Here is a 1153433-nt window from a genome sequence, read left to right on the forward strand (position 1 = left end):
TCCTACTATGCATGCCTCATAGAAGCACCGCCCCCTCTTTACCTTCTACTGGGTTTGGGATTACCTCCTCCTTTATTGTTCTATCCCTCCCTCCAGCGATGGGGGGTTGGGGAAGAGACCAGTGGTTCTCTGGGGAGTGTGTGAAACTATAATTTCCTAGGGAAGCAAGCCTGTACTTCCTAGTTGATTATGCTTAATAATGTTTGATTCTTTTTGCTTCCTTCCTTTATAAATGTCTAGTTACCTATGCTAATATAACTAAAACAGGCCACTATGTATTGGCTAATCCAGCTTCTTTAGTATGTTGGAAAAAGCAAATTTCTTTTAGAGATTTGTAAGCTTCCTCTCTCTTACCTGAACCTGGCATTTATCTAAATGGTGCAGGAGGCAAGTGAGAGTACTAACAAGATATTTCATTTTAGACTCAGGGAACACTGCACGAGCTAGTTAACTGTGCTGGATGCCTTGCCGTTGGGATTCTGGCCAACCAGCTACAGATTAGAGGTTCCAGAGACCCGAAACTTGGGTCAGGACTGCTGACAGAACTCTGAGAAACATTTTACTTATTAGATTACTGGTTTGTTATCAAAGGAACTGCCAGATGGAAGAGGTGGGTAGGACAAGGTATTGGGAAAGGGTGGGAGCTTCCGTGCCCTCTCAGAGAGCACCTCGCTCTGCAGTCTCCGTGGCTCACCAATCCGAAGCTTTCTGAACCCCACTCTGGGGTTCTATAGAAGCTCCATTGTGTCGATATGATGATTAAATCATTGGCTATTGGTGACTGAACTCAATCTCCTGCCCCTCTCCCCTCCTCCTGGGAGGTCTAGGGGGTGGGACTGAATGTTCCAAGCCTCTAATCACAAGAGTTGGCTTCCCTGGGTACCAGCCCCCATCCTTAGTTGACCAGGGGCTTTTCCAAAAGACACTTGATTAACATACAAAAGACATGTTCTTACTCTTATGTAAGGAAATTACAAAAGTTTTGGAGCTTTGTGTCAGGAAAGAATTGGAAGACTAAATCTTATTGTAAATCACAATACCAGGGCCGTTACCCTGACTGGTTAGATTTTGAAGCAAGTCCATTGTTATGATTGGACCTTCTTCAAACGTAAGCACTCACAAAAGGATAAAATAAAATTAGAATCATGAAATGTAATGGGTTTATTGAAGAATCTTTGCACTTCGTGGTATAAACAATTTTTTAAATCACTTATTTTCAGGAACATTTTGTTGAGTTTGTAACCATCTTTAGCTTGCCTAAGGCTCTGATTTTTGGGATCATTAGTCAGATCTGGGGTACTGTCTTCTGTTGCCTCTGCAGTTGCTGATTATCTGGGGGAAAGCCTAGGTCTCTGAGGGATGGATAGATGGTAGATAGATAGATAGATGGATACATGAATGTTATTTCTAAAGCTAGGATTTAAAGACAAATTTAATCAAAGTCAGAAGGACCTTTAGTTTGCTTACCTACTGGCCAGAGGTAAGTAAAATTAAGTGAGAATAAGCATTTAGAGGTTTGTATAGTGACCTGGTATTGATGTGATGTCCAAGCCCATTTCAGCCCCTCCTCTAAGTTCTATACTTCACATGGATCCAAGGGCATTGCCAAGACCCTCTTCTGTGAACACTGAGGGCCACAGGGAAATGGAACACAAGTGAAGATTGGTCCTCATCTTCTTCCCAGGCACCACATTCCCTTCAAGCCCTGCTGTCACAGGCCCTGCGAGGGCCTTCCATCTTCCGGTTTTTTGTCATTTATGCCCTCACACCTCAGGGACACATATCAAAGCTCCCCTAAGAACCTTCTTATTGCACTCGGCTCCAGAAGCAATGACACCATCCAGGAATGAGAGATTTCTGCAGTTGAGCAAGCATAGGCTGGGGAGTGAGTTTCTAATACTGTTCTTATAGTTACCCCTGCCCCTTATGAGAGATAGTCTTGAAACTCCCCTTTCTCACTTGGCTTCAGGTGAATGAAAGTGGAGGTATAGATAGAAAACTTTTTCTTCAAAAAGCTGAGTTCCCTATACTTCTTTCTCTCCTTCTCTTTCTTATTTTAATCTACTCTCTCTGCTGTTGAGAAGAGGGATTGAAGAGAGTGAGGCCAATTGTACTACCTTCTAGAAATTCCAAGGCTTTCTTTAGATTATGGAAACATATGGTAAATACTGATTTCAGCTTCTGTTCTTAGCCATAAATCCAGCCAATAGAATCCCTTTCAACATTATATGATATCTGCCTTAGGTTGCATTCTGTTTGGAAGAATAAGATTAAAACCATCTGTGATGGTTAATTTTATGTGTCAACTTGACTAGTCTAAGAGATGACCAGATATCTGGTAAAATAATTAATTCTGGGTATGTCTGTGAGAGTGTTTCTGGAAGAAATTAGAGTGTAACTCTAGATGAGAAAGTAAAGATCACCCCATTAAGGCAGGTGGGCATCTTCCAATGCATTAAGGGACTGAATTGAACAAAAAGGCAGAGGAAGGGTGAATTTGCTCCCTGAAAGGGTCAGGCCAGATCCCCAACCTGCCAGACTGCTAATGACCCAGTCAGGCCAGTTTCCAGCCCGCTGGACTGCCCATGACTCAGTTGTCCCTGCTCGTTTGGTAACCCACGGCTTAATTGAAACTCTCTCCCACCACGCTCAATAGACACCCCGCACCAGCCACAATGGCCAGCGGTCAGACTGACCCTCCTGTACCTGGAATCAGCCCGCCCTTTACCTACCCCATTGTCCCGGCTCCTATCCTGGAACCCTGAGGCACCAGGAAGAACAAGAGACTAACCCCTCCCCATCCCACCACAGACCCTGAGCTTTTTCTTTTGAATACTCTACTCCTGCCTTCCTCTGTGCTGAAGTCGACTCTGACTCACCCCGCAGTAGGTGCAGCATCAAACAAAGGCATTCAGATCAGATCACCCAGTTCCTCCCTCCTCTATTTCTCTCGTGTTTCTAACACTCCCTTTTCTAAATATAGGACATCCGTATTTTCCTACTCCTGGTTCCAGAGAGGCCTCAAGGCCTCAGATGTGGCTACATTACCAACTTCCCTATTTCTCCAGTTTGCAAATGGAAGATTGTGGGACTTACTGACCTCCATAATCACATGAGCCAATTCCTATAATAAATCTCCTCATATATATCTGTATCCTGACTAATATACTGTACTATTAACTGTTGCATTCTACATGGGCAGCTGGGAGGTCAAGCATCAACTATGCATAGTGTTCTGACTCCTGATGAAGAACAACAGTCAGAACGCAGGGAATTCCTGACCTTGGGCTCCACTACGTTTCCTTTACTTCTATATGCAGGGAGTCTATTTCTCTGAAACAAAGGATGTTACAAGAATTAAATTGCATTATTATATGTGAAGTTATTACAACAGTGCTTGGCACCTAATAAGTACTTAGTAAATGTTAGCTATTAACTATAGCTTTGACTATCCACCGAGAAATAGAGACTCTTTCCTTAGTCCTTGAATGTGAGCTGATGAGCTGGCCTTATGACTTGCCTTGGTCAATGAAAGTGCACAGGTAAGTTGGGTGGGGCAGAGGCCTAGGTGATCACCAGGGTGGGGCAACCCTTGTGAACCAGGTTGATGAGTCTCAGATAAGGTGTTGCTGCTCTGTGGCTCTGTGTGGGGGAGGGTTCAGGAAATGCTGCTGCCTGGCCTCTGGAGTTTTGTCTGGAGGAAGCAGTCTCTCAGCACTCGCCCTGATGCCAGACACTTCAATTTCTCCCTTTATGCCACTGGTGCCCTTTCCAGCTGTTGTCCCCTTGCTAAAGCCCAGAGGGAGTGAGTCTGTGTAAGTCCTAAGTCCACTGTGGGCCCTTTGAGAGGAGGCTCCTGAGAATCCCACAGTTTCTTCCACCACCCTGACACCCACTGATTTTTACAGCCAAAAGTTGTGGGGACTTATCTTCCTGGCACTGGAACCCTGGGCTGGATGGTCTGATGTGAAGCTGGGGTCCCTCACTCCTGAGGTGTCCCTCCTGATTTTTATTCATCACACATGGGTGTGGAACCTCCCATTCTATGTCTCCGCATTTCCATGTCTCTCTACACATCTCCGTGTCTCTGCCCCTCCTACCCATCTGGATGAATGCGACTTCTTTAATTCCTTGGTTGTCAGACTCCCACACAGCTCAATTTTCTGTTGATTCTGGGTGATATTTGTTTTGTAGTCTAGTTGTAATTTTGTCGTGGTTGTGCAAGGTGAAGCATGTTTACCCACGCCTCCATCTTGACCGGATGTCGAAAATGCCTGTCTGAGCCCAGCCTAGCTTGGTGAGCTTCAGAATTAAGAACTAAATAAATGATTCTTGTTTTAATTCAAGATTTGGGGTAGTGCTCCTCTTCCAGTCAATGTCTATCTCAGTGCTATTCCAGACTCTTTCCATACCTGCGAAATGCCACTCAATTTTCCACACCCATTTCAAATGGTATTTCTTCCCAGATTTTTCTGATTTCCTCAAATTATGTGTTATTTCACCTGTAATTTAACCCTCATTTTGATATTTGTGTCCCTTTTGTAGTTGTTTTCTTAGTGTGCCTTGTAGAAGTTGGTGTGTTACACATTTTGGTTTCCCTACCGTTAGTGAGCAGACACTCAGTAGGCATGAGAATGTGACCCGAGCATATCCAATCACCTCACTTTCCTCATAGTGATTTGCCTCAAGAGATGAGCACCAGAACCAAGCAGGGCCATTCAGAGTCTGCCTGTATGATGTAGACTCTGAAGAAGAGAGGGTAGCTTTCCTTTTAGACTAAGAGATCTAAGGATATAGATCGGGTGTTGCAGGGGACTAGGAAAGGAATGGAAAAGTGAGAGAAACTGACTGTCGCATAAATACCCAGAGCCACAAACACAATGAGGAGACAAGCAGAGCTGAGGAAGAGAGAGGTAAGTAGAGGTGAAGATTGTATCAATACTGAGATCCCGGATTTGGCCTACTTTGGTGGTGAATTTTTTCTCCTCAAGCTCTATTGTATTTTGTTTTGATTATTTGCCACAAAAAAAGAATCCTTCCAATTACATTGTGAATTGTGGAAGGTTAATGTGGACCATCATGCCAGTGCTTTCTCACTTCTGGTCAGGTTGATAGCATAATGTGTTGTCTAAACGGAGGCACTCCTGAGAGTTAGAGGGTGCTACTAATGATTATTCTGAGAAAACAGGTGTTAACTGAGGTTGTCTGTGGGCTTCCTAGAAAACACATGTGGCCCCGGATCTATAAATCTGAGGACCAGATGCTGGAAAGTTGTATTTCAAAAAATCCAAGCATAGGCCCACTATGGGTTTCCTGTGGCGGCTGGTCAGCCTCTCATTCTTACGGCCCTTTTAGATGCCACCATGCAGTTAATAAACAAACACCAACAGGAAGCAAGATTTTTCGGACAGGTAGCAGTGAAACTCTGAAACTGTGTTGTGTTCATGTTGAATGTTTCGTGAAGTTCTATTTGTAATTATTCTAACTTAAATAATGAAAAGAAAACCAAAGTGTGTCCTAGTTTAGAGGTGGGAATGTTCCTTTAAGATATTGTGTTTCCTATCCTTTCTGGGGATGGGAGAAGAACTAAATTAATATCATGTTTATGTTAGTTGTTGAATTAGTTTGGTTTGTAAATGTCATACTCAGATAAAACTTTGTGTTGGTCACACAAAAGAACACAATGCATGACTAAGGCTGGAGACATATTTTAATTATTATTAACTTTCTTTGTCTACATAAGCTAAAGCAGTTGAGATAATAGTGATTAGTTTCCCAATCCCCAGGCTTCAGGGGATGGGTGGTGGGGGTGGACTTAGGAAGAGCAGACAGGTCTGTGTTCTGATGGAAAGCAGCGAGAGGCAGGACTGTTAACACAAGATTGAAATACAACTGGAAGTAGTATTATGTTGCCTATCTTGTTTGCTCAGTTGCTAACTCAAAACCCAGTTTTAGTCTTTACAGTTTCTTCCATGGAATAAGCAATCAAATATGTGGGGATAAATCAGCAGTAAAGTCACAGTGTATGTGTGTAGATGAGGTAGCGGGGGTTGTCATCTAAAGTATTTACACCAACCTTCACAGTCATCCTCAAAACAAAATTCTATCAGAAAATCCTGGGGTATAAGAGATAAGGGCTACCACTTTTATCTTTACATTCTTTTTCTTTCCAAATAAAAACACTCAATAACCAAGGCTCTTTTCTCCTTTAAAATGTCTAGTGTTGAGTTCTCTATTCAGATGAACTTTGTAAATTGAGCTACAAAGGACTGAGATTAGACCCTAAAATAATCCAGAAGCAATTCTGCGAAGTTGAAAAGCAGAAGGTAACTCCATCTAAGAAAAATTCCGCACTCAATCTATGCATAATTAGTAACTGAAGGGGAAATTAAGATGATAAAGACACAAGTGGGTATACTATCGGACAAGCTAAGAAAAGACCTAAAAAAGGTTTCAATTATCACAATGGGGACTGATGATGGAGTAGATAACATCAGTCCTGGAAAAATTAGAAAAACCTTCTTGGAAGAGGGACCATTAAAAATTGGCATTTAAAGTCAATGATATTTTTTGGGCATAGATAACGTAAGGAAAGAGGCATTTCAGAAATAATCAAAACGTCAATGGAAGGAAAGTTTGGAACAGTTTCTAGGAAGAGGTAGTGGTAAACTTGACCTGCAAGATAGAACAGGAAGGCTAAAAGAGCCGGGCTGTATAGTACAGGAACACACATACCTCTCCCTAATGTCAGCACATTAGCCAGACAATCCTCGCACATTAGTATGGGTGTACACACACACAAACACACCCCAAGCAAATACTTTGGAGTTGGTGGGTCATAATCAGATGCGGTCTTGGTAGATACCTTCACCATACACCATTGTTATTGTCTCCTCATATTTAACTTCACTTTGAAGGACTTGTCATATTTTTGATGTCACAGAGTCTCATGACATGTTTCACAGTCCAATGGTCAGATTTCAATATCATCACATTTCATGTTCTGTATGTTGTATTTATGGATGGCAGGGCACTATAATGTCCTCCTTGCCCAATACCACACAAGTGTTTTGGTTCAGAGACTCTTGATAATAATCAGATGTGTGTGCGCGCGGATGTGTATGGGTAGGTGATGGGCAACGCCCTTGGAAGATTTTGAGTAAAGGAATAGTTTCAGGTGCATTCATCTATATATCAATATATAGGAAAAACTGGGGAGACAAAGTAATTGGGAAAATAGTTAAAAGCTCACAGAACTATGAGCAGGATCTAGTCATAGGTAGGAATAGTGAGAACAAATGAGAAGATAGTTTCAAGAGACTTTGTCAAGGTAAAATCAGCAGAAATAATGCTGTCAAAATGGAGGTAGAGAGAAGGTAACAAGTATGATTTTGAACTGAAGGCATTTAAATTTTTCCACTGGTGCTACGTTTAAAGCTAAACTCCCCAAAATGTTATTTAGGAGGAACTAATTGGTAGTAGGAAAGAATGAGGTAAAAAGTTTTCTTAAGAAGACTCTTTGCTTGCGCCCATACGAACCAGCATTTCAGTTGCATCAGGTGCCCAGGTAACTGGGAGGGCAGAGAGAGAACAAATTTAAATAATGCACGTGATCGCCGTTTGTGAGCGAGATGGGGGCCATGAGCTTACTGTCCCCACAGAAGGTGTCAACCCCCGCTAGCCTCTAGAAGTGTGGACGCTGATCTGCCGGTGGCCAGCCCCATCTCAAATCTGCCTTTCACGTTGGCTTCAGCACCTAAGCCCTCAAAAGTATGACCTCACTCCGTGGTTTGGAATAGGGAAACGCACACGGCACTTGGTGTCCAAGTATTCAGGTGCCTTCAGCATCTAAACATCTAAAAACCCTTCTATATCCTTGCTTTACGAGAACTTAAAGTCATTTGACAATGAAGACAACACTTCCAGTCTGGTGTTTAATATTTTTACTTCCCAGCAGCATAATACCACTTTGGTCAAGTTGAACCACTGCACAATTTTGCAGCTCTTTCAGAAAAATAATAAAGACAATTGGAAAGACAATCACATGCAATGGTGAGAAAATAGTACTACTGCCCAATTTTTCCCCATAAATGTGAAGTATCCTTGGTCATCTCCACACTGTGTATTTATTATAAGCCCTTCCAGCAAGGGTTTTTCTTTCAGTTTTTTTTTTTTTTTTAGCACCAAATAGACACAGTGGCTTACAACAAATAACTCTGAAAAGTCATCAAAATGTCTATCACATGTCACATTTTCTGGATCTGTACTTTTAGCCGTGTCCCTGGCTTGAGTGCTCTTCATGAGAGAAAGCTACGAAGTAGATTGCATCCTGTTTCTGCTGTGGTTTGTTGACTGTTAATGCTGTACACTACTTGATACTTTCAAAGTAATTTTATATACAGTGATTCAGTTATTTTAATGTAATGGTGTCTCCCAAGCCACAGATGATGGTTAGACATTTGAGCTCTTGTGTTAGTGCACGGGTTCAAATCCTAGTTCCACCTGCTAGCTGTGTGACCTTGAACAAGTCACGCATATATCAGTGCTTCGGTTTTCTTGTCTATAAAATGGAACCTACTGAGTTGTTGAAGGGATTCAATGAGATAGTCTTTGAAAGTACTGAGCATAGTAGAACCTAGTAAGAGCTAAATGTTAGTTATGAGTAAATCATTACTTACATAATTACAGTGTAACTACAGTGTATGGATAAACTAAGCAGCACCAAAGGTGCTGTTTTTGAGTGGTGTGTTTAGAAAAGTAAGCTCATAAGTTTGTGCATGGAGTCTTTGTGATTTCCATAGGGTTAGGGACTTTATTTCCTTTATCAGCTGTGAAAAGGGACCTGATGAAGAGGAAACTCTAATTATGGCTGGTGTAGTGCTGAGAAGTTCCTCCGAGTAAGCTCTGTGAGGGCACTCTGTCTTGTTGGCCATTGTATTTCCAGAACCTAGCGTGTATTAGGTATATGATATTTGTTAAATGAACAAACACATGGAAAAGTCTTAATAGCGATGTCATTAATCTTAAACTCAAGTACACTCTAGGAATCAAATATGAGATTGATCTTTTAAAAGCAAGACAAGATTTAGAGATGGGAACTCCAATTATTATAAGCTCCTTAGAAAAAAGTTAATGCATATCGAAGGGGATATTAATAGTATGCTTGATGATGTGACATCTTTTTTTAAAGATAAAAATATAGTTTATAAAATTTATTAATGGAATTCCATGTTTGGATTATCCTTGCCAAGGAGCTTTCATAAAGAACTAGAAAGTTTGAGTTTTATTCCTTGTAAAACCTCTGAATCCCCAAGACATTATTCCTATCTAAATGTCCTCAAACCCTTGAAGCCTTTGAAGTAATTGATTCCAAACTCACAAATCTAGAAAGTATTTGTAAGGAGTAAATTCTAGTTCTCACTATAAAATTCAGAAATTGTAGTCCCAGTTAGTATAAGTTGGTAAAATATTCCAGGTATCCGAAGGCAAATTTATTTGGGTATCCACCTGTTCTGTCATTCATTCCTTTAACAAATATTGACCACCTCCATTGTGCCAGACATTGAATCAGAAGCTGAGGACACACCAGCCCACAAGGTAGTCACAGCGCTTTCTCATTCAGCTTGTGATCTAGAGAGGATCAACGAGGGTAGGACTGTTTTGGGGACAGGTTTGGGGAGATTTTGCCTTATTCTGCCTTCTGAACCGTTAGAGCTTAGATTTCTCCTTCACAACGCTGCCTAAAGCTGATCTAACAGGCTGTGTGTGTATGATGAACACACACTCGCTAGAAGAAATTCAGGCATTGTTCACATATCCACAAATATCTATAGAGGTGTAAAACGTTGACAAAATATTACAGCGTCTTGGAGTCCTACCGGCCCAGCTGAGTAAAACACACCGAGACTGGACCTGTGTGACTTGCCATGGTTGAAAACTGCATTTGTAAATCGCTGCGATTAATCTCTAGGCGAGTTCTTCAGAGACAGCCTTGAAGCCCCTTAATGCTGGATTTTGTACTTAGACTTTAGCATTGTCTTACAGAATAGTGGTAATTCACAGAGAGAATTTCCTATTGATTACAGGATGAAGCACAGAAAGTCTGTTATTCTTTCCAAAGTCAATGGTAATTTAAGTTCATTATCTCCCCAAGGATCTTCTATTTCTATTTGAAATGGTACCAGAATCGAAATACAAGTGCCCAATAAAAAGGTTCTGGTACGTGTATTTGCCTTCAAAATCACAGCAGCAAAGAGTTTAGAAAACTCTGGCCACCAACCTGACCAAGAGAAAGAGCAAAAATTCACCAGGATCACTGAATATTCACAACTGATTATCCCCCATTACTTTTAATATCGAGTTTGTTCATTATGTTAAAGATTGAGCTTCATGTAAGAGCAATTGATAGGTCTTTAACATGGTTTTGGACATGCGAATGGTTCTAATATAATCATTACTGATAAACAACACTAAAACAAGTTGTGGTAATTTTTTCTGTTACCCCTGGATTCAGGGAAGCTAGAGAACCACATGGATCCTCTCTAAGCCTTTGGAATGGTTAGTGTTGATTAAAACTTTAGGGGAAGACTTACATTTTAACAACTAGAGTTCACTGCAGAAAACTGGCCATGGGACTGGTCCCTTGTGTGCAGGACCACTGTGACAAGTAATCAGTCCTTAGATGTCTCAGGTGTAATGGGTTGTCCTTTCACTGGGACAAGTGGACTGGCACACATTGATTAGCACTTAACATTATGCAGATGAAGCATAAAAATACAAAGACTTCTAGAAAACACAGATGTAAGGTATCTGCTCATTTGATAACTGTTCTGTAATTCTGTGACAATATCTATACTGATGTGAATACATGATAATTTAACATTAACCAAACACAGCTAAATAAAAACATACTCACCTTAAGCTCCAAATTTATACAATGTATTAAAATGTGTTGAAATGACCGTTTTCTCATTACAAGGATTCAATGATCTTCCTTTCTGAGAATCTGTGGCATCGCCCGAATAGCTTTAGTATTTCTTTGTTAAATGATAACTAAAATATATGTCTTATTAAATTTTTCTTATAAAAATTAGAACTACCTCTCATAAACTGAATATACTCAAGCAGTCCCATTCGCCTCCTTTAGCCGTGCTTGTCTCGTTTGTAAACCTAGGTTGACGTCACAGTCAGGGTCCTCACCCTTGCCCTGCCGCCCCCCCCCCCCCCCCCCCCGTTATCTAGTAAAAAACAGTACGTTTTCAAGGATGAGACTCTGTTACCACAGCAGAACCTTGTTGAAATGGGTGTATCTCCTGGTTTCCTTGCTGATAATTCTCTGTCGGGTGATGGAGTATGAAGAGTAGGCAGAAGTTGTCATTGACAATACCACCTGAAAGGGCAAACTAAAATGTGCTGGGTCATTTCTGATTAGTTTATTTTATTTTATTTTCAAGGGAACAGTTCCTAAACTGAGCTTTATACATTTTTAATTTGGAGGACTACCTACAATGTGAAATTTACTGTACCTTGAGGAACCAATGTCTGCATTTGAGAAAAAAGAATATTCAAATACTTGCCTCAGTTGCAATGATCTATCTAGAATGTTGCAACCGGACATTTACTCTTTTTTTCAGGTATGCTTGTGTGCCTCAGTTATTTAAGTGCGCAAATAATTATTGCTTCCTATTCATTCCGTAGAGTAAAATCAGACTAATGTGCCTAGATTTACCATAAGTCAAAAGTTATGATCTATACATGTGGCTTTAACAGATCGTTTTCCAGTAAATAGTACTTCCTGAAAGATGAGTAGCTCATTGTCTATTTACCTGCATGATTCTGTGTAATGAAGTATCTTTACCCTCTAGCAGCAGCAGTAATTTTTTCATTCACAATATTAACATCACTGGTTTACACATGCCTAATTTTAAAAGGGATAATACTTTGAACCTTAGATTGCCAAAAATATCCATTTGGGAAAACTGATCTGAACTTTGCATCACATACATATATATGCACACGCTTGATAATTTAGGTGTTTTTTTTTTTTTTTTAAGCCATTAGCTTTAAAATATCCAATAGCCTTTTAGGACAGCGCATCAGTGTAAGTGGAAAGAGCTTAGATTTCTGTAGAGTTTATCAACCAAAAATATAAAACAAAAAGTATTGAGAGCAGGTTTATATATAAATATCATACGAAGCTGAGTTCATGAAGCTAGGTCCTTTGTTAATTATTCTCTTACCAGATTCATAACACTTGGTAAGAAAAGACTTAAGGTGGAAACAAATACACTCTGATACTATATATTTTGTGGAATAAATATACATTATATTCTGTTAGAATTAATAATAGATACAAGCAATACTTAAATTAAAAAAAATACAGTACTAGAGTTCTCTATCCTTGTTTCTAGCAAACTAAAACCGAGCTACATTGCTCCACTCTATTAATGCATAATAAAATCCATGGAAACATCAAATAAAAAGCCAACTGCTTCAAGAACCTGAAAAGAGTATAAATATAGTATAATTACTTGTTTTCAAGAGGAGAAAAGACGTTGACCTTGCAAGTAACTGAATTTCTAATTCTGACAACTCAGCAATATGGATATGAAACAGGTCAGGGCGGGGGGAAATCTGTAAGTTTAAGTGGAGACAATATTGAACTGATGCAGTTGGAGCTACAGCCTAATGAGGGATTTGTTAATCTCTGAAAAACCTATAGACCCCAGATTTGCTTAATCCTGGCCCTGGTGATTTATCTGAAAGTCATGGACTTTATTCTTACATTGTTTCAGCCTGCAGCCTGGAAAGCCCCTCAGCGGACACGGAGAATGCCCACTGCAGTGAACGGAAGGTCTGTGTATGAAAAGGGCGGTGAGTGGCGCGGGTGCAGCCCCAGAGAAAAGGTGTTGAGTTGCCTTGGTAAAGAATTTATACACCACGTGTTCACAGCCTCTTGACAGGTATAATTATCAGTGTTGTCTTCTTGTTACTGTGCGCTGGGATTCAGAAGCATGGTTTCAAATTTGTGACTACCAGATGTTTGATCAAGTAGCTTTTCTGCAAGGACCTGAAAGGGGGAAACGAGTGAAGAGGAAATCGGTGATTAGCATTCGTCAACTACAATATGCTAAAAATATCAAAAGAGCATGTGCTGTGTGAGAACAGTAAGGATTATTTTGGGTGCTATCATTCACGCACAATCTTCCACATGTGAAAAAATTTGTTTGATGTTTGCAAAGGAAGTAATTTTCAAATGAGGACGGAAAAGACACCAGTTGTTCCCTAAAACGAAAAAACGAACACCAGTTTGGAAACATTTCAAGTGTTGAACATTTCTTCCTCCCAGATAACCCTATTTTTCTGCATGAAGGCAAAGAATGGAAAACCTTTACATCATGACTCTCGGGGCAGCCAGTGACGCTCCTGCTGACGGACAGCCTGTAGAGCCTGTCTCTGACAGGCGGGGAGCTCCGATGTTTCTTCTCTGAAGCCGTTATTAGGCCCGTTTCTTCTCCCACAGGGTCAGGCTGACATTAGGTACCATAGTCCAGGTAGCTGCCCACATGGTCAGGTTTGGGGGAGCAGCCTCCCCAAACACTTTCCCAAGACCTGTCACTCTTCCACCGCTCTGGGGTTCTTTCTTTCAGAGAGAACAGTGGTTTTCAATCTTCTAAAGCGGCAGATATTTTAATGTCAATGAATGCAGAGCACCATACACAAAACAGATTTTAAGAAATTGTTCTAGTTGATGTGAAAGTGGGGGTGAGGGTGGGGGGCAAGGGGCTCGCACACTCTGGCCGCCGTGCCTTCTAGAGATGTGTGTAAAAGCCCACGCGGCCTACAGAGTGCCACTGAAAGCCATGCCCGAGGCCACTGTGCTTCTTCAGGGGCCACCTAAGCAGACACTGCCCGTTAGTTACCTCTGCCGTGAACACTCTAACTGCCCCACGACAGTGGCGACCACTGCTACCACTGCTGCTATTGCGACTACTCTATTTCCACTGCGTGCTCAGCAACTGTCACGTGTGTTGTTGAGAGTTTTGTACGCCTTTTCTTATTTACTCCCCACAACAAACTCTTCTACTAAACCTTAGATTAAATGACTTCCCATCAGTCCCACATGACAATGATCTAGAATTCTGCTTTTAACAAGTTTATTATACATGTATTTACATGTCGCAAGGGAATGGGTCTCAGAACAAGTAAATTTGAGTAAGAGCCATGGATCTCCTCATCTGTCAAGAGGGGAAGGAGGCCAGAGGGACATGCCAAGCCTCTGAGAGGGCGCAGGGCACCCAAACTGTGGGTCACCGCAACACCCACGGAGAAGAACCATCTGCCCCAAGTGCCCTCATTATTTTCCTCATTCCCATGATTTATAATGCAACGGGTTAGTGTTATTTTTTTTTAAATAAAAGCCACTTACCCATATTAGTATACATGTTATTGATCAAGTTGCTTTGCTAACTTTTCAATGAGCCATTGTGGGAGGCAGAATAATGGATCCCAAATATGTCTACATCCTAATCCCCAGAACCTGAGAATATGTTAGATTCTACAGTAAAGGAAAACTGAAGTTGTAGATGGAACTAAGGTTGCTCAACAGCTGATGCTAAAATGGGGGGATTACCCTGGATTGTCCAGGTTGGCCCAGTGTAACAAAAGGTGGAAGAGGGAGCAAGAAGAACGAGTCGGGGAGGGGGACGTGAAGATGGAAGTAGCTGTCAGAGCAATGTGGTGTGAACACATGACCACTGTTTCTGGTTTGGACGATGGATGATGGGACCACAAGGCAAGGGACGTGTGCAGCCTCTAGGAGCTGCAACAGGCAAGGAGACGAATTGTCCCCTCGAGTCTCCGAGAGCCCAGTAAGACCATGTTGGACTTCTGTCCTACAAAATTACAAGATAATAAACTTGTGTTCTTTTAAGTAACAAAATTTGTTGTAATTTTTCAGGGCATATAGGAAACTAATATGGCTGTAATAATGAAGTACTTTGAAGTTGGGGTACTGTTCTGGAGTGAGTGGTGAGGGTGAGTTGGGTAACTCCAACTCTAAACAGTGAGGGAATGAATCTCTGGAAAGCTCATGTGGATGTGTCTGTGAGGAGGGACAGAGGAATATAAGGACAGGTGCCACTGAAGAAGGAGGTAGAGTAGCACACTTGTTAAGAAAAGAGGCTCTGAAGCCCATGTTTCTGGGTTTGAATCACTGCCCCACCACTTACTAGTATGTGTAAAACTTGTGTCAAGTTATAAAAACCTTACATGACTTACTTTCTTTCTTTAAAATGAGATTAAAATAGTACCTAATATTCATAGGATTACTATGAAGATTAAGCAATTATATATATAATATATATTATATATTATATAATACATATATTATATTTTATATAAAATATTTTTATATAAAATATTATATATAAATATATATTATATATTATATAAATATATATTATATAATATAAAAATATATATAATATATATATAGTTCTTAGAAGAGTTCTTGGCACACGCTGCTTAATAAATTTTATCCAGCATGATGATGATTATTTCTGGTCCACTTTCCAGCTTGGTAACTCTGGATTCCTGGGCTTCAGTTTCAGAGTCACCCTCTGGGACCTGGTCCTCTCCGTGACTGGCAGTTCTGGCACAGCTCCCTGGGTCAGAGCATCAGGCTGTGACCGTGGCCATAGCAGTGGAAAGTATAGAACAATCCATAGTGGACAAAAATAAGGAAAGTGAGGGCCCGAAGAGCAGGAGGAGAAAAAAGTCAGTGAAGCCTCGGGCAAACGCCAGCTGCTTTGTAAATCTTCGAGGATCTAGGAGTTTTAAATGTACATGTACTCTCTTGGGTAATGTAATTATGATGTGCCTTGGTGTGTTCCTCCTTGGGTCCAGCTTCTTTGGGACTCTCTGAGTCCTGGACTTCCTGGCAGTCTATTTCCTTTGCCAGGATGGAGTGGAGTGAAGGCGGGGGGGATATGGGACAACTGTAATAGCATAATCAATAAATATATCATTAAAAAATGTAAATGAACTCTCCATCCTTGTGCCAGCCATAGGAGGTCAGAAAAGTTAAAGAAGCTTGTGGTCGACTTCCTCAGAATGCTGACATCTCAAAAAGTATTCCTCATTCTTTCAACTTTTTTCCTTTGGAAATTTAGGTGAAATATTAAGTATATATTTCCACACTTTATGAATGTATATTAAGTCAGACTATAAAAAAACAAGATGCTTAGCCCTGACTGGTGTGGTTCAGTTGGTTGGGGATGGTCCCACAAAGTGAAAGGTCACAGGTTCCAGCCCCGATCAGGGCACATGCCTGGATTGTGGGTTCCCTTAGTCCAGGCACATATGAGAAGCCGCCGATCGATGTTTCTCTCTCACTCTGATGTTTCTCTCCATATTTTTCTCCCACCCTTCCTCTCTCTCTAAAAATAAATAAAATCTTAAAAAAAACAAAACTGAGATGCTTACATCTGAATAATGTCAACTCCTAAAACACTAATTCTAAAGAACATATGCATCTCTATGTTCATTGCAGCGCTATTTACAATAGCGAAGACATGGAAGCAACCCAAGTGCCCATCAATAGACCACTGGATAAAAAAAAATAGGTGTGGTCCATATATACACAATGGACTATTATTACTCAGCCGTAAAAAATGAAATTTTATCATTTGTGACAGCTTGGATGGGCCTAGGGTATCATATTAAGTGAAATAAGTCAGACAGAGAAGATAAATACCATATGATTTCACTTATATGTGGAGCCTAAAGAAGAAAATTAATGAAAAAAAAAAGAAACAAACTCATAGATATAGAGAAAAGACTGATGTTTGCCAGATGGGAGGAGGGTTGGGGGAATGAGAGAGAAAAATGTAAGGATTCAGACGTACAAATTGGTAGTTACAAAACAGTCATGGGGATGTGAAGTACAGCAGAGAGAATATAGTCAATAATATTGTAATTATCTATGGTACCAGCTGGGTACTTCAAATATAGGGGGGCACTTTGTAAAAGATATGATTGTCTAACCACTATGTTGTACACCTGAAACTAATACAAAGTAGCATTGAATGTAAACTGTAATTGAAAAGTGAAATTTCAAAAAGTGGGTATAGTGCCCTGGCTGGTGTGGCTCAGTGGATTGAGCACCACCCTGCAAACCCAAAGGTTACTGGTTCAATTTCCGGTCAGGGCACAGGCCTGGATTGCAGGCCAGGTCCCTGTTTGGGGGCACTCGAGAGGCAACCGATGGATGTATCTCTCATGTATTGATGTTTCTCTCCCTCATTTTCTCCCTGTCTTCCCCCTCTCTAAAAATAAATAAATAAAACTTTTGTTTAAAAAGTGGGTATAGCATAAAAACCTATATTCATATTCCTTGTTTAAGTTTCTGTAATATAATTGTATAGTGATTATTTCTACTACATTTTAGAAAATATATTCTAGTCTTCCTGATTATCAAACATGGAAGTTGGAGGAAAAAAACAACAACTGCATTTTACTTCAACAGAGTTTAACATTAGAACTAGGTATGAGATGTTCTCCACATACTACCTGCAATCGACATATTTTTCCATTTGTATCCAGCTGTTAGTATTGCTAATTACTCCATAATTTATATGATCTCAGATGTTTAAAAAGTTCTTTCTAGCTTAGGGAACAGAAATTATATTTTGTGTGATAAACAGTAAGATAATATGTGACATGTATTTTGCTTTGCCTCATCTTTTATTGACTTGTCAAACTTAAACAAAAATCAGAGGTCTACTCAAAGTAAATAGGTCAAATTAGCTTCAAATCTCTTTGAAAAAGCAACCACCGTATCAGTTACTAAGTGTAACAAATCCTATTTAATCCTTAAAAACTTCATTAATTAATAGTTGAACAAGAGCTGAAGTAGGCCCCTGACTACAAAAATCGCCACAAAATCTGCGAGTGACCCGACTTGGTTGTATTCTGCCTGTACTGGAAAAGGTCACTACGGTTGCAGCGCCAGGGGCCATGACTGTGCTGACTGGAAGTGTTGTCTTGGCAGGTGTGAATATACATTTCATGTTCACTCAGATAGAGCTTTACCATATCCTGTGTAAGAAAGAACATAGCTTGCAAATGCCTTTCATTGAAAATGCTAGTCTTTGGGGATGACAGTAGGAAATTCTGAAGTGATTTAATGAAGGCTGATGGAACAGAGAAGTGGAATCGAGTATAAAGCCCAGGAAACATTTATGGCCAGGCTGTATATTTCTAAAGATGACTGAATGAGCATAATGTTATAAGTTTTTACTAAGACCTCAGAAGGCAACATATTTCTTTCAAAATACTACAGAAAAATTTTACCATGGGCCAGTGGCATATCAATGAGCAGAATTGGTATAAGTCTATAATATTGAGGATAGAAGAAAAAAATGAGTTAGTGGAAAGAGTATCAATGTTGATTAAAAAATAGGGAATTGTTGCTATTAGCCAAAGACCTTTGAAAGGATGCTGGAAGTACAAAAGTGAAGAACTTCACATCTGGAATGGATAAGAGAAGGGTGTGGACAAAATGACTTGTCCGTGTGCATCCACGTCACCCCCCGTCCGTGGTGTCATCCTGGGCCAAGTCACCACATCTCCTGCCTGGACTACTAAGTAATAGCCTCCCAATTGGTCTCTGTTTCCTCTCTTACCCTGCAATAACCTGCTCTCCCTACAGCAGCTAGAGTGACCTTTTCAATACCCAAATCAGATCATGTCACTCCCCTGCTTAAATACTTCGAGTGGCTTTTGTTGCAATAAGAATCTAACTTCCCTCAGTGGTTTAAAAAGCTTTCTGTGACCTGGCCCCCATCTACTTCACTGTCCTTCTTGTTCATTACTGCCCAACTCCCCTGGCCTTCTTTCTGCTCCTCAGACATCAAGCAGCTCAAGTCAGGCTTTTTCCTTCTCTTCTGCTTGTCTCCAGGCTTCTCCTAATCACTCAGTCTCAGCTTTAATGTCATCTCCTTTGAGAAGTTTTCCCTGATTGCCTGATTGAAAGCCATGACCTCACCAGTCTCTAGCCAAGCCCCTATCTTAGCTCTGCAAAGTGCTGGCCCCTATAGGATATTTTAATTGACTTGTTTATTCATTATCTCCTGTAACCAGAATGTAATCACCATGAGACCAAGGACTTGGCTTTGCTCATGCTGGTTTTACAGCCCATTGAATGGTGGCTGGTCCATCATTGTGCTAAATATTTATTGTTGAATAAATGTAGCTTTTAGAATGGAATGGAGTTTTACATGAAGGCGCCAAAGTAAGGTGTACATATAATAAGTCTAGCAGGCTATAAAAGAAAGACAGATTGTTGAGTTCCAAGACTCTCTGAGGACACATCCCATGCTCTGTACTTCCGCATGTGGCTTCTGCTTTTCTTAAGTGTCATAGAAAATTGAAAGTTTCATGTTGTATCCAATGTTTTGGGTTGTGCAAATAGTAATCTGACTTTGAAGAAGTTAAAATCACCATTACCCATTGTTATTTTCCCACAGACTTTTGAACCTCATTTCAAACACACTTGCAGACATTGTGTAGAGATATCTGACCATATAACTGTGGCTTTCAAAAGTGGCTTCTAACAGATAGCAAGAAAAATTCATGTGTCTGCAGAATATTGGATGTTGGCAGATGAAATACCTGGTAGAGTGAGAAAGAAAATAATTCTGTGCTACTTGTAAGCATGGTTGTGGGGAACTCACTAAAGTTATTGCAGCTTCATCTAAAAAATGGGGTTTTAATGATGCTTACCTTGCAGTGTTCTTCTAAGGATTAGGGATAACATGTGAGAAGGGGCTAGCACATAGCAGGCACTTCAAAGATGGTGATTCTTACTCTTAAGATTTTTCTTGAATTTTCTTAAAATATATAGCAAAATCTGATTTAGCTTTCTTTGCCACAAAGTGGAATTTAGAAAAAAGCAGGTGCATCTTCAATACATTCTAAGTGAACATCCAAAGAGAATTTCAAAATGTCTCACAGCGTGGACACTGGCAGGTCTTTACCTCATTGTTTTCAGCGATGCAGTCTCTAATAAACTGTACTTTCGTATTCTAAAGGGGATCTTCCCAAGATCAGCGCTATATGGTTGTTTAGTCTGTACGCTGTGCCGAAGCAACGGGCCAAGAGAGTGAGGGGAGCTGGATTTCAGCCCCCACTCTCGTCTAGCTTTGTGCCTGAGGATCTGGGTTTGCTCAGAGGTTACATTTCCCTAATTTGTATAAAAGCACCCAATAGTCTGTACCTGGCCCTCCCAAAGTATACTATTTTTGAAACTATTGTACATTTGCAAGGAATATGGCTGAAGGGCACATAATGCAAGCAACTATTGTGTTTACATTTTCTGAGATTATTTTTATTTGTGATTTTTTTTTGGTGGGGATATATCTATTAATTTTGCTCCAGCTAAGAAATTATGTTAAAAAAAAAAGCTAGACTATGTCACGGACTTTCCCTGTGTAGAAGAAGGTACTTCTCACCTACGACATGTGGTTTTGCTGTGTTTGTTGCTGCTGCTGCTGCTGCTGCTGAATTAGCAGTTGCTGCTGCTGCCGACGCCGGGCCGTCCGCAGCTTTTCAAAGCGGGCCTCCATTTCTTCCAGGACTTTGGGGGTGTACCGCACCACCAGCTTGACGCTGTCCTTAGCAGCCTTGAGGAGCTCCACGGCTTTCTCATGGTGCTCGCCTTCCACACTCTGAAAAGACAGTGACATTTCTTAAAGGGCAGGGCTACCATGTTGTTTTTCCTGAGTGACAAATCTGAAATTAGTATAATAAAATCCCAAAGTTTGAAATTTCAAGAAGGCATGGCACACAGAATTTATTGCCATTATCATTATTATTAGTTAGTACTTTTGTGGTTGAACTATAATCAGGTTAGGATACACTAGAGTACAGCATGGATTGAATGGGGCTTCAAGTTAAGAGGGTGAGAAATAATGAAGACCTAAAATACGATGCTAACATTTAGAATGGGATTGCTAAATTTTATCTGAAAGAAGAAACACCTCAGTCAGGAAAATCTTGAAAAGAATTTTAAAATAGTCATGAAGGGTGACTTTTCTATCAAATATTAAAACTTATTAAGAATCTACAATGAGTAAAGTTGAGTCTTACTGGTGTAATAAGAGACAGAACAGAACAGAGAGTCCAGAAACAGATCTACCATGTAAATTTTATTATATGATAAATGTGGAATTTAGATCAAAGGGGAAAGGGACTATTAAGTAATGATGCTGGAACAAATAAGTAATAATTAAATGACCCCAATTTCATCATCAATGCTAAATATAACAGATTGATTACAAATTTAAATGTAAAATTAAAATCATAAAACAACTAAAATACAACATAGGTGCGCACTCAGTATCTTGACATAAAAAAGTAATTTTTAAGTAAAAATACCAAAGATAAAAATCATGAAATCAGATTTAAAATTTACAAGTTTCTATTTCTCACACACCATAAAAAGGTCAAAAACAAACTGGAGAAAAAGATATTTTCAGTGTATGACAATTTGTTAATATTCTTCAAATTAAAAGCTCTCACAAGTCAATAATGATCTGAGCAAAATGGGCAAGTGAACTCATGGACAAGCGATAATTTAAAAAACCCATATGTTCAATAAAACTATGAAAAAATGTTTAAGCTCCCTAATAATCAAATATAGATAGACACAAAATATTTCACTTTTAATTTAAAAATCATAAATACGTATTTTCAAATATAATATATTGATAAGAATATAGGAAAAAAGGACTCATACACTGATAATAATTTAACAAAAACTGGCACAATTTTTTTTGGATACCACTATTTTATGCATTGAATAAACCTTTTATAATAAATAGTTTTAGTTTCAGAGAAATTTATGAAGGATATAATTACAGATGTACACATACCTACAAAGTAGTTGTAATATAACAGAAAGCAAAAAAACCAAATCAATGCTTGGCTTTTGAGTTTCAAAATAATCACTGGAACATAATGGCATATACATTAGTTAGGGAAACTCTATTTACTCTAGGTTAATACAAAGAGACTTCCCTCCAACCTACTAATGCTTCCCCAGGTTGGAATTGGGGAGCAGCAAGATCGGGAAAGTCGTGATCAGACATTACAGGACCCTAACAAAAAGAGACAATGCCCTCCCCTCTCAGCCAATCCCCAGGGCAGGTGACGTAACTCCTAATTTACAAGATTGAAGGCCTTACGAAGGCCTTTCTGCTGTGCTTCCTGGAAAAAGCTCAGAGAAGAAATGTGTGTGTGGTGAGAAACAGGCACTGTGAGCGGCTTAAAGACTGCTGCAAACCTGAGAGTGGCACCGACGTGGCAGACGAGGACACCCCCACTGGTGAGATGACATTTCACAGCCCAAGTGGAAGGAGAACTATAAAATGGATATAACATTGTGACAAAAAAGAATGTGCACTTCAAGCACACTTCAATTATATGTTGAGACTCATGTTCCTACTATGACACAGATTAGAGGGGAAGATTTAAAGTGTGTCCCATTCTGTGGTCTGCTTTCAGCAGAGTGCATGCGGACTGAGATGAAAGAAGAAAAGCTTTCCATTTAGCGATGAGGCGGTCATCGGTGCCTGTAGGAGCACCGCTTCGGTCATTCGTTCAGGAAACCAGGCAGATACTAAGGATTTAAGAAATGACCATTGCTGGCCCTGTAGACAATTTATATTACTACTCCTTTGCCAAGTCTGGGTAACATAGAGAGAATTATAAACAGCTGATGGACAGAATGAAATTTTATCTGTGGCTGAGTCCTAGGAAAATAGACTTGTTCATTCATTAATGCACTCTTTTAATTATCCACTCCATCATTGACTTGGACACTAAACAGACGCTTGTGAAACACTTATTTTACTAGTTAGCCTTGTAGTCCTTTGGAAGAACATAAAGGACAAGAGAAACTTTGTACAATATAAATTCATATTTTCAGTATGCATGTAATTTCTCTTTGTAATTTGTGTCAATGTGAATTGTTAATGTATGGAATTCTCCTTTCAAAGGAAAACTGGGTGATTTGGCGGTCCATCCCCTTCTCTCATTTCTTTTGTAATATTAAAACTTACATGTTTATATGGTTCAATAACTATGGTTCATCATTTTCTAGGCTTGATGATTAGTCTCCAGGTTTGTTTTTGGCTTCCGTTCTACTTGCTTTCATGTAATCGGGTTGGAAATTCTAGGCCAGACCTGTAGAGGCCCATTATCCAGCGTAGGCACCATGCCTGCGATTTAGAGTTGCCACAGGAGTGCTGTGGTGCCAACACCTGGGACCATTAGGCTCTCAGCACCGTGAAGAGCTGAGAGATACATGGCTATATATATAAGCTCCCCTGATTCAGGAATTTTCCTTTATAACAATTGGCTCAGTCTGAGGAGTCACTGAAAACTTGTAGCACCGGCCTTTCACACAGCATGAAACTATAGCCCTTAAGTGATTTGAGGAGACCTAAGAAGGCTTCCAATTTTAAAGTGAAATCCCTTCCTCCATTTGAAACATTAAAGTCTATACTTTCTGTAAAAAAAATTTTATACTTTCTTAAAAGAACTTCTAGGCTTTTAGATTTCATTCCATTGCTTTTGGGGGTTTGTTTTACACATTGCAATTTGAGGAAGTCACTGGCATGGATTAATTTAACAAGACTTTCCAACAGGCATCTGGTCAAAGCTGGATGTTACTAAGGAGGTAAGAGCTGGTGAAGGAGAAGGCATAGAGCTGTAAGAGGTACCCAGCAAATACTCAGACCAAAGAGAAGTGTGGTCCTGCAAGAGAAAAGCCCCCAAAGAAAATATCTATCCCACAGTTGTGCCTATTCTGGCCATGAGCATTCACTAAAATAAATTAAAATGCACTAAGAAGAACAGATATTCTTATCATGAAACTATTTCTATCTGTACCTGCTACACTAAAAAAAACACACATAGAAATCAATATGGAAAGGGGAATTCAAATAATTTTATTATCATTCCCAAATGCATAAATACAAGCTAACAAAATACTAAGCTGATGTAAAACCATAAGAACAGTATTTCTGTAATGATACTATAAAAAGGAATATATTCTCATTTGGGAAGCTGGGAAAAAAATAGCTTGGTAAATAACCAGATGCATAGTTGTTTCATTAACAATCTCATGCATTAGTAAGCCTAGGAAGCCTTAAAATTAGTTACCTTGACAGAAGTTTAGCAAATCAGTGACTGGTAAATTAAACATGTCTGCATTCTGATCTTTCAGCCGTTTTTCTATCTCCACGCATTGTAAGACACCAAAATGGGTGATATTTCTTGGTACACCCAATTTTCTGGTTGATTACAAATCTTCTCTAATAAGAGAGAATTTGGATTGCACTGCATATGCGAATTTGCTCCCTCCCCCTTTGATAGTCGATACATTTTGACACTTTCGAGACCTCAGACAGAACAGATGCCAGCCCTGGGGAGGAATATTGTTATCTGTACACCATCACTGCACAGTGGCCCATTCCCACGTTTGTATGCAGGTCTTTGTCTAGAGATTACGTGAACATAATCCTGATCCAACTTGTTGATAAAACTACTTAAATACTTTGGTGAATAACTAAGAGTAGGCTACACCATCAGTTATTCTAAGCATATCTAATTTAGGTTTATGCATAGGCTCCCCAATAACACCAGTCATTCCTTTGGAGTAAGAGCCAAATGGTATTATTAGGGAATAAATGTTATCAAGGGTATTGGATTGTATTATTTTACTGCAAATAGGGAGCTCAGAAACACAGAACATTATACCTGTAAAGGCCTTTAGAGATAATCTTGTTCATCTCCTTGTAACTTAGAAAAAAAGGCCAAGAATGGCTGTGACCTGGTCCATTTTATAAATTTGTTAGCTGCAGGGCTGAATCAGAACTCACGATTCTTGTTTACTGCTCTTTCAACAACCTCTCTCTGCTCTTCTAGATTGACTAATGTAGACCGTGGTAGGTCAGTTTTTGTGTGATGTGAATAAGAACTAACAAACGACCAGGACAAGATCTGTCAACTCCTAACTCTAAGCGGTATGAGCTGGCCAGTGGAAGAGCAGCACTCGGCTACAAGAAGGTCTCACTGTTAGTGGGTTATGATCCTCAGCTTTGAAAAGGTCCAAAAGAGCCAAAGACAGACCTACTTCTTTCCCTCAAAGGTAATGGTGATTGATCATTTTGTCCTTATGATAGGTTTGCTCTTAGTACCGAAAGGTGTTTTGACATTATTTTAAGTATGTGTGTATAAACATATAAATGTGTGTGTATACTCTGTTTATTAAGCACTTAGTAAGTGCAAGGCACTGCTAGCTGCTACGTGTGCATTATATCTAATCCTCATAACAACTCTGTATGAAATTTATCCTAGATCCCTAGGTAGTAAGTAGAACAGATAGGACTGAACTGGAGTCTAGGCCTGTACCGACCAATCCATAGCCTTAAACAAGTTAATGAAGAGAAAGTAAAGATGGTGGCTTTCCCTATTCATGGTTTTGTTTTGTTTTTGTTTTTTTTTTGAGAGCAGAAAGAGGGCTGGGTAGGTAAGAAAATCTTACAATTTTGCCATGGTACAGCTCTATAGTCAGCATTTCTGTTGATTTAAATCAACAGAAAAAAACCTTACATTGATTGGATGTTTCATTAAGAATGAAATATCTCTGCACAAGTTGCAGGATATGTTCATAAAAACCTTTATGGCTCTTTGATCCTTTTCTTTTCTCAAATATGTTAATTTTCTGTTCTAAATGTACTGTATTATCTTTTGATGAAGAAACATGGCAAATGTATTAAAAATACCACATTTATCCCTTGAAAACATATGCTAATGCTTTTTCATAGTAATTCGTGCCTGCCTAAATGGTGATATCTATTTCGGTGCACAGCAATTTATCAGTTTACGATCACTCTGCTGCCATCAGAGAGTCTAAGGGCAGGGTAAGTCTTACTGGTGTGTGCTCAGTAAACAGTCACTGAGTAAACTCACTCTCTCTCTCTCTCTACTTAGACTAAGCAGCCAGTACTGGGGTTGAATTTGAGCTTCTTCACTTGTCAGCTTCGTGAGTCAGACAAGGTGCTTAGTATCTCCAAGACTCAATTTGCTTATCTGTAAAATGGGTACCACAGAGTATCTACCTAACAGGATCACTATAGACATTAAATTTAAAATACACTTTTGGAAGAGCATCTGGCCCTTAAATAGGCTTCAACAAATGCTAACTCTATGTTGAACAATTTCCTCGGTGATAATCTTGCTGAAGGCTTCAGGTGCTTAAAAACAAGGGCAACAACAAAATATCATTTGCCTTTGCAGTAGTCCAAGTTTCCTTTATATTATCTAGGAAGCAAAAGTTTACTAAATAAATTAATAGTGTAAGGAGTTCATTGGAAGAATGTTTAAATTGACTTAGGTAACTCAACTGCTTCTAATCACAGTCAAGTAATTTAGAAGCACTATTTCCATACCTACAATTGATATGCTAATTACAGATGATCATTTTTTGTTTGTAAAAACTGTTCCTGCCAGTCTCCCCACGGTGTCACACTCAGTGAAAGAAAGGAAGTGTGTACAGGAGATTCACTTGATAGTTCATGAGAACGTGAGTGAACCTGAGGGGGAAATCATCCAATAACTCACCCTGTGAAACAGCAAAAAGAAGTTAATGGGGGAGCAGGGAAAGCGTATATATTTACACATATTTTTACCCTGTGACAGGAGTTATAAATATAAAAAATATTTGAAACATTTTTTAGAGTGAAGAGTAGCAGACCCAGGGGCAGGAAACCCAAAGGGAGCAAAAACTTAAATAAAAAAATCAGTGCCAAGAAAAAACAAATCTAACATTCAGTTGATCTCAGCCAACCTTTCTGATCTGGAGACTAAAATTGGAAATAAAGGCAGCCACTACATCTTGGTTTTAATGCTTTAAAATAACTGCTCCACTCTTGATGTTCTAGCACTAGAAGAATGAAAAAAATATTCCTCATGAATGTGGATGAAGAGTAGACACACACACACACACAATAAGCACACAAGCATGCACACATACACACGTGCATATACATACACACATGCACTTACACATGTATACATACACATACACATGCATAAACACACAACCATCTTCAGTAGTACAAATGTGAGCACTGAAAACAGAGCAAAGACTCATGGGAAAATATTCCCAGAGAATGAAATCTTCAAATCCGTCTTGATTTTGCAGTGGTAGGCTTCATCCAGAAAGTCGGGAACAGAGGATACTCTTCCCAATCGTGATTCACAGTGACTTGTGCCTCTACAATGCATGCGGTGCCTGCCTATACTCTCCCGCCCATGACCCTCTGTGACACTAAATCCCCAAGGAGCAGAGCCTCTTGCAAATAGATGTTCAGAAACAGGAATGTCAACATTGACTGTTTTCAGTATCTGCTTCCAGGTCTGGTTTGGCAGGAGGGAGGGGTTGTGGGGGGTGATAACCCCCACCTGGACATACCCTGGGAGGACTACCTCTCCCGTGCTCACCCCTTTTACAGCTCCACTGAAACATGCAACTACATCTCGGTCACGGAAATTTGGTGTCACTCCAAAATCAAGTCAATCGCCACACCGAGTCTCACTAGAGCCAGGGCAGAAGGCCAAAGATGGGGGTCAGGAAGGTCCAGGTGAGAGCTGTTGACAAATCACTAAGAGTGTGACCTCTGGAACATGACCTCCGCATTTGCGCCTCAGTTCCCTGACAGAGACAGTGCCAGCGTTAGCACTGAAAGTTCTGGGAAATGCTTCATTCCCAGACACACTGAGACAGTTGGTCACCTATTAAGACACAGGAAGATGTTACAAAGATTAAAGAGTGCAGAGAAATGCCTGGTACATGATATTTCTTCAATAAATATATGTGTTTTTTAAAAATCAGCAGCTCTTGTGGAATGCGAATTTTCAGTGGACACAAGGGGAAGGAATTTTATCAAAGGATGGATCTGTTGGACACCGAAGGGCAGCATGAACAGGGGAAAGGCAAGAGTAGATCTCAGTTAAGAGAAAGGCTTGGAAGAGTAGGTTTGAAGGCACCCGCATCAGGTTTGCTCACAACAGTTCTGCCGAGACCTAAAGGCAGACCTAGTGCCGTGGAGCATTATTACCTCCTGCTACTGTGGAATCCCAAGGATGATGGCGCTGGGCTTAAAATGGCAAAGCTAGTTTAGAAGAAGCACCCAGACTCAGGTGAGGGCTTTTAAGTGTTGATGAACCAGTGCTGCAAACCTGGGCACTGGCTGAGATCCTCGAGGACACACACCGAAGCCCACCCTTCCACAGTCCCCACTGACCTTTACAGCAGGTGGGCTGTTACCGTGGGGAGGGCAGGGCTAACGTTGGCAAGGTTCTATGACATTTTTTGACTTCCAAAAAAACCCACACTTAGCCCAAAAGAAGTTTCTGGGAAATGTTATTTTACTAACAAGCATGGAATTCATCATCCTATCTCCTCTCCCTAGATGACAGCATGTATTATGCGGCAGGAACACCAGAATTCTGTCAGCCAGAATAGCTGTTTTCTTCCTCTTCAGCACTTACTCTAGTGATCTAGAGACCACTGTTTTCTAAGGGGTGTCACAGTGACAATAACAGGTTCTGGAAATTATTCAACCAAACCCTTCAGAGATACACTCTTTCATTTGACCTGTTTTAGAATCCTGGTTCTCAGGCAATTAATATAGAAGCATATGGGAGAAACCCAAATATCCCGGCAGAAGTTGCCTGAGACCAGACCTGTCAAATGTGCTTCCTTTGAAATGCAAAGCAGCAGGGATCTTTGTTGTGTGCCATAAACAAACAACATTAGTAATGGCTACAACATTTAATTAAATTGCAGACTCAACGTTACAGATGCCTTCTTGCAGGAGAAGAAGTGAAGTTTTTTTTAAAAAATTCAGGTTTACTGTTCAATATCTCTCTGGCTCTGCATATAAATGTCTTTCCCAATTAAAAGCACACCCACAGAATATTCTTGAGATTTGTCACCAGTGACTTATACTGAGATTTTCAGGTAGGCCTACAAAATTAAACTTATTTCAAATGCTCTAACTGGATCTCACCTCCAAAGATTCTTGTCAACCCTTCTCGCTGGTTCCTGCTACCATTACCCAGGCAGCCACCCAACCAGACACCCTGGGGACACCTGTAACTCTCTCCTCAACCCACAACCTATTAATCTCCAGTACAAGTTGATACTCATTCTGCGTTTACCATCTCATCCTCTTTTCCCTCTTATTTTTTGTAATTTCTTGTCTGGTTCCTCTCATCTATATTCTTCTCCATATTTTGGTCGGAGTCACTTGGTCTTTCCAAGCCCTGGCTAGAAACCTAGTGACGAGCAGAAGGAGCAGAGCTGTGGCAGATGTCGTTCAGGGCAGGGACCAGGCTGCATTGATGGTTTCTCCCCAGGATCCATCACAGGGCTCAGTGCTCTCCCAACATCCACTTAATTCATCTGGGGACAGCTGGCTGGCTTTGAGGCTTAGGCCCAAAGATTGCCCGCTCGGCGATTTAGGGCAAGTTATTGCATCTCCCTGAGCCTCAGTTCCCACACATGCAAAACAGTGAAGCAGCATTTTCTTCAAAGGTGTCATTTAAGATTTAATGAAATGCCCATGTATAGTGCTAAGTACTAAAACTGGCCCACAGAATGCACCCAATAAATGCAAAGCACTTCCCTTAAAGAGGTTCAATTCCATTTCTTTATATTCATGTTCAGTATATGAACAACACCATGCTTTTGATTTTACCACCTATCTCAATGTTTCCATAATTTCTCAGTTTTATTCCCTCAGCCTAGCAGGCCCTTCCTCTATTCTCCTTAGTAAACCTCCCCCATCATTCAAATTCCATTCCAAATAGCACATATTATCTGGTATGTCATTTCTTGCTCAAAATAAAGTGCTAACACCTTACAATGGACTACAAGGACCTTTAAGACCTTCGCTCTCTACTACCAGCTGGCCTCTCCAACTTCATTTTCTAAGACTTTCCTTCCTTCTCATTCATACCCGAAATTACATTGGAGTCCTCCCCTCCCTTCTCCTTTCTTGTTTTCTATATTGTACAGGCCCAGGTCATTTCTGGCAGAATTTTGTAATACTAGCTCCCACTCATAAAGTTCTCTGGGAAAAGATGCTCAACTTTATTCTCAGGGAAGGACAGATTAAATCCCAAATGGGATAAAAATGATTCACTTATTTTTTTAAATGAGAATGTATTACAAAGGATTTGTTAAAACATATTATCATACAAAATGAAATAGAAATCAGAGGTCAACTTGGCAGTATCTGTTAAAAAAAAGAGTATGCCCATATCCCTCTTAACCTGGCTTGCCACATTCTAGTATTCACGCCAGAAAAAGAGTTATTCTTATACATAAGGATTTTCAATGCAGTAGTGTTCACAATAACAAAACACAACCAAAAACCAATTGGGCAACAAACTAAACGTCCATCAATAGGAAAAAGGTTAAATTAACTATGGTGTCCACATATTATAGAATACTATTATATATAGCAGATTACAAAACCTAAGTATTGACAAGGCATTATATCCAACACTTCTGAAAATGCAAGTTATAGAATAAGTATGTGAAAATATGTGTTATTTTAAAACTTACTTAAAATAATAACAACAACAACTAATGTTCCTTGAGTGTATCCTATCAGGTACTCTTGTATCTGCTTTAAACTTACCAAAATAGTCACTCTTCCCGACAACCCGGTGGGGGCGCAATGTTCCATCCCAGCTTTGTATATGAGGAAACCGAGACACAGTAAGTTTCAATGAGCACACCATTAAGAGGTAACAAATCTGTCTCCAAGTGTTGCCTCTTACTCACTGCTGTATCATACGTTTATCTCTAAAAATGAATAAACACGTAATTGACTAAGTGCACGTGGAAGAGTGTGCATGTGTACTTGAGCACAGAAAGGTTCTGATAAATGTATGCCACCATAGTGGTTCTTCATGGAGAAGGTGGGACAAAGGGTAATTTTCTTTAAAAAGTGCGTTGTGGCACAGCTTTGAAGTAATTTGAGCAAGTCAATTATAACTGTAACTGCCCGGATAATTTAGGTGAAATGAAGTAATTTTTAGCTGCATTACCTCAGAAATTATGGACGTAGAAGTCTGGTCTGTGGGCACTTCAGAACCCCAATTCGAAAGGAATGCCACCGATAGCCTGTTTGAATAATCATGACTGAATGCCTTTTCTCCTGAGAGTCTGAATCTGTTGAAACCTGACTTTTCCTTTCCTCCGTTTTTTCTCGTTTTTTTATTTATCCATGCTGGCATTTCAGGTATATGGCCTAGTAGATGGTTCACGTGTACGTGTGAGTGCCATAAATCCAGCTTTTCAGAGAATGATGTTTGACTGAGAAATACGGAGAAAGAATTATGAAATACTGCATGTTTAATTTTTTGCTTTTCATCTCATGGCTCCTAAGATGAAAAACTGCAGAGATTTCAAGCTTGATAAATGGGAGATCCCAGAGAGAGTTACAAATCAGTCAGCCTAGGAATGTTTTTGAAAATGAAATGAGTTGGTTTTACATTTCTCCTTTGCTGTGATTATTATTGATCCTCTCCCTCCTTTCCCCCAAGTAAGTGTGCTGTAACAACAAAGGAACAGCTCTTCCCTCCCTAATGAGATCTGCTTCCAATTCTGCCCCCTTCTCAGACACTCTTCACAATGCAATCGTAGTCCTCATTCCAAAATGCAAATCTGATCATGTCACTCTCTTGCTGAAAATCCTTCTGAGCCCCGTCATTGCTCAGAAAGAGCTCAAAGTCTTCAGCCCGGCGTACCTCGTTACTATCCTGCCCCTGCTTAGATTTTCAGCCCCATTTGCTAGCTCTTACATCTCCAAACAGAAGAATCTGCAATTTTCTCTAGTATCTGGATTCTAATATTGTTCCCTCTTGACATGCCTCTTTCACCTTCCTCATTGCCTCCCATCACCTACCCAACACCTACCTGCCTACGAGTTTTCTCCACAGGGGGAACCAGCTCTGGCCCTCCCATGCCTGGGGTAGGTGCCCCTTCCATGATCTGAGGGAACCCCATGCTTATTTATAAAATAGCTTATGTGGCAAAGATGATCTTCTTCCTTGCCTATTTCTTCTCCACACCTACAAGCATGAAATCAGGGGTACTGACTTTGCCAGTGACAACGACAATGCCTGGCCCAATAATATTTTGCCAAATGATTGAATAAATATCTAAGTTTTATGCATTGGGTAATGTTTGTTCATCAACAAATTTGTAACTTAACTATGTTGTCACTTCTCTGAGAAAACAATTTCTTATTCAAACCCATGGCTGATGCCTTAATTATGAACCAGTAACAATGATCACAACTAATACTTATTAGTATTTACTATGTGTTAGGAAGCATGTTATACCATAAAAATGAGGTAGCTACTAATATCATCTCTTAGTGCTGTGGAAACTAAGGTTCAGAGAAGTTACCAAATTACCTGTCCATCTCCATAAATTACAGTGAATTAGTTTGTGAGAATTAAATGGGCCAGTGCATTTAGAATGCTTAGCAAATTTCTGGCTTGTTGGCTCTCCAAGGAAATCTTTTCTGTTACTCTTGTTATCAATTTTGTTACTACACTTGGACTCTGCTTTATTTCTAAACCATAGTGTGTGTGGATTTCTAAATTACCATTTCAATGTAATTTAAATAGAAGATTTTTTATTATAATTTTTAATTAGCAAGAACTTTAAAAATTAAAAAAACAAAAAGTGAGCTACTACCACTGAACTCTCATGCCTAGCTTCCTTGCTGCTTCTCCATACGACGGCGCTTTCCCGTCTTAGGACTCGGACTCTTTCCTCTGGATGGAATGTTCTTCCCCAGGAACTCATGTGGCTCACCCCCTTACCTGCTTTAATCCTCTCCTCAAGTCTCACCTCCTCACTGAGGCTCCTCTGCCCAGAACCACAGCTTCCCTTTTTACGCCCTGGTCTGCCTTACACTCTACTGATTTCTCTCTCTCTCTTTTTTCTTTAATATTTGCCACCATCTAACATTACATGTATTTACTTATTTGTTTTGCTTATTGCTAATCTACTCGACTGGCATATAAACTCCATGAAGGAAAGAATATTTCTTTTTCTTTTTTTCCATCAAAGATGCTCAACTGCTTTGAATAGTGCTTGGTACAGTACAGATGCTTAATAAATACTTGTTGAATGAATACATGAGCATTAAGACTATGTCCAGGAAATATTATATGAACTTGTTTGGTCACATATGTGCTCTAGATACAGGGCATTTATGTATGCTTTCTCAATTTACTTCCCTACTTAATATCTCTCAAATGAAGGGTTTGGTGGAGCAGCTGAGCAGCTAGCCTATTAGAGGAAGGCAGCGATGGCGGTGAGATCTGGGCAGAGTAGTTCAACAAAGAGTTCAAGTTACAAGTCTGACTCAGGTCCCTGTATTCCTATAAATAAAAGTTCATCCAGGAATTTTAATGACTATTTTGGTTTGTTTTATTAACAATAATCAAACATGCCTACTAAAATTAAATGCTTGATGATTTTCTTAAAAAGTGAATAAATTCATTAAAACCCAAGCAGGATACAATGATTGGGCATCTTGGTGGAACACTCCAAACATGTGTAAAACATATTCAATACAGCTGGAGGAACTCACATTTTTAACAGCTGTGAAGACCGACACCATAAAATGACTGATGCGTGATCTGACAACTAGCATCATACAGCTTTGCGTCATCCCTCCAGTCAATCAATAAAAAAGGACCCGTGTGAAACGCTGTGTGCAAAGGGTTCCTTTGGTAATGGGCTCGGTCTAAATTGCTATAGCATGGGCACTGATGTTTAAAGTTGCTTCCTTATACTACTTAACAGTCAATAGCAACAAAATAATGATCATTTAATATACACTTTATACAGATCATGGACACAAAAATAAAGAGAATTTCAGGGTTAACAGCTGTCCCCATCCATCCTGGCACCAGCCTCATTTCAGACCCATTCGTGAAACTCAGAGTGTTCTCTGGCTCCCTGTGGGCCCCAGTTACAGATTCCAAGTGGTCACACAGATCTATGCCTTTTATACTGAGGCAGAAGAGAAAAGTGGTGAGGCCTGGCATATTTCTGTATGTGATACTGGCACACTATTTCTACAAACCATCCACAGCTAACACTAAGGCACATTGTAAGTAATGCAGCCATTCCTATTTACGAAAAACTTCACTTGACGTCTCTAGGAAAATTAGATAAAACTTAACCCCTGTAGAATATGATTCGTGTTTTGTTTACTGTTCTTCCCTCAGTGCCAGGCACATGGCACATTGATAATTTTTTTGGCAGCCTGATTAAAGTCTTTAAGGCGATATTCTTAGAATACTGTTTGCCTGCAGAGATAGAGTCAACAGTGATGGGCTGTCAGTCTCTTTGCCTTTGTCATCCATGGTGTTAAGGTCAACACCATGGCAGGTGTTCTTCTGCCAGTGGCTCTTCTTCACAGACCCTTTTATTCAGTGACAAGCCTTGGATGAAGTCTTTTCCAGAATGATCCTCACCTGTGGAATTCCCTACATGCCACAATCTGGTAGAAATCCATTCTATTCACATATACCATGCAAGGGATGTGACAGTGGGGAATTGTTACCTGCTCCACCATTCTTTTGTCATTGTTTCTGTAAATTCTGACTCTTACTATATGGAGCTTGTAGATAAACAGCATCCTTGTATAGGAATCCTACACACTAACTTCCAAAGATGCAGACTCGGACCTTCAGGCATCCTAGCTCCAAGAGACTTACTGCCCTCCAAACTTAAAGCCCAGGTGATGTGAAGCCAGGATGACACACACTGGACCATCACTTGCCTTATCAGAATGGACAGTGCTCGTCACGTGTAGAGAACTTCTCAACCCCCACCCTCGATCTCTTTGTTCTGCTTCCCCTCCCCCTCCTTATAAAAACCTCTGCTTGAGCTGATATGTTGGGATGGGCTGTGAGACATGAGTTCCCCATCTTCCAGGTGGTTGGCACCTGAATATAAACCACTTTCCTTTACATCAGCATCTGTCTCTCGAGTATTGGCTTTCGAAGTGGCAGGCAGCTGGACCGATGTTTAGTTACATGCATAATATATGCAATTCAAATTTTAATAGTGCAGCTCCTAACTGGTTTGTATCAGTCTTCATGAAATTGGACTAATTTAGTATAAATAATGGTTCTCAAGTAGGCACGACTTTTGTGCCTCAGAGGACAGTGGGCAGTGTTTGGAGATGGTCGCCCTGGAGAGGGGAGTGCTACTGGCCAGGGATACTGCCAAACATCCTACAGTGCACAGAACAGCCTCCTCAGGAAGAACTATCCTGTGCAGATATTAACTGTCCCGAGGCTGAGAAACTCTGATTAAGACAGATGTAATTTAGAGGGAAATTGATGCAGTAGGGGTTAAAAAAAAGAGTTTTCTACGTTGAAATACTGTCAGTTTGCTAGAACGCAGTTAATTCATTTTAAATTAACACCTGTAAAACTAAATGAAAACCTGTGCCCTTCCCTAAAACCAAATGAAATTATTCTGTTTTGTCCACTTTCACCGGGATGACCTGCGGACACCATGAACTGCTGAGTGCTAAGCTCCTCACTGTCTCATACAACCTCTCTTTTCTCCCATATCGGCAGGAGGCAGGACCCACGCCAGGAACCTGGGACTTCTTGGCAATTCCCTTTCCTTTATCTCACATCCAACCGGTCCTGAGGTCTGGATTGTAACACCATAACCTCCTGCATAGTTTTCCAGTCTCTCCTTTCTCTCCATCCTAATTCCTCTTCCTTTAGTTAAGCCCTTCACCATGTCTGCAAAACTCCTCAGGGAATCCTCATTTTCCTCCACTTCTGCACTGTCCCCATTCACCAGCACAAAACCATGTTATGTTTTCCATTTCCTACCACCTTCAAATGCAAAGTCCAGGCTTCTTATTGTGGCACAGGGGACCCGCTGTGACAGGGCCCTGGCCCATCGCCCCAACCCCGACACCACCACGCCCTGCCTTACTCTTCAGTTACACACATCACGCCGTTTCCTACAGGTTTGTGTGCGAGCTGTGCCCGCTGCCTGGAGTGTTCCCCCACCGGCCCTCTCGCTACGATGTGTCCATGGAAGACTACTGTGTAACGGCTAAGATCCCACATATCCTATCATCTCCTCTACAAACTCAGAAGGTTTACTGTTTTTCTTTTTTTAAATTCTGAATTATCTGCCGACACTGTCCACGTCCCCCAGTGGCAATAACAGGCTGGAACTGCAATGGGGCCTTTCTTCCTGAGACTGGTACAGTCCCCAAGTGGTCGTCTCCACTCGCGTATATAATCTCCCCCTGGACCAACGGCAGTCAAATTTATCACTCCTACTTCAAGGACAGCCTTTTGCAAAACCAAATCTAGTGCAACATTACGCTTCCTTGACTTTCATAGGTTGCTCAGAGATGGTCTAGGATCCTCTACTTCTCTAATATCACATTTTACTGTTTATTGGAACATTTAATGACTAATGTATATGTGTTAATAAGCTAAGAATAAAAATGCTGAGTGGAGATGCAGGTGCTGGGTGATAAACTAGGCTAGGGCAATGCTAGGAGATTAAATCTGGGGCATACCAGCCTTGCAGTCATTTAAATTCATGCTTCATAAAAAATATAATTACAACACACGCAGACTTTAACTTCAGGATGTAAAGTCTCCCACCTAAGTTCATAGTCAAAGTTACATTCTTAAATCTTAAGCTATGCTACATTTACATAGTTGTCGTGATAATAGGCACACCTATGAATAGAAATATTACTTTTCCTGAGAAGTGTTTAGGTGCCACTGAAGGGTTGGAATGTAATTTAAATTTTGAGTAAAGTCGACAGTGATAAAAATGACTGACTGGTGATTCTGTGTCTGTGAGAGTAGGCTGCAAACCAAGGACGATGGTCTATGGTTCAAAATGACACACTGTGCAAACTCTTTTCTTTTTTAAACTTTGATTAGATTTTATTTTATTATTTTTTAAAAAGTTGTTTTTATTCACTTGGGTATTTTTTAAAAATCAAAAGTACTTATTTTTTCCATTTAATATTATATTGTATTAGTGCCACACAACTTCTTTACAACCGGCCATGCTCTTTGGTGGAACTAAGAAAGGTGCGGCTCCGCCACACAACTGCCAAGACTCTTTCACTGCGTTTCCCGAATCAGAGGCTCAGCAACTTCCAGCTGAGTCAGAGTTCGGGCATCTCACAGGATCCTCCCGGTAGGCACACACACAGTAACTTAGGACATGCTATTTGAGTCTCATCTGTCTGTCTTCCTTTGAGAAAAGTCAAGAAAAAGACAAGATCAAAGCCCGCTAGAGAAAACTGTACAAACTCGGAGATGTGGTTGCATTTCATTAGGTGTACTTATGCCACTGTGGCATATTAACAACATTCCAACTCTGCTTTGGGTGGGGGCCGGAAGTCTATGGACCTACATTGAGTAAGACAGAACAATGTTCCTTCTCAAGCAAATTAGGCATTAATTGAATCATAAAATGTAGCTTTTAGGCAATAGAAACTGGTTTCTCTACCAATGATTAAAACAATAACTGGTAATTGGATTTGGTGAGTTCCACAAAGCATAAATGATGCCAGAACTTGACCTAGCGGAGAATTTGAAGGCAAACACAGTATTCTCGAGGTGAACCACATACTTCTCAGCCAATAGAAAAAGGATGGTCACTGTATTTACATTTTCTGTTTTGTAAATTGAAACTTTGTTGTAATAGTAAATATGGAGAGACCCACTTAGGAGTTTGACAAAAAAGCTATTTAATAATAATATATGGCAATAATGCTGTGTTTTGGAGAACCAAGATGGCGGCGTAGGTAGACACACTGCGCCTCCTCGCACAACCAGAACTGACAGAAAATCGAACAGCAAGGGGGACCAACACCAAGAAAATAGAAAATAAACATTCATCCAGACTGGTAGGAGGGGCGGAGACGGGCACCGGGGTGGAGAGGACTCACGTGGCTGTGGCGGGACTGAGACTGGCTGAGTGTGGGACAAATGGCGCAGGCAGTCTGAGCACTAGCAGACCCTGCGGCCCCACATTTGCACAGATAAACCCAGAGGGCCGGACTCAGAGTGGCGGAGAGCGGGGCAGGCAGAGCAGCGGGTAGCACCCCACGGCACCACATTCGCCCACAGATAAACCGGACGAACGGCGGGGAGAGAAGCAGACCTCGTAACCCAGGGCTCCAGCTCAGGGAAATAAAGCCTCAAACCTCTGATTGAAAACGCCCGTGGGGGTTGGGGCGGCAGCAGGAGAGACTCCCAGCCTCACAGGAGAGGTTGTGGGAGAGACCCACAGGGGCCTAGAGTGTGCACAGGCCCACTCACTCGGGAACCAGCACCAGAGTGGCCCAGTTTGATTGTGGGTAGCGGAGTGAAAGATTGAAAGCCGGAGGAGAGTGAGGCGGGCGCCATTGCTCCCACTCGGCCCCTCCCCCACGTACAGCGTCACAGCGCTGCGACCAGCATTACCCCGCCCCGGTGAACACCTAAGGCTCCGCCCCTTAAAGTAACAGACGCACCAAGACAAACAACAACAAAAAAATGGCCCAAATGACAGAACACTTCAAAGCTCCAGAAAAAATACAACTAAGCGACGAAGAGATAGCCAACCTATCGGATGCACAGTTCAAAGCACTGGTTATCAATATGCTCACAGACTTGGTTGAATCTATTCGAAAAACAGATGAAAAAATGAAGCCTATGCTAAGAGAAACAAAGGAAAATGTACAGGGAACCAATAGTGATGAGAAGGAAACTGGGACTCAATTCAATGGTGTGGACCAGAAGGAAGAAACGAACATCCAACCAGAAAAGAATGAAGAAACAAGAACTTGGAAAAATGAGGAGAGGCTTAAGAACCTCCCGGACGCCTTGAAACGTTCCAACATCCGAATTATAGGGGTGCCAAAAGGAGAAGAGGAAGAACAAAAAATTGAAAACTTATTTGAACAAATAATGAAGGAGAACTTCCCTAATCTGGCAAAGGAAATAGACTTCTGGGAAGTCCAGGAAGCTCAGAGAGTCCCAAAGAAGCTGGACCCAAGGAGGAACACGCCAAGGCACATCATAATTACATTACCCAAGATTAAACGCAAGGACCTACATCCAAGATTACTGTATCCAGCAAAGCTATCACTTAGAATGGAAGGGAAGATAAAGTGCTTCTCAGATAAGGTCAAGTTAAAGAAGTTCATCATCACCAAGCCCTTATTATATGAAATGTTAAAGGGAGTTACCTAAGAAAAAGAAGATCAAAAATAGGAACAGTAAAAATGACAGCAAACTCACAGTTATTAATGGCCACACATAAAACAAAAACGAGAGCAAACTAGGCAAACAACTAGAACATGAGGGTTGTCATTAAGGGAGTGGGAGGGGGAGGGGGGGAAAGGTACAGAGAATAAGTAGCATAGATGATAGGTGGAAAATAGACAGGGGGAGGGTAAAAATAGTGTAGGAAATGTAGAAGCCAAAGAACTTATAAGTATGACCTATGGACATGAACTATAGGGGGGGAATGTGGGAGGGAGGGGGGTGGGCAGGATGGAGTGGAGTGGGGGGGGAAATGGGACAACTGTAATAGCATAATCAATAAATATATTTAAAAAAAAAAAAAGAAAAAGATGAAGGGATTAAGAAGTACAGACTTGTAGTTACACAATAGTTATGGGGATGCCAAGTACAACATAGGAAATATAGTGAATAATACTCTAGTAACTATGCATGATGCCAGGTGGGTACTGAAACTATCAGGGAGAACACCTTGTAAAGTATATGATTATCTAATTACTATGCTAATATAAATAATGTAGAATGTTAATGGTAATTGAAAAATAAAAAATATATTTTTTAGTTATGTAAAAAAAAATAAAATAAAATAATGCTGTGTTTTGTGGAAAGATAAGGTGTTATTTTTGCCAATGCTATATTTATTATTCATCCTCTCTTTTATCCTCATAACTATCGGGAAAGATAGATAGAACAGGGGTCATTATATCAGTTTCCCAGATGTAAGGATGCCAAAAAATCCAAGGACTTGTCAATACCTTCCAATAAGTGGGATACAACTGCCTCTGGAATTGGAATATTCGATGGGTGACTTTTACTGCCTCTTAAAGTTAAACAGAGAGCAGAGGAAATGACTTAGTCTGAACTGAGAATGTAAATGTATATGCAGGCAAAGTTGTACGATAGGAAGGGACTATTATCTGCCTTAGAGGAAAGGAATTTACATTAACACTTAATAATAATTAATAGTTAATAATAATGAACAGTTATTGGGTTTTTAAAAGTAGCCACCACAATGGCAGATACTTTCACACCGTCTCTCAGTTAATCTTCAGATCCACCCTTTGAGAAAGGTATTGTTATTTCTGCTTTACAAATGATGAAATGTGCCTTGGAGAGTAAATGACCATATAATGGTTAGAGTATCTTAAATTTTTCAGAAATTATAAAACCTCGAAACGTGACATTTTATTTGAAATGTTGAAAATGTCAATTAACAATAAAGTGAAAGTTTTCTAATGTCTATTAAATGCAACAACAGAAAGATGGAAATGGCTTCTAAAGTTGTTAGTAGATGCCAGAACTTAGTGCAGTGGTTTAGAGTATGAGAAGAAAATTTCAACAAAATAATAATAATAATAATAATAACCTAGAATAGAAAAAAGGTATTTCTCATTTCTTCGTGAACATTCATAGAAGGTATCAGAAATCCCTAGTGTATCACCAGAGTTAAGATCTGAGGGACAGTGAGATTCCGTTTACACTTAAAACAAAACAGAGCCTTCTCGGTAGCACCTATAGGAGTGCGCCTCATTGCTTCCCAACCAACTCTTTGGCTGGCTCATCTGACTCTCCGTGCCGCAGTCCCTGTTTCTCATTCAGCCACTCCTACAAGGCAAGTCATGGACTTCTTTCCTTGGGGACCTTCTCATAAGCTCTTCTTTTTTGATGGTGACTGACTCTTTCTCGCCCTCAGTCTTAGCTTAAATGTCACCCCTCAAAAAGGCCATTCCCAGCACTATGAATAGTGGTGCCTCTTATTCCTTTACATGGCACCTCATTTCCTTCTCCTTTCCTGCCTTTAACATTTGAGATAGCATTTAATTATAAGGCAGGGCTATATTCTAAAGTATACATTTGTGATCCTTGTGTATTTCCTTTCCCCTTTGCTTCCTTTGGCCCACATCTAGGGAGAAAAAAAAAAAAGACTCAAACTTAGTTGAAAGCCTCTGGCTGTAAAGTAAAAAAAAGATGTTTGCATTTTTTCACCATCCAAAGATTACACAGGACTGGGGCTAGAGGAAGGAGGAAGAGGAGGCTGAGGGACGCCATTGACTATAAAAGGAGAAACATACCTGAGGTGGGAGGAAAAGAAGAAACTTGCACTGTCAGTACCAGGAGTAGAGCTGAAACACTCAGCACACTCTGTCCTGAGTGGGAAATAAATGTGTCCATAGCCTGTGGGCAACTGGTCCCATTCCTTGCCCTGGACGTTTCTAAGCCCTCTGGATTCAGGACAGGAACACACTGTGGAAGGCTGGTTAACGGCCCTCAAACACATCAGTTCTTACTCCCTGCAACCTGTAAATGATGCCTTATGTGGAAAAAGGGTCTTTGCCAACATGATTAAGTTAAGGATTTTAAGGAGATTATTCTGCATGGTGTTGGTGGGCCCAAGCGTCCTTTCAAGAAGGAAGTAGAGGGACATTTGACACACAAGAAGGCAAAGTTCCCATGGGGGCAGAGATCTGAGTGGGGTGGCCGAAAGTCAAGGACAGCAGGCAGCCACCAGCAGCAACTGGAAAAAGTGAGAAAGGGGTCTCCTCTAGAGCCTCTTGAAGGGGCACAGTCCTGCTCACACCTTGGGTCTGGCTCATTCAAACTGATTTCTGACTTCTGGCCTCCAGGATGGTGAGAGAATAAATTTTTTATTGTTTAAGCCACTAAATTTGTGGTAATTTGTTACGAGAACCATGAGAAACCAATAGACACATGGAGTGAAAATTTCATTACTTTGACCAATGTGGAACTGAACTGAATCACTGGGAGAATTTCCTTTAGGCTAGGATACAGGGAGGAGATGTCACCAGTTAAATATGCATCTACATGTCTATATTTATTATTAGCATCATTATTTTCTTACCCTCGACCGGGCAGAAAGTTCTAAGAGGATGATAACCTTTTTCTGTTTTGTTCACCATTTATACCCAGGGCTTAGCTCAGCAGCTGTCACATAATAACTGCTTTACAAATAATTAATTGTTGAATGAACAAAAAACATTGTGAAATAGCACAAAATGAGGAAAACACAAACAACAAGTGCTAAGAAAATGTGGGTAATAACTATGAGGAAAACTCCAGCGGTAACTAAACTGAATAGTCAAATATCCATCATCAGCAACCTAAACAGAGAATTGAGGTCAGTTTGACCCCACGTGTGGGAATGCTCTCTAGTATCTAGAGATCTGTACCTTAACACGGGCCAGATGCCGGTGTGTTCTGGCACTGATACGTTTTCAGTCAATTTTATCAACCCAATCTCAGTGTGTTGGTCAAAGCTGGAGGTGGTGCAGCAATGTCCGAGAGCCAGCGTACCTGGTGCCCATTCCTGCTGGCTGAAATCACGGGGCCAGAAGGCAGCCCTTCCAGCTAGTAAGCTACTGTTACTTGTTCTAATGGGACAGCACAGTATCTCCCTGTTCCACTTTTTAAACAAAACGAACTCTTATCATGAGCCAACTCAAAATGAAGGCGGCTGAATGCCACCTGCTCATTGTTGCAAAATATACTAGATGGTGCTGCCTTGTTAGTGCATTCCGTCCGTGAATGGAATAAAACAACTGACTGTACTTCTCTTGGCTCCTTCGCAATTGTGAGCGGTGTGTCACACGATGCCATTCACTAACAAAAATTTTCAACACATAACTGAAATTCCAGTTTGCACTTCTAGTTAATTACAACCCAAACAACCTCCTTCTCAGGTGCCAAGAAAGGCAAAGAGTCTGGAAACGACTCCTAGGCAGACACAGCATGTGAGAGAATTGCATTGCCTGAGGCCTCAGTCAAGGACTGAGGTGGGGACGCTCACCCCAGGCCTCTGGGGCAACCGAAGGCTGAGGCTCTGCCCTCCCCCTGTTTGTCTGCCTGGGTTCCGCTCTGACCGCCAAGTGGGCCCAGACAGAGATGAGGATCGGGGCTATACCTGCCTGTTTGGGTATAGCCACTCTCTGGGGTCCTGGTGTTTCTGTGCCGGGCACAAAGTGGAGTGACGAATTAGGCAGACAGAATAATTCAAATGCATTCAAACCAAACTCTTCCTGCCTCTCTGTATTCTGAGCCATTTGAATTCAAGTAATTTCCTTTTTCAAAATGTTACTATTTTTAAAATTAGGTCTCAACTTTTTAAAGGTCAAAGCCTCTTATGAGAATTAGAGAAAAACAAATATACCCTCTCCCTGCCAAAAATGATCTTTTTTATGCAAACACATAAAGGTGAAGACACCTTGATCTTTTCTACACTGTACATGAAAATACTAATGTTTGAATGGCTAAGATACTTATTTACCCTTAAATCATGATGAGTAAGGCCAGACTGCCTGGGTTAGAATTTCCAGTGTGCCATTCAGTAGCTGCGTGACCTTGGGAAAGTTACTTAGTCTCCCTCTTCCTCAGTTTCCTCATTTGTAAAATGAGTGCTAATAATAGCACCTACTGAAGGTAATTATGGGGAAATAATAAATGCATTATGTAAAGTGCTTACCGTGGTTCCTTAAGTATAAACAATGTATATGGAGCTTCAACTATGTACTGAGACTGTTCTCAGACTAAAGACAAGGCAATGAACAAGAAGTTACTGCTCTCGGGGGGCAGGCACTTCATTGTGCAGCTTCAATTTTCATAGAAATCTTAGGGTGTATTTCAGAGAGTAATTAAAAAATATTCTTATCTGTGTCTTTTCTTTGTTCAGATAACATAAAATAAGATTTTAAGACACATTTTCTCTCTGGAATGCTGTAGCTTCTTAGCGCTCCAATCTGGAGTTCTAATTTTTTCCATCCTCATTCCATACCTGACACACAGTCTTTCTGCATAAATAATTTGGACTGTGAGTATCACCTTTTACTTGGCATAGATATTTATAAAATGGGAAATGGCCAGATTCCAGGAAAACAATTTATTCTGTTTCATCCCTAAATTTGTACTCATTCATCTGTTATTCTTAAAAATCAATTAGCACTGTGCATCCATGGTATCCATAGCTTTATTTAGCATTAACTACAGAGCCAGGTGAATTTAGCTGCAGTTTTCCCACCAATGATGCTCTAAGACAGTGCTTGGATTTCAGATGCTAGTGAAGGCCTCTTTTCTCTATGACATATTTTTAAAGTTCTTGTGATTTTATTTCATCTTTCTCTCCTCTGCTTCCTGCTTACCACCTGCCCTCTCTCCCATCAGTACCAGTAGGCTATCATCTTTCAGCTTGATTCTTTTAGGCTTTCCTCCTTTGAAAAAATATCAGGAAATAATTATAGATACACAGGAAGTTGAAAATAAGTGTACAGGAAAGTCCCAAGCACCATTTACACACCTTCCCCAATATGAACATCTTGTAAAACTATTGTATAATATTAAAACCAGAAAACTGACCTTGGCACAATCCACAGAGAAGAGATTTCTGTGGAATTGACTTTTAAAATGATAAATTATTATATTTGCTAAGCATCAGTTATAATCATGATAAAGGCTGAAATTTATTTCATGTGTATATACTTGGGTGTGGGTCTGTGTGTGCATTTGTGTGTATTAATGTGTGTGTGTGTATGAGAGAGAGATAGAGAGAAACAGACTGTGGCCATACCCATTTCATGAGACTATTTTGAGGAACAAATAGGAGAATCTCATGTGAATACTGCTCATAAAATGTAACGTCCTGGCTAAATAAAAAGTGTTATTAGTAGTATAGTACATTGATAATCTTTGCGTTCAGGGAAAATGTCTCAGCAGTGTGCACAGAGATAGGAGGAGCCTCTTTACTTGCATGAGCAGGTGTGTCGGAATATATGGCAGTCTCATCAAAATCTCATTTGAAGACAGAATCAGAGTCACAGAGTTAAAAGGGACCTTGGGCCAACTGTTCCAGCTCTACATAGTACACGTATTTTGAAATGTTCTCTCAGTGGCCTTCTAATTTCTGATGAAAACCTCAAACGATGGACACATACTATTTCATGACTCAGCCTTTCTCTATTTAGAGAGCTCTACCTTGGGACTTTCACTCACTGGTCTGGGCTCTGTCATCTGGTGCCTCACACATTGACGGTATCAGAAGACAACCATCATTCCCCAATGCTTTCTTCTCCATCCTAAACAGTCAAGTCCCCCTCTAGCATGTTTATTATATGAAAAACTGCTCATCTCTGAATTAGCTTACTGTTCTTTTCTAAAAAATACTTTTTAATAATCACCCGAGGATATGTTGATTAATTTCAGAGGGAGGAAGGAGACAAGGAAACATCAGTGTGAGAGAGGAACATTATTGATTGGCCACCTCCTGAATGTGTCCCCACCAGAGACTGAACCCACAACCTGAACTAGCTAGTGTTCTTCACATAAGGATGAAACCAGGGTCGGGCAGCACAACGGGCTGCCTCGTTCAAGCGATGGACCAATCTCCTTCCACATCTGTGCATAATATTTGTATTCATGGGCCCTACAACCACTTTAACATGTTTTTGTTTTTCTTTTCCCCAACTTGCTTCATACAATATTCCTCTTAATATCAACAGAAATCCCCCAGGCTTTCTCTTTTCCAGGTTTTGATGTTTAGCCATTCCCCTAATTCTGCACACAGGTAGACAGTTTTCTGGGTATGGGAGCAGGACTTCATGTAAATTCTTGTTAAATTAGGTCTATTGTACCATGCTACTGGGATTTTTTATATTTGGACTCTATCACCACATGTATTTACTGTCCCCGCCGGCTCCATGTCGGCTGCTGCCTTTATAAAGAGTTCTTTAGTCTTTTCTCAAAATTGTTGATGAAACACTTGGGCATAAAATGGTGAAAAGGGGATCATTAAAAAGCTATAAATTCTATCTGTAACATTTTGACCTCCTGTAAAGTTAAATTTTAATTGAGAATTCAGCTCTAAGTTTTTACTGAGGGTTGACTTAAGAAGCAGCTATACACAAAAGGCCTCTGTATTTTCTATAAAACTGCATTAGGTGATTTGATGTCTCATTTATAAAAAATTCCATGGGAAATTTCTCTTGGAGCTCAGGAATAGAAAAAAATATTCTCCCGATGATAGCTGAGTTGGTGAGAGTTTCCTTCTTTTAGACCTAAGACGTCTAAGGCACAAATTATTACTTTGAGACATAATTAGATGACCCTAGCTCTAGAGCAGTCTCCTAGAAAGTCTGACTCCGAAATTACCCGTTCATACATGCTTTGAAAAAATCACAGTTATCTAAAGGTCAATAAGGAGCTCATCTCAAAGCATTGTTACGTGGACAAAAGTAAACAAAATGGTAATTTTAGAATTAGAATGCTCGAGTGATGGGAAACATTCATGGGTTGGTGATTTTGATGTACACTAGGGATTAGCAGAGGTGAAGGAATAGTTTCGGGTTCTAAAAAACTACTAGTCAGGTGAAAAATAAAAAGAGATGAAACACAAGATATAAATACAGTACAATTTACCCCATAGTTACCAATAAAATATTACATTTTAAATGCATTTTATTCTGGATAGTCTAAGCAGAAATCCTATGTTCACAGAAAAACCCCAAATCTAGTTTATTAAAATCTTAAATTTTAGGAAATAAAAAGGTAATTATCGACATGATCTTATTTACACTTCTAAAATGTGTGTTTTAGGTTATTTATTTGTTTATTTATTTAAAGACTATTTTTAGAGAGGGGACAAGAGAGCAGGAAAGAGAGGGAGAGAATATCAGTGTGAGAGGGAAACATTGCTCAGTTACCTCTCCAGCTGGGGCCCTGGCCCACCCAGGCACGTGCCGTGACTGGGAATTGAACCGGTGACCCTTTCGTTTGCAGGCTGGCACCCAAGCCACCGAACCACACCACCCAGGGCGGTTATTTATTTTTGATGTAAGTAAAAGTTATGGGAAGAATATTATTCATTTTACAGTAATCTATTTCTTCAGCAACTCATCACTACATGTGGTGGTAATGGCATCCAAAGGATATGAGGTTATGAAAAAGACGGATGTTCCTACTTAAAAAAAATGTTACATATTTTAATTTGCTTTAACTTCATGTGGAAATTAAAATATCAATATCGAATAATAGATAATGTAATCAAACATTTTTGTGGGGGAGGCTGACATTTTTAATACACTGTAGCTGTACAGTTGGCTGAAAGAATTATCTGAGCATTATCCTTTTCCATGTGTATCATTATATATGTCAAAATTATCCCTCCTCTTTAATTAAATAGAAAATGTCGGGTGAAGAGTTTTATCTTTACTTTTAAAATGTATTTGTATATCAACTTTGAATAAAAAGTGCCTGGAAATTATTATGTTCTTCTAAACATTAATTCAATTAGAGTATAAAATGGGAAAAATTCTATCAGTTGGGATGATTTTCCAACTAGTTCATACACATCATATCAGAACAAGATGAATGGAGGCATAAAAACTATAAAATTACTGCTTTTGTTGGTTTAATATCCATCAACTCTTAGGAAGCTGTTTGGATGCAAAATTATTATTTGTTCTAGGATTTCAACACTGGCTTCAGTAACAGCAAGGGGGGAAAGAATGTGCTTAAGGAGATAACCTCTGGTTACTTTATGAACATACCACTCCGTTCACTGAGAGCAGCTGGTCTCCTCTTTTGAGGCCTCCATGTCTTTCGGCCACCCCTCCAGGAATGATGCGAGAGATGTAAATGGGGGAATTTTGCTCCTTTCCTCCCATCACGTTAAAACCAAGGCCTTCATCAGTCTTTGGCAGTTCGACTACCCGAGGGTGGGAGTGGCCTTCACTAGCAGCAAAAGCTGCAACTGTAGCCTGCAAGAGAAGATGGTCATTTGGTAATACAACAAGGGAAGTAAGGCTAACCATATGCTTTGCAGTGGGGAGATCAGGCAACTCCTCATATTTCTATAGCATTCTCCTGTGAAGAAAGAACACAAGAGGGAGGGCTGTTCTGCATGTAGATGTCATCTAAGGTTCAGTTTCTTTGGTAAAGTCCAGTCCAGCTATTTCCAACTTTCTAGACCTTGTCTGCTATGATAAAAATTTCTCTTTTACATAAAATGTTTCCCAATTATCTCAGTTAGATGGAATTACTCTTATTCTTACACCCCAAATAGGTTTGGTCCATATGCTACCTACATATGGCACATATACTGTAATTAGTATGTACATATGGTGACTATGGGCACCTGAAGGGCAGAGCTAGTAGTTTCCACTTCTCTGTATGACACACAGTCTAACCTGGTGCTTGCACACGAATCTTCATAATAATTTATCCAATACACTGAGAAGCACTTATATGTATATGGGTGTGTACTGGCACATACATCTATAATTTTCCGACTGCAAGACCACTGGCTTGGCAAATATGGTTGGGTTTTTTTTTTTGAGAATGTCTAAAAGAAAATAAGAGCTACAATAAAATAATAGATTTGAACAGATTACTATTTCAGATCAATATTCCATATTTTTTGAGATGCCTTCTTTTCTGGCTTTTTTCCCCTGAAAAAAGGCTCCCCCCCTGAAATTTCATATTAACATTTCAACTACTATAGCAATGTAGGTGAAATGAGCAGTCTATGGCTTCATACCTAGTTATACAAAATATCATTTAATATGGACATAATTTTACTTTAAATTCACATAATACTTTTTAAAAATAAATTGAATGAAAAAACTTACCATTAGTCCCCACCCCTCATGGAAATAAAATTACAGCATAATAAAATCAAGCAGTTTCTAACAAGAAAATATTCTTTGCCTGCTTCTTATTTTCCACCTCCATTAACCTTTCTTAACCAGTTGATTAGATGCCTACTATAAAGTGATTCACTCAACACTGTAAAAATATTGATTCCCAACTACTGCACATCCTTCTCCACACACAGCATTATCACATCAATTTAGCATTAGCTACTGTCTGCGTTTAGTGAAAGAAGGTGAATGATATGGAAAAAATGGCTTGTTTTTAGCTACATGCATTTGCTCATGCAAACCTTGTCGTCATGCATAGTAATGGCTGACATGGATGCAATGCAGACAGCCCAGAAACAACCAGAAAATATTGTGCTATTGCAACATTATGCTGCTATCCTGCTGTTCTACATGAATAAGAAATGAGAATGGTAAAACACTACATAATTCTCTTTCCCCTTAATTAAACCATGTAGGGATCATTTTTTCTCTGTGTGTTCCACTTCAGTACAAGCAAAGCATGATGTAATGATAATAATACCCTTTTTTTGCTTGGGTTAAAAAAATACTCACAAATCTACAGTGTTCAGTTACAGGACAAAACTAAGAAATCTGGAGGGAAACCAAACCAAAGGTGATGTAACACAAAAAGAATTAAGTGAAAAAATTTGGTTATTTTCACCAGTTCTTCTTTCTTATATATCATTAAAAATAGGAAAGCTTTTAAAGAACAAGTGTGTATGAATTACAATATTTTTGTATTTATAAAATAAGAACAGCATTGGTGATTTTAGTTTAAAACTGTTATTTCCTAGTGGTCTATTTTCCAGATACTTTCATGATTCTATCGCTGTAACATTTCCATTGGTAGGGTCTCTGCAATATTTGGATTTAAGTTTTTAAAGAGTAAATGTGGTCACCACCACAAAAGGTGACAAGTTGGCCCGTTAGGTCAATATCACATTCTTTTAGCAGTATACCCACTGCTCAGCAGAATACGTGGAAGAATCCTACATCACTGGGTGTCAGGTGAGTTTTCTTAATGACTAACTGAAATCAAATCTGTAGACTTGTGTGAATAAATCTTCATGCACTGAATAGGGAACAGGTTCTTTCGGATCAGAGGAATGTGTCGGAAACCAAGCAGTATTTCATACAATGAATCAGTAGATTTGCTTGTGCCAAATGGACATTTAGTGAGTTTAATGAAATCATTCTCCTTTCTTAAGCTACAGAAGCAGCAGAAACGTTCAATTTTCCATTAGGATTTTTACCTGGGAAGTAGTACTGGTTCTAGACTCTGGGCTGCCACTGATGTCTAAATTCTCTTACAGTGTACACACGAGAATACCTGAAACACACACGCGCACAGTCAATTACTAGATCACTGGGGTTGAGCACATTTTCAAAGTTACTCAAGTCTTACCTTTGCTGTGGCCCTGGCACGGAATTCGGGACAGCCATTAACAGTTATCGTTTCATGCATATATTGATATACCTGAAATGTTCACATGAAAGAAAGACCGTGTAAGAACATGAAGAATATTCATTCTTTCATTGCGCAGAGGACAACACATTTTCATTGCAATACAAAAGTTCCCTAACACAAAGTGGAATAGGTCTGAAGCAATTATCCTGATGACCTGGGCCAAAAATTCCTGTTATTTTTTTTGGGGGGGAAGGGGGAGAGGTAGGATAGAGAAGGTAATCATTTTTATTCATAATTTTTTAATTTGGCTGTTCATGTTTATCAAATATAAGAACTCATTTATTTTTCTCATATATACTATAAAAACTACTTTGTCAGTAAAAATTTTTGCCATTATATATAGGTCTATCTGTCAAATGTATGACAAATTTTTTATATATAGATATATAGTTACTTCCTGAATCTAGGTAACACTTTAAAAGTAGTTTTCTAAATTAATATTACACAAAACTGGAATAACTATCTTTTCTTTTCATGTTGGAGGATATGTTACTATTCATGACACACTCGTAATTCATAGATAAGAAAGTATTCAGGAGCAAAGACAAGAGGTAAAGTAAGAGATTCTTAAAACTAGTAACAGAGCAACATGTCAACTATGGGTTCACATCAATATGTAGAGGAGACAGTAAGAATGGACAGTAAAATCTAGACCCAGAATGATGTTGTAGAAAGCAGAAAGGTTTTGCTGACTAATAGACCTAAGTTGCAGCCTTACATTAATAGAGTTAGGGTAATTATTATTATTATTAAATGGTTCTCACACTATTTGACCCTGATCTTTCAGGAAGAAATCTCTTACGACTAGAGGTTCATCAACACTTTTTGTGAAGAATTAATCAAAAACTGTAGTTCTCAACTGGGACAGATCCCCCTCCCCCTGTCCCCACCAAGGAGACACTGGCAATATCTGGGAACATTCTGTATTGTCACCAATGGGGAAAGGATAGTGCTTCAGCATCTCGCACATAGAGGACCGGATGCTGCTAAACATCCTCCAATGCTCCCAGTAGCCACCCACAACGAAGAATATCCACCAAAACCTCAATCATGTTGAGACTGAGAAACCAGGACCTAAGGAATCAAGCTATATCTTTTCTTTTTATATGCTGTAATTAGTAAGCCATAAAAACACACTTGTATAGCACCAACTAAAGGGTCTCAAAAATCTTCCATAAATAATTTTTGGAGTAAATTATCATGATTCTGGTGTGAACTTAACAAGGGCTTAAGCCGAGTATATTGCTAAGCATTTTGTATCTATGAACTCATGCGAGTCTCACAATTTAGGATTCCAGCGATCTACCCCCGAGCAAACAGCCATGGACAGGCCAACTCGCCTTCCAGGATCACACGGCCAGGCAGGGGCAGATTTAGCAGAGATTTGTACCTAATGCCTCAAAAACCTCTCCCCTTTCAATCACATCGGGCTTTCTTCTCCTAAGACAGCATCAGACCACTGCTGTTTTGGCAGCATGCGTGGAAACAAAGCCTTGCAGACATCACAAGTACTTATTTCTATTCTGAATGAAGGTGTCTAGGTTTCATATGGCACCTACCATTACAGAAGTGGTAGCTGCAAATGTATAGTACAACAATTTTGAAAACGACAAATTCCTCACTCGAAATGAAAGTGAAATAGCATTTTAATCCTCCATTATGCTTATAGTATATTAAGATTAAGTGAAACAATCCCAATATTATTGCCAATCTTTTTTGTTGTTGTTCAATAAAATAGTGGATTCTGATTCGTTGACTTTCAAAAATGGTTGAAGAGGACATGGTCTGACTCTAGAGTCAAGTCAAATGTTGCAGATATTAATTCTATTTCTATTAGTTGTGTCACCTTATGAAAGTTTCTTACTGTCTCAACTCCTAAGGGATAAAATGTATCTTTGCCTATCTTACTTTTCAAGGATAATTGTAAAAGTATTTGTGAAATTTTGAAGAAAGTTGCTGTTTCCATAAGCTAAAGTATCTTTCCAGACACCCTGAGAGATTTCTTAAAGGGAAAACAAAAAGTGGTTGTATGTGCTTCAAGGAGGGGCAGTGAGTGGGGCTCACGGTCTCCAGAGCCCCTGGGTGCCCAGACTACTGGCAAACTTCAGCAGCAGCATTTTGAAGCACAGCCCACTGCTTAAGATGGGTTTGATTCCTGGTGGGAGTCAAACACCACCTGACAGAGACTCTCGGAGAGTTTTACCTTACATTTCTGTGTCAGTGGTGTCCTAACCTCGAGTGATTATCACGGATTCAATGGCATTTTGCATATTTAGAGCATATTTGAAGCTCTTGAAAATTTATAAATATAGATTAGTTTAGTAAAGGCAATACAATTGTACAGCAGGATCATTTATTCACTTGCCCTGCTAATACTCTAGTAAGGATGTTTGGTACTTGGACAAAAATTTGAAAGAAAAAAAATTAATGGCTACTTCTAAAACTCTGAATTAACATTAATGTTCATTATAGAAGGTGTTGTCAATTTTTTAAAGGAATTATTTAAATTTTACTTTTTATATTCCAAAACAAATAGGTTCCTTTTGCTGGATGGAAATTTTACCACTGAGAAAATAGCAAACACTAATGAAGGAAAAGCTTCACTTTAACTTCAATTTATTTACCAAGTTTACAACAGAATCTCCATTTAGATAGAGTTTACGACAAACAGCTGGAATTCTGGTGCAAAAGGAGTTTTGGTTTTGAGATTTTGTTTATACATGTATATGCAGACTCTGTGGACAATGCCACTACATAAACTTTACACTGAATCGCTCTTGATTTTAAAAACCCCGATTGCTACAGATAAGTTGGTAAGGCATGACCAAGCTACATAACATGATTGCTTATCCTGGATTCCTCTTCTCCATGACCGTAAGTGACCTACTATCTGTGCATCTTACTTTTCTGCTGTGTGAAACCTCACCTTCAAGAAGCAGTTAAAGAAGATAAAGTATGTAGCCCCATAAGCCATAACCTATTATTCTTATAATACCTACTATATTTCTATTAGTACTTTTATATCCATGACTAAGATACAATTGGAATGATGCCTTTAGAATTTAGCTGTTTGGCCAGCAAAGTGTGGAAAAAAACCCTTGAGTTCAAAACTAGATTGTGATCGTTATATCTTAGTTTTACTACCTTTCATATGTTGATGTTATTTAAAAATTGCTGTGTGAGCCGGACACTAGGTAGGCCCACCTAACCCAACCCACTCCGCTGAGCATTGCCGGGCCCTATGACCTAGTTCCATCCAATGAGAATTCAACTGGAAGTGCCAGAGGCTTTGGAAAAGTATTGCTCTCTTGGTACAAATTCTATTCTTCTCCATTTTTTACTTCTCATCCTAAGTGTGGATATAATAAAACCCGCAAGCAGTTGTCTTTCTCTCAACTTGTAACAAGGAAAGATATTCTTATTTGTTTAAGCCACTGAAATTGGATTTTTTGCTACCTTCAGCCCAGAGAATTCCTGATTGTTAGATTATTCAAGTAAATGTTATAAAGAACCATGCTATCTTTAAAGTTGGTTATCTTCTAGCCCCAAATCCCAAAAGTTATACTATAATTTTTTCACTAGGAATTTGTGTAAATTTGTTAACATGAGGGTTTAGAAACTGAAAGAGGAATTGTACTTTAAAAAAGAGTGGGGCAAGAGACAAACTCTTTGGAAAACACTGTTAAGAAAATGAAAAGACAAGTTGACTGAAAGAAAATAATTGCAAGACACATATCTGATAAAGGCCTCACATCCAGGACCCATAAAGAACCCTCAAAAGTCAATAATAAGAAAACTATGCAATTAAAAATCGGGTTAGTATTTGAACAAACAGGTCATCAAAAATGATATATGGGTGGCAAATATGAAAAGATACTGAATTTACTCACTAGGGAAAAATTAAAATTAAAACCATAATTAGGTACATCAACACACTTATGAGATTGTTTGGATTTAAACAAATACTGACAATACCTAATAAGGGCAAGAATGTAGAACAACTAGACCTCTCATATATTGCTGGTTGAAATGGAAAATGGCACAGCCACTTGAGAAAACAAGATAACAGTTTTCTACAAAGTTATACCTACATTGAATATATAATTCACTTATTTATACCTAGCTACTTATCCAAGAGAAATACAAATGTATATTCATACAAAAATGAGATGCAAATGCTTCTAGCAGCTTTATTTATAATTGCCACAAACTGGAAACCACTCAAATAGCTTTCAACTGTGAATGAATTATCAAGTGGAAGTAAATCCATACAATGAAATAATGCAATAAAAAGGAACAAACTACTCACATGGCAACAGTGTGGATGAATCGCAAATGCATGTTTGCTAAGTGAAAAAAAAAACTCGATGACGATTTCATTTATGTGACACTCGGAAAAGGGCAAACAATAGGACAGCAAAAGATCAAAGGGTACAGAAGCTAGGGGTGGAGAGGAGTTGACTACCAGGAATGGGGAACTTTTGGGGAGGGTTGGAACTGCTCTACATCTTAATAATGGTGATGGTTACAAGATTGTATGTGATTATTAAAGCTCTGAGAACTAAACACTGAAAAGGGGAAATATTATATGATGTAAATTATACTTCAATAAACCTGACTTTTAAAAAAGCAGAAAATATTTTTAAGAGATGAAACTATTTATATATTTAATCTTGATTTTTAGAAACTAAAAATAAAGGCTTTGAAAGACAAAGACCTATATATATTTAAGAAAGTGTTTAATACAATAAAAAGATAACATTAGCTCTCCTTCCTCAAAATGTGTAAGTGTTCAAAGCAACAGATACACTTTAGTGATGGTAACATCTCTTTCAGACATAGGGTTCTCCAGAGATTTTGTAGCGCCTCATCAAGAACAGGCTGGCTGCTAAAATGTCACTGGCATTACAATCAGGATTAAATAAACCCCTCTATATTAGTGACTAGCAAAAAGAAAGAGACCTTTCAGCAACATTGTGAAAAATGAAAATGACATTAGACCAAGTTACCTCAAGAGAGAAAAAAAGAGGAAAGACATATAATCAGAATTATTAAAGACAATGAATGAGAAACAAAGTCCAATTGGAAAATGATATGGTCCAAATCCTACCACATTATTGTGTTTATCAATGTTTATTAAATGTATGGATTTTACTAAAAAGCACACAAGAATGTACTTTTTGTTAATAAAAACAATGTAAGTATTAAAAGTGATATTTATATCTATATTTATCTATACTTTTTAATGGGTTTCTTGTTTTTCAGGTTTGCAAACTCAGGGAAGAGTAAAAGAAAAGTTATTTGATGCAGTATTTCACTTTAAAATATTTAAATATTTTCATAATGAAAGTAAAGATTGAGCTCCTCTCATCCTTTTATAATTATAGTCAACCTAAATGGTTGGATAAGATTCACAATATTATGCCACAATAATTTTTATTGTAATATAATAAAAACATGGCAGGTTTTATGAAAGCAGGATTTAGGACAAGGAAATTATCTAAAATGAGTTTGTGGCTCTAAATTTCATTGCATTTAGTGGAGTGAAGACCAGTCATGCAAAAATCAAGTGGCCTGATATAAATGTGCATTCTGCATTTGACATGTTTAGAGTAAAATAAAAATAGAGCTTAAGTCATAGAATACGTAGTCTACTTATATTAAGAGGTTTTGTAGAAAAAAATTCCAAATCAATTAAAAATTGATTCACCTATTAAGGAAGATATACTACCAAAACCTCTAATTTTTGTCTTGAGTTTTTCTGCCATTTTGGAAAAATGGCAGCCATAAAATTTTTTTATATATTTAAAACTATAACTATCCATGTATTTATCATATACTGTTTCCATATGCTTTTGTGACTATGGAAACATTCTGTTCAAAATTACAGTGTTAGAATTCCTACAAACTAAGGAATTTAGCATATGAAATTTAATGTCTAGAGCCAAGTATTATTTGCAAAAAAAAGAAAAGAAATTAAATAGCATACTGGTTACAAGTCATGTCTGCTACAGTAAGACCATCAAGGATCAAACCAATCCTGTGAAAATCGAAGAAGACAAAATTTCCAGAGTAATGTCTTTTTCTACATCTCTTTATATGGCTATGTCAACTTTGATGACAACATGCCACCCACTGGAGATAAGGAAAATATTGATGGGAAACCCAGGGACTCCAACCTGCAGCCTTGGTGATACCAAATTCTGACCTCACTCCCCATGGCCTTACCCTCAGTGCTGGCCTGTGGGATCTGCAAACATAACCTTCTTTGGCCACCAGAGCCAGGCAATCAAGGCGCATCCTCTGGGTGGCAGATGCAAAAGCCTTTGTGCCAGACATGTGCATGAACTCCATTTGCTCTTCAAGCTGAAACTTTTAAGAAGAGGATATTGTGGTGGCATTAAAATATATCCACAGATTCCTTGATGCTCTTCCATTTAGGAGGTATTCCCTCGAGGCTTCTGGTCAAGGTGGCAATGTAGGCAGACATGGCTCGCCTCTTTGCACAACCACAGAAAAATCACAACTAAAATATGCAAGAGCCATCACTCAGAATGGTCAAAAATCAAGTTGAATGGAAGTCTGACAACTATAGAATTAAAGAAACCATATCCAACCAGACTGGTAGGAGGGGGCGCAGACACAGCACAGGCAGGTCCCTCACCCACGTGAGGTAGATATAAATTCAGGTGGAATATCTTAGGAGTGAGCAGATGGAGCCCCATACCAGGCCTCCCGGCCCAGGGTTCCAGTGCCAGGAAGATAAGTCCCCACAACTTCTGGCTGCAGAAACCAGTGGGGATTGAGTCACTGGAAGAAACTTCTGGAGTCCCAAGCAGTTCCTCTTAAAGAACCCACACATATACTCACCTTCTCAGGCTCACTCCCTCTGAGTTCCAGTGCTGGGGTGGCAGCTTGAAGGGCACCAGTAGCATACTGGAAGAGCCTGAAATGTCTGGCACTGGGGCAAGCAGATACCATTGTCCCTTTTCTGAGCCCTCCCCCTACAGAGTCATGGAGTCAGCAGGCTGGTACCATATTTGAGACTCCATGAACCTGGCTAACATGGTTACCCACCTTGGAGACCCCAGAGACTTTGCCCCACCCAACTTACAGGCCCACCCAAGCTGCTTTTCCATATGAATGGCTGGTCTTGGCTCTTGCTTCACAACTTCCTAAATCCTATCAAACAAACAGCTGGCCTTAGTGAGCTCCAGGTGGAGCACTAGCAGCAGCCACATTCGTTTCACAGCTTGGTTTTGCCTGGGAATCTCCAAGTCCAGCACAAGTAGCAGCCTTCTCAGATTGCTTTATAGCTCAGGAAGCATGGCCCCAGGCAAAACAGGGATAGGGGCTGACTTCAGCCAGCACCACCCAGGACACCCCAGGGCCAGTGCACCCACTGGGTATCTATAGACCACTGCAGAGGATGGCCACCATGCCCCCACACAGCTGTTCCTACACATAGGGCAGAGGTTAGTGGTAAGTGGTCACAGCCTGTCCTTACAGTTGACTGGCCTGGGTAATCCCTCCCATTGATCCGCCAATAGCAACCAAGGCTCAACTGCAAAAGGAGGGTGTACTCGGCCCACACGAAGGACACACCTTGAAAACCTAGCTTGAGTTATAGGGGAGACTGTGCCACTGGACCCTGCAGGACACCTACTACATTAGGCCACACCACCAAGACACACAGTCAAAGAAGCACTACCTAATAGACAGAGAAAACACAGGAAGGCTGCCAAAATGAGGAGACAAGAAACATGGCCGAAATGAAAGAACAGAACAAAACTCCAGAAAAAGAGCTAAACAAAATGGAGATAAGCAATCTATCAGATGCAGAGTTCCAAACAATGGTTATAAGGATGCTCAAGGAACTTAGTGAGGACCTCAGAAGCATAAAAAAGATCTAGTCAGAAACTAAGGATACACTAATTGAAATAAAGTAGGATTTACAGGGAAACAAATCCTGTAAAGTGGGTGTAGAGTGGATGAAGCCGGGAATGAAATCAATGATTTGGAACATAAGAAAGCAAAAAGCAACACATCAGAACAAGAAGAAAAAGGAATCCAAAAAAAAAAAAAAATGAGTAGAGTGTAAATAGCCTCTGGGACAACTTTAAGAGGTCCAGCATTCACATCATAGGGGTGCCAGAAGGAAAAGAGAAAGAGCAAGAAATTGGAAATCTATTTGAAAAAATAATGAAAGAAAACTCCCCCAATTTGGTGAAGGAAACAGACATGCAAATCCAGGAAACACCAAGAGTCGCAATCAAGCTGGACCCAAAAAGGCCCACCCCAAGACACATCATAATTAAAATGCCAAAGATTAAAGACAAAGAGATAATCTTACAAACAGCCAAGAGAAAAGCAGAGAGTTACCTACAAAGGAGTTCCCATAAGACTACCAGCTGATTTCTCAAAAGAAACGGCAGGCAAGAAGGGGCTGGAGAGAAGTATTCAAAATGATGAAAAGCAGGGACCTATATCCAAGATTACTGTATCCAGCAAAGCTTATACAGTAATAAGCTCTGTATTATGTATCCAGCAAAGCTCTGTATCCAAAGATTACTGTATCCATTTAGAATGGAAGGTCAGATAAAGTGCTTCCCAGACAACGTAAAGCTAAGGAACTCATCATCACCAAGCCCTTATTACATGAACTTTTAAAGGGACTTATTTAAGAAAAAGATAAAAACTAGGAATATTAAAATGACAAAAAACTCACAACTATCAACAACTGAATCTAAAAAATAAAAACAAAAACAAACTAAGCAAACAATTAGAACAGGAACAGAACGATAGAAATGGAGATCAGATAGAGGGTTATCAGCAGGGAGGTGGGGGGAAGAAGGGGGACAATGGTGCAGGGATCAACTAGCATAGCTGGTAGGGACAAAATAGACAGGGGGAGGTTAAGAATAGCAGAGGAAAGGGAGAAGCCAAAGGGAGAAGCCAATTTTCCCGCACCATGTACATGAACTAAGGGGATGTGGAGAAATTACTGGAGGGAAGGAGGGTACCAAGCAGAAGAGGGCAAAGGGAAAAAAAACTGTAACAGCATAATCAATAAATTATACTTAAAAAAAGAAAACTATTGACTCTGCAATTTGTAGTCACAAAGGACCCAAAATGTCTTCTTTTCCAGAGGTGTCCAACCCATGGCCCATGGGCCACATGCGGTCCAGGATGGCTATGAATGTGGTGCAACACAAAATTTTAAATTTACTTAAAACATTTTTTTATCAGTTTATGTTAGTGTTTGTGTATTTAATATGTGGCCCAAGACAACTCTTCTTCCAGTGTGGGCCAGAGATGCCAAAAGGTTGGACCCCTCTGTTCAGGCAGTTTGCTTCATTGCTTCATTGCTATTATTTCAATCATGCTGTTGCAGAATATAGTAAATACCTTTGACCAGGTACCACTTGCTTTTAGCAATGAAGAAACTTCAGTGAACACTTGGTGATACAAGTATTGTCTTCCAGAAATAAAATTAGCCTTACTACAGTCTCCTACTTCAGTTGTACCCAGACAGAATATATCTGACAATCAAGGCATCACAGTAAAATGGCATTACTTATTTTTTGTTTTTTTATTTTTTAAGTTATTTTTGACTTTAAATAATTTTTTATTTTTCAATTACAGTTCACATTCAATATTATATTAGTCTCAGGTATATAACTCTGTGATTAGACATTATGTAATTTACTAAGTAATCACCCTGATGAATCTAGGAGCCATGTGATGCCATATGTAGTTATTACAATATTATTGACTATATTCCATATGCTACATTTACATTCCCATGACTGTTCTGTAACTACTAATTTATACCTCTTAATCCCTTCACCTTTCTTACCCATCCCCCGAAGTCCCCTTCCATCTGGCAACTGTCAAAATGTTCTCTGTATCTTTGAGTTTTGTTTTTTTAGATTCCACATATAAGTGAAATCATATGACATTTTTCTTCCTCTGTCTGACTTATGTCACCCAGCCTAATACCCTCTAGGTCCATCCATGTTGTTGCAGATGACAAGATTTCACTCTTTTTTATGGCTGAGTCATAACTCACTGAACATATGCATCATTTCTGCTTTATCTACTCATCTACTGATGGACACTTAGGGTGCTTCCATATCTTGGCTACTGTAAACAATGCTGCAATGAACATGTGAATGTACATGTGTTTTCGATTTAGTGTTTTGGGTTTCATGAAGTCAACACCCAGAGGTGGAATTCCTAGGTCCTTCTTTGTCTCTTGTTATACACCCTTTGTTTTAAAGCCTATTTTGTCTCGTATAAATATTGCTCCCCCAGCTTTTTGTTTGTTGGTTTCCAGTTTCATGAAATATCTTTTTCCATCCCTTTACTTTCAGTTTGTGTGTGCTTTTGATCTGAAGTTTGGCTCTTGTAGACAGCATATGTAAGGGGTTTGTACTGTTATCCAGTCAGAGGATGGCATTATTTACAATTAAAAACAAACAAACAAACAATAAAACCACCACTGATTTAGAAGACTGAAAACAAATGTGTCATGCTCTCCCTCTCACATGTTGGCCTCTGTACACTTTCTTACTTATTGCCCTGATGCCTCCGCGGTCAGCAGCCAGGAGCTGTGTTAAGCCATAGTTTACTATGATACTAATAGTGTCTTTTCAAGGTTAGCAGCCATGAGATGGCTGCATCTTGTGACACCTTCTCTTTCTGCATCATGCCACAAGAACTCAGGTACAGGTTACCTGCTTTGGAGAAGATATAGCTGGTCCTCTCATTCTATATTCTATCTTCTTAGGCCAAATAAACATCTCAGATCAGACTGGAGGAAAGGTGGTGGGGAGGGTGTTCACTTAGGAATTGGGGCCCAAATTTCATTCTCTGATCTATATTGGATTTGGGTGCTTCCCATGCTAATAGCACAGTGGTCATTTGTCTCCTATTTGGTTATGGTCATTTCACCTAGTGTCCTTGGTTGGTAACTCCCTGAGAAGGAAGGAGGGAATGAAAAGGAGGGTTTGAGCACTTCTGGACCTCTAGCTATCTATGATACCATCTTTGCTGTTCTTGTAATTTTATTTTATTTCTATTAAATTTACTGGGGTGACAATGGTTAAAAGATTAACCTATAGGTTTCAAGTGTATATTTCCATGATACATGATCTTCGTATTGCATTGCATGCCCAATCTGAAAGTCCAATCACCTTCTGTCACCACATATCTGACCACTTACCCTTTACTAACACACAACCCCCACAACCCCCACCTCCCTTTGGCAAGCACCATGCTACTGTCTGCATCTATGAGTTTTTGTTTGTTTTCTCATTTGTTCATTTGTTGCTTGCAGTTTTATACCCCACATATGGGTGAAATCATATGGTTCTTAACTTTTCCTGTCTAACTTATTTTGCTTAGCATGGTATTCACAAGATCCATCTATGTTTTCACCAACGACAGTATTTCGTCTCTTTTTATGGCTGAGTAGTATTTCATTACATATCTGTACCACATCTTCTTTATCTAGTCATTTTAATCCCAATGACATTCTTTCAGGAAATAGAACAAAAATTTGTCAGATTTGTATGGAAATGCAAAAGACTCTGAGTAGCAAAAGCAATCCTGAGAAAAAAGAACAAAGCTGGAGGTATCACACTGCCTGACTTCAAATTATACTATAAAGTGACAATAATCATAACAGCATGGTACTGGCGGAAACACACACACACACACAGAATAGTGAAACAGAATTGAGAGCCCAGAAATATAACTACATGTATATCGGCAAACAATTTTCAATAAAGGGGCAAAACATACAGTGGGGAAAAGAAAGCCTCTTCAATGAATGGTGCTGGGAAAACTGGAAAGCCACATGCAAAATAATGAAACTTGACTACGGTTTGTCCCCAGGTACAAAAATAAACTCAAAGTGAATCAAAGTCCTAAATATAAGAACTGAAACAATAAATTACATAGAAAAAAACATAGGTACTAAACTTATGGACCTTGGTCTTAGAGAAGATCTTATGAATTTGAACCCAAAGGCAAGGGAAGTAAAGACAAAAATAAGTAAATGGGACTGCATCAAACTAATAAACTTCTGCACAGCAAAAGAAACAGACAACAAAAAGGCAAGCAACTAAATGGGAGAAGATATTTGCAAACAACAGCTCTGACAAGAGGTTAATATCCAAAATACATAAAGATCTCATACAACTCAACACTAAGCAAACAAACAATCCATTTAAAAAATGAGCAAAGAACCTGAACAAACACTTCTCCCAAGGAGACATACAAATGTCCAACAAATTTATGAAAGGATGTTCAACTTTGCTATTACAGAAATGCAGATCAAAACTACAATGAGACACCACCTCGTACCTGTTAGAATGCCCATTATCAACAAAACAAGTGTTTAAGAGGGTGTGGAGGAAAAGAACCCCTCATTCACTGCTGGCGGGAATATAAACTGGCCAGGCCACTAGGAAAACAGTATGGAAGCTCCTCAAAAAATTAAGAATAGAGCTACCATCGACGCCTCTTGTGGATATCTACTATGGTCGCAAAGACATATGTGCCCCTATGCTCACTGCAGGGTTATTCAGTGGCCAAGACATGGAAACAACCAAAGTGTCCTTCGATACCACCTTAATAGCACTGAAAATTCAATCGACCTCTCACAGCTCACCTGTGTATTTTCAGCATCAACTACATGACTCAGACTTTCTGCTGCAATGTGCTAAATGCCATTTATGATTTGCTGTAAATGATATTAAGTAGATGACAGCAGTAGAAAAGTTGAATTGAAAGGGTCCATAATTTTGGACTAATCTCACATCTTAAAGTGAATTTATGTGAAATGGTTGTACTGGACAGAAGAAAAAATAGTTTCAAATTGAAAATGATCTCCGATGCTTAGATGAAGATGAACATTTTGGGCAAAGTGATGCCTTTAAATATCTACACATCTGCTTAGCCAAGTTTACAAAGGAAGTGGTACTTTTCCTGAAATGCTGTTATAGGTAAATTTTTATAAAAAGGGCCTATTAAGAAAGGTCTGTATTACTCTACTTCCTAAATGATGGAGGAGGGATGAGAGGACCCTCAAGGAAGGTATCCTGGAGTCACTTAACAACGTGGATTTGATGCCCCTCCTGGATGACAGTAAATTGCACATCCATTCATTTGTTTTTGGTTCTGTAGGATCTCAGTAGGGAAGAGTCAGGGCTATTGGTATGTTACGTTAACACAGTCCTCAGAATTTCAATCAATTTGGAAACTTCCGGAAGTTATTTTTTTCATCACTTGTTTTAAATGAATTGAAATGACTATGCCATATACTTAATTTTCCAAAGGGAATAGAAAATATTTTGTTGAGTTTTATAGCTTCACAATGAATGATTCTACTATATAAGAGCAGAATAATTAGTTCTGAAGCTATAAAACTGAAGAATGACTATAATTTTTAAAACTGTGCTATTAAGCAATTTCTCTACTTATTTGAGTTGGTGTGTATTAATTAGGGGTTTACATACATAACTTTCATAAGGTAGTACAAATTAAATATTTTATGCAAATCATTTAATAACTGCAAGGAAAGAGTGAGATCACAAATAACAGAGCGTTTCCACAGGGTCCACGTGGCAGGAGGCCGAGCCACCAAGGAGAAATCTCTTTCCCTACGATTTTCTGAAAAGAATTCCCTTAAGGCAGCTCTTCCAGTCCTGTCCTTGTTACACAGCCAGAGTCCCCTGTGACAGGAAGTCCTCAAGCAAAATTTTTGGAAGATGTCATTTCCAACTAGGTTTGCACCATTAAAGGGACTGGATTATCTGTCTTTGCTTATTTTGGGTGAAGCTCAAAGTGTGGGACCTAAATCTGACTCTTTTTACTGATCAGATTAAGATTAAGACGACGTGGAATCTCATGAAGGATCCCAATGTGCTAGGCTAGTGAGCGTTCCATTCGCTCAGTGGAATGAAATTACTAGTGTAGTTAAAAGTTTGTAAGAGTTGTAAAATCAGTTTCTATTTCTTAAAATAAGTCTTTATCTGGAAAACAAATGTATAGTTTTGGGTCAATTAGGTATATAATGTCATTGTCATGTGAGTCATATCAGCTAAACAATGAACACTAAAGAAAAATTTTTGCTCACTTATTAAGAACCAACCTGAACATTACATTGAATTAAAATTATTATAGCTAATGATAAGGTTGCCAAAGTAGCAGTAAAACATGGGATGCACAATTAAATTTGAACTGCAGAGGAAAAATGATAAAGTTTTAGTTTTAGTATCTCCCACACAGTATCTGGGTCATGATGAATGAAATATGGCTGAATGGAGACTGTTATAGCTTGGTAGGCAGGAGAGGCTAGATACCATTCAGAGCAGAACAGTGAATTCGACGGAGGAGTAGACTGAACAGAACTTGGTGATGGCAAGCTGTGGGTGAGAACAGATGGGAAGAAGTTCAGTTTGGTCATGTGGGCAGAGATGGGGGATGATGAGTTTGACTTTACATGATGTTGTTTGAGTTGTCTTTTGATCTCCAAGAGATGTTCAGTGTTCAGCGAGATGCATAGGTCTGAAGATTAGAAGAACATAGTCTGCAAAATATAATTTGTGAGTTATCCACTTAGTTGGCAAATGAAGACTTTTATGTGTATGTTATCCTGTAGGAGAAATTTAGAGTAAGAATAGAGAGGATCTTGATGGGCTCCAACATCTATTTATGTAACTTATAAGCCAAGCCTTAGTGTTATATTTAACCTACAGAACTAATGCATATTTTTTTAATTTAAATAACTCACATATATTCTTTTTTAAATAAAATATATTCAGGAGAAAGGGTATACAAAGAAGTAAGGTTTAAAAAGTAATTTGACAGTAAAAGTAATTCATATACACTACAGAAAATCTGTATGATGTAGAACTGTTCAAGCAAGAAATTTAAAAAATTTGTAAGTCCATATCAGGATGCAACCACTGTTACTGTTTCTGGGGATTTATTTCTAGTCTGTTTTATTTGTTGGTTTTTAAAAATCAGTATCAGGTCAGTCATTACCTACTTTTTATAATCTAATTTTCCACTTAAATATTGGGAATATTTTCCCCATGTATTAAATACTCTTCTACATTATTTTAATGTGCCATCATTTTAATCTTATTAATATGCCATAATGTACTTATGAAAAGATGATTGAAAAATGAGGGTGCTCATTGGGTGACTCGAATTGTTCACAACTCTGAACATGTTAAGTAAAGAACGACAACAAAATAAATTCTAGCAAGTGGGTGAATTCAAAAACACAGAATCCATGAATAATAAGGATTGATAGTAAAGGATAATTCATTTAGGAAGCTATAGAATGAAGAATATCAGAATAGGCTAGCCATTCCTGACACTGTCTTGGCTCATTATTACAAAAACACCAGACTATACTCTTTATGGAGAGGAGTTTTGCATTTCATCTTTTCTCAGGCATTCTGTTAAATTCAAATTACATTCAAGTCATCAGGCTTGGCTCTGTATAATCAATCTCATAAAGTGCTTGTTAGGACTATAAAACAATCACTAAATTCTTATTTGTGATCAAAGACGACCCTTAGCTTTTAAAATGTGCAGAATTAATAAAAAGAAAGAGGGATAAAAGGAAGGGGATTTTAAAACTGCTGGCATAAGGCAGACTTCCGTTAGAGTTGTATTTCAAGTTCATTCATTCAGGGGCTAGATGCTCAGAACTAATGACTTTGTTCTTCATTTTCTTGAAGACTGAAAAAGTAATTAAAGTAGAGCAAATAAATAAACACAATTAAACACACTTTTTAAAATCAAGGTGAAGCCTAAAAATGTTCTAAGGTTGGTCATACAAAAAGGCAATGTGTTCTCTCAAAGATAAGAGAAGAGAGAACAAAATCCCCTGTCCCTAAGTGTACACAAACTTAACCACACTGCTAATAATGACAGATTTTCTTTGGCTTGGATTATCTGTATTGCTCAGGTCCCTTCCCCTTCTATTTTGATGAGCTGCTTACTTATATGTCCTAAGACCTATGATGGCACAATGAACCAAGAAGGAGAGAACGCTGGCTCATAACAAACGCCCTGGTGGTAAATAAGTTTTAAAAATGAGAATATTTTGATGTGGCCTATCTGATGTGGCATTTGACTTAGTCCTCCTAACACAGACAAGTAAATTTAAAAGACTATTGATTTACAACCAAGCACTGGGTTCAACAAACATCTCTTATCCTCAACCCATTCTGTACCCCATCTGGCAGTGTGTGTCAGGCTTGCACTGGGACTCAGGAATAAGGCTGCCATGGCATTTAGGGCATGCATGATGCTTAAGAATAGGGTAAGTGAGGGATGCAAAGTACAGCATAGGGAATACAGTCAATAATACTGAGACAAATATGTATCATGCCAGGTGGGTACTGGAATATTTTGTAAAATATATAACTGTCTAACCACTATGCTGTATGCTTGGAACCAACACTAAATAATATTGGAAGTTAAAAAGAAAAAGTAAAAAAGAATAAGGTAGCCCTGGTTGATTGTGGCTTCATGGATTGAGTGCCAGTCTGCAAACTGGAAGGGCGCAAGTTCAATTCCCAGTCAGGGCACATGCCTGGGGTGCAGGCCGGGTTCCCATTTGGGGGTGGTGAGAGGAACTGATTGGTTTTGCACATGTTTCTCTTCCTCTCTTTCTCCTTCCTTCCCTCTCTCTCTAAAAATAAATAAATAAAATCTCAAAAATAAGAATAGGGGAACTGCTAATATCTCTTCAAGATCCCGATTTCAATTCTTTTGGATAAATACCCAGAAGTTTCCTCAAATTTTGGAAACGCAACACTGTTTTGCATAACAGCTTCACCATTTTGCATTCCCACCAGCCATTGGCAAGGGTTCCAATTTCTCCACATCCTCACTGATATTTGCCTTTTGCTTATGCTAAGTGAAATAAGCCAGTAAGACAAATGCTGTATGATTCTACTTACACGAGGTATCTAATATAATCAAACTGATGGAATCAGAGTGGAATGGTGGTTGCTTGGAGCTGGGGGAATAGGGACATGGGCAGTTACTAAAGAATGGGCATAAAGTTTCATTAAAGCAAGGTGAGTAAGTTCTAGAGTTCTGCCGTACAACACTGTACCTCTATTCGACAACATTGTATTCCATGCTTGAAATTTTGTTAAAAAATTTTATCTCTTGTTAAGTGTTCTTACTACAACATATCAAAGACTAGGGTAAGTACATCTTTTGTCCATATCAACTGGGAAATCTTTTTTAAAAGCTAACTGATAAAAGGCTTGCTTTTGGAATATATTAAAACAAACATTCTCTGAACCCCTCCAAATATCTAGAGTTTAGTTTTACAAAAATCTCAACTGCATTTTTGCAAAATTTCACATTAGTAAAATAATTTGTTAATATATGTCAACTATACCACAATTTAAAAAAATATTTGTGAAATATTATTTACACAGATCTTTTATTATTTCCATCTACGTAAATCTCAAAAGACAAAATTACATTCATAAACCTAAAGGCGTAATACTTATAGCAACATATTTATTTCTTTGTTGAAAGCAATTGGGCTCACCTAGACACGGGACTCCAGATGACATGCGAGTCAGTTTCAAGAGTCACTTCACAAGGCTGGATCCTTCTGCTCTAATTGTAACCCTACTGCTCTGAATATCCCAACTGCACTCAGACCTGCTTAAGATTTTGTGAAAAGTGCTTTATTTCAAGACTAGAAAGAAAAGGAACACTTTACTGCTGCAACAGAACACAGCAAAAATGATGTGGGGAAAATAATGGACTGTTTACACTTGCCATCTTAGGGTAAAAGCATTTGAATTTTCTGTTTTCAGAAATGATCTTTTTCATTTGCCTGGAAGCAGGCATGTGTTTTCATTAGGGATATTGTTGGAGGATCCCTACAAAGAAAAACATCTGCATGATTGTTACAACTGTCAGAAAAATTATGTGGCGTGCAAAGCAGTAAATGCCACTTGTCTCAGGCAGCAGAGATGCTACCTCATTAAAAAGCCCAGACCTGAGAATGAACTAAACTTCATTTAACTTTTGATATTCTGGGTTTAGTTACAGAATGTAAGAAGACACAAAAAATGCAACATTTTTATATGGAAATGTTTCATACAACGTTTTCTTTCTGATAGAAAAGGTAGGTCAGTTTTATCCACATGGAAGATAATACGAACCTGGATGCATTATCAACCTGTCCTTGGGCACGACAAAAAATCTGCCTTTGTCTTTCCATATCCTTCAAATTCAGTCCTATAAGAACCTAAGTTTTGGGGTGGGGGGAGCTCAGAAAGTTTGAATGAGGTTGAAGTGCTTCATTACTATCTACCCTCAGTCAGGTAAATGCTATCAATTCAGATGGATGCGAAGAATCTCTCTCTCAGCCAAGGGTTGTTCCTGTCACAGTGCCCATTCATTCTTATCAAGGGTAATTGTCAGCATAACTCAGCATGACAGAAAAGCAATCTTCTGCTTTCATGCCTGTACCTCTATAGCATCCTCTTTATGTTCTTACTGCCTATGTAGATGCATATTTTAAAAAGTCTTAATTAAAAAAAACAGGATTGTATAGTCATTTTTCCCATCTGTTAAGCAAATTATCTCTCTGGAGTATAATATTAAGGAAATTCTACACTGATATGACCAATGAGATGCAAAACCCACTCATCTGTCAACTTCCCAGCTCATTTTTTAAACTCAGTGGCCTATCCTGCTGTCTATGAGACTAGGGATGGCTACTTATGCGGCATCTGTTCAGTTTCTATTATCTCCCCTGAAGACAAGGAGGGAATCAGAGTCCCAGGCCAACGACTGAGCAGTGGAGAAGAGGGGTGGGATCAAAGAGAGCGGTGCAATATCAGGTACATTTCCCCCCAAACTGGAAGTTGTCTCTGGCAGCTGTCATATTAGATCATGATGCAGTGTGATCACACACAGCATCAGGACTTAAGGTACCAAAATATCCCCTCTTGGACTGCAAGGGGACTGAGATTCTCAGCAAGATCCGGAGTCCATGGCATTGTATTTTTGTGAAAGTGTGACAAGAGAAACAGGCCACTGCCCTCTGGCTCTTAGAGAAGAGGACGGACTGGTGAGTCACTGCTCTGTGATCGCTACCCTTAAGCGATAGGTGATGAGAAGGTCCCCTTCTCAAAATGAGAGTAGAAAATGCTTCTTCTGTAAATTGGCTGAATGTTAGAAATGTTGCCAGGATTCACAGTGGCTATTAGGGTTGTTGCCTATATCTCCACAAGTGAAGTGCAAAGTCACTGTGCACCATTTCAAAGATCGTTTCTTAAATTCAACATTACAGTAACCACGGACCAGGCAAAAGATAAGGTACCAGAGGGCCTGAATCCAGGATTCTCCTGTAGATAAAAAGTTAGTGTCTGCGTGTGTGTTTGGGGGGATTTACAACAGCTGAGGAGGATAACGAATCTTCCTTTCTTAATATTATGCCTAAGAGAAACCAGTATTTGTTTCTATTATGTCAACACATTCTTCAAGGAACGAATGTAATAATGATGGAGAGATCCTCTCACTTTTAATTATTTTACATAAATTAAAGTTTAGGTTATTGAACAGACACAAAGCTTTATAAAAAGAAACAATCGGTAAGACTTTGAATAGTAACAGGTACTTGACTGCATCAGAATATGGTTCAGTCCGATGGCTAAGTGACCGACTGAGAGCTCCTCTGAAAATCGCGAAAGCATTTTTTTTGACTCTTCATCGTTTCTGGTTTTTTAATCCAGTGTAGATACTCAAACAAATAATGCTTTTACTTCATTTTTTTTTACTTTAAATTGTTTTTTTTTCAGTTAGGAATCGCTCAGATGGAAATAACAAAAAACAAAATCCAAAACGGCTCCTGCCAGATGGGTCACAAATGTTGCTGCATAATGGAATCACCTGAGGATCCTTAAAATATACTGACGGCTGGCTCCCACCCAACACTCTGATCAAATTGCAATAGCGTGAGAGCTGGGCATCAGGATTTTTCAAAGCACTCCAGGTCACTCTCAGGTGCGATAAAGTTTGGAAACCACTGACTCAAGCACCGAGAATAGCTAATAACAAGAAAATTAAAGGCAAGTGAATGTAGAGAATTAGTTTAGGGACTTAATCTTGTCATCAAGGACCCAGGTCTTTCCTCCTCTGGAATGCTCAGAAAGTGAGCTCTCTCCGTGGCGGCTTGTTCTCCTTGTGGTACTCAAAGACTGTCATGCTTCCAAAAATCACATCCAAACAGGACAATATCCAGTAGAAATACAGGAACTATCTGTTTCCATGTCTCTTTCAAAAACTATCTGTATTGCTCAGAAACCTGTCATCAGACATCCACTCTTGGTACATTAGCAAGATCAGAGTCATGTCCCCCCACCCTGCTGAACTAATCACTCACGAGGGGCTCCACACTGGGGCACCCGCCTTTCATTAAGCCAATCAGAGTTAGCTGAGGTTTGGGTCACCCTTTCCTAAGATATGTGGAGTATGAAGAGGTAAGGGGTGTAGGCACCTGAATAAAATCATATTTCTTCCGGATAGAAAGTAAAAGATGCTGTTCGGTAGGAAATCTAGAGTATCTGTCTGCTCTATCCTTCTCTCCACATTCTACCGCATTCCATAGCTTGCCATCTATTTGGAAGTCTTATGTAAGACTTCCGTGACCTTTTTGCTTACACTCCTCTCTTCACGTGAACATTATGCTCCATAAAAGGAGAATCATGATGACGCCCGGGCTCAGAGCAGTATCAGCGGGAAACAACCTCATTCTTGAAACGTTATTGTAAGGGCTTATTGTAAGGGCTCTCCTTATTGTAAGGGCTTCTAGTAAAGTTCAGTGGTTTTTAAATTACAGTTTGCTAGTATTTGCAATCCACCCTCCTCAGGCTCAGAAGTGTGTAAAAAATTTATTTTGCAAGTGTTTTGTATTACCAATTAATATTAACAGAGAAGCAGTATTTTGATTTACATTTAAGTATATTTCAGATTTACAGTCCACACAAAAATACTTATCCCTGAAGTGTTACTACACTGATAGCAAAAACAAAGAGAAAGCTGGAAGCAGCTATTTTAAGCCTCTGGTAGTGAAATGATGGATAGGTACCAAGATGACTACACCTTGGTCGAGTTTCTTCTCTCTGACAGTAAAGCTGCCTCCCTGGAAGTGCAACAGGAATCACGGAGGCCGTCTGCCTAGCACCAGGGTAAGCATTCACAGAGTTCTTCCGGCACGTCAGTGTTTGCCCACTCAAGGATGAGGGGACGTCCACCATGCTGGTAAGAGAGGAAAGAAACTGACAGGAGTTATGCCTTTCTTCATAGCTACGTGTTATTCATCTTCTGGTATGATTTAGGTCAAAGTTCCCGGGAACTAATTAATTCAGAATCCAGGAAGTGGCTAGAATCTCACTTAACTGTCCCCTGACAGAAAGATCTGAAATGCTGCCTGCCAAACTGCTCAGCAGACCCATCGCTCAGCTTTCACCAACTAAGTGAGCATATACAACCTCTTGAACAAGATCCCTGGAGGCCAGTACTTGCCTCTGGGCTGGTTTCACAAAGGGTTCCCATAAGTCATAATCACTACCAGGTAGCAGGACAGGCTTACCCTTGAGGAAATCCTAAGCAGAGACTGTTCTTCAGTGTCGAAAACCAGACCCACTGCATCTCAACTGCTCTGCACTTGACACTTAAGAAAGATGGAAAGCAACATGGTACCCGGTCTAAACAATGAAACCATTGCCAGCAAGAAGACGCAAGGTAAAGCACAACACGAGGTTCAGGTGGCCTGAGTTTTGGTTTAGATGGAGAAAAGTCAATGGAATTTAGCAGTTTAAACCAAGGTATATTAAACTTTACAAAGAAAAAATTCTGTCTACGGCCATACCACCCTGAACGCGCCCGATCTCATCTGATCTCGGAAGCTAAGCAGGGTTGGGCATGGTTAGTACTTGGATGGGAGACAAAGAAAAAATTCTCATGTGGTTCATGAGACAAATGAGCAGAGCTCATGAAGCTAAAGTGATGGTTTCATGGGAACTGAATTTGGTATTTAACATGCATATGTTTTCTAGTCACACATAAATATGAGGGGGAGCCAAAAAAAATCCCCAGAATCTTCTGCAGGGTGGGGCTCATGTAGTACAAGCTTCCCCAGCTACGTGAGTTCTAGGAACCCATCTGTATCAGTGTACTAGCTGGCATTGTTGTGAGAGGCTGCATTTGGCTTCAGTGAATTTTTTTTGAAGACTCTTTCAATGCATTTGCCCATTTCATGATGGGTGATTTATGAGTGCACCTGCCCATACCATGCTAAGTGTTCAACAGGTTTTGACCCAAAATGGCATGAACCCTGTGCCCTACTCTCCCTATTCACCCAAGCGATTTTTGTTTGTTTGTTTGTTTGTTTCTCTGGATGAAAAAAGTCCTCAAAGGGAAACACTTCACCAAGGTGGAAGAGGTGACACAAAAATGGCAGACGCACTAAAAGGCATCAAAATCGATGAGCTCAAAAACCGCTTTTAGCCCTGGCTGGTGTGGCTCAGTGGATTGAGCACCGGCCTGTGAGCCAAAGGGTCACAGGTTCAGTTCCCAGTCAGGGCACATGCCTGGGTTGCGGAATAGGTCCCCCATAGGAGGCGCATGAGAGGCAACCACACATTGATGTTTCTCTCCCTCTCTTTCTCCCTCCCTTCCCCCTCTCTAAAACTAAATAAATAAATAAAATCTTTAAAAAACCGGGTTTTAGCAGTAGAAAAAGGTGTCTTGACTGGTGTATTACATCAAAGGGAGAGAACTTTGAAGGTGATTGAAGTTAAAACATATAAGAATAAATACACAATTTTTAATAAATAAATTCTGGGGTTTTATTTGCCCTCCCCCCATAGAGAATTTCAATCTGAATTAGAGAATTCATTGGGGCAGGGGAGCATTCTGTGGACTCCCAGATAAGTCTGTCCCTCCTACCCAACTCAGTACCTAGAGGTTTGGGTTGAAAACACTGTCTATTGGCACCCTCAGATTTTTTTTTTTTTATCACATTGCAGGTATCCTTAGAATAGACATATCCTTAATTTTAAAAGTGTAGGAAGTCATTTCATTAAATAACATATTTTTGAAGATTCTAGGAAGTAGATGGCCATACAATCACATATACTTGTATAGTTAGGACCTTAAATGACTATACAGCTACTAAAAGCATAACTTAAGTGAATTTTGTCTAAGGTAATATATTTTGCAAACTGTCTTCAGTCTAAGAGACAGCTGTACTTGAATGCTCTGAAATCTGGCCCATGGGGTACTGAGAGTAAGTGGACCTGAATTATAGAACAGTGTTGCATGCAAATCAGTCTTCTAAAGTAAAAAATTATAGAATCAAGTATTTCCAGTGAGCATTTCTCATGAACTTCGGAACTTGTGAAGAGGTAAACGATGATTTAAAGAATGGGAAACCATGCTGTATGAAGCAAATGAAAGGATATGGGAATGATTAAGTTAGAGAGAGGAAACTTGATAAATGGTAAGGCTCCAGGAACTTTTGCTAACTCCTAATAGATGTGGAATCTCTCTTAGAATTTCAGTGTATAAAATATTGCCCATCAGTTATAAATGTACAAATGACAAAGAATATATTATGGAGATCCAGTCCTGTACTCAGGACAACTGGTACCTCTCTGCATGTGAGAAAAAGCTGCCCCTTCCTCAAAATAGGATCACCTGTCAGGAAATTGTAATAAACGTTCAAACCAGATGACCATGAAAAAAAATGGTGTCCCTAAAGTGTGCAGTGCACAATCTTGCTTGGTGCCCTGGAGAAGCTCCAGAGGAATTACTGAAGAAACCACACTCTCCTCTTTAATAAGAAGAGCGGTAAATTCTGCCAGTCCAGGTGATCCAAACTGATGCTACGTACAACTGCTGAACAAGACCTGGGCTGAGGCTGGAGGACAAGCAGTGCTTGAAATGAGCAGAAGTGGGGAGCAAAGCAGGAATGGAGGACTGAGGAAACGTCCCAAAGATGCACTAAATCACAACTGTCATCACAAACATCTACTAGGTGTTTGGAACCATCGGCTATGGCCTACTGGGAGATCACAAAGGGACATGAAGTCTCAAGTAACTAGGTTTGATGAGGCAAGTAGTTGTTGAGCCAAGACTAGGGCCAGACTGTGTGTGTCAGAGTCATGCACTTCCCTGAGAGCTCTTCCAGGTGCCAGCTGCCAATTGAAAATTAGTATTTCTTTGCATAGGGAAAAATATTTTTGTTATACTATCATAGGCACATTCAGATTCACTAATTACATACCTAATGTATCTTTGTGCATCATGACTATAAACATGATACGTTTGTATTACTCTCATCAGCAAACAGGATTCTAAAATATTATTCATATACCTTAGGAAAGATCAATGGAAAATTCTGCTATGGGAAAAGCATTCACATAGAAATAATCTAAGCCCCAAGGTCATTTAACTAGTAACTGCAACATTTTAAAAAGAAACAACATCATAGCATTAAAGAATCTTAGGCTAAAAAAAGGGGGGAAGAGTGTACCCATCTAATTCATCTTCATTCCTGCTTCCAGACATTACAAACCTAAGGCAGTGGGATGAGAAAACGTAACGAGAACATACCAGCAGTTACTTGGTTTTTAATGGCCACACGACAGAGAAGGAAGAGGGGAGCAGGAAACAGGAGATGTCTCTCACAGTTAGCTCAGAACATAGGGTGAATTTATTTCCTAAATAACTTACTACATTAAAGTAAAAATATATATAGTGAATTGCAGTATCAGAATGATATCTCTGAAAGTTCCTATCTCTGTTAGCAGAGGAAGTCCACAAGCTTAATTACAATGCAATGTCTTTTAAATCCAATGAAAGTTTTATATATTCAAATTAGCTATTGTATTGAGAAAAAACTCTCTTTTTTAAAGTTGCCAGTATGTACATCAATAGAACACTGAAATATAGTTCAATAAGCATATGTTTTTCTAACAATTATATTACACTGCTTTTCTAAAAGGAAATCAGTATTTGTAAACACCAAAACATTGCAGTAAATAAACAAAATAGCCAGATAAATAATTGACTTATAAATATTTTGCATATAAGCTCAAATTTAATTAAGCACCCACTGTAAAAGATTTTTCAACATTAAATATAAATATGTGATGGTCAAAAACTTTCTGGAATCATCTTATAAATGAAGAAATATAATTTTTTTTATCATTGGGAATTGAGTGAAAACAAATTATCATTTTATCTTCTACCAAATGAAAATGTTTAAAAAATTATTCAATATTTATTTTTCTGATTAGTAGATCATTATAACTATTGAGTTAAACTAAAAATAGAACAAATGTTCTTAGATTTTTTTACTAAGCCATCACTTAACAAGACCCAATTTTTATTACATAGAAATTCAATTTGGATTTCTTGTCAAGATGGTGCCACAGGCAGACATGGCTCACCTATTTGCACAACCACATCAAAATTACAACTAAAATATAGAACAACTACACTCAGAACCATCAGAAATCAAGTTGAGTGGAAGTCTGGCAACTATGGAATTAAAGAAACCACATCCATCCAGACTGGTAGGAGGGGTACAGATATGAAACAGCTGGTCCCTCACCCATGTGTGATAGGTAAAAATTCAGGAGGGGTATCTCAGGAGCAAGGAATTCTAGCCCCACATCAGGCTTCCTAGCTCAGGGTTCCAGTGTCAGAAAGATAAGCACCTACAACTTCTGGCTATAAACACCAGCGGGCAATGAGATCAGAGGAAGCGAGGAGAGAATAAGGAGACTCAGACATCTCCAAAAGCGACAACATCCACATCCATAGGGGTGCCAGAAGGAGAAGAGGAAGAGCAAGAAATCAAAAACTTATTTGAAAAAATAATGAAGGACAACTTCCCTAATTTGGTGAAGGAAATAGACATACAAGTCCAGAAAGCACAGAGTCCCAAACAAGTTGGACCCAAAGAAGCCCACCCCAAGACACATCATAATTAAAATGCCAACTGTTAAAGACAAAGAGAGAGTCTTAAAAGCAGCAAGAGAAAATTAGGTAGTTACCTACAGGGGAGTTCCCATAAGACTGTCAGCTGATTTCTCAAAAGAAACTTTGCAGGCTGGAAGGGATTGTCAAGAAATATTCAATGTCATGAAAACAGGGACCTACATCCAAGATTGCTCTCTACCCAGCAAAGCTCTCATTTAGAATTGGAGGGCAGATAAAGAGCTTCCCAGATAAGAAAAAACTAAAGGAGTTCATCATCAGCAAGCCGGTATTATACAAAATGTTAAAGGGACTTATTTAAGAAAAAGAAGATCAAAACTATGAAGAATAAAATGGCAAAAATACAGATCTATCAACAATTTAATCTAAAAAACAAACTAAGCAAAGAAGAAGAACAGAGACAGAATCATGGATACAGAGATTGTATCGCCAGATGGGAGGTGAGTGTGGCGGAAAGGATGAAGAGGTGAGGGGATTAAGAAATACAAATAGGTAGTTACAGAATAGCCATGGGGAGGTAAAGCGTAGTATAGGAAATAGAGAAGCCAAAGAACTTATACACATGACCCATGGACATGAACAATGGTGGGGGAGGTGGCCTGAGGGAGTGGGGGTGTGATGGGTGGACAGAACAAAGGGGGAACAACTGATTGTTCCCCCAATAGCATAATTAATAAAAATAATTTAAAAAATGACTAAGGACAAAAATATGAAATAAAATAAAATATACATAGGAAAAAAGGAAATTCAAATTGGGGAAATTCATTTGCATAGTCACATGTTCTAATGTGCATATACTTCAATTTGTCTTTGTACTTGGCAATGCAAATATTATAAAGCCATAATGATAATGATAGTCAATTCCTTTTGTTTTTATTTTTATACTGTGAAGATTAAATCAATATTTTAAATGGACTCTTTACTCCCCAAGTTTATCTTTTCTAAAATGAAAATCTAAGTATTAAGTATAATTCAGTGATTCTATTACTTTCAGTCCATAAGTCATGGGGATCTTGAACATTTCTGCCTGAGCTGTAATAGTGTGCCAAAATTAATTAAGGCAAATGCACATTCTAAATGATTCTCTTCCTCTGAATCATTGTTTGAGTAATTGCCTATGCTTGACAAGGTATTTTGCATGAAGTTCAGAATGTGATTTGAATCAGACTCATTATAAAGTCTTCAAGCATAATAATTAATAAATTATTGCCCTCTCATGGAACTATCTTCAAACATTGAAAATATTTATTACTGGCGAAAGAGGAAAAAAAGATGGTGGCAGAGAAGGAGGATATATGCGCACATCCTCCCACAACCAAATTGGAAATAAAATGAAAGAAAAGACTGGACACTTGAAATAAACCAAAGACTACCTGAAAAAGAGGCTTTTAACCAAGGACAAGAAAAAAACAAACAAAACACCAAGACATGTAGGAAGGGTGAGGTCATTCAAGAGGCCTGCTCAGGAGGGCAGTGGGCTGAGGTGGTGGTGCGGCTGTGGGAGCTTCCCCCTGAAAGGAGAGAAGCAGGGGCTGCAAACCGGGCTCCCAAGCACAGAGTGCCAGGGCTCAGATCAGCGGACCACATAGCACCCAGTGGTGAAAGGCCACAGTGTCTGTCTCTGCTGAGGGAAGACGACCTGCTGGAGAGAAACCCAATTTTCTTTTTTCTTTCTTAATTCTTAAAGGGGTCAAAACATAGGTCTTGTGTTCACAACCACTCATCTTGGGTCCCAGCAAAGGGAAGGCAGTGTGGACTGCAGTCTGGAGTGGGAAACTGACTGTGGGGCTTTCTGTGCCAGAATATACCTGGATTCTGCAGCGGCCATCTTAATTGAGAAGAGCAAGCCCCTCCTAGGGAGAAAGCAATTTCCTTGCCCTGTGGGATGTCGTTCATCCCACTCACCCTCTCTGTGGTTCCGCTGCCTCCATCCTGATCTTTTATTTCTAACTTTTATGTAGTTTGTTCAGTTTTTGTTTTGTTGTGTGTGTGCTTTTTTCCCCTTTCTTTCTTTTCTCCCATCCTGCATCTTAGCCCCTGCTGAGAAAACAGCATCATATGCAGACTCGGGGTGTCACAGGCTGTAGGAAGCAGCCACACCATATACTCTCCCAGGAAAGCCAAAGAAGCACCCTCCAGGTTTCCAGCAGACCCAAAAACCTGCACTCTGCAGGCCCCACCCAATAGCCTACAAGGGGCCCCACCCTACTGAGTATAGGGAAATAATCCAGAACAGACTCAGACTAGTGGTGCGGGGGCAGGAGACACACTAACCACCTTCTCTGAAGGCTGAAAGGCACCTTCCATGGGAGATCCAGGAGTCCCATCCTCCCCACTCCCATCAGAAGCCTTCTCAGAAACAGCAGGGTCCATGACTAGTCTAAGGCTATGACATACAAAGGTGGATCTGGTGTCACCAAGGATATAGCAGCATTAAACAAAAAACTAAATAAAATGGATTTAATTAATATGTACAAAACATTTCACCACAAAGAAGCAAAATACACATTCTTCTCAAATGCACATGGATCATTCTCAAAGATAGACCACATGGTTGGACACAAAATAAGCCCTACCATATTCAAGAAAATTGAAATCATATCAAGAATTTTCTCATACCACAGTAGCCTAAAACCAGAAATAAACTTCTAGGAAAAAAAAACCCAACCCAAAACATTCAAATACATGGAGACAGAATAACATGTTATTAAATTATCAATGGACTAACAATGAGACTAAGGAAGAAAGAAAAAAGTACCTGGAAACAAATGAAAATGAACACACAACAACCCAAAACCAATGGGACACAGCGAAGGCAGTTTTGAGAGGGAAGTTCATAGCAATATAGGCCTGAAGAAGCAAGAAAAATCTCAAATAAACAACCTAACCCTACACCTAAAAGAACTAGAATAACAACAAGAAACAAAGACCAAAGGGAGTAGAAGGAAGGAAATGATCAAGATTAGAGCAGAAATGAATGACATAGAGACTAAAAAAACAATTCAAAAGATCAACAAATCCAGGAGCTAGTTCTTTGAAAAGATAAACAAAATTGACAAAACTTTAACCAGACTCATCAAGAAAAAAAGAGAGAGGTTGCAAATAAATAAATCAGAAATGAAAGGAGAGAAATAACAACTGATAGCCCTGAAATAAAAAGGATTGGAAAAAACTACTATGAACAACTATATGCCAAGAAATTGGACAATATGGGAGAAATTGCTAAATTTTAGAAACATACAATCTTCCAAAACTGAATCAGAAAGGAGAAGAAAACCTGAACAGACCAATAACAACTAGTGAAATTGAAGCAGTAATCAAACATTCCAGGCACACAAAAACCTGGACCAGATGGCTTCATGGGGAAATCTTACCAATCAAAGAACTAACACCTATCTTTTTCAAACTATTCCAAAAATTTCAGAAAGAGGGAAGACCACCAAACTCTCTTTATGAGGCTAGTATTATCTGAGTACCAAAACCAGGTAAAGAAAACAAAGAAAGAAAATTATAGGCCAATATCTCTGATGAACATACATGCTAAAACCCTCAACAAAATATTAGCAAATCAGATCCAACAATACATCAAAAATATCATATACAGTGATCTAGTGGGTTTTATTCTAGGGATGCAAGAATGGCACAATATCTGAAAATCAACAAGCATGATACATAACAGAAACAAAAGACAAAAATCACATGACTATATCAATAGATGTGAAAAAAGCATTTGATAAAATCCAGTGTCCATTTATGATACAAACACTCAGCAAAGTGGGAATAGAGGGAACATACCTCAGCATAATAAAGGCAATATATGAAAAACCTACTGCCAACATCATACTCAATGGGCAAAAACTAAAAGCATTTCCCTTAAGATTAGGAAAAAGGCAGGGGTGTCTGCTATCACCAATCTTATTCAACATAGTACTGGAAGTCCTAGCCACAGCTATCACACAATAAGAAGTAAAAGGCATACAAGTAGGAAAAGAAGAAGTAAAGCTGTTATTATTCGCCGATGAAAAGATATTCTACATAGAAAACCCTGTAGAGTCCACCAAAAAACTTCAACTAATAAATGAATTCGGCAAAGTAGTTGAATACAAACTCAATATTCAGAAATCGGTGGCATTTTTACACACCAATAATGAACTATAAGAAAGAAATATCAGGAAAACAATCCCATTTACTATTGCAACAAAACAATTAAAGTACCTAGGAATAAATTTAACCAAGGAGGTAAAAGACCTGTACTCAGAAAACTATAGGACACTGAGAAAGAAGCTGGAAGATACAAATAAGTGGAAGCATCTGTGTTCATGGATTAGAAGAATCAACATCATTAAAATGTCCATACTACCCAAAGCAATCTATAGATTCAGTGCAATTCCTATTAAGATACCAATGGCATAATTTACAGATATAGAATGGTATTTCAAAAAATTACATGGAACACAAAAAGACCCTGAATAGCCTCCCAAATCTTAAGAAAAAAGTTGAAGGGATCACAATACCTGATATGCAAACCATACTACAAGTCCACTGTAATCAAAACAGTCTGGTACTGGCATAAAAAGAGACACATAAATCAATGGAACAGAATAGAGTCCAGAAATAAACACAGGTCTTTATGGTCAATTAATATTTGACAAAGGAGGCCAGAGCATACAATGTAGTAAAGAAAGTCTCCTCAATAAGTACTGTTAGGGGAATTGAACTTGTACATGCAAAAAAAAAAAAAAAACAAAAAAACCAACAAAAACCAAAACTAGATGCCCATCTTATACCATACACCAATAAACTCAAAATGGATAAAAGACTTAAATATAAGTTGTGATACCTTATTTTGGAGATCTCACATAGCAATACTTCTGCTAATATATCTCCTATGACAAGGGAAGTAAAGGAAAATATAAACAAATGGGACTACATCATATCCAAAAGTTTCTGCACAGCAAAGCAACCATCATCAAAATGCAAACAGAACCAACTGTACTGGAGAGCATATTTGCCAATGATACATTGGATAAGGGTTCAATCTAAAAATATATAAAGAGCTTGTAAGACTCAAACCAGGAAGACAAATAATCCAATTAAAAATGGGCAAAGAATCTGAATGGTTTTCCAAGGAGGACATACAGAGGGCCCACAGACATAAGAAAAAATGCTCAACATCACTAGCCATCAGAGAGATGCAAATTAAAACCACCATGAGATATCACCACATACCTGTCAGAATGGCCATCATTAATAAATCAACAAACAACAAGTGCTGGAAAGGATGTGGAGTAAAGGGAACCCTCATGCACTATTGCTGGGAATGCAGACTGGTACAGCCACTGTGGAAAACAGTATGCAATTTCCTCAAAAAACTAAAAATAGAATTGTTTTTTTAACCTAGCAATTCCTCTGCTGGGTATATACCTGAAGAATCCTGAAACACCAATTGTTTAAAAATCTATATACGTCTATATTCATAGCAGTGTTATTTACAATAGCCTAGTTTTGGAAATAGCCTAATACCCATCAGTTGGTGAGTGGATTAAAAAAAAATCTGTGGTACATCTACACAATGCCATACTATGCAGCAGAAAGAAGGAATTCTTATCTCTTGCAATAGCATGGATGAAACTAAAGACTATTGTGCTAAGAGAAATAAGCCAGTTGGTGAAATACAATATCCTATAATTTCATGTATAAAAGGAATCTACTAAACAAAATAAACTAATGAGCAAAATAGAACCACAGACATGGAAACATGGAACAGACTGACACTTGCAAGAGGGGAGAGAGGAGGTGAGGACTGATTGAAAAAAGATGAAGGGATTAGTCAAAGAATATATATGAAGGACAAATGTGTCCATACATGGACAAAGGTAAGGGGACTGATTATGGAGTTAGGGAGCAGGATGGGTAGAGTTGGGTGAAGGGGGAAAAGTTGGACAACTGTAATAGCATAAACAATGAAATATTTATTTTAAAAAACCAAGGTGGCTTCTGGTCAAGATGGAGGCATAGGTAGATGTACTTTGCCTCCTTGCGCAACCAAAAGAAGGACAACAACAAATTTCAAAACAAAAAACAGACAGAGCTGCCAGAAAATCAAATTGTATGGAAGTCCGACAACCACGGAGTTAAATAAGAAACATTCATTCAGACCATAGGAAGGGCAGAGAGGATACACAGCAAGACTTTGGCTGGTGGACTGGGCAGTCCCACATTTGTGCAGATAAACCAGGAGGAACAGCTGGGGAGCAAGACAGACCACACAACCCAGGGTTCTAGTGCAGGAAAAGAAAGCCTCAAAACCTATGTCTGTGAACACCTGTGGGGGTTGCAGAGGCAGGAGAAACTGCAAGCCTCACAAGAGATGTTGTTGGAGAGACTCACAGGGTCCTAGAATGTACACAAACCTACTCACCATGAATCAGCACCAGAAGGGCTCAATTTGCCTGTGGGTAGCAGGGGAAGTAACTGAAAGTCCATCAAGAGCTGAGAAGGTGGCATTGTTCACTCTCTGACCCCTCCCCCACATACAGCAATAGAACCAAGCATTGTGGGTTGCGCTGTGCTGGCAAATAGCTAAAGCTCTGCACCTTACAATGCAACATGCCTGCCAAGACAAAAAAAAAAAAAAATTATCGCCCAGATCAAAGAACAGATGACAGCTCCAAAAACTGAACTAAGCGATGAAGAGCTAGCCAACCTATCAGATGCAGAGTTCAAAACACTGGTAATCAGGATGCTCACAGAAATGGTTGAGTATGGTCACAAAACAGAGGAAAAAGTGAAGTCTATCCAAAATGAAATAAAGAAAAACATACAGGGAACCAATAGTGAAGGGAAGAAAACCTGGACTCAAATCAGTGATTTGGAGCAGAAGGAAGAAATAAACATTCAACCAGAACAGAATGAAGAAGCAAGAAATTAGGAGAGGCTTAGGAACCTCTGGGACAACTTTAAACAATCCAACATCTGAACCATAGGTGTGCCAGAAGGGGAAGAGGAAGAGCAAGAAATTGAAAACTTATTTGAAAAAGTAATGAAGGAGAACTTCCCCAATCTGGCAAAAGAAATTGAGTTCCAGGAATTCCAGGAAGCTCAAAGAGTCTCAAAGAAGTTGGACCCAGGAAGCACACACCAGGGCACATCATAATTAAGTTATTCATGATTAAAGAGGAGAAAATCATAAAAGCAGCAAGAGAAAAGGAGACAGTTACCTCCAAAGGACTTCCCATAAGACTGTCAGCTGATTTCTCAAAAGAAACCTTGCAAGCAAGAAGGGGCTGGAAAGAAGTTTTTAAAGTCATAAAAGGCAAGGATCTCTAACCAAGACTACTCTATCCAGCAAAGCTATCATGTAGAATGGAAGGGCAGATAAACTACTTCCCAGATAAGGTCAAGGTAAAGGAGTTCATCATCACCAAGCCCTTTTTATATGAAATGTTTATCTAAGAAAAAGAAGATGGTCAGAAATGCGAACAGTAAAAATGACGACAAACGCACAGCTATCAATTGAACCCCCAAAACCATTAAAACCAAACAAACTAAGCAAACAACTAGAACAGGAACAGAAACACAGAAATGGAAATCACATGGAGAGTATCAGCAGGGAGAAGGAGGGGAGAGAATGGGGGGAAAGGTACAGGGAATAAGAAACATAGATGGTAGGCACAAAATAGACAGCAGGAGGTTAAGTATAGTATAAAAAATGGAAAATCCAAATAACTTATATGTATGACCCATAGACATGAACTAAGGGGGGAAAGAAGGCTAGTGGGAGGAGGAGAATAAAGGGGAGAGGGGGCAGGGCAGAGGGGGGAATAAAGGGGAGAAAAAAATGGGTAACTGTAATAGCATAATCAATAAAGTATATTTTAAAAAATAAAAAAGTGAAATAAAACTTAGGTACATAAAATGTTATTGTAAAAGTGAAAAAATATTTAATATTTTATTTTATTTTAATTGTACATTTTTGCATTACCATATATACTCATTATACACCACCCCCTGCAATCACCACACTGTTGTCCATGTCTGTTGGGAACTGCCCTGCCTGGTTTCAGAAGCTGTAAACCCCTCGTGGCTAAGGCTGAGTAAAAAGACCTTGGGACCTTAAGCCACTAAGGAGACAAAACTTATCCCCCTGGCAGGGGCACAGCCTCTGTCGCCTTTACTTCATCCAGCTTGGCCCCAGTCAGATGACTGGTTAACCAATGACAGGTAAGATTCCTCAAGGGAGGGATGGCCTAAGACAGGCACGGTCATGAAGGGGCCACCAGGGAAAGAACTTAAGGTACTATAGAAAAGGGGTGATGGACCCTCACCCCTCGGCTTTGTCAAAGCCCGAGTCCTCATTCTATCTGTAAAAAGTCTCCTAATCTCTTGGCTGCCCACATCCCCTGCCTGACTTAAGCCTAAAACAATGCTGGAGGCATGTGAGGCCCTGTGCTAGAATGGCCAGTTCCCCAGGGTGATCAGGCCTAAGAAAGAATGCATAAAATCCTGTGAAATCTGCTTTGCTAAGAATACCCTTAATTTAAATGATAAGGGTCCAAGCATAAAATGAGTTTGTTTCCCAGTGTTTTATGGCCCTTTCACGTCACTCTATCTATCTGGCCCTGAGTCAGAATAGGCCCTCATAGTTCTTTGAATGCCATCTATTGTTTGATCATTACTGCCTGACAATGATTGATGAGCTTTACGTATATGCCCTGTATTCCTGTGCACATTAAACCCAATAAAAGCCCATTGAGGAACAGGCTCAAGGCCCTTCTCCTCAGAGAGATTGGCCATCTTTCCTCACCAAGCAGATCATGTCTTGGTAGACTTATTCTCATCTGTGGTGAATGGAGCTTTCTGGGTGGAGCCCCCTCCACATGTCCTTGAGTGCTTTTTTCCTTTTTGCTGAATTCCTCCACCCCCAACTCCACACCAGAGCTGTCAACCTCCTCTCTATGAGTCTGTTTTGATTTAGCTGTTAGTTCAATTTGTTCATTCACTTCCACATATTAAGTGAAATCGTATGGCATTTTTCTTTCTCTGAGTGGCTTATTTCACTTAGTGTAATGTTCTCCTGGTCCATCTATGCTGTGGCAAAGGGTAAAATTTTCTTCTTTTTTATAGACAAATAGTGTTCCACTGTGTATATGTCCCATAGTTGTTTTATCCACTCATCAACTGATGGACACTTAGGTTGCTTCCAGATCTTGGTGATTGTAAATAACGCTGCAATGAATAGAGGGGTGCTTTTATTTTTTTGAATTAGTGTTTCCGGTTTCTTCGAATAAATTCCCAGACGTGGATCACTGCTTCATAAGGCAGCTCCATTTTTAATTCTTTGAGGAATCTCCATACTGCTTACACAGTGGCTGAATTAATCCGAATTCCCACCAGCAATGCAAAAGGGTTCCTCTATCTCCACATCCTCACCAGTACTTGTTTGTTGATCTACAGATGATAGCCATTCTGACCAGTGTGAGATGGTATCTCATTGTGGTTTTAATTTGCATTTCTTCGATGGTTAGTGATGTTGACTATCTTTTCATATATCTGTTGGCCATATGTATGTCCTGTTTGGAGAAGTGTCTATTCAGTTCCTTACCCCATTTTTTAGTTGGATTTTGGGGGGTGTTGAGTTTTATATGTTCTTTATAAATTCTGGATATTAACCCTTATTGGATGTATTAGCAAATACGTTCTCCCATTCAGTGGGTGTCTCAATTTTGGTGATGATTTCCTTTGCTGTGAAAAAACTTTTTAGTTTAATATAGTCCCATTTGTTTATTTTTTCTTTTGTTTCCCTTGTCTGAGGAGATATATCAGAAAAAAAATATTACTAAGAGCAAGATCTGAGGTTTTATTATCTATACTTCCTTCTAGGATTTATATGGTTTCAGGTATAACATTTAAGTCTGTAATACACTTTGAATTTATTCTTCTGTGTGTTATAAAAAAGGTGGTCTACTTTAATTTTTCTGCACATATCTGTACAATTTTCCCATCACCATTTATTGAATAAACTATGTTTAGCCCACTGTATGTGCTTGTTTCTTCTTGCAAATATTAATGGACTAAAAAGGTGTGGGTTTACTTCTGGGCTGTTTATTATGTTCCATTGGTCTATACATCTGTTTTTATGCCAGTACCACCCTGTTTTGATTACTATGGCGTTATAGTATAGTTTGATATTATGTAACATGATTTCTCCAACTTTGTGCTTCTTTCTCAAGATCAGTGTTGCTACTCAGGGCTTTTGGGGTTTCATATAAATATTTGAAATATTCATTCTAACTCTCTGAAATATGTTATTGGTATCTTGATAGGAATTGCATTTAATCTATAGATTGCTTTGGGTAGTATGAACATTTTAATGTTAATTCTTCCTATCCATATACACAGTGTGTGTTCCCTCTTATTTGTATCTTCTTTACTTCTTTTTTCAGTGTCTTAGAATTTTCTGAGGACAGGTCTTTTACATCCTTGGTTAGATTTATTCCTAGGAATTTTATTTCTTTTGAAGCATTGTAAATGAGATTATTTTCTTAATTCCCCTTTCTGATAGTTCATTATTGGCATATAAAAATGCAACTGATTTCTGGATATTACCTTTTTATCTTGCTACTTTACTGAATCCATTTATCAATTCTACTAGTTTCTTGGTTGAATTTTTAGGGTTCTCTATGTACCACATAATGTCATCTGCAAATAATGACAATTTTACTTCTTTCCAATGTCTTTTATTTCATTTCCTTGTCTGAATGCTATGGCTAGACTTCCAGTACTATGTTGAATGAGAGGGGAATGTGCATACCCCTGTCTTGCTCCTGATCTTAAGGGGAACACTTGTAGTTTTTCCCCACTGAGTATGAGGCTGGCAGTGGGTTTGTCATATATGGCCTTTGATCATGGTGTATGATCTTTTAGATGTATTGCTGTATTCAGTTTGCTAGTATTTTGTTGACAATTTTAGCATCTATGTTTATCAGGGATATTGCCTGTAATTTTCTTTCTTTGTAGTGTTTTTATCTGGTTTTAGACTTAGGATTCATAAAATGAGTTTGGGAGTCTTCCTTCCTCTTGAGTTTTTTGGAATAGTTTGAGAAGGAGAGGCCTAAGTTCCTCTTTAAATGATTGGTAAAATTCATGTTTGAAGTCATCCAGTCCTGGGCTTTTGTTTCTTGGTAGTTATTTTTATTACTGCTTCAGTTTTACTAGGTGTAATCTGTCTGTTCAGATTCTCTGATTCTTCCTGATTTAGTTTTGGAAGGTTGTATGTTTCTAGGAATTTTTCCATTTCATCTAGGTTGTCCAATTTGTTGGCATATTATTGTTGATAACATTTTCTTACAATCCTTTGTATTTCTTTGCTGTCAGTTATTATTTCTCCTTTCTCAATTCTGATTTTATTTCTTTGGGTCCTCTCTCATTGTTTCTTGATGAATCTGGTTAAAATTTTGTCAGTCTTGTTTATCTTTCCAAAGTAACAGCTCTTGGATTCATTGATATTTTGTATTTTTTTAAATTCTATTTTGTTTATTTCTACTCTGATCTTTATTATTTCCTTCCTTCCACTCACTATGAGCTTTGTTCATTTTCAAGTTCCATTAAGTATAAAGTAGATTTGTTTTTTAGCTTTTTCTAGTTTTTAGAGATAGGCCTGTAATGCTATGAATTTCTCCTTTTAGGATTGCTTTCCCAGTGTCCCACAGATTTTGGATTGTTGTGTCCTCATTTTCATTTGCTCCAAGTTATATCTTTTGATTTCTTCCTTTACTTCGTTGTTGACTCATTCATTGTTTAACAACATGTTATTTAGCTTCCATGTCTTTGTGTATTTTTTCAGTTTTCTTTTTTGATTGATTTCTAGTTTCATAGCATTATGGTCAGAGAAGATGCTTGATATGATTTCCATTTTCTTAAACTTATTAAGACTTGTTTTGTGTCCTAACATGTAGTCTATCCTATAAAATATTCCATGTGCACTTGAACACATATTCTAATGCTTTGGGATGAAATGCTCTGAAGATATCAATTAAATACATTTGATCTAGTTGTATTTAAGGCTACTGTCTCCTTGTTGATTTTCTGTCTGGAAGATCTATCCACTGAACTTAGTGGGGTGGTAAAATTCCCTACTATGTATTTCTGTTGCTCTCTCCCTTTATGTCCATCACAACTTGTTTAATATGTTTAGGTGCTCCTCTGTTGGGTGCATAAATGTTTACTAGGGTTATATCCTCTTGCTGTATTCTTCTACCATTATGTAGTATGCTTCTTTGTCTATTACTATAGCCTTTGTTTTAAAGTCTATTTTGTCAGATATCAGTACTGCCATCCAGCTTTTTACCCCTTCTATTTTCACAAGATATCATTTCCCATCCCTTTACTTTTAGTCTGTGTGTCTTTTAATCTCAGGTGGGCATCTTGGAGACAGCATATACATGGGTCTTGTTGTCTTGTCCATTCAGCCACTCTGTTTTTTGACTGGAGCATTTAAACCATGTACATTTGATAGACACATATTTATTGCCATTTTATTCTTTAACTATTTTCCTCTGTTTTTTTCTTCTTTTCTTCTTAAAGCAAGCCCTTTAACATTTGTTCCAATACTAGTTTGATGTTAACAAATTCCTTTAGCTTTTTCTTGTCTGGGAAGCTCTTTATTTCTCCTTCAATTTTAATTGAGAGCCTTTCTGGGTAAAGTAGCCTTGGTTGTAGGTGCTTGCTGTTCATCGCCTTGAATATTTCATGCCAATCCCTTCTGGCATGAAATGTTTCTGTTGAAGAATCAGCTACAGTCTATTGGGAGCTCCCTTTTAGGTAACTAACTGCTTTTCTCTTGTGGCTTTTAATTATGATGCAGACCTCTTTAGGCTCATCTTGTTTGGGACTCTGTACTTCCTGGACTTGTGTATCTTTTTCCTTCACCAGGTTAGAGAAGTTTTCTACCATTATTTCTTCAAATAGGTTTTCAACCCCTTGCTCACTCTCTTCTCCTTGTGGTATTCCCATGCTGCAGAAGTTGTTACACTTCATGTTGTCCATAGGTTTCTTAAACTCTCCTAATTTTTTAAAATTGTTTCCTTTATGCTGCTCTGCTCAGGTGTTTTTTTCTACCTTGTCTTCCAAATTGCAGATTCAGTTCTCTGCTTTATCTAACCTACTGTTTATTCCTTTCAGTGTACTGTTTATTTTAGATATTGCATGCTTTATTTCTGACCGGTCCTTTTTTATGGTTCCTATGTCTTTTTCATGCTCTAAATTTCCTTACAATCATTACTCTAAACTCTGTATCTAATAAATTGCTTGCTTCCCTTTTGTTTAGTTCTTCTGGAGAATTCTCTTGTTCTTTTATTTGGGTCCTGTTTCTTTCTTTTTCCATTTTGGCTCCATCTTTGTATTTGTGTCTATGTTTTAGGTAGATATGCAAAGAATCTGGTTCAGACCTGTCTTGGATGCTGCCTGTGGCTGGTTCTGGGCAACTTGTTTGTAGCTACCAGTGATCCACAGCTTGTGGCTCCCTCAGCTAGGCCAGTCTCATTGTAGTGTTCTTCCTTCTGTCTGTCCTTGGTTACAAGGCTTCTTTCCAGCTAGTGTTCAGTTGGCTATTCAAGATGATTTTTTCTATGATTTAGTTGTAATCCCAGTTTGGTCCTGGAAGGAGGTTAGTGTAGCTTCCACCTACTCCCCTGCCATCTTGGCAAAATATTTATTATTGAAAAGTTCTTTGGACTACTATGAAATCTTTATAAATTTCTAAGACATTGAATTTCTTCCACCATTACTTTGCTATTTTAATTTTTATTGAAATAAAATTGATGCTATGTCATATATGTAAAAAGGACATATTTTATAGCTTGTTTAGGAATGTCTCATTTACTTAGTGATCCCAATTCCCTCAATGTATAGTGGTAGTTGGTTACTCTCTATCCTGGGCAGTGAAGTGACTACTGCCCCATCTGTGAAAAAATTGAATTATTTTTCATGAAATTTTAGTAGACTCGTCTCACAGTTCACTTTCTGAAATAAATGTCACAAATATCTGTCATTCAAGCAGGTGCCATAAATCAAGTTGAATCGAATATAGTTTCAATCAGAAACTCCTAGAGGTAGGACTCTTTAATATTGTTACATGGTCACTATCCATTCCTACATTGACTCCATATAGGTTTATATTCCTCAGAATAGTCAGCCCTGAAAATTCTTTATGTGTGCAGCACTGTCCTTCTGGTGTGGTTGCATGCCTGCGGTATTCAGGGAAGGACCTGAAATATGTTTAGAAAAATATGTGAAGAAAAGGTGACTCTAAGGTGAATGGTTTGTTGTGTTGTTTTTGTTGTTGCTTGGTCAGTTCTGTATCTGATTTTTCTATTTGCTTATTTCTTTGCATAGCCCTTTGCAAAGCCCTTTGAAAGATTCCTTTCAAAATGACCTACTGTCTCTTGACTATCAACTGGTAGGTCTAAGTGCTCTGACTGCACCTCCAGGTGCTAACAGATGAGGAATGGACAGCAATGTGATTTAGGGATGAACTTTAGGAAGTAGGACAAGTCTGGGATCAACCAGGGCTGACTTATGAGAAGCAAAAGCATGGATAAAAAGCAGTTGAAAGTTTCCAATTGGCAGGCTTAATAAATATTTGGCATCCCTTATATGGTCAGTAAGTAGACATGGAAGGACAGGTAGTTTAAGAAGACAAGGTTACCTGTAACCTTTATTTTTATCTAGCAGAGTAGGCCTTCTCCCTAATGTCATGGTTATTGGTTTAAAAAAAGTTTCCTCCTGTGTAAAACATGATCGAAGAGGATGGGATTTGAACCCACATGTGTGCAAAGCATAATGGATTAGCAGTCCATCGCCTTAACACTCAGCCACTGTGGAAAACAATATGGGGCTTCCTCAAAAAACTAAAAATAGAACTACCTTTTCACCAGGAAATTCCACTGCTGGGATTATACCCTAAGAATCCTGAAACATCAATTCAAAAGAACCTATGCACCCCAATGTTCATAGCAGCACAATTTACAATTGTCAAGTACCCGTCAGTAAATGAGTTGATAAAAAAACTATGGCACATTTACGCAATGGAATACTATGCAGCAGAGAGAAGGAGCTCCTATCCTTTGCGAATGCATGGATGGAACTGAAGAGCATTATGCTATGTGAAATCAGCCAGGTGGTGAAATGATCTCACTTATAAATGGAACCTAATCAACAAAACAAACAAGCAAGCAAAATATAACCAGAGACACTGAAATAAAGAACAAACTGACAATAACCAGAAGGGAGGAGGAAGGGAGAAAACAGGGGAAAGAATGGGGAAGGGTCATCAAAGAACATGTATAAAGGACCCATGGACAAAGGCAAAGAGGGCTAGGATTGAGGGGGGGAGATGGGGATGGGTGGGGCAGGGGAGGATGGTAGGGAGAAAATGGAGACAACTGTACTAGAACAATTTTAAAAAAGAGTTTCCTTGGCTCTAGTGCTGACTAAGGAAAGGACTAAGGGTACTTTTGAATAGACATGCATATTTGTGGTAGACCCTGAAACACACCTGCTCCTGGGACACACCTGCTAAAGTTTGGTTTTAAAAATACTAGATATTTCAGAAGGGAGGATGAAATTTTCTGTAACTGTCATAACTTGTTTTGATGATATAATGCCAATTATACAAAATTTGTAACTAATTTTTTTATTTGCCTCCTGGAAATCTGAGTAACATACATATGAGGGAATATATTACTCAAACACAATACATTGTCTTGTTTTAAACGAGGCAAAAAATGAACTAAAGGCCAAAAATTCAAAAAATGTTGTTGTACACATGGAACATGATATGAATAGGACTTATGAAATTGGGGATTATGATGTAATTTTTCTGATTATTTTAGTTCATTACTGATAAGCAGTGAAACAATGTTTCATTGTCTCCACATTTCAGAATGTCCTGTTTTTGCCACTGTCCACAGCAAGTGGAACTAGAACTAGGATCAGGACTCAGGAGACTTTGTTCTGGTCCTGACTCAGGCACTCACTAGCTGGACGGACAACTTACACTTTCCAGACCTTATTTTCTCATCTGTAAATTTAAGAGGTTAGAGGTCAAGATGCCAAGTGAATCAGTTTCAGAGGATTTGCCAACCCTCTAAATTAAAAAAATATATATGCACATGTATATATTCCAGAAAAAATAGACCATAATTTAACCTGATTTGTTATCATCAGATTCACAAAGAAATTTATGATTCCTATAAAGTCTAAGAACTACAGAACTAGATGCTTTCTAAGGTTCTTTTTTCACCCTTTACATATTACTAAATTTTATGTCAAGTACAATTTTTACACACTTACTACATGAAAACCCATGTGTTAACATATTTGCACATTCATACAAATGTATACAAATATATCAAAACTTTAACATTTTTATTCTAATTACAGATCAGTTGTCAGAGTTAGAAACAACTTTTTAAATGTAAAAAAATTCTGACAATACTTACATATTACCTTTCAATGTTGGGAGCCATTTTAATGTAAGTAAAATCTTATTCTGAACTAGAGATGCCATCATGTTTTGACTGGGATTTGTAAGAGCTCAGAATCACATTTAAAATTCGAGGCTTATGAAAAAATATATGTTTGTCTACTGATGAAGATGGGCCATCTTAATGAATTTCTTCATATATCCAACACACTTATTAAATGCTCATTATTTAACAGACACTATGCTAGGTGCTAATTTTGCTGTGATGATTGAAACACTCTCTACCTGCAGTCAAGTAAGATAGATGACTTTACTTAAAACATTAATTAACTTTCATGAAAGAAATTGAAAGAGACCTACAAATCCTGAATGAAAAACTATTCTCTACTTGAGAACATCAGACTATGTTCTTTTTTTTTCCTTCTTTCCTGATTGGACCTCAGGTGGAAAAAACAGAATTGGAGTTACTGTAACCTTTAGTTTATAGCACATATTCATCATTGTCCATGAATTCATGGATGCTTGTTTTTATTAATTTACTTTTACACACACAGTAAACATTCACAAACCTAATGAGAGAAAAGCTACGATCACGGCTCAGCTAGGATTAAAATCATGCCGCCACCCCTCTGTCCCAACTCAACACTCATTGCCTTGGCTCTCCCAAAAGGTACAAGTACGGCAGGAATAGAGGAATACATAAATTGACCTCATTTATCAGAAAACCCAGAACAGACCCATGTGTATGGTCTTTGGTGTATAATAATGTGACAGATCAGGGAGAAAGTTATGGATTAGTCAATAAATAGAACTGGAAATAGTTACCCTTATACACAAAAGCCAAAACTGAATCCCTACTTCACACTATGTACAAAATTCACTCTTGGTGGATTAAGAACAAAACTATCCAAAATAAAGTTTTTATGTGTAGTAGAAAACATAGGTGAATATCTTATAGGAATTGGGGTAGAAAAATATTTCTTAAGTGATATACCAAAAAGAACTCTGATTATTTAAAAAAGAAACAATGTGAATATTTAAAATTAAAAATTATATTCATAAAAGACTTCTTAAAGACAAGTCACAAAGTAGAAGCTAAGATCACAGCTTAGCTAGGATTAAAATCTATATTAACTACATCATCAGTAAAGAATTAGTATCAAGAATATATAAATGAAATATAAAAGTATATAAAAGCACAAACCAGCAGAAAATTATGTCAACAGATGTTTCACAGAAAAATAAACATATATGAACAATAATTACAAGATATTCAACAATTTAATCAATTAAATGCAAACAATGACTACAATTAGATACTCTTTTAGTATATTCCACTGGTAAAACATTAAATGTCTCGTATGCCAAGTGTCAGAGGTAATGTGGATACACAACTTCTGTACTGCTCGTTGGAGTATAAAATAGAATGTTTGAGTTTGTTAGAAAACTGTCTGACAGTATCTCTTAAGGTTGAACATCTTTACACTTAATGATCCAAAAGTTCCACATCTAGACGTATACCAAAGAAAAGTCTTTGCCACCTAAGGGGAAATGCGTGTATCTTAATAGCAGCTAAGATGCTCATAGGGGAAACCTGGACACAACTCAAATACTTATCAGTGGCAGAGTGAATTAATACTGTGATATATTTAGGCAGTGGAATATCACCCTACAATATAAAGAAATGAACTACAGAAATACAAAAAAATATAACTGAACCTTAGCAGTGTATTAAATGTAAAAGCATATTTACAAAGATTTCATCAGCATGATACCTTTTTATAACATTCTAAACAAACTAAATTAAAATAGTATATTTGAGTAAAATAAACAAGCACATAGGCCATGTAAAAAGCAAGGAAATGATGAATACATATGTAGTGGTCAGTTTTCAGCACTAAATCTTGTATTACAAAAAGGAAGCAAGGAAGGGAAGAAGGTAGAGAGTTAATAATTGCCTTTCATACATTTGAATTATGGGCGACACTAATTTCATCTCCTTTTCTATGCGCACAGCACACTGAGGGATACTAGCAAGCTTGTTAAAAATGCCTATCTGCATCTTAAGAGTCATTTTAAATGGCTTGCATAAGTGGATTTGTTTCCATACATGTTGGCAATACTGAAGCAAGAAAAGGTTAAATGACTTGTTCACTGGGGGAAAAAACAGTTGTCACACATGTGCCAGAAATAGAAGTTCTGATTTCCAGTTCTATGATGTCAACAGAATACAGAATGTTCACTTTATTTGACTGATATAAAATTCAACTTCTCTGAGAACTCTATTATTTTAAACTACTGTGTAAGTACATGTAATTACAAGCTCCTGGAAAGATGTACTGTTTATTTTATCATTTGTAATAGCAAATAGAAAAATTTGAGTGGAGTATTTACTCAACAGCGAAGCTAACAGCCTTCGGAGTCATTATGACTATTTGTGAAGCTTTGTTTAGATATGTTTGAGATCAGTGACCCATTAGTGCAATTACAGTCTAAGATGGTTCCTGCCACCAGACCCTGTTCCTGCTACCAGAAAGTGACATGTTGATGATATAAACAGGCCTCACATTATAAAAATGCATCTTTTTTTCTTAAAAAGCTGCTGAAATAGCACTGTATAGGATAAAAATTCTGTTTTTAGTGAATGACATAGTCATTTTGTTTTTGTGATTTCCTGCCGTACAATTATAGATTATATCCTCCAAAAGCTCAATAAAAATACCATATTTATTTTTTGTTATTATTTTTATCAGTTTAAAAATATTCATAGTCTCTGTCTTCCCTTCCCATTCTACAGTCTCACATACTCTCATATTCCTACCACCCATACATGCTCAGTCATACATAATGCCATGTAATCTACACAGAAAAGCCCCACACAGATCATTTGCTATGTACCTACAGGTTCAGAGACTTGAAAGGACCTTGGAGATAGAAACCAACTGTTCGAGTAATCCCAACTAATGCCAGAATCCTTATTAGGGAGCAGTCTTCAATTGGGGGGCTTGGAGGTGGGGATGGGAAAAGATAGCATGGACTTTCCTGAGAATCTAATGAAGTCATAGTGTTATTTCAAGAAAAACACACTTGTGTGTAATTATTCATGACATTTTTTGCCTTTGACATTGAATTATTCCACATATTGCAAAGGATTATATGACCTTTTTTTCCTGTAAACATTAATGGCTGCTTCCTGGAAAAAATAATTCCAAATTAACTAAATCATAGAAAAAGAAAACTGTGTCTGCTTAAAATATATTTCAATAAAAAGGTTGCGTTATTTGGTTTGGAAGAAATTAAAATTTGGAGTTATCTTTTACATGGCAATATTAATGTCATTCTTAGTGCTCAATCACCTTTGAGTCTATTTTAATAACAGCCAGTGCTCAAAGTTGTAGCTCACACGTTTCAGCAGCAAACAGAACTAAATTCCCTGTCAGGCAGAGTACACTTGTGCCAAGATGCCTGGGTTTTCTGCAAGATACTTCAGGTTGAATTCAGATTCTACTAAAAGTCAAATGAAATTATTTTTGGAAAGGTTAGCATCAATAATACAGCCTGGGTCGGCAAGGAAAGGTGTTTGAATCCTGTCTCAATTTTAAATCATCTAAGCAGAAGTAACATTTAAAAGAGTTTTACAATATTTTCTGTTGTAGATATTCCCCATGGATAAATTGACAAGGCCTTTCTCCTTTTCAACCCCCCTTCCCGCACAGATATCCATCTTTCAGCACTTGACACACACTTTGAGTTCTAACGTCTCCTTCCCAAACAGCAGGTGTTTCCAGCAGCAACCGTATATGATCAGCGAATCTGGAATCTACCCACTAGCTTTCTAACATCTTCAAGAAAGTGAAGCCACTGATAAACTTCTCTTGTCAAATTGTTCTAAGATACAGCAATCCTTTACTTAAAAAATAAATAATTAAAGTAAAATTTCCTCCCAAGCTCACCCAAGTACATTAGCACATGCTCTTGAAACATTTGAAAGTGAAAAGAACACATTTTGCTCCACTTCTAAATAAAAACTTGAAAATATAGGTTCCAGGCTCTGGCTGTAAAATTACCAGACCACTTTTCACAGAGCAGGCAAGGCATCGTTTAATATAATTTTCAGAGTCTTTGTCACTAATGCCTGATGAAAGTTTTAAGTATCTATGAGAAGCAGAACCTCTGTCTTCACCAGAGTAATCAAGCTGGATGTTGGACCCAGAAACTCTATATGTACTTCACATGCACATATAGTATCTACATTTTCCTTCCACTTGGAGTTTTGTCTGACAAAACTACTTTTCACGGTTGGAACAACTTGGCCCTTAAAGTTCCATGGGGTGTGCATGCTCTCTCTCTCTGCCTCTCTCTCTCTCTCTCTCTCTCTCTCTCTGTGTGTGTGTGTGTGTGTGTGTGTGTCTATCTGTGTCTCTATCTCAAATGCACATAATAGGACATAAACATTCATATGATAGATAAAAATCAGAGTTTTACTGAAACAATCATATTTTTCATCAAATTGAAAGCTGAGTGGGAATAGCACAGCTGTTATTTTGACTATAACTGGCTTCAAAACATTAGCAAAATGTCAGAGTTCAGAAGTAGGTTATATCAAGCGAACAGAGCCACTCTTTTATTTTTGTGTTGTTGTCGTTCTGAGCCATGAACCAGTTCAAACATTTCTAGGGTACATTATTTAATCAGGTTTTCTCCATGGTACCTTTGCTGGGAAATGGCTCAAGACATGTTGGGGCAAATGTAAGTTGTGGTAAATTTCTACTCATTTAAAATTGGACTTCTTCTCCAGAAAATAAAAATTCTATATTGTATGGTGTATTCTCAGGATTCTCAGAAATAAGCTTTTTTGACTTCTCGCTGGCAGGAATCCTAGCACACAAGAAACAGTCTGGCTTTTGTGTCCAATCACATTTAGCAATGCAAATAAAATCAAAGCAAATGTTAAGAGCCATCAAGCTTTCCCTTTTTTTGCCATCTCCCAGCTTCAGCTAAGTTCACTATGCGTAGAAAGAGATATACATAAACATAATGTCTGATACACTACTGTTACTCGTGATGACGGCAATGCTATTCCAGCTGTCACTATACAAGGAGCAGATGATAATTTCACAGGACGGATCCACGCCACTCTGTTTACGTTTAAACTAAAATATTAAAAACATATTTTGCTGTAAAATTTTTTTGCACACAAAGAAAACAAAACAAATATATATCTATGCTTTATATATATATACATATATTTTCTCATATATATATACATATATATAGATTTGCTTGTACTTCACCTACAATATGAAGCCTCCATATGACCCTAAGTTAAAAGCTCTTGCTCTTAGAGAGTTGTTCTACCTGAAACAAAGAACAAAAGGTCACAAAACTGTAATAGGGGCAGAATATTAAACTTTTTTTAGAATAGGATACTATACACTTAAATATTGCATAAAGGAGGTAATAGCATTAAAAAAGAGGAAGCAGACAATAGCCACTGCAACTTGGAAATGAACTCACAGCATAAATAGGGCTAATTTGTGACAACAAAAAACATAAAAGGGGAGGGAAGAAAGGTCTGAATTTGCAAAGGGGGGTGAAGATTAGCTGCATTCAGAAGAAAAAGGAATACTGTATATATGAAAGTTTCTTTTACATAAACCTAATGGTAATTACACACATACACAAAGATATATAACTTTAAAAAAAAGACAATACAGAGGAAAAAAGTATAGAATACTACCAAACAAAAACAACAGACAGAAACACAAAGGGAAAAAACCAATAGATGCACAGAGCTACCAGAAAACAAAAGATAAAATAGCTATAAGAAATCTTTATACACCAATAATTACCCTAAATGTAAAAGAACTGAATCCACCAACAAAAAGGCACAGAGTGGAAGACGGGATCCAAAAACAAAACTCATCATCTGCTGCTTTCAGGAGACACATCAAAGCTGCAAAGACAAATACAGACTCAAAGAGAAAAGGTGGAAAACAATTCTCCAAGCAAACGGCATCCACAGAGAAGCAGGTGTAGCCATGCTTGTATCAGACAAAATAGGTTAACAACAAGAGACAAAGATGGTCGTTTTATAATGATAAAGGATACACTACTTCAAGAAAACATAACGCTTCTCAATGTACATGTGCCCACTCAAGGAGCTAAAATATATGAAGAACTACTAACAGACTACAGGGAGAAACTGACAAAAACAAAACCATAGTAGGGGACCTAACACCCAATGACAGCTCCAGATAGATCACACAAACAGAAGATCAATAAAGAAATACCAGCCTTAAATGACACACTAGCTCAAACAGTCATAATTGACATTTACGGAGTCTTTCATCTCCGAACATCAGATTACACATTCTTCTCTAGTGCACATAAAACAGTCTCAAGGGTAGACCACATGTCAGGACACAAAACTAGCCTTAACAAATTTAAGAAGATTGAAATCGTACCAAGCATGTTCTCTGACCGCAACGTTTTCAAATTAGAAATCAACTGCAAAATAGAAGCAACCCCCCCACACACATACGTGGAGATAACAAAGCACTCTGAAAAAGTGACTGGGTCAAAGAACAAATAAAGAACAAATAAAAGGTGAAATCACAAGTTATATAGAGACAAATGAGAATGACAAAACAACATGAAAACACTGCTGGGATGCAGCAAAAGCATTATTATAACAGGTCTATCTAAAGAAACAAGAAAAATTCCAAATAAACAACCTCACATTATATCTCAAAGAAGTACAAAAAGAAGAACAAAAGCAGCCCAAAGTCAGCAGAAAAATAGAAGAAAAATTAGAGCAGAATTAAGTGAAATAGAGAACAAAAAAGACTATACAAAAACTTAATGCAACAGAGAGCTGGTTCTTTGAAAAGATTAATAAATTTGACAAACTTCTGGCTAAACTCACTAAGAAGAAAAGAGAAAGAACTCAAATAAAATCAGAAATTAGAAAAAAACATTATAGACTGATCGACAGTGGGGAAATTGAAACAGCCATCAAAAACTTCCAAAAAGTTAAAGTCCAAGACCAAACATTTATAGAAGATTTGATTCTTTCCCAACCTCTTCCAAAAAAGCTGAAGAGGCAATACTTTGTAACACATGTTATAAGGCTAACATAAACCTGGCACCAAAACCTGGCAAGGACACCAAAAACAAAAACTACAGACCAATATCTCTGATGGATACAGTGCAAAAGTCCTAAACAACATACTTGCAAATCAAACACAATAATATATTTAAAAATAATACACCATGTTTAAGTAGGGTTCAGTCCAGGGGTTCAAGGATTGTTCAACATATGCAAATCAATCAGCATAATACACCACATTACCAAAATAAAGAATAAAAAACATCCTATGATCATATCAGCCCTGGCTGCTGTGGCTCAGTGGATTGACTGCAGGCCTACAAACCAAAGAGTTGCTGGTTCAATCCCCAGTCATGGCACACACCTAGGTTGTGGGCCATATCCCCAGTAGGGGGCACCTGAGTGGCAACCACACATTGATGTTTCTCTCCCTCTCTTTTCTCCCTCTCTTCCCTTCTCTCTAGAAATAATAAATAAAATCTTTTAAAAAATAAAAATCATATGATCATATCAATAGATACAGAAAAAGCATTTGATAAGATACAACATCCATTTATGATTAAAACACTCAGTAAAATGGGTATAGAAGAAAAGTACCTCAACATAATAAAGGTCATATATGACAAACCCTCAGCTAATATCATCCTCAATGGTGAAAAACTAAAAGCTTTCCCTCCAAGATCAGCAACAAGACAAAGATGTCCACTCTCATCAGTCCTGTTCGATATATGACTGGAAGTCCTAGTCAGAGCAGTAAGGCAAGAGAAAGAAATAAAAGGCATCCAAGTTGGGAAGAAAGACAATGAAAGTACCACTTTTTGTAGGTTACATGATTCTTCATGCAGAAAACCCCATGCCCTAGCCAGGTGGCTCAGCTGGTTGGAGCATAACCCTGTATAACAAAGGGCTGCAGGTTCAATTCCCAGTCAGGGCACATACCTTGGTTGTGGGTTTGATCCCTGGTTGGGGCACTATGGTGGGTAACCAACTGATGTTTTTCCCTCACACCATTGTTTCTCTCTCTCCCCCCTTTCTAAAATCAACAAACTTTTCCTCAGATGAGGATTTAAAAAAAGGAAAAGAAAACCTCAGAGATTCCACCAAAAACTATTAGAAACAATAAATAAATACAGTAAAATTGCAGTATACAAAATCCATGTATAAACATTCACTGTATTGCTATACGCTAACCAAATTTCATCAAAAGAAATGGAAAAAAACAATTCCTTTTGCAATTGCAACAAAAAGAATAAAATATCTAGGAATAAACTTAACAAAGCATGTGAAGGGCCTATGTCCTAAAAACCACATAGCATCATTAAAAGAGATTGAAAAAGAAACATCAAAATTGAAAAATATTCCGTGTTCACAAATTCCAGAATGTTATTTAAAATCCTAATGATGTTATTTAAAGAAATAGAACAAAAAATGCTCCTACCAGATTTGTACAGAACCACAAAAGACCTCAAATAGACAAAGCAAACCTGAGAACAGAGAACACATCTGGAGGTATCACACTGCCTGACTCCTGACTGCAAATTATGCTACACAGTGACAATAATCAAAACAGCATGCTATTGGCAGAAAACAGACGCACAGACTAGTGGAACAGAATGAGAGCCTAAATTAAACCCATGTGTATGGGCAAATAAATTTTGATAAAGAAGCCAAAAACACAATGAAGAAGAGGAAGCCTTTTCAAAAATGATGCCAGGAAAATTAGGAAGCCACACACAAAAGAATGAAACTAGACAAGCAAGAGTCAACTGGTGTGCCACGGCACACTCGTGTGCTGCAAGAATTTTGAAAACATGCAATACCTGGCTATTTAGTCAGGGGTACTAACCTCTTTTCCCTTAGATTGTCAAATTAAAAAAAAAATGACAACAGTCAACACAACAATTGCCATCTGGTGTGAATGAATCAAAGTTATGTCTATATTTTGTCAGAATTTTAGAAATTAGTTTGTGTGTGCCACGAGATAAAAGGTTGTAAATCACTGAACTAGACTACCATTTGTCCCCACATACAAAAATACACTCCAAATAGATCAAAGACCTGTATATAAGGACTGAAACAATAAATTATATAGAATAAAACATAGGTACTAAACTTATGGACCTTGGTCGTAGAGAGTATTTTTTGAATTTGACTCCAAAGGCAAGGAAAGTAAAGGCAAAAATAAATGAATGGGATTACATTAAATTAAAAAGCTCTGCACAGCAAAAGAAACTGACAACAAAACAAAAAAGCAACCAACCACATGGGAGTTGATATTTGTAAACAACAGCCCCAATAAGGAGTTAATATTCAAAATATATAAAGAACTCATATAATTCAAAACCAAATAAACAATCCATTTAAAAAATGAGCAGAGGACCTGAACAGACACTTCTCCCAAGAAGACATACAAATGGCCAACAGATACATGAAAAGATGCTCTACTTCACTAGCTATTAGGGAAATAAACATCAAACCTACAATGAGCTACCACCTCACACCTGTTAGAATCGCTATTCTCAACAAGACAAGTAAAAACAAGTGTTAAGAGAGGTTGTGGACGAAAAGGAACCCTCAGTCACTGCCGGTGGGAGTGTCAACTAGCACAGCCACTACGGAAAACAGTATGGAGGCTCCTCGAAAAACTAAAAACAGAGTTACCAGCAGCCCCTCTTATGGGTTTGTACACGGAAGATTTGAAAACGTCTATTCACAGTTTCATGCACCCTTGTGTTCACTGCAGCATTTTTCACGGTGGCCAAGACATGGAGACAACTGACGTGTCCTTCACTGGATGACTGGACAAAGAAGAGCGGTGCACACACAGGGGAATACTTCTCAGCCATAAGAAAAAGTGAACTACTATCAATCACTTGTGACCATATGGGTGGATCTTGAGAATATCATGCTAAGTGAAATAAGTCACAAAGAAAGTTAAGAATCATTATGATTTCACTCATATGTGGGATATAAAACTGAAAGCACCAAATGAACAAACAAGAAAAATAAACAAACAAAACTCACAGACACAGACAACAGTATGGTGGTTACCAGAGGGAATGGGGGCTAGTAAAGGGTAAAGGGGGACAAATATATGGAGATGGAAGGAGATTTGATGACTCTGGGTGGTGGGCACACAATACAATATAATAGACAGATGATACATCATAGAAATGAGTACTCAAAACCTATATACTCTTATTAACCATTATCACCCAATAAATTTAACTAAAAATAAAATGTAAAAAGATCCCCCAAAACACTTGCTCTAAAGTGATCTGAAATATGACCATTTAACCCCTACTGTGGTCATGGGAAACTTCTACATTACAAGTGAGCTCATTCCTGGGTGTTGCTAATTATCTTTCATTATCTGCATTCTTCTATTTATCGTCGAGTGGTCTAGCATGGTTACTTCCCTTTCCCATTTTCCTACCAAATAGTAAATGGCAAGTATCATATTAAACACTACTTTTCTCTTGTTGTGGCTAAATATCTCCAAGTCCTTAACTTCTCATCTTATGACAGGTTTCCAGATTCCTTACTATGCTGGTTTACTTTGAACCAACCCATATTGTTAAAATCATTCTTAAAGTTTGGAGTCTCCCCAGAGAGCAAATAAGAGAAGGAGCAAATGGGAGATAATCTAGAGGCAAACAAAATCTGGGATCCAATTGTCTCAAAATTTAAAAATTTATGAACCATCTAATGGGCACGGGTATTTACACTGGTTACCAATTTCATGTAGTTTTTATACAATTTATCACAGCTTACTAAACATACAACATAGGTTTTCAAAAATTAACTTTGTTTTACAGCAATTACAGTGTTGATACTGCTTAAGGCCTTTATACAAGGTAAATCTGGCTTGATGGTTGTGTATTATCAGTCAGAATAGCTTGGGTTATGCTGTGGTACAATAACCCCAGTATCTTGGAGGCTTAGGTTCACAAAAGTTTACTTTTTGCTCAGGCAGCATGTTAGTAGACAATTGGCTAAAGCCTATAGTTCTCATTTTCTCACTCTGCAACCCAGGCTAATTGATTTCTTTCTTATAAAACATCACTAGTCTCACAGCAAAGGGAAAGAAACGTAGGAATTCATGCCCTGATTCAAAAGCTTCTACCATAAAATGGCTCATATCACTTCCACTTGTATTTCCTTAGCAACAGCACTGCCATTACCATCTGTAGCTTTAAGGAGGGTGGGGAGATCCAGGGGTGACATGTGCTGACAAGAAGAGAACTGGAATATTTCTTAACAACCCTACTATCGTAGAATTACAGAGTCCAAATTGAGTTGATATATTTTCGTATTTTACTGTTCTACCACATTAGAAAATACTAACATACATCTGGTCCTTACCCAAGGAAGGCAGTCTTTGGTGACTGTTATTCAGTTCTGGATTTGGGGGTCGAATGTGCACGAGGGTCTTAAAAGTGGAAATAAGTCCTCCCCACAATCCACGACCTCACACACCAGATCAATGAGCGCATAACCCTGGAAAGCAGAAAGCCTGCATGTTTTAAAAGTTGGAATATGATGATAGTAAATAGATTGCTATCTCTCTTTTGCTTATTGCAGTTTCAGAAAAAACTTCTTTATATTCTGTTGCAGAAATTGGATGTGCTCTTAAAATATGACCATTCATACACTATTGATATTTTTTTATCTGAGGCCCAAAGAATATAAATGTTGGGGAAAAGTCCATCTCTTAGCAATCGAGCTATTTGAACAGCAATTCAATTCTGTTAGAAAGTTCTTTTATCCAAAATCAACATCTTATCATCTGTATATTTCAACGTTTATATTTCCTATGTTTAATGAGTAAGTTTAGCTCACCCAAGCTAATCAATACAGTGATGAACCAAAAAAATCACAAAAATAGTCTTTACTGAAACTATCAGTACCATAAAATTTTCATCTTTCATTCAAAAATCTGTGCGCACTTTTTCTTGTCAGGCAGTACCTCTCACTATGGAAAAGCAGCATTGTGCATCAGCCCTGTCATCAGACCTGACAGGGTCTCTGAAACCACTTGCACAGAATGGGTGCGATTCAATTATTAATCAGGTCCTTTCAAGCTCCTGCAGCAATAAAACACAAGCAAGATCAGTGTTGCCCACTATTCTCTGCATTCCATGAGTCAAGCTGTATGTGGATAGGCATTTAAGTGCAACATACTTATTAATAAATTAATGCTTTTCTTAGTTACATACATAGATGTCATGCTTCAGGATTGATCCCAGCAAAACATTTTCGGTCTTTATTGCAGATTACAGAAAAATAGTTAAGGAGAGGAAACATCTAATCTCTTTTAATCATCCATTTTTACTGAAAAACGCAATAAAATTTCATGAAACTATTCTTTCTATGTAGGAGCTGCACATATGCCAAGAGCTGATTAAGTGGTTTCATAAAAATGTAAAACAAAATATGGGATTGCTTCAACATGTAACAATAACTACTGTTGTGCTTGTGGGAGGCAATGAGAGAAACTGGCACTAGACTGCCCTACTTCCTTTTCGAGTGTAACCTGGGTTTTACAGTCTTGTCGGCAATGGCATGACCTGTGCCTGGTCTCGGTCTGGCAAATGCAGCCAAGAATGACGCTCCTGAGCTTCTTGTTCTGTTCTCCTCCTGTCAGGACAAAATTCACAACCTTTCCACCAGGCAGTACCAACTAGCAAATGGTTTGGGAAAACTCAAATAATTTAACCACAGAGATTCAGAGCATCATTTGAAAAAGAAAGCACAATTTAAAAGTTTAAGGCCAGCATAATGGCCAGTGTCCAAGAGACTTGAAATGCAATTTCATTTTCAGATATTCACCATTGTACAATGTCATTCCTCCTACTTGCTCTTTTCTTGTTCTGTTTTTAAATTTTTATCGGATTTTTTGAGGCAACATTGGCTATTAAATTATATAGGTTTCAAGTGTGCAGTTCTAAAATACATCATGCCTGGTTGGCGTTGCTCAGTGGACTGTTATCCTGTGAACTGAAAGGTCACCAGTTCGATTCCTGGTCAGGGCACATGCCTAGGGAGTGGGCCAGGTCCCCTATTGGGGGAGTGCAAGAGGCAACCAATTGATGTATCTCTTGCACGATGATGTTTCTCTATCTCCCTTTCTTCCTGCTTTCCATTCTCTCTAAAAAGTAAATAAATAAAATCTTTAAAAAATAAGATAAAATACATCAGCTGTATACTGTATTGTATACACCCAAAGTCAAATCTTCTGTCATCATTTACCACCCCCTTGACAATCTTAACAATTTTGAGCTGCTTGCAAATCTTGACTATTGTAAATAACACTGCAATGAACACAGCGGTGCATATAGTCTTTCAAATTAGTGTTTCTGGGTTTCTTCAGATATATTCCCAGAAGTGTAATTGCTGAATCATAAGGCAGTTCCATTTTTAATTTTTAGAGAAAACTACACTGCTTTCCACTGTGACTGCACCAATCTGCATTCCTACCAACAATACATAGTGGTTCTCTTTTCTCCACATCCTCTCCAACACTTGTTGTTTGTTGATTGATTCTGACAGATGTGAAGTGGTATCTTATTGTGGTTTTAACGCGCATTTCCCTGATGTTTGGTAACACTGACCATTTTTCATATGTCTATTGGCCACCTGTAAATCCTCTTTGAAGAAGTGTCTCTTCAAGTCCTTTGCCCATTTTTAAATTAGATTGTTTATTTTTTGGTGTTGAGTTGTATAAATTCTTTATAAATTTTGGATATTAACCTCTGATCAGATGTATCATTGGCAAATATGTTCTCCTATTCAGTGGGTTATCTTTTCATTTTGTTGATGGTTTCCTTTGCTGTGCAAAAACTTTTTAGTTTGATGTAGTTCCATTTGTTTGTTTTTTATTTTGGTCTCCCTTGCTGAAGGAGATATATAAGAAAAAAATATTGCTACAAGGAATGTCTGAGATTTTACTGCCTATGTTTTCTTCCCAGATTTTTCTGGTTTTAAGTCTTACATTTAAGTCTTTAATCCATTTTGAGTTTATTTTGGGGTATGATGAATAGACTGTCCTTACCCCATTGTATGTTCTTGCCTCCTTTGTTAAATATTAATTGACCATAAAAACATGGTTTTATTCTCAGACTCTCTATTCTGTTCCATCGATCTACATGTCTGTTTTTATGCCAGTACCATGATGTTTTATTATGGACTTGCAGTAGAGTTTGGTATAAGGTATCATACATAATTCTTCCAATTTTGTTCTTTCTCAAGACTGCTGTGGGTATTTGGGGTCATTTGTAGCTCCATATAAATTTTTGGAATATATGTTCCAGTTCTTGAAATACGCCATTGGTATCTTCACAGAAATTGCATTGAATCTATAGATTGATTTGGGTAGTATCAACATTTTAATGATGCTAATTCTTCCTACCCATGGACACAGTATATGCTTCCCTATCTGTATCTTCTTCAATTCCATTCTTTAATGTCTTATAATTTTCTGAGTACAGGTCTTTTACATCCTTGGTTAAATTTATTTCTAGGTACCGTATTTTGTTTTGCTGTAATAGCAAATGGGATTGTTTTCCCTTTCTGATAGTACACTATTGGTGTATAAAAATGCAACTGATTTCTGGATATTTATTTTATATGCTGCTACTTTACTGAATTCATTAATCAATTCTAGTAGTTTTTTGGTAAAATCTTTAAGGTTCTCTATATACAGTATCATGTCATCTGCAAATATCAACATTTTACCTCTTCCTTTCCAATTGGGGTTTCATTTATTTATTTATTTCCTCACCTGAGGACATGGTTATTGATTTTAGGAAGACTGGAAGGGAGGGAGAAAGAGAGGGAGTGAAACACTGATGTGAGAGAGATACATCGATTGGTAGCCTCTCATACGTGCCCCTATTGGGGACCGAACCTGGAACCCAGGCATCTGCTCTGAATAAGAATCAAACTCATGACCTTTCAGTTTACAGGATAATGTCCAAACACCTGAGCCACACTGGCCAGGGACTTTTTTTTTTTATCTTTTCTGATCGCTGTGGCTAGAATGTCCAGTACGATGTTGAATAAGAGAGGTGAAAGCAGACATTCCTGTCTTGTTTCTGATCTTAAGGGAAACACTTTTAGTTTTTGCTCATTGAGTATGATGTTGACTATGAGTGCACTTTTCTATACCAGTCTGTGGACTCACCTGCCTGACAACATGTATTTTCATATTTTATGTTTTATTGAAAAACTTTTGACTAGAATGATTCACAATATTATTTTGTGATTCAGAATTGTTGTATCATATTAGCTATTTTTACCATCACTGTCCACAGTCAATGCAAAGTGACACAAAAAGAATAATAAAAAAATTCCAACCCTAGCTGGTGTGGCTCAGTAGATTGAGCACTAGCCTGTGGACTAAAACTTTGCTGGTTCAGTTCCTAGTCAGGGCACATGCCTGGGCTGCTGGTCAGATCCACGGATGTGGGCCTGCGAGAGGCAATCGATCAATGTTTCTCTCCCTGTCTTCCTTTACTCTTCCCCTCTCTTTATAAATAAACAAATTAATTAATTAATTAATTAATTAAATATTTTTAAAAATTCCAAACTTAACAAATGTAGATAATACCTTACAACTTGTGTGAAATATTAGCCAAGATGAATTCACCAAAATGATTTTTAAATAACATGCATTGCCTTTAAAACAAAAGTATTATAAGGATATTACATAGTTCATTACAGATTTCCACTACCACTGATGATGCACATACCACACTTCAGCACTGAAAGGGTTTGTAAGGTGTATTTATAATTCCTGAACTTCCAGTCAAGATGCAGACATAAGTAAACATGGCTTGCCTCCTTGCACAACCACAGACAAAATTACAACTAGACTACACAACAAATTTCACTCAGAATTGTAAGAAAATTGAGCTGTATGGAAGTCTGACAACCAAGGAATTAAAGAAAACACATTCATACAGAAGGGTAGGAGGGGCGGAGATACGGAGATGCAGAGTCGTGAAACAGATGGTCCCATATCCAGGTGTGGTGGATAAAAATCGGGAGGGATACCTCAGTATCTAGATATCCCAGCCGGTCACCAGACCACCCAGCCCAGGATTCCAGTGCCAGAAAGATAAGTCCCCATAATTTCTGGCTGTAAAAACCAGTGGGGAGGGTTAGGGTGAAGGAAGAAACTGGGATTCTCAGCTTTCTCTTCCTACAGGGCCCAAAACAGACTTAGGACTTATATAGACTCACTCCCTCTGGGCTTCTGCACTGGAGCAGCATCTGAAAGGGCACCAGTTGCCCCTCACCAGGGAAAAACTGAAGTGTCAGGCATCAAGGTGAGTGCTGGGGGACAGCTTCCTCCTGGACAAAACTCCAGAGGCCAGGCAGTGGCATTGTCCCCTTTCTGAGCCCTCCCCCACACAGAGCCACAGAGCAGTGACACCATATCTAAGACTCCAAAACCTGGTTCACATGGGTTGCCCCACCCTGGTGATTACCTACAGCTCTGGTCCATCCACCTTACCTGTGTGCTTATCTACAACAGGCCATCTACTGACACAGGGAGTCAAAGTAGCTCTGCCTAATATATAGAAACAAACACAGGGAGGCTGCCAAAAATGAGGAGACAAAGAAACATGACCCAATGAAAGAAGAACAAAACTCCAGAAAAAGAACTAAACAAAATGGAGATAAGCAATCTATCAAACACAGAGTTCAAAGCACTGGTTCTTGGGATCAATGGGCACTTCAACAGCATACAAAAGATCCAGGTAGACATGAAGGTTTCACTATGTGAAATAAAGAAACATTTACAGGGAATCAACAGTGGAGGGCATAAAGCTGAGAATCAAATCAATGATTTGGGAAGAAAGCAAAAGACAATCAATCAGAATAAGAAGAAAAAAGAATCCAAAAGAACAAAGATAGGTTAAGGAGCCTCTGGGACAACTTCAAATATACCAACATTTGAATCACAGGGGTGCTGGAAGGAGAAGAGAAAGAAAAAGAAATTGAAAACTTATTTGAAAAATAATGAAAGAAAACTTCCCTGAATTGGTGAAGGAAATAGACATACAAGTCCAGAAAGCACAGAGAGTCCCAAAGAAGATGGACACAAAGAGGACCACACCAAGACACATCATAATTAAAATGCCAAAGATTAAAGATAAGGAGAGAATCTTAAAACCAGCAAGAGAAAAGCAGACAGTTACCTACAAAGGAATTCCCATAAGAATCATTTCTCAAAAGAAACTTTGTAAGCTAAAAGGGATTGGAAAGAAGTATTCAAAGTGATGAAAAGCAAGGACTTACAACCTACATTACTCTATCCAGCATTTAGAATTGAAGAGCAGATAAAGTACTTCCCAGACAATGTAAAGCTAAAGGAGTTCATCATCACCGAGCCATTATTATGTGAAATGTTAGAGGGACTTATTTAAGAAAAAGATCAAAACCATGAACATAAAAATGGCAATAAATTCACAACTATCAACAAATGAATTTTAAAAACTAAGCAAACAAGCAGAACAGAAACAGAATCATAGAAATGGAGATCATTTGGAGGGTTATCAGTTGGGAGGGAGAAGGGGGAGAAACGTGGAAAAGGTGCAGGAATTAAGAAGTACAAATTGGTAGGCACAAAATAGACAGGGGGATGTTAAGAACAGTATAGAAAATAGAGAAGTCAAATAACTTATATGCATGACCCATGGACATGACCTAAGGGGGGTGGGATTGCCAGAGGGAATGAGGAGTACCGGGTGGAGGGGGCAAAGGGAGAAAAATTGGGACTATAATAGCATAATCCATAAAATATATTAAAAATAATAATTTCTATATAATGTCTCCATATTTATTTTATTTTACGTATTCTCTTTTTCCTTAATAGACACTTTAAAGAAAATGTCTTGTGTGATGATTTGAACAGATATCTATACCACAATTACATCTCCAGACACAATTTCTCCTCCAACCTTCACGTTAGGTGCCAGCTAGACACCTCTATTTGGATGTCTGAAATTTATTACATCCCAACTGAAACTTTGGATAGTCTTCTCCATACCTGGTCCCCACTAATGATTCCCATCTGTTATATCACCATGCATTTAGTTGTTTAAGCCCAAACCTAACAACCAGTTGAGAATTCTCTCATCCTTAGAGCTAATACATCAGCTATTTCTGCTGACTTTACTCTCAAAAAATATGTATTGATTCTGACAACTTCCTACTACTTGCATTGTTGCCGCCTTCATCCAGGCTGCCATCTTCTCATCTCTCACTTGATCTACTCATCCCTTTATTACTGGGTTCTATTATTTTTATTCCTGCACACACACTTGTATTTTCACAGCAGTCAGAGACCTTTTAAAATCTAATCATGTCAGGTTGAAACTCTCCAAGATTTCCTATCATAGTTAGAATGAAATCCAATGCTCTTAGCATAGCCTGCTACACCTTACATAATCAGCTCTCCAGCTGCTTCTAGCTGCATCTATCTTTGCTTATTTCACTGCAGACATTCTGAGTTTGAGGATGTTCCTTCCATGGACTAAGATCATTCCTGCTTCTGGGTTTTGCAGCTGTGGTTTCCTGTGTCCAAAACGCTATCACCCCCTGACACTTGTGACTTGTTCCATTACTGCAAGCAGGTTATTTTCTTATCATCCTAACTTACAGCCCCTTACTCCTACTCCCCTAATCCTGCTTTACTTATCTGAACAGTTTTGGCACTCCCTGACCTTGTACTGAACATCTGTTTATCAGCATTTTCTCACTGGAATGTAAGTTGCATGAAGGTACAGACTTTGCATTGATCATATGCCAAATTCCCATTGAGCAGAGACATACGTTTCATGTGCCGTATCCTCTAGTTAGTCCTCTGGAAAGTAAAAGAAGTGATAGAATATCTAGCAATGAAAAGTTGGCCGCTAAATCTCATGGACGTGACACTCTATGAAGGAAGAAAAGCGTGGACAGGGGATTCTACCTTGGTCTACAGAGCGACTACTGGAGTTTAACCAAGAGGAGGCCTATGGGGTTTCCACATATCTTATGCCTTTTCCCACAGAGCAGCCAGTGGCCGAGAATTCATACACTTTGACATACTTCCTTTTGGCCTCTGTCCAAATTTCTATTAGGTTAAAACTTGGAGATACAATTATGGTTATTTACTCAAGCTGTGTTCATTATAAACAAAAATTAAATAGTCAACAAATTCAGATGACAAATACTTACCACAGGTACAGTCTAAATCAAACCTTATCAAAATCCAAATGTAACCACATTGGGTAGGCTACAGTTTAAATCTATAGTGAGAGCGGCTTTGTATGTTTCTACCTTAGTGACCTGAGTGTTTCCCACCTAGTGACTACACATGGACTAGCATCGTTGCAGTAAGAGAACGCATTAGCGCCAAGCAGAGTTGCAAAAGGGAGGTTGATACAAAACATTCCTGGAGAGGTGTCTGCCCTCTGCTGTAACAAGCCGGCCAGGTAGTCATTAGGTTCAACTCTTCAGAGAGGATAATGGCAGGTAATTCATTACTGGAGACTTCTAGCAAGGCGGGTATGTTGAATTTGTGGACTTTAGGTTCTAATTAAGAAATTATTTCTTATATCTGATGGGGAAGGAGTGATGGGCTTACTGATTATTTTATTCAAAAAGCACACAGCCTATATCTCTCGAGTGAACTCTCTTGTAGAAGACGAAAGATTCATATGATCTAAAGAGAAACCAGAGTATGAACTCTCTTGTAAACAATTAAATTCATGAGCAGGAATATAAAATTCAAATAATCGTTACTACACACTTGTTTCACCTTAGGAATCTTAAAACCATTAGTCAAGAAAGCATTACAAAGATTTGTTAGAAGGGCATACAGCCTGTTCAGAGATTTTCCATTATTGCACTAGACCAGTGATTTCCGACTAAGGAGCCATGAGGATTTTTAAAACAAACATGCAATGCCTGAGTATTTAGTCAGGGGCACTGACCTCTGTTGCCTTAGATTGTCAAATTAAAAAAACGACAACAGCCAACACAACAAAAGCCATGGAGTTTAAATGCCCTGTCTGGAACCATAAACATATAGGTTATCTAACAGAGTTGCATCTTATTGGTCACTTTTCATAACAAGGTATGTCTGATTGGTCAATTCCTGGTACCAGAAATCCTTATATATAAGTATAGGCACCTGATTTTTTTAAAAAGTCACTTTGAAGCTGAAAGAGTAGGTAATTACTATTATTTTTTTTGTAAATCAACAAAAATTGTAGCTATTTTTCTCTCGGATTGGCAAAAACCATATTTTTTGGGTGTGCAGCAGAATTTTCATAATTAGTTTATGCGTGCCATGAGATGAAAAGGTTGAAAATTGCTGCACAAGACAGTAATGTCTAGTTTGGAAAACTGTAACTTTAGTCAGTCAGAAGTTACTCTTTCAGATATGCCTGTGAAAGATTTGGCTGAATGTTCTTTTAAGAAAATCTCAGCCCTCATTAATTATGATTATTTCCAATTGAATTTCCAGATGGCTTTATGTGACCACTAAATAGTTTAAGTGACATGTAACAGTTACCTGCTAATAAGGCAGTCACTTAACTGGTACCGTAAGACCAACATTTGGTTTTACATGACTGTATAAATCCAGACTGGATCTAATTTAAGAATTCAGCAGACTAAATTATATTTTATCATCTGTCCAAGGAGCTAAAAACAGAAGGCAAAGATGTAGTTCCAGTCTTAACTATTTTAACTACTCGTGTGGAAAAGACAATTTTTCTATTCAGAAGACGTATGTATGGCTGACGCGGTTATTAGAATCTTAGTGCCGTACCTCTCGAATAGCAGTACAAAACTCACTCTGAAGCACTTTTTTAAGGGACTGTAGCTTGTGCACTGGTACTTCTCCAGATTCCTGTAGTTTCTCCAGTAATTCAATGGCTCTGGCAACATCTAAATGGAAAAAAAAAATCAAAATGGGAAGACCTAGAATGAACTGTCTCATGAGCAAAATATCATTTATTCCAACTGAGTGGTAACAATGAAAATCAAGTGGAATTAACTGCAAAATCAGAATTTACAATTTACAATAGTTTATTGACCTAATCTTTCACACAATTCGTCATTGAATACATTTTCTTTGATGTTTCATATATGATATTTCTGTCACATAAATTAGTTTGAATATTCTTTCAGAAAAAAAGATCAGGAAACATGTCTTTTATTTGTTCTGACACCCCAATAACCTAATGAGTCCTGTCAATATTACTTCTGAGATTTTTTTTTCAGTTTGATTTTTCCTTAACCATACCACATTTATCATATCTGTATTTTACATTTATTAGTATAATGATTTGATTAATGTGCACCCTTAAACTTGTCTACAAACCCCTAGAGGGCAGGCATTTATCTGGTTTGGCCATCACTGCCTCCCAAGTCTGATTTCATACGTGGGTCAATATTTGGAAATGCATGAATGAATCAAAGGGCTTTATCCAATGAACAGACATTGCACTATTCCAGATCCTCACCATCATCTCTCCTCTGTCCAAATGGAATCATTTCTTTTCTCCTGGAATCATTTTAGCCTCTTCATATGGTTCACAAAGTTATCTTTCTAAAATAAAAATCTGGTCATGTACCTACCTGCCAGCTTCTAGGACGGTACCAAGCAAAAGAGTTTTTAATAACAATTAACTTAAATGCCTTTCTTTCACTCAACAATATCGAAGGTTAATGTATAAAGAAACATAGTTTTTTATAGCCATAGCTTTAAAATTCCCAGGTTGGTTCTGCATTGCCAAGAGAACATGACAGGATGAAGTGCCATTTTAAAAATGCCTATAGTAATCTTCTCCACAGGGGTTGCTGTATAGAATCAGTAACTCACCGAAAAGTCAGCTAGGCACTTACGTATAGAATACGTTTTCAATTCCTAAGTGATTAGTTCCAGAAAGTATTCCATACACCTGCCATTAGGTTATAATTTCATCCATCCATCCATCCATCCACTAATATGTGTTCCTATTAGACATGGTACTAAGTTTAACAAGAATAAGACACTTCCTTTCTGACCTCACTACCAAAAGAGAAAGGAACATACTGCATAAGTACCTAAAATAAAATCGTTACCACCTCAGAATTCAGGTGGGGTTTTCATAGGCTTTTATGTATCTAAACAAAGAATATAACCAATAAGTGACTTAGCTGAAGGTTTTCCCTTGACATATTGCCAACTGTGGCCCCCAAAATCACAAATCATGAAATCAATATGACACTGCCAGTTTCAAAAATTTGCCTTTTGTACATAAACTAGAAGTCAGCATAGTCAATCAGACAATACCAGCCATATCCACAATCAATAAGGTACCAAGCTAAGAATTTTATGCTTTTCTAACAGCAGAAGACTCTATACCTAGACGTCCTCAGATATATGAAACTCCCAACGTGTTTAAAAGTGAGCTATGTTTTTAATCCTGAAACTAGCTCTCCTTTTCCTATACTCCATATGTTGGTTACAGCATCCCCAGCCTGTCTCCCGTGCTAGGCCATGGTATCATCTCTCATGCTCACATCACCCTCCAGGTGATGCTCAAGTTCAGCGGTTAGTCAGCCAGTACTGTAGGTTTTTCTCAAAAATGCTTTTTGAGTTGAGCCCCTTTGCTTCCTTACTTCAGGCAGGCTTTTATTATTTTTTTTACCTGTAGTACTGAACATCTTCTAATTGTTCTTTAAATTCACCTTTTCTTTTTCAGTCCATCCTCCACACTGCTTCCAGAATGATTGTTCTGCATGATAAATGTCTATTATACTCCCCCTCGTAAAACCTTTTCTGGCTTCCCACTGCCTACAGGGTGAAGTTCAGACCACTCAGGGGTACACACAAGGCTCTTAACAACTGGTCTCTTCTGACTCATCTCTAGAAACCTCCTCCTGCCCATATTATACTTTGGCCACCCAAAATTTTCGTTATTCTAGGACATGCCACAGAATTCACAGAATTTGGCTCTGCACGTTGATCACCCCTATCCCTGGAATGCAATTCATTTATTCGTCTAGGAGTGCCAGGAACTCTGCCGTGCAGCGGACATACAGTGGTGAAGGAGACAGCAGGTTGCTCTAGCTCTTGTAGAACTTACAGACTTGCGGGATCATAGGCATGCAATGAAGTGGGCGTGCACTATAAAAGAAGTACTACAAGTCAGTGCATGGATGTATGACAAAGACATTTGTCATCATCCATAAAGTCAAGACAAGACGTCTGTGTGGCAGTAACAACTGCTGAATAGTGTCTAGGTAGGACGTGCAGGTGGGCAAAACGAGTAGACTGTTCCAGGAAAATAAGTGCAGATTGAAGTCTTATCAAGAGAGTGTGGGCATGCGGAAACAGAGAGGAGCTCAGTATGGCTGCAATTGAAACCCGGGCAAGAGTAGCAGGAGATGAAGTGGAGAGAAATCACATCACAGAGGGTGTTTTAGGTCATGTAGGGAAGACTTGGCTTAAATAGCATCTCCTTAGACACGTCTTCCCCGATTCTCTATGGCATATTTAGTTGCTATCATATCTGTATTCCTACAGGTCTCTGTCTGCTTATCCATTGTAATAATTACTACTCTCTGAAATACCTGTTTGCAAAATAAAAGATACCTTTGCAAATCTATAAGTTTCTTGACCTGTCAGGGACAATATTTTATTTGTCATTGTATCCATAGTTCAGTGCAGAGTACTTAACAACAACAAAATTATATATATATAATATATATAATTATATATATATTTATATATAGATATGATATGAATGAATGATAGATTAATGAATGAGACTGGCTCAGAAAGGCAGGGATTAGAGATTTACGTCTAGGTGGGCATACTACTCTCGTGAGACCAGACCAACAGCCTTGGTCAAAACTGGCTTGGGTCTGGTGTGGGGCAAGCCTAAACCTGTAGGCTAAAGGGTATTGGGTAACTAAACTGGGGGAAGTTCAGAAAAGCTGAAAATCTGATAGTCACGACTTTTCAACTTTGGCTGAACATTAACATGATCTGGAGTACATTTAAAAATGATTAATGCCTGAAACTCACCCCCAACAAATTGAACCAGAATATTCAGAACAGTGGTTCTCATGCTGGTTATGGATTAGTATCACCTGGGGAGCCTTAAAAACCACAGATGACTGGGTTCCACTGCCAGAGACTCTGATGTGATTGGCACAGGGTGGGCTCTGGGCATGAGGTGATGCTCAAGTTCAGCCAAGGTTGAGAACCACTGGCCTACTTGGCATGGCTATTTTTATAGACTCTATGTGATTTTAATGTACAGTCAGGGTTGAGAAGTGCTGGCAGAGATTGATGGCTCTAAATCATGAGTGTGCCCAAGAATAATCTAGGTGAATTTATTAAAATGTAGGTTTCTGATGCCTCAACTCCAGTTTAAAGAGTTTAATTCGGGAGGTAGGAAAATAAGTCTCAAAAATTTACCTCTTAAACAAATGCTTGGTGCTCTGGCTGGTGCTGCTCAGTGGATTGAGTGCTGGCCTATGAAGGAAAGGGGTCGCTGTCTTGATTCCCAGTCAGGGCACATGCCTGGGTTGCGTGGGCCAGGTCCCCAGTAGGAGGCACAGGAGAGGCAACCACACGCTGATGTTTCTCTCCCTCTCTTTCTCCCTCCCTTCCTCTCTAAAAATGAATAAATAAAATCTTTTTAAAAAATAAACAAATTCTTGATGATTCTGAAGTTGATTCACAGACCCCATTCGGAGAGAAAGTAAAATGACCTTTCAGGGTTCTTTCAGCCCCGGCATTACAGGAACTCTGGAATTTTCTGTTATTCTTTAATACCTCCTTGTAGCAGGATGCTGAATGAGAAGCTTCCCAGAATCTTGGAATTATTAATAAAAGCCCATGAATAAAAGTAATTAGTGTTAGTTACCACCTATATTCTAAAGCAGTACTCTTTAGCAAAGGCTGCTCATGAGAATCCCTTATGGAGCTTTTAAACCAGCCTGCTACTCCAGACCAATTAAGTCAAAATTTGTAAACGTGGGATCTAGTCATTATGTTTTTAAAAATCTTCCAGATGATTTCTATGACCATCCAAAGTTGAGAAATACTGCTCAAAAAGGAGCCATCAAAGAATCCAGACACACCCCATTAAGACATTAAAAGCTGGGCCAGCTCTGCTACAGTGCACCATCAGCCGTTTCCAATTCTTATTAAGACACACTTGTGAGATGAAATAAAATTCATGGGGCATTGTTAAATCATTAACTTGGGACAACATACTAGGTCTTTTGCTTCCCTTTCATCAAATAAATGAAATAAATCAGAACCAAATGTAGCTGTTGGGGGTGCCTGCAAGAAGGGAGACGCGAATCTCTTTCCTGGATGCACAGGCAATGAATGGACTTGGTGACCTGCCTGCCGCCTCTGCCTATCTGATCAGAGGCACAGAACAGAGGACCAGTGCCTGCCTGGGCCTGCTCCAGCTTGCTCATACCCACACAAGGGAATGTAGCATTATGAGTTTATGAGATGTACAGCAGTTGCTAACGGCCAAAAAAAGTCTAAAAACCAAAGGGGCGGGGGGAGGAATTTTTAGGTCCCTCTAGCCCAGACCTGGCTGGTGCTGCAAACAAAGAGGTGGTAAGTGATGTACTGGATATGAGACGGCAGTTTTAAATGGAATTCTGATTCCCTTTGGCTCTGTAAAGTGCCAGAAACCTCAAGGCCTGGATCTGGAAGGCTGCAAAAGAAGACTTTGAGTCAGCAAAATACTTGTTCTTAAAACTATTGCAATAAAGTGTGTGTAGTTTGTGAGTTCCCTTAAGGTTCTTATTCAGAACTTCCTTACACTTATTTTAGGGAACTATTTCACCAAATTCAGTTACTAATGTAGAAGTCTGGGCTTACTAGTACAGCCAGATGAGGAGGAATATTGGATAGGGAGACTGGGGAGGCTGATTTGCAAACACAACAAAAGCATGAAGATCTAAGAAACCAACTCTGTCTTGTCTGCCAGCTCTCATGCACACCTCTACCATCTATCCATAATCTAAACAAAATACTTGGGTATTACCCTTGACTCCTCACTCTTTCTTGCATTCTGCATTCCATTAACACTCACTTCTAAAAGCAACAATAAACTTCTATTTCATGTACCCCATACAGCAGGGGTCACTGTATGCTAAAAGTCTCATCTTTTAACCCATTTTTATCCTTATAACAACCTTATGGGTTAGTAAAAATCCACATTATGCAATGGAAAAAAATCAAGACTTTAGAGAATTTAAGTATCTCATTAGCAAATAGGAGATCTGGGTTTGGAATCTGAACCTAAGTGATTCTGAACCCTGTGCCTTTTATTTTTATTCCAACCACAACTTTTCTTTTAGCAGCCTTATCCTTCACCATTTAGTCCTTTTATAATAGCTCTGTGCTCTGCAGGCTTTCTTGGTCAGAGGCTGAGCTCTTAATCTTTCTTCCCTCAATAAACATTAACCCCTACCCACTTGCCAGCACAGGCATACCTCACACATATTGCAAGTTAGGTTCTAGACCACTACGGTAAAGCAAGTGTCACAATAAAGAGTCATAGTCTTTTTGCTGGTGGAGAGCCTCACCTTCAATTTGTAGGAAAAAAAAGCGCAACATCTGTGAAGCTCCATAAAGTGAAGTGCAAGAAAACAGGGGATGTCTGCATACCTCTCTCAGTACTCACGGATCATCAGAACCACCTGGAGAGCTTTTACATGCTATGGAGGAATGGTTCTCAGCCTTTCCTATCCACTGGAATCACCTGGGGGCACTGGGAAAAATAACGCTAAAAACCAGACACCTGCATCCTTCCTGTATATATTTTTGATTTCATTGCTTTGGGGTACAGCCTGGACATCAGGGTCTTCAGAGCTCCCACTGGTTGTAATGTGTGGTTATGTTGGGAATCACTGATATGGACTCTCAAGGTACACCCTGGAGAGTCTAATAGCAATGGTACTCATTACACCAGTTGCTGTCACATGTAGGGTTTAGTGTGGCGCTGATCTAAACATTTTCCTTCTCTTAACAGCACTATGAGGTAGAACTATTACCACCCCCATTTTACAGAAAAAGAAAGTGAGACCCATGGAGTAAAAAAGTACTTCTCTGGGGAAGGAGCTAGTAAGTTGTAGAGTTAGGATTTGAATCTTAGCAATATAGCTCTAGAATCTGGGCTACATTTGAGATATGGCTCAGGAATCCATATTCTTAAAATCATTTCCAGCACCTGTTCTCCAAAGCTGTTCACAGAGGTTAAGCTAATCTGACCAACAAATCCTTGCTTGAAGGCTGAAAGTAGTGGTTCTCAAATTTTAGTTAACATAAAAATTTAACTGTCAACCATTTACTAAAAATTGAGATTGAAAGAAAACGGCCTGGCTGATGTGGCTCAGTGGATTGAGCACTGGCCTGTAAACCAAACGGTCACCGGTTCAATTCCCAGTCAGGGCACATGCCTGGGTTGCGGGCCAGGTCCCTAGTAGGGGGCATGCGAGAGGCAACCACACATTGATGTTTCTCTCCCTTTCTCCCTCCCTTCTTCTCTAAAATAAATAAATAAAAGCCTTTTAAAGGAGTAAATAATCATTTTTAAGAAATGATGCTGACAGTGGAGCCTTGAAATCTGCTTTTTTTAGGCATCATCTCAGACGGTGCTGGTACAGGCAGTGGCTCACAAATGTACTTCACAGGGTACTGAGAGTTCAATATGTGACCCAGAGGGAAGGGAGTTGATGGCCACAATTTATTCAGTGCTTTCTCAGATCACCTTATAAAATTCTTGCAAGTATATAATAGGATTACTACTCTTTCCATTATATAGTCAAAGAATAGTAAAAAGAATAAAGACGACAACAACTAAGGCTCAGAAAGATGAATTCCCTGGCCCAAGGCTGTACAGCTGGTAAAGAGTAGCGCCAGAACTCAAACCCAGAAGTGTTCGACTGCAGTCCCATGTTCTATTTATCTCTATCCTGTCACAGAGGAGGGACTAAAAATAAAACAATAAAGGCACGGCAAATTTATTTTTTAAGTATCACATCATGGACCATTGTAAGCTGGGACAAACAGTCATAACAGTGCCCAAAGTCCCAGAAGGTTACCCTCCAATACATGATGGTATAATCAATGTGTTCATATGGATAATATATTGAAAAATGACCCAATCATCATTGATTGCCTATGATGGTAAGAAATCATATTCTGGAAAGACTTTCCTTCAGATAGGTTGGACGCTATAACCAGAAACAACAACAAACGATTGCAGCTTACATGAGATGCGCTTCTAGAGGTCTGGCATAGTCCGATTATCATCTCTTTCCCTAATGATGAATTTTGTTTAGCTTGATTGACATTCATACTGCCAAATTGAATCCATGACTCATCCAAATCTGGAACTTGGATGAAGATGGAACTGGATCACTTAAAGCATATTATTCACTAATTCTATAAAAATGTATTGGATATTATGGCAAACAATATAAATTATTTGACCCAAAGCCACCTAAAACTACAGCATTCCTTTATTTTTTCTACTGCAAAAGCTATATAAAGCAAAGACACTTCTTTTTCTACACTTTTTTGCAATTTGACCAAGTTGTTGCAAATGTAAAAAGTCACTGGGTATGGCTTCCAAAAAAGCTTTTTTTTTCTTTATTTTAATTGCATTTATTGAGGTGACATTGGTTAATAAAATTATATAGGTTTCAGGAGTACAATTCTACAGTACATCATCTGTATATTGTATTGTGTGTTCACCACCCCAAGTCCAAGTTTCCTTCCAGGAAAGCTTTTTAAATAGACAAACTGCTGGCATATGCCTTCAGCATTTTGGTCTTTGCACCCTTCCTACTTCTCCATTCTCTTGCCAGCTATAATTTCCCAAAGTGCCCAAAGGTGAAAGAGCCATTTGTGATAATGACAATGACCATTACATGTTAAGAAAGGTGGAGTAGGAAGGAAGGGACTTAGCCTTTGATGTCATCACTGAGCTGTTGTACTAGCCTTGACCTGTGCAATGCCATGATTCTTGTCCATGAGACAAACACATGTCCTACTATTTGGTTTTCTGTGGCATGCAACCAAATACAAGCTGATACAAGAGCACATCACTCTAGGCTGCAGGGATAAAACTAATGTTATAGAGAAACCAGAGTCACAGATGGTAATCCTTCGGTTAAGGTAGTAATGGGAAACCTCTTGAGAAGGTGACATTTGGACTTAGACTTGAATGTTGAAAAGGAGGCAGAGTCATCTGAAAGCCCAAAGGAGGATCCAAAGAGAATGGCAAAGGCAAAGACCCCACAGTGAGGGGAGCAAGCCTACCTGTTAGAAGAACAGACAAAACCAGGGTAAGTGAAACATGGTGAGTGAGGCAGACAGCAATAACAACAGTGGTGTGCTGGTAAATAATTAACAACCAGTTCTCCTAAATAAATATTTTTTTAAAAACAGCACCCTGCTTTGTAGCATTTGCTGATTGCTGCAAGCACTCCCACCATGGTCTGTGTCAGGCTACCAACATGACATCACTGGCTTGCAAAATTCTTGACAATTTAACAGTCCAGAAAGTATCAGTCCCAGAACACCACTGAATGGGAGACCAAGTTTGAGAAGTAAACAGGAGCCAGATTTTGTGCAAATATTTCCTAAGTAGGTTACATTTTAGTAAATTTGCTAAAGAAAGCCATTGGAGAGTTTGGGGCAGAAAGATGCTGTAATTTGATTCACATTTTATAGCTATCACGATGACTGTTGTTCGATTAATTTTGGTGGACCGAAGATATATACAGGACACCAATCAGGCCGAAGGCTATTACGCTGGCCTGGCAAGCGATGGCGGAAGCCTAGACTGGAATGGTGGCAGTGGGAATGGCAAGATGTGGACAGCACAGGAGGGCAGAAGAAAATCAACACCCCAAGGGCTGCACAGCTCTATGATGAGGTCTCAACAGAATGCTTCCTCGGCAGAAAATCACTGAGTAGTAACACAGTCACATGCCTCAGCAGTGTTTTGTCTGTACTTGTGGCTGGTGCTTTACCTATATGCAAATGGCGTCAACAAATTTAGTAAGTATAACAAGGCAGAAAAAAGTGTTACCACCCTGAAGACAAAATTATTCTAAAAAAATAATAAGAGGGTAGCTCTTTCCCCTGTTATTCTCTTCCTATCCGTATAAGACCCATTATTTCAGAGTGAGTAAGGGATTACATAAAATATTTTCTCACTGCACCAAGTAGTTGGAGAATGTGGGCATAAACCTGAAAATCAAAGAGACCTGGGAACCACAAAATGTCATAACACATACTTTATAAGTCATTGTGAGGTCTAAATGAGGATGTAATTTTAATGAGATTTTAGTAGAATGTCTGGCATATGATCTACATATAGGATCTATATGATCTTTTCTCCTAAGCCTTTCTTCCTGCGAGTCCTTACTTCTTATTCTATTTGTGACAATGTTTGAAGAGGAAATGTGAAATTATAGAAAGGGAATTATGCTATTCAAAGTTCTTCTGTTAAGGTGACTAGATGTCTTCTTTAAAAAGACATACTCTTTAAATAGTTTTTTTCAATTACAGTTTACATTCAATATTATTTTGTATTAGTTTCAGGTGTACAGCATAGTGATTAGACAATCATATACTTTACAAAGTGTGACCCCCAATATTTCCAGTACCCAACTGGCACCACACATGGTTATTACAACACTATTGACTATGTTCCCTGTGTCATACTTTACATTCCCCTGACTATTTTGTAACTACCAATGTGTACTTCTTAATCCCTTCACCTTTTTCACCCAGCCCCCCTCTCTCCCCTCCCATCTGGCAACCATGAGTCTGTTCTCTGTATCTATGAGTCTGTTTCTATTTTGTTTGTTCATTTATATTGTTCTTTAGATTTCACATACAAGTGAAATCATAAGCTCTTTGTCTTTTTCTGTCTGACTTACTTCCCTTAACATAATACCCTCTAGGTCCATCCGTGCTGTCACAAATGGTTAAGATTTCATTAAAAGATATACTCTTGAGCAGCCAAATTTTAAGTAGAATGGCTATAAACATTAAATCTAGCCTTAAGTTAGTATTTCATGTATAGTAAATATTATACAAGTCATTATTAAGACTATAGTTTAAATAGTGTACATGATTTCTATATATCCAAAAATTGGGCCAAAGATTGCTCGGTTTAAAAATCTCATGCTGTACAACACAGCATGTGTACCAACAAAATAAAATAAAAGGCCAATAATGCCTTGCACCTCGCTGCTGTTATAGGACAGGAAACTGTCAGTTTACAGGTTACTAATGAGACATAAAAAGCGGTGTGTCCCTCTCATCCGACACTCATCTCTGCTTTGATCCACCAATAACTTGTCATGACCCTTAAATGCAGACTAACTGGTAAACCCTAAGAGGAATGGCTCAGTTTAAATGTGCTCAAAAAACTTACTCATGAAGCTGGTAACATTAGCCCACTTTATACTTATTCAAAGCTGAATGACCTTTCCTTCCTGGGATTTGGGATGAGTCTGACATATATCATAAAAATGTTTGACAATACTAGAACTAGAATTTAAAAATCATAAATTTATAGAATGACAAAATCCTGGCCCAGGCTCCACTTAGTCTTTGCCAAATCCACAGCAACTAGGGGAACTGTTTGTTACAAATGAAAGGCTGTAGACCTTTAGGTATACAAAGCTTAAGCCATGGCTTTCTTTGTTAAACAATCCCTGGTATGTGGCTGGAATGAGTAATGTGTTCCCAGTTTTCTCTAGGAACTCTATTCCGCATTTTGTTCTTTTTGTTTGTTTGTTTTCTTCCTTGAAAAAAAATTCATCTAATTTTCCCAAACAGCTAAAATTTAAGCTTGATTTGCCAACCATTACCTGAGACTTCAGGAAACCAAAAGTTTCACCTTTATTTTTGTTTGAGCTTTCTCTTAACTGTTATATTTGATATCTTTCCTTTTATTCTATAGCTTCACCCCATTTTTCTATTTAATCTTGCATCCATGTCTTTATATCATGATAGCCAACTATAATCTTCCTAATCACCATGAAATGAGCTCATTCTACTTCTCTTCCTTCCACGCTTGATGTATTCCATGCCAATTGTTCGTTGTTGGGAGTCTATGGGGAATTAGACCTGGCCAAAGTGTAATCTATTTTCGCATGTTTGAAATAAGTTGTACAACCTACTGCCATTTATTTATTTTATATTTTTTTGCTACACACTAGAACACCTGTGTCCTATTCATTTTTGGTGTGTGCCACTGTATCCAATACAGAATAGTGATAATTGTAGGTACTTAAAAATTGTTTGTCCAATAGAATTAATTGCATGCAATATATTTTCTTGTTATATTTATTTAAGTATTTGTATTCACTAGTTAACAATGATATTTGTGTTAACACCTATTTGATAAGATTTAGATATCTTACAAAATGTGAATTCTGAGAAAGTGAGGATTTAAGAGACTGTACTCTATCTTTCTGTAATGTCCAAGTTTTATCTACAAAATGGGAGGAGTAAGAACTAATTGGTGTGAATTGGAAGTGGAATCAGTTCATTTTAGCACTCATGAATATTTTTAAGGAAGTGTTATTTTAAGCTCTCTGGGGAGGTATTTTAAAGTACATTGTCAGAACTATAACAATTTGTTTGCATACAAATTGTTTCTGAAGTTTCTTGACAGAAATGCATATAATGAGCACTTATGCATTAGCTAATTAAGTACACTGGACATATTTCTGTAGAACTACAATAAAACTACCATGTAAAGACTAGCAATATGATACCTCAATAGTACATCACCAGCTACACAGCCTGTCCATCCACATGATTCCTTATTTACCTTTCATCTATGACCTCACTTGATTTTAGGTGCAGCCAGATATAAAAACAGAACATATTACACAGAGCTTTAAGTCTAAACTGAAGTCCATGTATTTGTACCTTTCCTTTCATAACTCCCTATCTAATGACATCTCACTATGGGTTAGTTAAATAATTATTGTCTGGCATCTTAAAATACCAGGCATAAAAAGATCCGTTCCCTTAGGCTCTATGAGTTGTAATATTTCCCTAGCTTAAAAACAACTAAGGTTTTATATCGGTAGTGATTCCACCTGTGCATATCATAAAAATGGAAGTTTTTCCTTGTAATTATTATTAGCAAATCCCAATTCCCTTTCTCATAGTGCTCAGGAAATTGGAAGAGAAAGGCTTCACGAGGAAGTTGCTGGAGAGACATCAAATCAAGTTGGGTGTTTTCAGAGAGCTCGTTACAAAGAAACCTTACAAATTTAACTTTTCATGTCTTCAAATATCTCCTATACTAGAAAATGGATGAATATTTTTATATAAGCTGACATTTTGATATATTGTTCTGCTATCAAGCCACTTAATAACATGCTTCCTTATTTCCCTTATCACTACTATATCATACTGTCATCCAGTTTCTTAGTTACTTCCAGAATGGTTTGGTGAAGTGAGTGTGGTCCTTTCTACATCTTTAAATGGTGATTAAAGGACAAAGTGAAGCTTGGTGTTTGCAGAAACTGTTTTGGTGAACAGTTTATGTATTTTGTTGAGAACATGATTACTTTCAAGCTGAATAACAGATGATTTAAAATTCCAAGTACGAATCATGAAGTGAGTTGCTCCTCATTATGTTAGATTCCTCAGGGCTGCTTTCTCAGACATTCTATTGATGTTTCTTTTATAAACGGAATGTTAGGAATAGAAAAAGAGGAAAAATAATTGTTTAGTAACTTACTGCAACTGCATAGCAAACTGTTAGTAACTAGTGAAGTGTTATTTGTTCATAAGTACAGTTATATGGCAGATTGGATAAATTTAAAGATCATTAAAAACAAACAAGTACTTTTCTTAAGTATAAAATAAGTTGCAACTTGGTGAGTTTATAGTTAGGTAAGTATGAATCCCAATCATATGTTTTAGATAATTTTTCTTTGCTTAAAAAAATCTTTTACCAAAAAATAAATAAATAAAATAAAAATCTTTAAACACTTCATCATAATTATTAGTAATCATTTTTTTCTAAATTTAAAATAAAAATTTTCAAAGATGATTCAAAATAATTTATCAAAGTGAATTGTTTTAGCTTAAAATTGAAGAAGCTATTTTATTTCATTTTCTCTAAGTCCCAAATTTCATTATTTTATGAAGAATTGTAATAAGGCATATATAGTAATTCCATTTCTTTGAAATTTTCATTTTATGATAATCATTTTTGTTGTTATCATGTTATTCTTTATTTAGAATAGAATTCTGACTTATTTACTAAGTTACCATATATTTTTCTATTCATTTTAACAAATATTGTGGAACAATTAAAATGTTTTAGAACTATCTGTTCTTTTAAGAAGAAATCCTTGTAAATTCATCTGGACCTGGGGCCTTTGTTAGGGATAAGTTCAGCTTTTCTTTTCACCTTTTGTGACTGGGCTGTCCCCATTCTCCACCACTTCGTAGTCAATTTCTTTGGTGTTGGAACATCCATTTCATCTCAACTTTCATTTTTTTGCTCTAAAGTATTACACAGTGCTTTATACTTTTTAAAAACCTCTTCTATATCTACAGCTATGTTCTATTTCTCATTTCAAAGTTACTTACTTTAACCAATGCTCGTTTTCTTGATTAGACATGAAAAAAATTTATTCCTTTTATTGGTCTTTTCAAAAACCACATTAAATTTTATGATATATATTTTGTTCCATTACCGTGAACAAATTTTATAGTAGTTTTTATTAGTCTACTTACTAGTATCTGCTTTTATCCTTATTGCCTTTTTCTTTGTAGTTTACTTAGGTTTTGTGTGTGTGTATAAATGACCCTACAATGTCCTCAGAATCCCACTGTAGATACATCTAGAGGGTCATTTCTTTCTAGTCTACCTTTGAATTTTTTATTTCTTAAAGTAAATGCTATATAGAGCAGAAAAAAAAAGAAGATTCCAAGAGAATGGTTTTAAAAGGATCGTACTTTATAATACTTGATTAGAAAAAATTACTGTGTGATTTCTCATTTTGGACTTTTATAACATTTTTTAACTCACACATGGTAAACATTCCACAGATGTTTGAAAATAATAGAAAACAGATACAAACATATATGAGTGTTCAAGCTTATTAAGTGATTTATTACAATCTTAGTGTTATTTTTTATTGTCTATTTGAGCTGTCGCTCCGAGAAATTGTGTGAATTACTAAGTTTCCCCACTAACAGTTTTTTCCTCAAGCACATATATTTCTAACTACCATGCTAGGTACATAAAGGTTTGGGATCCTAATAGATTCTTGATGTTTCTCTATGTTTAACGGCACCCTTTGTTTCCAAATCTTGTAAATGACACTGCAATGAACATTGGGGTGCATATATTCTTTTGAATTAGGGCTTGGCTTTGTTAGGAGATATTCTCAGAAGTGGGATCACTGGGTTAAAGGCAGATCCATTTTTAATTTTCTGAAGAAACGTCGTACTGTTTTCCACAGTGGTTGCAACAATCTACATTTCCATCAACAGTGCCCAAGGGTTCCCTTTCCTCTACTACTGAGTTGTACACTTGAAACCTGTATGGTTTTGTGAACCAACGTCATTCCAATAATTTCGATTAAAAAAATCACCCTGTGTCACATTTAATTTTGGCTTGAATTCTATCTTGATTGATATTTTAATATTATTCTATTTTGGTGCTAACTTTTCCCCGGCATTTCATCTCTTTATTTTCAAACTTTCTCTTTATGGCTCTCTGTTTTTCACAACACTTTATCATTTTCTTGATTTTCTTTGATATTTGTTTTTCAAAGCATGTACTCTGCTCTATTAATTCTCTTTTCTCTGTGATAATTTTTTTGAGCTGGGTACCTTTATAAATATGCTCATTCTCAAAAAACGGTGTGTTTTTGTTTCTAATTTAATATTCATACTTAGGGATTTAGATTAAACTGTATGCTTCCATAATCTAAGAGGTATTCCCATCCAGCTGTCAGTAACGATTTCTAATCATAAAAGCCTATTTCCAAGACTAGGAGGTATGCACGTGGTGGGGGAACAGCCACTTCAGCACAGAGGTGGTTTGGCACCGGGAGTGACAGCTCAGTCACTCCTGGTGTCGAGCATTTCTTAGTAGTCTGGAATGGCACTGGTGAAGCCAGAACTAGGACTAAGACACTCTCAACCCCAGAGCAGATCATTTTCCACTACACTACTCAATGCTTACTTGATATCGCTCACACTTGCTTTTGTCATCTGGTCCTAATTAAAAATAGCTTGCTGTATACACAAATGTGTACCATTATGATTCCAACATATCAAAAATCAATGTTCACATATCTACTACATCAATGCTTATTTTTTGTGAGATTCAGTTATACCAGTATATAATGTTACAATAAAATTTTGACTCAGGAGAAAGTGTAATGAAAATTATCAAAATAAATGCTATAGTTTTAATATGTACAATTGTAAGGGGAGTATGTCTCACCAGAACAGGTATCTGAATGCATCTAGGGATGCCACAGAGAAGTCAAATGTAAGAGAAAGATGCTAATTTTGCTTGATTTTTATCAGAAAGTTATCAAATGTAGCAGAGTGACTGGTATCAAAAGTAGGAAAGAACTTATGTTCCAGCCTCTACTTTTGAAGTAAGGAAACTGAGGACAAAGGACATCAAATGATTTGCCTGAGATTTTGATCGCAAGAGACAATTCGGGGAAGATGAACGTTTATTACCAAATGAAAAGTAATTCCTGGAGAGAGAAGACTGAAGGCACTGACACTAGGTAGGAGGTCCTGTATGAGAAAGGGGCCGTTCTGTACTGCTCTGTACTTGAGACAATAAGGACGCAGAGTAAAGTTTTCTTCTTAAAAAATCGTATACAGAAATAAGGGTTTTAACATTTTCTATGTATTTTTATTTTGCTTTTCCATAAGTTCTAATGCTATGAATATCTTTTCATATGCTTACTTACCATCTGTACATTTCTTTGGTAGCGTATCTATTCAAATTATTTGTTTATTTTTTTAATCGGGTCATTTATTTTGTTTAATTATTGAGTTTTAATAGGTTCTTTAAATATCCCAGGTACAAATCCTTTATCAGTTATGTTTTAGAAATACTTTCTCTTAGTTCCTGTCTTCTAATTTGCTTAACAATACCTTTCAAAGACCAATAATTTTAAATTTATGATCATTTTCTATTATGGTTCATGCTTTTTACATTCAGTCTAAGAAATCTTGGATTAATCCAAGGTCTCAAAAATTTTCTACTATATAGGTACTTTCTTTGAAAAGAATATACTTTTAAGTCTTGCATTTAGATTTATCGCCCATTTTGAGTTGATTTTTGAGTATGTGTGAATGGTTGAGGTTCAATTTTTGTGCATACGGGTATCCAATTTTTACAGTACTATTTCTTGTTTCCCCAGCACAGTTGTTGACCATCCATTGGCTACATATTTGTGAACCTATTTCTGAACTCTATTCTATTCCATCGCTCTGTATATCGATACCTTCCATAATATCACACTTTCTTGATTTCTATCTTTATAGTAACTTTTGAAATAGAGTACTGTAAATCCTTCAAATTTGTTCTTGTTTTTCAATTTTGCTATTCTATGTCCTCTGCATTTTCTTGTCAATTTTTACAAAAAAAAGACTGCTTACTTTTTTAACTGGGGTAGTGTTGAATCTATGTAAAAATTTGGGAAAAATTGACACCTTTACAATATTGAATTTTCCAGTCCCATGAACATAGTATACCACTCCATTTATTTAAATCTTTAATTTCTCTCTGCAATGTTTTGTACTTTTTAGTATACAATTTTTGCACATTTTTTGCAAAATGTGACTCTAAATATTTCATGATTTTGATACTATTGCAAATATTACTATCTTTTTATTTTAGTTTCCAATGGTTCATTGTTATTATATAGAAATATAATTGATATTTTTATGTTAACCTTGTATTTTCTCATCTTATCAAAGTCACTTATTAGTTTTAGTAGCTTTTTTTGGTATTTTTTTGTAGAATATTCTACATAGGCAATCATTTCATTAATAAAGATCCACCACTCCAGCTTCTTCTGGCAACCTGTTGTATTTTGAACTCTTATTACAGGCTCACTCTTTTTTCTGTCATGTTCTACTTTGACATGAAGCCTTGTTTTTCTTTTTGTTTGAGACCTTTTTCCAATACTTTTTACCAACTGAATGCTTATTCAGGCTTCAGATCTCAGGTCAAACATCATTTCCTCAGGGAAGCTTTTGCTAGAACAATTCTTCATGTTCTTCCTTTCATTATTATTTTTCATTAATCCAGCCAACAAATGTCTACTGCCTACTACTGCATGTATATTGTGTGCCATGGTTCTTTCTTAGCACCATCTCCCTGTGCTTCCTAGTATCTATCACTATTGTAATTGTACATTTATCTCCACGATTATTTGACTATTGCCTCTCGCCTGTAGATTGTAAGTTTCTTGAGAACAGAGTCATGATTACTTTTTGTTCGCCTTTGATGCCCATGCCCAACTGAAAGCCTATAACATGGCAGGTCCTCATTAAGTACTGAATAAATAATGAGCCAAAACAAAATACCCGTCCAGGAGATAAAGAAAATACTCTGCGGTAGTGTTGGCTGGCTCAGTGCCATTCAATACACACTGCTCAAAAGGTTGTTCACTAACTTTACAATCACAATTCAATCTCCGTACATAAAAATGTATCAGAAACATTTTGTAATGTACTTTTTTGAAAGTTCTAGGAGATGAAGTTTGGAGCTTGGGCTGTAGACTCTAAGCACTAGGAGTTAATTTTAAAATTCACAAAAGAGACATTTATTTGGGTAAAAGATACTATAACCTCATATTAAATTTAAATATAATTTTATATTTTCTTGTCAGGTAAAAAAAATATTTAATCCCATAGACCACTAGATGTCCTTAAAATTATACTTGTACTTTTTCTAGTTCGTGAGCCATTAGGATCTAATTGACTCAAAATAAACAGGTAAATGTAATAAACTTGAAATGACTTGTTGAACAAGGTCTTGAATTTATAGTAAATGGTTTGGTTTTGTTCCATTTTAAAGAAGATTAAATAAAATAAGCTTAGTTTTGTTTATCTTTTAAACATGAGAATATCTGAATGCTTAAATCTGAGTATAAATTCATATTTTTAATGCAAGACAAATTACCCACACATAAAGAAGTTTTATTTGGAAGGCATTATTTTTCAAGTGGAATTAACATAAACCACTCCTGCTATAATTTACTGAGTAGTTTTATCTTATCTTTGATTACACATTCACTGAACATCTTTTCTCAGGTGCAAGTACTTCATCACTTCTTATTAATGCTTTAAACACATTTATTTTTCTGTTGCATTTATCACGGTTACCTATAACAGCTAAGGAAAAAAAAATTAGTATGTCTCATTTAGGAATCTCTTTTCTTCTGCATGCATCTCAATGTCAACACTTATTAATGAATATAAACAATGCAAAAGATAGAAGAAATTATTGTGATTTATTAAACATAGATTGAAGTAGCCTTACTTTTTTTCCTGACACTTCAAGAGTAGAGTGCCAGTTCAGGTGCCAAAGAAGTTCAAAAGCAGTGAGTGAGAAAAGCACACTGTTCACCTGAAAACCATTGTTTATTTAAAGCCACTGCTCTTCTCATGTATGGGGACAGATGATGAACCTAGCATATGACAATTACCTTCAAGGAACATTTTATTTATTTATTTTTCATTTTTTTAATTATTGTATTGTTGTTCAATTACAGTTGTCTGAAGATATGAAATCAATATGACTACTCTTATCAGAAATCATAGATCTCCTTTCAAAAATAAGTTATAGCAAATTTGTAATTTACATATTTTAAAATTGAACAGGTCTTAAAAATTACTCAAGCCAGTGTCCTTAAAAGTGCAAAAAGAAATCCTTTATGTGAATTGAACCACACGATACTTATTTCCATGCTATTATCACAATAACCAATAAATTGTAAAATTCAAATAAGCATTTTAGGAATCCGAAAATATGAATAAGTGCTATTGCCTTCCAGGTAAAAATAAAAATAAAAAATATGGATTTTCTGGTTTAAAAAATGAACATTCACTACTTTTATTTGCAACTAAAATGTCAAATGCAAGAATTCACATGGCAGGAAGTGAGCTGAAGAAAACAGGTGCCTAATTCACAAGATACAAAAAACAGTATAAAGGTGACCATCTGGGGAGAGCTGGCTGACTTAATTTTCCTATGAGTTTACCGTCTGCTCCATATTTTTCTTCCAAACTCCATATTCTGACCTCAAAAATACATCTACATGTTTTGTTACATGCATTTCCTTATAAACATAAATGCATGTAGTTAATTATGCAAAGAATATTAATACAATGAAGGACATGTTGTGTTGTATTTTATTTAATCTCAGTTTGACAATTTTCTAAAAAAGCTTTTGTTTCCAATAGTGATGCCTTTTGAGCCTTTCACCTGTTCTATAAATGTCGAGCACAGTTCTAAGAAACAAAGGCTTCTCTGAGAATGGTGGTTCACAAGAAGGCCCAGAAGAAGGCCCAGAAGGCAGACCCCTGAGAATGTCAAGGACAGGAGATGGGAACCGAGGATTATAATCCCGATGTGGACACAATGGGTCATCATGAAGTAGTGACAAAGCCAGAGCAGTGAGGATTCCTGGCTTGTCAGAAGACACTGATTGCCCAAGTATCCTGAGGATGGCAGGATTTCTGAAAGAGACATCACACGTTCTTGCCATGGGGAATTAATATGCTGAGCAGAAAAACATTTTTTACATGAGTTTTCTTTTTATGTCTCAGCTGAGTGCTGAAAATTATGCTTCTCATACTAACAAAAAAGTACTTATTTTCAAGTACTTGTTTCCATTATCATTTTTATTATAAAATATCTGTAGGGATTACTTCTTCAATATCCCCATTTCGTGTTCTAATCATTTGAAGATTATTCTCCAGCACTATATGCTATATAGTGTCTGTGCCTCAGAAAGTTTTTTCCAGCCTTCAACACTTTTCCCAGGTCAAAGCCCCCTAGTTTTTACTTGCTCACCAGCCCCCGCCACATCCTAAAGCTCATTAAGTGCTAAGTTAAACTCACTGGCTTCTTGAACCAACATGTTTCCCCTCTGACTTTCGTCTTTCCATATTTGCCCACCTATCAGTCAATAAGGCATGCCGGTTATTGTCTCTTTCTTCCTTTCCATTCCCATAACTCCTCCTCAAATCCAGGTCAGGTCATCCAGATTATAACAATAATGCAATTCAAAACTGTTAAACTCTTCCAAAGAATAACAGGATCCTTTGAACAAAGAGTCCCATGTTCCACAGGACTTGAAATTGAAGTACATCATAGACTACATTTAGGGACATATTTAAGTTTGTTTCACCCAATATTGGGAAACCCACTATTTCCTCCTTCATTTACCATGGAGTCTTTTTTAAGGAGCACCCAATAAACTCTCCCAGATTAATGTTTGTAAAACACTGATCTTCCACATGCATTCAATTCTGCAACGAATTTTCATATTAATTAACAGATCTTTTTCACTTTTCTGTTCAACATTTTCAAATACTCTCAATTACCCATCAAAGAAAGCTAAGCACGCCTATCTGCAACCTACATGTTTGATCTTATCTTTCACGACTTCACCTCCGTAGTTAGCCCGATGTCAAGCTTAGAATCTGCTGTACCACAACCGCTCATCTCCGCATCAAATAAATGTATACCACCACTCAGCAATGAATCAACCTTTCACCCACAACTATGGTGCTATCAGCATCTCTTTCAAGACTTAATGGTTTCCCAATGCTCGCCAAACTTAAATCAAAGTGTACTTTGCTGAAGAAAAATATATTTACTTTCTTTTCTCCATGGTTTGAAAAACTCTGCTATAGATAATTAAAGCTACCTACACTGAGTATTTTTAGCAAATCACTTTGTCATACTGCATGTTTTTTTCTGAAATAAAGGTGGGAGGTGTAGCTTAGCATAATTGAATCAGGTGGGGAACTGGTGAGTAGATGCGGACTGATCATATTATTTGTGATCACTTTGTGTTTACCAGTATCAAAATACATATTCCTGTTCAATTTAAAAGAGAAAGTAACATCTGCTGAAAGCAGTTAGAACCCATCACAAAGTTCAGGTTATAAATTTAACCACAATACTTATTTGTTTGAGAAATATTTAATTGCGCATCTGCTTTGGGTCAAGCATTATACTTGGTAAAAAGCAGTCAACAAGATGGACATAGTTATCACCACAGCATATGGTTCTTAGTGTTCTTACAGACACAGGAGCTTCAAGCATGTTGAGAACTTTATTTCCCTTCAGCTACTATACAATTTCTATACTTCTCTTGAAAGCAAAAGTTCTTGGGAAAGTTGTTTATTCTGTCTCTGAAATATCTGTTTCTATCTCCTGTTGAACCTACTCCAATGAAGCTTTCACCTGCTATTTCCACAACATGCCAGGACCAACAAGGACCTCTGTCCACGCTGCTAGACCCAATGGTCATTCCCAGATGACATCTTACCTCACTATTACCATTTCACAAAGATAGCCCTTCCCATCTCCTTAACAGGCTCATTTACTTGGCTTCTAATCACCATTCTCCTTTGGTTTTCCTTCCTGGCTGGTGCTTCCTCATCTTCTCTGTCTTTAAATGTTAGAATTACCCAGAGCTGAGTCACCAAACATCATCCTCCAGATGGCTTTAAATACCATCTATATGTTGATAATTTCCCTATTTATATCTCCATCCTGGACTTTTCTCTTGAGTTCCAGAAGTTTATCTAGAGCTTCCAACTCAAACTTTTCATGTGGGTGTCTAATAGCTATCTTAATATGACCCAAATCCATAATCCTCTTGGATTAACCCATTTCCCTTTGCTCCTCTATAATCTTCCCAGTCTCAGTAAAGTGAAGCGTCACCTTTTCAGATATTCAGGCCAGATAATTCATTTCTCTGAAATACTATATTCAGTTCAGTCTCTCATCAAATCCTGCTAGCTAAGTCTTCAAATGTATCCAGAATTTGACCACGTATCACTACCCTTCCTGCCACTGCTACCCAGATTCCAACTACGTACACTTCTGACCTGGATTCTTTTCATTACTTTCTAATCTCCCTGTCTACCCTTTACCCCTCCGTCAACACAGCAAAGAGAGTCTGCTCAGACTAACATCCCTCTTGTGGGGACTTGCGGCCAACATGGAGGCATAGGTAGATATGCTTTGCTTCCATACACAACCAAAAAAAGGACAACAACAAATTTAAAAACAGGAAACAACCAGAACTGCCAGAAAATCAAACTGTATGGAAGTCTGACAACCAAAGAGTTAAAGAAGAAACATTCACCCAGACTGGCAGAAGGGGCAGAGCCAGGCAGCCAGGCAGGCAGAGAGGATGCGAGACAAGGCTATGGCTGGTGGACCTGGCCAGTGAGACTGGATGGTCCCACATTCGCTTATGGATAAACTGGGAGGAACAACTGGGGAGCATCCAACCCAGGGTTCCAGCATAGGAAACTAAAGCCTCAAAACCTCTGTCTGTAAAAACCTGTGGGGGTTGCAGTGACAGGAGAAACTCCCAGTCTCACAGGTTAGTCTGTTGGAGGGAACGCACCAAGTCCTAGAACATACACAAACCCACTCACACAGGAATCAGCACCAGAAGGGCCCAATTTGCTTGTGGGTAGCAGGGAAAATGACTGAAATTGGGGTGAAAGCCAAGCAAGCAGCACTGTTTCCTCTCTGACCCCTCCTGCCACATGTAGCACCACAACGCCAGGAAGTGGGTGGCCCCGCCCTGGCGAATACCTAAGGCTCCACCTCTTACAATGTAACAGGTGCCCCAAAACAAAGAAATATGGCCCAAATGAAAAAACAGATCAAAACTCCAGAGAAAGACTAAGTGAAACAGAGATAGCCAACCTATCAGATGCAGAGTTCAAAACACTGGTAATCAGGATGCTCACAGAAATGATTGAGTATGGTTGCAAAATAAAGGAAAAAGTGAAGGTTATACAAAGTGAAATAAAGAAAATATACAGGGTACCAGCAGGGAAGGGAAGGAAACCTGGACTCACATCAACAATTAGGAACAGAAGGAAGACATCAACATTTGACTGGAACAGAAAGAAGAAACAAGAATTCAAAAAAATAAGGAGAGGCTTAGGAATCTCTAGGACAATTTTAAACATTCCAACATCTGAAAGATAGGGGTGCCAGAAGGAGAAGAAAAAGAACAAGAAATTGAAAACTTATTTGAAAAAATAATGAAGAACTTCCCCAATCTGGTGAAGGGAATACACCTGGAAGTCCAGGAAGATAAGAGAGTCCGAAACAAGTTGGACCCAAAGAGGAACACACCAAGACACATCATAATTTCATCACCCCAGATTAAAGATCAGGAGAGGATCTTAAAAACAGCAAGAGGAAAGGAGAGAGTTACCTACAAAGGAGTTCCCATAAGACTAACAGATGATTTATCCAAAGAAACCTTGCAGGCAAGAAGGAACTGGAAAGAAGTATTCAAAGCCATGAAAGGCAAGGACCTACATCCAAGATTACTGTATCCAGCAAAGCTATCATTTATAATGGAAGGGCAGATAAAGTACCTCTCAGATAAGGTAAAGCTAAAGGAGTTCATCATCACCAAACCCTTATTATATGAAATGCTAAAGGGACTTATCTAAGAAAAAAAAGATCAAAACTATGAACAGTAAAACAACAACAAACTCACAACTATCAACAACTGATTCTAAAAACAAAAATAAATTAAGCAAACAACTAGAACAGGAATAGAATCACAGAAATGGAGATCACATGGAGGGGAATAGGCAGGGAGAGGGAGGGGGCAGAATGAGGGAAAAGGTACAGGGAATAAGAAGCATAAATGGTAGGTAGAAAATAGACAGGGGGAGGTTAAGAATAGTATAAGAAATGGAGAAGCCGAAAACCTTATATGTACGACCCATGGACATGAACTAACAGAGTGGGGGATGCTGGTGGGAGGGTGGTGCCGGGTGGAGGAGAATAAAGGGGAGAAAGAAAATGGGACGACTGTAATAGTATAATCAATAAAATAAAAATAAAAATATAAAAAAATAAAATCCCTCTTGTGGCTTTAGTATCTTAGCATAAAAGCCAAAGTCCCTAAAATAGCAGGCCCCAACCTCATCCAGTTGAGGGGTGCAGTGGCCTACCTTGAGTGCTCAGTTCAGTTCCATGAAAATGTCCTCACCATCTTTCAAGAGGCCCCAAGGTGGCCTTCAGCAGCTTCAGACAAAACTTCTGGAGGCAGATTAGCCACGACTTTTGCATGGTGACCTCACTGTTTGGAGACGTCCCTGCCAGACCCCCCCCACTCCAGTATTGCAGAAAAGAGCTAGGTGCTGACCTTCCACCAGGGTGGCAAGGGATGGACCCAGCTCCAGCTATGGACTGCACTCCTGGAAGCCGCCATGCAGCCTGGTGCTGCCTCATGGTTAGTTGTTCATAGGGCTGCACCTTCAGTACCTGGGCTTCCTAGGACCATCCTGCCTAAGCCTGCAATCTACCCCTTCCCTCTCCCCCTGCTCATCCCAGTGGTAACTGTAAGAACTAAAATGACATAGCTTGTCAAAGAACAAGCTTTCAAAAAGTCTGTCTTTGATTTTACCTGTTACTACCCACCATTTTCCTTATTCACTCTGCTCCATCTACTGGGGTCATTCCTGTTCCTACAACACTTTAGAGCATTGATGAGTCTGGTGTTTATAATTGCTGCTTCTTCTGGGCCACCTTCCCCCAGTTATCATTAGGGCTAACCCCTCATTTCCTCACAGTTCCTTTTTAAAAAATATCTAACACGTGGTCCTCCATGTAAAAGAGCTACTCCTTATTTCCTTGTCTCTCATACCCCACAGTGCTGCTTCAAGTTTTCTTATACTATTTATAATTATATGAAGTGCTAGGTACTTGTTTATTTACTTCTTGTCTGCCCTCTATCTGCGCCCCACTAGAACAGAAACTTCAGGAGAGTTGAGATTATGCCTGTTGTGTGCACTGTTGCATCCCCTGGGCCTAGAACAGGGGTTGGCACAGGGGAAAGCACTCAATAAATATTTGTGGAGTGAATGATTGAGTGAATTTTAAAAAGGTCATTATAAGGTGCTACAGGAACATAAAACAAAGGGTCTAACCTAGGCCAAGGCAACAAGGAAAGATTTCTTGAAGAATTAGAAACCTGAATGTTAAGAAGACTTTTGCCAGGAAAAGTCTTGCCAGGAAAAGGAGTTTGCCAGGAAAAGGGAGGAAGAGGAAGTGAAGGTCTTCCCCCCAAAAGGAACAACATTGCCAAGACCCTGAGTTTATTGGTTCATTCAACAAATATTTACTGAACACCTACAATGGTCAAGGTTGTGTTCTAGGCATTTTGACATAAGGAGTAAAGGGGAAAGACCACATACAAATAGATATTGGATAAATGGTTAAGTTTATAAAAAGCTACAAAAAGAAATCTGGACCTATTTGATCTTGTTAACCAATGTCACTCCCAATAAATTTAATAAAAACTTAATTAATTAATTTTTAAAAATCTGGGATAGAGAATAGAAAATGATGGAAGTAGGGAAGTATCCACCACATTTAAACACTATTTAAATGTGGTGGATAACGTTTCCGAGGAGGCAAAGTTTGAGCACAGAGCAAATGAAGTTCAGGATGTGTCATTATTTATGGAAAAAATATCCCAGGCAAAGGAACAGCGAATTCAGGACGGTATGTTTATAAATGGAAAGAACTGTAAAACATTGGCCATACAGAATGGGAAAGAGGGAGGCTGAGAATAAAATTCCAGAATCCCACTCTAGAAAACCCAGCAAGCCAACTATATTGAGAGTGGTGGACAATGGGAAGCCCCTGAAGAGTTTAATGTACTGAATGGCATCATCAGATTAATATCTCAAAAAAACAAAGCCAAACATAAGCTTCATGCCCATTACTGGATATTTTAATATGTAATCCACACAGGTTCCTTTCAGGTTCAACAGTCATTTCTAGTGTAAGCCTATGGCATCAGATAAAGTGAAAATGGTGTTATTTAAGTATTTTTTTCCTGTATGTAATGGTTTGTAAATAGAAGTTTTTATGTTTTTCAAAATGTTAATATAATTTAATGCCTTTCCATATTTTAAAAGAATCTTTTATTTGTTTTTTATTAAATTCACTGGGGTGATATCGGTTAATAATTGGATCATATAGGTTTCAAGTGTACATTTCTATGATGCATGATCTGTATATTGCATTGTGTGCCCACCACCGAAAGTGAAGTTATCTTCTGTCACCATATCTTTGGTCCCCTTTACTCTTTACTACCCACTCCCATGTCCTTCCCCATGGTAACCACCATACTGTTTGTCTCTATGAGTTTCAGTTTTATATCCCACATATGAGTGGACTCATATGGTTCTTAGCTGTTTCTGACTGATTTATTTCTGTTAGCTTAATATTCTCAAGGTCCATCCATGATGTCATCACAAATGGCAGTTTATCCTCTTTTCTTGTGACTGAGTCGTATTCCACTGTGTATATGTACCACATATTTTTTTATTTTTGAATTTTAAAGGAGTGAGTGATCTCTTTTGGGGTCTCTCTCTTTTTTTTAAGATCTTATTTATTTATTTTTAGAGAGAGGGGAAGGGAGGAAGAAAGAGAGGGAGAGAAACATCAATGTGTGGTTGCCTCTCACATGACCCCATTGGGGACCTGGCCCACAACCCAAGCATGTGCCCTGATGGGGAATCAAACCAGCAACCCTTTGGTTCACAGGCTGGCACTTAGTTCACTGAGGCAGGGCTGTACCACATCTTCTTTATCCAATCCTCTATCAAAGGACACCTTGGTTACCTCATGTCTTGGCCACCATGAATGATGTTGCAATGAACATTGGGATGCACGTATTTTTGTGAATAAATGTCTTCAAATTTTTCAGATAAATTCCCAGAAGAGGGATTGCTGGGTCATAGAGTAACTATTCTTAATTAAATCCCAAATATTATTTTTTAAAAAAATAGAACAAGAATCATTAGTTTTGTATGGAACCACAAAAGACTCTGACTATCCAAAGCACAAAAAGAACAAAACTGTAGGAATCAGTTTAAGTGACTTATATTATAGAGCTACGATAATCAAAACAGCACGGTATTGTCAGAAAAACACACACAGAGACCAGTGGAGCAGAATTGAGAGCCCAGAAATACAAACACATCTATAGGGGCAAATAATCTTTTACAAAGGAGACAAAAATACACAATGGAGAAAAGAAAGTCTCTCCAATAAATGGTGCTGGGAAAATTGGCAAGCCACGTGCGAAAGTATGAAACAAGATTACAGTTTGTCACAATGCACAAAAATTAATTCAAAATGGCTCAAAAACCTAAATATAAGATCTGAAACAATAAATTACATAGAAGAAAACATAGTTACTAAACAGGTAGACCTTGATTGAAAAAACTTCTTTTAGCATTATTTCCCCATATTTTTCAATAATCTTTTAAAATTTTACCTATTTTTGTGCCATGGTCTTTTCTTATAGTTTCTATTCTCTTGAAATACATTTTAATAATTATAAATATGCTTATTTTATAGTCTCTTTCTGATTTCTTCTGTGTCAAGATTTAGTTTTTCAGACATACCCTCTTCTCCCTGAATTTCCCTCCCCTCTGCCAGAAACACAGGGCTTATTTAGACACCAGCTTGTTGTGAGCACTTCAGTGTTCTACCTCTTTCTGTTTCGGATGTGTAATTAATTGTGAGCGTGCCTTTGTCAGGGACTGTGTATTCTATGAGAAACCCATGTAGCTAGATGTTTCTGAAGGGTGCTGTCTTTTCATTTTACTTCCTTTAATTTGTCCTAGCTTAGGATTCATTTCACCTAAGTTTCTTGAGAGCAGCTTTCCTGAACCAACTCTGGCGTAAAGTCAGACTCCAAGCTACATAATGCAGTTTGGAGTGTTGTGATAGTGCAGATCTCAGCCCCGTTCCTGCCCAGCCCCCAGCCATGGGCTTATTTCTAAGTCTGAGACCATTTGACACCCTTCTTATCTCCCTCTCTCCACTTCTACAAGGTGTCAGCTCAATACCACTACCATTTCGGACTTCACTTCCCTTTTCATTTCTGTCACCAGGAGATTATACTTTTTCAGTTGCAATCTAAAACAACAGATGTTTTTTAAATTTTTTAAATCTTATCTAGCACATCTTGATGTTTATAATGAGACAGGCTCTGTGTTAGCGTAGCCTGCCATATTACAGACTCACACAAATTAGTTTTTGAATTGGAATTTAATTTGAAATATGAGCAATAACATAAAGACAGTTTGCCTGACCAAACAGTTGCTCAGATGTGCAAATAAGTAGCAAAAATTAGCCAGGCTGCAAAAATGCTTTCAAAGTCTGTCTTCCCAACTGGGAACAAAATACCTTACTCAACCAGGGTAGTGCAAATTAGCTCACAGGGTAAGTTAATGTCCCAAAACAGTAATAGTAAGGGGTACAGAAACCCATTAAAGCAGAGAGGGAAGCAAGCACGTGGCAGAGGAGACATGAGGCGCCAAACAAGCTGGTATGAATTCAGCTAAAATTTTAAACAAATTAATCAAAGTCCAAATGTGAGCTAGCATGAGAACTAGTCTGTCAGTAGTTTTTACAGGATTTTTTTCCACAGACTTTCACTAGGAGATCATGAGAAAGAATGGATCAGGATGAAGACTAGAGGCGAAGACTCATTACAACTGGGAAAGAGTAAAACCCTCCATTCCAAGGGAAGGGAAGGCGGAGGCAGAAACCAGACCTATTTCCAGGATCCTGTACCCATCCTATTAGAGGTCCCCTGCCACTGGGCAGGAAATGGTCCCACACAAGACGCTCCAAGCGCAGAGGCAAAGTTTAGTTAGTGGACCAAAGAGAGGCAGGATCACTGAGAAAGTGCCTTCCTGACACTGAGCTTAGGGCAGGACAACAGAGAAGCCCTTCTGTCCCCCACCACCAGGCTAGTAAGTACCGAGTAATAAGCAACAACAGTCTACCCCTGGGGGAAGGAGGAGAGCAGAGAGAGAGCACCATCTGGGACACAGGTGCCCAGGGCAGACTGAAAGCTGACCATACTGCTCCTCAAATAGTCAAATTAAGGGTAAATAGAAAAGACATTTTCTTTTCTCACATTTGAATGCTCTAGAACAAAAAGCAGAGGTCAGTAAGCATTTTCTGTAAGAGTCAGACAGTAAAGAGTTTAAGCTTCACAGAACAAATGGTCTCTGTCGCAACAATTCAACTCCACGGCTGCAGCACAAAATAAGCCACAGACGACATGTAAATGAAATGAGCGTAGCTATGTTCCAATTAAACTTTACTTATGGACATTGAAATTTGAATTTAACGTAATTTTTATGTATCACAAAATAGTCTTCTTCTTTTCAGTTTTTCAACCATTTAAAAATGTGGGAAACAGTCTTAGCTCAAGTCTTAGCTCCTGGGGGCTACAGCTCATGACCTCAGGTTAAAAGCAAAATTAACAGCAATGAATTATGGGTTTACTGACTGGGTACAACAATAGTGCAAACAAAGAAAAAGCAAGCGGAAGTTTACTATTGGATATAAATCATATAAATTGAAGGAATATTGTAATAAATTCAACATATATACTCTCAACCCTAGGGCCACCACTACAAATGATTAAAAAAAAAAGACAAACCAAGATTAGCAGAGTTCTACATCAAGACTAGATCAGTAAAATATTATCTGAATATAAAACAACCAGTTAGAGCTGTTTTACATGATAATTTACAAAAACAACATCTCATCTTGAAAAAAAAGTCAGGATAAAATTTTAAGAAAAAATAAAATGTATTTTCTTTTAAAGCTCTGAAAATTATGGAGAACAATCCAAGTAAAAAAGCTTTGAAAACTTGTTAGTATATATAAGACGGACATTTGCAAACCCGGGGGTGGCCTTCGGCTGGGAGAACAAAACTGATTAGGCCTACCTTGTATCTGTGTGCAACTAATCTTGTTTATGGCTAATTTGTTCAACTACTTAAGATACCGGATAGCAAAGGTCAACAAGATGTGATGATTGCTATAACAAATAGCACAGACTAAGTGGCTTGAAAAACAGACATTTATTTCTCACAGTTCTAGAAGCTGGGAAGTCCAAGATTAAGGAGCCAGTAGGTTGAGCTTCCGGGGAAAATCCTTGTCCTGAATTGAAGACGTCTGCTTTCTGGAAGCATCTTGATATGATGGACAGATTGCTCATTCTGGTTTCTTTTTTGTCCAAAGACACTAGTCTCATCCTAAGGGCTCACCCTCATGACCTTATCCCAAGGCCCCGCCTCCAAACTCTATCACATTGGGACTTATGCTTCAGCACATGGATTTTGGAGGGGGGAAGGTGGTGAGACACAAACATTCAGTCAATATATACACCCAGTATTTGCTATTCCCAGTTGTAATTTGTTTGTCAAACTGGAAATACTTAGAAAATGTGTGGCATCAGAGAAATGTGTGACACAGTCAGAGAACACCTCGCTTGTCCAGACGCATGCATCTGTCAACCTCCACTAACTGAAAGAGGTCTGAGAAGCTGGTGACACAGAATTTCCCTCTCAGCAACCAAAACAAATGCCTTAACACTCCTTTAGCGGTATGTGTTCGGTTTCACTGCCTTATTTGTTTTAATGTCCACTATTCCTTTACAAAGCCCCATTTTCTAGGGAACATATGCTGCACCAAAGAAGGAAGTGAATCCTCTATTTTTAAATGCTTCAGAATTATTATGTTAAATGTTTCAAAATTAATAACTTTTAGCTTAAAGGAGTACGCTTTAATTATCTGTAAGTTTTACTTGAGAGGAACATCTCATCTACATTCAATGCTAGACAAATATGGAATTACTTTACTTGGTCCACTGAAATCTATTTGAAAACATCTCAAGGCATTTTTAATGACGATGGGTAGGCACAGAATGATTGTGCCCTTCATTTAGTCCTGGCCTTAAAGTGAAAATAGAAGTCACAGGCCGTGGCCAGGTAGCTCAGTTGGTTACAGCATTGTCCCAATATGCCAGGATTGCTGGTTCGATCCTTGGTCACGGCACATGAAAGAATCAATCAATGAATGCATCAATAAGTGGAACAAACCAATGTTTCGCTCTCTCTCTCTCCCCCTCTCCCTCTCAAAAATCAATAAATAAAAAATTTTTAAAAGGAATTCACAAATTTCTCTTCATCCCCAACATTGAGGTCCTGCTACATTCCCAAATGCCTCTCACTTATACTAACTGAATGCAAATACTGTAGGGAAAGGGGGTTGGGGCACAATATATTATCACTTTTTCACTCCCTGTGTGAGCCTGTCGAAAGTCCTGCTCCGTGAAGGTGTTCTGCCTGTGCATTACAGGTCATTGACATCTGAATGCCACAGTCATTACCGCTTGAGTCACTGGCACAGCATGGGAAGAAAGAAAAAATATTGCTAGTACTTTCTTATAATTCTATCTATGGGTATTTTGACTTTTAGTACTAAGAAATTAATAACTGCCATGAATAATACACACGACCATTTATCAAACACCTCTTTTCTAATAATTCTACTCGACTTTTCAAATTCATCACTTAATCTTTACTATGTACATTCCTTTTATAAGCATTGTACAAAGTTCTTTCCATTTTGTCCTTGGCAGTGGGCTGTCCCGGTGTGTCTCCTACCTGTCTGCCTGTTCTTTGAAGCCTTTGCAAGCACTTCTGTGTCTGTTTCCCCTTTCAAGTTCAAGTTCTTCAAGGCTTATTACAGATCCTGTTACACACCTATGCACTTGATCTACACAGTGTAGTACGGTGATTAAGCCCAAGGCCCCAAGAATTAACCAACCTCAGCTCCAACTGCTTTATTTATCCTCTTTCTGCCTCAATTCCCACATCTTCAAAATACTAATGGCATCTGCTTCAAAGGTTTGTTGTGAGGATGATTGAAATGAAACATGAAACGTGCTAAGCACAATGCCTGGCATGCAGGGTGTGCTCATTATGTGAGAGCTGTTGCTAAAATACGCTAACTATGTTTATCATAAATTATCTGTTTAATGCCTATCTTCCCGAGACTGCAAGGTCTACCCTTAGGCCCTGATTTGGGACCTTGCACATAAGTAGATTTTCATTCACTTTTCCCTGCCTGGCTAAGTGAAGGAAGAATTAAAGGAATGTATCACCATGCAAAGTGGGCGTCTTTATTCCCATAATAGGAATGAAAGAAATAAGCTTTGGAGAGATTTAGCAATATTCTAAGCTTCCACAGACAGTAAGTGGCAGAATGGCAATTCCAATCCATGTCTGTCTATTGCACTTCCCGTTTCTTGCACTGGGGAAAGTGCATGCTCCGGGGAGAAGGGGTGAGGATAACCACTCGTTACTGAGGACGCACTGTGGACCTGGCAGTGTTCCTAAGCACTTGCATAGGTTTTCTCAGTTAATTTTTATAGCACCTTTAAGAGGTACAGACCATTATTACATTCAGTTTTGCAGTTGAAAACAAAAGTACAAAGAAGATAGTAACACGTGAAAGTTAAATAGCTAGTAAGAGGCAGGTGTAAGCAGGACTTGACCCCAGACGGCTGCCTCCAAAAGCTCTCCTCTCTGCCTGGCCTGGTACACGTGCATCTATTTCAGAGTCTCAAGATGCTTTATAATTGAACAGCACTAAAAAGGATCAAAAAGTCACTCTTGGTTATATTCTCCCCAGTAACTATTTAGTTCACTTTGGTATCTGCATATAAATGGAATATAAACACTAACATTTGCATAAATTCTAATCCTAGTCCTACACAATCACTGAATATTAAAGTCTATCTGTAACAACTTTCCCAATTTGTCATTCAACTTTTGTCTGTTTACAGTAGTCCAGTAATAGGATATCCACTAATTCCCAGAAGGCACTCATTCTAATTTTGAAGAGAACAAATGTAAGGTATATTTTTCTTAAATAAGAATCTGTCATCTTGTATCTTATGCTCACTTCCCTAGTTTTAACCCTAAAATAATGCAATATTGGAAGACAAAACACTAATATATTCAGCACACTTTTGAGCACTTAAATCTCAGGCACTGTGTTAGGCAATGGGAACCCAAAGATGAACATAAATAACGTATGGTGTTAGGATGACAGCAGCGTAAAAGAAAGATTCAGTCTTGTGTAGTAAGTGCTCTCCTAGAATTATGGGGAAAAAAAGCATTATTGGAACACCAAGAAAGAAGTGATTGGGGGAAAGAGAGGCTTGGCAAATCCAGTGTGTGCACATACAGGAAACTTTTTGTTTTGACCTCCAAGCATCTCCAAATGCTTCCTGCTTCTAGAGAATACTAAGTGAACAGGTTCCCTGCCTCTTAGTATAGTCTGAAGGCAACAAGCTTCATCTGTTCCTGCCCTCTGGCAGTAGGGTGGGAGTACATGGCTTCCTGGACTCAAGGAAGAAATAATTTTCACTGTTGCGTGATCACTATGTCAAGCCAATTCTAAGTACTTTATACCATTTCATTTATTTAAAGCCAACATTCTAGGAGGTCTGCCCTATTTTTATCATTTGCCATTTTACAAATAAGAAAACAGATTTTAAACAGTCTAGGAACATTGGAAGTTGCAGAACTAGTAAATGGAAAGGCTGTGATTCAAATCCGGGCAGGCTGGCTCAGGAATGCCTGCTTGCCATAGCTCTACCTGCGAGAGCCTAAGACTGGATCAGGATGGCCTTATCTAGGTCTAGGGCCCATCTGAGGTTTCCAAGGTGCCTGAGTGGAGTCCTGTGGGGCAGTGTTCACTGGGCCGTACAAACAAGGAAGGTGAATAGCCAGGGCTGGCTCCCTTTCCTGGTAAATGAATGAATGAAGACCACATCCATTTCCACTAAATTTTATCTCTGTTATTGTAACCTGCTGTTACAAAAAAAAAAAAAAAGCCAAAATGGAGGCATTTTTGTTAAGCTGTGTCAGCAAACAAAAACTTACTAACCAAATTGCAGTTTCAGCCTCTCCTAGGACTGGAATTTTAAACAACCAATCTGGAAATTCCATATCAACACTAGTGCAATAATCTTCCTGGTTAAATCTGCCTCGCCTCAATGGAAGCCATCCCTGCCTAAAATACTCTACTCCTTTAACTTAGTCACCCTCGTGCTGCCTATAAAAACCTTCCATTTTGTACAACTCTCAGTGTGCCTTTCTAGTTGATACATGGGATGCTGCCAGGTTCATGAGTCACTTAATAAAGCCAATGAGATCTTTAAATTTACCTGGTTGAATTTTGTTCTTTAACACTGTCACTCAAGCTAGGTATAATTTTAGAATATTGATATGGTTGGTCAAGTCACTTGCTATTCCTTCTAGTTCTAGGTTACTTGCAAAAATTTTCTACTGCTCTCGTACAAAATATTTGGTAGTAGTGTTGACTAAGACAGAGAACCAAACTGCCTTGGCGTAGTGTTTCAGCCACTTGAAGCCCGACCGTGCAAACATCCCCTTCACACACCTACATATTTTCCACAAGGCTTCCACCAGAGTTGTGATGTCATGAGTAGAGTATGGCTACGGTACATACTTAAATTTCAAGTAGGTTTCTTAAATTTCAGACAAGACCTACTCTTAGACATCCCAAGTAGGTTCTGTGGAATCACCACCTTCTTTTCTAAGTGCCAATATACCACTCTCCTATTAATATTGATAAGGGAACTAAAGAGTTAAGGATTTTAGCCTTAATTGATAGGCTTAAGTGACTAATGCTTGTGGAAAGTGTTCCACAGGATTCCACAGGAACTGGAATGCATGACTTAGGTGAATCATGGAGAAGGTCTACAACCAATTCAACCTTTTTGCCTGGGGACGGGGAGGGGGGCGCAGTCCTTTGCTTCCAGGGAGGGAAAGCCCCTGAGGCAGGTAAAGAATTGTTGATCAGCAGAAAAAGTACTAGGAAAATGTGCCGCAAGACTGCAACTCTCATCCCATTAACCTTTTCTCCAAACCCCTTATCTAACCTTCTCTTTACAAAATGTCAACTTCAGATGTTGAGTTGTGACAGGCAGCATCAACACTGACTTTTCTGGTTTTAGTATTCCTTAGCTTTTTCTGGCGGGTAGATTGGACCACAGTGCCCTAAAACAACTTTCTCACCTTTTTGGAAACCAAATTATTTGTCTATCAGCAATTACTGCCCTTCTCCAATATTCCTTAAAAATTGCTTCCAGCAGTCTCTCAGCCGTATTCTCCAAAATTCAGCTGTGATTTGATTTTTTTTTCCCATTTAACTTGGGGGTTTAAATCTTATTGCAAACCCGTGATTGCCAGTATTCTAACTTTTAGGGGGAGAAGGGTAAAGATAATTCTTAGACAGAAAAAAAAAACAGATTTCATACTGAAATATCTTAACTATTACCACATTCGGCAAGTAAACAAAAATAGCAGAACCAGTTGAACTTGAAATAGCCACAGTGCTTCTAGAGGGAAATTACCACCAGTTTAAATTTTATGTCCTAGTTTTCTGTCCAAAACAAATAACTAAGTAAAACCACAAAATAATTTTCAATTCAACATAATTTTTTCCAAGTCATCTTTTACCATATTTATTCTTACCAGGCAAGTCTTCAAATTCAGCTAGCATATGACTTAGTGAAACTCAATCATAAAGCGTTGATGTGATCAATATGACTTTTTTAAGCTTACATTCACATTTGCAAACACAGAGTGATTTCGAATTAAATCTTCTTTAACTTGTTTATGAGGACATAGCTCTATGGGTCATCCATTTGTGGTTAAAAAAAAAAAGATGGAGGGGGTGGGTGGGGCAGGGGAGAGTAAGGGAGGGGAAAACTTGGGACAACTATAATTGAACAATGATAAGAAAATTTAAAAAAGGAAAAAGAAAAGTAATAAATGGTTTTGGATATGGAAAAGTTAGATGTGGTGGTGTAGGTTGTGTGTGTGTTGGGGGGTGGAATATTCTGCTGAGGCTGCACCCACCATTTTTTTTAACCTTTTCAGTTGTATTCTGGCATTAACTTGCCCGGTTTAATTAACAACTTAAGATAGCACTTGCATTCAAGCAATGGGAGCAGAGCTATAAATGCCAGTACCAGTATCCCACCTCTTTTCTTGGCCCCGGAAAGCTTTCCACTTTTAGAGGTCTACTACTACCCACCCACAGAGGCAAAGTGATAACCAAAGATAGCCATTGCTTTTGCACTGTTATAAGGTTAAAAGGTATTTTTGGCTTTTTGCATTAAGAATGAATCTGAGGACCCTGGGTTCAGCTAAACTTAATTTCATTCATTCATCCATTCATTCAACCAATGAACAAATTGTCAAGTTTGCCAACTATATGTCAAACACCATGTTAGGCTCTACCTCTCTAACCTAATGAAAACTATATCCTAGCAGAAAGATATCAAGGCTTAAAAAAAAAAAAAAGAGCTGTGAGAGGTATTGGCTTTGTACCTATAATACAATCCCTAATATCCAGTATACATCTTCTCACTTGATAATACTCACTGAATGGTCCTTTTTTCGTACTAAAAAGCTAAGTCCTAGCTGTGATCCCTGAAAAAGCACTCCAAAAGCAAAAGCATTAATTTCATAAATCACCAGACCACACCAAATCCATCTCAGGGTTTGGATGGCTGACACAAATTAGAAGGTATTCACCAGATTTATTTTTCTTTTTCTGGAAGTTCTATCGTTAAATTTCTCTGTTTCAAAACTGTGTATAAGACTTTCATTAATATAAAATACCTTTTTAAAAACATAATCAAAACTGTAAATTTGGGTCCTTCTCTTCCCAACTTTTCATTATCAATGACAGGAAAAGGTAAATGCGACAGAATTCTGACTCCCGGAAAATGTTCTGGAAGTGCAAAAGGAGACACTCAAATATCGACTTGTTTAATGTTTAGTGATTCCTAGAGAACTCATGAGAAAGCAAGCACTTACTTGATGTTTGCGAACTAAAACATATCTGGCTGAGAGTGTGAGAAGGCTTTAGGACAGGAGCCATGAAATATAATCATTCCCTTTCCCTTTCCTGCCCATCACAATCACCAAGGGGTACATCTTTAAACAACGTAAGAACTAGCTTAATTTTTACTTTCCTTCTTCCTTAAACTATCCTCATTTTATATATAAATATAAAGAGGAGAGATGAACGAGGCTTTTTGGAATGTGAGCAAAAGCAATTTTCAGGCAAATACAGATTTTATAAGAACTGGTGAATAGAGCTTATTAGAAAATCTATGGGTTGCCCAAGGCTTGAATTTGCAGATACACAAAGTAATGAGCTCTGTATGTCTTGAAAAGTGAAAAGGGAAGAGAGAAAAATTTTAATGTATCACAAATGCTATGAAAAGTGTAGCACCATGGGATTTTCATTTACATTCAATTTTTGCTCTCATGTTATTTCTTTTCCATAAGGTTGAAATTCACCAAATAAAAGCTTTGGTTTTAGATTAGAATTTTTAAAGAACGAAAGTTTTATTTTTTAAAAGGGGAAACACATCGAGAGTTCCTTAATCAATATTTTAATTTAGGACATTTTGGAGCCAAAAAAAATCAAGATTCCATTTACATTTATGCAAATTATGAAAGTTGACTTCAATTCACAGAAAAGTTGGATAACCGTTGACACTAACAATTTATTTTATATAAGTACCAAATGCAGATTGTAAGCTACTGATCATTTCATAAGCAAAGTCTCAAATATTTAAGATAACACAATATTAATTACTCCTAGAAATTATTTTAATTATCCATTTTCTCCAAGAACTGGTTTTGTATTATTTCTTTATAAGCCATTTTTAAAAAGCCATTCTGCTTAAAGTTAAAGGGAAATACTAGAGGAAGTAAAATTTTGAGGAATTCTCTTCTATTACCTTTTTCTGACCTTGAGATAGAAAGTGAAGGAGGGTTGGAGCTCCTGGACTTAAGAAAGCGCCTAAATCCATGAAGTCTCTTACATTATGAAGGTTCTTCGTTATGAAGGTGCTAAGTGTCATAGACTGTACCCTGCTTTGATCCCTGGAGTTTAGCTGGAGGTCATTTCTGATTTTAGAGACTAAAATCTGGGCAAAGGAACCACCGCTGGAGGGAAGAATTGCTGTAAACATTTTAAATTCTGGAATTGAAGATTCCACACTAATCTCCTTATCAGCATCTTCTCTTTGCCACAAGGGTAAGTTTCAAGTGCCACTTCCTACATCACTGTCTAATATGAAATATTAGACTGAAAATGACTACATCTCATATTATTACGTGTCGGATTCAATAAGTAAATTTATGCATAGTGATATGTAAATTAGAGTGCTCACTATATCTTTGAAAATCTAAGTATAATATATGATGTTCTAGCCCAGGAAAAAGAAGCAACAAGCTGATCTGCAGATTTTCTTGGTATGCACAATAACTAAATTTCTACCCCAGGATAGATAGCTGGAGTGTTACTGTTTCTTGGTAATTTTTTCCCAATCCCATTGGGTACAGATGTATGAAGCAGTTGGTAGGTGAGTTGTACATGTGGAAATGCTTTCATGTGTATTCCTCCCTGTATGCAGAATACTTTTTTTCCTACAGATCTCGTTAATACAGCAGAATGGTTTAATTTTGCTTCCTCAGTGGGCCTTCTTTGACCAACACTATCTAAACCGGTCCTTCCCTATTATCCTCTAGCCTCACGTCATGCTTCTTATCTTGCCTGCACTTCATATTTTCAACTAATCTAAAATGCTTTGTGTAAGTTGCATTATCCAGCTCCTAGCTATCAAATTCCCACACCCCGCTTTCTACGACTCTCCCCTGTGCTCATATCTTCAGGCCAGTTTCTCTGATGGTCTCAGGTTGTACACAGAGGTGTTCTCCTGAGCACGTCTGCAAAGTTTGCTTCCTAAGTTGCTTCAGGTCTCTTCTCCAGTGACACCAAACCAGAGGGCCTCCTTGGATGATCACATTTCCAACAGTAGCCCACGTTACTTTCCTTGACGCAGCCTTATTTTTCTCACTAGCACTTACAGTTGGATATGTATGTGTGTAGTGTGTGCCTCTCTCATTAGCACGTAAGCTCCAGCAGACAATGTATTTTGTTTTAGTACTGCCATATTGCTTAAAACAGTGCTTGCCATAGGCTGTCACTCAATACTTATTTGTTGGACTCATTAATTAATTCTTTACTTACTATCTGTTTTCCCCACTAGACTCTTAAGGGCCATAAAAGCAGGGTAATTGGTTCTGGCATTCCTATAGCATGTTGTATATAGTAGGTGATAAATAAACACTTAAGGGATGAATGGTTTGTGTGTGTGCGTGTTCGTGTGTTTAGACTTCTTTCCAGGTAGACTCTAATTACCACAAAGACTAGAATTATGTCTGTTTAGCTCACCAGTGTATGCCAGTCTCACAGTAGTGTCTCACACATAGTAGGCACACAATAAATAAATGAAGAATCGCCAGGACTGGGATCCGAATGAACAGGAAACTACTCTGCCCACAGCAACCCAGAGGCTTCCACGAGGTCAATCTAAAGTCTCAATGAAGATGCTACAAAAAGAACTTGCTCTCAAATTATGGGTTAATATTCAGGTTTGCTGAGATGTCCACGGGAGGTTTTGTCAAACACCTTCTTTCCTTCCTCTCCTCTGCCCACTTGCTACAATCCCCCCTGGTTAATAACCACAGCCTTGGTGAGCTATGGTTACTGATGGAATCCTCAAGCATCAGGGAAAAAGAAGGGTTAACAACTGCTGGCCTGTGTTCTCCTTGCCATCCTTCCCAGGGCCAACCTGTTGTGAACCTATAAACTATACCTCACTTCACTGCTAAAGTCCTATATTTTAACAGTGCTTAACTTACTGCAGTCCTTAGTTCGCTTACACTAACTTACATTAATCTGTGATTCTTCTACTGTGATCAGGGGGTACGTCAGGCACTGAGAATACCAAGATGAGAGCACACACGGCTCCCCCAAGGAACTCTGTTCACCAAGGAGAGAGATGCGACCGAGTGTGAGAAATGTTTTGACGGGGCCAAAACAGCAGGTGACCTCTGAGCACATCAAAAGGCATCAAAACAAGCTGGGAGACTGGGGCGATCTGGAAATGCTTCCAGTAGGCGACCAGAAGCTGAGTCCTAATTTTAATTAATCAAATTAAAGCGGCACAGTGTCAGAATCATCTAAGCGAAACTCCTAAGTAGCACAGGGGAAACCTGATGCTCAAAGAGACGGACTGCAGCGTCCAGAGTATCAGTTACAGCGAGGACCCAGATAAGTAGTACTGGGCTTTGTCTTTTGGAACGCCTTTTTTTTTTTTTTTTGGAGGAAATTTTTCAAAACTCTCTATTTCATCAGTTTAATGATACCATTAATTAATTATACTTTAACACAGAAAAAATATTTTTACATAATGACTTTATGCATAGCAGTGCTGCCAATAACCCATCATCAGCAAATTACAGACTGTGCAGTGAGCTGCTGGTGAATTTATTCAGATACAATCACTGTCCCTCCTGGCTATCGCCTCTTGAGCTATTATTGCATGAAACTAATCACGCTCCGAAGGGCTGGTACAGTCTGGCTGTGAACAAGAACAAACTTTAAGAATAGATCTTAGTCAGATTGTACTTCCTCTCCACAGCTGAGGGAGGCATCTAAGGGCTAAAGTAAAACCAAAAAGTGAAATATTTTCAGCAGTATGTAGTAGTCCATACAATGGCTCAGGTATGGATTTTCTTGGATTCTTTCTTTCTTTATTTGTTCCTAACGTAGTTGTTTTACTTGAAATATTTAAAGACTGATTTAGTAATGGGACAATGTAAAAGTTCATCACATTAAAACAGAAATACTTGGGAAATCCATAATTTCTCGTAGCTTGCTCGCCATCTGGCTCTCAGTGGCAATGGAGGTATCCTGCTTAGTGCAGGTGATGACGATGGGTGAGAGCACGGATTACACAATGGATTTCTGAGTTCTTCAACTACTGTTATTAATTTACTAGTGTGCAAATCAACATTTCCCAACACAAAATCAATCTCTTTTCTCAACTCTTACCTCCAAGTAATGTTGCTATGAGCACCACATAACATTTGTCTGGCGCCAAGAGATTGCGTTAAAGTCGCCCACTTTCTCTCCAAATTAAAAACCTCAGTGGTTTTTTCACTGTACTCGCAGCAGGATGCTCTCTTGCCTTGCCCCACAGCCCGGTTTAATCCGCTAAAAAGAATATTTTTAGAGGCACTTCGAACTAAATCATTTTCGTCTGAATACATCATTACCAAATGGCTGCCCGGGGTCCTAAATCCGGCCGCTGAGGACGGGGACAAGCAGGTGTCCTCCGCTGCAGAGTCGTGGGACTCGAGCGCCTTCACAATTGGACGGCGGAAGCCAGAAAAGAAACCCGAACACACGGGGACAGGTATAACCCCTCACAGGTGCAGCAGAGAAGCCCGGATCGCAGAGGAGGTCTCCATCCTCACGCTTGGGGAGGAAGCAAACGCTGCTTCCCCAGTAGGTCATAGAGCTCGCTGCACAGGGTCGCAGGTCAAAAGTTGAATTTCAACCCAGCCTGCGCTGCGTCCCCGCGCGTTCCGCAGCCCGGACACCGCAGTGGCACCGGGTGGGAGAGAACCAGGTTGGGGCAGGGGAAACTGGGGGTTGCAACAGTCGAGAGCTCACGGCAGCGGGGACAAACACAACCCCCTCCGCCTTCGAAGCGCCAAGCCGGGAAAACCGGACCCGGCGGCTCGCGCCCCGCGTTGCCCCTTGGCGGATGATAGCTCCCCGCCGCCGCAGCTCAGCCGCCGTGCGCACCGGCACCGCTACCACGGGGTGCGCCTTGTCCGCCCCCGGGCGGCTGCCTGGGCATCCGCAGCTGGACCAACCGCCGTCCCCCGGCGCCCGGACAAACTTCCTCCTTTCTGGGGCCCCGGCCGCGCTCTCTGGGTCTGCGGCTGCAGGCGCCCCCGCCCGGCACGGCGAGCTTCCTCCCGGCCCCTCCGCAACCCCGGGCCCCGGGCGCCTAGCGGTCGCCGCGCATCCGCTCCAACAAAGCCGGCGGCCAGGAGGCGACCCCGAGAGGGGCCGGGAGTGGCGGCCGAGGCTGCCAAAGCCCGGCGAAGGCACCCCGCGACCGGGCGAGTGCCGCGTGCGAGGGCAGCGGGGACGTGGCGGGCAGAGAAAAGGGAAGAAAGTATCCAGCTCTCGGCGCGAACGCCCTGCCTTCTTCGCTCGTCCTCGCTCGCTCTGCTCCCCCTGCCCGAGCGCGTCCGCCTGTCCAGGTGGCAGTAGGCAGGGACGGAAGGGGAGGTAGAGGGGACGCAATGGCCTGGCGGGAGAGCCGCTCCCTTACCTCTGTCCAGAGTGAGCGGCTGGACCACTGTCAATGTCGCCATGTCTGCCGTGGGAGCCGAAGTGACGCTCGGCTTCAGCAGCAGCAACCGCTTGTAGTGAGAAAAAGAGGAGGAGATTGGGGGCGGGGGTGGAGAGGGAAGACGGAAAGGAGGGGAGGAGGAGGGAAGGTGGCGGTGGTGGAGGAGAAGAAAGCTTGGGTGGGTCAGCAGCCAGATGGAGACGCAACTGTTTCGCAGCGAGCAGACCTTCAGATGCGGCGGGAAGCTGAGCAGGTAGCGGAGAGCGACCGCAGCGCCGGCTGTGGAAGGCAGGCTCTGCCCTGGAACTTCGCCGTTCCACCCCGGGGAGCGCTACACGGGTGTTGTGGCTGGTGTGTGGCTTTCTGTCAACTTTCCAGTCAAACAAAATGATCAGACTATATGAAGGAAGGAGGTAGAGAGAGGAAATTTTTTCAGATTAAGAGAAATTGTCAAACCTGTAATCCCATCCCCTGGAGAGAAAAGGCTTCTAGTTCAGAAATGTTGGAATTCAATTACAGTTGCTGTTAATTTCTGTTAAGGTTCTTTTTTTTTTTTTTTTTTGGAATGTTGACGTTTACCGAGATGCGAGGTAACTAACTGACTTAAGGCCACGGTTCCAGCGCCAGGTCTTCATTAAGGTCCTGACCATATTATACCTTAAGAGCAAACTTCTTAAAAATGGTTTTAAAAGAGAGAGGGAAGTTCCATTACTAAGTTTGTAAAAGGTGTACCTAGCACGTTTTCAGATTATTTAGCCGATGGTTATTCGGAGTTGCCACTTATTAACGTGTGTGTCAGGAACTGAGCTACAAGTGTAACACACCGGGCGCCAAGGCCTGATTCGGGAATTCAGTAGGGTTCCTGCTTTCCCGCAGCTTACCATCTAGTGGGCGTGATGTTATTCAAAGGGTGACTTCAGAGTCAGTTGATTAGGATTCAGTTACCATAATCTTCAAATATTGGCTGTGACCCCTTCAATTGCTCTCACTATCTGGCCACTGTAGGGACTTATTTCCCGATGAAGAAATTAAGAAGTATATAGAAGAATTGTATAAGCCAAACAGTCATGACTGCGGGTTTAGGATGGTAAAGGACAAAGCTACCTCCCCTCCCCTGTGACAGAGCAGAATTGCTTTGGCTAGCAATGTATTCTGTTTTGTGGCAAAATATCGGGATATGATCTACGTCATTGTTTTCTGATCACAAGTGGATTTCTGGAGATCTTTTTCATCCATGGTCTATACTTTTAAAAAAGGAAGCAAGATTTCACCAATGATTGGAGAAAGTCAAAGATGATTGGCCAAAACATCCAACAGACCCTAAAGGCACCCCTAAAACAGTAGTTCAATATACCTGTATTTTCACTGAATGTATAAGAAAGAGCCTGATCTTGAAGTTCAAGTCTTATTTATGTGCTCTTTAGAAATCATGTAATTTCTCACTGATCCCCAGTTTGCCCACCTGTCAAACAAGGGAATAACCTTCACTCTTACCAAGAGTCTGTAAAATGAAGAAACTAGTTTAACTCCAATGTCTTCTGAGTTTTGTGAGGGTCTAAATATGCTTTGAAAACAGTAAAGTATATACAGATTTATTTATACAACAAACATGCATCCCATCCGAACTGTGTGACAAGCACTCTCCTAGGCGCTGGCCTTGCAAAGAGTAAAGAGTCCTGGCCCTGGCCCTGGATTGTGCTCTGTCCGGGATGGGAGACAAGGGAGCAAGCTGGGAGAATTCCAAGCAGTCAGTGCTCTGAGCACCACAGAAAGGAAGTGTTGTGGGAGTGAGGAAGAAGCAACAATTCTGTTGGTATCCTTATTCCCATCCCCTAAATCGGGTGTCAAGCTCATTTTCACTGGGGGCCACATCAACCTTGCAGTGGCCTTCAAAGGGCCGAATGTAATTTCAACTCCTTAACAGTTAAGGAGTAGTTACATTTATACAGTCCTAAAATTATTTCGGCCCTTTGAAGGCAACCACAAGGCTGATGTGGCCCCCGGTGAAAATGAGTTCGACACCCCTGCTCTAAATCAAACAACAGAAAGAAGTTGAATTGTGCACCATAAAGGCAGAGTGTGTTTCATGGTTATGCACAAAATATCAAAACTCATTCAATAATTGAGAATGGGAAGAACATACAAATCCCTTCGCCACTAATGTAGCTCTTTTAAGAACACATTTTATTATTACTACGTATTTGAGCAGCTTCACTCATAACTCTAAAAGCTGTAATTGCACCTATTTCACAAGAAATTGGAGATTGTGAAGTCCATGAAGGTAGGCTTTTTGTCTTTTTGTTTCCTGATATATACCCCCAACACCAAACATTTAATAACATGTTTCTTTTTTTTTAATATTTTTTAAAGATTTTATTTATTTATTTTTATACAGAGGGGAAGGGAGGGAGAAAGAGGGAAACATCAATGTGTGTTTGCCTGTCATGTGCCCCCCACTGGAGACCTGGCCCACAACCCAGGCATGTGCCCTGACTGGGAATTGAACCATCAACCCTTTCAACCCTTTGGTTTATAGGCCAGTACTCAATCCACTGAGCTACACCAGCCAGGGCTAATAACATGTTTCTAGACTTATGCCTTGAGATCCCTAATTGAAATTTTGCTTTATCATTCTTTCTGCGTTGACTCTGTAGGGTTTTTATAAAGATTGAAAGAGAAAGTAAGAGGAAGCACAAATCACTATTAGTCATTGGTTATTATTTCTAATAGCATCAACTTCAATGCCTTTAGCTTGTTACACAGGTATAGAAAATGAATAATAATCATTATCTGTCAGAATTTGATTTTCATGAAGTTTGAATAACTACTGTCTCTCCAATAACATGTATGAATTTCTATATATTTGAGACCTGCAGAGACAGAACAAAATTTCTGTAATCTTTTGCTTGGGTAGATGTGCCCACAGTTGGGTCTCTCGAATAATCGCCTGCATCACTCCTGTGCCATCCACTGTGTGTCAAGGTCAATATGCTTGATGCACTCATGTGTGTGTTGCTTTGTTGATTGTGTATTAGTCAGGAAATTGTTAAAACACCTGGGATTATACTTTTAGCTATTGAGTTCCACAGTCACTACAATTTTTCATTAAATAATACACAGTAATTTAGTTCATTGGCACTTATATTTTTAATGGAATCAGTCAATTCAATATACACTTACTAAGCAGTTTATGTGTGCCTGGGTTGGTGCTAGGTTGTTTTCTCTTCTCTTCTGCTTTCAGCCCAAAAAAGTAGGTATTGTTATTTCATTTTATAGATAAGCAAACTGAGACTCAGAGATTAAGCAATTTGCTTAAGAACAGTAACACCTGTGTAGCAGTGCTTGCGCTGTTAATTAAGAAACAGACTTCACATTGTACTTTTGAAGATTTAGTGATTTTCGCATTGTATTTCAGAGTTCCAGATAGACAGCTATATCCTTTCTCTTGTTTTGTTATGTTTGAGATATATTGAAAAAAAAAGGAATGCATAGAGAAAATTTAAGTCAAAGCAGAAAAAAACTATGATGCTGGTTCCATTCTATACAAAAATAGGTTAACATTGAAATGATTACCTACTTTGAAATATAAAATCTCTTCTTGTTAAAAAAATTAATTCAAAGCTACATTAAGATCTGTTTCCCTTAATTGTCTTTTTTAATTATGTGACAAAATCAAGAGAGGGTTTTCATAAAGCATTAGCAAACCAAGAATATGTGTTTAGTTAGATTATAATAAGTACAGTTACATGTGAGAAAAATAGCACCTTCAAACTGGAATCCTTTCAGCCTTTGGTGTTAGAAATTATCCTTGACTGTTTCAAAATATCACTTTATCTTCCTTAATTCTCACAGCTTTGTCAAAATAGCACTAGATTAAGATGAAGTGCCAGCCTATATCTTGGAACATAAAAGTTTGTGGGTTTTTAAAAAATAGAGAATCGTACTGTGTTTATTTTACCCTTAGGTTGTTTTGATAATTAATTTGTCTGGTTATTCAACAAATATTTAATGTACTTACTATGTGCTAGGCACTGTTTCAGGCTCTGGGATTTCAGTGAACAAGAAAAGGCCCTCATTGTGTGAGGGAAAAACAGACAATAAACAAAGTAATAAACAAACAAGAAAGAGATTAACTAGCGACTAAGTCCTAGGCAAAGAATGAATAATTTGATGTTTGAATTGGGTCTACAGTAATGTCAGAAGTACAGAAGACAGAGCTAAGGAGAAGGGCGTTCCCAGGAGCAGGACAGCAAAGCCAGGGATGGGAGGGCAAGCATGGTACATGTTTGGGTAAAACAGGCAGTTCTATTTGGAGTACAAGAAAAACAAGCCTAAAGACAGCCATTAAAAGTCAGGTTGGGAAAGATAATGTCATTAACAGAAATATAACAAACCCTTTTCATGAATGACTTTGTGTCCATCCTACAACGATAAACCAATCTGGGCTAAGAAAAAAACAGTTGTAGCATCTACATTAAATTACCATATTACTGTTATAATACCAGAATAAAATGAAGAGTTGCTAATTCAGAGTTGGATGTTAGAAAACTAGAGATGAAATATAAATATTAGAAGTCAATTCATATTATTTTTTATTTCTTTCAAAAGAAATAGAAAAGAACTTTGAGAGAAGAAAACCAGTAAAATCTGTAACCTGAACGATTCCACAGTCGTAGTGTCTTATTGCATTATTTTACATTACCAGTTATCATGCACATCATAAGTATAAAAATTAATTCTTTCTCTGATTAGGCTATAGGCAATAACACATATTAATCTAATAAGTGCAAAGTCTTTCTGACACTAGCATGTTTTATTTATGCCTGTATAACTCAGAATATAAAATGGTGTTTTTGTTTTTGTTTGAAATGTACATTTTTCTATTTTCACAGTTGGAAGTTACAATAGACCTTTTTATAATGAAATTTAAACTTAAAGCATAGGATGTCCTTCTTTTTCTTTATGCATCCCAAGCTCATATAGACAGCATCACGAAAGCCTAAGTAATGCAGAGAGGCAAGATAAATGATTTTTAAATGTGATACTGGAACCCATCTTTTTTCTCACATATACTCAGGAGATATTTCCAGACTTTTAGAACTCACAACCTTTAATGGCTTAAAAAATATTTTTATTAATTACCATTGTATATTAAAAATTGAAGAAGTTCAATTTGGAGTCAAAAATTATGCTTTTATCCAACCAATGTTTACTGTCCACCTGCTATATTCCAGATGCTTTACAGTGTCTGGGGAGTTTCATTGTTAAACACAGAAAGAGTGCCTGTCCTCATGGAACTTAGTTTTTAGGAAGGGAAACATAAGATACAAATAATAAATCAGATAATCAAGTAGTAGTAAGGACCACAAACTGGTATACTGAAGTCTGTCACAGTTATTCAAAACCCGATTATGTGCATATTGTCCCAACATCACTTTCAGTAACATCACGTTGGTGTCTTTGGATTGGCCAGATGATGGCAGTATTTACACCAGGGGTATTGGCAAATACTATATTTTGAAGATTCGGCACCCCCCCCCCACCCTGCCCCAAATCTGGAAGCCAGTTGTTCAACATTTACCAGCACACCAAAAAGTCCACAAAGAAAATAGGAAGTTGTGGTGAAATATGCATCAGGGGAGGAGGCTACTTTAGAATGGTCAGAAGACAAGTCACATTTCACTTGATAGAAAAAATTTTAAAAACAAATCTATGCTGTACTTGATGGAGTACTGACTAGGGTGCGGGACCTGAGATGGAGTTGGAAGAAAGAGAGGCAGTCATGTTATCTTTGAGGAGCTTACAAAATACTTGGAAAGGACATAGAGGAATCAATGAAAGGGTATAGAATTAATTACAAATGATGTATTAATAACATTAAGTGATATTATAAATCTTTATGTGTTACAGATATACAGAAAAGGCTGGATTCCATAAACACTGGCTGGAGGCAGTTTATGTTGGCTTTCAGAAGAAACTTGGAGATATTTCTTTCCTACATGTAAATAATAAAATATTAAACCTTTGGACAGAAAGCTACTCTGCAGTTTTGAATTGAAAGATTGCTACCAGTTGAACTGGGATCTTCAAAGAGTTTGCACGAGAAACTGAAGAAAAAGCAGGGACATGATCATAATAACTGAATGTCCATGTTGCTAGAGAATCGTACCATGGTGAAGTGAGAACTCTGTTAACTTGATCTTAAAAAACACACTGATGATGGGCATTGCCCATTTGTTTGGGGCATCAACTTCATTTACACTATGTATTAAGTGGCTTTTTCTTGAAAATTGCTTCAATTTCTGACTTTTTTATTTTTAACGCAGTTGAACTTATTTATTTCTAATTCTGATACTATAGATTTAATTAAGAATATTTGGGAGAAACAGATGAAAAGCCATTTTTGAAGTCTTCCCATATTGTGACCCAGGACAGGAATTGAGGCTAGTAACAGAATTTAGACCTGCTGAGGGGCATGCATGTCAGCAATGAGCAAGTTTAAGAGCAAAATGCATCGCTAGCATGGACAACACATTCAGAAGACTTCCAAACTCTTATTTATCTTCCAATGCTCTAAAGAAAAAGTCACTACAATTTTAATTACTTTACATTTAAATATATGATCGCTGGGCCCAACCTAAAGCATAAAGTATCTTTTTCTTGAAAGTTATCGGTGAGATCAAATTATGCTCTGTTAGACTGAGTTCCTCACTCTCAGCTTCTCGGCCTTTCCTGCCTCTCCGGTCCTGAATAAACTCATCCCCTTGCCCATGTAGGTGGACCTTTGTGACACTTGTAATCTATTATGCCACTCACCAAGTCTGCAGTTACACAAAGTATATCTGCCTCCTGAAATATGTTGTCTCCGAGACATTTCCTCTTTCAATGATTTCTTAATTTTACTTCTTGATCAAAGCATTTACTTACATAATAAAAATATGGCTTTATTTTGGCCTCTTGAGAATTTAACTAGAATGAGAAAACTTGAGACAAATGAGGATGGTTTTAACTCTGCATACCTTCAGATTCCTGTTACCTGGAATTTCGCATTAATCAGTAGCGGTAAATCAAGCCAAACAAATATTTTTGCCTAACCCCCAAATCAAAGCAGTCTCAAATGAATGGAGAAAATAAGCAAATCTCTGCCATTTTTATCTAGGATAGGCAAGCAAATTATTCTATTAAAACTTCTATATAGCTTATATACTCCCTTGTTAACAGAATTTTTGTTTTGAAATTTTAAGTGTAAAATAATGCACATGGAAAACAATTCTCAAAGGGCATTACAAAAGCCCGCTCACTCCAAGTAATCAATGTGAGTAGGGTTTTTATAGGTGTGTATTCTTCTGGAAAATACGCACACACGCGTGCACAAAACTTTTTGAAACTCAAGTAGCATTACTATACACCACATTCTACGCCTTGTTTATTTTATCTAGTGATATTTTCATGTCACTATCTGTAGATTAAATAATCCTTCTTAACTTCATGAAGTTCCATCAGAATACTTTCATGTAGATGTACTTCCAGGTGGTTTTTAGGTTTTCACCATCTCACACGGTGCTACAGATGCACTTTTTCCTTGTTTTTATCATCTCTAAAAGCACAAATTCCATTCAGTTGTAGCCCCCTACTTTTGTACAATATAGGGCTAATGAGGCCATTTTCAGTGATGTGCTCCTGGATTATAATACTGTGACCCTTTTATTTCCGTTTAATTGTATGCATTCTATCACATACCAATTAATAACTCCATAGAAATGCATATTTAATTGAGTTTCGAAAACCTAAAATGCCAAAGTGATTAAAAAAAAACTAGTTGCCACAGACCGTGCTATTCTGTTTAGAATGTATGGTACGCAACACCTCCCAGCACCCCATTAAGTCAACAACAATTATTACATATTTCAGCTACGAAGCCAACAGCATATATGTCTAAAGCAACCTGAAAAATTTTAAAAAAAAACTAAAAGTATACTTTTCGATAACTTATTAAACAGACTATTTCCACCAGATGAAACGAGATAGGAACACACAGGCACACATGAAACACCACAAGGAGGTGTTCAAGTACTCTATTTTTCAAATAAAATAACGCATCGATTACTACTTGGTGAAAAGTGTAAGTAAAAATTAAAGTGAGAAAGATTTTTTCACCAAATGTAACTAGTTAGTATCTCAAAGAATATTTTAGAAGTCAGTGCATGCAGTGCTCTCTGCTGGTCTGGTCTTGATTGCAACTACACTCAATGTCAAATGCGTGTTTACAAAGAGGGTCACGAAAATCATCTCTATCCTAAAAGACTACTGGTATTTTTATTCTAATTTCTATGTGGCTCCTACCTTAAATGTGTGCACACAAGTATTCATTCTTGAATTTCTATATGGAAGTCAGTTTTGAACTCTGTGAATGAATTGTTGCAATGTGTCATCACAAATCCTGAATTACATAATAAAGTGATAATACAAAAAGTTGGATATAGATTTATAGTGCAAGGCGTACTGTTTTTCCTCTCAGTTACAAGCAGTGGCCGCATGTGAGGTGCTGGCTTTCCCTGGTCCCTGCAGAGGGCAGGTGAGGGCTGCCCAGGAGGAGAATGGGTGGCTGCGTGTCTCTTGCAATTCATAGAACAGACAGTGACCACCACTGTGGGCTCTCTTCTTCCTTTTTTCTCTCTGCCAGTCCTTTCTACATCACTCCCCTAATAATAAAATATCAGCTTATTGTTGTTTTTTCTTGTGAAGCTTAGGAGGAAATTTTATTACCGATAGTTACAAAAGCAATTTGTTTCAGAAAAGTTTGTGTGGAGAGAGGGAAGGGAGAGAGAGAATATACACTCATTCATTCTATGTTTTATGTCAAGTGGCTCCTATGCACTGAAGATAAAACAGTATCAATACCATTGGTACCCTCCTGGAATTATTGGTGTTTGTGGAATTATTTCTCAATTAAAACAGTTGTAATGCATAATACTAAGGAAGTACATGATGCATATAACTGGGGTACCTACACCAAATCTGGGAGTCCAGACGTCTCCAAAAATGGGACATTCATGGTGTGTTTAAGGACAGTCTTGAGGTAGCTAGCAGAGATGGAGGGCTGAAGATAGAGTAGAAGCAATCACAGGTGGCATATGGTTACCACGAAGGCAGGTGAGGGTAAGAGGGATTTGGAGAATAGGTGACAAGCTAGGCCTTGGTAAGTAAGAGAAAAATACTTCCTCCTTGGAACCAGAAGCTGAGATAATGAACACGGTTGCCGGGAGGTTTGTACAGTAGATCCTGTGAAGAGACCGAGGGAGGTTCTGTTGGAAGGCTTCTGCAATTTCGATCATGTCCTACGTGTGCCTCAGCCAAAGACCGTCTGAGAAGAGTAGAGCATTTGTGAAGTAACTATAGCATGGAGCTGATGAAAGTGGGTCAAAGTCCAGGGTTAGTCAGTCTTTTGGGGATTTTCTCCCCAAGGTGACTGGTAATGCTTCAGTCCTGTGACTTCTGCTCTGGAATCACTTAAGTGCTAAACTATGGACTTTGTGAGTGATTTGGTGAATACATCTTAATATTCCTTAAAGTAAAAAAGACACTATAGTGTGTGTAGCACTATTTACTTTCTGCCAAGAGCACTGAACCGATCTGGGGAAAGTCATTTTTCCCGTCACAGAGCCCGCCTGAGTAAACGTGGATAGAGGGGCACTCACAGCTCTGGGGAATCCTGGCCTAGGTTTTCCCATCTGGCCATCATTTATCTAAAACATTACATAGTAATCCTATATTTTTATTATTAACTTTCAGTGAATTGTACTAGGCTGACTAAAATATATACTTGTTCAGAGCTTATTTCTATTTCTTTATGACTATTTGGTATTATATAGTAAATACCCGCATGTGCTGTGGCTGCTGTGTTTGGTCTGCACACAGAGAAAGCAATTTAATTCTTTTTTAAAAGATTTTATTTATTTATTTTTAGAGAGAGGGGAATGGAGGAAGAAGGAGAGGGGGAGAAACATGGATTGGTTGTTTCTTGCACACCCCCAGCCAAGAACCTGGCCTGAAACCCAGGCCTGTGTTCTGACCAGGAATCCAGCTGGCAGTGTTTCAGCTTACGAGACCATGCCCAAGCCACCGAGCCATAGCAGTCAGGGCACAATTTAATTAAAAAAAAAACAGCATTGTTATTGACTGATTTTATGTATATATACACATATACACACACTAAATATATATATATAATATATATAAAATACATAAATACATATACATTTTATTTATACATATACATATACATATATTTTAACAAGTGGCATGTGCCCAAATATGTTTTTCTAGAACGAGGAACAGAGCTCAAGCCCAGGTGACTAGCAGTCCAGTGCTTTATGTATCACTACGTTATAACACTACATTATAAATGTCGTGAGCAGAGTGACAATGCTGCTTTGCCACTCTATGTTCATTGCCTGGCATGTCATTGATATTTCATAAACATGGTGAATTAAAGAATGAGTAAAAGAACCATCCTACCTCGAAGGTAATAGTCACCGTAAATACATTTTACAATGGAAAATCACTTCAACTATATTTACTGATTGCTTACTTTGTACAAGATATTTCTCTACTATATTTTATTGAGATTTACTATAAAAAGATAAATAAAATGTGGACCCAGCCCTGCAGGAATTTACAGCTGCCACAATTATCTGCAAAACAGGGTGGGGCATGGTGAATGCCCTGACAAGACTTAGGAACCAAGTGTTACACGGAATGTGGAAGCCATCGTGAAAATGATGGCATTTATCCTGCATCTTTAAAAGCAGGATGGTATTTTAGGTGGAGGTAAGATTAAAAGACATTTCAGCTGAACGAAACCGAATGTGTAAATGCATGGAGTAAGGAAACAACGGTTTTTATTTTATTTTTAAAACAGTCCACTTGACTGAAGAGTGGAAGGAAGTAACAAAGCATTAACACTAAAAAGAAGCTGGTAAATAAGGGAATGGCGAGTACCGCATGAGGCCTTGGGAGTCAAGTCATGGAGTGTAGGGTTTACTCAGCAGGCTTCTCTGGGCAGGAAAGTGATAGAATGTTTTTGTTTTTGTTTTAAATGGTATATTGAAATCTATTATAGAAAAAGTGATTAAACTTCTAAATGTATATTAACAGAAGGCCAAAATTATTCATATCCACTGGTGATGTTCTAGACACATCTGAAGAAATCAGATCCTTCAGAGGTCCTAGAAACAAAGATTTGGTTCATTGGTTGGAGGGCACCGTTTTCTTTCATGTTTATCCTGGTAGAAATGAAAAAGCATATTACTTTTTCGAGAGCTGATGACTTTGGCTGTAAAAGAATTGTTAGGATACAAAGAAGAAGTATACAGCATCTTAAGTTTGAAATTCTGAGAACTCAAAGTTTCTTAACACCCCACATTCTTTTTAAAATGTCACATACATACCCTCAAATACTTCTGCTCATCTCTGAGCTAATAATTGTAGTAGCTTATTGTATCTTGAAGTAGTCTAAAAAGAACAACAGTGAAACAACAGGGAGAAGATGAGAGGTTTCTATGTGTCTAGAATATAAACAAATGCTGGTATTGCATCAAGGATGGGATGTTCGGTAGGGGAGGCTTTCGGGAATCGTTGAGGAAACCTCTTCATTCCAAGATGAGTTTTGAAATAATGATAATTTGTTAATTCATTTGAAATGTTTCAAAGAAAATGAACTCAATGAGGACAGTGAGTGACTACAGAGATTAAAACTGTGGTACACTGAATAATTTATATCATTTCTATTATAATTACTATTACTACCAATTTTAAATTTAGAGATAAAGCTTGGGAAAATGGAAAATGTCACTGAGCCTATAGATGATATACAGGAGTAGGCAAATGTAGGTTTAGAGTTGTGAGTACATGAAACAGAATTTATTCTTATATTATTACTTATTAAGTATCATATTATTTATTCGTATTACAACTGTATACCTATTTTTGCCCACCCTGTATTATCAGGTGGGAGGAATCTTTCCCTCCTTACCTCATCTTTATGTGGACGAAATTCCCACCATACATTTTCAGCATAATAATTTGTTTGTACATAGTGACTGATATTTTTATTCAGACTGGCAGATATACAAGAAAGATTCATATACGTATAAGACATTTTATTCATAAGATTTGTCTTTCATTCTTTATGGGATGAATATAAATGTTATAACTCTTAAGACAGAGTATTTGCATTCGATGTCAGTGGAACTTTCACATTAGTAGATGAGATAAAATATTTAGGGAACAGGAGAGATGGTAAATGAGCAAGTTAACAATTTTGTGTTACGGGCAGCTCATAATTGTAGCTCTGTGAAGAGCTCCCACTGAGTTGATGGGAAGTGTGGGTGGAGTTAGTGCCAGGTTAATTGTTGCATTCAACATCGTGCAGGAGAAAAAGTGGAGATAAAATTGCAGCATTTATACTTCTGCCCTCCAGGTTTTCTCCATCTGTGTACTCGTTATATTTTCTTTACTTGTTATTACTTATATTTCCTGTCTGATATTTTTCCTCCCCTGACTCCTTGGGTTATTGAAGACATATAAAGTTGACTTCCAAGGCATTTTAAACATAGAGAAAATACCACTCATCTATTCATTTTCAATAGAGAGTAGCAATATAGTTCCAGGGAAAATATTACCAAGTAACCTCATTGAAAGATAGATTTTGTGAGGAAAGAGGCATTTCACTAGGTGTCTCCATGGCATGCTGGGGATTGTGGCATACCACCAACGCCAAGCCTGCAGGTAATTTTAATTATCATCTGACAGGTCATTTTTCTTTTTCAGTAGGTTTCTAGTCCTTTGGGAGCCACCTACTCAATGACTATAGAAGTTTCTTCTATGTAAGGAAAGAAACTCTGAGTTCAAATATGCAGCTTCGATAATTTGGTTTCTGTATTCCCTGAGTCCTCGTCTTTACGGTGTGACCTAGACCTGGGGATATTACTACCTAACTAACATCAGCTCCAGGTTTAAATTCTCTTCAACTTTGAGACTTGAGAATGTTATCAACACTTTTTCAGTGCTTCATTAATTCAGAAAGTTAATAGTTGTGTAAATTAAAGAATGCCTGTATTTTGCTTCTCAACTACTGATATATTCTTTTCTTCATGGTTTCACTCTTCAAATTTTCCACTTGTGTGCTTTCTTTTATTTTCATCCTTTTTATCAATATTAATAGTGCCTTTCCAAATTTTTATTTTTTGAGCTATCCCTTTGCTAAGGAAAGCATTCACACAAATCCTAAGGGAACTGAAGGTACTGAAATGCAGCATCAAACAACCTTTTGTGGACAGTAAATTGTCATGCTGATTAAATGCAAAAATCCTTTCTCAAGGGGAATAAACAAAGTTTACTTCTCTTTTTTGTCTTCATTTTTCAAGGAGAGTTCAGGAAAAAAAACCTTCATCAGGTTACAAATTTTGTTGAATACTTTACTGAAAAACAAATTAAATTGGTAAGCTATTATCATCACATGTTTATTTTTTATTACTTTTTATTAAAATTGTTTTGTTGTTCTATTACAATTCTCCTAATTTTTCCTCCTTTGCTCTTCTCTGCCCAGCCCACACTCCCCACAGTCAGTCCCCACCCTATTGTCCATGTCCATGGGTCACTCATACATGTCCCTTGACTAGTCCCTTCCCCTTCTCTCCACCCTTATCCCCCTCCCCTGTCCCCTCTATGTAAGTTTAAAATTGTCATTGCCTTGCTTACCTCACAAAGTTTTTTGACAGAGAAAAGCCTATTTTGATGTTAAAAAATCACTTAAAAGTCTTAACTTTTACAAACCCAAGCACATTCTTTTTTAATTAATTTTTGCATAGAGATTATATATCTTTTTAAAATAATAGTTTATATTCATTGTATATTTTTCCATTATCATCTATCCCCTTTATACCCTCTTCTACCTCCTCCACTGCAATCTCCACTCTGTTGTCCACGTCTATGAGTATTTTTCATTCTTGCTCCATCCCTGCACCCCCAAGCACCAACCACCCCAGCTGTCAGCCTGCTTTCTATCTTGAGTCTGTCTCAATTTGGCTTATTATTCAGTTTGTTCATTATATTCCACATGTGAGTGAAATCCTATGATAGTTACCTTTCTCTGACTTATTTTACTTAACATAATGTTTTCCATGTCCATCCATGTAACATTTTTTTAACGGTAAAGTAGTATTCCGTTGTGTAAATGTACCACAGCTGTTTTATCCACTCGTCTACTGATGAACACTTGGTCTACTTCCAAATCTTGGTGATTGTAAATAATGCTGCCTAGAAAATACTAGAAGAAAACAGGGAATAAAATCTTGGATATTGCTGGTGTCAATATTTTTTCTGATATCTCCTCAGGCAAGGGAAGCAAGAGAAAAATATAAACAAATGGGACTATGTTAAACTAAAGAGTTTTTGCACAGCAAAGAAAAGCATCAACAAAATGAAAAGCCAGCCCACTGTCTGAGAGAACATATTCGCTGATACGTCTGATAAGGAGTTAATTTACAAAATTTATAAAGAACTTATAAAACCCAACACCAAAAAAATAAACAAAACAAACAATTCAATTAAAAAGTGGGCAAAGGACCGGAATAGATATTTCTCTAAAGAGGACATACGCATGACCAGTAGACATATGAAAAGATGCTCACTGTCACTAATCATCAGAGAAATACAAATGAAAACCACAATAAGATATCACCTTACACCTGTCAGAATGGCTGTCATCAATAAATCAACAAACAACAAGTGCTGGTGCGGATGTGGAGAAAGGGGTACCCTTGTGCACTGTTGGTGGGAATGCAGACTGGGGCAGCCACTGTGGAAAATAGTATGGAAATACCTCAAAAAGTTAAAAGTGGATCTGCCTTATAACCCAGTGATTCCATGTCTGAGAGTTTATCCAAAGAAACCCAAAACACTAGTTCAAAAGAATATATGCACCCCGAGCACATTCTATGGCAAAAAGGCTTATGTAATTATGTTGTCCTTAGGCTTATTGATAATTTTGATTTTTCTTTTATTTATATGGAAACTGTGATTCATACTCATATTCTTGAATATACAAAATACATTTTAATAAAATTTTAACTAATTAAAATATGTTCAAGATGTCTTTCTAAAACTTGATGACATCCTTATCTCCATCAGATGAACTCTTCTCAGTGGGCATTATCTTACTCATTGAGGGAATGTAAATGTGTTTCCTTCACCCTGAGAGGTCGCTGAGCTTCTCTATCTTCTTGGCCTGCAATCCCTACCTGCTGCAGGATTCATTTAATAATATTCTGGTGATACTGGTGACTTTGAAGTTTTCATTTGGACACAACAGTGCTTAGGCAAACTATTGTGTGACTCTATTTGTATCATTGGATCATTTAAAAGTTACAATCCAGGGATTCTTTTAAATGCAGAAACATAAAAATAGACACAGACAACTGCAGTTGACCCCCCAGCTTTTATCTAGCATTAAAATAAAGTATCTCAATGGCAAACAAATGCATTTACCAAATTCAGATGAGATTTTTATAACCCTCATCTTGTGCCAGAATTTTATCCATTAGATTTCTAAAGTGTAAATATCAAGACATAATTCTATGCATCTTTAATTTTTCAAGGTTTTAGGCAAATGGCCTAGTTCCACTAATTAATATTGGGCATGTTGCTGAGAGTTAAACCAACACTGAGAAATGTGGAGGTTCCTTATTCATTTAAAGACAAAAGCTGAACCTTGACAAAACCATATTTGGATTTAGTTTTTTTGTTTTGTTTTTTATCCTCACATCTAACACATGAAAAGTGATTAAGACTTGTCCAAATAGGCAACTATACTAATAAAAATACATTTCTAAATATTTATACTTTATAAAATATTTTATTTATTTATTTTTACAGTGAGGGGAAGGGAGGGAGAAAGAGGGAGAGAAACATCTATGTAAGATACATTGATCAGTTGCCTCTTGCACGCCCCCTAATGGGGACCTGGCTCACAACCCAGGGCTGTACTATGGGAATTGAACAGGCGACCTTTGGTTTCAAAAGCTGGAACTCAATCCACTGAGCTGCACTAGACAAGGCTCTAAGTATTTATACCTTAAATTTTGTGTACTAACTGCAATATAACAGGCAGATTTGTTATACCTAAAAACTTTTGAATCCTAATGGATAGATAAGTTATCTGCATTTGGCACATTTCAGCACCGTTAGGGAGGGCTGACTTCTGCTTACATTGCATTTGTTTTACAGGCTGGCTGTGATTTTGCAAATTACAGTGAGACTGCTTCTTCACAGGGTTAAGTTCTAAAGTCATCTACTAAGGCAAAACTGCCCTTGAGATCCTTTATGTCACTCATAAAACTTGATTTAGGGTCTATACTGTTATATAGCAATTTGTAAGTGCATGAAAATTTGAGGAGTACTGTGCTAAAATTCAAACAAATTCTAAACCCGTGGTGTGAATGACGCAGTGTTCAGTGACAATATGGCTTGGAAATTAAGACATATTAAGCCTCTTTGAAATCAGTCTGGACTTTGAGTCCTAGATCCGCTGCCTACTACCCGTGTGGCCTTGGCCAAAGGACTCAGTATCTCTTGCTCTGTTTCTACACCTGTAAGATTGGATTATGATTGTACTTATGGAACAGGTTGTCATGAACATCAAATGAGATAATCTGTGTAAACTGTTTGAAACGGTGGTCTGGAATTCAGTAACTGTATTTGCTATTCCTCCTGACTTTATGTTAACTGCAAAGTTCCTAATAGAGAACAAATGATGGATGAGAATTATAAAACTTTGCTCTTTGCCTGAAGGATTTACTCCATTCTTTTTTTAATAAACCAGTTTCTGTAAACTTAATAAATATAAATAAATTGTTCTGTGGGAGGAGGTAACAAGATAAATGTCACCTGGCACCCAGTAGGTAATGTGTTCTGGATTTTAATCTAAATCGCGTGTGAGCGGGTGGACGCGTGCACTACTTTTGGAAAAGGTATGGAGATGACCTTGACTGCCTGCATCTGTCTTGTTTGTCTGTCAGTATATTCTGAGGCTCCAAATGAGCAGGAATCAGTCTCACGCTCTTAAGCACTAAAGGCAGATTAAATGAGGGTTAGTTTCTAAATGCAGCTGAAAAGTTAAATATATGTACAGTGTAAGTCCACTGCCCTTAGATCTCCTGGTTCACTTACACTGCATGCAATTGTTTTCACTACTTGGCCCAAAAGCCTCCCTGACCAGTATACCTAGCCAGGTTTCAATCTCATATCCAACCCAGATAAGGCAGAATTCCCCCCAAAATGGTTTCTCCAAGTGCTCTGCCTTAAAGCCACTGGTTCCATGACCTACCCTGCACTTCCCTAAGACCCACAAACACACACGTACCTTCTGTAACTGCACTTACTTAAACTTCTCCCCCTTTGTCACTAGCCCATCCACTGAGCTTTGTCTGGTAAGGGCATCAGATACATGGGGGAGTCCCTGCCTCCGCTTGCATAAGGCCAAGTTGTATCTTTTCCTGCTGAAAAGTGCTGTCAGCGGGGATCCTCACACAACCCACCTGAATATATCAGTCATTCGACCAGTATGTATCCAGTAGTGTAGCACATCAGAGATTGTGTGGTGCATTTAGGATGCCAATAAATGAAAAAGATCCACGGATTTTGTTACACTTCTGAAATGGCAGAAAAGAATGAAAATTACATTCATGAGAATTTGCTGTAATATACGTCACCAGTGCAACACTGTAGCTAACTTCCCCTTGTCGGATAGCCGGACCAGAATGCCTCCGACATAAACATGAAAGACTACTGAGCATTCAGGTGTATGAACTATTTGTATTTGATGGCAAGTATAGCTACTTGAAAAATACAGTTTCTTTTTTCCCTGTTCTACTTTTCATCTATGAAGGAGAGAAGGTACAAAAGTATCACATTTTTCCTTCATTTCTCTTATTCTACCAAGTTGCCAAGTATGAAGTGAATCTTTCATTTATATTTTAAATTAGAAAAGGAGGAAAACACTTTCATAGACACTGCATCTCTGTGCCATATTTAAGTACAGTTCATTATTTTTTTAATCACCTTTAACTGTGTTGGTCAAAGCTTATTACAATGATTTATAAATATCTGGACATTTTTTAGTGTCATAACAATGTTGTTGCTTTTTTCTGATGCTTTTTATTGTTGTAATATAAAGTAAAATTCTATAATAACAAATGATGATGGCTACAGTGATTGAGGGCCTATTATGTGCCAGGTAAACACAGAGTATTTACTAACATTTTAAAATTTAATATCTCTTGCATTTCTATCAAGAAGATATTATTACTGTCTATACACAAATAAGAAAATCAATACACAGAGAAGCTAAGGAATATAACCACTCTCCCTCATAACCCTGATTTCAAAGCCACCTTCCTCCTTTTCCTCTGCCCTATCCATACTTCTCAAAAAACTGTATTTAAAACCCACCATAGTGAAAGAAAAATACCATATGATCTCACTTATAAGAGGAATCTAATGAACAAAATTAACTAATGAGCAAAATAGAGCCACAGATACAGAAACAGGGAACAGACTAACAGCTATAAGAGGGGTGAAAGAAGGGGAAGGGATTAGTCAAAGAACATGCATGAAGGACCCATGTACATGGACAACAGTGTGGGGACTGACTGTGGAAGTGGGGGGCGGGCTGGGTGGAGGGCAGTGAAGGGGGAAAAAGTGGGACAACTGTAATAGTATAAACAATAAAATATTTTTTAAAAAACCCACCATGGATCACATCAGCTTTCCATCCACTGTGAAAAAGCTAACTCACCGATCCCTAGCCCAGTCTGTCCCTTGTCGATAGTTCTGATATCAGTATTCACGGTGGGCAGTTATTTAAATGTCAGTGGGCCAAGATCACTTCTTGAATAAGACTAATGTGCACAAAGTAGATGGAGAAACTATAATTATATAAAACAATGAGAATCAGTGAGGAGATTGATTTCTTTGATGCTACAATGTATTTCTTGTAAAAACTAACACACCCAAAATGTTTGATTTAGTTTCTTACAAATGTATATAATTGGCCCTAAGAATTGAGTAGTGATTTCAATGGACCACATATGTGGAGTAAGGTGTTTCTTTTTCATTTAAATCTCTTTTAGTTATTCATATAAACTGTGTCCATCTCTAGCTTCTCTTGAAAAAACTTCAAGCATTCTCAAGGCACAGCACCAATGCCTTACAAACTATTTACCTTTTACATTTGGCTATTTCAATCACTATGAATGGCTCCTTTTGGTTTTTGGTGTCTTAACGCTTCTGTTACCCAAATGTCTTCGAAAAGTTAATAGTTTGGGAAGCAGCAAAGGACCATATGCTATAATCGTCTTAGCTGGCGGCTTTTCTCTTAATAATATTTCTTGAGGGGTTTAAAAGTAACTTTTGCATATTTACGTTCTCTAACATGAGAACTTTAGGCCAGTGTAAACCAGGGACATATATGTCGTACTTCCAGGATGTTCCTGGCCATCACTTCCTCATAGAATCCCAGATCTCATATCTTTCCTACTTTATGTTTTAAAAGATTTTATTTATTTATTTTTAGAGAGAGGGAGAGGGAGAGAGAAAGAGGGAGAGGAACATCTGTGTGTGGTTCCTCCTGCCCACCCCCTACTGGGGACCTGGCCCACAACCCAGGCATGTGCCCTGACTGGGAATTGAACCAACAACCCCTTTGCTTCCCACACCAGCACTCAGTCCACTGAGCCACACCAGCCAGGGCTTTTATTTTTTATATTAGTTTTTAAAACTGTAGTAAAAACTTTATTACTCCTATGGACTGAATGTGTCTCCCCAAAATTCGTCTGTTGAGATCCTGACCCCCAATGTGATGGTATTGGATGTAGGGCCTTTGGAGGATGATTAGGTTATGGGATGGAGCCCTCATGAATGAGATTAGTGCCCTTACAAAAAAGACCTCAAAGAGTTCCCTCACCCCTTCCACCATGTGAGGACAGAGCAGGAAGATGGCCATCTAAGAACCAGGAAGCAGGCCCTCACCCACCACCCATAGAATCTGCCAGTGCCTTGACCTGGGACTTCCCTATTCAGAACTATAAGAAATACATTTTTGCTATTTATAAGTCACCCCCTTCATGGTATTTTGTTATAGCAGCCTGAACTAAGACACTTATGAAACTTTTTTATTTCTCAACATATTTAAAATATTGACAGAAACCTTTCTAACTTACATTCAAAGTTATTATCTTTCTATAAACACCAAATATTCAAGTTTATCATTCCATCCTTTCTATTTTTCTACCAACTTAATTAAGATATAGTTAGCATGCCATAAAATCCACCCACTTAAAGCACACACTCAAAGTTTATCTACAGCCATCACTGCTATATAATTTTACAATATTAGCACTACCCCTAAAGAAAACCCCATACCCTGTAGCAGTCACTCCCCATTCCCACTTGAATTCCTAGCAACCACTAATCTTCTGTCTCTAGATTATATATTCTGGACAATTCATATAATAAAATCATATGTAACCATTTGTGTCTATAATTTTTGTTCACTTACTGTGATGTTTCAAAGTTCACCCATGTTGTAGCACATACTAGTTCTCCATTCTTTCTTTTACAGACAAATAATTGTCCCATATACAGGTGTATGATGTTTGTTATCCATTCTTCAGCTGATGGTTATTTGGGTGTTTCTGCTTTTTTTGCTACTATAAATAAAATGTTGCTATAAACATTCATGTATGAATTTTTGTGTATACATAGGTTTTTATTTCTCTTAAGCATATACCCAGGGGTGGAATTGCTGGATCTTCTGGTAAGTTTATGTTTGACAAACTTAGGAACTGCTAATGTGTTCTTTATAATGATGCACCACTTTAAAATCCCACCAGCAAAGTGACTCTCTTGGACTAATTCAGTGTGTTCTTTGTTGTGTGCAACCAGTGGGTCTCTTCTCTGTTGACTTAGTGATCAGCTAATGGTTAGAGAGAGATTTTCTTAAAGGTCCTAAACCAATAAGTCTCCCAATCTTTGCTGAGGGGCCTGTTTGGATGTTAGAGTATGCCTTCCGTGCTCCAGCACACGGTTAAAACTCCACCTTACTCTTTACTTTCTACTTGGGCACAGCATCAGCCAAAGGCAAGAGATTAGGGCCTTCTCAAATCATTCCAGGGCATATGCACGGCTCTGCCTAGGAGTATGGGCTTCTAGATTTTTAGGAATAAGTTGGACCTTTATAAACCCCACAATGGATATCTCATTCTCCCATTTCCCTTTCTAAGATTTTTGATCGACCTCTTGTTAGGTGCATCTAGTACGCCTGCCCTGGGAAGCTGCAATGTTAAACAATTACCACTAACTGTTTTTCACAAATACACTAGAGTTAAGAAACACCGTGGGAGTTTTGAGTTAGGTCAGCTAAAGGCAAGTCCTAAGAATGTAGCTTTACTTTTAGCAGCTGCTGGGAAGGTCAAATAATAGCACTTCTCTGAAGATGGAGCTTTGAGGAACTCCAGTGACTGCTAGGCTGCTGCTTGTTACAGCTGTATAGTTGTGAGCCCGGGGTCTTCAGTGCTGTTATCGACCTGGGAAGAGGGCGACAGGAGAAAGGTAAGTCAAATGCCACAGAGCTCATTGTACTTACTGAAATTTAGCCTTTTTTTTTTCATAAAGTCTGTGATTGTTGTAAGCCTTTGGCTATTTTCCAGTTTAAAAGGTTGACTTTTTAAACAATTATTACCATTATTCTTGTTGATTTTATGGGGAGCAGAAATTGATACTCTGCTATTCTGGTAGTGCTACTTGGGTCATCCCTTCTTGTATATCTCAGTAATGTCTCTTTTTATCCTCACTCGAGGATATTTTTTCATTGCTGAGAGAGAGAGAGAGAGAGAGAGATGTTGATGTGAGAAAGAAACATCAATTGGTTGCCTCCTATACATGCCCCGACAGGGATCAAACCCTCAACCTAGGTATGTGACCTGACTGGGAGTTGAACCCACAACCTTTTGGTGTAAAGGATGATGATCCAACCAACTGAACCACAATAGACAACAGCCAGGGCATCAGTGGCATCTTAAAGTCAGCATCCCAGAATGAACTCATTCAACTCTACATAATCTTTCTCCACAGTGAAATCTTCCTTTCTAGATTGCCTCGATGGATAGCTTCAATACCCTTCAGGCTGCACTAACCAGAAATCCAGAGGCTGACCCTTATGCCTGTTTCTCTTTTTTACTTTTATCTCCTACCCCATGTTCAACACATGACCAAGTCCAGTGTGTATTATTTTCTAAATGGCTCTCAAATTTATCCACCTTTTAGCATCTCTAGGAAAAACATCAGTTTTCAAAAACTGACTTGTGTATTCTATAATAACCTTTTAACTAATCTACCTGCATCCAGGCCAGACCCATCTGATCATTTATCCACATAGACAGCATAACAATTTCAAATGGAAAAGTAGTTACATCACTTTCAGTTAAAACTTTTAAATGCTTTCCTACTCTTTTAAGACAAAAGCAAACATCCTCACTATGATCTTCAAACTCATTCATGGTCCAAACTACACTCTACCCTGAGGTAGTAGTATACACTCTTTCCTCTCCCTGGGAACTTCTCCCTCTTCTCTTGATCTAGAAAACTTTTACTTATTCTTTAGAGTTGATCTTATCTATGACTCTCAGAGAGTTTTACAGCTCTCTGGTTAAATCACATAGCAGCACACGCTTGTCTTTATCAGCAATTACAACAGAGCAATTTCACATTTGTTTATATGATTATTTAATATTTGTCTCTTCTATCAGCTTGTAAGTTTTTTGAGGACAGACATCCTTTCTGATTTTGCTCACAGTTTTATCTCCAGCCCTTTAACACAAAATCTGGTGCAAATTTTGTGAGCAATAAACTTTTGTTGAATAAATGAATCCTGATAAATGATCTGTGCTAAGGATATAATGGAGAAAGCAAAATTAATTCCTTACTTTTTAGCCAAGAAGTTAAACAGGGTAACTATCAAGCAGTCAAAGGAATCAGTCTGTTTGTCTGTTTCATCTTTAATATTTAACTATTCATCAAAAGATATATTAGTTGTTTTGAAAAAATATAGAAACTATGGACATCAGTCCAAAGCAAACATGTATAGAATTTATATACTGAATTTGGAGTTAATCAGTATAATCAGATTTTAAACATTATTTTGACAATGAAGTTCCTAAAACACATTGTATTAATTTTCTTTATTTAGGCATTAACACAGAGTACCAATAAACTAATAAATACTTTTCTATTTAACAGATATTCTCTGATCTGACATCATGGAGTAGATAATTTAAATTACTTTATTATCTTCAGTTGTTTGAGGACTGTGTTAAAAAATTATTTTCTGGACAAATGTGGGGTGATTCTTAATTAGTTTTCTATTACATCAGGTAAACTATTGAAATAATTGATTTGTGGTCAATTATGTTCAAAATAATATGCCTTTTGAAGGTAATATCATCAGTCTTCTAAAAGATTACATTGCTTCCTTAAATTTGAATAGATTGAGAAAGATATTCCTGAGGATTGAGTCAGGGTCTGTCAATTCGCTTCCCTCATCAGAGGCCCAGTGTATCAATGATAACTTATTGTAACACTGCTTGGCCCAGCCCTTGTGAAATGTCAGTTTTTATTTCAGAAAGATTGCCAGTACTGCTTAATTTGGCTTAGAACCATCATTGTATAACTAAGCATGTCGTCACAGATTTAAAATGCTTCAGATGACAGCTTTGGATTCCTTTGTTTACCTATTTAAAGCATTGAAATTTAACGACCTCTAGGGGAAAACAACAACAACAAAAAAACCTGTGTCAATTTTAAAGTATTTTTGGTATAAAATTGCCCTTGAAATACAAGCTACACACTATAAGCTGCACATTTTCTACCTAGACATAGTTTATTTTGGGGGGAAATGTGTTTGTGGTTTAGAATATTTTTTCCTTTGAATGTCAGAAAGACTTGTTTTCTTCTTCTTATGCTGATTTTTCCCTCCAAGTGTACAAATGAACTGCCATTCTATTGTGTGGCTCACTCTAATTTTCCAAATGTCCTGCTAACTCGCTTACTGTTTTGGGTTAGTTTCCAAAATACAGTGCTTGAATTAAATATGTCTCCAGCAGATTTTACCCTTTAACTGTATTCTTCTTTCCTTTGTGCTGCTAGTACATGGAATATCTGAATGACTTTATTATATTTCAGAGAACGGCTGTTATTTCTTGCTATTTTTGTCCTTTCTTCTTGAAATAAGGCTTCTTATTTCTCTAGTGTTTTTAGGATCAGAGCCCATTAGTTACAAATGCAAAAGCTGCAAAAATATTCATGTAAAAGTGCAGTATATTGCTTTAAGAGAATAAACATACTTGGGGCTCTTTTGTTCATTTTATTCTGCTTTGGATCCACATAATGAAATAATTTCTACATCTAAATGTATAAGACATGGCCATCTAAATACAATGAGTTTGCAAGTGTTTTCTGCCAAATCTTTAAATAAGCATTTTAGTTTAGTTTTATTTTTACAGAAAATTTACTAAAATAGAAGAGAGTTCATATATTCACCATACCTAGTTTCCTTTATCATTAACAGTTTATGTTAGTGTATTTATTATATCTAATGTGGTGACAATACTGATGCTTTATCATGGACTTAAGTTCATAGTTATTTCATACTTCCTTAATTTTTACCTAATGTCTTTTCTTAAACTTTGTTCCAGAATTCCTTCCAAAAATCTACTTCATATTTAGTAGTTATGTCTTCTTAGCCTCCTCTTGCCTGTTACAGTTTCTCAGATTTCCCTTGTTTTTGATGACCTTGACGGTTTTGAGGAGTACTGGTCAGACATTTTGTGAAATGTTCCTCAACTGGTCTTTTAAAAAAATATTCTTCTTGTGATTAATCATGGCTTATATAATTTGTGGAGGAAGATCACAAAGTAATTTTCTCATCCCATCACATCAAAGCTACATACTCTCAACCTGAATTGTTGCTGTTGACCTTGACCTTAGCACCGGGAGGAGGTGGTGTGGTCAGGTTTCTCCTGTAACTATAATGTTACTCTTTTCTCCCGTTTTCCATACTATGCTTTTTGAGGGCAGTTACTGTGCACAGCCCAACTTCAGAAGTGGACAGGTATATTCCACCTCCGTGAGGGCAGAATATCTACATCAATTATTTGGAATTCTTCTCTACTGGAGATTATTCTGCTCTCCTTTGTTATTTATTAATTATTAGTTTGGACTCATGGAGATTTATTTTAGATTTTGAATTACAACCCAATACAATTGTTTATTTATTCAAATTGTTTCAGCTTTAGCGATTGGGAGCATTTTTTTTTTAGCACTTCTTTACTTTCTAGCACTATAGATGTTCCAGGCTCATTCTGTACCCTTCCTGCCACAGCCCTAGAATCAGCCATTTCTTCAAAGAGTCCTGATTCCTTCTGCTGGAAAGTGGTATCAGAAACCAAGATCTGGGCACTAGATGTTCTGTCATATGTTTTCAAGATAAAGGGATGGAACTAATATTTCTTGAGCTTCTACTATAATCTAAGTCAGAGATTAGCAAAAGTGTTCTGTGAAAGACCAGATAGTAAATATTTTAGGTTTTGGAACTGTAGGGTCTCTGTCACAACTATTAAATTGCCTTTGAAGTGCAAAAGCAGCCATAGGCAATATATAAGCAAATAGGTATAGCTGTTTTCCAATAAAACTTTATTTATGAAAATAGCCAACAGGTTAAATTTGGTTGGCCCTTGATATAAGCCCTAGGTGTGGCTCATGTGTATGGGAAGTAGGGTGAAGAGGGGAGAGAGAGAGAGGGGGAACAAACTATGAATTAAATGAATTAATCCTTAGAGTGAAGGAGTCAGGGACTGAACTAAAGTGGTCTGACTATAAAGTAAATGTTATTTTTGTTTCATCCTATGTTCTTTCAATTGACTCTGCGAATTATATCTTAGCAGTTCTTTGTATTTTCTTTTCTCCAGCTTTCAGCAGTAGACTGTTTCATGGATAAACTAATCAGTTGTCACAAGCAATATAACCGAAACAAAGATGTTGATTCTACATGTTGTACTTGGATATTAATCTTATTTGCTTTTAGTTACATATTGTATAGTTTTAAACTATAGGTTATTAGTTAATAGAGCAACTTAGCCAACAAAGCTGTTTGCTGAAATATGCTGTTGAAAGAGTTGTTCAAAGTAAAGACACTTTCCAGCTAACATGGTTTTTGGCTAGCTGTATATCTGTGTAACTGTGTAGTGAGGAATCTCTTGTTCACCAGCAAAACCCAGCATGTGAAGATGACAAATTCAACAATAGTTTTCTCTGGAGACTAGCAGATGAAGACAATGAGAAAAGATGGATATGACAATTTCAAGGTAGAATTAAACCATCAGAGAAAGAGAAGAGAGAGAACCAATGAAAAATGAAGGCACCCTAATGTGAGCCAAATTGATCTCTTAGAATATTTTAAATCCATTGTTGCTCCAGATACTTTCCCTGTAATCAGTTATGTCATTTCTAGATCATTTTTGAATTATTCTCTAGTGGTAAGCTCTCACATTCACAAATCCTTCCATGAATTTATAATTCTAGATGCTAAGTTCATTGATCAAACTTCTTCTTACCAAAGCAGTCCAGCTATTGGAAATAAACTATGTTTGCTTCAGCTGTGAAACAAAATTACCAGTGTGGTGCCTATTTATTCTCTCAAACTATTATAAGTCATAAGTAATCAATAAAGAGGTGGAAAAAGATAATGAATTAAAGGTTAATCACACAATATTTCTAGATGCACTTGCCTTATGCAGTGCATAAAATCTCTCCTCTTATTGATTATACATTTTTCTAATTGTTCAAAATCTGTTCTCCAAAATACCAATGATTTTTTCTTAGACTGGTATCAAATGAAACAAATTTCTCCTCCCACTAGGCCATTAATCAGTGATAGATATCAACTTATAGTGGTGTGTTTAAATAAGACACCAGTTCATCTAACTTTTGATCCTTCATTATGAATACCTAGGGGTCAAGGACAAAGTCTGCGGGGAAAAGGACTGGAGTAGGAGATTAGAAAAGCTAAGTAGGAAGTTCACAGTGTTAGACTTTTTTTTGGTTCCTAGATAATGTTTCATAGGATATTAATAATAATATTAATATGATAATTGATATTGATAATAGAAATATTACAATATCCTAAAATATAATGAAATGGTCATAGTTGTGTTCACCAGTCGGAAAAACATAAACCACTGTAGACATTCCAAGTGCAAAGGGATTTGTACAGAGAATTAGTTACAAAGTTGTAACTTTGAACAAAAGAGTACAAAGGTTTACCCACTGACCCGAGTCCATATCACTCCTGTGTTGACACCCATTCTTGCCATAACTCTGTTGGAGGCTCTGTCCCTGGAGTTATTGCAACTGAGTGGGAGCCTGGGAGCCACGTTGCCAAAGAGAGCCTATGTGAGCCTGCTGCTACCACTTCTGCTGAGGGCATCTCCAAAGGCACGGACAAAAGGCACCTGTCTCCCTCCTGCTTTCCAATCTTCTGAACCCAACAAGCAAGGAAAATGAGTTTGAAGGCTGCCACTCCTACAATTCAAAGTGAGTATAGGAAGGCAAAACTAGAGCTTATGCCGATGATAGACAACAATTTAAGTATTTTGAGATAAATAGGTAAATAGCTAGACAGATCATTTAGTTCTCCTAACAACCCTGTGTGGGAGGCGTGCTTCATTTCACCTATTTCACCAATGAGGAAACTGAGGAATAAAAAAGCAAAGTGATATCAAATTCACACAACTATTCAAAGGTGAAATTTAGATTTAAATCCAGGTAATATGATTCTAGAATTCAGACCTGTGATCATTCTACTACAAATCAACAAGCACAGGTGCTCTGGACCCTCATTCATCTGTCCAAAGGAAATAAACTAGTTTTTTCCAGGGGCCCCTTTCTGAAAATTTCTGAAGCATACTTGTCCAGGTGTTGCACATGACCTGATCTTCATGTGCCACTGGTATTGATCAAGTTTGATATGTATAGCTCACCCACTTTGTATAACCAACGATTTCAATAATAAGTATTTCATATAGGTTCTCTTGCCAGGTCACCTTCCCTCGAAACCCTGCTGCTACTACTGCATCGGCCTCAGCCTGAAGAAGGACACTGTCCTTCCCTTCCCCATACCTAACATGACACGAATCCCTCACCCAAACATGGAGCCATCCCTCTCTTTAACTTCCCACAACACAGCTAAAGATGAGGCTATCACTTGGCAGGATTTTATTGAAGGCTAGAGATAAAGAAAGGCTATCAAAGCACAGGATAATTACAATTGCAGTGAAATGAGGCTACTTTTGGAGTGCACCAGGCACCTCTTAGCCTGGTTTCTGACCCTCATCTAAATGGCCAGAGCCCAGTCATTCTCTCCCCATGGCATGTGTTTGAGTCTGTCTGTGTGCACCTGACTCCTGGCCCACTGCCTAAGCTCCAGTTAGAGAAGAAGTCCCTCTCTCACCCAAATTCAGGACTGAATTTGCCAGATTTTTTATCTTTTCCCTTTCTAAGAAAAAGTATCCAAAATTTGGGATACAAAGGGACACCTGCATGGCCTGTCATGACAAACTCGAGCGCCGTCCAGCAGGTTTGCGCAAAGCTTACTTACTTCTCTAAGAGGATTCAGTTTGCTTGATTTACTATTGATGAAGGTTCATTCTCTCTGCAGTTAGATATTAACCTCTAGAAGATTGTTAAATTGCAAATGACTTTTGTCCAGTTCGGACACGAATGATTTCTGTCAGATAGAAAAGACAAGCCCACGGGTTGTGTGTTACGGTCCCGGAAGCTAGTAAACAGCTTGGTATTTAACAATGCCGTGTCAGCATTTCCTTTTTTCTGTGCCTATGGGCACTTTGGCTTTTCCTACATTCTACTGCTCCAGTATAACCTATGGCTTACTCCTTAATGAAGGCTTTCAACAGGAGTTTATTTTTTTTTGAGTTATATTTTTAACTTTTAGCAAACTTTACTTTGATACTCTGATTGACTTCTTCATATGAATTGTTAAAATAGAAGTGTCCCCTTCCCTGAGCAAATCTTACCACCAGGTTTACACTTAGTTGTGTGGAACCTAGAAAACATTACATATGTAGGTTCATATATGATAAGACTAAATACTTAAAGATTATAAATCAAGATTACAGACTATGAAATGTAATATGTTCTACCCTTCTACTTTGACGAGGGCCCTTTCATAATGATTACATTGAAAAATACGAATTAAGCTTCAGTAATTTTTATACTAGAGGTGAGTAAAATATCACAAAAGAGCAAATTTAATTATTCCAGCACATGATTGGTTGTTCCATTGAAAAGAAAAAATTATTTAGGTAATAGAGCAAAACATACGTAGAATATAAATTATTATATATTTATTTCAAGTGTATATTTTTAGCCTTCATGTCAGCAAAATTACTCATTATGTTGTTATTAGTAGAAGTTTTCACATTATTTGTATTCTATTGACAATAATGCCAATCCCTGCTGAGTCGTCGTATCATTTCATAGGGTTTATTTGATTCAGAACTTCAATTTGGAGAAATTTTTCTGGAATTGTTCATAAATTTATAATGTAATATTTATATTTGGGATTACTATATAAAGTTATCTGTTCAAATGTTATAATGGGGATAATATTTGAAAAATTCACACATCCCAGAAACTATACAAACTAATTTAATATAAAATTTTGTATTATATCAAGAATTTTAGCATTTCATAATGCAACATCCAGAGCCACACATGTTTCTTGACTTCCTTCAATACTAGTATGTTATAAAGAAAATTTAAAGTGCTGTTATATGGCTCACTCAATTTGCTCAATTCTCTATTCCATCAAGACCATACCTTGAATTTATAGTAGCCAATGAACAGTCTCTAGAGAAATTGATTTCAGTATTATTTGTGTGTGAATCTTCTTTATAGTCATGCAAATATGTTATTTCTTTCTATTTTATTAGAAATTCAGTTTTGTTGCATATTTTACATGCAGTGTGTTTAACTCAGAAAAACCATGTCTCGCTCCAGTAGAAGTTTGCTGGGACACCATCCCCTCCTACTGGAGTGGAAGTTACTGAGCATACACTCCTTGACCTTTTCTTTTCTTTCTTTCTTTCTCTCTCTCTCTCTCTTTTTAGCGCATACTACCAAACCCAACTTTCTCATGATAGTCTTTTTGGTTATAGTAAATGTTGTTTTTTATTTATTAAATCAACATAATGACACATTTACTATGTATCCCATCCTGGGACTAAAGGTCAAAGTCACATTTCTTGATTTGATGAAATTCTGTATTGTATAGAGTCCTTAAAAATGTGACTACACAATGTGAAACAAATCATGAGTGCTGGATTTTTTAAAAACCTTGGGTTGAATGAATACAATGACTTCTTGCAGGAGATTATCGGTAGCTTCCAGGTTAATTTTTGTAAAGCTCAGATTTCATTAGTTCATGGTTCCAGCTCAAGAAAATAAAATAAATCACTATTATCTAAGAAAAAACACAAAACCATTGCTCTAAATTTTGACATAGCATATTTTAAAATGTCTAAAGCTAAAGTATCCAACCTGACCTTAATTTACCTAGTTGTTTGCTAACATTATTAAGCAAAAGTTTATATTAACTATAGAGAGCACAAATTCAAAATTGATTTTATTTTCTATCAAAGACCACATTTTTTGCTGTTAGTATTTAAAAGATTGTTTTAATATTTGCAATGCCATATCCAATTATTTACATCAAGCCCCATGGAGACTTTTAATATATGATAAAAATTTCTATAATTACTCTTCTGTAAAGCTGATATACAACAATTTTGTGCATCACCTATATAAAATTACAGGTTCTGAAAATGTTGATACATATTGAAACCTCAATTTACCATCACAAAAATATTAAAATTTTATAGTATTTCAAATGCACAATCTTATGTTTATATATACATGATATTCTCAGACCTATTATGGAATTGGACAAAGATGATAGAAGAATTCCATGCTGAAGACAAATTCTTAGTAATTTGGATTTTCAAGGGCAGGTTGTAGACTAACTTCATTCGAGAGGATAATGGTTTGGTATAATATTTGGATATGTGAAATACAGACTGCCCAAATTTTCCTAAAACAGAGCAAGGTCTCCAAGCATCCTTTTCTCAGCACTCCTTGAGTGTAGGGTGTGGTTTCATCATTTACTTCTTATTTGAGAGCCTCATTGTTTTCCTTAACTTCTCTAGTATCAATATATCTTTTATTAATAGCATATGAAATGTAGATCTTTCATGTGCTACACCCACCATTTAATTCCTGGTTAAAGATCACATACTCAGGATCATAAAGGACTTAGATTCAACTTTTTTTATTTATGAGTAACTTTCCAAGAAGAAAATACACAATCTTTACCAAGGCAAATTCTTTGCCATGGCAGGGCATCCTTTATATATATATATCAGCCATTTTAATATTCCCCAGAAAAATTCCAGCCATTGTTAATATAACAACAACAGTTTGTATGACATCGATGTAACCTGGCAGCAAGGAGAGTGGACTGGAATACACATGTGTGAACAATGATGACTTCACTGTACTAGTCAGAGGGGGCGATAGACGCCATTGAGTGAGCATGTGTACTGTGTAGCTGTTACATTCAAAATGACCTAATGGGTAGAACAATGAATCTGCATCAAATTTTGCATTAAGCTTAAACTATTCAGATGATTCAGAAGGCCACAGCTACAGGCAACTGGTGATTGGCAGCTTCATCACAACAACATGCCTGCTCATGCATCACATCTTTTGCAGTTCTTTGGTGAAACATCAAATCACCCAGGTGACTCAGCCCCCCTACAGCCCAGATTTGGTGCCCTGCAACTTCTGGCTTTTCCAAAAACTAAAATCACCTTTGAAAGGGAAGAGATTTCAGACCATTGATACAACAGGGCAGGAAAATACAACAGGCTAGATGATGGCAATCGGGAGAACTGTGTGAGGTCTCAAGGTGCCTACTTTGAAGAATCCTGAGGCATCATTGTCCTATGTTTCTTATATTTTCTTTGATAAATGTCTCTATTTTTGATAGTACATGGCTGGAAACTTTCTGGAGATATCTATCTATCTATCTATTTATCTATCATCTATCATCTATCTATATCTTTCTCTCCATATATATGTATGTACATGTCTATACATAAAGTATACATGGCTGGATACTTTCTGAATATACATATATGTATGTGTATACACACACACACACACATATATGGAGAGAGAGAGAGAAGAGATGAGATATTTTGGACAAAGGAACAAGTATTCAGAAATAGAGCTTTAAAAAGCCCAAATAATCACCCCAGTCTCTATCAAGAACAAAGAAGAGGAGGCAGAGCACTTGCTTTGTTTATGTTTAAGTAGTCTAATAAGGTGTTTCCCGTTTCCTAACAAAGCAGCCTATGTTTTGAAGGATTATTCAAATTCCACCACTTACTTCCAAGGTCTATTCTAACACTGCTTTTCTAATGTTACCCTACCTCAGAATATGAGTAACATTTTTCAATATTGAGATCTAAAATGGTTAATGCGTATTTTTTCAAGTTATTTACTTATTCATGTTAAGTATAATTTACAGTACATTTGTTCCATTTCAGCCTCTATTCCAGTTTCTGGGGATAGAAGTGTTGTAATTCATGCTTGTGGTTTTCTAAAAGATACATGCAATTGTCTGGCTCATTTATTTGTCCATGTGAAAATATTTCTGTAGGCAAGGGGCCTTGGGACCGCAGGAGAAAGATTTGTTAGACAAGTAGGCCTTGCATCCATTCCCAGTGCCATTTCTCCAGAGTAATGAGAATTCAATTCAATTCCCAGTATTCATCTACATTCATTTTCTGACTGCTGATGACCTTGAAACCACCATGAATAACCACAATTTAACTGGGGGGCAGGAGAACCCAGCTGGGGCTCCCCTCCAATAATATACTAAAGCCATAGAAAGGATAAATTCAACCCAGTTACAACCATATTTTTCAATTGCCATGACCGTGCCCACTGCACACAACACAGCTTATTATGCTGGAGGGATCAATGTATTATCTGTTGTTTCTAATAACTTGCATCATTACTCCTCTCTCAAATACTGAATTGAAAATAGCACAATTAAGATTGAAGATAACACAAAAGCTTTTAGAAATCAATGTGAAGAATATAATTTGTTTATTCCAGATAGCCATTAATTGTTTATAGTTGTAACACAGAGTAGGAAGGTATAGATGTGTTTCTTTTTCTTTTTTGGTGTGTTTCTGAGTTTAGTATCAACAGACCGAAAATATGCCAGTGAGTGCTGGCTCATGAGGAGTTACCAGAGTGATCACACATAATAAGGTCAAGAGCAGAAAAATCAATAGCACTTATTCTAAATCACCTGAATCAGAGGATGTGGTAAATCACTGATTCCTGTATTGAAAATATATGGAATATATTTATGAAATCGTATTTGAACTAAGGTATAAAAATATAATTAAAGATTCATTATACAGTTCTTTAAAATAATGTTAGCCACAAATTAATTTATAAATATATATATATAAAATCTTTCAAGTCGCTCTATATATACTCTTACAAGTAGCCCAAAGCATGCTCACAGATATTACCCCATTTATCTTCATAATAGCCCCTAAGAGATACAGAGGGGTTATTATTATTACCTCCTTGGAAATAGGGAAGTGAGGGAGCAATAGGTTAATGAATAGAGGCAGGCATAAAATGATTTATAGCTTCGAAGCCCTGCAAAATAAAACCATGATTAATTTTCAATTTATTTTTTTAAATTATGTTTCCCCAGGTGTTTTAAAGGCAACGTTTTTTTTACCTTACACTTTATCTGACAATTGTAAAATCTAGTGGTTTTTCAATTACCCTCAATGCTCATATTTTATTTCTCAGGTTACGTTCCACATAACAAAATGATGTGTGGGTGATATGCACCTAAACATTAATAAGATTAGGGTCAATAATTAATATATAAAGAAAACTCAACAATTTCTACTTATGCACAATTACTTGAGTAATTACTTTATGGATAAATGTCAAAAATGCAAGTCAGGTTTCCCTATATGGGCTTTACTATTCTAAATATACCTCAGATAATCATTCATTTTCAAATGTGTCATATTGAGAGATTTCATGAGGATGTAAAGTGTCTAATATATGACTCAGATCACTTTTATAATCTTTGTTCAAATGAAAATATGGGGGGAAAGTCCAATATACTTTAGTTACAAAAAGAACAACAAAAACCAAGATAATGGGAGGCTCTAAACCTTACCTTAATAGACAGTCTGCTCTTGTACCCCAACCCATGGGGATGGTTTAATTTATGTTCTAGCCTGAGGGAGTACTCCACAGAGGCACGCGACTTGTGTTCCACCATTTGGCTCTTTCCTTCATCTCCTTCCAGTATTGACATCATTACTTTGCTGATCTTAACACACACACACACACACACACAAGCTTTAAAAAAATCAGAGGCAAGAGGTTAGAATCCTTTATTTACTTTCTTTGTTCTTTCTTTTCTATTTTTTAATGAGAGAAGTTATGTGTATGTAACTCAAATATGGTTATAGCATAAAAGTATCCATCTCCTGCCTGTTGTTTCTAGATGGGGATTCAGTAAGTATGCACAGCTTGTGTTTACTTCTTTTATATAAGGACACGCATACTGCTCTCTTGTACTGATAGACTACACCTACGGCCATTGGGTCTCGGTGTCTAGTCCGTGGTAAATGCTGCAGAATGATTTGAACATAACTGAAGTGTGTACATCAAGGTCAGAGGTTATGCCCTGGTGAAGTATTCCAGTTGGAAATGAAGGGCACCTGCAATGAGGAAATACATGTAGAGGAGCCAGCATATTGCCTGAGCAACCAACAAAGCCACTAAGTGAAAGTTTACCTTTCCTTCCTCCCTTTCAGATTGTAGGTGGCAGCTAAGCCATTGTGTAGAGCTTCTTTATTAGCATGTGAGAAAATCTCAGATGGAAGATTGTTAGCTTTCTGTGCACTGACACTCAGTAATGGCCCTTCTTGATGGCAACTAGAGACTCAAATCCACTGTGTATTAAGTCTTGTTGATCACTTAAATCACATGGTATTAGTTTCTCTAAATGACTATTTCAATAGAACAAAATGTCTTTGGTACTACAAGGCACTTGACCTTCTTCTCATTGGCTCTTTTTAATATTTGTTGTTGATAAAAATAATTCTCCTTTTCATAGCTATCAATAAGGCACTTTGGTTAAAAAAAAAAAGCTGTTCAGTGAATATAATAGTGATGATACTTTCAGGTCTGAAGTGAATTGGCTCTACATCTCTTCATGCCTGGAGCTTGCTCAGTGCCAAATGCAAAGAGTCGGACGGCGGTGTGATTCACAACATTCTAACTCACTTTACTCTGATGGAAATGTTTTGGTTGGATTTGGACCGGGACTGAATACAGGATGGGGGTATGGCATGAGTGGCAGAAAAGAGGGGGTTGATCAGGTCCTCTGAGCCAATTTTGTCCTCTTTCTTCCTGAATTCACTGTCTTTTAGGGCAATTTCCAGTTTTCTGCTACTTTTGTTTTTGTTTTGCAAGCACTTCGGGCACTGTGAACTCAGCTGGAAGAGCACACCGGGCTCGCACGAGTGAGATAAGGAGTCTCCCCTGACCACCTAATCTAAAGTGACCCTCTCTCCCCGGCACTGCACAGCCCATTTTCCTGTTTAATTTTATTTTTTTTACCTCTTATTACTAACTGACATTTTCTTGTTCACCTAGTTTTCTGTTTATTATCTGGCATCTACAAGAGGGTAGGGTCACCAACATGTAGAAAAGTGCTTTAATGGCTATCATCCTAAAATACATATTCGTTCAATTATATAAATGAATAATAGTAAGGTTTTTTAAAGGTTTCCTCTTCAGGAAAGTAATTATTATTGTCAGCCTCACCTATTTAATTTAGTTTAGAACTATAGACACATCCCTGGGAAATAATGAAACAGTTTTGCCCCTATCATCCTTAATTCACTGGAACAAGAAAAAGGAAGCCAAAATAATCGAGCCTCCTTCATTTTTTAACATTGATGAGTAACCCCAGCTAATCTTCGGCACTATGAAACTGAACACAAAGGGACCCTGGCCTTTCTCAGATCTTAGGCTGGAACTGAGTCAAATTAGAAACGTAATGAACCAAACAAAATTCTATTAATTGTTTTGAGGAGGTAGAACTTATTTGTAAGCATGGTGCTGGACAAGGAAAGATTTGTGTCTTTAGAATCCACCTATTATCAGTATAAAAGTCAAATAGATGTAAATAGTGGTTATTGTATTTGTTATAGCCATATATTGTAAACCAGAGATTTTTCTACATTATTGCTTCACCTGGGACATGCAACCTGGAAGCTCTTGCTTTCCATTCACGAGTGTAGAGGTTGATAAACAATTTCTGCCAAGACCCTGAGAGAGAGAGCAGAGCAGTAGTGCTCTGAGGTCAGGCTGAGACTCAGTGCAGCCGATGACCTGGACAGCCCAAGTGGTCCACCCTATGGGAAAAAAACGGTGTACGTCTAGTAAGCTCCCTTTCTCTGTGGTTATGTTGATATAACAGGGTCTTTTATTAAACTAAGAGGAGTGATGTCTGTTTCCCATGTGTACAAAGGAAATGTATGTTTGTATTATTCAGAATAACAAGGTTATGTTGCTGTAGTAAATAAAACTAAAATCTTAAGCCCTTAAAATAACACTTCCTACTTACACATATGTGAACATGGTGCATAACATGCATAACACAGGATCCAAACTGGAAGACGTTCTGCTCTCTGAGAGGTAAAGTTGCTCTTTCAACGTGATGCTTCTACATCTGCCTTGGAGGGAAGGAGGCGCGAGCATGTGCTCTCTACTCTAAAATGTTTCTATCCAACAGAGATAAAGACAGTCCTTACTGTTGCTGACATTTAATGCGCCTAAGCCAGTCACGGGGTCATCACTAACTTTAATAGGATATATTTTCTCATCCATCCAGGAAAGCTTTAGTTATGTCTTCCACAATAGCTCTGAGTATAAAAGAATGGTTACAATAGAAACGGGTTGCAGCCGGGCAATGCAAAAAGGTGTGGAGAAAAATACTTCATAGTGGGAAACAACAATAGGCAGCAGGAAAATGAAATATGGGTGTGATCTAGTCAGCAAAAATGGAAAGTGTTACCTTCTTTTTGCTTTCTTTTCTTTTACTTCTTTCTCTCCTTGCTTCTCCCTTCCTTCCCCTCTTCATCCTCTCTCTTTCTTTCTCTCCCCTCCCCTTTTCTTTTTCTTTCCTTTTATCTTTCACCCAATGTCTGGCAAAGGACAAAAATATTGCTAATAATTTGTGGTTATAAAAATAAAAAGATAGCACATTACTAATACCTGAGGATGTCACTCAGGTCATAGACTTGATTCCATGTCTGTCTTGGGTTCTTTTTTTTTTTAATCCTCACCTGAGGAATGCTTATTGGAGGGGGACAGAGAGAGAGAGAGAGAGAAACACTGATTGGTGGCCACCTGCATGCAGCCTGACTAGACATTGAAAGTGGGACCTAGGTATGTGCACTGATCAGAAGCTGACACTGAAATATTTTGGTGTATGTGTCTATGCTTCAACCAGCTGAGCTACCCAGCCAGGGTTATATCCTAATTTTAGTTTCTGAATATGAGACCATTTTATTGTTGAGGTCACATTGCATGAGCTCCCCTAAAAGAAGGAATAGGAATTAGAAATATATTTTAACAGCCTGTGAGTCCCCATTGTATTGCCCTCCTCCTGTCAGGGAAGAGATGGCATCTTCATCGGCAGTGGCAACCCACAGTGCAGGCAGAGAGTTTGCGTGGTTCCTTCAAGCCACCCCCAAATGGAGACCTAGTACCACCAGCTTTTAAGTAGCTGAGTAACTGAAACTATCAGTCTTCTCTGTCATTACCTGATGCTCAGCTGGTTGTCTTCAATTCCTATATTATCATAAAAAGTAATTTTTATTTCTGGGCCTAAAAACTCAGATTTGTTCAGTTACCATCTAGACAGATTCAAGCTAGAATATTCTCAGGATTTTCTCTGGTCATAAGCACAAACACTATGTAAAGAATTTACAATATAAAAGGTAAAACAATCCAGAGTGGAAAGCTATAATAAAAATAAATAAAATTATAATGTACTAAGTTTATATATTTGGATAATGCTTAGTAATACAAGTGAAAAAATAATAGCTAACATTTTGATGAGCATTTCCTGTGTGCTAGGCATTCTGTTGAGTCTTTTACAAGGATAATCTTGTTTAATTTTCACAACACGTCTATGATGGAGGCAGACTTTGCTAACACCAAGATGCAAGAAGCAATGAGAGTAGAGGCCAAGTTCTGTTCAAATCTTCCTGGAGAAATCAAATCAACAGAACCTTCATACATGGTGATGTTTGCAGGTAAGACTTGAAGAATGATTAAGAGTTTGCCAGATATATAAGCATTCCAGGCAGAGGGAAAAAACAAGTAGAGGTAAAAAGACTCAGTAGGTTCAAATGATCAAATCACAGAGTGCATTTTGAACCATGATAAAAAGTATGGATTGTATAATGTAGGAAACCATCAAAGAATTATAAGCCAAAGTGACTGTGTTATTTGCTTTTATATATATATATATATATATTGTGTATATACACACACATACATAGACATACACACAACACCTTCTGGTAATAGAGGATGAATTGGAATAATACAGAAGAGAACTATAAACTTCTTTAATATATGCACAAGTAAAGGTCACAAAATTGATTGGTATAAAAAATATGGGCTTCAGGGCCACACAGAACTGGGTTTCACACCTAGCTCTGTTACCCAGCTAACTCTGTGACTATGAGAATATTATTTACCTTATTCTGAGTCTGTTTATTATCGGTAAAATGGAAATGATAGCAGTGCCTACCACATAGACTTCTTTAATGATTTAACAAGAGAATGGTTATAAACTCCTTAACATAATGCCTTGAACATAATATGCCCTAAGAAATATTAGCTCTTATTATCATGCAAAATGCATCATATGGTATCTTACACACAGCAGGTTCTCAGAAAATTGTAGTCTCTACATGTGCATTTAGATATCGACAACTCTATCAATCTATTTATCTGTGTGCCTCAGTTATAGTACCAGAATGTATTATAAAAGAAAGAAATGGGCAATGGGGTGAAAACAAAATGAATAGCAAATAACACTCTGGGAACTCTTTCTCTAAGTTGAGAAATAGAACTAGAACTCTTTTCTCCATGCACTCCCACAAAGGCTCAGCCCTCCCATAAGAAATCAGAGAAGGCCCCACACATTGTTCATGAAGAGCCATCTGGTGAAAGCAGAAGAAAATTTTGTGGGCTGTGGTTTTGCAAAAAATAGAAAGTAGAGTCCAGTATGCCATAGGCAGTAAGACGGTGATTCTCAACAAGGAGCATAAGTAAAAGATTTTCCGTCCTTTGTTGGCATCCCAGCAGTACCAAGGCAAGGGAGATGGCGGCATGAGAAAGCTGCTTGTAATAATTAATGTCTCAAAAGAAAATCTCTTAAATGTGAGAATGCAATTCTGATTCCATAGTACTTGAAAATACGTGTGTGGCATATCCTCCACCATAAATATAATATATCAGCTAGGTTTTAGAAAACAAACTATTCTAAATAATCTAAAAAGGAAGAGATTTAATACTAGGAATTGTAGATGAATGGATCACTCTCAGGTTCAGTGCTAGCTTTCTGAGCCTCAGGCAATTTGAGGAAATGTAAGGATCCACTTATGTGTGTTTATTAGCTACCTATGAGCCCAAGGCAGATAACTTGCAGGGGAATGTTCAGAAGCTATTGCAAAATTTCCCATCTGCTGAAGCTCAAGAGATGTCTCCAAAGTAGATAAACAAATGAAAATTTATATAAATAAATAGAGGCTCAACTTTAATAGTCATCAGGAATACACAAACCAAAACCACAATTAAATATCACTTCACACATACTAAAATGGGTAAAACAAAACAGACAGACAATACCAAGTGTTGGTTAGGATGTGGAGAAATAGGAAACTTCATATATTGCTAATGAGATTTTAAAATTGTGCAACCCATTGGAAAATACTTCATTTTCTCAAAATGTTAAACACAGAGATACCATATGACACAGCAATTCCACTTCTATGTATACACCCAAGACACCTGAAAACTTATGTCCACACAAAAACTTGTATGTGAATATTTATAGAAGCATTATTCATAATAGCCAAACTTTGGAAACAACTTAAATATTGATCAACTGATGAGTGTATAAAAAATATGGTATACCCATACAATCTTATTTGTCTATAAAAGATTAAAGTACTGATGTGTGTTATAACATGGATGATTAAAATATCATTGTAAATGAATGAGCTACACAATGAAGGCCACATATTGTATGATTCCATTTATATGAAATGAAGAGAGTAGGCAAATCCATAGAAACACAAAGTAGATAATGACTTCTAAGGATTGAAGTCAGGGAGGAATGAATAATGACTGCTATGTGGTTGCTTCTGAGGATAATAAAATGCTCTTAAATTAGATAGTAATGAATGTACTAAAAACTACTGAATTGTATACTTCAAGTGGATAAATTTTTGATATGCATATTATATCTCAATAAAACTATAATTCAAATAATTGCAGAGCTTAAATTTGAAACAAAAATGAATACCCAAAGGCCTATGAGTGAAATGCTAATCATTTAACCTTTTATATTAACACTTAGAAGTGTGAGTTATAAAATACAAAACAAACCATAAAACAATCACATGAGATTAAATTTTTTGTTCACAGGTTATAAAATAAGGAGGGATTCGGGGTGGTTTAAGAAATTAGATTATAAAATACCAGATGGCACCGAGCATTTGAGCTTTTGTGCTGTAGTAACATGATGTCAATTTTAACACGTGGTGGGGGCCTAATACGTACTTTCAATCATATGTCTCTATCCATTACCTTCCAGCATTGCAATACTAAGAATGTGTAATGCTACAACTGTAATTGAATAACAATAAAAATTTAAAAAATATAAAAATAAAAATAAAAAGAATGTGTAATGCTAATACTTTATACTCAGTGAAATATATTCTAAGTTTTAAAAACGTGTTAACATGTACATCACCATAAAGGTAATAACACATGAAATTTAAAATGCTAAAAGAATTAGTAAATAATGTTAAATTGGAAACATTTTGGGAAAAACTTAAGGTTTTATAAATATTATGTGTCTGTTGAAGTCAAGAAAATTATTTTTAAAAAATAATTTAAAATAAAATAAATGAAATAAAATAAAATGGAGCAGTCTGAGGTCTGTGGAACAAGCACTGCAAGCAGATTCTGCTTCCTAGTCCCATAAACTTTTCCCAGCAGCATCAATCTTGGACTCACTGTCATAAGATCCCAAACATTGTTTCTAACCAAGGAATCAGTTACTGTGCTGCCAGTGAGGGAGTAAACTAATATCCATGGGAATCACCCATGTTATCAGGTACCCAATCATCTGGAAGCATCCTGAGAACACGTGAGTCTGAAATTAACCAGAGTGGCTCATCTTATCACTAATGTCCAAATTCTGTCCTAACAGTTTTGGCTTCCTAGTTCCTGAAGGAGGAATGGTTCTACCAAAGGACAAAATGAAATATCTATGAGGTGAGAAGTTGAGATTTCAAATGAACCAACAGGCAAAGAAGGGATTTATTAAAGAGTTTGGAGTGAACGTCTCTGCTAAATAGCACTTCAACGTGTGAAGTGGAAGAGGTTTTTCTGGGAAACTCTTGCTGCGCCCATTATGGAGGGAGGCAGAATGGAGGACTAAAGCAATCACATTCAGGAATAAACCAGGAAAAGAATTACACGCCAACTGAGGACAAAGATGATATTAAACAGTTACCAGAAAAAGTTACCAAGGATATCAATTATTGCTTCCTATCTAGGTTGAGAAATCACTATAGTGTCCAGACATACTTTCCCACTTAATTTGTTTTAAACATACAAGGTGGGGCAAAAGTAGGTTGGCAGTTATTTGTGTGGAAAACAGTACAATAATTAATAAATAATAATACAAGAATAAACTGTGTTTCGTGGACTCACAACTGTAAGCCTACTTTTGTCTCACTTTGTATTTGTGTATATTAACTTAAATCATTTTTTTCTTTCCCCTACTATTTTATGTAAAGTATTTTGGTGGTGCAAAACGTTATAACTGGTTGTTCAGGATAAAGTTTAATAAAAAAAGTTGTGACCAAACCAGAAAGATAGGTAATAGGATATCTAAATCATCCTGATTTAGATAAAGTAACTAATGGAATTTGTAATCATTCTTTCATAGGGAAAGAGTGATCACATCTGATTTGTATAAGAAATAACTGCAGAGGTCCCAGGGTTAGAGTTGTGCAGATCCCGGGGGGATTGACCACGCTGGGGATCTGACCCCTTCATCACGCCACTGTGGAAACCTCAGCACACAAGCAGCAGCAGCCCTCAGCGTCCAAGATCAGGAACCTGCCCTGGGTTGAAAGATACCGGCCATAGACACTGAATGACCTCATTTCTCATCAAGACATTTTGAGTACCATTCAAAACTTTATCGGTGAAGACCGATTGCCACGCCTGCTTCTCTATGGTCCCCTGGGGACAGGAAAGACATCCACCATTCTAGCCTCTTCGAAACAGCTGTACAAAGACAAAGAATTCGGCTCTATGGTCTTAGAGCTGAATGCTTCAGATGACTGAGGAATAGATATCGTTCAGGGACCAATCCTGAGCTTTGCTAGCACAAGGACAATATTTAAGAAAAGCTTTAAACTAGTGATACTGGATGAAGCTGATGCCATGACTCAAGATGCCCAGAATGCCTTGAGGAGACTGATTGAGAAATTTACTGAAAACACCAGATTTTGCCTCATCTGTAACTATCTGTCAAAGATCATCCCTGCCTTACAGTCCCTCTGTACAAGGTTCCAATTCTGTCCCTTGATTCCTGAACTCATGGTTCCATGCCTGGAACATGTTGTAGAAGAAGAGAAAATTGATATAAATGAAGATGGGATGAAAGCACTTGTGACTCTTTCCAGTGGAGGTATGGGACGGGCTCTGAACATTCCACAGAGCACCAATATGGCCTTTGGGAAAATGACAGAGAAGACCGTCTACACCTGCACAAGGCACCCGCTCAAGTCAGACATCACTAACATTCTGGACTGGGTGTCGAATCAAGACTTCACCACAGCCTACAGAAATACCGTGGAGTTGGAAACTCTGAAGGGGTTGGCTTTACATGACATCCCGACAGAGATACACTTGTTTGTGCAGAGTTGACTTTCCATCTTCAGTTCAAATACATTTATTGACCAAAATGGCAGAAATTGAGGACAGACTTTCTGTTGGTACCAATGAGAAGATTCAGCTGAGTTCTCTCATTGCAGCTTTTCAAGTCACCAGAGACCTGATTGTCACAGAGGCCTAGATGCTGACAAAGGACCATTTGCTACAATTCTGAGGCCCAGCAGTGACTAGAGAACAGAGGACTTGGTTACGGGATGAACTGCCATGTGGGGTCAGATGTACATAATGTACCTTGTTTGTAGCTGTCTGGAGCAGAGATGTATAAAACAGTTTTAATGTACAGCTGTCTTATTGCACTTCCCACTTGTATTTTATAGGGAGAAAAAAGCAAACACCTTTATTTCAACCTTCAGGCTTTTTTCTTTAGTTGCTTGGATGACAGGAAGTTGGCCTACCTCATTTCATTTTGGACACTAAAGCTTTCAAGTCTTTATGGTCTATGTCTTCCAACTCAAGATAAACAGAACATCTCCAAATCAAGTATAGTCTGTGACGTCTGTGTATCTCCTTTTAGGGTAGATGTTAACATTTCTGGCCAAAACTATTATACTCATAAAATGAACTTGATTCTTATACTTTAAAAACTGATCTTTATTTTTCCTCTTGAAGTAGAGGGGTTACTAGCAGGTTCCTATTTGTGAGTGGACAGTACACTTTCAATTTATGCCATTAGGGGCCAGAGGTTGTACAGCACTGGTGTGTATTTAATGCAGAGAAGGCATGTGAGATTCAGCCTGACTCTCAGCCTGCACCTGCCAGAGGGACTGGAACCTGTGTACAAATGTAGTATTTTATAGCAGTCATGCTGCATTTACATCATTCTCCATAATGGAAATAAAGCAGCTTTCTTGTTATAAAGAAAAAAAAGAAAGAAAGAGAAGAAAAAGAAATAATTGCAGTATGTTAGTTAGATTTAAGAATGTTCTTATTTTTATTGTTTTTAAGTTTAAACTTAGGTAGATGGTCTATATGAATGCTGAGTGGCCAAAGGAGTTTAAAATATTTAAAATATGCACCTTTATTTCCTCTTCTGGTGTCTTCATCTCACATTGAGTGGAAGTTTAGGGAACATACTTCCCAGAATTTTTGCCAGCAGGTTCTGGTTTAGAGTCCACTAAGTAGAGGCCACAAAACCTGAAAGAAGCAGAAACCATTATTCTTCACCCGGTAAGGATAACTCGTGATCTTCCACAGATTCACACCCTTTGGATCCTTTGGAACTTGTTCCTCTGCTGCAGTGTTGAGCTGAAATCATTAGTGGAAGTTTCCTGTGATTCCTGGAACTTCCTTTTCGTCTGTACTCCCATGTGGCAAACATGAAAATGTTCTCTGTATCTATGATTCTGTTCCTGTTCTGCTTGTTTGTTTATTTTGTTTTTTAGATTCAATTATTGATAGATATGTATTTATTGCTATTTTATTGTTCATATTTTTCATCTTTTTCTTTTTCTTAAGGAAGACTCTTTAACATTTTATATAATAGTACTTTGGTGATGATAAGCTCCTTTAGCTTTTTCTTGTCTGAGAAGCTTTTTATCTGTCCTTTCTAAATGATAAATTTCCTCTTTTTTAAATTTTTATTGTTATTCAATTACAGTTTAAATGATAGATTTCAAGGATAGACTGTCCTTTCTAAAATGATTCTAAATGATAGATTTACTGGGTAGAGCACTCTTGGTTGTAGGTCCTTGATTTTCTTTAAAAAATTTTATTGCATTTTTTCCATTACCATGTAACCCCCTTCCTTACTTTTCATCACTTTGAATACTTCCTGCCAATCCCTTCTAGCCTACAAAGTTTCTTTTGAGAAATCAGCTGATAATCTTATGGGAGCTCCCTTGTAAGTAACTAATTGCTTTTCTCTTGCTGCTTTTAAGATTCTCTCTTTGTTTTTAACCTTTGGCATTTTAATTATGATGCGTCTTAGTGTGGGCCTCTTTGGGTTTATCTTGTTTGGGACTCTGAACTTCCTGGACTTGTATGTCTATTTTCTTCACCAAGTTAGGGAAGTTTTCTGTCATTATTTTTTCAAATAAGTTTTCAATATCCTGTGCTCTCTCTTCTCCTTATAGCACCCCCTTGATGTGAATGTTGGTACATTTGAAGTTATCTCCTTACACTGCCCTCAATGTTTTGGATTTTTTTTTCTTGTGATTCTGATTGGGTGTTTTTTGCTTCCTTAAATTCTAAACCACTGATTTGGTTGTCAGCTTCATTGATTCTATTGTTGATTCCCTGTAAATTGTTCTTAATTTTGGTTAGTGTAGCCTTCATTTCTGACTGGTTCCTTTTTGTTGTTTCTATGCCCTTTTTTATGCTGTTCTCCCTAATTTCACTGATCATCCTTATAATAAATGTTTTGAACTCTGTATCCAGCAGACTGCTTGTCTCCATTCGGTTTAGTTCTTTTTCTGGAGTTTTGTTCTGTTCTTTTATTTGAGCAATGTTTCTTTGTCTCCTTATTTTGACAGCCTCCTTGTGTTTGTTTCTATGTATTAGGTAGAACTGTTACAACTCCCTGTCTTGGAAGAGTGGCCTAATATAGGAGGTGTCCTGTAGGGTCCAGTGGTGCAGCCTCCCCTATCACCCAAGCTGGGTACTTGAAGTGTGCCCACCATGTGGGCTGTGTACATCCTCCTTTTACAGTTGAGCCTTGATTGCTCTTGGCAGGTCAATGGGATGGATTTTCCCAGGCTGATTAGTTGCAAGGGCTGGCTGTGACTATTGACCACTAACCTCTGACCACCATAGAGGATCAGTTGTGCCCACTCCACAGAGCAGGACTTACTTCAGCAGGGCCCTGGTACCTGCTGAGTCTGCCCTTTGAGTGTGTTGCTTGTGGAGGTGGTTGGATGGTGGTGCTGCAACATGGTCTATAGCTATCCACTGGGTGCACTGGCTCTGGGGCCTCCAGGAGGTGCAGGCCATGGACAGCCACTGCCTGTCTTCTGACCAGGACCATGCAGCATAAGCTACAAAGCAATATGCAGTTGGCTGCTACTTGTGCTGGGTTTGGAGGTGCCCAAGAGAGTCCAAGCTGTGAACCAAGGCCAATTGCTGCCAGTGCTGGGCCTGGGACTACATAGCAATAAGCACAGGGCACACTGAAGCCAGATGCTTCTTGTGTGAGAGAATGTAGGAAAATATGAAGAATGAGTCAAGACATTTGCATGGAAAAGCCCCTGGAAACAGCATGGGTGGGCCCAAAAGTTGGTGGGGTAGAGTCTGAGGGAATCACCAGGGTGGGGCAAACAGTATGAGCCAGGTTGATGCAGTCTCAGATATGGTGCTCACCTATCAGCTCTGTGGCCCTATAGGGGGGAGGGCTCAGAAAAGCTACAGTGGCCTCTGCCAGGACTTCTATCTGAGAGAAAGCTGTCCCCCAGCTCTCACCCTGATGCAAGACACTTCATTTCCTCCTTGTATGCCTCTGGTATCTTTCAATCTGCTGCCCCCATGCTGGAGCTCAGAGGGAGTGAGTCCGAGTAAGTCTGTGTGCAGGCCCTTTAAGAGGAACTGCCTGGGACTCTAGCAGTTCATCTGCCATAGCCTCAATCCCTTCTGGTTTTTACAGCCAGAAGTTATGGAGACTTATCTTCCTGGCATTGGAACCCTGGACTTGGGGTGCCTGGTGTGGATCTGGGTCTGGTGTGAGTCTCAGATCCTAGTTTTTATCCACCACATGTGGGTGTGGGACTAGCCCATTCTTTGTTTCCATACCTCCTTCCAGTCTTAATGTGGTTTCTTCTTTAACTCTGTAATTGCAGGATTTCCATTCAGCCCTATATCTGGTGGTTCTGAATAATGGTTGTTCTGTAGTTTAGTTGCAATTTTGATATGGTTGTGTGAGGAGGCAAGCCATGTTTACCTCACTGCCATCTTGACTAGAAGTCTATTATTACACATATTTTAAAGATGCAAAAATAGAAGCTCAGAGAGGTGACACGCCTGACATTGCACAGCTCAAAAACGGTCAACATTGTATTTGTATCCAGGCATTCTGATTCCAGTGACTTTATTCTTAAACATTGCAATGTACTGCTTTGTAATGCAATAAATAAAGGTCAACCCAAAGACACATAGTCAATAAAATTGGTTAAAATGAATAATGTAGGTGAGCATAGGTTTTATATAGATTGCAATGTTTTCAGAGGCTGCCCGTATGACATGAATGTGCTCCTATCCTCATCTATCTTTCTGGGCCCACCAGTCTCCACTGCTATTCTGGTATTTGCTACTTGTTAGAAATATGATGATGGCTATGTTAATAGCTAACATTTATTGAACACATATTGGCCAGGCACTATGCCAAACATTTCACAAAGGTATGAGGGGGCACTCAAAAAACCCTCAGAATTTATTTATAAAAAATTGTGTATGTATTCTTACATGTTTGAACTTCATTCACCTTCAAAGTACTCTCTATTTGATTCAATACATTTATCGAGATGTTTTTTCCACTGCTCAAAACAGTTTTTGAAGTTGTTGATTTTGATGCCTTTTAGTGTTTCTGCAGTTTTTTGTTTCACCCCTTCCACAATGGCAAAACACTTCCCTTTGAAGACTTTGGGAAACAAAAAAAAGTCACTTGGGGGTGGATCGGGTGAATAAAGAGGGTGGGGCACAAAGGTCATGACATTTTTAAAAAATTATTTTGTTGTTGTTCAGTTACAGTTGTCTGCATTTTTTCCCCCACCACTCACCCTCACCCCAGCCAAACCCACCTTCCTCCCCTGCTTCCACCTTCCCCCTTGGTTTTGTCCATGTGTCCTTTACAGTAGTTCCTGAAAACCCTTCCCCCCACTGTCCCCTCCCCCTTCCCCTCTGGTTAGTGTTAGATTGTTCTTAATTTCAATGTCTCTGGTTATATTTTGTTTGTTTTTTTTCTCTTGTTGATTAGGTTCCAGGTAAAGGTGAGATCATATGGTATTTGTTATGACATTTTTGGTCAGAAGCTGCTGAACACTCAGCACAGTGTGGGCAGGTATGCTCGTAAATCACCCACCATGAAATGGGCAAACACATTGAAAGAGTGTCCAAAAAAACTCACTGAAGCTGAACACAGCTTCTCACAACAATGCCAGCTGGTACACTGATACAGATGAGTTCCTAGAACACTCACCTAGTGGGGGAAGCCTGTACTATAGGGCCCTGCCCTCAAGAAGATAATTCCAGTTTGGGGGGAGGTCCCCTCTTGTATTTCATACACTCATCACCAGAATCTTATTATTGCCCACATTTTATAGACGGGAAATTCGAGGCCTAGATGATTAAGTGATTTTCTCATGTAGGTGACAATATAAATACTAACCACGCCTACTCGCTCCAGAGCCTGGCACTTAGCCACCAGGTTCTCATGTTTGGGAAGCCGGCTCTAGGATAGAAATACATTCATGTTCCATAGAGATATTCCTGATATCTTGAAGGCATTGCAGAAATTCAAATCTAGTCTTCTCTGTCTTTCCTTCTTCTCTATAAATATCTTTGTGAAAATAAAGTCATGCTCAGGACCTAAATTAAAATAAAGTAGAAAAGAAAACGAGGCCACTAGTCTAAAAGAAAATCTTCTTGTTTTGTGGACAGTGGATTTTTATGCGACCTGCTGTTCAAGGCAAATTCTGAGTTGATTTCCTGCATGTGGAAATTTTATTCTCTTAGTTTAAAAGAAAATGGAACTAACAAGGAGAAGAAAAGGCTGTGTGCATATAAGGCAGTCTTGCAGATATCTTTATGTTTAAAGCAACCAGAAGTCAATAATTTGCTTTTTCATTAATCTTTCTCAGTGACATGAGCATCTACTTTGGACTGGTGAGGGGAGACCTGGATCCAAGCCCTTTGAGGTTTCAGGCTGCAGAACTCCAAGAAGAAACAAGGATTAATAAAGCATTCTGATGTCAGCTGGCTGACACACCACACTTTACCCTGCACGCAAGTTTGATCTGCTTTAAACACATCAGGTGAAGAACAGCCCTGTGCCCATCAGCTGCCAGACTTAATGTGATCCAGGTTCCATCTCTAACACACCTCTGAAAAATACATTGCTTCTCTCAGAGACAGTTATCTGCCAAGGGTCTTGTTATGTGTTCTCATAGCACCCAATTAAACTTCGTGGTGATAAACACAGTGGTGATATATTTGTAAAATTATTCTTTTTCTATTTCTCTTCCTCTTTGGCCTGGAGGTTATGCTATGTTATAGACTAAAAAGGTTGGCTTAGTTGTAACTGTTGTAAATTAACAATCAAAAGTTATAGCCACATGGTTTAAAGAAAATAGGAAGAAGCACTTTTTCAGGAGATAAACTAGTGAATGTAGTTTTATGTGTTAGAACTTTGGTGAATAGACAGATCACTGAGCAGGGAAAAAAACCTCAGGTTCAGAGCAGGCTTTGTCAATAATTCTAATTATCTTGACACATAATATTCAGACTGGGAACTGTCAAACCACTGGGTTAAATATAAATTTAGTTTGGAGGCACTTACTACATATATATATGTGTGTATATTGTATATATACACACACATGTCTAGTTATGACATAAATAATCAAAACAATAGTCAAATATCCTAATTTAATAATGGATGAGTATAGGTGCTCAAAGTCACACACTTTAGTTTCAAAGCCTGAATTAAAAATAGGCATATTCTAATTAAGATCAGTACCCTGTCCAATAAATGGAAGACATTACTAAGTTTCATAAATATATATCAGCCAATGAGAGCTGTCTATTGTGAATAATAAAAAGAAACTCTGGTTAACTTCAGCAGAGATGAGATTTACAGAGTAAATTCAGGAATTGTGAAATCAAAATCAGTATGAATCAGGCTTCCATTGGGCCAACCAGGAGGCTGACTTTGGTCAAAACTCCAGCAGCTTCCTGACTGCAGTAACCTCTGCAGGCTGCAGGGCCACCGTGGGACACTGGCAATTAACTGGACTTGCCATACCAACTCCCTGAAAGGTCTGGATAAGCTATGGGGGTAAGTAGTCACGGGTCACTTTAGGAAAGCAGAAAACTAGACTCCTGTCAGTTGGGTGACACTGAATCAGGAACCTGTGGGAGGTGTGCTCACATTGTTACCTGCATCCCAGTTTCAAACTACAGCACCCCCTCTTGTGTTGAGTAGCCTTAGAATCTATTTTCACTCGTGTTCCCACACATTCACTGACACCAATATCAAAGTTCTGAAATTAGTTGAGCTTGTAGGAATCATGTTGATATGTAGTTCTAAATGGGAGTCTGGAGACCGTAAAGGATGGACCACTGGATATGAAGGAAATTGAGTTGTCTATGTAACACTCTCATGGAAGGAAGTTATAGCATTTTAAATAAATGGGAAGGGGTTTCTTTATCTGGCAAGAGAAGTTTAGTGGGTCTGGAGAACAAGGGTATTTCCAGTCCTCCCAAATGTCATCTACATAGACATCCCTGCTGTGTCCTCAGTCTTTTTCAACCAGTGCCACAACTGGTTAGCCACAAACGCCAATATTATGCAGTTTAATTTTTTCTAGTAGTCACATTTTAAAAATTCCAAAGAACCATATGAAATTACTTTTTATATTTTATCTAACCCAATAAATCTAAATATATTATAATTTTAACATATGAACAGCATAAAAATTAATAATAAGATTTTTCATTTTTTTTAAAGCACTAAGTCTTTAATATCCAGGGCTTATTTAACTATATGGGGCTAGTGGTACCGTAGTGAACAGCACAAGTCTTATTCTCTTTCTCTTTCTTTAAGCTTTCCAGTATAATTATAAGTAGTCACCCCACCCTACAGTCTTGAAATCTTCATGCCTTGCATACATTTGTTGTCAGATTTCTATTATAGTAAGAGGAGATTTTCATTTCCCTTCATTCTCTTTAGACCATAACCAATCCAAGCATCCTCATTTCTCTAAGCATCTGCTGTCAAAAATCTAGTCCCAAATACCAATTTCTTCACCAGAGTTTTTGTCGTAAACAACACCAACTCTGGAGAGCCTAAGAAGAAATTGTTTTCCTGAATGAATACTAACTAGTTCAAGAATGCATAGAAAAGATGGAGGATAAGTATCAGGAAATAAGCAGGCCCTATAATGTTAGGGATCGGGAATACAGTCAAGCTTATCCAAAGGATACCATTGTTGGAACTTCTTCAAAATACTGCTCCACTGAAGTCTTTATCTGTACCTGAGTTTTTGCCGATTCAAGATCAAATGTGAAGAATTTCACTGGTCCAGTATCATGAGATAACATTGTAGGGAGCCAGGAGGGGTGATATTTGAATCCTCCACCTTCTGTAGTAGAAGATAAAATTCTTTCATCAGTTGACTCAAGGAAATTCTTCCCAAATAAGGTGGGTGATAGGTTAATAAATGAAAAGATAATAGCGGTAGGATAAAGAAGTCAACTGTTCACTGCATAAAACTCAAGAATCAACACAGGGGAGTAAGTGTATTTTTCTGTGTGTGTCAAACAAATTTATGGCTGTCATAAATGTGCTCAATAAAAACTAAGGGCTTACTTAATTATTTAAATGAGAGTTTATCTTTTGTGACCAAATTTATGTTAAATAGTTTACATTTCAAAACACAATATTTTTTTGTTTTAACAAGTCAAATTTTTTTAAAAGGCACAATTATTCTGAGGTAGCCATTTTTAATAATTTGAAGTTTTTTTTCCTGTGCCTGGAGTGAGATTTTAGGGACTTCTCTAAATTAGTTTGAAATGATAAAGAAAAGTTTCCATCAACTCTTTATACTTTTGATTTTCATGTTGTCAGCATCTTAAAGTCCCTAAGAAAAGGAATCACTTAGTTTTGAGAACAGCTTTTAAAGAGCATGGAAAATCTTTGTTATGGTATTGTGGCAGTAGTATTCAACATTTATTTTTTTATAGAAGAGAAAGACAGTCACAGAACTCACCATTTACATTATTTTCAATAACACTACACTAGGATTTAAAATACATTGTTGTTGCCATTTGCCATGTTATCAATTTCAAAGGTTAGAAGAACGACGTGCACTGTGCCCCAATCATGCCTGGGTATCATTTTCTCAATGTAATGCAATGCGAAAATGGCAAGACAGTGAACTCTCTGGGATCAAGGGACTGTGGAAGACCTCATCACAACTAACCAATAACACCGCTTAATGAAGAGGAATGCATGCAGGACACAGCACGGCTGAATGCGATCCAGGCGCTGGCAGACACCTAGCAATGGAGAACTATGGAAATTCAAAAATAAGGTCTAATCTGATTTCGATTGACTCTAAAGAGAGAATGACACAGGGAAATTCGGCTGCTGAATGTTACAGGCTGCAGTCAATTTTTCTTAATTTTCCAGGCTGATACCTCCGTACAGATCTTAGGCTAGTCCAAAACATTCATTGATAACTAATAGACTTTATGATTAAGACAATATTTCAGGGTTATAATGCAAAGATACATCTAATATTACCAAAAATCAGCTATAATTTTATTTGTTCTGTTTTTCCCTCCATATACAGTAATTAACACTTTTATTAAGTGCCTACTATCAGCACATTCAGAACACATAATATTAAGCCATATAACTAGGTAATTAATTCAACTTCTTTATAATGATTGAAATGCCAATTTGGTAAATGTGTCCCAGATGATTCTATTGGAAGCAATTTGATGTAATCAGCCAACTAAGTGACTTATCTCCACCTGGCATATTGCTACTTTCTTCATCCTACATTAGGCACTAGTGCCAAAATGAGCTATGATTCCAACTGCTTGATTACTGATACCCCCACCTACTGAGTTATAGAATACTTTGCTCTGTTAGACACAGAAAAGCACCTTAACCAGTACAGAAACCGACTATATTGGGAGTCTTTATTTCCCAGAGTACTATGTATGCCAGCCAGAAGATAGAGAAAAAAATCGATGGAGACAGAGCTGTCTACTATTTTATAAGCAGAGTATTCTTGGCAGTAAAAACAAGTCACAGTGAGGAGGACTGAATGAGACACAGCATCTGAGGGGAAATGGAGAGGCAACCTGCCACTCGCATATCTGATTCAGTTTTTTAGCTTTTACCATATTCCCACCCCTCATAGCGTATGCTCAGCTCATCAGGAACTATCTTCATCGTAAACATGAATCCAGAGGACCGAGAACTTCATTCTTATTTCCTGTCTCTAGATTCTGCCACGTATGGCTCTCTACAACTGTATACATGTTATGAGGCGGTACAGAAACTCATGTAAACTGACTTTTGTTGGCAAATCTTATTAAGAATATTAAATACCATATTACATAATATAATAAAATGTTTTATTCAAAGACATTCTCCATTACTTCCTGTAACACCTGACACTTTATATATACCTTCCTTTATAACATCCTTGTCATTCTGGGTTTTGTTTTTGTTTACAACAAATATTTATTGAGAACCACTACATTCCAAGAGCTATTCTGGTGGCAGTGACTAGAAAAAGGGTATATTGCATCCCTGATGTCGTGAAGCTTAAATTCTGGAGAGGGGAGGCAGACCATAAGTAAACAATAAAATACAAAATATCAGAAGGTAATAAGGGCTATGAACCATTGGAGGGATATTTTCAGACAAGATTGAGCACATTCAGGGTGGTATGGCCATAGCCCGTAGGCATGTTTTCAAATAGGATGGCCAGAAAAGGCCTTTCCTAGAATATAACATTTGAGATAAGACCTGAAAGCAGAGGAGGATTAAACTTTGTAGGCAACATAATTAAGTTATTAATAAAGAAATGGGTTTGTGTGACTAGAAGTGAATTATATAAAAATACATTAATGTAAGTATTAAAAACTATTAATACAATAGCCACAATGCTGTTGACAGAAATATTCAGTGTACTCTCAGAAGCAGATTTCATATACCACCTGTAAACTGTTAATCATATAACAATGGAACTTTGAATTACAGCTGTGAAATGAGTGTGAAAACACACATAATATGCTGAGTACAAAATTGAAACCCAAACTAACCAAACAGAAGATAGCAACATGTAAAGGTAATGATGTATGATAGTTTGAAATATACAAAATATACAATCAGTATAGTGATATGAGACAGGTCAGTCCTCACTAATATAAATCTACCACTAGAATTTTTAGAGACTGTGTTGTTAGCTGGAGGAGAGACTATGCAACTGTGATAAATAATAAGTTTAAGTCCTGGCTGGTGTAGCTCAGGGGATTGTGTGCTGACCTGTGAACCAAAGGGTTGCCGGTTTGATTCCCAGTCAGTGCACATGCCTGGGTTGCAGACAAGGTCCCCAGTAGGGGGTGCACAAGAGGCAACCACACATTGATATTTCTCTCCCTCTCTTTCTCCTTCCCTTCCCCTCTCTCTAAAAATAAATAAATAAAATCTTAAAAAAAATAATAAGCTTAAATGTAGCCTTTTGTGTAAGCTTATTTAAGCTTACACAAAAGGCTATTGTGTAGTTTGGATAAGAGTGGATCTTGTATGTTATTATTTAAAGCTTATTACCAAAAACATGAAAATTAGGAACATGATATTTTATTGAGATATCTTTATGCTTATATTAATAGATATTAATTTCCTTCCTCATTTAAAAAAACTGAACAGCCATTCATTTTATCTTTAAAAACTAAAGGAGTCCAAGACACAATTTTGATTTTATCATATCATTCATACAAATTAATTAGATCAAACTCATAAAAAGTCATAATAGTTCAGTAGGTCACATGAATAATAAGACCATAATAAAAAAATAAGTCATTCTAGTGATTTGCTTAGTTTTCTATATATTGAGGGTATTCCAATAGATAGCTCACTGTGTTTTTCTTCAGATTCATTTTATTTTTATCATTATCCTACAAAATACCTTTAATCCAGCTACCACTGTTGGTACAATTCCCTAGGTATAAACTCAATTTAGCTTTTAAAATGTTAATCACCCATTCTTTAAAAAGACACAGGATGCCTGAACATTAATTAACTTAAAGTTAGATTAGTTGATGAAAAAGTTTAATTTAATATTAACTTTAGTGATGATGAGATGTTATAAAAAGTACATTTTTACATTCAATGAGCAGAGTCTTTGCAGAGAGAAAAGATCCTTTCTGCCATAGCAGATTTATCCGGTCACAGTAAATATTTTATAAATTCAGTCTCCCAAAAAAGGACCAATGGTTTATTACTTATCTTCTCATTGCTCTCCTGGAAACCATACAAAGACTCAAGGGGAGTGAGGAAGGAAAGGGGAAGTTCACACACTACCTATCCTACAAAATTACAAAACATGGAGATTTTGGAAACTGTGTACGTGTAACAAAAGCATATGAGAGCAGGAGAAACTGGGTCGCAGGGTGTTGGGGAAGGCAGGGATGTTCCGACAGGCAAGTACCAGATATCACTAGGAAATAATCTTTCTCAGGAGGAGCCTTACATAGGGTAAGAATTTAAAACCTTAATTTTAAAAACATCCCCAAAGTAACTATTTATTAAAATAGAAAATAAAATTTTCACTAATAAAATCATTAGATATAAAGCAAAGAAAAATGAGAATACTCCTGTGGGATACAACCCAATGTATACTCAGATAAAGTGGCATGAATCACAGAGGGCATTGTTATTATTATTATTATTATTCACTGCTATACACAATAATATTTCTCAATCTCACAAACACAACTTTCAAGGAATGATGCCAGAAACACAAACAAACATCAACTATAGTGTTCAATGTATATAAAGGTATTAAAACAAAATCAAAATTAATCTTTGATGGTAGAGTTAAGAAGAGTTACTTTTAGGGAAGAGGGTAGAGTTAGTGGATCTAAGGACTTCTGAACTGATGGCAATACCCTATAACATAATTGGCATGGAAGGTACATGAATGTGCCCATACATTAACCTAAGACTTGGGCTTTGTGCACCTTTCTGTACATATTTTCTACTGAAATATGTTAATATGACATAACCAGGGTGAAGCAAACACATAGGAGGGTAAAATTATATCCAAAATAATCTTGAAAAATTCAGACTCAATATTTCGTGGTTCAATATTTTAAAAATTACATTTAACATAAATAAATAGAGGGTCTATACTTGGTTCAAAATACATTCTGAACTAGTCTGGGCAAAGAGCAGTATCAGTAGGAAGAAATAATGTTTTTGACCAGGTTGTCTGACAGTAGACGTTTAGAACAAGTGTAAAGTACAAGATGTTTACTCAGGATCAACGTCTGTGAAAGGCAGGGTGGGGAGGGCAAGGGAGCATTATTTTAAAAGGAAAGAATAAATGAACAGTTATTCAAATAAAGACTACAGAAAGGATAGAAATAGTTAACAGAATACATCAGAATGGAAGTAAATGGGATCACATTAGAAAATTGGTATTTATAAATTTTTAAGAGAGAAGCATAATTCATGAGTAAGTCCAAAAAGTGCTTCTGTTTTGTTTTTTTGGTTTTTTTTGCATGTGTGTGGAGTGTGGGAATGTGTGTGTATGTTTGATAAAATAAAATATAAACTTTCTGACAAATGTAATAAATTTTAGGCATAAAACAGGATATTCAATTGAAATATTAATTAGTTTTTGAAGACTACTTTTCATAGACCTACTAAGAAATTTTAAAATATTATTGAAATAAGAAATTTTCTAAAAAATTACCAATATTGACTCTAGCAGTAAAAATGTAAATTCTGAATAAACTAATTGCCATGAAGAAAAATAAAATAAATTTCTAAATTTATTAAATTCATTAGGGAATTCTTCCATTAGTGGTCATAAATACAGATGCAACCATGCCATATAAATTACCACAGAATAGGAAAATGGACTTTTTTCCTATCATTTTGAAGTTAACATACTCCAGAGATCAAAGCATATTACAGATCTAACTTTATGCACATGTCCTTATGAATATGTAAAATTAAATAGCCTTTGGAACTGATTAAAATCATAATAAATTAATAATACTCCTCAACCACATAGCTATTCATGGGAATTAAGTATTAATATTAAGAAACATACTAATATTAAGAAATGTCATCAGTGTATTATAAAAACAAAACAACTATTATTTCAACAAATTACCAAAAAGGTATTTAATAAAATTACACACCTAAAAACCGATGAACTAGGAGAAAAATGAGGCATGTGGTATCATAGAAAAATAGATTTAAAGAGCTTTTATATCAGGTTACATAATGTTGGTAGTAAGAATTGGAATATGATGAGGATAAATATAAAATCAATGTATTCAGTAAGATGATATCATTGTGACCTTGGTAAGTGAAGTTTTAATGGAATGTGGGGAGAAAAAGAAAGATTAGACAGAAAAAGTATATATACTCTTGTGGTGATTGGCTATGAGGTCAACACCTTATAAATAATCACGGTATTTTGCCATGTATAATGCGCACCCACGTTTCGTGCACATTATACATGGGATTATTATACCCATGATATGTAAACATTATACCTATATAATGTGCAGCCTTACTTATCCCTCAAAAATTTGGGCAAATAAGCATACATTATACATGGCAAAATACAGTACATCGTGTAGCAAACAATCCAGTTTCTTTAATGCCAACTTTGGAATAACTGGAATTTAAAAAATCATACACCAAATAATGACTATTATTTATACAATTCATTAATTCTTTCTTTCATTCCCCAGTAGATGAGCAACTATTAGAAAGCACAGTACCAAAGGGTTCCAAGAAGAACCAAATTCCATTCTGTTGACCCATAAGTGATGCTAAATAGCTGCAGCAATTTTGAGAAAGATGAACAAAGTAGGAGGGACCACAACACCTGATATCGAACTGTATTACAAGGCCACTGTAATGGCATAAGAACAGGCATGATACTGGCATAAGAACAGACACATAGACCAATGGAATAGAACAGAGAGCCTAGAAATAAACCCAAGTCTCTACGATCAATTAATGTTCGACAAAGGGGAAAGAAGTGTACAATGGAGTAAAAATAGCCTCTTCAACAAATGATGTTGGGAGAGCTGGACAGCTACATGCAAAAAATGAAATTTGATCATCAACTTACACCATACACAAAAATAAATTAAAGGTAAATAAAAGACTTAAATATAAGTCGTAACACCATAGAAGTCCTAGAGGAGAATATAGGCGGGAAAACCTCAGATATTCCATGAAGAAATATTTTCACTGATATGTCCCCTAGAGCAAGGGACATAAAGGAAAGAATAAACAAATGGGACCTCATCAAATTAAAAAGCTTCTGCATGACTAAAGAAATCAGCATTAAAATGAAAAGAGAACCAACTGTATGGGAAAACATATTTGCCACCGATACCTCAGACAAGCGTTTGATCTCCAAAATATATAAAGAACTCACAAGACTCCACTCCAGGAAGACAAACAACCCAATTAAAAAATGGGCAGAGGACTTGAACAGACACTTCTCCAAGGAGGACATACAAAGGGCCCAGAGATATGAAAAGATGCTCAGCATCACTAGCCATCAGAGAGATGCAAATTAAAACCACAATAAGATACCGCTTCACACTGTTGAGAATGGCCATCATAAACAAATTAACAAGCAAGTGTTGGAGAGGATGTGGAAAAAAGGGAAACCCAGTGCATTGTTGGTGGGAATGCAGACTGGTGCAGCCACTGTGGAAAACAGTATGGAATTTCCTCAGAAAACTAAAAATGGAACTGCCTTTGACCTTGCAATTCCACTGCTGGGATTATACCCTAAGAACCCTGAAACACCAATCCAAAAGAATCTATGCACCCCAATGTTCATAGCAGCACAATTTATAATAGCCAAGTGCTGGAAGCAACCTAAGTGCCCATAAGTAAATGAGTGGATCAAAAAACTGTGGTTCATTTACACAATGGAATACTATGCAGCAGAGAGAAAGAATGAGCTCCTACCCTTTTTGACAGCGTGGATGGAGCTGGAGTGCACTATGGTAACTAAAATAAGCCAGGAAGTGAGGAGCAAATACCATATGATCTCACCTTTACCTGGAATATAATCAACAAAAGAAAAAAGCAAACAAAATATAACCAGAGACACTGAAAGTAAGAACAATCTGACAGATGGGGAGGGGAGGCGGGGAGGGGATAATGGGGGAAAGGGTTTTCAGGAACCACTATAAAGGACACATGGACAAAACCAAGGGGGAGGGTTGAAGCAAGGGAGTGAGGGGGATTTGGCTGGGATGGGGGGATTGGTGGGGGGGAAAATGCAGACAACTGTAATTGAACAACAATAAAATTTTTAAAAATAACAAACTTGAAAAAAACAAAAAAATTCCATTCTGTTCACAAGGAGTTTGTATTCTAGTTCTGGGAATTAAGACCACTAAAATACAGAATAGAATATTTGGGTATAAAATGAATTTTTATCCTTGCAAAGAAAAACCCCAAAAAGCAAAAAGCAAAAATAAACAAACCAAAACAAAACACAGCCCCAGAATATCTCCAACAATTGTTTCTTGCAGTCCATAGCTTAAAGTATATCCCAGAAAAATGCATGTGAATATTTTTTATGTTATATCATGTCTGGAAAATAAAGGTAGCAATAGTTAAGTAAGAGGTCTGTCCAGAAGGTATCCAGCCATGTAATATGAAAAATAGAGACATTTGTTGAAGAAGATACAAGATACAGGAAACATTGTACACAGGACAATGATGCTTCAGTTCCCTTCAGAGTAGGCACCTTGGGACCCCATACAGTTCTCCCAATTGCCATCAGCTGCCCCATCATATTTTCCTGAATGTAATCAATGGCCTGAAATCTCTTCCCTTTCAAAGGTGATTTTAGTTTTTGGAAAAGCCAGAAGTTGCAGAGTGCTAAATCTAGGCTGTAGCTGGGCTGAGTCACCCAGGTGATTTGATGTTTTGCCAAAAAACTGCATGAGACGAGATGCATGACGAGGCACATGCTTACAATGAAGCTTCCAATCACCAGTTACCCATAGCTGCAGCCTTCTAAATCATCCAAATAGTTTCCGCAGAGGAATGTTCAGTAAATGCAAAATTTGATGCAGATTTGATGCTCTACTAATTCAGTCATTTTGAATGTGATGGCCACACAGAACATATGCTCACTCAGCGTCTACCATCCCCACTGACTAGTACAGTGAAGTCATCATTGTTCACGCATGTGCATTCCCACCCGCTCTCCTTGACTGCCAGGTTACATCAATGTCATCCAAACCATTCTTGTTATGTTTATAATGGTTGGACATTTTCCAGACAGACCTCATCATATGTTAAGCCATAATAATGTTTAATGTCCCCCCCAAAAAAGGCAATTACTTGGGTACCTCAGGCAGTAACAAAATGAAACCATAACTCTTTCAGGGAAAATAGTTGGTTATTCAGAATTTCTGTTTGGATACAGGAAATCTCATTCTCTTTCTAAATATTGACCAAATTTTAGTTCAGTTTCTGGAGAGTATAGGTTATATTTCATCAGAATCTTCAATCGCCAGGAGAAACAGGGCAGGACTAGGTAAACAAAAATTGAATAAGTTGGAGAGTGAGGTATTGATAGTTCAGATAATTTGTCCCAAAGTACATTTTAATGTTAATTAATTAGAAACATAGATTTTGAAAGAAACATTTTATTGACCAGTCACACTCACTTTGTATAAGGTATCGTGATGTGCAAGGGGACGGATACATAAAGAAACAAGAACAGTCTGCCCAATTGCATTTTATAATCTGTCTTCGGCATTTCTTGGAATGCATATCTTTGGGATAAATTAGTTCAGTTTTGGCTTATCTAAAAATGCCTTTTATTTTATCTTTATTGTTAAAGAATATTTTTGCAAGACACAGAATTCTGACATCTTTTAAAACATTAAAGTTGTCATTCCATCTTATTTATTTTTGCCTAGTGAGAAAACAGTCCACTTAATTCATATTGCTGTTCCCCTGAATGCAATGCATCTATTTTCCCCTTGTGCTGCTTAAGACCCTCTATTTGCCTTTTATCTTCATCATGATTATGCAGTGGACTTTCTTTGCATTTATCCTGTGTGGAGTTAGCTGAATTTCTTGTTATTCATCAAATTTGTAAAAAAATTCTTTGAATATTTTCTGCTCTATTCTTTCTCTTCTTTTACTAGAACTCCATTCACAAGTATGCCAGACCACTTTTTTATTTTTTATCACAGTTCACTAAATGTCTGCTCATTATTTTTACACATTTTTCTCTATCTTCGGATTGGATAGTTTCAACTGATGTCCGTACAAGTTCACTGACACACTTGTATCGTCTCCAATCTGCACTCTACACCACGGAACAGATTTTGTAACAGCTTCTTTAAAGCCTTTGTCTGTTATTCCCTATATCTCAGTCACCTCAGGGATGTTTCTATTGAATAGTTCTGGTTTTCTTTTCTGATATTTTGACAAAGGTTCATATGTTCCTACTTCTTTGAAGTCTAGTAGTACTTTTTGTTATATGTTAGACATTGTGAACCAAATTTGTAGAAACTGCATTCTGTTATTTTCCTCTGAAAGTGTTTCTTTTTATCCCAACAGTTAAATTACTGGTCCTTCTTGACCTCGTGGAGGCTTGGTTTAATACTTTGCTATACAGTTTAAACATCTGGAATCTATTGTTTTAATAGCTGATATTTCACTAAATCTAACTGAAATATTGTTGGGAGCAAATATAATGACAACAACAACAAAAAACAAAACTCTAATAAACTCATACACTTTTAGAAAGTAGACACAAGTAGCCAGAGAGAAAAGAAGCAAGCCCACTGTTATCCCTTTGCCCACAGGATTTAATGCAATCGCCTGAGACTGAGACACATTCCCCTTAATAGTGGCATCCCCGATACACTTACCAGTTTTCTCATCTCTGTATATTCTACTAACACTTAACTCAGTAGAACTTAACTCAGTTCAATACTCAGAGCTTTTGCAAATGCTATTTTGTATACCAGGAATACTCTATGGCTAATATCTTTTAAACACTGTTCACATGCTACTCATAAAACCTGTCCTAATTCCATCAGGCAAGATTAGGCCTTGCATCCTGAAACCTTCCACAATACTTCTTTTCAAGTCTCAATTACAGATTCTATCTCAGCATCTCACTTCTCTAGAGGGATTCTTCTTGAGCAGTCACTCATTTAGTCAACAACAGCTGCTCTGTACATAAAATGGACCAGGCATCGACTTGGGTGAGCAGGATGCAGAGATAAAAGAAACAGAAATTATTTTCGTCCTCAGAGTTTAGTGGATGCTGTATCTGGATTTTATCTTGAGAAACAGTACTAGACAAGGATCAAAGGGAAAGATTTTGGAACTAGATGGCATTGCTGGAAGCCCATCTCTACCATCTGTGAGCTGTGTATACTTGAGCATGTTACTTAACTTCTCTGACTCATTTTCACCATTTGTTAACTGTACATTATATTTCATAGGTTTCTTGTGAGCATAAAATGAATTAAATGTGTAAAACATTTACAATGATATCTGGTATATAAGAACTCAATATTATTATATTCATCTTTCATACATAGTGTGATATCGAAAAATAATAAATACAAACCACATACTATTGAATGAATAAATAAATGAATGAATATCTGTGCTTCTGGATTAAAAATGTATCATATGTTAAAGAAATTTTATATTGCTTTTTTCCTTCCCTAACTGTGTTTTATGTAAAAAGCTCTGGCAAGGAAATTTTACTAGTATTAATGCAATAACCGTATTTGCCCCTTCTGTATGGCTACTTTCATTTGCTCATTCATTCCTTTCTACAATTTTTTGTGTTCTTTATTAAAAGCAAATAATGTTATATTCCTTTTTTCTTAGGTTTTTATTAGCTAGATGAAGTACATATAATAAAATTCAGTGTACAATGAGTACATGAGGGAGTTAATTAAATGAATCACACATTTGAAAGTATACACAAACTGGTTGGCAAGTGTTAAATTGTGTGAAATTGCCAATATTTTAATGGTTTTCATTATTCAGATGGAAATTTCCTATGACTCAAAATAATAACAGATAATAAAAACATATATTCCATGTATCAGACTAAAATGGCAGTTCATGCCCTGGCTGGTGTGGCGCAGTGGATTGAGTGCTGTCCTGCAAAGCAAGGGGTCGCTGGTTCAATTCCCAGTCAAGGCACACGCCTGGGTTATGGGCCAGGTCCCCAGTAGGGGGCATGCAAAAGGCAACCAAACATTGATGTTTCTCTCTATCTCTTTCTCCCTTCCTTCACGTTTAAAAACAAATAAATAAATAAAATGTTTTCAGAAAAAGAAAAAAAAGAATAATTTGTCAGTTCATAAGAAGGGAAAACTTTCACTCAGGTTGACCAAATAAAACTTTAGAAAAGGAGGCAAATGTAATTTGAAGAAAAGGTAGAGGAGAGTCAAGTTGTTCAAAGCAGTGATTCTCAAAATTTGGTCCCACAATTTTAGGTGAGCATAGAAATTAATGACCAAAATACAGCTAACCCAAAAGAAGGGCAGTGATGTATTTTTAAAAGTTATTTCATTACGTTATACTTCATATGTATCCCATTTCCTGAGTTGGAAGGTTGAGAGAATTGCTCAAGACAGATATCTCTAATAAACATTCTTATAATTAAATTTTACAGATATAATTTCATAGATCTAATAATTTCTTTTTTAAAGATTTATTCATTTATTTATTTATAGACAGAGGGGATGGGAGGAGAAAGAGAGGGAGAGAAACATCAATGTGTGGTTGCCTCTTGCGTACCCCTCACTGGGGACCTGGCCCGCAACCCAGGCTTGTGCCCTGACTAGGAACCAAACCAGCGACCCTTTGGTTCACAGGCCATCGCTCAATCCACTGAGCCACACCAGCCAGGTCTCATAATCTAATAATGGATCTAATAATTTCAAACATCTGAGCCTATATACAATATGATAATCTTCCCGACAAAATTTTTACTTAGCATAACTTTTAAAATTCCAAGTGACTAAGCTGGTTTTAATTCTCTATTTTGTAGCACTAAAATATTCCCTGTTAATAAAAAAAAATTGTTTTTGATCTTAGACATTTATTTAGTAAAATGCAACAACATGCATTTCAAGGAGTCAGCTCTTTGTTCAAAACAACTCATTTAATAAACAGAAGGATACCAGACTGCAGGCCACTCAATACTGAAAGCACAGTATAAAATTTAAAATACTGTGTAAATTTTAAAGATGAATTTTCAGTAAAGTTTCATGTTTTATAAAGTTCTTGAGTAATTTAAACTAAAATTAAAGATACACTGTTGATATGTCTCACTTGAAAACCTGAGTTTATATTTTTTAAAGAAGAAAATTTCAAATGGCATGTGTGTGTTCTCTGTGATAACTCCACTTAGCCAAGGGAGAAATTTGAATAAATTTCATACAAATTTTTATGCTTTTAAATACTGGTAATGTTGTTTCAGTATCTTCACATGACATGAAAATAAACAAAATAGCTATTCAGTTTTTGAATAAAATATCATATTACTACTAAAACAATGTGCTTTGTCTAAAGTACTTATTCAAAATTACTCTAATATGCTAACTAATTCAAACATTATTCTCTTATACTTATCAGTTTCATTCCTGAAATAATTATTAGTCAAATGAATATATAAGGAGACAATGGCAATTTAATATTGTGGAATCAAGTTTGAATTGGGATTTAGATATTTGTTTATCACATAATAGGTAAATTAGATTGTCTTTATCAGCTCTGAAGTTCATGATATAACACTAAGATTAGACTCACAAAGAATTCTGAAACTACTGTAATAATGGCTTAACAGAAATTGCAAAGGGTTTGCCAGAAGATAAGCTATATGTCTTGTCTTTTCCTTTCCCATAATGTAAATCTTAGTCTGTACACATCTCGTGTTTAGAAAAAAAAAATTTATATACATAGGAGAGGTATTTGTTTACCAAAAACCCTTCCCAATACAGAAAAAGGAGATATAACTCTTCTCTGCATTTAAATAACCTATATGAAAGGATTAAAAATATAGTCTTTAACTTTGATCACATTATTTTTCAGTTGATCCCACTTGTAAAATAAATATGGTTTTGTAGAATTAGTCATAAGAAAATACATCAGGAATCAAAAGAAAGACATCTTCCTGCATCCCAAACCTTTCATCTTCATGCCAGACCCTCCTTCCATTATTCTGGTATCTTTTGTAACCTTGGCAGCTGTTCTTTTCCTCACCAATGCTGAGACCAGTTTTCAAAATGATTTTTCCCTATAAGGCAAGCAGTCAGCAGTTTAAGGTATGTCTATGTAAGAAACATCCAAACCTGTAGAGAATTTTTGAACCAAATTGGTAACAATTGCTGGGAAACAAAATTTCAACAGATTAGGAAAATGCTCCAGAGAATGGCTGTTTTACAGCTTATTTGATATATTGTAATGCAAGGAGGAGACATAGGGTAGTTACATGAAATCCATTGGTGGTAGAATAAGGGGGCTAGAGAAAGCAAAAAGGGAAATCTCTGAGGTTGAATAAAAGTAAAACAGAGAGACATCCCTCTTCTATGTTGGTGGGTACAGGACAGTTAGTAATGAACATGTATAGCACATAGGGATGGTATGCACAGAACAAGATGAGGGATTCTGCAGTGGTCTTGGGCTCTGGTGTGATGCATGTGCCACGAGGGGTCTGGAAAAGAACATTACTCTAACATTTCAAAGGAATGTTATCTCACATGCAGAAAGACAATAGGTAGGCTCCCTTAAGATAAAGAGTGAAATTTTGTCAAGGGAGCTACAGGCCAAGGACGTGACTACCCACCATGACCTGCTTTTAGTCTTGAGATGGTAGGGCCGATCTTTCTGGCCTCCCCTGAACTTGCAAGTTTTAGTAAGTGGCCCCTTTTTCACCTACAGATATGACCTTAACTAGTGAAAAATACATGAATTTTAATACTGAGAACCCAGAGAAGAGAATACCTAAATGATGAAATCTCAATCCCATAGTATATCTAAGTGAAGTTCTCTTCCATGAGACTACCAAGCAGATACCTCCAGGGAGAGCTGGTTGTATATATGTACCTCTGTACTAAATACTTACAGATTTATTTCCTTGGGTGTTAGGTACAAATTAACCCACAGTGGTGTAAGAAAATAAATGCTTTATAAGTTAAAATTATGGATGAGATAACTGAGGTCTAGGGAGAGGACACCAAAGGGATATTTGTCTGTAAGAAGAAAGCATTTGTCATGCCAATAAGCATTTAACAGGAACCTCCCCAAGCAGAGAGGAGGGAAGCATCAAAATGCACGAGGGGCAGCTTGATATCTGGTGTGTTAAGCACTAGTGATTCTTATCAAGATGTAACACATATCACAGAATCTTCAACTTATATTTATGGAAGACAGTCCTTGTCTGAGCATGCATGTCCTCCATGTGACTCCTCACTGACCCCTCCTGTAACTTCCTACACCCTCCCACCAGTAATCAAAACAAAGCAAGAGAGTGAAAATACCAATAAACCAACAAACAAACAGGGAGACGATTTTTATTTGCCTGATTTTTCATCACTTTATAGATTACTGAAAAGATTTACATGTTATTTCTTTACATGTAAATAAAATAAGTATCTCTTTGGCTGATTAGACAAAAAGATGATATAGTATTTTTAAGATTAGTTTCAAAAAGTAAAATTTTGGTACAGTTTTAAGTGTTGGTAATAGGTAAAAGCTATCTAAGACATAATAAAGAAATAACAGTCAAAATCTACTCATTCCCAATATCTTTCTAAAATGTTTATACAGTATGTGTATTTTATATAAGCATTGTTTAACTCTATTGTAATGAATTTCATATTTCTCAAAATTGAGCTATATTTACTAACATCTTAGTACCCATATATTGAAGCATCTTCAAAACTAAAAAATATATACCCATATAAAAAACAAAATAATTTAAAAAAACATGTATTTTAGGTGCAAGCTATCAAAAGCCAGATGTTTACTTGGATTTTCACATTATATTAGGAAGTTTTGACATTATAAAGTTATGAAAAAAACTCTCATTTTTATCAAAATGTATATCCACATTATGCTATATAATCACTTACTGAGGTGAGGTTTAGATAACCAATTGGTCACTATATTACAATGAATAGAGTAATATGCAGAAAAGAGTCCTCAGTCATTTCAAATTTTTCACTCGTTCTCTCTTCTCAGTTAATGAGACTTCACTGACAAAATTTATAGAAATAAAAAACTTTTATAAAAAACACAAACTACAAACAAAAACTTTTAAATTGATTACTGGTTAAGGTTGATTGTTTATGAGAAAAATATGGAAATTTATCAAATATTTCATTCATTTATAGTTGGCAAACTTACCTAAAAGCTTTAAAAGTATTTATGTCAATGATTAACAAGCTCTGTCATTGACAGTTGAGTGAGGATGGGAATTCTGGCAGCTGGAACTGAGAATACGATACAACAAACATAGAAGGAAGACAAGATAAATGACAGGAAGCATTCCTTAAGACAATTTGCCAAGCCCTGACCAGGTGGCTCAGTTGGTTGCAGTGCCAACCCATACTCCAAGGTTGTGGTTTGATTCCTGGTCAGAGGTTGTGGTTTGGTTCCTGGTCAGAACACATACCTAAGTTGCAAGTTTGATTCCCATTTGGGGCACATATGGGAAGCAGCCAATAGATATTTGTCTCTCACATGGATGTTTCTCTCTCTCTTTCTCCTTCTCTCTCTCTCCCCACTTCCTCTCTCTCTAAAATCAATAAATATATCCTCAGATAAGGATTTAAAACAAAAGACAATTTAGCAAAAGCAACATAAAAATATTGTCTGAACAGTCCCGTATCTATTGAAGAAATTGAATTTGTAACTTTAAATATTCAAAAAAAAAAGTCAGTCATTTCTGGTGAGTTCTTCTAAACATACCAGGAAGAAATAATACCAATTAAAAAAATTTTATTGGTAGGTAAACATGGCTCGCCTCACTGCACAACCACAATACAATATACATCTAATTTACAAAACAATGTTGACCCAAATTGTCAAAAATCGAGCTGTATGGAATTCTGACAATTAAGGAATTAAAGAAGTCACATTCATCCAGACAGGTAGCAGGGTGGAGATATGGAACAGGCAGTTTCACACACACATGAGGTAGATAAAAATCGAGATGGATACCTCAGAAGCAAGGGCACACAGCCCCACAGCAGACCACAGAGCCCAGGGTTCCAGTGCCAGGAATATAAGCCCCCATAACTTCTGGCTGTAAAAGCCAATAGGGGTTGGGGTGGTGGAAGCTACTGCAGTGTTCTCAGGTATCTCCTCTTAAAAGGTCAGCAATGGATTTAGGACTTACTCAGATGCACTCCCTTGGGGCTCCAGCACCAGGGCAGCAGCTGGAAAGGCAGCAGTGGCATATAGAGAGAAACTGAAGTATCTGGCATCAGGGTGAATGCCAGGGGACAGCTTCCTCCCAGATAAATTCCAAAGTCCAAGCAGTGGCCAATGTCCATTTTCTGAGCCCTCCCCACACAGAGCCACAGAGCAGTGACACCATATCTGAGACTCCATCAACCTGGTTCATAAGGGTTGCCCTGCCCTGGCATTACCAAAGGCTCCACCCCATCCAACTTACCAGTGCGCTTTTCTACAATAGGCCATGCTACTAAGACAGGGAGTCAAAGCAGCTCTGCCTAATACATAGAAACAAACACAGGGAGGCTGCCAAAATGAGGAGACAAAGAAATATGCCCAAATGAAAGAAGAACAAAACTCCAGAAAGAGAACTAAACAAAAAGGAGATAAGCAATCTATTAAACACAGAGTTCAAAGCACTGGTTATTAGGATGCTCAAGGAACTCACTGGGTACTTCAACAGCATAAAAAAGACCCAAGCAGAAATGAAGATACACTAAGTGAATGAATACAAATTTGCAGGGAATCAACGGTGGAATGGATAAAGCCAAGAATCAAATCAATGATTTGGAACATAAGGAAGCAAAAAACACCAATCATAACAACAAGAAGAAAAAAGAATCCAAAAAACAAGGATAGGCTAAGGAGCCTGTGTTGCAGCCCATCAAGGCCTAGGGGTCCATTCTGACTTCGGGGAGATGGAAGAAAATGTGCAGAGCCATGGGGATGCTTGACATGCCTTTATTCACTGGTGGGCAAGGCACACACGTTTCAAGCTGCATGTCTCTCTAGTAAGAAGTCCCTGTCTGCTTAAGTACTAGGCAAACAAAGCTGGCTTCAAGCCAGAAAATTATATAACATAGCATAATTCTGCACATGTGAGCCACTTCATGATATGACACAGGTGGCAAACACAAGGTCCATGGGCCAAATCCAGCCCCCCAACCTTGTTTTATCTGGCCTGGCACCTTGTTTCTACCCAGCGGCAGCACTGAGCTCTTGCTTAACTGTTAAGGAGTAGTTACATTTGTACAGTCCTAAAATTACATTCAGCCCTTTGAAGGCAACCTTGAGGCTGATGTGTCCCTTGGTGAAAATGAGTTTGACACCCCTGTTATGGGAACAGTTTATTGGACCCAGTCTCAAGGCTATGAGAGCACTACTTATCAGGCCCCTTCAAGGCTATGGGAACACTTCTTCCCTTAGTTACCCAGACACCTGGGTGAGGAAGCCAGACTGCCTCCACTTACCCTACAGAGCCTCTGGGACAACTTCAAATGTACCAACATTCAAATCATAGGGTTGCCAGAAGGAGAAGAGAAAGATAAAGAAATTAAAAACATATTTGAAAAAATAATGAAAGAAAACTTCCTCAATTTGGTGAAGGAAATAGACATAGAAGTCCAGGAAGCACAGAGGAGTCCGAAACAAGATGGACACAAACAGGACCACACCAAGACACATCGGAGTTAAAATGCCAAAGATTAAAGATAAAGAGAGAAATCTTAAACGCAGCAAGAGAAAAGCAGATAGTTACCTAAAAAGGAGTTCCCATAAGACTGTCAGAAGAATTCTCAAAAGAAACTTTGTGGCTAGAAGAGACTGGCAAGTATTCAAATTGATGAGAAGCAAGGACCTACAATCTAGATTACTCTATCCAGCAAAGCTATCATTTAGAATGGAAGAGCAGATAAAGTGCTTCCCAGACAAGGTACAGCTAAAGGAGTTCATTACCAAACCATTGTTATATGAAATGTTAAAGAGACTTATTTAAGAAAAAGAAGATCAGAACTATGAACATTAAAATAGCAATACATTCACAACCATCAACAATTGAATCTAAAAAACAAACTAAGCAAACATGCAGAACAGAAACAGAATCACAGATATGGAGATCATTTGTAGGGTTATCATTTGGGAAAGGTGCACGTAGGTACAAAAAGACAGGGGGAGGTTAAGAACAGTATAGAAAATGGAATAGCCAAAGAACTTACATGCATGACCCATGGACATGAACTAAAGGGAAGGAAATGTGGGTACCAGGTGGAGGGGGCAAATGTGGAAAAACTGGGACAACAGTAATAGCATAATCAGTAAAATATATTTTAAAAAACTTTATTGGTGTATAAAAAGAGGAAACACTTTCCAATGATTTTTATGAGGACAAAATAAACCTGATACCAAAATCTGACAAGGACAATGTAAAAAAGAAAAATTACAGGCCATATCTCTCATGACATATAAAAAAACCCTTAAATAAACACGAGCAAATTAAATAAATTAATATATAAAATATATAATGTATTATCATAATGAGTAATTTCAAGAAAGCAGGGTTGTTTAATGTTAGAAAAGTTATAATTAACCACATTAAGAGAATGAAGAATAAAAGTATAATCATTATTATATGCAGAAAAATCATTTGACAATATTCAAAACTCAATAGTAATAAAAAAAAAAACTTTCCACAAATTGCAATGGAAGGGAAGTATAATTATTCAATTGGTAAAAGATATTTTTAAAAAACCCATAGTTTGCTTAATACTTAATGCTGAAATATTTAACATTTTCCTCTTAGGTCAGGGAACAAGACTAAAATGTCCCTATTATCACTTCTATTAAACTTTGTACTATATGTTCTTTCCCATAAAACAAGAATTTAAAAAGTATAACAATTGGGGGAAGGGGAATTAGCTCACGTAATTGTGTATGCATATAATTTGATAATATTTATAAATAAACTAGTAAAAGTTTCTGCATGCATTTAGCAAGATTGCTGGATTCAAAGTTAACATGCAAACTAAATTTAATTTCTAATGCTTAAAACATGAATTAAAAATGACACTAAAATATCATTTATAACAGTATAAAAATATAACTTCTAGGAGTAATCTTCCAATAGATGTGCTAAACCTTTGAAGAGCAAACTACAAAATATGGCTGAGAAAATTAATCAAATAGCACAATAAATACAGAAAATATAATGTTCCTGTATTGGAAGATTTAGTACTTCCTACTACAAAGTATTTAAAAATGAGCCCTAAAGATTCACACTTTGCCACAATCTCCTCCTCTTAACTGTGGGAAGGACCTTTAACTTGCATTTAACAATGCAAAGGTAAAGGGATTTTACAGATATAATTAAGGTTCCTAATTTGTTAATGCTAAGAAAAGGGCAGTAATCCTAGGTGTGTCTGACTAATCAATCATGTGAGCCCTTTAAAGAAAGTTTAGAAGCAAAGAAGGAAGACCTTCTCTGCTCCTCATCTTAAAGAAGCGAGCTGCCAGGAGTTCTACAATAGTTGAGGAATAAATACTGATTCCTGACCTCTGAGGGTCACTGAGGCAGATTGAATTGGCCTCAGGATAACTGGAGATAAATCACATAACCAATGAGCTGGTAAGGACCTTCATGGCACTTTTAATGCAGGGATCAAGGTAAAGTCCTACTCACAATAATCTGGGCCGCAATAAACGTCGGGATTCACTCCACACAGACAGCCCAGCAGATCCTAGAGCTCCTCAAGAACGTTGCGGCTGATGACTGCATCCAGTTCCATCTGCTGAGTGGCTTTTGCCCCTGCCTGTCAGCACGTCTAACAATCAGACCTTAGACTGCCAGCTGTTCCACCACTCACATAGTCTGTCTTCCTAAAAGTCAACAATGTCCCTCAGGTCCTTGTATTGGCAACACAGCAGACACTATGCAAACTTCACCACAGGCGTCTATTGGCTCATCCCATCTACCTCCAGTCTCCCGGCTTCAGCAGCATTAAAGGCATCCATGAGGAAGTCCCAGTCCAAGCCTATAAGACACAGGTGAATTTTATCTTTGAGTTGATTCAGATTGTTGGCACAGACCTAAGGCCAGTTTCTCACCTGCACAAACTGTGAGGTGGAGGAGCCAGCTGGATTAGGTGTGCTTGTCCTTGGGCCAGAAGTCACCCAAAGGGGAAAGCCAGTTCATAAAAGTTTGGTCAAAACTACATTGCAATACTTTGCCCAAATACCTTGCTCACTCCGAAACTCACTCAAGAACAAGGCCTGGGGTTAGTGAGAGCCAGCAGGAATCTGGTTCTCCCTTCCTCCCGATGTCTCCATCCTCCCACCCGCCAGTCTTCTTGTCCCTCCTGTCTTAGAGGGTATCTAGGTTGTTTGTCCTCTGCTGGCTATTTAAGTACTCCTCCCTCCAGGCCTGATTTATCAAATGCAGATTTGAAAAATCTCCGGCAGGTCTTATCTGCTAAAAGTGTTTAATTTAATTTCAGGCTGCCTTCCCTAGGGCGTATATATTTCTACTTACTGTTACTACCTTTCCTGCTCCCCAACCCACTCTTCATGCATTATTTAGCAGTCTCTTCATCTTTTCTTTTCTGCCCCACATTCCTTCCCTTACTCTCCAATTTATTTTGTATCTGCAGCAAGACATAGTCAAATTGACATGTTACCATAATTTTCCAACAATTAGTCAAAGTGATCTATGCAAAAAGAAAAAAAGGAACAAATACTTGGAAGCAGGCCAGAGCCTCAAATCGGACCTTGGACCCCAACGCCATTTTGACTGAAGCCTTGTGAGCGTGGGCCCTGGGTAGCGAGCCCAGACAAACCCTGTCCAGACTTTGGACCAAGGAAAAAGAGATCATTAATAAGTGTTATTTTAATTCCCTATGTTTGTGGTAATTTGTTAAGCAGAAATAGAAAACCAAAACACTAAAGATTTTATACCCATCCAAATTAATCTATAGATTAACCAAAATCCCAATCAAAATGCCAGCAGGCTTTTAAATGACAATTAACAAGCTAATTCTAAAATTTGTAAGAAAATGAAAATGATTTATATGAGTCAAGAAAATCTTGATGAAGAATAAAGCCAGATACTTATATTGCTATATATGAGACATATTATAAAGCCACAGTAATGCTAACTTGTAATATTGGCACAAGGACAGACATAGATTAAGGAAACACATAGAGAGTTTAGAGATAGATTCATACATATTTTCACCAGTTTGGTGATAAGAACAACACTAGAGTTTTTGGTACAAAGGTGATCTTAACAATAAATGGGGCTGGGTTCATGGATGTTTATAAATAATAGGAATGAAACTTGACTCATAAAAATTAACTCGAGATGGATCATAGATGTACATATAAAAGGTTGTAATATAGGGAAATGTCTTCATGTGCTTGAGGTTTGCAAAGATTCCTGAAGCACTTCATAAAAAACAAACTATAGAAGATTGACAAGTTGGCTTTTATGAAATTAAGAATAGCTCTTCCAAAATGGGCACAGTTACGAAGAGTGGAAAGATAAGCCAGTGACTGGACCAAGGTAACTGACTCACACGCATCCGTCAGAAAACTTGCCTTCAGAATAACGAATCTTATTCAATACATAATCAATCAAAAGGATTAAATGGATCAATCAATAAGAAAAACATAAATTTCAAGTATAAAACGGAGAAAAGAAAAGGCATAGAAAAAAGAGAAGATTCAGTTGGCAAAAAAAAACCCACATGAAAACATGTTCACCATCATTAGTCATCAAAAAATGCAAGAAAATGCAGATTTAAATTGCAATAAAGTGTCATTGCATAGGAAGTAGAATTGTTAAAATTAAAAGACTAATAATAACAAATGTCTTCTTGCAACTTTCCTTTTAAATGGATCTGGATATACTGTACAATTCAGATTCCTGCAGAGTTCTATTTTTTCTTTTACTCTACATGTTAATATTCACAGTGGAAGTTACAGATATTAACTAGTTAGCTTCTTGAAAGAAAACCTGTAGTTCTTCATGTTAATGAATAAGTCTATGTTATTCTCCAGTACAATGGAGAGAAAGATCAAACATGCAGAGAGAAAGGTCAGAGAAAGCTTCTGACTAGAACTGGAAGTGTAAGTTACTCTCTTATAAAAAAATATGCGAAGAAAACATCTATAGACATCACATCCAGGGAACTGATTACTGCACTTCTGAGTATGAGGTCTTACTCGTTATTTGTTTTGTTTCTGTATTTGTTTTCACTTCTTTGCTTATAGAAAAAACATTATGTTAGCATAATCAATAAAATATATTTATTTTATTATTTTTTAATTTAAAACACAATTTATTTGTTTTATAAATCCAATTATTGTTATTGTTATTTTATTTTTTTAATTGTCATTCAAGTACAGTTTTCTACATTTTCCCCCCACCCCTCCCCACCACCCCAGCCCTTCTCACCTCCTTTTCCTGTTTCCACCCCCCTTGTTATTGTCCATGTGTCCCTTATAATTATTCCCAGAAAACCTTCATCCTTTTTCCCCATTATCCCCTCCCCTCTCCCCTCTGGTCACTGTCAGCCCATTCTCAATTTCAATGTTTTTGGTTATATTTTGCTTGCTTGTTCGTTTTGTTGATTATGTTCCAGTTAAAGGTGAGATCATATGGTATTTGTCCCTCACTGCCTGGCTTGTGTCACTTAGCATAATGCTCTCCGGTTCCATCCATGCTGCTGCAAAGGGTATAAAATCCTTCTTCCTCTCTGGTGTGTAGAATTCCATGGTGTTAATGTACCACAGTTTTTTGATTCATTCATTTACTTATGGGCACTTAGGTTGCCTCCAGCACTTGGCTATTGTAAATTGTGCTGCTATGAACATTGGGGTGCATAGGTTTTTTTGGATTGGTGTTTCAGGGCTCTTAGGATATAATCCTAGCAGTGGAATTGCTGGGTCAAAAGGCAGTTCCATTTTTAGTTTTCTGAGGAAATTCCATACTGTTTTCCATAGTGGTTGCAGCGATCTGCATTCCCGCCAATAGTGCACTAGGGTTCCCTTTTCTCCACATCCTCTCCAACATTTGTTTGTGGATTTGTTTATGTTGGTCACTCTGACCGGTGTGAGATGATACCTCATTGTGGTTTTAATTTGCATCTCTCTGATGGCTAGTGATGCTGAGCATCTTTTCGTATGTCTCTGGGCCCTTTGTACGTCCTCCTTGGAGAAGTGTCTGTTCAAGTCTTTTGCCCATTTTTTAATTGGATTGTTTGTCTTCCTGGAGTAAAATCATGTGAGTTCTTTATATATTTTGGAGATCCAACCCTTGTCTGAGTTATCAGTGGCAAATATGTTTTCCATACTGTTGGTTCTCTTTTCATTTTAATGCTGATTTCTTTAATCATGCAGAAGCTTTTTATTTTGATGAGATCCCATTTGTTTATTCTTTCCTTTATGTCCCTTGCTCTAGGGGACATATCAGTGAAAATATTTCTTCATGGAATATCTGAGGTTTTCCTGCCTATGTTCTCCTCTAGGACTTCTATGGTGTTACGACTTATATTTAAGTCGTTTATCCACCGTTAATTTATTTTTGTGTATAGTGTAAGTTCGTGATCAAATTTCACTTTTTTTGCATGTAGCTGTCCAGCTCTCCCAGCATCATTTGTTGAAGAGGCTAATTTTGCTCCACTTTATGCTGCTGCCCCCTTTGTCGAACACTAATTGATTGTAGAGACTTGGGTTTATTTCTGGGCTCTTTGTTCTGTTCCATTGGTCTATGTGCCTGTTTTTATGCCAGTACCAGGCTGTTTTGATTACAGTGGCCTTATAATACAGTTTGATATCAGGTATTGTGATCCCTCCTACTTTGCTCTTCTTTCTCAAAATTGCTGCAGCTATTTGGGGTCATTTATGGTTCCATATAAATTTCTGAAATGTTTGTTCTATATCTGTGAAATATGTCATCAGCACCTTAATCGGGATTGCATTGAATCTATAAGTTGCTTTGGGTGGTATGGACATTTTGATGATGTTAATTCTTCTGATTCATGAACACGATATATGTTTCCACTTGTTTGTGCCTTCTTTAATTTCTTTCTTCAGTGTTGTGTAGTTTTCTGAATACAGGTCTTTTACCTCCTTGGTTGGGTTTATTCCTAAGTATTTTATTTCTCTTGTTGCTATATCAAATGGAATTTTTTCCCTGATTTCTGTTTCTGATATTAGAAAAAACATTTTTAAAAGAATAGTATAATGATAGAATACTTCCAGACATCAATATCTTACTACTGAAGTATTTTATAAAACTTGCTAATTAATATCATCTGCCATCTCTGAGTGTAAGAATCTTAACTACAATTTCTGATGGAAGTTCCTATTGCCATAATTATATTAGAAAGATTTCTTTGACTCAAATTATGAGAAATTGAGTGAGAATGATTCAGCTCACACTACTGAGAAATCCAAATGTTCTATGCAGTTAAACATAATTAAATAACTATAAATAATTCATAATTTTTCCATGTTTATCATGAAAGCACTTACTCAGACCCTTAGACATAAAGCTAAGGAACTGCCTGTGTAAAGTATCTTTTCTTTTTCTTTGTCCAGCCTCTACTGGTCTCTCTGTGTCCCAATGTCCTCCAATCCCACTAAGCACTGATATAATGCTGTTTCCTCTTATTAGGAAGATTATTATTAATAGCAAAAACTGATCAGTCCATGATTTACCCTTCTCCCTCTCCTCTTCCTCCTGCTTTTCCTTCTTTTAAACCACAAGATTCTCCCTCCTGGATATAGATGAATGATCATTTGTGGACATTTAACCCTAGCTGGGCCAATCAGATTCTCCCTTCCTAGAACTTGAAAGGATGAGTCAGAGACGCGTGGGCAGTCATTACACGTACATGATTATGAAGCTGCAAACTCAGGAACTGTAGAGTTCCTGGGCATGAAGACTCACGCTAATTGAAGAGCTCTAGATTTATCCCATAGCAGTGGTGTGCATATATGTGTGTGTATGTTGGGGATGGCAATACAACATTCTTTCTTGTAGTGATTTATTCAAACTATAAAAATAACTCCTTCAGGCATAGATTGCTGTAAAAGAGACTCACTCAAGGGCTCACCATAATGCGTGCTACTACAGAAAGAACTATAACAGCCTTTCACAAGGGAAGTCACCATTTTGAGGATGAAAAGAGTTAATACATATAAAAAAATTAGAATGGTCCCTGGGAAATAATAAGGACTCAATAAATTTTACCTTTTATTATAATTACGAAAAGCTGGGTTGGTAAAATGATATAGAATCTCTTACAACTAAAAGTGAGGTGTGGGGGGAAAGTGAAGAAAAGAGGAATGAAATGTGAAAACTCTGTCTTGAGAGTTCATGAGACTGGTCAGAAAGGAAAATAAAACTATTGTACTCAGCGGCTCGGTTCTATAGAGGATAGATGAATAAATGCAATGAGGAGTTTTATTCCCTTCAATTTTCTGAAATGTGTTTTTAAAAATTCACTCTTTTTCTTTTAGTACTTTCAAGTATTCAGCTAAAATTGATGTATTTGAAAGTAATCACAAATAAATGCAGCTTGAGATCCAATAAACTAGTTAATGAAATTAATGTAGTTTTGTTGCCAAGTCAACCATTGCTGAATTTTTAATTTAATTTATAAATACTTTTCATGGAAATATCAGGGATGGTAAGAGCAAAGACTTGTTTGAATCAAGTTATATTATTTGGCTGTCTGTACAGGCAAATTCAGCACATAAGATAACAATAGTCCAATCCAGTCACGTATTCTAGAAAAATTATTTCTAAAATACTACATATAATCTTGTCTTCCATATTTTAGTGTCTGTTAATAAAATTATCAAATAAAATAAAAATAAATACTTAAAGCATTACAATGCTATTATCTAATGTTTATGTATATTTTACTGTGTGTCAGATCTTTGCTGGGCATGTTGGCCAAAAAGTTCATTTGTTTTTTCCATATAATGGCTCTAGTAGTCCTTAGTTGCCTTTTACTTCATTGAGAACAATTTTGTTAGATTGTATTGTGACAGCTGTCATATCAGCATGCATTAAAAAAAACTTATCAAAATTGGTGAATTTTTATGTAGCCATTTTGATATTGAAGATGAAAAAAATAAACCACATTTGTGTCATATTATGCTTTATTCTTTCAACAAGGTAAAAATGCAACTGAAAACCAAAAAAAGAAAGAAAGAAAAGGAAAAAAAGATTTGTGCAGTGTATGGAGAAAGCACTGTGACTTATCGAACATGTCCAATGTGGTTTGCAAAGTTTTGCACTGGAGATTTCCCGCTGGGCAATGCTCCATGGTTGGGTGAGCCAATTAAAGTTGATGGTGATCAAATCAAGATATCAGCTGAGAACAATCAACGTTATACCATGTAGGAGACAGCCCACATACTCAAAATATCCAAATCAATAAAGTTATTGGTAAAAATGAAAAACGTGTCTTTTATTTTATGGGGAAAATAAACCAGTCAGACTTCCTGGCCAACCCAAAACATAGGTTATTTCTTTTGATTTTTCAATGACCCTATATGGCAGGCTTGGGACATTGATTTTGGCATCCCCAGCCACTAGCCCTGTCTCTTTCCTCCTTGTGAAGTCATTATATGGTCTGTTTAAAACCGAGCCTACCCCCAGATCAACACATTGGCCTAAATCAGTAACAGTACTCCTTCCCATTATTTGTGCTATAGAAATAATTTTTTTTTTTAAAGAGAGGGAGCATAACATCAATGTGTGATTGCTTGTCACACGCTCCCTACTGGGGACCTGGCTCACAACCCAGGCATGACTGGGAATTGAACCAGTGACCCTTTGGTTCACAGGCCAGCACTCACTCCACTGAGCTACACCAGACAGGGCTATAGATATAATTTTGATGGGTAGGCATAGGCTCCTAATTAAATTAAATCTGGATGAAGCTTGAAGGGCTTGTAATTTGATGGATATGAGAAGAGAAAGGCTCTCTTTCACTGGAATGAACAGTGTGAGATGGGAGGGGCTCACGACTAAAGCAGTCAGTTGGCTAACCCAGAGTAAGCCAACGTTGGCAAAAACCTCAGAAAACTGGATCCAAAGCTGTGATCAAAGCATTCCTGAAGCCTCTGAACTCTTTATTTACATGAGCCACTAAACTGTGGTTTTTAAGTTTGTTTTGAGTAGTTTTGTGAAACTTATAGTCAGACATGCTAAATGATTCATTATATAGGGAAAATTAGATTCAGAAATATTCCATCGTTGTCTAAAAACTATTTTCTAGAACTAGGATTTGGATTCTGGAAGTCAGAACTCCAGAGCCACGGGTGTTTAACAGGTGAGATAGATGGCCTTCCTAAATGATTATTGGAAGCATTACATTCACTATCAACACATTCAAGGAATTTTAAAGTGTTTCTTTATTATTTCTTCTAATTGAAAAGATATTCATGGTGAGGTTTTTTTCCAATTAATTTCTTTAGGCAAAGTGAAATGATTGAGATAATTATTTGCATAGTTTGGAATCCTAATGCTTGGAAGGCTCTGTATAAAAGAATCTTGGAAGTTTGAATAATCACAATAATTTTTCCATTTTTATAACTCTAAATCACTGTTGGGCTCTTTAGTGTCTTCTACCTTTGATATATTGAACAGTTTGCTTGGGATAGTGGGAAGAATAAGAATTTAGGGAATCAGAAGTTTGAAGACCTTTTATTAAATTCAGGAAGTCCCTGAAGGGCTCTGTGATATTGGTCAGTCTTTGAACCTCAGTGTCTTCTAAAAAATTGGTTAATAAAACTTCCCTTGCTATTTCTTGAACAGGTGAAATGTGATAATAGAATCATAGCTGGCAGAAAATAAGCCCTCAGAAAAGGATATCTAAATCATATAAAATATTTTTGTAAATTCTATAGCATCATAGAGCCAATTAGTACTAACATCCAATATTTTTACATTTTCCCTCAAATTGGATTCCTTACATAAATGGTGTTGGCAACACATTCATTCCTTCTTTACAACATAGAAGAGCACTAAGAGTAAACTCATGATTTTATTGGACACATTTGCACAACTTATCACCCTTAGTTAAACTTCTCTTATCACCCGTCAGGTTCACTCTGTGTTGGACAGGATTATAAAGTTCAAATCCTGACCTTGACACTGTAATTATGCAAATAGATATTAACATGTCTCAGGTCATTTGGCAAAAACAAAGAAGAACTTTTTTAAAAAATGAAATAAATGAGTGCATTACAAGAGATAGCATCAACCACAGTAATAATATAAATAACATATGTAAAATGCCTATATAAATTAGTCATTACTTTAAGGTTCATTGCCATTTGTGTCTCTTGCCTATACCCTTCCTCACTGTCGCTTGAGCCCCATAATGTCAGGGCAGTTTTTCTGTGTGTGCAAGGACCAGTGCCTCCCACTTTAATGACTGAAATTCATTCTCTTTGAAATGTGAGGAAATAAAGAAAATCAGAAAATAACCATCAGAAAATGCTGAATATATTTTATTTTTTGTCTTTTATTTTATTGTATTTTAAATATATTTTATTGACTATGGTATTACAGTTGTCCCATTATTTTTCTCCCCTTTTTCCCTCTGCTCTGCAGCCCCCTTCCTACCAGAATTCTCCCCCTTAGTTAAGGTTCATGGGTCATAAATATAAGTTCTTTGGTTTCCCCATTTCCCATACTGTTCTAAACCTCCCTCTATTTTGTACCTACCATTTATGCTTCTTATTCTCTGTAACTTTTCCCCCAGGCTCCCCCCTCCCCACTGATAACCCTACATGTGACCTCCATTTCTGTGATTCTGATCCTCTTCTAGTTTGCTTAGTTCATTTTTTTGTTTTAGGTTAAGTTGTTGATAGTTGTGTGTTTATTGTCATTTTACTGTTCATGTTTTAATCTTCTTCTATTTCTTATATAAGTCCCTTTAATATTTCATATAATAACAGTTTGGTGATGAGGAACTCCTTTAAGTTCACCTTATCTGGGAAGCACTTTTTCTGCCCTTCCATCCTAAATGATAGCTTTGCTGGATAGAGTAATCTTGGATGTAGGTCCTTGCCTTTCATGACTTCAAATACTTCTTTTTGCCCCTTCTTTCTTGTAAGGTTTCTTTTGAGAAATCAGCTGATAGCCTCATGGAAACTCTTTTGTAGGTAACTGTCTCCTTTCCTGTTGCTGCTTTTAAGATTCTCTCTTTATCTTTAATCTTGGGTAATGTAATTATGATGTGCCTTGGTATGTGCTTCCTTGGGTCCAAGTATTTTGGGACTCTCTCAGCTTCCTGGACTTCCTGGAAGTCTATTTCCTTTGCCAGATTGTGGAAGTTTTCCTTCACTATGTTTTCTAGTAAGTTTTCCATTTCTCACTCTTCCTCTTCTTCTTCTGGCACCCCTATCATTTGGATGTTGGAACATTTATAGTTGTCCCAGAGGTTCCTATGCCTCTCCTCATTTTTTTTTTTTTTTTGAAATCTTGTTTCTTCATTCTGTTCTGGTTGAATGTTTCTTTCTTCCTTCTGCTCCAAACTGTTGATTTGAGTCCCAGTTTCCTCCCCTTCACTCTTGGTTCCCTGTTCATTTTCCTTTATTTCACTTTTCATAGCCTCCACTTTTTCCTCTATTTTGCGTCCATACTCAACCATTTCTGTGAGTATGCTGATCACCAGTGTTTTGAACTCTGCATCTGATAGGTTTGCTATCTCTTCATCACTTAGTTCTATTTTTGGAGCTTTGTTTTTCCGTATGGCCATATTTTTTGTCTCCACACACCTGTTACATAGTAAGGGGTGGAGCCTTAGATATTCACCAGGGCAGAGAAACCCACATTGCTGGTTTGTGGTGCTGTATGTGGGGGAGGGGCATGAGAAGGAATAATGCCACTTGCTCAGCTCTTGGTCGGCTTTCAGTCACTTCCCCTGCCACCCACAAGCAAATTGAGCCCTCCTGGTGCTGATTCCAGGGTGGGTAAGGTGTGTTTGTACACGTTTTAGGACTCTGTGGGTCTGTCCAATGAACTCTTCTGTAAGGCTGGGAGTTTCTTCCACTGGCACCTCAACCCCCACAGGTGTTTTCAGTCAGAGGTTTTGAGGTTTTATTTCCCTGAGCTGGAGCCCTGGGTTGTGCAGTCTCTCTTGCTCCCCAGTTGTTTCTCCCAGTTTATCCACATGCAAATGTGGGACCACCTGCTCCTCCAGCTGCTGCCTCATCTACCCTCATCCTCCAGCCTCTGCCTTGCTGCACATCCTCTCTGCCCAGCTACCCGCCTCCACCCCTCTCATTGGTCTGGATGAATGTTTCTTCTTTAATTTCTTGGTTCTCAGACTTCCATACAGTTCAATTTTCTGGGAGTTCGGTTGTTTTTTCTATTTAAATTTGTTGTTCTTCTGTTGTTGTGTGAGGAGGCAAAGTATATCTACCTATGCCTCCATCTTGTCCAGAAGTCCCTAAATATAGTTTAAAGTGAGCCTTAAAAGTAAGCTAAACAATATTTTTCATGTTTCAGACAAGTTAATAAAATCCTTCTAAATACTATTTGAAAATATTGCTTCAAAAACTTCACCTGGCTGAAGAAATGTAGGTCCTTCAGAAGTGTTTGTTTAATTTTTACTGGAAAATGAAGACCAAATTTGTCATGAAATTAGAATGTCTTATAATTCCATGTATTTGCCACACATACATGCACACACATACAGAAACCATACACAAAATAATGTATCTAAATTATACAGATTCAAAATCTTTCTTTTTATTTATACATATAATGGAATTTTTAATCTGCAAAGCATGAACAATCATTTTAGCTCTCAATTTTTCACGTACTCTACAGATCAACTTTAAATTTCACTCTTTTAAATTAACTTTGCTTGCTATCCCAACAGACTAACACTACATAGCATAAAAAAAAAAGAGACGTGTTTTAAAAAAGGTGCTTTATAATGCATTATCTTCACTAAAGTAAATTAAGGGTTTCTTTCAAAGGAAAAGAATGTCTGTATAGAATGTTAATAAGTTAAATGTTCATTTTCATGACACCCCATTTCTATTACAAACAACACTGGTTCTGTAAAGAAAGAAGAAGAAAGAGAAGCAGAACAAAGCAATAATCTAAAATAAAACCTGAGCCGGTGCAGAGTAAGTCAGTGTTTAGGGTACAGCAATGGCAACCTCTCCCTCTGAGTATTTGTCGTTAATATGTTTTGCATTTGTCAGTGTCCACAGGAGACTAACCTACACAAAGTAAGCGACGTGGGAAGTACAAGCCTCTCTAAAGGAGAGGTATACTGTATAGGGTCTGTCATCTTGTGCTCCCCAAATTGGGGCTAACAAGGGGCTATATTAGTATGCAGGCACTTGTGTTATATTCTTTTTCCAGTTTTTGTTCTTGGAATGAGGTATTCCCATGAAACTAATTAAAGCTCCTATTCCTGCAGCTGACACTCCACGAGGCTTGAATAATCTAAGGGGTAAACTGAAAGTTGATATAAATATGCAGACATTTTTGATGAAACATTAAATAATAGGTAACCGAGGAACTAAAAGTCAACACAAGACTTTCTTTTTACTACTTGGAACTCTAATCTGAGTTTTAAATGCTTGTTGAAATGCATGTTAAAATTATTTGAAATTGTCACGTTCATACACATATAAGATATTATTAGTCTAATAAGTATTTAAACATAGAGATGAGAAAATTCAAATGAAAATTATAAATTTATTTTCCTTGATTAACTTTAAGATAATGTCTTACATACTAGGCAACAATGAGGGAAAGGGATCATTATTTAATAAGTTATTTATGGATATCTGCTTATTACTTTGAAAGACATACTATATTTTGTCATGTACCATGCACACTGTTTTGCCAAAATTTTTAAGGAAAAATAAGAATGTGCATTATACATGGGTATAATGATTATATACCATGGCATAATAATTGCGTATATAATGAGCACAAAAACTTTGGGTGTACATTATACATGGCAAAATATGGTAAGCTAGGATTCACAAATAATGCAAACTCAGAAAATAGATCCTCCACTTTCAACAAGTAATTGTGTAATATATCCCAAATAACCAGAATGAAAAAAATATTTGTGAAATGGACACTGATAGAACAATTAACATTCATCAGATTGGTATAATTAGTCTTTGATGATATTTGTAAGGAAGTAGAACTCATACCTTACTGACGATAGTGCCAGTTTGAAAGTTTTCTTAGAAGAATAATTTGGTGATAACTAACGAATACAAAAATGAGCAAACTCTTTACCCCAGCACCTGCATGCCTCCGTTTCAGCTTAGAGAAACAAACGCTTGTATGCACACACACACGCCTTCTGCTGTATTGTTTGTATTACCGAAAACTGGCTTCACTGTGGTTATTGATGGAGCAAAAATAATTAGAACCATATCTCACATCATACCTCATAAAACCGATTCCACATGGATTAATGACTCAAATATAAAGGCAAAACTTTATAAAATGTTAAGGAATGTGTAGAGCATTTATTTTTCTTATTGGGACAGGAGAGAAGAAAACACAAAAACATAACACTGCAAGTCATACATAAAAACGTGCTGAAATACATACTACATTAAAATGGCAAGTTTTTTTCAAAAAAGACACTGATATCTACAAAGGCATATCTTGAACTTAAAAAGGACACTTAAAAATGCATATATTACAGGGTACTATTTTCAGAATAGATAAAAGAATTATTACAATCAACAAGGAAAAGAAAAATAACCCAGAAGAAAATAGGCAGAGGATGTAAGTAGGTCATTCAGAGAAAATATGATAAAAATTATACTTAAAATCCTAAATCCATTCCCTTCCAGCAAAGATGGAGGCATGGGTAGATAGACTTTGTCTCCTTGCACAACCAAAAGAAAGACAACAAATTTAAGAACAAAAATCAACCAGGACTTCCAGAAAATTGAACTGTATGGAAGTCTGACAACCAAGGAGTGAAAGAAGAAACATTCATCCAGACCAGTAGGAGGGGCAGAGGGGGGCATCCAGGATGGCGAAGATTGTGGTAAGGCGTTGGCTGGTGGACCTGGTGCTCCCATGTTTGCGTATGGATAGACTAGGAGGAACAACTGGGGAGCGAGACAGACTGCACAACCCAGGGCTCCAGCTCAGGGAAATAAAGCCTCAAAACCTCTGTCTGTAAAAATCTTTGGGCATTGATGCGGCAAGAGAAACTCCCAGTCTCACAGGAGACTTCATTTGAGAGATCCACAGGGTCCTAGAATGTACACAAACCTTCCCACCTGGGAATCAGCATCAGAAGGGCCCAATTTGCTTGTGGGTAGCAGAGGAACTGACTGAAATCTGACCAAGAGCTAAGCAAGTGGCATTGTTCCCTCTCACACACCTCCCCCACATATAGCATCACAACCCAACAATGTGGGTTTCCGTACCCTGGTGAATATCTAAGGCTCCACCCCTTACTATGTAACAGGTGTGTGGAGACAAAAAATATGGCCCATATGGAAAAACAAAGCTCCAAAAATAGAACTAAGTGATGAAGAGATAGCAAACCTATCAGATGCAGAGTTCAAAACACTGGTGATCAATACTCACAGAAATGGTTGAGTATGGTTGCATAATAGAGGAAAAAATGAAGACTATGAAAAGTGAAATAAAGGAGAATGCACAGGGAACCAAGAGTGAAGGGGAGGAAACTGGGACTAAAATCAACAGTTTGGAGCAGAAGGAAGAAAGAAACATTCAACCAGAACAGAATGAAGAAACAAGATTTCAAAAAAAAATGAGGAGAGGCTTAGGAACCTCCGGGACGACTATAAATGTTCCAACATCCAAATGATAGGGGTGCCAGAAGGAGAAGAGGAAAAGGAAGAAATGGAAAACTTACTTGAAAACATAGTGAAGGAAAACTTCCACAATCTGGCAAAGGAAATAGACTTCCAGGAAGTCCAGGAAGCTGAGAGAGTCCCAAAGTACTTGGATCCAAGGAAGCACACACCAAGGCACATCATAATTACATCGCCCAAGATTAAAGATAAAGAGAGAATCTTAAAAGCAGCAACAGGAAAGGAGACAGTTACCTACAAAAGAGTTTCCATAAGGCTATCAGCTGATTTCTCAAAAGAAACCTTACAAGAAAGAAGGGGCAAAAAGAAGTATTTGAAGTCATGAAAGGCAAGGACCTACATCCAAGATTACTCTATCCAGCAAAGCTATCATTTAGGATGGAAGGGCAGAAAAAGTGCTTCCCAGATAAGGTGAACTTAAAGGAGTTCCTCATCACCAAACTGTTATTATATGAAATATTAAAGGGACTTATATAAGAAATAGAAGAAGATTAAAACATGAACAGTAAAATGACAATAAACACACAACTATCAACAACTTAACCTAAAACAAAAAAATGAACTAAGCAAACTAGAAGAGGATCAGAATCACAGAAATGGAGATCACATGGAGGGTTATCAGCAGGAAAGAGGAGGGGGAGAATGGGGGAAAAGATACAGGAAATAAGAAGCATAAATGGTACGTACATAATAGACAGGGGGAGGTTAAGAATAGTATGGGAAACGGAGGAGCCAAAGATCTTATATGTACGACCCATGGACATGAACTAAGGGGGCAATGCAGGTGGGGGAGGTACTGGGCAAAGAGGAATAAAGGGGAGAGAAACATGGGGCAACTCTAACAGCATAATCAATAAAAGGTATTTTTTAAAAATGCTGAACCTCACTAGTTATCACAGAGATAAAAATTTACATAATATTTTGATATCATTTTTACAGAAAATAGTTTGACAAAATTTTAATAGTCTGACTACAATAAACATATGGGTAAATATAGATGAACTGCTGAATCTCCTAAAATTTTGGCCTGAATGTAAACTGGCATAACCATTATAAATAGCAACGTTTCAATTTGAATTAGTAAATTTAATGACATGCACACATTTTGATGAAACAATTTTATATCTAGGCATATACATCAGTGAAACTCTAGCATATATGTTCCATGTTAGAGGCACAAAATATTCATAACAGTGTTATAAAGATAAAATATGATTACTTTTTTAGTTCTGTCATGTCATTTCTGAAGTTTTTGAAGTCTGATTTTATATGATTTTTATGTATTTATTTCATATGTAATTTTTTGATACCTTTTATCTCATTTTCAGATAGGTATGCTGTTTTATATCATCTGTCTATCTGTCTATCATCTATCTATCATCCATCTATCAAGAGGATGTCTTCTCTGAGGTCTTTCCACTATATGGGTGTGCCTTTGTTCTTGGTTCTTTTTTTACTTATGGGATTCAGCCTTGATATTTTTCTCATGATCATTATTGTGTGAAATTAGTTACCCTGAACTTTTGAAGGAAGAATTGATTCAGAAGTATTCTCTTATTTCACAGAGCTTCCTCTTCTGTGGCTTTCTGTGGTACTTGCTTCCTGTTATTCCTGACTCTGCTCTCTCCCCCACTTTTACCTGGGCATTCCCTTCCCTTCCTCTCACTTACCTATGTCGTGCTAAGCCTGGATTCCATTACCAACAGTCACTCCCTGGGGTCCTGCCCCTAGAAACTGGTCTCAGAGATCAGTTTTGAACCTTGGTAGAACTAGAATGTCCCTACTCCTTTACGTTCCCTTACTGCAAGCCCTTGCGTTTATCTACATTTGGAATGTGCCAAAACTCCTCCTACTGCCAGTTCCAGTTGTTTCTGTCTCGCAGTGCTTTCTAGCGAACTGCCGTTGGCTGCTCATGTGTTCTCTTTTCAGGCTGAGGCATGTGCATCTATTGTTTTATTTCTTTTTCTTTGTAGCTCTCTGTGTATATTGCATTGCTTGTCTCATAGAGTCCTTGCTGTGGAAGAAGCAAGCTGCCATATTGTGAGCTTCCCTACGGAGAGGCTCATCTGGCAAGGAGGCAAGGAAGGCCTCCAGCCAACAGTTCGTGAAATGGAACATGATGCTACACTAACAAAGGATAAAGGATGCTCTTTATATACTGATATGAAAAGGATATCAATTATAAGTTTAAATAAAGCAATGTACAGAACAGTGCATAGCATGCTACCATTTATTTAAAACATTTCTGGAAGGATACACAAGAAACTAGTAACCATGGGTACCTATTTTGGGTGACTGAGGTGGGTGGATGAAAACTGGGTGGCTAAAGCACAGAGGTGGGAGGGAGACTTTTAACTCTGTATTAGGGTTTTATGCTTATTAACTTTGGAGCCAGGTAAATGGAATAGCTATTCCATAAATTAGGTAATTGTTTAAATGCTTAAAGGGAAAAATAAAATATATATTAGAATTGCATTTACTTTTTTGAAAACAAAATGAAAGATAATGTTTAATAAGAAAAAGCAAGTTGAATAAGAAAAACCAAATGAATTCTGTGTGGTACCTATATATGTTTTTATAGCAGGCAAGTCAAGAATATATAACTTATTGATACTTCCTTATGTAGTAATATTTCAAATATATGCATAGTAAAGATAGATTCCAAATTGAGGTTAATGGTTATTTCTGGAAAGAGGAAGAGGCAAATAGAATTGGGGGAGGGAAAGCTAGGTGATTTCAAATTTATCTTTTACATAGTTATTTCACATTAGGTCACATGGATTTAAAAATTTCAGAGAAAGGAATTATTTTAGGAAATTCATTTAAATATATTTTAATGACATTAACATTAACTGGGCTTCTGTAAAAAGAATTGTATAAAATTGAAAGATGGCTATAAATTGATAGTCATTAGCCTTATTTAAAAAGGTTTATTAAAGAAACATGTATCTATCTTCAATATTAGGAGCTATAAAAGCAAAAAAGCCAGTATTATTAATATCTATTAATTACTGATTACTTTACCAAGGCAATTTCATTCTACATTTATGACAACCAATCCATCTGTAACAGGACTAAAGCCCACTTTGAAAAAACAAAGCATTGTGAGCTCACTGTAACAGTAAAAATTAAACCAAACTGAAACAAAACAAATATTATAATATTTCAAGAAAAGCAGAGCCACTCACATGTAAGATGAATGATTTTTATAGCACCAACTTAATAAAATTCAAGAGTTTATCTGAAATTCCAGGGTCTTCTAGTTCAACCTGCCAGCCCGATGTGAGAACAGTCTGCATGACCTCCTGGCAGGGTGAGTTTTCAGTTTGCATTCCTACCCAGTCGGTCCTAATATGTCCTCCAGGGAAATGCAGAGCAAACTCAAATCCTCACTGCATAAACCCTTTCAAATACTTGGATATTGTTTAAAGTATATTTTAAAGAACCATTTATAAACTGTATATTCATACTTTCTTAAATTTAAAAAAAAATTATAAGTAATCCAGGCCTTGGTAAATTAATTTCTAAGTGCTTCCGTTTGTCAATTTAAATTACTTTTAAATTTAGTTCTTAAAATTACTATATTACTACTCTGGATGCACAATTAGAGTCAAAATTCAACTCCTCACCAGAATTAGGAAGATAAGTCAGGCTTGGGGGAGATCATGGTGAATTAGGCTGCTTACCGCTGTTTAAAGTGGGTATATTAGTCAGGTTAGGTTAAATGATGTACTAAAAGTCCCCAACCCCCCATAGTTTGCAACAATAAAGGTCTAAGTATCATTTACGTTACAGTGGAGATTAGCAATGGGCACTCTCCTCTGTGTAATAGTTCAGGGACCCAGGCTTCTTCCAGGCAGTGCCTCCATCATCTCTTGCGGCCTTGAAGTCTTCCAACTGTATCCCTTGTATCAGTCAGACATACAGAGTAAACACTTGAACATTAAGCATCATACGGACAATTTTTTCAGCAGCCATTCCTTGAAGTTACATACATTATTATTGATTATATTTGACTTGTTGAACTCAATTAAACACTCATACTTAATTTATTAAGAAATGTGACTTGGTTACGTGCAAAGGAAGGAAGGAAGGAAGGAAGGAAGGAAGGAAGGAAAGACTGATTTAGTGAACACATAGCATTGTGCCTTCCAGAGGGATGACAGATACTCAGCTCATGACTATTAATGACATGTGGGCATGTTGGCCCAAGTTGCCAGATCTTTTCTTTTTTTAGGAGAATCTAGAAATTAAATTTTTTAACATGACATCTCCTGATTTTTAACATTGGCTACTAAATCACTCTTTTAATGACTCTGTATGAACCAAACAAAATATGTCTGAACCTAGATCCAGCCTGAAGACCCACAGTCTACAAACTTTGACTGTATTAAAATAGCATACAATTGAGCCGTGAGGAGAAATCAAAATTCAAGATTTCTTCTCCTGTGCATCGTGGCTACACAGTGTTCTAATACTAACATGTTAGTGGGCATTCATAAGAAGAATTGGTGTGTGTTTCCACAGGAGACAGAGGGTGGGATGAGTTTTCGTAAACACTGTGTCACAAAATTACACCCAGTTAACTAGGATGAAGACTTAAAGGCCATTCCATCTACTAAGTCAAAAGCTAGGTCCCGCTTCCACCCTGTGGAAGGTCGTGCTCCTTAGCCTCTTGAAATCTGCAATGCAGTTGCAGAAACAATGTGCATACATGAAAGCCAGTGTCTGCAACATAATGCAAGCTTGACGCTACGGTTTAGACTGAATACGTCACAATTCAAAGAGCTAAATCATCATTCTGAGGTATGGTAGCGAGGAAACGTTTTGTGAGGTAGAGAAGATGAAGTAAGGCATTGCAGATTTGATAATGGGGAACTTGTGAATATTGACATAAGTGGAAATGAGGTAAAGAAAACATGGATTTAATTTAAAAAAATTAATAAAGCCTTCCCCTGCCCCAACCTGGACAGGAATTCTAATGAGCTGAACTAACTTTTAAGTTCTGTAGCTTCCTCGGTGGCAGAGGCTTCTAATTATGTTCTAATCACTATTCTCACTTCTTTCTCAATTTTTAGCTGGGCGCATAACTAACTTCCTTGCCTTTAGTTTTGGCCATATGTCTAAATTCTAGCTAATGAGTATAAGGAGAATAGGGTGTGCAACTTCCAGAAAATGCTCTTGAAGAGCACCCTTTTCATATGACTCTCCTTGCTGCTGGTTAGAACCAGCTCCTAAATGCTGAAACTGCAGTAGCTGTTAAGGGACCATGAGGTGGCCTTGGGGATGAACGCCCTTTAGCATGTCAGTAAGACAGGAGCCTGGGCCAGAGATCTTAGGGCTCCCTGAATAGAGTGATAAATAAATTTGTTTCTTATTTCTGCCACAGGTATTCTCTTTGTTTATTATTTTTATCTTAATTTTTGCTTTTATTTCCCCAGTACTAAAACTTGAACATATTACTTTACCTCCTTGAGCTAAACTTTCCTTAAAATGAGGTAGGTAAATTTATTAAATGGCTCACTGACATCTTCATACTTTAATATTTTGTATGATTTAGAAGGAAATTTTTAAATAATCTATTTAAACAATTGTACTATGTCACAATTTGCATCAACACGTCTCATAATAAAAATGTAAAAATTTAGCCATTTACACAGGTGTTTTTTAAATGCACAGGCATTTGTCTTTGAGAAAGTGTGTGGTGATACACACCACACCTACAATGGAAGAGACTATTTTCTAACAGGAATTGGAATAAAAGAAATCCCAAATCAGCTCATTCATTAACACGACACTCACTCAAAACGAAAGCACACACTGTTAGCAATCATATTGAAATATTCATAATTGAGTCTTTAAAGCTCGTGAGCAACATTAGCTTCTACTAAGCCTACATTTTCCAAAGCACATTCAGTTGAAAATGAATCTTTGTAAGAAATCAACAAAGTGTGTGTGCTGGGGTGAAGTAACAGTTTTTCCTGCTTTTATCCATATTTGCTTTTGAGATATTCACCAAACACATTAGAATGGGGAAAGCCCTCAGCGACCTCAAACAAATAGTTAAACAAAAAACATTTATCTTTGTTTAATCAGTTATTTCTGCAACATATTTGACCACAACAATATTTTTCTTCAGAAGAAGGCTTGAGAAACAGTTCTAGATGATATTCTTTTCCAGATTCTTTCTTTACATCCTGCTGCTTCACCGTTTAGGAAAGTAACCAAAGCCCCAAGGTAACAGACAAGTCAAAATCAGTTTGTTATTTCACAGCACATTCTGCAAGAAAACTGGTTGTAAGCCACAGCTTGAGGTTCTTGGAGGAAAACATGAATGACTGGTGAGCTCAGTTTAGACACTGCACATACAATTTTGCCTTTTGTGCTGAGCCCTTTGCATCAGCACTCAGCTTTGAATCCAACGACCCATTATCATATTACAAGCATCCGTCATACAATTGACATGCAGCCCTGGACTTTATATGCTTGGAAAAAGATCTTAAGAGAATTTTAGTGGTTGCTTCTAGGCCTTGCCATGGTCATAAACCTTATAGTTCACATAGGCAATTCATATTTGAGGTTTTTTATATTGGAAAAATGGAAACAAGGAACGAGCTTAAGTGACAAAAGTAAAATACAAAAATAAGCAGTTAGTACTTGGAAACATCTCCTTTTTGGGTACAGAATAATTTTCTGTTGTTGTTCTTTTAAATGTTTTGTCTACCAAGAATACAGAAATCTTGTCAGGGCCTAGGAGACTCCATCTGGTGACTTTGTATAATATTACTATTAAAAAAGGCTCTATTTTTCCCAATTATAAAACATCTAAAGACTCATTTTTTTGAGTTTTGTGATTGTGCTGAGGGAAACAGATTTTTCTTTAATTTTGTTAAAGCATTCAAGAAAGTAGTCTGAAAGCTATTTTCATCATTTAAAACACCTCTATAGATTTGTAATACAAAAGTAAGGACTGGAAAGAGAAACTGGTGCATATCAAGAATAATAAATCCATAAAGTTGCCAGGAGTCCAAAATATTTTGAGAAGTGCTGTCAAAAATTATCTTAACGTATTTCTCCTGGAATCATAACTATTAAAAGCCTACAGAGGACCATGTTATGAACATTCGGGTTTTGAATAGAACAGATGACAGGTCTTCATTTATTCAATTGCTTTACAAATGGATGAATCAAACACTTGGTGGAACTTTAATTTTTATTTCATTTGCACTTATAAATCTAATTACATTAAATAGTGTGTTAAGAACAGTTAACCTAATGCTATTATAGAAATAATAACAATAACAATGTAGGATTATTGACTTAAAACTGCCATTTCTGGGAAAAGCCCAGAAATCAGTAAATGCCAAGTAAAATATGAAACATTTGCTTAGAAACAATGATCACCCTTACATTTAAAAATGTATGGATGGTCACACATAGCTGTTTTGGGTAGTGATTAGCATTGATGTATGTTGATAGGTCAAAACAAAGGATAGATTCTACAGGAAAGAGAGAACATCTGTAGGAGATCAGACAAAAGCCTGCCAATTTTAGTTTTTAGCCAAATTGAGTTTCACTGGGCTGTTAATAACTTAATTGGAGGTGACCATTTGTGCTTATTTTTGGAACCTGTTATTTATGTGATCATAAAATGTAATAGTCCACGTGTAAGTCAGACAGGAAAACACGTGCAGTCATAGAGGGTTGTATTTTCAATTTTGATTGAAATGTTTACTTGCCCACAGCAGTATTTCATGAAGCCCTTGAACTTATGAACCCATGCCATTCTCCATGGATGGTTTAACATGTACAAGGTTTGATTGTTTTTTGATAACCACTAATATTAGTGTGCAAAATTCACAATATTCTATTTTAAAGTCCAGCATAATATTTTATTTCAAATATGGATTTAGTCCTCTAGGGAGGACAGAGACTATTAAATTTTCAAAGCTTCTCAGTGCTATTCCTGTATCTAATAGAAAGAGCCAGTTGAAAATAACCAATGTGGTTTCTCCAGGGACTCTTGCTGTACCTTATTACCCAATGTCCATTTTCTGAGACACAATGTAATCATAATTAATCTCCAGCTTATTAAATTGCTGTCCTGGCCTTTAGAGATGACTATTTTTGTGAGAATAAATTTTAAAAGTTTCTAAAGAAACAGAGGTACTGCCTGCTATTATGGTGGTATGCCTGCTTCTGCTGTAAAATAGGTTGCTTCAAAAAATGAATTGCAGACAAGTTGTTTCTTTAAGTATCAAAGACAATATTTTTCAACAATAGGTATTTTAAGTTACAGTCCTACTAACGTGGAAATGAAACAAAAAACCTACTAAAATAAACACACTTACCTACCTGCTTTCAGAAACAGCAAATATCAGGCATAATTTAGCTCTTCTTTTAACACTTTAGTCATTTTCATGGCCATCAATGTTATTATTGGTTTTAGTATTTTTCTACATCCTCCCTCTCTGTTATTTAGTTTTTATATAACATTTTAGTTTGCCAGTCAGTGCTGCATGCATGGGACGTTTTTCTATTAGACAAAAAACTTGTGAAATGAATGCATGCATTCTCAAATGAAGCTTTCAAGTCTTCTCTTTCTAACTTGATGTAGACAAAGAAAAAGATACCCAAGCTTATTGGAAAAGTGCATTCATGATGTCTAATACTGAATCATGGGTCTAGCCAATGATTAATATCCATGAATCATAGAATACCAGATATTTCAATAGATCAGAATTTTTCCACTTGTTATCAGATTCTCAAACTTGTTTCAGATGTTGAAGTTGCCAAAAGATTGGCCACTGGAAAAAAATCAATGTTATTATCAATGAACAAACAACATAGATAATAATGTATTGTGTTCTTCAGCAATACTATTATGTTAACAAATATGAGCTTTGCCTTAAGTGTTTTTATTTTTATTTATTTCTTTTTAGAGAGAGGGCAAGGGAGGGAGAAAGAGATGGAGAGAAACATCAATGTGAGAGAGAAACATTGATCAAATGTTGCCTCTCATACTCACACCAACTGGGGACCAAACCTGCAACCTAGGCAAGTGTCCAGAGTGGGAATTGAACTGGAGACCCTTTGCTTTACGGGACTACTCCTAACCAACTGATCCACACCAGTCAAGGCGCTTTAATTGGTTTTATATTTACTTATAATATAGAGGAAGAGTCGCATATAAACTTTAGAATCTGCTGTCTTTCCACACATAAGGCCAGAATCAGACTTAAATAATAGTACCCTGGGAAGATAATAATTGAAAACTGCAAGATTAGTGAACATTCCCTTGGGAACTAACTCTCTGGGTTTTGCTATATAATCCCAAACTGTCATCTGTACTTCAATTCTTACCAATATTTCCCGGGCTGACGATAGTGATACTTTGTCTCTGTTACATCTACATTGTAGAGAACTAAGATTGTCTCTAAAATTCATGTGGTTTCATATACTCTGAGTCTATTCGCAGTCCCCGATGATGTTGACTTGATAAAGTCAGTGATAAATTAGACAATGGTGATCAAAAAGAAACAAACAAAAGGAAACAATGTTGTTAGATAATCATTTTTAGAGAATATCTGGATACTGGGGCAATAGTCTTTACATCCAGATTGTTTAAGTCTTTCTAAAAATATAATTCCATTGGTACAATTATTATGTGTTTTTTCATCTAGTTTTGGTACATTTATTCTGTAATAAAGTTTTTAAAAATTGATACTAAAGTACTAAAATTATTAATTTTAACCTACAATGCTGACTGTAATAATCTTTATTATATTTCATGATTTTTCCTGAAATTTCTAAATAAAATGGCAGATAATTTAGAAATGGACATACATATTTTGATTTTTGAGTGGATCCCAGTGAACTTTGTTTTATGAAGCATGTAGTGTAGACGTCCTGTGGTACTGACACAATCTCCAGGTGAGAGGCTGTTGTGGATTTAGATGGCACCTAAAAGCTAGAACGCATGCTGCTTAGAGAACCTCATTTTCGTGTCTGCAGCTCCCTGAATCCGAGAATGTTTTCTGCCATTTTTATAAAATTTGTACTTTATTTTGTGTGTGGGTATTGAATGTCAATTTACTTATAAACAGTATTCAATTCAGCAACTAAAAACCCAAAACCAAGAAAAAAGGGGGGATCGATTCCCTACATTCTAAAGAATGCTAAACATAATTAAGAAGCCATGCTCCCTGACAGCTGATTGCTAAGCAAAGAGCTCAGCCATTCCAGATCATTGCCCTAGCATTTACCCCAACCGTAAGGCCTTTTAGGCAGGAAGTTAAGGGGAAGCAAGACCGGAAATTATCCAAGTTGTGAACTATTAACCCAGAGAAGAAACTGTGGTTTTTCATTTCTTTGCTTTAAGAGTAAAGAAACGGTGCTTACCAAATCTAAGAGAGAAGGTCTGAAGAAGTACCGCCACCAGGAGTTAGAAGATATCAACACTGGTATCTTACTCCCCAGTTGAATATTTTCTAATGAAGCATACTTATTGATTTATGCCCGTCTGTTCAGAATCAAGAGAATTTGATTATGGATATACATTGAATTTGATTTATTAAACATTTCCTATTATTATGTACTTCATATGTATCTTTTTGAATGGAGTCATTTCTTCCTTTCTTCTTCTTCTTTTTTAAATCATCACCTGAGGATATACATGCTCATTGATTCTAGAGAGAGGGAAACGGAGAGAGAGAGAGAGGCAGAGAAACATCAGTGAGAGAGAGAAACATCCATTGGTTACCTCTTGTAAGTGCCCAACCAAGGACTGAACTCACAAGCTAGGCATATGCCCTGACTGGGAACTGACCCATGACCTTTTGGTTTGCAGGACGACAGTCCAACTAACTGAGCCACACTTGCCAGGGGCTGAATTATTTCAAAATGATGCACATTCATTAAAAGCAACATGTTCAATACACATTATATAAAAAAGTAACAGTAAACTTTTGTTAGAAATATAAAATAATTTAATAGAATCTTATAATGAGATTAATCTATTTTAAAATATGAGGGGGATCCTACAGTGGAATTTATTTATAAAAAATTGTGTATTAATTCTTACATGTTTAAATATCCATCACTTTCAAAGTACTCTGCACTTGATGCAATACACCTATTGAGACATTTTTTCCACCACTCGAAACAATTTTTGAACTTGTTGATTTTGATGCCTTTTAGTGCTTCTGCCATTTTTTCTTTCACCTCCTCCACATCAGCAAAACATTTCCCTCTGAAGATATTTTTCATCTGGGAAAACAAACACAAAAGTAGCTCAGGGCAAGATCAAGTGAAAAGAGAGGGTGGGCCATGAGGAAGTCATGCTGTTTTTAGTCAAAAACTGCTGAAAAACAGGTGTGCTTGTAAATCACCCATCATGAAATGGGCAAATGTATTGAAAGAGTCTTCAAAAAAAATTCACTAAAGCCAAACATAGCCTCTCACAATGATGCCAGCTGGTACACTGATGCAGATGGGTTCCTGGAACACTCACCTAGTGGGAGAAGTCTGTACTACAAGGGACCTGCCCTCCAGAAGGTAATTTTGGTTTTGGGGGGTTCCACCTTCATATTAATGTATGCAGAGATGTATATTATTTAATGTAAGAATGCAGTGAGTTCATTTTTATAGTTGTACAGACCAAAAAAAATTGCTTTCATGAATATGTTGATAGGAATGACAGTACTTTTAAATATAACTCAATTATTTGAATTATTTCTGTTATAAGTAAAAACACAGTAATCTATCATCAAAAATCATGATTAATAACCTATAGTATAACTCAATTAGGTTCTCCTTCAATTTTGTCAAAAGCAAAGAATTTGAAAACCACTAACTTGCAAAATCATTTGTTACCTAGTGGTCAAATAATTTAATTTCTCTATTTCTGGTAAAGCCATTTCAGAATACTAAGCAAGTATTATCTGTAACTATTACCTTCATTAATGTCATCTAGTTTAACTGAACAATAACTAATAAATATACATATAGTTTTCCCCCATGCCAGGCACCCTTTGTTCTAAGAACTTTCTATATATCTATATTCGGTTAAACCATATGAAGCTGCTGTCTTTATAGGTCAAAAATGGTTGAACACAGAAACTTCGTACAGTTTAACCTGTCTATTAATCACTCAATCCTCATCACAATGTTATAGCTCAGCTCTGGTCACAGCCCACGTTAAGATGAAAATAAAAGCACGAAGTTCAAGTCACTCGATTGGTAAAGTCAGGATTTGAAATTTTATCTGTACTGAAAATAAATACATTCTCAATTTCAACTCCTATTTTCCAGTATAATTTTTAATGTGTTTTTATCTTGCCATATGCCCAAATAAACGCTATAAAAACTTTGGAGCTGCAGATTTACCTAAATTTAAACACTATACAATTTAATTGGTAAAGGCAGTTCTCATTGTCAAGCCGAAAAGCTATTATCAAAAATACTCTCTGACAAAGAAAGTCTAACTTCATTTTTCTACTTAAATAAGCATGTTAATACTCATTTTGAAAATTATTACAAAAACTACTGAGAAATCTTTTATAGAACATGCCTTGTTTTTCTTTTAAATCCTCCCCTGAGAATATGTTCATTGATTTTGAGAGAGAGAGAAAGAGAGATCAATGTGAGAAACATTGAGTAGTTGCCTCTCTTATGTGCCTCGTCCAGGGATTCAACCTACAACCTAGGTATGTGCCCTGACCAGGAATCAAAACTGTGACCTCTTGGTGTACAGGACGACGCTCCAATCCAGTCACACCAGCCAGGGCTAGAACATGTTCCTTTTTTTTAGAATGTGTTCTCTTAATAAGAGGATATAATGAGTCCTCTTAATGAAGACATGATTAATTCATATAATTTTATAATAACATAAAACAAAATGATAAATCATTATGCTATTTCTCATTACTTAGTTTTAATAATAGAATGTAATACATAACTCAGATCATAAATCATTTACTTACACAGAAGTAATTTCATTATTAAATGTGTGCACACACCTATAGGGAACTGTTCCACATGTGGGAAATGTAGCTCAGCTCCTACCTGGAAAAGCCAGTGGGTGAGAGGTTCAGCATGCAGGATTCACGCCCACGGACAGGTTCTCTGGTGGGGAATCAGGCCTGCACTGTATCCAGGCTGCTATGAGACTTGCTTTTGCTATAACTCCCTCACCCTGAATTGAGGCAGCAAATGTTTACTGAGTATCTTTGACTTCCTAAAGTCTGTGCTAAACCTCCCAAGTATGGAGTGTAACCAGTTCAACCACTTTTCCCCTTGAGCTGTAACATTCTTCTCTTTGAAGTAACTAGCAGCATTCTGTCCTTTGTTGTCTGTAAAAGGTAATCACCTACAGTGAACCTGTGCATAGTAAATGAGGACCATCCTCGATGTACTATGCCCAGAAAAGCAATAAAAGTCTGTCTAGGCAGGGGTCAGGCTCTCTCTCTCGGGCTCTCTCTAGCCCTCTCGCCCTCTCTCACTTAGAGAGTGGTCATGCCGTCCCTTTTTCTCCACAGGATTTCTGTAGTCCGTGTGTATTTGTCTATTGCTGGCACAAGACAGGATCCTGCTGGCCAGGACCCGCATCACATACCTGTATTAAAGTCTAATGCTTGGTCATTGGGAATAATTGAATTAAAATAATATATAAAGTCAAGAAGAATTCTATTAATTTTACTAGGCATGATGATTACATTTTTCTTATATCTATATAAAGAGAAACTTCTCTATTGCCCAATGCTGAACAGTCTAGCAGCTAGCATACATTTTTATTTTTGTTAATAGAAAGTACAGAATAGCCATCTTATAAAATGAAATAAGAGGAAAATTAATTAATTAGAGTATTTCATGGTAGGACTTGATAAAAGTTCGTAACTATGTTGTTGAATAATACATACCAAATCTGAAAGAAATCATAAAAATTTTATTCATAGATTTTATCCAATGTACCTTGAAATTTTTGGCGATCTCAAAATATTCCAGTTATATTAAAATGATATAATTTATTAACCTAGTCTACTCCAAGTCTTCAAAGTTTTTTCTTTAGATAATGACAAGTTCCCAGCATGATTGTTGAGAATGGCTGAAAAGAATTGCTTATATTTAAATAATATTTAAATTTATAAAAAATTGTTTTAAGTATTCAATATTTCTTACCTATATTTTATTGGCTTTGCTGTCATGGAACTTCCTCAGAATTGATGCATTCTTTCACAGTAGGGGGAAGATGGAAGAGGTGAGATCTTTAAGTCACAATTATCAATACCAATCTTTTCAAAATTTATTTTTCTTATATTTTTTCAATGACAATCTCTTTCAAATACCAGTTTTCACTGTTAACAAAAATATCTGTAAGAAATATCTATAAGACACAAGTCTTAAGATGGTTTGTACTTCCTTCATTATTTGTTGATCGTGATTTGTTTTCTTACACCAATATTTTAAAGCCACTTTGTTTGATGTTCAGAGAGATTTTTGAGGTGTGTGCCCTTTTTCTGTGAAGCAGGACAGAAGAGATAGAGAGACAGAGGTGGAACAGCAGAAACTGCTCTTAAATTTCTTCCCCAAAGAAAGGAAATTACAGGCTAATATCTCTGATGAACATAGATGCTAAAATCCTCAACAAAATACTAGCAAACTGGATCCAGCACTACATCAAAATGATCATACCATGAACAAATGGGTTTTATTCCAGGGACACAAGGATGGTACAATATCCACAAATCAATAACCTGAGAGTCTTCCAGTCAAGAGGGAGGTATAGGTAAACGTGGTTCACCTCCTCCCACAATCATAGCAAAATTATAGCTAAACTACAGAACAACTATTATTCAGAGCCATCAGAAAATTGAGTTATATGGAAGTTCAACAACTAAGGAATTAAAGAAACTTCATTCATCCAGACGGGTAGAAGGAGCAGAGTTGTGACCACATGGAGACACAGAACAGGCTGGTCCCAAACCCACATGTGGTGGATATAAAACAGAGGGCTCTCTCAGGAGCTAGGGATCCCAACCCCATGCCAGACCACCTGCCCAGGGTTGTAGTACCAGCAAGACAAGTCTCCATAACTTCTGGCTGCAAAACCCAGCAGGGGTTGGGTTGGTAAAAAAGCTGCAGGATTCTCAGGAGTCACCTCTTGGAGGGTCCTGCACACAGACTTACTCAGACTCTCTCCCTCTGGGCTCGAGCCCCGGGGCAGCTCCTTGAAGGGCAACAGTGGCATATGGGGAGGAACTGAAGTGTCTGGCATCAGGACCAGAGCTGGTTAACAGCTTCCTCTAGGACAGAAGTGAGATAGTGGCCATTGTTTCTTTTCTGAGCCTTCCCCAACACAGAGCCACAGTGTCGTGGCTCCATATATGAATCTCCATCAACCTAGCTCACACAATTAGCCCCACCCTAATGATTACCTAAGGCTCTGCCCCATCCAATTTATGGACCCACCAAAACTGGTAACAGTGGCTTTTCCATATAATAGCTGGGCTAGGTGCAGGCTTTCAGACCTTCCTAAATCTGCTCAAACAAGCAACAGTTGAGCCCAGACTTGGTACCTTTTGTTGAGTGGCCCCAAGGCCAGCACTAGCAGCAGCAATCTGCACATGGCTTTATAGCTTATGTCAAGGATCCCCAGAGAGAACACAGGTGGTGGCTGACCTCAGCCTGCACCACCTGAGAAACCCCAGAGCCTGCACACCCAGTGAACAGTTATAGACCATGTCAGAGCACCACTACCCTACCACCTCCACAAGTGACAGACAAAGATGGTTGCTGGTCAGTGGTCATAGACAGTCCTACCAGCCCTCTGGCCTGGGTAAATACTTCCCATTGACCTGCTGACGGCAATCAAGACTCAACTATAAGAGGAGGGTGTACTCAGCCCACACAAAGGGTGCACCTCAAGTATGCAGCTTGGGAATAGTGGAAGCTATGCCACTGGCCCATACAGGACATTAGGTCACACTACCAAGACACAGACTCACAGCAGCTCTACCTAATACATAGAAACAAACACAGGGAAACTGCCAAAATGGGGAGACAAAGAAACATGGCCCAAATGAAAGAACAGATCAAAACTCCAGAAAAAGAACTAAGCAAAATGGAGATAAGCAATCTATCCAATGCAGAGTTTAAAACACTGGTCATAAGCATGCTCAAGAAACTTAGTGAGGACCTCAACAGCATAAAAAAGATTCAATCAGAAATAAAGGAGACTCTAATTAATATAAAGAATAATTTACAGGGAATCAACAGCAGAGTGGTTGAAGCCAAGAATCAAATAAATGATTTGGAACATAAGGAAGAAAAAGACATCGAATCAGTACAGCAAGAAGAAAAAAGAATCCAAAAAATTAAGGAGGGTGTAAGGAGCTTGTGGGAAAACTTCAAGCATTCCAATATTCACATCATAGAGGTGTCAGAAGGAGAAGAGGAAGAACAAGAAATTGGAAACCTATTTGAAAAAATAATAACAGAAAACTTCCTTAATTTGGTGAAGGAAATAGACATATAAGTCCAGGAAGTACAGAGAATACCAAACAAGATGGACACAAAGGACCACACCAAGACACATTATAATTAAAATGCCAAAGATTAAAGATAAAGAGAGAATCTTAAAAGCAGCAAGAGAAAAGCTGAGAGTTACCTACAATGGAGTTCCCATAAGACTGTCAGCTGATTTCTCAAAAGAAACTTTGCAGGCTAGAAGGGATTGACAAGAAATATTCAAAGTGGTGAAAAGCAAGAACCTACAACCTAGACTACTCTATCCAGCAAAGCCATCATTTAGAAGTTAAGGGCAGACAAAGTGCTTCCCAGACAAGTTAAAGGAGCACATCATCACCAAACCATTATTATATGAAATGTTAAAGGGACTAATTTAAGAAAAGAAGAAGATCAAAACTGTGGACTTTACAATGGTAATAAACACATAACTATCATCAACTGAATCTATAAAAACAAGCTAAGCAAACAAGTGGACCAAGAGAATCATAGATATGGATAACATTGGGATGGTGGCCAGTTGGGAGGGTTGGGAGGGGTATAAACTCAAAATAGATTAAAGATTTAAATATAAGTCATGATACCATAAAAATCCCAAGGAAAACACAGGCAGTAAAATTCTGGATATCTCTTATAGCAATATTTTGCCAATATATTTACTAGGGCAAGGGAAATAAAGGAAAAAATAAACAAATAGGGCTACATCAAATTAAAAAGCTTCTGCACAGCTATCATCAAAATGACACGGGAACCCACAGTATGGGAGAACATATTTACCAGTGATACATTGGACAAGGGTTTAATTCCCAAAATATATAAAGAACTCAGAGTACTCTACACCAGGAAGACAAACAATCCAATTAAAAATGGACAAAGGACTTGAACAAGCACTTCTCCAAAGAGGACATACAGATGGGCCATAGACATATGAAAAGATGCTCAACATCACTAGCCATCAGAGAGATGCAAATTAAAACCACCATGAGATATCACCACATACCTGTCAGAATGGCCATCATTAATAAATCTACAAACAACAAGTGCTGGTGAGGATGCAGAGAAAAGGGAACCTTACTGCACTGTTGGTGGGAATGCAGACTGGTGCAGCCACTGTGGAAAACAGTACGAAATTTCTTCTAAAAACTAAAAATAGAACTACTTTTTGACCCAGCAATTCCATTGATGGTAATATACCAGCAGTATCGCAAAACATCAATTCAAAGGAATTTATGCACCCCTATGTTTATAGCAGCACTATTTACAATAACCAAGATTTGGAAATAGCTTAAGTACCCATCAGTAGATGAGTGGATCAAAAAACTGTGGTATGTTTACACAATGGAATAATACACAGCAGAAAGGAATTCCTACCTTTTGCAACAGCATGGATGGAACTGGAGACTATTATGCTAAGTGAAATAAACAAGTCCGTGTAAGATGAATACCATATGATCTCACTTATAAGAGGAATTTTATGAACAAAATAAACTAATAAGACAAACAGAATCACAGGCATAGAATCATGGAATAGGCTGACATCTGTTAGAGGAGACGGGGAAGAGGGAGCTGACTGAAAGAAGGTGAAGGGATCAGTCAAACAACCTACATGAAGGACCCATGGCCATGGACAATGGTGTGGGGACTGATTTTGACAGGAGGGGGGTGGAGAGGTGCAAAGGGGGAAAAAGTGGGACAACCATAATATCATAAACAATAAAATATTTTAAAAAGAAAACAATAAATTTCTTTCACAGATTCACTCTCATCTAGATCAATCTTAGGAAAGAACACTTATGAAAGTGAGTAAATGGAAACTGATACTCTTTAAATTATCCTTGCTTTTCATTCCTTTTAAAGTCTTGGTGTTATAATGCTTTGCATACCTCGGTTTAAAGACTGTTCCAAAGAGTATTGTAAAGGCAATGTTTAAAGAAAACTAAAACTCTCTATTTGTACCCAGACAAGTACAGACTCTTCAATAACTACATGAATAGATGAATAAAAAGATATACATGTGTGTATAAACATATTTTAGATAACCTGATAGATTATTTTATCATCAATTAACTTTTAATTAATCATGCCATAATTTCTATGTAAATTTGTTCATGGTTTTATTACACTAAATATAATGTGGTAAGATTGTGCTCTGTCATTAATTGTAGTATTTCTCAATCTAAGGTCTATAAATCCTTAGGGATCCACAGATCCATTCTCAACAACGTATAAGCTCTCAGGTCTGAGGAATTCTGATTAATGGACTTAGTCATTAGGTGTTTATGTCATTAGAGCTCATCTCATCTGGGTCGAATTACAGCTTCCCGCTTACTAGCTATGGATCCTTAGGCAAGTTACCTTCCATCTCTGAGTCCCAATAGTTTCTTCTGTCAAATGAGATATATAACGTACTGTAAAATGCTCACTTTCTTTTTGGTTGAATTAATTAAGAGAAACAATTCATTCACCCACAAAACCAGTAAGTCAAAAATATCATTTCAGAATAACAGAGAATCCCTGTAATCCTGATGTTTGGATTCTGGGTACAATTAAATAAATATAATGTACAATATTTCAGACATAATTATTCTACTTTTGTTAGTCATCATGATCAAACTTTTTTGTGATTTAAAGAATGAGAAAGTTTTATTGCTAAAAGCAAATTAGTCTGGCAGCTAGAATATAATTTTGTTTTTTTAAATAGAAGAAATGTATTTACTTTTATGATGAAATTTAATGAAGATTAACTTTAATTGGAATGAGTGGTTCATCATATGACTTGACAAAATGGGTTTTAATTATCAATATGGATTTTTATTAAATCAAACTCCCTAGAAGTTCAAAGTTTTCTAATGATAGGAAATTTTCCAGAAGAAATACCTTAGCGAGAAATATGGAGCACAAGGGAGAAGGAAATATTAAAGTGTTAATAAAAGTGTGTTTTGTGGAAAAAAGGGAGAATATTTTGGCTCTATGGTAAACACTGTCTACTTCTAATTTAGACTCAGTTCCTATTGTACAAAGGCTGAAAGCAATTGATAAATAGATTTCCTAGCAATATCCCAATCAAAACCATCTTTCTTTAGGCCAATTGGTATGCAAGTAATACAAACTTAATATACAGCAAGGTAGAGCATGCTGGGTGATATTGAAGAGAGGAAAGCATGAAATAAATTTGTTTTTTTTTCTCATACCTTCTGTACTATCCAGGTTTGACTGTCTACTGTAACAAACTATCTCTAAATTTCACTGGCTTAACAGATTTATTTCTCATTCACATCACGTCTCACCAGGAAGTGGTAGACTCTGCTCTTTATCGTCTGTCAGGGACCTATGCTGCTGACATGTAACTTCACCATCTTCTGAGGTCCTGGAGTTTTCCACAGGATTTTTCTGCAGCCAGTTATCAGAGAAATAGAGAAAAGGATCTGCAGTATCTTGTCCCAGGGCTTAGGGGCCAGCCTGGGACAGCACACATCATTTAGGCCCACAGAAATGGGCCAGACTTGGACTGTTCCCCTGACCTCATAAGGAGTCAGAAACATAGTCCAGCAGTGCACCGAAAAAAGGAGAGAACATAGACATTGGTCAGCAACTGGCTGGGCTCTGCCAGTTCTCCACAGAAATGCAAAAGACTGGGTTCCACTTCACATATTCTTGCTGATGTGTTAATGACATTACTTTTGCAAATGTTTCTATTAGATTCTCACACTACTTTCATTTAATCATAATTGACATTCATTACTTTTTAATTCAGTGAAACTGAGTAATTTTATATACATGGTGACTTAATTCTGTTGTAAAGAAATTGGGTTACTTATAATAGAACCAATTAAATAATTGCCAACATGATAAATTTGAATGTCTTTAATTTCAATTTCCTAAAAAATTCCACAAAGAGTAAACAGTTTTACATAGCATCCAAGTAAACAAATATCAAAATCTTGAGGTTAATAATAAAAGTTACAATCATAAACCAAAAATTGCATAGATCTTTTTACCAACAAATTACTAATTTATAGGTAATAAGATATAAGTTTTATGATGACAAGAACTAGCAAGAAAGAAACATCACCCAAACCCTGGTAATGTACTATTGTATTGTCTTAAAATGCTACTGACTTATAAATACTCTTCAATCTTCTATTCTATTATTTATTATATGTTAAAGCCTGGCCTATTGTTTTGTATTTTCAAAACATCCATATCAAAAATTTTAAGTTTCTTATTCTCTCAAAATTCTAGTTACTAAAGCTCAGACATGTCAATTCTGTTTTAACTGATGCTACATTACAGACATTTGAGATTTAAATTTTTAAATTTCCACTCTTAATATTTTTTTTCTCTGAGAGACATTGGGCAAATGCTGTTGGTCCAAAATGCTAATACTTGTTTATCAGAAGATCCAGGATGTCTGGAGCTGAAGTTTCAGATCTCAGCTTTCCCAAAGTGAAATAATCACGTCCACATGTCCTAAGCAGAAAAGTATATGCTTTACCCAAGGTTCAAACATTAGTTAGGCCACAGTCCTTTCTATCCAGAAATTTTCAAGCATTAAAATAATGTAATTATTATCTTTTTTAACCTTTTTTTAAATTTTAATTTTGTATTGTTATTCAATTACAGTTGTGTGCCTTTTCTCCCCACCCCTCCACCCCACCCCAGCTGAACCCCCCTCCCTCCCCCTCCTCCACCCTCCCCCTTGATTTTGTCTATGTGTCCTTTATAGTAGTTCCTGTAATCCTCTCTACCCACTGTCCCCTCCCCACTCCCCCCTGTCCATTGTTAGATTGTTCTTAACTTCAATGTCTCTGGTTATATTTTGTTTCCTTTTTTCTGCTATTTATTATTATCTTATGTCAATAAAACTGATAAGCATTAGTAATGTTTATACTAACATTAAAGGTGCCCATATTATTTCACTGCAAACATCAGTACCAGTGCGTTTATCCAGTAATCTGTCTCCTCCAACCCTTTATATGTTTGTCTGTATTTGTACTCTACCCTCCACCTCAAAGTCTTACAGTTTCTGATCTGGTTCTAATTGAAACTCTTCCACATACTATCAGTTTAGTCCTCAACAAGACATTACTAGTAATTTGTATTAGCATTAAATTTCTTGCTTATAAAACAGGGATAATTAGATTTAATTTAGATTTTACTATAAAAGTCTTAGCTTTGCTTTACATAATTATTTTGACTTTCATAGAAATTTAAGAATTTCATTACATCTCTTCATTATAACTTCATTATAACAGGTTTGTCTTTTTAATGACCAGAAATGCGTTTTCAATGTCGAGGTTTAAATTTATCTTCCTTCTATGGACTCTTACAGACCGCTATTACATGCAGCGCTGTCAAAATCGGTGGGCGATGCACATAAGGTAAATCATAAAGAAGTATACGGGGCAAAAGTTAGTCACTTTTCTATTAGTGCTTATCTAATCCTGACAAGAATAAATTGTTCATGTATAAGAAAATTTTGGTATTTTAAGTTAAATCTTTAATCCATATATTGATTGTGGGCTGTCAGTATTGAAGTCCCATGAGACAGAGCACCATTAGCAAACCCAGGCCACCTCTCCATCTGGATGTGTTGCTGGCCTTTTGTCACAGATGTCAGATGCAGGAGCTAGTGGTTATAGGCCAGACCAGAACAGGAGGGTCAAACTCCAAACCTTTATAAGCATAAATCAGATATCACTTCTGTTTCTGAAACTCATTCAATAGCTCTCAACCGCGTTTAGAGTCCTTTCCATAGTCTATAAGGTCCTTCATGATCTAACTCCTCCTATCTCACATTCTCAATCTCTCAACCTTTCAATATGCTTCCACATCACTTGTTGCCTTTCTAACTGCCATATATGCCAAGCTTGTTCCAACAACAGAGACCCTGCACTTGTTGATCCCTCTTTTCTTCTATCTAAAGTTCTTTTCCCACAGAAGTTTACATGGCGATGTTTTCCCAAAATTTAAGTCTTAGTTTAAATATCACCTCTTTAGAGAAATTACTCACCTACCCTTTATTTTCATCATAGCCCACATCCTTATAAAAATATTTCTTTATTGTTATAATGTGCTAGAATATACACGTTTATTTTAAAAAGCTATTCTGAGATGTGAGTTGTTATGTGAAGGTGGATTTGCACCTTATTTCATAATAATGGAACAGGCAGAGTCTGGGTTAAAACAGAGCAGACCAAGATTCTACAGTCTACAATTCTCTCCTAAATGGCACCATCCTCATACACTCACATTCACAAACACAGACAAATGCCTCTAATTTGATTATTCAGTCAACTAACTCATATTAAGAAGTGTTTACTATGTGCAGGGACTGTATAAGGTATGGGACATTGAGATTAAAGCAAGATTATAAAATATAGTTGTTCAGGGGCTCACCGTCTTCTGGGGGAGAAAGATTGGTAAGGGAGTAATTACAGCAGCATAATAGAGCTATAGCAAGGATGTGAATTGGGCAGAGAAAAGCAAGGGCTCATCTGCTTAATGTGATCAGGGAATGCATCCAGGAGATGAAGATATTTGTACAAAATCCTGAAGATAGTGTTTGAAAGATTGCCAAGGCGAGAAAGGCACTGAAGCCGGAAGGAAGATTTGTGAGGATCAAAAGAAATTGCATTTCACAAGGACTTGCAAGAAGCCAGACACAGATAGAGCACAGGTGTGTGCATGTAGGAAAAGACAGAGTGCACAAGTGTAGAAGAGCTATTTGTCAGCACTGATGGTCACGTAGTGAGGGGCTGCAATTCTTTCTTGTACAAGACTTCAATATCCTTGGGCCCTGCTTATGCTAGTAGCCATCTCCCATCGTTACGACAAACCAAAATCATCCTCACTCTTGGTAGCCAGTTTCCAATGCGGTGGCCCATCATCCAGACTTGCTATTCATACCTTTGTATAATCTCATTCTACTTTGTACAAGAGTTTGTGTGACCAAGAGCACAGTGCAGAAATGATAAATTGCCCTTTGGAGGTTGGATTATAAGAGATTATGGAGTCTGTCTTGGTCTCTCTCTCTCTCTCTCTCTCTCTCTCACACACACACACACATACACACACACACACAATTAAATCACTCACAGCCCTATGGAACTTGAAGCCTTTTCAACAGCCACCTGAGTAACCTTGAACCGGAATCTTCTGCCCATTCAGATGACAGTAGTCCTGACCAACAGCCTGACTGTCCTCATTAGAGCCAGAACCACCCAGCTAAGCCATTCTGATTCCTGTGCCAACGTAGCTCATATGATAATAATGAACATTTGTTATTTTAAGCTGCTAAGTTAGGGTATAATTTATCAGATAACAATAGTTAGGAATGCACTACTCACTTCCAAATGCCCCCTAGGGGAGCAGTGTGGATACCAAGTGAAACCAAAGGTCTGTGCTAAGGGCTTAAGACTTTTCACTACAGGAAGTGAGGAATCACAGATAGATTTTAAGCAAGAGATTTTGATTTATGCTTTAGGAGTTTGGAATTATGCTTTTTGCCTTGCACAGAGTGTCTTCCATTCCCTTCCTTGGTCCTTCATTATTGCATTTTCATCTACCTCTAAAATACCTAACAAACTACATGGAATTTGTTGTCTTGTTTCCCTTCTGCTTAGACCATGAGCTTCCTGCAGACAGAAATGGAGTCTTACTTATTTATAAACCATCTTTTGTGTTCCTGGAAACCTGCTGAGCATGGTGAGAGGCACTCAGTACCTGCTTGTGACTAATTGAATGATAGGAGGTAGGCAAACCTGAAGAAAGGGAGTTGGCCTAGCAGCCTATTACTTTAATTCATTGGAGAAGTAATAAAGGAATGTACTTCAGAGGTGATAGAGAATAAGAAAGCAGAAATTAGTCATTTCATATGTACACACATATTTATAGTTAGTTTTGCAGGTGTAATCATCTATCAAAAAACTTAAACCTTTGTATGGCCTATTTGCATTGTCACAGCTCTGAAGCAGAGATAAAAGGAGGAGATTCCAGTAGCTGGTGTAGTTTGGCAGACTCCAGTAATATTAATTGAAGTTTGTTGTTACAAACCACAATAAAAAATGACAAATAATAAAATTAAATGACTAGTAACAATTTTTCTCACTCTTTCAAATGTGATGAGTTGATTTACACTAGGCTGATATAAGCCATTTGATGTTATACAGAAATAAACTCTATCTACACAGAGTGATAAGTACATAGCTACAAAGAAGGAAACTTTATACTCACTTCAAGGTATTGCAGTAGCTGAATTAAATAATAATGAAAGTATAAGCAAATAACAAAGAGATGTCAATTGAAATCCTTTTTATACACAAAATATCTTTACCAGAAATTCTGAATACATTCTGGAGCACTTGATAAAATGTACAAAAATCTGTTTTAAAATAAATATCCTATGAGAGTGCAAATATTTACTCATTCAAATCTAAAAGCAGATAGGAAATTGTATCAACATATAGAACATGAAGTTACCACAAGAATCATCTAAGCATTTCATCATTCAAAATAATGGTTGCCAAAAGGTGTCTAAGTACCCAAAATGTATTCCATGCTTTTTCTTTTCTTTTTTTGTCCGCAGTGCTTCCAATAAATAAATGAGACACCTGGTTTCATGATCTACCTAAAGTCTTTATCTGTATATTTTCTTCCATTTCAAAGCAGTACTTCAGTTGAAATCCTTGTTTTGTCTTTAAAACCCCCAAATTAATGCTTATGTCCTTGTTACATAAAAGCAACTCTTGTTTTGGCAACTTGATCTTGAGTTTCATTTTCTAGTTTAATTTTGTATCCACACACACACACACACACACACACAAACAGAAAAACTGGCAGCCTGAGGTGGTATTAGGCAATCAATTGCACTTTATGAAAAATATTGTTGCAAAGGATATTTCTTTTTTGCTTGTTCCCTAATAAATATAAACTGTTACATTTATTAATATAAATATATCAATATAATTTGTTACATTTAAAGTATCATTACAAATACTTAAACACTATATAATGGTTTTAGTTTAGGAATATGAGAGAGAAAAGGAAAATTTCTTAGAAATTATCTATGCAGAAGAATTAAAGTGATCTCCCAAGGATTTTGATGATGTGATTAAAATATTAGTTACTTTTGTTGTATTTTCATCAGAACTGCATTAATGAGATATTTTTCCCTCAATGGTAAATTGCTATGTAGATGCAGAGAGAAAAAAAGAATTTGAAAACATGATTGGAAATCTTTGTGTAGGTTGTTCCTTTCCAGTTTTTTTTTTCAAAATAGAAGCAGCTAAATACTTTTTCTAACTAGAAATAAATTCTAGTTGCTTTTTTTTCAGAAATAACAATAAAGCTTGTGGATGAATCCCATGCCTTATTTTACTGATAGAATGAACTGGAGTTGTACAGAGTCTTCCCATTAATTGGAATGTTATTTGTTTTATTTTATTAAAAAATTATTTTACACACATGCAATTCAATTTATTTACTTTTACAACTAATAATCCCAAAGGCTTAACTTGTTTGTTGGTATAACACCTTTATTATTTCAAATCGAAACAGCACATGTTCTATCCCAATATGATGATGCAACATAATTTAGCTCCTCTTTGTAGCTGAAATTCAGTAACTTGTTTCATTCCAGTGATTCCCAAGACATCTCTTAGGTTCCAGTCCCTCCTGCTTGCCCCTGATATGTTCCGTTTGGAGCCTGCTATAAATGATTTCACAGTCCTCCTTCCTCTTCAACTTGCAAATCAAAGGGATGTTCTCATATTCAGCATACGTATTATTGTTGTTCTTATTTCTGCAGGGACAGACAAGTTGGGGATTGTGGGGATAGGGAGAGCTCTCTGACAACCTAGTTGCCCTGCATGCCTCAGCATGGAAGTTTGCTTTAGAACTCAGATGACCAACGTCGTCAAAGAGCTGTTCTACCTCATACCCTTCCTATTCCAACTCACAGTCATTGGAGTCGTCTGGAAGCCTAATGTTCAGGATAGCATTTTTTTTCAAATACACTGTCTTACAATTTAAGAAAACGCTTTCGAGCATGGTCACCTGTGTTTAATTTCCAATTGGGCTTTTTCCTACATCTCATTGTGTGCAGTTGGTGACGACTCTTCATTTACCAAGGGCACTTGCTCAGGAGATTTCTGGAGCTCTGCATCCTGCCACCAGCTCACATCACACCGGATGCCTTCATCAACTTGGTGAGCCAGAGCCAACCAGGCAGCGGAGAGAAGGGCTTTCTTGGAGTAGCTGTTCTGCTCTCACTTCCTTTTCATCCAGCTGCCTACCCCGAGCCAACTTTCTCACTGTTCCCTTTCTATTTCCTTCTGGTGATGACTCAGGGGATCTCTCCAGCTCTGCATCCTGCCACCAGCTCACTTCACACTGGATGGCTCCGTCAACTTTGTTAAGCAGCAGCGGAGGGATGGCAGCGGTCTCGCTCTGCCACGGTCCCACTTCCTCTTTATACACTTTCTCAGGGGAGCGGTCTTCACCCTCAGGAGGGTTATGGAGCACACACCTATTGTCGCAGGAACTCTGTGAAATCCCATGGTGCTGCACCTGCCGGAGTTCCGTTTGAGTCCCTTTGGTTCTCATTTGTTCCCCATAGCCACTGTAGAGGCGAAATCATGCTGCATTATGACACGTAGGGAATACAGGTCTTCGGGTAGGTGTGGTGGGCGCAGGGGGTTGGGGCACGAGGAGGCCGGACACTCACTGGGCAGCACTGAACATGGCAAGGACAGATTTCCATTTCTGGACCCTACCCCAGGAGCTGCGAGTGGATTATAGGCAGGATTCTGGCGCCAGAAACTTGGGTGAGCCTGCCTTATTACTGTGTGGGCGAAAAGAAAGCATGCACCATATCACTTTAGAAGCTGTAAAAATATTTTTAAAGCTGTGAAAATCAGCATAGTTTCGAGAAGCCCTTTGCTGAATCAGAATAAATGTGCAGTTTCTGTAGGCTCGAATCGGCTCAGCACGTCTTTGCTGCAGACATCAAGTGCGCACTTTGTGCAAACGTTTCCGTGTTTACTTGTCAAATGTTCATACTAACCAGGAAACTGAACGTATAGGAACCTTCTTGTTTGTGTGATAAGCAAAATCTCAGTAGCCCTAATATTTACCTACTTACCTGAAGTTAGACATTTGACTCTTAACAAATTTATGTGAAAGTATAAATTGTATGGCCAGCAAAATACATGACCAGGATAATTTACAATTCTTTTAAAACTGTGTACTCTTTAATAACTTTTCTTCCCTATGGTAAAAGGGGTTGCTTTTACTAGAGATGACCAAACCTAACTAAAAACTGTAGAGTGGGAAAATATAAATTGCAGGATTTCTGTATATTTTCCCCCATTTGATTCTAATTTCACTCTGCTTTCCTCTTATTTTTGTTTAGCATCTTTCCCTTAGGGATTAAGTTTTCTTGCTCCAGGTTGCTCCCTTTCCCTCATTCTTTCTTAAAAAAGAAAAAAGATTTTATTTATTTAGTTTTAGACAGAGAGCAAGGGTGGGAAAAAGAGAGGGAAAGAAACATCAATATGTGGTTGCTTCTCATGTGCCCCCATGGGGACCTGGCCCACAATCCAGGTATGTGTTCCTGACTGGGAATTGAACCAGCAACCCTTTGGTTTGCAGACTGGCAGTCCACTGAGCCATACCATCCAGGGCTCCCTCATTCTTTCTTAGGCAGGCTTCAAATCTTTCCCTTCTACACTTTACTTTCTTTGCACCCCTCTTGATTATTATGCCTTTTTTAATTACTAGAAAGATTTTTTCAGATAATCTGAGTAATTAATCTTTGCTTAAAGTGTTTAAAATGTCATCTTAAATAGCATATTAATTTATACCATTTACTGACACACGATAAAATAAATATTGTGTATTAGAAAGTTGGAGTTTTAAATGGAGAAGCCAAAGAACTTATATGTATGACCCATAGACATGACCTAAGGTAGGGGAATGCTGGTGGGAGGGGGCATACAGGGCAGAGGGGAATAAAGGGGAAAAAATGGGACAATTGTAATAGCATAATCAATAAAATATATTTAAAAATAAAAAAGCTAGAGTTTTAGAGGGACTGAACTTTGAAAAGATTATAATCTGTCCCCAAATTAGGTAAAAATGTAATTTTATGTATTTGTTTAAAGATTTCATTTATTTATTTTTAGAGAGAGGGGGATGATAGGAGAAAGAGAGGGAGAGAAACATCAATGTGTGGTTGCCTCTCGCATGTTCCCCATTGGGGACCTGGCCCACAACCCAAGCATGTGCCCTGACTGGGAATCGAACTGGCGACTTCTTGGTTCGCAGCCTGCACTCAATCCACTGAGCTACACCTGCCAGGGCAAAAAATGTAACTTTATTTTTTGTAAATGCATGCTTAAATTAAAATAATTTATTTAGAAATTATCTGATTGTAAATTTTTCAGTATTGGTATAAAGCTGAAGGTTTTGGGTGTTGATTGTTTGGCTTGGTTGGTTGTTCACAGGTTTTGCTTCTGTCCTAAGTTCATTTGGTTTGCTACTGCCCTGATGCTAAGCAATTCACACATATTTAAAATTTGCAACAATCCTATGTGATAACTATCAGCCTCAGAATACAGATAGTGAAATTACAGTGTAGGAAAGTTAATACATTTTCCAAGTTTTCCTACTTATTAGTTACTAGAATTCAAGTAGATACTCAAGGGATAATGATTTTAAGCTTTTCATATACTTAGGGACCAGTGAACAAGCTTTTAGTGTCTTACTTTGAAGGACAATGGTCTACCCTCAGGCCCTGGGCTGGATTTGACACTGATTTGCACCTCCCTATCTGGCTCCAATAGAGGTTTCTAGTCTTCCAGCCCACTCCTGCTCCATCTGTACACTGCACTCCTGGCCTTTGCTGGACTGTGCCTTCCTTGGACTCATGCTCTTCCTTGGACTACATGAAACTTATGTTAATCGTCTATGTTGTACAATTACTTAAAACAAGACAATGTGAATAGCCATCACCCCCAACCCCAAATTGTGATTTTACATTCTGCATTTTGTTACCCGTGGTCAGCTGTAGTCCAAAAATATCTCGTGGAAGATTACAGAAATGAACAATTTATAAGTATTAAATTGTGGGCTCTTTTGTTGAAGTCTCACACTGTCTATGTCTGTCCTGCCTGGACTATGAATCAGCTCTTTGTCCAGAGTATCCAGACTGTATAAGCTACATGCCTATTAGGCATTTAGTTGCCACTTGGTTATCAGTGAGGATTGTCTTGGTATCACTTGTGTTCCAGTAACCTTCACTTTACTTAATAACGGCCCCAAAGCACAAGAGCAGTGACTCTGGCAATTCAGATATGCCAAAGAGATGTCGGAGAGTGCTTCCTTTAAGTGAAAAGATATGACCGTATTGCACAAATGTCACATATTTAGGTTTCAGTACTTTCCAAGGTTTCAGGCATTCCCTGTGGATTACTGTACTGCTGAGTTCAGAGAAAATGGTTTCGTCTGCAATGAGGGGCGGGGGTGCTAACTTTGACTCACACAATCCTTTAATTAATTCTTTTGTTTTAAGCCCTTACCCTTCATTTTCAACTTTGACAGAAATCCAGGGCCTCTAAATCCAGAGAAGTTCCAGGTTTCTGATAATAAAATGATTTCTCCTCTAACAGCAGTTAAATTCAGCTCCCGGCCAACCTTTTAAGTCATAGACTACAAATCTACCTTCTTTCCAACCTCTCATTTGGTTTCTTCTCCTCTTCTGTTCTCTTCATCTTTGCGGGCCTTTACTGCCACCACCTCCTTGATTCTTTTTCAATGGGGTTTCTAGATGAACAAAAATCATCTGGATATTTAATTTGTTATATTTTATTGGAAGTCTAAGATGTTTCTTCTGCTTCTTCTTCTCCTCCTCCTCCTTCTCCTTCTAATAGGAAGGAAATCACCTTAGTGGGAAAAATCCTGGACATTGGAGTCAGGCTCCCCATATGATTCAAGTCAGGGAACAGTGAGAAAATGGAAACATTTGTATAGGACACTGGAGTAAGTCACAAGACTGAAGTAGACTGTCCCTGAGCCAGCCCTTCCCTTGAGGCACTGCTATCCCGTATCACGGCACACGGGGCGCACACGGGGCCCACACGGTGGCTGGGCTGCCAAGCTCTGAGTATCAACAAGGTTTGAATCCTGTTTTGCTTGATAGCTTCATGGCCTTGAGCAGGTTAACCTCTCTAAAGCTTCATTTGTAAACATGGGGATTATAATTCCCACTTCTTAGTATTCCTTTGAGAGTCACAAGGGCTAACATATTTGAAAGTGGGAGTGCAATGTGTACACACAGTAAGTCAACATTTGTCCGCCTTCCTTCCGTCATAATTCCCCCAACAACCCACACCTTGCGGTGCCTGTACTCACATATTAGTTAAGCAAATGCCTGAGGTGGGCATCGTTGTAATACAATAGGGAATGATTTAGGGTCAGGGGATCTTGTATACCAGGGAGCAGCATTAAGCAGCTGGGCAGAGGGAGGAGGGGGCCAGTAGGTTAAATGACCTTGTAACTTTCTCTGGATTCAAGTGGAGACAAGTGTCTTTTGCTATTGGAAATCATTTGATTTGAGGCCTTTGGAAGGAATAAAATAGGCTGCAGGTGTCAAGGAAAAGTCTAGTGCCTTGTTTCTAAGCTGATAAGAAATAGCTGAGGTGGTTAGTTACAGAAATTTTCTTTGTTTTGCAATAGATTTATCTCTGTTCTGCTTAACCTTTACCTCCACATTATTCTTTTCTTGAAGAATAATCTGTTTACAACTTCTCAAGTTTACAATTCTTCCCGGGGCCAGGGGTGTTACACTATTTCTCACTTAAGATTTGGGGTGCACATCTTTACACTTAAAACTTCAAATACTGTCACACCCAAACAGAATGTGTTTGGAATAACCCAAAGGCAAATGAGATGGCTCCTGAATTTCACCAGGATGTACGAAAACTGGGAAGGAGCTTCAAGAATGCTAAACTCATATAGCTAGTAATTTATACCACCTTTTTCTTTTAATTTTCCTCAACTTCCTCTTTTCCTCTTTGGTTCATTTTCTCTCTACTGAGCTCTTCTTTTTTGCTTTTGTTTTTGTTTTTCATTAAAAAAAAAAGCCTCAGAAACTCAAAAGAGGCAAATCAGAAGGGAGGACATGCAGCAAGTCCATTCTTTTTGCCTCTAGTCCTGTGGGGAGTCCAGACAGCAGGTGAACCCCTCATCTCAGCGGGGTTACCCACCCAGAGTCCTGTCAATCACCCCCTGGAAGCATTTCCCAATTCTGCTGGTGAAACCTCCTTCCACTCCCACTCCCTCAGCTGTCAGGAAATCCTGGAGCAGTTTTGCCCCGGAGTCGTATGTGTTTTTAATAATCAGGGATTGAGCTAAGTTTTAATTTTTAAAACTTTTATTTATGTATCTTACATAAATAAAAAGACCACTTTATGGGCCTGTCGCAAAACTCGGGTTTGCTGGTTTCCGCTCTGGGCAGGCCAAAGGCGACGCGGTTTCCACCAGCTCGCTCTCCAAAAAATAACCCAGAGAGGCTGTGCGTAACTTGTTTGCTTGGAAACAGAGTGAGAAGGGCCAATGCGCCTCACCCTAGGGGTGCTGGTGTGTGGGAGAAGCGAGGGTGCTCTGAGCTGGAGGGCGCTTTGCCTGGGAACCGTGGGGTGGGCAATGCACGGAGGGATTAGATTTCTTGCAGGGCTACAGTCACCACCCGCAAGGGCGCTGTGACGCCTCCCCCTTCCCTCCAGCCTGTTGCTTCCCTGGTGGCTCCAGGTCGGTTTTTCCCGGCGACTCTAGTGTGACTTCCAAACTCCTAGGCTCCGCGCTCTCCTCCAAATTTGCCCCCGCCTCCCGCCTGCTCCCCGCGGGCCCAGGAAGTCTCCAGCACCCCAGCTGTCGTCTGAAAAGTCCACTCGAGGGCCGCAGGTGGCAGAGCCTGAGAGGGGTGGGCAGCGATCGGCGATGAAGCCGTCTTGGCTGCAATGCCGCAAAGTCACTGGTGCCGGAGGGCTCGGGGGACCCCTGCCCGGGTCCTCACCGGCTCGGGGAGCCGGCACGGCCCGCAGGGCTTATGTGGCCCCCGGCCCGCGGGGCGCTCTCGGGGGCCGGAGCTGCCGCGCGCTGTCTTCGGGCGGCGGCGGCGAGTACAAGACCCACTTCGCGGCCTCGGTGGCCGACCCGGAGAGGTTCTGGGGCAAAGCTGCGGAGCAGATCAGCTGGTACAAGCCCTGGACCAAAACGCTAGAGAACAGACACCCTTCCACCAGCTGGTGAGTGACTCCTTCGCCATCCCCGATCTCTGGGCTTGATGTTCCCGGCACCGGGAGCCTGGAGTTCTGTTAGAAACGAAAAGTGAGACTGGAGATGTGTGCTCAGATCTTTCAATTTGTGTTTAATTTCAATTTCATAGATCTGCTGCCTTCTCTTGAGGGATTCAGTTATCTATTGTGAGTCCGGTTTCCTATAGACAGAGATTTACTTAATCTCAGGGTTCTACTTAGCACTGGAGATATTAAACCAACTAAAATAAGGGCCTGTGTCCAGGGACAGCACAGTCCAGGGTGGGAGAAAGCCATGTAAACTAATTCAAGCAGTTCATTAAACTAGGGAAGCATTGCTAAGTAGCCCTGGGGAAGGAGAGGGTAGAGGAAAGACGACAATAAAATCACACCTAAGTACGGGAGGATAGGCAGGTCTTCTCCAAGGCCAGGTGGACCTAGTTATTACAGAGCCGGAGTTGGGAAACAGGTTGAAATTTGATAACTTCTGCGGTTGTGAATAACGGGTGTTAGCGGGAGAGTTGGGAGAGGGCGCTGCCAGTCAGGGGCTGGGGCCGGAAGGGTTTATGTGTCAAGGCAAGTAGCTTGGATTAGGTCCGCAGCCCTGCTTTGTATAGGAGGCTGCAGTATGGAGTGCCCAGAAAGAATGCACACATAGGCCAGGGGGTGCAAGAAATCATGGTAGAAGCAACAGTTTTTCTCCTAGACTTGCCATTATAAGTAGTTATAGACATTATTTTTATATTACAACAGAGATACATAATAGAATAAATGCCAAAGTTGCTAGAATTTTAAGGGTGGGGCACAGAACTGAGCTGTGGCTGATTTGGGGGCTGTGTGCCTAGCTCTTAAGAGTGTGGTTGCTCTCTTCTCCCAGAGAGATGTTTCTTGTAAAAGTTTAAGAAATACTGCAGTAAGGTGTGCCATTCCCATTTCTGAGTACCCAGCAGTGAGATGGGGGGAAATGACATGGACTGCTTCACACCTGACCAATGCTGCCGTGTTGAGGACAGAGAACCTGGAATGCGGAAGGGCAAGCTGACCAGAGTCTGATCATGTTGCCACCATACCCTGTCCTGCCCTGTTTGAAAATGTTTACATGTTTTCCCCTTTCGAATCTGAGTGCCTTTCCTCCTCCAGTTCTTTTTTCACCAGTAGTGTTTGGCTCACTCTCTCTTACATGCCTGGCAGTTCCCAGGCGCTAGGTTTACACCAATGAGTAACGTAAGGCCCCTGCTTTTTGGGGGAGTCATGATGACTAAGAGCTGGAACTAGAATCCTAGGTTTGAGTCTTGGCTTTCACAGTTACTGGCTGTGTGTTCACAGGTATGTTACTTCATCTCTCTGCGCTTCACTTTTCATATATATCAATGTAGAAATAGTACGAAGATTAACTGAGTAAAGAATTAAGACTATGTTGTGAATAAAATAGGCCCTATAAATATTAGAGGAAGAATAACTAACTTTGAATTTTTATACCACAATTATTTTAGAAGCAGGACACCCTCCTAGTGTTTCTCAGATCAAAACACAGATTATTTCCTCTCCTAAGTGTGTTCTTAAAGTTCTGTGTCCACGTATCTGTCATAAAGTATGGAACTGAGATGATTTATGTGACCGTCCTTCCCCATAAACCTGTGTGCAAAGAACTTAATTAAGTCACTGAGGCATTCCAAGTAAAAACCAACGAGGGCCAAACATAAGGCAGTGCCCAAACATCCATGGAAGAGAAGGAACAGGTTGCTGGAGGGTTAGTTGGGGTTAGGAGGACCCAGGGGAGTGGAGTGGATGTGGAAGACAAGACCAAGTGTCAAATAGACATTTAAGACCTGGAGATTTTCACTCTAACTTCTTTTTTTCTTAATATCTAGTTGGTTGCTCAAATTTTCTAGAGTTATGTGTAGAAAGTGTTTTTAATGAAACATTTTGCCACAGGATCCTTGCATTTTCAAAAATTCAGTACATTGCAAATTAGTGAAATTTGATAGTACTGTTACTTGACTCAATAATGTTAGTCAAATAACATTATTCAAACACCAGTAACAGTCGAACTGAAGACTTCAGTCAATTTGAATTTTTTATCTCTGCAATCTTGGGATCTTGTGGTCATAGTTGTTTAACAGCAGGCCAAGAGATCAAAGTGGGTAAGAGATAAGTCTTAGGTCTGTATTTATTTCAGCAGCGTGATGCAATTTTACTTAGAAGTTTGTTTGGCAGAGTAGAGTTGGGAAGGGAAGTAGAGGTAAGAGGCCAGACATCTAATCTTAAACTTTATTCAATAAATGGATTCACTTGGAATCCATTACTGTATTAGACACATATTCGCAGATACTCATCATTGGTTAAAATTTTTCCACAAAGCTAAACCCAACGGCAGAGTGAATTTTTTGTGTGTGTGTCTTTATATCCCTAGGGTCTAGGGCAAAGATGAAATGATTTTTAGAATGATAGTCAAAAAACATTATACGTAGATTTGATGATCTTATCTAGGTCTTTGGAGAGTGCAAGTCACTATGGGCACAATATGATGAGGAACTTTGCTTATTTTCTTCGAAGCTGGGATCTGGGAAGAGAGATGTTGATGACCAAGTCCTTAAGTAAAATGAGGAGGGGTTGCTACAGCTAATAGTTCTCTCATACATATGATCAAGATCTCTGATGCCTGATGGATGGCCAAAGGCAAGAGGAATTCTTGTTTTTCATTATAAGCTTGTCTATCTTTAATGAGAGTAAGCTCCCTTCTGAACATACAGGCCTTGCAAAATCCCCAACACATAAAGAGTAATGCACATCAGCTTTCAGAAAGGCATAGATTTCTCAGTAGCGGTTTACATATGCAGTAGTGTGAACATGCAAGTCTTTAAAGGTGATATACTGAAGGGTCTGTCCATTGTAGTGAATAATCCTATAAAATCCATTTCCGCTGTTATAATCTCTGAGATATTTGAATCCCAGTTACTGTAGATTCTTTAGCAACTTATGAAGAAATACCCTTCCTCACGGTTTGGTGGCTAATTCACATTGTTGACACCTGGCTTTTGGAGTAAGAAAGTCTATTAAAGAGACTTCAGCAACTGCAATCAAAGATGAAGCAATTAGAACTCCTGGTAATTTCTGTAATCCTGGAACAAGGGAATGGACCTTTTGGTTATTTTCTCCGGATTAGACCTCTTGCCGTCTATCTGAAACTGCAACCCAGCTGCCACCCCCTGAAGGATTAGGCAGTGCACTGGCATCATGCACTGCCGTTGACTCTTCTGCTTGGTCATCAGTTTATCCCCTTCTATGGAACCTCTGTAATCCATTTGAGTTCACACTATTTGAACAACATTCAAGGATAAAGCTCTCATATACTAGTTAATTTAGAATTTCACATGTATTAACAGTGACTATAAAGAAGGAAAAATGATTTCAGCTTCCTTAACATTTCTGTAACAGAAATAGTGTTTTTCAATATGCAAAATTGCAGTTACTTACTAGCTATAAGGTAAACATTGTTTGATTCCTTCAATCTTAAAATGAATCATGAGAGTTAAAGACATCAATCATTCACTCACTGTGTGTACAGTACAGAAAAATGATGACGGATAGAGAAGGAACTCACCACATAGCAGTATGGGAAACGTATTAAATAAATATTACCAAACTATTTAGAGTTGCAGAAGGTTCTATGAAATACCATGGTTAATGGGGGATTTAACATAGTTTTCTTAGAAGTATGATGGAAGGAGTCTTGAGGAATTGTTTAAAATGAGTTCACAAAAGATTAGATGCGAGAAGAGGGGAGGAACATTTCAGGCAATGAAAACAGTATCTGCAAAGGCCTTGGGTTAGTAGTAGCTTAGTAAATTCTAGAAACTGAAAGAAGGCTAATGTGGCTGAGGCTTAAGGAATGACTGGGAAATCATCAAGAAATAAAACAAAAGAGCTATGTTGTGAGTGGTCTTATGAGTCATGTTACGGATTTGAAATTTTTTTTTCTGGCACATGTCATATAATACCTGATTAAAGCATGAGGTTCCTACTCTTTTCACACTGGAACAAGACAGGTGTGTGTTCAACCCTGTTACCCGAATAAGTGGGCCTGTCTGTCTGGGTGCATTAAAGTGCAATCACACGCAAGCAAGAGTTTGCAGCCAATAAAGTAAAGGTTTATTAGTTGAGGAAATGGTGCTGAGCCCAGAGTCCCAGAAAAACTAATGCTCAAAGACATGGCTCCCTATGGTTTCCGGGGGATGGGTTATAGAGGGGAAAAATTCATTAATGATGGTGGTGGAAGGAGTTAGCGCCTTGGCTCTAGTGATTGATTAGGGCCAGGATAGAGGCAAGTTGATCACGTATGGGGCCCTGATGTCAGCCTGGATGTTGTTCTGTCTGGTTACCTGAGGGTGTAGTCCAAGGGTGTGGTTAGAGTAGGGTCTTTCTGCTTTGTTTCTTAGAACTGGGGCTGAAACACAACTGAAGTCAAGATGTTATCTTGAGCTTCAGGGAAATCTGTTTTGTGGGCAATGGACCTAAGGCTTTGTTCTTAAGACAGTTTGATTCTGACCAGAGTCTGACGTCCTAAGGAGTTAATGATTGAGGAAGGGAGTGGAAGGACAGAAAGGAGAAACGGTCACATTACAGAAATGGAGTTTCTGCGTGTTTACAACCTCAGGTCTGCCACTTAGTTTGGGGGATCTTCAATATTCTCATTTGTAAAATGACAATAATGGTAGTATCAATTTCTTAGGATGATATGGTGGGGGGTGGGGGAGGAGGGAGCTTATAAAATGTCCAGGACTGTGCCTGATATACAGGACTAGAAAGAAATATTCTCATAAACTGATGTGGTTCAGGAAGTTTTCAGAGATGTGAGGATAGCATTTGAACTGGAGCATAAAGTAGGATGTAGGAGTAAAAAAAAAAAAAACATTTTTAAGTGGGAAACAAATGTGCCAGTGGCATGGAGGTAAGAAAGAACCAAGTGTGCTTGGAGGATTGGTATAGCTGAACACGTGACTTGTAGTGGTTACTTTGAATTACTGTCATTGGGATTCAGAAGGTAGTTTCAGGATGGTTTTAGAAGGCTTAGAATCACAAGGTCAAGCATTTGCATTCACTTGTAAGTCACAACCTCACTGAAAGACTGCAGATAGGTGTTTGACCCAGTTCCTGTTTTTTTTTTTAAATAAAAAATAGTTATCAGTATTTAAACATTGGAAGATTTCACCTAAAATCTAAATTTCCTTTAGCAATTGAGTTTTGGAGCTTCTCCTGAAAAAGAAAAAATAAAGCAGAATACATATCAGCAATGGGTCATCATTCGTTCCTGGCTGGAACTGAGTGGCTGGTGCCCCAGGCGGAATTAGACTTAGGGACTGCCTGGCCACACGGTGCAGGGAAGAAAGGAAGTTATGGTGACTGCAAGGATATGAGTCAAATGTCCAAGTGGAGCGATTGATTGTGAAATTAAAGATAATGGGTTGAAAATGTGAGAAGGCTTGATGTGGAGTTTGGCTATAGACTGCAAAGAGGTGTGAGTTGAAGCCTGGTGAATGTTGAGTGAATGGATGGGAAGAGGAAGGAAAGGGAGGGAGAGAGAAGGAGACAGAAGGGAAGAGAAAATACTAAGCATTAAACTTTGAAAACAAGTAAAAGAGGAAAACACTGTGAGAATGGTCGGGACTTGTTTAAAGAAGTAGGAAAAGGAAGAGTGGAATATTTTAGTGTCATGGAGTATAAGAAAGAGAATAGAAAAAAATGGGGAAAGTCAATAGAAATTAAGGGCTCTGGAGATAAATATTTTGAGGCTATTGAGGATTGAAAGAGCAGTTTTGACTCACATATCCTCAGTGATTTCCAATTATGTGATGTCAGTGTAGAGAGGAAGGCCAAAGCCAGCGCAATGCATTTCTGAGTGAACTGATGAGAGGCAAAAACATTCCATGGATACATTTGACAGTGACTGAAGGGGAGACAAGATAACAGCATGCCAAGGTGCCAAGGTCATTCCCCACTCTTCATTTCCCCCTTTGCTCCCCTTAGGAGAAACCCATGTTTAAAGGCAGTAGTGAAGAAATCTGTAGAACAGGGAAAAGGGAATTTTGCTTATTTGAAACCTATTCCTCATCAGCAAGACTCCCTGTTTTTGCAAGTTTAACTTTGTGTGGCTTATATTTTTTCCTTTAGATACAGATGCTGGAAGTTCACAAAAGAAAAGGGTAAGAAAAATTTAAAAGGAGGAATAAAGAGCTACTCAACAGATCTGATTATTCCTGTTTATACTATTCAGATAGGTATCTAAACATTTGATTATGAGGTTGACAGGGAAGATAAGAAGGCAGTTGAAAGGGGATGAAAAAATATTTGTTCAACTATTCTGGGGTTATCAGGCATTATGCTGGTAAGTTGCTCAGAGGGGGAAAAGTTCTCTCTTTTGTACTGGCAACTTTTTTTATGAGTTGACACATTTCAAAGAAAAATATAATATGAATTTTATAATGTGAATCAGAAAGTAATTTAACTTCCCTATGGAATTTTGGTTCTTTGGCAAATAACTAGTCACATAAAAGTGTTTGGAAAATTTAATGTTTGTTTGTTTTTTAACTTACTAAGATTCTGTGAAATTTCCATTATATTTCTCAGATTTTATAGTTATATTTAATTCTGGTTTGAAGGTGAGAGTTCTATCTAAAAATGAAAAATTTGTCCCCTTTGACAAACTCTAAAGGAAATGAATTTATTCATAATATTGTGTACAGTACAGGTACATTTAAATTTAAATTATACTTTATAAGTATAAAAATACATTTTAAGAAGATACATGGCCAGCATGAAAATTGCCTGTTGGAAATACAGTTCCTCAAAATAACCTCATTGAAAACACCAATTCTACAAGATGGGCTTTGTTTTATATTCCGAAGGTCAGCAGCTTGGTGCTGCGCTGTATCTAATTTTCTCAGTCTGTCACACACCTGAGTCTTCAGGACAGAACAGAGTGAACCGCAGGAATGCTGCAATTACGTAAGCAAGGATGGATTACCTGACAAAGGGCACAATCAATGAACAATAGAAATTCAAGCAGCCACTATAATCCACTACCAGGTGTGCGGGAAAATCCAAGCTCTGAGCACCTCTGGAAGTGACTTACTTTTCCTTTGTTTATCCCATACTATTATTGAGGGGGAAAAACCCCCAAACAAACCGCGGTTTAAAGTTATCTCCTCCCCTTCTTTCCCCTCCTCCTTAAAAATCAACCACCACTGTTATAAGCTACAAGCAGTAACTTCCTGAAGGGATCATTGCTTTTCACTGTAGTGTCACCTTCGCAAGAGAAGTGTGCGGGCAGCCAAGGCAGTCTTGTGAAAATACATATGAATGCTGTAATAACCGCTTACATTACGTGTTGAGGAAGCACATCTGAACGTGGAACTCGAATTCTTGATCTAAACTATGTGGACAGAGAACTTGTTTTAAAAGGTATTAATTGTATTTGCTTTTGCTGGTATTGTGACTGAATGTGGTAAGGGGCCAGTGTATAGAAAGAAGAGGTAATATTCTTATAATATCTAGGAAAACTGAAGTTGAAGATTTTTGAATTTGAAATAGCCCAGTTGACAGTCTTCGAATAGCTTTTATAAAAAAGAAAGTCAAATTCTAAGTTAGACAGAGTTTAATTTATGGCTTTGAAGTAAATAGTGAGTTTTACTAATTCAAAATACAAATTGCTCTAAATGGGAGAAAAGCAATTAAAGTCTTGTAGGTGTTTGACTTAAGAGGTAACTGGACAATAGGAACACCTTCTCCTGGGTTTTGATGTTAGAATAACAGCATTTACCAAGTATAAGCTTTCAAGATTTCTCTCCTAAATGGATGTATCAGTTAAGTAAAATAAATTTGGGGAGATTAACAAAAAAGAAAGAATGCTAAGTATCTACTGTGGACATGTCCAATATAGGTATTTGTTTTAAAAAATTAGTATACAGAATAAAAAAAATGTAGTAGCTGAAGGGACATAAAATCAGTATTATTGACTATTAGCTAAATAACTGTAAGTAAAAGCATTGGAGCTTAGAAAGGTCTACTTTTGCACTAATCCCACTTTGCTTTCTCTCTACACTTTTTCTTATTTTTATAGAGCTTCATTGATTCTCAGTTGAGAGTTAAGTGCTTTTCTAAACCACAAATGCCCTGACTTTTCCTTCCTACCAGCTCTCCCTCTTAGTCAGGGCTCAATGAAATTTGCCACCATTACCAGTGGAAATTTGTCAGATACACTATTTTGGTGAGTAGAAGAAAAAGCAGAGGAGCATTATTTGTGAAGAAAACAAACTGATTTCTGGGTTACAATGTTGGCTTCCACTCTCTGAACAGTACCTGGCCTCAAATAGTCATAAACTAGGGGAATTAGAAAGGACAGATGTGGTGGACATTATTGTTAAGCAATATCTGTTCTCTACCTCTGAGCCCACAGAAGGATTGAATTTCCCCACACAAGCATGGTTATATGATTAAGGCTTTGGCTAATGCAGTAAGAGGAGTAAGGCGTGCCAGTAAGCTTCCATCCTTGCTGCTCTGCTCTGTCACAGTCACTGTGGGAGGGAGCACGGGTAGGATAGAAGTAGTCTGGATTGCTGAGCAGAAATGCGTAGACGACAGTGCTTCGGGAAGTCCACTTGAACCTGCAGTGAAGTTGCATAAGTGAAAAATAGACATTTACTTTTGTGAGTTACAGAGAGTTTACAGTTATTGCTGTGAATCCAGGCCCTTCCTTACTGATTGAGATTTATAGGGCGGGGCAAAAGTGGTTTTACAGTTGTGGGGTATGCCAAACACAGAGTTAATAACGCTATTGTAATCATAACCTGCGTGTCTTCTTCCATAGTACAACTGTAAAGCTACTTTTGCCCCATCTTGTAGAATATTTGAAAAGATTAAGTGTGCTAATATACATAAGTAGTGCCCAGCTAATAGTTAAAATAGCTTTATTTGTATTTGTGCTATGAGCAAGGTACAATACTAAGGGCTTTGATTTGCTTAATATTTCTAACAACATTGTAATATTAGGTCCATTTTTATTCTCATGTAATGGTGGGTGGTAGAAATGGAGATGCAGAGAGTTTAGGAGACTTGCCTCAATTATAAAACTGTTGAGTAGCAGATCTAGAACTTGAACCCAGACAGTCTGAATTTAGCATCTATAATCTGTCTAAATACTACATCATATTGTTTCTATAATAGTTGTTTCAGTTAATTTTAGTTTTTCTTTCCTGACCCCTTTTCCAAACAACTAAAAGTGATTTTAAAAATCTAGATCTACATCTCAGTAACATTTGGAAAATATTCCTATTAGCTATATTGTAGAATAATATATTGATGTGCTTTGAAAAAACTGTATTTTATACATAAAATATTTAAAATGTGTACAACAGTCCCGAAGGTGAGGGACAGACAGGAAGGCTTTATATCTTTGCCTGCCGTAGAAGTGTTTCCTGGACAGTACAAAGCAATATTAATCTCCTCCTGTAAAAGTGCTCTGGTGGTTTTTTGGCTTAAAGAAAGTCTATAATGACCGCATTATTCATTGCTTACAGTATGCTTTCATATTGTTGTTATTTAAAAAGATGATAAATAACCTAATTAATTAATTATGTATATTTGAAATATTTCCTTTCCTCCAACCTCTTAATAAGAGAAAAATACTAGGACTTGTTGCATGTTTATAATTGTGAAAGTTGTCGATTTTATATTTACTTTTTAATGCCTTCATGTATCATATCCTTTCCTGTTTTTCTTTCACTGCTCTTCATCTTGACCCTAGTGCAGGGGGACAGACCTGCATATGTTAAGTGCAGAGATGAGTTTCTTAGGAATCATATTGCATACAACTTAGTTCGAATGTGGTATGTCACTTTTTGAAATTCAGTATAAGGACAATGATTTGTAGGCTCTCTCACTTTTCTGTTATTCTACAAATGTCACCAAATTTGGGGGGAAAATGATCTAAAAATGTTCAGTGTTTTCTTTGAGTGTTTAGAAGGTCAGCCACAGTAAGACTTGGGATATTTGCACGGCCTGGACTAGACTGAGGAGGAAATTCATATGTGATTATTTTCTAGTTTATGACTGAGCTATTCCTTTCTTTAAAGCGGATGCGTCTCTCAATAAGGATAATGACAACTACAACAATAACAACTGTGGCAATGACAACGGCAGTTAATAATTGCTGAGTACTTGCTCTGGGTTAAGCCCTATGCTAAGACTATATCTGTATGCTTCTTTCAATTCTTCCAACACCTTATGAGATAGATGTAGTTAAAATGCATTTTTATAACTGTGTAAACTAAAACACAGGGAGATTAAGTGACTTGTGAAACAGTGGTGGGCTTAATTTTTAAACCCAGTTGGGTCACACTGTATGGCTTAATTTTTGTACTGAGTTGTAACTACATTTTTAACTTCTGTCTGGTAGTCATATGATTGTTTAGATGTCAGGACCTAGAGAGTACAGAAGGATGAGAGCAATGTTAGAATTTTAAAAATATTAAATCAGAGATGTATCTTCCCTTCTCCTCATTTGTTGTCTGTGTTTCTCTGTGTCTTCCACTCTCTCCTCATTTTAGAGGAATATGTCTTCTTTGTTTTCCCAGAGTCACCTTGCACATGTCTTACTGGCAAATGCTTCTCCCCTGCAAAGCACATCACCTTGAATCTTATTTCCCTCTACGCTGGTTTGGCTCGGCACTCGTCTCTATTTTGTCGCTACACATCCCCTAGAAAAGCTTGCTCTTCACTAATGCTTTGTTCATACCAGCAATTTAACAAATTGCAATGAGGCAGTAGAAGGGCAGGGGTCAGGCCTCGGTCACCTTTGTTAAATCCATAGTGGAATGCACAAACCTGTGTCCATCAGTTGAACTGATTTTAAACCTTTAACACATACAGAGTAACCTTCATAATCGATCTCCTTAATCTGGACCTGTACATGAATTGCAGCTAGATATTACTTGATTTATCCATCCCACTACCTGAACCCAAAATGACCCATGAATCTTTGTTCTATCCAGGCACCAAAGAGTTGGAAATTATCTTGTCTTCATGGGTCTAAATTTTATTAAGATGCAATTGGATCCCTTTGCTCCTCTTTAGCTCATTTACCTTTAAGTTGTGGCAGAGAATATTTTACATCGGCATGGGATTCTAGTCAACAAGCCGGAGACACGCAAACTGCGAGGGGGGAAGTACTTTACTTCTGGGGTACAGACCAAGTACCCATGTGAGTGTAGACTGGAACAGTTGTCTCTCCGGCACATATCAGATTCTAAGAATTTCAGATTTAAGAATTGGATCAACATTATGTTACCAGATTTTCATTTTGTAGTAAATTTGTTAACCAAATGTGTCAAGTTTTATTAACCAAATAAAAGTCACTGGTTAAAAGTGATAAAAGATGTATATACCATATGATTTCACTTATATGTGGAACCAAAAAAAAAAAGAAACAAACCCAAAAAAAGTAAAATAAAACAAAAAACCAGGTCTATAGATAGAGAGGACTGATTGGTGCTTGCCAGAGGGGAAGAGGGATCTGGGGTGGAAGAATTGAGTGAAAGGGGTCAAAAGGTCCATACTTCTAATTATAAAGTAAATAAGTCATGGGAATGTAATATACAACATGATGACTATAGTTGATAATATTGTATTGCATATTTGCAAGTTACTAAGAGAGTAAATCTTTAAAGTCCTCATCACAAGAATACAAAAGAAAAATTGTAACTAGATATGGTGATGAGTGGTAATTAGACTTGTGGTGATGATTTAGCAATTATACAAATATGTCTTTACACTTGTGTTTTTACATTATGTTTTACATTTGAAACTAATATAATGTTATATATAAATGATACTTCAATAAAAAAAGTTAATAATCAGAGAACAAAAATACTATTTCCTTTAGAACACACTTATGGTATGCCACAAATGACAACAATCTTAATATTTATGTTATTGGAGTGAAAGCTGACCTTAATGTAATAAACGCTTGAATTTAAAGCTGGTTTTATTATTAGTTTAAAATGTTGGGCCCTGACTCTTCAAAATCTCATACATATGTATGCTATAAGATTTCATTATTTACATGGTTCAAGAACTACTGGAAATATGATTTGTAATTATAGGCTTAGTAGATCTAATTTTGATGAAATTTCATCTCAATTTAATAAATTTATTAAAGGCTATTTTTAATATTTAATATAAGTTTTATATCAATATATTTTAATATTTAACATTTTAATATTGATATATTTAAATATTTGATATAAATTTAAAATTTATAATTAGTAAAATATACTTTTAATCTGGAAGATTTTCTTTTTCTCACTAAATATCTAGTTATTTCAAAGACTGTAATTGATGGCAATAATAATACTCACAATCTCTTAATTCCTAATGGACGATCTTACTTTATGTGTGTGAGTTTGTGTGTGTGTGTGTGTGTGTGCATTTGTGTGTTCATGAGTGTGGAAGTGTTACAGGATACAAAACATAGTATTATGGTAATAATAATGACAATAGTGCCCCTTACCACAGTTTTTTAACTCCTCAAGGACATACTTTCTTAAAGAAGAATTTGGGGAAGGGTAAGTAATTTTCGCATGTTCACTTGGCATGCAGGTAGCAGATTTGTCAGGGAAACCACATCTGTTAGAGTACTAGCTTCTCACTGTGTCATCTTGCCTTTCTAATTAATCCTATTTTATCTTCATGATACCAGTGTTACAGATTTAAAATCAAGCCAGGAGCATATATACATATATACACACACATATGTGTTTGCTGACTTGTTAAATGTATAAATGTGAAATTTTGGGGTTCTAGAATTTATTCACTAATTAACTAATTTGTTCCCTCATTCATTCTTTCCTCTTTCTCTTGTCCATTCAGCAAATGTTTACTGAATGTCTTCTGTGACCAGGTGCTAATCCAGGTGCTGAATGAGAGTCTAGATAGTGTGTAACTTTGAAGAACAATGTGCAACATTAAAGGAAAAAAATTTTTTCTTATTACAAATATTTGCTTGTAATAAGATAGCTTTTATTTTCCTGTTTAACAACAGAGAAGTAATTATGAGTGATATGGACTACTTAGTTATTATTTTCTGAATATATGGGTAATAAAATTAGTTTTATTTTACAATCGACTCTACTCAGAATTGCCGTTGTTGGGTGTGAATGATAGAACACACAGCTCACGTTTTGGTGAACAATGGCCGTTCTCCAACCAATGAATACCTTAATACATAAAAGACTCAACCAATTTAATTGTATCCCTTTGTGCAGCCTCTCATTTTCTCTCAGAAGTGCTAGCACACAGGAAGGTGAGGGAAAGACAAGTAACAAACAAACAAAGAGGGATAAAAGGAGCTAATGGGCTTGGTTGACATTAGCTAGATAATGAGTCTTTGGGTAATTGAGCAAGCTGTACTGTATTCAAGTTTCAAATTATTGAATGTTAATGGAAAGTGCTTTGTATATGAATGTGATGTGCAGATAGTGGAGGAATTGGCAAAGGGAGCAAAGATGTAATATGTGATAGTGTTCTCATATTATTCTGAGGATAAGCCTAGGAAAAAAGTCATACTAAAAATTGTATCTATTTTGCTTAACATTTTCAGTTATGCTCAATGGTATCTAGTCAGTTAAGTTAGCTTTATCTTTGTAGTTATATCTGTGTTATGTTTGTATCTGTGAGTAAGGCTGTTTTGGTGAGGGATGAAGGTGGTAAGTTGGATGAGAGATATAATGTGGTTTAATTAAAAGAACAGAGGTTTTATACTCACAAGACATAGGTTTGAGGCCTAGGTTTGAGAGCTATGTTAGAATTACTTTTCCTTGACATTTCTTTATTCAAAAATAATTCTGATTGTAATGTAGTTTCCTGTTTTTGTTTTGCAAGAAGCAGTATTACTTTCAATTTTAATTGAATAAACTTAGGCAAGCCAAAATAGATACAAAAATCAGCTGTAGCTTAATATCTAAATACATTTTCTCTATATATTTTGGTATATATTCTCCCATATATCTTGGTATATTTATCTTCAATATTTCATTTCTTTCTTTTTAAATTTTTATTTTGTAATAGTTACAGACTCACAAGAAGTTGCAAAAGTAGTACAAATATTTTCTTTGTACCCATCACTCAGCTTCCCCCAGGGCACATCTTACATAATTAGAGTACCTTATCAAAACCAAACTTGACAATTGGCAATACAATTCACTAGACTACAAACTTTGTTCAGATTTACCACTTTTTTGTATGTACTTGTATTATCTGTATGTATATATGTTTGCCTTTTTAAAATCTATAATCTATGCTTGTTTGTCAGTCTGTTTGACTTTCTATTTTTGTTCTAAGAAAAATGGAATTACATTGCTCATACCTTTTGATATCTCATTTTTTTCACTGGTAATACATTGTGATTTTTCCATATATCTCTTCTACTTCACGATTTTTAATGCACGCAGATTATTTTAACACACTGTTTGGTGAATGTAAAATTATTTCACAATCTCATTATGTTGATATTTAAGTGGTTTCTTTTTTCAGCTCTTATGAACAGGAAGAAACTTGCATCTTTGGAGACAGAATTCCAAAGATTTCTCTGTGAGTGTGTGTCTCTTCTTCTCGCTATGTTTCTTTCTTTCCTTCCTTCCTACTGATTAATTCTAAGATTTTTGGGTCAAATACAATTTATGTACTTTCTGAGATACATTGTCAAATTTTTTTTCTCCAAAAAGATTAATAAATATTGTGAAAAGTTCCCACTGCCTTTTTCCTTATGAATTATTTAGAGAATAAACAAAGGCAACAATTTAGTGGACACTGAACACTGTAAAATCTTAACATTGTGGCATATTTGCTTCAGACCTTTTCATTTTAAGCAAAAAAACAAAATTGATGCTCCCTTTGTTTTTTCGCCAATTATATAGCCTTTATAGAAATAGTCTCTGAAGGATTTAAAAGGCTCGATGGGAAGAAAAAGTTCTTAGATATTCAAAAATGATTGATTGTATTCCTCCTCTTTAATAAGAGCTTGTATTACACATCTCTCTGTGGACACGAGCTAAGTGTTGTGCAGAATAAGTTAATGAATGTGGTGCCTGCCTTCTGGGAACCTCAGCTATAGAGGAGTTTCATCAGAACATGGTAGTATGTCATTCGGCGTGAGTTATAGCCTTAAAGAGAACGAAATGGATAGCTAAGACAAAGATGTAAGAGAGAAATAGAAAACTATGCAGTCCTAAAGTCCTAAGGTTTAGAGCACATTAATTTCCACCTTTACCTATTTCTCCTCTTTCTTCTTCCCATTTGTCTTTAACTGGAGTAAGATAACACCATGTCAAAAAATTAGCTTCCTCTCCCCTTGTGTGTTACTGGGGCTGTGCTCTCTTCTCCTTTCTCCCTCTTTCCCTTTCCTTTTTGTTCTTTCTCCCTCATGTCATTATTATCATCAGGATTAAATGCTGACAGGCATCCTCTCTTCCCTCCAACAAACACCAGTTGACAATGGAGAGTGTGCCTCCTCTTCTGCCCCCACCTCTTTCTCTGGATTGCTTTGAGGTTTGCGGAGTTATGTTCTTGGGCTTCTGTGGGCAACCTGGTCTGGAGGTCTGGTTTTCTAAGAATCTGCTCTGGTCTAGAGTTTGGTTTCTTATAAGCTCATCATTACTTATTTCTGGGTTGTATGCCATTGCTCCTAAGAGAGTCTTAAGTGCTATTTTGAAAAGGGCTGACTAATGAAATATACTCATTGAAAACGTACTTTTCAGTTTATATTTATTTAGGATTATATTTACATTTTAATAAATGATGCTTTGAAGTCTAATTGTGCTTTCATCTTATCTTTTACATTGACCTTTAATATTAATTTAATTAATTATAATTTTATCTTTAAAAAAACTTTATTTTTTTTTTATCCTCACCCAAGGACATTTTTTTCCTCATTGCTTTCAGAGAGAGAGAGGAAGGTAAGGTAGAGAGGAGGAGGGAAGGAAAAAGTGGGAAAAGGTGAGAGAGAGAGAGAAACATTGATTTTTTTTTTTTGTCTTCTTGTATGCAGCCTGACCAGGGTATGTGCCCTGACTGGGAATCAAACCCATGACCTTTTGGACCTTTTGGTCTACAGGATGACTCTCCAACCAACTCAGTCACACTGGGGCCAGGGCTTTTATCTTTTTCTTTTCTAATGTTAAATCAAGTCCTGTTTCCCTTTGCTTCAATTCTCTGTTTACTGCATTTTCTCTAGAATAAAAATAAAACAAGATAAAATGGTGTCCTCCCCTTCTGCTTTGAATTTAACTGTCAAGCATGACTCCCAACTGGTGGATCTTGAAGATGATTCATTTATGCCTTTTCTCTTCATTGACAGTGGATCCAGTTCAGATAGCAGGTATTGATTTCTGGAAAGCCTTTCATTCCATTCTTTTTCCTTTGGCTGCATGTCTCACCATTGGCAATTCACTCAGTTTTAATCCGAGATGATCTGGCCAGGCTGCAGACTTCTGAGCTGTCCTTTCATGTTGAGATGGAGCAAACTGTGTCCGGAGCTGGGAGGATGCGGCCAGGGCCTAAATGCATGTGCTCCTGTATACAGGATTAGTAAGGCTAAAGGAGTCTCTCTCTTTGTGTTAGGTTTCTCTGTTAAAATAATTGTCCTATAGAGAGATGAGCTTTCCCAGTACTTTTTCAAAAACAAAGTCCCTAGTGGTTAAATTACCATAAGGTTATTGTGCTGCCCCAAGTAAGCAATTACCCAATTTGGAGGGTTTCCTGGAACAGTCAGTTGATACTGCCCAAGGCCAAGTATCTAATTTAGATGGGATGTCACTGTGTGAATAAAGCAATATGATGCCCTCTTAAAAATACTTAAAGCCTTCTCTGTTTGTGGGCAATAGTAGTCTTTTCAGCTAGGCATTGTGTTTGTTGAGTGTTTACCTCATGAGACTCTTTATTTGTGTTAATATGTCAGAAGAGTACTATGTCAATTCACATTCATTCACACTTGCAGACATTTATTTAAAAATAATTATTGAGCATTTGCTGTGTGCTGTTAATGAGCTAGTGCATGGTCTCTGGCCACAGGAAATGGTATCTAGTGAAGGTACAAGAATTACTCCAATAAGCCCACAGACATAAAGTCGGAGACTCATTACATTTTCCTTGGAGTTAGAATGCACTAGATTTCATTCTGCTATGTGTTGGTTTAATAATTCTGGAAAGTTACTTGCTTGGGGAATAACATATTTTCCTCAAGGGATACTTTGTAAAACAAATGATTTGATATATATATAAATTACCAAATTCAGAACCTGGTACATTACTGGTGATTAGAAAATGTTATTTCCCTCTTCTTCAAAACAGTTCTTTTTTCTTTCTTATTCTAAATTTCCTTTAAAAGAACATATGCTTGATACTCAGAGATGAAAAAAAAAGTCTCAGTTTTCTTTGATACCACCTTCTTTCTACTTCGACTTCCTTTCAATTTGTTTCCTCCATAGTCCTCCCTCCCCACGATGTCATTACTTACCTTCACTTCCTAGGTTTGTCAGTAGATACTAACTGATTCCATTTCCTTGTTCGCCTCTCAGTTGCCTCCGACCTGAAATCCATTTCTGGGCAGGGCATTCCCCTGCACAAAACCCTTTAGTGGCCTGCCCCTAAGAAGGCATTCAAGGCTTTTAAGATAAGGACTGCGCTGGTCTTTCTGGCTTTAGCTCATGTTATGCTCCACCTCAAACACACATCTCTTATTTCAGCTGCACTAATGCATCTGCACTTCCAAAACAGAACCTGAACTTCGCCCTATTTTTGTACTTGTCTCACTTGACATTGCCATTGAAAAAACAAGCAATATTCTCATTGATTTGCCATCTCTCTCCTCTTAGCTACCTTTACTTTCACCTTTCTTTTTTAATTTAAAAAAAAAGGTTGAAAGATTTGTACAAGCTAAAGAGAAATCAGAGCATCCTCCTCCTCTCTCTATCCTAACTTCTTGGCCTTGTTGTCTGTAATTCAGGTCCTCCTCTCCCTTATGCTCCTGCATCGGCTGCCAGGTGGCCTCAGCACTCATCACTCCACCCAAATTGCCTCCGAAAGATTGTCAGTATCTATTTGTTGCTTATTCAGTGGGCTGACATGAGGTCCTTATTTTCAGTGGTCTTTCTTTAGAATTTGACTCTCTGAACAATCTCTGTCTCTTTGAAATTCTATCAACTGTATTCACTGTCTAGTATGGTAACCAATGTTGCTATTTAAGTTTAATTTAATGAGAATTACATAAAATGTAAAATTCAGTTCTGCAGTCACATTAGTCAAATGCGGTTATCAAACACTCGAAAGGTGACTACTGTGATTGACGAACTAAATTTTAAATTGTATTTACTTTCAATTAATCTAAATATAAATTTAGCCAGTCACCTGTGGCTAATGGCTAGCTTGTGAGCATGAAAATATAGAACACTTCCATGATCACAGAAATTTCTATTGGACAGGCCTCTTGAGCAAGGTTTGGCAAAGTTTTTAAGGGCCAGTTAGTACATATTTTTGCCTTTGCAAGCCAGATAGTTTCCATTGCAAACTCTGGATTCTGCTGTTGTTGGGCAAAAGCAACCACAGAGAACACATAAACAGTTGAGAGTGGTTGTTTCCACGCAGGTGGTGGGCCAGGGTTCTCACGTGGCTGCAGTTTGCTGGCCCCTCATAGATCCCTGGTTTTCAAAACACAGGGTTGGTTTTTTTTCATTTTCTTCCTGTTTTTCTGTAGAGTTTTACTTTTTTAGTCTTCCCATTTCTCCGATCTCTCCCTCCTTTTCATCTTTACCTCATGTCACCATTGCAAAGAATCTATAAAGACACCCTCTCCTAGCATCCTGCTCCAGCCCACGATGCCCATTGCCACACAACTATGCTTTCATAACTTATCTAGGCCAGTTCCTTCATTTGAAAATATGTGTAAAAATAGTAAGTGCCTGATAGGGTTATTGTATAGGTTATGCCTATCATGAGCACAATTTTATACACAATGAAATACACATTCATACACATTTCATTGTATATAAAATTATGTTCATGGTAGGTACAAAGTACTCTCACATTAACTCATCAACAATGAATAGTTGTTCAGACTGGGAGCGTGGCTGCCTGACAACCAATCCCAACTTGTCACACACCAGTGTGGACCTCGGGTAGGCTACTAACCTCTCTGTACCTCAGTTTCCTCCTCTGTAAAATGAGGATGCTATTAGCATACATGCAGAGTTGTTATAAGAATTAAATGAATGAATTTATATTAAATGCTGATAGTATTGTCTTGGTGCAAAGTGCTGCATTGCTGGTTTTCATTTTATTTTGCTGGTTTTATAGATGGGGGAAGAAAAGCCTGGATATGTTATTTTGCCTGCAGTCTTACTGCTAATAAATGACATGTCTGAGGTTTGAACTCTGCCCCTTTGACCTTAGAGCCCAGGCCTTTACACTCCACTACATTCCTTTCAACATCTACTGGCTCCCTTCCATAGTCTCTTCGTTGGAATTAATCTCATCTCTGTCCTGTGCTTTCATTATAGATAGTTTACACTTCTGTCAGGAAATCTGCCACATTTTCCTCCTTATTGTAGTTATTATAAATCAGTCTATCTTTTGAGAGTGAAGAGCATGTTCCTGGCTATGTTTTCCTCCATTCCTTCACAGGCTCAAGTCTAATCAACAACAAATTATTGTTAAATTTGTTAAACCATGATTGATAATAAATTTATCAGTAAATAGGGGGTTGTAATCTACTAACATCTCCTTATAAAAAGTGAGTTATTTCTAATAAACATTATATATTCATCACTGGTATATAGATTTAGTATTTTAGTATATAGATAACCAAATGTATTCATTATCTTTGGACTTGATTCATTTAACTTTTAAAAAAGAACTTGACATTTGTTTTTATTTTTTTATGAAATTGTGATGAAATGAAGACCCAAATAGTAGGTCGTCAATGAAGGAAATTGGACTATGATCCAAAGAAGGAAGATCATATCAGAAGGTAAATTATCTGTTGGACTTCCAGTTATTTCATAATGACTCTTTGCAGACGACCGAAGTCAGTAGCTGAGACTATAGGGCTATAGGGAAGGTTACAACATTGTGACTACTAAATGTGGTTGTGTCGGAGGGAGGAAACTTTCAACAGTTATTTCAAATTGAAATATTGCCGTTTGTGGAAGAGCCACACTGTTCACAGATTCCATTACATTTTGTTCTTGGAATTGAAGGGTGTGGTGAAATTGAGAGGAACATTTTATATTTATTAATTCAACTTTCCATAGCTGGGTAATCAGATTCACAGAGTAAATGCTATCAATTTCCTTCTCTAAAAGAAGTAATTTTTTTGTGCGTCAGAGTTTTGTTTCCATTTATTTTTATTTAAAAATTGAATAAATGCATGCTTAAATAAAAAGAAATTAACTCTCAGCACGGGGAAGTTGGTGGTGATGGGAATTCAAGGAAATAAGAATCACGGAACATTTGCCACTAGCTAGCTCCTCTGGCTCTCAGAGACCAAGGCCGTGGGACTTGTCAGGCTCCCGACCTCTTACAAATCCTGCAGAGATGGACCACGTTCATTGACCCAGCCCAGTGTGTGGGTCAGATACACCCTCCACTGTAACTTCTTTGATGAACAAGGCCAAAGTGAAATACAGGATGGGCTAAACTCTGGTATTAGGTATTGAAAAGCCTGATTCAGGGTAGGCTAGGGTGAAGAAGAGAAGAAATCAAATTCAAGTAAGATTCCCTCCGAATAGCTGAGTCTTTCTGTGCTAGATATAAGCTAGCAGCAGTTAGCAAGGAAAAGGCAAGAGAAAGTAGAAAATTATGTACAAGAAGAAATCCATAAGGAGTTTCAAGAACTTTCTCCTTTACGGAGCTCCTTCTGATGACCCTCAGCAGTCAGTGCCTTTGTGAGCTCAGACACTGATGATGTCACAGCTTGACAACTTTTCACGGACATCGAACATTGTTGTAGTGACTATATAATTACACTAGTGGCAATTCCTCCCATTTTGTTTGCCCTGGAATGTATCCTGCTGTTTCTTAAGTTATGAAATATGTCAACTTTAAAGTTTGTTTGAATTTGCTAAGACTGACGAATCTTAAGACTTTTACATCAGTCAGGATAGACTAAATTTTGAGGCAGAAATAAACAAACCTCAAATCTCCCTGGTTTGAAAAGCCCAGGTATGTGTCACTCATACAAGCTTATCTTGGGTTACCTGGGAGATTTGCTCCAAATTGCCCATCCTCACTCAAGAATAGAGGCTGATAGTTACCACTTGGAATGTCACTCATTCTTGTGGCCGATGGAAGAGTGAAGAAAATGTGGTGAACACGCATTAGATCTTAAAGATGTCTTTGATTTCTTCTGTGGCCACGTCACGGGCCAGAGCAAGCTTCTTGGTCCTGCCTCATTTTATGGGTATGAAAGTGCAGTCTTGTAAGTGCCTGGAGCGAGGACAGCAGAAATCACTGTGGATAGTGGGAATGATGACGACGGATTTATAGCAAATCTCTTGTGTGATTGGAAGGTTCTATGTAGCCCTTTATTATAACTGTTCAGCAGCTTGAGGTTCATTTTGATAAGAAAAATAAATAAAAAGAAGCAAAAATTTTATGGCCTAATTTTTTGTTTCTGAAACCTGAGTTTAGATGTTGTCATAACTATAAGAAATGCTCCTTTTTACTAGGTAAAAATTAAAAAGATGTTTTCAGCTCTGGCTGCTGTGGCTCAGTGGATTGAGTCCTGGCCTTCGAACCAAACAGTCGCCGGTTCAATTCCCAGTCAGGGCACATGTCTGGGTTGAGGGCTGGGTCCCTGGTTGGGGGTATGTGAGAGGCAACCACACATTGATATTTCTCTCCTCTTTCTCCCTCCCTTCCCCTTTCTCTAAAAATAAATAAATAAAATCTTTAAAAAAAGAGGTGTTTTCATTTAATGACAATTTTTTAATTAATATTAGTTACACTAATTATAAAGTTGATAATTCAGTAACACCAAGAGCCAAGCAATTTTGACTGTTTTAATTTATATTTCATTAAATATATTTAAATCACCTATTCAGTACATAAATAGATGTTCATAAAAATTAAACAGCACAGAAATAATTCATTAGATAAAAATATAGACTATCCCTTTTCCATATTGTCCCTCAAATTTTTCTTTACCCAGAATTTATCACTATTAACATTTCCTTCTCCATTTGTCTAGACTCATTCTTGTCCTTTTATACAACAGAGATTAACACACAAGCAACTTGCTTTAACAAGTACATTTTGGAGATATATATCTTCTCCTAAATTGTTGAACTAATCTATTTGGTCATCGACATGATATGAGAATGCCGGTTTCTCTACTCTCACCACACTGCTTATTTTACCTTCACATCAGTCCCCTGGGGAAAACAGCATCTCATTGTTTTTATGTTCATCTACTTTGTTGTCAAGGCTGAACATGACTTTTTGTTGTCGTTTATTGGCCATTGTTGTCTTTTTCCTCTATGGAGAGTGTGCTGAGATTCTTTGCCTATTGGATTTATTTTCTTATTGATTTTTAGGTACACTTTAAATGTCATTGAAGTTGTAAATATGTCTTTCCTCTTGGTGTCAATGTTGAAAATATGCCCTCCCCACAGCTTTATGTTGTCTTCTATTTTACATCTGTATCTCTCTATCTATCATCTATCATATCCATATCTCTATTTACTGTCTGTCTATCTTTCTATCTATCATGTATCTATCTAGCTATCATGTATCTACTTTCCTAGCTGTTTGCCTATCAATTTATCTATGCACACAAACACACACACACACACCTCAACTGAGTTTGAGATGCTGGTGCTGAGTGGAGTAGATTTCAGAATCCAAGTAAGGATCCCTGTTTACTTGTTAATTCTGATTTTGGTTACTGGAGTCCTTCTTCCTATGGCCTAATTTTCAGGGGTCATTTAAGGGAGAAGAGGGGTTTTCAGGTGGTAATGATACATAGGGTTTTTAGGCCTCCGGGAAGTTATGTAGAGCCTGTTTCCGTTCTATGGGCCTTAAAACTCCTCGAGGATCATCTGTGCAGAAGCACTTCCTGTTTCAGAAAGTTAGACGGTAGGCTGTTAAACATTTGTTTGATGTGTTTGTGTGTATGAATGTGTGTGTGAGGGGGGTTGCTTATGTCTGAATTATACATCCAAACATCCGTGGTCCATCCTTTATTTCTACCTGCCTCTGATCTTGAAGTTATTTCAGAGTTTTATTGACTGATTTTTTTATAACAAGCTTAGCTGTTTTATTACATGCTTCATTAGGATTTACAGGTTTCTCATGAGTGTATTCTGTAGTATAATTGTATAAATTCTTCTACATCTCTGTCTTCTTTTATTTTGATTTAACAGTGTGTAAAACGTCACAGAAATGTTTCTGGACCCTGAGAGCTTGTTTGGAGGTTCTAGCAGGGGAGCGCAGCTACTCATATACCGTTGACCGAAGACCGGTCCTCTCCTCTAGTTGGGAAGCTCCTCCTCTTTGACCAAGAGCACAGCTTTGGAGGGATGCACCTGGATCGGTGAGGGAGGAAGGGGACCCCACCCTGAGCCAGCCAGATCAGCCCAATCAACCCTGGCAATCAGTGGGGTGACAGATATAGCGGCCAGATCACCCTCACATCCTGTTTCTGTATTAGTATACTTGGATCTACCGTGTTTCTCGTGACTTCTGGACTTAGTCATTCTACTTCTCTCTGCCTTATATATTCCCCAAACTTCCCACTGTTCTTCTGACCAGTGGTCGCAGCATTTCTAGTGGTTCCACTATTTTTATCCATTTAATTTCAGTTTTTTGGGTTTTTTTTCTGTTTTTCAAGTGGGCTATATGATATATTTTAGGTTGCTTGCGATTTTCTGCAGAAGGAATCTGGGGCAAGAGTAGGGTAGGATAAAGAATATGAAATGTCTTATTTTTTTGCACAGTGGAATTAAAAGCTGAGTTTAAAGAGTTATTCACAAGACTATTGACATAACATTCCAGTAGTTATATATAGAAACTATATAGCCCTGACAGAGACTCTATCATCTATCCATCTATTTATCTATCTGTCTATCTATCTATGAATATAAAATGCTAATACATATGGGACACACGGAGCATCACAAATGAATGAGGACAGCAAGCATTAGTCAAAAAAATGATGCTTGAAAAGTTGATAAACACATACAATTATACTGCCACATCACAGTATGTATACACATGTATATCATGCAGTGCATGTATAATGTAAATATATATCATATTGCATATATATATATGAACAAATTAATGGCACCTTGAAGAGATCAACTAAAAAAACAAGAGTAGAATTAATTATCTTAGAGGAAAAACTTGCAAAGGAAAATGATAAGTTTCTTTGACTACATAAACATTTTAATTTTTTGTATCTTGAACATCATGATTTAAAATTAGTGAAACAATTTAGAAAATAACTTGTAATAATGTCAGACTTAAGTTTAATGTCCTGTGTAAAGTGCTTTAAAATATTGAGAAGACATTGCACTTACTACTAGTAATAAAAGAAACTAAAACGGAAACTATTTTTTACTTCTCGAGTTGGAGAAGACTTGAGAATGGTTTGTCTTTGGGGGAGTGTGATGACATGGGTTTTCAGGGAGTGCTGATGGTCATACAAGTTGATTCAATATTTCCAGAAAGCAATTTGATTATTTTATCTGTGTGTGTGTGTATGTGTTGGTTGATTGTAGGAATCGAGCCTGCAAATATAATGAAAACAATGTGACCAATATTTCTCTACAAGAAACATCATCCCGGGATAACTTAAAATAATGACAATACTGTGAAAGGCAGTTTAAAACAGTGTAGGATTAAGTTAAATGACAGAAATTCATTGCAAATTTAGATCATTTCCAAATAAGATAAAATACTAAAAAATTAATTACCAAACATAAATTTATCCACTTTTTGCTTTCTTTAAAAGAAGGGCTAAAACAATTTTGGTCAATTAGTAAAACATGTTTTGTGCAATGCAAAGAGACTTTTGTGTGTGTGAAAAAGCATGTGCTGTTAGAACTCATGAAAAAAATATTTATGTCTGCTAATCCACAGAGTGTTAATGTAAAAGACAGTTCATGATTGCTTAATTCTTAGTTTTCACTAGAAGTTGAGGTTCCTGAGGGTTAAACGTTCTAACTGATAATTTATATAATTAAACCTATTCGAAATAATAACAGGAACATCTTTGTGTGCAAGGAAAGTAAAACATATGTTTCAGTAAAAGAAGCTATGAGGACTGAAATACATGTTGTTCAGGGAAAATAAAGTAATTTTCTCCTAAAGAGAGACCAAAACCAAAAACTGGACAAAATTTGAATATATAAAAAAGAAAGTTATAGAGGTTTGTAAAAAAAACAATCTTTGGAGAGGAATTTGTGTTTGTTCAAGCTGGTTAAGATTGAAATAAATTTATTCGAATATCAAAATTACACTGGCACAAAATTAGAATTGGTCTTCTCTTTTTTTTGGAAGGAAAAGTTTTGTTGGACTTTTGATCTGATTTTGATAACAAATTGAAAGTTCCTTTATCTTTTAAGTAGCCTACCTAAAAACAAAGAGGTTGTACTTTTCCGAATAATTTCTGTGCTTCATGTTATCTCTATGATCAAGTCTTTGATTACTTAATAAACCTAGTCTCCTCATTATTAAAGGAGCTAGGTTTTGCTAGCAATTGAGAAATCTTCTGTATTTACCTTTGAAATCTTTTTTGTCACTTTGGTTGAACAGATTATTAGGTACTAATTCATAATGACCTATGACCCTGTTTAGTCCAGTTTCCAGTCCATTTCATACTCTTGACAAACTTCCCCAAATCAAATTCTAAATGAAGTGCTTCTAATTCTAAGCTAACTTTGAGATTTTTATTAGGGTCCAAAAGCTTTGTTCCCTCACATATAGAAGAGAAATATTAAACCAATGAGGCTTTCTTGCTTTGCTAGATCACATGGGGAGCATTGTCAGATAAATGGTGACTGAGCTTCCTGGGTTCTATTGCATGGGTGAGTATTATCAATATATTAATATATTGTGGAAATTATATAAAATTTATACCAAGGAGGGGGAAAATTTCCCCTCATGCCTCTTGAGTTAATATGGCTAGACTAATAAAATTGACTTAAAACAGATTAAAAGGGGAAAAACTGATTTAATTTGTGCGCACAGGAAGATAAGCTAATACTCAGAGAGGGACTAAGAAAACAGGAAGCTTTTATATCTTTTTACACAAAGAACAAAAATTTGTTGAGGGGTCAAAAAACAACTTAGGTTTAGGTGCTCATTTGTGGGGAATCTAAGCAAAGGATGAGCTTGAGTAGTAAATTAGTAAAAAAAAACAAAGTAGAAAGGTTAGTTTATACATGCTTCTTCTCAGCCTTGAATTCTCTGATTCTGGTGATAAGGATATTTCTCTCTGTCTCCAGGTATAGGGAGCAAACCTTACACAGGGACTTATTTCTTGCTTGCTGGAGACAAAGGATGGTTAAGGTGTCCTTGCATTGGCTGGTTTTCAATTAGTTTTAACTCAGAATAATCAGTATTCCAAAGTGGCATATTTTGGAGTTGTCTGCCCTATGCCTCAACATTCTAAAATTCTGGCTGATAATATCAGTTATAATTCCAGTTATCTTCTTATAATGAGTATGTTACAGAAATAAAATTTATTTGTCAATTTAATTGTGATAAATGCTTATATCTTTAAAAATGGACATTTTTAAGTTTTGTCACTTATGGAAAGTTACTGTTTTACTTTGATGCTTCATTTTTAGAGAACTTCATGGAAAGGACTCTGATAAATATTTTAGAACACAAGTTTCTGATCAATTTTGGATCATACCACTGAAGTGAATTTAAGGAAACTTTTTCTCTTAAGCTGTATATGACTTACAGCAATTTTATAAAGTATATCTTTGTGAACAAAGATGAAACAATCGCTTTTTCACTCTACCTGATCCCTCTGGAATTCAGAAACTATCAAATAGCATTCTTTATTTTCAGAGCAATATTATTATTTGAGTTCAGCAAGAGTCTGTTCCCCTTGTAGGGAGGCTACTGCTTCTTCTGTGGCTAAAATTCTATTACAGAAAATGAATTATGCCAACCTGGGGAACCCCTTTTGAACTGTACTCATAATGACGGGGGCTCTCATTTCACCAGTCAAGGGATTCAATAGGTCTCCGATGGTCCTACAGCGTTTTCCCCGTGCCTAGTACCTTCGGGTCTTTGGTTCAGTGAATCACTTTATCATAACTCATGACCTGTGCCCACTGGGGTTTATTTTCACTTGCACTTGGCAGAAAAATCTATATGGGAGTTGCTTAACTTCTTATCTACTTGGAAGTTATTACACAATCAGATTATTGGTTACATCTATTTCACTATGTAGTCCATCAGAGACTCAGCGTTGATTATCACCCTTAAATTTACACATCACAGAACAAAACTAGAAATGCCGGGTGATGTCTCTAACAATGAAGGGATACGATTTTTAAAATTTTATTTCCACAGTGGGGTCTTGGTGCAAATGAAGAATATACGGTCAGAAATTTATCTAAAATTTTAGGGGCTATTACTGAATCTATTGCCAAAGCCATAGCTGCACTAGAAAAGTCCTTCCATTTACCTTCTCAAGTTGTTTCAGGTAACTGAATTGCTTCTGACTATATTCTAGCAGAACAAGGCTGTATCTGTGTTGCCACTGTGTACTTGAATAAATTCTTCAGGACTGATTGAAACACAATTGTACAAAAAACAGAGAATAAGCATTGGTTATAGGTGCCTCTACAGGGCTTTTGGTCTTTTGACCTGTGTAGATGGGATGGCCTCATGGTTTAGAATTATTCTACAATTTGGAATCAGTGTCCTGTTTTTAATTTTAGGAATAATGGCTGTTAATAAACCCTAACTCGACTGTCTTTCACAATGCTATAGGAACTCCACAGAGTAATGCCAGCACAGCATTTCGAGTTGATTTCTAATACATACAGGCCCTTAGATGGACATTTAAAAGACAAGATTGAAAATGATTTGAACACCTATGTTGAACTTTGCTAGCTTTTGCTTATTTCATGGGACTGGATGACAAGCCTTCCTCCGCTTTGGCATGCTTGTTGCTCAAATGTGGCTTAGAGGCTCCCAAGGCCACCACTTCCCCTCCTACGTGGGATATGACATACCAGGAATGAGTGTTCCTGACAACAGGGGATCACTATGTGAAAACAGGAGAAAATTGAGAAAATCCACTCCAATTGATAAGTGATGCTTTTGAAAAAGAATACCTTGATCAAAAGGGGGAAATGTGAAAATTGACATAAATGGAACCATTTTAAAATGGAACTGGAGCAGCCATTTAGAGGAACTGCCTTGCCTGTCCTGTTTCTGAACCTTTAAACTGGGCCAGCCCACCCACATTCCGTGACACCAAGAATGAGAATTTCCTGTTGACAGGACCGATAAAAGTGAAATGTTACCTAGTGACCACTTCACCTGACCTGTCAATGAAGTACAAATATGAAATCTTTTAAAAAGAACTTACCTCATCTTCCTTTTTTATTTCATAAAAAACTATGATTCCCTCTTCTGTAATACCGATGCTATCTGGGTTTTTAACTAAATCTGTTTACCCCAAAGATTGCAATTTGGGGATCCCAAATAAATACTTTTGCCTCATGAACTGGTTCTTGTATTTTAAGCTGACAAGATAGGCCGTCGGTTGGAGGTTGGCTGAAAATGATAATTTTGGACATATTTTTTCCAAGTATGAATGTCCAGTGGGCTATGGGCTGTAAGTGTATGGAACTCAGAAAGGAGATTAGGCTAAAGCCAATGGTGGAGGTTGAAACCATAGGAGTGTAGAGATCACTTAGAGAAAGTATATACAGTGAATAAAGGAATGAATATAGAATGTTAGAGCTTACTGTCAATTAAAAATTTGGCAAAGGAAGAAGATTCCATGAAAGATATTGTTGGTTTGCAGACCAACCCCCATACACAGAAGGCAAGAAGAAACCAAGAAAGAGGCAGGCCAATCCAGACTGGTAGGTAGCAGATTTAATAAGCAAGGTGACTTACATTCCAGTGTCTTTGGCGGCTGCAAGATGAATAGATCTCTGCATCCACCCACTAGAATCTTAAACATTTATATAGAGGTCTTAACTGGATTCAGTCATATATCCAATCTGAATGGTCTCAACAACACCTTACTCTCTTCACGTTATGTCTTTGGAAAGGCTGCTAGTTTGGGAATAGTAGATGTGATGTACATTGCAAGATGGTGGGAGGGTGAGAAGCCTCCAATTGTCTGGGTTGAGCTGAAGGTGAATTATAAAGTAAAATTCCATGAATATTTGGAATTGAAAGGGTCCCTTTCTGTGAAATGTCAAAACATGATTGTATATTGAGCACAAAAAGTAGTAGAGTAGAAGTTGTAGATAAAGGGAAAAAGAATAATGACATCAAGACATGTTCCAGCAACTCAACCTTCCTGTGTGTCTGAAATGCAATCTTTTCAGAAACAAAAGCAAATATAACAAAAAAAAAATACACAGGGATATCTTATGGGAGATTTTTTTATAAGACATCTTTCCTTATTTTTGCCACAGATGTTGAGTAAACTTTACCTTTTTCTTGATGTGTTAGTTAATTATGCTGCATATCAAGTAACCAAAAAATCTCCAAATCATGAAAAGCAGTTATTTCCATGTATCTGTAGATTGTCATGGGATCAGCTGATCTAGGATGTGTGGAACTGGAAACGTTTCTCCAAGACATTGCTGTCTGGGTTGAGCTTTCTGCTTCTTGTGGGCTCTGTCCCCACCTGCAAATATTTTTTTTCTGGGCTCTAGGCTGAAAGGGAGGCAGCAGTGATACTTGGAGACTCTTCTGGAGAAAGCAGAGGTGAGGCAGAGCGAGCCTAGTGTCCAAGTGCTTTCCAGGCCTCTGCTTGCATTGTGTCTGCTGATTAAATAAAGCAAGTCACGTGGATACGCCAAAACCAAGGGAATTATTCTTCACTGCAGGAGGTGGGGGTGAGGAAGAAGAGACAATGTTTTTGAACAAATAGTGAATCTCTCCCCTGGTAATTCAGAATCATTACGTTAATTACTTCTTGTGCTATGCTGTAAGGTAGTCATAGCCAGTGTTACTGAAGTATTTAGTGTTGTTTGATTGTGATGAAATGATCCCTCCTTCTGCTGCCTTCTGAATCTATTACTACTTAATGCTGCCACTGTGTCTACAGCTGTTCTTAATTCCCTGCTTAATTTCACACAAGGCTCTTTGAGTGAAGACCTGACCGTGATACTCAACTACTTAATAGGAATTTTCTTGTTTCTTCAATATTCTTTTTCCTGTTATTTGGTGGTGTTATAATGTTTGTTTGTCTGACAAATGGACCATTATTGTGCTTGTATTTTTACTCTAATCCCCTCCTCCTCAAAAAGTGGTAAAAGCTGTCTTTTCTTTTCATAAAAATGAGTTATATTTTCTTAAAAATGTATTTCCATCCATCTACATGATGTCTGTATTTTCAAAGGAAGGCATTGATCAATTAAGAGGTGAAAAGTACTGAATTGCAAAATTTCATAAAAATTCAAATTTTATATGCCATGCATTGTTGATTAAAATTACAAAGCATTTCCAACATGTGGAAAGAGCTTATATATTTTTTATGTAATTGCAGACATCATATTTAATTGAAACTAATATAGTATCTATCTGTCCATATAGATATCTTTCAAAGAAGACTTGAATTTTCCAGGAAGTCTGGTTTTTTCTTTTTTCTTTTTTGCAGCAGCTGCCCAAGCTGCAGTCACACATTTATCATCTGCTCCCTCAGCTATTGCATCCGTGCTGCCTCCACACAATTCATTGTATCGATGTAGATTATTTTATTGCTCTATACTCTAGTTTCATCCTACACAATAAAATCCACAAAGATGTCACCTGAAGAGTGAGGTATTTTTTTTTTAGTGTACATAAAAGTAAATATGTAATCATTAAAATAAAAATGTCACTTCTGTACCGTCTTACACATCGAGTGTATACTATCGTTACCTGGCTTAACATACACAGGAAAGCACTGTTGTAAGGGCTGCCAACCTAGAAATGTGCAAGCCTAGTAAGTATCAGTGTCTTTTGAAAAGAGTCATTCACTTTTACTTTCCAATTATTTTTCAGGTTTGTGGAAGGAATGCTTAACATTTGTTATAATGCCGTTGATCGTCATATTGAAAACGGTCAAGGAGATAAGACTGCGATCATCTACGACAGTCCCGTTACAAACACTAAGGCAACTATCACCTACAAGGAAGTCCTGGAGCAGGTAATACCGTGAATTTCCTGGCATGTTATTTGGAAGACACACAGAAATTATTTACATAGCATGTGTTATCATTGTATAACCTGTAATTCTCTGAATACGTTGACATGTTAACCGTATTTTTCTTTGGATGCACATTGGAAATAGAGGTGTGCTAACTCATCGATAGTGTTATTATCCCTTAAATTTATATTTTATGGTACTGGAAATCTCTAAGAGTATGTTTAAATCCTTTCTGGCCTTTGTTTTCCATCCCTCTTGCCATCGCCTCTTCCAGCCATTCTAAATTTAGCTTTTACACTATCCAAGCTATCTCCCAGCTTCCCTATTACCGGGGCTGCTCATGTCAGATCATCACTTAAACTCACACCAGAGATTTTTTTTCCTTAAGAAACAACATATTACTCTACCCTACCTAGAATTTTTTTCCTTAAAAATCGCTGTTACTCAGAGAGTAAACTGGGGACTACTATGACGTATAACATGCTTGGATTCTGATCATGGCATCCTCAGTTTCATTTCCCGGTGTCTGTGGCCATGAACACGACCATTTCTTCACCCTGGGTGTCCTTTCACTCCCTCAGGCACTCTTGGCCCTTTGTAGCTCCTTGCCCGTGTTCATTCCTTACCCTCATTTACTCTTTCTTTGTTTTTTTTTTTCCCTCACCAGTGTAGTTTGTGTGCAAATCATGCTATTGACAGATGAATTATGAGATTGCCTTTTAACGTTAGGGTAAGAAGAGGGTTTCAGAAGCAATTATAACAGCATTTGATCATTGTGGACTGTGGGAGAGCTATTCTAGCTGTGTGGGGCACTTACCATATTCTGCCAGGTATAATGTGCAACCTTATTTTTCCCTCAAAAATTTGCACAAAAAGTGCGCATAATACACAGTAAAATGTGGTATGTACATCTGACTTAAAGGGAGATATTAGTGCAGGCCGGGGTTTCTCAACCTTGACACTACTGACATTTTAAGGGAGAGACTTCTTTGTAGTGGGTGCTGTTGTAGCAGCATCCCCCTTCTCTACTCATTAGATGCCAGCAGCAGCACGCCTGTCCCAGTTGTGATCGTGAATGACTCCAGATGTTGCTAAATGTCCCCTGTGTGGCACAGTCACCATTAGTTGAGAACTACTGGTTGAACAGAGTCTGTCATACTAGGATTTGCAAGCACTTGCCCTTAAATTAAGGCTCTTTGAATTGCATTTTTTCTTTTGCTTTTTAAATATATTTTTAGAAACTTTGTTCAACTCTCCCTGACTCTCTGAAATTAATATCCTTTTGCAATGGCAATGTTCCTGTTTAACCTTCTAAGAGAATACAAGAAAGGCAACTGAGACAAAACAATGAGCTCCCCAATCCTAGGTTCTTGCAAATAATCAAGAGAGAAAGCAGGAGCCAGTTTCGCTCAGGCCGGATAACAATCCCAGTCTCAGCTGATTTATATGTTGAAGGATTTATGAAAAGGGAAGACCAAACAACCAGACTCAGAAAAATAGCACACCCCAAAGAAGGGGCAGCAAAGGCGGGTTAGGAGAACACACAAATTTTCTAGTAACTAGACTTGCTGACTTGAATCAATATCCTATAGATTGACAGAGGAGGTACACTTAATTAGCCCAATTTAGGTTACATGCCTAAGGTACCAGGCAGTGGGAAAAAATGTCCTGTCCTCTCTGAATTTCATCACAGGAAATGGGGCCTCTTCTAGGACTCTAGTTAGGGAAGTCCAATCTAATAAGAAGGGATAGCCCAAGACAGAACAAAACAAAATAATTCTGAAAATATACTATTGGTAATTTATATTGTTCCGTAGGTAAGAACTGTGTGTTTTCTGAATAAATTATACAGAGAACTCATATTGGGGCTGAGGAGGACAGGTACTCCATTACCAAGTGACTTTGCTGTCATCTGAAGCCCTGCCTTAATTAGAAAGCATGAATTTCTTGATAACCTGTTATACTCCATGTTTTATTTTAGGTTTGAATTTTCAGCTTTTAGACAATGTTTATTCTTTCATTAAAAACTTGTTCTTATTTAGGCATATTGTCACATTCTTGTTTTATTAATATTAAGGCCCAAGATGCTGGGAAATCTTAATTGGTATACAGATTAGGGAGCTAATTTACAAATTAGAAAAATATTCTCTATATCAACATATTTTGTTTGATACATAACCAAACAGCAGAGTCAAAGAAAAAGCTTTAGAGAAACCTAAAATCAGGAGAGTTAAATAATGGTTATTGTTCTTCTCATTTTCTGTTTTCTTTTTAATTAAGTACATAAATATATATGATAAATACAAATCCACATTTGGCTTAGAAGCTGTTTTGCTTCTCGTCTTGATTTTCTAATATTAAGTGTAGACCCAGACCCTTTTGAGGTTTGCACTGGTTCATTGGTTTCAGTTTAGCTTGTCATCAAAGTGCTTAAAAGGTCTACTTTCTCTCACCTGCTGACAGCGTCCGATTCCCCAGGCTTTTCTTCTCTGAAGTAAAGGAAGAACTGTTAGGAGAGAGAGAGGCATTGTATTCCACTTTGATTACTTTGGTTCCCTGTGGCCTTTATTTCATTAAGTAGAGAAGACAAAGAAAGATTTAATGGGTAATGCCTTTGCTAACAAACAGAAAGAAGTACCTTTGTATTTTGCATGTTTTAATCTCTCCTGCCTCATTTCTACTGGGAGTTTCTGGCTAGGTAAAACTTTAGTTAGCATTTCTTATTTAATTAGTGAACCAACTAATTTTAAGCTAAATTGTTTCACTGACGTGAAAGAACTGGAGGTTTTACAGAACAATTCAGAAGTAGCACTTTTTCACAAATTGCTGTCTTTTGTGTGGATCTGATAAATTAAATAACTCTATACTTTTTGTAAAGAGATTTGACCCTGGTTTAAGATCCATCATTCATGCAACAAATATTTGCTTTAAATGCCAAGCCCCGCTGGGAACGTGGGATACCAGGTAAATGGACCCATTCCTTATTTTCAAGGGACTAACTACCATGTAAACATAGTAAAGAACATGATGGGGGTAGTGTTATATTCTGCAAAAACACGGGACAGCACCCAGCTAGCGAGAGGTTAGTAAGACATAGGAAGGCTTTCTGGAAGAGCCAATACCTGAAATTAGACCAAATGGCCGAAAGGGGGAAGGGAAAAACTGTGGGGAGAGGGAGGTCTTGCAGAGAGAAGGAACAGGACCTGCAGAGATACTGAGGGAAGAGCGAAGCTAGTGCCCCCACAGTGACTTTGTTGAGGAGTGTAGCACAAGGGGTGAGCCAGACTGGAGGACTGAGAGTGCCACACTGTGCATTTGTATTTTATTCTGAGGGCTGTGGAGAGAAAAGAACCAAATCCAACTCTGTGACCTGTGGCTCCTTGTGACCTGGTTCCCGTGACCTTCTGCTGCGACCTCTGCAGTGCTCTGCACACCCCAGCTGCCCTGCCTCCCGCAGTCAACTCCCCTGGCCTGCTCCACCCCCACCTGAGAGCCTTTGTACTCTCCTGCCCTCTGCTTCAAGTAGTTTAGTGATGTTTCCTCTTGTAGAATAGTAAGTTCCATGAGGACAGGGCTTTTTGTTTTGTTCACAGAGACAGTGCTTGGTACATAGTCAACATTTGTTCAATGACTGAGGAATGGATGAATGAAATGCCAGTAGAAATTTCTAGGTGACTCCAGTTTCCCTTCTCACAGAAACTTTTTATCTTTGAATTATATCAATAATAGAGCTCTGTCTTCTCTCCAAGTAAATTCTAACAATATCTGTCAAGGATTTTAGTTTATTTATATTTGGCTTGCTAGTTCAAGATGAATATTCCTCCTTGAATTTTTCACAGACACAACTCAGATCGGCATTCCAGGAGACGTGTGTGTTTGTTCTGTCCTCTTCTTAGCTCTCTTCAAGTTAGTAACCTCAGTGAGACAAAAGGTGTGTGTGTGCGAGTTTGTGTCTGTATATGTAATACACATACAGTGTTTATCATTCTTAGAAATTCCTACATTGAGTTTATTTTCTCCATTTCTAATTTTACTTAGAATTTACCTCTCTATATATGGCAAATTTGTTTTATTTATATGTAACAATTATATATTTTTTGTATCTATTCACTAAATAAGAACACAATCCCCAAAGGGCACTTGAGTAATTTTCATGAATATATGTATACAGGGAAAATTGATGAAACCCAGTCTAAGCTAAATTTTCCTGATTTAATTTAAACTGAAAATGTCTGTTATCTCTATGAAAGGTAATTTTGGGGAATATAATCATGGCAGTGGTTGTAATTATGAGGGTTGAATAATTTACAGGAGAAAATTACTCTGAAATCTAGGGTCCTGTCCCCTAAGTTCTCCTAAACTCTGCCCTTTAGAATGCTCTCTTCAAAGTGTGAATGTCATTGTCTCAGAAATATGTCAGGGTGAGACAGTATGATATTCGTTTGTCAGTCACATTGTTAGTATTTCCTCAAGCAAAAACCTAAAACAAAAACCAGATGATGTCTCGCCAGTGGTTGCCTTGTTGAAGGGAAAGGATACAACGTGCCTACTAAGAGTTCCCTCTCCTTAAACTTCCTAAATGAGCAATACAAAGTCCATTTGGGTTACAGTTGGCTCCACTAAAACTCTCTCTGTCAGGTAAGTTACCCTTTTCAGGTTTGGTAAATAGGTGAATGATTCTCGTATGAGAATGAAATTACAATAGTTCATGTATTTTTTTTCTTAGTATATAATTTTTACAAACTTTTATTGAAGTGTAATATGTTCAGATTAGTGCATAGCTCATAAATACGAAGTGTGTTGGATTTACAAATAGAACATGCCTTGTGACAAGATCTGTCATATAACCAGAGAAAGAATATTCCCAGCCCCCTAAAATCCCTAACTGTACCTCCCTTCAGTCATTTTCTCCCCCCGCTCACATGATTATATCTAGACATCAAAAGACCCCTCACAATGGAGTTTGCCTGCTTTTGAACTTTGAATAACTTGACTGATAGGATGTACTCTTTCCACGTGGCTTTTTTCACTCACCATTTTGTGTATGAGATTCATCTCATCGCAAGAGGCTGCAGTTTGACCACTTGGGTAATGAGTGGTTCGGGCTACCACAAATGCTGCTTCTGTGCACACATTTGTGCGCAGGTGTCTGTGCCATATGCACGCATTTGTTTGGGGAATGTGCTCAGGAGTGAGACGGCCACTTGGCGAAATGTGGACAGGTTCAGTTTGAGTAGATAGTGCCAAATAACTTTCCAGAGTGGTTGGACCAATTATATCCCTCTTCTGGTGTATGAGCATGCCAGTTGTCCACACTCGGGACTGAGAATCTCACGGCTTAATTTTGGCCTTCCTGATGAATGTGCAGTGATACTGCACTGTGGTTTAATGTTGCTCTTCCCTAATGACTAATGAAGTTGAGCTCCTTTTCCTGTGCTTCTTGGCCATTATTTGTTGTACTTTTCTCAAGGGCCCATTCAGATTTTTACCCATTTACTTTTCTATTGCAGTTGTTACCAGGTTAGCAAGCCAAGGGTGAGACTTTCTCACATTTCAATAAAATACCTTATTACTCTCTGAAAACCTTAAGAAAAAATAAAGATGTTTTAATGCAAGTGTTGATGATTAAGTGTATTTAAGAATATGAAGCTGAGAAGAGAGTCTTCCCTGTTTTAAATATAATTAATGATAAAATCTACGCTTTACTCATCTCTACTAGTCTTTCTTTGGAAGGAAATTTGGAAGCAAATGTCCTCTGGTAGAGTAATGTAAAGCAGGAAGCATGAGCCCAGTATTGAAGGCTGGAAATGATCTACTGAAGGTGATGCTGCACTAATACTTTCAACAATCAAAGGCTCTAGATATGTTGATTTCGAGTGGTCTTTCTCAACCTTGTTCCCCCATAAGCCTCACTGTATTTGTGATTTATTTTGTATAATACAAGGTTGCATAATGACTTTTAGCAGAAGCATTTTTGTTTAATTTGAAATGAAAGATGAGTATATACCAACTAATGATTTGATTTTTTTAATCAAAATTGTAAGTGGAACCTTATTTTGAATTACTTTTAGATTTAATAAAATTTAAGTTTGATCCTGAGAGTACTCCATGTAAAGAATATAAATATTAGATCAACTTAATAGGTAATATAGGAAGAAATTAATTAAATAAAAAATCATTTTAGATTTCCTAGCTTCCTTTTTTCTGTTAGAGCCATGTATTCAAAACTAAAAATGTCTAAAGATTATTTTTACATCAACTCCAAACAACGACAATGTAACCGACGCTTTAGAATTTGAGATCTCAGCCAGATTTTTAGAAATTCTGTGGTTTCTGAAATCAAGATTACTGCTGGAAGTGGAAACTCACTTCTCTTCATTGCTCCCTATTCCAGAAGCTATTAATCATGCCTTCAAGTCCAGAAGTCTTTACTTGTACCTTTCATGTTACTTTACTTTTGCTTTTCATTTTACTCATTAGCATATTTATATTATTAGTGTACCTATTTATTAATGTACCTTTCAACTGGAGTAAACATGTCTTGAGAATAGAGGTAATATTATATTATACTTATTTTACCTACACTGACTAGTAAAGGCCTCATAGTATAAGCTCATATTATATATTGAGTTTATAAGAGGAACATTCACTAACTCATTCATTAAAAAGTGAATAAAAATATAATCTTTTGTTTTAGGAAATCATTATTTCCAAATATATCACTTGTGTCCTCTACATTGTGATAATTTTTACATTGTGGAATTTTTATTTAATTTTTTATTATTTTTTTAATCTTCACCCAAGGATATACTTATTCATTTTTTTGGAGAGAGAGGCTGGGAGAGAGAAAGAGAGAAAGAGAGAGACTGAGAGAGAGAGAACATTGATGTAAAAGAGAAACATAAATTGGTTGCCTCCTGTACATGCCCCAACCATGGACTGGACTCATAACCTAGGCATGTTCCCTGACTGGGAATTGAACCCTCAACTTTTCAGTGTATGAGATCACAGTCCAACCAGCCTAGCCACCCAGCCAGGGCAGGAAATTTTTGTTTTTTAATAGGGTGAGAATCTTTCTTGTTTTAATGCATTGCTTGACTATAAAGGTTTATATCCTGCCTTACCTAAAGCTCTGCTTAAATTTACCTTACATGTCCCATCTTAGAAACCTGAATATCTAGTCCATGGCTTTTATTCTTACATATGTTTAACTAACTTATTGTTACTATTCATTAATAGGTGTTTATTAGATGACTTGTCTTATCTTCAAGTTGGCTAGATGGTAACATTTACAGAATTAACACAACAAATTCAGTAGATCATCTGGCTTTGAATTTAATTTGTTGGACTGGAATGATGATGGTGTTAAATTTATTTATTCAAAGCATACTGTTAGTGTCACTGAACAAAAGAGGGGTTGGGCTGCTTGTTGTTGAACACAGGTATACTCCAGAGACAAAATCTGGTGGGGAAGGAAAAAGGTCTTTATTAAAATGTTGCATAAATTGGGGGTTGGGGGACTCCCAGGCTCCAGGCTCGTCTCTTCAGCAAAATATAGGAAAAAAACCCCTTTGTTCCCCCAAATGCTGAAACAAAACCATGCCCAGAAATCCTACACCATCCTTATCCACCCTTTTTGGAACCCCAGGCTGCTAAGCAGACATCTTTCTAGCCTCAGGCTTTTCTCTGGAGTGTGTGTGCAGGCCTGGGGCCTCCATGGCCATGATGTGGCTTCCTGGCTTCCTGCCCTGGGGGCCTGGGGCCTGCCGCCTGGCTCCTAACAGGGTAAGCGAGGGTAAGAAAAGGTTGCATGTTTCCCCTTTTCCACCATTTAAATCTTGTGGCCCCAAATTTTGTGTACTTTGGGAGCGGTCAGCTCCCCAGCCGATCCTGTCCTTTTCCCAGGCTAGACTGGCAGGTCAGCACCTCCCCCTGCCACCACGTTCTGGAAGGGAGTAGGAGGGCTTTTCCCTCACCAGAAGTGCTAGCCCTCCTAGTGCAGACTCTATGCAGATCTCTCTGCCGTGGCGTCTCTGCCTGGGGCTGGGGAAGTCTGCTCTCCAGGGCCACGCTAGCAGCTGCTTCATCCCCGCTGACTCGTGTGTTTCCTGTGAACCCTCCCTCGCTCCAGAGCCTAGCCCCGCGCCAGTGTCGTTGGGACACCTAATATGTATTTGGTACTACTGTGGATACCAGGGATTGCAGTAGTGGATAATATAGCCTGTGCTCACAGGAAAATTACATTTTAACTGGGGAGGTATAAGTAAAAACATAATACAATATAATTGAAAAATAATGCAATGTAAGTGAAAAAAATACGTAAGGCTACAGAGTGACTGGTGCTGCCATTTCAACTAGGTTTGTCAGGGAACACTGCTTGCCTTTGAAGAGATGACCCAGTGACATAGACCCAAATGATGAGTGGGAGCAAAGCATGTGAACATTTGAGTGGAAGCCATTAAGGACCAGGGAGAAGTCCTGGAGCAAGAATGTGCGTAGGCCATAGGAGAGAGCCTGGAGGCCTGGGATGAGAGGAGAGTGGGGGAAGATGGGATTGGGAGAATGTCCAAGAGTCAGATTAGGTTGGACCTTGCAAGCCAAAGTAAAGGCTATGTAAAACAAAGTAAAGACTATGTAAAGACTTAATTCTAAGTATAATGGGAAGCTCTATGCTGTTAAAGAAATCACTTTGGCTTCGTTGAGGAAAAAAAGACTGTAGTGGGCAGGATTGTAAACAGGGAGATGACAAATGACCCAGGAGAAAAATGAATAGGCACCACTTAGCTAAAATCCCCTTAGCCGTAGCAGCATTTGCTTGCCTCTGGGCAGTTAAAAGGATGGTATGTGGTGTGTGCCGTGTGGAAACTATTCCTTGTATGTGTCTCCTCTTGGATCTCTGACTACACCTACTGGGTTTGAAGAAGTCTGACTCTGCCAATCATAGAGCAGCCACCTATAAATACCTGGTTTGCTCCCCATCTTTTGCAATATTTTTAATGCTGCACTCCGAGGGAAGGTTTCTGTGTAATTTTCACATAGAATCCCAGGAAAAGTGTTTTAGTTCTCTTTCTTTCCGTTGTATCACATAAAAAATCTACTTGGATGATTTTCACCATTTACAATTGCCTGATAACTGATGTAATTTTTAAAAATTCTTAAATGTTTAATATAGTGGTTTAAGATTTTAAAAATGCATTTCTCATCCAGAGATTTTGAGGTTCAGTTTGGCACAGCCCAGAAAAAGTCTCATTGTCCCTTCATCCCCCAGTTCATTGCCCTTGTCTTCACCTTTGAAGCTCAAACAAAGGGACACATGTCCCGACACTTGAGACGGCGGAAGAAGATGCAGAGTGTTAGACATGCTGTTTTAAGGGCTGTTCTCAGAAATGTCATACGTGGCCTGCCAGCACATCCCATTTGGCCATCAGCTGCAAGGAAGGCTGGGAAATCTAGTACAGCTGGATGAATTTTGATGCACATTTAGGAGTTTCTACCACAAATAATTTTACACTTCACAGGTAAAGTAAATACCAGAATTTATATATAAATGAGTGTAATGCATCAATGACAATGCATAATGAGTCCAGGGAAACAAATAAAAGCTAAAAATAAAGTCTCATGGGTAGCATGCTAGAGATACAGAAGGAAGACATCTTCAGCGATGTGTATTCCTCAGACATATATTGAATATTTAAGGTGTATCATTTACTGTATTAGGCAGTGGGGTCAGAAAGATGACTAGGGCATGGTTTCTGCATTGAAGGAATTCATGGTGTACCTGGTGAGAAAAAGACAACACCAAATGTGTAATAAAATAGCAAGGAAGCTTTGTGGCTTTGTAGCACAGTGGAAGAGGGGACCAACCTGGTCCTGGCAGGCCAGAGAAGCCTTTGCCGAGGAAGTGATACAGTAGCTGAGTCATGAGAGGCAGATGGACATACATGATGCTGTGGACATAGGTGATCTCCCATGGGTGTCCCCGAAGGACTGCAGCAGGTGTGTTTATTCCAGAGTTAGAGCTGAAGTAGTTGATGATGCTGGCAGGTGAAAGATTGTCGAAGGGTAAAGGCAGTTTCTAAATTCAAGGAGGAACAGAATAGGGAAAAAAATTGTTCCTACAAGTAGAAATGGGAGGAATTGATAACAATTATTCTTTTATCTGTTGACTAGCACCCGTACCTGCTGCAAAGTTAGCAATTTTAGGACAGCTGAATGCATCAACACTTTTCGTTTCTGACTTGGATAATGTATGAAATTGTGAAATTATTTGACCTGACATATTTTTATAGCTAGTGGAGGATAAAGCTAATTAACGTAAGTTGAAGACATTGCGTGGCTCAAGTGATGTAAATAAGGATAGGAGGATAGAATCATATTCTGAGTTTATGAAACAAAATATTTTCCTTTAAAAAAAATTAATTTAGTGTTGATACTGTTGAAAAAATATTTTTCACATAAAACTTTTGAAATCAATAAATATGTAGATATTTATTGTGATGCTGTAACATTATTTTAATTCATTTGGCAGTTTTATGCTCACATATGGGCACTTGCAATAGTTAAGGAAAATCAATTTAAATAAATCAATGGAAGGTTGCATTTGATAGAATTGTTGTCAAGATTAGAGAACTTGGGAAATTGATTATTCATTTTTTCATGCCATACTTGATTTAAGATAATTTTGTTTCCATTACACAACTGAATTACGTTAACTTCATTATATATAGTGTTTGTGGGAAATTTGATCTACTTATGAATATTTATGATAAATTCTTGGTACACATGATCTATGTTTGCTTTGCTTATTAGTTACTAGTGTATGCATTATTTTTGTGAATTTTTCACTTTTAAAAATGCGTGTGGCTCCTTCTGCTGAGTGATGTGAATGCCACTGGAACAGACTCAACTACTGCAGTGACCTCGGGACCTTGTTCCCTCCTGGGTATTTATCAAGTTCTCTCTGAGCTCTGTGTACACATTGATTGACTTTCAGGGTATGTTGGCCAACAACACCATGACGGTTAACGGGAGCATAGCCAAATGCTGGGAAGTGTGGTAGATGTAGCCAGAATAGTTGTTATGTTTCGCCGTCTGTAAAAATGCCAGAGGTGTTTGTTTAATTAAAGCTTTGACTAAATAATCAGTGCAGAATTAATCTAAATGATGCAGGTTCCGGTTGACGTCTCATGTATTTTCTATTTGCCTTACTTTGTGAGGAAAAGCTCAAAGAAACCATTTTTTTCTCCAAAGTTGTGAGATTTGCCAACACTTTGTAAAGGAAAAACATTCTTACATAGTGTTTGTAATGACTTAAATTATTTTTATTTTACTGTACAGTTAGAACTAGGCCTTCATACTACCTTTAAGCTCAATACATATACAAGGCCATGTCTGATTTGTGAACCGGTTAAAAGCAAATCTACAGAATCAGTCAAGCTCAAATTGGCAATATTAATTTCATATAATGAGTGACATTTTGCTGGAATAAACGACATTGCAAAGTGCTTATGGTTCTCAGTACTGTGGGCCTATGTCCTTTAAATTTGGTGACATGTGTCTGTGATGTCTCAAAGCTCTGCTCTTAGGAATACTTGGATTTTCAAGCCTTTTACTATACAATGTACCATGACATCATCTGGTCTTTATATGAGATTACATGAGATTATATGAGATTACATGGGATTATAAAAACAAATACAAAAATACAGTGGAATTGTATGTGTACCAAGTAAATCGGAATATGCTGTGTTTATTTTTTAAATTGTCGTCAAAATGAAAACACAAAGTTTAAAAGTTCTCATAGAGAACTCATGAGCCCTGACAATATCTCCATATACCCCAGATCCAGAAACAGTACACTAAACAATTTATTAGATAAAGTGAAAGGCTTTAATTGACAGCATGAGTTAATGCTACTTTAAAAAGAATATTCTCTATAAGCCGTTTGATTTGGTGTTTATAGCAGCCATATTGTAATCGTTTGAAAACAATAACTGTTTTACATTTTGTATAAAATGTTTTACATTTTATTACTGTATAAGTAAGTACGTAGGGAAATAATTACCACAGTCTTTACGTTTATTGAAGGAATACAGCCATATCTAGATGACTTACATGAATTTGTACTGAACTGAATGTTCTTTACTAATAGTTCGTAGTAGATTCTGTAACTCTTTAAACATAAATTTGGAAAAATTTGCATGTTAACCATATTATGCTTGATTTTTAAAGATATCTACATAAACATATTTGAATGCAAAACTGTGAAAAGTGACTTCTCCAGTAGTTGAATGTTCTGTTTTATTGTAGGTCAGGTGGGTTATGTATATTTTTAAAAAATAATAAAACTTGCTTTAGGAGTTGGAATATTTTATTTAGAAACACTCTAGGAAGCATACAGAAAGTAATCAATTTTGAACTGAGCTTTGTTTTAAAAATTCATTTGAGAACTGTTTAATTGGAATTTGTACTATATTTCCCACCTATCTGTGAATAGAACTTTTCGGAGTGGCGCTCAGGTTCCAGTCTAGCCACCAAACTGCTTAACACAGAACATAGCTGAGACACAGGCATTGACAGTGACAGGTAATAAAGCTAATATTCCTGCAATGCTCATGTTAAGGGAGGGAGATAAAATGAATTCAAATTACGAAATATTTGGAAATATTGGTGCCAGAGAAAACCAGGTTCAATTAGAGGGAAGTGCAGAGATGGATGGAGACCAGTGAGGAAGTTTTGAGAGGTCTTCCCAGGCGTTTCAAAGAGCGATAGAGACTGCTGCTGTGGAGGAGGCGAGTGGCGGTGGTCCGTGAGGAAGAGGTGGCCTGAGGTGCTGCAAGCTGAGTGAGGAGGCAACAGAGGAAGGGAAGCGGCATATCCAAGTGTGGTTTCCAACCAGAAAAGGAGGACATAGTGAGAATCAGCTGGACGCGGATGTGTGAAGTAACCATAGAGTTTGGCCTTTCAGTAGATGGAGGTGGGGAAAGAGTAAACAATGTATTTGAATTGGAGCTTATAACTTTCAGAATATCAGTTTTATCTGGTATTCTTACACGATGTAACAAAACTACATTTTCAGACAGTTTGCCAGTTTAGACACATTATCCACTTAAATTCTATAGTTTTAAATGATCCTGACTTTGTGTAGTCACCCCCAGAGGGTCCCTTCTGTTTGCTCGTCTCTGCTTACACTGGTTAAATTCTTCAGTTTGCCAACAGGACTCTTGCTAATATCCTCCCTCGTCTTGCAGTTACTCAACTTACCTCCGTGGCAGAACTCCAGAGCTGGATCAACCCAGTTCTTTACTGTCTTCCCTCCTGTATCGCAGTCTGCTGAATCCTGTTTTCGAAAATAAGCATACTCCAGATACGAGTTTACTGGTTTCCAGTATTCAGTGGGACTTCAATCCTGCATTTTAATTTTCTCTTTAGCATTTCCTTAATATGTTTTTGTCTGCCCTCCAGGGATTATTTTAAACTTCTGACCTTTTCACCTCCATGCCTCAAGCTTAACAGGGAACATTAATTCAAACCAAGGAATCAACTTTGTGAATGACATCACTTTCCACCCAGTTGCTAAAACCAAAAACCGGGATCCATTCTTAAATTTCCCCCCCTTCCACTGCTTCCCTGCCTCCATCAGCCACCGATCCCTGCACAGTCCGCACTAGGTATTTCTCAAATCATGTCATTGCTTTTTATCTCCGTTGTCACAATTCTATTTCTTACAATAATCATTGCATTGTAAGATATGGAAAGTGACTGCTTCTAAAGAGGATTCGACACTTTTAAATTATTACACATTGTTCTTAGGATAAATCTATACTTAACAGGGCTTAACAAAGTTCTAAATAATACATGATATTGCGCCTCTTTAGACCTCTCTGGCCCAGCTCACAACTTGCTTCTCCACGATTCTTGCTCTAGCCATTCTGAACTTCCTTGATTTTCTCAGGCAAATGCCTGATTTAAATTACAAATGCCATGTGAATTAAGAATTTGGCAGAAACTATCGAAAGAGTAAAAGTAGGAGGAAGCCATTATTGCTTGACCATTCATGCCTAGAATACAAAGATGTTAAAATTGCAAAAAGTGGAGGCGATCATTAATTATTTTCTATCCTTTTATTACACACACTCAACCATTGTCATGTGTTAATGATAGGCATCAATTACGCTTCCCATTCTCTTAGACCTTGGCCTTCTCCTTGGTGTAGGGTTATTTTCTGTCAACAGTGGCTAGACAGTTAAGTAAAAGCACAATTTTGAAATTAACAAGATGTCCTTTTTAGGATGTGATAAATTCTGATGACCTATTTTAAATCACAACATAATGAATATTAAAGGAATGGAAGAGCACATTCTTTATCAAGTCTATGAGCTCATATGCATAGAGAAATGTGGGATTAAACTACTTTTCTGTGAAATAGAGTCCGAAAATCACATTAGTCTTGAAACCATACAGATTATTGAAATTGTGGTTATTCTGAGCCTGAAATAAGTGGATGAAATAACTCTCTTTCATTTTGTTTGCAAATACAGTCTTAAAATGACCAAATATTTACTGAAACCCACTTGTGAAGAAAATGGAAATAAGAAAGATGATTATGAGTAAAGATATTTACCCTTTCATTTGGAGAAAATTATTTGAGAAGAAGTATTAACATACTTATTAAATTATTCTAGCCCACTGGCAGATAACTATTTTGATCATAAGATTTTACAATTTTTCTTTCAAAGCTTAATAGAGTTCCATTTTTAAATATGAAACATATTTTTCTCTATGTTTTAATAGTAATAATAAATTTTACTCTTGAATATAGATGGTATACTTTTATCTTTTGAGGAAAGATTTCTCTTCTTTTAATAACACCAACTCTTTTTCTGCTATTATAAGACATCTCAAAATTGAATTGACTTAGTATAGTATCACATGTAAATGGAAATGATCTCAATATCCCAGTAAATTATCCCTGTCTCTAACAGTTACATTTCTAGGAGCTTCACTCTAAATTTCTGTCTGTCTTTTTTGTAGTTCTGTATGTGTGTCCAAGTGAAAAAACAAAAATGTGTGTATGATGTGTATGTGTCCTGCTTACAGCGCCAATTGTTGAGGGAGAGCCCCGAAGTCTAAATTCAGGATCAGTTCAGAAGAACTGACACACAGCCTTGTTCAAATTCACATACACAGGAGAAACTATCATACATGGGAGAAACTTACAAACATGGGCAAAGCAGCTGCTCCTAGGGGTGGCCAGCTGGGACAAAAATCCACACCCCTCCCAAGGCAAGGTCTCTTTATTATAGGGCGTTAGTAGTAAAACCGTGTAGTGGGTAGTCACGTAGACCACTGGAAAGAACACTGCATTTCTAAGTTAACAGAACACTGGGCAGTTATCACACTCTGTACACTCATTCGCTGCCTTCCTGGGGCCTTTCCTGTTTTCTGGGTAGTCAGCCAAGCCAGAGGCTACAGAGATTTCAACAGTCACAAAAGTTTAAAGAGTCCAACATTTCCCAGATGCCTTTCCTGCTGAAGCCATATTGCATCTCTGATTTCCCCTACACTGTGTATACATAAATACATGATTAACAATATATTTAAAAGTAAAATGCAGGTATTTTAGTGACTAGACCCGGATTTGCTGTGCAAATCATTGCAGTTTGAAAATATGCCTTGTCTTGTCTTTTCTCCTGTGTACTTTTCTTTGACGTGGCACGGAGGTTGCCCATGATAGTTGTGTGTGTACTATAATTCGGACCCAACCTTGTCTTTGTCATACAAACATGATTTTCTCGGAATGGACACATTTGCTGTTTGTGAAACCAGTGCTAATGTACTCTACAGAACATTTCATAACGTTTATATTTGTATTATGTGCATTTGGTCATGAAATTATACTAACTCATAGACTGCTTCAGAATGAAGATTTTCCCAAATGAATAAATAAAAGAAAGTATTGAAATATTTTTTGTTATTCATATTTTATACTTCTAAATTTTAAAGTTTTACTTTGCATCTAAACCAAATATATGCATATATCATTTTACATCACATGAACACCTGTTGTTGCATTTTCTTATTTTATCATTACTATTTCTGTATGCTATTGTCCATGTAAGAAACATCTAGACCTGTGAGAATTTTTATGAGTTCATTTGAGTCAAACTGTTGACAGTCGCCAGGAAGCAGGATTTCAATGGATTGAGGAAACTCTGGAGAATGGCAGTTTCGCATCCTATTTTATGTATCAGAATCAAAGGAGAAGACGTAGGGGGTTACATGAATTTCACTGGTGGTGTATCAGGGAGGTGGGAGAAAGCAAAGTGGGGAAATCTCTGAGATTGGATAAAAAGTGAAATGAAGAGAAACATACTTCTTTTGCATTGGTGGGTGTAGGAAGATTAATAGCATTTACAGCACATAGAGATGGTATGTGGGGAACAAGATACCAATGAGGGGATTTGTGGTCTGCTGCTCTGGTGGGAGCTCGTGCCCTGAGGATCTGGAAAAAACGGGGATTACTCTGATGTTTCAAAGGAGAGTAGTCCTAGATGTACAAAGACCATAGACAGGCTCAGTGAAGGTAGAGACTGGCCTTTGTCAAGGAAGATATTGAGGAAATCACTATCCACCATGATTAACTTTTTGTCCGGTTTAGTGTGTGGACTCCACATTTCTTTGCTTTAAGGACCACGTGTTTCTTAGTTTTGCATCTGCAGACTTGACTTCAGTGTAGGACACAGAGCAGATACCGTATAAGAAACAGCCAATGACAGGACACTTCATGTATCTTTAGTGGGAAGGGGCAGACTTGCTGTATCTAAATGAATACGTACATTTGTTCTGTGTCTCCTGGTGGCCTTCACAGCTCGGTTGCCCTCGCTCTAGCAGAGCGGCCTGGCCTGGTCCTCACTGCGTGGGATTTGTGTTGTCTTTGATGTCAGAACAAAAACCAAATTTAGTGGTGTGTGCCAAATATAAAACTATTAAGTTGTTCATAAATTAAAACCCCATTTTAGGAAGATGCAAAGGTGAATATGAATTGGGTGAATTGCAGATGATTTAACTTCTTCAATTGAAAAACAATAAGTTGTACAAGATTGTGTTAAAATATTTTACCTTTAGAAAATAATAGAAATGATAAGTGTATACTGAGACATCTATGGTAAAATAAGTGTGTGTGTGTATAAAAATAATATCTATTTTCCTTATCTTGATAATTTTTCATCTGAAATACAATAAAAACAAAATGCACCTTTAAATAGTGATTATCAAATTGCCCTTTGTGTTGAAATTTCATAGCACTTTGAGTTATTATGAACTCTTAGGTGACTGGGATTTCCAGATTTTCCCTCTTAACACTCGTTGTTGCCTACACTTATCTTCAAAATGGTTATATTTGCATCTGAGACAAGACTATTAAGTGTTTTGCTCTGGGGCTCTCATTAACCAACTCTAGATTTAATATTATTAAGGAACATTTTTAATGAAACATTATTAAATATTTTAATGTTAAATCAATGTCCATTTATTTTTTTCTAGCTCTGAGCTAATGCTTTGTTTTTTATAAGCCTACTTATTAGAAATCTCATTGGAAACATTTTTCCCATACGTTTTCATACACACACACATACACACACACACGCACATATCTTAAATTTAAAAGTTACAATGGATAATTTTACTGGGGTGACATTTAGTCCTAAAAAGTACTACAAAATTTTCTCTATTGATCATATAAAACTCCTGTCTTTAGGTTTTCTGTGGTGTGGTTAGCAAAGTGTCAAAACCTTGAATAGCTGCTAGCCACAAGTTAACTAGGCCAAATGCCCGCCATCTAGTGGTTATGTAGTTCTAGTGCAGCCTAATTTGACAAGGTTGTCTTCAGGGCAATGGGTGAGAACTCAGATGCCTACAGGAGCCAAGCAGATAATAAAAACGGAAGAAGTGGGTGGCAGAAAAATAAATTATTGGCATATATCTCATTCTGTGGTTATGGAGCTATGGTGTAATCACATAACATAAACAGGACGTAGAGAAATTATTTTAAATGCAGAATGGAAAGGAAAATGCAAGCGGTGTGATAAATAGTCTCGGAATGGTGAGTTGTATGGCAAACTGAGCAGCCAATTACCAGGTTTAGTTGACAGTTGTCATGCAAGAACGCAAACCCAGTGTTGGGTGACCTTCCAATTTTTCAAGAGAAACTGGAAATCTGGATTTGCTTATGAAATAGTCTAATAATAATATATTGGATCATTTTTTAAAGGTATGATATGGGCCTACCTTAAATGCATTTTGGAGTGACATTTGGCCATTTTGAGATCTTTCTTCAAAAAAGAGCTGGAATTTGTTATTTTTATTTCAGAGGACAGAAGAAGTTTCTGCCATCTTTCAGCAGCATTGTGAAGTGGGACTGGAATATAAAGTTACTGAATTACTGCTTGCTTGGGTCTTGTTGAAGATATTTTAAATTCACCAACAGACACTACCAAGATGCTAAGGTTATAGATGTAAATAGGACAAACTCTTCTCTTTGATCACTCCCACTGCTGCATCTTAAACAGGGCCCACAGTAATGCAATCACAGATCACGGCCACTTTCTGCGGACATTGCACACTGAGATGTTTGGGTAAAACTTCCCAGTATTTATCTTGGTCCTGAGCTCCATATAGAATTTAAGTCCATAATTTATAATACTTTGGTGTATTTTCCTTGTATGTTTCTGCGGGGCAGCTTTGGGTTCTTAAAAAGCTCTAAATTATGGTTTGCAATATGGAGAAGAATAAAACACTGATAGTTAATTGTTACTTTCATTCACCAGTGTTCTTAACCTTGACCACATCTTTCCCCATCTGCACAGAGGAAGTGAATAAAAAGAAAAAGTAATAAGAATGGTCAGGATACAGGTCCTTTAAACTTGTTCAAAATAGGAGAGGCTGAGTGAAATGAAAGGAACCACAAATAGCCATGTGGCCCAATTCCTTCTCTCAGGCCTCCTCTGTTCATTATCTCGAACGGTCACATTTAAAGGCAACCCGTAGTCCTTCCAGTTGTCCACCCAATCCCGACAGGCCCTTTAGCTCTCTGACCTGACCTACCACAACTTTTTACTTGTTTTGTTTTTCTGTTTCATATCCCCTAGTTTCCCTGCTGTTCCCTTTCCCATCACATATGATACCCCTTACATCTTTGTACTGGTGTTCTCTCTGCTGGAAATAGTAGACTCACAGATACCTACTTATTCTTAAACTGCTACATGTCTTTGCCAAAACATCACCTTCTTAGTGAGGTCTACCCTATTTGTCCCATTGAGAATTATATTCCCTGTTCTTCCAATCTCCTCTATTTTGCTCTACTCAATAGCACTGATTACCTTAATCATGATGCATTATTTACTTATTATGCTTATTATAAGTATTTCTTCTGTTAAAACAAAAGCACTCTAAGGATAGAGACCTTTGTCTTATTTTGTTTACTGGTGTTTCAGAAAACAGTGTCTGGCATATACAGTACTCTATGTCTCTCTATATGTATTTTTAAAGATTTTATTTATTTAATTTTAGAAAGAGGGGAAGGATGGGAGAAAGAAAGGGATAGAAACATCAATATGAGAGAGAAACATTGATGAGTTGCTTCTCACACACCTCCAACCTGGGACCGAACCCACAACCTAGGCATGTGTCCTGACCAGGACCCAAACGCAGACCTTTCATTTTGCAGGACAATGCCCAACCAACTGAGCCACACCAAAATGAATGAAGGTTAATTTCTTGTCACCTAGGTCTGGGCATGGTTCCCACAGCTTGTTATAATTGCCCATGGAAAGGTTTCTTGCAATAAATTATATCATGTGTGGGCTTATGATCTATTCTGTCTTTATTACTAGCAATTGAAAAAACACATTTAGAGAATAAAGACATTTGTATGTTTGGTCTCTAAAATATGTTAAAAGTAAAAAGAGGGTGGTGACTTTGTATATGTATACTAATATGTATAAAAGACTATAAAGAAAAAATTATTGGCTTACAGCAGTAGAAAGGGCAAAGAACACAAAGTCAAAAGAATTGTGATGATTTCTTGGCCACACCAGTTTCTAGCTCTCTCACCTCTGGTTAGCTGTTTATTATCTCTGCATTTAAATTACCATGTCTTTAAAATAGGATAATGATAATAATAGACTCTGTCTTTTTACCTTATAAGTGTATAACATGTTTTCTCTTTCATAATACATACCTGTTCAACAATTAACCCAATATATATCTAAATCTATAATCACTTTATTTTTCTGTTCGTGTACCAGCCAGATTTGCCCTTTCGAATAAAAGCTCCACAGGGACATGTCTGTTTTTCAGTGTTGTGTTGCCTGCTCTAAACACAACATATGACATGTAATAGTTGCTCAGTAAATATGTTGTTAAATAGGTAAGTCAGCAAATTTAAGCCATGAAGTTTAAAAGGTATAATAACAGTAAACTGGTTTGTAGTCAATTGTTAAAATACAGATGTCTATTATTATTGTCACTGTCCAAACCTTATCATCACCATCATCATCATCGTCCTCATCAAATATATGGTACTGAAGCTTCTTTAATTTACTGCCAAGAGAGTGATCATCTTCTTGCATTACTGACCTACCTTTTTGTGGAATAGCATGGGAAACATTTTGCTGATCTTGTTTGTTACAGGTCTCTAAGCTGGCTGGTGTTTTGGTCAAGCATGGTGTCAAGAAAGGTGACACTGTGGTTATCTACATGCCCATGATCCCACAGGCCATATACACCATGCTGGCATGCGCAAGGATAGGAGCCATCCACAGTCTCATATTTGGGGGATTTGCATCTAAAGAGCTAAGTAGCCGCATTGATCATGCAAAGGTAAGGCTTTATTTGGAGAAATCAAGCAGTAGCTCTGTCTAGTGCAGCCATATCTGCAGATGAGTCATCCAGGAGTGGTCTGTACTCATTAGACCCTGTTCGAACAGGATCCTCAACGCTTACTTTTTCTTTGGCATATATCTATTAACCAAGATTTTATTTTAGAGTCCTATGTGAACGACATCTTTCTAGGTACTGTGAGGAATATAAAATATAAGTTAGTTTGCCATATATTGGATGTATAAGACAAGTGAAATGACTAATAACTAATTTATTTATTCAACATATATTTTTAAGCTCCCACTATGTGCCTGCTCCCATTATCAGAACAGGATAGTAAATGATACCAATTGGATGGTTGGGGCACATAGCTAGTTTTATAGTCTACATTCTTCCAGGAATGGTGCAAGAGCGCGGAGGTTAAGAGAGGGTGTCGGTGGGGAGTGGGGTTACATGTTTAAATGGGGTGATAAAATAACAACCTTGATGTGGCTGTAATGAAACATCATTGAGACGTGGAATTTAAAACACTTAAACACAGTGCCTGGCATGGAGGACCCATTAAAAAAAAAGGTTAGCTACTATGATTCTACGAAGTTAGAGCAGGGATCAGCACACCTTTTTTCTGTATATTAACGGGTAATAAATATTTTAGGCATTGTGGGTAATGTGGTTGCTGTTTCAGCTACTCAGCTGTGCTGCAGTAGCACGAAAGCAGCCTGAGAAGCTACCTGAACTAAGGTCATGGCAGTGTCGCAGCAGAACCACGCAGAACCGTGCTGTGGGCAGGGTGTGGCTCTCGGCCAGTTTGCATACCCCCTGATCTGGAGGAAGGAGAGATTTATTTTAGTTGAGTGGCCAAAGAAAACTTCCCAAAGGGTGTGACATTTGAGTTAGATCTTAGCTAAAATTCAGCTAGTTGAAGAGAATGATGTCAGGAGACCCAAAAGGAGAGAAAACCAGTGTTAAGTCTCACATTAGAGGTAGGAATGAATAAAATTCATTTGGAGGCCAGTGAATAGACTGATGTGACTGAAGAGGGACGGAAGATGGGCTTGCAAAGGCAGTTTAGTCTGAGCTGGATCCTGTGGACCTTGGCCAGTTAGCTTTTGAGCAGATGAGTTTCACGTTTTAAGCAATGTGAAGAGGAGGCAAGTCTTTCAATATGGGGTCAGTGGGGCAGAAGGAATAGAACCTTTGGTAGGCGGTCTGTTTGTGAAGCAATGGGTGATGTGCAGGAGAGTAATAGTAGTAGGAAGATGAAGGAAGGAAGCTTGTTATAAGACTAAGAGATGATTGACCTTTAGAATTTTATAAGCCCAACATGAGACATTCTCAACAATGAAGGGAACTAATATATATTGAAGGTCCCCTGAATGCTAGGCATGACGTAATGTTTGCATGTCTGACTTCATTTGGCATAGATCGCTAATTAGAACTACGAGTAGAAGCTGGTTTGTAGACTAACTGCTTGGATCTGGGTTTTTTCCCCCTCTCTTTTAAACATGTTGAGTTAGGACATGTGAAGGGAAATCTTGGGGGAAGTATCAGCAGTCATTGACCCGTGGCTCAGTGGGCAGTTGGAACTTCTCTGAGGAAGTTATAGACTCGTGTTTTTTACCTCCAGAAGTCAAAACACCATTTGGGTAAAGGTAGGAGGTGTATTATTTCCTTTTTGTAAAATTTTATGTGATGTGGGGAAATTAAGATATATAAAAATAAGTATAAAACTTATGCTGTGAATTTTTTTGAAGACTCAGTGCATTTGCCCATTTCATGATGGGTGATTTATGTGCACACCTGCCCACACCATGCTGAATTTTCAGCAGTTTTTGACCAAAAACAGCATGACCTCATGCCCTATTCACCTTTCCTATTCAGCTGATCTCACCCCGAGTGATTTTTTATTTTTGTTTTGTTTCCCTGCATGAAAAATGTCCTCAAAGGGAAATGTTTTGCCCCTGTGGAAGAGGTGAAACAAAAAATGACAAAAGCTCTAAAAGACATTAAAATGGACAAGTTCAAAAACTGTTCTGAGTGGTGGAAGAAAATGTCTCAATAGGAGTGTTGCATCAAATAGAGAATACCACAAAGGTGAATGAAATTTAAATGTGTAATAATAAATACACATTTTATCATAAATAAATTCCAGGGTTTTTTTGAGTCCCTCCTTGTACTTAAAGAGAAGATTCGAGGAGGCTGCTCAAGAGTTGCCTCGGCCTCTTGGAAAGAAAGTCACAGAGGCAGAGGAAGTGAGCCAGCTGGGCTGCATGGTCTCAGGGAAGTTACAGAGGCAAAAGAAAGGCCCTTGGAGATGGGTTTAGTGGGTTAGCTCTGGACAAGCTGCCACTGCCTGCCACTCCCCTGGATGCAAGTCTCAGGAGGACCCTGAGAGAGTAGGAAAAAGAATGCAAAGATACACACCTGAAGAAAGAAGTCATGGGCATGCTTAAGAGAGAGCACACACAGGGTCCTTTATCCTAAGGGTTTTTATCTGTTTTCTAAAGGTGGGAATTTTAGGGGAGGTCTTAGGAGGGGATCTCAATAGAATATTCATCAGTTTTTCAGGTGTATTCTTTATTATGCTGATGCATCAAAATGAGCATTTAGGTCATTTTCTGGTTAGTTTCACATTCAAAGAATGTCACCAAAGAAGGACTGGGACTGTGCAGTCTTCCCCTGCAGGGTCCGGAATGTGTACAACCGCGGTTTATTGTCTGGCTGTAAGTTGCTCGGCCAGTTTGTTCAGGTATTTGTGTCAGTTTCCCCACTCTGCTTGCCAAGGCACTTTCCTAGCTTCTTCCTATCCTGCCTCAAAACCTCCATTAAAAGGCTAATAGGAATGTGAAAAGGAACTATTTTTGTAATGGAAGAGTCTAATTTTGACTTTATTAAATTATTCAGGTTTTGATATATTCTGTATGTTTTTAGTTTGATATGTAACTTTTATTTATTCAGTCTTATGGAATGCTACTTAGAGTTACTTTTATAAGTATTACAGATATTAAAATGTGAATTATATTCAAATGTGTGACCTTTAAAAATGTAATAAAAGGAAATAAGCCTTACTTTTTTTCTTTCTTTTTTTCCTTTTAAATGGCAGCTTGTTAGAGCAGAAAGAGAAAGTTTCTATAATCAGAACAATGGGCCTTTCTCTCATTCCGCCACTTGTAACCTGGGCAGGCTTTGTAACTGCGCTGAGCCTCAGCTCCATGAATATTAAACGATATTCAGAAAGCAGGAAGTACTGTATATGCATATATTTGGCATAATATGAACCTTCCCTAGATGAAATGTATTGTAACCAGAAGTCAGAATTGAGGAATAGATGCACTATCTCGGATTGATTATTTCTCTCCTGAATAATTTAGGATGTTTGCTTTGCTTTGGATTTCTTGGTGAAGAAATAGTGTACTTAAAGGAATGATTACATATTTGTTTCTGCAAATTAATGAAAATTTTGGTTCAGCTCCACTAATATTTATAAGACCTTATGATCTGACAAGCATTATGTCAGGCCTAAGAGACACAGAGGTGAATGGCATCAGGTTTGGCATTGCAGAGCTCCCTGTGCAGTGGTGGGGATGGAGGAACACTGAGCGTGGTCAGGCATCGGAGGCTTGCCCAGAGTATACTGACTGAGGAAGGGACATTAACCCTGACTTCTTTGGCCCCTTTCCAGGATGTCTTTTGGCTACATCTGTGTACATCTTGAATAACTAACAAGTTGTCAGATAAAGAACAGTGCCAAGTGTGTCTTAACGACAGAGGCAGGTTTAGGCTTTGTGGGGCTGAAAACTTAAATCATTTGGGTGCCCTTTTCAGAAAAATATGGCAGAATTACAAATATTTGGTGAAAATGAATATATATTTGGAATGAAAAAAAGAATTTGGAATGAAAGTAAAGGAATTATTGGAGATTCGGGTTCCTTCCTTCTGTGGTCTCTGGGCATTTAAGTGGAAATGTTTACATTAAAAAAAACCTTAAAAATGCTTCTTGAGAGCAACCAGCCTGCCGGCGCGCCCCCTTCCCCCACCCCGCAAGGAAATGGTCCAACCTCCGCAGCAGGCAACTGTTCTGGGGCCTCTGCCAGTGAGGGTTCCCTAGCTTTCATTCCACTGGTTCATGGCAAAACTACTGGCTTAATGAACTCTTTGGAAAGTACTGTTTGGCTGCTCATACCTATTAGCCAAAAGCATGTTGACATGTAATTTTGAACAGGTAAGTGAGATTTATGTGGAAGTGGTTAGGTTTATAACACTTAAAAAGGGCTTATTGGTTTTCGGGTCATTTATTCAATAGAGAACAGAATTATTCAGACATTTCTTTAGAAGTGTTGAAGTCCTTGCCAGCACCTGAACTACTATGATTACCTTAATTAGGATTGTTAAGCTTTCTCAATTTTTTTTTTATTGTAGCCCAAGGTGGTTGTTACAGCATCATTTGGCATTGAACCTGGAAAGAAAGTAGAATACATACCACTTCTAGAAGAAGCACTGAGAATAGGACAACACAAACCAGATAAAGTTCTCATTTATAATCGTCCAAACATGGTAATCTGAATATTGAATTTGGTTCTTGCTTATAGTGATGTGCTAAGGATGACTCTGGTTTTCACCATTTAACATAAACCCTTGATTTATGAGCCATTAAATATACTTCCTGAATGTCACTACTTTGGGCAAAAAAAGATATTAGATATGAATGATATTTTCTCTCTTTATGAAAAAACTAGCTTGAAATAAAAAGACCAACCCACAACTTTGGCCGGGTGGCTCAGTCGGTGGGAACATCGATTCCCGGTCAGGATGCACACCTAGGATGCTGGTGTGGTCCTGGTGGGGGCGCCTGTTGGGGGCAACTGATCGGTGTTGCTCCCTCACATCCACGTTTCTCTCTCTCTCTCTCAAATCAGTAAGTATATCCTCAGGTGAGGAGTAAAAAAAAAAAAGATTGAAAAAATAGCCATAGTATCAATGAATTGATTCTCTGTATAGTCTATTGTGATATCATTTATTAATTTACATTATAACAGTAATAATAGTACTAGCAAACACTTACTACCAATGTGTGATTCTTAGGACACTCTACTAGTGAATCATTCTAAACAAGAGAAGGGTTTTCAAGGAACATGGATGAAGGGCCCATGGACCCAAAGGGGCATAGGATCAAGGTTGGGAGGTAGGGATGGGTGGGGAGGGGGAAAGTGGTGGTGGGAAAATGGAGACAACTGTACTTGAACAGCAATAAAAAAAAAATCTTCCAGATAACCCTGTGCTCTAGGTGATAGATAGCATAAATCTAATGAACAAAAACAAACAAACAAAAAAACTTGCCCAGCTAATAAGTGTCAGGGTCGTGATCTGAATGCATGAACTTTGGCCATCTGCTTAATCCCTAAGTGGTCCAGTCTTGTGGACAAGTGTGATTAATTTGAATGTAAAATATCTTTTAAAAACTTTAGTAAAGATATTTAGTTCAGAAATAAAAACTACGTTTAGGAAAGCAAAATTTGAATACTCTAAACAGATATAGTGTTCTGTGATCCATGAAGGAAGAAAAAGCAGCATGTTGCATCAATAGATACATTTTACAATTGCATTTCCTAGTAAATTGGACCTAATGGTCACCTTCTTCCAGCATTCAAGCAAGTATCCAGGTATTTTTATAGTAGGACCAGCTTGGGTTTCTTGCTGATTAAAACTTTTTACAGAAGAAAAGTTATAGAGTGGGAATAATCATGTATAATTTTGTGGAACTCTTGAGAGCTTATCTGCAGAAAATGCTTAAATGACAAGATATAAAAATAGAGAGCATACAACTATGTCATTTTGATTACCACCTAGCAATTCCCATTACCACATTAAATTCCCATGTAAAGTTTTAGTAGACTCTGGTTCACGAACTACTGCACTTACTGATCTTAATACTCTTCCTGTCTCAAAGAAGAATTTTAAGTTTATTTCAGATGACCTCAGGCATATTTTTAAAAAGGTCTGTTGCTATTAAACCAGGGACTGCAAAGTGAACAGTAAGGAAGGCTTTGGGGACAGAAGGTTATAGGAGGGTAAGAACACACACACACACAAAAGAGTTTTTGTGTATGTGTGTGCTATTCACCCAAGTATGAATGCATGTAGAATTTATAAAGAACTTACGCCATGCCCAATGCTAAGTACTTTCAAATACTTCTTATTTAATTCTCTTAAACCCATAAAGTAACTGCTATTACTGGCCCTACATTGTGGATAAAGAAATTGAGTCATGGAGAAATCATAACCCAAAGTCACATCTAGTAAGTGGTGGAGTCAAGACTTGAACTCCAGCTAAATGCCTTTTCTTTTCTTTTATTTTTTTATTTATTTTTATTGTTATTCAATTACAATTGTATGCCTTTTCTCCCCATCCCTCCACCCCACCCCCGGTGAACCCACCTCCCCCCCCCCCTCCACCCTCCCCCTTGGATTTTTCCATTGTGTCCTTTATAGTAGTTCCTGTAATCCCCTTTTCACCAACATATTTCCTTTACTTGATAGCACACTGGCTATGGATATGAATGTTCCTATTCAGATTTTTCTAATGCAAATCTCTTCTCTTTCCTCTTAATAGGTAGCGATCCACTATCCCTCTCCCCTTCCCATATAAAACTGGCTCACTTTCTCTCCCTCTCCCTTTTTATTAAGAGCCTCCCTTCTATTTTTGACTTATCTTTATTTTGGATGAGGGTTTTGAATATCTCTTGTCCTTCATATTAGTACCGCTGTTCAGGCAGTAATTAAGTCCAGTGGACTGGCTTTGCTTTGACTTTAGAGAAAAACAAATTGAAGCTTAGTGTAGTCTTTTATTAACCAGATTTGCATTTTTGCCAGCAAAAGCCTGGCAGGCACTCCTAAGCTTCAGGGAGGCAATGACAAATCAAAGGAATAGCACATCAGCCAACTCCAGTGCTGTCCCAATTACTGCCTTTTAAGAATAACAACTAGGCAAGACTTATCTATACAAGTAAGTGTATATATGTAAAAGCTAATGTTGAACTTTTCCCTTTCTTCCTTTCATCAAATCTTCTTTACACACGGCTGTATTTCTTAGCCTGAAGAATAACCATTCATTCAAGTCTTCATTTCATTTGATCTATAATTATTTTTGTGATGACTCAATTGACATTTTTAATTGTGTAGTGTGATGATTTTTTATAGGTCTGTAATACTGATGCCAAAGCCTTGACAATTTGAAATTAGTTATGTCTGTCTAATGCATAAAAAATAAATGAAAATATGCAATTTGGTCACAGTAACTATTTTCATTTATCTCAGTGTCATATCTAGGGTTTATCAAAGTATGAGGCTGGAGGTGCCTGAAACCTCACCTTTATGGAAGTAGATTCAGACCGTTATCTGTTAATATGTATATTCACATAGGTATTGTGTTTGTGATGTCATATTGAAGTGGTAATTTGTAAATGTATGCACTTAAAAATATGACCATTTTTCATAACACTGACCAATACATTAAGGAGCCTGGAAAAGAGAAATGGTCTGGTGTTTCTAAATCTCTCAGAGTCTCTGGACTTAGCTTCACCTTGATGAATGAATGGTTACCTGTACTCTCAGGTGATGGATCATCCTAACGTTCACTGAGGAGTGTGTAATCTTGCCTTGTGCCTACACTAACAAGTTCACCAACTGTAAGCTTCCTGATGTGTCGTCTTGAGCTTAGTTATCATTGCAGAAAATAACTAGACATGTACTGACTCTTAACTCTACTTAAATAGATGTATCTCTCCAGTAGAGCAATTTTCCGTAAGCTGCTTACTTACTCTTCACTTCCCTGACCTATTTCACTAGCAAGTTGTAAAAAGGTCTGTCTACCTTCTTTTAAGGTGCATCTGTCTAACGCATGACTCTATTATCATAAAGTTTACAGTGCAGATCTTGGTTCTAGGAACAAGAAGAAAACAAACATTTCTACTATATTAATCAATGACCTAGCTCGAGGAAAACTTGCATAGCATTTTAGATATGTCACATACTCTCATTAATTTTCAAAATTGATTTTTCTTCTTGAAAAAACAAAGGTAGATTTCTCCTTCACCCCTGAAAATGATTTACTATTCTCTTATTTGGAAAGATGGCCACAATTTTACTCCCAAAATCCCCTGTATAAAGAGAAATTTTAATCGGTTAGTTGACATTTGATTATAAAGATGATCGTTCCAAAGTAAAAGAAATTGGTTATGAAAAATAGAAATTAGTTTATAAAGTTAATAGTTTACATACCTTTATGAAGACATGAACCACTGTTAGGTAAGCTCTGACGACCGATGAAAGCATGACTCTATCACATTGGGTTTCTTAAGGATAGCCCTAGATTTGAATAAAACATGTCCTTTTGTCAGTTTAGTTGAAGCCAACATCGACTGTTAGACTTTTTTATGAACATTTTTCTGAGATATTTATAAATCTGATATTTAGTGCTATAGAGATAGCCTAGATTTTAAGTCCGATGCTCAGCCTAATGTTGTTCTTTGCGTTTAATCTCCTTTATTCAGTGCACATTCCTCTGTTTTGCTCTCTAGGAGACAGTTCCTTTGGCTCCAGGTCGCGACCTTGATTGGGATGAAGAGATGGCAAAAGCACAGTCACATGATTGCGTTCCTGTTCTTTCAGAACATCCACTGTATATTCTCTACACATCTGGAACAACAGGGCTGCCAAAGGTATTCACTCTCTCAGTGATAAGCATACGGTGGCGGGTTTCTTTTGCGCTGACAATGTTTGGTTACTGACTGACAGTGCCTGCAGATTATACTCTGAGGTATAGACTTGGGTACTTTATATCTAAAAAAGTGCTGTGTTTAAATATAGAAGAATATTAAGTATATTTAAGGTCAAGGGCTTTGCCCCAATTTCTTTCAAAATCTTCATATATATCGGCAATATGCAATTGCTTAAGTATTAAAATTAATATACCTTTGACCAAATATCAATTCATTTAATAAAATGTTATAAAACTATATCTTAAGTGAAATATTTTTTAATATTGAGGCCTAACTTTCATACACTGTGGGATTGATTTTTGATCTAGGGTAATTCAATTCTTTGTTATGAACGCAAGTTTGAGAACTGGTCTAGACAGTTTCCACAGCAAGCAATTTACCCTCATATTGAGCTCTTTGATTTGCAGCACTGAAGACACTCAGGATCTTACACTCTGCTTACCGTGAAACGTGTTTTCACAAAACAAAGTAAAAAGCATCAATATTTATGGAGGTGCCAAATAACAAACAAATTCCACTTTTGCCTGCTATCTCCAAATAATACTGTTTCTTCATATAATTTCACAAAGACCTGCAATATTGTCTTCCTGTTCATCTTTATTCAAGTGTTCAATATTCATCAAACCACAGAATTTTAGTGGGCGAAGGGACTGTCACAGTCACTCACAGCCTAGAGGGCAGTGACCTCTTTATTAATATTAGATCTCTGTAGCATCAGAGTTCTGAAAACATAATCAGTTAATCATTTTTTAAAAGGAGGAAAATTAAGATGTCCTTTAGGACACTTACTGACTTGGAGGAAACAAACAGCACTTGGTAGGGGAGTATAATCTTGCAAGACCCTGTTTTATGACATGTTAGTCTACCATGGTGTCTACTGTGCTTTGAGTATAGCGGGTGCTCATAAATTTCTGTTGACTGCATAAATAAATAAATAAATAAATAAATGCCTGTACATAGGCTGTTTGCGTCATTGTACAATCAAAGCCTCATGATTTGATGAAAAAACAACTTTAGTCATCCGAAAAATAAATATTGGTTATACCGAAAACTCTTAAGGCTTGTTCAAGTGACCCCAGTGAGCTGCTGCACGTAATCCTTACCCTCTACTCTTCACAATTCTGCATCATCCACCAGCCACATACAGTCCAGCTGAACACTTGGCCATAAAATAAAAGCAAGTTTTGATCTAGTATAAAAGTATCAACATGAGAAGAAAACCTTGGCCCTGAAAACATAGTATAACCCACCAAAAGAAAAAAAAAGTCATTTTAGCTCCTTAAAAGCCTGAAGGAACCTTATAAAAGCATTTGTAACATCACAAGATTTTCATTCACTCTACAGTTCACTCTGGCCTGGGGGGGAATCTCTGCAGAAGGGTCAGAACAGCTTGTCAGAAACGCAAAACTGACCCAGCCAGTGTCGTAGAAAGAAAATAAAATAGTATAGACAGCATTGAATCTAAAAAAGTGGTGATTCCAAGTGAGGAAATACTCTAGCTATTCCAGGTTTTCTCTTAGTCACGAGTTTCTCTCCTACAGTCCTAAATGCTCAAAATGAAGATTATTTGAAGTTTTAATTGTTCTTGTTTTCTCCTATTGTACCATACTGAAGATCATCTATTTCAGTAGATTGGAGAAGGCTTTGTTTGGAGTCACATTGAATTTAGCTCAATATACATTCATTGAGTGTTCATTCTGTGCTAAAAGAGATAAAAATATTAGTAGAACACAATCCCTTCAGTCTATTTGGGTTGACACACACATGCCCCCCCCCCAGATAATGCAAAATAGGCTGTGACCTTGCTCTAAGAGGGCAAAGCCATTTCTCTCGAGGAAAAGATGAGATTCAATGGTATCTGAAGTATTAAATTCAATTAACTCATCAAATATTACTGAGCACACAAATATGTGGCTCTATTTTTAGAAGTTTTTCTCTATAGCTGGGACTCAGGCACTAAACAAAAGGGTTTTGTAATATGTGATGTTTTATGAAGAAAAGTAAAGCAGTGTCCGGAGGCAGAGTGATGGGAGGAGCGGGGGTGCAGCTCTACCATGGAAAGCTCGATGAGGTGATGCTGGAAGGATTAGTAGAACTTCTTCGGAGCGGGACATCACAGGGAGGAGGGCATCCCAGGCAGCAGGGGTCAGCATAGCACAGGTGCCAGTGTGTGAAGGAGCTTCCAGGGTGGCTAATATGCTGCAAGGCAAGAAGAAATGGCTAGATGTATAGACAAGAGCCAAACTTACAATTTAACTAGGAAGTTTTGGTCCATATTCTGTATGTAGGGAATGGAGGGCATGAATACTTTTTAAGCAAGAGAAAAAAATATGAAGGAAAGTAACCCCTGCACCACTTTATTGGAAATATAAACACATTTAAACAATGGAGGCAAGAATATTTCAGGTTGTTTGATTAGTTTAGGACTGAGGACAGCAAACTTGATAGAGAGGAATCAAATTTGGTCCGAGGATAAGAGCAAGGTAAGGGAGGAGTCCAAGACTTTGAACCTGAGAACATGGGAGAATATTTGAATATTTACTGAAATAGAAACACAGGAGAAAGGGTTAGGGCTGGGTTAATGGAGAGTGTTTGAACATGTTGAGTATAACATGTCTTGGGGATATTAACAGGGCGATGCCTCCTACTAGTCAGTAGTTGGAGGTGAAGATCTGGGTCCAAGAAGCACCCCTGGTTTTATAGCTGGAGCCCTGTGGTCATCAGTGTGGGGGACGGGGTTTACACTATGGGAGTAGGTAGCTTTTTGCAGAGGAGGACATGTGGAATGGCAAGAGAAAATAATCGTCTCTCAAGATCCCTCAGAAATACTGCGCTCATCCCTATAGTGGACTTTAGAATTTCAATTGCCTCAGAATGATACCCTGCCAACAAACCCGTATGACACATATTTTATCCTACCTTCTACATACTAGTTTTTATTCACCGTCTTCTTCACCTTGCATGTTCTTTGAGGTCTTAGAATATGTTTTCATATATCTTTGACTCCACTATGTCACTAACCTTAAAATTGGGCCATGGACAATCCTCAGAGTATTTGTTAAATGATCTCTTACTTCTCCAGTTAGCTCCCAGCATCCTCTTTATTCAGAAGATCCTCACTTCAGTTTTGGTAAGTATAATCAGGCTTAATGGGATCTGAAAATTTAGTATTGCGATTCCCAGAAGAGAAGTATGGGAAAGATGAGTATGTATTCATTTATGAAGCATTTAAATATAAATTTTACATCATCATATAGGTTGTTTTCTCAATCTTTAAATCTTCATGAAGAAAAATACTGTTAGTCCATAAAAATATAATGCTTAGAAATACTCATTTTTCATAGGCAGATATAAGACACACATAAGGCGATCTTTTCTTTGGTTAGAATTTGCAGACATATTTAGAGCAGACTTACATCTCTGCATCTGCCAACCCTGGATTGGTCAGGTTGCTGTCTGACAGGTTAATCTGTTAGCTGCTGCAAATATTCCGGCCCCCGCAGCGGAGCTGCTTCGCGTGCATCTGTCTTGTTGTGGGCTTCCACCGCGCTTGGTTTGGGCGCCAGCCTTCAAGATACTTCACAGCGCTTCCTGACAGAAGAATCCCTCCCCTGGCTGGGGTGTCCTTTGGGCAGGGGAGATTTAGTGACGGGCATGTTTATCTTCTTCCCGCTTAATATCGTGGAGAGAGAGTGAAACCCACCCACTCTTGAAAAAGAAAAAAGAAATTAAGTGTCAAAGGAAAACAGGGGAAAAGAAACCAAAAGGAAAAGATTGAAAGGAAGGCATGACAGGAAGGTGTAGATAAGGCCTTTGTCCTGATGCGCATTTACACGATTTATGTCACTTACCCCTGCACTCAGGTGACTTAGTCACATTCCTTACCCAAGGGGAAAAAATAAATAAAAGAAGGCCAAATAAAAAGAGCAATGTTTTTTTTATCTGTGTTACAGTTTTTGCCGTTAAAATGCTGGACTTGCTACACTTTTGCCCCTTATCTCACAGTCGTTCAGATCAATAAAAATTTACACGGCTGCTGAAGTATCCTCTGTAGAGGCAGCAGCAGAGCTTGAAGCCAAAGATGTTATGTTTGATAAAATATCCTAAGTGGAACCATTCCATTTCTACTAATATGATTCACTAAGTTCTACAAGCTTCAAAGGTTTCTCCTGAACAAAGAAGAGTATTTTTAAAAAGAATATTTTTCAAACATGTGCTTATTCACTTAATTGTTCATTTAACCTGTCAACAATTGTTGACAGTGCTGAAGAGACAAAGGCGTTCTCTTCACAGCACCGAAGTGGCGGAGACGCACCCAATACTAGGTTGGGCTGTCATGCTTGGAGGAGGTGGGCAGTCCCGGGGCCATGGGAGAGGACGGACACGGTTACCATGGGATCCTGCACAGTGTCCAGGAGAGAGAGGACGGAGACGGTTACCATGGGATCCTGCACAGTGTCAAGAAGAGAGGGCACTTTCACAATGTTGTTAAGGGTTTGTGTGAGGAGATAGGAGCTAACCAAGTTCAGAAGAGGGGTTGGGGCGGGGACTCATTCTAGGAAGAGGGAATCAGTCTGTCAAGCCATTGTTAAGACTAGAATATTGTCTACGTGTTGGACCTCTTAAGTTACCAGAACCAACTCACTGACTTCTCAACTCACTGACTTCAACTGTCACTTAGTGATGGATTTTTTTTCTTCTTCAGACAAAATATTTATTTCTTCTTTCTTCTTAAATTTTTTTCTCAACTTGTCAGCCTGAAATGCATATGTATATGAAACATACAGATATATAAATATACATAAGTAAAAACATTTATAAATGCACACATGCAGAGACAGATAAGCATATCCACATATATGTATGTGAATAAATATATATCATGTATATAAATATGTATTATGTCTAGGATAAGCCTTCATCATAGAGTTGGATGACAGAGGAGCTCAATTTAAGAAGCATAATGTTTTGTCACACACTCCAAACTTCTCTTGCCTGAGTATTTCAAAATTTGCCTTTCATATGTTTTAAATTTTTTGTTATTCAATTACAGTTCTATGCCTTTCATATTTTTATAGATCAATCTAAAAAGCATTTTTAGGATAAAGAATTCCAAACTCATCACACATGTCAGTCTTACTTCCTCTTTTGCAACCCATTTTGCTCATATTGTTCTAACTGTGTTTATTTTAAGTTGTGGTAACCAAAACTGAACATCACACTTGAAAAGGACCTGTTTTCTGTTTCACTTTAATGGCCCCATTTATGATTGTTTGCGGCTTTCCCTGCCCTCAAAGACAGCTCATTAAGCTGGATGTCATAAAGAGCCATCTGTGATGACTCTTTCCTGTTCCTGGGTAATTAGTGATCAGCCTTTAATTTTATTTGTACAAATTGAAATTTTAAAAAATACCCTTATATGTTAAAAGGGGATTTTTGGTCTTGCTCTTTTTTTTTTTTTGAGTGCCTTCACAATGTCTCCTTTCCTATTTCTGAGGTAGAATTCACTTTTATGTATGATTTATTTGTGGGACGGAGTGTGATTCCCACCTAGATGTCTTTGCAGCTCTCCAGAAGACTTTAAGTATAATGGCTGATTCCACAAGAGCAAGACAGTACATTGACAGGTTACAGGGCTTTTCTGAGAATTTTTCAGGTCATCTAATGTCTTTACTTTTAAGGTAGATATAGTGTGAGTATATAAAAAAAATAATAACAGATTCAAAAGATGAAAATGCAGTATGCTTGTGTTTTAGAGTAAGCATTGGTATTGAATGAGGATTTTTACTTCATAATCAAGTTTTAAATATATTTTAAGATACCATATTTAGTTTCTGATTAATTTGGTGTACTTATAATGATATTGTAAAGTATGATTTATGTGTTTTCAGAGGCTGGATAAGGTTTCTCATTTGCATTTTAATTATCATTACTTGGAAAATAGGATTATAAACAAGAAACAAAAAATGATTTACTTTTAGTCACATATTAATATTAATGTTATAATAAATAAGCCCTTTTAAAACATAATCTATTAGTTTTTTTACTTTCACTTTCTTATAAAAGATCTACATGGAGAATGTGAAATGATGCAGTTCTTTTTTCTGCACCATATCAAATACTTAGAAAATTAGTCACTATCATCCAAATACTTTGAAGACAATACCAAATTTCAGATCTAGAGCCCAGATTAATGAATGGTGAAATGATGCTTTATGGAAATTTTTATACTCATTCTTTAAAAAAAGTAAAAATAAGTGGGTATCAAAGATTGATGAAAACAGATATTATGGAGTTTTTCTTATCTTTAGCTCCATTTTAATTGTTTTTAATGAACTTCCGGCCAACATGGAGGCATAGGTAGATATTTTGCCTCTTTGCACAACCAAAAGAAGGACAACAACAAATTTAAAAATGAAAATTAACCAGAACTGCCAGAAAATTGAACTGTATGGAAGTCCAACAACCAAGCAGTTAAACAAAAAACATTCATCCATACTCGTAGGAGGGGTGGAGATGGGCAGCCGGGGTGGAGAGGACTTGCAGCAAGTCCATGGCTAGCGGACTGGGTGGTCCCACATTTGCATGTGGATAAACTGAGAGCAACTGGGGAGTGAGACAGACCGAGCAACCCAGGGTTCCAGTGCAGGAAATAAAGCCTCAAAACCTCTGACTGGTAAAACGTGTGTGGGTTGAGGCAGCAGAAGAAACTCCCAGCCTCACAGGAGAGACCCACAGGGTCCTTGAATGTACACAAAACCACCCACCTGGAATCAGCACCAGAAAGGCCCAATTTGCTTATGGGTAGTGGGGGAAGTGACTGAAATCAGGCAAGAGCTGAGCAAGCAGCATTGTTCCCTTTGGACCTCTCCTGCACATACAGCACCACAAAGCAGCAATATAGCTTGCTCTGCCCTGGTGAATACCTAAGGCTATGACCCTTACAACATAACAGGTGCACCAAAACAAAGAAATATGGCTCAAATGGAAAAACAAAGCTCCAAAAATAGAACTAAGTGATGAAGAGATAGCCAACCTATCAGATACAGAGTTATAAGCACTGGTAATCAGGATGCTCACAGAAATGGTTGAGTATGGTTGCAAAATAGAGGAAAGAGTGAAGACTATGCAAAGTCAAATAAAGGAAAATGTACAGGGAACCAACAGTGAGGGGAAGGAAACTGGGACTCAAATCAATGGTTCGGAGCAGAAGGAAGAAAGAAACATTCAACCAGAACAGAATGAAGAAACAAGAATTTTTTTAAAATGAGGAGAGGATTAGGAACATGTGGGACAACTTTAAATGTTCCAACATCTGAATCATATGGGTGCCAGAAGAAGAGGGAGAGCAAGGAATTAAAAACTTATTTGAAAAAATAATGAAGGAAAATTTCCCTAAAATGGCAAAGGAAATAGACTTCCAGGAAGCTCAGAGAGTCCCAAAGAATTTGGACCCAAGGAAGCACACACCAAGGCACATCATAATTACATTACTCATGATTACAGATAAGGAGAGAATCTTAAAAAGAGCAAGAGGAAAGGAGAGAGTTACCTACAAAGGAGTTCCCATAAGACTGTCAGCTGATTTCTCAAAAGAAACCTTGCAGGCAAGAAGGGGCTGGAAAGAAGTATTTGAAGTCATGAAAGGCAAAGACCTACATCCAAGATGACTCTATCCAGCAACACTATCATTCAGAATGGAAGGGCAGAAAAAGTACTTCCCAGACAAGGTCAAGTTAAAGGAGTTCATCATCACCAAGCCCTTATTATATGAAATGGTAAAGGGACTTATCTAAGAAAAAGAAGAAGATCAAAACTATGGACAGTACAATGACAACAAACTCACAACTATCAAGAACCGAACATAAAAAACAAAAACAAAAATGAACTAAGCAAACAATTGGAACAGGAACAGAGTCACAGAAATGGAGATCACATGGGGGGTTATTGGTGAGGAGGGGGAGAATAGGGAAAAAGTTACAGGGAATAAGAAACATAAATGGTAGGTACAAAATAGATTGGGGGAGGGTAAGAATAGTATGGGAAATGTAGAAGCCAAAGAACTTGTATGTATGACCCATGGACATGAACTATGGTGGGGGAATGATGGTGGTAAGGGGGGTACAGGGTGGAAGGGAAATAAAGGGGAGAAAAAAAATGGGACAACTGTAATAGCATAATCAATAAAATATATTAAAATAGTTGTTTTAATGAGAATCTTTGATGTTATCCTTAATTATGTTTACATTTCTGCCGTTTGGGTAGTATTAGCACAAGGAAAAATAAAAAATCAATAATTGTTAGAACTAAGGAAATAATCTTGTTAATAAGATTTAAAATTTTAGCCTTTATAATTTTAAATCCTTTTCTATGCATGGTTTTATTTTTAAACCTCAATTTTTGAGGGTCAAATGAATTTAAATTCTACCACTTTACAGAGAGAGTAGCATTGCTAAATATACTTTAACAGAGTATCTTTACCTCTATTTACCTCTTCACTTGAGAGGTAAATAGAAATTTGGTAACCTATCCTTTAAATTATCTTCGAATTTTTACAAATGAATTGCTACTTATGTTCTCCCCAGCCTGTAATTCCTTTCTATCACTTTCTATTAATTTACCTTATATTCTGTACCACATAATCTAACATTTGACCCTGTTATAATAATAGTTTGAATTATTGATAAAAATGAACACTAAATTCAGGGACAGGAGGTGGAAAGAAAAATTCTAAAACGACTTGAGTGAAATTGTTACTGACATTATCACTGTCTGTCATAATATATGGATAGCAAATGAAAGAAAAAGTCTAGTGTCTACAAGTTGATCAATAGCATATTCATCAAGGTATTAAATCATAGGAAAAGACCTTCTCAATAGCACGAAGAAATTAGCCAAGTACATGAAAGATAATACAGAATATACTAGGAAAAAGCCACCCCATTTACATGGAAAGATGCGTGTGTGAAACTTACTGGCAGCAGGTTCATTTCTACTACTCCCAACGGGATCAAGAGAGCCAGCTGCATTCTAACTATGTCATACAACCCGGAAAGTAGCTGTCAAATGCCAACAAAGCTGTGTGGGATATTTGCTAGAGACCAGGTGTTGCTGCTGGTAGATAAAATGTGTTCTGCAGTTTGGTACCTATGTTTTATTAGTGGTACCTGAGGAGAGAAGAAATTTTAGTAACTAACAGAAAGTCAATTTCTTCTTTATTCCACTGATTGTGTATGTTACACTTGCAGAACTATGCCAAAGAAGCACAACTAGTAGCGCATTTATTCACTAGGGCCGTGTTTGCCCTTTTAGGTAAAATTATTTTCTGCACAGAGTAATTATAATTTCTCTATTAAAATAACGCTTCAAAATACATTTGAGTGACATATTGAATATTTCATAGCAAGAATTCACCTTCCTCCTTTAAGTATTCACATCAAGTCTTTTTGAGCCAATGATGATTAATGTTTATAGTGAAACAATAAAAAAATTAATTATTACATTTACCATCAGTTCTTATTTATCATTACTTTTGCCCAGTTTTCAAGTATGAATCTTGCATTAAAGTTGAATGCGTTCAGTGCTGTAGATAGCTGCTAGAAGCTGATTCATGGAAGCTGAGGTAATATGATGTAACAATTCCTACTTTTTTTTAATCTTCACCCAAGGATACGCTTATTGATTTTAGAGGGTGAGGAAGGGGGAGAGAGAGAGAAAGAGAGAGAAACACTGAAACATCAATGTGAGAGAGAAACATTAATCTGTTGCCTCCCACACACACCCTGACCAGAGGTTGAATCGAATCTGCAACCTACATACATGCCTTGACCGGGAATCGAACCCCCAACATTTTGGTGTTTGGGACAATGCCCCAACAAACTGAGCCACCCAGCCATGGCAGCAATCCCTACTTTTGCCCAAGATGTAATGTAAGGCCAATCTGTCAGCCTTAGATCCAACTCATCAGGACTGATTCCTCAGGGTTCCATAATTCATCGTTGAAGAGTTGCTCAGCTCAGATACTGTGTGAGCGTGACCCCCAGTGCAGCATTGTAGTGAGGCTTCAGCTAGAATATGACTTTGTTTCTCCTAAGCATCCTAATATGTAAAAATATTAAGGAATAGACAACCTTATGTTAGTCTGTATTTTAGCACACAGCTACCTTTGACCCTTCTATGTACTTAATTTTGGGCTTCCATTTTTGTTCTGGAAATATGTCTGAAAATGTAATGTTAATTTATGTTACCACTGGAACAAATTTTTATTGTATGTGGTTCTGTAAAATCATAAGTATTCTATCGAAGGTCAAGAATGATCTGTGAGAATGGGTTCTGTAAGTGGATTGAGGTGGACAACTTATTCTGTGTTTATTCTTGGAGAAGCCAAAGACATAATGATTCTGATATAATTATATAAAAGTAATGTGTAGCTGATGAAATATAAAATACTTTAAACAGAAACATTTTTATGTAGACAGTTGGAAGACAGAGAATCTCCCAACACGTTGTTTAATGACTTTAGCATTCCTTTCCTCTCCCATAGGGTGTGGTTAGGCCCACTGGGGGATACGCTGTAATGCTGAACTGGACGATGTCTTCTATATATGGACTTAAACCTGGAGAGGTAATCATGGCTGTAAACCCACTTTGCATGACGTTTCTCTGATTGAGATGTGTGCATTTTAGTATCCTCTTCTCTTTCAGGTGTGGTGGGCAGCTTCCGACTTAGGCTGGGTGGTTGGACACTCCTATATCTGTTACGGACCTCTTCTTCATGGGAACACAACAGTTTTATATGAGGTAATAACATAAAATTAATACAGCATATAAATAATAGTTATTTAACTGAAACGTTGTGGGAAGTAGTGCTGAGTAAGAATAGAAAAATTAGAGTGGGAGCAAGGGACATTTTAATATCTGTTTCTTTTTCCAGTTAAAAATGTGATTTCAAAAGAGAAAGGAATATATAGAAAATAACAGCCAGCTAATTAAATTTGTTGAACATGCCATAAAAATTATATTCTGAAAAACATATACTAAAAGTTTGATGTCTATCCGTAACAGATTTGTAGAAAATATCATATTGATACTGATTTTAGAATCTTAAAAAGGAAATACTTAATCATAAAACAACATAGATTCACCTTTTTGTGTTCTTACAGAATTAATGAGTTTCCAAATGCATGCTGTGTGGGGTTTAGCTAGATGTTTTTGGTGGTTTCTGATGATGGTATATGTATAGGGAAGAGAATCATAGGCTGATTAAAGTCTCCCAGGAATAACATTTCTGTGTGTGTACTAGAAGTTTTGCGCATGTGCTCATTCTGTTTAATTTTATCAATGCCTTGTATAAATACTTAAAACATATACCTATCAGAGTTGTAGGAGGCCAAAATCTTAGAGGGACAGGAAAACAGTAGTTTACCAAATCAATACTGAAAATGAAATTGTACTTTTGGTACAAAAAGCACAAGATAGGAAAATATGAAAATCTTTAATCTCATTTTTATGTTAAAAAGAATTGCAGAAATGAAGTGTGGGAAACTTGATTTAGTTGCAGTTTATGTGGTTAAGTCCTTGTGTATTATAATTGTCCATAGTTCAAACATAAGATGTTGGTAGGTAGGATTGCTTTAAAAAAAACCATATGCAATGTTATAATTTTATCTTATTCTTTGACATTTGGAAATTTGTGTTCAGTTTAATGGGGAGGAGGAAAAATAATTAACTTATTAGAAAGCATCTGGAAGAAGGGGACTAGTCATATGAGCAAGCAATGAATCGTGAATGGTTAGTCTGAAAGATAATATATTTTGTGTGCATATATGTTCAGTATCTTTTGATGTTTAAATCATTGCAAACTTTGAGAATATTATGCTAAGAGAAATAAGTCAGGACAAGCTAAGTACCATACGATTTTACTCCTGTGTGGGATGTGAAACTGAAACTCGTGGACACAGATAGCAGTGCGGTGGTTACCAGAGGAAAGGGGGAGGAGAAGCCATGAGGGGCGGAGGGGGCCTAATATATGGTGACAGAAGATGGTTTGACTTTAGGGGGTGGACACACAGTGCGATATACAGATCACGCATCACAGAATTGTGCACTTGAAACCTACACGATCCTATTAGCCAATGTCACCCCAATAAATTTAAAAAAAAACATTAAAAAATAACTGCTACATATAAAGGAAACAGTGTAGTAATACAGAGTTACAGAGACCAATATTTTGGGAATAATAAGGGACACATGTAACTGTCCAGTAGTAGAATAGGCAACCTCTCAAAAAAAAGACTCTCTTTCATTTAAAGTCTCTCAGTATCAGGCAAGGGATGTGAAGAATGGAATTTTACCCATGGGGGGTGGGTACTAGTATTAGATGATGTCAAATTCCTGTACAGCATTAATGTCCTGTAGACTAATGTGCTTTGTGTGTAGTAATTAGAACATAAAATAACCTCAACAAATCTGTCCCATACTGAAGTCCTGCAAAGAATGTTTATTAAAATATCATTCCCCTTGAAGTAAGAAACAAAAGCAAAAACAAAAAACTTCTACACTGAATGCTTATAATGACTTGTGATGTTGCTAACATAAATGTCACAGCTGAAGGTGTCATTATATTTATAAGTATTAAGCTACCTTTAGATCTGAAGTGCATGCAATTTTTTTTACACTTACTATTGGCCTTTTGTTATTTCTCAAGTTTATTTAAAACATGACTTTAACACAATGAAAGGGGCTTGGTGTGTGTCTTTACCTTAGAATGATGTGCTCAAGAACAGTGTAGGTAAGTATTTGTTTTGTGGAAGAATGAATGAAGTGAGCTACATTTATAAACCTTTTCTCTGCACTCTGATTCCTTTCCTATGACTTGTAAACATACTAAATTCTCTGTGATGACAAATCCAAGCCTTTGAGACCTTTTCCCACTTCTAGCTATCCCATCTTTATTTTCTTCTCCACTAAGCTTCTTGGAAAAACACTCTACCCATACTATCTAAACATATCCTTCCAGGTACTCTTCATTCCACTGTACCCAATTTCTGTCCACCTCGCTTCACAGAAGCTGCTGTAGCAGGAGCCAACAGTGACTTCATAAGTGATTTCAAAAGTCAAAGGGCAACTTTGATCTGATTTTATTTCCTCTCGGTGTCATCAACCTTGACTGTCTTGCAGGTAATTCTCTGTCCTCTCGCACTCCATGCCCTTTTGCTCTTGTTCATGATGTTTCTTTTGTCTTGCACGACTTTCTCTCTGTTTTTTTTATTATTATTTGTTTAATTTTTACTCTCCTTGAAGACTGTTTGTAGGTTATCATCTCTTAAAAGTTTCCTCTCACAGTCTTTGGCTGTACTTGGTGCCCAATTCCGTGGCTCCATTGTCCCCTGAGCATCTGTCTGTCACTGTGAGTTACATGTGAGTTGACCACATTGTACTGAAATTATCTGTTTATATCTCATAGAGGGTAAAGGCCTCAAAAACTAGTCGCTTAGCACACTACATGGCATACACTAAGCACTGGATAAGTGCTTGTGGAACCAAATTGAACTCTACTCTTTCTAACTTTTTGACAGCTTGTCCTCCTTTTGCTGTCTTGCTTTTTCTTACTTTGGTCCTAAACATTGGGGTTTAGTAGCATCTGGTTCATAGTCGTCTTTTCTCCTTCTGCGTATATGTCCTTGTTAATCTTCATGCAATTGGATATCAGTATTACTAATTAAACCAAGGCTCCTAACCCCTCTGGGTCTGACCTTCCTGCTGAGGACCAACTTATTGTTAGATGTCTTCAGAAGGTCTGAGTTGACATGCACTGAACTCACCACCTCCACTCTTCCCTGCAACACGTGTTTTTTTTTTTTTTTAAATGTATTCTGTAGTTTTGTTAATGTCACCTACATCCACTCTGACCTCCAAAATAAGAATCTGGTAGTGATTCTAACTTTATTATCTTAATATATCATACTCTATTTGTAATCACATACTATTGAATCTACATTTTAATACCTATCAAAAATGTTCTCTTTTTTTTCATCCCTCCCTCCATATATTCAAGGCTGACCTTAAGCTGGTACACACAAGTATGCTATGTTGATTGGTGTTCATTCCGTGTTTGGGCATCTGATCTGATTTTTGTGTTCCCGATTATCGTCAGATAATTGGTCTAGAACACTTTCTAACAAATGCCTCTACCTTTAATGTCACTCCCTCCTAGACCATTTCTACCCTAACTCCAGTTTCTTAGCTCTCCTCATGTACAGTTATCTGCCCGAAATGCAAAGGCCCACATAGAACTCTGTTGCTTAGAATCTTTCCAAGGGTTGAGTTTTGCTTCTAGGAAAACGGTGATGACATACATTTCCTTATTCCTTCCTCAAGTAGAACTAAACATCTCAGGCATTATGTCTAAAACAAATAGAAGAACACCAAAACATGGAGAGAAGAAGGAAAACTGGCTTTAGGGACCTTGAGAGCCCATGAAAAGCACAGCAGTGAGACCCTGGGTTTTATTTTTTCCTCATTTATCCTGGACTTGTTACTGAAGAAGCTGACAGTCTAGAAATGCCAACAAATGCAGTCAAAAATAAAAATTAAAAAACCTTTATCTTTTAAGCCAAAGCAGTAGAAAGGAGACAGCCTAAGCAAGACATAACTTTTAGATCGCTCTTCTCCAGACAAACACCACAAAAAATCCGTGGACCTACTCCCACTCCCAACATCAAAGGTCAAGTGGGTAGATCATATTTCCACAGTTGCCAGGCAGTAAGGAGACACCATAACCCCCCTCCTCCCACAAGGGTCGTGGTAGAGCAGGTGGGCTAGGGAGCCGAGATTTTCATCCCTGTTAGGAGATACTGAGGACCCCTTGAATCTGTAGCTACAGTAGAGCCCATATAAGGAGCTGGACTTATATGCCCTCTCATCGGTAATGATACACCCTTCCAACTCCCCATTGCGGTAGTGTCAGTAGAGGCCCAGTAGAGAGTTAGTATTTTCACTGTTGATAACAAGGCCACCTGTTCCTTCCCTGTGGTGTCAGTGGAGGCCACCTGGAGGGCAGTAACAAGACACTTTTACCTCACCCAGCCAGGGAGGTATCAGTTGGAGCTGAACCCACCCAGCAGTAATGAGGAACATCCTTCCATTTGGGCATCAATGGAGGCCAAACAAGGAACCTGTTTTTTTTTCCTACATCTCTTTCTTGGTAGAGTACAATCAAAGTAAACCATTTGAAACAGAAGACTTAAATATGAGACCACCTCATAATATAATACACAAAATGGCTAAGATTTGATGAAAAATATTACCCCTCATACCAAGAACTAGAAAGAATTCAAGCTGCCTGAGAAAATGAAATTGATAGATGCCAACACTGAGATGACAAAGATTTTAGACTTACCTGACAAGAATGTTAAAGCAGCCGTGTTTAAAAACTCTTCAACAATTTGTCATGAACGTTCTTGAAACAAAGGAAGAAATAAAAGTGTCACCAAGGATAGAGAAGCTCTAATGGAAAACCATATAGGAATTTTAAACATGAAAATTACAATGACCCAAATAAGATCTCATCAATAGTCCCAGTAGCAGAATGGAAGGAACAGAAGGAAGAATCAATGAACCGAAGGTGGGATAACAGAAATTACCCAATCTAAACAATAGAAAGAAAATAGACTAAAAAGAAAATTTTGCAGAGCCTCAGGGATATGTGAAATGATAAAAAATCTACCATTTGTGATACCAGAGTCATGAAAAGAGGGGAGAAAGAGGATGGGACTGAAAAAATAATAAAAAATTATGAAAAACTTCTGAAACTTCTCAGTTCCTTAAATTGGCCAAAGATATAGTCAAGCTAAAGAGGATCTTTAGATTCAAGAAACTAAGTAAACCCCCAAGTAGCATTCATCTAAAAAAATCCATATGCACCCAAAAAAGACATAATTAAACTTCTGAAAACTAAAGACAAATAAAATAAACTTGTCCTGCCTGGTGCAGCTCATTGGGTTGAGTGCTGAACTGGGAACCAAAGGGTCACTGTTTCGATTCCCAGTGAAGGCACATGCCTGGGTTGTGGGCCAAGTCCCCAGTGGGGGCACTCGAGAGGCAACCACATACTGATGTTTCTCTCCCTCTCTTTCTCCCCCCTTTACCTCTCTAAAAATAAATAAAATCTTTAAAGAATCTTGAAAGTAGACAGAGAGGAAGGATACCTTATCTGTTAAGGGGAAAAAAACATTTGTGAGAGAATTTTTCATGGGAAACTAGGGAGATCAGAGGCAAGTGACATATTTTTCAAAAGTAGTAGGAAAGGAACTGTCCATTCAGAATCTTATATCCAGCCAAATTATACTCCAGGGATGTAGGAGATATAAAGATATTCTCAAGATGAAGAAAAATTTAGATAATTTGTCACTAGTAGGACTCAAGTAAAAGAATGGCTGTTGGCTAATACTTAATGGCGAAAAACTAATACTTCCCCCTGTGTCTGAGAACGGGGCAAGGATGTCTGCTCAGCACTCTTTTCACATACTTCTAGATGTTCTAGCCAGTTTGATAAAGCAATGTGTAGGAGCAAAAACAGAAACAAAAGCTTATCAAAAAGGGAAATTGTCTCTCTTTGTAGGTAAACATAATAATCTATGTAGAACACTGTGGAACAAATAAAAATTCCACAGTAAATTAGTTCACCCAGGTCTCAGGATACAAGATAAACACACAAATTGCAATTGTATTTCTATGTACCAGCAATGAACACCTGTGGCTAAAAATGGGCAACATGAGGGATTTTTGTGGAAGTGGAATTGTTCTGTAGATTGACTATATCAATATCCTGATTATGATATTAAATTATAGTTTTGCAAGATGTTACCACAGAGAAAAACTGGGTAAATGGGGGGGGCGTAGAGTACAGCATATGGAATGCAGTCAATAATATCGTGATAACCGTGCATGGTGCCACTGGGTACTTGAAATATCAGGGGGAACACTTTGTAAATTGTCTAACCACCGTGGTGCACACCTGAAACTAATTCAAAATTATATTGCATGTAAACTGTAATCGACAAATTAAAACTTTTTAAGAACTGGGTAAAGGGTACATGGTTTATCAGTGTTATTTCTTACAATTGCCTGTAAATTGACAATTACCTCATGAGAACATTTAATTAAGAAATAAAAATCCTTCAAAGAACTCCTGTCTCTTAAAGAACATAATTCAAACTCATTTGAATTATGATACAAATGATCCCAAATCTTCTGTCGCTTGCCCACATTTAACATTTTGTCTCCGGCTCCTGGTCTCTGACTGAGCTTCCAAACCTAACAGCCCTGTCATTCCAGCACTTAATGAACAGAACGCCAGCGATTAAGTGGTTCCCACTACGAAAATTCCACTTCTGTTCTAATCACAGAGCAGAGTGGTCTCTTCTCTGAAGGGGCCAACTTAAATTTGCTTCCTCTCCGATACTTTCTTTGCTTTCCTCAGACTGATTGACAGGTTCTTTATCCTTCCATTATACCATCTGGGTTCCTCTTATCTTGCACCTACCGTGCTGAGATCCTGTGGCGTGGTTGAGAGCAGATGATGGTTGTAATTTGTGTGCCCCCAGTGCCTGTCACAGTGCCTTCTAGGAGGTAGATACAGTTGGTTGTGTGCACAAACCCTTCCTAAAAGGGTTAATTGACAACTTGAACATGCAGAATGGAAGGGGAAAATGTGCCTAATTGTTTAATTAAAACAAAACTAAAGTAAAAGTTCTAACTCATCACTAGGCCAGCATGTGAAAAAAAACATTCTCCACAAAATATCTGTCCCACTTGTGCCCCAATTATAGGTGGGTTACAAAATTAAGACTTATTAGTATTTTATTTTAGTATTATAGTATTTATTATTTAGGAAGCTAAACCCTTCCATAAAGTAATACAAATTATATTCTTTATATAGCGAGTGGAATAATTTAGCAAGTCATTCATTTATTTTTCATAATATCTTTTCTAAAGAGAAATAAAATTATATACATCTCAGTGTGATCAAACTTTTATTTTCATATTATAAATTATAACATTTTAACCTATAATGTAATGTAGATGGTTAATTGGTATCTCTAATTATATTTTTTCTTAATGATGAATTTTGAATCATTTAACAAAAGTTGATGTTCTGAAGTGCTAGGATATTAGCATTTCATTTATGTGTTAAAATCACCTGGAGTGCAGCACTAAGTTAATAAAACATATCTCTTATTGAATGTAAATAGATAATGGCATATTATAAATAAATAAGGAATGAATCTTTTTCCTCTGCAAAGGTAAAATATTTATATTCTCCACCTTTGAAAGTTGACCATTGTCTCCCTCTTAATCACTCACTTCCCTTCTAGAAGACACACCAGGATCCTATTTTTCTGAAGTTATTCTTAATGCTCATTCCTGCTACAGGAACGTGCCCATTTGTTGCCTGAAATGTACTCCTCTCATCTTTTAGATCTCAGCTCAAAGTCATTTTCCCAAGGAAGCCCTCCTTGACCTCTATGACGGGTCAGATATCCTCATAGTGTCTCTTAAGCACCAGGGCTTTTTCCTTCTTATTCCATCACTGTAGCAGTTGCACCTTAGTTTGTGGGATCCCTGGTTTGCATATTTGTCCCTCCCTGCTCTGCACTCTGCAAGGGAGGGAAACAGCTTAATTTTTGCTCACTATTGATTCCCAGCTCCTCTCCTTGTTCCTGATTTTGATGTGAAGACTTTACATAAAAAGTAATTTAATTTTCTCTTTACCAGAGAACTTCATGAACAGCTTAAGTAATAGGTTATATATATATTTTATAAGCGAAAATTTACTTTTATTCACTGAACTGGACATATTTAAAATATGCAATTCTGAAAGCCAAATTGGACTGACCAATTAAAATATGCAAACCAATTATGAATAATTCAGTTCTTATTCTTGAGGGGGGAAAAAAAACAATACCATTTCAGAAATGTACTTTTTTAACAGAGCACTGACTCCAACAGATCTAACTCCAGCAGCATGTGGACAGGGCATATTGGCACTGTGGTTTTGACGAAGAGGAGGAATGAAACAATACTTTACTATAGCAACTTTAATGTCTAAATGAATTTGTGAAGTGGTATGTATGTATGGGCACTTGTGTGTGTTGGTGAATAGTGGTCATACACAGATATGCCTTCTGGCTTCTCCTATTTTGTATTTGCCTCCTTTTTCAATAAGCCTGTCAAATGCAGAGTCAAAATGTAACACGTCCAGGGCGAACAAATCCTCCTGGGCCCCACCATTCTCCTTATCTCACTTGGGTACCAGTGTACAAATGTGTGTCTTGTACACACGTTTCAATTTCATAATACTGGAACCCAGACTCCCATAATGGCAACGGTGTGGTAAGTAAAAAAAAATAAAATAAAATTCAACTTACTTGCCAAACTTCTCCTTACTGTAGTCCCTTATGATCTTTTTTTTTAATTTTTGAGGCATCCATTATATTGTTCTCTTTTATCTCTGATACTATTTATTTGAGTCTTTTCTCTTTTTTCCTAGTTAGTCTAGGTAATGGTTTGTAGATTTTATTTTCTTAACAAAACAACTCAGTTTTAATTTTTTTCCATTGGTTTTCTATTCTCTGATTTATTTCTAATCTAATGTTTATTATTTTCTTCCTTCTGCTAACTTTGGTCTTAGTTGTTTTTCTAGTTTCTTGAGGTGTAAAATTAGTTCATTTATTTGAGATGATTTTTTATGTCAGCATTTATTGCTATAAATTTTCCTTTTAATATTGCTTTTGTTGCATCCCCTAGTTCTGGTATGTTGTGTTTTTATTTTTATCTGTCTTGAGATACTTCAAAAATTCCCCTGTGATTTTCTTATTGACCCAATAGTTTTTAAAGAGTGTGTTCATTTTCATATACTTATGAATTTTTCTGTTTTCTTACTATTACTGATTTCTTATTTCATTCCATGTGGTCAGCAGAGATAGTTGGAATGATTTTTATCTTCTTAAATTTAAGACTTATGTTGTGATCTAACATATAATCTCTCCTGGAAAATGTTTTATATGCTCTTGAGAAGAATGTATATTTTTCTGATTTTTCTGCTGTTGGCTGAGAGGATATTGGGCAAAATGTATGGAGTTTCCGTTATTCCAGGTGAATAAATTATGGAGATCTAATGGACACTAATGTGATATAGTTAATAGTAGTGTATTGTATACCTGAAATTTTCTAAGAGGGTAGATTGTAAGTGTTCTCACCACACAGAAAAAGAAAAAAAATAGCAACTGTGTGGTGATGAATGCATTAATTAACTTGATTGTGGTGATTATTTCACAAGGTACATATATTAGCAAAACATTAAGTAGTACATCCAATTTTTGGTTGTTCATTATTCCTCAGTGAGAGCCAGGGTAAAAATGATATAAAACTGCTTGTATGTAAAAATAATACAAAAAGAAAATAGATTTTATGTTAAATTAAACAAAGAAATCAGCTTACTGTTGTTTGGCTAAGTTATTACCCAGAATGAAATGAATTAGCTGTTGCTCACCTTCAGTCTAGCTTGACATCAAGTCATAAACTGGTTGGCATATTTAATCTCGACATGGCAGATGTCTTTTTTATGTAATAATAATCTCTTTGGAAGTCCTCAAGGAATGAAAGCATGCTCGCATTTTATTAATACATTTATTTGCATTTCACAAATTGTTAACTCCATAGCAGCAAATCATTTTAATAATCTCTTCAGAGTATGCTGACTAGATTAACTCGGGCAGATGGCTGTCTTTTAATAATTCAAAAATTACCTTTGAAGACATGTACTACAGTCTGCCTTCTTGGGCAATAAATTAGCTAAAGGAAGTAGAAGATTTGAGATTCTGAATTGTGGTGTGGGAGTATAGTCACTGGACTGGACATAGGAATATCCGTGTTATCTCTGTTGCTCTGCCTTTACCTCCCTATATAACCTAAGGCAAACCAACTCAACCTCTTCTGGAAGCCATTTCTTCACTGGAAACCAGAGAGGTGTCCCATGCTCTCCCAGTTCTGTAATTCTGTGAACCTGCTCTGTGTCCATTGTTCTTTTTCTAGAATAAATATATTTTTTGATAACATGTTTTAATTTTTTTGACTCTGGAATTTATTCATTTCCTTTCATAGGGACTGCAGCTGACTCTTCCAATGCATTTAGTGAAGAAATTTCTCATTTAGTGAAATAATTAGTAAAAAATTTTAATGTCTGAGAGGAAGAATAGCATTTAAGACTTCTATACTGTGATTGCTGAAATGTCTACATATTGTTGGGCCTCAGATAAGTTACTTAATTGCTCTCAGGCTCAGTTTTCTCATTTATAAATATCAGTATTAATTGTACTTTTCTTATGTGGCATTAAATTGGTTAATCCATGAAATCCCTTAGAATAGTTGCAAGCATATAATAATGCAATAAATACTATTATACACTGTTATTTAAAAGTATGTATTTATTTTTTAAAAAATAAAATTCTACAATGTAAACGCCAACCATTTGTTCCCATGTGATCCAGTCACTGCAAAGTTTGAATTTTCAGATACTTGACATTTCCTCTTTCAAAGTCTGTTTGTCCTCACAACTCAGAAGCAGCCGTCACAACACTAGAGAGGCTCCCTTTGGAGCCCATTAATTCTTTGTTAAGCACCAGGCAAAGGAATCAGCACACAGGGATGTGTTGATCCTGCTACTACCGACTTTGAACAATTTGGAGCAGCAAATGTGGAAAATAACTTGGTGGTCTCTTCCCTCAAGAATCTGTTCCTTTACAGCAGAACTTGTGAATGAAGTAAGAGTGGCCTTATGTAACACAATATATTCCATGGTTGACCGTTATCCAAACATTTATAACTTATTTATTTATTTATTTATTTATTGCCTCATCCAAGGAGGATGTGTTTTATTAATTTAGGAGAGATTGAGAGAGAGAGAGAGAGAGAGAGAGAAAGGATTGATCGGTCACCTCCCATGTGTGCCCCGACCTGGGATGGAGCCCTCAACCTTTTAGTGTGTGTGTGGTGCTCCAACCATCTGAGCCTCCCAGCCAGGGCTCAATTTCATTTTTTGATTGGCTCTATCATTTAGAGTTTTTATACTGTATATGTATACACACACATATATTTTGGTCCAGCATTCCCACTTCTAAGAATATATCCAGAGAAACCCAAAGCACTAATTCCATAGAACATAAACACCCCTCTGTTCATTGGGCCAAGACATAGATGCAGCCCGAATGTTGACCCATAGATGAGCGGATGAGACACCTATGGGACATTTACACAGTGGAAGACTACTCGGCTGTAACAAAGAAGAAAACTTTACCTTTGTGACAGTATGGATGGGCCTGGAGAACATTGTGCTAAGTGAAGTAAGCCAACCAGAGAAAGACAACTATAACCCTGTCTTTTCTCTCCTTATAAATAATTAGTGTAAAAATTAGCTCTACTCTCCTTTATTATATAGGAGTCAAATAAGATAATGTATGTGACATTAGTTTGAACTCTTCAAAGAAATATGTATGTGTATATATATAAAAATATGACAGCATTATTTATACTCACATATTTTCCACACATTTGCAGGATGTGAGTAATTAATATCATTTTATGTTCACAGACATTACTTTAAATTATTCCTAAGTATGAAAATCTCATGTTTCAGAATACTGAGGATAAAGACTACTTCCACATTGTTTTTGTATCGAACACTCTCATTAAATTATCCCCGATGGATGTTTAATGCATATGTCATCCACTTCTGTGGGTGCTGCACGGGACCTGTTACCCCCACGAAGTTATCCTACAGTGTAGTTTCCACACACGGCCCTCTGAATTCTTTGCTGCTCCCAGGCTTCGTTTTAACAGCATAACTTTATCTCTCTGTATTGTAGTTATTTTGCAGTATCAGTTATGGTAACATGTTTTGTTTAATTTGATATCCCTTTTTCAAGGACAGAGGTTTGCTTCTTTCAAGCAGAGGTACCATTTTAAGAATAGTAGCCACAGTGTTTCTAACCAGCAAACTCAGTGGGCACATATGATAGTCCTTTGTTTTCCCCTTTGTGCAATGGAAAATGATTTTTTTAATCTAGTATATCAGCAATGTCCTTTTCTGTATGTATAAAATGAAAAAAATGATGACTCAGTTTTTCCTCTTATTTAGGCTATATAATGTGATCTTCTCAATTGGGAACGTTTGTAAAGCTGATACCAGCATTTTTGAGATTTCTCTTTTGCACGACCAGTTGTTCAAAGATATCTACTTTTTAGTTTATTTTAATCTATGTGTGTCTGTGATTTATATTGGAGCAAGCAAGTTCAGCTATTGTCACAGCTCCATCAATAATATTTATTGATGCCTATTGTAGCTCAACATCTTCCTAGGGGCTGATAGGGAGACAGAATAGTTATCAGATGCACTCCTTGCACTGAAAATGCAGACAATATATCTAATAATTAAGATCAATGTACAGGATAGAAAGCAAACAAATCAAGACCAAGAAATTTTTTTAGTCTGTATAGAAGATATAAAAAAAATTCAGAAATTACAGTGAGCTATGGCCTGTGATAAATACTGTAGATTTAATTTTTGTACCTCCTTGGATGCAAATTTTTGATGATGAAACTAAACGAGGATCAAGGAAATTAAGTACATTGCTTAAGATCATACCCCTTGTAAATGGCAAAGTTGGGTTGCCACCCTGGTCAAAATTATGTCCGCTAGTTCTGTAAGGGAAGATTTGGACTATAGTAGGCAGAGGGTACTTTGTGGATAAGACAGTACAAGTCATGAAAACATCTACTACTGATTGAATGTTCGGCAGCAGGAACTCTTCTAAGCACTTATACACAAGGTCTTAATTTTCACCACAAAGCCATAGGGTCAGCATTTTGAGTCCCTACTTACAACTGCGGAAACTGATGATCAGAGACAGTAAATAACTTTACCAGTGGCACGAGAGTGATGGAGCTGGGATTTGAAACAAGGTTTTCTGGCTCCAAAGTTCATGCTCTCTTGCTATACTTTAGGAGTAAACAATTGGGGAGCTGTTACGTACAAATTACATGGTTAGAACCAGTGATCTGAACAGTAAGGGGAAGGCAGGATGTTAGGGTTTCGGGTGGATATTGTAAGATAAAGGTAAACAGGAAGTTGAACGTAGCTGTGATGCCTTCAGCTAGGACAACTGATATAATGGCAGTTATCAGCTGAAATATTACAGTGGAGCAGAAATTATGGTGGTGGGGCAAATAGTACTTTGGTTTTGGTAATGTTGAGTTTAAAGGTGATCCTCAGACATTTGCATGATGCTAGCAACCAGGTTTGAAGCTCATAAAATCTTTCAGAATTAGAGACGTAAAAGTTCATTATTTCAGTCCACTGCAGAGATGATACTGAGAGAGGTGGAGTTTGAGAAAGGGGCACTATATAAGTTGGGAATGAGACATTGGAGAGGCAGTAGGAGAATCAGGAAAGCAAGGTCCCAGAGGACCAGTGGTCCAGCAACAACTGGAGAGAGGCTTGAACACTAGGTGTCATTAGTTACATTTATGGGAGCAATTTCATAGGAAGGTTTATTGCATTTGCTTTGTCTTTTAAAATATGGGCGTGTTTGAAAACTGTTTTATGTAAAGGATGCATTCGGTGGAATGGAGGAGCCAGGCTTTGTACAACCTCGGGTTGAATTGCAGTATGCATATGGAATAGCCACATGTTAGTTTCTGTGCAGAAATCTGGAATTGTAATAAAACAAGAAGCCATTTAATTTCTCTGCTTACAGCCAAGTCTCACTATTCATTATGAATAAAGAAAACCTTAATTTGTCCTTCTAGTCCAGGGTAGCAGAGCGATTGTACATCAACATGGAGAAATTTAGAGATGAAAGCTAGAAGCCATGAGCTACCCGCTCTTCTCATTATAAATGCTCTCTGTGACCTCTGAGACTGGTAAATACATCAGAGCCCCTAATTAGCCCAGTACCCAGTCTGCAGAACTACCAGTTCCAGCGCTCTGCTTCATTTACTTGTCATCCATACTTCAGAGTTCAGCATCTTTTCAGTGGGCAGGTAGACTCTTGTGACCTAGGTGGAAGCAATGACCTATTCACTGGGAATGGTCTCATTACGAGGCCCAATATGATCAACTCTCACAGCAGGGAAAGGACCAAATCGAAAGGGATAGATCTGTTTTTCTTAAAATATTTTCAGCTTTATTGAGGTATAATTTACAAATAAAATTGTAGGATATTTAAGGAGTACACCGTGATGATTTTATACACATATATATTTTGACAGCATTCCTCCCATCTAATTAAAACATCAGTCATCCCATTTGTTTATTTGATCATTTACTTCTGGTGAGAATATTTAAGTTCTACTCTCTGAGAAGGTTTGAATTATACAATACAGTGTTATCAACTATTTTCATCATGTTACACATTAGATCCTCAGACCTTACTCACCTTATCACCGAAAGTCTGTACAAAAGAGGTAGATCTAGAGTTAGAGATAAACTCATCTTTAATATATAAATATCCGTGAAAGGATCTTGGAGCTGTAGCCTTGGAGAAGTCTTACCGTATCAGGTTAGGGAGCCAAAGCATGTACTTAATGGAAGAAAGGGAAGGACTCTTGCATCGGGTATTAAAACTCTGGCATTTACTACAGGAGACAGTAAAAAGAGATTGTCAATGTAGAGAGCTTATAGACAGTATTAATTCAAACCATGTGAAATTACTGATATTTGACTGGTTTTAATTTACAAAAATGGCAATTTCATGTAATCAACTAGCAGGAGGGAGAAGAAGACAGGCCAGTTGGGGGCCTCAGCTTGACCACTGGGTTTTTGGTTTTCCAGTCTATTGGTAGCCCTTTGATGGAAGTGGATTAGAAGGGTCATACTAAGGAGTCATCCATCTTGTAGAGAAAAAAAACAAACAGATATAATGGTCTACCTATCCGTCTGCATTTTAGCATCATCCAAGCTGTTTCTCAGAGCTAAACACGAAAGAGATTTCTGTGTTTGGGTAGGCTCTCATATACCTAGAAAATTTTAGGTTATGGAATCCTTTCCAAATCTGACAATAGCTATTGACTTCTCTCACTAAGAAAATGAATATGTATTCATATAAAAATTTTTCAGAATATTCATGAACTTCCCTGAAGTTCCAGTCAGGAATCTTTCATCTGAAAGATTAAGATAAAATCCTCTTGAGCAGTGATGACCCCCCAATGAGCATGATAGCTTTAAAAGGTGTCTGGGAAACGCAGAAAGAGCTGCTGGACCAGGCAACGATGTACAAACAGCACTTTTACTCAGGGCACTAGATCCTATGGTTCATGATGTGTATTGTATGTCCAGTCTTGAGTCTGGCTTATAAATCAAGGCATAAAGAATGTGAAACAATGAGGTACTGCTCCCAAATTATTTTCTCAGTGTATGCCCACCCTATAATCAAATTGCAGTTATCAGTATATTTTTATTAATACTTAGGTTGGTTCATTTATTTATAATAGATAGAGAAAACCAGTAAAGGCTAGTAGATTCAAGGCTCATCCACTAGGGCAACCAGTCAGGAAGGTACTGGAAAATAATGTAACATCAGGTAGTGTCTGTGGTCTAAGGTCACATTGGTCCTCGATCCTGGCTGCAGATTGGAGTTATTTGGGGCACACATAAACCATGACAGTGCCCAGCCTCCACTCAAGGCTAATTAGATTAGAATCTCTGGGAGGGGGGATTAGGCATTGATACCTTTCAAAAGCATCCTAAGAAGTTCTAATGTATAGTCAGGGTTGACCATCACTGGATTCGATGGTGGCATGGATAAGATGAAGGAAGGGAAGAAGCACCATATCTGCACAGGTGAGGCCAATGGAATGATGGGAAATGTCTAGCAACTAGTCAATGAAGCCAGTCTGATAGAAATTCTTAGTCATCACATTGTATTTGTAAATAAGTATTTCCTCCTTAAAAGAGAGCCTGCTTCAGAAACACAAAGTCCAGGTCTGGGAGTCCTAGGGCACAGGGCCGTTATCCCTTCTAGCTTTACACCAGCAGTAATGTTTTCAAACTGGGACAAGTTAATGTGAAGGATTGAGAGAGGAGCTTTAGCAAGGAAGAACCCTATTCTATTTTTGAAAGAGGTTATATACATACTTGGTTCGTATTCCAAAACTCACAAATAAGTAAACAATGCAAATCTCACTCCCCTGTTCCCAGCTGTTCCATTTCGCTCACTGGGGAGAAGTCAGTCTTATGTGTACAATCGTTAACTCATGTATGAGCAGGGTCGTTACCCCTTTTTTATACAAATGGCAGTGTACAACTGTGAAGCACACTATTTGCATTTCTCTTTTTTTCACTGAATAAATATCCTCAAGATTAGATGTTGTATGCCCAACCATTGATAAAGGCGTGAGTCATGTAGGAGTTCAACAAATGCCCTTGTCAGTTTCATCACTCTTCCGGAAGAAACAAGCTGGCCCTGCGGCACCTGTCTGCTGAGATGAAATTTAGGACTAGTCCGTGAAGGATGTTGCTGCCTTCACCTGACGACTGTGTGGAAACGTGCCTTTGGTAACATTCTCAGAAGCATTCTAAAAAACCAAACACAACACAAGAAAACAAACAGCAAAACAAGGTGTATTTTTAATCCTGCCACAAAAAGAGGCAAAAACTGCAGTTCACTCAAAAGTTTTTATGTCAAAATTTGAGAGACTACAAGTAGCTTTGACTCCAAGCCTTAGGTAAACTGAAATCACACGTTTAATAATAAGGCAAATGATTTTTTTTCTCAAAGGTTTGGCTCTAGTGTTTTAGATCATTTTGCTGAGTTACTGTATTCTGCTACTTTCCTGTGTTGGAAACAACATCATTGGGAATTATGTGAGAAGTCAAACATTGCCTGGTTTTTTAACTCAGGATTTACCATCTGTGGTCCTTTAATATTAACACATTGAATTGTAAGTAGTAGAAAATTATAAATGGATGTTAATTTTAAGATTTTTGGTAACCGTATTGTTTTCTGTGTTTGTAACATCACCAACCATATCACAAATATTGGCAATTGAGGTTTCATAAATCTCTGATGTTAAATATTCATGATTTATAATAGCTGAAAGCCTGTAATCTCTACTCCACCATTGTAGGGATTGCTTTCTGCCTTTATTTTCTGGGCAGCAGCCACCAGGATAGACTTTAGTTTCGGGGAAGGAAATGAAAGCAAATAGTAAGGACATGAACTGAGTTTCGAAGAGTTTTTAAATTATCTTTACCTTTTAGGTACATTACTGCTTTTGGTGTACATGTTGTTTGTTAAAAATTCCTACAATCTTAGAATTTTCTCATGTTAAAATAGAATAGAATTTGGGCTCCTGCTTCTCACTGAGTGTGCAAGTTCTGAAATTAGTGTCATTTTTTTTCCAGGCAGCTCAACATAGTAATTATGTGCCACTGTGTACTTTAAAAAAGGCATCAGCAAGGGTTGTATTGTCTGTGTGTGCGTGTGCATCTGTGCGTGTTCAGGATCCTGTGCCTGTGCAGTAGGACAGGAGAGAAGAATATTCAAAAAATCAGTAAGTCATCGAGGCACTTTCATTTCGAGTTCACGATGAAAGAGGCTTAGAGGCTTTGCTTCAGTTTGCTAAAGCTACTTGTGGTGACAGTTGTTAAAAACATAATGGGTCCTATGTTTAGACACAATAGCTTGCAACATCTTCTATGTAACCTTTAATAATACTATATCACACAAACACCCATAATTACTAGAATATAAGATTCATAAGAGCAGAACCTTACCTGGCTTGTTCACAGAAACATTCCTAGAATTTAGAACAGTGTCACTAGCCCATAGTAGATGCTCAATAAATATTTATTAAATGAATAAATATATTAGCACCACCTAATTTATTATGATATGTTTTGATGTGAATGATGGTTTCTGATGAAAGATTTTTTTCTGCGCTACATAGTATTACCTGAAGTGTTTACATCCTTCAGAACCTAATGTTTGTGTTAATCAGCATCTGTTTGGGGGAACAATAATTTCTTTAACATATCATCAGATTTGAGGTGAAGTAGAAGTCCTTAAGAAAATAAAATGATTAAGAATATAAATGGTAAAGTAATTCTACAATAGGGATACATCATACTCTTACCCTTGAATGATCATCTGTGGAATGGGCAATAAAATGCAAAACAACTGAGTCCTCCCAAGATCAACTAGCTTTCAAAGAACGTTGTAAGCCTTTATGTATCACATCCTTCAGTGTCTTAGTAGTGATAGTAGGTTATTGGAATTTTATGCTCAATAAATATAATATTGATGAAAATTTATTTAGTGCAGTGTTAGAAGTACAACACTGATTATAATTTTATATTATTTATAAAAAGTATGGGGATATTTTTAACTAATATTTCTAGTACTTAAACTATCATTATTGTTGTCATCAGACATCATTCATCAAAGATGCTGTAAAATACATCAAATTGTGCCCACTGTGTAGTAATTGTTATGGGATAGCATTTTCGTTATGATGCTCATATTATCTCTCAGTGAGTGTATTGTCCTTGCTCCATGATGCTGGCACTGTACTGGAATTCAACTCCAATTGGCTGTAAAGTGTCTTTCTTTATGGGAGGTCAAACTACTTTAAAATGTAATCTCAGTGCTTTTAGCTTATTGAGGAAATATTGGAAAAGTGATTCATTCTTATTTAGCAGGCAAGAAAATGGCAAGTCAATTGCATAAGGTCAGTTCACAAATCATTTTTATGTGATTGAGATCAAATTTCCCAAAGTCACAATCTAGTATGCAAGGGACTGATCAGAGCCTAAAACAGATCGAAGAAATAGAAGTCAAATGTTTACCTTGCTTGCTTAGAGAGAAAAAAGTTGCTCAGTCATTTCTAAGGCTTCAAAATTTGTTAGTCAAATTATGTACATGAGTTGCTAGATTGTATACTATGTTAATGTGTTGATCTGTCTGAGGCAGTAATGAATAAATTATAATCAAGTGTTTGGAATAGTTGGAATAATAAAAAATGAAATTCTAGTTGTAACAGATACTTTTTTGGTATTAAAAGAGCAAGAGAGAAAGTAATAGAACATAAAGCCCTAACAAGGTTTTTTGTATTTTTATGAATATAATTACATTAAGGAATATTAAGAGTAACTGTGAAAAATAAAATTAAAATTGAAATAATGCCCTACCAAAAATCCAATTAGAAGTGAATAATGAATATAAATTTTTGGACAGTTATGGTCTGCCTCATGTTATTATCCACTCCTTTATTCTCTATGGGGAGAACTCCAAGTTTACTGCTAGCAAATTCTTTCCTCTTCTTCCTTTAGTTCAGTGTTTCCCAGGTGGGTTTTACACAATGTAAGATCCATGGGAGCTCGGATGGCAGATGTGGCCAGAGATATCTAGGAAATAGTACATATATAACATATTACCATTCCAGGCAACGTGCCTTAGAAACACAGGCAGAAGTAGCAGCAATGAGAATGGATGGAAGAGTGAGAGTGTATGGCTGAGCCAAGACAGATTTTTGTGGGTCACTTCAATATTTCGCAAAATTATTGATGTATTTTAATGCCGTGTTCATTTTCCACTGTGCAGAAACATCAATTAGAATGTCCTTTTGTATCGCATAGTCTTTCCACATTGTTAGATGTTTATGCTTGGGTACCCCATGGGCACGTGTAATGTCATTGCGAGGCTGCGGAAAACGCGCTTCCTGGGAAACCGTACTGGATTCTTTTCCTTTAATTCATGGAAGTTGCTTTCCATGCAGTGAGACATTTAATTGAAAAAGTCACTGCTCAGAAATCGCTGTGATTCCAGAGTTTTCTCTCTTCTCAAATATTTTGAGAGCTTTTATTGTCACATGTAATAGTAATCGTGAAAAAAAGATTAAAGTCAGAAATTAGTTTGCAAGTGTAATTTTCATTTAGCCCCCCATTCAAAACCAAATATTTAATTTATTGTATAGTAGAAGATTGTTGGATACAATTAATTTGAATGAGATACATATTTTCTGTTTTTATCTTTCCAAACTTGAGAAAGGAAAGATTGCAATGAGAAAAGCTTTTAGGACGCTGTGATGGGACAAAGAGCCTCTCTGATGCCCGAGCGTTTGGTTTGTTTTATTTATGATAGAACAGGGAATACTTTAAAACTAAGATTTGTTGAGGATCCCACTTTATGAACATTTCTGTGTTAAATGTATAAGTATTGAACCGTCGATGAAATATAAGCCATTTTACGCCGTGACACTTCAAATGATTCTCGTTGTAGGGGAAGCCCGTGGGAACACCAGATGCTGGTGCTTATTTCCGTGTGCTGGCGGAGCACGGAGTAGCTGCCTTGTTTACAGCCCCGACTGCAATTAGAGCCATCCGTCAGCAGGACCCTGGGGCCGCCTTGGGGAAGCAGTACTCACTGACAAGGTGAACTGATGCACAAGGCAAATCACATTAAAAACTGCAATCAGAGTGAATAACTGAATGTTGTATTTTTTTCTGGCACTGCAAGATCTCTTCTGGAAAGAGCCAAGAGATTCGGAATGTTATTAAGAATGATTGTTCTAAATATATCTTTGAAATACTTGGAATATTAACGATACCATAGATATTTTTCAATACTGAATCATGTTTGTTTTAGTTCAAATACACCCAAATATTTCTTTTTTAATCTACCCTCCTTATATTTTTCTTAAACTAAAATGCTAACTATGAATTAAAATGCATAGATATGTGCATTTTGTATATTTATACATATGTAACTGTTTTTTCAAAATGAACGGTTTAAATAGAGGAAAAATATTATTTGATTTCACATATACAGTTAAAACATGAATTTTAAAGTCCAAATTACCATTGCTTAAAGAGTAAAGGAAATTATTTTTTGTTTGTTTTATAATAATATGCTCTGAGTAGTTTAGATAATTTTGTGCTGGCTTATAGACATCATTCTAGTGTAATGATATGTATATTCAAGGATAACTGTAGCAATTTGTATCTTCACGGCAGTTTCCAGCATCAGTTATCATTGACCCTCTTTGAAATAAGTCACTGTTACCATAAACTAAATGAAGAGTTTTTATAGCTTTCTCAAGTGAGAAAGTGTGATTGAAATAAGGTGGCTTGAATTTTTTAAATTAAAAGCCAGATGTTATGACTTTTATGTTGCTATGGCCCAAAGGAATTCAAAAAATACCACACACCAATTGCAGATGTAAGTGAGAAGCTTTCAATTTGGGCAGGGTCAGTGGTTTTATTTGTTTATTTTTCCTCTGCTTTTTTTTTTTTTTTAAAAGAGATCTGGATTTACATGCAAATTTACCTATAATCTAAAAAATACTATCTTATTAAAATAAAAGGGATTCATAAAATGAATTATATATTTCTATTCACCCTCTGTTTGTTCCTTCATTTACAACATTTCAACTGTTTCCCTCATTTTAGTCAAAAGAATAGAGACATCGATTTCGGTAAATGCATTTGAGGGTGTGCATAGTCTTCCTGTCTGCAGACAGTTACAGCTCCTTTGAGGAATCAGTGGTTGTAGTTCGTTACACAGTACGTCTCTTCTGACACATGCATTCGGGTTGCAGGGCATGAAGTTGTGTAACCAGCAAGCTAAGGTCGCTTATTTTGCTGTATCACCTTCTTTTCCCATGTCTTTTCTTCCCATCTTTTCTGTGAAGGCAGGAAATGTTTCTAATTTGCCTAATGTATAAAGCATCAAACAATACTAAGTGGCTTTTGAACCATCACTTTTCAAACGAATGCATAAAGACATGGAGTCAGATTTTAGCATAAAAGAAATTGCAGTATATTCTCCCTGATCACGCTTCTTTGTCTTTAGGCACCTTAATTATTTGTGATGGTGTACAAATGTTTTTAATAGATGTTTAGGAATGAGGACTCTACAAATACCCTCAATTATTCAAATTACTGTTACACTTACTGAAAATCTACTCTGTGCCAGGCATAAGCAGTTTATCTTGCTCGGTCATCACGATAAGTAGGAATTTTGGTTATCATTTTACAAAGAGTAACATCAGCCCCAGAGAGTTTAAATAACTCTTTAGGAAGAAACTAACTCAGGCAATTTGACTAGGATCCACACTCTCAACTAAATACCTCAGACATTATTTTTCTATGAGAGGTAAACTAGGAAACTAACAAAACACAGGGATTTTTGTCATTTGTAAGACGAAAGCAGCTTTTACTTTTCACATATTTTTATTTTACTCAATTGATACCTTCACTGAACTACTTTGATGGATTCTCACTTAGTCAGATGGACTAAGAGAATGTTAGAAACAGAAAGGAGCTCAGAAATGCAACCATCTTATTTTAAAAACAAGGAAATTGAGGCCCAAAAAAGTTAAATTCGGTTCAGAGACAGAATAAGGACCAGAACTCAAGTCTTCTCATACAATTATACCTTTATATTATATTTATGTTCAAGACATTTCATACTTACATGCAGAATTGGCATTCACTAGATATTATAATTACACATTCATGATTTATTTGGAGAATTTATTTGTCTCTCCTTTTCTTATAGAACAAACAGTTAAAATGATGAACTTTACTCTTTAAATGTGTTATCTATCTCATTAAAGATTGTTTTAAAATGAATTTAGAGATTTTCTAAGAATTTCAGCAATCAAAACAAATTTAATAGGGCACTCTGAAATAAGGAACTAACCAGAACTATAAATTCATTTTATCATGGACCAGAGTTTGGAAAAATAGATTAGAAGTCATCCAATAAAATCATTTCATTCTACATTTGAGAAAACTTTGTCACGGAGACATGAAATAGCACCCCCTGATTGCAGAGCTACTCTGGGCCAAAGCTGAAACAGGGGGCAGTACAGGGCGGCAGTTAAGATTCTGACTCGAGTTGGACTAGCTGGGTGAGACCTTGGGAAGGTTACATAGCCTCTCTGTTTCGTTCCTCCTTGCCCTCCCCTCCTCCTTCCCCCTTCTCCCCGGGTTCCTCCTTCTCCTACTTTGTGGGCTATAAAGCTAGTAATTGTGTAAGAATATAAGGAAAATAAAAGGTGCCTAATTCATGCCAAGCTCTTGAAACAGTCCTTAACATAAACTAAGGCTTAGCTATTATTACTATCTTTACTTTCTAATTCACAGTTCTTTTACATCACATCGTAGTAGTTAATTTTCCCATGATTTCCTAGTTCAATCTTAATCAAGTTAGAAAATATTCAGTTCTGGCATAGTACCTCATATTTGATGCTGCGTTTCTTTTCCAACTACATAGCAATGAGAATTAATACAAAAGAGAAAAAGCAGAGGATCAGAGATGAGCTAAAAAAATTATGTGAACTGCAGATAAAATAGATTTGCAAAGTGGTAAGGCTGGGTGTCGTCAGGCAGATCACAGATGGGAGTGCCATGCAAGTACTAGGCAGGTTAAATGTAAGTAAATTCTCATTGGATGTTTCATTTGGAAATTGTAGCATATAAGTTGAGACTATGATAAAATCTATAAACTGCCAGAGAAGATCAACAGAGCACCAAATAGGAAAATCAAACTAATGCCAATAGGTTACAGATGACAATTGTGAAGATCTTCAAAGTACTGAGAGAGAATTGTCAAACTAAAAAATTCTTTATTAAGGACTCAGGACAAAATAGACAAATGTTCTTATGAACAAAGCCAAAAGAACTTAAAGTCCAAAGACCTTTATAACATGAAAAATAGCTGTGGGGGAAAGGTGTGGGATATAAAAAACAAGCAGCTGACCAAACCGATGAAATATTTTGTTGAATTTATATAGTTGGTATAATAATCATAATGGGATATTGTATTTAAACAGAAGCCAAAATGTATGTGGTAAATAACAGTAACAAAAGGGTGGAGAGTTTTTTTTTTTTTTCAAGAGGTAATTTGAGTTCTCCAGTGGGGAACAGTAGGAGAAAATAGGATGAAAGAAAGAAGGAGATAACCGCAGGGACAGGGATGGCAAGAAATAGTGATGTTCTGTCATGTGAATGAGAAGTTGATGAGGCATCGCTGAAATGATCTGTTTTTATTTAACTTCTGTTGGCACAAGTAAAAAGCAATTTTCACTTGTTTGGTAGTTTATGGACCCTGAATAAAATATTCATTTTAGCATTCTTCTGTCCCTACTTTATTACCTGAAAATTCTTCCCCAGAATTTATCTTTAGCTCTTTATCCATTTCTGTGCAGTTTCTCATCCATTTTGAGAAAATTTATTTGATAAAACTACCACTTTCCTGTTTCCCTTTTGCTTACTTTTTGAGCTCTATTGCAGTCTTGCATTGTACTCAGTTTTATATAAAATTAGGGAAAGGTGTATAGGTCTCATTCTCGTTAATGTCCTCCCCATCCCATTTTTTCCTACTCTGAATATTGTATGCTATCTTTTTGTTTAACTTTTTAGTATTATATGTTTGGAAGTAGATTCATTTTTGTATGTGTTACCATCATCAGAATATCATCCAGATATTTAATTCATTTATAATAATCTAGCATAACTCTATCCAATAAAACTGCGCTCTACAACATGGTAGGTACTAGCCACATGTCACTATGGAACTCTTGACTAAGGGTTGATACTACTAGGAAACTGATACTTATACTTCCTTATTTACCCTATAAGTGCATAATACTCTTAATCAGGGAAGTTTTCTAAAATATCAAGGAATCGTTTTCATAAGATATAGTTGAAATATGTTCATATGTTTCAGTCATACCATTAACGATATGGTATTTATATTTTTAATCTTGTCTTTTTGCATGGCATCTAAAACTATGGATGTGGCAGCCTCATTTTAAACTTTAAGGCTTTACACTAATCTCTGTTGAACCTATTTTAATGAATTAATATATTAATGTCTCACTCTGTTAAAATAGTTCTGTCAGATCAGGTCTCAACTGATAATCCATATTTTAATTTCATGTAAGTTATAACTGAATACACATTTGATTATCTAAATTTTACCTCAAATTGCAAATATATATGTACTAATTATCTGACATTTTTCCTAAGTCCTCTGCCTCTAATTAATACCCCCTTTTGGTCTTCCATGCTCATCCTTTTTGTCTGCCTACTTCCCTTTTTCTCAAAGATGTAAACATTGCCCTATCAGCCTTGCATAATCACCAGCGTGTCTGATCTACTTGATTCAAATGGCTTCATAACAAAGACTACTAGTGGATTATTTCTGATTTGAAATTTGAAATTATATTTCGCTGTCTTTACCAGGACATTTAAATTTTACTTTTGTGACTTATTTTATTAAAGGATGGTTCCTAGATAACTCTGGGTATGTAGTTGGAAAATATGCCACTAGGCAGCTACTCAAACATTATTTTTGACAGTTCCTTGCAGCATTATATGAAGTCCTATAACTACATCAAATTGTTAAACCAAACCAAACTGAATCCAAAATTTTGCAAAGCTGTTGTGATGACAGTCTTCTTATAGAAACATTAAGTAACAGGTTGTCTTTGGCGCATTTATTGGCACTTGCAAATCCATACACATTCATGCATACAGATCTGAGTTTAAAAAGGTTATTGATCTAATGGTTTGAGGAGCAATTATGTAGACAGCGTAATTACAATTTTTTATCATCCTGGCTAGTGTCCATCTGGTAGCCACTAGCCACCGTGGCTACTGAGCACCCAAAATGCCCATATTGAGACTACATATGGAAAAAGACTTTGATATATCATTAGTAATTTTTTATGTTCATTACATGTTGAAATAATATTTTTTCTTTATTTGGTTTAATAAAATGTATTTTTTTTTAATTTATCTTTTTACTTTTCTGAGTGTAGCTACTAGAAAATTTTAAATTACATCTATTTCTTGCATTTGTAGCTCACATTGTATTTCAGGTGGACAATACTGATTTAGGTAATTTTTATGGATTCAATTACATCATTCAAAAAAATAAGATGTTGCAATAAGGTAATTTGATTCTCTGAATGTCTTTATATTAGCAGATGGTGATCCTGTTTTTTCCTCAGAACACATGTTGAACAGTAACATTACATTGAGTATTTTACACATATTTACTAAAGCCTCCTTTGACATCCTTATGAATAAACACCCTCATCTAGAGATGAAAATTATCACAAGTAATCTTCAAGCGTAGACTCCATTTATCAGTGATTCATTTATACTTAAAATTTAATTAACACATTTTCAACAGCTTGTATGCAACCAGATTTTTCCATAGAATTATTAAACTCATTTTTTCCACTTTTGAGGCCAGACTCTACTTTCCGGGTCATGATTATTTATAAAAATCAAGGAGGATATTAAAGTTGACCCCATAAGAGTTTGATCATTCTGTTTGTTTAATTGCTCATTTTCTATTAAAATTAATGCCTCTCTGTGACACCCTCTCTCCTCTTCAGAGCTCTCCTGAGCAGCCCTAGCCATCAAGTCCTGCACTTCCTCTCTCCTCTCGACTGCTACCATCCTTGAGAGATTCTTAGTATTTTAATGATAAATTCCTCTATCAATGCACTCATGTTTTCTAATGTCTTTCAACGGTGGGTTCTTTCTGCTACCATAAACACTATCATCCTTCAGAACAGACACATTTTAAAGATTTCAGAGTTTGAAATTGCCCCCTCTCAACTATACCCTTTTTTTTTTCTGATTCTACAGTACCTTTGCTTTCACTGATTTTTTAAAATTTCCTCTGTGACTCCACTATTATTTCTTTTTTATTTCTCCTTGTCTTTCACCCCACTATTATCCCTGGTAATTTCCTTCATCATGGTTATCCCTACCTTGCTTCCCCATTTCTCTTGCCTTGCCCGGATTCCCCAGACATCTCTTTTAGCTTTGATTTGCCATTCCTTCTTTTCTCTTGACTTCGTTATTGAATTTATTTAGGTGACATTAGTTAATAAAATTATGTAGGTCTTATTTGTGTGATTCTATAATACATCACCTGTATATTGTGTTGTGTTCGCCATCTCAAGTGAAGTCTCCTTCCATCACCATTTATTTCCCCTTTACCTTCTTCTACCTTCCCCCTAACCTTTTCCTCTGGTAATCACCATACTGGTATCTCTGTCTACGAGTTGTTGTTGTTGTTGTTGTTGTTTTTGCTTAAACCCTTCACCTTTTTCACCTAGCCTCCCAACCCCCCTTTAATAGCCGTCAATCTGTGTTTGTTAGTTTATTTTGTTCATTAGATTCCACATATGAGTGACCATCCCATCTTTTCTGTATATACCCAACCTGAGCTGTCTTGGCCTAGCCTTTTAGATTGCCATTTGAGTTTATGAAAACAGCATGCCTCCTCTTTTACTTGATAGACTGAGTCAAGCTGACATAAATTTTGCCATCTCCCCAATTCTGTACTTCATCTTTCTAAGCTTCTAGAAAGGTTTCAGTACCAAAATTCCCAGGTGTTTTGACTGGTATGGAGGTATAAAAATGAATGCTCCTAAGGAGCTCAGAGTCAAAATATACAAGAAACAAATAAATATGGAATGAGATACATGTTTCTAGCAGAGCTGGGAAATACATGTTAGAAAATAAAGGTTGGAATATTTCAGCCCCCATGAATCTTCATTAGATGATATAAGTGAAGGGAATGGCAATAAATTGTGTGACTGTATTGCATTGTTCGGGGAGGTAGGCAGTTTGAAGTTGTTTGTTCTTTTACTTTGATGATAATGAATTAACTCTTTGTACACACATTCCCTTTCTTGACAGGTCGTGGGCATTGAGAATGGAAGAAAAACAGTCGTTCTCTCAAAGAACCACTAATTGTGTCCAACCAATTCTATTCCTATTTCTTCCTTTTTATTCTGTGGCATGGCGCTCCCAGCCAGGGATTCTTCATCTTCAGTAACCTTGTACTCCTTTCAATCAGAGCCTTTTAAACCTTGGCGGCCGTAATGGCATTTACTCTTTAATCACCTATCTTTCCTATATATGCAGTTGGAAATAGGGGAAACGTGCATCGAATCAGAGGAATCTTTACCAAAAGAACTCGTGAGAAGAAACAAGTGCATCATATTTATGAGAATACTTGTTGTCTTAGCTAATACTTGAGAGTGTATTTTGTTTTGTGTATAGACCTAAGCAAAACATAAAATTAAACTTAGAGCTAAAATGAGCAGAGATAGTGTCAAACAGGAAAAGGCTTGTCATCTTTGACCATTTGGAGAATACAACAGATCAACTCAGTTGCTCTTTTCAGAACTGAGAAGGTGTAGCTGTGGATTCTACTTTTGAAATACCTCACTTCAATGCAATGATGTGTATTTGGTTACACTTGGGTCAAAACCAATCATGCTTCTCACCATTCTGTGGTATGGTATACTGGTAATACGGCTGCCTTCTGCTCAGAGAATAAATGTGGTTAGATTCTACAATGTTTAAAAGAAAGTAGATGAAATTATTTAAATTTATTTTCAAGGAATAATTTGAACTCACTGTCCCTCTTATATTTAGGTTTAAAACATTATTTGTGGCTGGAGAACGGTGTGATGTGGAGACCCTGGAATGGTCCAAAAAGGTCTTCAGAGTACCCGTCTTAGACCATTGGTGGCAAACTGGTGAGCATTTTCTAAGCATGTACATAAATATTGCAGAAATGCTCAAAAATACTTCAAGGATTGGAGAAAATTCTGAACTCTGACCATCAGGCACAAACTCAGGATTTATGAGGTTCTGGTTTCAGTAGAAATAAGTAATTCTTTGATGATTCTCTTGATAAAAATGTCTTCATAAATGACATTGATGCCACCATTCTCTTGGGCCCTGGGTGTAAAGCACCAAAAACCTCTTCTGCTTCTCTTCCTCTTCATTTCATATCTGTAGTAAGTCACTAAAACTCAGATTTTTCTTTGAAGTATCCTTTGGATTCATTCTACCTTCAGTACCCCATTGCCTTTGAGCTGTGGAAGCCTCATTATCCTCTGCCCTGATTTAAGTTATTCTCATCACTCATCACTGTTCTCTGCTTTCCTATACACCCTGCACACTGCTCCAAAGGTAATTTTTTACAAGCACTGTGTATTTACAGGCTTTCCTGTGGTTCTCTGCCTCCCTTCTTGTGTTCTATAAAATGGAATATTTCTGCCTAACATTCAGGGCAAAAAATAAAAAGTATTTTTTCTCCAAAACACAAACACACATATTCACACATATATAATATATAATTATTTATTTACCTGTTTGGTTTATTCTCTATTTTCCACCCACTAAGTGATCCTGGCAAAACAAATTATCATATCAAATGGATAGAATATAATCTTTGGTACAAATAATAATTAAAAAAAAACTTTCTGCTGCTTCTTTTGAGGAATGATTGTGTACATATGTGAAAGTGACTAGATTATGTGGAATCAGTTTTCCTCCTCAGTAAGTGTAGAGGTTTTGTTGGGTTTCCTTCTGAACCACTGAGAGTGGCTATGAGCTGGGAGAACCCTGTAGCTTTGACATGTACATCATTTTAATTCAATTCTACGTATATTAACACATCAAATCAACCCTTTTATACCACTGTTTTCAGAATTCCTATCTCATGAGCAACTAGAAAACTGTACCAAATTTGAATTAAAAATTAATAAAGTTTCTTTGCAAAAACTATGTCTGATTTTAAAAATGATGATAATCTAGAAGATCAAGTGAGTGACTAAAACTGAAGTTTAGTGTTTGATATTTTAGAACTTTTGATTTTGATGAATTGTACTTTTCATATTATCTTGGTGAATATTATTCTGTGAGAAAGCGTGTTTTCTGTATTCTTTGTAATATGTGATATGGAATAAATGATCAGAGAAGAATATGCATTCCTTAAATACCATGAAAATCAGAAAGAATTGCTATTCCTTTTAGTTTGATCTGCTGACTGAAGGAGAAATTTCTTAGGTAAATTTAGACTTGTAACTACTTAGTAAATAGGTAACACTGACTTTGGAGAAAGAGCAATGTTATGTGTAGAAATGCATAAAAACAAATAAAGACTTATTGCCTCTGTAAGGAAGAGTATTTATCGAATTGATGCATCCCTTATTTGCCAGGAGACTTCAAACAGTTATTTTCCTCCGCTGGGGGAGAAAACCATCTTGTCACCTTTGAGATGGCTGTCCTTTCCTGGTCGGGTAGAAGGGTCGTTTCCGTCACGGAAGTGACCTTACACGAATGCTTGCAAAGGGATTTTTCTTTCCTCCTAAAGTTGACTGTGCCAAAGCTTGTTGAAGGAAAGCAATGCATTAATAAGTATAATTCTTTTACTTTTTATTGATATATTTGTGTATAACAGCCTGTGCAGATGTATGTAGTTAGTGCACTCAGGCTTATGGAAAAGCTCATTGAAGCCTGAGAAACAAGCATATGAGGTCCCTGGTGGGTACTAAGTTTCATGTGAATTTGCAATTTTTCTTTAATGTATTGTTCAGAGGAAATTAATAGCACATTATGTCAGTGTGCTGTCACTTTAATCAGGTTTGACTGGCTGCTCATTACTGTGGAAGACAGAGTGGGTTTCTACTAATAGTGACTGATTCTTTTCACCCCCCCACCCCCCATTCAACTGTACAGCATTTGATATTGTGTCCAATTAAAGCACACAAATACACACACATGGATAGGCAGGTAGGAGCTTGCTAACTGGCTGGGCAATTTTGTATTTTATAAAAGAAATTCACCCGAAGTGATGCAGCTATCAGCTACCAACAATATCTAGTTAGAGTCTCCATTCATTTGCATTGAAAAAGTTATTTCTTTTCAAAGTTGTATGTTGTGGTGAATAATTGTGAAGTGATACTGAAGTTTCCATTTGCAACTATTCACCTTTCCTGAGGGGATATCAAATTTGTCTATGGTGACCTCAATTTAATGTTCGATCCTCAGAGGGGAAAATAAATACTTTGTGGGTTACTATTAAGTATTAGGGAAAGGAAAGACAAATTCAGCATCTGTAGCACATTCATGAATTTCCTAATATATTGCATATCAAGGAGATGGCAGAATACTTCCCCAAGAGGTATGCCAGTAAAAACTGGGTAACAATTGAGGGAATGTTAAGCTTTCACCAAAGGATTTCAAATCTCAAGGTTTTCCCAAGGTCTCTCTTGTTACTGACTTAGAAATTGATTTTTTATACAGTTGCACACTCTTATGAGCCTCCAATACTATGTATTATTAATGAATTTGCTCTCTGATTACATTAATGTATGTGTACACATGAGCTGTTTAGAAACTGTGATATGTAACTGAAATTATTAAGGGATATGTTAAGTAAGTAAGATGTATGAATAAAATTTGATTAGTTTCTGTGACTTGGGTTATAAGAAGGCACACCGCAATCAATCCATTTTATTGCCATGTTGGTTTTGTTACCTGTGTGCAATTTGTATTAGCAACAATGCATGTCCAGTGCCTAACATCCTCTTTTGGCCCATTAGTATCAACTTCGATATCTGATTTGAATAATATTAAGATTCTAAATTGAGAACTAATCTATGAAAAATTCAAGAGCAGATCGATTCCTCACAGGGGTATTTTAATAAAGAATTGCTGCTATTCAGCACCACCGAAGCATTAAGACCTCTAAGCGTTTTGAATTGTAGTAATGTAAACATTTAATGCTCTCATGAAGGAAATTGGTCTTGTTAAATGTAGATAAGTGGGTTCTATCTATTAGATTCATAAATCTCTATAAAAGATGAATTTTGTCATTCACTCAGATATTTTATCTTCACAGTAACTTATAGATAAGGTGATTGAAAGCATCTGGATCATTGACTAAAATTTTCATTTTGTTTTTGACATAAAGATTGAGAGACAGAGATGCCACAATTATAATTAAAATGGGAAAGTTAAGAAAACAGATCATTGTTCCATCGCTATATAGAAATACACATGCCAAAAAACATAGACAGAACTTCATTATCCTCTGGTGAACACTGTACTCTTACACATCATTTCAGTACTAAGAGCAGCTTTTTGTACAATCAGACAGCACAATTTTAGAAATGAAAACCTGTCAGTTCGGTGCACAGTGTCCTTCCTAAGAATTTTTTTCACTTAAAAAATTGTAGTCACTTAAGGTGACTATAAAGGAATTGTTTTTCTTATGAATGAATGACCAAGCACAAAAAAAAAATTTCAGAGATTACTACAACCAAAAACATATTAGAATTTATTCCTTTTTGAGGTTTCTTTTTTCTTTCTCCTGTTCCTCCTTTCTCTCTCTCTTTTTCTCTCTATCCCTCCTTCCTATTCTTCCTTCTCTCCCTCTCTCCTTTCTTCCTTCCTTCTTTTCAATTTATTATATGACATGGTACTGGTTTAGAAATTATGATAACAGAACAGTTTGACATCCCACCTTTCAATGTTATTTAATCCTAGGTGGAAACTCTTTATTCATTCACTAGCTCTCAGTTAAGAACACGATGGCTACAGACTCAGAATATTCAAGTTCCATAACGGCATTTATAAAAGACAATTGGTAAATGGTTTAGATCAAAAGAAGCTATGATTCTTCCCACCTGCTGGCGGCACATGTCTGTGTGGTCTCCATGAGAAGATACAGAGTTTATGTTGAAAGTGTTTCAAATGTCCTGATGCTTAGGAAGTGATGAAGTAATTGAAATGATCACCAACCTGAGCAGCACTGGATGACTTTGTTGTCAGTTTACTTGTTTTGTTACCATCATTTCAATGGAGGACCACACTTCTTCATAGAATTTTTAAAAACCTATGGAGGGATTTCAGTGAGAAAACATAGTCACCTAATGGATTCAGACATTGGTGATGATTGAAGTTATTGATCTTAATTTTTTTCCTTGGGCCATTTTTGCTGAGTTCTTGTATCTTGAAGTAATCACAATAGCTCAACCCCTGTTTGATTGAACTGCTGCAGTTTTAATTGCAATTGCCAGTTCTGAAGTAAGTATATTTTATATACGAAATCTGTCTGGAAAAAATCCAGTCATTGTTGATATAATGAGAATGCTTTGTATGACATCCTGGCAGCCAAGGAGAGTGGGCTGGAATGCGTATGCATGAACAATGCCGACTTCACTGTACTAGTCAGTGGGGGAGGTAGACACCTTTGAGTGAGCATGTGTACTGTGTGGCCATTGCATTTAAAATGACTGAGTGAGCAGAGCAATGAATTAGTATCAAATTTTGTGTTAAGTTTGAACATTCCTCTGCAAAAACTATTTGGATGATTCAGAAGGCTTTCGGAGATGATACAATGAGTACAGCACAAATGAAAGTGTGGCACAAACACTTTTCAAAGATGGTTGGGAATCTGTTGAAAGTGTCAAACACCTGAGAATGTTGAACATGTACGAGCTGCAATCAACAAAGATCAGCAACTGACAGTGTGAGAACTAGACGATGATCTGGGGATTCCAAACACTATTGTGTCCAAGATTTTGGAACAGGATCTTGGCATGAAATGTGTCGTGGCAAAATTTGTTCCATGGCTTCAGCTACCAGAGCAGAAAGAACATTGCGCTGGAGTTGTTAATGACTTTATTCAAACTGCTGCCAATGGATCAGACTTCCTTAAGAAGGTCATAACTGGAATGCATCATGGGTCTATGGCTATGATCCAGAAATGAAGGCCCAGCCATCCCAATGGAAGTTGCCTGGTTCTCCAGGCCCAAAGAAGGTGCAGCAAAGTTGCAGCAAGATGAAGACCATGTTAACCGTGTTCTTTGATTGGGAAGGTGTTGTCCATCACAAGTACCTCTCCAGGCCCAATAATTAATAAGGAGTACTACTTTAATGTTCTTTGTCAGTTGAGAGATGCAATATGATAAAAACAGCCACAGCCATGGGCAACTGGTGACTGGCAGCTTCATCTTGACAATGCGCCTGCTCACACATCACATCTTCTGCAGGGTTTTTGGCGAAACATCAAATAACACAGGTGACTCAGGTCCCCTACAGCCCAGATTTGACACCCTGTGACTTCTGGCTTTTCCTAAAACTAAAATCACCTTTGAAAGGGAAGATATTTCAGTGCACCCGTGAGATTCAAGAAGATATGACAAGGCAGCTGATGGCAATTTGGAGAACTGTGTGAGGTCCCAAGGTGCCTATTGAAGGGGACTGAGACATCATTGTCCTATGCACAATGTTTTCTGTATCTTGTATCTTCTTCAATAAATGTCTCTATTTTTCATATTACATGGCTAGATACCTTCTGGACAGACCGTATACCCTAAATCCTCCTCCTTTTTAGGAGGAATCTGATAATTCTTGATTTTATTAAAGTAGACCCAAAGGCTCCAGCAAATTCAAACATGCTGTTGTTTAAATCAAAATCATTGTTCCTAAAAGCATACACATCCTAAACCATGTCTTTAAAGTGTGTCAACTTTACTTGACATGATAATCTTTATTTTTTGCAGTTTGGTAGGATATATTTCCTGAGAACAGACGACTGAGACAATAGTTCTAAACTCAAAAATTGGTTAGGCTGGCCCAATTTAGTCTTCATCCTTTTGTTGATCTGGAAAGATCCATTAGCACAGAATTTTTAAAAAGACAGCAATACATTTTGTTTACAAGAATCAAAACCACAAAGTTGAATAAGTAATTATAGTTTTAAAATAATTAGCCTAAGCAGAGATCTTTATAGGACATGGTACAGGCTCAAATTTGGTACTGTCTCCTTTCTCCTAAGTAGAGTAATTGTGAACATATAGCCAAGATTTGAAGATGTTATAGCTAAGGTATCAAAGTTTAAGCCACTGTTTCTTTCCTAAATCACCCTTTTCCTTTGTTACCCTTGCTTCTCTGACATTCTGTTTTTGTGCATCTCATTTGATATACTTATTGCAGAAAGATTTCAATCTGTCAGTTTGTTGTTTGAAGTTTAGTTTATAATAAAGAATCTTCTTCATCCCTGGAAGCTTTATAATTCTTGTTATTTCTGCCTTTTAAAAAGACATTTTACAGCTATGTGCTAGCTATGTGACTTTCTTCTAGCTTAAATGTATTTATCTTGTGTCCCCTACAAAATCCTATATATTTTCAGGAAAATGCCTTCCTAGGGCTTACACATATGAGGCTCTATATGACTGACAAGACAATAAGAAAAACATTTTCTTGGTGACTTTACCTTGAAGACTCTATCTTTAATAATTTAAAACCTTTTCTCTATGGTTTGGGGGCCAGTTGTCACTAGCAACTCTCCCTCTGGCTGCAGATCTTGGAGTAAAATGTTTCTTATACAACTAAATGGGCCTTCCTAAGTTTGACCCTTCAACTCTGTCATTCCTGCTTCTGGAGTTTACTTAATCATTTCTGAGTCCATCCAGTTTGGGCTACGGTGATTGGTTTTCATCAATGTGCATGCTATATTTTCAAATACAGTGCGTTGAACTACACTCTTGAAGTGCACACTGGAACTCGAAGGGCTGGGTTGGACTGGACTGGCAATGCCATTGCCCATGAACTTGTTCAGATACACCTTATGCTGCTTTCAAAGAGTAAAACTCAGAGTCTTTAGCAGTATGAATGAATCACTACTGTCTGTTGCATTTTTCTTTTTCTCAATGTAATGGTCAAAAATAAATATATCTCTTTTTTCATTCATGGAAAAGAAAATTTATGTAGTTTAGCCTGAGCAGTTGTGAGTGAGGGAGAAACAGTGATGTAGACGCAGTGTCATTTCAGCAATGTTCAGCTAGCGATGCTGACAGCATCCATCTGGTGAGAGAGAAGAAAGACCTGATGTCATTTTTGTTGCCTAGCAACCACATTTTTTTTCTCATTTAGAGCAGCCTTTGTTAGTTTAAAGTAGGCAATTTTTACCTATAATTTGAGAAGTAGGAGCTTAGAGCTAAGCTATGTGAATTTGGTTTGTAGAAGGAATAATCTTTTGTTAAATGTAAGGCAGGCTTGATGAGGCTTTCTCTCTTTGAAAGTGAATAACTGTTTACCAATTGTTAATCCATCTGGAAATGAATTCCCCAAGTCAAATTGCAGTCACCAAATCACATATTTTCATCTTCATAGCGTTACAATGTAGAAATGACTTCAACTTAGGTATTTCTCAAATGTGATTACTATACATGAATTAGTTAGGATAGGTATAATAATTGCTGTTAAGAATCTCTATTTGTGCTCATTATATCAGATAATGTTTTGACAAGAGACTAAACACTGGAAAATCGATTAATAATGTAAAGTTGGTTTGGTCTTTGCAGTATCAACTATTCTACTTCTCTTGCCCTTGGCAAAAATTACATTTAATCTACTCCAGAAAGGTGAATATGTGTCATGTTTTTTTTTGATCTTTAACAGGAAAAAGAGTTCCTAAACTCTTCCTTAAAAACCTTACTGTCTGAAAATTTGGTTTCCTCCCATTGCATATGAACTCCTGCACTGTGGGTCTATCGGCCCCACAAAGGAGTTCCCAGTTCCCATTTGGAGACAACATGGAACTATTGTTGGAAAAGCGGTGTGGGTTGTGAAAAGTAATGCTGAATCCTAGTAGGATTGTGTTTAAAACCTGGTTCAAGCACTTACGCTGCAGCCACAGGCACATTTTTGATCTGCTCAGGCTTTTACACATGGGTCTGTTGGAAGCTTGAAATGAAGTGAAATATGTACAAGTGATGCAGCCGAGGTCCTGGTCTACAGTAACACTCAATAAATGTTTTTGTTTTCCTTGCCTCTCTATGAATGACACTTCATGATTGCAAAGGCAATTTTAGAGCATCCTGGCTTGTTGGTAATCCAGACTCAGGAAACCCTGGAACATAAGAGTTTTGTTTATAGGTGAGAAAAAGTAATCACAATGTAATTTCCCAAAGTCAACTAGTTAAGATTAGAACCACAGCTGTCATTGTTTGGTGGTGCCCAGAGTTATGTCTTCATGCGTCTTATCTTCTGCCTTACTAAATGCAGTATTCTTATCTAATTCAGCTGCAGGTTATTTATGAGTTTCTCCCCCGTTTGAGGCAGTGTGCTGGTAAGGGAGCAGGATGAGACCCATGTCTCACAGTTGGCATTAATGGTCTGCTTCCAGTATGCAAAGGTAGGCTGCTTTGAATTAAGTATTTCAAACAGTAATCGTACCATCTCGTGAACACACAGATTAAATTGATTTTCTTTCACTGGTATATCTCACTGTTCCTGCTTTCTTTCCATTATTACCATTCAAGTTATTTATAGCTCATGGTATAGATTCAGAGGTGGAGAGAATGGTTTCTTTACAAATTGCTGCGATGCCCATCACGATGCTGTGATTAATATGACTCAGTGGTACCAGGCTGCTGAATTGATTTATTTCCAGGACTATAGTTCTCTGCATGGGCTACAAGCTTCTGAATCCATACTGCTTAAAGGTAGCATCTCTAGAACCACAGTGGGGGAGAAGAGCAGATTTCCAGATGCAGCAGGAGCTCTTGTTTACAGAGCAGGACTTGTGACCCTGCCACCATCTTCTTCTCCTTAACCCTCACTCACAGCTACTCTTCTTTCTCTGTTAATTCTAATTTGTAAACCAAAACCTGGGGCTCTTTTTCTCCATACCCAGTCACCAAGACCTTTTGATTCTGAGTATGACTCAAATGTAGTCTCATCTTCTACTACCGCTCACCTGTATAAGAACCTTAACACCTAACTGATTTCCTGCACTGGGCTGTGAACCTGAGTTTAGCACTCCACCTTCCAACTGAAGAGATGTTTCTAAAACGCAATACTGAGCAAACTGCCTCTGCTACGAACCCCTCTTGTCTCCCAGGGTTCCTGGAATTATGTCCAGACTCGTTAACGTTGCACAGAGGGCATTCCAGGACCTGCCTCTGTTCATCTCTTTCGCTTTGTTTCTTATTATCGCTCTTAGTCCACCCACCACCCACAAGGTTAACGCTGCTGAGTAACTGGCAGCCACTCCCTCCATGGTCTAACTTCTCTACCTTCAAACATGCTGCTATCCTGTTTAAACTATCTTTTCACCCTGAGCACTTCCTTCCTCCCCCAAAATGCCTTCCAGTGAGTAGAATACATTTAATGAATATTTACTGAAGGACTGACCTTTGAATATCATTCTTGGAATGAGAAAAAACATTTAACAAATATAGCAGTAGCATACAATATTTTTCCTTTTACTTGAATTCTCTGTTTCACTTGCTCTCTGGTTCATTATGGGATTGCATTTTGTGATTTGCTATTTTTTGAAGAATCCTGATCTCAATAATGGGAACTGGAACCAAAAATCACATAAAAAATACATATTACTTGTCAGCAAATATTTCCTGAGCATAAAATGTCAGGGACTGGACTGTGCTTGGTCCTGCTGATACAAATAATTTTCAGGCACACTAGGAAAATCTGATTTTAGCTATAGGCCGGGAGAATATTTTCATATGCTTACGTGCACAACTCATTTTGACAATTGCATTGATTCTTTTCTGAAATATTTTTGTAAAGATTTTTAATGGTGAGTGCTCCAAGTATCTACTACTGTTTGAAAGGAAATTCAAAAGCCTAGTGGCTTAAAACAGCAACCACCTCTAATGATTTTTTGTATCCGGGCTGAAGGCAGGGATCAGCTGGGGGTTTGTGCTGTAGGTACTGTCGGCTGAGACAACTCAGACACTGAGTGGGGGTTGCGCTGCTCTGGTGGGTCCAGCATGGCTTCAGTCTCCTGCCTGGGAATGGCTGGAAGGCTGGACTCAGGATTGTTGACGGAAATACCTGCACATGGCATGTCTTGGATTCAGGGTAGGGGGCCATTTTATCTGTGGCTCAGTGGTTCCAGGAAGAGTGCTTTAAAAATCTGAGGGCTTGTGCTTTGAAACAAAGTGCCACTCCCATTCTTTTTTATTAGGAAGAACCATCAAAATGTGGCCCAAATTAAAAGAGACCACATAGGTTTCATATGTTGGGAAGAGGAATGATCCATGGACATGGGCAACAGTGTGGGGTTTAACAGAGGTAGCAAGGGGTGGGCTGGGCAGAGGAGGGCAAAGGGAAAAAAATTGGGACAACTTTAATAGGATAATAATAAAAACATCATTAAAAAAACAACAAATTGTAGCCTCTTTAATCCCCACTGTGGACAAATTCCAATGTTGTAGATATAGCCTTTTGGCCTCTTCAACATAACATCACTTTTGCTTACCATGTAGAAGACAAATTTGTGACTTCTGTCAAAATTGTAATGTGTGTCTTGTCCAGATGTTAATTTTTGCTTCACATATATTATTTTTTAATAATTATATTGGGTATTCTGTTTTACAGATTTTCTAAACAACATTTTTTGAGAATTATTTCCAAATCAGATTTTTTTAATGGTGATTGAATGGTTTTGTGTTATTACTTAATATGAAATATTCCCTATTTGGGGGCAACCATTTAAACTTTAATATAGATAATACTGTGATAAATATCCTTGATGCTTAATATTTGTGAACTCTTACAAATATTTCTTAGTATACATCCCTTAAAGTGGAATAACTGAGTTGAAGGGTATATGCATTTTTAACGATTTTTATAATTGCCCATAGCCATTCAGAAATTTTGTGTTGATCTGTATGCACACTAACACTTATGTAACAAAAGTGATCATCTTTGGTTTGTGTGGGCTGTCTCCCGTGTACCGTCTAACTGGGCCTTAGTGGATTCTCTTGTGGATTGGTTTCTGATGCTGAGGAAGCTACAGGAATCGCTACCATTAATCAACTGTTCTAGTGTAGCTTCTGTCTGCCCAAGCATTTCTTCCCCTACATCTCTCTCAAAGCACCAAGTAAAACAAACCTGGTCACGGAACCTAAATGATGTGCCAGTGTTTAAGTAAATCTTATTTGCATTGTTGTGATTCATTAGCTTCTTGGTTTAAAAGCCCTAATTAACTTGCAACATCACTCAGACTAAAAGCTGAAAGTCTTACAAGGACTTTGAAGTAGTTTTTCGTGCTCTGTCTCCTCATTACCTCTCTGAGCTTATTTCCTGTTAATAGTTTCCTCCTTCATTCTGCCTCAGCCACACCACCTGCCCTACTGTTCCTCAGACCCTCCAGGAATAAACCTATCTCAGGAACTTTGCACCTGCGGTTCCTTCCTCTTGGATTCTTTGACTCTAGATATGTGAATGGCACGTCTGCATTGTTCTTCAGGTCTTTGCTCAGAGGTCACCTCCTCAAGGTAGTCTTCGCTGGCCACCGCATCTAAAACTGTAGTTCCTCTCATTACATCTCATACCCTGTTTATGCCTTCTTTACCTTATTAATGCTTCTCACTCTTTAACAGGCCATATATTTTGCTTTAGTTTAGTTTTTATTGCTTGTCTCTCCAAATGGAATGTGAACTCCCTGAGAGAGTAATTTTGGTCATTTTTGTTTATTCCTGTATCCACAGTTCTAATGACAGCACCAACATATAGTAGTTGCTCAATAAGTATTTGCTAACAAGTGGTATGTACCACCATTACTTCTATTTGCAAACATGAGAGAGTAGTCTCACTTCCTGTCACAACTATTATTCTTCCTCTGAGACACAGTCTGGGTGATTTTTGTTCCCTTCTAATTCTCTTTATTCTACATGAGAACCTCATGAGATACACTTGCTTATTCCACGTGTCTCAGGGCAAATGGTTTCAATTTTCTAGGTTAGGTCTCTTTTTCTCTTTTTACATATATATATATATATATGTAAAACATATATGTAAATCTATATATTTATATGGGTGTAATATATATCACACACATTTACAAATATATCTATTTATATATGTAAATATATATACACACATATAAATATATATGCATTTTATACTGCATAATTCATATTTGAAAAATAACACATATTCTCTTTCCTTTGTTAAGGAAAATTCATTTAGGTAACAACTCACTAAGGCAATAAGGTAGAATGAGGCAGCAAAGACACATGCAAAAGAGTGCAGTGTCTGTATTAGCTTCTACTACAGTATGAATAGAAATGTACCAAGGTACTTTATCTGTCACATTCTTCAATTCCCTGCCATCTTCCTGGTTGTCTTTTATCTACAGAACTTGTATCAGTACCTTGCTAAGCATTGTGTGTTTCTAAGGTGAGGTTTCTTTGGAAAGATCTCTCCAAATGTAGTGTGTAATATAGCTATTTCCCAGGCACAATGTCACACCCGGATTTCCTATCTCCCTGGATAAATGCTAAGCTGCTAATTGTAGCTGACAGTGTGAAGCAAACATTTTTAGAACATCTTTAAGATGGGGCATTGGGAGGCCTTCAGAGTTTGGTTAAGGGCTGAAAGGGCTGAAGCATGCCTGGGGGCTTTTTCTTTTTCTTTTTATCTTTTTTTTTTTTTTATTGTTCAAGTACAGTTGTCTCCATTTCCTCACCACCACAGCCATCTTCACCTTCCACCCTCAGTCCTAACCCACTTTGGTTTTGTCCATGTGTCCTTCATACATGTTCCTGAAAACTTTTCCCCCATTATCCTCTCCTACCTCCCCTCTGGTTACTGTGAGTTTGTTCTTAATTTCAATGTCTCTGTTTATATTTTGCTTGCCTGTTTGTTCTGTTGATTATGTTCCACTTATAGGTGAGATCATGTGGTATTTGTCTTTCACTGCCCGGCTTACTTCACTTAGCATAATGCTCTCCAGTTCCATCCATGCTGTCTCAAAGGGTAGGAGCTCCTGCTTTCTTTCTGCTGCATAGTATTCCATTGTGTACATGTTCCACAGTTTTTTGATCCACTCATTTACTGATGGGCACTTAGGTTGCTTCTAGCACTTGGCTATTGTAAATTGCGTTTCTATGAACATTGGGTGCATAGGTTATTTTGGATTGGTCTTTCAAGGTTCTTAGGGTATAATCCCAGCAGTGAAATTGCCGGGTCAAAAGGCAGGTACATTTTTAGTTTTCTGAGGAAATTCCATACTGTTTTCCACACTGGCTGTGCCAGTCTGCATTCCCACCAACAGTGTTCTAGGGTTCCCTTTTCTCCACAACATTACCAGCACTTGCTGTTTGTTGATTTAGTTATGATGGCCATTCTGACTGGTGTGAAGTGATATCTCATTGTGGTTTTAATTTGTATCTCTGTGATGGCTAATGATGCTGAGCATCCTTTCATGTGTCTCTGGGCTATCTGTATGTCCTTGGAGAAGTGTCTGTTCAAGTCCTTTGCCCATTTTTTCATTGGGTTGTTTGTCTTCCTGGAGTGGAGTCATGTGACTTCTTTATATAGTTTGGAGATGGGCACATGGACCAGCCTCAGAGCCAGGATGGCCACACAGTCTGTGTGTGAATGTCTGAGCACACAGGTGCGTGCTTGCATTAGGGCTGGTTCAGTTTTGGAGCCTTAGGACATTCGAAGGTATAAAGACAGGAAACCAAAGTTTCTACGACAACCATTATGGTCATTCTCGGGGGACTTTTTCCCTAAGTATGGCTTTTTATTATGCTTAGAGTCTTAGGAATGTCATTTTTTCTGATAGTAACCTTTGCATGTGACTCACAACAGTTTTTTTCCTAATCCCTTAAATGAATATCAAAGTTAGACCAATGAGATAGTCAAATTATTAATGTTCAGAGTATAAACTAATATTATATACTTTAACTGACTGGATAATCCTTTTCACTGCCCTTACAATTCCATCAAAATAATTACATAAAGATGTGCTTTTCATACTTCCTTCATAATCATAAACTATGACAAAACAGCTGAAGGCTGACAGATTATAAATATGTAAGCACTGTACAAATATGCTTAAGAATTTCAGGAAGTATGTGTGAGGTCAGCTCACTGAGGCAGTCAGTACTGACAGTGCCTCCCTGACCCTTTCTTGTCTTTATTTGAGACTAGGTTTTGTTCCCACTTCTTCGTCCCATGCCCCCTTTCTCCCAATCTTACAGGAAGAGCAGAGCAGTGCTGACATCTTTCATAAGAATACACGGGAAGACGAGTTGAAGCAGGGTGCAGTTAGAGTTTTGTTTTGTGGTTCTTTGTTTTCCGTTTAGGCCAGAGGTACTAGAGGCATTGGAAGTTATATTTGTGGGGTCCAGAGTCTCAGTTGGTGAGTTGCTGACAAGTCTTATGTCATTAGGGAGTGTAGTGAGTTTGAGCCCTGCCAGCGCGGCTCAGTGGTCAGAGTGCCATCCTGTAACTGACCTCTGGGTTGGGGTTTAATTCCCGGTTGGGGCACATTCCTGGGTTGTGGGTTCAATCCCCAGTTTGTGTGCCTATGGCAGGTGGCCAGTTGATGTTTATCTCTCATATTGATGATTTTTTTCTCTCTCTCTCTTCCTTACTCTCTCTCTAAAATCAATAAGCTTTTTTTTTTTATTTTAAAGAAATGTAGTGAATGTGAACTTCAGATGATTGGAGTACCCTTAATGATAAACTAAACTTGATAAGATTTATTTTTAATATACCAGCTATACTTTAGCAGCTGCTCCCCACCAGGGTGGGAGGGGGATAGAAGTATCTTGAAGGGGAGAGCTCCTCTGCTAAGGTGACCTAGTAGCTTCTGTTCCTTTGTCACCTTGCTCTGTCTGTGGACCTCACTCTACAGGGTTGCTTCCTATCTCACCACTGCTCTTGTCTGCCCCATCGGTTTTGAAGGATAATGAAATGGGCACTCAGGCAGTTTTAAAAAGCAAAGGGAAGAGTGCTGTTCACCCTTCTACACATGCGCATCTCCTCCCGTGCTTCGACTGTGCTGGACTGAGAATGGCCAGGGTGTGGCGCGGCTGATGAAGTGCCATTTCATAAAATTCGTTCCCGTTTTTTGTCTTGCTATGCAAATACTTGAGAATTCGTTGTTAAACATCAAAAACGCCTGCTCTGGGTACTCGGTGCTTCTCCTCGGCAGTGATTGTACGGCCTAGCACCTTAAGCGCTGGGCTGTGACTTAGGGACTATGTTTTAATGTTCAGGAGTCCATCCTCTGTTATTGATGCCAGCTGAGCCACCATCCATAAAATGTGAATAATAAATTGAATGACGCTGGAAAATAAAGAACAGTAATAAATTCTTCCCATCATTCTAAAGTGATATAACTGTGTGATAAATTATGGTAGAGACCGTAGTGGAAGGAATACATTTTGAATCCTTAGGAAGATAGATGTTTTTGTGAGTTTGGATTACTTTGGATCTGATGGTTGGGGCAAGGAATCCCTTGGGTGTACGTGTGTGTGTAATACTAAGCCAACAGTTCTGAAACTTTTCACTATCAACACTCCTTTACCCTGCCCTCCACAAAATACGAATCTCGTATTTAAAAGTTTCTGTTAGTTTACACTTGTATTTACTAATAATAACAAATGCATTCTTCCATAAAATAATCACTTTTAGAACTATGGTTATTATGTAATAACTGCTATTTTTTCTGACTGTTAAAACTGGAGATAGAGAAAAACAAAATTAACATTTTTTGTTAATCAGTACAGGCTAATTGTGGGTAAGTCTCTGGTCTAGCTGAAATAATCAGCATAGAATAAATATATTTTTCCTATGTTTTGGGACTTCTAGAAGTCTAGGAAACACAGATTGATAGCAACTTGATAAAGCACTGATAAATTCAGCTTCAGATGCCGGGGTCTCTAGGCAAGTATAGTTCTTAAAAATATTAGAATATGGTGTTTTTAAAATTCTGGGGTTACTTATTCCAGAGACTAAGCTATAAATACTTCACACAAAGCCATTATTTACCATGATAAAATAACTTTAGGTGAGTTACGCGAGAGTGTTCTAGAGATCCGTTTGTTTTGAACCTGTATTCGTAAACCCCTTCCAGTCACACGGTTCTCCCTTCTTCACACCGGCCACGCACAACTGAGGACTCCAGAGAAGACTCTCTTTTCCTTAAAAGAAGCACGACTCTACATATACAGTATTCTAAATGGGGGCCCTTCAGTTTTAAAATGTTGATGTGGCATAAGTTGCTGGGTTTTTAATTTTTTAAATAATGCGTTTGCACTATTTATCTATTCCTCATGCATTTTAATTCTGTGACAAACCTGGTGGAGAGGGGCAGTGGACTCCCTGAAGAAATCCTGATCTCAGGTTGAAACATTAAATGATAAATAACGTTTCTTTTTCCAGAGACTGGATCCCCGATCACAGCATCGTGTATTGGATTAGGTAATTCTAAAACACCCCCTCCAGGACAAGCAGGAAAATGTGTTCCAGGATACAATGGTGAGAAATGACCCTGAATTTTTCAAATATGTGAGACTGATAAATTTGGTATTTTTGTGTATGTGTATAGTGCAAGTCACATCACATGAAACATGCTAGGTGCTTACTATTAGATCAAATGAACACCTGTATTAATAAGAAATGCCTTAATTATTATTAGCCAATTTGATCAAAAGTAAGATTGTAGACTTCCAAGGATATGTTCTGGGTTATGACATCATAACCAAGAAAATAACATCATTTATAAGGCATATTAAGAGTATGGATGTGATAGATACAGAGAACAGACTGATGGTTGCCAGAGCGGGGGAGGGTTGGGGAACTGGGTGGAAAAGGTGAAGGGATGGAGAAGTACACTTTGGTAGTTACAGACTAGTCACAGGATGTAAAGTACAGCTTAGGGAATACAGTCAGTAATGTTGTAATGACTATGTGTGGTGCCAGAAGTATCAGGGGAACACTTTGTAAAGTATAGGATTATCTAACCACTATACTGTATGCCTGAAACCAATAAAAGTAATATTGAATGTAAACGGCAATTGAAAAAATAAAATTTAAATAAAAATATGGATGTGAAATTAATATGTAAGAAACCTGCTAGGTACCAAGTAATTTGGGTATATTATTTCACTTCATGCTGAAGTATTTTTAATTCTGAGATATTGTTATTATTTTAGAGATAAACTAACTGGTGCCCAGACAGACTAAATAACTTCCCTAAGGTAACTCAGGACCTGGTTAGGTCCTGAAGCTGATACAAATCACATATTTTACTTATTTTGTTTGTTTGCTTCTTTTTGCTACAAAAGCGGCAGGTTCTTTCCCTTTTTTTCATTATGCTGCCTTTTAATTTAAGAATGATGATAAGGCTTTTGAAGCTTTTGGGTAAAGATAAACATAAAGAGTGAGGATTCTAAAAACAAAAATCACTTCATCCATGTTGGCAATATATGATAATGAGATAAAATATCCTTCAGTATTTGTTGTTAAATTGTTGATAGTGATTATAGAAGTTCAATAATTACCCTTGGACCGCATGCATTTCCTAGTTGCATTTAATTATGGAAGTCATCTACCTTTTCAAGCCTTCAATTTCCTTATCCCACATGCTTCCTAGGGTTGCTGTATAGTGATGTAGCACAGCAAAGCATTAACACAAGGGACACCCAGTAGGATGGCTGAACTAAGCCGATGAACTAAGTCTAAGCCGGTGATGTTACCCGTACTCCAGAGAGGCCAGATGGTCTGACTCAAATTAGACTCACTCTTTAATTTTATGGACAAGGAAAATGAGACACAGAAGTTATATTATTTGTATAAGGTCACACAATTTAACAATAGATTTATGAGGTAAACCTAGCTTTGTGGGACAGAAAAATATTTCTACATATAGTTCCCATTTGCATGTAAATTATAAAATTTACAGCTTTGTCTTCTGCTTCTCTAAATTGGAACGTGGTGTCTTCCTCCTTGCACAATGACTAGTTAAGGAAATGTGGTTCATTTGGTTTAACCCAGCAGATATATTTATAAAGACACTTAAGGTTTTTTTTTAAAGGGCAGAAATAGATATTCTCTGAAGTCAGTGACATCTCCAGGCCTGGAAAGGTGAATCCAGTTTTAGTGAAATCCTCCCTTTTGAACAGTTCTGCCATCCCTACTCCTTTTATCAGAAAAACTGCCTTTGTGGTGAGCCGTTTTTAGGGGCCGACGGTTGTGGGAGATGTCGGCCACGTCTTCCTTTCGGTAGTTCAGTGCCACTTTTATGTCCGGTTGTCAGAAAGCATCAAGCTTTGATGTCCCCTGGAACTTCAATACAGAAGTTTCTCATTGTCTGGAAGCCATTGGCTTACAGACGGCACAGGTTAAACATTAGAACTAAAGTATTTATCACCAAGGAAATAGTGACTTCATGATCATGATCTTTGTGTGCCCTGTGGCTTCTCAGAGATTCAAACACATAATGCAACTGTCAATACTAGAATGAAAAAGCAGGAGTATTCTTTTTTTTTTAATTTTTATTGTTATTCAATTACAGTTGTATGCCTTTTCTCCCCATCCCTAGGAGTATTCTTTTGACAAAAGAAAGAAAACCATTTTTTGTGTTTGAAAAACATGCAATATGATATAACACAACTTCACATCTATGGAATACCTTAGACAAATGTGTCACTTTATTTTTTTTTCAAGTAATTCCTATACCAACACTATGAGAAAGGAATTTCGCTCACGTTTTAGATAGGGAATCAAGGGGTAATAGAATGTGCTCAGAGGCACGTAATAAATCAGCACCTGTACTGAGATTGGGGGAAACAAAGATGAATTAGGCATGGCCTCCACCTTTAATGAACTTACAATCTAGTGAGAGACAGAGTTACCTTGCTAATGATCATCAGAATAGAATTTTAAAACGAAGTGCTCTAGGCACACAAAGAAGGGAGTGATTCTTTTTCTCTGGTGATAATGTCCTTCTTTTCTCATAGCTTCTTCCAGCACAATAAACTGGATGGGTGAGCAACACAAACAATCTGTTAAAGCTTAAAACATGATGATATATCCTCATTTCCATTTTCCACTAAGGGTTACTGAATATCGATATAAGGCTTTGATCTCATAATATCTTTTGGGATGTTAACAGTGTAACACAGAAAGCATTGGGATAATATTTGGGAAGGTTAAATTGACCTGTGAGGCTTGTAAGTGGAAATGAAGCCTTAAATCAGAAAAACAGTGTTTCCAGGCTATTAAATACTTTATTTTTATTGCTTAAAATATTTTTAGTGTATTTTAAAACCCTACTTGTTTCCTTTTAGTTTTTGAAAAGCAACATATTTTTAATGTTTTGATGGAATGGAAGGATATGTTTAAATAGATAGGAATATAGACTATGAAATTACCAGCATGTTCAAAATATGGTATCTTATTTAAGGGAGATTCTAAGGAAAATTTATGTTCTTGTTAGAAATCAAAAGCATATACTCTTTACATTTTTTGTGAGACATTTTAGCTTACTTATATATGTTCAAGTCTCACAGAACTTAAAAGATGCCTTTTTCAAGTTAGAGTGGAAATAGTATGGAAATATTTATGCTTTAAGGTCATGCAATTCTATTCAAAGTCCTTATTAATTTATTTCTATTTTGTTTTGAAGTTATGATTTTGGATGACAACATGCAGAAACTGAAGGCTCGGTGTTTAGGAAATATTGTGGTAAAGTAAGTGAAATCTGCAGTACGACTATTTACAAGAGTAGGAATTAATATTTAGTTTTAAGAAAAGGAAATATTTTCCACAAATGATATTACTCATGAGGAGGTTGCAGAATGACCTCGTATATAGTTTGAGAACACACAGTGCCAACCCTTGTAACCTATACGTGTAAGTGTCATGCAGTGGAATACATTTAGGTACAATTTTAAAAAGGTAAAGATTGCATCTCTTTAATGATGTTTTTCTGATTATACAAGTAAAGCATGGATGATAAAAGTAACTTAAATATCAGAAACACAAAGAAGTAAATAAAGTTGTGTCCTCCTATCCTGGAACAATACACCATTAATGTTGTAATATCTATGATTTTTCCCTTTTTTCACAAGCATTTTAGGTTGTTGAAACAATTTGGCTTATTCTTATGTATTGCTGTTTTCCTTAACCCTGTTTCATAAGAATTTTTAACTTTTACTCTGCTTCTTAAAAATGTTTATCCCCGTTATAAGCCTCTTAGTCTTTTTTTGAATATTTATGATTATAAATGATTCTGTATTTAACATCTTTGTGTTGTATTCTCTCCTTTTCTGATAATTATTATAGTATGGAATAAATTTCTAAAAGTGTAATTACTGAGCCAAATAGTAGCGTAATATAAAATCCCTAACTCATCAAGTATAATTCGTTGCTAACATTTTTGTCAATGTTCATTTGATAGGCAAAGTGGTAAAATGTGAAAATATTTAAATGTACTTTGATTAAACCAATACTTTGACATTGTTATGCTGATGGAAGCTGATACAGAAGCTGACTAAGTTGGGAGACACACAGTATTGGCGCAGGTCACTTCAGTGCCCCTGGTTTTGGAATTTTCACTGCATGGTTAAAGTAGTAGAATTTACTGACATGCTTTATGCAGAATGACCTGCTCTAAATACAAAACATTGCATGTCAAGTCTTATAATAGGTTTGTTTTCCCATTTATTTTAAATAGTTTTTATTACCTGGCATTCTCACATTGGTAGAAGATTATCTCAGATTAATAAAACATTTCAAATTCTGTGAAAATTAAATGAAAAATAGTAATTTTTTAAAAAACATGTTTCTTCAGGTAGAGATACTTTAACTTAACAAAAAGCTGATAGAGGAGATACTTTCTGATGCAGTTCTTTTCAGATTCTTACGTTAGCAGGAAATATGTAACCATGATACCACTTTTTAAAAGTTTAAATTTTAAGACATCTTTTGAGAAAATGGAAAAGTTAAATTTTAAATATACCATGTGTTGTCATATTTTTCTGAATCAGAATCCATATTAACACAGAGCTAATTGAAACTTGCCCTGTAAGGGGAAACATGTTGGGACTGGATGGAGGGTTTCCTAAAGAATTAATCTGAGCAAGATTGTGAGTACACGTTTGCCTGCTGAGGGAAGCACGGGGCTTTTATGTAACCTAACTATAGGTGAGTCATCGATTTCACACAGCAACGGGGGCAGGGTCTCAGTGGCGACATTTGATACCAGCACAGTTTTAAACCCCTCATGCGCTCTGCCCTCTAATTATTGGTGGCTTCGTCTCCCATCTGTTTAAAAATAATAAAATATGATAATAGCCCACATAAACTATAATTTTTCTTGTAGCCATTAATGTTACTACAACTAATTGAAAGTAACACTACTATTGCCGAAAGCATTCTATGGTTTAGATTGTCACCAATTCAGAATGATTTTCCTCCCTCTCTATTCCTAATATGGATTTATTGTTCAGCTCTGGGATTTTGAGATTTCATTATAAATTGTTTGAACATTCAGTATACTATGACATGCAGTGGACTTTGGTTCCTCCTTAAGTTAATAGTGAAATGAGGTATTCGAAAATTTCATCATATATATATAGTATATATAATATATAATTACGTTTAAAAGGTAAGGTAGAAATATCAAGGAAAAAGTTGTTACTGAGGCGTGTCTTATTTTACTGGGACAGAACTGGAAACCCTATTTCAGGAACTCACTTTCATCTGTGAAAGCAAGGATTTCCTTCTGAAACCCACACATCCAGTGTCCATTCCACTCTAACTCATTGGCCTGATAATTATCTCTGTATCCCGAAGGCTGCTTGCAATATTCATAAGATGTTTTCATATTTAATGTCTATCAAGAAGACTTGTTTGTGTCAGTTTATTAGTTGTTTGCTGTGCCTTGAAGGGGTGTATCATTCATCCAGAATGGAAAATGATCAATGAATTTTTTTAAAAGCACATAATAAATAAACGCTTAATTGAAGTTAAGTGAAAGGAAAAGCGTATCTTCTTGACTTAGTAAAAATTACTGTGATTTAAAAAAACAGTCTGTAATTTGAGAGATAATCATTATTTCTGTGTGGGCCACATTTTAAGGGAGATTTATAATCTGGAAACAGGGTCCTTTCCAGAGACCAGCTACATGGCCTCAGAACACTCAGTGGCCTATAAATGGCATTTGGTTAGGGATTATGTACAGTGTCTGAGGTTCACAAAATATTTGAGATTCTAAGCTTTAAGAAATGTATTGATCCCCAAATTTGAGAAATGTATAATCAAAATGAATACATATTTAATTAAATATGTATAAAATTTTACATTATATCAACTTCATGGTCAATTTAACATTCATGATTTTTTCATTTTATTTGCAAACAATTTTTAGGTCATACCTTCTCACTTCCCATGATTCCTGGATATGTACAATGATTGCTGGGAAATAATAACCAATGGCAAACTACATGTGTGTGGCTTCTTGTCAAATGATTTCAAAACCAAAATTGGAACCTTTTGTTTTTTCAGAAAATGTTATAGCGTATATGATATATTGCTATATTTTCTTTTCTTGTCCTGGATAAGGGGTGTGGCCACTAGTAATGAGGATGACTTGGTGCATGAGGGGTTTAATGCTGAGCTGGCATTGAAGTTACCTCCAGGCGGGCTCTGTATAGTAATTAAGTGGAATAGTCTTTGAAAGAACAATATTCCCTAATGCCATTTATGTTCACTAATTGTATTTATGGTTATTATAAAGAACAGAGGGAAAAGTCGGCATGGAACATTTGAAAAATAAGGAGTTCAAAGTATATTAAAATAAGTCAGTAAAAAATCATAACTCATTTTAGTCCCAAATTTGTTTGACTTTTGTAAATACAGCTATAGCTTCTTGTCTTACTATAAAATCTGTTGTAAATAGTATAAATAACATTGAAAACTATCTCTGACAGTTTCCTTAAAATCCAAAGTTATAGTCATATTTCCATGCTTTATAAGCTACTAAATGAAATAATTTGTTTTACTATATTAAGATGACTGATTCCAAATCAGAAAAACGATATGTACTAATTTTTAAGAAAAAACCCCTTGATCCACTTTGGTTTTTCAAACTCCTTTGCTAAGGCCTCTAGAAACCCCGGCTTGGCTCTCCTGGGGATTCCTTCCCTGGAAGGTAGGCATTTTAGTGGTTCCTAAACCATTGCAGACGTCGGGGTGTAATGAACATGAATCCTGCAGTTTTCACAGATTAGTCGCATTCACAAGATTAACCTTTCTAGTAGAAAACTACACATCTGCATGGATATTAGGAAATGCTTTGATTTTAGAACTTACTCCAGGCAGTTAATTTAGTGGGGAAGTTTGATATCTGAGCTATGAATACAAAATGTTCATGAATTTTAAAAGGTGCTCTTGCAGTTTCATCCAGAACTCTAAATTTCAAAAATAAAACCAAGAGTCAATTATTTCCAGTCAACACAGAGTGGGGCCTGAGAGAAGATTTTAACTGCAGTTGCTACAGTGCTCACTGTTACTAAAGCCACAGGTCTCTGACCAGATCCAGTCTTGCTATTGGAAGTGCGGCTTCTCTGTTTCATGTAGTTTCGGGGGCCTGTGTTCTGCAGGCAGTGATGGGGTGCCAGGGAGCTGTATTACATTGCCTGAGCGCATTTCTCTCTGGTGTCTGCCGATTTCTCAGCCTCCAGGTACTGAACTCTTGGCTTGTAACGGTGTTTATTTACATCTTTACAGCTTGGACGGGTGACTTAGTCACCGTGCTGCTGTCCTGGGAGAGGGTCATGACAGCTTTCTTTTCATCAGCCTGTCTTTTGAGTGAAACCAAGCAAGTGATATAATTGTAATGCCATTCTCTTCTAAGTCGCATACACAGATTTTAGAATGATCTTTAAAAACCTTACAACACTGAGGTGGGCAGCGGGACAGATACTATCCTCATTTTAGACATGGGAATCTAAGCATCATTAGTAGTTTTACAGCTAAAACTCACATTTATTACCTTCTTGTTTGTCTGCTCAGAGAGAAAGAATTATGGCCTAGTTAGCTTCTGCCAGGGAGATAAAAAGTAGCTTCATAGGAAAACCGCAAGTAAAGCCTGGAGACCCCATAGGAAATACTGGGAGTGCCAAGCTGGGATCTAACTGTGGTTCCCCAGGGAACAGGAGTTAAGTCTTCAGTTTATTTCTGTTGCCATAGGGGTTCCTGATGGAGCCGTGAATATATAGATCATCCTTTATCTGGCATTGCCAGCATCTGAGGCTCATATTTAAGATTGGTCAGGGATGTGTTACCCTTTACAGTGAGGGATGTTCTCCTTCCTTAGTTATTTAAGGGTTTCTCTGCATTCTGATGCCTCCCCCTTGCCTCACACACATGCGCACACACCACTGCAGCCTCAGGCTTCCTCTTTCCCCTTATGAGTGGTCTTTGGAAGGAACACACTCTAAGAGGAACTCCTGATTCACTACTGGACGGCTTGTAGCAAAACCCCCCTTTCACTCTGCTTGGGAGATTGAAAGAGTTGGGCTGGTAACATTTGATCTTAGATTTGAAGGATGAGTATAGACATTAAGCAGCATATTTCTTAGCATTTTCATAAATTTCCCTTCCTTCTGCCAGTCCAATGTATTTTGTTATTGTAACTACAGAAAAAAAAGTCCTTTTTCTATCACTTCAGAAAAAGAGTCCCACCGCACCCATGATTCGAGAAGGAAGACCTGCATATAATATAAAATCAGGATTAGGGTGGCAATAAGGAAATTGTTACTCTGTAACACTCCCCAAAAAGTTCTGCTCTCTGCTCTATAGCTCATATACACACCTAACTTCTGTCTGGAGCTTATTGCTTCTCTCCTCACATTTTTCCTTTATTTCATTTATATATATTCACAAATACTTTCCATTCTGGAAGTCTCTTTTTTCTGCCTTTTTTTAGGGCTACTCTATGGCATCTTCCAAAATTCTTTCTTTAGAGTCCCTTTTCAATACTCAAATAACAACATCTGGATTTTTAAAAATACTAAAATTTTTAGTGAAGAACATGTAGTATTCCTTTATTTTATCCTACTAATTATCAAATGCAATTTCACATCTTGCTTTCCAGCCTGTTCCTCAGTTATACTTGGGGATCATGAAGTAGTTTTCTAGGGGCATCTTAAAAATGACTTGGGACCCACACTTGGTGCCATTTCCAGCAGGTCCATACCTTGGATAGTGATAAAAATCTTTTCTTCCAAGAGCTCTTGGCAGTACGGGGTTTAACCTCCTGCTGTGAAACTGGCCCAGGCACTTTTTAAATGTCTACATTTTGTCATTATTTCACTAACTTGATGAATTGAGACAATGCATGACAGCTTTTCTTCCTATCTATATGCAGAAGAATGTGTATTTCTTTGTAGTGCACATTATGCCGGGATCTTCTTGGGTCTGAAGCCAGAGTTTTTATCTTTGTATCATCAATGTCAACACAGTGACTGAGGAATATCGAGCACCTGACAATACTGACTGAATGAAGAAAATAAATGCATGGGTTAATGCACGCACGCACGCATGCATGACTGACTGACTGAATGAATGCATGAATGCATGACTGAATGATTGAATGAATGCACACATGAATGCATGCATGCATGAATGAATGAATGAATGAATGAAACAACTGAATCATTCCTGCTGTTTTCTTCCCTAACTTTAATATTTTCATTCGCTGTCCACTGGTTTCTTCTACTGAAATCTTTGTTGTCCTAAACCAGCCTACCTGTCTTCATTAAACCACTTATTTATATCTCTCCTTTCAGTCACCCCTGAACTTTTAAAAAGCATTGTCTAAGCTGACTACTTCCACTTACTTCCTGTTTACTGCTCAATCACTACAGTGATTGCCTGCTTCTCTCTTTTGAAATGGAAATCCTGAGGATACTCAAAATATCTTAATTACTGAGTTGCATGACCTGTGTTGAATCCACTTTCGAACAACAATTGCGCTTCATTTGACCTTGTTGAACACTTGCTCTGGTAGCTCCTAAGATACTGTTTCTCTTAGTTCTCATAGATCTTGTGATTTTTATTTTAGTTTTGTTTAGTGGTCTTTTTTTGGTCCTTCTGTCATCAGTAGAAAATGAGTTCTTGCAGTATCAAGAAGAAACTAGTTTCCTGAGACCTGCACGGGAGTTTGGGGCTCTGTGGTGTGGTTTACTGATGATGCAAAATTAAGGGGGTTCCCCTCCTGACTTCCCACTCTCCCATCTCCATCCATCTCACCATGGAAAAGGTCCAATCTTGTTCTCAGTAAGGCCAAAGCAAAAGCCACTGCCCAGAGTTTCTGCTCCACATTAAAGTACAGTCTAGTCCAGCATCCAGCTAGCTTAGCAGTGTTTCCAGATGCAGTCCATTGCTGTGCTGTAGTCCTCAGGCTCCATTCTGGAGCCTGTGTTTGGAGGCTGCTAGGACCACATGGCTATGGAGAGAGAATGTGCAAGTGCATGGTGCTGGTAAAGGGCAGCAGCCAGGGAGAGAGACAGAGAGACTAGCTCTTTTGGAGCCATCTGCTGCAGGCCCTGGTAGCTGCTAGACACATGGTCACATGCTCCTGGGCAAGAAAGCACATGAATGAATGGGATGAATTCGTTACCCAGTGGGCAGGAGAGACAGAGAGAGTTCTTCTTTGTTCCCCAGTGATTATATTAGTTTGAGTAGTTCGGGCTTGGGACAGACCAAGTGCCTTTTCTAAAGAACCAATCAGCCCTGACTGGTGTGGCTCAGTGGGTTGGGTGTTGTCCTGCAAACTGAAAGGTCACTGGTTCAATCCAGTCAGGGCAGATGCCTGGGTTGCAGGCCAGGTCCCGAGTTGGGGGCACACAAGAGGCAACTGTTCAATGTTTCTCTTGCACATTGATGTTTTTCTCTCTCTCTTTCACTCTCCCTTCCCCTCTCTCTAAAAATAAATAAATAAATATCCTTTAAAAAAAGAACCAATCAACTTCCCAAACTTTTGTGGGCTTTAGGTGGGTCCACAACCCCTGGTTAGACTGACAGGCCTCAATGTGTGAAGCTGTGGCTTTCTGGTGAAGCAAATAGGCTTAATCTCCCCACTTCATTAAATTCAAAGTCTAAGTCCCTTTGCTCCCCCTTTCTAGCTAAATACTGATGGTAACACTTCTTTAACATTAATCTGACCTTTAATTTCTCCTTCTTTTTAAAAAGATTTTATTTATTTATTTTTAGAGGGGAAGGGAGGGAGAAGGAGAGGGAGAGAAACATCAATGTGCAAGAGAGACATTGATCTGATCTGTTGCCCCTTGCATGCCCCTTGCACGCTCCCAGCATGCAAGGCTGGCCCGCAACCCAGGCATGTGCCCTGATTGGAATCGAACCAGTGACCCTTTGTTTCATAGGCTGACGCTCAATCCACTGAGCCCCACCAGCCAGGAAGGATTTCTCCTCCTTGTTCTGCACCCTTTTTCTGGATCATACCCTTGGTGCATTATTCTTAACATTCATGGTCTATAGGCATATATAACCTTATGCAGACCTTTCTCAACCAGAATGAGGGGTGGCATAAAAATCCATACTCTTCCTGTTCTTCAGAAAATTTATGCAGATATTTAAAGTTTTATGCAATAGCTGAGAAAGCCTATGTCCTTAAAGCTTATATTTTCTGAGGATGGATACCTATACTTTTAATACTCACACTTTTATTATTTATAGGAATATAATTAACAATTATATCTGTTACCAGTTTTTAATGCTGTAGCACAGAAGTTCCAAACTCAAACTGGGAGCTGCTTAAGTATTCACGATACTCCAGCAAAACCACTCGGAGGACTGGCAGATGTGGACATGCCGCTCATCACTCACATTACAGGGGAGTGCACCGGCGGCGTGGGTCAGTGTGAGACAGGCTGCGCCTCCTCTAGTCAGGCTTGTTATAAGGGCTCCCAGACAAAGGAGGCACGTGACTTCTGTACGACTCTGAACTACATTACCTCAGTGTGTTAAAGGTCAAGAAGCTGCTACCAAAAGGAGACAAGGAGAGAGTTACACTCCATTCCCAAAATGATACATATTCCTTATGGTCAGTGAACATCTGACCAGCCCTCAGTCATGGGAGGAGGAAGGACCATGTTCATCGACCCTCAAGTACCACATTTTTTCTGATTATCAGGCATCTTATTTGAAAAATAGAGATTGCAAATGTTTCCAACTTCTGGGAAGTGTAAGATATCCTCTTTCTTGCCAGTAACACTTGTACTGGAAAATGTTAAAGTCTTGGTCCCATGTATACTCACTGAATTAAGTGCACACTAAACCACCAGGCAACCCAGGTGATGTGCAGTACACGAAGTACTAACTCATTTGCATAATTATCGCACATTCTGAAGTATTTCCATGTACTGAGAGGTGGCAGTGTGTGGATGCTGGTGGACTAAAATCTTGAAGTTGGGGTAGATAAAATGAAAGAGGTGCTTGTTTAACAGTGTGTCCTTCTATATGCATAGTTCTTTTTAAAAATATTTTTGTTATTTATTTATTTAATTACTTTATTGTTGTTCAGCTACAGTTGTCTGCATTTGTCCCCACCATTCCACCCCACCCGAGACAAACCCACCTCCCTCCCTTACGTCCACCCTCCCCCTTGGTTTTGTCCATGTGTCCTTTATAGTAGTTCCTGAAAACCCTTCTCCCCACTGTCCCCTCCTGCCTCCCCTCTGGCTATTGTTAGATTGTTCTTAATTTCAATGTATCTGGTTATATACATATAATTATTAATATGGGCAATGTTACATGTTTAAGGATTTGGATCAGAATTTCTGTGTATCAGCAACAGGTGGAACTAAAGGTTAAACCTGACCTCCACTCTGATTTGCCCCACTACTCTCTGTTGTCCCCAATCCAGTCTGAATGTCAGTTGCCATTCATTATCACAATTACTTTTTATTTTTCTTATTGTAGGGAGATTCTTTCTTATATCCATGTGTCTATTAAAAACAAATGTCACCAAGGAAGACAGAAAGGACTATATATCATGATATATTTCTTGGGAACAACTGAGGAATATTTATCATTTAATGTGCAAGCAGAATGCATCTCCATCAAGTTTATTGCTGCTTACATATAGTTGACCTCACTTGTTAATGATGTTTCTTTTGGTCCACATTGGATTTTGATTGGTCACCTTGTAACAGAGGAAACTGGGGCTTGGTCACGTGGTGCCTTGACACATGACCCAACAGTTACTGTTGAAGGAAACTGGTTTTTATTAACAGGATTCCAACCTGGGGGTGCTGAGGGCACTCCTGCTCAGAGCCCTGTTTTCCATAAATCTAGTATTTCTCTTGCTTCCCAAAAGGCCATAAGCCAAAGCCATGCCCAGAAAGTCCCCATATCCTTATCTGTCCATCAGCCAGTCACACAAACAGATCTCCATGCTCTCTGGAATGCACACTTGTGGGTTTCAGAGTCCCCATCCTCTTGCAGCAGCTCTCTCCCTCAGGGTCTGGGTACGCTATTCTCAGCCTCCATGCAGTAGCTCAGGAAGACATGTGCCGTGTTACGCTGGGTCATGGTGGGGTCCAGGGAGGCACAGTCCCAAGAGAGTGACTTCTCTGTACATCCTTCAGAGAAGCAGAAGTCTATAGCTCAGTGCTCTCAGTCACAGTTCAGCTCCAAGCATCTCTCACAAGTCTGCTTGGTTAAGCAGTTCCCCTCAGGGACCCATCAGCTCTGCCATGGTCTGCTTCTTCTACTCCAGACCTCATGGCTTCTCCCTTACACACCAGACCTCATGGCTGACTGCCATCTACACCCTTTCAGCCTGCATGACTTCTTTTTCCTTTTCTCTCAGCCCGCCCTTATTTTAAGTGATCACGCAGAATTTCCTATGTGACCTCATATCCGGCCCCTCCTATGATGTGCCAATTTTGCCAGTTCCCATGTATGTTTTACCTTCTTACGCCTGCCATCTTCTAGTCAGGGCAAGAGTTCCGCATGACGCAGGGTCATCCACCTCCTCTGGCTATAGGCTCTCAAAGTCACAAGTCATAGGCTCTCCAAGTCACACACACCTTTGGCCCTGGGAGGCAGCCCTCTTCATTCAAGAAAGGCACAGCTCTTAATTTGCCATGTTATGCCAAGAATCTTGTATCATTGACCCCTCTCCCCCCAACCAAGGTTTGTGTGGGTTTTCTTTTATTTTCAGGGGACCCTCACTCTACACCCCATTGCAATCTCTTATGTCCTCTTCCTCCTTTATCCTCAGCACCCTAAACATGTTGCTAATAAATTAAAATGATTTTAGTGGTTGCCATGTTCCTATTTTAATTTCATGTTTAATAATCAATGACTTTACACTGGTTTATAAAATATTAACAATTAAACCCATGAAGTGAAATTATTTACATGGTGAGTCAGAAGGATTAACATAACAAAGTTAAAAGGACCCGAGGGGATTCCTTGCTTCCTCCTGCTGCCTTCCTGCAGATTTCTTGGTGAACAATAATAGTAACAACTGCAGCCGCAGCAACATGGCAGCATCCCTGTAGTTTTTTTTAAGATATCAAAATGCTTTCCCATATGTTTTATGTAACTATATGAGGTTCAGAAATGCAAATGTATCATTCTTTTTTATCTTAAAATATTACAAAAAGAAGATCTAACAAGGAAGGCCCTACAGGGAGGCTGGCCATGGTGGAAACAGGACGTGCGGCCGGGCTGCTGATCCCACTTGCTAACCTTGTCACATTTTCTCCCAGACGGAAAGTGAAAATGGAATTCAGTGCTTCCCAGGTCTAATGCTGGCCTGGAGGGTCCGTGAAGTTGCCTCGTGCAGGCAATAGCCATGTCTGCTTTGTTTTCAGTTTTCTCAGCATCAGCACTGTGAAGTAACGCCTTTCCTTAGTATATTTGTTGTGTGAGTACAGGAGGTTAGGTTTTTGAAAATCCTTAAGTGTTACAATACCTAAACTTTCAAACTATAAAGCATCTGAAAGGTCTCTGTGTCCAGAAAACACGTTGGGTTATTTTTGTTATGTGGCACTTCCTACAAAGAATCATTGTAAGAATTTATTCATTTTTTTGTAGATAGTGTAATGCAGGAGCTCCAAACTGGGGAGCTACTTAAGTGTTTGTGTTATTCTGAAAAGACGCCCCCCCCAGCAGGTTAGCAGATGTACAGATGCCGTTTGTTACTCCCATTACCAGGGAGTGCAGCAATGGCGGCAGGTGTGAGAGAGACCACGCCTGCCTGCCGCCATTCAGTCTACCAGACCTTCAGTCTCAGGCTCATTGTAAGGGGTCCCAGACAAAGGCAGCACAGTCCAGGTTGCACAAACCTACGGGTGGCCCAGAGTTACATTATCTCCCTGTGTACAGGAAGCAAGAAGCAGTCACAAGACAGAAGCCACTCCCAAAAGGATATAAGGAGGGAGTTACAATCCAGTCCCAAAACAATACACATTTCCTCTGGCCAGGGGCCCCCTGGCCAGCCCTCATCATGGGTGGTGGAAGGGGCCATGTCTTGAGCTACCCCATAGATGAAAATATACAAGGAAATGGGTTAGAAAGAAGAGACATATACTACCTTCTATTTTGTTTATAGGAGTAAGAAATAACATAGGTCTGCGTGGTCGTGAAAAGATAGATTTGAAGAGGGAGCAGTGAGAGGGAATTCTCAGAGTGGGGAGGCACATTGATTGTGAAGATAAGATAGTCCACGGGCTATTTAATGGGAGCATTTAATTACACAGAAACGGGAAGTTGGTACCTTGATACTTAAAAAAAAAGGAATTGATTTGTCCATGGTAGAAGGATATTTCTCTTAAAAATTAATTCAGGGATGCATTTGGGTTCCTTTTTGCAGATGTTAAGTTTCTTTTTGAAAGCAGGACTGCTGCTAGTGACTATTCGAACACTAGTTTGTGTGTCTTGCATGCCCTTCTCAGAAACTGCAGTCGTCCCTTAGTGACTCTGCTGTGTAGGGGTCAACTACTTCAGCCTCAGTGAGGGGGGATCTATCCAGCAGATTTAGGGTTACATTTTCATTATGGGATTTGAACTGGAATTCTACTAGAAAGTTATTAGTTCTAATCATTCTGTATTTGTTACCACATCCATCATAATTCTAACCCTGTGTTTTTATATAAGGTTGCCATTACCACCTGGGGCTTTTTCAGGACTCTGGAAGAATCAGGAAGCATTCAAGCATTTATACTTTGAAAAATTTCCTGTAAGAATTTTATTATACTTTTTTTTAAACCTTCTTATATACTTCTCTATAGTTCTTGGCTATTGCATTGAGCAACTTGATCACAAAGCATCTTTTAAAGGTCATGTGGACCAGTTCCCAAATTTCCAGGATAATAATGTACAAACCACACAAACAAGTCATTTTTATAATTATTTTTATTAGTCTCTGGATATAAAATTTCTCAGTTTCTTTGTTCTAGTAGCTTTTTCTGGAATTTCACAGCGTCCAGTATTAGAAACATTTTTGTGAGGGTAAACTTTTCAGGACCTTCTATGTTGTTTCGTCCACGGGACTCCTTCGCAGACGGAGGCCCTGGCCGGAACATGCCTCCATGAAGACCCCTCCCCCTCCTGGGCTCCCGGTTATGTGAGAAAACTCACTGGGTTCATCAGAAGTTGTGATTTTCTGTCCCTATAGCTATTTTTGACCTACTTCCCTGAGTGTTCTCTGAGCTCTTATTTTAAAATCACAGTTTAAAGTACAGAAACAGGATAGAGACACTGTTCTCGACACTCAACATCCAGTCACCTGGATAACAGAAAGTGTCTTCCTAGTGTCTGTTTTATCATTCACCTGTTCACTCGTGCCATGGTCGTGTGCTTTGTGCTTACAACAGAACTCCGTTGATACTACTCAGCAGGGCCCCACCATCATCTTCTTGCTGTCTTTTCTGTGTCTTTCCTTGAGAGACACCTGGTCCCCATTAGTCCCTAGGGAAAAAGAATGATCAGAATTCCATTAAAAAGAAAAAGTGTGTTTGAGCATTTAGCATTCTATCTTTTTCATTTGTGAGTGAAAGACAGCTAACCTAATCAACTAGACAAATGACAAGAATTAAAATAGCTTCCTTTAGAAAGAGATCTCATAGTTAAATGATCTCAGTAGCCAAGATGAAACAAGCCCCTGGGGGACAGTGGCAGGGAAGATTTGTCAGTGTAGTTGACTTCAGTCAGCCCAATCTATCTGCTTGATGGGCCACCGTTAAATCATCAGAATATTGGTATGATTAATTGCGACCTGACAATGGCAAATAATATATGCATGTGGTTTTAACACGCTCACCTTTAACACTGAAAGTTTTTTCCATGTCCCAGTTTATGTTTAAGCTATAGGTAGTGAATCTGTACTCTGTCTTGTTCCTCTTACCTCAAAGCTCTCATTTAAGGGGTTAATAAGAGCACAGAAAGGTTGAGTTACTTGACCATAGCTTAGAAGTAACAGAGTTAGCATTTGAAGCCATACAGTCTGGCTCCAGAGTCCATGCTCTTGAGCTAATGCTCCAGATTGTCTCTCTAGTAGTAATTGCAAGAAGAATTGCAATGAGTGTTAATTATTGTGGGCTCATAATGTGCTCGTGTCTGCCCTCTTTATGCACACCATTTCATTTAATCTTCACAAAAGCCTTACAAGGCACAGTGTGCACACTGAGTGTTGAACACAAATAGTGACTCGTCAGGATTTGTCTCAAAGCCCATGCTCACAAGACATAGGTGTCAAGGTAACTCAGAGGTCTTAGGGAAGTAATATTTCTTTCTTTCTACTTATTCTTCTTGATTCTTCATTCTGTTGTGACTTGTGTACCAATGAAGATGTGCTACTCCTTTGAGTTGATTAAAATTTTAATTTCATGCTTAATACCTATGTTTCCCTGAAGCTTGAGTTTAATCCAAATCCATGTTAATAAACTGTGCTCTATTTTGCAATTATTCATAGAGATCTTTAAAGTTTTTAAATATTAACACAATTAAAGAATAAATCTACCAAAAAATTTCTTTGAAATACCAAATTATATTGGAAATATTGGAGCTATTACTTTTCAATTAAAAAAAGAAATTAGGTTCATAAACTTTACAACTCCAAGTTCAAAAGCTTTACTCAAATATGTATATACACAGATATATATATATATACACATATATATATACATATGTGTATATATATATATATACACATGTATATACATATATACATTATATATAAATTTATTCCTGGTTATAGAGGAGTCAATAGTTTCTAGTAAGCTTTCAAAATCAAAAGTAATTTAATTCCATAGGCTAGCTATTAAAAAGTCAAATTCATACAGTACATTTATTTCTATGACATTTTATATTGTACCAAGCTTAAAATGATTGCATTACCTAATAGTACATGCTAATAGACATTACATATTCTTATTTACAGGGATATTATGACACCATGGATGCTGGCTACATGGATGAAGAAGGCTACTTATATGTTATGTCTCGAGTTGATGACGTGATAAATGTTGCAGGTCACAGGATTTCCGCAGGTGCCATTGAAGAGGTATCGATGAATATTGGCCTTCTGTTCTTGATAACGCTTAGGAACAGAGCTGAGCTGATGGCAGTATTGAGGTTAAATCATTCAACCAGGAAAATCGCTACACTGTTCATTCGAAGCGGAGGCTAGGTTACTCAAGTATCTCACCTCACTTCCTCTCTTGTCTGCTCTCCACACACTCCCCCGTTCCCGTCTGGGTGATAGTACAGAATTTTAAGCACTTACATTTGTATATTTTTTTAATAGGACAGTATATATGTTTGCTTCTGGGTACTTGCTACTTGATTGCTTCTAGCTTCTTGATTTGTTCCTACTTGATAACCAGATTTGCACATTGTCTTTAAGTGGTGTAAATTTAAACATTTTATTGTACTCTTAAATCCTGAGAATTTTCTGCCATCATACATTATACAAAGTCCCCAGAAGAGTTTTTTAAAACACCTTTCACCTTTACATAGAGTAAAATCTACTTTTTTCGCTGTACAGTACTGAGTTTTTTATTTGTATAGATTCTTGTAACCATCACTACATACAGGATACAGAAAAAGTTCAACACTGGCAAAGAATTTCTGCCCTGGCTGGTGTGACTCAGTGGTTGAGCGCCAGCCTGTGAAACAGGGTTGCTGGTTTGATTCCCAGTCTAGGGCACATGCCTGGAGTGCAAGCCAGGCCCCCGGTAGGGGGTGCACAAGAGACAACCGCATATTGATGTTTCTCTCCCTGTCTTCTCTCTCCCTTCCCCTCTCTCAAAATAAATACATAAAATCTTAAAAACAAAAAAAAGAATTTCCTCATAATGTCATCTTTGTATCTGACTCTTTATATCCCTAACCCTTGGTAACGACTGAATTTTCTCTGTTCCTTTTCCATGCCTTCTCTAGAATATCATATAAAGAAATAATATAGCATGTAACTTTTGGAGAATGGCTTATTTCATTTAATAAAATATATTTGAGGTCCATCCAAGTAGCTGTGCTTATCAATAATCGGTCCTTTCATACTGCTGTTCAGTAATCCATTGTGTGGATGCGCTAACCAGTTTATGTAACTCTTCAGCCATTAATGGATTCTTGGATTGCTTCTAGTATGAGGCATTTATAAATAATGCTGGTATATATGTTCAAATACAATTTTTATGCAAAAAATTACTTTTTATTTCTCTACAATAAATAGCTGTAGTTAGTTTACTGGGTTATATGGTAAGTGTATGTTTAAGTTTATAAGAAACTGCCATATTCTTTTCCAGAGTTGCCATTCCATTTTACATTTTACTGCTAGGGTTCCTATTTCTTTCCATGGTTATAAGCACTTGGAATTGTCATTATTTTTTATTTTTGCTATTTTAATAGATATGTAATGGTATCTCTGTGCTTTTATTTTCCTTGTCTGTAATGACTAACATGTTGGACATCTTTGTATATGCTTATTTGCCATCCATGTATCTTTTTTGATAAAATATTTGTCAAAATTTTCTGCCCATTTTTAAAAATTGGGTTATTTTCTTATTGTTCAATTTTGAGGGTTCTTTAGATATTCTGGATATAAGTCCTTTATCTGATATAAGATGTGCAAATATTTTCTTCCAGTCTGTGATTGGTCTTTTTATTCTTTTAAAAGTGTTCTTAACAGAGCAAAACGTGTCTTTGATATTGATATGGTCTAATTTATCAATTTTTTCTTTTATAGGTTATGATTTCGGTGTTGTATGTAAGAATTATTTCCAAACCCAATGTCATAAATATTTTCTTCTTTGTTTTCATCTGAGTTGTATAGTTTTCCTTTTTACACTTAGTTTTATTGATTTACATTTTATGTTAGTTTACATTTATGTTTTGGGGTTTTTTTTTAATATATGATGCCAGATGTAGATGGAAGATTTTTTTAAATAAGGATGCTAGTTATTCCAACCATCATTTGTTGCAAACACTGGCCTTTCTGCATTGCATTACCTTCGCACCTTTGTCAAAAATCAGCTGAAGACATTTAAGTGGATCTGTATTTAGAGTGCCTCTTCTGTTTCATTGATTTAGGTGTTCATCTTTATGGTCAATACTGTTCTTTCTTTTTCTTTTTTTAATTTAATCTTTATTGTATTTTTTCCATTATCATTTAGTTCCCTTATACCCCCCCCAACAATCCCCACACTGTTGTCCATGTCTATTAGTCCTTTCTCCTTATTGCTCAATTCCTCCACCCCCTCAACTAGCCCCCCACTAGTTGTCATCTGCTCTCCATCTATGAGTGTGTCCCCATGTTCCTTGTTAGTTCAGTTTGTTCATTAGATTCCACATCTTAGTTAAATCATGTGGTATTTGTCTTTCTCTGACTGGCCTATTTCACATAGCATAATGTTCTCCAGGTCCATCCATACTGTTGCTACAGGTAAAATTTTCTTTTCTTTTCTTTTTTTTTTTTTACCACCGAGTAGTATTTCATTGTATAAAGGTTCCATAATTGTTTTATTCACTCATCTACTAATGGGCAGTTGGGTTACTTCCATATGTTGGCAATTGTAAATAACACTGCAATGAACATAGGGGTGCTTATGTTCTTTTGAATTAGTGTTTTGGGTTCCTTCAGATATATTCACAGAAATGGGATTGCTGGGTCAAAAGGCAGATCCATTTTTAATTTTTTGAGGTATCTCCATACTGCTTTCCACAGTGGCTGCACCAATCTGCATTCCCACCAACAGTGCAAAGGGTTCCCCTTTCTCCACATCCTTGCCAGCACTTGTGTGTTGAGGTAGCCATTCTGAGATGGCTCACAGATGTTCACAGATGAGATGTTCAGGTGTGAGAGGACATCTCATTATAGTTTTAATTTGCATGTCTCTAATGATTAGTGACTTAGTGACAAGCATCTTTTTATATATCTACTGGCCATCTCTCCTCTTTGGAGAGGTGTCTATTCAGGTCCTTTGCACATGTGTTAATTGGGTTGTTTGGGGTTATTTTTAGCACTGAGTTTTGTAAGTTGTTTGTAAATTTTGGATATTAACCCCTAAATTTTGGATATTATCACATATATATCGGCAAATATGTTCTCTCATTCTGTGGGTTGTCTTTTTATTTTGTTGATGACTTCCTTTGCTGTGCAAAAATCTTTACTTTGATATAGTCCCATTTGTTTATTTTTTCTTCTTTTTCCCTTGTCTGGGGAGTTACATTAGATGAAATACTGCTGTGAGCAATGTTCAAGATTTTGCTGCCTATGTTTTCTTCTAGTATTTTTATGGTTTCAGATCTAACATTTAAGTCTTTGATTTATTTTGAATTTATTCTTGTGTGTGGTGTAAGAAGGTGGTGTAGTTTAATTTTTCAGTATATACCTGTCCAATTTTCCCAACACCATTTATTGAATAAACTATTTTCAGCCGATTGTATGTGCTTGCTTCTTCTGTCAAATATTCTTGGTTATAATGGTATGGGTTTATTTCTGGGCTCTCTATTCTGTCCCATTGATCTATGTGTCTGTTTTTATGCCAGTACCATGCTGTTTTGATTACTATGACCTTATAGTATTGTTGCATATCAGGTAGTGTGATTCCTTGAACTTTGTACTTTTTTCTCAGGATCTCTGTTGCTATGTGGGGCCTTTTGAGGTTCCATATCAATTTTTGAAATATTGTTCTAGTTCTGTGAGACACATAATTGGAATCTTGATAGGGATTTCATTGAATCTATATATTTTTTTTGTAGTATGGACATTTGAATTCTTCCTATCCATGAACATGGCATGTGCTTCCAACTATTTGTATATGCTTCTATTTCTTTCTTCAATGTCTTATTAATCTTCCCAGTACAGGTCTTTTACCTCCTTAGTTATGTTTATTCCTAGGTATTTTATTCCTTTTGAAGCAATTGTGAGTGGGATTGTTTTATTCATTTCTGTTTCTTTTAGTTCATTATTGATATATAAAAAATGCAACTGATTTCTGGATATTAACTTTATATCTTGTGCTTTGATGAATACATTTATCAGTGCTGGTTTTTTCTTGGTGGAATCTTTGGGGTTTTCTATGTACAGTATCATGTCACCTGCAAATAATGACAATTTTACCTCTTCCTTTCCAATTTGGATGCCTTTTATTTCTTCTTCTTGTCTGATTGCTGTGGCTAGGCCTTCCACATTGAATAAGAGAGGTGAAAGAGGCCATCCCTGTATTGTTCCTGATCTTAGGGAGAATGCTTATAGTTTTTGCCCATTGAGTATGATGTTGCCTGCAGGTTTGTCATATATGACCTTTATTATGTTTAGGTATGTTCCCTCTAATCCTACTTTGCTGAGTTTATAAATTCATGCTCGATTTTATGAAATGCTTGTTCTGCATCTATTGATATGATTATGTGGTTTCTATCCTTCATTTTGTTTATGTGGTGAATCATACTGCAAATGTACCAACCTTGCATTCCCAGAATAAATCCCACCTGATCATGGTGCATGGTCTTTTTGATGCATTTCTGTATTCACTTTGCTGATATTTTGTTGAGGATGTTAGCATCTATGTTCATCACAGATATTGGCCTATAATTTTCTTTCTTTGTAGTATCTTTACCTGGTTTTGAAATTAGACTAATGCTAGCTTTGTAAAATGAGTTTGGGAGACTTCCCTTCTCTTGAATTTTATGAAATAGTTTGAGGAGCAGAGGTGTTATTCCTTCTCGGAATGTTTTGTAAACTTCACCGGTGAAGCAATCTGGTCCAGGACTTTTGTTTGCCGGGAGTTTTTTCATCACTGCTTCAGTCTCACTAGTTTTAATATGCCTATTCAAGTTCTCTAATTCTTCCCAATTTAGTTTTGGAAGATTGTACATTTCAAGGAATTTATCCATTTCGTCCATGTTGCTTAGTTCATTGACATATAGTTGTTCATAATATTTTCTTACAATCCCTTGCATTTCTTTGGTGTCAGTTGTTATTTTTCCTCTTTCATTTCTGATTTTATTTATTCGTGTCTTTCTATTCTTGATGAGTCTGGGTAGAGATTTGAAGGTTTGTCAATCTTGTTTATCTTTTCAGAGAACCAGCTCTTGGACTCACTGATTTTTACATCCTTTTCGGGGGGGGGGGGGGGGCTTATTTTGTTTATTTCTGCTCTGATCTTTATTGTTTCCTTCATTCTACTCACTGTGGGTTGTTATTCTTTTTCAAGTTCCTTTAAGTGTAAACTTAGATGGTTTATTTGAACTTTTTTTTTTTTTTGAGATTGGCCTGTAATGCTATGAATTTCCCTCTTAGGATTGCTTTCCCAGTGTCCCACAGATTTTTGATTCTTGTGTCCTCACTTTCATTTGTCTCAAGGTATCTTTTGATTTCTCACTTGATCTCATTGTTGACCCATTCATTGTTTATTAGCATGTTATTTAGCTTTCATGCCTTTGCATGTTTTTCAGTGTTCTTCTTATGATTGATTTCTACTTTCATAGCATTGTGGTCAGAGAAGATGCTTGATATGATTTCAATCTTAAATTTATTGAGATTTGTTTCATGTCTAAAATGTGATCTTTCCTAGAAAATGTTTCATGTGCATTTGAAAAATATGCATATTCTCCTGCTTTGGGGTGAAATACTCTGAAAATGTCAATTAAATCCATTTGATCTGGTGTGTTGCTTAAGGCTGCTGTCTCCTTGTTGATTTTCTGCCTGGAAGATCTATCCATTGAAGTCGATGGGGTGTTAAAATCCCTGGCTATGATTGTATTTCTGCCTATCTCTCCTTTTATATCCATTAAGATTTGCTTTACATATTTAGGCTCCTGTTTTCACTAGGGTTATATCCTCTTGTTCGATTGTTCTGTTTATCATTATGTAGTGCCCTTCTTTATCTCTTACTACAGGTTTGGTTTTAAAGTCCATTTTGTGAGATATAAGTACTGCTAACCCAGGCTTTTATTCCTTCCATTTGCATGAAATATCTTTTTCCATCCCTTTTCATTTGTGTGTATCTTTTGATCTGAGGTGGGTCTCTTGGAGGCAGCATATATACGAATCTTATTTTCTTATCCATTCAGCTACCCTGTGTCTTTTGGTTGGATCACTTAAACCATTTACATTTAAGATAATTATTGATAGATAAATATTTAGTACCATTTTATTGTTGCAGTATTTTCCTCTGTTTTTTTTTTTTTCCTTTCTTTCTCTTGTTCTTCTTCTCCCAAGCAAGTCCTTTAACATTTGTTGCAGTACTGGTTTAGTGTCAACAAACTCCTTTAGCTTTTTCTTATCTGGGGAACTCCTTATTTCTCCTTCAATTTTAAGTGATAGCCTTGCTGGTAAAGTAGCCTTGGTTGTAGGTCCTTGCTTTTCATCACCTTGAATATTTCATGCCACTCCCTTTTAGCCTAAATGTTTCTATTTTCAGTATAATTGGTGTTCCCTTCTAGGCAACTACCTGCTTTTCTCTTGCATTTAGGATTCTCTCCTTGTCTTTAAGCCTTGTCGTTTTAAGTATTTTGTGTCTCAGTGTAGGTGTCTTTGGGTCCAACTATTTTAACATTCTCTGAACTTCCTGGATTTATGTGACCTTCTCATTCACCAGATTAGGGAAGTTTTCAGTCATTATTTCTTCAAGTAGATTCTCTATCCCTTGCTCTCTCTCTTCTCCTTCTAGTGTTCTCATGATGTGGGTGTTGGTACACTTCATGTTGTCCAAAATGTTTTTTAAGCTCTCCTCATTTTTAAAAATTCTTATTCTATTTGCTGCTCTGTCTTGGTGGGTTTTTTTTATGTTGTCTTCCAAATCATTGATACGATCCTCCGCTTCATCTAACCTACTGTTTATCCCTTCCAGTGTATTATTTATTTCAGATGTTGCATTCTTTATTTCTGACTGGTCCTTTTTTATGCCATGTCTTTTTTCATGCTGTTGAGTATCTTTATAATCATTATTGTAAACACTCCAACTGATAAATTGCTAGCCTCCATTTTATCTAGTTTTTCTTCCGGAGAATTCTCTTGTTCTTTCATTTTAAGACTGTTCCTTTGTCTTCCAATTTTTGTTACTTCTTTGTATTTTCTGCCTTGGTTGTTAAAATAATCAATGATATAGCCTTAAGCTGTAGTGTACAGCAGGGTTTAAACACCACAAGGTGGAGCAGAGTAATTCCTGTGGGTGGGGCTATTGCTTTGCAGGCTGATGCCTTTTGGAGGGGAGTGCTCTGCCTTAGAAAGATGGCTTCTGCAGTATGGGGAATGTCACAGTACAGGGATCCTGGCAGCTGTTCTTCAGTTCTTTCCCCAAAGCCACCAACCCCAGACTCTCCTCAAGCATCTGTAGTCCACTCTGCCCTCCCTTTGCCAGAGCCCAGGGTAAATGGCTGAGAATGAAATTGTGTGTGTTGCCCCTTTAAGAAGCTCTGTGCATCTCCAGCCATCTCTCCCTGGCAGACAGAAACCCTGCTGCTTTTCACAGCTGAATGCTATCTGAGTTTCTTTCTGGTTCTGGTGCTGTAGCTTGGGAAGCCCAGCTTGGGGTTTAGACCCCACACTTCTAAGGGGCAACCCCCTGTTCACTGAAATATCCCTCTGGAACTTCAGCTGTCACTTGTGGGAGCCCAGCCAGGCCTCTTGCATCTCTTCCTCACTTCCTACCAGTGTCATTGTAGTGAAGTGGTGTTTTCTGTCTCTCCTTGGTTATAAGGTTTCTCTCCAGCTAGTGTTTAGTAGGTTATTCAGGATGATTTCTCTACACTTCAGTTGTAATTCCAGATTGGTCCTGGGAGGAAGTTAGTGTACCTTCCACTTACTCCTCCGCCATCTTGGGGGGAGTCAAGGCTATTCTTTCTTGATACAGTAGCTTTATAGGATGTCTTATAGTTGAATAGTGTCCATATTTGCTTTTTTTCGCAAATATTTTGGGTATTCTTTTTTAGTTTTTTATATATTTTTTAGAATGAGCTTTTGATTGTTACAATGATTTTAGCATGGATTTTGATGGGATTATGTAAATCTATATAGATTTTTATGGCAAAAATTGTTGTTATTTGAACTGTACTGAATTATGCAACTCATAAGCTTTGTATGTCTCTCCATTTATTTAGGTCCTTTTGATATGTTTTGTCAACATTTTGTACTTTTTAGTTATAGATTCTGATCATATTAATTAGGTTTATACCTAAGTATTTAATATTTTTAGCTATTATAAATGGATTTAAAATTTGGGTGTTTCAAATTTTCATAGCTAATCAATAGAAATACTGTAGACTTTAATAAACTGATATGTATTCTGTGATTTTATTAAACTCATTAGTTTTAGGGTTTTTTGTTTGTAATTTATTTTAATAGATTCCATGATATGTCCTATGTAGACAATAATGTTTGCTAATAGAGATAGTTTTAATGTTTTCTTTCCAATATAAATGTCTTTTTTTTCCCTTGCCTTCTTGAAAAGGCTAGAAGTTCAGTATGATATTAAATAAGATAACTTGCTCATTATCTTAGTGTAAAAGACTTTACTATCTTAACGTTAAGAATGAAGCACACTATAGGTGTTTCTGTAAGTGATGTTTATCAAGTGAGGAAGTTTAGTTCTATTACTAACTTGCTGACTTTTTTTTTAAAAATCTTAATTGAATGTAAAATTTGTTAAATGCTTTTTATGGGTCTATTGATATGATTGTGTGACTTTTATTTTTAAGCCTGTTAACATGATGAATTATATTAATTCATTTTCAACTGTTGAGTCAGTCTTTCTTGCTGGGATAAACCTCACTTGGTTGCAATTCCTTATTGTTTTTGTATATTGATTTTTTTTTAAATGGCAATTTTTCTTATTCTAAAGTCAGCTTTGTATGGTAATTATATAGCAATTCTTTTATGGATAATCCATGTTTTAGGAAAATGTTCAATATCTACTAATATCTTTTTCCATTCATTCATTTTTAGTCTGTCTGGATATTATGCTTCCTGTGAATTTTCTGTACATAGGAAATAGTTGGGTCTTGTTTTTATTTTCATCCAATTTAACAATTTCTGTCTTTTACCTGGTGTTTTTAGATCATTTACATTTAAATTAATTATTAATATACTTATATTTGTCTACTAGTTTATTAGATTTGTTTCTTTTCTCTTTTTTATTCTTCCCCATATTATCTTTTCTTTTAAGGCATTTGGTTCTTTTTGTAACTTCTGTTTTTTTTTTTTCTGAGAAATTCTGTTTCTGCTTATTGTAAAAGTGTTTGCCTATACTTTCTGGGACATTGATTACTTTTATCTTGAATGTGCAAAAATGTGTGAAAGACAGATTTCTTAATAATAATTGTGCCATCACCCTCTTACCCCGGGTCTTACTCCTAGGTGATGCATGAGAGCCTACAGGAAACTCCCCTACATTAGTAGCCAGACCCTCCATAGATGAGAAACAAGGAAAATGATTTTTCTCTGCTAATAAAGAGGAAGGAGGCAGCTATCTTTCACCCCTAATGAAAGAGTCTCCTTGGAAACCTGATTGCCTGAATCCAAACTTCAGCTCTTTGATATGTAAATAAAATCTCTCCAGGAGCCAGATAACCCCACCTGTTCAAATTTTACAACCTAGAAATGTTTCCAAAGTCTGAGGCTTTATCTTTTTGACTTATGATACCCAAGAAAGTGGTGAGCCAGTCTCCTTGGCACGTTGGGAGTTTAACCTAGGGATCTACTCTAGGCTGTAATCACTTGGCCCTCCCAGGGAAACTAGAAAAGTTGTATTATCTTGTTAGAGCAGAGCAATTAACTAGACAAATAACTATATCTCTAATTCTGATGGTATTTGAAAATTCTGAGGAAGCTAGGACTTTTTACGGGAGAAAATCAGGAATGTTTTATTTCTCCATAGTTGGAATAGCTGTGTTAAAATATTTGTCTGGAGATTCTAATATTTTGGTCATCTTGGGTTTGCATCTGTTGATTGATTGTCTTTTTTCCTAACTAGTATTTAGTTTTTCCTCACTTTTTAAATGATCAGTGATTTTATATTTTATCCTGGATATTTTGAATATTACATTATGAGATTCTGGATTCTGTTTAAACCATCTGAATTTGTGTTCTTACAATTTTTTATTTTAGCATGTGGTCAACTCAGTTAAGATCAGACCACATCTCCTCATCGTCTTTCCATGGACTTGTTTCAACGTTAGTTTAGTTTTCAGAGCTTTTCCAGCACTACTCTGGTTCATCTCACGTATGTCTCTCCCAAAGGCCAGTCTGAAACTCAGTTCAGAGCCTTCGCTGTGCTGATTCTGTTACTGAACTAAAGAGGTTTATTTGACTGAGCACTTCAAAGCCAAATCAAGTGTGAATAGGAATTTGCAGCCAAGAAAGTAAAGGTTTATTTTAAGGCAATGATGCCACATTCAGAGTCCCAGGTAAGCCCTTGCTAAAAGACCTGGCTCCCTGATGGCTTCCATGAGATGGGTTATGTAGGGGAAAACTGTTAATCATGGTGACAAAGGGAGTTAGGGTCGTGGTCAGGGCCAGGGTCTCTACTTTCTGGTTGGTGCAAGGGTAGGGGTAGTTGATCATTATGCACCTGGTCCTCATATCAGTCTTGGTGCCACCTCATCTAATTTTGGAAGGATCTGGTCATTCCACTTTCTGGGTTTGGAGCTGAATCACAACTGAGGCCTAGATATTCTCTTCTGTTTAATTTAAATTTTATCTTATTTTTTCCATATTTTAAATGTTATTGTATTTTTCCATGACCATTAGTCTCCTTAGACCTCCTCTCCCTCTATAATCACCACACTGTTGTTCACATCATGAGTCCTTTTTCCTTTTTGCTCAATCCTTTCACCCCTAACATTTACCCCCACCCCTCAGCAGTCAACCTGCCCTCTGTCTATGAGTCTGTCCCCATTTTCCTTGTTGGTTCAGTTTGTTCATTAGATTCTCCATGTGAGTGAAATCATATGGTATTTGTCTTTCTCTGACTGGCTTATTTCAGTTATTATAATGTTCTCCAGTTCCATCAAGTCTGTTGCAAAGGGTAAAATTTCTCTTTTTTTATGGCCAAGTAGTATTTCATTGTGTAAATGTCCCATAATTGTTTTATCCACTCATCTACTGATGGACATGTGGGCTGCTTGCACTAAAAAGTTTTTGTACAGAAAAGGAAAACATCAACAAAATAAGAAGACAACTCACTGAATAGCAGCACATATTCACCCACACATCTGATAAGGGGTTAATATCCAAAATTTATAAAGAACTTGCAGAACTCAACACCAAAAATAAACAAAAACCCAATTAAAAAATGGGCAAAGGGCCTAAATAGACACTTCTCCAAAGAGGACATACAGATGGCCAATAGACATATGAAAAGATACTCAATGTCACTAATCATCAGAGAAATGCAAATTAAAGCCACAATGAGATACCAGCTCACAAATGTCAGAATGACTATCATCAATAAATCAACAAACAATAACTGCTGGTGAAGATGTGGGGAAAGGGAAATCCTTTCAAACTGATGGTGGGAATGCAGACTGGTGCAGCCACTGTAGAAAGCAGTATGGAGATACCTTAAATTAAAAATGGAACTGTCTTTTGTCCCAGCAATTCCACTTCTGGGCATATATCTGAAGGAACCCAAAACACTAATTCGAAAGAACATAAGCACCCCTATGTTCACTGCAGAGTTATTTATTTGGATGTTATCTTTAGTTTGATTGAAACTTTGTCTCTGTGGTAAATAGACCTGAGGCTTTGTTCCTAAGGTTGTTTAATGCTGATCAGGGCCTCACTGTCGGAGGGCATGATTAAAGTAGTGGTAGACCAGGGGTGAAATGCAGGTAAGTCAGCGTGCTGGCTGAGGCCAGTTTGAGTGAAAAGGAAAGGAGAAAAGGCCATATTAAAGAAATGAAGTTTTTGCTCCATTTTATGCTCCTGCCTCCTTTGTCAAATATTAATTGACTGTAAAGACTTGGGTTTATTTCTGGGCTCTCTGTTCTGTTCCATTGGTCTATATGCCTGTTTTTATGCCAGTACCAGGCTGTTTTGATTACAATGGCCTTGTAATACAGTTTGATATCAGGTATTTTGATCCCTCCTGCTTTGTTCTTCTTTCTCAAAATTGCTGCAGCTATTTGGGGTCATTTATGGTTCCATATAAATTTCTGAAATGTTTGTTCTATATCTGTGAAATATGTCATGGGTACTCTAATAGGGATTGCATTGAAAGGAGGCAGGAGCATAAAATGGAGCAAAAACAGCCTCTTCAACAGATGGTGTTGGGAGATCTGGACAGTTACATGCAAAAAAATGAAACTCGATCACCAACTTACGCCATACACGAAAATAAACTCAAGATGGATAAAAGACTTAAATATAAGTCGTAACACCATAAAAGTCCTCGAGGAAAACATTGGCAGGAAAATCTCAGACATTCCACGCAGCAACATCCTCACAGACATGTCCCCTAAAGCAAGGGACATAAAGGAAAGAATAAACAAATGGGACCTCATCAAAATAAAAAGCTTCTGCAAGGCTAAAGAAAACAGCACCAAATTACAAAGAGAACCAACAGGATGGGAAAACATATTTGCTAATGATACCTCAGACAAGGGCCTGATCTCCAAAATATATAAAGAACTTACACGACTGCACTCCAGGAAGGCAAACAACCCAATTAAAAAATGGGCAAAGGACTTGAACAGACACTTCTCCAAGGAAGACGTACAGAGGGCCCAGAGACATATGAAAAGATGCTCAGCATCACTAGCCATCAGAGAGATGCAAATTAAAGCCACAATGAGGTACCATCTCACACCAGTCAGAGTGGCCAACATAAACAAATCCACAAACAAATGTTGGAGAGGATGCGGAGAAAAGGGAACTCTAGTGCACTGTTGGTGGGAATGCAGACTGGTGAGGCCACTGTGGAAAACAGTATGGAATTTCCTCAGAAAACTAAAAATGGAACTGCCCTTTGACCCAGCAATTCCACTGCTGGGATTATACCCTAAGAACCCTGAAACACCAATCCAAAAGAACCTGTGCACCCCAATGTTCATAGCAGCACAATTTACAATAGCCAAGTACTGGAAGCAACCTAAGTGCCCACCAGCAAACGAGTGGATCCAAAAACTATGGTACCTTTACACAATGGAATTCTACGCAGCAGAGAGAAAGAAGGAGCTTTGCAATAGCATGGATGGAACTGGAGAGCATTATGCTAAGTGAAATAAGCCAGGCGGTGAGGGACAAATACCATATGATCTCACCTTTAACTGGAACATAAGCAATAGAAGAAAAAAGCAAACAAAATATAACCAGACACATTGAAGTTAAGAACAATCTAACAATAGCCAGGGGGGAGTGGGGTGGGGACAGTGGGAAGAGGGGATTACAGGAACTACTATAAAGGACACATGGACAAAATCAAGGGGGTGGGTAGAGGTGGGGGAGGGAGGTGGGTTCAGCTGGGGTGGGGTGGAGGGATGGGGAGAAAAGGCATACAACTGTAATTGAATAACAATAAAAAAAACGTTAAAAAAACAGAAATGAAGTTTCTGCGTGTTGATAGTTCTGGTTGGATTCATGCATAACCAAATTCAGATTAGGGGCAGGACTTCATACACAGGTATGCAGTACCCCCTTCTCTAGCTCCTGCCTCACAACCTGTTCCTTAGTTTTTAATCCCCAAGGCTCCTCTTTCTGCTCTTTTGGGAAGAGAGCACTAGGGCTTTAGTGCTCAGTCCTGCAAGGTCTACCTGTACAGTGTACCTGGGGAGAGAAAGGAACTCTGTCTCCTTGCTAGCACTCACCTGTAAATGGAGACAACAGGGATCCACTCTCAGGGAATGACGGCTGCTGGTGGGGAGGGCGAGTGGCACCACACGTTTCCAGGCTCTCTCCGTGTAGGATGTGGAGAGTCAGCAAGGACTGAAGGAAGTCCTGAAGGGAGGAAGCGGAGCACTGCTTCTTTACTGGTGTTTATCTGGAGTGGGAAGGACAAAAACAAAATACTGCTGTGACCCAATTCCTCTGCTTCTTTTTCCTGGACCTCTGGCTAGACCGTGTAAGCCTTTCTTGGGGCTTTTCTGTCTGTATTCGTGGGCAGTTCCACATTTTGGGTTACTCTAGCACCTGGGCCAGAATATTTTGGAGGCAAAACCAACCAACAAACAAACCAAAATAACAACAAAAATTTTAAAATCTCCAAACCAACCAACCAAAAAACCAACGAACCTACAAACAAAACAGAAGACTCACTATCGGGCTGTCCCTCGTGTTTTGACAGTTCTGACAGAATCCTCTGGTCTGTCATTTAGCCCAGAGTTTTTCATTGCAAATGTGGAAGTGATACGGTGGGGTGTATTTATTCCATCTTTTTCAGAACCAGACCCAGGATGGTTTACACAGAGTGGGGTAGACTGCATTTTAAATGAAAGCAAATATGTAAAGTGGTATGATTAAAAGTGCAGTCAAATCAGAATATGCAGAATCCAAGTTTAGTTCCCTTCCTCTTTTTTTCCATTTTTTTATTGTTCAAGTAGAGTTTTCTCCATTTTCACCCCACCACACCCCCAAAACATGCTCACCTTAGTTAAAGGACACACTTATCTTCAGACTAAATTTAACAGCTTGATACTTATTGTCATGTGGCTTTTTAGAAAATGACACTGAGATGTTATTTGAGTAAAAGGAAAGAAGTTTATAAAATGTTTTGAAGTACGTGACCTTTATGTGCAATCATATTATCTTGTTTTTAACTGACTCCGGAGCTTGTGATAAGCTGAAATTGAAATTTATGCTTCATGTATTGTAGTGTGTTGGGGTTCTGCTTGCATGGACTTTTAATTTGTTTGCTTGTAGGAGAGTGCTTCTAATATTTGCTTGCATTTCTGACAGACCCAGCTAATCAAAATAAGGAGGTTACATATGCACACACCTTAATATCAGTCAAAATTCTTCATTCTTCTATTTTTAGAATGAAAGGAGAAATATCAATCTCTTTAAATGTATACTGTACTTTAACATATTTCTGCTGACATTCTTATCCCAATTTGTATCAGCAAAGTGAGGCAGGCAAAACATAGGCAGTTAAATGGCAAAATTAAAAAACTGTGCTAGAATCAATGACATCCAACAGGAATTTTGTCACTATGTGTTGGAATACTTACAGCACATAACAGGACACCTCTCAGCCTTCAAGACGTTTTCATTGCTATTCCATTACAGTTGTCCCAATTTTTCCCCTTTGCCCTTCTCTGTGCAGCCCACCCCCTGCTCCCACAGTCAGTCCCCACGCTGTTGTCCATGTCCGTGGGTCACTCACACATGTTCTTTGCCTAGTCCCTTCCCCCTCTTTCCACCCTTATCCCCCTCCTCTCCTCTATGAATTAAGTGATTAACTATTTATTGTATATTCATGTCTAATAAGAAAATAGTATCTCAATTCATATCAGTTTTGTCTTTTCTACATTGGAATCTACTAGATACAGTTGGTAACTAACATTCTTTATTGGCTTCCTCTCAGCTCTTAGCACAATTGCTTAACAAAGTGATAATTAATATTCACATGAAATGTTTATACTGATGCCATAACCAGCTTTTATTAAAGTGCCGAAATCTTACTCGATATTTCAATGCTTTTCCAGGATTCTCAGTAGTGAATGCTAGTTTCCTTTTGACTTTTTAAAGATAAAACTTGAGTGTCTTAATTTGTTGGAAGTCTCATTTGTATAAACTAAAAGTAGACGGCATGTTGTTTTATATATAGTGAAGATATCTATGCCTTTCCAGTTTCTCAAAGTAAAATTCGACAAATGTATTACCTCTTATAAGACTTAATCAAACAGAAGTTCTATTAAAATTACTACATCAAAAACATTTCAAGAAACCCTGTATAACTTTCTGTACCCAGCATAAGGAAACGGAGTCCTGGAACAGCTTTTACAAACTTAAGAGGACACTATCCTTGTAGATAACGGCACACAGGAGGAGGACCTTCTATAACGTTAAATCTCGTCTGTTTGAACAGTTGATTAATCTTTAAAAGCCTAGCATCTCGCTAGACATTTGGGATGCTTTGGTGGAAGTTAAAGGAAAATGGATCGAAAATCTGCTAGTTCAGGTCTTTTGAGCCCAAACTACTGGGAGTCAACGCGGCCCTTCATGCTTGGTTCTCTTTCACGGTTCTGGGCGGGCCTTCTCACTCAGACTTGTCTCCAGGGAGCAAATCGGGCTTCCTGTTTCATTCTTTCTCTGGTAGCTTCAGTTTCCGGTTGTTAAGTAATGCTTGCAGTATCTTTAGGAACTTGGAGATCTGGTGTTAAAATATTGCGCTTAAAGTAATATGCACATATAAATTGCCCTTTGAAGGTTGTTGTGGCCAATGTGTCATTGTTTGTTTTTCCAGGTATCTATTTTGTTCACTATTTTAGGAAAAATTTCTTCAACGTTGGATATATTTCCATAAAGTGCATATTCAACAAAGATGCCATGCAGTTTCAATTCTATCCAGCATTGATGAATGCCTGGATTTAAATAGTTGTAAAATACTGAATATTCTCCTTAGTACATCAATACAAGTATTGATGAAGATGTGGAATCGGGCTGTTTTCTGGATGATTCCAATGTCAGGGAATGAAAAAGCATCCCTCTTCTTCAGCTCCTTACATCTTATAAAGCTGCATGATTTAAATTATGGGTTTTTTTCATGAAAATACTTAAAAACAGAATTGAGAAGCCTAAGTAATATAGCCCACAAAAGGCACAACCTTTTATATTCATTAAAATGTACACAAAAGTGGCAATACACCAGTAACAATGAATGGCAGACATTTATCAGACCTATTAACATAACCTTTATATACTCACTTTTAATGAGACAATTACCACTTAAGTTGTATCTTTTGGGGAGGGCTGTATCTACCTATTACTGAAAGATGCTTCATAGAATTTATACAGAAGGAATGTATGCATGTGGCTTTTGACTGTTTACCCCCACAGGACATTTGGCTGACTTCCGTCCCTCTTGCCAACACATATTTTGATCCTTTCATTTTTAATGATTCAGGTGTTGGAATCAGCATTTGCATGCCAGTGTTATTGCTGGGGCCAACATAGAAAGCTGCCTCCTTCCCTTTATGGTATCTTTTTAACACTGATAGACGAATATAACATTTTACCCACTATAATAATGAACCTCATTTACATGCAATTATGGAAAGGGATCGTTTCTCATGTATTTTTAAAGAATTTTTGCACAGTTGGTGAAAGTGGGAAACTTTGATATTATAGAGAACAATGTCAGATATTATTTCTGGTTTTAAAATACTCCCTGCCCTTAGAGAAAACCAGTCAACATTTTCCCATCCACTTCTAAAAATGCCAAGTGTGAGGATGAAAACATGGTGAACTTAAAATAGCAAAATAAAAGAGCAGCAAACTGAAAGTTTTGACATTTAATTTAGTTTAAATTACCATCACATTGTTCAGGTGACAAAACATCTGGATTACTGATTTTTTTTACTGTGATTTGAACTGATATCTTGGCATTTTAAAAACTCAGGCATATGACACCAGTGAACACATTAATAAATGTTTTTGACAGTTATAACTCTGGTTAGCCAGGTAAAAGTTGTTCTCATTAAAATGTGAATAATAAATCAGAATTATAGAATCAAGCCTACCCCATCTATATCCCATCTGCTATAGACAAAGTATATATTCTCTTCCATGAAACGGTGACTGATTATACTAACTACCAAAACAAATCTTTGGCCATAAAATTTGTTTCCACTCTCAATGCATGGACCTAAACAGTAAATAAGACCTTAACAGATTGGAAAGCTGTTGGGAGCGTTTTGAGCGTTCAGATTGACACAGTGGGAGAATGTGGCATTGCGTGCTTGGGATAGCATGCATCTTGCAGAAGCTTTTTAGTCAGCCCCAGCTAATGGGAAGAGAGCATGAAAGTCATCTTTTTTTAAAGATTTTTTGTTTATTTTTAGTGAGATGAGCAGGGAGGGATAAAGAGAAGGAAACATCCATGTGTGAGAGAAAGATGGATCAGTTGCTTCTCGCACACCCCCATTTGGAAACGTGGCCCACAACCCAGGCGTGTGCCCCAACCAGGCATCAAACTGATGACCTTTTGGTTGGTGGAACAAAGTCCAACCCACTGAGACACACCAGCAAGGACTGGACATCGTCACATTAGCAGTGAAGTTAATAAAACATATAGTAAAAAATTATTTATGTAACACATGCTACCCTCAGCCCTGTGGAAGTAAAAAGCTATGTGGATGAGAATGCTCACAACTCAATACTTCAAACTGGCTGCTAACAATGGGATATAGGAGAATGCTGATTTGTATGTTTAATTAGGGCCATGTGAGGCACACAGGGCTTTTGTACCAAACATTCTAGCACTTCACTGAGTTTTCCAGGAGTTCAGAGGAAGGAAAGTTCATTTTCAACTTGGCTTAATCAAAAGAAAAAAGTATCTTCATGCAAAGTTTGAGATTAGAAAGTGAAATGTCCCAGACTTGTTCTTCTCCTTCCTATCTGGCTGTGCCTTTTTAGTCTAGTTGACCACCTTCCTCTTCGTGTAGCCATTGGCTGTTATCTTTAAGGGTCTCCCACTATTCTTCACTACTTTCTCCCTATCTCATCCATGCCCACAGCTTTCATTAGCCTGTATACATTAATGGCATCCAAATACACGTCTCTAGATTGAGACTCTCCCCAACTCCCACTGCTCTGACTTGGATGTTTCAAAGGTACTTCGATAAAACATCTCTAAGACGTATGACATCTCTAAAACATCTCTAACGCTCTTTCTTCTCAAGCCTGGCCCTCACTAGCATTTTCTTACTTAGAAAATGACACCACTGTCCAACTCCTGCTCAACCAAACACACAGAATCATTCTTGACCCTTCTGCCTTCTCCATGCTCCCTATCCAATTTATTATCAAGTGGTACCCATTTTACTTCTAAATAAACTCTCTAACCTTTACTCCCACTACCATATCCTTCGTCCACTGTAGCGGCCTCCCTGGTGGTTTCAGCACGCGAACTGTGATACTCCCTCTTAACTGTCTTCTATTTATTCTCCACGATGAGACAAGTTGTGTTTTCCAAAGTCCACTCTCAAGTGAAAGGAGCCATTTTGAAAGGCTGTGTAACATTCTGGAAAGTGACTTAGGAGACAGTAAGATCATGGGTTGCTGGAGGTTAGCGGGAAGTGGCGGATGAATAGGCAGAGCACGGGGCATGTTGTAGGGCAGTGAAGCCAGTCTGTTAAATATTATAATGGTGGCTACATGACATAAAACACATAGAACGTGCACCCCCAAGAGTGAACTCTGAACTGTGGCCTGGAGTGATGTGTGAAAGCACCAAACATACCGCTGCAGTGAGGGATTTTGATGGCGGGGCAGGCTGTTTATAAACAGGAGGAGAAGGTATATGGGGACTTTCTGTACTTCTGCTCAATTTTCCACAAATCTGAAACTACTCTAAACAATAAAGTTAATTTAAAAATTAATTTGATCTTGCTTGCGTCTCTTCCTCACCTCCTGAAAGTGCTTTACCTTTCCAGTGCTGCTAAATAACAGTTGGACGTCATTTGCACAGCCCCTCTCTCCCTCTCAGCTTTACTTCCTCTTGCTCCATTCTCACCCTGGCTTTGGTTTCCAGCCACTCTGGTTCCTTTCAGGTGTGAGTGTTCGTGCGCAGCTCTTTCACAGGGCTCTCTCCTGTTTGCCGAATCAAAGTCTGTGAATCCTTTAGACCTGAGCTTACTGTCTTTTCCTAAGGGTAGGCTTCTTTGAGATCAATATCCTTCTGCCAAGTTTGTTACTTTTGCTCTATTTCTCATGTCAAAACCCAGGATGTTTCCTCAAAGCCCTTACCACTTTTATATTTAGACATTTATCATAATTAAATATTTGTGATTGGTTATTAATATTGCTCTCCCCTACTAGAGTATAAGCACCATGAGTGAGCTCAGGCTCACCACTGAGCCCAGTGCAGTGGCAGGAGCTCAGGAAGTAGTCAGTAGATGTTTGTTCAATGAATGACTAGAAGAGAGTGAAGACTGCCAAATGAGCTGTTGGTATGTTGCTCACTGTTTTCTCTAGCCATTAGAGATTTGCAGTCACTGAAATATGTATTACTTTGTCCTCTCTGGTTGGGTAGCTGCTCAAGAAAGGAAACGCTCTGTTCTTTGTTTAGTAACAGATGCAAAAATGAAATCACTATGTATTTAGTCATGGGGCTGCCATGGACTCCTCCACCAGGTGCGCTGGTGGTAGCCAGCACCACGAGGCCATCTATTTTCAGAGGCCCGTTATGATTTGTTTACATGTGGTGTCCACTGTGTATTTTCCCCGACTTCATTAATGATGACTGAGATGAAGAAACAATTTCCTTACTTTCCAGGTAACCTAAGCAATTTGTCTTAATTACGGTCAGCCTTTGATGAGGGACTACCGTGGGGATCCTAACCACTCACCCCAGCAGTAATGATGTGAATCGCGAATTAGTAGCTATGGGTTTTTGGGTTCTCTGACATGTACTTCTTTTCCCAGTTGACATAATTTACACGTACACACTAAATGAATGCTTTTCCTTATTACAGTCGGTCCTTTCCCACGGCACCGTGGCTGACTGTGCTGTTGTCGGCAAGGAGGATCCTTTGAAAGGTCATGTTCCCTTAGCCCTCTGCGTGTTGAGAAAAGGTGAGAGAGCTTCATCTTCCCTGACTGTGTGGGTCCTGAATGATGAAGGTTAATTCAATGCTTACCATATGAACTTTCTCCCTAGGTATAGACACAACTGAGGAACAAGTTTTGGAAGAAATTGTGAAACATGTTAGGCAGAGCATCGGCCCTGTGGCTGCTTTTCGAAATGCAGTTTTTGTCAAACAATTACCCAAAACTAGATCTGGCAAAATTCCCCGGTCAGCTCTGTCTGCCCTTGTCAATGGCAAGCCTTATAAGGTAAATTTTCAAGGATGTGTAGTGCTGGGTTCTGACAAGGTTTTCCCCATTTCTTTGACATCAGCAAAGCTCTCAACAGTGGTTCTCAAGCATGAATCGTATCCCTACAACACACATAATAGCACAGTTTTAAATGTTAAGTGAGAAATTGCATAGTCACTCTTACCGTAGGAATGAAGGTTTGGGAAAACCCAGATTAATTAAAACCATATGCTTTGAGAGTACAAGAATTTGTGTGTGAAAATATTTTTACTATTAGTAAATATGTGAGTTAAATGCAAACAAACTTGTGGAAACTCAATCTTACTGAATTAAAGGTACATTTCCTTCATTGTAGTCATTAGTGGCTATTAGTGAGAAAGCAAGTAATTGAGACTGGATGTACATGTTTAACTCTTCTAAGTGATACACATGCTAATTGTATTGAGTTAAAATTATTTTAGGAAATTTTAGGCTAATCCAAGCATATATATTTTTAAAAGTTAGTTTGTATATTATACATACTTAGATATACACATTTTAATAGTAGAGTAGTTGTATGAGCAAATGCAAAAAAAATATTTATTTTCTTTTTATAGAGGCACATAGAAAGCCCCATAACAGGAATTCTGGAGAAAATAGTATTGAGGACCAATAGTTTTGCTAATAGAACAGTTTATCACTTTGGAAACTGTAGCTGTTAGTACATTTTAAAATATTAGGTTCAAAGTCTCCTATTTTTGAACATTTCCATATGAGTATTATAAGATAATGGGGAATACAACATTGCACATAATTACTTAATCACAGGGAGGGTGCAAGGGGTGCCAGGAAGTGCATTCATGTCTCTCTCCCTCTTTTTCCCCCAGATAACACCTACCATTGAAGACCCCAGCATTTTCAGGCACATAGAGGAAGTGCTGAAGCAGGCTTCATGACTTTTTGAGTCAATTTTTCTAATTGAAGTCAAGTTTTTTTGAGTTATGTCCCAGAAATAAATATTTAAATAGAAATTACTAGCAAACCGAAATGTGAATTGTGAAGCTTGGTCTAAAAGAATATACTGGAAGCCTAGTGAAAGATCGGTGCCTTATGTTTGATTAGACCCAATTAGCATTGCTATCAATTACCTGTAATGTGACTCTTTATAGGTTGTCTAACACTTTCATTTTAGAAAAATATATCTAATGTATGATTTTTAAAAAGTGTTCCCTCCAAAAAGAATTTTAATTGAAGGTGACATTAATATAGAGCCGCTTCCTAAAAATAGAAATCTGCAGCCTTGACCCCAAATCTAAAACTCGAATTGAAGTCAGAAAATAATTACAATTTTTCTTAAGGAAATTTGCGATGATTTCTAACATTTTTGACATGCTCACATGCATGGTCATCATCTAGTTCGATGAATTTCTAGGTAGGGAGGCCTGTTCAGTCATTTCCTGAGGGAAGGCTGATAATGACCATTGTAAGACACTGACTTCCAGGGCACAGCCCTGTGGTCAGGTCATCTGGTATTTAGTCAAGGGAAATCTCCTGCCTGGGAGAGAGCACAGGTCCTCTGTCCTTTCTCCCAGGAGCCCCTCCTCCTGGCTCCAGTTCTTAGTTGACTAATGACTCCAGCTTCTTATGGAAAAAGGAAAATGATGGAGAAATGAGGTGGGCTGTCTAAGAAAGCTCTTCAGGAGGAAATGTAAAAGCTTTTACATTATGCAAAGAGAAACAAATAAATCCAGATGTGCATGTAAAATTTATAATTTAAATAACCCACTAAAACAAATATTGTGATATCCAAGTATAGCTTTCCATTTAAACTTCTATTAAACTACTGAGAATTATTTTTTAATTGAAAATGAGTTTTGTTAATAAACTTATGGTAATGTGCCAATTAACCAAACTGGACAGATACAGATCATTCAATATATGGTTTATATAGGGTCTGACATGTTATCAGTAATCAAAGAATACATTTAAACACAAAAATATACCATGCCCACTGGGTCTTTGATGGTACTCAAATACTCCTTAATCCTTCAGTCCATCAGGAACATTATTTTCAAAGAGCAGCTGTCCTAACATAATAGTCTGGGTATATCAAATATATGTCAGAGATAATAGATAAAGAGCTTATTTACTTGTTTGTTTTACAAAAATGCTTGCAAACTGTATAAAGACATTTTGAAAATGTGTGCTTTTTATTTGGATCATAAGCAATAACATCAATGACTTCTCAAGTAAATTCCTGTTTGCTTAAGTTGGCTTCCTGATTGCTACACCTGGAAAAAATATATTCATCTGGAGTTCCCATTAATTCTTTTAATAGCCTCAGTTAAAACAGCTAGATAGACAATCAGTTTATAATTTGAAGCTGTTGGGTTCCTTAAACTGTCGCTTCCATTGGGCACATTTAGTCCATTATCACATGTGTAATCTTAATGAATAATCCATTTTTAATGTCTTAGCATTTAATTTTATTACCTTACACTTTCGTATAAGATTCAGTTCATTTGAAACGGCAACTTCTTTATCTGAAAATGTGTTATTTGCAAGGTATGAATGCCAAGTACATTGTACTGATGCAAGAAGTGTGTGAAGGTGCGTCTGTGGTCCTCTTGCACGTTCTTCCTGGGAGTCACATCCCAGGGGACACTTCACCAAGCAGCTGGAGCTGTCTTCCAGTTGAGTGGGAGGAAGACAATGCCCAGAACTGGGAAAGCGGCTTTTTCTTGTATCTGACTGAGGAAATTTATCTCCTTTGCAAGGTCAGAGAAAGTAATGTTACTTTCATATTAACAAATGTGGGGCAGAGAGATAAGTCATCAGGTTGTTTAAATTTTGGAAGGAAAGAGAAATTTTCTATTTTAATATTTTTATCATAAAACACTTTTACTACATAGTTCCTAAAATATTCCAAATGAAATGTATCTTTAAAAATAACAATGTAATGTTACTTAAAATTCAATCATATTTAAATTTGCTGAAATAAATTCTCTATGATCTTCTTTCGTATTTCCATATTTTTTTTTACTGAACACATTGAAAAAATTAAAACATAAATATTTTCTTTTAAAATCTATAGAGTGTTTTTCAATTGGGTTATTTTGCTCAAGAAAATATATTGGGTATATACAATCAACACCTGTTTTATATTTAAAAAGCAGCTCGATTTATATAAAATTGTATTTGTAAAGGCTTCAATCATTAAAAATGTGAAAATTCATAATGTTGCTAGATGGTCATTCAATGGATTTTAAATGGATTAAATAGGTTCTAGAGTCTGACAGACACTATCCTGTACATTAAAGAGTACTTTATGCTTTTTTGAAACAAGTAACTGGATCTTTTTTATCCCTATATATATGAGTGTATTATAAATGATTAATATTTCTTGCTGGTGACCTCTCTCTTGTATGAGTAGATGCAAATCTAGTTTATATTGCTATAATATCACAATTTCTAATTATATTTCATTTTTGTGAGTCAACATCCCCATGTTCAGAGGAGCTTCCAAAGCTCTTTCCCATTGTTTTTGCCCAGGCAATGTTTCCAGAAAAATTTGAAATCACTCTCATTAGCAGGGTCAGGGCTCCCTCTTGTGGCCGGCTCACTTTTGAAGAGAGTCCCTAAAAACAATTTTCAGTCAATTGTTAAACTTTAAGTGCCCAGAAAACAAAGCTTAAACAAAGAACTGGAAGTATTCTTGTTTTTTATTGACAATGGAGAGGGTTCTGTTACCATTACCTTTTGACTGAATCTGCTTAAACAAAAATAGACATCAAAACAAATGTAATGTACGTGCAAACATAGCAAATTAAATACAAAAATGAAATTACTAATGACAGGTCTTGCGCTTCATAAGATCAAACAGCAGAAAATCAGCAGATAGATAAATGTATTTTTAAATAGGTTTTACTTTGAAATCTCCCATATAAACAAGGAATAAACAACAGTAACACCACCAAATAAAGCCACAGGGAAGAGATTACTCTTCTATACTTTATACACTATATATGTTAATCATTCTGTCTCTCATTTATTTCCTCTGATAGGATTGACTTCAGGGAAGTCAAAACAAGGCTGTCTTGGCTAAAAGCTTATAATATCAGACACGAGTCTGGCCGTTGCCCTGTTACGCAGACAAAAGGGAGGGGTTCGGGGTGTGTTTCTTCCAGTGGAAATGAGCTCAGACTCTGCAGTGGCACATTCACTGAGCAGTGCTGGCTGGCTGGCGGTTCAAGATCATTTGAATGAGCATGTGGTTCTTAATAAAGGAAATTTTTTTATTGGTCCACAGGTAACAAGAGAAGATAATGGTTTTTTCTTTATAAATTTTTTTTAAATAATTGTTTTGACTCTTGTAAACAGTTTGGCTTTGTTTGCTATTGAAAAGGAGATCGAGCCATCACAGTGCTATTTCTAAGGATAGAGGACGTCCCTGATTGCCTTTAAAGGTCTATTTTTGGCTCCAGTTCCAGGTTAAATCGTTCTTTTTTACATGATCAGAGGCAGGTTTTCAGCTTTAAGTATTGACAGACTTGAAGGTGAAGCGTGGAGGCATGAAACATGCTTCCAGGAAACATCGGTTTGACTGTTAGAATTCAAAAACTGTAAAAATGGTGGAATGGTAAAATACAAACAGTGCAGGGTACTGTCAAATGTTTGTACTTGAGACTCCATGAACCATATATTTTATTCTTTAAAAAATCATATTTATATCCATTTACATAAGACTTACACATTTAAAAAGAAATACATACACAGTAATACATAAATGCCTAGTATATTACAATAAAACATGAAAAACAAGTGGCTCCATTTCATAAAAGCATCTCTTGTACAGAATTTATGATGTGGATGATGTTTATTATTCAAATGACTTAAGCGTTTTCTTACAATTGTCATAAACTAATCAAACTTAATATGTGACTTCCCCCCAAATCACATTTTCAATTTAATAAACCATCACTTGTGGTTATTTCCTTGGACTTCAGCCTTCACAAAGGTGTTCGCTGCTCATCTTCGTAGGCGGTAGTGCACTTTAGGTAGGGTAGACTGAAAAGACGACATCTAGAATATCCAATGGGCAGCGTTAGTTTGCTGTCAGGCCCCAGGCTGGGAAATCCGCCCCCCGCACCCCTTGGTGCCCCTCCATGCAGCCTGCCTCCTTCTGTCCCAAGAGATAATGAACAGGGCATCGTCTAGGATGTACCCAACAGGTGTATGTAATGAACATTTGCTCTTCTCCAATTTTGTGCAGGCAATGTCAATACATAATATTGGCTCAATTCTGTGGGAAGTATGGCAGTAATATTCTCAAAAAGGTGTTAACAGAAAATATCAGCAGTTCTTTTGACAAATTTATGGCTTGGTCGTCAATAAATTGAATGTAGTTGACCTATTTTATGGAATATATGTGTATTCTGGCTCATATTTTAGAGCTCTTATAAAGATACTTTAATTGCAACAAAACATAATGATAATAAATAATGTATTTAAAGAATCTGGGTCAGTGGTGCGGCATCATTGATTTCTTTTTGTCATAATATATTTAGGAAAAGTTCACAATTACTTTTCCGGACACAAAATAAATAATAAATTTGTCCTTAATAACAAAAGTGCTAATGTTTCATCAAAATAAAATCGGTTGTCCTAGATTAACTTAATATAAATAAACACCTTTCTCCCATCTAATAGTAAAAGCTAGAGATATAAACTTGAATGCCATGCACAAAATACAGATTGCAAATAGTTAAAGAGTTATTCTACCCATCAGTCAAGAGTTGAGAAGCAAATACTACTCAACATATTAAATAGTCATTTGTAAGATAGTGAAGTATTCATTTCTGGGAAAATTATCATGTTATGTGTAGAAGCTATTACAAAGAGCATTTTGGAAAGCCTCTTGTTTAGCCAAATTAACCAAATTATTTTATACTTTAGATCATGCCTAATTAGATGCCAAATTGCATGCCATAATTAAATTTTAATGTTAGGGTTTTACATTCCAAAATTAAATATCTTTCTTGTCTGAAGGCTTTTTGTTTTATCAGCATCTTCAAACGGCGACCTAAGTAAGGCAGCATACCAGCTCCCATATTAGGCCCCAAAGACCAACAACAAATTGTGTGGTGCTTTTAGTTCAAGGCAATGAATAAACAGCACAAGATGAGCTGTTCCTCTGCCTATAACTGCTTCCTCTTTCCTTCTCTGCACACACATTTTGTTCTAATTATTGTCCTAGAGAGTATGTTTCCAAAATATTAATTCACTGTAGATGGTATTTTGGTAGAGCATGGTTTTAGGGTAAAAAAAAAATGTTGTATGAGTACTTGACATTTATAATCTAGGAAACCACAGTTTTACTAAGAATGCCAGTGAAACTCCATTTTGGCATGGATTTGGAAGTCAATTCTATCAACTAATATTTCTGTAAATAGGAAAATGTCTTGTATCTTATGGTTATGTATCAAGGTTTTCTGTTAGCCCTGTCTGTCATTCTTACAGAGTAATTTAACTTTGTTCCCATGCTATAAGCCCAAGGTACTTAAAATTCATATTTATTTTCAACAAATATAAATCATACTGATGAAAAACCACATATTAAAAGTTCAAAATTTCCAGTTATGCTTTTTTAAAAAATATAAAAGCACCTGCAAATCTTTTTCCATCTCTGCCACTATTGGACTCTGAAAATCACTGCGTATTTCAGCTTCCCCTATATAAAATACTCACTCAGAAGTGTCTTGTTCTGTCACTGCCAAACTCTCATCAATAAATACTGCCACGTGCATCGGTATAAAATGTATTAAAAAGTAGGAGAGTGTGGCAGCAACCCACTGATATGTGCTAAGGTGGTGCCAGGCCTCCAGCAGGCAGGCCTTAAACGACAGCAGACAGACGGTGATAGGAAATCCTAGATTAAGAGTTAAAATATAAAGATTCCTTTCCACCCTCTAGGAAGACAAAGGGGTTACCTCCCTTCTGTACTGCTCGGCCATACCAAAGACTATGTGTATATTTAGTAGTCTATGTAGGTTTCGTTTTTGTGGGCATTTGTTTTTCGTCAGCCAAGGAAAACTACTCACAGCAAGTCAGTGCTGCCTCCTTTGAGTGGCTGGTCAACATGAGTATGTGCGAACAGTGGAGTTGTCTAACCTCTGCAGCCTCGAAGAAGCAACTGCGAACGGAGAAAAGGGCTTTAGAGGGACTTGGATGATGGAGTACAAACTTTCAGATGAGAAAGATTTATGTTCTCTGCCTAAAGGGACCCTGAACATCTTAGGAGGTGTTCTTTCTCTCAGATATAAGTCACTCCTACTCCTCTTCTCTAGACCAAGTTACTAATGAAAATCTATTCCAAAGCGATTTCACGGAGCTTTGGGGCTGTGTATCCTCCTTAGATGAAACCTGTAACGAGAGCAGCTCCCCTGGGTGCTTCTGTTTTTGAAGCAAAGATTGCTGTTGGAGAATTTATTAGGGTGGATGTTTTCCCCTCTGAGTATTGAAGAGCTTCCGCACTAATTTTAATCAGGTTAAATTCCTCATAAATTTTGCTAGCATGTTCAATAAAATTAACAAGTTAGAAGAATTGTAAATCAAAGACCAGGGTTTATATCAGAGTGAATTATAAGGGCCGTGATAACTGTAAACTTAAAAAAGAATGATTCTAGGTGATTGTCTTAATAAAGGGAGTGGGCTATTTGTTTTTTAAATGCTTACCAGACAGAAACAGCCTTGTGACTACCAAGTCTAACTGTCTCTCCTCCTGAATGGCTGCTTTCCTTTGTGAAGTTTATAGCACAAATCTAATGTCCACAGAAGGAAATGCTCATTGGGAAATTACTGTTGGTTTTGTGTTTGTTTAATTCTCTTCTCATGGTTGTGCTTGTTTATTTAAGGCCTCCTACCTTGGTCAAAGCCGGGGATTTCTGATGAGTCTGGGTCTCTAAGATGAAGTATAGAACTTGAAATACTCAAACACGTGGGATGAGAGTGGAGTTCATTTCCATTCACTACGTCTAACCGAACAAATTATTTACTTAGGAATAGAAGAGTAAAGAAACACAAAGCATGCAGGTGTTTATCATTGTTCCTAGATGTGGACATTAGCCAAAACTGTCCTGTTTAGAACATTATAAATCATCTTTAAAATGTGAACAAAGGGCCATGAATTCATGCATTAGCTGTTTACAAAAGAGTCTGGTCTGATGAAAGCAAAGTAAACTTCAAGCAGAGCAAACCAACTCAAGAAGACAATTCCAAAAAGCTATGCAAGGTCAGGGAAGATGCTAGCATTTGCTAAACAAGCTTTTCCCTTTATAAGCAGAAATGCAAAACTTCTGTACCATCCGTTGCCATTTTCCTCGACTGCCCAGATGTGGTGGTTAACCTAAATCCGGCTGGCAGTGTTTCCGAGGACCCAGGCATCATGCTGATCCCATGCACCTCACGGGCAGGAAACTGCCGCCTCCAGGTGGACCCACGCCTGAAGTTCTTGTCATCACTCTGCCGGTACAGAGTTAAAAACATGTAACACTGTTCATTTACATTCAGCCTGTCAAGTGTACATATAGTATATTGTGCTTTATTTTAAGAGTTCTATTGATTACAAAATGAAAATGCAGGAAATTTGAAACAAATATTTATACCAAAAAAGTTTTCATATGATTTCAAATCTAAGGTTTGTCATCTTGTATAGTAAACATCTTTGGAAACCTAAAATAAAACTCCAACTTTTTTCCAAAAAGTATATATTGAGGATGCTCTGCTGCACTATATGGAAATTGGTTTTATGGTATAGGATGATACATTTAGTGGAATAAATATTGGCTCATACACTCGGGTAACCATTCATGAATTCTGCTCTTATGTGTCCAAAAGATGTATGTTAGAGGGAATCTGTTTTTCATATAGTCTGGCTCATGTGGGCTACTCTAACCTATAGTCTGTGTAAGAAACTCAATTCGCCACATGCTAGGTTTTAGCTGAAACAATTAACTTTTAATTTGTTGAAAAATGTGTGCAGCCTGGACGATATCTTTTTAAAGAATACATGTGCTCTTGAGATGCTACTAAACACATAAAGTAACTCTGGCTGCTGATTCTATCACATATTGATAAAAATTTTTCCCACTCTGTACATACACAAATTCCTACACAGATACGATTATTTTGATAATTACATTGATAACCAGCAATGTGTAATTTAGTATTCAATCAATATTATTCTTTGCATCTAATTCTAAGGAAAATATTAATCATTCCACATAGATCTTACCTTTTAATTACTAAATCACCCAGGGAAGGACTGCCTATGCCCTGTGTATGTGTGGTTCCCCCTACTCACTCCAGTAGCTTCATTTTAACATACAGAATTATTGAGATTTGGTGCAAATTTATTACTGTCATAAATAAGGAACACTCTAAGGGACTCTTCATCATAGATTGCTAAATTCATTAAATAACACACAAGGTCACTCTGGGAAAAATAAAATAATTTATGTGATTATATCTACCCACTGTTCTCTTAGGATTCTTATTACCAATATCTGAATTTTGTTCAGACTTGGTAGACATTTCATAGTTTAAGAAATGTCTGCTCTTCCTCAACTGTTGGGTTTTACATTGCTTAGATCTCCAAATGTTTATTTATGCATAAAAGAAGCAAAATTTCACAGGCATGGGCTCTCTGACTTCTTGGATCTTAGAGAAGTTGTTGCATAAACTTAAATATTCTTCAGTTCTACATATTGCTACATTATGTTATAAGAATATACAACTTCTGTAATGTATGCATTAAGGGCTCAAAAATAAGTCAGGAATTTAAGAACTAAAATCATGATTCCTACATCTGCTTATTCAACTTAGAGTTAGTGCAGAAAGTGAATGGAAACCATAAAGCAGCAACATCATGGGAAATAGTTTCCATGAGATGAGGCTAAAATACAGCCTCTTAATTGAAGTCAAAGTCTATAGAAACACAGGAGTTCTCAAACTATTTCAGTGAATGTGATCCATCCCAGAAACAAGTCCACTCTGGTTCTGGGCAAGTTGTTTATAGTTATTTTCATTTCCTCTCAAAAAACCAAAAGAAACAAACAAAGAACTAAGACAAAATAGAATAAAGGGTTTGAATGATAAAATCATTTGCTGTGTTTTTATTTATTTTAATTTCATTTATTTATTTTTAGAGAGGGGAAGGGAGGGAGAAAGAGAGGGAGAGAAACATCAATGTGTGGTTGCCTCTCACGCGCTCCCTACAGGGGACCTGACCTGCAACCCAAGCATGTGCTTGGGAATCAAACCAGCGACCCTTTGATTCGCAGGCTGGCACTCAATCCACTGAAACACACCAGCCCGGGCCCATTTCTTGTGTTTTTAATAGTAAGAAACAGAAGCTGCATATTTTAAAGGCAAATAGCCACATCCCTTTTAGAACTGTCTGCTCATTTCTTTCATGAAGCAACACCACAAATCACATAGGCTTATGTCTCAACCCAGACAGCTCCCTCAGGTCAATCTGCATTTTAGAATGCCGCAATATACAGATCTTTAAGATTTTTCATTAAAATTCTTTTTTGCAACTTTTAAGCAAGGAGACTGACTATTGTATTAAAAAGTCTGTATGGGTATATGTAGACTTTGATTCAATAATTAAGAATAAGGATTAAAAGATTATCAAACAACTTATAAAATTAAGATCATCATATTTTTAAGAACCCTGTTTGCAGAGGAGGATGCATTTCAAGGAAGTTAGCTGGGGTCATGACTGTAGAGTTTATCTGTTATAACTTCCTCCACAAAGGACAGTTTAGGGTTTATAATACCAAGATCATCTGCCCTGCCCATTTGAATGTGGAAGTATTGCCTCATTTTAGTATTTCCTGGGTTCATTCACAAAACTATTTTAATCAGCTTTTCTTTACAGCCCAGAAACAGCTGCATTTCGCAACATGAAATTACGCTTCTCTTCATACTCAGGTTTCCTGTCACTGCTTCCACAAAGACCCTGTAAAAACACGGAAGGGCTGTTAAAGCCCACAGTGTCTCAATGCAGCGTTTGCTCGTGTGCCTCGATTCTTCCTCTCAGGATGCGACTAACCTGTTCGTTATTTTCCAGGCCATTTTCACATGCACATATGATGTATAGGGATTCTTATACTCGATATAGCCCTCAAGTCCTACAATTGCTAAAATGTTATTCATATGTTTTTAAGGAAGACTCAATAATTCTATATAAAATAATGAGAAGCTTTCCATTTATTGAAAGCAAGTTTTTCCTCTTCATTTTAATATCATAAGACTTCCTGTGAAGATATACTGATATTTAAGAAATAATCAGTTCTTATTAAAAAGCTGAATTTATTAGGATTAGTGTTATCATTACTTATAACTGAAAAAAAATGCTGAAAAAAAATTCACAGCTCATGGAAAAAAGGCCTGTTTTTAAATGACTTCTGAGCCTTTCTAACTGCTGATGTGATAATATTTATCAATTCATGAAGCTCTTTCAAAACTAAAATGAGTAATAAAATGTAATATTTAGGAACAATACTGGATTCTAGGTTGTATCCATAAAGCAAGCATCCGATTAATTTTTAAGTCCTATTCCTTGAAGCAATTTTGCTTGTACTCTCAAGATTCCTTTGAATGATAGAGAAGGACTCACTTCCTCTAGTCGCCGTTCCGTCCCCAGAGCCAGGAGGTTATTGTACTCCCTTTCAAGAATCTGCCTTGCCTGTTGACATCAAATAACAGTTACCAGCACTGAAATCACATTTTCTTGAAAAGAAAGTAGAGATTATATTTATCTGAGAAAGCATTACAAACCCTGTTTTATTTACAGTGTCTTAAGTTTTTAGTCTTCCATATCTACAAGCCATTGTAAATGTATCCTATAAATAAAAGGTAGGGCAATTTTCTTTCATCTGTGGACAGCAGAGAAATAGCCTCACGTAAATGTCTGAGGTCTAGGGGCTTTGGCCTTGCTTTGCTCCTTTGTTCAAACTGAACATTTTCTATAAAATTTGAAACATACAAACAAAATATACAGTGAAGTTAGACTGCCAATTTTTGAATACGTTTATGCACAGAGTTCTCAAATTTGATCAATGATTATTATTCAGGGAAACTTTAGAGAATTAGAATTCTGGTGCTCTGTCTCTGGATACCTGATTTCTTAGGCCTATGAGATAGTTTGCAGATTTTATTTAAACATGTTAAGGAACTCTGGTGATTTGAATAATTATCCAGATGTGAGAATCGATGGCATGCGTACTCAATGCCAAGTGTCTGTATAATTCAGATATGTAAATAGAAATGACTGCCTCTCACAGACGCAAAAACGGAAGACCATCTGTCAGGGATATCGTCTCAGGGAATCTGGCATTCAGGTGGGAGGTTGGACCACATAACCTCTAAATCCCTTCCTGCTTCATTTTATGATTTTGTTTTGGCTGGCAATTCAGTAGCTTGCAATTATAGCCCCAATGACATATTTCAAAGGTTGGGCTAACCCTCACTAGGAATTATTAATACACAGCCAACTCCCCCCCTGAAAGCTCAGCTTGTCATTATGTAAATTAGGACGTAGGGCAACTGCGGCACAGAGGGGCTTGCCTGGGTGTTCTGTGTTGGGATCTGCAGTAGTAACGCTAAGCTGCTGTAGTCAAAGTTCTCATCCAGGGCTATGAGGGAGCCATGCACACCACTCTCAAGAATATTATTCGCATATTCTCGAAGTCCAATTGCTTGGATCCAGCGAATAACTCGATCATTGCTCCACACCAACACATCTAGGAAAAGAGGTGCATCATTTTAGGCTGCAGTATTTTACATAGTAAACAAAACTACCGGTTGAAAGGGGCCACAGGCATCTGGCCAGGTCAGCATTTATGCTGCTTTCTTTATCCACTTCCTAATGCACCTGGGCCCATATGTGCCAAGTATTTACTCTCCTAATAACTAACCTATTCTACTTTCAGCCTAGAAAACACAATTGTAATTTTAAGGGTGTTTGGCATCATCTAAACGAGAGCACTTCCATCACCTGAAACACAAGGTCTCAAGTGTTTCTTGTTTTCATTTAAAAGCTCTGGGGATCTGCCTGAAGTTTGATGTTTTCACCACCAGATGGGGATATTTCTTGATACATAGCTTTAGTAAAGAAAGCAAAAGGAGAATCTAGAAAGGGTCTTTCTTCATCAGTGTTTTTTAACCACTATTTAAATGTTTCATATAGACTAGATGAGGCTTTTTATTTTCGTCTGAAGTAACAAACCAGAGACCAGAACAGTAAGATAAAACAAGGACTGAATAGTATGATACTTCTCTACTATCTTGGCAATTCATTCTTTTAAATCTCACACTAATGCAAAAATCAAGCACTCAGTCAAATCACAAGCTGATTTTCTGATTAGCCTGAAAAGCAGTATTTCATTGAGATACAAAACATATTAATTAGATTTTACTTTCTGAAACTAAAACCTTTAGAGAAAAGTATCATAATGCTTTTATTAGATGAGAATATATCAAAGTATATTTTATTATTTTCCCCACTTTTTCCCATTATTAGTTGACAGAATGCTATATAACAACAAGTAAAATAGAAAGGCCAGAATGTTCTGTAGTAAAGAAAGAATTTTAAGGAACTTAAGGGGAAATAAGAAAAATATGGAAACATTTTTCTAACCCTGTAGAAAGGGAAATGAAACTCATAATTTATTATTACAGTAAAAGTAAACTTTTCTGTTATTTTTTTTCTACATAAAATTTACACCTTTTCCAGAAAAAATATAAAGGATATTTTGGGAGTTATTCTACAACTATAACTGTTTATTTTCTCCCATTTATCTCTAAGAAACAAGGTAGTATTTTCGAGGGGAGGTGAAGAAGTTTATTTACATACTGTTTTTCAAAAGCAATGCTAATTTGTCTTAATGAATTCTTTTTAACCAAGTGAGGTTTTCTGACGTATGATGTTGGAGCAGTAAAGTGACAGCCCCGCCCCACAGAGGGCCCCTCCTGTCCTTTCTCAGTATCTGTCCTCACTGTAGCAATCAATAGTCGGTACAGCCAATACTGACTATTCTCTCCACAGATTAGTTTTGCTTGATATTTTTTAGGTTTTGATAAGTAAAATAATGCAATATGCACTTTTGTGCCTGTGTCTTCCCCTCAATATAAGATTCATCCACGCTATGTCAAATAGCAGTAGCTCGTTCATTTTCATTGCTGTTATGCATTCCATTGTAGGATTATGCCACAATTGATGGGCATTTGTGTGGATTCTACAGTGAGTTATTGAGGATAATGCTGCTTTGAATATTCTCCTACATATCTATTTTCTTATATTGCTGCTGTTGGGTAAATAATAAGAAATAGGATTGGTGAGTCATCTTTATGCATACATTTAACAGTGTAGATACTGCTAAATAATTCCACTCCCAATTTAAAGCCCGGAAGCAGTGTATGAAAGTCTGCATCTTTACCAACACTTTGTATTTTTCATTTGCTCTGTTTTGTTTTACTTGCGTGTTTTTAGCCATTATGGTAAATTTTGTGTCATTAGGGGTTGACTGTGTCCCCCCCAAATCTGTACATTGAAGTCCTAATCCCCAGTGATGCAATGCAGTTTTATTTGGAGATATGTTCTTTACAGGAGCAATCAAATTACAATGAGATTATTAGAAAGGGTCTTAATCCGATACGACTGGTTTCCTTCTTAAAAGGGGAAATTTGGAAATAAAATATACACACAAGGAGAGCACCATGTGCAGATGAAGTTAAAGAGAAGGGTGATGCTTCTACAAGAGAAGGAATGCCCAGAAGGTAGGGGAGAGGCATGCAAATGAATCTTGTTCACAGCCCTCTCGAAAGGCTGACACCTTCATCCAGCCTGCACGACTGTGACAATACATTTCTGCTGTTCAAGCCTCCCCATCTGTGGTACTTTGTTATAGCAGCCCCGGCAAACTGTACGTGTGATACCTCACTGTAGCTTTGATCTGTAACTCCTTGATATCTACTTGTTAAGTAATTTTTGTATATATTTATTGGCCATTTGGAAATCCTCTTTTATGAAGATCTTTTAAGTGTCTTTTACCCATTTGTAAACATCTGTTCTTTTCTTATTCATTTGTTAGAGCTCTATAGATATTCAATATGTAATTCTTTTGTTAGATAAGTACTACAAATAGCTTTTCCAACTCTGAAACTGTCTTTTGCTCCTTTAAATTTGTCTTTTGGTGATCATTGTCCTTAATGTTTATGAATTTCAGTTTATCTGTCATTTTTTAGGGTTAACATTTTTGTGTTATATATAAGAAATATTTGCCTATTTCAAAAGAATCTGAAGATATGTCTCTAGGTTAATGTTAGAACCTTAATTTTATTTCATTTTACTTTGTTTTTTACTTTTCATATTTAAATCTATTCCACTTTGAATTAATGCTCGTACAGCAGAAGGTATGGTCAATGCTCTTTAAAAAGGAAGTGCATGTCCACAGGACTCAGCGCTGTAGGCCGAAAAGATCACTCGCACACTGACACCTGTCACGAACTGAGAGTTCTGTGAGTGTGAGTCTGTTTCTGGGCTTTTGATTCTACTCACTGTTCTATTGCTTATTCCACCAAGACCATTCTGTCTTATTTCCTGTAGCTTATTTACTGTTTCTAGCTTGCTAAGGTATTAATTTTTAATAAATTATCTTTCTTAATCTAAGAAAAATCTTAATTTTTTCTTTATGCTGTTAATTTAGTCAATTACATTGATGAGATTATCAAATGTTAATCATAAAATATATATATGCAATAGTTTAAGTCCTTTACTTAAATTTTATATTTTTCCCTCAAGATTGTCTTGGCTATTCTTGCCTTTGAATCTCAATATATATTTTAAAGCCTGATATAGAAAATTTAAATCTCCCCTCTCATACCCACTTGGGTTTTTATTTAAGATTACATTGAATCTATAGATCCATTTTAAGGTTTTATTTAATTTCCCTTAATAACTTGTTTTATTTTTTGTATAGGAGTCTCATAGATCTTTCATTTGATGTTTGACTGTCCTATTATATTTGTTGTTAATATTTTGTATACTAGAAATATATTTGATTTTCTATTGGTATTTTAAAGTAGTCTTTCTTTTTTAGAGTATTTGTAAGTTCATAGCAAAATTAGGCAGGAAGTAAAAAGTTCCTATGTGCCCCCTGCCCCCCAAACATGGCCAGCACCCCCGCTATAAAATCCCTTATCAAAGTGAGACATCTGTTACAATCGAAGAAGTGTACAGTGATGCAAAGTCCACAGTTCAGGATGGGGTTCACTGCTGGTGGCGTACGTTCTGTGGGTTCAGACAAATGTCTAATGGCATGATCCATCCCTACAGCATCGCAGAGGACTGCTCCCCTGCCCCTGAAAATCCCCTGTGCTCTGGCTGCCCGTCCCTCCTTCCCCCTTAACTGCAGGCAGTCGCTTATCTTTTTACTGTCTCCAGAATACCATACAGTTGGAATCATAGGATGTAGACTTTTAATAGTGGCTTGTGTCAGTCAGTAATATTCATTTAAGTTCCCTCCATGTCTTTTCATGGTTTGGTAATGCATTTCTTTTCAGCTATATTGAAATTTTACCTATAGATCTTGCTAAAGTCACATAGTAATTCAAATTGCCTACCATTGGGTTATTTGGATTCTCTATAAATTTTTCTCATTCTTATGCAATTTTAAAAATTTACTTGTTTGCTTTTCTCTTTTTACTGCACTGATTGGGACTTCTAGTTCAATCTTGACTAAAAGCGGTGGTAAAGCTCTCAATATTACCATTAAGGCTGATGTTTATACCGTGTGTGTGTGTGTGTGTGTGTGTGTATTTACAACTTTTTAAAATTTCTTTTTAGAGAGAGTGGAAGAGAGAGAGAATGAGAGGGAGAGAAACATTGATGAGAGAGAGAAACATCAATGGCTGCCTCTCGTACACGCCCCATTCCAGAACAGAACTGGCAACTCAACATGTGCCCCGACCGGGAATCGAACTGACGATCTTTCGCTTTGTGGGAAGATGCCCAACAAACTGAGCCACACTGGTCAGGGCTGAGGTTTATATATTTTTAATAGATACTCATTATTAGATCAAAAAATCATTTGTTTCTAGTTTGCTAAAGTATTTATTTTTAATAAATTAGCTCTCTCAATCTGTTTGAGGAAATCTTGATTTTTTTTCTTTATGCTGTTAATTTTGTCAATTACCTTGATGAAGTTGTCAAATGTTAACCATAAAATCCCTGGCATTAAACCACCTTCCCCAGGATGTATTTCCCTTCTTATTTATTCTCATATTCTGTTTGTCTGAAATCATCCCTTTTTAGGGACCTTATTAGCTACTGCTATCAAAGTTTTGCTGGTCCCACAAAGTGAAGGTGGAAGTATTTCCCTTTTTCTAATCCCTGAAAGAATACATATAAGATTTCTGGTATTCTTTTCCTTAAATAATAATAGAGTTATCTGGACATGACATTTTTTCATGAGATTTTAAAAATAGAATTTAATATTTGTGTAATAGTTTAGAACTACTGTACTAACATTTTTCTCTTAAGTAATGTATCTTTTCTAGAAATTTGCCTATTTATAATTTTTAAAATATTTTGCCATAAAGTATTCCCTAAAATCCTCTAATCATTTTAATATGCAAAGGACTCGTAGCTACATGCCTTTTTATTTCTTATATTGGTTATTTGTATGTTTTTTCTTAACTTTGGCAGGAGATTGACAGTTTTATTAGTCTTTCCACAAAGCCAACTTTGGTGATGTTGTTCACTTGCTGCGTTTTGTTTGTTCTGTATACTATAACTTCTCTCACTTTTATTATTTCCTTCCTCCTACTTTTTTGAATTTGTTTTCTTATAACTTCTTGAGATTAATAGTCAGATAATTAATGTGTACGTATTTTCTAATAAATGTAGTCAGGGCTATCATAGCGTTAGCTCTGGCCCCCAAGTTTTCATATCTCAGTTTTATTATCATTTAGTCAAAATAGTTCCCAATTTCTTTGTGATTTCTTCTTTGATTCATGGGTTGTTTAGAAGTACCTTGTTTAATTAACAAATGTTTGAAGATTTTCTAAGTTTTTATTTCTGATTTTTAGGTTAATTTTACCATGTACACACACAGACATAAATCTGTACGTTTTGGAATTTATATTCTGTCTCAGTCAATTGTGGTAAATAGTCTATGTGTCCTCGGAAAGAATATATTTGCTTCAGATGTCAGACAGAATAAGTCTATAAATGTCAATTAGGTTTAAATTTTTAATTATACTTTCCAAATCACCTATATCTTTATTAATTTATCTACTCATCAATTTCTAAGTTTTCATTATTTCCCACTATGATTTTGAGAATATCTACTTCTATGTTTAGATCAGTTTTTCTTTTCATATTTTAAGTCTGTATATTAGATACATACAAATTTGCCATATTTTCCCTTCTATTTTAAAATACCTACTCATTTTTAGGAATGTTTCCTGCCTTAAAGTCTATGTTCTGATATTAAAAAAAACACAGCAGTTTCCTTAGTTTTTATTTCCTTTATTTCCAACTTTTCTATGTCCTTGTAGTTATGTTTGGAAAGGGCATATAATTGTTTTTATTTTTTTATCTATGTTTTTAATTGGGTTAGTTCGTTCACTCTCATTTAATATAATTGCTCAGATGATTAAGTTTGAATCTACTATCTTTCAATTTGTCTTACCTCTTTTGTTCCTTTTCTCTCCTTTCTTGCCTTTTTAAAAATCATGTTTGTTAAAAATTATTTTATTCTACCATTCTGTTAGCTTTTAATTTTAGATTTTATATCATTCTTTTAGTAGTCACACTTAAAGCTTATAATATGCACCTTTAACTTATAATCTCCTGCAAGTTAATGCTTTTGTCATTCCTAGATAGTGCAGACCTCCGAACAATTTGATTCCATTCATTCATTTCCTGCATTTTGCATTGTAATTATCTTATATTTTATTTCTATGTGAAATTTAACCCCCACAGGCAGCATTACTACATTTATTGTCATTATTAAAATTTCCCATACATTCCTTCCATTCTCCTTACACTGTGTGCATTTAAAAAATTGTGTGTGATCATTATTTTTTTGCCTGAATAAGTCATTCCAGTGTTCCTTTTCTCTTTGAATTTCCTGGTAATGTATTTTTTCAGATTTTATTTGTATGAACCTGTATTAATTTTGCCTTTAATGTTGATGGACATATAGTAATAGACTTTTAGGAAAGAATTAGTTTTAAGAAACATTTAAGGATGTCATTTCATTTTCCTCTGGCATTATTTCAGTTGTGAAGTCAGATACTTCTTACTACTTCTTGGAAAGTAATGTGGAGTTTTCTCTGGCGGATTCTAACATTTTTTGGTTTTAGGGTTTTTGGGTTTTGGGTTTTTTTTTTCTTTTTTGGCTCATGATTTTCAGCATGTGTTTACAACAGTGTGTCTAGACATGTCCGCACCTCACCCCTTTTCTTTCTGAGCTTGTGAGGCACGCGTGGAGTGTGGTGGATCTGCAGCTTGTCCTCACTTGCCCCAAATCTCCACTACGTCTTCCCCATTCTCTCTCATCTCTCTTTCTGTGGTCCCAGTGATATCTGTACTAGACTCCTCACTAATGATCTGTTTTATATTATTCCCCCTTTTGTATCTTTGCTTGTTTCAGGTTTCAGGTCCCATGTTTTCAATGATGGGTCTTTTATTTCACTAAACTTCTCTTTTACTGTGAAGCCACCTATCAAATTCTTAATTTCAACTTTCTGCTTCTGCACATTTCCATTTGATCAGTTCTTAACATTTGCTTCTAGCAATATACTAAATTTTTCCATTTTGTTATTTATTTTTCTTAACGCATTAATCACAATTGTTTGAAAGTCTATTTCTGAAAAAAAATGATTCAAGTTCACCTGTGGGTTTCTATTTTCTTTCTTGGTTTTCTTATTTTGCCCACATATGTATTTATGATTGAAATGTCTAGAGACAAAAGGTGTGTAAAATGTCAGGCTTATTTATTTCCTTTTTCTCCAGGATCTTGGTTCTTCAAGTCCTGGCAGCCTTAGCACTTCTCAATTACATTTTCGAGCGATTACATTTACAAGCGGTACTTCTCAATTACATTTGCAAGCAATAGAGAAAGACAGGCTTACTTCCACACACTTCTCTTTTTTCCAGGAACGTAACCTTTCAAGTCCGAGGTGTTTTATTGCTTTCTGCTGCCTTTAAACAGCTGTTTATTGATTTGCCTCCCCTTTTCCTTGTTCCTGTTGAAGATTTAATGTACTCCATAACAGTTAGAAGTAGAAGTTCCTCACATTTGTTTGTGCTCTTTTTGTCTCTGCCAATTCACGGCGATGGTAAAGCATATATGTCTGTAAATCTGGAAGCTGCACCTGCCTCACTTCTCTCTCAACTCTTATTGTAATTTGAATAATCTTATTGAAAAAGAAAAGCCCTAAGTCTTTCTTTGGACTTAGTTAATTAGGAACACGTGGGGAAAGACTCAAAATGTTCACCTCCCACAGTCTTATTACTATTTCTTGCTTCAGCCAAAGCAGAATGAATTTCTTTTGGAAGTAAGAGAGTTATTGTCGACCTGAGTTTTGGCTGTTTCTTTCCCCGTGTCTTCAGCAAAGCAAGGATTTCCTTAATGATCTTTACTATAGCTGAGAATTTTATATTATATATATTTGCTAGGTTTTCCTGGGTCAGCCCTAGAGTGTACACTTTCCTCTGAGATCCCATTAGCTTTTCCATTAAGGAACAAAGATCTCAACAAATAAAATGGAAGTTGGTTAGTGTCATACTTTGGTTATATTAATCTCTTGCACTTCAGTTGGGCAGGTCTGTATAGCTCACAACAATGGTTATCCAATTGTTTGCACTAAATACAACATTTAAGAAAAATAATGGGATAATAATTTCCTAATAAAAGCCCAATGAAACTGTCTAGATTTCTTTGTACTAAGTAGATTTGTGAATAGGAAGTGTTTGTTCATTTCTAGAGCTGGGTTTATCATTTGATAGTCTAAGACATTATATGTGGCAAAGTGGTTGTAACTCAGGGAGGCTACAATGATGATCCCAAAGATAGTAAGACTCGCCCCTAAGAGATTTTGGCTTACAACTGGCAGAGGACCAGCCCAACCCAACATGGTGACTAATTTCACATTTTGGTAGCCCCTAGCCTTATTATTTGCTCATTTGAATATATTAGCATAGTAAACAAGACACCTGGAGCCAGTATTATGAGAAGTGGAAAGCCCATATAAGGACACGAAATGGTTGACGGCGTTCTTCTGAGAAGTCTCTGCCCCTTTCTTGGAAAAATCCTGAATATTCCTCCCCCTTACTGAATGACCTACCCCTCGATTAAATGATCCTCAATAAAAGAGGAAAATCCCACTAGGGAGTGGCTGCTCTATAGCTAAGAGTCATAACGTACATAAAATCCATTTATTTGTAGTGTTAAGGGAAATATGGCACTAATCCAAACTTTTCTTTTTCAGAACAGCAACATATCTTTTTATTTCCATTTTGTAAATCAGATCCCTTTCTATAAATCGGTTTCCAAGAAAAGTTTATGCTCTGATTTTAAAGCTTTGTAGAAATCCCCTGAACCTGAACTATAAATGGCTTGAGATCAGTGTTGACTGTTTCCTAGCAACAAATTAAATGTGAGTACATTCTTGATATTTGTCTCCTCTCTTTAGAAAGCTGTTTATTAAGGTTAAGGTTAATTAACACTCAGATAATAATAGAGATCCCCTAGTCACAGTCAAGAAATATTCCTGTAAATGTCACCGAATCAATTATAGGACATACGGGCTATTTATGATCTCACTCACAGCTACTTACCATGTGAAGTTGTCTGTGTTTAACCTTAGTGAATCACGTAGGTCTTTTTTCTTAGAGCTATACTGAACCAGCAACTGCCAAATACTAATAAAATATTTGATGGAGGGCCAAATGGGTAATTCTTTTTCTTTATATCTATTTATATATGAGGTATTCCATGTGGTGAGACCAAGCATAATAAAATCTAATTTGAAAAACTATTTCAGAAAGAAAATTAGAAAGTGGTAACCCCTAAATTCAAGTGATTAAGACAAAGATGAACTACAAGGAAAAGATGATATACCATATTTTTCTGAATCATGATGAAAATGTTCTATTAAAAGTTTGACAAAAATATCTACATGGAGGCATCTTTAGAACAAACAGGGTGTATAATGAATAGGTTCAGAGGAATACATTTCAATTTAAAAGATCAAGAATACGCCTCAAATGAGATACTTATCTTGTAAGTGTTATATCCTTTTCTGTGTTTTAATCAGAAAAACAATGAAAAAGAAATAATGATGGCACTATGCTATCCAAATACCTAGGCTACTCAATACTCAATGATCATTGTAACACATAGAACATTTTAGGTTCATAAAAGTGAAAGTTGAAAATCCCAGAGAAAAGGTATTTGACATGAAAGAATATTACCTTTTATTTCATGCTGGCTTGCTTCTCGTCTTCTTTCCAGTTCTTTTCTGTCATAATTCAACCTTTTTAAGCACATAATTCCATACTGTAAACTTGTTCTGTTATTTTTTTAAAGAAAAAAACATTAAATTTACTCAGCAGATGAAGAATGTTCTTTGATTAAGGATAGTTAACACTTTGTACTACCTTTTAAGGCAACGCATTAATAAATTATATTTGTCTTTAAATTCGTTATTTAATTTATTTATTTAAATGAATTGGGGTACACTGGTTAATAAGATCATACAGGTAACAAGCGTATATTTCTATGATACGTGATCTGTATGTTCCATTGTGTGCTCACAATATTTTAGTATTGGTGGAAAATAAAATTATAGTTATTCTAACTAAATACACAGTGTTTCTAAAGAGTAAAAAACATTATTTGCAAAGTGAGGAAATTATAGTCTTGAAAATATCATGGATTATGTTGTTTATACAAATGTCTTTGTCTTCCATGAGGCTATTTTGACATAATCTGGACACAAATGAACATTTTATTCTTTTGAAAATAATTTAAAGAGTCACTATTATGGAGACAGGAAGGAACTGATACTCTCTTTCAAAGCTGATGAGAACAATAATATAATAACATGAATAAGTTAAGCAATAAGGTAGAGAGCCAGATACTAAGATACTAATACTAATACTAATGCTAAGAGAGCCAGCAACTCTAAGTGATACAGACGTATGTGAAAGGAACAAATCCACAGACACTGAAACTCTGGAAAGGACGTTGGGAAGAGCAGAAAATGGACTGATCCTTTAAGGATCGAGCGCAAACAAAGGGTTATTAAAGAAAACAGAGCGTCATGAACATGGGATTGCAAATGAAAGTTTAAATGTGTGGTGACCTTGAGATACAGTGTCTGGGCTTGAAATCCTTGTTAGGAAGTCAGGAGGAATAAAATTATGCATAGAGACTGGAGTTATACTAAGGAAAGCTTGGCATTCAGTGTAAGTGTGGAACACAGCCAGGTGAGAGAAAATTAGGAGGCAATTTTAATAAGAGAAAGGCAACAAAAATTTCTGGTTTAAGGAAGAATAATCTGGTAGCAAAATAGGAGATGGGGAAAATAGGTAAACCTAGGGGACAGGGAAATCAATTCAGGGGTCAATGCTGCCCAAATAATGGTCATCATGAGGACAATTGCCATGAGTGTCCTCATGAAAAGAAAGCCCAGAAAGCAGAGACGCTCAGAGAGAAGAAAGGAGAAGATTTGGTGACATTAGCTATACAGGATGTGGAAGAGCATAATAAGAAATCTTTACGCTTCAAGAGTAAAGAACATTGATTATTAGTGATTTCTTTGGTGTTTAGAAATACACACAAATTTAGACACACACAGTGGCCAGGTTACACGTGTTATACGCAATTCTAAGCCCTGTGCTTTTAATAAAGACATGTTGAGCTCAAATATTTCAGAATTAGAGGGAAATGAAAATAAATATGCATTAAGTAGGTATTATGGACTGAATTATGTCCCCCCCAATTCATATTTAAATCCTAACACTCAGTACTTTAGAATGTGAGTGTATTTGGAGAGAGCGTCTTAAAAGAGGTATTTATATTAAATTAGGGCCTTTGGGGTAAACCTTAATCCATTCTGGCTGGTGTCCTCACAGGAACAGGAAATTTGGACACACAGACAGAGGCCATGGAGGTGGACGCACAGATGAAAGACAACATGAGGACGCGGTGAGAAGAAACCAATCCCGCTGGCACCTTGATCTTGGATTTTGTGACTCCCGAACTGTGAGACAATAAATATCTGTTGTGTAAGCCACCAGTCTCGGGTATTTTGTTATGGCACCGCCAGCAGACTAGTTCAGTGGGATACCAGATAATGCTGATATAATAAGCATCATAGCCATTGGGCAGCTTGAGGTTAAATCAGTGGGTCTTGGCAAATTTCTGCTAAGCGTTTATATTATTACAACAACGTCTGTCTGATTTCCATTCATGGGCTGTAAAGACAATGAGATGCAGTAGGCAGTCGGGTGCTACCTGCTTTGAGCTGGAGCTAAGCATAGTTCAAGGATGAAGCTTGTGTATTTTCCAGAACAAACAAGAACCCTGCCATTAGACTAATTTTTAGTTTTTAAAGAAAACTTGATTATTTGTAATAACCCTTTTACTATAATAATAGGGTGATTAAAAGTAGATCTAGTGAAGGATGGAAAGAACACAAGTGTGTTATGTATTATTCTAGTACTCAAAAGTCTAAAGAAACCACCAAAATTAGGGGGCCTACTGCTCAGTGACAGGGAACTCATTACTTCCCAACATGTATGCTATTGAGCAACTGACACAAAGTTCTACTGAATAAAAATCACTCACCTTAGTATCTGCACCTATCTGAACTAGAAAAGTATTCATTCCATGCTCAACAGAGCAACTATTATTCTCCTATCACATAATTATACTAAAACAGAAGAAAACTTATCTGACGTCTTCTCATATCCAAGCTAAATGCCTTTAACTTCATCAACCTTTCCACCAGACTTTTACCACTTTATCAATAACTATTTAATGTGTACAAATTAATATAATTTATTATTCTCACCTTACCACAGGGTGGAACTACTATTACGCCTGCCAATAAACACAATCAAAATATGCCCTGGAAAGTCACTAACCCAAACTGAGATATTTGTGTCAACGATAAGTCACAGTATGTTTTTCATTTGAACTGTTTTTAAATCATGGGTTGCCCATCCAGCATATTAATGGTTTTTAAAAGCATACTAATTTTTCTATACTAAAATTAACCCAACAGTGTTAAAAAAAACTGTATTAGGATTCAAAATATCCCTTTATAAGCTTGATTAAAGAGCCCCAATTATTGTTTTATCCTAACACTTTGTCATCATTATGTCTGATTTTAATACCATGTTTATTTCAGTCCCTAATTTAATGTTGGACAGGATGTGACCAAATATAGTTTCCCAGGCCAAAATCATCCATATTTAAGTTCATTAATTTATAATCATAATCAACTATATGTAAAACAATCACAATCCACCTGACAATTTTTCACATATGACATGGTCTTATAACAAGCATTTTTTCACCATCTAGATGGTGAACGACTTAGAAAATGATGTTGCATTTTATTCATCTGTGTGCTTACAGCTGTCTCACAACCCATTCAGGTTTTTTTTCCTGAAAATTAATATACAAATAAGCAAAATCACTAAAAGATTTATACAGAAACAAAAACACGAAGTATTCTTCAAAGCAGAATTCCTTCTCATCTTTTTCTAGTCTTTCCCTGTTATATAATTTATAACCACATATATTTATACTTGAAACTGGCTTAATTTTATTTTTAATAAGTAATTTTCTAATATAAAAATATACACAGGTACAAATCACAAAATGGGATTTCCTAAAGTTACAGTAAAAAAGATTTATGCTGTATGCGAATTTATGAATGTATCATTTTCTAAGCTTTGGACACATAATATGAACACAGTTCTACATTAGATAGGCCCTGTAATTTTCTGCATGAAAATAGTTTGCCCAATAGATGTTGACAGGTGTTTCGAATGGCACATATTCTCTATTTCCTAAACATCTCTTTTTGATTTAGTTCTCTTGTTGACTTCGATCTCTTTTAGTACATTATTTACTGTTTATTTTAATGATTCTTTGGAAGGAACCTACCGATGGAAACTATCCACCATTTTTAAATGGACACGGAGATCCTTTTTTGTTAGGTGATCTAACATTCTTGCATCTACCAGGCATTCCATAAAATAGCTTCTGTACTGCGGTAACCCCAGGCTGGGAAGCCATTCATTTCCAATCCACTCGTGGTTCATATCTCCATATGCCAGGGTCTGCAGAAAAACCGGACACTAGAATTGTTTTATAGCAGTCAAGTTTCTTAGCCAATAAAATGAGATGGTAATTGGCGGACAATGCCTATTACTATAACTGATATTTAATTACTATGACATATGGAAACAAAGTAGAACTAATATTTAGCCTCTAAGATTTGATTTACTTTGGTACAAACTGGAATTCTCTGTATGTGCATTAAAGTACTTGTCTATAGGAAATGATGGTATTCATTTTGTATTCTCCAAAAAAATTATATTTTATACAAATATGCATTTTAATAAAAATTAGAAATAATGGTATAATACACATGCTGAACTTAAAGATTCTTTATGTAAATAGGTTTATTTATTTTATTTTATTTTTATTTGTTAGCTGATACCCCACCATTTCCTTCTCTCCAATGGTACGACATTGCAATGGTATAGTGGCAACACTTGACGTGAAAATAGAAATCTCAGTAAATGAATAAAGAGAGGAGCAACAAGGCTGGAGACAGAATGCTGAATTCTACGTGGACAGTTTACCTAGTGAAGCATGCAGCCATATTTCACAAAGACTATTGGAAAGAGTCTCTTTTTAGAAATCAACATAAACTCAAGGAAGCAGGGCATGATCAAAAACTAAGAATGATAATCTAATTTTTCAATATAACAGCATGAACTGATCTTACCACATGCTGTTTATAACAGTCCAAATAAAAAGTGGCATGAACCATCACCTCTAAACCAATTTTTAAAAAGGATTATTACTCTCTATTAATCATATAGTGTTTGTCCTTATCAAATGGCAAGTGTAATTATAACATATAATTCTAATAAAAATCTACATGATTTCCTTTTTTTGTGTGGTTTTAAAATGATGAAATTCTTACCAAATCAAAACCTAAAAGCAATTCAAATTTACTGAATGTCTAAATATAGCTCTTTGTATTAACTACTGAAATTTTCCTTATAGTCAAAGGTTGAACCACATTAACTACAACACACGTTACAGTCAAGTGCTCCTTAACAATGGGGACGTTCTAAGAAATGTGTCCTTAGGGGATTTCGTCACTGTGCGAACAGCACAGTGTGTACTCACACAAACCTAGTGTGTAGCCCACTAGACACCTAGGCCGTGTCGTGCAAGTGGTACGTCATTGGCTGAAACATCGTTATGCGGTGCATGACTGCAGTTCTTTCAGTCACATAACACGTGGAAATGCTAGAAATGCGCACCTTCCTTGCAGACACAGATTTGCTCAAAGCACATGTTTGTCTTATACTGCCGTCTCAATTAATGGGAGTAAGTTTTGACTTGCCGCCCCAATGTTGACAATATCCCTCCAACCCCAATCCTCACACCCTTCCCATATACTTTAAAGCAAATGTGATGCCAGATACATTTTTAATTCTCCCCCTTCCTTATATCCAACTTGAATGAGTCCTGATTCAATATATTCAGAGCTGATTTCAGAGAAACTTAAGTTACAGCTGATTCTTCTGATGAGGAAAGGAGAATTCCCTTTTAAAAGAGGCCAGGTATGAAATGGTAATCACTTTCTTTGCAAAATATGGTGATTTAAAAACATATATATATATAATTAAATATAATAAAATCAAATATACATATTAACCTTAATCTTAAACTAACGGAAGGCTTATAATACTGTGGCACACAAGTTTCTTACTTTATATCCTGACAGCGTAGAAGGATATTGTTTTAAAGGGTTTGAATTTCCTACCTGGGCCCAGCTTCCTTCCTCAGATTCTTTCTGTGTTAGCAGCAGGGAATGATTAATAAAGCAGATAAGTATAAATTAATTTTAAATGCATATAGTGAAATTTTTCTACCAGAAGCAAAATTGTTATTGAAAGTGTTAATTATGACATAGAAAACTAAACAGATTCTTATTCTGATCCACAGTAATCAATTTAGTAGTTCAAAGGCAACTACATACTATATTTTGCCATGTATAATGTGTACTTTTTGCCCAAGTTTTTGAGGAAAAAATAAGGATGTGCATTATACATGGGTATAATGATTACACACCACGTGTATAATAATGGGTGCAATGATCCCATGTTTAGTGTGCACAATGAACACAAGCACACTATACATGGCAAAATACAGGTAGTTCCTAATTAATTCCAGTTAAATACATATATTACACATGGGATTTTCACGACACATTTGATTTGGTAATTCTAAACCACTTTCAATTCTTAAAAGTGTGTAATTTTCCAAATGTAATGAATTATGGTAAAAATTTCTGACCATATACATAAACAAAAGCATATAATACACAAATGTGTATGTGTACACATATGTATTATAAATATATATACTCATATAATAGTCTAATATACCCCTAAGCTATATAGAATCCCATGTTGTATTTGCAGTTCTTTGCTACACACACACACACATAATATGTATGATGGAAAAATCTTATATAAAGTAAATTAATAATGTGGAAAAGAAACGGCATCCTTCTGAGATAGTTTTGTGGTAATCAAATAGATTTTAACAATAGCCCCAAACTAGTAAAACGAGAAAAAGACAAAAACCTACACAACAAGCTAAACCAGAAATGTAGTTGGTACACAACATTGGCATTTCTATTCATCATAAACTAGATATTCATACTTTCAAGTAGTGATAAAACTGAGAGAGCATTAAATTTGAAAAAACGTTGCTGAGAATAAAATGCATGCAGTGTTCAACTTGCATCTTTAAATGAAGAAATGACTATACGTAATACTGTATTTTTAAACGTGGACAATTACAATCAGAGTCACCAAGAATTTTTGTAAACCTGTTCTTTGAAAACCAAATGAACAGAATATTTTTAAGGGGGCGAGGGAGATAGAGGGTCAAATGCTGTATCTGAAATGGTAAAGCACAAAAAATGAAAGTATTATATTAAGAGTGAGTATTCAATCTGAACTTTTCTATTACAAGTTTAATTGGGTTTGGTATTATGTATTTCCTGTGAATGTGCCCAATATTAAGTAATGTTTATTACTAAAGTTGTAAAATAAGTATATATAAGTTGTTATTACTATTAATTATTGTTAGCACACTACTTCATTTAAAAATGCCCAAGTGCAGTACACTAAAACCATGACAAAAAATATCAGTTATTATCGCAAAACACTACGTAAACATACCTCATTACTTCAAACTATCGTAAACAAAATAGCTTTATCATGCAAACAATAACAAAATAACTTTTCTTCATGTCTAACAGAGCCGGAAAGACTGACCGTCTTGGCTGGAGCGGCGAGAGTCTCCATTTCTTCGTGGGTCACCCAGACGTTGCCTGACGGCTGCGCGGGGGCCGCGAGGGCGGCGGGGTCCAGGGAGGGCAGCAGCGGTAAAGGAGAAAGGCAGCGCCAGGGTAAGTTAACAGCACCAGGGCGCCAGCACAGCGCTGCCTCTACAGCATGCACGACAGAGACAGCATTGCTGGCTGGCTCACAGCCCCCTGCTCTTCTACTTAAAAAAGATTAAATAGCAAGAAGGATTCTGTGAAGTTCATGCGAGATAGATTTAAAATGATACTTTATGTGTTTATTAATTAGAAAAAAGGTTTAATTAAATTTTCCATTTCAAAGGTATATGGCTGTTGGACCCATGGAGAATGGATTAAGGTTGAATTGTAGAAGAGTGTATTTTTTATTAAGAAAACAAAGGTATGTGTGTTTGGTTGTGTTATTACTAATATTGCATTCACAGAGTTTTGATTCTTCAATGTCCTTGGAAAGAGAAAATTGGTTGTTAATACAAAGCTTGAAAGCACTGTTATAATCTGTCTGGGAAGCAACATCAGCTTTTCCCAAGTGTATCTTTCCTGTCACATTTCAGTAAATACGTTGTTTTCCTTTATTCTCAGGCAGGAAAAGAAAATGAAATCCTATTTTTGATTTAACAAGAGGTATTTTTCAGCCTCACTAAATACCATCAGAAATTACAAAACCCATTTCCTAATTTTTCAGCAGTCTCCTATGTCACTATAGAGGAGAACATGATGTAAAAGAAAAATTTCCCTCCAGCAGGTAAATTCTATTATGACATATCACTTACTTTCTAAACCAAACGACCCACGATATTTGTTCTGTACACTGAATAGTGTACAGTTTCTAGGCCTAAGCCCACTTAGGAACACAAAGGATCTGGGGCATCGTTGATGGCACTGGCCATTGGGAACCACTTCTCTATCAAATCCCACCATTTCACGGGTAAATGTTCACGAGCATTGCAAAGTTGTCCGAGTACATCACTCCTATAGTTACAATGAACTTACATTCTACCTGTTGCTTGTGACTTGCTCTGGGACATGTCTAGTTTAAAGAATTGGAAGGAGCAAAACTGATACCTTAACATAAGTCACCAACATAATTCTCTCTAGCCTTTGCTACCATTCACGCAAGGGCCATGTTTGAATTTCCTTCTATTATAAATAATACAATTTAACATAATTTGAAAAGTAACTACATATAAACTAAAGTGATATAATTTGGTAAAAATAAATTTCATATATAAGAGAATTACTCATACATGCAATTTGAGTAATACGAGGGAGTTGAACAGTATTCATAATTATAAGCAAACCATATGGGCATAAAAATTCCCAAATAGCCATAACATATATGCAAAGAATTCTCACTCTCCTACCATTTGGAAATTAGAGTATGTCTGATTTTCTTCTATATAAGATAAAACTGCACACACCTGTAAAATATACTTAGAGTACAAGAGCTATCCATGGCATCAGAAGCCCCTCCCCTCCACCCCCAGTTATGGTCTTTATTATAAACAGGAAATTCATATCAATATATGAATCATTAAATCATTTGGAAGAAGTTGCTTTTATTGACTTCATGAGGAGTACTATGCTAAAAGAACTTTACACTCATCTGCCATATTTCCTTCACACTCAGTGATCACAGAGCTTTGCTGAATGTTTGTGCTGTCTTCAAATTGAGCTTCAGCAATGATTACCTGATAGGAAATTCATTTAAGTGAGTCCAGATTTACGATGATTCCTGGAGCCTCTAACTTGATTGTGAACTCAAATAATGAAGCTTTCCCTCCTTGTTTAAGAAAGTTGACCTGATTTGCTCTCCTTTCTCAAAATTTCGGCAGCTATTCGGGGTTATTTATGGTTCCATATAAATTTTTGAAATGTTTGTTCTATATCTGTGAAATATGCCATTGGTACTTTAATAGGAATTGCACTGAACCTATAAATTGCTTTGGGTAGTATGGACATTTTGATGATGTTAATTCTTCCAATCTATGAACATGGTACATGTTTCCATTTGTTTGTGTCTTGCTTAATTTCTCTCTTCAGCATTGTATAGTGGGGTAGGGGGAAGGAAGAAAACTGTACTTGAACAACAATAACAAAAATGTTTAAAAAAAAAGAAAGAAAGTTGACCTGTATTATTTTATTCTGTATGTCACATATGTATAACCACTCACACAGCTTTTCTGAAAGTCTGTATTTACCAGTCTGTTACCATATTCCGGGAATGGCAAGGTGCTGGAAGCTATGGTTTGAATCTGTATCTTTATATGCCAAATGAGTATATATCCAGGGCAATTTTCTAAAGTATAGTTGGCAAACTTTCTGAAATTATGTTAGTTGTTCTCCCTTAATCTGTAATTTTACGTGTCAAGGGTCACTGCCCACCCTAGAATCTCATACAGTTACTCATAACATAACTTCGACACAGCTCAATTAATTAGCCATTAGTCAAGGGGTTAACAAGTTTGTTTCATAAGCAAGCCCACATGTAGGAATATTTCTTTCTTCTCATCACCACTGTAAGGGATGGAACTTTCGTCTAGGTGACTCGTAGAGGGGTGATTTAGAGACTGGAGTTTCAGCGAAGAGCCTGTCTCAGAGAATAGCTAGAGTGGGGGGCTTTCAGCAACCAAAGGAGATGAGGACACTGGTGCATTGGTCCGAGGAGAAAGAAAGTGCAAAAAATAGGTTGGAAAAGAATAAAGTACAAGCATCATATAACTTGGTTTTAGATCTCTGAGAGCCACTGAAAATCATCTTCTCACTGCCCTTGGCTGTCCATGCTGCCATCCCCAATATCTGAACCGGAGAACGCAAATCATTAGTCATTTTTGTGGCTAATAACACCTGAGTCTAACAGGTGATTTATAAAATTTCAATCATCTGATAATTTAACAAATTATAATCAGGGGGCTTGAGTATGACCAATTCCACTTCTCAGTAACTACCCTAGGACATTTCCTAAGCTTCTCAATTTTAGATTCTATTTATGTGAAGTAGGCTAAAACTACAGACTTCAAACTAGAAAAACATTGAAAAGTTTACATTGTGATATACTATATTCTGTTACATGCTGGGACTAGGATGAGACAGGTGGGGTGCCAGCTAGACTAAAGTTAAGGGAGCCCCACTCTCAGGCTTTTGCAAATACAGGGTTGGTACCTGACACTGAGTATTGCCTTCAATTTTGTGTTTGAGGTACCCTCGTGCCTCACCTTAGTCCAGATGGAGTAGACTATTTCAATAGTCTTACTGAATGGGAACTGGGAGAAAAATCCCTAAAGGATGTGAAGTATTAAAGCACTCACCTAATTAAATCATTCAGAAGAAAGTTATGACATAAAAATAAATTTTAAAATGAGCTTAAGAAATATAATTAGGGAAAAATAATTCATTTTCTTGCTGTCAGAAAAATAAAAGAAGTAAAGCAGCTAGACCTCAGAATAATCCTAAAACTTACCTAGCAGGAAGTAAATTCTGTTACCACCTATATCTTTTTGTGTGTTTTTTTTTTTTTTACTTTTTACTTTATGATTGAATTACAAAGTACATTGACTTGAAATTTACTTTTCACATTCAATGTGAATCTATGGCCTAGTTTTACATTTTCCCTTTTATGAATCTATGTGTCTCATTAAAAGAAAAGAAGGAAAACAGGTAGAGTATAGGAAGCAGGACATGTACTTGTTAGGATCACAGACTCTGGGACAAAACCACCTAGGAGTGTGACCTTGGACAAGCCACTCAACCTGTCTGTACATTAGTTTTTGCATTTGTAAAACAGATATAACAAAATGACCTATCTCATAGTGTTATTGCGAGGTGTTATTACATGTAAAGCACTTAGAATTGGGACTGACACTTAATAAGTACTCCACTAATGTTGGCTATTACCACAATATGGTTAGAAATTTTGTTAAGCAATCTCTACCCAAGCAAACCTTGAGTGCAATAAATGGTCTCTATTTCCCCATAAGATAGACTCATGTCTATCTCATGCCTTACATATCTGCTCAAATTTGCTGAGTTTTGTTTTTACCAAAGATGATTTGTATTTGTTCCTAATTCTGTTTATTTCCATTGCACTTCTAAAAATTAGATAATTTAAATATTACATGAAGTAAAACACAAGATAAATTTGGCCCATGTATAAATACTGTTTTGAATTATTTGGAAAGACTAGACATAGGCAAGTCTTAAAATACACTATTAGTGAGATACAGCTCTGTGAAAGTCTGGGAAGAAATTGTAAATGTCCAGGAGGAGTTTGCACTCAAATAACTCTCGAATGTCATGAAGTTATTACTTTAAAAAGAAACTCCAACTAGTGAAATTGAATATGTTTTATGGATGAGGTTATCAAAGAATGATAGTGTGGGACTCCAGGCAATGGAATCATATTCAAAGAAAGTCTTAGGTGTTTCAACTAATCTTGTGAGTTCCTGAACAGTTATATATTTTTACTTAAAATAAAATATTTTAAAAATGTGCCCTGGATGGATAGCTCCATTGTTTGGAGCATCGCCATACACCAAAATGTTGTGGGTTCTATTCCTAGTCAGGGCGTGTATGGGAGGCAACCAATCAATGTTTCTCTCTCACATTGGTTGCTCTCTCTTCCTTCCTCTCTCTAAATTCAGTGAACATACACTTAGGTGAGGATTTTAAAAAATGTAATTGATTTTCTATGACATCCTTTTTAACCATATATTTCCATTAACTGCCATCTCCATCCCTATTCTATTGGGTCAACAGCCTTCTACAGTAACACCAATTAGGAAGAAGAAAGAAAGCTGGAGGATTAGGAATGGACCAAAAAAATAATGACTGTAAACTTTAGATTTTCCTTTTGATGGTTTAGTCCATTTTTATCTAGACAAAAAAGGAAGCAGAACAGGCAGACATTCTGTTTATTTAAAAAAAAAAAGCTTAAGTACCTCGTCTTTTCTTCTTGAGAGCTTGAGGGAACGCACAAGACACACTTGGCTGAGGAGCCCAAACCCAAACCTAACTTACAATGAACTTATATGATCTGAACTAATTATAGTTTTCTGAAAGACATGATAACATTTCTTAAAAAAAAAAAACACTTTTGTGTGTTTTCATTTTGGTGTAGTGGACTTATTACTATTTCTTTTTGCAAAGCAAGTCACATTTGAAATATGCTACAAATGAGTAAATATGTAATTCATTTAAGTGCTAATAAGCACATGAAAATATTTTAATTTCACCAGTTATTTTAAAAACTTAAATTTAAGCAATGTGATAAGCAATGTGATAATCAATGTTAACAAAGGGGGGATGATTACACGATACATTTTGGCAACCAAGGTTTAAAAGTAATAAGAATATACACTGGTTTTTCTTCAGATCGTGTAATTCTTTTGCCTTTTACTAAAAGTAATAAGAATACAAATGCCCAACGCTCAAATACTGCTTTGGCAATAACTACAGTTTATGCAACAACGTAACTTCAAGCATTTCCACTATGGTATTGTAAACACAATGGAAATTGTTAAATAAGCAAAACGTCCACTATTAGGGATTTAGTTAAATAATTTATAGTATTTCCATGAAGGATGTATGCAGTAATTAAAAATGATAGAATTTTGTGTTTATTAAATTGAAGAAAATATTTATGCTCTTACTACATTTTAAAAGTAAAAAATAATTCATCTTTATAAAAATATAAAGAAAATAGACTGGAAAGATCTCTATAAAAATTAACAGTGAAAAAAGCAATAATTAACATATGACTAGTCTTTCAAATGTTGATTCCCCTTTGAAGCCTATTCAATCAGAATTGATTTCTCCTTTCATGGAATTCCACAGCACTTTGCTTCTATCTCACATTTAGAAATGAAAATATATCATCTCTTACTAAACCTGCTGGTAAGCACATCTTACTTTCCTCACCATAGCTGCCATCTCTGAATCAGCACCATACATGTTTCAGACCCTTCGTAACGGTGGGCAGGGTTACCTGTACAATCATCATTTTTAGGTTGAGTAGTTACTGATTATCCACAATTTGCCAGGCACTGAATTAAGGCTTGGGGACTATAGATAACCTGATGATATTTTACCTGGTCTAGTGTAGGTTAAATTAAGGAGAGAAAATTATAAAGTGGTTTTTATAAGTATCCGGAGTGGTAATGCAGGAAGGGAAGCAGACCCAGACTTGAAAGCTTAGTGAAAACTTTGTAGAAAAAGGACAGTCAGGAATCATTGGCTCCAGGAAGAGCTGGAGAAGGATGATAGTCCTGGAATGGGAAGAATATTCCAGGTAGAAGAAAGACCAATGATCCTCCCTGGCTGGTGTGGCTCAGTGGTTGAGTGCTGGCCTGCAAATCAAAGGGTCGCTGGTTCGATTCCCAGGCTAGAGCACATGCCTGGGTTGCAGGCCAGGTCCCCAATAGGGGGCTTGTGAGAGGCAACCACACATTGATGTTTCTCTCCCTCCCTTTCTCCCTCCCTTCCTTTCTGTCTAAAAATAAATAAATAAAATCTTAAAAAGAAAAAGAAAGAAAGAAAAGCCAATAATCAACCAAGAACGTAAAGTTTAGGAAACTGGGACCCTGACCTGGGGAAATAGAGCCTTGGAGATGGACTGAGCAAAGTGTCTCCTAAGCTCTTTCCACATTTGACTGTCCTTTAAGCAATTGAGCATTACTTACTGTTAATAGGTTTTCAATTATATTTTATTGTCTCTGCTGTCACAGTTGTCCCCAGGCTTTCCTCATTTTTCTACTCCCCCTCCCCACCCCACTCCCTCGGGCATTCCCCACACCATTGTCCATGTCCATGGGTCATGCATATATATATATATGTGTGTTCTTTGGCTAATCCCTTCACCTTTAATAGTTTTTAAAATTCCTTTAGTTTGCCTAGAGCTTTTTAGAGAATAGTGTTGAATTACTCTATTTTTCATTAAGAAATGAATTAGGATAGATATGATAAAGTATATTCTATTTGCCATCTTGAAGTTGGAATTTAAATGCTCTTAGTTTTGCAAGGCTGGAAATGTTTAATAATTTTGCAGGGATATGCTCCTGACAGGAGAATCTTGATGTAAATCAGTTGTGATGCTTCTCTCTCAGTTAGAAATTGCTCAGGAAACTATCAGATTTCAATTCGGTTTACAAGAACTATCAGTGGCCTGCTCGGTGTTGGTTTTGAACTGTTTTCTAATTTGAGTAGCACTTCAGCTATAGTGTACAGCATTTATATACAGAGGAAAATGTTATACATGAGTTTGTTAAATTATATATTTTTCTTCCTGTTATTTAGAAAGAAGTTAAAATGGAAGTATGAAAGAAAGGTAAAAGGTTTTAAATTTGACATTGTATTTCTGGCATTAGAATCCAGTATACTGGGAAAGAATATACGGGTAGATAGAGTAAAAATAGAGAGAATTCTCTAAAACTGTGTAAGACCACGTATGAAAACTGCAATACCATAATATCACCTTTGTGTCTTTCATTCACTACTCAAATGTACCTCCTTCTTCAATATGTTATATTCTGAGTAAGACATGGGGTCAGAGAACTCCAGTTAACATCAGAAATTGTATCCTTTATCAGCAAAATATATAATTTAGGAGAAGATGAAGAAAAAAATGAATATCATTTGAGAGTTTTTCTTAGTATTTAAATTTGTTATCTGGTATGCATTTTTTAGACATTTTGTTCTTTTCTAATATTAGGACATGGTAAAATTATGAGAAGAATAGGGGTTTATAAATGAGAAGCAAACAGATTTTTGAAGGCATTTCACGTGGTACTTATGAGACATCAAATATCTTTGTACTTTCGTCGATATGAAACATGCTTCAGAAGTAGTGAGTTAAGCATTGCATTTTCAGGAAGCACTAATGTCAACAGCTAATCACTTGAGATGTTGAATTACATTTAAAAAAGGAATATCCTGAAAAAGAGTAAGCATGGGGTCTTGTTGCTTGGGAGAAAAAATTATACTTTAGTCTAGAGACTACTTCAAAAATCTATCTTGGTTGGAGCCTTCAAGTCTGATAAAAACCACAGCTCCTCAGTTTGAAAACCTATTGGAAGTAGCAGCAAGGTTAATAATGAAGAGCAAGCTAAATCTCTTCAGCATAATTCATACTGACATGGAAATGCGCGCCGCCACCATTTTGCTCTGTAGACTCAGAGATGCCGTTATTTGCCCAGCCCGGCGAGAGGGTCGGAGCACAAACTGACTCACAGTTCGGGATGTCGGAGGAGCTGAAGGACTCGTTAGGGAAACCATCTCCTGAATTGCTAATCGGAGCTTTAAGCGATGCAGAGGATTGCTGATTCCAATTTCTCTCTGGATCTCCGTGTCTGACAGCGCAGACATGATGGCCCCACTCTTCACGTTGGCTCGGCAGGCTGCCACATACCAGGCAGGCATTCCCAGCCAGAGCTGTTGGGTGGAAAACACACACGCAGATTACAACCATCACTGACATTTTAGTGTCTCTTACATGCCAGGCATTATGCTAAGTGCCTAACACGTATGAACCCTTTTATTGCCACCATCCCATGTGATACATGCTATTATTATTTTCCCCAGAGGAAACAGATGCACGGGGACTTAAATAATTTATTTAAAAATACCAGGTAAGCAGTGAGGAAAATAAAGATTTGACATTTAATTTCCAGGGTCCACAATTTAACAACTAATTTTTATTATTAGGGATAAAATTAATAGTTACTTAACAGCAAGTTTCCCCTTGGAGTTAGGACAAGAACAGCTACAAGCTATATTTGATAAAGGCTCAGTCAATATTTGTTTAATGAGTGACTTCAATTTATAGTTCTCCTTTGGAATTTGAGTACAGAGAAATTCTGTCATAGAAAGAGCCAGCTCTGCCACCTCCAGCCACACAATTGTGGTCAAAGCCCACAGTGTAGCTAAGCCACATTCATAATGTAACAATCTTCACCATGTGGAAGTTGTGTAAACTTAATGAGGTGTTCTGTAAGAACATATTTTTGGAGAATGAGATGTGCTACTAAAAGATGCTAACATCATAAATATTTGGAAAACTTTACAAAACAGAGTAACAACGTGAACAATGGATGAGAAATTAGGAATTTCCATTTTTCAAATTTGCCATGGTGATCTCCAGAGACAAATGAGTCAATAGCCCAACGAGCCCGGCGCAGTGCCTGATGCACATCTTAAGCACCGGGTGAATGCCAGTTCACATGCACACTGCAGCATCTGACTTACAGACACTTGAAAAAGGAGTGTTCTCTGCACCTCCCCCCATCATGAGTCTTGGGTAGGAAGACACACTTCTTACTTAGCTACAAGGAGAAAGGGTGACTCATGCAAGTGCACAGTTTAAACCTTGGTGTTTCAATATCCCAAATTCTACAGGGCTATTTTATTTGTTGATATGAACAGACGGAGCAAAAGGAGAGCATGAGAGTGAGAAAAGTGACAAGAGGAAGAAGAAAAACTATAAATCAACAGAATACAATGCCAAGAATCAGAAGACCTGGGCTGCGTTGAGTTCATTTCCTGTCATCAGTGAGTTACATTTAACCCTCTAAACCAGCTTCATTTTTCTCCTTTGTAAAGTGAAGGAATTCAGCGTTGTTATTCTCAGACTTCTAAGATACATCCCAATGAGCAACTCCTCCTCTTGATGTTTCTGCCCTTGTATAATCTTGTTTCTTTGAGTTTTGGCTGGACTCAGAGACTTTCAAAAAAAATTCTTTTAATGCTCACCTGAGGATATTTTTAATTATTGATTTTAGAGACACAGGAAGGGAGGGAGAGAGAGAGAAAGAAATATCAATGTGAGACAGAAACATCGATCAGTTGCCTTCCATATGAGCCCTGACCAGGGATTGAACCCACAATCGAGGTATGGGCCCTGACTGGGGATCAAACCTGCAAACTTTTGGTGCATGAGATGATGCTCCAACCAACCGAGCAACCTGGCTTTTTTTTAAAGAGCAGACTCTGGTAAAAGTGATGAGATGACACTTTCCAGATAAGATTACGAAAAGACTGCGGCTTCATTCCTGCTCCCCCCTCATTCCTCTTGGAGCTCTCATCCTGGGGGAAGCCAGCTGCCCTGTGAAGAAGCCCTGTGAAGATGCCCATATAGCAAAGAACAGACATTTCTGGCCAACAGCAATCAAGAAACTGAATCACAGCTGTGAAAATATGAGTCCGCTTGAAAGCATAGTCTCCCTAAATTAAGCCTTGAGAGGATTGCCACCCTGGCTGATACCTTAACTTGTCGCCTTACGAGAGACTGATCAGAGGTCATAGCTAAGTTGCATCCAGATTCCTGACCCACAGAACTATGAGAAAAATAAATGCTAAGTATAGGGATAATTTGTTACATGGTAATAGATAACGAATACAGACGCTATCCTTTATTTTTAAAAACTTCTGGTATATTGGAAGGCTGCTTGTCTCTATAGGGAAAACAAACAAAAAGTCAAATCTTGGAGTCCATGTGGACTGGGCTGTGACTGAAGTGAAAGAAGGCAGAGAGGGGAATCCAAGTACAGTGCATGACAACCGTTTACAGACTCTTGCAGCAGGTTGGACACGCGGAATGGACCTTACCCTGACAGGCAAGACTGGAGATGACCGAAGGTGGGACTTGACCTCTTAGTTTATAAACTCAACTTGTTCAGTATAACTAAACATCCAAATATATCCTCACTGGACATTAATCATTCCCCACCTCCTCTCTTCTAAGTAAGACATTTAGATTTCTACAAAAACTTGTGGGTGTATTCGGATTGACCCAAATGCTTGCCAATACATTGTTATCAGTGTCATCCCTGATTAGACTTTTGAAAGTTTTTGATGTGGATAAACGGTGTGCGAAGCATCCGATTTACATCATTCTTAGCAGGCAGTATCACTACAGTTAAGAGGTCTCATTCACTGGATCACCAGCTCATTCAGCCATAATTTCATTTCATAATTTCAGTCACGAAGCACATTATGAGCAATTTTTGTGTGCTCAGGATAGGTTCCGTTAACACAAACTTTACTGCCTGTCATCTCCTAGCCCCTTAATATCAGTATATCTGGTTTTTTTCTTTTATCAAAGGGATTGTCCCAAAGGGAGTTAGCTGCTATTTTGGCAAGTGATTTTGGCCAGTGTAGCTCACTGTAGTGCCGTGAAGCTGAACAAAGAAGTGCTGTCAAATTGGAGGTACACTTCCTTAAGCATTTTGTCTTATAATTAATTTTTAAAATATAGAAATTTTAAAGACATGTTTGGAAGTAGCAGCTCTGATTACTAAAAATCTCCTGACTGATTTGAGAGAATATAGTAAGACACAGCTTCTTTCGTCAAGTCCAAGAAAAAAGGAAAAAACATGTTTTTATATCTGTTTATATAGGGCAACTTTTATTTTATTTTTTTAATCACTTTTTACTGTTATTCTATTACAGTTGTCCCAATTTTCCCCCTTTGCCCTCCCCTGCCCATCCCACCCCACTCCCCCAGTCAATTCCCACACTGTTGTCCATGTCCATGGGTCATTCATACATGTTCTTTGTCTAGTCCCCTCACCTATAAGAGGAAGCTAATGAACAAAATAAACTAAGGAACAAAACAGAACCCCAGGCATGGAGACATGGAACAGACTGCAAGTGACAGAGGGGAGGGGAGAGGGGAATAATGGTGGAAAGAAAGGATAGGACAAATTTTAAAACTCATATGGCTTTTATTTTTCCTCATTGATTAACTCGTTAGCTTTGAATATGATATGATAATTAAGGTGGGTGACTTTGTAATCCCAAACCATTTAAAACAATGAGTTCAAAGGGCCACTGTCAGGCAGGAAAATCCTGTGTTCTTTGTCCTGACATTGGCATATTCCAGCATCTTCTAGAAGCCCTCTTTAGAGAACTAAATGGAAGGGGGAGTGGACACTACAGATAAGTAGTGTGATGGTCCCTTTGTGGTCAAATATGAACTTTCTTCATTGTGCTGGTCAGCTCCTGATGCCCTCCACCTTGCTCAGGTATTACTGAATTTTCCCAGACCCCCGGGTTGTGCACAAAATGCTGAATATAGTTCTTGTTTCATTATTACACCGTTTAGACACAGAAGGGAGCAAGGGGATATGTCTTCTGCTTTATTCCAAGTGTCTGAGCCTAGCTGGCTCCTAGGCCTTAGAGAATCAGGTTCAGGAATTATACTACGAGCAAAGGAACAGTATGTGGTTGGGTGGCAATGGTATCTTGGAAAACACAGAAGTGTTAAATATGAAGATAGTTCTTCTCTGTAACCTTCAGGAGCTACCCCAGGCTATTGGAAAGCTGTTACTTCAGAAATATGCCATTACCTCTTCTCTAAAAGGAAAAAGGCTATCAAATGAGTAGTGATTGAATTAAGAGCCTTCTGGTTTAATTCTCTTACCTCTAGCCATGCGACTACTGTGGGCCCATCCCACTGGGCAAAAGGTAATCCCTTCCTTCGAGCTTCTTCTAGAAGTTCATGCCTGAAGTATATGACAAAGATTATTAGTCAGGTAATATGGAAAAATATGGCTGTGATTGTTTTTTAATTACATTATTTTAAAAAATCAAATAATCCTGTATAAGCTTTTCATGACATAATACAGAACAACAGAATTCCTCCTTCCTTTGAGTAATACATGCAAAATCACTCACTGATTTTATTAGAAATGAAACACATCTAAAAATAATTTTCCCTAACATTTATTCACTAAAATTCAACCATTAAATGCTAATACCAAGAAGCTGAATTATATTTTCAGCAAATGTCATATCCCTTTAACAAGAATATGCATATTCAAGCATACATTATGGGATATAAATGTGGCTTCTTCCATCTGCCTTGCTCACGCTCCTTTATTATTTTAATGGTAGAGGAAATGCCTGTATATAGAAGCAGAAGATACATTTGGTCATTTTAGCCACATTCAAATGATGTGCTTAATTTTAGTATTTTCTCTGGGTCCAGGTGGCTATCTTAGGAATTAGGTTTTTTTTTTGTCTAGATGCAACATTATTTCTCATTTGAAGAGAGCTCTGAGGTGCATTGATTTCTATCACAACAGTGCAAAGTAAGATGTGAAATTCAATAGTACGCTCATTTCCATTTGTAATCACTTGTTATTAAAGAAAGTAAAATACCTCAATAACCACAAATGTTTGTTTCTGACAATAAAATGTTGTAAAGAGCTTTGACAAATGCATCTTTAATCATTCTCCCTACTACCGAGCCTTTAGAATTGACATCCATTTACAAAACCAATTTGAGTTTGCTCATTATTGAAATAGCAAGCTCATTTTCTTGCTATAAATACCTGGCCAGGACCATGTTAAAAGATGTATTCTCTGTTCCTTAGTATGCTTTGATGTCACACACAAATAATAAAAAATGTATAAAATAATTGTTTTTTGAATATGTGTATTCTGTGTTTTAGAACCCATAATTAACATCATATATAAGCTCTAAAATGTATCATTTTATTATATCCTACTACCAATCAATTAACTGCTTATTATGGTGGACTATCATATGTTAAAAGGCATAATCAAAAATGTTTTTCAATACAATAGCTTTTTCTATTTGCAAAAGACGTTACCACCCAAAATGCAGTGTGGAAAATAAGCAAGGAGACAAAACAAAAATTGAATTTATAGTTGCCAAAGAGATACATAAATAACTGCTGTTTCCTTTGAAGGGATAGCAAGAAAACATGGGTAATCTCTGCAAGTGAGCTATTCAGCACTAGGGAAAGGGAACAGCGACATTGATGCCAGGAATCCAACAAACTACAAGGGGCTTCCTCAAGGGGCTTGCTCTGCCATTCCCTTGGGCTTCCTTGTGCCATTCGTTCACTGAAAACCAGATTCCAATAGCTTGGTCTCACTGTGACAGATGTATTTATAAAAATGGGTTGAAGGCTCAACCCACCAACCATCAGGTACTTTTTGAACACCTGTTGTGAAATAGACATTGTCCCAGTTTTCCAGGAGATCCCTGGCTAAATAGAAAAACTAAACACATGAAACTGAAAACATAATGAAATAACAAATAGATGATAAAAATCAGTAATGCACATTATGAGTGTGAGGATTTTGGAAAGGGGGCTAATAGCAAGGGCAAAAATTGTTGAAGTCTTTGTGGCGACTGAGCTTTGGAGAGCAGGTAGGAAGGAGATTGGGGTGGCGTTTCAAGCTGGATAAGTAGTAAAAGCATTGAGAGGCTGAGGCAGGACTGAATGCAGAATTCATGCAAGAAAGTATACAGTAGACCTCCTTTGGAGTAGATTTCTACAGAGGTGAAGAGCATTATTAAGAGTTGTAATGTTATATCCATTATGGAAAGGAACAATTTTGGTTACGTGACAGGTGAGTGGCATTAAAGTGAAAGAAACAAGTATACATTTATAATCATTTTTTCTATATTTAGTAAAAAAGCAAGTAAATAAACACTCAGAATCTAGAAAGCACGTATCATTTTTACAGGTGAATTATGAGTTGTTTAAAAGTTATTTTTTGAAATTAGAACATTTTAATTGTGAAGTTCTGTCTAGTTCCCTGATAAAAAATGCACCACAAGCTAGAGTGATCCTGTTGAAACTTAGGTCAGATGACACAACTTCTCTGCCCATGAATTCTCAATTGCTCCCTGTATCGCTGAGAATAAAAGCCAAAGCAGCTCTTAAAATCCACCCTACTTTCTTCATCTCTTTGACTCAAGAGTCATGTCATCTAGCAACGTTGGTTTCCTTGCTGTTACTTGAAAACAGCCCAGGCCTCTTTCTACCTCAGGGACTTTGCACCTGCTGTTTCCTCTGTCTTAAATTCCTGCCTCCTCTATCTCCACATGGCTTAGTTCCTTACCTACTTTAAGTCTTTACTCAAATGTCACCTTTCTGAATGTCTCTTACCCTCCCTGCCATAACTTCCACCAAAGACTCCTTATCCCCATTCCTGCTTTATCGTTTTTATCTTATCTTCTAACATAGAGTGGTATTTATTCCTCTCTGTCATCTTCCAATAGCAAATAAGTTCAAAGAGGAGCAATGCTTCATATATTCTGCCCAGAGGTAAATTTGAAGCATCTTCAACAAGATCAGACACAAAAGGGGTGCTCAGTAAATAGTTGTGAATGGTGACATGTCAGCCAGTGCTTACATTCAGGTACTTTTGTTTAAGTAAATTGCATCCTATAATGTATCTTTGTAGTCCATTTTTTAAGCCACTTTGTCACAATAGTACCCATTCCACATGATCCAAAAGTCTGACCTGGTTTGGGATTTGTGATGAGAATGTTGTTAAGAATCATTCCAATGTGCTCAAATAATTCTATTATCTTTCTGAACAGAAATTTAACCATGCAATTTTTTGAAAGGTCATTGAACACTGTGGCCCTTCAAAAAATGTTTTTGTTTGTTTTGTTTGTTGCATTTAAATCATAAACTCTCATTACCTAACTTTAGTAATAGTATGCACTTCACTTATTCTTTTAACATCTGCAAGCTAAAAATGTATATCTTGATTAACATAATTATTCTAAACAGAAATATATTACAAATCTCAATCTGTTGCTTCAGAACATCGATTACCTAAATATGCAATTTAGCTCCATGACGTTAAGAGTTTCAAATCCAACATTAATGTTTGACCTGATTTGGAAAGCACAGCGCACTGATTGTGTGTGTGGCAAGTGTATCTGGTTGTGAACCCCATTACGGCACATTTTCACAGCAGTTCACGTAAAAGCCCATTACATATTTGAGTAGTGTTTTACTTAGAGTCTAAGAACACATGATAGGTTGTTCAGAACTGAAATCATTTGCTTCCATTAAAACCGAAGATCATTATTATTGAAACCTCTTTTCTTCAAGCTCTTTGAAATAGAGAGCATAGTCTCAGACAAGAAATTTAATTTACTTGTGAATTTGAGTTGGGATTTACATAATTTGTTTCCTCACTTTATTATGAATTTAATCAAAACCATTAAAAAGGTATAAACATACATGCACAGCTGTGATGGAACAATACAATTATTCCTGCTGTTTTGAAAACCAGAGGGGCTTTTATTATCTTTCATTAAACAATTCCACTTTTGCAAGACACTGTGTCCTGTTCGCCACAATCACTTCTTGGTAGTAAACTGGGGACTTACTGGAGGATCATTGCTAATTTTTCAGGTTATTTGCATACCATTTAGACTGGATCATGTTAGTGCTTCATCTAATTCTGAGCACCCTTTAACTCAGACTTGAAGTTTATAGTTCCCATACTTCTGAGGCCATTCATATTTTTTCATACTGAAGTGAGGATGGGAAGTGGAGAGTAATGTTACTAAGTACAGAGAATATAAGTCAGTTACGCAAGGGTATCCAGCAAACAAGTGGGAAATGTTGGGCTTAAACTCTTGTCTTCTGATGTCTAATTTAGTGTCCTTTCCATCCCAAATTGTCACACGTCTTCACTGTTCTGTCTTCTCCTGTCATTTTAACCTCCTAAGCTTCCTTTCAGCGATTATACTATGGAAATGATTTTGAGGCTCAAAATATTTAAGTTCCAGAAACATAAGCGAGACAACAAGAAACTGCATTTTAGAATTAAAGCAATTATATTGGTTCCTCAGAGTTCATAAATGACAGTGCATTATGCATTTATGATTTTTTCAATATTTCATTCAAAAGAGATATAGAAATGAAGTGTTATTTCTTGGGATTATTTTCCTCATGAAACTTAAAAGTAATTAAAAAACAGAAGACCAATATTATGGGATGATATGAAAACTGAGCTTTAAAATCTAATGTTATAATATTTATTATTTTTAAAATGTAAGTTTTTACAACTTACAATCAGCCGGCAGTGTGGAACACTACTGTACCCAGACCCTGCCTTGCATTTTTAAGAACACTTATTAGAGCTTCCATTAATATGAATTTTACCAACTGGAGGAAATATTGCATTGTTAAATAATTAGCAGTAGTAACTATAACTTGAAATTACAGTGGGGAAAATAAGTATCCATAGAGCCAATTACTGACACTCTCCATAGCTTCCTGGATAATTGCATCTCATTGGAGCCATTTAAAAATTTTTACTTATTTTTATTTTATTTTATTTTTAGAGAGAGAGAGGGGAAGGAAAGGAAAAAGAGAGGGAGAGAAACATGATGTGAGAGAGAAACATGGATCGGTTGCCTCTCGTACACACACTGACTGGGAACCAAACCCACAACCCAGGCATGGTGTTCCAACCGGGAATAGAACCAGCAACCTTTCACTTTGTGAGGCGACAACCAACCGAGCCACACTGATCAGGTTGTCATTGGAGCCATTTTATTTACCACCTCAACTTTTGGCTTTGAATTTAAAAGCAGTATCTCTCCCCATCTAAAGTGTTTTAAATAGTTCACCATGTTACCAATGCAAAAATTTACACCAATGTAAATATTTTATAAAAAATATACTAAGTGAAATAAGCCAGAGAAAGACAAGTACCATATGATTTCACTCATACGTGGATTTTAATGAACAAAAAAACCCACTAATAAGCAAAATAGAGAGACCCATAGATAGAGAGCAGGCTGACAGCTCTGGTGGGGGCAGGTACTGGGTGGGTGGAGAGATTGAGCAAAAAAGAAAAAAAAATTACAATGAACATGGACAACAGTGTGGCAAGATTTGAAATTTGAAGCTGTAATCTGAATAGTATACATTTTTTAATCTTAAAAAATTACCCCATGTACTGGAAACACTGGGAAAAACACAAAACAAAAGGGTTCAGCTAAAACCAAAGATGACTCTGGAATCTGAGTGTATAAGTTCTACGGGGGAATATCCAGCATTTTACCCTCTTGAGCTAAGTGCAGTTCTACTCATTGGCAAAGGTTGTCTCTTGACTCCAAGGGCGGTGCAGAACCACAGAGCACTAGGGAACACAGAGGCAGGTTCAGTCATGCAGCACAGCCAGAAGCGCCCCGGAAGCCTGCAGCTGTTACCTAGGCCTCCCTGACTGCCACACGGACTCCTGGAGAATGCCCTGAGAGCTAGGGGAGATGACGTCTGGAATGTCTGCTGCCATGTGTCTAATAGAACTGAAAAAACCGAAAGTGCCTGGAAGGCCACATAATTAATTCAAATAGGAACATTTCTCTGAACCAATGATTCCTCTTATGATGTGGAAATAAATACACTTTACAATTTTTGTTTTAGGTCAGAGGCAGTGCAGCTTGTGTTACAACCGAAAAGAGAAACACTGAAGAGAAAAGAAAAAGAAGATGGTGCTGAAAATAAACATGTTCAGCAGCCACTGTGATTCAACTTACCCAGATGTGCTTTTCATGAGATGGAGAAGGGTGGATGGAAAAGAAAAGCACAGAAATGTTAACAGATACATTTCAATCCAAAGAAAGCCATGGAATAAAACAAGGGCATTATTTCAGATGTGCAAAAGCTCAGCTATGAGAAAAATATGGTGTCTTACTGTTTTTCACCATGACACACATACTCACTGCGTCCAACACCATGATCGGGCTGAGGGTAGTTCTAACAGTTGACCTGTGAGTCTGGCTCTTGAAAATGAGTCACTCAAAACATGCATGACCACATTTTCCCCAGCCTCTAGTATATCCCGGAAGGAAATCAGGCACCTTCTTACAGAACATTCTTTACCTCATGTCATTCCTGGTTTACTTTACAAACAGAAGCAAATAACTTACTACATGGCACTCAGATTCACATACAGCCGTAATAGCTTACTGGTAGGGCTCAAGAAAAAGTACAGTAGACTTCTGGAGAGGTGGCAACGGGAAGAGAGTACTGGGTTGAACATCAGAATATTTGTATCTAGTTCTCATGCATGATTCAGTCAAAAGTACTAGCAGGTTCCGATCTTGAATTTCCTCAACTTAATTAGGGGCTGGGAGAAATTTGTACATTACAGGACCAAAATTTTATTATTCTAAGATGTTCTGTAATAATAATAATTAGTATTTTTATTTCTGTAAATGTGTATGTGCCCACAATCAGAACATGAGGAAGTATAAAAAATTCTATCACTCTTCTCCCCTTATCACACTACCTCTTCCTTTCTTTGAACTGGTAAGATAAGTGTTGAGTTTGTGCCAGTTGATTCTTTTCCTTTAGAAACAGTTATGAGAACAGATCTTTATAAATGTTGCTATGAAGAATAATAATGAATGAGATTGGTTCATCAACATTGTCAGAAATCATCACAAAACCAACAATAATTTAAATGTGGTGTTGAAGGAGCCCAGTTGTTCCCTGGAGATATTAGAGGCACCAGGAGAATATGGAAAAATAATTCAACAAAAAGCCATGGAAATATTGTCTTACAGTCTCTAGGCAAGCGTAACAGAATAAACCTTAGAAAAATAAAACTGTCACTACAACTCATAAAATACATTCAATGTAACAAAATATGAAACAGAAATTCCTATCTCAGTAATAAGGCAAATCATTAAGTTTTTTGTTGCAGAATCATTATAAAGAAAAGCTTGATGTGGCAACAGAACACCCTGCACATGCCTCCTCTAAACGCATTCATTCAGAGAAACCCTGTATTATTTTATTAAACAAGAAAGAAATGCATGTTCTTTGACAATAGCACCGGAACAGCTATGGAAATGTCTAAATTTTCAAATAAACAAAAGCATAATTGTCCATACAAGTTGGCATCACAATGTTTGAACAAATTTAATGCATATTTTTATATCATACATGCAACATTAAGTAAATTAAGATTAAAAAGAGATAGCTTCTATGTGATTAAGATGGTTTTTCTGTCAACATACCCGTGATCTTTTTTTTTTTTAGATTCAATAGAGAATGTATTTCTTATACTCAGAAATATCTAGACACTGCTCTTTCTTGTTAGCAATGGCAAGGAAAGTCCTCTCATTTTCTCTAGGACAAATAACAAGCCACTGTGCATGAACACACAAAACCCACTCCCTTGAATGGCGTAAAACATTGAAACACAGTGATATTTCAGGGCCTCTTTTTTTTCTAGTAGAAATGTTCATTTTCTGACATGGAAATTCTGAGAAATTACAGACATGGATGATTGAAACGACATTTCCATTTTTGCTCACATACTACAGTTTCTGACTCATTGGATACCTTTATCTTCCCCCGTATTCCTTCCCCAAGCTTTGAGTGGGTCTGAAAGAAGGTGACCTGACATACTGAATACATCCTGAGACACAGTCTGGACCCGTGACAGTAGCTCTTCAGCATCCCCAAGCTCTCACAGCATCTTTCCTGTTCCCTTGCCACTTTGTCTTTTTTCCTTTTTATTCAATTTATCAGGGTGACACTGGTTAACAAAATTATACAGGTTTCACATGCACAACCTAAGGACTTTTGCATGAGCTTTGAGAACAAGGTGATTTCTGAGCTTTACATGAAAATTGCCAAAAGAATTTAGGCCAGTTATTACCATGGACAAAATTATCTTCTGCAGCCTACCAGTTACCTAAGAATTGCTCTCCAATAAAGCAAGCAAATTAAATCTGCACAAGGTGCAATGTTAATATTCCTCACATCTTCATTTATAGTTGTTTGGAAATAGGAAACTTGCACCAATAAAAACACCTTAAACATAGAACATGAGAAATGATGAAAATAAACAGAAAACACAAATAAAAAAGCATCACTCAGAAAGTGTCGCTTAAACTTCTACTATGTTTGTTGTCAATTTGTGTAAGTTATCTGATTTCTCATAGTGTTCCTGAACTTTCTTCTCTTCCATCGTCAGTTAATTTAAGAGCCACCTTGAGCAGGTATCTCACTTTAGAATGTTAAGCATTTCAGCTCAGGACTTTCTATAGCACAGGTGGCAAGTGCAAGGCCCGCGGGCCGAATCTGGGCCTCCACCTTGTTTTATCCTGTCCGGCACCTTGTTTCTACCCGGCGGCAGCGTTGAGCTCCTTGCCCCTAGTTAAGGAGTAGTTACATTTATACAGCCCTAAAATTACATTCGGCCTTTTGAAGGCAACCACAAGGCTGATGTGGCCACCGGTGAAAATGAGTCTGACACCCCTGTTCTAAAATATATGTTCTGCAAAAAAGAAAAAAGCTATAGTCATAAGTAACTCAGAGGTTTTGTGGTAATATAAGCTCATATTAAAGATGTACGTATGCAAAGACATATTTTTAGTTTGGATAAACTGTTTCATTTACATTATAAAAATTAGTACATTCTTTCCCATAAGCAGATATTTATAGTCATATATAAACTCATAATTCTTTTTCTCTCCCCTCCAAATTGTCAAGGTTATGATAGTAGTGAGAGAGATTCTGTCAAGAACAAATGTTCTTTAGTTAAAGACCACTGTAAGTAATAGGCAAAAAACAAATTTTAATTCACATAGAAAAGACCAAGGTAAGTTACTAACACATCAAATCAAATTACGGACACAATGTTTTCCCTGGGAACATCAGCATACATCCAGACACCACAAGAAGATATTACCTGCTAACATATGTCTTACATTCCCAAACAGGCGCCTTAAACTTTTCAGCTGTTTTACTTTAATCTTCTAGATCTCCTATTAAATGAATGGGCCTTCACTTGCTTATAAACTAGTCAACTGTGGATACAAAAACCTCACACGAAATAATTCACTAAATGAGCTTTATATGTAGAATATAATTGCTTCTTGCTTTAGAAAGTTCAAGTTGATAACTCAGAAATATTCTTAAATGGGTTATTAGCACCAGGTTGAGAAATGGATGGATGGATAGTAATTGGAGTGGAAAAGTAGAATGAAGAAAGGCTTTGTTCTAATAGGCTAAACTTGACAATGTTTTCATGGTGATGGCCGTAACACAGAAGGGAGCAGAATCTGAAGGTACGGGAGCAAGTGGGAAATCAGCACAACATAACTGAGAACATGGAAGGATGGCCTTAAGTAAGAAGACAAAAGCTGGTTATCTGTAATAATAAAAAGGCAGGATGGGGCAAGTGTTAGTGTGTGTTAGCAAACAATTGAGAGTACTCAGTTGTTTCCTTCATTCTCTCCCTCTGCGGTACAGTGTGAGCTCGTCTGCAGAAGGCGCAGGTTTGGGGACAGCGGAGTTCTCTAACAAAGGTTGTAGAGAGCAGAAAGACTGGTGAGAGGAAAATATTGAGATTACTGGGCAGTGTTGAAATCTAAATGAAGTGGGTGCTAACTTGCCTGCTGTAATTTTCTCTGCTGCACAGAGGTGCCCAAACATACACATGGAGAATGAAGAGCCATTGGTGGCTGTGGCTGTGACACATGGGCATGAGCAGAGAAAAGGGGGTAAAGGAATTTAGGAATTTTGGGTTGGGTTGAAATTATGGACATGGAGTCTAAGGTAAATAGGAAGAGAGGATAGAAAAAGGGCTAATGCCATGGGAAAGGATAGTAACTTTTAAAAACGTTAGTGGAAGAAGTCGATAAAGCATGTTGAAAAGAGAGGACTCCAGTTAGAAAGGGATGACGTGCTTAAATCAGTAGCTTTGGACCAGACTGACTTGGTGGTGACGACAAGGTTCAGAATACGACTATGGGAGGTGTCTGAGTTGGAGAGGGCATGACACTGAAAATGATGAAGCTCTGAAACTTAGAGGTCAGGCTGTGACGGGGTGAGCGACACGGATGCAAGAGCTCCCTGGGGTAATAGCAGGAATTGCTTTACATACAAAGTCAGGCAAAGGGATGCAGATACAAACAGATCACCAAGCACATTGCTACTGATCCTTATAAATGAAAGCAAATGGCTCAAAACTTCTAAGTACACTTCATCACAATACTAATTTAAAAATAACTTTTCTTTAAAGTTAATATGCACTTCAAAAAGCTCCTGGAGATATTTTTAAAAGAAGTTAAAAATCTTTATTCTTCTAAGAACTTTGTCATTCACTTGCCTAGTGAACTTAACTCAGTCAAGCCCAAAATTAAAGTTTTGAGTACGTAGATTCTGAGAGAAACACATGTAGTTGTATATTTGTATATACATATGTTTGTATATACATAAAACATACACGCACACATATGTTTCTTTGAAAGATATATCTCTTGGTGAAGACCAGTTTTTAAAAAATAACCCCCCAGCAATAGGACATGGATGGTAACTGTCCTCAGAAATGCGGGGACATGGAAGAGAAACTTGTTTCATGAGTGGCCAATTTTAAATGACTGTGGAAAGAAGCCACATCTCCAATGGTTGGATAAAAAATACGACACAAGTGGGGATGGCTGGGGTGGGGGGTGTTGTGAGGGGAAACTGGAGACAATTGTACTTGAACATTAAAAAAATATGAAAAAACTATGACACAGAGCTAATGCAACATCCCATCTTTGTGGAAGTAAGTATGGAGAATTCTTTCTAGACTAAGATGTCAGCATTATATTTAAATGTACCTTAATTAGTGACATATGTTTCTTTTTCTTTTCTTTTTCTTCAGCTAAATCATCCTTGTTGTTAGACACTGACTTGCTAAGTTTTACTGGAATAAATAGTGTTAGATTGATTCTAGCACATATTGTAATTTTTATATCGTTTACTTATTAGTGATCATTACCACTGTTATATCAAACTTTGAAATATTATGTAGGGCTAACTATATCAGAAAAAGTCAATTTCATAACGTGGCTACATCTTGTGCTTTGGAACTACCTACCTGTCTCAGTCTTAAAATAAATACTTGGTTTTAATATATTTGTTGCTCATTTTGAAGGAAGGAATGGGGTTGGGTAAGAAACTATTCTTTAGGGGAAAATATATGCTACATTTTTTCAGAGTATGAAGAGAATGAGGGATTTTTATTTTTTGATTCCCTGTATAGTCCACTTAAAATTATATAGGGCCTTCAATGTCCAGGTGAGAGACCGAACTACCTGCCGTGCCCCTGCCCTGAAATCCTAAGTAATTCAGACGTGACCTGGGCTCAGGAGGTCTGTGCTTTTGTATATCACAGTGCCTGGAAAGCTATGTTTCCTCATGTATGGAAGGAAGTAGCAGTTCCTACTTCAAAGGCTTTGTGAAAATTAAAAATTATAACAACACAAAATGCGTAGAACAGCAGCTAGCACATTACAACTGTTCAATGTGGTTATTAAATATTTACTACATATAAAATAGATTACTGTCATTACTATACAGAGGATGAGGAGGAAAATGGAAGAGAACACATGCACACTGGGATATAGGAGTAATCACACACAATAAATGGGTATTAAGTGTATTTAGACCATAATGTGCATGATTGGAAATAAAGAGACAGAGCTGGTGAGATAAATAGGGACCAGATAGTGTAGGAATTTATGGGCCACCTAAAGGCATTCGGAATGTATCTTAGGGCTGCCAGGGAATGATTGAGGGATTTCGCGTAGGTTCCAAAATGTGATTTAGGTAGATATCTTTAGCTGAAGTGTGAAGAGTGGACTACAGGAAGGCAAGACTGAAAGTATGAAGATTGTTTTAGTATAATGATCTGAAAAGAGAAAGAAGAAAGTCCACACACTTGAGAGATTTTTAAAGAGCTAGTATATGGAGTGATGGTACACACAGGTGACAGGTATACACAGGTGAGCATAATAGCATACAGAGGAAGTAGCGTATGGAAGTGAGAGTGAAAGTATATGGAGATGATAAGGACGGTTTAAGGAGGTGATAGTGACAGTACATGGAAGTGATAGTGATAGTATAGGGAGATGATAGTGATTTTACATGGAAGTGATGGCAGCAGTATATGGAGGTGATAGCAGCACACAAAGGTGCATTGAAGAAGAAGGAAAAGGGAGAATAAGGGTGAAGATGAAACACAGGTTTCTGGTTTGGTCTTCTGGGTAGGGGTCACTGTGCTCGTTCCTGTTCCATTTTCTTAGGTTTTCTTCTTCCCCCTAGAGTTCTTTCCCCACCCAGCTTCTAATTATGCATTCAGTTTTCCAGAAAATATGAGTATCTACAATATGCCAGCACTGCAAGTGCTTAAAAAAGCAGAGGTTCTCCTGAGTCCAGTCCTCAAATTTTATAGAGGATCATAGAATCCCAGGACAGAAACAATTTAAAGAGCATGTAATCCAATCTCACAGCTGGAATTTGAATCTCCCGTACCACAATCTTACCACATACATATACTTGAAAGGGCTATAATGGAAAGAATCATGAGAAACAACTCTCTTTCCAGGCGGTCAATTCTTTCTTCTCAGATCTGTGAGCACTAACGGTTCTCAGCTAGACATAGCTCAGATTTATTTGTAACCACCTCTTGCTTTTGGTCCGAGCTCCCATCACAGCATAAAGAATATATCTGATTGGCCTTTTGCTTGGCAGTGCTGGATCTTTGTTGTCTACACGCCACATAGTCCTGATTTTTTCTAACACTCCTTGAAGAAATGGCTTGGTGTCATTTGTAATACTGGTCATGTTACTCTGACTATATGCTGCTTTGAATATATCTGCTTCAAGCTTATTTCCCAGAAATCAACACGTTATCCAGCTAAATGCTGGTCAGTGCATAGAATTTTGGCCTTAAAAATTGCTTTTATGGATATTGAAAATCATCAACTTATTTGTCAGACTTCGCTAATTTGCCCTTCTTGCAGAAACATTTTTCTTAGGCACTAAAGTTAAGTTATACCTATCCATATCCTCCTATACACAAATAATGTATATAGTAATAAAGTTGGATACAGAATTATAAAAATGCCTTTATTAAACTTCATCTTATTAGATTTGGATCTTTCCATAAAGCTCTTCCCTAAACAAAAGTATTTATCGAAAAACCTAACTACGTCTCCTAGCTTCATGCTTTCACAAACCTGTTACTATTTAAATCATCTGTGAAAGTGCTGAGCTGACTGCCTTCCACTTCACTCAGTCATCACCAACTCCTTTCTTCAGCCCTTTCGATTACAATGGTCCCGTCGGGTATAAATGCATTGTGTTGGTCTCCTTCCAATCTTATGTTTACAAGTATCTTTTAAGAAGTATATGAAATACGTTGCTGAAGTCAATATATGATATTTTACAGCATTTTTTCTTCATCTGCATGTCTAGAAAATGTTTTAAAATTTTAAGGGCCCAGCTTGTTGTTGAGGAACTCCATTCACTCTTGGTGATCATCTAATGAGTGGTTTACATTTGCATTGGAAACTAACAGTGAGGCGACTAGTCTTTAGCCTGCAGAACATATTTTAAATAAGAACATTAGGTGGCCGTAGGCTTGTGGCACTTTTCTCATTCTGTCCAAAGACGAGTGACTTAGAGAAGGGAAAATGCCCCCTGAAACACTTAAGTGCAATATTTGTCTTCCTGTCTGTCTAATACCAAGCAAGACAAACAATATAAATTTATTTAGAAAAGGAGGTCTTTCTTGTCGTGTATGTACCTATCCTGAGTTTTAAAATCCTATTACTAGTTCATATTTGACATGTTCCATGGACAAAAGATATCGACACTTTTTAGGGCTTCTGTTCTATGCTCTCTGTATTCATATTGTACTGTGGGCTGAAAACAGCAAAACCATTCTTTCCATGTTCTTTCCTTCCTTCCTCCAAATGGATCAAACATAGAGAGAGAGCACTTCGGTTTTCCTTAGCTTTATCTTTCCTAATAAATTGCAATGCATCTCGGCCTTTAGTCTCTGGGTATCATTATTTTTTAGGTGCAGGGAAGTCTTCCAATGGCCCATAGTTGGAGCTAGGCAGGACTATCCACGATCGAGGCAATAGAACTCTAGCTCGGTGCAGGCAGAGAAGACGCACTTCCAGAGCTCCATGTAGGACCCTGGGACACATTTTCTGAGAGACCAGTGTCGAGTGCCTTGTGTTTTGGTTCTGAAATATTCTACACTATCCGATCCTTTTGAATCTGTTGCCCAGGAGTGTTTCCTTACAGCCATGTCTGTAACTAAATGAACCTTTGACTATAACTAATTGATCCGAGTACAAATATCTTTTTTACATTAGGCCAACCAGATGCTTTCACCTAGGAATTTACAAATGTGAATAGAAAACACGAGTTATTGACACTTTAGAGAAATATTTCATCACTCGTTATTATTGAAATTTGGAAGTTGTCCTGGCTCTGCTTTTCTGCAATCTCTGAGATCTCTAATATCCTACCAGTGAATTTTCCCTTTTGCTTAATCTAGCAAGACTTAATGCTTTCGCATGCTTGCAAAATAGGTATTTGTGGCAGAAGCAAAGGCATTTACCTTCCATATCCACAGAATTAGTTATGTGGGAAAATGTATTTAAAGCTTCTAACATATGTCTTACCAGTTAACCTCTGAAATACAACTTGCTTTTAAATTTCACTTGGCACGTAGGCCCTTAATAAATATTTATTAAATGAAAAACTGTTGTGGAATTTCTGTGATACTTTAATGAGGAATATTTTCTGTGACATTTATTTTGCTTGGAGATAGGCAATCTCTGAACCTTCCAAATGCTAAAGATTAAAAGTGCAGACTTTTAAAACACATTAAAGATTAGGTACCGAAGGAGACCCTCGGGATTGCAATGGAAATAAATTAATGAAATCTGCAGAGCTTCATTTTTATGTCTTTGAAGTTCTGACATAAAGATTCATTGGTAGCAATGAACTGTGACTGCCCTGCTCCACGGGTAAAACTCTTCTCTCCAGGATGCTGCTGATAGCTGCGTTGGAATGTTAATTTCATTTTAATGATGTTGAAAAATTGATTTCAAATATAAAGTCCATTTTCATTTAGCAATAATATCCATTCAGGAGAACATAACAAATCAAACACATCAAATATATTACTCATATTACAATTAAAATAAAAAATGATAAATTAGTCAATATGTCAAGATTTATATTATATATAGTACAATTCGTCTCAAGATACATATTTTAGCATGAATATTTATCTTAGTAAAAAATTATACAGTGTTAAAAATGCAGGAGGAAAATATTAGCAAACAAAAATTTATTTTAAAATTTCAGAATTTATATTTCTGGAGAAAAGTAACCACTCACTGGGTATTCATGAATTTTAATATGTTCACTGCCTGTCAAGGACTGTCACAGGTGTTAGACAAATGCAATGCTCCTGAGACAGACAACTCCATGTTTAATGCCATAGTAGCTGTAAAAATTAGCTTCTTGGAAACGAAGTTGAGCCTAAAACTAAAAGTCCTTTTGGTCAATACATGTAAGACAGTTCACTCTAACAAATCTTCAGATTAAAAGTATAAAGTAGAAAAATGAAACATTAAAACATTGACTAGAAACACACATAATATTTATGGACCCCAAAGATACAAAGAAAAATCTCAGACTTTCAGAGAGAGAGAGGGAGAGAGAGATGTTAAAGAAACCCTCCCTGTCATATACGAAAGAATGACAATCACTGACAGGAGATGTGACTGGGAACAGGAAGAGTAGTACTCTCCAAGTTTTGAGAGAAAATTATTTTAAACTAATAGTTTTACACTTTTGGCAATTATCAATTAATTTGAGATGTAAAATATATTTTCAGATCTGTAAGTATTTAGTGAGTTGGCCAAACCCCCTCTCATCACATTTCCAGAGAGGTGATATGTAGGTAAGTGGCAGTTAAATATATTCCGGGAGAAAGAAATAAGGTAAGAAGTCTGGTGAGACATTAATATAAACACATTTAACGTTGATATTTCAAAACTTCTTCTTTAAGCAAAGACGCTAAAGACATAAAGTTTTCATTTCCTTCCTTGTGAGATTATGGTTCTTGATTCCAGAGTAACATTTTTATGGAATAATAATGCTGTCGATGCTATTTTTAAGGAGAGGCAGGGCTTACACGTCTGCGTCTCGGAAGCCTGGGACTATCCAGCCCTTTCTGTGTCTGCTGTGCTATCTAATTTGGGAATTCAGTTTTAGGAAAACCCTTTTGTCCATATACCTAACTGAAAATTTGAATAGTTTAGAAAATGTAAGAATAAGTGGCCAATGTTGAATAATAATAAATAATAAAAATTTAATTTAAATACATTTAGAAACTATAATTTAAAAATGACTTGTCTTGTCTACCCGGTAAAACTCATTGCGTGAAGACACTTCACACGTGGTAACCCAGAAGTCCCGTGCAGTGTGTCACGCCAGCCCTGAGTGAGCGCGAGCGTTATATGTCTATGTTCACAAATCCTGGTTACATATCTGTGCTCACGGGATTCTTGCTATAGGACAGACAATAAAAAACAAAGACTTCTGTTCTTCCAAAACTAACTTTGTTGGATTCACTTGAACCCAAATACTAGTATTCTTCTGGAAATTATAAACTGAGAAGTGTTAGCCTTTATTATATTAAAGAATGTTCTTAATATTCTTCTTATAGTAAATAAAATTATTCTATCTAATAAATTTTAAAATCATATTTTGCCAAAGCATATTGCAAAATAAAACTCAAACATCAAGCATAGTAAGATTTTTCAAATTATATCCAGAACTAAAATCAGCTTCTGACTGTGAGGGTACTTAGGATTTGAAAACTAATTCCATAACATTAATATCAAATCAACCCAACAGTATATAAAGTTAATAACAGGTAAGCTTTTAATATTTTATTTTAAAAATCATTGTGTAATAGGGATGTTTAACTTTAGTGGCTGTCAAAAAGGACATTTAACTTGGTACCATAAATGACCAATGAATTACGGTGATACATTGTCTCAATATCAGCCTTGTATGCAATGCAAAAGCTGGCCACACAGACATGCCTCAGTACGCTTCAGCTTCAGAACTCATCAAGCCCTGGACTCGTCATATTTTGATGAGAAAAAAATGTTTCAGCACATGAGGCACTTGCTTGGGACACGTCACACTTGCTACAATTTGTATGAGTCACGACGCTGACCCACAAAGAGAAAATGCTTCATCGTTCCTCATTGGTTTGGGCACTTGTCATGAGTTCCAGCATATATGAATGACAAGTACTGAGGTACCACTGTACCAGTAAACACGTCATGGTGGAAAAAATAAAAATTCACTTTTAATAGAAATAAACCAAGTCCATTAGCCAGGCTTGGTTTTGACTATTCTTATTCCTTGATACTTAAAGTAATTTTCATTGTCTAAAATTGAAAATCTTTTAGATGTGGAATAAATTTTTTAAAAATCTATCAAAGGAGAAGATTTAAATTTTTTCTCAATAAATAACCATAAAATTGAATAAAACAATCTTTGATAGGAATAAATGAAATTAAGAGATTTCAAGCATCTTAAAATATTGTGATAATATTTAAATATGCATTTTGAGTGATAATTACTAAAAACATTTCACTGTATTAAAAAATAATTATCCAGTGTTATTTCTATTTTCTGTACAGTATTTATTCTGAACTTGGATGAATACCTAATTGTTGCAAGTAGCAAATAAATGAAACAATTAGGCGAGTGAATTGTTATGCAACTTGTAAGTAGTATTTTCTCATTAGTAAACAACTGCAAAGCTAGTGAGATGGAAAAATATGACATAAATTGATCAGTCTGAATGCTGTAACCATGAGAGCATCTCTCTTACAATATGATGACAAGAGCCAAGAACATCTGAGAGGGAGGAAAAGGTGTTACCAGCCAACAGATTCTGGAATGAGAGAAATTCATTGGCTTTTAAAGACATGTTATAAATGTGCTATTTCATCACTAAAAATGTTACTATGTATTCAAAAAAGTTATTTATGGATTCACTTGGTTTCTGATTGCTTCTGAGAATCAAAATTTGCCAATTTTGCAATTCATGTAAATGTTCCATATTATATGTGAATGAAGAGATACACTATCAGTTTCCTGACAGATGTAAAACAATCTGCTATGAGTCTAAAATAAGTTTATATTCAATCACTCAGAGGAATGCTCTCCTTTGAAATACTTCATTTTAAGAGGGGATATTTTACTTGTCATGAGAAGAAACACAAAGAGGAATCGTTTATTCTCTCATTTCATCATAGTGATTCATTACTGAACTTAACATCAAATAGATGTTTGTAAGCCTACTTTTAAATATATTAAATATTTCATATATATTAAATTTTATTTCTACTCTAGGTGAACTATATTCATTTCAAACTGTAGCCCATTAGAACCAGGACTGAGTAGTTTTAAGGAATTCCAGGGCAATGCCTGCCTCCGTTTGTTGATTTCTTTCCAACTAGTCTCTTTTTAAATCCCCCACAAGCAATGACAAAGTGTGAACTAAAGTTAGAAAAAGGAGGAAAAAAATCTGCAAACCTACTTTTTCTTCAGTCTTCTGTCCTTCTCAGCTTGCGTTCCAAGTTTGCCTAAACCCAGGGACTCCTGAGCTGCAGCTTCTGTCTCCATGAAGCCTCCTGTGGAGAAGTAACTATTAGCTTGAATACGTCGTGTCAGATGTGAAATTAAATTCTTAAACACTTATTTGAGCAACAGGTTAGTGTCACATTTCCCCACTTTATTCTTTTTATTATCTTTATATTTCCAAACCAACATGCATAAAGTGGCACAGGGACACACATAAACACATAAACACCGAGAGAGTGAAAACAGGATCTACTGTTGGACTAGGCAGTGGCCCCGGTAGCAATTAACGCATGTGGCCCATGCACTTGCAAACAGGTGAGTCTATAGTTTGCAAGCCTCAGGGTCTCTCTTACTATTTTTCCTATGAAACATAAGGGCCAATATCTGTGTTTTATTGAGGTTTTCAACATTTAAAAAGTGTTAATATTATATATATATAATGGGATAATTGATAGTCCAGTGAGTGAATATCTTCAATTCCATGTCAAGAGAATGGAGAGGCATTTCCTGATTTCTAAAGTCTTTTCACATGTAGCTTTTGGAACCCTCTTTCGCTCACCTGCATGACCCCTATGTCCAGTATACACCTTACTTCCAGAATTTCCTATGCTCTGGCAGGTTTTGTTTTGTTAATTTCATTATAATACCTTGAAAAAAATCTAAGTCTGTTTTTAAAAAGACCCCTGTAAGAATTGTTTTTACCAGTAAGTCAAAAATTATTGGGTTAGTGCCAATTTTATTGGCTCTGGATTCAATTTTATATACATATAATAGATGCATAATATATTAAATATACATAAATATATTACATATATAAAATGTATACAATATATTGCATATTATGTGTGTGTATATATATAAACACATATACATATATGTCTAAATATATCTCCTTGGAGCAAAAAGAGAAAGAAATATGCTAAGCATCAAACACAGAATCACACATTTTCTAGTGCAATTATTTAATGCATAATCCCTATACACAGATTAATTCATATATATCCGTTATAGCTGAAAAATGAGAACTTAATCCTGGGCTCTGTTTTCTCTTTGGTATCTGTTCTATGCAAAAACATGAAAAATACACTATATTGAAATAGATTAAGGATTATATATACCATATATATTATATATTATAGATATACAAAATGAAAGTACACTTTTGCTTTAATTAAGCTCAAGATCAGATACAAAGATTTAAGTTAATATTAACTCTTACAAAAACTACACAAGAAATTATATCAATATATCGGTAAATAAGAACTCTTAAAGACAACTTTTATTCCCTGTCATTAAAATCGATATTTCTTTACCTAATATTTGTAGGACTTGACCAGGGACAAATTTTCTTGGTACCGTTTTTCATAATTTATTTTAGCAAATAATTTATAATACTTGATGCTGTTACTTTTGGAGCATTGATGTAACAAGTTACTCTCATAAGCTATAAGAAAATTCTATTTGACTAAAAACACACTGACGGCTATCTAGATCTTATGCAGGGATTCACAGTTTGGGGACCAAAATTTATTTTATTCAGTTATGCACATGTGCAATTTATACCTAAAAGAATTGTTTATTGTAAAAGGTTTTCATTATTGATGTCATTAGGAAAGTCATCCATAGGTAACCACAGCACTCTTGGGGATCATTGTTAAATATGGGATTTTCCATTATGTACAGTGAGTGGATATTTTCATTTTATTTCTCTCATTGGTATACTTGCCTTACTGTATATCCATAAATTATTATACACTATCCACAATTAACAAAATTGTATCTTTAAATGTGAGTGGAAGTGATTGATTCATAATATTTTATTTAACTGTTTTCAATTTTTTTAATTATTTTATTGTTGTTCAATTTCAGTTGTCTGCATTTTCTCCCCACCTCTCTACCCCAACCCCAACCAAACCTACCTGCCTCCCTGATTGATTCATTTTAAAGCTACAAAATTTTTCAGCCGTACAGATGGGGACATAGAGATTGATGAGACAGACCCATTCAAAACAGTGAGATATTTTCAGCTCCCAGGTGGTTGGATTAGACTTTTTATTCTTCAGAACAAATAGTAGCAACTAAATTTTGATACAAATTTGATCAGGAACCCAAGATTTCAATTACAGAAAAAATAATTTAAAATGAAAACTGTGGAAGAAAAACAAAGAAAGTTCTAGAAGAATTTCGTAAGTCAAAACTAGACCCAGAAAAAATAGGTATTTGAATTTGCTTCTTATAAATAACATAATAAAAATAAAAAGTATGAAGGGCTTGAAAATACTATAAATACTTCAAAATCCAATATCCTTTGAATGAAGAATTTAATAGAGACTGTGGAAACATCCAGTCTGAAAATGCCAATAGAAAAACGACAAATTAATAGAGTAGGTAAAATTATTTTTACGCAACATATATAGGAACAAACCCTTAAGCAGGATCAAAAGTATAATTACATTCACTTTTTTCAGCCCAATTAAACCATTTCTAGATGAAAAGAACATTCTTTCACAGAGCTGACCCAGCTGCTGCACAAATCTCGAGTTCATCTTTCCACATGCCTGACCAGCTGGCTAACCGGTAAGGGTGAGTCTGCTTCATTTTGTCCAGGTATCAGCAAGCTCCTATGGCTGTGTGCACTTCGGGAATATCTGTTCATCTATGCTGATATTTTAGTCACTATTCATGTGTTGCTATTGAACACCTGAAATGTGACTAGTCCAAATTAAATACTACAGTATAAAATATGCACAATATTGAAAACTCAGTATAAATATATATATGTATGTATATATACACACACAATAGCTAACTAATAATTTTATCTGATTACATGTTGAAATGAAGTTTTAATATATTGGTTTAAATAAAATATATTATTAAAATTCATCTCACCTACCTCTTTTCACTTTTCTCAATGTGGCTATTAGAAAATTAAAAGCATGATTCACATTTGTGCCTTGCATTATATTTCTGTTGGCAGGGCTATACACGAGTGGCTCTAACCCTGGAGATAGCATCGGTCCCCCAGGGAGAGAGTGCGAATATTTACTTACGTTGGTGGAAAGAGGCCACTACATTTATACATGGCCCAATGACTGCAAAGTGAAACAAATACATATTAAGTAGGGGACAAGGATTCTAAACGTCCTCAATGAGCAGAAATCCCTTGTCTTTCTGAAAATGACAAGAGTGCCCCCGATGAGAAACACTGGCTTGTGAGGGACTCCTTCTCTAGGAGATCCACTAGAAATGTGGAGAGAACGGCATTAACTGCACCCATCTCATGAAAAAAGGAACTTAGGCATAGAGGGTTTGAGTCTTATGATTCAGTGGGTGCTCAGAAAATAAATTACATGCTGACTTGTCCATAGCCCCCTAATAGTTGCACATACAAAGTCCCAAGCCATAAATTCTTGCCCTCAAAGTTCTCTGGGCTATTTATCTTCAAGTATACTTTTATAAGGACTTTGAGGATTTGGAAGTGATAGAGAAAGGACCACTCCTAAAGTGTGAGAGACCCAATTCAGTAATTTTTCCAGACCTTTTTCTACATAAACACTGTGAGTAACCCCAAATCAGTGGCACAACAATCCAGTGGTCCAGTCTTACACGATATCATTCTGGCCAGAAGAAGTGATTGGTTTAGGTGTTAGACTACCCTTCTGGAACCAGAGGCAGGCCATTGGTCCAGAACAACCCCATAGGTGCAAGTCTCTGGGCTCAGCAGGACATGGGGTAGAGAATTAGGGAGCATCCTGATGGGAGAAACAGGGACCCAGGTCCATATGGTTTAGTTAGATTAGACGATACTGCCTCCCTGGATGGTCCCAGGGTCTGAAATGTAACAGAAAATTTCGGTGCTTCCAACAACTGGACCCACGCATGTCTACCTATTTCTGCGGAGGGTGCCCTGCCCTGATGGCAATTCCAGCCTTGCCTCTCTCAGGCACCAGAGGAAAGCTCTTAGAGAATTTCAATAACGCTGCTGCAAAGTGCGAGGCCTCCTAGGATCCAGGTTGAGGAATTCAAGTAACGACCCTCCTCTGCCTGAATCTATAGGTGCTATGGTTGGAGATATTTGTACATTTGGATTATGGGAGCAAATATCTCTATGTGACCTGGGTTTTAGACTCCATTCAAAATAATTTCTTTCCTGTTGGCCCTTGAGGTACATGTGTGGAGAAATCTCTGGCACAAATCTGCATTTTAAGGTGTCTGCCTCTCCATTTTTCCAGCGGAAGTCCCTGCTATTGTGTAAAAAAAGGAGACCTCTAACTGCAGAGAGACTAAGACTATAAACTGCTGCTGGTCGGTAGCTTCATCACTTTTTTATTCAACTTTTCTTCAGTATTATTGATACCACTCATTTCATATTTACACTTGAATTGATAACTGTTTACTTAATCGACTCATGTCTGTTAGCTCTCTGGAGGATGCACCTGGGCAGTGCCTGGCTCATAAAGAGTGTGTAAAAAATGCACTCATAATTGAAGCTAAATACTGCTTTCTCCGAAGAAACGACCTTTCACCCTGCAGAGAATGAGTCATCTTTAATTGATACTTTGTGGAATTTATATATCTGTTGGTTCCATAGCATCCAACAGGAAAAACCTATTTGGGCGGGGAGGAAGGCCAGCATAGCCACCCAAATTTTATGCATAGCACGGCGCTTGCTGGATAATGCTGGTGCAATGCTGATTCTGTTTTTGTCCTGGTGAAATTGTTTTCTTTTTTATACTCCTTATACAGCAGGTCAATGAGCTCAGACAGTTCCAATACGATCTGGCAGATGACCATAAACAAAGGGATATGCAATTTAGTAGGCAAGAAATCTCTTTGAAATGCATTGCTTCTCGGGTGCATTAAAAGGAAACTTGTAAAACTAGCTCTTTTAAAAAAAATCAATAATATATCCACTTTATATGTCTTTAATTGGGGATTCTGCCTGTTCAAAAAATTAATATATTTTCTTCTTTCTATTATCTTTTCATAGCTTTGCTGTACTTGGTTCTGTTTGTTCAATTCTCCATTCTTGAAGATCTTTTTGTTTTTGATTTCAGTTTCCTCTCTTGCAATGCCTGTCAATGCCGTCTTTCCTTTGTCCTCACTGTTCACTATTAACACCAGCTGGGCTGATCACGTGCGTTCTGTTTTTTATTCTTTATAGTCATTATTATTAGGGCTCTCTGAAGACCTGGGAGAGCTAGTGTTTCCTGGGTAGTAAACAAATTAACGTTAAAATCACATGGAACAGATAATTCCCCCAGAGGCAGTACATTTTTTAACATCTCTACCTTTCCTCCACACTCTATCACCACTGGTGTAAGCGTCGGGTAAACTGCCTCCTAGCATGGTACTTGATTGCTCCGACTTCTAGCTTCTGCTTTGATACTTGACCCTGGAACTTCGATCATTTCACGTACGTGCTTATCTCTGCTTCAAGCTGCTGCCTCTGAGCTCCGCATTTCCAATCTTTCCACAACCAGGTAACTTGCCTGAGTCCTGATCATTTCCTTTGCTTGATAATTTATTTGGTTTTGCATTTCTGATGCCAGCCAATAACCCACTTTCTGACTAACCACGGAAGAGACCCAAGTTCCTTTCCATCACATTCTCTTTGCCAGTTTGTTCTTTCATGTGGCTTCAGTTCTCAGACATAAGTTCTATTTGAAACTCTAGCTTTACACCTCTTCAATTCTGTAGGAAAAATGCACTTAGATATTCCTCATAGAATCAAATGTATCCAGGGAGATAAAAAAATAATAATCTGAACTCCTTACTTATATTATGTCTGTATCCTTCATAAGAAAACTTACACCATATTCTGTAATTTTTTAATATTGCCTTGAATTTATTTCATTTTTATGCATTTATGTATAATATTCTGAAAAAGTTACAACCTTGGTAAAATAATCGCATTTTAAATTTTGTTAAGTTACCAAACTTGTTCTACAGGACTAGGCTCAATGAGGCATTTTTGATTGAAAGAGTTCGCAGAGTGTGTTGTCTGGAGCAGGAGACCAGGACACGAGAGCTGGGAGCCCAAACCAACTCTCCTACCCAGCAGCTGCTTGGCCCTGATCATCGTTCAGCTCACATTCCTTTTCTCCCAGCACTGATCGTGGGCCACTACGTGATCTTTAGATACTATCTAACTCTAAATTCTGTGATTTAAAAAGACAAATACATTCTTTTCTTTTTTAAAGGATATTTACTCACTTTATTAGAAGTTGTACTCCAGGATTCCTTTAAATAGCTATATCATCTGCTATATCATGCATTCAATATAGGATTTTTAGAATTTGTTTTGTAAGTATATGTTATTGATTATGCTGTTATATTTTTTCCAATTTTTTCCTTCCCTTTATTCCCCCTCCACCCCGCACCTCCCCATCCTCCAGCATTCCCTTCCCCCTCAGTTCATGTCCATGAGTTGTACGTATAGGTTCTCTGGCTTCTCTGTTTCTTATACTATTCTTAACTTCCCCCGTCTATTTGTCTATTTTATGTCTACCAATTATGCTTCCTACTCCCTTTACATCCCCTCATTGTTCCCCTCCCCCTCCCCACTGAAAACCCTCCATCTGATCTCCTATTTCACTGGGTCTGTTTCTGTTCTAGTTGTTTGCTTAGATTTTGTTTCTATTTTTTAGGTTCAGTTATTGATAGTTTTGAGTTTGTTGTTATTTTACTGTTCATCGTTTTTGTTCTTCTATTTCTTAGGTAAGTCCCTTTAACATTTCATATAATAAGAGCTTGGTGATGATGAACTCCTTAACTTTACCTTATCTGGGGAGCACTTTATCTGCCCTTCCATTCTAAATGATAGCTTTGCTGGATAGAGTAATCTTGGATGTAGGTCCTTGCCTTTTATGACTTGGAATACTTCTTGCCAGCCCCTTCTTGTCTGTAAGGTTTCTTTTGAAAAATCAGCTGATAGTCTTATGGGAACTCCTTTGTAGGTAACTCTCTCCTTTCCTCTTGCTGCTTTTAAGATTCTCTCTTTATCTTTAATCTTGGGTAACTTAATCATGATGTGCCTTGGTATATTCCTCCTCGCATCCAATTTCTTTGGGACTCTCTGGGCTTCCTGGACTTCCTGGAAGTCTATTTCCTTCACCACATTGGGGAAGTTTTCCTTCATTATTTGCTCAAATAAGTTTTCAATTTCTTGCTCTTGTTCTTCTCCTTCTGACACCCCTATGGTTCTGATGTTAGAATGCTTAAAGTTGTCCCATAGGTTGCTAAGCCTCTCCTCATTTTTTTTTTGAATTGTTTCTTCATTTTGTTCCAGTTAGGTGTTTATTTCTTCCTTTTGTTCCAAGTTGTTGATTTGAGACCTGGTTTCCTTCCTTTCTCTGTTGGTTCCCTGTATATTTTGCTTTATTTCACTTTGGGTAGCCTTAATTTCTTCCTTCATTTTGTGACCCAGCTCAATCAGTTCTGTGAGCATCTTGATTCCCAGTGTTTTGAACTCTGCATCAGATAGGTTGTCTATCTCCTCATCGCTCTTTTTCTGGAGTTTTGATCTGTTCTTTCATTTGGGCCATATTTCTTTGCCTCGGAGCACCTGTTATGTTGTAAGGGGCAGAGCCTTAGATATTCACAGAGTAGGGCAACCCTCTTTGCTGCATTGTGATGCTGTCTGTGGGGGAGAGGTCAGAGAGGGAACAATGACGCTTGCTTGCTCCATTCTAGCCCCACTTTCCAACGAATTCTCCTGTGAGACTGGGAGTCACAACCCCTGCAGTATCTTACAGCAAGCTTTGAGTCTTTAGTTTCCTGTTTAGCCAGGCCCAACTGGCTCGTGGGAACCTTGCCGTTCACCCTCCCTGCTCCAATGCCCGTCTCCCATCTCTGCCCCCCTACTGGTCTCGGTGAACATTTCTTTAACTCCTTGGCTGTTGGAATTCCATGCAGTTTGATTTTCTGGCACTTCTGGTTGTTTATTGTTTTTAAATTGGTTGTTATCCATCTTTTGGTTGTGTGAGGAAGTGAAGCGTTTCTACCTACACCTCCATCTTGGCCAGAACTCCACAAACACATTCTTATAGTAAATAATTGATGATACATGTTTTATAAAAACAAGAGTCGCTTGACATAAACTTAAATGTTAGAGGTTCACACGTTCAGTGTTACTAGGGTTGAAGTAGACATTTAAAGACCATCCCATCTACCTTTCCAATGCTGGATCCCCTCCACAACAGACCTTCCTAGTATTTACCTAGTTTCTGTTTTAAACTTACCTAGTTTTTCAGTGACAACAAAGGCATTACCTCATAAGGCAACTCTTTGGATATAACTCTGACCCCCCTGTGTTCCTTTTTACATTCAGATGAAGTCAATCTTTCTACAACTTTAATACTTTGGTTTCAGTTTTATATCCTCACTTGGCAATGAAAAAGCCTAGAGCTCTTTCACATAATAGCTCTTCAAATATTGTAATCAGCCATACCAGTGGGTCAGCAAGAAGAATAAACACACCCATTTACTTATCTACTCCTCACGTGAACTCAGTCCTCTATATCAGCTTAATCATCCCTTCACCCTTCCTCCAAGGTTATGGTGTGTCTCTAACAGTGCAGTAAACAGAAATGGGTACCATTCCCTGGCTGTTGTCTTATCACAGTGGGGTAGAATGAAAAGTCTTCTCCTATCACAATATTATGTCTATTAATGCAGCCCATACTTAATTGATTAATATATTGACTTTAGAGTTACATGAAATTTGCAATGTTTTCTTATAAAAATGTTTAGAATGGGGTATTTTGGAACTTCCATATTTCACCTTTTTAAAATAGTATTTAGGAGTAAGACTGTTTTTTATTTGTGATTCTTGCCCATATCAGTAATCCATAAATCAGATATCTGTGTCGTTGCAATGTTCATGTCCAGGTGACTGGGGGATGTGCTGTCCAAGGAGAGGGTGAGTCCTAACCATGCCCCTAGAGACCCTGAGCGAGGTCACATCACGCTACTCATTGGCATTATCATGGCAGTACCATTCGACCGATTGTAAGTCCCCCCCAAAATTGCCATCGCCCAGGCCACACTGTGACCTCTTGTCCACAGTCATGTCATGAGTCGTCCACTAACTTTCTTGTTTTGTTACCGGGCAACTTTGTCAATGAAACAAATGAGCTTCATTTCACATGGCTATTTTTTAGCACAGCTTAATTTGTTTTGTTTCAAAATAGGTTAATGCTTTCTGATAAAATTAAAAGTAAAGCCAGTCAGGATTCTAATTACTGACACACGGGCATGAATCCTGCGTTCCGAAGCCCTGTTTCTAGCTGTTTGGATAGGACAGACAACAGCAGGTACAATTTTCTGTGCCAGAAACATACTGGAGGTTTAGTTTTATTTTAAATGAGAGGCTGTATATGTTAATGTATTGCCGCTGTTAGTAACACATTTATAGAAATATATTATATGTAGTATAGTGAATTTGGTTCTGTGGTTGGGTTATCAATTCAGCCACATTGACTGAACTATTGCAACTGAACTTTACCTTATTAACCTAGATTTTTCAGAAAGCCATTTAAGGCAAATAACACCCCTTTACAAATATTCTCCTCTGTGAATTATTAAGAATTCCTTCCTTGTTGTTTATCATTTCTAATGGAACCAAGTGAACATTTTAATAGTTTTATTTACACAGTTTTATTCATTCCTACAACCATATTTCATTTAAAGGCATCTAGCATAGCTCCTCTCAGGTTAACTTATATTTCTCTGTCTTTATGAAATAAATTCTTTAACTAAGAGTTCCAAATCTTAGGACATGATTCAAAATTTCAATTTGGTTCTTTGACAGTGTTGTTCCTTTACCATATTACTTCCCATGCCATCCTTTCTTATCTCCTATTTTCAATGGTAAAAGAAAGAACATAGGGATGCTGCTGTGTCTGAATTCCCAGATCAAGATATTAAAAATCATAGTCATTAGAGATTCTTCCCCAGTTTCTACTGAGGCATAAATCAGCAGCACGAGGTGGCAGTCCCTGGGGTTGGTAAGTTTTCATAGTCTTTTGCTCACAACCTGGATCCACCTTCCAGGCTAAAAGTAGACCTGAGTCCGTACTCCTTAAGCAAAGTGCCAGTGGTACCATGCATGTCTTTTTTTTTTTTTGGTACAAATATGGTTTCTTGGAACCTCCTTGTGCCTGTGTTATTTGTGTTTACTCAAGTTTTATTTTGAATAAAGACTTTATATTCTTAGTTTCTCTGAGAACTTTGATTCACCTTCAGTGTAGCATATATATAGCTCCGGAGGTTCAGGTATTTGCCGTTGTCTCCCTCACCCATACCGCAGTCCTTGCTGTGCTGCCAATTCTGATTTTGTTCACACTCTGCCGCTGATGTTCTACCGAGTGAAACAAAACTTTCAGCGCTCAGAGATCTTATAACTACTGTTGGTTTCTGACTAGATGGAGTCGATGTGAATGTAATTGTAATTGACCCCCATCTCTTCCGTTCTGGTGTGTGACATAGAGACACACCACCCTGAAAATATCTAGGTTTCTAGAGTGGTCTACATTTTAACTGTACCTTGGATACCCTGATTTTGACACTATATTGTTGGCAAAACTTTTAGTGATTCAGGATCTACTCATCTAAGTGAAGAATAAAATAAAAATAGAAAAATCTGAGTGAAGTGAAAAGGCAATTATATACATTTTAAAAGGCAAATGTAAAGTATGGAATCCAAGATGAATATGTAATGTTGGAATACAAATATATAAAATGACTAGCATGTTAGCAAATTAAATATTCAAAAATAATTAACTATCAACACCATTGTGAGTTACACTATAATATACTGGGAATGACAATTTGCTAAGAATATAAGCAGTTGTCAAGTACAACAAAATTTAAAACAATCTTGAAATACACATTTTGTATCCCAAAAATAATCACCTTCCCTTTTCTTTCATTATGCAACAATATTTTTGATAGTTAAAGGGGGTCTTTTTATGAGAATGGAAATCCAAGAGGATGTAATTCTGCTGCTGAATAACATTTAATCACAGAGCTAGCTGAAGCATCAGTTTCCACTGGTTTCTGATGTTTTGAGTGGGTTTCACATTGTGGAAGTTGGGAAAGGCATTTTTGAATAATACTACAGTTGTATATCTGAAAAGATGAAGATAATTCTCAGAAATTATTTTGGTGCCAAGACAGGAAACTAAGCCTGGTAGTTGAGGCATTACTTGTTAATAATCATTTCTTTATTCAAAAACCCAAATAGAGTGCTATGAAATTTTATCCTTCTGTTTAGCACTTACTACTGAAGATAGGAACTAAATTCTTTCTCAATAATTTAACTCTAATTTTAAGTTAAGTAGAAGGAGAATAGGGGAAAATGGAAGATGCAATCATGACTTAACAGATGATGAATAGAAATTTTAGAAGAAAAAAATAAACATATAGGAAGACGCCGAAAATAGTTAAGTGTATACATTATCACTTCAGAAAATACATTTCACATGTTATGTTTGGTTCAGACAATTATATATGCATTTCTCTCTCTCTCTCTCTCTCTCTATCCAGGCAACCACCCACCAATCAATCTATGTATATATGTTTATATAATAACCTAAGGTCATTTCAAGTGAGTTTTATTCGATTAGTCATTGACAACAACTAATTCTAACACAATCCCTTTTCCCCTATTCCTTCCACCCCTCCTGCGCCTACATGCTGAGAGCTTGAGAGTGGAAAGCTGTCATAGCTCTAAACAAAGAAGTCCTGTCCTTTATATTTTATGCCTCACATGTCATATGCTTTATTTTGACTTAACATTTCTTTTGGACTTTTTGTATGTTTCTGATTTTTTTTAAAAAAGCTGTTAAATTCACATAGCTAAGCTTTTGTACATACACATCTATGCTCCACGTGGCAGAATACTCAATGGTTTTAAGCTGGTTTTGAAACACTGGAGCTAGGAGGGATATTTGTTTTGCAAATTACTAAGACAATGTTTACTTATCAATAAATGAGAATACCAGTAATAGCACTTTCCCTCAGAGGGTTTTTGTGTCTGTCACAGAGTCAGCAATAAATAAATTCTAGCTAAGCCTATTAACAGAGAAATTGCAAGGACTGAAAGTTTTATACTAGAGTATTCTTTTCTTGTAAGTTTTGTCAAACATTTGTTCAGCTAAATTGATTTTATAAAGCTGATTAAGATGGACAGTTTGTCAGATAAGAGAAATAAAAAATGGAAAAACTGAGAAATGAAATGAAATAAAAAGCAGACGGACACTCATAAGTGACTGAAGTGAGTAGAAAAAGAAAGTCGGACAAGCAGACTTACGGAGCTGCCCGAGTCGAGCTTTCTCCTTTTTACCAAACAAACGTCCTATTGAAGACTTGATTCCCTTCTTCTTGGGGGCTTTGTGGAGAGAGTCTTGGCTGCTGTTGGCACTGCCCAGCCCCAGGCTTTCTGGCTCAAGGGAGGCAGACAAACTACTGCAAAACACAAGGGAGGGAAAATGCTTGTTTGATGCAACATCCAAAAAGTACATGAGACTTGTTTCCTTTATAAAGACATAAAAGGAGGAACAAGTAGACTTTGGAAGTAATTTTCTCCCGTTCTGCTCACCTTTTCTCTTAAGCATATTGAAGTGTGGCTTCCTCAGCCTTAGGGCCCTGAGTCTCAAAAGTTTCTTTAGAAAAATTTCTTTTTGCTCCAAATGATTTTTTTCTTTATTTTCCACATAACCTCAAACTAAGCAAAGAACATAAATGGGCTTATTAACCACATGTTAAATTACCTTCTATTATTTAGCACTTGACCTCTCATCTATTTCTTTCTTGGAGTGCTTTTAAGATCTTAAACATAATGACCTATGTTAAGAAATTTAAATATAACTAATAATGAAGTCTACCCATGGTTTCACTGAATTTTCATCTAGCTATCTTTCTCTCAGTTTGGGAGCAATTCACTCAATTTAAAATCATCTAGTTGGGACTCAGAAGTAACAAATTGCATACACTAGTGGTCACCATATACTTTTTCTTCAGGTATTCTTGATAAGCTGAAATAACTTTCAAGCAGGTGGTACAGGTTCACTCCTGGCCGATGTATTGGACAGTATATTAATAGGAGAGGTTCAATAGATATTACCATCATTCTTTTTTCCCTACAACTATTAAACTGACAATACCATAATGAATTATTTAAATTCATTACTTACTTTTCCTAATTAATTTGAGGTCATATTTTCTAAACTCCAAAAGCTATTGCTTTTCACATGTTACAATATAATTCATTCTTCTTGAGACAGTGAAGAAAATATATATTTTGAAGCTGGAGTAATTGGTTTTTTTCCCACATTAGAAATTAAAAATAAACAAAACAAAAAGTGCTTGCCAGAACAGAAAGCTCTGTTTTCAAAAATGTTTGTTGTAAAACACACACTTTTTAGAAGACGGATTCTTATTTAAAGCATTAATCATTGTTATTATGTTCAGCTATATAAATTATGTGTCTAGAGAAGCTGCAATTGATGACAGTGAAAGGACAGACATTTAAGATTAAATTATATGCTTACATTTATTTATGTCACTAATTATTATAGAGATCTGCTTGCAATTTTTTTTAGGTAGATGGAAAGCACAGTATTGTAATGAGATAGGTCAGACCTGAGATCCCCAGAGAACAGCTGAGACACCAGGTCCAGAGGTCCCCCAACCCAGCCCAGAGACTACTCCCCTTCTTGGTGGGAAATGCAGGGGGTGGGAAGGGTGATGAGGTAACAGAATACAGAAGCCTGCCTCCTGCGAAGGGAGGGGCTGCCTGAGAAAGGGGAATTGCCCTGGGCCAGAGGCTGGTATAAACACAGTGCAGTTGGCAGGAGGAGGGGCAGAGAGCTCCTGGACTGAAAACAGAGCTGGGGCTTAGTAGCCCAAGCTTTGAGGCTGCTTGCTCAGGACAAAGGCTACACAGACAGCACTGTGGGAGCTGGTTGCCCCACCAGGGGTGACTGGAGACTTCTGCCCACTCCTGAAAGAGGGGCAAAGACAAAATGGCTGTTGGTTGAAAAGCTAGACACTCCCACTGGCTTTCTGCAAGTGTGGGATATTTTTTAAAGCAAAGGATTGGAGAAGTGAGGCTCTCCCTCCAGCTTTGGAGCTTCCTCTTGGCTCTCTCTGGGCTTTTGGCACTGGGGGCAGGCTCTTCATTCAGGGCTGTCTTGCTTTAGCACTTGGATGCTCTGGGTCTCCGGCCCTAGCTCCTCACATGGATAGGCGAGCTCATGGGACCAGGCAGATGCTGAGCTCCCCAGGGGCTCAGGCCCCACATGGTTGGAAGCTCATTCCTGGAGGCAGGGTCCCACACCAGGATGTGTGCCTCTGTGGGCTCCAGCCTCTGGGACACTGTGATGCAGCACAGCATGGCACATGGGTCCTGGACCGCTCCGTGGAGACTGAGAGCAGTGCACCCCAGACCCTGAGGGACAGAGCTGCTGGGAGAGGCTGGCGACCCTGAACCCCACAAGTGCACTTTCCAGACAGCATGGAGATCTTGGACAGATAAGGAAATGGGGAACCTCTGGGTGTGGTTTTGGCTTGTAGTCTTTTGGGGAGCAAAAGAAGTCCTGGGTCTTGAGGGAGAGAAGGGCTCAGAGCTGGAGGGCCCTCAGCCCCCACAAGGTTGGGACCCTGTGAATAAACACTTGTTTCCTTCAACACTAATCTTTGGGTCATGCGGACTAAGGGTGACAAGCGTCCGAACCCCATGCTGCACTGTTACAGTATGAAGAGTCACTATGAGAGGTGGGATATTTCCCAATGTGACTCTATCTTGTCCTTTAATATTTTGTAAATGTGCTTTTTTTTTTTCCTTTCTAAGAACATTCTGCCCCAGAAGCAGCAGCACCCAAAAGTGGTTTACCTACCAGTCAGCTAAAAGTAAATGAGGCACAATCAGGGAATTTTCTGACCTTAATTACTCTTACACTACAAGCCAAATTTATAATCTTGTCGTTGGAGGGAAGAAGAATATCCAACCTCAGCCTGTGCCACTCTGGCATGTGAATTATTTTCAGTTGAAGAGAGTCTGAGCCTTGTACTCTCAGGAGAGGCTTGTTACCCACCCCTTAAAGGCCTAAAAGAAGTTAGTCAGGGACCTGTACGAGGAAGAGAGCTATTAAGTGAGAGACATTTTTATATCAGAAGGACTCATCTGCAAGCATGGCAAGCACTTATCTACCAAACAGATAACCTTCTCATTTCTCTATGAGGTATCTTCCTCCCCTGTGAAGCCCCGATCCTTAACCCCTTCCCTTAGCACAGGGGAGTGTGTAAGCCGTACCATCAACCTGGCTGCCGGGGAGCCTCACAATTTTATGAGGCTCCCATATAAAGAAAACATGTGTTTCTTCTGTTCTTATCTCAATTTAATTTAGACCAGTCAAAAAATCTAAAAGGGAAGATGGGAAAGATTTCTGCCCCTACATCCTAGAATCCCTTTATAGTTTTTGTTGCTATTCCTAATAAGTTCTTCCTCTAGCACGATTCCATTTATAGAAAACGTACACCAAAAATAGAAGAGCTATTCCTATAAATATGGCCAGCAACAAGACCACAAATATGAAGTTAATTTTAAAACTAAAAATTGGATCTCAGAATGAAAATTTACTTTTTTCACAAGTGGTATGTTTTTTATTTATTTCGCAAGTTGAACTAAAAATTTTTATATAAAATTTTAAACAGTCTACTTGACCGCACTGAAAGGAAGAAGAACGTTTTCCTGAGGAGCGCAGACGCTGCGCAGCGCATGGGAGAGCCGCGCTTGCGGGACACCTACCCTCTGGCCTCGTTGTGGTAGGAAGAAGGGAGGGTGTGAGTCATCCGGACGGCTCTCGGGGTGGGGGGAGGGGAAGTTTCACATTTAATGGTTGCTTTATCTTCCCGGCCGTCCTCTTCCACCACTGCGATCTAGAAGTAAAAACAATACATTCAGATGAACTCTTTCAAATGTCAACTGAAATTAATAAAAACGGAGAGTCATCAAAACAAGGCTGGTTGAGTAAGTCTAATACAAAACCAAACAAACAAAAAAAACTTGGAGCATGTAGGTCTTACATATGTAAATTCACATTATTAAAGAACATGAATTTAATAAATCTTTAAAAGTGAAGACACTCCAGCTAAAGTAAACAAGGCCCAGCTACAAAAAGTATTTAAGAGTAAATAAATACCATAGATCACTATGCAGGGACCATGAAAAAGCTATTTTGAAATGTTTTAATATACCAGAATATAAATGCTTTTAAAAAAATTGGAGCAAATTTACTAAGAAAACGCATAGTCAGGTTATCATAAAACAGCCATCTTTTAAGTGGGGGACTTTTGAAGTGAGAAGACAAGTTGTCAATCTATAGCTTTATCAGAGCAAATTTAAGTTTTAAATTAGTCAAGGTAAAGAAATATAATTCAGGGTGTTAAAAATGAGTTGCGATTTATATACGAGCATATACAAAACTTTTTAAAATCACAATAATAAAAGGTAAGAACATAATTCTTGCAAACTGTTTTATCTCACTGCCCATCATGTGAAAATTAACAAAGGCACACAGAGAACCATAAGGTGAGACAGAGGGATTTCCTTAAAGAACAATTTTTTCAGAATCCAGAACAATTCTGGATAGCATAAATTTGCCAGAGAGAGAGAGAGAGATAGCTGCATTAAAATAAGACCTTTCAACAATCAAAGCTACTTGTAAAGATATATTTTCACAACAATGTTTCTAATTCATTCATAGCATCATTGTGCATAAATATATATATAATGAGAGAAAAACTGTGGGAAAGCATAGCTTAACAGTAGTTGCAGAAGTTCTGAAAAAGTTCCAAGTTTGGCTATAGCAAAATTTTTAAAGCTGTGTTCTCATTTTATGTCTACACAATGTCTTGCTTGTTTCTTTAGTAAGGTATTATGCTTAAATGTGTTTATACATGAAAAAGGCTTCACTTATTGGAGAAACTTAATGAAAAGATCTGCTTGTACTCTTGTTATACAAGCCTAGATTACTCTTAACAGTTCAGGCAAGTATCTTAATGGAATTTTCTCTCTCCATTTCAACTAGCACAGTGCCACTAAAACAATTGTTTTCTAGAATTGTTTTCAGCATGGCATCAATGCCATGGAAAGCCCTTTCTAAACTCTCATCCCTTTTAAACTCATGAAATGTGCTTCCATACTCTTCCTAATAGGTGCTTATATTTTCACAGGTCATGATCTAACCATGATTGTTTTCCATGATTGTTTCTGCTGAGCATGAGTTCTGCTTCCAGATTTTTTTCCTGAAACACCCTCTTCCAATAAATACCCTTTTCTCTTTGCTCTGACAGTTGAACTATGCCAAGTTTTAAAATACCAGCTTTTAAGAAAACTATACACAAACTGTTCCCCTGAACAACGCTAAGAGCTCACACGGTATATTAACAAAATCGAAGACGACGACTTCGGAATCAGAGATGGATTTGAATCCTGGCTTCTCTTATTTATGCTAATTCCTTACCTGACAGGGACTACATTTCCTCATGTAAAATAGAAGCAAGGATACTTATCTCAGTGTTTTCTTTTGAAGTATAAATGGAATCACGCATGTAACTCCTTAGTCTGATATGCAACAATTTTTAGCTTGTGGTCTTCCTTTACCTACTTTTCTTACCATTCAATTATGTTTATTCTCTAAATTCCTTGAGGCTGAATTTCTGAACAGGACTTTTCTTTGTGGCTTTTTCTTTCTTATACCCACTGAAAGTCTACTCAGAATTTTTCCTATGTTCCCAGGACAGGAGTCCATTTTGTTTCCTATATTCAATATTTATGCTCTTGATTTCATTCTGAACAGGAGAGCAGTATATTTAACTCTGTTTTCGTATTTTCTATATTCTTGATGATCTGGCATCTGAGGCAGGAGAGACTGCCGTTCCAGAGCCAGCTAATTCCTATGGAAAGCAAACCCCTTCCCCGGAGTGTGCCTTCCACATGAAAATCAGTCAGTCCAGATTTCTATCCCATACCATCTTATCCACCTGGCTCTTATACTCCAGGAGGCAGTATTCCTCTGCCTTAATCACTCCAGGCCAGTTATTAGAGACAGCTCCTAAAACCCAGAACCCACCACAATTATTCAAAATGGCCAATCCTGATTTTACTTACCTTGCCTTGCCTTGTCTTTCCCTCAGAAACTGTGATTAAATCTGCCCACGCTTTCCCCTCACTCTCTCTGCCTCCCCACACACTCTGGCTTCCCTGTGGCCCTGCACAGTGTGGGGAGCCCAGTCCTCCTGGGAAATCTAACCTGTTATCTTTTCATTGCAGCTGTCTCCTCATCTGTTGGCCTCCCTATAACTGAAGAGTGGTGAAACCTACATTTTAAAACAAGTGGCATTGTTCTAGTATAGATAGTAAACCATCTAAGTCTTCATACCAGCAGCGCTCTAACGCGGTGTAGAAATCAAAACGCTTAGTCCCCATGACCTAAGCATCGCTCCAACAAGCATCAAAATTTTTTGTTTTTAAGCAATCTGCTCTGATGATTGTATTTAAAGAATTTGATAATAGTTACATACTTCTAATACTTCATTTTTTAGTTTAATAAAATATTTTAACTAGAGGGAATGTGATTTTAAAGCTCTCGGAGGAAGAAACAGTATTCAACTAGTAATCACATAAGAGTTATTTACAGTACCTTTCTGCGGTGTTTCCTTAGATCACTTGGCTGTGGTTGGCAGTAACAAAAGCAACATAAAACAGAACTAGTTAATGATTGTCATTTTGCCATTTTACACGTTTAAACAGTATCTATAACTTGGTTTTCTGTTTTTTCATTTTGTTTTTTTCTAAATAAATGTGCTCATATTCATTTGTTAATCATTATAAAAACACTCCTCGGGGAGGGGATTACCTTAGAAAGGGAACTTCCTTGATGGCATGGGGGGGTAGCATGAAGGAGCCATGTGTCCATGCATGAGACCTGAGGGATGAGGCCCCAGGGAATATAAAGCACACGTGCAGTGAGCTGGCCAGAAATAAACATGGAACTAAGTCCTCATCTTTTCCCCATCTCTGCAGAGCCTTGGGCCTCCTTTGGGCAGATGCGTTGCTCCAGAGGGATCTGGATCTTCCTGGATTCTTACGAATCCCCCATTCCCAACACCAAAATCTCTGCCCCGGGGTAACACGGTTCGCGGACTGCTGCTTTCTTGTCCGTACTCGTACAGAACTTTTTTACAAAGCTAATTCTTTATGATTCCATGTGACCCTTATTCACTTAATGTCTTTGTTTACTTTTCTTATGTAAATAAAATAATTTCTGTTAAAATGTTTCATTATACTTTACATTTTCATCATTACCAGAAAATGGGTTGATTTACCCCATCCAGTATTCTAACTAGATATTGCTAAAGTGTTATTTAACTTATGTATTTGTGGTGGGGTAACAGTGAATACAACTAGTAAAAGTAAATAAACCTCCCCCAAAATATGTAAAGCATACAAACATATACAACCCAAACAACGTCTTTACAATATGTGTTTCTTGTCCCCCAAATTTCTAATGTTCTTTGAATACTCAAACATTAATTATACCCAACAAAATTATTTTTCTTCCAATATGTTCTAATGTAAAAGAAAATCTACCTGTTTCACTATAACAATAGTGAATTTGAGGACAAAATGTCATTAGGTGATTAGTATTTCATTTTAAACACGTTTACCCCTCAGGGCATGTTATAAATATTTTTAGGGACTCTCAGTATAGAGCAATACTGTTCTTTACCACTGATTTATTTATCATGACCGGCCACTCAAGGCAATGCATGGAAGCACTGGCATCCTTGTCACACACGAACGCCACGTCTAAATATTATACACGTTTCATCTTATTAATATAACATAATAACACTGTCAAGGTTTATGATGATAATGTTTATGAAAATACTTGAAGGTTCAAAACCACTCATATTGTAAACATGGAAGGAACTAATAGCAGTACAGCGATAACAAGGTTCCCTTGCCTTCAGTGCTGACAAAACTGCTCTGTGGACGAAGATCCTTACTTTGCTTTAGTAAAAAAAAATAGGTGATCAGTATATGTAGCACATATTAAATATGTAGAAACTGAGCCAGAGAAAATATCCTTTAGTTAATAAGATCAAATGGATGGTTTCTGGATTTCTAAAATAAGTAGATCGTAACGTAGCTCAGTTATTGCCTTAGTATAGCTTAGTACAGTGGCTACAATTTTGTGCTGTATCGAGTGGGGTCAGTTCTGATTAGTTTTTCTGATTGGCCATTGCCTGTGCTGTTTATTTTAAAAACGTTTTTAATATCAAACCTTGAAATTAGCAGAGACTGGAGGACTGACTGGCTTAACAGTTTAAGGAAATAATTTTTCTTAATTTCGCCACGCCTCTTACACAGACTATTGCATGGAAGTCCCATAACTGTCAAGTTTGCTGTGGGCAATATTGCTTCACCACGTAAATAGTTTCTGTTTCAGTTCTTAATTCATAATCAGAGAAAGAGATACCTAAACTTATATGCATAACAAATTTTGTGATGATAAAATAAAAACCTAAAATAATTATTATTTATATGGTAGTTTCCCTCTAAGATGAGAGCACACACACATATATAAAAGCACCATATATATATATATGTATATGTGTGTATGTATGTATATATAATTTATTAGCCATATCACAAATTATTGTAACATATTTATTTTAAAATGTCACTTAGAAAATGAATTAAACTTTTTGTTCAGATATTATACACACACACAGACATAATGAATTTTTAAAGAAACTTTACAACCTTCTCACCAGAAATATAATATACACTTCATATTTTTCTCTAGTATTATTAATTACTCCTCCATTTGTCATGTTTGTGCTAGAATTTACAGTGTGTCAACTATTATTTTACCTATTTGCATTTTAATTAAACTCTATCCCCAAATGCTTTCATTTTAAAAGAAAATTTTATTGTTTTAATAATATAGTTTTAATATTCATTATAAAAACAGAATTTTATCTCCATAAATAGTTTAGAATACTTAAATCTTCATTATTATTGTCAATTCAACATATATCCAGGTAATCGCAGAATAAAAAGACAGTATAGTACATACTTTTGAGTTAGCAAATTTGAGGAAAAATCCGGTTCCGCCTGCTAGCTGTTTTGGATGTGGGCAATTTACTCACACTCTCAAAGCCTCATTATCTCACTCTCTATTGACATAATATCCTCCGAATATCAAATATTGACGAGAATTAAATGTGCAAACATTATGGCATTAAGTAGTTATTACAACCTGATTTTCCAGAGGTTTCAAGTACTATTTTTAGCAAGGGGAACTTAGATCCCTACCAATTCATGCTTTCAACATTTAATTCCAAATATAAAGCTAAGTGAAATAAAGAATTAAATAATAAAGATTAAAATCTTGACAAGAAAATCAAAACCAAATTAGGAAATTGCTGCTGTTGCTTTTGATGTTTCTTCTTTTTAAATTATTTTATAGTATGCACACATAAAATTTTAACATTCTATGTTGGTGTATTGAAGCAATTGTAAAATAATCTTTGCTATTTATTGTGTTAAAGAAGTCCCAACTTCCTTCATCAGGATAACAAAATGTACTTAATGGTTTGAGTCACTCCGATTTTTAATACGTTATGTAGATTCCTACTCTTCCATGTACTTATCATATGACCTTGGGGAAGTTGCACCTATGTAGGTTACATTTCCTCACCTCCTAACGGGATTGCTATCTGTACCTACCACACAGGGTTGTGGTGAAACAAAGAAAAAAGGAACGATGAAACTCAGAGAAAGCTCCTAGTCTGGAATAAACACCCAGTGAATGTCAACAATGTATCCTTAACCCTAGGGGCGGTAAAGCGTCTCTGGACTCAGCAGCATCTTACCAGCGTCATGACTCCCATCCGATCCATTTCCCTGGCAGGACTTCGCGGGGTGAGTTTTGGCGTCGAGTGTCCACTGGGGGGAGATGAACTGGCCAGTGAAGAAGCTGTAACGGAGGCAGTGATGGAAGTACCTGGGTGGACTCTTGCTAAGTTCAGGCCTTCCAGGCTCACACTAGCTACTCTGTTCTCAATTTCTTCAGCACGTAACTCTGTAGATTCTTTTTCTTCCTGAATTAGCCTGAAAGACAATTTAATTTTGATCCATTATATGGTTCGATAATACTAATAAGTCAATAAAAACTTTGTGAACATTTTATAACAAACCTAGTATTGCCATCTTTTTTTTCCTCTAGGAAATATAACTATCAACAAATTCCAGGGACTTCCTGGCTGAAATTTAGAAAATCCCTCTTTCCAAGTAATACATGATTCCTCTCCACTTTTTGATCCTCTTTCTGTACTACAACCTACAAAAACTCCTTTCCTGCCTAATTAATTTTTGCTATTAATCCTGAACTTACATTTTAACTCAGATGATGATAAATGACTTTTAGAAACTCAGATTTCAACAAAGTTATTGAATCTTACCTCTAACTCAATAACAAAGTATAACTGATAAAATCCTCAATTAATAAATCAATCAGAGTTTTTTTAAAAACATTAATACCTATTTAGCCAAGTCTTCTTTAAATAAGCACTATACAACTTAATAATGTGGGGAAAATAGATGATAGAAAGATGGAAAAGATAATGAAAAATTAAAGTGTTACTACAAAACTTTTTGAGGAAAAAGCACTATTTCTCTTTAAACAGAAACAAGCTAGGAGGATGTGTATATATCAGTATTAGGTATTCAAAGACACAGAAATAGAGCTTCAGCTGGGTTGCATAAAGTTCCTATTTAAGTTGCATCTATACATATTTTATATATTCTAATGAAGCTGTGTACCAGAATAGTTTGTTTGAAAAAAGGGGGACAGGAACCTCCTGAGATATCTCCTCAACTACGAAAGGCTTATTGGGACCTCTAGGGCATGCACTCCTTAACCCCAGGCTGTGATCGCTGCAGACTTGTCTTTCAATATTTATTTTGGAAGACATTTGGCAGTTCCTTACAAAACTACACATTCACTTACCATATGATCAAGTGTTCCTTGGTGTTTACTCAAAGGAGTTGAAAATTTATGTACATACAAAAACCTGCACATGGAGGTTTCTAGCAGCTTTATGTAAAATTGCCAAAGCTTTGAAGCAACCAAGACACCCTTCAGTGAGAAAATGGATAAATAAACTGGAATACTATTTAGCACTAAAAAAAAAGAGCTATCAAGCTATGAAAAGATATGGAAAAACATTAAATGCATATGACTACATGAAAGAAGCCAGTCTAAAAAGGCTACATATTATCTGATTATAACTATATGACACTTTAGAAAAGGCAAAACTATGGAAGCAGTAAAAAGGTCAGTGGTTGCCAGGGGTTGGGATGGGAGGAAGATCAATCGGCAGAGCACAACAGATTTTTAGGGCAGTGAAAATATTCTGTTTGATACCATATTGCTAGATGACGTTATGCGTTCTTCCAAATGCATAGAATGCACAACACCGAGAGTAAATAATAGTGTAAACTATGGACATCGGCTGATTATAATGTGTTAATCTAGGTTCATCAGTTGTAACAAACATACTACTGTGGTGGAGGCTGTTGATTTTGGGGGAGGATACACATGTATAGAATCAGGTGGTATAAGGGAAAATCTCTGTATTTCCCCTCAATGAAATTTCCTGTGAATGCTAACCTGCTCTAAAAAAATAAAGTCAGTAAAAATATTAAGAAGTGCATCTAATCTACAAAGGATTTATAGTCTGTTATTTTGAAGTTTATTTCATGGATGTGTTTTAACTTGAGCAAAGATCAGATTCCCAAAGGAAGACTTTATCAAGTGTCAGAGTACAGCATCATTAATCTTTTAAACACATGCCAATGGAAAAACTTTCTCTTCTTCAAAAAAATTCTTTTTGTATATTTAAAATGATTGGTAGAAAATTACTCCAGAAAAATCTGGCAACGTGGTTCTTTTGTACAAAGGGTTTGTAGTTATTAACTCTAATATCCTACTAATTGTAAAAGAGTCAAACCTAGAGGGACCAGTTAAGTCAATTAATCCAACAGGAAATCCAATGTTACCTAGATGCTCGATTTACTTGGAAAAAAATAAATGGTAGTCCATTGATCTTTTGAGTCCTCATGTGTATGTGTAAAGCAAAGAAAATAACAACAAAATAGAGTTCCTTTAGGATGTCCCAGTGTGTTGGGGAGGGATTTCCATAGAAATCATAAAGAAGACTGAAAAAATAAATAAAACTACAAAAGTAAATAGGCAAATTGTAGCTAACTATAGATGAATAGATTATTGAATGTTGCAGTGACAAATGAGTTTGAAGTATGTGATCTCTCCCTGTAAGAGAATCAATGAACTGTGAGATGCCAGAGGAGAGGAATATTTTTAAAAATTATTTTTCAAGAACTTCCAGTCATGATGGAGGCATAAGTATACATGGCTTGCCTCCTTGCACAACCACAGCAAAAATTACAACTAAACTACAAAACAACTATCACCCAGAATCATCAGAAAATGGAGCTGTGTGGAAGTCTGACAACCAAGGAATTAAAGACGTCCCATTGATCCAGACGGGTAGGAGGGGTGGAGATGCAGAGACATGTAGACATGGTGACATGGAATGTGGAGTGTGGAATGGATGGTCCCACATCCATGTGTGGTGGATAAAGCTGGGAGGGATACCTCAGGAGCGGACTCATTCCCTCTGGGCTCCAACACCAGGGCAGCAGCTGGAAAGGCACCGGTGAAATATGGGGAGAAATTGAAGTATCTGGCTCAGGGCTAGTGTCAAGGGCAGCTTCCTCCTGGACAAAGCTCCAGAGGCCAGGCAGTGGCCATTGTCCCTTTTCTGAGCCCTCCTCTACACAGAGCCACAGAGTGGCAACACCGTATCTGAGGCTCCATTAACCTGGATCACATGGGTTGCTCCTCCAAGGCTATTACCTAAGGATCTGCCCCATCTAGCTTACCAATGTGCTTTCCTACAATAGGCCATGCTACTGAGAAAGGGAGTCAAAGCAGCTCTGCCTAATACACCGAAACAAACACAGGGAGGCTGCCAAATGTACCAACATTTGAATCATAGGGGTACCAGAGAAGAGAAGGGACAAGAAATTGAAAACTTATTTGAAAAATTAATGAAAGAAAACATCCCTAATTTGGTGAAGGAAATAGACATACAAGTCCAGGACACATAGAGAGTCCCAAACAAGACAGACACAAGGAAGACCACTCATCATAGTCAAAATGACAAAGGTTAAAGATAAAGAATCTTAAAAGCAGCAAGAGAAAAGCAGATAGTTACCTACAATGAAGTTCCCATAAGACTGTCGGCTGATTTCTCAAAAGAAAAGTTGCAGGCAAGAAGGGACTGGCAGGAATTATTCAAAGTGTCGAAAAGCAGGGACTTACAATCTTGATTACTCTGTCCAGCAAAGCTATCATTTAGAATAGAAGGGCAGACAAAATGCTTCCCAGAGAAAGTAAAGCTAAAGGATTTCATCATCACCAAACCATTATTACATGAAATGTTAAAGGGACTTATTTAAGAAAAAGAAGATCAAAACTATGAATATTAAAATGGCAACAAATTCACAGCTATCAACAATTGAACCTAAAAAACAAACTAAGAAAACAAGCAGAAGAGAAACAGAATCATAGATATGGAGATCATTTGGAGGGTTATCCATTAGGAGGGGGAAGAGTGAGATTGGGGACGAGGTACAGGGGTTAGGAAGTACAAATTGGTAGGTACAGAATAGATAGGGGAGTGTTAAGAACAGTAAAGGAAATGGAGTTGCCAAGGAACTTATATGCATGACCATGGACATGAACTAAGGGTGGGGGAATTGCTGGACAGAATGGGAGGTACAAGGTGGAGAGGCAAAGGGGGAAAAATTGGGACAACTATAATAGCATAATCAGTAAAATATATATAAAAATTACTTTTTTGAAATAATTAATTTAAGAAAGAAGAAAAATCTTAACCAATCATAAATTCTGATTGGTGTTAGCATATTACCACAGTTTATATGAGTGTCTATTTCTTTTAAATGTTGCTATATACTTGAATTTTATGTATTTCTTAATTTCTTACAATTACCAACTATTTTAATCTACATTAAGGGGGTCAGTAATGTAACATATCAAAAGACAATATATTGAATTTATTATTTGGATATCAATGTGTTGGGGTCAATAATTAATCTAGGTCAAGATTGTTACTAGGAATTACTACCCTAATGCAAGAGAGCTAAGAGTCCCTGGAAATATATGGGCTGTTATTGAGGGTGTGTGCATATATTTTTGGTGAAAACAAATATCATAAGAGCACATACTTGATTTGAAATCTATTTAGTGAGTCCAGTCATTAGCTGCACGGCATTGAAAAGAGTTACGCAGTCAAAAATAATGGTTTATATTCTTTTTTCTATTTATAGGAATCAAATACTTATGAAGCACTTTCTATTTATCAAGCAAAGTGCTAAGTTCTGGAAATAAAACCGTGAGCAAAGCCAGATATACTTCCTAGCTCTTATATGACTTACAATCTAGTGCAGACAAGACACTAAAGGACAGTGAAGTGAACTGAAGGGTGGGAGAAGGGGTAGCGGAGCTCTTCCTGGGGAGTAAGTATAAAGTGGGTGAAGAGTTAGGGCAGAACGATGTGGATTGCTAAGAATGTTCCATAAGGGAAAAAAATTAGCAACAATGAAGGGGATAGCTTGGATCATTTAAAGAATGCAAGTCATGTATAATGGAACCTGGACTAGGACAGGTGAAGGTTAAGAGGATGTTGAAGTAGGTGAGGCACAACAGACCATCAAAGGGTCATGATATATATCTTAAGAAAAACTGAAAGGCTTGAAAAGGGAAAGTATATAAATACTTCTGGGTTTTTAAAAGTCTGTTTTGGCTGCAGTGTCAGTCTGGACTAGCTTGGGAATCCAAATACTACAAAGAAACAAGGAACTATTATAATGTGCAACACGGTGATGATACTGGAGAGCTAGGTAGATTGGAATCAAAATAAGAGGTCCACAGATGAAAGCTAGAGGCTGAAAGAACAAATAAAAGCATTGCTCAAAATAGTAAAAACTGCTCACTGGTTGAAATAGCAACTTCAGAATAGTTCCTGATGTTTGAAAGGAAACAAATCCACCTAACACAGTAGGGTTCTTCACTAAGGTTAGTCAAATTCATGATGAAAAAGACTGCGAATGTCATGGGAATTCAAGAAAGTATATAAGTTAAAATTTAAACTACCTTAGTGACAACATTTCTCAATATTTAAAATGCTAAGTTGCACAAATTCCATTCTATAATGTTATCTGCTCTTTGGAAACCATGTATTTCTAGATACTGTGTGGTGATAGTTCCATTTTTCATATCTAGTTTCAAATAATGCAGTCATAGTTTAATTTCACTCCAGTGTCTAAATACTTTTAAGGATCTGGTTGCACATTAATTTTTATGCTAGTTAGTACCTTTATTGCAGTGTTAAATGTATCTTAAGAATGTATCTTATCACCACAAATACCATTTAAACAGTAAATTTTAATTTCAAAAATGCTTTGAAATTCATTGGAGAAGATTTTATCTTTACCTCATTCTTTTACATTCCCCTCATATCATTTCTGTATGTTTCATGTATATTCCTTACAAAGACTATCCTAATTTTGTATAGGAGATACACAGATAGCTAGGGAATTCTGTGAAAATGCACACTCTGAATCAGCAGGTGTGGGGTGAGGTATGCATTTCTGCAGTTCCAACACCCTCCCAGGTGATGCCAAAGCTTCTGATTTGATGAGCCCATTTTTAGTATCAAGGTCTTCTTATACCTTCAAACCATCAGTAATAGTTGAACTCACCTGATTTCTTTGTTGATGGCATCCAATTGTTCCTGAAGCATCATGGCTAGAGTCTGGGCATCAGAATGACCACTTGGAGAGAGGAGATCCATTGAGCTAAAAATCGTTTCTCTGTCATCATCATCAATGTCAGAGATTTCTGTGTCACTTTCAAAAGGGTGGCTGCTTAGCATGCCCATTTGTTGAGTCCTGTTCCACTCATGATCTCCAAGAGATTTTACCTGAATGGTAAGCGAGCAATTACATTATCTATCACATTGTTTATTTTCAAAGCAGTATTCTAAAAAGCACACGTGCTTTTGGCAAAAGCTGAACTGATTATTAACTTTTTAATGTATTGGTTCAATAAAATAGTTCCTCGGCATTTATGTTATGGAAATTAGTGTCTGCATAAATATCAAGATTTTAATAGAAATAAAAATAATAAATTATAAACTCCATGATTTCTAGCTCAACTCCAAGTCGAGGTAACAGTTACTTTAAAGCATTTGTGTTTGCAACATGTCTCCTTATTTACAAATTAACCCTTTCTATCAATTTGTACTCAAGCATTCCCATTTACTGTACTAATTAGTCTTATCCACGCCTGGTATTATAAACTCAGACTACAAATATTACCGCACAACAAATTCTATAAGAATTCTCTCAATAGTCATTTACATAAATCTAACTAAGTATTATTTAGGAATATTGCAAAGTTATTTGATTTCTTTTCCATTGCTTTGGTCACTTAAATGTCTGATTGATTTTTTTAAGCCTAAAGCACACTAATTTACATGACTATGTTTTAACTGATATAATAAATACTCATGTTAATGAAAGTCTTGAGTAACCAACAGACCAATGTTCTTCAAGTTGTAATCTCAAGGTATGAGAGGTTTGGGAGTAAAAGGGAGGACCAAGAGTTTTCTTCTATTTAAAAAAAATTGCTTTTCATTTTTGTGATGATGTAAAATAACTTTTGGGGGAGACAATATAAGATCGTCTTGAGTATTATTTAAGACTTGAAAAACTGAATTAGCTTTTGTGTTACAAATTGTTTTGGTACCAAGAAGCACTAATCTGTTTTCATATAAAAATGAGAAAAGAACTGAGACAAACTTAATTTATTCATTTCTTCATTTATCTGTATTCAACAGGTGTTGAATGCCTGCTGTAAGGGATTAACTTGTACGTGACATATAGGTGCCGATGAAAAATGAAAGTGTTAAAAAAAGAAAACAAAGGCTTTGTATAAGCAGGTTATGTAGTACTTTGGACACATAAAAGTGGTTGTGGAGGACAAACTATTCTTAGGGCACTCGGGAACTTTATTCTCTGTAAAATGCAACTACATACTTACTGAACACGCATAGCTTACAAATTTTAAGTTACTGAGTGAATGAAAGGCTGGCACTGCAGTTGATCACGGACAGTTTTCTACAAACACCTTTAATGTTTATAGCTATTTTCCTCAAAGTGTTTTAAAAATATAAATTATAATTAAAATATTTAATTAATTTTAATTAACAGTATGAATGCCATTGCTTAGGTGCCCAGGCAAATCAAAAAATACATTTGTTTGGCAAAACAGCATAATGGATAAAAGCATGGAATTTGAAAACACAGAAACATAGGTTCAGATTCTGATTCAACTACTTGGAAGGATGTGCAGGTCTGGTCTGTGTCCTGTGAAGGAACCAGGCTGTAAGCAAAGCTTGCCTCAATGCCGTCACCTGTCTCCCCCACCCTCATCCACAGCCGGTGAGCAAGGAAAGCTCACCTGAGCTCTGCCTCTCCTGTCCTCCTGTATCCCCCCACCCCCATTCTACAGTTGGGCGAGGGAAGCTTGAAGCTCATCTACCTCCTGAGCCCTGAGCTCTCCCCGCCCCACCCCAACCCGCCTGTATTCTTCTTCCACGAAACTGGTCCATGGTGCCAAAAAGGTTAGGGACCTCTGGTGTGGTTGAACACTTGAAATTTCTGAGCTGCAATATTTTTATATCTGTAATTATAATAGTATAAAAATAATCAATTCATAAGGTGATGTGGACAAATACATAGGAAATACTTAGTTGAACATCTGGCATGTAGTAAGGATTTTATGTTAGTCATAGTTTTTAAAATACGTCATACTTCACACTTGAAACTAATAAGAATACTAGCATTTTGAATCTTTCAGTATTACGCATAAAATTCTAACGGAAATGTAATAGTGTATTTACTTAAAGCCCTCAGAGACTTGAAATAAAAATTTAACCTTGGGCTCATCTCTCCGCACACCCATGCGGCCTCTCCTGGGTCTTCTTATCACTTTCGTGGTTCTGTAGTCAGACTGGCTGTCCACGAGGGAGCCAACGGAGTAGCGCAGCTCAGCCGAGGTGTCCAGATGAGTCCTGGGAGAAGGAAAAGGATGAAACGTAGCCACTCTTCAAAATTAAACTTACCTTCAATTCCCTGGCCACCTCTTAGTTGGCATTAAAACACTAGCCCTCAAGGAAATAAACTTCAAGACAGAAAACCGATGAATTAGCATGACTCTCTGAAGTCTCCTAAGAAGCTATGCCAGAAATTCCAGCCTCAGGTTCTCTCCTGAAGGTTTGGTGCACGTTCTCTTGGTAGAATATAAAAAGCCCTCCTGTTCATTGATTACTAGTTTCAACTGTGGTAGTACAACAAAACATTGTCAGATGGACAGCCACGATCCACTGTCACTTCCATTTAGTTTGAGCTGTTTAGTGGATATCCCAATACATGCTATTTGTTACTGTGTTTGTTTTAAACATTCCTTACTAATCTAACAAAATAATGTGTAAAATTTGGGGGTCCCAGAGTACTCTGTTTTTCAACATTCTATTTTTCAATTTAGAAAAATCAAGAAAATGCTTAAAATCAGATTGACCCAAGTTTAATAAAGTTTTTTTAATAAACTAGAATAACCACCAAAATAATTTTTTGAATCCTCACCCAAGGATATATTTATTGATTTTAGAGACAGAGATGAATGGGGGAGGGGGAGAGAGAGAGGATGTGAAAGAGAAACACCAGTCAGTTGCCCCCTCCTGTCCCCGCCATGATGCCCTGCAGTCCATGTGTGTGCCCTGACCAGCGATCAACCTGCAACCGTTTGGTGCACAGGTCAATGTTGTGACCCACTGAACCACCCGGCCGGGGCCAAAATAATTTTCTAGCTTATAAGAAGGCATTGATTAAAAAACATAAAGTCTTTTGGTAAGCACATCTAATTTTGAAATCTGCTTAGAGATGCAACAGTTGGAACATTCCGATTGGAAATATTGTCACCATGGTTTCCAATAAGCATGGTAATAAAGTAGACTGAAAGTAAAGTGCGATAAAAGTTTCTCCAGGAACATTATTTACATAGAGACTTACAGCAAATTCAGTTTATTGCTACAATAATAATAGTGGCGACATACTGTCCTACAAAATGATTTATTATCAGTAGCAAACATACTTAAAGCTGTGTTTACTCTTGAATTTGGGGCTCCTACTGATCTATTTTCCCCTCCTTAGTTTCCATTGTGAAAGAAGCATTTCCAAATATTTGGCCAGATTAAATGAAAGAGGCAGGTGAAGTCAATGTTTACAACAGCAGAAGACACCGACCTAACCGATGCAGGTCCGAGTTTTGCCAAATAGGACATTAAAGCAAATGAACTAAGGGATTATCCCTGAGAGAGACAACAGCGATTATTTTTTAGATCAGTGAACCTGAGACTTAATCAATCAAACTGGATTTTTAAAATTGTTGATTAATCATATATAAAAACTAACCAACAAGGCCATGGTTGTAAATGGCACAAATCTTAGTCTTTAACTATTTGGCAGGGGGTATAAGTTTCAAGAAGACAAATATATTGTTGCCTCCGTTGTATGTTCAAGGAGTTATTCCTAAGCATATATTAACCACTTAATACATATCTGGTAAGATAATGAATTAATGAAATTGACTGTAATACATTCTAAACTATCTACCTCAGAACAGTCTTTGTTCCTTTTGTCTATGGCTACTTAGGGTAATGTCTCTTCGAGCATCAGAGTAGATTTTCTAATATTATTACGTAGGAGTGGTGTTTTCTTGTTTTAGCACTGAACTCTAGGTCATTTATAAAAACATGAGACAAAACTCAGATCGGCCCCAATGACAACCCGCTTAAAGACCTGCAGTGTCCTTAAAGGCCGTCTACAGTAGTTGGCCCTTCCTGCTTCTGAGTTCACTTCTAGCTACTCTCTGTATCTAGCCGTCGAGCTGTACTGACTTTCATCCTTTAATAACTCACACTTTCTTTCACTTCGGAACCTTTAAAACAGTCTCTTCACACATTTACATGATTAGCATTCTTAAAGGCTCAGTTTAAGCCCCTTTGCCATATATAATACTATTCTAGTTCCTCATATTCCTTCCATTAAAACAGCCCACACACTATTATTCCTCTATTTTCGATCTGGAAGAAATCCTCTTCATCACCATCCCCACTGTATCTCTAGTGCCATGTCTGGCAAGTAGAAAGTACTTCACTGATCTTGAAATAACAAAAGATCCAAGACAACAGCAATGGTAGAAGAGCCCGCTGCTTATACTTCATCTACAAATGTTACTGCTCACCTCTTTCCTTTTATTCAACTCTGTGAACTAGTTCTCTAACAAGAGAACTCAAAGGCTATATTTATGTACATTTAAAATGTAATCATTTTGGTATACGTTATTTTGAGAGGTACTAGGAAGTCAAAGTTATAAGTTCATCCACTGTCACCAATTCATTTAGACAAGGGACCGTTATGTAAAACAGTTTTCCTTCCTGAATCTCCTGTGCCTCTTGCACATAATCTCACAAGAGAACTTCTATAGATAAACCAAGTGTAAATTTTCTTCAAGTAAACCTGTAATCTCTCCCTCTGCTTCTGGAGTGTCCTTCATCGTCCTTTCTAATTATCCACATCCTACCATTTCTTCAGAGTTCAGCTAAATCAGGCCATTTCCAGCCACTCTGAAACTTATTTTACTTTCTTCTCAGATGAGGTACTAGTAGAGGATATTAGTTACTGAGAACCACCAACCTTAGCTCGTCTCTTTCTGCTTCCTCCACTGAAAGGTCAAACACAAGTTGGTGAAGTTTTCGTGCACCCTCTGTTTTCCTTATTGTTTCTTAATTGCGTGCACTTGAAAACATGGTGTTCAACAAATAATTGCCATTTCATAAATATTCAGTTATCCTGTAACTGACTATAAATTCCATCAGGTTATCTATCTTAAAAATTCCTATGTACTTGTGATGCGATTTACTGTTATGAAACTCCTTTGCTTACTTCTCATTTTATCTGCAAAGTAAGCTTGTGAGATAGTGAGAAAAATAGTATTTTATATAGAATTTATGTTACTGTCTCATTTTATCTACAAAATAAGCTTATAAGATACTCAGAAAAATAGTTTTATACATAACTTATGCAAAATGTATACAAAACTAGAATCTCGTTATGGAAATGGGTTTTCCAAGATCCAACAGGTAGTGTGTCTGAGACCCGGGAACGTCAGTTGTCTTATGCTTGGTGTGGTGCTGTCTCTACTACAGTCTGCTGCAGCCTAGAAAAACTGTCCTGTGCGTAGTTCTATTGTTGTGGAGAAACATCACACTGCTAGGTGGCCCATGATGACAACACATCTAGAACTCTGCATTTCTGAGACTAAAGGTCAAAAAGACAACAAAATGGACATTTTGTCCTATTGAAATATCTTTAATTTGTTAATTTAATAATGCTCACTCTATGTATTTAGAATCTCCTTGGATATATTATCAGCTATTTTTCTCCTTCTCCTCCATCATCATCATCATCATCCTCATCACCATGTGAACACATGAAACTGAATTAATAATTTCAGTTCAGGTATACGTGAGAATAAAAATTGGTTTAAAATAGGCATGATTTTCTAAATTAAAGATCTACCTATTAAAATTGTTGGATATGACCTGGCTGGTGGGGCTCAGTGGATTGAGTGACCGCCTATGTACCAACAGATCACTGGTACAATTTCCAATCAGGGCACAAGCCTGGGTTGCGGGCCAGGTCCCCAGCAGGGGGCACACAAGGGGCAACTACACGTTGAAGTTTCTCTCCCTCTTTTTGTCTCTCCCTCCCCTGCTCTCTAAAATAAATAAATAAAATCTTCAAAAAGTAAAAAAAAAAATTGGATGTACTTGTGCCTGTAGAAATGTGTTTTTTATACTCAACTGAAGAGAGAATACTCAAAATATTGAATACTTATCAATACTTACACTGAAAAATATAAGCTCCTTTAGAATTTTTTTGTTTGGATTTTTTTCATTTGAGCATCTGAAAAATACTTCACCACATAGTCATTCATTCAACAATATTTATTGAGAGTGTATTACATGTCAGGATGTTTTTAAGGTGCTGAGATTATAGTAATTAACTAGATTAAAATTCCATCCCTTATGGAGCTAATATTCTATACATAAGCATAAGAGCATGAAAAATGGACTAGAAATTTGTGGTGGTCAAAAGTGTCAAATAGCTAATACCATTGTATTGCCTAATAAATAAATGATCAAGTGAGTGAGTCCTTCCATGATTTCTTATCAAATTTGAATAAAAGGCTCTAAACAAAAAAAGTTATATGTGAATTATTGAAGCTCATCTAGAGAGAGAAACAATGGGCTCATTGCTTCTTTCATTTAAGATTAAGTATGAAAGTAGATGAGTATGGCTACATTTATTTGAATTTTTTAAGTAACTATAATTTCTTTTTACCTCTTTATTTGCAATTATTTTACCAAAATAGTTAAATATTCCTTGAATATGAGTATTCGTAATCAATGAAATTTCTTCAGTAACAATAAGTATAGAAATATTTCTGTATGTAGAGAAAAGGGCTGACATTTCTTCCTGGAATGAGATGTAATTTATCCATGGTTCCATTTCTTCATTTAAGATTCTTATTACATATTTTATCTGTCTAATTAAATGCAGAATATGAAAAGTAGTGATCTCAATTTTTATTACATATCTGCAGAAAGGATTTCTAAATTAGAGAATTATTTTTGAGTGTAACTAAAATTGTAAATAAAATTGTAACTAAATTAGACAATTGTTTTTTTGAGTGTAACTAAAAGTGTAAATAAAAGAAACTAAATTGGTAAGAAGTTAAAATAGGGCAATGATGGCTGAACAATCGGAAGTACTTGTTTATTTTATTTGAGGAGATATTAAGCATAAGGAAATTCATATTGAATATTGGTCAACTGCAGATAAGCTTTTAATTTAATTACCTTGATATTGTGGGTTCAATTAAAGAGCCAGTTCTCATTTTCAATTGGTCAAGTTCAGATCTCAGCTTTTCAATTTCTTCTGCTAATCTTTCCTAAAAATCAAAGAAGTATTATTTAAATGATATGCAAATAACAATAATACCAAAACTCAATTATGATAAGTTGGACCACCGAGTTTGGTGGCTTTTTAAAAGTGAAAAACTGATGGATATGATTTTATTAAAGGTTATTAGTCATGACAGAAAAGCATGCCTGCTTTTTCCCCTTGTAATGAAAATGTGAATAGAAGGGATCCTTTAAAATCTACCTACATTCCCTGGAATTTGTTAATCCTAAATTTTTGCAAGAACATGCAGATAGTAAGGTCATAACCAGCTATCTATATATCACTTAGAAATGCCGAGTAGAAATCATAGCCAGTTTAAAAAATAAAGAAAAGGTCTTATTTATGCAGTAAGTGAAGGATTTCTGTTATGCTATAAGGATTGAAAAACACATGGGTGAAGGAGAAATAAGACTGAATTAAAAGGATGAGGAAAAATATCATCTAATATGAATTAAAATTATTAGTTTGATATTAGTACAATTATTTGTGTGACTAAAACTTTCTGAGATTGGCATTGTCAATTTCAGCCTGTAAGTTTATGAAGATAACTGTTGTCTTATAGTCTTTAAATGCTTGTAGAACCACTTAATTTTGTTTTCATAATTACAAGTTTTATAATATTGTAAACATTTAAATGTGTCCTTCTGGATTTTCCATTGCTGTTTTTTCCTCTCCAGGTGGCCTATGCTTGTCATTTTACGTGACTCATACTTCTTTACTCCCTACATTTTTTTTGTCATTATGGCCTTTGCAATACTTCTCTTATCTACCCTTTTTTATTCTTACTACAACCATCCTACTCTACATCCATTTTCCCTCTTTCCAGAATTATTTTACCAGCTTCCACAGAGGTAATGCATCATTCAAAATTTTCCACACATAGTCTTTGGTTAGATGTATCATTTAAAAAAATGTATGATCAGATAAATCCTTTGCTTAAAAATATTCAACAGTTTATTGTTGTATTTATTAATTCATTCATTTGTTATTTCCACAAATATTGATTAAGCACCTCTCATGTGCAAGATACTTAAAACAGTAATAAACTAAAAAATTTCCTGCTGCCATGTAATTTACAATTTGGTAGGAAACACAATAAACAAATACTGTCTTAAGGATATTGGCAAGGAGAAGACAACAGGAGAATCATGGAAAGGCTCTTCAATAAAGTGATATCTGAGTAAAGACTGAAGAGAAAGAGGAAGTTACAAAAAACTAGGATACCTAGGAAAAGGCATGGCAGATAGAAGGAAGAGCAGGTGCAAATGCCCCTTAGTGGGAGTGTGTTTAGTGAGCTAGAGGGCAAGGAGGCCAGCGAGGCTGGATTGGAGAAGTTAACAACAAAGGCAGATAAGGGATGGATTTAGAAAAGTACAATTGCATGGTTTGAGAAGGATAGTTCTGAAAGTCCTTGTAAACTATTTTAAAGCCTTTGGCTTTTGCTCCGAGTAAGACAGGAAAGGACTAGCGGGTTTTTGAGTTGACAAGTGGCATGACTATGCTGATGGCTGTAAAATGAACTGTTGAATGGATTGGGAGGAAGGGAAAAATAAAATTATCCATGTTCTTCCAAAACATAGGCAAGAGAATTACAGCTTGGACAATGGTGGTGTTAGGGAGAGAATGGCTAGAATTTGGTCATATTTTGGAGATATAACTAACAGAATTTGCGGTTGGACTGAATGTGGAGTATGCAGTAAGAGAGGGGTTAAGAATAACTGCAAAGCTTTCCACCTGGGTAACTAAGAGAAAGAAGTTGTGATTTACTGAGAAGACTGCTGGTGGTTGTGTTTTGGAGGGACTGACTCGTTAAGTCTGAGATGCCTATTTGTTCAAACAGAGATAGTGCACTGGTTCTGGAATACATGAACTCCCTCAGGGTAGAGAGCCCAGTAGGAGATCTAAATTTGGAAGTGCTCAATTTGTACATGCTATTTAAGCCCATGAGATCAGATGAATGCACCAGGGACTAAATATAGAGAAGAAACCCAAGGACAGGCCCCAAAACTTCAAATTATAGAGATTAAGATGGTGAAGAGAAGAAACACTGAGAGAAGAGGTTGAGTACACAGGGGATTTTGCTGATGGATAATGCATATAGATAAGTGAGTGGAAATTTGAGGAGTTATAGGAAATGTCTTATATTAGGAAATATGTTTTGCTGTATGAGATGATATTCCAAAGTGAAGTATGACCTGAGATCTGCTTCCTCCGGCAACTGCCGTGCATGAGGATGTGAAGTGTGGAATGATTAGTACTGCTGGTTGCTTAGGCAGATTGTTGATGCTGCAAGGCTTGGGGAGGTAGGTGGTGGGGGAGTGGGTTCTGGGGATCTTGCCAGGAGCACACAGAATTTTGGATAACAACATTGCATAACAGGATCAAGTCCAAAATTCACAATCTGGTCAAAATCTACTTCTTTACATACATACCAGTCTCAAGCAAACTTCTGGTGACAACAAATCAGCCATCTTTATTTTCTCTGTGCTATTGCATATGCTCTGTCCTACGTCCTAAGCTTCTATATTGAAGAACGCATCTGCCTTCAAGAGCCTGAAGAAATAGCCTCTCCCCCATGCAGACATTCTGAGCTACTTCAAAGAGAGTTTGGTGCTATCTTCTAAGCACCCTATCATATTTCTTTAGTAGATTTACCTTTTGGGAGATTTTGTACACACTTAATGTGGGACCAAATAGTTATTTTTGAAATTAACATCATAATATATAGCAGTCGATAGGATTGAATATATAATTCTTCACTCATCTCTATTTTCTTATCATTTCAAATACCTTCCATATGCCACACTTTCCCCTTTCTTTCTTTTCCTTCATACTCTCTCTCCCCCTTCTCTCTATTTTTCCATCATTTGTTCAACACACATTTATAGATCACTTCATAAGTCAGTAGTTCTAAATAATTTCATTTGCCTATACCAAACAAAATGAAATGAAGACAAAATTGCTAACAATCATTTCACAAGCTAATAAAGGAAGACAAAGATATATTAACAATCATAGCTTCTAACATTTCATAATCTGGTCTTGATTTGCCTCTTCTACCACATATTCTACAACAGGAGTAACTGATTCCAGCCAAACCATTATGCTCAATAATATTTAAGATATCAAACTCACTTCTCACACCCTCCCGACCAAATACCTGCAATCATGCTTCATGCACTGTATTTGAAAGGCTTGCAACACAGTCCTACCTTTTCTTAAAATTTTAGTCAAGTCTCACCATCCTGACGACTTCTTTATAGCAGTAACATATGGTGATCTCGCCTACCCATAGTTCTCATTGTCTATTTTACTCATTTGATGCTTGGTATCTGCTAATCTGCAACTCATTGCTTTGTGAAAAGTGTGTTGTTTCTCTTCAACTAGATTTTTCAGCTACTTCGCAACAAGGATTATGTTTGAAAATACATAACTGACCAATTTTTATGCAAAATAGGTATTGAATACATTTTTGCTAAAATGATATCTCAAACTAGACACAAATTAGTGCATAATTTAAAATTTCATTTATGTAAAGCACAAACAAGTCAAAACCAATATTTTTCTGTAAGAAGTCAAGATAAAGATTATCCTTTAGTACAAGAGTAGTGTATATGTTAACAGAAGTGGGGATTCCAGAGTGTTGAGTTTTAGTGGGTTTGGTTTGTAAATATCCATCAGTCTTTCTCTGTATATGTACAGTTTTATAGGTATAATATAAAAGTTAAAATTGTTTTAAAAGAAAACACCTTAAAATTATTTCTTATCAAACTTATTTTACAAAACATTCACCAATGTAAAATAGAAAAATGGGCAAAATGTGAGTTTTCATGATACCTTATCATGTAAAGATTCTTCCAGATTTTTTCTGAAAGTTTCTGATTCTTGAATTAAAACATTCTACAAAAGAGGGAAAACACCAAAAATAATTAATAAATTAAACAGAAAATAAGAAAAGATGGATGCTATTATTTTATCACTCCATATCTTCACTGATTTCTCCCTTGATGCATCTATTTATTGGTTTCAATAGAAACCAAGGTTCAGTGGAATCTGGAAACATGACACTAACATTTTGAGAAATACATAATTTACATAGGATGTTATTTTGTAACATTTGAAATGACAAATGAAATCAACATTATCTTTATATTTCTATTTGCCTCCTCTCAGCCTAAAAATTTCAAATAATTAGGCTACTTTCAAATAAAAAAGATTGAGTTACAGGCTTGATATTAACCAGAGTTGTTACTGATAAAGAATTCAGATGAACTGATTATTATTATCCCAAACAAAAAGAAATGGTAAGATCATGTTTTTTAAACGTTTAATTACTGGACTTATGTTTTGAATACAGAATTAGCAATGTCTATGCTAGTTAAATTTTTTAGAGAAATAAAAACAAAATGTTAGCGATTTAAAAAAATCTATTATACATCATGACATGGGAAAATAAGTTGCAGCATAGATATTTTTAAAGATCCTTATTATAAAAGTATTATTGTTGTAAAAGCTTTAATTTTCTTATCGTACTACAAAACATAACTTTGAAACAATGCATTGTTTTCAAGTTTACAGAATAAAGTTAAACCAAGAGTATAGTAATTGGCATAGAGGCCATGCATTTGGAGTTGAATGGGAAGAAGCCAAGCCTTATGACTTCCTAATGTGTAAATTAATGGAAATACTTTAACATTTTATTGAAACATTTTTACCTATGTTGGTTTATTGGATGGGGCAGGGGGAAATGTCTAACTTAAGAAGTGACTGGCATTCAATCTAAATTTCCAAAATGATTTATACAACTAGGTTTTAGCCCTTCTCTTTATTTATATACTGCAATGGGCATCCCACTCACAGAACTTGCTGGTTTGGTAGTTGCCAGCTCTCGATGATATGTATGTAATTATGAATGAAATTGCAGACTGTGCAGATACACTTTTTTTAAAAAAAAAAATACAGCTAAAAATATTGCATGCCTAAATTCTATAGTGGAATTGACATTACTGGTGATATAAAATCAATCACACTTTGGATTTTAGATCAGTAATAGATTCAGTCACTTGAAACATTTGAATAGTTCAAAACACGCCTCCATATACACCCCAACATATTTATTTTTGTCTTATCACTTTTCTTTTTTGAATGCCACACAAAAGATAAATGAAATATTTTTATCACAAAAGTGCAGCATATTTTAATACATTTGTCTCAAATGATCATGTTAATATGCAAGATTTATAGACTACAAAGTATATTTATTTATTTACTTAAAAATTGATCTTACACATTTTTACAGAAACCGTTCATTAACCTCTAGGAATGTCAGTCATATGTTTTTTTATTAAGGAAAGTCAGTAAATCATTTGACCAACATAATGATTCCAGCAGGTACAAAACAAATGTGATAAGAACATTGCTGAGTGTTACTGCGCCTCTTCTGTCATTTTACCTTCTCTTCGAGAGCAGCCATCCTTTCCTTTAAGTGTAACTGTAAGCGCTCATTGGATTCAGTGAGAAGTCTGTCCACGGTGTCGGATAGCCTTTTGTTGTGCTCCTCATTCATTTTCTCTCTTTGCCTAGCCTTCCATTCAAGAAAAACAAATAAGTAAATTTGACATAAAATAATTTTTAAAATATTTGGGTTTGTTTTTATATTTTTTCTAGCTTTAAAGTTGAATTTACTTTTATGTTTTATTTTGATTAAATTGTTAGAAATTTTTTTCTTTCAAATGCACAGGGCATATTCATAACATTTTATAAATATAATCCATAATCGAGAAAGATGTTCATTTCTTACATGTACAATATAAATCTGTAAACAGATCATTGAGGGGGGTTCTTAATATACGTACTCTCTGAAGTTCTTGATTTTTCTCTTCAAGTTGACCTTCTAGATGTCTCATACGTTCTTCAATATTTCCATGTCTCTCTTCAGCCTGTTAAGAAATACGAAGAATGTACCTGACATGTAAGATTTGATGAACGCTTTTCCTCTAAATAAATTGAAATAAAATGTAAAGCAAGCTACTACCAACTGCAAATGTAGTTTTCAAAAAAGAAACTTTATTTAAACAGGCAGCTGGACAGCATTGCTTGAAATGTGTCAGCTACAAAGGCCTGTTACATCCAAGCATCAGCAAAACATTGGAGTTATTTATGAGCAATGAAATCAGCCAAATGTAACATGCAGACTGTGCATGGTTTGAAACCAAACCTGCCATTGTCCAATCTTAAGCTCCTGAAGCACTGAACTGCACAGATGGTCGATTATCAATAAATAAAAGTAACATAATTTTTATAAAAGAAAAGAAAAACTTAGATGGATTCTATTTAGCAATAGAAAGTAAAGTCCAGTAGGACTACCTTCCTACGTATGGAGATCATTTCTTGTAGTTTAGCTTCCATAACATATTGATAATCATCAGATGAGGTAGAAGAGGTTGGATCAGACTAACGAGTCAAGGAAAAGGAGAGGGACAAAATTGAAAAATCAGAACTAAAGACACTGACGCTGAACAGAACACAGCACAGAATGCTTAAAAGAAAAGTGTGACAGCAAATATAATACTTTAATAGACAAAATCTTATGTGGAAAAAATTACACCGATATCTGGTGAACATGATGCAGTCGATGGTTATAATCGAAAAACAATGATGTGTTCAAATAAAAAGCTACCATCCTAAGGTATGGAAGGTTAGTGATGGCGGGCAATGAAAGACTCCTACAGAATTAATTAAAGCAACTCTGAAAGAGTCATGTAATAATTGGAATTATGAGAAACCAAACACTAGAATATGTCTCTGATAGGTTGTTAGAAGTTTTGTGTTTTGGTTTGCTTATTTGTTTATCATATTACTTAAAAATAATGGAAACAATGTTGAGGAATATACTAAGGCGATGACCCAGGTGAAATAAATTTGGAATAAAATTTATTATAAACTCAACTCTGTAGAAATCAGAGAAAAAGCTAAGCCACAGGGTTAATTATTTAGTAGTATCATCCAATTCAAGCAGGATTCTGTTTCCTCAGCAACAGCAGCAAACGCAAAATGACTTCTTGTCTCTGAGTACGCATTATGACTCTAGGTCCAGAACCTTAGCACCTGTTCTCAGATGTGGTCTTAATCTGAAGTTTTAAGTGGGTATTATTAAAAGTTCTCAAATTACTGAGGTGACAATAATTCTGTGAGGACAAGAAAAATTATTGGTGAACCATCCTGAAAGACACTAGTGACCACTCCAAAATGGTTCCTGCGTTGATCTGTTGTCGTGGAAACAAAACAGTGCCCTGAAGTGTACAGGTGGCATCTTGCCTTAGTGAGCTAAAGTTTCTCCAGTGCCAAGGTTAGTTACATGTCTTAGGGATGACTGTCAGGTTACCACAGTTGCGGACTGTTTAACACATGTGACATTGCTGATAGCGGAACCACATTAGTATGTTATACACAGGTTACATGTAGAGTTTCATCAACATTTTCATCATCATTACAAGTATCATTATAATTATAACATCAAAAGTATCCTATGTCAGGACTATAGAATTTAACTCCAGAGCATATTCTATTATACTTTATGAGTTTATAAATTTATGCTAAAACAGTGAAACTTACTTTATGCTAATATCATACTATATTTAAATACATCATGCAGTACCTGAAAAGAAATGGTAACCTATTCATGTGTTGGTTCAGATATATTTGTACTACTTTATGCAAGAAGTTTCATTTTAATCTATGAAATAACACTTAATATTTGACTGGTGTGCTAATGCAAGTTATAGCTGAACATTTACAGTTTTTAATTTTCCTTCCAAAATTCTTATTTCATAAATGGGGGAAAATAAAGAAATAATAATAATGAAATTATCTCCTCAAATTTCCAAGCATAAGAAACACAGAAAGCTACCATTGTCCCCAAATGCCATAAAATGGTTTTATAATAGCATTTGAAACTTATAATTAAATTAACAATACAGTAAGTGGATCGAGATGTTGTTGAAATTACATAATCTAAATTCATAAAGTTATCTGTAATCTCTCAAAAGTGTAATTTAACAGACGGCGGTATGGAAATTAATCAGGTGACTGATTCAGGGAAGCCAAGACATAACTATTTCAGTTTCTAAAACTGTATCTCCGAACACACAAGTAAATCTTTCAAGGTACTTAAAACTTCTACCTGCTTCCATCTTAATTACTCAAAAGACACCAAAATATTGTGGAAATTCACTTCAGAGAATGAACAAGAATTCCATCATGTTTAAATTACTATGTTATTGCTTATTTTTTAATTCATATTAAAAATGAATAAAATACCTTATGTAATTTAAGATGAATTATGTCTTTGCTGAAGGAATATGAATTTTAATTAAAGGACTAAACATAATAAATCATAAGATTGAGAACCCAAAATCTTTATTAATTAATTGTATATATACTTACAAGAGCTACATTTTTAGTTTTATCCATAGTCACACTTCTGACTTTCTAAAAATCTTAAATGAGGCTTGCCTGCCTATGGACGTACACACACATGCACACACAGGAAGGAAAAAAGATAGTCTTGTCAACCAAAGAACAGGATCAGACATCACTTCTGAAAACATTGGAATCAACTTTCAACCACCATTGATTAATGTTCACCTTATTCTTGTAAAGAATGCAGTTTAAGCAATTACTGTAAACAAAAGTCACACAAGTACTATCTGCTATTTTTTTATACTCCTTGATGGGACGTAGGGTTTATCTTGTGGTCACTCTTTAATGCCACACAGAACAATTCCAAATGAGCTACAGTTTTAGAAAAAATTACAGGCAGAAATACCTTTGGGAAGAGTGCGGATATATTTGGAAATGGGGAAGAAACTAAAGAGAGGAGAGCCAAAGAAAAGAAAAAATAGTCAGGTGATAATAAAAATTATATATGTATGTATGTATGTGTATATATATATATACTTGCAAATATATTTATTGGTATATTATATATATATGTGTGTATATATATATACCCAATAAAATGTCTTAGGGATTGTTAAGAATACTATTCAAAATATAGGAGAGAGGAGCCTTGGTTAAAAATAGGGAGAAATCTTTTTACTTTTTTGAATAGTCAAAAATATTAAGAAATAGAAAAAGATGATGATGGTCAATAATGTGATACTAAAAATGAATTGAAATTCAAAAAATAAATAAAGTGGATTCTGGAGACACCCCCTGAAAGTCTTGAGAGCAGACGGCAAAATAAGTATGATTATTGCAGCCATAAAACTTGGGAGAACAAATGAAAGAGAAATCTTCAAATGTTATAAAAATGTTACAAGCAGAGGGAGTGTTTTGACATCTCAGCACTAGAGGGCCGCGTACAATGACTTAAACACAGCAATCTTCTCAAAACTGTGTGTTTGAGATGCTGTAATGGATATAGAGCCAGCCAGAGGAGAAATCCGTAAGAATGAGAAGCAGAGTAAATTCTAGCACTGAAAAAACTTTTTAAGAAGAAAAAAAACTCTAGTGAAAAATGAAGAAATCAAAAGGGTCCAGATGAAGTAAATTCCAGCAATACACTATTAGGTAGGAATAAACTGAGGAAATCATTTTGGGTTCGCAAGTGAAGATATGTATCAAAATAAGAGCCTCAGAGGATAAAACAAAAGGCAAAAAAGCCCCGACAGCTACCAAGTTTCTAAAAAGTGTTCTAACTTAAGAATTCTCATGAATGTTAAAGACTCACAAGTAAAGTATTGCACTTTAAATTATGTTTTCTTCTCTATCTATCAGAGGTTAATTTGGGGCAATTATTTGCAGAAGTTTAAACTGGGTTTCTTTGGAAGAAATTCTAAACTTTCCTGTATTTTATTCAGGATAATACTGATGATTATTTTACACTAAAATTTCACAAAAGTTATTTTTATTATTTAGCCACCTAACTCCCCATAAAATGATTCAATTCAATAAAATAACTATAAAAGCTTTCATGTTCCTCAGATAAAAAAGTATAAGTGTACATATCTTAATCCATACTGTAGTAATTTCAAATATCTTCACAAGAAAAAATAGAATACTATTAACAACATTTCTCTTTGTGGGATGACACCCACCCAACTGAGCCACACCGGTTGGGGCTGAAATGATACATTTATTTCTATCTTAGAAATTACACATTTCTGGAATTGCCAAAGGGGTTTACGGCATGATCTGTGACTACAGAAGGATCCAGGTCGTAACATCACCCTAATCAGACTAATGTTTATTCAGCTAATTACTCCTACACTCTGTAGATAACCAACCATTCCAATATTTTCTAACCCAGAAATACATTGCCAAATGTTTGCCTTTTTACTACCTGATTAACTTCCCTATTTTAAGAGGCATCAGTCTATTATTCTTTAATTAACTACTTTTTCAAGAATGCAGTATGTATGCCTACTTTTATATTGTCAGAATTTGTAACTGCAGTTCACACATCTTTCTTACCTACTTACTGCAGTGGAGCGGAACACTTAGCTCTTAGTAACGACCGTGTGCTTTGAATTAGTATTAACAGTCAAACATGCTTCCGGTAACAAAATCTGGACTTTTATTCTAGTGACATGCACGCACACCTTGAAGCAATGCCATTTCTATTTGACTGTTATTATAACAGTTTTTAAACACTGTAGTGGTTGCAAAACCTAAAATATGTAGATAATTGCAGAATCTAACGGCTGTATCATGGCAGATACTACTGAACATGCTCAGACTGTGGACTTTAACTGGCTCAGAAGAAACTGCACCTACTAAAACCACGTTCCGACTTTTAATGGCTGTAGACTTGAGACTTCTACAAATCTAACTTCCAACTTCTAAGACATTTTTTTTCCTACTATAGTCAGAAAGGAATCAACTCTTTATGATATTTCATATATTGCTAATACCAATTTATGTTAAGCCTATTAGATTACGATGCTTCATGTATATACATATTAAATATCATCATGTGTTTATATTAATTATTCTTATGTGTAAAAACTACCATGGAAAATTAGTAAAAGGACTAAAAAGACATGAAATTTTGTTTGTTTTTGTTAATGTTTAAATAGGCAAGGGAATCATCATAGTCATATATTAATCATTCATGTCAGAATAAGTAAGATATGCATAACATGAAAAATTCACCTAAATAAGAAAACAATGTAATAAAGATTAAATCAACAATTTTCAGAGCCTAAAGAGCATCTTTACAGAATCTATTTTGATTACTAGTCATTTCCGTAAGTACACCTAGGTCGACCACCCGTTTTATTGCAGTACCTTTGTCAGGGCTGCAATTCTCTGCGCCAGTTCAGCCTCTACTTCAGGTAAGGTCTCAGCTTTTCTCATAGTCTGCTGCAACTTTTGCTCAGCGAGCTCCAGACGCTCTTGTAACTGTCTGTTCTTCTCTTCCATCTGAAAAAGGGGTGGAAAAAGAGACACTTAAAGAGTCACAGTTAGGATAGCAAACACCAGTCACCAGGAGGCTTGGACTTCAGCCATTGTCCTAGACTTAAAATCAGCTACCACACCCACCATGCAAAAAGATGGCTGTCCTCACGCTTTTATACATCATTTATCCATATTCCCTAATGCAAGTCCGCACATTGAAAAACAGAAAAGCTCTTACCGATGGCAGCAAAAAGAAAATTAGTTAATAGTGAATGTACACTTGGACGGATGGAATACCACTTGGTACTAACACGTCAGATGTGCCAGGACAGCAAAATATTGAAAACCACAGTATTAGCTGGAGAGGGAGACATAGTGAATCATGATGGTTAAGAGGTAAGGCTCTACAGATGGGGTTGGCAAATAATAAATATTTCAGGCTTTGTGTATTATACAGTGTCTAACAATTTGATTCTACTGTTGTAGCACAAAAGCAGTAGACAGTGATTAAATAAATGGGTATGACTATGTTTCAATAAAACTTTATTTATAAAACAGAGCCATAGTTTTGACACATGGGCCATAGCTTGCCCACTCCTGCTGTAGAGTGGAATAGACTTAAGCTTCTACTGTAGACTCTGGCCACTACCAATTTTGTGACCTTGGGAAAGTGTTCACGGCCCTGAAACTTACTGTCCTTAGGGTAGTAAAGGTGCTTACTCCACAGGTGGTGGTTAGATTGAAATGAGGTAATATATATATAAATTGTTTAGCAGCATTTCTGGTTCATGTCTAGATCCAAAGTAAACATTAGTCATTATTTTCATTATTATTAAGACAAATTTCTAAATTACATACTGAAAAGCATACCTGTTTAGTTCACCTCATTCTAAACTTTAGAGAATGACTGACTATCAAGAAATAACATATTTTATTCACCCCAGGTTTTGTGAGAATGGAGAGAACACAAACATGGACCAGAACAAAACCAACAGAGAGATACTGAACCTGCCGTAGGATGGCCTCTTTATTTGCTAACTCATTTTCTAGTTTATCATTCATGTCGTGTATGGAGGTAGATTCTCTCTGAGCACTGAGGTAACGCTTCTCAAGGGTTGTGATTCTTTCTTCCATATCTTCTTTCTGTGCCATGGCCTACAATTAAAATAATAAAAAAATTCCATTTGGATTCTCAGATAGCTTAATGTATTATCTTGATATTTAAATAAAATAATAAGATATAAAAAACATTGCTTTCTTGAAGTATAGATCAATTTATTTCTTTTCATGGAAGGAAAGTAAAATTTTATATGTTTTCCCAATTCATCTGTCAGAATTCTCCTTACATTTTGGATTAACCAAAAACTATGTTTCTCTGAGAATGCAATGGAGTATATTTGAAACTGCCTACTGTAGAATTGGCATTCTTAGAAAAGATGTGGCAGGTAAATTAGTTCATTACACAATAGAGGTAACTACAATTTGGGGTAGAGTTACATACCATAAAATTGGGGAAACGGTAGCTATAGTACAAAGTTGCAAAGCAAACTTCAAATAAGGATTCTCATCTTCATAAAAAAGAAGAGTAACTCACTGGTTAAATGAGGAGGCAGAAAAGGTAAATTTGAATCTTATGCACAAATGAATTGATCTTTTGACTTTGGAAGTTAATCATTTCCCTTGTTACATATATTCTAAATAAAAAAAAATTTAGACTACTCAATGAACACAAAACTCTATCAGAAAACTTAAGTGTTGGTGCAAATGCAGTAAAACCATTGCATTAATAATATTTCAAACTATCTAATTCATACACAACTTGGAGATGATTTTATCTTCCTAAAAGATTACATGGGAATTTATTAGTAGGTATATAACCTACCTTTTAAGATGATGTTGGCAAAAGTCAGCTGCAGAAGTGAGCCTCGTGGGCTTGGTGTGGTTTCCTGACAATGTGGGGAGCTACTTTGCATAAACAGCCTGAAATCAAGGGGTGTTGGAGGTTTCCATATGTTACTATCCAGATTCTTTGATCACTCATTCCTAATCACTCTGTTACTCTCCTCCAGAATCCAGGGCCAATCTTGTTACACCCACCAGTAGACAAATTTTCTTCCAATATTCCAAAAGAAATAGAAGATCCAAAACAGAGAGTCCTGCAACTTCCTGATCTCCCTCACCACCACGTGGGAATTAGTTTAGAATAGGTGTTCCCCTTTTCTCAAAGTTTAATAATTTCTGTGCTCTGAGTTTTATGCTTTTTCCTCCTTAGGGAACTTGGTTACTCTTTTCTCCTGGATTTTTCAGGTGACAGTAGAAGTAAATCCCCAAAAATGAAAACAGGCTTACAAAGAGGCTGGTATAGAGCAGAGAGGGAAGGCAGAGGAAAAGGGATGACTTGGAGAAAATAAAAATAAGAATGATAAATGATCTGTTTGACCATTGACCATAATTTGAAATTACGAAATTTTGCCAAACTACTGGAGTTAGTGAGATTTCCCATAGTTTTAATAATAAATAAGCAAGTTAGTATATCATGTAATTAATAAAATGCTGGAAAAACAGAAAGCTGTATAACAAAAGGAAACACTATCATAGGAAACTCCTACTTGGCTCAGTTTTGGAAATTATTTGCATAATCATACTAATGGTAACAATGTGATTTTGAGATAATATAGTGAAAGGATGGGAAAAGATAGTAAGGGAGAGAATATGAGAGCTAAAATTTCCATATAATATGATATAAATACATAGATTAAGCTTAAATAATAGAGAAAATAGAAGAAGTAATGGCTGAAAAGATTGAAATTAAGACTCTCAGGAAAAGAGATGGAGGTAGGTGGGATTATTGATGTGTGTGCATGTGTGTATGCATCTGTGTGTGTTTTAGTTTTATACCTTAAATATTATTTGACTTAAAATTATGAATATATCATAATAACATTGAATAAAAGTCATAATCTACCTTGCAACTCAGCATGTTGTCCTTAGTCACCCTGCCTATCCACAAATCAACTCTTCTTGTACCACCTGACTATGGACTGACACCACTCTCCACAGGATTGCAAGATCATTCTTGAAAATTTCTTCACCCTAACTCTGAGTTAATGACCCAACCTGTCATCTGCCTCTCGGTCTTTTTTCCTGCTTACTGATTCTCTACCTTACTGACCAGAAGACCTAGATGTCAATCTGATCATATTGTATCTTGGCTTATTGTGGCCCCCTGCATTTTTAATATAAAATCTGAGCTACAAAACCTAGAAAAGAAGTAGCTTTTTAACCTGATACTTCTTCATCTCTGTGTACTGGAACGAATCATGTCCCAAGTTCTACCCAGGATGTATAAATTTGACCTTATTTGCAAATAAGTTTCTGCAGAAGTAATCAAGTTAAGATGATGTCATACAGGATTAGTGTTGGCCTTAAATCCAATGACTGGCATTTTTATAAGGAGAGGGAGACCTGGGGACACAGAGATATACAGAGAAAAAGGCAAGGTGAAGAGGGAGACAGAGATTGTAGTTATACTGTTATGAGCTAAGGACACTAGGGAATTCCAGTAACCAAAAGAAGCTAGAAGTGGCAAATGAAAGTTCTTTACTAGAGCCTTCAGAGGAAATACTGCCCTACTGGCATCCTGATTTTGAACTTGTAGCCTGCAAAACTATGAGAGAATACATTATTGTTGTTTTAAGCCACCTAGTTTATGGTAATTATCAGTTAGAGCAGTCCCAGCAAACTAATATACTCTGTGACTTCATTTCCACCCAGAATGCATTTTTGTTGCCTTCCTTGTCTAGCTTAATCTTGCTGACCCTCAAGGCCCAAGGCTACTTGCTTAATTACTTTATTATTAAGTTCAAATGGATAAAATCCAATTAATTGATCAATTTGGCAAGAAAATATTCATATTAATTTATTTTTAACATTAGGTACACAGCACTAGATTTTAGCCATCCTCCAAAATAATTTCTATTCAAAAAGCTTTTATTTTACATTTTGACTTTTTCTATTTTATATGTATTTTAGTATAATAATGGTAGGGTATTTATGGTATTTATCTTAGAGGGTCTCTTCAGAGTGCCTACAATTGTTAATATTGCATTTTATTAATTTCTTTTTCATACAGAACACTGAATATTTTGTCAATTAAAATAATTTTTTGAAATGTCTTGCTTTTCAGAGAGAGATAGGCAGGAAGAGAGAGAGAGAAGCAAGGATTTGTTCTTGCACTTGTTTGCGCACTCACTGGTTATTTCTGACTGCGCCCTCACTGGGGACGGGACCCAACCTTGGCACATCGGGATGGCGCGCTAAGCCGCCGAGCTATCTGGCCAGGACATGTTTTGTCAACTTCTTAGCTCAGAGAGAAAGTTCTGAATCTAGCCTGCATATGTAAAATTCTTACTAAATTATAATAGCAATAAATTCAGATAAAGGCATACGTATGTTTCTTCAAAACATGAATCCTGAAGTAGTACATACTTGCTCCAAACCCAGTTTTTCATACATATTACCTGTTATCATGTAAACATGGCAGTGTTGTTTAACGCCCCCCTTCTTTGTATGGGATATCGCTACCACATAACATTGTTGAGGTATGTATGCTGTAGTGTTTAAGTGCTTTGCATTATATTTAATGCAGAAAACTCACTCAAATCATATCTACTTTTTGTTATTAATTAATATTAAGCCTACAATTAGTTGATATGACTCTGTGCCATACATTAAATGCAGGAATCATTGTAGGTGACTTTGGTACTGCATTTTTAATTCAATGATTCATGTGGGAGATTCAATTTTTAACTACAGGCTGTGTTGACAAAAATAAATTTTGAATTTACAAGTGGAAGAAATATCTTTTCCCTATGTGTCACTTGGAATTTCTAAAAAAGGATGCTATTTTTGTCCCTGAAAATTGCTGTCTAAAAAAGGGGGAAAACAGAGGAAAGATTCAATTATCTCTTGACCTGACATTTATGTATAAACTGAATTTTATTATATCAAATAAATATAACTATAAAGCTGGTACAGTGAAGATATAACTTTATGTTTCAATAATAGAAAAGACAAATTCATTTAACCAATTAACAATCTTTTGAAGAGCTTTTAATAGGAAGTTGGAAAGATAAATTGGTTTTATTCATAAAACAAAATTAATTTAAATAATTCATAGGAAATTCTAATTCTTTGTATATATACATATTTAATGAAATATTATTTCCAATACTTGATTAGTAGCCTTCTTGATAAAAAGTGCAGAGCTAAACTTCTGTTATGGAATTGTCTTGTTTACTATTTTGTCTGGTTTTTTTGTTTGTTTTTCTTTTTACTTTTGAAAATGAAGGCTTTAACAAATAACTTTCCTACATTTTTGCATGTTAGTAGCTTTCTGGATTTGTTCTTTTTAAAAAATATATTTTATTTATTTTTAGAGAGAGGGGGAAGGAGGGAGAAAGAGAGGTAGAGAAACCTCAATGTGAGGCTGCCTCTTGAGCACCCCCAACTGGGGACCTGGTCCACAACCCAGGCACGTGCCCTGACTGGGAATCAAATCAGCTACCCTTTGGTTTGTAGGCCAGCACTCAGTCCACTGAGCCACACCAGCCAAGGCTCTGGATTTGTTCTGAACATTTTCTGTTCAAATATTTCCAGAAAAACAGGTTTTAGTTGAACTCTCTGCTGCACTTTTGGATCAAACACTGAAGATATCCAACAATAGCTGCTCTTACAAACACCTTCCCGACACTAAGGACGGAGCTTGTCTATGTTTTCTAGCAGGTGTACTGTGTCTAGACTTCATCCAGCCTCTTTACTCTAGAAGGTCAGAGTCACTTTATGGAGCAACTAAAACAAAACTTTATAGGAAAATAAGTGTTGGATAGGTTTATTTCTTGACAAAGAATAATTTCAAAACTATAATTTGAAACCCTTAATGAAACATACTTATATAATTCTTCTAGAATAATTAAATTACATTCATTTTATATTATATGTGAGAGTGTTCTCACATACAAAGTGCAATACACATCAATTTTTAGTTATATGGTTATTTTTTCCTATTCTATAATTTTTCTTAAATAATTCAATAAATATTTATTGCTTATTTAATATACAAATCATATATTTTCTCGCTACAGGGGTAGCAAGAAAAATCACATTAATTTTTTTCTACTAAAATACTTGCAATCTAGTAGATTTTGTGTGACCACAACCCAAGAATACATTATTCTTCAGGAAAACAAAAGCTAAGTTTAGGGCTTTGAATGTGAGTAAATGATACCTTTTTTAAGTATGTGATTTTTATATCTTCTTGCTTATTGGGAAAAGCGACCAAAAGATTGCTTATATTGCAGCTACATTTTTTTTATGACAGTTTCTATCGCTGAGGTAATGACTGTATCTCTCTGATTTGGGAAGCTGCTCAGTGCGGAAAAAGTACAGGTTTCCAAGTCGGGCCTGTCCTGTATCTTTCTAGTACTAGGGTCTGAGGGCATGGGAAGGGCCGTGCATGGGCCTTGAACAGGTCACTTTACTTCACTAAACCTCAGATTCTTCACCTGAGGAAAATGGGGATAATGACAAGTACCTTCTCTATCAAACAGTTGTAAGGAATTAGAGAAATCAGATATAGTGTACCTAGTATTTTTCATGGTTGGTATTCAAGAAATTCTTAGCAGCAAACTAGGAGCTTATGGCTTGTTCTTGAAACTTTTTGAAAATATTTTATCTGACCTTCACTGTGTCCTTAACACACACACACACACACACACACACACACACACACACACACACGTGATGCAACCAGAAAGGCAGGCAGACTATAGGCCGTTTGCCCCAGTTTAATGAACTCAATCTCTTTCCACTATCCCACACCAGGCACTTTACTCCTTTACACTGCCTGTCTGGCTCTGAAAGCTTTGGTGTTTGCCACCTCCTTTCAAAGGGGGTGAGAGATACTCTTTTCTTATGAAACTCTTCTACAGTACAACTACATAGGAATTATAGCACTGATAAGAATAGTTATTACATTTTAAAAGAATTCATGTGAAGGCCGAACACCTTCTGCCAGTACAAGGGATTCCCAATAAAAGGACACCTGGTATCAGATAATTGAATTTTTTGTCACCTACATGCAAAGACCATTAGAATCAAACAATTATTTTTACATCAGCAATAAGAATGGGGGAGCTGGGGATCCTGGGTCCCACCCATGACCCTGGATTAAGTAAGCACGTGTAAAATAGATGAATGTTAAATGAAAGGAAAAAAGCTAAATCTCTAGGACTAAGAGAATAAAGAAACACAGAATGAGCAAAAGCTCAAGAAATGGTCTTGGTGGTTCACTAGCCAGAAGTCTTGGTATTCCTTAACAGTGATACAGAAGAGAGGTTAAATTTAGTTACTTTATAAAGTCGGAGTTTCAGCTGTGAGGAATAATCGAGACAGGGAACATATCTACAACCTGGTAATTCGCATAAGGGTGTAGGGAGCACACTCTTTATCAGTGCGGTGGAAGAGCAATCTCCCCCTCATGAGTCGTGTGTCTTTTTTTGACAGAGCAGACATTGTTTTAGGACATATGCTAACCCCATCCATGCCTTTTGATGTTTACATCAAACATCTATAAATATTCATTTTCTCCACAAAGATTTTTTTGACCATCTATCATATACTCAATAGTTATGCAGGTGATTTAAATGGATCAGTAAACAAAACAAGACCAAAAAATCCCAGCCTTTATGCATTTTTACATACAGTTAGAGGAGGAGGCATATGATAAACAAGTAGGTCAATAAAATAGAAATTGTTTCAAGTGGAATAAGTTCTGTGAGATAAAAAAATGAGAGAAGAGGAAGCGTGTATGTTTGTGGGCATATATGTGTAAATAGGATGGTCAGGGAACCCTTCAATGAGGAAATATTTGAGCAAAAGCAAAGGGAAAAGAAAACATAACAGAACAGGCCTGGCTTGTTTAGGAGGCCACCTTAGCTGAGCAGAGCGGAATAAAGTGAAAGACAAGGGGGTGAGTTCCAAAAAGTCAGTAGGATGGCAGTGGAGATAGCACAGGGCTTGTAGGCTCCTGCAAGGACTTCAGTTTTAATGGAAGCAGGATAGGTAGTCATTGAAGAGTTTTAAGCAGAAAAGTGACTTTAGCTGACACATTTTAACAGATTTTGGGCTACTGTGTTGATTAGAAACTATTATAACAATCCTTTGAAAGATCGTGGTTCTGTGGAATAAGGAAGAACCATGGAAGGTGTGAGAAGAGTTCACATTACGGAGATATAGTGAGGTTGCGAGTAAATAGGATTTGCAACTGAATCAAATGCAGTGCATGAGTCAGAAGTACCAAGGACAGCTCCAAGGGTTTTGGTTTGAGCTACAATAATGGGCTGCCACCAGCTAACATGTGTAAAACTGCAAGTAAGTCTGGCTTCCTGAGGGAATATCAGGAAAACAGTCTTGAGGAATCTGATTTTGAGATACCCATTGGAGATTTAGATACAGGCATCTGAAAGTCAGGAGGGAAGGAAAGCTGGAGATTTAAGTTGGGACCATAAGTCAATGGGTGCCATGAGACTGCATGAACTTAGGGAGCACAGGTAGGTTGAGAAAGGAAGGCACCCCAAGACTGGGGAGGGAGCTGGTCCGGCAAAGGTGACTGAAATGGGCATAGTAAGTAAACTGGAGGAAAATCAGGAGCGTGTAGTGTGCCAATGGCTAAATGAAAAAGTGCTCCAGGGAGTGATGGCTGGACAATTGCCTGAAAGAACTGAGAAGTGACCCCTAGACTCAGCAACATGAGTTCAATGACAACTTGGATAAGAAGAGTTTTGATGGGACAATGAATAAAAATATGATAAAACAGGCTCAAGACAAAATACAAAGAAAAGAAGTGGGTACAGAGAGTAGGGTCAACTCCAATAACAACTAGCTAGTTATATACAAAAGACATAAAGAGGATAAATATATACAATTTAAAGAAATGTATAAAAATAGAGAGTTCATAAAATAAAATTTTCATAAGTACATTTTTCTTTTTAATTGAATAAACTGAAAAAATCTAAACTTTTTATCTTAGCTGGTAAGATGATTTAACAATGTTACTAATAAATGACCTCATTGTATCTTTTGTAATAACTTCCCAGTGCTCTCTTTTTAAAATATGTAACATGATGTTAAGTCTAACAAGAATAGAATATGTAGAAAGAAAGAGATTGCTACATTCAAACTTATACATTCATACTCACAGACACAAACCCAAAATGAAAAGGGAAAATTTTAAATAATGCCTGAGTAGTCCCATATCTAAGAGCATAGCAATTCATTATACATACATCTGGGGTTGTCTAAAATGAACAGCTCATTTTTTTTAATCTTTAACAACTGTAGATACTTTTTATTATATCTGAGACTTGATATATCAAAATTTCTTTCCATATATATTTAAAGTAAACGATTTTTACCTTAGTGAACAAGTTTCATAATTAACATAATGCATTCCACCTGACGGTCTTTTGAGATGTAAAGAGTATTGTCACTAGGGGTGATTATGGAAAAAGCATCTCAGAGAGAGCATTTGGGAAGTAAAGACTGAAAGTGTTATGAATCACTTACCTCCCTAATGTCCCTTTGATATTTAGTGTTCATTTCTTCTGTTTTAATGAGATCCTTCCTTGCTGTCTCTGCTTCTTGTTCTACCTCTCCCACTCGGGAAGAAAGGGCCGCTAAACGTTCTTTCATTTGGGCCATTTCGTAGTTTTGCTTTTCAAGCAATTCTTGTAGTTCGACTATTTGACTGGTTTCATCAGTTGAGTCTATAGAACCATTGGATAAGCGCTGCAGGAAAATAAAGAGAAATGCGACTCAGGATTTTCTTCATCGTTAATTTAAAGTTCACAAACTTCAAGAAATGAAACTGATACAGCTTACAAACTGTAGAGTTCTTCACAGAGAAAGAAGAACTCTAAGAGAGTTAATTTGAGTTAAACATAATTTCTGAGAAAAACTCGACATTAGAAAGGTAGATCTGTAACTTTCGAACAGGTTAACAGAGGCATTTGGACTGAGAGGTGTATATTTATTATATACATCTTCACATGAAACACTCATGCATCCTAAACATTTATTAAGTGGAAGCTATTATGTTATCAATTATACATAACATTTATTATAAATAATACTACATTTCTATAACAAAGTATTATAAAATTAAACAATAGTAAGGGCACAGAAACTATGTCATATTTTCTATTTTTATTCAAGATTCTCTGTGCATCTGCAAGTTTTATTTTCAAAGACATTCAGATGAAGAACGGATAAACCATTTTTTTCCTTCCCACTGTGGATGTGAGCCAGCTGGAACAAAGTCGCGGCACAGAAAGGTTTTGATCTCTACACTGCTAGCGACATGAAAGTCACGTGCACACGACCCATGGAGAGGAGGCTGAAAGTAATTACTGAGTACTTGGAGACTGCCTCTTCCCCTTTCTGATGGAAGCCGGGTGACCCAGGCCTTCAAATGCATGGCCTAGAGCCCAGCTGCACTGAAGGAGTTTTGTGGTAAAGACAGGGCGACAACTGAAGAGAAATAAGTGCCAAGAGAAAAAGACAACAACCATGTTGAAATAACAAGATGAGTAAAAGCAAAAAAGTAGAGTCAATTCCATTATAATGTTTGTGTAGAAAATATGAATTTGTTCCAACATGAAAGACATATTAAAACAACTTGAACATACATAAATTTTGTGTTTCTTATGTGTTATTTCATTTCTGAAAATCACTGGCTATATACAGAAAACTTCACCCACTTGAACCAAGCCATGGAGGAATACACAAAATGTGCATGCACATTCCTGGACATCCAACCTCAGTTCATCGTGTGCTTTGAGACAAACAGGCCAGGTCTGTGTTAGAGCCTTCTGATTTCAGGTACCCCTCCTTCCACCACCTCAACTAACTCACAGCTATAACCTTTGTGACACGGATTCCGTAAGCAAACTGCAGGCCTTTTTCAAGGTAAAGAGTTACATTATCATAATACTTATGCTATTCTTGACTATACAACATATTAAACTATGCTGCTATTTGTATTAGTTTTACATCTTTTATTTTAAATGACAACATTTTAATATATGTCCCATGAAATATGTGATGCTTGGGATATATTTATACTAAGAAATTATTAATTGTTTGATCATATGAAATTCAAATGAACTGGACATTCTTTATTTTATTTTCCCTCCTTGGCAAAATAAATGAATATTTACTAAAACAGCCATAACTTTTTACATTACAATTTTCTAGGTTGTTTTTCCTTTAGGCCTAGGATCTGTCTTTATCTTTTTTCATTAAATCATTTTTTATTGTTATTCTATTAGAGTTGTCCCAAGTTTTCCCCTGTTGCCCTCCTCCACCCATCCCACCCCTGCTCCCATAGTCAGTCCCACACCGTTGTCCATGCCCATGGGTCACTCACAAAGGCTCTTTGTCTACTCCCTTCCCCTTCTTTCCACCATTATCCCTTCTCTCTTCTCCTCTGGCCACTGTCAGTCTGTTCCATTTTTGCATTCCTGTGGTTCTATTTTTTTATTAGTTTACTTTGTTCACTAGATTCTTCTTATAGTTGACATCATATGGTATCTGTCTTTCACCAACTGGCTTATTTCACTTAGTGTAACAGTCTCCAGGTCCATCCATGCTGTTGCAAAAGGTAAGAGCTCTTTCCTTCTTTCTGCTGTGTAGTATTCCATTCTGTAAATGTACCACAGTTTTTTGATCCACTCATTTGCTGAGGGACATTTAGGTTGTTTCCAGCACTTGGTTACTGTAAATTGTGCTGCTATGAACATTGGGGTGCATAGGTTGTTTTGAATTGGTGATTCAGGATCCTTAGGGTATAATCCCAGCAGTTAGTGAAAAGGCAGTTCCATTTTTAGTTTTTTAAGGAAATTCCATACTGTTTTCCACAATGGCTGCACCAACTTTTAGATCTTTTTTTATGTCATTGATAAAGTTGTTAGTGTGTGCTGTGAACCCCTTTTCCTACATAAGCCCTGCATTTTTTATTGTGCAATTTTATATAGCTTGTGACTTTTAGTAATGAGTAAAGGTCACACAGGATGTCTCTATACTATTTCTTTCAACCACATGTAATCTACATTATCTCAAAATAAAAAGGTTAATTGAAAATGTTAGAGCCACTGATGATAGGAAGAGGGGAGCAGAAAGCATCATGAAAGCAGTGAGAAAGATGGGCAAGAAGAGACGGAGTCAGACTTAGGAGAGTATCTGAAGAAGCCAGTCAGATCTGAGGACCGAATACTTTGAAGGTATACCTGAACTTCTTTTTTGTAGGTACTGAACCTCTAATTATCTAGAAAAACAGGAAGAGGTATTACAAATACATAGAAGTGTTGGAGAGGACGCTGAGGTAAAGGAGAATGGATCCTCCTTCAATGTGTCTATTTTCTCTGCTGAGATTGTTGGTAACTGAGGGATCACAACTGGGAATGTCCCCAGGAATTGTTTGTAGCATAAGGGAAGGGAACTGTCTTTCCAAAGTTATGCCCCTCCCTGGGGTTGCAATACGACATACAATGTAGCATGGTATTGTTGCGAGGCTAATAAAAACAAACTTTTTAGACAGCTTTTATGGACACAAAACTCAAAAACATTGATAGTGACCTTTATGCAGGTCATAGCTGTATACTGAATTGAGAAAAACCAGTTTCCAATCATCAAGCAGCAATTGAGAACTGGTTTCAGAAAGAAGGCAAGAGCCAATTTCCCGTCAGTTATGTCCAAGTTTGGGATAACTAAGGTATAATATTATAGGTTTTTTGACATAATAGCAAATGTTTTCTAACTCTGTACACTACTTATAAGTAACTAGGCAAGCTTAAACTATACTAAAACTTCTACCTCCTCACATTGAGAAATTGCTATATCAACATAAAAAAGGCAATATTTAGAAACTACAAAAATTACTGAAAACCAAATTTTTACTTTAAAAATGTTTTATACAATTGAAAAATTACATTTTTAGGATTTTAGTGCCCTAAAAATCTTTGGAGAAATTGAGACTCAGGTAATCACACAGAGCTGATCTAAATTAAAATGCAAAACTTTGAATTCCCAGTTTAGTTCATCTACCCGTTACCATGTTGCATTTAATCAGAACATATAAATGAACATGATAAAGTTACATATGCTGTGTGGTATAGACAAGTACCAGGAATGTAGTGTGTGTTTGTATGCATATGCATACGTATGTACACACACACATACATACATATTTTATAAATATTTCCTCAGTGCAACTGAACGATGTTAATCTTCTAATTAGAAAAAATAATTATTTCAATTCTGTGCACCTGAGGTCCATTAAAATCTTGTCAAAAATTGCATATTTTTAATGGGCTCAAAGTAAGAAAAATTTTAACCACATATAAACAGTAATCAGGCAACTAAAATAAAACACTTAAAATGTTAACCTCCTTAATTTATTTAATGAAGAGATGTGTACTGCATAGTTTTTATACTACCTCGGAATTTGGGACTATCTATGGGAAATTTTCAAACTCAATTTTTTTTCCGAAGTGTTTATGAATCTTTTATATTTAAAATTGTATAATATTTCATCCGTTCAAATCACCTGAAATACATTTTATGGTAAGATTGATATGTTTTCATAATTCAGACTAGGAAGGCCATATAAAAACAGATATTTATCATAGAAAAAGAATATATAACTTCCACTCCAGATCATTGTTATGTGGAATTAACTTTAAAATAAATTATGATACTTTAACCTAAATGACAAATGATTGAATTAGAGGAAAACCCAGTGCGTATTTAAAATAGCTGTATTGAAATGTAATTTATATGCCATAAAATTCACCCATATAAAGTATAAACGTCAATGGTGTTTATTGTAATTAAAGAGTTGTGCAACTATCCAGATACTCTAATTTGAGAACATTTCCATCATCACAATAGAAACATCATACTGATTAACAGTCACTTACAGCTGCACCCTACCCCTGAGCACAACTAATCTATTTTATATAATTATTGATTTTCCTATTTGGTAACTTTCACTTAAATGGAACCACAGAATAAGTAGTCTTTGAGACTGAGTTTATTCACTGAACATAATGTTTTTTTGAGATTCATTCGTGTTGCACATAATCAATATTTCTTCTATTGCAGAGTGGAGTTGCTCCATGTGGACATACTTCATGTTATCTACACGTTCATCGGGTAGTGGACGTTTAGATTGCCTCCATATTTTGGCTACTGCGGATTATGCTGCTATGAACATTTGTGTATGTCTTTGTGTGGACATATTTTCCATTCTCTCAGGTAGATTCCTAGAAACAGAATTGCTAGGTTATATGGTATATCTAAATTTAACATTTTGAAGAGCTCTTTCCCAAAGTGGCTTCACCATTTCACATTCCTACCTGCAATGATGAGAGTTCCAATTCCCCACATAATCACCAAAACTTATCATCATATGTTTTTTATACATTTTCTTGTGGTTATGAATTGGTGCTTTCCTTATGGTTTTTTTCAAAGGTAGCTCAAAGTATATTTATACATTTGATTTAAAGAGTATAAAAGATTTACTGCTTTCATTTGCTCACATCTATACACTGGGTTAAGAACATAGGAATTGAAATCAAAAAATATGCCAAAGCTTCCCCAAACTTGATCTGAGAACTAGCTGCTTAGAGAGGCAAGCATACAGCACCCATATCTCTCACTAACCTGAAAACTTCAAATGATTCCCTCATTGTCTTTATTAATAAAATTATTGTAATTATACTTCCAATAAGATGCAAAACCAATTAGAAAAATACTGTAATATTTTCCTGGCAGTGGAGATTAAATACGAGTTCAGTAAGCAGCTCCTGCAAACACGCATAAATAACGACAGGAACAAACCTGCCATCCCTGTCTGCTCAGCTATGGGTGGGCAGTCAAGGTAAAAGCAGTGTTAATGAACAAAATCGCATTAGAAAAAAGCAACTCCTGAGGCTTTTCAAGGTGAGCTGACGAAGGCAGATAGATGTAAGTAAATATTTCCCATATATCCCAGGTGTTTCATATTCCAATAGCCTCCAAAGAGCTCGAGGCCAGCTGGTTGACTTTTGCCTTGGACTTGTCCAGAAAAGCATTGTTTACCTTCCTGTGCTCAACCTGGTGAGTATTGCTTCTTTCTTTCTCCTCTTGCTATTGCTTAAATTCCAGTAATTCACTCTTCTGATGTTGTTCCTTTTTTATCTTTTGCAATTTTTGATTTTCTTCCTTTTCTTCTTCCTTTAGAGAGAATTCTTATAAGCCTGGCTTCTGACTCAAATCGAAGACTGTGGGTCACCAAGAGCCATGTGACTAGCACTTCTGTTAGGTACTGTATTTTTTGGACTATAAGACGCACTCACACCCCCCCAAATTTGGGAGGGAAATGGGGGTGCGTCTTATAGTCCAAATGTAGCTTACCTGGCTCGCTATGGGATTTCTGCTTTAAAGGATGTTATTAAATATTTTACCACATTTTGGTTCAAAAATTTGTTTTTACTATTTTCCTCCTCTAAAACCTAGGTGCATCTTATTCCAAAAAATATGGTAACTGTGTCTCCAGTCTGCTCAAGAACCTGGAACTATTGCATTTTTGATGTTCTCTAAATGCTTCTCTTCTGAGGTTTCCTTGGAGTCTTTTTTTTTTCCCCTCTAGGTTTTTTTTTTTTTTTCTTCTTTTCTCTCTTAATCGCCTTCAGTTTTTGGATTTCATCTTCTTCAGCTGTTTGATTCTTTCAGCTTCTCTTTTGAGCTTTTGTGGTATGTAGATTGCATCAGTTGGAATGGTTATTTCTGCCTGATTTCAGCCTCTGATTGGCTTCCACCTAGCTGCCTTGGCACTAGGTTAATTGGCTTCATTCTACCTGGCTCCTTGCACTTCTCCAGGTTCTCCAGCTTTTTCTCAGCTATCTTTTTATCTGATTTATTTGGTTTTCATTTTATTTGGTTTTCATGGTGCTATCAAAGCGTATGTGCCTATGAGTCTCTGGCCGGTGTGATTTGGGCTCTCCCATGAAGGGACCAAAGAAGTTGCCTCCAAACCCAGCCTGGGCCCGTGCAGCCCGTTTAGTCCTGGTGTGCCCAGTAGGGTCCAGGGCCTGATGGGAGGCAAAGGAGGTACCCAGCCCAGAGCCTATCACGCTACTGCAGGTGTACCTCTGTGAGGGGGATAGGGGTCACTGGTTCTGATTTACATCTGCTAAGGCCAATAATGTTGAACATCTTTTCGTGTGCCTCTAAGTTATTTATATAACTCCTTTGAGAAAATGTCTATTCAGATTCTTTTCCCATTCACTAATTGGCTTACTCATCTTTTTATTATTGAGTTATAAGAATTTCTTATATGCATTTTGGATAGGAACCCCCTTTATCAGATATATGACTTGCAAATAGTTCTTCCCAGTCTGTGGATTATCTTTTCACCTTCTCAGTGGTGCTGGTTCATACAAATGTCTTTAATTTTAATGAAGTCCAATTTATCAAAATTTTTCTTTATGGCTTTCATAAAGTTTATGAAAAATTGTTTTAATAAAAAATCAAATATGAAAGAGAACAGGACTTTTTCTCATGTTTCAAAAACAATATGTAGATGAATTATCTTTATGGTAGAAAAATTTGAAGTAAACAGGAAATCATTATTATTAATACACATATGAATAAATAATATGGTAGACATTATGCAGCCTACACATAAGACCAAGCACAGTGATTGAAACATCAGAAGTCTCACCATGTCAGTTACACTGACTTCTTTGATATGAAGCCAGGAATTTAAACACATTCTTGCATTTTCTACCACATAAACAATGGAAACAGAGTATCTTTTTTATTTGATAATTTCAAATAAAATGACCTCACCATTAATATTTTTCTCCTATTTGTAGCTTTAGTATTTATTTTAAAATGCTCCAACATGATTTACAATTAACTTTAAAAGTACTAATACAATCATTTTCTTTCTGAATTTTATGGTGCTTCAATGGTTATTGCTTGTTTTGAGTATATGTTAGTGGCTATTCATTGCTCTTCTACTCTGCCAAGAATAGCAATTTATTAAACATAATAATTAATAATTTTTCACCTTTCTTATAAGTGATAAAATGATGCCTGTTAAATGTACAGAACAAAGGGCATTTACATTGCTATCTTAATAGTAAACTTAGTAATATCTTCTTGGATAGATATTTCTGGACAAGGTATTCCAGAGGATTTAGGAGCTAAGTTAATTATATGTTTTTAGAATTACATGGACACTACTATTCAGAATGAATATTTGGTTGAGTTCCCCCCTCTCACCTGCCCCAAGGAGCTATTATCCTTACAGCTAACAATTTCCCCCCAGATTTATTGAGATATAATTAAGTGACAACTTTATAAGTTTAAGGTATACAACATGATGATTTTATTTATGTATTTATTGTGAAATGATTACCAAAAAGTTAGCTAATGCATCCATTACCTTATATAGATACCATTTCCTTATGAAGATACCATTTTTTTTTGGTAAGAAAACATTGAAGATCTACTCTTTGAGCAATTTCAAAATATATAATACAGTATTGTTAACTACAGTCATCCTGACGGCTGATAATTTAATTTTTATTCTGAACATTTTTCTCAACTCAATTTGTACTTTTGACACCTCTCCTCCCATGTTTTCATATCTATACCATAAGTTTTTGATTCTCTCCTAATGAATTTTTTCTTATAATCATAAATTTTATTTTCTATTCTTAAAACTTTTTTGGAAGTTGCTAATGCTAACCCATAGGCAAAACAGAGTTTATATCTTGAGTAAAATCAAGTTAACCACATCTAAAATGAGAAATCAACACTCTCAGAACATTCACAACTTCTAGGAGAGAATTCCAAAATTATCTGACAAAAAAAGTACATGGAAACTGTAATCCATTGCAAAGAAAGGAAAACCAACAGAAGCCAACCTTAAGATGACATAAATGTTGAAATTATCAGACAAGGACCTTTAAGCAGCTATTATAACTATGCTCATTGATGTAAAGAAAATTATACTTGCAATGAATAAAAGGAGAAAATATTTCAGGAAAGAAGCTGACAATATGAAAAAAGTCCAAATGAAAATTCTAGAATATAAATATAGAATAAAAATTCACTGGATGGACTTAGAATAGAGAAGAAAAAAGGAAGGGTAAGTGAACTTGAAGGCAGACCAGGAAAATTAACTTATCTTTAGAAAAAAGAAAAACAGTTGACAAAAAATGAAGAGCCTTAGGGATTGATATCAGCAGTTAAGATCCCAGTAGTAAAGGAGAGAATTGAGGAGTAAGAGATATTTGAAGAGCTTACTTCAGAGCAAATAGAAAATTCCATTTCTGATGGTGAGTCTTTATAAATAGATTTATAATTGTTCCCAGTTTATATTTTTAAAAAGGGTCAACTAGAATAATGTGAATTGTTTGTATAATTATTTCATGTCTTTGTAATTTGTGCAAAGTGATGGATATTTAATGATTAAGAAAGAATGCCAGAATGAAAATGGTAGAGCCAGGAAAAAAAGAGATATTTGAAGAAATAATGCCCAAAATCTTTCCAAATACGGTGAAAGATCTGCCTTCAAGTTCAGTTACCCTTTCTTTTAGCTTAAACTTCAGTCTGTCCTGAAAGGGTCCCTAGACATATGTTCACATCATTCCTTTTTTTTTGGTAAAATTTGCCAAAGAAACATTATTTTCCTTAAGGAGCTCTCCCCTACTCAAAATTACATATGTGTCACGACCAACAAAATCTGAATCCATACTGTATACTCAGACAAAACTAAGTAGCATAAATGGACAGTTGAAAGGCATATTAGAAGTGAACATTACAAGCTAGTTAATAAATCCTCTTTAGCATTTACAATAATACTAAACATCTCTTGAATGATGAGTGTCATTTAAAGAGCACTTGCACAAATTAAATTAGTAACATTCAAACTAACATTCTCTAAGTCCACAATCTTGATTAATGTCTAGTATGTTAAAGACCTTACAATTATGTCTATGTCAGTGATTAAATACATCATGAATGCTGTTTAAACTCATTTTCTTCCTGGGAATGATTTGCGAAAGGTAAGATAAAGCAAGAGGCTCTCTGGTTCTCTTCTAATGAATTTTAGATAGATCATTTTTGTGTCATGTATCTTAATTTTTATGGTTCATTAATCTTTTTATAGAAAATAGGAAAGGGTGGGGCCAAAGAGTAGAAGTTAGGAATTTATCTTACTATTAATTAAATTCAGATATTAAAGGTACGTACATACATAAGACATATCAGCATTTAAGAAGTAAATAATGAGCAGTTCAATTCCATATTTGAAAGTAGTTCTATATAATTTTGTGTTTAAAGATGAATTATTGATTATCTGTTCAAAGAACTTACACTAATATTTGCAATCATTAATATAAGGAATCTAGCACTAATTCTTTGGAGGATTCAGAAGAATGTATAAAGTGGAAAAGTTTAATAAAATATATTTTATTCTGTGAGAAGAGAAATATAGAACTAAAAAAATAACACAAATTGAGACAGGGAAAGTATTTACAGGCATAAAAATAATAAGAAAATGAAAAACTAGAGCTGATAGTTCATTCTAAATTCCACAAGTATCAACAATGTACTAGGGTTAAAGAAATGTACATATAGAATGAGTGACCAAATCAATTAAGGATTTCATAGGCCAATGAAGTCTATTTGTGATTATATGAGTGATTATATGTGATTTGTGATTATATGTGATTAAATCTTAGACAAGGCACTGATCCAGAGAGGTATTTTGGAAGACTTCAGTGAATCTGATGCTCTAAAAAATATTTCCTAGCCCTGGTTGGTGTGGCTCAGTGGATTGAGTGCCAGCCTGCGAAGCAAGAGGTGGCTGGTTCTATTCCTGTCAGGGCACATGCCTGGATGTGGGCCATGTCCCCGGTAGGGGGCGTGCAAGAGGCAATCACACAATGATGTTTCTCTCCCTCTTTCTCTTTTCCTTCCTCTTTAAAAATAAATAATTTTTTAAAAAGATAAAATATCTCCTTTCATTCCATGAGATTGTTATGCTCCTCATTTTACTTCAGATCCTTAAATTTGAATTTACCTCCAAATCCCCCAAAACAAGCTCCTACCCTTTGAGACAGTATGGATGGAACTGGAGAGCATTATGCTAAGTAAAATAAGTCAGGCAGTGAAAGACAAACACCATATGATCTCACCTATAAGTGGAACCTAATCAAAAAAACAAACAAGCAAGCAAAATACAACCAGAGACATGTAAATAAAGAACAAACTGACAGTAACCAGAGGGGAGATGGGAGGGGCTGACGGGGGAAAGGAGGAAAGGTTGGCAAGGAACATGTATAAAGGACACATGGACACAGCCAATGGGGGTAGCCTGGAGGGTGGGAGATGGGGATGGGTGGGGTGGGGGGGAATAGGGGGGGAAATGATGACAGCTGTACTTGAACAATAAAAAAAGGGGGAAAATAAAACACACTTCAAAAAAATAAAGCAACAACAATAAATGTACGCAAAACAATACCCTGGTATATGATGATTGGTTTTGAATTGAATTAAAAAAAAACAGATCCCCCCAAATGACTGTATCTTTCATCAGAATAACAAGTAATAACAATAGCTAAATTTTTTGAGTATTTGCTTACTCAAGAATATATAGCTGATAAATTTTCGGCTTTCAGCATGCATGGATTCATAAGTTACTTCATTTTGTTAACCCTTATTTAGTTCTGACTATGTTTTAGGCACTGTTCTAAGTGCATTATAGATATAAACTCTTTTACGTCGATAACGACCTCCTGGATACACAAAAGAAAACTGAAGCACAGAACGTATTTTGCTTAAAGTCTCACTACTAAAAAGTAATAAGGTTAAGGTTACTTTCTGAACCCAGGCATTATTGTTATTCCAGCGTCATATTGCTAAGAGTCTTCTTTCTCTCTCCCTTCTTTTGTGCATTCATTGTTTCATGTAGTCATTCATCTAGTCACCAAAATACTGTCTGGCCTCTACTATAATTCAGACACTAGGTGAGATGCTTAGAACATGAAATTTCCTGCCTGCAGGTAACATAATGTGGAAAAAAGAATGAACCAAATCAATGAACCAAACAATTAACAAAATAAGGTTGAGAAAGCATGTAAGCACTGGGTAGCTCACAGGCTTCACGTTACGACTTTTGGACATTTGGGGTCTATGTACACTGCTTCTTGATCTCCATACTGCTTTCCGGCTGTCATAAAGCAGAACTGACCTCAGACATCAAATCTAGTTCTACAAATAACTGCATTTTTTCTTTGACTGAGATTCTCCTGTACAGAATTCATAGCTGTTATTTTTAATTCCAGTGATTTAAATGTTTTATATATAAACCATCTGTTTACAATCACTGTATATCTAAAGCCTAGAAAAAACAGAAGTTATATTTGTACTCCCTATGAGTTATTCTCAGCCATGGCCACACAATTAGAATCCTTGGCAGAGTTGAATAAAACTACAGAATGGCTCCTACCCTAGATCATATCCATGGTGAGGTCCAGACATGCATTTGATTTTACTCCCTAGGTAATTGTAGTGCTTAGTTCGAGTTAAGAACCACAGATGTATATTATCCAGGTACTTCTCTAACCATTATGCCTAATTCAGTCATCAAACATGAAACATTGTTATAAAAAGGGAGTTTAAAGTAATAAAATAATAAAATGATCATTGAAATGAAGATAATAAAAGATATAATAGACCTCCAAATTAGTATTCCTTATTTTGGCATTAACTAATTACATTTTTTAAATTAATGTTTCAACTTGAAAGACTTGATTTTATCTTTTATTTCTGAAAAATTAGAAGAAGTAGTCTTCAGCAGACTTGACCATGTCATGGCCTCCGTGAATAATGCTGCAGCGAACATAGGAGTGCTTATATTTTTGTGAATCAAGGTTCTCAAATGTTTCATGTACTCTGAAGAGTTGGGCCATACGGTATTTAACTCTATTCTCAATTTTCTGAGGAACCTCCATGCAGTTTTCCATAGTGGTTATACTAGTTTACATTCCCACCAGCAGTAGATGAGGGTTCTTTATCCTGCACAACCTCTCCAAAACTTGTTATTACTTGTCTGGTTGACAATCGACATTCTAGCAGGTGTGAGGCGGTATCCCATTGTAGTTTTGATTTTAATTTTCCTAATAGTGAAGCTGAAATCTTTTCATATAGTATCTGTTCACTGTTTGTACACCTATGTTCATTGCAGAAGTACTCACAGTGGCCAGACATGAAAACAACTGAAATGTTTTTTGATAGATGATGGGATATAGAGGATGCTGTACATATAGACAATGGACTACTACTCAGCCAAAAGAGAAGGGAACTACTGCCACTTGTGACAACACAGATAGGCCTTGAGAACATCAGGCTAAGCAAAATAAGTCAGACAGAAAATATTAAGAACCACATGATTTCACTCATATGTGGGATATAGAACTCAAAGCAACACATGAACAAACAAGAAAAACAAACAATCCAAAACTCACAGACACAGATGACTTTATGGTGGTAACCAGAAGGAAGGAGGTTGAGGGGGCTTGTAAAGGGTTTCAAATATATTTTGACACATGATGATTTGACTTAAGGTGGTGGGCACACAATGCAATATATATCATGTATCATAGAAATGTACACTTGAAATCTATACAATCTTGTTAACCATTGTCATGCCAATAAAAAAAGGAACACAAACAAAACAAAAGAAAAATAATAATAGAGTTGACAAAATATTAACCTGCTTGGAAAATGTCTAGATCAGATGATTTCTTATAGTTCTCTCTTAATAATTTTATTATTTAACACTGAGATTTTCAAAGTCATTATGAAGCAGTAAATTCCCAATAATTTCATTTAATGGAAATATCCAGCTGATAGACCTTTACTTCTCAGTTATTTACTTTAATGTGGTCAACAGCATTTTGTTAATAAATATAAAATACTTAATATTTTCACAGAAATTATAAATCATTTTTAATTTTCACCATCTTCAGAGCAAGAATATTTTCATCAGAAGAATAGCTGTCATTTTGAAGTTCTGATATTCTCATAATGTTGATATTAAAATACAATTCACTCACTACATCCTATGCATGTGTCTTGATAGAAATATGTTAATTTTATAGTATCTTAACTCTAAATAGTTAAACACAAAAATATTGTTTTAATGTTAATGTTAATTTTGATTCTTGATCAATATTAATAATACTCAGAAATGTAAAAAATGAAAAAATATTTCCTATGTTACAACATGAAATAAATATATTGAATGATTAACATGGGAAAACATTCATTGGTAAAATGTTTAAATGATCTATATAGTTAGAAGATATAAGGAGGCAAAGTATGTGTAATGAGGGATTTGTTTTTATTTCTAATTTTTATTTTCAACTGCAAATCTTCAATGTTTCTGACTTCCAGCCAAGACGGCTGCATAGGTAAAAACAGCTCGCCTCCTAGAACAACCACACCATAATTACAAATAAACTACAGCACAACCACCACTAAGAACCATCAGAAATCTAATTGAATGGAAGTCTGACTACTATGGAATTAAAGAAACTATATCCATCCAGACTGGTAGGAGGGGCAGAGACACAGAACAGGCTGGTCCCACAACCACATTTCGTGGATAAAAATTTGGGAGGGATATTTTGGGAGTGAGGGATCACATCCCCACACCAGGCCCCCCAGCCCAGGGTTCCAATGCCAAGAAGATAATTCCCCATAACTTCTGGCTGCAAAAACCAACGAGAACTGAATTGGTAGAAGAAACTTCAGAGTTTCTCTTAAAGAAGTTCCAAGCAGTTCCTCTTAAAGAACCCACATACAGACTTACTTACATTCACTCCCTCTGAGCTCCAGCACCAGGGTAGCAGTTTGAAAGGCATGAGTGGTATACAGAGAGAAACTGAAGTGTCTGGCATGATGGTGAGAGATGGGGGGACAGCTTTCTTACACCAGAAAAGTGGACAGAGACCATTGTCTCTTTACTGAATCCTCCCCACACACCCCACAAAGCTGGCAAGCAAGTACCATATCTGAGATTCCATCAACCTGGCTAACACTGTTTGCCCCAACCTGGTGTTACCCTGATGACTCTGTCCTACCCAACTTACAGGCCCACCCAAGTTGTTAACACTTCTTTTCCCACATGAATGGCTGGCCTTGGCTCACGCTTCAAACTTCCTAAATCCTCTCAAAAAAGCAACAGTTGTCCTCAGTGAGTCCCCAGCCCCCATACCACTTGCTAAGTTGCTCAAGGACCAGCAGCAGCAGCAGCCAGCCTAGATCACAGCTTGGCTTTACCTGGAAACCTCCAAGCCCAGCGCAAGTAGCAGCCATCTCAGAGTGCTTTATAGCCCAGGCAGAGTGGCCCCAGCAAAACACAGGTGGGAATTACCTTGGCCTGCACCACCTGGGAAACCCAGAGCTTGAGCACCCAGTGGACAGCTACGGATCATGTCAGAGCACCACCACCTGCCCCCACAGTGAATCCTCCATGGAGGCTGGAGATTGGTGGTCAGTGGTCACAACCAGTCCTTACAGTTGACTGGCATGGCTGAGTTCCTCCCATTGACCTGCCAACCACAATCAAGGCTCAACTATAAGAGGAAGGTGTACTCGTCCCACACAGAGGATGCACCTTGAGTACCCCGCTTGGATGATAGTGGAGGATGTGCCACTGGATCCTATAGGACACCTACTACATTAGGGCACACTACCAAAATAGGGAAGAATAGCGGCTTTACCTAATACATAGAAACAAGCACAAGGAGGCATCCAAAATGAGGAGACAAAGAACCATGGCCCAAATGAAAAAACAGATCAAAAAAACAACTAAACAAAAGGGATATTAAGAAATCTGTCAGATGCAAAGTTCAAAAAACTGATTATAAGGATGATCAAGGAACTTAGTAAGGACCTCAACAGCATAAAAAAAGACCCAGACAGAAATGAAGGATTCACTAACTAAATTAAAGAACAATTTACAGGAAATCAACAGTACAGTGGATGAAGTCGAGAGTCAAATTAATGATTTGGAACATAAGGAAGCAAAAAACAAGCAATAAGAACAACAAAAAGAAAAAAGAATCCAAAAAAACCTGGATAGTGGAAGCAGCCTCTGGGACAACTTCAAGCTTTCCCACATTTGCATCATAGCGGTGCCAGAGGAGAAGAGAAAGAGCAAGAAATTGGAAATCTATTTGAAAAAATAATGAAAGAAAACTTCCCTAATTTTGTAAAGGAAATAGACATGCAAGTCCAGGAAGCACAGAGAGTCCAAACAAGATGGATGTAAAGAGGCCCACCCCAAGACACATCATAATTAAAATGCCAAATGTTGAAGATAAAGAGACAATTAAAAGCAAGAGAAAAGCAGTTATCTATAGGGGAATTCTCATAAGACTGTCAACTGATTTCTCAAAAGAAACTTTGCAGGCTAGAAGGGATTGGCGAGAAATATTCAAAGTGATGAAAAGTGGGGACCTACGGCCAGGATTGCTCTACCCAGTAAAGCTATCATTTAGAATGGAAGGGCAGATAAAGAGCTTCCCAGACAAGAAAAAAACTAAAGGAGTTCATCATCTCCAAACCATTATTACATGAAATGTCAAGGGGGCTTATTTAAGAAAAAGAAGAAGATCTAAACTAAGAACCATAAAATGGCAATAAATGCATACCTATCAACAATTGAATGTAAAAAATACACTAAGCAAACAGGAATAACAGAGACAGAGTCATGGATATGTTGAGTGTTTTGATGGGGGCCAGATGGGAGGGGTGTTTAGGGGAGTGGGTAAAGAGGTGAAGGGATTAAGAAGTACAAATAGGTAGTTGCAGAGTAGCCATAGGGAGGTAAAGTACAGTATAGGAAATGGAGCAGCCAGAGAATGTTCGCATGATCCATGGACATGAACGATGGCGTGGGGATTGCCTGAGGGAGTGGGGGGTGCTGGGGGAAGGGGGAAAAGGAGGAAGAATTGGGACAACGGTAATAGCATAATCAATAAAATATAATTAAAGATGTTTCTTTGTTTAGCTACAAAATGAAAAGTAACACTGAAGAGGATCTTCTTTCTTCCTGAAAGAATCACTATGCCATTCTTTTTGATATGTAAATATAAGTGAACATTCTTGCTCCAGAGGAAGACTATTTCATGGAACCTGACAAATGTCTCTTGCACTGTGGAGGACAATTTGCCTAATTACAAGAAAACCTCAGGAGAGTGATGAAAAACAGACTGGTCTCCCTTCGATTGTGAAGTTCAATGTTATTCCTAATTGTCCTACAGACGGATACATTTGACTGGGTCGGAAAGTTCTCCAAGAGTTCACAAGTAGAAGTTACCATGAGGAAAGTAGGACTACGGGCTGAGACCTGTGTCCAAGACCTGGCTTTCGTGGTTCCAGCACAAAGTCTGGAAGACCTTCCTAGATTAGTCATCTTGATGAGTTGGGGAACCTACCTGTGAAACTCAGCCTCACACTAGCATAACCTGGAGAAGGGGAAGTCCTCCCTGAGGAACCACTCTGATAGGGGATGACATGTCTGCTGGTGGCACTGTAAAACTGGGTCAGTGGTTGCATGGCACGGATTTGTTCAGCCTGTACGTCAGTGGGTCACCGCAGTGACACATGGAGGGTGTCTGAGTTTGAGAAGCCCCCTGTCAAATGATCCTCTGAAGACTCAAGGGAAGCAATAGCAGTTTAAAAATGGTTGCCTACCTTTTACCTTATCACACTTCCCAGTTCTTTCACAAAATGGTTAAAAGAAGAACTGGCCCAATGACCTGATTAAACTTTGGGTTTTTCTTGTTGTTTTGATAATTCAGGCAGAAGAAGAATAGACCCAAGCGAGTGCTACCAGATTTACTCTTAACGGGTCACTTGGACCCTCTGGTGTTCATGTTAAATAGTCAGAAGTGGGCTCAATGTAAAAGTACTCAGTATAGACATAAGAATAATATATATGAATCAAGCACAAGAAAGGCTTGTTTTTCTAGTTTTCTATTTTTTTAAATTTAATTTCTGTCAAAGAAACATGCAGATAGTTAAAATACAAAAATCAAAATTTTATTCCTAGTGAAATCCAATGGTTCTTTTATCTCTAATAAAACCTACCACTTTAAGAAATGAATGTATCTTATTATTAATAACTAACAGAAAGCTTGTAATACAAGGGAGATGATAAATTTGGTTACTATGGCAATCATTACAGTTAATGTTAAAACTTGAATAGCATTATAATTAAAGTCTAGATCTTTAAAGCTTCTAAAAAGAATCATAAAGCTTTTTTAAAGTTTTATGAAGTTGAGTATGCTCTCTGACCCATGCTACTGTATACTGATCGAAGGTTTGAACATTGTATTCAACACTAAAGTCTTAGATGAAATATATATAAATAACGAAACATTTTCAGAGTTCTGAGTAGATGATTGACATGTTCAGATTTATGTTTTAAAATGTCAGTCTGATTCATGCTATGTTGGAAATAGACTGTAGAGAGCCCGTGGGAGATGGGGGTAGGAGGTGACTACAATAATCCAGGTGAGGGATAATAAATAGTTGTTCAGACCAGAGTGATTAACAGAGTTAGTGAGAAGTGGCCAGATTCCAGATATATTTCGAAGGTAGAACAAATAGAAGAATTTTGTATATAGTTTGATGTGGGTTGTGAGAAGTAGGGAAGACTTCAGGATGACTCTAAATTCTTTACCTTGAGCAACTGAAAAGGCAAGGTTTTCATCCTCTGAGATGGAAAACATGTAGCAAGTTTTGGGGGAAAATTAAGTGGAGATGCTCCGTAGGCGGTTGGCTGTATGCATTTGGTTGTAGGGTCTGAACTGGAGGTAAAGATTTGTAAGTCATTATCATACAAATAATATTTAAAGCTTTGAAACTGACTGAAATCACTGAGAGAAGATATGGAGGGTGAGCCCTGGGTCACTTGAATGTTAGTAAGTCAGGAAGATTCAATTCCTTGTCAGGGCACATGTCTGGGTTGAGGGCCAGGTCTCCAGTAGGGGGCACCCAAGAGGCAACCACCCATTGATGTTTCCCTCTCTCTGTCCCTTCCCCTCTGTCCAAAAAATAAGTAAATAAAATATATTTTTTAAAAGAAGCCAGGAAGAAGAATATGATTCAAGAAAGGAGACTGAGACAGAATTACTGGTAAAGTAAGAGAAAGGGAGTGTGATTTACTGCAATGCAAGTGGGAAAAAAAATGAATCAAATAGGAAGGAATAATCAACTATCAAATACCACTCAGACATCAGTACAACAGGGACTGAAGATTGCAGTATTTAGCAGTATACGTGTATGACGATGGTGACAGGAGCAGTTTCTGTGTCGTAGTGGCACAAACACCTAACTGGAATCGGTTTATAAAAGAATACAAAGAAAGTGATTGGAGACAGTGAGTAGACAGCCCTTTTTGAAGAGTGTTGCTGCAAAGGGGAATAGAACATAGAGTAGGGTCAGGAGAAAAATTTTTTAAGTTGAAATAATTTTGTATGTTACAGGTAGAAAAGAAAAAGAAAAAAATTGATGAATTTTTTGATTGAGAAAAAGATGAAATTGATGAAAAAAGAAGAATGCAGTAAATAAATGGTGATGGAAGGAGACGTGACTGGAGTGGAGAACACACAGTACAGTGTACACATGATGTGTTGTGGAGTTGTGTACTTGAAACCTATGTAATTGTGTTAAGCAATGTCACCCCAGTAAATTCAATTAAAATTGCTGAATTTTACTTGGTTTACTTTACTAGATGACTGCTGAAGACATCAACATGGGTGTAACAAAGCTTGCTTTGTCTAAGGTTTATTTTTGAAAATTTTTAAATCTCACAACTAGTCTAGTAAGATTTTTCATCCTCTAAGACACATAGGCATATTTAAGACTTTTCTTAAATACTTTTATATTTTGAAATCCATGAAATAGGGTAGTTTATACATTGCTCTTTTTATACTCACTTTTCTAGAAAGACTTTTATTTATTTATTTTTAGACAGAGGGGAAGGGATCTACCCTATTATAGGGATCTACCAAAATATCTTACATAAAAACACTGAAAAATCGTAAAGGACTTTCTACCAGTTATTTATCTTGTTTTTATTGGTGTGTAGCCCCTTTGTTAAATGAGGTTTTCAGCACCTATAAAATTGTTATGGGATAACTGCATGTACATATGGATGGACCATGGAACAGCTTAATCTTGTCTCTTCTGGGCCCTTTCTAGCCACAGATGTTCAGGCCACTTTAGCTATGTGCATCTAGGGCTATACTAGTATCTTCTCTTTCCTGGGAGGTGTACCAACCCCTATATGGAAAATTCATAGATCTCACGCTTTTGTTCAGTTTCACTACTTGAAAATTGAATATAAAGAATATATACTTTACTATGTTATTATGAGAAATTATATCACTATATATAGGATCAATGCACAAAACAAAATATTGTTAGCACTATTCAGATGTAAATAAATCCAAATGATTACTATCTCTGATACAGAGAAGACATGGGCTTAATCAGTAATACATAAAATAAGCCACACTTGATAAAGACTGAATTTCTGTAAGAACAGTTGTTGGCAGTAGTTGACATGGAGTGAGGAAGACGTACAAATGTGGTTAATACACTGGAGACCTCCCTATGGATGACAGCTTGAAGCTAGACCTTCGCAGAGGTCTTTAAAAGAATAGTGTCTGTAATTAATGATGTTATTAGTGTTTTTAAAAATAGAAATGTGATACATTCTTAAGTCAAACATTTAAAGTATAGCTAACATAATTTTATTACATAAGTCCGTAAAAGCCCTGGAGACCAGCTAAGGTCTGTCTGGTCAGAAAGCCTTGGCTTCCAGGTACCTGGCTTGTGGTAAGAAAGGGTGGTGGTGTCGGTCATGGGTGTGTACTTTTCTTTGGTCCCATGAACTCATGGTGGAGAGAAGCATACAGGGCTTAAGCAAGACTTCATAAATTGCAGGCTCAGAACACAGGCCCTTCATGCCCAGTTTAAGAGCCATATTCATAGTGATCAAAAATTTTGAGTGCCACTGACTTGGACAATTGGTTCAGAATAAAAATTAACTGCAAGAATTTGTGGGGAAAAAATTAAAGAACAGGCAAAGGACTTAAGCAGACACTTCTCCAAGGAGGACATACAGAAGGCCAAGAGACATATAAAAGGATGCTCAGCTTCACTAGCCATCAGAGAGATGCAAATTAAAACCACAATGAAATACCACTTAAAGAATTTTCTTAAAAAACATACTCTTGAATGTAATAAAATAATAAATTCTAGGAAACAAATATGTATAATTATGAAAGAATAAATGATTAGAAAAAAATCATTTTGGGTTAGCATGGATTTTTAAACATCACCAAAACACCTAGAGAAATCATATTGGCATGAAGGAATATGAACGCACAATGTTCTTTTTTCTGCAGGTTAGAAGACAAGGGTTCTGGTCCCACTTTGGCCACATAAGTCATTTAATCTTCCTAAGTCTCAATTTCATTATCTATAAAATTAAAAGAAAAATCTCTAATACTTTGAAATTCTGATATGTGAAAAAAATGAGTAATCCACTGATTGTAATGCAAATGATTGTTTAAAAAGTATCCAATCAAGGTGCTTCCATGTTTAAAACACTACTTACTACATCTTCCCACTGCTCTGAGGATAAAATTGGACTCCCACCATGGCCTACACGAACCTAACGATCTGGCACCTCTCACAGTTGGGTCCTGTCCCCTGCCATTCTCTCCTTTGGCCACTAGGCTTCAGTTTCCTTGTCGCCTTTCCTTCCTGAAAATGTACCAAAGAAGCTCTTGCCTATCATTGGTGCACCTTGGTACACGTAGCGTTTCCTTTGCTTCAGAAACTCTAAGCTGTTCTATGTGGCTGACTTCTTGCACTCCTTCAGGTCCCAGGTCACACCCTGGCTTCTGGAGAAGGTCCTTCCCTGCCTTGTCTATCAATCGTTCTCCCACCTGCCTTGCACCTACCTCTAGATCACATCCACTCCTTTTAAATACAACGTTTCTTTTTTTCAAGTAATCCAAGTCATTGACTTTATTGTTGTCATAAAATACATGTGACATAAAATGTATACAGTTTGGCGGAATTAAATATGTTCACATCGGGTCCATCTACCACTGCTGGCCATCTCCAGAACATTGTCATCATCCCAAACTGAAGCTCTGTATGCAGACATTAACTTCGGAGTAGCCAGTGTAACCAGACACTTTACAAAACACTCCTCCTAGTTTCAGTAGCTTTAGAATAGATTTTTTGAGATACATACTTGCCTTTTGGCCCCCTTTACTCATTTATATGCACGTGTTTGTCGCGAGTGCCCTCACCTGTCTTGTTCATCACTCTGACCTAACCTAGAACAGGCCCTATTTCCTAGCACCTTTAATAAGTTCATCACTAAATATTTATTTTAAAATGATGAACCTGAAAGCCCATATTAAGAAATATTACAACCACACTATTTAATCTTGTAGTCAATGTGCCAAGATTTTTCTCATGCATAGTCAGTGCTTCTATTCCCTGCAGCAAAGCTGTAAGAGAGGAGTGAGTACTTCCCTGTAACTGACAGTGCAGGGAGGTTGAAGCCCAAGGTCCCGCACTGCCAGTAATCAGCAGAAATGGGATTTGCATAAATGTCCGCTGACTTCAAATAAGTCATTATTCCCCACCGCCTCTCTGACACTCCCAATCAGAAGTAATTTATCTCTTCTGTAATCTCTAGTATCATTTTGACTCTCCTTTATCATTTTTTGCAATTATTAATTTGGGCATGTTTATTTCTCTAGTTTTCTAGTGAATTTATTACAGGAACTATGTCTTCTGAGTCTCTACCACTGTCTAATATTATACTTATCCACATCACCTAGTAAACATTTACAGCTGGAAAAAATAATTGGAAGTGCATAATGTACAAGTCAGGAGCAGTATTATCTCTTTTACTGGAGTAGCAGGCTTACCTAAAAAAAATTTACAAATGAACTATCCTCTAGAAAGTAACACAAAGTTATTGAGCTCAGTTCTAAATCCTTAGTGAGATAAAATTGGGGGTTCTGAAAATTTTTGTTATCCTAGGAATATTTATGCTTTTCTAGAACAACTGATTCAATTTATGGCATACAGAAGGATTTCAACTTGATTCAGTTCAGCTTACATTTGTTCATGTTTTGTTTTTAAAATGTTAATAATTACACAACTTTTCTGTGAGTAAAAAGGCCTGTTTTAGAGTGTGCTTTTGGGAGACTATTTTTGTCAACTATTCTGTCAGCAGAATTCTCAAGCCCCTGATATAAAACATCTCCTGATGGCTAATAACCCACCCAGACTATGTAATTTAGGTGACTTGACTGCCACAAACAAAGGGCAATCCATGCGACTAGGGTTTATGAATCTCCTTGCGACAGCTCCGCGGTTCCTCACTATAGCGTGGTGTTTTTCCCTCCAACAACCACTTGCAATTTGCACACTAATACGACAGTCATCCTATGTTGGGAACTTCCATCACACAGACGCCCCCCAAAATAATGTTCTCTTTTTCTCTGAATACACCTTTTAAGCAGTTCTCAATAAAATTGAAGTGTTAAGATTTAAATTACAATTCTGTGATATTTGTTATACTTGATATACTTTAAAATAATCCTGTTATGGGGTAATTTTGAAAATGTGTTTTATAATGATATATGTGTGCATGATGGATATTTACATAAGGATGATAAAGTGCTAATTAGAATGTTATTTCATATTCTGTCAGGAAATGTGAGCAGGCGGGAGATGAAAGAGCTCCAGGGGTCTAATGTGGTGATCACGGTGAAAAAGAATGTGTTGCGTATCTGAGAATTGCTGAGAGTAGATCTTTAATATCCTCAGCGCCTTCCCCACACAAATGATAATTATGTGAGGTAATGAATGTGTTAATAAACCTTATTGTAGTAATCATTGTATAATTTATCCATACACCAGACTGTCATATTGTACATCTTAAATTTACACAATTTTCTATGTAAACTATATCACAATAAACCCAGGAAAATGTCAGGTAAAGAGTTGTGTTATAAATAAATCTTTTGAAGTACTTCGGTGAATCATCTCAGGCGTAACATAAGCTGAAACACAGTTTACTTTCTTTTAAATTTAAAATATATAAATATACATATATATATATATATATGCCCATGGTATATTTTAGTTTCAGTTTTAGGATAGGGGCATAATGTATTAGGCAATATTAGTATATTATTATTCCAAAGCATTTGGAAATTACCCTTCCTATAATTATGGAAAATTGAAAAAAAGAATATTAATAATTATAATGTTTAAAAATCTGTAGTTGCATCCCTAAAAAAAAGGGTGAGTAAGATAGCAATGTCACGATTGTTCTTCTACTCTGGCTGGAATGCCTTCACCAAGAAATGGAAGTCAAAGAAAGATAGTTAAAGACAAGTATTTTAGGTCACCACTCTCTGGGGAGTCCAAAGGACACAAACATCAATTATGTGGCTTCAATTATACACAAACATCAATTATACCCAATTATAAACAGTTTCTGAAAAATAATCTGACATGAATTCTTACATTCTACAATGTCTGGATATTTAGGATTCATCTTGAAGAAACAATATTTGAAAAAAAATATTTGTATGAGTACTCGTCCTTCCCAGAAGTATTAGAAGAATTCTTTAGCATCAAATAGATTTTTCAGAAAATAAATAAGATCTGAAGTTTTAATGCCTTTGAAAGCCATATTTCTTTAATTCTAGTCTGGATGAGCATAAATACAACATTGCTACAGAAAACAGTATTTTGTAGACTTCTAACAAAACAGACAGGATGACTATAAAGTCCATTTCATACCAAATGAATGTGATTCTAAAATGAAAATAAAACTAATAAAATAAAATGAAATGAAATAAATATAATATAAAATAAAATAAATGTAAAAGAAATAAATATAATGCTCATAAAATAAAATGAAACTGTAATGGTAAATTCATGTTAGTTTTCTACACTGAGTTTCTTGTGCAAATGCCTTATTCTAAAGTGGTTGGTAGGTTATTTACTGAATTAATGTCAGTTTACTTATCTGAAAGAAATAATATTTATTTAGATTTGAAATACAGCTCATGAAATTTAGCTGTCAGATTACATTTTGTTTTTTAATACTTAGTTTAAGATTTCTATAAAATACATGGATAAAAGTTAGAATAATAAAGCCTTAAATAAAGAGCTGCTTGCTTCTTAGCCACCAGAATTGATGGTGGTCTCAGGAATTAGTCTGGTTTATTTGGCCTCCTTTGCTTTTTCACCTGAATTTGGAAACATAAGAAGCCCCTCCATTTGTTTCAACTGGGTAGGAGAGAAAGCGCCCAATTTATTTTCTAGTAACAGGTCTTGTGCTATTTGTTTTGTGGCTTCTTAATCTCTATGTTTTAAAACCTCTTGACATTTATAATGACACCAATTTATCTACCTGATTCACGTGATCTTGGAAATTGAACAGTTCAACCACCTTAAGGTAAAATTCATTAAAGGCAAATGTCCAGGAGAGTGTCTGAGCCTCTTGCACAGGCTGTGCATGTGACTGTGTCATCTTTATCAGATTCCAGGCCTACAACACTGAGCCTTCTTCCTCTTGTGCCGAACAAGTGGTTCAGCAGAAAAAAGGGCTCAACAGACTGTTGGTTTCCATGGCTGCGTCTAGGCCCCACTAAAAGGAGAATCACTCCCTTCCAAAAAAAAAAAAAAAACAAAACCCAAAACCCAAACCAAAACCAAAAATAGCATGACTTTAAATATTCTTTTATGTAATTTATCATTAACGGGAGAATTGCCAAAGCCTTCTCAAACAAGTAGAAAACACTAATCACATGAGAAATTATCAAAAAATTTTTGATATGATATCACAGATTATTTGACAATTCTACATAATACCACTTAGAAATAAAAATTATTCTTCTTGTACTTTGAATAGTCCAGGCTATAAATTATTGATATATCTATTTCTACACGGATGCATTTAATTAGTGGTATATATTCAGTGAGGTATGTAATTGAATTATTTTAAGAGAATCAAGTTAACAGTAATGAGAAATTCAAATATCTATATGCATAAACATATTTGTAAGAGAATCAAATTGAGAGCAATGAAAGAAAAGGAGTCATCATTAACTTTTGACAAACAAATAAAATTATGTTTGTTACATATATTTCATATATCACATTCTTATAAAATAATTTAGTAAGTAAACATTTTCATGTAAGATCCTGTCATACGGGTCATACCTTTTCATGAACTTTCTGGCCAGGTTCCATCCCTTCAAGATGTTCTGATTCTGTGGATCCCTCACTTGATGCCATTTTTCTTTGTATATGAACATTTTGTTCACGCAAGGCAACAATCTGTAAAATAAAAGCACTATGCTTTTAAAATCTAAAGTAGAGCAGAAAGTATAAAAATATTGAATTTACTTGATTGTGATTAAGAACTAATGAACACAATCAGGAAATAAACATTAAATTCTAACCATAGTTATTCAAAAATATTTTTAAAATTAGGTTAGTGTTTTGAATAATATTTATAATATTTATGGGAATGCAAAACTTACTCTAAAATTTTTTCTAGCTAGAAATGTATCTAAATCAATAGCAAGATCTATGTGTTATTAAATCAGAAATTACCTTAAAAATTAATATATGAAGTGTGATAAAATTTGCACTGGTCTATACTTTCAAAGTATAAAAGAAACATAAATAAAAAGATTGAAAGCAGAAGGCTAATTATTAGCACATTCATTTACCCTAAGAAATAGTGTACCTGCAATTTAAAAATTAGCAAACATATAAAAGCTGGACGTAAATAACTGTGGCACTATCACGAATACTTATAATGAAATGGATCTCATTATCATTATTTAAATGGCCATTAACTTAGCACAGCTAGTCCAAACATACTCGTTAATTTACAAAAAAATTTCTCCAAAGGCTATTCATTCCTGCAAATAGCTCAATTTTAAAGACATAGTACTTCCAACTAAGCAAGATTCTCAGATAATTCTAATTTAACTGATCTTGTTAATATACAAAGTGAAAAATCACATTCTAGTATTTTTAATGGTGTTTTAAATTACACAGTTGATCCTTGCACACCATGGATTTGAGCTGCATGAGTCTTCTTATATGCATATTTTTGAATAAATACTGTAAATATATTTCCTTAATAACATTTTCTTTTATTTCCTTTTAAATTACATTTTATTAATTATGCTGTTACAGTTGTCCTAGTTTTTCCCACTTTACCCTCCCCTCCCAACACCCCCCACTCCCTCAGGCAATCCCCACCCCTTTGCTCATGACCACAGATCCTGAGTATAAGTTCTTTGGCTGCTCCATTTCCTGCAGGGTACTTTACATCCCAATGGCTATTCTATGACTACCTTTATGTACTTCTTAATCCCCTCACATCCTCACACACTACCCCAAACCCCTCTCTCATCTGGTAACTGTTAAAATCTCCCTCTGTATCCATGATTCTATTTGTGTTCTTCCCATTTGCTTTGTTTATTTTTTACATTCAATTGTTGATATGTATGTGTTTATTACCATTTTATCACTCAAAGCTTTGTCTTCTTTTTCTTAAATAAGACCCTTTAACATTTCATATGATAAAGGTTTGGAGATGATGAACTCGTCTAGTTTTTTTCTATTTTATTGTCTGGCAAGCTCTTTATCTGTCTTTCAATTCTAAATTATAGTTTTGCTGGGTAGAGCAATCCTGGCTGTAGGTCCCCACTTTTCATCACTTTGAATATTTCTTGCCAATCCCTTCTAGCCTGCAAAGTCTGTGTTGAGAAATCAGTTGACAGTCTTATGAGAACTCCCCTGTAGGTAACTAATTGTTTTCCTCTTGCTGTTTTTAATTCTCTCTTTATCTTTACCCTTTGGCATTTTAATTATGATGTGTCTTGAAGTGGGCCTCTTTGCATCCATCATGTTTGGGACTCTCTGTGCTTCCTGGACGTGTATGTCTATTTCCTTTACTAAATTAGGGAAGTTTTCTTTCATTATTTTCTCAAATAGATTTCTAATTTCTTGCTCTTTTTCTTCTCCTCTGACATACCTATGATGCAAATGTTGAGATCCTTGAAGTTGTCCCAGAGGTTGCTTACACTACCCTGGTTTTTTTGGATTCTTTTTTCTTCTTGTTGTTCTGATTGCTTGTTTTTTGGCTTTATGTTCCAAATCATTGACTCGACTTCATCCACTGTACTGTTGATTTCCTGTAAATTGTTCTTTAATTTAGTTAGTGAATCCTTCATTTCTGTCTGGGTCTTTTTATGCTGTTGACATACTTACTAAGTCCCTCAAGCATCCTTATAACCAGTTTTGAATTTTGCATCTGAAAGATTTCTTAATATCCCTTTTGTTTAGTTGTTTTTCTGGAGTTTTGATCTGTTCTTTCATATGAGTCATGTTTCTTTGTCTCCTCATTTTGGCTGCCTCCTTGTGCTTGTTTCTATGTATCAGGTAAAGCCACTATTCTTCCCTATTTTGGTTGTGTCCCAATGTAGTAGGTGTCCTGTAGGATCCAGTGACACATCCTCCACTATCATCCAAGTGGGGTACTCAAGGTGCAACCTCTGTGTGGGCCGAGTACATCTTCCTCTTATAGTTGAGCCTTGATTGTGGTTGGCAGGTTAATGGGAGGGATTCAGCCATGCCAGTCAACTATAAGGACTGGCTCTGACCACTGACCACAAACCTCCACCCTCCATGGAGGACTAGCTATGCAGGGGCAGGGTAGAGGTACTCCAATGTGGTCTGTAGCTGTCCACTGGGTGTGCAGGCTCTGGCATTTCCCAGCTGTTGCAGACTGAGGTTAGCCCCCACCTGTGTTTTGCCCAGGGCACTCTCATGAGTTTTAAAGCAATCTTCAGATGGCTGTTAACTTGTGCTGGGCTTAGTGGTTCCAGGTGAGCCAAATTGTGATCCAAAGCTGGCTGCTGCTAGTGCTGGACCTGAGGCCGAGTAGAGCTACAGCGGCTAGGGACTCATTGAGGCAGGATTTTACTTGTTTAAGAAGATTTAGGAAGATGCGTACCCCAAGCTGAGGCCAGACATTCATGTGGCAAAGCCACTGATAACAGTTTGTGTTGGCCATAGGTTGGGTGAGCGGAGCCTCAGGGATTCCCCAAGGTGGAACAAACCATGTGAGCCAGATTGAAGGAGTCTTAGATTGACCCTTGACAGCTGGCTCTGTGGCTCTCTTGGGAGAAGGTTCAGAAAAGGAACCATGGCCTCTGCCCACTTTTCTCATTTGAGAAAGCTGTCCCCCACTTCTCACCCTGATGCCAGACACTTTGGTTCCTCCCCATATGCCATCAGTGCTTTTCAAGCTGCTATCCCAGTGCTGGAGCTCAGATGGAGTGAGTCTGGGTAAGTCCACGTGAGGGCTCTTTAAGAGGCACTGCTTGAGACTCCAGTAGTACCTTTCATTGACTCAAACCCCATTTGTTTTTACAGCCATAAGTTATGGGGACTTATCTTCCTAGCACTGGAACCCTGGGCTGGGTGGCCTAGTGTGGGGCTGGGACTCCTTGCTCCCTAGATATCCCTCCTGAAGTTGTATCCACCACACATCCGGTGGGACCATCCCATTCTGCATCTCCGCATCTCCGTGTTTCCTACCAGTCTGGATGGATGTGGTTTCTTCAATTCCATAGTTATCAGACTTTCATTGAACTCAATTTCTGACAGTTCTGAGTGATGGTTGTTCTGTAGTTTAGTTGTAATTTTGATGTGGTTGTGCCGGGAGGTGAGCTATACTTACCTACACCTCCATCTAGACTTGAAGCTAATAACATTTTCTTTTCTGTAGTTTATTGTAAGAATTCAGTATATGATCATATAACATACACAATATGTATTTATCAACTGTGTGTGTTATTAGTAAAGCTTCTGGTCAAGAATAGGCTATCTGTAGTTAAGTTCTCAGGGACTCAAAAGTTACATGCTGATTTTTGACTGCACAGGGGTTGACACCCCTAACCCTTGAGTATTCAAGGGTCAACTGTATTATCAACTCAGATACTTAGTCAGGACTGGTTCTAGGAGAAGTCAATGTCCATAGTATTTAATACACAAAACTAGTGAATCATATAACACTTATATGTTGGAATTATGAGACCAGTGTGCCATACAAACCAATAATCATCAAATAAACAAAAGACATCAGTTAGTTGAGTGTTTGCCTTGCTGCCTGCCACTGCTTCAATGCCCAGATGGACCGTGATGGGTTCACGAGTTCAAGTGATCTTGCATCTGAGCTCCAGCGTTTGAACATATGGCATGCCATTTTGTAAGGGCATATCACCACATAATGAATGACAATGACGTGCAAGCTCTTCTATCTTGTAGTACTGCAATCACCAAATAATTAGTTCCCTTTCTGCCATTCTTGCCCATCTACACTCCATTATCCACAACACATGCAGTTTCCTCTTTTAAACTTAAGTTATATTGAGTCATCCCTCCGCTTTCTAAAGAACTTCAGTGTCTTCACAACTTACTCAGTATACTTTGAAACATCTTAACAAGGTCTATAACATCCTACATGATCCCTTTGACCACAATGACCTCCTTTCTGTCCCCGAAACATAGCTGGCTCTTTCTTACCCAGAACTGAGAAACCTGATCTTCCTGCCTGAAACATTCTTTGCCAGCTCAGCTCAAGCTGACACAATCCCAGCTTTCAAAGCTCAGCTGAAATAGCACTTTTCAGAGAAAATGTACCTTGCTGTCAAACACTTATTATAATATACCCCTGTTTATATTTGTGTGAGCTTCACTCATTAAAATATAATATTTTATTCCCTATTTACTTACGTTGCTTGTTTATTTAGCTAACAGAAATACTAATAACACTCATGGGAAAAGAATTTTCAAAGGATACCTTATTGACAACACTTTCATAGGAAGCAGCACATCATATTTTTCAGTAAACATGTGTTGAGGTAAATAACAAATGGATATGGAAAAACAAAGAGTATAAACCTAATTGATTAGGAAACAACAAAAGATAAAGATTTAAAGTGCTTGGGAACTCCTTCAGAGACATTCCTTTTTTGTTAGTTCAGAAATGGATTAAATCAAAAGAAAAACAAAAGTAAAATAGTCCCTGAATATCATTTTTATATTCCATTCTTAAAATTTGTCTTTTGCATAAAGTAATACGATGTTACCACCAATACATAATGAAATTTTATTATGAACTTACTGTGAGTTTTTTAAAATTTAAGTGTTTTGTGCTGACATTCCGCTAAGCTAACATCTTCGATTTAACAGATATGTGGAGACAAAGGAACAATGAATTTTAAAATTTTATGCATGTTATTCCATTGTTTTACCTACTTAGAAGAGAGACCTTTTTAGAAAAAAATTAAACATGAAATTGTACTCCTAGGTGAGAGATTGACTTGCAATTGTTTAGTAAGCCATATAAATGACAAATGCGTCCTGCTGCCTAAAATAAAGCAGTCAGTCTCTAAAGGTGTATTGATGAATGAATCAGTGAAAGGGTTACTATTCTTAATAAAAAACTCAAACTATCAAATTCATATGGAAAACACTGAATGCAAACATATTTTAAATGACAAACATCAACTTTTTACAAAGTATGTATATGACATTCAGTTCTATGAAAGACAACATTTTCAACTAAAACATGCAAACTCTACTTTTTAAAAAAAATCAAGCCCCCAAATTAGATTTTTGAAATAGGAGAATGAATGTATGTAGGATATTCTATATTCTCTGTCACTCTAATATGATTTCATTCTATTCTATTTTTGCCCACTCACAACTTGTGCTGGGTAGTTATGAAAGCAAAACTTCAGCATCTGATTTAATTGTACATGCTCATAAGCTTGATCTCCCTTTCACGTCAGGGCAAGTGAGAACTTCTCTCCCAGGAATGCCACTCTGGGAGTGGTGCCCTGCCTTCCATGTGTTCAGAGGAGGGGTGAAGGTCACCTAGAAATCTATGGCACAGGCATCTTTAGGAACTTCTCCCAGCTAGCTTGTGCAGACAACAGCAGAGATGGCTTGAGAACCAGCTTGCAATAGCAAGCAGAAGAGAAGCAGCTGATTCTCTAAAACATTCTCTGGGCTCTCACTGAGGGGGCATGCTGTCCAAGTGAGGGCCCAGTGACTTGTCTAGAATGCCAAGGGAAACCTGGATGTCTTTCTGCTAAGTAGCATGAAGCACCACAAATAGGATGCCATGGCAGGTAGGTGGAATCACTTCTGGGCAGTCTCTATTTCTTACGTGGCTTGTTACATGCCCACACAGAAGTACTGGAAACTCTCTATGTGACAAGCGCTGTGCAAAGCCATTTTAAACTGCCATCTAGGCCCTATGATTTAACAAGTGATTAATCAAGATAAAGAGAGTTTAAAGAGAACTAAGTGGAAATCAAATCTTTTTGCTTTCTACTGTCACATTGTATCTCATGGCTTAGCATCTGGGCTATATGAAGTCAGGGGAAGTTAATGGTGGGTGAGGATGAGGGGGATGCATTTCCTTTCCAAATACTGCTACCTTCCCACTTTGGAATCCTTGTGCTTCATTAAGGGATGGATCTCTTCCTGGAGAGATTCCCATATAGGCAAGCAGTGCATAGATTTTCAATCCACTGAAGTCTGATGGAACTATAGTCAAGAGAAATTTCCAGTCACTTTAGCTGATAAATCATGAGTGTTTGTTGACACTTGTTTCTAAATGCCCATCATCCCTTCATATTCCTTTTGGTAACAACACCTTTCATTGGGGAAATTCTTAATTTTCCTTTCCTATTAATCCCTGAGGGACTGTCAGTTAAGGGGCAAGAGCTGATGGGAACCTAGTAGGCACATGATCCAAGCTAGGGCAAGTAGCATATTTCTTGAGCTGTTTCTGGCAGAGGTATGAGGGGAGACTCTCCTATGGAAGACGAACTGGTGGATATGATCAGGCTGCCATTCGCTATTACTGTAGTTGTGCCTCCTGGAGAAAGCATGGCGAAGAGTGAGAGCCCTGATGAATCGCTTCTGCTCCTAATTCTATCCTGATTCTAGCCATTTCTTTTACTTCTTTTGCTGTTTCTTTATCGTCCATGTTTTCTCCCAACTTTTGTTTTAATTGTATTTTTAATTACAGATTACAGTCAATATTATTTTGTATTAGTTTCAGGTGTACAGCATAGTGGTTAGATAATCATATACTTTACACAGTGTCCTCTCAATATTTCCAGTACCCACTTGCACCATACATAGTTATTACAATAGTATTGACTATATTCAGCTCTACCTCTGGCACTTCAGTAATGTAAAAGAAAAATGTCCCTTTTGTGCTCAAACTAGTTTGGGTTAGTTTTCTGTCATTTGCAACTAAAAGTGCCCTTGCAAATATAGCTGGAAACATGGAAGGCAACACAGCACAGCAATTGCTAAGTGGAGATTTACTTCACCATCCTGTTTGGAGAATGACTAAGAATTTACCAGAGACACAATGGCAGAAAATTTTCAGGTAGGCAGAAGAGCACTGCTCTTTGTGTTCCTATAGTTACAGGTTGTTTACCATTTCTGTGCAAAAAGTGTCTGGAGGAAGATGGAAGTATGGCAGGAAACTAAAAAAAACAAAAACAAATAAACACCCCCCCCGCCCCGCCTTAAAACAGTTCAGTTAGCGCTCTGGCCTCTGTGGGCGTCTTTCTGGAGTTTGGCTTTGTCTTGACCCTTGTCTGTGTTCCCTGATTGCTCATTAAGCTTCTGACAGCCCAACCCACCGCTTGGACACACTTCCAAAAGCATTATATTTACCAGCCAATCTTCTAAGTTTGTTTCTTGCTTTTGCTTCTGCCAGGTCATTTTTGGCTCTTATCACTATCTGACAAGCTCTGACCTCGTAAAATTGGCCTCAGATGGTCTTTCCAGTATGGAAAATTCCCTAGCTTTCATTCCTTTTTTCTACCAAACTTTCTCTGGTATCCTACCATGTCTTCCAACAGACCCTCTCCTATCCGCTTGCTTCTGAACAACTCTTTTCCCTGCTATCCTGGAGAGATTCATCAGTTTCACAACATTCATTGAGCACAGGCATTAGGGAAATGCAAATGGAGGGAAGAGAAGAAGTGCTTGTCCGAACAAAACTTTAATTCTTATTGGAGGGCAGAAGCTATAAACAACAATAAGTATCATATAATATTAAATGGTGATAATAGCAAAATATAAATGAAAGCAAAAGTGAGATGCAGTGAGGTACAGTTTAATTAGGAATTAGGTGCTTTCTTAGTTTGTACCTGAAGACAGGACAAAGAAAGCAACATGAATATCTGAAAAAATAATTTTGAAGGCAGAGGATGGGGAAGATATAAATCCTTATTGAAAACAGAGTTTGAGATTCATGGAAATGTTTCAGTGAGTTCTTCAAATGGTGTAAAGTGTCCTCTTTAAAAGAAAGCTAAAATGTCAGTGAAAATTGATGCCTTAGAAACTTGAAGTGTCAGGAAATATACAGAAATGTAATTCTTAAGAGAAATGTAATTTTGGACAAAATAAGAGTCTATTCAATATCTTTATATTCCCTAATCTGGGAATTTCTGAAGAGTATATAAATCCATTTGTTGAACAAATACTCATTAATCACTGTTCTAAGTATCAGACATCACTGGAAAAATGCAGATAAGCAATGAGATTGCATTCTAGCAAAGGAATTAAAAAAGAAAGAAAAGGAATCAGTAAGATAACAACAAAATAGCAGTGATTTTTTTAAGGTCTTAAAATGCACTTGAAATTGTGCTAAGCACATTATATAAATTTGCATCTTTACAACTGTTTATCTGTACTATGCTTTCTAACCAAATTTGAGACTTCTTCAACGCAGACCTTGAGACAAGGAAAAATGCACAAGTACTTTATTTATCCTTAAATGATCTGGAAAGGCCTAAGCTGAGTCCTGGCCCTTTCGGGTGTAACTGGTTTTATGACCTTGCACAAGTTACTTAACCTCAAGTTTATGTTCCTCTGCTATAAAGTGAGGGATAATAATGTCTACTTTTCAGTGTTTGTTCTGTAAAGTACTTAGCCAAATATGATGTACATTAAACCCTCATTATGTAATGACGATAACAAAAACCTCCATTCACCTCTGTAACTTTATTTTCCTATCCACACTGTGTTCTAGGTTATTAAAAGAATCACAGCCACACACACACACACACACACACACACACAATGCCATCTTGGATGAGTTTTTATTCACTTGGGTTGTCCTTTGTGAGATGCTAAAAAAGTACACGTATTGGTCTCTGCCTCCCATGTTTTGCATAAAGTTGCTAACACCCTTGTAAATTCTTAAGTGATAAAAGAACTAAGAGCATCTTTTGTCCTTTTGACTCTGGGTGGGCTCTTGGGTGGAGGCTGGTCACCACAAGAAACTAGCACTGATTGGAAGCTTGGAGTTTTCTGTCCATCCTCCAATCTCCAGAGAGGGAAGAAGGAGAGGAAATGGAGTTGATTGACCATGTTGATGTGATGAAGCCTCTATACAAATCCCAAAGTATAGCTGTCAGGTTGGTGAGTGCATCCATGTTTGGGGAGGGTGATGCACTCAAATTTCACAGGGACAGAAGTCCTTGTACTTGGGATGCTTCTAGATATTACCCTATATGTCTCTTCATCTGGTTTTTCACGTGCATCTGTTATCATATTCTTTAATGAACTTGTAAACATAGGTTGCAACTGTTTTCCTGTCTTCTGTGAGCCCCTCTAACACATTCATCAAACCTGAGAAGGAGGTTATGGGAGCCTCTGATTTAAAGCCGATCAGCCAGAAAGAATCACAGCTGACAAGCTGGACTTGCCATTGGCACGTGGCATGCAGGGGGAGGGATCTTGTGTGACGGCGGAGCCTTCACCTGTGGGATCTGATGCCATCTCCAAGTAGATAGGGTCAGAACTGAGTTACATTGTAGCACGCCCAGTTGTTGTCTCAGTGAATTGCTTGGTGGAGGAAAGCTCACACATAGGTGGTATCAGAAGTGTTGTGAATTCAGTAGTAGTATGAGAGTAAAGGAGAAACACAGGGGAGAGACTGGGGTTTTGCTCTACATACCTTTCCTCCTTCAACTGCCTTTTAGCCATCTTTTAGGTCTTAGCATATATGGAACTCACTTGTGAACGGGTTCTGGGACCATCTTACCTTCCAGAGACTTAAGTTATATAATTCCTTGGAATTCTCCAAGAACTTATGTCATACGATTCAACACTCCTTATCACAATTGGCTGTTAGTTTTCTGACCACCCATTGTGACACTGAGTGCCTTGAGACCAGAAGCTGTATCTCATTATTTATTCCCTGTTCTTAGGATACTGGCTGACAGGTAGGAGGCACTCTAGAAATATTATAAACTGTTGAACAACAGCAGAATCTATGAATGAAAAAGGCTTGTGTGGAAGAGTTCGCTAGAGAAATAAAGAACGAAAAGCATATGCCCTTGTAGGATCATCGAAGAGCAGCTTAATGCAAGTCAGCAAGAGATGTGATGGAAAGGTAAAGCAGTGGGCAAGTTTATTGTGTCTTAAAATCTTACAAAATGTCTACAAGTATATTGTAGCCTAGCTAATGTGTTTCAGGGGCATTGAACTGCTGTGTTTATACACTTTAGATTTGACAATAGATGTAAAAGTGGAATTCCGAGGTTACCTAGGAATTCATTTCTGTTAACATAATTTTTGAAGTGAGAAAAGCAATGTAAATTAATTTAGTTTTTACTTGTGTTTTTCCTCTTCTTCATTTTTGACAATATTAATGTACAAGACATTTCATGAAGTTAATTAAGGAAGAACGACAAGAGAAAAGAGCTTAGAAAATAAATTTGTAATTAAGAACTAATAGCAATAATAATAGCAATTATATGTTGGCCATCTGTGTGGTGTGCCACACACATGCAAGGCAATTTACACGCATTACCTCACTTAATCCTCCCAATCACCTTAAAAGTGGAATATTATTATATTTCACAAATGAGGACATTAGGAAAGAGGGAATAAGCAATATACCTGAGGTCATAAGAAAAAGAAACTACTGAGACAGATTTCTAAACCAGGTCTGATAGCCTCAAAATTTATGTTTTCAAGCATTACATTATAATACTATTTAAAAATTAATAAAATAATTCAAAGGATACACAATCCAAATATTTATCTAGGTCAAGACTACAGTTCTGTGGTCTGATAGCAGGTGAATTCACTTGCCCCAATTTGGCAAAACAATTTAGAGACAGTTAGAAAATGTCTTCAATTATTCTTAGGAATAAACCATCCTGTTTACATTATCCATCATTTTTATATATAACTCTTATGCGGCACAGGCATTTCAATTTACCTTGAAAATTTCCCAACTATTTTTAAAAATAAATCATGTCTAGCCCTCATGTTAATTCTCCAGGGATCTTCATTCTCAGATCTTCAAATTTACATTTGCCTTCACCTATTTACCAGCGACTTCCAGACAGTGCCCACATCTAATTAACAAAGATTCTTTTCATCTATTTTTACCTCCAGCTCAATTAGCAATTCCAAGAGTGAGACTTACAGAAGTCTCACTACACCAACACATAATTTGCTTCTGCACGCATACTTAGTTTCATTTGGCTGAGTTCTGTGCTTAGGTTACACTGAGGTGGCAATTAATTTTTAAAAAAAAGAACAACTAGTAGAACAACTAGTAGGGATTTACAATTTCCAATTAAGTAACTCTTCAGCCACCACAGTTTGGATTTGTGTTGTTACATATTAATTGGGAAACTATAAAAATTGAGACACTTATTCGAAGAAAATTAAGGGCCCCAGGGTAGTAGCTATTTCACTTTCCAGCTCTGGCTTTTGGACATAAGATTTGTAAGCATCATGCAGCACATTAAAACCAGTGGAAGGCAACTTTAGGTAGCCCACCTACTGCAGTCTGGTCAGCTCCCATGTAACCTTCTCTTGCAGCGCTTTCCAGTGACCACTGATGGACTGTGAACACTCATGACACAGGACTGACCCAATGAACGATCAAATTGTTTTGAGGTGAGAATTAGAGGTTTGCATTATAAGAATTTGTCTGTTGTCAAATTTAAAAAATAGTTACTTAACTAATGGTTTAATGAATGAATAAATCCATTTATCCTGATGAATGACCAAATAGCTTGGAGGTGGGAAACATAGGTTCAGTTAGTGCTTTTTTTAGAATTCTTATCACTGCACTAACTCTATGCAGCAAATAAATATTTATTGGAAGAATAAGAATATACTACCAACCTTTATTTTTAACCTCCTCCCTTTGTGTGACCACCCTTCCCAATTTTCATTAGATGAATTGACTGGGTGCTAAACTGTAAAAGCACCAGTAATTTTCCGGTGACACCTTGATGGAAAATGCAGTGGATCAATAGTACACGAATTGTGGCTAAGTCTAAATTTTGCATCTAAACCAATTTTGCTTATACCTAAAAATGTAAGGATACCTTGTCTTACCATGGAACCTAAGCTTACTGACTTTTTAATGGTGTAAACGATCCTTCAAAAATAATATTAAAGATTTTTAAAGACTCTTCTTAAAATTCTAACTAGCATGCACAACTGTTAATTTTAGTTTTAAATTTAGGACAATAATTGCAATAGCAATAAGATCTCAAATGTTCAAAAACTTTCATAGGAATATTTGTTTTTGCAGTAAATGTTTGTGATATACAATTTCAACATTATACTATTCAATAATAGTAATTTCAACAGTACCTATATTTTTAACCATAGTGATTAATATGTAATTCTAATATAAATTACAACTCTCTACCAAACTCTATTCTGTTCATCTAATCGGTATTTTGGTAATTACGTTTTTTATATTCAGTTATTTCAATTATTTCTCTTATTTAAATAGTTCTTTAACATTTAAAATGATGAATGAAGAAGAAGCAGAAAACCTGAACAGACCAATAACAGCAGATGAAATTGAAGCAGTCATCAAAAAACTCCCAATATACAAAAGCCCTGGACCAGATGGTTTCACAGGAGAATTCTACAAAGCATTTAAGGAAGAGCTAACCCCTATCCTTCCCAGACTATTCGAAAAAATCCAAACTGGTGGAAGACTCCCAAACTCTTTTTATGAAGCCAGCATCATCCTAATCCCAAAACCAGATAAAGACACAACGAAGAAAGAAAACTTCAGGCCAATATCGCTGATGAACATAGACGCTAAAATTCTCAACAAAATATTGGCAAACCTCATCCAGCAATACATTAAAAAGATCGTACACCATGACCAAGTGGGATTCATCCCAGGGATGCAAGGATTGTACAATATTCGCAAATCAATAAACATAATACATCACATCAACAACAACAAAGACAAAAATCACATGATCATATCAATAGATGCAGAAAAAGCATTTGATAAGATACAGCACCCATTTCTGATAAAAACACTCAGCAAAGTGGGAATAAAGGGAGCATTCAACATAATAAAGGCCATATATGAGAGACCTACAGCCAACATCATACTCAATGGACAAAAACTTAGAGTTTTCCCACTAAGATCAGGAACAAGACAAGGATGCCCTCTCTCACCACTCCTATTTAACATAGTATTGGAAGTCCTAGCCACAGCAATCAGACAAGAAAAAGCAATAAAAGGCATCCAAATTGGAAAGGAGGAAATGAAACTGTCACTGTTTGCAGATGACATGATCGTGTACATGGAAAATCCTATAGACTCCACCAAAAAACTACTCGACCTAATAAATGAATTTGGCAAAACAGCTGGATACAAAGTCAATACTCAGAAATCAAAGGCATTCCTGTATACCAACAACGAAACTGCAGAAACAGAAATGAGGGAAAAAATCCCATTTGATATAGCAACAAGAAAAATAAAGTACCTAGGAATAAACCTAACCAAGGAGGCAAAACACCTGTACTCAGAAAACTACACAACACTGAAGAAAGAAATGAAGGAAGACACAAACAAATAGAAGCATGTACCATGCTCATGGATTGGAAGAATTAACAGCATCAAAATGGCCATAGTACCCAAAGCAATTTATAGATTCAATGCAATCCCTATTAGAGTACCCATGACATATTTCACAGATATAGAACAAACATTTCAGAAATTTATATGGAACCATAAATGACCCCGAATAGCTGCAGCAATTTTGAGAAAGAAGAACAAAGCAGGAGGGATCACAATACCTGATATCAAACTGTATTACAAGGCCACTGTAATCAAAACAGCCTGGTACTGGCATAAAAACAGGCGCATAGACCAATGGAACAGAACAGAGAGCCCAGAAATAAACTCAAGTCTTTACGGTCAATTAATATTTGACAAAGGAGGCAGGAGCATAAAATGGAGCAAAAACAGCCTCTTCAACAGATGGTGTTGGGAGATCTGGACAGCTACGTGCAAAAAAATGAAACTTGATCACCAACTTACGCCACACACAAAAATAAACTCAAGATGGATAAAAGACTTAAATATAAGTTGTAACACCATAAAAGTCCTCTAGGAAAACATTGGCAGGAAAATCTCAGACATTCCATGCAGCAACATCCTCACAGACATGTCCCCTAAAGCAAGGGACATAAAGAAAAGAATAAACAAATGGGACCTCATCAAAATAAAAAGCTTCTGCATGGCTAAAGAAAATAGCACCAAATTACAAAGAGAACCAACAGGATGGGAAAACATATTTGCTAATGATACCTCAGACATGGGCCTTATCTCCAAAATATATAAAGAACTCACATGACTCCACTCCAGGAAGACAAACAACCCAATTAAAAAATGGGCAAAGGACTTGAACAGACACTTCTCCAAGGAAGACATACAGAGGGCCCAGAGACATATGAAAAGATGCTCAGCATCACTAGCCATCAGAGAGATGCAAATTAAAACCACAATGAGGTACCATCTCACACCAGTCAGAGTGGCCAACATAAACAAATCCACAAACAAATGTTGGAGAGGATGCAGAGAAAAGGGAACCCTAGTGCACTATTGGTGGGAATGCAGACTGGTGAGGCCACTGTGGAAAACAGTATGGAATTTCCTCAGAAAACTAAAAATGGAACTGCCCTTTGACCCATCAATTCCGCTGCTGGGATTATACCCTAAGAACCCTGAAAAGACAATCCAAAAGAACCTATGCACCCCAATGTTCCTAGCAGCACAATTTACAATAGCCAAGTACTGGAAGCAACCGAAGTGCCCATCAGCAAACGAGTGGATCCAAAAACTATGGTATATTTACACAATGGGATTCTATGCAGCAGAGAGAAAGAAGGAGCTTATACCCTTTTCAACAGCATGGATGGAACTGGAGAGCATTATGTTAAGTGAAACAAGCCAGACGGTGAGGGACAAATACCATATGATCTCACCTTTAACTGGAATATAATCAATAGAAGAAAAAAGGAAGCAAATTATAACCAGAGACATTGAAGTTAAGAACAATCTAACAATGGGCAGGGGGGAGTGGGGAGGGGACAGTGAGGAGAGGGGATTACAGGAACTACTATAAAGGACACATGGACAAAATCAAGGGGGAGGGTGGAGGTGGGGGAGGGAGGAGGGTTCAGCTGGGGTGGGGTGGAGGGATGGGGAGAAAAGGCACACAACCGTAATTGAATAACAATACAAAATTAAAATTAAAAAAACATTTAAAATGATAAATAAAATACTTAAATTGGACAAATTAGGTGGACATTGTTAATGCAAAGGACAGCTGTTACAGTACATTAGCAGGTAAAAGTGGCCCAAGTGGAAGAATAGTAATAGAAATGACCAAGGACATTGTTAATGTGGTGAACTACAAGAATTAACCCAAAGAACAAAAGCAAAAATAAATCTTAAAGAATTTTCCAAAAGTACCAGTAACAGGAAAATGCATTCTGGACAAATTATACTTATAACATAATATAAATATAATTTATTTTCACTTCAAGAAAACAAGACTCAATTTAAAATGTAAATAAGCAAATAAATAAATGAGGGGAGGAAAGTGTTCATTGAGGTAAAACAATGACACAGCAATGCAGCACAAAGTGTAAAACAGCTGCAATATTTCAGTGTTGAGTGCTGAGAAAGTTGGCAGTAATTTAGTTGAAAGTTTTGAATTTTGGCAAAAAAATACACTAAAATTTCCATCACTCAGGAAGATGTCATTGCTAAAAACTTTCCTCTCCCTGAAGACAGAAGAATCCTATTTAAAAAATAATTTGGTGTCTGTTAAATTAATTAAATAGGCCTGCAGACTGAGATGGCTCTAAAGTCAGGGACAAACCCAAATCTTGAACCTAAATGCCTCAAGTTTATAAAAATCAAACGGCTAAGAACAACCAATCACAAGTGGCCAACTAGGATTTAAGCTACAGGCAAATAATTTGCTGCCTTTGCTTCTGAACTTTCTCTATACTGGTATCCCCTTCCTTCCTGAATAGGTTGTGTCAGGCCATTCCACTTTTATGAAAGACCTGCATTAATATGGTAACAGCCTTTTTCATAAAAGTGAAAATCCTCTTCCTATTTCTTCTGGTTAGCGCAAACACGTACTACTGTAGGTCTCTCCTACAAACAAAGTGGCATAAGGAGAACTATTAGAAAGTGGGGAATACTCTTTGCTCTCTGTCATTTGGCTTAGAAAAGGTTCTACTTTGGGGCAGTTGGGAAACCTATGAAAATCTCTGGCTTCTATCACAGAGGGGTGGTCAGGACCACTTCTGGTTTGACTCCACAGGATATGAATCCATTTTTGTTCAAATAAACTCTCAAACATTTTAATATGCTTCCATTTATCTTTTAACATGTCTCACAGTAAAAAACAAAATAGGACTTCTGAAAGGCATTGACTAGTGTGAATGACATCTTGGCACAGAATGGTCTTCCTTCATGATACTCCCCACGACCACTCCCACTGGGCCCTACCCTCTAATTTGCGTTGGCCTTCAGCTAAGGGCAGAACAATTGGCTGCAGTAATTATCCTGCCTCCTCAAAAAAAAGAAAAAAAAGAGTCCAAATTATGCCAAGGAGAGAGTCACAACAACAGTCCGATGGGTCCAGAAATGATCAGTTCAAAATGAGTTCTTGTCTTCAAATATCTCAGTAAATGTTTGTTTTTTATGAAATATGTTAAGACCTGAACAGAAGTTTCTCCTTTAGTTACTTTATGTATACTGGGAAGTATTAAAATGCTTTGAGCAAGTACAGATTATTAAATTAATAAAGGTAAGTCTATATAATACTAATTATGTTTTTATCACCTGTTTATTCAAATGTAATTCACCCACTGTCAGGAATTTTTGGATGTGTTAGAATAAAAATTCCACTTTAATAATTCAAATATGCTATATTTCCATCAATAAATATTTTATTTTTTAAATGTTATATTAAAATTAATCTCTCAGCCTCCTCTTAGCTTCTGACATCCGGCAAGAGACTCGGTTCGTGCGAGGGTTTGAGGCGAGTGGGGGGTGGTGGAGTCGTTGCTCGATGGGAGTGAGGTCTCCGCTCTGCGAGGCGAGTACGTCCTAGAGATCCGCCATGCGGCGCAGTGCTCGGTTAACAACACGGCACTGTACACGGCAAATGCGTTAGGAGGATAAATATTATATTAAATACTCTTACCACGAAAAGAAAAGAAACGGCAAATCAACAAAGAGAACAGGACACTTTTGGAGGTGATGAATATGTTTGGTATTTGGATTGTGGTGATGGTATAATGCGTGTATGCATATGTCCAAACTCATCAAAACGTACATATTACATATGTGTGATTTTATATATCAATGGTACCTCAATACACTTAAAAAAGAGATGGCCAAAAAAGCATATAAAAATAATGACTAACATTAATCCCTTTGAAGACAGACTATATTCCCCCTTCAGCACTATGAGATTTGACCTCCTCAGGCACGGCTAACACTGTATGTACGCACTTGAGTTTTTCCTGGGCTTTTTTTTTTTCCTTTCCAGTCAGGACTAAGTGACAAAATTATAGGCTGTGTCTTGGAACAATTCTTTTTAGCTCTATGTGTTAAGGGAAAGAGTCTTAAGGGGGGAAAAAAGCATTTCAAAGTACTTGAAATGTACTTGAGAAAATGTAGAAGGCAGAAACAATATCCATTAGTCATTCTTGCATATAAAAAAGCAAGCCAGGGCAATAAAAAGGAATTATCCATTTAGTTCCTTCCTTAGAAATAACAACAACAACAAAACACTCTAAACCTATTATTCTGAACAATTCCTTTAAAAGTAATCCATTTTCTTGTGTTTTAATGGTATTATTCATGTGTTGAATTCTTTTGCATGAATTTCAATTTAATTTTTAGAGGTCTTTAAATGTGTACATATTACAAATTTGAAGAATGGGAAGGAACCAGAAATGACATGGTCTTTATACTTTATTTATGGGTAAAGAAAAGTTCACAGAGAATGAATGAATGATAAACCTCTTCCTGTCCCCAACCAACTGCCAGCTCCTCAGCCCCACTGCAGGGTGCACACTCCACCTCCCAGACTTCAGTTCAAACATCCTTAAAAAGATTTAGACAGGATCATGGCTAAAATGATTACTATTAACATCAATAACAATAATATTTACTGAAAGATACTCTCTGCCAAGCACATTTTTAAGTACTTGGCATGTATTAATTCATTTAAACCTTACAACAACTTTACAAGGTAAGTTCTATTATTAGAATTGAGCTAATTGAGGCAAGGAGGGCATCAGGAAATTGCCTGTAGTCACAGAGGTAGTAAATGGCAGAACCACTCAAAGAGAAATCAAACTCCCCCAGCTGGAGATTACAGCTCTGGTTTGCAGTGTGTTTGGTCCTTTCCTTCCCTGCCCTCGGCCTTCGCTTCTCAGCAGGGTACATTTTATTCACAGCATCCAATTATATATCCCACATAGAATGAAGGTTTTAGATCTGCCACTTTCACTCACTTGTCCCATTAACTCCTAACTACTCCTTACTATCCACTTTACATAGAAAATTTCGTATTCTTTTGCTCCTTATTTCTGTTGTGATACTTATCTCACTGCTTTGTAATCTCCAGTTTATGGGTTATACGCTCCATGTTTATGTTTTATTTAGGTCACAGTTCTTATTAGTGGTTGAAAGTCACTTGCATCAAAATTATTGTTTGTTATAAATGTGGAAATCATTGTAATGAATCTGAAATTTAATACACTTCCAGGTGACCCTTATGCGCCATTGAACCTGGGGTCTAACGCACATGAATTCTTCAAGTGCAGTTTTTCTCTTGTCCCTATATTGGAGGTGGAGGTGTTAGGTAGGATAGATAGCAAACCAAGGCGGGGGAGGCGGGGGGGTAGGGAGACATGTCTCACTCACTAACTCAGCAGTCCTGAGCCTGGTCCGATAATATTGCCAGGTGCCCAACATCACCAGAAACACCATGCTAGCACCGGGGAGGGCAGTCCTTGATGTTCTACGCATCATCTCCACTATCTGGGAAAGAAAGCCTCTGAAACTGTGCTTTCACCCCAAGGCCTGAAAGGCCAGAAAGACCGCATAGTGCCCAAAGGAAGAAACACATTAACACCTTTGGGTATTCACACCACCCCCACCCCAAGCTGGCACCACCTTTACCCTTCAATCAATAAGTAACTTCTTTACTCACATCCCGCCAACCTTATAAGTCCTCGGAACAAAGGACTCTCACTCTGGCTCTCTGGCCACCCGGTCCCTGGCTTTTTTGGCTCTTGCCACCCCTGCCCTTGCTACCCTTGCTCTTGCCTTTCTCCCACACCTCAGTGAGGCCTGTTCTCTTGCATGAGAACATATTGCCAAAAAATCCTGCTTGCATGCTGATAAGCTTGTTGATCTGAAATTTTTACTGCATCAGTCAGAAGAATGAGTTTCTTCTTATCCTGTAACAGAGGCAGCAGCCTAGTGGAAGGCTGCTGAAGGCCTGTGACAGACTGAGACTCTAGGACATGACCGAAGTGATCATCTAGCGCAGGGGTGACGCGGCTGCCTATTTTTGTCAGGCCTGCACAAGCTAAAAATGACTGTACATTGTGGGATGCTTAAAGATAACTGAAAAAGGAGAATACTTTGTGACACATAAAAATTATAAGAAGTTTAATTCCCAGTCTCCATAAATTTATTTTTATTGGAAAATAGCCAAGCTCATTTGTTTACATGATTGTCTATGATTGCTTTTGCTCTACAATGACGGAGCAGTTGTGACAGAGACCAAGTGGCCACTGAGCCTAAAATATTTATTTGATTGCCCTTCAGAGAAAAGTTTGTTGATCCACAGTATAGTAGTTCATGTTCATCTCAAAAACAAACAAACAAACAAACAAAACCTGTTCAAATGGATCCAGTGAAAGTCAGAACTCTAACTCTATTTCCTGAATTTTAGATTTTGCTCTCTATTCACTTGAACGCACTGTTTGTAATTTCATTTAAATCAATAGAAACATAGGATAACTGATCCCTGGAAATGTAATACTCAGCAGAGTGAATGCATTTTTTCATACACGATTTGATATACTTGTGTCTAAACAGGAATATTTTGGATGACATGATGACATTGATTAATAATATTACAAAGTAAGAACTAAGAAAATACAGAGAAAAAACTTTAATCCACACTTATTCAAAAATAGGTGTGTAATTCATTTCACAAAATTTATCACTACCTAAAATTATTTTTAAGCTTATGTTTCTAATATAAGGTCTTTGAGGACTGGGGTTGCTGCTATGCCCTTAAGCCCCCAACCAGTGCTTGGTACCTGCCTAGCCGATAACACAGAGCGCTGATTGAGAGTATGAACTATGAAGTAGGATGCTGGCTCCACACTCTTTGACAGTGTGGACTTGCTTTCCCTCTCAGTTTTCTTCCTCTCACTCCTCTATGAATGATGACAGTTGCCAATCTCAGAGGTTACTAATGCGGAGGTACAATGAGTTAAAATACATGAAACCCTTAGAAGAAGCCTCTTACATTTTAGGCACTTTATTAATTATTAATGTTTTGATAAATGCTTGTTGAATAGATGTTTCTGCTAAATATAAATATGGTCTTGAATTAATATTCTTGTATATATTTTTGATTAACCTTTTTTCATGGTCTTCAGTTTTTGTTAGTTTGGTTTTGCTATTTTTATTTCTATTTATTTAGCACCAGTATGGGAATGCTACTGATAGTTACGTGTATATTTTATGTGACTTCATTAAATTCACTTATGAATTCCAAGAATTATTTTTGCAGTTCATTTTTTCAGCCTTATTGAGCTATAATTTACAAATAAAATTGTAAGTATTTAAAGTGCCAAAGTGTGGTTTTGCTATACACGTGCATTGTGACCAAGCACCCTCACATTCTGTGCGTTCTATCAGGTGCTCCTCGTTGCACTGGAATATTAGTGTCCTTACTCTTTAGCAATAGAAATCCTTCACATGGCCATGTAAATACAGATTGCACTTTCTGGTCTCTTTTCTGGCTTAGAGGGGTTGTGAGAACAAGTTTTGTTCAATGGAAGTACGTAAAAATCATCTGTGCTACTTCCTTATCTTCCTCTAAAAGTTATGTTATTTCTCTGTTTCTTGGTTCCCTTCCATATCCTGCTGGCTAGAAGTAGTGACAACTGTGGCAGGCACTTCAACCCAAAGATAGAAGTCATCTGTGTGTGTGTAGCCAGTAAAAAATTCTGATAAACTCTATCAGTAAGAAAAAAGCAAGTGGCACAAATGGATTTTATACGTTAGAACCAGCTACATATTTAAGAAGCATACTATTGAGTTTGTGTGCAGATAAAATTGCTTTCATTGTTAGAGGTAGTATTATGCATGTGTTATGTGAATAATTCTGATATAAATAGAATGTGCTTCCTTAAATTTCAAGGGGTCATGGTCCTCAGCAGTGAGTTCAATAGTCATAGTTTCTGTCACCGTGGTGGGAAGTGTCAAAGATAGTTGAGCACCTTTGGTCTGAGCACCATGTTGACCTGGGGGTTTTGCTATGAGGTGGTCATGATGGATAGATGGAGCTTAATATTCTACCACAAATACCTAGTAAGGCAAGGTGACACAGGGGTATGTGTTAGCTCAGCCATGTATGAGACATATATTGGGGTCTTTCGGAAACCTGGATTATAATCAAAATGACTAGAGCCAGTAAATGGGACCAGAATGTAAATTGGTCCAAATACTTAAATTATCGGTGTGCTCCTTAGTTCCGCCCTCACAGGTGCTTCCACATTGAGCTTAAAGATGTCATCCCTGATCATTGTATCTGAATTGAAAAAGTGTTTTGAGTATGTTAAATTTATTTGTAAAGAAAAATTGCTGGTGGAACTTAATCCTATTTTCCAAACCTTATCCCAGGAGCTCTAAGTAGCTTTGGGCAGAATGCTCCTGAACACTTGCATAGTATGTTAACCACCCTCTCATGGGAAAAGTTCTATGTGTCTCCAAAATTATTTGTATTAGAGAAGTAAGAATCATCAACACTGTTTTGATAAGTAGCATGATATTCATCATTCACTGAGTGATTGTTATAGTCATTGTGCTAGAGTTTTAATTTGCATTATTTAATTCATTATTATAATAGATTTATAGGTAAGTATTTTTTAAAAGATTTTATTTATTTATTTTTAGAGAGAGGGGAAGGTGGGAGAAAGAGAGGGAGAGAAGCATCAATGTGTGGTTGTCTCTCATGCATCCCTACTGGGGACCTGTCCTGCAACCCAGGCATGTGCCCTGACTGGGAATCCAACTGGCAACATTTTGGTTCATAGGCCGGCACTCAGTCCACTGAGCTACACCAGCCAGGACCTTATAGGCAAGTATTAATCTTATCCATATTCTACTGATAGACATTTACAGATTTAAAGTATAAATTGACTTATCTAAAGTCACATATCTTATAAATGGCAGGCTAGGGAGCCAATCTTGTATCTGCTTCAAAGCCCATGTTTTTTCTCTACCACGTGTCTTCCCTAGTTCTCAACTATTGGCTCAAACTGGAATCAATTACATAACTTTTTTCTTTTATTTTTTTAAAGTTCAGATATTCAAGCTGCATGCTAATGATGAATCTGAATTTCTGGATGTGTTTGTATTTTTCAAATGCCGTACAGGTGATGCTGCTACACAGCCAGTTCTGAGTGCTCCCCAATGACATGTCCCTCTCAATCTATGTCTCCTCTTTGGTGAGAGCCTTCCATGTATCAGAAAGAATTTTTTTAAGGCACACCAGAGAGATTTAGTGGATTGCTCTTCTTCTAGTACTGAAATAATAACTTATTTTCCTCCTCCAGTCCCTGTGTTCTGGATACAACAGCAACATCAGTGAGGGTACAAATTCATCCAAGCCCTTGGACAGATAAGAGCTACAGTTCTTGGAATCAGTGGATAATAATCCAAACCTAGTGAAGAGATTTTAAAAGGAGAAATTCAAAGAAATGAATAGACCAGAGACAAGGGCAGTGGACCAATTATTTACTAGCTGTGTATTTTGAGTGATTTGCTTCAAGCTTTAGAACCATGTTTTACACATGTTTAAAATGGTTGTAGTATGTCTTGCCTTATAAATTTTCCCTGTTAATAACAGTAATTATCCCATTATGTGGGGGTCTGTAGGCCTGAAGGCGAGGAGAGGTAAGTGATTGAAGCGGCCTGGCAGAGTGTGAAAAGTAGCATTTAGTATTTGACCCAGCCCAGCACCTCGAAACATAGATCTCGCAGAACCATTTCTAATGATTCTACAATGTAAGCAAACTGTATTGTCCTTTCCCTTTTTAAAAAACTGCATTTTTTTATCCCTTTCCCTCCACTTCACCTCTTGTATTTTATTAAAACTGACTTTCTAAAACCTCCTCAACACATATTCTGAGTTTACTTATAGTTTTTTTTTCCTCCTGTTTCCCAATTATAGTAGGTTTTGGGTAGAAAAATAACATTGGCTTTTCAACACATTGCTACATATGGAGATATTCCCAACACTAAGTGTTCATAAAAACATCTTCAATGCAGAAAACAATGGGGGAAAATTGGGATGACTGTAACTGAACAACAATAAAAAAAGATTTACAAAAAGAGAAAGTTAAGATGATTTATAGCTGTGTGGTAAAGAATTTGGCTTTCTCCAAAGAGTAGTCAGGACTTTGTCCTCAGTTTTGGGGAAGTAATCTATGTCACACCTGTTAGGAATATCTTTGTTTAGTTTGAGGTCTGGCCATGGTGGATCTTAGTGTGGGGCAGGCCACTCTTTACAGTCTTACCTTAGGGAGAGGTTACATCAGAAAGACCTGCCAGATGATTTAGGAGGCTTTGTGTCTTGAACTGGAGGCCGAGTTTAACTGCTTGGACAAACAGTGGTTCTTCCCTAACGAAACCTAAATGAAAACTCTAGATCGACACTCAAAGGTTTGGTGAGCTTCCCAGGTCGGCAGTGCTCTGTGTATTATCGCACATCAGTTCTAGGAGACACATGCATCCTAAGGACAACAGAAGTTTGAAACCCTCCCAGGACTCTGCTCTCTGTGTTTCTTTCCTTGGCTGATTTCGGTCTGTACCATTCCCCTATAATAAGATATAACTGTAGATAATAACAGCTTTCAATGAGTTATGTTAGTCTTTCTGATGAATTACATAAAATGAGAGTAGATGAGGGAACCCTTGAACTCACACTTGGTGTTGGAAGATACGCCAGTCTTGTGAAGGATTGTGCCTTCAGACTTGGTAGGTTGGCTCAGCGCTGGTAACGGTGTCACAGATTGAATGTTTCTGTCTCCCCAATATATGGAGATCCCCATATGTTGGACCGTAACCCCCAATATGATGGCAATAGGAGGTGGGGCCTTTGGGGTGTGGAGCCCACAGGAACTGGATTTAGTGCCCTTATAAAGGAGACCCCAGAGATCTGTTTCGCTCATTCTGCTCTGGAGGACACATTGAGAAGGCACCAGGAAGCAGGCTCTCACCAAACACAGAATCTGCCAGCACCTTGATATTTGCCTTCCCAGCTTCCAGAACCGTGAGAGGTAAACATTTACTGCTTAAGCCACTATGGTAGTTTGTTACAGCAGCACCTCCCAAAAAAGGCTAAGACAAGCAAGTAACATATGGTAGATACCAGCTGATCAAGTTTGTGATGTTTTCTGCTATGGAGTTTTTAAAAATTAAAGTGATGAGCAAAGTACTATTTACAAAAGTAATAAAAAAGATTAAAGCAATTCATGCATCCTTTTTGTCCATCTATTTCCTTTTGGCATCCAAAACATTCATCTATTTGGAACTTCCAAATTTCTCTACATTTGAGCTCATCTGTTCATCTCTTTCAAAAATGAAATGGGAATAAAGAAATGCCATAGAAATCACTGGATCTTGCTTAGTATAACTTGAGGTCTCCCATTTTCCATACTGAAAATATAAAGACGATACAATGCCCTCATGCCATCTACTTCAGAAAACTAGTCGGAGCCACTGACACTGAAATCTATACCAAGGGAGAACATTTAGATGCAAGGTTTAAAACCCAGTGATCGAATTTGTCCAAATAACTTCACCTACTAAATGTTTTAATGTTTCTTTCTATGGAGTTAAATGTTTTATTTCAACCCAGTATCTGGCAATTTAAAAGCAAGTTTAACTTAACAAGTTGATTAAACATATGTTTTATTAACAAATAACACTTTTTTTTCCTCTGTCAATATAATGAAGCTTTGAACCTTGAAATAATCTGGAAAAAATATAAAGATATCATGATGAAGTTAAATAACTGCTAGAAGGTGAACTGCTTTCTTATATAAAGAAGTATTCTTACTAAGAGAAAGGCCAGGCATACTAGTGGCTACTCTCAAACACTCACATCTGGAGTCAGATATCCTGGCTCTGGACTCCTGCTGACTAGTGATAGTCTGCAAAGCATTTCACTTAGTTCCTCTACTCCTCAGTTTCTTCATTTGCAAAATGTTAGCAGTAATTACACTTTTCTCATAGGTTAACTGTGAGGATTAAGTGAAAAGTGTGTGTGTGTGCACACACATGTGCGTGTTGGGGGTTGGTATAGTACTTAGCATAGTGCAAAGCATAGAATAATCTTGTCCTCAAAATTGTAGATGTTATCAATTGCATAAATAAGTAAATTGCAGATCATTTATGAAATTTAGGTCATGCTACAGAACCTTCCTATGAACAAATAACGTGCAGCATTTATTTATACAACAATAAATATAAGTAGATAAAAAAACTATGGTACATTTATACAATGGAATACTACACAGCAAAAAGAAAGAAAGAAGGAGCTCCTACCCTTCATGGAAGCATGAATGGAACTGGAGAGCATTATGCTAAGTGAAATAAGCCAGGTGGTGAAAGACAAATACCATATGATCTCACCTATAAGTGGAACCTAATCAACAAAACAAACTAGTGCAAAAAAGAACCAGAGACATTGAAATAAAGAACAGACTGACAGTGACCAGAGGGGTGGGGTGAGTAGGATAATGGGGGAAAATAGGGGAAGGGATGTCAAGGAACATGTATAAAGGACACATGGACAAAGCCAAAGGGAGTAGGTCCGAGGCTGGGAGGCGGGGGTGGGTGGGGCAGGGGAGTGGGGTGGGAGAAGAATGGAAACAACTATACTTGAACAACAATGAAAAATTTAAAAACTAAATAAATAAATAAAAGGAGATTTAGGCCTCAGAATAAAATGAAGTACGGTTATTTTGTTTATCCCCAAGTTCAAATTGTCAACAGAAAAGAGTTTTTGTCTACTTAATTACTAACTAGCTGACATTGACCTTTGAGCATAATAATAGCACTACAACTTTAGTACTTCAAGTTTACAGTGTGCTTCCTTGTATATTGTTTCATCCAAATATCATGATTTGAAAGATAGACTGTTCTAACATTTATTAATATTCTATTTTGCCAATGAGAAAACTGAGGTGCAGAGAGGGTAAATAAATTACCAGGGGTCACCTAATTAGTAAGTGATAGATATAGGACTCAAATTGGAATCTTTTAATTTCAAGTTAAATTTCAAGTTACTTTCAAGTTACTTTGAAATTTCTCTTACTAAATTTTATCAAAATGTATTCCATTTAACTTTTAAAATAGAATTTAAAAAATCCTCACTCAATGATATGCTCATTGATTTTAGAGAGAGAGGAAGGGAGAGAAGGAGACAGAAACAGGGATGTGAGAAACACTGATCGGTTGCCTCCCGCACGCACACTGACCCGGGATCGGACCTTCAACCTTTAGTGTACAGGATGGCACTCTAATCAACTGAGCCACTCGGCCAGGGCAATTTATTTATTTTTTTAAAATAATTAATCTGTCTTATAAGCATACTCTAGGAAACGCATGGATAAACTAAAATGGATCAATTTATGATGCTTATGAACAAAACATTAATAATAAGCATGACCCTGTAATTAATATGAAGAGAAAAAAACAGTTCGTAATTTCCACATGCAAAGATAAAGCAATCACGTCTGCTATCACTGAAGAGCAAATCCCATGCTTTTATCAAAGAAGAGATTTACTCAAGAGTCTCATGAGATTGGCAACAGACTTCAAATGTCTCACACACACCAGGAGACAATTTTAACCTATATTTTTTCTTTGGATAGGTTTTAGAAATAGTAAAAATAGTGGACGTAGCCAACAGCAATTTTTTTTAGCTCTCTTTTTGTTATTGGGTTTTAGCAGATTTATCGTAACACATCTTGATTTCCTTTTATTGGAAAAGATTCTTTGTACTGGAACAGTAACATTATGAACAGCAAAGAAGACATGTTCTATTGATGATAATAACTTAGGTAATTTAGTTTTCACTATTGCACTGCAGTATTATTAAGAAAAGATAATCTAGAGGTAAAGAATCATAGGCATTTATGAATAACTGCCAGTTTAACAATGCTGAACACTTGAGTGTACCACATAAACGGAAAAAAAAGGAAAAAAAAGGATGTTGTTCAATTATCATTAAACTCTTCCATGAAATAGAATAAATTAAGAACTAAATAAGTTTCTAACAAAAATGATACAATTCCAACAGGAAGAATAGGTTCCCACTGGGTGGGCCCTGCACATCAAAGCATTTTACATGGCCTTCCAGGGACGCATGTTCAGGCTGCAAGGACGTCAGTGCCCTATGCAAACTGCTGTTGCTAAACAGAGGCTATTTTCTGGGACGTTTTCCATGGTGATTTGTTTCAAATGCTAAACTAAAAACTTGCATTTGACTTTCTGTTAAAATGTGAATTCAAAGTTGGTCATGGGATTTACTAACAATAAAAATAGTTCCATACATTTACTAATGATGAAAGTAAACTAATCAGCTGAATTAGGATCCGTAGTATACATAAGCATAAGGAAATTAAAAAGTTGTAAGATTAATAATTTTTATAAAGGCAGTGATAAACAAAAAATTATGTTTGCTTTTATCTCAGAAACAGAGAGAATTAAAAGAACCCCCCCCAAAAAATGAGTAATTGGCACAGGGTCTACCAAGATAAATAACATCAATTTTGGGATTCTGAAACAATTTAAGAACTTCAGATGAGTATTTCTACTGGTTACCCCAAGGCTAATTCCTTTAATAAGTACTGATCAGCAACTCTCCCCATTCAGCATGATTTTCTGGATCCTCTTCAGCTATTAAATTTCTTTCTCTCTAAATATAGCTGAGTTGCTTACGGCTTACAGAAACATCTTGATTTTTACCTCTGTTAAGTTTTAGGGAAACATTTCACCTCTATTTATTCCAAGTGACTAGAGTCATCTGAGACAACTTTAATATTTGTATCTCTTCCTTTCAAATTATTATGAATTAACAGAACATCATAGATTTAGACAAAGAAAAAGTGTGGTAGAATTCTAATTGTTTTAGTTGGTACATGCTGTGGAAACTTAATTTGTTTAATTTGCTGGGGTAACTTAATGAGACCTTCTTTTGGGTCTACCATCCCACACTAAAATTTCTTTGCATAGTTTTATTGGCTCCTTACTGTATTCTACCTTATCTTACTCTCAGTTTCCTTAGCTCATAAAAAGTAACTCTGTTCCACCTCCCTTACCAGGTAATCCCTGTTTCATTGGGCAGACTGATAAAATTCCTGTGTCTTCTTTCCTCTCCAAATCAAAATCCTTATTCATTGCTATACTATACACCCCCATTCTCCTTCCTCTACTTCTCTCAGGAAGCACTTCTACTACTTGCTATTTATTTTGAAACCATGCTTTTCTTTTACTGTGCTGCCCACAAATAATTCCTTCTCCTTTGTGTCTTCCTTTTTTCTTTCCATGGGTTGTAAGCTTTTTCAATAGGCTATCTCTTATTATTGCCTATATATTCAGCTTTTACTCTCCCCTTGTCTTTCTTGCAAACTTCTCAGAAAAGTATTACTCACCATGCCCCACTTTAAAATTTCTAATTGACTCAATGCCCTTTCATTACAACTACTCTCCCTGCATTACAGTTTATTGAAACTATCTTTGCAAGCATTTTTAGTAACCTTCTAATGGTAAGTCTAATCACCTAATACTAGGCATAATCCCACATGCCTTCATGAAAATTTTCACACTGTTGATCACCTCAGTCCCTGCACACAAAACTCTCTTCTCTCCCCCTCCTCCCTCCCTCCATCTCTATATTTCTATCTCTATCTTCATTTATTTTAAAGGCTTTTGAGTCACGTGAGTTTCCAGCATTCATCACTCCTTCCCAGCCTCTTATTGGCTTTTTAACATAGGTTTCGCCTTTGCCTGTATCTATTCACCTTTTCCATTCATTCCTATTAATTCAACATAATACTTACTTTTAACCCAAGTGAAAGGATTGTTGAGATCATTAACAGTGAAGTGTATTTAAAGCAAAAGCATCGGTGGTCCTAAACCCCCCTCAAACACGTTTGCTGCCTCCACGTCCTCCCACTATCCTGATCCAATAGTCTTCTTGTGTGAGTGGTACTTTATTTGCCCTTAAAAGTCCTTTATTTTTTTTTTCTTAAGAAATTAGACTTCAGGGATAAGTCTGGTTGTAGATGAGGTAAAATGAAATCTTAAGAAAATTCTTATGAAAGTTGTTGGAATAAACAAATATAGAATGTACAAATGTAGTTCAGCCTACAGCTATATATACCAGTTCTTTTTATATATAATGCAGTCATGTAGAAAAGTTTTTAAAATAAGCACTCCTGTGTATTCACTGAAAATTAGTCTGTAGATTGATTTTTTTACTGTAGTTTCTGAATAATCCACTTGTCTGGTTTAATTAAATAATTTTAAAGTATACAGGCTTCTTCTAAAGGAGAACTCATTGTTAGGAAGTAATCTATTCATTCCTCTTTTCATTTCCTTTGATTGCACTTTTTTTTTTTTGCGGTTTGCAATGTTAAGCAGCAACAAAAATACTCTGCAAGAAATAAAGACTTTTTTGTATTTTCTGTGTCTGAATAATCTGTGCTCACTTTTTTAGGATAATGACCTGTCAAATGTATTCAGTGCTAACAATACAATCTGCCTGTGTGGGCTATTCAAAGAGGCAAAAAATAAAAGCAAACTTTGATTATGTATATATATTTATTTACAATACTACTTTGATTCTTTCATTTATATCTGTATTTTCCATTACTAAAAGAACATTAAAAATGCCAGAAAGGATAATGCCTCTATTCTATGTTCAGTACTTTCTCACACTAGCCCTTGTTACTTTCAAGAAATTTAAAAAATCTGAATTATAAATGGTGTCCCTTTACTATCATATATATTTTTTACCTTTAACTTTTCGATTACCATTGATCTGCAAAATTAAAAAATATGATCATATCTCTCCCCTCTTTAAAAACTCAGCTGGCACACCATTTTCTACAGGAGAAGGCCCATGCCCTAGCCATCTCTAACAGATTTGCCTGTCTGCCGTCTCTTCCCTCTCCCTACTCCAGTCTGTTCCCCTTCTCTTCCTCCAAGTCCATTTGGTAAGCTCTTTATAGTCACCCTCCAAATTGTAGGTAATTTTTTTCTCAGGAAGACTTAAAAAATATTTTTCCATCGCAATCTAATGAATAAATACCATTGCATAAGTTTAAGGTGTAAAATGTGGTGATTTCATATACCTCTATATTTCAAAATGATTACTGCAAAAGATTAACTGACATAGCCATTGCCTTCCATTGTTACTGCTTTTGTTTTTTATTTTTATTTCTTTGGCGGTGAGAACATTTGAGATCTACTCTCAGCAAGTTTTAAGTATGCAATACAATCCGGTTAACTATAGTCACCACGCTGTATGTTAGATCTCCTAACCTTATTCATATTGTAACTGAAAGTTTGTATCCTTTGACCAACATCTCCCCATTTCCCTCAACCTCCCCATCCCTGACAACCACACACCTACTCTGTTTCTATGGGTTTTACATTTTTACACTCCACATAGAAGTGAGATCATACAGTATTTGTCTTTATTTGTCTGATTTACTTATTCCCTTAGTATCAGATTCATCCATGTTGTTGCAAATGGCATAATTGCTCTAGGAAGATTTTTTTTAACACCTTCTGCTTTTCCTCATTCATTACTTTATTTTTTTTATTTTGTAATACTAAAAAAAGTAAGTAAACTTTGTACCTATTAAACCTGGTGCTTACTTTCATTTTCTCATTAGTCATGTTGTATTATAATTAATTTTTATTAAGGTAAAGTATATATAACATAAAATGTACTATTTTAATCATTTTAAGTGTATAGTTCAGGGGTGGTATGGACTTTCGTGTTCTGCAAAATCGCCACCATCAGTCACTAAATAACTCAACTGTTTTACTTACTTTTTACCATGTCTACACTGGTCACTAAATAACTGTTTTACCTACTTTTTACCATGTCTATCTCCCATACTAGACTTAAGAGATGAATGGTTGCCTTATTAATGTGAGCTGTATTATTACATATTTATACCCAGTACTGAACACAATGTCTGATTAATAGAATATGCCCAATAAGCGTTTGTTGAATTGAAGTGTCACAATCAAAATCACGTATCATATCATCACATTGACCAGCCACATCAGATTATGTCAACTTTCCAGCGGGACGGACCTGGGTACTATTATGCTAAGTGAAATAAGCCAGTCAGAGTAAGACAAATACCACATGATCTCACTCATATGTGGAATCTGATGAAGGAAATAAACTGACAAACAAAACCAGAGGCATTGACACATGGGACAGACTGACAGACCTCGGAGGGGAGGGGGGTAAGGGGACTGCAAGAGATTAGCCAAAGAACATATATGTACATATGCAAAGCCCATGGACACAAACACCAATGTGGTGAAGGCCGGGGTTAGGGTAGGCTTGGTGGGGGGGCGGGAAATTGGGGGACATAGAGGATATCTGTAATAGTGTCAACAATCAAAACAAATAAACATATTCTTTTAGTGGTGTTCACTTTACAAAACAAAAACAAACTAAAGCAAACTATATTTTCAATGCTTTCTCATTTCATAAAGTATGAATTCCAAATTTTGATCATGGCATGCAGGGCTCACTAAAATCTGAGTCCTACCAATCCCTCCGCCATCCACTTCCGCACCTTTTCATGACTTGATTCTACCAACACGGCGGCATTCATTATTACTGAAACAACCAAGTTCAGGTTTTCTTTATCATACTGGTTCCTCAGCTTGAAACATTTTCGACCAGTTTTGAAGCCAATCAGTCTTCCTTCAAAGGTGCGACTTCTCTAATCCTTTGGCTTAGAGTATATATACCCTTCTCCTCTCTGCTCTTTTGTACTTTGTTTGGGCCCCAATTTTGCATTTAGTTAGTTTTGCCTTAAGTTATATTTTACATATTTGTTCATATGTTTGCCTTCATCACTTGAGGGGAAATACATAAAAATTTGCATAATTCTTTGCTTGTCCTATCATGTTTTCCTGTTCCTTTCTGTCAGATACTGACAGAATTTTCTGAATATGGTAGTTGCTCAATAATTATATTTTTAAAGAACAAACATCTTGCTAACTTGATGCACGTGAATCAATGTATTGCTTTTTATTGAGCGTGCCTAAGGTCGTTCAAACTCTACTAATAGGTAACGAACAGTGCGAAAACACTGCTCGCCACCAGCTCTGTACAATGAAAGCTGACAAATAAATATACATCGATCGCAAGGTTCCTACCACTGTACTGAGAGAACTAAATACGAATGAGCAAGATGCAGTCCATTTTCTCAGGGAACTAACGACCTAGAATTAGACAGGTATGTAAGTAATCCCAATGCTTGCTGAACAGTCATACTAAGTGCTGAAGCAATAAGCTTTAGCTATTTAAACTAAGGAGCAATGACTGTTGGCAAGAAATAATAAAATATTTCATTAAAATTACGATGGTATCTGAACTTGAGTTTCAATAGCAAAGTATAATTTTGATGGGTGAACTGGAGTTGTGGAAGCACCCCAAGAGAGACATTAGCATAAGATTTAGAGGTAGGGTATATGTTGGCTGCTTTCAAAAACAGTGAATACAATAATTTAACAAGACCTTAGTCAGAGCCTGTAGGGGTAAGGGAATTAAAGCTGGATTAGAAGGTTAGACCATTGAAGAGATTCTTGAGTATATATTACAGGTTTATGTAACATGTTATTATACACATGTTAATATAGTACATTATGTGATTAACATATTAATATGGTATATACTATATATGTTACATATCAGAATATGTTATAAAATAATCAATATGATTGAACTTTACTAATAAGTTTAATTTTGAAGGATAACTTAGTAGAAAGGGATAGGTGACAAGAACAGACAGAAATCTATTATAGAATCCCAGGTGTGAAATAATGAAGGCTTGAATTATGGTGGTCTTAATGTATGCAGAAAAAGATGAGAATAAATGGATTGGGAGGGTAGACTGTGGAGACAGTGAAACATGTGGTTGGAACCGCCTGAATACGGGGAGCTATAACAAATTCAAAGACAAGCACATTTTCATGTAGGAGAGAATAGTGTCACTTGAGGAGAAATAACCTCTGTTGGCGAATCTGTGGTGTAGCGGTACGTAACCTCCAGTATTATTCTGCTGATATGTATGCATTTAGCACAGTGCCTTGAGGTTTAAGGTACTCGGTAAATATTAGCTATTGTTATTACTAAGTGATTAATAGAATGACCAAGTAAGGAAAATAACATCTCTAAAATGTTTATTGTTTTGTTTATAAAATAACAAAAAGTTTTTTAAAATTCAAGTGCTACAAAAATAGTATATAAACTTGCAAACACCTGAGACAACTAATATTGACAGGTTTGTATTTATATAAAATTTGTTCTCTAATCTCACAATAATGTGTTATCATTATTTGTACTTGTACAAAATTAGGATCATGCTATGCAACTTCTTTCTTTTTGTAAAGTTGAAGGTTTTGGAGTTCTTTCCCGATATAGTTGTCTCCTATTCTTTTTCATAATGCCACTTATTTCCTTGCATCCACGTGCCGCAGAGAATCTAAGGCCCACTTGGGAAAACGAGGTAGAGACTCAGGCCCAACAGTGCATATGGGACATTTGTATATATTAGAAAAATTGATCCCAGTCGGCGGTTACAGCCCTGCAGGTGCATATCTTGATTAGCAAACCCTGAACTGAATTTTAGTCTCTGCCCTTAGTCCCATGTTGGACACCTGTGGCAGAGAACAATGCAACCATTAGCAAAGCTGGGTGGGAATGCCAAACCAATGCTTAAAATCTGTGCAGCTCAGAAAAGAAAATGAACTTTGAGCTGTAGATTTGTTTCTTTTCCATAGAAGTCATGGTTGAAGCCTTGCATGTATGAGAAATGCATGAGGCCTCCACAGGAGAGATGACGTAAAGAAAAGGTGTTATGGGAGATAAGTCCCCAACCATCTGTGAGAACGGGATAGGGGAGAAACAGCAAGAGACACAGAGCGACCAAGGGACTCAGTGGAATAAACTCTATTAACATAATGTAATGATGACAACCTCTATTATCTTTTAGACTCTGCATAAACATTTACATATGTACTGTTACATGCATATGTGTCTCTATCAAGGTAACACTTGCAGTCTGAACCCCTGCACTGATTTCTCCTTCTGAATGCAGGAAGTGAAATAGTTCAGAAAATGTCTGGATAAATTTTTGGCTATCTGAACTGTCATTATCACTACCAGAAATTCAGGACCCAGACAGGTTCTGGTAATGTGGTCTCCTCACTCTCCAAGCTTGCTATATGAACTCAGATTTGACTTATGAGGGATACTTGTAAATACATCATAATTTTAATTTAAAATCTGAAGCATTAAATGAAATTTTCCCCTAACTCTGGTTCATTCAGTCATTTTCAGGAATTTTGTTCTAATAACTGATTATTTTTGTCTATCTTACATATTTTTATTTGGCTCTTAAGAATGTGCTCTTAAATAAGTTTTCCTTTTTTAAAAATAAAAATGTTCTATTCATTTCTCAAAATACCTTCTTCAATTACTTCCTCTAATATCCAAACTTAATCTAGTTCTCCTTTCTAATGCTGCCAATAGTATGAATTTTTCTAAACTGATTTTGTCAGATTTCTAAATGTATCTTGTTATCATCAGTAAATGATGTCCTGCTTACAGAAATTTCTTGTACAGCTTGCTGTTACTATAGAGAATCAAGAAGCCAAACTGTGTCTTCTGATTTTTTTAGTATTTCATTATGAAGTAAATAATAGCATTATTAAGAAGAGCTGACTTTTTCCTATGTACATTCTTTAAAAATCACTAATGATTTTTAAATGACTTATTATTAGAAAACTAAGAGACTTTTATTTTTTATTTTATTTTATTTTTTTACTGGATCTGTGCCTGTCTAAGTAAGAATTCAAGTTAAGCCTCATGGAAATTAATTATAATGAACAATACTGACAAAATATATTGAAGTTAATGAGTATATAATTACTCTCCTTTTATTTATATAAATAATTAAAAACAAAACAAAAGCTTTCAAAAAGGTTATCTTATTTTAAGGGTAATTTTAATGATTCAAAATTTATTAAATCTATGTGCAAGCAATCTCTATACCAGACTGCCTGCAGGAGACTATAATAGTATTTGAGGGCTAAAACTGTATTGAATCCAACAGTCAAAATCGTTTCTCCTCTTTTGTTCTCAACTGCTGTTTTCCCATGGCATGGAGGAGTGGACTGTTTAGTTGCCATTTCTGGAGCAAAGTTTCAGAGCCTCACTTGATCTGTTTATGACAAATAGAAACTTTATCACTGCCATATTAGGCAAGACTTTCAAATTAGCAGTCACCACACCTTTTGTTTGTTTACCCTTATCAATAAAATATTTTTTATTCATCCAAAATAAACATATGCACACAAAAGTCAAAACTAACAGTGATAAAATACAACCACTTAATACTTTCTTCTTGTGCATTCTAAGAATGAGCACACTCACTTTACAGGTGATTTGCATACTCTCTCATAGGACTGAGTTCCTCTTGTCATTACCCATTCCAACCTCTTCCTTTTGTTTAAACCATCCAGGGCATTTTAAACCGCTGTGCCCCCATTTGTGCTTTTACCACTGCCAGCCTTTAATTCACATGGAACTAATTCTTCCTGTAGTTAAAAGTCAATTATTTCTAAAGTTTGAATTGCTAACCTGGAACAAACAAAAGCATATGTAAACTTTCTCAATTGCCTCAGCCTATTTTAAACAACAGAGAGTTTGTGCTGGGTAAGATTTTTAGCCTGTTTGAAAAAAGTGTGAATTTGTTCATGTCTGTAGTATAAATATAAGTATAATTTTGTTAAGAATTCATTTATAACACATAATTAATTACATTAACCTCCCACGTCTTTAGTTATTTACTAATTCAATAAATACTGAATTATTTTAGTATGTCCATTATTAGTAATAATATTTATATTACTGGAATAAACTGGAAAAATTGTCTTACTAATAAAATGTGTGTGTGTGTGTATGTATGTGTGTGTGACAGAGACACAGAGAGAGAGGCTATTTTAGTGGCTTACACAGATTAAATTGGTTATATATATTTATAAATTTGTTATATATATTTATAAATTTGTTATATATTCTAATGCCCAAGTTCATTTATGCACTAATAACCAAAAGAAGAACAATCTTCTGAAGATAAACAACTCTAAATCTGAAACGATAAATAAAATACTCTCTTAGAGTCACGAATGAGATCAAAAGAAATGGATTCAATGATGCCACTAAACATGGGCCCAGTGCTTTTAGAAGATAAGAATAACAAGGATCTGAAGGAAAATATATTTGTATCTCCAAGGAACCAACTTTATTTATAATGTTTTCTAAGTCTAACAGACATTGTACATGTCTTCCAACTCGAGAGCTGTGTTTTCCTTCTCAGAAGGACCGGCATCCTGACTGCAGCCCTTCGGAATCCCCATCTCGCTGGCTCACAGGTTGCTAGCTTTTCCCAAATTTCCTTTCACCTCTCAGTGACAGATCTGAACACCAGAAATGGGAACACGTGACTCTGGCCCCAGTGTCAAGAGGCCTTGTTCGCTGGTATATACAGGATATAATTTACTTTTTTGTGACAGTTTTGATAAACATGACGTATAACATGAGAGATACTACGTTAGCTATATTGCACCTCAAAAGAGGAGAAAGTTTGGTATGTTACCTCCTGATTAGCAGCAGCTAGTTCTTCTTCCAGTGCAGAGACTCTTTCTAAAGAAACCCTCAGTCGTTCCCTTACCTAGAAGAAAAACCGAAATATAATATGGGCCGTAATGCATACCCCATGCATGTTAAGCTGTTAATCCACCATTAATGTTATCAGAGACAGTCACAGTGGGCTATTATTCAACTATTTATAGTCCTAAGTGCTCAGCAATACATTGTCACCTCATAGTTTCACTGTATCAAGAGATTTCCTTGTAAGTCAGTCCTTGTAGTAGTTCAAGGATAGATTTTCCTGTGGAGTTGGAGGCAGACCCATCTTGTTCTCAATTCTGATTCATGGTAAGTGGAGGCAAAGTTCAAAAGTGTATTATAAATTCATCTGAAAAGTGGTCACTGATTAAGCATAAAAAGTAGGCAAGAAAACGTTCTATTTCTCTAAAATAATAAATCCGCTTTCATCTGGCATTTACTATCTAGCTTCAAAATGATTTGTCTAAGAGGAAGTGACTCTTAAACTCTCAAATACGCGGTCCATGGCTCGCCTGCTTTGTACTGATGAGAGGTCTACAGTGTTATGCAGGGACTCAAAAGTACCTCGTTCTGGAATTTCTAGCTAGCTTCCAGGTACCAAAGGTCAAGCCTTACATTTTGTAGAACTAGAGATTCTGCACATTTAGTTTGAAAACAATTATGTTTACAAATATTTCATAAACAAAACTCAGTGTTTCTCTTTTTTTGCTTTCTTAGAACTTCTACAATTGTTATATTTATTACATATTCATACATATGCTCTATATTTATTACATTTATTCAAAAGTATAAATACTTTGATCATGTAAAAGTACATTTATTAAAAAATTTAGAAAAATAAATTTGACTGAATTCAAATGAATGACTATAGCAGCTTAATTTTCCTTAAGAAAAAATATCAACAAAATTTACAGCTTCAACTTAAGATGTAATTTATAGTGAGTTTTTGAGTATTTATGAATTGACAAAGATTTTTCCATGGGAATGTTACAGTATTTGAATAGTGAATATGTATTTTAATATATAATTATATTTATAAACTTTAAATTTATTATAATTTTGGTAATTCATTGAGTGTGTTTTAATGAATGGTATTTTTCTCTTTTTATAAGATTTAATGGAGAATATAGCTTAAATATTATATAAAATATATGAAAACATACATAACAATTTTAAGTTGGAGTTATAACATTACTTTCTAATTAGCAAACAAATAATAAGCACTAGATAAATCTAGAATGTAATTTGAAATTCTCTATCAATCACATATTTATTCTGTCTAGTGATATCTGATACATATTCAGGTGACTGGGGGCACTTAACTCCTGAAATAATCTTGAGTAATAAACAATAAGTGTCTGAGGGGAGTTTACCATTAATTAACTGTACTTCATTATGCTCAAATTCTCCACAAACTGTTAATATAGATACATAAATGGATATTTGATATCAGACAATTATGCAGATTCTTCCATGATATCTCAGTGTGCTAGACGGACTGCCAGGTACCAGTGCTGCTGGACAAATATCCAACTGTACATAAAAATGCATAAAACTAATTCTTATTAATGACTGAACAAGAGTTACTTGGGAGGAACTTTTTCATGATTTGACTTGGGGAATACTTTTTAATGAACATCTTGGATAGATGCCAAAAGGCCAAATCTTCCAATTTCCCCAAGGCAGGTGAATGAGTAGGACTGCTGATATGTGGAATGCAGATACGAATAAAAATTTTGGGAGATGTGCTTGATATTTAATGAGGATGGTTGTAAAATTTTATGCCCACTTCCCTAAATACTGACTATTAGAGATGGGTGTTCTGATAAGGGTTTAGGGATCCTAGGTGATGAAAACAGCAATTTGAAAGAGTTAAAAATACGTAAATGATCTCACCATATGCAACGTTGGTCAGATCACATTTAGATTGTTGTGAAGAGGTGAAGGTGCCATATTTTAAAAGATATACTAATACACTGGAATGTTTCCAAAAGAGCCATTCAAGCCATATAAGAAATGGATGAGACCAGGCTATCTTGTAGGTAAAATATCTTCCTGACTTTCTTTGCTTAACTGAAAATCATAGAAACTGTTTGAGACTGTTTCTTATTTACCACAAATTAAACATGTATATTTTCATTAAATTGAGCCTTTAAGAAAATTGAATTACCCCTCAATAAATTTAGAACAGCATTTACAACTTGAGATTACATCATTTACAAAGTAATGAATCTGAAGCTGTTTTTACAAGAAAATAAAAAATTATGAATATATTTTGAATTAATGTTATAAATGTAAAATTGCTAATGTAAGTATCAATACATTATAATATGAATTTTTATTCACATTTATACAAGAATGTATTTAATTCATTATGCACTCATTTCAGCTAAACTTAGTAGGAAAAAATGGGTAGGACAGGGAGTAACTTTTCCACGGTTTAAAGAACCCTGCCAGGTGACCCTGTGCTCACAGCTGGCACTCCACTGGTAGGGGAAAAAATAGTACCTCCGACAAGCCTTTGAATTTTTTGCTCTGCTCTGAACATAGCATCAGTGTAATGCCATAATTATCTTTATTTTTCTTCTTGGATTTGCTTTCTTCCCCTAAATGTAACTACACAGTTGATAGCTTTGTCTTGATACTTAATTTTTTCTATGTTTTTTACTATTTAATCATGTTCAATTAATCAACTTCTGCATAGTCTTTAAGATATATTTTGAGTACTTATTTGTATAGCTATAGGGGAACCCCCCAAATATTTTATGTATATCTAGAATATTTGATATATAATTTCATGTTATATCTATTTTCTTCATAATTGTATGAAAATAAAGATAAGTAATTTTCTTCCCAAACGATGTTTCAAGACCACAGAAATTTTATTCCTGGGAATTAAAATATGTCCCTAAACATGAAAAATCTGTTTCACAATGAAAGGAAACTTTTGTGGGATAAGCATATATTTGAAATAAACATTAAGTCATTGACAGGGTTTCATTTTGGAGTTTTCAATCCCGTAACAACAACACTTGTGAAAAATTCTCCGAACGGCAGAAGTTCAAATCCAGTTTTGGCACTGTGATATTAGGTCATAGAAAAAAGGGGGAGTGTATATATATTTAATATTTTTGCTATAGTTTCCATACATATCTTATATATATATTTTTAAAAATAGTCAGTGATATCTGAGTGATAGCAAAGCACATATATATTTCTCATTTCTTCCAGCCCACAGGATCGGTGATGGAGAGTGCTCTCAAAATTACTGTTGGTGTTAGCGAATTGTGAAACTTCTACCCTGCAAGTCAGTGGATGTGTAAATAAGGGCATCGGTAATGAAGACTGCCATTGTATTGTCCGGTCATTGTATTGCTCAGCCTTTTACCCTGTATTTAGCTCTTCAGGTGATCTGAGCCCTGTGTGATTAAGTGGGTAGTTTCTTGCCCCCAAGATATGGTTAATTGCATCTTCATTTGATCTTCCACTTAAACTTGAATATATTATCCATAGCTTAAATTAGAATTCATACGTTTTATATCTGTTTCCTCTCCCATTCCTATCCTCATGAGAAGCTGTGAGCTATTCTTAGGAAACTGATCTGTGAAGTTGCTTAGGCACATATTAATTCCTCAATAACTAAATGAAATGCTGTTTAAGACCATCATGAGAATCAACAGCGATAGCAGTGTCTTCACATAGTTTGAAGGTTTTGTCAATATTGAAACATTCATGTTAGTAGTAATATTCATTAACATTCACTGAGCATTTGACATACGCTGAGCGTGGGCTAAGGGCTTTGCATGTCCGGTCATACCTAATCCACATGAGAACTCAGTGAGGTAGGTGCTGTTATTCTCTCCTCACTCAAAAGAAGATGCTTAGAGAAGCCACTCATACGTGTCCATCCAACGTCAGAGCCCAAAGTCATAAAAGTTTTTCTTTAGGCTGTTCATCATCACTTAGTTAATAATCAGTCCAGTTGCTCCTAAACTCACTGGTATGCAAGGCACCACTGGTAAGTTATTACACCTTCTTACAGCTTCTGGGGCCATAGTAAAAAATATTTCTTTTAATTATGATATGCTCACTGAACTGATAGCAATTACCTCTACATACTAAGTTGTACAACAACCATTTTCTTCCTCAATGTACTCACACCCATCAGGTTATTTCTCTTAAAAGCTGTTTATTGCTTTTGATTCATTCCTTCATAAAAGTACTCCTCACCTTAATAGTGTGGAGTGCTCCTAGGGAGCACCCCAAACCACACATTCTCAAGTACTTTCTGCATTCAAGTCACGTTCAATTTTCTATGAACAGGCCACGCTCTTCTTACAGATCTGGGTTATTTTAGATATTGGTCATATTGTTTAGAGTAGCTTTATTTCTCTGCTCAAAAAACCCTGACACATGTTTAATACCCAGATCAAATGTCACCTCTGTGAACACATTCTTGACTTTCTTGTAACTTTTCAAGCAGAAAAGGTCACAACTTTTTCTGTGACTACATATCGCATTGCACACATCTCTCTCTTAGCAGTGCCTGTTATGACACATGAATGTCCAACTCTAATTATAAACTCCTCAGTTGTAGGAAGAATGTATTATTTGTCTTTGTGTGCCGAATGCCTGCCAAGGAATTTGACACATAACAGATATTCTATAAAGGCTTGAAAATTGTTAACAATGTACTTTTGTAATAAGAAAGGGGACCTAATATGAAACAACATTAAGTATATTAAATGATTATTTGACAAGCCATATTAGTTAATATTATATTATCAGGGATCTTTATATAATTTTAATTTGGCTTTATTCAAAATTATTTATAAACTAATTGCCTCTCATAGCTAAAATTAAAAATAAAATAATTTCCTCCTAATAATATGGAAGACAGAATTATAGTTGTCATTATGTACACACTCCACATAATCCCCTGCTCAAAGAACAGCTGAAAGACCAATGATAAAAATATACATGCAAATAAATATTAAATAGAGCTACAGTGTCTGCATATCAAAACCTAGATATTACTTTGTAATAATCCCTACTTTGGATTTTAATGCTCAGAGCTTGTCAGATGTTTTACAGTGAAGTGACCCAATTCCCACTCTACAAAGTCCTAAAGTTGTATTAATTTTAAAATTTTCATTCTTTAAAATTTACAAAATGGAAATCATGTCATAAGACTTACTAATCTGCAAAGGATATTATCATCATATTGGCTTATTTATGTCACTAAGACAAATCTGAGGAGCAGCTGAAAGAAATTTACAGCTGTTTTTAGGAAGACCTAAAGCAGGTTTTTCTGCTAATGCTTTATGCTGTTAACAGGCAGAGACTTAAAAATGTGAATTAATAACTGTGATATTAGAGACTAAAAAAATGCTTTGTTCTGATATATACCTTGAAATATGTTTAATTGCTAATTAATAGTTTCCAATGTTGGCATCTATATACATGCATTTCAGAGATGGGTAGGGTAAGAGAAAATGAGAAAGAGAGACACAGAGAGAGAGAAAGAGAGAGAGAGAGAGAGGCTGAATGACAACATTAAATTTCGATTGACTATCTGGAATAGGACCGTTATGAATCATAACAGAGGTCTAACTCGATAAGCCATAATTCAGTGATATTAAAAAAACACAGGTATGAATGTCACCAATATGCACACAATAATCCTGTTGCATTTATTAAAAATGATTCTCCTATAACTCAGATGTGTCCCTCTGAGCTGACCGACTTCAGGAGTCAGGTGCGTTATGGCTGAAGGCGAGAGGCGCAGCGGCCGTGATCCCCAGCAAAGACACAGTTAAGCTGGAAACTTTTGCCAACACTCCACCTTTTTCTATTTAGTAGATAAAGTTTTTTAATTAGCTTTTTGGAGTGGAATCGACACGTAAAATTGTAAGAACCCTTTTACAATACTGCACCTTTTCATCCAAGGCCTTGTGGTGCTCAAACAAAGATTTCAGTGCCTTGAGAACCTCAACTTCACTAGACACTCCCGAGGGGGACTGGGCCTGCCGCTTCACCACCGTCATTCTCAGGGACCTTTCGTGCCGCGACACAAGGCACTCCAAATGCTCCAGTAACAGCTGTGGGGTTAACAGAAAACGTGTTATCGTACAGACAGATACGAGTCATTGGTACTTGTACGTGACCTCACCCTTAACAGATCGAAGGTTAAATAATATCTAATGATAACCTCAGATTACAACACAGGTAAGCAGCAAAGTACAAACCCGTGTCTAAACCAAGGTTCATAAAATACATTAAAAGTAAATTTCATTTCTATCATATGACAAGTTACTGGATTTAAAAATATAATGCAAATGTTATGCATTCATTTAGGAAAATGTAGTCATTTCAGTACGAATTTGGTAGAAGTAGAACACAACATAATATGTGTGATCCAAAATGAAAATTACTAAAAAACACTGTACAATGCCTGATGATCTTGCTAACAGTGTTTAAAGCCACATTAATTTCACTTATATTTGGTTATTTAAAAATGTTTAATTGAAGGAAATGAGCATAATCATCACCTGGCTTTAAAAGTGATTATAATGATAAATAATCACATGTTGTATAGTGATTACAGGGAGAATCATAATCACATGCTGCTCTAGTAACTATGGTGATAATCACCAATGATTATATGTTCAATTATTCTTAAATTATGTTATAGAAAAATGTATGCAATCAACTGGAATACAGTAACTGACATTTGCAATAGTCATTTCAGGAAAAAAAGGTTGGAGGACAATTTTTACATCCTTTTTTATTTTTCAATTAAGGTTGACATACAGTATTGTATTAGTTTTAGTGTACATAATTTTTAAACTGAGTAGTCTAGAACCTGCATTTACCCAGAGTGGTCACTGGGGCAGACTCAGGTCAGGAATAGACAGAAGTCCAGTGAACAGTGTTTCAATGATGTTCCAGACTCTATGTTCTGACTTTCCCAGAGAAATTTTGCTTTGAAATGTTTCGTGACTTGGGATTCACTTTTGTTTTATTTTATAAGAGATCTGTCACTAAAAACAAAGATACATGTAAAGAAAGTAATAATCGTAAAACTACTGGGTTATCAGTATTAAAATGTTGCTACTGAAGAACAATACATGACCAGTCTGTTTTGTAGGAGAGCTTTTCAGAAGGATGGTGAAATCAAAGGCTAACAAATGGTGTTTAAGCAAAACAAAGCAGAAGTTACTCAAACAAGAAGAAAAAGCAAATATAAGATACTGGGGTGGAAAGAAATAAAGAGAACAATTTTCTTTTTTTTTCAGGATTTTTTCCTAAAGCTTACACTGCAATGAAAAAATTTTTTAGAAAAGATTTTATTTATTTTTAGAGATAGGAAAAGGGAGGGAGAGAGAGAGAAGGAGAGAATCATTAATATGTGAGAGAAACATCGATGGGTTGCCTCTCACATGCCCCCAAACAGGACCTGGCCTGCACTCACACATGTGCCCTGACTGGGAATTGAACCAGCAACTTTTCACTTTGCAGGGTGATACCCAACTAACTGAGCCATGCCAGCCAGGGCTACGATGAAAATTTTGGGTTTTTACAATGCTGCTATTAGATTTAGTGTCACATATTAGTACTACATTTCTTAATGCTCAGTAAGTTCATTTGTCTATGTTTACTGTCTCTAATTATGGTTCAAAGTGTCAGAAAACTTGGCCATGCCATTGGCACAGAAGAACACAAATACCTGAGATTCTAAATTTATATAGATCAATAGAGATAAGTCACATTTAAGGGTAAAAATTCCATATGAAGATGACACAATTATTACTATTTCAAGGAGTGTTCCTTTTATTTATCAACCTCTGGTTATACTCATGGTTTTCTCCTCCTGAACTATATAGATGCATGCCCGTGTTGGTTAAATCCAAGCTGCCTCATGTAGGTTATATGGAACTGTAGGAACTGAATTCTGCTTATTTCTCCAGTGTCATTTGGTGTTAGTCTTTTTCCGACAAAGTGTGCTCTGACCACACCAGACTACTTCGGTTCCTCGATATGCCAAGCTTTTGCACATGCTGAAGCCTCTGCCTGGAATACTCTGCCTTTGCTCCTTGGTTCGCCAGCTCGGTTCGCCATGTCCGTCATGATGATTTTGATATTTGTAGTCGGATATTGGCTTAGTTCCTGATATTTACAGACATGCAGTATTTGTTAGGTTGATGCATGTTGATATCACTGTTGTTTAGACTTTTAATATGGAAAGGCATATGATAAAAGTTGGACTGTAGTTTAGACTTGACATTGCAGTTGCCCCCAATTTTTTACATACCCAGCATATTTAATAATTCCCCACATTCTGAATGCTATTGTCTAGTAATACAAGATCCAAGAAACATTTCTCAGTCATGTTTGCCACTAGGTGGCAGACATGTGACTTAAGAGTCAGCCAACCAGAACCACACGTGTGGGACAGATTCTGAGGCGGTCAGATGACGAAATGTGCTGGGAAGCGGCGCCCCTCTATTTTGCTGGCACAGGTAGTAGCAGAGGCTGCATATTACTGGGACTGAGGATGTGGGAAACACTCACAAGACCAAGAAATGTGGTCCTAGAATTGTGCATGGAAGCTCAGTTTAGAGATTTCTTATATACTTTAGTTAATATTTTGATGAAAACACGTAAGCTGTACTGTTATGTGCAACTTGGAACTTTCACCTATACACAAAACTGAATATATTTTCATTAATATAAAACAGATTCCTTAAAGGGTTAATTTAACCTATCCTGAATACTCCTCAATACCCAAGAAAATACTCCATATAATATATGCTTCATACTTAAGGATCTAACTTAATGAGAAATGTAAATTAGCCTGGAGAATGTGGTTTAAAATATTCTACTGCAGCATGTATCTGTGGCTTTTAAGCTTACAAATGAAAATAAATTGAAAATAAAGAGAAAATCATCTAAGATAACACTAACAATCTGCTAAGCGTATTTTTTTCTGGGAGCTACTTTAGACTAAATTTTAATGAAGCTTGGAGAGGTACACTCAAAAAATTGCAGGGAATATATGAATGACGATTAATCTTATGTTGGAATTCACTTGAAAAGACCACCACCAATATATGTACACAAAGAAACATACGTCATACAGGCATACAGACACAGCATCACTGGAAATTTTTGAGCTAAATTTCTTCTTATAAATAATCTTTTTTAAAAGTACATTTTATTGATTATGCTATTACAGTTGTCCCATTTTTTTTCTCCCCTTTATTTGTCTCTGCCCTACAAGCCCCTCCCACCAGCATTCCCTTCCCCTTAGTTCATGTCCTTAGGTCCTACAGACAAGTTCTTAGGCTTCTCCATTTTCTATACTATTCTTAACTTTCCCCTATTTTATGCCTACCAATTATACTTCTTATTCCCTGTACCTTTCCCCCATTTTCCCCTTCCCCCTCCCTAAGACAACCCTCCATGTGATCTCCATTTCTGTGATTGTGTTCCTGTTCTAGTTGTTTGCTTTGTTTGTTGTCATTGTGCTGTTCATATTTTTGATCATCTTCTTTTTCTTAGATAAGTCCCTTTAACATTTCATATGATAAGGGCTTGGTGATGATGAACTCCTTTAAGTTGACCTTATCTGGGAAACACTTTATCTGCCCTTCCATTCTAAATGATAGCTTTGATGGATAGAGAAATCTTGGTTGTAGGCCCTTGTCTTTCATGACTTTGAATACTTCTTTCCAGCACCTTCTTGCTTGCAAGGTTTCTTTGGAGAAATCAGCTGATAGTCTTTTGGGAACTCCTTTGTAGGTAACTCTCCTTTTCTGTTGCTGCTTTTAAGATTCTCTACTTCTCTTTAATGTTGGGTAATGTAATTATGATGTGCCTTGGTGTGTGTTTCCTTGGGTCCAATTTCTTTGGGATTCTCTGAGCTACCTGGACTTCCTGGAAGTCTGTTTCCTTTGCCAGATTGGGGAACTTCTCCTTCATTATCTTTTCAAATAAGTTTTCAATTTCTTGCTCTTCCTCTTCTCCTTCTGGCACCCCTATGATTCAGGTGCTGGAACATTTAAATTTATCCTGGAGGTTCCTAAGCCTCCCCTCATTTTTTTGAATTCCTGTTTCTTCATTCTGTTATCGTTGAATGTTTGTTTCTTTCTTGTGGTCCAAATTGTTGATTTGAGTCCAGGTTTCCTTCCCTTTACTGTTGGTTCCCTGTACATTTTCCATTATTTCATGTTGCATAGCCTTCATTTCTTCCTCTATTTTGCAACCATACTCACCCATTTCTGTGAGCATCCTGATTACCAGTGTTTTGAACTCTTCTTCTGATAGGTTGGCTATCTCTTAGTCACTTAGTTCTTTTTCTGGAGTTTTGATCTCTTCTTTCATTTGGGCCATATTTCTTTGTCTTGGCTCACCTCTTACATAGAAAGGGGCAGAACCTTAGGGATTCTCCATGGCGGGGCAACACACCTTTGTGGGGGAGGGGGTCCAAGAGGGAACAATGCCACTTTCTCCACTCTCTGCCAGTTTTCAGTCACTTCCCCGCTACCCACAAGCAAATTGGGCCCTTCTGGTGCTGATTCCCAGGTGGGTGAGTTTGTGTACTTTTTAGAACCCTGTGGGTCTCTGCAGCAAACTCTTTGTGAAGCTGGGAGTTTCTCCTGCTGCCGCCTCAACCCCCACAGGTGTTTTTAGTCAGAGGTTTGTGGGTTCATTTTCCTAAGCTGGAACCCTGGGTTCCACAGTCTGTATCCCTCCCCAGTTGTTCCTCTCAGTTTATGTGCATGCAAATGTGGGACCACCTGGTCCTCCAGCCACCACCTAGCCACCTGTCCTCTCCGCCCTGACTGCCCATCTCTGCCCCTCTTACCAGTCTGAATTAGTGTTTCTTCTTTAACTCCTTGGTTGTTGGACTTCCATACGGTTCGATTTTCTGGCAGTTCTGTTTATTTTTTGTTTTTAAATTTGTTGTTGTCCTTCTTTTGGCTGTGCAAAGAGGCAAAGTGTATCTACCTACGCCCCCATCTTGGCTGACTGAACTAAATTTCTAAAACTAATGAGAGAAGCCAAAGAACTTATATGTACAATCCATGGACATGAACTAAGCAGGAAGAGTGAAGGGCCGAGGGGTGCAAAGCAGAGGGGGGAGAAGGGGAGAAAAAATTGGGAAAACTGTAATAGCATAATCAATAAAATATACTCAAAAAACTATATCCCTTCCTATTAAATCTGAATGTGACATAACCTTATGTACAATTATTTTCAATCACAAATGGCATTCAAGTAGAAATGCATTCCTCCCCATAGACCAATTTGGCTGCTATAAACTAGTCATGTATCTCATCATTAACAGCTAGAAAGAAAAACGAAAACTTCAAACTAGTTCCTTTCATGCTCAGGCCACTCAACGTGCTTTAATCTCAAATATTGTCTACAGTCCCTATGTTTCTTAGGTACATGTTTGAGTCCTACACTGAAGTCTCAACGCTTCAGGGAGGGCGTGTGTCCTACCTTATTCACTAGTGTATTTAATTTATACCCTTATAGTACATTCACAAATATGTATACATACACCCATGTATGTGTACACATGTATCTTTACATGGTTTTCACTGCTAGGGTCTTTTTTACCCCCCTCAATTGGATTGTATCTTCTACACATCGAGGAAATGTATTTGGAGGAAGTTTATTAACTTGTGTCGACGGGTTGTCAAGAATGGGAAGTTTTTCTTTAGTAATGGCAAGTGTCTTTGAACATTTATATAATTCCTTTGGATCAAAATAAAAGTAAGGGCATTGTAAAATAGGTTTCAAATTAAGTCTTTCATTTGAATTAACAACAATTAATTCTTTAAGTTTTTGACCCATGAGATGATTGTTTCTAACTGACTCTTGAAATTATAACTTCTTTTTCACAATTATGCAGTAGCTACATTCTTAAACATTGTCAATAATATAACCATCTTTTGATCTTCAGCCACAAAAACAATTGAAACAGTTCCAAAATAACAACAAAAATTTTCTACTCTGATATTGAAAGACAGTAACTGTTAACATTTTTGGTTTTCCTCCACCCTTTCATTAATTCAAACAATTCTGAAAAATAAAATCTTGCTAAATTTTAGTAGTCAATTTGAATAAGTTGAAATAATAGCACAAATAAGTTATTTTCTGTAAATATAACTTGTCTAAGTATGGTCAGAGAAGTTTTAGGAATAACAAATTTTGTTTAATCACTTTTTCTATATTTTATTATGTAGAAATATTAAATAATAAAGCTTGTTTAAATGTTTATGTAAATACCCACTATAATTTTTGTACAATCAAGAATAACATTAAGATTATTTTATTTGGATGTCCTCAATTTAATTACTTGAAGCAGCTGGATTTATGAGCAACTCTAGTGATTTCTTTGATTTCTTTCATTCACTCATTTTTTTTTCATTCACTCATATTTTGGGGCAGGGGATCAGGTGTTTCTTTACTGACAAAGTGATAAATGACCACAACTTTCATCTTGGACATCACAATAAATACCTAGTACATTATTTTCCACATAATTGACACAAAAATAAATTACTAAACAGATTTGGAATGAATTACAAAAAAGAAAAAGAAAAACTTTGCTCTTCCCTGAACACAATTTCTTGCATCACATATGATTCGTGAATGACATAGGAAATAGGAATGTGGTTTCTTAAATACATGGCTTGTGGTGAGGCTGAGCGTTCCCTGGGTGTGGCACTTACAAGTCATGTGGCCAGAGGTAAGTTACTTACTATGTTAGTTTTTCCACCAGGGAAATGGGGAAAGGGGGATTACTATAAGAATACAGTGGGTTAAACACATGAAACAATTAAAAAACACTCTGCAAATAATTAATTTAGCTATTACGTTAATTATCCTTATTATTACTTGATATATTAAATAAACTTTATTCAACCAACTCCATTTGTAACTTCTTTCTATTTGGAAGAAAGGTATAATTCATTCATATATCAAATATTTATTGGCAGAATAAATATCATGGCAGACATAAACTTTAAATTTGGATTTAAAAAAGTATACTTTAAAAATCAAGGGTGGGCAAACATTTAAAGGAAGAAAGAAACAGAAAAATTAATCTGACTGCCCTTTGACACGATCTAATAACACGAACTGAAGATTGCGCGCTCTGTCCTGTTTGAGGCGGTCCGCAAGACGGCTCAGCGAGGCCTCGATGAAAACCATTTCCTGTGTGCACACTGAATGAGTTCTCTTCCCCGTGCAATAAGCCCCTGATGCACAAGGAGATAGACTGGGTTTGATCATGTCTTCATTGTTCAAGTGACGGTACCTCTCGTTAGAAGCACTAGCTCCCTGTTTATGAAGTGTCCTCTTTGTATTGCTCTCGAAGACCAAGCATAAAATGAATGAATACGTTAACCATAACTTATTTTCTCAGCATGCATTTGTTATAGCTCTAACATTTAAAATAGTTTTCACCTACTTCATGCAGAGTTGAACTCTATCCACACAAAAGTGTTTTTTCTCAATGTTCTCAAAAACTGGTCTCATTTATGGGTATTATGGAATTTATACTTTTTATGAAATTTAGTGACTTCGTAACTACAAAATGCAGCATCATTGATCAAATTCTAGACGTTAATGTTAAATGTCGTGAGGCTGAAACAACACGCGGGTTTCCAAGGGCAGAATATAGTAAATTCCATCAGTTTCCGGAAAACCAGAAATGAAAGTCTCCACGACAATCTTCTGAAACAGAAAAGATATGCCTCCTTTACCTAGGAGATTTCTGTTCCAGTGGTTTTACATTTTAACACTTTAAAAAATGTTTTAAATAAATACTTTGCTGGGTGAGGGGAGCACCAATGGCTCGACACTCCCTCCTAGCACCTCATAACCGAAACTCCGGCTCCTCTCCCAAACCTCCCCCGTGGCCCATCCCTAGCCGTGGGGTATAGGCCTCCCACTCCAGTACAACTATTTGAAAGTTTGAAATTCTGTATTGAAATCTAGCCTTTCCTTTTAAAATTGAAAAGAGCAAAGGCCAAAAGGAGTAAGAACAATTTCTAAGGCAACATAGTGATTTAGAAGCCAACTAAAATTTAGGTTTCCTGTCTTCTTGTTTTGAATTTTGTAGCATATTGTCCTTTAAACAACAGACTCTAAATGATGTCTGCTTAAAATCTTCCTGAAGTCTTTAAATGTCTATTTTTTATTCACGTACAAGAGCTATGGTTCACTGAACCATATACGGAATCAGTTTCAAGCAGAGGTAGTTTTGTACTTACTCTTGTGTTGTTTCTTTCAGCTTTAAGTTCAGAAATCTCTTCTTCCTTTTCCAGAAGTTGTTCCCTACAGGCATTTAATTCTTTTGTCAGTGCAGCAAATTCCTGAAGGGGAATAAAAATATTTGAAGACACACTTTAGATATGAAAGATGTATTCCAGCAGAAATTTTTAAAAATTCAAAGGTATATGTAAATGTAAAGAATGAAAACAATGACTCAATTGCCTGGCTGTCTCTACTTTGCTGTTATTAAATTAACTTGATTTTAATGTTCAGAAAATGCTAATCCTTAATATTTAACACACACATTTTATTATAATATGCTACTTAGATGAATGGATAAAAATTATTTCAAAATGTATCAGATATATCATACTAAACGTTAGTATGATAACATGTTAATAATATGGAATAATCTGAACTTGTCTAATTGTGTTAACTATTCAACAAATCTTGCACTTTTATTTCCGTAGAGCAATGTCCTGACTATATATACTAGATTATTAAACAAACAAACAAACAATAAATACCAACAATTCCAATAAAAATATTGTACAAAAAGTGCTATTTAGATTAACAAGTTCATTTACTCATGAAGAACATGAAGAAAGACAATGTACCTCTTACAAAATAATAAATGGACATAAGACTTGGTTACATTATCCAATAGTCTTTTAATTTATGCACAGCTTTCTTCTGAAATGTAAGCTTCATGTGAAATGGGACTTTGTCTGACTTCAGTACTATACTCTCAATGTCTAAGACATGAGTTTTCAATTAGTACTTATTTTCAATAAATATAAACAGGTCATATTGTTATAAAAAATTGAAAGTTTTGAAATACTCCTCTATGTGAGAAATGACACTTTGGGGGAATCTTCAATGGCTTTCCTTCTGCAGATGGGATCAGATACTACAGGATGAGGCAAAAGCAGCTTTACAGATGCAAAACACAGAGGTTATTCTTGTGTTATTGATTCATTATTATATTATTTTCCAAACAAACAACTCTACACCTATTTTTGCCTCAAACCTAATTTGACTATTTTGCTACTCTTATAAGCAAATATTATCTTAAAACATTTTTGAAAAATAATAAAAAGATCCATATCATCATTAAATCATTTAGAGTGGTTGTTAGTAATAAAACTGATGCTTGTCAAATATTTAAGTATTTGGGAAAACTCAACTACAGGCTGAGAAGCCACTGTCAGAAGATAAAAAATAAAAAACCCGAAATGGGGGAGACAGGTTTGGTTGCCCTGAACTCCACAATGGCAAATTTAGTATAAAGTAAATGAATATGATGACTATGCAAAGCTGGGAAAAGTTGAGGCTTTATATTTTTGTTTGCTTCAAACCACTTATTTTGCTGAATTTCTCTGAGTGGCTTCAAATGCCTCAGCCTTGAGTCAGAGCTTCGAATCCTGATGAGAGTCCATGGGTGGCATCACAGACAAGGGCTTTCTTCCTTAATCACTGCCTGCTTAAATGCCATGGATATGCTTTGATATATTATTAGTAGATAAGTAGAGCATGGAGATAAACAAATAGAAGACAATAAACAGTTCCATAAAAATGAAGCCTTAGCTAAACCACATAGTTTTGATAGAGAAAAAGAGGAAAGCAATGAAGATTTTGTATTGTGTACTATTAACATATGGTCACTATAACGTAAAGCAATACTCATGAATATTATAAGATGAAACATAAATATGTATACTTAACATGCCAATTTTAAGAAACATATATCTGGGTTGATCTTTCTGGATACTTAGCTTGATACGGACAGAAAGATAAAAAATTAAAAGAAATTGGATATTTCCTGGTGGTGAAATAATGTGGTGAAATTTTTTCTTTGCTTTGTCCTGTGTATTTCTATTATCAAACTCTCTACCTTAGAGAAAAACACTTATATGTGTAGAGAGTAAGAGAAAATGTAACTCTGTAAGGGCAGTTAGGTATTCAAAACTCAGTGATGATGTGTCAACGTGGATTCATCCATTATAAGAAATGAACCTCCTGACAGTAATTAGTCAAGATGCTACCGGTGTCAAGTGACTTTGCATTTTTTATTTATTATTATGGCACTGATTATGAGCAAGCTATTCAGTGACCCTATGTATTAAAATTAGATTTACACTTACTGACTTCTTCCAAATTTCAGGCATTACTTTTACATTCATTATCTCATCTTGCTGTCTAAATAACCAGTGAGGGAGCCTCACTCCCATTTTATGGGGAGCAAACTGAATTAGTAAGAATTAAGTCCAAGTTCCCGAGCAAGCCCCAGAGTGAGTTAGGCTGTGAACATCGTTCTCCAGACTGCTTGTCTACAGCTTTTCCTCTGTACCATTTCGACCTTCAGTGTTGACCAGGTTTATATGACTTGGATTCAGAGTGCATTTAGCAATACTCTTTTTTCTTATCTGAAGAATTAGAAACCATTACTTACAATTACTGCATAATCTTTCTTAACTAGTCCAAAGCGGGGTGGGTAGCTAGGAGGCCCGACGCAGGGCATCCCCTCCACGCTGAGCAACAAGTGTTAGACAAGCACATGCTGCGTCTCTGGGACACAGTAGATGCAGACACCTCACTCGGAGTCACCTATCAAGTTATTTCACACTTTTCCTCTGATCTTTCTCTCTCTGTACCTGCTTTTCCAATCTTACTGTAAGTATCTGAGTTTTATATCATTTTTATGAGGTAATAACAGCAAATATAACTAACATTGATTGAGTCTTCACAATATGCCAGGCACTCTGTGAAGCAATTCATATTGATTATCTAATTAATCCTAATAAAACCCTGAAAAACACAATACCTCACTTAAAAAAAATAACAACTATATCCTCTTGCCATATAATCCAGCAGTCTTCCTCCTGGGAATTTACCCCAAAGAGTTCAGAAATGTTTACACAAAAACCTTCACATGGCTGTTTATGCGGATTTATTCATAATTGCCCAAACTTGGAAGCAACCAAGGTGTCCCTTACTAGGTGAACAGATAAATAAACTGTGCTATATCCACAGAGTGGAACATTATTCAGTGCTAAAAAAGAAATGAGCTATCCAGCCAGGAAAGAAACATGGAGGAACTTAAATACATATTGTTAAGTGAAAGCAACCATGCTGAAAAAGGCTACATTCTGTATGATTCCAACTATATGACATTCTGGGGGAAAATTGAAACTATGAAGACAGTAAAAAGATCAACAGTTGCCAGGAGTGCTGTGGGGGATCAAGGGGTAAATAGACCAAGCACAGCAGATTTCAGGACAGTAGAAGACTGCCCTATCATACATGACATCATGCATGATGTCATGACACATAGAGTCGTTATACATTTTTAAAACAGATAGAACGTGCAACACCAAGAGTGAGCCATAATATGAACTATGGACTTTGGGTGATGATGTCTCAACATAGATTCATCAACTATAAGAAATGTCCCACTCTGACGGGGATGATTTTAATGAGGGAGTCTATGCATGCATGGTTGCAGGGTACCCCCATCTGAAAAGCTCCGTACCTGCCTTTCAATTTTGTCGTGAGCCTAAAACTGCTCTAAGAATACGCATTTTATTTTTTTTAATCTCACTGAGGCCTATAGAAGTTATTTCCCCAAAGTTTGACACAGTCGATGGTACAGCTGCCCTGAGCTTGGCATTTTGTATGAATCACTTAATCTCTTTCTTATTTTGACGGTAAGGGTACTGAAGCTTAGCATGGATGAATAAATTGTTCAAGGTCACACAGTTAAAAGTAATCCACCCTATTCCAAAACTCTTTAATTCCTGAAACACTGCTTCCTTCTTGCTGAAAATGAAAAATCATCAAATTCTTCAACAAATTATACAAATTTATCATCCCTGTAACTATCCATACATACATACAATATTTATTAGGCACCTACTACATACCAGGGCCTTGCTAGGTGCTGAAGATATAGAGATAACTTAGACATGGTTGTTGCACTTGACCCCAAAGATCTTTCATAATTCACATTTGAGACACATTAGGGATTTCCATCACCAACAAGCACTCAAAACTCATCACCAAATCACAGCATCAAGAGTAATATTATATGTTCAAAACCACTGTTGATACACAGGTGACACTAACCCTCTAAAACCTCTTTCTTAAAAGATGTATCTCTTCATCTATCAGAGATTTTTCTTCCTGTTTCTATTTCCCCCATTCCATTTTTTCATCTCTGGATTTCATTTTCTTTCACATACTATTTCCTGTACCTAGAATACTCTTACCTATCATCCACTCTGCCTAATTTATGCTTAAAGCACCAGTTTAGCTTGTTAATGCTCTATAATCCTTGTTCAAAATCTACTACTATAAAGGACACATAGACAAAACGAAGGGGGAGGGTGGAGGTGGGGAAGGGAGGTGGGTTTGACTGGGGTGGGGCGGAGGGGTGGGGAGAAAATGCAGACAACTGTAATTGAACAACAATAAAAAATAAATTTAAAAAATCTAGCAATGAACTTACTGTCTGGTTTTTACTTAAACTGAGCTATGTGTTCATCTCCTCCAAGTAAACATTATAATCCCTTAAGGGCGAGGTTGTTATCTCATTTATTTTTATATCCTCAGGACTTCACATAGTTCCTGAGAAATTGTATACACTCAATAAAGCTTTGTCGTAACAGTAAGTGAATGGTTCACTTTCCCTAAACTTTTTTACTTTAACACCAAAATGACTTCTAGAAGGTATAATTAAGTAGAGTTATTTCTTTTTCTGAGCGATATTATTAAAATCTAATCAATATATAACATGTCTGATATTCATTTTATTTTGAAGTTGTTATTTTTGTCTATATCTGAAATATTCTATACCATATTCTACACAACAATGACGTTACTGTCCGCTATGTTTTATGTGTATGTATATAAAGTGATACTATCGCTCCTAATACCTTGTGAATTTGGATTTATCATTTGTTTGTTGGATATATTATGTCAACTTATTCTTTCTGAAAGTGAAAATACATATTTAACCCCCATGTTATTTCTCTAGTCTTTTTTTAATCAAAATATAATCTATAGAACAGTATTTCCACAGGATTCCCAGAAAAAAATCCAGAGGCAAATGGATTTGGAAAATACGATTTGCTGACTTTCGCTCTCGTGTATCTACTGCAGGTATCAGGATATAAGAGGATCTGAGTAGAGTTGGTTTTGTTGTCAAGAACTGGGAACAACCCAATTTCCATCTACAATGACATCAATGAATTAAATACACTAAGTACACATAATGGAACGCTGTACCAGGGCAAACTAAGTAGCCTAGACCTTTATATAGTAGCATCAAAAGATTTCAAAAATATAACTTACAGTAAAAATGGTAAGAAACATAAAACAGTGTATAATACAGAGTATTGTAAGAAGCTGAAAACATTGAAAGATAAACGATAGAAGAAAACTTCATTTGTACTTCGCCATGTCTGAAATCAAGGGAGCTGAGTTTGCTTTGACTCACTGAGACAGGAGTCACAGATCAGTTACCAACCACAAATTATACCCGATAACATTCTGGGCTAATCATTTTGTTCCCCAACCCCAGTCTGCCAAAATTCTTACTTTGCCCAAGGACCAAAATTACTTTCCTTACTCTGCATTTTTTTCTTGGAACTTTAAAGAGCGGTCAGGACACACAGTACCCACAGACCGAAGGGAATGTCCTGTTCTTTCTCGGCGTGTTTCTCGGCATGCACTTATGCACACCACACACACAGTCACATGAGCAGTCCCTGTGTACTGGGCACCACAGTAAGTGCAAGGGAGATGGCAGCGAAAGAAGCAAGTCCAAGTCCCCGTTCTGAGTACGTTTATAGATGCTCAGGCATTTGCCGTTCAAACTTTTTACTCAGGAGTAGATCATTTTTAGCTATGTCAATCCCCCTCAATCCTTTCTCAACGCATGATGTAGAGCGCTCTTTCTTTAAAAAATAAAGCAAAATAAAATAACTTTTTTTCCAACAGTCATCTAATTGTTTTGTGCTCCTAATTATAAGTTACAAGTCTCTTAAATTACAGAAAACCTAAAGTTGCACACCTGAGTAAGCCCTGGATGAAGAACCCTGAGGGCAAACCAGCCTGAGAGAGGAGAGCAAAAATGAAGGGTGAGCTGGAACTCAGCTTCACTGAGCACCACCAACACCCTCACCAACCACAAAAAAGCATCTTTTGAGTTTATTCTCTAACCATCTAACATTTGTGCAAATCAAAAATAGCTCCGAGGAAAGCATATGGCATGGAAGCATGCTGACTTGACCATCTAGCTCTCAAATTAGACAAAATTAACTACTTCAAAATCTTTTTATAATGACTTCCCTCGGCTATGCCCCAAACTATATTTTGGTGTCTCCTCTTTCAAAAATTGAAAATTCTTCTACCAACTCTATTTGTAATACTCAGTAGGAAGATTTGGATTTTTAATCTGTATATTTTTGGATGAAATGGCACAAAAGTTTCCACATATAAAATATATACGTCATTCCCCACACCACAGGGCATTACTTCCTAGAACAAATTAATAACAGAAGTATTACATTGGAGAGGTGAAAACAAAACAAAAAAGATAATATTATATTCCTTACATTTTATATGTATCTATATCTCAGAATATTAGCTATAAATTCCCAAGAAACCTTAGAAATCATTTGGTTTGGAAACAAAGCCGCATTTGTTGCACAGAAATCAAGGCCCCATCGTGCGCGTGTATGTAGATTGTGCTGTATTATGTTATGTAATCAAATGCAGTGTGAATGACCTCTGGTCTTACAATTGCCTCCCAGACTGGCATGAGCTCGGGGTGAGCTGTCATCCCAAATCACTGTGTGACACAGCCATGTCTCATGGGCAGCCCTGGGCTAGACAGCTCTTAGGCAGAGCTGCCTGCATAGCTAATACAATTTGACAGCCACAACTGGACTCCTAGAGTTCCACCAACATTGTCGAATAAGGATGCTCAATTTAAAAGGAAAACGAGATTTAAAATTCATGCAAATAATATTTTGTGCCCCCTTGATTTTTTATGTATCCATATTCCAATGAGACTTGTTCTTCCCCTGAAACTGCATAGTAGAAGATTATCTTAATGCATTAATAATGACCTGAGACATGAAAGTCTATTTATTTAAAATCAAACATACTATGATGGCCATTTTATGGTATGTGAACACAGGTATTGAGTAACTGTTGTTTTAAAATATCTCTAGTCAAGGTAACTGAATTAAAAGTCAAAAAAAATTAAAAGAGTGTTTGTTGAAATCAAACATGGATGCTACCAGGCAGCCTCAGGCTGTCTGACCATCCGTTTGTGCCCCTAGCTGGCTTCACTTCTGCCCTCCCAGCCCCACTCTGCTTTCCAGACCTTAATGTGTCAATACGTGTCTACAGCGGCACCACGTACCAAGTGGTCCTTAACAGCAACTCTTAGAAAAGACTCGTCTTTGTTGCTGAATACTGGAGGGCAGGCAATGTTGTCACAAAGTTGCTGGGAACATTTTTAGAGGCAAGTTAACTTTTCAGCATCCCAAAATCGACACTGTGGCTTCTGTGGGTCCCAGGTATTTTTGCCTTGTGGGCCCCTTCATTCGTTGAAAATATTAGAAACTTTATTTTATTACTCCACTGATATAGAGATAAATGTAATCCAGACTGGTTTCTATTTATTTTTTTATTTTAATATTAAAGGTAATTGAAACATTTCATGGTCCCCAAAAAGTAGTATGAGCCCTAAGCAGTCTTTCACTGTGCCTAATGGGTAAATGGGCCTTAAACTCCACCTCCTCCAGGGAGTCACACGTGCTGTGGTCCAAACAGCACCAATTTCAGGATGAAACAGAGCTGGGTTCCTATCTCGCTTCAGTTGGTAAGTCTCAGTTGTTTTTCTGGGAGTGTAGGTAGCATGCCTTCTTATTGGAGGGATGCAGGTAAAGATTCAGCAGTCATGCTTCTTGGTATTTATCCAAAAGAATTGCAAACATATCCATAAAAAAAACCTGCACATGGATGTTATAGCAACTTATTCATAGTTGCGAAAATCTGGAAGTAACCAAGATGTCCTTCATTAGGTAAGTGGGTAAATAAACTGTGGTACATCTATTGAATGGACTATTATTCAGTGTTAAAAGGAAATGAGCTATCAGGCCATGAGAAAACATGGAGGAACCCCAAATGCATATTACTACGTGAGAGAAGCCCATCTGAAAAGCCTTCACCGTATGATTTCAATTACGTTACATTCTGGAAAAGTTAAAGCTATGGAGACAGTGGTTGTCAGGGGTTGAATCAGAGGGGTTTGGGATGAACAGGTGGAATGCAGAGGATTTTTAAAAATATTTTCTTTATTCCCACAGGAGAAGGAAAAGAGAAAGAGAGGGAGAGAAACCTCAATGTGTGGTTGCCTCTCAGTCACCCCCCACTGGGGACCCAGCCCGAAACCCAGGCATGTGCCCTGACTGGGAACCGAACCAGTGACCATTTGGTTTGCAGGACCGTGCTCAATCCACTGAGCCAGACCAGCAAGGGCAGAGCACAGAGGATTTTTAAGGCAATGAAAATATTTCGTATGATACTATAATGGTAGATACATGCCATTATACATTTTTCTGAGCCCATAGAGTATGTAACACTGAGAGTGAACCATAATGAAAACTATGGACTTTGGGTTGTAAAGATATATCAATGCAGGCTCGAAAGTGGTAGGAAATGTACCATCTGGTGGGGGACGTTGATGATGAAGGAGGCTATGCATGTGTCAGGGCAGTTGGTATATAGAAAATCTGTGTAGCTTCCTCCCAATATTGCTGTAAATCTAAACTGCTCTGAAAAAAAAAAAGTCTTAAAGTACCAAAAAATGAGATCCTTAGTATAAATGAGACTACCATAGTTGCTGATTATAATAGACCCAATAGAAATACACTCAATAATTTTTTGACCTACTTATAGTTATTCCACATACAATTTTGTTTTCTTCCAACATCCATTTTTCCATATAAAGATAATATATTTCATTAGGAGCTTTAGGAAACACAAACATCGTGCACTTTTTTCATTAATGGTAACTGAAATCTAACTCAAGAGTCACATAACTGACTTAAATAAATAACTTACATAAATCTCATTGTGAAGTATCTCTCACTTTTGGGGAGAAGATCCTAATATCACTCCTAATAAGAAGTCAGGGACAGCATGTTTGCTCTGAAGAGTAACAATAGAGGAAGAAGGGAACTACTGTAACATTAGTAGAAAAGCATATTAAAAATGATTAACATTAATATCCTAGAGTAAAAATACCCAGCACATTTTTATTAGAGAAAATGGCTCATTGTACCCCTTTGCTCCTTTGTACTTAGTAAATTCTTACTGATCGATTAATTAGGTTTTTATCACCTAGAGTACATAACATAACACTCCACGTTCTCTTACAAAAAGAAGGCATCGTATTAATGTCTATAAAGATAGAAACTATGAGAAAATTCTCTGGACATCATAAAACTGTTCTTAAAAGTCCCCCTAGAACACATGTCTCTAACCTTACCTGCTATTATTCCCTCCACCTGTCCCTGATTGCATCTATTACTAGCCTGGGGCTCACACAACTCTGAAGATGTTGTCTGTAATCTGAAATAAAATGGCAGGATAAAACACACTGGAGAAGTTTTTGGTGAACTCTTATATGGGTTGATAAGAGATGCTGTTGGAGAGGAGCACAGCTGCCCACAGTCTGCCCAGAATCCAGGGTTACAGCCTGAAGCCTACCCAGGAGAGAAGGATGGACAATGTTGAATGCAGACCCCACTCCTTTGTGCTCTGGCTCTTTGTTTGAGTAGCATCCCAAATCCTAAATTTGAGCAGCTCATCTAATTTCTAAATCTTGTCACTGTGTATGTGAAAACTAGATTGAGAAAGACAAATTCAATGGCCTAGAACCAACACTGAAGTTATTCACTTCAAGTATTCATTCCTTTTAACCTACTCCAGCTTCCCCTATGCTTTTCTCCAAAAGAGAAATGCTGTTAGGCCCTATCTTATGGTATCAGGTATAGGAAATAAGAGAGGAAGATCCTAAAGACAGAATAAGTAACAGAGCAACCATGCCTTCCAGTTCTGTAACCCAATTAATGATATTGTCCTTAATCTTGACTCTTTATAAAAAGAGAGGAAAAATATTTTTATCTCTACCAATGGCCAAAAGATATTTTTGCTTACTTAATGCTTGAGGCATTTGAAAAAAATTTTAAAGTCAACATTCTAATACATTGGTAAAGTCACCTGGCTCAGTAAACATTGTAGCTGAAGCATGCCAGGGCTGAGCCTCTGCCAACCGAAAACTCTGTTGGCAGATAAAGCCAATTCTCAACAGCTCTGACAGTGTAAAGCAGGAGGCATGTTTGACAAGATGCTGCGTATTAATTTCAAAGGCTTTAGCATCTGTTTAGGTAACACCTGCTGCGGCGAACACTCCCAGGCACACAAAATAGCATCCAAATAAAATATTTAAATCTCCCAACAGAGCCCAACAAGGCTCAAACTCTAAACAAAATTACATCATGTCTCTCTAGCAATCAACAGATTTATATAACCAAAAATATTTGGGCTATGCCATTGTTTGCTATTCACTGAGTTATAATGTTGTAGTGGGTGCTATGTAAGTTGTATAGTATATCAACATATACTGTCCTGACTTGGAGAATTTTACTGTGTGGAGAATTTAGAAGAGTGAAACATGGCTCAGAGAGTAACATTTTGTGTTCTATTATGTTGTATTACTGTTACAATCAAAGCATAATTTGTCAATGAGGAGCAGGGATTGTATCAAATAACAGAAAAGCAAGCAATAGGAAAGGAAGAGCTGGCAGGGCTCTTCCAAACAAGCTCTGCCAGAAGGGGAGTCCAGTCTCAATGACTGTAGCCATCTGGGAACAGGGGCAGGAACCAAGTCTGCGTGTGCTCTGGAATTGTGAGGACACACTAACATGACACTGTGTCATCAAATGTTCAAGTAATGTAACATGTTCTGAGTCCATAACTACCGACAAACGTTTTTAGAATAACTGAATTTGTGGGTGTATTTTCCTTCAGAGAAGAGACTCGTCCTGGTCAGCCCAGTCTGGATACCAGTTCTGCTTGACAATTAATTCTATTACTTACTATAAATTAACAAGTTGACATTTTGATCATTTTGTTTCCTGACTCCCTAAAATATCCAGTGCTGACATGTAGAAGATCCTGTACTATTTTCAGACATTACAATGTATATAATGGTGAAAAATACATAGTAAATAAAGGTAACTGAAACAATTAAAATAAAAATTATAAAGTGTTAATGGAGCTATATCCAGGGTACTCAGAAACAGGCACAGTTTAACTAACCCATGTAGTGGGCACATGTATGCAGGGAGCGTCTAACATTAAGAGAACAACAGCATGAACAACTTCTAGAGTCTAAAAAAACCTAAGTACACTAAAATCGTAACACTCTTACCAAAAACCATAAAGGTAAATCATAATCTTGCATTAGGTAATGTTTTTTAGATATGAATCTAATAGCCCAAGAAACACAAGAAGAAATAGATCAAATGGATACCATCCATTGTAGCCTGAATTGTGTTTCCCCAAATTCATGTGTTTAAACCTTGACCTTCAATGTAATGGTATTTAGAGGTGGGGCCTTGGAGAGAGATTTAAGTTTAGATAAACTGATAGGGGTGGGGTCCTCATGATTGGATTATTGCCCTTCAAAGTAGAGAAAAAGACACCAGATCTCTCTCTGCCACATGAGGACACAGACAGAATGTAGCGGTGACACAAAGTAGCGACATGGGTACACAAGCCCACCCACCTGGGAATCAGCACCAGGAAGGGCACAATCCGCTTTTGCATAGCGGGGGAAGTGACTGAAAGCTGGCCAAGAGCTAAGCAAGTGGCATTGTTCCCTCTCGGACCACTCCCCTACATGCAGCGCCAAAACCCAGCCACTTCGTTGCCCTGCCTGGGCAAGTACCTAAGGCTGTGCTCCTTAAAATGTAACAGGTGCACCATGACAAAGAAATGTGGCCTAAATGAAAGAACAAAGGAAAGCCCCAGAAAAAATACAACTAAGCGATGAAAAGATAGCCAACCTATCACATACAGAGTTCAAAACACTGGTAATCAAGATGCTCACAGAAATGGTTGAGTATGGTTGCAAAATAGGGGGAAAAAATGAAAGGTATGCAAAGGGAAATAAAGAAAAATATACAGGGAATCAATGGAAAAGGGAAATCAGGACTTCAACAATTTGGAACAGAAGGAAGAAATAAACATTCAACCAGAACAGAATGAAGAAACAAGAATTCAAAAAAATGAGGAGAGGCTTAGGGATCTCCAGAACAACTTTAAACATTCCAACATCCAAATCATAAGGATGCCAGAAGAAGAAGAGCAAGAGCAAGAAATTGAAAACTTATTTGAAAAAATAGTGAAGGAGAACTTCCCCAATCTAGCAAAGGAAATAGACTTTCAGGGATTCTAGGAAGCTCAGAGAGTCCCAAAGAAGCTGGACCGAAGGAGGAACACACCAAGGCACATCATAATTATGTTACCCAAGATTAAAGAGAAGGAGAGAATCTTAAAAGCAGAAAGAGAAAAGGAGTCAATTACCTATAAAGGAGTTCCCAAAAGACTATCAGCTGATTTCTCCAAAGAAACCTTGCAGGCAAGACGGGGCTGGAAAGAAGTATTCAAAGAGATGAAAGGCAAGGACCAACATCCAAGATTATTCTATCCAGCAAATCTATCATTTAGAATGGAAGGGCAGATAAAGTGCTTCTCAGATAAGGTCAAGTTCAAGGAGTTCATCATCACCAAGTTCTTATTACATGAAATGTTAAAGGGACTTATCTAAGAAAAAGAAGATGATCAAAAATATAAACAGTAAAATGACAACAAACTCATAATCATCAACAACCGAATCTAAAAACAAAAACAAACTAAGCAAACAACTAGAATAGGAACAGAGTCACAGAAAATGGAGATCACATGGAGGGTTATCAATGTGGATTGGGAGAAGGGAGAAGGGTGGAAGAGTAACAGGGAACAAGAAGCATAAATGGCAGGTAAAAAACAGAAAGGAGGAGGTTAAGAGTAGTAAGGAAATGGAGAAGCCAAAGAACTTACATGTATGACCCATGGACATGAACTACGGAGGGGGAATGCTGGTGGGAGGGGGTGCAGGGTAGTGGGGAATGAAGGGGAGAAAAAATGGGACAATTGTAATAGCATAATGAATAAAATATACTTTAAAAAATGTAGCAGTGTATAAGCCAGGATGAAGACTTGGCCATGGTGGCATCCTGAACACAGACTTTCAGCCACCAGAACTGTGAGAAAATAGATCTGCTTAAGCCACTCAGTCTCTGGTATTTTGTTATGAAAGCCTGAGATGACTAATGAACCATCAAAATGGGTAATCTTTGCACTTCAATGACCCAGAAAGTGAAAAGACAACCCATAGAACAAGAGAAAAATTTTCCCAGTCATATATCTTATAATAAGAATTTGTTTGTAGACTATGTGAATACTTCTTACAACTAACTAATAAAAAGACAAATAACCCAATTCAAAATGAACAAAAGACCTGACTAGATAGCTCTGCAAAGATATATAATAGCCAATAAGCAAATAAAAAGATTTTCAATATCACCAAGCATCAGGGAAATAACAAATCAAAATTACATGAGATATGACTACATTATGACCTCATTATATGCGGCTATAATGAAGAAGAGGAATGTGTTGGTAAGAATATGGAGAAGTCTCCTGCACTGCTGGTGGAAATGCAGAATGACACAACTGCCTTGAAAAACCACCCTGCAGTGCTTCAAACGGTACAAATAGAGTTATCATATGCTCCTATTAGGGATAAATCCAAGAAAATGGAAAGCATGTCCACACAGAAACTTGTGCACAAATGTTCATGTCAATGTTTTTCATTAAAGCTAAAAAGTGGAAACAACCCAAATGTCCAACAATTGACGAATGGATAAAAAAAAAAAAAAAAAGAACATGTAGCATATATAATGGAATATTATTCAGAAACAGAAGAACTAAAGTCTTGATACATGCTATAGCCTAGATGAGACTTGAAAATATTATGCTATTAAAGGAGCCCGTCACAAAGGACCGTGTGTTATATAATTCCATTAGTATGACATGTACAGAGTAGGTAAACATGTAGGAACAGCTGGGGCTAGTACGGAAGATAGGGAGATCGGAGCAGGTGACAGTTAAGGGGTATGATATTTCTTTGGGGGTAATGAGAATGTTCTAAAAATTGATTGTGGTGATGGATGCACAAGACAATAAACTGCCCTTTTAATGGGTGAATAAAATGGTATGTGAATGATGTTTCAGTAAAGCTGTTTTTAAAAGGCAGTTCAGCCCTGGCCGGTGTGGCCCAGTTGTTTGGAGCATTGTTCTGTAAACCAAAAGGTCACGGGTTCAATTTCCAGTCATGGCACATGCCTGGGATGTGGGTTCAGTCCCTGCTTGTGGCATGTATGAGAGGCAACCGATCAATGTCTGTCTCTCACATCAATGTTTCTCTCCAGCTCTGTCCCTCCCTTCCCTTCTCTTTGGAATCAATGAGCATGTCCTCAAGTAAGGATAAATACTTACATACATACATACATACATACATACATACATACATGTTTAAAAGGCAGTTTAGTATAGATGCAGCAAGTGTAAGCAATGCTAATGACTGTGGGTTTTGATAAAGGACAATGGGAATCATGGAAGAGGTTTAAGAAAATGAATGAGACTGTTAACTTTATGTCCTTCTTATAAGTTCAGCAACCACCCAAAGACATTGAAAACACCAGATTTCTGACTTAGTAAGCTAAGAGCCGAATTCTGGACCTGCTAAATTTATCAAGATAGTGACACTCTGGCATTCAGTCTTCTCAGGGACCCCCAATTCTTTCAACTTCAACAGCATTTGTTTCTTGTTACCACGGGATATGGTTTTCTTTCCTATTCTCGCCATCCTTCCCCCAGCAACAAAAGATACTAAAAACAACTCTTTACATAAGGAATATGCCCCTTGCCTTTTCCCCTTCTTCTCCCAGGGCACTTTCTCTGAGTTCTGAGTATCTTTTTGATCTGCAGAAGCAGAAAGAATTTCAGAATACTCTGATTCCTTGGGACTCGTGAAAAATTTATCAAGAAAAATATTCATAAAATCACTCACAAATATTCTTAACCTTTTCAACTGTTCATAAGATTCTGTGAAGACTTAGAGAAATTTAGAAACACTCTCGGCTTCCCTCTATCCCATAGATATTTACTCATATGAAATAAGTTCTGTCAATAATGAATTGCTGCATAAACATACACATGCATAAAACTGACTGCATATAGAAGGACGTGTAGAATCAGGTACATAATAGACGGATATTTGCTATTGTATACTGTTTTTCTACAGCTTCGTGCAATGAATTACGTGTGTTCCCACGCTATCTTCCCTTGCCTGAGACAACATGAAATAATCACCTCTTTCTAAGCAGGCCCATTAACATTCCTTGACGTTGCCCTTTAAGCAGCAACTACTTAATAACCCAAACTGGCACCCAACATAAATCCTATTTGCAATCCTGTTCTAAATTGTACTTTCTTTGTTACATCTTCTTTAAAAAAATATTGCAAACAGTCCAAGCTAAAGAATTCTACTATAGCCCTGGCTGGTGTGGCTCATTTGGTTGGAGTGTCATCCTGTGGTCAAAAGGTTTTGGGTTCGATTCCTGCTCAGGGCGCACACCTAGGTTGTGGGTTCGTTCCCTGGTCTGGGTGCTTACGGGAGGCAACCCATCAATGTTTCTTTCTCGAATTGATGTTTTTCTCTCTCTCTCCCTTCCTTCCTCCTTCCCTCTCTACAAACAATGAAAAACTCTCCTCCGGTAAGGATTAAAAACAAACAAAACAACTTCTACTGTAAAAAATTCTTGAACTGAGGAACCATGACTTCATTCTCATTATTTGTTTCCCTGCATAAATTGCATCAGAATGGTTGACTGTGTCTACTTTATCCAGAGACATGAACACGGAGAGCCACTTTATTTGGAGGGTCCATAGTGCTCCTTACTCCTCTTTCATTTACTTAAGCTAATATCACTCGGGAAAATGAAATGTAGCTAAGACTGAATGTATATAATCAGATGTTCTTTCTGCCTAATTTTATCTTTAGTGCTAAAATAACTTATTTAATGATATATTACACTACAAGAGAAAGAACATAGTCCATGAGTAAGAAAATATTTTTTACAGAAAAAAGTAAAAGAAGATTATAATTTTCAGGGAAGAAAACATTTTCAACACTTCCTTCATGTGGAGTTTTTCCATTCTCTTTTAAACAACCCTACACGTATACATAGTAACACCCAGTCCATTTTGAAATAAGTTAATTGCTATGAAATGTATTGTCCTTTGATGAATGATGTTCTTTAAAAACCATCTATATTTCATAAGCAGGCAAAAATCTAATTTGTGTTTCTAACTCTGCGTTTAAGGTATAAAGAAGTGTTAGCTTCCTCTAGTTGGTCATAGTGCTCACTCACAGGATTACCGGGTGGAGAAGTCAGTGAACGGGCCACGCAAAAGGTGGGCCTAATGGGTTGAAAAATATTAACGAATGTTGAAATGTGAACTGTTTAGAACAAAATGATACATAATACATTTTAAAAAATGGTCCTTGAAAAGAAATGAGATTTTAGGTGAGATAACTCTCATTTTAAGTTACTCACGCCACTCTTCCTTTGATTTTTGTTAATCTAGTGTAGTAAACTCCCAGATCCCAGCAAAGCAGCGCTGGGACTTTTCATTTAACCTACTCTAACAGTCTCTGCCTCTAGATGGTAAGCTCTGCGAGGGCCAGAACTGAGAATTTCTTGTCTTAGTTACATTGCCAGCTGCTCACCCCGGCCTGTTATAGAGATTACGTTTGTTAAATAAGGGTGATGTCAAATTTACTGTTCACATTTAGTGATGAAAACTTTTTATTGCAGATTAGTAAACATTTTTTAAAGAGAACTAAAATCTTTTTTCTGACAAAAGAATTAAGGAATGAATTTTAAAACATCGTATATCAGTTTCATTCTTCTGAAAGTGTTAGTCTTTAAACATTTTAAACTGACTTGATATTATGTGTATTATAATTCTAATAAGAGACATTTCTGAGAGCAGAATTTGCTATTTATTGTTTCTTCTGACTATAGCACAAGGCAACTTAGTTATCAAGATTTAAAACAATGATTGCAACATCATATTTGCTTATCTTAATCTGTGGGAATTCTGTAAGGTCTGACTGAAAGAACTTCCTCAAGAGAGAATATATTTTTCCTTCCACTGGGCACTGTGAAGAAGGGACTACTATGAGTTTAAATAATTAATAAAAATTTGAACTCCAACCATTTTCAAGGGCAGCACTGTGGTAATCCTTGTTTTTTCCCTCACCCTTAACTCAAATTTATATTGATAGCCTTCCTGACATCCTTTTGCTGAGGGCAGGTTTCCTTCAGGCCACCCTGTCTCTAAGGTGGTTCGGGATTTATGCAGCGTTTTAGTTCCAACCCTCTCTTTCCTGGGTTCAAGGCCTCGTTTCCGTCCTTGCTCCCAACATACCCATTGACATTAACCCCCAGACTTCTAGTTCCTGGGATCAGCAAATGTCTTCAAGATGTTCAAGTCTTCAGAAAACACTGTATGGTTTTCCAGTGGCCTATTTGTTGCATTTTATCTCAGGTTTTGTCCTGGGAAGGCGTTTCAGACTTACATTTTTTCCACATTGGAAAAAAGTAGAAATTACACCCAATAAAATACTTATAGAGGTTGAGCACCTATGTTGAATTAACATTATACATGATTCAACTCATCAGGGAAATATCCTTAGAAAATTTGTTTTTTCTCCGCGAGTCACCTAGTTTATGAGACACATGATTAAATAAGACACAAAAAATTAATGAGTTCATAAAAGCTAAACAGAAAAATGAAATCTAGTTTTATATTACATAAAATATGAACTGTGTTCAAAATAATTCAGTCAGCTAAAACATCGACACTTCAACAGTGCGGTGCTTTCTGTTAGTTTGGTCTGAAGAAAATAAGAGAAAACCTCGGGACTGAGAGGAGAGGAGAGGACAGCTGTCTTCAGTTACCTGAAAGACCTTCACTTTTAAGAGTTGCTTCACAGTCAACAGGGAATGACTGTAAGGAAGTCACAAAGGTATTTTTATTAAATGATAAAGTCACCTCACATTCATTCAACAGTTTAGACGTGGCTGTCGGGGGTCAAAACTGTGCTGGCGTCACAGAGGTGGGTAAAATAGGGTCTGACCCTGAAGTTCCGCCTGGAGTCTAAGGAGGAGACAGGTATGTTCCAGGTACACTGTGACACATGATCTATTGGGCTAAAATTTATTCTGTGAAAGTGAAGATACAATTCTTCTTTAACTCAGCTACGTATCACGGAAGTTTTAACCTCATCCATCGTTTTGGTGGTATGGAAAAATGGTGCAGTCATTTTGGAAAACAGTTTGGCACTTTTTCAAAATGTTAATTATAGTTACAATAAAACCCCCCAATTCCACACATATACCAGCCAAGTCCATGTCCTTTTTATAGTCAAATAATGAATCGTGTAAAACCCTGAATATACATACACACACACACACACACACATATATATATATATATATATTCAACTTTATTTTTCTTGTTGACGTTATTACAGATGTCCCCATTTCCCCTTGCTTTGCCTACCTCTACCCAGCCCCCGCTCCCCCTTCCTTCTGGTCATCTCCACCCTGTGGTCTGTGCCCATGGGTCATGCATAGATGCTCTTTGGCTAACCCTCTCACCTTCTTTCATACAGTACCCCCCCTCCCTGACAGCGGTCAGTCTGTTCCATGTGTCCGTGTCACTGGTTCTAGTTTGTTCTTTAGATTCTATACATAAGTGAGATCATATGGTACTTGTCTGTCTCTGACTGGCTTATTTCACTTAGCAAAAGATATATGTAAATGAACTTTTTATTTATTCAATGGCTATTCATATTTCACAAAACCTAATTTGATCCTGCCCTTAGGGAGCTTCCCTTAGGAATGAAAATCATGTGAACACGCACAGCACCCTAGGTCTCGCTTGAAGAGTCGGGAAGTTCAACTGGCTGTGACTGGGCTGATGCAGAATGTTGGGGTGAGCTTGCCATTGGTCTAGTTACGTGAGGGGGCCAGGGGGCCTCTGGGAAGGTAAAGTAGCACGGTGGCTCACACCTGCAGCTCCAGAGGTAGAAGTGTTTGAATGCCAGCCCCATCTTTTAGTAGCTGTGTATCCTTGGGAAATTTTCTTTACTTTTTTTGTGTTTTATCTTATTCACCTTTAAAAAAAAAAAGATAAATCACAGAACTAAATGCAGTCTCTTTAGGCTGTTGTGAGACTTAGCTAAGTTATTCACGTAAAGTGCTTAGACAAGTGTAAGTACTCGCTAAGTATTAACTATTTATTATTATTTATTTTATAATTGGAACAAACACAGTTCACATCTTTAAGGGTGGGAAGCTCATGTCACCAGTAGTTCTAGGAGTAAGCTGTATGTCCCCAAACCCCACCAACCCATAGACACCCACATTGTTACATTAACCATCAGCTTGCATGGCTGGTATTTTACATTCCTGCCCTCAAGTCCACCATCGGAATTCTAACAGAGTCAATTGCAGCTATTTCTGTTATGGCGAAAGAAAGACAGTGGCATTTAGACCTCGTATCACAATAATGACAGCTGTCTGATAGCCAGGCTGATGCTCAAGGAATCTGGATGGAGCTGGAGAGAGAGTCATTTATATAAATGACCATAGAAAACAACAGATAAAAAAATATGCATAGTCACAAAAATTTAGAATATGTGTGAGGCTAATAAGTCTCACAGTCTGATTTTATGGTTGATATTTGCATTTCCACTTCCATTTTCACATTTAAATTGGTGATTTAAAAGATATGTATGTAATAGAGCTGAGTACTTTGCAAATACACTAATCATTGCTGAGAATTCCAGCATGTATCACAGAAAAGCTCTTATGCAACAATACTATACAAAATAAATTAGAGTTTTGAGGTCTATCTTTCACTGTCTTTTCCTGTTGTTTTATTATTCTAGGTTTAAAAATAAGTGCATTTGGAGAACAGGGTCAGACAAATGTGGAATATTTGTCACACACAGAGGGTATGACCATAATGAAAGCAGAAGCCACTTCAACTTTACTAGCAAATGAGTAAAACGCACCGTGTCACCTGCTTCCTCTCACCACCACTGCTCGCAGTTCTCATCACTTGTTATTTTGCCATTGCAGGGTAGGGTCTTAAAGATCTTGTGCCATACTTACCTGCCCCATCGTAACTGGCAATCTCCCTCGAGTTACCACCAACACACAGAACTTAAAAACACGAAGAGTGACAGAGGCAGTAACACAAAGATTTCTCCTTGTCTTCCTGTCAAAACATCCAATGGATTATCATGCTTTGTCATTGTATATTTTTTGCTATCTTTTGTATCTGTGGATGCCCTCATTCACTACCATTGTCTTAGTTAAGATCAGGCTTATTTTTTGCCAGACTTACCAACTTTTCCCGCACCCCAGTGCCTTTCCCCTCCACATCACACCCAAGTGATCTTTCAAAAACACATCTATCATCCTGTAGCTCCTTTACTTAAAACCTCTGTGTGATCTGGCTTTTGATGCCATTTGAGTGAGTGCGGCCAATCACTCAAAAGCCCCACTGCCTTACAGCGTCTTCTGAAGGGATCGTGATCTCTGACGTTGCACCACATTTTTTCTCTGCTCTGGTTGCTCTCGCCTTCTTTACCTGAAAACTGCTTCTCATTCTCTGACACTCAGATGGCACATCTGCTATTCTGAGAAACCTATGTTCTGCAGAAAAGGTTTGGAAATCTGTTCTGAGGCTCCCCATCAACTAGAGGTATCTGTTCATGGTGCTGTAATTATCTGTGCAGTTGTCTAAATGCCCACACAAGGCCAGAGGCCTCTACAGACAAGAACTGTGATAGTCTTTATTTGTGTGTCCTTCTCACAATAAGGTATTTGAGCAGAGCGGGATCTCAATGTGTTTAAATGAACAAATTAACTAATAAAATAGAGGTGTACTATTGAGCAGAGCACAATGACTCTAAGATTGCAGAGTTCAGCTGCCTAAACAAGCACCAGTGCTCTTTCTACAAACTGATCAGAGCAGGTCGCCAGTGCTCCACTTTGTTTGGATCACATATATTGTTTACCATACTCTCAGCCTATTTTAATTTGGTAACACTGAGAGTTATAAACCTTACAAACTATAGTAAAGGGTATTGCTAATTAATCGAGTAGTTCATGAATTTTCAGGTATTCAAAGTGTTAAAGTATTACAGAAAAATTTTTAAATGGTTCTCTAGTAGCTCAGTACTCTAATAATAACATATAGAGAATCATTAATACAATAAAATGTTTATAACACAATTATTTAAAAAGTATTTTACCAAATGTTCTGGGGTTCTGTTTATTTGGATGGTTGCGTCTTTAAATGTTGCAAATTGCCAGTTTAAAGCAATCAAAATAACACAGAGAAAAAAATATTAAATACTTTGATTGTTGACCAGAAGGAATGAAAAAGAAAAAAACTATTTTTTAAAGTTTTCTCTTAAATAGTCACTATATTCAATTATCACTAATTCATGAAAAAAAAATCCGAAACCTGTTTTTTGATGAAAGCTTAATTTTCACATAATTTCAAAAAATTCAACTGTTAGTTATTACTCCCTAGAGAGCTTTTTGTGTGAAATAGTTTCTATAAGCATAATCTTAAAGACTTTATAGCATTTAATCTCCATATAAGAACTGGGGAAAAAAAAGCACCCTGTACTCTTTGAATTTTGCCTACGCATCCTATTTAACAACTCAAAACGTTGCACAAGTGGAGGCTGTAAGACAAAAATGTCTAACTCTTACTGCATAACTTCCTACTGATATGCTACCCATCGCTCAAGATTCATGTTGTCTTTCACCACCATAGAGAAGGATACTCAGATATTCCTCCAGATAGAAATAAATGACCTCTCTCCCTTTCTTTCATCTATCTGTCTTTTAGTCTATTGATTTATTATCTGTGTCATATCACTTGTTCTCACTTATTATTTTAGTCTTTTGTATATATGTCCAAGTTCCCCATGATAAGATCTTCCTCTTTTAAGACCAAATATTCATCTTGGTATCATAAATAAACAAACACCTTAGCAGTGTGGAGTACATGGTAGATGCTTTAAAAATTCATGTTGAGTTAAAGTAATTAAGTAGTTTGGAAATACCCGATTCCACCTTACAATGTCTACTAATTCACAGATGGCTCTACGCAGGGAATTTTAGCAGCTATAAGTTCATCCTTGAGAAAGTTCTGATTTTTTTGTTGATGTTAATTCTTTCCTAGGCACATTGTTTTGTAGGATATTTCTAGAAATGCAATGCACTGAAAATTGGGAGTGCAAGCTTGGCATAAGCATAAACACCTGCCTCAATGGTAGTTCATAATTACCAAAGAGAAAGAACATGCATCCGGGCTATCAGCTTCGTTCTTTTCCATGGTTGTCTCTGCCACCGTTTACCATCACTAATGCTTCTAAATGAGCAACGTTCTATTTCTTCCAAATTGGGTGCTTATGTCTAAGAAAACGAAAAAGTAAGATCACTAAATGCAATTAGAGGTTTGCTGAAATTTGTATATTTAGATCCGAAAGGAATTCTGGGTGTCAAATTCACATTCGTCAAATATAAGTAAAAGTTGGTAGGTAGCTTTGACTATGCAGGGGAAAAAACAACAAAAAAATTACTCCAGACCTCTCACGTTTCCACACTGTCAGATTCTGTGTTCCAGGGCCTGCTCTGCCTTCCCCACAGGCCATTTTCCCTCGGTCTTTTCCCACCTGGTTCTCAGTTTACGCTGCTGCTTCTGGCACGTAGGCATTTGCTTGTGCACGTGCCATTCATTTTCCTCGTGTTTAACATTCTCAGTCATTCGACTTCCTTTGAAGCATAACTTCTCTACTAAGTATCCTTCAATGAAAGAGCATGACACCTTACTTTCTGTACTGGAAGCTATTATCTGACTCCATTTCTTCAAGGCCTCTCACTCTATTTCTGGCCTCCTCTCCTGACATCTCCCACTGGAGCATAGTATCACTCTACCTGCTCTGGTACAGCACCAAACCCTCACCTACAGGTGGCCTTTGTGTTTGCTTTTCATTATGCCAGGAATGCTCTCCCCTCTTCAATACCATCTTCTGAGAGAGGTCTTCTCCTTTTACTCTTTGTAAGTTACCTTTCTGCAATCCCTCTTTCCAGTTGCTATCGCTCTCCATTCTATCAAGCTTTAGGGAAATTAATTTCTGATAGTTGCCCTGAATTAACTATTGCTCTTTTTTCTTAATCCCCACTCTACTGAAGTAATTGTTACTCCAGTTTTTCACATTCAATATTATGCTTCATTCATCTTAGAGTTAGAATGCCACTTATTCCAATGCCTTGTTTAGCCTGGATGCTAAAGAAGCACCCCCATTCCCTCCTCCCAAATATGTCACCTGAACATTTGAAAACTACCCATGCTTAGAGGATAAAAAGAAAAGTCCTTAGTCCTTTGTTCAAGGTCAGCATGTGCCAGCCTGGCCCTATAGCCCTAAGCCCTAACTTCCCACACCCCTTTGAGAGGAGTGCTCTTCCTCAGGGAAAAAACGCCAGTTTACATATAGTCCTGCCTGTTCACTTTACTTTCACACCAGTTCTCCTGCCTGGATCATTCACTTATTTACCTTCCTACATCGCTAAACACTATGCTTGTGTGTTTGTTTTTTTAAGGTTTGGGTCAAATCTCTATGGTTCACTGAACACTTCTCCAGCTGTCCCAGAATTTAACCAGAGTCTGTTTTTGTTCATATCTAAGCTAAAAGAGTTTTGTGTTCCTGATTATAAAGATAATTTAAAATTGTCTTACAGATTGCTTTAGGAAAAGAAGTGTCATGCAGTTAGTATGTTGGTTATGTTTGACATAATAAAATCTGCAAAAAAAAAAAAAAAAAGACCAGAAAATCTATCAGTTATCTAGTTTTTCAAAAATTCATCACATTCATTCTTGCATTTATTCATTCAAAAACACTGACAGGCTTCCTAGAAGAGAAACACTTTGCCAGAAAATGGAAATAGAAGAGCAGACCCTCTTCAGTCAAAACTGACAACAGCCCATGTCCTTACGGAGCTTGCTTCTTCGTAGGGATGGTGGTGGGGGCTGGAAAGGCATGTAAATGAAAAAGACAAATAAGCAGACATGGAATATATTAGGTGGTGGTAAGTGCTAAGGAACAAAACAAAATGGGAGAGCAGAGGTGCAGTTTCCATAGGCTGGGCAGAAAACTGGAGGAGAGTGTGGCATTTTACTAAAGGCCTAGCGAGGGTAGGAGGGTAAGACCTGTGGTGGGTGGAGCATTTTCCATACGATGGAAGGGGGAATATTTTGAGCAGAGTGAACAAGGAAAAGGAGACCAGAATCTAGAGGTAACTTTGGACTCAAGTGTGAGGGACTCTCTACAGGCCATTGGGAGACTTGGCTATTTGGAAGCTATTAGAAGATTTTGATCAGAAAAGTCATATGATCTGATTTCTGGGTTCTATAATCCTTTCAGCAGCTGCTTGAGAGAGAGGCTGAAGTGGGGCATCAAAGAGAGGGTGTTGTAAACATCTGGAGGGAGGTAATGGTGACTTGAACCAGAGTGTTAGCCATGGAAGTGACTGAAATAGCCAGATTTTATATATATATGGCAAAGCCAACAGGGTATGTTGAAAAATTTATATCAGTGTGAGATAAAGAGGAAATTTAAATTTAAGGAGGATAACCACTGATTCAGAGAAGTTTAAAGCAACTAGAAGAAAATGATAGAGATTGAGGAAATTCTGAGAAAAGCAGGTTTGGAGCAGGGCGCAAGAAGTCAGGAAGTCAGTTTGCGATGCGTAAAATGAATTGAGATGCCTATTAGAAAATTAAGTTAAGATGTATTTTTGAAGTCTGGAATTTAGCAGAGGAGGGTCCAATTTAGAGACATTAATTTGAGAGTTATTAGTTATAAAATGGTATTTAAATCTGTAATTCAGCCAAGATTACCAAAGATATGAGACAGAATGAATACAAAAAGAAGAGGTCCACAGATGAGTCTGGTGCATTCCTCAACATTTGGGCATTGGAGAAATAAGGAGAGAGCCAATGAGAGAAACTGAGAGACAGTGGGCACAGAGGAGGGGGAAAAATCAGAGAAACATTATTGCTAGAAGGCTGGAACATGTCATAAAGAAGGAGTAATCAGCTTTGAAGACTGAAAATCATTGGATTTGGCAACACAGAGATCTCTGACATTCTCTATATTATGTTTCACTGGAGAGTTGGGGGGCAGAGCCTGAAAGAATTAGAAGCTGAAAATTGGAGGAAATCAGCATTCACAATTTTTGAGTCATTTTGCTGTAAAGGAATTGGGGTGGGGGATGTAACTAGAAGCACAAGTGGAATCAATGGGGGTTTTTATATATTGTTATTAACATCAGAAAAATAACAGAATTTTGAATATTGATGGAAAAGACCTAATGGAAGAGGGAAAGTGATCAAAGAGAAAGAAGAATTATTAAAACTGTCTTTGAGCAGGAGAAGGGGAGCCAGGGGAGGGGCTGGCCTCTGCCAGGGCCAGTTTTTCTACACAGGAGAGAGAGCATTCATGCATAACATGCAAGCCTGTGGGGGGATGGGATGTGGGGGATCGTGTTGTCTCAGTCAGAGTAAGCAGCAGAGTCAACAACCGAAAATGAGGAATAAGATTTGGAAATTTGAAAGGAATTGTTTCAAACATATTTGTTCAGTTATCCAAGACATTCAAGGAATGTAACTCCTCACACATTTTTTAAATGAAATATGAAATTGTTATGCTATGTTTAATTGGAAGCACACATAATTTTAATAGGTTGTAAATTTTGGCATATTAAAATATAAGTGTTATATCACTCTTTTAAATACATCATATTGAATCATAATAGTTTTGCAATTTTATACTCATTATCCACTAAAACATAAAAAAATGTCTTAAGACAGATATTTCAAAGTTTTGCTCTGTTTAAACTGTATTTTCGCCTTGGCTGGTGTGGCTCAGTGGACTGAGTGCCGACCTGCAAACCAAAAGGTCACAGGTTCTATTCCCAGTCAGGGCACATGACTGGATTGTGGCGCAGGTTCCCCAGTTGGAGGCTTGCAAGAAGCAACCAACTGATGCATCTCTCATATGTTGATGTTTTTCTCCTTTTCTTTCTCCCTCCCTTCCCTCTCTCCAAAAGGTAAATAAAATCTTTAAAAATTTTGTATTTCCACTTTATTTCTTAACCACATGAAATGCATTTTTAAGCTTCAAGTCACTAATTGACCACCCAATATGTTTGCCTGCAATACATATATTTAAGTAAATTAAATTAAAGTGTGTAATATTATAAGTCTCCAGTTTTTGAATTATGTGTCTGATTTGAATTCTCATGAATTATTACTAGCAAAATAGTAAAAAATTATTGACTAGTTATTGTTACTCAAAGTATTAGTTTAAGTAAAAACAACATTCATAGATTAAAGTTTGATATTTAATTATAAAATATAGAATGTACATTTTATTGGCACTGCCTAGGAAAATGAAAAGGACATTACAACTTGACTAAGGAATACTCCACAGGTGTCAATTTTGTGTTTTGTCTTCTTATTTGGTGCTGCAGGAGTTTTTATAACAGAGCAATATGCCATGAAACAATTTGAAACAGACAAAAGTGATACATCTCTTCTCTCTCTCCCTTTCTTTGTTTTTCCTCCTTGCTTTCCCTCTTTGTTCTTTCTTTTTTGTATATGAATAGAGAGGTATGTATTTGTAGAGTAAGTTGTGATAAAGGAGAATCAACTTGATTTTTTAATAGACAAATTACTTTTAGAAAGGGAGTTCATGGAAAACCCATTCATAGATCAATGTACAATCCTTGATTAATTTCTGGATTAAATAAAGAGAAATGAAGAATAAGAATTTTTTGGAGATAATTGGAGGAGACTGAGTATGGACAATTTGTGAGATAATGCTATTGTATCATGTGAATTGTCTTAGGGATGATAATAGTATTGTCATAATAAGAGAAAGTCTTCATTTTTGCAAGAGGCATGCTAAATCTTTTGGGATGAGACATCATGTTACCTGCCACTTATTTTTCAGATAAAAATTTGGAGAAAAAAATAGATGAAGCAAATGTGGCAAAAAAAAATCATAAATATAAATGAAAGAAAACTTGATAACAATAAACTTTTATTCTGCACACTCTTTCAGCTTTTATACACATGAGCTCAGAGTTCGATAGTTCTAGCTTATAACCCTCAGGGATAGGATGAGATAATTCAACATTTAAGAATAAAACCAAAGGGATATGCTGAAAAAATAATGTGTGTTTATACTAGTAAGACTAGAAGGATGGATTACTATTTGGAAAGGGAGCCATCTTTGAGGTACAAAAATAAATCTGAGAAGGTTTAAATCTTATGTCATATACGACAGCGCACTGTTTTTCTCGACTATGATGTGCCTCAGAGCAAATGGGTTTTAAAATGGTTTTACCCCTACTGAAGCTCCACATCCCTGATGAGTGGGGTTACAGAGGATTTTTTAAATTCAACCATCAGTACCAAAAATTTGTCATGATTAGTACTCCTGAATCATAAAGGTCAAAACACATGTCCCTGCCCATGCTTGGTCCCGAGCGCAGGTGGGTGGTTTGGCAGTAGCCCCACCTCCCTTTGTTCACCAACACACTGTGGCTACAGAAATAATCCTCTTAGAGGTCGTTCTTCACGATTAATAAAAATGAGAACTGAAGAAACTGCCCCAAGACCACACTTTTAGGTCATTTCATGATTATTTTTGGCTCAATAATATTGAAAATTAAAGATTAAAAATGAGATGCCTTTGAATTCTTACATGATACTAGTGACTTAATACCATTTCTTCCCAAGATTATTTGTAAATTAAGCTGTGTATTAATTTTCTCTATATTAGAGCACAGGTTTCCTCATATACTTTTGGAATGAATTACCAAACAAAACATAATAGAGATGAACTGTAAAAAGGGTCTCCTCTCTTCCCTCATGTTGGTCACGCATCTAAATAGTTTCCTATATCTCATAGTTAGGTCCTTTTGTGGTGCTCTTAAAAACTACCTACAGTTCTAGTTCTAAACTCGTCTTCACCTTCCACCAGCAGAGTTCAATTTCCTTTCCCCGTGATGTTCGCTTTCCCAGGCTCTTCCGTAAAAGTGGTCTGGGAAAGAGATGAGAAGGAGATGAGGGCACAGTTCCCAGCTGCTGATAAAACAAACAACAATCCTAATGGCTGCAGTTGTCACAGAGTCATGAAAAGTTGGCGTGACCCTTGAGAGCACACTGTGGTATGTGCCATAGAGAACTTTTGTAATTTAGTTTGAGATAGTGTTAGATTGTCGGAAGAGTTACAGAGGTAGTACAGAGATTTCCCATATGCCCTTCATGAGCTCCACCTACTGCTAGCATCTGACACAACCACAGAACATTTATGAAGGCTAAGAGCATTGTGCTAAGTGAAATAAGTCAGGTGGTGAGGGACAAATACCATATGATCTCACCTTTAACTGGAACCTAATCAACAAAACAAACAACCAAGCAAAATATAACCAGAGACATTGAAATTAAGAACAATCTGACAGTAACCAGAGGGGAAGTGGGAGGGGATAATGGAGGGAATTTGGTATCTTGGATTAGATCCTGTGACGGAAGTCAGAGGATCTAAATTGTAGTCAGTCATCATGTCTTCTTAGTCTTCTCTAATCTGTGACAGTTTCTCAGTCTTCCATGACCTTGACATTTTTGAGGAATACTGGTCACATAGTTTGTAGAGTGACCCTCAATTTGGGTTGACTTGGTATTTTCCCATGACTACCTGGAGGCTGTAAGTTTTGAGTGAAAATACCACAGCAGTAGTGTGCCCTCTCAGGAGGTTCAGGTCATAAGTCTTTAAAAATGCATATTTCTCCGGAGGAAACTAAGGAAAAGTAGTGCAAATCAAGCCATGAAGGAAAATCATGAGCCTCTTTCTCTGCGGGCATTTCTGGCCGTTGGCCATAAGCCAATACTATAAGCTCACCGGTGGGGGCTGCAAGAACTCCGGTACTTCTGCCATGTCGACCATTGCCAGTTCTGCCCCCGCTGAAGTGAACTCATGGAACATTCTCCTTGCCTGGACATATGTCCTGTCTGAACCACACCTCTGTGCTGCCTCTGCGAAGGTACACCATTCGGCATCTGCTCTTTATCTCTGTTATCCACAACCATGACAACTAGCAGGAGCCCTTGTCTGTTATTTTTTTTTTCTTTTGTTCCACCCTAAGAATTGCTGAAAACCTCAAAAAAAGCCATTAACTCTCATTCTCTCTTTCATTTTTCTCTCTCTCCTCTCTTTCATTTTACACTTGACTAGAGGGGCTCAGTTTAACTCCTCTCCCAAGGGGGTCCCTATTCTTTCCTCAGTTAATTCTTACCTTGGAAGTGGAGTTTCAGCTAATACTAATGATATTTTTGAGGAACAGGGAAAGAGGGAGAAGGGAAGACAAATCACGCTTTTTGTAACATACTTTCTATCAGATCTCTTAACTCTGAGAAACCTGTGAAGTAAATATTAGCATCCTTATTTTACAGTGAGAAGAGTGGAGTCCAGTATGATTTAAAAAGTTCTTCAAGGTCAGCCAGATAGTAAGGGGTAGAGACAGGGTTAAAGACGCTGGGTTACTGCATGCCCCTTTGTCCCTCACCTGGAGGTAGAAATCACAGGCTTTCTGATTCTGTGGTTCAAAGACACACACTTTTCTTAATACCACCAATCAAATCCAACCCTGTTGCCATTCTCCTGCAGAGTAGATTCCTTGGTAATTGCCCTGAGATCATTGGTAATGGTATATCTGTTTCTCTGACCCTTTTTAAAAGTCAGAAATGATGTGAACAGTAAGACCACAGCACACAGGGTTTCAAAAAAGTCTTATTCAACACTATGTAGTTGTATACAGATCGGACCCTGTTAGAGGTCGGGACACCTTTCACACGGCTAGTCCTGCTTCAGTACAAATGAGTAGTTAGAGATCAAGTGTGTAATGTGGAAGCACAATCAAAACATGTTTCTCCATTTCTGATTCCATTTTCATTGTTCCATGACTCACACTCAACAACAACTAAGCATTCCTTGTAGGAATGTAGCAAAATTAGAAACTTAACAAAAAGACTCTGACCTTTACTCTTGGCTTTAATGTTATATATTCAAAGATCTTGAACTTACAGAAGAAATTTCTTCTTGCCCAAGACTGTAGAGCTCCCTATTAAAAGTGAAAAGTCCAGCTGATAACATAACTCAGACGGAGGTCTGGGCAGCACAGCACTTCCTGAAAGGCCCTTTTCATTCCATGTGAGACTCCACGTCTAAGTGGCTACTTGATAATCTCCCCAGATACCACTCGTCCTGCATTGCTGTTCCTGCGCTTGCCAGGAGCCCTTAAACCAAAGGACAGGATCCTCCTACACTCAACTGCAGCCAACTCAGCTGTGACCAGTCCCTCAAGGCCGGGGGTCATCTGCGGTCGTCGTTAGAGATGCTCTCAAATATCCCAGGTCTCTGATCCTTTCTGTACACACCAACATGAATTTTCCTTCTCATTTTGAAGTTAGCTGTGGCCATGTTCAAATGCTAATGTTTCCCTTTGCTAGTTATGTGACCTAAACCTAAGTTTCCTCATCGGTCAATGAGGAAACATACTTAATTCAGAGGGTTGTGAGGATTAAGTGGGTATATAAAGCATTTAGAATGGAAACTTGCAGGATTTTCTTTTCATTTGCCTTCTCTCATTACTGCAAACAGAGTCAATCCTTAGTTCCTTGCCACTCTCGGGGCATAGAGCTTATAGGCAGCTTTAGGGAACAAATATTCATGTAGGGTGACAGTTGATTCTAACAAATTGCTCTTTGCCATCAGAGTGGAAAAGGGTGGACAAAGAGTGTTTCTTATAAATGTCTGTGTTCACAGTTACTGGCACAGTTCCAGGACATAGTAAACAACAAAATGTGTATTAATTAAGTGACTGGAATGAATGAATGAATGAATGAATTATGGCCTTCACCTGGAAACTTAAATTAATTCTTCAAAATCCAGTTTGCTTCCTCACTTAGCTCTGTGACATTTTTCTTGATTCCACCAGATACCTTTACTGGCTTCTTTCTTGCAATACATGAAACCATCTACCTGTCTATCATCTACTTATTTATCTATATACTGTCGATCTATTTTATAATACATAGCATCGCAAACATAGTGCTTGCTACCCTAACCTGCAAATAATTAAACTCAGATAAAAGCAGCAACAGAGGAACTACCATTATTAACTGAGTCCTTATTACATGCTTGGCTCTCTGCTAAGCACTGTATATAATTATTTTATTTAATTTTCCATCAGCCCTATGAAGCAGATACTGCAATGACCATTTTCACTTGAGAAACTGAAGTTTAGAAAAATTAAAGTACTCAGTGTCACAAAGCTAGCAAGAAATGCCTAGAAGTCTCTTTCCTCTTGTTCTGTGTTCGCAGAGAATTGGCCCGAAGCCTGACCTCGAAGCCACTGCAGTCCACACCCTCCCCGTCTCCTGTGCCCCACAACCACACGCCCCTGGCCAGCCAGGGTGTGTAGCGAAATGCTTGGATCACAACGAGCATTCTATAAGTTTTATTGAATTTGAATTAAATAATATCCATGAGCCTTTATTCATTTTGAGTTCATTTGTACATTTTACACAAATTCCTGGACACTGCAGATTGGAAAGCTTGCAGATCAAAGACTGAAATTCACACACAATGCTACTTTTGGACCAAGCATCCAACACCTTGTCAATCTAACAACATACCTCCACTGATACACAATAGAAAGTGCTCAATTTCTATTTTTAAAAAAGTACCATAAATTATTTGCTCAATATATTTTAAATTAACATAATCAGATTGTGTGTTATTAGTGTATTATGTTACTTAAATAACATTTAGGTTGTCAAATCCTCATTCATTCATTTGTGCTAGTGATTGTTCATATCTCAACCTGTTTATGACTCATATCCCTGAACCCTAGGGTTTTGTGAATTGTATCTGTTTATTTGACCCTGATTTCTCAACTGCTGTTTTTGCTTGTCTGTGGCTCCAACTCATACTCCTGACCTCTACTCCTTATAATCAGATTAGCATAGATAAAGCGCTTCAGGGAAGAGGTCAAAGCCATTGCTAATAATAGTAGTTGCCCTACTTCAGTCTATTTTCAACACAGTAGCCGGGAGATCTTGTTCACGCAGGAGGCAGACCAGCACCACCCCCACTTACAACCCTCCAGTTGCTTCTTACCTCGCTCACAGTAAAAGCCCGTCATTGTGACTGCCTACGATGCCCCACAACATCTGCACTCCTCTCCTCTGATTTCACGAATGATTCTTTTTATTCTAATACAGTCTTTTGTAGCAGAATTGTATTCTTCGCTCAAACATGCCCGGATACTTCCACCTTAGGGCCTTTTCACTTGCTATTTTCTTTGCTTTTCCCAGACAGTTTCTCTCTCATCTCAGTCGAATCTTTATTCAAATGCCCCCTTCATCAAGGCGTTCTCTGACCCCCTCACTTCAATCTGCAACACCCCTGCTTTATCATGACCTAACAAACTCCATATTTGCTTAAATTGTTTCCTTTATTGTCTGAACACTGTATGCTCCATGACACAGGCACATTACACTATTTTGAGCATTGTGACACCATATTATGAGACCTGGAGAAGTACCTGGCACCTCATAGTTTCTCAAAACACATTTATCAAAGGCCTGAATAAATAAATGAATACACACAGCATTATTGGCTTTTGCAAGTGTTTGAGACATGGATTAATATTACTAAATAATACTAGCGAATATATAAAAGCTAATATTATGTGATTATATTTTGCTATCTCTTTATACATATTGTTAAAAGTTTATTATTCATATTTTTATTTCTAAATGAAATTTTTAAAAGAATATGCTAAAGGCAGTGTTATTTCCAATGTGAAGAACAGCTCTGAAGTATATGTAGTGCTTTTATTTTCAATTTTCTGCTAACCATATACCATATAATCAAAAACCAAGAAACTGAAAGCCAAGAATGCATAGAGCTACAGATATTGCTGAGGCTTTGAAGAGGAGCAGCTCTGGGCCCTGGCCCTGATGGAAGATTACGTAATGAGAAACACTTAGTCCAGAAGGAGGGACGTGCACTTTGAAGCACTGCTCTCTTTTCCAGACGAATACCATGTTTTCATGAAAGTCGTGCTCTGACCTGCTTTGTAATTAAAACAAGATCAAAGGACCTTTGTTCATTATGAGCAAACCATGCAATCCTTTCTCAGCCTCGCTTAGAGAATCTGAACTCAAATTAACCTGAATTTATTTTTCATGATTTATCTAAATAATATCGAAGGTCTAGAAAAATTTGGCCACCATCTATTACGTAATACAACTTATCCTGCTTCCTTTACTTGGAATTCTCCTCTGGGAGAAAGTACAGACTCCATCAAAAGGCATCTGCCTACAGAAGTTTTTAAGAGAGAAGTGAATAGAGAGGGAGGAGGGGGGCAGAGAAAGAGAGACAGAGACAATGACAGAGAGAGACAGAAAGACAAAGACAGAGAGATAGAGGGAAAAAGAATTTAGTATGAAACCAGAGAAGAGCTCTTCAATTGTTTTCAAACCCTGTGTGTGGTTATTGTTCTCCAGGCTAATCATTCCCACCTACTGTAACCAACACCTCGCTGATTAGTCCTTTCCTCTCACTCTCTCCCTCCATTGCCAAGGTGCTGGTCCAGATCACTTCCTCTGGCAAGGCCTGTGGGAACAGCCTTTGAACTTCCTGCCACTTAGAATCTTCACTCTCCAGATAGCTCTTTAGAATTGCAGATATATCGCTGAAACTGAGATCTGCTCATCACATTGCAGGGGGGGAAAGCCAGACAAATTCCCATTACCGGCATGGTAAAGATCAAATAGTTTAGCATGGCTCAAACACACAGTTTCCTACAGCCAGACTCTCATCAGGTCCCTGGTGCAACTCTACAGGGCCAAGTCTAGGTACACACATGACTACTCACTCTACCGTCACTTTGTAACAGAATCCACTGTAATAAATGAAGGAATAAACAAAAAAGATACAAAATGTTTTTGCCACTTGTACAGTTTTTGACAACTTGTAAGTAAAGTGGAGCCAAATCTATAGTCTTCTTCCAGAAATTAATTTTCCTGGGTCTCTAAGTTGAATGGATTACACATTTTTCTCTATTTATAAACTCTACTAGAAAATTGGGGCAAAACTGTGAAATAACTCTTGGTTTAAAACTCAATTTAAAAAATCTTTTGGATTGTTGTAGTTTACACAAAAGATACAAAGAAGGCAATTTGAGTAAAATAATACTGTATTTAAAGTAAGGTAATTAAAGATAGTGATATTCTGGAAGCAAATTACATATGCTGTGAGATATTCATGCAGTTTTATAATAAATAACTTAATTATAAACTAACTAGAATTAAATCAGGTATTTCCCAACTTTTTACGTATTGATCAACACAGAAACCTCTTTCTCATAAGCTTTTAAGGCACAGAGGCAAGTGGACTATGGAAAGGGAAGAAAGAGCTGAACTATTACAATGCTAAAAAGAAGGTGCCCCTGAATGTGTTGAGAGTAACGATGCAATAGCTGCCATCCTTCATCTTTGGAAGGAAAAAGAACATTTTGGCAATTAATCAAAAGGCCAGGATCTGGCATGCTGTTCCCTTTAGCAAAGTGTTCTTCTCATGACAGTTTTGATCCGGTGTCTTTGTTGACAACTCCCTATGCAGGCAGATCTGATCTGTACCCAGCTCTCCAGTGATGAGCAGCGGGTGGCACTTGTTTCCTGGCGTTTGGCTACAGACTCGTCCATCACATTTGCAGGGCCTATGACGAGGGTGCAAATGGGGGTTTGATGCAGCTCTTCCCACCAGCTTTGTCCCACACAGTGAGAAGACACAGACACATGTGTACACACGTACAACTTGGCCCACAGGGACAAGTTCCTCCAGTACAAGCAAGCAGCCTTCCTTGGGCTGTACGGTCCTTGGGGTGAACATGTCAGAGATTAGGTTGACAGACAAAGGAAGAGGTCTGTTTAGTGAGATGTTTAGATGTGTGGATGGTGGAAATTTGGGTAGTGCCCCTCCACAATGGTACATATCAGATATCACACAGGAATTTAAAAATGGTAGGGGAAAGAAGGTTTTTCAACTCTAGCCCTCCTGTTGATGAGAGAAGACCTTCCAATTATATTATTAGAGGTGCCTATTTCATCCTCCTCTGTGTCCACCTTTGGTCTGAGATAATATATCAGGGACAAATATCAGATGTAGAGCCAGGGTAAAGAAGCTTTTAATTGCAAGGATTTGCATAAAATCTTCTTTGTCCCAAAGATCTTAGGGCTCTTAATAGCTCCCTCCTCTCCACCTTGTCCTCTCGCTTCATGGAATACTTCCAGTCCTTGCTTTTGAACCTGCTCACTCCACTTAATCCTTTTTGAGAACCCTTCATTTCAATTTTAGCTCTTGATTCCTAACTTTCTCTTTAAACTTGAAAATGTTAAAGTCTTATGTGAAATTCAGCCTGCTTTCTCACTGCCCCAAATTCAAAGCTGCAGGTCACCTCTCCTCACTCCCACAACCAAAACTGGCTTCTGCGACCCATGACAGATCAGGGTTCTGAAAACCTGTCTTGAACAAGAGAGGAAGACAGATGCCACCTTTAAAGGAAATAGTCTTTTTCCCCCGGCAACAAAGGACTCAAGATAATTTCTGTGAGAACTCAACCTTGTCTTTCTTCAACGTAAGTAATGTGAACATTTACAAAAGTTTAGAACCATTCTATTACACCTGTTAGATGCTAAGGGGCACTGAAAGAGGAAAATAGGAAGGCATATATTCCACAGAAAAAGAGCAACCTGACTATTCCAATCACCTCATTGCCAATGCAAACACAGTACGTAGAATCAGTGCATTAAGCAGAAAATGTCTTGTCTCGTGTGGGCCCTACCCGCATGTGCAAATTCCCTGATGCTAACATTTAAAACAGTTCACCTCCATTTACTCTAGGGGCAGACTTATTTTAGTGATATGCAACATTTAGAATGAAGGCCTTGATTTTACATCTTATAATAGTAATTCACACACTGGGTTGCTAAATTATGACACATACCCATACCTTCCCTTTTGCAATCAAATGAAGAAATGAATAAATTGTAAGTTAGGATATTTTATTTTAATCCTTTTAGAATTATTTGTATGAGCATTTTTAGTCATACAAAGGATTTTTTGGAGCTCTGCACACTCTTATAATTTATTCACACGTAAATAATCTCTTTATTAAGACCATGCAATTAGAAAAACTTTAGAAAGATACCATGGTATTTTTTAAATTGAACTTATGGAGTGATATTGGTTAATAAAATTATATAGGTTTTGGGTGTACAATTTGATAACACATCATCTGTATATTGTATTGTGTGTTCTTCACCATCCCAAGTCTCCTTCCATCACCATTTGTCTCCCCTTTACCCTCTTCCACCTCCCCACCCCATACCATGCTATTTCGATGCAAACTAAAGAATACATTTTTGACACAGTTGGAAATTCAAAATAACTACTTTTATACAATAATAAATTTGCTATTTATTTTTTTTATGAAGTGCATTTTTAAAAGGTTTTATTTATTTGTTTTTTAGAGAGAGGGGAATGGAGGGAGAAAGAGAGGGAGAGAAACATCAATGTGTGGTTGCCTGTCACGTGGCCCCCACTGGGGACCTGGACTGCAACCCAGGCAGGTGCCCTGACTGGGAATCAAACCGGGGACCCTTTGGTTCGCAGCTTGCGCTCAATCCACTGAGCTACACCAGCCAGGGCATATTTCTTAAAATGAATATACTAACCTATCCTGTTTGGTTTATCTTTTTTACTTTCTTCAATCTACTGTCCTTTCCTTGATAACAGATTGTAGAAATAAATTAACTCATTTGTTATTTTATGACATTTTACCATTTAAGCTGTCACGCTTTTATTATAAAGGAGACTTGCTTGTGGATTCTTAGTGTCTGTCTTCTGATATTTTTCTTTCATTTATTCAGCATTGTTTCCTGCTATTAACTTTAATCTGTAAGATCATACATGTGAAAACTAAAGGGAATTTAATAAGAAAGTATAACATGTTCCTATTACTGACACCTCCATGAATTTTAAAACATTTGTTTGCTTTTAACACACTATAAAAATAAACTGACAATTAAAATCACACTTTATCTTTAATAAATAGTACTTGCAACCTGAAAAATAAAAGATAATGCTATCTCAACAGTAATGAAATCTACAATAAGATTACTCTCTTCCTTCCTACCAGCTGGATGTAATAAATTGTTGGTATAGGATAAATCAAAAGGAAATTTATTGTAGGATAAAACCAGTTGTTTCTCAGAAATCTTGAGAATTATCCAACATGTTTTTTAAAGTATTATTTTATTAATTATGCTATTACAGTTGTCCCAATTTTCCCCCTTTACCCCCCTCCACCTAGTACCCCCAGTCCTTCCAGCAACCCCTGCCCCCCAACCTTAGCTCATGTCCATGGGTTGTACATATAATTTCCTTGGCTTCTCCATTTCCCAAACTATTCTTAACCTCCCCCTGTCTATTTTGTACCTACCTATTACACTTCTTAATCCTTGTACATTTTCCCCCATTATCACCGTTCCACCCAAGCTAACCCTCCAAATGATCTCCATATCTATGCTTCTGATACTGTTCTAATTGTTTGCTTAGTTTGTTTTGTTTTTATTTTTTAGATTCAGTTGTTGATCATTGTTTGTTGTCATTTTAATGTTCATAGTTTTGATCTTATTTTCTTAAATAAGTCCTTTAACATTTCATATAATAAGGGCTTGGTGATGATGAACTCCTTTAGCTTTAACTTGTCTGGGAAACACTTTATCTGCCCTTTACTTCTAAATGAGAACTTTGCTGAATAATCTTGGTTATAGGTCCTTCCTTTTCATGACTTTGAATATTTCTTGCCAGCCCCTTCTTGCCTGAGAAGTTTCTTTAGAGAAATCAGCCGATGGTCTTATGGGAACTCCTTTTAGGTAACTCTCTGCTTTTCTTTTGCTGCTTTTAAGATTCTCTCTTTACATTTAACCTTTGCCATTTTAATTATGATATGTCTTGGTGTGCTCCTCTTTGGATCCACCTTGTTTGGGACTCTGTGCTTTCTGGACTTATATGTCTATTTCCTTCACCAAATTGGGGAAGTTTTGCTTCATTATTTTTTAAATAAGGTTTTGATTTCTTGCTCTTCCTCTTCTCCTTCTGGTACCCCTATGGATGCGGATGTTGTCACTTTTGGAGATGTCCCAGAGTCTTCTTATTCTCTCCTCATTTTTTGAAATTCTTGTTTCTTTATTCTGTTTTGACTGACTGTTTATTTCTTCCTTATGTTCCAAATCATTGATTTGAACCCCAGCTTTCTTCCCTTCACTGTTGGTTCCCTGTGGATTTGTCTTTATTTCACTTAGTGTAGCCTTCATTTCTTCCCTTATATTTTTGCTGTACTCAATGAGCTCTCTTAGCACCACTGTCACCAGTGTTTTGAATCTGCATCTGATAGGTTGGCTATCTCCATTTTGTTTATTTCTTTTCCTGGGGTTTTGTTCTTTTCTTTCATTTGGGCCATATTTCTTTGTCTCCTCCTTTGGCAGCCGCCCTATATTTGTTTCTGTGTATTAGATAGAGCTGCTTTGACCACCTGTCTTAGCACACCTGTTAAGTTGTATGGGGTGGATCCTTAGGCGTTCGCCAGGGTGGGGCAACCTGCTTCACTGCTTTGTGGCTCTGTTTGTGGGGGAAGGGTCAGAGAGGGGACAGTACTGCTGCCTGGCTGCTGGAGGCTTGCTCAGCACTTCCCCTGCTTCCAGTTTCTGCATCCACTTCTCACATGTGACTGGCACCCCTCTAGCTGTTGCCCTGGTGTTGGTTTCCAGAGTGGGTGGGTTTACATTCTAGGACCATGCAGGCCCTTTAAATGAACTCTCTTGAGAGACTGGCATGTTCTTCTGTGGCCCCAACCCCCACTGTTTTTACAGTCAGAAGTTATGGGGCTTTATTCCTGGTGCTGGAACCTGGGCCATGTGGTCTGGCCTGGGGCTCCAACATGTTTATAAACACACTCTAATGAATGCAAATAATACTAACATTTAAATGCATATTATTTACATTGATCAACATGCTGTGTTTACATTTAAATTAATAAAAATGTAAATAGTAATTCTAAATATTGTGCCACTATTATTTCAGCTTTGTCTTCCATTTGTCTGATTTTTGACTCTTGTTTGTATCCGGCTGCTCTTCAACATTTCCTCTGGTGTTCAGTCCAGGCTTCTCTCATCAGCTCTGATTCTCATATTCGAACTTCTTTGCGCACATTGTCCGGATGTTTCAGTCACCTCACACTCAGTGTCCTAAAAACTTACTTTTTATATATTCTCCCTTTTGAGTATGTTTGTATATTCATGTGTGTGCTTTTTGTAATGACCTCCTTTTCAAATCAGAAATATGGGAGTTATTCTAAACTCTTTTTTTCTCATTATTAACATTAAATAAATCATCAACACATACATTCTACCCCAAATATATTTCTGGGATCTCATTCCTTCTCTCCTTTCCCGCAGTCCTCATCATCACTTACCAAAACTCTTACCAAAGCTTCCAGAGGATGTACCTGGAAGGTCCTTAAATTGCTAACATACCAAATTTTCCATTCCTCACAATTAAAGTAGTTATTATAATGTTATTATTAGAAAATAGTTTTTATAATGAAAATATTTTCTTGATTGTGAAAATCAAGGAAAAATACTTTCTAGATTTATAACTCTTAAGTAGCTTTTCTTTTGAAAAGTGCATTGAATTAGTTTCAAATGGATTTGTTTTAGAATTTCAGAGATCAAATACTGTGTTTATGCTTCCTTATACTTGGCCAAATTACGCAACTACACAGAGACTACTCACCGCTAACATGAGAATTTTTCCTGGTGGAGTTGGTATTGAGATTAAATATGTAAATTAGTTACAATGTACAGTCTTCTTGTCTCTATCAGCTGTACTAAACACTGAATTTTTAGCCACTAGACATTTATATTTTTATTTGGTTGTTGTTATGGGTAGAATTATGTTCCCTCAAAGCTGAAGAAGCCTTGCTCCCCGGTACCTGTGTGTGACCTGATTTGGAAATAAGGTCTTTGCAAATGATCATATTAAGGTGAGGTTATTTGGTTTGGGTCCTAACTCAATATAATCGTATCATTATAAATAGGGGAAATTTGGACAGAGAGGCAGACACATAGAGAGGGCATACAAGGTCAAGACACAGGCAGAACACTGTCTATAAGGAATCCCCGAGACAACCAGAGGGAGGCAGCCAGAGGCATGGCACCAATGCTCCCTCACAGATCACAAAGGGAATCAACCCTGACCCCTTGATTTCAGACTTTGAGCATCCATAACTGTGAGACAATCAATTTCTGTTGCGGAAGCCACTCAGTTTGTCACACTTTATTACAGCAGCCGCAGAAAACTAACACTGCGGCTTTCATTGGTTTATATAAATTTGTATATTCTCATGTTAATTATTTTAGAAGGCTAATTAAGAAAACACATGCAGCTGAAATATGTAGATCACTTGCCATATTATTTAATAAAGTACCATGGGTAACTAGATAATTAATAAAAGATATTGATGATGCCGGCATGAAAGTCTTCTGAACCCAGATGAAAACATGTTAAATAAATTGTCCTTACTTTCTACAGAGCCAAAAGGAAGGCTTCATGGGCAAAAAAAAGAAGCTAAATCAAATAACTTATGTAACACTTGTCCTTAACTTCTCCCTATAGTTTGTCTACCATATGGGACTCTATGTAGCTCTTTCTGACTGTTCTATATTGCTCAGGTTCTATTAAAGAAACTAGATTTCACTCTAGCTTGTGGGGAATCTGTCAGAGCATAATAAATAATCTCTGGAAGGACTGAAGAAACAGACTGTAGGTTAAATATTTGCTAACTGACCCCACAGACAAGGATCCAGGGGAACTGGAAGTCCCCAGCGATGCAGCACCACTGCCCTGAGTGGGATAACAGGCAGTGGCGCTCTCAACCACAGCTGATCTGCTACCGCCTGCGCCACAGAGTCTAGGCCACGTGGCCGGCCTCTAGGTGTCCACAGAACAACTGACAAGATGCTGCGACCTCTGCTAAGGTGCCACAGACTTCTCCAGCATGCTGTCAGCCAACAGAGCAGAGGCCACAGAGAGAGAGCTTCATGAGAGAACAGATTGGCTGAACCTCAATCACACCAGGAGCCCTGGCTGCAGGAGAATCTTGAAAATGTAGCTGGTAGCTTTCCACATGCTGCTGTTCATCAAGGTCCATTGCAAAGGATGGGGGATGTTTTGGACATCCACCCTACCCACCAGGCAAACTAGTAAGGCTGATTTGTTATGGAAGTACCCTAGGTGCCCAATGAAGTTTCTAGTACAGCCGTCTTTCCTTTTCATCGCAACTTCCAAACTATGCCTTCCTGAAAACTTCCACTTTTCAAGTCCAAACTCTCAGACTACACTGCCTGCTACCTTTCTTTGTTGCAGTAATTTAAAGAGAGAATTTATTTCCTTTATTCCTTAAAGATTTTAATACCTGGTTTATCGCAACTTTTTCTTCCAATTTGAATTTTTGATCATTCAACATTCATGCAAAAGAATTTTAACTTTGTCTTTTTCAATTACTGAATCCTCAGTCATATCTCAGACTCCCACTTTCAAGGTCATGTGATGTCCTACTAATAACAATAGCTACACCCTGATTCCTATAATCTCAATTTTAAACATATTCTCTCTATATTGTCATCTCATTTCTGACTACTTCCTCAAACACCTCAAATTCAGTAATTCTTCAAAAGTAGAAGGACTCACATCCACTGCATATCATCTCTTCACTCTTTCTCATGTCTCCACATCCCTAGCTATTCATCTTAGATGTTACGAACCATCATTATAATCATCATTAGCATATTGCAGACTCCTGCACCTTTCCAAGCATCTCCTCTTCTGCAACACCCTGTAACTACTTTTCTGCCTTGTAATTTTCCATAATATCTATCTGTTTATCATCTCTACCTATTTATCTGCCTGTTTTCCTACTCAACTATGATTTCCATGATGCCAAAGACACTTTTGTTCACTACTGTTGCCCCAGAATGTACAGTAATGTCTGTTATATAGTAAGAGCTCAGTAAATATTTACCAAGAAAATTAATGACATAATTATCTTGTCATATTTCTTTGTTTAACTAGAACACTGACTACCATGTTGTAAATGAGTCATACAGTCTTGCAATTCTAAGATGAAGCAAACCCTTAAAATTTTACTTGGACTACCCATTCAAGTTAAATGGAAAAGCCCATTTTGTAAATAATATACAAGACATACAATTTTTGTTATATATCATGAAATTTGAATATATAATCTTCCAAAATTTTAAATTTTTCCTTATAAAATCCCACACCTTTTAAAATAATTACTTCAACTAGAGTAACAATATACTTTTCTAACATTAAAAATATATGAGATAACTAATTGAAGAAATTCTTAAATCAGTGAATTAATATAACTATAGGTTTCATTAATGTTGTACTAAAACTATTATTCTCTTCAAATTGATTCTACTCTCTTCAATATATCCTTCAGGAAGGAAATTAAATAGGTTGAAAATATTTAAAGATTCATTTTAATGATGCCTTTCAGCAGTCATAATGTAGTCCCCAAGTTATTAATTACATCAGTTAAATCAACCATGAGAATCTGTTAATAAGAAATGGAAAAGAAAATTAAATTAGTACAAACTATTTAAACTGATTAGCTAATTATAGAAAGACCCACATTGCATAAGCATGCAATAGGAAAGCCTTATCCATACATTAAAATGCATGTAAGTTTGAGTGTTTATAGCAATGTTGTTTTTATTGCTATAATGAACCATCCAGAGATCTACAGTCTGTCCAATTGCATGAAGTAGTACACTTAAGAAGTGTTTCAAATCTTGTGTAATTAATATGCTCTTAAAATCTGCAGTCTTTAAATGTAGAAACTTATTACACAAAATGTTATTTAGAGCTTATCATAATATTTATGATGCCATGCAAACCAAGATGGAGGTGTAGGTAGACACACTGCGCCTCCTCGCACAAACAAAACTGACAGAGAATCCAACAGCAAGGAAGTCCAACACCAAGGAAATGAAAAATGGACATTCATCCAGACCTGTAGGGGGGCGGAGACAGGCAGCCGGGATGGAGAGGACTCGCGTGGCTGTGGCGGGACCAAGACTGGCAGAGTGTGGGACAAACGGGGCAGGCAGTCTGACCACTAGCAGACCCTGCAGCCCCACATTCGCGCACAGATAAACTGGGACAAACGGCGGGGAGCGAAGCGGACTGCGCAACCCAGGGCTCCAGCGAGGGGAAATAAAGCCTCAAACCTCTGATTGAAAAAGCCCGTGGGGGTTGGAGCGGAAGCAGGAGAGACTCCCAGCCTCACAGGAGAGGTCAATGGAGAGACCCACAGGGGCCTAGGGCGTGCACAAGCCCACCCACTCGGGAACCAGCACCAGAGGGGCCCAGTTTGATTGTGGGTATCGGAGTGAAAGACTGAAATCCGGAGGAGAGTGAAGTGGGCGCCATTGCTCCCACTCGGCCCCTCCCCCACGTACAGCATCACCGTGCAGCAACCAGCATTACCCGGCCCCGCCCCGGGAACACCTAAGGCTCCGCCCCTTAAAGTAACAGAAGCGCCAAGACAAAAAAAAAAAAATGGTCCAAATGACAGAACACTTCAAAGCTCCAGAAAAAATACAACTAAGCAAGAAAGAGATAGCCAACCTATCAGATGCACCATTCAAAACACTGGTTATCAAGACGCTCACAGAATTGGTTGAATTTGTTCGAAAAGTAGATGAAAAAATGAAGCCTATGCTAAGAGAAACAAAGGAAAATGTACAGGGAACCAATAGTGATGCGAAGGAAACTGGGACTCAAATCAATGGTGTGGACCAGAAGGAAGAAAGAAACATCCAACCAGAAAAGAATGAAGAAACAAGAACTCAGAAAAATGAGGAGAGGCTTAGGAACCTCCAGGACATCTTGAAACGTTCCAACATCCAAATTATAGGGGTGCCAGAAGGAGAAGAGGAAGAACAAAAAATTGAAAACTTATTTGAAAAAATAATGAAGGAGAACTTCCCCAGTCTGGCAAAGGAAATAGATTCCAGGAAGTCCAGGAAGCTCAGAGAGTCCCAAAGAAGCTGGACCCAAGGAGGAACACACCAAGGCACATCATAATTACATTACCTAAGATTAGACAGAAGGAGAGAATCTTAGAAGCAGCAAGAGAAAAGGAGACAGTTACCTACAAAGGTCTTTCCATAAGACTGTCAGCTGATTTCTCCAAAGAGACCTTACAGGCAAGAAGGGGCTGGCAAGAAGTATTCCAAGTCATGAAAGGCAAGGACCTACATCCAAGATTACTGTATCCAACAAAGCTATCATTTAGAATGGAAGGGAAGATAAAGTGCTTCTCAGATAAGGTCAAGTTAAAGGAGTTCATCATCACCAAGCCCTTATTATATGAAATGTTAAAGGGACTTACCTAAGAAAAAGAAGATCAAAAATAGGAACAGTAAAAATGACAGCAAACTCACAGTTATTAACGACCACACCTAAAACAAAAACAAGAGCAAACTAGGCAAACAACTAGAACAGGAACAGAACCATAGAGATGGAGATCACATGGAGGGTTGTCAATAAGGGAAGGGGAGGGGAGAGGGGGGGAAAGGTACAGAGAATAAGTAGCATAGATGGTAGGTGGAAAATAGACAGGGGGAGGGTAAGAATAGTGTAGGAAATGTAGCAGTCAAAGAACTTATAAGTATGACCCATGGACATGAACTACAGGGGGGGAATGTGGGAGGGAGAGGGTGGGCAGGATGGAGTGGAGTGAGGGGGGCGGGAAATGGGACAACTGTAATAGCATAATCAATAAATATATTTTAAAAATATTTTTAAAAATAAAATAAAATAAAATAATCTACCTGCACAGTCCATTCCAATAAGGACCCCAAAACTGGTCAAGCTATGTTCGGTTTGTGTCGCCCTGGATTTCATCATCCTGCTGTTACATCCACCTGCTTTTCTTTTGGAGAGGAGCTATTCTCCCGGAGCTGCAATGCCTGAAGGTTACAGTCTGTACCTTTGGAAGTCAGGTCCTAGGATTCTTACAGAACTTGTTTTTTTATCTTCAAGCTATATATTCGTTAGGGTCAGCATTATAGAAACAGTGTCAAAGAGTGGTGGGGTGCGTAACAACTCCCCACTGTTACATTACCAGGCTTAACTTTGCAATGGAAAAAGGAAATACTGTACTCAGAACTGTGGGGTATAATATCCAAATTGATGAATAATAAATACCTTAAAAATCATCATCGACTGGGAGCATGTGGAAATCATGTGATGAGGAAAGCTCTGACCCAAGTTTATCTTATAGTAGATCCCGTGCATCCAAGGACCCACCAAGCAGTTATTCTCTGGCCCCTTGATACGCAGTTGTGATGTACATACTAAGAATTTGGCAAAACTCTGACATGCACACTCTGATTATGGAGGACATGTCATTAAAATAAGGGTTAATTGCAAGTTCCTAGAACTACACTAACTTCTGGTCAAAATAGTAAATCAGAAGCAAGAACATATCCGCTGAGGAATTGCAAAAAATAGTGGCATAATCAAAGGTTTAAAGGCTGTAGTACTGTTGATTCCCATCTTAAACCATTTAATAAAGATAAATACATAAATTAAATTTAAAAAAATATTTATGATGCATTAGTTTTAAAATGAAATTATCTGGGTTTATGCGTTTGTGGGTCCACATAGTATGCAATAAACAGTGCAAAAGACAGTTGTTATTTTCTTCCCTTTTTCCTTTCTTCCTACTTTCTTTCCTTCAACCAATATTTTTTGGCCACCTAGATGAGCCTGGCACTTTGTCAAGTTTGGAAGGATAACAAATAACAAACGACAAGGTGACTGAGGTCTGAAAGATACAAAGCAGGCCCTCAAGAGAGGAGCTGTGAGAGAGGGCGTCGGGAGGTGGTGATTACCCTTCCTGAGAGCATCCACAACTTTCCTCTAGAGGGAACAGCATAGCGTGTTCTAGGAGCCATGTGCTGGGAACAGAATAGCTGCCAGTGGTTGTGTTAAGGTAGGCAGGATTCATACCATGCAGTGCCTGGGTAGCCCAGAGAGGGAGTTGGCTTCTATTGGAAGTGCCATAGGAAGCCACTACAGCGCTATTTTGGAAGACAGGGAAGGTGGGGAGCATCAGATTAGGAAAGTATTGTAAAAGATAATAGTAGAAAACTTTTTTCATTTATATGTTGCTCTAGTTTGTATATAGTGCTAGAAAATAACATAAACCCCAACATTACAGTACATTTTTTAAAAAAGAATGGTGCTAAAATATATATGGAAGAATTTCTAGAGTATAATTAAATGATTAACATTAAGGAAAAAATGTATTTTTGACACTTAGAAATGTAAGGAGTCACAAGAGAGAAAGTCTTGCCTAATGATCACTAACAGAAGGTCAAAGTGAGTTTGGAGCCCCTACATACCCTAGATAACAGCCCTTAATAAATGCTACTTAATACAGTCATTCTGGCGAGTGGGAATTTGACATATTGCTCATCTAATTGAGTGGACGGAGGTTTACTCTGATCCTCACGAATCACTGACCACTGGAAAAGAGCGAGTACGTGGCAAGCACCGGCAGTGTAGGACCCACAGCGGCAGGGGCATAGCAGGACTGTTTTCTTCACTGAAGTACGATTTTAGTACTTCTTTCTTATAAAATATATTTTATTGATTATGCTATTACAGGCGTTCTATTTTTTTTCTTCTCTTTATTTTCCTCCACCCTATGCCTCCCCTCCCACTAGCATTCCCCTCCTTAGTTCACGCCCATGGGTCATTAAGATAGTAATAGGTTACCCAAATGAAGAGGTTTTGGAATGCTAATAGATTTTCATTGAAATCATTGCACATTTGTATGTACAAATCAAATTTTTTATTTTATGAAGAAGTTAAATTGCATCCAGCATCGCCTAAGTTTGTGTTATAAGGTTTACGTTGTAGGTTGTTATATAATGATACGAGAAAGGCTTGATTTTTGCAATTGTTCTTATTTTAACCAAATATAATCAGATCATTTATTTAGGGGAATAAATTAGGATGAATAAGGGAAAATATTAAAAATATGGCTTTTTATAGGTGTTTGCTTTATAATAGTTTTTTGAACACATTAAGTCTATAGAATTAAAAAAGGAAAAAAATGTTAAAAAATGTGAACTGGATTGCAGACATTCTTTAATTGCTTCAAAATAACTTGTTGCAGCTCTAATTTTCTCTGGATTCCACTCCCTGCACCTTCCCAAAGAATGAATAAGTACTGTCATATACCTCATACACAAATACCTCATTTTTTAGAAATATGTATTACCCGTCTCATGTGGGTTCTATACATATAATAGAATATAAGCAAATTCAATGTAACTCTTTATGTCTTCTATGCTCAGAAACAGTACATTAAAATAGAGTATACCTACCAGAAGATTAGTTTTCTGAACAAAATGTTTTAAAAGTTCTTATGCAGAATTCTTTAGATACAAAACTTGAATCAATCAGTATTACATCTCTTTACGTATACCATAGAAATATTCTCAGTTGGAAATCACGCAAGTTTTCTGCCTCTAGGCTCCTGCTAGTTCAGTACTATCATCCTTCCTATATATCAAACAAGATTTATCTTTATAAAAGTTACATCACTTCATCATTTTATCCCATTTTTTTCCTCATGATTTAACTTTGAAAGTCTTTTACACGTAAAACAGAATGCTATCTCTGGTACAGGAGAGAATTTATTTTCTGTGAAAGCTTTCTTTAGAAGTAAATTATTCCTACACATTGTATGACTTTCTTATTAACTGTGTTCAATTATTTGGATTTTGACACCTGTTTTTACAATCTGAGGGTAGTTGATAATAGATTCTGGAGCACAGTAATGAAAATGAAAGCTTTCTTATAATAAATAGAAGTCATATCTACATATCAAACTGGTGTAAATGGTATAGTATTTATTCACTAAAATGCTCATTGAGTAATTAGTTACAATGTGTTTGGAATTCAGCTAGGTACTCATATTCAGAGATAAAAGATAATGCCCCTGGTTTTCAGGAAACCAGTATAGCAGAAAAGACAGATAATTAAATAACAATACTAGAGAAGAAAAATGATGATAATGTAAGTGGAGTGCACCATAAAATCATAGGAAAGGGAAACAAAGTGCAACATCAAAAGGTCATAGACGACTTTGGGGTGAGTTAATGATTGGATGAGTATCTGAATAATGAAGAGTGGCCTGGGCTATGAATGGAGCAGTTTTAGTCAAAGTGCAGAAAAACAAAACAAAGTAATGATGAGGAAGGAGAAAACAATGACGGCAACCAGAATGTGGTCAGGAAGACTGACGTATCGGCATAGGGGATATGACTAGATATAGGGTAAGAAGATCTGCGTTCCCAGGTGCCTGGTAGAATAAGTGAAGGAAAGAAGATTTGCTCCTGAGGGTACTGGGAAGGTGTTGGACATTTTTTTCCCCAAAAGGGAGAATGGCACAGGAGGTTACACTAAAATGGAATAAAACTGGAGCCAAGATGAATTTAAGGTATAAAAACAACAAAATTGGTCAGATATAATGAGAACAACAGAATCTGAAAATTGCAAAGAAACTTGGAGATCAACTGCCAGGTTTATGAAATCACTTCTGGAAATAACTGAGAATTAAGTAAATACATGTTAATTAAATAAATGTAATGAACACATATCATAACTGAGCTGCTTGGTTTCCTAAAAGGTCAGCATTATCTTTAATGCAATCCTGTCTCCCCAACCACAACACTTGGCTTCAGTTAGTCAGATCAAAAATAGTCCTCTGAAATAAAAGCAGCCATGACATTTGCTAGAAGAAACTTACGACTTGGGTGTCTGGCTTTAACAGATGAGCTAATCCACTCAAGTGAGAAATTTCGAGATTGTTGCTAGTGAGCTGGAGACTTTACAACTGGAAGATTATGTGCCCTTAGGTTCTGGGGTAGATATTTTCAGGCTTGTGCAAACTGATGACTAAGCCAATTTGTAGAGAAGTGTAGAGAAGACACGAAAAGCACAGTAAGATAAGAATCATGCAGTACCGGAGCAGCTCAGCTCCCAAAGGCCTGCCAGTTCTCATGAAATCAGGTAGTCCCTTTATTCCATTTTGGATTTTGTGAGCCTTTCAAACCTTTTAACTAGGACTCCCTGTTCTTGATCTTGTTCACATGTGTCTGTTGCTTGCAGCTGAAGGAGCAGTGGATGGATAAATGCAATAAATCAAAATAATCAAACCAACAAATAAGAGAGTACACAGTCAAGATTTGTTTTTTATTCTACAAAGCAAAAAATATAAATAGATGATAGATAGATAGATAGATGATAAAGCTATTTGCTTCTCTATAAATATCTAGTTACCAGAAACATTTCTTTTGTATCTAGTCTATTCCATTTTCAGAATTTTTGGTATTAATTATCAGCTAGTTTTTGACATTATGGTGAAATCTATTTTGATCCTTATTTTATTATCAAATCAAGAATTATGTCTACTGTTTGTTTTCCCCCATCTCATAACTTCCTTCTTTTTAGCAGGGTGCCTAGAATGTTTTCTAAATTGGATATTTGCATTTCACGCTTTCTCAGCATATTAATGGTTAGCTTCTCAATGAGAAGCAAAAGCCCCTTTATCTCAACCAATAACTTCTCTGCATTTGTCAGATAACACTTACGAGTTTTCTATTAATAGTGTGCTCCTCATGTGTCTGATTTTTTTTTTTTTTTGCTAAAATTTAGCTGACATTCCAACTTTATCATAACATTGATTGAAGTTCTGTGAAGGGGCACTTAGCCTTCTGAGAAAAGTTGGGTTCAGTTTCATATCCAATGTCACCAATACCCTGGCTGAAGAAGGGGATTTATATAGTGAAGTGTAACTGTGATGAAAGGGCACTGGTTAAAATGTTCCAAATGCTTACAGGTATTCAAGTATGGTACTGTTACAAATAATGCTGCAACAGTTTAATATTAAGGGACATTCTATAAGGGTACAAATTTTCTCCAAAGATCATTTATGATTCTAAGTTCTACCAAATTTATACATATATTCTTTAAATGGTGTATGCCTTCAATACCTCTTTTATCCTACTCTTTACAGCCAAGTTATTTTTTTAAGTGCTACTGAAAAGACTTCAAAATCTATAGCAAATAACTGCTCATAGGCTATACTCAGTTGCAGACTTTGCATAGTGATTTTCCATTGCCTTTAAGTTTTTTAAAGTTGTAAAGTTTTTGGGTGGGAATGAAATTGGATGCAAAATTTGCCCTGAGTTAGAATAGCCCTAGTGATAAATGTGAAAAATATATATTAGAACATGTCAATGTTTTGGCAAAGATGTTCTTCAGTTATAGCAGTTCCTAAAGTCATATTTTGTTGCTTTGGGTCATTGTTTTAACCTAGCAACCTTGCATAATAACATCATATTTATCTTTCAATCAGTACTGCCTTGCTGGATTTTTTACCAGTAAAAGAAGGGACATGGGTGAAGGAGGCTGTTTTGAAATATTGCCAATGCATTTTTTCTTCTTGTAATTCAGTTGTTTTCTTGTTACTTTTTATTTTTTTAGGATTCTTTCAGAGAAGGTCATGAGTGGATATCAAGGATTGAGCATGTATTATTAAACTTTGAGTTTCAAACTCAAGAGTTCACAGAAAGTCAGACTTTCCAAATAGAGAGTAAAAGATTTTCTACAAACCACCATGGAGTTGACATCTATCAAGAACCAAAGCTAAGAAGACAAACCATAAGGTCAGAAGTAAGAGCAGTTAAAGGAACTGACATACAAATACATTTAAATAACTGAACTAATGCAAGTAGACTGGAGAACTGGTCATCTTGGGATGTTTCCTGCTCCCCGCTGTGTAGTTCTGGCAAAGCCCAAGTGCACTCGGAGAAGCTCCCATTCTGGCGGCTGCTATGCCCACCATCATACAACAAGGTAATGACTGAAGTTGTCTAGAAGAATAAACATGAGAGCGGCCTCAGAAGTCCTGGAACACCCCAGCCCCGAGTAGGAAATATGCAGTTGAATTCTGTAGGATAGTGGGCCCCACAGGCTATATAAAAGTTCTGAGGGTGCTGTGGATTTCAAAAGGCCTGGGTTCATCATAGGAGGGTCTCGGAGACTGGGAACTCTTGACTACCGGCAAAGGCCAGGTCTACAGTCATCAGCACTGGGGTCCAGAACAATACCTGAAAGATCATTTGGGGCAGACATACTTCAGTGGACACCAGGTCACGATGCCCAGTGTCCTAGAAGGTAAAATCTCACTGCAGATGATGCCGTGAGATCCTGGTGAGGCAACTAAACTAAGAAAATCTAACTCGCACCAGAAAACTACCTAGCTCCTCCTCTCTATCCTGATACCACCTGGGCAAGTGGGGAAGGAAGAACGTTCACGAGTGTGGAGAGAAAGCCTGCGCTCCGTAAAAGAACTGCCTAATTATGTAAAAATCATACTATTTTAAGCTGAAAGAGACTGATGTCTCATTTATATACCATCTCACACTTCTTCATATGAGGAAATGAAGGCTCAAGAACAAGAAGCTATCCATTGCAGAAAATAAGGAAGTTTATGGCACATATTTTTATATTTAGAAATTGTGTGAAGATTTCACTTTTACTATAAGTCTTATAACTTGAAAAACTTTTTCATTCATGCTTCCCTTGTTGTAGCTGAGTACAAATCCACCTTTTACATGGGAAACCAGAATAAAATTCAAGGTCAAAACTAGAAAAAGGCACTAGCAAGTTGTGCTATGAGTTACTTTACTAGATTGGTCAAGTCATAAAATACAAGCAAAGCCACATTTTCTTTTACATTTGTTCCCTGAATTCATTTTGATATACCATCAAAGCTAAGTCTTCAAAAAAAATGTAAGTGATATAAAAAGTTGCATCTCAGCATACAGACAATTCACGAGAAAAAATAATTACCAAAGCACTTCAAATTCATCAATCACAACAAAGCTGACAACTATTGTTTACTTCCCTATCAGATTAGCTGAAGATAAACACGTAACAAAATAAATGTATCATCTGTTCTGAACTATCAACACAGTAACCTTCATTGGCTCAGCATAAATTCCAATTTTGCTGCAACATACTCATGAATACTGAATATTGCATACAAACTGTACTTTTTATCTGACTCTTACTATGCTTTACAGATAAAACTTTTAATTATATTTTCTAAACTATTTAAGTAACATACAGAAAGTATCAAAAACCTTTAGCTGGTATTTTAGATACCAGCTAAAGATGTCTTTTCCCACCATGAGTTTACCAAAGAAAACTAAAAGGAAAAACTGTCTCTTAAAATTTCAAAATGTTATACTGAAAGAATAAAATTATTCAAATTTTCTAAGGAATAATAAAAAGATGTGAATGACATATTAGCTACTGCAGATCACCTAATTAATAATACATATTATGAAATATATGTTTAATGTGAAAGGTAAACATTTTTTAAAAGACTTTATTTATTTATTTTTAGACAGGGGAAGGGAGGGAGGAAGAGAGAGAGAGAAACATCAATGTGTCATTGCCTCTTGCGTGCACCTTACTGAGGTCCTGGCCTGCAACCCAGGCATGTCCCCTGACTGGAAATTGAGCTGGTGACCTTCTGGTTCACAGGCCGGCACTCAATCCACTCAGCCACACCAACAAGGGAAAAGGTAAACATTTTTAAAGGCCATGAATGGCTGGCTGCCTGCCATTGCCTGACATCTTCATGCTTTTGATGGGTTACTCAAGAGTTGGAAAAATTTAGCTTTAGCTAATTAATAGCTAATAAACTTAGTCATCAATGCATGTAAAAAGCTATTGTTCCAGGAACTGAAGGTATGACCCACTCTGACTCCAGGCAACCACAAGCAATTCGCCCTTTGTGTTCCAGAAGACACCATAAGCAATCAACATGGTATCTGAGCCACCGTACTCCAGGGTGAGACGTCCACTGCCCAGGACACAGATGAAAGAATGCTGCAGCTTTTTTATCTGATTAGCCTTTTCCTTAAATTCCAAACCCCTTACCTCCACTTTTTTTCTTATAAAAAGCGTCTGTTTAAAGTGGAATGTAAAATCATCCATTAGGGTGCAAACCCACCATCCTCTCAGAGAGCCACCATCTGAATAAAGAGCCCATAAAGATTCAATCCCTGTCTCTGCTCATTGGGTCTGGTAGCGACAGGCGACACCAACACCGGCTTTTCCAGTTTCCATTTTACATCAGTAAATACCTGTTTATCAAATATACACTATTTGTTCAATGCAGCCCTAAAACCTATGTGGGAAGCAGAAGGATAATTAATTAAAAATAAGTATTGTCTATAAAGCATTTAAATACATATTCATTTTATAGATGAAACAAAAAATCTAATTGGAACAGTCATAGGGAAGCCAGGCAACAGAGAATTTATTTCATGTGATACAAGATTTTTAAGAAATCTCTACTGGGACAATGACACTGTAGATAAAATCCAATACTTAAAATTTTTACTTACTTTTCTCATTCTTTCACAAATCTTCCCCATTGGCAATCCAGACACTGTACCCAAACCCCTTTCCCTAACTTAGAAGGAAAAAAAAAAGGAAAGAAAGAAGGGGAGTAAAAGCAGTAAGAATAGGAGAGAGAAGAGCACAGTGTGGCGTCCAAAGACAACGCACCAGCTTGCTCACGTCAGTGCCTTCACCCAGGTAATGCCCTGTCGTTGGATTCCCTGCCCCCTCTCCAACAAGGTTTTGTGAATAGTTTACTCCTCCAACTCAGATCCCTGAGATGATTCCCTATACCTGGTAAACTCAGATGCTCTTTGTGGAAGAAAAGGGGCCACATGTGAAGCCAGACAAGCTCAGGGGAGGCCTGCGTGGCAGCCTTCCAAACTCAGAGACCTAAAATAACCACATAGGATGGTCTGACATTAAAACTTTCTAACTAAAAGCAGATCTTGGTGGGGTAGTCACATCTTAGGTCAGAATTTTCCCTAACAAAGGGAAAGTGTTATGTACCGTAACACTTTGGAATGTCAAATTTCCTTTTCTTGACCCCTGAAAACACAGGCACTGCACAAGGGGGAGACCACAAATCCCCTCATTGTAATTGTTAATTGTTGACTGTTAACTGTCCTGTACCCATCTATGTAAAAGATGTGTCTAGCACTTTTCTTTTTATCCAGTCCAGAGGTTCCTATGCTTTGCTTCCTCCCACCTCCCTAATCTGTGACCCGTGAATTTCTTGTAACCCATTTAAGCCTCCTCTTTTGATTGTAATGTATATAATAAGGTGTAATACTGCCATTTTCTAGAGCATTTTCTCAATTCATTGAGGTTTTGCTTCCTGGCAATTATCTTCAGTTTGGCTCAAATAAAGTCATGAAAATTCTCTACAGGTTTGAATGTTTCTTACATTGACATCTTGATAGACCATTTATTCTACTGTCAACACACCTCTACTAGACTGCAGATCACAAATTATTTTAAGAATCCTTTCTTCCCATTAGACTGTGAGAGAATTACTTGTTTCAGCAATGTTTTCAGGGCCTGGCACAGCGCCTGGCCTGTGCGGATATTTAATCAGAAGAAGAGACCTCGAGCTCTGAGGGAGAAAACAGTTGGCTGGCCAGCAGGGATCTCAAGGCGTGACCTCTACTTACTGAATTTTCCCTAGGTCTGACCCTCCTCACAACCTTCCAAAGTTAAAAATTTGATTTTGGACAGCACGCTGACAGTGAATCCACATCTGAACCTGGCCCACAGCACCCGTGCCCGTAATCTGGTGATAAGCACAAGTCAAAGTGAATGAAGAGCAGGCACCACGGCGCGAAGGTGAAGGCTGCAGCTCTTGGGTCAGAGTTTGTTGAATCAAATGCTGTCATCCCTGCTAGACGGTAGTGTTAGAAAGTTACTGCACCCCAATTAGCCTGTTTCCTCACTTGTAAAACAAGCATAATAATGGCCACTTCAAAAGTTGGTTTTGAGTATTAAGAAAGACAAAGTATGATAAAATATATAGCACGATCACTGAATGTTCACAATAAGCAGTGAATGTTGATATTATCATGACCGTAACTGAGGCAAGCAGAGAAGATGAAGTTGTGGGTCTGGATGATTAATTAATTCCTTTGTTAAACACTCTTCCTGAGTGCCACCTGGATTTTGGGTATGTGCATGTAGAAAGGATTACTATGGGGTTTATATTCTGGTGGGGGTGGACATACATTTTAAAATTCAATAAATATGTATTTCATATAATCAGAGAGAAGATGATAAGTACTTTGGAAAAAATAGAGAAGGGTACAGGGAGGTTGGAAATGCTGCGAATGAGGGAGGGGGAGAGCGGTTTCAATTTTAAATCGGGAAATCCTGGTAGGTCTCATTAGGAAGATGCTATTTGGACAAAGAAGAAGGAGACAAACGTGGATTTCAGGCGTAAAAGCATTCTGGAGTAAACCGCAAGTGAGGCAGGAGATAGTCATGAAGGAGGAAACTCAGGGGGCGCCCCAGGGCTAAGACAAAGGACATCAATACAGGACAGTGACCCTGTTCTAAGACCTGTTGTTCCTACTTTCTGGAACAGGGATGAATCGTGGTGAATCATGAATGCACCCGCGCAGAAGATGCTACATGACCCCTGCTTCATTATAATAAATTAACATTGTGGGACCCCCTTCCCAGGTGGTCAGTCAAGGAAAATCATGGGAGACACATGCACAGTAGCTGTAAAGTAATATAACTACTTGTACATCTGCAATAAAAGCCCGCCAAAACTCGCCAGGAAGGATCTGCCCTATAAGAATAGAATCCCTACAGCCCCAGAGGTCAATCTCTGCTTGGAGTTGGCCTCCTCCCATGTTCTGTGGAGTGTACTATCACTTAATAAATCTGCTCTCTCTTTCTGCTATAAACTCTCTGTGTGTTCGGTTCAGTTCTTTGTCCGCGGTCACCAAGAACTTGGTTACCTGTGCCCACCTGCAACACAAGTACACAGGTTCTCTCAGGTATAAAGTTCCGCTTTGTGTGTGTGAGAAAAGAACAGAATGGAGACCAGAATAGCCAGAATGGAATGAACTAGGGAGAAGATAGTAAGTGGTGAAGCTAGAGAGTGAATTTTGATTTGTAGGTCATTTAAGATTTTGAGGTTTTATTTGGAGTGGGATGGTGAGCTTTTGGAGAGTTTTGAGCAAAAGAATGAAAAGAACTGACAGTTTTAACATTACTCTGACTTCCCGGTTGAGAATAAATCATAGAGGGTCAAAGGCAGAGACTAGGTTTAAGATGTATAGTTAGAAAATTATTATAATAATCCAGATGAGAAATGATTGCTCAGATCAAGGTGGTAACAATGTGAATGATGAAATGTGCTCAGATTAATAAATGGATTGTATTGTGTAAAAGAGACAAATCAAAAGTGATTTAAAATTTTTTAAATAATCCATAAGAAGAATTGAATAGTCATCAACTAATACAGGGAAGTCTCTGGGTACAGCAGAATGGAGGCAAAGTTCACGAGTTCTATTTTTAGACATGTAAAGCACCAGAAATCTATTAGAAACAGAAATGGAGAGGTTGGGTAGGCATTTGAATAGATGTGTCTGAAGTTCTGGAGAGAAATCTGGGTAGGAAATGACACACTTGGGTTTACAAATAGTATTTAAAGCCATGAGATTGGGTAACATCTGATGACTTCAGCAAGTGACCAAGGACTGGGCTCTGTAGCATACAAATATTAGGATGTCTGTAGGGGAGAAATACCAGTAAAGGAAATTGAGAAGGAAGAATCAGTGAAGGAGGAGAAAAACCTAGTACGGCTTTACTCCAACCAGCATCAACAACATCACAAGGGAACTTGTTAGAAATGCAAGTCTTTGGCCCCACCCAGCCTTAAGAAATCATTGTTCCCAGCAGTGCCCAGCAGTTTAAAAACAGTGTTTTAATAACTCTCCCAGATGATTTTGATGCATGCTTACATTTAAGAACTACTGCCATTGAGGGACAATTGGACTTGGAATACAAATAGAAGAATTTATATTGATCCTCTTAAATGTTAATGAACTCTTATTGAGCCTGTGAAGAACCAGACACTCTACTATATATAGTAATAAGTAGTCACTTAGGGAGCTCACATAAGAGTGCTTCCAGATGTTACTACCCTTAGATCAGTCATTTCACATACTTTGTATTCCTTATTTTCTCATTTTCCATTTCTTTTAGACATGATTGCTTACAGCAAGTTTTATCCTCCCAAGTTGATTTCACCATCTTCAATTGATTTCCATTAAATGTGATTAAAGCAACTAAAATTTAACTAAGGTTCTACCCATCTAGGGATAATTGAAATTCCAAAAGAGGAGCTTGTTTACCCAAATGAATTCCCATAGTGGGTGGGGTGAGGGGAGAGGACAGATGGGGAGGGAGGGGGAAGAGAGCGAGAGAACCGGTAGATGTTTATGTTAGTTGCCTATGTCAGGTGGATTCTCTGCTTCTTTCCAACTCCCACTCCTACCTTATCAAATCAAACCAACCAATAAAATAAAAAATAGCAAGAGGATAAACACATAAATCAGGGAGTAAATACGTGACAGACAGAACTTTGGGACTAAAGGAATTTATCAATTATTTAACTTCAAATAAATATAGCTCTTTAGGGCTTTAAAAATATTTTAAGGACAGATTGCATGTGTCTATATATTCTTTGTGTTATGGATAAAATGGGGAATATTCAATACAAAAATTTACATACTTGAATAATTTATTTTCACTACTCATATATTCTTCCAGCTTAGAATTCTAAGGTATTTTGGTGCATTTCAATAAGAATAACAGAAAAGTACAGAAATATTATGACATACAACTTTTACCTAGCAAGATTTTAGAGATGTTTCATATTTCCACATTAATTTTGATTCTTTCAAAAAAAATTACATTTCACAGATGCAGTTAAAGTCTGTACCTCCTCATCGCGCCCTCCCTTCTTTCTCCAGGGACATGCGCTGTCCTGAAGTAGGAATGTATTATTCCCATGTGAATTCTTGCACATATTAAGTATGCGTATATGTCCATACAAAACATATAGTATATTTTTAAGAATTTATATAAATAACTTCACGTTTTACTAAGATAAGGCTTTGAAATTTATCAGTATGTATACATCTATCTCTAGTTTGTTTGTTTTAATCCCTAGTCTTCTCTGATAAAGAAAAAACAGTTTATTTATTCTCTTACAGAGAACCAGGTTATTTCCATTTTTTTTCTTGCATTCCTAACAGTTTATTGGCAGCATTTAAAAAAAAAAAAAGTGCTATTCAAATTAATTCAGCTGTAGGAAATTGTCTGTGGCATAGTCAAATCTGACAATCCTGCCCATGAGCCCCGCCCCAACGTCTGTCTACACCAGGGCAAGATACCTAATTTTATGTAAAAATTGGTGTTATACAAGAAGTCCCCCGACACAAGTTGTCTTTTGTTATGGAAAATCAAGTACCAAAGCAAAATCACGACACCAAGAGAAATACAACAAAGTAACTCAATTTTGGTAGCTCCCTATGTGATCTTTACATTATCTATGACAATTTGGAAAAGGCTTTATTTTCTTGTGTGAAAAAATAAACTTGTGAAAACAACTGTTATTGCTCAACAGATAGTTCTCTTTCTTATGTTAATCAGATAGATGATGTCTTTAAAGTGATCAATCAACAAAAGACTAATAGTTTTTTGAGCAGGGTATCTGAGATCAGGCTTCTGGGATAAAAAGTCACTTTTTTTCTTGACTTGACTGGCTCAGGAGTTGACTTGCCCTGGGCCACGAGTTAACAGTTTTGAAATCATATAGGATGTATATTGGAACTGAACAATCAAGTAAATGGGAGGCTGATGGTGACAGCCAAGTTCCTCTCTTGGAGTGAGAGGTTACAAACAAGCAAGGGGCAACGACTAGAATGATCAAGGGGTACTGAACTGGGGTTAGAGACAGTACTATGAATTCATGCTTAGCTTGATATAAAATCCAGAGGAATACTGTAGTGAGCTGGTTAACGACCCCTAACAAGATGTGCCCATCCTAGCCTTTGGAACCTATAAATATTACCTTACATGTCAAAGAGTGAATTTTACTTTATTTAGTAAAGTATGTGATTAAGTTAAGGAGTTTGAGAGGAACTAGTCTATTTTATCCCAGTGATCCCTGAATGCAATATCATGTATTCTTCTAAAAGAAAGACAGAAGGAGTTTTGAGACAGAAGAGGAGGAGGCAGTGGGACCACAGCAGCAGAGATTAAAGTGATGTGCCCGAATGCCAAGGAATGCCTAGAATCCCCTCCAGCTGGAAAATGCAAGGAGTGGATTCTCCTCTAGAGCCTTGGGAAGGAGTATATGGCTCTGTCTACTTCTCAGTTTTGGAATCCTAGCTTCCAGAATATGAAAGAATATATCTGTGGTTTTTTTAATGCCACCCAGTTTGTAGCAACTTGGTAGAGCAGCCACAGAAAACTCATACAGATGTATCCACCCATTATCTATCTATCATCTATCTATCTATCTATCTATCTATCTATCTATCTATCTATCTATCTATCATCTATCTACCTATTTGTCTAGATATATATTAGTATACACATATACTTAATTGTTCTACCCATTGAGAGGACCCAAAAGTAATGAGACCCCAGTAGTAAGGGGAATACTGACCAGACTCTATTTTATTTGAGAATATTTTGGAAAGCCCTGCTACCAATAACTCGAGTTGCCAATATGTGATATGCAAATACCTCAACGGTCACATTCACAGGAATCATGTATATAAGTAATAGTATCTAACTGATTACATCTGGATACGCTTAGCCATTTATGAATACATGTCATTTATTATGCATCAACTCTCTTTGACACCTGCTTTACACTTGGAGTATTATATTGACTTTTATATATTTAGATGGATCATATTCTGTACGAATTTCACTTTAGGAAATTTAAAAGAGCATCGCATTGGAAAGCACTGGATTTATTGTAAGTCAGGGTTAGGATCTGGTAAGTTTGAGCGCCACTAGATCATGGAGTTTTGATCCTGTGATTGTTTTCTTCTCCAGTGTGGAAAGAGGAGGCAGGTTGCGACGTCTCAGTTCCTAGTTGTGCCCAATGCCTGGCAGTAAGTGTGGCAGTGGGGGGGGGGTCCTGGGAGGGAAAAGGAAATAATGGTTTCCAGCACCTAGAATTTGGTGTTGGCAACAAAATTATTTGTCCATGACAAATTTCAGTTATCATGTATGAAACTGTGCTCATTTTATGGACTTGTGCTCACTTTAAATTAACTACAAACCTAAGTCATATAAGTTTCATTTGCATTCCTATTTTATTGTCAATAATTCTTACGGATCAATTAAATATTTTTGAATGACATTAAATCCAGGTATCAAAAGTTGACTTCTGAGCCTCAGTCTAAAAAAAAAATCTATATTCTTCGCTTTGGTAACTGCTAACTTGTTGACTAACTTGTAAATGGGTCAGTGATATATTTACTTGAAAGGCCAACAGAGAATTAGAGAAAGAACAGAGAATTGCAGATTGGAACTTAATTCCACCATGATTTTTATAAGGCTCTTTCACAATCTATGTAAATCCCAAGTGACTAATATTTTAATTAAAAAAGTAGGACTAATTAGTGATCTCTAATTATAGCAATAACAAATACCCAGAAAATAGTATAATAACAAAAGGAATCAGAACTCTACTGAGTTTTTTCTGGCAAAGAACTATTCTTACTTTAAAAAAGCGAGAAGAGAATTAGAATGCGCACACTCTTGTAGACAACGGCACTAATTCATGACTGCCGTAACCACATTAGGAATTATGAGGGCAGTCATTAAACTAATGTTACAATAGATACTATGATTTTACATACAGAGGCTGCAGGTGCTTATTATGGAGCTGTACTTCTAAATTTGCAAAGAAAATGTTTGTGTCCCTCTCAAGCTTTAGTTGGCTACTTTTCATTAGCAAAGATATAAGGGAACTTGGTTTCCCACAAGAGAAATAAATAGTAGAAATCAGTGCCTTTGAGCCATAGCATCCTTCCACACAAGCAGTGAATCATACTCTCCCATCTGTCCCAACCCAACTGTATCTTTTAGTAACACATGCCTCTCTGGAAAGAGTACTGGCACATGTATTTATTATTGCTTTTTATATATAGTTCAAGCAGTGCCTCTATTTCCCTAGAACCTCTGTTTTTTAATAATTTGAGAGTTACATACTTTATTGATAAGATATCAGTCAACCTACCATTCATAATTGGAAGCAGTATTTCAATTAACAAGTGGAAAATTAATGTATATTCTAAGAAAAAAATCCACTTTTAAAATATCTAATGATGCACATTAGAGTCTCTGCAGGAATTGACAGAAATTTTAGCTTCTATAAAAATATGACCTAGATGCTAACAGAGGTCTCCTTCATTTTGAGATTTAAATAACACTGACTGCTACCCCCATATCAGGTCCTATGTGAAGGCTATGCATTCCCCCTTGATGTTTTTAAAAATACAGGAGGGTTCATGCTCATAACAACCTCTTTACTCCAAAGCTTTTATCTCACTGAATTTCTGAATATAGTCGTTTTTCCCCTAAATATTCTCAAAACATCATTCACATAAGTCATTTGCATGTTTAATAGATAAGAATAGTATTCATTCTTAGAATGAATATTAATGCATAAGAACAGCAGAATAAAAAAATAGTAACCTGAATATAAGGCATTCTAATTTTAAAGTTATTTAGTCAATACTTCTTCAGGTCACTGTTAATGCTGCTGACCCGCTGACCGGTTTCCTGCTGAGGCCCACTCTCACGGATCCCCATTAATTCACTGTGTAGAGTAATTTACTTGTCTCTGTCATTCAAAAAGCAGCCCTAGAGCATTTATCTTAATAAAAAACCAAACTCGTTAAGATTCATGCCAATGCAAAGACAGTTTTCCTCCTGAGAGGAGTTTGTGAACTTTTAGTTAAAAGAGGTTTTTGCTTTAAAATTTATTTTTGTCTTTAATCTCAAGTAGATAGACCAATTAGCACTAGAAAAGGAGATACAGAGTAAACAACAAAATTGTTGCCCTTTGGAAATTCACAGTCTAGGCGGGAAAACAGACAAGTGAAAAAAGTTACTCACAATGCACTAACTGCTATAACAGAACTGTGTGAGGTGGTTAAGGAGCAGGAAAAATCCAGAGATTATAGAACTCATGGCTTGGAAGAGAATTCATACAGAAGGAAACAGCTGATATGAGCTAAGTCTTCGAGGACAGGTAGGAATTTGCTAGGCACTTAGGAAGTTAAGGCATTTCAGACCCAGGAAAGAACATAAGTAAAAACACGTATATAATTTATTTGAAATAGTCATGAGACCTCTTTGACAGGGTACATACAGAATGATGCAATACGATTACACAGAATGCAGGGTATTAAAGTGATGTATTTTGAGGGGGGCTGGCTGGGGCGGGGTGCAAAAGGTGAAGGGATTAAGAAGTACAAACTGATTGTTACAGAATAGTCATGGGGATGTAAAGGACAGCACAGCGAACAGTCAATAATGTTGCAGTAACTATGTGTGGTGCCGGGGGTACTAGAAACGTCGGGCGGGGGGGCGCTTTGTAAAGTATACGCTTGTCTAACCACTATGTTGTACACCTGAAACTAATACAAAATATCGACTGTAAACTGTAATTGAAAAATTTAAGAAACAGCTCGCCTACGAAGCCATCTTTAATACACTGTCCAACAGAGACTTCACGTGACTCCAAGCCCAGCTGCTTTCCAACTGCAACTTCATGAGAGGCTCCAAGTGAGAATCATCCAGTCAACGCTCAGATAGTGAGAAGTAGTGAGAAACTGCTGTATTAAGCCACTGTGTTTGGGAGTTTTTGCTCAGCAACAGTGGGTAAATGAATTATAGAATGGTGTTTTTGTGGTGAGGATGGGGTAGGTGGTAAGAGACTGAGCTGGGTGAGTGGCTAGGAACCAGGTTAAGTATGGTCTTTATGGCATTTTAAGATTTTTGGTTTTATCTTAAGGGCAGTGGTAAAACAGGAAAATTTTAATTGATTTGATACTTTGTTTGTTAGAAACTGACTTGTACAATTTACATGTTGCATATTGCAACTTAAATTTTAAAAGGCTGTCAGTAGAATCAGGGGACCAGGTAGAAGGGTGCTTCACTAATGGAAGTCAGAACAGTGAGCCCGAACTGAAATGGCAGCAGTGAGGAAGGCGGGCTGAGATACCCACAGGAGAAACAATTTGTAGGACTTAATCAGCTGGATGGGACATTTAGCTTTTTCTTAAGCCAGATTGGGACATCTTTCCAGGATGGAGAGTTTTCACCTGGAACTCACAGGTTGGCATGTGTCTGAGTCTCTGCAACAACTGGAACTGGGAACCCTTCTTCTCTGCTCCTTCTAAACCTTCTTTGTATTCTTTCTCTGTACAATAGCTTCTCTCAATTTTGTCATCTTGGTGGAGGAAAATATGGCCTCCAAATTGGCTAAGGTTTCATTTAATAGTCCAAACTCTAATATTAATAGAAAGCTTACTTTCTCTTCCTCAGATCCAAGAACAAAATGTTTGAAAATCTGGGCAGATATTAGAGAAAGAATTAACTCCATAGCGCTCATATTCTCATAAGTGAGATTTTTTTTCTGGTGTAGTCAATAGTCTTACAGAAGAAATGATTATGTTCAAGTGAAAGGGAAATAGATCAAGTAGAAGTTATTAATTCTATTATTTGAAATAGAAATATTTTCTGAACCAAAACACTATACAATTTTTCAGCACAATAACTGAAGGCTATTTGAAATGTATGTCTTGGTTTTTCTTGTTCAGTATCATGTGAGTTCATTTCATATTCAGTGAAAGGACTGGGTGGATATTTTGGTAACTAAGGTTCTTTGTCTTTTGCTGTTCTGGATGGGGTTTTTTTTTTTTTGATTTGTTTTATTTTGTTTTGTAAAGGTTGAAGGTCTTTTGAGAATAAGGTCACAGACCTTATAGTTTGTGAGCAAATACTAAAGGAGTTTACAGGATTTAATTTAGCAGCTCCCAAAGAGTGCTCCTTTAAATGCTTTAAAAACATGGTTTGATGGTCATATAAATTTTGGAAGTGCTATATTTTATGTCTGCCTTGTAGTCATTCACTACATCAATTAGCAGATTAAAAACTCAGAAACAAAACCTCTCCAAATATATATCTCTATACATATAAACATATAGTAATTTAAAATGTATTTGACAATTTTTTTCAAATAGCCTTTCTAATACTCTATATCTTGTGGGAAATGCATATAAGGTAATGGTGATTTAAAAATCAATTTCTGTGATTTAAAAATGGAAAGTTTTTCATTGTAATTCCAATTTGAACTAGATGCTGAGTGAGACAGTATATTATGATATGTATAAAATCATTGTTACATATATAATTAGCTAAATAAAATCTCATAAACATGGTAGCTACAAATAAGGGATAATGTTGCCATGAATTCTTATCCTATTTTTCTCAAATGTGATTATGTCTTATCAATCTGCGATTCTTTAAGGCGATAATCTATAAATTTTCACAGGCACAATTTTCAGATGGTGAGACTTTCATTAAGAGAAAATAAATACTTCTTCAGTCATGGTTTTCTGTTAACTAATTCTTTACTCATATTTTAGATGGCAAGACACAAAACATTACAATTAATTCCATAAAGGATAAGAATAAAGTTAGAACACAAGTTAGCAAATCAGTAAATTGAGGAAGTTAATATACTTTTCAAAAATAAATTTTAATTGCAAAGGAGAAAATGTCATAATCCTAAATCATGTCTGCAGAACCAAGCCCTTAAGGCTCAGAGATGTACATACTAGTAACACCCTTTCGGGATGTTTGAATAGTGTCCTTAACAAAATATAATGTGACACAGTCAAATTCAATGGCTCCTGTTCCTTGTTGCCCACTGGGATAATTCAAATAGTTTTTAGAAATAAAACCTCCCATGGGTGTAATATGAAATACACTGAATAAAAAGAATAACAAGGTTTTGGCATGGGATCAAGAAATGTTTATCTCTGGAAGCGGCCCTGGTTGTCCTGATACATCCAGTCTGTGAGTAGCCATGGTGTGTGAGAGTCATTGGACTGGAGACTCCTAAGTCACCTGTCAGCTATTGGGTTGGCCAAAAACACCATTATTTTTTCCCATAAAATAAAAGACACCTTTTTTTCATTTTTACCAATAACTTTATTGATTTGTATATTCCGAGTATGTTGGCTATCTCCCACTCTTTGCTTCTAGTGGGTAGAGGCCCGGGGTGTTGCTAAACATCTTCCAATGCTTAAGACAGCCCCACAGCAAAGAATTTTTTAGCCACTATATCAATAGTACCAAGAAACTTTGCAAACCACTTTTGACACATTCGATCAGTCACAGCACCTTCTCCATACACTGAACAAATAATTTTTGCATTTCAGTTGCCTTTATACCTTTCTTGAAATAATAAAGCATAATACACCAAAATGTTGCATATCTTCTTCCATCTTCAATATTAAAATGGCTGCACAAAATTCATCAATTATAGTAAGTTTTTTTTTAAATGCACACTGATATGACAGCTGTCACAACACAATCTAACAAAATTGTTTCGAGTGAAGTTAAAGACAGCTAAGTGCTACTGGAGCCATTGTACAGAAAAAACATAACAGACTTTTGGCCAACCCAATGTTTCTAAATACTCTTATAAGGTACATTATATCTTCACACTTTCTATTTATCATTACTTATTGATCATAATGGAAACTTTCTAATTTGATCAAATAATGAGGTGATGCTAGCCCAACAACTATTCATTGATAAATGTGCTGTGATTATTTTACCAAAATTAAGCCAATGCATAAACAAACTTTCCTCTCCCCTCAAGTTTCTTCTGGCTGGCCTTACACTCAAACAGACATGAGACAGATTAGCAGGAGAAAATATCAAAATTAAACTCATGCATATGTACGGAAACTCTGCATACATGAGACAACCAGAGACCCCCACAAGCACAAGAGGTTCAGAAATCGAAAGGGGGATTGAGGTGCATCAGTCACCCTGAGCTAGGGATGAGGTAATGCACCTTCTTGGCTTCAAAAGGTCAGTGCAGGATGATGAGGAGAGTGGATGTTTAGTAAATGGAAGTTTGCCTGCCCTGTAGATGGGCAAGAATAAGTTATCTCTGATAGTCTCTTACTATGGGCAAGGCCCCTAATTCAAGTTCTTCTGGTTAGTTAAAAGGACAGAAGTTTCTCGTGAGCCTGAAACTAAAATTGCTTTTAGCTCAAAGAAATCTGCACATCACTGAGGCATATCTTGGGGTGGCTCATTCTGAACTGCCCCCACACTGTAAAATGAATAACATGTCTTATGAATAATAAGGTTGGATTATTGAGATTCTAACACTTTAAATTATCTCATTGCTCAACTTGATTAACTGGTTTTGTGATCACCTAGAGAATATATTTTACAATTTTCTATGCATATTAAATGATGCAAAGTTTTTCACAAACTAAGTGTAAAATGTGTTGATTGGATTTAGGTGACTGTGAGGGAAAGCTTGTTGCTGAAGGTGAGATTTGGTAAGCGAAGAAGTGGGGTTTCTCATCAAACAGAAGTGGGACACTTGAGCCAGCTTTTGATGCATGCTTTGGTAGGTTCTTTGGGTTCAACCTATCTCCCCACTACATTAACTTATGCTGCGGGTGAGACACTGAGCGAAAAGATTATCAATGACAATAAACCAACGTAAAAGAGAAATTGCACATGTAACATGAAGCCTGGGAACTACCCATTGTTGGGGTCCTTATTACCAAAAGTTATGAGAAATCTAAGAGAAGTTTAAAATGTAAGATACACATCAGGTTTGTAAATCTCGAATTTATTAGTATTTTTTTATTTTTAGCAAGAATGTGGCAGATTATCTGATTTTCAAATTTACCATAAATTTTAACTAGCAGCTCTTAATTTATTTAACTATTGAAAAAAATTATTTATATTTATGTAAATGGTGTTACATTATCTTGATAGCCCCTACTTTTATTTTTTCCTCAATGAGACTGTCAAAAGAAAAAGAAGAAATTAAATAAGAAGTGGTTTATTAGGTCTGTTTGATTCCAAACTTACACATACACACACAAACACAATAGTAGTCTCTTTCACAAAATGAAGTTAAAATTATCTAACTAATACAATATAAGTTCTACCACGCATTCTTGAAATCTTGGTTACTGCAATTGATAAAATCCCCATCCCCATTCACATTCAGATTCGAACCATTGATAATATCAACTCAGTTTACCTCAAAATTGTGATTACAGAGACTGCTAGAAAATTATGAGGTACCAGATTTGGGATCAAGAAAACAAAATAGAAACAGACTCAAAGATACGGAAAAGAGACTGATAGCTTTCAGAGCTGGGGGTGTTGTGGGGCCGGGTGAAATAGGTGAATGAATGAAGCAAAGAAAATACTCTTAGACAGGGCGGGGGAAGTAGCAGGGGGTGGAGGGAGGATAAATGATGACGGAGACTAGACTTTGAGTAGTGAACACACTACAGTACACAGAAGATGAATTATAGAACTGTATACCTAAAATTTACATAATTTTATTAACCCATGTAACCTCAATAAACTCAATAAAATTTGAAAAAAATTCAAAAGGAATGTAATTATATGCTATAGGAGACCATTCTGCGTGGCATAGGCCCAGCTCCCACTCAAAAAGGCCAGTGGGGAGCGAGGTCCAGCACACAGGACCCACGCCCACTGATAGGTTCTCCCGTGGGGAATCAGGCCCTCATTGTACCTAGGCTGCTTTGAGACTTGCTTTTTGCTGAAACTCCCTCACCCTGAATTGAGGCAGCAAATGTTTACTGCATATCTTTAAAGTGACTTCCTAAAATCTATGCTAAACTTTCCAAAGACTAGTGTAACCAGTTCAACCACTTTTCCCTTTACGTTTGCAAATATCCTTCTTCTTTTATGTAATTAGCAACACCCTCTCCTTTGTTTTCTGTAACCAACCACCTAAAGCAAACCTGTGCACAGTAAAAGAGGATCATCCTCAATGTAATGGGCCCAGAAAAGCAATAAAAGCCTTTCAAGGCAAGGGTCGAGGCACTCTCCTCTTGAGAGAGTGGCCAAGCAGTCCCTTTTCCTCCACAGGACTCGGTAGCCGTAGTCGGTGTGAATTTGTCCATTGCAGCCACAACACACGAATCCCGCTGAGGGCCGGGATCTGCATCAATATGCACCTATGGAAGCCCTTCTATCTCCTCCTTCAAATTAAGGGAAAGTCATATTTATATGCTTTTTTAGTACGGTGTATCTTTCCTTGATCTATAGCTACATTACGTGGAGTGATTACTTGGTTAATATTTGACTGTCAACTAACTGGCCTGAAGCTTCAAGAGTGGAGGGATCAGGTCTGCTTTCATCATCATGATATTCCCAGAGTAGCAGTTTCTTGCACAGGATATGTTTTCAAAATTTCCAATTCCCCAGCATTTAAAGAATATCTAAAACCCTTTTTGCTAGAGTCATACATCAAACTCACTCTTTTTGGAATTCCTGCGTATTTTATTTCTGCTTACCAGAGTAGAGAAGAGTCTTTATTAGCCCCACCGGTTAGAGTGTCACCCACAGACCAAAGTGTTCCCCCCCCCACCCCCAGCTGGATCACGCAGGAGAAGGCAACCAATCAATGCTTCTCTCTCATGTCAATGACTCTCTCTCTCTCTCTCCCCCTCCCTCCCTCCCTCTCTCTATAAAAACAATGAAAAAATGTCCTCAGGTGAGGATTAAAAAAAATTGATCAACCATAAGAATTTACATAATTGTTAGAGTTAATGCTTTCTTATTGAAATCTTATCATAAAGGTTATCAGTTATTCTGGGAATAAGCATTATTTCAGTAATTTCCATCAGCTCTCCTTAACGTTACTCTTTGAATAGCTATAGTAATTTCATCTCTCTATTATTTAAGCTAATTGCTGAAAGTACAGTAAGTCTGGGTCATTACTCAGAGTTAAATAATTTCAGATCATAACTGAACCATCTCAAATTAAATAGCATTTAGCTTACTAAATGGGTAATTTACTTAAAGTATTAATGGTCTGAGAGAATTAATGTTTAAGGTAAATGTACTTACAAAATCCTTGGCCACATAGCTCTAATATCATCGGAGACTCAGGAAAGGTGTCTCTAGGAAAGCCACGCCTAATTGGTGTAAACATTTATATGATCAGTTCATAAATGCACTAGCCTTTGAGATGTGCTTAGCATATTATGTTTCTCAGTTGCCAAATGAGGCAAGGAAAAGGGATCAAAAAGGCCCTTGAAGAATGGTGGGTTTCTAGTTACAAATTGTGTGCTTAGGAATTAGTGGCCCTGGATGATAATTTTTAAATTATATCATCATTTTCTTCTAATTTCATTAATTTGGTCTATATAATATGGCTGGGTATAAAATATATTTTATTTCATGAGACATGAAACATTTTAATGATATTCTTTAAAAATGTGTTCAAATATGTGTTTTTAAGAATTCTACATAGTTAATAGAAACAAGATATAATATACATCCTGTTTTCCTATCCTATTAGCCGAAAGGTGGCATAGAAATTTTCTGCTTCCATTCTTTAAAACATGAAAGATAAGAATGGGTAATTGTAGCTGAGTCAGAATTACAACTATTATATCACTCTCTTAATTGAAGTATTTGTTATATCATTACACTTCAATTTTGTTAAAGCAATAATATGTAGTAATATAATGCCACAACATTTTGATTTATTTTGAATAGTGAAATAAATGGCTTTCACTGTATTAAAAATATATTTATTTAATATCTGATGCATGTAAATTTACCTAGATTTGAAAGTTGTCAGCATTGTAATGAAAATTATGTTGTAAAGGGTTAAGCAAAGCAAAAGAGAGAGAAAAAAACAGACACAGAAAAAAACAGTATGATAATCACCAGAGGGAAAGGAGGTGGGGGGAGGTAGAAGGGGATAAAGGAGGGTAAATGATGATGGAAGGAGATTTTGTTAGCATAGGTAGCTACTAAGTATTAATAAAGGAAAGGAGCAAATGGAATCAGACATTAAGCCTAATGAACTAGGGAGCCAAATAGGATATTAAGCCTGATTTCCTGGGAAGCTATAACATTCAGTCTCCCCAGGGGACTGCAGCATCCTCTGCCCTCAGGACATAATCCCCAAGCAATCCTTGAGAAGGCAGAAAACATCTCCTCCGCAATCAAGTGGCCCAGAGATGGGATTATCTGGAGAGATGGGAATAAATTCCTTTGCCAGGCAAAGGCACTGTAGAAGCTGAGAAGGTGACTATAAAGGAGAGATGCCTAGCCTAGGAAAAGGATTGGATTGGACAAAGGGAAGGCCCAGCAGAAACCCCCAAAGGATTAAGAAAGAGATTGGTTAGTTTGAAAGAAAGCCAGCTCTTTCCCAAAACTGAGGTAATATAATCAAAGCACATGTTAATTCCTGTTCTCACCTGTTTGTCCCATTCTCTATTCACATCAGCCTAGTGAGCCTGGAGGATGTGTGGGCCCGAGCACAGGCTGCAAGTACAAGCCTGGATGCAACAGCACAGCACCCGCTGGAGCAGAGCCAGGAACAGAAATTAAGCTAGCTGGATGGGGACCGAGACCGAGCCGGACTGAGCTTTGATATGGATTAAACTAAACCATGGCAGCTTCAGATACCCTGCCAAAGCTGAGTAATGGCACATCCCTGGACCCTAATCCTTCTTCTGGGCTTGGTAAAAACAAGGCTGCACTATTGCCACAGCCAGACAGAACTGAGCCACCTGCTTGTGGATGAGACATTGGGCACCTGGGGGCAATCTTTCAATATTACTACAACAAATCTTACTTCTACAGCTCATCTTTCCATGCATGCGTCCCTGAAATGCTTTTCTCATGACTCTGTGGAAGATCCCTCTTTCCATCAGCAACCACTTGACGCAATACAGTATACAGATGATATATTATAGAATTATACACCTGAAACGTATATAATTTTATTAATCAATATCACCCCAATAAATATATAATAAAAATTATGGTGCACATTTTATTGATGCTATCTGACATAACATGCAAACAAACAGTATTTGAATGTAAAATCCACATTGTATTTTTTAAATTTTTATTGTTTTTAGAGAGAGAAAGGAAGAGAGAGAGAAACATCAATTTGTTTTTCCACTTATGCACTTTTGATTGATTCTTGTATATGCCCTGACGAGGGATCGAACCTGCAACCTTTGCATGTCAGAATGATGTCCTAACCAACTGAGCAGCCCAGCCAGGGCCACAGTGTGTTTTTCAAATAGTGAGACAGAATGTTATAAGTTTTAATATGACATAGACATACGTTAAATAATAAAGAAAAAAGTCATAGAAGCTAACACACTTGCTGTAAAGAAATATATATATTTTGACAAACTATAAACTTCTATATCAAAGCCACAGGATGGCACAACATAGGATTCTCCCTGGGGCCAGGCAGTCTTGTTTGAAATCTACCATTCTAGGAGGAATAGCAGTGTTTGGAATATTTTTGAGTCATTTTCTTGTTATTCTGAAGATATCTTATTTATACACAAATCACCTTAAAAAGATTAGAATTTATCAGGTTTATCAAATATAGCTTCTTTGGACCCACAGTTTGTGGCTCATTTCTCAAAGGAGATATTTGATTCACTCTGCCTTGTATGTAAGAAATATTGTATCATGCTTGATTCTTCTCCTGGCAAAGTTGAAACATATTTTTCAGTATGAGAGAATCATACTCATGTTTTTTTCTAAATGTTCTCTGGACTTCTTAGTTGCCTGAGTTTGGGCCTTAAATCAGTATTTACAAGGAATAGATGATTCATTCATTGTTACCATAGTGGATATTTCCTTCTTACCCTAATGCAAATGTATTCTCATATACAGTTTGATATAAAATCACTGAGAAAAATTAGGAAATACAGATAAGCAGCATCCAAATAAATCACCACTAACTGCACCACTCAGAAAGGCATTCCCACACATCAGCATGGAATACAGTAGCGCCTGGCATACTGGTAGCAGTGAAGACTAGCCCATCCTAGTGTGGACAGAGCTGTAGAACAATGCACATCAAAGAGGCCAGGACAGACAATGAAAATAACAGTAGCTCAAAGGATTTGTTTAGGAAGACTCCTGAGACATTTCTGGAGACTTGTAAAATATTATAGTTGAAGATATGGCCGGCCTTTTGCTAAGTACAATATTTAAAATCATGCAAAGGCAAGTGTGGACTAGCAAGTAAAAATTGGGTTACTACAGATTGCTCCTGTACTTGCCAATTTACACTCTGGTAATGGACTTGGAAAGCACTCACTGTAATAACACTGTAATATGAATTTATGCATATTTCCATTTTATATCACACAAAGAAGTTAGTGTTATTGCTAGATGATTATGTTGTATACTTAAAAAGCTAAAATATAGTCCTTTCTGCACTAGACAATGCATACAACCTGTTTTTCTGAATTCTTACACAACAATACAGGACTATTTGCCTAACTTAACTAACTTTATCCCAGAGTTAACAGTCTTGGGATAGAAAATAAATAAAAATTAAAAAATGTTGAACCTTCTGAAAATGATATAGTTTATGCAATAATTTTAAATATCTTAGACCTGGTTGGTGTGGCTCAGTGGATTGAGTGCTTACCTGAGAACTAAAGGGTCACCGGTTTGATTCCCAGTCAGGGCACATGCCTGGGTTGCAGGCCAGGTCTCCAGTAGGGGGCACTTGAAAGGCAACCACAGATTGATGTTACTCTGCCTCTCTTTCTCCCTCCCTTCCCCTCTCTAAAAATAAATAAATAAAATCTTTAAAAAAATATCTTAAAACACATGGAGAAAATGTCATCCTTCATTTCCCTAAGAAGTCAAGAATTGCTTCAGGATACTATAACTTGTTAAAACTCAGGTAATAACAGGTAACTACATTTCAAAAATAAGTGTTAAAGATCCTTGTTCCTCTTTTTTTTAATAACAGAATGTGGGCCTGGCGGCAGCAGCGCACACATATTTTAGGTGGTAAGCAAGTTAGAGGGCAAGAAGAGAAGATACAGGATTGGAATTCCATGGAGTTGTGTGTTGTGGGTTCTCCAATGTTTTATTCATTTGGGAGAAAAATAAATTTTATCCCAAAGTTAAATTAGTGCTTTTCTGTTGCACCCTAAAGGAATTTGATGCACATATAAATACATTATTAAAAATTATACCCAACATGACATTAAATGTCTTTTTTCTAGGGCAAAGTAATTTGAAACTTAAGAATGAGTTCAAGTGCTAATGTATCAAAGAGTTTACAAAAACATTACAAAAATCTTCATATTGAGAAATGTGGGATGTTGTAAATCTCTTTAAAGTTGCGAAGTAAAGATAATATTAAATAATTTTACCTTTTATTTATTTTTCTTATCCAGTGCCTTCCATAATGCAATTTTTTTTTTTTTGCAGTCTTCTGGCTCATGGTTTTCCCCAGAGTGATGTAGACTTACATCTGCTCAAGTTAATCAACATCCTAATTTAGAGACTTCTTTGCCCTCCATAAAAAGTTCAAAAGCTAATTTATGGGCTGACCTATATGACCTCCTCCATCAAAAATATAATGCATGTTATTATTATACTTCAGAGGCAAAAGAGCTGGAGCCTTCTTTGTTGTTCTTGTCTTTTACACTGACACTTATCGGGCTATACCTGGGATCCAGACAAAAATGAGTACAATTACTAGTGACCAGTATACAAGGAGACAAAATATGATTGAAGTGCTGCAAAAACTAGAGGTAGTTTGGTTAATATGTTTAAAGTATTGTCAAAAAATATTGGCATTTCCTTTTTTAAAAACAAAAACGTAAGTGTATTTGTGTGTGTGTGTGTGTATGAGAGAGAGAAACTCCTTTAGCATTAGATGTAGAATTATATGTAAAAATCAATAATTTCTCATACATTATTAGTTACAAGTATTGATTGACATGACCTCATCATTTGACTGTTCTTATAACAGCAGAGAGTCATGTGGTTTGAAAAAGATCTAGAAGATTTATCAGGATGTCTTAGCTCCTTCCTAAATAAAAACTGGGTTGACTTATTTAAAAGCCTACTATTTGCCAGGCAGAAAACTGGGCTCTCTCTCACAGAAGACTTTTTCAGATCTTAAATTTATACCTCTAAATATTTTAATTTAATTTAATCATGTAAACAATTGGACTTTACTATGATTTAACATTATATAACCTTAGATTAGTAAGCAACAGAAAGCATAGGATAAGAGAAAGAGGTCATATTTGGAATCACGGAGACCTAGAATTAAATCTCAGCCCCAGTACAGGTGCCTCAGATTCTGTTATGATGGGAATGATTGTGCTGAACACAGAAGCTTAAATTCAGAAAATTTAACAGAAAGTGTCGATGTGAAAACAGCTAATACATTTACTCTATTGAAACTTTTGATCGGGGGGAATAGACATCAATAAACCACCTTTTATGTAAAAGACATTATGCCCAAATTATGATAAATGAGCACTGATTCTAAATAAAAAGTTAATTGCTCATTTCTATTTATATATATCTTAGCTATTTTAAGGAAATGATTTAAAAAATTAATAACTTTAAAAGTTTAATAACATGCCAGAATTATTCCTATGATTCATTTAAAATAAGAATGTATTTCTATTGTGACTTACAAAATAAGACAGACTATGTATGTTACATGGCAAAGAACAAAATGCATGAACATAATATGCTATTTCCTACATCTCATTTTTTTCTTATGCTATAGGAACTAATTTAATTTCACTAATTTGAGGCATAACGTGTCAATTAGAATAAAGATAATAATTCATAAAATAGTTTCGAGTGCTTACTATCTGACAGGCAACTATAACAGAATAAGCAAGAATAAATTAGCCACAGTTCATGCTTCAAAAATTTTATAATCTCTCTGGTAGAGCAAGTACAAATAGTAAATTAATGGGATAACATATGTGTATACCAAGACTGAGATATATATACCAAGAAAAACACTTAAATGAATCTATTATCCAACGGTGTATTCAACTACCACCCCACTCCTTAACCTCCTGTAACTTGCTAAAGCCAAGTTTCCTTTTTAGCTCTTGACTTCCTGAAGGAAGGTGTCTCAGATATTCATCCCTTTACTTTATAGCTATTAAAGTTTTATATTCATATTTAAGTATTTGATAAATATTTGCTTCTTCATTAGACAAGAGGCTCTAAGTTATACTGATTCTACTTTATGTCATCATAATTAGTAGCTTCTCAATAAAGACACTCATTTTATTAATGAATAGAGAGGTGAAATCTGAAAAATTGTTAAAGGCTAAGTAGAGTTTTCCTGCTAAAGGTGGAATAAATTCAGAAAAAAACACAGGAATAAGAAACAGGTTGTAAAATTCCTAGCAGGGGAACTAACTAAACAAAAAGTGCAATAAAACAGCAAGAATAATGCCCAAAATGTCCCCGGGAGACTCTAGGGTCTTTTAACTGTGTTAGAAAGAATGAAGTCTTTTAGCAAAATTAGGAGCCATTGAGGGATTTTACCCTGACGAGTGTGAAAGGGTAAGTTTTGCTTTGCAAATAGTCAATCCCGAAAACTTCTCCAAGATCAACTGTCAGCAGGCTAGGTTTCGTGCCCAAGTTACCACAGTGAAAGATGGAAAAGAGAGCTCTTCAGGGGAAAAAAAACACCCTAAATGCTGAAAGCCAAAGATAATTACTGTTAATATTTGGGTGTTGATACCTGATAATTATAAGGTATGAATGCCCTATTTCACACAAACTGCTACAGAAAGCAGATTCATTTTATGTGAAAATGACATCTTTGGATGACTGACAATTTTACAAATATACTACTAAACTTGTACCTAGGTGAAACTTTGATAGGAGGTTTGCTTATGGGTATGACGATGCCCACGGGAGATATATGGCTTCCTGAAATGTGGCTCAGGAGAAAACTACCAGCCTGTAGAAATGCTACTGAAGGTACCCAGGGTTCCTGAACCATGTAGATGAAAGTTTTGTCTTGCATTGAATTATTTTTATATTCCCTGGAGCACGGACCACAATAGTTTAATGAATCACTTCATTGTAATTACAACACAGAGTTACTAATCAAATCAATTACAGATGAAAGCCACCAATTTCCATTTTCTATGTACAAGCCATCAGTTTCCAAAGTTTCTCCATTTTTTTCAAAAACATTTATTACAAAACACATCGTGAAACATCCCGCATTTGGTACATGGTTTGGTTGACGGCAAGTAAATATTTCTGCCTTTAGATATTCATGTACTTCATCAAAGGGAGAGTTTATTGAGCACCTAACATGGGTCAACTATTGTACATTCTATTTAATTTCATGTTTGCATTAACCCTTTTGAGGTAGATAGTAGCAGATTATGCATGGAGTTCAAGGAAAGGAGTGCACAGTTGGGGGATAATCAGGGATGACTCATACAGGAGGTGAGAGCATGTGAAATTCAGATTAGCAGGGTGGTGTGGCAGGACAGGAAGGGTCTCACTGGATAAAGAAGTAACCCACAGAGGTTGAATAGGCACTCACTGAGTTGATAAATGTGAAGTCATCAATCCAATTGAAATAAAGTTCCACATGGAGACTTTTCAACAATTAAATATGAATAAATATGGTCAAACATTATAGTTTAAAGAAGAATTTAAAGATATTCACTCTTCTGATTAAATATGAGGTCTGTCTGGAAAAAGTTCAACCATTGTGAATATAATGAGAATGGTTTGCTTACCATCGATTTAACCTGGCAGCCAAGGTGAGTGGACTGGAATGAGCATGCGTGAACAATGACTTCACTGAACTAGTCAGTGGGCGATGTAGACACTGTTGACTGAGCATGTGTACTGTGTGGCCAGTGCATTCAAAATGACTGAGTGAGAGACGCAATGAATCTGCATCAAATTTTGTGTTAAGCTTGAATATTCCTTCATGGAAACTATTCAGATAATTCAGAAGGCCACAGCTATGGACGACTGGTGATTGGCAGCTTCACCACAACAACGTGCCCGCTCATGCACCACAACTTGTGCAGAGTTTTTGATGAAATATCAAACCACCCAGGTGAGCCAGCCCCACTACAGCCCAGATTTGACATCCTGCAACTTTTAGCTTTTCCCAAAACTAAGATCACCCTTGAAAGGGAAGAGATTTCAGACCATCAATGAAATTCAGAAAAATATGACAGGACAGCTGATGGCAATTATAAAAAAGGATTTTGCAGAGTGTTTTGAACAGTAGAAGAGATACTGGGAGAACTGGGTGAGGTCCCAAGGTGCCTAGTTTGGAGGGGACTGAGTCATCATTGTCCTATGTACAATGTTTCTTGTATCTTGTATCTTCTTCAGTAAATGCCTCTATTTTTCATATTACATGGCTGAATACTTTATGGACAGTCCTCAATAAATAAAAAAGCAATAACTTTGATAAAAATAATTATTGTGCTAATAATTCAGGAATTTGATTATAATTCAGAAATACAATCCAGAAACTATTGCATTTTTTGTAATACTAGCTGTTATACATCTAGAATCAAGAAGATATAGAAAACATACATGCAATATAAAAATTATCTAATTACAAACTTCTGCTATCAGTACTATTATTAAATAAATTGTATTAATTTGGGACACATGTTTTGAAAAGCTCTTAAAAAGAAGGACACTAAAACCTAGAAGATGTTCTACTGTGAAGGTTAATTGAAAATTTTAATATGCTACATAGGAAAACTTTCAACTTGAACCCTGAAAGAATTTTAGATTCTTTGTACTGTGAATATAGACATCATAAGGTAACATATTAAAAAAAAACTGCACTCAGGTAAGCAATTATTTTCCATTTATTGAAATTGAAATGACATTATTTGTAAATTAGAATGTCAAAGACTGATTCTATTTCTAAGCAAAAACAAAGGGCTTTTTCAAAGATATAATTCCTTTGTTTTCTCTCCTTTTCATAAGACTTTTATATTACTGTAATCTATATGGCATCATTTATGATAGAAGTTATTCCATAATAACTTCTAAATGTCAAACACTATATAAGTATTTGATAATTTCATCCACATCAAATCTCATCATATTTTATCTCATTTTAACTGGCCTGCAAATAAAGGACATGTTTACAGCAACCATAGTTAACAGATAAATAACTCAAATTAAGTAAGAAGCATAAATCATTATAAGAAAAGGAGGTGTCTGATCAAAGTCAGGGACAGGAATAAAATTGGGTCTCAGGAATGAGGAAAAGAAAGAGTACTTGATAGATATGTGTTTATTGTCATTTTCTTGTTCATATTTTTTACCTTCCTCTTTTTATTCTTAAAGAAGACCCTTTAACATTTCATATAATACTGGTTCGGTGATGATGAACTCCTTTAGTTTTTTTCTTATCTGTCCGATTCTAAATGATAGCTTTGCTGGGTAGAATAATCTTGGTTGTGGGTTCTTTTCATTACTTTGAATATTTCTTGCTACTTCCTTCTAACCTGCAAAGATTCTTTTAAGAAATCAGGTGGGTCTTATGGGGGCTCCTAGGTAACTGTTTTTCTCATGCTGCTTTTAAGATTCTCTCTTTGTATTTAACCTTTGGCATTTTATTATGATGTGTCTTGGAGTGGGCCTCTTTGGGTCCATCTTGTTTGGGACTCTCTGTGCTTCCTGGACTTGTATGTCTATTTCCTTCACCACAGTAGCTATCAACAATTGACTCTAAAAAATAAAACAAACAACCAAGCAGAACAGAAACAGAATCATAGATACAGAGAATGTTTTGATGGTTGCCAGATAAGAGGGTAGTCAGGAGATAAGTGAAAACAGTGAAGGGATTAAGCAGCACAAATTGGTAGTTCCAGAATAGTCACATGGATGTAAAGTACAGCATAGGGAATACAGTAGCCAAAGAACATATATCCAGGACCCATGGACATAGACAATGGGGGGGGGGTGCCTGAAGGAGTTGGGGCAGTAGCTGGGTGGAGGAGAACTAAGGGGGAAAATTGGGGACAATAGTAATAGGATAAACAAAATATAATTTAAAAATAGAAAGAGTACTTGAATATCAACAGACTCATTCTCTTATCTGTACTCATCTCTTTTAATCTTCTTGGTTCTTTCCTATTTCAGCCCTCTGAAGGTCTGCTTTCTATCTTTTAAGTCCCATCGTTAAAAAAAAAAGCGGGGGACTTCATGCAGCTCCCAAACTTTATACATACAAGTATACATCTTCTTCATTTTCTGTTCCTACTAAAATTTCCTAGAAAGATCACATTGGCAAGTTTAGATAAGTTGGTCACCACTTGAACTAAGTAACTGAGTTGGGGAAGGGAGTGGTAGAGGGTTGGATGGGTGGGTCTCAGTGGAAGAAACATCTCTATTTCACTGCTGAAAACTAGATGCTTACCCTGATCCTAAGCACCTATACATTCATCCACTTGAATGCTTCTACCTGTGGTTTATAATCTGAAACCTGATAAACAGCAACATGGACAAAGCCAATTCATTCCACCAAAGTGAAGGCAGTTACAATCGGCATCCAGTGACAGCCTTTTACGTCCAGCGCACTCTCGCTAGACTTTCTCTGAACTGTAACACATACTCTGTGCTCATATTTTTTTGCTAGTGACAGAATACAGAGATATTATCAAAGGTAAAAATCAATAAGTTAATATTGATGGGAGTTCTTTAATTCTAAAGTTTTCTTATCTCTTAAAAAAATAATGGGCCTGAACATTTTTCAGGCCTAATTTTAGAGTAGTTGTCTGTTGCCTAGTATTGCAGAAAAATAAATATAACTTATGGGATATAGAGAGAAAATTATGAGAAACCAGTGGAAAAAACATAAAAATTGAATGAATCTAAAAGTGGGGACTAAGAAAAATAATATGTGCTAATCTATATATTCTATATAATTTATATAATCTATATATAGATTAGCATATATTATTTATGTTCTCTGACCATAAATTTATATATGCTAGGACATATGTAAATCTATGCTCTCTGATCATAAATTTTTAACTTAAGTAAAAAGTAATTAAGCCAACACATAAAGTAAAAATAATTCAGAGAATGTTACTGCATTGTTTTTATTGCCAATCAATAATTTGTTTTCATTATACAGATAATTACAGGAAAAATACCATTAGGGAAAACAGTGAAAATTCTTGTATAGTTAGGGCTAAAGAGGGTAACTGAATGAAGTTCTCTGAGGAATATTGTAAGAGTGTATAGCCATTTTGTAAGAATTTGTGTTGACTCTACTACAACCACTTGCTCTGGAGAATTCCATTATGGGAATATGAATATCATGTCGGGGTAGAAGGCATGAAGAGAGGTTCTTCACGTCATTACAATTCAGTGGACAATGAATGTTGTCTACACAGAGAAGGCACTGCCTCCACTTTTCTTCTTTCTTATTTAGGAGTTGAATCTCTTCATCTTGTCCTCTTTTCTATAATGCATTCATTTAAAAAGTGACCTTTTGTAAAACACCTAGCCATCTACTTCTCTACAAAGATAAGTTTGCCTATTACTTTCATCTTCTACTCCGATGAGTCACTCCACGGCTCTCTTGGGTACCCTCCTCCTGCAGCATCTCCACCGGTTCCTTCGGCATGACTTTCAAACACTGCATAACACGGACATATCTAACAATTTAAAACAGCACCTTTAATATATTCACAACCTCGATTCTAGTGCCTTAGATTTCTCTTTATTGCAACTCCGCTTAAGTGGTCTCACTCCACTGCTCCATTGGTTTCATTTGTTCATGGCAATCTGGCTTTATTTAAAATGAAATGTATCCAACGGTCCTTTCAGTCCACATCTAATCTGTCTAGTAGCATTTGACACAATTTATGAGTCCTTTCTTTCAGCCTGTCTCCACTCTAGGCTTCTGTAATGACATATTCAATCACTATTCATCAACTTGTTCACTTAACAGATACCAAACGATTACTAAACCATTATCATTTGGCAGGCATCAGTCATTGGAGAGGCCAAGTATAAGCCTCAGTAAAATATGGGCCCTGAACTTTTGAACAGGAAAAATACACAAATAATTGTTATAAAATGTGATGAATGGTATAGTAGAAATATTTATAGCATTGTGTCATGGAAGAGGACTTATTTAAAAATGTTTAATACATATCACTCTTTTCATTCAAGTATATAAAATCAATAAGAATTTCTGTTCATAAATCTCTTACTTTAAGTGAAAATAAAAATGGCTTCTAAAGAATTCTGTGTGGATAACATAAAACATTACTTGGTTTTTTTTATTGTTATTCAATTACAGTTGTATGCCTTTTCTCCCCATCCACATTACTTGTTTTGTAAAACAGACCTAAGTATGACAGGTAATTATTTTGAATGATATTATTCTGATTAGCATTGCAAATAGAAAACAGTCATCTTCACTGAATACTTACGAAATTAATCATTAATCAAATGGTACTTCAAAGACAGTTTATTTAAATTGAGAAAATGTATACAACTGTAGGCTTTTAAAGGTGGAGAGAACTTAGAGACCATTTGGTAGCCATTCACTGTTCTATAAAGAAGGACCTGACTTTCTGGAAGACATCTGCTCTAAAACACCAAGACTCGTAGGGGCATACTGAGTCAGAACCCAGGGTGCTCTGTATGAAATGATCTTTCTACACAACGGCAAACCAAGCACCCTGGTAAGGTTACACAGTGTAGCGCACATACCCCTCTCTAAAAGTATTCATAATAGTCTAAAGAAAAATATTTTAATGAGTAGTATATGTGTTTTACCACCCTCTCATTTACTTCAATTATAAAATGATAGACCAACTCCTAAACACAGTGTTGTACTCCCTGGAATCCTCAAGTGGATGTTACTCAACACAGCTGAGACTGTGTTGCCCTAAAAAACAAGAATAAGGAAATCAGATTCCTGGAAATGTCTTTCATATCTTATAAAAAATTACAATATGAGCCTAAAAAGATGCCATCAAAAATGCAACAAACATTCTTTTTATTTGTCATCTGATCACTTCATTTTAGGATGAATCTACAACTATTTACTTCCTTTAGATAAAATTGGCCCTGGCTGGTGTCACTCAGTTGACTGAGTGCTGGCATGTGAACCAAAAGTTTGCAGGTTCAATTCCCAGTCAGGGCACATACCTGGGTTGTGGGCCAGGTCCCCAGTGGGGGGCATGTGAGAGGCAACCAATTGATGTATCACTCGCACATTGATGTTTCTCTCCCTCTCTTTCTCCCTCTCTTCCCCTCTCTCTAAAAATAAACAAATAAAATCTTTAAACAAAATTAGTTGTCAAAGGCAGCTCTGTATCTGAAACCTGACTCATACTTGTCACATATAAATATTCACAGAGAAATCATTTTCTCTGTAGAAGGTTAGGTTTTAAAATCAATTCATGAGGCAAAACCCTATTTATTCACAACCACTCCAGACAATCCCTCAGGGAGTCATGGCACTGTTGACCAACATAGCAAGTCCCCGTAAGTGCGCTCCAGGCAGTTTTTCTCCCCAGTAAGAACACATCACTTCTGCTAGGTGGGAGTCCCAGATGGATGCCCTGCCCTGACATAACAACTTTCTTGTATGAAAGATCAACCATGTGACTAAAGCCGGGGTGTCAAACTATTTTCTGTGGGGGCCACATCAGCCTCGTGGTTGCCTTCAAAGGGCCAAATGTAATTTTAGGACTGTATAAATGTAACTACTCCTTAACTAGGGGCAAGGAGCTTGGCGCTGCCACAAGGTGCCGGCCGGATACAACAAGGTGGAGGGCTGGATACAACCTGCGGGCCTTGTTTTTGCCACCTGTGGATTAAAGGGTTGGGACTTTGAGCCATGTGAAATCAGACTGACCTCCTGACTTCCAATTAATAGAGAAGACTAGAGACAGAGTTCAATTACTGCACCAGTGATTCAATTAATGATACTTGCATAATAAAACCCCAACAAAAACTCCAGATGTCTGAAGCTTGATACATTTCCTGATTGATAATGCACATCAGTGTGCCAGGGGCGTGAGGCATCCTGATGACAGGGAAGCTTTATGCTGGGGACGCTCCCAGATCTCACCCCATGTGTCTCTACATTTGGCTTGTCCTGATTTGTATCCTTTATAGTGAAACTTTAATTGTAAAGTATAGCCTCTCCCTGAGTTCGTTGAGTTGTTCTAGTAAATTACCAATGCTGAATAGGTAGTGAAAACCCTCTACATCATAGCAGTTCGTTAGAAGTCTGGGTTGCTAGGGAGCCCTGAACTTGCAGAGGGTGTCAGAAGTGCAGGGAGTTTTGTACAGGACTATGCCTGCAGTCTGAGAAAGCTGTGCTAACATTGGGTGGTCGTGTCAGCATTGCAATAACCACGACATAAGCATGACTAACACTAACTACGTTTGAAGGTACAGAGTGAGTTGTTTGTTTCATATGGAAGTCATGTGATCTTCCTCAAGAAGGTACACCCATTAGATGGAAGGCAAGCAATTAACTCAATCAAGCCTGACAACAGTCCCTGTAGGTGAATTTCTGATTCCCCAAGACTTCCGTATCTTGTGCCACAGCTACTCTCTATCGAGATGTCAGGTCATGGTGGTAGGGCTTATACAAACTCACAAAAAAGCACAAGCATCAGAGGCCTCCAAGGACACTGTCCTCTACCTCCTTCGTCCCCTGTCTGTCTGCTGGTGGGTCTTCTTTATATTCAGAAACTGTCTGAGGTTCAGAAATCTCTGTTGGAGCCTGGTCACCACTGCCAGGCAGCTTACCCTTACCTGAGCCCCAAGCTCCATTGTGTTTTCAGGGGTGAGTGGTCCATCCCCCTGCCATTCCTGCTGGATCAAAATGCTTTTTCCCATTGCTAGCCAAATTGCAAGCCCACAGGTATTCAAATCAGCTGCCTCTAGCATGTCCTCTCAGGAAGATTTTACTGGAGAACTCACACATCTGTCCACCCTACAGGGAAAACAGGGAGTCCAGGAAACCAATCTCCCTTCTAGCGCTGGTTGAAGGAGTCTCATTTCAGAGTAGTAAACAGAAACCCATTATGGTCAAATGTTCTGTCTTCCTTATATACCTCCATTTTATCCAATATATCTTTAACCTGCTCAACTCCTGTCCTTGCTTCCTTTCATTTCCCTTCTTGCTAGAGAGAGTAAGACTTTACCCCATTCTCTGCATAGTTATTTAGTGTCTGAGGTCAGAACCTACAAATAAAACCATGGCTTAATGGGGAAATTTTTAAAAATAAGTTTAATTTTTCAAAACATTATCATTTGTTGAACAAAAACATACATTTACCATTATTTATCTCAAGTAAAAAAAAATGTGTATGTGGGCAAATAGAAAACCACAGCTTAGCTAAGACTAAATTAGGTAATTTCTTTTTACTTTTCTTCATAATGATATTGAAATACAATTGCTGAAGACAAAACAATATTCCATTATTTAACGGTCATGAATATGCATTCATCTTGAATTATGCATTTTTAATGAATTGCTGCAAATTTACCTACATGGTAATATGATCTGTATAAATCATGTCGCCTTTCTATGCTTTTTTAAGTTTATTCAGGTCAGAGCCAAAGGATAAACAAGCTCACAATAGTTTTATTTATCCCAAAGGAATGGTAAAGGTGTTTAAAGTCGAGTCTATCTGTAACACAAACTCCATGCTTAAATTTGGAATTTAAATGACATCCCCTAGTAAAACAAAATTCTTGGAAAAATAAGCCATATCTATCACCTCTTTCACTAAGTCTCCAAATCAGACACATGTTAGCTAGTTATCCCACATGGTTTCAAACCTCAGCAAAGCAACTATTCATTTTCCCTCCTCTTTGTTTGCAACTTCTTCCTGCCACTACTTCCTATTTCTCAAATATATGATGATATATACAGTTAACATCAGGAACAAAAAAGTAACCTGTTAAAGAACAAGACTGTTTTGACTACAGTCAGTAAAAATACAATGAGAGATGCTATTTTTTAACTTCACAATTACATTTAATACTGGTTTGTGTGTTATTCTAAAATGGTAAAATTTTAGATGAGAGTTTTTTTTTTCCCCCTTCATTTCTTGCCAACTTAAATTTAGAGAAAGACAACTACTGTTGCCACATCGTGAAATATGCTCAGGCAGGGAGACAGGAGTTGGATTATGAGCAACAAGAGATGCTACTATTTTTGACAAGATAAATACAGTATGCATGACTCATTAAGAATAATCCATTGTGCCTCTTTATGCTATCTTGTTTTGTTCTCAAAAATTGATTCATTTTTAACATTCATGAATAATATAGATGCTTTTGTTTAAAAAGGGGAAAAGCTTTTGACCCATCCTATTAAAAAGTTTGTATATATCAATGTAAGTTAAAGACACAAAGTTATTTATTAATTACAACATAATAAAGTGCAATGCAGATTATAAAAACAGCTCCACAATGTTTAGTAGGAGATATTATTCCTTCACAGAAAGACAGTTTAAAACTCACTGACGGTAAATTTCCCTTATAGTTTTTATTCTTCTAATACTTTGACTGCTCTACAAATGTAGATTCACAAAGTATCAGTTACATAGCCAAGTTTAAGCTTCATCTTTTAGTTTAAAAAATCTAGAAAAGAACGTTCACAGTATTCAAAATAGAGAACATTTCTTTGTGTTTTTTTAACATTGAAAAATTATCTACCACTTGGCTATGCTGTGATTACTCAAACTAGCTATGCCACCTGCATTCACAGGACCTAATTAGAGTATGTCTACATTGAGAATGACTCCAGGATTGAAAATTTCTTGGGTAAAGAGCTATAAAATATTCTTTCACATAACCTCAGATTTAGAGTTTCATGTGGTGATCAATTACTGCAATTAACATTTCTGAGCTGCATTCTGAGCATTGAACAGGGCATTGGGGTAGAGAAAAATAAAGGAAAAAACTAATAACATAATAAACACATAAAGGCAAAATGTTAGAAGAAAAATATATTTATATATACTGCCAACTTTCCCTCTCCCTGCTTTACCTTGTGACTGAAACCTAGCAGCCCCACCTACTTAGAGGAAGTCTAGCGTGTTGGTGCAAGGACTCAGAAGCGGACAGCTTGGACTGAAATCACAGCTCTCCCACCTTGGGGCTGTACAACCTTGAGCAAGTTACTCATCTGAAAATAGAATAACAACACTACCTGCTGCATTGGTGTTCAGGTCAATGAGTTAACATGTGCGTGACCTGCTTCGGACAGATCACAGACTGTGCGCTCTACATGTGTGTGTAAAACACAACTACCTGCTTCCCTGTCTCTATAACTATAATAGTTGTATACATTTAAGAATTTATTCATTCACTTACTCCAAAGATATTTACAGAATACAGAATTGTTTCCCCCATTTTTTCCCTGGGCCTAGAAAAATTTTTGTTCAAGATGATACAAAACAATATTTATTGATGTTAAGAGAAATCCAATGTGATCTATACACTACTTTAATATATGAAAGTGGCATTCCAACAAAAAATATTCTCTATTTACATTATCTGAGCCAACATGGAAAGCCAATACTGGATTCTGGGTCATGACAGCTAGGGAAGCTGACGAGAGAACCTGTTTGAAGGTCTCCCTCAGGCCATGCCCGATGCGCAACTGTCTGACCCCTCAGCACTATGGCTCCAGCCACACTGGTCTCCTTGCTTCCTCTGGACACACCAGTCTCCCACTTCAGACTTACATTTGTATCTCTTTCTGTCTAGAGCCCTGAGCTTCCCAACCCTGCTTCTACCCCTAACACACAACCTCAATTTAGAAGTATGTACACATCCCTGGCTGGTGTGGCTCAGTAGATTGAGTGCCAGCCTGTGAACCAAAAGGTTGCCAGTTCAATTCCTAGCGGGCCAGGCCCCCGATTGGGGGCAGGAAAGACAACCAGTTGATGTTTCTCTCATACATCCATGTTTCTCTCCCTCTCTTCCTCCCTCCCATCTCCTTTCTCTAAAAGTAAATAAATAAAATCTTTTTAAAAAGTAGATATACAATATATAATGGGAACTAATGTAGCTTAGCCAGTATCACAAGAAGGCAAAAATACATTCAATAAATAAATACACTAACAGTAAATTTAATTAAACATTGTGCTCCAAATGTCAATATGACTATCGAGATTTTAAGAATGTGTTGTAGGTTGGCGGAAAGGGACAGCACAGGTGTGCTCGATATAAAGTTCCCAACGTATATGGTGATGGTTACAGACCTTAAAAAAAGAGGGCCACTCAAACAGAAGAATATCTTTGCCTCCTTCACATTATCTGCAGTAGTAAGAAATAGCCACTTCCTTGCTAATAATAACACATAAGTGTTTTATACGTAGAGCTTGTATCACCATTTTGGAACACTAAAAGTCTATGCATGTCCATTTAGAAAACATTTACAAACACCCATTCCTCTGATTCTTAAACCACATATGGCGTTAGCAAGACTGAATGCTCCAAGGGGGGAGCGGAGTAACCTAGGTTCCAAAGCTGTCTCTATTTCTAGGTTCCTGTCTGGTGAACTTGAACCCCCTCATTTTACCTTCTGCCTCTGATTTCAGTGCTTTCACCGGCTGGTTCTGATCTTGCTTTGGGTCCGACAACCACCATCACAAGCCTTTCTCCACACACCCCCCCCAGCTAAGAATTTGTAACTTCCTGTAAAGAAGACAGAAAAAGGGCAGCACGGGTTCAATCACGGGCTCCAGCAGCTTCAAAACTCTTCCGTGAAATGCTCCTTTGGAACAGCTGCTAACTATTGTCCTTAACTATGCTAAATTATTTTTGCATATCTATTGCTGTTAAAGAAGTTTTGGTTGACTTAAAGTCACAGAGAGGTCAATATTTCTAACTGAAAAACACTCTATTATCTTAAATGAAAACACACACACACACACATTAATCCAATGTGTTCTAGGCTGATAACATTCTCAGTAGGAATTGTACCTCTTACTTTCACCCTCTCATTAGAGCTGTCCTTAATATGTCAGATCCGTGGTCATGATTTTGGCCTGCAACTAAACAGATGGTACTCAACTGCACATTTCATGGTACATTTTCTAATACCACACCACAGAAATAGCTGTCATGGGCTGCATATTTTCTGTAGACACTCAGGAAAAATAACTTCCACATTTCCTCTTTTATCATCTACTTCTGTGCAGCCAGAAGCTTGCATGCCATACCTCACAATCTGTTGATGTATTGCTTCCTAATATATTTTTGTTTTAATCACGGAATTAATGGAGAATTCTAGATAATATAACATTTTGTTAATAGCAATGAAAGATCAGTTTTTAAAGAATTGGATATATCTAAAACCAGAACTAAAATGACCATTACTGAGTGTTTTCTCGATGTTTCAGAATTTTGAAATTACTTTTTTAAAACAAAAGCTTATCTAAATACCATTAAATAGAAAATGGGCAGAATTAGAGCAGGTGATTTTTACTCCTATGCCCCTGTGTTCAGCTTTTTGGGCATAAAAGTTTTCATTAAGACTAAATGAAAGCAATGACAAGTTGCGCAACACATAATTACCTCTTAGCCACACAATTTCTGGAATACCCTTTGGCTTTCCAGTTCCCGCGAACAAAATATGTGCAAATGCATTTTTACCTGTAGTGATCCTGGTTCCCCTACAGACTTTTTGTTTTTCTTGGAACAAACCTCCATTATCCTGAAAGGGTTTGCATTCAGTGAGTCACATGTCCATTTATAGAAAAAGAGCCCTGATTTAACTGATGCTTTTGTGGTTCCCAGTGCTCTTACACTTGCCAAGTTGAGTTGTTTGCTGTGGCAAGGCTTTGTGTTACCTAAGGTTACTTGACATGCAACCAAAAAAGATTTTGACATTTTTTCCTAGTTCATGGAATTGTAGTAAGACTAATTTGAATGCTAAATAAACTGTTCCTTTTGGTTCTGAAAACTGGCAGAACACTCTATTATGAAGCAAAAAAGATTAATATATGTATTTAATTTTTTCAAGTTATATGGGAAGCTGAAGAATAATCATTTCAAAAGGGTATCCTTCTAAATTTAAAAATGTAATATCTATGAGATTACTGATTTTAAAATCACCTTAAGATTGTTAAATTTCTATCTCACTGTAGATTTGTGAACATATATTTAGTAATTACTTTTCAATACCCTATATCCACAATGGAAATAGTTCCTGAAATTAAAGATAAATTTAAGTAAATACCTAAAACTGGATTTCATGATAGAGTAATGAGGACACTGAATTTAATAATCCTACCAAAACAGAGTACTTTTCACACCATTTCTCTCACCACTTACGTCCTATGACAAAGCAAATAGTTACATATTCTGAACAGACAACCAGGGCAAACAAGGGCCCAGAAAGTCATCATTATTCACAGTGTTTCATGAAAAATTTAAAGTCCCACTTAAGTTTATCAGTCTCAGCTCTTACATAGTGACCTTGTAATCATTCCTTGTTGAACAAATACTCAGGAAACATTGGCTTTGTGGTCAGCACTTTGATAGGCCACAGCGAATCAAAGTGGGTAAAAACATACATGGGTCCTGCTGTCTAGAATTTCCATTAAACATTTTAGAAAGCCAGTATATAAAAATGTATGATTATGTAGAGAAATAACCGCTATGAAACAAAGTAGTACGGTGCCATAAACCTATCAAACAGAAGAACCTGAGCTTATCTAATGGGTCAGCAGAATTTTTTATATTAGGGTAAGATCCAGTTGAATACAAAATTTGTAAATGAAAAGTGACAGAAACAGGAGAAAGGTTTACCACTCTCTCATATAAATGATTGTTGGATATACGTGGCCCAAGGCCTTTGTGAAAGAAGCTCTAAGTTGACAGGGGCCCATATTCCTTCACTTTTGTTTCTACCAATTTAAGCATATGCTTACACCTCATTATGAAAGATGGCTGTTTAAGATTTAGCAATCAGCTTTGCATTCCAACTAGAGAAAAGAGTAAAGTGGGTGGCTTCCATCTCTTTTAAAGGGCTTCCTAGAACTTGCACACAACCTGTTCCCTTACATTATTAGCAAGTGAGAACTAGTTTTAAGAGAAGATGGTATACTCACGTGAAATGGACCGAATTAGGAATTTGGAACCTTATAATAAAGAAGAAAAATGGATATTTAATGGCTTGCCTGAGAAAATGACTTTAGATCTGAGGTTGGAAGGGTGAATAGATCTTAACCAGATGGTTGGAGGAGGGGAGGAGTAAAGGGCATTCCAGACAGAAGCACAAGCCACATGGCTACACCAGGCTCCCTTGCAACTGGGCACGGACCAATTGTGTCCCGTAGTATTTTACGTGGGAAAGAAAATAACCTCCTTTATTTTAGCCAATGCTGGATTGAGACTTTCTAAATACACAATTCAACCTTACCCTAACTAATCCTATCTAGTATACCAGCATTTGTTAATCCCTTGGAGATAATGTCTAATTTCTCTATTCTACTATTTTACTTGAGTCGTGTATGAGTAATTTTTTGTTTATTAGTATTTTAAGTTTACATTTACAATTAGTTTATGTAAGTTTTCAGTATTTTATCACAGACACATATGTGAATAAATCTTTCCTGTCAAGATCATATAAATGTCATTAGAATATATAAATAACATGTATGCATATTGTATAAAAGCTGCTTTGCATTGCTGAGCTAATGCAAAGGTTTTGAAAATATTTAGATAACTAAATCTTATACTTTAAAAATATTTCTCTGAAAAAAATATTTTAAAATAAATCCATAACTGTGACATATTCTCTGAAAATATCTCCTACCCATTTTTTGTTGTTCTTGTTTGTTCTCATGAGTGGCAGTTTAGTGTTGGCCACTGGCTGGGGCATGGGTGCCTCTTCGTGTGAGCATGCGCATAGGACTTCTGGGGCATACGCACGGCACGGCCGCTGCCTTGTGAACAATTCCAAAGAGCTAGGAGGAAGCTGCAGTGCCTTCTATCTCGTTTCAGAAGGCACACTCTTTTCCTTGCACCTTACGTTAAGGGTCAGATCTAATTTAATGAAGGAGGGGTTTACACAAAGGTGTGAATTTTAAGAAGTGAGGTTCATTGGTAATTATCTTGGAGGTTAGAAATTAAGTCAGGTATTATTAATAATCAGTATTATTATTTTATTATCATCATCATTTTTATTATAAAAAGCATACCATGTATGTGGTAGTTTACTCATTCGTTTTTTTTATTTTTAATTTTTACATATTGACTTTTTAGGGAGAGGAAGGAGGAGAGGAGAGAGAGAAAGAGAGAGAGAGAAACATCGATTTGTTGTTCTGCTTATTTATGCTTTCATTGCTTGATTTTGACCTGTGCCCTGACTGGGATAAAACCTACAACATTGGCCAGGGTCTCATTTCCAATCTTTATAAAATTCCTTTACTTCATTTCTAATTTTCACAAAATTCCTGTGTGAGACAGGTTTTATTATTTTCATTTTATAGCGAGAGAACTAAAATTCAAAGCAGTTACACAGTGGGCCAAAAGTCATATAAGTAGTACGTGGCATGATGTATGTTAATCTGATTCCAATCTTATATTCCTTCATTCATAACATGATCCTTTTCAGAAAATATTGTTGGCTCTGGGCTAATCCTGCTAGATATTAAAAATGTTTGTATAATGACCATTGTACCTCTTAAATATAGCACAAAGACAGGGGATGGAGATATTAATCAACACTAATAATACTTGTACTTTAATTTTTTCTAGGTAAAATATATTTAATATCAAATCTTAGTTTTGCTATATTAGAATAAGATTTCTAATTTTCTTCCCATTGAAGATAAATTCAAAAAAATCTTGAGATAAGTAATTAGTGTATTTATAACCAATCACATAGTAGGGCCCTCTCATGAATGTTTTAACATTACAATTTCCTTTTGAACCTGTAATTTTGAATTTGCCAATATATCTTGGCATACGGGCATATATGTTATGAAGCAAAGTCACAATTTGTAGGTCTTAATGCTGAGATTCAGTGGAAGGCTTAGAGACGATGACCAATCACACATGGACACATTATTCTTGATATTTAAAAACTGTCTAGTACAGGAATAGCAACTACATAACACCCCTCTTCTAAGGAACATGAATTATTTTAATCAAGATCTAATTTGAAATCAGAATTTTAAAACTCGTTATTTACTATTGGATAATTTAAAGGTTTTGTTTCATTTTACACAGTTTCCAGGTGACAGGTAAATCATTAATTAACACCAGATGAATGCTATTCTTGACATGGCAATATATTAAGTCTGAATTTGAAAATTTCATGACAATCATATGTCCTACAGAAGGGATTAGTTAAAGGTCATCATTACTGGGGTCTTGTCCTCAATTTAATTGGCTTATTTTAGCTGTAGTTTGGAATCCTAACAATTCGTTCACAATTGGATTTAATAATTGGCCAATGAAAGAAATAACAAAATGCCTTCATCACAACAAATCAAAGCATGTCTTTCTAAAATAAAATAATTATATAAAACTAGAGGAAGGAATTTTGGATATTTAACATCTGTTCATTAAGTTATCTTTTAAACAGGAAGTACCTTTCATAGGGCTAAACTTTCTCCATCTCTTGCCTGCTGTTTCCAAATTTGTGACATTTTTCCATAGACATTACCGGGAATTTGGTTTAAATGAAGAATTGTTGGCCATTACCAGATTTTCTGAACCATCTCTGGGGGTGGTGGCAAACCTGCATTTTGGATAGTTATGTATTCTGAACCTTGAGAATCTCTATAAAAATTCCAAGAAGGTTGTATTCCAATCCACAAGAAAGGAGAGATAAATTCTGAAAATGCAATTTCAATTTCCAAAGACAATTTGCATTAACAGTAAGCAGTAAATATAGTCTTGGGTAACAAATTATTTCATTCAAATATTTGATGTTTTAACAATAACATTAATGAAGAGAATGTTGTAAGTTTTGTATTTCTTCATATTGAGACCCATGGTAAGAACCTCAATTGGCCTTAATGGCTCTTCTTTGAAGTTGGTAATTCCATTTATCCCATTTCACAGATGAAAAAAGTGAAGATAAAGAGAATGACAAACATTAAGATCTGGGTGGCTTCGAGCTGCTATACTGTGTCATTATAGATTAAGGAAGATTTATTCCCTAGTTTCTCTTTCTGACAGCTCATTGTTGTATAAAAATGTGAGAAACTAGGGGAAAAATCCCACTTACTGTAGCAACAAGAAAAATAAAGTACCTAGGAATAAATTTAATGAAGGATGTAAAAGACCTATACTTAGAAAACTATAGAACATTGAAGAAAGAAATTGAGGAAAATACAAATAAATGGAAGTATATACCACGTTCATGGGTAGGAAAAATTGACATTATTAAAATGTCCACACTACCCAAAGCAATCTATAGATCAATGCAATTCCTATCAAAATACCAATGACATATTTCACAGATCTAGAGCAAATATTTCAAAAATTTATATGGAAGCAAAAAAGAGTCCAAATAGCAACAGTGATCTTGAGAAAAAAAGAACAAAGTGTAAAGAATCATACTACCTGATATCAAACTATACTACAAGGGCACTGTAATCAAAACAGTCTGGAGCTGGCATGAGAACAGACACATAGATCAACAAAACAGAACAGACAGCCCTGAAATAAACCCATGTTTCTGTGGTAAATTAATATTGACAAAGGGGTTATGAGCATACAACAGCATAAAGAACTTACAAAACTTGACACCAAAAAATAAGCAACCCAATTAAAAAAAAAATGGGCAAGAGACCTGAATAAACACTTCTGCAAAGAGAACATACAGATGGCCAATAGGCATATGAAATGATGTTGAATGTCACTAATCATCAGAGAAATGCAAATTAAAACCACAATGAGATATTATCTCACACCCATCAGAATGGCTGTCATCAATAAATCAACAAACAACGAGTGCTGGTGAGGTTGCAGAGAAAGAGGAACCCTTTTGCACTGTTGGTGGGAATGCAGACTAGGGCAACCACTGTGGAAAGCAGTATGGAGATACCTCAAAAACTTAAAAATGGAACTGCATTTTGACCCAGTGATCCCACTTCTGAGAATGTACCTGAATAATCCCGAATCACCAATTCAAAAGAACCTATGCGACCCTATGTTCATAGCAGTTCTATGTATAATAGCCAAGTGCTGGAAACAGCCTAAGTGTCCATCAGTAAATGAGTGGATCAAAAAACTGTAGTACATTTACACAATGGAATACTGTGCAACAGAAAGAAGGAACTCTCCATTTTGCAATAGTATAGGTGGAACTGGAGACTAGTATGCTAACTGAAATAAGCCAGGTAATGAAAGACAAATACCATATGATCTCACTCATAAGAGGAATCTAATGAACAAAATAAACTAACAAACAAAACAGAACCAGAGTCATAAAATCATGGAATAGACAGAGTGGTAAGAGGTGAAGAGGGAAGGAAATAATAGTGGAACGAAGGGGAAGGGACTAGACAAAGAACATGTGTGAGTGACCCATGGACATGGACAACGGTGTGGGGATGGACTGTGGGAGCAGGGAGTGGGCTGGGCAGAGGAGGGCAAAGTGGGGGAAATTGGGACAACTGTAATAGAATAGTAGTAAGAAATTTTAAAAAATGATAAACAGCAAAAATAAAAATAAAGAAGATTTAGTATTTAGCAGTGATAATTTCAGAAAAAATATTTGATAAGAAAATTGAAACTGATTTTTATAGCTGGGTATTGTAGAGGTTCAAACAGATTGAAACAGAACATCTAAGTTTTATATCGAGTTCCCGTTAAGTGTATAGATCCTGATATAATTTAGTGGACATTAAATTTGAACAAATATATTTATTTAAAATTTATGAATATTTAATTTAAAATCCTTACAACAATAATTTATGACCTTAATTATAAGTAAACAAAAAAACATCAACAATCATACACACACACATATACAAACATGACAAGATAATGAGGTTAATAAACTATCTTCTGTCAGATAATTAATATTTTATAGTTATAATGTTAATTTTAATCTACATATTCTCAACATAAAGATGCATATTGTGACCTTTGGGAAAATTGTAGGCATCCTGTATACATGTAGACATTTATTGGGCACTCAGTTTGTTCTCCTAGTAAATATATACTGTGTCCTTAAGGAACATATAGTATAATAGGGAAACAAATATGCATACTTAAATTAGACTTGTGGCAATTATTATAATTTAGGTAAGGAAATCTTTTTATGAGATCTTAGCAAGAGGGTAGATGAACCTAACTAGGGACTGTAACGCATTCATTAAGGACATATACTACACTGAACTCTAAAGAATTACTGAGATTTGCCCTGTCCCGTGTGGCTCAGTAGATTGAGTGCCAGACTCTGAAGCAAAAGGTTGTTGGTTCAATTCCCAGTCGGGGCACATGCCTGGGTTGCAGGCCCAGTCCCTGGTGGGGTGTGTACGAGAGGCAACCACACATCGGTGTTCCTTACCCTCTCTTTCTCCCTCCCTCCTCCTCTCTCTAAAAATAAATAAATAACATCTTTAAAAAGAAGAAAAAGAATTAGTGAGATTTGGGGGCAAAAAGGAATTGAAGAAATGATGGGGTATGAAGGAAGTTCTAGCAGCAGTGAGGAATATAGAGATATAGTGAACACTTTCTGATATCTTAAAGGAAGTCTACTACCTGTTTAAGACCATAGTCTGTTTACAATAAATCTCATTATAGCAAAGTAGGAAAGGTTTGGGACAGAGGTGGGGCATGACAGTCAGAAGGCGAGCAGATGACGGCACATTTATGATGGAGGGAGATCCAGGTTGGGCCAACCAAGCAGATTTTTTCTCCCTTGAATTTAAATTTGAGTAGTGGCATGTAGGAAGAGTTAGCCTATCTGAAGAGACCATCCTTCGGTTCATTCTAATAGAGAGATGTAAAGAGCTGTTCTGATTCCTTCAGGTCTTCATTCAAATGTTCTCTTCTTCAGGACACCTCCCTGCTCACATGGTTCAAGCTGCATATTCATACTCCCCCACTTTCCATGGTTTATATCTCCCCTTCGCATTTATCACCATTTGGCATACCATATAGTGTCCGATTTACTTTATCTATCATTCTGCTAGCTTCAATTTTCATTTGCTCACTATACATCCAGGGCATAGCTCAGAACCTGGCACATGGTTGGCTGTATGAGTCAATAAACTTGAACCTTTCACTTTTCTTTCGAAGTTTCACACATCATTCTAATACATTTTTTTTAATCTAAGAAAATTCTAAAAGTATAGTGGAAGACAGAATGGAGCTCTGTCTAGGATGGTCTCATAGAAAATGCCCCCTTGGTCATTCATAAAACATGGCTGGTATATATGGGTTGAAAAATAATTTTTTTCACCTATGTTTGTGTGATAGAGTTATTTTGAATATCCTTACTATTTTTTCATGTAATGTTCTTTCTTGAAGACACATTTGAAATTACCTGACTCTTTTAGCACAATATCACTGTATTTTACATAATGCTTTATTACATATATTTGGACCTGTTATGTATTGTAATAATTGCTCCTTAAAAATATAGGCCACATGTAAAATAAGTTATTAATAAGTATTTCCTGAAGGAAAGAAATGTATATGCAAATATATGAATTGCATTATATTATTGTTAAAACATTTGATTCTTCATGCACATATTTTAATATCTAAACAAAATGGTATTAAAACAAAAACACTTAAATAATAATAAAGCATACTCTTCAAATACAATGAATTTGTATTTTATTTATGATAGCTTATATTTCTTGGGATTTCAAAGAAGACTTCCTTTTTTTTGGCTTCTTTGTCATATTAATTTTGATACTTCTGTGGCTTCCCAGAGGCATATTATAACTTCAAAGATGGATCTTCTTACAAAAATTAGATTAATGATGTGTTAAATAAGAAAAACAAAAATGCAGGATAAAAGAAACAGTACGCTATAGAACAGTGTAACATAACATTGTGGTTCAGAACTGTCACTTTTGCATTGATTTGTAGAAAACAAATAATATTATTTTCTATGACTTCTGTGTTTTCCCCCAATATAATTAAAATTGTGAATATTTAAGATACAAGAACTAGAAAGGGAAATTAAGAAAAAAATCCCATTCACAATTGCTACAAAAAAATAAAATACCTAATAATAAACCTAACCAAGGATATAAAAGACCTGTACTTGGAAAATTGTAAGACAGTGAAGAAAGAAATTGAAGAAGATACAAATAAGAGGAAGCACATACCATGTTCATGGGTAGGAATAATTAACATCATTAAAATGTCCATACTGCTCAAAGCAATTTATAGATTCAATGCAATTCCCATCAAGATTCCACTGACGTATTTCACAGAAATAAAACAAATATTTCAAGAATTTATGTGGAACCACAAAAGCCCCCCATAGCAACAGCAATCCTGAGAACGAACAAAGTTGGAGGAATCATGCTACCTAATATCAAATTATGTTATAAGGCCATAGTAATCAAAACATTCTGGTACTAACATAAGAACATATAGATCAATGGAACAGAAGAGAGAGCCCAGAAACAAACCCACGTCTTTATAGTCCATTAATATCAACAGAGGAAGCAAGCACAACAGTGGGCTAAAGACAGTTTTTCAATAAATGGTGTTGGGAAAATTGGACAGATGTATGCAGAGAAATGAAACTAGACCACATTCTTACACCACACACAAGAATAAATTCAAAACAGATCAAAGACTTAAATGTTAGACCCCAAACCATAAAAATCATGGAAGAAAATATAGGCAGCAAAATCTCTGGCATTGCTTGTAGCAAATTTATTGGGTATATCTCCCCAGGCAAGGGGAAAAAAAGAAAAAAAATAAACAAATGGGACTACATCAAACTAAAAAGTTTTTGCACAGCAAAGGAAATCATCAACAAAATAAAGGCCACAGAATGGGAGAACGTATTCACTGACACATCTGATAAGGGATTAATATATAAAATTAACAAAGAACTTACAAAACTCACCACCAAAACATAAACAACAGTTTTAAAAATGGTAGCCTTGGCTGGTGTAGCTCAGTAGATTGAGTGCAGGCCTGCAAACCAAAGAGCTGTGGTTCGATTCCCAGTCAGGGCACATGCCTGGGATGCAGGTCAGGTCCCTAGTGGGGGGTGGGCGGAAGGCAACCATACATTGATGTTTCTCTCCCCCTCTTTCTTCCTCCCTTCCCTCTCTAGAAATAAATTTTTAAAAATCTTTTTAATAAATGGGCAAAAGACCTGAATATACACTTCTCCAAAGAGGACATACAGATGACATATGGCCAATTGACATATGAAAGGATACCCAATGTCAATAATCATCAGAGAAAGGCAAATTAAAACCACAATGATCTCTCACCTGTCAGAATTGCTATCATCAATAAATCTACACACTACAAGTGTTGTCGAGGATGTGGAGAAAGGGGAACCCTAGTGCACTGTTGGTGGGAACGCAGGCTGGTGCAGCCACTGTGGAAAACAGTATGGAGTTACCTCAAAAAATTAAAAATGGATCTGCCTTTTGACCTAGCAACATCACTTCTGGGATTATACCCTAAGAACCCTGAAACACCAATTCAAAAGAGCCTATGCACCCCAATGTTCATAGCAGCACAATTTATAATAGCCAAGTGTGGGAAGCAGCCTAAGTGCCCACCAGTAAACGAGTGAATAAAAATCTATGGTACAAAATAAGTATTTATAAAAGAAATCCAAGTATACTTCTATAACATCAATGCTCTGAAAGTTTATATTCTATAAGCACAAAAAGTATTTTATATAAAATTAAGACCTTGAAAAGATAATTAAATATATTTTAATAAGTTCCCTTATGTATGAAGTATTTAAAATGAAGTACTTAAAATGGTGAATATGCTCTGAGCATTTTCTTTAAATTAATATTAAGCTTAATAAATTACTTGTGGAATAAATTATGTTATGTTTTAGAAAGTACATTTATCATTAAAACAACATTAGCTAATTTTGATTGAGTGCCATTTTTACTGGAAGAAAATACTTTAGATATGATTCCATAAATAATCCTTCTAGTGTTTATGATGACTTCATGACCTACTCGCACTCCCTTCCAGCAGTCAAGGGAAGTAAAAGTACAGGAACAATCACAATCGCTCACAGCCCCGTTGTCACCTTGAACCATGTGTTTAATTCCGAACAGATGCTCTTAACCATTATGCAATCTTTCCGTGACCAATAGGGTAACACTGGAAAAGTTAACTGTGAACTGGAATCAAAAGTGGATTTGAAAATAAAATTATTTAATTAAAGTCACAACATTATAATAATAATATCTATATGTATCTTTAAAGTCAAACCTAATTATGTGCCGGTGTGACTTTTAAATAATTTTCCTTGAGTTGACTCTAAGATTTTTGTGCAGAAACCAAGTGGTTTGCTCACCGTTGTTAAAGTCTGACATTATGGGGATGCTCAAAAAGTGTGTTGAATGATTTTGCAAATTAATAGAAAAGAATTAATTTTAGGCAGTCTTCAATGTGAACATGAATTCATTCATTCAACCTACAAGCACAGGCAACTTCTATTTGACAAGCATTAGACTAGGTGTCAATAAACAGATGTAAGTATTGATAATTAAGTAAAATAAATTTTATGCTTTCCAGCAGTTCACAAACTAGGGTTAAAGAGATACAAGTGAGAAGCAAAATGTAGTATAATATACAGTAAAGTGCGTTATTGAAGTGCAAAGACAGGAGGATTTAACATATTAAAGTTCAGGGATGATATTCATGGAGTGGGTGGAAAGGGAACGTGAGCTTTTGAAACAGATTTACGAAATAAGGCATATCCACACATACGAGGCAGAAGCATCTAACCTGAATTAGGTTCTGGGTAAATATTCAAGGAGAGGTGATAGGGAAAAAGCCTCTGAAACATGTTTGCAAAATCAACCAAGCACAGGTGCTCAAAATGATAATTCAATGTGTCCAAGGATTTCATGTCCCCCTCCACCTGCCCCATTCTCCTCATTCTTTGCCAAGGTCATGTTATCTATTTCTATAGTGTTCCCTACCCCGTAAGCAGAGGCCTCCCACGTTTGCATTTAGTGCTCACAGACCTCTCTCCTGAGAGACAAACCTGTGTTTCCAACTGTCTACTCAATCTGTCCAAAACTGAACTCAATAATTGTTTTCCAAAGCTGTTCCTGCTCCATATCGCTGTCTCCCTCACGAGAAACGTTAGAGGTTCTTACCTTTTTCTCCTTATGTCCTTTTTTAGTAAGTTAAATTCTTTTGCATGTATCTTTTCATGACTTTTCTCTGCTCGGTAACTGTTCTAGCTCACATTCTTGCTGCCTCTATTGTGGTCTACAGACTCCGACTCTGGCTGCTTCTGCCGGTGCAGCAGCTGCTTATTGAACTCTTACTAACCACCAGGTGCTGTGCTCAGTGCATCAGATGCTTTATCTTAAGGATCTCCTCAATCACTCTTCTATATCCAATTTTCCTGCCCTTGAGGAATTACCTGTAATATAGAGCTATTCTAACTAGGTATAGGTGAAAGACGTGAAATACATTTGCGGACTCCAGCCTGGGAATATTACAACCATTTATGTATTCCTATGGGAAAGTCATTCTAACAACGAACTATAGAAATGATCCCTGAAAGTATAGTCTTAGGGAAGGTCATTCTAAATCAGGATATCACTAAGGCCTATATGATACAGAACAAGACATTCATATTTTTAGTTTGTAATTCAAATCAATATGTATTTACTCATGGTTATGTGCCATGCACTCTGCTTGATGCTGCTGACTTAATAGTAAGAAGGACATGGCACGTGTCCCCACAGAACGTATAGCCTGCCTAGCAGATTTCTACTAAGCAGAAACCGCTGCAGATGGAAGAGTTACCATGTCCCACATGGAGCCGCAGGGGCCATTCATTGGTTTCCAGGGTTGGCCTCACTGATGTAAAGAGTATTATTAAATTAACAAAGGTGGACATTTAGGAAAGGCTTTCCCCTTCAATTTACCTTTTTTTTCTTCCAGTACATTAGCAGGATATATGTTTATTAACAATTTGGTTACTATAAAACCGTAATTCCATCCTGGCTGGTGTGCTCAGTGGATTGATTGAGCACCAGCCTGTGAACCAAAAACTGTAAGTCCAACTAGGAGAATATTGGGTCAATAAAAACAGAATGAAGAGATGTAACTAAATGAAAGTCTAAAGTTTAAAAACCTAATGAGTCTGTATAGTACAATGCTTCGAAGTGGCAGAACCAAACTTCTGTAAATTTCTGAATTAATAGACAATTTAGATTAGATATTAGGTAGCCTGGAAGACTTTTGCAGCCCTACTTAATCATCAACACTTGAACCAGCAGAACATGGAAGAAAGAGCACCGAGTTTTGGATTCTATAACCCTAGATTCAGACAGGAACTACATTACTTACTCTCTGCATTATTAACAACTACTTGGGTACCTTTTGTGAGCATCAGTTTTATTTTATTTTATGTTTTTCATTTGTAAAGCAGGGAAATCTTGACAATTCATTTGGACATTGTGGAAAGCTACTGACTTGTTCTCCCTGCCCCAGTCCTATCAACCCAGCCAAGGCACAATCCATATTCTAACTAAAGAGAAAATACAAGCCTGTGAGTCCTCACTGAAATTCCTTAAACCTCAAGTCCAAGACCTTGAGGATGACATTTAAATTTATCTTTATATTCTGGAATTTTACTTTCAGGCATTTACTATCTCTAACTTTTGCTCCAGTTATACTATACTCAGCCTTTCCCACACACCAGTAAGTATCATTGAACATGGTGGCCCCATCTGCTTCAAACACCTCTTGTGTTATCTCCGCCACTCATAATCATGGCTGCATACAATTGGGTAACAGAGGAAAACCTCAATTCTCTCATTTAGCTGGGGACCTCCGCCTCTTCTACTGTGTAACCCTGGAGCTGCCAAGGGATCCGTCATTCTTGGCATCTGTGCCTTAATTCCAACCATTGTTCTAGATACATCCAATGCATTTAAAAAGTATCAACAATAAGAAGTTATAATGTGCTCCAAATGATAGAAAAATAATGGTGGATTTCTAGTAGTACCAAAATGACCGAATATAAAGTTTAGTTTTTTGCTGAATAGGCAGAATTACCTCAATCCCTTTGCTCACAAAGATACGGTGTCTGTACTAATCACCAGTAATGGTTTTGAATGAAATTCATCATGCAATTGAGATTTCCAGCTTGCCTATTAATCTTCTATATATTTCAAGTGCTATCCCTATCTGCTAAATTGGAAAGTATATACTAATCAAATTTTAAATTTCTCTTGATAAAATGTGAAAATACCAAGTAATCAAAAACAGTACAGAGATATAAAGAAAAAGGTCTAAAAAATGTTGTCTATCGTAGAAATATATTTTTAAAATTATTTATTTTTTAATAATTTTTCAATTATCGTTCACATTCTATATTATTTTATATTAGTTTCAAGTGTACAGCACAGTGGGTAGACAATCATATACTTTACAAAGTGTTCCCCCTGATATTTCCAGTACCCACCTGGCACCATGCATAGTTATTACAATATTATTGACTATTTTTCCTATGCTGTACTTTACATCCCCATGACTATTTTATAACTACCAATCTGTACTTCTCAATCTAGAAATGTACATTTTAAAATGATAAAATTAAAACATGTCATTAATTACTCAGGGAACTTACCTATTTTGAATAATCCAACCATGGTAGATAAAGGCTGAGTATTAAATTTACCTTTATATATGTTTAGATATTTTCTTTAATAATATATATAGTTATGCCTCATAAGCTGCCCATATAGTTAAAAAATTGTTGCCTATTGTGTTAAATATTCATATATAATCACTTAACTTTTAAATGTATGCCCCAGCTGATTTAATAGAGATATCAGCAGCATCTATGTGCTAGAGACACAGATTGATACAATGTTCTCAGGGATTAAAACAAAGCATAAGTGTTTTAATAGAGGCAGAAACACGTAAATGATCAAAGAAAAGGCACTTAATAAGACATGCAGAAATGAGGGGAATGAGTGAAGTCTTCCCGAGGGAAGTGGCATTTAAGACGAGTCTTGAAGTAAAAACAAGTCTCCAGTGGGCAGGCTGTGAGGAGGCAAACCAGCGAAAGCACACGGACAGCTTTCTGGGGAAGCAGAGTTCATGAAGCCGAGTGTTGCGTGTGTTCCATCCAGACCACAAAGGGCTTTTTATGCCAAGTTGGGGAAATGAAGTTTAGTCTTTAAGGACAGGGGTTACCTGAAGTAATTTAAGCAGGAAAATGGCAGATGAGTATGTTTTCATATTTTGTGATAAAGTGTCTTTCTCTAATTTTCGGCGGGTCCCTGGGGCAACAGAGTCAGCCACTTCTACACACAGTGTTGGCAGCTAATGTTAATGCTGGGAGTGAATGGCGAAGAAATGTATTTTAAACAGAAATAATTCCTTTGTGGGTTCAATAAATGAAAGTGTGCTCCTGTCAGAAATAAATTCCTTTGATTTGAAGAAGTGGTCTGCAAACTTTGTTTTTGTAAATTTGGGGTATTAACCCCTTATTAGATGTATCCTTGACGAATATGGCCTCCTTTTCAGGGGTTGGTTGTCTCTTCATTTGTGGATGGTTTCCTTTGCTACGTAAACACTTTGTAGCTTGATGTAGTCCCGTTTATTTATTCTTCTTTTGTTGTCTTTGCCCGAGGCAATATATCAGAAAAAATATTGCAACAAGAAATGTCCAAGAATTTACTTTGTTTTCTCCTAGGTAGGATTATTATGGTTTCACGACTTACATTTAAGTCTTTAATCCACTTGAGTTTACTCTTGTGTATGGTATAAGAAGGTGGTCTAGTTTCATTTTTTTGCACGTATCTGTCCAATTTTCCCAACACCATTTAATGAATACTATTTTAACCTCGCTGTATGTTTTTGCCTTTTGTCAGATATCATTTTTGATATAGCACACTATTTGTTATTGTTGTTCATGAAAGATTGCATAGAATGAGTAAATCTAAAATAAGGAAACATTAAGGGCCTCAGAAAAGTGTATTCCTCGTCCCTACCATCTCTAGCAGATACTGACACACTCCTATGAAACCTCAGTGCTGTGCAGTTTGAAAACCACTAGGTTAAGATAGTAAATCTACAGGAAATGAGGAGGAGCATTAGTCATCAATACCTCTCAGAAAATTAACACATTAGGTGATTAACCAATCTAGAGATTCAGTAAAGCATGTAAATGGTTTTATTTGCAAAAACAGAGCTAAATGTAAAATCCTGTTGGACATAATTTTTTGAGAAATAAAATTAAGAAGTTACCTCATTCATAGGTATTATATTATATGTTATGTGTATATCCATTTAATTTTGCTTCAAAGTTTGCTTCCCATTTGTATTTATTTGAGCCCCATAAATTGACAGTTCTAATGTATACAAATGTTATAATTAATATTGTACAGTAGCATTTAATCTTAATTTTTGTCAATCAAAGGGCATTCTAGTCAACTACAATGCAGAACTTAATTTTGATGATAAATAATTTACTAAACATACACAGCAAATTGAGTGTCGGCATCATCCATGGTTCAGGCTCTTCTGAATAGAAAAATGCTGATAAAATTATATTCATAGTAATAGAGACCTCACACATGAGGAAACATTTAAATTAAATGTTAGATGGACTAGACAAAAATAGCATGCACATGTGTGTAGAAGTATGAAGGTATTTGACTACATTAAAATGCAATGAAAAAGAAAATCTGGCAATTAAAAACTCCCTGAGCTTGTTACTTGTTGCCTTTTTACCTTTGAACTATTCAGATCAAATGCATTCTAAATATTTCTTTTAAAATTTGATAATGTATAATTTTAGCAAAAATGGCAAGATGGTTTGAATATTTGACGAGAAGATGAAACTAAAACTCAATATTATTCATGCTAAGCTATCTTCAATTTTTTTGCATATGTTAACTCTTGTAATTTTAAGAAAGTAAGCATTAAAATCCAACTCCTTGATGCAGTACCATTTCAGAAATGCATTTATGCCATTCCATAATGAGAATCAATTTGAAAATTTAACTAATCACTTTCAAAAGATACATTTTTTTGAGAATGAACTATTACTTTTATAGCATCTCATTTCTTATAACAGTATTTCAACCAAAGAAAATATATTGTCTTAAAATATATGAAAATATATAAATATGAAAAATATTCACGTTTAATTCTGTTCCTTTGAAATAAAAGCAGAGTCAACTTTTACACATCTTTACCACCATGCTTTAAAATCATTTTTCTTTCTTCTCTTCCACCAAAAACTAACAATACGAACTAAAATTTCAACACATTTACTGGTATCATAATTTACAAAATCAAATATCATTTTGTAAATTAAAAATGTAAGATGGAGTTCATATCTGGCAACATTTCTATTCCATCTGAAATCCTAGAGTTTTTACACAAATTGTTATAACATCAACAAAATAGAAGCGTGGTTAAAAATCATTCCAGTGTATTTTCAAAGAAAATCGCCTGCCCAGAAGGCTGTCAGCAAGATCTTCACTGAAGGAACTGTGGAAAGCCTGTGTGATGACTGAGCATATGGAATTTACTGACCCTTAAACTTTAAGAGACTGAAGTAGAACACCTAATGTCAAAAGCTGCCCCAAAGAGCCAGTTACAGGATATTGTAAAGAGTGTTTATATCAGTGTATGGAGAAGAAAAAAAGTAATAATTCTGTATAAGAGCCCCAGGGCACTTGCATTTTGAGTCACTGCCACAATAAGAGATCACCACTGGGCAGCGAATACATTCTCTAACAGCACAGACGTGCACTATCAGTAGACATCAGTGTAAAGCAGACAAGGCGACAGGATTAAAAATAGAAGTATAAAGCGGGAGAGAGAGAGTAATTATACCCACTGCGTAGAGTTTGCAAAGGCAAGAGACTGTAGCAAACAAGATGTGCATTCATTCAGAGCCACCTTTTAAAAGAATTCAGACTGCCTCTACTACATTAATTCACTAGGTAGTTATAGTTTTTTTCATAACATTATAACTATGTGGCAAAATAATTAAATGCCAGGATGTTTATGTTCCCATAGTGTAACATATACAGGGAGAAGAGGTTCAATTTCCCTTTTCATGTAAAGATGACATGACTGAATTACAAAGTAAACCTTAGTACTGAAAGATGCAATTTGAGGATAAAAATGAGGTAGAATCTGATTAAGTTTAGACTTAACCATTTTCTAGATGGAAGACTGATTTATTCTCAGGCAGTGGAAATACATTTAGTAGGCAACACCTTTGTAACTCACTATTATATGTATATTATAAATCATTTTGACTTTTTGATAACACAGAAAATCTTCCATCTTAATGAGGTTTTACTTTGTCTCAATATGAAAAGCATATTAAATGTGATACTTAAGCCTTCTGTATTATGGATTGCTCATATATTGCACACATAAAAATTTAAAAAATAAGAATTATGTTAAGCTATGTATATGAAATACAAAACATTTTTCTAAGCCCAGAGGACACAGTTTGCAAAGTTCCATAAAATGTCATTTAATCTTACTCTCTCTGTGATACATAAGGGAAGTAAATCTATAATGTCCACCATATTATAGCTATAAATAACAGTATCAGTAGACACATCCCATAAACCCTCAAGGATGATACTGTAGAAAATTTTAAAACCCCCGTGAAAATTAAGTATTCACTACTACTTTGCTTGAATTCACAGAGAATCTTAATGCCATCTTATTTTCATATTTAAAGCATAGATTAAATGGACATACCCATTTCTTACATTCTCTTTAATACTTCCACACTTTGCAGTTTTCTTTTTCTCATTTTCCCTTTATTTTAACTTTGACTACATATTAACTTCTTAAGTAGTGAAGCCATTTAAAGTACACTTACTTGAAAAGTGTAAAACCGGGTCCCATTAGGAGGATGCACTTTAGGGGAGCCAGAAACGGTGTTCATATCCGAGAAAATCATTTCTGATCACAGACAATATAATCCACAAGGAGCTACAGATGCAGAGCAGAGAGCTTAGCGTACAAATAAATCCTTGCCTGCATTGAGGGAGGCTAGAGGGGAAAATGAAATCTGCCCCATCCTTCATAGACACACAGTGATAGCATTTAGAATCTTTCTCCTACGTTTGAAATCTAAGCTGAAAGGTTATCAGCCACTGACCTTTTGTGCAGCTAGTTCTTTAGAACATACAATGTTTTAAAAAAAATTTTTAAATACAGAAAGAAAAAAGCAAGAACCAACAATAAATGGAGCATGTGCAGGATCTGGCAGTGCTGTGGACCTGCCCATCTGTTCTCAGTGATAATCACCCCCCTCCACAGAGTCTAGCAGAGTGATTATGCTAAATATCCTGGTTAACCAATAACATACAGTTTCATTTCAGGGGAGTGTGCACAGTGCAATTCAGAGGACCTCCTCTGACTAACCTGAAGCATGTTTCGTGTACTGTTTAAAGCTGGATTCAGTAACAAAATATTTTCCTGTAACTCTGATTTCCATGTTTCCAAATCTGTACAGTATTTTCAAAAAGATTTTCAATTTTTGTACACAGCCCTTTATTTTAAAGTAAAGAGTCATTTTTAAATTTATAGATCAAATCTGGCTAAGGCACCCAGGCACAAGGCATAAAATTCAGTAAAGCTATATAATACTAGGGATATTATCAAATAAATTGCACTAAAATATTTCTACTTTTCTGAACTCCTAAAGAGCATCATAATGTGAACATAAATAACCATTATTCTATTTCTTCATCTTAACTCAAAACTTATTAAATTTCACAGTCAATGCCTAAAAAGTACATTATTTTAAAAATCAAACTATCTCTTATGTATAGAAAACAATTAACAATATATCTTTTAGATATATAGATTTTTGAAACAAAATCCAAAAATATTAATTGTAAACATCTAGACTACATTGCAAAGCATATTTATTTTCTGTGTCTTTTAAACAAATTATTCATTCTGCATAAAAGATCATATTCAGATGACTTTACACATTTTAGAGGTAAAAATAAATGTTCCATTTACACATGGTTCCAAGGTGGAGACTTCGGGAGGACAGAGACAAAATGAGCCAAAAATGGTGTGTTTGTGAATTTATCCAGGATGAGATAGTTATATGTAACCAAGAACCTGAAACCACCTGCTTTGAATCTGAGGCTATAAACGAAGTACAGGGTCTGGCACAAATAACTCCCTTTTTTATTACAAAATCTTTTGTTAAAAAATCATAAGGATGTAATTCTGTAACATTACACTATCATACTATAGCACGCCATATGAAGTTTTAGGTTAAATGTTCAAATTAAAACTATAAATTAGTACACCCATATTATTACCCTACCAACCACACTCAAGCAGGTGTTACTTTGGCAGGGCCCTGTATAATGGTGATGGGCTCTTAAAACTTCACTTATTATTCATGTATACTTTGACTCTCCAATTATGATTCAAATTTATAATATCAATAAGGAGGAAGCAGAGAAAATTATTCTCAATTTCTTAGATGGTATTCCTACCTCCTGGTAAATTTTGGAAATAGGTAATTGTTTATCTAGCTAACTACTAAATAGACTAGGAGATATTTCTAAATAAGTTTATTTTTTAATTTTAAAATTTTTATTACCCACACTATTACAGATGTCCCCATTTTCCCCTCTTCGCCTGCCTCCACCCAGACTCTTGCCCTCTTCCCTCTGGCCCTCACCACACTGTTGTCTGTGGCCATGGCTTGTGCATGTATGTTCTTTGGCTAATTCCTTCCCCTTCTTTCATTCAGTTCCCCCTTCCCTCTGACAGCTGTCAGTCTGTTCCAAGTATACATGCCACTGTTTCTCTCTTGTTAATCAGTTTACCTTGTTCATCAGATTCCACAGACAAATCATATGGTATTTGTCATTCTCTGACTGGCTTATTTCACTTAGCATAATGTTCTCCAGGTCCATCCATGCTGTCGCAAAGGTAAAAGTTCCCTCTCTTTCACAGTCTCATAGTATTCCATTGTGAAATTGTATCACAGCTGTTTTTATCCACTCACCTACTCATGGGCTGTTTCCAGATCTTGGCTATTGTAAGTAATGTTGCTATGAACATAAAGGGGCATATATTCTTTCAAATTGGTGTTTCAAGATTCTTAGGATAGATTCCAAGAAGTGAAATCACTGGGTCAAAAGGCAGTTCCATTTTCAAGTTTTTGAGAAAACCCCATACTGTTTTCCATGGTGGCTGCACCCATCTGCATTCCCACCATCAGGGCACGAGGTTCCCTTTTCTCCACGTCCTCGCCAGCACTTGTTGTTTGTTGATTTATTGATGACAGCCATTCTGACAGGTGTGAGATGATATCTCATTGTGGTTTTAATTTGCATTTTTCTGATAACTAGTGACATTGAGCATATTTTCATGTGTCTATTGACCATCTGTACGTCCCCTTTGGAGAAGTGTCTATTCAGGTCCTTTGCCCTTTTTTTAAACTGCATTGTTTTTCTGCCTGGTGTTGAATTGTATAAGTTCTTTATACATCAGATATGTCATTGCTGAATGTGTTCTCCCATACAGTGTGTTCCCTTTTCATTTTGTTGAATTTGGGGATAATTTCAGGTTTATAGAAAAGTTGCAAAGATAGTACAAAGAGGTACCTGGAGAACATCATGCTAAGTGAAATAAGCCAGTCAGAGAAAGATAAATACCGCATGATTTTACTCATATGTGGAATCCAGTGAACAAACTGAACAAGTAAAATGGGGACAGACTTGTAGATGACGAGCAGATGACAGCTAGTGGGGGCCGTAAAGGTGCAGGGATTGAACAAATGAAAAAGGACTCATGGATATGGACAACAGTGTGGTGATTACTGGGGCGAGGGGCTTATACGAGCACTAAAAGGTAATGTAAAAAAAAAACAATAAAAATTAAATTAAAATGTTTTAAAAAAAGAAGTTCCCATATATACTTTACACAGTTTCCCCAATTAACATCTTACATTACTGTGATGAAGTTATCAAAACTAAAAAACTGATACTGGTACCTTATTATTAACTAAATTTAGACTTTATTTGGACTTCACTAGTCTTTCCATTAATCTCCCCTTTCTGTTCTGGGTTGCAACCTAGGGTACCACATTTATTTATTTTCCATGTTACCCAGTTTCACCTGGTCTGGGATAGCTTCTGCTCGGTTTTTTATGACTATCAAGAAGAACTGCCCAAGTATCCTGAAAGACATCCCTTGCTCTGATGCTTATATTAATTTTGTTTAATGATGCTCATACTAGACTAGGGCTATGGATTTGGGATTTGGATTCACCAGAGAGGTGAAGTGACCTCATCACATCACATGGGGGATGGTGCATGATATACATACATCACTAGTAATATTACCCTTCACACTGGGTTAAGGTAGTATTTGCCTGGTTTTTCTATTGAAAAATTATTATTTTTCTCTTTCCATACCCTATTCTTTGGAAATTAGTCACTAAATCTAGTGCACTACCAATAGGCGATAAGGAGGGGTAAAATTAAGATTTACTTCCTGGAGAGGGTAGAATTGGCATATATTAAATGGAAGTTAGCTGTATAGAAAGTTTGCTTCTTCTCCTCTGATTATTTTTTCCATTATTTAGTTTTATCAGTATAAACTATGGTACAGTTACTTTATAATTTGGGTTATAACACAATACAATTTATTTTATTGCTCAATTGTTGCTCCTGTTTACCTTTGACATGTTCTCACTTTTTTTTGTTTTTTTGGAGCAAGGGATGATGATTTTAAATATGTTTCTTTTCTCCTGTATCAACTGCCGATTTGCTAAAAGTATTGGTCTCCTTAACTATAATTCTGATTATCCCCACATGTCAACTTGAAAAATTGTTTTACATTTTTCAGAATTATTTAAGCAGCCATATTAGTTTATTTTAAAAAAATAATCTATTTTTATTCATTTTGATTTATTAGCCCTCATAGAATCCATTCAAATGATTCTTCAATTAAATAAACTATATAAATATATCAGTTGTGGTAATCAGTGATGTATGTAAGACATTTTTGTTCTTCTCATTTGAAAATATGTGTTGGGATCATACTTTCCCCTGTGGCTAGTGGGGCCCCATAACTCATGCTTACCAACGAGCTGTCAGTGGAAACAATGTCTCCAAAACAAAAGTGAAGCTTCTTGGAAACCCAGGTTTTACAGGAAAAATTTGCTTGCCAAATAAGTTATTATGGTTTAAATATAATCTTCATGTACTTTTATGCTCACCTGTAAACTGGCCCTGATACAATTTAGAGCAGACAATTCACAAGATCTCTCGTTGTTATTGTAGGAGAGCCAATAAATCAAATGCCCCTGTATTACATGGCGTATTCCTGATATGCTCTCATATATTTACTGAATTTGCATCAAACAGCAGGTTATCTAAGTTAAGAATTCTAAAGCTTTTTGGTCGATAAGAATATGTCTTTTTCATTTTTCTTGTGTGAGAAGAAAAAAAGAGCAGTAGGAATTAATGTTAAAAGAGGCAGGAAAAGGAAACATTATTAATATATAATTAATATGTAAGCACTGCTCTATTTTAAAGGTTGTTGAAAATTGTCAAAATATACATTCTCTTCAAATTTTTTTCTGTAGGCTATTTGTGATAATGACATTATTTCATTCTTCTGATGGCCTATTTGTAGAAAACTCCACTTTCCCTCTCTGCCTGATAGATACAGGAAAAGTGGTGTCCAGGTCTGAAAATTGCGAAGGATCTAGAATCCTCTCTTGTGCCTGTGGTTGTAGAGGGCCGGTACAGTTTCCAGGCCCCGGAGGCATAATTATAAAAGATACGGTCTCTGTCCTCAAGACACTTAAAATCTGATGGGAGAGATACCCACTTATGAGGTAGATAATGAGTGTGACAATTCAAATGCAGTCTAATGAATGTTAAGGATGGGCTTAAACCTAAGGAAGTTCATCCTAAATGAGTTCATCTGAAAAGAACCCACTCAAGAGATTTGTCAGAGTGACCCTGGTGAGAGCAGGAGGTTAAAGGCTTTCCCAAGAGAAGGGAAAGCCCTTCCCATTGGTGTGTGTGCAAAGATATAAGATGACATGGAATGTTTGGGGAGATATGGCAGGAAACATTTCAGGGCATAAAAGTAACTGCACTATATGTGCTTTTTCATTTATAAACATTTTCTCAAGTGAAATTAGTAGAGACTTAGTCTGGTCAACACCCTATCTATGATATCAAATAAATTTAGAACATTCTTGTCTCAAAAAGATATGAAATATAGCATCTATTTTCATACTTTGGGTTAGTTATACTTTGGTTTTGTTTTTAGTTTTCCAAATAACTTTCCAAGATTATTTTGGCTTGTCAAGAAACTTCATTCTTCATCTGATTGCTTTTTATTTATACTAAGATGATTTTAGGTATTAACTTGAAAGTAAAGTACAATATTACTATATGAAACAAAATTTAATATGCTTATGATAGTTTTCAGACAATATCAACCACTTGAAGGGTAAATAATATGTCCATTTTAATTGTTACATTTAGAACAGCAACCAAAATCTCTCCAGATTAACCTTTCACCAAGAGAAGTGAATTAAGAGTATGAACTCTTGCCCTGACTGGTGTGGCTCAGTGGACTGAGTGCTGGACTGCAAACCATAGGGTCGCTGGTTTGATTCCCAGTCGGGGCACATGCCTGGGTTGCAGGCCAGGTTCCCAGTAGGGGGTGCACAAGAGGCAACTACACATTGATGTTTCTCTCCCTCTCTTTCTCCCTCTCTACCCCACTCTCTAAAAATAAATAAATAAAAGTTTAATACCAGCTATCTCAACCACTTGAATGTTTATAGAAAGAAATTGTAAATGAAGAAGTAAAAGGATGACTAAATCGCACTTTCTTAAAAATGGGTAAAATAAAGTCCTAAATCCAGACACTTGTTTCTAATAGACTAAGAGAGAAGATTCCCACAAGTTATCTAATACACCCTTCTGCCTCTGGGAGCAGTTACTCATTAGCCTTCTGAAATGTATGTTATCAGTTTGATTTTGTAAATAGTTCAAAAAATACTTTAGAGCCTACCATTCAAATTTTGGAAGATTGGGCTCAAACATATTTTTCTATCACTTCAAAATATTTTTTTACTTAAATAACTGTAGATATATTCTGCTTCAAGACAATAAATTCAATATAATTTTTCTTTCATTACATTATTGATACTGGATAAAAAGCTAAAAAAATTATAGAGTGATAAGAATTTGGGGAGTTAAAGGAATATACTGAAAAGAACTTCTTGTCTGCTATTAGTTTCTGGTAAATGTGCAGGGGGATAAAAAATGCCATGCTGGACAAGAATAGGAGGGGCCAGTGGTGGGAAAGAGAGGAGAAGGAGAGGAAGAGCAGGATGAGAAGCGTGGAGAAATATCACTACAACTTACACCATATTACACAGTTGCACTGTAGGATAACAAAGAATGTTATAGTCAAGTATTCTGTTAGAAGTCATTCCAGATGGAGTGAAATTTGCAGACCAGATGGGCAATACATCCTAGAGAATTCATATGGATGGCATATGGAAGCCAGTTAAGCATATACTGCCAGCTAAGTTATCTACCTATCATCTACCTAAATATATACTCACATTTATATATTCTCAAACATATATTTTCTATTTATATGTGTATTCTTATCCTTGTATCATAAGTTTTACAAAATGCAGCAAAGATTACCCTCCATAGACAGATGGAACTCTAAGTTTACATTTACATTTTGCTTCTGAGTTACCTACTTCCTAGGTGCCACAGCTGATTCTACACAAGTTTCTAGGATTTGTCCACTCATCCATTCATTCACTCACTCATTTGTTCAACAGTCCTTATGGAGGAGTGATGTTGTGCCAGACCCCTAGTACATTTAGAACAGAAATGAAGGGGAAGTGAACCTAGTGGAGAACACCTTGCATTTAGTCGTAAGCCAATGAGAAGCTCCTTCGTACAGGTGTAGTCAGTCCTAGCTGTGAGCTCTTTTTGGAGGGCATACAAAACAAACAAACAAACAAACAGGAAAAAATCTCCTAATGCCTTGGAAGGGATTTTCTTCCAAGTTCAAGTGATTTCTTTGCTAGCAAACCATTCATTGAGATGCCCCAAATAAATGAAAACAATATTTAGAATTCATTGGGAACCCTCAAGATTTGCAGCCATGTAGCCAAAAAATTTAAGCATATTGAAATTTAAATTTATAAGCTCCCATTTATAAAGGAAAGAATATTAAATCTGGCTTACATTCAATCTTGATGATCTTGATGATAATGTGTTGGCATTTTACATAATCTATATGTGTGTAGATTCCAGAGCACCTCTGACAACAGAAAATAGAAACTACAATAGAACAATCACTCCCAGGCCTTGCAACATGGCCCAGCATGTCAAAACACCACCTACGGCCTAGAAAAGCAAGATCCAACCACCCACACCCCCTCCCACCTCCAGCATGACTGAACCACACGCACCCCCCTTAGCCACACTCACAACGAGTGTCTACTCAGTCGAAAAACAGTTTTCCTAAAGGCAGCAAATGCAGTGTACTATGCAGTCAAACAGGTTCTACTGATGCTGAAACGGTTTTCTGAAACTAAAAGAGTTAAAACGTATGTTTTACACGATTATAAATATTTTCTTAATAAACAAGAACATTCTTCACATAATATATGCTAAGTAAATGTCTACTGAGTAGAACTGAAAATTTACATAATTCATGAAGAATTCACACTAAGATCATAATATTCAATTATACAATAGAGACCAAAACTGGTGGTGATCTGGGCAGTCCTCTGCCCTGTTGTAAGCCATTTAAAAAACGAATGTCAGGCTGCTTTTGAAGGAACCACATAATCCCATAGTGTCCTATCCCAATGGTAATTCTCTATAACCATTTTTACCTGGTGGTGCTAAGTTTATACTGAACTATTAGGAACTATTTGTTATTTTTTTCAAATATTTGAGTTTAGAGGAAACTCAGCTATGACTGATGATCCTTGAATGTGAACATGATTATATATTGAAATATATAGTTATATGTATGTGCACACATGCATGTATTCATGTATGCATTACATACCGATCAAACATGTCTGTACATGTGTTTGCACGTGTGTGCATACACGTGCATGCCTACATGTATATTGTCTTTGGAACTGAAATTAGAAAATTTTAAAATAGTGTCTTATTTCCATATTCCTCCTTTTCTTTTACTTTAGTGTCTTTTTGCTTAAAGCACATTTTCCACAAATATTTACATGTATTATGATAGCCCATGAACAGATTTATGTAAATTAAAAATGTTAAATTGCATAAAATTCAGGATTGAGTTTTGTTTTATTTTGTCCTCTTAAAAATATAAATTGATTAGAATGCTATAATTTTACAACTCAATAATTTTATTATATTTTGTTAAATTTATCTCATATTCTGAAATATGTCATCAGCCCGATGTTACAAAAATCACATTAAAGTTCTATGAGAGTCTGTTATTTCCTCACTACCACTCTGAATGCCAGATGTTCACATAGTTCAAGTTTTTATAATAATACCTGCAGGAATTTCTGCACTCTGACTTCTTATAAAATAAATAAAGTTAGATGAGAAATATTGGGTCCTTCGATGGCATGAGAACTACATATGAAGTATTATATATTGAAATTAAACTTGGACGTACCCTACATGCTCTATTGTATAGTACAGGTTTAAAGTTAAGTTTCACTCTTCCTCAGAAACTGGTAAAATTCCTAGCCATATGTGAACAAACAAAATATTTCCACTCTGATAAGTCTATATTCTCTATTATATTTACTGTCCATGTTCAATATATGTTCTCTAATACTTAGCACTAAATTATTGTACCAGAATACAAAGAATTCTCTGTCAATTATACAGAATTTGGATTTTATTTTTTTAATCAGGATGCAAAATTTCTAGGTAAAGTTTCACATGAAATATGCTTTCTTAGGGAAAAAGTTATTCCTTATATGGAACTTCTTGTCTATCACTAAAAAGGAATAGAACAATATATGACATAGAATAGGCATTGCTTAGTATTTGGGAAATAATTGAAACATCTTCCTCTGGCTGTGTGTGTGTGTGTGTGTCTGTCTGGTCTGTCTGTCTCTCTCTCTCCATGGTAATATAAATTATCTCATTTTTACTTGCTGACCAATCCTTAGAGTTCAAAAAATGTTTATTCTCCAAACTTATATGCACTCATCCACCCAAATGCCAACACAGCTAAACTGATCTCCATGCGCCCATTGACAGAGCACTGAAAGAAATAACACATTAAAGGGGAAAATGGTATGTTCCAAGCAAACAAATCATATGTTCTAATGTTTTTCATCTAGGACACTTTATTTTATTTTATTTTTATTTTTTAATTAATTTATTTTTATTCAGCTACAATTGTCTGCATTTTCTCCCCACCCCTCTATCCCACCCCAGCAAGTCCCACCTCCCTCCCCCACCTCTATCCTCCCCCTTGTTTTTGTCCCTGTGTCCTTTATAGTAGCTCCTGAAAACCCTTCTCCCTACTGCCCCTTACCCCCCTCCCCTCTGGTTATTGTTAGATTGTTCTTAACTTCAATGTCTCTGGTTATATTTTGGTTGCTTTTTTCTTTTGTTGATTAGGTTCCAGCTAAAGGTGAGTCATATGGTATTTGTCCCTCACTGCCTGGTTTATTTCACTTAGCATAATGCTCTCCAGTTCCATCCATGCTGTTGCAAAGGGTATAAGCTCCTTCTTTTTCTCTGCTGCATAGAATTCCCTTGTGTAAATGTACCATAGTTTTTTGATCCACTCATTTGCTGATGGGCATTTAGGTTGCTTCCAGTACTTGGCTATTGTAAATTGTGCTGCTATGAACATTGGGGTGCATAGGTTCTTTTGGATTGGTGTTTCGGGGCTCTTAGGGTATAATCCCAGCAGTGGAATTGCTGGGTCAAAAGGCAGTTGCATTTTTAGTTTTCTGAGGACATTCCATACTGTTTTCCACAGTGGCTACACCAGTCTGCAATGACATATTTCACAGAGATAGAACAAACATTTCAGAAATTTATATGGAACAATAAATGACCCTGAATAGCTGCAGCAATTTTGAAAAAGAAGAACAAAGCAGGAGGGATCACAATACCTGATATCAAACAGTATTACAAGGCCACTGTAATCAAAACAGCCTGGTACTGGCATAAAAACAGGCACATAGACCAATGGAACAGAACAGAGAGCCCAGAAATAACCCCAAGTCTCTATGGTCAATTAATATTTGACAAAGGAGGAAGAAGCATACAATGGAGTGAAAATAGCCTCTTCAACAAATGGTGTTGGGAGATCTGGACAGCTACATGCAAAAAAATGAAACTCGATCACCAACTCACACCATATACAAAAATAAATCCAAGGTGGATAAAAGACTTAAATATAAGTCGTAACACCATAAAAGTCCTAGAGGAAAACATTAGCAGGAAAATCTCAGACATTCCACGCAGCAACCTCCTAACAAAGCAAGGGACATAAAGGAAAGAATAAACAAATGGGACCTCATCAAAATAAAAAGCTTCTGCATGGCTAAAGAAAATAGCATTAAAATACAAAGAGAACTAACAGTATAGGAAAATATTTTTGCCAATGATACCTCAGACAAGGGTCTGATCTCCAAAATATATAAAGAACTCACACAACTCCTCTCCAGGAAGACAAACAACCCAATTAAAAAATGGGCAAAGGACTTGAACAGATACTTCTCCAAGGAGGACATACAGAGGGCCCAGAGACATAGTACACTTTATTTTGAACACTTTGTTTATATCATTCCAGAAGACACAGATTTAACTTATGGAAGAGAAAAAGAATCATGATGGTAACTGATTCTATGTGAGTGCTTTTAGGGTAATACCGCCATGTGTAGCTGGAAATAATGGAATGTATTTTTAAAAAATGATCAGTTTATATAGATGAACACTCCATAATAGCACCATGTTTAAAAATAAAGATTAGTCAAATTAGGCAATATTGGGCAAAACTATGGAGTAGTACTTTTCAAAATCTCTATTACCACAGTTGCCATGGCAGAAAGTACATTATTTTCTCCTTTATTTTATTTTGTCCAAGAATGCTTTTTGGAAGACAAAGCCAATCACTGTTCCATTTTCTATTTTATTAAGAACAAGAATAATGGCTCAATAATGACCATTTATTAAATTATATTTTATGGCAGCCACAGTACTTCCTTTTACAAAGCCCCCTAAATAATGTATTTATTCCTCAGTTACATATAAGGAAACTGAATGTTAAAAAGATTATAACCTGTCTAAGATCACACGAGTGATAAATGAACAATTCATGTCACTCGAAATCAGGTCTGTCTGGTTACAAAGCCACACTATGAATGAAAATTACATCCAGGCACTGACTTATCAGCCAAAAAATTCTAATTCAGTATAGAATATGAAGAAGGAATTAATAAATGCCTGATTGATTAATTCATTTCATAGATCCAAATACTTTTAGGTAACTGATTATTTGATGAAATATGTATTTTTACTTTCTGGACACATTCAAATTTTCCTCGTGGATCAGACGTAGTCTGTGGAAGACAGAAAGGAACACAGAACCACTGGAAGGCGTTGGTCCAAGCAGTTGCTCACGTTTCTGGCCTGAGCAGGGGAAGGGTGAAATCACCCCCAAATGCGATGGAGAAGGCTGCAAGAGAATCAGGTTTGGGGAAAATTCAGTTGCTCAGTTTGATACATGTTGAGTTTAAGTTGTCTATTAGTCAGCCAAATAGAGGTGTCTCACTGGCAGTTGAATTTACAGATTTGGAAACCACATTAGCATGCAGGCTACAATCCCCCAAAACAAAACAAAGCAAAAAACTGGAATGAAGTCATGGGGAAGTGAATGAAAATACAGGAGAGAAGGAGAGAAGAGGTGCAGGTTCAAGTCCTGGTGCACAGTAAGAGTCCTAGGAGACCGGAGAGCAACAGTAAGTAGGAACAATCGGTGAGGTATGGGAAGACCAAGAGAGGGGTGTGTGCTGAGAGTCCAGCGATTAACGTGAATTAAGTAGGCAAGAGTGATCATCTGTATCAAATGCTGCAGAGTTCAAAAGCTGAGGACTGAGAACAGGGCACTGGATCTAGTCACATAAAGGCTGGCTCCAGTAGACATTTGGGAGAAAAACTGGATTGAAGTAAGTTTATGATGAAATGGGGGGGAGAGAATTTGGAAACACTGTTCTTACACAACAGTATTAAAGCATATTTTTGTGAAGGGAACCAAAGTAATGAGACAATGGCTGACAAGGAAAATGGAGAGAAATAAGAACAGGTTGTTGTCCTACGGAAAATGTTCATGGGGAAAAATCGATGATGTAGGATAGGAAGAGGCACATTTCTGGAGCTATGTCCTTCAGCAGGTGAAAGTAGACAGAATCTACGAGAGAAGAGATTGGCTTCAGAGAGGAAGAGGACAGCATCTTTGACAGCAGGGTATGTGGACTGCCATGCTTGTAATCGGGGTGGCAAGAGTTTGTGCCAGTTGTCAGGAACTTAGAAAGCAAGGATATCAGGTGAGAGTCAGATTGGGGGAGACAGTGGTGAATGTTTGAGCAGTGAAGGAACAGTATGAAACTGTTATGCAGGAGAAAAGCAGAATATACACAATACCACATTAAACAACACAGCTTAGATGTGCAAGCAAATCAGTTGACTTTACCTCCTTAAATTAAAAGCTTTTGCTGTGGATGAATGGATTGCAAAAACTATGAAGTTTTTACAGCATGGCAGAGAGCAGTTTAGAGCACATGCTCTGTGGAGGTAGCAGCCCCACAGATCGGTAACAAGGAAAGAAAGGGCTGAGCCACAGGTGTCCAGGTCATTCTCTCAGACTTGCTTACCAAAGGAAACCCCTTCTTACTGGGGCAGTGGAAATTATGTATGCCCATAATTTTTCATGACATAATAAACTCTTAATGTGCATCTTTATTCTTAACTAAAAATTCATGGTCTATTTTTTCTTCCATCATCTTGTCAATGCCCTCAATCTTCATTTCCTAATATACTTTGAACCGTTCAGTAAAAAATTATATTAATCCAGTCGTCCAGCTTCTCTGCTACAACCTGATTTGGCGTGTGCTGGGGGCATACCTCAGACAACCAGTGCACTGACAAGCTCCCATCCTCAACCCTAGTAGCACCTTCTACACTGCCTGGCCCTCACTAACTCCCACTTTCTTTTCACAGCAGCTCAATAAACCTTTTACGGTCTGTTTACGGTCTTTCTCCATTGGTTCTCACTCACTGTCCACAGATTAGCAGTTCACAGTTTGATAGTGAAATCTCCCCTCTTTGTTTTGTTTGTTTGTTTGTTTTACAAACTTACAAGTATTTGTTCCTCTCCTTATCTTTTTTCTCTCATTTCAAAGTCTGGAACTGATACTCCCACTTGAGTTATGTCAGAAGGAGAAAGAGAAGCTTCCTGGAAATTTTAAGTCCACGTGAGGATCTTCTTATGCATCATTAGTAATGGCTTGCATTCCCTTTACTGGAGCAGTCTCTTTTATGGGTTTTCCTTGCTTGTCTCTTTAAAGCATTCACATATTCATTCTCTAAACTTAAGTTGCTACAGAATATCTCCTGACATTACTTAAAATCCAAGATGGTTAGAGATATAGAATACCCTAGAGATCCTCTAGCACAGTAGAACCTCAGAATCCTCTAAGGTGCTTTGAAAAATAGCAATGTTTAGGCTTCACCTCTAATGATGTTACTTTAATTAGTTTAAGGATGCCAAATGGGTACTTTTCTAAATCTCCCCAGGTGTTTTCCAATGTGCAAACAGGACGAATGAGTCACTGATGCAGTGCAGTTCTTTTACTTTGTGCTGAAACTGAGCGTAAGAGAGATTAGAATGTCCTGCTCTTCTTGGCCATACAATGAATCATTCTGAGCTAACTGGGGCAGTGCTTTTCACCCAGTGTTGCAAATAGGTTATAGGTTTGCTGAAACATCAGTCTCTCGGCATCAGGTGACTCCATAAATCCTGAGACTTCCATAGCTCCTGTGGTACTCAATTCTAGGTTGGAGCATTCTCCTCTGTCTCCATTGCTGTGATGTAGACATAGAATACTTTTCTATTTGTGTCATACTGTGAAAAAGTTTGAGCAACCCTGGTCTGGTTTACTCTTCTCCTCAAAAACTCTGTGGCCCATATTCGTCTTTGAGTTTATCTTTTCACCTTTTTCTCCATTAAATTCCATTTTTTATGTTGACCCTCTCTTCTAAATCTAGGTCACATGACCAGTTTTGTGTTATTAGTATATTCTTCAGTCCACTAGCTAAATAAGGAATGAAAAGGTGAAACACCACTTAGGGAATGACCACAGCAACACTTCATTTTGGACATATTGATAGTGCATTATTAAAAACGTCCTGCGTCACAACGTCTCAGATGGCAATGTAGACACTGAAACCACTAGGGTCAAGTCACAGCTCGGTAGCTTGTTGAGGAGGCCACGCAGACACACGATTAAGAGTTTATTATGTCATGATAAACTATGGATACACATTAGTTTCCTCAATTTATCTACCTTGTACTTGACATTCACCACACATAAATAAATGAAAGGAAGCTAAATATTAACATTCCACAACAAAGGCAGAAATTTTTATTATAGCTGTTTTCCTTCATTAACAAAGGTCACATAATTGGTAACATGATTACAATGCCTGGGACAGCATTAATTATACTGGAAGCCCCAGACATGTAAAATAAATATTAATTAGATTACACTGATTAGATATTTCTTTAAATTTTGATTGTATTATTATTCATTCATCAACTCAGTACATGGGCTCTATTGGCAAACAGACCCAAGTTCAAGTCCCCTTGCTTCTACTTTCTGGGTGAACAAAGTTTTGACTTAGTTTCTCAAAGCTTCAGTTTCCTTCTCAGGGAAGTGGGGATTAACATGGGTTTTTCCTCAATGGGGTGTTGTGAAAATTAAGTCAGATAATGTAGTAAAGTACTTACAGACATTATTACCCTCTAGGTCACTCAGAATTAAACTTAATTTCTAAATTTTTCTTTTCAGCAATAGATTGTGTTGCATTTATCCATTTCTCAATTGTTTTCTGTTGCCCTGAATTCATTTTTCACTAATACTCAAGATCCAGCCCTTGTGACCCCTGTTCCATAAATTCTCACCAGTCCACAACCCTTTTATTCTCACACGACTCATCTGTGGTTCGGGCGTAGGCTTCTTAAGGTCTGCAATGATGTGCCTGGCCTTTCAACTGTGAGCTCCCGGAGGACGTGGATTGTGTTCTCCACACAGTAAATACGCTGGTCGGACCATTTCCTTCTCTCACTCTCAACCCTCCCATAGCTTTCCATCACACACTGGAGAAACTCCAGTCTTTCCCATGGCCTATAAAGCTATACAAATATTTGATCCTGTCCCTCTTTATCCTCACTTTATGTCCCCATGCTCCTACACACTGTCCACTGGCCACACCGTCTTCTTGCTGTTCCCAGAATATAATGTCAATCAATACAGTGAAGATCTATTAAGCACCAACTATAAACTTGATGCTATTCTAGGCATTTAGGATACATTGGTGAACACAGTAGACAAACACGCTTCCTTGTAGGGCTTTCGCTGTAGTGGGAAGAAGCACAGAAACCATCAACATTATAGTAATACTGTGCAATGAAAAGAAGTAGAGCCAGGGAGTGGGACCCGAACTAGGGCGAGGGAAGAAGGGATCAGTGAGTGGTGATTTCAAACCCCATAGTAAGCACATTCTCCCCTCGGCAGACGCCGTCACTGTTCCTTCTGCCTGGCACTCTCCCCAGCCAACCCAACATTCATGCGGCTCCCTCCGTCAGTTCTTTAGGCGTCTGCCCCAACGTCACCACTTCTGGAAGTCCGTAACTGAGGTGAGTGGGAAATGTGTGCTTCCACTCCCACACTGCCGCTCTCTGTTCTTCTAATCAGCTTCATTTTCCTCACTGCATTTTCACTATATATAATATCTAATCATTTTTATGAGAAAAGAGATTTTTTTCTGTTTTATTAATGTTGTATTCCCAAGGCTTAGGACAATGTTTGGCATAAAGTTGTTAATAAATATTATTAAGTAAATAAATGCAGGTAATAATTATCTTCAGCTGATGGTTATTAGACATAAAAAGTAGGGCCAACCAAACTGAACTTTAATCAATATATTATTTCTTGATAATTGGGAAAATTTTCATATTTAAAAATTCTGCTTTTGATGCTCATGACATTTCTACAGATAGCAACGACCTGCCAAACTTCTCTACATGAGACCCCTCATTCACTAACTCAACAATTACTGATCAAGTGTCTATACTGTTCTAAGCTTGGTACTATGCATTGAGGGTACATTCTAAACATAGATATCATTATTTTTACAAAGGTAGGTCTAATTATTAAAAACCTTGCACATACATTCTTATAAAAATTAAAACAAAAAGATTGTGAAGATCATTACACTGCTTTTTTTGAGTTAAATCATCATTCAGTAATAGTCATAGAAGCTTGACTTTTTTTTTCACATATGCTACTTACTATATTCTTTTCTTTGACTTTAAAGTAAAGCACAATGTCTCTCCCTGGTAAAAAAAAGTCTAGGAGCGTCCAAACTGGTCAATGCTCCTTCCATTCTTAGGAGCTTTGGTGCTGATGACAGGGTGTTTAAGGGGTTAGTGAAACAGACATGTAAAGCACTGTTAATAACGTATGCTGGATGGATAACTTTATAACCCCAACTCGTCATGGAAGTCAGCACAGCAGTCCAGCCAAATGCCACAGGGTCTATTTATTCATCAGGGTGTTTTTTTCCCCTCACCCTCTAAATTTCTATCTGGATATGGCCTGTTTTAAGAAAAAAATTATACATGATCTATATGTGAATAAGACTAGCTAGTAATATTAAGAAAATGTTAATTGCTTCTTGGGACTAGAAAAAAATTGTTTTCCCAGAACAAGAAATTTGAGTAAGATCCTTAATACTTTTACAACTCAATGTTTAATGGTTTTTCTGGCAACTTTAGAGTTTCTCCCAAGAGGGATAAAAGGCAAACACATTGTAAAATCCATGTCTTAGTTACTTAGTTGCTAAAGTTTAATATTCAGAATACAAAATACAATGTCCCTTATGGCCATTCACAACACAAAGCTAAGCACTTAGAAAGAAAACAGCCCAGCAGTAGAAATAAATACCGATCAGATAAATGCAAAAAAAGAAAGATTTATTTTTAAAAAGATGAGAAAACACATACATCAAAAGTAAAATATCATACAACTAAATATATAATTTATATTTCAAAGGACAAGACATTTATTTATGAAAGCGCCAAACAAGAAAGGTTCATATGGTTTGATTTTGTCCTCCGGATCCAAAGTAGATATAGAAACAATCAAAACTACCTAAATTATGTCTATAATCTGTAAGTTTTAATGTACCAACTTTTAGAGTTTGGTAATTAGACTATAACCAAAACTGAGAATTGTAAAGATATAAACAATTATCCAAAGCTTCAGGTGAGAGGCATGAAGAAAGACATAATCTGTGGCAGAAGGTGCCCGATACATTTTATGAGCCATCATGTCTAGTATTGATTTTAAACTGCTTTCCTTTGTGACGTAATGTTGTTTGTCTTAAAACCACCATAAAAACCTTCATCAATGACACGCTGGGGAAGGAGGGTGCTGGGGGTGCACCCTTGCATGAGTCAAGGGACTTGAAGCAGGGACAGAATCTGGTGGGAGGGACTGAGAGCATCGAAGGTCGAAGGTCGAAGGATGTAGGAATAGAGCCTGCAGCCTGAAACTGAAGTAAGAGGTTTAAGGCAGATGGCAGGCAAATTTAAAATCCCCTTTGAAATCTTCAGAAATGTTAAAGGCACTGAAACATGCATAGTAAAGTGGATAGATTATTTAGGTAATAAAGGAAAGAATTTAAGGAAAGATCATTGATTCATTTAAAAAATATTTTCATATCCCTAAGCTGTTTGAACTGCTAAAGATTCCACTGTGAACAAAAGAGAAAAAAAAATTTTTTTCTTTCCTCATGGAGCTTATCTTCCTGCGGAATAAATAAGAAATTTATGTAGCATATCAGAAGGCAATAAGTGTTATTTGGAGGGAAGGGGAAGAAAAGTCGGGAGGAACAGGGAACTAAAATGTTAAAGATAAAGACTTCAATGAGAAAATAACATTTGAACAGAAATAGACTCAAGGTAAGGGAATGAGGTGCCCAGGTAACAAAGAAGGAGGGCCCCAGGGAGAGCAAAGAAGACACACAGAGGTGCCAAGTTGGTAGCATGGTTAGAGTGTGACTGAAAGACAAGGACGGTGGTGCATCCAAGCTGCATACATGAGTGAAAGTGTAGTGGATGGTGAAGTCACAGAGAATAAAAAGCCAGATTATGTTGAATGTTATAGCATTAAATATGCATTGACTTTTATCCTGAGGAAGATGAGGCAGAAGGAAGGGAGGCTTTGGAAGGTTTTGTGGGAGGAATGACAATTAGATGATTGAACAACATTTTAAAAATATTATTCTGGCTTCTGGATTGAGAATAAAGCACGGGGAGGGGTGGCGAGAGGAGGAAAAGGGAAACAAGCGGGAAGGCTATGCGGGTGAAAGCCAGAGGCAGCTCAGACCGAGGTGCTGGTGGTGAAAGTGATGAGACATAGCTGGACTCTAATTATATTTTGAAGATAGATGGGGATGTGAGGGAAATAGGAAACAGGCATAACTGCAAGAATCTCACCTACACAAATGAAGGATGAAGTTGCTAAAAACCGTGATGGGGAAGACTATGGTTGTATCAGGTTTGGAAGGAAGGTCTAGAGCTCAGTTTTCAACATGTTGAGTCTTAGGTACATATTAGACATTCACATGGAGATATCGAGTAGGTAGCTGGACATATGAACTTGGATATCAGTGTAGACTCCTGGAAAGAGTTATAAATTTGGGAGTCTTTGTTGTGTATATGTGAAGGGTACACAAATATAGGGAGATCAGAGACAGGTCTAATGACAGAAACCTCCAGGATCCCAATATTAAAAAGTCGGATGAAATGTGGAAGAACCAGCAAAATAAAAGCTCAAAGGAGAGGCTGTTAAGCCTTACACTGGGTTGGGCATTTCATCACTGACGCAGCCCACTCTGAAGTTCCAGACTGAAGCGAGAGCTGTCTGGAGAGGGTAGCTTCTTTGTCCAAGCCAATAACCTGGACAGCAAGCCGGGTGGTCTGGGAAAGGAGGTGCTCTTATCCTGCCCACGATCACCAAAATCCACTATGCTGACCAATGAAGGGACAAATTGCCACATTGTTATTTTCCTGTTCTGAATTAAATGGATGGCCAGGGCAGGAAGATAATAATAAACAACATGTGCTTGCTGTTTGATACAGGGCTCAACACCAACACCCCAAATAATTTCCGATTCTAGATATCAGTGCTAAGGGGTTCAATATAGATTTCTTCAAGCCAAGTGTTAATAAAATCCAGTGATGGGTTATTTTCAATACTTTTTTAAACAGAAAAATACACTTTAAATAAAATTATACGTGAAGTACAAGCCGTACGACGCATAGGGTGGCATTTCTTTGCTTGAGGCAGAAGTTACAGAATCAGAGACTGGCCTTTTCAAGAGTCCCTGCTGGAACCACCCCTGAGGCCTCTCGACACAGTTCTGGAGCCCTGGTAAACACTCAGCACTGGCAGAAACAGAAAAACAAAGCAGTTTGGCAATGTAAGTAAGTGGCATTTGAAGCAGACAGGGAAGGTCTGGGAAAAAATTAGGCTTCATAGAATTGAACGTGCCCAGGTTGTCGATGCTTCGTTCTCCCCCTGCTCAACTTAGGACATCTCAGGGGCAAAACTTCCAAACTACAGATAGCGTATTGGGGATAACCAGGGCCATCTAGCAAGAATGCTAAATAACTGATAATCAATGAAAGATAAAATTTATGGTTTAAAGACAATTATTTCAGAAATAATATATTAACTCTAAGATAAGGAGGTAAAAAGATGCATTTAAAAGGCTTTTTTTAAACAAAGAAAAACAAGATAGTGAGTATGCTCTTTCACAGCTACCTTGGGGAAGAATAAGTTGCAATGAAGAGCAGGCATGATAATGAGCCTACAATGGCATTCAACATCAATCTGTTTCCATCAAATGGGAGATTAGCCTACCAGCCAGCAGTAAGTGGAAGTGTGGATATTAAGGTGATCTTACGGGGTCCCTCAAGAGGAATAGTCCAGCTTATTTAGCGACATGAGACTTCCAGGAGATATCCAAAACAGTGAAAATAGAGATGCTCAATATGTATGAAACTAGTTTAAAAGAGTAGATAACTGTCATGAGGAATACAAGCTGGTGTTTATAAATGTTCATTAAAATGATTGGTATCTTAGGCAATTATAACGACCTAAAATAATATACCATTAACTTCATTAATCTACTCTGTAGAACTAACACATTAATTTTTCTAAGGCTAAAAGGTGTATCACTAGTTTACAAACGCGAGCAGTTAAATAATCTGCCAAAGGTGCCAGGGTGAGTTACGTTTACAATATAAGACTTCCACCACCACCTGTTTTCAGACTGCATGTGTATTACATCCACAGTGTATCCCATGGGTCCAGTTCCTAAAGCCAGGCACTCAAAAGAGCAAATGTTCTAATGACCTAGATACATTTCTGGACCTTTTCTTACACAAATCCAGTGCAAAAAACATCTGACATGGAATGAAACTAATTTTTTTCCTCCTACTAGAATTATGTAAATTTTATAATGATCGGTGGTTTTGTTTTGCTCACCGCTGTAAGTTCTGTGCTTAGAACAGTGCCTCATAAGATATTGGGTTGGCTGTAAAGCCCATATGTTTTTTTTACATGAAATAAAGGACATATTTTCATTTTCACCAACAATTTTATTGATTTGGATATTTTGAGTATGTCGGCTATCTCACATGTGATATAACATTGATTTTCTCAATTTATGTCTTGATTTGAACGCTATCAACTTCAACTGGTCCACCCAACTGTGGAGCATCATTCAGCGAGAGATCTCCAGCAGGAAACTTTGCAAACCACTTTTGACACGATGAATCAGTCACAGCATCTTCTCCATACACTGCACAAACCATTTTTTTTTTTTGCATTTCAGTGGCATTTTTAACTTTCTTGAAGTAATAAAGTATAATATGACAAAAATGTCATATATTTTCCTCCATCTTCTATATTAAAATGGCTACACAAAAATTCACCAATATTGATTTTTTAAAAATGCACACTGATATGACAGCTGTCACAATACAATCTCACACAATTGTTTCAAATGACGTTAAAGACAACTAAGTGCTACTAGAACCACCCTACAAAAAAAAAATACAAACTAACATTCTGGCCAACCCAATAGCTACTCAATAAATATTTGCTGAAAGAATGAACACCATTTACCACACACAAGCCAAAGTACAACATCATTCCCTGGACTAGTCAGTAAAATGTCTACTTTAAACAACCTACTTTGCATAGCAGAATCATAGACTTGAATAGGTAGGAGGCCCAAAATTGTATATTCACTTTTTAGAAAAAAACATTAGTCACTCCCAAACTATACACTGTGGTTTTTGTCAAAATAGAAACATAAGAATATTTTGTAATCAAAACAAACTTGGGAGTTAAAGAACTAATTTTTCTAATTTTACCTAAGCCAGTAATCATCAGGGTGATTCGGAAAACAGAAAAGCTTTAAGACATGGTTAGGTAGCGTTAGGTTTTTCTGTTCAGATTAAAAGTGTACAAAAACTCAGGTTAAAACAAAACAAGACAAAAAACATACAAGCAAAAGAACCATGGGTAGTTAAAACCCAGTTTGCAGGGGACTCAAAACAGAAATGTTATTCAACTTTGAATTCTTTTTTTTAATCATTTTTTAAATTGTTATTCTATTACATGTCCAATCCTGGCAAATGATATCCCTCTTTCTTGCATGTATGCTGTTTTTCCTCTTTTCACGTCCTTTCTCTTACTGCCTCTTCCCTCTACGAGGCATTATGAATATCTAGAAAATCTGTTGATCTCAAGTGTTCTGGTGGTTTAGTTGGAATCAAACAGTATGAGTTGAATCCTGGTTTTGCTGCTTTCTGTTGTGGCTATTAGGTGACCCTGGGAGAGATACTTAACTTTTAACGTCATGGTTTCTGGGCCTGTAACTGGCAATAATAATAACACACACCTGAGAGAGTACTTATGAAGATTATATTTGGAAATGTTATTTGAAAAAAGTGGCACTATAGGTAGTTAAATAAAATATTGATTTTATTTATATGTTATTTCTATTACTCTGACATTTTTCTAAACATTATTGCTATTTCCTGATTTTTCTCCTCTTTTCTGTTTTCCTCCCCATAATTATTTTATGTGCATAGCTAACCTGTCTCTGATAAGAGGAAAAATGCATAAGTCTCAGAAAGAGGAATAGAGAATTCTCAATAGCTACCATTATTAATTGCATTTTAAAGCCCAACCACAGAACCATACTTCGTTGATAGAGATGTCCAGTTTCCAGAGCAGAATATTAAAGCTAGTTTTTGTTACTCCTTTTTGAAGTGAGTATTATCTCATGTTGATATCATTTATAATAAGTTTATATATGTCATTGGCGCATCCTAACCTAATTGCAGAAACATTGAAGGCCGTAGAGAGGACTCCTCCTAGGTCAAAAAGGACTGTAAAGATACCTGGAAGAAATGTTCTCCGTGAGTTGAAAAGAAGCTATTTTCAGCTTTTTCCACTGCATATCAAAGAGATATTTTCTACTAATGTAGACTATTTTAACTTACAAAATCTTAAATTAAGGCTAATTATATGATCTTAAGCACCACCAAAAACATAAATCCATAAATATTTAATCCAGATTACATTTACATCCTTATTAAATTTAAAATAGCATAATATTAAAACTAAGCAATGTAACTAAATAGATACAATGTTGGACATAAATAGAAATTCTCTCTTGAGCCGTTTGAATCACCCTGCAGTATGTCTGGCAGAATGGTCCGAGTAGAGGGCAAGCAATAATAAGATTAATAAAACTGAAATTTTGTGCTGAACATTATGTTCTTGGCAGGAATTAGGTGATGCTATCATAGAGACACCTGCTTCCAGAAGTTCACTGGGAAGACTCTCCTGCCTTGTTTCCTTTAGAACAAAGGCATTTCAGATGACATGCATTATTTTGGGAATTGTTGGGGTGGGAGTTTAGGATGAGCCGAGATTTTGCAGTAATCAGTATGTCAAGTCATTCTTTATCATCTAAACACTTTTTCCTCTTTGACTCAGTAAGATGTAATCATTTTAATGCTATTTATCTTGAGTCATAGGGATAGAGACAAAATTAATAATAAGTCTACTTTTATGTATCAAAAGAGACCTTAATTTATAAGCGATCCTTTTTCACTTTAAGTGTTATGTGATGTGTTCAAAGCAGGTAATTGACATTATCAGTGATTAGGTAATGGTCATTAAGACCCACATCGATCTCTAAAAATGAGAGTCATCTTGATCATGGAAAGATGGTCACTCTCCTAAGATAGTATTAACATTACAATTTGTTTGTTTGTTTGCTTTGCAGACATTATCACTACAAGGAGGTAATCCTACTCAAATGCCACACGTGGGATGTATTCATTGCATCACTGTCAACATCACAAAGTACAGGAAAATTTAAAGCTTCATTTGTCTTAATTAGAAAAAGTTAAATACTATGCAGTTAAAAATTGATTTATTTTATAAATTCTGGCAGTAGTACTAAATTCATGATTAAGATACCACATTACATCCACATATTATGTGTTGCTAGTTTTCATTGAAATTTCAATTATTTTCATATGTTGCCCTCTTGTGGCCATACATAGGATGATACTAAAGACTAAATGACATTTTATCATTTTTTTCTCTGTAGTAAATCCTTTGAGGACTAATACATTTCTTAAAATTTACAACATTTCAAGATAAAGTCCCCAGGACTAGTCATCAATGTGGACTATAAGCAAACTCTGGATTTCTGAAAATTCAGTACTGATTGCAATAGAATCATTGAAGAAATACAATAAATAAGAAGTAAATGGAGGTTTGCTAGGGTTATTTACTAGCTTTAAACCATGAACATTCATTGATCAATAAAATTAACATAAAGGTTTAATTACATAAAATTAAGTTCTAGAGCTACCTTTGATATAATTTTCAGAATAAAGATAAATTTTAGGATACAATACTAATACCTACTATTAAAAAAGAATTAGTATTAGTTCTAGAAAGGGCTTTATTTTTGGTAACCTAACATACTTAATAAATTAAGTGCTTTTATTTTCAGACAGCTTAAGAAATACTACAATTACAATCATACAATTAAGCTGTTAAAAATGTATTGATCCTAAGCTAGCTATTTCAGTTTTCTAGTCATCAGTTTCCTCATTTTTGAAATGGGACGTTTGAGCCAAGTGATCTTGATTAATAATCATTTTAGATGTGTCTGTTAGCAAGAACTAACTAGCAATCAAGAGCTGCAATCTTGTTTTTTCACTTTCTCTACCTGATTTCTAAAATGCAAGTCAAAATATCTATCATGTCCTCTGTTTTTGAAGCTGCTGCCTCCTGGTGACATTTGCAAGCTTCAGAGGTAGTTCTTTTTTAGAGCAAAGGGACAGAGTGGCACATGCTGTTTATAGTCTTCTGTTGTTTTCAGTGTAAGAATAGCAAGGGGGTGGCTCAGAGCCAATAGAATGGAAGAAAAGGACCACAGGTAGAGAGATGCTGAGTAAGCTCCCCTGGGGAAACTAAATGAGTTGACCTTTTTATCTCTTCCAGAGGGATATATGCCAAGAAGAAAGGTAAAGCAGTCTCTGTGGTCACCATCACAATAAAAATGTACATAAATTAGATTATGCAAGGCTTGTAAATGTTTGTGTTACACAGAAATAATAATATGTATACTGATTGATTTTATAATGTATTGATTAGTACAATTTATATTGCATAGGATGAGCTCTGATAGTATGATTTAACTAGTTAGCTACTTAAAACATAGGAGTCATAAAACATAGGGGGGGCAAAAGTAGGTTTATAGTTGTAGGTGAAAGTTTATTCTTGTATTATTATTTAAGTATTGTATTGTTTTTCAAATGAACAACTGTAAACCTACTTTTGCTGCTCCACCCTGTATTTTATAGATGAAAAGTCTTTAATATTAAAAATAACTAATTAATCACTATATTTATTCAGTAAACCAATAATTATCCTTTTGAACAGTTGCCAATTTTCTTTGTTTTGGAGTATTGTGGGTGTTTTTTGGGTGGGGGACCTCGTATCCTCAAACATCATGTATCTTATCTATTCCCTCTGTGCAGTCTGCACTCATCCCTCTCTCCCACATAATCAGGGTTCTAACTGACTTAACCAAATAAAGCACAGGTGGCAAACACAAGGCCCGTGGCCTGAATCCGGCCCTCCACCTGGTTTTATCCAGCCTGGCACCTTGTTTCTACCCGGCAGCAGTGCCGAGCTCCTTGCCCCTAGTTAAGGAGTAGTTCCATTTATACAGTCCTAAAATTACGTTCAGCCCTTTGAAGGCAACTGCGAGGCTGATGTAGCCCCCTGTGAAAATGAATTTGACACCCCTGAAATAAAGGAATTTATGGAATGAGTACATAATAGCTCATAGAAAAAAAATCAAAGAACAAAAAACAACAACAAAAAAATCCCAAAAGCAAAATCTAAACCTGAGGCACCTGGCACCTGGAAAATGCAGAGAAGGCTTGAGAGTTAATGAGAATCACACCAAATACTAAACTTCTACCCCAGGACCGACCAAATAAAGACACTGTTGTCACAGAACACTGAATGCCACTAAATTGACAGCTTCCGCTGGGCTCTAGGTGTGCCCTCTAGGATCTAGGTCACTGTTGCCCCTATGAAATAATATCGCTGCTGCTGGTAAGCCACCGGAAAGGATCCCCCTTGTGAGAGGCAGAGTGATGGCTGCTCAAAGATGTCCACATCTTAATGACTGAAATGTGTAAATGTGTTGCCTTAAGTGGCAAAAGGACTTTACAGTTATGATTAAACATCTTGAAGTGGAAAGATTAACTTTTCACTTAGTGGCCCCAAATGCAATTACATAGGTCCTTAAACGAGGAAGTTAGAGTGCAAAGGTGGGAATGATTTGAACATCATACACTGTTGGTGTTTAGATGGAGACAGAGGCCACGAGCCAAGGAATGCAGGTGGACTCTAAACCCCAGAAATGACAAAAAACAAAACAAAACAAAACCCCAAACAAAAAAACCCCAAATTATCCCTAAGTACTTCCAGAAAGGAATACAGACTGGCTGGCGCCTTGATTTTAGCACAGTAAGGTCAATTTCAGATTTCTGACCTCTAGAAAAGTAAGATAATTAATTTGTAATATTTTAACTTACCAAATGTGTGGTAATTTGTTATAGTAGTAGGAGAAAACAAATTAAATTCCCCAATGCAGGTGCTAATTATACTACTAGCTCTCAATTCCAACCCTGGGTGCGTGCATCGGACTTGCCGGGTCAAGGGAATACATCTACTGCACAGTCACATGGGGGCCTAAAAATCCAGTATTTCTGTGGCTTCTACAGGGAGCACAGGCTCCACCTCCCATGCAATATATAGTGAGACAAGCAGCAAAAGCAAAAATAAGAAAGTGGGGCTACATCAAACTAAAAGCTTCTGCAGAGAAAAGAAAGAGCCCACAAAATGGAAAGGCAACCTATGGGATAGGAAAAAATATTTGCAAACCACATATCTGATAAGGAATTAATATCCAAAATATATAAAGAACTCTTATAACTCAAAAGTACATAAATAAATAAATAAATAAATAATAACAATAATCCAATTTTTTAAAAAGGGCAAAGGGCCTGAATAGACATTTCTCCAGAGAAGATTTCTACATGGCCAACATGAAAATTATTCAGTATGACTAATCATCAGGAAAATGCAAATTAAAAACCTAATGAGGTACAACAGACACCTGTTAGAATGGCTATTATCAAAAAGACAAGAGATAACAAGTGTTGGTGAGAATGTGGAGATAAGGGAACCCTTGTGCACAGTTGGTGGGAATGTAAATTGGTGCAGCCACCATGAAAAACAGTAGGGAGGTTCCTCAAAAAAACTAAAAATGGAACTGCCTTTTGACCCAGTGGAATTGCTGGGAATTTATCCTAAGAATCCTGAAACACCAATTCAAAACAATCTATGCACCTCAATGTTCACAGCAGAACATAGAACAGTTTACAATAGCCTAGTGCTGGAAGCAACCTAAGTGTCCATCGGTAAAATGAATGGATTAAAAAACTATGGCACATTTACACAATGGAATACTACACAGCAGAAAGAAAAAAGGAGCTCCTACCTTTTGCGACAGCATGGATGGAACTAGAGAGTGTTGTGGTAAGTGAAATAAGCCAGGCGGTGAAAGAAAAATACTACATTATTAACCCATAAGTGGAGCCTAATCAACAAAACAAACAAGCAAGCAAAATATAACCAGAGACATTGAAATATGGAACAAACTGACAGCAACCAAGGGGAGGGGCAAAAGGGATAATGGGGGAAAATAGGGAGAGGGTTGTCAAGGAAAATGCATAAAGGACCTAATAAAATTCTTATTGAATGAATAACTGGCCTTGTGAAAATGATCCTTGTTGAGTTCAACTTATTTGGCTAATCCTCTACCTAACCTAACCAAAGATCTGATAATGCATTAACATGAAGAGAAAATAATTGACGATGTTGTGTACAGTTATAGAATTGTTGTGTAAAACTACAGAAGCAAAATGCAAACTTCAAAATTAAGTTTTTCATCCTTTGTCAACATTTTTCTGCTGATAAATACAGATCTAACTCATGAATTGCTGGACCTTAAATTTGGAAGATACCATATCAACCACACTATCACATAACTACCACAATTACAATTCAGGGTTTATGCTTCTGTAAAAACTTTCATCCCAATATTGCTTTACAGTGGTCCCTAAACATTTAAGTAATGTAGAACTGTGTTGAAGAGCAAAGTCTTCATTTCCAATAGACCTGATTTCCAGTTTGGGTGCTAACCCATTCTAGTCACAATCTCCAAACAACCCGCTTCATGCTCAAAACAGTAGTAACCATAGCAGTTGCCTCATAGGTTAGTAATGTGACTTAGAGGCATGACATAATGCCTAGTGACTAGGCACATTGTGTGGCACAAAATAACTCCTCATACATGTAGGTTATTAACATCAGTAATGGTAAGTCAAGGGCAAGTCGAATGTGTACTGGGTGCATATTTGTGTTCATTTTTAAGGGTGCATGCTATATACACTTAGTTCATATGTTCGCACTGTTGTAAACCATTAAAATGTACAAATACTAAATGTTTTTAAAAATATAATAAATTGCACTATATATACAAGGTCTGTCCGGAAAAAGTCCAGCCATTGTTAATATAAAGAGAATGGTTTGCACAACATTAATGTAACCTGGCAGCCAAGGAGAGTGGATGACTTCACTGTACAAGTCAGTGGGGGAAGTAGATGTCACTGAGTGAGCATGTGTACTGTGTGGCCATCACATTCAAAATGACTGAGCAAGTACAGCAATTAATATGCATCAAATTTTTCATTAAGCTTGAACATTCCTCTGTGAAACTATTTGGATGATTCAGAAGGCCACAGATATGGGCAACTGGTGATTAGCAGCTTCATCACGACACCATGTTCACTCATGCATCCTGTCTTGTGCAGAGTTTTTTGGTGAAATATCAAATCACCCAGGTGACTCAGCCCCCTACAGCCCAGATTTGGTGCCCTATGACTTCTGGCTTTTCCCAAAACTAAAATCACCTTTGAAAGGGAAGAGATTTCAGACCATCGATGAGATTCATAAAAATACAATGGAGCAGCTGATGGTGACTGGGAGAACTGTGTGAGGTCCCAAGGTGCCTACTCTGAAGGGGACCGAGGCATCATCGTCCTATGTACCATGCTTGATGTATCTTGTATCTTCTTCAAGAAATGTCTCTACCTTTCACACTGCATGGCTGCATACTCTCTGGACAGACCTCTCATATGTGTGTGTAAATATATGTGTATGTATACACACAATATTATCATCTATCTGGAAGTGTTCAAGTATACATTGCAATAAAATCATTAAAAATGCAGAAATAGCAAACTGAGGCAATACAAAAATGCAATTGGTAGATGGAAAAGAAAACACTACATTGGTCTGAAATTCTTTGCTACTTCATTCTTGCTCTTTGCCTTCCCTATTTCCTTGCTTTATCATTGGCTTTCTTTAATTGATCATAGGGATTACATAGTAAGTTTAACTTCTCACCTGTCACAGGGATGAGAAAGGAAATCTCCAAGCTGCAAATGCAGTCTCTCTTAGTCTCTGAGGCAAACAGAAGCACTATGTGGGGGGGTGGGGGGGAGGGCTGTTTTTACAGACAGAGGCTGTCTCTTGTGCCCTGAGGGCCTGTATGGCCCGTGGGTGCTCTGGCCTGCTGCCCTCTGCATTTCTGGTCCCAGCCATATCGGGCCCTGGATGACTGATAAGTTCCTCTCCGGTGTGTGGCACTCTCATTTTCATTGGCACTGGAACCCTAATAAGAATCTCAGGTTTTGTCTGACTAGTAAATGTAGTGATTGCTTATGCTGTGTGAAGAACTCTAAACATTACATTTATTTGGTTTACCATATTTTATACTCATGACAAGTCTTTTGTAGTAATTAATATATTAATGAGGAAAACTGAGTCTTGCAGAGGTTAGAAAATTTGATCATGATCACATGTCTACTAAGTCATAAATGTGGTATTTGACTTCAAAATCTGGGGGTGTTGCTATTTTTAATATATAACCTTCTGCCTTAATAGAATTATCGGAAAAGAAAACACATTCCAACTTTATACATTCAACACACATCTGGGATTTCTTTTTTTAATACAAAAGAATAAAAGAATTACCTCTGGAATAGCTGACGGTGATTAAACAGAAAGAAAGCTTATTTTCCCTTAGGAAATATTTAATAAACCAAACGCTGGGGTGAGGTACTACATACTGGGTTACGTACAGGAGATCTGATGATAAGTTTCTCATTGTGCCCACCTTTCAGTTTCTGACAACCTCATGGATACAGTTATATAAATAACTCTACACAATGTGATACAAGATATTCTGGAGAATCACCTAGGACTCGGGTTAGAGGAATATTGCTGTAATCATAATTAGGGCTCCCTCCAGGACAAAAAACAAAACATACTTGCAGAGATTTCCCAGAAGTGATGCTTTAAATTCATTCTTGAAAGTTAAAAAGGAGCTGGCCAGTAAAGAAATACATGGTAGATAGAGGAATAGAGCAATTCAGGCCACAAGAATGTTATGAATGAAGGAATGAAATCTTAATAAAAATAAAGATCACACATTTATTCAGATAAAATTGTAAAATTTAATATAAGAAAATAATGAGAATAGATGGAAACATTATACAACATAGGAGAGTATAAAATTAGCCATAATGCCTCATAAGGATGGTAGCTAAGGTAATTTTCTTTTTCTTTTTTTAATTATATTTTGATTATGCTATTACAATTGTCCCAGTTTTTCCCCTTTGCCCTCCTCCACTCAGCATCCCTCACTCTTCTCAGGCAATCCCCACACCATTTTTCATGTCATCGGTCATTTTTGGTTCTTTGGCTACTCTATTACCTATGCTGTACTTTACATCCCCATGGCCATTCTGTTACTACATATTTGTACTTCTTAATCCCCTCACCTTTTCAGTGATTACCCCGCATCCCCTTCTCATCTGGCAACCATCAAAATGCTCTCTGTATCCATGATTCTGTCTCTATTCTTCTTGTTTGCTTAGTTTTAGATTCAATTATTGACAGCTATGTATTTATTGCCATTTTATTGTTCATAGTTTTGATCTTTCTCTTAAATAAGTCCCTTTAACATTTCATATGATAATGGTTCGGAAATAATGAACTCCTTTAGGTTTTTCTTGTCTGGGAAGCTCTGTATCTACCCTTCCGTTCTAAATTATAGCTTTGCCGGGTAGAGCAGTCTTCGCTGTAGGTCCCTGATTTTCATGACTTTGAATATTTCTTGTCAGTCCCTTCTAGCCTGCAAAGTTTTTTTTTGAAAAATCAGCTGATAGTCTTATGGAAATTTCCCTGTAGGTACATAACTGCTATTCTCTTGCTGTTTTAAACATTCTCTCTCTATCTTTAACCTTTGGCACTTTAATTTTGATGTGTCTTAGAGTGGACGTCTTTGCATCCATCTTGTTTGGGACTCTCTGTGCTTCCTGGACTTGCATGTCTATTTCCTTCACCAAATTAGGGAAGTTTTCTTTTATTATTTTTTCAAATAGATTTTCAATTCCTTGCTCTTTCTCTTCTCCTTCTGGCACCGCTATGATGCAAATGTTGGAATGTTTGAAGTTGTCCCAGAGGTTGCTTACATTATCTTTGTATTTTTTTTTGGGGGGGGGGATTCTTTTTTCTTCTTATTGTCCTGATTGCTTCTTTTTGCTTCCTTATGTTCCAAATCATTGATCTGATTCTCAGCTTCATCCACTCTACTGTTGTTTCCCTGTAAATTGTTCTTTATTTTAAGTAGTATATCCTTTGTTTATGACTGAATGCTTTTTATGCTGTTGAGGTCCTCACTAAGTTTCTTGAGCATCCTTATAATCAGTGTTTTGACCTTTACATTTGGTAGATTGCTTATCTCTATTTTTTTAGCTCTTTTTCTGGAGTTTTGATCTGTTCTTTCATTTGGACCATGTTTCTTTGTCTCCTCATTTTGGCAGCCTTGCTGTATTTGATTCTATGTATTAAGTAGAGCTGCTATGACTCTGTCTTTGTAGTGTGGCCTAATATAGTAGGTGTCATGTAGGGTCCAGTGGCACAGCCTCTCCTATCACCCCAGCTGCGTACTCAAGGTGGCCCCACCATGTGGGCTTTGTACACCATTCTCTTATAGTTGAGCCTTGGCTGCTTTTGGCAGGTGAATGGGAAGGATTAGCCATTCTGTTAGCTGTTCAGACAGGCTGTGACCACTGACCACCAACCCCCACCCTCTGTGGAGGATCAGCTGTATAGGGGCAGGGTGTTGGTTCTCTGACAAGGTGTCTACTGGGTGTGTAGGCTCTGGTGTTTTCCAGACCCTGCTGGCCTAGGACAGCACTACCTGTGTTTTCCCTGGGGCCACATTGCCTGGGCTATAAAGCAATCTGAGATAGATGCTACTTGTGCTGGGTTTGGGGGTGTCTAGGCAAAGCCAAGCTGTGAATATAGGCTGGCTGCTGCTAGTACTGGGCCTGGAGCAACTTAGCAAAAGGTATGGAAGCTGAGAATTCACTGGCTGTTGCTTGTGTAAGAGGATTTAAGAAGTTGTGAAGCATAAGATAAGACCAGCCATTCATATGGAAAAGCAGTTGGGTGGGCCTGTAAATTGGGTGGAACAGTCTCAGGCGATCTTCAGGGTGGGTCAGCAGTGTTAGCCAGGGTAATAAGTCTCAGATATGGCACCAGCCTGCCAGCTCTGTGCCTCTGTTGGGGGAGAAGTTCAGAAAATGGACAATGGCCTCTGCCTGCCTTTTTGTTTGGGAGAAAGCTTCCCCCCAGCTCTCTTCTTGTTCCCAGACACTTCAGTTTCTCCCTGGATGCCAGTGGTATATTTCAAGCTGTTACCCAGGTGCTGGATTTCAGAGGGAGTGAGTCTGAATAGGTAAGTCCATGAGTATGTTCTTTAAGAGGATTTACTTGGGACTCTAGAAGTTTCTTCCACCGACTCAATCCCCACTGGTTTCAGCAGTCAGAAGTTATGGGGGCTTATCTCCTGGCACTGGGACCTTGGGCTGGGGTACCTGGTATGAGCCTTGGACTCCTTGCTCCCAAGATACCCCTTCCAAATTTTTATCCATCACACATGGATGTGGCACCAGTCTGGTCTATGTCTACACCCCTCCTGCCTGTCTGGATGGATGTGGTTTCTTTAATTCCATAGTTGTCAGATTTCCATTCAACTCAATTTCTGAGGGTTCTGAGTGATGGTGGTTCTATATTTTAGTTGTAATTTCGATGTTGTGCAAGGAGGTGAGTCATGTTTACCTATGCTGCCATCTTGACCGGAAGTCCCTATTTTTCTTTTGTGTGGGAAAAAGGTAATAAAGAGGTGGTTTATATTTTTATTAGGAACTCAGGAAAATATAAGTTAAAAATGAGGATCTAGTACTTAAAATGGTGTAGGACTCTTTGACAAATGTTGGAAGTAAAAAATCTGCTTAAGGTTATTCTCTGTGTTAAGCAACTGTTCATTTTGGAATGGCTTGGAATATAAGCAAAATGTTACTGTTTGATTTTTTTCAGTAAATCAGTTTTTAATGTCCTTTCCCACTAAATATAGATGCAAATAAAAACTGGAGATTCTGCCCCGGCTGGTGTGGCTCAATGGATTGAGCACCAGCCTGTGAACCAAACAGTTGCCAGTTTAATTCCCAGTTAGAACACATGCCTGGGTTGCAGGCCAGGTCCTCAGCAAGGGACATGCAAAAGGCAACCACATACTGATGTCTCTCTCCCTCTCTTTCTCCCTCCACTCCCCTCAAAAAAATAAATAAATAAAATCTTTTCCAAAAAAGTTGGAGATTCTTTCATTTCTTTCATTCTTTCATTGGGTTTTTTTCTTATCGGCTGCTCTACAAAAACTGTTTGTTGGAAAGTTGGCATCTTTTTGTACCTTACAGTATGAATTTTATAGCTAAGGGTTTAAACTTGTGGATAAGGCAAGAAATTTTCATTCTCTCAGAATGTTCCTGCTACAAATGAAGGGTCCCCTTTTTCATAAAACCAGAATTATTTCTGTAAGTTTGTGAAATGAAAAAAATGTTTCGGCTTTTTGTTTTGTATTCTTTAGCGCATCAGGCTCATTTCAGGCCTTCAGGTGAATTAATGATGTGGCTCAATCCAATTCTTTTTTTTGGGGGGGGGCAGAAAAGATATATTCTTTTTTGTTTGTTTAATTTTGATTGTTACTCAGCTCAATCCAGTTCTAATCATGCTCCTCCCCAGCAGCGGGAAGACTGTTAATAACCTTCTGCAATCGAGTCATTGTAGCGTCTCACACATTAATGCTCCATAGTTAAGCCCAGTTCTTTTCCCCAGAGGCTTTTGCATTACCCTCTTGTGAAGAAAAGTGGATTATTTTTCCTTGAATGAACATACTGCACATTATAATACACTTTTCATAGACAACACTTGTCATCGCAATTAGTTTTGAGAACCACATTAGACAGTGTAATAACTTTTGTTTCAACCATTAAATATAATGTTGAAAACTTGAGGAGAAGGAAAGTCTATATTTTTATCATTTCTATGTTTTTTTTTTAATTTCTTCCTGAAATTCCTAGTTTCCTTCTTTTATCATTTCCTTTCCATTTAGAGAATTTTCTTTTGACATTCTTTTAGAGTAGGACTCTGGTGCCAAATTCTCTTATTTTGCTCTCAGATGAGAATGTCTTAGTATCCACTGAATTTTAAAGGGTATTTGTAGTGGATATAAGAGTCTGTGCTGACAGTTATTTGTTTTCAGCACTTAATACTGTACCATTCTCTTCTGACATCTAAAGTGTTTGATAAAATCCTACTGTCATTTGAGTAAGATTTCTCTTAGAGATAATGTGTCATTTCTCTGTGGTTCCTTGTAAGATTTTTTCTTTTCTTTGTTTTTGGAAATTTGACTATGATATGTCTTGGTGGGGATTTGTTCAAATTTACCCCATTTAGGATCTGCTCAAAAATGGGAATTTTTCAGCCATTATTTCTTAGAATACTGGTCTAGCCCACGCCCTTTTGCCTTTCCTTTTGGACTCCACTGACATAAATGATGGAGATTTTTGTTTCAGTTACATATGTGTGTGAGACTCTGTTTATTTAGTTTTTTAGTTTATTTACTCCTTGTTTTTCAGATTAGGTAATCTCTATTTTTTTAAGTTTTTAAAATAACATTTATTTTTTAAAAGTTAACATGTGAATATAATAGGAAACTGAAAAACACAAGAAGCAAAGAATGAAAACACCCATAATCATAAGCAGTTTACAGTTTGACCTCTCTTTGTACGTCCCCCGTGTGTATCGACACAAGGAAGCTTCCATTTTTATGTAATTAAGACTATACAGTTATAAATCATACTTTCCACACAACATGAATATTTACCATTTCCCAGTCCCAAGGCTATTTTGTCTCCACCTTCAACGATTCTTTCCTCTGTCTTCTCCATTCTGCTGTTGAGCTCAGCCATTGAGTTTTTATTTTTGTTATTGTACATTTTGTTCCTAAAATTTCCCTTCAGTTCCCTGTATGGCTTCTGTTACTTTGCTGGAACTCTCTATTTCTTTGCTGAGACTTTATTTTTTATTCATTGCAAGCGTGTGTATAGTTGCACAATGAAGCATTTTTACAGTGGCTGCTGCTGTCACTGGACTGATGTCAGTTGATTGTCATCTCTCATTCAGTGTGAGCCCTCCCTGGTTCCTTGTATATTAGTAATTTCCTACTGAAATCTGGTCATTTCGTGTATTGTGTTATGAATCCTGGATCTTATTTAAATCTTACGCTTTATCAGGCCTCCTTTGACTACCTCAGTGCATGAGGAGGGATGCCGTCTGTCTTCTTAATTCCAGGTGGGGGTTGAAGTCCAGGTTCTCTACCTCTTCCTATCATAAATATTTAATGACTTGAGAAACCACAGGAAATTCATTCCACAACTGCTTTTTAGTTTTTTAGACTCTTTATTTAGTTCATCTCTGACACCCATGATCATGCCTATACCTTTATCTTATGATCAGCGGCAGCCTGCTCTTCTAAAGCTCAGCTTTAGGTAACTAATCGTTTACCCTTTCCTGTGCTCCAGCTTACTTCCTCCAGTATTCTATTGCAGCAATGTGTGGTCAGATTTACACACCAGAGGGCCACTTACTCTAGAATTCAGAGAATACTTGGAAGGGGTGAAGGTGTTTGTAAGGAACCTACTGCGGGGGCCGAAGCAGAGGTCCAACTGAGAGACAGCAGTGATTGCGCCCAGGGTTGTGACTGAGAAAAGCAGAGGTTTGAGACATATTTTAAATATTGAATTGGTGAAAATTGAAGATTACATTGATGGAAGTGTTCAAGAATGGAAAAGGAAGGTTTAAGAATGACATCAAAGTTTTGAACTAGACCATCTACCTCTGTAGCTGAACCAGTTACTAAAATATAATATACAGGTGAAAAAATGAGGATAATACTAAATTTGTGCTTCAAGTACTTATACTACACCCAAGTGATAAAGTGGATCTAAAACTGAAGAAAACATAAGTAACAAATAGTATAAGTTTTTGTATGTTAACAGATAAATTTATCTTTCAAGTGACAGATAATTTTTATAGATATTGGAGTTACAAGTTTAGATGATTTTGTGGAGAGAGAGAAGTAGAAAGGTAGGGATACATCTTGGAGCAATGTTTGTTTCGTTGATTTTTATCCACATAAGATTTATGCAGAATGATAATCATTTTATAAATTTGAAGTTTCTATACAAGGATTTCTTAGAGGTCCATATTTATTATAATAAAGTGAAGAGGGCAATTCCAGTTTTTTCTTTTTTTTGTCTTAAATTTTCTTTCTCACTTTAATATATTTTGCACATGCCTTCCATATCTCTTCTCTAGTTTCCCCCACTTGCCTACCTCTCTTTTCAGAGAAGTACTTGTTACTTGGGGAATTGTCAAAGCCCTTAGTGTGTCAAACGTGAAAGCCAACATCCTTGTTCATCACTCAGCGTCTGTCTCATGAAGAAACTAAATGTAACTACCACAGCAATAACAACTAGCAGATGACAGTGTGGGCGTATGCTTGACTGGTATCAGTTTCCCCCCACTCTTTTTCTGTTACAACATGTTTCTCTGGATTAAGTTTCCACATACCACCTGCAACAAAAACAACATTCAGAGCATCTCTGACAACAGAAAATAGAAACTACAATAGAACAATCACTCCCAAGCCTTGCAACATGCCCAGCATGTCAAAACACCACCTACGGCCTAGAAAAGTAAGATCCAACCACCCACACCCCCTCCCACCTCCAGCATGACTGAACCACACGCATCCCCCTTAGCCACACTCACAACGAGTGTCTACTCAGTCGAAAAACAGTTTTCCTAAAGGCAGCAAATGCAGTGTACTATGCAGTCAAACAGGTTCTACTGATGCTGAAACGGTTTTCTGAAACTGAAAGAGTTAAAACATATGTTTTACACAGATTATAAATGTTTTCTTAATAAGCAAGAACATTCTTCACATACTATCTGCTAAGTAAATGTCTACTGAATAGAACTGAAAATTTACATAATTCATGAAGAATTCACACTAAGATCATAATATTCAATTATACAATAGAGGCCAAAACTGGTGGTGATCTGGGCAGTCCTCTGCCCTGCTGTGAGGCATTTTAAAAACGAATGTCAGGCTGCTTTTGAAGGAACCACATAATCCCATAGTGTCCTATCCCAGTGGCAATTCTCTATAACCATTTTTACCTGGTGGTGCTAAGTTTATACTGAACTATCAGGAACTATTAGTTATTTTTTTTAGTATTTGAGTTTAGAGGAAACTCAGCTATGACTGATGATCCTTGAATGTGAACATGATTATATATAAATATATATGTGGTTTCATATATTTAAATTTAATGTTTATGTAACATTAGAAAGATTAAAATTAAATTTTGGAATCATATTTATATTATGAATCTTACATCTACTTTTTATTCAATTAAAGTATTCCTTGAACTGTTATTTTTTGCCTACACTATACTTCAGGCTGAGACCATTAGGCACAGAAAGCAGGGGATGTATGAAAAAGTCTTTGAAGAGGAATAGGATTCTAACAGTTGGTGATTATGGTCGTGAATGGAAACAGAATGAACAAAAATTTAGTGCCAGAAAAGCAAACTAAAAGAAAAATACCACATTATCTTATATATTTGATTAAACATGCCAAATTAATCAATTTTGGTTCTTGCTCTTTTTCTTAGACAGATTTTTGCTCTGTATTTCCTTCATTTCCATGTTTTCAACCATCACCTCTATACGGACATCTCTGCTTGTGATTTCCACTTAAGAGTTCAGTTTTAAGTTTTCAGTGCCCCAACAAAGATTTCCATTGACAATGCAATTAAACCTTGCCCAAAGCAGAATCACTTTCAAATGAGTTTTCTTTCTGAGATATATATTTTGTGGTCAGCAGAAGACTATTCACACTACTACACTAAGAAAAATATGAATTCTGCAAATAACAAATTACTGACAGTTCTGAACCCTGCCCATATCAGACATACAGTTATGCATTTTATTTGCAGGATTTTTATCTAATTCTCTCAATCATCTAGCAAGGTAGTTGTTATAATATTCAGGGAGTTTTTTTGTTTGTTTGTTTTTGCCAAGGAAGAAACAAACAGAAATTTAAAGAGAGAAAAAATGACATGCCTAAGTGCCTAAGGCCAGTTTTTAGAGAAGGGAATTGGTGGATAAATTGAATGGACTTTTAATCCAGGTAAACAGTACTACAAATCTGAAACCATAAAAATTATGTTGCTTCTTATTAACTAAATCACCTAGTTCAAAAAATTTAATCTTCTCTCTTCTTCATTTATATCTCTGATTACAAGTTCTATTGATTATAATCTCACGGTATATAACATTTCCACTTCCACGGTTAAGTCCTGGTTGTCATAGCTTACGAAAGTGACCACAATCTTTTGCAGTTCTACCCACTAACAAGTGGAGTACAGTTACCCACTCCTGGAATCTGGGCTGGCTTGTGATTTATTGCGGACCAAAGAATGTTCCAGAAATTAAGTTGTATGACTTCTGAATTAAATTAGCTTTAAGAGACATTTTATACTTCTGCTCTCTCTCTCTCTCTCAAGACCCCTGCCAAATGGCCCAACCTGCTGCAGGATGAGAGACCACACAAGATGTACCGTTCAAGCTGAACAACCTTAAACCAGGCAGCCTTCTTGATCGGGCAACTGGCCATAGTCATATGAACAAGCCCAGCCAAGCTCAATGAACAAAGCACACACACGTCCACAGAGCTGCCTTGTAGAGCCCATCCCAAACTGCCACCCCACAGAACACTAAGCTCACTAAATGGCTACTGTTTCAAAAGACTAAGTGTCAGGTGTGGGTTATGCATCAAAATGTAGCCTGTTCACCTATGAAAACTGCTCCAGTCAAACTGGTCTACTCACTATTGCTCCACTTCAATACTTGCATAATGCATTTTAAACTTTCATATTATCTTCTTTAATAATGTCATATTGATTAAATTCATTGACATATTTTACCTGCTAAGACATTAAGACTTGTAATTTCAAATATTGGAAATGATTTTGATATATATTATATATCATATATATAATATATAAACACATTCTTTTATAGTAAGACTAAAATGAAAAGTGCTTATATAACAAAGAGTTAAAGAGATAAAACCAAAAAATAGAAAAATAGAATATTAGCTCTAGTTATAGAATAATTTCTATACAGAATTATATAAGAATTTATGTAGTATTTTATTTTATATCCTTGGCCTTAGTTGTCACATCTGTACAATAATTACAGCTTTGTGATCTTTCTATTTGCTTCAAGGCTTCCCTGGGGATCCAATAATGGTGATGTTAATAAGAGCTGCACAAACATTCAGCTCCTTCTATGTGCCAGACACTGTACTAAGTTTCTATATACATTTGTTTATTTGATTCTCAAAACATACACATCCAAATTATTTAAAATATCATTATAAAAATACAGTATACTATAATTTAGCACTCTATTCATACTGGCTAAAAAAGCAAAGGAATTATTATTTGAAATTTATTCAAAATAAGTTATTACCACATGTCATCTCTCTGGACAGGTTTCTGATAAGTATACCACATGGAGAATATAGATATAAAAATTAAAATATGAACATTAAAGAGCCTTCAACCACTAAAATACTTGCACAGATTCCTGTCTCAAAGGTTCTATAAATTAGCCTGTATGATTTCTGAAAATTATGCAAAGTCCAATAAACCTGTGAACACCATTTCTTCAGTCATACTTTTATTAAATGCAATAAATTATTTTTTAACTTTTTTTATTGTTGTAAAAGTACAGTTGTCTGCATTTTCCCCCTCCACTCCCCCCACCCCAGCCATCCCCACTTCCCACCCTTGATCCTACCCCTCTTTGGTTTTGTCCATGTGTCCTTTAAATTATTAATAAAAACAGCTATAAGCACAAGATTTACTTAAATTATATTTGGTTGTAGGAATACAGAGAGAAATATTGCTAAAGCCCAATAATCCTGGTGATATAATCATCTGAGTTGCAGCCCCGGGAGAAGAGAAAAGGACATGCAGGCTGGGTGATGAAATGGTGAGGCGGTTTCTATCAGAACGAGTAACTAGACTGGAGCCACCTGGATGTAAGTTAACAGAAGCAAAACTCAGCCTTCTGTTATTGACCCTGTATAATTCACTCTTGTATGTGAAGACACAAAGGCACATTTACAAATTGTATTTATCATTCAAAGTTAGAGAAACAAGAAACAGAGAACAGACTCTGGATTCATAAAGATTCCAACAACTGGAAGAATCAAAGACAGATTGCTTGACCTCATCAGAAATAATTGCCTAGCTCAAACATGTTAGAAAAATCTGGGAAAAATCTGGCTTAAGAGAAGCCCATGTTTAAACAATAAACAATTACCAAAAGCAGAAAAAGAATAGATTTTATTCTTCTGCAATTTCAATACAGAACACTGATATAACCTGCTATTGAAAGGTATTAGTGATTTGGCATTCCAAAGCATAAGTACAGTGTTTAATTTTGCAGGAAGATGAAACCTACCTTCCTCTTGTATTTGGGAGGAAGACTTTTTCTAGCGCTGGGCTCCCCAGTGTGACAGGAACACCAACAAACTGTAGCCCAACCTTTAAAATTACTTGGGATGAAACAATGTATAACATGGAACTTTTAAAAGAATCAACAACTCTTTAATCATAAAAATGTTAAGATTTTTTCAAATTAAATTCCAAGAAACACTAGTTGCATTCATTATCTGCCATTTAAAAAATATGTTTCTAGAAAAAGTAAATATTTTTAAGCAGACAATAGTATACATTGTGCATTGTTTTATTATGATAACAAAATTTACTTTTGTTAAAAAATCTATTCCCCAGTACAGGACAATGAAGCATTGGCATATTCTAATGTCTGACAATTGATTAAAAAAACTAGTCGAAGAGGAATGATGTTTCTATGAACATACTTAGCCCACCATTTGTTATACAAGTTCGTGGACACACTAACTACACCCCCAATTTTGGTTTACTTATATTTAAGGTAAGGTGCTTTTTGTGGATTAGGTAATAGTAATAGTTCCTTAAGGTGCTATTTATTGTTTTAAACCAAAAATTAATTCTAACAGAAAGCTTGTATAGAAGTAGTCATTATAAATTACAATTTTGCAGGGGATATTTTTTATTGTTTCATAAAATATGAAAAACCTAACATGATGGAACAACAAAAAATTATAATCTCATCTGTCTTTTTCTAAATTTCTTCTTAGGAAAAAAGTATGGTAGTTTTATCTACACTAATAATTTAGTATAAATTTAAAGTATTTTAAAATAAATTATTATTCTTTTAATATTCTTCCATTTCATATAAGCATATACTCCCACAAGGTGGAGCTCTTCACTTAGAAATCACAGCAGAAAGTAGTTTTGTTCTATTTTTGCAAGTTCTCAATGACATGATACAGGTATCATCAGCATATTGTAAACGATCAAGTAAATGAACACTAAAAGTGCATTGTCACTTAATATGTATCTTTATTTATCATTCCATTTCCCTTATTGAATCAAAGGTAGATTTTTATCTTAAAAATGCCAATTGTACAAATAAATTTTGTAACAATTCATTCACTGAAAATGCGGAGATTTTAAAAATTCAGAGTTAAAATCTAACTAGGAAAATCCACTGTATTCCTAAGCAAAGACATGGAATAAAAGACAGTGAGAAAGTAAGTTTTTCTGGAACAGATGTTCTTTGGAAATAGAGGGAAACTAGGATACCATAGAAAGAAGGAAGTAAATAAAAGAAAGAAGAAATTAAATAATGATATTGATTTTTACCCACTATTTCTTTCAAGGTTATTACTTCCTAGGTATGATGTAGAAAGTTGGAATGTGGAATTTCTCCTAAGAAGAAATTTAGAAAAAGACAGATGAGATTATAATTTTCTGTTGTTCCATCATGTTAGGTTTTTCATATTTTATGCTATTTCTTCAACATCTTCGGTTCCTTCAAATCTCTCAGAGTGCTGCATCTCACCTGCCTGAAGCTTATCTACTGTTAAAAATTTTCCGTTATTTGCTTCTTATCACTCCTTAGCACAAGTCAAAGAGTTTATCTAGTAACCAACCAAAGGAAGAATAACATATTCTTCATTTATATAGTACTGGAAAAAATAAATTAGATGAGAAGTTGTATTTCCACTTAGGATATAGAAAGTGTTCAGAGAACATTGTTTCCTTGTGAACAATGAGGAAGAAACAAGTGATCCGGAAAAAAAAAGGAACATAAATTTTTATTTAATAATCAGAGCCCTGAGGATGCCAGTCATCCAGATGGACCAAGTTCCCAATGTTAACAAGGCCGTCTAAGGAAAGACAAGATACACAAACAGTTTAACTAAAGGTAGAACATGGGGCACAAGTGAAAGCAGACATAAAAGTAGGTAAGAAATAAACTCACGTGTTAACTAGTTCTTAAAAGCTTACTGTGGCTATAACGAGAGGTCAGAATTCCTGGGAGCTCCATGCCCAAGGGGTGTCTACACCTGCTTGACTAACAGCTCCTTTGCAAGACACGCTCAGCTACTGCTTGGGGATAGGCATGAAAAGAGAAAAAGACATCTGCGCCTAAAGGCAAACAATTCTTATAGTGTCTAATATCCTGTCCTGCCTTGATAAGAAATGGCGTCTGTCTGTAAGAGAGGAAGGAATCCCTTCCATAAGTGCCAGGTGAGGGGTGGCTGCCGCCATGGATGGCACAGAGAATCTTCTCACCCCTTTCCCCCAAGCCAAGGTCAGCTGCTACTGGGAGGGAATAGAAATCCACTTCCTCTAGCCAGAACTCCCAAGAGGTTAAAAAAATCTGCCTTTGGGAGCAGTGCAAGAAACCCAGGACTCTTCAATGACTAAACAAGAGGTCTATTGCTGTGGGAAAAGGGCAGGAGATTAGCTTGTAAAAACTCCCACTGATTCAAGACAAAGATCTGCTGCCTTGGAGAAAAGGTAGAAAACCTGAAATCCACTGAGAAAGAGCAGGAAAATGGAGAAAGGCCAAGACCTGAGGCTTGGTGCACAGACCCAGCTTCAGACTGAAGCTGGAGAAGTAGAGCTATGAAGTCCTAGTCTCCCCTTCCCAGACTCCTACCATGAGCCTTGCGGAGTAACAAGCAACAGTGGTCTGTTGCGCAGAAAAGCACAAGAAAACAGAGTCGCCCCTGCCTCTTTGCAGCATAGGCATGCGGAGTCTTCTGAAAGTGGAGGGTGGAACAGGAACACTGAGACAAAGCTTCTGGCATTTAAAAACTCCTACAAAACACAACATAGATGCAGTTCAAAATGGAGGAATTTTAACTGTGCATTACACTAAAATTGTCATTAAAGCCCAAGTCACCCTCAACTGCTAACTACCAGCTAAACCCCATAAAATAATAGCCTGATAAAGACAGGTGACCATTTATGAAAATATATGGGTATATATATAATTTACTTCAGTGTTTTCTTCCTTTTTTTCCACACAACGTTTGGTATTTAATCATAATTGCAAGACATACAGAAATAAATTAGAAGTCCCACAGAACCAGGCACAGAGAAATGCAAGTTGTTCAAACGTTGGAACTTTCAGAAAGAAATCAAATCACTCAGAGTTCTGGATGCCTGAGGTCTGAAATCAGGTGGGCGGGCAGGTTTGTTTCTTTCTGGAAACTCTGAGGGAGGGTCTTCGTGTTTCTGTTCTAGCTTCTGGTGGTTCTTAGGGATCTTCGGCACGTCGGGGCATGACTGCAATCTGTCTCCATTTCACATTGCGTTCTCCTCTGAGCTTCTCCCATGTGCCATCCTCACCTTCAGAAGGTGCCAATCATTAGATTAAAAGCCCAACTACATCCAGAGTGGTTTATTTCAAGATCCTCAGAATTGCATCTAAAAGACTATATTTTCAAATAAGGTCACATCAGAAGATTCTAGATAAACGTGAATTTGGAGTAGACACCATGAGCTCACTGCACTCTTCATGATATTACACCTGCCCCGGTCATTTGTCATCTCTTCTAAATGGTTCATTTTTTTTTAAGTCACTTTCTCAGGGATAGCTTCTTTAACCTTGTCTTCCACTCTTAATAACAGTTCCTCATGGTTCCCTTCACACTAACGGTATATAATTTTAGTGGCATATTTTATATGTAGCATATGATATATAGGTAAATATAGATACATACACAATAAGTATAAATATGTAAATAGAAAAGAAAACATATAACAGCATGTGTTTGTGTGCGCATACCCATGCACACATTCTGTGTAATCACCTGAGGACATGGGACTATGTTTTAATTTAACTTTGTCATGACATGTGCTCAAAGGGTGTTAGCAAGAAACAATGGGAGTACCTAAGAAATAGGGAAGATTAATAAAATCAACTGAAGAATGAAGAGTACAAGTGAAGAAGAAAAGAAAGTGAACAGAAGTATCTGTAAATCTAAATAGGTATCAATGACAAAATAGGAGAAAACAATGGAAAGGGAAAAGGAAGGCACAAGGCAGTAAATACTTTGTATTACATGAGCTGTGGAGAAAATAAATCAAATATTCTAAAAAATTAAATATAACACTGTTAGTCTATTAATTGAAGTGTAGGATTATAGAGTTATCTGATAGGAGGAGAAAAAAAAGATAAAACAAAAATGATTTTTTTAGCTTAAAAAAAAAAGTCTAGTTTGCCAGAAGCAGTAAGTGAAAAGAAGGGAAAGTAGTCTCCTCACTCATCCCATCCAATCCGACCTTGACAGCACCCAATAAGACAGTCAGATGACTGGCGATGGGTATTCCGCTCAATGTGATAGCTAAATAAAAACCTTCATGCATTTTGGCAAAACCTGTATTTTATAGTTACACTTTGGGAACGGTAAATTGAATTCTTGACACATCTTCAACATTAATATAAATGGGACTTCTTTTTAAGTATCTTGAAAATGAAAATACTTTATGTCCAAATAAATATTTAAAGTCCTTTATAAAGTATTAAAAGATGTGAATTTAATGTTTTGATAATTTTATAATTAGATATCTTAAGGGTTAGAACACGGCATTCTTTCTGAGTTTCTCATGACATCCAACATTGCCTAGTTTTGATGAGCAAGTCAAGACTTGTTTTGAGGAGCGAAGAGCTGATGAATGCTCCAGAGGAAACTGACCCACACATAAGCAAAGGAGCACGAATAGAGGACTCATGGGCATGGACCTTAGGCGGGGGGATTGACTGTAGGAGTGGGGGAGGACAGGGTAGGGGTGAGTAATGGGGATAAAAGGTGGAAAAACTGTAACTGAAAAACAAATAAAGAAAAAAGAATATTAGGAAGGAAGGGAGGAAGAAAGAAAGGAAGGAAGGTAGGCCCATCATATGACCCAAGATATCAACTGTATTCTTTAGCTTAATACTAAAAATGATACCAGATAAAGGCTATGTTATACCTGAATATTTTTAGGATGAGAGATATTAAATTCTGATATTAAATACATAAGATAAACAAAATATAATTACAAGAAACAAGTTCCATTTATCAATATTTTATTTTTTCATTTATACATTTTATTTTTTCTTTATTTATATTGTATTTTTTTCATTATCATTTAGTCACCTTATACCAACCCCTTCTCCCTAGCAATCACCACAGTGTTGTCTATGTACAAGAATCCTTTTTCCTTTTTGATCAATCACTCCCCCTCACCCTAGCCCTTAGCTGTCCTCCTGCTCTCCATCTATGAGTCTGTCTCTGTTTTGCGTCTTAGTTCATTTGTTCATTAGATTTCATATATGAGTGTAATCACATGGTATTTGTCTTTCTCTGGCTGGTTGATTTGACTTACAATAATGTTCTCCAGGTCAATCCAAACTGTTGCAAAGGGTAAAATTTTCTTCTTTATTACAGCCAAGTAGTATTCCATTGTGCAAATGTCCCATAGTTGCTTTATCCACCCACCTACTGATGGACACTTGGGCTGCTTCCATATCTTGATGATTGTAAATAACACTGCAATGAACATAGGGGTGCTTATGTTCTTTTGAATTAGTGTTTTGGGTTCCTTTGGATATATTCCCAGATGTGGGATCACTAGGTCAAAAGGCATTTATCAATATTTTAAAATCATAGTAACATAAATTCCATACCTAATTATTAGTAATAAAGAATGCATTTTGGTGATATTTTTTGCTGTTCATTTTCTTTTTTCTTAATATATTTTATTGATTATGCCATTACAGTTTTCCCATTTTTTTCTCCCCTTTATTCCCCTCTACCCTGAACACACCCTCCCACCAGCATCCCCCGCCCACCACGCTAGTTCAGGTCCATGGGTCATACATATAAGTTTTTTAGCTTCTCCATTGCCTATACTCTTCTTAACCTCCCCCTGTCTATTTTCTACCTACCATTTATGCTTCTTATTCCCTGTAAGTTTTCCCCCATTCTCCTCCCACCCTTCCCACTGATAACCCTCGATGTGATCTCCATTTCTGTGATTCTGTTCCTGTTCTAGTTGTTTGCTTAGTTTGTTTTTGTTTTTGGTTTTTTAGGTTCAGTTGTTGTTAGTTCTGAGTTTGTTGTCATTTTACTGTTCGTATTTTTGATCATCTTCTTTTTCTTAGATAAGTCTCTTTAACATTTCATTTAATAAGGGCCTGGAGATGATAAACTCCTTTAAATTGACCTTATCTGGAAAGCACTTTATCTGCCCTTCATTCTAAATGAGAGCTTTGCTGGATAGAGTAATCTGGGATGTAGATCCTTGCCTTTCATGACTTGGAATACTTCTTTCCAGCCCCTTCTTGCCTGTAAGGTTTCTTTTGAGAAATCAGCTGAGAGTCTTATGGGAACTGCTTTGTAGGTAACTGTCTCCTTTTCTCTCTTTATCTTTAAGGATAAACATAAAGATTATTTTTTAAGATTCTCTCCTTATCTTTAATCTTGGGTAGTGTAATTACGATGTGCCTTGGTGTGTGCTTCCTTGGGTCCAACTTTTTGGAGACTCTCTGAGCTTCCTGGACTTCCTGGAATTCTATTTCCTTTGCCAGATTGGGGAAGTTCTCCTTCCTTATTTTTTCAATTAAGTTTTCTATTTCTTGCTCTTGCTCTTCCTTTTCTCCTCCTGGCACCCCTATGATTCGGAATGTTTAAAGTTGTCCTTGAGTTTCCTAAGCCTTTCCTCATTTTTTGAATTCTTGTTTCTTCATTCTGTTCTGGTTGAATGTTTATTTCTTCCTTCTGCTCCAAATGGTTGATTTGAGTCCTGATATCCTCCCCTTTATCATTGGTTCCCTCTATATTTCTCTTCATTTCACTTGCATAGCCTTTACTTTGTCCTCCATTTTGTGACTACACTCAACCATTTCTGTGAGCATCATGATTACTAGTGTTTTGAACTCTGCATCTGATAGGTTGGCTATCTCTTCATTGCTTAGTTCTGTTTCTGGAGCTTTGATCTGTTTTTATTTGGGCCATATTTTTTTTGTCTCAGCATGCCTGTTACATAGTAAGGGGTGGAGCCTTAGGTATTAAACAGGGCGGGGCAACCCACATTGCTACATTATGGAGCTGTATGTGGGGGAGGGGTCCAAAAGGGAACAGTGCTGCTTGCTCTGCTCTTGGCCCGCTTTTAGTCATGTCCCCTGCCACCCACAAGCAAATTGGGCCCTTCTAGTGCTTATTCCTGGGTGGGTGGTTTTGTGTGCATTCTAAGACCCTGTGTGTTTCTGCAATGAACTCTCCTTTGAAACTGGGAGTTTCTCCCGCCACTACAACCCCCATAGGTTTTCACAATCAGAGGTTGTGAGGCTTTCTTTTTGCATGCTGGAACCCTAGGTTGTGTGGTCTTTCTTGCTCCCCAATTGTTTCTCCCAGTTTATCTGAATGCAAATGTGGGACTGCCAGGTCCACCAGCTGCCGCCTTACCCAGTCCTCCAGCCACCTCCTTGCCTTGAGTCCTTTCTCCACTGGCTGTCTGTCTCCACCCCTCCTACTACTCTGAATGAGTATTTCTTCTTTAACTCCCTGTCAGACTCCCATATAGTTTGATTTTCTGGAAGTTCTGGTTATTTTTGTTTTTAAATTTTTTGTTGTCCTGCTTTTGGTTGTGCGAAGAGGCAGAGTGCATCTACTGACACCTCCATCTTGGCCAGAAGTCCTGGTGATTTGTCTTTAGATTCAAAATTCTGCAGATTAGCAAAATAAATGAATATTACTTTTTAAATCTTAATTCTCATGCCTGTTATCTTTTACATAAGTGTGACACTTTTTAATACTTTTTTCATAACAATTTTAAATATGTATGAGTATACTCATTTTTACAAATATTTTTATTCTCCTAATATCCAGGAAATATAATATATCCAGTAAGTATAATGTACTTATAGTAATCCATCTTTTGTTTTTCATGTTCAAAAAATTCAAACTAGAGTAAAAGTCACATTTCTTTAAAATGTTTTCATTTCATTAATTTAGTATGGTTGGCCAAAAAGTAAGTTATATGATGCAGTAATTATATTAAATTAATTTTAAAAATTAGATACAATGCTAGCTGTTAAATATAGAAAGATCTGGAAGAACTATTATGTTTGGTTAAATGAAAGGAAAGAAAGAGAGAAGGAAGAGTGAGAGAAATTATTTATTATTAAATAGAAATAAATCCAGCTATATATTTTCATAAGTGTAGAGTACTCTGTGAATAAATACTGATGTATAAATATTTTGATGTGTAAATAATTTAATAAATATAGAGTAAGATTTTCTTTATAGTGAATGTCTATGGAAAATTGCCAATATTTTAACAGAAGAGATCCTCATGAGTGAACACGAACAGAGAAAACAGTTGAGTTCCTGGCAAATGTTAGTTAATAAATATTTGGATAACATAAAGATGTTAACTAATTAATTAATAAGGAAGTTCACTTCTATTGTTAGATGTGGAAATATTACCATTAGAAATAACTACTGTCTCAATATATAACACTATTAAACCATTACATTTTTTAGTCATTATGTGATCAATATATAATATAAAATGTCCTTATAAATGCCAAATACTTGTCTATATTCTGTCTGCATTTATGTAGTGATATGATTTTCCCCATTAATTAATATGTCAATTACATTCATTGAATTGTAAACATTAAACAAATGTTTTTAAATTATTAATTTTATATTTTTTCCAAATTAGAAAAGAAGAAGTAAAATTGTCATTCTCTGCAGATGACATGATACTGTATGTACAGTGCCCTACGGGTTCCACCAAAAAATTACTAGAAATGATAAACAAATTCAGTACAAAATATCCAGAAATCAGGTGCATTTTTATACACCAATAATGAACTATCAGAATAGGAAACTAAGAAAACAATCACATCCACAACTGCTTCAAAAAAAAATATTTAGGAATAAACCTAACAAAGGATGTAGAAAGCTGTGCTTGGAAGATTATAAAACACTGAAGAAAGACATTTTGGGAGACAGAAGTAAGTGGAAGCATATACCGTGTTCATGGATAGGAAGAATTACAGCATTAAAGTGTCCAGACTACCCAAAGCAATCTATAGAACAAACACAATTCCTATCAAGATATTAATGGTGTATTTCACAGAACTAGAATAAATATTTCAAAAACATATTTGGAACCACAAAAGACCCCAAATAGCAACAGCAATCTTGAGAAAGAACAAAGATGGAGGAATCATGCTACCTGATATCAAATTATAACACAAGGCCATAGTAATCAAAAGAGCCTGGTACTGGCATGAAAACAGAAACATAGATCAATGGAACATACTAGAGAGCCCAGAAATAAACCCAAACCTTTACAGTAAATTAATATTTTACAAAGGAGGAAAAACATAAAAATTTTAAATTTAATTTGTAATTTTTCTGGCTTCATGTGTCAGACAGAACTGGTCCTTATATTCATGTAATTTGCTTCTAAATAATTAGAATGCGGTAAAGGCAACTGGTTGTTATTCTCATTATTATATATATGTGTATATAATTGGTGTGTATACATACACATACACACAGTGTGAGTGTGCAAGTGTATATATAAAATCAGATTTCTTTTTGAAGTATCAGTAGTGGTTATAATTAATATCAGATGGAAAAAAAAGAATACGCATGAACTATCAAGCATTTACGTTTTGCTGTTTCATGTTTCCCAGACTGTATGCATTTGAAAAAGACAATCTATAATACTTACTGAGAGGTAACTAAAGCAAGTTGTTTTCCTTCCAGATAAATGTTCCTTCCCATAGAGACAAGTTCTAGAGGGCAAGGAAGCCCTAAATGTTGTCTCCTCTGGAAGCTCAACAAGAGCAAAGGGGAGGATGCCAAACCAAAGAAGTTTGTAATTTCTTACCTAGCCAAGCTATGGTGAATGAATACTAATAGGGAAAAGGAGGCAAATTCTCAGAAAACTTTCTCATCTTGCTGAAGGAGATAGAAAATCAATCACCACATTAGGATCCCTGAAAAAGCAACAGCAGCAGTCCTGGATCCGCAGATACCCTGTTGCTTCATGCTATGCTGGAATTGCCCATCAGACCCTCCTCAGAGGGTCAGCTGGGTGCAAGCATACCCAGTAGCTTCAACTCATTGAGGCTTTTGAATACACAAGCACATGGAGGGTGCCTAGGACTTCCTATAAAAAAATCCCATATATAATTTTTAAAAGATATTAAAAACAAGATTTAATTTTATATTCTAAAAAAACTTTGACAATTAAATTTAAAAAGATGTACTGTAAACAAGTGGCAGCAGTCAGCTTTATTACTTGCTGAAGCCTGTAGAGCCCTGATGGGTGTGGCTTAGTGGGATGGGTGACTTTCCACAAACCAAAACATCACTGGTTCAATCCCCAGTCAGGGTATGTGCCTGGGTTGTGGGCCAGGTCCCCAGTCGGGGGCATGTGAGATGCAACTGATTGATGTATCTTTCACACATCGATGTTTCTCTCCCTCTCTTTCTCCCTCCCTTCCCCTCTCTCTAAAAATGAGCAAATAAAAATCTTTAAAAAATAAAATAAAATGTCTTCCCAGAAAATAAAAATAAGATCCCCTAAAATATACGTGTCATCATTCTTTCCCTATACACAAAAGTATTTTTGTGTACCTCTGTATTATTTATTTCTGTATTCCCTATTTTACACTTATGGATCATGTATTTAAAAGAAACGGTTGTTAACCAGTTAGAGTGCAAATCGTTACAGCATTGAGCTGTTATCTTTCATTTTTTCTGAAGTGCCCAGAATAGTCCTGAGCACACACAAGGCATTACAAACATGCTTTCTAATTAAACCTTTATTTTTAGTTTATATTTTTCACATTTTAATGAGCAATTATGTTTATAAAGCTGTATTCACCCATCTGTTTTTTCAGCTAAACATCCTAAATTATATGCATCTTTGATCAAGAATAAAAATAGTCCCACTTTATTGTGTTAGATAAGAACAGTCTAATTAGAAACCACTCTTTTCTTTAGTCAAAGACTCAAGAAACTAAAAACGCTGTCCTTTTTTGTAAGAGGGAATACATACAGATATATATGTTATATATTCATGTGTTTATATGTGCTATATATAAGTATATGTACACATATACACAAATAAATTTATGTATAATATAATTAAACAGAAATAGAAAAAAGGTAGAAAAAAGAACAAAATACAAATATGTACAATATCTGTAGCTGAAATTATATTATTTTTTTTTGACAGAATTATGGTGGGTATTTGGGAAGCAAGGAGAAGTAAATTAAAATAATTCATATCAAACTTTATTTTTTTATGATCAGGAAACTAAGCATATCTTTATATATGTCAATGTTTTATTATTAACAAAAATAATATATCTTGGCAATAATGCAAGTTCCTGGTTTATTTAATTTATTTGTCTTCTTTCATTAACATATTGGTTTTCTTTCAAAAAATTTCAAGTAAATTTATTCTTATAGATTGATCAGAAATTAACAGTAGGTAACAAGTAAGAATCTATTTCCAATAAGAAGTTGTTTTACTACTCTGAGCTTCCCAAATAATTTGACCAGTACTGAAAAAGTCATATCTAAAATGCTTCCCATGATATTAATCATCAGTGAAACGATATGCTGGCAGATCTGAAACATGCTACCCACATGCAGTGTTATTTCAAACCCAGCTTTCAGGTGTTAGCTTATAACACGTATTTCTTTACTCATTTTCATATTAACATAATTTAGATTTCTGAATATAGGAACCCACATTCTAATGTACCCTCCAATTAAGTATTTTGATTGTGTTGAAATATAGATGTTTAAATAGTTCTAATCAGTAATGCATTAATGAATAGGAAATTACCAACCATGGAGATCTTCTGGTATCATATATGCTAAGCCTTACATTTCTCTCATGATAAAATTCTTGTGTATTATTTTGATTAGATCTTCACTCATGCCACCAAAATATTAAGTACCTATTTTGAGAAGTTGAAATATTAATTAATTAATTCGTTAATTAATTAATGATGATGTTGATTTCTTTATTTCCAGCCCATACCTATACTGGCATATAGGAGCATCTGATTCAATTTTATGCATGGAATACACATTAATTTGTTTCTGCCCTCACGTCTATTCCATGGAATCACATGCTGATTTAGCTGCTGAATAAATATATCCCCAAACTGAGAGCTCATGCATAAGTCATTGCTTTGGGCCCACCCTCATTTGGCTTTGGAGAAGCAAACCCTTGTCTTCTTCAGAAGTAAAAACCTTGCAGAACTCCCTACCAGCTGAAACTCTGCTAATTAACCCTTTCTCATTGTTTTGGAGGCTAAAGGGGATGATTTACACTTCCAGGACTGTTACTTCTCTAGAAATTACGAAGTTTGTGGTGAGTGTGTCTAGCACTTCTCCAGCATATAGAATGTGGGGATACTTATTACCAACGGTACTGTGTTCTGAGTATTTAAATAAAATTCTGAATCAACAATGGAAGCTCCACTTCACATCTATTTATTTATTAGAGTTTGCAAATGCTCATTCACATTTTTTTTTCATCTGACAACTTACTGGTATTATCATGCTCGGTTCATTAATTTGCTCATTAAATATTTATTGAAGACCTACTATGCACTGGTCATGTTCAGAGCATTAGCATTGCAGCTGTGAATCAGACAGAATTCCTGCTTTTAAGAGGCTAATATATTGTGATAATTAAACAGGATGAATAAATAAGATATACAGTATAGAAACTATATCCTTCTGAATTAATATTATTCCCAGTGGCCAACATTTGATGTTATCCTTCAGTCCTATTTTTTCCCACTATACGATTCTACTTACAGTGTTCTGGTAAGACTTTATCCTCTGCGATTTTAATTCTTACTACCACTACCATAGTCTGAAGTACATCCATATGATCTCACTCCAGAATTACTATAACAGCTTCAATCTCTTTCATGCAGTATTTTGCTAGTGTTATCATCTTTTTAAATTGACTTTAGAGAGAGAGAGAGACACCAATTGGTTGTTTCACTTATTTATGCATTCACTGGTTGCTTCTTGTATGTGCCCTGACTAGGGATCAAACCCACAACCTTGGAGTAACAGGACAACGCTCCAACCAACTGAGCTGCCCAACCAAAGCATAGTCTTATCATCTTAAACACACAAATATGATCATACAGGAACTCATAAAATTGGCATTATTCTACACCTTTGGAATATAACAGTGAAAAGAGACAGAGTCTCTAGTTACATACAATGTATATTCTAATAAAACAAAACAAACAAACATGCAGGAGCAGGGAAAATCATATTGAGTGTTCACGATGATCTCTGTCTAAGTAGCATTCGAACGGAAACCTAAAGGAAGTAAGGGTGTAAGCTACAGGGACGTCTGTGGGGCCCGCATGGAAAGCAGAAGGTAGAGGGACAGCAGCATTGTTGGTGCAACCCAAGTGAAATGAGTTAGGAATGGAAGGTATGACCTGAGTTCCTAGAAGTGCTGCGAGGAAAAAAGTCATGATGGATCATGGAACCACCCTGTGGACTTGGGGATTTTTTTTTTTTTCAGATAGAAAGCCAACAAAGATTTAAATCTAGATGTGACATAATCTGATTTGTTTTAAGCAATTTTTCCTGCTTGGTTCACTGAAAAATGGATATGTGAGGAAGGATGATGGATTTGATCAGGATGATAGTTTTGTAAGGGTGGTGAGAATTGGTTGGATTCTGCATAAATTATGAAGATAGAATCTACAGGATGACTCTAAAATTTTGACTCCTGAAAATAGTATCATGAAGTAGCCATTAACTAATACAGAGAAAACTGCAGGAGATTTGTGGAGAGTGACAAGATAAGCTCGCTTTTGAACTGGTTATGCTTTAAATTCTTATTGGATATGCAAGTGGATGTGCCAAATATATATTTAGTTGGATACAAAAGTCTGAAGTTTAGGGGGGTGATCCAGTACAGAGATGTAAATTTTTCAGTTATCAGTGTCTGGATGGTACCTAAGTTGTAAAACAGGTTTTAATTACCAGGGGAGTTGATTATGGGTAGGAGAGATTGCAGGGCCCACATATCGGACCCCTCCAACACTGACCTCTAAGTTCCTTGACACCATCAGCTTCAGAGCTTCACTTTTTCTGTCCTTTACCATGTCCATGACCACAGCCTGGGTCTTACAGAACCTGGAATTGTTTTGGTCCTCAAATACTTCAATTAAGCATCCCACTCTCTCACCAAAATCTTTTATCCTTCTTACATAGCCCACTGCTCCTGTTTTTTTTTTTTCAAATTCATTCAGACTTTAATTTTCTCCTTTATCATTCCCTTCCTATCTTCACTGTAATTTTTATTCAGCTTAGACTTCATGACATTATTGCTAATAAAAATTCTCTTATCTTGTCCCACTAGACTTCCACAGCAATGGTCTAGCAGACAACCGCCTGAAATCAAATGGCTGTGGGCATTCTCCCCCACCCCCACACCTGAGCTACACGCACCGCTGTAGGGGGAAAAACACCTTTGACTCATTTATAACCACTACACTTTGACAAACACAAGTGGACCTCAGACACTTGCAACTAATCCATCCATGGTTTACTCGGTTCTCCTATAATCCATCATGCTGGATAAATCTCCATATTTCTGAAATACCAGATTCCATCATGTGCCCTGCCATTGTCAGCAAATTAGCTTCTTTACTTGTGAGGGAAATATAAGTTATTACATGGAAACTTTCAACTTGGTGAGATCCCCATCTACAAATATGCTTGCATCAGCTTCCATCCTTTTTGCTACCCTCATTTCAAATTTGAAGAGACGCTGCTCTTTCTATATAACATGTCCTGGGGACCATCCTTTTCTGCCTCATGTACTGCTCTATCATTTAACTCATCTTTCCTCAGTAAATTCTTCTCCCTTTGTATGTGCTTTCCACATATTTCAACACACTCAAATTATCTCTGTTTAAAATAACTGTCTCTCAACCTCACATTCTATATTGACTGCTATCCCCTCCCACTTCTTTTATGATAAAGCCCTTTGAAATTATTTTTTATGGCCACTGAATCCAATTCTTATCTTCCATTTAATCTTTCAGGCCACTGGAAACTTGATTCTACCTGAATTACTCCACTAAAATTACTCTTACCTAGACTCCCTTTATCTTCATGTTGCTAAATTTCAATGAGTACTTTGTTCTTGACCTCTTGACACCATGAAACTGCCAATAAACCCTTTTGCCATCCTCCCTGGACATTGTCATTCATGATTCCGCATCTTCCTGGTGTTCCTTCCTTGTATTCATCTCTGTTTTATCTTTTCTTGAGGCATACACTTCCTCCTATCTTTCCCTCTCCTGCTTTTATTTCTCAGGGAAGAACTCTCTTATCTTCTCACTCAGGATACATTTTGGAGAGGTGATTTCATTGACTCCAATAGTTTCTATTAACTACTCAATATGGCTATAAATGAGATATCACCTTTAAATTTCAAAATCATTTAGGTATTGCCAAATCTGTCAGCTCAATTTAATATGTCCAAAACTGAACTCTTCATCATCCTTCCAAAAATTCTCCAGTTTATGGGATTCTTATCCTATGCATGGTAACTTCATCCTCCCAACTGCCAAACCAGAAAGTTCAAAAGTCACCCTCGACTTCTCAATGAGTCTCATTCTCCTCCCTCCAAACAACTACCAATTCTTGTGTATTCATTATGTCCTTGATATCTCAAATATCAGCCCATTCCTCTCTGTTCTCAGTGACCATATACACTCATATTGATAATTTAGTGCTCTGCGCAAATAAAATGCTGACATTCTTCTGAGATATTACCTTCAATTAGTTTTATAATACAGTAAGATAGACACCCCCAAAAGTTACCATTATCATTTTCATCATCTCTGTTTTGGATGACTATGAGAGTCTTTTCACTGGTCTCTCTGCTTTAGCCTTTTCTCTGAGTCATTCTTTTACTAGAGCCAAGAAAACGTTTCTAAAGGAGAAGGCTAATTAAGTGATTTGCATGTTTAAATTTTGTAATGGGTCCTCATGACCCTTAACATAGAGTACAAATTCTTTCTATGTCATGTCTTAGTTCTTGCCCTGCCAACCTTCTACCTTCCATCTCACCACTACTTCCTATCCTGTAGCTGATATCATGCTCTAGACATATTGTTATTTTCTCACTTTTTGATCTACAGGCACTATAGCAGGGACTATTTCTTCTGCTTAAAATGCCATGCTCCACCTTTTTCAGTGGGCAAGTTCAAATCATCCTGCAATTATCAAGTTATTTCCGTTTATTTACCTTCCTTTATTGCCCAGCCTCTTTTCATGTCCACCAATTGGATTACATAATCCTCTTGCTTTCATCTCATCCTTTGCTTACATTATATTGTAACTGGTTTTTACTAACCTCTCTACTTCCCTGTATTATAAGATTCTGAAATATAAAACTATGTATTTTTGCCTTTGTTTTACCAAAGCATTACCAAAATCTGCCCCATGTGAAGCACATAAGTAGAGCATTGGCATTTTCTGAATAATCAAATTAAAATCAGTTTTGGAGACTTTTACATTTTAAGATCATCTAAAATTTGAAAAATATATATCCTGTTCTAAACAGCATCCTCAGGAAATTAAATTTCTTTCAAATTCTGTGGAGTGTTTACTCAAATTGCTATGAACCATCAGGAAGACCATTAAAATGAGAACAGAAAGTACAAAAATATGGAATGCACAATTCTGGCTCCTCAGTGGGAAAAAAATTAATAGAGCTGGAGAATGTTCAAGGCAGTGTACACATCAAGCCCAAGGATAAGAATTAGACTGGGAATAGCTTTCTCACCACACTTTAGAAATAAAGAGAACCATTTGTATTTGGATAAAAGAAACTTAGAACAATTAAAAGTACCGAGTTGTGAAGGAAGCAAATTTATAGATCTTATTACCCCAAGGTAACAAATAGAAAGAAATACAAGAGAAGAACTGAATACCCCTAGTGGTGTTCTTGCTGTAATTCTACATGAAGCAATGAGGTGAACTTAACTCAAGCACTGGTGAAGGCACGCTGAAATATCACGCTTCCATGTCTCACCAACATAGAATGTTTCATGTAGTCTAGCATTTGCTCCACATTACCCCTTATTATATTTTGTTTCTATTAACTCTTAAAAAGAAACCAAAAATTATAAGAAAACAAATAGATACTTAAAAATCAGGTTATTTCTTGAACAAAATTAAAAAGAGAAACTTGGGTCCTCTGACCATTTTTATTTAACTATTTGTTTATTTGTTGTTAAGTTACATGAGTTCTCCATATACTTTGGAGATCAGCCCCTCATCAGAGGTATTGTTTGCAAATATTTTCTCCCATTCAGTTGGTTGCCTTTTTACTTTGTCGATCATTTCTTTAGACATTTCTCCCAAGACACACAAGTGACCAACAGATACATGAAAAGATGCTCCACTCCATTCGCTATAGGAGAAATGCAAATCAAAACCATAGTGAGATAGCACAGCACACCTGTTAGAATGGCCATTTTCCCTAATCAAGTGGAAATAACAAGGGTTGGAGAGGCTGTGGAGAAGATGGAACTCTCAAGCACTGCTGGGGGGAACATAAACTGGTACAGCAACTACGGAGAATATAATGGGGGTTCCTCAAAAAATTAACAATAGAGCTACCATATGACTCAGCAATCCCTTTTCTGGGTATCTGCCTTAAAAATTGAAAACACTTATTAGGAAAGACATGTGTACCCCATGCTCACTGCAGCATTATTTACGGTAGCTAAGACACTGAGTGTCCTTCAGTGGATGATTGGATGAAGATGCGGTACACGTAAAATGGAATACTACTCAGCCATAAGAAAGGATGAAATGCTGCCATTTGCAACAACATGGATGGGTCTTGCAACTATCATGCTAAATGAAATAAGTCATGCAGAAAAAGATAAGAAACATATGAGGCACTCATGTATGGAATATAAAACAGAAAGCAGCAAATGAACAAAAACAAACAAAAAATACATAGACACAGACAACAGTATAGTGGTTACCAAAGTGGAAGGAGGTGGGGGAGGCAGAGAAGGTTAAAAGGGGTCAAGTATAATGTGACAGAAGGACCCTTGGATTTGGATGGCGAGCACACAATGCAATATTCAGATGATGCATTACAGAATTGTACACTTGCAGCTTATATAATCTTACTAACCAATGTAACCCCAATACATTTAATAAAATTTTAAAGAAGAGAGAGACTCCCCTCACTGTGTATATGAGTCTGCTTGGGTCTATATTACTAAACTTAATATTTGTGGCCAAGCTGAGCTACTAATCCCATGTTACACCTAGCTCACAGTTGAGGACAAATCCTGGCTCCTGGCCAGGGGCTGGCCAATGCCTCCAAGTCACTGGCTCATTGGCTCAAGGCAGGAAAAGGATCTGTCCCCATACTGGTTCCACATGGAAGTGCGTATCCGCAGCTTTCCAGGTACCAGGAACAGCTGGTACAGGGGAGTGAAAGTGTTCCTGCTGTGCACCCCAGGGCTTCAGTATCCAAAGCCCCTCATGGCTGTATGAAGCTGAGTTGCTCAGACCTTACCCTGGCTTTCCGAAAGCCTGGACAAGAATTTGATCAAGTAGGACACCTCGATACCTTATGGTTCACAAGGTTTTTACATTTTAATACTGTTAGTATTTAGAAATCAAAACACTATGGCAAATGGTTTAATTTTTTATAAATTGCTACTTCACATTTTACCTGTTAGATTTTAATTACCTATTTCATTCCCTTTATTTTTATACATAGATGTATGCTATGTTTTTTCACTGAAGGTTAACCTACGATCTAATTTTTTTGTGAATAAAAACATATGCCAAATGTAGAATATCTGATACAATTTTTCAAAGAAAATTCTAAGTTAACATTTAATGTATAATATTTTTCTCACTGAGAAAAGAATTTACTTTCTATGATAACTTTGTGATTTAGAAAAATCAGCAAGTTTTATTTCCTGCAGCAAGTAATTTCCAGTTTCTGAATTTAAAAACATGTTTTTTGAAATCCTTTTCAGAAGAAAGCCATTAGGAAGCCCCTGAAAATCATGAATGAGTTACTCTTTCATTATTAGAATTAAAATTGAGACTACTTGAATTTTTAAAATACCTATTTAGCATTTATTGTTAAAAAAATTAATGCAAACTAGATTTCTGGATTTCCTCAAATTTATTCTTACTAAGTATGCAATATGCAAATTTATTTATAATAACATTTGCAAAATTTGACACAACTTTCACACATGCTTGGTATTCTAAAAATTGCAAATTTTACTTTTTTCTTATGCTTCAGGAATAATATTTATGTCTACCCAAAGAAAAAAATCCAATTTTTAAATATACCATTTATATTTAAAGATGTATCTAAGATTTCATTATACTGGTAAAGAAATGAGATCATTCATTCAGCAATTTTTACATTCTGTTCAATGAGTAAAAATTATAGAATATTCAATTTCTTACCAATGAAAATTTCATAGAAAAGGTTTAGAAATACACTATAAATATTTATATAAAAGGCATAACTTTACAAATATATAATGGATAATATTATTAAGATGATGTATTGCAATGTCACTTTTAAAGAAGAAAAAAATAATATAAAACTTCAAACAGACTTAGGTTAGGTATAATTTAATCCAACTTTTAGTTTTTTTATCTTGGGAGGAAAACAATACATTTATTAAAAGCCTTATTTTTAAATGACTCAAGTGATCGAAGAATACTATTATCATTTCAACCTCATGCTTAAGACTATTCTATATAAACTTTAGGGGGCACTAAAAATGATTTTATTACATAGATACTGGTAATATACTCCAGACTGTTCCTTAACAATGGGAGATATTAAATTTATGTTTGCTTTTACCAAGCCCTCTCCAGATTGCCTAAACTCTATGTAGTCTGAAATTTGCACGATGTTCTTATCTCTACAGAATGTTACAAAGTAAGCACAATCACTGAATTTCAGAAAATGTAGACAATAGTATAAAATACCCATCATCATAGCAGGGCAAAGCCAAGAGAGAACCCATATCTTCACAATATTACAAATTGTATCTAAAGAAAAAATATACATAATAGTGTAAATATACATACACATACAGACTTCACATTTGGCTAATGGGAAAGAAGTTGATTAAGTTTGACTTCAGGACAACATCTTGCCTTTCTGGGACCTTTTTCCCCTGCAAGGGGCTTCCTTCCTTCATAACCAGGCTTTATGCCCACTCAATCTTTCATGTTTGGAAAGATGCCTTCTTGACAGGACATGATAAACTAAATTATTTTAACATGTAAATAATGGATAAGAGTTTTATCACCACTTGCAGAAGAGAGGTGTTGAGTTTTGTTTTCAACAAGAGCCAAATCCTTTTAAAAGAGATTGATCTTAATTGCAGTAATCTTTCCAGAAGCAGTGAACAGGTGAGAAAGATATCTTGAAGGAAATGAATTTACTTTTCTGATAAGCGTTGGATGCTCTGTACAAACACTGTGCAAGGGAGCAGGGTGACGCTGCGTCACGTAAGCAATCGTCTATACTACGTGTCGGCAGGGTTGCCCATACGCCCTGTCACGATGTACTTTCTGGGCTGGCTGACATTTCATCTTGTCTTATACTGCAGTCTATTAGGTTCAGGGGCTAAATACAAGCAGCTATCTGAAGACAATACCTTTTTTTAAATTCTTGTATAAGCTAAGACAATAAAAGCAGGAAAAGAACTAAAATGTGTAGTGTAGTCTACTTTAGGAGCATTTGATAAAAATTAGATAACATCAAGAGACACTTAAGAGGGAGACAGAAGAGAAAACCTACAGTTGACAGTTATCTTTTTAATGGAATAATTCACCCAGATGCCTAGATGAAGCATAGCTAAATGTGGATATCATTGGGTTCTGTGTATTCCACATCAAACCCCACAATTCTAAGTAAAAAAGCAGTGTTAAAAATGAATGCATTCTATCTGCCGAAATAAGTAGAATCTTATTACCTTAGACATACAACATGAGCTCATGTTTGTACTTCAAACATGAAATCCTAGAAATGTTATGTTAATTAATGTTTTCTGAAATCGTATATCACAGAAAGGATCAAGATGTTCCAATGCTAGACTGTTGTTTAAAAATGATAATCTCTAAAACCTTTGAATTCTTTTTCTAATTTTCTAGAAGCTTCCTAGGTAAAGTAGGAAAGAAACAGTGATATCAAGAATCAATACTGTTGATTAAATGGGCTGAAAAAATAATTTTTCTCAGTAACTTCAAAGTGTATTGCAACCCAAATCATGCATTCACATTTAGAATGATAAGGTCTCAAATTCCAAAGGTTCCAACTTATGATGTAGCCCACTAGTAAGACATAAAAGTATTTACAAGTTCTAATGAAGCCTTTATTCTTATTTTTAGAGCCAGTACATGGAAATGAATTTTATACATTACTAAAACTTTTAAAAATACCCAATGACATCACAAGCAAGTTCACACTTTTGTATTCGTTACTGCAGTAACTATATAGTTCAAAAAGGTACCTATATGACAAATGGCATACAAGTAACTGTCTGATGATCTGCTGTGTACATAATTCAATTCGTCAGTAATTAAATTTAATGAAGAAGCTAACTTACCGGTGGATCAGCCCCCTTAGAACCAGTCAGACCTCCTGTTAAGGATTCGATATCCTGAAAAGGGGAGAGCGTTGATTGTAAAATGCTACTCAAAGGCACGGAGAATTTCCCAGTCCCACAGCGTAATATTTTCTTTAAGCTACAAACTTAGGGCACTCAGCTATATTTGTTTTGTTTTGTTTTTTGACCATCTTGCTAAACAAATGCTATACAAATAACCTGTATCTAAAAATGTAGATTATTTTCTCCAACTCTGTTCAATCTGTAAAAACAAAAATATATAAATACACTAATTATTCCTGAAATATGCAAAGAAGAGGCTCTAGGAGAGAGAGCAGATGTTATGTTCTCTGAGAAGCTGAAGTAAGTGCAGAAAAGATGAGAGAAAATTTAATGATATTGCATTACAACATTTGCAAGAATATTAATCCCACAGAAAATGCTGAACCTACAGAAATTTTTCAATTACCTATAGTCCATCTGTTACTATACATAAGTGAAAACATACACAGATGTAGACACATTAGCTCTTACAAGGATCAATGTGTAACCCTGACACAGAAGACTGTGCCTACGTAGTGATTTTAGCTGTCACAGGGGCCACCAGTGGAGGAGTGATGCTGTGACCAGCCAGAGAGCATGCGTGCTGGTTACAGGGGCAGTGACAGCTCAGCCTGGTCATTGTAGGGCTCGGTTCCGGGACTACTAACCATATGACTGGCAAAAGAAGCCACACTTCCATATTTTTAAGTAAAATCTCTCAGGATTTTAATGTTTGGCACTGGTTTCATTCTTAAGTCATGTTCCCACACCACTAAAATGAAAAAAACAAATGAAAAAACCTATCTGCTCAAAGGCTGCTGGATAGGAGTTGGGGACTACATTGAAGAGTCACACTATTTGCTAAAAAGTTTCTTTCATGTGACCCTGGTCACTTCTTATATGTATGCTCTTCTTACATGTTCTGGTAAGCAGAGGATTGAAGAACCGGGGGAAATGTCATTGTAGTGAAAAATCAAATATAAAATATAACTGAGTAAAGATAGAAAGAAAAGAAAATTACATACTTATGAGGAATACCTTGATATCATTAAAAAGATTTATGCTAGAAGTTCACTTGGGAGTTAATCACATCATTTCCCTGGTTATCTTGAAAATGGGGAGTCTTAATAATGAATATGGGGTTCAAATGAGCATGTGAAGAAAACATCAAAGGCAGGGCAGCAGAGAAGGAAGGATGATGGGATGAGAGTGTCCATTTGAAGAAGCTGACTTTCAATGGGAACTCAATGGGTGATGAATTTCTACATACATATTTTATTGGGGCCATAAATAACAAGAAAATTACAAAAAATTAAGTTGTCTTATCTGTAATGGATATATTGTATATATGTTTACCTATCAAGCATCCCTTTGAGGAACTTCTCTTTCTACTCCCCTGACTCTAGCTCCAAAAAAGGCACATAAAAATTGCTTCAAATGTAGCAGCCTGCCAGAGAATTAAGGCAATTAAGATTCCAGAAGGCATACTGGTACAGTCTAAGCCCTTGATTTTATTGTTTGAGCAATGTTCGAAACTAAATGTTCTCCCTGCCTTCAACTGTAAGAGTTCCTGGCTCTCAAAAACTAAAAGACCCTAATTAATATGCCTGCATTCTGTTAGAATTCTTTATTCCAACATCATGCCCAGTATAAACAACCAAATCACCTGAATTATTTGATATTATGTGTTCTTGATCATTCCTATTAAGTCATCTTGTAAATTATGTCCTTAAAAGTAAAGTATAAAACATATTCCTAAATTGAATCCAAAGATAAAATATAATTTTTAAAATTATTTTAGAGTTTTATGGAATGAATTGACAAGATGTGGTAGCAAGATGGCTAAAATATTAGATTAATAGGTAAGGGAAACACACAGCCCATTTTGCTGTCATGGCCGTGATGAAAAACAGTCCTCAGTTCTCTTTCTATGGAACGGTTCTTGCAGTTACATTGTAAACACCTGCTGTTCTTCATAGAAAGGCATATATGTTATATTAGCAATGGAATTTCTGATGGTATTACTAGAGAGATAATAGAGAACTTGTTTCAGATAAAAAGTATTTTAGCAATTTAGTTGATGCATTTTATCATAGTGTTAAAAATTCTTTCATGAATTTCTTGGTATCATAGATAAGTTGGGCAAATTTTCAGGTTTCTAAAATCTTAAGTTTTTCTCAATAGTCATGGTCCTAAGAAAAATAAAGCAAGAGTAGAATTTAGAAACTGAGTAAAAATGGCATTGATATTTATGGTTTTCAACATGTTGAATTAAAGCAAACTATAAACCCAAGGCCCTAAACAGAGTACAGGTATATATTTTGTTACATTTATTTGTTTAATTGAAAAAGGGTTTTGAGCTTATGTTCTATTTTGAGTATAAATAAGTTGAAAAAGAATGGCCTACTTAGACAGACACCCATGTTAAACATGTCATCTTCTGATGTAAAAGGGAGATTTTCAGGTATGAATGAGTGTAAGTGTGCGTAAATGAATTCATGAGGTAAATTAATAGGTGAAATAAATAAATCCTTTGAGATGCTCAACATAATTAAAAGTGAGTTAATCTTTTGGATGGTATTGAATATTTTATCTACAAAATAGAATCGAAATCCTTGTAAAATATATCTATTGTATTTAATTTTTAAATATTATTTAAATGTCTTTTTATATAGAAAACAACAAAAGATGACATAAGAAAGTAAATACATTGATATCCTAGAAAATTTTTAAACTAACTACTATAATATTTGATTATAAAAATTCAAAACAAACTTTGATTTTTTACTAGGTTGCAGAATTTATTTAACTATATTAGACATCATGCTTATTTAGTTTTAATAGCTAATAAACTAGTTCCCACTCACTGAACATTACTACATGCCAGGCACTCTTTAAATGCTTTACACATTATAAACAGCCTTATAAGGTGGTTATAGAAGCCTTGTAAATTAGTTATTTCTTTTCTCACTTAACAGGTTAAAAGTTTATATAACTTATCCAGTATTATTACTGTTGGTATTTACCTAACTATTAATAAGAAAAGTGGAGCAAAGGGAACCAGACATGGAATGTAATAAACTGGGGGGCATAGCCTGTTTCCTTAGTCAGAAAGCCACAGCTTCACACTCCAGGGGATTACAGCATCGCTCCCTCAAGGGGATTAACACCCCTCCCTTCCCCCATCCAGTAACATTGTTGGGGGGGGCCCAGGGTGAGGTGTTGGACCACAGAGTCCTGGCAGTCTAACTAGGGGGTGTGGACCCATCTGAAGCCCACAAAAACTTGGGAGTTCATTGGTCAATTTGAAGAAGCTTCTGGTCTTTTTTAAACCCGAGACACATAATCCCAGGGGCACAAAGTAGTTGTCTCTCACTCTCTCTCGCCCACCTGGTGACGCACTTGCCCCACGTACTCCTGCGTTTTCTCTCCATAGCCCTGTGGCTCTTGGCCATGTGGGCTCCACATGCAGTCTCCAGGAAGGAGCCTGAACGCTGCAGCACAGCAATGCACTGCAGCTGGAAACACTGCTAAGCTAGCTGGATGCTGGACTAGACTGTACTTTAACGTGGAGCAGAAACTCTGGGCAGTGGCTTTTGCCTCGACCCAACTAAGAACAAGATTGGACCTTTTCCATGGTAGGATGGATGAAGATGGGACAGTGGGAAGTCAGGAGGGAAACTCCATCCTCCCATGTGGGTCAGAAAATTATCTCTCTCATCACACTGCAAGTACTTGTTTACCACCAATAACTGTATCATGCAGCTATTAAGAAGTGGGGTAACAAAATGTACTTGTATGACACCCAACCTGTGTTATTGATAATAGTTGTAAAGGAACAGCTTTGCCCCGGCATCCTGGTGACCCTGCGGATATCCGCACAGGCCATCAGCCAAGGCTGCACCCTAGGATGGTGGAATATGCTCTGAGACATGAAGAACATGACAAGATAAGCAGCCTTATGAAGAGCTTTCACATGGCTATTTATCATTCTCCTCCTGGGCACCAATGAGGCATGGAACTTTCTACCTCATCCTTTCCCAACACAGATCCATCTGCAGGCTATAAACCTGCTTTGGTGCAATACGGAATTGGCTCTTGCCAACAAAGCACCTTATCACTCTTACTGTTTATTATCTGACCCATCCAATTCAGAGTAGTCCTGTGGGACCAGGGACCAGTGCCAGGATTAGAGTGAGGCAAGTGATGTGCTGAGGGTGTCAAATTTAAGGAGGCACTCATTCTGAGGTCATACAGTGCTGACCCTGCACTGGCAGGATCCTGAGATTTAGTGGCTCCTTAAATGTTGTGCCCTAGCAATCTCATTCTTGAGAGTCTTGCAGGAACAGGTTTGGCAGTTGTACAATCCTGGGAGTGACCGATTCCTTAAACTTTGTTCCCTAAGCCCCTTACTTAGGTCACATTAGTCCTGGCTCTTTAGGGATGTGAGAGCTGATACCATGGTGACTTTGTTAACACTGTGTTTATAATAAACTCTTGAAATCCGTTTGGGCTCATAGTCTTCCTCCCAGTCAAATTTACAGGAGTGTGGTAAGACCGCCTGGCACCTGCCCGCATGCTGCTGCTCACAGACTGCCTTCTGCTTACTACCAGCAATTCATGGCCTCCATTACATGACTTGTTGTCACCTACACAGAAACAAGCAAACAAACCAGGACCTATCAACTATATAATCAACTTTATTTCTTGAAAAGAAATTTCGAGTGATGAAACTTTCACTTATCTCTAAAAGGTATCAAATATCTAAGAGAAGTCTGCATTCCCACCGACAATGTACTAGGGTTCCCTTTTCTCCGCATCCTCTCCAACATTTGTTTGTTGATTTATGTTGGCCACTCTGACTGGTGTGAGATGGACCTCATTGTGGTTTTAATTTGCACCTCTCTGATGGCTAGTGATGCTGAGCATCTTTTCATGTGTCTCTGGGCCCTCTGTATGTCTTCCTTGGAGAAGTGTCTGTTCAAGTCCTTTGCCCATTTTTTAATTGGGTTGTTTGTCTTCCTGGAGTGGAGTCGTGTGAGTTCTTTATATATTTTGGAGATCAGGCCCTTGTCTGAGGTATCATTGGCAAATATGTTTTCCCATACTGTTGGTTCTCTTTTCATTTTAATGCTGTTTACTTTAGCCATGCAGAATCTTTTTATTTTGATGAGGTTCCATTTGTTTATTCTTTCCTTTATGTCCCTTGCTTTAGGGGATGTGTCTGTGAGGATGTTGCTGCATGGAATGTCTGAGATTTTCCTGTCAATATTTTCCTCTAGGACATTTATGGTGTTACGACTTATATTTAAGTCTTTTATCTACCTTGAATTTATTTTTGTGTATGGTGTAAGTTGGTGAACCCTGAATCACCAATCCAAAAGAACCTATGCACCCCAATGTTCATAGCAGCACAATTTACAATAGCCAAGTACTGGAAGCAACCTAAGTGCCCATCAGCAAATGAGTCGATAAAAAAACTATGGTACACTTACACAAGGGAATTCTATGCAGCAGAGAAAAAGAAGGAGCTTATACCCTTTGCAACAGCATGGATGGAACTGGAGAGCATTATGCTAAGTGAAATAAGCCAGGTGGTGAGGGACAAATACCATATGATCTCACCTTTAACTGGAACCTAATCAACAAAAGAAAAAAAGCAAACAAAATATAACCAGAGACATTGAAGTTAAGAGCAATCTAACAATAGCCAGAGGGAAGGGGGAAAGGGATGGTGGGGAGAGGGGTTTTCAGGAACTACTATAAAGGACACACGAACAAAATCAAGGGGGAGGGTGGAGGTGGGGGAGGGAGGTGGGTTTGGCTGGGGTGGGGTGGAGGGATGGGGAGAAAAGGCATACAACTGTAATTGAATAACAATAAAAATAAAAAGAAATCTAAAAGAAGTTAGCCAATCCTTGACACAAACTGTGTAGCATCAGTCTCTTTTAGTATTGGGCAGCTCTGCTCCTGGGAAGGAAGCCTGGTAATCCAAGGCTGACCTGTGAATCAAGTCTTAAAGCTTGGGAAGGGTCCCCTGCAAATGCAGTGAGGCAATCAGCATCAGAGCTCCAATGAGAATGAGATTTGAGGGCATGCTGGAGCAGGGGTACCACCTCAACACAGGTTTAAAATTAACCCCACATTATGCTGCACTGACATTGTTGGTTTGCCAATGGCACCCTCTCCCCAAGGTCGCATGCTGCAAGAGTTGACATATTTTTCCCTGACAGATAAGTTGAATGATGGAGCTATAGGGATTAATCATGTGGTTTTTAGAGCAAGTCATTAAGTGCAGATGTAAATCCTGCTTCCTCTGCGTGGAGGTGGGAAGGAGAGAATATTGGGATTTGAGGTCTCCTTCAAGGCTATTGCTGGATCTTAATTTTTATCCCTGAAGAGTAGAATCAGCCAGTTATCATAAAGAAAAAACATTAAAATAGCTTGGGTGTCAAATACATTAAAAATGAATAAAAAAAATTAAATAGTCAATTGAATCTAACATTGCTCACACCATAAGCACCCAAACATGTTTAAACCTGTTAGTCACATTTAAAGTTAATATCAAGTTTTTAAGTATCACTCTTCCAAAAAGTCACTTTATATAACATGAAAATACTTGAAGCATAAGTATTGTTATTGTTGCCAACTAGTAGTATGTTAAAACTTGATTTATGCATAACTATAATTTGGGACTATTTTAGAAAACTTTTGGAGGAAACTGATTATATTTCAATAGGAGTATATTTTAGTGCATTAGACAACCTGTCAAAAAGGTATCAGTATAGTGAAATTAGTATAAAATAGTAAGATATCAACCATTGTTATTGAAAGATTCTTTTCAAAATTTGTTTCAAGGCCTTTAAAAATATTTGATAAGGTATTTAATGTTTATAGAGAACTTTACATAATTCATATATTCAAAATATCAAAATTAAAAATATATATATCAAAATTAAGCATTTCTCTCATCCCTTTTGTAGAAAAGTTCTTCAGAACAGCCCTTCTCTGCCATTCCTCTTGAAGCAGGCCTTTTCCCTCAGGACATCACTGCAACCTTTCTTATCGAGGTTGCCGATGATACCGATTTGACTGAATCAATTGTCATTGTTCCATTATCATTTTTCTTGATCTTTTAGCCACATTTGACAAAATGGACCACTCCATCCTCCTTGAAATACTTTTTTCCTCTTGGTTTCATCTCTACATCACTTATTTAATACCAGGGCTTTAAACACCATGGATGTTGATGAATTATAAATTTATATCATTGGCCTCAACTTCTCCTGTGCAATCCACACTGCTCACGCCAATCTTCAATTGCAAACTTGATTTCCGCCTCAATCCCTCCTCCAGTTAGGTTCCTGTCTCGCTGCTCTTCATCTTGACATCACCATTCACCTAGTTTCTCAGGTCCAAGTCCATCGGCAATTCCTGCCAATTCTATCTCTAAAATATGGCTTGAATTTGACTATGTCTTACATTCATACCATCCTAATCCCTTGGACAATATCAACAATATTTCTTCTTGCTTCTATTTCTGTTGTCCTTGCTTCCTAACTATTGTCCCTGCATCTGCCCTTGTCTCCCCTGCCCCCATGCATTCTCCTCACAGCAGTCAGAACTATCCATTCATACATGTTAGATCAGATTACTCCTCTGACACAAACCTTCCAATGGTTTCTCCTTATTCTTAGAATAAAATACAAACACATTATTATGTCCTACAATGCACTGTGGTGATCTAGCTTTGCCCATAACACCAATCCCACTTATCACCATTAACCCTCTCTCTCCTGCCACCCAGTCATACTGGCCCTATTGCTGTTTCAAAAGCAGCCCAGACATGGCTCATGTCTCAGGGCCTTTGCACATGCTTTTCCTGTGGCTTGGGATGCTCATTCTCTAGATATCCTCCTAGTTAGTTCACTTCATTCAGATCTCTCAGTTTAAATAACAAAATCTCAGACACACTTTCTCTAATTAGCTAACTAAATGAGTAAGGGTCACAATGGCAAACTAAATATATATATATATAGAAGGGCATTTAATAAAAGGATATTTTATTAAATTTTATAATTACTTTATTAATAATACTGTATTATTTTATTAAGTATGGATGGGCAGATCTAAAGGAATGCTGAGGCACAGGGACTAGCAACAGCCGGAGGTCATCACCGCCCTGAATCCCAGGGAAGTAAGGCAGAAGAACGATATTGTCAAGAGTCCAATGAAGGGTGAGCAGCTTGCCACACAGTGGAAGCTCAATAAATACTTTTTGAATGGATGAATGACTGACAATGAACAAAACACATAATGCCATTTTTATACCTAAAAAAGCTGAGGCTCAGATTATATAAATGATGAAATAGTTCTCATTTTTATATAAATGTATCCCTTCGAAAGCATGGCTGTAGGCAATATGTTTGCACAACAAATCTTTATAGAATGCCGGAATGAACAAACTAATGAATGACTTGCCCGTGATCACACAGCTGGTGGATGCTGGAAAGAAACTTCGAAACCCTCAAGCCCAGTGTATTTTCCGTTACATTACGCATCATTAATGAGACATCCTTCTAAAGGAAAGTGTACTCGACTCTCATCTTGAGGCAATAATTTTTTAGATATTCCAAGGTTTGTAGTTCATAGGAAGAAAAATATACAGAATAATTCAGGAGGCAATAAATAATACATTAAATTTATTTTCTGGCAAATCACTATCAATACTTCATATTAACAACCTGCTACCTTATTCATTATATAATGAATAAATCAATGTTTAAAAATGTTGTGCTTAGTATTAATATGGTTCAAATACATTAAAAATCAATAGTTTATTTTTGTGTAACATCTCATAGTGAGTAGTTTCACAGTACTGGGAGTGAGTAACAGTCAGAAGACAAAATTTCTTTTAAAAATCATTCAGCTTTTCACATAATACTTAATGGAAACAATCTTTCATCACAGAACACCAGCTCCTTGAGGCAAGCATCCAAATAACGAAGCTGAGTTTGTTAATGAGGCATCTTCCTACTCTACCAGACTAAGCTGTCACTGTTTCCTTGGCAACTTTACAGAGTAAATTTCCTGGGAGACAGAAAAGCAGGAAACACACACAACCAATTTTATAAATCTTCTTTTCTATGGAAGCCAAACGGAGCTCTATTTAGTCATTCTTTAAAAATTTTTTAAAGTGAAAAATACGCTTTTACTTTCAGCATAATCCAGTCCAAACCCAAATTTTCTTTAAGCCACATGATTCCCTCAAAAAAGAATGATTGAACATCTGCTGTGATGGAGGCACTGTGCCGGACACTGAGAACATGATGAGGAATAAGTCAAGGTCACAGCTTTCACACTGTTCAGAGTCTGGAACAACAAAGACCAGACTTGCTGTACCAGAACGGCAAAGAGAGTTCAGTCAACACGCATATAGTGTGTACATAATTAGTGCAAGTCAGCACACCCGATCTGGTGGGACCCAGACTCTAGGACATGCTGTCTGACTTCAGGGATCTTTCAGTAGAAGTATGTAAATCTGTAGAACAACATGAAGAGTTCTGAGAAATAAGTGTTATAAACAGGGGTTGCAGGGATATATTTTTTAGGGTGAAAACAAGTTTGAGTATTTCATGTTTTTCACATTGTTAGAATTTTACTTCATTTTTTAATACATACTGGGTAAGTTTGTCCTCGGAACTTGGTTGGGTAACATAAATAATAATGAACATTTATTGCGCATTTGCTGTACCAGTTACCAGGCTAAGAGCTCTACTGCCTCATCAAATAGCATCTTAACTTTTTTATAGTTTATTATTTGCACCATTTTCAAGATGATAAAACTGAGTCTTTAAGAGTTTAAATGATTTGACAAAAATCACACAGTTAATAGTTGTTCTAATTTAGACAGGCTGACTCCACAGAAAATTATTTTTAACAATTGTGCTCTCTTGCATAAGTTGAGGTATAAAAAAGGGGGGGATTTCATGACATGCCACATAGCAACTTGAGAGAAAATGTACTTACTCATTTAATAGTTGTATAAGGAATGAATGAAGTTGCAAGCAGAATTTTCCTGATGAAATAAAGAATATTCTTGTTTGACCTATTGATATGAGTTAATGCTATTGAAATTAGCAAAAAGTGGTAACATTCCAAAGATTTTTGCTATATTCAAAGCTAAACTGGAAATCTAATAGGTAGGAGAGGTGCAATTGTGTCAGTGTTCCATACAATAGGGTTTTCTGAAGAAAGTGCCAGAGATTCAAGGCTCTGTCTTTTCCATGAAGTGCCCTCTTTGAAGCACTTTCCTTTATGACATTTTTGAACTGCTTTCATCTTGTCTGGTTCCTTCCATGTGGCTGAGGTGATAAAGGGAACTTTTTGCTAAACCCTGACTCAGTCTCATTCAGTTCTTCTTTGTCAACTTTTACATATTGATGCTTCCTTGTTATCTCAAATTCAATGTATCCAAATCAGACATCATCTCCTCCGCCACTACTGTGGCCAGCTGCCTCCCAGCTCATGTCTTCCTCACTCGTCTCTGCTGGTATTTCCCAAGGACAGCCAGTCACCCACACTAGATTTCTGGATCAGCAGAGACTTATCTCAACCTGGTATCCACACACCACACCGAGCCGGTCACTCTTTCCTTCTAAATATCTGCTCTGCCCCATCTATTCCCTTTTTTCAGCAACCACTGTATTCACTACCTTAGTTCAAAGCCTCGTTTTATTTTTCCTCATCCTTGGTTTTCTCAGAAATAATGTCTTTGTGAGTTACTTTTGCGTTACATTTTCTAGTCTCACCCTCGTACATAGAAATGGCCCTCGGAGTCTGTCCTGGGGGCCAGTAGCACCAGTGTCACCTGGGGACTTAGAAATGCAACTTTCTCTGGTTAAAAACTATGTACTGGTTTCATGCTTACAGCTCAGTAGTTAGACAATCATATACTTCATATAGGGTTCCCCTCGATATTTCCGTACCCCAGTCCTGCTGAATCAGAAACTGGGTTTAACAAGTCCTCCAAGTGAGTCTCATGTAGACTGAAGGTTGAGAACCACTGCTCCAGAATGTTGTGTTTCAAATGCAAATATGTATAGGTTACCCTGTACTCACAATTCTTAATAAGCCCCCATGCTTCTTAGGAAGGAAAAATATCACGGCTCTTTATGCACGAGGTCTTTCCTTACGTATTTTGAACTACTCTTGTTATCATAACGAACCCTATACCTTTATTTTTTTTTCCATCTATGCGTTTGCATCACAGATCCTTCTGCCTAGAAAGTCACTCCTCTCCTCTGGATAAATGTCAGCCCCCCTTTGAGGATTGTCCCAGGCATTACCTCCTCTCAGGAGACTTTCTTGAGTGCCTCAGGCTGGGGTAACAGTTCTGCTCACCTTCACTCCCCGAGCATCTTGAACTTAACTCTATCATGACTCTTGGTACCCCCATTTTATAATTCTCATTTTACTAATTTGTCTTTTCCAGTCATCTAAGGGCTAAACAACTCAGTGGTGCACTAATCGTCTCGGAATCCTGAAATTGTTAAAGAAATTAAATTAATGGTGAATTCAGCTTCCCATGAGCTCCTACAAGGAAAGAATGAGCTGACTTGGCTGACATTAACACTTTGAAATGTGCATTATTTCTGTATTAACAGCTTTCATTCTGTTTATATATTGCTTTTGTTAGTGTAAACCAGCCATTGAAAAGCTGATTATCTTTAACTGTACTGCAGAAATTGAAATTCTAAGTAGGATGACAAATGGTCAGATATATTTTTTAACATTACAAAGGTCTGCCTGAGTTATAACTAGTAGCCCTTTAATTCTGCTCCAGCCTGCGAGACGCAACACATGGAAGAAAAAAAGTGTTCCAGTGATCAGGAGAACAGGCACAAGCTGGCTCCACTATTACTAACTGTGTGGCCTTGAGCAAATTTGTTTATGTTCCTCATAAAAGAAGGAAATCTATGTCCTAGTGCCTATCTTAGAAGGACCTTACAATATTAATTATGGTAGTTCATGGAAATTTACTTATTGATAACATAGTAAATTTTCAATTAATCTTAGCTATTATTATCCATGGAATCAGACACAGACACAGATTAGATTACACATGTATGGAATGAAGATAGGATATGGGCACAAATTACATATGTGTTGAAACAGGTTTGCATCGCAACACATGTACATAAGTCCCAGATACAGATTAAAATTAGATATAACCTCTATTATATTTCTACAGTGTAGTCTTTCCTGAAAGTCAAGATATCCTGTATTATATCTTACCTCATCAACTATCTCTATAATTTACATGTATTTGTATGACACTGTTGTTATAAATTTTTTTACTGTCATTTTAATATAATTTTTATTCTTCCCACTAAAAATTGAGCAATCTTTTTGCTTCGGAGTAAGAACTATTTATTGGATAAAATTCATACCATGAACTGATACACATTTTATTCCTTTTTCACTGTGTATCTGACATCACATGTTTATGTACCACAGTGGGCAGCTCTGAGGCTCTGAAATGTGCTACAGCAACTGAGAGGAGGCATCCAGCATTTAAAAGAGGATATCAGTGTTACAACCCTAGGTACACATAATCTACGGGAGCGCTATCTATCAGCCTTTGTTGCCTGAGAGTCAAGAGAAGCTTAGTTATTATGACATTAGTTTACAATTAAACCTCCAACTAATTAATGATGGTCTATCTTTCCCTATTGACAAAAGAAAAAGTAAATAACAAGGAAAAAATACAATACCCTACCCTTTTTTAAAAAAAAAATCAGGTTTTATTTCTAAGTAAATAATAGTTTAAAATATTTACTCAGTTATAGAAAAACATTGTCCTATCTAAGGTAATCTTTCAATTGAGAAAAGAATAAAATATATGTCTTTTCCAACTGTTTTTATCTTCAATTCCACTGAATATAATACCTTAAAGTCATTTATCCTTTTGGTTTATAAATAAATGCAAGGAAGAACTGCTTGTTAACTGAAAACAAAAACAGAGCAAATAATATATATATAGTGTATATAGTGTGTGTGTATATATATACAGTATATATAATATAGTATACTATATTATATTTATATAGTATACTATACTATATATATACATGGTGTGTATATATATATACATGCTATATGTATATACACTATATACTATTTCTAATAAATATTCTCTCTCTCACTGGACTTTATTAAGCCAGTCGACATGAATAGTTTTTAATGTGGTCATGAGAAACTGGTAAAAAAAAAAAAGATAAAATATTTTTAAAATCATTAAGTTCACACTTTAGGGAAATTGGGCATGAGATTTTCACCTAAATATTAAGTACTTCATGCTCATACCTTAATTTTGGAAATAACAGCCATGGAGGAATCAGATGGAGCTGGGAAAGAGAAGTGAACTTGAAAATAGCAATTAGTAATCCTATCTAAAATCAGATATGCAAAATTTTCAGAAAGAAGTCTAAGTTGGCCCTGATCACTGTGGCTCAGTTGGTTGGGTGTTGTCCGGAAAAGCTAATAGTTTCCCGTTGGAATCCTAGTCAGGCACATGCCTGGGTTGTGGGTTTGGTCCTGGTGAGGGGGCATATGAGAGTAAACCAATGGATGTTTCTCTCTCCCACCGATGCTTCTCTCCCTCTTTTACTCCCTCCCTTCCCCGCTCTCTAAAATTAATTAAATAACATCTTTTTTAATAGGTCTAATTTGAATGTAAGAAAGATGCAAATTCCCTTTGCCTTGCTATTTCTTTGGAAAAAAATTAATTTACCAAGTTTAAAATCACGAGAAGTAAATTTAAATTTCGTTTCCTATTTCCTCTGTTATTTCAATGAATAATGAAGATTAGAATGATAACCAGGGGATTACAGGAACTACTATAAAGGACACGTGGACAAAACCAAGGGGGAGGGTGGAGGTGGGGGAGGGAGGTGGGTTCACCTGGGGTGGGGTGGAGGGATGGGGAGAAAAGGCATACAACTGTAATTGAATAACAATAAAAATTAAAAAATAAATAAATAAATAAAAGAATGATAACCAGAAATAGCAACAGGACATATAACTTCTCTATCTTTCTCTGGGAAGTTCCATTGGAATTGATTCTACCAGGATTCTGATATCAATATCATATTCTCAAAGTACTATTAAATGAAAGGAAATAAAACAGACTGAAATCAGGGCATAACATGCACTGATGTTATGCTGCTGAACGAGTTGAGACTATAGCATAACGTTAGAGTCTTCCACCCTGGAGATTGAGAGTCAGTGGCAGAATTTTCAGTAGTAGTCAGTATATGTTGCATAGATAGCGCTGTTTCTTCTGTTCATCTGGTCAAGTTTCCAAAAAAAATCAAAAAATCCAAGTTTTAATTTACTAAAATTATGTTAGAATATTTCATATTTAGATCACTCCTTTCCTTAATATTTCTGGAACATATTTTTCATAATTTATTATTCCTCCCAAATATAACTGAAAGCATTTAGCTGAGCCACATAGTTAGGTAATAATTCCAAAGTGCAGGGAATGCTAAGGCTGTTTAAGTTAGTGCAGTGGCAAAGAAGTTTGAATATTTGTGTTGCTTAAAGCCACCCAGACAGAAAAATGTACAGTCCTCACTCTGCACAATACATTATTAACCAAAACTGGTGGATGTAAGAACCAGGTGCTGGCTTTGCACTGGTACGTGTAACTCAGTTACTGTGCAAAGCAAGGACACAGCTCTCTGATTCTGGCATTGCTGGTTTCCGTTAACGCAGTACCATGCAAAGCAAGGACTGACCGAAGTTACTCTTCTTAATATACTCAGCCTTTACTCCTATTCCTCCAGCATCCTCTAAACTAGATTGTGACTTCTGAGTGCACAGTACAGTAGCTATATATAACCCAATACTGAAATTGGAAAGTTTCTCAAATTTAGCTTGGCCCCAAGGCCAAGAACAAAGCTATGGTGACAAGTATCTCCACATTCTCAAGCAAGGACCTACAAGAGGCCATGCTAAAATACTATAGGAAAGGTTCTGCCAGAATTTATAAGCATCTTTTCTTATTTGTATATTGGGTAAGAAATCTATATATATATATGTATAATTATATATATAATATGTATGTGTGTATATACATATATGTATATATTTAATATATTATGGCAGAATGTTCAGTAGTTAGTATATGAGGTCTGTCCAGAAATGGTCTAGCCATTGCTAATATAAGGAGAATGTTTTGCATAACATCGATGTAACCTGGCAGCTAAGGGCAGTGGACTGGAATGTACATGCATGAACAATGATGACTTCACTGTACTAGTCAGTGGGGGCAATAGATGCTGTTGAATAAGTATGTGTACTGAGTGACCATCGCATACAAAATGACTGAGTGACTAGAGCAATGAATCTGCATCAAATTTTGCATTAAGCCTGAACGCTTCTCCACAGAAACTATTTGGATGACTCAGAAGGCCACAGCTATTAGCAACTGGTGGTTGGCAGCTTCATCACGACAATGCACCCACTCATGCATCACGTCTCGTGAAGTTTTTTGGTGAAACATCAAATCACCCAGGTGACTCAGCCCCACTACAGCCCACATTTGGCACCCTGCAACTTCTGGCTTTTCCTAAAACTAAAATCACCTTTGAAAGGGAAGAGATTTCAGACTGTTGATGAGATTCAGGAAAATATGACAGGACAGCTGATGGCGATTAGGAGAACTGTGTGAGGTCCCAAGGTGCCTACTTTAAAGGAGACTGAGGCATCATTGTCCTATGTACAATGTTTCTTTTATCTTGTATCTTCTTCAATAAATGTCTCTATTTTTCATAGTACATGGCTGGATACCTTCTGAACAGACCTTGTATGTTATATATACAGTCTTGTTTTCTTTTATTCATCTAATCAACTTTACAAAAACCCAATACCCAGGTAAGGAAAGTATGGAAGGTACTCACATAACACTGCACACACATATATGTGCTGTAATATTATAGTTTTAATAAGAAGGAAATTCTGCCGAATGCAATGATATGTGAAATAAGCCAGTCACAGAGGACTAACTTTGCATGACTCCACTTATCTGAGGTATCTAAAATAGCCAAAATCATAGAAGCAGAGCATACCCATATCATTGCACCTGGCAGGATTTCCTCTTTTTAAAGCCTGTATAATATTCCAGCATGTGTATTTTGTGTGTGTATGTGTGTGATATTATGTGAGTACATTCCACATTTCCCTTACCCAGTCATCCATTTAGGTCTTTTCCACATCTCAGCTGCTGTGAATGGTGCTGCAGTTAATATGTAAGTACTACCATATTTTTGAGATCCTGATTTCAATTCTTACAAATAAATTCCCAGAAGTGGGACTGCTGGATCATATGGTACTTCTAATTTCAATTTTTTGAGAACTCTCCATGCTCTTTTCCATAGAAGCTGCACCATTTTGCATTCCTACCAACAGTGTATAAGGGTTATAATTTCGTCACATCTTTACCAATGTTTGTTGTCTTCTTTGTGTAGAGTACAGTGTCATTACTTTTTAGGATATCTGGCATCTTCAGACATGGGCACCAAAGCCTGTCCCTGTTTCTATCCCCCAAACACACACACATATACATGCACACATGCATATATATATTCTCAAGGACCAGATTTGGGCTACACAGGAGGAAGTACATCTTGAAAGGTAGTTGACCTAAGAGGACGGCTTAAGAGGGTTAATCAGCCTAGCCTGGAGTTGAATGAGTGGAAACCTAATAGATTAGGAGTGTATTAAATTTTTGTAGTTGCTTTAACCACTTACTACAAATTTAGAGGCTTAAAACAACACAAATTTATTCTCTTTCATCTCTGGAGATCAGAATTCTAAAAATCAAGGTGTTGGCAGGCTCTGTTCCTTTTGGAGACTTCGGGAGAGAACCCATATCCTTGCCTTTTCCTGCTTCTAGAGAAGCCACCAGCATTCCTGGCTCACGGCCCCACTCTCCTTCAAAGAGCATCACTTCAATTTGTGGTTCCATCTTCACATCTTTTTCTGACTCCATGCCTCTGGCCTCCCTCTATAAGTACCCTTATGATTACATTGGATCACCCAGGTAATTAAGAGTGATCTGCCCATCTCAAGATCCTTAAACATACCTGCAAAGTCCCTTTACCATGTTAGGTACCTAAAAATTAAGATGCGTTTCTTAATCTGCATGTTCTAAAAATTAAGATGTAGACATCTCCGGTGGATCGTTTATTTCAGCCTCCTCCGGGGCCTCGGGGGCGGGTATTAAAAATGTAAGCCAGAGTCATCTTAGCCTGAATCACAGGAACTATAAGACACCTCAGATTGAAAACAACATTCTCTTGGTCAGCCTGTGACCTCTATCCACTAAATTTCTATTATATTTATTTGCATTACATATTGGCTTATGTTATCATTCTGTATGTTTTTTCCATAAACATTCTAACACCCCCTAGCCAAGAATTATCTACAACTCTCTGTGATCTGTAGGCTCTCAACAAATATGTTGATTTAAAAAGCCCCAAACCATGGAAGTAGGCAGGTGCTATAGCCTGCATGGTGGAAGCAAGGCCTTCCTAACACCTATGCCAAAAAGTATCTCCTTTCAAGTCCTAGAATATAAAATCATCTCATTATATGTTATTCTTCTTTTCTAAGGCATTGAAACCTTAGGCATTGTTAATAAATAACACATACTGGAATTAGTCACTAACATAACTAAATCATTTCAACAGGTTCTATCCAATCTTAAGCTCCTCCAGTGTAAACTCATTGGGAGGAAGTGCATTAAGTTACTTATTCTTTTATTATCTTCATTGCATTAGCCAAATGTTTTGCATGTAAGATAACTTCAGCAAATACCTACTGATAGACAATAGCCCAAAGCAAACTTTAATCAGTCATGGAAAGGAAAAAGCAATTTCAGAACAAAGGTAACACCCAGGGAGAAAATTCCCTAAGAATAAAAATTATTAAAAAGAAAAGAGAAGAAAAAGATACATCTCATTTATTTTACAATATTGTTTAAGATGCTTTTGGAAACTGAGGTTGGAAGACTCTAAAATGCCTCTCAATGATTCCATCCCCTGGAATTAATGCTCTTCTGTAATAATCCAGACCTTGCATGTAGGTTGGACCTAATGAAAATACGGCAAAAATGATGAGATGTCACATCTGAGATTAGACCACAAAAATCCGCGACACCTCTCTGTCTTTCTCTCAGAACCCTCCCGGGGATGCTGACACATTGGGAGTAATACCCTATGGGGAGGTCCACAGGGCAGGAAACAAATGTCTCATGCTGATGACCCGCCAGGAACTGAAGCTAGCTGAGCAACTCTAAACAAACTTGGAAGCCCTTTCCCCTCTGCTTGAGCGTCAGATGCCTGCAGCCCTAGCTAACACTTAGACTGAAGCTTTCTGAGAGGTCTGGAGTGTGAGAACCCAGGTAAACTGCACCAAATGCTGACCCACATATATTGTAAGGTAATAAATGCTGTTGTTTTAAGCCAACAAGTTTTGAGGTTTACAAAACTGTATAATTGTTTACAAAGAAAAGAATAATTATACAAACACCAAACTCAAATTTCATACAATTCTAATCTATCATTCAATTTTATACATTCGCTATATAAGGGCTCTCTATAAAATTATTTGAAAGTGTTAAACATTTTTTACCAATATAGCCATAAAAATAATCATTTTTCTTGTTATGATTTTCATGCATTTGTACAACTCTAATTCTATTTTAATTATATTTGTAAAAGAGAAGCAATGTTGGGGAAAAACAGTAAATGATCTATTGATTGTCTGCACTGTTGCTAATTATCAGTATAAATCATTAAAGAAAGTCCACATAATTCACAGTATATTTTTTTCAACACACAGTTTTATTGTCTTGGCCATTTCTGAATATGTAAGGATCCTTAAATTTCTAAGAAAACGTTTTCTGTGATGATTACTGTGAGGTTGAGTTTGATACATCAGAGCCACATAACAATCAGTTATTATGTAAAATCCTATAAAGAAAAACAATTTCTTTTCAATTATGTGTAAATGACTTGGTAAAGTTGACACAGAAGAATGTGTAAAAGGTGCTGCGAGTTTTATCTGCTGCATATACCATCCTAGCAGATGACTCATACTTTATTTTTAAGCTGAGATATTTTATAGCATAGGCTAAAATAGTCTTCATTCAATGTCTGACCACATAACAGAAATATGAACTTAGTCATCCAATTCATGCCTACCCAGTGCTTTAGTAATAAAAGGGTAATTTAAAAGCATCCTTTGAGGAGTCATGTACATAAGATACCCTTAAATTCCATATTAGAATTCCCCTTTATGTGGGCATTTATGCGTGATCCAGCCTCCTGCACACGCATTTACACACCGGACAAAAATAAATATATCTTCTTCGGAAACCTTAGCTTTCTGTTCGAATGATCACCACTACGCAGCAGTTGATTTCTGCTTCTTCTAAACAGTTTTGCAGTTTACAGTCTCCAAATCTAGTATCCTTAGGCAGCGTCCTGACCTCATTCCTAATTCCCAGTGCTGATATATAATCGTCTCAACAAGCAAGGTCCCCACAAATGAGAGAACTTATCTATGATTTTGCACTCAGAAAATCAATGAAGAGGCTAATTTAATTTCAACATAGTGTGGTTGTGTCATGTAGTTTAATGTGAGTATAATACACAGGCTGTATAGCTGAATTAGAAATAGTACTTTTAGAGACATGTTACTTAGGTTTGAACACTGACTTTGCCATTGATTAGATATGTAACAGTTACGTAACATTTCTGTGCTTATTGCATGTATTTAAAAGTAATAGTACATGTCTCACATAGTTGTTGGGAGAGTAAATGACTGTATGTAGCAAATGCAAACCAGGCTTAGCAGACAGCAGCATAAGCAGCAAGAAAAGTAGCAGTAGTAGTTATTGCAAAGTTGTTTCAATGTGTTTTGTTTTAAATTTTAAATTACATACTGACAGAGGGAAAAAAAAATCTAGCATTTCAGTTTTTCTACCAGGTGTGTGGCCTGCAGCTTCACCATTCTCATAATCTAATCACCAAAAGATGTGGTAGCCCAATTTCATCAGGAGACATTGTGACTGAGTGAATAGTGAGGAAAACATCTGACACCTTGTATATTTGCATATTTAAACCTTGCATATTTGACTTACACAACCACGAAGTAACCAGGCTTCTCTTATGAAGGAGAGACATAAACCAAGGATAACAGATCTCATATTTGTACAGATTTAATTGGGACCTATTAACAAGCAGGGTCTCTCGAAGTATTCTCATATATAATGGCTTCAGCAAAACTTTTCATTTATAGTATGTATTACTCTAGTTCCATTTCTTCTGCTTATTTTTGATCAAGCAATTTCTCAAGCCATGTCATAAACTCTTCTCTCAGAAAAGGAATGAAAGATCTCATGGAAAGTTTTTTTGAAAATAGGCAATAAAATGGGATCCAATTAGTCCTGACCTATTTGATCTCCTGCTGTTTTTCTCGACTAGATGAAAAAAATGATTCTCTTTTATCCTTAAACCTCATACATTTAAAAGGAAATAGAGTTCTACCTTTGACCTTGATTTTTGTCTCTTGAGAAATCAAAAAAATTTTTGCATGTTAAACTAAAATATTTCAATCTTAAATCTGGGTTTATTGTGAATCCAGTATTATTTTGTTGTTGAAATGAATCATAGATAGACATTATCTAATGAGAAAAGTAGAAGATTTAGATAGAAAGTGTTGATTTCCCCTGAATTTCTAAATTCAATGAATATGTTTTAATTGCACAATAAAGTAAATATCAAAAGAAAGATATCTTTCCCTGTCTTTCTCATTTGGGAGGTCTTATCAGAAAGTGTACACTCCAAATGAGATAAATCTCAGTAATAATTTTTAAAGCCTTAGGCTATTCTGATTCACTAAATGCTATACCATATAAGAAATCATGATAAACTATTCTAAATTATTTAAAAACTGATTTACAAAATACAATTATTTACTCTAGTTACAGATTTTTCCCCCTTGTAACAAATTTTCACCTCAGACTATTAATTTGGAAAAGGAAAGAAAAGCAGAGAAATTAAATAATTCATATATATAATTATGAAGAGTTTTATAGGCCACTATAGCTAAAAAAACATCTGTTCATAAGTATATAACACTACCATATACAGATTTACATTATTCAGAGGAGGAACACTTATAGTACTTCTCAGCAATCACATTAACCCAGAAACTGCAAGACAACATGGATTCTCTTTAATGAAATGAAAATCAATCAACAGAAAGACTTACAGAATGTTACAAATGCATTTACGTTGCCTCTCTCCCTTACAATTCAGCATGTTTCCTCAGGGCCAAGACTTTGTTCTCTTCACCTATCAATTTCCAGGCACCTGAATCAATTTCTGCATATGATGGGCACTCAATAAACACAATTGAATGACTAGATGAATAAACTCTTTCAATTTAAATCAGGCCAGAATGACCAATCAAGAAAGTATGTGACATTATTTTTTAAGAAAACTTTGTATATGGGGTTTGGAGTCTGAAATACAGAATACTATGACTGATGTGATAAAAGCAGTCCTATTCACATAAGTTTGGGGAGTGACATCTTCAAATAAGCCATGTAAATATATCCACACGAACGCCCCCACAGGTACCAGGGACCCGGGAAAGAAGCGTGACTGTGACAAAAGCACAGCTTCCATGCCTTATTCGGAGAGTTTCTCATTCAGTAAGCCCAGGAATGAAAATATTAATTTCTAGGGAAGGAGATTTGTGAATAAAGTATCAGAAAAAGGAATATGATATAGGACCCTAAGGGGGGGGGGAAATGTTTGTTTATAATTTGAGGCAAATTCTTTTTAAAATTTCATGAATTAATTAAAATTAAGTTGTGTGATATCATTTCCTGTGCCTGTGGGGGGTATGTGTAATGTAGAGTATAGAAGTCTTATTAATTTCAACTTACCTAGTCATTTTCATATGTGTGTTAAGCACAGATATATATAACTTATATATGTGTATATACAAACACATCTACTTATACAGACACATACACACACACACACAGAGTTAGTGGAAGCATTCAATGATCTTCTCTTTTGAAGTAGCGGGTTTGAGGAGACTGAATATAAGTTATCTGTTGCATGTTCCATGACAATGACCATATATGGTAACAAAATGCACTGGAGCACAAGGGACTTTATTATAAATATTGATAGAGCTAAGATATTTGCTATTCACAAGAAAATTCATCCAGAAATGACTTTAGATATTCTACTATCAGAGGATACGCAGAATCAGGCCATAGATCTACCATGGAACCACAGGAAGACTTCAGAAGCAAACATGATGAGAGTTAAGAAATTATAAGATGTAACTAAAGGTGGCATACAGAGTGTACACCTTTGTTAGTGGACAAATTATCTACCCATATCCTCAAACAATAACAACAGCTAACACAACATCAATTGAATACTGGCACGAATTTGCTTTGTTTCAATAGCAGGTTAAAAAGATTGTTGTGGCTCAGCAGACTCAACTCTGATATACATTATGTAAAATTTTAATAAACATGATAATACTTGAACATTATTTGAATTGTTAATGATTTTAAGATTGTATAAACATGACTTTTGCAGAACTATTCTCGATTTAAAGTTTTAAAAAACATTTATCATGATGATTTTATGTAAGAGAAATTGTGCAGTGGTGAAATTACTTTATTCATATTAGTATTATAAACACTTGTCAAGAATATGTAGCCTTAAAAATATGAAACATACCCTAAAGCAAAAGTTAGCATCTTCCTTGAATGTTAGAATTGGTGTAGGTTAAAGGTAAACAAAATAAAAAGGAAACAAATAAATTACTGGAATATAAGATGATTCTGTAAACATAGAAGTTTTCTTTTAGTGGCCTTGGCTGGTGTGGCTCAGTGGATTGAGCACCAGCCTGCGAACCAAAGGGTTGCTGGTTCGATTCCCAGTCAGGGCACATGCCTGGGTTGCAGGCTGGATCCCCATTGGGGGGGGCATGCAAGAGGCAACTACACATTGATGTTTCTCTCCCTCTCTTTCTCCTTTCCTTCCCCTCTCTCTAAAAATACATACATAAAATCTTTTAAAACAAGTTTTCTTTTAGTGGATTTTATCACCATGCTTTTTCTATATCTTATAATACTAAACAATATGAATTATTGTCTGTGAATATGCGATTCTTAGCCCTGAGTCATCCTCCAGGTATCTCCCTGTCTCTCCTCTTTTTAATCTACTTTCTAGGAGGAGGAGTACACATTTTCCTATCCCCGTACTTTCACTTATCACCCAATTTCAAACCTGTTTCTGCTTTCATAATTCTATTGAGTACTATCTTGCTAAGAGCACAATGATCTCAATACGTTGCTAAATTAAAATTCCTATTATCTAATGATAATACGTGACATAACAAGTAGTAACATCTAAGTCACTACTACTATAACACGGTTGAATTTTCACTCACTGAAATTTTAATTCATGAAGCTGTCTTTCATGATATATTGGACTTTGTCCTAGTTCTAGTCCTCCTCCCCTAACCACTCCTCAGATTTCTTTTTTTTTTAATTTCATTACATGTATTGGGTTGACTTTGATTAATAAGATGATGTAAGTTTCACATGTAAACTTCTATAGTATATCATCTGTATATTGCATTGTGTGTTACCGATGCCTGTCTACCTGAGCTCCCCTGAAACTGGTATTCCTCAGGGATCGCCCCTTGACCCATCTGACTTCTTACTCTGTGATTCCCCTGGATAAGCTCACCCCTTCATAGAGTTACAACCACCAACAATATGCAGGGTGGGGCAAAAGTAGGGTCAGAGTTGTACGTGTAACACTTTTTTCTTGTATTATTATTTATTAATTATTGTATTATTTTCCATAATACTACTGTAATCTACTTTTGCCCACCCCTGTATACTGATGATTCCTAAATCTTTGTCCTGGTGCTTATTGTCTTTGAGAAATCTCAAATATACCATATCTTTTCTTCTCAATTGTCCCTCATACCTCAATTAATACCATCATTCATCAAAAACAAACAAACAAACAAACAAACAATCATTCATCATTCAGATAGACTTTGAGAAAATCCTGGATGATTCCTTTCTCTTCACATGTAATCAATCACCAGGCCTGCTAATTTTACCTTTTAAATAAGTGTCAAATCTCTGTGCACATACAGTAACCTGTAAAGCTGATAAATATGCAGATCCCATAACATCCAAGGCTTGTGATTCAGTGGGTCTGGGAATAAAAATCTGCATTTCTAGAAAAGGAGGTTTGTTTTCATAGGGTGGGCAAGATCTGAATGTTTAAAAACTGTATTCAGGCTGTGGATAAGGAGTCACCAAAGAATAAAATAGGGAACTAATAATGTTGTTATTCACGTAGACCCCTTTGTTGTGAAATCAGTCCTGTAACATTGCTACACCACCCCATGGGGAGCAGTGGAAAAGCGCAGAAGACTGCGCATGCCCATGTTGTCCTAGCAACCAGGAGGATGCCCACAAGACTGAGCAGAAAAGAAGCTGCCAAGGGCTGATGCTGGAGCTAGGGGATCTTTAAAAGCGGAGCATGCGGAAAAACTCATGTTTTTGTTCTCCCCTCCCCTGGCTGGCTGGTCAGCAGCTGGGGACTCAGATTCCTGAACTTGCAGGCCTTGGGGGAACCACATCATCTAGGAGTATTCCCCGCCCCCCTGCCAGTGCTCTTGGTCCTGCCTGGCCCGGAGCGCTGCCACCCCTGCACTCCTCTGGGGGCAACATTGGTTGGGTGGCTTGGGGGAAACTGGGACATCGACAGCAGTCACCCGCCTACCTGCAGTGGGGGGCCTCCCAACAACAGCCGTTTCCACCATTGCTGCTGCTCCGCCTGCTCCAGCCTAGGATGAGCCTTGTACCCAAGGCACTCACTTTCGGGACAGGGGTAGCAAACCACTGGAGGGCACTGGAAAGAGGAAGAGGACAGCCCACTGCGAATAGGACACCTGGACCCACAAACTCCAGGCGGTACTTTGGGTGGGAGGAGAAATTCCTGGTGCAACCTAGAACGGAGCTGACAGAGGGTGGCAGAGTTAGTTCCTTTGAGGCGTCTTAAAGCCTGCCACTATTTCAAGCCTTCTATACTCTAAACCACAGGTGGCAAACACAGGCCTGTGGGCTGACTTCAGCCCTCTGCCTGGTTTTATCCAGCCGGCACCTTGTTTCCACCCGGGGCAGCACCAGCTCCTTGCCCCTAGTTAAGGAGTAGTTGCATTTATACAGTCCTAAAATTACATTCGGCCCTTTGAAGGCAACTGTGAGGTTGATGTGGCCCCCGGTGAAAATGAGTTTGCCACCCCTGCTCTGAATGAAGGATTCCTTTTCCTTTCCACCAGGCTCTATCTCCAGAGTTTCTGCCTGTGGGTGGTGACTGGTGGGACCCCACTGGTGGTTCTGGAACAGCACAAGGCTGTCCCACAACATTTGTAACATGGTTGTTGGTGAGGAGATGCACAAAACTGAAAGATCCCGAATTTTCACTCTATCTAGTCCCTTCTTAGTTGTATGAGTCAGACAAATACTTTTTCTTCTGCTTCTTTTGTGAAAGGCTTGTTGTATTTTATATTCATTAGAAAAAATTCACATCCTTTGTAAAAATGAGACAATAGCCCTCAGCCCATTTATGCTAAGCCCCACATCACCAAACCAAGACTTATTGTCACAGTTTCTTCTCTCTCAGAACCGCAGCATTAAACCAATCAGCCACAGATTACTGATCAGCACTATTTTGGTAATCTGCCTCATAGACCCCTGCCAGCCCCTAAAGTCACCTTGCCATGGCCAACCCGCCCTTTTGCCTAGTTTATTTTCTTTGTTACCACTCCCTTCTGCCTATAAAAGTCTTATTTTGAACAGCTTCTCAAAGCTCCTTTCTATCTTCTACAATGGCTGCTGACCAATGCAAATCAATTTTTTCTTAAATAACATCTAAAATTTTTTAATATGCCTCAGGTTATCTATTAACAGTTCTTGTGTAAGAAGGTGGAGCCTAAGGAGACCCCGACAGCCCCCATGAGTAATGAGCAACCAGACCTAGGTATCCGTGGAGCCCCCGGAACTCATTGCTTTCTTGTTGCCGTAGGAGGTGCTAAGTCTCTCACAGCTTCACAGCTTTTGCTGTGAGCTTTCAGAATTTATTTGAGCATTTCTTTTTCTGAACTGGGTCCAAAAAACACTGGAGTCTGACTGGCCCTACTTGAAAACCAGGCCAGGTCCAGGTTCGGACTAAGTCTGACTCAGAAACTGGGTTGGTTTCGGGTCAGACTAGGTCTGACTTAAACTGACCTGCGGCCATGTGAGGCCCCAGGTAAATAAAACTTTGTTTTAAGCCAGAACAAGCAGGTTAACTTTACCAAGATAATTGTGAATTATAGTGGCTCAGTTGAGAACTTTTAGCCTAGATAAGCTCACCCATCTATGAGGTGCCCTAGGGAAAACAGTGTTAGCCAAGCGCTCACTATTAAAGGTTTCCTCTTCTACAATCTCTCATTACCAGGATGAGACCCCCTGGGAAACCCCACTGGCTCCAGAGGCTAAAGACTGGTTCTGGGAAAACTGCCAGAAGGGTAAGAATTCTTACCAAAGTCAGCTCTATCTGTGGTGTCTGGTCGAGAGAGGAAGGTAAAATTTCACACTGTCCCTTCCTATTCGAATTTAGATTAGCAACCACAAAATTTTTTTGTAAGAATTAGGTCTTTGAATTGTGACCCACAGATTTGTGTTCAGGTACTCACTGGCTGTCAGTCATTTCTTTCCTAAGGACAGTTATTGCCCTCTTGTTTCTCTCATTGTCTGGCCTTTGAAAACTTACCTAGGCAACTGTCAGGTTGGGGGGCCCCCAAAATATGGCTGGACAGAAATATGGGTGGTGCCCCACTTGAGGCTGAATCTGTGTGGACAGAAATGGGAGTTGCACCCCATTTGTGAGTAGGATCCAACTGACTGTTGCCGCTCTCAGGTAAATTGCCTGAATCTTTCTTTCTTATGGTTATCTTAGGGAGTGGTTCTGGATCTTGGAAGGGTAGAATCTTTTCTACTCATTTTGGGGATGCCTCTTGCATCCAAGGGATTGTTCTATACTCCTTGGTATAACCCCTTGGTATAGAACCCCTTGTCAGTGAAGTCCCTAAGTACAGGCCAAAATGATTAAAAAAAAAAAAAAATAGATGCTCTTTCCTGACATCTATGCCACTTTTGGCCTTGCTACATAAAATTACTTGGCTGTCTGGGGCTAGCCTCTGATGATAGCAGTTGCCTCATGTGGAAAGCACAGATAAACATATCTAATTATGAAAGTAACAACAAAGATCATGCTTAATATATAAGTATTGTGAAAAATTACAGTTGTTAATCAAATAAAAAGTTTTACCAACAGAATGCCTAGCACTTTCAAAATTAAAAAAATTAAAATTCCTATTCTTATGCCTTTTAAAGATACTGTCTTCTGATGAATGTAAAATTTGTTATATATCTTGTGAAAAAATAAATGACGAGCTTATAAGAATAAAACATATAACCTGGAAAACCTTCTCCGCCCTGAGGATTTTTTTATTTTGGCACATTACAAAGTATCTGTTTCTGGGACATGTGTTTCAAACAATTTGATGTCACTATAAAAGGTTACTAGTTCTACTTCTGGCATTGTGTACTATGTCTGAATTTACATTTCAACTGAACATGGTATTGAAAATGATATAAAAATACAGCAATGGCTAACAATTACCACAGAAATATTTAAAAGGACAATTACCAATAAAAGCAACAGAGGGAAAAATATATGAAATTCAAATAGATAAGTTGGGTATAAAAGTTGATTTAAAATTTTTAAAATATATTTTATTGATCATGCTACTACAGTTGTCCCATTTCCCCCCCTTTATTCCCCTCCACCCTGCACACTGTCTCCCACCCATATTCTCCCCCTTTAGTTCATGTCCATGGGTCATATGTATAAGTTCTTTGGCTTCTCCATTTCCTATACTATTTGAATGGAAATACACATCACTGAGAACGCTCAAAGTTTGGGTTTCCTACATTTCATATACATTAGTACCAATAAAATGTCACCTACAAATTGCTCCTAAATTGTGATAAAAAAGTTTTAAAGATGAAGCAGAAGTACACTATGAAAAAGTGGTTAAACTGCACCCAAACTTTAACCAAGTGAAAGTGTTCAAGATTTTGAGATTGACAGCTTCAACTCTGGAGAAATGCCGCCGCCTCCTGCTCAGTGGGCTACGTGGTAAGTTACTCAGCCACTGTGAATCACATTTTCCTCATCTGTGAGGTGAGGACTGTCATGCACAGGGTTGTTGGGAGGATTAAATAAAATGCTACAAGTAAAGTAGTTGGCACAGTGCCTGGCATTTAGTCACCATTCAGCACAGGTCATCTCTTTACCAAGTGAGGCCGCTGTAGCTGCTGCTGTTACTACTGCTTATAGGTGTTAGGTAAAGGTAAGGTATGGTGCTCTCCTTTTGGGCCTTGGGTCAAAGTGAGCCATGCATTTAGAGGGAGTTAAAAGGGTACCAACTCAAAGGAACTACATGATGCTGGAACTCTCTTAAGGTATCATCCACACCATTTACTGGGTGCCTCCTGCAGTAGAAATTAGAGGTTAGAGCTTAGACTCTGTCAGACTACTGAGGTTCAAATACTGTCTACAGGACTTTCAAAATGCCTGATCTTAATTCAGTTGTTTAACTTCTTTATCTATAAAGCGAGGAATAAAAAACAATAGCTGACTAAATGGGTTGTGTGAAATTTACATGGCACATTTCACATAAAGTACTTACACAGTTTATGAAACATGGTCAGTGCTCAATAAATAAATATCTATCACTGCTTAATATTCTACGATTCTCTCCTTCAGTATATTGTAAAAATGATTAATGTGGTTCTCCATTAAAACTATTTAAACAGAGGCTTATATTAGATATACTTTATTTTATCAGTCACACAACTGTTCTGACAAACCCTGAACTAAACTCTTATTTCATTTCAAATAACCTCGTAAGTGTAAGCGGTACATTGTATGGGAAGGTAGAAAGAAAGTAGCTGGAAGCTTAGATTTACAGGTGTTGGGTAAATAAGGAAAGAGGAAAGGGGAAGCAGAACAGACTGGTAACTGGAGAAAGTGAGATAAAATGTGGGATGTGAGCAGGAGTTTCCTAGTACTTGCTCCTAGCAGCTGGTTGCTGAATAGGAAAAAGCAAAGGGAAATGGCAAACACGTGGGGTGTGGCTTTCTGAGACCCCCCCCCCACAAATGGTCACTATTGTCTAGTGCCACACTCTAGCACAGACTTTGCAAGGCGATGTAGTTCTGCACACACGCCTCCCTTCAGAATACAAATGTGCTATATATAGCACGTCCCTGACCGAATGTATCTTTGATTGTACCGTTTTCCCCCATCTACTACTGTTTCCCTCTTGCCACTGACAGCCAAACTTTTAATGTTGTCTTTACTAGTTTCCTCCACTGTTTCCTCCACTCCAGTCTGGCTCCCAAAACCACCACACCAGGAGAGCCAATCTGTTGACATCACCCAATTATTTAAATCCTTTTTAATACATGTCAGGAGCATTTCCTGGAGTTCACCTTTTTGGGTTTTTTACCAGTGTCCTGGCACTTGAGGATAGACCCAGAAGATTGGAAATCATGGGCACCAAAGACATGACGCCGAGGGGGCCAGAGCCCTTTCCCTCTGCCCCCATTGGAGTTCCCTTTTTACAAAACACTGGGATTTAGATATGACAGTAAGGATTTGAGGTTTTATCCAAAGTGTCACAGGAAGCCACAAAACATCATTTTTGTGGGGAGGGAAGGCTCCAAGGACACATGCTGGGTTTTACTCCTAATTCTCTGGTGTATCCTCCAAAAACAAAACTCTAAATGGCAGTTGTATGGATTCAATGTTTGTGTCTCCTCCAAATTCACATGTTGAAGTCCTAATACCCATAGTGTTTCTTAGTCTTACCGATCTTAAAAAAAAGACTTCTAACATGGACAAGTTATAAAGCAGAAAAACTGCTAGTCATTCATTCTTGATTCTTCATCCTTCATCGGTCCTCACGTACTAGCCCTCAGTAAGTGTTCTCCAAATCAATCCAAATACGGCATCTTCTCTGCATCACGACAGCTCTGACTTTGGCTCAAGCCACCTTCTCTTATCATAGGAACTCCTACAGTGTACCTCTTATTCATGTTCCATATTCCGTCTGCAAGGCATTCGCTTCTGTAGACTCATCTGTGAAGTATGATTCTTGCCCTTCATTATTCAAAATCTCTTAAGTAGAACCCAAATTCCTTATTGTGGCCTACAAATCTCGGTTTCATCCTGCACCTTGCCTGCCTCTCCACCTTTATTTCCTGCCATTCCCACGGGCTCACCAGGTTCTAGCTGCACTGGCTAAATTTAAATCCAGCGTGCGCCCTACTCAGTCTCACACATGCTGTTCCTCCCTCTCTGAGAGTGCTCTTCCACCCACTCCCCACACACATACTGATTAGACATTTATACAACTAATAAAGTGATTTGTCCGGATCGATCTAGTACTTGCCTGACACCACGCACAGTTATTACAATACTATTGACTGTTTTCCCTAAGCTGTACCTTATATCCCTGTGACTATTTTGTAACTGCCAATGTGCATATCTTAATTCTTTCACCCTTTTCCCCCCTGGCTCCCAACCCCCATTCCATATGGCCACCATTACTTTGTTCCCCATATCTATGAGTTTGTTTCTGCTTGTTTTTTTTCATTTATTTCATATTTTAGATTCCACACATAAGTGAAATGATATGGCATTTCTCTTTCTCTGACTCCTTTTATTTAGCATAATACCCAAAAGTCCCATCTATATTGTCAGAAATGGTATGATTGCACAAATGGTAAGACTTCATTCTCTTTTTTATGGCTGAATAATATTTCATTGGATATATATACCACATCTTTATTGAATCATCCATCAATGGAAACTAGACCACTTTTTTTATACCATACACAAAAATAAACTCAAAATGTACTAAAGACTTAAATGTAAGTCCCAAAAGCATAAAACTTATAGACAATAAACTCTCTGACATTGTTCTTAGTAACATATATTTTTGGCCATGTATCCACCAGCAAGGAAAACAAACAAACAAATGGGAATACATCAAACTAAACAGTTTTTGAATAGTGAAGCAAACCATCAATAAAATGAAAAGCCAACCTGCTGAATGGGAGAACATATTTGCCAATGATACGTCCAATAGGGGTTAGTAACCAAAGGTTATAAAGAACTCATACAACTCAACATCAAAAAAACAAACAATCTAGTTTAAATGGACAGAGGACCTGAATAGAAACCTACAAAGAGGACACACAGAGGGCCAATAAACATATGAAAAGATGTTCAGTGTCGCTCATCATCAGAGAAAGGGAAATTAAAATGACACTGAGTTACCACCTGACACCTGTCAGAATGGCTAACATTAATAAATCAATAAACAACTGTTGGTGAGGATGTGGGGAAAAGGAAAGCCTTGTGCATTGTTGGTGAGATTGAATATTGGTGCAGCTACTATGGGAAACAGTATGGAGGTTCCTCAAAAAATTAAAAATAGAACTACCATATGACCTAGCGATCCCATGTCTGGGTATCTATCCAAAGAAATCCAAAACACTAATTCAAAAAGGTATATGTAAGTTATGTTCATTTCAGTATTATTCACAATAACCAAGATGTGAAAACAATTCTATCTTAATATTTCAAATCTGTTTATATGTTTCCTACTCATTACAGTAACCTTATCTACTTCAACTACGTGAAGTTCCTTGTAATCTTCTGTTCCTCAACTAGAACAATTCTATCTATATTATTTATTTATATATCTATTTATGTGCTTACTTATTTGCTATCTGTATTTCTCATTACATGGTATGCAAGGAGTTGTACTGCATGGAATCTTGTCTCCTGCGTTTATTAATTCATACTCAGTATCTAGCACATTTGCTGGATTCGTAACACTCGATATGCTGAATGACTGAACTCCACTATGAAACAGGTATTCAACATACATTTAAATAAGCTAGGGTTTATTACAAATTATACAATAAATAAGATTAAGTATGTTGCTATTTAGTTTATTTATATTACACATAATTGTTAAACAGAAATATTGTGGGTTCATCAAGTTTTTATTGACCATAGTACTTATTCTATGCCCAGAACACTGCTTGGTTTTAAGGAAAGTTGAGTAAAAATATAGTCTTTATTCTTTAAAGGAAAAGTTAAAATCTTGAGGATCTAAGGTTTAAATACATGAAGCAATATAAAAATAATATATAAAATGATTTCATGATATCAAAATCACTGTAAAATATTTTATAAAACTTAATGATAACAAATGGGTGTCCCTGATGAAAGTGACCGCAGAGCCCACGGCCCTGCAGAAGTGGGCTCCGATGGGATGAGATGAAGGACAAAAGACAATCCCACTAAAGTAGCAGAATCAAATTACACGTATATGTGCACATGCAAGGTTGTGAGCCTCGGGAATTTTAGGTAGTCACAGATATCATGTAAGAAAAAATCAGAATTGGCTATCTAAAAAAATTCAGATGGATGGTACTTTGGGGTAGCAATGTAAATGTAACATACAGATATTTATTAAGAACCTAGTTTGTGTCTATCCTCTAGCTGCTGTCAGACTGTCAAAAATGAGTATGCATAGTACCTACTCACAGTGTCCATAAAAGAGTTGGAGGGAAAGTGAAGGAAGATAATCATATAAATGCCAAATCAATACACACTTCAACAAGTGGTAGAGATAACATATAAACACAATGCAACAGAAACCCCAATATTGAAGAGTCAATTAATTTCGTTTTGTGGATTCTAAGATGAATGTATAGAGGTTGAGCCATTTGAGTTGGGCCTTGATGTTAAGTCGAGTTTTGGCTGCTCCAAACAAGAGAGAAGCTTATTCCAGATAGAAGGGACTTCCTGTTCAAAGTCATGGGCCTGAGAAATCAACAGGGTAGCTGTGAAATAAGGAATGCAGAGTGGGCTCAGTGCATTAATACAACATAGGTTCTGGGAGGCATACAAAACATCCCGCTGAAAGGTGAAAATGCAAAAACCCAAACCAAATAAGGTGAAACAGTAGGTGGTTTTGTCACGATGCAATAGTGTCTAATCACTTGTTTAACTTTTTTCCACTGTGTCAACCATTTTGTTAACTGAAAAGTATTTTATCTTCTGCCGAAACTGCATTCACTTTTAAGTCATAGACAGTCCCACATAGGTGGCAATTGAGCACTTGAAATGTGGCTATTATCACATGTTGATATGATAATATTTTGAATATATTGGCTTAAATAAAATGCATTATTAACATCATTTACATTTTCTGCTTTTAGAATATTAGAGATTATTCAATGTTGAGTCTATAAAATCCTCTCTAAAAATATGTAGTTTCAATGAAAACCATAAAAGTAGAACATTACATAACACAGAAGCATTTTCCTATACACGTGAGAAAGCATCAAAATGCGGTTTCACCTAAGGAAACAATATTTTGTAATTTTAATTAAATGTGAAAAGCTTCTATAGTATTGTGCTGCTCTAGTGGAGAAATTCACAACAACCTTTATTTTTTTAATGAGACTATTTATTGTGTAACATTTGTTATTTCCACAACCCTAGAAAATTGGCTTACAAAAATTACTTTTATGATTCATGTATAATACCCTTCAACTGAATCTATTGGCTTCTAATAGGACTTCGTATATGTTAAAACTAAGAATAAAATCAAAATATAAACATTAGGTAGAAATGCACACAGCAACATATTCATTGTGATTATCTTTTTTAATTTTAAGAAAGATAAAAGTAGAGGATGACAACATAATCTAGAATTATATTGAAAATGGCTTTAAATTGTTAATATCTATGTGTCCAAACTAAAGATTTAGAGATCCATCTACCATCTGTAGTAAACTTAAGACAAATACATTTAGAAATTACTTGTAAGTCAATGAACATTATAGGAAAGGCTTCTGAAGTGATTTTGATAAAATTATTACTTGTATAAGAATTACAACTAATATTTATTTAGCTGAGTTACCATGAAGCAATAGTAGCGTTCAGTAACATTAAACTAGCTACACAGTTCTAATTTCTGTGAAGCGTCTTAAAATAAAATGGACTGTTACTGCCTATTGTGCTTAGGGCATCTCAGTTAATGTAAGAGACCCAGTTTATAGCCTCCTTCACATGATTGGGAGTAACACAGCTGTTAAAATGCACGAGATTGCACTGTAATAGCATTCTGTCCCTAATAACAAATCAGGCCACAAATACTAATAAACATAATCACTGATCCATTAATGGAAGATTTCTGCTAATTTTGAAAGCTTTTCAATTAACCGTGGTTCAATGAACCTGGTTACCTGTTAAATTAAACTGTTAGGGAAGGCAGCATTGTTTTAGGAAGTCAATACTGAAGATTCTGTCTAAACCTTTACTTTTCAAGGCAAGTTAATTCTAAAAATAAAATTGTTTCATTATTTTTATAAATATAAAATAAAGACCCGCTTAATTCAACGCTGCACTAAGATTAAATATATTTTTATTTATTTTATTAGTACATTTATTTTTATTAATATTTATTAATTTATTTATATTTTTTAATACTCATGAGCCACCCAGGCCCTGAGACTACTAGTATCCCAGACTTTTTTGCACCCCATTTTCATCACTCAGCTCCCTCCTTCACATAGGTCTTCACCCTGCTCCAGCCCTGCAACCCTGTTCTGGCCCAATACTTTGTTCGTGCCATTCCCTCTCCCTGGAAGGCTATGTTCCTCAGTCCTCTCTCAATCAGCTCCTTCTTTTCTATAGGTCTCAGTTCAAACATTACTACCTCAAAATCATCTTTCCGAAGTTCCTTTTCTAAGTGTTCATCCTTCCCTCTAGTGAAAAAAAGTATTCCTTTCTTTTCCTGAGAACCACCATCAAATATGAATATATCTTGTTAAGTTATAAGCTTAGTTGCTTATTGTTGGACTTTCCTCTGTAGATCATACACTCCTTGAGAGCAGAAAGCTATTTGCTTGCCCACCCCCATTAACAAGCCTATGGTACACTCACTTTCAAAGTCCGTAAGCATATCTCTGCAGCCTATTTTTTAATGGTTACAGGGTGGTCCACCATTTGAATATACTAGACTTTGTCATCAAATCCTGTATTGTTGGATACTTAGATTAGCACCCTTTTGTACCATTATAAACACTATTTTGATTCACACCCTTGTACTTAGATTCTGACCATTTACCTGGTTATTTCCTCCAGATATTCCCCTAAGTTAAATACTAAGTAAATTAAAATATACACATTTAAAAATTTAGCTCATGTTTCCATACTATTCTCAGAAATGTTTTACCAGTTTCTACTTATATCAACATTTACTAGAATTGTCTTGCTAATTCAGTAGGAGAGCATATATTACTCCTTTTTGAATAAACTATTTATTGCCTTTGGCATTTTCCCTATTAGAAACATTATCTTTTTTGTTGATTTCTAAGATCTATTCATATATTAAAATATTTAATATATGTGGTCAAATAATTCAGTTGCAAATATTTCCAATTTTCATATGTATTTTATCTTTTTGTATATTTTATCTTTAGCTTTTATTTTTAATTATATTTTTATTAATATTCAAATATAGTTGTCTCCATTTTCCCACCACCACTTTCCCCCACCCCACCCACCCCCACCTCCCACCCTTGATCCTACCCTGATTGGCTTTGTCCATGGGTCCTTTATACATGTTCCTTGACAACCCTTTCCCTTCTTTCCCCTGTTATCTCCCTCTCCCCTCCCCTCTGGTTACTGTCAGTCTATTCTTAATTTCAATGTCTCTGCTTATATTTTGCTTGCTTGTTCATTTTGGTAATTAGGTTCCACTTATAGGTGAGATTACATAGTATTTGTCTTTCACCATCTGGTTTATTTCACTTAGCATAATGCTCTCCAGTTCCATCCATGCTGTCACAAAAGGTAGGAGTTCCTTCTTTCTTTCTGCTGCATAATATTCCATTGTGAAAATGTACCAGTTTTTTGATCCACTTAATTACTGATGGGCACTTAGCCTGCTTCCAGCACTTGGCTATTGTAAATTGTGCTGCTATGAACATTGGGGTGCACAGATTCTTTTGAGTTAGTGTTTTGGGATCCTTGGGGTATAATCCCAGCAGTGGAATTGCTGGGTGAAAAGGCAATTCCATTTTTAGTTTTTTGAGGAAATTCCATACTGCTTTCCACAGTGGCTGCACCAGTCTGCATTCCCACCAACAGTGCACTAGTGTTCCCTTTTCTCCACAACCTCGCCAGCATTTATTATTTGTTGATTTGTTTATGGTGGCCATTCTGACCAGTGTGAAGTGGTATCTCATTGTGGTTTTAATTTGCATCTCTCTGATGGCTAGTGATGCTGAGCATCTTTTCATATGACTCTGGGTCCTCTGTATGTCCTCCTTGGAGAAGTGTCTGTTCAGGTCCTTTGCCCATTTTTTAATTGGGTTGTTTGTCTTCCTGGTGTGGAGTCATGTGAGTTCTTTATATATTCTGGAGATGAAACCCTTGTCTGAAATATCATTGACAAATATGTTTTCCCATACTGTTGGTTCCCTTTTCATTTTGCTAATGTTTTCTTTAGCCATGCAGAAGCTTTTTATTTTGATGAAGTCCCATTTGTTTATTCTTTCCTTTATGCCCTTCCCCTAGGGGACATATCAGTGAAAATATTGCTGCATGGAATATCTGAGATTTTCCTGCCTACATTCTCCTGTAGGACTTTTATGGTATCACGACTTATATTTAAGTCTTTTATCCATCTTGAGTTTATTTCTGTGTAAGTTCGTTGTTGAGTTTCATTTTTTTGCATGTAGCTGTCCAGATCACCCAACACCATTTGTTGAAGAGGCTATTTTTACTCCATTTTTTGCTTCTGCTTCCTTTATCTAATATTAATTGACTATAGAGACTTGGGCTTATTTATGGGCTTTCTATTCTATTCCAATGATCTATGTCTCTGTTCTAATGCCAGTACCAGACTGTTTTGATTATAGTTTGAATATAGTTTGATGTCAGGTATGGTGAGCCCTGCTACTTTGTTCTTCTTTCTCAAAATTGCTGCAGCCATTCGGGGTTGTTAATGGTTCCATACAAATTCTTGAAATGTTTGTTCTATATCTGTGAAATATGTCATTGGTATTTTCATAGGGATTGTGTTGAATCTATCAATTGCTTTTGTTAGTATGGACATTTTGATGATGTTAATTCTTCTAATCCATGAACATGGTGTATGCTTCCATTTGTTTGTATCTTCCTTAATTTCTTTGCTCAGTGTTGTGTAGTATTCTGAGTGCAGGTCTTTTACCTCCTTGGTTAGGTTTATTCCTAGGTACTTTATTTTTCTTGTTGCTATAGCAAATTGGATTTTTTTCCTGATTTCTGTTTCTGATATTTCATTGTTGGTATCTTTACCTGTTTTATAGACAATCTGTTTTTCACTCAGAATTTTCATTTTTAGTATCAAGTTTTAACAGGTCCCACTTTATCCCAAGACTGTGAAAATTAGACACATAAATATATACACACTGTAATACTATGCATGCATATGCTATATATTAGTCTCACTTTCACCTTTAATATTCAAAAAAGCCTGCAAATAATATCAGAGAAATAAGTTTGAATATGTTGAGACATATCAATGAGCCATTATAATAGTTTGATACAAAGTACTTAATATTTTTTAAGATTTTATTTATTTATCTTTTAAATTTTATTGTTATTCAATTACAGTTGTATGCCTTTTCTCCCCATCCCTCCACCCCACCCCAGCTGGACCCACCTCATCTTTAAATAAATAAATAAAGGAAGGGAAGGGAAGGAGAAAGAGAGGGAAAGAAACATCAATGTGTTGTTGCCTCTCACACACCCCCAACCAGGGACCTGGCCCGTAACCCAGGCATGTGCCCTGTCTGGGAATTGAACTGGCGACCTTTTGGTTTGCAGGCCCATGTTCAGTCCACTGAGCTATACCAGATTGTGCAAAAGTGCTTAATATTTTTTATTAATAGGCCTTAAAAAGAATCTGCCAAGTATAATATTGCTCCTGTATAGGACAAAAATGCTAAAATTCCATAATCGATAATGTGTCTTTCCCAACTGACTTTAATTTTGGCTTATAAGGATGTTCATTAAAAACAGGACTGACTAACCTTCTCAGCATACTTAGAGTAGGGATTTAGTAATAAGTTATCATCAGTTATAGAGATTTTGTGACTAGGTTGCATTTCAGTACCACATATGTTTTCAGTTATGACTAATGAACAACTCACTCTCAAATACATTCTGAAGGTAGATACAGTTTGTTGAAACATGATTCAACAGGTGGCTTACTGGTGACTCAGCCCCTTCACTCTGGCTTACCAATAAAACACAGGGATTTTTTAGTGGGGTACCACTGCTTTCATATTTCCAATGGAGCTTCCATCCTGTCAGTGCTTCAGACTTCCTTAAATGTTTTATATTTTTAACTGCATTGCCAAGGAGATGATGGCATGTGGATGTGGCTAAAGTCCCACTGAGTAAGTAAAATTTATTTTTATCAAAATCACTATTCTCAAGGTAAGAGGTGGAGACTATTTCTGGGAGTCTGAAATACTGTGATGAACTGTTTTCATTTTCTTGCTCTTTTTTGTTTGTAATAGAACCTATTAGGTCAAATTTCACCTGTGTGTATGAGCACAAACTTTCATGCTAGGACAAATAATAAAAAAACATGTTTATATTTTCAGCATAATGCTTTGCAAGTGGATGTACACAACACAGGCAAGGAAATAGAAATTATATAAAACAAATGAACAATTACTGACAAGATAATACAATGCACAGGAATTTAAGAGAAGCTAATGACCTGTGTACCCTTCACCTCATTTTACCTCCTTGTTTTTGGTTTTATTATTTTTTCAGATATAATGAACATGCCATAAAATTCACCTTTTTGAAGTATAAAACTCAGTAGTTTTTGGCACATTCACAAAGTTTTATAACTATTGCCACTATCTATTTTCAGAAAAGCTGTATCACCCCCCACAAAAACCCATTACCCATTAGTGTTCAATTCCTACATTCATTCTCTTATTTCTATTTTGACATATTTCATTTTGTTTACTTTTTATTGAATTTATTGGGGTGATTATGGTTATAAAATTATATAGGTTTCAAGTATACAATTCTATAATAGTTCATATTTTTGTTAATTAAAAATAAAATTTATCATATCATTAAGTTATAGCTCATTACATATGACTGAACTTGATATAAACACAATTTTTTTTCAGCTTTTTAAAAGTCTACTTGATAGATAACATTGTGTGAGTTTGAGGTGTATGATGTGACAATATATCTATCTATATATGTAATACATATATTATATAGATCGATATAAATATATTATATATTGATATATTATAGATATATTATATACTGATATATATTATATAGATATATAACAGATATATAATATATAGATGTATATAATAGATATATAATAGATGTATAGAGATATAATAGATATATAGATATATATAAATATACAGATATATTTTAGATATAAATATATATATTTATATAGATAATAGTTGTATATTATATATGTATTATGAATATAATAGATATATATTGTATATCTATATATAAATATATATATTATATATAGATATATAATATATAGATATAAATGATTACCACAAGAAAGTTAGTTAATACATTCATCACCTCAATGGTTACCCTTTTTATTGGTGAAAACATTTAAGACCTATTCTCTCAGCAAATTTTAGTTGTATAATACAGTGTCAGTAGTTACAGTTACCATGGTATACATTAGATACCACGAATTTGTTTTAAACCAAAAGTTTGTACCCTTTGACCAACACCTCCTATTTCCCCCATCCCTAGTCCCTGGTAACCACCAATACACTCTCAGTTTCTAGTAATACGATTTTTTAGGTTCTACTCGTATAAGTGAGACCATGTAGTACTGTCTTTCTCTGACTTATTTTACTTAGCGTGATGCCCTCGGGGTTCATCCATGTCATCACAAACGGCAGGATTTCTTTCTTCTTATTGCTGAATAATACTGCATTCTCCTTCTTTCTGTGTGTGTGTGTGATCTAAGCAATGCAAGTGAGAAGGAATGCTGCTAAAAGCAGTTTCTTCTGGAATGCAGGATTGTGAGGCTTGCACCTGCTAAGTAATAAAGACTTCTTAGAGAAAATTGCCACAAGTGGGAGTCTTTTGTTATGCTTTCATGTATTCTATTTATTTCTCTTGTTTCTGCTAGCAAGACATATGCTGGGAATGTTTTTCTGGGTAAGACAGCAAATGTACTCAGGGTTGTGGATGCTTTGGGTAACTAAGAAAGATTACTAGCAGGACTAGTACCAGCTGGTAACTAGGAAAAGATTGAACTCCCCACCAGGAAACAATAAAGTCTGTCCTGAATTGAAGAGGTCAGAAAATAACAGCATGGTGAGGTATGGCATTATAGACCTTGCTGGACTAAAGACACTCCATGGTCTGAAGTGATGCTTCTAAGAATCCAAAGACAGTAGGACAAATTGAGAGCTTAAAGTCTGAGATCAGCAAACATTTTTTGCAGTGGGCCAGATTAAAAAATTGTAGGCTTTGTAGGCCATCCACAGGGGTGGGCAAAGGTAGATTTTCAAAGGCATTTTTGCAAAGTTGCTTGCAAGTGAGAAGGGTAAAGGTGGTAGATAAATTGTTTTTATTTGTTTCTCTTTTGTTTATCTTCATTCAATGCAGAATGAGTCCTCAAATAGCCTAGAGTGTTGCTCTACCAAAATTATTAGGGCCTTAAAGACTAAGACAATCATTCAAAATTATGTGAGCACCTACATATGTCAGGCACTGTCCTGGTGCTGGAAATCTAGCAGTGCATAGAGGAGACACATTGTCTGACCTCTGGGAGCTTACATTCCAGAGTGGTGTCTTGGGTCAAGTTCCACAGAAGCAGAGCCTGAGGTGTAAATTCTTGAGCAAGCAATTCAACAGGGAAGTGCTCTCAAGAGGAGGGAAATGAAAGAAGAACTTGGTGGGAGAGGTAAACTAATCAAAAATTTAGTCTTAACTGAAGAAAGGCTTTAAATTGATCCCACTGAGAAAATAAAAAGTAATTTGCAGCACAGTTGGCTGCACTTTGAGGGAAGGGATTTGACCTCTGTACTCCTGGCTTGAGGTAGACATGGCCTCAATGGACAGGCAGCTCCTGTTTGGCCTGAGGACAATATTCCCAAGACAGGGAGACAGGAGCACCTGATCGTGGTCAGTAGAGGACTCGAGACAAGGAACAAAGATTATGCATTACCAGGAGAGATAAACATTAAACCCAAAAACTTTTAATATTTCAAGTGATGACATGACTATATGGGTGGAGAATGGCATTGGTGAAGGAAATGCTCTTTTACTTAGGGTGAACAAGGAAGGCATCTCTGATAATGTGAAGTGTGAGGAGACACCAGAGGGAATTAAGAGTCCTGGTCATGCAGTTATCTGAGGGAAGAGAAACTTTAAATCAAGATAGAACTAGCATTGGAATATTCTATGAAGAGTGAGAAGGTGGATGTGACTGAAGTGTGGGTAGAGAAGTAGGAGCTGAGGCTGGAAATGAAAGGGGTAGTGACAGATTACATAGAGCCTTGAAGATCATTGCCAGGTGTTGAGCTCTTAAACTAAGAAAACAAAAGCACCAATTTCTACAAGATATCTACATCACAGTTTTAGAACCAGAAAGGCTCTCAAATGCCATCTGGTCTAACTCTTAAATTTTAAAGCATTTCTACAATGGAAAAAAATATCATTAAAGTTAAAAAACAAGGAAAGAATTCTAAAATGCATGGAAAGGGACTTCCCAATTAACAGATCTGAAAGAAATTTTGCTAGAAATTTTTGAACTGTTTCTACATATTAGGTTCCCTTTGTTTAAGTCCCGAATCTTAATGTCATCTCACCAATGACAAAACTGTGAGAGGATAAGATCTAGCTGGCTGATGTGCAAAGAATGCATGCTCACTCACATTGGCTTGGCATTTATTCTAGCTGTAACTTCAACATCTTGGGGAAGAGAAATGGTGATAATGATTTAAAGCAAGAGAGCCACATTTGCCTTATATGCAACTGCCAGGATGACTATCTCCACAAATTGTCCATTCCACTGTTGCCAATGCGAAGTATTTTATGTTCAAGTTCATGAACGGAGAACAGCAGACCATCCTTGAAGGATAATCAGTAAAAAAAATCATAAAATAATATGAAAATAACTGCACATGAATAACCAATAACACTAATGATATCCTATTGCTTCTATTACTTTGAAAGAAATACTCCATTTCATATTATTATTGGCCTTCAGAGAAATATTTTTAATGGCTTCAGCCTTCTGTTGTTATTGTTGAGCCATACCTTGTTTGTTTTCTTGAAACAATTTGGTGAGTTTCTGGTTTTACCTTAAAGAGCCCATATCTTACTCTAATGTCAATTCTCCCATATACAATTTTCTAACCCTAATACTGCTTCCTAATTATTTGCCATTAAAAAGTTTTCAGTGTGGTGATTACCCCATTACTGAAGAGATGGCCTTGAAGTAGAAGTCTAATTTTCATCTCTGTGTCTACTTCTTCCATTTTTAAAATGTGCTGAAATACCAATGATATAAAAAAAAGATCTAATGGATATGTCTTCATAGACTTCAATGGATAGATCTTCCAGACAGATAATTGACAAGGGAACAGTGGCCTTAAATAACATACAAAGTCATGTGTTTAATTGATATCTTCAGAGCATTGTACCCCAAAGCAGCAGAATATACATTCCTCTCAAGTGCACATAAAACATTTTCTAGGCTAGATCACATGTTAGGCCACAAAACAAGTCTCAATGAATTTAAGAAGATTGAAATCATACCAAGCACCTTCTCTGGCCACAATGCTATGAAACTAGAAATCAATCATGGAAAAAAAAACTGAAAAACACACAGAGACATAGAGGCTAAGGGTCATGTTACTAAACAACAAATTGGTTAACAATGAGATCAAGGAAGAAATCAAAAGATGACCTTTAAAAAAATAAAAGTGAGAACACAACAACACCAACTCTATGGGACACAGCAAAAGCAGTCCTGAGAGGGAAATTCATAGCATTAGAGGCCTACCTCAAGACCTGTACCTCAAGTAACAAGAAAAATCTCAAATAAACAATTTACTTTTATACTTAAAGGAACTTGAAAAAAACAAACAAAATTCAAACCGAGAAGAAAGGAAATAATGAAGATCAGAGCAGAAATAAACAAAATAGAGGAGTCTGAAAAACAATGCAAAAGATCAATGAAACCATGAGCTGGTTCTTTGAAAAGATAAACAAGATTGGCAAACCTTTAACCAGGACTCATCAAGGAAAAAAGAAAGAGGACTAGAATACATAAAATCAGAAATGAAAGAGGAGAAGTAACAACTGACGCCAGAGGAATACAAAGGATGTGAGGAAATATTATGAATAACTGAATGCCAACAATTCAGACACACTGGACAAAATGGGTACATTTCTAGAAACACAAAACTTTTCAAAACTGAATCAGGGAAATCAGAAAATTTAAACAAATTACAACTATTGAAATTAAAGCAGTAATCCAAAGACTCCCAGCAAACAAAAGTCCTGGGCTAGACGGCTTCACAGGTGAATTTTACCAAACATTCAAAGAAGAACTAACACCTTTCCTTGTCAAACTATTTCAAAAAATTCAAGAGGAGGGAAGGCTCCTAACCTCATTTACAAGCCCAGCATTATCTTAATTCCAAAATCAGATAAAGACACTTTGAAAATTATAGACCAACATCCTTGATTAAAGTAGATGCTAAATCCTCAATAACATATTAGCAAATCAGACCCAGCAATACATTAAAAAGATCATACACTGTGACCAAGTGGGATTTATTTCGGGAATGTAAGGTTGGTACAACATCCACAAATCAATAAACATGATACAGCATATAAACAACATGAAGGATAAAAACCACATGATTATATCAATAGATGCAAAAAAGCATTTGATAAAATTCAGCACAGATTTATGATAAAAACTCAACAAAGTGCAAATAGAGGGAATGTAACTCACTCAACATAATAAGTCCATGTATGACAAACCCACAGCCAACACTATACACTATGGGCAAAAACTACAAGTGTCTCCCTTAAGGTGGAGAACACGACCAGGACGTCCACTATCACCACGCTTATTCAACACAGTGCTGGAAGTCCGAGCCATAGCAATCATACAAGAAGAAATCAAAGGCATCTAAATTGGAAAGAAAGAGAGCATTGTGCTAAGTGAAGTAAGCCAGGTGGTAAAAGACAAATACCATATGATCTCACCTATAAGTGGAACCTACTCAACAAAACAAACAAATGAGCAAAATAGCACCAGAGACTTGGAAATAAAGAACAAACCGACAGTGACCAGAGGGGCGGGGGGAAGGGGATAACCAAGGAAGGAGGGGAAGGGGCAAGCAAAGGAACACAAATAGAGGACTTGTGGTCATGGACAAGGGGGACGGGGTTGGGGTGAATAATGGGGAAAAGGTGGGACAACTGTAACTGAACAACAATAAATTAAAACAAAGAAGTAAACCTGTCATAATTTTAAGGTTACCTAGTATTGTATATAAAGAACTTTAAGATTCCACTAAAAGAGTACTAACACTTATAAATGAATTTAGTAAAGTATCAGAATACAAAATAAATATCTGTAAATCAGGTGCATTTTTAATACCAATGATGAACTGTCAGAAAGGAAAACTAAGAAAACAATCACATTTACAATTACATCAAAAATAATAAAATACGTAAGAATAATTTTAACCAACAATGTAAAAGACCTGTATTCAGAAAATTATACAACCCCAAAGAAAGAAACTGAAGATGATAAAATAAGTAGAAGCATGTACCACATTCATGGATAGGAAGAATTAACATCATTAAAATGCCCAGAGTACGCAAAGCAACCTATAGATTCAATGCAATTCCTATCAACATACCAATGACATATTTCACAGAAGTAGAACAAATATTTCAAAAATTTATAGGGAACCACAAAAGATCTCTATTCAGACACAGCAATCTTGAGAAAAAAAGAAAGAAGTTGGAGGAATCTCACTACCTGATATCAAACTATACTACAAGTCCTCAGGATTCAAAACAGCATGGTACTGGCTTAAAAACAGACATATAGATCAATGGAACAGACTAGAAAACCTTAAAATAAACCCACACCTTCATGGTCAATTAAAATTTAATAAAGAAGGTAAAAACATACAATGGGATAAAGATGGTCTATTCAATTAATGATGCTGGCAATATTGGACAGATATGTGGCAAAAAAAAAAAAAAGGAACTACACCATGAACTTATACCCATCATAAGAATAAATTCAAAATGGATTAAAGACTTAAATGTTAGGCTTCAAACCACACACATCATAGAAGAAAACACAGGCAGCAAAATCTTGGACATTGCTCCTGGCAATATTTATTCTGATATATTACCTCAGGCAAGTGAAATAAAAGGAAAAAATATACAGTGGGACTACATCAAAGTAAAAAGTGTTTACACAGTAAAGGAAACTAACAAAATGAAAAGACAACCTACTGAATGGGAGACCATATTCACAGATACATCTGACATGGGACTAATACCCAATATTTATAAAGAACTTTTAAAACTCAACACTAACAAAACAAACAATCCAATTAAAAAACGGGCAAAGGACCTGAATAGACACTTCCCTGAAGAGGACATACAGATGGCCAATAGACATATGAGAAGATACTCAAGGTCACTAATCATCAGAGAGATGCAAATTAAAACCACAATGAGAGATCACCTCACAGCTGTCAGAATGGCTATCATCAATAAATCAACAAACAAGTGCTGGGGAGGATGAGGAGAAAAGGGAACCCTTTTGTACAGTTAGCAGTAACGTAGATTGGTGCAGCCACTGTGGGGAGTAGTGTGGAGTTACCTCAAAAATTTAAAAAATTTAAATTTTTATGACCCAAAGATGCCACTTGTAGGAATATATACAGAGAAATCCGAAACACTAATTCAAAAGTATATATACACCCGTGTTCACTGTAGTACTATTTGCAATAGCCAAGATTTTGAGGCAACTCAAGTGTCCATCAGTAGATGCGTGCATAAAAAGCTACGGTACATTTACACAATGGAATACTACTTGGCCATAAAAAAGAAAATCTTACCCTTTGTGACATTAAAAATGGATCTGGAGAGTATTATGCTAAGTGAAATAAGCCAGTCAAGAAAAGAAAAGTACCATCTGACTTCACTCATATGCAGAACTGAAAGAACAAAATAAACTAACAAACAAAATAGAAACAGACTCATAGATAGAGAACAGACTGACAGCTGTCAGAGGCGAAGGGGTGGTTAGGGAGTTCAGTGAAAAGGTGAAGGGATTGAGCAAAGAAAAAGAAAACTCATAGACACAAACAACAGCATGGTGATTACCAGAAGGAAAGGGGTTGGGGAGAGGTGACAGACAGTAAAGGGGGGATAAATGGTGATGGAAGGAGGCTTGACTTGGGCTGGTAAATACACAATACAATATACTGATGTTATATTATAGAACTGTGTACCTGAAACCTACATAATTTTATTAACCAATGTCACCCCAATTCAATAAAAATGTAAATGAAATAAATACATATCATTAGCAGAAAAAAGGAACAAAGAGAAATCTAAGTCAAAAAGAGAGAAATCTAAGTCAAAGTGACTCATTTGGAAGAGTTAGAGCTTGAAGCTGAGCATCTCTGTCTATCATAGTTTAATTAAGTTTATATAATTTTTTTCTAGTAAAAGTCACACTGTTCATTTAGAAAATGGAACATCTAAAATGCAAAGTTTTTAAAAAGTTGTTATTAATATACAATTTTACACTTGGCTTTTTCACTCCAAATACCATGAACATTTTTTTTCTTTTTGCCTTTTAAAAAATATATTTATTGATTATGCTACTACAGTTGTCCCATTTTCCCCTTTTATTCCCCTTCACCTGCACACCCCCACCCACCGGCATGTTCCCCCCCTTAGTTCATGTCCATGGGTCACACATATAAGTTCTTTGGCTTCAACATTTCCCATAGTATTCTTCCAGTCTGTTTTCTCATGAGTAGATTAAAGTTATGCATTTTTGGCAGGAATATTACATAAGGGATGTTGTCCATCCCAAAGCATCTCTATGTCAAATATTCAAGCCTCATCTCTCTATCAAATCACATGATTGAAGAAGTATATTCACCTGTTTAAGCCCCTGTAGCTACAGCAGTTCATCCCTATAGGGATGCATTATCAGAACTATGGTTAATAGTTTGTGTTTATCAAGATTTTAAGAAGAAAGAAATGTGGCTATTTTATGGCAAGGAAAAAAAATTTACTCAGGTTTTTTGTCAAAAATTGGTGGTAGGAATTCCAGAAATACATATACTTATAAGAAAAATTAGAATCTCTCCTCTTCACAAGAACCCAGAAAGACATATACAGCCTCACCTCATCAGAGTGGTTTTAATAAGAGCAGGATTCAAAGCAGTGACTGAGTTACTGTTACTTTCTTAGCAGTAATTCATGTTTTCTAATTTTTCACCATTGTGTGATTGGCTCCTGAACTACCAAATAATTCACTCATTCTCCTAGATCATTTTTCTCTCCAGGTTTTTGCTTAGTGATAGGTTATTTATTCCTGACTATTCTTCTCATCTTCAACTAACTTTATACATCACTTTCAGTAACCTTATCCTCCCTCCAGAAAAAAAATTCTAGTTGATTAATTTGATCTTTTTGATACCTGTTTGGATAGACTTTTTATTCCACACCATTTCATCAGCAAGGCCACTACATCAGATTAGGCACTTTTTGCTCTGCACAAAGGCATCTAGCCAAGGGCACAAGTAGAACTGAACTTCAGTCCATGTTCCATTTACGACAGGTGCCATGGCCCCGGACTGCCTCCACCCAGAGGAAAATGAGGGATATTCTTTCTTTCTTTTTAAAAATATATTTTATTGATTATGCTATTGTAGTTGTCCTGTTTTTTCTCCCCTTTATTCCCTTCTGCCCTGCACCCCCCTCCCACCAGCTTTCTACCACACACCCCTGCCCTTAGATCATGTCCATGGGTCATACATATAAGTTCTTTGGCTTTTCCATTTCCTATAATATTCTTAACCTCTCCCTGTCTATTTTGTACCTACCATTTATGCTTCTTATTCCCTGTATCTTTTCCCCCATTTTGCCCCCTCCCCACTGAGAACCCTCCATGTGATCTCCATTTCTGTGATTCTGTTCCTGTTCTAGTTGTTTGCTTAGCTTGTTTTTGTTTTTTAGGTTCAGTTTTTAATAGCTGTGAGTTTGTCATTTTGCTCTTCATATTTTTGATCATCTTCTTTTTCTTAGATAAGTCCCTTTAACATTTCATATAATAAGGGCTTGGTGATAATAAACTCCTTTCACTTTATCTGGGAAGCACTTTATCTGCCCATGCATTCTAAATGAAAGCTTTGCTGGATAGAGTCATCTTGGATGTAGGTCCTTGCCTTTCATGACTTTGAATACTTCTTTCCAGCCCCTTCTTGCCTGTAAGGTTTCTTTGGAGAAATCAGCTGATAGACTTATGGGAACTCCTTTGTAGGTAACTGCCTCCTTTTCTCTTGCTGCTTTTAAGATTCTATCCTTATCTTTCATCTTGGGTAATGTAATTATGATGTGCCTTGGTGTGTGCTTCCTTGGGTCCAACTTCTTTGGGACTCTCAGAGCTTCCTGGACTTCCCGGAAGTCTATTTCCTTTGCCAGATTGGGGAAGTTCTCCTTCATTATGTTTTCAAATAAGTTTTCAATTTCTTCCTCTTCCTCTTCTCCTTCTGACCACCCCTATGATTCAGATGCTGGAAAGTTTAAAGTTGTCCTGGAGGTTCCTAAGCTTCTCCTCACTTTTTTGAATTCCTATTTCTTCATCCTGTTCTGGTTAAATGTTTATTTCTTCCTCTTGGTCCAAACTGTGACTTGAGTCCTGGTTTCCTTCCTGTCACCATTGGTTCCCTGCACATTTTCCTTTATTTCAGTTTGCATAGCCTTCACTTTTTCCTCTATTTTATGACCATACTCAATCATTTCTGTGAGCATCCTGATTACCAGTATTTTGAACTCTGAATCTGATAGGTTGCCTATCTCTTCAGTGCTTAGTTCTGTTTTTGGAGTTTTGATCTGTTCTTTCATTTGGGCCATTATTTTTGTCTCAGCATGCCTGTTACATAGTAAGGGGTGGAGCCCTAGGTATTTGCCAGGGCAGGACAACCCAAATGGTGTGTTCTGATGCTGTCAGTAGGGGAGGGGTCTGAGAGGGAACAGTGCCACTTGCTCTTCTCTTGGCCAGCTTTCAGTCACCTCCCCCACTACCCACAAGCAAATTCGGCCCTTCTGGTGCTGATTCCCAGTGGGTAGGTTTGTGTGAGTTCTAGGACCCTATGGGCCTCTCCAGTGAACTGTCCTGTGAGGTTGGGAGTTTATCCTGCCTCCTCAACCCCCACAGTTTTTTCAGTTAGAGGTTTGAGGCTTTATTTCCCTGAACTGGAACCCTGGGTTGTAGGATCTGTCTCGCTCCTCCCTTGTTCTTCCCAGTTTATCTTCAAGGCAAATGTGGGACTGCCTGTTCCATGAGCTGCCGCCTCACCCAGTCCCCTCCAGTGGCCACCTTGCTGCAAGTTCTCTCTGCCCCGGCTGCCCATCTCCGCCCCTACTACAGGTCTGGATGAATGTTTCTTCTTTAACTCCTTGGTTGTTAGACTTCCATACAGGTTGATTTTCTGTTATTTCTGGTTTGTTTTTGTTTTTAAATTTGTTGTTGTCCTGTTATTGGTTGTGTGAGGAGGCACAGTGTGTCTACCTATGTCTCCATCTTGGCCAGAAATCTCAAATTTATATATTGAAAACAGTATTTAACCATAGATCTTAAAAGAATCACTTAGAGCACAGATGGTAAATACAAGGCCCAGGGGCTGAATCCAGCCCTCCACCTTGTTTTACCTGGCCTGGCACCTTGTTTCTACCCAGCGGCAGTGCCGAACTCCTTGGCCCTAGTTAAGGAGTAGTTACACTTATACAGTTCTAAAAACAAATTTGACCCTTTGAAGGCAACCATGAGGCTGATGTGGCCCCCGGTGAAAATCAGTTTGACACCCCTGACCTAGAGAAATGTATTTCATTTCTACAATTATATATATTTATTTATTTTTATAACTTGGTGGGAACAAGTCATTTCTAAATACTGTGTATGCCTACTGACTTTTAAAATAGGATATTTCTGATAAATAATCTCATGGAATACTGACTTTACTTAAATATCCTTGTTTTAAATATATAGACTGAGTGTGAAAGAGCATTTATTTAATTTGCTTAAAGAGTGATGTTTATTTTGTTAACAAATTATATCCATTCTAAATATATTTAGTGTTAGAAAGCCTCAAGAAAATTTAATGCCACTTAAAAATAGTCTGACGTTTCTCCACATTAAGAGGTCAGGTATGATTCTTGTGACATAACCTGTGACATGCTTGGTGAGGATCCATGGCCTCCATGTTCCCACGTCTTAAATTTCAAATATAGTCAAAACTCTAATTGTTATTTTCTTTTGTACAGACAGAATGTTTACTCTCAGTGGGATTCTTTAATTAGGAAGAGAAATGGTTCTTGTAAAACACTTCACTGATTATAAAATTGGGGGGTGGGGTAGAACTGACTGAAATTCCTGGCACTAAGTACATTTGGGTCTTCATGTCAAATACACATACTAGCTTCCTTCTTGTATGATCAAGAGCTACACACATGTCAGAGAACCTAAAGTGGACAAAATTGGAGACCTCACCTCTTGGTTTCCCTGTACAGCATTTATTCCCCCTTTCTGTCAATGAGATCTCAACTTCTTTGGAACGATGTTTCTGCCCATCACATGAGGACTGTCAATGCAAGCACTGCCCTCCTCTGGCGAAGGTGTGGGCTATGACTAAACTTAGGCTGCTTCACATTTCTTACCTCAGAATATGAATTTGGAGCAGCAAGCTATGAAGGCTGAAAAAATTGGAGGTGATTCAGCTCACGTGCACACACCCCACTGATGTACCTTAGGTTCCTGCTCATACCCCCGGCTTTTCCTTGACTCCTATTCTTTCCGAGACCTAATTTGTCCATTCTGAGACTCCGAACTGTCTTCTAATAAATTCATGTCTGGCTTTAGTTAGCCAGAATCAACTTCTGATACTTACAAAGATTCCTGACCAATGAAAGCTCATAAAATGGTAATATAATATGTTCAGAGAAAATGAAATGTTTCTGTATGGTAGTAATACAAAATAAATTAGAATTGACACATAAAATGTACCTTAAATCTCAAGGTGGAAAAGGCAACAGACAGGCAAGTGATTATGTAATGGACAAACTGTAACACCCTAGCAGGACAAAAAAAAAATATGACAGTTTTTATTACCTACCTGCAGCTACGAGGACACATTACTGCTACAATAAAGGGGAAAAGCGTAGGGCCTCTAATGAAATGGGGAAGCAGATATAGATGGGGCCCAGATTGGAGATTCTTTCATGTTGATTCCAGGATTTTTCTAGAATTCCTCTGATCAATTTTGCTTAACCATGGTTTGCCCTCAAGGACGGTATATTTCGCTTTGCATGTGTTCTAAGATCTATCAAATTCCTCAAAGCATTTATAAGCTCCAATTGGACAGGGCTTGTGGTTACTATGTTTTCTATATCTGGTAGAGTGAACTGTGCAAAATACTTGTTTTATTGGTACATGTTGACTTCTTTCCAGTTAACAACTGCACATTCACACACACACACACAAGAATTCGATCCCGAGGACTCCCCACCAAATTATTAGGTAGCTGTTATGGGGACACGATTTCAAATGAACTGGGGCATCTCAGAAAGCATTTTCCCACCAATTTTACCATTAGAAAAATACTATTTTACTTTAAGTCTTTTCTAAAAACAACTCTACCTCTTTCTTTCTAATCTCATAATATAGCACTGGTGCCATACCAACCACACAATTTTTTAGTTACATAAACTTGATGTAGTCACAGAAAACACAGATGAACTATAGAAGCTCTAAGACTCTCCCACGGACATGCATTTAATTCCTTTACAACAAAATTTATGTCTATTTAAAAACCAAGTTCTTTACACAGTCACAGAAGAGATTTTTAGCACAAAAATTGAGTAAAACACCCTACAAAGACTTTGACATGCCTCAAAAGAAATGCGTTCAATAAAATCATAAAGATTAAAAGGGAAAAATTACTACTCAGTCGCAAAAGTAGTTCTGAATGCCCTGGTGATTGAGACAAAGAGGAGAACGGCTGCCACGCAGGGTCACAGCTCCCATGGGCACAAACACCAGAACCCATCACTGAAATATGTCTAGCCAATTGCTGTTCAGCTAAAACTCATTTTTTCTATGAAGAAATACAAACTTCTAGTCACCAGGTTTCCCAAGTTTTAAAAGAAACTAGAATTATAGATTTTATACAAAATATGCCAAATTTGAAACTTGGAAATTAAATCATAGTTGAGAGGTTAAAAAAATGACGTCTCAAATAAGACTGTCTGAGTTTATGTCTTGACTTCCTCATTCACTGTTGTTTGACCTTGCGTATGACAATCACTCTCTCTATGCCCCATCTAGGAAATACAATAATAATAGTTTCAACCCTATAAAGGCTTTGTGAGGATTTCAGTGGGATAACAGAATGTCTGATATAAGTACTTAATAAATATTAGCTATTATCTCTATTTAAAACAATGTGTTATAAAACCAAAATATATCTCCAGTAACATATGCAGGTCAGTGGTTTAGACCTGTGATTTATAATTGTTCCTACCATCTAGAAAGAAAAACCCATCAATTTTTTAAGAAACTTTTTCTATAGAATTTATCTTTAAGATATTTTCCATGCAAAACTTCATATAGATGATGCAATATAGAGAGTAGGTATAACCCAGACAGAATTCTGCAGTGTGACATACTTTCAGTCTCTTTCAATTTCCACTTTCCAGCCAAGTTTAATTTTAACCAAAAATCGAGTGGTCTTGAGCCACACGTTAATATTAGGAGACTGTATATAACAACCAACAATGAGAATTTGATGATGTGCGTATCAACCTGCCTCTGATATAATTTTTTCCCTAAACAAGATATATTGTCCATCAAATCATGTTACACATCACACAGAATTTATTCCCAAATCTAAATTGGCTAGATCTGAGATTGTCCTTTGTAATATATCTGTAAAGGTAACAATGCCTCTGAAGTTTCTTCAAAACTTTTAAAAATAATTCTCCATTTATCAGCAAGGTATTGCCCAACCTCACAGAACACCACGAAAGTGCACCCCTCTCACTTCCTGTATTAAACTTCAGCTTCCCACCACAAAGTCCCTTGAGGAAAAGTTTATATATTTTCTTCTCCAAGCCCTTGCATGCGAATCAGGACACCACCTCACACAAGCTTCAGCTTAGGCACAAGAAGATTTTTTCTTACATAAAATTCAGGTCTTAATATTGATCACCTCTTTCTATACCCGCTTTTTGAAAAACCTTTTGAAGGTTTTCAAAACCTTCCAATTGAAGCTTATCTAAACTGGTCTTGCTGTCTCGCCATGACATTATTTATGTTCAAATTTCTCTTCTGAGGTTTCATGAGGGTGCACCTGTCAAGCATAAAGGATACTAATTACCTCTTCAACTTACAGGTTTCTGAAATACATAAATTACACACCAACTGGCAATATATAACACCAAACTTAGCCTGAGATACAGCCTTTGTCACCTGTGTCTCACCTCAGTTGAACCTGTACAGGTTTAAGCATATAGGCAAACGTGTTCGGGAACGTCAAGTTTATAAATATATTTGGCCTTTACTTCACTGCCTCCATTTCACTGCTCCACTAACGCCATGCAACCACTTTGAAACCTATGATTAGTATCTCAAAATGTTAATGACTCACCACACCCTTTCTGCTTGCAGTTGAATACAAAACATAAAGATTATGTGTTTTGTCAGTCCACAGAGATTGCACAGCCAAGACTATGCAAGATGCCTCTTAATTTATGGTGACAATTAATTGAAATGGTACAGGACAAACATAGAATTTTGTTTTAAATATAAAAAGTGAAAAGAATGTTAATAAACATTAATAAATTTTTTAGTTTCTTGAAAACAGTGAGCAAAGAGTATCAGCTACACAAAACTGTCTATGTTGAGGTGCTTGGGGAATCAAGGAGATATAATCTTATATATCATAATAGTCATCTACTATATCTGGGTATTCCAATTCTGACATCTCCCCAGGCGCCCAAGAAAATAATTACTCCTCATAAAGAAAAATATCATGGCATCACTTCACAGAATACAATTCCCTGTACACTGAAAATCTTCTGGTTGAGTACATTAAGTTCTTGCAAAAACATCTATTGTAATGCAAATTATGAAATATCAAGACTGTCTTGAATTTCTATCTATAAAGCAGGCTCATTGAGAAAGTTCTGCGTATTACAATAGGATAACTCCCCCACTTAAGGTGCTTTATTTCTGAAACCACAAATTAGAGGGTAAAACTAATAGACATTTCCCCTTGACTATAAATGAGATAAAATTATGTGAGACATTCTGTTAACTTTATCTGAATTGTCAACTACTATGTCTGAAATTGAAACACACTTTAAAGAATTTCAAACTAGTATTACTTTGTTTATCTTAACTAATAGAGCTATCTGCAAACGTAAGGGGAAAAAACAGAAAATCTGATTGTTTCATATGAGAGTATTTCCAGTTATCTTTTGGCTTGGCTACAACTGTTTATCTCTAAATTTGAATAATGTTGAAAATAACACTAAAATATTGTAGGATCTCTTCTTTAAATAGGTTGCATTTGACTTGTTTTAGTGATTGATAATTATTCTACTTGTTATAAGTTGCAAAATGACATTGTTTTATGCCTGGCTGATAAGTTGAAAGCACTGTAATTATAAGGAATGACAAAATGTTACTAAATTGCCTCTATATTTAATTCAGCTTTTTTTCAGTTCATGTGAGATGAAGTAACAAAAATTAAATAACAATTTAGAGCTTAATAACATAATAACATAGGTCCACAAGATACATACATTAAATTCTATAAATTGAAATACAAAGAATATTTTCCCAAATTCTTTTAGAAAGCCTCCAAATTTTATTATCTTAATACACAAGAAAATCAATTCTTTGGAATTAGGGACCACAATTTCTGATCACAATTTATTAAAGATAGAAACACTAATAAAATTAGAAAATAAACCAAAAAGTCCCATCACCTGAAAATCAAAACTATTTAACCAATTATTTATTTTTTAAAAACTGCAGAATATTTTAAACACAGCATATCACAGAATCTATTGGAGAGAAACCAAACAGTTCACAGAGAAAAAAGTCCTTAATAAACATATTAATAAAGAAAAACCTGAAAATAAATGAAATTAAACATGCAAGTCATAAAGTAAGAAAAAATAACAGGTAATCCTACAGAATATAGAGTAAAATATTGTAAAATGGTAAAAAATAAATTGATAAATAAGGAAACAAATATTAAAGGGTTGTCAAACCAAACAAAGTCATGTTAAAAAAAAAAAGAAACTTTTCATTATAATAATCAAGAAAAAATGGGGGAGGAACAAGTATAGGTACACAAAATAAAAATAAAATGATAACATAAATACTAGCTACTTTTACAAATCTTAACAGGATCCTTAATGCTTTCTAGTAATCATATTCCACATCCTCATTCCTTTTCTTTCACTCTCTTAGAAAACTGTTGAACATTTTCCATCCTCACACCTCCCACTACTATCATAGAAAAAACTATGTATTCTCTCACTGAAGCCATTGTCACTACCCTTCCCATCAGCCGCCTCAAAGACAAAACTCCAGGAAGTCTCCCCTCTTCATACACCACAAATTTTTGAATTATTCCCATCAGCATCCACCAGCAAAAAACATCCTGTTATTCTATCTAGGAGAAAGAAAAAATATTTCTCTTGATTTTACTTTACCCATCAGCTACCACCTATTTATAGCAAAATTCCTTGAAACCTCTCTTAAATACTTGCAATCTCTAATTCTACTCAATTCATTTTCTCTTAAATTCACTGAAACTGGCTTTTGCCCAACCTGCTTCACAAAACATTTGCACAAAAGAAAAGCTTCAATATGCTACATGATGTACAGTGTCAGGCCTACTCAAACATTGCTTCTGAGAAGATTCTAATGTAAAACAGTCTTTGCTTTCCCTAGGATTACAAACAAGATAAAAATAGAAGCCATCAACTATAGAAAGATTACAAAGAAAACAGTGAAAATTACAAGCACTCAAATGGTACTGTGTAATGATAGTAAGAAAGAGTCAATAATCTCTGCTTAATCATTACACCTCTGTGGCTCCTGCCATCCTTGTGTTGTTACTCGGATTGCAGCTACCACCGCTTCTACGTGCCAGCCTCACTGTCACTACCGCTGCAAGGTACAGCTGAAATTCCACCTTTGCCTTTAGCAGTCTTGCTCTGGATGCTGCTTTGAAGCCTGGTGCTGGCCGCTCCAAAAATGTTTTCTCTTCTTTCATCCTTTTCTCCCTTCTTTTCTTATCAGAACCTAGCAGTTACAGAAAGGTTACCTCTGGTCTGTCTGGGAGGATTGAGATTGGAACTGAAACTTCCCAGTGCATCATCTCTCCACTTCCCTACATAACAATGTGAAATACTGGAATCTGCAGGTTAAATCCTTTTGCTGATGAAAACATGAAGACCCCAAAGCACAGAGAGGTTCGAGGCTGATGCAACTTGAAATCTAAACAACACATTTCACAGGCAATGCTTTTTCTTTGTACTTCAAGACAATATGCCTTGAAGTAAAAAGATTAGAAAAGTGTGTAAAAGTAAATGTCAATTCATGTTAACACAGAAAGGGAGTTCAGGATGAGAAAACAGTAAGAATAGAGAAGTTCTTCCTCTTTATAGGCTCTACAAAAATGATGCAATTACATTCCTATTTTTGCTAAATAAAATAATATAGGTAATAATTTCTTCAAAGAAAACAAGATACACTAGTTTAATCAAAAATAATTTTTATTTCTTACATGTATTGCAGGGAGAAAAACAAACAAATCCAGTTAACGGCAAAGCAAAGGCATGAAAACTTAATGACATGAAAACTTGTTCATGATATGATAAGTGAAAAAAGCAGTATTTAAAATTGCATGTAGTATGATTTTAATTTTGAGAAAAGTACTTCTCCCTTAGTGTAGCACATGATAAAGATCTATTTAAACTGAACTTTAAGTAATTGTAGATATAGATTCCAGAACATATACTGCAAAGCAAAAAAAAAAGCAATGCAAGACAACAATTTCCAAGAACAGGTCAAAATCGAACAAGGTCAGTATGTGACTCAAAGTGAAAATCAGCAAAATATGTCTCATAACCTCTGTTGAAAATCAGCTCAGAGTATCAGAAAAAAATTCTCTTAGTTATGTCTGGTCTGATGTTTTGGACAAATCTTTTAATGAGGAGATCTTTCATACAGTAATCTCTGTGGTTTACTATATAGAGACTATATATCTAACTATACATTATATGTAAGTGTATGTGATTAAATATATATAATTCTAGTTCTAACATATGAGTTTCTTTTACTTTAATCATTTCAGGTTAAATAATTCCTCCAGAATATAAAACTTTAACTACCATGTATTTAATATGTTCTTGGCTATCTTTGCCTGTGACATCTTGAGCACTTTAAGGGAGGTTATATTTCAAAGGTGTAATGGTGTAAAGTTTCAGTATGTAAGATGAATAAGTTCTAAAGATTTGCCGTACAACAAATGTTGTGCCTATAATTAATAATATTGTATATTGTTCACTTAAAAAATTTAAGAGGAATATATTTCATGTTAAGTGTTCTTACCAGAAAGAAAAATAAAATAAAATAATAAGATAAATCAGATAAACTTGTATTTAAATCCTGTTTCTGACACTGGTAATGTGGGGATAGAAAACAAACTTTTCTGAGACTTTACCTTACTATTTATAAAATGGAAATAAAGGGATTGCTTTCAGGAGCCCAGTGAGGATAAAATATTTGAAGGATTCAACTTACGTAGTACTTGGGACTACAATACACAACCACAGATGCTTTTCCTCCCCCGCCATGCCACTCCTCTGCACGCTTTACTCTTGCTATCTGCATGCTTCTACCACTGTCATTCTTTGACCACACATCATCACAAATACATGGGCTTCATCGTCAGTCGCCTCAAATAAGCTAAGATTTTCTTGATGAAGAGGCATGCATTTTTCATTTGCCTTTTCCACGTCCGTAAGCCCAGTCCAATGACCCCCCTACCCCAAGATAATGTAAATGCCCATTCTATGTGTTCCCTTACTAGTACTCACATGCCTATCCGTTACATACCCATTATACAGGGAGGGGCAAAAGTAGGCTTATAGTTGTGAGTATGCAAAACAGTTTATTCATGCATTATTATTTATTAAACATTGTATTATTTTCCATATGAACTGTAAACCTACTTGTACTCCACCCTGTATTATAATCTGATTGGGGATCTTTATCTTCTGAAAATATGTAAAGTTGTTGAGGGCAGGAATGCATCTTGAAGATGATCAATTCATGTCCTAGATAAAACCATGGTCTCACGTCACCACCGATTTTTATTTGAGGGGGCGTAGAGTGCGCAAACCTGAGAATGCTCTGATGAAAATGGCAGGTGCTCTCCCTAGGACGGTGGAGCTCACAGTTGGAGTTTCTCTTTAACCTCGGGCGAACCTCTTCAAACAGCTACCGATTGTTAATTGCAGAGAGAGCCAGACTCAGCACTGCATTAGCAGTTTGGACAGATACGGTGATACAAGATAAAATCTCCATATTTGCAGGGATTATATTGTATTTGGAGAAAAAATACGTGAAATAAGTTTGAACAAGACAGCATTAATAAGGAAGTTTAACTTTTTAAGTTATGAGGCAGAGAGTGGGAAAATATGAGGTAGGGAGAGGCAGATTAGAGGTCAGACTTAAGAGACAGAGTTTAATAGTTTATATTCCAGATAAGTGTTTTCCAAATCTATTTATGTAAATTATCCAAGATTGTCAAGTATATGAAATCAAAATCTCCAGAGAAAATGATGTCATTGTTAATAAGCACTGTAATTCCTCTTTGGTCAAGTTTGTGAAAACTGTGTTAGGTGACTGGGAGCCAGGAAAAAGTGTTCATTTAACACCTTAATTGAGAAATAATTTAAATACCATAAAATTCACCTGCTTTAAGTGTACAATGGCATGATTTTAGTAGATTTACAGAGTTGTATAATTATCACCACGATATAATTTTAGAATGTTTCCATGACCCCCCAAATATCCCTGGTGCTCAACCAAAGTCACTTCATATCCCCACCTCTATGCCTAGGCAACCACTGATGTACCTTCCACCACTATAGCTTTGCCTTTTCTAGGCATTTCACATGCATAAAGTCTTACAATTTGTGAGTGGCTTCTTTCACTTAGGATAATGCTTTTGAGTTTCATTTAAGCTGTAGTACCAGTAGTTTGTTATTGGTGTCGCTCACCAGCATTCATTGCATGAATACACAATATTTTGTTTATCCATCTGCCAGTTGAGGGGGGTTATGCTGCTGCCATTTTGGGCTACCATGAATAATGTTGCTGTGGCCATCTGCAAACAGGATGTATGTGGGCACACTTTTATTTCTCTGGAGTAAATTTCTGAGAATAGAATCTATGCTTAACTATTTTAGCACACTGCCAAAATATCTTTGATGGCGATTGTGCCATATTCCATGTCAATTAACAACTTATGGGAGTTCTAGCATCTCTACAACATCATTAACACTTGGTATTGGATGTCTTTTTGTTTATAACTGTGAAGTGTAAACTCACTGTGCTTTTAATTTGAATTCTTAATGCCTAGAAGTGTTGACTGTGTTTCCATGTGCTTACTGATGTCCAGTTTTCATTACTGGTAAAACGTTTATTCAAATTGTTGTTCATTCTTTAATGTTCCGATATTTTTATTTGTTTCCAGCTTTACTGAGATCCAATTGACATATATTATTGTATAGGGCTAAGGTGTACAACAGGATGATTTCATACACTTATACATTGTAAAATAATTACCACAGTAGGGTTAGTGAACACCTCCGTTATCTCAAATAATTATGATTTATTTGTTGAGATGAGAACATTTAATCTACTCTCTTGACTTTCAAGTATACAATATCGCATTATTAACTATAGTCACCATGCTGTACATTAAATCCCCAGAAATTATTTATCTTATAGCTCAAAGTTTGTACCTTTTGACCAATGTCTCCCCATTCTCCGCCCCAACCCCCCACCACCCTACACCCCTGACCCTGGCAAACCATTCTACAAACTGATGATTTTGGCTTTTTTAGATTCCACATATAAGTAATATTAGACAGTGTTTGTCTTTCAGTGTCTGACTTATCAGCATAATGCTCTCAAGTTCCATCCATGTTGTTGTGAGTGTCAGGATTTCTTTCTTTATCATGACTGAATATATTCCACTGCGTGTGTGTGTGTGTGTGTGTGTGTCCCACATCATCGTTATCTTTCATCCATTGGCCGACACTTAGATTATTTCCATATCTTGGCTGTTGTGACTAATTCTTCAATGAACATGGAAGTGCAGATAGCTCTTCAAAGTCCTAATTTCATTTGCTTTAAATATACACTCAGAAGTGGAATTCCGGGGTCATATGGTAGTTCTATTTTTACTTCTTTCGAGGAACCTCCATACTCATCCATAGTGGCTGTATCAATTTTGTTGGGGCTGCAACTTCACTGGACACCTGGACTCTAGAAAGACTTCCTTGACCGTGGGTGTTGGCCTAAGACAGTGCTCTCTACGAGCTCCTGGACCACAGCTAAGAGGGGCAGGAGCCAGCTCATGAGCCATGCAGAGTTCACAGCTTGGTCCCAGGTCAATATGCCTATTGCCTGATGCAGAGTTGAGTGAAACTCCTCCCGGCCTCTCTGCACATGGTGCTGGATGTCACTGCTCCCACAAGGCACTTTGTCCATGAATGGATGCCAAATTGTGGTGAGCAGGAAATAGGAGTGGGAGACTATTATTCAGCTGTGTTCCTGTTTACCAATGCTTCAGTTGAGTTACTTTCTTATTTTTTCTTATTATTCAGTTTTGAGAGTTCTTTATATACTCTGAATACCAGTCTTTTATCAGATAAATGATTTGGAAATATTTTCTCCTAGGTGTCTTTGTCTTTTCATTTTCTTAATGGTGTCTTTTGAAGTATAGAAGTTTTTAATTTTGACGAAGTTCAATTTATCAATTATTCATAAATTATGTTTTAGTGCCATGTATCTTTGCCTAATCCAAGGTCTCAAAGATCCTACCTTATTTTTCCTTCTAAGAAGTATACAGTTTTGCTCTTGCATTTAGGTCTCTGGGCCATTGTGAACTAATTTTTGTTTATGGTATGTGTCAAGACCTAAAGTAATCTTTTTGTATACGTGAACATTCAATCATCCCAGCATCATTTGTTGAAAAGACTATCTTCCCCACAATGAACGCTCTTGGTATATTTGTTGAAAATCAATTGACCATAAACCTAAGAGTATTTTTGTACTCATTATTGTTTTCCATTGTCCTATCCTTATGTCTATTCTTAAGCTATCTTAAGAATGGGCTATATTTCAGCTTCTTTGATCAGTGCATTTTTAAATAAGTTGCGAAATAGGTACTTTAGGTCTTCCAACTTTGTTATTATTTTTCAATACTGTTTTGGCTATTTTGGGTTTTTTCCCTTTTCATATAAATTTTACAGTCATATTCCCCTAGGCTGAAAAAGAGCCACCTGACATTTTAATAGGAATGGGGCTCAATCTACACATCAGTCCGTGCCTATGTGCTTCCTTAATGATTCTGACTCTTCTAAACCATGAACGTGGAACGTCTTTCCAGCTGTTTAGAATCTTTAATTTTTCTTAGTAACATGTTGTTGTTTTCAGTGCATAAGCCTTGCATGTATTTTGTTAGATTCAGTTCTAATTATTTTATTATTTTTGATGCTATTTTGGATGAAATTATTTTTATTTTTAATTACTTATTGATACTATATAGAAACAGTTGGTTTGTTTATATTATTCTTTTATTCTGTGACCTTGATGAATTAGTTATTGGTTCTAGCAGTTTTGTTGTATTTTTTTCTTCTTGTGAACATGGAAGCATTTTAAGAAAGGGAGTGGTATAGTCAAATTTTCATTGTAAATAGATAATTTTGCAGCTGTGAGGAAGGTGTATTTGAAGGAGGAAGTACCGGAGAAAGGAGATTATTTTTTAACACTGTTGAAATAGTTACTGACATCCAAAATCCTAGCAGGGATATATAACAAGACCAGGAGTAGACCAGAAAATGAATTAAGAAAGATAATTGCTTTTTTCCCCCACAGAAATTGACCTGTTTATATCGTAAGAAAATTGCTTTAAACTGTCTTTTGGATTAATTACATTTATTGTACTCATTAAAGCTTATAGACCTCTGCTTCCAGTGATGGCAGACTGTGCATGATGGAGCACCTCTGTTGACATGGAAAACTAGAAATGTTGCACATTTTTTAATTCACTTATGACCTAATACAAAAAGAATAGTGAAGAATTGAGAGTTTGAAAAAGGGAGAAAGTTAGGTCTCAGATATTAAGGTCTTTTCCCCTCCTAGTCTTAGAGGGGCCGACTCTGCATATTTGGCAGCTTCATTGGACTAGCAGCAATTTTCAACTGGTGTGCCACGAGAATTTTTAAAACATGCAATACCTGATTATTTAGTCAGGGGCACTGATCTCTTACCCTTATATCGTCAAATAGAAAAATAACGACAGCAATATAGCAACAGCCATTGGGTGTGAATGAATCAAAATTATACCTATTTTTGGTCAGATAGGCAAAACATACATATTTGGGGGGATGCCACAGAATTCGAGTGATTAGATTATGTGTGACGTGGGATGAAAATGGTTGAAACTCAGTAGACTAAGAGGGACAGTGATTGTCCCTGACAAAATGAAGTGGCTCAGGAAAAGCCCCTCACTTGGAGTTGAAACTCTGAAGGGTCATATTCTAGAAGAAATAATCCCTGGGTGATGGATCTTCCCAGAAATTACTGGAATAAAATTGAGGATTGCTATTTTCCCAGTCACAAGGCCAAAGCAAGTAAAGTATTCCCTCTGGAAGAAGATAATAATATAACCCTCGAACTAAAGTGACTTCCACTATCAATTTTACAAATAAAATGACACACATACAAAAATAACCATGTACATGAGATAACAATAAGAATAAACAATTATACAAATAAAACAACAGTAACTGACCATAGGAGTTCCAGATATTAAAGTTATCTAAAAGACTTAAAATAATTATGCTTACAGTGTTCTGGGTGATAAAAGACAAAATGGTAAATTCTCCCAGGAAACTGGAAATTAAAAAATAAACAAAACAAATGGAAATTGTAGAATCAAAAAAGACAATAAACACAATAGGGAACTAAACAAGTGGGTTCAACAGCAAATTAGATACAGCAGAGAAAAGCAGTGCACCAAAAGAGAGGTACAAAAGAAAAAAATGCCTCATGATTCATAAAGAGACAAAGAGAAAGTGCAGAACAGGATGCAAGAGGCATAGAAGATAAAATAAGAAGAACAAGCATATGGGAAGTAGATTCCAGAATTAAAGGGGAAAAAAATGTTACAAGAGCATTTCTTTTTTAATTAGTAATAATTTCCACAAACTAGTAAAACAGGAAAAATTAAAAGATACATTTTAAGTATATCATAGCAAAACTTCTAAAAAATTTTTTAAAGCAGCCAAAAAGGAAAATAAACAAGCAAGCAAAAAAACCAAATTGACTCTCAAAGAGGCAACGTTTAATTGAAAACCGCCTTCCCAACAGCAAAATTGAATGTTAGAATAAAATACGTTAAGAGTGCCAAGAGAAAATAATCGGTAACCTAAAGTTCTACATCCAGTGAAAATAGCCTTCAGAAATAAAGGTGAGACAAAGACATATTGAAAAACCTTTCAGCTGAGAAATTATTCATTTATATACTTACACTAAGGGAGATATGAAGGTTGTCTTTCAGGAAGAATAAAAATGATTTCAGATGGAAGATTCAAAATCCAAAAAAATAATTAGTAACTCAAATAGTAAATGTGTAAATAATTCCAAAGGGATATTACCTGTATAAAACTACAAAGTAATATATTTCACACTATGCACATGGGAATAAAAGGCAGGAAAAGTATACATTAACATTACACTTTGTTATGCTGAGAGGCACATATATACATGCAATATATATGTTAAATGATAAAAAGATAGCAAAAGAGTATAAACTGCCAGAGTAATAGAGGGGAAATTGATTTTTAAAAAAGTATATTCAATCAGTTCAAAAGGAGGCATTGAATGTTAATAAAAAAGAACACAACACAAGGAAACAGAAAGCCCTTAGTTAGGCAATAGATTAAGCACAAGTATACAGGTAATTACAGGAAATTTAAAGAGACCAATAATTAAATAAGAAAGACTGACAGACTGCATAAAAATAAAATCCAGACACTATTTGTGGGTAATCAGTGCAAAGACAGAGAGACATTGAAAGTAAAAGGATAGAGGGAAGGTACACAGTGCAAACACTCACAAAAAATAAATTCACTATAATGCTATTAAAGCAGACAATGCAGAATTTAGGAGAAATTGCCTGTCTCAAACCAGAGGTGGACACTTCATGATGACAGAAGGTTACAATGGCCATGGAGAAATAACAATGATGTGGTCAAATGCAGCTAGTAACAGCCTCAAACATACACAAAAATTAATAGAATTGCAAGGAAAAATACATCTATAATCATAGTGGGGGAATGTTAAAGCTTGTGATTACACCAACATTGAACTTTAGACTTGGAACTGTAAAATACAGTTATATTTTTATAGAAAAATTAAATTTACCTAACAATATTACTAAACAAATGTGACTTCAAAGGTCACATCCCTTCTACAGAAAAGATCCTACCTAATAGATAAGTTTCTTCTAACTCTGGCCATGTCAATTCCCATGAATTACTTTGTACGGATTGAATATATTTCATAGGACCATATTCTAAATGACAGAATATATCAGGCAACTGGCTATCAGAATTTTTAAATGACACTTTTATGAATATTTTTCAATAATATTTCTCATATACAAAATTAACAAAAATAATCTTGCTATTAAACTTGGTCCATTAAAAATCTATTGTAAGTCACCAATACACATACCTTCTAAACTCTCACAAGTATAGACATCTTACAAATCAAAATTGAAGCAAATTACCCTGAAAGTGGGCATAAAAAATAGAGAATCATAGGTCAGAATAATCAGGAAAATCAGTTTATTGTAGAAAATGCAGTGTCAAATTCTAATCACATCCATTCATGAACAATTCTAATTAACATCAAAATTAACATGGATTTTCAGGAACACTTCAAAGCAAAAATCTTCTTTCGCCAAATACTTTAGAAATAAATATCAATCCTTACACCTGCCTTGTAAGGCAACCTGGGACCTCTTGACGGCCTCCTGGTAGGGAAGGGGAGCAAGAATCAAGAGGGGTGAGATTTACCTTGTTCCCATAGCACACATTCCAAATTCTAATGTCAAGGATCTCACTTCTTGTAAGGTTAAAAAAATTTTTAAATTAAATTCAAAAGGATTAGAAATTTTTATTGTGGGGAAAATTCAAAATACAAGGAAGAAATTAACTATCATTCAAAATCTCAATCAATAAATTTGTCATGTTTGGGGAAAGTTCCTAGATCTTTATATTAAAAAAAAATCACTAGACTTATAAATAAAACTTGGATTGCAATGCAAAATGTAACTTAAAATTTAAGACCTATGTATGTAACTTGGCCTACTAATCTTCAATAAGATTAAATTACAAAATCTTTATGCTAAAATAGACAGGAAATATTAAGGGCTCGCTAATGGCCCTTCGTAATACAGAGCTACTGTTTTGTAAACTAAATAGCAGAGATCAACGCAAAGCTATATGGTATAATAAACTAGGGTGTGATAATCATATTGTAAAGGAATTCCACAATTATAGTTCTAAACTCTCGTTTTTCAAACTAAAACATTGTGGTGGTTGCTACTGAGCTTTGATCCATAAGGCCCTGAAATGAAATAGCCAGGAAGAGTGAACAGTGTGAATTTCAACTCCTCCATTACTGAATGTAGAATTTCTCTTCAAACATTAACAAAAATAACTAAATCGTATGTATGCTAATGTTCAGTATACCAGATTAAATTTGAAATTTAGTGGAAAACAGGTTAGACATTCATCTAATGGCTGTTTTTCTGTTGAAATCATTCCTTCTGAGAGAATTAGAGCAAGTAAAAAAAACATCAATAATTACAACAAACTGATTCAAAAATAAAAGACAACCAAAACATTCGTTTACTTTTGTCCTTCTGTAAAATGAAAGTCAGACATAGATATCAAACAGGGGTAGTAGTGCTGTAACATCACAAAACAATCCCTATTGCTTCCTTTGTAAAAATTGTCTTAATTTAGGCAATAAACGCCTTAGTAAAAGGTGTTTACAATGTAAAAATGTAAAAATGACTGAAATTGAAATTCAAAATACTTGGATTAATATTCCTTCTGCATATCTTCAAAGCAAGTGATTTTCTTCCTGATCTTATTTGCTTTGATTTATAAAATATTCAAAATGTCACCACATCTTGATATGAAACCACTTCATTTAGAAGAGGGTTCAAGGTGCAGTATCAACACTAGCCTTCTATATACTATGACTTTATGTAACAAAGACTCTATAAATTATATTTGCTTCTTGTTTTATCAAGATATTATATATTTATCAAGATATTAAACATCTTGACAAAATACTAAATATCAAGCTATTATGTATATAATATATGTAATAGCTTGATAAACATCTAGAACATTGTGAGATTTCTACAAACGCATACACACACAAATATATATATATAGAGAGAGAGATGCTGTCTAATTATTCAGACTATATGGATTGCCAAGTAATCACCAAGTACATATCATGGAAATGTGTTCAATATGCAACAGAATAATTTTTATTTCATTTTATTACTTAATATTTTTGAACAATTACCAAATGCCAGGTACTTTTGTAGGTAGAAACTACAGCTGTGAATCACTGGAAAAGAATCCCCTGGCTTCACGGAACAGAATCTATCAGAGGGAGAAAGAGTTAATAAACAGGACAAAGAAATATAATATACACCGTGTTGGATGGTTATGTGCTATGGAGTGAAACCTGAGAATAGGGATTGGTTATATTGAGTAGGGGCTATTGCAATTTTAAATAGGGTGATCAGTCATGGCTTCACTGAGAAGGTGACATTTGAGTAAAGCCTTGAATGAGTTGAGAAACCAAGTCACATGGTAGAAGGGCAACTTTCCCAGGCACAGGGAAGAGCCAATGCAAAATCCCTAAGACAGCTGAATGCCTGACACGTTGAACAGCAAGAACATCAGAGTGGTGGGAATAGAGTTAGTGAGCTAGAAAATAGCAGGAGGTGTTATGAGACAGATGAAAAGGAGGGGACAAGTGTCACACCCTGGGCAGGTCAGAGACCTGGGCTTGTACTTTGAGATGGGCAGGCATTTCAGAGATTTGAGTGGATGTAAAACAGACATGATGCACCTTTTATCAGATTCAGGGTGTCACTTGCTGTTGTACTGGCAACAGCTAATGAGATACGAGGACCCAAACAAGGAGACTATTTAGGAAAATCCTGTCTAACCCCCAGATATGAGATGGTGACTCTGACTAGGGTGGAGTTGAAGAGGTGATTAATGTGGTTCAATTCTATAGCACTTTGAAGATAAAACTGAGAGATTTAATTGCTAGATTAAATACAGAATGAGAAAAAACTTAGACACTAAGGTTTTGACCTAAGCTGATGGAATAATGACATTGCTATTATTAACTGACATTCAGAAGACTAAATAAAGATCACAAGCTCAGGTTTGGACATGTTAAATTTCTGTATTTCACAATATGAGTCTGAAGGTCATGAAAATGTCTGGATTAAAAATGTACATTCGGCACCAACAACATTCAGATGATATTTAAAGCCAGGAGATGGAAGAGATCATCCATGGTGTCAGCAGAGGCTTAAGAAAAAGTTGGGGAACTAAGTCCTGGATTAATCCAGTATCAAAGAGACAGGAGGATGAAGGGTAGCTAACAATAAAGACTGAGGGGTGAGCAATGGAGTAGGATGAACCAGACAAGTGAGATGCCCTAGCAGGGGTGTCCAACCTTTAGGCATCTCTGGGCCACACTGCAAGGAGAGTTGTTTTGGGCCGCACTTTAAATATATTGCAACACATAATCACAAAAAAATCTCGTAACATTTTAAGTAAGTTTATGGTTTTGTGTTGGGCTGCATTCATAGCCATCCTGAGCCACATGCGGCCCGCAGGCTGCAGGTTGGACACCCCTGCCTAGAGCCAAATGAAAATGCTTCAAGAAAAGAGAAATCTACTGTGTATATTGATGAACAAGAATGAAGACAGAGAATTGATCACTGCATGTAGCAATATGGGGGTTATAGATAATGTTTACAAAAGCAGGTTAGATAAAGTGGATTGAGTGAATACTGGCCTGAAGTGGATTCAAGAGAAATTAGAAAAGCCAAGTGTGTGCAATTAAAACAATGTTTTTTGCTCTACTGGGAAAGACAAATGGGGTGGTAGCTTGGTAAGGCAGGGTCATTAATAAATTTTTTAAATGGGAGAAATGTAAGAATATTTAATGCTGTTGGTTATAATCCACTGGAGATAGAAAAAACACCAATGATGCAGAAAAATAGAGGAGGAAAGTTTTGTCCCAGAAGAGCAAGAGAGGATGAGATCTAGAACAGAACGGAGTAGCTGGCCTTTTCCAGGGACACGGACAGTTCATCACAGTAGAGGATCAAAGGCAATGAAATGACTAGAAATAACAATCAGTTTCAAAAATATAGAAATACATGTGGTATTCCGTGCTTTACAGACATTGTCTTCTTGTTGCCATGATGTATTTCCAGGAGCCATAACTGGCCGAGGTGTTAAGATCAAATAAGGAAAAGATATCAGCAGCACTATACTAAACCTGATACAGAACCTGATACAGAGTAGGCCCTAAAACACTTGTTGAATAAACAGCAATTGTTTATTAAATGGCTCTGATTAAATTAATAAAGCTGATGTGTATGCCCTTTATAATCCTTTGAAATTAACCAAGTATACAACACATTGGAGAGAATTTGAATTCCCTCACTTATATATAAGTAAACACTATCAAACCCATTATCAAAGGGTTTGGCAAAGTTGAAAGTAAAATCTAGATATTGTACTTCCTAGTTAAATACTTTTCCATGGGACCCACAGGTTCTTGTTTGTTAAAAGGACATAATGGGCTAAGGACAAAGTATGCTCAGTCTATAAAAAGGCTAATTCATGATATCATAACTCTGAGGATTTGGGATCCTTGAATATTTGTGCTCAGTATAATTATACTAACCCTAACAATCACTTCACATTTTATTAATAATAATTTTGTCTACCTTATTCGAACTTAGGTGTAGTCATGAGAAATGCTTTCAATGGTCCATGTCTCTTTAAGAAAGTTTACAGACAAGTTTAATATTCCTTTAAATCTAGATGAATATAATGAAATGAAGGAGATGGCTCAGAGTAAAACAAATGTAAGCCATGAATGGAATCCTGATGAGTACCACTTACCCACAGTGTGGTGTTGAACAAGTTACTTAACCGCTCTTTGCCTTGGCTTTATCATCTGTAAAATGGGAATAATAATCATAACGACCTCATTGGAAGGTCTTGAGGATTCACCAAAATGGTGCATCTAGCCAATTTAATGAATGATCTAGATTCAGAAATCAGCATTATTATATCTCTTCTAATTCCATCAGATGAGGAAATGAACCTCAAATAAAATTTCAGACAGCTTTTCTGCTCATGCTTAGAGAGTAAACTATCTGTCTTTTTTTTTTTTTTTTTTGGAAGTTAAAAGTCTGTTTCATAATTCTAGTTCAGGATAGGACTGTACAATATACAAAGCCCTGATCTCCTATCCAACCTGAAGCTTTCCCTCTTGTCCTCAGTTCAGGCTTGTTCAGGCTTGTTCAAGCTTGGAAGCCTGCACTGAAGGCTCGGGGCATGGTGGTCTCTCTTCACTCCCACCAACTGTTTCTGACTCTGTCAGCAGCAGGGCCTGATAACGAGAAACCGAGAAACTGAAAAAATCACAGTGGTATGTGACCTACCCAGGTGTCATCCATGGTCAGTCAGGGCTTTCTGAAGGGTAAATATGTAATCAGTGACCCTCCTTCTGGAGTATGTTTGTGGCTGTGCCAAGTAAAACTGCTTCTTCCCCAGTTTTACATGACCTGCTCAGAGCCTCTTCTCCAATACCAAACTCCCAATTCATCACGCATTGCTCACCGTTTAGGAGCCTGGACTTCTAACAAGGTCCTCACTCTGCGGGTTTTCACAAAGATAACCCTAAGCAAGCATCCCTTTTGAGAGTCCCATTTGCTTTTCAAGAAATCAGCACCTTTTGTCTTGGCCCTGGAGGGTTATAGCTTGCCTGAGGTATGACTCTTTACCATAGTGGCAGGGCATCCCAAGTCACAGCTGGCTTCAGACTCTACATCCTTCAGCTTCTGGAGGAAACAAACACATCAAGCTCTCTGAATGTTTTTCCTGAGGCCCTTCTCACTTAGCTAAGTTGAACTGGGAACCACTCAGCCCTCATACATGGAGGGATAGATTACATACAGCAAACCAACAGCTCTCCAAGACAACTCCGTCTCCCTTAGAGCTTTACCACCTCAAACTTTGTAGAATCTTAAAATGGAGTTTGAGCTAATTCTGGACTTATTAGTTGGACTATATCTTAGCACCTCCTGCATGTAAGGTCTTGTACCTCACTCATTTAGCCTCTCCTCAAACGGAAAGACTCCTTTTTAATATGTGGATACTTAAATAAAACATTGCCTGGGATAGTGGGAGTGTTCAGAAATGTTAGCTATGGCTATTATTTATCTAACTTTATTATTTAACATTTAAAGAGTGGTCAGATTAGAAGTTGAGCATATTAAAAAAATGGAGGAAAAAGTCAAAATAATTTAAAAACCAAGACAATTTGGTGTCATAAAAGTCAAGAGAGTGGGTATTTTGTTTTGTTGAGAAGGGAATAATCACAGTGCCGGATTTTGCAGTGAATTTTAATAAAACAAAACAATTGCACTCATCCATTGATTACTGGTGACTTGATTTCAAGCAGTGAGTTAGAGGGAAAGCAGACCACATTTGTTTAAAGAGTGAAGAAAAGGAGAAGAAATTGAGACAGTGAGGACAGACAAGTAGGGAAATAAGTTTACAGGAAAAGAAAGGTTACATTGGTAGCTATGCAGAGATAGTGTTTTGTTCTTGTTGTAATTATTGGTATTGTATTGTCATCACTTTACTTTTAAGAAATAGATTTTAAAGTTACCCACCAAAAAAACAGTTTGTGTGTGTGTGTGTGTGTGTGTGTGTGTGACAGAGCCGGGGGGGGGGGGGGGGGGAGGGAATGGAGAGAGGAAGAGGGAGAGAAATTGAAGATACCAGAGACAGAAAAAATTATTGAAGGAGGCGATGAAAAGGAGGGATCAAGGATTTAGAATAGAGTATTAGTCCTAAGCAGGAAAGGCAGTCTTAAGATTGAAGACAATGCTTAAGATTGGAGAATGTAAGTAAATAAAGACAATATGGGTGTAAATAAGTGTACAGTGGTACATGAGAAAAGAATGTATATTGAAGGACAACATACCTAGTAGCCTAGGAAAGGGATGGTTATGAAGAATTAAGGACATGGGAATTTCAAGATAAAATAATTAATAGCATTGTTTGGCACAAAGATTCAGGGGGTATGAAGAATGAAAGAATATCAATAGATTTTCAAAATATATATCCATTGGTAGCATATAGAAATGTATTTTTAGAAGAATGATGATAAAAGAAGTCTGATTGTAAGGGTTAAAAAAAGAGATAAAAATAAAGAGAAATAAAGAGATATAAATAATAAAAATAAAAGCTGCAAGTGAATACAATTTCATTTGGCCAGGGGTTAAATAGCTAACTGGTAGAAAGAAAAGCACATTAAGAAAATAAAACGACTACAATAAAAGGTAGCAAGAGATGCAGCTCTTTCTCTGACAGGCGCAAGGGAGCAAATGCTTAGTGTGATGGCTTAGGTTCCCTTGAAAAGTAAGAAGCTCAATCTAGATGTTACCTTCTCATCACAATAGGGAGGGTTGTTGTTTGACTTAATCCAGGGACATGTGAGATTGGCCTTTGTAGAAGTGGAAAATTGGGAAAAACTCATTAGAAGAGTGTAGTTAAGAAATGTCTTGATATAAATAAATAAACTTGCCAATTTGATAAAGATTTTTGAGAGTAAGAATTCTCATGCTTTTGATGTGTGCTAGTGTTCATTATTACCCAGTAAAACTGTGCAGTTAAGGTTGGCTAGGAATAATATGATAATATCTATGGTAATAACAGCATCAACAGCTGAATTTAACATTTATTGAGCATGTACTATCTATGAGTCACTGAATTGATCATTTAACATGTTCCAGCTCACTTATTGCTCATAATGATCCTGAATGACAGGGTCTATTATTATTTGAATTAACTACTTTAACCAAGGTTATTGAGTTAGTAAGTAGCAAGCCAAATAGATACCTAGGTAGTGTGCCTCCGGGGTAAAAGTGACTTCTGTCACTCTCTGCAAGTTTCACTTAAATATTTTGCATTTTTAAATGTAAAAGTATAATCATATTCCTCTTCTCCACCAGTAGCCTCTTTTATTTTAATTGCTCTTCTGAGTGTACACTAGCAGCTCCCAGTATATGAAAATACCTCCTGACGTTTTATAATGTTCAGGGTTTCTGAAGTACATGTACACATCTCTTTTCAACCAGTACTACAGGAAAATATCATCCCTTCTTCCAATTAAGGGAACAGAGTTTCAGAGAAGTCAAGTTATTTACCAATGGCTCCTCAGCTAGTAAATGGAAAAACTCCAATTCATATTCAGATCTTCTGACTCAAGGCCAAAGCCTTGGCCATTAAGTTCATTACCAGTTCTTGTTTCTTCTCCTCAATGTTCTTTCTGTTTATTGCCTCTGTTAGAGTCAAGGTTCACAGTCCTATTTTAAATTCCCACATTTCACCAAAATGACATTACATTATCATAATAAACTTTCCCTAATATAATGGTGACCCAAGTGACTCTTAGCTTAGATTGCACAGCATTATTTTACCAATAGATCAATTGCACTTATGGTCCCGTGCTTCATCCCTCCTCGTAATTTTGCCATGTAATTTTGTACTGCTTTGCACTTTGTCCCTGATCTTGGCTAAGTAATAGTACAAAAAGAAAAACATAACAAGGAGAAGCTTAAAGAGCACATGATTGTTTCTGCTTTGCTCTTACACCTCTGCCATGACCATGAACAACCTGGCCTATTGCAGGATTAGACACATGCATAGCACTGAGTGACCTCAGTTGGTCTAGCCAAGGCCATCCCTACCAGACAATGGCCAGTACAACTAGCTGAGTCAACCTTTAGCCAGCCAGTGGCACAAGTGAGCACAGCCAAAACCAACCAATCCATGACAGAGCTTTTGTGTTGTTTGTCACACGGCATTATTTCAGCACTAGATAGCTAATGCACGCGTACTATGCAATCTATCCTGAATCAAATATCAGAGTAATACCTCTTCATTATCACCGTATCATGTCACCAGTTCAAAATTCTACTGATTGTCCTGTATACAAACTCCTGTCCTTAGCAGTCACCACTCATGAATAGGTCACACTCCTCACTGACACTGTACAAAACTTCATTCCTACCCTAAAGCTCTTCAGTAAACAAAACTGTTAGTTTTTCTCCTTATTTAATTCCTATTTAGTCTTCTTCAAGAAAAGAAAGGGGAATACTGCTAGCTCATTGGGCTTCTTTGTGAAAATGAGGAACCCCCAAGCCTAACCTGGAAAGCAGAGTATAGGCTGAATTTCTAGCCCCCAACTCCTCGAGCAGGGTCCTGTGCAAAACTCTACTGCCCCACAGGAAATACCCTTCAATTTGTTCCAACCTTTTCTTAAAAATGACTCTCTAAAACCTCTTTCTACATGAAATCTTCTGTAGTTAATCACAACTAATATTATATCTCAAATATTTTCAGTACATCTATAATTTTTTCATACTATATTAATTTGGATCCATTTATATAACTTTTCCTAAGCAACTTTAAGTTCCCTAAGTTCTCTGGGAGCCAAATTATATTCCTTTTCCCCTATTTCCTTTACAAACATATGTAACCATTTAGTCACACACAGAAAGCCCTCAATATATGTTAAATAAGGTAATAAAAAGAAATTTTAAACTTTTATATAAGATATTTTGCAATAAAAATCTCACTGCCTTCAATTTTTCTTTAAATAATCTTAATAACCATATTAGTAATTAACAAATATTTGCTTTGATTTCAAAAATGTAAGACTATTTATTTTATCAATATACCCAGTAAATTGTTCTAATGCTCAGTGATATGTATATATCTGAGCATTAGAACCATATGTGTATGTATTTATATGTATGTAAATTAGTTAAATAGAATCATTGTCATATTTAAGGCTTCATAAATTAATTAGCTTTTACTTATGTTATTACTTATATTATTTTCTTTAATTAGCATAAACTACCTTGTAAGGTATCGTGAGTAATAGCTACCTGCTATAGCATGAAATCTGAAGATCGGACTCAAGTTCATGATGTATGGTAGAATCACAGTACAAACCAGATCTTCCCATTTCAAGTTTATGGCTGTTTTTACATCAAAACACATATATATTTAGTTCTGGTTTTGTTTTAAAATCCCCTACTACTGGTTCTCTACTGGTTGGGACAGTTGTAGATGATTAACATGCTCCTGTTCTCAAGGAGTTTATAATCCAGGTTGCTAAACAGGCATATAATCAAGTAACAACAATAATATGGTAAATGATAAAGGTAAAGAACACGGAGGAAATGTACTCGGTGCAGAGAAGTCTTCTGGGAAGACACAGAATCTTGGCTGGGATGAAAAGTGAGTCAGACAAAGATATTGAGGAGGAACATTACGGGCAGAGAAACAAATATGCATTAAAAAAAGACTGGAATAGATGAAGTTCGTGGGGACACTGTGAACAGTGAACTGTTCAAGCACACAACATTACATGTTTACAAAAGTGAAAATGTCAGGTGACAGAATAATGAAGCAGTTCAACACTACGTGTAGCAGAAAAACAGAAAATAAGAAAAAATAGAGATATTTGAGGGTTATTTAATAGATTATAAACAGTATGGCCCAAGGAGGACTAAATTCAGAGAAGAGGGAGAAAGCATCATCTATGAGGACTCTTGGGTGTCTGGGTGAAGAATTCAAGCAGATTTGGTTAAGGAATGGGAGACAGATGACTGAGTTTGGGGCACATTGAATCTGAGGTTCTGTGGAATATTTAACTGGTTCTATGTAAGGTACAAAACTGAGAGTCTAGCCTGGAGATATGGAATAATTTAAACTTATCAGCACTGTTTAAACACATTTACACCCAATCACAAAATAAGGAACTAAACACTATGGCTAAAACGCTTTTTACATAGTTAGGGTTGTTAAAATCACTGCTACATTTGTTTAAAAAGTAATGATAGAAGAGAAAGTGACTAAAGCAAAGTACCAAATCATCAATACCTAACAGTATTATATGGGCAATTTTTACAATTATATGTCATAGAGTTTGACTCTTTGAATTCTTTCCCATGTTCCCATTTTCATTATTTATGTTATTTTAGTAGTTTTCAATTTTCCATGCTCTCTCTCCCTTAAAACTCACATTTACGGTAATCATTTTCCCTCCAAGCTAAATGGCAAATGCGGTGCCAACAAACATAGCAGGTACATTGCTAACAAAATATTCAAAAAGATTCAAAGGTACCAATTAAAGACGAATACTCCTCTGTTACATACAGAAAACCTATCATCTGTAAGGTACAGATTAGGTTATTAAAAATCTGCTTTGAAGAAATGGCAGACCATCACTATTTTAAAAACCCGTGGATTACTAGGCGTATTCAATGTTTATGATGGTAAAATACAAAACAATGTTGAAAAAGTGTGTCCAAGTATTTGTAAGAGAGATTGAAACCATATGCATCTAAACGTAGAAGTTCATAATCCCTAGTATATAATTTCCAAACCTGTACACTCTATAAACAGGTAATTTGTTTGTAATTGTGTTGCAACCTTGATTGGTGGCAAGCCAGACCTGTACTAACATGAGACATTTATAGTTTTTATTTTTTCCATACAATAAAAGTATCCATAGACATGAAAATGTGTAATTATGGGGTGCTATCCAGAATCCTTCTGGAGGAGTGTTCTATAATGTATATTACATAACTACAAAAAACTCAGGAAAATTCTGAATTCTAAAACACAACTAGCCCCAAGGGGTTTGGATAAGAGATTGACTAAAATCCAAAAATTGAAATTGTAGGTCATGTTATAAACTTGATATTCAGTATGACAGAATTTCTAGAAGTAAAATTTCTCATTCCTGTATCCTTCAGAGAGATTTATCTATACACTATCATTACATATGAAAACATTTCCAGTTTTTTTCTTTTTGCCTCAAAATATCTTGTTGTAGTAATTTATATTTACAGTATCCTTATGAAATAATCACTCATTTTTGTACAGACAGAGAAAAAAATTAAAAACCCAGTTATTCTAGAATCGCTTTGATAGAGTGAGGATCTAAATTGATATCCTCAGGCTTGAATAAGACGTGAAAAGATAAATGTAGGAAGGGCGCTTGCATAGTCTTATACTTAGGACAAAAGAGTCAGCTTCCAGGAAGAGCAGGGAAAATAGGAACACGTGCAGCATTCGTGCAACTCATTTATAAACCTCGTCTGACTACTTCCCCGGGACACATTGAAACGCGTCCCCAAATATAACACAGTCCTGGGTTTTTTAATGGAACACTCTACCCAGAAAGAGAAATGATCGTTCGGTTCTACGCTTGTCACGGAAGACAGTGAACAGCATGACCGGTTAAGGGCCCGCACTGGAACAACAGCACTGACCAACTCAAATAATCTTGGTGAAGAGGAAGCATGACGGCGATCAGTTCAGAAATTACCTTATGAAGAACAATTGCAAAGACTGAAATATCTAGCTTGAAAAATAAAATTCTTGGTAAGATATTTGGAATGAATCGACTCATTCTTTATAATTAAACAAACCAGTGTACCAACAGGTGAGAGTTATAGAAACATTATTGTATCTCAAAAAGAGGCAAACTGAAAATGAAAACGAAAAGGACTGGGACAGGAGTTATCCACAGAGGGGGATGGGATTACCTAATTGGGATGTGAGAAAAGGTTCCAGGCAGTCCTTTCCATTCTGAAAGCGATCAAAATCTCAGCACCACAGTCCAAGTTAATAGCTGGGTGTAGAATTTTATCATCTTTGATTATATAATGTTAATATTTATGACGACATAATATTTACAAGATATAACATCATGGAGAGAAGTCAACTCTTCAACATTTGCCATTGTACTTAAAGCAGAGGGTCGATCATACTTGCATTTACAAAAAATATATAGTATATTGTAGGTGATTATTAAAAATCTCATTCATATTCTATGCTTTTTCTTGTACCTAGACTTATGCTATTCTAAAGTAAGAAAACTGACTTATTACTAACTGGAAGTTCTTAAAATGTTATATTCTTTTTCACAAAATAGTACTCTTGACAGAAATACACTAAAAATAACTCATCTAACAATTTTAAATTGGTGAAATTAGGGCTAAACTTGTGCCTTTTTTCTAATTTCTACAATAATTTATTTAAAAAGAAAACTCCTTAAAACATTTTTGATTGGAGAGGGTAGGTAATACATCAATAACTCTGGGAATTTTTAAGGAGGTATTAGGCATTTTTAAAGAAAGACAAGTAAAAAATAGACAGTAGACTTCCAAACTACTTCCAAAGACAGAACACACAACTGAAAATGAAAACTACACACTCTTACATTCCATGATTATGTTTAAAATGCAAGGAAAGAAGAGAAAATCAACTATTCCCACATTCTGGTGATTAGTAGCTGATCAACAGGTGATTTTCTAACCTCACCAAAATGTACAAAAAAATTTTTTAAAAAAGACCAGGTAGGAACTCAGTGCTTCACAGTTCCAATCACCAACGTACCATATTTTTCTTTGAGGCAAGTTTCATGTGAATTAATTATCTATTCTTAAATTGTTCTCACCAAAACATGCATATCATATATTTTAAGAAAAAAAGTAATTATAAGAATGGGAATAAAGCAAAGCTTACTCAAGTCTTATCACATTTTCAATTGCAATAGGAAGGACAAACGCTACCAGAAAGCGTACCTGTGGCAGGGCTGAATTGAGCTGTCTCTGGAGCGAATCTCTGTCATAGATGACGTCCTGCAGTCTTTGCTGGGCAAGTGAAAGACTTTCTTGTGTCTCTCGAAGGGTGTCTAGAAGACGGTCCCTTTCATCTAGCATATTCACCATCAGCTGCTCGAAATGGGAGTCTGAGTCCGAGCCACTGCTTTGGGACCCCCTTTGGCTCATTGGGGTGTCCTCATTAATCGTGGGCATCACTTCACACATCATTGCTTAAATAAAGTAAAAGGGAGGGAAGTCTTAGTAAAGAAATGGTTGCCAATTATGCCGCCTGTCCCTCAACTCACCAAATGCTTAGCAGCTCGTTAGCCTAATGTCCCTTTACCCCTTACCCACTGCCCCAACTAAATATTTTAACCTCAATGAAAAACAATTCATTGGCTTCCAACAACCAACAAGCTTGCTTTTAATTAAACAGCTTGGTTTCACCTACTACTTAAAGGTTTTCTTTTCATGATTTATGCCACCTAATTAAAATTATAGTAACGAGTTTCTGCACTTCTTAATTGATCATCTTTCTTCCCCTGCAAGTTCACAAATCCCTTATCGCTAATACCTCCATGTTACCTTTATTTGCTGCATTGCTCATGACAAGCACAGTGTCTGGCACATAATGGGTGGGCAGCAAATTATTTTTAAATGACTTAAATAATTCAGTGAATTAATGTTCACTCCTTCGTTTAGGAAAATCCAAAAATAAGTGAGTATTCTGTTTATATAATAATCAGTTTTTTGTTTTTAATTTTATCAACAGATTTGTTCACACCAATTTAAAGCTTCTTGACTTTACAACTCCCAATGCTTTAAGTCTATATGCTATCTTCCTAAATTCCTGCAGTAGCCTGGCGATTAAATTAGATATAAGCTTTATGAAATAGACTGAGGTACATAAATTTGTTTAGGTTAATATACTACTAATTGCACTTAATATTCCTTTGTTTCCTGTGAGCTGCATTGTCTGGTTTTCATCCAAACAATACAAACTAACACTCTTTCAGATATTCTGCAAAACAGATGCCATAAATCACATTAGCTAATGTAGTAACGTCACATCTTAGCTGCTAACCAGCGGCTCCCAACCATGAAATAAGTGAACTGCTCAGGGTATTTTTTAAGTCATTTATTAATTTGATTTAAAATAGACAACACAGACATTAGGATATAACATCGATCTACTATGTGGCATTTTAATAATCAGAAATTATCTCATTTTATCTTTTATCCTCTATCTTATATTTGAAAAAGAATCAAACCTATCTTAGTTTCACTTCTTGTACAGAGGCCAGGGGCTATTAATTAGAGGTCTTGGTTTTGTAGAAGGCTGATTTGGAGAAAGGCTGGTTTGGCTGTTGATCCTAAAGCATTCTTTGGTTTTGTAATACAAGACCAATTCATTTTTCTGCCTACATATACCTGTCTCTGGGGAAAATGTTTATGGTGATATTTTCATATAAAATGTCAAGACTCACTAACTCAATAGCTAATAACTTTTTATGTGATTTTTCATATAAAATGAGTTATTGAGAAGAGAAATTCAATTATCTATGAATGATTTGGTCAGGGTTCACTGAAAACTATGAGAAACTTCCAGAAAGATGAGAGGAAAGTACTTTTCTGACTGATATCCTATGTAAAAAAAATTAAGGAGGGCAATGTATAGAATAAACAAGACAATACTTTAAATTATTAATCATCATTCAAAACAGTGGGCTACCTGAAGGTTAGAATTCGACTTGTTCAATTTCTCATTCATCCTAAAATGAGTAAATAACAGGGTAGGCACACAAGATGTACTGATGCACACGTATGCATGCATTTACACACATAATTACTATCATTAAATACTTGATGAAAATATAATATTTGTTGCATTTTTTTCAACTTGAATGCTATTCAAACACTAAAACAAATATGGAAAACGAGACTCTTTTCTAACTGCTACAAATTGTCTTTACATTGATTGAAAAGAAACTGCAAAACAAAAAAAGTGTTCCAACACAGTGAAATATTTCAGTCAATTAGTTCGCTTGCCATGCATGAAATACACACACTGAGCAGCTGTGTCATTCTCAGAAATCATTACCAGGAGCCAATGTGGGGTTTTTTGGTTTATTTAGTTTTGGTTTTTTGTTTGTCTGTTTTTGCTTTTTGTTTTTTTGACATTCAAGGTTACAACAAAATAATGGGAGAGGAAATGGTAGCATGTGACAATTTGTGCCAAAACATTTGCAAGATTTAAATTTTGGGGTTACTTAATCATTATTAAATTGGTATTTTAAATGTTATCTTTCTTGAAAGAAAGCAAATAGTCCATCTTCACTTGGAATAACTTGTAAAAACTTTATATTCCAAGGAAAAATATAACTTCAGTGATTACCTCCACTATAATTTTCTCCTAATGTACTGCCCTAAGTCCAACAAAGCCCTGTTGTCGCCGTGGGGCGTTAGACATTCACAAACTTTTAGATCAATGTAAAGCTGGTCTTTGATTTAGTCCAAAGATGCTATGATGAGAAGCACCCTAGGGACTTAGAAAGTCTATTAAACCTACGCTCAAGAGAACTTGATTCGATTTCACGTCTGTAGCATGTGAACAGGGGAGAGTCACTTCACCTGTTAAAACTTTAGTTTTCTCTTTTGTAGAGTTAGTAATCTATGCATTTTAAAAAAAAGCTTGTTTTAAGGCTCTTTGGGATATCTGACTGAGATCACATGTAAAGTAATAAAGGCTTATTACAAATTTAAGTATTTATTTCTATTATATAGTGACCAACATTCATTGTTTAGAAGGAATATTTTGCTTTTATGGTTTATTCTGCTTCCACGCCTAAAGGTTTAATTCCAGCGGGTATTCTGAACTCTCCAAATCCAATTTAAAGAAAATCAAACTATGCAAAAGTTACGTAGGAAACATGCTGCTTTTCTTTACCAACAGTCAACCCCAATAAGTAAATCTAAACTCTTCTCAACAAACTAGGGAAAAATGTTTCTACAAAAAAAAAAAGGCCACTTTCATAAACTGCCTTAGCTTCTTACAATAGAACTCAGATTCTAACATAAATTTAAAAATACTTATATAATCCTTAAAATGTAATATCACCTATTTCTCCAAGGCACATTTTAGATATTAAAAGCAATGAAAAATCTTGTGAGAGTTAAACACCTTCTTGTAGAATAGATGACATCTGAAGCAACCTGCACAGTCCAGAAGTCTATGGTCATTCAACCTCTAGCATACTGCATCCTCATATACCACTTTAACTTTTATAATCATTTTCAAAATTAAAACTGCCTTGCATATCATAATTTATGAAAAAACAAGGAAGGGACTACTAATAGTTTGCTTTGACATTTGCCTTTTCATCTCCTCCTCCCCAAAGTCAATTGGATACATGAATTATGTTATCCTCTTCTAGGGTGATGCCTTGTTCATCAAATTACTGAAGGTTTCCACACCTAATAGAGATTATTTTATTGTAGAAGGGAAAAATAATAATAAACTTGATTGGTTTAACTATCCCAGTGCTTAGCTTGAATAATTGTATACAAGGAAAACCAACTCCCTCATTCTTAGCACATAACCTTGACTGTCTTCTAAATCTCTCGGTTTTCAAAATAAAAGTTTGAATGCCCACTGGAGTCATCACCCAAAAGCTTTTAAGATCCTATGTGTTTCTTAGCAATATAAAGCCCTCAAGCAGTACCTATTCAGATATGACAGTGCTACAAAAGGCTTTTCTTTTTCCCTGTCAGTGAATCACTTTATTCAGGCAGATCACTAGGATTTAGACCCCAATAGAGGCAAAGATGAAATTATTTTTGGTAGTTAGTTTCTTTTGCAAAGATTTAGTCTCAACTACCCCAGCTCCTTCTCAGTTAACCCACAAAAAAGTAATTTGATGAGAGAAATCCTAGCCATTGTCTGATTGATTACATTATATGAATATTCCCCCTCCTATTTAACTCTTTGAAATCCCCTGTCCTCAGGCAATATTATCACCTCTAAAGGAAGCATTTTACACTTTCTTCACCCCAGTGGATATACAGACGGTCAGAGAGCCCGCACCCCACAGGGCTGGACAGTTATCTCTCAGCCACACCCCCCACCCCCCCCTAAGAAGTTGACTTCATAATTTCCACACTTAAAATTATTCATTATGCCCAACGGGAGAGAACCAAGTAGGGAGCGGGTAGAGACACCGGAGGAGGGATAGTAGGGGTGGGGGTAGAAAGCAAAAGCAGGTTCGGAGCGGTAATTGGCAAGAGGAATTTGCATATCATTTTCCCTGGGGGCGGGGTGGGGCCGCCGGTGGGGAGGAGGTCACGTAAAGAAATAAATAAAGCGGTCAGGAAACCGAGTGACTCAAACCCAGTTTTGTACCTAATGTCAGTAATTTCAGGTCCTGCTTCTTCAATTGATCAATGACAACCGCAGTCTCCGGCTCCACGCGAGGGGAGGCTCACGCCGGGCGCTCCGGGACCATTGCCCTAGCCGCGGGAGGAGGAAGGCCGCTGGGACCGCGCCGAGCCCCGGCGCCCCCCCGGAACGTGCCCCGGCCCCGCGGCGCGGCGGCGCCCCGGCATCTTCCCGCGGCCCCGTCAGCGGCCACAAGGAGAAGCGTCCATCGGAAAAATGGCATATTACAAATTTTGCTTTGGGAAGCAGAGCTCGGCTCAGACCATTGTCAACGCGAGGAGAGGGGGAGGCGGCTCTTAAAGCAGCAGCGGCCCCTTCGCCGGAGCCGCCGCGCGCAGCTGGGAACGGGGCGCGGAGCCGGGCGGGGGGCTGGGCGGGACGCGCGGAAACTTAACCTCGCAGCGCGCCCCCCCTCCGACCCGGCCCACCTGGAGGGTCTCCACCCACCTGGCCAACCCCAACGCCTGCTCGGGAAGCGGAGTGCCGAGGGTCGGGAAGGGAAGTTTCCCACCTCGTCCCCCACCCGGAGCCCCTCGGAGTTTAGGGCTAACGCCGGGAGTCGGAAAGCCGAAGGGAACAGAGTCCCGGGCGCGGGCGAAGCAGGACAGGTCCCCGCCTGGCTCCCAGCTGCGCTTCGGTGTCTCATTTCACTTAAGAGAGGTGCTTCTCCGGGAAGGGAAGCCGGCAACCCCTCCACCCGGTTTCTCCTCCCAGCCTCTCTGCAAGCCTCCAAGACTGCTTGCATGGACCAACCTGCTGAGACCCGGTTTGGATGCTACATCTCTTCTCCCCACTTGCCTCGTGCTGTCGCTGCTGCTGCTCCTCCTCCGACTCTCCCCCCTCCTGCTCCTTGGCAGCCGCCGCCTCCTCTCCCCCTGGAACAAGGGCTTCCCCTGGAAGCTGCTGCAGTGGTTTCCACCGGCCCTTAAATAAATTCTGAAGTAATCACGTCTTTGCTCTCCTCCTCACGCACACGCACTCGCGGATATACACGACTACCCCGAGCTGCTGCCGGGCTGCTGGGGCTCGCGCTGGTCCCAGTGCCTCCCGCGAAGGGGCAAAGGCCGGACCTGGGGATGGGCAGGTGTGGGAAGGGGGACGCTCTTGCACGCCCGACCTTCCCCCCTACACAATGGTCTTTGCAGGAAAGCGTGTGTCGGCCAGCGCTGCTGGGGAGGGGAGTGGGCTTGGGCACCGTCTGGCTCTCAGGTCTTCCTTGCCCGTCATTTCTTTAAGCAGCTTCCTTCTCCCAGGACTAAGGCGTGAGAGTCGGGGTTGTGAAGACCGGAGTCAAACCAGGGTGTGGCGGCGTCTGTCACTTCTCGTTACATCTCCAGCTCTTCGCCCTTCATTGCTTTGGCAATAAGAATTGTACATCAAGTACTCCCCACCCTGGGAAAATCCAGCTTTGGGCCAAGTCTGGTCTCCATCGTGCTCCAGTTCCTCTGTACCTAAACATCCCCTTACCTATTCTCCTTCCCTTCTTCATTCACACAAACTCATCGCATCGAGGGGTAGGAAGGAAGCAGAAGACAAAACCAGTATCTATGCTCAGTAAAAAAGAAAACATTTCAGTGAGGCAAATTCACATATCCTAGTTTTAGTGAAAAGAAAGAAAGCGTTCAGAAGGGAACTGGGAGAAGGGTTAAATGTTAGGGATAATTTGGGGGTTAGTGCAAGTACCTTCAGGACATAGTGCAAGAAATCAAAAAGGTATGTTTCACTTTTGTTTAAAGCAAAAAGTCACAAGCTAACTAAAGAAGCAGTATTCAAATACCAGCTCCCTTAAGTTAGGTACAATATTAAAAAACAAATCTTTCATTTTCAGGGTAGGATTTACTTCATTTAGTGACTCCACCGAGAAATGTGAAGTCAAGTAAATGTATTATCTTCTTCTCGTCCACATTGTTCCTCAAATTCTGCATCACAAGACAATCCTATAAGAATTAAGTGCAAGAATAACATAAAGACTCATTAGATGTCAACCGGAACACATTCTCAAACATAATGTATATAGAGATCATTCATGGATCTTGTTAAATTGTGAATTCTGATTCACTAGGATTGGGGTGGACCCTGAGTTTCTGCACTTTTACCAGCTCCCAGAAAGGACCACCCTTTGAGCAACAAAGATCTAGACCACCCAGTCAACTCATCCCTCTCTGTTGCTTAAATACCCTTAAACATAAGAAACCCATTAACACATAAGGTGGCCCAGTCCATTTTCAAATAGATCTGATTGTATAATAGCTTTATTATGTTAATCAGATATTAGTACTCTTATAACTTTCACTTTCTGCAATTCCCCAGAAGACATAAAATGTCCTTGTACACAACAGATCTTCATGTTTTTAAAGACAGTTAATATGTATGTGTCTTTGTCCAAGAATTCCTCCCTTAAGAAGAATTGGTTCTAATTTTCTTAATAATCAACATTCATCAAAAGCGGTCTCAGATGTTCTTGGCATGACTAAGAAGGGTCTTGATTTGTGTGATTACCATTCACATATCAAATAAAAGTTTTAATTCTAAGTATAATCCCCACACATTCAGTTGACACAACAGTGTTGAAAGGCTACCTCATAGTTGGTATCTCAGAAAGGAAGAATTTGGTAATGGAAGGCAGAGATCAGTCATGGAGAAAAGGATATTTTATTAAGGAGATAGTGTTCATGGGTACTCTCAGCTTAGGAACTTTATGTTCTAACACTATCACCCCCAACACCACTGCAAAGAGTGTAAATAACATTTTCTATGAAACTGAGAGGCATTTTTAAGAAGCAATTTTGCAGAAAGCATCAGATGAACCAGTTCATAAGAGAACAGTCACTCTCTGTACTGAGTTTTTCAAGTTTAGTAACCTCTAATTTAGCATGCAAGAGAATCTCCAAAGGGTTTGTTACAATACAGATTTCTGGGCCTGTCCCCACAGTTACAGATTCAGTAGGTCTGTGGTCCGGCCAAAGATTTTGCATTCCTAATAAATTCCTAAGTAATGCTAATAATATTGTTAGGTCAGAAATCCCACCTGGAGAACCACTGTTTAAATTAATCTGAAGAAATTTGGAAAAGCATAAGTACAGAACATTAAAAAAATAGCTGATAAATATTTTGCACTCAAAGCAAAAATCTCTCACATAAATATAAAACCAACCATTTTGCTAAGGTTATCATCTGTTCCTAATTTTGATAGCCCGGAATCAATGATTAAGATGAAGTAGTCAACTAGGTTTAGGCAGAGGTGGTACAAGCCACCTCTTTAATTAGTCTCAGTGCCTGGCATCAGTGAAACAATTTGGTCCATAGAGACATATAATATCACCCGCCACACTTACTAATGCTTCTACAGCACATTTTATTTCAGCTACGAGTTTTTTGTCTTTATACTCCTTTAAGTGGAGAATGGCATAGAGCCACTCTCATTTTTACTACAGTAGCTAGTCGTTCCATCTCTTTAAATATTCTGAATAGTGTATGGTTTATTAATAATATCATAATAGTAGTAATAAGAAGAAGCACTTGTTTTATTTAAATCAAAGATAATTTTGTTTGTAAAGATAAAATTTACTTAAACCAAGCACCAAAGAAAATGGGTAGTTAAGCATGGGCCATAACAATAACAAGGATTTAGTAAGTGCCATAATTTGTATTTTAACTTCAAGGATAATTTTCATGCAAAATGAAAGCAAGTAATATTAGTTGTAACAGACATGTTGATATCAATATCACCTAATTTCAACTATATAGTTACCCATTTATGAAAATATTTCCCTATACTCACAATAGCTCACATTAACATATTAAAACAATTAGATGATATTTTCTGCACTTACGCTTATTGATGAGTTTAAAATCTAAGATGGATTTGATAGTAGGAGTAACTCCCACCATACACTTTTAATCTTGTGTAAACATAAATTTTACTTAATTTTCATTAAACAATTAGGCCATGCACTGTTATTACTTTATTTATTTAGAATAAGCAATGAACAAGCCCAAATACATAATGAATCAAATCCAATTGAAATTCACTTTTCACTTTCTCAATATTCCAAGTGGGAACTGGTTAGTGAGCTACTTCATTCCACACAGTGATTTAGACTTCTTTCTTGTCTGAACCCTGCCCTCTTATCTCCTGGAATTTCGGGTCCAGGTGATGGGAAGATAAAGAGAGACTGGAGAAAACACATGGATTCTAAATTCCTTGGCCCAAAAGTAACACACACTTTTCTCATGTTCACTTGATGAAAACAACTCACAGGTCAATATCCAATTACAAGAGAGTTTTGAAAAGTAGTCTAGATTTAAGGCTGGAAGACAAACAAGCTTTGGTAAAAACTTAGCCAGTTTCTCCCACATATTGTTTGCGAAAGTGATCATGGAAATAAAAGGTATGTAAAAAATATGTTATGTTTAACTGTTCTATTTGCATACATTTAGAAATAGATTAAAGTCAATAAATTGGATCAACGATCACGACATTAATAACAAATTCTATCACAAATAGTGAGCATTATTTATTATGTAGATTTTATGCTTATTTTTTATGCTACACATTACTCTTCTTGCCTGTCTAAAAAAGCAAACTACAGAATATGAAAGCTACCCTAAGCTCATAGTTGCTGACTCTTGTGCCTTCACATAAACATATAAGCATCAATTCTCACAAGATAAATTGTAAAAGGCTACATTAATCAACCTTTATCTATGCATTTATAAGGGGTTACTATAAAATGTAGCACTTTGACAAATAGTCACTGAGATTTCAACTCACAACTAAAAATAACTTAGTGTTATGGAAGAGAAAACTCAGTTATTTTTTGAAGTCAAGGTGTGATAAGAGAAGACAATTTTTTTCGCATTATTCAATGCTATTGAACATCAATCTAAGAGCAATAGAAGGGCACTGAAAAATAAAATAATGATGACTTTTGACATAAATGTTTATTCTTTATATAGAAAAGAAATAACATATCATAGGAAAGAATATTTTCTTTCTAGCCCCCTATGTGATAAAATATTAAGAGAAAAAATTCTAATTAAATTCTTCCTTTGTTTTTACCTAGAGGGGAAATTTATTCCAACATAAACCCTCATAATAAAGGTTTCTATTTTTGCCTTGACTCTAATGCAGGGACCCTCACTTTGTAATTAAAGAATCATAGAATTTTATGCTGGGTTTCAAATTGAATTCCAGTCTTACAAATGAACAAAATAAAACTTGGCAGTATTAATTCCTGGATTTTCCAACCGAACGGTCTGAAGAAGCTAATCAGGTACTGCTCGACTTTAGATATCTACTTTTTAACGTCTATCCAACATAAATCTTCCAGAATTTGACTCAAAATTATTAATGATTACTTAATTATCTTGATCATTGACATCACTGGTACTTTCCAATATATTTGTTTGAATCAATTGGCAACACAAAGTCGATGAAATTGAGGTAAGCGATTATTGCTGCTCTTCGGATAAGAAATCGTTAGGGGAAAAAATCACCAACATAAAAGTTAGCTTTTCCTCAGTGTTCACCATTCAAAGACATGTGTCATGAATAGTAAATTAAACAATAAGAATATAGCTGATATAGATAATATTTATTTTGGACATAGTTTAAAGATTAATAGAGCAATAAAGAATATGAATAAGTGCTTTAGAAAAACTTAATAGAAGACACATCTTCAATATTAAATTAATAAGGATAATTTAATAAGAAGTCCTGGGCAGTTGATGTCATGTAGAGAACTCCCTTCAAAATGACAATTATACTTGTACATAAGTCTTTAGTAACTGGCTCTTGTCTTCTCTTCGTTTTTCAATGGGGCGGACTCAAGTTTACACCTCATGAATACAGAGGAGTGAGACGCGCAAGGGAGCTGGAGACCAAGTGAGGAAGTGTCAAGTGTCCTGGCACATATTGCATGGAGTAAAAAAAAAAAAAAAAAAAAATATTGCAAAACTTAGAAGCTGAAAACAGCAATCTTCTTCCTATGTATCATAGTATCAGTGGGTCAGGAATTTAATAGTCGCTTGCCTAGGTAGTTCTGGCTTGGAATCTGTCGTGGGGTTTTCCGGGTAATGGTGGCTAGACCCTGAAAGAGTGGGGGTGGGAACAGCTAAAGCAGCTAGGGCTGACTAGGAGAGATCGCCCTGTCTCTCCATTTCTCTGTTTCTGTTCTCTCTCTCCCTCTCTCTCTCTCTTCTCTCTCATCTTTTGACTTCTCTATGTGATGTTGCCAAATGGGATAGTTTGGGCTTTCTCACAGCGTGGCAGCTCAAGAGCAGTCAGAGCAGAAGCAGAAGTCAAAAGCGAGTAGTGAACAAGGCAGTGAACAAGTCAAAGTAGTGACCTGGCTTTGAAAGTCACATAGTGTCACTTCCACCATACTCATTTATTGGAGAACAGTCACAAGCTCTCTTGGTTTTAAGGGGAAAACACATACCCCCCCCCACCTACCTCTTAGTGGGAGGAGCATCAAAATCACATGATAATAAGAGTATTACTGAAGCGACTTTCAGCAAATAAAATCAGCCATAGCAGCCTACTTTTCTGAAATGCATATTTGCTATTAAAAATATTCTATTTTATTAGGTGCATAAGTTTACAGTTTTAAAAATGTAGGCAAACTCTTTAATTAAAAAAAATATATAAGTAGCTGATTAAATGTTTGTTAGCCATGGGCAGAATTCAGCGGAATTAGGTATAAGATAAGCAGTTAGAAAGCATATCATGCGTGTGTCAAACATAGAAAGGGATGGAAAGATCAGAGATACCCAATACTCATGAGTCACTTGGGTACGATATATTTATAATATGTAAATACACCTACGAATAGATATACAAGAGCCTGTAAGTGTTCAGGTAACACTAGATATACAAGAAAAATTTTCATTCACAAAGTCTTTTTTTGGCCATCTATTGGTGACCTCAGTTATAATCCTATATGTCCTCTGCTAAGTAACACAAACGAAACCCATTACTGTCCATTAGGCTAGTCAGAGAGCTGTATCAGTTGGCCAGGTGTATTCGTTCCTGCATTTCTCTAGTAGGACAAGTATGTGTTGTTGACCCTGAGTGTCTTCTGCCTGTTGACCCCTAGCTCAAACTTCAACTCTGGCCCTTGTAGCCACGCCATCCGCGTGGAAGGTTGGTGCGGCAGAGCGAGGAATAGGACATTTGAACATTGCATGCCCAGGGCTCACATGGTATTGTCCTTCCACACTGTACCTTTTCATGTATGTGTTAACTTATCCTATCTCTTTTTTTCTTGCTTCCCTGTGTTTCAAATAAACTTGATAAAATGTGTGATTTTTTAATTTGTTCTGTGAGCTTTTTTATTTCATGACCTCTGATATAGCTTGCTGACAACATATTTGGAGGCCACCAGGGTATCAAGTTGATGTCCCATATGATACTTTATCTTGAAAAGTGAAGAGGTAAGCTGGCATTTTTATAACTTCAAATATTTTCCCAGTGTTATCTCCATGAACTGTATCCAAAACAAAGCAAATAAACAACAAAAAGCTGATACTAACCAACCAGGTGCCAACCAACTGGATGTCCTCCGGAATCTATGAATTCCCATTCAGCCACAGAACCTAAGACAATCCCATCGGCATTTTATGACAGACAGCTATCACCAAATGATGCCAAACTGCAACCAGGTCCAGGTTTGATTCGTGTAGGAGAACCAGAAGCTGGGCGCCTGGTGAGCTGTCAATAAAGGCTCATTATGATTCTTTGATTATTCTTGAAAGTATGCAAACCTACATATTATATAATTAAATTTATGATGGCAAACATTTTACCATAGTTAGTTAATAATTGTTACAGTATACATCTGTGTTTTATTTTCATTTACTTTCCCAATCAATGATAGAGTTAGGGAATTATAAAATTGGTCTTTGGGTACTGAAATGTATTTTATAATTTATACGTTTGCAATTAAGGTCTTTACTTATAATTCTAGATGTCCACGAATCATCTAGAAACCAGCTGTGTAGGGGGTCAGGAGTTACACAATGTGATGAGATATAATGAAGGTGATATGGGGGCACAGACAAGAACCACCTAAACTATTGACGGGAAATTCGAGCTGAGGATGAGAAGGGTTTACTAAGTAAATCTGCAAATGCAGGGTGTCAAAGTGTAGCAGCAACAGCAAATAACCAGGGGCAGATAAACTGTAGCATGCATGGGGGCCAGGGGCTGGTGTCTATTTGGCTACTGTGTATAGATGAGAGAGACTTAGAATGAAAGAAGAGAATGAAGATCTAAGAACATACATGAAAAATGTACACCTTGTTAAAGATCTTAAAATCAATCCTGAGGGTAATAGGAAGCCTAGGAAAGTTTAAAATAAAGAAAAGGTAGAATATGTTTTGGAAAAGATAGGATAAACATTGGGAGATAAGAAAATTAAAAGTAAGATATGAAAACTGAACCACACTTTGATGGGGTACGAAACAGGCAGGATTATGTTTAGGTTCAAACAAAATGAGTTTGTTTGATCATGTTGAATATTATTATCTGACCATGAGCCATCCACTTAGAGGTATTTAAAAGGAGTTAATGCTGTTAATTTATCCAGTGAGAAATCTGGGCTGATGATAAATATTTGGATATTATTATTGGCATTTGAAACCATGGAAATAAACATCAACAATGAGGGCGGAATTACAGAACCTCAATGAACACTAGCATTTAAGGCATGATTCTAACAAGAAATAGGCAGACAAGGGAAGGAAGTTGGGAGGGCATATGTCACAGATACATAGAGAGAAAGAGAATAAACATCGCACGAATTGGTAGGGTTGGGGGTAACCACTATAGGATACTCCTGAAAAATCAAGTAAGATAAAAACTGGAAAGCATCCCTTGGATTTAGCAACACGATATTTCTAGAACATTTAGCAAAGGACGTTTCACCAAAGTGATAATTGCAGAAGACAAAGCATGTTGGCTTAAGGAGACTACAGGTTGAAACTCTGGCTGTCCAAGAAATGGGGTTGCTAATGGTGTGAAAAAGACAGAAGCACCTGAAAAGACATAACAGAGTTCTTGTCTTGGAAGTCAAACGAGTGCTAAGTGGTCCATAGGGGGCATCTAGAAGTTCTAGAATCCCCTGAAATTTTAATGCAAAATTTACATGTATATGCATAAGAGCATTTCTCTGAGATGAGTATTTATAGTGTGAGATCCTCAAGTCAGAGATCAAAATATTAGTAGCCAGAAGTGTATATAACATATTAAATACCCATTAGTATTGTACACTGGGTGTATAATCTTTATGACTTGCATAGACCTGAATTTATCTATAATGACAACATATTATTGTGACTGGTTTTGCATAGAACAGGACAACAAATCTTATTACTTTATTATAATGCATACTGTGGTATATTTGAAAACTATTTGCTACTATTCACAATATTCTCTGAAAAGATCATAAACTCCCCCTTGTTGCAATGCTCATTGATTGCACTGCCTTCTGTGGGAGGGCATGCGTCCCTTCTGTATGGACATAGACCACGTCACGTCACCTTGTCCTGCAAGTGGCTATGCCAAGGTGTAGCGGAAATGCGAAGAGTCATCACAGTTTTTCAGGAACTACTATAAAGGACACATGGACAAAACCAAGGGGGAGGGTGGAAGCTGGGGAGGGAGGTGGGTTTGACTTGGGTGGGGTAGAGGGGTGGGGAGAAAATGCAGACAACTGCAAATGAACAACAATAAAATAATAATAAAAAAAGAGTCATCACAGTTTTTCTTTGGCTCTTTTTCTTTTCCACAAATCCAATAGACTCGCTAGTCCTTCAGCCTTTCTAACACATACTCATCAAAATCACACCTTGTCTAACATGTTCACATATCACCATTGTTAATATTGTTGCCATTTGTAGCCATTCCCCTCTTTTCATTCTACATAAACACTGGAAAGGAAGGACTGAACTAAGAATTTTATATTTTTCACAGAACATGTATATATTGGGCAATGAAAGTATATTGATGAATATGAACCCTACAAAAATAAAACTGAGGCTGCAGTTTTGATGTCTTAATGAGTAAATAAAACAAAATCACAACAGACTTTAGTATAAAAAGTAAAGGTGTACTCCAGTATAATTTTGTACAAATCAAACCACTAATGTTATTAAAGAAGGTAAAAGTGAATTTGGTTTTAAATGTTCTTTATGTATTATATTAGGAAGTAAAAATATGAGTAAATGGCTTGAACAAACATACAAAATTTATTTTGTGCATAAGGGAAGTACAGAAAGAGTTAAGTGATAAAAAGGATCATCTGTTTAGAGAGATGTCCTAGGTAGAGAGGAGTAAGATATCTAAATAATCACACATGAGATTAACTTGCTCGAATAGGTGACACTAAAATTTTAGTGAAAAAAGAAACTAGAGGGCATTTGAAGTAAATAACAGGAAGAGGAGGAACAAAGAGTTAACTACCTATTACATATTTCTTACTGAGACTCACTGCTTCTACTATATCTCACTATGAGATATTTTAAAAGTAAAAAAATACGGTATCATGAATAATGATCAAATAAACATGTGGATATGGTGATATCAAGATATACCTGTGTGTTTCTCCTTTGCCTGTAGACAAAATCGTAATTGTTTTCTTTTTATCTATAACTTCTCTCAGTGTCCATTTTCTCTGTATGACATATCAATCCTCCCAGTAACTAAGGCTCATTTATTTTATTTTATTTTATTTTTTTTTGCCAGGGGAGAGCTATAATACAGTCCCTGAATACTGCAAATCATACAGTCAAGTTTTCCGTATTTGGGGAAATCGCAGGGGTCAGCACATCCAGAGTGCAGTGGGTAAGCCTCACCCTGAGAAAACCACCTTCGTGAATACGGTATCTCCCCTGCCAGGGAAGTATGAGGCTCCTAATTTTGGAATCTCCATTTAATTCATTCTAGAGTTTGACACTGTATCTGATATGATACTGAGATTTGTTGAATTTTAACCACAAAATATTTCTGCTTTCCTTTCTTTCTCCCATTGTGATTCAGTATCTGATGCCACATTATTGTAGAAGTTCTTCAACTGACCTTCTTTAATAATCTTGAAGGAGTTCAGCAAGCACAAGAGGAAGTCAGGATATAGAGTCTTGGGGCAAAAAAAAAAACAGGCAGGGAGATGTTCTAGTAAGGTGTAGTGATAAATAACAGGAAAATATTTCATCAGGCAGAGCATCTAGATCCTCACGTCCACACACAACGGGCAAGAATCCAGCAGTTTAAGTAGGGGCAAATAGAACACTTGCTTGGAAGCATGTGAGGTTTACTCAGGTGTAGACAGAAGCAGAATTCCAGCCCCTGAGAACTTGCAAGAGCCAGAGAGGACACCTGCCCTAAGTAAAGGAATCAAATGTAGTATTGAAAGTATTAATTAAGCAGACTGCCTGGTTTCAAGTCCTGTCATATGCTAGCTGACCCGAGACAGATTATGTAAGCTTTCTGTATTTCCCATTTCATCATGTGTAAAATAGGGATAAAATAGCACCTACATCATAGAATTAAAAGAGATCATTTATACACACAGCTAAACAAATGCCAGCTATTGTTAGCATCAGTAATTCCAGACCTGAGAAACCAGGCAGAACCTAGTATTTGCAGTTGAGATAAAAATTAGAGGGCACAGTAGACCAAATTCGTATAAGCAGATGCAAGTCAGGGATGGGCTTGATAGATAAATATATCTTCCTCTACTCCCTTAAGTTTGAGGTTTCACCTACATAATATACAACTAAATTGTATAGAATTTGTGTTAATGTTTATGCCATCAACCTACCATTTAGTTTATTAATGAATTTATATGATCATTTCTAATATAGTTATCTTCATTACCTCTTTGTCAGAATATAAACGTATCGTTAGATAAGATTACTAAAGTATGAGAAACCCTTTTATGCATTCATTTTAGGAGAAAATGTTTTGGAAATGCCCCTTTTTGGGCTTCAATTGTAATCCTAAATCACATGGTATGGAGCTAAGACAATGCATGAAAAGGCAGCATAGAAATCATTTCCTCAGATAATATCAATCTGTTGACAAGACTATCTGAGAGCGCTTTTACAAAGAACAAAAACACAAGGTAAAATATTAATAGTACAATTATTTTAGGATTATATGTGTTTTAGGTCTATAGAAAAATATCCCTCTTTAAAATAATAAATTACTAACTCATCCAACAAATATTTATTGTGCCAGACACAGTAGGTACAATAACATGACATGCTCTTTTTGAACAATTTCCATAAAGATTGTTAAATTCATATGAGCAGCCTGTCAAAACAAGCAATAAATATCTACTTAAACTGTTCTGAGGCAGTGATTTTCAAGCTTTGTCATCTCATGGCCCACATAAACTAATTGCTAAAATTCTGCAGCACACCCAAAAAGTATGTATGTAGCTGATCTGACAAAAAAATAGCTATAATTTTGATTTATTCACATTGGATGACTATTGTGTTGGCTGTTGTCGTTTCTTTTTTAATATGAGAATCTAAGGGAAAAGAGGTCCGTGCCCTTGACTAAATAGTCAGGTGTTACCTGTTTAAAAGTTCTTGTGGCGACCCAGTGTGCCTGATGCAGCACACCCGTTGAATATCACATTCTAAGGTATTATTTTTACTATAAAAATGTAAGAAGTTGTATGTGCTTAAATAGCACTATAACAATACATACAGTAGCTCACAAACTGGACTTTTCAATAAAAGAAAAAATTATATATTTTTAAATGTTAAAGTAAAATATGCAAAGATAGATTGTGCAGTTCAATAAATTTTCATACATCAAATTCAATTTTATTTATTTGTTTATTCTTCCTACTGTACCAATATGTCATCAATTTGATGGAGTGTAATAGTCTCAAGCTAACTTCTGATACAATCAAGTGTAGTAGTTATAAGAAAATATATATTTTAACCTTCAAGTGTTTGGATTTTACATTTCCTTAGAAGAAACCATTTTCAAATCTTAAATAAAATTAGACTACTAAAATAATTATTCCCCCCACATAGTATGTTTATGGTGAAATGTGACAAAATTTCTAAATAAAAGGCATATCACAGGAAGATCTTTTAAGTACTCTAAGGTAATTTGCATATTTAAGTGCATAATATCAAAAACCAAATATTCAAATTGTATTGGGATTAAACCTGAGAGTTTGTTTTTATTATATAGGAAAATAGAATTTAATTTTTTTAAATTTTGCTTCAGGAATAAGCTCAATACTCCTGTTGGACAGTGTTTAAGAATATTTTATCCTATTAGGTTTACTGTCATAAACATTACATTTTAAAAATTTAAACATGTAATTTATATTTTAGTTCATTTTAGAAGACCTTACTTTGTAGTTACATCAAAAGCTTTAATTTTAATAAATAACTCATGATATTTTCTATACAGATACTCTAAATATAAACTCAAGCTGTATAGAAGGATTATGCACGTTTAAAATTGGACCAATAATTGAAGATATGACTAATAAAAGAAATACTATCAAAACATTGTAAAATAAGTATGCAACGAAGGAATATTTCTTATTTATCAATTACCATCTCCATAAATGTTTTATGCCAAGTCACTCCATCAACAATTGCTCTTTCAATACAGTTTTTCTCCCTCCCTTCCTTCCTCCCTTTTTTTCTTTTTCCCTCCATTCTTTCCTACCTTTATTTATTTATATTTATATAAACAAGAGATGTTGTTTCTTTCATGAACTTTTATATTAGGTATTTAAATTTTAATCTTGCTTTATATCACCTTAAAAACCTATATTACATGAAAAATCCTCAAATTATATCTGTACGTACTTTCCCATCTTTTACTGGAATAGTATAAACTGCAGGCTGCATCTCCACCTAAAATTCCTTCAGGTGACTCGATTAATTGCTTTTCTGTGACCTGAAAATGTTTAACTTACTCAAGTGGGAAAACTATTTAAGGCTCCAGGTTTACAGAGAATGCACCTAGTTGAAAAATTTCAGAAACCCTAAATTGAATGAAGGAATGACACATCATATCAATTTTAACCACATTGGTCAATCTGGTTAAGATGGACAGAACATGATGACTAACTTATTAGGCTGCAAATTTTTATGAGTCAGGCAGCACGTTGATATTAGCAAGAGTAATCCAATATTTCGTTTCTTTGGCGTTTATCTATCATAGAACCAAAGAACTCTACAGATGCACGAGCTGATTTCATTTAGACTTACAATTTTTATTTTGTGCTCACTTAATGGGTATTAAAAGAAGTAGTTTTTCCTTTAGAAATTAGATCAAGATATTCAGGATAACCTTCAGATGGTGACATTTGTTCTTGTCAACTTTGGCTAATTATAGGTCTTGGTCTCAAAGTTAATGATGTTATATCCATTATGCTGTTCGTTTTCTTGGATAAATCAGATTGTAAATGATATCATTGTAGTGCAAGTTTTTCACATCAGGAATCATTCTGGTCATGTACTTCATAATTTAATTATTGTGAAAAAAGTATATTAAAATATAGTCATATTAAATGATACTTTTAAACTGAGTGCTACCACTACACTTTCATTTAGAGCTTTGAAAATAAAGTCATTTTCAAAAATAATGTAAAAAGACAAAAAGAAACACAGAGTAAAACAAATCATTTGCTTATCTTTGTGTAATAGATTGAAAAATATTCTACGTATTTATCTAGACAGTATATCTATCTATATAGATATACTATGAGATCACAGGTGGCAAACACAAGGCCCACAGGCCAAATCTGGCCCTCCGCCTTGTTTTATCCAGCCCGGCACCTTGTTTCTATCCAGTGGCAGTGCCGAGCTTGTGCTTAACTGTTAAGAGGTAGTTACATTTATACAGCCCTAAAATTACATTCGGCCTTTTGAAGGCAACCGTGAGGCTCATGTGGCCCTCAGTGAAAATGAGTTTGACACCCCTGATCTAGATAAATATACATATATGGAAGACAATAAAATTCATTATACCACCCTCCTCCAAAGAATTTCAAGTATAGTCAGTTCAAATGGTTAGTAGAAGTTGTGCTGGGTGGAGCTTAAAATGTATTTCTAAGTGTCTAAGTCCTTTTTGTACGATTAATAAATTCACGTGTAAGAAACTGGAGAGTAATATATGATTTCCATAATAAGGTCAATTCTTTTCTTCCATGACATATGACAATGTTTTGTGAACTAAAAAGAATTAATCTTTACTAATAATATTAATATAAATAATAATAAAACACTTTCTGTAAGAAAATCAGGCCATAAGTATTAGAGTCCATTTTCTGTTACATACAGTGGTTTAGAATCAAAGCTAAAACTAAAGTAAAATATTTACTCTTATAATCTACATTTCTGATTAGTTAGAAAATAAAATGTTTTCTAATATTAACAATAAAAATGATGAATATGGAAAGTCCATAGTAGATAAACATGAGACAAATATTTAAAATTCCACTATGAACTTGTATGTCTATTTCCTTTGCCAAACTTGGGAAGTTTCTTTTATTATTTTTTCAAATAACTTTTCAATTTCTTGCTCTTCATCTTCTCTTTCTGGCATCCCTATGATTTGGATCTTGACACTTTTGGAGATGTCTCAGAGCCTTCTTATTTTGTCCTCATTTTTTTGAATTCTTGTTCCTTCATTCTGTTCTGGTTGATTTCTTCCTTATGTTCCAAATCATTGATCTGAAACCTGGCTTCCTTTCTTTCACTATTGGTTCTCTGGTGTTTTTTATTTCACCTAGTGTAAAAAGCACGAGTCCCAAACAAGTTGGACCCAAAGAGGACCACACCAAGACACATTGTAATTAAAATGCCAGAGGTTAAAGATAAGGAGAGAATCTTAAAAGCAGCAAGAGAAAAGTACAGAGTTACCTACAAAGGATTTCCCATAAGACTGTCAGCTGATTTCTCAAAAGAAATTTTGCAGGCAAGAAGTAACTGGCAAAAAGTATTCAAAATGATGAAAAGCAAGGACCTACATCCAAGATTACTCTATTCAGCAAAGCTATTGTATACAATTGAAGGGCAGATAAAGTGCTTCCCAGACTAGGTAAAGCTAAAGGAGTTCATTATCATCAAGCCCTTATTATATGAAATGTTAAAGGGACTTATCTAAGAAAAATAAGATCAAAACTGTGAACATTAAAATGACAACAAATACAACTATCAACAACTGAATATAAAAAATAAAAACAAAGACAAACTAAGCAAACAACTAGAACAGGAAAAGAATCATAGCTCTGGAGATCATTTGGAGAATTATCAGTGGGGAGGATGGTGGGGGAAGGAGAGAATGGGGGAAAAGGTACAGGGATTAAGAAGAATAATTGGTGGGTACAAAATAGACAGGAGGAGGTTAAGGTAAGTATAGGAAATGGAGAAGCCAAAGGATTTATATGTACGACCCATGAACAGGAACTAAGGGGGGATTGCTGGAGGGAAGGGTGATAGCAAGTAGAGGGAGATAAAGGGGAAAAATTGGGACAACTGTAATAGCATAATCAATAAATTATACTTTAAAAATGCTGCTCTGAGATCTACTTCAAGAAATTATTTATCTGAGATCATTAGATCAGCATTATGATATCTCAGTTTAAAGAATGTGTAAAAGTTCCTTTTTTAAAATCTGCCAAAACCTAACAAAGAACTCAGATGTCATGTTCTAAAGAATAAGGTAGGAGGTTTTTCTTTATTTGAACATAATTTGATGAAATTAAGGGAAAAATTATAAAAACACAATTATTTTCTCTTCTATGTCCATCAATGTTTGGCTACAGGTCAAAGGAAGGTTAATTTATTATCTTTAAGGTTTTGTTCTAGGAGCTTCTAAATTTAAACTTTACATCACAACTATTAATTTAATAAATCATGTCACAGATCTATTGGTCAATATAAATGATGTATAATGTAACTTCACTATCACACAAAATTGTTCAATATTATTTATCAAAGGAGTTAATGTCTCTTGTTATTTCACACCTCTTTAAAGAACGTTTGGTCTCCAATGACAAGAAAGGTAAAACCATAAGAAGCTGGTGCATGCCTTGAAGTTCCCTGCCACTGAGTGAATTAAACGCATATTCTGCGATTTGCATCTTCAACATTTCCCCCTGGTATGCCCTCTTTGTTTTCTTTGTACATAGCAACCTGACAGTGACAATATCTATAACAGATGCATAAATCATAAGTCTATTGATTGTAGCTATCCATTTCATATCACACTTAGGGACTGTACTATTTGAACAATAACATTGCGAGCATGGGATTCAGAAAAATGATCTCTGCCCTCGAATTGCAATGGTAGTCACAACATGTAAGCGTCCGTCCTGACAGTTTGCTCTAACGTTTCATCATGCACTTCGTCCTTCACAGTAAATTGAAGTTTAAATGAGAGGCACGGCTTTGGCATAGGAATTCATATTACCTTTTGGAAATTAAGATATATATTTACTTCAATAGTCACATAAAGCTCAGCTATCTTCCTTTTGTATTATAATCTGTCATTTTACATTCAAATTATCTTGATATCAAAAGTCCTGCTGTTTTGCTTTTCTCCACTAGAATAGGAAACTAACAATAGAAATGTTCAGTAATGAAACCATGGTTACCCTAGAACTTCTGCCTTAGTCAAATATGCTATTAATTTGTTTTATGTCCATCACTTTTGTATTTTAAAACAGGTTCTATTCATCCCAGTAAGAGAAAAGGTTTTAAAACATTAACTAATATTAAACAATATCAAAGGCTCACAAATAAAACAGAAATAAAATATATACTCTTTCATTTAATATGTGTCAAATAGCATTATATAGATAAGAATCATCATTATGAAAGTTTATAATAGGTTTTGAAATACAATTAATGTCTTGCAGTGTTTTTAAAGAATGTGACATGAAGAGGACATTTCAGATACGGTCAGTTTGTGCTTCCAGATTTACTCCCTATTTCTTCCTACTAAGCTTGTGCTGCTTAGAATGGGAGTTAGTTTCAATTACATTGAAGTCACAGGTTAAAATTTTTTTGAGTTCAATTAATAATCATATTATCGATATGTTTGCAGATATGGTATCTTTCATGTGTATTCTTTTACTACATGACAAAAGCACTACCTTCTAAGCCATATTTTAAGTTTTTCACCACTACAAAAATCTGTTCAATTATTTTGACTTACTCTGAGAGCAAGGGAGCTATTTTGTTAAAAAATATTTGAGCACATTGAATGAAAGAAATAGTATCGTGGAATGAAACATGCCTTTGATAACCATACTATTGTTAAAATGCTGTGGAAGATGGGACAGCCATATCTGTGAAATTTGTTCTCTTGCGAACATGTAGAAACTTGTCTCATTCAGTTTCTCTTGCAGCAGTGAAATATAAAAAGAGATAGACTGATGTTTATATTAGACAATGAGAAAGTTGTATTCTTATAACAGAATATATGTTTTCTCATTTTTAAGTTTTTACTAGTCTCTATGTCATGTGCCTTAGTAATGAAGAAATCTTATTTTTGTCAGCTATAGCATATAAACATATTGATTTCTTTCCAGTAGTGGCATAAATAATAAAAAGATGGAACAACACATTGATGTGTCGTTCAAAAAAGATGGAATGACAATAAACTAAACTTTAACATGTTACACTGTTATGTGAGAAGTGATGTAATGACTGAACTGAACCAATGTTTTTAAACAGATGAATTATTTAATTATATCTCTATATAGCAGTTCCATTAGTTTTCAGCTTTTAAAAAATTGTTTTTCAACCTTAGAAGAGTCTCAGAAATTCTCACCCAGAACTGTAAAAACTATTATATGGAATTTTCATTTCCATAAAAGCATTTGAAGCTAAATTTTATTGAGATTATGGATGATAAGTGAAAATTTATTACCTTGAGCCGGAATTACATTTATCTGAACACTTTATTAACATCCTTGTTACAGGTACCATGAATATTTTGCATCTCTAAAGGTGATTACTCAATCTCCACTTGAAAATTCTGACCTAATTATCACAGCATTTCATGAAAATTAGGACCCATTACTGCCATGGGTACCATTTTAATATTTTCTCTTTTATTTAATGTATTTTAAAATGAAATTCATTTCAAACTACTAAAGACTTTGTCTTCATAACTTATTATTTTACCCTCTCTTAATAAGTGTAATTTTTCTATTATTTATGTTGGATCTAATTCACTTTAGGCTTGCTTCATACAAGTACAAATGAACTTTTTATAGCATGTTCATGATTCACTGAAATTGGTTTTAAATATATGCCTGTGCTCTGGAGCTCTCTCCTTGTTTTGTTCTGTTGGTCTCTCTTTTTTATTATCAACCTCTCCCTTTCTTTCGACTCATTATTATTAAAAACTGATAAACCTATTCAAGTCTCATTTATCTTCTACAACCCTCCAAGGACCCATGTACTCTATCTATTAATACTCTAGATCTCTTCCCATTTACAGACAATCTTCTTGACTTAGTCATCCATTATCTCTCCATTTCATTAGCTCCCACTCATTCCAAAACACACACCAAAATTCTCTCACTAAGGTCGACTTTGAGCTCCCTATTGCTCATTCTGAATGGGCACTTGCCAGGCTTCATCTAACCTGAGATCCCAGAAACAACAGACAATGTTGACGATCCTGTTTCTCAAAACTCTTTCTACCCTTCAGCTTTCCTAAAACTATATACCCTAATTTAGCTCCTAACCAGAATGACAATATTTCGTGGTTTGCTCAAGAAAACCTTGCATTTCTTGAGCAAATGAATATTACTGTAATAGGGTAATATTCATTTTTATATTCATCCAAGATTTTTTAAAATAAAATTTTACTATGAACTCTTGTATTAAGTATCCCAGATATATTTGGTAAACTGCTACTTCCAAATGTCCAGCTTCTGCTATCATCTTGCCTAGAATGTGAAAAACATAGGCAATATGTAGAATTCTCATTATTATAATAGTTTAAACATTATTATTATGAGATTGTCATTAAAATGTCCTGGGACATGATTTCATATAGCCTGTAGATTAAGTTTATATCACAATATATTTGAACAGAGCAAAAGTTGGAGATAGCATGATTAGTCTTTATTTATTTCCGTGCCTTCTCCAAATAGGATGTTTAAACTCTTGAAAAATGTAGTGCTAAGTGAACCCTCAGAATCATTGATTTGAAATACACAATTTTTACAGAATTTAAAAAGCAATGTATTGCTAATGGTTTTTTATCTGAAATTTCTGTCCACACTAGATGCTTTTCTTTCTCTTACATGCACACCCACTCAGAGGAAAGGCTCTCCTACTATTTGACTTATTTTTGCACCTATTATGCTTTACCAATGATTTCTTATAGTAGAAGAGTGAAGTCATCCACTCAGGGCACATGCTTTTACGAAACACACATACACTTCTTGTCAGGGACACTGGCAGACAGATTGCAGCGGGCACCACTCACGTTCATTAGAGTTGGTGATAAGCAATACATGGCTTTCAACCGGGGCACTTGTCCTTGAGCACACTGCCTTTGAGTCACTTCTAATGTCTGAGTTTAGAGTTTTGGGAACTGCAGTCTCTAAAAATGTATATAACCATATTAATGCTAAACTAATGCATTCAAGAAGCTTGATTGGGGTATACGAGAAAATGTTACTGTTTTTCTATTGCTCAGCATCTTCAATGTCCTATTTCAAACAATTCATTTGGTTTCTTGAACAAAATATGCATTTGTCACACTTCCATTTCCTTTTCTACCGAGAGACATAATTCTTCTGAACAAATTTCACATATTTCTATTTATCTAATATATCTAAAGTGATTTTAAAATCAGAACATATTAAAAGATTTTCTTTAACTTAATTCACAGACCAACTTAACTTAATTCACAATCCAATAATGTGAATATTCTGCAATTTTTGAGAAAACAAAATATATTTAAAAATATATATTTAGAAATTTAGAAAAAATAGTCAATAAAAACTGCTGAAGATATATGTGATTTCACTATGACAATTCTAAATTACTAAGTCAACATAGTGTAATAGTTATTACTATTACTTTATTGGGCAGTAGAAGTTTTATCTTTACTACGTCTATATATAGGAGGCCAAGAGTGAGGGGAAGATGAGAAATTTGGAAGGGAGCAAATCCTGAGGTGTTTTCTGTGGATTGCATCTTTGTGAAATGGTCTGGATAAGGCCCTGTGTGCCCTCCCACAGCCCTGCGGTGAACATACATGCTTCAATTGCTGCAGCTTCTTTGGCCCTGGATGATTAAATTCAATACTAGCACCAGGGTGTGAAGTTGCTAGGGAGATACTTTGAAAAGATGCTTATACATAGCTGCAATTGGTTTTCTCTGGATTAATAAGGAGTCCAATGTAATTTAATTTAATTCATTTCAAGTCAATGATGCTACCAATCTACCTGTGGAAGAAAATTATGCCTATCTCTGTTTAACATTTAGGAGAGAATTACCTATTTGTGCTGCTTGCTCCCCTCAGTCCTGAAATGCTTTTAATGCCAACGTAAACAGAAGTGTCTGTCTGTACAATTCCATCCTTTAGCACATTGTGAAATTTTTGCAGCAGCTTTGTAGTCTCCCGTAGCCACTTCTCGTGTCTTGCAGCATCTGCTGTCAAGAGACCTGCCCAAGACAATGATTTGATGGTGGTGCACTTGGCTCAGAAATCACCAGGAGCTTATGAAAGTCATGGAATCTTTCCCATGGGGGCTTCTCAAATTCTCTAGTAATGATTATCCCAATCAATGATCTGATGAAATCATATGCTGTATTGTGATGCTGATTGTTTGTATGTGTAAAATGTATCTCCAATTATATTCTAAGCTGCTTAAGGACAGAGACCTTGGATTTTACTTTTGATGTATAGCTATCATTTAAATCACACATGTTCTAAGAATGTTATGTGTCTCATATCTTTAATTAAGCCACACATCCTGCTAGGCATTGTCATCACTACTCTGTATCAGGGAAACCAAGTCACAGGAGACATGTGACTCGTGTAAGTCCACAGTGCTGAGTAAGTGACAAAGCCATGATTCAAACTGAAGACCCTTGGCTCCAAAGCCCTCTTTCCAAACACCACAACATGCTGCCTCCTAGCAAATGATGTTTGTCCTTGATGCTATTTGGCCTCAAGGAAACAAATAATCCAGGGGATACATGCTGGATGTAAGAAAAACTACTGAGATTGCCGCTACCTTCTGTTTGCTTGAGTAGTAGAGACAAACAGGAGAAGCAAAGGGAAGCATCATGAAGCAGATGGCAGGAAAAACACCCAGCAGGACTGGGGACACTCATATTGCTCTGTATGACCCATTTCTCCTTATTTGGTAAAATATACAGACATAGTAATAGTAACAACCCTGCCTTTTTTGGACAACAATTTGCCAAGCATTGAGGAGGAAAAAACACAGAGAATTGACACCTGATCATTAACATTCTCTCCAGGCAAATGAGAGAAGTAAAATAATCTTTAGGCCATCTTCCTTGAGCATTGAAATTCACACAGAGTAACTTGCCAACAGGAGGCACCACTGGCTGCTGGGAGTTTTTGGTGATCTTTGTTCATAAACACACGGAAGGCACTACAAACAGAACACAGGATTTTCTGCAGTCCTGTGTGCATACCATACAAAGGAGGCACTCCACAGGTATTTCCTACATGTCTATTGAAACTTTTGCTTTATATCCCGTGTAATCTAGTCTTTAAAAAATCTCTTTATCTTACCGGAAACAGAAAAGAAATCATTTTTGTTCTAGAAGTTTTATACATGAATTCTTTAATTTAAAAAGAAGTATTTTAGTATTCAGCTTCTGTGCTATCTAATCAGCCACTGGCAGTAAAAGAAAAAAAGGGTTTTTTTTTTTGATAGATGATATTACACAAAATGAGTTGTCTGTCAGAATTAACAACATCAAAACTTTATAATTTTGAAAATCTCTGTTGACAGGCTAAACAAAATACCCCCCACCAGGACTCTAGTTTGGACGCTCAGGTTCTCTGTAGAAATTATCTTTCCCCTTTTCCACCTGCAGGGGAATCGGTGTTCCTCCCCATTTGATCAGCTCTCACCAGTAATAATTTCAGCAGTGTGAAGGGCTTTTGTGAATATACATGTTACATGGAGTTTGCACGCATACAAAACTGTACAAGTCTGGAAATTATTTTGATGGGAATTTTATGTGAAAACTTTTGTGTGAAGAAAGGCAGGAGTTATCTATAGGATATAGTAGTTCAGTGAATTTTATCAGTTCCTAATACTATAAAAAATTAGACAATCGATGGAAAAGGAATTTTAGTGATATACTGTAAATAAAATATGCTATTTATAGATTAGTTATATCACTAATAGTACCTTCTGGGGGTGCAGCATTCATTTTTATTCAAAAAGAAAAGTCAATTTGAAAAGTAGGCAATTATTACTATTATTATTCATTTTTGTCAATAGTATATTTTTTGTGGGACACACTAAAACCACATTTCCCTCAAATTGTATAATTAAAATGGCAAGTGGTCATCTATGTTACCGATGTATGTTTGGTTAACAATATGAATATAATGTAGTGAACCAAAATTCAGCTAATTTTCAAAGATAAGCCCACTATAGATATATTCTGATAGAATTCTCACATGTCCGCAATTTAGAGGACTGTAAAAACCGGAAATGTAATTTTAGTTGTTAGAAACACGGGGTCCGGCAGAAGCAAGGCTTGCTTGAGTGTGGTTGGCAGGGAATATGAATGTCTTTCATGACAAGGACGGCAATACGAACATTTCCCCTAAAGTGTCGTATGGTGTGCTTCAGTGTGATGTTGTTATGTTACAGAATTACATGCATATGATTTTGTAATAAAACATTTTGTAATAGAAAAGGGGCATTATTCTTGCCATACCCTGTATATTGCTGCAAGATTATATAAGTCATTTTCCTATTGTTAACTGGAAATTCAACTTAAAAACAGCAAAACAGAATGAAGTATACTGTGCAGATGTTAGAACTTTGGGTAACTGATGTGTGATGGGGTTCTCTTGATTAGCATCTCACTTACCTGTGTCCCTTCTGAATGAGAACGTCTTACGTACTCTCCCCCAAAGTAGATACAATTCTCAAAAGCCACAGCTTGCCATGAAGATTTTACAGAAAATGGGGATTTGCAACCACATACCAGAACTTAAGAAAAATCTTTCCAAGTACCTTCATTCCATTCCCCTCCTCTTGTGCTGCCTTTCCATACAGGCCTCTCCAGCCTCCTGGCCACAGTTTCAACCTGTGGAATCTGCCCTCCGAGTCTCTTCATTCCACTTGTTTCTTGTTTAGCAGAATTCAGTAATTCCTCACCCTTCTAAATTACAAATGTCCTCATTCTTATCACCCAACTCATAAGCAAAGCATGTTCCTTATAAAGCTTTGGGAGCTTAAAATATTAAATATTTTTTCTTGTTACAAATAATGTTTTTATTACAAGTGAAATAGATATCTGAAAATAAAAGATGTTTACGGACTGAGCCCTAGATGGTGTGGCTCAGTGGACTGAGTGCCAGCCTGCAAACCAGGAGGTCGCCAGTTCCATTCCCAGTCAGGGCACATGCCTGGGTTGCAGGCCAGGTTCCCAGTGGAGGACATGCAAGAAGCAACCACGCACTGATGTTTCTCTCCCTCTTTTTCTCTCTCCCTTCCCCTCTCTAAAAATAAATAAAACCCTTTTAAAAAGATATTTAAAGATTGAAACAAGAGAGTAAAAGGAATTTATAGAATCTATTTATAAGAATTCATGCCAGAAATTAGTTAAATATGTCACCAAAAAAAAGAAAGGAAGGAAGGAAGGGAAGAAGGGAGGGAGGAAGAAAGAAAGAAAGAAAACAAAGTACTGATGAATAACACAGCAAGTCTTACAGAAATTTTGTTAGGTTCTGATGTATAGCACAATGTTTCCACATTTGCAATAAAATGTTATTGAAGTATTTATCAAGAGACACTTTAAAAAGACAGTGTTTAAGAAGTATAAAGTCAAACTTCAGAGAGAGAAGATTTGCAATACTTATATCTAAAGAGAACTTTCATTCAGGATATTTTAAATTCAAACAATCCAAAAATACAAAGATAGATAACCCTTAAGGAAAAATAAACACCTGATGAACAAGCACTTCATAACAGAAGAAATCCAAATGGCCTTATATATATGAAGAGGTATTGCATATTCTTAATTATCAGGGGAAAGCAAATTTAAAACCAATGGTGAGATACAACTCTATACCCAAAAGAATGCCTTCAAAAAGAGCTGATGTTGCCAATTTTTGGTAAGGGATAGGAGCAATTTGAGCTCTCATACACTGTTGCTGGGTTTTAAGTTGGTACAATCCTCTTGAAACACTGTTTTGTAGTATCAAACAGAGCTAACTGTAATCATATGAGTAGCTCCAGTTCAAGGTATATGTACGGAAGGAATGTGAACAGAAATGTGTTATATGAGCACAATGCTACACATTCGTAGCAGCCTTCTTCATCATAACTCTAAGCTGGAAAAAACCCAAATAATCACCAGCAGTAAAATAAGTGAATAGTATTGCATTTTTTTAATGGAATATCATACAACAATGAAAAAATCACTTCTACATACAACAACTGGGATAAATGTCAGATGCATTATGTTAGACAAAATTATCCAAGCAAAAAAGAACATATACCCTAAGGTCCCACTCATGTCAGATGGGGACAAAAAGCAACAAAGCTGGTTTATGGAGACGTAAGTCAGAAGGGCAATTATTGTGGGGAGCAACACTCAGAGGAGGTATGAGGGAGACCTCTCAAGGCTCAGGTCTTTATTATATTTTGATACAGGCAGAGGTTGCACAGGTATATTTATTTTAATAATCAAGCAGTGGAGTTATTATTTGTATACTGTTATGAATATACAATATAGTTTGGTTTTAAAGGCTTAAAAAATAAATGCAGTGAATTTTTTGTCAGTTTTTTCATTCCAATAAAAGCAAATATAAAATGTCTACTGCTTCATTTTTCTCATGGTCAAGATCCAGATGCTTCAATTAATTCATTTGTTACCATCGGCTCTATTTCCCCACGCGCCAGTATTCATTTTAAAATGCACATGATTATAAGGGAGGGAACAGAATCTTTTTTTCCTTTTTTTGTCCTTTCTTCAGAAAAGTACAAGCACAGTAGCATGTGGGAGTTTGTCCAAGCTATGGAATAAGATGCTGCATCTTGAGAGACATGAAATATTACTTATTTAAAATTATTACATTAGAGATAAAAAGACATATACCCACAGAGACAAGTAAAGGGCTCTTTCTATCTTTAATATCCGTTCAAGTTTAAGATGGAGGTATCAGGGAGGGAAGATGTATCAAAATCCCATTTTATTTTATTGAAAATAGTGAAATGCAGATGAGGGGTCAGGAAAATTGATCTACCTGTTATACAAAATCATAGCTCTCCTCTACTAAGACCTTCCTTTGTGGGGCCACCCATGTGGTACACTGTTGGGAACCTCCCTACCTGGTTTCAGAAGCTATAACCCCCCCTTGGCTACAGCTGAGTAAGAGACCTTGGGACCCTAGGCCACTAAGGAGACAAAGCTTATCTCCCTGGCAGGGGTGCCACCTCTGCCCCCTTTACTTCACACTGCCTGGCCCCCAGTGGATGACCGGTTAGCCAATGACAGGTAAGATTCCTCAAAGGAGGGATGACCTAAGACAGGCATGGTTGCAAAGGGGCCTTCAGGGAAGGACTTGGGGGTCTATAGAAAAAGGGGGTAATGGACCCTCAATCCTTGGCTTTGACATAGCCTGAGTCCTCATTCTGTCTGCAAGAAGTCTCCTAATCTCTTGGCTGCCTTACTCCCGCTGCCTGACTTAAGCCTGAAACAATGCCTTAAACCTGAAACAATGCCAGGGGTGAGTGCAGCCGTGTGCTGGAAAGGGTGGGTTCTCTGGGGCGATCAGGCCTAAGAAAGAATGCATAAAATCCTGTGAAACCTGCTTTGCTAATACCTTCAATTTAAGTGACAAGTGTCCAAGCATGAAATGAGTTTATTCCCCAAAGTTTCATGGCCCTTTAACTATCTGACCCTGATTCAAAATAAGCCCTCAGAGTTCTTTGAATGTCATCTGTTGTTTGATCCTTACTGCCTGACAATGATTGATGAGCTTTACATATGGGCCCTGTATTCCTATGCAAATTAAACCCAATAAAAGGCCATTGAGAAACAGGCTCCTGGCCTTTCTCCTTTCCTCCCCAAGCAGATCATGTCTTGGTATACTTATTCTCATATGTGCCAGATGGGGGGCTCTGCAGGCAAAGCTCCCCCATGGTACATTAAACCTTTGTCCATGATGGTGAAAGAAACAATGTTATTAAAACTTTGAGAAGTAACAGGTGGTCATTGATGAGGATGTGTGAGTTGTCAGGTTTGTCTCAAAGCAGTGGCTTAGGAAAGACATAGGTCTGAAGATCAAGGAGGCAGATTGTGCTCAGATGTTGGAAGACCTGAGTAAAATGGCCATTAAAGATGTACTTTTGTGTGTGTGTGTTTTTTAAGTGGGGGAGCCATTTAATGATGTGGAAGAGAAAATCTTAGAGCTACACTTTAGGATACTTACTGTGATATTAAAAGTTAACTTGGTTGGAAAAAAGAAATACTAGCCTAAAAATCACATATTTTTGTGGAAAAGCTAGAAGGTATAATTTTCCCCCCAAATAATGCTTTCTTAGAAAAGACACACCACTATACTTTCAAAGCAAACTGACTTGTAAAGAGATACTCATATCCTGAGAGCAATTATTTAATGACGGAACACTGAAGTTGGTATTTTCTCTCCAACGCTGTAGCCTTTGGCAATTCAAAACCTAATTTCTAATTTGAAGGAGACCCTATCAGGAGTTTAAAGAGCCACTTAAAGGGAGAGGAAGCGCTAATATCACTAGTGTACACAATTGTTCTGAGGTTTGTCTGAAAGACTGAAGGTTAGTCCCCACACAATCCCAAACAATGAGATCTTTTCAACTCTCACTCCTCGTGGTGGATATCATATTCTTGATACATTCGACATAGTTTTTTTCAGACTTGTATGAAAATAAAAATTTTACTACTAGTAATAGAGATATATAAATATATAAATTAAATATATGTATTAAATTTATACCATACACATTTTAATAATATATTTAATTAATATATATGTATTAAATCAAAATCCTTCTAACGTCAGAAAGGAAGAATACGTATCTCAAAAGTATGTGGTGATATATTAAACTGATCCTGACAAAAGATAAAATTTCTTCATAGTATTATGCTTTATCTAAAAGTTCATGATATTTTTATATGCTACTGCATATCCATGTTTCTATTAATATAAACTTTAAAATTCTAAATTATTTAAAATTTGATTACCAAAAGTTTTAATTAAATATTTTAAATTTCTTACAATTAAGTAGATTGGATGCTCCATAAGACTGCACCGTTGTCCACACAATCGTGAGTCTTCCCTTCTGTCTTATACACCATCGCTCTGATTTTGTCTGTAGCAGTAATTTCCAATTACAAATATAGTGGTACCATGGTACTCGTCGTTAATTCATTCCGACACGTGGTGAGCAAGCGATGATTGATTGATGAAGCATCTTCTCTTGCGGGGCGGCGTTGTAACTCATACAAGTTCTATCCAGTGTGAAGGAGTGGCAAGCAAGCTCCAAGTGCTGAAACGTTTTTCTTGTCACAATGCAACAAGTACCAGGTTTGACGAGTTCTGAAGCCGACGAGTACGGAGGTATGATTACATTCATTACACCAGGCCTTCTCCCAGTCAGGGGAGGCCATTGACCCTCTTCAGTCTCCTGGGCTATAAAGTGTCCTGTAGATGGGGATTCTGGTGTTATTTTTCTGAAAATCAAAACGTGGGGAGAGAATCAGATGTAATAAGCTTTTCAGTTCTTGCTTTTTCCCTTTTTCCTTCCCAGAGCACTGAAGGAGGCCTGGAGATGGAATAGTCACTTTGAGCTGTGGACTTATGGACAAGTGTGTACAATGATAGCCTAGTAAGAATCTGGAAGAGCCTGAGAGGCACCAGTACTATGGCCGCATTCCTCTCCAGTGCTGTCCAATACAATAGCTGCCAGTCACATGTAGTTATAGAGCGTTTGAGATGAGCTAGTGAGACTGAGAAATGAATTTTTTTTTAATTTTCAAACTCTTTGTTTTCTTTTTTTAAAATTTTTATTGTTATTCAATTACAGTTGTATGTCTTTTCTCCCCATCCCTCCACCCCACCCCAGAGAAATGAATTTTTAATATATGCATTTTTTATTGTATGTTTTCCATAGCCATTCTACATGTGACTAGTGGCCACATATTGAACAGGACAACTAGACCTATACCTCTGTTTAGGCAGCTTTCTTTATGTGCAATTCTCTGCCCTTTTAACTAAAAATACTATGTATATACTGGGGCTTCGCCCTCTCTCTTTACCTCTTTCACACACACCATAAACACACACACACACCTACTGTGAAAACCTTTCCTTTAAATCACTATCAGATCATACCTTGGTGGGAGTGACCTACAGAGAACTGTGAATCTCTTTACAGTAAAACATGGGATGAAGCAAAAGAGTGGAAACATGAAGTACTGAAAATTGATTTATTTACTGCAGGCGAGCGCCAAACATAAGCTTCTCCATCTGCATTTCTCAGTGCAGGCAACTAAATAGTGCAGAAGGATGTTTGTTCCCAGTGAGTTCAGCCTTTCCTTCACCTAGAAAACTGTGTTCTGCTTCCCCGTCAAAAGATGTGTCACATCCTGCATGTTTTGCGGCTCTGATTTCTTCATTTCATATTCAGACATGGTATCGCTTCTGACGCGAGTTTGTATTGTATTGGGTTGGAAGAGGATAATGACAAGGCAGAAAGCCGTGACTGATGGTAAGCAATACACATATGTTCGGTTTCTTCTTGTCTCCAGATCATTCACACAGATCAGAGGATACACAGAAGGAATAGGAGGCTAACTTTGGAAAACTGAAAGGATTAGCTACTGCTGCCATCCTGGAAGCCAGAAACGATGTTAAAAAAAAAAAAAAAACAAAACAGTCTTGTCTTTGAGTACAGTGAAAGAAGAATCTGAGTCCTGGGATTTCAATCATAACCACAAATAGAACTCTATGAACACAATGTATTAAGGATATTGCTGTGCTGGTGATTTTTACCCTCTGTTGCTAATGGCGATACAGCCCAATGGCGTAACATACAGAACAATTGTTAGACATCCTTTGAAAAAAAGCCTTAGTGTATTTATGAAATGGATTATTACTGTCTTTCATCTTAAACATTAGAGGATTTGGAAGCTATTCATATCCTTAATGGCCTTAATGTGTAGCTGATACTAACTGAAGCCATGTTATTAGGTTGAAATTGCTTATTTTCAATCAACAGGCCTTTATTTTATATGCTCATTGTATAAAAAAATATTAGAGCATAAATACATTTTAAAGGTCTTAAAAAATTTTCTTTTCAAGTAGAAATTATGGTAAACCATTAAAAACAGATGTAGGAGAGGATGTTTCTCTCCAGAAAACACAGTTCTGGACCTGAGCATTTCGCTGCAGCGTCGAACGGAAGGCACTTAGATAGATGAAGAAAAACACACTAGTCTCCGACATGCAGATTCTAATTATACTAAGATTTAAATTATACTGGAAGTAATAGTGGGTAGATATGATAAACCCAAGGAAAATACCAAAACCTAAAAAAAATTCCAGGTAAATAAATAATTTGCTCCAAAGCCTTCCTTAACTATAAAGTAAATACCAGCTTATTTGGAATCTATTAGCCACTTAATAAATAAAAATAGGAAGGACTTGTTAAATACTTACTATGTGCCAGACATTCTGCTAAGCACTTTATATTTGTTATCCCATTTACCCCCTTAATGCATTGTTATAAAATTGAATATGATCAAAGCAACATTTCATTAGCTTTCTAAAAGATGTGCATTATGTCATAGTTCAGTGAAGATATATTTCATATTAGTTTCCCGTTATTACCTATAAAATGAATAATAATCTCCAATGAGGAAGTGAATACATTACAAAGACTTTTAAACTATAAATCCATTAGATTAACATCTTTTCACCCACTTAGGGCCCTACGGTTGATTCATCCATGGCTATAAGCAAACCACTGAACATATCCCTAACAATTGGCCTTAAGAGTTTTGAGAAATTGTTTCAAGTAAGTACAAAATAATAGCTAAGTGAGGAGGAAAAAACAAAATAGATAGTATACTCCTTAATGAAAAGTTTTTGATTCAAGAAAATAGGAACAGGACTTTGTTATGTGTGTTTCCTAAAGATAATGAAATAGAACCAGAAATAAAATGCTTCAGAAGTTTGCCAGGGTCAGTGTAGCTTTGATTTAAAATCTCATATATCAAAGCATAGCAGCAAAGCAGGGGTGGATGAAACATGAAGCAACATGTTAAGAGAAGAAAATTTAGTCAGAATCTACTTGCAACCACTTACATGTCTCAAGATTGTTCACAGTGCTGGGTTCTATGGAGAGGAATGGACAGGAAAAAGTACAAGGAAATAGGCAGAACTTTCCTATTAGCTTACCTGACTTCTTGAAGTACATGCTAGGTTGAAATGAAGTGTTACAAGTTCGTACATCATTGTAGTTTGTGTGATATTAGAATTCCTAAACTAGGTTATGGCTTTTGTCTTTGGTTGGTGACTAACACTTCTCAATGATTGACTCATCCACCTCCTCTGCTTTCTCCTCAAATTACCCATGAAATCAACAGTGTCCACGTTCCCGTGGCCTAGAGAGAGTACTAAACCTGATTTGCCACAGTGGGAGAGGAATTCCCTCTGCCACACAACAGATGTGCCAGCTTCTGGAAATACTCACAGCCGCTCTGTATTTTGACGAGTGAAACAAACATAGCCACATAGGACGGTCAGGACTATGAGGTTCAGGTACAGTCACATGGAGTAGTGAGTCCCTTGGAGAGACAGGATCTCCATCAAAGCTCTGAATCTGCTTTTTTTCACTTTCACGCGCTCCCTCCATTTGTTTAGCAAAAGGCTAACCACCCGGAGACCAAACACCCGGTAATGTAGCTTGGCCAGGTGAGAACATTTCCAAACAGGAAAACTGGGCCCAGCATGGGAACACCACTATATGTTGAGGTAGTCATTCTGTGGCTGGCAAAAGAACTACCATTTTTGATTTTTCAAAATGTCAGGAGAAAAAACATCCCATCCTTTAGAGTTGGAAGCACAGGTGAAATGAGAGGCACATCATGTCTTAGTGTTGCAGAACCACACCAGCCAAAATCTGTCAGACAGTGGAAATTTGGCTAAGATTTTGCACATAGAACTGTCCTTGAGCTGAAGATCTGGGAGGAGTGTTCTGGGAACATGCAGATGGACCTGAGGGATGCCAAAAGAAAATTGTGCATGCTCTCTGTGTTGAATAGCAAACTCCTGAGATAGAGTGCTCATTATTCAAGAATGAGGAAACTGGAGGAACGAGGAAGAAATGGCCTTAAGCTAAGGAAATGATTAGTCAAGACATAATGGGAACATTGCCTTAAAATATAGTAGAGTTGACTATTCAAATGTAGTACAACAAGAAATGTAAGAAAATGTTAAATGCATTTACTATGTGTTATCACTAAAATGTAAGAAAAACAAGCGCTATCTGAAATAGGAGGGGGAAAAAGGACAAGAAACAAAATAGAGACAGATCAGCACGATGATAAATTTAGAGTGATAGCTTCGTCAAATACAGCTTCGCCATGCCACTTACCAACTCTGATTTTGTTTGTTATTTAATTTTATATAATCATAAAATTCTTTATAAATAATAAAAACTAAGATAATGCTAAAATTTATAAAGATAGTTCAAAATACAAAAAGGGAAGTGTACAATAATATCTATTGAAGGAACCAGAGTTGTGCCACCCTAAGCTGCTTTTTGGGATATTGAATTTAAGCTGTTTATTAAGAAACAAAAGACCCAGAAAGAAACTTTGACCTTCCCATCTTTCATGCCCAACAGATTTGGAGAAACCTGCTTCAAGAAGGTGATCTAGGGATGTTGGCTATAGCCCAATTTGAAGTAAGTATAGTAAATAGAGGGCTCCAAGCAGGAAGGTTCCAAGCCTGTTTGCTATATATCCTGTTTCCTACTGTTTCTGAGTTGTTAAACATCCTCTGTTTCTTATTGTTTCCGAGAACATACATTTTCCTGCCATGTACATTCTGGCTCTTACTCAACTACCTGTAAATGGCCCATTTTACTTCTGAAATCTAATACTCATTCTCCCTCTTTCTCCTTTGTCCAAAATGTCTTTTGTACCCACTGTTGCTTCACTATCTTTGTAATTTTCATGCTTATGTGAATTGCCCATGTGCATGTATTAAAACTTTGCTAGTTCTCCTGTTAATCTGTCTCTGTTAATTTGATTTATTAGCCCAGCCAGAATAACTTAGAAGGTAGAAAATGGTATTATTTTCTTTTAGCTCCCACACTATAATTTAGGTTTAGGAGCTCTAATAAAAACTACTAAGAATAAATCAATATATGACACAGCTACATGTTTTTTGCTATTTGAGAAAAAAAATAAAGTCACATCCTAAGCTTACACCATATAGGATAATAACGCCAGGCAGTTGGAAGAATTTTATGTGAAGCATACACTTGTAACTGGGTAAGAAGGAAATATAGGTGAAGATGGGGGTGTGACATAGGGGAGGGAGATAATAATGATTTTCTAGCATTAAATCATGAAGTAAATGTAAAAAAAATTACTTTGAGTATATTATTATTAGACATGTTTAAAAAAGACAACAGTCCCTTAATGGATTCACTTGTGCTAAGTCTCATGTCACCAAACTGAGACAAAATACTTAATTACATTTTTAACCTTTTCCAGAAGTAGAATCTTAAACCAGTCAATCAGAAATTACCTGGTTTGCACTAGTGAGGTAATTTGCCCCTAAATGAAGGGGGTCCTACCACAAATAATCTGCTCTTTACTGGCATAACTTCTTCGTGCCACCTCCATCTGCCTAGTCTTTCATCTTGTAAAGTTCTTTGGATAGGATGCTGCCCAACTCATAAATGACTGAATAAACCAATAAGATTTTTCAAGTTTACCATTGAATTTTTTAACCCTCACCTATGGATATATTTATTGATTTTAGAGAAAGAAGACAGGAGAGAGAGAGACAAACAGAGAGAGAGAAAGAAACATCGATGTGAGAGAGAAACACAGATCAGTTGATTCCTGCACGTGCCCTGACCAGGGAACAAACCCGCAATCTTTTGGTGTATGGGACCAAAAGAATGCTACCTGGCCAGGGGTGAATTTTGTTTTATAACAGACATAATTACCTATTAGAAAACAATAAAACCACCATAAACAAAATTATAAGCAAAATTTACCATGGGAAATATAACATACAAGAACCAAAAAGATAATTTTCCACAAATCAATTTCTAAAATTCCATTAATAGCTTCAGTGTTTCTTAAAAAAGATATGAGTAGACAATTCGTATAAGAAATATAAATAGCTAATAAGCATACAAAAATTTTCAAGGGGTTAATTTCTAAACATATATAGAACTTATACCATTCAACACGAAGAGGACAAACAACCCAATTTAAAAAACAGGCCAAGGACCTGAAAAGACACTTCTCCAAAGAGGACACACAGATGTGAAAAGATGCTCAAAGTCACTGATCATCAGAGAAATGCAAATTAAAAGCATAATGAGATATCACCTCTCACCTGTCAGAATGGCTACAATCAATAAATCAACAACTGTTGAGAATGCAGAAAAAAGGAAACCTCTGTGCACTGTTGGTGGGAATGTAGAATGGAGCAGCCACTACCAGAAACAGTATGGAATTTCCTCAAAAAATTGAAAATGGAACTTCCTTTTGACCCAGTGATCCCACTTTGGGGACTATTTCCTAGGAATCCTGAAACTCTAATTCTAAGGAATATATACACCCCTATGTTCCTTGCAGTGATGTCTATCATCACAAAGACCTGGAAACAACCCAAGGCGCCCATCAGTAGGTGAGTAGATAAAAGAGCTGTGGTACATTTACACAGTGGAATACTCTTCAACTGTAAAAAAGAAGAAAATCTTACCTTTTGTGATGAACCTGGATGAACCTGGAGATCATCATCAGTGAAATAAGCCTGTCAGAGAAACACAAATACCATATGATTTTACTTACATGAGGAATCTAATGAACAAAATTAACAATAACAAAATAGGAACAGAGGCATGGATACATGGAACAGACTGACAGCTCTCAGAAGGGAAGGGGGTTGGGGAACTAGATGAAAAAAGGTGAAGACATTAAGCAAAACCCCTATATATTTGTATATAGTTTTTCTATATATATGAGAGATATAAACCCAGACTACAGTGTGGTGTTAGCTGGAGGAAAAGTGGGATGGAGGTTGGTGGAGGTGAGCAAACGGGACGAAAATGGGGATGAAAAGGGACTTTGCTTGGGGCAATAGGTGCACAATGCAGTGTGCAGATGATTTTTGTTAGTTGTATACCTGAAACCTGTATGTTTTGTGAGCCAATGTCACCTCAATAAATTTGATAAAAATAAATAAATGAAATAAATTTTAAAAGATGAGTCGACAATTCATAAAAATAAGTATAGCTAATAAGCATCTCCTAATTTTCAACCTCATTGTTAATTACAGAAATGGATGTCCTATGTCCCCTCTAAACTCACACTGACAGTTTGGGCGCGAGTGCACAGGCCGGGCATTCCTCCTTCTGCGGGGAATAAGGCCCGGAGCGGCCTTTCTGGGAAGCCATCTCTTGTACTTTAAAAAAATCTTTAAGAAAATATTAAATACCCTTCAACCTACTGTCTTACTTTCTACTATTCTATCCAGTGGTAATAAAAAACTTGACAAAGATTAATGTACAGTTATATTCATTGTGGCATTACTTTTAATAGCAAGCTAATGGAACATGTAGGAAAACCTACATGTTCAACATTTGGAAAATGATTAAAAACATATTGCCATATCCATCTGCTTTTGGGTGAATAGGTAGGCATAGATTTAAATCCTGATTCTCTGTCTTCTCCCCATCTGACTGTTTGTAAATTAGTTATCATGTCTTATGCTTCATTTCCTCAAATGCAAAACAGGGTTAGTAATACCTATCCCAAGGTAGCGGTGTCAAAGGTAAATGTTATGATACATTTAAAGTGCCCTGCACCTATGGAACAAGGAAATGTTGTCCCTGAGAAAAGTCATCAAAATAACGTTTGTGCAAATCCCATTGTATGAATTGGTCTGAATATTTTTGAACAAAATTCCTACATAAAATTCAGGTTATTATTTTGTGTGTTTCCTTCCGGCCTTAATTCTGTGTGCTCGTGCTGGGTGAGTGCAGCTTCCCCATGCCTGACCTGAATTTGGAGTCTGATCTGTAAGCCGAGGTGCCAGAGGGTATTTGCCTGGGGGCTGTCATGGCAAACAAGGCTCCTTTCCTACAAGTGGAAACGAGTTTGTACACAAGTGCAGGCCTGGGGTTGTTGCCCTCTAGGGAAATTTTCAGAATTAGAAGCCTCTTTGGTGATCAAGCACTGTGACAGGGGGTGAGTAAATGGGCCACTTAATAGGAGATTGTCCCCACTGGTTTATGGGATCTAGGCAACATTGTCTGGTGTGAATAGTGTGACAAATGGGGTGTGACAGGCGAGAAGACAATTACAAAAACAGAGTTCCAAATTATTTAAGTGTCCTCTACACACATATAAACAAATATAACTCCACAAACTGAAAAGGTTAGACCTTCAGATGCAGTAATTTAGGGGATTGAAAGCAATCCTTCTATAAGTAATATTAAAATTTATTGAACTTCTAGGTTCTAGGCATGAATGACTCTTTAATAATTCTATTTATGAAATTATCTAGTAGTTAAAACATCCCTGTGACTTGGTTTTATTATGAAAACCATTTCAAAAAGGAAGAAACTGAGGCACAGAGATACTAAATGACTTACTCAGAATCATACACCTAATATTTGTCTGAGCTGGGACCCAGATTAAGGGACTCTGACTTCAGCATCTGAGCTCTTCATCAATATGCAGCTGTCACTCACTGGTAACTTTGTTAACAATAATATAAAACAAAGAAAGGCCACTTTTGAATACAGTAGGCTCTGTGTTATTTTATAAAGTTTATCACTTTTAATCCTTGCAATACAAACTCTGATGTTAATGCACTGGAGTTTCTAGCACAACTTGTGACTATACTAAGTGCAAGTTTGGGGCCAGGGTGATTGTGAACTACCACTCTATCCCTAAGATTACCTTTTCAATTTAAAAAGTTTACCTTTAAATGTTTACCTTGTGCAAAATTGGAGCCCTCATATACTGCTTATAGAGTGTAAAATGTTATAACAGTTTTGAAAAGTCTGGCAGTTCCTCAAAAGGTTAAATGAGAGTTATTACATGACCTCGTAACTCCAGCCCTAGGTGTGTGCACAGGACCAGCGAAAACATGTCCACACAAAAACACATACGTGAATGCTCATAGCTGCCTCGCTTTACGACTGGCAAGAGTGAAAACAAGTCAAATGTCAATCAACTGATAAATGGATAAATAGGTGTATCCATTCAATGGAATACTATGTGGCAATAAATTAAATGAAATACTAATACATTTTGCAATATAGATGAACCTTGAAAGCATTAGGCTAAGTGAAAGAAACTAACCACAAAAAATCAGACATTATATGATTTCATTTCTAGTAAATGCCTACAATATGCAAATCAGTGGAGAGGAAAAGTTGATTGGTGGTTGCCTGGCACTACAAGTGGAGGGACTTGGGGGGAAGTGGAGAAAGACTGCTAATAGGTACAGGGTTTCTTTGGGGGATGATGGAAACATTCTAAAATTGATTATGGGGATGGTTGCATGACTATAGGATACTAGAAATAATTGAATTGTGCACCATAAATGGGTAAATTGTAAATTATGTGAATTGTATCTCAATAAAGTGCTTATAAAAATGTTTGCCTTGACTTTCACTAATATCAAAGCCCAGAAGTTCAAAACTGCCTAGAATGTTTAGAATAATACTCGCCTAAATTTTAGAATGGAAAAAGGCATGAGATACTTTCTATTCCAACCTCAGTTTATATATCATAAAGGACAAAATAGTCTCTGCCTTTTTCTAGGTCATACAAATAGATGATAACCCTTTCTCTGGAATTTAGGACTATTCCCTCCTTCCTTGTATTCATTTTGCATGGTTAGCAGACACATAGTTCCTACAACCCTGGTTTATGTTCACTTTGGGGAAAGAGCTTCCAGATCCTGATGATATCTGACAAGACTCTATGCTGATGTAATTTTTAAAACTGGCTTCAGTCCATTTCATTCAGGTCTTGGTTCAATCATCATCTGCTAAGACGCATTCTGCGACCACCCTGTAAAACAGTGTCATAGCACGACACGTGGGATACTTATTTGTGTGCTATCCATCTCTCTCACCAGGACATAAGCTTCACAGAACGGGGGGAATTTGTGTTATCTCACCTACTTTGATTTGGCCATGCATTAAGTTTTAAACTTTTATTCTTTTAGTTTTATTTTGCAGCAGTTTCCAAAGAGGTGTGAGGTAGCATGGCCCTCCTCTGTAGCCTTCCTTCTCTTCCCAGTTTTACTGTTAGATAAGAATGAAAATTACCTAAGACCAATTTTGTTACATGTCAGACATCAGTAAACATAGTCTTTAACAAGCTGGTGCAAAACCATTCACACAAACTATTCTGTAAATCAAAACATTGCAGCTCTCTCTTCTTTTAGGAGCTCCGACCCCACTTTGCCCAAGGAGCGAATAAAGCAATCTGTTTTGTTACATCTATGGTTATCTTCAAGCAATGGCCATAACCCTGCTGGAGACTGACTGGAAGTTCCAAGATAAAGGATTTGCTGGATTCATGTGCTTCGTGGTGCAAAAGCGGGGAGTATTTCAAAAACACTTTAACCAATGGAGGTTTCTTGAATGTTCTCCACTGAAAATTCAAATGTTGTATTCATCATAATACTCCAGAGCCACTCCTTCACTAATTTCTGGCCACCCATTTCTGATGGCCAGTGTGCTAATTAGAAAACCATTAGTTGTTCAATCCAAAGTCCTTGCTGAAGTTGCCGCTAGAGTGCAGGTCTTCTGAAATGACGGGACTGACCACCAAAACTACATTCTTGATTACAGAAGCTAATGGCTACTACTTACTGGTTCTTAAACTAAATTGTGCATAGAAATCTCATCCTCTCTAAGCTGAACAATTTAACACATGGTTCAAACATCTTAACATTCACCTTGTTTATAACTGTAGTCTCATCACCTAGAACTGTGCCTTAGTATAGTGTAGATGCTCTATGGGTATTTCCCTAATAGATAGTTATTGTATTTTTAGGTAAAAGTTCTCAAAACTGCCCATTGGATATTTTAAGATACTTATTTTCTTATTAAAATATTAGTTGTATTGGTTTCAAAAATTGGTTTTATGATTTTTCTGTCATAGAAATTACATTAAATATACATTTCTCCATTTATATGCATTAATTTTCTTATTTATAAACATATACCAAGTGATTGTTATTGTAGAATAAATTAACAAAAACTCAAATAATGAGTCTGAGCTTTATCCTCAAATTTCTCACCCTGCAATAATTATAGTACATAATCAGAAATAGTATAACTTGAACTGTAGCTATGATAAAGAACTTTACCTAAAGAAAATAAGAGAGCTAAATATAATGTTCTCTTGAATCAAGTTCATTCTCATTCACGGGTTTTGCCTTTTCCTTTTTGTGTTCTTTTGGATGTGCTGACCAAACACATTTTTTACTGAAGTTCAAGTAGAATTTCAATTGAAAATCAATTCCCTTTGTTTCCTGGGGAAAAATTAATGTTGCACACGATGGCTTTTTATTATACTTGAAAATATTGTCCATTTGCTATGGTTTTGACTAGGAATTATTATCTGTCATGAATAAAAATTTTGTCATAATAGATCAGAAAGTGTATTTAATTATAGTAGATGCTAAAAAGTATATAAATGGTACAGCACTAGATAATATACTTATTACCCCACATCCTAAACATTTACTATAAATAAAGCTTTATAACTAAAACATAATTTATAATTTTGAATATAGATAGGTAAGAGTAGTTTCAAAGTTCATTTAACTTTGAACTAGTGGCAGAAGGTAGCCGCACGTCAGTGTGGCAGATGCAGGCTCCCTCGCAGCTCATTGGCAGCCCCTCTGCCTTCCTGCACTCCAGAGACTCGTAAGCAAAACACTCTTCACTCCCGTCACGCCAGTCTCTCTAACAACTTTCTTACATAACCGGTCAGGATGTAAAGTTTTGGCCAGTAGAATGTGGAAGGATATTCCAGGTTTTACATCCTGAGTGAAAAGTCAAAATCTTTTGAAAAACAGGCTTTTACATTTGACCTTCCCCTTTCTCCCTCCTCCTCTCCAGCATATGAACATGGTAGTCAGAAGTGTAGCAGTTTTCTTAAGACCAGGAAGGGAAGAAAGGTGTATGTTAAAGATGGAAGGAAAGGAAGACAGAAGAAGCATGGTTCACCGAAGCCACCCTTGAGTAGTTTTGCTAGTCCTGGACCGTGCAACCTCCAGATCCTTGATCATAAAGTAAATTAACTGCCTTATTATCCTAACAGAGCAAATATATAATAGAATTAAACAAGTTAGAAATAATTTCAGTGATTGAAAATCCAAGAGATTAGCCAAAGAACATGTGTTCATAACTCGTAGACACAGACAACAGTGTGTAGTGGTGAGGGCCAGAGGGAAGAAGGGGCAGGCGGAGAGTGGAGACAGGCAAAGGAGGAGAAAATGAGGACATCTGTAATAATGTCCACAATACAAATAAAGAAAACAAAGATAAGACAAAACCCTTCCCTTTCTTCCTATCATGGAAAATGTGATAAACTTAAGGATGTTATTAATATTTTACTTTTTGATAAAAATCAAAATGACAGCATGTGTTTGTAAGATAAGTTTGGATTCTATTGTCATTTGGTAGGATAACCCACATACTCTTAATTCATTTTTGTTAAAAATATATTAAAAATAAAATAAATCACAGGTTTAAATTGAGTTAAGCTGTAAGTCATACAAAGCACAGATAAAAAATTGATTTCTCATTGTTTTTATTCATATGCATAAAAGTTTCAATACTCATATAGAAATGGCTTCTTGAACTTTTTGTTATAAATTTCTTTTATCCAAGGAAAATAAAATTCATACTTTCAAGGAGATTAACAATTAATGGAGCAGAACTTTTTATTTTTTTAGCTAAAAAATATCAATTTTCTATACTTTTAAGATGTTTCAGAATTTGTTTACCTCACTTTTCCGTGTTCCAGTGTGGAAACACGGGTTGTGAATAAGGCTAGGGAAAAAGAAAAACTACTGACAAAAACATATATCTTGATTAATATTTTGCAAATGGTGACACAAGTGCATTTAAATTTCCCTTGTAAATCATGCTTGATTTTTCCATCTCCCACCTTGAAAGACAAGCCAGGAGTTTTGTATTTGTTGTGTTGTTTCATTTTGTTTTGTTTTTGTTTTGATTGTTGTTCAATGACAGTTGTCCCCATTTTCCCCCCATTGCTGGATTAGGACCTTTCTCTCTTTAAGAAGACATTGGACTTAAAGAAGAAGCTATATGGAGAAAGAAAAAAGTTATCAGACTCTTTCAACTCCCATTTAACATTTAGAAGGACAATAATAACAGGGACGGGCATAGTACAGAGAAGACACTTCTTCTTCCTTTGAAAGCTAGGCCTTAAGGCTTTTTGTTCTTAAGGAAGAAACTAGGACAAAGGAGCCAGTCTGTCTCTGTCCCACAGGATTATGGAAGCAAGGAAGAGAGAAAAAAGTGAAATTGGTGACACGTGTGTTCTGATCTTTCCTTTCTAGGCCTTGACATGGAAAGAAGAGTCAGATGAGAGTGAGAGAATGTCCTGCCCCTTTTCCTTCTGGATTATGGGGGAAAAAGGTATCTCAGGTGTTATCTTCTCCCACATCAATTTTATGTTTTTCTTGCCAGAGTAAGTGGTCATATGACATATTAGGCAATTAAGTTTGACTCCCCAAAGTCCTTGCATGTGTTATGGTGGGGGCCAGGAGATATTGAGGATCCTCCTGAGTACTGGGCTTTCCAAGAGTGTTTGGGAATTCATGTAGGTAGGTGAACCACCCCAGTGGGGAGTGACCTGATATGAGACCAGCTCCGTCCAGCAGCACCACCATGCTTTGACCAAACTAGAAGGAAACAGATGATGAGTTTCGCTGGTCCCAGATTTTAGATCCAACTTGGTGGTATTGATAATGATTTGTGCCATACAAAACAGAAATTCTGACCAATTCTGTTTGAGCAATTCCATGGTACATATTGAGAGAAACAGAAACAGAGAGAGAGAGAAATAGACAACGTGAGACAGAGAGAGTGAAAGGGAGAGAAAGACAAAGACAGGGACAGAGGATACCTCCTGCAATTTTACATAGTTAATAATTGGAGTCCTTGCTTTCACAGCACATATACTAAAATAATTGGAAGAATGTTTTCATAGATCAGCTTTTGGCCTGTATCTTTTTATATGTTTTAGACCTTTTTAAAATTTTTCTCCATAACTGCCCACATACTTCTGGTTTCTGATGCCACAAAACAGGTTTATATTTTAAATCCTCTCGCCTTGTATTCCCATGGCATAAAGTAGGCTGAGTTGTCCCAGTGGACAGCAAGGGTAGTTCTGGGAAGCCGTTCCTATACTCAAATTGCTAGCCGTAACAGAATTCCAAAGGGGACTAAAGGTGACCTTCAAAAATACATCTCACAACACAAACTAAATGTAATCTCCACTCAAATTCTCCTGCTTTTGGTGGAACCCCAAACACCAGCAGCCACTCTGCTTTTACTCAAGATGAGGAAAAGGGAAGTATTGCCTGAGTGGAAAACTACAGTGCTCTTAACTAATGAAAATGAAGTATATTACTTTTGACATTTTTATTAAAAGTAGACCATATTAAAACATTGCAAATACTTTGCAGTAAATACTCATCTTAATGAAAGACTGAAAAATAGGAAAGACTGAACATTTTTTCCCATAAGGTATTAGTATTTTGATTAAATTATTTTAATGGGAGAAAGCTGAAACTGGATAGAACAAAAATGTAAAATTTTCCCCACTGAATAGTGGGTGCAGGCTCAGTAAAAAAAAAAAAAAAAAGATTTGTTCTAGAAAAAACACATTTTTAATCTACACTCAAACTTTGTTATTCTTTACATTAAATATATATATATATATAGAATAAACTGCCTGCCTTCCATCTTTATCAAAATATTCCTCATTTTTTAAGTATCTGACATAACTGCCACTTCTGCTTTGAAGCCTTCCCTGATCACCAGGAAGAATGAACTCACGCTGTATGAATTTTAATTGTATTTGCTTTGCACTTATTTTCTGATATTCATTTCCTGCCCCTCTATATTTTAGTTACTTGTTTATAAGCATTATCTCTGGGGTGAGTATATAATTCAGTGCCCTAACAGGCCCCCTCTGGGAATGAAAGGGGGCATCTTATTAATTACGCCAAGAACACACCATGAACTCAGACTGCCCCGAGAAAACTGGAAAGGTTGGCACTTTTGATCTCCTTCTTCTGAGTGAGAGCTTTTGAAGCACATGCATTGGAGCTTTGATCTCTGTTCCTCTACGGTACTTAGTAATATTCATTAAATTCAAAATAGAGGTGTTTAATTTGTTAGATGATTGCTTTACTGGCTAATTTTAGAAATTTCTCTTTGTTGAATTCTAAAGAGTTTCTCTTTCTAGTATATAGATATCAAATCATGACTTGCACCCAATTCATAGAAACAAGAATTTCATATACTCTATAAATTAATAAAAACTGTTCAGTGATTTAGTCAATACATACACCCATACACACACCTATATAAGATGTGCAGACACATATTATGAGCAAAGGTCACTCTGAATCATGAACAAATATTTCTCCTTTTTAATTTGATGGGCCACATGCCAAATTTGAAAGATTTGGATTTCAAAAAAAAGTAAACCAACAAAATTGATTAAACTGATGGAGATTGAGGAAAATCAGAATGGGCCACCACATTCCAGAAAATTGTGGTTATTAATTTTATTATATGGATTATTTATCTTTCTAATCGATATACTTAAACATATTTCATAGTTTTGTCATTATAAGCAATCGTAACATTTTTCTGTGTTTCAAATCTCTAAAACATTGTATTAAAAAATTCAAGAATTGTCAACAATCTCACATTGAACATATTATCCCATTATTTGGAATTCAGTTGTGGCTTTGTCTAAGGTTGTGATATGAATTGGTGGAACCATTATGTGATACTTAAGTAAGTTTTTTTTAACCTGATTTTCACTGATTCAATAAATATTGATAGTCTATTTTAATTCATGAAAACTAGGTCATTCACTGTGCTATAACCTGAGGACAAAACAGTGAAGATGAAATATTTAGTCAGAAAGGAACATCATCTTAATTATATGTTTAAAATATTTGAGTTGGGATCTAATTTTATATTTGGTAATATAAAATTTATTAATAGACATGTTAGCTTTTTTAAATAGTATTCTAAGCTAAATACTGTTAAGGTACATTAGGTATAGACATGATTTTTATCTGCATATGATCAGAAAAAATGCAAATGTAGAGGAGAATTTATTTAACCTTTTTGTTCATCAATGGAATAGTATGTAAATTACTATAAAGCTTCTAAAAACAAACTTGGATTTCCCTGGAATGATGTTACATTCTATTATGGCAGGTCTTATTGCATTAGAATATATTCAATTTTTTCCAAGGCAGCAATTAATTTCACAGCCTGAAGATTCAGAATATTTCCTGTGGCCAAAAATCTTTCTTCACTTAGTTTCATGTTAAATATAATGCTATAGGTCATATGGCTAACATAGATATATAATATTGGAATTAGACCCATGGAAACAAAAATATATCATAGTTCAGGTATAAATCAAGGTCCCAGCAGGACACAGACAGTATATTCAATCAGGATAAATCAAGGATAGTTTATTAAAGCGATTGCTTTAAAAGTTAGTAGTGTGACAATCTTTGTTTATGGAACTCCATAGAGAAAGGACCTGTGCACTGAATACCCAATGTGTCTGTCTGCTTTCCTTCTGATCGTCTCTCAAAAATCCACTACTGGCTAATTTTAGTTGGAGTCAGAGGACAAGACAGCCTGCTGAGATAGGCTGTCCAGGTAGGTGAGCAGGGTGGAGAGTGAATCTCAAAGGACAGAAGATATATGGCACAGTTCATCCTTTTCTTCCTTGCATACACAGTTGTCTTCCAAATACAGGAGACAGTGTCCACAGCACGTTCGTTCAATCACACTCCTGAAACCCCAAATCATTAATCACAACAACCATCATATCTCTTTCTCCAAAGGCCAGGAAGTCAATGTGGAGTCACTCCTACAGTCAAGCATACTAATTCCAATTAAATGCCCAGGAATTGAGAAAATGGACACTGAATGGGTGTACAGGTACTGTGAACTCACCGTGAGCCATAATTTTGCCAAAACTCCATTTATTATCTGACCCCCATAGGTTCCCACTTGATGAGGGAGAAAGAAAGAGGGCATGATAGTACTTTGGGTCTCTTTGTATTGATGTCAACTCAGATTCTGTTTGCAACAATTCTTGAACTGTTTGTGTAAAAAGAAATAGCGAAGGAGCTAAGAAAGGGTGGGAAAGTTGTCACACTGTGATGTAAGTAAAAGAGAGAGAGGGAGAAGTTTGGATGGATTTTAACGTAGCTTCAGTAAAGCCATTTGTAAACCTGGAGCCAAAGTTGGTTGATAGGATATTGTGTCTCCTAGAAAGGATATGCCTTAATATTCCTTACTCATTGATGGGAACAGCCTGTGGAAAGCATGGCCTCAGTCCAAACATGAGAACGAATTTCAAAGGGCAGCATATTGTCAGTTATCCTCAGTCAGTTATCCTCCCTGTAGTAGGATGTCTACTAGGCACCTTGCATTTCTGTTACATTATCATAGTGTGGAGAGAATGGAACTATATGTGGAATGAGAAATGGGATTCCAAACAAAATCAAGCTGGGGCAGCTTCTGAAATCTTATTTCTTCAAATTTTTAAATTTTGAACTCATGAGTTAAGACAGAGACCTAAGAGTGGCACCTATGTGACAAGTCTAGGAAGAATAGATAGAGAGCTGGGAAAAGGAGCCTGCAGTAAGGAGCCAATTCCATTTTATTCTAAGCCTTAGCAAGAACCCTCTTTCTGATCCCTTCAGTTCACTTATTTCTTCATCCCACAGCCTATTTAGTGTAAAATGTGGTAGGACAAACCAAAGCGAGTGCTTAAAACTGAGATTTATTAACTCTTTGAGATCATATGAGAGGTTCTCATGGGTCCTCAGATTAGAAGGAGTTTCCAGTACAATCTTGAAAACTAAAATATTTGGTGGCAGGCACCCTCGAAGAGGTTAAATAACTCTTGTAGTTATCAATCTATTCATATGTATTTCTCTCCCTTTTATAGCAAAAAAAATAAACAAAACAGGCAACAAAAATAAAAACAAATCAAAGTTATGTCTACTTAAATTCCTCTTTTATTCTCTCTTCAAGCCAACATGTAATTGAGTTTTTAGCAAAACCAAAACTATTATTTCAACGTCACCAGTTGCTTTATCTCATGGTCAATTCTTATTTCTCATCTTGCTTGACCTCTCAGCCAGCCACCTTTACATAATTGCTCATTTCTACCTTGAGAGGTTTTATTTCCTTGGCTTCCAGGATACCAGATATGTTGGGTTTCTTCCCTTCATAGTGGCTATCTCAGTCTCTTTTGCTCACTCTCAGGACTCAGGACTTGGGTTACTTCCTTCTCTGCCCAGTCTTTCCTTAGAGATCTAATTCATAAATAATAAATACACAGTGATGACTCCCTATCTCATACTTGGTCTTTTTCCTTGAACTTCATTCTCACATATTTAATTGCAGTCTCAACCTGTCCATCGGAATGTCTAATAGTCATTTCAAAATTAGCATGGCTCTCACCATCTCTGTATTTTACCTCCCCAATGCCTCACCCTACGTCAGTTAAAGGAAACTCATCCTTCTAGTTACTTATATAGTAAAACAGTTGAGGTTATCCTTAACACCTCTTTTTCTCTCCTATCCACACTGAGTACATACACGTCTGCTTTTAATACATATCCAGACATTGACCACTTATCAATACTTTGTACCAACCACTGACATCTCTTGCCTACATTATTGCAATAACCTCCCAAGTCTCCCTGCTTTTACCCTTCCCTTCTTAAAACTGATTCCCAACATAAAAGTAAGAGGAATCCTTTTAAAATATAACACATCAGACTACTTCTCTGAACAAAATCCTGCAGTAAATACCTATGCATATTATGAAAATGAAAGGTAAAGTTTTAAATTGCCTACATAGCTCAGTGTGAACCTGGTACCTCTCATACTCTTTTTTTTTTACTCACTTTTCCCTAGACACACTGTTGTTTTCAGACACATTAGGCATGTACTTACATGAGGCATACCTCACGCCCTTGCACTGTCTTCTCCCTCTGCTTAAAATGCACTTCACTTAAATATTTATCTGCAAAGTTTACTTTACTTTCTCCTTCAACAATAGGCTCAAATGTTCCCTTTTCAAAGAGATTCTCCAAGGCCATCATTTAAAAAATTGCGACCCCCAACTAAGGCATTCCATTTCCCTTGCCCTGTTTTATTTTTCTCCGTAGCACTTATCGCCTCACAGAATACTATTTATTCATTTGTTATGTTTCCTGTTTTGTCCCTGTCTCTTCAAACTACAACATAGAATCCACGAACATAGTTGCAGCTTCTTTTCATTTTGTCCACTGCTACATCGCTAGTTCTTGAAATAGATCCTGTCGTATGAGAGGCATTTAATAAATATCTACTGAATGAATAAGTGAATGTATAAATGAGTTTACATTTGTATTTTCAATACCATATTGTCATATTGTCACTTAAAAAAATTAGTTAACAGGCTGACCCCTATACATTCATTAGGAAAATTTCTTGCATGTCAAATAAACATGCTGTCATTTTACAATTTTATGAAAGCAAAAGTAATATCAAAATCAGATCACTTTAATAGCTGTTTCCTAGATCCATTCAAAAACAACTTGAAAATGACTTCTAGAGATAATGAATTAAATTCCTAGCTAAAGAATTGATTCCTTTTTGGTCTCTGTCTAAGGGAAGGCAATGATGACCACCTCTTGTTATATAAACGTTATCACTAGTTAGCGTCAGTGAGTTGTATACCTGTAAAGTACACATAGTGATGAAATATACGTAAAGAAAGAAGAGTGTGGGGAGAGGACAAAATCTGAGTAGTTCCACATTCAGAAGTCTGAGAAAAAAATTCAGCAAAAAGAGTGAACTAGTCAGTGAAGCAGAAAGAAACCAGACAAAATTGCTGTTATGTAAACATGCAAAAAACAGTATTTTCAGGAGGTCAAATGTGTCAAATGATGCTAAATTGTCAAATATAACCTTTTTCTTAGGCAAAGGAGAAACAAAACTTGTTACTCAGGCCTGACCTTTAATAAAATCTGTGTTAAAAAGGCAATAGAATTTTTTAAGGTCCCCAAATGTACCTGTTCAATGAATTAGAATCAGAGCTCATGCAAGGATTTTGGACCCAAATCTTAATACAAGATGTATCATTGGGCTGAGTACATGCAACTTGTGATACGCGTCCTAGCTTACTCTGCAGATCAAATACGATGCTCGCGAAGCAATAGTGTTGACAAGCAGACTGTTCTGGCTGGCAACTAGTAGTATAAAAGAAGTGGAAATGATGCTCGACAAACACTAAACTGCATCAGAAGTCAAGTAATAAGAACCCTGTGAAATTTCTTAAGACAAGACAGATATCTTAGAGACAAAAATTATAATCAACTGCATTTGTACCCAAAGAAGCACTAATAATAGGTAGGGCTATTCACCCACATAATTATACAAGCCCCTTTTTTTAAGTAGTTTTATTGAGATACAATTTACCCATTTAATGTGCAAAGTCAATGGTTTTTAATGCATTCACAAAGGTGGGCAAGAGTTATCATAACCAATTGCAGAGCATTTTCTCACTCCAAAAGGAAGTGCCATACCCACTAGTAGTGACCTTGTTCTCACTCACGCCCTCCCCCAGATCCTAGGTGGCCAAGGTGTCCTTTTCCCCTCACCTTGACTAAACTTTAGATGGGTTTTTTCCTAACTACAGACCCTTGACACCACCACCCTTTTTCTTAGAATATTTACTTTAGAAAACCTGCCATTGAACATCCTTTCTCTGCCCCTTTGAAACGTAGATAAATTTTCTCTCGGACACCTACCAGCTTTGCAATCTAGAAATCTCTTTCACAAGGACCTGAGAGTCATCCTTTTGAAATACAGTTGTCAAAGGAGACAGCACCACTGTCTCCCTGTCTCTGTGGGGGAGTAGGAACCTAACTACATTAGTGAACATATATGGCCTAATCACACTGACTTATTTCCCCAGCTCACCTAGCATTTAACAATTCTTTCACTTCTTGTTTCGCAGGAGTGGAGCTCAGTCTCTCCTACACTGCAGTAGTCTTCAGTAACCTCTTCCTTGCCTGTTAACGTGGCTGGTGCACTTTGCCTTTACCATAGGCAACACTAATCCATTTTCTATCTTCATATATGTGCCTTTGTGGAACATTTTATATAAATGGCATCATATAATATGTGGTCTTTTATTCAGCATAATGCTTTCCAGTTCCATGCATGTTGTAGCATGTATTGGGACTTCGTCCTTTTTTACTGCTGAATAATATTTCATTGTATGGATATACCAATTTGGTTATTAATTCAGCAGTTGATAGACATTTGGGTTGGTTCTATTGTAATTTTTGGCTATTATGAATAATGCTGCTATGAGCATTCACCTACAATTTGGGGGGTGGACTTATTAATTTCCCTTAGATATATTCTGAGGAGTCAAATTGCTGCATTATATAGTAACTCCATGTATAACATTTTGAGCAACTGCTGAACCGTTTCCCAATGTGACTGCACAGTTTTACATTCCCACCAACAATACATAAGGATTCAAATGTCACCACACCCTTGCTAACTCTTGTTATTATCTATCTATGTTATCATTGCAATCCTGTTGGGTGTATAATGGAATCTCATTGTGGTTTTGATTTGTATTTCCTAATGACTGATAAAATGGACCATCTTCTAATGTGCTTGTCATCTTTGGAGAAATATCTGATCAAATCTTTTACATGGATTTAAATATAAAATACACTTGTCTTGATTTTTCAGATTTTAAAGAAATTTTTATAGGGATATTTCAACTGTCATTTAAGTGTTGCTATAGTATTGCAAAAGCAAAGTCATTTCATGTGAGTGATGAGAAAAAAATAAATAATCTTTCTTTTTTATTTACTTACTTTTATTGTGTATGCTATTTCTTCATTAGTGGTGCTATTTATTTTTGGATTTTGGCTATTGTTTACTTATATAAAACATTAAATCATGAATCATTATCTTCAAAGTTTGAAGTTGTTTCCTAAAATATGGAGTTGAAATGTGGGTATTCAATTTATTGGTTATAAACATTATAAATTTTCCTTTTTTATAATTTCAGGTATGCCTCACTTTAGAAAAATAAAACTGAAATAACAGAATCTATATTTATAAAACTAATAAATTAGGGTGAAATCACATACACATTATATAGTATTCTTTTATTTTGCCTGAAAAAATAAGAAAAAATGATTGCAGGATTTTTCAAAGAATACTAGTTCAATACATTTAGTCATCTGACTAATTAACATCATTAGACAAAATGTTTATGAAGCATAAAAGGAAAAAATCCTGTATCTATACCCTCATGTTCAAATAACAATGTACAGAAATAAACAGAATTCAAGCTTTCTAGTACAATTAAATTAGTTTGACTAAAAGTATATTACTATTCCCCCTGTGGTAGAGTGGAGAGAGCATTAGAATTAGAATCAAAAGAATTGAGTTTACATTCTAATTATGCAACATAACAGTTGCATGAATTTGAGCAAAAAAGGATAAAAATACTTGGTAAATTCCAAAGTTTATGTAAATGTAAGTTATTACTATTCTAAAGCTGATAATTAAAATAATATAAAGAAAAATAAATAGTAAGAAAACTCACCTAAGGGTTGTATAATAAGAAAATATATATATGGTCTGTCCAGAATGTATCCAGCCATATAATATGCAAAAGAGAAACATTTGTTAAAGAAGATACAAGATACAAAAAACATTGTACATAGGACAATGATGACTTAGTCCCCTTTAGAGTAGGCACTTTGGGACCTCACACAGTTCTCCCAATAACCACCCGCTGCCCCATCATATTTTCCTGAATGTCATTGATGGTAAAACAATAATAGTTCTAGAACAGAATATAAGAGTATATCTATGTTCACTACTTTAGAGTAGGCAAAGATTTCTTAAACAAAACACACAAAAATTCACTAAAAATTACTGACTGTAGAACATTAATTTAGTAATATCTTAGTATCAAAAATTATAATTGAGAGTAAATAAGACATACTAGAAGAAAATATTCACAATAAATTACCTGACAAAGAACCTATATCTAGAATATATAAAAAACTTTCAACTAAACAATAATAAAAATAAATAACTCAATTTTTTAAAAATGGCCAAACACTGACCAAGCCCTTTTTAAAAAGCATGCTCATGTGTTTAATAAATATTATTGTCAAATAAATTCAAATTAAAACCATAAAACACCCACCGAAGTGTATAAAATTAAGATGAGAGAACATTCTAAGTGTTCAAGTAAAGATGCAGTAAGGAAAACCCCGATGCATTGCCGGCGGTATTGTAAATCGGTCCAACCACCTCGGCAAACTTTTCGGTAGTATGTATGACAATTAAACTCATACTTACTCTAGAGCTATCACTTCCACCTTTAAATTCCTAAGAGGGCCTATGTGACCAAATGATTCGTTTACAGCAACTTTATTTACAATACTCAAATACTTGAAACAACTTAAATGGCAATAAACAATAGAATGAATACATAGATTATGTATATGCATGCATAGCAATTAAAAGAACAAATTAGTGATGACTACAATGGCATAAATAGATGTCAGAGACATCATTTTGACTGAAAGAAGTCATACATACTGCATGTCTCAATTTATATTAGTTTCAAGAATAGGTGAAACAAATCTGTGCTTATAGATATCAGAATATTGATTACCTCTGGAGGAAGGTACTCTGGGATGAAGCACAATAAAGATGGAAACTCATGGAGTTCAACATGTTTGATCTTGGTAATGGCTACATAGATGTATTAATATGTAAAATCATGTGAAAATTCCTCCAGTTATACACTTAAAATTACTGCAGTTAACTTTATAAATGTGTGCTTTAATTTTAAAATAAACTCACACAAGTGCACATACAAAAATTGGCATGATCAAATGCTTTGAAAATGTCGAGGAGAAAGCCATTACTTTCATCTGTGGAAACTTAGGTTAGTTCAGCTGAAGTGGTGCCCAGCTACATGTCCAACCCTCTCACATCATGTATTTAAGGAAGATGTTTCTTTCTTTAAAATAATTAGTAATTTTATCCCATAATACTAGTATTCTTAATTTGTTACTTCCTTTTCCCTTCAAATACTGAGGCACATAATTGTTAACCAGATTGTGGTTTTCAAACAAGAACTTAGTACAGAGCTTGTCTCTTCAGTAACCTATACTTTTCATTATGCCTACCACTCTCCCATCTACACACATATTTTTGACATCTCTTAAAAAATGCTTATTTTAGCTTATTTTGTTACATCTTGATTGTATAGTACTAATAGACTCCTAATTAAATTGTACAGATGGATTAATTACACATACTTTACATAATACTTGACGTCAAAATTAGAGAGAATCTATGTACCAAAGTGGAAATGAAAACACATAATTTATTAATCTGTATAAGATTCTACTTATTTTTCTAAGCACAGCTGTAGAAGAAAATCTTTTAACACTATGAATGTCAATTATCGGTTAAACGAGTACAATTTCTTAGATATATATGTAAAATCTATATCTTATGTCCCATATAAGATGTAGGACTTAATCTCTTCTTTGAGACTATCAAAGCAAAGTTTTGCATAAAAACAATTTTAAGAAAATAATTAAAACCAGAAGTACAATTTAAAAGATAATTATTCTTTTTTATAAATTAGTTCTATCTGATCATAAGGTACATGAGATGAGTAGAAGAGTAAGCAATAAATTTGTAATTTGCAAGTTTCTTCAAGAGTGATAAATTCTATGTGAATACCAAAAATACTATGATTAAGTTTAGTAAGACATAATTAATCAACTCGAATATAATTTATCTTTAGCTTTGAGAGCCAACATGAAAATCTGCACATCCAAAATATTTTTCAGGATTAAGTATTATCATTTAAAAATAATTTTTCTTACTATTTGTCATATTTGTCGCCTTAACTCTTCAAACTGTTTCCTCTTCCAGTCAAAAGTTTAAAATATGATATTAATATAGTATTTACTCCTAACATTTATCATGCTGCTCTATACTAAGCCAGAGATCTTGCCAAGAAATAGAAATTAAGTGAAACTGATGTGAGCAATTGATGTGAGCAGTGATTTTTAAGAATCTAGGCTTTGAAACATTCACTGTCTACCAATATTGTATTCCAAATCCCTGCTCCCTTTGGCTATGGCTCCTAACTATAAGTAGCTCTTGTTCCCCCTGCTGAAAGCCTGCTTCTTGTTTCTTCTTTGATGTTCTTCTATATGCTGGTATTGATGCATGTAGCTTTTGTAAGTGAGGAAGTGATTCAGGATTCTCTGCTTAAAATGGGGATCTACAGTCAATATAAGGAAAAAACAGTAGGTGAATCTTAATGCTGAACTTCAGCTCACTAGATTTTCCTTAACCCAATCTATTTTTCCCCAAATCATTTTAAATGCAAATATGTCACCATATATTTGACCCATTTTTCCTTCATAATATTATTAACCAATGTCACTTCAAAAAATTTAATTTAAAAAATAAATGAAAATATGATCGTGTCATTTTATGTAAAAGTATTCAATACCTTTCCTTTGATCCAAAGATCTAGTTCAAAATCCTCAGCATGGACTGCATCATTTGGTCCATGTTTAGCGAAACTAATGCTCTATAGGCTGTACAGATTTTTAGAAAAAAGGTTTAACCGATTACTTCAAGTGAAGCAAATCAATTGAAATAAAATACCTGATGCCTTATGCATTCCAAATAATACTAAATAAAATTCTTTGAAATAGGATATTGGCCTTTCTCTTCCTCCTTTAACTATGTCTAATCCTGCTAGGCTTCTGAAATTAAAATATATTGAGCATAGGAAATGTATTATGATTATGCAAACCTCTTCATAAAGAAATGATAAAAAATTCTTTAAAGTAATTTTAAAATGAGATATTTAAAGGTACTAATAAGTCATTGATATTCTTTTTCATAAAATATTCCACTTTCAAATAATAATTTGTAATGTAAATATAAAAATGCATTTGTATACATTTATTTATTTAATATATATTTATAAAACATATGTGTATATTTATTTAATATAAAAATAATTTTTCTCAGGCCACCTTTCCCTCCTAGTGGTAATAGAAGTATCCAAGACTTAAGAGATAAACATTGCACTAAATGACATCTCACTGATATTTGTTCAGTCACCTATTGGTAAATATTAATGACTTGCATCAAATTCATTCAAGATTAAGGAATTATTTTTTTCTTCCAGATATATTCTAAGATGTGCCTTTAGATATTCTACTGTTACTAAAATTTTCAAATCTCTTTTCAGTGTTTGGTGATATAGAGATATTTTCAAACATCTTTAAAAAAAATGTCTCATGTATTTCATAGATTTACAAGTTTTTTGTGGGTTTTAATAAGTGTTCCATAATAAAAAGAAAAAAGTCCAATGTAAAACACTCTTGGAAAATTCTGAGTAATTCTATCACTCAGTTTCCTCATCAGTGAAATGTGAATTACATTAACACATACTAGGCAGGAAGATTAGCTGTTCAACTCTCTCTATTTCTTTATTAGGTTTTCTGGGATTGTCTGCCCGTTTATATACTCCACTTCTCAGCTCCTGCTGCAGACAGGTGTGCCCATGTTACTGGTACTTACTGATGGAATTCTGAACAGAATATTTGTCTGTCCTGGGCCAAGATTATTAAAAAAGAGAAAGTTTTTCCTCCAAGCTTTCTTTCTCATTGCACTAACTGATGGCAGATGAATCACTGCATGGAGAACAGCTGCCCACCTACCAAGAATAACCACTTTTGACTCTTTTTTATTATTGACATTATTATATCTATAATATAATCCCCCATCCCCCCTTTGCTCCCCTCTACTCACCTTCCCCTCCTCCCCTCTCCCACATTGTTGTCTGTGGCCATGGCGTATGCATAGATGCAGGTATGTTCTTTGGCTAATCTCTCTAGTCACTTTTGACTATTTAACTGAACAATTGGGTTTGATCCTTTTGAAGGTAGTTTATTTATTTTAACTAATTCAACTGACCAAGGATTGTTGTGGGGGACAATTTAACACATAGCCTCATCCATAGTAAAAGCTTAGTAAATGTTATCAGGAATGCTTTTATTGTTAAATATTCCATGATATTGGCTTAGTTGCTGTATCAAACAGTTCTTCCTATAAGATAGATGGAAAAATGTTGATCAACTCTAACTTGAAAAAATTTAAACAATAAACCCAACTTGTTAAGGCCATATTATTAGTATGCCATCCAAACCGTGAAGTATTTCATGTTATCTGAAGAGACAAGTTACAGTCTATACTAAATCTCCAGGGTTTTGCATGATGAAAGCCTGCTTCTCTGATATGTATTATTGTAATTATTGATAAATGAATGAATAAATTATCCAAATTGAGAATCATCTTTAAAACCAGCCTGTAGCAACCTGGTATATTGGCTCCAGATAATGCACTAAAAATTATTTGATATGGGTTTGGCAATTTTTTTTCCAGCATTCATTCATGTTCAAAAGGGTCAGTATCTAAAATAACTCAATGGTTAATTTGATAAAGTGGCAAAACTACATTTTTCTAGTGGCCTTTTTAATGGAGTCTAACCAAATCTTCAGAAATATATTCAATAATGAACAAGCTATCAATTTCGCTTTATGTATAAATCCAATCTTATGCAAAAGTTACTATTTGACAGCCGCTATCAGACATGTTATTTCTTAGGACTTCTCTTTGCTTTGGCTGTCATTTTCTTAGTCAGTTTCAGAATATCTGTCATCAGTTTCTTGTTTTTCACAGTAGCACGCTCTTATGACAAACCATCATCTTTCAGCTCTTTACAATCATATAGGGTTTCTGTCATCCACAAATCAGATATCTTTCCACTGTTCAGAGTATTTCACAACCAATTAAATGCAAATGGTCTCTATTTTCTGTTTTATTCTATAGAAAGTATTATAAATCCAAGCCAGTAAAACTGATTGTGAATTTAATTTAAGGATCTATCTTGCCACTTTGACACTTTATATGATTTAAAAATATACATTAAAACATTTCCTACAAGTACACTCATGGAATATAATAGTCTGAGGAAATATAGAATGAAAATAAGCATTGAAAATTTTTTGTACTGTGGCAAAACTTGAGAATATGGGAGCTTATTGTGTTCTCTACAAATTATCAAAATGAATCTGTAGATATTCCAAAAAGACTAATTTTAAGAAGTCTATATTTAGAACAGAATAACAATGTAAAATAAGGACCATAAATATAAAAATGCTGATATGCATCAGCAATACTTTTCAAAATCCTTTTGTAATTAATTTATAAATGAAGAAAAAGTCATAATACCTTGATAATTTAGCTTCTGAAGTAAATAATCAACTTTCTTTTTTCAAATTTTTAAAATACATTTTACTGATTTTTCTATTACAGTTGTCCCAACTTTTCCCTCTTTGCCCGCCTGTACCCGGTACTCCCATTCCTTCCAGCAGTCCCCTCCCTTAGTTCATGTCCATGGGTCATGCATATAAATTCTTTGGCTTCTCCATTTCCTATACTGTTCTTAACATGCCACGTTTATTGTGTACCTACGAATTCATACTTCTTAATCCCTGAACTTTTCCCCCCATTCTCCCCCTACCCCCTCGTAGCTGATAACCCTCCAAAGGATCTCCATATCTATGATTCTGTTCATGTTCTGCTTGTTTGCTTAGCTTGTTTTTTAGGTTCAGTTGTTGATAGTTGTGCATTTGTCCCCATTTTAATGTTCAGAGTTTTGATGTTCTTTTTCTTATATAGTTCCCTTTACATTTCATATAATACTGGTGTGGTGATGATGAACTCCATTAAGTCTTTCTTGTCTGGGAAGCACTTTATCTGCCCTTCAGTTCTAAATGACAGTTTTGCTGGATAGAGTAACCAGGTTGTAGGCACTTGCTTTTCATCACTTTGAATACTTCTTGCCAGTCCCTTCTAGCCTGAAAAGTATGCTTTGAGAAATCAGCTGACAGTCTTATGGGAACTCCTTTTTAGGTAAATTTCTGATTTTCCTTTGCTGCTTTTAAGTTTCTCTCTTATCTTTAACCTTTGGCATTTTAATTATGATGTGTCTTGGTGTGATCCTCTTTGGGTCCAGCTTGTTTGGGACTCTCTGTGCTTCCTGGACTTGTGTGTCTATTTCCTTCACGAAATTAGGAAAGTTTTCTTTCATTATTTTTCAAATAAGTTTTCAATTTCTTGCTCTTCTTCTCTCTGGCACCCCTATCATTCAGAAGTTGGTATATTTGGAGATGACCAAGAGGCTCCTCAGACTGTTCTCATTTTTTTTAATTCTTTTATCTTCTTGATGTTCTGATTGAATGCTTTTTTCTTCCTATGTTCCAAATCATTGATCTGAATCTCAGTTTTATCCCTTCCACTATTGGTTCCCTGTGGATTTTTGTTTATTATATTTAATGCAATCTTCATATCTGCCTGGGTCTTTTTTTATACTGTTGTAGTACCCAGTGATTTCATTTAGTTCTTTTGTTGGAGTTTTGTTCTATTTTTTCATTTGGGCCATGTTTCTTTGTCTCCTCATTTTGGCAGCCTCCCTGTGTTTGTTTCTGTGTATTAGGTAAAGCTGTTTGACTCCCTGTCTTAGCAGCGTGGACATTGTAGACAAGGCACCCATCTGGGTAAATGTGGCTTCTTTAAATCCTTGGTTGTCAGACTTCCATACAGCTCAATTTTCTGATCAGTCTGGGTGATGTTCGTTTGGTAGTCTAGTTGTAATTTCATCTGTACTTGTGCACAGAGGTGAAGTGTGTTTACCTACACCTCCACCTTGGCCAGAGGTCTCTTAATCTGACTGCAGGCAGCCAGGTTGTCTGGCTGGTGGCCCCTCACACGTGCCATGCCACAGCCAATAATGACCTTTCGCACAAACAAATTAAAGAGTAAAAATCTCCTGACCAAATTATGTTTCTACTACTAGGGGTGCTTCCTATAAAATTTAAGTAAATTGCCTCATATTTAATATGGTTGAAATCTCCAAGCAAAAATTGAAAGACAAAATTGTGCTTATTTTAATAAAAATAAAAAGTTATATTTCTTAAATATTACTATCTTAAAGATCACAAAGAGAAAAATGCAAAATCTTTTTTATCATAAAATGCCAGACAATGTTCCACAACGTATGAGTAGTAATCTCTTTGGTGTTGGTTGGATATATAGTATATATATATATATATATATATATATATATATATATATATATACTTTCATTTCAGTTGTGGGTCTGTTATATCTGAAACTGATTTACCCAGTTAAGTTCTATGCTGAAACTGGAGGCCTAAAAGTGTATGTTAATTAAAACACAATACCATTAATCAAAGAGATTATCTCAGTCTTCCAGTTCTTACACTCTCCAAATTTCAATTCTTTCCCCACATGAAAAGAAAATTGTATTCCTGTACCATTTCTAACCAAATAATGTCTGTATGTTACATATTTTTTTCAGTCTTTTATTCAACATAACCTTTTACTAGTGGATCAAATGCCAGAATAATACATCTACAAGGGAGGCCATTATTTCAGAGAATTGTGCTGGTCTGGTGGTTATTTGGTTTCATTTACATAGACAAATCAAGGAACTTGAAAATGTCTGGTGAAAATCAAATACAACTAAACAGGAAAAGGTATCTATGATGGGGCAGTACTTCTAGATTCACTAATGCTTTCATTCTACCTGAATGAGCAGCTTCTGCTGGTCTAACCTTCCATAGGACCTAGGTAATGATAGCTAATACTTACTTCACATGCACCTGATGCCAGACACCTTCTAAAGCACATCACATATGCTAAAGTATTTACTCCTGACAGCAACCTATCAAAGTATGCATCATTATTTTTCTCATAATTTGACAAGCAATGCTACCAAAGTTAGTATAGCCCGTAGTTATACTAAGCACACAAATGTTGTCCGTTTGGGGATACTTTGAGAGTGAAAGTATGAATAATTAAGATAAGAGAGCAGACATAACCTAGGATATCTCAGGCAAACAAGACCATTTGGTCATCTGACTTATAAATTTAGGAAAATAGAAGTTACATACATATTAATCTTTGTTTTTGTAGCACTTAAAATCATCACAATGCTGAATTTTTATTTCACTAGTTCCAAATACTTGGGACTGACTATAGCATCTAGGTAGAAGCACCAGAATGACTTTCAGCAGCATTTGTTTTGTCCTTCAGATGAGCAGGGAATGACTCGACAGAAGAGCTAGGCTGAAGAAACACAAATTTTATGTTCCCTTTAGACATGCAGAGATTTCAAACTTTAAATTACTTAAGTTATTTCTTTAAAAGGGGTAATTTTAAATCAAATTAGAGTACTGTACATAAACCTAAGCCTATTTACAGAGGTTAATTGTTCATCTCAGGAATATAACACAAAATAGTTACTAAAAGACATTGTCCACTTAACACATTTGTCAGGACACACAGGGAGGCTAATATTTTAGACCTAGTCTAAATACTTCATGATACATTCTTAATTATTTAGATAAATTTATTTAAATGGCATTTATTGACCACCTACTATGTGCCAGGCAGGTAGAGACATTGAGGGAAAAAAACAGTCAAATGCTCTCTTAAGGTTGTGTTGGGGGAGAGAAGAATAACCTTACAATGTAAATAATTATAAATAATCACAATGTATCAAACAATAAATGCTATTAAAATTTATTATTTAAATAGTAGCTGTAGGGTAGCAGGGTAATTTTGATTGAGTTATTAAGGAATTCCTTTCTTAGGAATGTTACTCCCAGGAGTAATACTTGAGCTGAGATTTTAATTATAAGAACAAGTCAATCATGAGACTGTTAGGGGAAGTATTTGATGAAGAGGAAAGAGCAGAATCAAAGGCCTGAGAAGGGAATGAACTTGGTAGGTGGAGAGAAGAAACCAGTGGATGAGAGTTCAAGCACAGCAGGAACGCAGGGTGTCAGGTGAGATTGGGGAAGTCAGTCCTGGCCAGAGCACCGTCTCGTGGACTCTGGTACTTGTAGATTTAATGTTAGTGCAATAAAATGCCCTTAGAGTCTCAATAAGTGGGTAGCATGATTTGGTACACCTTTTAGACATATCACACTGACTGTAGTGCAGAAAACAGATTATAGGAAGGCAGAACGGAAGCACTGAGCCTTCTAGTTAGTCAAACAGTGACTTCGGTCTGGAATGGGGCTTTGGAAATGGGAAAAGTTTGATTTATTTGGAATGTATTTTGGGACCTCATCAAAATAAAAAGCTTCTCCACAGCTAAAGAAAACAACATTAAAATGAAAAGAGAACAAGCTGTATGGGAAAACATGTTTGCCAATGATACATCAGACAAGGGTTTGATCTCCAAAATATATAAAGAACTCACACAACTCCACTCTAGGAAGACAACCAACCCAGTTAAAAAATGGGCAAAACTATTTTAAATCACATTCTCAATTATAAGTATTGATTCTATTTTGTTTATAGAATGCATAGTAAATTGTGCCTCATTTTTGTTTTGTCTAGCTTTGCATTAGTCTGATCATGATTGAAGTTTAGTTTTTAAAAATATATGTTTAGTTATTAATTATATATCCTCTTTACCTATTTCTATTGTAATCACAATTTCTTTTATTTTTCTCATTAATTTGCAAAAAGTATTTATAAAACAACCAATGATTTCTGTCACATTTGCAATTTTGTTATTAAACTAATTTATTCTCTTTGAACTCTAATTGAACTATCCCTTGAAATGCTGTGCCATGGTGTTTCCATATACTAGCTCATCAAATTCTAAATTCTCAAAACTAATTATAAGATGGGTGCTAATGTTACCCTCACTTTATAGACAGGACACTGAGGTATAAAATAGTTAAGTAAATTCTAGTAAGGGAAACCAGACTTCAAATTAAAGCAGGTTGACTCCAGAACTCCTACTACTTTCCTAAAAATATCTAACCTCTCACAATTGGCATATTGTTTTGGTCTATCTTTGAACATGGATATTTAAGGCTCTGACTATGTAGAATTATGTTGCATTTAATTTGTATTTCATTCCCTTGATTAAAGAAGGAAAAATACTAATCCCTGGTCATTTCCTGCTTAGCAAAATGCACACAAAAGAAATGTGTTCCAGTGTTAGCTCTTTGAAATCAAAACTATACACATTTATACAGGTGTTACATATATATCATTTAATGGTGCATCTCAGTTACGGAGTCGGCAGCATGAATAGTGCCCACGAACTGGGTATGCACACCACCACGTTGTAGCCCTGAGTTGCTAAATTTTGGCATCCAACTACTAACTTATAAAATCTGATAAAACAAATATTTTAACTTATTTTCAAGGTACTTTTAGTGCTATGTTTTGGCATATTGGGACCTTAAATTTTTATGGCCTAGTATGATTGTGGTTGCTATGCTATCTGTAGATGTAAAGAATTTCTTTGTTTCTTTTTAAAATGTTTCTTAAACCAAACATGCAATCTACATATTAATTCTCAATGTAAATTGTGGGTTTAATAATGAGTCCATAGGAAGTCACTATCACATGCGGTAAAAAATCTCAGGGCCTGAATCAGAGAGACTGTCGAAATGCAGGATCAGCTGCTTACTGTGTGACTTAGGCAAGTGGATACTTTGCAGTTTCTTTACATCTGAAATAGGGATAATAATAGCATCAACTTTCTCTCAAGTATATTTTGGGGATTAAGTATATTTAATGTAACAGGAAAGCAAGTTAGAGATTAAGTGTTCAATAATGTTAATACAAAATAATTAATATAAAATAAGCTCAGAAATGAATAGTAATCTCAAAACAGTGCCTTTAATGTATGAAATTGACTGAATGTAGAGTTTTTTGAGTTTAATTCTTGGGACTCCCCATTAAACCCCTACCAGGTCTTCTTCCCTTCAGTGGGCGTGCGTACCAGCGGATCAGGCCATTGTAAAAAACACACACTTGACCTGATGTCAGTGAACCACAGCTTTTGTTTCAGTTTGAGAATATTTGTTCCCTTCCCATTAACTGTTTTCTAGTTAAGTCAAACCTGAAGACATTTATTTTCCAGATTGCTGAAAGCAGTAGCTTCATTTATTATTAAGAACAGCATCTGGTAACATCTCAGCACATGCAAATCATTTAACCCACCATGATTTGGTTTTCTCTGTTTTGCAGTGAGTTACAGGTTTGTTATTGATCCGAAATGAAATTCTGTTTAACCCAAGAAATAATAAGCAGATTAAATCATTATTTAGAAATTTTACTAAGTCTTCAGTGATGGTATTTATATTTTTACCACCAGAGATAATAGTTTCATGTATATTTTATCCAGTCCATTTACAGAGTAAAGAACCAGTAAAGTGGTAAATTTTCTATCCCATTCTGAAAAGATTGAATATTTCCTAGTCAAAAAACTGTTTTCCACTGTATCATGTATCCTTTGATTATAAAGTAATAATAATTATTATTATATAATTTTAAGCATAATATTAGTCATATATTGCTAAGCATGTTTGAAAAGCAAAAGTTTTACTATTCTCCTAGATGAATATTATTATGTATATTTCATAAGTTTTTCCAGTAAGAAAAATATAACTAAAAATAAAGATGAAAACTCCAGGCTCTTTTCTAGATAATGCCAATTATTTGATCTGGATTTTACTTTTTAATACTTTTCATTGGTTTTATACTACAAACATTCATAATAATATTATTTTTTTAAATCCTTATTTCAGAAAGTGTCATAGCTAAAGAGTATATTAACTTCATACATTTCGGAGATCAAACCTTTGTCCAAGGTATCATTGGCAAATATATTTTCCCAATATACTTCCTTTTTCATTTTGCTGACGTTTTCTTTAGCTATGCAGAAGCTTTTTAACTTGATGTAGTTCCATTTGTTTATTCTTTCCTTTATATCCCTTGCCCTAGGAAATATATTGGCGAAAAAATTGCTGGGTAGGTTGTCTGAAATTTTCTGCCTATGTTTTCCTCTAGGACTTTTATGGTGTCGCAACCTATATTTAAGTATTTTATCCATCTGACTTTATTTAGGTGGATGTCAGAAAACAGTATGGAATCTCCTCAAAAAGCTAAAAATGGAACTGCCTTTTGACCTGGTGATCCCACTGCTGGGATTATACCCTAAGAATCCTGAAACACCAATTCAAAAGAACGTATGCACCCTAATGTTCATAGCAGTGTTATTTATAGTAGCCAATGCTGGACACAGCCTAAGTGCCCATCAGTAAATGAGTGGATCAAAAACTGTGGTACATTTACACAATGGAATTCTATGCAGCAGAAAGAAAGAAGGAGCTCCTACCCTTCTCAACAGCATGGATGGAACTAGAGAGTGTTATGCTAAGTCAAGGAACCTGTATAAAAGACCCTTGGACATGGACAACAGGGTAGGGATTGACTGTGGGAGTGGCAGGGGGTGGAAGTGGGGAAGAGCAATGGAAGAAAAATTGGGACAACTGTAACTGAAAAACAATAAAAATAAATAAATAAATAAATTTTTAAAAGGCCAAGAGGTATGTATTATCTTCCTCATCATCATATTTACTTTATTATATCTATAAGGTAAAATAAAATTCAGAAACCAAGATAGTGCTTAAATTTAAAATGCACATAAATATTTTAAAAACCACAAAAATGAGAATTTCCATTTGGAGAGCCAAATGAGAGTTAATTGTGGCCAAAGTACCCCAAACGAAGTTTGACAATATTTCAAAGAAATTGATTTTAAGGATCATTCCACCACATTGCTGGCTATTTTCATTTAATTCATGCTTGTAGTTGATTACTTCTATTTTTAATTACTTAAAAACAAGAGAATCTGGTGTCATTAAAGTTAAACTACTTGTGCATTTGACTACATTTAAGATTGCTAGCTGCTGAACCAGGTTCTCCTACTGTGGCATCTATATTCTGAGAATCAATTTCCACTGTCTGAAACTACATGAAATAGGTGACATTTGACCTTTTGATGTTCTTCGTCATACTTGAAGATTTCTTCATTTCATATCACGACATAACCTGATGATGTTGCTTATTGAGCATTCTTCTGTAAGACCCGGGGCGCACAGGACAGGGAAATGGAAGGCGATTGCTGACCGCTGCGAGGTGTGCAGATGAGAAGAGAAGAAAGGGAATTGAAGCACCCACAGAGAGAATCTGAACATTTCTTCCCAGATTCCATATATTTTTCTTCTTCTTGCCTTTTTGGAACTTGTATACAAAGAATTAGATGAATTACAAAATAGTGTATAATTCATGGTACACTGTTAGCATGTGGGTTTTTTGCTGTCATGTTTTGCTTCTTCATAAAAACCAAAAGTTCCAAATACCCACTAAAAATTAAAACAATAACCCTAATTTATATTTATTATGGATTTTTCTTATCAAATCTATAATCTGAATATTCTATCTATCATTATTATCTGCATTTTCACTCAACATTGTTTTAGGATTTATTACATATTTTCTTGTACTTGATATTTCCAAAGCTACTCATACTTATTGACTGTTTTAGATACCTCATACAAGTGGAATCATGCACTTTGTCCTTCTGTGACTGGTTGATTCCACTTAGCATATTGCCCTCCAACATATTCATCCATATTGTTGCAAATGGCAAGATTACCTTCTTATTTAAAGCTGAATAATATTCCACTGAATCTATACACCATGTTTTCTTTATTTATTCATATATTGATGCATATTTGTATTATTTCTATATCTTGGCTATGGTGAATAATTCTGCTGTGATGCAGGAGTTTAGATATATCTTCAAGAACTTGACGTCAGTTCTTTTGGATATATACCCATATGTGTTATTGCTAGATCATATGGTAGTTCCATTTTTAAGTTTTTGAGGGACATGCATACTGTTTTCCATAGCAGCTGCACCACTTCACAGGCCCACCAACAGCACGCAGCTTCCAATGTCCCCACATTCTCAACACTCTTGTCATCTCTCATTGTTTGATAAAAGCCATTCTAACAGGTGTGAGATAATGCATCATTGTGGTTTTGTTTTCAAGTCCATAATGATTAGTGATGTTGAACACCTTTTCCTATACCTATTGACCACCTGGACATCTTCTTTGGAGAAATCTCTATTCAAGTCCTTTGCCCATTTTTAGAATTAAATCATTTGGATTTTTGTTATTTAGTTGTAGGAGTTCCTTATATATTTTGGATTGCATGTGTCTCTTAGTAAAGTGTACTAAAGTTTTCTGGGGGGTATATGTACCTTGAAATGGAATTACTAGAGAGTATGCCAATGTTGAATGTCATAATACATTGTCAAATTCAGAAATGGTTTATTCATTCAGCAAGTATTTGTTGAAAAAATATATTGTGCCAGACATCTTTTTGTATCCATAGAACACACCAACAAATCAAAATAAAGAACTGCCTTCACGGTGTTTACATTTAGATAAAGAATATGGACAATATATATAAAAAGCAAATTACATAGTATGTTAAAGGGTAATAAGCACAATGAGAAAAATAAAAAGTATAATATTATTAGGAGAATTGGTAGAACTGTTGACCGGGGGACGGGGGGAGGGCTGCAACTTAACTCCACTGAAAACTCATTGGAGCAAGAATTGAAGGAGGTGAGGGAGCTAGCCGTACAGTTATCTAGTGGAAGAATATTCAAACAAAGGAAAAGGAAACACCTTTTCAAAATATGTTGTGAAAAAATGTTTTTGCAGCTGGAATAATTGAGGAAATAAAATCAGAAAGATAACAGAGTCTGTGGTAACACAGATTATGTTGGAAATGTTGGAGTATCTTGGGTAAAACCATAAGGGAAGTGGTTGTGTATAAAGAAAAATAGAACCTAGGGCTGAGTCTTGTGACATTCAAACATTGAAAGGTCAATAAAAGAGGAAGAACTAGCAAAAATGAAAAAGAGTGACTTGATGGTAAAGGAAAAAAATCAAGAGTGTATTGTCCAGCAAAGCATAGACAAAAGTATATTATGGAATACATAATGATCACCATTGATAAATGCTACTATTCTCATGTTATGTTCACATAATGAGAACAGAATGGGCCTAAGGTTTGGTTGCATACAAGTCATAGGTGACCTTGAAAGAGAGCTCTTTTACTGGACTAGTGAAAGTGAGGTCCTGATTGAAATGATGTAAGAGTGACTGGAAAGAAGTATTCATTTATAATTCCACCGACAATATATGAGATCCTGCATGGAATGATAGAAATAGTCATGTCATTTACCAACCCTCACTCAAGTTATAAACATCCTCCACTTCTATTAATATCTTTCACATTTAGTCAGCTAGTTTTCCTTGGTGACTAATTTTTAAATTTCTTCCCTACACTCTATCCTCAATTAACTTCTCTTGTTTATATTATTGAAATAGCATCCTCCATAGTCTTTCTGCCTGCCATCTCCATCAAACCACTGCACAATCACTATGCTTTTTATAAAACAAGTCCAACTTTTTGTAGATATTTTGGCCTTATATACCACAGACATATAATTTTTAACTGTAGTTCTTTGCTCCACTTCATTCAATTGAGCAATTTAAATTATGTGGGAATTTGCCATTGAAATCTCATAGAAATAAACTTAAAGTATATGTGAAGGATCTATGCATGGGGAGATTCTGGGGGATAGAGGGATTGAGCAAAAAAAAAAAAAGAGACAAAAACTCATGAACACAGACAACAGTGTGTCGATTGAGGTGGGGAGGGGGTGGGTGGAGGTGGAGAGGGGGTGGGGGGGAATAAATGGAAAAATGAAATAAGAAAAGAAGGACTGAAAAGAACACAATGAAATGGAACAATATTTTGTGTTCATAGATTGGAAGACTCTACATAGTTAAAATGTCCATATTACCCAAAGCAAAATACAGATTTTATACAGTCCCCATCATAATCCCAATGACATTTTTTAAAGAATAGAACAAAAAAAAATCAGATTTGTGAGGAACAAAAGACCCTGAAAAACCAAAGCAATTCTGAGAATATAGAACAGAGCCTCAAGTGTCATACTACCTGACTTCAAATTATACTACACAGCATCCTGGATAGGTGGTTTGGTTCGTTGAAGCATTTACCTGTATACCAAAAGGTTGCAGGTTTGATCCCCTGTCAGAGCACACACCTAGGTTGCAGGTTTGATTCCCAGTTGGGGTACGTACAGGAGGCAACCGATTGATGTTTCTCTCTCTCTCTCTCTCTCTCTCTCTCAAATCAATAAACATATACTGTGGTGAGGATTAAAAAGTATACTATGGAGCAATGATAATCCAAACAGCTTGATATTGGCAGAAACACAGACACACAGACCAGTGGAAGAGAACTGAGGGCCCAGAAATAAAACCAATTGTACATAAACAAATAATTTTTTAAAAAGAAACCAAAACCATACAATGGATGAAAGAAAGCCTCTTCAATAAATGGTGCTAAGAGAATTGGAGAGCCATGTACAAAGAGTGAAACTAGGCTACAGTTTGTCCCCACGTACAAAAAATAATTAAAAATGGATTAAAGACCTAAATATAAGATCTGAAATAATAAATTACATAGAAGGAAACATAAGTAGTAAACTAATGGAACTTGGTCTTAGAGAGTATTTTATGAATTTGACCACAAAAGCAAGGGAAGTAAAGGGAAAAATAAATGAATGGGAATATATCAAACTAAAAAGCTTCTGCACAGCAAAAGAAACCACCAACAAAGTAAAAAGGCAGGCCACTGAATAGGATAATATATTTGCAAACAAGAGCTCTAAGTAAAGGTTAATATCCAAAATATGTAAAGAACTCATACAGCTCAACACAAAACAACCAATGTAATTAAAAAATGGGCAGAGGATCTGAACAGACACTTCTCCCTGGAAGACATACAAATGGCCAACAGACATATGAAAAGATGCTCAACTTCACTAGTTGTTACAGAATTGCAAATCAAAACCACAAGGGGAAAGGCTTTAATCAAAGAACATGTATGAATGACCCATGGGCACAGACAATGATGTGGGGATGGACTGTGGGAGCAGGGGGTGGGCTGCGCAGAGGAAGGCAAAGGGGGAAAAATTGGGACAACTGTAATAGAATAGCAATAAAAGAACCACAACGAGATAGCACCTCACACCTGTTAAAATGGTTATTGTCAACAACATAAGTAATAAGTGTTGGAGAGTTGTGGAGAAAAAGAAAAGCTCTCATTCACCGCTGGTGGATAAATGTAAACTGGTACAGCCACTATGGAAAACAGGAGGAATGATTCTCAAAAAATTAAGAATTGGGTTACCATATGACCCAGCAACACCTTGTCCGGGTATATACCTGAAAAATTCGAAAACATTTATTACTAAGATATATGCACCCCTAATTTCATTGCAGCATTATACACAGTGGCCAAGCCTTGAAAACTACCGGTGTCCTCTGATACGTGACTGGATAAAGATGTGGTACGTACAACCAATGGAATGCTACTTAGCCATAGGAAAAGGTGAAATAGTGCTATTTGCGATAACATGGAAGGACCTTGAGAATATCATTCTAAGTCAAGTAAATCAGTCAGAAAAACCCAAGAACTGTATGACTTCACTGTTATGTGGGATATGAAACTGAAACTCACAGACGCAGACAACAGTAGGGTGGTTACCAGAAGGGAGGGACCATGGAGAGTAAAGGGTAAAGGGGGAAAAAAATATATGGTGGCAGATGGTTTGACCTTGGATGGTGGGCACATGATGCAATATGTACAGGTCATGTATCATAGAAATGTGCACTTGACACCTGTATAGTCTTAGTAACCAATGTCACCCCAATACATTTAAATTTTAAAAAAGAAAACTTATTTGAGCTAGTATTACAGGAGTTGAAGGGGTTAACATACAGATGCCTAGTGGAAGAACTTTGAAACAAATAGATAAGGAGAACATTTCTAGGTACAGGTGATGGGAGACTCTGACTTTGACCAAGAGAATAAGAAAATTTACATAACCAGTGACAGAGGATAGAAGATTCCCTGAGACTTCTCACAAATGAGAAGAATATGCAGATCCAGTCAAGATAAAATGTCAAGGGTCTGTCAGCTCATACTTTTGAGATAGGAAGACAAGGAAAGGCTAATAGTAATGATCTGTGGGACAACACAGTCTACGAGTGGAGATTCATAAATGTTTGAGTGAGGAGTCTGAAGGTGTTTTTTTAAGGGAAGACTAATATAGATAAATATTATTTTCTGCATCTTGCCTCATCTAGATTAAGTGTAACAGTTACCAATAAACTAATATAGACAAGGTATTTGTTCATTTTTATTTGTTAACTCGAATTTCATAATACTTTGATGTATTGAATTGCCATGATCTTAGGTTATTACTACTAGGAGAAGCATGGAAATTTGAAAATGTTACTCTTCTATTTAAAAACTTTCAGTGGATTATGAGATAAAGTCTTTAGTGAAGCAAATCCTTTACATTCAGTAGCTTCCTTTCCTTTTTTAGTTACTAAATACTGTGTTTTAGCCATGGTCCACCAGGAAACAGATAGTACACTCACAATGGGTAATTACGGAGAGTTTAATAAAACTGTCAAATGCATGTTAAATATCATAGTAAAAATAATTCAGGAGAGTTATTGCCAAAACAGCATCATAAAAACACTATTTGTAATTGGTTTATGAGGTTTCTTATATTATTTTTAAAAAACTGCTTAGTTGAGACACAAACACGATTCAGGAAAAGTCATAAATATCCAATTAAAATGCAAGCAGTGAGAGATAATCAAGTAGAAAGCATATCAAAGTAGAATAATAGAATTAACAAAATATCTATAAATTATGCTAAAAATTAATGGGCATAGCCACATTCTTGTCTTTGGTGACTTTTCTCATCTCAAATTGGTCCTACAGAAAAGAATATCAGCTAATATTTGTGGACACAAATTTACTTTGTTTTTGTTTTTATTAAAAAAAGAAGGGAGAATAGGACTATTTGCCACTGAAGGTTGACCTTATAAAACCTGGGCCCTAGGGTTCAGTGGAGAGCTCCTGGCTTTGGTAGAGAATATGTAATTAGAGAGGAATCAATGCATTTATAGTAAACGTTGCATTTCTATTCATTTTATTGCACTGAATAGACCTATGAGGTCAGCATGGCAGAGCATGCTGTGAACCCCATGTGACAGCTCAGCAATCAGAGATTTCGAGTGCTTGCAACCAGCTCAGTGTCCCACAGAGTGTTAACAGCAGTTACAGTATGAATCTACATCTCCCCAAATCAGACTTCAGGAGTCTAAAGAAATTCAATTTTAGTCACTCAAGTACCAAGTACTGATTAATGTTCATTAGAATTAGATGAAGAGGAGTCATATTAGGTAGGAACTTACAATATGGCTTGGGAATGTAACAGGGGGGTTGGCAGGATCACTGGGGGGAAAGGGGGAGCTCAATTTGCATGAGACGCTGCAATGCGGGGGTTGGGGGGACGGAAGGGAGGGGCCATAGGAGAAAGAGGCTGCCTGAAGTTACAGTAAACAACCTAGCGCGGCACCAGTGTGCGTTGCCCCAGCAATCGAACAGCACGCCGTGATGTATCAGAAGGAAATTTGCAGAGTATGGACCAGTGCTAGTGAGATGTTTGAACAGAGGAAAAGACCCTCCTACTCATTTCCTCAGCGTGCAGGATTTGGGCCTGGGACTTGAAAAATGGGGCACATGCGGAAACTCGTTCACTTTCCTTCCCCTTCGCTAGCCTATTTGGGTGTTGGGGGCCGAAGTGTCCCTGGGCCCGGTTGGCCAGGCTACAAGCCCTGCGCTCCAACCTGTGCAAGAAACGGTGGCAGCACTGGCGACCGGTGCTGCGCTGCATAGCCCTGCCCAGCCAGGCACACACAGGCTTCAGAGAGGTGCCTGAAGCCAGACTGTGATCTCCAAGCCTCCTGGATAATTATGTTGCAACCACCTGTGTATCACAAAGAATGGTATTTTAAAATAGGAGAAGGGATTCCAGGAGCAGCGTTGAACTGAGCTGGCAGAGGGTGAGGGGTTGTTTGCCTTTGAGTGTTTTAAAGGAAATAAGCTTTGAGGCAGAAGCCCATTATTCTTCCAAAATTGTATAGTCTTTAAATAAGACTCCTTTTCCTTTTTCACCAAACCTCTAACTCCGGAGTTCATGGGCAGCGGGCAGCAAGTGGCTGAAAGGTAACAGGAAGAGGAACCTAATAATTTGGTAACATAATTCAGAAACTCATAACGAGACATAAAATTTGGGGTATTTAAGTCATTTATATGTAGAAACATAGGAAAATCACTGTGATTAATGTGTGCTGATAGGGATCACATGCAGTTAATGTGTCATAAGCCCTTTCTAAACTGGTTTTTTTTCCTGATTTCTTAGCAAGGTTTTTACAAAATACGTTATAAAACACTGATTAAAACAGTCTGTATTTTACAAGCACTTCCTCTGACATGTGAAGTAATAAAATGCATAAATGAAAGTGGTTATTATATAAATATAGAGAAGGAACATATAATTATTCATATTACTTGGGTTCAGTATTTAATTACAAATTACATGAAAATTAGATATATCTCTGTCGTGTGGTAAAATTACCTTCGCTATTTTTAGCCTTATATATCAATTGTTATGCCTTCAGTGTATTTATGGCACGAATGGACAGTACCATGCCTTAAATACACGTGCAGATGTGCAAGTATTTGTAAAACTGAATTACTCGATTAAGAAAATCATAGTCATTTGTTCCCTCTTCTATCTCCCCAAAATTACTTAAATATTATATTAGAGCAAAAGCTGATTGTTAGGTATATCATAGTATTTGTTTTAGACAAAGCATGAATACATACTTGTGTCTTTTTCTAATGGTTATTGGAATTTCAGTGACATTTTTTAGTGTAACTAGGACAAATGGTCCTAAAATTATATGGAACCACAAAAGACCACAAATAGCTGAAGCAGTCTTGGAACAGAACAAGGAAAGTTGGAGGTACCATGCAACCTGATATCAAACTATACTACCAGCAGATAGCAATCAAAACAGCATGGTAGTGGCACAAAAATAGATACACAGATGTATGGAACAGGATAGAGAACCCAGAAATAAACCCCTGCCTATATGGTCAATTAATCCATGACAAAGGAGAAAAGAACATACAGTGGGATAAAGAAAGTTTATTCAATAAAAGGTGTTGGGAAAACTGGTAGATTCATGCAAACAATGTTACTGGATCACTTTTTTACATCCTATATAAGAATAAACTCAAAATGGATTAAAGACTAAAGACCCCAAACTGTAAAACTGCTAGAAGAAAAGATAAGCAGTAAATTCTTTAATATCACTCTTAATAATACTTTTTGGTTATGTCTCCTAGGGTGAGAGAAACAAAACAAAAAATAAACAAATGGGACTGTATCAAACTAAAAAGATTTTGTCCAGTGAAGGAAATCATCAACAAAACAAAACAAACAAAACCACCCTACTGAATGGAAAAAGGTATTCACCAATGATATGTCTGATAAGGAGTTAATATCTAAAATAGGAGGTCTATCCAAAAAAAGTCCAGCCATTGTTAATATAACAAGAATGGTTTGTGCCACATTGATGTAACCTGGAAGGCAAGGAGAATGGACTGGAATACACATGTGTGAACAGTGATGACTTCACTATACTAGTCCATGGGGGCGGTAGATGACTGAGTGAGTAGAGTAATGAATCTGCATCAAATTTTGCATTAAGCTAGAACATTCTTCCACAGAACCTACTCAGATGACTCAGAAGCCCACAGCTATGGGAAACTGGTGATTGGCAGCTTCATCACAACAACATACTCACTATGCATCACGGTTTGTGCAGTTTTTTGGTGAAACATCAAACCACCCAGTTGATTCAGCCCTCCTACAGTCCACATTTGGTGCCCTGTGATTCCTGGTTTTTCCCCAAACTAAAATCACCTTTGAAAGGGAAGAGATTTCAGACTGTCAATGAGATTCAGGAAAATATGAGGGGACAGCTGATAGTGATTGGAAGACCTGCGTGAGGTCCCAAGGTGCCTACTTTGAAGGGGACTGAGGCATCATTGTCCTGTGTACAGTGTTTCAGGTATCTTGTATCTTCTTCAATGAAGGTCTCTGTTTTTCATATCCATGGCTGGATACCTTCTGGACAGACCTCGAATAGAAGAAATTTATATGACTTAACACCAAAAAATAATGATAATCCAATCCAAAAAATGAGCAGAGGATGTAAATAAACATTTCTCCAAAGAAGATATGCCGATCATCAACAGACTTATGAAAATATGCTCAAGATTCTCAACATCACTAATCATCAGTGAAATCTAAATTAAAACACAGTAGGATATTATCTCGCACCCTACAGAATGGCTAGCATCAATTAACCAACAAATAACAAGTGTTGGTGAGAATGTAGAGCAAAGGGAACTCTCATGCGCAACTGGTAGGGATTATACAGGGTCCAGCAGAAGCAAGGCCTGCTTGAGTGTGGTTGGTAGGGTTATAATATGGGTGTGATAATTTATAGTTTTAATTTGAACATTTCTCCTAAAATGTCATATTGTGTGCTTGAGAGTGATATTGATATGTTACAGAATTACATGCTTATGATTTTTTAATAAAAGATTTTGTAATAAAAAGGGGTGTTATTTGTGCTGGACCCTGTATATTGGTGCAGCCACTTTGGAAAACAGTATAAAGTTTCCTCAAATATTTTAAAAAAGAACTACCTCATGACCCAGCAGTTCCACTTTTGGTTATTTATCTGAAGAAATCTAAAACACACATTCAAAGATATATGCATCCCTGTGCTCATCACAGCACTATTTACAACAGCCAAGATATGGAAACAATCCAAATGCCCAGGTGTAGATGAATGAGATAAGAGGAGGTGGTACATATGTACAATGGGATATTAGTTTTCAAGAGAAGAAAATCTTCCATTGGCAGCAACATGGGTGGCTCTAGAGGGTAGGTATTATGCTAAGTGAAGTAAGTCAGACAGAGAAAAACAAGTACCATATGATTTCATTGATATCTGGAATCTAAAGAACAAAATAAATAAACAAACAAAATGGAAAAAAGCTCATGCAGAGAACAAACTGAGTGTTCCCAGATGTTGTTCCCAAAAAGTGTTCCCTTTTCTCTGAAAAAGAACTGGAAAGAGGAGTGAAAAAGTTCTAGGGAAAAAGACATACAAATTGGCAGTTACCAAATAGTCATGGGATGCATGCACAGCAAGGGGAATATAGGCAATAATACTTTAATAACTACGCATGGTGCCAGGCGAGTACTCGAATTATCAAGGGGATCACTTCCTAAGTTACATAAGCATCTAATCACTATGTTACACACCAGAAACTAATACAATATTATATGTCAACTCTATCTGAACATTTTTTAAAGTTTTAAAGACAGAATTTTCAGAGAAATGTAGTGTTAAAAAACAAATTTCAACCGAGTAAATTTCAAAGATCTTATTGCATTTGTTCACGAATTGGGCAGCATCCCATCTAGCACATATAAGAAACTCTGATGAGCTGTACAAAATGAAAACTATTTATTGGCAGAAGGGAGCAGAAAGAACAAAGTTATAATAGCAAAAAGAGGATTGTTTGTGGCAAAGAAATATTATACCTTCCTCCAGGGACTGGCAGGGTAGTATCAGGCAGATTACCTGGTGATTCTTGATTGACTGGGCCTGGAAAGCATTACATTAAGTGAAATAAGCCAGTCAGAGAAAGACAAGTACCATATGATTTCACTCCTATGTGAACTGTAATGAACAAATGAACTAACAAGCAAAATAAGGACAGAATCAGAGAGAGCAGACTGAAAGCTGTCCATGGGGGTGGGGACATAGGGGACTGAGTGGGTGGGATGGAGGGATTGACCAAAAAAGAGAGAGATTGCCAGGGGGGAAGGGTGTGGAGGAAAGTGGAGGAGAGCATAGGGAGGATAAATGGTGATGGAAAGAGACGTGACTTGGGGTGGTGAACACACAATACAGTGTAAAGGTGATGTGTTGTGGAATTGTGCACCTGAAACCTGTATAATTTTTTTAACCAGTGTCACCCCAATAAATTCAATGAAAAGGAATATAAAAAAGTTCTGACAAGGGATTTATCAACATTTGGTAGATTACAGATGCAGTTAGATCTAATCAAAGTTAGTAAAAGATAATGTGCTTCCCCCAAAAATAAAAGATAAAGGTTCTTCTTATTTCTAGGACAGGCCAATAGTCTAAATAAGCCTCCAGTTAATGACATGGGGCTTAGCATAAGTGAATCTACTTTGGGCCGATTGTCTTGTTCTTAAAAGTAAAAATGGAAATGAAAACTATTTTTTTCTGAAGCTTCTCCTATGGTTTTAACTTGATCAGTGTTGAGAGCTAGGAAAGAGGGCTAGACAATTATAAGCATTGCTAAGCAGAAAACCTCTTGAAGGTCACTAGAATGGATAAGGAAGAGAAACAAATCATCATCCGAAATAAGCTTATCAACAGGAGACAGACAGATAGTTCCTCCTGAACCCAGAGCAAAACTCCTCCAGAGCTCAGAGCTATGCAGAGATAACAGCAACTCCCGCTTTTGTAACTTGCTTGCTTGCTTCTCACGGTATAAAAGAGCTAGCCTGTGAGCGTTCGGGGCGGCTCTCATCTGCAGCTCTTCAGAGCACCGTGACTCCGGTCACTTTGGGAGAGTCGGACACATCGAAAGTCCGCCCCTGCGCAGGTTAAAAGAGTTGGCCATTAAAGTAACATCTCTGAAAACGTCCTGAAAGTCTCCGAACATCTGTTTCTTGCGTCAGTGGGTGCAACAATCAGTAATGAGTTAACCCTACAAAAGAAATAGAATTATAAAGTAACTTGTATACTTAGTTATATTGAGTATAACACTGACTGCAGAGGGAAAAAAGAAAAATAAGTGTAATGAAAACATTTATTGATTGCTTACCATCAGCAATACACAGTGTTTCTTAAGGGTGTCACATATATCTCACCTATTGCATACAATTGTTAACTTTTTCAGTTTTGCAATTGAGGAAACTGGGGTTTACAGAAGTTAAGTAGTATACCCAATATATATGCAGTGGGTAAAGGAAGAAAAGTCAAATTCTTCTAATTCCAGTAGCTGATTTTCATGCTCTGTACTTCACTCCTTCATAATATCAGGGTGATTGCCTTTAACATTGCAAAAATATAATTTTTAAGAGTGTTTCTGTCTTCACAATGCTGGAGTTAACATGGACCGATAGATGACACAAACATTTTTTACTCACCATCTGTTTCTTGGATTACTTTTGGGTAATAGAGATCATTTCATTTTACACTTTTAAAATAATAAAATGCCCAGTTTCACTTTAAAAACATCATTTTTACTTGAATGCATAACGATTCTTTTTGCTCTTTGATAGGTTTTAAGGTGTCTTCTGACCATTCCTTTAAACTTTATCTTCTGTAAGAAAACACATGCTATTCATAAAGTATTGCTATAACAAAAGGACAATATGACTAGTTCAGGAAATGTATATTTAAAAGCTTAGTTCTTATTCCAAGTTACTGTACAAGCCATTTTACAGGACATTTACTAAGAAATGAATATGTCTGCTCCATTATTCCATATAAAATTCTAGGACCCCTTACAGTTAAATGACTAAACCTGGAAGACAGATATAAGAAGTAGTTTTAGGTAAAGTTTTCAAATACTTTATACATTAAGATAAAATATTATTAAAAGGGAAAATTGCAATTTTTCTTACTATTCTAAGAAATATAAAATAGATAAAAAGAAAACCATATGGACTGGAATTCTTTTTTTTTCCAGAGTGGTTAAAGATTTTACTACTCTATTTTAACAAAGCAAACTGTCTATTGGAGTGTTCTAGGAATAAATGTAGCTTATTTCTCCTTTCTTTTACAGATATTCAGTGGAAATCACATTCATGACAGTTCAAGTTATCAGGATTTTCTTAGACAAACTTCTGTTCACCATCCTACATTTTTTTCTTTTTTTGTCTTTAATTTTTTTATTTTTCAATTACAGTTGTCATACAACATTACACTCCAGTGATTAGATTAGATATTTTATAACTTGCTAAGTGATCAACCAGATAAATCTTATATCCATCTGACACCATACCTAGCTGTTAAAATATTATTATACTATATTCCCTCTACTGTACTTACATCCCAGTGACTATTCTGTAACTGCCAGTTTGCACTTCTTAATCCTTTCACCTTTTTTACCCCTTCCCCCAAACCCTCGCCCCTCTGACAACCATCAAAATGTTCTCTGAATCTATGAGTTTCTTTCTGTTTTGCTTGTTCATTTATCTTGTTTTTTAGATTTCAATGTTGATAGGTATGCATTTATTGACATTTTATGATTCATATTTTGATTTCTTTTTTTACTCTTCTTAAAGAAGACCCTTTAACATTTCATGTAATACGTGTTTGGAGGTGATGAACTCCTTTAGCTTTTTATTGTCTGGGAAGCTCTTTATCTGTCCTTGGAATCTAAGTGACAGCTTTGCTGGGTAGATTAATCTTGGTTGCAGGTCCTTGCTTTTCATCACTTTGAATATTTCTTGCCAGTCACTCCCGGCCTGCACAGTTCCCATTGAGAAATCAGCTGACAGTCTTATGGGAGCTCCCTTGTAAATAACTAACTGCTTTTTTCTTGCTGCTTTTAAAGTTTTATCTTTGTCTTCGACCTTTAGTATTTTAATTATGGTGTGTCTGGTGTAGGCCCCCTCAGATACAACTTGATTGGGACTCTCTTCACCTCTGTGAACTTGTATGTCTATTTCCTTCACCATTTCAGGAACATTTTCTATCATTATTTTTTCATGTAGGTTTTCAATCCCTTGCTCTCTCTCTCTCCTCCTTTTGTTATCCCCATGATGAAAATGCTGATATGCTTAAGGTTGTCCCAGAAGCTCCTTATACCATCTTCATTTTCTGGATTCTTTTTGCTTTTTGCTTTTTAATTGTGTGTTTTCTGCTTCCTTATCTTCCAAATTTCTGATGTGACCCTTTGCTTCATCTACTCCACTGTTGATTCCATTTAAATATTCTTCATTTCAGTTAATGTATTCTTAATTTCTGACCAGTTCTTTTTTATGCTTTCTAGTTTTTTTATATTTCCTGTCTCTTTGTTGAAGTTCTCATTAAGTTCATATACCCTTCCTCTAAGTTCATTGAGAATACTTATCACCAGTCTTTTGAAAGCTGCATCTGGTAAATTGCTTGTTTCCACTTTGCTTAGTTCTTTTCTGGAGTTTTGTTCTGTTCTTTCACTTGGGACATGTTTGTTTGTCTCCTCACTTTAGCCACCTCCTTGTGTTTGTTTCTATGTATTAGGTAGAGGTGCTATATCTCCTATGGTTGGTAGAGTGGCCTTCTGTAGTAGGTATTCTGTAGGGCCCAGTGGTATAGCCTCCCTGATCACCCAAGCTGAACACTTGAGGTATGTGCCCCCACCGCACCATGTAGGCTGTACAGCCTCCTGTTGTAGTTGAGCCTTGACTGCTGTTGGCACGTCAATGCGCTACAAGGACTGGTTACAACCACTGAGGAGGATCAGCTGTGCAGGGGCCCACCATGTGGAGCAGGGCTTCCTTTAGCAGGGCTTTGGTGGTCATTGGGGTTCCCCCTTAAGTGTGTCACTTGTGGAGGTAGTTGGGTGGTGTGCTGGTGTGGTCTGAAGTTGGTCAGCAATTGTGTTGGTTCCGGACTCCTTTGGAATGTTCAGGTCAAGGTCAACTGCTGCTTGTGCCATGCCTAGAGCCACCTGGTATGAGCTGCAAAGTGATCTGCAGATTGCTGCTCCTTGTGCTGGGCTTGGAGTTGTCCTCAAAAGGCCAAGCTACAAACCAAGGCCAGCTGTCACTACTCCAAGCCTGGGGCCAATTAAGGAGAGCTACAGGTCATGCCAAGACCAAATGCTTCTTGTCTGAGAGATTTTAGAAAGGTCAGAAGCATGAGACAAGTTCATCTGGAAATGTCACTGGAAACAGCTTGTGTGATCCTGAAAGTTGGGTGGTGTGGCATCTCAGGGAATCACCAGGACAGGGCAAACAATGATAGCCAGGTTGATGGGGACTCAGATATGGTGCCTGACTGTTAGCTCTATGTGGTGCAGGCTCAGAAAAAGAACAATGGCCTCTGCCAACACTTTTGTCTGGGAAAATGCTGCTTCTCCAGCTCTCACCTGATGCCAGATAATTGAGTTCCTCCTTGTATGTTCCTGGTGTCTTTTGAGCTGTTGCCCCAGTGCTGGAGTTCAGAGAGAGTGAGTCCAAGTTAAATTTGTATACCGGCCCTTTCAGGGGAACTCCTGGGACTCCAGGAGTCCACCGTCTCACTAAGTCACAATCCCCACTGGTTTTTATAGTCAGAAATTATGACTTCTCTTCCTGGCCGCCGGAATCCTAAGCTGGGGACCAGGTGGGAAGCTGGGACCCCCTTGTTGCTCACAGGGGACCTATGCAGCAGAGACATTCTCCCAATTTTTATCTGCCACACATGGGTGTGGGACCAGCCCGTTCTGTCTCCATCCCTCCTAGGGCTCTAGATGTGGCCTTTTCTTTAAATCCTTAGCTGTAGGACTGCTGTTCAGCTCACTTTCAGGTAATTCTGAATAGTGGTTTTTCTGTAATTTAGTTGTAATTTTGATGAGGTTGTGGGAGGATTCGAGTACAGCAATTATCTATGTCACCATCTTGACTGGAAGCTGGACTAGGATTGTTAAATGTACATAAGGAATCCTGTCAGGACAAGCAAGTCAAATAATCTCAGAAACTATTCAATATTTGCATCTTTTTATTGATGAAACCAGTTACTTTGCTTTACCATGGATGGTCTGCTCCTAAGTTTTTTTAAAGAATAACTTTAAACTCTTTCTTAATTTCAAAATTATCCCTTCAATGAAATTACTACTGTAAATTTCCATAGCAGGGTAGGATTTATTAAATCTTACAAAACTTGAAAAGGTAGGCAAAAGAAGGCAACCAAGGTTAATTGGGCACTGTGCTAGAATCCTTAAAATAATTTTTCTTATATGCAGTAGGCATTATTTTCCCCATTTTTTACATGAGGCAACTAAGTCCTGGGAAAGACCATCTAGAAGAAAAAAGCAAATATGCTGTTTTCTCAAAAAGAGAGAGCATCACGCTCTCCATTAGTAATATATACATTGTAATTTTTGTAAATCCCTTTCAAACCTTGAATGTATCCTGCAAGTCTTTCACTGAATTTCTTCTAACTTTTAAACCTGGGTTCTTGACCACATCCTGACTTTGCTTCTCTTAATCTTCTAGGTGTCTCTGCCATCATCAGGTAAATGGGGACATGATTATATATTAGTTTTACTATACTAAGTTTCAAAAGACATCAGGAAGTCTCTGAGATTCTATAACGCATTTATTATATTGTGAAAAATATTTTTAAGATATTAAACTTTACAGTTGGCCTTTTGTTTTCAATGTCACAAAGTCTGCTACAAAAAGACAGGGATTTGACCACAAGAGCCCCTATTTCCAGGAAGCATGACCCCCTTCTGTCACTCACTGTTCCCCTTACTTAGCTCCCCTTATGCTTCAGTTCCTTGCATGCTTTTATGGTAAAGACAACAAGAAAATTTTACTGGATGATTTGAATTTAAGAAATAATCTGATCAGTGAAGACAATCTCTTTTGTTGAAGGTACATTAAACATCTGTTTCCATCTCACTCATAAGCTTTTTAAAGATATCTCTATTCTCTTCACTTTCTATATATACTTTTGGCAGTCGCTCACATGGGAAACATTCAACTAATTGTTAATACAATTCAATTTCATATCAGTAACTAATAGGATAGTTCAAAAATGATTTACCATCTTTAAAAGATGTTTGTAATGTTATTTGGAATAAATAATGACAGTTTTATTAGTTACTATAGCAATCTGAAATTCTATTTAAAAATGTGACAATCTATTTTCTCAAAAGGCATTTTAATTAAGAGATACTGAAGTGTTTACCAAAATGAATATCTAATCTCACCATGATAGCAGGAGGGCATACACTATAACTATGTCTGAAATGAACTTGGAAAAATGTCTTTTTGGTTGTTTAATTTTTTCATTAATTAGACCTATTTACTTCTACCATCACTACCTATAACTTAGTACTCTTACATGCTTGACTTACTTAATCTATTGAATTTGCTGTTACTTGAATACCAGATATTATTTCAGATTTCTTTTCCCTCACTGAGTCTTAAAAGGCCACAAGGTAAACAGACATCTTTCTTTTATTAAACTCAACACAGATGTGTATTTTAAGATTTTTTAAACCATTTTCATCTCTAAGAAAAATTTCCCACTCCTCTGAATACCCCTGATGTGTTCTATCTAGGTCATCAATATGTTTTATACATGTTTATTAATTCTTTTTTCCTCTTCACTAAGTTGGTATGTCTCCAGGGCAGAGCTGCATTTGTTTCTCAGCATCTACTTCTAGCACTCAAAATAATGGGCTCTCAATAGTAGAATTAATACCTAATGTATACATACATGAAGAAATAAATGAGAGCAAATCAAGCCACCGAAGGCAATAATTCATAAAGGCAGATCTTTGAAGGAGCTCAAGAAAGAATGAAAATGAATGTTATATATTTAAGCTCTCACTGCTATGTCTCAACTAAACTATTCTGTTGAGCTTTATTTCAATTTTTCTTAGAAATTGTTCCTGTTCGGTTTAGAATATGCTGTTAAGTTAAAAGGGTACTTACAGAACAGCAGGAATAACATGATATTACAAAATATGCTGTGTATATGTGCTTAAGGATCTTGAAAGGGTTCATTAAATTGTTAGTAGTGGTTTCATCAGAGTATTAACATTTTACAATGTAATTTTCTTTCTCATTTCAATTTTTTAATTTTATTTGAACTTTAAATTTGATTATATAAATTTGCTTTAAAAATATGTTTCCTAAATAAAACTATATTAGCAAATATTCATAGTAAATGAAAATATAGTAGTAAAAATACATAAAAATACAGGGATCGACTAATACAAAATGATAACAGTATTTTCTTAGGTAAAGGGATCACAGTTATCATAGTTTCTCTTTTTAAAATATATTTTCCAAATAATTATTCAAGCATACACTTTTTTTACAATGAGAAAAATATAAATTTAAAAATTAACAACAAAAAAAACAGAGATAAAATGCCTCGTGGTGTTTGAAAAGTCTCTAATTGATGACTTCTCAGAGTTTTAACAAGGTGACTTCCAAGATTTTTAAAAAAGGCCACGAGTAACATTGGGTGAAAGAGGAGGCACAGCACACCCATATTCTAGATGCTTTTGTAGCTTCTAACAATAAAACCTTCAGTGGATCAGGACGAACAGCTATAGATCGTTTATGTGAGGTCTGCTTTGCACATTACAAGTGACTAAGAGTATCACTAGGCTATTCTCACCAGAACTTAACTATATTCAAAATAGAACACTATCCATGGGCACAGTTGTTTCACAAGAGGTAAAGAGGTCTTTTATTATTCTTCTCATTATTTAAAAAAAAAAGCATGTAATCTGGTTCTGAAAGAGTACATGGCCCCAGTAAAATGGGTCGCCGGCTCTGAGGACAGTTTCCAACAACACTGCTTTGAAGACATTCAGTCTTCAATGGGATGAAGCAGAGAAGCAGAGTCCGTGACTTCCTCACTGACTATGGTCATCAGGGGCTGCAATAATCTCGGTTTGGGTAATAGCAAATGCAGGGTCAAATCCTCCCTGGGAGAAAGATTTCTCAAGAATAAGGAAATGAAATAAAGTCAATCAACAATTATCAAATATGAAAAAAGTCAAATCACTTTAAATATGTCAGATGAAACTATAAAGGAAAAATACTTAGACATTCAAATATTAAGATACCTACTGAGTTGCAGATACCTATTAGAACAGCTACTTATGAATTATTTTTAATCATTTAGCCCACATCATATATATAAGCAAAAAAGAATGCAATTAGAAATTACCTTCTAGAAATAATCATATATAATTTTGAAATTAAAAAAAACATTGGATATATTAATTAGTGGATGAAAAAGAGCAAAAAGGAGAATTAATAAACTGAAACATATATTCCAATAAATGACTAAAATGCACCACAGAGACAAAGAGGTGAATATACTTTTAAAACACTAAGAATTATGGAGGCAGAATGAAAGATCTTGTGAGCATTCGATTGGAGCTTTAGAAGCAGAGAAATTTTTTTAAGTTAAAGTAAAATAATCCAAAGGTTATATCTAACACATACCAATCAAAATATTTGAAGAGATAATGCTTGTGAGCTTCCAATGAATATTTCACTCCTTCTTTTTCTCCCTCCCTTCCTAAGAATAAATAAATAAAATCTTAAAAAAAAAACAAAGTCTCAGAAGTGGAATTTTTGGTTTTTGCTCTAGAACTCAATAACTCATGAATATGAGACAATGCCTTAGCCTTATTTTGATGCTATGCATAAAAATATTCTCTCCCCCTGCTATTAAGAGCAAATCAAGAGGTGCCATTCTCTCCCATTTAAAATGTAACTGATATTTATGCAAATTAGGTTACTATTATTACCTAAATTCTGCTACCTTTTATCTTCAAAAAATGATTCAGGACCACAGCACTCACTCCATCCTTTCCCTACAATTATTTCTGGAATTCACCAATGTGCGTGTTATATGATCTCAGAGAAAACCTCTTAAGCTCTCCTCATGTCCATCTAGACGTGAAGCTCTCCTCGTCACTAATGGCGTTTCATTCTCATGGTGTCAAAGCTGCAATATGACTCCAACAGAAATCGAGTACAACTACTGACCACTCAAGATCACCCTTTTTCTCCTAAGCCCTGAGACGGCGCTATATACACATTCCCTGTATTTCTTAAATCTCTTTGAAAACACTTACCTAGACCTTTTAATGACTGTACTGTTTTTAGAGATTTCAAAACTAGTCCATGGAAGCAAGTTTGAGCATATTCCATCTCTGCTCTCCTTGTCCCCACCTAATCCATCACTGCTCACAAAATCTCCTCTCTCCCCAACGTTTGCATATCCCCTGGTCCTTATCATATATTACAAAAAGGCAAGAAAATTACTTTTAAACAATGATATTCAATATTTTTTGCAACATCTATGTCATGAGAACCCAGTGGTATGCCACACTGGAACACACCTGATGAGTCACAACAGTGACACAGTGATGCATCGCTTAACGACAGGAATGCGTTCTGCGAAATCCCTCCTTAGTGGATTTTGTCATTGTGTGAACATCGGAGAGTGTGCATAAACTAACCTAGATGGTATAGCCTACTACTCATCTAGACTATATGCTATAACCTATTGCTCTTAGTCTACAGGGCTGCACAGCATGTTACACACAAAACAACATGAGATTAAATTAAGCACAAGAGACAAAACAATCAAGAGACGCAGTAAATATGAGTTGTGTGAGGCTATTGCCTTATGTTGTTTTAAAGCTAACTTTTTATATGTAGAAAGAGTACACTCTAAAATGATGATAAAAAGTATAGTAAGTAGATAAAGTGGTAACATAATCCTTTTTATCAAGTATTATGTACCATACATAACTGTATATGCTATACTTTCATACGACTGGCATCACAGTAGGCTTGTCTGCACCAGCACCACTTCATTAATGTGTTGTGGTATGGTGTTAGGAAGGCTACATTGTCACTAGAGACTAGGAATTGTTCAGCTCCGCTACAATCTAACGAGACCACCATCACATGTGCAGTCTGTTGTTGGCAGTAACATCATTATGCAGCGAATGACTATACTGTAAGCGTTAGCGGAGCTAGACTTCATCTCATGGTGGCTTGAGCAGGTTGTCAGTGTCTTACCCTGTACAGTCTTATTCTTGTCATTGTTGGTGGTTCAATATCTATCTTCCAGGGTGCTGTGAAAATGGAAACTCAGAAGTCTTTGAAAATTTGATGGTAAAGTGATATATAGCCCCAATTTTTAATAAGAGTTACAGTTTTAGAGTATCTGCAGAAGTGGAAGCCTTTATCAGTTGAGTAAATTTTACGTGTGTGTGTATATATATATTTTTTTCTTTTTCTTTCGGTAGAAATAAACAGCTAACACTCAAAATGGCCACTCGCCATTTATTCATTGAAACTCAACACACAGTTGACTGTGTGTTCTGTTTCAAAGACTTTTTAAATTTATTTTAGAGAGAGGGGAAGCAGGGGAGAAAGAGAAAAAGAGAAACATCGATGTGAAAGAGAAACATCAACTGGCTGCCTCTCGTATGTGCCTGACTGGGAACCAAACCCACAACCCAGGCACGTGCCCTGACTGGGAATCAAATCAGTGACCTTTCACTGTGCAGGACAACACCCAACCAACTAAGCCACACCAGTTAGGGCAGCCACTGGGTTTTAAAATAACTTTTCAATTCCTAACAATCACGGAGGATGATAAAGGCACATAACGCCTGAACATCATCAGGCGTAAAAAGTCTGACATAGGCTATTGCCACTGTTCCACTGATTTGTGCTATAAGCAGTTGTAGGAAGCAGGCGTTTAAGATTCAGATATCACCCTAAAGACAGAATGGAGGACTGACACAACCATGTTGCTTTGTTTTTAAATTTCCTCATCTCTTTGCACTAAAAAACATATATTGTGTTACAAAGACAAAATTGAAAACACCAAGATGTCTGTGTGTGTACATATGTACATATACTTATCTGCATACGCTGAGAGTTTGAAACTGTCCTTGGGGACTAACACATCTCTGCACGTCACTTCATGCAAACTGATTGGGAGGCTGGCAGGAAATAGGCACAAGTCTCTCATATTGCAGCATTTCAAATCCTAATATAGGCTCGGTTAAAATACCAGCTACCCTCATGCATCCTTTTTTTCTTCTTTATTAAAATAAATTCACTCCATCACCCAAATGTATCTAGTTTCATGATTAAACAAGAATGTAGAAAAAGACAACATAAAGCATTTTCCGTTTGCATTTTTTGCTCATTTATATCCTAATACCTAAAAATTGGCTGTTTAAAGGCAAGTGAAATAAGTCAGAGGAAAATAAATACCATATGATTTCACTTATATGTGGAATCTAAAGAACAAAATAAACAAAACAGCAACAGACTTACAGATTCGGAGAACAAACTGATGGTTGTCGGAGGGGAGGAAGGTTAGAGGATGGGTGAAAAGGTGAAGGATTAAGAAGTGCCATTTAGTAGTTATAAAATAGTCATGACAATATGAAGTACAGCATGTGGATTACAGTCAACAACATTGTAATAACTATGTATGGTGCCAGGGGCATACTGGGCTTGTCTGAGGGATCACTTGGTAAATTACATAAATGTATAACTGTAATGGTGCAAACTGGGCTTTGGCTGCTTGGCGCCCTTACACATGACCAAATGATTTGTGTTGAGGGAAACAGGTTTTTACTCACAGGGTTCCAAGCTTGTGGAGGCTGAGGGCACTCCTTCTCTGAGCCCTTCTCTCCCACAAGACCCATAACTTCTCTTGCTCCCCCCAAAACTACAAGCCACAACAATGCCCAGAAATCCCCCATTTCCTTATCTGTCCTCAAGCTAGTCACAAACAGATCTCCATCCTCTCTGGAATGTGCATTTCTGGGTTTCAGAGTTGCCACCTTCTTATAGAAGCTCTCTTTCAGGTCCTGGGGCGCGCTGCTTCCAGTCTCCGTTTAGCAGTCCAGGAACTGGGGTGCCATGCTACTTTGAATCACAGTGTCCCAGAGGCTGGAGCCCAGGGAGGCACACGTCCCAGTGTGGGCCCTGCCTCCAGAGTGGGCTTCCTTCCATGTGGGGTTTAAGCTCCTGGTGGGCCTGGCATCTTCTGGTCCCACAGTGCTCCCATCTGTGCAGGGACCAGGTCCAGAGGCCCAGAACGTCCAAAAGCCAAAAGCCCAGGGACAGAGCTTGCACCCAGCCCCAAAGCCCCCTACCAAGAGAGTGCTTCTCCATACCAAGCGCCTTTACCAAGAGAGCTGGAGCAAGGGAGTCTTTCCATGCCTCTGCTGTTTAAAGACCCTGCGGAAATGCCATTTGCATAGGAAGCCAGTAGGAGTGTCCAGCTTTTCCCACAGTGTGTCAGTGTCAGTGTCACCATTTCTGTCAGCTTCTTAAGGTCTTTGACTTTGTTTAGTCAGAGCAAATGTTTCCCAGCCACGCACATCTGTTCATCCGGGCTTGGGCATCCAGCCCCCAAAGCTTCCTCAGGCGCTGTGTGACTTTTGCCCAGCCCCAACCCCCACTGGTTCACATTCTCGGAGGAGTTCCGTTGTCTTTGTTTGCACTTCGCTCCGGGCAGGGCAGCAGCCTTCTTCTGCAGCCCCTCTTTTTTGGGAGACCTGGGCTGCCTTAATCTGCATTTGTTGTGCAATGTGCCCTAAACTCTGTGCCTTCTGCTTCTTTTCCATTTGTTCTTCCCTGCCTTGGAGAAAGCGGGGCATTTTTAATCTGCTGCCTAGGCACCCTTTCCTTCCCCTCGCCACCCCCTCCTTTTTGCGGGATTGGAGGCTGGTTCCCCCAGACCAGGGGTTTCCCTCGTTTTCCAGGGAACTCTGGGTACGACCCACCCCGTTACATAACCACTATGCCATATGCCTGAAACTATTATAAAATAATATTGAATGTCAACTGTAATTTAAATATAAAAATAAAAACATAAACCTTTAAAAAAAACTTGAAAATATTATCACTTCCTCTACCCAACCCCAAAAAGCAGTAAGAAATTGTATGATGTGCCTCTGAAAATTTCTGCTCATGTTAATATTATAGGCCAAACTTAGAGCACGATCCCTAATACATACAGATGGGGCTACCCACATGCCCTCAGAAGGATCATGCACACTGAATTCGTTGTCATAAGTGGAGAGAAATTTGAACTGATAAATCACAGCGTTCTATATCATTTTTGCACATGACATTCTCTATAGCATTGCTAAATTTACAAGTGTATTAATATATATTTAAATTCTTGCATTCTCAGTAGAAGATAAGTATTTTTGCTTTGTTATCCAGTTAAAAAATTGGAGATGTAGAAGACTTAAAAAACTTGGAAAATCACACATAAATAGTGAGAACTAAAATTCAGATTCTCTAATAAGTTTTTTCCTATGATTAACATTATCTTATCATTACAACACAGTTTTTAGCCATCAAGATAAAATGACTAACAAGGTCATGTGAGCATTAAAATTCACTAATTCTTAGAGGGAAACTATGGAAAAAATCAGACTTAACTTAGAAGCTCAATTATTATCCTCAAAAAGATGCATTCAAAAAAAATTGAGGCAACCAAATGCTGACAGGGTATTAAGAGACATATATTGGTTATTATCAATTTATTAATTAATACATAGTGATTTACAGGTAAAATTATATGATTTATTAAATTTGCTTTGAAACATTTATACAAAAAATGTCTGTCAGGAAGATAAGTGAAATAGAATAGTAGCATATATATATAAGTACCTGTATGTAATTGAAGTTGGGCAATGGGTACACGGGAGTTTATTTTATTACTCTATTTGAGAATGTTTGAAATTTGCCATAATAAAATATCTTGAAGTAGCCAATGAACTTGAAAAAACTTAGGTATAAAATGACCAATTTCCTGAAACACCCTATCAAAACTAATTTTTAAGAAACAAAAATCTTACTAGATATATAACCATTAAAGAAATTGAATCCATAGTTAAAAATCTACGCACACCCTTGAACCTGCTGGTCTCAAGTGAATTTTCTAGGTGAGGCTTTTATATCCAAGAAACAGACCATTTCAATTACAAAGTCTTTCAGAGCAGTGAATGGGTATGCTCTCCACTCACTTGACAGAGCCAGTATAGCATTGATACCAAAGCCAGATAAGGACAACATGACAAAGAAAATTTACAACTAATCTCGTTAATCTCATATATTATCATAAATGAAAAGGGCCTAGTAAAAATAGAAGCAAATCTTACTTAGCAATGCATAGATACAAGTAATACAAAAGAGTTTATCATCAGATCTTTTATATGTGTTGCTTTAGTCATGACAAAAGGAAGATACGATCATCTTAAAAATGAAAAAAGGCATTAAACGTGATTAAACACGCATTCATAGTAAACAATAAAATGAGGTCTGCCGGCATGTAGAAAACAAAATATGGCACCACCACCACCACTTCACTCAAAATTTGTGAAAGTCCTAATAAAATGCAGTAAAGTGAAAGAAGCAACTTTACGACAATTAAAAAGAAAAGTGAAACTATCCCATATCATAGATGACACAATTGCCTAACTAAAAATACCATACACATCTATAAAATTATTACATTTGAAAATAGAGTTTGGCAACTGTGCTATAGTTTAAATGAAGAATCAGCAAACTACAGCCTGCAGACCAAATCCATTTTGCTGCCTGTCTTTTTTAGGACCCATGATAAAAAATGATTTTAAATGTAAAAGAGGTGGTTAGCGTTTTGGTGAATGCAGTCACTGGATTTTGCCCCCTGCTATTCAAAGCCCAAAGTGATTACTAATTGCTCTTGTATAGAAAAAGTTTGCCAACTTCTGGCTTAGTTTTCCAAATAAAATCTTCTCACAGCCACAAACAATTAGAAAGTGTAATTTATAAATGTCACTTACAAAAGCTAACATATAAGACTAATATATAAAAGTGTTGAGTTTGTGGAGAAAATTATAAAGAGAAAACTATAATATATATATATTTTTTAAAATTATATAGAGAAAATTATAAGACTAGCATGCAAAAAATATAAAGAATTCCTATCAATCAGTATTAATATTCCAGTAGAAAAATGGGCGAAAGCCAGGAAACACAACTGGCCTATGAACATTAAAGATAAAAATAAAAAAGCTTGTGTATCTGTAGTAATTAAGGAATTGCTTATTACAGCCAGGTGGAGATATTACCTCACATCCACCCGACTGGTAACATTTATACTTGACGATGTCAAGTATCGGTGAGATGATAGATCAAAGAGCATTCTAATAATCTATTACAAATTTTGTGGTGAAAATTTTGACAATCTCTATTGATGTGAATGTATGAATAATCACTCCCTCAGCAATTTCATTACTGGGAGTTTATGCTAGAGAAACACGTATAAAAGAAGACGGATTTGTAAAAAGCTTAAGTAAGCTTCAGGAGGATGAGGGGTTCATTTTCTTCTTATATTCTTAATGATTGATAAATATTTGTTAAATGAATTAAATAAAGTCACTTATCAACTAAATGTCCACCAACAGGACAATGGATGAATTTTGGCACTGTCATAAATAAAAATCCATACAAAACAGAAGATAAATAAACCAGAGCTACAGCAACGTGATGAGTACCAAAGGTATAATACTGAGTAAAAACAAGTTGCTGAAGGATACATACAGCATAAATATAAAATACTGCATGTTAAAATAATACTATAAATTACGTAGAGATGGAAACAGTGCAATTGTAAAGACATTTATGCAGTTGATTTTCTCTGAAGTTTAAAATGGGAGATTAGATTGGGGAGGAGCCCACACTGAACTTCCAAGGTATATTTTTAATGCTCTGTATTTATTTCTGGGTAATGAGAGTATGAGTATTGATCATATTATTTCATAATTTTTCACAAGTATGTTATAGTTATTAAAAATTCAAAATAACAAAGTGAAGTATTCTGGAGATAAAGTAAAGGACTATTTTTAAGGAAGTTGAGCCACAGTATGTGTTTGGCACCAGGTGAAATGCAATCACAGAAGGCTTTCTTTTGCTATGTTCCTGCCCCTGAGAATAACTGCTAATGTAAAGCAACATGATGGGAGTAGAATATGAACTTGGGAAATAAAATGGCTGCTTAATCATGAAGGGTCTTAAATGTCAAGTTGCACAGTTTAAATCAGTTTCTGAAAACTGTGTATTTTCTAGCACGGAAATGGTGTATTCAAAAATGCATTTCAGGATAATGTGTCGAGCAGCAGTGCATAAAATATGCAGGAAAGACCATGGAGACTACCAAGATCATCTAAATGTTATGAAAATCTGAGCAAACAAACACACACAAAGATTTTGTGGCCAGTCATGAAGGATATTAAAAAGACAAAGATGTGTTAAAGTTTTTACATCAAATTGAAGGGAGAAAAAAAGATGGCAGAATTCCTTGGACAGGGGGCAGTTTAGAGGAAAAGTTGCAAGGGTTTTTTTTTTAAGATTTTATTTATTTATTTTTACACAGAGGAGAAGGGAGGGAGAAAGAGAGGGAGAGAAACATCAGTGTGTGGTTGCTTCTTGCATGCCCCCAACTGGGGACCTGGGCTACAACCCAGGCATGTGCCCTGACTGGGAATTGAAACAGTGACCCTTTGGTTCACAGGCCGGCACTCAAGCCACGGAGCCACACCAGCCTGGAAAAAAGTTGGAATTTTTTAAAATATTAAATGAAATTAAAAAAAATAAAGTTGGATTTTAAAAAAAGTGTTGAGTTGGTATTAAATAAGGGTTGAGTTTGAATTGTCTGAATTTACCTCACTTACTGGAGAGCAGAATAGGTCAAACTAGATATACAATTCAGTAGTACTAGCAAAAACACTGTATCCATACCTTATTTTTCTTTTCGTTGATGGCTGAAGAATTATTTTATAAGCTTTACACTTGATTCTCTCAATTGTCCTAAGGGGTATCAGTTTGTTCGGGCTGCCTTAGAAAAGTGCCACAGTCTGGGCAGTTTAAACAAGAGAAATGTATTGTGTCACAGTTGAGGGTCAAAATGTCACAGGTTTGCTTCCTCTGATGGCTGCCAGGGAGACTCTGTTCCACCCTCTTTCCTAGCTTCTGGGGTGAGTAAATTGCCAAGGGTCATCCAGGTAAAGTCCAAATTTGCATTCAAGCATCCTGGCTTTGTATGCTATTCTTTATTTTAGAAGTTAGAGTGAATTTAAAAACTGCCTTTGATAGGAGGTTGTCTTACTTTGTGAATCCTGGACATACTAAGAATATTTAAGTGTAAAGAAAAGTGGTAAATTTGGCTTCGAGAAGTATAAATAAGGCATATAAACAGAAGGGACTGAGGGATGAGAGTACAGAGATAGATAAAAGTGCAGCAGCCTGCATGTCCGGAAGACTCAGTTGCCCGCCAGCCACTTTCCCCAGGCCTTCCCTGAATCCACTAGTCTCTTTACAAGTCATTAAAATCAAAGGGAAATTGTAAATGGGGATATGAGAAATGGCATGTCTTGAGAGAATTAGAGATTTTTCGAACTCAGTTTGCTTTAACTATAAAATATTATCCTTACAAACCAAAAAATAGGTAATTCTAAAGATCTCTTCTAAAGGTCTGTCTCTGCTTTAGGCCTCTATTGTTACTCATTTTAGATATCTTCAGATTTTTGTTTGCTATATAATGCTGTGAGGAACATCCTTGTCTAGTCCACCTTATTTTCTCAGAATAAACTCGTAGACTTCTAAGACTCTTGCTATATGATTCCCAGTTACACTTAGTTTCCCTTGGACAATGCCTCAATGTAAAAAAGTTTGCCATGTGGGCCCAAAATCCTTTAGCAGCCTATCGCTCATCAAAGTTATTTTCCAGTAGTGTAAGTTATGTCTCTCTGAACCTACCTCGTCCTTTCATAGATCCCTTCGCTATGAGACAAAATCACAGTCTTCTTTCTAAGTCCAACTCACTGTTACTGTTTTTTGGGGAAACTGATTCTATGGCAATGTTAATTTATCCTCCCCATGCGCTTCCTTGGCATTTGCCTTTTATCATTACTACGGTTTTCACAAGGTAGTTAGCCGTCTTTCAGCCTGGCTGTGTTACCAGCTCCTCAGAAACAGGAACCATGTCTGCTGCTCTTTATAGTCTCAGCAAGGATTAGCAAGAGTTATGCATACTCACATTTTGGTCAACGCTTTGGAATGAGTAAAAAGAGCATACACCCTATTTCCCTAAATTGAACCTAAATCTGTGACCCAGTTTTTATCATCCCTAAGGGCAGCAAACCATTCTGACACCTGCTGACACTGGTAAATCTCAATTCCAAATTACCCGAGACAAAAATCGCAAAGTTGAATAGGGTTACAGAAAGAACCATGTGGGGTTTTAAAGTATGGATTCAACTCACATTCTATTAAGGGCTGTATGAATGGTTTCACTACAATTTTAATGTTTACTCTTAGGGCAATGTCAAAAGTAGACTAAATGCATGTGTCTTAAAGAGAAAACAGCAGATTTCAAGGTTGTTTTTCATGAAAATCTAGAAAAGCATGAGAATTAAAAAGCACTTCTTAGATCAAACTACCGTAGGATAGTAGACATATTATGTTTGTCTCTGCCTGTAAGAAAGATGTATATTTAAGCTCCTAGTTCAAAAGTCTACAACTAACTCAGCATTGTTTGAAATAAATGTGAACCACTTTTTAACCTGTTATGTTCATTACAGGGCAGGGAAATTTACATACTAACTTCAAAAGTAAACAAACTCTGTTGATTTCTTTGGACTGTTTGTTCTAATTCTCCTCTGTGCAGCCTAATTGCTCAGAGTTTCATAGGTGTTTGGGACCAATAGCTTCTAAATTCAAGCCCATGAACATTTATATGCCCTACATATCACCTTCACTTGGAATGCTACTCCCTAGTCAGGCAATCTTGGTTAACATAAGAATGAAATTATTAATTTTCCTATGATATACATCAGGTCTCTGCCTGGAAATTATGTAGAATTCATAAACCAACCAAAAGCCCTTCATTTACAGGAATTTGATGGCCTAGCAGGCATTTTGAGAAATCATTTTCTGTTAGGCTAGAGTTTAGACATAACCTAATGTGATCATAAATTCAAACTCTACAAAAGGGTTGGGCAAGTACTACATAAGAGCAATGTAGGTCTCATGTGGCAGACTTTAGAGCAGAGGCTCCATCTAGGGGGCCTTGCAGGTGCCCTACACCAGAAAAAGTTTGCTGTGCAAGATAGCAAGAATGGAGCCCAGAAGCCCAAATTTCAGTTTGCTATGAAATCAAGCATTTTTAAATTATTGTTAAATAATTCAATATTTTTTAAACCTTGTGTGGGCCAAGGAACATTACTTCAGGTATATGTGACAAGTGGGCACTCAGTTTGCAAACTCTAGTGTGTCAAACATCAGCTGCCCCTGATTATTGGCTCTGATTCCCAATCCAAAGTGTCTCTGGGGCTCAGAAAAGTTCCAAGTGAAGCTTTCACATTGGCAATATGATCTAGCCCCAGACCAGATTATTTCTTCTATCCAGAAATAGGAAGTTTCAGTTTGCTATATGAATTTTTTGGAAAAATTCAAAGTTTGTTTTAAGTGGAAAAAGAGGTTTTTACTACAGAAATTTTAGAACAGTGGTGCAAAACATAAAAAACAATTGATGCAAATTTAGCATCATCGATATTATTATTCTCCCAGCCCCTGCTTAGATTATTATGTTATATTCACCTTTTTCAAATTATATAGTTACACTTTAATTACAAAAAATGTATGTGTTCTGTAATATTCTTATGTGTCTACACCAATTTAATCATCAGTGACATCATTTCTTAACACTAGCAAGTGTTGCAAATTAACTTGTTCTTTCAGTATTTTCAATATTTTAATGTTATAATAATAAATAAAACCTCATTGCAGAAAACATGGAAATGAAATTAATAAAGAAAGTTTAAAAGCAGTGATGACTATACTATCTTTAGAAACTTCCAGGTTGATTGTAGATATACACACATATATATACTGGCATTATTTTAGGTCAGTGATTATGGAGATAGATAATTTTTGGAAAAGCAAAATACCTAGGTGTGGCAATATTTTTAAAACAAGCTTCCAATTCATATACATTTAAGAATTTTCTGAAAAAAAAAAGAATTTTCTGATATTTTTACTATTAAGAAGAGAACCACTTTGCTGAAAATTTTTATCATAAATGGTGCTGGATTTCATCAAATGCTTTTTCTGCATCTATCAATACGATCATGTTTTTATCCTTCATTTTGTTTATGTGATGAATCACATTTATTGATTTGTGAATGTTGCACCAACCTTGCATTCCCAAAACAAATCCCACTTGATCACAGTGTATGATCTTTTGGATTGGTTTGCTAATATTTTGTTGAGGATTTTAGCATCTATGTTCATCAGGGATATTAGCCTGTAATTTTTTTCTTTTTTTGTATGTCTTTATCTGGTTTTAGAATTAAGATAATGCCAGACTCATAAAATGAGCTTGGCAGCTTTCCCTCCTCTTGAAATTTTTTGAAATAGTTTGAGAAGGAGAGATGTTAATTCTTCTCAGAATGTTTGGTAAAATTCACCTATGAAGCCATCCAGTTCAGAATTTTTGTTCGGAGATTTTTTTAACACTGATTCAGTTTCATTAGGTGAAATCTGGCTATTCAGATTTTCTTGTTCTTTCTGATTTAGTTGTGGAAGATTGTATGTTTCTAGGAACTTATACATTTCCTCTAGGTTGTCTAACTTGTTAGCACATAGTTAAAATATTTTCTAAAATTCTTTGTTTTCTTTTGGTGTCAGCTATTATTTCTCTTCTGTCATTTCTGATTTTATTTATTTGGGTCCTTTCTCTTTTTTTCTTGATGAGTCTGGTTAAAGTATTTTCAATCTTGTTTATCCATTCCAAGAACTATCTCTTGGATTCATTGATGTATTCTTTTAGATTCTATTTCATTTATTTCTGCTCTGATCTTTATTATTTCCTTCCTCCTACTCATTTTAGGCTTTCTTTGTTTTCTATGTCAAGTTCCCTTAGGTGTAAAGTTACATTGTTTATTTGAGCTTTTTCTTGTTTTTTGAGATAGGCCTGTAATGCTATGAATTTTCCTCTTAAGAAAGAATGAGCTTATACCCTTTGCAACAGCATGGATGGAACTGGAGAGCATTATGCTAAGTGAAATAAGCCAAGCAGTGAGGGACAAATACCATATGATCTCACCTTTAACTGAAACATAATCAACAGAAGAATAAAGCAAACAAAATATAATCAGAGACATTGAAGTTAAGAGCATCTAACAATAGCCAGGAGGGAGTGGGGAGGGGATGGTGAGGAGAGGGGATTACAGGAACTACTATAAAGGACACATGGACAAAATCAAGGGGAAGGGTTGAGGTGTTCTCACTTTCATTTGTTTCAGGATACCATTTGATTTCTTCCTTGATCTCACTGTTGACCAGTTCATTGTTTGATATGCTGTGGGAACAGAGGGAACATGCCCAAGCATAATAAAGGTCATATATGACAAATCCACTGCTAGCATCATACTCAACAGGCAAAAATTACAAGCATTCTCCTTAAGATAGGGAACAAGACAGAGATGTCTGCTTTTACCTCCCTTATTCCACATAGTATTGGAAGTCCTAGCCAGAACAATAAGAAAAGAAGAAGAAATAAAAGACATCCAAATTGGAAAAGAAGAAGTAAAACTGTTTTTATTTTTATGTGATATGACACTGCACCTAAAGAACCCTGAAAATTCCACCAAGAAACTACTATACCTGATAAATGAATTCAGCAAAGTAGTAGGATACAAAGTTAATACCCAGAATTCAGTTGCATTTTTATAGGCCAATAATGGACTAACAGTCAGAGAAATAAAGAAAACAATCCCATTCACAATTTCTTCAAAAACAACTAGGAATAAATCTAACCAAAGATATAAAGACATGTACTTAAAAAATTATAAGACACTAAAGAAAGAAATTGAAGAAGATACAAATAAGTGGAAGCACATACTGTGTTCATGGATAGAAAGAATTAACATCATTAAAATGTCTTGCTCCCCAAAGCAATCTTAGATTCAACGTACTTTCTATCAAGATTCCAATGTCATATTTCACAGAACTAGAACAAATGTTTCAAAAATTTATATGGAACCACAAAAGGCCCTGCATAGCAATAGCAATCTGAGAAAGAAGGACAAAGTTGGAGGAATCATGCTTCCTAACATAAAACTATGCTATAAGGCCATAGTTATTAAAATAGCATGATATAGACACAAGATTAGTAGAACAGAGAGCTCAGAAATGCAAGGTCTGTCCAGAAAGTATCTCCTCACGTAATATTAAAAATAAAGACATTTATTGAAGAAAATACAGGATACAAGAAACATTGTATGTAGGACAATGATACCTCAGTCCCCTTCAAAGTAGACACCCATTATTCATCATCTCTGGTTATGAGCTTCTTGAGGAAATCTGGTTCATTGCTAGTGGTTTAAATCAAGTCATTAGCAACTATAGCATGATGTTCCTTCTGCTCTGGCAGCAGAAACTGCAGAATGAACTTTCCCACAACACTTTTCATGCCAAGGTCCTGCATCAAAATCTTGGACACAGGAGTTTTTGGAATCCCCAGATCAGCTTTTAGTTCTCACACCGTCAGTCGCCATCTTTGTTGATTGCGGCCCGTACACATTCAACACACTCAGGGGGTGTGCTTGCTGCAGGCCTTCCAGAACATGGATCACTGTCGACAGATTCTCAATCATCTTTAAAGCATTTGTGCCACACTTTTATATGCACGGCACTCATTGCATCATCCCCGAAAGCCTTGTGAATCATCCAGATAGTTTCCACAAAGGAATATTCAAGCTTAACACAAAATTTGATGCAGAGTCATTGCTCTCTTTACTCAGTCATTTTGAATGTGACAGCTACACGGTATACATGGTCACTCAAGGGTGTCTACTGTCCCCACTGACTGGCTCAGTGAAGTTGTCATTGTTCACACGTACACATGCCAGTCCATTCTCCTGAGCTGCCAGTTTACATTAATGTTGCCATTCTCATGACATTAATAATGGCTGGACTTTTTCCAGACAGACCTTGTAAACCCACTCCCTTATAGTCAATTAATGTCTGACAGAGGAAGCAAGCACATACAATGGGCTAAAGATAGTTTATTCAATAAATGGTATTGGGAACACTGGAGAGATACATACAGAAAAATGAAACTAGACCACCTTCTTACACCACACACAAGAATAAATTCAAAATGGATTAAGGCTTAAATGTTAGACCCAAAACTGTAAAAATCCTAAAAGAAAACATAGGCAGTAAAATGTCAGACATTGCTCATAGCAGTATTTCATCAGATACATGTATATATATCCCCAAATCAAGGGAAATAGAAGAAAAAATAAACAAATGAGCATACATCAAACTAAAAAGTTTTTGATAGCAAAGGAGACCATCAACAAAATAAAAAGACAACCTTGGATTTGGGGAAAATATTCACCAATATATCTGATAAGGGGTTAATATCCAAAATTTATAAAGAACTTACAAAACTCAACACTCAAAAAACCAACAATCCAATTTAAAAAATGGGCAAAGGACCTGAATAGACACTCCTCCAAAGAGGACATACAGATGGCCAATGGACATATGAAAAGATGCTTAACATCACTAATCATCAGAGATGCAAATTAAAACCACAGTAAAATATTACCTCACACCTGTCAGAATGGCTATCATCAATAAATCAACAAACAACAAGTGCTGGTGAGGATGTGGAGAAAGGGGAACCCTTTTGCACTGTTGGTGGGAATGCAGATTGGTGCAGCCACTGTGGAAAGCAGTATGGAGTTATTTCAAAAAATTAAAAATGGATCTGCATTTTGACCCAGTGACCCCCACCTCTAAGAATATACCTGAAGAAACCCAAAACACTAATTCAAAAGAACATAAGTACCTCTATATTCATTGCAGCATTATTTACAATCACCAAGATATAGAAGCAGTCCAAGTGTCCATCAGTAGATGAGTGGATAATACAGCTATGGGATTTTTTGCTCAATGAAATACCACTCAGCTGTAAAAAGAATAAAATTTTACCCTTTGCAACAGTATGGATGGACCTGGAGAGCATTATGCTATGTGAATAAAATAAGCTGGTCAGAGAAAGACAAACACCACATAATTTCATTTATATGTGGAATCTAATGAACAAACTGAACTAACAAGCAAAATAGAGGCAAACTCATAGATGAGAGCAGGATGACAGCTATTGGTGGGGAGGTTAGGAAGTGGAGGGATTGAGTAAAAAGGTAAAAGGACTCATGGACAAGGACAAGGATTTTAGGGAGGTAAAGAGTGAAAGGGGGTTAAATGGTAATGGAAAAAATACAATAAAATTTTTCAAAAGTAAAATAAAAATAGAACTGATATATAAATGTGTTTATGCAACATGTTTTATTATTTATTTGGGATAAAATATGGTAAACTGAATTTCTGGGAATTGATGTGGGCATTTTGAAGCCTTATTGATACATAACAAATTCTCCTCCGGAAAATTCTACAAATATAATCCCCCAACAATGGCACACTAGGAGGGCTTATTTCCCCGTGCTGACATTAATCTTTTAATCAAAGTCTATGTATTATGTGAAAAACAGGATCTTAATGTTTTTTAGTGTATGCATGTTTGATTTTGTAACAAAACTTTTTTTGATATATTGGCCATTTCCTTACTACTTTTGCAAATCTTTTTTGGACTTGAGTCATCTTAGGCTGCTTGTCCTTTTATTGATTTATAGGACTTCTATACATATTTTTTGATTATTTATCTTATGCATATGAGCTGCAAATATTTTCCAGAGGTTATAATTTGTCTTTTACTATTTATATGTTATTTTAACTAGACCCATCTTCTTAGTACACGTAATAAAATTAAACTTCTCATTAAATTACAGTCTTTGCAGGACTACCAGAGAATATTCCATTCCAAAATTCAAAACTATTTGAGTGTATTTGTATCATAACATTTTTGCCTTTCATTATATTTACAGTTCAACATTTACCCTCCCTGCAATTTTCTAGGAAATTGTGAGGTAAAGGTGTAACTTTAAGCATTTGCAAACTGTTAACTAGTTATCACAATTTTATTTACTTTATTCTAATCATTTTATTTCATTTCAAATTTTATTATTTAATGACCTGGAATTTAAATGCCTTTTAAACATATAATCAGTTTTCACATCAACATTACAAATGAATTTTCCATTTCCTCCTGTGTTAAAATACTCGATCATAAAAATACTCGTCTACAATCATTAGACTACATCCAGGTTGTATAATATGACTCAAATGTTTATGTGCCGAATTCCTCACAAGATCATTGCAAAATTTTTGTATTAAAGTATAGTTGACATACAATCTTAGATTAGTTTCAAGTGTACAGTATGGTAATTCAACGATTATCCCCTATGAGGTAGGTAATGTCCACACTAAGTCTAGTAACCATCTATCACCGTACAAGGTTATTGCTGTATTATTACTGCACTCCCTTTGTCGCACACTACATTACAGTGACTTATTCTGTAAATAAAAGTTTCTATCTCTTGTTCCTCTTTACCATTTTTGCCCTTCACTCCACTGTCGTCCCCTCTGGCAACCATCAGTTTGTTCTCTGTATCTATGAGTCTGATTCTGTTTCGTTTGTTTGTTCTCTAGAATTGAATTTTAGGTTTCAAATGTAAGTGAAATCATAGAGTATTTTTCTTTCTCTGAGTTATTCCACATAGAATAATATCCTCTAGATCCATCCATATTGTCTCAAATGGCAGCATTTTATTGTTTTTTATGGCTGACTAATATGCCATTGTATATCTACACATATTCTTTACCCATTCATCTATCAATAAACATCTAGATTGCTTCTACGTCTTAGCAATTATAAATAACGCTGCAATGAATATAGAGGTGGATATTTCTTTTCAAATTAGTGTTTTTGTTTTCTTTAGATAAATGCCCAGAAGTGGAATTGCTAGGTTATATTGTAGTTCTATTTTTGTTTATTTTTAAATTTTTAATTTAATCTTTATTGTATTTTTCCAGTACCATTTAGTGCCCTTATAACCCCTCCCCCACCAATCACCACACTGTTGTCCACGGTAGTCCTATTTTCAAATTTTTGAGGAACCTCCATACTGTTTTCCATAGTGGCTGGGCCAACTATAATCCCACCAGCAGTGCAGGAGGTTCCCTTTTCCCCACATCCTTACCAGTACTTATTTTTTGCGTTTTTAATAATAACCATTCTGACAGGTGTGAGGTGATATCTCTTTGTGTTTTTGATTTGAATTTCCCTGATGATTAGTGATGTTGAGCATCCTTTTATGTCTCTTGACTATTGATATGTCTTCTTTGGAGAATTGTCTATGTGGACCTAATGTTTAGGTCCTCTGCCTATCTTTTCATTGTATTGTTTTTTGCATGTGTGTGATAATTTGTATGAGCTCTCTATGTGTTGTGGATTTTAACCCCTTGTCAGATATATTAATTGCAAATATCCTGTCCCATTCAGTAGGTTGCCTTTTTGCTTTGTTGATAGTTACCTTCACTGTAGGAAAGCTTTTCAGTGTGAAGTAGTCCCATTTGTTTATTTTTTATTTCCCCTTGTCCAGGGAGACATATCCAAAAAACATTGCTAAGACAAATGTGGAAGAGTTTACTACCTATGTTTTCTTCTAGGAGTTTTATGGTTTCAGGTCTTACATATAAGTTTTAATCCATTTTGAGTTTATTTTTGTATTTGGTATGAAATACTGGTATGGCTTAATTTTTTTGTGTATATCTGTTCAGTTTTCCAAACACCATTTATTGAAGAGATTGTTTTTTCATGATTGTATATTCCTGCCTCTTTTGTTATAGGTTAATTGACCATACAAATGTAGGTTAATCCTGGGCTTTCTATTCTATTCCATTGAGTTTTGTGTCTGTTTTGTTTCATTTTGTTTGGCCGATACCACACTGTTTTAACAACTATAGCTTTGTAGTATAATTTAAAGTCAGGGAGCATGATACTTCCAGTTTTGTACTTTCTCAAGATTATTTTTGCTATTTGGGGTCTTTGGTGATTCCATATAAATTTTAGGATTATTTCTATTAGTTCTGTGAGAAATGTCATTGACAATTTGATAGGGATTGCAATCTATAGATTGCATTGACTATGTAGTAAGAACATTTTAACTACATTAATTGTTTGGACCAATGAGTACAGTACATCTTTCCTTTCTTTGTGTCTTCTTTTTTCATCAATGTCATCCAAAGTATAAGTTCCTTACCTCACTGATTAAATTTACTTCTAGGTATTTTATTCCTTTTTCTCAATTGCAAATGGAATTTTTTTTAATTTCTCTTTCTTATCATTGGTTATAAATGTATAGAAGCACAACCTATTTCTGTAAATTAATTTTGTATCCCTCAACCTTACAGAAATAATTTATTCTAATAATTGTTGGTGGAGTGGTTACAGTTTTCTACATAACTGCCTATAATATCATCTGCTTATAGTTAGTTTTATTTCTAATTTGAATGCCAATTATTTATTTATCTATTTATTTCTTTTTCTTTTTCTTTTTTGTCTGATTGCTGTAGCTAGAACTTCCAATACTATGTTGAATAAAAGTGAGGACAATGGGCATATGATCTTGTCTTATTGCTGGTCTTAGGGGGAAAGTTTTCAGCTTTTCACCATGGAGTATGATATTAGCTGTAGGTTTCTCATATATGGCTTTATTTATGTTGAGGTATGTTTTTTCTATACCCACTTTGTTGAGAGTTTCCATCATAATGGATGTTGAATTTTATCATATGCTTTCCCTGCATCTGTTGATATAATCTCATGATTTTCATTTTTTGTTTTGTTAATGTGATATTGATTTGATTTGCAGATATTGAGCCATACTTTTATTCCTAAACTAAACCCTAATTGATCATAGTGTATGATCTTTTAACGTGTTTTTAAATTTGTCTTACTAATTTTTTTAGAATTTTTGCTTCTGTGTTTATCAGGAATATTGGTCAGTAATGCTCTTATTTTTGAAGTATTTTATCTGGTTTTGGTACCAAGGTAATGCTGGCATTGCAGAATGTGTTTGGAAGTGCTCCTTTCTCTTCAATTTTTTGGAATAGTTTGAGAAGGGTCTTTAAATGTTTGGCAGAATTCACCTGAAGCTCTCTGGTTCTGGACTTTCATTTCTTAGGAGTTTTTTTTTATTATTATTATTACTGATTCAATTTAATTACTAGTAACTGTTCTGTTTAGATTTTTCTTTTTTTTTTCATAATTTGGTTTAAGAAGATTGTATATTTCTAAGACTTTATTTCTTCTAGGTTGTCCAGTTTGTTGGCATCTAATTGTTCATAGTATTCTCTTATGAGCTTTTGCATTTTTACGAGATTGGTTGTAACTTCTTATTATTCGTTTCCAATATCGTTTATTTGGACCTTTACTCTCTCTTTTTTTTTTTTGAGGAATCTGACTAAAGATATATCACTTTTGTTTCTCTCTTCAAATAATCACTTCCTAGTATCATTGATCTTTTTAATTTTTTTAGTTTCTATTTGATTTATTTCTAGGGAGTTTGCAAAGACTTTGATTTAAGACACATTAAGAGCTAAAGACAGTACCTGCCATATAGTCAGTGAACAAATCTCAGCTATGGTCATGATTATGATATAAGTGATGTGTCTATTTCTGTGCTATTTGACTCCATTTGCCATCGATTTATTTGTAGTTTTATAAATAACAAATTTAATGCAGCATTGTTCTTGCTATCAACCTGTATTTTCTTGCTTATGTTATCCCTTTATTTGTACAGAAGAAATTAAGGATCATTATTTTAAATGTCATGATTAATGGTTTCCTCAGGTAACTAATATTTCTCTAGAAAATTATCTATTACATAAAGTATTTCTAATTTATGAAAATGCTATTAAAATAATAATCTCATGACAAAAATATTTTATATGATTATATTTCTTTCTGAGCCTAAATTTTCTGAGTCAAAACCTGTATTTTTTCTCTTCAACATACACATTTCTTCATTAGGTGTTCTTCATTTCATATTCTAAGTATATTTAAAGTCTAGATTTTATAATTTATTTAATAATTATAAATAAAAGTATCTATTTTAGAATAGATACATGTTTATTATAACATTATTCTGTATGCTAATTAACTGTTGTGTGCAACTTAGATAATGCAAATGTAACAATAGGTAAAACTGTTGGTGCCTTAGCATGAATTAAGGCAGTGTCACCAAACGGCACTAATTATATGCATTGTTCCACACAATGTACTTGCAGAAAAGTGTTTCACTTAAGAATGTCCTTAAGGAAACAGTAAAAATTATTAATTTTATTAAAATTGATTTGGCTTTTAACATTCTATGTGATTAAATGGAAAGTATGCATTAAAACTAGCTAACACCATTTCACCTGTCCTGGTGATTTGCTGACACCTCACCCCACCCAACTTTTGGGGTCACCCAAGCCACTTCCAGCAGCTTTTCTATATAAATAGCTTATCTTTGTTTACCTTATGGACTTTCCTAAAATCCCTCAAAGGTTTACAAACTCCAAACAAGCAGAAACAAGCAGTGTGTGATCCCAAAATGCCATATACTTTTTCTTAAACAGCCTCAAACCCAAAACTAGTGGCAGCCAGGTTGGATATATAGCTTAGCCTCCCCCAGGTGCCTCCAAGCCCAGGACAAAAGGCAACCATCTGTAGAACACTTTGTAGCTCATATCAGGTGACCCTGGCCTATATCAGAGCCCCTCCCAAGAGGTCTCAGAACCAACACACCCAGCAACCAGCTTTAGATTATACCACCCAACCATCTCCACAAATGATACACCCAAAGGGCAAACTCCACAGGTACCAGAACACCACTAAGGTGAAACGGGTTTTGGGAGTTAACTTCTGCACAATGCTCCTCTAATGTAGTCACAACCATTTCTCACAGCCAATCAGTCTCATGGCTCATCCTTTCCATTGATGTGCCAATAGCAATCAAAGCTCAACTACAATAGGAGGTCACACATAACCCACATAAGGAACACACCTGAAACAACAGCTTAGGTGACCAGGATGACTGCGCCACTGGGCCCCACAGCATATCTACTACATAATACCTCTCTATGAAGACCAGGAGAGGTAACAGATTTAATGCACAGAAACAAACACAAGGATTCAGCCAAAATGAGGAGACAAAGAAACATGCCCCCCCCCAAAAGAAACAAAACTCCACAAAACGAATTAAACAAAATTGAAACAATCTGTCAGATGCAGAGTTCAAAACACATTATAAGGATGCTTGATTAACTTAGGAAACGAGTAGATGAATTTAGTGAGAACTTTAACAAAGAAATAGAAACATGAAAATGGAGATAGGAAACATAAAGAAGAATCAGTCATAAATGAAGACTGTTGCAACTGAAATGAAAAAAAAAATACATTAGAGGGTATCAATAGAAGATTAGATGAAGCATGGGGTTCAATCAGTGGTTTGGAAGACAAGGTAGTGGAAAACAGCTGATCAGAATAGCACAAAGAACAAATAATCCAAAAATATTATGGTAGTTTAAGGGACCTCTGGGACAACATCAAATGTACCAATATTAGCATAATAGGGGTACAAGAAGGTGAAGAGAAAGAGCAAGGAAGTTTAACCTATTTGAATAAATAATTATGGAAATCTTCCCTAATCTGGTGAAAGAAATAGAGATACAAGAACAGGAAGTGCAGTCCCAGGCAAGATAAATCTAGACAGGTCCACATCAAGACACAGCATAATTAAAATGCTGAAGGTTGAAGACAAAGAGAGAATTTTAAAAGCAGCAAGAGAAAAGCAGTTACTCACATACAAGGGAGCTCCCATAAGACTGTCAGTTGATTTCTCACCAGAAAATGTACAGGCCAGAAGGTATTGTCAAGAAATATTCAAAGTGATGGAAAGGAACTACAACCAAGATTACTCTACCCAGCAAGATTAACATTTAATATCAAAGGACAGAATAAGAGCTTCCCAGACAAGAAAAAGTTAAAGGAGTTCATCACCACCAAACCAGTATTACAATACATTTTAAAGGGACTTCTTTAAAATGAAGTTGAAAAAGAAAAAACAAAAATATGAAGTACAAAATGTTAATAACTAAATACTTATCAACAATTACTTAAAATGTAAATGGATCAAATGCTCCAAAAAATGAGGATAAATGGTTATGGAAGGAGACAGGAGACTTGACTTGGATGGTAAACACACAATACAACATACAGATGATGTTTTGTAGAATTGTATACATAGAACCTATAAAATTTTATTAATCAATATCACTTCAAAAATTCATAAAAGACAAATTAAGAAATACATAGGGTGGCTGAATGAAGACAAAAAGAGACCCATACATATGCTTTCTACCAGAAACTCACTTAAGAATGAAGGACTCACGGACTGAAAGTAAAGTGATAGAAAAAGATATTTCGTGTAAATGGAAACAAAAATAAATACCTGGGGTAGCAATATGTATATCAGACAAAATAGACTTTAAAACAAAGGCTATAATAAGAGACAAAGAAAGTCTCAGCAATTTTACTTCTGGGTATTTATCTGGAGAAACCCAAGCCACTAATATAAAAAGACATAGGCATCCCTATGTTTCATTGTTGCATTATTTATTTACAAAGACCAAGATAGGAATCAACCTAGTGATCATCTTATGATACATGAATTGATAAAGATATGATACATATATACAGTGGAATATTACTTAGCCATATAAAGAATAAAATCTTGCCATTTACAATATGGATGGACCTAGAAGATATCATGTTAAGTGAAATAAATCACACAGAGAAAGACAAATACCATATGATTTCACTCATGTGTGGAATATAAAAAGAAAACTAATGAACAAACAAAATAGAAACAAATTCATAGATACAGAGAATGAATTGATAGTTTCCACATGGGAAAGTTTTTTGGGGAAGGATTTAAGACCTACAAATTGTCAGTTATAAAAACAGTCACAGAGTTGTAAAGTACAGCATAGGGAATATAGTCAACAATAGTGGGTTGGTCAAAAAGTTCATTTGTCTTTTTTCTGTGAGATGGCTCTAGTAGTGCTTAGTTGTCCTTAACTTCACTGGAAACAATTTTGTTAGATTCTATTGTGACAGCTGTCATATCAACATGAATTCTTAAAAATTTATCAAAATTGGTGAATTTTTATGTACCCATTTTAATGTTTAAGATGAAGAAAATATACAACATTGTTGGCATATTATTTCAAGGAAGGTAAAAACACAACTGAACTGCAAAAAAAAATAAATTTATGCAGTGTATGGAGTAGGCACTGTGACTGATGAAACATGTCAAAAGTGGTTTGCAAAGTTTCATGCTGGAAATTTCTCACTGGACAATGCTCCATGGTTGGGTAGACCAGTTGAAGTTGATAGCAATCAAATCAAGATATTAATTGGGAATAATCAATTTATACCACATGACAGATAGCCAACATACACAAAATGTGCAAATCAATAAAATTACTGGTGAAAATGAAAAATATCTCTTATTTTACAGAAAATAACTGAACAGACTTTTAGCCAACCCAATATTATAATACCTATGCATGGTGTCAGATGGGTAGTAGACATCAGCATGATCATTTTGTGAGTTGTATAAATGTCTAATCACTGTGTTGTACATCTGAAAGTAATACAATATTGCATTCCAACTGTAATTGAAAAATAAAAAATATCATTTAAAACAGCATAAATTTGATCCTTTGAGTAAGACGTAGACCTTTGGAAAACTGCTAATTTAGATGAAATGATCAAGGAGATTACCTCAGAACAGGTGCCCTTTAAGCTGATGCCCAAATGAAGCAAAACAAACAAACAAGCAAACAAAGAATAAGCTTTGTTACTAGAAGGAAAGCTTTGCTGTACATGAGTGGCTCAAAACAGTGTATTCATAATATGTATTTTCAGTTGTAGAAAACATATTATATACATCTCTTAAAGACTGACAACACATGAATGTTTGTGCTATCCCAGTGAATCACGATACTAACTGAAAAACGTTTGACATGATAATAACTATTTTCTCTGCATTTATTATGGCCACGCCTAATGCTGTGTTGGTGGGTCTCAGAAAAGTTAGTAAGTTACTGGTCAGTATGTCTGCACGATGTTTGCTTCCACTTGGCCACTAGGTGTTCATTTCTATTCTGATGTTGCTGTACTCAAAGGTGTCATGGGGAGATTGACAAACTATTACCTGACCTGACAATTCTTGAGCTTTTCAGCAATGATACCATGTGCAAATCATCTCAAACTATGGGCTAAAACGTAATATAAACCTGTGTAATTTCTGTTTTATATTTTTGATAGTTTCAAGATAAATATGGGAATAACAGAAGGACTATGAACTGGAAAAATAAAATTCCTATTAAATGCCTAGTGTTCAATGGCACTTTACTGATCTTATTTCATTTATTTATCCTCACAACTTATGATCTATTATTGGCTCTATTTTTCAATGGAGAAAGTGACATGCTGAATTTAAGAAACTTGTACAAGACCACTTACATTGTAACAAATAAAAATAATATGAATCCAGATAAGATTGACTGCAAATCTTGTCCTTTTTCTGGCTTGCTTTCTTTATAAAACTGCAAGCTGCTTCTAAAGAATGTAGTCTGCCTATGGTATCTCCATGTCTGAAATTTTTTAAATGTATTTTTTATTGTTCTTGGGACTAAAATGAAACCTCTTAACATGATGACATACATCTTAGAACACAGCTCTGTGTCCACCTGTGACAGGTCAGCTCTCTCCTTTCACGTGCTATATTCCCAAACATGAGGGACATTGCTCTTCTTCTTACATTTCATGTTCTCTCTCATATCTTGGCCTTTATTATAGTTTGAGCTGTAATAACAAAGAAGTCATAATGGATGTTTTAAAGATAAGTTTTTGTTCAAGTTTTCGTTTGGGATCTCAAACAGCTTTTATTGATGGAAAAGAGAATCAAACAGCCTTTAAAATCCAACTGATGCTTCAATTCACTTTTAAGATAGTAACAATATATGTCTTCATCATTAATAATTCTACATTATATTTCTAGGGCAGATCATTCCATAACAATATGAATGTTCTATACCTGTGTGGTGCAGCAGAGTAACCACATGTGGCTATTCAACACTTTAAAGAAGCTAGTGTTACTAAGGAACAAAGTTTATAACTGTGTTTTATTTTAATTAATTTAAATTTAAAGAGCCACATGTGGCTAGTGGCTCCCACATTGTACAGCACAGGTCTAGAAAAGTAAAAAACTAATTTAAAAATAACAGAACCCTGAAGACAGGCAAAAGGATAAATATTTTTTTTAATTACAGTTTATTTCTTTCCCCCCGCTGCTATTATAGTCACTGAAAGCTCATGTTCTCTCTTTATTTGAACTTTTGTATCCCCAGGTTTAAGAAAATAAAAGCCACATTAAGCTTATAGCCGTCTATGTTAACAAAGTCGATTACCATTTTATACACATAACGACATACAAAAGGGACCATTTTTTCTCACAATTTTCTTAAACCATGCATATTGGGGGAATATCTGGTTAAGTAGGATGTAATTTTAAATATTGTGCTTCTATTTTGCAAAAATCATTGATGTGAAGATTTTTGTGTGTCGACCTAGAGAGTGATTTCGGGTGAGATTAACATTTAAATCAGTGAACTTTGAATAATCAGATTGCCCTCCATAGTGTAAGTGGGCTTCATCTAATGAGTTAAACACCTGAACAGAATAAAAAGATTGGCCTCTCTGTTGATTAGGTTCCACTTAAAGATGAGATCATATGGTATTTGTCCCTCACCACCTAGCTTATTTCACTTAGTATAATGCTCTCCAGTTCCATCCATGCTGTTGCAAAGGGTAGGAGTTCCTTCTTTCTTTCTGCTTCATAGTATTCCATTGCATAAGTGTACCATAGTTTTTTGATCCATACTGATGGGCATTTAGGTTGCTTCTAGCTCTTGGCTATTGTAAACTGTGCTGCTCTGAACAATGGGGTGCCTAATCAAAAAAACAAACAAACAAGCAAAATATAACCAGAGACATTGAAATTAAGAACAATCTGACAGTAACCAGAGGGGAGGTTGGGGAGGATAATGTGTGGGGGAGAGAGTTTTCAGGAACAACTATAAAGGACACATGGACAAAACCAAGGAGGCGGGTAAAAGCAGGGGAGTGAGGTGGGGATGGCTGGGGTGCGGGGAGTGGTGGGGGGTAAATGCAGACAACTGTACTTGAACAACAATAAAAAAAAAGATTGGCTTCTCTGAGCAGGAGGGAATTCTCCAGCAGACCACCTTTGGATTTACTCTGCGTCATTGGCGGCCTTGGGTGTGCCTGTTGGCCTTTGGACTGACACCGCACCACTGACTCTCCTGGGTGTTGAACCTACGGGTCCACCCTGCAGATTTTCAGTCTCCATAGTTGCGCGAGCCAATTCCTTTATTTATATATAATTGATTCTGTTTCTCTAATACATGGACTTTTAACATTTAAATTTTCCTTTGTGTCTTTAACATTACTCTTTCATATTCTTCTATCACCTTTGTGATTATAGATTTTCAACAGAAAAATCTCAATAACAAATTTATGGAAAAAGGTTATTAATTTTATTAACATATACAAGAAAAGAAATATAAATCACAGTATGCTAAACAATGGATAACATTTACATAGTCATAATGATCTAAACACTGATTATTGATTTAATTAAAAATTATAATTTCCATATTTAGTGGAATCAAGAGAATAGAAAAACACAAGGAGACTAAATCTTTGCCTACCATGAAAGAAAGTCAATATATATACAAAGATACAAATTAAGAGCTAATGGCATTAACATATTACCTAGAAAAATGTAGGTAAATATCAGAAGAGATAGAGGGAGAAGTGATTATTATTGGGGATTAGCAATGGTGTGATTTTCAGTACAGTGGACTTTTAAACTGCATGCTCATATCACTGTGATACAAATTTTTATATGAAATAAAAAGTGGGGGAGAGGGAGGTAGCCAATGGAGAGGAAAAGACAACAATATATAAATGCAATAAAACAATTTGAATAAAATGTTACAACACACCTGATGTGGCAATTATTTCAAAACTTAATTTTATTATAATTGCTGAATACACACATATTGAATATATATGTAAAGAGTGCAGTCTAGGCAGAAATAGAATTGAGTGAGTAATTCAGATTAATTTAAGCCCCAGACTCTTGGAGCGGAAGGCACCACAGAGCTCATCTGCACACTCCTCATGGCTCTTTCCAGTCCACCTACCATTCCCTTCACGTCACAAAGGGGCGTGGGCACGAAGATGTCACAGCACAGTGAAGGGCTGCCCCATAGCTGCAATGTCAGCTGGTACTAACAAAAGTAGGGAATCTTAAGTCTATGGAAAAAAATATCAAATGGCCTGATTCATAAAGCACTAGTGAATGAAAAACAAAGGTCAGATCTTCCTATTAACTACACTTTTCAATATAATAAAAATTTGATTACCTTTTTAAATTTTTTTACATAAGTCTTTTTTGAACTGAACTTTTTAGGTCTTAAAATTGTAGCTAGATTAGAGAAATTAGGATGAACAGTCAGCACGCCGTTAAACTGAACTGTTAAGATGAACACAGTTAAGACAACAGCAGCGTAGCAATGTTTATTTACTCTAGAGTGGTAAATGTCCAGAATTGCCTTTCTAGCATGAGGAGGCACTTCCTTATCCTAAGTGATCTGTAAACTAATTGTACTTTTGGCTATTTTTATCATTAGACTGGGCAACTATAACAGCCTTTCATTTCCCACAAGAATTTGGCTGTGGTGTGAGATTATGGATGTTCATGTGGCTTTCTTTGTAGTCAAGACACCAATAAATCTTTTCAGGTGAGATGTCACTGAGCCAAAAGGCTTGGAAAGGATAAGGACTGAAACAGCTGGCTGGGCTCTGCGCGCCAGGAGTGAAGAAGTGTCCAACAGATTGCTTACCTATAAATCTGAAAGACAAATGTCACAGGTAGCTGACACAGAAGAATTTGAATTATAGGAATTTTGGCAAGTTGGGGGATATGAAGCTTTACTGCCTTTCATAGTTACAGTGAATATGAATGCAAAAATAGAGATTCAACATGGATTGATGTGATATATTTCCAAGGATGTTTGGCCTTTAACAAAATCAGATTTATTTGGTATTACATATTTTTTACTATCAGTAACTAAGTTACTAAAAGCAAAATTAATACCATATTTTCCAGACTATAAGATGCACCGGGCTATAAGACACACCTAGGTTTTACAGGAAGAAAATAGGAAAAAAAATCCCCACTCCACTGCCACCCCCCACCCATAGCAAGCCAGATAAGCTACGTTTGGACTATAAGACGCACTCCCATTTCCCCTCAAATTTGGGGGGGTGCATCTTATAGTCTGAAAAATATGGTAATTATGTAGTTTATAATTATAGGATGAAGTAAATTATATAATATGCTATAGAAGTAAAAATGCCTGATTTTCTTTTTGAGTTTATATATCAGCCAAAGGCTGTGGTCCTCCCAGTTTGTGAATTTTGTTTTCCTGGCAAAGAAGGAGCTTGCAAGCATCCCTGTAGACATTCGACTAATTCTAATCCCAGTCATTCTGCCTGAGCTCATTAAGGCTCTTCTGGGATCTCATGTAGGGTAATGGTGACTATGTAATGTTCAGGTAGGAGCCTAAGAGTATTCCAAACAAAAGGCCGTGATGCTGATTTCTTCACCAGCAAAGAATTTTATAGTCATTATGGCATCTTGTAGATTTACCTTCTTTAAAAAAATTATACATAAACATTAATTAAAAGAGCATAGAATTTAATGCCTAGCTTTAAATTAATTATTGAGTACTCCATAGCTTTACGTTTAGCCATTTGGATTTTGTGGCTATTGTCTGAATGAAGTAGAAGCGAGTCACATTTGAAACTCAGGGAGCTGACGGGTAATCACTGGCTATTTCTAGAACCTTGTTCTATGATTTATATTCTTGCCTGCATCGTAAATGGAGCTGTATGTGAACTACACTATTGTACACAGAGGAATCACCCAGTTGACATAAAGCAAAGTGCATATACTTCTGCTACCACAGTAGTTTGGGAGAATGCACTTGCATTTTTACAAAATGACAATAAATTAATCACGAAGACCCACATTTTAACAAAGTTATTACTATACCACTTTCTAGTTATTAATGAAATATCTTAACCTGGGAAAAGGCAGATGGATTTAGTAAAATGCTAAGTTATGTGCTATACTATGTGCAAAAATGCAATACGCAATTCTATTAACATGCCATACTGAGAATAAATATTGGCTACTAATAAAATTAGTACCATTTATTGAGCATTTACAACATACTCAGAGATATACTGTGCTTTACACACCTGAAATAGATTTATTAACATTTTTGGGGCATCTTACTATTGAATGCTAGCTTTCTCAGAGTACATGCAGGAAACGGATGACACATGCAAAACTACAAGTAATATAAGCCATATCTATAGGCTGCTTCTAATAGATGTTTTCAGTTTTTCCTCATTGACGTGCAGGCTGGACCTCAGTATTTTCTCTTTTCTCCAATTCTACAAATTGTCATAATTGTTTGTTCATTTTCTTTTTTTTCTCATATATAGGCAGATATTCTTTCTGTGACTAAATAGTCATTCTCTTGTTTCATAAAAGCATTTTTATTGCAATGTCTTCAATTGCAGCATTCTGGTCATATCTATGAAAAGGTATCTTTAGACTTACCCATTTTTTTAATATCACTCATTTTTCTCTGCTTACATTTTCCAACAGATTTCAGACATATTCTTCTTTAAATATTTTGCCATAGTCCCTTGTGTACTTTCACCCAGCTTAAAAAACAAGACAGATCAAGAAACAGAAGGAATAAAGTTTTAAGACAAGAGAGGCTACAATCTTTTGGAATATAAATTGCATATCAGTCAAAAAAGGAAAGAGAAAATATGCTGGTGGATTTTTCTTTACTGAATTGTCTAAAAGAATTTTTGGTCATGTAATTTTTTAATGCTTTAATTTATAACTTATGTTTATGCCAGCCCTCCCACAATGGAGCCATGGTATATGGAGTTTCCTTCTAGTTAATAGATAGGTTTGTCACTTCTTTCAACAGTTGGGCTGCTCATTGGTCCTTATTATCTATGACAACAGATTGGCTGCTTATTCATCCTGGCCTAAAGAGCCCTCAGATCCATTTGCCTAATACATGGAAGTTTTAATTTTATGGAAGTATAATTCTTTCAAATAAAACAAAAGTTTAATGAACCAAATTTTCTAAAGTTTAAACATAAGATTAAACATAATATTTGGCAGTTTCTTTTTTTAATTACTTTATTATTGTTCAATTACAGTTGTCTGCATTTTCTCCCCACCACTTCCCCCCATCCCCACCAAAACCATCCCCTCCCTTGCTTCCACCCTCCCCCTTGGTTTTGTCCATATGTCCTTTATAGTAGTTCCTGAAAACCCTTCTTCCCACTGTCCCCTCCCACCTCCCCTCTGGCTATTGTTAGATTGTTCTTAATTTCAAAGTCTCTGGTTATATTTTGTTTGCTTTTTTCTTTTGTTGATTATGTACCAGTTAAAGGTGAGATCATATGGTATTTGTCCCTCACTGCCTGGCTTATTTCACTTAGCATAATGCTCTCCAGTTCCATCCATGCTGTTGCAAAGGCTATAAGCTCCTTCTTTCTCTCTGCTGCATAGAATTCCATTGTGTAAATGTACCATAGTTTTTTTGATCCACTCATTTGCTGATGGGCATTTAGGTTACTTCCAGCACTTGGCTATTGTAAATTGTACTGCTATGAACATTGGGGTGCATAGGTTCTTTTTGGATTGGTGGGTTTTTTTTAATTTTTTGAGTTATCCCCATACTGCTTTCCCCATACAGTGGCTGCACCAATCTACATTCCCACCAACAGTGTAAAAGGGTTCCCATCTCCACATTCTCGCCAGCACTTGTTGTTGGTTCATTTATTGATGATATCCATTCTAACTGGTGTGAGATGATATCTCACTATGGTTTTAATTTGCATTTCTCTGGTGATTAGTGACATTGAGCAAATTCTCATGTCTATTGGCCATCTGTATGTCCTCTTTGGGGAAGGGTCTAGTCAGGTTCTTTGCCCATGGTTTTGGGTTTTGGGTTGTTTTGGTGTTGAGATTTATAAGTTCTTTTCTTTTTAATTTTATTTATTTAATTCTAAAGAGAGAGGAAGGGAGGGAGAAAGAGAGGGAGAAAAACAGCAATGTGTGGTTGATGCTCATGTGCTCCCAACTGGGACCTGGCCTGCAACCCAGGCATGTGCCTTCATTGGGAATGGAACTGACTACCCTTTGGTTTGCAGGCCAGCACTCAATCCACTGAGCCACACCAGCCAGGGTGAGTTTTATAAGTTCTTTATTAATTTTGGATGCTAACCCTCTATCAGGTGTATTGGTGAATATGTTCTTCCATTCAGTGGGTTGTCTTTTTATTTTGTTGGTTTCCTTGGCTGTGTTAATTTTTTTTAGTTTGATATACTCTCATTTTTTAATTTTTTTTATTTCACTTCCATTGCCTGAGGAGATATAGCAGAAAAAATATTGCTACAAGCAATATCTAAGATTTCACTGCCTTTGTTTTCTTTTAGGATTTTTATGGTTTCAGATCTAACATTTAAGTCTTTAGTTTATTTTTAAGTTTATTTGTATGTGTGACATAAAAAGGCGGCCTAGATTCATTTTTCTGCATGTATCTGTCCAATTTTCCCAATACCATTTATTGAAGAAACTATTTTTAGCTCATTGTATGTGCATCCTTCCTCTGTCAAATATTAATTGACTATAAAGGTGCTGGTTTATTTCTGGGCTGTCTATTCTGTTCCATTGATCTATGTATCTTTTTTAATGTCAGCACCATGCTGTTGTGATTACTATGGGCTTATAGTACAGTTTCATATTAGGCAGCATGATTCCTTCAGATACCACTTCTGGGAATTTACCAAAAGAATCCCAAAACACTAATTCGAAAGAACATAAGCATCACTATGTTCATTACAGTGTTATTTACAATTGCCAAGATGTGGAAGCAGTCCAAGTGTCCATCAGTACATTCGTGGATAAAGCAACTATGGGACATTTAAACAATGGAATACTACTCGGCTGTAAAAACAGAAAATTTTTGCTCTGGCTCGTGTGGCTCATTGGATTGAGTGCCGGCCTGAGAACCAAAGGGTCACCAGTTCGGCCACATGCCTGGGTTGCAGGCCAGGTGTCCAGTGGGGGACACATGAGAGGCAACCACACATACATGTTTCTCTCCTTCTTTTTCCCTCTCTTAGCTTCTCTCTAAAAATAAACAAATAAATAATTTTTTAAAAAAGAAAAATTTACCCTTTGCAACAGCATGGGTGGAACTGGAGAACATTATGCTAAGTGAAATAAGCCAGTCAGAGAAAGACAAATGCCATATGATTTCGTTCATATGCGGAACCTAATGAACAAACTGAACTAACAGGGAAAATGAGGACAGACTCATAGAAAGAGAGCAGGCTGACAGCTCTGTTGGGGGAGAATAGGGGGTGTAGGGATTGAGCAAAAAGGAAAAAGGACTCATGGACACAGACAACATTGTGGTGATTGTGGGGTCTGAGTATAAGTGGGATAAATGATAATGGGAAAAATACAATAAAAATAAATTTTAAAAAATTTTAAGTTTATTACTTGTACTTAAATGCCTTGAGGACATTGAGTGCAAAGTATATAACTGCTTTATGAAATCTTTATAATTAGGATATTAATATAGTTGCTAAGATGGCCTTTCCTTAATATTCCCCTCAGCTTGGCTAAACTTTGGACAAGTTTCTTCCTGACTATAGGACTCTGAACTCCCTTCTCAGAATATTTACTTTAGAAACTTTAATTGTAGATCATTTCTCAGCCCCTTTTAGGTGTAAATCTTCTGCTGTCCAAGAATGTCTTCCTTAAGGTCCTGGGAGTCATCCTTTCAAAATGTTATCTTTGAAAAGGACAGCACCCCTATATCCTAGTTTCTGTGACAAGGTAGGAACCTAACTCTATAAATGCCAGTTAGCAAACAGAGATGGCCTCATCCCGTTGTCCAAATGCACCCTCCGCCAATGTCCTTCAGAGCGTTTCCATTCTTCTACCTCTTCTTTAGTGGCGTTGAATTGAATCTTTTTCTCCTTCTACAATAGTCTCTCTCCTCTATTGCAATAGTTTTGAAGGAATTCTTTCTTGCCTGTTTAACTGATCTGGTATAAATTCTTTTTTAGTTAAAAGTATAGAAATATTTGGGTCCAAGGGACAGAGACTTAATCCTGGCTTGTAGGGGAGAAAGCACATGTTGGGGGAAAGGACATATTTTTGTATAGTCTTAAACACAAATATAGTGATCAAATATAATTAAAATATAACTTTTAAGTATTTCATTTTAAATAATGGATGTTTTTTTCTGAATCACTGGGGTATAATTAACAAAATTGTAAGAGATTTAAAGTACAGTATGATGGTTTGATATACTAGGTCTGTCCAAAATATATCTAGCTATGTAACATGAAAAATAGAAACATTTATTGAAGAAGACACAAGAAACATTGTACATAGTACAATGACACCTCAGTCCCCTAAAAGTAGGCACTTTGAGACTTCCTGCAGTTCTTCCACTGTTCAAAATATCTTGTGAATCCTTACTTACATTACTTGAACTTATCCCAAATCTGAACCATATTTTTGCTGGAATACACATTTAGATGAATAATTTTCCCCGCTGAACTCTTTCTCACATATCCTGACCACCACCCATTCTGCAGCCACCTCTGTGCTTCTCAATCTGATCTCTGTGGACTGCAGACTCTTGCTTCTGACTTTCAGTTGGACTCTGGGTTTAGAAAACACCAGCAAGGGATTAGAAGGTGATGCTCTTCCTGCATATGCCCTGTCTCCAGAGCTCTGAATTCTGTCCTGGCACGGCTCCCATGACTCCATCTCTCACAGGTTCCAGTAACACCACTTCCTGCTCTTGTCTCAACAGACACAAGGTAATACCGGCTACATCAGTTCCTTAGGCTTCACCATGCCTTGGTTTCCGTCACCCTGAACTCACCTCTATAAATAGTTCAATCATTAGACTTTTATCAGTTAATGTTTTTGAGGGTACCTTCTGTTCCCTGCATGATACAGTTTGTATCATATCAATGCTACATATGAACTGAGTACAAGTTCCTGTCTTGGATAATTAAGGAAATAACATTAAATTTTTAAATGAGGCCATTTAATTCTTAATTAAATTTTAATTCTTTTTTCTTTAAAGACAGTAAAATATGACTTATAGGTATCTTCATTTTTCTTTATAATTTGCATTAATAAAATTTCCAAACATACAAATAGTAAAATCAAAAAAATAAATAAATAAATTTCCATGATTCTCATCACCCAGTTTAAAAAATCATGAATATTTTGCTGATTTGTATCAATCCATTCTTCTTCCTTTTCGGAGGATGAGGAGGGTGGTGGGAGTGAAGTAGGGTTGAAGGATTTTAAATTAATCTTGGGCAGCATGTCATTTCACTTTATTTCAGTACATACAGCAAAGGCAAAGACTGATTTTCTTACAAAATAATGCTATTATCATTGTGAATAATTAAAAACATTAACAATAATTTCTTACCATCTAACATGCCCTCAATTATCTCAATTCTTTTTTACATTTGCTTTGAATTAGGATCCAATCTAAATAGTTCAGTCATTATATATTTCTTCTCCCTCTTTCTCTATTTTTTAAAAAAATATGAACCAGTCTCTCATCCTCTCACTATATTTTTCATGTCATTATGTTTTGAAGAAATTAGATCAGTTATCCTATAAATGATCCACAAGCTAGATTTAGCTGATTATGTCTTGTGGCGTTTCACTACATATTTTGTTAGATTGGGTATAAGTTCTTAAAGATTTGAGTCAATTCAGATATTTTCTCCTTTTTCACAAAAGCATTCTACAGTGATGCTTCGTACTTCATAATGCATCACCTTGGAGGCACACGTTGTCCAATTTTCTTGCTTCGGTGACACTGATACGTAGTTTTAGATGGTGATGTCCTGATTTCTTCATGTCAAAGTTCTGCATCACATTTCACCTAATGATTTTGTTGTCCATTACTGACCAGTGCCCAGATCAGTCCTTTTGTTCATGGTAACAAAACAGTGATTTTTCTAATTACGTCATTCCTTCCAGATTTAGTACCTGCTACTCTTCTCTGTAAAAGAACTTTTCTTCATCCGTTACCATGGATTACAGTTTATGTTGGTAAGGTAGACACATTGCTTCATTCTTTTGATATTGTCGATTCTTAGAGTAATTGGTCTACTAGTTAGTAATTCGTATACTATCACACCCTTTTTATTTTAAGTTTTATGGTAAACTCGTGGCTTTTAATACTCACAATGTTTTAATCAAATTCCATCTTTTTTTGTCATTGAGACTCACACTGTTCCGTTCTGAGTCAGCACAGCTCCTGGGAAGTTTTGACGTCACACCGTTAGTTTCCATGGCTGACTTTCGAGCACTGCACAGTGCCCAGGCTCCTCATACACATCTCTGACCCAGACTTGAAATCAGTCATGTTTTCAAGGATGGTCCCTTCCCTTTAGGGAAAATAATATTGACAGACAATACTTAAAAACCAGAAGAAGTCAATATTACTATGCTGTCATTGTTTCTAGGCCTTTTCAATTGACAGACATGGGGAATAGGTAAATTTTTAAAAAGGAAAAATAAAAGTAATCATACCACTATTTCTCATGAATTACACATTGTTTTTACTTAGCTGCGTACTTTAATTCCTGTATTGTTTTACTTCATGCTGGAAATTTTATTTACCAACAAATAGCATAAGTTACAAAAGGGAACATTTATTTGCCTTCTCCTAAAATACATATGCAATGCTCATCATTTTAAGGATTTATTCAGTATATACCCTTCAGGAAAGAAAAGAATCCTTAGGAGAAAAAAAAACATATTCTATTTATGTTAATAACTTATTTATAGAACTTTCACTTCCAGCTTTAATGGAGTCATTGGTACTAGGCCTATCCTTTGCCATGAATGACTATAAAACTAAACAAGAACATGGCCTCCCTGAACTGAGGATCACAGATTAAAGTTAGGACTGCTGAAGTGGCTATTAATTTCAATACACTGACGATGATGATCTAGACGTCTATGTGAGGGTTTCTTACAATTCTTTGATCAATGGCTGGACTGCAAATGCAAAGGTCAAGACATAGTGCTACATGGCTGAACGATGATACCAGAAGTCACGCCACTATAGTCCTGCTTGACCAGAGTGAAGGGAACTCCCTCAGAAGGCCATTAGGTGAAACGCTTAATTGCCCAAATCCTAAGAGTGGGGACCATGCATAGAGCAAGACCATAATCTGTAAGTAAAAATAAAACTGAATTAGAATGCCCAAACAAGGAAAATAAGTCTGATGGGATCAAAAAGTTCCACCTAATGTCTGTCCAGCCCAGAGCTCAATACTGTTTTTTTAAAAAATCAACATAATTGAGATTCCCTTTAATGTATCATCATAATGTTCAGCATAAAATAATTTATCTAAATATTTCTTATTGTTATGACTTGTGTTTTAAAAAAACAACCCAACCCTTGTCTTATATATCCCTATATATTCTAAAGAACACTTTTTCTGAAAACTTTCTTTTTGAGTAGACTTAACATTTTAAATATTTTCAAAGGCCTTATCTGTCTGGATTACTTGTCTCCATCACTGAAAAGGATGGGAAAGGTGAAGTTTGTATAATATTAGTATGCTTTTCTGTGTTTTTGTTTTGACTTTCAATGAAATAGTTCTGCATTCAGCTAACTATATAGGACAGTCTCTTTTGATAGTCTACATGTTTTTAATTTAATTTTTGATAGATTTATAAATATTAATAATTAGGCAAAGTAGAATAGAGGTTTATTTTATCCAATTTATAAAGAAATTTCAAGCATTCATGAATCTCCCATTTATGAATAGCATAAAATATTTGCTAACACTACAGAAAATAGATCAGAGAAGCTTAATGTGTTGTTTACTTAAAATGAAAAAAGTCAATCATTCAGAGTCAATAATCTTTGTTAAAGTTAATATGTGGATTTATAAATGACAGTGTGCACTAATAGAATGGTAGAGCACAGAACTGATTTTCCTACAATAGACAAATAAAAAGGATTTCCAGACATTCAGCACCCTCTGAGTAACTACTTTATGACACTGCTCTGTTTTTCAAGGCAAGATATTTTACCTGAAATTCAAAACTTTGTAAAGGTATTTCTGAGTTTTTGACATTAAACATATGGTATGTTATCAATTTCAAAATACATACATATGTACACAAATAATTATCGGGCATCAGAATTATACAACAAAGAGGAGTTAGCAAATTGAGGCAAATTTTGAACTGTAAATATATATATATTAACTTCTAAGTGAACTCTCATGAATTGACTGAAGTACTACCAGAGAGCCAATGTGGTCTTAAGTCTTTAAAAACCTGAAAATAAAGCGAACTTATAGTAATTGCTTCAAACCATTATCACAAAATTCACGTGCTGGAAAAGATTTTAAAAACACATGAGAATTAATTTTTCATTAAAATGAAATTTCAATTATTTAGGCAATGATGAGTTACAGAAAAAGCATGGGCGCTAAAGTTATCCAGACCTTTGTTCTAAATGCTGCTTTTCTCACTTCTACCAGTGGGTCAGCCAACCAAATGGCTTCATCTTTCTGATTCTCAGTTTAGTTATCTGTAAAATAATCACACTACTTTATTACCTCAGGAGTTTTATGAGAATAAACTGTGATAAGTAAACTTTCTTGAGAGTGCCTGGAAATGTCATACATGTTCTATACATGTTGGTATCATTTCTGTTCTTTTCTTTTTTTACTTTTCTCTCATAAAACAAACAAATTCAAAAATCAGACTGTTTCAAAATTTGCAGGGGAATAGGAAGTTAAGAGATATATTCAAATATGATTAGAATACATTCGTTCTCACACCATGATACACCTCAGGGTACTGCACTACACTCGCTTCTCCACCTCACCTCACATCACCAGAAACGAACAAGTGGCATTTCTACCCAGCATCTGCCACTTGATGACTGCAGCCCCCTACTTTTTCACAGTATAGAGTTTTGTTCCCACAATTTCCCTATCATTTCTTCTCTATGTTTCCCTTCTCTGCTGAATTATCTTTCTTAACACTTAATCATACTCATTTTTTTTAGCTTAAGAAATACAAAATAAATTCTCTTGCCTCACAGTCTCTGTACCATTTCTGGTTTCCTTTAAGCAAAAATTAAAATTTGCTATACTTGCATACATACTTTCTATACTCTAATTCCAGACCTCATCTGATTCAGGAATCACTTTTATATCAGACCTTCAGGTCTCTATATCACATAAATTACTAATTTTGATTCCAATGTTGGATGACTGGCCACTAAAAAAGTTTTCTACAAAGTAACCAAGAATTTGTCTTTTCATAATTCACATTAATTTTTCTTTCAAAAGAAAACTCTGTATGAAAGTTCTCAAATCTTTGATGACAGTTATTATGTGTACTTTTATTAATTTCTTCCCTAGGCTAAACAGCTACACTTGTTTTCAAACATTACTCCTATAAAACAATGCATCCAAAACTTTCCGTATATAACACTGTTTTTCTACAACCAGTCACACTTGTCAAGGTCTCTAATGATGCATTTTTGCTAACCCTATTTAAGAAATGTTTTAAATTTAATTAAAATTAAGCTTTTTATGAACATCATTCAAAAGAGAAACAAATTACATAATATTATAATATTTTATGTGAAGCTTGGCCTAGGGAGGGACAAAATCCTACTCAGACATTTGATACACAGAATTCACTTTACCTCTCTCCCAAAATACTAAGTATTAAGTGTTTAAGTAATGAAGTTCAGATAAACACTGAAGAATTCATGTTTTAGACTTTTTCAGGGAAAATGGAATAGAAATATGAATCTAGTAAATTGATTTTATATTTCTCAAAATGTTTTATATTCATTAAATTCCTTTCATATAAAATTTTAACCAAAGTATTGATCAAAGACAATCCTAAAATATACATGATTAATATACGTGATTAAAAAAATAGTTTATTGTGAAGAATGAAGGCATAACTGAAGAAAAAAATGGAATAAAAAAAGAAGTCAATTCCAGGTTGTTCGTAGTGCTCATCAGGATTTACTCTGGGGATGATACAGTCCAATTACCAAATTGACTAATTGGCCAAAGGCTATAGATACAGACAAACTTTTAGGAGAAGTTAGGAATTCAAATAAGCCAAATTTCTTTGAAGTAACAAGTATCTTTTTTGAGCCAGTAACCTCTCTCAGGTTTCTTTTGTATTTCCAGATGATCTAAGGATTTGATTAAAAAGATGGACTGTTTTTCTTTAATCATTCCCTTTGTACCTCATTTAATTCTTTCTATTCACAAGATAATTATATAGTGGTCATTTTTATAACTTTTATAGCAAAGTATACAAACAGGCCATTTTGTGGCTCAAATCTGAAGCTGCCAATGGTGTAACAACTTCTGCTTGCGAGCCAGTGGCTCCTCCAGCACACTGCTGAAGGGACTTCTGGGTCAACAGTGATTTTTCTCTCTGTACATTCCATTTAATTAATTCACTTTCCTTTGACTTTTGATTTTAAGTAGAAGAGTGTACTCTTCCCAAATAACCATCTGTAGTGTACCTGATCTGAAGTTTCCCTCCAGCTGGTTTTAAGATGTCTGTTGTTATTTATCCTCAGGGACCCACTGTGCTTCTCAAATGTGCAGATTTGTGGCTTTCGTCACGACCAGGGGAGAGTAAGCTTTTATACCTTCAAATACTGCTGCTTCTCATCCCATTACTTTCTAGGCATGTAATTCTTGTTCCATATATGTTGAATTCTCTCTCTATGTTGCTTCCTCAGAATTTTTTCTCTTTCATTCTCAGGGCTGCATTTTAGGTAATTTCCTTCAATCTATGTTTCATTTTACTACATTTATTATATGTTGTGTCTAAATGGCTATTTAGTCCATCTACTGGGCTTTTAATTTCAATAACTATATACTTTAATTTTATGTTTTATTTTATTCTTGTTAAATTCCATCCATTTTCATAAAACATTGTCACTTCTTATATTTTGACTTTTTATTTTATTCTTTATTTTAAACATGTTTAATAGGTACTTATTTATGTATTTAATTATAAGAGAGTATTTCTCTTCCCAGAGTCCAAGCTTCATAAACAAACTTCCTTGTCATCTTCTCATCCTGGATGGAGGTTTTTCTAGCTTAAGTTTCTGATCATCCCCAGCTGTAAATAAGCATCTCCCTTTCACTTCCCCACCGAGACTCTCACTCCCTTTCTTACCTGAAATTGGAAATCCCTATCTCCATTGTTAGGCTAGTGGCCTAGAATTTGTTGGCCAATCAGCATATTCTGTCTTCCTTACTCAAAGTTTTAGATCTTATTATCCAAATATAAGAAATAAAACCTAATTCTTCTTCTGAAATCAGAATACTTGATATGCAGATTGTTTTCTTGGTTTGCGTTAACGTGCCTCCACGACTGAGGCTTACGAAGTCCAGAGCAGTGGAGGAGCCAGCAAGTGGTGAGAGTGTTGTTTAATCCATTGCACTGGAGAAGACTCTCACGTTCAGGACGAAGAATCTCACTCAAACAGTCTTCAATTGACCTAATTGAAAGGTCTGGGGGCAATGCTAACTTCAGGTGCTGCTGAACCCAGGGACTCAAAAAAAAAGATAAATATTTGGATGTTCACCCTTTATCTTTCACCTCTGTTTTCAACTGGATTCATCGCTCTTCCCATTTTATCCATCTTTCTCTGTCTGGCATGTGGTAGTAAGTATGAATTTCAATGTAAAAGTAGACAACAAGAAATAATTCAACTAGCCCATCATGAACACTGTAATGTCCGACTTACATATCCCTTATGGACTGAAGGATCAATCAACCAGCTACTGGGCATTCTGTTAGTAGACAATATTCAGTTGTCAGCCTGTATCGATCAAGGTCCAGAGAAAAAGAACCAGTAGAAGATATACATAAAGAGAATTATTGCAAGAAAATGGATTGCACAACTATTGGAGCCGACAAGGTATGTCGGAAATCTGTAGAGCAGACTATTAGGAAAGGCACCCTGGATCTTCTGGGCACAATCTACAGCTGCTATTCTCAGGTAGAACTTCTTCTTTCTCAAGGAAGTCATAATCCTTTTCTTAAGGCCTTTCAACTTACTGAATCAGGGTCAGGTTTTCTAGGTTTATCTGGGATAATCTTCTCTACTTAAAATCAACCAAAATTGCCTTCACAACATCCATATTAGTGTTTGACACATAATTGGGGACTATAATTTGGTCAAGATGATGCATAAAAATTTCCATCACGTAGACTTACTTTGAAGAGAGTCTGCTCATCCAAGGCCATGGCGATTGCCCAGAGTACCCTGCACTAAAGACCGGTCAGTGCAAGACTGTTAAAGCGGGCACCCCTGCCCCAACTCAGAAAAGTTCTGAAGAGTCATACCACTTTCAGGATTTCTTTGGGGGCTGGCAGAAGCCTTTGTCGGGACTGCATCAGAGCCCAGCTTCCCTGTGGCCAACCCCCTTTTGTGCTTTCCTTCCATAGATGTGACATAATTCTTAATGGACTTCACATGCAAATCCCATCTCAGAATCTCCCTCTCAGGGAGCTCAACCTGTGACATGTTCCAACATCCTGTTTACTTGTCTTCCTAAAACACATATCAAAAATACTTTGCTTTCTTTTAAAATCTACTATAAAATAGTACGACTAACTCTCCAAAATATTCTCATTTTGAGACCATACCCATGTAGTTTACCACTTTATTTCAAGGATACATACAACATCTAGCATAGAATGTGCTCAATAAATGAAAGTAAATCATCACAGTTGGTTATCACAAATGGTTAAAATCTCTGTGCATAGTCCTGGAAGGATGGCTGGTTGGCTGGAGCATCATCCCATACACAAAAATGTTGAAGGTTCGATTCCCAGTCAGAGCACATACCTAGGAAGCAAGTTCGATCCCCAGTTGAGGCATGTACAGGAGGCAACCGGTCGATGTTTCTCTCTCACACTGATGTTTCTCTCTCTCTCCTTTGTCTCTCTCTCTCTCTCTCTCTCTCTCTCTCTCTCTCTCTCTCTCCCCCCACAACTTCCTCTCTCTCTAAAATCAATGAACATATCTTTGAGTGAAGTTTTTTCAAATAATTTTAAAAACTTGCTATGTTGAAGTTTCTCCAGAGAAAAAGAGCCAAGAGGAAATATACATACATAAATATTATCAGTTTATTTTGAGGAATTGGCTCCTGTGGTTATCCAAGTTGGCAAATATAAATTCTGTAGAGTAGGCCAGCAGTCTAAACTTCAGGCAAGCATTGAAACTGCAGTCTTGAGTTGAAATTCAGAAGACGGAATGGAAACTAAAGCAGAAGTTAGTGCTTCAAGCTTAAGAGAGAATTTTTCCCCCCAAGAAACCTTAGTTTTAGCTCATGGTTCTCTGCCTGGCAGATGACCCATTCATTCATTCCTGAAAGAGCTGGGCCATTAAGAGTCCAGCCAAAACTGAGTGATTGTAGCTTTCCATTGACCTTAATCATAGGGCATGATAGTAATAAGAGAAGTCCTTAGGGATGTCTTGTATTCCAGACATACTCTTCCCTACCTCCATTGTGCAGTAGCGGTTCAACTTCCCCTTGGTAATTAGGATTGGTCAGCCCAGCCATTACAGTAACTGCCCTCCTGGCTTATTGATTCAAAGGCATGAGAAGCTCCAAATTCTGCAACTAGGGGTAATAGTGAGTGGTGCAACCCCCACTCCCACATCTTGATTCCTGGACTTATGAATTATGGTTTTGGAAAAAACAGAACCATATATGGATGCTGATTCTGAGCAGATACACCCTTCTGGAAAACATTGCCCCAGCCCTGCACAATACTGCTGCCCGGGTGGAACTATAACTACGTCTTCACGAGGCTTCTCCATTGTTCTGTCTAGCCGTCTGCTTCAACATGATGGCAAACATGGTAAGACCAGTGAATTCTGTGGGCATTAGCCCATACTTAATCTGTTATGAAGTGATTCCTTGGTCCCAAGCAGTGTGTACAGAATACCACGGCCATGGATAAGGCCTTCTGTAAAGTCCTGGATGCTAGTTATGACAGAAGCACTGTGTGTGAGAGAGGAAAGTCCATATCCAAAGTATGTAAGTGTTTATTCCAGCAAGAACAAAGCTCTGACTCCTCCGTGATGAAGCAGGCCATTGTAGTTGGCTTACCACAGGTAGCTGGATGATCACGCTGGAGAATGGTGCCATACTGGGGACCTGGTGTTGGTCTCTGATGTTTGAAGATTGGACACTTAAAAGTTGAATAGCAAGTGGCTGGGTGGTAATCCTATTTTTAATTTTTGAGGGACTTCCACATTGATTTCCATAGTGGCTGCACCATTTTACATTCCGTTCAGCTGTATACAAAGATTCAAATTTCTTCACAAACTTACCAACATTTTTTTTCCTTTTTCTTTTTGACAATAGCCATCCTAACAGGTGTGGGGTGGTATCTCTCTGAGGTTTTAATTTGCATTTCCTTGATTATTAGTAATAGTCACCATCTTTTCCTGTACCATATTCTTTCTACATATTTTGTACATATTCTTTGGCCATTTGTATATATTCTTTGTAGAAATCTGTGTGTGGATGTAACTTCACCAAGAATATTAAACTTTCTAGTATTTTTGTATCAATATATCTATTTTAACTCTCAAAATATATCTAAAGTTTAGCGATAATTATCCCTGGGTTGTAGAACTGTGGGTAACACTTTCTTGTTTATATATGCCTATGTTATAAATACCAAAGGCAGAGATTATGTTTTACACTTTTATAGAAAACACCAAAAGACAGTAAATATTATGATTAGCATAAAATGTTAGTACATATGACATAAGGTAGTTAGCCAACTTCTAGGAAAGTCTAATAATAAACAGATACATTTTAAGCCACAAACTTAACAAATAATAACCTCCCATAAAAATAACATGCTAACTTGATTTGAGAAAAATCTAGAGCTGATCTAAGCAAACTTGATGTAAGACTTGTGTGAAAGACAATGAATATGTCACAGAATTTTGTAAAAAATTAATTTTACTCAAAAAACTCTCCCTCAAGAGAGCAAAAAGGAGATTCCAACAGAATTTCATAGCAATGTTGATAGGCAGTGTTACACAATAGTACAGACGCAAACCATACATATAAAATTGATAAAATTACTTTCGGGGGATGTAGAAAGTCTTAACCATTTCCTCAGCCTATAAATACTCACTAACCTTTTGAAGATCTCATTAAAGAATGTGGAAGTTAAAGCCTTGCATAATGTGTCCAAGCACTGGAAGAATAAATTATGATAATTCCTTTTATTGACCTTGATGATAGCCTCATAAATATTTGACGAACAGAAATTGCTCATTACTAATAATTCTGTACAACCTGGCATCTCTCAATATTATATAATATATAATGATAAAATTGTATTATAAGTATTATGTAACCCAGATATCCCAAACAAAAAAGAAATTCTTACAATCTAAACAATTTAAATTATTAAAGTAAAAAACTACCAGATTGTATTTTTGATGATGCAATGTAATCTAATTCTACTACCCTGCCTGCTGAATCCAACTTATAAACTTCAAATACATTTACACAGAAAACACCTATGAAGATATGAGGAATTCCAAATGAATAAAAACTTTATGAAAACAAATATTATAAAAGAAAAGAGACATTAGTCATCTCAAGAATATATTTCTGAACTTATGAGGTAAAGTCTAAATAAAAAATTGGTTTAATATTCCATAAAAGACTTATGTTTCTTTATGTTTTCCTTCTTTCCATCTTGAGGGTTCCAGCCATCCTGTTGATGGACACAAAAATCTGTGAATTGGGGAGAGCAAAAACTATCTAAATAAGTAATTTCACTTGAACCTCTTTAACCTTGTATTTCAGTATCTTTCTTCAAAAAACATTTTAATGTCAAAGAAGTATCATACTGTATTAGACAAAGCACATTCTAATAGGTCAGAATTGGGCTGGTAAACCCATTTCTGTGCCTGCTGGCTGGAAGAACCTGGACAAAATTCCCAATGGAATAATTTAAATTGCTTTATTTGCAAAATTGAGTTAATAATAGCTACTTTTAAGAGTTGAAATTAATATGTCTTTCTCTTTCTGTCTCCATTTTTTATATGCAAACACTCTATCAGGTCCTATCTGTATACTTAGGTATTTGTTGATAGTGCCTAAAACATAGTAAACACCCAGCATCAGTCACCTACTTTTCTCCCTTGTTCTGATTCCACATACCCACTTACTTAAGCAATTTTTCTCTTTTAAGATGCAGATGAAATCCTTCATTTTCCACTTGAATTTTGCCAACATTCTCATATCATAGTAATCTGGCTTCACTTGCCAATCAGCATTCAATTATTAATAGTTATACCTGTCCTGTTGGATGTACAAATAATCACTCTCTGAATTTTCTTCTAAACATCTTGAAGAAAATAATTATATATTTTAAATGCATATACTTTAGTATGTGCTAAAAATAATTGCTCAGTAAATATTGAACAATTAAGACTGAGTATAAAAAAATATAGAGTCATTTGTACAAAAGACTCTGTATGGAGTTGGACCAAGATCTATATGGTGCTCTGACTAAGGTAATGTTTCTCTAGATTTACTTTCTGTTTTGACCCACTATTTGTTCAAGCAATTGCAGTGGTTTTGAAATGTTAGCGGAATGAAAATAGCTAACATTTAATTTATTGAGCTGCTATATGAGCCAAGCCCTATGCATGTATTATCTCATTTAATCCTATGGGCTATAAATCATTAATTCCACTTGCAGATAAGTAATTCAAAACTCATAGAGGTTAGCAAAACTTCTTCAGGGGCCCATAGAACCAAAACCTGAAGTGGACTCACATCTGCCCAGGTGTTTTCCACCATACTGCAATGTCTTCCTATGCTCTGATCATTCTGGTCTGTTTTTCTTACAGTTCTCTCACCAGCATGGTTTACACAGATTTATTTGTACACACGCACACACATGCTATCTCTCACAAACTCACACACACACTAGAAGGTAACTGTTTGTGCTCAAAAACAATAGAGTAATAAGAAGGGAAATATTTACTTAAAGATCCCCAAAGTTTACATGAAGTGAGTACTTATAGTTATAAAAAATTATTTCTACAACACTCTTGGGTTCTCATTCTTATTTCAAATAGTATTTTCTTTTTTTTTTTTTTGGTCTTGCTGAAAATAAGAAATAAACCAAATACTGACCTTCAATCTTTTTCAAGACTATTCCAATATTAACAGGAAGTTCCAGTCAAAACTGAGATTATTGTTTGTAGTCATGTTACTGAACAGAAAGTGGACATTGGCTATCTGCTGCCACCCAGTAGGCAAATTCTGGAGGCAGAAGTTTGGTGAAAAAACAAAAGGAGGCTTTTATTTAAAAAACTGCACATTTTGGAAGAATGGCAGGCTTCTACCCCAGAGCCGTCCCCTCCAGAACAGCCAGAGGAAATCCCACCACCCTCTGCCAGGCCAGTCCAAGGCTGTGCCCAGAGTTCCTTCTCCCGTTTAAAAATACCATCCTTTGGGAACCTTAGGTAGTTGCAGCAGCACCGTCCAAGTGGTTTAGCTTGTTTCCAGTGGCAGGCTGGCTTCAGGCTTCTCCCTGCAGTCAGCGTGTGGGGCCAGCACCACCACACTGCCACTGCTTCCCTCCCGTGCAGGGATCCTGGAGCTGCTGCAGACAGCTGTAGCTAGCTGTGTTGGGGCTCCATCATGCTGGCCACCAGGGCTGGCACCCACTGGTCCTGCAGGCACACTGGCTGAAGCATCTGTGCTGGTGGGTTGCAGAGGGAAGAGGCAGTGCATTTCTCCCTCTCCTCTGCTTAAATACCCTGGCCTAAACTTCCATGAGCTCCAGGAGGGGCTAGCGTCCCCCGCCAATACCCTCCATTTCCCAGGCTAGACTGACAGGTTTTTTTCTGGCACAGCACCTCCCACTTCTGCCTTGTACTGGAAGGGAATAGGAGAGCTTTTCCCTTATCCAAACATTTCACTAGCCTCATGCATGCTCTGTGCAAAGCTACCTGCTGTAGTGTCTCTGTCCAGGAGTAGGGAAATCTGTCGTCACCCACCACACTGCGCTCGAAGTGAGGTTTCACCCATGCTGCCCCCGGGGCATTTCCTGTGGCCCCTCCCTCACTCAGGGGTCTGGCCAGACCATCTGGCCAGGACCACCTGTATCAGAGGTTTAAAATGTTAATATATGACATACTTCCAGGTGTGCATTTAGGAGAAGGGAGAATTACTAAACCCCTGATAACCACTTTTTTTTTTATTGTCTCCATAGCTTTGCCTTTTCTTGAATGTTGTATAACTGGAACCCTATAGCAGATATGTAGTCTTTTTAACCTGGCTTCTTTCACTTAGCAAAATACATTTAAGGTTTCTCCATGTCTTTTTCTGGCTTGATAGCTATTTCCTTTCATCATGGAACAATATCCCACTGTATGGATGAACCACTGTTTGTTCATGCATTTACCTAGCGAAGGACGTTTTGGATGCTCCCAATTTGGGGTAATTATTATTAAACTGCCACTAACATTCATGTGCAGGTTTTCGGGTGGACATCTGCTTTCAGTAACTTTGGGTACATACATAGGAGCGGGATTGCTGAATCATACGGTAAGACTATACTCAGCTTCGTGAGAAACTGCCAAACTGTCTTCTGAAGTGGCTGTGTAATTTTCATTCCCACCGGCAGCGGGTGGGAGTTCCTGTTGCTCCACATCCTCGCCAGCATTTGGCGCTTTGGAGTTTAGCCTTAGTGGGAAGATAAAGTCTTTGTTGTTCAAATCAGTCTTTGTTTCTCAAAGTGTTTCTTAGTATTATATTTAATGCTTAGGTTCTAAAATTAGTTGTCTCTAACAACATTTTAAGACCCTGATTTCTGGATTATCTAATTTTGTTATTTCTTGATTGCAAACCAACAAATTTTATTTTTGAGCTTATCTAATTTCTGTAATTCCTGAGCAAACGCAATCAACAACAACTAGCATACATATTGGCATTTTATTTTCTTACTTCTTCCCCTAAAGTTGAGTTCATTGTGTACATGAGTGTTCTGCGCATTACCACAGCAGATATATTGCCTAATATCTTGCCATAGATAACACGGCTTGCCTTCTATCCAAGCACCAGCGGCTAAACTAACAGGTAAACTCTTAGGTAAACTAACTTCATATACTTTTGTTTGTCTATGCAAGAAATGCCCAAACCTGTGGAGAATTTTAGAAGAGTGTACTTGAGTCAAACATAGGATATGGTTGGAAGCAAGATCTCAGCAGAGAAAAATGCTTTGAAGAGTAAGTTTGCAGTTTCTTTTAAGCATTTGAGATTAAGAGGAAAGGTAAGGAAGATTACGGGAAGATGAGGAAAAGCAAGATGGGGATCACATTACCTCTTGCATGCTTCAAAAGGAGGGAAAGCATGGTCTAGGTATTAGAAGGAGGGGTATGAGGGGGATATTTCAAAGCTCAGTTAACTTAAATGCACAGAAACAATGGACAGGACTTGCTTAAGGTAAAGATAATCCTTTTAGAAAAGAAGTTTTATGTCTGGGGTATGAGTACCAACCATGACCTGCCCAGATAGGAATTTATGATCAGACAACTCTATGAAGTTACTTTTTATTGAGCCCCCTTTTTATCCATATATTTTTATGGGGCACACCTACTACTGATGATAATCTCCTGTATAGCAAAGATAAACTAGGGTGTTTTTTTTTGAGGAATCCCATACTTTACTACATATTGAAGTATCTCCAACCCTTGATAATCTGAAAAGAAATTTCTAAAGGATTCGAACTTTTTTCATTCATCAGAAAGGATCTATGAAACAGAAACAGTGTCCCCGAGTGGTTTAGAAATAACAGAAGATGAACCTAGACAGTATATTGAAGAAGAAAGGTACAGAAAGCCAAAGACTAACATTTACAAACCATGTGTGTACATATTTTTTCTTAAAAAAAAAACCCAATGGTGCTGATCAAACAGAGCCATATTAATTGTTGCAATATAAATAAAGCACTTTATTTTCAAACTCAATAGTCATGCTTTAATAATCATGCTTATTTTAAAACTTGCAGCTGTTAAATCCTTGATAACTTACTTTAATAATGCCCATGGTTCCATAATAAAAAATTTTATCAAACTACTTTAATTAACTCACTTGGAAATGAAAATTAGAAGTAAACGTTTAAACATATTCCCAATTATTATAATTCTTTACTCACATAGGACACCATTCAGAGAATTAAAAATAACATCAAACACCTATTACCTGATTTTATTTGTAGTGAGTGAGACAAAATCCATATTATCTTCCCAGAAGAACAGAGAAGTTTTAAAGGAAAAAGGAGGTCATCTTTCCTAAAATGTATTCTTCCTTTTGTATTTCGGACCCTGGCTTCTCCCAGCGTGTGCAAGTTATTTGTCTGTTCATTAATTTATTCATTCATTAACATATTCTGCAAAATTGTATTGTGATTCTAGTATGTATTGAGCATTATGCTAGCCATTGAGGATGAAGTAATCTCAGAGAAAGTGTTTGAGAAGACAAAGAAACTTGACATTTAGTAAAACCTAACAATAGGCTCTTTTTTTATGCATACTAGATTTATCGGGATGGTCACTTACTAAGTTATATAACGTCTAATCACTGGGTTGTACACCTAAAACAAATATAATATTGTATGTCAACTGTAATTTAAAAATTAAAAAATTATATAAAAATATTGTGTAGAAAAAAGAAAGCATTTCCAGTTCCTTATTCCTGCCTTTCTGTTTTAAACAGTATGGGGCCCACTTGGATAACACAATATAATCTTCTCATCTCAAGGGCCCTGACTTAACCACATCTGCAAAGTCCCTTTTGCTATATAAAGTAACATATACACACATTTTGGAGATTATGACATGAATACCTCGGGGTCTTGTCACCCATCCAGCCCCCATCTCGACCTGGAGCAGATCAAAGCTCTTGTCTCCTGGAAGGAAGAGTGTTCATTGAAGGGGGCTGGAGTCAGGCAGGAAAACTGCAGGCACCACAAGAGATTTTTGTTACCGGTATTTTTTACTCCTCATCACCCCAGGACAAAGTGGCTAGGAATATTCCTGGAATTGCAAGTGCTAGAAGTCACAGCCAACTTTAGGTCCTAGAATCATCTTCATACATATTGAAACCAGAGTGGAAAGCAGTTCCAGGTGCCAGAACATCAGCCAGAACAAACTGGATTTGAGTCTTGCAGACAGGCCCTGGAACTCAGGATGGGTAGTTGTACAGGCTCAGACTTCATTTTATTAATCCTGCAATAAAGTCACCCCCGCATATTGTCATTTTTGGATCCTACTACATAACATTATGACGAGATAGTTTACCAGTGGGGCACTTTTGTCCACTGTGGCATTTGTGGTACAAAGAAGGGACAAAGGAACCGATGCAGGTAGTTGATGGCTGCGGTGGCAACGAAGTGAGGAATTTTCTGACTATTGACTTCTATTTTCTCTGTGATTTAGGAAGCAAGTTCATCTGATGCGAATGGCGAGGTAAATGCATGAAAACAAACACAAGTCTTTAACAACTTAAAACCAAACTGCAAAAACGTTCCCAGTTCCTGTGCATACCTTCTCAGTCTTCCCAACAGTATTTTTTCCCTTCTGCTGCTGAGACTCTGTAAAACTCCTGTACTTCCTGATGTGTCTGTGGCTTTATTATTATTATTTCTTTGTTTGCTTCAACTAAGCCTGGAGCAAATCAGGCTTGCGGTTTCTGTGGCTCTAAGTTCTAACTTTCAGTTTCTTGGAAACAAGAGGCTGATGGGCCAGCTTGGTTCAATTGGACCCACAACCTTCAGCGTGGCCAGGAGTCAATCACATGATCCTGGTGGCCATTCCTGAGTATAGGCTATTTCTGGAAAGGCAGAAGTTGTTATGTCAGGTAGCCAGACAATGATTATCTATAACACACCCAAGCTTTCTCATGGCCTCTGTGTTCTTAGTATTCTTCATTTGCATGTGGGTCCTTCTCAGTATCCTTGTTGGGCTCTTTTTTTCTTGACCTTAAATGCTCATGTCTGTCAGGATTCTCTTCAGGGTCCTCTTTTCTTCTCACCGTAGGGCCCTCCACTGGGGAACTTCATCCTTTCCCAGGGATACAATGAACAGTTTTCGGGTGATGAAGTCCACATTTCTTTCACAGATCTCATTCCTCGGTGGCAGGAGAGTAAAACACCACCGAGCACAGAGAGAGACAAAGGGAGAGAAAAGTGTTGATGGCCTCAGAAGAGTCACAACCCTGGACTGAGCTGGCCTGAAACTAGATGTCTCTAATATGTTTTATGATAAGAATTCTTCTTGCTGAAGCCAGATTGAGCTGGATCTCTGTTACTTACAACCAAACACATGATTGACTGATTCAGGAATTTTCCTCAGCACTTTCTATTGTCATCAGTCCCGAGTTCCTTTCTTGGTCCACTTTTCTGTTCTCTCAGTGTTGGGTGAATAGCAGCCCCTGAGACACACTTATGCTCTGGTAGAAACATTCTCAGCCTCCCTGTTATCATCCTCCTCCTTTTTCAACTCAACACACACATTGAAACTGAACTGCTAGTTGCCATTTTGCTCTTAATGAATAAACTTTTACTTTGAAAATGTGTAGCTATCAAAGTGACTCCAAACACAGTCCTGTTTGCCCTAGAAAAAGAAATAAGGTTTCAGTATGGCCCTTAGTAGAACAAAATTCAAGAAAGCTAAGATCTAGTCTCACCTATTTTGACAATATTGGCTGAGAAAACACATGTTTTTAGAAAATATTTCTGCCTTTTTATTTCTTCCCTAAAACAAATGATAATATCTAACTATTCCTCATAATGTTTTTCAGAAGTCTACTTAATAAGAGCTCTGAAAGTTTTCAAAAAATGAGAAATCTTTTTGACAATAAGAACTTAAAAGAGGTAGATACACAGAGTGAAGAAAAATTAGGCGATACTAACGAGAACTTAACAGAAAGACACACATTAATAGTCACATATATACAATTGTAATCTTGACGTGTACAGGAACACTTCTGTTTTTGTTCATCAAGGCCATGATTGTGTAAATAAAACTTTGCATTTTAAAAATATATTTACAAAAATAGGAATATATGTAATGTACATAGGAATCCACATACATTACAGCACCTTGACATGTGTAAGAAGGCTTTAATTTAAAGGAAAAAGGAACTCAACCATTATTTAATACTATACAGATATATTTGTATCTTAAGTGCATGAATAATGATCTTGCCAGAATGCAAAATTGGACTGATCATAAATGACATATATTTCTGTATGTAGATTTATATTAAAGTGTGAAGGTAACATAAAAAGATGTTGTAAGGATATATAAAACAATGCTTTAGAATGCTCCCAAACAATTGCTGGCATCACATAAAAATCAATTTAAATACAAACTAAATATAGACTCTATTTTTTATTTCTAGCATATCTTGCCTATAGCATATATCTTAAAATGACCTGAATAAGAGTTATAATTTTCATAGAAATATTAATTAAATATTAAATTATTTTTGTTTATATAAAATAGCATTAAAAAGATAGCTTTATGACATTAGAAGTGAAAAATAACTGTCTTGTATCTTTAAACAAATGCACCTTAAACCCAATTCTATTAAGCTAAAAATTTCACTCCTTTTAAAATGTATAGCCACGTTTACAACAACTTGTTATAAATAAGCATTCAGAAGAACACCAAAAGAACAAGTAGAATAAAAGCTGCGGTAGAAGAACAGAAAGGAAAGAATCTGAAGTCTCATAACCTAGTGCAATTCTTACGTTAGATAGCTGTCTGACCTTGAACTACTCACATCCTTCTTTGGGACTCAATTTTCTTACCTAGATAAAGAGAATGAAAGTTTTAATCAGGCAAAGTCCTACACGTCCTAAGTGCATTTAGTATGTCAGCTCTTTTAGTACAGTAAGGGGAAATAATTGATACTAATATTAATTAATTGATAATGAAAGCACATACTCAATATCAGGTAACCTTACAGAGAAAAATATGAATAATTATCTTCCAAAAATAAGTCCATCCATCTTGTGAAATTATCAAATATATTGTGAAATGGTTAGCTCCAGTTTACTCCTAAGAAACAGGAAAATGTGGTTGTTCTTGTATTATGGATCATTGATGATGTTCTGCCGTGTTTTTCTTTACTAAATTGCATGCCTTTTTGGTCACTCTTCTTCCAATTTGAAAAATTAGGTTGTAGTTGGGAAATAAGGAAAAGCACTAAGTGACCTAAAATTGTTTAGAATGCTTTGTATTACATTTTAAGAAAAACAGTAAATCAAAGAAGAGTAAGGAAAAAGTTGCTTGGGGCTGCTTTAACTTATGCACAAGTGGCACACACGGGATTCACGGGGTGCCTGTATAACGACCATTTTTCTCTTTCTATTGAAAAGCAAATGCAGCAGAACTCACTAAACATCAGTCTTGTCAAATTGATGCTGGATTCCTCTTCTTTCCTGAAGGCGCTTACACCAACACGATTTCATTATTATAAGAGAAAAGCTGAGCCTGGCTCTGTGCTCAAGATGCCAAAACAATTTATCCACTACCAAGTGAAGATTTTAGCCTTGTGCAGACATAGCTTCACTTGGACTGGTCTGTTTTCTTGAGAGTGTTCAGAAATAAAGCAAAAGTCACCTGCTCAATCAACACAAGCAATCAAAGAGAAGTGAAGTCAAGCTTCAGTGCAAAAGGAGGTTAGGACAGTAGTCATCTGGGAATAGAGTAGCGCCAAGCTCACTACTGAGAATTATTTTAAGCACAGAGAAAGGCAATTTAGCCCATTTAGTGGAAGAACACTCTAATGAGACTTTAATAACAGAAGAATGACATATCCCCAGGCTTAAATGGGGTATTCCATTAAACTCCTGGCAATGAATTTTAAAGCTACCCTTCCTCCACACCTGCCATCTTGTCTTTATTCACTCCCATAATGATTATAAAGCATCTACTGTGTGTCAGACATGTACTGGTCGTATGTAGATGAAGGATACAGCACCTGCTCTATAGCTTGATAATTGTTTTGACAGGCTTATGTATAGTATGGTAGCAGTGACATTTGGCCAAGGCTGGAATATCAAGAAGGATGTCCCAGAGTTGGCAATTATTGACCTAAGTGTTAAAGACATGTAGGATTGTAGCCAGGTGAAGAAAGAGATCAGGGTGTTCCAGAAAAAAGAACAGTTTTCACCAAAATATCATAGATTCAGAAAACTGCTGGAAGACAGGTTACGTGTACAGAGAGAGTCAGAGACGGAGTTAGAGAGGCAGCGGTCAGATCATGGACAGACATACAGGTTCAGCTAAAAAGCTTAAAGTTTATTATGAACACTATGGGGAGCTGCTGGGTTAACACGATTTGGATTTTCTAAAATCTTCCTTGTATGCAGAGTTTAATATTCTCTTCACACCTTCAACAAATATTTGTGGAGCACATACTGTGAGCAATGTGCAGTATTAGGAAATGAATATGCAACTACAAATAAGGACGTCAGGGTCCCCGCCTCATGGAGTTTACAGTTCCTCAAAAGAGACAGCCAATGTGTATTACTCAAGAGGCTATTTCAATAACCATGGTGAGAAGTGATAGAGGTTGCAATTCAGTCGATAACAAGAAAGGTAAAGATGAAGAAATATGAGGCAGGAGTATAAGTAACAGCACTTAGTTACCCTGCCGATCCAAACACAGGTAACATTTAACTATGCAGCTGATAAAGAGCCCTCCATTGAGTGACTACTCTATGCCAGGCACTCAGACAAGTGCTGTATTTTACCCAATGCCCACAAAAACTCCATAAACACTATATTATTTGTCATTTGTATCAGAAACTGAGGATGTATGGATTTCAGAAATGACCTCAATACGTTGCTGCTCCTCCCACCCAGCGCTGCAGCCTCTCCCCCACAAGGCTTGGTGCTGTGGCTTGCTTTGCCCCTAGAACACAGTGGGGTTGACATTACACTAGTTCAAAGCCTAGGCCCCTGTCTCGTGCACACTTGTCTCCCATATGCCCACAACACAAAGAAAACACTAAAGATAACACGACCAATGAACAAAACTGAGAATGGACCTTAACCGCGAAGACTTCCTAAACTTGAGGGAACTTATTTTCAGATTTCTCAAAGAAGATTTTATGCTGCACAAGTTTCAAATCTCATATCCTTTATCTCTAGGAACACAGGTCACTCCTTACCTTTACCACCATAGCATTCTAATTTTTCAGGCAAACGCAGAGGTCATTTAGATCAATAGCAAATGTTCCTGTATGTGAATAAATCAAAATATGAGGGGGGACCCTAAAAAATGGGATATATTTATTTTAAAATTGTGCATTTATTCTTGCATGTTTAAACTTCAGTCACCTTCAAAATACTCTCCATTTGATGTAATGCACCCATTGAGATATTTTTTCCCCACTGCTCAAAACAGTTTTTGAACCTGTGGATTTTGATGCATTTTAAAAGTGCTTCTGCCATTTTTTGTTTCACCTCTTCCACACAGGGAAGACGTTTCCCTTGGAGGACTTTTTTTCATCTAGGGAAACAACAAAAAGTTACTCAGGGCAAGATCAGGTGAATAAGGATGTTGAGGTATGGGGGTCATGCTGCTTTTGGTGAAAAACTGCAGAACACTCAGCGTGGAGTCGGCAGGTGCACTTGTAAGTCACTCATCATGAAATGGGCAAATGCATTGAAAGTCTTCAAACAAATTCATTGAAGCTGAATGCAGCCTCTCACAACAACACCAGCTAGCACACTGAATCAGGTGGGTTTCTAGAACAATCATCTAGCAGTGGAAGCCTGTACAACAAGGGGCCTGGCCTCCAGAAGATAATTCCAGTTTTGGGGGGGTTCCTCCTCGTATACTAGCACCTTTTAGAATTTTTGTCAAGTTTTTATGGTACAACATTGTCTCACCAGCAGTGAACTTCTGATGGTATTTCCTTGACATTTTCTAATGTTATTTTCAGATCATACAATTGTTTACCATAACATCTGTAAACCAAGAATCATTCCACGGAGCCATTCATAAAACAATATACCAGAGCTAGAAGGGAAATTAGAGAAAATGTACTCTAACTCCCTCTTTTCACAGATGAGAAAACTGAGGTTCAGAAACCTCACCCGCTTGAGGTCATATAGTTTATTAGTTAGAGAGCTGCAGTCAAATATACATCTTCCAAAATGCTATCCAATGTTTTTTCAATTTAAAAAAGCATCTACTCAATAAACAAATGGGACCTCATCAAAATGAAAAGCTTCTGCAGGGCTAAAGAAAACAGCATTGAAATGCAAAGAAAACCAACAGCATGGGAAAACATATTTGCCAATGATACCTCAGACAAGGGCCTGATCTCCAAAATATATAAAGAACTCACACAACTGCACTCCAAGAAGACAAACAACCCAGTTAAAAAATGGGCAAAGGACTTGAACAGACACTTCTCCAAGGAAGACATACAGAGGGCCCAGAGACATATGAAAAGATGCTCAGCATCACTAGCCATCAGAGAGATGCAAATTAAACTGATAAGAACAGATACTACACTTGATCTTAGCCAAAAGGCCGAGAAGCGATAGAGAGAGATGCAAATTAAAACCACAATGAGGTACCATCTCACACCAGTCAGAGTGGCCAACATAAACAAATCAACAAACAAATGTTGGAGAGGATGAGGAGAAAAGGGAACCCTCATGCACTGTTGGTGGGAATGCAGACTGGTGAGGCCACTGTGGAAAACAGTATGGAATTTCCTCAGAAAACTAAAAATGGAACTGCCCTTTGACCCAGCAATTCCACTGCTGGGATTATACCCTAAGAACCCTGAAACACCAATCCAAAACAACCTATGCACCCCAATGTTTATAGCAGCGCAGTTTACAATAACCAAGTACTGGAAGCAACCTAAGTGCCCATCAGCAAACGAGTGGATCCAAAAACTATGGTACATTTACACAATGGAATTCTACGCAGCAGAGAGAAAGAAGGAGCTTATACCCTTTGCAACAGCATGGATGGAACTGGAGAGCATTGTGCTAAGTGGAATAAGCCAGGTGGTGAGGGACAAATACCATATGATCTCACCTCTAACTGGAGCATAATCAACAGAAGAAAAAAGCAACCAAAATATAACCAGAGACATTGAAGTTAAGAACAATCTAACAATAGCCAGGGGGAGTAGGGAGGGGACAGTGAGGAGAGGGGTTTACAGGAACTACTATAAAGGACACATGGACAAAATCAAGGGGGAGGGTGTAGGTGGGGGAAGGAGGTGGGTTCGGCTGGGGTGGGATGGAGGGATGGGGAAAAAAGGCATACAACTGTAATTGAATAACAATAAAAATTTTTTAAATATCTACTCAGTAATTGGTAAATGGAATGGGAAACCAAAATATATACTTTTGCATCCCTTGGAAACTCTCAAGTCCTACAACATTAAAGTACATCTAAATGAAAGGAATCTGAACAACAAAAACCCAAGAGAATGTAAGGGATTAACAAAAGAAGAAACAATCTTTCCTACAGCTACATTTTCAATACTTTTGTTAAGAAGCAAAAATCAATTTTTATATAGTTCACTAGAGAGGTAAAATTCAGCAGACTACTTTAAAACAAAATTAAATATTCAAGAGTGCAGTTAAAACATTTGAAAGCATTTTTAAAAATAAATGTTTTAGAGCAATAATTAGTGCCTAAAGAAAGAATTATTATAAAAATAAAATGATCGTGATTTTTATCTTTCCCACGGTAGTACAAACTCTAATAGTCTTTATGTATTTAAAGAAATAGTAACAGCTTTTGAAGTTTAAACAGCTATTCCTATTTCACCTGAATTTTAATATATACAATTGAACTACCTAAAATATGATGAATTAGCTTTTTATATTCTCAGAATGGCGCATATCATTATCTTATTTATTCTCACAATAAATTTTTTGGTAATTGTGCAATTATAAGATAAAAGGTTTTGATGGCCTGCGGAAGCTAGCATAGCAGACCCAGCAGAAATATTAAAAAGCTGCTAATTCTGTAGAAACACTGTGGGACGCCTTTCCGGTCAGTGGTTCCTGGAGACGCATTCTCAGACCCAGACGCAGACAAAGGGGCTGCCTGCCCCCTTACGCACCTGTGACTTCTCTGCAAGCACAGTTGATGGGAGCAAATGTGGGCATGTGTTCCAACAAAACCTCTCTTGGCAATGTGTGTTTTCTGATTCAGGGACTTTGTTTGTATTGGTCCTTGGAGTTACACAGTATTGTTCAGTTGGTGTTTGAACCAGTGTCATGGAAACCTAGATTCGCCCTGACTTATGAGAGACTTGCAGACAAGCCTATCTGGAGAAAAAGAGAACGAAGCTGATATGTACATGGCATACAGCCCCAGAGAAACTGCTGGAGTAAGAGGGAACTAGAGCATAAAAAAAAAAAAGGACAGAGGCTGCTTTCTAACCTTCCAAAGTATGTGAAATCAGCTGTATTTCTGGGTTCGTTAAAATTACCCTGGTTCCTAAGTGCTTCACAGATGTCATACCTATTAGGATTGTACAGGGCTAATAAATTAGGTCCCTAGTTTGGAACCAATTGAGAGACAAATTTGGAAATGTACCAGAAATCAAATTGTCAGCTTTAATTAATGAGTAAATCTAAGTTGGCGAAGGGCAATCTTCTAATAACTTACTCTGAATTTGTCAGATTTACCTACCCAGTCACAAACCGCGAAGGAATACTGGATGTCTCACCCATGAGGTCCTGTCCCTTAAAAACCCGTGGCACAGAGGCACAGAACATGCATTTCTCTGCACTCAGGCATGTTCCAAAATGAAAGCAGAAAGGAACAGGTGATCTATACACATTCAGCATGTTAGTCCAGTTTCGCCAAACGGTATCGTGATACTTATCTGTGATGTTGTCTCAACCCGGATATTCTTATTTAATTAGGCTGAGTGTTACCAGGGTATTGAGGTTTTTATAGGTCCCTAGGTAACCCATTTTGAGAACTTCCTCTCTGGGGAAGACTTGGTAGAGCAAAGAGTGGCTTTTGTAGTCTCTGCTCTTGGATTTGATCATCTGTCTCACGGTCAAACTAGACTGTCCTCAGATAAGCAAATCAGCCTCTTTCCCAGGACTTACTGCTTTGTCTTATTCCATATGCTCCCACCTAAGTTTCAATGATTTCTTTTTGTACTATCTTTGCTCCTCTGATGGGTAAGGTATATCCCACAGAAAGCTGCATGACCCATCAAAAACTATTTTAATATATCAATTAAATTAACTCCAAGAGTCACTAAATTCAAAGTTATAACTTTACTATTCCCAACCCAAACTATATCAATTCATGTTCATTATAGTTCATCAGAGTTTCTGCAGTAAGATTAAATAATTTCAAGATATGCCAATGACAAAATAACATCTAAGATATGTTTTATATTTGAATATAAATCCTTTCCATTACTATTTCACTGACAGATATGTAAAAAAAAAAAAAAAAAGCTGAAATAAATTTTATGTTTAAAATCAAAGTATCCTATTCAGATAAAAGAATTTAAGACCTAATGAATTTCAAGTTTTCTCCAATTTCTTATTTTATTAATCTTATTTCATTATTTCAGGTCTTGATGCTTGCAGATATAGTATTACTTTATCTATTGGAAAATGTATAAATCCCATAGCACCAATAAAGTTGAATTTACCTCAGCCAAAATCTCTAATGTGCTTCATTAAAAAAAAAAAGTGTTTTTATGTATTTTTTTTATTGTTGTTCAAGTACAGTTGTCTCCATTTTCCCCCCACCACTCCCATATCCCACCTCACACCCTCAAACCTACCCTCTTTGGCTTGTCCACGTGTCCTTTATACATGTTCCTTGATGGCCGTTCCCCTATTTTTTCCCATTATCCTTCTCCCCCCTCCCCTCCAATTACTCTCAGTTTGTTCTTTATTTAATGTCTCTGGTTATACTTCACTTGCTTGTTTGTTTTGTTCATTAGGTTTCACTTATAAGTGAGATCATATTAACGGGACATATAGCACTGGATTATTCCTGACAAATTTAGAAAACAAGACAAACCACAATACCTAGACATTTCCCGGTATAATTATGCAACAAAATAAACTTGGGCCCTGACCCATGTGGCTGATATTTTTTCACACTTTCCTGTCACCGTCCTGCAAATTGAAAGGTCTCCGGTTCAATTCCTAGTCAGGAGGTTACTATAAAAGTCATTCGGAGCACCAGGGGGAATCCCTGCTCATTGGCCAAGATGGCAGCAGGAGGAAGTTCTTATCCTGAGCACACAGAAAGCTAGAAAGATGAATGAATTAGGGAAAAAGCCGTCTCCTTCCTATCCCTATGAGAACTACAGGTTTGAGCAGGAGGGTTGAGATGATCTTTGAGACCGGAGTCTACCATTTTCCTAGGATGTGCAGAACCTGAAAAAACCTCTTTCCTTTTTGCACCAGCACCTGCCTCAAACATTTGGCTTTTTGTGGCAACAGGCAGCTGAACCTCTGTTTAGTTTAGTAACAAGTGCGCATGCCTGGGCTGCAGATTCCATCACCAATTGGGGTGAGTTCGAGACGCGATCTATTGATGTTTCTTTCTCACATTGATGTTTCTCTCCTTTTCTCCCTCCCTTCCCCTCTCTCTAAAAATTAATAAATAAAACCTTTAAAAATAAATCTGGTGTTTTCATCAACCAGTAGTTCTCAATCCTGGATGTATATTATAATCACCTGGTGTACACTTAAAAATTTCTGATGTCTCACCCAAGAACAATTGAATCATCGTCTCTGGAGAATGAATTTGAGCTGATCCATGTTATTCTTTTAAGATTTTATTTATTCATTTTTAGAGAGAGGGGAAGGGAAGGAGAAAGAGAGGGAACAAAACATGTACAAGATCGATTGGTTGCTTCTCATACACCCCCAACTGGGGACCTGGCCCACACCCCAGGCATGTGCCCTGACAGGGAATCGAACCTGCGACCTTCCAGTTCTCAGACCAGTGCTCAATCTACTGAGCCACACCAGCCAGAACAAGCTGACCCATATTTTTAAATCTCCCCAGATTCTTTTCCCTTTTTTAAAAAAATAGATTTTTAAAGCAATTTGGGTTTATAGAACAATTGAGCAGAAGTACAAAGAGTTTCCATGTACTTCATCATCACCCCCCATTTTCCTTCAATATTGACTTCTAGCATTAGTGTGGTCCATTTGCCATGCCAATTACTCAATATTGGTAATTGCTATTAGCTAAAACCTGTAGTTTACATTAGACTTTACTGTCTGTGTTGTAATGTACATCCTACAGGCTTTAACAAATGTATTATGATATACATCCACCATTATAGTATCATACAGAATAGTTTCACGACCTCCAAAATCTCCTGTGCTTTACTTTTTCATCTCTGCTTCCCTCTACCTGAAACCTTGGCAACCACTGATTTTCCTGTCTCCGTAGTTCTGTCTTTCCACCTGAATCCCCTAGTGGAATCATACAATGCTATGGCCTTTTCAAATGGCTTCTTTCATTTAGCACTATAGATTCCAGGTTTCTCCATGTCTTTTCATGACTTAAGAGCTCACTTTTTTAAATTTTTGAAAAAACGTTTAAATTATAGATATACCACAGCTTTTTTTATCCATTCATCTACTGAAGAACATCTTGACCCAGCATATTTTAATGTTTCACCAGAGTTAAAAATCCCTGCCATAGATCACAGCAGACCCTCAGTGGTTTCTTGAGGGAGGAGAATAAATGCATAAAACACTTGTTTTTGCCATGGTGGAATGTCAGACCTCAATGCCACCCTATATTTAAACATATGTTTAAGAAACAAAGTGGGACAAAATTCTCATTGAAGGGCTAACATTTTTGAGCACACATTATTCATTTTGCGGGGAAAGCCACCTAGTCTCGTACCGCCTTACTGACGTTTGAACTATTGTTGCCTTCTCACAAAGTCTAGAAATTTGCAATCCCAGCAGCTCCCATCACCACCTTATTTTACTCCCTCCCCATCCAGCCTGTAAATTTAATCCAGTCCTTCCTAATCCATTTATCTTCTGTGTCTCGTGCTTTCGCACTTTCTTGTCAGCAAGTTTCAGGGCTGTGATTTGACCCCTTAACAGGGGTACTTAGACACTTGAAATCTGTGGCTTTGGAAAGGCTTCCCCTGCTTATCTCATCGGTTTCAACTGGAAAATCGCCCTCAGCATAGTTGTCGGAAAAAATAAACACTGCCCTTGTTTGTTTTGGCTATTTGTTTGTTTATCACTTTTGACTCCAGAGGCCTAGGATGGACCGACTCCTACACAAACTTTGGAAAGTTACGGACCTCACGCATCATTTCGCTTTTTGTTGTTTTTGTTTTCAAACAGCTCTACTGAGGCCTACAATTTGTCCATTACAGTGGACAAGTGAACATTTTTAGTATATAGGGTGAGTTGTGCGACCATCACGACAATCTAATTTTAGAAGATTTTCTTTCGTTCAAGGTAAATCTATATTCTTCACTTTTCAATGACAGTTGACATTCAACTTCATTTTATATAGTATGGTGCCAGGTTGGTACTAGAATCATCGGGGAATCACTTTGTAAAATATATAATCGTCTAACACCTATGCGGAAACTAATAGAAAGTAATATTGAATGTTTACTATAATCGAATATTTTTGACTCTTCTCAAAAAAAAAAGCCCTGTTCCCATAAATAAGCAATCCATAGTTTTCAAAGAGCAGTCGGCTTGATGTTTTGCTTCCCTTTTATTTTCTCTTTTCAAGATTTACTATTTGACTTTCAACATTTTGTCTACAATTGTTCTGGGTGTTTTGCTCTTTGTAATTATCTTACATGCAGTTTGTTGAGGTTCCTGGGTTTTCATCAAATTTGGAGACATTTTCAGCCTTTATTTCTTGAGTATTTACTCTGTCCCCTGCTTTCTTCTGCTTTTGGTAGTCGGTCCCACTACATGGTGTCCACCTTTCTTTGAGACTGTGACTCTTTCTTCATTCTTTATTGTTGCAGATTGCTTAATCTCTTTTGATCTATCTTCAAGTTCACTGATATTTTTCTTCTGCCAGTTGAAATCTACTATTGAGCTATTGTAATGAATATTTCAATTCAGTTATTGTACTTTTGAACCACAGAATTTTACTTTGGTTCTTTTTAAATACTTTATGTCTGATCCTTGATATTGAATATTTGATGAGATATTATCATACCTTCCTTTAATTCTTTAGGCATGGTTTCTTTAATTCTTTTATCATATTAATATAGCTGTTTTGAAGTCTTTGTGTTTCTAACTCCGCCATGTGGGCCACTTCAAAGATATATTCTATTGCCATTTTTATTCCTTGTATATACGTTACACTTTTCTCTTTGTAGTTATGTCACTTTTTTGTTGAAAACTGGACATTTTTGATAATATACAGGAATCCCTTTTTATCATGGTTCACTTTATTGCACTTCACAAAAGTTGTGGGTTGGTTTGGGTTTTTTGTGTGTTTTTTTTTTATACAAATGAAAGGCAAGACCCTCCACCAGAAAAAAATTACAACTCACTTTATTGTGATACTTTACTGATGTGGTCCAGAACTGAATTTACAATATCTCCAAGGTTTTCCTGTATTGTATAAATGCTGGATGCTACACAGCCCCGGAAGTTGTTACTTTCTTGGTCAATAGTTTAACGATTTAGCTGAAATGATTCTAAAAGGCATATTTCCTCTGCAGTGTGTAACCTCTGATAATGGTGCTCATACATTTCCCCTTTTTGGGGTGTTATTGTTTGTTTGTTTCTACCCTGGCCACTCCTGGGTTAGCATAATCCCCACAGGTTAGACATAAGTCTCCTTAGCCAGTTAGATTTTAACCCTTTATCATTGAATATATGTGTGTGTTTCGGAGACTGCTATCACAGTTCAGGGATTTTACATGTTTTTCCCCATGTTCAGCCAAGACTAGTAGCTCAGAGGTCCTCTTTCTGATCTCTCCTGAGAGAATACAGTCTTGGGCTGAGAGAATACATGCCTTCAAGGCTGCCAGGGATGCCTGTGATATTATTTTAAGACATGGTTCATAGACGTCAGCACTCCATTGGTCGTAGTGGCTTATTGTCTTGTCAGTGTTCAGACAGAGGTTGTGTTTAAGCCACTTTGCTGTGAAGCTTCAGACGTTGTTGATCTGTGTGAGGTTTGGGTAATGCTTTCAAGTCCACCCCGCATCTTGCTTTGACTATTCCTGAGTGCGTTCAGCCTACTAATATTACATATGTGGGAGCCTTTGCCAACTGCAGAGCTGCCTGTGATCCCAGGAGGGCTTTTATGGACTATCTCTTTTTCCGATTCTCTTTACCAAGCTTCTGCTACGCTGCCATTTTGTGAGCGTGAGAGCTGCCCGGGTCTTAGCCCTGAGGCCTGCAGTAACGCCGTTTGTTTGTTTGTTTTCGTCACCACCACAGTCCCGATAGGTAAATTATTATTTTCATAATAAGAAAATTGTTTTGTATTTGTTTACAAATAATATCTACCCCTTCATCATAAGCAAAATGGCACATTGAGACTCAGATAGCTAAAGCTACATTCAGAATTAGGAATTAACAATTCCAGAGAAGGTGGATTAAAGGTCATGCTTGACTTTTATAATTTATTTATTTGTTTGTTTATTTATTTTTATAGAGAGGGGAAGAGAGGGAAGAAACATTGATGTGAGACAGAAACCCAATCACTTGTCTATAGTATGCGCCCCAAGTGGGGACCGAACTCACAACCCAGGCGTATGCCCTGACCAGGAGTCTGACCAGCCACTTTTCACTTTGTGGGACGATGCCCAGCCAACTGAGCCACACTTTGAGACAGTCCATAAAGCACTCGATGCTTGGCATGAATAATTTTAATGTAAAATATCAGCATGTGCAATGCCATTCTCTTTGTTGATAAAAGACCAGGTTTTAGTTTATAAAGTTACCTGAGATCCTTAAAATTTAAGCAGCTGAAAAATTATTTCTGACCTAATACCTAATGGCCTATTTGGGTAAGTTTCCCTGAGGTAGCCAGAATTGATAGGAATAAGATGATCCCTTCTTCTGCCCCCAAATTTCTAGTCCCTGGTGTACACACTTTCTCCCAGCTTTTCAAACGCTGGCATAAGCACTACTATAAAGGAATTGAGCAAGTGTAATTAAAATGCCTCTAAATTGATTTTAAATTGGGGAGATTAACCTAGGTGAGTCTGACTTAATCAGGCAAGTCCTTTAAAACCAAGTTGCAGGATTTTCTTTCCATTACATGTATACAACCTGATTTTCTTTATTCTTCAATCTGTTGATAAACATTTAGGTTGTTTCCACATCTTGGCTATTGTGAATAAAGCTACAACAAACACAAGAATGCGATATCTCTTCAAAATCCTGATTTCTTTTGGACAAATATCCAGAAAGGAGTGTTGGATCATACAATACAACAGTACTATTTTTAATTTTTGAAGGATTTCCATATAGTTTCCATAGTGTCTGCACCATTTTATATTACACTAATAACATGTAAAGATTCCAGTTTCTCCACAACCTTACCAACATTTATTCCCATTCTTTTTTTTTATAATAACCATCCTGAGAAGTGTGAGGTAATAGTTCACTGTGATGTTGAGCACCTTTTCAATACCCTATGTTGTAATCTTCTCTGGAGATGTGTCTATTCAAGTCCTCTGCCTATTTTTTAAATTGGGTTATTTGTTTTTTGGGTGTGTTTTTCCTGTTGATTTGTAGGAGTTCCTTATACATTTTGAAAATTAACTGCTTATCAGATGTGTGGTTTGGAAATACTTTCTCCCGTTCTGTAGGTTGCCTTTCCATTCTGTCGATGGTTTTCTTTGCTGTACAGAAGCCTTTTAGTTTGACATAGTCTCACTTGCATATTTTTTATTTTGCTGTCTTTGGTCTTAGTGTCATATCCAAGGTATCACTGCCTAGACCGTGTCACCATGCTTTTCCTGTGTTTCTTTTTTTCCTAGGATTTTTGAGGTTGCACGTCTTATGTTTTAGTCTTTAATCCACTTGGAGTTGATCTTGTGTTTGGTATAACATAAGCATCCAGGTTCATTCTTTTGTCTGTGGATTTCCAGTTTCCCAAACACCATTCAGCAACATGGATACACCTGGAGGACATTATCCTGAGTGAAACAGGCAGGCACAGAACGATAAATACTACACAGTGTCACTCACGTTAGTATTAAAAATAGTCAAGCTCAGAGAAACAGAGAATAGAGTGGTATTTTCCAGGGACTTGGGAGAAAGATGAACAGGCAGCTGCTGCTGTTCACCTGGTATGAAGTTTCCGTGATTCAAGATAAGTAAGTCATAGAGATCTGCTGTACAACATTATGCCCATAGTTAATAATGGTGTATTATGCACTTCCAACTTTGCTAGGCAGGTAGATCTCGTGTTAAATGTTTTCACCATGATAATAGATAAATAGATGAATAGGTAGGTAGGGAGGGAGGTAAATAGGTAAAATAAAGTGAAGTATGAGAAAGTATGAAGTATTCCCTTATTGTCCTAGAAGAAACTGGAAGTTGCCATGCATTCTACGGCTGCAAAGAAACTAATTCTGTCAACAAACTGAGAGTTTGGGAGATGGCCTCATGCCTCAGGTAAGAATGCAACTCCACTTAATACCTTGACTGTGGCCATGTGAGACCTGAGCAGAAATTCCAGCCAGCCCTTGCCCGGACTTCTGACTGTGGAGACTGTCAGATAGTAAATTTGTATTGTTTTAAGGTACTGAGGTTGTGGAAAGGTGTTACATAGCCACAGAAAACTAATACACTCTCTTTCTCTATAATTGACCCCATGCCTCTGCTGCGCCTGATTGTTAAGGGCGGCGCTGTCTACCTGCGTTTGTAAGACTTCTTTGCAGTCCTCCTGGTTTAAAATTAGCCACTGGCCTGCATCAAAGTCGCTCACCTAATAAATAGTATCACAAGCAGTGAATAAAAACTTCATTCATAAAGCGTGGTAAACTGGCAAGTTCATAAACTCACGTGGCCTTAGGTTACAAAGGCCAAGTTCAAAGCAACCTCCCAAGGCTGCGTGGTAAAAAGTCAACTGCAAAACAGGAAACACGAACTTTGAGAATCACATAGGCTGCTGACTACCATCAAGGTCAAACCTGCGACAGCTCTGACTTGCTCACCTAAGGCCTAAAACCAGCATCAAGGCCCAACCAGAAGATTCCCGTTTAGGAAATGTAAAAATCTTGGGCATAATAACATAATAAAAAAACCAGATCTATACAGTTCCCAAAGACTGGGTTATCAGTTTGAAGCAGTTACCTTCACAGGTATGTATGTGTGTTCACATGTGCATGCAGGCGTGTATATATCAGCAAACTCCTTGGGGAGGATGTAACCACTGTATATAAAATAGGCAATAATTCCAAATCTTGAGATCACACATCTTGTGATTCCAGAACACTATCCGTTAGATTTGAAACTGACCTCTGAAAAAAAACATGCTACTCAGCTTAAATACAAAAAATTATTTGGCAGATAATCCTTTTGACTTTTCTATAATGTAAAAATGCACACAGTTTGTTTTGAGAAATTAGTCCAATTTTGTATATAAAAATATTGTCTATACATTATCAAACCAGAAAAAATTTAAATATATGAGACATTTAAACTTATCTTTCTATACCTCTTTAGAAATCTGTGGTATCTTCTCTCCCTAAATAATGTTCACATTATTAACTGGAGCACAAGCTAAGCTACTATAACAAAGACAAAATACAGAAACTTAGAAAAAAATAAAGAAAATAGATGTTTATTATTAATCCCATAAATCCTTATTTCTCCAGAGAAGTCAGAGTACGGAGTCTAAAATTAGAAGGCAGTTCTGTAGTCCCAAACACATGATTTCTGTCTTTGGGACCAAAGGTGCTGTTTCAGTACATGTCACTTGCCACAGCAAGCAATAAGAAGGCAAGGATGCACAGGTACATTTATTTTTATGAACATTATTACAAATGGCATTCTTTATGTCCAATTATTAGCAAGAACTTAGTTATACAGTTATATCAATAGCAGAGAACTCTGGGGATGTAGCCTGTATATATGATAACCATACACTCAGCTAAAACTTGGAAGCTCTAATACTAAAGAATGAGAAAATGGATAAATATAGTGGGGTTTCTAGTATTTGTCTTTATCTTAAAAGTATATATTTATTTATTTTTGGAGCGAGGGGAAAGGAAGGAGAAAGAGAGGGAAAGAAACATCAATGTGTGATTGCCTTTCACAGGTCCCCTGCTGGGGACCTGGCCTGCAACCCAGGCATGTGCCCTGACTGGGAATCAAACCAGTGACCCTTTTGTTTGCAGGCCTGTACTCAATCCACTGAGCTACACCAGCCAGGGCCTAGTATTTTCCCTTAATTCTTTCCCATATCTTATCAAATAGTAACCTATTTTGTTTACCTCCTTCTGTTTTCAGCAACTATATTTCAAAATTACTTTTCCTTTGTTCACATCAAACCCAATTTACCTTAATGGTCAAGTCTAAGGTTGGTAGGAGAAAATATTTTGATCAAGTTAACTTCAATTATAAAATGTGAAGATTTATATCATATTACATTTTACGGGATACTTTATTCTTAAAAAAGTGAATATCAATTCTCCTTATTCTATTGTAGCATACTAAAAATTCTAAGACAGCAGAGATGGGGGCAGTAAACAGGAAGATATAGATCAAACATAAGGGAATTGAATCCAGTCTCCCATATTCATGCTTCTCATTAATATGATCAGGGATGCCACCTCCGGGAATGGACAAAATCTGTATGCCATAAGTCTTGTCCTTTCTCTGTCTTTAGCAGTCGAGGACTGAACATTATTTTGGAATAAACCCTCCTGCCTTGGAGATTAGCATCTATGCTTTGTGAGTAATAGAGATAAAGCAAGGAACATAATAATTGCTACAAAAAGAGCATTATATAAAAAGTAATTGCTCAGGCCTCTTAGGAACACACCAGTACTTTTCCAATAACATAGTTGCACTCCGAAGATATTAACTTAATGCCCCAATAACAAAAACACAACAATGAATCCACAATTATAAAGATGGAGCATTATTTATATGCCATTTCTTTGACTTATATGCAAATGAAGTTCATCCAACCTGGAGCTTAAATCTACAATAATCTTTACCCTAAGCTATTTTATAGTGGGCTAAATATAAAGTGACTTGGCAGAAGCAATTATTATGTAACAAGGAAGAAATTTAATACTGGGAATGGCTGTTCTAATCATGACCTCACCACTAGTGAGGACTCCATTATCTCAGTATACCATGATTTGTTGTGAGGTGGGCAGCAACTTGTTTGCTAATCTTAATGAAGTGCCATAATCTGCAAGCCATTCAAAATACATTACATAGTTGCTTTTTAAAATAACCCTCATATGAGTGAAATCATATGGTTCCTGTCTTTCTCCATCTAATTTATTTCACTTAGAATGATACTTTCCAGATCTACCTACATTGTTGCAAATGGAAGCATTTCATCATTTTTATGGCTAAGTAGCAGTCCATTGTGTGTGGGGGTATGTGTATCACATCTTCTTTATTCAATCATTAAACAAACAAAAAACTCATAGATAGGGACAACAGAATGGAGTAGGGCAGATGAAGAAGGTAAAAGGGGTCAAATACAAGGTGACAGAAGGCGACTAGATTTTGAGTGGTGAGCACACAATGGAATATATAGATGCTGTATTATGAAGTTGTATAACTGAAATGTATAGAATGTTTTTAACCAATATTACCCCAATAAATTTAGTTTAAAAGATAAGAGTGCAAAGATTGAAATGTCTGCTTTTCAAAGGAAACTGTAAAGAGCACACGAATGTAAAGAGAATTAAAAGCCATAGACTGAAGGAATATGAGTCATGTTTCTGACAAAGATACATGGGCATAGTATATAAAGAACTCTTAGGACTTAGCAATAGGAAAACAAACCCCCCCAATTTTAAAAGAAGATGGTAAATGATTATAACAGACATGTTACCAGAGATACAAACAAAAAATGCTCAGCATCATTAATCATTAAAGAAATGAAAGTTAGCCACAATGATATACCACCACATCCATTAGAATGACTAAAATTAAAATGACGGGCAGTAATGCTGATGAAGATGCGGACATCCTGAAACGATCACACACTACCAGTAGGAATGTAACACAGTATAACTCATTTGGCAAATACTTTAGCAATTTTTTAAAAGTTAAACATATACCTGCCACATGAGCTGATCATTCCACTCCTGGGTATTTACCCAAAGTAGATGAAAGCATTCATCCATACCAGTCACGTACACAAATGTACACAGTGGCTTTATCTTGTAATAACCAAAAACTTGAAACAAATATCCATCAGCCACATAATGGATTAACAAACTGTGGGACATTCATATAATAAAATTTGACCTCATAATAAAAAGTGATGATGATGACCTATTTATAGCTACAATAAAAAATACAAATATGAATACAAAAAGCCAAAGCCCCAGACCCCCCTAAAATAGTATCTTCTCATTCCATGAGTTTATTTGTTTAAAATTTTAGAAAACTCAAACTAAACCAGATCAGTAGTAGCTGGAGCATGAAAAAATATGGTGGGCCAGTAGAAGGGTGGAATTACAAATAAGCTCAAGGAAATTGTGATACTTGGTAGATATGTTCATTGTATTGTGATAATTTTATCTGTGTATACATATGCCAACACATTAAATAATACACCTTAAGTATGTGCAATTTATATATATGTGAATATATATACATATATATGTGTGTATATATTATGTGTATATGTGTGTGTGTATTATACCTGAATAAAGATGTTTAAATAAATGACAAGAGCAGATTCAATAGTATCACTGGACTTGAGTATGACAGAGAAGGGATAGAAGTTCCAATGTGGACACAAAATAGCTCATGACCCCTGGTGCTCCTTTGAGTGTGTGTAAGTGTGACTGTCATGTGTCATATGTCTCCGTGGGAGAAAGCATGAGCCCGCTGTTTCAGGTTATGCTTGGGCTTGGGCACAGGGAGAGAAAAGACGTAGTCTCTGTGCTACAAAAAGTACAGGACGTGCCGGCAATGCCACTCTTCCCGGTACCCGTCTCAATGAAGTTGTGAGTTCCCAAAGGCTCACAGAGTCCTAGGATCAGAAAACATTAGAGATAAAAGCAATTTAACTTCATGTAGTCAAGCCTCAGTATTTTCAGAAGATGAAACCGAACTTACAAATCAGCACACAGAAATTTATTGGCACAGTTAATACTAAAACTTTTAGTATTAATAGTTTTATTAACACAGTTAATACATTTCTGGCTCCCTACCCAGGGGTTTCACCAGCACATCATCCCATCAGTTTTGTTTCACTGCGCACTATACTCTAAGCACAGTCAGTGACCGATAAATTCGCTTACCCACGGACGACCCCAAGTGGCAAAATGGACAGAGAGAGCGCTTCCACAGCTATATTCTACTCAGAACGTTTGGGAGCAAAGTATTCCCAATAATAAGAAATAGTGTAAAGTTGTGAACCTTCCTTTTTATTCTTTTTCCCCTCTTTCTTTAAGATTTTATATATATAAGTATATATATAAATTTATAAATATATAATATATATTTCTAAAATATATATATTAAATATATAATATATTATAAATGTATATTATATATTATAATAAGGTTATATATCATATATCATTTATATACTATATAATATATAGATATATTATTATATATGATATATAATATGTTATGTGATGTATTTATATATAAATATATATTGAATGTATATTACATATATATTTGTATATATAATGTTTACATAGTATAAGTGCTCTAAAACAAATAACTAGGGGTCAATTCTCCACAAACAGTATGAAAAATTAATTGGTACTCTGGTCAAAAAACCAAGAAAGGACCACTTAAATTGTCAATTTATGAATTAAGTCTATTAGTAGAGATTAAATCAGTCTGGAAAACAATCATTGGGGGACCTTTGAGAAACTCCATGCTATTTATAGTGAATGCTCTGAAGCTGTTTTCTTCATTTATATTAGGTAACAAAATTACTACTGCATCAGAAACACTTCATAGAATCCATGGCACTTGGCAGGAAAGGAGCATTGGTTTCAAGCCAAGGAAATGACAGCACCATATAGCTGCTGCTGACTTGAAGGAATAGAAAAAAAAGAATGGATAATAATAGAGGAGAATTACAAGTCAGCTCAGATTAATTATAAACCTAATACATGTGCAAGAGACAAATTTTGAAGGACACCAAGATAAAAGGGGATAAGCTTTTAAGGTGGCGCTAGGGAATTGATACATTCAGGAGAAATGAAGACTCTATATTCACGTCAGCTAGGACAAAAGATCTGTCACGGAAAGGATGCCACAAATGACTTTTTAAGCAGGAAGAAGGAACCACAGGCCCTGGAACATGGAGACACATTTAATCTGCTCGAAGGAATTACTGTCAGTTCTTCTTGTCAACACGTGATGTGCATTTTTCTTAGGCCTTTTGGGGACATGTATCATGGTAAATAGCAGTACTGATGACTTATTAAGACAACAAATGCTGGAAAATATCAATAAAACCGTAAGCTAATTCTCACTGAGTCATACTATCACATTCCAAGGTCACATATTCAATAAATGGCCCACATATATCATCATGCACAGTTATGAATATGAAGAAAACAAACCCAACAAAATCGCCTTGTCCAAAACAGATATCACAAAGCCCGTCAATCTTGATCATCTGAGATACCCTCACTTACAGCATGGCTCTGCATTTTAGATTTAACTTCAATAAGATTATGTTCTCCAACAGCAGATACAGTAGCAAGTTCTAGAGGAGAGGAGTTGCTATGAAAATGTTAACAGCAGAAAAATGTATGCAAAACCATATAAGCTACGGGGAGGGGCTCATAAAAATTGTAAGAATAGAAAAAACAAATAAATCTTAATGATCAGAGGTCAATAAATGTAGAAACATATATTTCTACACCTCTATTTGTCATGATACCAACATATTTTATAAGATGATTTATGTTCAAAATGATGACTAAAAATCATTATAAGAATAAAAAATCACCTTCTGTACACTCCACAACAGAGACATAAAAGCAAAAGGTACATTCCATAAATGCCTCCACACAAAATTATTAAAATGAAAACAAAAAATTATTGCCTTGAGTACAGAAGTTACCTGGAAAATTGTCTTATGTGCAGTACTGCATTAGTCATGAGGCATTTTTAGATGAGGCACAGTAAACTCACTGACAAAAAAAGGAAACATATATTTGCCGTATGCTTTTTGGTTGGAAGTGAGAGAAACCCAACTAAAACAATTAAAGAATTTTCAACTCAAGTACTTGAAAAGCTTAGTGGTAGGTTTATGTTCAAATATAGCTGGATAGGAGTTTATAAAGTTGCCAGGTACCTTTTGCTCTTAATATCTTGACTCAGTTTATTTCTTTTTTTAATTTCCAGTTTTAAAATAGTTTTAAATTTACAGAAAATTTGAAAGAATATTACAAAGACTTCACATATATTCTAACTCAGTTCTTCTAATGTTAAACATTTAGATAGTCGTAATATAATTTTCAAACCAAGGAAATCAACTTTGGTACGATATTAATTAAACTACAGGTCTCATTTGGATTTCACCAGGGTTTTCTCCCCACCTGAGGTCTTTTTTTTCTTTTCCAAGAAACAATCCAGACTGCTACATCGCATTTAGTTGTTACACCTCTCAGTCTCTTCCCATTGGTGACAGTCCTACAGGGTTCCCTTGTCTTTCAATTACCTTGATACTTTTGATGAGTACTGGTCACTAATTTTGTACATGTGTCTCAATTTGAGTTTGATATTTTTTCTCTCTGTCTGCTGATGGGGGTTATGCACTTTTGGCATGAATTCCACAGAATTAGTGATTTTTTTTTTCTCTAAGTGCATAATACTAAGGACACACAATACCAATAGATCTTATTTCTGGTGATGTTGACCTTGTTTGCTTCCTTAAGGTTTCTTTGCCAGGTTTCTTTTTTGTAAAGTTAACATTTCTCTCCTGGGAACTGATAACTTGGAGGAGACTCTTTGAGACTACACTAATATGCTGTTTCTTCTCCATTTCACTCAGTGATTTTAGCATCCATTGGTGGATATTGTCTGGAACAATTACTCTGTGATGATTTCTCTGGCACTGTTTCTTTTTCATTAGTTTCAGTATCAAAGGGACTCTGCTAATGAAATAGTAACCACAAGTAGCTCTAGACTTAAGTCCAACCAGCTCAGTAATCCCAATGAAAAGAGCCCACTTCTTTCCTCAGTTGAGACAAAATAGAGCAGTCAATGGTTTCCTTTGTTTGGTTCATGTGTTCATTTCTGAATCAATTACCAAAGGGATAGCTAAAGGGAGGGGCACTGTACTGTCATAGACCAGGCCTGTAGCATGTTCCCAACCCTTGAGGTGGGGGATGGGGTAGTCTCACTGTTACCACGAACTGAGAATGGAGGAGAAGAGAGTCCCCAAAGAAAACCAGGATGTTGTTACCATGAGAGACAGATAATGAACACGCTAAATCAATATATTTCCACTACACTAAGCTATAACCAAATATTCCTGGTGTGTCTTGAGATCTAAGTTTGTGAAAACAATTATTAACCCCATCAATACTTAAAATACAAACGTTTCAATTTACCTATTTATCACAATACGGAAGACTGAAAATTCTTAAAATCTATTTTAGATTTTCCCTACCCTTACTGCCGCTTAAAGATTTTCCTCTCTGTACTTGAAATAAACAACAAAAAATCACCACATTTGTTCCTACAATCAAAGTAGAGCACTTGGTATATAGCACATGACATATAAGTAACTGCTCAAAAATATCATGGTTATTGTGGTTATTACTATTATTAAAATATTCAACTTTACACGTATTTATGGAGTGCCTGTTATATACAAGATACTATTAGATAATAGGAACTCACAGATGAATAAGGGTTATGATGTTAAAAAGAGACTAGTGTGAAAGATAAAATATGTACCAAACTTCAACACCAGGCAGAATGCTATGAGTATAATACATGCTTATGTGTTTTAAATATTAAATACCTACTTAATCTCTTTTTCAAGTAACACAAAAACAGAAAACAAAGACCACATTTTCATGCAGCTTTTTCTTAGAAAATTAGGCTCTCCATAAACACTTAACCTTTTGGATGTAAAGGATGTAAATTGGCTATTGCATTAACTTGGAATGGAACAGAGTGAAGAACAATTGATTTCACTGCTATCTGTGCATTATATAAAAAGACTAAAATAAAGATTGCAACAAATAATTTAGTCAAAATGTTAGTTTTCAGCACTTAATACTATAGTCACTTCATGCATAACTTTCTCTAAATTTGTTCCGTACATAAAAAAGGCTTTTTAATTTAGAAATTGCTTTTGAATTAAATGACCAGACTGTTGCTAAGCAACAGTATAAAACAGTTCTTAAATATAAAGACATGAACATATAAAGTCTATGTTAATATGTCTAATATTTTTGTATAGTCCATCCATATTATTTTAAAAATAAATATTTTCAATATTCTCTTTTATAAACAAACTATGTGTGTGTATGTGTGTAAGTATGTATATTCAGAGAAAGTGGATAGATTGTGAAAAAGAAAGCAAAATCTCAACCAAATTGGGTTAATTTTAAATAATACTTTTCAGTTCTGCATTGATCCTGTTAGCCTGCCAAGATAGAATTTTTACAAGTATTTTTTAGTTCTTTGCACTTGCAAACAGTCAACCATTCAGATGTTCTGAACCAGAAGATGACTCTTCTCTGGAAATAGGGCATTTCTGGAAAAATTCAAGACAGGAAGATATTACCTGATTTGACAACATGTTAGCAAATGAAAATGGGGGTTCGGCTGCGCACTGACACCAGTAGACAAACACCAGTATACAAATTCCAGAGGCAGAGGTCGGTGAGAAAGGAAAGAGGTCTTTATTCCAATGATACACAATCTGTTAGAATGCAGACTCTTGTCTCAAAAGCCCATTCCCTCCAGAAACCCAGAGGAAAACCCAGCCAGAAAAAAAAAAAAAAAAAACAAAGGCAGCGAACAGAGTTCCTTCTCCTATGTAAAATACCATCTTTGGGGAACCACAGGCAGCTGTTGTGTGGTCATCTAGGTGGCTTAGCTTGCTTCTGGGTGTTGTCCAGCTTCAGGCTCTTTCCTTGGAAACCATGTGTGGGGCCAGCACAGCCATTGGCCGCAAGGCTTCCAGGGCCAACAAGTCCCACAAGCACATTAGCCAGCACAATTGTGAGGTGGGCAAGCCAACCCATTCCTTTCTTCCCCTGGGATACATTAGATTCTCATGTGGGCCAGACCAGGTGTTTTTCGTAGCCTGAAGTTCTGCATGCTCCAGGAGGGTCCAGCCACCAACACATCCCTTCTTGTCTCCAGGCTAGACTGACAGGTTTCTTTGGTACAGCATCTGCCCCTGCCACCATCTTGACTATGGCACATGTGCCTGCCTTCCCCTGGTCCCACCCCCAATCAGGTACTGGAAGTAATTAGGACGGCTTTTTCCCCAATCCAATTATTTTCGGTAGCCTTGCATGTGCTCAGTTCAATGGTTCCTCCTCCCACCATTTTACCTGGAGGTGGGGGATCTGTCACCAGGAGGACAAGCTACTCCAAGGTGGAGTGTTCACAAGGCACTAGCCTGATTACCCAGACAAAGAGATCTCACCCATTGCCTTGGGCAATTCACAATCTCCTCCTGCAGTTCCTCCTTCTTCCTCCATAATCTGGCCAGGCTATTGGTACCAAAAATATATTCTAATTTTTAAAAACATTATAGAATAATGTCCCGGCCAGTGGAGCAATGTCCAGTAGACTGAAAGGTCATGGGTTCATTTTCCAGTCAGATCACATACCCAGGTTACAGGTTTGATTCCCAGTCGGGGTGCACACAGAAGGCAACCAGTCAATGGTTCGCATATCAATGTCTGTCTGGCTGTCTCTCTCTCTCTTTCTCCTCCTCTCTCTCTTTCCCTCTTCTCTTTCTAAAAACAATGAAACAATGTCCTTGGGTGAGGATAAAAAATAAGAATAAAAAACATTACATAATTAATGTTATTATGAGGGTACAATACTAAAAATCTAGCCATAAATTGCTTAATAAATGTAAGTTTTCACTGATATACGTGTCACTCTTGAACAAAAAAAGACTTATTTTCCATAGAAAGTTATGAATGTTAAGTCTGGTCATTCAGAGCCAGAGGAAGAGGCCTGTGAATTATTGCCCTATGAAAACATTGCTTTGATTTTACAGAAGTAGCTCTACCATAGGGAGAACTTGGTGACTGAAGAAGCCATCACTCTGTGAGGAGCTAAGTTGATCACCAACCTCAAGAAAACCCCTGCACTTCTAACAAGGGAACACCAAACCTTCCGCTATTAATGAGTGAACCATTTTTGCTTCATTTAGATAACACTTCATTCCCCAAAGCCATATGTGTTAATGTAAGAAAAATGTCCAAACCAGTAAGAATTTTTATGAGTTTAGAGCCAAATTGACAATTACCAGGAAACAAAATCTCAATGGAGTGATAAAATGCAACAGAGAATGTCACTTTTGTACCTTTTTCATACATCAGAATCAAGGGGGAGGCACAAGGAAGGTTACATGAAATCCATTGGTGTTAGATTAGGGAGGTGGGAGAAAGCAAAGCGGAGGAAATCTGTGGATTGGATAAAGAGTTAAACAAGAGACAAATACTTCTTTTACGTTGGTGGGCAGAGGATAGATAGATAACAAATAACATTTACAGCACATAGAGACGTGAGGGAGTAAAACAACAAGGATGATTCTATAATGGTCTTGCATTCTGGTGGGAGATTGTGCCCTGAGAGGTCTGCGAAAAGGGATCCCTCAGGCTTTCCAAAGGCATGTTATCTTAGATACAAAATGACTATAGACAAACTCAGTTAAGGTAAAGACTGACCTTTGTCAGGAAGATACTGGCCTGGGACATGACTGTCAGCCATGAATTGCTTTTAGTTAGAAAGTTTTAATTTATGTGGTCACTTTAGGTCTCTGAGTTTGTAAGGCCACCATGCAGGCCTCGCTTGAGCTTGTCAGGGTTAGTATGTGGCCCCTTTATTGTCCGCATATGGAACAAGGCAAAAACAAAAACTTACCCTAGAAATGTCTTTGCATAATTATTCTACTAAGCTGCAGTCTTAGAGGTTTAGTTCTATGGACCGCATTATCAGGAAATAAAAAACAGGATAAAATGAATTGTGACTAAACTTTTCTGTAAAACACAAAGGTAGAAATTTGTCTTTCTCTTATGACAGCAGTGTAACACCGGCACAGTGCCTGCGGGGCAGGGGAAGGGCCGCAGGAGGAGGTTGCTGGAGAAAGCAGTAAACAAAGCAGTGCAGCATGATCTCCCTACCCCAGTCTGGAGACAAGGCAAAAGGAGACTTTGCATGGAGTTTGCACAGGATGAAGGGTGTAATTGACAGAGGAAAAAACCCTCCTATCCCCTTCCAGAACACAGTGGCAGGGGGAGGTGAGACCTGCCGGGCTAGCATGAAAATGGGTGGGATTGGCTGGGAAGCTGCATGCATCCAGAAAGCATGGAATTATGGGCCAGAAGATTTAACTGGAGAGAGGGCAGAGACTCAGGCTTTTTCTCTTCCTTGGGGATCTGCTTGGATGATCACACAGCAGCTGCCTGCAGTTTCCCAAAGGATGGTATTTTTAAATGGGAGAAGGAACTCTGGGAGCAGCATTGAACTGGTCCGGCAGAGAGTGGAGGGGGTTTTCTCTGGGTGTTCTAGAGGGGATGGGCTCTGAGGCACAAGTCTGCCATTCTTCCAAAGTTGTGTAGCTTTTGAATAAAAGACTCCTTTCCTTTTTCACCAAACCTCTGACTCTGGAATTTGCCTATGGACAGCGGGCAGCAGGCCCCAATCTCTGATTGGTAACACGTGTACAAAGACGGCACAGCACGAGTGTCAGAAGAACCAGAGATGTTGGGTGGCAGGAATACCGACAGGAAGTATCCAGTGATCTACATTCTAGTTAATTCTGGTGCTTCAGCGTCCTGCCTCTCCTCTCCCAACTCCAGCACCCCATCCTAATATGCTTCCCAATCAGCATTTGATGGAACAATCTCAATTACAAATGAGTTTTGTAGGGTATTTTCCCCAAAACATTGTGAATAGGGCTAAGTTTCACTTCTGAGTTGCATGAGGTACAAACAGCATTAGCCAATGGCAGAGGAAGCAAAATGAGAGAAGCTCCAGTAAATTTTCACACTGTCAGAGAGAGGGCTTGGGTTCATGAAGATCACGTTTGGAAGTTTGAGCCTTCCTTAAATTATTATTTCAAAGGAGCAGGAGACTCCACCCAGAAGAAACCTGGCTTATTGATATAATATAAATGAGTTTGGTGTCTGGAGTTTATTTTATCTGTTGAGTTTGTTGAACTGCCATTTTAAAAAATTATGTAGATCAAATAAAACTTGCCATCTATCATCTTAAATATAAAACAGGCTATATTATGTTGGCCATGGGAATGTTTTATGCTTTCTGCATCTTTGAGATGTGGATGACTGCCTGACCAAATGAAATAAAACCAACTAGAGCTCTAATTATATAATTAAATGACTCTCTAATTAAACCCAACTCTAATTGCATAATTAAATAATTCTCTAATTATATTAAGGTTATATACAGATTGTTTTTTACACCAGCAATCTTGGTACTAGTTATTAGGATACTTTGTACAAAACATAAACCAATTGAAGTACTGCTTACAGACTAATAATAAAATAATATTAGAGCCATGGCAAAAAAAATCAATCAGTAAGAAAGTATAGGACAGTTTTTGTGTTATTAAAAAAGACAAAACCAGCACACTTTTGAATAGCACAGCTAACTCTAGTCATGCACTCCCTACTGTGGCATATTCCTTTGCTTTTACTCTTATCAGGTCAAATATGTCCTCACCCAGAAAGCTAAATGATATTGCAAAAATTATTTTTATTAATAAACCTTTGCCTCTGAAATCACCTTCAAAATTGAAGATAAATTATAAGGAGAAATAATTACCTGAAATGTCTTGTCGAAGTACTAAGGGAGTACTCACACCTTCCTAGATCATACATCATTAACTGTGTCGTCTAGCAACCAAGTCATGTGAGAAAAGATGTGGGAAGTTTCAGTATTTTAGATAACACGACTAATTATGAGGTAGACTATTTCTTTTTAACCCAGAAGCAAGTACACATCTCAGGGCATGTTTTGTACAAGTAGTTTAGTGTAAACTGTATTCATAAAGCTAAATTTTCTACTGGCTCAATTCAACATCTACAAATTTACTGTGGTTCTTGGAAACAATTAAAAATATAATGTGTTCCTAGGTAACTGCTACGAACGTGCTATATGCATTTAATTGTACAGAGCACTGTAAAGTTGCCCCGGTGATATTCTCCCTGAGTTTTATGACATGAAAAATAATGCATGTTCTTACCTGGACATATTTATTGGATATTGCTAAAGGTCTTGGAAATAAACCTTTGTATGACTATATTAAACCTATTTTGGGAAAGAAAAGACATTTCCTCATGAGGATTAACAGTTTAATATGGAACAATATTTTAGTAGAAACCCTAGTAGATGTATAATGTAAAACAGGAACCAGATGATATAGGGAAGAGTCAGGGCTATACTCAACAATGTGTGTGCACATATACTGCGCCAATGCCCATCAACAAAAGAATTTTAGTAAATGCAAAAATAATAGTGACAAATTAAAAGATTAAAATGTCTTTGGTAAGTGATGAACAAAAAATTTCATCACTGGAAATTATTATTTTATAAATATCTTCCCATATTAGAACACATGATAAAAATTGTCTATAACTTATAACTTAAGAGAAAAACTATTAGAAAAATTACCCAGGTCCCATTTCTGCAGGCCATGAATTTAGTTTGAACTGGATTCATTGCATGAACTAGGTGTCTTTGCTTTGCTTTAATGTTCGTACTTGCAGCTAGCTATATGTCACATTATGACAATGTTCATCCTTGCTTACCCCATTGGTAAGATTTATCTTCACTATGTGTATCAACTGAGTAAAATGACACATACCCTGGGCAGTCGTTCCTCCCATTATGCTATTCTTCTAGACTGTGCAGATGATAATGGAGTTAAGGTAGATGCACAGGCCCCAGAAGCTGCCTCAAAAGGTGTAACAAATATCTTACCTTGACACCTTACCTGAAACTCTGACGATGAAGCCGTTAATCTATAATCTCTTTAGGAGTGGAACTAATACCTGTCTTTTTCATTCTTTTATCCCCACCACGTACTAGAGTAAACACATTGTAGGTACAAAATAAAATTTGCAGAATTATTTAGAAATATATCTTCTGGCTCAGGATGTCAACCCCAAATAAGTAGCAAACTGTTTTCTTATGCATTTGTTTTAAGATCTTTAAAAAAAACCCATCAGATTCACATTTATTCATACTAAATGTCTAATGAATGAACCATAAAAAGACATTCAAGACAATCCAACTTTTTAGCTTTGGCAAGCTCAACAAAATAACTTTTGGAACTGAAGGCAAAAGATACTTTCTTGCAGAAATATCATAGTAATTAAGTTTTCCACAGTGTACTAGAAGCTCCAATGGCTGAGATACTATATTAATTATCTCTCTTTCTTAGCACTGTTAACATAAATATTCAGGTGCTTAATAAGAGTTGAGTGGAGAATGCTTTCTATTGTAATTTTATAGTTAACTCACTTAAAATAATTCCAATTCTCCCAGAGTTGCCTGCCTAATAAACAATAAGATAATACAGTGTGGAAGCCTTGAAAATCTCCCACTCTCTGAAATCTGCTGTGAAGAGTGTAATGGACTCATGAATCCAGATGCTACATTTCTGAGTTTCTTTCCTGTCATCAACCGTTATCAGTCTGCTCTGGCTGCCATAGAGCAATACCACATATGGGAGGCCCTGCACACCCCTACCATCCTCATTCCTTACTTAGAATTAGTACCATTTAGTAAACATATGATTGCATTGTTCTACTTTTCCGTGTTTAAGTGTCCACTGAAATAAAGAGCATTTAGAGGGAAAGGTAGTTGGCGAACCATCATTTGCGTGTTTTTCTATGCTCTCTGATTAGCGACATACCTCTCTCAGCCACCACTAATAGGAATTCGGGGAGGCAAATGTGCTCTCCTGCACACCCCTGCACACCCCTACCATCCTCATTCCTTACTTAGAATTAGTACCATTTAGTAAACATATGATTGCATTGTTCCTATGGTTATGAAGGCTGAAAATCCAAGATTAATGTGCATGATAGGGTTGGTTTCTGGTGAGGCCACTCTCTCCTGGGCTTGGAGTCGTCGTCTTATCTCTGTGTGCTCACCTGGCCTTTTTCTTTGCACTTGGGGACAAAGAAAGAGCTAGTGTTACTTCTGCTTATAAAGACACTGGTACTATTGAATCAGGACCCCACCATTATTACCTCACCTAACCTTAATTTACCTCCTTAAAAGCTTTCTCTCCAAATATAGTCACAATGAGGGTTAAGACTTTAATATTCTCTCTAAATGCTCTTTATTTCAGTGGACACTTAAACACAGAAAAGTAGAACAATGCAATCATATGTTTACTAAATGGTACTAATTCTAAGTGAGGAATGAGGATGGTAGGGGTGTGGAGGGGTGTGCAGGAGAGCACATTTGCTTCACCGAATTCCTATTAGTGGTGGCTGAGAGAGGTATGTCGCTAATCAGAGAGCATAGAAAAACACGCAAATGATGGTTCGCCAACTACCTTTCCCTCACATCAATAGCAAGAACAAAAATGTTCATTTATTATTTTTTGTCAAACACTCCTTTAAGATTCAGATAAAACTATGGACCCTCTCACTGAAAAAACAACAACAGAACACATTCTAATGTAGCAAACCTCAGTTCTCAGTTTCTAGTTTTAGAAAGAGTTTGATACTCAGGATCTATCTCAATGGGAAGTATTTCCAGGAATTTTTATTTTCTTAGTTTGCAATCTGCAAAATAAGAAGAGAGCTGGCAAGTTACAGGTACACACACAGGGAAAGTATTTTGTCTGAAGAAAAGAGTGTAATAGTGTCAAAGCGACTAACACTTTGAGTTGAAACGGTGACAGGTACACTGTGAGGACAGTAGGTCTGGGAAGGATATGGGCAAGGGACAGAGAAAACTCCAAATTGTGCATCAGTGACAACCAGAGGAGAAGGGTTGAGGCATCCTTGGCAGTGACCATGACATTGGCATAGCACAGGGGGGTGGAATTAGCCTTTATGGGCTATCTTAAGCCTCTGCCTTTGTGCAATAATGCCAAAAATTTAATTACCAGAGGCACGGGAAAATAAGGGTAAGCAATGGAGTTATCTCATCTTACATTTGAGGGTGCAGAATGAGGGATCTGGATTATAGCATTCTCCCTGTGGTATATAAACAAAAAGCAGACTGAGAAGAATGGATCCTCTATTAAGATAGTTAAGTGGAGGAACATACATTTATAGTATTTAAGCTGGAATCAATGCCTTCTATTATGCTTGCACAATAGGTTTTTAAAAATTACTTTTCAGTATTTAAAACTCATATCATATAAGTCTTATAAATATTTCAGTTTCTCAAAAAAATCAGAAGATCTGGCAATGTTAATCTCCAATTTTTCCACACAACAATCATTCCTTCACAGTTAGCACCAAACTCTATTGTTTTTCTAACACTGAGGCCAAGTTATCTTCAAATTTGAGTGGTCTTTCTTTCCAGTAGCCAGGCTGCCTGCTTTGTTCATTTATATTATCTGCCTCATCCCTATAGTTATTTGAGTTTGCAACGCATTCCTCTATTTCCTGAAGTAATGTGTTATATTTTATCCATTTAATGTGGCAGTCATGAGGATGCACTTTGCAGACCTCCAACTCTGGGGAATTTAATTGGCCAGAGTATATTATGCTGTACTTTGAACCCACCACCACATTTTCACCCACACCAACTTCTTATTGGCTGCTCCCAGCCAATGACTGAGCATGTGGGGATTCTAAAATATACCATGGGACTCCCTGAGGACTTTGCTGAACCCTCTAAGATCACAGGACACAACGGGATGCTTCCACCTGGCCTTTCTTTCTTTACAAGGGGTCAGGCTTGCCTCCCTCAGGTTTCTTCATCTGCCTCCCATTTTTTGTCACATAAGCTTTTTTTCTAATAAAATTATAGCCTAATTAAGGCCATCTTATTGTCTATGTCTTGCTAAACCTAGATTAATAGAACTGATATTGGAAGTAGAATGATCTGAAGTAGGCAGTCAGATGTGGATTTGAGACTGGCTCGCCGCCCTCCCAAAGGTGCAGAGAATATCATCCTGGTTGATAAATGAGAGATAGGTATTCCCTGGCACAAAATGACACTGTAATTACTAACAATATTACCTGCTTTGTCAAGAGTGCCAGAATGTAAGATTGAATAAGCAAGAATTCATCCACTTGAGGAGGGAGGGAATTTTACTGGGATGTAGGATTTAATGCCCTACCCCAGACACCATCAGATGGAGCAAAGTTCTTGCTGGGGTGCTTGTTATAAGCCTGGAAATAAAGTCACAACCAACTCTAAGTGAAGTAGAAATGCCTCCGTTACCCTGGCAGATGACTGAGAGAGGAATTCAGAGTCTAAGAGCAGTGGGTATGCTGGAATAGCTATATTATGAAAGGACAAAAGGCCCAGAAGAGAATTATGAGTCGTGAGGAGGTTCAGAGCACACACCATTCACTAAGTCCTTCGGGAGTGTGTGGGGAGAGGAGTACCATCATTAAGAAGTTCTTTGGTGGATCTCCTGGATAGTTCAGGAAAGGTGGTAGAAGAGGAGATTAGTGAAATACTGTCATTAACATTCATGGGATGATGGAGGCCTCGAAATAATAAATGCTAGAGGTAGTACTTAGTTGCTAGATGCCAAGATACATTGATTACTATAACTACTGTTAAGGCCAAACAAGGGGACTTGAGCAAATAACAAAGATGAAAAAAAAAAGCAAACAGAAAAATAATAGAAAAGCAGAAGGCCAAGTCACAATAAAAATTATAATTCCTTGCTAAGTTCCTAAGCCTGAGCCCATATTCAGATCTGGAGACCACTAATTGAAGAGGTGTTTGAATCTCTAGGAAGAGTGACCTGGCCACACCATGACTAGTGAATAACTTCATAACCCTCCAAGTGGGACCTGCATATGACCATTTACACAGGTAACCATAGCCTAGTTGAAAGGGGAAAAAACCAAAACTTTATTGATTTACTTTTATTATTATTATTATTATTGTTATTGTTATTATTATTTAATAGCCATAATTTTACCACAGTCCTTTTGTTAAAATGGGTGTCTATGGAAAACAGGAAATGAATGGGATCCTGGCTAAATTCCAACACGGAGTGTGCCCAGTGGGCAAAGTGGACCAACCCAGTGGTCATTTTCCCAGTCCTTGTGGGAATATTTGAAATTTGTGTACTAGTTGGTAGGAGTCCCTAGCCTATAAAAGAAGAGTTATCATATCGGGAAAGGCCAAAGGGAAATCTCTGACACCATCTACCTTCCAATCATCAACTCCCTGCCAAGAGAGTAAATTAAAACCAACATCATATTCCAGGAGTTACAGCAGAGATTACTACTATCATTAAAGACTAAAGAGGCAAGGTTGGTGCCACATGTTATATCTTCATTTAATCCACAGTCTAGTCTCTGAAAAAATGGGATGGATACTGACAATGGCTATAGGCTAGCTCGGATTTAACAAAGCAGCATCCCTGAGAGCAGCAGCTATTCTGTTCATGGTCTCATAGCTGGAGCAGATTATTAAAGCCACAAATGTGTGACTGGTCGTGGTTAATTTGGTGAAGGTTTATTTTACCATTCTGATTAGAAAAGAAGGTAAGAATCACTGCTGTTCTCATTGGACAATTTTATTTGCCTTTTTGGCTTAGGTATTTTAATGCTCCTATCCTCTGTCATAATATAGTCATAATGTAGAAGAGACCTGTATCACCTAGACATCTCATGAAACAACTCATTCTTTCATCGCATTGATGGACATCATGCTGATTGGACAGGGAGCCAAAGATAGTATTCTAGAGGCTATGGTAAGACACATGTGTTCCATAGCATAAGAAATAAGACCTAGGAAGTTTCAGAGAGCACACATACACAGCAATAAAATTTTCAGGGATCAGTAGTCAAAGATATGCTGTGCTTCTCCACAAATTAAAATATAAATTGCTGCATTTTAAATTCCTTGTAGGTTGAATGAAGCATAATGTCAATAGGCTTCTTTGGGATCTGGGGCCAACATATTCCACAGCTAAGAATTTTGCTGTGGTCCAGATACTGGGTGAAATGTAGGCTACCCGCACAGAGTAGGGCCTAAAGCGTGAGATGCCGCTGTAGTAGGTCCAGGCCTTGGTGCAGTAAGCTCTGCAGCTTGCATCATGTGCTCTGGTAGAACTTATGGTTTTGCAATTGTCAGTAATGGGAAAACATGCAAGCTCTGGTGGGGAATCACATGTAAAACTTTGGGGTTCCGGAAATACACTTAAGATATAATTTATGCCTTTTGATAAGTAAGTCTTGGCATGTTATTGTGACCTGGTAAAAAGGAAATATTTGACCCATGGAACTCCCAGTGAGCATGTTGCCAGAACTACTCATTTATGAATTGGCTTCTCTCAGACCTGCCAAGTAATAAAGTTAGACATGACTGGTAGCACTCTCTCATGAGATGGAGATAATGCATCTTGGATCAAGCTTAACTTGAACTAGAGTGGCCAGGGGGGCAGACATGAAAAACACATATAGACACCAAAATTATGGACTCAACTCCTCAACGCAAATCTACCCATTAATTAATGCCTCTGATTATCTAACTTGTCAAAAAAGAAACCAACACTGAGCTTCCAATATGGCATTATTTCCTGTGAAGATTCACCAGCCAGATGGTGGCAAATTGGCTACACCAGTCCCCTTCCATCCTAGAAGGGTCAGTGGTTTGTCCTCACAGGGGACACATTGTAGGTTGGGTTTACATTTCCTTCCTGCAGAGCCACTACTCTCAAGGGCATATGGAATACCAAATTCATAGGCATGGAATCCCACATAGCATAGCATCTTGCCAGTGCACTCACTTCACAGTAGAGGAAGTGTGAGGGTGGCCCCATGGCCATGGAATCCACTGGTCAAGTCTTGTACCACACCATCCAGAAGCAGCTAGTCTCAAACAATGCCGCAACAGTCTTCTAAGTGTGTACTAACGGAAGTGTTCTAAAAAGACAATGTGTTATTGTTGAGGACATAGTGTATTCATTATTCAGAAACCATGTTATAGTTCTGTATCCTCAATAAAAAAGATATAGGATCCTTCTGGGAAACAGGTGTTATCCTACTTATCACCTTTTCCAATTACACACTGGAGACTCTTTGTACTTCCTGGCTCCATCACTGTGGGCTTGTCAGTGCTGGAGATCTCAGTACCCAAAGGAAGCACACTTTTGTCAGAAGACAGTACAAGGGACCTATTGAATTATAAATTCAAGCTGCTGTTAGAGCTTTAGAGCTCTTGTGTCAAGGGACTGGCTGGCAAAGGGTTCACCATCCTCCCTGTGTACTGACTCTGATCAGGAAGAGATAGGTCTGCTTTTACACAACGAGGGCAGAAAAGAATCTGTATGGAAATCCAGTGATCCAGAAGGGTGCCTTCTAGTGTGGTCCCCACGTTACTGAGAACAGACACACACAGCCAGCAATCTTAAACTGAAAAGGGTATGATCATCAAGGGCTCAAAACCTTCACTGATGTAAAGAAAAAGCGAAGTATGGTAATGATGCCAGAGGGGCGATTCCCTAGTAGGGTCTGTAGCCCAGTTTCTGGCTTCAATAAGAAAGAATTCAAAAGAGAGCCTTGGGGTAAAATGGAAAGGCAGGATTTATAGAGCAGAGAGGACAAGCAAGAAAACCACTCCACAGACAGAGTAATGGAGAAGAGAAGGAGGAAAGACCCCAACCATCCCTAGAGGTTGAGCTTATATATGGTTGTAGTTTCTGTGGAAAATTGCTTGCATGGGGAAATGGAGAGTGGAGGAAAAGCACTGGGTTTGACTGTAACCTTTACAAGGTATATTTTGTGGCCTGCTTGCCTTTTATGGTATGAGTAAACATTTGTGTTATGGGCAAGCTGTGGATAGTAGTAATTTTATCTCATGACTGATTAACCAAGTTTTGTATCTGATGGCACATAGCTAGCTCGGAGTCTAACAAGGCTTCACTTGGGTCTATTTGTTGAGTTCTCATGTCCCTTCCCTATACTAGTAATGACATATATCATAGTGGAATTAATCTCTAGCCACATCTTGATCCCTATAGTCCCCATAATAATCCCCTGGCCTTATTATGATCTCACACTTAGTATTTGCTCAGTACCTGAAATGCTCTTTCCTAAGAAATTGGCATGAGTGTTTTGTTATTCTTTTTTTGTCATCTTTTTTTGCCTTTGTTCAAATATCACCTTCTTAGTAGGAGCTTCCTGGCTGCCTTATTTAAAACTTCACCATTTCTTCTCAGTTATCTGTACTCCATTCCTGCTTTATTTTTCTCCATAGCACTTATTATCACCTACAATACAACATAATTCACTTTTTATTTGTGTATTATCTATTGCCCCTCAACTCAAATGTGAACTTCAGAAAGACTAGGATTTTTAATCTTGTACTGCTGTGTCTCCATCCACTAGAGCCTGGCCTAGTGCACTGCAGATCTGACTAAATAATGTGCTGAGTGGTTATCATTATTGGAAGCGTTGAAGAGAAAACCACAGGCCCACACCTGTGTCACTTGTGCTAAAGCCCAGGACACCAAACCTCAATTAATACTTCAGATCAATTAATACTTGATCTAATTGCAGTTTCAACCTTTTTCAGCAATGTAATCTTGATCAGTCAGTCTGGAATTTTAGCACCGATGAGGTAATCTGTCAATTGACCTCTCCCCCTCTAACTCCTCCCACAAAGGAAGCTGAGGTAAGGTGATCCTCTGAAAGAGACCCCTGGCCTCCCCTAAGGGAAAGGAACCTTGCCTGAAGCCATCATTTCTTTTGCTTTGTTAATAACTATCTTGTCCCACCTAGTTTCTGCCTGTAAAAACCTTCCAAATTAAGTATCTTCTCAGACCACTTCTCTACTAGATGATATGCTGCCTGATTCATGAATCATTCGATAAAACCAATTCAATTTTCAAATTTGCACAATTGAATTTTTCTTCTTCAACAGCAGCAATTATTAGAGTGTGAAGTGACATAGGTAGAAGTAGGATTACCAAGGTGTTACAGTGTAAATGGATGTAGAAAAATAGCATCATTATTGGGAACCAAAGTTTTGCCACCCTGAAGCTGCCTTTCTGGGATATTGATTTTAAGCTGCTTATTAAGTAATGAGGCTCAGAAAAATATTTCCTACATTTCCTCCTTTTCTGCCCAAGTATTGTGGACAAAAGGGGCCACATACCACACCTGGCAAACTCAGGGGAGGGCTACGTGATGACCTAACACACTCGAAGACCTAAAGTAATCACATAGGTCTCCAAGTTTGTGATTACTCAAATTAAAAACTGTCTAACTAAAAGCAGGTCATAGCCAGAAGCCATTGTTCTAGTCTAGAATATTCCATGACAAAAGTCAGTCTTTACCTTAAATTGAGCCTGTCTCTTATCTTTTTGCATCTATGATAACATACCTTTGGAATGTCAAGGTAACTTCCCTTTTTCCAAACCACTGGGGTACAACCACCACCCCAAAGCACAGACCACAAATCCCCTTATTGTTATTATCATCATGTTAATTGTTGGCTGTTAACTATCCTGTAAAAACGTATGGCTATCATTTTGTCTTTTTATCCAACCCCGGAGGTTTCTCTGCTGTGCTCTCTTCCACCTTCCTAATCTATCACCAGTGGATTTATATAACCCACTTATGTCTTCTCTTTTGATTGTAATGTGTAAAATTAGCTGCCAAACTGCCACTTTGGGGAGCATTTTCTCAATCCATTGAGGTTTTACTTCCCTGTGATTGTCATCAGTTTGGCTCAAATAAAGTCAAAAATTCTTACAGGTTTGAACATCTCTTACATTGAAAAGATTCAGACAGCAAAACCTACTTCAGGAAGGGAGCCTTGGACAAATCACCTTAAGACTCTCCACCCTAACATTAGTCGGGAAGACTCCAAGCCCATTGACTGTTTACCCAGCATCCCACTGTCTCTGAGTTGCCTCACAAACTTTGCCTGCCATGCCTGTTTCTCTTCCTCGACTACCTGTAGATCACAGATTCTCACTTCCAAAATCTAATACCCTGTCCTTGCTCTTTCTCTTTTAATGTCCAGTAATGTCATTTATACCCAATGTTTCCTCACTGTCTGGAATTTTTATGCTTAAGTGAATTCTCCATGCACATGTATTGAAATTTGATTTTCTCCCACTAATCTGTCTCTACTCATGGGATTAGCCCAGCTAGATGAATTTAGAAGGTGAAAGGAAAAGTGTTAATTTTTTTCAGCCCCCACCTCCTCATCATTATCCCAATGACTGATATTTATTGAATGCTTATTATGTGCTGGGTATTTCACAATCTGTTTCACATACATTATCTTTTTTAATCTTCCCAAACCTATGACATAGTTTCTAGTATTATTTACATTTTTTCTACAGCTTAGAAAGTCTAAGTATCTTAATTAAGATAGAAATAATTGGCAGAACTGTTATTTCAAACTGGGTCTGGCACCAAAGCTTCAATTCTTACTTGAACTCTGGTGAACACCGAGAACAGTTCTAGAACTTTGTAGTATGCCAAAGAAGTAGGAAAGCACTGAGGAGTATTAAAGTAATTCAGCAATAAAACACATTTTTATGTGAAAAGTATACTTTGATAAAAATGTGAACATTTTAAAAGAGAAAAGTACGAAACTCTAAAAAAAGAAAGCTTTGTGCTATACCCTAGACTCATATCCTTGCCTTTATTTGTAGAAAGTAGACAATGTGCTATTTCATCAGACTTTAAAATCAATACTAATGGCAAGTTAATTAAAAGATGTTACAATAATAGAGCAGAATCATCACAAAACAAACAATGGCAATATTCTAATTCAAGTAAAGAAAAATAGAGATTTTATGGAGACAAAAATAATAATACATGTTCTATAACACCACACTGAATTTTCAAATCATTAGCTATAGCCCATACTGTTTCAACATACACACACACACACACACACACTCATGCACCAAATGGAAATTTATTGTGCCCTTCCCATTTTGTCTTTTGAGGCGTAATTGAAACCCAGATACAGAATATCACAAAAAAGTCAGTTATCTCAGAAGCAGACAGCTAAACAGTCTCATTACTTTAAAACATTCAGATATCAAGGACAGTTCTGTGGTTTGAATCAAAAGCAAGTTAAAAACTCTACAGAAAAAATAGCAAATTATAAAAGAATCACAGATATGGAAGGCATTTAAGTCAAGGCTAAGAAACAATGGTCGATACATAAGAATAATCTCAGTTAATATGAAAATAGAGGACACATTTTCTTTGAAAATTCTCACAGCATTTGTTGTTTTTATGTATATTTTTACATTTGTTGAAACCAATTTTCACTCCATGAAAAATTATAGGAAACACTGACCATGCTTCGATGCACATACATGAAAATTTTAATTTTATCACCCTGCCAGCTTACTCATTCATTTACTCACGCACACATGCAAACACAAACATTAACTGAAAACCTCTCTTCAGTACTATATATTTTTAGGATTTGTGGCAAACATAAATAAAATTTTTCTGTGCTCTTAAAATCAAGTACCAGAAACACACACAATACACTGAAAACTATAATACAGTGTGAGGAGTGGTATGAATATATGTAGAACCAGGTTCCCGAAGAAAAACAGCAAATTTTAAAGGAAAGATTTGTAAACAATGTAAATTGGGGGAGTGGGGGGAATTAAAGGATAGATGTTGGTCATGAAAAATCTTGAGAGACTGAAAGGGCTCAGTGAGACATTCAGGGTGGGCGGAGCGTGAGCCCCTGCTGTGAGGCCAGAGGTAGAAGATGGTATTGGAAAATGATGTTTGCATCAAGTAACAAAGGGAAAATAAAAGACATTTTAAATAGGAAAATTATGTAATCAGTTTGGAGATCTAAGAGACCAGTACATTGTATACAGGGGTACTTGAGTTATTGGAAAGCAGAGACAGTACATACCACACGTTAAATAAAATGAAGATGTGCTCTAAACCAAGTTGTAAAAATTAGTCTTTTAAACCAAAGTGTGACCTGTGGGGGCTGTTATTTATAAGCATCAGTGAAATTAGGCAGTTGCTATGCATGGGATTCATAAGCATATTCATTGTCTGATATCCTTTTTTATTTACCCTTCTGAAAGAAATGTTAACAGTGCAATTTCCTTAAGCATTTAAGTTTGAGTTCTGATCTATATTTAAGAGTAGCAGAAGAGCTGGAGAGTAGATGTCAGAAGTATATCCTTTGCTGTGTCAGGTAAATCTGAATTTTCAATAGCATATTTGTGATGCTCTCTTTTATCATAAACTATAGAAATGATCCCTGAAAGTATAGTCTTGCTCTCTTTTATCACAATAAACACATTACTGTTTTCCATAATTTGGACAATTTTTGAGCAATGTTAGAATTATGAATGTCTATGACTATTAGGTTATTTTCAATTATATGGGTTTCAATGGAAATTGCTAGTTCACAGTGTTATACATCTTTGAAGATTATCAATATTTCATGATAGACCATATGTTTTGTTCTTAGGTTCAGTATTGATGTCTCCTGATCCTACACAAACTATTTAGCATTTAATGTGTAAGTCACATTCGCTGGTGAAAAAAAATGACTGAGAGATGTATCACAATAATCAATGAGCCTATTTCAGGTCAGGCAGTGAAATCCAAATATGAGAAATCAGCTCACAATTTGTAGGCAACAATGAAAGCCTGATGCAAGCTCATTTTATGATAACCACTTAGTACTGTACAGTGAGAAATAGTTGGGAACTATGGAGGCCATCATTAAAGACACAGAATCTCATTCATCATGAACACATTTTTAGACACATTGGTTTTGATGGAAAAAGTCCATAGAGTATTTTGAAACTAAAATCTTCTCCAAATAGCTTATCCTCTCAATGTAAGGCATGGGGGGAAATGAAGCGAATAAAGTTCTGTTTGTGATCTCTAAACTGAGAAAGCAATTACCCAGTTATTTTCTGCTGTAAGGTCCTCTGTAGTTGAAAATGCCAAAAAGGTTTTTAGTTTTTACTTTTGTTTTTTGGTCTTTTCTGCTCTTGTATTGGATGAGAAAATGAATCCATATTTCCATTAATATTTCTACCTTTAACAAATATTTATTTTGATATATTTGTAAAAAAAATTAAGATTTTTAGAAAAAGTTGTGTCTTTTCACCAAACACAAACTGAAAACATTATTTCAACCTAAATTGTTAATTATAAACATTATTTGTTCTAATTGCAAACTCCTTAATATGGGGAGGACATGATAAGTGTAATTTGAAAGAAAAGGATAAGGTAGCTGGGAACTAAGACAAGTTAGCATACAATATAATACTATTTGTGGCAAACGTAAATGATTTTAAAAGGAAGTTTAATTAGATTGACTTATCAAAGTTAACAAAAAAAGTAATTAGTGAATTGTTGATAGACAACTCCCCCTTACAATTTGTTCTTTTTTAATTAAATCTTCATTATGTTTTTCTGTTACCATTTAGTTCCCTTATACCACCCTCCCCCCAGCAATCACCACACCGTTGTCCATGTCCATGAGTCCCTTTTCCTTTTTGCTCAATCCCTGCATGCCCTACCTCCACCCCCGCAGCTGTCATCCAGTGATTCTTTTCTGTTCACTGAATAGCTGATTAAATTACAACTTCAATTTCCATAGATGTGACCTAAAATAACAGAAAGCTACCATTTAAGGCTGTAAAGAACTTGTTATTTCACAGTTGGAGAAGCTGACATTCCATCTCCTGAATAATGAACACAATACTTATTGAAGGCTTCATCTTTATATTTGACAAAGTTCTCTGTGGCCACTACTTTACATGTTCTATCTCACTTAAACCTCATATCAACCTCTGATCCAGCAGGACTATTATCCACACTTTATATGGGGTAAAATTGAGATTCAGAGAATTTAACCTATTAAAGGTCACAAAACTTAGAAGCAGTACACTTAACATTTGAATAAATATAGTTTAACTAAAAAGCCTAAATGCTTAACTATTATACTACACCCCAGCTTACAATGAAAAATACAACAAAAAAGAATTCAATAGCAAGATAAAAGTATAAAACAAGTTGCTAATATTTTGAAATTTCTGTCTCAAAGAATTTTTCAGCTCTTCAGCTCTCAGTAATATCAACATGTACTACTGAAAACACTTGTGACTATGTTTTTAATTAAAATTGACTACTATTTAACCATTTGTTTAGTGACTTTATGAGCTAATTAACTGATTGGAAGTTATCAGTTTTATTCATGGATCTGTCTTTTATCCTTCAGGACAAGCTCATTTTATAAAAAGCAAAACAAGTCCATTTCTACTTTTATTTTTTTTATCCTATACTTGCCCAAATATAGTTGCCCAACATTTTTGTTGTTTATGCCTTTTTACTTTTATTTTTCATGTTTTTAAAGTATGTTTATTGATTTTAGAGAGAAAGGAAGGTGGGGAGAGAAACATGAATTGGTTGCCACTTCTATGCACCCCAACAGAGGACTGAATCTGTAACCGTTGCCTGGGAGCTGAACCCACGAACCCTTGGTTTATGGGACAATTCTCCAACCAACTGAGCCATATTCTCCAGGGTTGTTTATGCCTTTTTTAAAATTTAAGCTAATTTCCACAGTTACCCAAATGTGAGATACAAAAATTTTATAAATGAGGCAATGTTTCCTGCATATATTCAATTATTATTGGATCTTCTGAGTCATAAGGCCCAAGGGGAGTAGGCACAACACACACTTTCAGTAGAGTGCTCACCTGCTGGATCCCACTCAAAGCTTATGGGTTTACTCGGTGGAAGGTAAAGAAGTACTCTGAAATGTGGCTTTTATTTTCACCTACATCCAGACAGATGCCGCAGGTGTTGTGCCTCCTTGCTCATGAGTGAGTTGTGTAAGGTTAGACATTGCCTTGTTCTTTAAGCAAAGTGCCCTGACAAGCTGGTGACTTCTGGGCCACCAGGATAACACAGATATGGCAGGCTTCTAAGTCGCATGAGGTTTACCTCTCATTCTCTAGCCCTCATGTTTTACTAATCACTTGGATGCTCCCCACATTCTACTTACAAATCTAGTAAATCTATGGGTGAAGGGAAAATAGAGAAAAGTCAGCACACTCTACTGGACTACTCTCATGGAGACAATAAAAATATAAGAAAAAATAAAAGGGGGAATGTCATGGCATTAACTTTACTACAAAGAAAGAGATCAGCAATTGATTTGCTATCTCAATTTAACTGGTTTTCATCCTTGTCTAAAACCAGGATGAATAATGTTCAGTTGTCATCCCTGGCTGATGTGGCTCAGTGGATTGAGCACCGACCTTTGAACCAAAGGGTTGCCAGTTCAATCCCCAGTCAGGGCACATGCCTGGGTTGCATGCCAGGTCCCCAGTAGGGGGCACACAAGAGGCAACCACACATTGATGTTTCTTTCCCTCTCTTTTTCCCTCCCTTCCTGTCTCTAAAAATAAATAAACAAAATCTTTAAAAAATATATTGTCCATTTGTCAGAGAAATAATATCAATGTTTGTGCACTGGCTTCCTAGACAATGAAAATCAATAGATAATGCTTGTAGCTAATTCATGTCTTGTAGACCAATGGTAGGTTGAGAAGAACCATGAAAATCACATAATTGATGAGAGGATTCTGATCTGAGCTACATTTATATTATATGTCAGGCAATTTTTATATGTGTGACACTCTTCCCTAATAAATTTTCCCTGTTATTCCCCTAAGGTAATGTATAGCATAGATTAATATAATTTGATGGGAACTTTACTTTAATATATGAAATGAAACTTATTGTTTGTTTAAATTTTTTTTCATTTAAACTGAAATGAGCTTAAGGTTACCAGACTAATATTTCATAGTGCAGTTTGGACTTTAAAAATATGGGTATGATTTCAACTATATTTCAGTTACATATGAAGTCTCACAATAATTATCTAATAATTCATAAATTTGACTCTTAAAAACAATTCCAAAAATATGCTTTAAAATATTTTAAATATCATAAATACGCAGTCACCAATGGTGATTATTTTTAAAAGAAAATTCACTTACTATAGCCATGTTACTTCACTTTTAAGTCTTATGACTTCACCATCTCAACTTGTCTACTTCTCCAGAAAAAAAAATCAAGATCACAAATAAAACTGTACATGATTGTTGAAGAAGTCTGATGATGCTTACAAAGAGTTGATTCATAAGAGTTTGCTAGAAGACTGTATATATGTATGTATATATAATATATATATAATACATGGTTTTCAAAATACATATAAAAATGTAGAAACCAATGAAATGGAGTAAATTATTTTCTAGGTAAAAATATAACCTCTAGTAACTGGAAGCAAGGATTACTATAATTGTGGTACTGTTTTTGTAAATTATGTATTGTAAAAAACACATCAAAATATGGAGAATAATCTATAATAACAGGCATAAAACTCAAATAAACAGCCCTGGCTGGTGTGGCTCAGTGGATTGAGCACCGACCTGTGGACCAAAGGGTCGCCAGTTCGATTCCCAGTCAGGGCACATGCCTGGGTGGTGGGCCAGGTCCCCAGTGGAGGGCACGCAAGAGGCAACCACACATTGATGTTTCTCTCCCTCTCTTAAAAATAAATAAATAAATAAATCTTTAAAAATTTCAAATAAACACTGCAATAATCTACCATTATATTATGAGAATATAAGAATTACCCATTCTGTTTTCTTACAATTTCCACATTTAGTTTGCAAGTTAATAGGACTCTCTTTTGAACTGGCCAAACATATCTTTGAATTTATATAGAATAAGCTGGCGTATGACTCAAATGAGATATTTCCTCCTGATAGAATAATGTATACCATTTATAGTTCTTCTTAAGATCAACTTCCTTTTTGTATTTAACAAGGTTCTTCAACAATGGTATACAGATCAATTTGGAACACATATATAGCATTATGTCTTTTTTCTATAAAGGACATGTGAGGACAAAAATAACAATGGGAATAAAATCTGTTTACAGTGTCTTGAAAATTTTTTGAAGAGTATTTTTAATCAGGTAAATCTGCAACTTCAAGTTTATTGATTACTTTATGGGATAGTAATTCATTTTCTAATAGGAAATCAAGGTATAAAAATAGTTTTTATGTAAGGAAACTACATAACTCAAAATAATTAAGAGCTAAAACATGTAAATGTGTGGCTAAATCTGGGACATATACTACTATAAAAGAAATTGATTTGAAATAGTGATATTTTCTCAGCTTTATTAAGGTATAATCTAAAAATAAAAGTGCATGTATTTAAAACATACAACATGATGATTTGGTATACATATGCATTGTGAAATAATTACCATCATCACCTTCATTAACACATCCATTGTTTCACATACTTTGTGTGTATGTGTGTGTGTGTGTGTGTGTGTGTGTTGAGAACACAAGATCTACTCTCAGCAAATTTCAAGCACAAAATACAGTGTTACTAACTGTGGTACATTAGATCCTCAGAACTTATTCATCTTATAACTGAAAGTAAGTGACCACTGACCAACCTAGTAGCCACCATTCCATAGACCTAGTAGCCACAATTCTGTTCTCTGTTTCTGTAAGCATAAAGGTTTTTTGTGAGTTCTTTTTTTTTTTGGTCTAGATTTCCCTTTTATGTAACATAATACAGTACTTAGATTTCTGTGTGTGACTTATTTTATTTCACATAGTACCCTCCAAATTCATCCATGTTGTCACAGATGGCAGGGTTTCCTTGTTATATAAAGCTGAGAAATATTCTATTATGTATATATACAAAATATTTGCTTTATCCACTCATCTGTTGACAGGCATTTAAGTTATTTTCATTTCTTGGCTATTGTGAATAATGCTTCAATGAACATGGGAGTGTAGATACCTCTTAAAGATAGTGATTTTGGAGTTCCAGCCAAGATGGAGGCGTAGGTAGAAACCCTTTGCTTCCTTTCATAGCCAAAAGAAGAAAAGCAATCAATTTAAATCAATAAACAACCAGAAGTGCCAGAAAATCAAAATGCATGGAACTCTGACAACCACAAAATTAAAGAAACAGTCAAACAGAACAACCAGACCTGTAAGGCGGTGAATGGAGAGAAACCATGGTGAGGCAGCGGACAATGGGGCCAGGGCTGGCTGTGGCAGGCTGTGCAGGAGGGGCTGACTAAAGGGGAAACTGAGACTCAGGACCATGGTGGTTGCGAGGTGACAGAAACTCCCAGTCTCACATAAGAGTTCATTGAAAAGTGGGCTAGAGACAAGCAGGGGCGCTGCATTCTTCCCTCTCTGGCCCCTCCCCCAAAAAGCAGCGCTGCAGCACAGCAAGGAGGGTTGCCCTGCCCGGGTGAATACCTAAGACCCAGCCCCCTTACAACTTATCAGGGGCCCCAAGCAAAGAAATATGGCCCAAATGAAAGAACAGAGCAAAAGCTCAGAAAGAGAGCTAAGCAAGGAGGATATAGCCAATCTATCTGATGGAGAATTTAAAGCCCCGGTAATCAAAATGCTCACAGAACTGACTGAGCTTGGTCGAAAAATGAAAGATACCCAAAATGAAATAAAGCAAAATATTCAGGGAACCAACAGTGACAGGAAGGAAATCAGGACTCAAATCAATGATTTGGAACAAAAGGAAGAAATAAACATCCAACCAGAACAGAATGAAGAAACAAGAATCCAAAAAAGTGAAGAGAGGCTGAGGAATCTCTGGGACAACATGAAACTTCCAATATCTGAATTATAGGGGTGCCAGAAGGAGAAAAACAACAGCAGGAAATTAAAAACTTATTTGAACTAATAATGAAGGAAAACTTACCCAATCTGGTAAAAGAAAAAGACTTCCAGGGAGTCCAGGAAGCCCAGAGAATCCCAAAGAAGTTGGACCCAAAGAGGAACACACCAAGGCACATCATCATTAAGTTTCCTAAGATTAAAGACAAAGAGACAATCTTAAAAGCAGCAAGAGGGAAGGAAAGAGTTACCTACAAAGGAGTTCCCATAATGCTGTCAGCTGATTTCTCAAAAGAAACCTTGCAGTGAAGAAGGGGCTGGAAAGAAGTATTTGAAGTCATGAAAGGCAAGGACCTACATCCAAGAATACTCTACCCAGCAAAGCTATCATTTAGAATGGAAGGGAAGATAAAGTGCTTCTCAGATAACGTCAAGTTAAAGGAGTTCATCATCACCAAGCCCTTATTATATGAAATGTTAAAGTGTCTTATCTAAGAAAAGGAAGATCAAAACTATGAACAGTAAAAATGACAACAAACTCACAACTATCAACAAATGAACCTAAAAAAATAAAAGAAAGAAAAACAATGAAAACAAAAACTAAGCAAACAACTATAACAGCAACAGAATCAGAGAAATGGACATCACATGGAGGGTTTTCAGTGGGGAGAGGGAGGGGAGGAATAAGGCGGGAAAGGTACAGGGAAAAAGAAGCATGGCTGGTAGGCATTAAATAGACAGGGAGAGATAAAAATGGTTTAGGAAACAGAGGAGTCAAAGAACTTACATGAACAACCCATGGACATGAACTAAGGGGGGATGCTGGAGGGTTGGGGGGTACAGGGTGGAGGGAGTATAAAGGGGGAAAAATTGGGAAAACTGTAATAGCATAATCAATAAAATACAATTTAAAAAATAGTGATTTTGTTTCTTTGGGGTAGACACCCAGAAGTGGAATTGCTGGATGATATGGCCGTTCTATTTTTAATTTTCTGAGGAACCTCCATATCGTTTCCTCTAATGGCTGCACCTAATTAAAATCACACCAGTAGCATAAAAGGATTCTCTTTTTTCCACATCTTTGCCAACATTTACTATCTCTTTTAAATAATAACCATCCTAACAATTGTTAGATAATAACTCGTGATTTCACTTGCATATTCCTGAAGATTAATGATTTTAAGCACCTTATAGGTATACAAATGTACCTATTGGCCATGTGTATGTTCTCCTTGGAAACAGACTGTTGTAAATAATTAAGAAAGAAATATTTTTAGACAGAGGAATTAACAATTTATTTGTATAGCAAACCCGTAGCAAGTAAAGTAGAAAAATCATTTTGGAGAAAAGAGGTTTCCTGGAACAATGACATTGAGTAGGTGACAAGAAATGGAATCTAGTGCATGAATGCAGGGGTTGTCTCTATAGAAACACTGTGAGTTAATATATGGCAACAAAGAGGAAATTAGAGTATGAATGTTAGTAGGTGGTTAGATGTAGTAGTGGCTTTCTGTGAAGGTTCACTAATGATTGCTACAATTTCTCAATGAAGTAAGAAGTAAAGTGGGGGTGAAGGAATATTGAGAGCCTAAGGAGGAAAAAAAAAGGTCATTGGAAAGAAAGGATGAAATATGAAGTGATGAGGGACACAGAGTATGATACTGCTGGGCAAGATTCTATCACAGAAGGTTCTATCTGTGATTCAATCTCACGCATTGGAAGTGAGACAAATTAGCACAGTTGTGCTGTTTTCCAGCCTTATGTCACAACGTGGAAGCTTGGTATCAGAGAATAGTTTAATTAAACACATGTGTGTTTTGCTAAGCAAGTAAAATAAAGCAAGAGTAGTATAACAAAAAGAGAGTAGAGAGCATATACAGGGTATGAAAATCAGAGATCGGGATTTTAAGCTGCATGGAAGAAAAAGACTTAACGAGGATGAAGAACAGTAAAATAATATCCATGTGAAGGGAGTGGAGGTATTTGTTCGATTGAAGATTTGAGGTCTGGGTACTTGTGGTAAAAATTTTTTAAAGGAAGGAAGATGTGGTTACAGAGTATGATACATAAAATTGAAATTTGGTGTCATAATTATAGTAAGGATGAGGTCTTTAGGGTATCCTCATGGAAATGTGTGGCTCAGGTAAGATGGACAAGATAAATGGAGAGTGGGGTCAAAGACAGAGAGAGTAGGATGATGGAAAGATTGTCTACATGTATATCTTGACTATTTTAAAATGCTCAAAATAAAGGCACTAAAGAGTGACTGAAATAAAGAAGATAAAAATTCTTGAGAAACTAATGTCATTTATAATATATTGGATTTGCCAAAAAGTTTGGGTGTTTTCTGTAAAATGGTTCAAGTAGTGCTTAGTTGTCTTTAACTTCATTCAAAACAATTTTGTTAGATTGTATTGTGAGACCTGTCATATCAGCATGCATTTAAAAAAATTATCAAAATTGGTGAATTTTTGGTAGCCATTTAATATTGAAGATGGAAGAAAATATGCAACATTTTTGGCATATTATGTTTTATTATTTCAAGAAAGGTAAAAATGCAACTAGCATGCAAAGGAAGATTTGTGGAGTGTATGGAGAAGGGGCTGTGATTGATGGAACATGTCAAAAGTGGTTTGTGAAATAACGTGCTGGATGATGCTCCATAGTCAGGTAGACCCATTGAAGTTGATAGGGATCAAATCAAGACGTTAATTGAAAACAATCAACATTATACCATGCAGGACATAACTGACATACTCAAAATATTCAAATCAATAAAGCTGGTGAAAATAAAAAATATGTCTTTTATTTTATCAAAAAAAAACCTTAGTGGACTTTTTAGCCCATCCAATATATTCTAGTGAAGGAAAGTAATTGATGTAAAATTGAAGTTTCTCAATATTCAGCTTAATTCAAAGCTCTGTTGTTGAATGCAAGACCAACTTGGTTAAGGTTAAATGTTAAGCTATATGACTTTGTGAAATTAGTCTTGAAGAGAATATATTTATAGTGTTATTATTGCCAACTGAAATGAAACAGAAAAGTCTTCCTCCACATCACAAGTGGAAGGAGGGGAAAACTGCTCTTGTAGTGCATGAGGTCCGGCCAGTTTCTTAGAGACTGATACACCCTTGCGTTACCTACACTGACATAAGTAGGTATCGTGTGCATCAATATATGCAAAAGATTCATTAGCTTTATGAGTAAAATCTATGGTCGGTGGAGATTCCCCTTAATGTTAACTGCTAAGGGTGTGTGGAAATATGGTACCCAATAACATCAGGGAGGATATGAATGTGATACGACAAAGAAAAGTGGTGACGTGGACAATGAGAATTGTGACCAATATAACTTCATGATATAAAAATATATGATGATTGGAATAACTAAACTAATGTGCTCCAATAAGACATACGGATAGACATTCTCACAACACAAATGTCATTATGGGTCCATAGAGATATACTGGAAAGAGAGAAATAATGTGCACTAGGATAGGCAAGGCTGGGTAGGCTGTGCTGCAGTAACAAATGATCCCCAAAGCGCAGTGTGTTGAGACAATAATAATTTATTCCTCCCTTGCACTAAACATCCAATGCAGATCAGCAGAGAAGCTGGTCATGGAAGTCACTCAAGGACCCAGGCTGACAGAGCCTCTGTCCAACACTGGCGTGCTGACATCTGGAAGTATCCGTATCGCATCTGTTCATAATTTGTCAGCGAAAGCAATAAAGGCAGACAAATGAAATATTTGTGAATAGCCCTAATGACCACAACACAATTATAATAAAACAAACTAGCTAAGTAACAACAAAATTATTCAAAAGCAAATATGCATATACACATTTTTGAGAAGGGTAAAGATTTAACTCAACTGAGAAGTTAAAAATTCTAGTTCCTAACAGATTTTTAATCTCATCTTATGCTAAAAAAATCTAGAAATAGACACCAAAGAGGCCTAATCTTCTAGCTCATCATTCTCAAAGGATGAAAATTGCCCCTTGTATAAAATTGAATGTAAAATGCAATATATAGGTTTTTATTTTGTCAGTCAGGCAAGGACTAAATCAGGCTTCTAGGCAAATATTCTTAGAATAAATTTGAAAACATCTTCCCTACTCTGCACCAGCGTTTTTTTCTCTCAGATGAGTCTTAATTCTTTATTAGATGTAATCTGATGGTTTCATAATTTGAGATATAGGACTTAAAAATAAATATCTACTTATAGTGATAAGAACTGAATGTGATTTCAGGGGGAAAAGCTGAGATCTTCTCAAAAAAAGGCTTCAAAGTCCTAATTATTTTTCTTTCCAGCACCATGGTTTAGCTTCTGCTGTGTGAGGACAAGTGGAAACCGTGCAGGGAAGTATTTTGGTCGTGCACAGCTGCACTCAGGAACGGTTGGCAGAATGTTACTACTGAGGAAGATCGTGTGGGTCAACACTTCCACATTCATGAGGACCCTTTTGTAAAAGGATGATTGCCCCTGTAAAAGGTGGATTGATTCCAGAAGAGTTAACATATCACAACATGATATTTTTGATTTGATGCGAGTGACAGAGAAGGTAAGAGAGAAGCAAGAAGAGTCAATAGCTTCCCAAGTGTCACACAGCTAAGACACAATGACAGAGAGAGACGGGAAGTCCAGCCCCAGATGGTTCTGCCTGAAGCTGAACGCTGGAGGCCGTAACAGCAGATAAAAGGAATCCAGGGCCCTGTGCTGTCAAGGCAGTTCCGTGCAAAGTGTGTTTCTGAGAATTCTGTTGGAAAGAATTAGGAATAACAGCAATATAGATTGTGGGAAGTCATGCCTAGAGAATGTATTATGATAAAAAGAGACGCCTTTGTCATTTGTGTTATAAATTTCCTTTATACATTTTCTTTAAAAGCTATATATTTTCAGATTAAGAACAAAAATTAGTTCCTATTAAATACTGACAGCTAATAATAGCAGAATACATAAGAACATGAGTCAGAATACCTGGATTAAAACTCAGCCTTCGCTATTAATAGCTTGTGTGAGTTTTCACAAGAAACTTATTTTTCTGCAATCCAGTGTCTTTATTTCTAAAACAGGATAAAATTAGTAGGCTTTGGTTGTAATGATTAAATAAGTTAATATGAGTAAATCACTTAAAGGAGAGTCTAGTACACAGTGAGCACTCAACTTTATTCATTATTGTTATTATTCAAGTTACTATCTTATTTGAATATGTTCCCTCTAGGAATCTGGTAATGTATTTAAATGACTAACAGGTAATGTTGAATTGTTCTCAGTAAATTGACTCTAGAGAGAAATTAGCTAATGAAAGCAAGATATTTTAAACATATCCTTTGGAAATATGTCTACTTGTACTATTTCTATTAATACCTACTATATGGCATATTAATTAAAAAATATTTCACAAGGTATGCCCTTAATTTGTTTTAAATACATACATATATTTTATACATGTTTATATTATATGAATATATATATTTGTATATATAATATACATGTATATATTTATATATAAATACATATATATTTATGTCTGCAAACACAGAATGTTATTTCAGAAAAGATATAAAAATCTGTTCATGCTGATTACATCTCAGGGAGAGTTGTGGGTATGCAGTGAAGAGAGAAAAATTTTGCTGTATTGTGTGGTTTTTTTTTAGTATGTGCTTCTCCTAGCATATCACTTAAAATATATATAAAATATTTTTCTTCATACAGAGCAACTTTTTTGCCTTATCACCTGTATTTTCTTTTTCCATGATTATTTTCTTTTGCTACAGTAGGCACGGTCCATAGAAATCCTAAGGCATGTGTTGAATTATGCATGAAAGTTAAGGGAACTTTTTAACTCTGGCATTAACAGTACCTCCTCCTGGGGAAGGGCCTGAAAACACCCTGTTCATTGGCGACCTGCCAGAGCAAGACTCATACCAGTGCACCTTGCCAAGAGGAGTACTCTCTGTTCTGGATTATTTTAAAATACATAGTCTTCCCAGTGAGAAATGTATTGGTATCCAGGTACCATTTTTCAGTCATACGTCAGTGAGTCAAAGAATGCCTGGTACGAATGTAAGTGACACATCACAAGATTATGATGGAAGGTTGGGGCTCAAGGAGGCAGGGGGTCCTCAAATGAAGAGTACAGTTTTGTTCTGAGGAGAAAGAACACTAAAAATATCAGTTTATCCAGCGCAATTTCCAGGAAAGTTCTTACATAGCTTCCTTTTTATAAAGTGTTGAAACTGTTGACTATGTATATTAAAGGCACACACTTTTTTCTATCTTTTATTTTTAATGTCTTTGTATGAGTCATTATCTAATTTTCACCTTGTTGTGCAAAGTCCCTTCAAGGTTAGCTATTTTATACCATTAGAATTAGCACTAACATTTGGGGATATTTTTGCTTTTATTTATGGCCAATAAAAGGAAGAGATATAAATTGCAATTTTGATAAAATCACAAGCCAAAACATTTTGCAGAAACTACGTGAGAAATTAATTGCTTTGCTGCTCTCAAAACAATCAAGCCATGCTTGTTCATGACAAATTTAATGAAATTCCTGCAGTAATTTTACTATTATGCCAATGTGTAAAAGATACTGCTTTCTGGTTAGATAGAAAATTAAATGGTCTAATTCATAGTTTCCCATACTTGTAAGGAAATAAAAGTTAGTTTGAAACAAACTACTTTTTAGTAAGTACAGCATGATGGTTGAACTGCAGTAATTTTATTTACCTTTTTCAAAAGACTATTTTTAGAGCCTTTTTAGGTTTACAGCAAAATTAAGAGGAAGGCACAGACATTTCCCATACACCCTGTCCCCACACATGCCTAGCCTCCAGCATTACCAACATCTCTCATCAAAGCTGTACATTGGCTACAATTGACAAACCCACAGTGATACATCATAATTACACCAAATCTGTAGTTTACCGTAGAGTTTGCTCTCAGTGTTGCGCATTCTATGGATCCAGAAAAGTGAATGATATCATGTATCTATCATGTTGGTATCATACAGAGTATTTTCACTGCCCTATTGTAACACTATTTTATGTCCTCTGAGAACGTGGGTCATGAACAGCTCCCATCTGACAATACTATTTGAAATACACATTCCAAACTATTATTTAGTTAATCAGTATCTTTCTCTAACATAGTAATAATAAAATAGTATCAAATGAAATGATTAAATGTTAAAGTCTCTGAAAGATTGCCTCTGGACAGAAATTATTGGTGTTATACAAGAAACCTCAAGGTACTGTGTAATCTAAGTCCATATTCAACTCAGACTTCAAGAACATTATTTTCTTCCTTCCAAAAACAGTTTTAAGTAATTCTTTGATTACTAGAGTCTGCATAATGCTAATCACTGATGAGAAGCCAATTAGGTCAGAGGAATAATATCCGTTACTAAGTGTACTTGAAAAAGGATACTGATATATTTATTGCGCAGCTATTTGGGATGACAAGTAAAGCAGGCTATTACTATTTTTGCATAGACTATTGGAGGCATGTCACATTTCTATAAAGTCTGTGAATTTGAGCACCCGCCACAGGAAAAACAGTAAGTTATTACCTCTTGAGGAATAAAAACTCCACCATGGCACCCTGTGTGCCCTGCACAGATCCATATAGGCAGAGATTTGCACCACAGCTCATCTGAGTCTTGGCAGGATGCCTTATAATTCCGTGTGCTATTTCTTACCAGACTATTCCCCCCACCCCCCAGGAAGCTGTCATAAAACATTCGCATGGTCTCTGGATTCTAATGAGGAATGGTGCTTTCAACATTCTCCCCTCAGAGCAGTATCACCATATAAACCACTTAGTTACAGTCTGCATTTGGTTCCTCAGCAACCGCATGCCCAACAGATCTCCTTGCAATCATCCAGCCCCTTTTGCTTCATTATCATCCTTTTTGGTGTGTGAAACACTTATCTCAGAGAACTGACACCTTTCACTTAATCCTCTTTTCATTGTCTATGTAAGTAATGAACCATCTAACTCTGTAACTGGCTCATTGTATCTTTAGAGCTGAATCAGGCCTTGAGCGTAGCCTTGCCAATCTTGTGTACTTGCTTGATAATAACAGGATTTCCAAACTGAGTATATCTCAGTATCACACAATAAAATTTTATTTCTTCAAAAATAAAACAAATAATTTTAAATTTTTATGAAGCAACGGAAGACCCTGAATAATCAAAGCAATCTTCAGAAAGAAAATCAAAGCTGAAGGCATCACCCAACCTGATTTCAAATTATATTACAAAGCTATAATACTCAAAATAGTATGTTACTGGCATAAAAACAGGCACATAGATCAGTGGAACAAAATAGAGAGCACAGAAGTAAACCCTCACATACATGGTCAATTAATATGTGATAAAAGAGGCATGATATACAATGTAGAAAGGACAGTTTCTTCAATAAATGATGTTGGGAAAACTGGACCACCACATGGAAAAAATGAAACTGGACAACTATCATATGCAGGTGCCATACACAAAAATTAACTTGAAATGGATTAAAGTCTTAAACGGAAGACTTAAAACCATGAAACTCCTAAAAGAAAACAGGTAGTAAGCTCCTTGACATCGGTCTTGGTGACGATTTTTTGGATCTGACTCCAAAAACAAAGGCAACAAAAGTAAAAATGAACAAATGGGAGTACATCAAAAAGTTTTTCAACAACTGAAGAGGTCTCGATAGCATTGTGCTAAGTGAAATAAGTCAGACAGAGAAAGACAAATACTATATGATCTCACTTATATATATATATAAAATGAGAAATAAAAACCAAACTCATAGATACTCCATGCCAAAGGGGAGTGGAGTAGGGGTAAGCAAAATGGGTGATGGGAATCTAAAGGCACAAACTTCTAGTTTTAATATAAATAAATCATGGGAACATAACATATGACATTATAATTATAGTTAATAATACTGTTTTGCATATTTAAAAGTTGCTAAGAGAGTAGATCTTAAGAATACTCATCACAAGAAAAATATCTTGTAACAAGGTATGGTAAGAATGTTAACTAGACTTATTGCAGTGATCACTTGGTAAATGTGCAAATACTGAACCCTTTTGTTGCACACCTGAAACCAATATAATGGTATGTATCAGTTACTACTCATTAAAAGAAGAAGAAGAAAATTATTTAGCTCACAGTTTGGTGGGTTGGCTGGAGTTTGCTTATTTTTGTCTAAGCCCCACTGAGTGCCTCTGCTGGTCATTCACTGGAAAGGTTGGGGTTGGCTGATCTGGGGTCGCCATGGCTCAGTTGGCTCTTCCCCATGTATCTGTCATCCTCCTGCTGTGACCAGCATGCTGGACCAGCGTGCTCTTCCCTGTCAGCAGCTGAGACACAAGAAAGCAGGCATAACCACGCTTATGATTTTTATGCCTCTGTTTGCATTATATCTGCTAATATCTAGACAAAGCGAGGCACTTGCTGAACCCAGAGCCAAGGGATGAAGAAAAATAGTTTTCCCACAGTGGGAAGGCACTGAAAAGGTACATAGTAAAATGTGTGGATGTATGATCCTATGACAGAAAAATAAGGTAAGATTTGGAACAATAATCCAGTTGGCCACATTCTCTCTACCTGAAGTTTCTTTATCTGAATAATATGATTTAATGGAATACAATGATGTGTATTCAAAATTCTGTATCCAAAGCAAAAAGCACCATAATTAATCTATATACATGTGCTAACAAAATCATAAATTGCCTGTAATTCTCAGAAGAAAAGTAAAATGATCTTGTCATCACATTTCAGCATTTCTTCCAACGGATTCATGCTTTGTACTTTTGTCATTTAAATGTATTGTGTATTATGGTTATAATCTCCCCACACTAAGTTAAAATGTCTTTAAAAATGGGTAAGTGGCTTTAATATGGTAATTCCATTAAGAGCCATAAAAAAGTTCATGTGTTAATGTACCACAGTTTTTTGATCCACTCATGAAATCAGAGAGCATTATGCTAAGTGAAATAAGCCAGGCGGTGAAAGACAAATATCATATAGTCTCATCTATAAGTGGAACCTAATCAACAAAACAAAGAAATAAGCAAAATAGAACCAGAGTCTTGGGAATAAAGAACAAATCAACAGTGACCAGGGAGGAGCGGGGAGGGGATTATGGGGGAAAGAAGGAGAAGGGACAAGAAGGGGCAAGCAAAGAAACATGAATAGAGGACTCATGGGCATGGACAATGGGTGGGGGGTGTTTGACTGTGGGAGTTGGGGGGGAAGGATAGGGGAGAGCAGTGGAGTAAAAGCAGCACAACTGTAACTGAACAACAGTAAAAAAGTTCATGTGTTAAAAAGAAAAATTGAAAGTTGTAAACCATAAACATGGAAATCACATAAAAATTATAAACCTGATCGTACATGAGTAAGAAACTCAACAGAAATAATGAAAATGTGTTTGATTTTGCAAATGTCTATCAGAGTACAAGATAGCCTTTCTGCAACAAATAGAGAATACCTTGTGCCGTTGTTAAATGGCCAAAATCAGCATAGAACTCCATCGAGCATCACGCTCACACAACCGAATATACTGAACACATTAAAACTCTAAGGAAGGAGGAAATGGAAAAAGGGTTGATTTGGTGAAGGAGTTAGGTTTCAAAGTAAATACTGGGTGGATCAAATGACCTAAGAAAAGTGTGAATCTGTATAATTCAGAGATTATTTGTAAAGTGTCTGTTCTGTAGTGAAGCAGGAACAATTTTTCCCAATGTCTTGTAGTAAACCTTTGGTAAAGCGATTACACCACAAAGCAAATTTTCATGCTTGTTAATGAGGCTCTCAGTCGACTTAATTTCATTGTAGATCTAAAAAATACAGGAACTCTTATAGGAAAAAATATATTATAAGGACAAAGCCATTTAAATTGCAAATGACATAACCTGATATCTTATTTTCCAAAATGCAATTACAAATACAGCGTCAATTTACCAGGACCTGTATCAGTCAAGCAAAAGGTCATATAAAGACTTCTTTTTCCATCATACTGCTTTGTCTAAGGCTTTGGAGGGTACATGATGCAGAATCATTCTGTTAAAGGGTCCTGAAACCCACAACAAAAACGCCCAACAATCTTCACGTGCAGTCAGAAATAAAACTTGGGCATTCACTCTTTTACTCACTTTTTCCCTGGCTCACTTGAGCTTATCCCTCAACAGCAGCACTGGCTGCCACCTCTTTCCCACCCCTCACCACCAAATCCTACCTTTCTTCAACTGCGAGTAGCTATCATTTTAGAGTATTTTCAAATTTTTATTTTTCTAAATGTATCTGTCTTCATTATCAATTTTTAGAATACTATGTGATTAACTACATTTTATCACATTGTGTGACATATCCCTTGCAGTGAAAGAATGTAATTTGTAATTAATACTACATAGCATCGAGTTTTCCCCTTGAATATACCTAGAAATGTTTGTCACATGTTAAATAATTTCTTTTTTAAAAAATTATACATTTTCTTGTGTTTTTTCATAACCATTTATCCCCCTTATACCCTCTTCCTCTTCCACCACCTCTTCCTTCACCACAATCATCACACTGTTGTCCATCTCCATGAGTTCTTCATCTTTTTGCTCAATCCCTAACATCCTCCCAACAGAGCTGTCAGCCTGCTCTCCACCTGAGTCTGTCTCTATTTTGCTTGTTAGTTCAGTCTGTTTATTACATTCCACTGATGAGTGAAATCATACAGTATTTGTTTTTCTCTGACTGGCTCATTTCACTTAGCAAAATGTTCTCCAGGTCCATCTATGCTGACAAAAAGGGTATAATTTTCTTCTTTTTTACAGCTGAGTAGTATTCCATTGTGTAAATGTACCGTAGTTGTTTTATCCACTTGTCTACTGATGGACAACACTTGGGCTGCTTCCAAATCTTGGCAAATGGAAATAATGCTGCAATTGTTATAGGGGTGCTTATGTTCTTTCAAATTAGTGTTTTGGGTTTCTTCAGACAAATTCTAAGAGAAATTTCTAGGTTATAAGGCAGGACCATTTTTAATTTTTTGAGGTAACATACTACTTTCCACACTGGATGCACCAATCTGCATTCCCATCAACAGTGCAAAACAGTTGTTCTTTCTTCACACCCTCACCAGCACTTACAGTTTTGTTGATTTATTGATGAAAGCCATTCTGACTGGTGTGAAGTGATATCCCATGTGGTTTTTGTTTTTATCTAATGATTAGTGATGTTGAGCATCTTTTCATCTGTCTATTGCCCATCTGTATGTTCTCTTTGCAGAAGTGTCTATTCAGGTCCTTTGCACACTTTTTAATTGGATTGTTTTGGGATTTTTGGTGATGAGTTCTTTATAAGTTCTTTATAAATTTTGGATACTAACCCCTTATCAGATGTATCAACAAATACAGTCTCCCATTCAGTGGCTTGTCTTTTACCTTGTTGATGGTTTCCTTTGCTGTGCAAAAACTTTTAAGTTTGATAAATTTCCATTTTTTTCTTTTGTTTCCGTTGCTTGAGGAGATATATCAGAAAAAAATATTAATATGAGCAATGTCTGATATTTTAATGCCTATGGGGTTTTTTTAGGATTTTTATGGCTTAGGGGATATCATTTAGGTCTTTAATTAATTTATTTTTTTCTTATATGTGGCATAAGAAGATGGTCCAGTTCCATTTTTCTGCATATATCTGTCCAATTTCCCAAAACTACTTATTGAATAAACTATCTTTAGCCCATTGTATGTGTTTGCTTCTTCTGGCAAGTATTGAGTGACTATAAGGTGTGGGTTTACTTCTGGGCTATGTTTTGCAATGCTCTATATGTCTGCTTTTTTGCCCGGACCACGCTGTTTTGATTACTACGGCCTGATAGTACAGTGTGATACTAAGCAGTGTGATTCTCCATTTCGTTCTTCTTTCTCAAGATCGTTGTTGCTACCAGGTGTCTTTTGTAGTTCCATATAAATTTTTGAAATATTTGTTCTAGTTCTGTGAAATGCATAATTTGTATGTTGATAGGAATTGCATTGAATCTATTTATTGCTTTGGGTAGTATGCACATAATTTTTCCCCCTCTCTTATTTTTATTGTGGTTCAAGTACAGTTGTCTTCATTTTCCCCCTACCACTCCAACCCACCACAGCCATCCCCACCTCCCACCATCGATCCTACCCACCTTTGGCTTTGTCCATGGGTCTTTCATACATGTTCCTTGATGTCACTTCCCTCTTTACCTCCAGTTATCCCTTCTACTTCCCCTCTGGTTACTGTCAGTTTCTTCTTTATTTCAATGTCTCTGGTTATATTTTGCTTACTTGTTTGTTTTGTTGATTATGTTCCATCTATAGGTGAGATCATATGGTATTTGTCCTTCACCTCCTGGCTTATTTCATTTAGCATAATGCTCTCCATATCCATCCATGCTGTTGCAAAGGGTAGGAAATCTTTCTTTCTGCTGCGTAGTATTTCATTGTGTAAATGTACCACAGTTTTTTGATCCACTCATTTGGATGGGCACTTAGGTTGTTTCTGACACTTGGCTATTGTAAATTGTGATGCTATGAACATTGGGGTGCATAGGTTCTTTTGAATGGTGTTTCAGGATTCTTAGGGTATGATACCAGCAGTGGAATTTTCAGGTCAAAAGGCAATTCCATTTTTAGTTTTCTGAGGAAATTCCATACCGTTTTCCATAGTAGATGCACCAATCTGCATTCCCACCAACAGTATATTAGAGTTCCCTTTTCTCCACAACCTAGCCAGTGCTTGTTGTTTGATGACTTGTTCATGAAGGCCATTCTGACCATGAGAAATGGTATCTCATTGGTGTTCTAATTTGCATCTTTCTGATGGCTAGTGATGCTGAGGATCCTTTCCTATGTATCTGGGGCCTTTGTATGTCCTCCTTGGAGAAGTGTCTGTTCAGGTCCTTTGCCCATTTTTTAATTGGATTGTTTGTTTTCCTGGAGTGAAGTCACACAAGTTCTTTATATAATTTGGAGATCAAACCATTGTCCGAGGTATCATTGCAAATATATTTTCCCATATGGTTGGTTCCCTTTCCATTTTGCTAATGATTTATTTAGCCTTGCAAAAAGCTTTTTATTTTGAAGACCCATTTGTTCTTTCCTTTATGTCCCTTGCTCTAGGGGACATATCAGTGAAAATATTGCTGCATGAAATATCTGAGATGTTCTTCCCTATTATCTCCTCTATGACTTTTATGTTGTTGCAACTTATATTTCAGTCTTTTGACTATATTTCAATCTATCTTGAGCTTATTTTTGTATATGGTGTAAGTTGGTGGTCAAGTTTCTTTTTTTTTGCATAGAGCTGTCCAGATCTCCCAACACCATTTGTTGAAGAGGCTATTTTTACTCCATTTTCTGCTTCTGCCCCCTTGGTCAAATATTAATTGACCATAGAGACCTGGGTTTATTTCTGGGCTCTCTATTCTGTTCCATTGGTCTGTGTGTCTATTCTTATGCCAGTACCAGACTCTTGTGATTACAGTGGCCTTGTAATACAGTTTGATGTCAGGTATGGTGATCTCTCCTTCTTTGTTCTTCTTTCTCAAAATTGCTGTGCCTATTCATGGTTGTTTATGGTTCCATATAAATTTCTGAAATGTTTGTTCCATATCTGTGAAATACATCATTGGTATTTTAATAGGAATTGCATTGAATCTATAAATCGCTTTGGGTAGTATGACATTTTGATGATGTTAATTCTTCCAATCCATGAACATGGTATATGCTTCCATTTTTTGTGTCTTTCTTAATTTCTTTCTTCAGTGTTGTATAGTTTTCTGGGTACAGGTCTTTTACCTCCTTGGTTAAGTTTATTCCTAGGTACTTTATTTTTCTCGTTGCTATAACAAATGGGATTTTTTTCCTGATTTCTGTTTCCGATATTTTGTTTTTGGTATACAAAAATGCCTTCAATTTCTGAATATTGGCTTTCTATCCTGCTGTTTTGCCAAATTCACTTATATGGTTGAGTATCTTTTTTGTGGAGTCTATAGGGTTTGCTATGTATAGTATCATGTCATCTGCAAACAATGACAGTTTTACTTCCTTCTTTCCAATTTGGATGCGTTTTATTTCTTTTTTTTGTCTGATTGTTGTGGCTAGGACTTCCAATACCATGTTGAACAGAAGCGGTGAAAGCAGACATCATTGTTTTGTTCCTGATCTTGGTGGGAAAGCTCTTAATTTTTGCCCATTGAATATGTTGTTGCCTGTATTTCTTTCATATATGGCCTTTATTATGTTGAGGTATGCTCCCTCTGTTCCCACTTTGCTGACTGTTTTTATCATAAATGGGTGGTGTACCTTATCAAATGCTTTTCCCACATCTATTGATATGATCATGTGGTTTTTGCCTTTCTTTTTGTTTATGTGGTATATTGCATTTTTTGATTTGCGAATATTGTACCATCCTTGCACCCTAGTATGAATCCCACTTAATCATGGTGCATGATCTTTTTAATGTATTGCTGGATGTGGTTTGCCAATATTTTGTTGAGGACTTTAGCATCTATGTTCACCAGCAATATTGGCCTGTAGTTTTCTTTCTTTGTTTTGTCTTTATCTGGTTTGGGATTAGGATGATGCTGGCTTCATAAAAAGAGTTTGGGAGTCTTCCCTCTTCTTGGATTTTTTGGAATAGTCTGCAAAGGATAGGGGTTAGCTCTTCCTTAAATGTTTCTGTAAAATTCTCATGTGAAACTGTTTGGTCCAGGGCTTTTGTGTGCTGGGAGTTTTTTTGATTACTCCTTCGATTTCACCAGCTGTTATCAGTCTATTCAGGTTTTCTGCTTATTCTTCATTCAGTTTTGAAGATTACATTTTTCTAGATATTTGTCCATTTCACCCAGGTTTTCAAATTTCTTAGCATGTAGTTGTTCACAGTGATTTCTCACAATCCTTTGTATTTCTGTGGTATCTGTTATAATCTCTCCTCGTTCATTTCTGATTGTGTTTATTTGGGTCCTCTCTCTTTTTTTCTTGATCAGTCTGCTTTAAGGCTTGTCAATTTTGGTTATCTTTTCAAAGAACCAGCTCCTTGATTTATTGATCCTTAGAATTTTTATTTTAGTCTCTATGTTGTTTAATTCTGCCTTGATCTTGGTTATTTCCTTCCTTCTATTTGCTCTGGGCTTTGTTTGCTGTTGTTCCTCCAGTTCTTATAGATGTTGTGTTAGGTTGTTTGTTTGAAATGTTTCTATCTTTTTCAGTTAGGTGTGTATCACTATGAACTTCCCTCTCAGGACTGCCTTCTCTGTGTCCCATAAGTTTGGGAATGTTGTGAGTTCATTTTCATTTGTTTCCAAAAACTTTTTTATTTCTTCCTTGATCTTGTTATTAACCCATTCATTGTTTAATAGCATGCTATTCAATCTCCATGAATTTGAATGCTTTTGAGTTTTTTCTTTGAGGTTGGTTTCTAGTTTCAGTCCCTTGTGGTCTGAGAGGATGCTTGATATGATTTCAATTTTCTTAAATTTGTTGAGGCTTGTTCTGTGTCCTATCATGTGGTCTATCTTTGAAAATGTTCCACGTGCATTTGAAAAGAATGTGTATTTTGCTTCTTTGGGATGAAAGGTTCTATATACATATCATTTAAGTCCATTTGATCTAGCGCATTGTTCCTTGTATCCTTGTACTGTAGCCACAGTATCCTTGTGGATATTTTGTTTGGAAGATCTATCCATTGTTGACAGTAGGGTGTTAAAATCCCCTAGTATAGGTATTGCTATCTATAACTTTCTTGAAGTTCTCCAAGATTTTCCTTATATACTTGGGTGCTCCTATGTTGGGTGCATATATGTTTACAATGTTTATATCTTCTTGATAGATTCTTCTCTTAAGTATTATGAAGTGTCCTTCTGTGTTTCTTTTTATGGCTTTTGTTTTGAAGTCTATTTTGTCTCATATAAGTATTGCTACCCCAGCTTTTTTCTCCTGTCCATTTTCTTGGAATATTTTTTTCTAACCCTTCACTTTCAGTCTGTGTAGGTCTTTTGTTCTGAGGTGGGTCTCTTGTAGGCAGCATATTGCAGGTCATGTTTTGTTATCCATTCAGCTACTCTATGTCTTTTGATTGGAGCATTTAATCCATTTACATTTAAAGTTATTATTAATAGGTACTTATTCATTGCTATTTACTCTCTTTGTACGTATGTTCCTCTCTTTCACACTCTTGTTCTTCCTTTTCTTAAATCAGTCCCTTTAGCTTATCTTGCAGTGCTGGTTTGGTGGAGGTATATTCTTTCAGCCTTCTTTTGCCTGGGAAACTCCTTATTTCACCTTCCTTTTTAATTGAGAGCCTTGTTGGGTAGAGTAGTCTTGGTTGCAGGCCTTTGCTTTTCATTACTTGGAAAATTTCTCACTATTCCCTTCTGGCTTGTAATGTTTCTGTTGAGATGTCAGCTTCTAGCAATATTGGGGCTCCCTTGAATGTTACTTCCTGTTTCTCCCTTGCTGCTGTTAAGATTCTCTTTGTCTTTGAACCTTCTCATTTTAATTATGATGTGTCTTTCATTGGGCTTCTTTGTGTTCCTCTTGTTTGAGACCCTCTCTGCTCCCTAGACTTGTGTAACTTTTTCTCTCATCAAATTAGGGAAGTTTCCCATCATTATTTTTTCAAACAGGTTTTCTATTCCTTGCTCTTCTCCTTCTCCTTCTGGTATCCCTATTATATGGATATTACTCCATTTCATGCTGTTCTGCATCCCTTAACCCTCTTTGTTCTTTTGAGTCTTTTTTCCTTTTCTTGCTCTTTTTGGGAGTTTCTTTCTACCTTGTCCCCAGCTCACTGATTCGATCCTCTGCTTCACTGAGCCTACTTTTGATTCTGTCTACTGTGTTTCAACTCAGAAATTGTATTCTTCATTTCCTCTTGCCTTTTGTTGATTGTTTCTATGTCCTTTTTCATGCTGGTGTAAATCACTGGCCTATATAGGGGTCTTGTTTTCTTATCCATTCACCTACCCTATGTCTTTTGATTGGAATATTTAAGCCATTTACATTTAAAGTTATTATTGATAGATTTATTGCCATTTATTTTTTAACTATTTTCCTCTGTTTTTTTTTTTTCTTTTTCTTCTTGTTTTTAGAGCAAGCTGTTTGACATTTGTTGCAATGCTGATTTGGAGGAAATGAATTCCTTTAGTTTTTTTCTTGTCTGGGAAGTTCTTTATTTTTCCTTCAATTTTAAATGATAGCCTTACTGGGTAAAGTAGCCTTGCTTATAGGTCCTTGCTTTTCATCACCTTGAATATTTCATGCCAGTCCCTTCTGGCTTGAAATGTTTTGAGAAATCAAATGGCAGTGTGATGGGAGCTCCCTTGTAGGTATCTAAATGCTTTTCTCTTGCAGCTTTTAAGATTTTCCTCTGGTATTTAAGCTTTGCCATGTTAATTATGCTATGTCTTGGTGTGGGCCTCTTTGGGTCCCTATTTTTGAGAACTCTTTGCACTTCCTAGACTTCTGTGTCTTTTACCTTCACCAGGATAGGGAAGTTTTTAGTCATTATATCTTCAAACAGGTTCTCGACCCCTTGTTCCTTCCCTTCTCCTCTTATCCCCATGATGTGGATATTATGCTTCATATTGTCCCAAAATCTTCTTAAGCTCTCCTCATTGTAATTCTTTTTCCCTTTTGTGGCTATGCTTGAGTGTTTTTTCTACCTTGTCTTCCAAATCACTGATTCAATCCTATGTTTTCTAACATCCTGTTTATTCCTTCCAGTGTATTATTTATTCCAAATATTGCATTCTTTATTTCTGAGTGGTCTTTTTTTATGGTTTATATGTCTTCATGATGTCGAGCATCATTATAATCATGATTCTAAACTCTATATGTGATAAACTTCTTGTCTTCATTTCATTCAGTTCTTTTGGAGAATTTTCTTGTTCTTTCATCTGGGGCCTGTTTCTTTGTCCTCTCATTTTAGTTGCCTCTTTGTGTTTGTTTCTATGTATTAGGTAGATCTGCAAAGACTCTGGTGCCAGACTATGTCGCATGCTGTCTCTGACTGGTCCTGGGCAATTTGTTTGGAGCTGTCACCAACTCACCACATGTGGCTCCCTCTGATGGGCTTGGGTGTGTGCAATAAGCACCCAGCTGCACACCAAGGCTGGCTTTTACCAGCACTGGGCCCAGGGAGGGTCAGCTAAACTCTCACAGCTCCCAGAGATCTGTTTTTGCCTACGGGCTTTCTGTTGGGCTTAATCAATGAAATTGCCCCCCAGTTGTACACCTCAGCAGCCCAGTTTAGGCTTCACAGGGTGGGTGAGAGGGATTCCTGTGGGTGGGGCTGTTGCTTCCCCACAGGATGATGCTGCATGGAGGGGAGTATTCTGCCTGATAATGATGGCATCTGTAACATGGGGGAACGACTGAGCACAGGGAGCCTGGTGGCTAGCCCTTAGCTCTCTCCCCAGAGCCACCAACCCCAGACTCCCCTCATGCGATTCTAGTCTGCTTTGTCAAAAGTCAGGGTAAGTGTCTGCAAATTATTTTGTGTGTTTGCCCTTTAAAAAGCTCTCTGACTGTTTAGCTGTCTCTCCCTGGTGGACAGAAACTCCATTTCTTTTCACAGCTGAAAGTTATTTGGATTCCTTTTCCAGTTCTGGTGGTTTAGGCTGGAAACTTAGCTTGGGGTGTAGACCCCACACTTCTCAGGGCGAAGCCCCACAGCCACTGAAATATCCCTCCAGAACTTTGGGTGCCACCTATGGGAGTCCAGCCAGCCTTCTTGTGCCTCTGTACTTCCCACCAGTCTTGACGTGGTGATGTGGTTTCTTCCATACATCCTCGGTTATAAGGCTTCTCTCCATCTTAATGTTCAGTTGATTATTCAGGGTGATTTTTCTCTAATTCAGTAATTCCAGTTTGTCTTAGGAGGAGGCTAGTGTAGCTTCTGTCTACTCCTCCACCATCTCGGATCTGCTAAATAACTTCCCAATAGGACTTTTAAATGTTTTATATTATACATAAACAGTAGATTTTTCATATATTTATTTGAGTTATTTGTTTTAACATTTGGCAAAATTTGAGGACACTTTTTTTATGGGAAGAGAAATCATTACAATGTTTTAAATAATAAACACATATTAAAAATTATATTAAACCTGTTTTCAGGAATGGACTACATGCTGGTAATAAGAGATGCCTATTTTGTGTGTGTGTATTTAATCATGTGAGTAGCTATCAAAAAAGTTGGGAAGCTGTTAGTGTGTTCTTTTACTCAAGCATCACAAAAGAGGTACTAACTCATCTCTAAAAATTGGAGAAAGTATACAATCCACATTGAATTACATGATCTCTTAATTGCATTTTATCCAAAAATTACAAAAGCTTTTTCTCAGAGGCAGGGAAAAGGAAAGAAATAAATACAGCATTTACTAGATGTTTTTGAAATATATTTAGTTGTCACAAATACTCTACTATTACTCAGGTGTTCAAGGCAATGAAATAGCCGGCAGAAAGCAGGGAGTTCTCTGTAGCCATGAACCCAATGACACATGGTCCCAAAATTAGAATTTTAAGAGTACCTGCACATGAGATTATAAATGGAATCATCATACTTGTATGTAGTTTCTTTCTACTTCATAGAATCATGTTTATACACACTTTTCCCCTATATGATTTGCTTAAAAATAAATGTTAAAAAAACACAATTTATGTAATTCTACTTTGTATATAAAATTGGATTTGTAAATATATGGGGCTCTTTGTTCATTTTATAATATCTCAGAATCCTCAGAAAATAAAAGTTACTCTGGCCTCTCTCACCTTTTGGCATCTCTTGCTTGGGAGTTGTTATTACCCAACATCACAGGGAGGAAAGATGAGACGAAGGGGCTAGTCACCTAGAAAACAGTGACACAGCTCTTAAGCAAGGGATGTATGATTCAAAAACAGGGGTTTCTATTTCTAAAACCCTCACATTTGTCATTTTAACCAACTTAAAATTGATTTTACATATGCTAGAGCTTTTATTAATTTTATAAATTTTGGTTATTTGGAAATTTTTTGTTTTGTAGCAATACTTTTATAGCTTAAAAATCAATAAAACTGTTGCATTAGAACAGGTATTGAAAGAACAAAAGAGTAATAAATACTAATGATATTCATTTACTTATGATATGTATAAAAATAATACTGTGAATTTATTTTTCAGGTCCAATAATAAGCATTATAACTTTCTATTTGTATCAAAATACAAAGACAACAGAAAGTACTTTTTTTATCAGAGTCAAGAAACAGTGGAACATAAACTTTTCCTCAGTATATCTTTACCGTAAATTCAAGCCCATATTTCCACTAAACATTTTGTTACTCTTCATAAAACGTTACCTTTCCTCACATTTACTTAGGCATTAGATGCCTCAAAAATATAATAGAAAAGACTCTGGCCATTTTTATGAAGGACCTCCACAAAGCTTGGGGCCTCTGAAGCTCTAACTTCTCTAAATTTGTATAACTGTAAAATTGTACAGTATTCATAACAAAATGCATTATTAAGCTTGGATCAGTAGTCTCTCCATTTTTGTGCATTTTTTACAGAAGTAATAAAAATGATTAAGGTTAATCTATTAATATTCCCTCAAACACAGCCCCTTTAGTGAGGCAGGCAGCCTACTCAGCATCGTGAACAGTGCGAGATCACTGTTTCTCACCAGCGAATGCTTCCAAATCCTCCATCCGCCTAAAACAGGCCGTTCCTGAGTAATCAAGGGACTACATTCTTTTAAAATTTGTCACTATGTACAGGTACTCTACTCAGGATGTAAAATAGGAGTTTCCTGCTTTGGTTCAATAACTTAGAATTTACATGGCGGTTTCATGCAGGTTCTTTATGCATCAGATTCTTTACACTCAAACACAGAGGCAGGTCTTCGGTGTCCTTGAAGAGTTAAATCAGTTCTAGCAAAATCTTGGCAGCAGGTAAATAAGAACTAACGTCCTTAAGATCAGCAAGCACTTTTTTTTCCTCTCTCTGGCTATGAACAGAAGTAACCAGAAAAAAATTCTCTGAATAAAACGTCAAGGCTGTTTACCTTTCCCAAGGTAATTTCATTCACAGCATTATAATTTGTATTCAACCATTTACTGTTCAGGATTTCTACTTATAGTTTATGAGCCAATTAATAATCAACTTTCTGCAAGCTGAGAGCATTGTTTTCTCTATTAGCGACCATTTCTTTCTCAATAACTCCCTAATAAATCATGTTTATGCTGAAAACATTATCTAAACTCAGCCAAGACTCAGGATTGTATAATGAAGAAAAAATAAATGTAACTAATTTAGATTTAACATTGACCTCCAATTTAAAAAAAACTCAAAAAGAAATTCTAAAATCATTATTTCCTTTATGACTACTTTTGAAAAACAAAACAGTAAGTCCCTGATTCTGTCCATTTCTCTGATTCTGTTCCTGTTCTAGTTGTTTGCTTAGTTTTTGTTTTCATTGTTTTTCTTTTTTAGTCAGAAAAATGGACAGATTTCAGTGGGGAGGGGGAAGAAAGGAATGGGGGGGAAGGCACAGGGAAGAAGAAGTATAATTAGTAGGCATAAAATAGAAAAAAAATGGTATAGGAAACACAGAACTCAAAGAACTTATATGTACAACCCGTGGACATGAACTAAGGGGGGGAAATGCTGGAGGGGTGGGAGGTACAGGCTGGAGGGGGAAAATTGGGAAAACTGAAATAGCATAATCAATAAAATATACTTTAAAAAAAGTAAGTCCCATTCTTACTTCAAAAATAAGCCACTCCTCAAACTATATAGATATCAGTTAAAAAAAATTTTTCTCCTTATTTGTGGAAGGCAACTTGGAGTCATTTCTCAAGCCACTCTAAAAGATACGTCTTCTTCATTCAAAGAGAGGTCACTTTACATGTAGTACTTGGAATATTCCACTAGTTCACGGGATACACGGCAATGGGGAGGGCTGTGTTGTTTGTCTGACTGAATAAACCTGTGCAAAAATCAGACAAATGACAGAGGACTGTAACTGGATTTTAATGCTTATTGGACCCACTGGATTTTTCTTAGTACCAAAAGAAAAACATCCTTTTTTCATAAAAATAGTTACAAGTGTATATTGTCACCTCTTATCCTGCTGCAAGTATCCAATGAAAACAATCTGGATTGCAATGTTCTTCTTTACACTTTTCATGGTGGATGCCATTTCTTTTGCTTTCATAAACTTAACAGAAAATTCTTTACTGAAGAATATACTAACTCAACAAAAATGTAATTTAGATAGCATATCCCATCATCAATTAAAGTTACCCCAATGTAAGAAGAGACTCTGCTATTAGCCTCAGCACTCTGAGCAATGCTGCCCATAATTAGAAGAATCACTTAACCGGCATACAGTAAATGCCGGTGGAATTGAAACATTCAGCCGCTGCATACCATCGTGTTTTGTTTTTCTTTTCGCATGATAGGAGACAGGAAAAAGGATCCGATTTAGAGTCAGACATCTAAGTTTGAGTGTCAGTTCTTACATGAACCAGTATGGTGGTGTCTGGATAGTTGCTTAACTTCACTGTGTCTCCATTTTCCATTACATAATATAAAGATTAAAATGACTTTTTAAAAAGAATTATTGACAAGACCAAAATACATAAAAAATATCAAAGTGTTTTATAAAATTAAACATTCAAATACTCTTGAATGTAGATAGAATACAACATCGAAACCAAATTTATGCCACCGATATGATACAAAAACTCTAATTAGCGTTACTGTACCACTGGTATTTGCCTTCTGTTCTTCCCTGGCATAAGCACTACTTCAAATAACAGGAACTAGATGAAATAACTGTGTGATATTGGTATCATAAGAGTGCGCTGCCATTAAACAACATAGAAATATTCATAGAGTAATCACTTCTCCTCTCATTGCAATTAGCCCGTTCATTCCCCCCGTTTTATTGGCAATTCTTCTGTGTAATTTACTTTCATTCTCAGGACATCAGTTTATAACAAGACAAAAGATTTCCACTCATTAGGGAATATGTACTGCGTTATGGTTAAATCAGGTTTTGATTATGTTTAATTTCAGTTTAATTTTCATCTTGTACATTTCACTTACAGGGATAACAGACAAATCTGAGGGGAAAATTGATAATGTTCATGCAACAATTTAGAAAGATTCAAGATTTGGTAGCAAAGGGGAAATGAAAAAAATGAATAATAATGTCTTATAGCAGCAAGAATATATAATAACAATGAAATACATGTATTTAAAAATACCATATCACATTGTACATTGTCAGGTAAATGTTAGCATAAGCAGTTAATTGTTTGAACTAGCTAACCCCTCAGTGTGAAATGGAGGATTGCTGTTGTCCTGAGAAATTTTGGCTAAGTAAATATTGTTTGTAAATTTGCTCCTAGGAACGGAAAAAACTGTGGCACTTCCAAAATCTCAAACAGTCTCTATGATCATATCTGAAGGCCACTTCAGCATTTATGTTGCCTAGAAATCATTTTTAAATGGTTTATAAAATATTTCATTTTCACTAAGTGACTTATCAGGAAATCATACCTATAATTATAACCATCTTTGCATTTCTTATGCTTTAATTTTTTTTTTAATTGTAGCTTCACATTGCACAAGGCTGGTTCACTGTTTTCATTCTGCTGCTTTGCCTGAATCTCTGTATTCATCAGTCACAGAGTCCTGCCAGCTCCACCTCTGGAACCCATTTGTCCACTTGGCTAAGCTCTCTGGTTCTGATCTCATCGCCTTCCCCAACACAATGCGTTCTCCCACATGCAGCCAGAGTACAATAACCTTTCTACTATCCAATTCTGAGCACCACACTTCACTTGGAAGTCCCCTAGTGGTTGCCCACTGACTTCATTACAGAGTCTGAACTGTTAAAAGCTGTATAATCAATCATTCCTCTCCGTACAACCCAGACCTTTTCTCTCTCCATTTCCTAACATGCACTTTCCAGCCCCACCCATATCAACACATGTATGCTGTATGTCAGTAATTCTTCATGCTCTTCTAAATCCCTGCACTTCTACACATGCTTTTTTAATTGTTTACAACACTCTTCTCTTATTTTGTCTAGTTAACCCTCACCCACCAGATCTGTTTAGGTGTCACCTTCTTCAGGAATACTGAACACGATGAAGGGTTTCCTGCCTGTGTGCCCCCATCTCTCCCCCACTTATTTACCACCATAGCCCCAGTCTTGCAGAGAGACAGGAAAATAGGCCTAAATAAACAATGAGAAAAATGAATATTTTAGACAAGACTGTCATGTATAGCCAATCAAATGTGATTCCCACTACATTTTAAACTACAACATTTATGAATCACTTCCTAAGCTTACTGCTCTATAGGATCTCCTTACGATAAAATACAGTGTGTAGTGACTAATTCTCAAGGGAAACAAGGAGATTTTCTTTCAAGAAAGAAAACCATATTTACACAACATTTAGTAAATATGTAAAGGAAATTTTTAAGATGCTGAATAAATGCAGCCAACATGTTGACAGAATTTTTAGTGTCAAATGGGCATTGAGGAAATAAAATACTATAATGTTCAATTAGAAGCTTAAAAATATGTCAGATAAATTAGTGTTAATCTGAGTGAAGAGGAGGCATGTTGTAAAAGTTTGAACCCCAAAGTCAAACAAATCTAGGATCAAATTTAATTCTACCAGTTCTATACAATAATAATAATAATAATAATAATAATAATAATAATAATAATTCTACCAGTTCTTAATTACATAAATTTGGAGGAAGGAAATTCTTTGAGCCTCTTTCCTCATCAGTAAATTGAGAATGATAGTAATATTTCTTCCTGTGTAAAATTTGGGGAATAAACATTTAAAGTACATACTACAATATTTAGCACTAAGGGAAATTCATTCAATATTGGTAACATAGTTAATATAGAATAGTGGGATGGATGAGAACAGTAAGAATTATAGCAATGAGAGAAGACATCAAGTAGAAAATGATTTTGATCTAAGCGTTGAAGATCGGGAAAGTGACAGAGACAGGATGGGAAGGTTGGATTTATATTTCTTTTCCACCTCTGTCATGGAGCACGGATTATGGACCAGCTCGTGCCATTCTAACTTCTGTGTGCATAGCAAATTTCCTCCACCACACCGCAAATTTCTAGTAAAAAAGGAAGCATATTTTGACCAAATCTGCTATCTATAATACTTGGCAATTATCACAGTAAGTTCACAATATTTTATTATTCATTAATAATAATGTTATTTATTTATTTTAAAACTATTTTTATTGACTATGCCACAGGTGGCCAACACAAGGCCCACGGGCCAAATCTGGCCCAGCACCTCGTTTCTACCCGGCGGCAGCACCGAATTCCTTGCCCCTAATTAAGGAGTAGTTACATTTATACAGTCCTAAATTACATTTGGCCCTTTGAAGGCAACCGCAAGGCTGATGTGGCTCCTGATGAAAATGAATTTGACACCCCTGGACTATGCTGTTACAGTTGTCCCAATTTTTCCCTTATTACTCCTCTATACCTGGTCCCCCCATTCCCTCCAACAATCCCCCCTTAGTTCACATCCATGGGTCATGCATATAAGATCTTTGGCTTCTCCATTTCCTATACTGTTCTTAACAACCCCCTGTCTATTTTGTACCTACTAATTTGTACTTCTTAATCCCTGCATCTTTTCCCCCATTCTCCCCCTTCTCCCTCCCAACTGATAACCCTCCAAATGATCTCCAGATTTATGATTCTTGTTTGCTTAGTTTGTTTTTTAGATTCAATTGTTGATAATTGTGAATTTATTGCCATTTTAATGTTCATAGTCTTGATTTTTTTTCTTATATAGTTCTCTTTAACATTTCATATAATAATGGCTTGGTGATGATGAACTCCTTCAGTTTTACCTTGTCTTGGAAGCACTTAATCGGCTCTTCCATTCAAAATGATAGCTTTGCTGGATAGAGTAATCTAAGTTGGAGGTCCTTATTCTTGCCAGTCCCTTCTAGCCTCCAAAGTTTCTTTTGAAAAATCAGCTGACAGTCTTATGGGAACTCCTTTGTAGGTAAAATGTGCTTTTCTCTTGCTACTTTATCTTTAACCTTTGGCATTTTAATTATAATGTGTCTTGGTGTGGTCTGTGGGTCCATCTTCTTTGGGACTCTCTGTGCTTCCTGGACTTGTATGTATGTTGACTTCACCAAATTAAGGACATTTTCTTTCATTATTTTTTTCAAATAAGTTTTTAATATCTTGGTTTTCCTCTTCTTCTGGCATCCTTATGATTCAGATGTTGGTACATCTGAAGATATCCCAGAGGCCCCTTAGCCTATCCTCATTTTTTTTAATTCCCTTTTCATCTTGCTGTTCTGATTGAACCTCTTTTTCTTCCTTATGTTCTGAATCATTGATTTGATTCTCAACTTCTTCCTCTCTGTTATTGGTTCCCTACAGATTTTTCTTTATTTCACTTAATGTAACTCATTTCTTCCTGGGTCTTTTTATGCTCATGAAGTACCCAGTGATTTCATTGAGCATCCTGATAACCAGTGTTTTGAACTCTTCATCTGATAGGTTGCTTTTCTCAATTTTGTTTAGTTCTTTTTCTGGAGTTTTGTTCTGTTTTTTTCATTTAGGTCATATTTCTTTGTCTCTTCAATTTGGCAGCCCCCCTGCGTTTGTGTCTATGTATTAGGTGGAGCTGCTTTGACTCCCTGTCTTAGTAGTGTGGCCTATTATAGAAAAGCACACCTGTAATTTGTATGGGGGCAGAGCCTCAGGTAATCACCAGGGTGGAGCAACCTATGTCACTGCTCTGTAACTCTGTGTGGGGGAGGGCTCAGAGAAGGGACAATGCTGCTGCCTGTCCTCTGGAGTTTTGCCTGGGTGGAAGCTGTCTCCCAGCATTTGCCCTGATGCCAGTCACTTCAATTTCTCTCCATATGCCACTGGTGCCCTTACAGCTGTTGCCCTGGTGCTGAATCTCAGAGTGAGTCTCCATAAGTCCTCAATCTATTGTGGGCCCTTTTTAGAGGTGACTCCTGAGAATCCCATAGTTTCTTCCACTGCCCCAACTCTCACTGGTTTTTAAAACCACAAGTTGTGGGAACTTATCTTCCTGGCCCGGGAACCCTCGGCTGGGTGGTCTGGTCTGAGGTTGGGATCCCTTGGTCCTGCAGTATCCCTCCCAATTTTTATCCACCACACGTGGATGTAACACCACCAGTTCTGTGTCTCCACACCTCTCCACCTCTGTGTGACTCTCCGTGCATCTCTGCCCCTCCTACCCATCTGCGTGAATGTGGTTTCCTTAATTGCCAGACATCTATACGGCTTAATTTTCTGATGATTCTGGATAATATTTGTTCTGTAGTTGTGTTGTAATTTTTGCTGTAGTTGTGTAAGGAGGCAAGCATGGTTACCTGCACCTCCATCTTGACCAAAAGTCTCTAATGTTATTTATTTAAATAGCTGTGTGGGAGACTCTAAGAGAGAGTCTGACAGATCATTGAGACATAGTTGAATAGTTTGAGTGAGGTTTTACTAGGGTGGGCCTTCAAAAGCAGGTCAAATATATACTCAATTTTACTAAGAGTATTAAAATAAGTCTTGAGTAACTGATGAGTTAAACAATAAAATTCCAAAATTAATATAAAATGTCACATAGAAGAAGAAAAATGCAAGGATTGTCAGTATTAAAGAAAAATGTTAAGGGGAAATATATACTATAATTTATTAAACTTTGCCATGAAGTCAATATAATCAAAATCATAAAACAGACAGATAGATAGATGGAATAGTCTAAAGCCCAGAAACAGATCCAAAGGTAAGCTCTTTTAGCCATGTTCGGAAAGAAGTCTGAAGGTCCAGAACTAAGGCAGTCCTTTCAACAAGCAGAATATTCGCAATATATCTCATTGTCTACTTTGTCTTCAAAGTAGATGACCTGAAGAAAGGAGCTGTACCGATTATTGGGCTGTGGTTAATGAACATTGGCTAATAATCAAGGACATATAAGAAACAAAATTAAACACTTGTGACTAAGAACATTAGGGAAGAAATACTCAACAAAACACTTCCATAGTGAAGTAGATCGTTCATAATCTGATGCATATGTTCACCTGTTCTGGGTGTAGGATAGGCTTCCTCCTGGGAACCTAGTGATCACTCATACACAAGGAGAGCAGCTATGGTGGCATGGACGTAGAACATGCACGGGGATCACACCACAGAATTGTCTTTGTAAAGACTGATGTATCTACCACCACAGTAATCCATTTTTTCATAAGGGCGACTAACTCTAGCCCCTAAGCACGCTATCGTGCTTCAGTGAAATCAGCCAGCCGGATGATAGCACACTGACTACACTGGATCTCTCCCGCCATGAAGGAAGCAGGAAAACATCCTCATGGAGATAAAAACCCATTCTGCTTTTGAATTCGCTTTCCTCACTCATTATGCTTCTATCAGAACCACAATTTGTGGGTTTACTAAATACCTTACACACCAACATTTTGTCCCACACAACACTACTTCTGACCATTAGACAAACAGCAAAAAACATAGACAAAGGGCTAATGCTTATGGATTTACAGATCTTATTACCCATAAATGGTGGAAAGGATTAGTGAAGACTCAATTTTGTCCCCAGCTAGAGGACAACATATCAATATGCTGCTATCTTACCAACTCAGTAACTACTCACTTAAATTCCTAACAGAATTAGATTCTGGACAGAGGCTCCTTAGAAGATTTATTCAGGCCTGTCTTATGTCAAACCCATATTCCTGATATAGCTCTTACCCTAAGAATTATGGGAAAAAGGAAAATAGCATTTATTGAGTATCTAATATGTCCTAGGCATAGTGGTAGGTCTATTTTACAGTTAAGGAAACAAATATGATATATGCTTGAATAAAATTTGGGATCTCAATGTGTTTTATTCCAAAGTCCATGATTTTCTAGTGTGTAATGTTGGAATAAGGCTAAATAATTCCTTCACTATTTTTTTATTTTTGACACTCTTACAGATGTCCCCCATTTCCCTCCTTTTTTGCCTCCCTCCACCTAGCTCCCTTGGCCTTCACCCTATTGTTGTCTGCGTCCATGGGTTTTGCATATATGCATGTATGTTCTTTCGCTAATCTCCTCAAGCACCCCCACCACGCTCTCCTCTGAGACCTATCAGTCTATTCCGTGTATTCATGCCTCTGGTTTTATTTTGTTCATCGGTTTATTTTGTTCATTAGATTCCATGTATGAGTGAAATCAAATGGTATTTGTCTTTCTCTGACTGGCTTATTTCTCTTAGCATAATATTCTGCAGGACCATTCATGCTGTTGCAAAGGGTAAGAGTTCCTTCTTTTTTACAGCCACATAGTATTCAATTACATACATATACTACAACTTTTTTATTCACTCATCTACTGATGGGCACTTGGGTTTTTCCAAATCTTGGCTAGTATAAATAACACTGTTATGAGTATAGGGGTGCATGTGTTCTTTCTGATTGGTGTTTCAGGACTCTTAGGATATATTCCCAGATGTGGATGGCTGGGTCAAATGGCATCTCTATTTTTAGTTTTGTATAAACATTTAAAAATACTGAAGTATAACAGATTTTGCATCTACTTCAAAGAATGTGTAGGTTCTCTCAGAGTTAGAAAATTTTATTGTAGCAAGGTGTTAAGAATGAACATTTTCAGGTAAATACATTTCCTCTATATTCCTCTGTCTGCCTAATCCTTGTCTTCTCTAAAACTAACTGCCATCTGCATTATACAATATTATAGCCCAGCTCCTCAATGGAACATGGAGTAACCAGAGCGAACTGCTCCATCTCTCTTTGATTCCATTTTGTTCAAGTCTGCTGTTCTCATGGCCTTCAGGCTAATAGTTTCTGCTTAATCTTGTTTATAGACATGCTAATCATTAAAAAAATTCTGCTTGTGGCTCAAGTCTTACAAAAACAGCCCCTCAGGTTTCCTTTTCCTTTGAGATAATTTTTTTAAAAAAGAAAGACTTAACCGTGCTTTCTTAAGATAGATTTGCGGATCCCTTCTCCCATCTTCTCAGTTGGCATGTTCTTGATCAATAAACCTTTCCTTAATCCAAACTCTGATGTTTTGAGTTTTGGCCTTTCAAAGTGTCCAGCACATGGATTTGCACCTGTAACAATGGCACTTGACAAATACTTTTTATATATTTATTATATGAATGAATGAATGAAGCAAAACGCTAATGAATTCCAACCAATCATCTCCCACCTTTCCACAGTTTCCATCCTTCAAATCGCCGTTCAAAGAGTAACTACCTACCTAAGGGGCTCTTTGGTACATAATAGACCAATCTCACCTATCTGATGTTACATTACATAACAGCTGAAGGATTTCCTGGTTTGAGTTATGACTATATTTGGATATTTAGGAGGATAAATTTGGGATCATTAGAAAATACTATTAGGAGCCTGCAATCCTACTGACTGTCCTTGGTAAACTGTGAGATCTTGAACAGGCAACTCAATGGCATGGATTTTGTATTTCCTCATCTGCAAAATTAGTACGTTTAAGAAGTTAATCTCTTAAACCATCTCTGTAATCTAAGTCTCAATGACCCTAATAATTATACTATTGATTGTTTTGTTTACTTTTCAGATGAGTGGGATATTTTCATAAGCTTATAATTTAATATATAAGCACATTATGGAATAGGACATATCTATTCACAATTTAGATTTTATTTATAGTATATAACAGCAAAATTTAATTCCATCAGCTATAATAGCTAGTTTTTCATTTTTCTGATTATATATTTTAGGTACGTATTGTGTAGCTTCCATCCAAAAAATTCCTCCATAACAAAACTACTTAAGACATTCCATTTTCTTTTAAAGATAAACTAAACAGTATTTATGGAATAGGAGCAGGAAGCCAGGTCTTTTCTATGCATCTTAGGAAACAGCATAATACCTTCACTTCAATAGACAAAGATCTTGGTCATTGTAATTCAATTACTAAATTGTAGTAAGAAAAAAAAGGTACATGGTATTCAATTTCATTAAATGAATTAAAATACAAAAAATAACTTCTATTTTTGCTGACTTTAGAAAAATTTTTGATTAACATGTGTGATGCCACAGATTCTGCAGCCTGATGATGGCTCCCTGGAGTTAATGTCCTTTTTGGCAGTTGCTGCCAAAAAACTGAAGCAGATTGTACAAGGCTGCATAATATATGAATTTGCTCCTATTGAGGGATTACTGCTACAAGAAAAATAAACTGCCTTAGTAAAAAAAAAGTGTAAAATTATAAAATGTCTGTATAATGAAAAAATTTTAATGGAACTCAGTGGGATGGTATCCTTTCACTTTTTAGTTCTGAAGTCTGTATTTCAATTCCTTCTCATTTCAATGAAAATTACATATTTTATCATCATGGAACCAAAAAAGCTCTATAGCAACCTTCTTTTTAAAAAAAGATGCTTTGATTGGTGCACGTTGTCTATGTAGAAGTTATAGATAAAGACAGAAGATAAATAAAATTAAATTATATGAGAGGCTTTACTTTTTGATTGAATTTTCACCCCCTTTGGGCTACATATTCACCAATTAAAGCTGTCATAAAGATTTGTGGGTGTGAATCCACCAATAAAGCAGCACATGTACCCCTGGGTCAAGAGAGTCAGAGCAACCTATTTCATTTGCCACGTGAGTCAAAATGCCTAACTGTGGAAGGCACTGTTAATTCTTTGAGGGCATCCATTCTCCCCATCTCCGTTTCTAACAGAATCATGGTTTTATTTAGGAAGGCAATACAGCACTGTAGTGATGGTCATGTTAATCAACCATGACAATATTTTCCCTGATTTCCCATCCTCCTCTGAAGCTAGGATGGCTATGGGATTTGTCACTGGCCAAAGAGACTTTTAAGATCTTCTGAAGGAGTTTCGGGGAACGTTTTTCCTTTCATGATAAAAAGGGACACTTGTACCAAGTTATTTCTCTTCTCCTTTCAGTTACTCTCCTGTGTTATTTTGAGTTTAAGAAGGAATAGCACGTGATTTCCTAAAGAACTACAAAGACATTGGTCCTTATATCACTGAGCTCCTGAATCAACTTTAGCTACCATCTACTTCCAGCAGCCTATTTGTGAAAATAATAAACTTGGCATTTACCACTGCAAATTGTGTTTTCTACTACTTGCAGCCAAAGCCTTCCTGTTTAATATGCCAACTGTTCAGGATTGCATCCCACTATAACCATTCTTATTAGCAAGCCAGCATCTCTGGCCTGGATCAGCCATGCACTCAATCTCATTGCCTCCAGCTTAATCCATTTGCCATCAGATAACTTTTCCATAATCCAAATCTCATCCAATTCCCTACAGACCCTTTAGGGGTCCAACAACTCAGGCTAAAATTCAAAGGCCTTATCATAACCTGAATGACTGGCACATAATTGCCTCTCCAGTTTCCTTAATTCATTTATCAATTTAAAGGATATTTATTAATTCATTTTATAGTTATTAAAGATCTAATAAGTATAGAGCCAACACAATCCTGTCTCTATGTAGTTTGCTTTTTATCACAATTTTTCACTCTTTGGAAGGTCACAGGTATGAAACTTGCCATCAGATAATTTTTCTATGAATTTTCTGGATCCCATGTTAGAAAACTTTATCAACCAGTTGCTCAGGATCCAGTCTCAGCTCATAAATGTAGGAAAGAAATGCAAAATAAATTTCCGGTTTCCAAATCATGGAAGTCAAAATAATTTCAAATAGAACTTTTAAAACATATTTTTATAATATATAAGGACACTGAATTCTAATCTTTGGCTTATCAGAATTACATAGTGAGCCAGCAAAGCCTTCCTTCCCAGGTTTTTAAATTGATTCTTCATCTCTCTATAAGAAACAAGTAGCTTGCAGGTGGAATTATTCAGTTGGTTCACTTTTCTATATGTACATATAAAATTTTTAATCCCTGTTGTCTTACAGAAACATGCAGATTTTTAAAGCTAAAATGTATTAAAACTCATTCTACACACAAAATAATAAAATCTACTTGTGTTCAGCAGTTACTCATGAACAAATATGTGCTGAGCACCCACCAGTAGGCCTATAAAAATCATACCAGGTCTTAAATTGCATGATGCTGTGGGACTGGGAAAGCTTTGTTTGCACTTGCTTTTTCATTTTATCCTTATGACAAATCTGTCAATAGAAATAATTTCCTCCTTTTAGAATGGGTTCTCCAAACACTTTAACAGGTTCAATTGAACTGGGAAAAAATAGCATCCCCACACTATGGATTGAAAAGTCTTTGAGGTTTTTATTTAGCAGTATAATATAAAATCATTCACTGGATTCAAGCAGACCCATGTTTGAATTCTGGCTATAAATGTTTTAGCTGCATGATGACATCTCACTTGTCTAAGTAAAGAGAGGTTTGCCAAGGTTTGTAGACATGTTTGACAAGATTAAATGGTTTGCTCATCACAAGGCCAGAAATACAGCAAGCACTCAATATGCTTCCCTGCGATCCCTTTCATTTTCTCTCTCCTTCCCTTTCTTCCTCAAAGACAGGTCCACAGGTTTAAGAGAAAGTAGGGCTGAACAAATAAGATAAGTATTTTCTACTTCATGGAAAAATGGCAATCTTTGTAAGTTTTCCTGAGTTTTTGCTAAGAATAAATTTCAGTTGTCAAAAATTCATTGTACTGAACTCCTACAAAAGAAAACAAAATTGAATAATTTATAGAGGTCTTAGTTATTTTTTACTATGTAATGAAATTCTCAAAATTAGCAGCTTAAGTTAACAAACATGTATTATTTCAACACAGTTTATGAGGGTCAGGAATTCTGGTGGGGCTTAGCTGGGTGGTTCTGGCTCAGGGTCTCTCATGAGGATGCAGTAAAGTAAGCCAGGCTGCAGTCTGGTCAAGGAGCTGAAAATCCAGGGTCACTCATGTGACTACTCATGGAGGCTTTAACACTTCACCTTGACAGTCCTCCATGGAGCTGCTCTCACACAGGAAGCTTTTCCTTGTAGCAAGTGATTCAAGAGAAAGAGAGGTGCCAAGACAGAAGCTGCAGTTCTGTACGTCTACAGTTGGAAATAGCATAACATCACTTCTGCTCATTGCTTTGGATCACACGGCCAACCTGCTGCAATGTGGCAGGGGACTACACAGAGGTGGGACTACAAAGAGGCGGAATCGTTAAGTATCATCTTGGAGGAGGGCTACCAAAGAAGTACTGCTGTTATCCCCCTTGTGGAGCTGAGCCCTGCTTGTCCCAGAGGCCCAGACAAGGTGTGCAGGGAAATCAGAAATTTTATAGACACAGGTTTTACTCTAACCTAAGATTATAATGCAAAACCAGCAGAGATATCTAAAAGCATCACTGTTGCAAAGTTGAAAGGGCAGAATGACACAAAATCTCAGTTTAGCACTATGCCTCTCACATGTTACCCATTAAGTAAATATTTAAGGAAACTTTTTACACTGTCTTGTGCCCACTTCTGTCTAGATACTCTTCTGGGTTCTTCAGTTCAGTCACATTTATCCTCTAGAAGAGACATCCTTTTTCCTCCTGCCCTTTAAGTCTCTGAGCTACAGAATTCATCTCAGTTGTACAGAAAGATTTCCAAAACAACCCATGTAATTTTTATTTCTATGCTATAACTTGATGGAACTCTAGTTAATAGTCCCAGTAATGTTATATTCTGGTTCAAATAATTAAGAGTAATGATCACACAGTGATTGGCACATAATTAGTATTCTAAATATTTGTTGGTTAAATATGAGCATATATGCTTTATTTCCACTGCACTGTAAATTGACAAAAGAAAATGTGGTAATATTTAGATAGTTTTATTAATAACGCAAAGGAAAATGGACCTTCTAAAGAAAACTAAAAATCCATAAATATGTACATAAATTTTAAAAGATGCACATACGCAAGAAAGAAAATGTTGCTGCCAGACTAGAAACTCCTATTTCCAAATACCTATGTTTTGAAGAAGAAATGATAGTTGTACCTTTTTAAGAGGTCAGTTAGTATTTATAAAAATAACAAAAACCTCTTTCCTTTTTATATTATATGTATCTAGTTTCAATGAAAATTATATCAGCACTCAAAAGCTGAAATTAGGGTAATTTAAAACCAATTCAAAGAGGTTATGAATTACCTCTTTTTCAGTCTTGTCTCATAGGTACTTCCATAATTTATAATTCATGATTCTTGAAAGAAAATGAGGGAGTGACTTTGAGAAATCATTTTAAAGGCAATTTTAAACTGACAACTTGTTTAAAGATATGATTGGGGAATATAAATATTCATAAACTTTGCCTAGGCTTTATTATTTTAAGTTACAATAACTTATACTTTGATAATAACCTGAACTATTCGAACACAATAAATAAAAGGCTAAGAAAGTGATTAACAAATTCTTAAAATTATTAATTTGTTAATATTATTGCATTAAAAAAGAGTGAAGGGAGGCTTAAGGAAAATGTTGGTAGGTAATTGTTAAACAATGCTCTTCCAATTGCTGGACATTTATTTCAGAAAGGAAAGCACTGCTTTAGAAAAGAATTGTTAGGAACAATTTAAATGATCAGAACAATTAAGTTGCCTAAATTTTATAACATTATAAGCATAAAACAAAAGCTCAACTTCTTGAAGTTTATTCATTCATTTACTCTGTTTCCCCCCTGAATTATTTATCTTCATAACAGCTATCAGCACCTACCTTCTTACATGTTAATTGGAGTATTGTCCATACCCACCCACCAGAATATGAACTCCATGAGAGGAGGACTCTCTCCGTATTATACACCGTTTTATAGCCAGATGTTAGAAGAGTCTCAGGTTCATATTAGGCGCTTTTCAAATATTTACTGCGTGAATGAGTGAATGATTATTGTGCCATTCACTTAACTAAATGCCAGAGATGAAGTAATAAACAATATAGACATGGTCCCTATCGTGACGGAGCTTACATTTTACTGAAGGTGCATATGAGTGGACAATTGCAGGAACCAATACCACAGGTACTGTGAGAGAGGAGAACAAGGCATAGGTACCGACTCTAAAGTTGGAAGAAGTCTTTCTGAAATCAAAACTCAGAAAGATGTTTGGAGATTAACAAAGTTTTTGAGAGGGGGCAGAAAAGAGAGAACACTATTCAGCATGTGGGAACTGTATGTGCAATGACCCAGAGATGAGAGAAAGAATGACCCTAAAGAAACCCTATACGATTCTATTAGAGAGGTTAAACTGATCAGGGAGAGGTATCAGTCGAGCTTTTTTCAGCAGATGCTTTCAGCTCTAGTAGCAGAAAAATCACATCTAAATCCTGAGCTGGATGTGCAGACAATTAGAACAGAACCCAGTTTACTCTCTTTTTCTCACAGCTGATTTCATTCTTGGCACCTGATACCTGCTTGCTGGTCTCAAAGTGACTATCAGCAGTTCCCAGACCTGCTTGCTTCCCCCTTCACACCCAGCACAGGATAAAAGGGAAGGTCTTGAGATTCACTTTGTTTGGGTCAAATTAGGTCACATGAAATCTAGGTATTGGAATGGACTGGTCTCACACTCACACCCTGGAGCCTAGATGAAATCAGTACCTCAGAAACCATAGGGAACCTGTACAAGACCAGGGGCTCTTAGCAATGGAAACAATAAAATTGAATACATGAGCAGCTGGCCTGTTGTATTTGCCATGAAACTTTCAATTGTATCATAAAAGCAACTCACAGCTATTGTACTGAGCAAAGGATGAACTCACTCTTATTTCTATTGTATCACTCTGCACTGTGAAGAACAATGGACAGAATTGAGATTAGAAACAGAAACTAGTTAGCAGGTTGTTGCAAGGTGCTATTAGTAAGGATAGACTGACAAAGATTCAAGAGATATTCAAAAGAATAGGCAGACATTGGAGAAGATTTGGATTTAAGAAGTGAAGGAGAGAACAAAGTCAAGAATGATTCCTATGTGTTACGATTGGTCAAGAGGACATGTATGCTGGTACCATAGCAACCAAAAGGAAATAGTTTGTCATGAAAACAATGGATTGGTTTCTGGATATAAAAGTTGGACATGCCTACATGTTGTAACATTGAGAATGTCCTTCAACATTCTGATAATGAAAAATTATTATCATTACAACACGGACACCCTCAATGCTTGTTGAAAGGGAAGCAGTTTTGTGTGGGACAATATCTACGTGAAACACCGCTTGGAAGAAGAGGTCTAGTCGAAGATTAGCAGCTGCAGTATGGGACTGACTCAGCAGCAGACAAGAGACAAAACTCCGTGTCTCCAAATTTGCTGGAGGGAGAGATGTAACCTAATGTTAAGGAGGAAGCTCAATCTAGGTTATACAACAGTGAAGTAGCTAAATGACATAGTTAATGTGTACCACATAATAAATCAATGAGAATTTCACAGTGGAAGAGAGCAGAGAAGAAACGAGCAAAGGGATGAAGAAGGAAACAAGGAGATGAGGAGGAAGAGAAAGAGAAGGTGAAGGAGTAGAAGGAGAAAGAGGTGGGGGAGGGGTGTGATTAGAGCGCTGCAGGGTGGGATGGGAAGGGACAGGGCTTGAGAGAGGAGAGTGGGGGGAGAACAACAATGTAACCAGAGAAAAATTCCTCATGGCTACTGGGAATGTTTTAGAGCAGAGTGTACTTAATATTCAATTTTAAGTTATTTTCATTCATATATTAATATCAAACCCCACATTTTCAGGAAAGCCTGACACACTGACATGTCCTCATGTGATGGTGTTAAGAATACGAAAAAAAGTAGCAAGAAGAAATGTGGCCATCCCTACAATTACGCCTTCTACCAATGCTTGCATAGATTACCACCGTCTTCTCAAGAGGAAAGATAGACAAGGGCCCAGATTCCAGAGGTCATGGCAGGTTCCCTTGGGATTAGGTTTTATTCTAAATGAATGCAAAGTTATATTATGTTTACATAACATTATTTATTCATGTATTTGGTGAATAAAACCAGAGCAAACTAAAGAGCTGTCTATAGCATAAATGACAGTGTTTCCATGAAGCAGCTACAGTGTAGAATTGACTGAAGAGTGAGTAACACAAATACACAAACAGTAAGTGAATTTAATTACATTAATGGCAAGTGAACTTACATGAAGCAAGTTTGACATTTCACTTACACCACAATAAACCTGTACAAAATATACAAAATTTAAAGGGCCATTTTTCTCAGCACCCATCAATGTCCTATTTTTTAAGGACACTAGCTCTGATGATATATTTGTGATTTTGAGGGAAGCATATGATGCAGTTATAGCTCAGACCCTCATCTTTAATTTGAAGGCCTTGATTGGATGGTTGCTCAAAGTCTTTCTCAGTCCAAGTACCACGGGCTCTGAGGCCAATTTTAGTATTGCCTTTCCTAATGAGTGGCAGTTCTACTGCAGTTATGATTCTTAAAGGATTTCTAGTGCCTTTAAAAAAAATAAGATAAAATTGAATATAAGATGTGCCAGCTCATCAATGACATTTATTTTAAAGCTATGAAACTTTTCCCCCAAAAGGAAAGTTCAAATAAGCCCTATTGAAATCAGTCTTTTGTTATAATTCTTCTTATTCATAGGATTTCTATACTTTCAAATATGACTTTTCAGTTAGAAAAGGAAAAAAAACACATTTTTTTCTAATTGTCATGATAGGTTCCTTGTGACAAAGGTTCATTATAAAATCACTTTCAGAAAATTTGTTAATTTGCTTATTCTATATAATTACCAGGCTTAAGAGCTGGTTTTAGCACAGTAGAAAATAGAACATACTCTCCCTGCCTAAGAAGCTCATAAATAAGCTGTGAACATCCAAAGATATTCTTCTGATGATAAGACTCAATAGAAAACAAAAATCCATTTGCCGAAAAGTGCTCTCCGCTCTAGGTTAAGGAAATGTAAAAGCGATGGTCGTCTGAACAAGCTAAAGCAGGGCCATGCCCACTGCTGCAGGATTTCTAAGTAAGGAAAACATGAGGGGATTTTTTAAAAGTTTTATGGTTCAAATGATGGTTTCAGGTTAGTAGATAATTACATATTAGTCCTCAAGAATCAAGGAGACTATGACGGTTGTCCAGCTATGTGCTCTTCACGGTGCAACTCATCTATTTATTTTTCTTTTTTCCTTAGAGAAGAGAACACAGTAGATCCTCTAATATCAACCATTCTATGCTGATTAACATGATGGTAAAGTTCAGGTCGAACCTTTGTAATACATTAGAGAAAATCATGACATCACCGGCGAGGGCCGTTTTGCGCTATCGAAGTTCACACTATCTTCATGGGTCTCTGGGACTAAGGTGGAAATAATCAGACTGCTGAAATTACGTCAGAAGATCAGACTGACAGCTGGGATCCTAATGCAGGCATACATGAGGTGAGAGACAAGAGCGGATGTTTTCAGATACTGGTGGTGTGCCTCTACATGCTAAGGGCATTTTAAATCCCAAAAAAAAAAAGAAAGAAAGAAAGAAAGAGGAAGGAAGGAAGGAGGGAGAGAGAGAAGGAAGGAAGGAAGGAAGGAAGGAAGGAAGGAAGGAAGGAAGGAAGGAAGGAAGGAAGGAAGGAAGGAAGGAAGGAAGGAAGGAAAAGAAAAAAAGAAAAACATCTGAAGAGTACACATTTTGGTTATTGTAACCCCAAGATCAAATAAGATTATTTAGACTTTATTTTATTCTCTTCCAGAATATGCCAAACCTCTGCAGAAATATTACAGCTTCTAGCTACCAAGGAACAATACATTTGTTTCAAATAGTCATTGTTATTTAAAGAGAAAACACACTAGAGAGTAAGGGTTTTATGTATGTATAAAATAATTCTAGCCCTCAAAGATTTTCCAAGGAAAGCTACAATATGAATGTCTCAGCAGATTTTTTATTAATATGAATTAGACAGTCCTATGGATTAAATACCCAATATTTTTCTCTTTATTATACAGTATGCACGATTTAAAAATAAAAGAAAACTAACACTTTTCTCCTTGCTTAAAAACATTTAACTGTTTTCCATAATCTTTGGGTCTTTGAGAGCATTATTTTTAAGTAGGTAAGAAAATGGGACTGACCACAAGAAAATTAACCCCTCTAAAGTCACTTCTTAGCTCTTCTAGTCAGAAGTATCTAAAACTAAACCTAAACCCAGATTTTTCTCAGAATTTTCAAGGCCTCTACACACTTAGGTCAAATTAAAAAATATATATTTTTTAAAAGGAACTTCTATATAGTCCCTGGCAAGCTCCAAGGCCAGAGCACCGCCAATATAATCAGTTTATTTCCATGAAATCAACTGAGTTCTACAAACATTTATTAAGAACCTACTGTGTGTAGACACTAAGGTAAATACTGACACCTGGAACCCCAGAAGTTCCATTCTTTGGGGGAAAAAAAGCAGGAAACAAAAATCTATATAACTCCTTGCCTACCAGCCAGGGTAAATCAGGGCAAATGTACCATTTCTGAAATTAATTTTTTAGAGTTATAAATCATAATAGAGTTATAAATCATAAATTAAAAAATAAATTAAAGCTTTACAAGTAGAAAAACTAAAAATCTTATTTTATTATGGTTTAATTAATTTATTGATCCATCTATTCAACAAATATGTATTAAGTATACCTTTGTGCTAGATACACTGTTAAACACCTTACATAACTTATTACAGTAATGGTTTTTATTTTATTTTTTAAAATTTTATTTATTTATTTTTAGAGAGGGGAAAGGAGGAAGAAAGAAAGGGAGAGAAACATCAATGTGTAGTTGCCTCCCAGGAGAGCCCACTGGGGGCCTGGTCTCAACCCAGGCATGTGCCCTGACTGGGAATTGAACCAGCAACCGTTTGCGTCGCAGGCCCGCACTCAATCCACTGAGATACACCAGCCAGGGCATAGTAATATTTTTTTTTGAATCTTATGAGAAAGATGCCCTGGCTGGTGTGGCTCAGTTAATTGAGTGCCAGCCTGTGAAACCAAAGGTCACTGGTTCGATTCCCTCTCCGGGCACATGCCTGGGTTGCAGGCCGGGTCCGCAGCTGGGGGTGTGCAAGAGGCAACTGATTGATGTATCTCTCACATATTGATTCATATTGACGTTTCTCTCCCTCTCTTTTTCTCTTCCTTCCCCTCTCTCTAAAAATAAATAAAATCTTTTTTAAAAAAGTCTTATGAGAAAGATACATACTTTACATTTAAGGAACTGGCACTCCAACTAAAATTTTTGTCATAAATAACTTATTTATGTGTGTGTGTGTCACTATTAAGTTTCAATCCATTCATTCTTCAGAAATTATTAAGTGTTTGGTCCTGCGCTCTTAGAGCTCATAGGACTAGTAACTTCCTTAGCTTCAGGCAAGTAAGGCCCCTAGCCCAGCCTCTGCTCTTCAAGGGACCCTCGACATTGAAGGACCAACTTTCTTGAAAATTGTCAAAGTTGCCCCTGCTGTGTCTGGGGCCCTCTGAGGCCAGCAGTGATGTCCAAGAGGACAGTCTCAGGTTCATATTAGGACCTGTGTGGTCTCTGGTCCCTGTGTCTCTCCATCAGGCACTTTTGTAATCAATCCTCTGTGTGTGGTCAAACAGAAGCCCCAAGGAGTTCCAGGGCACATGCCCATGGAATCATCTGGGAGACCCCAGCTGGGCTGTATTTCCTGGAGTGTGACTTGGAGAGAGAATTGCACCCTGCAAGCGGATGTATTTCTTTCACAGGACTGCACAAAGTCAGGCTTCCAGAATGGCCCTGACAAGCTGATTGTGTGTGGTACTAAAAGACATGGACACAGGGTAAGTTAAAGAATCTGAGGTACCAACACTGCACTGCTAACCCTTTGGCTTGAGCTCATGTATTGGATAACAGACTCACGCATCCACTTTCTGACCACCTCTGGTCTGCAATATCTGAGGACGCTGATGAACATATTTTATTCTTTGTGCCCCTCTGTATGGGCACGCAGGGTATCACTACATCTTCCACTGGCTCTAGGCCACATATAAGGAAGTCCTCTGGGGTAGTTTCCCTTCCTTTACAAAAAGGATTTTGAGACCATTGTTTCAAAAAGCCAAAGGACCCTTCTGGTCAATGCCCTATTTTACCTCCCATACATGTGGTAATGGGTGATGTAATACTCTCCCAGGTCAGTCTTAACCATGTTGGGCAAGAGACAACCATCCTTTGCTCAAGTGGGACCACTCTTCTCATTCCACCCTTTCGGGAAAGTGTGTATTATTCCATTGTGATTCATTATAATCCGATGACTTTGACGTGGCAAGCTTAGTAAATTACAGATATATAATGAGAATCTCTAGCCCCATATTCATTGATCTTAGAGAGTGGCACTAAAGTCTGCCACCACCGTACCTCAGAGGCAGTATAGCTCCTGATTTGTTATCTTGGGCAGGTATTATTGTGTTAGGGGCGTCTGGCTATTTCCTCACATGGAAACAGTTTGATGGTTCTCTCAGATGCAAAGTACATTCTTATTGGTCCAGAAATTTGAAAATAGCCACCACAGATGGCCATGGACCCCTTAAAGCCATGGTGGGAGATACTTGAGCTGTCAGTGCCCAATCTAACAGGATTCCTTGATGGTCTTGATATCCATGTAAGTTTGAACTCTATGTCCAACAGCCTTCAACAGGCAGTAAAATTTTTGGAGGAGAATTACTGAGGGAATCACTACCGCATGCCTTTGGGTTGCACTGGAGTCCTTCTTCAAGAGAATCTGGCCTACTTTTCAATAGATGGGCTCTAGGTCTGAAAAATGGCTTACATCTAGAAATTGAACACATGATAATAATTTTCTGTTGAAGTGGGTGATATCAGCCACTTGCTTATCTACTTCTAACCTTCCTAGTCCCTAGGAATGCCAAGGTTGACTAGCCATGGGCATAGATCTTTGCGAGTCAGTATTTCCTTGGGGAAATGTGGTCTACTGCCCAGTATGTAATATCACCCACTGTGTCTCCAATGCTTAGGTGCTGCCCTGGCTCCTGTTCTTCTGGTAAGCTACTGTCTTATCGACACTAGAAAACTTCCCAACAGTATTTCCTACCATCAACCCTGTCCAACACAGGATAGCTACCATGGAGCTCCTCAGGGTTGCTGGTGTCACCCTCTATAGAACATTTCCTAGGTTTTTCTTTAAGTAGATGTCCTTTGACCTAACCTGGAAAGCATGTCTTCTGTTGGGTACTGAGTTCTCATAGTATCCACCTCTCAGAGCTTTCTTCTTCAGTCCTCAAAAAAGGCATATCTCCCATACCTACCTCATTTCATGTGTACCGATGGTTTTTTCCCAAACTTCTAAGACCCACTCCAGCATCATAATGATATAGATTACATGTTCTTTTCCTAAGAACTTGAATTCTGCATAATAGAATAGTGTCCTGCTATCAATAAACTCTTATCCAACCTTACATTATAACATATAATATAATATAAACCAGCTTTGTGTATATATATATGTATAAAAATAAATTCTATAATCCACATTTTCAAAGGAGATGATGCCTTTTTAGAAGAGTTGTAGATTTACAGAAAAAAAAACTCAAAAATAAAACAGAGTTCCCATAAACTCAAACCCAGTTTCTCCTTTTATGAACATTAGTATGTTTCATTTGGTATAATTAATAAACCAATATTACAACATTATTATTAACCAAAGTCTATACTTTATTTAGATTTCCTTAGTTATTACCTAAAGCCCTTTTTCTCCTCCAAAAAGTCCTACCCAATATACGCCACATTCCCTTTAGCCATCATGTCTCCTTAGGTCCCTTTTGGCTGTGACAGTTTCTCAGACTCTCCTCGTCAGGTGTGATGACCTTGACAGGCTTGAAGATTGCTGCTCAAATATTTGGCAGAATGACCCTCCATTGGGATTTGTCTGTGTAGTTTTTCTCATAATTAGACTGTGGTTATGGTGTTATAAGACCACAGGAGTAAAGTGTTATTTTCATCACATCAAATCGAAGGTACATACTATCGACATGACTTATCCCTGTTGAGTTTGACCTAGGTCACCTGACTAAGGGAGTATCTGTCAGGGTTCTTCAGTGTAAAGTTACCTTCCCCACACCTTTTTCCATGCTGCACTCCTTAGAATGAAGTCACTGTTTTCAGCTCACATTTAGGGAGAAGGGACTTAGGCCCACTCTCCTAAGGGCAGATTCTTAACATAAATTATTTAGAATGATTCTGCATGGGATATTTATTTCTTCTCCCTAATTTATGAATTTATTCAACCATTTATTTGTATCAGTATGAACTCATGTATGTTTATTTTATATGCTGTGTTATAACCTAATACTATTTAACTTTGTTGCTTAAAGTTTTTCATCTTTCGCCATAGGGAGATTTTTCAGTTGGGTCTTGCACCCCTTTGACATAACTCCTTCAATGTGGTTTGCCCTTTATTATTTTCTAGGACAGTAAGATGCTACAGATTCACCTTGTACAAGTATATTTTCCTGCCCCAGTCCTAGAATCAGCCATCTCTCCAAAGATACTTTTTTTCTTTTATGGAAGGATGGCAACAGAAGACAAGATCTGGATGCCAGGTATGCTCATTGCCACTGGGTGTCATTGCTTCTCGGGTCCCTAGCTAACATCTGCCTCCCTATGAAGCTAAACATGAGTTCATATTAATATCTTTAACCTAATTATTGACCCATAGAACATCCTGGCCACTTCCCCACACTTACCTGTAAACTCACACTCCAAGTGTGAGAAACCTGGCTCTAGAGATGCTGTCTTTATATAATCCCTGTGAAGGCAGGTAACAGCTTCAAGCTCTGTGTTGTGCTGTACACGATACGCTATACTCTCCAACCTACACAGCTCTCAGCTCACTAGCCTATACAATTTGCTGGGATGCTAAGGTGGAGACTATGCAAATCACATTTCCCAGACTGTTTGTCAGCTGGATTACTGTTAGGTTCTGCCATAGAGGGCAATAAAAAGGAATTAAAAAGTGTGTGGAGGGAAGAAGGGTCTTACAGCCACATTTTATTCAGTTTTCATCAACATTGTTCCAGTAGAAGCAAATTGCTGGCTCTAGCTTTTACCTTCTGATAGCCACTCAGAGGTTTGGATATAAACCTAAATATGATTTTTTTGTGCAACAGGAGTTACAGCTATACCTCCTTTCCTAATCCTTTGGGCCGCATGCTCCTTAGGCTGTCCAAGTACCAAACCGTACCCTTAGTGGTGCGAGAATCTGCCAGGTTACAACATTTTTTCACAGATATCTGACACCAGCTGAGCAAAGCCTTTCCAAAGATGTCACATTTCCAATCTCTTATGACCTGACAATACCATCTCTTCTCTTTTGTTTCCCCCAGCCCTAGGGGTGGTAGCTGCCTACCCACCATTATTAATCTTTGGATGTTTTGAGAAACCACTTTTTGCTCTCTTCATCATTGTTTCATTTGCTTTTCATCATTATTTTATCTTCCATATTAAATTTACTCTATTTGAAATACGTATTAGTTTTTGTCAATGAATTTTGACACTCTTCCTCACTTTCTTATCTGTAAATTACAGATTTTAATAGTGCCTATCTCAGAGTATTTCTGTAAAGATTAACTTAATTATTCTACACAAATCACTTAGCACAGTGCTTGCCACTTAAGAAGTGCTCAATTGTATTGGCTATTATTTTTCCCATCAGCTACTCTAGTGGCATGGGATTTAAAGACAGCCTCACTATCAGAAGACCAGTGTTCAAATATGGAATCTTGAGACTGACTACTTTCATAATTAGGCACTAGTTTGTCTCAGCACCAATTTTTTGCATAAGTCCAAGGCTATATCAAACTATATACACTCTAAGTGATATTTGAATGTTTGTGCATTAACTGGAAAACAGCCCCAGCACTGAGTCATCTGAGCACCTTCTCACAGCCCTGCCCTTTCCAGGACCCTTGGACTCACCCACTGCACAGCAATAAAAAGCCGAACGTCTCCAGGATCTGCTGCCATGCTAGGGTCGGTATCTGTCCTAATTGGTTTATGCGCAAACCAAACGTATAAATACTTTATACGTCACCCTGAATATATGTATTGTCCCTTCTCCAAATAACAATATTGCTGGTTAGCATTGTGCCATGATGAGTTATTAACTATTATTAATCTTCCCTTTGTTTTTTTAGCTGAGAAAAACTCAGACACACAGAGATTTTATAACTTGCCTGAGGTCACACAGCTATTAATGGGTGGAGCCACGATTCATTTCAGCAGTTTGACTCCAGATCCCGGACTACTGATTGAGAGTTTATGCCAATCAGGGAACAAGAGGTAAGTTTAGCTGGAGCAGAACAAAGAGGAACATAAGAAATTAAAATTTCACTTGGAAATGTATTCAGAAGAAGAGACTATGGGAGGGGTAAAAATATATTTAAGTACCTAAAAAATTAAAACCAAGGATAAGACCCCCCTGATTAAATAATAGTAGTAGGTTATTTAAAATAAACTGGTTTTATTCATTGTCTGCAGCTTTTCTATGAATCTTTGTCAAAATACACTGCAGTTGGAAGAACATGGCTTTTTCAAGCCCATCTGAGTTGTATGACTGTGTACTGCTCTCTCATCGGGTAACCTTACAATAAAATAGAGTGTGCTTTTAGGAAAAGGGTGATCTGTGAAGTCACACCTGGATTAGGATGCCAGCTCTGCCTCTTATTAACTGTGTGACATTGGACCAGTCTGAACTTCAAGGTACCCATTTTTTAAATAAAGAAAAATTAACTGCATTTCCTCTACAACTACATGTAGGTTTAAATGATATGACTCATTTAAAATATCTAGCCTTTATTATGGGCTCTATGTAAAATTTTTATCCTTCTTCAAGTTTCATGGTTTTTCTCCATTCTCTTAAGTTTCACAATTTAGGTTTCTCATAATGTTTCTGCTAACTTTACACATTCACTGGGTAGGTCTGTTTATGTGCTGACAGCATGAATTACGAAATATGACTTACCAAATAGGCCCAGTATCTAGAAATGGAGTGCTGTTAGCTTAGGTGACACTGCATATAAGTTACAAATCTTTCAAAGTTATTAATTATTCCTTCCTTTACCTTCTAACTATCTAAAGAGCAGGTCCTCTGTAATCCATTTGTATAATGCAAAAAAGCTCCCAGATAATACAAGTTGCTCCAGTATGACCCCTTTCCAAAAACTTGTAATGAAGGAGAGAGAAGAGGTGGGGAGCAAAGAGAGAAGTGGGCTGGGTATTATCTATCTTTTCTGTAACTCATCTGTCTGGCTTTCGATGAAACAATGCTGTATTCTGTCACTAAACCCCATTTTCCTGCATTAGTTAGCTTGGGTTCTAATACTCACGTCAAAAATATTACTGAATTCCTGGTCTCCATGGCCTTTGTGCCCATCATGTTCCTAAGAATTATGTAATAGAGGTTGAAAATATTCCCTGTGCAGAGGATTCAGTATTATATGGTTCATTAGGTTCTGTTGTGGCTGGTCTTCTATAGGAGACCGTTCTGCGTGGCGTGGGCCCAGCTCCCACTCAGAAAGGACAGTGGGGAGCGAGGTCCAGCACACAGGACCCACACCCATGGATAGGTTGTCCTGTGGGGAATCAGGCCCTCATTGTACCTAGGCCACTTTGAGACTTGCTTTTTGCTGAAACTCCCTCACCCTGAATTGAGGCAGCAATTTACTGCATATCTTTAAAGTAACTTCCTAAAATCTACCTAAACCTTCCAGGGATGGGTGTAACCAGTTCAACCACTTTTCCCTTTACATTTGCAAATATCCTTCCTCTTTTATGTAATTAGCAACACCCTCTCCTTTGTTTTCTGTAACCATCTAAAGCCAACCTGTGCACAGTAAATGAGGATCAACCTCAATGTAATGTACCCAGAAAAGCAATAAAAGCTTGTCAACGCAAAGGTTGAGGTGCTCTCCTCTTGAGAGAGCGGCGGAGCTGTCCCTTTTCCTCCACAGGACTCGGTAGTCTGTGTGAATTTGTCCATTGCTGCCACAACACCCGGATACCCCGCCCCTCAGGGCCGGAATCCGCATCAGTCTTAGGCTTTTTTGTGTTAACTAGTAGAATTAGAAGATCATGTGATGTTGGAGTAAGGGTATTTATCTTGGTGATTTTAGGATGCTGGCTCCATTGTGGGTATAATTATGCAAAGCTAAGAATCCAGGAAAGAATCACCAGAGAAGGAATTACAAAGAAGGTTTTATATGAAAATACCCATGCTGATCCTGAAAGAAAACAAACAAATGGCAACAGCACCAATTGGGCAGAGTCTTGAGCACAGAAACCAAAATACAATTCCCTAAATCAATGTGAACAAAATGGAGATCAACTATGTAAGACACTGCACATACCATAAAAAGGTTTGCAATCACATAAAGTATATGTATATGTAAATATATATGCATATCATGTATATTACTAAATTCCTTACAAAAAGTTTTTTAGTCTACAATCTTGATGGAAACAAAAACAAAAAGTCTTACCCTGAAAATTCCCAAATTCTTGCCATTATAAAAGTAAACTTATAAATTTCCACTTTTTGTAAACATACTCTTAAGTGCCTGAAAGAAGCAAATCTAGTCAAATGAGGCTCCATAGGATCCCAACAGAGAGATCACAAGCATAATATACAAATTTCCGTAATATAGGAGGAAACGTAATGTTGTGAGTGAGAGTTACTGCAAACAAAATATATGGTAATTAGAATCTGGAGAATTTCAGATGCAGTGATTATAATTTAAAAATTATCAACAGTTTATACAACTAAAATAATTATACAGATAAAATTGAAAATATGAGAAAGAAATCCATAGAAAACAAAACCAGGCAAATATGGAAAAGAATCCAAAGAACTTACAAAATTTGAAACGTAGTCGCTGAAATAAAAATAAACCTCAATAGCTCAGTCAAACAGTAGACCAGACATTGCTCAAGAGATAATTACCGAAATGGAAGTTAGAACTAAAGAAATTATTGGGAATGTAGCAGGAAGAGATAAAGAAAAGTTTTGTAATATATTAAAGACTCTAGAAGACAGAGTGTAAAAGTATAAATTATAAAAAGTAGAGAGAGTGGGAAAGAAGCAAATTTTCAAAAAAAAAAAACAAAGCTAACAAATTTATAGAAATTATAAAGGATATCAAATATCGGTGATCAAGAAGTATTTTAAAAAATCAGGGAAAATGAAACAACAGATCCACACTTTCACCCACCAAAATCAAACTGCAGAATACTAAAGACAAGGGGAAGCTGCCAAGGAGATAAGAGAATATAACAACAAAATAATAATAATTTGTATATGACAAGACTATCAACAGCAACAAAAATTTCATAACACATTGTAATTATGCCTTTCAATAGCTAAAATAGCAGTTAATCTAAAATTGTATACCTAGGTAAGCTATAATCAAAGAGTGAGCATGAAATAGAGACATTTTCAGACACATAAGAACTGAGAAAATTTGCCTTCAAGAGACCCGCACTATAAGAAAACACTTCAAGAATGCATTTTAAGAATAAAATTGATCTTACAAACTGGCAGAGATGCAAGGAAGAGTACATTTCTATGTGAAGCCAGCACTAAGTGAATGCATTCTTTTTCTTTACAGTTTGAAATAAAAAATTATCAAAGTACAAATCGTTCAGGACAGGAGAAACATTGCACAGTTTAAAAAGAATTACCAGGACTTCTGGCCAAGATGGAGGTGTAGGTGGATACATTGTGCCTCCTCGCACAACCAAAAGAAGGACAACAACAAATTTAAAAACAAAAATCAACCAGAACTGCGAGAAAATCAAACTGTATGGAAGTGTGACAACCAAGGAGTTAAAGAAGAAACATTCATCCAGACCTGTAGGAGGGGCGGAGGCAGGCAGCCCAGATGGAGAGGACTTGCAGCAAGGCGACGGCTAGAGGACCAGGCAGGTGAGGCAGTGGCTGGTGGACCAGGGCAGGCAGAGGCTGGTGGACCAGGGCAGGCAGAGGCTGGAGGAACAGGTGGTCCCACATTCACATGTGGATAAACCAGGAGGAACAACTAGGGAGCTACACAGACCACTCAACCCAGGGTTCCAGTGAGGGGAAATAGAGCCTGAAAGCCTCTGACTGAAAAAACCTACAGGGCTTGAGGCAGTGGGAGAAATTTCCAGCCTCACAGGAAAGTCTGTTGAAGAGACCCACAGGGGCCTAGAACTTACACAATACCACCCACCTGGAAATCAGCACCAGAAGGGCTCGATTTACTTGTGGGTAGTGGCAGACAGGACTAGAAGCAGAAAGCTGAGCGGACCTCATTGTTCCCTCTCAGGCCCTTCCCCCACTTGCAGCACCACAGGTTACCCCACCCTGGAGAACACCTAAGGCTCCACCCTTACTACATAACACGTGTGCTGAGACCAAAAAAAAAAAAGGCCCAAATGAAAGAACAGGTCAAAGCTTCAGAAAAAATACAACTAAGCAATGAAGAGATAGCCAACCTATCAGATGCACAGTTCAAAACACTGGTAATCAGGATGCTCACAGAAACAGTTGAGTATGGTCGCAAAATACAGGAAAAAATGAAGGCTATGCAAAGTGAAATAAAGGGAACCAACAGTGATGGGAAGGAAACTGGGACTCAGATCAATGATTTGGAAAAGGAGGAAATAAACAGTTAACCAGAACAGAATGAAGAAACAAGAATTCAAAAAAAAAATGAGTTCAGGCTTAGGAACCTCTGGGACTTTAAACATTCCAACATCCAAATCATAGGGGTGCCAACGGGAGAAAAGGAAGAGGAAGAAATTGAAAACTTATTTGAAGTTTTCAAATAAGTTGGCAAAGGAAATAGACTTCCAGGAAGTCCAGGAAGCCCAGAGTCCCAAAGAAGTACGACCCAAGGAAGCACACTCCAAGGCACATCATAATTACATTACCCAAGATTAAAGAGAAGGAGAGAATCCTAAAAGCAGCACAAGAAAAGGAGACAGTTACCTAGAAAGGAGTTCCCATAAGGTTATCAACTGATTTCTCAAAAGAGACCTTGCAAGCAAGAAGGGGCTGGAGAAAAGTATTTGAGGTCATGAAAGGCAAGGTCCTACATCCAAGAATACTCTACCCAGCAAAGCTCTCATTTAGAATGAAAGGGCAGATAAAGTGCTTCCCAGATAAGGTCAAGTTCAAGAGTTCATCATCACCCAGCCCTTATTATATGAAATGTTAAAGGGACTTACCTAAGAAAAAGAAGAAGATAAAAAATATGAACAGTAAAATGACAACAAACTCACAACTATCAACAACTGAACCTATAAAAACCAAAAACAAGCTAAGCAAACAACTAGAACAGGAACAGAATCACCAAAATGGAGATCACATGGAGGGTTATCAGTGGGGAAGGGGAGAGGAGAATGGGGAAAATGGTACAGGGAATAAGTAGCATAAATGGTGGGTACAAAATAGACAGGGGGAGGTTAAGAATAGTATAGGCAATGGAGAAGCCAAAGAACTTACATGTACGACTCATGGACCTGAACTAATGGGGAGGGGAATGGGTATGGGAGGGGGTGTTCAGGGCAGAGGGGAATAAAGGGGGGGGGGGGGAATGGGACAATTGTAATAGCAAAATCAATAAAATATATTTAAAAAAAGAATTACCAAATCCCTAAATAAAAAGCCTACAGGTCAGAACAGAGAAAATGTATTTTTCTATTCTAGTTAAGGGTTCTAAGTGGAGAAACTAGAGATATATATCAGAACTTGTTAGATCTTCTTTGTAGTTTTGCTTTACACCCAGAAAGAGTCTTCAGGCACTGTCAATCCTTCCTTATCTTTTTAAAAACATTTTTCTGACCACTGTTTGTGTCAACATTAATTGATAACATCTGAATAAGTATTCAGAGTGACTACCGTTAATAATAAACATTTAAATAAGAATTCTGGGAAGTTCTACTGCATATTAACTCTCTTTCCCAGTGAAAGAACTAGGTACCTCTGAGCAACCCCTTCCATGTGCTTGTGCAAATCATTGTCAGCACTACTGAACAAAACGGAACAGAGTCGATGCCTTCATACTTCGTATTTCTTGAATGTTTCATTCAACATAACTCCTCAAAGATTATGTATCATGCTTTCCTCCTTAAATCCTCTCACTTCTCTGCCATATAATTCAGCTACAGTAGGTCAAGACACACTCATTGCGCAGCTAAAACAATTACTTCTTACATTTTCTAAATGAATTATTTTCCAGTCTGAAGATAATTTATCTTAAAGGAAAAGTTTTCTTATCTGTTGGGTATTCACTAATACACTTTTTTTCAGCAGCTCTAAACCTAAAACTCTCTTTATCTTCTTAATAAAATATAAATGAAATGGTCCTGTTAGTATTTTTACTATTTTTGGATATTCAGCACATTTAGGGTGTTAGTTTTTTGATACAATTATTAAAGCTTAAGTATCTACAATTTATATATATATTCTTTAAAAATTTGACCTCAAGGGAAATTCCATCTGCACTTTTCATGCCTTACCTTGATCCTTTGTACAGTTTAAGTTCTAGCAAGCAATTCTCACTAGAGTGTGCAGAATGGGCAATTAGCCAGGATAAGCCCTGTGTACTCAATCTAATCATATGATTCCTTAAAAGCAGAGAATTTTCTCCATTTGGAGTCTGAGAGATGCCACATAAAGAGAAGTTAGAGAGATTTAAAATGTGAGAAGGACATTTCTGCTGTTACTGAAAGGATCCATGTGAAAAGAATGAGGTGTAACACAGGTAGCTTCAAGGAGCAAAGACTAAGCCCCTTCTGATAGGCAGCAAGGAAATAGAGACCTTAATCCTACAACCCCCAGGAAATGAAATTTGTCAACAACTGGAAAGAGTTTAGAAATGGAATTTTTCCCAGAGCCTTCAGACAAGGCCCATCCAAGACAAGACAGTAATTTTGGCCTTGTGATGCCTTGAGCAGAGAATCCAGCTTAGCCACATCGAGCCCAGATTCCTGACCCACAATCCTGTGAAATTTTAAAAAATGCATGATTTTAAGTCACTAATTATGTGTTAATTTGGTATAGCGGCAATAGAGAACTCATACACTCACAACTCTCTTCCCTTGGAGAGCCCTAATTGCTGCAAGTGAGTCTATCTTTCCTCTTACCTTTGATAGGGGACTCAAGAGTCAGAAAATTTTACTTTAAGGTAAATAGCTAATAAGCTTAGTAGGTAATGCAAATGTTAAAGTTATTGTTTCAGGAACTGCAGGTACAGCCCATCCTGGCTCCTGGAAGAAACAGCAGACCTCCCGGGGCACAGCTGAAGACCACCACCTGGGCACAGCTGGAGGCATCTGAGCCATTGTGCTCCAGGGAGAGACAGATGACCTCCCAATTGGGGGTGGGGGGATAGGTACAGCTAACCACCCAGGTCAAGAATGCTACAGATTTTTAAATCAAATTTTCCCTGAATTTCAAAACCCCTCACGGCACTTTGCTCTCTGTTATAAACAGACTGGCTTGAAAGGAAATGTAAGACAGCCCATTAGGGCATGATCCCACCATCTTCTCAGACCCCGGCCATCTGAATACAGCGCCCATAAGGACTCAATCCCTGCCTCTGCTTATTGGGTCTGGTAGTGACAGGCAGCACGAGGCCGGCTTTTCTGCTTTCACATTTATGCTGTTGGTTTTCACAATACTTAGATCGTAGATAATATGAGCCCAGCCTTCCCTCGGTGGCTACACTAACTTCCAAAATAGCAGTCTCTTTTCCTCAAGGCTTTCCATCTCTTCTATTCCACCAATTCTTTTGAGGAGAAGGTCAAAATTACAATAGCAGTTTCTGTTCTAGTCTTTCGGGAGATGAAGTCATCAGTAAGGCAAGTCAAGAACTTGTCAGATACTCTGATTTTAGCCAACTGAGACTTTCAGCAAATGTCCAGAAAGTCCCTTATTTTGCCACTGTGCGAGTTCCGTAATTTGTGTCAGGAACACATCGTCCATTTCCTCCATCCGTTAGTCTCTCACCTTCAAATGTAAGAATTACAAAGAAACAGCACTTAGGTGTTTAGCTCAGATATGATAATGCTGTTACTTGAGCACTTCTTTTACCTTCTCAAAAATGCTCCCTATTTTGAAGACATTTAACACTAAGTCATTGAGACTTGGATTTTGTTATCCTGTCACTCCCACAAGCCTGGCTGTAGGACTTCAAGTTATATTATTGCTCTCACCCAAAGGGCTCAATTCTCAATCAGGCTTACAAAGAACAAGTCTTATCCAGCACAAGCTGGAGCCACAGTCAAGGCTAAATCAAAACCTAGGATGCACTAGCCCTGTCAGAATCACCTTTCCAAAACTGCTTCCACTCTGGAGTGTGTTTGGAGTGACCAGCACTAGCAATGACTGTTAGAAACTTTACAGGGAAGCTTCTTAGTTTGTGGTTCTTCAGATTTTATTCCTTACTTGCCATGTAGCTACAAAGATTATGTGACTGCTTCTATTCTCCAATAGAGCTATGTCTCATAAATCTATAAATTGTAAGTTTATTTATAATAACCAGTTCTAACAAGCCAGAAATTATCTGCTAAAAAGATTCCTGGTGAGTGTACAACAGCTCCTGGAAGACCTTCATTTATCTTCCATCTGGCAAATTCCACCAAAATAGTCACAAGGAGATCTGGTCCAATCAAAATGGCTTGCCTCGAGAGACATGGAGAAACTGAGTTAGTCTCACTTTTCTTCCGGGTCTCAATTAGTGTCAAAACCACTACTTTCCTTTGAGACTCAGAATTTGCCTTTCCTTTAAAAGAACTGTTTCTCAGGGGCCAAAGTTGGTCCACTCCCTCTCCCACCTCATTAGAATTTGACGTCTGATGCCTTCCACTTCTTCAGTTCCCCACTAATGCTTGTCCTGTCTAGAGCTATACTCCCAGTACTGAAAGTCAAGGCTTATGTTACATTGTTTCATTTTTTTGTTGATGTTGTTTTCTCCATGAGGCTCCCACACCGTGAAGATGAATGGATTAAGCAAAAAAACATACTGGCACTAGGAGAGTGTGTACAGATCTCTGTTATCAGTTATAGCCCCAGTGCATTCAGGGATCCAGCATATATTAGGATGTCTTCCTGATGTTGCTTCCTGCTGGCCCCTCTCTCATGATCTGTATGTGCGATTTTACTGGTTTCAATTGCTTGTTTCCTCCGTGAATGCATTCCAACAACTCTTTAGGACATAACTGAGGATAAACTTTACCACCTATGCAATCATCTCACATTTACTTTATCTATTACCCATATCTGAAACTTGGTTTATGATAGACTTCTGGGACCATATATTTTATTCTTTTTTTAAATTTTTATTGTTATTCAATTACAGTTGTCTTTAGCCTCTCCTAAATAGTTTATGTTGACTAATAGCCAGTATTAAAGTCATATAATTTTTTTAGGCAAAAGGCAAACATTCTTTTTGGTTCTCGTGTAATGAGCTAATTTCTTAGTCAAGGATTCAGGATTTTGATGTTGTGACTCAGACTCCAAGTGCCTTTTTTCAGTACCACTTGTAGTCTTCTGTTCAAAACCACTTTGTCCAGTTCTCTAAAATTTTGGGAAGCCCTCTTCCGGAACTTTCATTTACTTCCTTATAAATTAGCAGCACCAACTAGCATCCAGCAGATTAGACTGGGTAAAGGCAGGCTGTTATAACCTGTACTTAATTAGCACATCTCTCAGTGGATCACATTACATCTACAACCCTCAGTAGGGAGTCCACAACCAACCATCACTTCTTCCCAGGAACACTGTTGGATTTTTGGAATCAATGGAACTCAGGGAGTTTTATTACACTGCTGCATTATTTTCCCCAGAAATCTGGATTTCCTGTAACAGAGCATACTTACTGATTTTAGAACCCCGGTAATGCGGTTTACTCCTCTACTCTCCTGTCTACATCCCTTTTCTAAACTATCTGTCTATGTGGCTTTCTTTTGATTTCCAAATAATTTTTCATCCTCATTTCACAGAGCACGTATCTGTCTTCATGTTAACTGTGAACGGTAAGTCTCACGTGTATTGGCTAAGAAGTTACAGAGCTGTCTTCTTCATTCCTGAGTCATAGGTCTCCGTTCTCTGAATGCTCAATATAGATTTTTATAAATTTAGTTCCCTTAGACTCTTGTACTATTTATTCTTTCTCTAGTGGTTACTCCATTATATGAGATTAGTCATGTTTGGCAAAGTGAACACTTACCCTGGTATCACCAAAACTACACACACGATATTTTCTACAAATGTGACCGTGGGCAGGTTAAGACTATCTGAGCCTCTATTTCTCCTCTAAAAGTGGGAATAATTATTTCTACACCTCAGAGTAGTTGTAAGCTAAAATAAGACAGTAGATAAGATTTTTAACACACTATAACACACTATAAAAATGCTTGGTAGTCATTGTTTAGTAACCTTTCACTCATTCATTGATTAATTCATACATTCATGTATCTAAAAATTCATTAAACTCTATATAAATTCCTTTTTACTCCAATCTAAGCAGGTATTTAGGACCTTGATACTTCCTTGTCTTAGATATTTTGTGCACTAAACCTAAAATTATTGTGATACAGAGCTTTTTCTCTATTTTTTTAAGGAGAAGACGAAAGAAGATAGCACAAGGGAGGAATTCCATCCTTGTGTGCTTTAGGACAGTAGATGGAGGTATTGGTAGAACTCTGAAGAAATGCTTGTGCTGTGCTTCTAAAGAATCAGAACCCAAAAAATACCCAAGGCATACTCACTGGGGAGTACTGTGATGGTTCATTTATGTGTCAACTTGATTAGACTAAGAGAGACCCAGATACCTAGTAAAACATTATTTCCATGTGTGTCCATTAGGTGTACCAGAAGAGATCAGCACTTGATTCAGTAATAAACTGAGTAAAACAGATCCACATTCACCACCGTACGTGGCATTATCCGATTCACTGAAGGCTCAAATGAGGATGAAGGCAATGAAAAGGTGAATTAACTTTTTCTTGAACTGAGACATCTGTTACATCTTGCTCTTGGACATGGGAGCTCCCAGTTCTCAGAGCTTCAGACTAGGTCTAAATTATATCACTCACTTTCCTGGTTCTCCAAGCTTGTGAGATGGTGGAACTTTGCAGCCTCCATAACCATTCGAGCCATTTCCTAGAATAAATCTCCTCTTGTATATACTACTCCATAGATCTTATTTGTTCTGCTTCTCTGGAGAACCCTGACTAATAAGAAGTACCAACCTTTAAGAGTAATTTTTAAGCATCAGAAGAGCCCCTGTAGGGTGAATCAGTGAGCATTGTATCTTAATCAGCCCTTATAGGTAGAAAATCTATCTTGATGCTGCACTGCACTATGGACACACCTCACACTTGGAAGATGGGGAAGTCCTAGTATTGACTGAATTGATCTATAACCCAGAAAGGTAAATCTAGGTTAGACCCAGATTTTGTTATTAAAAAATAAGAAATGTCCATTTTCTCATATCTGGATTTTTGAGTGATTAATTATATATAGGAAAAACATAGCATAAGTCCTATAATACCAGATTTGTTTCTTTGGCTGCCTAGGCCCTCATGAGGCTGTGGTTATCAAATGAAATTACATTGTCCGACGGATTTTGAGAATCACTCTTCCTGGATTCTACAATGGATTTCAGAACAAACTGTCTGTTTGATGGACTTTTTTGCTCCTGGCTATTTCTTTAACCAATATACTCCACAACCATATGATAGAATATTATAGTGCCTGAGAAAACAATCCTTCTGAAAACTAGAAATGAGAAGTTCCGAGGATAGATTTCTAAATAAAAGCAAGTGGAATTCAGAGCCTGGAAAACTGAATGATGCCAAGTTTTTGTTAGTAGAAGTGGTGGTGGTGGTGGTGGTGGTGGTGGTGTGTATATACATACCGGTATAGGTAAGTGTACACAGATGATATACAAAGCAGAAATTTACTAAAATTCTACAAATGAATTTCTCAGAAGAGAAGAGTTATGTTTAAATTCTTATTTTTCTTTAAATTTTCCATATTTAAATTTTCAACTATAACCACTTATCATTTTTATAAGCAAGTAAAACAATAAATGTTATTTTTTGCAATTCTCTTCTGACAGTATCTTACATTATCTTCCACCAGTTGTCAGGGGACAAGTCGTTGCCAAATACCAGGAAATTAACAGCAATTATCCACAGCTGGCTAGCTGCTAGCAGTGGTCCCTGGACTGTAATTCACCCAGCAGGAGATAGAAAACCTTGAAGAAGTAACATCAATGATTAATCAAACTTGAAAAATTAACTTCCTGGGATAACATATATCACCACGGCTTGCTCCCTGGGCCCTGGACATCGTTCCCAAAAGCTGCATTCTAATGATTTCAACAGTGTCAGCCCTTCAGAAGGGATTCCTGGTAGTCCACTTCACAGAGCAGGTATTTTATGTTTGAGACAATGTCTAAAATTCAAGCATGTAGGAGCTGACATTATTTATATATAAAATCTTTTTTGATTTAATCAACACTGGGTTAAGGCATCAAAATCCAAATGAATATAGCTTCAAACTGAACCATCTTTTTCTTTTTAAATAAAAAGCCTAAAGAAATAAAATTCTTCCCAAATGACTTATCAGGCCAGGCCTTTGTCAAAGAGGGTTGTTGATACCCTTATAAAATTGGGGCTCTTTCAAAGCCACAGGTCTTCAAAGAAAGTGGTGTAGCCCCTTTTGGACCTCAAAATATGAATTTGCTTCTCAATGAACCATTTTTAAATTACCAAAAAAATAACAAGTAAAATATGGCAGATGGATATCTGAGAAACACTCTACTACACAACAAACACTCCTAGATAAAACATACTTTTTACTATACTGTTATATTTATAGAAACAGAGAAATCTCCAAGTTGCCACCTCTTTTTGCAAAAACTAAATTTAAAAACAATCACCCATAAGCTGAAATCTGAATAGGGAGTGGGTAGTGGTCATGTAATTGTCCAGACACAATACTAAACTTTGGGTATATAGTGAGATGAGGGAGATAAAACTGAGATACCTGCATTAAATTCAGGACCTAGTTCCCAAAGAATAAAGGCAATTTTCCTTTCCCTCAAGTATAGTTTCAATTCTGGTGCTTAGGATTTGCACCTGTTAAAAGCAATCAGCTATGAGTTTATTAGCAATGATGAGCAAAACCAGAAAACAAAAAACCACAAGAGTAACAACAACAAATTTGGAACTACAAAGACATCAGTGTTTTGTTTTGTTTTTTTTCAAATGTAGATTTATTTCAATTATCAATTGTTGAGTGATAAACCACTCCAAGTTGCTTGGCTTAAAATAAACCATTTTAATTTTTTTCACAACTTCTGTACATCAGGAATTTGGGAGTCTTAGCTGGTTGGCTCATCTCTGATCTACTTGGGATTAGTTGGAATTGTTGGGGCTGGAGTAATTACCCCTGAAATGTCTTCTTTAATTATATGTTTGGTGTCTCAATGTTCCTTGGCTTCTCTTTCTCTCCACATGGTGTCTCATCCTCCAAGACCTGCTCACTCAGCTCAGGCTTTCCAGACATGGTGGTTTCAAGTGAATCACACTTCTGGTACATCTGTTAGCTTCCAAGTAGGGTTGCCGTATTCCCTAAATGCAAATACAGGGCACCCACTTAAATTTGAATTCAAGTAAATAAATAAAGTTTATTTGGTAAAAAATATTCAAAACATTGGCTGGGACACACTTATATGAAACAATTATTGACAACTATATTTCCAAGAAGTAGTAAGTGAAACTCTTAAAGCCATTCAGGGACATTGCTCAGAATTGAAAGAGTATATTTCCACCATAAAATATTGGTCAAACCAGTCATAGTACCATCCAAGATTTAAGAGGTGGAGAGATAGACTCATTTCTTGATAAGGTAGTGGCAAAGTCACACTGCATAAGGGCATGTGGGATGGTATATATTGTGGTGGATTTCTTTGGAAAATACAGTCTTCCAAAAGAATTAAAATCTCACCTTTAACAGGACCCTAATCAACAAAACAAACAAGCGTGCAAAATATAACCAAAGATACTGAAATTGAGAACAAGCTGACGGTGACCAGAGGGGAGAGGGGAGAGAATTTCAGGGGAAAAGGGTGAATGGTTTTCCAGAACAATTATAAAGGACACATGGACAATAACAAGGTAGGGTGGAAACAGGGGAGAGAGGTGGGGAGGGCTGGGGTGTTGGTTTATAATTGTTTATAGTAGTCTATGATCTTTGTATTTCTGTGGTATCCATTGTAATGTTTGACTTTTCATTTCTGACTTTATCTACTTGAGTCTTCTCTTCTTTTCAATTTTCTCATTTCTTTTTATTTTAATATATTCAATTTTCTCATTTTTAAAAGTCAAACTTTCATTGATTTTTTTTTCTATTTTCCTTTTCATTTATTTCTGCTCTGATCTTTGTTCCTTTGCTGACCTTAGGCTTAGTTTGGTTTTTTTCCTACTTTTTGAGGTATAAATTAAAGTTGTTTACTTGAAAATTTTCTTTTTCTTCTTAACTTATCACAATAAAATTCCCTTTTAGAACCATTTCTTTTGCATCCCATAACTTTTGGTGTTTGTGTTTTCATTTTGTTAGTTTCAAGATATCTTTCGATTTCTCTTTTTTATCTCTTATTTGACCAATTAAATGTTTAGGGGAAAGTTGTTTAATTTCCATAAAACTTAAGTTTGGATCAAAACATCATTTTTTATACTATATTAGACTATCATTGAAAAACATAAGGGAGGAAATACACATATGTAAGCTTTTAGCAAAGACTAGAAATGAAACAAAGGAGTACAAAATGTGGTAAAATAGGAAACAAAAAGAAAAATTGTGAAAACAAGTGCAAAAATATCAACAATCACAATTAAATTAAATGTACTAAACTTGCCAGAGATTCTCAGGTTGGAGGGGGAAAATCTACCTATATTTTCTGTATAAGATACATCCCTAAAATATAACAAAATACAAAATTTGACATAAAAGGCTAATAAGAGATACACCAGGAAAATACTAATGAAAAGAAAGTTGAGGCAATTCTCTTACTATCAGACCGAGTTGACTTTAAGTCAACGAACTTGATTTGTGTCCAGCCTGAGCTTTAGGAACAAGTGAAACTCCAAACAAGGTTGCCTTGTCACGTGACAGTCCAAAGGCAGGAGCCCAGGCGGTCCCGGGAAGGTAGCAGCAGTGGACCACAAGGTAATCAAGAGTTCGCAGACCCTCAAACTTGTTGGTCTGCCACCACCTGGACAGTTTTTTTTAATTTTTGTTTGCTTGTTTATGTGCATAAAACTCTCCATGTCGCAGCTGAAGGAACAGGGAAGAAGAAGGAAAGAAGGCCATTGTTCTTCCTCTAATGTATATTGATGAATTATTTCGCTTTTGCCCGCATCCCATTAATTAGAGTTTAGGTAAATGAATACAGCTGGCTACAATGGAGGCCAGGAAAAGAAGTCTGTAGTTAGGAGGTTATGTGCCATCTAATTCAAGTAAACAGGAAGACATAACAATTATAAAACTGAAAGCCTCTAATAAAATAGTTACAGCACATACAAGGCAAACAATGGGTTATAGGGTTAATGTGATGAAGTGGGTGTTAAAATGAAGTATACAATATACTTTTCTCAATAATTGACAGGTCATGCCAAAAAGTAGTTAATGAGGATGTGGTAAGTTTGAGAAGCAAAACTAACAATCTTTACTTAGGGGATAAAAATAGAGCTCTACTCCCACGCAGCAGAGGTACATATTCTTCTCCAGCACGCATGGTTTATTTACACCATCCACCACACACCAAGTTATGAAGCCACTCAAAAAATTTCAAAAATCACTACTTAAATATACATTTTGTGAGTATAATGCTATTAAATTAGACATTAACATCAAAAAGATGCATTTAGAATATTAAAAACATGATTTTCAAAACTACATGAGTCAAAGAATTATAACAAATTTTTAGGAGGTTAGCTCATTTGGGGCCTAAATATACCTATTCAGCAGATATTTTTAATGCTATTAGACTAGAACAAGCTCACATTTTATTGAATATAGAGGAGCCTGAAGAAACAGAATTTCCCAAGAGGAAATGGAAATTAAGATCTACTTAGTATATAATAAATTAGGAAGACTAGGCAATTGGATGACCTACTTTATAAATTCTGAACTTCGTAAGGAGGAGGTAGTGATAGCTTGTAATGTTCACAAATTTGCATTCCCACTTCCTGTAAGCAAATTATAAATACCATAATTTGCCATCAGACATGCAGTGCCTCCAGTCGAGGAATGTACGTATATGTCGCATCGATAATGAGACTTGCCACGTCGCTTGCTCTGAACACATGAGCAGAAGTGATATTCACCATGTCTCCACACCTTTAATAGCCTCTGTCTGGGGGGCCATCTTTGTTACTCTTTTTCCTCTGCTCTGAGAACAGCACGTTCCAAGAAAGCAAAGATCCTTCAACCTGAATCCCGGAATAAAAACAAATGTTGAACAGACACACAGGTGATCTAAAGCAGCTAACATATTTTAAAAGAAAAAATTTAAACCACTAAGATTGTGCAAATGTTTGTTATAGCAGCAGACCAAGATAGACTTTGCTCATCGTGCATACTCAGGGAGCATGAGCACATCTTCTCTAGGTATGATGAGGGTATGATGCCAAATCCACCTCCCAATGCGAGAATTCCCCTTACCGTGTTTAAATTGTCGTGAATTCTGGACCTCTGGTATGAACTAACTAGGAGCCTAATGAGACTAAACTTTGGAAGTAGAATCTTTTCCTATTTTACTCTCCTGCACTCAAATAACCAAGTCTTTTCTAATGGCTTTTGGCAATATAATTTCACCTGGAATAACTGTTGTTGAATGAAGAATGGTTAGTTTTCTAAATGCAATAGACCTGGGTGTACAACTATGCCTGTGTGTTCTATAAGGTATTTAAAAAGTAAATTACTTAGGCTCTTGGCATTCAATTAATTAACTTCTGATATTTCTGTTGAAGAAGTCCTGAATCACCCCAAACACAGGAAATCCCCTAGCCGAGATGCAAAAGAGAAAGAGAGAAGGATAAATTTTAGATTTTAATTTATTTGAAATTTAACAACCAGGGACAAAAACACTTGATATTAAACTTTAATTTCTTTATGTTCTATGTTTAAAAATGTAACCTGCCAAAGAATTTAATTTCCTTGAATTTTAATTTATCCCCAGGGATTGATAATGTGAGAGGGTTCATGTTCAAATCTGGGGCATCTCTATTCGACATTTCATTTTTTTCACAACTTAATGCTGTCTTTTGGGGTTGACATGAGCTCCCCCTGGTAAGCTATGTTGAAACAATATGGCTAAAAGCAATATGAAAAGGGAAACAGACATGTGACCTAAATGTTAATTTAACATTGGATTTTTATGTAATTCCAGAGCTTTGTGGCAACGAAATTGTATTATCTGGCAGCAGTCCCATAAAAATACCCAGAGGAACACTAGGGTGTAAAGAATAAGTGGTTTCATGAAGGTAGAAGCAGGACTGTCTTAGTAAACTGATGTCATCTTTCCGCAGGGGAGCAGCCACAACACTGGTAATCCATGTGCTTATTAGCTAACCCAGTGGACTGAAAGAACAAGAATAGCTAAAACAGTATGGAGGCTGAACTCTTCTGCACACACGGTATTTATTTATATGTGGCAGGAGTTCCACTGTCATTCTATCTCTTTACTATTCCCACCCTCACAGAGGATGTATGAGCTGGTGAAAACACATTGGGCACATTAAGCCCAGTCACTTACTTACTGGTGAACACTGTTAGTAAGCCCGTTTACCCAAAATACATAAGCTACATTTACCTACATTGTTTATCAGTAATGAAACATATTTTTTTTATTCCCTGTTTGCCTCATTTGTCTTATTTTTTAGTCACTTCAGAATTTAGGTAAGGTGGAAATGTGATTTTTATTGCCACCCTTAACTAGTTTTAACAGTGAGTACTAAATAATTAGTAGTGATAATACAAGATTGCAGAACAAAGACAAATTACTATAAATCTAAGAAATATTGGGAGGATAGGTAAGACTTACTCTCAGATTTGAAAGATAAAAGAGATTTAGAGTTTTAAAGTAAAGTTATAAAAATTTTTGGTCTGTCTAGTCCTCTAAGTATAATCAGCAGAAATTTTCTCAAGCTGTATCTTCTTAATGAAATAAAGACCCACGCAGAAATGGACTTACTCCGCTGGACAATGTGACAGCGAAGAACACTGAATGAGATCCAATAGGCCACTATTTGCCAACAACATTTCAAGACACTCAATCTAATTCATTATAAATCTTCTTTCTCTAAGTATTTTTTCTTGCAAGGCAACAAAGAAAATTTAACTTTGTCAGTTACTGTGAATGTCAGGTTCTACATTTACTGCCATAATACTCATCATCTTAGTAGACAGTTCATGAATCTTGGTAAATGTAAAGTTTTCGTCTTTGAAAGCTGTTACCACATAATCACCCCACTCCATTTGGCTAGTGGGAATATATAAGTAGGCCAAGAATGTAAAAATCACAAGTTCAAGCCTATGAAATTCCGAACTTGATATTTTTATTCCTGTAATTATTAATCCAAAGTATATGAAAAAAGAAATCAATGATTTTTTTCTTCAATGTTTGATTTTTATTTAAACAAGAAGCTTGAATTTTGTAATTCAATTAATGACATTAAACTCCAATATGTGTATTATGCAAATGAGTTCATTCCTTTACTAAATGTTTATCACATAATTTTCTTTCTAATAAGCAGAAATAAGTTCAAGAAGTAAGATAAATTTTGTTGTACAATCAGGCAATGGTCAGGGTGATTTTTGTCCTGTAAATAATTTGTATTAAGCTTAAATGTACAAGACCTGTCTGGAAAAAGTCTACCCATCGTTAATATAATGAGAACAGTTTAGGCAACACCTGGCAGCCAAGGAGAGTGGACTGGAGTGCCCATGCATGAACAATGAAGACTTCACTGTCCTAGTCAGTGGGGGTGGCAGATGCTGTTGAGTGAGCATGTGCACTGTGTAGCCATTTTGTTCAAAATGACTGAGTAGAGCAAAAAATCGGCGTTAAATTTTGCATTAAGTTTGAACATTCCTCTGTGGATACTGCTCAGATGATTCAGAAGGCTTTCAGGGATGATGAATGAGTGCAGTACAAATGATAGTGTGGCACAAACACTTCAAAGATGGTCAAGAACGTGTTGAAAGTGATCCATGTTCTGGAAGGTCTGCAACAAGCAGAACACCTGAGAATGTGGAACATATATGGGCTGCAATCAACAAAGATTGGCAACTGACAGTGTGAGAACTAGGATCTGATCTGGGGATTCCAAAATCTACTGTGCCTGAGATTTTGATGCAGGATCTTGGCATGAAATGTGTCATAGCAAAATTCATTCCATGTCTTCTGCTACCAGAGCAGAAGTAACATCGTGCTGCAGTTGCTGATGACTAGGTTCAAACCCCTACCAACGAACCAGATTTCCTCAAGAAGGTCATAACCAGAGATGAATCATGGGGCTATGGCTGTGAACTGGAAATGAAGACCCAGTCATCCCAATGGACGTTGCTTGGTTCGCCATGCCCGAAGAAGGAGCAGCAAAGTCGCAGAAAGATCAAGATTGTGTTAACTGTGTTTTTTATTGGGAAGGTGTTGTGCCTCATGAGTATGCCCCTCCAGGCCAAATAAGTAATAAGTATCACCACCTCCATGTCCTTCATCAGTTGAGAGATACAATATGATGAAAATGGCCACAGCTGTGGGCAACTGGTGATTGACAGACAGCTTCATCACAACAACAATATGCATCATGTCTCCTGCAGAATATTTTGGCGAAACATCAAATCACCCAGGTGACTCAGCACCACAAAAGCCGAGATTTGGCGGCCTGCAACTTCTGGACTTTCCCCAAACTAAAACCACCTTTGAAAGTGAAGAGATTCCAGACCACCAATGAAATTCAGAAAAATATGACAGGGCAGCTGATGGTGATTGGGAAAACTGTGTGAGGTCCCAAGGTGCCTACTTTGAACGGGACTGAGACATCATTGTCCTGTGTACAATGTTTCTTGTATCTTGTATCTTCTTCAATAAATGTCTCTATTTTTCATATTGCATAGCTGGATACTTTCTGGACATGCCTCATATACTTCATGTCATGCTTACTGGGGATTTTAGCAGACATACAGGGACATGGAGAAAGACATTAGCATCCAGGATCCACATACATACACACTAGAACTCCTAAGTATGGGGAACCATTTCAAGTGTAGGAAATGTGGCCCAGCCCCCACTTGGAAAAGCCAGTGGGGAGCAAGGTTGGCGGGCAGGACCCACGTCCATGGATAGGTTCTCCAGTAGGAAATCAGGCCTGCATTGTACCTAGACTGCTATGAGACTTGCTCTTGGTAAAACTCCCTCACCAGGAATTGAGGCAGCAAATGTTTACTGAGTATCTTTGACTTCTTAAAGGCTGGGCTAAACCTCCCAAGTATGGAGTGTAACCAGTTCAACTACTTTTCCCCTTGAGCTGTAACTTCCATCTCTTTGAAGTAACTGGCAGCATTCTGTCCTTTGTTGTCTGTAAAAGGTAATCACCTACAGTGAACCTGTGCATAGTAAATGAGGGCCATCCCTGATGTAACGTGCCCAGAAAAGCAATACAAGCCTGTCCAGGCAGGGATCGGCTCTCTCTCTTGGGCTCTATCTAGCCCTCTCGCCCTCTCTCTGACTTGGAAAGCAGCCACGCAGCCCCTTTTTATCCACAGGATTTCTGTAGTCCGTGTATATTTGTCTATTGCCTCCATAACACAGGATCCTGCCGACCGGGATCCTCATCATCTAAGGGCTGCATTCTAGACGTAAGGATAAAGTAAAAGCAGAGAGTCCTTGCAGGGAAGTGCGGTTCAGCATTCAGTGATCTTAATCTCTGAAATTGGGTTAAGGTGATCCCAGTATGCTTGTGCCTCAAGGAGGCTTGAAGGAGTACACTTTAATTCTCTCTGGAGGAATATAATATAGTTTTAGCATCCTCATTATCTCTACTGACAACTTTTCAAATACAGTGCCTGAGATTAAGAACATAAACAAGAGAACCAATGTGGGGGGAAAAAATAAAACAGTAAAAACACTTGTAACATCAGGTCCTATGACATTAAAGGAATGGTGTTAGGAAAAGATATTCTGTTAAGCCTATGAGAAGACCCACTTGGAGAATCACAAAAAAAGTCCCCTGGAGTTCTGAAAGAAGGTCTTATACAGTAGACAATGGTATGTCTTTTGAAAGACAGTTTGTGAAACATATGTGTGTCTGAGCATGAGACATCAAGTAACTGTTCACCCAGTACTGTCATCATGAGACATTTGAGATCTACCAAGTCATAGGCCAGGCCAGACCATACCAATCTATCAGAGGTGGAAGTGTTGAATCTAGATCGAACATAGCAGGTCCCAATGAAACAAGCAAGCTGCATGAGCAAAGCTGAAACACCCACACCATCCACGACTGTTGCCTAATCCCCATTCTCAGCTCACATTTGGTGATCCTTTATTAGCCCCTGATAGAGGAGAAAAATTCTTGAACTGGGTTGTTGGGCATCTGGGTAAAAAAAAAAAAAAAAAAAGGATAGCAGCAAAATAGACTCATTTGGAAATGGCCTTAACATACCATGGCAAGAGAAAATCCTTCTAATAAATAGAGCTTTGCACAGTGCATGTGTGTGGCCCAAGGTTAGAAGATGTGTAGACTCATGTGCAGCTAAAAATGTCCAGTCCAGCACTCAGGGGCCTGAGGAAAGAGGGATTGGGGGAGAGGCATATTCATGGATATATGGGAATGGAAAAAAAGTGTGGAGATTGTTGTATTACATGTTATTCCCGAAAGAGGGCATCTACCATGGATGAGACACTAAACAATTAGAGCAAGTAGACAAAATGACTCGGCCAGTTGGTATGAGCCAGCTTCTGTTATTGGCTAACTCTGTGCTACACAATGGGCACATGAATAAAAAAGTCACATTGGTGCCATTAAAGACTATTTTTGAGCCCAAAAACATGAGGTTGACTTACCAGAGCTGAGTTAGCTAATGCAACTGCTGAATGTCCAAATTTACGGAAGCAGAGATTAACCTTGAGCCTCTAATGTGGTACCATTCTACATTAGGCCTCTTCTTCCTAGAAAGGCCAGGAATTTGTTCTGGCAGGAATTAATGCCTCTTCTGAGTATGATTTGCCTTTCCTACCTGCAGAGTTTCAATCATTGCCATCACATGAGAGTTTATGGAGTACTTGCTTTGTGGCATAGGAGCCCAGATAACATTACAAAGACCTACTTCACTGCAAAGGAGAACCATGACCGTGAGGTGCACTAGTTGTATCACATGCTGCACAACGTAGCACCTTTTGGAGCACTGGAATTGGCCTGCTGGAGGCACACCAGAAGCACCGGCTTGGAGTTGATACCTTATGAGGATTGGATACTACCTTCCAGGACACAGTTCATGCCATGAATCACAGGTCTTTATGTGGCACTAGCCATGCTTATGCTAACTCCTAATGGCCCATGTGAGGAATTTGTGTCACCTATACCAACAGCCATGTGCTTTGCATGGTTATGGGTCCTACTCTCCATCTAGGGAAAATCTTTCACCAGGTGTCACATCAAGAGAAGCATTGAACTCTAAGTTTGGCTGCCACTTTGTTAAGGTACCAGTAGTCAAGAAAAGGAGTTACCATCCTGCAGGGGTTATTGGCATTGATCTTCATGAAGAGTTAGGGCTGCTGTATTCAGTAAGGGGAGGGAGAACATGTTTGGCACTCAGGTGATCTAGTTAAGTGCTTCTTATTTTTCTCTTGTCTGTTGTGATGGGAAATGGCCAAGTTCAACATCCATAGCCTGACAAGACCTTGGTGGCTAAGCAGTTCAGCCCCCTCAGGATGAGGGTCAGGTCTGGGTTGTGCTACCATGTAAACTGATAAGGCCAGCAACGGTAGTAGATGAGGGTGAAGGGAACCTAGAATGGATGGTGATGGGAGGTAAGTATCAGTTGCTGTGTGAGGCCAGCTGCAGTACAAGCTGTTGTTCTTCCCACTGCTGTCCACCCCTTGGTCCCCTCAGGAAGACAGACCACCTGGAATCCGGGAGGAGCTGCTCCCAGACAGGTGTTAGTGGACACAAGAAGCATAAGAGCTACCTGTGATTAGGGCTACCAGACAGAAATGTAGAATACTCAGTGAAATTTGGATTTCAGATAAACAACAAACTTTTTAAAAGTATAATTATATATGATCATGCTCTATGCAATAATTATACCAACAATTATTAGGTATCTTGTTTTTTATTTGCTAAAAATGGTAACCTACCTGTGGTAGACATGGGGTATGCCTTGATGTGCCCCCAGATCTCTATTCAAAGGACTTGTCCCAGTTGCTGAGAATGCTGTCCGGAGGTGCTTTCAGCTGTTGGCCCTTTCAGGGGTTGCCCCAGCTCCAGAGCTTCAGCTCACCTCTGGGGATGTCCCACATTCCATGACTGATTGGAGCAGATACATAAAAGTCTGGCCACTTTTTCCCAATAGGGAACTCTGTTAGGGCACCAACTTCAGAGCTCCTTGGGGTCCACTGATGTTGTTGGGCCAGTAGTGTATTTTAACAGTCCCCCAGCTCAAGCCTGCTTCCTCCTTTTCCTTTCCGTAGCTGTAGATCCCAGAGTTACTCCCGCATAAACATCTTATACACATTAAACTCTGTCTCAGAGTCTGCTTTCTGCAGCAAGCACTCTGCTACATTTTTTCGTCTTCTGGACTCCCTTGTATGAAAAAAAGGGAAAAAATCTCTTTCCATAAACAATTTTTATTGAGATATAGTTCATATATGGATATTGTAGGTGTATAGTTTGATAAGTCTTGATTAACTCGTTCTTTCACGTAGCGCACACTGCCACCAAGACACAGAATGTTTCCATCAACCAAGAAAGTTTCCTTTTGCCCCTTCCCACTTATTTCCCCTACTTCCATCAGAAGCAACCACTTTGATTTCTGTCGCTGTAGAACAGCTTCACTGATTGTAGAACTTAATATAAAAAGAGCCACGCACTATGTATTCTTTTATATCTGGCTCCTTTCACTAAGATTAATGCTTTTGAGATCCATCCCTTTTGTTAAGAGTATCAATATTAAGTTTCTTGTTATTGCTGAGTTATTATTCCATCAAACCACAGCCAGTTAACCCTGTTCTTATTAATGGACATTGTTTCCAGTGTGTGTGTATATATATATGTACACTACACTGGTGTTAGCACACCGAGATCTTGTGGTTTTGACTTGTGCATATCTCTAATGTCTAATAATCTTGAACACTTTTCATGTGCTTATTGGCAGTTTGTGTGTTATTTTATAAAGTGCTCAGATCTTTTGTCTATTTTAAAAATGGGCTCTCTCTATATATATATTCTATGGCCAGATGCATGTGCTGTGAATATTTTCTCCCAGCCTGTGATTTACGTATTTTCTTAATGATGAACTTTAATGGGCAGAAGTTTTAAAATCTTTTTCGATGTTCAGTTTACCAATTTTTTATGGTTGTTGCTTTCTGTGTTTTTTCGAAAGCCACTTTGAGTTTATTTCATAAGCAGCTGAAATTCGTCTTAGCTGATATGCTTTTTCATAGTAACAAAATACTTTAATTTTCAGTTTTATTAATGTATCTGTTCCTTATATGTGAAATTCTATTTTCTTAACCTCTTTAGACCTCAACTGGTAGATGTGAATACAAATTTTAGATATATTTCATAACATCAAAAACAACAGATTTTTTAAACTCACAAAATTTGTTCAGCATATTTAATTAATTAAACCATGTATTTCACTATGAGTATAAATATTGAAGGGCTGACTATATAGTCAATGTTTTCGAAATTTTTATATGTGATATACTTTTACTAGTAGTCTTTATCCATAATATAAATGCTAAGTAGATTGTCAACATAAATTCTCTGATAATGGTAAGTATGTGTGTGTGTCTCTGTATTTGAAGTGTAAAAATCCACTGAAGAGGAGATATTCAATAATAAATATAGTATTTTTATACAATGGAAAAACAGAACACAGAAATTTAAAATTATGTTCTTTAAATAAGAAAAGCAAATGATAAAAAAGTTGTGCTCAGTTGAACATTGTGCATAAAAATGTTGTTTATCTGCTAAAAATAGAAGCCATGATATTTACAGGATAATATTTCCATTGATTTAATACTGAACACTTGTATTTGTGCTGAAATGAGAGGCTCTTACTTGTAAAAACAGTAAGGTGCCTCTACATAAAGCACTGAAGGAGTTTGGCAAGTTAGTAAAATAGATTTCAAAAGGAAACATTTAAAATCCTACCGTTTAAAAGTTTATCTAACCACCAGTTTTAAATTTCAGGGTGATTATCTATGGCCGATTTTAAAAATATATGTAAGATAATCTTTTCTCTATGTCTCAATTTCTGCAATGCATTTCTTTCACAGTTGTAAAAAAGTATTTTTGTGGTGAATAGTTTACTTACACTCATTTTTTTGTCGTTTTCCCCACTATTGTTAGTTAATCTTGAACTTATCTACCAGTCTCGGGCAAGTCCAAATCCTGGCTCTATTATGTATCAGCTATGTACATATAAACAATTACGTAATAGCCCTGGATGGTGTGGCTCAGTGGATTGAGCACCGGCCTGCAAACTAAAGGATCCCTGGTTCTATTCCCAGTCAGGGCACAAGCCTGGGTTGCAGGCCAGGTCCCCATAAGGGGTGCATGAGAGGCAACCACACATTAATGTTTCTCACCTTCTATCTCTCACTCCCTTCCCCTGTCTCTAAAAATGAGTAAATAAAATCTTCGTAAAGAACAATTATATAATATAATACACTGATATAATAATATATAACACTAAATTATTGTGAAAATTACATAAAATTATGTATGTATCTAGCTTTAAATGACATCTGGGGCATTTGGTAAGCATTAAATAAATGCTGATCATTGTTACTACTATGGTTTATGCATCCAGTATAAGTCTGCTTAGTCTGCTTGAACTGCCATAACAAATATATGGACTTGCTGATTTAAACCATAGGAATTTATTTCTGACACTGCCAGAGGCTGGGAGTTCCTAGGTAAAGATGCCAGCTCATTTGGTTTCTGGTGAAAACTCTTCCTCTTTTGCAGATGGCTGTCTCCTCACTATGTCCTCACGTGGTAGAGAGAAAGAGCTTGTTCTCTCCCTCTTCTTTTAAGGCCACAGTCTCATCTGATCAGGGCCCCATCCTTATGACATCATTTAACCTTAATTACCTCCTAAAGACCTTGCCTCCAGATATATCACATTGGAGGTTAGAGCTACAACATGTGAATTTTGGGAAAACACAGTTCAGCTCAGAGCAACATATTTATAACATCTGTCAATTGACTTATTTGCTAAGTGTTCTTTACTTCCATTTCTCTGATAAATATGGTAATCTGTGACATTGACCCTAGAAAATCAGAGTTCTCTATCCCTCTTGTTCTAGTAATAGGTTTCTTTGAAATATGATCTAAAGTGGACCAGTTGGAGCCCTGGCTGGTGTGGCTCAGTGGATTGAGTGCAGGCCTGTGAACCAAAGGGTTGCTGGTTGGATTCCCAGTCAGGGCACATGCCTGGGTTGCAGGCCAGACCCCCAGTTGGGGGTGCACGAGAGGCAACCACACATTGATGTTTCTTTCCCTCTCTTTCTCCCTCCCTTCCCCTCTGTCTAAAAATAAAAATAAATCTTAAAAAAAAATAAAATGGACCAATTGGAGTCTTCTGTGGATTTATTTTACTGCTAAAAATTATTTTCTTAAACTGATATCCAAGCATTAAAGGTAAAGTGGGTGTGGCACCACCACTTTTCATCCTCTAAGGAGAGGCACACAGAGAGCTAGGTAGCTATTTTTGGAGAGAAATGGAGGAGAGGAAAAAGAGAGATAAGGTGAAGGAGGGAGGGAGGGAGACAGGGAGTGGGAGAGAGAGGGAGGGAGGAGAAAGAGGGAGAGAGAGAGAGGTCTGATATTTGGACATCTGAATACTTTTATTCCTAGAGGGAGCAAAATCTACTCTAGACCATTTAGTTAGTGGGCCCTTAATTTTCTTTTCTCCAACCCTCCCTACTTCCTTCCCTCCTTTTCTTTCTCTCTCCCCTTTTTCTTTCCTTCCTTCCTTTTTTGAAGTAGTTTTATTGTACTTTTTCATTAGCATTTATCCCCCTTACGCCCTCTCCCACCTCCACCCACCCTCCCAACCATAATCGCCACACTGCTGTTCACATCCATTAGTCCTTTTTCTGTTCTGCTCGGTCCCCACCAGCACCCCCGCCCCAAGAACTGTCAGCCTGCTCTGAGTCCATGGCTCTTTTGCCTGTCAGTTCAATTTGTTCATTGGATTCCTCTCTTTTCCTTTATTTAGCTTTCTTTTCTCTTTCCTCTCTTCCTTTCTTTTATTTATGATAGTTTGAATTGGTTTTTTGTCACTTGCCAGTTCACCAATATGTAGGTGTTTCTTAATGAAGTTACAATAATAATTTTAATAAAGATTTAAACTATTTGAATGAGGAACAGTGGAGGGCATATACAGCACTGGCCTCTGAGATAACTTTTTTAAATGTAATATTGGGTTAGTCCTATGAAACACTAGCACACATTGTATATGAGGGATGTCTTGAAAGTATCCAGCCATGTACTATTGAAAATACAGACATTTATGAAGATACAAGACACATTGTACACAGGACAATAATGCCTCAGACCCCTTCAAAGTAGGCACCTTGGGACCTCACACAGTTCTCCAAACACCTCTTCCACTGTTCAAAACACTCCACAAGATCCTTTGCAGGAATTGTCATCAGCAGCCCCATGTTATTTTCCTGAATTTCATTGATGGTCTGGAATCTCTTCACTTTCAAAGGTGGTTTTAGTTTTGGGAAAATCCAGAAGTTGTAGGGCACCAAATCTCAGCTCTAAGGGGGCTGAGTCACATGGGTGATTTCATGTTTCACCAAAAAATTCTGCAGGAGACATGATGCATATTGTTGTTGTGATGAAGCTGTCTGTCAATCACCAGTTGCCCACAGCTGTGGCCATTTTCATCATATTGTATCTCTCAACTGATGAAGGACATGGAGGTGGTGATACTTATTACTTATTTGGCCTGGAGGGGCATACTCATGAGGCACAACACCTTCCCAATAAAAAACACAGTTAACACAATCTTGATCTTTCTGCGACTTTGCTGCTCCTTCTTCGGGCATGGCGAACCAAGCAACGTCCATTGGGATGACTGGGTCTTCATTTCCAGTTCACAGCCATAGCCCCATGATTCATCTCTGGTTATGACCTTCTTGAGGAAATCTGGTTCGTTGGTAGGGGTTTGAACCTAGTCATCAGCAACTGCAGCACGATGTTACTTCTGCTCTGGTAGCAGAAGACATGGAATGAATTTTGCCATGACACGTTTCGTGCCAAGACACCGTGTCAAAATCTCAGACACAGGAGTTTTTGGAATCCCCAGATCAGTTCCTAGTTCTCGCACCATCAGTCACTGATCTTTGTTGATTGCAGCTCATACAAGTTCCACATTCTCAGGTGTTCTGCTTGTTTCAGGCCTTCCAGAACGTGGATCACTTTCAACAGATTCTCAACCATCTTTGAAGTATTTGTGCCACACTATCATTTGTACTGCACTCATTCATCATCCCTGAAAGCCTTCTGAATCATCTGAGCAGTATCCACAGAGGAATGTTCAAGCTTAATGCAAAATTTAATGCCGATTTTTTGCTCTACCCAATCTTTTTGAACAAAATGGCTACACAGTGCACATGCTCACTCAACAGCATCTGCCACCCCCACTGACTAGGACAGTGAAGTCTTCATTGTTCATGCATGGGCACTCCAGTCCACTCTCCTTGGCTGCCAGGTGTTGAGCACATTGTTCTTATTATATTAACAACGGCTGGATTTTTTCCAGACAGGCCTTATAAACTGTATATGAGTAAAATTATGAATGACTGAATGATGGACATTTAGGTAACAATAGTGATCATTGTGATGGACAAGCACCACTGACAAAAAGATAACAATTGATTCAAAATACATTTGTATACAGTTGTGTGAATGCATGTGTATGTGTGAGTGAATTACAACTGCAGCAATTTTTTCTGGGTATATTCATTTTCTGAATAACTTCTGCTCAGCCTTACTACCGCCAAAGACACAAGCCTTTTTCACCATAAAACACAATCATTTTACTAAGATACCTTAATAGTAAAATAATAAAAATAATACTTATTATACAGTAATATTTATATAACTGTCAACATTGATTTATTCATTTTATATACTCACTGCAAACACAATACCTCAAGAAATACATGTGACACCATATTTGTATCTCTTAAAAGTATAGGGAAGAATTGAGGGGAAACTGTCCTTCACCCGAATGATATGAACTCTGTCAAACCTCACTGTCCTTGAATTTAGTGATACATCAAGAAAATAGTAATTTTTCACATGTAGTAACTTAAGTACAAATCAATAATCAAAATAATGAAATTATCAATCTTTAAAAGTCACTATTCCAAAATAAATTCTGCTTTCCTAAAAATGACAACCTTTTGTTTATAAACGTCACGTAGATCTGAAATTGATCGGTGCTGCCTGATAAAATGTAAATATTAAGTAATTTTTCTCTTAGTCGAGCTCTATCAAGCATGGAGGTTAAAGCTTTAAAAAGTTTCCATATTTTCTTATTAAAATAGTTTGAAAATCATATGAAGTATTACATATTTCACTTAAATTCTGTATGGTTGAGAGTTATATACAGTTAATTGAGGAGGCCGTATCACTGCACAAGGAAGAACATTGGGCTGCCTGTCTGCCCCACGTATGCTGAAACTAATGGAGGCCCTCCATCTCTCAGGGTCTCAATTCCCCCACTTTTACATGTTTATATGTAGACTAAATGGTTCCCAAAGGCCTATATACAGACCTGCTGCTGACCAGCTAAAAAATTTTTTTAAAAATTCAGACTAAAAGGCCTACCCTAGAAATGCTGACTTGGGACCTCAAAGACTGTGGTTTAGGAAGTTCTCCAGATGACTTCCACTGTGCAGTCAAGTTTGAAAATCTCTGGATTGAATGAGCTTTAAGGTCTCTCTCAGCTCTAAAAATCAGTGATTCTGTATTTTATCTTAGCAAGAGAATATTATGTCAAAATCAGTTTTCACGTTGTCTGCAAGATATTTGGTTTATTCTCACATATACAATATGGTGTGAGCGAGTTCAATTATGTTGGAAAAGATTGAATTCACACAAGCAATGAATTTAGGGTTTCAAGGAAGGCTGTTTTTATTCTTGTTCTCTCTCTCTCCTCCCTCATCTTATTGACTTTACATCAGCACAGTAATCTAGTAACTTAATCATAGCTGTGCAGTAAATATTTGCTTACTAGATATAATTAACCTCCAAGTAAATTCTACACAGAGCGCAAACACAGCTTTACACATGCATAACACAAATATCTCATAACTTACAGGAAATCCATAAAAATGAAACTTGGTTGTACAATCAGCTTTTCTAATGCTCACACAGCTTCTTCTATGCACCCTTATTTTTCCAAACTACTTTGGCACATTTAGTTTCATGGACATAAAATGAGATGAAAAGACTATAAAGAAAGACACAAGATTTTAATCCCAGATCTGTCACCTATTAGTCATGTGACATACGTGAGCTATTTCCCTAAGACTCACTTTCCTCCTCATCTATAAAATTAGAAAAATAGTCTCATCACAGAATTGCTATGATCAGTGAAAGAGACTGGAACATATGAAATACTCAGAACTAGCTGTCTTAATTTCTTCAGTGATTTTTTTAAAAGATTTTATTTATTTATTTTCAAACAGAGGGTAAGGGAGGGAGAAAGAGCAGGAGAGAAACATGAATGTGTGGTTACCTCTCACATGCCCCTGACTGGGGACTTGGCCTGCAACACAGGCATGTGCCCGGACTGCGAATCAAACCAGTGACCCTTTGGTTCATAGGCCAGCACTCAATCCACTGAGCCCCAACCAGCCAGGGCCTCTTCAATGATTTTAATGAGGATCAAATATAGTTGTATATTAAAATTCTTTTAAACCATGGAGCAACTTGGCTTACTAACTTAGTAAGAAAACTACCTTTTAAGGTTTTTCCAATGAGAAAACATAAAAGGTAGTTAATATTTATAATGTCAAGCTATCATTTTCATTTGTTCTATCAAAATATAAGATGCTATATGGGCATTAGTCACTTTAGGCTCCAATGCATAAGGACATTCCTATTTTGGAGAGTGCTAAAATAAAAGGAAGATAGCATGATTCCCTGTGCTCAGAATGGCCAGTGTTGGCAACTGGAGAAGATGTTCCTATCGTCGGGTCATTAGTGCCAGCATATCCTGGTAATAAGACTCTGGACTGGGACTTCCTGAGTTGGAATCCAGGCCTTGGCATGTACTAGCTGTACTAACTTGAGTAAACTACCTAAACTGTTAGACTCTAAACATAAGAATACCGAAATCTAACCCAACGGTGATACTGGTGGTTTGAACTCTTTCATTTCTTGAGAAGTCAAGGTCATTCTGTATTTTCTGCAGATTGGGAGGGAATTTCACCCTCCCTAACACACTGATGTAGTGTTCACATGAGCTGCAAAGCATCATTGCTTGTGCCATAAATTATGAAATCAGTGACCTAACTTTCCCCCCACAGAATACTAAAGCCAATCTTTTGGCAATAAATAGGGATGAAGTATGATACATGCTACAACATGGATAAACCTCAAAACCATTATGCTTTGAGAAAAAAAAATCAGATACGAAAGACCACATAGTATGTGATTCCATTTGCATGAAATGCCCAGAAAAGCACAGTAGTGTTTACCTAAGCCTGGGGGTTGAAAAGGGGAGTGACTACAAATGGGCATAAGCTTTCCTTTTGAAGCTATGAATATGTTCTAAAATTATATTGTAATGATAATTGTACAATTCTGAAATATAAAGAAATCATTGAATTATATACTTTAAATGGATGTATGCTATTGTATATAAGTTGTACCTCACTACAGCTGTTAAAAATAATAGAAAAAAAAACCCAAGGAGTTCATTTGTCAAGAACCCATGAAAAAATACAACAATGGCAATAGTAAGTAATTCTCAATTACCTATACAACTGGAATTCAAATCTAAGAGAGAGTCTGAGGTGCAGAGGAAGAAAGACTAATTTGTGAGCACGTGGGACAGAAATAATTTTCAGTGCACACTGATGCAGCTGTATGTCCTGAGCAACAACATGGATGCAAGAATAAGAAATTTCAGTGACTCCTTCTACCTCTGTGAAATTCATTGATTTTTTTCAGCCTGTCTTTTTCTCTAATATATACATTTAAAGGTATAAAATTCCTTCAAGGAAATGTTCAACAGTATCCCACAAATGTTGATATATTGTACCTCATTATCATTTAGTTCCAGATATTTTTCCATTGTCACGTTATTTTCTAACATCTCATTGGCCAAAAGCAAACCAACATGGCCATGCCTAAGATCATTAGAGTTAGGGAAGTGGACTCCTCCCCTAGAGGTTAAAGGACATAACTGAGTATTTCCTAAACAATATCTAATTGGCTACATTTCTGAATGGCAAATACAGATGAAATTCCAGGTGGAAGAAAAGGAGTGTGCCAAATGATGGTGTTTCTGGGAAATGATAATCAGTTCAGAAGGGCTGACATTCCGGAAAGAAGGGTGGTAGACAAGACCGATGTGCTCTTTCAAGCGCTTTGAGTACACTGATAACAATAATTGCCTTTCACCTCTTTTCTTAGAAAATTGGAAGTAAAACTATGCATTGAACGTCTTTGAAAAATGTGAACAATAAATTGACAGGTTTCCTAAGATTTTTAAGAGAATTTACCGTGTTGTATTAAAGCATAACAAATAAAATAATTTTTGAAATGTTTTTCCATTTGTATTGTCGTTTCTTTTTAAGGAGAGTAGCCAGTGTTTTTATAAAGAGATATCACTAAGATAAAGAATTGAATTTCTTATGAACACCCAGGGTCCTTAGTGCTTTTTACATATATGCATGGCAGACAACTATGTGAAAAAATAATAATCCAGAATATAGTTATAGGGTTTTGCAAAGATCTTTCATAGGTGTGGTCTCACATTGTATTTCGCCATAATGTGCCATTCTTACAGAAGCACTCAAAGAGATTTTTATGGTTTTTACTAACAATAGAGCTTTTCACTAACAATAGAGCTTTTCATTGCTAACATGACAGGAAGGAAATTTGTAAGTGTAATAAACACAACAAACACATGAAATAAGCAGGAATTTCTAGTGATGCCTTTCTCTGAATTTCAGAAATTGTTAAATTTCAAGCAGAATTTTGTTTAGTTTTATTTTAAATTAAAATAGAAGACACAAAACACCCTTAATAAAAACAAAAAGGATTGTCAATATTTTGTTAGGTTCCTTTTTCTCTAAGATCAATTAATTCAAATATCTCCAAATCTCATGGGGTATTTGTCTCACTCCAAATTTTGGCCCTTCTGTCTTTATACTGCTCAGTTAAATAAATTTTGAACAATCTTTCTGAGCAAAAATTTCTGCAGTAATTCAGAGGTATAATTCTAGATAGCTTTAATTTTAGAACACTTATTTGCTCATCTTAAAACATGTTTTAAGTCTGGGTTACTTACCACTTGCATGCAAAATAGATAAAGTACTTCTTCCTCCAGGAAGACACAGCCTAATTTCAGTACCAACTTCTCTGCTCATTTGGGTACAGTAAAACCATCTGCGCAACAGTACGCTGTAGCCTTTTGTGAAGTATTCTTATTTTTTTATTTGTTTACTTGGTAACATTTAATACAGATCCCCACTAGTCTACTTTATTTGCTTACTAACAAAAAGAATTTTTAGTGCCAAACTACAACTGTTTTCTACATTAATGATAAAGTGATGAATCAAGTTTTGAATTACTTTAAAATAAAAATCCATAAAATCAATAAGGAAATTAGCATTTTATGGAATTTAGAAAAAATAAGTGTAATGTCTATTAAGGAATAAACTAATAATAAATGCTTGCTAGGAGGATTTTCATATAGTAAGTTTAAATTTGGTAAGTTAATGGATAGCTCTGGATCGTGTATCTGGGTGTGTCCAATCTCCACTTTTTTTGCTAGAGTTCTAGGACCTCAGTACAGTCCCTTATCTTCTAGACTTGAATTTTCTAATATATAAAATGAAAGTGTTTATATGGGTTTTTTTGGTCATGTTAGGATTTATTTATTTATTTATTTATTTATTTTATTGTTGTTCAAGTAGAGTTGTCCTCATTTTCCACCTGCCCCAGCCATCCCCATATCCCACCCACAATTCATCCTACCCCCTTTTGGCTTTGTCCATGTGTCCTTTATACATGATTATATGACTTTTATATATATCTTATTTTTATCAAATTATACATTTATACCCTGGAAATTTCTCATTGCAACAGAAAATCAACCAAATATCAGTAACAAAAAAAAAAAAACTTGTTTGTAATAATACTTATTTTAGAACTCAAGCAAAATAACATTTGAATAGATCAGGAAGTCACAAGATAATGTTATTTTCTGAAATAGTACAAAATCACAAAGAGAAGACATATATACTCCTTCTAAAAAAAATGGAGTGCTTTCCTAGTTATTTGATTATTTCAGGTAGAAAATTCCTGTTTTCAAATGACTAAAAATATGATTACATGTGAGCAATGACATTTGTTAGAATGTATAAAAGAAACTACATTTTAACATACACTTTAACATATGGTGTTTTGGTATAACAAAGACTAATTTACAGTGAACTTTTAAAAATAAAAATATTAAGATATGTTCAGAGAATGAGTAAAAAATGTAACTCTCTAATGAAAGATGAATGATTTGTGAGCATTTAAATAACAATTACATTCACATAAATCGTCATATGCTACTTTACTCATTCCGATTATGACTATAATTCAGTTTTTTACCTTGATAATAAAGAATTCTGTACAATAAATAATTGAACTGAAGTTTAAACCATGCTAACACTTTAATTTTGCATTGATTACATTATAGGTGGGAGAAAAGAAGTAAAATAAAAATGCTTAGGCCATTACTTGTGCCTTCTGTCAATAGGTAATTGAACCTGTTTTATCTACTTAAATCTCTCAACTACCAACACACCCAGAAACACCATCAAACAAAACACCAAGAAAATATTAACTCTTCTGTCCTCCTTTAGCTACTACATTTAAAAGCATCATTCATTCATTGACTCACTCACTTATCCACAAACTTTATTGAAAACTCTGACAAAAATCACTACGTGTTCACCCATTTCCTTCTCTGGATATGTAGCTAGGTCACATCTCCCAGACTCCATTGCCTTAAGTGTCACCATATGACCGAATTCTGGTGAATGGAATGTGGACAGAAGTGATAGCCTCCACTGCCATGCTTAGAAAATTAAAACCTCCCCCATATAGTTCCTTCTTCTTTGCTCTCAACCCCAGAGCCAACTAGAGAGGAATCTGCCAGCCTGCAGGAAGCTGGAGCCTCCAGGTGTCCAGCAAAGTTTCTCTGGATGGCCAGGTGTGTCCGAACGCTCGCACAAAGGAATGGTGGGACCTGCAGATGAGCTAAACTGCTACTATGCGAAGACACTGAGATGTCAGGGTTTATTTGCTATATCAGCTAAGTATTACCACACTTAATACAAGAACTTTTCACCAGCTGTGGAGAAATGTTGAGATTTATGGAAAGAGAATATGAGAGTTAAGTTTATTTATTCATTCACAAAAGAATTTAATAGTTGCCATTTGAGAGACTTGAAGGCCAAAAACTTTTCATCATTGCCCACTTGTGAACTTAGCCTCCAATTGTTCCTCCTCTTCCCTTTTGTTAAAGGTGAGTTTCTCAACTCATTGCTGCTAAACCACAAGAATAATTTTTCACTTCTCAATAAAACCTTTTTTTACCACATGTTACAGAAATTAGCAGAACTTTGGCTGACCTCTTTGGCTAAAGTTCTACAAAAACTTTCTGCCTTTCTTCCCCAAAATATATTACTTCTTTCTTTGGAATAGTTCTCATGTTCTAGCTTTCTGAATAAAGGCTTATTTTTCATGATGTTCTGGGTGACTTTCTTCCACACTGTTGTATCCTCGTGCTATTTTTGGAAGCAAAATAATAAGCAAGAGGTAGTCAGTATCTACCCTCAGGAAACTTATTGTCTACTGGAGCATACACACGAGACTGTTTAGTACAATTACTCCTACAATCAGGTTATGTATACATTGTTACAGAATCATAAATTAGTGAACAATTAATTTATGAGTAATTGTTCACTACTTAACAGAGAGGCCTGGAGCTCTCTGTTAAAACTATATTGAGAAAATGAGTCCTAGAGAAGGAAGGGTCTATTACAGACGAGAAACTGCATGTACAATAGAAAATAACCACCAAAAATTGAAGTGTCTTGGAGGCAACTCAAATTAGTGGGTCAAAAACAGACTTATAATCTCCATGTCAGTAAATAACACCCAGAATTATGCCAGCTAGCAATCAGGCAGTCACCACTAACCCATGGCAGATTCCAGGATCTCTGGTTTATGATCAGTTTTCTCCACCACTTCTGGAGGTGGCTGCCGATGGTCTGATGAGGGACTTTTTAAAAGCTAATTACCTACATTTCTCAACCAGATAATTAATATATGAAGGTAGAGTTGGAACCAGATAACAGTACTGGAAGCTTCCATTTGGAGGAAGCATGGAAAATATTAATATTCATTGATCTGTACTAGTTACCAATTCCTGCTCTTTAAAACTCACAGACTCCACACTTAGCTATGTAGCCACTCTTTGGGTTGTTCGTGTGGCACCTGCTGGCTCCACTCTCTGAGAGTAACTTCCCTGTTACTGTCCTATGTGGCCACTGGCTTCGCTTTCAGGAAGCTCTTCTGTCAGGGGGCTTTAACGCAGTCCCCCGGTTCCGCCATGGATGAAGCCGTGGCGATGGTGGCTCGAAGCCTCTGGTCCGTGCAGGTCCTGAAAGTCCCTGTTTCGGGTGCCAGATGTCGGGGGGCTTTAACGCAGCCCCCACCCCAGGTTCCGCCACAGATGAAGAAAAAGACTACCAAGACATGATCTGCTTGGGGAGGAAAGGTGGCCGTTTCTCTCAAGGGGAGAAGGGCCCCGAGCCTCTCTCTCCAGGGGCTTTTATTAGGTTCATTCGCATAGGAATACGGATAAAGCTCATCAATCATTGTCAGCCAGTAAGAGTTAAACAATACAAGATTTACAGAGAACTCTGAGGGCTTATTCTGAGTTACAGCCAATTAGTTAGAGGGCCATAAAACTTTAGGCGCCAGACTCATCTCAGGTCTGGACCCCTATCTCTTAAACTGAGGGTACAAATTAAGTAGGTTTCACAGGAATGTATGTATTTTTGTTAGGCCTGATTCCCCAGGGAATCCGCCCCTCCCAGCACAGGACTGCACTGCCCTCTGTTATTGCTTCAGGCTTAAGTCAGGCAAGGGAAGTAAGGCAGCCAAGAGATTAGGAGACTTCTTGCAGACAGAATGAGGACTCAGGCTATGTCAAAGCAGAGGGGCGAGGGTCCATCACCCCCTTTTTCCACAGCCCCCCGAGTCCTTCCCTGCGAGTTTATTCCTGGTGACCAGAGCCTGTCTTAGGTTGATCCTCCCTTGAGGATTCTTACCTGTCATTGGCTAACTGGCCAAGCTTAGGGCCAAGCAGGGTGAAGTGGGCAGAGGTGGTACACCTGCCAGGGAGACAAGCTTTGTCTCCTTAGTGGCTTATGGTCCCAACTCTGACTCAGCCTTAACCATGAGGGGTTACAGCCTCTGAAACCAGGCAGGGCGGTTCCCAATACTCTTCCTTGTTTCTTCTCTTCCATGGTAGCTTCTATAACAGACTTAAGAGAGTGTATCTATTGTGTTTTTCAAAGGAAAATGTGTGGACTTTAATTAATTAATTACTAAGAATAAAGTCTACTGTAGAGAAACTTAATATTTACTTTGAAAACTTTGAAAAGGAATTTAAAAGAAGGTATACAGAGATAGTAAAAATAGAGGCTGAAATTAAGACAGTAAAAACAAAAACTGTAGAAAAGATCAATTGAAATGAAGGACTCTGTGTTTTTGTTTTTTAAGAGACCAATGAAATAGACAAATCAAGTATTAAAAATTGAGAGAGCAAAAATAGACAAGTATAGGGATAAGAAAGGAAACACACCATAGATAAAAAGAGGTAAAATTGTAAATAAGTACTACATAAAATAAATGGCAACAAATTTCAAATCCAAGTAGATCATTTTCATGTGAAAAATTATGTATACATACATATAGGTCTATATGTATATGTATATCTATAGGTATATGTGTGCGTACACAAGCCGCTACCCAAGATGACAGTGTCCTTCTAAAACACCACTCAACCCTATGCTCTTTCCCTGCTTACTTTCCTTCATTATATTTGTTATCTTGTTATGTTACACACATATGTATCAGTTGATCTATTTACTGCCCTCCCATCACACAAATTGAAACTGCCTGCAGGAGTCTTGCTCAGCAGTTCCCCTGTCTTACTCATTCCATCTGTCCTGCTCCCTAGTTGTTCTAGTGACTAGACCAGTGTCTACCACAGAGCAGGCATACAGTGAAGTCCTTATTAAATCAATAAAAGCATATCCCTTGTTTGTGTTTTCTCATGCATTTTTAAAAAAAATCTATGTTCTTTCCCACCATGTGACACATTGTAGGAAATAGTACAAGAATAATTTAAAAGCCTTGGTTTTGCAAAGACAAACTCTAAACAGACATGACAGAAACTTAGGCATAGATTTCTTCAGTTCCCAAGGACAAGTTAAAATCGTATTTTACTTGAATTTTTCTTCCCATATAATTTTTCTTGAACACAAATGAAAGCTATTCACCCCAGATTAGAGAAGCAGACTTATTTAAGAGAAGAAAATTCATTAAATGAGAAAAATAAGTATTATAAGGTTCACTTCTTTCAAGATAAAAGTAGAACTACTATTAAAGTCTCACAGAAGCATACTCTAGATGAGAACTATACAAACATTGCATTCCAAAAAATTTAAGGAATTTACTAGACACGGTCTTCACTATCAAATACAATCATGAATGCCGACCATTCAGCATTCACATGAGTTGTTTGTAATATCTTTTTCCAAAGAACTGTAGTATGTAACTTTCTGAATAGGACATTGCTTGAAAATTGGAATATTTTTCTCCTCTATTGCAATGTGTAAAATTTTATTTCTTTCAGAAAAAAATCTCAAAATAGGATAAAGAAAATAGACAACTTAATAGAGAATCTTCACTATTTAGCCACACTCAATAGAAAACTGAAAACAGTCACTATTCCTTCTACCTGAAAGATAAGGGATATGGCTGTTGCGGGCCTCATTCACCAACTGTAATCCCCCTGAGTCTTTCAAACCAAGCACAATCTAGTGCCCTGAAGAGGTGAACAAGGTTTTGGACACTTGGGATTCTGAAATAGAGGGATGATATACACAAGAATCCAGATAACATCAGCATAGAGTTGAACTGAGAATCAAAACCAATTCTTGATTCCAAAGAGAGCCTGGCTTACACCTAGTCATGGTAATGGTTGTCCCGTGGAGGACAAGCTAATTTCCCCCAAGAACTGAGGAGAAGCCAGATGCACAAGT

General features: G+C 36.8%; 3 protein-coding genes, 2 long non-coding RNA genes, 1 other non-coding gene and 5 pseudogenes across 26 annotated transcripts; 2 read left to right on the plus strand and 9 right to left on the minus strand.

Moving 5' to 3' along the window:
- Positions 1-12752: 12752 nt before the first annotated feature.
- LIN7A (lin-7 homolog A, crumbs cell polarity complex component) lies at positions 12753-157062 on the minus strand. Of its 2 annotated transcripts, none has more exons than XM_071221002.1 (6): positions 156798-157062; positions 114115-114233; positions 50542-50613; positions 48024-48233; positions 20514-20729; positions 12753-13069 (listed from the first exon to the last, which is right to left on the minus strand). In XM_071221002.1, exons 1-5 carry the CDS (start codon positions 156838-156840, stop codon positions 20514-20516), a joined length of 660 nt encoding a protein of 219 aa, XP_071077103.1. In that variant the 5' UTR covers positions 156841-157062; the 3' UTR covers positions 12753-13069. The 2 variants fall into 2 exon arrangements, with proteins under 2 accessions (XP_071077103.1, XP_045043261.1); XM_045187326.3 differs by lacking the exon at positions 156798-157062 and adding an exon at positions 155501-155716.
- Positions 157063-199766: 42704 nt separating this feature from the next.
- LOC112322147 (replication factor C subunit 5 pseudogene) lies at positions 199767-200808 on the plus strand (annotated as a pseudogene).
- Positions 200809-254085: 53277 nt separating this feature from the next.
- On the minus strand, positions 254086-256610 carry LOC128780435 (uncharacterized). Its single transcript, XR_008426334.1, has 3 exons — positions 256531-256610; positions 254549-254733; positions 254086-254153 (listed from the first exon to the last, which is right to left on the minus strand). It is a non-coding gene; the product is annotated as an uncharacterized lncRNA (long non-coding RNA).
- Positions 256611-275688: 19078 nt separating this feature from the next.
- Positions 275689-435606, plus strand: ACSS3 (acyl-CoA synthetase short chain family member 3). 3 transcript variants are annotated; one of them, XM_024579713.4, is made up of 16 exons: positions 275690-276296; positions 307614-307758; positions 328450-328638; positions 333058-333192; positions 337215-337355; positions 347959-348039; positions 348120-348215; positions 368753-368904; positions 376951-377054; positions 393532-393627; positions 396779-396842; positions 409291-409372; positions 411575-411697; positions 432268-432367; positions 432453-432628; positions 433477-435606. In XM_024579713.4, the coding sequence occupies exons 1-16, from the start codon at positions 275989-275991 to the stop codon at positions 433543-433545; spliced, it is 2061 nt and encodes a 686-aa protein (XP_024435481.2). In that variant the 5' UTR covers positions 275690-275988; the 3' UTR covers positions 433546-435606. The 3 variants fall into 3 exon arrangements, with proteins under 3 accessions (XP_045043244.2, XP_045043245.2, XP_024435481.2); XM_045187309.3 differs by lacking the exon at positions 347959-348039 and having other exon boundaries at positions 275689-276296; XM_045187310.3 differs by lacking the exons at positions 328450-328638; positions 333058-333192 and having other exon boundaries at positions 275689-276296.
- Positions 282977-294484, minus strand: LOC128780536 (uncharacterized). The gene is made up of 3 exons (XR_008426454.1): positions 293872-294484; positions 287445-287607; positions 282977-284968 (listed from the first exon to the last, which is right to left on the minus strand). It is a non-coding gene; the product is annotated as an uncharacterized lncRNA (long non-coding RNA).
- Positions 435607-436293: 687 nt separating the features above from the next.
- PPFIA2 (PTPRF interacting protein alpha 2) lies at positions 436294-882793 on the minus strand. 18 transcript variants are annotated; one of them, XM_053921063.2, is made up of 33 exons: positions 882686-882793; positions 877477-877727; positions 798363-798416; positions 627627-627728; positions 619269-619433; positions 613301-613375; positions 575822-575938; positions 549971-550192; positions 541355-541501; positions 540236-540370; positions 535310-535396; positions 534799-534882; positions 534396-534527; positions 532781-532843; positions 528838-528929; positions 523791-523926; positions 521552-521772; positions 515557-515794; positions 512313-512342; positions 509417-509547; positions 505919-506073; positions 493556-493649; positions 474738-474819; positions 470549-470749; positions 462279-462341; positions 460754-460783; positions 458851-459044; positions 455142-455239; positions 445223-445398; positions 444273-444341; positions 440950-441109; positions 439690-439781; positions 436294-437671 (listed from the first exon to the last, which is right to left on the minus strand). In XM_053921063.2, the coding sequence occupies exons 2-32, from the start codon at positions 877723-877725 to the stop codon at positions 439723-439725; spliced, it is 3861 nt and encodes a 1286-aa protein (XP_053777038.1). In that variant the 5' UTR covers positions 877726-877727; positions 882686-882793; the 3' UTR covers positions 436294-437671; positions 439690-439722. The 18 variants fall into 18 exon arrangements, with proteins under 18 accessions (XP_053777038.1, XP_045043227.1, XP_045043225.1 ...); XM_045187292.2 differs by lacking the exon at positions 882686-882793 and adding an exon at positions 881897-882197 and having other exon boundaries at positions 458851-459026; XM_045187290.2 differs by lacking the exon at positions 882686-882793 and adding an exon at positions 881897-882197.
- Positions 555208-567091, minus strand: LOC112322142 (epithelial-stromal interaction protein 1-like; annotated as a pseudogene).
- LOC112322173 (small nucleolar RNA SNORA57) lies at positions 828165-828292 on the minus strand (annotated as a pseudogene).
- Positions 882794-892675: 9882 nt separating the features above from the next.
- LOC112322168 (U1 spliceosomal RNA) lies at positions 892676-892840 on the minus strand. The gene has a single exon (XR_002976615.2). It is a non-coding gene; the product is annotated as a U1 spliceosomal RNA (small nuclear RNA).
- A 130807-nt stretch (positions 892841-1023647) lies between these two features.
- On the minus strand, positions 1023648-1023764 carry LOC128780625 (U2 spliceosomal RNA; annotated as a pseudogene).
- Positions 1023765-1059938: 36174 nt separating this feature from the next.
- On the minus strand, positions 1059939-1060025 carry LOC112322170 (small nucleolar RNA U3; annotated as a pseudogene).
- Positions 1060026-1153433: the final 93408 nt, after the last annotated feature.

Source organism: Desmodus rotundus, chromosome 3 (assembly GCF_022682495.2).
Source record: "Desmodus rotundus isolate HL8 chromosome 3, HLdesRot8A.1, whole genome shotgun sequence".
Classification (NCBI taxonomy): domain Eukaryota; kingdom Metazoa; phylum Chordata; class Mammalia; order Chiroptera; family Phyllostomidae; genus Desmodus; species Desmodus rotundus.

Coding starts and splice junctions, on each gene's coding strand:
- ACSS3 (XM_024579713.4), top strand. CDS start 275,989: ATGAAGCCGTCTTGGCTGCAATGCCGCAAAGTCACTGGTGCCGGAGGG. Junction 368,905..376,950: donor AAGCAGTACTCACTGACAAG/GTGAACTGATGC, acceptor TCTTATATTTAG/GTTTAAAACATTATTTGTGG. Junction 377,055..393,531: donor AGACCATTGGTGGCAAACTG/GTGAGCATTTTC, acceptor TTCTTTTTCCAG/AGACTGGATCCCCGATCACA.
- LIN7A (XM_071221002.1), bottom strand. CDS start 156,840: ATGGCGACATTGACAGTGGTCCAGCCGCTCACTCTGGACAGAG. Junction 50,614..114,114: donor TTTGTACTGCTATTCGAGAG/GTACGGCACTAA, acceptor TGAACATTTCAG/GTATATCAATATATGCATGA. Junction 20,730..48,023: donor TGCTCTCAGTGAACGGAGTG/GTATGTTCATAA, acceptor CTGTCTTTTCAG/AGTGTGGAAGGCGAGCACCA.
- PPFIA2 (XM_053921063.2), bottom strand. CDS start 877,725: ATGATGTGTGAAGTGATGCCCACGATTAATGAGGACACCCCAATGAGC. Junction 541,502..549,970: donor ATCAAAGGGACATTAGGGAG/GTAAGTGATTCA, acceptor TTTTAATTGTAG/GCCATGGCACAGAAAGAAGA. Junction 455,240..458,850: donor ATGGTGGATAGTTTCCATCG/GTAGGTTCCTTC, acceptor AAAAAATAACAG/AACAAGTTTACAGTATGGAA.